The sequence below is a fragment of the Loxodonta africana genome, chromosome 1 (assembly GCF_030014295.1).
Source record: "Loxodonta africana isolate mLoxAfr1 chromosome 1, mLoxAfr1.hap2, whole genome shotgun sequence".
Classification (NCBI taxonomy): Eukaryota; Metazoa; Chordata; class Mammalia; order Proboscidea; family Elephantidae; genus Loxodonta; species Loxodonta africana.
Genome location: NC_087342.1, coordinates 221,697,899 through 222,851,331, shown reverse-complemented (window position 1 = coordinate 222,851,331; position 1,153,433 = coordinate 221,697,899). Strand labels below are relative to the sequence as shown.

At 39.2% G+C, this 1,153,433-nt stretch overlaps 6 protein-coding genes across 30 annotated transcripts; 4 read left to right on the top strand and 2 right to left on the bottom strand.

The window, feature by feature from the left end:
• The first annotated feature begins 67,212 nt into the window (after window positions 1-67,212).
• On the top strand, window positions 67,213-196,071 carry RGS17 (regulator of G protein signaling 17). 3 transcript variants are annotated; one of them, XM_064292406.1, is made up of 6 exons: window positions 67,213-67,327; window positions 73,059-73,162; window positions 156,228-156,371; window positions 174,462-174,551; window positions 177,193-177,427; window positions 190,403-196,071. In XM_064292406.1, the coding sequence occupies exons 2-6, from the start codon at window positions 73,155-73,157 to the stop codon at window positions 190,592-190,594; spliced, it is 669 nt and encodes a 222-aa protein (XP_064148476.1). In that variant the 5' UTR covers window positions 67,213-67,327; window positions 73,059-73,154; the 3' UTR covers window positions 190,595-196,071. The 3 variants fall into 3 exon arrangements, with proteins under 3 accessions (XP_064148476.1, XP_064148477.1, XP_064148469.1); XM_064292407.1 differs by lacking the exon at window positions 73,059-73,162; XM_064292399.1 differs by lacking the exons at window positions 67,213-67,327; window positions 73,059-73,162 and adding an exon at window positions 149,993-150,761.
• Window positions 196,072-198,493: 2,422 nt separating this feature from the next.
• Window positions 198,494-214,236, top strand: MTRF1L (mitochondrial translation release factor 1 like). Of its 8 annotated transcripts, none has more exons than XM_003404050.4 (7): window positions 199,669-200,162; window positions 203,716-203,795; window positions 206,262-206,445; window positions 207,460-207,623; window positions 209,581-209,698; window positions 211,152-211,288; window positions 212,153-214,227. In XM_003404050.4, exons 1-7 carry the CDS (start codon window positions 199,904-199,906, stop codon window positions 212,351-212,353), a joined length of 1,143 nt encoding a protein of 380 aa, XP_003404098.1. In that variant the 5' UTR covers window positions 199,669-199,903; the 3' UTR covers window positions 212,354-214,227. The 8 variants fall into 8 exon arrangements, with proteins under 8 accessions (XP_064148464.1, XP_064148446.1, XP_023402450.1 ...); XM_064292390.1 differs by lacking the exon at window positions 199,669-200,162 and adding an exon at window positions 200,167-200,270 and having other exon boundaries at window positions 206,287-206,445; window positions 212,153-214,233; XM_010591913.3 differs by lacking the exon at window positions 199,669-200,162 and adding an exon at window positions 200,167-200,270 and having other exon boundaries at window positions 212,153-214,231.
• A 2,815-nt stretch (window positions 214,237-217,051) lies between these two features.
• FBXO5 (F-box protein 5) lies at window positions 217,052-231,371 on the top strand. 2 transcript variants are annotated; one of them, XM_003404076.4, is made up of 5 exons: window positions 217,052-217,738; window positions 223,550-224,264; window positions 225,164-225,254; window positions 226,217-226,399; window positions 227,473-230,948. In XM_003404076.4, exons 1-5 carry the CDS (start codon window positions 217,570-217,572, stop codon window positions 227,722-227,724), a joined length of 1,410 nt encoding a protein of 469 aa, XP_003404124.2. In that variant the 5' UTR covers window positions 217,052-217,569; the 3' UTR covers window positions 227,725-230,948. The 2 variants fall into 2 exon arrangements, with proteins under 2 accessions (XP_003404124.2, XP_010591710.2); XM_010593408.3 differs by lacking the exon at window positions 226,217-226,399 and having other exon boundaries at window positions 227,473-231,371.
• Window positions 231,372-468,091: 236,720 nt separating this feature from the next.
• Window positions 468,092-473,134, bottom strand: VIP (vasoactive intestinal peptide). Its single transcript, XM_003404091.4, has 4 exons — window positions 472,818-473,134; window positions 470,725-470,847; window positions 469,689-469,793; window positions 468,092-468,908 (listed from the first exon to the last, which is right to left on the bottom strand). Exons 1-4 carry the CDS (start codon window positions 472,922-472,924, stop codon window positions 468,773-468,775), a joined length of 471 nt encoding a protein of 156 aa, XP_003404139.2. The 5' UTR covers window positions 472,925-473,134; the 3' UTR covers window positions 468,092-468,772.
• Window positions 473,135-509,885: 36,751 nt separating this feature from the next.
• On the bottom strand, window positions 509,886-532,413 carry MYCT1 (MYC target 1). Its single transcript, XM_003404119.3, is given in 4 exon segments — window positions 509,886-513,200; window positions 532,050-532,115; window positions 532,118-532,161; window positions 532,163-532,413. Coding segments are annotated over 4 exon segments (699 nt in total). The 5' UTR covers window positions 532,240-532,413; the 3' UTR covers window positions 509,886-512,688.
• A 44,134-nt stretch (window positions 532,414-576,547) lies between these two features.
• Window positions 576,548-1,133,439, top strand: SYNE1 (spectrin repeat containing nuclear envelope protein 1). Of its 15 annotated transcripts, none has more exons than XM_064292282.1 (145): window positions 576,549-576,712; window positions 585,830-586,112; window positions 670,037-670,098; window positions 700,422-700,517; window positions 707,562-707,645; window positions 716,459-716,551; window positions 718,611-718,789; window positions 725,696-725,892; window positions 727,735-727,844; window positions 734,666-734,773; window positions 738,027-738,164; window positions 739,227-739,391; window positions 766,111-766,223; window positions 766,758-766,926; window positions 773,567-773,663; window positions 774,633-774,835; window positions 777,444-777,608; window positions 778,090-778,242; window positions 779,592-779,735; window positions 782,920-783,093; window positions 786,437-786,595; window positions 787,083-787,247; window positions 789,604-789,738; window positions 791,360-791,518; window positions 791,733-791,941; window positions 792,775-792,883; window positions 794,732-794,896; window positions 798,080-798,247; window positions 800,452-800,622; window positions 801,427-801,567; window positions 805,380-805,540; window positions 807,523-807,673; window positions 810,871-811,098; window positions 811,489-811,593; window positions 813,449-813,636; window positions 814,278-814,401; window positions 816,907-817,073; window positions 818,268-818,421; window positions 820,015-820,643; window positions 823,105-823,284; window positions 831,894-832,044; window positions 832,400-832,558; window positions 834,070-834,252; window positions 837,138-837,239; window positions 840,612-840,815; window positions 841,780-841,987; window positions 842,850-842,962; window positions 844,320-844,525; window positions 845,556-845,711; window positions 848,883-849,174; window positions 849,650-849,822; window positions 852,696-853,005; window positions 854,641-854,805; window positions 859,624-859,980; window positions 864,197-864,333; window positions 864,781-864,958; window positions 868,473-868,655; window positions 871,813-871,956; window positions 872,289-872,444; window positions 874,176-874,340; window positions 876,267-876,439; window positions 878,432-878,585; window positions 881,160-881,303; window positions 882,113-882,277; window positions 885,816-886,133; window positions 887,024-887,179; window positions 887,327-887,497; window positions 891,543-891,869; window positions 893,700-893,852; window positions 894,142-894,309; window positions 897,824-898,000; window positions 900,947-901,093; window positions 901,937-902,062; window positions 903,276-903,452; window positions 904,549-904,814; window positions 907,958-910,118; window positions 912,879-913,216; window positions 913,869-914,013; window positions 915,009-915,227; window positions 915,958-916,220; window positions 922,224-922,389; window positions 922,703-922,858; window positions 924,921-925,073; window positions 925,876-926,058; window positions 926,934-927,071; window positions 935,766-935,951; window positions 936,473-936,595; window positions 937,134-937,316; window positions 938,651-938,794; window positions 944,415-944,609; window positions 945,672-945,812; window positions 953,688-953,855; window positions 954,066-954,227; window positions 963,398-963,604; window positions 965,205-965,378; window positions 968,076-968,267; window positions 983,103-983,234; window positions 984,319-984,425; window positions 988,766-988,922; window positions 992,931-993,062; window positions 993,246-993,401; window positions 993,995-994,204; window positions 1,000,241-1,000,342; window positions 1,006,902-1,007,021; window positions 1,009,134-1,009,334; window positions 1,012,343-1,012,516; window positions 1,015,938-1,016,069; window positions 1,016,592-1,016,788; window positions 1,017,642-1,017,774; window positions 1,018,189-1,018,371; window positions 1,019,690-1,019,839; window positions 1,021,085-1,021,261; window positions 1,022,200-1,022,355; window positions 1,027,246-1,027,401; window positions 1,031,345-1,031,515; window positions 1,033,545-1,033,678; window positions 1,034,404-1,034,608; window positions 1,037,133-1,037,315; window positions 1,037,915-1,038,061; window positions 1,040,604-1,040,758; window positions 1,041,595-1,041,742; window positions 1,044,053-1,044,147; window positions 1,047,974-1,048,208; window positions 1,050,088-1,050,282; window positions 1,054,625-1,054,750; window positions 1,059,135-1,059,290; window positions 1,066,820-1,066,978; window positions 1,072,687-1,072,853; window positions 1,087,878-1,088,040; window positions 1,096,660-1,096,847; window positions 1,097,700-1,097,850; window positions 1,100,812-1,100,994; window positions 1,101,227-1,101,364; window positions 1,103,387-1,103,578; window positions 1,104,921-1,105,254; window positions 1,106,531-1,106,599; window positions 1,108,721-1,108,863; window positions 1,110,867-1,110,993; window positions 1,112,441-1,112,652; window positions 1,116,416-1,116,616; window positions 1,118,438-1,118,566; window positions 1,120,102-1,120,314; window positions 1,121,745-1,121,837; window positions 1,123,263-1,123,321; window positions 1,132,520-1,133,439. In XM_064292282.1, exons 2-145 carry the CDS (start codon window positions 586,046-586,048, stop codon window positions 1,132,758-1,132,760), a joined length of 26,433 nt encoding a protein of 8,810 aa, XP_064148352.1. In that variant the 5' UTR covers window positions 576,549-576,712; window positions 585,830-586,045; the 3' UTR covers window positions 1,132,761-1,133,439. The 15 variants fall into 15 exon arrangements, 14 of the variants coding, with proteins under 14 accessions (XP_064148394.1, XP_064148352.1, XP_064148347.1 ...); XM_064292277.1 differs by having other exon boundaries at window positions 983,100-983,234; XM_064292289.1 differs by having other exon boundaries at window positions 576,550-576,712; window positions 963,410-963,604.
• The last annotated feature ends 19,994 nt before the right edge of the window (window positions 1,133,440-1,153,433 follow it).

The window sequence follows — 1,153,433 nt, the reverse complement described above, 5'->3', positions numbered from 1 at the left end:
TAAACTGGCTGTACTTTAGTTCTTCTTGCAGCCCATGGTATGTTCAATATTATTCACCAGCACCATAATTCAAATGCAACAATTCTTCTTCAAACTTCCTTATTGTCCAGCTTTTGCAGACATATGAGGTGATCGAATATACCATGGTTTGAGTCAGGCACACCTTAGTCCTCAAAGTGACATCTTTGTTTTTTAACAATTTAAAGAGGTCTTTTGCAGCAGATTTGCCCAATCGAACATGTCCTTTGAATTCTTGACTGCTGCTTCCATGGGTGTTAATTGAGGATCCAAGTAAAACGAAATCCTTGACAACTTCAGTCTTTTCTCTGTTTATCACGATGTTGCTCATTGGTCCATTTATGAGGGTTTTTTGTTGTTATTGTTTTCTTTATGTTGAAGTGTAATCCATACTGAAAGCTGTAGGCTTTGATCTTCATCAGTAAGTGCTTCAAATCCACTTCACTTTCAGCAAGCAAGGTTGTGTCATCTGCATATTGCAGGTTGTTAATGAGCCTTCCTCTAATCCTGATGCTATTGTCTTCTTCACGTAGTCCAGCTTCTCGGGTTATTTGCTCACTATACAGATTGAATAAGTTTGGTGAAAGGATACAACACTGACACACACTTTTCTGATTTTAAACCATGCGTTACCCCCTTGTTCTTTTATAATGACTGCCTCTTGGTCTTGGACTGCCAAAAGGCAGCAATGTTTCTGTAGATATCTGTCATCACATACACGTGCATGTACATTGTATTCTACTCCTCTCACCGGTTCCCTCTCTGGAAAGGCCACCCATGCCCATGGCTTCAATTATCATCTGTAAAAGGTGACTCCCAAGTATATATCTTCTCTCAATCACACGCTCCTAAGAGTATATCTCCAGCCCAGTCATCTCCTCTAAGCTCTAGTCTTGAGTATCTATTTGATATCTTCTCAAGCTCAAAATGTCTAAGCTGAACACATGTTGTGTTGTCATCCTGCTTCCCCTTCCCCGGTGGCAGGGTAGAATTAAGGGGATCCTTGGTCCCCTCCAAGTGTTATCTATCATATAACTATCCACTGAGTAGTATATAAAACAGAAACCTAAGAGTCACCCTTTTTCCTTCTTTATCCTTCACTGTTACAGTACTATCACCAAACACTCTATATTTTATCATACATTTTTCTAGTCAAACACATTCTGTCCATCTTATTTGACACCATTAGGTTCCAAGCCATATAGGAGGCTGAATAATATGTTTCCCATTGCAGCTTACTTAAGCAGTAACTAAAGGTGGGAATATAAAATAAAAATTACTTCACATTCTGAAGAGACCAGAAAATATTTCAGAGCCAGATACCTTCTGAGAGTTTATTAAAAAGTGTCAAAACTAGCTTGATCCTCCAGCCTTCATCCCACTCTCTCCCTCGAGGAGGGAGAGCATTCAGGAGAAAAGTAAAAGGTATGATTACAGGAGAGTTCTGTGGTTTTGTGATCCACCTATTACCCCATGAACACCATCACCACCCCACAAAGTCAAGTGAAGAGAATTTCAAGAAAATCTTTTGTAGGGACTGGAGGGTGGTTTCTCATTGGCTTCTCTTTTTATGGCAATCTTGTTTATCTGCTACTTGTGATTATTTGAGTGAAGGGATAAAAGAACTGGAAAGAGACATCGATTCATAGTTGCAGCTAAGAAACAGCCTGAATTGCCACATTTCCTTGGATAGGGATTAGTAAGTGTCTCGTGGGTCCACTAAAGACCATGAAAGTTATCTGTGTGTTAGTCATCTAGCCAGTACCCCAGGCAGATGGGCTGGCTGCTGGGCAAGGAGAAGCCAGGAGCAAGAAGCAATGGATGCAACATAAGAGATGAGAGTAAGAGCATTGGAGCAACTGGGCAGTAAGGAGGCCACCATAATGCTCTGTAAAGGGCCCACATATGTGTTCCACAAAAGACAGTGACATTTAGAAGTCTGCTTCAAAGAGGATATCTTCAAGCACTTGGAATTCACCAGAGAAAAAATAATGGCCAAGGAAGAATGGCATCATTGTTGGCTAAAAAAAGAAGGGGCAAGAAGGTGTGAAAGCAGACTGTGTCCCCACTGAAAGTACATCAGGCCAAAGCCCAGATGGCGTTGAGAGGGAAGGGAAAAGGACACTTCAATAGGCAATGTAAGATGGAAGGTTTATATGGGCTGGACATGAACTGGACCAAACTACTGAAAGCACCCAAGAGATACGGCTCTGTTCCAGGTATCGCTAAGGATGGAAAAGAAAGATCCAACAGGATTTATTTGAAGAAAGTAAGAGATGAAAATATGCTAAATGGAGCATGTTGTTGGTGTTGTTAGGTGCCTTTAAGTTGATTTCTACTCATGGCAATCCCACATACAACAGAACAAAACACCACCCTCATGATCCTTGTTCTGCTTGAGCCCATCATTGCAGCCACCCTGTCAATCCATCTCGTTGAGGGTCTTCCTCTTTTTCTCTGGCCCTCCACTTTAGCAAGTATGATGTCCTTCTCCAGTGACTGGTCCTTCTTGATAACATGTAAGTATGTGAGATGAAGTCTCACTATCCTCGCTTCTAAGGAGCATTCTGGCTGTACCTCTTCCAAGACAGATTTGTTCACCCTTCTGGCAGTCCATGTTCTTCTCCAACACCATAATTCAAAAGCATCAAATATGGAGCATAGACTTTTTAATAAAATAGATATTCAAAGTTACTGTCATCTTTCACCTACAGTACTACAATAAATTACTGAGAGGTCTACTAGCATGCACTCTGGTCTCCCTCAAATGTGATTCTTCTAAAAAGTATATAAATTCATGCCACCCTCCTACCCCTGATCAAAATCCTTCAATTTTAAGGCCTGTTCATCTTTAGACCAAGATAAAATGCCTTGACCTGACTTATGAAGACCTACAATGTCTAGTGCCACCTAACATTCCAGCATCATCTTGTTCCATGCTCTCTTTCTATTTTTCTAGTCTTTTTTTCAACTCCTCCTACTTGCCGTAGTCTCTCCTGCTGCAGGACTTTAGCACATGCTTTTCTCCCTTGATTTGCTCCCATTTTTGCCTAGTTAGGAGCCCTGGTGGCACAGTGCTTAAGAGTTTGGCTGCTAACCAAAAGGTCAGCAGTTCAAATCCACCAGCCACTCCTTGGAAACCCTATGGGGCAGTTCTGCCCTGTCCTTTAGGGTCATTATGAGTCAGAATCAACTTGTGAGCAATGGGTTTGAGTTTGGTTTTGGTTTGTCTAGTTAACTCCTAATCATCCCTCACATCTTAGATCAAGCATCGTTTCCTCAGAGCGTCCTTTCCTCTCTCTGCTAACTAGGTTACATCCCATGATTGAAACTCTCATCAGACTGTGGATCACTCCTTCTAAATTTGTCACAGGTACAACTTTATATTAACTTGTGTGGTTATTTGAATTTTGTCTCTGTCTGTACTCCTCAACCTCTCCCACCCCAACACTGAGCTCTGAGACGGTAGGGACCACATTTGTTACCACTCATTTTTGTATTCCCTGTTTAACACTATTTAACACATTTTCTAGCACATGGTGCATAATAAGTCAATGTTTGTTAAATGAATGAATTATAAAAATCAGCTAGCATGATCATAAAAATAATAAATGTAAATATTAGAACTCCTGGAGTTTATCCGTAGCTTTTCTCTTAGTTAATCAGGATTCATATTATTCAATATGCTAGTGATCTTAACTATCTCAGCTTAGAAAGTTGTCTCTGAACCCCAAGATGCAAAAAAAGAGCTCAAGTGTTAAGGCTATGATCCGAGAGCCCAGGCCACAGGGATTCTGCCCCCTTATCAGAATCTGGATACATCCACTAGGGGAAAAAGGTAGAGAGCAGAAGACAAAATTCCACAGACCCACTAACAGGACCTACTTCCCAGTACAAAAGAGAAGGTAAATTGTACAGGTAAAAACACTACAACAGTGGATACGTAGCAACTGCCCAGTAAATGTTGGAGAGCTAATAGAATTACTGTACATGGATAACATTTTTGTTTGTGCAAAATTCATGATCATGTGCAAAATTCAATTGTAATTTCTTTCCTATTTAATTTTTTTAAATATATTAATATTTTAAAAACTCTGGTCAAGCTAATCTTTTTATACTTTTAATAGTGGACTTGTAAAATTGTTGCACTTAAAAATGTAAGAAAAACATTCTAGGAAGTCCAGCTTTCTTATATGTTTAAGAACTTAATGCTTCACTGTTTCATTAGAATTCAGAGACAGTATTAAATTGGTTTAACTCTTTTTGTATGTCAACCTGAACAGAGTTGAATCTTATGGACATATAGCCACCAACCATCTCAGCATCAGGCAACACATGGAAAACTACTCAGGTTTCTCCAAAACTGGTGGTTAATAGAACTCTCCGTACTTTTATGCATTTCTGATGCTGAAGCAATGTCAATCCTAGATGAGGTTAGTCTTGATCCAAAATTGGCTGCTCTCCTCTGGGAATACCATTGGAAAAATAACTTTGTTTTTAAGGTTATTCTTAGTGTGATTAAATAATTTTCAAACGGTTGGTTTAGGCCAGAGAATTTTCTTTTCTTTCCCGAAAGAACTTTACCACTTTTTCAACCCCGGAATGTCATCCTTGATCTACAAAATAGATCATAAACTAAAACATTAAAGTGAAAGCCGTACCTTATATGTACATCAAAGGTTCAGTCTGTGTCAAATAGTGACAAGCTCTAAAAAAGAAACGGAAGAAAAAAGCCAGAACTCTTTAGAATACGAGTGCTCTAACCCTTTACTTAAAACTCTTTGATTTAACCATGTGGTTTGAACACTGTAGGCACAGGATTACCATATAATTAAAAACATATTTAAGGCAAGAGTTTCTAAAAGCATATTTATGAAATCCTGTACCTGACTCAATCCACTAAAAAGTGTGTATGATTTTATTTTATATATTAGTTTCCTTCATGACCACTGTGGCATAACCATGGCAGTGATAAAGGTTTTCATTGATTATTGTCGACAATAACAATGTTAGTAATTAGAATTTAGTTTAAATGAAATTGGTTGATCGCTTCTCGGTTTTGTTCACGAATTTCTTGGAGAAGCAATAATCCCAAATGACTATTCTGTGCTCTTATTCAGGATTCTAATATTTCATGACTTTATGGGTATCATTGGTCAAAGGGGAATTACGGTTCTGTGGTTACAACTATTTAAGGTCATTAAACATTAACGCAAGCACAAAGTTATGCTTAAAATGCCATTTTGTCTCCCTATGGCCAATATTTTACCATCCAAGCTTGCAGATTTATCCTAAGGGTTTGGGGAGGGCTGAGAGGCAGAGGGTGGGTGAGGTGGATAAAGAAGTGATTGTGACCACTGCCCATTGCATAAGAATATGATGTTCATGACTCACTGTCAGGAAGCCATGCTCTTTAAGTTTCAATAACAGTGATGAGTTTGTCCTGAGTCATACACAGCCTTACCCAGATGTTTCTGTGACTAAGCACTTAATTCCCAACAAATGCATTCCAACCAAACAAACTTATAGTACAAGATATTCATATTAATTTATGAATGTTTATAAAATCAACAAAGTATCAAATTGCTATAATTTCTAAGCCTTCTCCTCTAATTATGTATAAATTTACTCCACAAAATGATTGAAATTCTTCATGTTTTTCAGCATTGTTGACTATAGCTATCTCGCTCTGACTTCCAACAGCTCAGCAGGCACTCTAAGTCACCAGTAGCTTAAAAAGACAGTTTTATTTTACCGGTGGCTGCATTAATTTTCCCCGAATCCAAACCCACTTAGAGCCACAGATTTTTTTCCCTTCATTCTACAAGATGGGAAGCAGAGAGGATTTATTTTTTCAGCTTGGCTGCACACATGAAGAGAACATTAATATATGATAAAACTTTCTATTCACATTAAGCTGCATGGATACCTGCTCAAGGCAACCCGTGCAAGAATGCAGGCCACAGTCATGAGTGGTTTTCAACAAGTGCTGTGAAAATAGCCTCATTAGCATTATGTTCCAACCAAGGGAAATAAGTAAGAGTGGATTAACTTGAAGAAGAATCCAAGAATTATATTTCATATCTACATAAATTATATATCCTCTTATAAATGCAAACTTTATCATTAAAATGCTGAAAGAACCCCCAAAACTATTGCCCTGAGATCGTCTTTAAACTTTAAACCAAAACTATCCCCTGAAGTTGTTTTTGAACCCCCCCAAAAAAAAGTTTATCTTAATTAGTAAAGTATGTCTGCTTTAGCATTGTGCTCTTTTAAAGAGTTATCTATGTTAGAGCAAATTGACAACAGCAACTTGAAAGGTTAGGTGAGAAGTTTGGGGGCAGTGAGTTTATGTTAATGGCGGTAGAACAATTTGGAGAAGGATGGCAAGAATGTTTGTACAACTTGAAGAATGTAAGCAATGTCACTGAGTTGTACATGTAGGAATTGCTGAAATGGTGTATGAATGTGATATTTTTACGTTAGGGTGGTGTGCAAGGGAAAATAAATGAAGCAACAGAGACCATCTGGGAACTGAGGCTTAAGACCAGAGTATATAGCCTGAGCTGTTCATTTATGGAGATCTGAAATATTAGGTAAGTCTAGGCCACATAATTTTTTCAAGACTATTACAACCAAAGTGGGCTGCCTCGGCATCTAAAAGAGTAAGACACCCAAGAATATACTTAACTGGAGAGACGGGAGACTTGTTCACTGAAAATTATAAAACACTAACAAAAGCAATTAAAGAAGACCTAAATAAATGGACCACCACTCATCTGTAAGTTTCTCGTACTGGTGGTCTGCATATTGCTGTTATGCTGGAAGCTATGTCATTGGTATTTCAAATACCAGCAGGATCACCCACAGTGAACAGGTTCCAGTGGAGCTTCCAGGCTAAGACAGACTAGGAAGAAAGGCCTGGCTCTCTACTTCTGAAAATTAGCCAGTGAAAACCCTATGAACCACAAGAGAACATCGTTTGACTCCTTTGCTTTAAATACATCGTCAGGAGGGATCAAGTGCTAGAGGAAGGCATCATGTTTGGTGAAATACAGGGTCAGTGAGAGTGAGGGAGGCCCTTGGTAAGACAGATTGACACAAAAGCCACAGTGATGGGCTCAAACATGCTGGAAATCACGAAGATAACACACAACCAGGAAACATTTTGTTTAGTTGTGTGAAAACTATCTATGAGTCAGACGCAATTCAGTGGCAGCTATCTATGTATATAGCTATCTAAATAAATGGGAGGACATTACATGTTCAAGGATTGGAAGACTTAATATTATTAAAATGTTAATATTACCCAAAGCAATCTATAGATTCAATGCACTCATCAAAATTTCAACAGCTTTCTTTCCATAAAGGGAAAAGCCAATTCTCAAAATCTATGTGGAATTTCAAGGGGCCCAGAATAACCAAAGAAATGATGGGGGGTGGGGGGGAGAACAAAATAGAAGAACTCACACCTCTTGATTTCAAAACATATTTTAGAGCCACAGTAATAAAAACAGTATAGAACTGGTGTAATGATAGACACAAAGACTGATGGAATAGAACTGAGAGTCCAGAAATAAACCCATACATCTATGGTCAACTGATTTTCAACAAGGGTACTGAATCTATTCAATGGGGAAAGAACAGTCTCTTTACTAAATGGTGCTGGGACACCTGGATTTCTGCATGCAAAAGAATGAACTTGGACCCATACCTTACACCATATACAAAAATTAGCTCAAAATGGATCAAGGACCTAAATGTAGAAACTAAAACCATAAAACTCTTAGAACAAAACATTAGGGGTAATATTTCAGGATCTAGGTTTTGACAATGGATTCTTAGATAATACCCCAAATACACCACTACTAGGATGACTGTAGCCAGAAAAATGGAAAGCAACAAGCATTGGTGAGGATATAGAGAAATTGGAACCCTCACCCAGAGCTGTTGGAATTGTAAGAGTGCAGCATCTCAGAAAAAACTATTTAGTGGTTCCTCAAGAAGTTAAACATAGAATTACCATATGACCCAGCAATTCTACTCCTAGGTATATACCCAAAAGAACTGAAAGCAGGAATGAAAACAGATACTTGTACACCAATGTTCATTGCAGCACTATTCATAAAAGCCAAAAGGTGGAAACAACCTAAATGCTCATCAACAGATTAATGGATAAACAAAATGGGGTACATACATATAGTGGAATACTACTCAGCCATAAAGAGAAATGAAGTTCTGATACATGCTACATAGGTGAATTTTGAAAAGATTATACTAAGTGAAATAAGTCAGTCACAAACAGACAAATATTACATGATCACATTTATATGAAATATCCTAAAATTGGTAAATGCACAGATTTTATTGGTGGGTACTAGGGTGTGGAGGCGGGAGGAAGGGAGAGCCATTGCTTAGAAGGCATTGAGTTTCTGTTGATGGCGGTGGAAAAACTGAGAAATAGGTAATGCTGATGGTTGCACATCATATGAAAGTAATTAATGTCACTGAACTGTACGTGTAAAACGTGTTGAAAGAGCAAGTGTTTTGTTATATATTTTTTACCACAAAAAAAAAAACATCTGTTTAATAAGTGGTCCTGAGACAATAAAAAGGGGATCTACCTCCTTTCCAAAAAAATCACACTGGGGAATCCCTAAACCAAAAAAAAAAAAAACAGAACAAACCCGTTACCGCTGAGTTGATTCCAACTCATAGCATCCCTATCTTCTGCGAACTTCTCTACAGATCTCAGGATGAAAGAGACCCGCTGAAATTCTGGAAAATAAAAAAAGAAAAACCAGGTAGATCATTTCAGAAATTGTTATGTTGCAAGAAAGTGAGTATAAATTTCAGTAATCTTATTGAAGACTCTCCTCTAGAAGGTTGAGTGGAATGTGCAAGTTCATTTCATTTTTGTTAAAATTGAGCCCTGGGAGTTATAACAGGGAGCCTTCCTAAAATGCAAGAGCTTCCTCTCTCTTGTCCTGCTCTGTTTACACTGATTGTCCAATAAATGGAGATCATAGAAAGTAGAAATTCTGAAACTTAGCATAGTTAGTGTAATGATTTATAGTAAACTGTACTTCTACTCGATTATTCAATATAAGACCTCAGAACTGGGAAATTTAACTTCAGAAAGAAAGTGACTCTGTTTAAAATAGTAGACATATCATGGAAATATCTATCTTTCTTTTTTTTTTTTCTTATTTTACTAAATATAGTGCATAGAAAATACACTACTATACAGTTTAAAAATCCAGGTTTAAATAGGGGGTATTGTTGCATATGCATTTTGAGAAATCCTTTTTGGGAGCAATATAGAGGGTGGCTTCAAGCTTGGCGAGCACAAGATCAATTAAAAAGCTATTGCAACAGATTCAGAATCCTTGGGTGGTGCCAACAGTAAACACTCTCAGCTGCTAACTGGAAGGCTGACAGTTTGAATCCACCCAGAGGCATCTCAAAAGAAAGGCCTGGCAATCTGCTTCTGAAAAATAGCCATTGAGAGCCTTATGGAGCACAGTTCTACTCTGACACACATGGGGTTGCCATGAGTTGAAATTGACTCTGTGGCAACTGATAAATGGTCAATGGACTCAGGCAACTGAGAGCCTTAGGGTGGAGGTCTTAGCTGTCTCCTCTGTGCCCTAGTTCACCACCACCCCTTCCCATTCCACCACTCTTGTTAAAATTTGAATAACATAGTCTATAAAGAAAATGTTCTACATTCAACTGTGGCAAGTAGCAACTGAGGTCTTAAAAGCTTGTGAGTGGCCATCTAAGATACATCTACTGGTCCCATCCCGGCTGGAACAAAAGAGAATGAAGAAGATCAAAGACACAAGGGAAAGATTAGTCCAAAAGACTAATGGACCACAACTACCACAACCTCCACAAAACTGAGCCGAGAACAACTAGATGGTACCCAGTTACCAATATGAACTGCTCTGGCAGAGATCACAATAGATGGCCCTGGACAGAGCGGGAGAAAAATGTAGAACAAAATTTAAATTCACACACACACACACAAAAACAAGTTTTCTAGTCTGACAGAGACTGGAGAAACACCAAGACGAGAAGGCAGGAAGAAATAGGAAAACTGGACAAATGGAAACAGGGAACCTGGGGTGAAGAAGGGGAGAGTGTTGACACAGTGCAGAGTTGGCAACCAATGTCACAAAACAATTTGTGTATTAACTATTTAATGAGAAACTAATTTACTCCTTAGGAGTAAGGTTGGAGAGACTACTTCTCACATACTTTGGACATGCTATCAGGAAGAATCAGTCCCTGGAGAAAGACATCGCACTTGGTAGAGGGTCAAAGGAAGACTTTCAATGAAATGGACTGACACAGTGGCTACAACAATGGGTTCAAGCATAACAATTGTGAGAATGCTGCAGGACCAGGCAGTGTTTTGTTCTTCTATACCTATGGTTGCTATGAGTGGAAACTGACTCGACAACATCTAACAACAACACAACAATTTGCTCTGTAAACTTTCACCTAAATCACAATAAATAAAATAATATGTTACAAAAAAAATTGAAAGCCAGGCAAATAATTGATGCAGCTGAGATAATCACTCCAAGTGGTTTGTTAGAGTCAAATATCATGAACAAGATAAGATGATGGAAGAGGGAAGACCAGCCCAGAATAAGATTTTGGGAAAGAAAGGTAGGAGTTGGAGTACCTTGGCAGTAAGCACGTTTGGTGAGAGCAGTGAGGATATCCTGAACTAAGCTGTTGATGGAGAGGAAGTTCTCAAAGAAAGAACAAGCCAACTTTGAAATAGTACAGGTAAAGAGTAATGTGGGCTGAAAAATGGAATGGAGAAGCAATGTCAATCTCAGTAATGGGCATAACCCTTCACTACAAAGCAAGGTGCTGAGGTGATTCTGCCTGCAGGTGCAGAATGGGAAAGCGGGTACCTTTCCCCTTCTACTATTTGGTTCCATTTTCTTATTTGAAAGCTTAAATATTCCCAGGCCACCAGACTCACCCATATTCAAATGGAAATTACAAAACACAATCTAAAACCAAAGATAATTGATTTCTGTGTTACCGACCATTTAGAATTATCTGTTCCATTGCCTACTCCAATAATGCAGATAATTTGGAATGGTCTAAACTTGTCCTTCAACACTTTCCTGCTTTCATATTTCATTAACTTTCAACCACTCACAATAATTTGAACATTTAGGACCTCATTACCACATATGGGTATGCTAATCTTTATTTTTTATGTTAATAAAACTAGGCTTGATTGATGTACCTTCTCGCTATGATTTCTTCGTTATGTTGTAAGAATAACTTGAAAGCGGCAGAGATTAGGAATGCCTTGACCACAGCTTCAGAGACACACACTTTAGTTATGTGTGTAGAGCTATGTAATGATAGAATCTAGTTAAATTCTCAAAGGAACTAGTGTGCTACATGCAAGAATAGCAATAGAAAAGCATCATCCTAGAGAAAGCAGAATAAGATTGTCTTAGTCAGCTAGTGCTGCTATAACAGAAATACCACAAGTGGATGGCTTTAACAAAGAGTTTATTTTCTCACATTAAAGAAGGCTGAAAATCCAAATTCAGGGTGTCAGCTCAAGGGGAAGGCTTTCTTTTTTTGTCGGCCTTCTCATCAAATTTTCCCTAGACTAGGAGCTTCTCTGTGCAGGGACCCTGAGTCCAAAGATCGTGTTCTGCTCCCCGCTCTGTTTTCTTGGTGATATGAGGTCTCCCTGTCTCTCTGCTTGCCTCTTTCTTTTATATCTCAAGAGATTGCCTCAAAACACAATCTAATCCTGCAGATTGAGTCCTGCCTCACTAACTCAACTGCTGTCCATCCTCCCTCATTAACATCATAGAAGCAGGATTTACAACATATAGGAAAATCACACAATACCAGGAATCATGGCCCAGCCCAATTGACATACACATTTTGGGGGGGACATAATTCAATCCATGACAAGTATCTTTACAGGAAATTAAATCTCACCAGGGGTCAGTCCCTTATTTTTCTATTCTACATTCTCACGTTGTTTCTTTTCCTAAAAATTAACATGTACAAAAAATGAGAATATGAAAACTTGTTTTCATGCAGAATGGTTCAGTATACTAATGTAAACATAAAAGGTGCCAACCAATTTTTTAAAGCCATATTTATTAAAATAATTAATGTATTTGTAGTTCTAAATGTTCATTTCTGGTCTTTTATTTTCTAAGGTGATTTTTAATACTCTATTCTTAGAGATGATTCAATATTTTAAAATGTGTTTTACAAGAGAAAATAAATTTATAGGCATTTGTTCTATTTGCTTATGTATTCTAGAGCCCAAATTCAACATTTTTTTAAATCAAAAATATGGTTTTTATAAGAAAAAGCGGCACAAACATGCATGGAGCATTTCACATAAAACCAGTAAGAACAGAGAACGTACTCAGGTCCTGATACTGTCGACTCTTTAATACAAGCTTCAGATTCACCTGATTTGACTAATTTGTAACAATGTTCTAGTTCAATGCAGACTTTTTTCTGGTATTACCTTCTTAATTAAAAGTATATGACTGCTTATAAAAAAATTTTTTTTTAATTTAAAACACCCTAAGGTCATTTGATCCAGATGACTTTGTAAGACATGCATAAAACTATTTACTCTTCTTTGAATTTAGTCCTCTTTCCAATTCATGCCTGTTTTCATATTCCTATTTTTCTCAAAGGGCAAAAATTGAAATTTATTGTTTGGAGGCTAGTGTACATGAAACCACAGGAATTAATGTTATGCTTTAAATATAACCAAAGTGATTCTAAAAATATGATACATAGATAACTTGGTAATTAACCCATAATTTGGGCACTCAGTGGTTTAAAAGCATTAAATTCTGTACTCTATGTAGAGATATATACTGATAGAGATAAACGATAACAACCTTCAGTATGAATTACACATCAACATAAAGAAAACAAAAATCCTCATAACTGGACCGATAACCAACATCACGATAAATGAAGATAAGATTGAAGTTGTCGAGGATTTCACTTTACTTGGATCCACAATCAATGCCCATGGAAGCAGCTGTCAAGAAATCAAATGACATTACATTGGGCAAGACTGCTGCAAAGATCTCTTTAAAGTGTTAAGAAGCAAAGATGTCATTTAAGACCTAAGGTGCACCTGACACAAGCCATGGTACTTTCAATTGCCTCATATGCATGCAAAAGCTGGACAATGAATAAGGAAGATCAGAAAAGAACTGATGCCTTGGAATCATGGTGGTGGCAAAGAATACTGAATATGCCGTAACCACCAGAAGAATGAACAATTCTATCTTTGAGGAAGTACAGCCAGAATACTCCTTAGAAGTGGGAATGGCGTGACTTCATCTCACGTGCTTTGGACATGTTATTAGGAGGGACCAGTCCCTGGAGAAGGACATCATGCTTGGTAAAGTAGAGGTCAACAAATAAGAGAAAACTCTCAGTGAAATTGATTGACATAGTGGCTGCAACAATGGGCTCAAACTTAGTAACGATTGTGAGGATGGCGCAGTACCTACTGGCATTTCGTTCTGTTGTACATACGGTGGCCATGAGGCAGAACCTGCTCGACGACAGCTAACGACAGCAGCAACATGTAGAAACATGCACTTTGCCTGTTCCTAACCCTTACTTATCCTAATCTCTCCAACAGATTTTTTTCATAGTTTATTATCCATGAATGTATATATTAATTTGGTCTTTACTTACCCAATTTGAAGTAGTGTAGAAAGAGAAATAAGTATTAGAAAAATACAGTAAATATACTACAACTAAATTATATTTAAAAGTCCCATGACTTTTAAGCAAACATTGATTGTCATTTCTTAAAGTTATTCCACTAAAAGTTCTCAAATAAGGAGAAATGGAAGCATTTCTGCCTTCTCTTTTTAAAGTGGAAGTCATTTTTTTTAAAGGATTGCTGATTTAAGTCTTTTTTTTTTCTTCTGTTATCTGTTTCCCACAGCCAGGCTCCCCAACAAACCTCTCCCACTCAGAAGTATTGAAATAGACATGCTGAAAATGAGAAAGGGTATATGTCTGTGATATGAAAACAGGAGTGGGTTGCTTCAGGTTCATCTCCTTCTGGAGGATTAAACTGATACTAATCCTGAAAAACACAGAGAGATCGCCTTTCCCCAAACACACACTCACACACAAATCATTTTAATGTGGCGAGGGGGAAGGGGGCTATTTAATAGCCCAAACTTGGAGAAGAAGGGCACTCACTTTTACTTCTAAGACGACAGTTTAAACATAAACCATTACTGGTAGGTTGTGTACGTGCAAGGTTCTGAGGACCCTCTAATGTCCTTTACTAACAATTCTTCAAGTAATAATGGAAAGTAATTTACAGAACATTCATCAGAAGGACAGAAAATAGGCAGGAATAGCTGACTTAAAATAAAAAAACTGGTAAACATTTTACTCTGGTCTGAACTAGACTTATTTGTTAGCAACGAGGAGAAAATATGTCTTGACAGTATGTAAACTTGAGCCCCTAGGTAGGAAGCGTAGTCTTACTAATAATGAAAATGACCAAACAACAACAAAAAACAAACTTAGAATAATGCTTGTCTCTGCTTCTAAGAGAAATGAGTAAGTCTTATCTGAATTTGAGGAACTAACCCATAAATTAGGTGCCTGGGTGGTGCGAATGGTTTGCTCTCAGCTATTAACCGAAAGATTAGCAGTTTGAATCCACCCAGCAGTGCTGCAAAAGAAAGTTCTGGCAACCTACTTCTGCTAGATAACAGCCAAGAAAACCCTGTGGAGTACAGTTCTGCTCTGAAGCACAAGGGGTCACCATGAGTGGGAATCAGCTTGATGGCAGTGGGTTTGGTTTGGGTTTATACCTATAAAATAGTCCCTGGGTGGTACGAAGGGTTCAACTGCTAACCAAAAGTTGGGAGGTTCAAGTCTACCCAAAGAAGCTTCAGAAAAAAGTCCTGACGATCTACTTCCAACACAAACACAGTCAGTGAAAACCCGATGGAACATAGTTCCACTCTGACACACAGGCGGTGGTCACAAGTGAGATCAACTTGACAGCAACTTGTTTACTGTTAGCAGTGTGAGGGAACATAACACCTTACAATGAGTCCTCAAGGATTCATTCTAAGGTTTGAGTGCCCAAAGTCCTGGGTAAGGCACACTCAACTGTTCCCAAGAGAAAGGCAACATCTAACTGACCCTAGTGCTTAGGAAAAGGCGTAGAGCTCAGGAAGGGCCATCCTATTTTTTTTTTTTTTAAGGCGACCATCATCTCCCGTGTAAGCCCTGGTTACTAACCATAAGTAGGAAACTCAGGTCTTGAAGCAAAAGCTCTTCACTAATTCCTGTCCCTTCATTGCAAAGAAGAGGGCATTTCAGTTATAAAAGGAGCTCTGCTGTTAACTGGGTGTGGTGGGTGCCTGAGAAATTCTAAGAAATCCATGAGTGAGCACGCGCACACAGGTGCACACGCACATACGTACCTCTCAAAAGCATATCTGAGAGAAAGTGGCTGAGATAGCCATTTAGCTCCCTGACTAAACATCTAAACCATGCTCTAGCAAAGAGGAGTGCTTGAATTTTTTGATCAATCATCGTCTGGAGTTCTCATTTGCCATAAATTCAAAAAAATTTTTTTAAATTATACAGATAACATTTCTAAGCATCCGTCATACACAAAAATTTCTATCGTCTCTTGATAAATTGACATAGTTATCTCAACCAGGAATGTACCTACGGATATTTGTATTCTTTAGGTATAAGAACGTGTATGGAAATGTGTGTGCTAAACTATATATTTTATTACGTCCTATGTAATTTCATATTTTCTGTAAGTGTCCCTGGACCTAATATTTGTTGTTTTCATTCATCTTCTCCAGCATACAGGAGACAGTAACCTCCCCTTTAATATACAAATAAAAATTGTCTAGACTCTCTTTTTTCTGTTTTCAATTTAGAACTGATGCTTTTCCTAGGAACCCACAGCCGTGCTTGGACTTCCCGGCACTGTCTCACGTTCGTCGTTATGGTCAGTTTTCACCTGAGATGGCTACTTAATCACAGCCCCAGGTTTCTCAGGCTTTCACCAGATGTCTCAAAATAACTTTTTCCAGACCCATGCATCTCAAGCGTCCAGAAAACGAACTCTTAATTCCTAAATGAAGAGTTTAAAATAGGGCTATGGTGTTTAACAAAACTTTACTAATTTGATTCTCTAACAAAGTCAGTAACCTCAAAACTCAGAGAAAAATTGTCCAGGGGAAATCACACCAATACCATCCAAAATCAAATTAGACATCTTGTTGCCTTAGCCTTTGCCTGGTCTAGGTCAGAAAAGGTGATTGTCCTAGACCTCTGTTCTTATCAAAGGGTGAATAAACAGAAAGAGACAATAGCAACAGCATTGTGCCTGTGAAAATTACCATGGTTCACTACATTCATGACATCTTGCTAATTGGATTTGTTGTTTCTGTTGTTGTTGTTAGGTGCTGTCAAGTGTTGTTTCTGTTGTTGTTGTTAGGTGCTGTCAAGTCAGTTCTGAGTTAATAGTGACCCTATGCACAACAGAACAAAACAATGCCTGGGACTGAGCCATCCTCACAGTTCTTGCTATGCTTGAGCCCATCGTTGCAGTCACTATGTCGATCCATCTCATTGAGGGTTTTCCTCTTTTTTGCTTACCCTCTATTTAACCAAGCAGGGTGTCCTTCTCCAGTGACCAGTTTCTCCTGATAACATGTCTAAAATATGTGAGACATAGTCTCACCATCCTTGCTTTCAAGGAGCACCCTGGATGTTCTTCTTCCAAGACAGACTTGTTCCTTCTTCTGACAGTCCATGGTATATTCAATACTCTTTGCCAACACCATAATTCAAAAGCATCAATTCTTCTTAGGTCTTCCTTATTCAATGTCCAGTTTTCTATACATATGAGGTCATTGAAAATATCATGACTTAGGTCAGGTGAACTTTAGTCCTCAAAGTAACATCTTTGCTTTTTAATACTTTAAAGAAGTCTTTTGCAACAGATTTGTCCAATGCAATACATCATTTTAATTCCTGGCTGCAGCTTCTATGGGCTGATTGTGGATCCAAGTAAAATGAAATCCATGACAAAATCAATCTTTTCTCCATTTATCATGACATTGTTTATTGGTCCAGTTGTGAATATTTTTGTTTTCTTTATGTTGAAGTATAGTCTATATTTAAGACTATAGTCTTTGCTCTTCATCAGTAAATGCTTCAAGTCCTCTTTGCTTTCAGCAAGCAAGGTTGTGTCATCCGCATAACACAGGTTGTTAATGAATCTTCCAGCAATCCTGATGCCACATTCTTCTTCATATAGTCCAGCTTCTCAGATTAGGACCTAGTGAGCAGGAAATAGCATAAACCCTCAATACCTCGGTAAGAAGTATGCATGCCAGAATGTGGATGATGGAGTCCAGAAAAAATTCAGGCAGCTGCCACCACAACAAGTTTCTAGGTATCCAGTGTTTGCAATATTCCCTCCAGGTCCCAAATTAAATACATGTTGTTTTATCTTGCACCCGCTACCACTCAGACAGGGTTACATTTTAGTGACTTCTGGCCTTTGGAGACAACATATACTGCATCTGGATGTGCTGCTGTAATACATTTACCAAGTGACTCATAGGCTGACATATTTAAGTAGGGTCAATGCAAGTGAAGGCTCTAGAGCTAGATTAGCTAGGCAGGCTTTAGTGTAGGAGCTATGCTAACTGGTCTTTACGAGCCAATGCCCAGTAATCTATTAGGTCACAACAAACCACCTCAAATCATAATTACTTAAAACCACAACAAAAATTCATTTACCTTACAAATCTAAAATTTATGCAGAAATCAGCAGAAGTGAATCATCTCTCTTCTACAACATCTGAGCCTTAACTGAGATAACTCAAATAGCTGGGGTATGGGACAACTGAGGGATGGCCAAGTATGTCTCCATGTGGTCTCTTTATATGGTCTCTCCATGTACTTTGAGCTTCCCCACAGCAATGGCAGCTTTAGGATCGTTAGATTGTTTACATGGCTGCTCAAGGCTCCAATAGGAAAAGAAAGAATTTGCCAAACCTCTTACAGGGCTAGGCTCAGAGCTGGTTGTACATCACTTCTGCTATACTTTATTGGCCAAGCAAATTCTAAGCCATCCCAGATTGAAGGGGAGAGAAGGTAGAACATCATTGAATGAGAGTAGTGAAGAAGTCCCTGGGTGGTTCAAATGATTAACATGATCAGCTGCTAACCAAAAGGCTGGAGGTCTGAGTCCACCCAGATGTGCCTCAAAAGGAAGGCCTGGCAATCAAATTCCAAAAACTCAGTCACTGAAAACCCTATGGAACACAGTTCTACTCTGACACATATGCGATCACTGAGCAGAAGCTGTGGACAAAGTCAAGCCTTCCTTAACAAGTAACTCTCTTTTTGAGAAACAGTTTTTTGACTTGCTGTTAAGTTTTCATAGAAACTAGACACATGATTGTGGGTGTCAAGTGATCAAGTGACCTGAATGACACATCATCAAGTGGGTGTTATCTGATCCACCAACTAAAAGCAGGCTTTTCTAACCATCTCCATTTCCAAGTGGAAGAGCTGTGTAATAATTAGGCTTAGGCAGGTCCTGAATTCACAGTTAGTAACATGGGTGAAGTTTCACACACTCCCAGGATGCCCATTCCTGCCGCACATCACTTGTCCTTCAGCAAACACCTGGGCATCATTCAGAATTCCCTCTGGCTAGTTGACTGAGGCCCCCACATGTCTGTTATTTTGTCATACTGTGGGAGCTTGTGTGTTGCTGTGATGTTGGAAGCTATGCCACCAGTATTCAGATACCAGCAGGGTCACCCATGGAGGACAGGTTTCAGCTGAGCTTCCAGACTAACACAGACTAGGAAGAAGGACCTGGCAGTCTGCTTCTGAAAAGATTTAGCCAGTGAAAACCTTATGAATAGCAGCGAACACTGTCTGATATAGTACCAGAAGATAAGTAAAAAAAAAAAAAAAAGTATCCCATATCAATTGAAATGTTTCAACAAACAGATGCAGCGTTGGAAATGCTCACTCATCTATGCCAAGAAACTTGGAAGACAGCTACCTGGTCAACTGACTGGAAGAGATCCATATTTATCCCTATTCCCAAAAAACAGTGATCCAACTGAATGTGGAAATTATTGAACAATATCATTAACATCACACACAAGCAAAATTTTGCTGAAGATCATTCAAGAGCAACTATAGCAATATATCGACAGGGAACTGACAGAAATTCAAGCCGGATTCAGAAGTGGGCATGGAATCAGTGATATCATTGCTGATTTCAGATGGATCCTGGCTGAAAGCAGAGAATACCAGAAGGATGTTTACCCGTGTTTTATTGACTATGCAAAGGCATTCCACTGTGTGAATCATAACAAATTATGGATAACATTAGGAAGAATGGGAATTCCAAAACACTTAATTGTGCTCATGAGGAACCTGTATATAGATGAAGAGGCAGTTGTTTGGGCAGAATAAGGGGATACTGCATGGTTTGAAGTCAGGAAGGCTGTGTGTCAGCTTTGTATCCTTTCACCATACCTATTTAATCTGCATGCTGTCAAATAATCTGAGAAGCTATATGAAGAAGGATGGGACATCAGGATTGGAGGAAAACTCATTAACAACCTGTGTTACGCAGATGACACAACCTTGCTTGCTGAAAGTGAAGAGGACTTGGAGCACCTAATGATGAAGATCAAAGACCACAGCCTTCACTATGGATTACACCTTGACATAAAGAAAACAAAAATCTTCACAACTGGACCAATAAGCAACATCATGATAAATGGAGAAAAGATTGAAGTTGTCAAGGATTTCATTTTGCTTGGATTCACAGTCAATGCCATGGAAGCAGAAGTCAAGAAATCAAAAGACACATTGCATTGGGCAAATCCGCTTCAAAGGACCTCTTTGAAGTGTTGAAAAGCAAAGATGTCACCTTGAAGGCTAAGGTACACCTGATCCAAGCCATGGTATTTTCAATCGCATCATATGCATACGAAAGCTGAACAATGAATTGGGACAACCAAAGAAGAAGTGATGCCTTTGAATTGTGGTATTAGCAAAGAATGTTGAATATACCGTGGACTGCCAAAAGAATGAACAAATCTGTCTTAGAAGAAGGACAACCAGAATGCTTATTAGAAGCAAGGATGGCGAGATAGCATCTTAAAGTTGTCAGGAGGGATAAGTCCCTGGGGAAGGACATCATGCTTGGTAAAGTACCAGGTAAGTGGAAAAGAAGAAGACCCTCAATGAGATGGATTGATACAGTGGCTACAACAACGGGCTGAAGCATAACAATGATTGTGAGCATGGTGCAGGACTGGGCAGTGTTTTGTTCTGTGGTATATAGGGTCACTATGCGTCGGAACCAACTTGAAGGCACCTAACAAGTTGACTGAGGAGGAAAAACCTCAAATCTAGATTACAGATGGTTCTTCATGATATCTGGTACCACCCTGTCTTAGATACCCAGTGCTGCCATAACAAAAAATACCACACATGGATGACTTTAAAGAACAGAAGTTTATTTTCTCACAGTTAAAGAGACTAGAAGTCTGAATGTAGGGTGTGTCTCTAGGGGGAAGTCCTTCTTTGTCTATTTTCATTTCCAGTAGCTGGCAGCAATCCTTGGCGTTCCTGGCTTGTAGAGGCATCTCTCTGTGTTGTCTATTTTCATATGACATCTTATCCCCGTATGCATGTCTATGTCTATTCAGCTTTTTTTATAATTAAAAAATGATTAGGTTTAGGACCTACCCTAACCAGTTATAACCACGTTAATATAACAAAAGAGAAACCCTATTTCCAAACAGGATCATATCCACAAATACAGGGCCCAGAACTTCAATACATATATTTAGGGTACACAACTTATTCCACAACACACCCAAACTCATATTGTTATGGTTCTACATTTTCCATCTACATGATCCTGAAGGGCAATGAGAATGGGAACTCCCGCTGGTGGGAGGAACTTCAAGTGTCATATTCTTTAGTGTTTTATCTAGGATAAGTTATTCTTATCTACCAGAGGAGGCAGGATTGCAGTCATATAATTAGAGACAAGGAGAAACATCTATTACTCAGGGAATCATGCCCCCTATTACACCCACATGCAGTTGTACAAGTGAAAGAAATGAATCAATACCTAGTACAGGCATGACCACCAAGAGTTCAAATTTCTCAGGTTTAAATTTTAAATAATTTGTCAGGTTAAAAAATAAAAACAAAACAGAAACTTCCAATGAAGGCATTGGCTGAAAACAAAGGAAATGTGAAATGAGTAGTTGAGAAAGTAATTACTGATTATCAAGTATGTCCACATGAAGAGCTGTATAAATGAGAACTGTAGTGATGACTCATATTTTTTCATCGCTCTATTGTCTTCTTATTTAAATATAATTCCCTTCATTTTCCGCTCTCTCTTTTACCCACAAGGTTTGTAGGAATTGATATTTTAGTGTGTGGATTACAGGTTCTCAAGATGCTGCTGGGTTACGAACTGAAGGAAGAATAAACATAAAGCAGACATTTATGCAGAAACTGATGAGACTTTGTAACACGCCTTTCAGAGAGAAGGTTTGTTTTGTTTTTATGGGGAGCGGTTGCATTATGTTAGGCAGTAACACTTTGAAGTTACTAATGATGTTATTTGGAAATATATGTATTAGAAGACGGATAGAGAGGAATACTGAAAAGCCAGAGGTGTGTACTGGGACATTACTGTACACTGACTCACTTGGCATTAATTTCAGCCACATTCAAGCTTATCTTCCTGTGTTGCAGTGACTGGAAATAGAATTTGCATATTAGCATACCAAAGGAGAAAAACAGCATTATTCAATAAAGGCAAAGAAATCATTCTGTAAAAGCTAATTTGTACTTAGGATTGTTTAAATCTCTTGGGAATAGGAAATAGAAAGTGAACTTCCTTCGCCTGATAAAAAGTATGTAAAAGCATCACAAGAAAAATCCTACCTTATGGTGAAACTATGGAGTTATTCCTATGATCATTTATGATATTCTAAACTAATACAATACACAAGAAATAGAAAGGAGATATAACTGTAACATAAAACAGAACTGTCTTTAATAGCATGTGATTGTATACTGAGAAAATAATAATAATGATAATACCATTTAACACTTATTAAGCACTTACTATGTCAGACACTTTTCTAGCCTGTTTATCTACATTTAATAACTTTATCAAAAATAGATTATTAACAAAAAATAGATTCTTTGGATAAAATATGGTAATTTTTAAGAGTCCAGAAAGTAGTTGGATACATGCATCATGTACACAATGAAATAATGTTCCTATAAATATTGAAAACTAAAAATAAACATAAAAGAAAAAAATCTCAGTCACAATAGAAATAAATGTATAAATATAACCTAGGAATAGCCTAATAAATGACAGGTAACATCTACACGAAGAAAATTTTAAAATGATATTGAAAAATATTTTAACATGAATAAATAAATATATATATATAAATGCTCTAGAAGAGAAGATTCAATGTAATATATATTTCATTTCTGCCCAAATTAATTTATAAATCAATGCAAGTGCAATCAATATGCCAATAGGATTTTACAAAAAATTGACAAGTTGATTCCAAAATGCATGTGAAAAGTAAATGTATGAAAATAACCAAGAAATAAAAAAAAAGTAAGGAATCAAGGTTTATTTTGAAACTATAGTAACTAAAACATTTCATTATTCAACAGGGATAGAGAAATATAAAAATGGAAATAATTTAGAGCACAAAAAAATCCTGCACATAAATGAAAACATAGTATATGACAGAGGTGGCATCACAAATTAGGGGAGATGGAAAAATACAATAAAATATAATCCCAAATACATTAAATAAGTAAATGCAGACAACAAACCAAATAGTTTAAAATTCTTAGAAGATATAGCAGAATGTCTTTATGGTATTAAGGTAGAAAGAAATTTCTTAAGCAAGATGTAGGAGGATATTATTATATACCTACCAAAACACACAACAGTTAAAATCTCCCAGTTTGCCCCAGAGACAACCACTGCTCTAAGTTTTATCATGATAGATTGCTGTGTTGTTAGTTGTTCTCGAGTTGGTTCCCATTTATAGTGACCCTATGTACAACAGAACAAAACACTGCCTGGTCCTGCGCCATTCTCAAAATCGTTGTCGTGTTTGAGTCCATTGTTGCAGCTACTTAGTCAATCTATCTCATTGAGGGACTTCCTCTTTTCCACTGACCCTCTACTTTACCAAGCATGTCTTTCTCCAGGGATTGGTCCCTCCTGACAATGCGTCCAAAGTATGTTGAGACAAAGTCAAGCCATCCCCGCTTATAAGTAGCATTCTGGCTGTACTTCTTCCAAGAAAGATTTGTTCGTTCTTCTGGCAGTCATGGTATATTCAATATTCTTTGCCAGCACCATAATTCGAGGGTGTCAGTTCTTTTCTGGTCTTCCTTATTCATTGCCCAGATCTCAAACGCATATGAGACGACTGAAAATACCATGGCTTGGGTCAGGCGCACCTGAGTCCTTAAAGTGACATCTTTGCTTTTCAACACTTTAAAGAGGTCTTTCGCAGAAGATTTGCCCCATGCAATGTGTTGTTTGAATTTCCTGATTGCTGCTTCCATGGGCATTGATTGTTGCTCCAAGTAAAATGAAATCCTCGACAACTTCAATCTTTTTTTCTTCATTTATCAAGATGTCACTTATTGGTCCAGCAGTGAGGATTTCTGTTTTCTTTATGTTGAGGTGTAATCCATACTGAAGGCTTTGGTCCTTGATCTTCATCAGTAAGTGCTTCTAGTCCTCTTTACTTTCAGCAAGCAAGGTTGTGTCATCTGCATATTACAGGTTGTTAGTGAGTCTTCTGTCAATCCTGATGTCCTGTTCTTCATATAGTCTGGCTTCTCAGATTATTTATTTGCTCAGCATACAAACTGAATAATTACAGTGAAACAATACGACCCTACTTGATTCCAAACCATACAATATCTTCTTGTTCTTTTTGAATGACTACTTCTTGATCTAAATACAGGTGCCTCGTAAGCTCCATTAAGTGTCCTATATTGCCCATTCTTAGCAAAGTTGTCCATAATTTGTTATGATCCACACAGTCGAATGACTTTGTGTAGTCAATAAAACACAGGTAAACATCCTTCTGGTGTTCTCTGCTTTCAGCCAGGATCCATCTGACATCAGCCATGATATCCCTTGTTCCACATCCCCCTCTGAATCTGGCTTGAATTTCTGGCAGTACCCTGTTGATGTACTGCTGCAACTGCTTTTGAATGATCTTCAGCAAAATTTTACTTGTGCGTGATATTAATGACAAAAAATACTGTTTGATAATTTCTGTATTCTGTTGGATCATGTTTCTTTGGGATGGGTATAAATATGAATTTCTTCTTGCATAGTAGACCACAAGATTGTCTGATTCAGAATGGCCAATACCAGTCCATTTCAGCTCACTAATGCCTGGGATATCAATGTTTATGTGTTCCATTTCATTTTTGATGACTTACAGTTTTCCTAGATTTGTACTTTGTACATTCCAGGTTCTGGCTATTAATGGATGTTTGCAACTGTTTCTTCTCATTTTCAGTCAAGCCACATCAACAAATGAAGGTCCCAAAAGCTTTACTTCATGCAAGTCATTAAGGTCAACTCTCCTTTGAGGAGGCATCTCTTCCCCAGTCATATTTAGAGTGCCTTCCAACTTGAGGGGCTCATCTTTCGGCGCTATATAGACAATGTTCCACTGCTATTCATAAGGTTTTCACTGGTGAATTTTTTCAGAAGGAGACTACCAGGTCATTCTTCTTAGTCTGTCTTAGTCTGGAAGCTCCACTGAAACCTGTCCGCCAAGTGTGAACCTGCTGGTGTTTGAAATACTGGTATCACAACAACACGTAAACCACCACAGTACAACAAACTGACAGATTAGATTAGATTTGCCTTATTCTTGAAGCTCTTAAAAATAGAATAATTTGGGTTAGTCTTCTTTAACTCAATTAGCTTGAAGATTTATTCATGTTGTGTGTACCAATAGCTTATACATATTTTACTACTTAGTAATATTCAAGTCTATTAATACACCATAATTTGTTTATCCAGTCCTCTGTTGAGGAAATGATTTTCCAGTTTGGAATTATTATGAATAATGCTGATATAAGCTTTTATAAACCTCCATGGGGACATATGTTCCCTTTTCTCTTGAGTAAATATCTAGTATTGTTGAGTCATAGGGAATGAGTATAAAAGCTTTATAAAGAACTGTCAGTTTTACAATTTGGTTGCATCATTTTATGCACCAGCAATGTGTAGTTTTTAGAATTTGGTGAAAACAAAAGGTAAAAAGACATTCCGAAATAGCGAGAGAACAAGACACACTACATTCAAAATAACAGCAATGAAAATGGCGTGCCTGACTTCTCATTAAAACCAAACCAAAGCAAGCAAGAAGACAATGAAATAAATGATATTTTTAAAGGCTGGAAGAAAAAAAAACTATCAATTTTTATGCAGAAATATAACTTCCAAAAAGAGGGTAAAATTGAAACATAAATGAAAGCTGGTAGAATCTGCTACTAGAATACCTATACTACAGGAAATTCTTTCTACTTTTAAGTCCCAGCTCTCCTACCCTTGCTCAGAAAAGACAGGAATTGAAGGACTGAATATTACAAAAATAGAAAACATGCCAATAATATTAAAGCCCTTTTTTTTTTAATTTTTCTCAATTTCTTTGAAGGACATTTGACTGTTTAAATCTAGAAGAAAAAACATTGTATCATGACATTTAAATCATTTGTAGTAGCAAAATATATAAATATAGCAGAAAGTATGGTGGAGGTAAAAGGAATTACATTATTTTAAACTTCTTACATATACATAAAATAGTATATAATATTAATTTGTGGTAGACTGCAATAAATGAAGAATCTGTTCCTATGTCAAGCACTGAAAAAATAAAGAGAAGTGTACAGTTAAAAGCCAACAAAAGAAAATGATAGAATAAGGAACACTGAAAGTTTGACTCTCCAAAAAAATCGCCAGAATCAAAAATTGCAGAACTCTGGAAATTGACCAAATGTTTTCAGCAACCCAGGTAGCATTTATTTTTTTAAAAAGGCTGAATCTCAGAAAGAACAGTGAACTTTCTGGCATTTTAACTTACCCCAGGAGCTGAGTTGGAATTGACTCGACGGCACTGGGTTTGGTTTTTGGTTTAGGAGCATCACCTGCTAACCAGCTCAGGGGTAGCCTTCAGCAATAACAGCTTGTATCTCTAGTACTAGAGGGAGCAAATGGAACTGTGGATCTTTCAAGGTCTCATTTCCAAAGAATAATCTGGCCTGCTTATTGGTCCTCTGACATAATAAATTCAAAAGATTTGGGTTTTATTTGTTTGTCTTCTTTTTGTCTTGCCAAACAGAGAATATCAATAGAGATATGAAAAGTACAATAACAATAGAAAAGCTTCACAGCAAATTTGAACATGCAAAAGAAAGAATTAACAAATTTGAAGACAGGACAATTGAGATTATCCAGTTTAAGGAAGAAAATGAATAAAGAAAAAAATGACAGAACATCAGAGACCTATGGTCACCATCAAACTTATCAATGTACAAAGAATGGAATTCCCAAAGGGAGAGAAAAAAGGGAAGGAGCAGGAAAAGAAAAAAGATTTGAAGAAAATTATGACTGAATCTTTTCAGATTTGAAGAAAAACAGTAATCTACATATCCAAGAAACTCAACAATCTCCAAGTAGGATAAAATCAAAGAGAGTCGGACATAAACACACAATAATCAAACTGTCAAAAGACCAAGACAGAGAGAAACCCTTGAAAGCAGCAAGATAGAAGCAATTTGTCATGTACAAAGGATACTCAATAAGATTAACATCTGATTTATAATCAGAAATTAGGGTGACCAGAGGCAGTGGGATAGCATAGTCAAAATTCTGAGAGAAAGAAAAAACAAAAACAAAAAAAAAAAACTGTCAACCAAGAATTCTATACCTGACAAAACAATTCTTATAAAAAGGAAGGAGAAATTAAGACTTTCATAGAAAAATAAAAACTGAGTTTGTTACCAGTTAACTTGCCCTGCAAGAAAAAATAAAGTCCTGCACACTGAAATGAAGGAAACCCTGGTGGCAGAGTGACTAAGTGCTGTGGTTGCTAACCAAAAGGTCAACAGTTTGAATCCACCAGGCACTCTTTGGAAACTCTATGGGACAATCCTACTTTGTCCTATAGGGTCGCTATGAGGCAGAATCGATTCAACGGCAGTGGGTTTGGGTTTGGTTTTTTCATACTGAAATGAAAGGTCACTAGACAGTAACTCAAACCCACAGGAAAAAGTAAAGAGCACCAGTAAAGGTAACTTCATAGATAAATATAAAAGACAGTATAAATTTGTTTTGTTTTGCTTTTTGTAGTTCTTCTGCTCTTGAAATACACTATTAAGAAAATGAATAGGCTAGTCACCAACTGAGACAAAATATTCATAATACACATATCTGGTAAAGGATTTGTATATAGAATATATAAAAAAAGACACACAGTGAAATAATCAAAAAAAAACAAACTGAATAAAATATGGGCAAAAATACTGAATTAATATTTCAATATAAAAGATATAAGACAGTACAATAAGCACATGAAAATATGTTCGATATCAAATTCAAATTCAAACCACAATGAAATATCACTACACAGACACATGCGCACACGCGCACACACACACACACACAAACACACCCTAAAATGAAAAAGACTGACAGTATCAAGTATTAGCAAGGATTTGCGGCAACTGGAAGTCTCATACATCGTTGGTGACTGTGCAAAATGTTACAGTTACTTTGGAAAATAGCTTGGCAATTTCTTAATAAGTGAAAACCAAAAAACAAACAAACCCATTGCCATCAGGTTGATTCCAACTCATAGCGATCCCACAGGACAGAGTAGAACTGCCCCATAGGGTTTGCAAGAAGCGGCTTGTGGACTTGAACTGCCATCCTTTTTGGTTAGCAGCTGTAGCTCTTAACCACTGTAGTACCAGGGCTCCTGTAAGTGAAACATACATAATATGTGTCCCAGCAAATATATGACTAGGTATTTACCAAAAAGAAATGAAAATATATGTCCAAATAAAAATGTATACATGAATTTCCATTACGCATTTATTCATAATAGCCAAAAATGATAAATAAAACAAATGTCCATTAACAAGTGAATGGACAGAAACTGTGACACACAATGGAATACTGATCAACAGCTAAAAAGAACGCACTGCTGGCACATGCAACAAAAATAATCTCATAAACATGCTGAGTGGAAAAAAGCCAGACACAAAAAGATACATACTGTCTGATGCCACTAATATAAAATTCTATAAATTATAAACCAATATATAGCAGCAAAAAGGAGATCTGTTGTTTCTCAGGGCCCGGGTTAAAGGGAAGGATGAAGTGTAAAATGGCTCGAGGGAATTACTGGGGATGATGAAGATGTTCTGTGTCTTGACCATATAGCTGGTTACAGTTGTCGAATTTGAATTGTACATACTTAAACTGCATACCTTAATCTCAGCTCCAGGAATCCAACAAATTCCCAGCATGGAAATCAAAAGAAATCCACACCAAGGTTGTAGTGAGACCACAAAAGAATAAAGATAGAAGATCATAAAAAAAATCCAGACAGAAAAGGTAGGTAATATAAAAACAAATGGTAGATACACTGACAGCTGATTTCTCAAGAGTGACAATGGAAACTGAAACACATGACATAATATCTTTAATTCCACATGTACATATAACCCTAAGGAAAGGTTTACTCACATGCATCAGGAGACATTTGTAGAAATATTCATATCAACAGTGTTTTTTAATAGCCTAAAACTTGAGACTGCTGAAATGTCTATTAAGTGGAATAGATAAATGGTCACATATTCATAAAATGGAATACTGTAAACAAAATAAACTGCAGTTTGTGAAATCAACATGAATAAATCCCAAAACTAATATTGAGTAAAAAAAGTAAATCACAAAGGAATACAAACTGTATCAATCCGTTCATACAAAGGGTGAAAATAGGCAAAACTATACAAAATACTTTTCCCTGGAACCTGGAAATGCTACCTTACATGGCAAAAGAGACTTTGAAGATGTGGTTAAATTAAAGTTCTTGAGAGGGGAGAGTATCCTGAATAATCCAGGTGGGCGCAATCTAATCTCATGGCTCCTTAAAGGCAGGAAAACTTTATCAGCTATGCTCAGAGGGAGATGTGACTAAGGAATAAAGACACAATGCTACTGGTTTTGAAGATGGAGGGGGACCATAATCTAAGGAATGTGGGTGGCTTCTGGAAATTGGAAAAGGCAAGGAAATGGATGATCCCCTAAAGTCTTGGGAAAGGAATGCAGCCCTACTTAATTTTAGTCCATGAAATTTCTGTAAACTGTAACCTACGGAACTGCGAGATAACAAGTTTGCATTTTTTAAGCCACCAACTTTGTAATAATTTGTTACAACAGCATTGTTGTTGTTGTTTGATGCCATTGAGTTGGTTCCAACTCATAGGGACCCTATGTACAACGGAACGAAACACTACCTGGTCCTGTGCCATTCTCACAGTCATTGCTGTTTGAGCCCATTGCTGCAGCCACTGTGTCAGTCCATTTCGTTGAGGGTCTTCCTTGTTTTTACTGATGCTGTACTTTTCCAAGCATGATGTCCTTCTCCAGGGACTGGTTCCTTCTGATAACATGTCCAAAACGCACAACAGAATGTCTCACCATCCTCACATCTAAGGAGCATTCTGGCTGCACCTCTTCCAAGACAGATTTGTTCATCCTTCTCACACTCCGTGGTATATTCAGAATAATACTCTTCACCAACACCATAATTCAAAGACATCATTCTTTGCTCTTCTTATTCATTGTCTAGCTTTCACATGCATATGAGACAATTAAAAATACCATGGCTTGGGTCAGGCACACCTTAGTCTTTAAAGTAACATCTTTGCTTTTTAACACTTTAAAGAGGTCTTTTGCAGCAGATTTGCCCACGGGAATATGTCTGTTGATTTCTTGATTGCTGCTTCCATGGTGTTTATTATGGATCAGAGTCAAATGAAATTCTTGACAACTTCCATCTTTTTGGTCCAATCGTGAGGACTTTTGTTTTCTCTATGTTGAGGCATAATCCCTCCAGAAGGTTGAGTCTTTGATCTTCATCAGTAAATGCTTCAAGTCCTCTTTTCTATCAGCAAGCAAGATTGTGTCATCTGCATATCACAGGTTGTTAATTAGTCTTCCTACAATCCTGATGCCACGTTCTTCTTTATACAGTGCATCCTATCAAGTTATTTGCTCAGTATACAGATTCAATAAGTATGGTGAAAGAATACAATCCTGATGCACACATTTCCTGATTTTAAGCCACGCACTATCCCCCTGTTTTGTTCTAATGACTGCCTCCTGGTCCATGTACAGGTTCCTCATGAGCCCAATTAAGTGTTCTGGAATACCCATTCTTTGCAATGTTATCCATAATTTGTTATGATCCACACAGTCAAATGCCTTTGCATAGTCAATTAAACACTGGTAAACATCTTTCTGGTATTCTCTGCTTCCAGCCAAGATCCATCTGTTAATCAGCAATGGTATCTCTCATTCCACAAACTGTTGTGAATCCGGCTTAAATTTCTGGCAGTTTCTTGTTAATGTGCCCTTTTTGAATTATCTTCAGCAAAATTTTCCTTCTGTGTGATATAAATGACATTTTGGGATAATTTCTACCTAATGTTGGATCACAACAGCATTAGAAAACTAATACGATATACATGCACTAAAAGTTTTCTTTTTTTTTAATATGAATGAACACAAAATCCAGGATCCGAGAGTGTACTCAGGACTTCAGAGGTACCAGGAAATGTTTTCTTTATCAAAAGGGTAAGGGCATGGGTATTAGTTTGTATTAGTTTTCTTTAACCTGTACATATATATATGGCATATGCTCTGTCTTAGTCATCTAGTGCTGCTATAACAGAAATACCACATGTGGATGGTTTTAACGAAGAGAAATTTATTTCCTCACAGTCTAGTAGGTTACAAGTCCAAATTTAGGGCATCAGCTCTAGGGAAGACTTTCTCTTTGGCTCTATGGGAAGGTCCTTGTCATCAGTCTTAGTCTAGGAGCTTCTCCATGCAGGAACCCCAGGTCTAAAGGTCATGCTCTGCTCTGGGTGCTGCTTTTTTGGCGGTATGAGGTCCCTCCTCTCTGCTAGCTTCCCTTTCCTTTTTATCTCTTGAGAGATAAAAGGTACTGCAGGCCACACCCCGGGGAAACTCCCTTTACATTGGATCAGGAATGTGGCCTGGGTAAGGGTGTTACAATCCCCCCCTAACACTTTTTAACATAAAATTATAATCACAAAATGGTGGACAACCACACAATATTGGAAATCATGGCCTAACCAAGTTTACACATATTTTGGGGGGACACAATTCAATCCATGACATATTCTTTATTATGAATAATAAATATTATATTTAAAAATATTTTTTAAAGACAAATCAATAGACTAAAGGTGCCTGCTAAAAGTGGAGCATCACCTTCAGTACCTTGAATGGACATCTACTTGGGTTGTGATTTGCTAATTGGGCCCATGATTAGGTGGACGGAAGGGCAGAGTGTGGTGGTCACAGGGTAGCTACCTGTTATCTCTACCCTTTGACATAGCAAGGGTGTGTGAATTTCTCATGATTGTGTGGCCACCAACAAATTCACCTGGGCATAAGCCAACTTGCCACCACTGAGTGAGGAGACCCCAGAAACAAGGGTCTCTGGGGAGACTACCAGTGGCAGGAACTGTGTGAGAGTGGCTTGTAGAAGTGCTGGAGCAGCAGCTAGATCTCAAACACGAGGGTCTGTGTAGTGGGAGGTCCCTGGGTGTTGCAAATGATTTGCACTCAGCCAGCAACTGAAGGGTTGGTGGTTCAAACCCACTCAATGGCACCATGGAAGAATGGCCTGGCGATCTGGTTCTGTAAAGACTATAGCCAAGAAAACTCCATGGCACGGTTCTACTCTGTAACACATGGGGTTGCCATGAGTCAGAATCAACTCGAGGGTACCAGGTTTGGGTTTGGTTTGGTACAGTGGGAAACTCTGCATGGCCCTCTGAAGAACCCATGCATGGGCCACAGACAGCCAGCAACTGGCCACAGCCCCACAAGTGAAAGTGGCAGCCCATTAGTGTCTGTACAATGCACAAACAGCCAACACGGAGGGAAAGCTGGCCAAGACCAGCTAAGAGACGTTTGCCCTTTTCTCCACATCCATCTTCCCTGGCTCCCTCCCACCTGGTGGAGCTGGATCCCAGCTAAGGAGGTGAGAGGGAGACTGTGCCTGCTCTTCATTATAAGCCCCTCGTGCCAAAAGACTGTCCTGCAATGGGAAGAAAAATACTTTTGGAAAAGATAGATTGCAGTTTTAAACTGGGCTGCACTGAGTTTAATAATAGAAAGTGACCAGATAATTATGGAATCTACCCAAGATATCATCAAGGAATGGGAAAAAGGGATTTAATACAGCCATGTTTAAGGATGTAACTCGAAAAAACACAATTGTGTCAACCAAATCAAGACTACTTAAAAAAAAAAAGTAACAAATTTTTATGGGTTCACAGGGCAGGGTGACATGGCCCCATCTAAGCAGCAGAGCATAATGTTCAAGTTCAAAATTGCTGGGGATTGTAGCCCCTTCATCCAGTGCCATAGTCCATTACACATTGCCATAGAGTCGATTCCAGCTCAGAGTGACCCTATCAGACAGACTAGAACTGCCCCATAGGGTTTCCAAGGAGTGACTGGTGGATTCAAACCGCAGACCTTTTGGTTAGCAGCCGAGCTCTTAACCACTGTGCCTCCAGGGCTATAGCCCAGCCACTGTTTAACCCTGGACAGTTTATCTAAGCTTCAGTTTGCTTATCTGAAAAGTGTAGAATAAATCTAAAAAAGAAAGTGTATTAGCTTGCCCAATTTTAAAAAGGGTAATAATAGTGCCTGTTTTATAGGTTGTTCTGAAAAATAAAATAATAGGCACAAAATGCTTTTGGGGAGGCTTGACATATAGTGAGTGGGCACTTGTCAGCTGTAATGACTGGCCGAGGGTTAGGGAACTCAGGAAGATTTCTTGGGGCTGGTGACTCTTAGGCTAAAGGGTAATTAAAATTAGCTAAGAAAGGAAACCCTGGTGGCGTAGTGGTTAAGTGCTACGGCTGCTAACCAAGAGGTTGGCAGTTCAAATCCACCAGGTGCTCCTCGGAAACTCTATAGGGCAGTTCTACTCTGTCCTATAGGGTCGCTATGAGTCGGAATCGACTCGAGGGCAGTGGGTTAAGAAAGGAATGAGAATGATGGGGGGTGGTGGTGAGAGAGAAGGAGGACATTGTAGAAAGTGGAAACAGCATAAGCAAAAAAAAAAGGCAAGACACAAAAGCAGTGAGGTGTTTGAGGGGAGAGGACGGGAGGTAGTGTATAACATTTTGGTGTTGCTGGAGCACGCATTATTAGCCAGGCATGGGAGGAAAGAACTAGATCACGGAAAACCTCGAGAACTCTGCTTCATATCCTTCCATACCCTGCGTCTCAATAAATGGCCCAGGCTCTTTAGTCGGCATACATGCAAGGTCCTTTTGATCTGGTGACTGCCTGCCTTTCAAAATTGAACATCTCTGCAACCTTCTGGAGTAGAACACTCCTTGAGATGCCTTGAATGCGTTAAAAGATCTCATGTCGTGGTGTCCTGCTCATCCTGCACTTAATGCTTGTCTTACTCCTCACTCACCTGACTGGCTATTTCTTTAAAATTTAATCCATTGGGACCTCTGCTAGGAAGCCTTGTCATCTTTTTATTTTTATTATTATTCAACAAATACTGAGTACTTCCTTATATCTAGCACTGTGGAACATGCTGGGGCTATAAAGGTGAACAAGCAAAGTCACTGTCAATCTCAGTTATCTAGCGCTGCTATAACAGAAATACCACAAGTGGGAGGCTTTAACAAACAGAAATTTATTTTCTCATAGTTCAGGAGGCTAGAAGTCCGAATTCAGGGTGCCGGTTCAAGGGAAGGATTTCTCTCTGCCAGCTCTGGGGGAAGAGGGGAAGATCCCTGTCTTAGCTTCCGTAGCCCTGGCATCCCTGGGTTAGTTGGTGATCCTCACATGTGCTTCTTTCTTCCCTGATCTGTGCTTGCTTTTCTCTGTGTCTATGTTGTTAGTTGCTGTTGAGTTGATTCTGACTCATGGTGACCACATGTATGCAGAATAGAACTGCTTCATAAGGTTTTCAAGGCTGTGACCCTTCAGAAGTCAATCACCAGGCCTGCTTCTGAGGCATCTCTGGGAGGATTCAAACCACCAACCTTCTGACTAGTAGTCAAGAGCTTAACCATTTGCAACACCCAGGGGCTCCCTGTGTCTATGCTACTTCTTAAGACACACCTGACCTGATATAACCTCATTAAAACAACCAAGAAAACGCTATTCCCAAATGGGATTACATCGGCAAGTAGAGGGGTTAGGGTTCTAACACATATTTTGTGAGGACACCATTCAATCCATAATACTGCTCACAAGAGGCAAAATTCTTATGAGGGAGATGGTCAGATAAATAAATAAAGCAATTATTAAACAATATTCTGCCTGAGATCAGGTACAGGGCATGATAACAATTTTTTCTCTGGGATCAAAGAAGCTTTCTCTAATACGGAAGCATTTTTCCTGGGTTCCTATTGCATCCATTTAGAATACTAAGAGAATAAAGAGGAGGAAGAAGGAGAAAAGGCGGGAAAAGAGAAAATGAGTAAGAACCAAAACTTATTGGGTGCTTAATATGTGTCTGAAGCTATGATAAAGCTTTCATGTGAATATCTTATTTAATCTCCACAACAATCCTATATGACAGCTAAAGTTATTAATCTCAATTCAAAGATGAAGAAACTAAAAGAGGGTAAATAACTTACCAATGTCACTTAGCTAGTAAATGGGAGAATCAAAACTCTAGTTTGGGTCAGATTAACTCCAATCCCATGCTGTGAAACACTGTACCATACTCTTTGTAGAGTCTCCATTTGAAAAGATGACTATAGATCAAGGGCAATTATCACGATTCACTGCAAATGTAGTTTACATGTTTGTCTCACTCACACGCCCATGGTGTCCTAGATTCTAGGAGATTCTCTAGGATCTAGAGGATACAGCCTATGTATTATTTGCCTTTAATCTCAATCCCCAACTGATAGATGACTGTTTTAGCTACCCAGTGCACCAACCACTAAAGCCAAAGATGAAGAAATTGAAGATTTTTGCCACCTTCTGCAGTCTGAAATTGATCAAACATGCAACCAGGATGCATTGATTATTACTGGTAATTGGAATGTGAAAGTTGGAAGCAAACAGGAAGGATTAACAGTTGGAAAATATGGCCTTGGTGATAGAACTGATGCTGGAGATCACATGATAGAATTTTGCGAGGCCAATGACTTCTTCATTGCAAATATCTTTTTTCACCAACATAAACAATGACTATACACGTGGACCTTGCAAGGTGGATTACACAGGAATCAAATTGACTACATCTGTGGAAAGAGACAATGGAAAAGCTCAAAAGCGTCAGTCAGAACAAAGCCAAGGGTCAGCTGTGGAACAGACCATCAATTTCTTATATGCAAGTTCAAGTTGAAGCTGGAGAAAATTGGAACGAGTCCATGACAGCCAAAGTATGACCTTGATATATTCCATCTGAATTTAGAGACCATCTCAAGAATAGATTTGATGGGTCAAACACTAATGACCAAAGACCAGAGGAGCTATGGAATGACATTTCAAGGACATCTTACATAAAGAAAGCAAGAGGTCATTAAAAAGACAGAAAAGAAAGAAAAGACCTAAATGGAGGTCAGAAGAGACTTTGAAACTTGCTCCTGAATGTCGAGTAGCTAAAGTGAAAGGAAGAAATGATGAAGTAAAAGAGCTGAACAGAAGATTTCAAAGAGTGGCTCAAGAAGACAAAGTAAAGTATTAGGGTAACATACGCAAAGACATGGAGATAGAAAACCAAAAAGGAAGAGCACACTTGGCATTTCTCAAGCTGAAAGAAACAGAGGAAAAAAAAAAATCAAGCTTTGAGTTGTAACATTGAGGGATGTTACGGAGAAAATATTAAATGACTCAGGAAGTATCAAAAACAGATGGAAAGAATACACACTCTATCAAAAATACTTGATTAACATTCAAGGATTTCAAGAGGCAGCATATGACCAAGAACAGATGGCACTAAAGGAAGAAGTCCAAGCTGCACTGAAGTCATTGGCAAAATACAAGGCTCCTGGAATTGACTGAACACCAGTTGAGATGTTTCAACAAATGAATGCAGTGCTGGATGTTCTCACTCATCTATGCCAAGAAATTCGGAAGACAGCTACCTGGCCAACCAACTGGAAGAGATCCATGTTTATGCCAAAAAAAGGTGATCCAATCAAAAGCAGAAATTATCAAACAATATCATTAATATCGCATGCAAGAAAAATTTTGCTGAAGATCATTCAAAAGGAGCTGCAGCAGTCCATCGATAGAAGAGGACATAGAACCAGGGATATCATTGCTGATATCCCATGGATCCTGGCTGAAAGCAGGGAATACCAGAAAGAGATTTACCTGTGTTTTGTTGACTACACAAAGGCATTTGACTATGTGGCTCATAACAAATTATGGATAACATTGTAAAGAATGGGAATTTCAGAATACTAAATTTTGCTCATGAGAAACCTGTACATAGATTAAGAGGCAGTTGTTCGAACAGAACAAGGTGATGCCACATGGTTTAAAGTCAGGAAAGGTGTGTGTCAGGGTTGTATTCTTTCACCATACCTATTTAAACTATATGCTGAGCCAATAATCTGAGAAGCTGGAGAATATGAAGAAGACCATGGCATCACGATTGGAGGAAGACTCATTAACAACCTGTGATATGCAGATCACACAACCTTGCTTGCCGAAAGCAAAAAGCACTTGAAGCACTTACTGATGAAGATCAAAGACCACAGTCTTCAGTATAGATTACACCTCAACATCAAGAAAACAAAAATCCTCATGACTGGACCAATAGGCAACATCATGATAAACAGAGAAAAGACTGAAGTTGTCAAGGATTTCATTTTACTTGGATCCACAATCAAAGCCCATGGAAGCAGCAATCAAGACATCAAAAGATGTTTTGCATTGGGCAAATCTGCTGCAAAGGACCTCTTTAAAGTGTTAAAAACCAAAGATGTCACTTTGAAGACTAAGGTGTGCCTGACTCAAGCCATGTTGTTTTCAAGCACCTCATATGCATATGAAGCTGGATGATGAATAAAGAAGACCTAAGAAGAACTGATGCCTTTCAATTGTGGTGTTGATGAAGAATGTTGAATATACCATGGATTGCAAAAAGAATGAACAAATCTATCTTGGAAGAAGTACAACCAGAATGATCCTTAGAAGCAAGGATGGACAGACTACCTCTCACATCTTTTGGAAATGTTGTCAGAAGGGATCTTTCCCTGGAGAAGGACATCATGCTTGGTAGAAGGTTAGTGAATAAAGAGGAGATGGATTGACACAGTGGCTGCAACCGACTCAACGGCACCTAACAACAGTGCTGCTAATAACAGAAATACCACAAGTGGGTGGCTTTAAAGAATAGAAATTTAATTTCTCACAATTTAGAAGGTTAGAAGTCAGAATTCAGCATGTAGCTCTAGGGAGAGGTCTTTTCTTTACCTGTTTCAACCTCTAGTAGCTGCCAGTCATTGGAGTTCCTGGATTTATAGATTCACTTGCCTCTGTCTTCATCAAAGTCAGTCTTTCCCCGTAAGCGCTTCTCCTGTGCCTAATCTGCTTTTTTCCCCCACAGCTCAGAAGTGATTGGGTTTAGGACACAATCTGCACTGATGGAGCCTCATTAACATAACAAAGAAAACCTTATTCCCAAATGGGATTATTGCCACAGGTATGAACACTCATCACCTTTGTGTCCATTCTGACCATAGCGACCCTGTAGGACAGAGTAGAACTGCCCTATAGGGTTTCCAAGGAGCAGCTGCTGGATTCAGACTGGCAACATTTTGGTTAGCTGCAGAGCCCTTAACCACTACGCCACCAGGGCTCCTCAGGGCTCCTCCATAGATACAGGAGTTAAGATTCCAACCCATTCTTTTTTGGGGGGGAGGGGCGGGAAGTGGGGGCATAATTCAATCCATAACACTGAATCAGAGTAAGCATTCAGTAAAAGTTCATTTGAATGCATTAATGCATACATGTAAGTAAATCCCTGAACAGTAATGAATGAATTTAAGAACTGAACACATGGGAAGAGCCACAGAGCTTTAACAGTTTGTAACAGCAGCAACAGGCAAAGGTCCAGGCCAAGATGGCAAGTTGTCAGCATCAGAGAGGCCCAGTGCAGATGCCCTGGCAGAGTTCTGTATCAACAAATTTGGCAGCAGGAAATAGATGGAACACCAGACAGGCAGGTGCTTGGCATCAAGGATTTTGGAAGCAGATAGTAGACCACTAAAATAGGACCTCAGTCCATTTGAGGACTTGGGTAACAGAGATGGAAGGGAACAATGTGGCATTCCTATTGCAGACAACAAAAGTGGGTGTCCAGACAGAGAGAACAAGAGCACAGGACAAGGTCTGGAGCCAGGATACAAAGCAAGAGCTACGTGGATGCAGATATCCCTATACTTCCTCTGTCTGGAATCTGTCTTGTTCTTTGGACCAAGGGAACCTGCAGGACAGTTAAGCCTGTTTATAGTAATTTATTGATCTCTGTTGTGGGGATAGGAGCACTCAGGAGCAGGAAGTCATGCACCTGATTATTAAAGGAAAGTGTCTACGATCAAGAGAGAGACACTGGAGTCATCTTATGTCCCCAGATTCTTTATACCACACATCCAAAGAGTGAGAAAATCCTGTGTACTATACCTTCAGAATGAATCCAGCACCTGACCACTCCTGCTACCACTCTGGTCCACGCCACCACCAGCCCCGACCTAGTCTATTGAAATAACCTCCCAATGCCCTCCTGGCTTCCACTCTCCCCCCACCCCCACCCCCAGCCTGTCCTCAGAACAGTAGCCAGAATGGTCCTACTCTCATTTTGCCCCCATTTTCTATGTGGCTATTGTCTCTTCTGAATCGTTTTTTTTTTTTTTTTTTTTTGGCAGTTCTTTATAAAAGTGTGTTACATGTGCATTGCAAATATCTTCTCCCAGCCCACGGCTTGTCTTTCATGGCACTTCTCTGTTCAGAAGCTTCCAATGGCTCTCCAACTCTTTCAGAGTAGAAGCCAACATCCTAAGCTACAAGGTGGTGCCTGATTACCTTTCTGTTCCTTCTCTAACCTCATCCCTTACAACCCTTTCCTCATCCCCCACCATTTGTTCACTGTTGTTCTGTGACTATGACCAGCATACTTTCACCTCAGGGCCTTTGCATTTGCTCTTTCTCCAGATATCCACTAACTCAATTCCTTGAATTCTCCAGATCTTGACTCAGATATCATCTTCTCAGTGAGGCCTTCCTTGCTGCCCTGTGCCATTTCACAAGCTCTTCCAATGCTCACACACACATACACACACACACACACACACACTTCCTGTCTCCCTCCCCTGATTTACCTTTTCCCCTTAGCACTTAAAATTATCTAACTTACTGTATATTTTACTTATTTACCCTGACTTTTGTCTTTCTCCCTCACTGGGTTATTAACACCATAAAGCAAGGATTTTTGTTTCTTTTGTTCCCTGCTATATCTCCAACACGCAGCACAGTGCCTGCCACATAGTAAAAAATGAGATGGATTGACACAGTGGCTAAACAATGGGCTCAAGTATAACAACAATCGTGGATGGCGCAGGACAGGGCAGTGTTTCGTTCTGTGGTACACAGAGTTGCTATCAGTCAGAACTGACTTGATGGCACCTAACAACAGCAACGACAACAACAATCACTAAAGTTAATTTTATTTTAATTTTAGTTTCCAAAATCAATAAAATTGAGGACATTCTTGATACCAATTTTATTATACTGCATAAGTTATTATACCAAATTTGACATGACCTCCTTAACAATAAAGAAAATAAGCCATTTTTTGTTATGTAGACATACACACATATGTACATATATATGATGTATGCATATTTGTGTGTATGTTAGAGAGAAAGACCAAGAGTGAGAAAAAAAGTGTATGATTGCCTTCTTATATATATTTTTAGCCATTTTGACTTTTTGTAATTGTGAAAATTTTCAAAGCCTATAATGTGTCAACATATTTATCAAATCCCAAGAAAAAAATTAGAGTTCAATTTCTATTACCCAAGCTTATTTACCAAGTGAATTCATGTTCTCAGAGTACCAATTACGGAGATAAAACAACAGTTTGGGAGTTCTTCAAGAACTATCCTCCCAATACATATACTAGAGAACTCCCCTTTTTCAAAATGTTATTGGCTCCCAATTGACTAGAACAGAGATTTCAAACACCAGACAAATGTACCAACAGCACAGCAAATATTGCTAATTCTAATCACAATACTATTTCTTGATTAATCCCTGATAAGGCCTCAGAATCCTATTCAGCAGTGTTTACTAATAATTGATTAGAGCTGGTATAGAGATGAAATAAATTTTTCATACCTGAGATTTGAAAGCCCCAACCATAATTACATTGTACGCTCAATCTGCATTTAAAATTGAACTTCATATAATCCAAATCTCCAACTACACCATAAAATCAAGTTTTCCTATACATATCCTACAGTGCCTCTTAACAAATACACTCATGACACCATATAGTGACTTCCAACTCAAAAGCCCTTCCACATATCTTAGCATTTACAAATGGTACCCATTCCTGGTGGATCACTCAAAGGGTCACAGTCATTAAACCACTGCAGTGACAGTGATCTCTCTAGACTCTGCTATTTACCACCTTAGTCCTTATGTTCTGTTTCATCTATGCAACCTTCAACAGAGCCCTGCACCATTCCACGCATATTAAAAGTGCTTAATAAATATTTTCTAAGCGACTGTCAACCAAAAGCGTGACAAGTAGCTTCGTATTTGTCACGGATTGAATTGTGTCCCCCCAAAAATCTGTGTTTCAGTTGGGCTGGGCCATGATTCCCAGTATTGTATGATTTTCCTATATGTTGTAAATCCTGCCTCTATGATGTTAATGAGGGAGGATGGGCAGCAGTTGTGTTAATGAGGCAGGACTCAACCTACAGGATTAGATTGTGTCTTGAGGCAATCTCTTGAGTTATATAAGATAGAAGCAAGCAGAGAGGCAGAGGGACTTCATACCACCAAGAAAGCAGTGCTGGCAGCAAAGGGCATCCTTTGGAGCTGGGGTCCCTGCACCTGAGAAGCTCCTTAACCAGGGGAAGATCGATGAGAAGGCTGGCAGAAAGAGAAAGCCTTCCTCTGGAACTAACACCCTGAATTTGGACTTTTAGCCTACCTTGCCGTGAGGAAATAAACTTTTCTTTGTTAAAGCCATCCACTTGTGGTATTTTTGTTATAGCAGCCTAGTTGACTGAGACACTACTTAAATATATTACATTCTAAATCTCTCCCTGTCAGAATTTCTATTGTACCTGCGAATCTCCAAAGCCATTCAAAACTAGTTCAAAGCAATGCAAAGGGAGTTCTCAGTGTGTGAGTTTAATAGGCCAATTCTATCATTTGTAGTTTCTGTGTTGTGCAGTTGAGAGTACTGATTATAAAATACAGTTCTTTTTTCATCATTCTCTGGCCTACCTCCTGGAAAGAAAATATAATACCACATTATCTCAAGAGTTCTCATTCATTTCTTGTGGTTATTTCATGTACATAGAGCTGATTTTACCTCGATTATAAATCCTCAAGGATAGGGACATTATTTACCATTGTATTTCTATTCCCCACAGTGTTAGTACAGATGCTAAGAGCTCTTTAAGTGGGTTAGTAAGTGAATGAATAAACGAATGGATGAAATGTCAATAGACAATCATGTGATTAGGTAAATTCTGCTAATAATCCAATGTGAAAAATTAGGTGAGACAAGGTAAAGGATTTTCATATACTGGGTTTCGGTACCTTAATATATTTCACATTGTGAAACTTCCCGTTGCCATCAAGTTGATTCTGACTCATAGTGACCCTATAGGACAGAGAAGAACTACTGCCCCATAGAGTTTCCAAGGAATGCCTGGTGGATTTGAACTGCAGGCCTTTTGGTTAGCAGCCATGGCACTTAACCACCATTCCACCAGGGTTCCATTGTGAAACTAGCTCAAAGAAAATTTAAAAAAAAACAACAAAAAAAGGGAACTTTTAACAAAATGTTTACAGTGTGAGTATACACCTTCTAATTTGTTACTTACACATATTTCAAGATGAATCTCAAAAAACAGTCATGTCGGCCCTTCTGGATACTAGATATCTTTAGCAAACTGACCCTTTTCACACACATATACACAAAGATCTGTGGTAACATTATGTAACTCTAAATTTACTCTGCCGTGGACCAAAACATTAAGACAATAGAAACTCCTATAAATAAAATTGCTGGCTCTGTCCATGCTTCCTTCCATCAGGCCCTGGAAATAGTTCTGACAGAATAGGAGCTTGTTTCCCAACTCAGCAACTATCATCTAGGGACCTTCACAAATCTCAGGACAATACAATATTCACCATTAAATTCTGGCTTGTATCTCTATCTATAAAGAATCTGACTGTAATCATTGAAGCTCTTCATGTTCTCCAGGTGAGATAAACACTGTGGTCTTTTACCATGAAAGGGCAGAGAATTTATATCTAGCGTTATGTGAAAGATCTGTTGAGTCAAATAGAATGTGAATATGCAAGCTTACCCACAATCAACGCCCATGGCTGCAGCAGTCAAGAAATCAAACGACACATTGCATTGGGCAAATCTGCTTCAAAAGACCACTTTAGAAGTGTTAAAAAGCAAAGATGTCACTTTGAAGACTAAGGTGCACCTAGCCCAAACCATGGTGTTTTCAATCACCTCATATACATGAAAGCTGGACAATGAATAAGGAAGACCGAAGGATTGACGCCTTTGAATTTTGGTGTTAACAAAGAATATTGAATATACCATGGACTGCCAAAGGAACAAACAAATTTGTTCTTGTCTTGGAAGAAGTATGGCCAGAATCTAGGGACCAGTCCCTGGAGAATAACATCATGCTTGGTAAAGTAGAGGGTCAGCAAAAAAGAGTAAGGCTCTCAACGAGACGGATTGACACAGTAGCTGCAACAATGGGCTTAAACATAACAAGCATTGTGAGGATGGTGCAGGACCAGGCAGTGTTTTGTTCTGTTATACATAGGGTCACTATGAGTTGGAACTGACTCAACGGCACCTAACAACAACAACATCTAATAAGTACTTTTATAAATTTCTTAGGATGACTCAAAAACAACTCTATATTGTCAAGTCACTGTGGGAATTTGATATGTAAACCTGGCCATGATTGACATAAGTTGCATAAAGGTTTTTATAACTACTACCATGGACTCACTCAATTACCTCAAGATACAAATTCACTAGTGTCATTTTAGGTTATTGAGTGGTGCCAACAGTTTGCGCTCACCTACTAACCTAAAGGTTAGTGATTTAAACTGACGCAGTGGTGCCGCAGAGGAAAAAGGCCTAACGATCTGCTTCCATAAAGATTACAGTCAAGAAAACTCTATGGAGCAGTTCTACTCTGTAATATATGTGGTCATCATGAGTTGGAATGAACTTCAGAGCAATGGCTTTGTTTTATCTGTTTATTTATTTATTGGTTAGTGTTATTCTAAGAGAATATCCTTGAGCCTTTTAAGTTCAATACTGAAAAGGTAAATAAATAAGGGAGCATGAATAACTAATAATTTATACAACATGAAACTCTAATTGTATATCATTTTATAGATCTGAGAAGCAGACTGTTTTTTCTTTCCTTACTCTTACCTCCTTCAAATATTGATGAAGATAGACAAGTATTCTCTATGCAAATAAGCTCCCTGAAAAGGGGATGTCTTTATGGTTTAAAACAAGTGGGAAAAACAGGAAAAGCCCTGCTTGGCCAAAGTAAAGAAAAAGTGCTCTTAAGCCCTCATATTTTAACTTTCCCTCCATGTTATACTCTGGAGGAGTTTGTCTGACTGTAGCAATCAGAGCCTCCCAGATTCACCCAAACAATTTATTCCTCTTCCTTCTGCTTTTCAAAGGTAAAGCAGTTGCTTTTAAGTAAGTAAGCGTATGGGAAAAGGCAGAATGCAATTTAAAGATGCAATATCCATTATTCCTGGAATAACCTTTGAAGGACACCAAACTCACTGAGGTATATTCTAAGTTTCCCAATGATAACAACAAAAAAAAAATACCCCTAATTACAAGTAAATGTACTGTTAATATTTTGATGTTCAGTCCTTTTCCAATATCTTCTGTCTGCAAATATGTTGCCTGAAAATCTCCTGTCTGCCTTACTATGAAGGCATTATGTCAAGAACTGCTGCTGAATCCAGATTCTCTCTACTTGAAAAACATATTCATAATGGCATGGAAACAATCATGATCAAGTGCTGCTTTTCATAGTTACTGCACAGCTGCTTAATGACTATAAAGCCCAATAAACTCTGAAGTTCAGTATAAAGGGAAGAGAAGGCATTCCATGGCCAAAATGAACTGAAATGTATTCCTGAATCATATATAATAATTTTATATAACATTTACATTTTTTGCAAAAAAACTTGAAGTCATAATCCAGGCATATACTAGGCATTACCAAACCAAAACTTGTTGCTATCGAGTTGTTTCTGACTCATAGTGGCCCTATAAGACAGAGTAGAACTGCCCCATAGGGTTTTCAAGGAGCAGCTGGTGGATTCTAACTGCCAACCTTTTGGTTAGAAAGTAAACTGTTAACCACTGCACCACCAGGGCTCCACAGTAAAGTTTATAAGGAACCTGGGGCACTAGTGGCACCAATGGTAAGCATTTGGGTGCAAACCAAGAGATCGGCAATTTGAATTCATCAGCCGCTCCTTGGAAACCCCATGGGGCAGTTCTACGCTGTCCTATAGTGCCATTATAACTCAAAATTGACTCAAAAGCCATGTGATAATTACTCTTCAATTGGAAATATGAAGTTAGTTGACATACAAGAGCTTTGGAAGAATTCAGACCTGAAGATATAAATCTGGGAGTTCAGTGCTGCTCAAACTATTTCTGGTGAAGGACTATTATTTTTTATTTTCAATTCATCGTGAGCCAATACTTTTTTTGTAAAATCCAACAAAAATGAATTACATGAAGAAGAAGGAGGAGAGTCAGAAATAAGAGGAGGAAATGGAATGTGTGGCTAACTGCCTCCATAAACAACTGCCTCTTTTTCCCTGAGGCCAGAAGAAGTGGATGGTGCCCAGGTACCATTATGGAGCATTTTGATCAAAGATATTATAGAAGAATCCTGATCAAAAATGGGAAATGCAGAACAGAATTTTAAATTCTCATGGAATTCAGCCTTTCTGGAGTCACGAAGGCTGGAGGAACCCCTGAAACTATTGCCCTGAGATAATCTTTAACCTAAAATTGGAAATATTCCCTGAAGTCTACTCAAAACCAAAGAGTAGTTTAGCTTAACCAGTAAAGAATGTCTGCCTTGAGCACTGTGCTCTTGTAAGAACTACCTATAGTTCAGATTGACAACAGCAACTTCAAAGGTTAGATAGGAAACTTAAGGGGTGGTGAGTTTATCTTAAGGGAGGAGGAACAACTTGGAAAACCAGGACGAGAATTGTTGCACAACTCGAAGAATGTAAACAATGTCATTGAATTGTACATGTGAAAATTATCGAATTGCTGCTGTGTATATTCTTAACAACAAAAATAAAACAAATTACCTATACATATTAAAAAAAACCAAGTGCAAAAAAAAAAAATCACATATGCATATATATAAAGACATACCAAATACAACTCACCAGTGAGCTTCTATGCCATGAAAACTTCAAATACTACAAAGTTTTCCAAATCTTTCTGTACTTAGATCTCATTAAATACTAGTAATGAACATCGTCAGTCAGGAAAGGTATGCGTCAGGGTTGTATTCTTTCACTATACCTATTCAATCTGTATATGCTGAGCAAATAACCCGAGAAGGTGAACTATATGAAGAACAACAGGGCATCAGGATTGGGGGAAGACTCATTAACAACCCACGTTATGCATATGACACAACCTTGCTTGCTGAAAGTGAAGAGGCCTTGGAGCACTTACCGATGAAGATCAAAGACCACACTCTTCAGTATGGATTATGCGTCAACATAAAGAAAACAAAAATCCTCACAACTGGACCAATAAGCAACACCATAATAAATGGAGAGGAGATTGATGTCAAGGATTTCATTTTACTTGGATCCACAATCAACACCCATTGGTGCAGCAGTCAAGAAATCAAAAGATGTGTTGCATTGGGCAAATCAGCTGCAAATGATCTCTTTATAGTGTTGAAAAGCAAGGATGTTACCTTGAGGACTAAGGTGCTCCTGACTCAAGCCACTGTGTTTTCAATTGCCTCATATGCATGCGAAAGCTGGACAATGAATAAGGAAGACCGAAGAAGAATTGACCCCTTTGAATTGTGGTGCTGGAGAAGAATATTGAATATACCATGGACTGTCAAAAGAATGAACAAATCCATCTTGGAAGAAGTACAACCAGAATGCTCCTTACAAACAAGGATGGTGAGACTATGTCTTACATACTTTGGACATGTTATCAGGAGGAATCAGTCCCTTGGTAAAGTAGAGAGTCAATGAAAAAGAGAAGACCCTCAATGAGAAAGATTGACATGGTGGCTACAACAATGGATTCAAACATGGCAATAATTGAGAGAATGGTGCGGGACCAGGTGGCATTTCATTCTGTTGTGCGTAGCGTTGCTATGAGTTAGAACCGACTCAATGGCACCTAACTACAACAACAGTGAACTTCGTCATAAAGAACATTTCAATGTGGTGCTATAGATGGAAGCACCATGCTGTCACTCTATAGTAAAGACCTGAAAAACTAAGTAAAAGAGATATAAATGTCATTCCTGGAACCCTAAGCATCAAATGAAGGAATAAAGAACTTGATTTAGCACCCAATGGAGTAAGAAACTGACAGAGAACAAAGAATGAGGAGAGCTACAAGTGAAGGTCCCCTACTAGCTTATGTGGCACAGATTTGCCATCTTGGACCTCAGCCACCAGGAAAGATGGACAGGGAGTATGGGAAGGGAAATTCATGGAACTCACATCAGCAAACAGAGCACCCGGTAACTAGGGATACATGCTTTTCCACTCCCTACGCTTTTTCCCTCTATGTGGCCTCTACTGCTTTCCAACGGGCCATAGTCGATTGGCCAGGGCCATGTTATTTACTTTTTTTTTTTTGCTTCTGTTTCTCTCTCTTCTTTCTGTTCTTCCTCTCACCACTTAACTCCACATATCACATGCTCTCCCTTCCTTCCTGCCTATCTGCACGGTGTGCTGAGTGCCACGCCCTAGAGCACCACCAGCACAGACCACCGAACCCCACCCTGCACTGCCCCCAAATCCACCCCGCTGGCCCTGGTATGTACCACAAATGACCTATCCCTGTCCCTCGTCTTCCCGCTGGACATGCCCTGCTGCACTGTAGCTGAACAACCAGCCCTGCCCTCCTGGACAAGGTGGTAAGAAGTCTTGTGCCAATAGATGAGCAAGCAATAAAGCAAGCCTAGCCCAGATGCCCAGACATAACCAAAAAAAAAAAAAAAGCAAAGCAAAGCAAAGCAAACAAATCTATTATCAATAAATGAAGAAAATCCTACCAGGATGCAGACAATATCAAAACATATTAAAAAACAAAAAAAAACGGGGCAGGATGGCTCCAGAAAGTGACCAAAATAAAACACCAGATGACCTTCCAGTAGAAGAAAAGGCACTAGAACTACCTGGTAGGGAATTCAGAACTCTAGAATTCAAGGCTCTCTAAGAGATGAAGGAAAACACAGACGAAAAGAAGGAAAAAATAGACAAAATCATGGAAATACAGAAAACATCAGGGAAAACACAGACAAAGCAAATTCAGGAAAATAATACAGAACCAAAATGTCAAAATAATAAAAAACTAGAAATCATACAAAAACAGCAATTAGAAATCTAAAAGACAAAAAACAAGATTTCAGAAATGGACAGTGCAATAGAAGGTTTTAGGAGCAAATTTGAAACAGTGGAAGATAGAATCGGTGGAATTGAAGACAAATGCTTCGACAACACTTTGAGGAAAAATCACAGAAAAGAATGAAGAAAAATGAAGAAACCCTGAGAACAATGTGGGATACAATCAAAAACAAAAATCTGGAAGTGATTGGAGTTCCAGAACAGGGGAAAAAAACAGAAAACCCAGAGAGGATCATTGAAGAATTGCTGACAGAAAACTTCCCTAATAACAAGAAAGATGGAAAGCTGACCATCTAAGAAGCTCAATGGACCGCATATAGGATAGTCCCCAAAAGAAAATCACCAAGGCATATAATCACGCTAGCTAAAATTAAAGACAAAGAAAGAATCCTGAGAGCAGCATGAGAAAAAACAAAAAGTCAAATTCAAGAGGAAAACAGTAAGACTAAGCTCTGATTACTTGGCAGAAGCCATGCATGCAAAAAGGAAATGGGATGACATACACAAAACCTTGAAAAATAAAATTTCCAACCAAGAATAATACATCCTGCAAAATTCTCACTCAAATGTGATGATGACATTAGGACATTTCCAGATAAACAGAAATTAAGGGAATATGTAAAAACTAAACCAAAAGTACAAGAATTATTAAAGGGAATCTTTCAGATAGACAACTTAGACAATAAACTGAACCTAGGACACGAGAAAGCATCAGTCAGATAACAACCTAGACTATGAACTCTCAAGGATAAAACTAAAAGATTTACAACAGGTAACCAGAGAGGTTAATCTGTAAATCACAACAACATCAGGACAATAAAAGAGGGAATAAATGGTGTAGGCATAGAACTTTCAAATGGAGATGAAGTCAAGGCAATATCATATATTAAGAGACTATTTTAAACTTAGGAAGATATGGGTAAATTTCAAGGTAAACGCAAAGAAAGTTAACAAACCTACTCATCAAAATAAAGAAGAAAAACAAAGTCTCGGTAAACACAAAATCTACAAAAATGAAAGGAAAAAAAATCCACAAACAAAAGGAATTCAACACAAGAGAGTAAGAGGAACAAAGAAAATGTCAACACCACAAAAAAAGCACTACAAAATGACAGCAATACATTCACACCTATCAATAATCACACTGGATGTAAATGGCTTAAATGCACCCATAAAGAGACAGAGAGTGACAGGATGGATTTCAAGAAAACAGGACCCATTAATAGGCTGTCTACAAGAGAAACACCTTAGAAATAAAGATATAAATACATTGAAAATCAAAGGATAAATATATATATATATATCTAGCAAATAGCACCAAAGAAAGCAGGAGTTACCTGATCTTCAGCAAAGGCTCAAAGTCCATTAAATGGTGAAAAGACAGTATTCTTAACAAATGTCCATCTGTAAAAAAATGAAACAGGACCCATACCTCACACCATATATAAAACTAATTCAAAAAGGATCAAAGACCTAAATATAAAACCCAAACCTATAAAGATAATAGAAGAAAATATAGGGCCAACATTAGAGGCCCTAATATGTGGCATAAATAGGATACAAACCATAAATAACCATACACAAACACCAGAAGGTAAACTAGATAACTGGTATCTTCTAAAAATTAAACACTTATACTCATCAAACAACTTCGCCAAAGAGTAAAAAGAGAGCCTACAGGCTGAGAAAAAAAACTTTGGCTATGACAAATCCAACAAAGGGCTAATCTCTAAGATCTATAGGAAAATTCAACACCCCTACAATAAAAAGACAAATAATCCAATTTTTAAAAGCGCAAAAGACATGAACAGACAATTCACCAAAGAAGACATTCATGCAGCCAACAGACACATGCGGAAATGCACGCTCTCACTAGCCATTAGAGAAATGCAAATCAAAACCACAATGAGACACCATCTCACCCCGACACTGCTGGCATGAATCAAAAAAACAAAATAACAAATGTTAGAGAGGCTGCGGAGAGATTGGAACTCTTATGCACTGCTAGCGGGACTGTAAAACGGTACAACTATTTTGTACGTTGACACAGTGCTTCTTTAAAAAGCTAGAAATAGAAATACCATACGATCCAGCAATCCCACTTCTAGGAATACATCCTAGAGAAATAAGAGCCATCACATGAATAGACATATATACACCAATGTTCGTTATTCACAATAGAAAAAAGATGGAAACAACCTAAGTGCCCATCAACAGATGAATGGATAAACGAACGATGGTACATACACTCAATGGAATACCATGCAACAATAAATAACAATGATGAATCTGTGAAGCATCTCACAACATGGATGAATCTGGAGGGCATTATGCTGAGTGAAATAATTCAATCACAAAAGGACAAATACTGTATGAGACCGCTATTATAAAAACTCATGAAAAGGTTTACACACAGAAAGAAACAATCTTTGATGGGTACAAGGAAAGGGAGAGGTGGGGATGGAAAAACGCTGAATAGACAATAGATAAGTGGTAGCTTTGGTGAAGGTTAAGACAGTACACAATACTTGGGAAGTCAACACAACTTGACCAAGGCAAGGTCATGGAAGCTCCATGTTGTTGTTAGGTACTGTTGAGTCAGTTCCAACTCATAGACACCCTATGCACAACAGAACGAAATACTGCCTGGTCCTGCACCATCCTTACAATCGTTGTTATGCTTGAGCTCATTGTTGCAGCCACTGTGTCAATCCACCTCGTTGAGGGTCTTCCTCTTTTCTGCTGATCCTGTACTTTGCCAAGCATGATGTCCTTCTCCAGGGACTGATCCCACATGACAACATGTCCAAAGTATGTAAGACGCAGTCTCAACATCTTTGCATCTAAGGAGCATTCTGGTTCTACTTCTTCCAAGACAAATTTGTTCATCCTTTTGGCAGTCCATGGTATATTCAATATTCTTCACCAACACACAATTCAAAGGCATCAATTCTTCTTCAGTCTTCCTTATTCATTGTCCAGCTTTCACATGCCTATGATGCGACTGAAAATACCATGGCTTGGGTCAAGCGCACCTCAGTCTTCAAGGTGATATCTTTGCTTTTTAATACTTTAAAGAGGTCCTTTGCAGCAGATTTACCCAAAGCAATGTGTTTGATTTCTTAACTATTGCTTCCATGGCTGTTGATTGTGGATCCAGGTAAAATGAAATCCTTGACAACTTCAATCTTTTCTCTGTTTATCATGATGCTGCTCATTGGTCCAGTTGTGAGGATTTTTGTTTTCTTTATGTTCAGGTGCGAGCCACACTGAAGGCTGTGGTCTTTGATCTTCATTACTAAGTGCTTCAAGTTCTTTTCATTTTCAGCAAGCAAGGTTGTGTCATCTGCATAACGCAGGTTGTTAATGAGTCTTCCTCCAATCTTGATGCCCCATTCTTCTTTATATAGTCCAGCTTCTCAGATTATTTGTTCAGCATACAGATTGCATAGGTATGGTGAAAGGATACAAACCTGATGCACACATTTCCTGACTTTCAACCACTTAGTATCCCCTTGTTCTGTCCAAACAACTGCCTCGATCTATGTAAAGGTTCCTCCTGAGCACAATTAATTGTTCTGGAATTCCCATTCTTCACAATGTTATCCATAATTTGTTATGGTCCACACGGTCTAATGCCTTTGCATAGTCAATAAAACACAGGTAAACATCCTTCTGGTATTCTCTGCTTTCAGCCAGGATCTATCTGACATCAGCAGTGATATCCCTGGTTCCACGTCATCTTCTGAATCTGGCCTGAATTTCTGGTAGTTCCCTGCCAATATACTGCTGCAAGAAAGTTGATCCAGCCGAATGCGGAAGCTCCACATACATATTCAAACTCCCTGAGGAACTGAATTACCGGGCTGAGGCTGGGGACTATGGTCTCTGGGAACATCTAGCTTAATTGGCATAACATAGTTTATAAAGAAAATGTTATACATCCTACTTTGGTGAGTAGTGCCTAGGGTCTTAAAAGCTTTTGAGTGGCCATTTAATGTACTCCACTGGTCTCACCCTGTCTGGAGCAATGGAGAATGCAGAAAACAAAAGACACAAGGGAAAGATTAATCCAAATAACTAATGTACCACAACTAGCAGCCTTCAGCAGACTGAATTCGGCACTAGATGGTGCCAGGCTACCACTGACTGCCCTGGCAGGGATCACAATAGAGGGTCCCAGACAAGATGGAGAAAAATGTAGAATGAAATTCTAACTCACAAAAAAAGACCAGGCTTACCGGTCTGAAAGAGACTGGAGAAACCAAAGAGCATGGCCCCCAGACACCCTTTTAACTCAGTACTGAAGTCACTCTTGAGGTTCACCTTTCATCCAAAGATTAGACAGGCCCCTAAGACAAAACAGGACTAAATGGGCACACCAGCCCAGGTGCAAGGACAAGAAAGCAGGAGGGGACAGGAAAGCTGGTAATGGGGAACCCAAAGTCGAGAAGAAGAGAGTGTTGACATGTTGTGGTGTTGGCAACCAGTGTCACAAAACAATGCGTGTCTTGTTTAATGAGAAACTATTTTCTCTGTAAACCTTCATGTAAAGCAAAATAAAAAGAGCATTTCGAGACTTATCATGAGGTACAATGCTGCAAGTTGTAGGATAATATCCATATGCCTACAAGGAAGACAGTTAATACAACTATTACTCAAATTTAAACAGAAACCACTAATGCCAAAGATGAAGAAATTGAAGATTTTTACCAGCGTCCAGTTTGAAATTGATCAAACACGCAATCAAGATGCCTTGGTAGTTACTGGAAATTGGAATACAAAAGTTGGAAACAAAGGAGGGTCAGTAGTTGGAAAATACGGCCTTGCTGATAGAAACCACGCCAGAGATCACATAATAGAATTTCACAAGACCAAGGACCTATTCACTGCAAATACCTTTTTTGACAACATAAACAGTGACTATACACATGGACCTTACCTGAGGAAATACACAAGAATCAATCAACTACATCTGCGGAAAGAGATGATGGAGAAGCTCAATAACATCAGTCAGAACAAGGCCAGGGGCTGACTGTGGAACAGACCACCAATTACTTATATGCAAATTCAAGTTACAATTGTGAGGATGGCACAGAACCAGGCGCTGTTTCCTTCTGTTGTACATAGGGTCGCTATGAGTCGAAATCTACTCGATGGCACCTAACATCAACGAGTTCAAGTTGAAGATGAAAAAAATTAAAACAAGTCCACAAGAGCCAAAGTATTACCTTGAGTACACACCACCTGAGTTTAGAGACCATCTCAAGAATAGATTTGATGCATTATACACTAATGGCCTAGGACCAGAGAAGTAATGTGATGACATCAAGGATATCATACATAAAAAAAGCAAAAGGTCACTAAAAAGACAAGAAAAAAGAAAATACCAAAATGGATGCCAGAAGAGACTCTGAAATTTTCTTGTGATCAGAAAGTAGTTAAAGTGAACAGAAGAAATGATGAAGTAAAAGAGCTAAACAGAAAATTTCAAGGGGCACCTCGAGAAGACAAAGTAAAGTATTTTAATGACATGTGCAAAGACCTGAAGTTAGAAAACCAAAAGAGAAAAACAGGCTCAGCATTTCTCTCTCAAGCTGAAAGAACTTAAGAAAAAATTCAAGCCTCGAGGGAGGCAGAACCCACATGGCACTATAGACAAAAGAACCATGTTGTCCCTCCACAGCAAAGACCTGAAAAACTAAGCAAAATAGAGACAAACATCAATCCTGGAACCCTAAGCGTCAAATGAGATAACTCAACCAAGCACGAAATGGAATAAGAAACAGAGAACAGAGAGCAAAGAGAGATACGGAGGGGAGGTCCCTACCAGCTTACGTGGCGTGGATTCACCATCTTGGATTACTCAGCCACCAAGATCAACAGACAGCGAGTAGAGGAAGGAAGCCTCACGGAGCCCCCAGCAGGAGACACAGCACCTAGTAACAAGCGATACGTGCTTTCCCACCCCCACCCTTCTTCCCCCTGAGCGACCACCACTGTTTCCCAGCAGGCTGAGGTTGCTCAGCCAGGGAGGTGCCGGCTCCATGCCTCTTTGATTCACCCTACCTACACCGGCCGGCTCCTTCAGTGCCATTTTTTTTGTTGTTGTTGTCGACGTTGTTGCTTTTTTCGGCTTCTCTTGGTCTTTTCTCTCTCGCGCCTCCTTCCCTTTCTTTCTCTTGAACACCTGGCTCCGTGTGCCATCTCCGCTTCTTCTTGACAGGCTGTGAAGTGCCACTTGGCTGGGGAACTGCTTCCCCAGTCTGCACCACCACATCTGTTGGGGACCCTGCAGGCATAGTTTTTTCTTTTCCTTTTTTTTTTTCTCCATTTCTCGGTTTCTAGTCTCCCTCTACCTTCCTGTCTCCTGAATATCTGGTGCTGTGTGCCATCTCTGCAATTTCTAGATGGGCTGTGCAGTTCCTAGCAGCTTGGAAGCCACTTAACCTTGTCTGTGCTGCCAAGCCAGTGGGGCCCCTTGGAATTTTATTTTGCTTTACTCAGTTTCTTATCTCTCGCTACCATCCTTCCCTCCTTTTCTCCTGAACGCCCAGTGCCGTGTGCTGTCTCTGCTCCTTCTAGACAGGCTGGGAAGTGCCACGCTGCTGGGGAACCACTTCCTCAGTCCAAGCCACCACACAAGTGCACTCCCTCAGGGTATCTTTTTTTTTTTTTTCTTTCTCTCGTCTTTTCTTATTTCTTGTCTTCCTCTACCATCTTCCTTACCCTTCTCCTGAACACCTGGCACCGTGTGCCATCTCCGCTACTTCTTAACAGGCTGTGCAGTGCCACTCAGCTGGGAACCCACTTCTGGTGGGCTCCCTTGGGTCATTTTTTTCTCTCTTACTTTTTTTTCCCAGTTTCTTGTCTCTCTCTACTTTCCTTCCTTATGCTTTTCCTAAACACCTGGTGCTGAGTGCCATCTCTGCACCTTCTTGATAGACTATGCAGTGCCACTCAGCTGGGGACTCACTTCCGGTGGGCTCTCTTGGCCATCTTTTCTGTATTTCTTCTTTTTTTTTTTCTTGGTTTCTTGTCTCTTTCTCTACTTCCCTTCCTTACCCTTCTCCTGAACACCTGGTGCCGTGTGTCATCTCCACTGCTTCTGCATGGGCTGTGTAGGGCCACTCAGCTGGTGATCCATTTATGGTGGGCTTCCATGGGGCATTTTTTTTCTTTCTTCGTTTTTTTCCTTGGTTTCTTGTCCCCACCTCCCTTCCTTTCCTTCCTCCCAACAACCTGGCATCTTTTCTTGCCCCCCTCTCAGTTTCTTGTCTCTCTCTTCATTCCTTCCATTCCTTTCTCCTGACCACCTAGCCACATGTTCCTTTCTTGCTGTTTTTTTAAATCCAGTTTCTTTTATCTCTCGCCCTTCCTTCCTTTCCTTTTTCCCACCCATCTAGCTGCGTGTGCCATATCTGTCCATTATGATGGGCTGTACCTCAACACCTGGCTAGAAAGCCACCAGCACATTGCTTCCCCATGTGCCACCCCAATAGCAGGCTCCCTCAGCACTTCCTTTTTTTTTTTTTTTCCTGTGGCTCCTGTTTCTCTCTTCTCTTTCTCTTCTTTCCCACACCCACTTAGCTCCACACATCACAATCTCTTCCCTTCCTCCTACCTATCTGCGCCATGCAGTGAGCATTGCACCCCCGAGCAGCACAGGCACAGTCTACCAGAACCTGCCCTGCCCCCTGTCCCAGTACACGCAAACAACCCAACACAGCCCCTCCTCTTGCGCTGGACTGTTGCACCATAGCTGAGCGACTGACCCTGCATATTGGTCAAGGAAGTGAGAAGTATGGTGCCCACAGATGAGCAAACAAAAAAAATGCCCAGTTTGTCTGCTCAGACATAAGCAAATAAAACAAAACAGCAGGACGAAACAAACAAATCTACAATCAATACACAAAGAAAATAACTACTGAATACCCAGATGTCAGCAGACAATATCGAAACATTAAAAAAAGGACAGGATGGTTCAAGTAGGCATCCAAAATAAAACACCAGATAACCTATCAGTAGAAGAAAAGGCACTGGAACTACCTGATAGGTAATTCAAATCTCTAATATTCAGAGCTATACAAGAGTTGAAGGAAAAAAGCAGAAAAAAATGAGGAAAAAATAGACAAAATCATGGAAAAGACAGACAGAACAATGGAATAATTCAGAAAAATGATACAGGAACAAAATGTTCAAATAAATTCACAACTAGAAATCACACAAAAACAATAATTAGAAAACCAAAAGATAAACAACAGGATTTCAGAAATGGACAGTGTCATAGAAGGTCTGAGAAGCAGGTTTGGAAGACAGAATCAGTGAAAACGAAGACAAATACTTAGATACCACTTTGAGGAAAAATCAGAGAAAAGAACGAAGAAAAACGAAGAAAACCTGAGAATGATGTGGATACAATCAAAAGCAAAAATCTGAGTGATCAGAGTTCCAGAACGAGGGAGAAAATGGAAAACACAGAGAGGACCATTGAAAAATTGCTGACAGCAAAAAATACCATGAAAGATGAAAATCTGACCATTCAAGAAGCTCAATGGAACCTATATAGGATAGACCCCAAAAGAAAATCATCAAGGCATATCATAATCACACTCGCTAAAATCAAAGGAAAAGAAAGGATCCTGAGAGCTGCTCAAGGAAAACGAAAACTCACATACAGAGAGGAAACAATAAGACTAAGCTCTAATTACTTGAAAGAAACTATGCAGGAAAGAAGGCAATCGGATTACATACATAAAACCTTGAAAGAAAAAAATTACCAACCAAGAATAATATATCCTGCAAAACTCTTGCTCATATATGATGGTGAAATTAGGACATTTCCAGATAAACAAAAATTAAGAGAATATGTAAAAACCAAAGCAAACTTACAAGAATTATTATAAGGACTCCTGTGGTTAAAGAACAAACAACACGAGCCTGAATCTAGCACACAAAACTGCATCAGCCAGATACCAACCTAGGTAATGAACTCTCAAGGATTAACCAAAACTAAAAGATTTACAACAGGGAACCAAAGCCATTAACCTGTAAATGACAACAACGTCAGAACAATAAAAGAGGGAACAAATGGTATAGGTATAGGTCTTTCAAATGGAGAGGAAAGCAATACCAAGTAATGAAATACTGGCTTAAACTTAGGAAGGTAAGAGTAAATTTCAAGTTGACCACAATGAAAGTTAACAAACATACTCATCAAAACAAGGAAGAAAAACATAAAGTCTCAGTAAACACAAAATCTACAAAAAATGAAAGAAATGAAAAAAAAATCCACAAACAAAAGGAATTCAGCACAGGAAGGTGAGAGGAACAAAGAAACAGCAGCACCACAAAGTAAATAACCACTACAAAATGACAACAATAAACTGAGACTTACCAATAATTACACTGAACGCAATGGCCTAAATGCACCCATAAAGAGACAGAGAGTGACAGAATGGATTAAAAAAAAAAAAAAAGGATCCATCAATATGCTGTCTACAACAGACACACCTTAAAAATGAAGACATAAATTTATTAAAATGAAAGCGTGAAAAAATATATCAAGCAAACAGCTTCCAAACAAGAGACGGAGTAGCAATACTAATCTCAGATAAAATAGATTGTAAAACAAAATCCAACATAAAAGACAAAGAAGGGCATTATGTAATGATTAAAGTGACAATACATCATGAAGAAATAACCATAATAAATATCTACACACCCAATGACGGGGCTCCAAAATACATAAAACAAATTCTAACACCACTGAAAAGAGAAACTGACAGTTCCACAATAATAGTAGGAGACTTCAGTACACCACTTGCATTAAAGGACAGAATATCTAGAAAGGAACTCGACAAAGATATAGATCTAAAGGCCATGATCAGCCAACTTGACATCATAGGCATATATAGAACACTCCACCCAACAGCTGCAAAGTACACATTCTTTTCCAAAGCACATGGACTGTTCTCCAGAATAAACCACATCTTAGGCTACAAAGCAACCCTCAACAGAATCCAAAACACTGAGATAATACAAACTACCTCCTCTAATCACTAAGCCATCAAAGTAGAAATTAGCAACAGGAAGAGCAAGGAAAAAAAAAAAAATCAAATACATGGAAACTGAATAACACCCTGCTTAAAAACCACTGAGTAATAGAAGAAATCAAAGATGGAATAAAAAAATTCCTAGAATCAAATAAGAATGAAAACACATCCTACCAAAATCTTTGGGACACAACAAAGGCAGTGCTCAGAGGTCAATATACAGCAAAAGAAGCAAACATCAAAAAAGAAGAAAGGGACAGAATCAAAACATTAGCTACACAACTCAAACAAACAGAAAGAGAACTGCAAAAGGAGCCCACAGCCACCAGAAGAAAGGAAATAATAAAGATCAGAGCAGAAATAAATGAAATAGAGAAAAGAAAAACAAAAGAAAGAATCAGCAAGACCAAAAGTTGATTCTTTGAAAGGGTCAACAAAATTGACAAACCACTGGCCAATTTGACAAAATAAAAAAAAGAAAAGGATGCAAATAACCCAAATAAGAAATGAAATGGGGGACATTACAACTGACCTAACTGAAATAAAAAGGATCATAACAGAGTACTATGAAAAATTATACTCCAACAAATTTGAAAACCCAGAAAAAATGGACAAATTTCTAGAAACACACTACTTACTCAAATTAACACAAAATGATGTTGAAAATTTGAACAGACCCATAACAAGAGAAGAGATTGAAAAGGTAATTAAAAAAAAAATCCCAACAAAAACGGCCCTGGCCCAGATGGCTTCACTAGAGAATTGTACCAAAAATTCAGAGAAGAGCTTATACCAGTACTACTCAAAATATTCCAGAACATAGAAAAGGAAGGGATACTTTTGAATTCATTCTATGAAGCCAGCATAACCCTGATACCAAAACCAGGCAAAGACACCACAAAAAAAGGAAAATTATAGACCAATATCTCTCATGAATATATATGTAAAAATTCTCAACAAAATTCTAACCAATAGAATTCAGCATCATATAAAAAAAAAGATACACCAAGACCAAGTGGGATTCATTGGAAAATCAATCAACATAATCTACCACATTAATAAAAGAATCACGTGATCATCTCAATCGACACAGAAAAGGCACTGACAAAGTCCAACACCCATTCGTGATAAAAACCCTCATAAAATAGGTATAGGAGGGAAATTTCTTACATAACAAAGGGCAATGTGCAAAGAGCTGGAGATGGAAAACCCAAAGGGAAGAACACACTTGGCATTTCTGAAGCTGAAAGAAATGAAGAAAAAATTCAAGCCTCGAGTTGCAGTAGTGATGAATTCTACAGGGAAAATATTAAATGACACAGGAAGCAACAAAAGAAGATGGAAGGAATACAGTCATTATACCAAAAAGAATTGATCCACGTTCAACCATTCCAAGAGGTAGCACATGATCAGAAACTGATGGAACTGAAGGAAAAAGTCCAAGCTACACTGAAGGCATTGGCAAAGAACAAGTCTCCAGGAGTGGACAGGATACCGATTGAGATGCTTCAACAATCGAAAGCAGTGCTGGAAGTGCTCTCTCATCTATGCCAAGAAATTTGGAAGACAGCTATTTGGCCAACCAACTGGAAGAGGTCCATATTTATGCCTCTTCCTGAGGAAGGTGATCCAACTGAATGGGGAAATTATCTAATAATATCACTAATATCACATGCAGGCAAAATTTTGCTGAAGATCACTCAAAAGCAGCTGCAGCAGTGTATCGACAAGGAGCTGTCAGAAACTGACTGGATTCAGGAGAGGATGTGGAACCAGGGATATCACTGCTGATGTCAGACGGATCCTGGCTGAAAGCAGAGAACACCAGAAGGATGTTTACCCGTGTTTTATTGACTATGCAAAGGTATTCAACTATGCAGATCATAACAAATTGTGGATAACATTGCGAAGAATGGGGATTCCAGAACACTTAATTGTGCTCATGAGAAACCTGTACATAGATCAAGAGGCAGTCGTTCAAGCAGAACAAGGGGATACTGTGTGGTTTAAAGTCAGGAAAGGTTTGTGTCAGGTTTGTATCCTTTCACTGTACCTATTCAATGCATATGCTGAGCAAATAATCTGAGAAGCTGGACAATATGAAGAAGAGCAGGGCATCAGGATTAGAGGAGGACTAATTAACAACCTCCATTATACAGATGACACAGCCTTCCTTGCTGAAAGTGAAGAGGACCTGAAGCACTTAGTGATGAAGATCAAAGACCACAGCCTTCAGTATGAAGTACACCTCAAAATAAAGAAAACAAAAATCCTCACAACTGGACCAATAAGCAACATTATGATAAACGGAGAAAAGACTGAAGTTGTCAAGGATTTCATCTTACTTGGATCCACAGTCAACAGCCATGGAAGCAGCAGTCGAGATATCAAAAGATGCATTGCATCAGGCAAATCTGCTGCAAAGGATCTCTTTAAAGTGTTGAAAAGTGAAGATATCACCTTGAAGACTAAGGTGTACCTGACCCAAGCCATGGTATTTTCAACTGCATCATACGCATGCAAAAGCTGGACAATGATTAGGGAAGACTGAAAAATTGACACCTTTGAATTGTTGCATTGGGGAAGAATATTGAATACACCATGCCAAGAAAAGGAACAAATCTGTCTAGGAAGAAGTGCAACCAGAATACTCCTTAGAAGCAAGGATGGCAAGACTGTGTCTTACATAATTTGGACATATTGTCAGGAGGAATCAGTCCCTGGAGAAGGACATCCTACTTGGTAAAGTACAGGGTCAGCGGAAAAGAGGAAGATCCTGGATGAGATGGATTGACACAGTGGCTGCAACAATGGCCTCAAGCATTACAATGATTGTGAGCATGGCGCAGGACCGGGCAGTGTTTCGTTCTGTGGTACATAGGGCTGCTATGAGTTGGAACTGACACAACGTCACCTAACAAGGACAACAATAAAGGGCATGTACACAAAACCAACAAGCAACATCACTCTTAATGGAGAGAGGCTGAAAACATTCCCCCTGAGAACAAGAATAAGACAAGGATGCCCTTTATCACCATTTCTATTTAACATTGTGCTGGAAGTCCTAGTTAGAGCAATAAGGGAAGAAAAAGAAATAAGAACACCCAAATTAGTAATGAAGAAGTAAAACTGTCCCTATTTGCAAAAGACTCCATGGGAAAACTACTGAAACTAATAGAAAGATTCAGCAGAGAAGCAGGATATAAGAAAAACTTACAAAAATCAGTTGGATTCCTATACACCAATAAAGAGAAAGATGAAAAGGAAATTAGGAAAACAATACCATTTATAATAACCACTAAAAAACCACTGCCATCGAGTCGATTCCGACTCCTAGCGACCCCATAGGACAGAGTAGAACTGCCCTATAGAGTTTCCAAGGATACCATTTATAATAGCCCCCCAGAAAATAAAATACTTAGGAATAAATCTAACCAGGGATGTAAAATACCTATACAAAGAAAACTACAATACACTACTGTAAGAAACCAAAAGAGATCTACATAAATAGAAAAACATACCTTGCTCCTGGATAGGTAGACTCAACATTATGACAATGTCAAATCTACCCAAAGCAATTTACCAACACAATGCAATCCTAATCCAAATACCGACAGCATTGTTTAAAGAGATGGAAAAACTAATCGTTAACTTTATATGGAAAGGGAAAAGGCCCTGAATAAGTAAAGCACTATTGAAGAAGAAGAATAAAGAGGACTCGAACTACCTGACCTCAGAACCTACCACACAGCAACAGTAATCAAAGAGACAGGAACTGGTACAATGATAGACACATTAACCAATGGAACATAATTGAGAGCAGAGATGTAAATCCAACCACCTACGGTCACCTGATCATCGACAAGGGCCCAAAGTCCATCGAACAGGGAAAACACAGTCTTTTTAACAAATGCTGCTGGCAAAGCTGGATGTTCATCTGCAAAAAAATAAACAGGACCCACACCTCACACCATACACAAAAACTAATTCAAAATGAACCAAAGACTTAAATATAAAATCAAAAACTATAAAGATTATAGAAGAAAAAAATAGGATCAAAACTAAAGGCTCTAATACATGGCATTAAGAGGATATAAACCATAAGTAATGACACACAAACTCCAGAAGATAAGCTAGATAACTGGTATCCCCTAAAAATTAAACACTGATGCTCATCAAAAGACTTCACCAAAAGAGTAAATAAAGAACCTACAGACTAGGAAAGAATTTTCGGCTGCGACAAATCTGACAAAGGTCTAATCTCTCAAATCTACAGGGAAATTCAACACCTCTACAACAAAAAGACAAATAATCCATTTGAAAAATGGGCAAAGGAAATGAACAGACACTTCACCAAAGAAGACATGCAGGTGGCCAAAAGACACATGAGGAAATGCTCTCAATCACTAGCCATTGGAGAAATGCAAGTCAAAACCAGAGTGAGATACCATCTCACACTGTCATTACCAGTACGAATCAAAAAGACAGAAAATAATAAATGTTGGAAAGGCTGCAGGGAGATTGGAACTCTTATGCACTGCTGGTGGGAATGCAAAATGGTACAACCATTTTGGAAGACAATATGGTGCTTCCTTAGAAAGCTAGAAATAGAAATACCATAGGATCCAGCAATCCCACACTTAAGAATATATCGTAGAGAGATAAGAGCCCTCACACGAATACACATATGTGCACCCATGTCTGACATGTTCACTGCAGCATTGTGCACAATAGCAAACAGATGGAAACAACCTAGATGCCCATCAACAGACGGATGGATAAACAAACTATGGTTTGATAAACACAATGAAGTAATACGCAACAATAAAGAACAATGATGAATCTGGAAAGCATCTCTCAGCATGGCTGAATCTGGAGGGCATTATCCTGACTGAAATACTTCAATTACAAAAGGACAAATATTGTATGAGACCACTACTATAAAAACTCATGAAAAGTTTACACACAAAAAGAAACAATCTTTAATGGTTATGAGGGAGAAGAGCGGTGGGGACGGAAAACCACTAGACAATAGATTAGTGGTTACTTTGGTGAAGAGTAAGGCAGTACACATGGAAACACTGGTGGTGTAGTGGTTAAGAGCTATGGCTGCTAATCAAAAGTTGGCAGTTCCAATCCACCAGGTGCCCCTTGGAAACCGTATGGGGCAATTCTACTCTGTCCTATAGAGTCTCTATGGGTTGGAATCAACTCAACGGCAATGTTTTTTTTTTTTTTTTTGCCTTTTTTTTTTTAAGGCAGTACTTTTTTTTTTTTTTTTACACAATACTGGGGAAGCCAGCACAACTTGTACAAGGCAAAGTCATGGAACCTCCATAGGCACATAGCATCTGGGGTCTTAAAAGCTTCTAGGCGGCCATCTAAAATACTCCACTGGTCTCATCCTGTTGAAAACAATGGAGAATGAATAAAATGAAAGACACATGGGAAAGATTAGTCCAAAAGACTAAAGGATCACAACTACCACAGCCTCCAGCAGAGTGAGTTCAGCACTAGATAGCGCCCAGCTACCACCACTGACTGCTCTGACAGGAATCACAATATAGGGTCCCAGAGAGAGCTGCAGAAAAATGTAGAACAATATTCTAACTCACAAAAAAACAACCAGACTTACTGGCCTGACAGAGACTGGAGAAACCCTGAGAGTATGGTCCCCGGACAACCTTTTAGCTAGTGATGAAGTCGCTCCTCAGATTCACCCTTCAGTCAAAGATTAGACAGGCCCAGAAAACAAAACGAGACTAAAGGGGCAAACCAGCCCAGGGGCAAGGATTAGAAGGCAGGAGGGGACAGAAAATCTGGTAACAGGGAACACAGGTCGAGAAAGAATGTTGTGGGGCTGGTAACGAATGTCACAAAACACTATGTGTACTAATTGTTTAATGAGAAGCTAGTTCTGTAAACCTTCATCTAAAATACAACATTAATAATAAAAAAAAACTATTCAAGCCTTGAGTTGCAATTTTGAAGGATTCAATGGGGAAAATATTAAATGATGCAGAAAGCATCAAAAGAAGATGGAAGAATACAGAGAGTCACTGTACCAAAAAGAATTGGTTGACATTCAACCATTTCAGGAGGTAGGATATGATCAAGAACCGATAGTATTGCAGGAAGAAGTCCAAGCTGCACTGAAGACACTGGCAAAAAGCAAGACTCCAGGAACTGACAGAATACTACTTGAGATGTTTCAATAAAGGGACACAGTGCTGGAGGTTCTTGTTCCCCTGTGCCAAGAAATTTGGAAGACAGCTACCTGGCCAACCTACTGGAAGAAATCCATATTCATGCCTATTCCAAAGAAAGGTGATCCAACAGAATGTGGAAATGACAGAATAATATAATTACTATCACATGTAATGAAAATTTTGCTGAAGATAATTCAAAAACGGTTTCAGCAGTACATTGACAGGAACTGCCAGAAATTCAAGCCGGATTCAGAAGGGGATGTGGAACAAGGGATATTGTTGCTGATGTCAGATGGATCTTGGCTGAAAGCAGAGAAAACCAGAAAGATGTTTACCTGTGTTTTATTGACTATGCAAAAGGCATCATAACAAATATGGATAACATGCATAGACCAAGAGCCACTTGTTGGAATAGAACAAGGCGATACCGTGTGGTTTAAAATCAATAAAGGTGTACGTCAGGTTTGTATCCTTTCACCATACTTATTCAATCTATATGCTGAGCAAATAATCAGAGAAAGTGGACTATATGAAGAAGAACGGGGCATCAAGATTGAAGGAAGACTCGTTAACAACCTGTGATATGCAGATGATGCAACCTTGCTTGCTGAAAGCGAAGAGGATTTGAAACACTGATGAAGATCAAAGATCACGGCCTTCAGTATGGATTACAACTCAGTGTAATGAAAACAAAAATCCTTACAACTGTACCAGTAAACAACATCACTATAAACAGAGAGATGATTGAAATTTTCAAGGATTTCATTTTACTTGGATTCACAATCAATGACCATGAAAGCAGCAGCCAAAAAATCAAATGACGTGTTGCATTAGGAATATCTGCTGCAAAAGATCTCTTTAATGTGTTAAAAAGCAAAGATATCACATCAATGACTAAAGTGCACCTGTCCCAAGCCATGGTATTTTCAATTTTCTCATATGTATTTGAAAGCCGGACACGGGTAAGGAAGACTAAAAAAGAATGGATATTCTTGAATTATGGTGCTGGCGAAGAATATTGAATATATCATGGACTGCCAGAAGAATGAACAAATCTGTCTTCAAAGAACTACAGCCAGAATGCTCCTTAGAAGTGAGGATGGCTAGACCTTGTCTCAGGTACTCTGGACATGTTATTAGGAGAGATCAGTCCCTGGAGAAAGACATCATGCTTGGTAAAGTAGATGGTCAGCAAAAAAGAGGAAGACCCTCGATGAGATGGATTGACACAGTAGCTGCAACGATGGGCTCAACATGGCAACCTCTTGTGAGGATGGAGCAGGTCCGGGCAGTGTTTCCTTCTTTTGTTGATAGGGTTGCTATGAGTCAGAACTGACTTGATGTTGATGGCGCCTCACAATAACAACGGTGAACATTTGCAGACCAGCACCAGTCAGGGGAATATACTGTAAAAAGCACTAGTATTCAAAAGTCAAGGATGTTGCTAGAGAAGAAATGAGTCAAGTAGAAGGTGAGAGAGGGAAGGTTGGTTAGCAAAGGAGCCTGACATAATGATTAAAATGTCTGACTATATGAGCATGCAAGCAACGGAAATCATGTATACTTACAAGTAATCTGCTTTAAAAAGGGGTGAGAAAAAAGCCTAATCATTCCTGCCAGGAACTCACTCCTCTTCCCACAGAGATCATATCGGATGAGAAAGACACCCGTTTCCTAATTCTTCCTTCCGAACACTTCAATCTAATCATCTAATCTAGCGCTCATGATGCATTAAAGTGTCTGAACGCTCCTTTGCTACCATGCTGGGCCCCGCTTGTGACTAGAACAATTATCAGATCTGATAGCTACCAAGCTGTTCCCAAAGGATGCCCAAGGCCCCAAGTATCCGCACTTCTGTTAATCATTTACCCACGGTTTCGCCCACTCAAATCTCTCGCTGCCGTGGTGCAGACGCCTGAGCCAGCAAATATGCCCCAGACCAGAGTCACCCGAGCGCTCTGAAATAATTCTTGGGGACAAGGGTCCTATTTCTGGATGACGAAGCCAATAAAGTAAAGGACCCTCGATAAAGCAAAACTTGCTTCACTTTGCACGTTCTAGAACTCCACACGGGGAAAGCTTCCACGCGGAGCCCGGTGCTGCGCCCGGTTCGCTCCTTTTCAGCGTTCTCCTACAGCCCAGCATAAAAGAACGTGGGCTGCGGGTGAACGCGAAGGTGCAGGAGCCCCCGCACCAGGTCCCGGTGCCCCCGCGCCGCGCAGACCGCGCGCCCTGCCCGGAGCCCCGCCGAGCCCTCCGCACAGTGGGCGCGGCCATGCGGGCGCGGGGCTGGGCCGCGGGCGGGAGGGAGGGGCCGTGACTCAGGCAGCGCCGGGGCGGCAGCGGCCCCTCCAGCGGCGCCGGGCGGGAGGCTGCGCCCGCGGCGGGACGCATGCGCGCTGCCGAGCGGCGCCCGCTCCCTCCCGCCCGCCCACCCTCCTCCTCTCCCCGCCCCCGCCTCCATCCTCGCCTGGCTGCCTCTCGTCGCCGGCTGGGTGCTGAAGTTGGGCGGATGGCAGCGCACCAGCGCCGCTAGAGGACCGAGCCGCCCGCCCGCGCCCCCGGACCGCTCGGTGCGCTGCCCACCCTCCAGGCACTGGGTAAGAGGTGGCCGTGCAGGCTGAGCCGTGCTAACTGTGTGACAGCAAAATGTCTGCTTAGGCTGAGGGGTGCGTGTGTGCCCGCGGGGAGGAGGATGGAGGACAGAGGACAGAGGGGGCGGAGAGCGCTGCCCTGCCCGCGGGGCGCCTGCGGGCCGGAGTCCCCGCGGGGAGCTGCTCGGGGAAGTTGGAGCCGCGGGGCTGCCCAGCCGCTCCGCTCGCCGCCCTGCAGCTGCGGCCGGGGGTGACCGATGTCCGGCGGCGGAGGGAGGGCGCCCTGGGGGGTCCCCGGCGCCCGCGAAGAGCGGCGCCCCGGGCCAAGGCGGGGAGCGCTGGGCGGGGGCGGGCCTGGGGGCGCCGGGTCCTGCGGGGGAGGGGGCGTTTGTGATCGTTTGGTTCGGAAGCCGACTGTGGAATTCAGGTTTTTAGCGACCCATCTCCTTGGGGTAATACCTTCTCTCCCTTACCTTTCTTTGCCTTTGGGAAAATGCACTATTCAGGTGAGGAAGGTGTAAGCCGGGGAAGGGTTTGCAAAAATGAGTACCTTTAGCAGCGATCAAGTGTGTGTGTGTGTGTATCGGGGCTCGGGGTCTCTTTTGTTCCTTCCCCTCCTCGTAGTCACAGGAAAGGGAGTTCTGGTGTGGGTTCATGGGGTCGATTGCACAGCCAGCGAGGGGGCGAGGAGGAGGAGGAACGCCCACCAGCCCTCGAACCGCTGCCGGGGTGGGTGTATCGGAAGCACCCTCACTGTGGGTGATGGGGATTCTTCTTCTTATTGATGGAATCGGTTTAATAGCTGCCTCCTCGCCAGCCTTCTCCTCCTTTGCCTTTTCCTGGGCTGCGGCAGAGGCGGGGTGCAGATATTGCTCCTCTTCTCTCTACCTCCCGATCTCCCTGAAAAATGTCGGAGGACTTGAGGATGGCGGAGGGAACGAGCTGGCCACGCAAGCCACGGATCGGGAGATGCTCCCAGCGAGCGGGAGGTGACAGGCAGCGCGCCCGGGTAGCCCGCTCCCGCCTTGGGAGTCCCTGGGCTCCCGGAGATGGGGCAGGGGTCGCCTGGCCAGAAAGATGCCCGCAGCTCGGGGACCCGCCCTTCGCCGCCATCCGGAGCCCGGGACACCGGCTCACCTGGTTTTGTCTAGTCGCTCCGGGAAGACGGACTCTGGCTCCAGGCATAGTTTCCCTAACCTCCCTGACCCTTCGCTAAATGCTTCCTTCTGTAAAAGCGTCGCTGGAAGGTTTGTCTAGAGAACTTTGCAAGCTTCCCATAGTTTTTTTTTTTTTTCATTAAGATTCTTTCCATCCTGGAATAGCAATTAAAAAAATTTTTTTTAGATTACAAATAATAAAGAAAAAGCGTATAGTTCGGTTTCCATCTAGAATAAGCGTTTCTGAGTCGATGACATCTCCATTTCCGGCGTTATACGCACTGGTTTTCGGCGTGATACGCCGCTCTGAAAATCATTTAATTTAAGATAAATCATTTTTACTCTTGGAATTGAAAATAATTTTCTCCTGGATTCATAGCTGCTAGATACTTAGGTGGAAACCCTGGTGGCGTAGTGATTAAATCGTGCAGCTGCTAACCAAAAGGTTGGCAGTTTGAGTCCACCAGGCGCTCATTGCAGACTCTATGGTGCAGTTCTACTCTGTCCTACAGGGTCGATATGGGTCGGAATTGCCTCGATGGCAATGGGTTTTTTGTTAGATACTTAGGTGTATCAAGTAATTTTGAAAACTGGGAAACACTTGAAGTAATTTGTATTTGTTTCTAAAGTCTTCTATAGGAATAGTAGTAGATGCCCATTATGGCACTAATACCTAATGAAAAAGTGATTTGTAGTCATTAATTCCAATGATTGAGAAGTTCAACCTTCTCCAGTTAAGTTACTGTTATTGAGTTATTTTTTCCGTTAGCATGAACTAAAGAAAAAATAATAATTAGCACACTCAAGGAAGAGTAGATTTATTCACTCTTTTTGTCATCTTGAAAAGTATATATAAGGCAGCTATGAAAAAGCAGTTAATTCCCAGTTTTCGGAAATGAGGAAACAAGTGTTTATCATTACAAAAAGACTGGGTGATATAATTTCTTAAATAAGATAAATCTCCATAGCAATGACACATGGTCCCAGAACCCTGGGCACTCATCCTTCCCCTGAAACTGTAGTCGGAAAGATTAAGAAAACCACCCAGTTTACAGAACAACAAAGTGTCGTTGTGCCAATTTCAACCATTTTTGTTCGGTTCCTCAACTACTGTTTGGTGTTCAGTCCCCAGGTAAGGGAATTAACAGAGTTAATTTGCAGGTCCTGCTTAGTTCTAAGTCACCTAGCTTTTCCTTCTCAAATAGGTATCTCATTAGGTTTAAGAATATTCTTGCTGGATATTCATTTGCTTGAACTCATAATGTTGAAGGTCTAAGTCCATTATTACTCCTGTGGACTTCTTATACTTTTGCATTATCATCATAATAATGAAATAATAGTCTTCCTTGATATTTCCTACCACTACGACTAGGGGCTTTGAAGAAAGGGATAAATAAATATTCTTAGCCATTTGGCCTCATGATAACAATCTAATAAAAAAAGATCTAAAGCTAAATTGATAAAATTCTGGCTGACTCATAGGCTAAAGAGTAAGAAAGCATCTACCTGTCAATCCACAACTGTAGAGATAATGGCTTTCAGACTGGAAGTCCATTAACTGAAGCACATAGGCTTTTCTGGAAAAATGGAAGGTGGGCATAGGTGATGAGGCATGGAGCTTAAGAGGAATGGGAATACATTCAACTAAATTTTTACTGAGAATCCTTTTTCTGATATCCAACTCTGCTTACTTAACAAGAAAGATATTGTGCTACCCAGAATGGTAAACATGGGGACCACCGTGTACCCAGTGGATGAGATGAGACTAATGCTATGACATTAAAATATTTCATTTCTTCTGACTACTAAATTATATCACACATCTGGGGATGGAAGGGGGATCATTCTGGATCCTCAGAAATATATATTTTTATGGAAAACTAAAAACAATGAAACAACTCTTCGATGTGGGTAGTCAGAACTTTCAGTAGTAAGTTGGAAGTTCCACCTTCCTTATCTCTCCCATCTCCACTGATCCCCCAAAAGACACTTTCCAAACATCCAAAGAAAGTCATTTTGACTGGCTTTCATACTGTTGTGTCAACACCCAGCCCAGTGTCTGGTAAAAACCAAACCTGTTGCTGTTGAGTTGATTCAGACTCATAGCAACTCTACAGGGCAGAGTAGAGCTGTCCCATACAGTTTCCAGGGAGCACCTAGTGGATTCGAACTGCTGACCTTTTGGTTAGAAACCATAGCACTTAACCACTACTCCACTAGGGTTTCCATCTGGTAAGAGACAGGTGTTAAATAAACATTCCTTAAATGAATAAATTTTGTGTAATTGACTTGGGTCTAAAAAGTCTTCCAAGAGCCAGGATCACATTTTTAAAAAGAGCTCTCAAGCTCTTTGCCAAGCTTGATATCCTAAAGATCACATCCATGGTCCTGCATCTTTTGAGGAAGCCATTTACAGAGTTGCTATCACTTTGTACAGTAGGTAGGTCTTTAACTAGTACTTATATTACTGATTTATTTCCCCTTTTTTTTTTTTTCGTCTTTGAATGTCATGTTCAGGTCTTTTGTCTATTTTTCTATTGGTATTCTGGTACCTTTTTCTTATTTATTTGAGTACTAATGTTAAAAAAAAAAAAAGGTAAAAGCAAACTAGGAAAGGAAATGCTTAGTGGCAAAGACTACATAGAGAAATTCTTGTGGCTAAACAAGGCTGTAGCTCAGCTGGTGTGGAGCAAAAGCACTGAAGCTGGATTAGCCACAAGGTTAGGGCTGCCATGACATCCGTAGCATAATGCCATCATGCCTGGGCATCCCAACTTGCACAGTATCCTTTAGAAGCCAAGAATCACTAGTAGTTGGGGATCTTTCATTTTCTGTTTAAGCACTATGCTCCCACACACTTTACCTATGTGAAGCTTGTACATGAAAAATTCCCAGATTGTCCATGGATTGTTTCTGCTGGTTGCCAATGGTATAGGAGGATTTGGGATTTTTCCTGAGAAAAATGGTGTTAAAAGGAAAGATAGATGTGGATCAGGGTTGCGGGGGGAGCTATGGAATGCTAATTAAAATTTTTCATTAGAATAAAAGTAATTAAATTTAATTATAAAACCTGATCAGATTTGAATTATATTTTTATCTCGGATTTCAAGCCATAGCTGAGAGTTAGATATTTGAAAGATGAGAACCTAAGCTATTACCTTAAGGAGTTCTGTATTTGTAATGTTTCATATGGTTCAGTGCTTTCAGAAGCTCTTGGCTTTGACTTTTTAAATTCTATGACTTGAGAAATTTGGCTTCAAAGGATTAAATATTTAGTTTGGAAAATCTATAATGTCCCTTAAATATTATACTACCTAAAGAATGTAAACTTCTGTAGTTATTGGTGGCTCAAATTTATCGAATATGGTAAAACCTCAGTCGTTCAGAATCAAGCAACCTAGGATCTATAATGAGTGGAAAGGCCCCTGTAAGAGAGGAAGCTGTGGTGGAAAATACAGCCTTCTTTCAAACAGAACTAGATTTAAATTCTTGCCCTACTATTAACTAGACGTGTGAGCCTTTTCATTAAATTAAAGAAGTACTACATATGTTTGTTCCCTGAAGACAGAAATATGGATATTCGTCAGACATACAAACATCTTCCAACATTGGTTTTCTGGGTTTGAAAGCTTAGGACCATACTCTTATGGGAAAGTTCAATCAACTGGCATAACATAGTTCACGAAAAATCATGATCCACATCCTACTGAAGTGAGTAGTGTCTGGGGTCTTAAAAGCCTGTGAGCAGCCAACTGAGACACAAATGTGGGTCTCTACTCACCAGGAACAAACCAGTAAGAAGGTGACCAAAAGCACAGAGAAGAAACAAGCCTACAAGAGCTGCAACGCCATTTACCCTGAGACCAGAAGAACCAGATGATGCCCAGCTACCAGCACTGATCCTTCTGACTGTGGTCACAGTAGTTGGTCCCAGATAGAATGGGAGAAAAATATGGAGCAGAACTTAAATTATTAAAAACAGCAACAACAACAAAACACAGATAAAATGGAACAATGGAGAAGAGAAGGCTGAACTCCCTGAGCCTATCGCCATGAGACACTCTTTAAGCTGAGAACCATCTGAGATCATCTTTTAGGGAAATAGCAGAGTGGCGCATGAAATAAAGGATATTGCCTATAAGATCAGTGCCCTACTTAAAAACCATCGGTATGAGACCAAAAGATCAACAATTACTCCAAAGCAGAGATAAGATAAGGGCGCAGGGAAAATAGAGTACTGGAAAGGGAACAAACTGAACACAATTAAAGAGAATGTTGGCATGTTGTGATAACTAATGTTGCTGAACAATTTATGTGGAAATTGTCAAATGGGAACCTAATTTGCTGTGTAAACTTCCATCCAAAACTCAATAAAATATTATTAAAAAAAAAAAAAAAGAAGTACTATGTATGTGGAATTCTGGCATGAATGATAAAAATCTAAACCTCTCTGAATTTCCTAAAATTTCTATTTGAAATTTTTTTTTTTTTTAAATCCCGATACCAATAAAGATAATTTTATTACAGACAATAAATGCGGTTCACATAGCAAATATTTACTTCCTTATATTGGGCCACAGGCTTTTCACAGTACTGCTGATTGGCTCTTGAAATGCACTGGCCATGACGTTACAATAAAACAGAAACAACCAAAGGAAAGTTCTGACATAAACGAAATGAGCAGGTAAGTGTTTATTTCATTTCTACGATTATCTTGGGTCTTTCCTTTCATGGTGAGTCAAACCCGGTGAAAACTCTTTTGTTAGACTTGACAATAATTTCTACATTAATGTCATTTATGTCTGCTCTCAATGAAAGGCAGGGGCTTGCTTTATACTGTATTATGAAAGCTTATCTAATCCAGAGATTTTATGAGTCAATTTTGACTCCAGGAAGACCACCCCATGCACTGCACTTCCTGTTTCCCCCAACTGTTCTATTTTTTTCAGGCTTCATTTAATCAAAATCGGCAAGTACTTAAAAGTCTCCCCTATGAAAAGCAGTACTCTCTGTCAGTTAGTTTGTTGTTGTTCGTTGCCATTGAGTTGGCTCTACACATGGTGACCCCATGTACAACAGAATGAAACATTCGTTGCCTGGTCATGCACAGCCTTCATGATTGTTGGCATGTTCTGGTCCATTGTGGCCACTGGGTATTTTGAGAGCCTTCCAACCTAGGGTGCTCATCTTCCAGCACATATTGGACAGTATTCTGCCGTGACCGTAGAATTACCATTAGCTGATTTTCTGAAGACCATTTGGCCTTTCTTCCTAGTCTGCCTTAGTCTGGAAGTTCTGCTAAAAGCTGTTCACCAGTGGTGAGTTAGTTTAGAAGATATGAAAAACATAAAACATTGCCCTTGAAAGAAAGAGACTGTAAAAGCAGAGAATGTAATTTGATAGAATGACCCCAACTTTTGTATTCAAATAATCAGAGATTGAGGCCTAACCTCATTAAGGCTTAGTATCATTATCTGTAAAATTGGTGATGATGATTGTACATAACTATGCAAGTGTTTGATACTATACTAGAGTTAAATTATTTAAATAAACACAAAAAATATTGTATAGATAATAAATGCTTGAAGGGATTTTAATTTATTCCCAGTATTTGTCTTAACTAACAAGCCAAACAACCCGTTGTCATCGAGTTGATTCTGACTCATAGTGGCCCTATGGGACAGGGTAGAGCTGCTCCAGAGAGTTTCCAAGGAACAGCTGGTGGATTCAAACTGCCGACCTTTTGGTTAGTAGCCGAGCTCTTAACCGCTGTGCCACCAGGCCTCCTCTTAATAGGTCTGTATTAATGTTGAAGTTACTGTCCGTGTGTTTGCTGTGAATGTTTTCCTTTCCTAACCAGCTTGCCTAACCAACCAGTTAGATGGACATCCACTCATTAGCAAACATTTTTGAGCCTCTACTAGGTGCCAGTGGAGTCCCTAGGTGGTGCAAACTGTTAAGCGTTCGACTACTAAGCATAAGGTTGGCGGTTCGAACCTACCCAGAGATGCCTCAGAAGACAGGCCTGGCAATCTGCTTTCTCACACCCTTGAAAACCCTATGGAGTATTAGTCCTCTGCACACAGTCCAGTACAAACTGTTAAGCTTTCGACTACTAAGCATAAGGTTGGCGGTTCGAACCTACCCAGAGATGCCTCAGAAGACAGGCCTGGCAATCTGCTTTCTCACACCCTTGAAAACCCTATGGAGTAGTAGTCCTGTGCACACATGGGGTCACCATGAGTTAGAATCGATGGCAACTAACAACAACACTATGTCCCAGGTTCCGTGATAGGATTTTTGGATAGAAAGGTTAATTAAACATGGCTCCTTTCCACAAGAAGTTCACATATATAAGCTTGTTCAGTTTGCTTTTATCAGATAAGCCCACCTAACCTTTCAAGTCATAACTTAATACAGCATGGGAGTAATGAGGAAGGATCTCGTTAGGATTTAGCAATTTAGGCTAATTGACATCACAATTCAGAGGTCTCTACCAAGTACAAGCAAGCTGCTTAGCAGAGACTAAGAGATAAGGGGAAGGGAAAGCAGGAAGTGGGCCTGCTGGTGGATGATTAAACAACTATCACCACCGCAATGTCAAAACAACAAGACTGGAGGCTTAACCGTCTTTAGGAACTCATCCCAATTCCAGTTCTCCATCATTAAAGACCATATCTACATACATCTCTACTGCCTGTTCTCCCCCCACTTAAAGGCTACCCTGGGTGATCATCATAATATAAGATACATTAAAACGTTGGGGTGGGGGATGAGCAAAGGGAGAGAAAGTGTGAAATCCCGACCCATCCATGGAATGGGTATATCATGCAATAGCGATATTGTAAATTTTTCTCCTGATACTATTGCAGTTCTGTCTTTGAGCGTAATCATTTTATAGTATAGTGCATTAATAAAAAATGCAGAATGTTCTTTTCAAATAAAAATATATATTTGATTTTGGACAGAAAGGTAAAGGCATCTTTAACATCAACTTGTTGAAACCACTAGGGTAAATTCTAAATCTAGCAGCTGGATTTATATAGGAAGATTTGATATCACGTATACAATCAGGAAAGGAGCTATGGTGGTGCAGTGGCTAAGCACTCAGCTGCTAACTGAAAGGTCTGTGGTTAGAACCCACCAGCCTCTCTGTGGCAGAAAGATGTGGCAGTCTGCTTCTGTAAAGATTACAGCTTTGGAAACCCCCTGGGGCAGTTCTGCTCTGTCCTATAGGGTCGCTAGGAGTCAGAATTGACCCAATGGCAGTGGGTTTTGTCTTTTTTGTTGTTGTTTAATTCATAGACAAGCTATAAAGCAAGAAAGTGACTATTTTATAAACTTATGATTTCTGAATGCTGTACTGTGAATTGAAGTTTACTGTAAATATTCCAGTGTGAATTGGAGTATTAAAATTTTCCCCTATTACTGTTTGGGCGAAACTGGACATTTAATATTTTGTCTCTGTCTTTAATATTATTAGTACCATTTTTTTATTTTGAAATAAGTTGAGAAGCATCTTTTTTTTTATACATTGAACACATTTACAGAAAATAGGTATTGACTTGTTATTACGTATTATTTCTAGGATATTCACATAATTTTTTTTGCCTGAAATTTAAAACACATCAAGGACTCAAATGTTAAGTCTGTCAGTAAACAAAGAAACAAACAAAAGAAAACCCTGCTGTTTTATTCCCTTCTTGTAGTGGGGGGTAAACTGGCCTGATTGTCAGATCTATGCCAGTTTATGAGTAAATAATGTTGGCAATTTTGACTCAAGCTATTAAAGGTCATATTTTCATCTGTTCGTGTTCAGTAATCTAAATTTTAGCTGTTGAAGAAGTAGTTTAGACTAAATTACGCTTAGTAAATCCAACGTTTGATGACCCACCTGTATTTATGAAAATGAAGGGTCTAGTGGAAGGATGTGTTTCTGTGTCATTTTCACTACATAAAACCAAGAGATTGAGAAGTTGTTACACACTGGAATTGTCTCCAGAGTTCCGTATTTTAATAAGATGATTTTATATGTCAGTGTATGTGTTTTTTTTTTTTTTTGTATGTTTCCCCTTTTTATTTGCAGGTTGGTAGTGGGAAACCACGGATGTAGTGTCCATAATCATAGCCAAGTGTTCAGGAGAAAATGATCTCTAAGTTAGGATACCAGCGGAATTACCAATGACATGAGAAGAAAAGTAAAATAAAAAGCGAAAAGGCTGATATCAGAAAACAAGACTAGTAGCTAAAAACTCATTGTATCTTCAAGTATAAGATCACTCAGTGCGTTATTATATAACTCAACTATGTTATATAACCACTTCCAGTTTCGTGAATTCACGTGACCTAATCTTAAGAAGGTAATTTTTTTTTCATTAATTCAATAATTTCATTGACTGAACTTCTGAGTAATGCAAGTGGTGTTTCATGAGGTAGAATTTCATTAAATAAATGTTTATTCTAAGGAAGAAAAATGGGAAATACATAGGCTATGGTAAATAGTTTAAAAAATTCCTGTAGGTGGTACCAAAATTCATTCACAATGATTAAAAAAAGAAAGAAAGAAATCTGCTAAGGGTTTTTCTTTTTAAATACTACTACTCCTAAGTTTATCTTACATAAGCTCTATTTTATTTTTGTTATGTAGAGTCCTTTACACATTGCTTTAAAATACCAGCAGTGAATAAATGCACATGCTACACTTTGTTTAATTAAGCCACAGGGTAGTGCAGTGACTTAATGTCTAAAATATTTATTAAGACTTTGGGGGAGTGACAAGTGTGCGTGGAAAAGCTTGTCTGCTCATCGTCACTGAGATTTTTAAGGGAATGTGGATTTATGGCTTAGTAGAGTCACTGCAAGTAGTTACCCAGCGAAGCTGCTAATTACAACCGTAGTCAACATTGGCACCTATGCGTGCTGTCGTCTAACTACCAGGCCTGAGAGAGTTCTAGTCTGGTTAGATCTCAGGGGAGAAGAAGGAAGTCATGTGCTTGAGAGTGGAGATCAGGGACAAAATCTAAGAAGTTACGTTAGGGGCAGACAGAAATAATGGTGATGCCTTTTGGTGCATTGGTAAGTATGGTCTGTGTGGGTCTGAGATTCCAAGGATTTGCTTTAGATTTCCAAGTTTTCTTCAGGTTCAGCTCATCATCTGTTTTACTTACCTGCTCCCTGCCTCCTTATTCCTAATTAATGCACTATGTAGTTGGATCCCTACTCTGTAACTGGGAATAATAAAATTAAATCAGGCATGGCTAAGGCTCAAGGAGCTTACAGACTAGATGAAGAGAGAAGACATGTATGTAAATTTCTGTTATTATTATCATTATTATTATGTTCTAGAAGAGAAATAAAATACTAAGGAATTTGAGATTACTTTTAGATAGCCAGGCCAGGATCTGGCAAAGGTTTCACAGAGGTCATAACAGTTTGTCTCATTATTGAAAGACAGAATTTTGATAGGCAAAGAAAGGCCTTCCAAGCTCAAAAAAAAAGGAACAAAACCTATTGCCATCAAGCCAGTTCCGACTCATAGTGACTGTATAGGACAGAGGAGAACTGCCCCATAGGGTTTCCAAGGAGCAGCTGGTGGATTTGAACTACTAACCTTTTGGTTAGTGGCCTTAGCACTTAACCACGGCACCACCAGGACTCCTTCAGGCTCAAGGATGATGTAAATATAGTAAGGAACAGAAGTGGGAAAATTCAAGATACTCTGTGGCAAAATTAGCCAGAAGCATGCAGTACGTGTAGGAAATCACAGGATGATAAGGCTAGAAAGGAGACAGATACTGGCAGGGATAATGTTATTGGTAGTTACCACTGAGTCAGCTCCAACTCATGGGACTCTTACATTATAACAGAATGTAACATTGCTTGGGCCACGCCATCTTCATGACTGTTGATATGTTTGAGTCCATTGTTGCACCTATTGTGGCAATCCATCTCATTTAGGGTTTCCCTCATTTACAGTGACCCTCTACCAATCATGATGTCTTTTTCTAGCAATTGGTCATTCCTGATGACCTACCCAAAGTAAGGGTAAAAAAGTCTCTCCATCTTCAGTTTTAAGGAGCATTCTGGTTGTAATACCAGATAATACCAAAGTAAAATTTTTTCTTGATAGGCAAAGAGGCACCATCAAAGCTACGTAAGGTAGAGAGGTTCCAGAGTGAGAGCTCGGTCTGGGAGTGGGCACTTCACAAGGTCTGTACAGTGGAGAGGAGCAGGAAAGTAGGAACATGATTTTTGCTGTCCAGGTGAGAAAAGATGAGGCCAGAACTGGGAGGCAGCAAAGAACCCAATCTAAGACAAGGGAAAGATGAGATTGTGAGAATTTGTAAGACTCAGAGCCTTCAGGGTTTGGTCATCAATGGGATTGAGAAGGTGTAAAAAGAGCCTCAGGCTGATATGGAGAATTTAAGCCTGGTGACATTAAGACACAGAGAAACCAAACTGAGGAAGAGGTTAGGGAGGAAATTAGTTGAGTTCTGTTTGGGAAATAATTTGATATATCCACGGGAGTTCTCTCAGATGTTTAGCAGGTTATTGGTTTAAAAGCCTCAGGGATATTAGTTGATTCAGTAGGAAGCAGCAAGCATGATCTTAGGCTAGCTATGACTACAGAGGCACATAGTATCTAAAATGAGATTGGTGGCAGTCCTGTTCTATTCTGCTTATTCACACCACAACTGGAATATTACTTTGAGTTTGGTTCTGGACACCGTGATTTGTTGTTGTTAGTTGCCATCAACTGGGCTTCAACTCATAGAGACCTTTGTATAAAAGAAGTAAATGTTGCCCAGTCCTGGGCCATCTTCATGATGGTTGGTATGTTTGAGTCCGTTGTTGGGTCCGTTGTGTCAATCCAGTTCATTTAGTGTTTCCCTCATTTTTGCTCACCCTCTACTTTACCATCCATGATGAACTTCTCTAGCGATTGGTCTTTCCTGATGATGTGTCTAAAGTAAGCCAGTCAGTGTCTTGCTATCTTTGTTTCTGAGGACCATTCTGGTTATATTTCCTCTAAAACTGATTTAGTTCATTTTTCTAGCAGTTTACACTATATTCAGTATTCTTAGCCAATACCACAGTTCAAATACATCCATTTTTCTTCCACCTTCCATTTTCATCAGCCAGCTTTCATTTGCATATGAGGTGATTGAAAAGACCATGGCTTAGGTCAGATACCTTAGTCATCAAAATGACATTTCTGCTTTTTAAAACATTAAAGAGGTCTTTTGCAGCAGATTTGCCCCCATGTAATACTACATCGTGTGATTTCTTGTCTACTTGGGCACCATAATTAGAGGTTAGCAATATATATGATGAAATTAACATACAAAAAATAGTAACTCATGAGAAGTGATTTGAGAAATTTGCACTTTCTTAACCTGATATACAGTGGTTTCCCTGGAATGTATGCGTGTTTCACCATTTGGAGGAGAGCCATGTGAAATGAATTATGAATTCATAAATTGCCCCAGTGATAGAATGAGAATAATGAAACTGCATGGCAATGCTGCCGGCACACGTTTGGCATTGGGGCATTTTAGCTCTTACTGTTACTCTTGGCAACAACATTGGAACCAGTGGGCACACATCACAGAAATTGTACCATTCTATTGGAAATGACTTTTTTGGCAGTCAAAGTCAGCAACTAGTTAGATGAGCTACCTTGAAAGTTGGTGGGTAACTTTCCTTCCCTAGGAGAGCACATGGCGGGCAAATGCTTGGCAGAGATGTTTGGGAGGAGATTTAAGGAATGGGAGGGTAAATGAGCTGCAAGGTCTTATTCTGTCTATAAGATTCCCATGGTTCCAGGTAATTTGAAATGCAAACTCAGGAGAAAGGCTGGGGCTAGAAATAAAATTTGGAAATCTTTCATATGAAGGTGACAGTTGTAAAGGATTGCCAAAGGAAAAAGTGCAGAGAGCTTGGCATGGTATCCTGGACTATATCTGTATAAGGAGCCCTGGTACCTTAAACGGTTAAGTACTCAGCTGATAACCAAAAAGTTGTCGGTTTGAACCCACCCAGCAGCTCCTTGGAAAGAGACCTGGTGATCTGCTCCAGTAAAGATTACAGCCTAGAAAACCCTACGGGGCAGCTCTGCTCTGCTCTGTGGGGTCGCTATGCATCGGAATCAACTCAGCGGCACCTAACATCAGCAACATATCTGCGTTTAATGGATATGTGGGAAAAGAAGGAAACTTAGGAAAAAAAGAAAACAGTGGTTCAGAATGAAAAAAAAAGTGTTAAGGGAATGAACGGAGATACTGTATATACCATGAAACCAAGAAGTAGAGATGTTTTTAACAAATTTTATTCATATTTTATCAATTTTCCAAAAGGGATTGGAAGAGAGAGGCAGGTTTAAGAAAGAGGAGCCACTGAATTGTGTTGTCGGCAAGAGGGTGAATAAGCTGAGGGTCAAAACACTGCTTTAGATTTTGCCACGAGGAGGCTACCTGTGATTGTTTAGAAAGCGCTAGTGATTAACAGTTTATATGGATTGAGTTATAAGGATGTAACAGTTACAAGGATTGAGGCAGCTTAAGTGAAGGTATCTTCAAACAGAACAATGAAAATGAAATGAAATGAAGATAAACCAAAAAACCAAACCCGTTGCCATCAAGTTGATTCCAACTCATAGCAACCCTACAGGACAGAGTAGAACTGCCGCAATAGGGTTTCTTAGTTACCTATTGCTGCTATAGCAGAAATACCACAAGTCGATGGCTCTAATAAAGAGAAATTTATTTCTTCATGGTAAAGGAGGCTAAAAGTCCAAATTCAGGGTGTCAGCTCCAGAGGAAGTCTTTCTCTGTCTACCTCCTCATCAATCTTCCCCTGGACTAGGAGCTTCTTCGCGAACCCTTGGGTCCCAAGAACGCACTCTGCTCCTGGCACTGATTTCTTGGTAGTATAAGGTCCCCCAACCCTCTGCTTGCTTCCCTGGTACAGGCCACATCCCAGGGAAACTCCCTTTACATTGGATAAGGGATGTGACCTTAGTAAGGTTGTTACAATCCCACCCTAATCCTCTATAACAAATGTACGATCACAAGATGAAGGACAACCACACAGTACTTGGAATCATGGCCCAACCAAATTGATACACGCATTTTGGGGGAGATATAATTCAATCCGTAACAGTTTCCAAGGAATGGCTGGTGGATTCCAACGGCCGACCTTTTGGTTAGCAGCCTGGCACTTAACCCCTGTGCCACCAGGGTTAAGTAACCACAGAGGGAAAGAAATGCATGTGGGGGTGGGGGGTGTACTCAAAAATAAGGATAGAACTGTCGTACTAGGAGCACTGCATTTTAGCTGAGGTTGCTGGCAGCCAAAATAAGAGGGTAACAGAACAGATTAACTCATTGCTTAATGGAAAATAACCATTTGTCAGAAGGATTTTTATTTCTTGGCACTAAATTCTATGAAGGGCACATCCCATTGATTCTTACATAAGGACCAGTAAGTAACACATTAGACAATGTGGTCAGCAGTGGTTCTGCTGGAGATACAGGCTTGCTTTGAATTGTACTTTCTTTTTTAAGCCCTTGAAGTTTACAATATAGCACTAAGATGAGGTTTGAAATAGTAAGGCAGTGATAATTCTTATGGACAGAGACTAGCTGAGCATGAGTACTCCTGCATTTGAAAAAATCAACATATGAGACAACATTAGGAAGGAAGACATCCTAGAGAGAAGATACCAGGGCAGTTCTGGGAACATGAGAGAGAAAGAGGAACCTCAGGCCTGCAACTTCAGGCCCTTTGCACTTGCTGCTCCTTCTGCCTAGAAAGTTCTCCCTCATCTTTAGCGTAGTTGAAGTTTCACATCAAATGCCATCTCTTTAAAGAAACCTTTGCTGGCTGCCCTGTCCCTTTTTCACCTTCCTCCTATCTGCCACTCTATCACAATAATCTGGTTTATTTAATTCATAGCATTTAGTGCTCTGTTAAAATACTTTTTTTTATTATAAGTCTTCCTCCCCCATCTCAAAAGCTAGAATGTAAGATAGTACATAGAACAATGCCAGAAAAAGAAGGTGCTCAATATCTTGAAGATACGAATGCTTTGTGTAGAAGGAAGTCAGCTCAGTTTTGATGTGATGACTAGGTGGGTTCTTGGTGCTGGAAATGGAGTAAAAAAAAAAAAAAGGTGGGTTCTTGGTGCTGGAAATGGAGTAAGTTCTCCCTAAATTGTCAGCTGAGAAGAGGATGATGATTATGATATTCATACAATTTTGTCCTGGGATTTTTAAAAACATTGGGACTTGGAGGAAGAGCCGAGATTCTCTGTATACTTTCCTGTCCACTCACAAGGAACATGGGTACTAATATGAATGGAAATTTCATGAATATCTTTTGAGTCATGTTTCTACGGGGTAGAGCCTAAGGAAGAGGCACAAAGGGCCCTTTCCAGTGGCAAGCTCCTTTTGCTTTCCTTTTGGATAAGGTTGTTTAATCTCACCCACTTCAATATTGGAGAACATCTTTCAAGAATATCTTATGCTACTTTAGTGTAGATGATGTTTCAGGGCTTTTTCTAAGAGTAATTAGCCAATAGGTACATCTCTTTTTAAGACCCCTCCTGGTATCTAACATAAAACTCTTATTGTGTTAAAATGTTTGTGTACTGGGAGTCGGGAATGCCTCAAAATTATCTAAAAGATAAATCAAATCACTCACAAAGAAAACCAGTCACCAGTAGAAAGAATCAGGTGGTAAGAGACTGAGCCAGAGAATACATTGATAGGCTAGTCTTGGACAAAGACTCTTCTTGTGTTGTAAGTTGTCATGTTGGCTTCAACTCATGGCGACCTTATGTATAACAGAACGAAATGTTGCCTGGTCTTGCTCCATCTTTGTGATCATTGGTATGTTTGAGCCCATTGTTTCCGCTATTGTGTCAATCCATCTCATTTGAGGGTTTCCCTCATTTTTGTTGACCCTCTGCTTTACCAAACATGGTATCCTCTTCTAAGATTGGTCTTTCCTGATGATGTTTGAAAAGACTATCTGTGAGTAAATAAAGGAGAAATACCAACAGCCTCAAGGGGCTAACAGAATCAAGGAAAGCTTTATTTTATTTAGGATGTAGGGAGAACTGAGCTTAGGCTATAAGAATCAAAATTATCAATGGAGAAGGTTCAGGAAAATTGCCATGGAATTTCCTGGAGCATCGATTTTACTCATTCATAAGAGATTTAATGTGTTTCTATATCAAAATAAAAACCAATGTTAGAGAACAGTATATAATATTTAATTTATTTTTGAAGATTAGACCTGGTACTTGGAGGAAACTTTGATTATATAGCCACAGTTCTGGGTTTTGCCTCCAGGCTCCAAGATGCAAATTTGCAGTTCAGAGAGAGTGGAATTTCCCCAAGGTTGTGGATAAGCAAAGGATTTTAGAATCATGGAGTACAGTAACCTAAAAAGGGACCTTGAAACTACACAAGTCCACAAAAATAAGGGTTTTTCTTTTTTTCTTCCTCTCCTCGTCTCTAATATTTCAGCACATACCCAGAAGAAAGGCACTGTGAGACAAATATTACAAGTTGGTTTTCTCAAATGACTTCAGTTGAACCATCTGAAATGGCCAAAAAGTGTTTTCAGTTTACAAGAAGACAGAATAAAAAATACTCAATTTAGCATTTTTTTTTAATATGGTCAATGGAGTCCTGGTGGTGCAGTGGTTAAGAGCTTGGCTACTAACTAAAAGGTTGACAGTTTCAATCTACCAGCTGCTTGGGCAGTTCTACCGCATCCTGTACGATCACTATGAGTCAGAATAGATTTGATGGCAACTGTTTTTTTTGGTATGGTGAATGAGGAGTTTTGATTCCCATTCACAGTGAAACCAAAGGCTACCCCGTCCTGCGCCATCCCCATGATTAGTCCCCCTACTACAAATGTGTTAAATACAGTACAGAAAATAATGGAATGAGAAGTCAGAGGAAGGAGGGTCCACCCTCTTACCTTCTCTCATTCAAGGAAATATATGACGGAGAGCATCCAAAGTTCTGGGCACAAGGGGGAGAAGTGAGCTCATTTTTCTAAGGCTCGAAATCTGACTTTCCTCCAGGAATTTCCCAGGAATGAGCTGCCTGTTTTATCTTCATCCTGTAGCTGTTTCTTGGCTTTGCCTGCCAAACCTGCTTCCTAGTGTTCTAGGCTCTGCGATAAACTTCAGGGAATTCAGAGCATAATTAACTGAAGTAGAAAAATTCTGAGGTACTTCAAAAAATTTAGATCACATTTAAGAGCAGTAGAAAACCATACAGACTTAGGCAGTAATATAAATGCAGTTTTGGGAAAATGTTATATGGAAGCTGTCTAATGCGCAGAGCCAGGATGGAAGTGAAATGAATAAAGCTGTAAAAAGAAGAAACAGAGGCAGCTTAAAATTATGAGGAAGGACAGAGTACTTGTTTTTCGACAGGTGTTTAGCGGATTACCCTATAAGTAACATGCACTCAAATTTTCCGAATATATTAAAGCTAATGTTTCCTGAAAGAACTCATATGGAGCGTTCTGAACTCCCCGTTTACTTATGATTTGTCTTGGTTCGTAATAACATATATGGAATAACAGGATGGCTTTCTTTTCAAGGAAGTCACTGCAGCAGGAAATGATGAATTATTAAGAGCTGTTCGGAATTTGATGGCCACCAAGGGGAAATGAAAGAAAAGAATCTGAATGTATTCCAGGAAAATCAGTAACTATACCTAACGCCCTGGTCGGTATTGTATTTGTTTTGAAATGAGGGCTTGGCAATGTTGCAAGTACTTCATCACCACTGGAAATACTTTACAGCTAAACAGAGCAAGTGATGTTTTTTATAGCCAAGACTTTTACATATTTATTAAAACTAGTATGTTATTTGAATGGAATTAAAATTTGATTATCATAGGGCTTGATATGGTAAAAAATACAGTATAACCTTAAGAAGCTTATTTTGTACCTGGAATTGGTTTTTACAGACAGTATGAAACATTAATGACAATTTATTTAGTTTAACTTTTGTTTTTGGTGTTATTAGGAACCCTCTAGTCAATTCCAACTTGTGCAGCAGAACAAAACGCTGCCCAGTCTTGCGCCATCCTCACAATTGTTGCTATGCATGAGCCCATTGTTGCAGCCACTGTGTCAGTACGTCTCATTGAGGATCTTCCTCTTTTATGCTGACCCTCTATTTTACCAAGCGTGATGTCCTTCTCCAGGGACTGATTCTTTCTGAAAACATGTCCAAAGGACATGAGACACAGTCTTGCCATCCTTCCTTCCAAGGAGCATTCCTGTTGTACTTTTCCAAGACAGATTTGTTTGTTCTTTTGGAAGTTCATGGTATACTCAATATTCTTCACCAACACCACAATTCAAAGGCATCAGTTCCTTTTCTGTCTTCCTTATTCATTGTCCAGCTTTCACGTGTATATGACCTGATTGAAAATACCATGGCTTGGGTCAGGCGCACCTTAGTCTTCAAGGTAGCATCTTTGCTTTTTAACACTTTCAAGAGATCTCTTGCAGCAGATTTGCCCAGTGTAATGTGTCTTTTGATTTCTTGACTGTTGCTTCCATGGGAGTTGATTGTGGCTCCAAGTAAAATGAAATCCTTGACAACCTCAGTGTTTTCTCTCTTTATCATGATGTTCCTCATTGGCCCAGTTGTGAGGAATTTTGTTTCCTTATGTTGAGGTGTAATCCATACTGAAGGCTGTGGTCTTTGATCATCAGTAAATGCTTCAAGTCCTCTTCACTTTCAGCAAGCAAGGTTGTGTCATCTGCATAATGCAGGTTGTTGATGAGTCTTCTTCCAATCCTGATGCCCTGTTCTCCTTCATATAGTCCAGCCTCTCGGATTATTTGCTCAGCGTACAGATTGAATAGGTATAGTGAAAGGATACAGCCCTGACGTACACCTTTCCTGACTTTAAACCATGCAGTATCCCCTTGTTCTGTTCGAGTGCATCTTGATCCATGTACAGATTCCTCAAGAGCACAGTTAAGTGTTCTGGAATTCCCATTCTCCACAATGTTATCCGTAATTTGTTGTGATCCACACAGTTGAATGCCTTTGCATAGACAATAAAACACAGGTAAACATCTTTTTTGGTATTCTGTGCTTTCAGCCAGGATCCATCTGACATCAGTAATGATATCCCTGGTTCCATGTCATCTTCTGTTGATGTACTGCTGCAGCCACTTTTGAATGATCTTCAGGAAAATTTTGCTTGCATGTGATAGTAATGATATTGTTTGGTAATTTCTGCATTTAGTTGGATCACCTTTCTTGGGAATAGGCATAAATATGGATCTCTTCCAGTCACTTGGCCAGGTAGCTGTCTTCCAAATTTATTGGCGTAGATGAGTGGGCACTTTCAGTGCTGCATCTGTTTGTTGAAACATCTCAGTTGGTATTCTGTCAATTCCTGGATCCTTGTTTTTTGCCAATGTCTTCAGTGCAGCTTGGACTTCTTCCTTCAGTATCATTGATTCCTGATTATATGTTACCTCCTGAAATGGTTAAATGTCAACCAGTTCTTTTTGGTATAGTGACTGTGTGTATTCCTTCCATCTTCTTTTGATGCTTCCTGTGTCGTTTAATATTTTCCCCGTAGAATTCTTCACTATTGCAACTCGAGGTTTGAATTTTTTCTTCAGTTCTTTCAGCTTGAGAAATGCTGAGTGTGTTCTTCGATTTTGGTTTTCTATTTCCAGGTCTTTTGCACATGTCATCATAATACTTTGTCTTCTTGAGCTGCCCTTCGAAATCCTCTGTTCAGCTTTTTTACTTCATCCTTTTTTCCTTTTGCTTTAGCTACTGGACATTTAAGATCAAGTTGCGGAGTCTCTCCTGACATCCGTTTAGGCCTTTTCCTTCTCTCCTGTCTTTTTAATGACCTCTTGCGTCTGTCAGTCTGTTGTACTGTGGGGGCTTATATGTTTCTGTGATGCTGGAAGCTATGCCACTGGTATTCAAATACCAGCAAGGTCACCCATGGCAGACAGGTTTCAGCTAATCTGACAGACTAAGACAGACTAGGAAGAAGGATCCGGTGGCCTAATTCTGAAAAGAATTTAAAAAAAAATGAAAAGCATTAGCTAGTGAAAATCTTATGTTGTGAACTGAGGTGTTACATTCTAGAGACGTGATTTGGTCTAAGAAAGAGTAGAATAATCTGCTATATTGGCACTGTTTATCATATATATATCTTCAGCCTTTACATGTCAAAGAAAAATGTTTTCAAGTTCCAGACTGAAGTCACATCCTCATCACCTATTTCTGTTTCTATTTTGCATGGAACCATACCCAAACAGAAGCTAATCTTCTCATTTTGTGATGTTCAGATCAAAGGGAAAAAAGAATCAAAGAATCAGTTGGCATAGGCCCATGGCTTAGAAGTGTTTTCTGTATGTCAGTCTGATTAATCAATTCTTCAGAGAAGAAAAAATGAGCACTTGCAACTAGATGAACCAAATTACGTGTTCCTTAGTCTAAAAAAATGCAGATAGGATGCAATAGATGTCTACTTGAATCTTAGGCTCTGTCTATAGCTCATTCAGCATAGGATGAAAATAGGTAGGACAGAAAACTATCTGAGTTTTCCTAAAATTATCCAGAGATAGTTCATGGGCCTTCTTTAACTCCTTTCACTCCAGTGGTCTGTAACGCCAACAACGGCACAGATAGAGATGGCCCCTTCTAGGTCCTCTAGGTCCCTCTAGGCATGTGGAGGAATGTAATCACAGTTGGCAGCTGAGGGTTGGCCTGGGTGGTTGGATCCTAATATTTTGTTTTCTCTGAATATTATTTTCTTTCAAATGCTGATAAGGGCTGAGCCCAAAGCATTTTGATGCCCTCTTCAAATAAAGGCGAAGTACAATAGAAACATTAGGCATTCCATTTTCAGTGTGTATGTGTCTTGTTTTATGCATTGTATCTTAAAATATTTATTTTTAGCCCGAAACTGGGTGACTGACACTTGGTAGGCTCTCCACAATAATTGCTGAATGAATAAATTGAATTACACGATGAGCTTTTGCTATTGAAAATCATTATTAAAGTATTCTACAGCCATCTCAGCATCTTTATAGTCCAGCAAACAAAGAATATGGCTCATGGGTATAGAATTTCTTACAATAACCCATCCAGCACTCTTTATTTATTCTTTTCCAATTTTGTTAACTAAAAACTTGGAGCACCACACCAAACCACAAGATATAGAGGAGGAAAGATACAACATTTGAGGAACGACCTACAGCCAGATGATAAGTAATACTGCCTTAGTAGTTTCCGTTTAGCTGAAGAGTGGGGAATAGCTGAAAAGTTATATATCTTTATTGGATATTTTTGGCTGGAACTTGTTATTCCCTTTGCATTTTTACTTTATTTAAAATAGGCCATAAAATATTAGCGCCAGCTGACAGGGAGCATGATAGGATGTCTTTTGCTTCATAGCCATGCCCTTCAGCAGAAGGAGGGGTAGAGAGTGCTGTCTTGAGCTATTGGGTTCTGCCACAGCCCACTGGCTTCTCCAGGAGAGAAAGCCACGTGCCCTTTCAAGTGAGGATACGCCCCTTTTCTCCTAGCAACTGTAGTATGTTAAAGTGCAGTTTCTGCGGTTGCCAGGATATTCTTCTATTCTTGTCCTTCATGACGGAACCAAAGGGAAGAGAAAGTGTAAACCCAACTCGAGGCAGAGATAGAGTTAGACAGACCCAGATAAACAAAGTGCCCTACTCTGATTACAAGAAAATTGAGCAAATGAATTCGTAGTTAATGCTTTAGGCAATTTTATAATTTCTTTTATCTAGGTAAAATCTGGAAAATAAATTTTATAGATAACCAGCCAAACAAATGGCTAGGGAACATTTTAAAACAAAATTCACTACCTTATTCACTAAAAGCCAGTTTTTCCCAATAGAGGGAAAGAGGCAAGTATCTTAAAATTTTCAGAGTAACCTGAACGAGACTGTACTATAGTTACCATATGTTTCAAATATAAAAGTTTGAAATATATATACATTTTATTGAACCAAAGGCACCATTGATTGTAAAGTACGTACTGATTTTTGAATTGTTAAAATGTGAAAAAAAAATTGCATCTTAGAATTGTTGAAACACAGCATATTACCTTGTTTGATATTTAAGTCAATTCTGAGATTAAATATCTTCCTTACTTATGAAAAAGAAGCAAACTAAGTTTCTGTGAGCTAACACAGGATAGGGCTAGAACTCAAGACCATGTCTGTTTGACTCTTAGGTTCAAGTTCATTGTGCTGTGTTGCCTCTTCAGTTCCTTGTACTGGTAATAAATAGAGTTACCAATGCACAGGCAGAACTTTATAGTTGTTGAAGTGTTTGTTTATACTTGTAATTCGCTAGGTTATCATTAGCCATGTTTTACAAATGAGAAGAACTGGGCCCAGAAGGATTGGATGTCTAGCTCAAGGTCACACAATTAGAAAGTGGCAGAACTAGGAGTGAAACCCAAGATAAATGACTCTTAATCTAGAACATGTTTGACTAAAGTCAGACATTAACCAAGTACCAGATCTAAAATTAGATCATGAACATAAAGATTATCCAAAGAGAAATACATCTCTCAGATATGTAAGAAGAGCTGTTAAGAATGTCAGATGGATTCATTGATTTATTCAACAAATATTTGTTGAATGGCCACTATGAGGTAGTCTCTATTTTAGTACCTGGGATACAATAGTGAACAAAAGAGACAAAAATCATATGGAGCTTCTAAGTACTATGGAGAGAAACAAAGTGAGAAGGATGGAAGTAGGGGCTTGCAATCTTAAATAGTGGTCAAGGAAAGCCTCCCTGAAATGGTGACATTTGAGAAAAGTTTATAAAAAAGATAAGGAAATGAGCCACGTAAATATCTGTGTGAACATTCCAAGCAGACTGAACAAAGGGCCTGAGCTAGGAATGTCCTGGCATGCTGCAGGAATAGCCAAAAGGCTGTGTGGCTGGGGCAGAGGAATCAAAGGGGAAGAGGGAAGGTACTGGGTGCAGAGAGGTATTGGGGGCTGGGGGAGAGAATCATACAGGGTCTTGTAGACTAATGTAAGGACTTTGGGATTTACTCAATAAAATGATAAACTTAGGCAGACCAGCTTCATAGAATCTGGTCAGCTTTAATAAATCATGTCCTAGGCATCCCAAGTATATTTATTTCATAAATCTAATTTAATCTTGACTACCTGGCAAACACATGTTAAATAAATACTTTTGGGGACCTACCAAAAGGTTCAAAGTTTGAGTCTACCCGGAGGCACCTCCAAAGAAAGACTGGCCAGTCTGCTTCCCCAAAATCAGTCATTTAAAACCCTGTGGAACACAGTTATACTCTGATACATATGGGGTCACCATTAGAGTCAACTCAGCAGCAACTGACTGGGGGCAGTGGTGGAGTGGGTCAGTGGTAGAACTCTTGCTTCCATGGGTGTTGATTATGGATCCAAGTAAAATGAAATCCTTAACCTCAATCTTTTCTCCATTTATCCTGATGTTGTTTATTGGTCCAGATGTGAGGATTTTTGTTTTCTTTATGTTGAGGTGTAATCCATACTGAAGGCTGTGGTCTTTGAGTGCTTCAAGTCTTCTTCACTTTCAGCAAGCAAGGTTGTGTCATCTGCATAACGCAGGTTGTTAACGAGTCTTCCTCCAATCTGTTGCCCTGTTCTTCTTCATATAGTCCAGCTTCTCAGGTTATTTGCTCAGCATACAGATAGAATAGGTTTGGTGAAAGCGTACAACCCTGATGCACAGCTTTCCTGACTTTAAACCATGCAGTATGCCCTTGAGCTTCTTGATCCGTGCACAGATTCCTCAAGAGCACAGTTAAGTGTTCTGGAATTCCCATTCTTCACAATGTTACCCCTAATTTGTTATGCTCCACATAGTCAAATGCCTTAGCATAGTCAATAAAACACAGGTAAACATCTTTCTGGTATTCTCTGCCTTCAGCCAGGATCTATCTGACATCAGGAATGATATTCCTGGCTCCACGTCCTCTTCTGAATCCAGCTGGAATTTCTGGCAGTTTCTGTCGATATACTGCTGCAGCTGCTTTTGAATGATCTTCAGCAAAATCTTGCTTGCATGATATTGTTTGATAATTTCTTCATTCTGTTTGATCACCTTTCTTGGGAATAGGCATAAATATGGATCTCTTCCAGTCAGTTGACCAGGAAGCTGTCTTCCATATTTCTTGGCATAGATGAGCAAGCACTTCCAGTGCTCCATCTGTGTGTTGAAACATCTCAGTTGGTATTCCGTCAGTTCCTGGAGGCTTGTTTTTTGCCAGTGCCTTCAGTGCAGCTTGGAATTCTTCTTTCAGATCATCACTTCCTGATCATATGTTGCCTCCTGAAATGGTTGAATGTCGACCAAGTCTTTTTGGTATAGTGACTGTGTGTATTTCTTCCATCTTCTTTTGATGCTTCCTGCATTGTTTAATATTTTCCCTGTAGAATCCTTCAGTATTGCAACTCGCAGCTTGAATTTTCTGTTCAGTTCTTTCAGCTTGAGAAATGCTGAGCATATTCTTCCCTTTTGGTTTTCTATCTCCAGGTCTTTGCATATGCCATCATAATACTTTACTTTGTCTTCTCAAGCCACTCTTTGAAATCTTCTGTTCAGCTCTTTTACTTCATCATTTTTTTCATTTTGCTTTAGCTACTGGACGTTCAAGAGCAAGTTTCAGAGTCTCTTCTGACATCCGTTTAGGTCTTTTCTTTTTTTCCTGTCTTTTTAATGACCTCTTGCTTTCTTCATGTATGATGTCCTTGATGTCATTTTACAACTCGTCTGGTGTTCAGTAGTGTTCAACTCATCAAATCTATTCTTGACATAGTCTATAAATTCAGGTGGGATATACTTATTCCACGTCGTGTTTAGAACCAATAAATATATTGAATGTGCATTTGGTTTTTGGAATGGAATGTGTTAAACTCTGGAATAAATTTTTTAAAGAAAATTAAAACTCTAAAAGCTGCTGTTCCTACCATGTCATCACTGAAACCTTAAAATGACCATCATAGAACTTTTTACTCCCCGCCCCCCGCACCTTTGCATGAGTCAACACAAGAAGCCCTACCCTCTACAGTCACTCCCTCATCCAAAGTCTCATCCCTAAAATATTCTGTATTTCCTTATTTTTTTCCTGTTGCTCACTCCTCCCTCATGCCTGATCTCGTTGTTGAGTGCCTTCCAGTCAATTCCTACTCACAGAGAACCCATGTGACATAGTAGAGCTGCCCTGTAGTGTTTTCTTGGCTATAATCTTTACAGAAGCAGATCACCAGGTTATTTTCTCCTGTTGAGCTGCTGAGTGGGTTTGAACTGCCAGTCTTTCAGTTAGCAGCTGAGTGCTTAACCATTGAGCTGCCAGGGTTCCTAGTTGCGATCATCAGAAAAATTCACTATATATTCAGCCTCTTCTGGGAGCACTTTTTCCACTTTCATGATCCCGGAAAGCTGACTTTTCCATGAGGTCATTACTTCCATGCAGCCCTTCCCAATAGTGGCTTTTCCTCTTTCCTACCTCGGGCCAAGAGATGGAATAGGGTCCTACCTTGCTCACCATTGTCCCTTCCAGACCAATTCTTCCCTAAAAAGCTCCAAATGTGAACCTCATGTATTTAGAGTATATGACCCCATATCCTTCATCTTTGCTATCACACCCTGGTGTCACTGTCCTCATTTCTCACCAAGTTTAGCTCCTGGCATACTCTCACTCTCACACTTTCCTCTTATTCTTAATATTTTCAGAAATCTCTCCTAGAGTTCCCTGACCTCCTCTCTCCCAGCGATCTTGCCCTGTACCCCACCTTAGACACTCAATCCCGTGTCATATCTCCTTGGACTGAGACATGACAGATAAGTGCAACCCCTCTTTAGTCTCAATATTAGGTACCCCATTCTCTGACACCACCACCAGTATTTTGAGTTCATCTATCTCCTAGACTCCAACCATCCTTTGACTACATCGAGACTTAAAATCCATTAATTCACTGTCCTTCTTCCTCCTGACGTCCTTGTCACTCCTCTTGACCCAGTTTATATTCTATAATCAGTTATCATATTCACTCCTTTGCATGTACTCTCAACAGCTTTGGGGTTATTTGGGGTGGGGGGGGCAATGTTTATGTGTGTGTGTATATAGCCAAGTTCAATTGAGCTTGTTGTTAATCTCCACTCCTCCATTGGTTTTCACAAGAATTGCCTTTCAATAGATAATTATATATCTAGATTTATATAATTTCATTTTTAAAGAGCTTTATGGTGTTTTTTTTATGGTGTTAAAATATATATAACAAAAATTTTGCCATTTAAGCCATTTTAAGTCTTCAATTCAGTGACATTAATTACATTTACCATGTTGTGCAATCATCACCAGTATCTAGTTTCAAAAGGTTTTCATCACCCCAGACAGAAACTCAGTACCCCTTCAGTAATGACTCCCCATTCCTCCTTTCCTCCAACCCCTGGTAACCACTAATCCACTTTTGTCTCTATACATTTGTCTATTCTAGATAGTTCATATAAGCAGGATCCTACAATATTTGTCCTTTTGTATCTGACTTGTTTCACTTAGCATAACGTTTTCAAGGTTCATCCATCCTGTAGCATGCAACAGAATTTCATTTCTTTTTATGATTGAGTAATATTCCATTTTATGTCTGTACCACATTTTGTTTATCTACTTGTCTGTTGATGGACACTTGCGTTTTTCCACCTTTTGTCTACTGTGAATAGTGATATCATGAGCTGTGGTGTACAAGGATTTGTTTGAGTCATTTTTTCAGTTCTTTTGGGTGTATACTTAGGAGTGGGTTTATTGGGTCATATGGTAGTTCTCAAAGGCACTGGGTATGATAGTTCTATTTTTAACTTTTTGAGGAACTATCCAACTGTTTTTTCACAGTGGCTATACCATTTTACATTCCCATCAGCACTGTATGAGGGTTCCAATTTTAATGTGATTTAATATTTTGTACCTTTGTAATTATCTCTCTTAAATTTTACACTATTAAGTTCTAACTCATCATTTCTAGTCTTTTGAGATGTTTTTGAACTTCGATTCAATCATGCAATTTACTTTCTGATCCTCCCATATTTAGTAAAAAGAATATATGGAAAAATGAAAGGCAGTCTAGTGCAGTGGTTAAGAATGTGGGTTTAATGGACAGACAGCCTTAACACAAATCTTGCTTCTACCACATTCTAGCTACTTGACCAAGAGCACATTACTTAACATTTCTAAACTGGTTTCCCTATATGCAAAAATCCATCGCATGGGACTTTGGTAAGAAATGTCATGTTAAATATAAGGAGCATGAAAAATACTAAGAACGTTTTTGGATATTATGATGTTAAAGCAGTTATTATATTACAGTATTAAAGTGGTTGGAATTCTTTTAAAATATTTTTATTATTTGCAGTGCTGGCCATTTATTGAAGTAACATGTTGTAGTATTGTTACAGATTATGCCAGTTACATTTTCAGATTTTCTAAGATCTGTAGATTGTGTTAATATAAGCATATTAGAATACCACAAGAAGTGGGAAAGTAATTTAATTTGTAAAAATAATTTATAAATCAGGTTTAATTTAGTTTAATATAAAAATCTAAATTTCATAAAATGAATAAAAATATTTTTTCTGGAAATTAGGCAATTCTTAAGTCAGGAATTTGGCTGATTTCTAGATAAGATATGACCTTGGCCATGGCCCACTGGGTATCTCATAGGAAATTCATAAACACCAGCTGTTTCACACCTTCTGATGCTTGCCCTTGATACTTCCCCTGCCTGGGATGCAGTAACAGCCTTGTTCATCTTGTGACCTCATACTTGCCATTTACGGCTGTGTTTAATCTGTCTCTGCCTCTCTGTCTCTGTCTCTGTCTCTGCCTCTGTCTGTCTCTGTCTCTGTCTTTTTTAATCATCATCAATCATATGAAGAATTCCCTACTCTCCCTCTGTCTTCTCCCCCTTCCCCCCATCTCAGGCTAGAAGGACTCATCTCTCTGCATTTACACACAGTTCGCATAGCTCTAAATTTTTTGCTTCTCCTTGGTTTCATGAGTGCTGAAGTTTTCAAAAAATTCATCTCTGGATTGCTGTTGTCTAAACCCTACCCAGCACATAATAGTTGTTCAATAAATGTTAAATTAAAGCAGGAGAAATATATGGAATGAACATTGAAACCCACAGGTCATTTTATTTGCTTTTGGTATTAAGAAAGATTTGACCATTCTTTCATGCAGTTATGCTGCATATTTTGTAAAAAGCCATAGATAACAGTTGACGAGCTCACTGCTTTTTTTCCACGATTAGTCAAGGAACAAATAAGTGAAAGGGTCTGTTAAGCTATTATATTTCATTTTAAGTTGCAATTCAACAAGATACTGAGTTGAAACAGTCACAAACCCAGCGGTTCTGGATGCCTCCCCTGTTGTTACACAGTCATGCGTGTCTTAGCATCCATGACATGTTCTGTGAAATAGGATGTTATGTGATTTGGACATTGTGCAAACACCATATTATATACTTAGCAAATAGACATGCCTGAATTGCGAGCAGTAGTAGTCACTGATTTTCCACCTTCGTGTTGTTTAATAACCTTTCGATCCGCTTCCAAATTGATACTTCTCCTTGCCTCTTGCTGCTGCTGTCACTAGCACTGGTTTTGCTGTGTCTGGGAGCCATGATGTACTACTTCATGGTAATATTTTTGAAAGAAAATTAAACAGATAATGCTACAACACTTAAGAGATGTGCGATACATGAGATTGGATGCTGCTGCCTACGAGTCGAAGCGTACACCGTTATACAGCAAAACATACACTGTTATATGGCAAACTTTTTATCTGTGAGTAGGGGAAGTTCACATTAAAATAACGATAAAAAGTAGAGTACAGTACATACATAAAGCCAGTAACAGGCGTTTATTATGACTATCAAGACATATGTGTTATAGGTCATTTGTGTTCATTATACACCTGGCAGCACAATTGCTTTGTAAACAAGAAACATGCGATACACATGTTGTATGTGTATCTATGTTCGCTATGTCCGGTTATGTTCACTACATCTCGATTCTCTGATCAGGATTTCTGAACTCTGTTGTAACTTTATGGGACCACGGACGTGTGTGCGGTTGGATGTTGCCTGAATGGACATTGTGTGTTGCATGACTGTACTTAGAGGAAAGGCCCTGTTATGAGGAAGGGGCTGGCTCTACCTTTGGCCATTTTTTTCAGGTCCTTTCTATCATCTTTCTGAAATCCTTCCAAAAAAATTAATTTATCTGAAATAAACATGTAAGCTAGGGGTTTTCCATTTTAAATAAATATTCAGTCTTAAGACATGAAGGCTAGTTTCATGGCCCTTTTATTCATCAAACTTGATATGTTAAATTTTTATCATGGAAAATTTTCCTTCTGGAGACAAAATTCCCAAATTTTTGAGGTTTTTGTTAACTATCATTTATGTGACAATGGTCATTTAGCTATAATTGTGTGAGAGCTAGAAGGGACTTGAGATCATCATTTACTTTGATTCCCCTTCCGTTTCAGACAAGGAGGAGGAAACACAATGAGATTAAATGGCTGACAATGTGATAAGGAAATGAAGCCAAGTTCGCACCAGGATCTCCAAGTCATAGCAGCTAATGCTTATTGGGAAACCTGGTGGTGCAGTGGTTAAGAGCTAGGCTGCTAACCAAAGCGTCAGCAGTTTGAATCCACCGGCCGCTCTTTGGAAACCCTATGGGGCAGGTCTACTCTGTCCTGTAGGGTCACTATGAGTCAGAATTGACTCAACGGCAATCGGTGTGGTTTTTTTTAATGCTTATTCAGGACCCCTGGTGGCACAGTGTTTAAGCACTCAGCTGCCAACTAAAAGGTCGGTGGTTCAAACCCACCAGCCTCTCCACGGGAGAAAGATGTGGCACTCTGCATCCGTAAAGATTTACAGCCTTGAAAATCCCGTGGGTCAGCTCTACTCTGTTTTACAGGGTCGCTGTGAGTCAGAATCGACTTAATAGCAATGGGTTTGGCTTAGTCTGAAATGCTTATTGAGCATGGGAAGCAGACACTTTGCCAAACAGTTTACATGCATCGCAGAATCCTCACAAAAAAGTGGTGAGATAGGTCTTATCATTCACATTTCTCCAAATGAGGAAATAGCCCCATAGAGGCTAAATAGCATTTCTGTATTATATAGGAACCCCTGGTGGCACAACAGTTAAAGCACTTGGCTACTAACAGAAAGATTGGCAGTTTGAACCTAACCCTCAGCTCTGCAGGAGAAGGACCTGACAATCTGCTGCCATAAAGATTACAGCCTAGGAAACCCTACGAGGCAGTTTACTCTGTCACGTGGGATCGTTATAAGTCAAAATCTACTCAAGGCCCCTTAACAACAACATATCACATAGCAAGTAGCAGACTCCGACTTCAACCTCACCCAAGTCACTTTCTCCCAACACTTTATACCCTTTCCTACCCACCTTTGCACATAATGTTTCCTCAACGTGGCATGCCTGCTAACCCCATTGTACTCATCCTTAACACTTAGCTGAACTGTCACTACTTTTGGAATCAACTCCTGCCCTCTTCTGGGTTCCAGCAGTACTTTGTTCATACCTCATTAAAGCCCTTAACTTGGAGCATTATAAATTACCTATTTATGTTTTTTTTCCCTGCAAAACTGCTGGCTCCTTAAAAACTCGGTTTTACCTTTTTCGTTATATCTGTTGGAAATTATTTTGAGATTTCTGCCATTCTTTCTCCCATTAATTGCTTATGTAATTTTCAGGTTATCAATATATTGAGAATCTATGAATGTGCTACAAGACAATATATGACATAATATCTTGAAAGTATTCAACTGAAGCTAATCTTTTTCCTAAAAACACAAAGCCTTTCTAAATGTGTTCAATGCCCTGAATTTTCTAGATTTGATTTTCAAAGAGTAAGTATCATGATGAAAACATAGAGATTAGGTAGAGAAGAGCAGAGGTTGAAGGACTAACGGTTTTTAACACAAGGGCCCCTACCCCCTCCATCGTCAAATTTAAATGCATATCACATAAATAGGTCAATATACCTACCTTACATCATAGATGTATGTAATATATTTTAGAAGAGTACGTACAGAAAACCTCGTTTCTTGGTGATACCAGATATAATATTTATACAATGCACTTTCATATACATTGTGACATTTGAAACTGAGAAGAACCCTGCCAGTTACTAGAGGATTTTATCCCTATTTCACAGATGAGGAAACCAAGGCTCCGTAAATTCAAGTGATTTTCCAGAGATTACCCAGTGATTTAATACGGGTAGAATTGAAGTCCAAGTCTTCTGGTTCCAAGTCAATGATCTTTTCACTAGACCACTTTGAATCTCCAGAAAGTTAAAAATGGAAATTCATTGTATATTTATCTCCTTATCTGCCAAGTCAAGACTGTGTTGAGTGGGTCCCTCTGAATGCCTCTCTGTTCTCTGTGTCTGTGGACTCTGCAAAATGTATATATCATTTATGTTACCCATTAGTTACTGTCCCCAAATGTGTCCCAGTATTCCTACTACTTGTTCCCTGTTTATTCTCATTCTTGGAGAAAGACAAGGAAAGATCATTGTCAGAAGTTGGGTCCCTTGCCTAGCAGTTAAGGAGCTTGTAGATGATAAAGTGACCTTTCTTCCATCAGAAAAAAGAAATATGAACCAAATCAATACTGGAGTCACAAATGTGGCATTGACTTAGAAAGAGGATCGCCATACTGGGAATCAGTGAGAAGTCATCCTTAGAGAAACTTGGGTTTCAAAGGTACAGAAAAAATCAGGTCAGATTACCTTGATAATCTAAAATGCTGTTCATCTGTAGGAAGATAACATGAACATACCACAAAAATTTTCATTGTTAGGCAGAGGGGGACAGGGGCTGGTTAAATGGACACAGGGAATACAGGGTAGAGAGAAGGAGTGTGCTGTCTGTCACGTTAGGGGGAGAGCAGCTAGGGTTACAAAGCAAGGTGTGTACGTTTTTGTACGAGAGACTGACTTATTTTGAAACTTTCACTTAAAGCACAGTTAAAAAAATGTTCCTGTTGAACAACACCAACTCAAAATCAGGGTTCAAGTAAGACATTAGATGGGTGATAACTTTAAAAAATATATTCGGGTACATAGTACTTAGTTATAAGAATAATTACTTCTGATAATATTTCCTAAGTAATATCTTCGTGTTTCTTGGCTCCTTTAAGTTATTTGTAGCCATTGGTAGGACTCTCTCCTGATAGGAATTTAGTACTGTAAAGCTTAAGGCTCTGATAATGTCAGGAGTTAATCAGTCCACTTTTTCCCTCCTTTTACTGGTTTTAAAATGAAAGCAAATCATAGAGGAAAAATGAAACCATAACCATTTCTGTAACACTTTGTTCTTCAGGGGACACTTGCACTAAAGAGAATACACTATAGAAAAACACATTTAAAGTACAAGCTATATGAGTCATCAGACACTGTTTGTATAATTCCAAAACATTCATAAGCTAAATTGTACTGGGATAATTTGTGATCAATTTTCTGACTTCTAGCAGTTCCACCTCTCATTGTACTCAGCAGCTTAGAGTTTTTAAATTGCACTATGCTACTTTAATTTTGGGATATCCCAAGCCCATTCTACACCAAGCTGTGTATAATCATCCATTCTTTATCCAAAAGGCAGAATGAATGAAGATGGGGTTGGAGGTGGCTGAAGACAAAAGGTACTCTGCCACAAAGCAACCAGTTTAGTAGGGAGTTGCTTTAGAATATTGATACCAAAATATTGTAGTTTCCTAGAGATATCTTAATAAAACCGGTATTGATAAAATCTCCGGTGTCAAAAGAGAAACAGCAAGAAATCTTTTGACCATCCTAAAGAAATGTTACCTCAGTTTTCAACTGCTGCCATGGATATCATGAAGTTAAAATTGCACCTTAGTATTTAGGTGTAGTAGCAAGACTGAAAGCATTGTCTTCAGGGAGGGAAAAGTTACTCAAGTTGAACAATCACATACCTTGTAAAATTTTTACTTAGTACTGATCTGTGGAGGTGAGAAAGAGAAGAATTATGCCATTTTCAAGAGAAAAAATAGAAAAAGTGACTCTAGTAATGTTATGGATTGAATTGTGTCCCCAAAAAATATGTACAGTAAATCCTAACTCCTATACTTTTGGACCCCATTCATCTGTCAGTTTGTCGTACTGTGATGGCTTGCATGTTGCTGTGATACTGGAAGCTATGCCACCAGTATTTCAGATACCAGGAGGGTCATCCATGGCGCACAGATTTCAGCAGAGCTTCCAGACAAAGACAGACTAGGAAGAAGGACTGATGGTCTACTTTTGAAAAAATTAGCCAGTGGAAACCTTATGAATAGCAGAACATTGTGCTGGAAGATGAGCCCCTCAGGTTGGAAGGTGCTCAGAACAAGACTAAGGAAGAGCTGCCTCCTCAAAGTACGGTAGACCTTAATGGAGTCAAGCTTTTGGGACCTTTATTTGATGATGTGACATGACTCAAAATGAGAAGAAACAGCTGCAAATATCCATTAATAATAGGAACATGGAATGTATAAAGTATGAATCTAGGAAAATTGGAAATCGTCAAAAATGAAATAGAACACATAAAGCAATATCCTAGGCATTAATGAGCTGAAATGGACTGGTATTGGCCAGCTTGAATTGGACAATCGTATGGTATACTATACTGGGAAAAACAGCTTGGAGAGGAATGGCATTGCATTCATTGTCAAAAAGAACATTTCAAGATCTATCCTGAGGTACAAACTATCAGGGATAGCAAAATATCTATACACCTACAAGGAAGACCAGTTAATATGACTATTATTCAAATTTACACACCAACCACTAAAGCCAAAGGTGAGGAAATTGAAGATTTTTACCACCTTCTGCAGTCTCAAATTGATAAACATGTAATAAAGATGCATTGATGATTGGAATACAAAAGATGGAAGCAAAGGGGAAGGATCAGTAGTTGGAAAATATGGCCTCCATGAGAGAAATGATGCTGGATTGCATGATAAAATTTTGCAAGACCAATGACTTCTTCATTGCAAATACCTTTTTTCACCAACATGAATGGTGATTATACATGTGGACCTCACCAGATGGAATACACAGGAATCAAATTGACTACATCTGGGGAAAGAGATGATGGAAAAGTTCAATATCATCAATCAGAACAAGGCCAGGGGCCAACTGTGGAACAGACCATCAGTTGCTCATATGCAAGTTCAATTTGAAGCTAAATAAAATTAGAACAAGTCCACAAGACCCAAAGTATGACCTTGAGTATATTCCACCTTAATTTTTAGACCATTTCAGAATGGATTTGACTCAATGAACACTAATGACCGATGACCAGATGAGTTGTGGAATGATGTCAATGACATCCTACATAAAGAAATCAAGAGATCAACAATAAGACAAATAAGAAAGAAATACCAAAATGGATGTCAGAAGAGACTCTGAAACTTGCTCTTGAATGTAGAGTAGCTAAAGTGAAAGGAAGAAATGGTGAAGTTAAAGAGCTGAACAGAAGATTCCAAAAGGTGGCTTGAGAAGACAAAGTAAGTGTTATAATGAAATGGGCAAAGACCTAGAGTTAGAAAATCAAAAAGGAAGAGCATGCTCAGCATTTATCAAGCGCTGAGAACTGAGGAAAAACATTCAAGCCTCGAGTTGCAATACTGAAGGATTCTATGGGGAAAATATTAAATGATGCAAGAAGCATCAAAAGAAAATGGAAGGAATATACAGAGTCGCTATACCAAAAGGAATTGGCTGACATTCAGCTGCTTCAGGAGGTAACATATGATCAAGAACCGATGGTTCCAAATGCAGAAGTCCATGCTGCACCGACAGCATTAGTGAAAAACAAGTCTCCAGGAATTGACAGAACATCAACTGAGATGTTTCAACACACGGATGAAGAGCTGGAAGTGCACACTCGTCTATGCCAAGAAATTTGGAAGACAACTACCTAGCCAACCTACTGGAAGAGTTCCATATTTCTGCCCATTCCAAACAAAAGAGATCCAACAAAATTCAGAAATTATCAGACAATACCATTAATATCGGAGCCCTGGTGGCACAATGGTTAAGAGCTGTGCTGCTAACCAAAAGGTCAGCAGTTCAAATCCACCAGTGCCTCCTTGGAAACCCTTTGGGGCAGCTCTACTCTGTCCTATAGGGTCATTATAAGTCAGAACCTACTCAGTGACACATACAAACAACATCAGTAATATCACACATGAGTAAAATATTGCTGAAGTTCATTCAAAAGCAGCTGCATCAGTATATCCCCAGGGCACTGCCTGAAATTCAGGCCGGATTCAGAGAGGAGGATGTGGAACGAGGGATGTCATTACTGATGTCAGATGGATCATGGCTGAAAGCGGACAATCACAGAAAGATGTTTTACCTGTGTTTTATTGACTATACAAAGGCATTAGACTGTGTGGATCATAACAAATTACTGATAACATTGCAAAGAATGGGAATTCCAGAACACTTAATTGTGCTGATAAGGAACCTGTACATAGACCAAGAGGCAGATGTTCAAACAGAACAAGAAGATACTGTGTGGTTTACAATCAAGAAAGGTGTGCGTCAGGGTAGTATCCTTTAACCATACTTATTCAATCATATGCTGAGCAAATAACCCAAAAAGATGGACTATATGATGAAGAATACAGCATCAAGATCAGAAGAAGACCCATTAACGATCTGCAATATGCAGATGACACAAACTTACTTGCTGAAATTGAAGAGAACTTGAAGCACTTATTGATGAAGATAAAAGACTACAGCCTTCAGTATGGATTACACCTCAACATGAAGAAAACAGAAATCCTCACAACTGGACCAATTAACATCATCATAATAAAGGAGAAAATTTTGAAGTTGTCAAGGATTTCATTGTACTTGGATCTGCAATCAACACCTATGGAAGCAGCAGTCAAGAAATCTAAAGATGCACTGCATAGGGCAAATCTGCTGCAAAGGACCTCTTTAAAATGCTGAAAAGCAAAGATATCACCTTGAAGACGAAGGAATGCCTGACCCGAGCCATGGTGTTTTCAATTGTATCAAATGCATGTGAGAGCTGAACGATAAGGAAGACCAAAGAAGAACTGACATCTTTGAATTGTGGTGTTGGCAAGGAATATTGAATATACCGTGGACTTCCAAAGAACAAACAGATCTGTCTTGGAAAAAGTACAACCAGAATGGTTGTTAGATGCAAGGATGGTGAGACTGTGTCTCACATGCTTTGGACATGTTATCAGGAGGGACCAGTCCCTGGAGGACAGCCAAAAGAGGAAGACCCTCAACAAAATGGACCAACACAGTAAGTACAACAGTGGGCTCAAGCATAACGACAATTTTGAGGATGGTGCAGGACTGGGCAGTGTTTCATTCTGTTGTACATACTGTCGCTATGAGTCAGAACCGATTTGCCCGCACCTAACAAAAAAACTGGGCTTAGTGGGTTAACAAAAAAACATTTGTATTAGAATGTTTAAGTTACAGATTTTAAGTTAAGATTTAAAATATTTTATCTTTGTATAATATGTAATTATGGAGAAATTAGCTCAACAAGCATTAGTGAAAATATTTTGTAAAAAATATTGATAGATTTGCACTTGGCAAAAGCGAGAGTTCTCCAAATTAGCCTTTTTTTTTTTTTTTTTTAACGTTCATAGATGGAATATAGTATGTTAGTACACCAGCGGAACACCTTTCAGAATCAGCTATGCTTTTAGATTGTATTCCTAGGCAAGAGCAATGTGGAAATATCATTCTACCTGAAGATTAATTCATAGGCTCTATTCCAGATTCATGCTGTTTCTAAATCAAACTGTGTTTTCATCATCTTTCTGGCCTGTAGAAATAGGCGATTACAATTACTAAAATTTTCATTAAAACATATACACCTTCTCATTTATCAACTCTCTCATTATATGACATTTTATATTTACAGTAGTAAAAAACCTACTATCTGACTATTTTGTACATTAATGACATACATCTAGCAGTAATGAATGCCTAGGTGTGAGGCGAGAATGATGGCTTTGATGGTTATGTGTCAACTTGGCTGGGCCATGATTCTCAGTGGTTTGGCAGTTGTGTAATGATGTAACTTGGCAGCTATCCTCATAACTGGACCAATAAGTGACATCACGATAAATGAAGAAAAGACTGAAGTTGTAGAAGATTTAATTATACTTGGATCCACAATCAACGCCCATGGAAGCAGTAGTCAAGAAATCAGAAGACATATCGCATTGGGAAAATCTGCCGCAAAAGACCTCTTTAAAGTGTTAAAAAGCAAAGATGTCACTTTAAGGAGTAAAGTGCACCTGACCCTGAGGTGTTTTCAATCACCTCATATGCACAGAAAGCTGGACAATGAATAAGGAAGACTGTAGAAGAATTGACGCCTTTGAATTACAGTGTTGGCAAAGAATATTGAATATACTGTGGACTGCCAAAAGAATAAACAAATCTGTCTTGAAAGAAGTACAGCCAGAATGCTCCTTAGTAGTGAGGATGGCAAGACTATGTCTCACGTACTTTGGACATGTTACCAGGAGGGATCAGTCCCTGGAGAGGACATCATGCTTGATAAAGAGGAAAGTCAGCCAAAAAGAGGAAGACCCTTAGTGAAATGAATCAACACAGTGGCTGCAACAATGGGCTCAAGCATAGGAACAATTTTAAGGATGGCACAGGACCAAGCAAGTGTTTCTTTCTATTGTGCATAGGGTCGCTATGAGTTGGAACCAACTTGACGGCACCTAACAACAAAATGATGTAATTTGGCAGTTATGTAGTGTAGTCATCCTCCGTTTTGTGATCTGATGTGGTCTTTCTCCATTTTTGCATAACACAGATTTGGTTAATGACCTGGTCTTTGGAACCTAACCATGTCAATAAGTCAGGATAGGATGTATAAACATTTAAATTATTTAGAATTTATAAATGCTTTCATCCTTGCCTAAATCATTGGTTTATTATTTAATTGTTTAACCCCATCGTTATCAATTCCAACTCATGGTGACCCTGCGTGTTGAACAGAATAGCACTGCTGCATGGGGTTTCCTTAGCTGTAATCTTTGCGAAAGCAGGTTGATGAGCCTTCTTCCATGGTGCTGCCAGGGGGGAGTTGAACTACCAACGTTTATGTTGATGGTTGTTATTTGTCATGGAGTCTATTCTTACTCATGGTGACCCCGTGTGTGCAGAGTAGAACTGCTCCTTAGGGTTTCCTAGGCCATAATCTTTACAGAAGCAGATTGCCAGTCTTTCTCCCAAGGACCCCCTGGTGGATTTTAACTGCTAACCTTTCAATTAGCAGCCAAGGGACCTTCTTTAATTGTTGAAATAGTTTTATTGTAGGCTTTAACCCCCAGAGTGCGGAATGTCTTACCGCTACCAATTGTAAGCAGCTCTCTAAGGCGGCTAACAACTTTGTAAGCCACATTGGGACTGTCCACCAGGCAGTTCAACACCTATTTTTGCTGGCTTCACTTTTATTTTTACATTTTAACAGATATGAACATGCTCAATAATGAAGAAAATAATTTATAATAATTTTCCTTTTACCTAAATTGATTTGTTTCTCTGACATCAGAGCACAGATAACATGTCTGGAGAGGAAAAGTGAAAGTGGGGATACTGGATGACTGTTCTCAGACTTCACACGCTGTTCAGTCCTCACCTTACTCAGGGGAAGGAAAGGAGGTCAAGTGAAAGATGATGCTGCCAAGAGAAACATCAGCTGAAGATTCTGTGGACTATACCTTGATGCCTGGACAAGATTTATTAACACTTTATCTTTTACCTGGAAAAAGGTTTTAATAAGATATTTTGAAAGATTTAGCCTAAACATATTAAGCAGCATGATATAAAAATTATAAAATAAATTTTAATACTATACATATTTATATTACATGAAATGTGTATTTTTGAAAAAACAAAACCTGAAAGCATCACCTTTTTCTTCCGTCTGCCCATCAGCTAATATGCTAGAATTATTTGTTAAGCAGGCTGTACAATTAGGGGATAATGGGCGAGAAATCAAAAGAGATCGCTAATATGATTAATTACCCTCCGAGAGTAAGATTGTGATAAGCTGTAGCAATTTCAGAATCACGCTTTTTGTACCCATGTACCCAGATTTTCTAGATACTGCCTTCTTAGATGTAAAGAACCATACCTCCTTAATGTGCTGTTGACAAAGGCAACATTCACAAATGAATGGCCTGCTTCCTCACTACTCATATATCAGCTGCTGATCATCAAGGTAACTTACCAGGGCTACAGTGGGTTTAGGTCCATAGTTTTCAGCTTCAGGAAAAATGGACTTCTTTCTGTTTTAGAGAAAGCCTTACTAAGAATTCTAGAATTTCAATTATAAAAATGTATTTTACTAAGTAGATACAGTTGGCACAATGAGCACATATGTCTACTTTCCCTAACCCAAAACCCTTAATAAATGCCTGTGTGTGTGTATACACACACGTATACATTATTATATATATTATGTATATTACTGTTAGCATTCTTTCCCTGTAGGAATTATCAGTGTCCTCACACTATAACCTGATAAACCTTTCCACTATAGGTAACGGTGATACTCAACCAGCTTTTGCTTGAGCTGAAGTTTTCTTGCCTTTCAAGTCTACTTTTTCTCTGTAAAGAGATCATCTCCCTTCTGTTTTCAATTTTTCTTACAGGATACTTTTCAGTAGCTTAGACGTCTACCTTTTTTAATTCAGTTGCGTTTGTACTGTGTTATCTAAGCCACGTTTATCCCCATATTTACAAAAAAAAAAATTGGGGGTCATTTTTGTAGAGGATGGATATCTTTACTTTTTAATTCTTGCTAATTTCACTTTCAAAGTTCTAAGTTTTTTTATTGTTAGCTCATGGGCTGACTGAAAATAACTTCCTAAATTACCTTAGGAGAGATTTAGTACATTAAACATTGGTGGACTTTTATTCCTTCATAAACCTTACCACTGATATCATCTTTATTTGCATAAAGAAAAGATGAATAAAAGCAAAATTGATGGTAGATTATTGAACATTTTAATGTTTAACTTAGACCAGTGTTGTCCAATGTGATGATGGAAATGTTGCTTTTCTGCACTGTCCAATATGGTAGCCATTACCCACTTGAAATGTAGCTAGCGTGACTCAATTTTTAATGGGACTGGATTTTAATTACTTTACATTTAAATAGTCACATATGGCTTGTTGCTGCCATACTGGACAGTTCAGAAGACTATTAAGATTGGAAGAGCCATAGAATGTGTTCAATCAAACTTCCAGGTCATGTCAGGAATTAACTTACCTAAAGCATTGAGAAACATTTAGTTACTGGTTAAGAGAACAGGTTTCCAGGCCAGAATCCTGAGTTCACACTGAGCATCTAGTATGTTTAGTCTAGAGTAAGTCACGCTATTAATCTCTCTGTGTTTCAGGTTTCTTCTTTATAGGATGTGGTTAAATAATAGTGCATACCTTTTGAGGGGGGTGGTCACTGGGTGGTAGAAATAGTTACCACACTCGGCTGTTAAGTAAAAGCTTGAAGATTTGAGTCCACCCAAAGGTATCTTGGATAAAAGGCCTAACAATCTGTTTCTGAAGAATGAGCCACTGAAAACTCTATGGAGCACAGTTCTACTCTGACACGCATAGGGCTGACATGCATCAGAATCAACTCAATGGCAGCTGGTAACCTCTAATGGTATTTGTGACAATTAAATGATTTAATATATTCAGGATGCTTAGAATATTGCCTGCTACCATTAAGATAAGTAATAATAGTGCCTAAGCATTCTAAATGGAAAGATGATAACCTATTCTGGAAGGGACATCGCAGGAGTAGGGTTTTCTTTAAGGGGTTATAAATAAGTTATTCATCATAGCAATTGTGACATTGTTTTTTTCATCTAGAGATCTGTAAAAATAATTCTGTTCAGCATAACTAGTGTGCAGCTCAATTTATAAAGTGAGAAGTAGAAATCAGTGACCACTGGTGTTTCAGCCTGATGATTCAGTAGTCATTTTTCTCATGCTTAGAATTAACTTTCAGGTAGTCTACAGAATATGTTTTTAAAGCACTGTATCTAAATTTGTCATTACTTCTGGAAATCAATTCACATTCAATATGATGAATCATGGCATCCTGTCTTCCTGTATTATTTTTAGTATTGTAATTTTCTCCTGTTTAAAAAAAAAAAAACAGAATAGGGTTATCAAGGTTCATTTAGTAGTTAAATCCATAAAAGAATTCTTGAAACAATTATTTTAGCAGTAGTCCAAGGAACAGCTGAACGCAGGAATTGGTAGGGAATTATCCTTCAAGGGTCTGTTTCTCTCAGACATATTCAGATGAAAATGGATTCCAAGAACTCTGATACATTATCAGACAATAAAACTGACCAGGTTAAAAGGACAACCCATCTCCTTCCCACTCCATATGAAAATGTGTGAACCCCTCTAAATAAAGTCATGTGAACCTGCCCGGTAACAGCCTCATGCTTATACTTACAGACCGGGTATGCGTACTTTATTTTCAAAAGGTCAGTCTCTTGGGCACTGATTTGATATTGTTAAGGGAAAAAATATATAAGAGTAATGAAATAAGTATGGTTCATGAAACTTAACATACTATTTATTAATGCCATTCATAGGTGCAGAGGGAACCAGGCATTTTGAGTGAGTTTTCTTTCATTTGGAGCTGTGCTACTCAAAGTGTGGTCCACCCACCAGTGCTGGTATGTAAGCTGATAGTTACCGATCAGCAGCAGACCATAGTTCAGTGCACTGCTGCTCTTTTCTTTTGCAAGCCTCGTCTCAGTGTGGACCGATAATGAACACCTGGTAGACTGGGCTTTGTGAAGCAGTGAACTAGAGTATTGCGACCTGCTGTCTTTCCACGTATGGCATAGGTGTCTGACCTTGATTCTGCTGCTCATCTGCTGTATTACCTTGAAAGAGTTCTCTTAACCATTTTCTATCTTGATCTCCTCGTCTGTACAAAGAGGATGTGGCACCTGAGAATTCCTGAGGTCTTTTTCAGATTTATGATTCAAATTTACACTCTGATTGAGTTGAGGTATGACCACGGCTGGCAATAGAGGAACTGCTAAATAAATTACTGCAATTAAATACTGTACTATTAAAATGATGGTTATGAATATCATATAACATGATTATGATAAGTGAAACAAACAGTATGCCAGATTGCATGTACATACACCCCATTACAACTATGTGAAAATATGTATACAAAAAAAAAACTGAACATATGAAAACACAATTTTAAAGAAGTGTTTCTTTGTATTGCGAAACTTCGATGCCGGCGCATTGTTCTTTTCATTTCTTTATTATTTAAATTTTGGTATCATGGTTATATTGTTTACAAATATAAGTGAATAAGTAGCATACCAAAAAAACAAAACAAAAACAACATGCCGTTGATTCCAACTCATAGTGACCCTGTAGGACAGGGTAGAACTGACCCATAAAGTTTCCAAAGTTGTAATCTTTATGGATGCAGACTACCACCTGTTTCTCCTATAGAGTGGCTGGTGGGTATTAACCACTGACCTTTTGGTTAGTAGCCAAGTGCTTAACCACTGTGTCACCAGGGCTCCTTTTAAATAGCATGATGACCCATTCGAGTATTTTTTCTATGTTCCTCAATGGATGGAACTGCCCTATTTTCACCTTGGAATTTCCTATGGCATCGATCTGTTCCTTGTTCCTGCGGCAGCTGAGGCTTTTATAGAGCAAATATTTACAGACTGTCAGCCATTCTGGAGTCAAAGAAGCCTTGCAATGAACAGTACCTCTGTGACCTTCTCATACATTAAAGGAGGCATAAACCCTTATAGCTAAGGCAGTCTCTACATGTCCTTTAGATTAACTTCCCATCACCTCAGGCACCTCAAACTATAAACCATCCTATTCTCTGCTGAACATTAAATTCTCTTTTATGCGACTAGATCCCTACCCATTAACATTTGTTCAAATCACTTCCATTTTTAAAGGTAAAAATTCCATCCTCTGACCCTGTGGAGCCCTGGTAGTGCAGTGTTTAAGAGCTTGGGTAATAACCAAAAGGCCAGCAGTTCAAATCCACCAGCTCCTCCTTGGAAACCCTTTGGGGCAGTTCTACTCTGCCCTGTAGGGTAGCTATGAGTTGGAATTGACTCAATGGCAATGGGCTGCCAGCTTGACCCTATATCCTTTTCCAGCTATTCCTTATCATTCCTTTCCCCTTCATATCCAAACTTTTTGAGAGAGTTGCTTAAGCTGGCTGACTCCCTTTCCTCACCTCCCATTTGAGCCTCAACCTCTTCAGTCAGTCTCCCACCCTGAATACGTTAGAACAGCCAGTCCTGTGGGCATCACTGACCCCTGCGTAGTTAAATCCAATAAATATTCTTGATTTCTGTATCAGTCAGATATAGATTGAACTCTGAAATAAAACAGAAAGAAGATTGTTAAAAACATTTTAGGTAGCTCAGAGATGTGTAAGAGAGCCAGGGAGTCAGGTTCAATAGCTGTATATCCAGAAGCAATGCCCAAGTGAGGCTGCTCTAGAGAAAATATCACTTCCTCTAGTGTTCTGATAAAGCCCCAGCTGGCTGAAAGAAGCTCTGCTACTCCCATCCCTGAGTAACCAAACCGCCCCCCCACCACCTTGAATGCTAGAAGACCAGTTTTCTCCAACGTGGCCGTCTTCTAAGTAAGCAAAGAGCCATTCGTCCAAATTCCAGCTAGATATATGTCACTATATTCTGGCAACTCCAAGTCATGCCTGAACATTGATGCTATCACCGTTTCTATTGCATATAATGAGGCTTACAGTGATGTTTTCAATATGTGTGTGTATGTGTATTCTTCACAGATATACATACCCTTTATTTGTAAAGCTACATTACAATTTTTAATATAAAACTAACATTCTCTTCTCAAGATAAGCATACCATTTTACACTTTGCAGCAATAAATTCAAGCAAGTTTAACTGCTACTTACTGATTGTGTTTCTTATTTGTTTCTCCTTCTCTCTTCTCCTGTCAGTATTTTCAAAAACTTAATGAATCATGTCCATCAAAGATTAGTACTAACGACCTTATTTCCATAAAAGTAGGCTCACCACTGTTCCAGTTTCTTCTTCTGGAAGCTTGCCTGTAGGAAATGATTCATTAGTTAAAATTTAAAAAGAAATTAGTAAATGTTTGACTCTCATAATCTGTTTGTGGAATAGACCTTAGTCTGTGTCATCATTTTCCTAAAAGATCTCAAAGGAGATTTTTTTTAAAAAAAATCCATAATGACAGCTGTAAATATTTTTTAAAATCTATTCCTTAAAAATTAATGAAGAAAACTAACTTTCTTAGTCTCATGAGGTACGCTTTGTAAACAAGATACAAATGTTCTCTAATCATCAGAATTTAGATTAACATTTAATTGGAGATATTATCTTTATCTTGGAGAAGATGGCAATCAGAGTTCAAGATGGCTAAGACACTGGAATTTCTATGGGGGAGTTTAGAGAGGAGGTAACTTTTAAAATAAAGAACTCCAGAAATCCTCTTAGGATTTTCTTGAGTCTTTGCTCAATACTAGGCCATGAATACATACAGTAAAATTCCAAGAAATTGAATTTCCAGGCAAAGAAGAACAAAAGGTTCCCAGAGCTTATACTCGACAGGAAACCACTCAAGCTCCAAATAGCCAGAGTGGATGGAGAGTCCTCAGTAGTGGCCTGGACCATTTGGTGGGGACCGCGTTGGGGTCAGGCCTTAGTAGTAGGACAAAATTGTCCCTGAAGTGAAAGCTACTCTAGACTCACTCTAGCAAAGCTTAAAGATGAGTCTTGAATGGATCATGGTGATCTGCAAGTAACACAGCAGCCTGCTAGAACAAAGCCCAACTCTCTTAAAAAAAAGAAAACAGAAGTTAGGCATCCAACAATGTAAAATTGCCGTGTCTGCTGTTGTAAGGGCCATTGAGTTGATTCTGACTCATACTGACCCTATAAGACAGAGTAGAATTGCCCCATAGGGTTTCCAAGGAGCAGCTGGTGGATTTGAACTGCTGACCTTTTGGTTAGCAGCTGAGTTTTTAACCACTGTGCCACCAGGGCTCCACCATGTCTAATACCCAGTAGAAAACATTACTTGACATGCAAAGACACAGAAATATGAATCAGAAAAGAAAAAACAGTTATTATAACAATGTTCAGGAATTTAAAGGAAAACGGTGAACATTGTGAGAAGAGATATGGAAGATACAAAAAATAACAAAATAGAACTTTCAAAAATGCAAATGCAGTGTCTGCAATAAAAAAAAGACACTGGATGGGCTTAACAAGAGATTAGATAGTACCAAAAACAATCAGTGAAATTGAAAATATAATGATAGAATCTATCCAGCTTCAAACACAGAAAGCAAAAAAAATGCTAACATAAAAATGAACAGAACTTCAGTATCAAACTGTATAATATATATTTAACTGGAGTTCTAAAAGTTTGGAGGGGCAGTGCAAAAAAATTTGAAGAAATAATGGCTAAGAGTTTTTCAGATTTGATGATTTCTATAAACTCAGAGTTTCAAGAAACTCAGTGAATCCCAAGCAAGATGAACCATACCAATAAGCGTTATAGTAAAATAAAAACCAGTGATGGAGAAACTTAGAAGCAACTATAAAACATAGAAACACACACGTTATGTACACAGAAGCAAGTATGACTACCAACTTCTCTTTACAAACCAGAAGATAATAGAATGACGTTTTAAAAACAAACTGTTGACCTAGAATCTTTATACCTTTCAAAAAAATCTATCTTTCAAGATTGAAACCTGAATAGAAACTTTATCAAACATCAGATAATTAGATGATTTGTGCCAAACAGATCTTTACTACGAGAAATATTAGAGGAAGTTATTCAGTCAGCAAGAAAATGATACCATGTGGAAACAATTCCGCACAAAAAAAATGAAGTCTACCAGGCATAGTAAGCATGTGGGTAAATATAAGATCCTTTTTTCTTGTTTTTTTAATTTCTTTAAAAAAGTATTGAATTTTAAGGCAAAAATAATAATGTATTGTGAGGTTTATAACACATATAGAAATAAAATGCCTAATGATAGATCAAGAACCAGAGTTGCGTGAAATGGAGGTATGCTACTGTATGCGTCTCATGTTATATATAAATTAGTATAATATTTAAATGTAGATTGTGATACAATAAATCTGTATATTGCAATCCCTAGAGCAATAACTAAAAAAGAAAACAAAGTGGTATCACTAACGAACCATTAAAAAAAGCCAAAACAAAACCCATTACCGTCAAATTGATTCTGAGTCATAGCAACCCTATAGGACAGAGTAGACCTGCCCCATAGGGTTTCCAAGGAGCACCTGGTGGATTCAAACTATTGACCTTTTGGTTAGTAGTGACCTCTTAACTACTGCACCACCACCAGGGCTCCAATGAACCAGTGTTGTTGTTGTTGTTAGGTGCCGTCAAGTCGATTCCAACTCATACGAACCCTGTGTACAACAGAATGAAACACTGCCTGGTCCTGCGCCATCTCCACAACCGTTGCTGTGTTTGAGGCCATTGTTGTAGACACTGTGTCAATCCATCTCACTGAGAGTCTTCCTCTTTTTCGCTGACACTCTACATTACCAAGCATGATGTGCTTCTCCAGGAACTGACCCCTCCTGGTAACATGTCCAAAGTACAAGAGGCGGGGCTGAGATGGCAGAGTAGTTAGATGCTTCCTGTGGTCCCTCTTACAACAAAGACTGAAAAAATAAGTGAATTGATTATATACGACAATCTAGGAGTCCTGAACATCAAAGGCAAAGCTGAGGAATTGAACCGAGCTGCAGGGAGTGGGAGAGACAGTTCAGAGGCAGTGAGGAGTTGCCAGACCCGACCCAGCAGGAACCAGTTCCCTGCAGGCTGGATCAACTGGTGCGTATGCAGTGAGGCAAGCAGTGGTGCACGGGAAGCATTTTCCACATCAGCAGAGGCTGAGTGACAGAGAGTCTACTCAAGCCTCCAGAACCAGTGAAAAGTGGCTCTCAATCGGCAAAAGGTTACATGCGTCTAACCTACCGCACAGATCAGAAAAAACTGCTTTTGAGAAGAACCTCTCTCCCATATACCTGACAGCTCCCAACTCTGCACTGGGTCCCAGGCCGGCTTCAGTGATCCCCTGGGCCAGAAATAGGACCCGTCGCTCAGCCTAAGCCATTCTCCTGGTTTTGCAGAGGGAACAAATTAACGAACAGGAAAAAATAATCTGCCATGGACTTTGAATGCCTTTCACCCCTGCATGAACTTGTGTGGGTCCATTGCAGCAGCGTAGGCCCTCATTAACACAGTACAACAGGGCATATACCTGAAGTCTGTTAGCAACTGTATCAGCTAAAATGTGGAGTGTCAGATTTGTAACATTTGACACTGCTCCGCCCATTAATCGGGGTCCTCACCTACCCACATCAGGGGCTTGAGGATTGGTAGCTCCACCCACTCCACCTAGCCACCTGTGACTGGGGTCCAAGAATAAATGGTCCCTCCCAGTCCTTACCACCAACAGCATTGGGTGCCTGTAGTCCAGCTACAAAACCCGCCCACCCACACGTTATAAGTTACAGGGAAATGCTTTCCTCCCAGACACTCAGGGACAGCTGTGAGCCCCCTGCCTTGCTCAGTGTATGACCCCCTACGGTAGCCAGATACCTGAGCCTACTCCAATCACTGCTGCCCATCTAGGACTGCAGGTAAGAGTGTGTACCACCCACTTGGCAACCAACTTCCTGGACACCTGAGCTGAACCCATACAAGAATAGTAAATGGACTCCTGGGCTCACATACCTAGTAACAGCTCTAACCACCTGGTGACAGGATGTGAGAGCTTCAAAGGCACCAATAAGCAAACTAGATTATACAACCAGCCTATTTGGGCATATCAAAACAAAACAAGAAGCTAGAACACAGTAAGCAAACATAAATAAATATAATAAATTATTAATGGCTTGGAGACAACAGTCAATATCAAATCACAAAAAGACGCAGACCATGACAGCTTCAGCAAATACCCAAAGCAAAGAATCAAGAAACGTTCTGGAGGATGGTGACATCTTGGAATTACCAGAGGTAGAATTCAAAAGATTCATATACAGAGGTCTTCAAGAGATCAGGAAGGAGATCAGGCAAAAAGCAAAAAAAGACAAGGAACATACAGACAAAGCAATATAAAAATGTAAGAAGTTATACAAGAGCATAATGACAAATTTAACAGGCTGCAAGAATTCACAGCAAACTGAAATTCAAAAGATTAACAATAAAATTTCAGAACTAGACAACTCAATAGAAAGTCCTAGGAGCAGAATTGCGGCAATCGAAGTCAGAATCAGTGAGACTGAAGATGAAACACTTGACACCAACTTATTCAAGAAAAAATCAGAAGCATTTTTTAAAAAATGAAGAAACCCTAAGAATTATGTGGAACTCTATCAAGAGACAAAGTCTCACCATCCTCACTTCTAAGGAGCACTCTGGCTGTACTTCCTCTAAGCCAGATTTATTCGTTCTTCTGGCAGTCCATGTTATAGTCAATATTCTTTGCCAATACCATAATTCAAATTCATCAATTCTTCTACAGTCTTCCTTATTCATTGTCCAGCTTTTGCATGCATATGATTTACAGAAAACTGTAAATCCAAAAGAAGGAAGAAAAAATGAAAAAGGAAATAGAAAAGATGGGACAAATAGAAAACAAAAACCAGAATGATAGACTTAAAAACACCCGTATCAGTAATCGCTTTAAATATAAATGATTTAAACATCCGAATTAGAAGACAAATGCTGTCAGATTGCAGAGAAAAGCAAGATCCAATTATATATTATCTAAAAAAAAAAAAAAAAAACTCACTTTAAATATAAAAATAAAAGCTGGTAAAGAATAAAAGGACAAATAAGGATATGCCATCAAATCATAAGTAAGCTAGGAGAGCTATATTAATATCAAGGACATAGATCTCAGAATAAAGAATATAATCAGGAATAAAGAGGAACATTTCATCAAGAAGACATAACAATGATAAGTATGTACACAATAAAAGGACTTCAAAGTACCCAAAACAGAAACTAACAGAACTTACATGAAAAAAAAAAAAAAAGTTGACAGTAATAATTGGAAATTATAACACTTCTCTCTGGGTAATTGGTAGTACAAGTAGACAAAAGGTCAGAAAGGATATGGAAGGCTTGAGTAACACTATTAACCAACTGACATTTATAAAACATTGTACCTAAATTTAGCAGAATAATAATCTTTTCAATTACGCATGGAACATTTACCAAGATAGACCACATGGTATGCCATAAATAAATTATTAAATTTAAAAAGATTCAATTTAAATTATTTAAAAATATACATCCTCAGATCAAAATTGAATTAGGAAGTAGCAAGAGAAAGATACCTGAAAATTATTAAACACACTTCTAAAACTATGGATTAAAGGAAAAAGAGAAAAAAGAAAAATTAGAAAGTTTTGAATTAAATTGAAATGAACACAAAACATATAATTTTTACAATGCAGCTAAAATGGTGCTTAGGGAAATTTCTTTATGGATTTTATTTTTGGTGAAAATACACATAACAAAATATATACCCATTCACCATTTTCTACACGTACAGTTCAATGACATTGGTTACATTCTTCACATTGTGTCACCATTCTCGCTATTTCAACCCATTTTGTTTCACCACCATTAACTTAGACTCTCTGTCCCGGAAACTCCTGCTCTGTGTTTTAGAGTTAATGATGTCAATTTGATCTCCTGTGGATAACTCTCTAAGAGCGCACTGCTCAACGCAAACATTCCTTACTAGCTGAGCTAAAGTGTTGTTTAGTTTAAAGATGATTCATGGGATAATTTTGGTTAAAGGGTTAAAGATTATCTCAGGGCAATAGATTCTGGGGTTCCTTCAGTCACAGTGGATCTGGTAAGTCTATAAGAATTTGAATTTCTGTTCCACATTTTTCCTCTTGTTGATCAGAATCCATCTATTGAATTCTTGATCAAAATGTTTGGTAATGGTAGCTGGGCACCATCCCTTTCTTCTGGTTTCATGGCAGTGGAAGTAGCAGTTCATGGAGGCAATTAGACCTGCAGTCTATTTGTTTCTCCATTTTCTGGGTCTCCTTCTTCCTCTTCTGTTCAGGCAAAAAGAGACCAATTTTTTTGTATTGGCCACTCACAAGATTTTAAGACCCCAGGTACTAATCTCCAAACCAGAATGTGGAACGTTGTTGTTGTTATTGTTAAGTGCCTTTGAGCTGGTTCTGACCCATAGCGACCCTGTGTACAACAGAATGAAACACTGCTTGGTCCTGCACCATCCTCATGATTGTTGTTATGCTTGAGCGCATTGTTGAAGCCATTATGCCAATCCAGCTCGTGGAGGGTCTTCCTCTTTTTCCCTGACCATCTACTTTACCAAGCATGATAATCCTTCTTCAGGGACTGATCCCTTCTGATAACATATCCAAAGTATGTGAGACAAAGTCTCCCCATCCTTGCTTCTAAGGAGCATTCTGGCTGTACTTCTTCCAAGACAGATTTGTTTGTTCTTTGGCAGTCCATGATGTAGTCAGTATCCTTTACCAGCACCATAATTCAAAGGCATCAATTCTTCCTCAGTCTTCCTTATTTAATGTCCAGCTTTCACATGCATATGAAGCAATTAAAAATATTGTGGCTTGAGTAAGGTGCACATTAGTCCTCAAAGTGACCTCTTTGCTTTTTAACATTTTAGAGGTTTTTTTTTTTTTTTTTTTTTTGTAGTAGATTTGCCCCATGCAGTGCGAGTTTTGATTTCTTGACTGCTGCTTCCATGGGTGTTGGTTGTGGATCCAAGTAAAATGAAATTCTTGACAACCTCAATCTTTTCTCCATTTATCATGATGTTGCTTATTGGGATTTTTGTTTTCTTTGTGTTGAGGTGTAACCCATACTGGAGACTGTGGTCTTTGATCTTCACTAGTAAGCGCTTCAAGTCCTTTTCACTTTCATCAAGCAAGGTTTTGTCATCTGCATAATGCAGGTTGTTAATGAGGCTTCATCCAATCGTGATGCCCCATTCTTCTTCATATAGTCCAGCTTCTCGAGTTATTTGCTCAGCATACAAACTGAATAGGTATGGTGAAAGGATACAACCCTGACACACACCTTTCCTGACTTTAAACCACTCAGTATCCCCTTGTTCTGTCCGAACAACGGCCTCTTGATCTATGTAAAGGTTCCTCATGAGCACAATTAAGTGCTCTGGAATTCCCATGCTCAATGTATCTATAATTTGTAATGATCCGCACAGTCAAATGCCTTTGCATAGCCAATAAAACACAGGTAAACATCTTTCTGGTATTCTCTGCTTTCAGCCAGGATCCATCTGACATCACCAATGATATCCCTGGATCCATGTCATCTTCTGAATCTGGCTTTAATTTCTGGCAGTTCCCTGTTGATGTACTGCTGCAACCACTTTTGAATGATTTTCAGCAAAATTTTACTTGCATGTGATATTAATGATATTGTTTGACAATTTCCGCATTCAGTTGGATCACATTTCTTTGAAATAGGCATAAATATGGATCTCTTCCAGTCGGTTGGCCAGGTAGCTGTCTTCCAAATTTCTTGGCATAAATGAGTGAGCGCTTCCAGTGCTGTATCTGTTTGCTAAAACATCTCAATTGGTATTCTGTCAATTCCTGGGGTCTCGTTTTTCACCAGTATCTTCAGTGCAGTTTGGACTTCTTCCTTTAGTACCATCAGTTGTTGATCATCTGCTACCTCCTGAAATGACTGAACATCGGCCAGTTCTTTTTGGTATAGTGATTGTGTATATTTCTTCCATCTTCTTTTGATGCTTCCTGCATCTTTTAGTATTTTGCCCACAGAAATCTTCAGTATTGCAACTTGAGGCTTGAATTTTTTCCTCAGTTCTTTCAGCTTGAGAAATGCTGAGTGTGTTCTGCACTTCTGGTTTTCTAACTCCAGGTCTTTGCACATGTCATCGTAATACTTTACTTTGTCTGCTCCAGCCGCTCTTTGAACAGAGACTTTAAAAGACTGTAGTAGGCCAATTGACTAGACAGGCCTGTTTGGAGAAATTGTACAGCATTCAGTGTTTATTTTAGTAAGGAAAAAAGTGTCAACTAAATTACCTAAACACCCAAAACAATAAGGTAGCAAAATTAAGGAGAAGGAAATTTCAATCCAAAGTTAACAGAAGGAAGGAAATAATAACTATAAGTGCAGAAATCATGAAAATAGGAAACAGGCAAATGTAAGATGGAATTGATGAAACCTACAGCTAATTAATGGCAGTAACAATAAAATTGGGAAACCTCTATCTAGGCCAGGCATGAAAAAAAGAGAGAACTAGAGCAAAGACACAAATTGCCAATATCAGGGATGGAATAAAACAGGAAGGGGCATCACTACTGATCCTATAGATATGAAAAGAATGAGGGATGTTATCAACAAGTTTGTGCCAATGAATGAGAACTTAGATAAGATGGACAAATTCTGTGAAAGACATTAGAACAAGAAACAGAAAATCAAAATGACCCTATAATTATTAAAGCATTGAATTTAAAACTTTAAAATTTTCCACATAAAAAGGCACAAGTAGCTGTTAATACTATTATTTAAGGAAAAAATAATACTAATCTTCACAAACTCTTTCAGAAAATAAAGGAAGGAACACTTCCCAACTCATTTTATGAGGTCATCCCACTACCATCGAGTCAATTCTGACTCACAGCAACCATGTAGGACAGAGTAGAACTGCCCTAGAAAATTTCCAAAGCTGCAAATCTTTATGGAAAGAGACTGCCACATCTTTCTCCTGTGGAGCAGCTGAAGAATTTGAACTGCTGACCTTTTGGTGAGCAGTCAAGCACTTTAACCACTGTGCCACCAGGGCTCCTATGAGGACATTATGATGGCCTCATATATCCTTACATGAAGACTAAATAAATACAAGAAAACTGAAAAAAAATACTTTTCAAATAAAAAGATGCAAAAAAAATCATTCTTAAATACTGGCAAATCAAATCCAGGAATATATAAAAAGGTTAATACATTATGACTAAGTGGAATTTGCTTTAGAAAGATAAGATTTATTTGACATTTGAAAGTCTATTAATGGGATTCATCATATTAGAATATAAATAAAAGCCATATAATCACCTCAATACTTGCAAAAATTTTTTGATAAAATATAACACCAATGTATTATAAAAATTTAACAGTAAGAATAAAATTTCTTCATCCTGGTAAACAGCGTCTATGACAAATCAACAGCTAACACCATAATTAATGATACTACCTGAATGTTTTACTTTTAAGATCAGAAACAAAGCAAGATGTCATTCTTAGCACTTCTTATCAGCATTGTATTAGAGGTCCTAAACAGAGCAATAAGGCAAGAAGAGCAATAAGGAAAAAAAAATACAGATTGGAAAGTAAGAAGAAAAGATATCTTTATTGTAGAAGACATATTTTTGTAGAACATTCTAAGAAATTTGCAAAAAAACTACTGTACCAGACACAAATGTAGCAAATTATACAATACAGAGTTAATATTACAAAAACCTATCATTTTATTATATACTAGCAATTGTTGTTGTTAGGTGCCCTCAAATTGGTTCCAGCTCATAGCAACAGAACGAAACACCGCCCAGTCCTGTGCCATCTTCACAATCATTGCTATTTTTGAGCCCATTTTTGGAGCCACTGTGTCAGTTTATTCCATTGAGGGCCTTCCTCTTTTTCCCTGACCCTCTATTTTACCAAGCATGATGTCCTTCTCCAGGGACTGGTTCCTCCTGATAACATGTCCAAAGTACAAGAGACTAAGTTTCACCATCCTTGCTTCTAATGAGCATTCTGGCTGTATGTCTTCCAAAACAGATTTGCTCATTCTGGCATTCTGTGGTATATTCAGTATTCTTTGCCAATACCTTAATTCAAATGCATCAATTCTTCTTCGGATTTTCCTTATTCACTGTCCAGCTTTACATGCATCTGAGGCAATTGCAAATACCCTGGCTTGGGTCATGCACACCTTAGTCCTCAAGGTGACATCTTTGCTTTTTAACACTTTAAAGAGATCTTTTATAGCAGGTTTGCCTAATGCAATATGCCATTTGATTTCTTGACTGCTAATTCCATGGGTGTTGATTATGGATCCGAGTACAATGAAATCCTTGAACAACTTAAAGGATTCATTTTTAAGTCCATCTCTTTTCTCGTGACAACTTCCCTTATAGCCAGCACCCTGGATTTGGACTTCTAGTCTTGTAAACTGTGAGAAAATAAATTTATTTGTTAAATCCACACATGTCTGATATTCTGTTATTATAGCACTAGATAACTAAGATAGAATTTGGTAGCAGAAGAGTGGGGTGCTGCTCTAACAGATACCTAAAATGCGGAAGTGATTTTTGGGAATGGGTTATGAGTAGAAGCTGGAAGAGTTTTAAGGTGCTGATACAAGTTCAAGTTCAAAGTGAAGAAAATTAGAGCAAGTCCTCTACTCTAGAGCCAAAATAAGACCTTGAGTATATTATACCTGAATTTAGAGACCATCTCAAAAATAGATTTGAGGCATTGAACACTAATGACTGAAGACCAGATAAGTTGTGGAATGACATCGAGGACATCATACATGAAGAAAGCAAAAGGTCATTTAAAAAGAGAGGAAAGAAAGAAAAGACCAAAATCGATGTCAAAAGAGACTCTGAAACTTGCTCTTGAACGTCGAATAGCTAAAGCGAATGGAAGAAATGATGAAGTAAAAGAACTGAACAGAAGATTTCAAGAGGCAACTCAAGAAGACAAAGTATCATAATGAAATTTGCAAAAACCTGGAGTTAGAAAACCCAAAGACAAGAACATGCTCAGCATTTCTCAAGCTGAAAGAACTGAAGAAAAAATTTAAGCCTCAAGTTGCAATACTGAAGGATTCTGTTGTGAAAATACTGGACAAAGCAGGAAACATCAAAAGAAGAAGGAAAGCGTACACAGAGTCACTCTACCAAAAAGAATTGGTTGGCATTCAGCCATTTAAGGGATGCATATGGTGAAGAACTGATGGTCCTGAAGGAAGAATTCCAAGCTGCACTTAAGGCATTGGTGAAAATCAAGGCCCCAAGAATCGACAGAATGCCAATTGAGATGTTTCAACAAACAGATGCAGCACTGGTGGTGACTTATCTATGTCAAGGAATTTGGGAGACAGCTTCCTGGCCAACAGACTGGAAGAGATCCATATTGTGCCCATTTTGAAGAAAGGTGATCCAACAGAATCCAAAAATGATCAAACAACATCATTACTATCACACAACAGTAAAATTTCCCTGCAGGTCATTCAAAAGTGGTTGCAGCATTGCATTGACATGGAAATGCCAGAAGTTCAAGCTGGACTCAGAAAAAGTCGTGGAATGAGGGATGTCATTGCTGATTCAGATGGATCTTGATTGAAAGCAGAGAATACCAGAAAGATGTTTACCTGTATTTTATTGACTATGCAAAGGCATTTGACTGTGTGGGTCATAACAATTGTGGATAACATTGAGAAGAATGAGAATTCAGAACACTTAATTGTGTTCATGAAGAACCTGTACATAGATCAAGAGGCAGTTGTTTGAACAGAACAAGGGAATACCGCATGGTTTAAAGTCAGGAAAGGTGTGTGTCAGGGTTGTATCCTTTCACCATACCTATTCAATCTGTATGCTGAGCAAATAATTCAAGAAGCTGGACTGTTCAAAGAAGAATATGGCATCAGGATTGGAGAAAGATGCATTAACAACCCATGATATGCAAATGACACACCCTTGCTTGCTGAAAGTGAAGAGGACTTGAAACACTTACTGATGAAGATCAAAGCCTTCAGTAGGCATTGCACCTCAACATAACAAAAACAAAAATCCTTACTACTGGACCAATAAGCAACATGATGATAAACGGAGAAAAGATTGAAGTTGTCAAGGATTTCATTTTACTTGCATCCACAATCTACGCTCATGGAAGCAGCAGTCAAGAAATCAGACAACATATTGAACTGGGCAGATCTGCTGCAAAAGACCTCTTTAAAGTGTAGAAAAGCAAAGATGTGACTTTTAGGACTAAGGTGCACCTGACCCAAGCCATGGTGTTTTCAGTTGCCTCTTATGCATGTGAAAGCTGGACGATGAATAAGGGAGAGCGAAAAAAGAATTGACGCCTTTGAATTATGGTGTTGGCGAAGAATAGTGAATATACAATGGACTGCCAGAAGAAGATGAAGTACAGCCAGAATGCTCTGAAAGCTGGACGATGAATAAGGGAGAGCGAAAAAAGAATTGACGCCTTTGAATTATGGTGTTGGCGAAGAATAGTGAATATACAATGGACTGCCAGAAGAAGATGAAGTACAGCCAGAATGCTCCTTAGAGGCAAGGATGGCAAGATTTCTTCTCACATACTTTGGACATGTTATCAGGAGGAACCAATCCTTGGAGAAGGACATCATGGAAAGTAGGTCAGGGAAAAAGACAAGACCTTCGATGAAATGAACTGACACAATGGGTGCACCAGTGAGCTCAAGCATAACAAAGATAGTGAGGATGGCACAGGACTGGACAGGTTTTCTGTTGTACATAGGTTCACTATGGGTCGGAATCGACTTGATGACACATACAACAACAAATGATGGTACCAGCCTAGATTGCCTAAAGAGACTGTTGGTAGAATTATGGACATCAAAGGCGATTCTAATGAGGGCTCAAAAGGAAATGAGGGGAGCTACAGAGAAAATCTCTGTTGTCTTAGATAATACATATAGTATGAGCGACAGAATGTTGCTAGAAATGTGAACGATAAATGTGCTTTTTGTGAGACTTTAAAAGAAAATGATGAACATGTGTTTATATAATGGAGGAAGTAAAATAATATCATATATAATGTTTTTTAAATCTGAAATATTTGGAGATAAATCCTTTAAAATATGCAAGACTAGAACCCCAAAAAACTACAAAACAGCACTGAGAGAAATTGAAGACAAATATATAGAGATAAACCCTGTTCATGGATTATTACATTCAATATTTTTATGGTTAATTTTCTTCAAATTAATACAATTCAATCTCAATCAAAATCCAGAAGGCTTTTTTTTTTTTTTTTTGGTATAAATTGGCAAGGAAATTCTAAGGAAAGTATATAGAAATGCAAAGAATCTAGTGTAGAAAAACAATTTTGAAATAGAAACACAAAGTAGAACTTAAACTAGCTGATTATGGACTTACTACAAAGCTACTGTAAACCAGTTGAACACATTAGAGATTCCAGAAATAGACCTGCACATATACGGTCAGTTTATTTTTTTCAAAGGTGAAATAGCTAAAAGATAGAATTTTCAACAAATGTTGCTTCAACTATTGATTATTTGTATTGGGAAAAGAAAAAAAAAGAATCAGCTCATTTCATTAACTCAAAACAGATCATAAAGTTAAATGTAAAGTTTTAAGTTATAAAACTCACAGAAAACAAATACTGGAGAAAATTTTCATGACCTTGTGGTAACCAAAGTCGATTCCGACTCAGCGATATCTCAGGACACAAAAATGCATGAACCGTGAGAGAAAAGAAAGTCAAAAATCTCACTTCATCACAATTGCAAACTTCTGCTGTGAAAGAAACCATCAACAAAATTAAGAGTCAAGCCACAGATTGGAAGAAAATATTTACAACGCACCTATCTGACAAAGAATTTGTGTCTAGAACATATACTGTTCCAACTTAATAAGAAAACAACCTAATTTAAGAAATGGGCCAAAGCTTTGAACAGAGACTTCACAGAATAAAGATAGTAACGGCAAATAAACACATGAAATATAGTCAACATCGTTAGTCATCAGGGAGATCCAGATACATGAATTCTCATTTAATCCTAATATTTACTAAGTGAAATAAATACAGAAGTTACTTACTCAGATTCATAGTACTGACTCCAAAGTTGGTACTCGTAGCCACTGTGCACTGTCCTGCACTATGATGCCACTCCTACCCATGCCAGGATGACCCCTCTTCAAACATGAAGATGTACATCGTACAAAAGAAAATTGCCTGGGAGGTGTGCATAGATCCACAGCCAAATTCAAATCCAACCAGCTGTTGTTGAGTTGATTCCAACTCATGATAACCCCATATGTGCCAGAGTAGAACTGTGATCCATAGGGGGCTGATTTTTCAAAAATAGATGCCTTGCTTTCAAGTTGCCTTTGAGTGGACTAGAACAGACAACTTAGAGTTAGCAACTGAGTATGTTAACCATTTGCACCACCCAAGGACTCCAGCTCTACAGCAGAAGATCTGAAAAAAAAACTAATAGCACCTAAAGGATAGAAAGCAAGGATGGTGAGGAAAAAAACAAAATATGGAAATTCATGCACCCTCTTCATGTTACAAAGTCAAGAATGGCTTGTTCTCAATAATCAATGATGTATAATATATATATAGAAAAAAATCTAACACAAGGTCTATAAAAAGAATATTCTCATTCTCTCTCTCACACACACACACAGTTGAACACAGCACTGAAATGTCTAAAGATAAACATCCTTGTAAAGACTTATTACTAGGAACCTAAGAATTTTTGGCAAGCATGTAGTTCTGTTTTCAAAATTCAAGGAAATGTGAATTTTTGAAACAGGAAATGAAGGATGAGATGGGAACAAAATAGCCTGATACAACAATGAAACTCACTGAGAGGAAGGAAAAAATAAAAATGGAGCTAGATAAAGTGAAAAAATCTTTGAGAAATATGCAAATATGATAAGATTGTAAGTAAGTATTAGAAATAATAAAGTGCAGGAATAATGCTGTGGGTGATTAAATCAGAGATGTGAAAGATAAACTTAATTCATGTCTCTAAACAAGAAAAAAGACAAAGATGAAAACAATAAAAGACTATGGTGAATATAAAGGAACCAGAGAATAGGGATCACGATATATACAATTGTTCTCCTGAGGAAAAGACAAGAACAAATGGTACGAAAGCAGCGCTGTAAGACTTAATTAAAAAAAAAAACTACTCTGAAGAAAAGCCTGAGCATGTAAAATATAAGGGTTTGTAATGAACCGAGCAAAATTAATGAAAAGAGGCAAATACACAGAAATCTTTATGAAATTTTTAATTTCAAGGAAACAAGAATCTTTCAAGTATCCTGCAAGAAGCAGAGGTAGCAGTGTACTTAGCAAAGAACAAAGCAGCGGGCTCAGACTTCTGATTTAAAGTCTACTGTAGAGCACAAAATGCCAGCAAACAGTACAGCAATGTCAGCAGAGGCTTAAGATACAGGGTTGTGAGCTAAGCTCTTGCTCATGGGTAGCAACAATAAAAAGCCTCTGCAGGTATAGATCGTGGCTCTGAGAATACTCGGTTCTGAAAGTGAGTTGAGGACATACTCCAATCAACTGAGAGATAAATGAAAAATGGACAAATCATTACACATAGGAATTGTTAGTTGCTGTTGAGTCGGCTGCGACTCATGGTGACCTTCTATATAACAGAACGCAATGTTGCTTGGTCCTCTGCCATCTTTACAATCTTTGGTACGTTTGAGCCCATTGTTACAGCTATTGTGTCAATCCATCCATCTCATTGAGGGTTTCCCTCATTTTCACTTTGTAAAAGTTTATTATTATAAATTTAAGAGTTTATGGCAAGCATTTGGTTCTGTTTTCAAAATCCAAGAAAATGTGAATCTTTGAAACAGGATTGAAGGATGAGATGAAAACAATCTAGTTTGATACATTTTGTGTCTACCAAACCTGATGTCCTTTTCTAGCAATTGATCTTTTCCTGATGATGTGTCCAAAGTAAATGAATGGAAGTCTCACCATCCTACTAAGGAGCGTTCTGGTTATGTTTCTTCTCAGGTGGACTTGTTGGTTCCTCTGGTAGTCCACAGTATATTCAATGTTAAGGTTCAGGTAATTTTAGTGAGTTTGCTCACAAGTCACAGTGCAAGAACATACATAACTGCCTAATAAGAACTGTATGATAATATTTTTTAGTATTATATCAACGAAAGGAAAAAATGATTAAGTCAAAGAGCTGAACAGAAGATTTTAAGGGGTGGTTTGAGAAAAAACAAAGTATTATAATGACATGTGCAAAGAACTGGAGATAGAAAACCAAAAGGGAAGAACACTCTGGACATTTCTCAAGCTGAAAGAACTGAAGAAAAAATTCAAGCCTCGAGTTGCAATAGTGAAGGGTTCGACAGGGAAACTATTAAGTGACTCAGGAAGCATCAAAAGAAGAGGGAGGGAATACACAGAATCACTGTACCAAAAGGAACTGGTCAACGTTCAACCATTTCAGGAGGTAGCATATGATCAGGAACTGATGGCATGAAAGGGAGACGTCCAAGCTGCACTGAAGGCATTGGCAAAAAACAAGGCTCCAGGAATTGATGGGATACCAATTGAGATGTTTCAACAAACAGACGCAGTGCTGGAAATGCTCACTCATCTATGCCAAGAAATTTGGAAGACAACTACCTGGCCAACCTACTGGAAGAGATCCATATTTATGCTTATTCCCAAGAAAGGTGATCCAACTGAATGCGGAAATTATCGAACAATATCATTAATATCACGCACAAATAAAATTTTGCTGAAGATCATTCAAAAGCAGCTGCAGTAGCACATTGACAAGGAACTGCCAGAAATTCAAGCCAGATTCAGAAGAGGATTTGGAACCAGGGATATCATTGCTGATGTCAGATGGATGCTGGCTGAAACAAGAGAATATGAGAAAGATGTTTACCTGTGTTGTATTGACTATGCAAAGTCATTGAACTGTGTGGATTATAAAAAATTATGGGTAACATTGTGGAGAATGGGAATTCCAGAACACTTTAATTGTGCTCATGAGGAACCTGTACATAGATCAAGAGGCAGTTGTTCAGACAGAACAAGGGGATACTGATTGGTTTAAAGTCAGGAAAGATGTACATCAGGGCTGTATCCTTTCACTGTACCTGTTCAATCTGTATGCTGAGCAAATAATCCAAGAAGCTGGACTATATGAAGAAGAATGGGGCATCAGAATTGGAGGAAGACTCATTAACAACCTGCGTTATGCAGATGACACAACCTTGCTTGCTGAAAGTGAAGAGGACTTGAAGCACTCACTGATGAAGATCAAAGACCACAGCCTTCAGTATGGATTACACCTCAACATCAAGAAAAAATATCCTCACAACTGAAGCAATAAGCAACATCATGATAAATGGAGAAAAGATTAAAGTTGTCAACGATTTCATTTTACTTGGATCCACAATCAACAGCCATGGAAGCAGCAGTCAGGAAATCAAAAGATGCATTGCATTGGGCAAATCTGCTGCAAAAGACCTCTTTAAAGTGTTGAAAAGCAAAGATGTCACTTCGAAGACTAAGGTGTGCCTAACCGAAGCCATGGTGTTTTCAATTGCCTCATATGCTTGTGAAAGCTGGATGATGAATAAGGAAGATTGAAGAAGAATTGATGCTTTTCAATTGTGGCGAGGAGAAGAATATTGAATATACCATGGACTGCCAGAAGAACGAACAAATCTCTCTTGGAAGAAGTGCAACCAGGATGCTCCTTGTTGTCAGGAGGAATCAATCCCTGAAGAATGACATCATGCTTGGTAGAGAGTGAAAAAGAGGAAGACCCTCAACAAGATGGATTGACACAGTGGCTGCAATAATGGGTTTAAGCATAACGATTGTGAGGATAGTGCAGGACCTGGCAGTGTTTCTGTTGTGCATAGGGTTGCTATGAGTTAGAATCGACTTGACAGCACCTAACAACAATATTATGCATCTAAAATAGTAGCATATACTACCAAAAATGAGGAAATTTAAGGGAGGAGTAATGAAAATAAATTGGTGATAATTTCCTTCTTTCTTTATATGTAGAAAAATTACTAGTACATTTTTTTTACATGGGCTATTTGTTTCGGGTTTTTTAATTTGTTTCTAAGTACTTAAAATCACTTGAAAATTCCTTATAAACTACGGTAGAGAAAAATTTGTTTTTCTCTTTCCAAATAAAAAATGTGTATATATTAAATCATAAAACAATATAATTACCTTTTATAAATGCTGCTGTATCTGGTATGCCCTGGAGAGAAAGGAAGGAGGCAGTATAGATGGTATATATAAACTGATTGCCGTGGAATCAATTCTGACTCATAGCGACCACAGAGGACAGAATAGAACTGCCCTATAGGGCTTCCAAGGAGCTGCTGGTGGATTCAAACTGCCACCCTTTTGGTTAACAGCCATAGCTCTTAACCACAGTGCCACCAGTGCTCCAATGGTATATATAATATATATATATAGCAGATATTAAAAAAATAATAACTTGCCAATCTTATAAACAGGTAGTAGGGATTATATTTTATGCATGCTTTTCTTTGAACAGTACTTATAATACTAAGCAATACAGATATAGACTATATTTCTACAAATGCCAGTTGAAAGTGATCCCAAAGCATCGTTGAACATTTTTCACATCATCCCCACCTCCTACATACCAAACTAATTTGTATAGGTGGAAAATGGCAGTTAAAAGGATTTTAAAATTCTTGACACTGAATACATTAGTTAGTATCCTTATGAGGTCAATTAATTGTTATTCTAGCTAAGAAAAAATGTATAGGTCACCCAAGTCAACCTGCATCAAACTATTTTCTTCTCTCTTCGCAATGGTCCTTTGGCCCTGATTTGGCAGAAACGCTTCCCACTCATCGTTTCTCTTATGCATCTGAGAAATCATCTAATTTGTAATTAACTGCAGTTTAGTTTTGGGCGTTCATGATAATTTTCTTCTCTTTATTTTCCTCTCAACTTTTTATTGTGAATTTTTTTTTAATATACAGAAAGATGTGTCATTTGAAAGGCTACTGATGGCAAGAACTTTACCTGTAAGATATTTTAGCATAGATTGCATTGTCACACCTAATCAAACTGTTGATAATTCCATGATATCATCTGATATCCAGGGCATATTGAAATTTCTCTAGTTGTCTCAAGTATGACTTACAGCTGTTCCCCGCCCCCCCAGCAGAATCTAATCCAGATTCATGCATCACATTTGGTAATGTAGCTCTAGTCCCTTTTAATCTAGAATAATCCCCCACCATGACCACCATATTTTCCCCCAATGGCATTGATTTTGTCAAGAGTTGTATTTTAGAATTTCTCACGTTTGTGATTTGTCTGATTATTTCTTCATTGTTGTTGTTAGGTGTCATCAAGTCAGTTCTGACTCATAGAGACCCTATGTACAACAGAACGAAACACTGCCTTTATTTCTGTACCCTGCAAGTCAGGTCTAGATACCTGATGATATTCAAATTAAGTATTTTGGGGCAAGCACAGTAGATAGTTGAAATCTTCATGTTGTACTTCATATTACATTAGTTACATGATACACCTTGTCAGGTGCCTACCCCTTGTTAGTGATGCTTGCTAGAAGTGGTGACTGGAACATCTCTCCACGATGAAAGTCCTTTTTTGTTTGTTTTTCGTTTGCAACTAGTAAATCACCCACGATATTTTGGCCCCATAGGAGAATCTTGCTTCCAAACAGCCTTTCGTGTTATGGATTTAGCATCCATTGGTAACCACTGACTGAATCAAGTACTTTACTAGGGAAAAATGATTTTCTAATTCTATCCCCACCCCTTTTTTTGTATTACTATGGACATTAATTTTAATGTAAAAATCAATTACATATATATGTGTATATATATATTTAGATGCTTATTATAATTTTGGCCAATTGGAGCCTCTTCAAACTGACTCCTATTGCTTTTGATGTGAACCATTGGTCTTTAAGCTTTTCCTTACTCTCTGGCACACGATGCTACTTATCACCTTATATTTTCCCTAAATCAGACCTGGAGTCCTCATTTCTCTAAGAAAATCTGGTTCCTTTGTGTGGGGGGAATGATATTTAAGACCAAGGACACTAAGCATGCTCATTGTTGCTGAGGTGCCATATTGATTCTGAGGCTTTTCAGTGGACGGAGCAAGAAAATATATTTTAAAATCATAAGTTCTTGTGAATAACTCCAATTCAGTTGGAATATTACAATTTTTCTTAACTTTTATATTCTGCTTTATATTGAAAGTATTGGTTTTTAATAGTAGTACATTTACTTATTGTTTTACCTGTTCTGTCATCTCCTGTGGGTGTGTCATAGTTTTATAATGATTCCACCAATACAACTGCTAGCAGAAAACATAGTGAGTGAAGCTTAAGGTGTCTTTGCTTATACACTACCAAGGATGTACACTCAGAGTGGTTGTCACTGTTGGTTGCCATTCAGTCTATTCTGACTTATGGTGACCACATAGCTTACAGAGTAGAACTGCTCCACAGGATTTTCTTGACTGTAAACAGAAGAAGATCACCAGGTCTTTCTCCTGTGGGACCACCAACCTTTAGGTTAGCAGTCAAGTGTAAACCGTTTGCACCACCTACAGACCTTGCAGTGTTTAAAAATCACTTGAATGAATTCTTTGCACAGTTATATTAATATAGCCATTAGGTGCATTTGTTTGTGTTCAGTTTTAGAGTTTTTTAATGTTATTTTTTGAATATGAAAAAGATGGTTGAAAAGTCAAAACTATGTAAAAAGTTATGCTCTGTGAAGTCTGACTTCCATTTGTCCTTATTCCTTCCACTTCATTCCTTTTCACCCACTACAGGTAACTGTTGTCATTGTCTGGTTTATCCTTTATGTGTGTGTGTGTGTGTTCAAGTAAGCATATATGTAGATGTTTGCACGTGTGTGTGTATACATATATATGTATATGTATACGCGTGTGTGTGTGTGTGTAAAGAGAGAGAGAGAAAGAGGGAGAGGAAATTCTTGGGTTGTACAGTTAATGCACTTGGCTGCAGGTTGGAGGTTCAAATCCTCCCAGAGTCATCTCAGAAGAAAGGCCTGGTAGTCAATGTCTGAAAAATCAGTCATTGAAAAATGTGGGTCTCCGTGAGTTGGAATATACTCAATGGCAACTGGTTAGTTTTTTGGTATATATGTTTACAAACATACACACATGCATATATATTATTATATTTCCCCTTTTATTTTATACACACACACAAAGAACACATTGTTCTGCTCTTTTCTTTCCTCATTTAGCACATATATTGGAAATTACTCCCTATCAGTTCATCTTTCCTTTGTATCAGGGATCTTTCTCATTTTTCGCAGCTGCATGGTTTTCCATTTTATGGATGCGCGGTAGAACCTCCAGGTTCTACTTAGCATTCAGACTCACCTGACTATCAGCTGGCTAGGAGGATATTCAACCAGTACCCATACTGATGGACATTTGGGCTGTTCCCACTCTTTCATCACTACAAATAATATTCTAATGTATAACCACGTGCTGGTGGTATTTCAGATTTTTAGAGATGAATCTTCTTAGTAGCTTCTGGAGGAGGGGTTGGCTGGGTCATAGGGTAAATGCATGTGGAATTTGTTAGGTATTGCCAAATCCTCCTGCATAAGGGTTGAACAATTTTGTTTTCCCCCTTGTAGAGTACAAGTGAGACACTTTCTCCACAGCCTTGCCAACAGGCTGTGCATTCAGGCTCTCGATTCATAAACCTGATACTTGAAAATGGAATCGCCATACGTTATAATTTGTATTTCTTTTATTATGTATGAGGTTGAACTTCATTTGCATATGCTAAAGTACAATTATGTATTTCTTTTTTCTGAATTATTTGTGTATAGGTTTTGTTCATTTTTTTCTAGGTGTTTGGTCTTTTTCCTTTTTAAGAGCTCCATTTACCTGGAAATTAGCCCTTTCTGCTATAAATTGCAAATATTTTCTCCCAGCTTGTCATTTTTCTATTGATTATGCGGTGTGTTTTGCCGTGCAAAGTCTTCTGTTTTTTTCTAGGACTTAAACATTATTTGCAAGGCTTTTCCCCCTCTCCCAAATTAAAAATGTATTCACCAAAGCTTTCTTGCAATACTTGTATATCTTTAACTTTTACATTTTTATCTGGAATATATTTAGAGTATATTCTGGTGTATAGATTGAGGTTTTGATCCAATTTAAACTCTTTTCAAAAGGCTATTAATTTCTTCCAAGACCATTAAACAATCCTTTTCATTTTTATTTTGTACTGAATTTTCTCTGTAAATATTATTGATATTGAACTAGGTTTACCTGTGAATGACAAATAGGAGTGGAATTTTGTATAATAATGAATCCAATTATTTTTGGTTTATTTAAAGGTAGGTTACCTAATTTTGATCCATGTAAATAATTTTTAAGTACAGTACAGATTAAAATGTGTGCACTCATTTATTTATATTGCTACTGTTATGGATTGAACTGTATCCCCCCAAAACATGGGCTATAAATCCTAACCTCTGTGTCTGTGGTTATAATCCCGTTTGGGAATGGGTTTTCTTTGTTATGTTAATGAAGCAGGGTTAGTGTAGGGTACATCTTGAGTCAATCTCTTTTGAGATGTAAAAGAGATTAAGTGCAAGCTAGCAAGCAGAGATGGGGGAAGAGAGAGGCCAAGCCATATGAAGATCATCCAAGAGCAGAAGCTAAAAGAGACAAGGACCTTCCTCCAGAGCTGACAACAGAGAAAGTCTTCCCCTTGAGCTGGCACCCTGAATTTGGACTTCTAGCTTCCTAAACTATGAGAAAATAAATTTCTGTTTGTTAAGGCCATCCACTTGTGGTATTTCTGTTATAGCAGCACTAGACGACTAAGACAAGTTACTTATGCATCATTTTGTAAATTCATCCAGTTGAAATAATCAGCCCAATCTGGCCTTCCATTTGGATCAGCATCCAAGGAAAGGCAGCTTGTGGTTTCATGCTGAATTGCACTGATGACAGCAGATGATGGTTTCCCCTCGCCAAGCTTCTTCTCTCCCAATAGTGTATTTCAGCAGGAAGGCTCAAAGAATGGATTTTTAGTTCCTTTCCCAACTTGAGGTTTCCATACAGAAAGCAAACAATAGACAGGTAAGTAGGTACGTACATACGTAGGTAGGTGGATGATCTAACTTTGATATTAACCATGGACTTCTGTTTGCAGAAATCCTTTAAAAATATTATTATCAGTCCAATTAATGATGAAACTAAAGATTGCTGACAATATCCAATTTAATAAGACTTAGGAGGAATTTCTAATAAAATGTATCCTGTTGATAGCATCCATAAAACCGACAACTCAGAAGGAAGCCTTTCTCCTGCCGATTACAGAATTAAGGAAACATCTTTTTTTTTTTCATTCTACTCCACAGTCTTTTCAATATGATAACTAGAGAGTTCCAATGCTTCTGACACCCATTTTGCTTTAACAGGGAGATTTATAGTGAGGAAGCTGTTGAAAATGAATAGTGTTCATAATAACATATTTTATGTGACTAGTTAAAAACAAGGAATGCAGAGCCAAAGAAAATGAGGGGGATGTATTATTGAGAGAAATTTTATTCATGTTGAATTGTTTTTGCCCGCCTGTAAAACTTGGAAGCACTGAGTTGGGATCCAGAGACAACTACTGACTTTTGGCTGTGCAAATTGTGTGTAAAAGAACAGCCAGAAGTAAATCAAGTGTTACACGACAAGCCACAGAAAACACTGTCAGCTTTGGAAATGGAAGTTTGCCTCACAAGTAGGGACAGCTCTTTTCTTGGAGATGGTGGGATTCATTCCTTCCTCAAGAATTTTCTAAATGCTGATAAAATTCCTTAATTTTATTTTCCACACGTGACATGAAACACTCATTTTTATAGTCCTCAAATACATCTGAATTCTAACACCTATCTTGAGGCAGATCTGAGTTTGATTTCCCTCTTATTTTAGGTCTGGCTGTCACACCAGCATACAGTAAGAATAACTGACACCCTTTCAGTATATTTTGTCATCAATCAATCAATGCACAAAACATACATGAAAAGGGACCAAGAAAGTAGCCCTCAGGGCTGGATACCTACCATTTGCCTTTCCAGATTCGCTGCTTTCCTCTATACCCTCCTCTGCCCCAGGGACACTGATCTACTTGGGCTACACCCGTGAATTTGGCCAATAGCCAGAGCTGACAGAAAACCAAAGGGAGGCAGAGGGCGTGGCTGGGGTATTTATTTCCTGGAGGCAGAGGGCGTGGCTGGGTGTATTTATTTCCTGTACAGTCATCTTCACCTGCCTGAGGTCACAGCTTTGGTTAGACACTCCCTTCTGCACACAGCCCTCTTAGTCTCTGTTGTTCTTAGTTGCCCTCAAGTCCATCCCAACTTTAGATCCTAGCTACTGCTTTCTCTCCTTGTGCTGACATGATCCTAGCTACTGCTTTCTCTCCTTGTGCTGACATGACTGGGAGTGGTAACATCACCTCTCTGTTATTACTAGCCTTAGAGTATTGCATTTTCCTTTGAGGTTTCCCTGCATCAGCTCACACCTTTTTAAAAACCCTCATTATTAAAAACTCTTCAAATTTGACAATGCCATCAGTTTCCTGCTAGGACTCTGACTGCTAAACCTCCTATGAAAATTTCACAGAATATCCTGAAGCTGTCAAAGGTGTGGAGTCACTGGGCGGTGCAAATGGTTAACACACTGGGCTGCTAACCAAAAGGTCGAAGAGTCCATCCATAAACGCCTTGGAATAAAGGCCTGAAGATCTGAAAAATTAGCCAGTGAACACCCTATGGAGCACAGTTCTAGTCTGACACACGTGGGGTCACCATGAGCCGGAATGGACTCAATGGCAACTAACAACAACCGTATTCTTTTATTGCCTTGTTATTTTTTGTCTTGTCTATAGCTGTGAGCTCTTCCTTTTAATTCATAACATTAATTGTCCTTTTTCTCTTTTCTCAGTTTGTTTTTGATTTTTTTTTGTTTTGTTTGACCAGCCTTTGGGCTTGTTGACCTTCTCTGTTGAATCTTTGTTTTCTGTTTTCAGTGATTTTTCACTCCTATCTTGATTGTCTATATCTGTTTACTTTCTTTGAATTATTGTGTTGTACTTTTCTAGCATCTTAAGTTATACACTTAACTCATTAATTTTTGCTTTTCTTCTTTTCTAATATAATTTTTAAAGTTCTACTTTTTCATTAAAGCATTGTTTTACTACATCCTTCAAGACTGATAGTGTTTCATTATTATTTAATTCTAGGTATTTTTTAAAATATGCATTATTTCTCTTTTAACTGAAATAACTTTTAGCAGGATTTTTTCATTTCCAAATATACACAGATCTTTTCGTTAGTAACTTCTGCCTTAGTTATGTTGTGGTCACAATTTCTATTCTGTTCTATTTTTTGAAATTTGTTCAGGAATGTGTTATGGCCCAATACATGATCAATTTTTTCAGCATTCCATGTGTGCTTAAGATAATGCTATATGCTTCAATTGTTGGACACATGAATTCTATAAATGTCTACTAACTCAACCTTGATAACTATGTTGTTCAAATTTTCTGTATTCTTGGTGATTTTTTTTCCCCTTTGTATTACTTCTAGAAAGTTGAGAGAGATATATTGAAAACTAACATTGTGATCAGCAATTTAACAATTTCTCCCAATAGTTCTATTTTTGCTATATATATTAGGTATATACCTGTTTAGAGTTGCTATATTTTCTTGAAGGATTAAATCTTTAATCATCATATAATGAGCCTATTATGTTGTCAGGTTGATTCCGACTCATGGCGACCCCATGTGTGACAGAGTGGAACTGTTTTCCATAGGGTTTTTTGGCTGTAATCTTCACAGAAGCTGATTACCAGGCCTTTTTTGTTGTGGTGCCGCTGGGTAGATTCGAACACCCAAACTTTCAGTTACCAGCTGCATACAGTTTGCACCACCCAGGGACCTATTATGAATCTAATAATGCTTTAATTTCCCCTGAAATTCTGGGAAGTTTTTTTAAAATCAATGTGACCATGCCAACTTTCTTTTGATTTCTGTTGGCATAAGTCATTGCCCCTTCTTTTACTTCCACCTTTGTGGGTGTTTACGCTTTACTATATCCGTTGTAAATGGCATATCTAGATTTTTTTAAACATCTAAACTGATGATCTGTCTTTTAACCAATAATTAAAATTAAATGACATTATATATAATACTCCATATTTGCACCTGTTGCTTTAGCCTTTTTTTTTTTTTTTTACAGTTAATATAAATGTGTTCACCTTATTAAGGCAAGGAATTTAATACCTTCACATGCTCTTACTTCCTCCTAACTCTCATTATGTTGAAATTATCTGGAACAGGGCTTCTTAAAGTGTAGTCTGGGGATCCTAGGGTCTTTGAAACTCATTGAGAAGGTTCTGAGGTCACAAGTGTTTTCATATAACATGTTGTTTGCATCTTCTACTGTCATCCTCACGTGGGTGTAGAGTTTTCCACAGGCCACATGACATCTGCCATGGCAGAAGGATGAGTAAAGAAGCAGATTTGATAATCCATCAGCTTTCTGTTAAACCAGACTTTAAAGAGATTTGCAAAAATGTAAAATCATGCCACTCTTCCTACTATTTCTTAATATATTTTATAAAGTGTTATTTATATTAACATGTGTTTATTATTATTTTTAGCTTACTTGAAATATTTAACATTTTCCAGTTTTAATTTCTAATATAGCAAATAATGATTTTTTTTTAAAAAACACGTTCAGCAGGTACCTGGAAGTCTTGTGACACACTGCAAGCATTTTGGAGTTATTAATAAATTTTGAGAGCATAAAGGGATTCTGAGACCAAAAAGTTCGAGAACCTGTAGACCATCTGTTATAGGCATATTTGTGCTTTTCCTTTTTTTGGCCTTAAACCAAAAAACCAAACCTACTGTCATCAAGTTGATTCCAACTCATAACAACCCTATAGGACAGGGTAGAGCTGCCCGATAGAGTTTCCAAGGAGCACCTAGCAGATTCGAATTGCCAACCTCTTGGTTATTTTTTTTTTTTTGGTTATCAGCCATAGCACTTAACCACTACGCCACCAGGGTTTCTACTTTGGCCTTAGCTGTTGTTTAATACTAAATTTCACCAAGGCATTTGAACAACTTTATTTATGTCTTTATTTTATACAGAATCTCCTATATTTGTTTTTCTTACTTCTTCCAACACTACTTTCATTTAGCTTCTGGTGTCTGCCAGCATCCTTGGGGTTCCTTTGCTCGTAATCGATCCTTGTAAGGCTTCTGCCTTCCCCCTGTGTGTGTCTCTGTCTTTTCTGCTCCTTTTATGAGACACCACTCAGAAGGGATTAGATTTAGGACTCACCCTGCTCTGGCCTGCCCTCGGTAACGTAACAAAAGAAAATGGCTATTTCTAAACTGGATCATATTTACAGGTGAAGGGATTTGGACTTTCTCACATTTCCTTTTTGGAGGACACAGTTCAATCCATTACACTAGCTATTGTGTTTTTTATTTCAGTTATTTTATTTTTCATACCTAATTTTTCTATTTTGATGGTTTCTTCTTATTAATATCTTCTTTTCTCTCTCTCTTTTTTTTTAATATCTATTTTACTATCTTTGTCCATTATTCTAACACCTATGCTTTAAATGAATCTTTAACTTCGCTTTTAATTTTCTTCTGAAATAATTATACTCCTTGTTTTGGGCGTCAGGTCATATTTGCCACCTCTGTCTTCTGGCGACTAGGGGGAAGGTCTGAAGGGCAGACCCCTATCTCTGTCAGCCCCAGTTGGTTCAAGGGGGTGAGGGAAGAATGAGCCCCAGAGTGAGGAGTGTCATGTGCTAGAAAATTACAGCAAATCACTTTTTCTTTACTTAAAATATTTTTTATTGTTGTTGAGAATATAAACAGCAGAACATACACCAGTTCAACAATTTCTACATGTATAATTCAGTGACATTGATTGTATTCTTCAAGTTGTACAACCATTCTTATCCTTCGTTTCTGAATTGTTCCTCCTCCATTAACATAAACTCACTGTCACCTAAGGTTCCTATCTAATCTTTCTAGTCACCATTGTCAATTTGATCCTATATAAAAACCTGTACTGTCGAGTCGATTCCAACTTATAGTGACCCTATAGGACAGAGTAGAACTGCCCCATAGAGTTTCCAGGGTGTGCCTGGTGGATTCGAACTGCCAGGCTTTTTGATTAGCCCTTAACCACTCTGCCACGAGGGTTTCTTGATCCTATATAGATAGATCTTAAAAGAGCATAACAGGTAAACATTCTTTACTAGTTAAGCTGAACTATTGTTTGCTTTTAAGAAGATTGAGGGGATATTTTTGGTTTAAAGCTTAAAGATTATCTCAGGGCAATAGTCGTAAAGGTTCATCCAGAGAAAATCATTTTTCATCCACAAAACATCTCCGCAGATCAAGGTTCCACCTCAGCTCCCCAGGTGAAGTTCATAAAAAGGAGGCACTTCCTTCATTGTAATCCACCAGATCTGGGCTTTGAAGGGGAAAGAGGTGGGATGTGACTACCAAGGCTTGGATTTCCTTAGCTTCTTACTTGCACAAGACCTTCAGGCTTTCTGATCTTACTTCTGAATATACCTGCAGCAGGGGTGTAAGTCAGCAGCATGTAGGGGGCAGGAGTCACTGTGCAAGGCAAGGAGGAGTGTCGGGGAAGCTGAAGCAGAACTCCAAAGGCTACTTTCCTATTTTATCCTCCCATAGCCACTTAGAATCTGCTTCCCCAGGGCACAGCCACTCTCTCCCTTCTTATAGACGTTTCTCAGTGTTTTCTCTCTGTCCTGACATTTTCCCTCTCTAGTTCCTTCCAGAGTTGACCTTGGAGGAAAGAGTCAGAAGTCCATGTTAGTTCAACATTTTGGTACAAACCAGTAGCATATCAGATGATGACAGTGGAGGTGGTGATAGTTAATATTTACTGTATGTTTTTTAGGCTAGATATTGTCCTAGGAGTTTTACATGTATTGACACATTTAATCATTTCAACAACTCCACAAAATGGAACTATAATGATTACTTTTGGCAAATGACCCATCGTTAATGGGATAATACAAGTGGAGAGAAGCTAAATAGATTGCCAAGCTGGAAAATCTGTGATTTCAGTCTAGGCAGTGTGGCTCCAGAGCCTGTATCTTTTATCTTGTAATGTGGTTTACTTAATCATATGTATCTTTTGGCTTTTTTTTTCCACTTAATACAGTATCTTGGAGAACATTCCAAGTTAGTGCCTCTATATATCTAAACCATTAGCTTCATGTATTTCACAGAATGGATATACCATCAATTTTAAGTTTTTTTGCTTATTGATTATTATGTTATTTCTCATACTTTACTATTTAAATGGTTTTTCAGGGATCATCCTTATAGCTATGTGAGAATTTCTGGAAAATAGATTCTTGGATGTAAAATTGTCAAAAAAAATAGGATATAAAAAGTTTGATAGCTACTGCCAAGTTTTCTCAAAAAGGGTTTTACCAATTTACATTTTAGCCAACAGTATGCTCATTTCTCCAGACTTTGCCAGCACTGGATGTTGTCAGTCTTCTTAATTTTGAAAAGAAATGGACCAATATGCCATTTTCTTTTAATTTGCATTTCTCTGATGATAGTAAGGTTGAGGATTTTTTCATAGGTTTATTGCCTATTTTTCTTTCTCTCTCTCTCTTTTTTTTTTTTTTTTTAATATCCAGTTGCTTATATGCACCAGGATTTATTTGTCCATTCTCCTATCCATGAGCATTTGGGCTGTTTCCAAGTGTTGTGCTATTACAAAAAGTGCTTTTATGACTGTGCTTGTATACGTCTCCTGGTACACATGTACAAACATTTCTTTTGCTGGGCTGTAGCTATTTTTAGTTCTTATATCCTCTGAATTTCCCAATCACTTCCTTTTCCTGCATTTTTATTACACTTTTTTTTTTTTTTACTTTGTGGGAACTATTCATGGATGTTTTGCTACAAACATTTTCTCCTAGACTGTTGGTTGTGCTTAACTTTGTGTCTTTCATTTTTGTGTTTGTCACTTTATTAGAAATTTTAATTTGTATACAGTCCTCTCTGTCAATATCTTGGAGGTAGGGAGGCATTTGTATCTCACTTCAGAAGGCCTTCTCTATCCCTGAGATAATTCTAAAATTTTGATTTCTTTTCTTCTGATACGTTAATGTTTTGATATTCTTTACAGACTTTAATATGTGATTTATTTAATAAGTTATTTTTCTATTCTGAAGTGTCCAGCCTTTTTTTCACATAGATTACCAATTGCTTCAACACCATACATCAAATAGGCCATGTTTTCACCATTTTCTCAGGGTTCGAGGTAATTGTTATGAACTCAGAAATTTTCCATATTTTTTTACTCCATCTAAATTTTTAATGCATGTTGATGCCTTTACGCACATAATACATAGTGCCTTTTCTTCTCCATTTGAGTCCAGAAGCAGTGAGAAATAAACAGCAGAATAGATGAAGAAGGAAAATACCACTTTTATTACTGATATATTTGATATTTAACAATATGGCTTATTATTACGGGTTTTTTTTATATTGAATGGGTTTTTTTATATTGAATCACATCATTAGAAGAATATCCCACCTTATCACAGCCAATACAGAAACAGAGCAGGAACCCCCACATGGAGTTCCAAAAACCAAACCTATTGCCATCCAGTTGATTCTGACTCATTGCGACCCTAGAGGATAGAGGAGAGTTTCCCCATAGAGATTCCAAGGTGCACCTGGTGGATTCAGACTGCTGACCTTTTGATTAGTAGCCATAGCACTTAACCACTATGCCAGCAGGGCTTCCCATATGGAGTTAAAAAAGAAAAAAAAAACCCATTGCCGTCGAGTCGATTCTGACTCAGTTGGAATCTGACTCAGCCACCCTATAGGACAGAGTAGAACTGTCCCATGGAGTTTCCAAGGAGCACCTGGTGGATTCAAACTGCTAACCCTTTGGTTGGCAGCCATAGCTCTTAACTACTGCACCACCAGGGTTTCCATATGGAGTTAGGTCCCTGGAATTTTCTACACAGAGGAACGCAGCAGAGTCTAAGAAGCTTGAAGTTAAATGTTTCCAGACAGCTCACTTCCAGAGGAAAAGATATTAATTTGATCACATCTAGATTTATGAATCATATAAGCCCTGGGGAGGAGCGGGTAGAAGGCCTAACCATCCCAGTTTTACTGGGATTGATAGCATTCCTGGAACAGGGGACTTTAAGTTTTAAACTAGGACAATCCTGAGTATACCTGAACAAGCTGGTCACCCAAGGTGCAGGTGAGGGAATAGAGACAGTCCAGGATTCTCAGGAAGAAAAGGTCAAGAAAAGTGAAGAAATATTACCTGCCTACCGCTACCATCACTACAGCCTATCTTCAACAGTGAGAACTGGCTCTTCTTTGAAAGATTAACCAGTTAAATCTTTTGACCCTAGAGACTACTTTGGAGTTAAAAGTCTGGTGATGTTCACCTCTTTCATGGTTATTGGTCTATTCATGCTCTCAATTTATGCTTGGGAGGATTCTTAAAATTTATATTGTCCCAGAAAGTTGTCTATTTCATTGTCATTTTCAAACATATTCACATTTGTAGATAGAAAAGTTGGCAAACTGATGGTACAAGAATCTGGCCAGCTGTGTGGGGGGTTGTGGCATGGCTTACAAACCTATCACAATAAAGAGAGAAAACAGGAGAGAGCAAATGATAGGGCTAGTTACCTTTTCAATGCAGGGAACTCGAGCCTTTTAAATGCGGCTCAATGGATGTCACTTTCTTCAAAATCATCACCTGGATAAGTTCTATGGGCAGGAACGAGAACGAGTGAATGGACAGCCTAGAAATGTTTCTTCCAACTCTGCTACCTTTGAGATATATGAGGTTGGTGAATAATCATGCTACTTTCTCCCTCATGCCCCCAAAATCTATCACTTCACTTCTCATCATTTCTTTATATTTCAGAGGGCATGTTAGTGGGAGGCTGGCTTTATTCCTTCATCATCATACATAACCTTTCCAATAACTACTGCCCACTTTTTCTGGAAGGAGTAAAAATTTTACCATGTGAATGAAGAGTGCAGACTCAATTTATTTCATCAGTTGTGTATTTCCTGGAAGCTGGTATGTTTATTTGAATAAACTTAAAAAAAAAAAAAAAAGATTGAGCTGATATGAATTGTATAACCCGGACCCATGTGCTGAAAATACCAATGTGTTAAAAGCAGTGTAATAAGCAGTTATTATTTTGATTAGGCAGGCATAATAAATAATGTGCTACAGGCAAAGCATAGTGGTTAAGAGCTATGGCTGTTAACTAAAAGATCGGCAGTTTGAATCTACCAGGTGTTCCTTGGAAACCCTATAAAGCAGTTCTACTCTGTCCTATACTGTTGCTATGAGTCGGAATCAACTCAATGGCAACGGGTTTGGTTTTTTGGTTTTATAGGGAAAGATAATTATAAACCCTCCTCAAATAATATTTAACCTTGCCAAATGGGCAGAACACAGGCTAGTGAAAAAAAGTTTACGGGATACTTGATTGTGCTTTTTTAAGGTGCCTATTAATGGCCTTGTTGATAGACATGATACTGGAGATAGCATGATAGAAATGTGCAAGACCTATTCGATGGAAATATTTTTTCCAACAACATAAATGATGACTATATATGTGGACCTTACTATGGATGGAATATACAGGAATCAAATCAACTACATCTGTGGAAAGAGATGACGGAAAAGCTCAGTATCATCAGTCAGAGCAAGGTCAGGGGCTGACTATGGGACAGACCATCAATTGCTCAAATGCAGGTTCAAGTTGAAGGTGAAGAAAATTAAAACAAGTCCATGAGAGCCAAAACACAACCTTGAGTATATCTCACCTGAATTTGGAGACCATCTGAAGAGCAGATTTGATTTACTGAATACTAATGACCAACCAGATGAGTTGTGGGAACACATCAAGGACATAATATATGCAGAAAGCAAAAGGATATTAAAAAGACAGGAAAGAAAGAAAAGGCCAAAATGGATGTCAGAAGAGATGCTGAAACTTGCTCTTGAATGTTGAATAGTTAAAAGAAATGGAATGATGAAGCAAAAGAGCTGAACAAAGGATTTCAAACAGCAGCTCTAGAAGGCAAAGTAAAATATTATAATGAAATATGCAAAGACCTGTAGTTAGAAAACCAAAAGGGAAGAACATGCTCAGCATTTCTCAAGCTGAAAGAACTGAAAAAATTCAAGCCTTGAGTTGCAATTTTGAAGGATTCTGTGGGCAAAATATTGAATGATGCAGGAAGCATTAAAAGCAGATGGAGGGGACCTCATACGACCAAGAAAGAAGCACTGGGAGCAGAGCACGTCCTTTAGACCTGGGGTTCCTACGCAGAAAACCTCCTAGTCCAGAGGAAGATTGATGAGAAAGACCTTCCTCCAGAGCCGACAGAGAGAGAAAGCCTTCCTCTGGAGCTGATGCCCTAAATTTGGACTTCTGGCCTACTAGACTATGAGAAAATAAATTTCTCTTTGTTAAAGACAAAAAAAGAAAAGAAAGAAAGCAGATGGAAGGAATACTCAGAGTCAAATACCAAAAAGAATTTGTTGAGGTTCAACAATTTCAGGAGGTAAATAAGATAAAGAACCGAAGGGAATTGGAGGAAGAAGTGCAAGCTACACGAAAGGCTTTGGCAAAAAACAAGGCTCCGGGAATTGCAGAATACCAACTGAGGTGTTTCAGCAAACAGATTTAGCACTGGAAGCACTCACTCGTCTATGCCAAGAAATTTGAGAGACAGTTACCTGGCCAACTGACTGGAAGAGATCCATATTTGTGCCCATTCCAAAGAAAGGTAATACAACAGGATGTGGAAATTATTGAACAATATCATTAATATGACACGCAAATACAATTTTGCTGAAGATCATTCAAAAGCAGTTGCAGCAGCACATCAATAGGATAATGCCAGATATTCAAGCCTGATTCAGAAGAGGATGTGGAACGACAAATATCACTGCTGATGTCAGATGGATCCTGGCTGAAAGCAGAGAATACCAGAAGGATGTTTACCTGTGTTTTATTGACTAAGGAAAGGTATTCAACTGTGTGGATCATAACCAATTATGGATAATATTGTGAAGAATGGGAAATCCAGAATACTTAATTGTGTTCATGTGGAACCTACCTGTACATAGACCAAGAGGTAGTCTTTCAAACAACAAGGGTATACTGTACAGTTTAAAATCAGGAAAGGTGTGCATTAGGGTTGTATTCTTTCACCCTCTTTATTGAGTCTGTATGCTGAGCAAATAATCTGAGAAGCTGGACTATATGAAGAAGAATGTGAAATCAGGTTTGGAGGGAGACTTATTAACACCCTGTGTTATACAGATGACACAACTTTGCTTGCTGGAAGTGAAGAGGACTTGAAGCATTTACTGATAAAGATAAAAGGCTACAGCCTTCCATATAGGCTACACCTCAACATAAAGAAATAAAAAATTCTCACACCTGTACCAATAAGCAACATTATGACAAAGGGAGAAAATATTGAAGTTGTCAAGGATTTCATATTACTTGAACCCACAATCAACACCCATGGAAACAGCAGTCAGGAAGTCAAACGACGTATTGCATTGGTCAAATCTGCTGTAAAAGACTTCTTTAAAGTGTTAAAGAACAAAGATGTCACTTTGAGGACTAAAGTGCACTTGACCCAAGGCATGGTATTTTCAGTTGTCTCATATGCATGCGAAAGCTGGACAGTGAATAAGAAGACTGAAGAAGAACTGATGCCTTTGAATTACGGTGTTGGTGAAGAATATTGAATATACCATGGACTGCCAGAAACCCTGGTGGCATAGTGGTTAAGTGCCATGGCTGCTAACCAAAGGGTTGGTTGTTCAAATTCGCCAGGTGCTCCTTGGGAACTCTTTGGGGCAGTTCTACTCTGTCTGACGGGGTCACTACAAGTCAGAATCGACTCGATGGCACTGGGTTTGGTTTTGTTTTTTTTTGGTTTGCCAGAAGAACAAATAGGTCTGTCCTGGAAGAAGTACAGCCAGAATGCTCCTTAGATGCGAGGACTGTGAGACTTTGTTTCCTGTACTTTCGACATGTTATCAGGAAGGGCCAGTCCCTAGAGAAGGACATCATGCTTGGTAAAGTAGAGGGTCGGTGAAAAAGAGGACGATCCTCAACGAGATGGATTGACACAGCAGCTGCAACAATGGGGTCGAGCATAGCAACGATTATGAGGATGACTCAGGGCCCAGCAGTATTTCCTTCTGTTGTACATAAGGTCTCTAGGAGTTGGAATCAACTCGACAGCACCTAACAACAACAATTATTGTAAATCAAAATATATAGAATGTAGCATTGGAAAGAATAGATAGTATATTCCCTCATATCTGAATATATCTGAGGAGGTGGCAAGGTAAGGCTAATTCTTCAATACAGAAGGTGTTATAAAGTGCAAGAGAGAATCAGAAGTAACCTACTTTCACTTGGTTGTTAAGACAGATTTGAATGGTATATAGTGATGTTACGTTAAACAAAAAATAAATGGGATATATTCTATGTTTTAGCTTCTTCCGGGGATTATTTCACATAGTACTAATCTCTTTATTCTCATTCAACATGTTTATATAAACATTGCTCTGTATTGAATTTCTGTAGCAATTATCCCTGTTTTTGTAACTATCTTATATGAATAACTACTATTAGAGTAAACAGTCTTTCGCACACCCTTTTTTACATGTTCTAGTTTTGTGTGTTTGATTTTTCTTTTTTTTCATGTTTTAAGTGTCTTTTCCTGCCTGTCGTTCTTTTAAATTTGCTTATGGATTGAAATAATGAGCATGTGTACTCTCTGAAGAGCAGTTTGACAATTCCCAAAATGAACATGTCACATAGATACAATGCTGTCATACTACAACTCTACATTAATCAGTGATCTTTTTTAAAATGGCACAATAAAAGAAACAGGGCCATGCTAAAGATTCTCGTCACCATGCAGTGCTTATGAAAAAGGTTGCTCCGACTGTCATGAATCTTTGGCCACATTTCTAAAATATTCACTCTAACCTGGTACTGCCCATCCTAAACTAAAGCAGACCCTGAATAAGTCAGGTGAAAATCAGATTCTTAAAAGCTTACTTTATCTGCACCAGTATTTTACACTTTCCAAAATTGCTAAGTAATTGAATGACCTTCCCTTTCATTTTAATTATGCAAACCTGGGCTCTCTTAGAGAACGTAACCATCTGCTCACCCATGAGCAAAAAAAAAAAAAGCAACCTTCTCTTTCCCTTGTGTCACTCATTACGCACACATTGACTGAGCTCCCTCGTTCTCAAGCATATTCACATGGAGAAAAGCCTGGAATTTAGGGTGCTTTTTGCCACATATCATTAATTAGTCATTAATATTAGCATAAAAATAAAATAGTTTTTAAATTTATGTAGGATTATTAAATACTGGCTTATACACAAACGGTAGGTACCAACATGTTAAAAAAGGAAAATGGGAGAAAATTTATGAGACACATTTCACCTCACTAAATTATTTTTTTTTTCTCAGAGCCAGAGTGATGGTTCTATGTAGACTGAATAACTTATTCCAGCTCACAAAATATCAGAGTTTTTTTTTTTTTTTTGGAGTTCAGTTGAGACTCATGATTATTTTTGCACGTGTACCAAGAGAACTAAGATGAATGTTCCAGTCTCTGCCTTCGAAGAGCCCATAGTCATTTAAGAAAAACTGACAAATGGCAAAGCTGTAGAATAATACAGAATTTCAGGCCAAAGCAGGAACAGTAGAGCACCTGCTGGAAGGGTCAGCAGAGATGTCCTCAAGGAGAGCATCCATGAAGTGAGACTCTAGAATGTGAGGGTCTAGTCACGGAAGCAGATTGTACGCCAATGACAGTTCAGTGTGTTAAGTGCACAATACTGTGCAAACAGAGGGAAGCCCCTCTCTCTACCCAAATGCGAAGAAATAAGACGGGGAGGAGGGTAAAGGGGTGACAGTGAGATGAATATTGAAAGATCAATAGTTCCACAGCCCTTTATAATCTTTCCTCCTACTTGATGCTTCACTAAAACTGTCATCAATATTCCACCTCCACACAACCAATCACTGTGTATAGTATATCAGACCCAAAGCTCACAATTTAGTGTGTCTGAAACCAGCAGGCTTCCAAATGATAATGTGTGTACACATCACCTGGGAATCTTGTTAAAATGCTGATTCAGATGCAGTAAGTCTGGCGTGGGGCTTGACATTCTCGTTTCTGACTGGCTCCCAGGTGAAGTGATGCTGCTGGTCCAAGGACTACACCTTGAATAGCAAAGAGCTAATTTTTTAATTCCTTATGTGAAAACCTTGGCAATTACCCAATAAATCTATCATTCTTGCAATGAAATTTAAAAACCAATCATGCGGTTTTAAAGGAAAACCATCAGGTATTTTTTGTAAATATGAAAACAGACTACTTGTCTAGGAATCATAATAATAATAGGAGCAGATAATAATGATTGTGATTACAACTTACTGCTTTTCACTTGGCACTCACTCTGCTACGGTTAATAATAATAGCAATGTGTGTGTTTTCTTCCGTTCCTTCCAACTACTGAGAAAAATAAATATCATTTCCACACTTTGCAAATAAAGTCAGAGGTTGATTAACTCGTGATGGTGGTTGTTAGGTGCTGCCAAGTCAGTTTCGACTCGTAGCAATCCTGTCTACAACAGAATGAAACACTGCCCGGTCCTGCACCATCCTCACAATCATTGCTGTTTGAGCCCATTGTTGCAGCCACTGTATCAGTCCATCTCGTCGAGAGTCATCATCTTTTTCGCTGACTCTTTATCAACCATGATGTCCTTCTCCAGGGACTGGTCCCTCCTGATAACATGTCCAAAGTACATGAGATGAAGTCTTGCTGTCCTCACTTCCAACGAGTGCTCTGTCTGTACTTCTTCCAAGACAGATTGTTCCTTCTTCTGGAAGTCCATGGTATATTTGAATATTCTTTTCCAACACCGTAACTCAAAGGCATCAATTCTTCTTCAGTCATCCTTATTCACTGTCTAGCTTTTGCATACATAGGAGATGACTGAAAATGTCATGGCTTGGGTCAGGCACACCTTAGTCCTCCAAGTGACAGCTTTGCTTTTTAACCCTTATAGAGGTCTTTTGCAGAATATTTGCCAATGTGATATGTCGTTTCATGTCCTGACTGCTGCTTCCATGGCTGTTGACTGTGGATCCAAGTAAAATAAAATCCTTGATAACATCAGTCTTTTCTGCATTTATCACAATGTTGCTTATTGGTCCAGTTGTGAGGATTTTTATTTTATGTTGAGGTACAATACATGCTGAAGGCTGTGGTCTTTGATCTTCATCAGTAAGTGCTTCAAGTCCTCGCTTTCAGCAAGCAAGGTTGTATCATCCCCATATCACAGGTTTTTAATGAGTCTTCCACCAATCCTGATGCCCCATTCTTCTTCATGTAATCCAGCTTCTCAGATTATTTGCTCAACATACAGATTGATTAAGTATGGTGAAAGGATGCAACCCTGATGTACATCTTTCTTGATTTTAAACCATGCAGTATCCTCTTGCTCTGTTTGAAAACTGCCTCTTGATCTATGTACTGATTCCTCATGAGCACAATTAAGTGTTCTGGAATTCTCATTCTTTACAATGTTATCCATAATTTTTTATGATCCACACAATCGGATGCCTTTGCATAGTCAATACAACACAGGTAAACATCTTTCTCATATTCTCTTGTTTCAGCCAAGATCCATCTGACATCAGCAATGATATCCCTCCTTTCACATCCTCTTCTGAATCCGGCTTGAATTTCTGGCAGTTCCCTGTCGATGTGCTGCTGCAACTGCTTTCGAATGATCTTTAGCAAAATTGTACTTGCGTGTGACATTAATGATACTGTTCAATAATTTCCACATTCTGCTGGATCACCTTTCTTTGGAATGGGCACAAATATGGATTTCTTCAGTGGGTTGACCAGGTAGCTATCTTCCAAATTTCTTGGATAGACAAGTGAGCACTTTGAACTTCTGTCTTCCATACCACCTGTTCTTGATCATATGCTACCTCCTGAAATGGTTGAATGTTAACCAGTTCATTTTGATACAGTGACACTGTATTTCTTCTATCTACTTTTGATGCTTCCTGCATCATTCAGTATTTTGTCCATAAAAACCAAAACCAAACCCAGTGCTGTCGAGTCGATTCTGACTCATGGCGACCCTATAGGACAGAGTAGACCTGCCCCATAGAGTTTCCAAGGAGCGCCTGGTGGATTTGAACTGCCAACCCTTTGGTTAGCAGCCGTAGCACTTAACCAGTATGCCACCGGGGCTCTGGTTAAGAGTTTGGCTGCTAACCAAAAGGTCAGCAGTTTGAATCTACCAGGTGCTCCTCAGAAACTCTATGGGGCAGTCTACTCTGTCCTATAGGGTTACTATGAGTCAGAATCTACTTGACAGCAACATTTTGCCCGTAGAATCCTTCAAAATTACAAGTGAGGCTTGAATTTTTTCTTCAGTTCTTTCAGCTTGAGAGATGTTGAGCGTGTTCTTCAACATAATATGATGTTGTAATGAACATTGTGTATCAAGTAGGAAAAGGAAACACGTGGACATATTCACTGATGGAGCCAGATTCTGACCAGCCAGTGGGAACTGGAACCATACTCTTAGTGACTATTCTCTCTGAAAGCACTATTTGCTCTTGAATTCCTCAGTATTTTAATGTAATCATAAGAATGGTGATTTTGAAAAGGCACACTAAAAAATATACACCAAAAAATAGAAACTTTTGAGAATATTCCTCTTCTTAGATAAATATGTCATGAAATAGGAAGTGGCATTGAAAGCTTGCTCCATTAACGTAGATATATAGGGTTGTTATGAGTCGGAATCAACTCCACAGCAATGAGTTTTGGTTTGGTATGCTGGCTTAACTGAAGAATGGGAGTTATCAGAAATTTTAAATTGTGGAGTGAGTTGTTTTTCTTCACAAGGGAAATACATCACCGCTAAGAATAAATGTCTGTCCATGGTGAATTGCTTCCTTATTCATCTCAGTGCTAAAGAGGGTGTCACAAATTTGGCTTATTTAACAAATACCTTTTTGGACCTAAACACTGACTCTGAATGCTTTCACTAAACAAGACAAGATGGCAGCAGTTAAAATGAAGTTGATTGTTGGATAATGTGTTGATTGTGGGTACCCTGAGTCACGTGAGACTCAGTTCATTTACATGTGATAAAAATTATAGTTTTAGTGATAAAATACAAAACCAAACCATTCATCTTTTTTATTTTCACTGAGTAAGCCTTGGTGTAGATCCCTGAGATAAGATTCTAACCAATGGATGCAAACACCTTACCCACCATGCAAGAAGTGAAATGAACTCTCAGCAAAATAACACAGATGGAAATCTTCAGCATCTGTAGCCCGATAATACTGCAGCACACCTCCGTTTTGGCAACGTGAAAAACAATCTTCAGTATTACCTTGATAGAGCGGTCACTTATTGAGGACTTACTGTATGTACAAAGATTTGTTCCAAGGATCTTACATGTTTAATTCATTTAATCATTACAATAGTACTGATATGTTCTATTATTATCAATTATTATTCACAGATGAGGAAACTGGGGCACAGAGAGTTTAAGTACTTTCCAAAGGTCATCCAATTACGGCAGAAGATTTGAACACAGCCTGACTCCAGAGCTTGTGCCCTTAATCACCACATTGTGGTGCAGCTTTGGAGTGTGTCATGGGTGGGTGGGGGTGTTCTGCCTGTCTTAGTTTCTGTGATGGATTAAACTGTGTCCTCCAAAATATGAGTTGTAAATCCTAACTCCCATTCCTCTGATTATAATCTCATTTGGTAATGGGTTTTCTTTGTTATGTTAATGAGGCAGTATTAGTGTAGGGTGTGTTTTAAGTGAATCTTTTTTGAGATATAAAAGAGCAGATTAAGCAAGGAAGCAGAAATGGAGGGGAAGATACATGCCACATGATCACCAAGGAACCTAAGAATAGAAGCTGACAAGAGCAGACACAGAGAGAAAAACTTCCCCTAGAACTGGCACTCTAAATTCAGACTTCTACCTCCTAAATTGTAAAAAAAAATAAATTTCTTTTTGTTAAAGTCACCCCCTTGTGGTATTTCTGTTACAGCAGCACTAGATAACTAAGGCAATTTTTTTAAGGCTGCCATAATGAAATACCATAAGGTGGGTGACTTTGAAGAACATAAATTTATTTTCTTAGAGTTTTGGAGACTTAGAAGTCTGAATTCAGGGTGTCAGCAGAACTAAGCTTTGTCTTTGTTCGCTTTAGGGGAATATCTTCTTTGTCTCTTTCAGCTTCTGGTAGCCCTAGACATTTCTTGGTGTTTCTTGGCTCGTGGATGGATCTTCACATGGTATCTGCCCCCTGTGTGTGACTCTAGGTCCTCCGCTTTTATAAAATATCACTCAGAAGGATTAGGACTAGGACCCACCTTACTTTGCCATGTCTTAACTGATAGTATCTTCCAAGAAAGGCCGTATTTCCCCAAACAAGGTCACATATTGAGTACAGAGGTTGAGACTTAACTTCATGGGGGACACAATTCAGTCCATAACATTGCCACTTGTATATTTGTAATTTTGAGTTCTAGAAATATTATGGCACTGAAAGTGATATAAGAAATCACTAATTTTGATGTGTAGAGTTAGTTCTTTTCCAATTCAGCCCATTTTCCAAAATAGATTATCTCAGCACTACAACAACATCTTGGCCATTAAAGATGTAGGAACATTCTTTTCCTTCCAGTTAGGGGATATAAAGCTATTATTCTTATTTACACATGAATATATCAAAATATCAAGCAAATTTTATATGGATTTTTAGGATAAAATATGAGTCCTTACATTGCAGTGGGCCATTCAGGCTTCACTTCTCCAGGCTTCCTTGATAAGAGTTTACTTTCATCTTTCTTTAGGGAAATTTTGAAGAATGAGGAGCACTGTTCAAACTTGACAGTGTGCCTTAGGACTGAATCCTATGCAATACTTCCAAACCACTGTCTTTGGAAAACAGATATTTTTATTTTTATTAAGAGGAATCTTTCATATTCACCCCCATCAATAAGCAGTATGTACTGTGAATCTACTATAGACATAGAAGACAATGAAGGGTCCTACAAATCTAACATGGTAGGTAGTGTAGTGGTTAACAGCTACGGCTGCTATCCAAAAAGTCAGCATTTCAAATCCACCAGGTACTCTTTGGCAACTCTATGGGGCAGTTCTGCTTTGTCCTGTAGGTCACTATGAGTTGGAATCAACTCAGTGGCAACAGGTTTTGTTTTGTTTTGTTTTGGGGGGGGTGGTTTACAGTGATTTCAAATGTAACATTTCCAGAGATTACCTGTATCAGTGGACACCCTCTGAATTTTTCAGAATGAATGTTTAACAGTAGGAAAATTAAGGTGTCCAATTCTCAAGAAAACTACTGAATCTTTCTGCAGATTTCTGGGACACAGATAGGACCTGTCTGGTACAAATTATTATTGCACTTGTGTGTTTGTATACATGTGCACATATGTGTGTGTATATATCTGAAGAAAAAATTTAAATACAGATAGGTACAAAAGATAATTAAACAAATACTCTTATACACAATTTTTCAATTAAACAATGTTAATATTTTGTTGTTTTTGCTCCACATCTTTCTTAAGGAAAAGACCAGATTTAATTAAAAAGCTTTCTTCTCCTATACCAAACCAAACCAAACCCAGTGCAGTCGAGTCGATTCCAACTCACAGAGACCCTATAGGACAGAGTAGAGCTGACCCATAGAGTTTGCAAGGAGCACCTGGTGGATTCAAACTGCCAATCCTTTGGTTAGCAGCCATAGCACTTAACCACTACGCCACCAGGGTTTCCTTCTCCAATGACATTCCCAAAATCATGGGTCCACTTCATGCTTTTATAACTTTGCTACATATATTGTCTAGAAAAAATATATAATATCATTTTGTGTATTTTTGAGAATTGTGTTGATGATACAATTCCGTATTTAATAATTTGCATCTATATTTTCAGTTCAATATTGTTTTATATTTTCAGTTCAATATTGTTTTGCAATCTGCCCAAGTTGATTCAAATAGATCTAAGTTATTCGTTTTAACTGCTGTTTGATGTGTCATCATATAGCTAATAAAATTATGTTTTCCAATCTAGGATATTAGAAACACTGTAATTAATGTTTTTATATGCATATGGGAAAATGTATTCAATGTATAAACAGGAAAGGAATTACTCATTGGTTGTATATATGGCTAACTATTGTTGTTAGGTGCCATCGAGTCAATTTCAACTCATAGTGACCCCATGTGACAAAGAACTGCCCCATAGGGTTTTCTAGGCTGTAATCTTTACAGGAACAAATCACCAAGTCTTCCTCCCACAACACATAGTGATGACAATATTATGTGTATGATTTTGCATGCATTGCATATTTATGAAAATGTCATTTAGTAGAATGATTTCCTTTTTTCTAAGAGGTCATTCTAAATTTTATACTATTCTACAAGAACAAAACTTTTGATTTTTTTGATCCTCATTAAAACTCTAAATAGGATTGTTCCTATAAGTTGGTGGCCATTTGTTTGGCCTGCTTGGCCAAGCTGCAGATGGGACATCCTCTATCCCAATATTTTTCTTATCTGCCACGATAAATTCCACCAAAGTAATTTCTCCTGAAATTCGATGACATTTTCTCTTTTCACAATATTCTATTAAAATGCAAATAAGCCTTCCAGGGTGGGAGAAGGGAAGCAGATACCCTTGCAACAGTGACACCTAGCAGAGAATAAAGGTCCTTTGGCAACATTATCAAGATTAGGCCCCAAAGGGTGAGTCAGAAGTGCAAAAAGGAGATTGAGTGTTTTAAAAGGAGGTGAGAAAGCACCAAAAACAAACTTGATCTTCCTCACAATTTTATATAGCTAGAAGCCTTGTAAAAATTGTAAAGCTCATTACCCTTACTGTAAACATTAGTGGAGAAATGAGTTATACACATTCCCTATAAACATTTTTTTTTTTTTTATAAACATTTAAAGATCTTCATGCAGGAAAGCAGATTTAGTCATTCTTCAGCGCAGAAGGGAGGTTAAAAATATATTCTCAAAACTTATATTTACCTTATCAGCTGATTTTGATTACCTGGCAACATGATCATTACTATAATTTTATGCAGCAGATAATGATAGAAGTTTGTCCCTAAAGTTTCTAGAATACTCTCCTAATTTTTTTTTCCCTGAGAATATTTAGTTTGACTGCTAAAGTTTGTTTTTACCTTTTTAAAAATTATTTCCCCCTTTTAACTAAAGGAGGCTTCATTCAGCATAGGCAATTTATCTTTATGCTAATTTTTTTTTCATACTTTCATGCTTTTTCTTTTCCTTCAGCCAGCTGGGTACTGAAGTAGCTGAAATGCGAAAAAGGCAGCAGACACAAAATGAAGGAACACCTGCTATGTCTCAAGCACCTGGAAACCAGAGGCCCAACAACACATGTTGCTTTTGCTGGTGCTGTTGTTGCAGCTGCTCCTGGTATGTCTTGTTACCTGTATGATACCACACCTGAGCTAGGTAATAACTAGAATGAATGTGCATGTTAGTTCCTGGGACCACAGAAACTTCTCAACAGGTCTGTTTTTCTTTCTTTTCCTTTTCCTTTTCAAGTAGGAATTGTTGAAGACTATCACCGGTTTAATGTAAAAATTTTCACAAGCAAAATATAGTATTTCCTCAGAATCTACATTTAAATTGACAGTAAGGTAAAGAATGAAATAATTATTTTATATCATGTCCTTCTCCATCCATGCTTCTTAACGATGTGAATAAAAATAAAGATTATGGTTATATAGGTATCTATTTAACAGTTATGACTATAAGGTGGCTATGAGTTGGCATCGAAGAGATGGCAACGGGTATTTAACAGTTAACAATAATTTCCAGTGTTACAGAATGTGCAAGAACATTAAGAAGATGTATGGAATATAATTTTGTAGTTATGGGCTAGATATCAGTTGCATAACCAGATAGCGCTGGGTCAGAGTGTCAACCTCAGCCCACATCTCCTGCCAATAAGGACAGAGAGAGAAGTGCTACCAACTTGCACCCACAAATCTAGGAGGTCAGGGGCTCTGCCTGGTGTGAAGGCTAAGTCAGTTAATGAAAAATGCTGAAATAAGAGCCAAAAAGCCTACTTTCCATTGCGACTTGAGCACTCACAGGCCATGACATTGTGGAAAGTCTTAATCTCTTTGTTCTTTGATTTTCTCTTTGGCAAAATAATGAAGAATGGACAGCTGTGTCCATTCCAGTACTAAATGTGCATGATTCGGGCACCTCAGAGAACCTTCTCCAGTTCCAAATTCCCAAAATGCCTGTAAGTAAGGAAGCATGTAGGTCCCAGAGTTCCAAGATTTATGCAGATGACATCTCCCAGGAGGATGCTAGACTTAATGGAACTTTCCTTAAAACCACAAGTTTGGGGTCCTTTAAGATTAAATTTTCAGAACAGATCTTCTGGACTAGCAGTGGTCTTCTGAATCTTCCTGACCTATTTCAAAATCTTAAAGAAAGGCTCAGAGGCTTGAGTCCTCTTCTCGGGTATGACCTCTACAGTTTCCTAACACCAACTGAGGTTATTTTTATGATATGGTGGTATAATATTATATCATGGTGGCCACAGTAGAACATGAAAAGTACTATACAATAATAGAATCCCTGATGATGAACAATCCATGGTCCATTCTAGGAAATCCCAAATCCAGAATCTGGAAGTAATTTGGATGGTTTAAGGTAATTCTGACCTACCTTTAAGATTCTTCTGAAGTCAGACATTTCTTCACCTGTCACTACTTATGCGACCTTGACAAGTTAGTCTCTCTGGTCCTCAGATTCCACCTCTGCCAGATGATGATAATAAGAATTCCTACCTCATAAGGCTGTTGTAAAAATTAAATGAGATAATACACAGAAAGACTTTAGAACAGTATAACAGTACCTGATATATAGTTGGCATTTAATAAGGGTTAGCTCATTGGGCTATGCAGCACCTCATATTGGAATAAAAGCTCTTTAAAAATGAGTTGCCTTGAAATAATAATAATAAAGAAAAGTTGGCTTAAAAAAAATAAGATCAGCTTATGAATATAATACAAAAATTACCTCAGAAAGGAAAGCTATTTTGTTTTAAATTCTGTATAAAATGTTACAAATACATTGTCACACAGTGACAGAATTATGTTTATATTTCTTCTTTGCACTTTGCCATGTTCCAGTCATCAATATATGATCTTATTTGCCTACCAAAACTTATTTCTAAATTGTTTCAAGATTAAAACACCAAAATAGAGTACCCCCATTTTGTTGTGCTGTATTTGCAGTCAAACAAATATTTAGTGAGATACATGGCTTTTCTCTGCCATGTAGATATCTAGAGAGACTTGCTTTTATCAATTTTTGAAGTTTGTATTTATTAACAAGACATTCAACATTAGTTTATGAGCATCAGATTGTCACAGAACATAGACTATGGGCTGAGAACAAAACAAGTTTAGAAGCTGCATTAACTTTCCACACTGCTAGGGGGGCACGTATTTGGCTCTGCAAACATGGTGCATTGGAGGAGTGTTCTAGAGTATCAGAAGTCTTTGGAAACAGCATTTGTTAGTTATAAGCAATGAATGTCTGAGCCTGGGCGATACAGTGTACAGCATATAAATTATAGTCCCTTCTATATTTGACAAATTATGGGAAATTTCTAATATAAACAACTGATATAAAAAAGATAAAAGTAAAATTATCTTGAACTATGGATTGTAATTGTGACTGTTTGCCTTATTTCAAATGAAAACGTCCTTTACACATGCATTTTTAAAATTATTATTTTTGTGCTTAGAGATTAGGGGAAAAAAATTTAAAGGCTTATTTGAGTGAAAAAGAAAGAAAAAAATGTTTTTCAAATTTTCCAGGCTAGGTCAAAGGAGCAGAACAAAAAAGAAACACTTCTTCAAAAATGCAATTTATGGACCCCCCAAAAAAAAGTTAGAAATCAAAATATGAAGTGACTGTCATTCCTGAATAGGAGCAGTTGTCATGTGGCTGATTTTACTTCCTGTTAAGGAAATAGAGTGCTAGGAAAATAAATTTTTGTATCTAGTAATAAATGTAAATGACTTATCAAACTTCATGTTATTGGTTTTTTAACAATATATTTCCTGCAAATTTACTTTTCCCATTCATATTTCACTGTCAGCTCTCTCCTATTTTTTTAAATTTATTTTTGTCCTTATAAAATTGCCACTACTCATTATTTTAAGGGATGATAACAGAGAGTAAGTATATAACTACTGAATGTTTTCACAGTTTTCTTCAAAATTCTAAAAAGTTTGGGTATATTTCACAGTGACTTATTAAACTGGTGAGTTCTCTCTCTGACAAGAAAGCAACTTCTCCAAATTAGTCTCTCCCTATCTCCCCCTTTTTTCCTCACAGCCCTCCACTTCAAGAAGAGAAAACACAGGAATGAACTCTAAACCATCTTAACCTGTCTTACATAAGTGGGTAATGGATGCCTCAGTGTAGTCCATAAAATACACAGTGTATAAATTTATAAGCCCTTCTATACATGGAACTAAGCTGTTCCTGACCAGGCAAAGAGAGAGTTTTGTCAAGACCACTTGTCTAGAGGATCAAGGTTGAGAATGGCAAAACTTAACGCTTCTATCCTGTCAGGATTCAAATCGAATGATTTGCCTCTTCGAGTCGTAACCTCCTTATCCTCTCTTCATAAAGAAACCTCTAGAAGATGTGGGCTCCTCACAAAGTTGCTGCTGGCCAGCACAGCATGAATCAGTGAGGTTGTTCAGGTACACACCAGAGGGCGTGTGTGAAAGTCCATCGTAAATAGAAGCTGCTGTGTGCACACAAACACGAGGTGTATCAAGAGGAAAGAAGAGGGTAGGGATTTCAAAGTTTATTTTGAGCTTAAAGCTAATTTCCAAATTGTCCTACTAACCCTCTCCTAACATCAGAAGTTACATGAAAATAACCCAGAATTTTTTTTCAAATATCATCTTTCAGTGCTAATCCCTATCTTTTAATACTAGTTGCTTCTGGCAGTGTCCCATCAAGCAAGGTTTCCATATGTCATCATAAAAATTAGAACTTTTAAGAGATCTCAGCTATCATCTCTCAAAAATTTTCACACTGCCCTTGGCTTGATACTGCATGGTGGTGAGGGAATGGTTTTGGGGTAGTGGAGGACAGAAGCATTACTGGCTACAGCCCTGGACTCCCCACTTGCAATTTCTAAAGAATGACCTGTCTTGAGCAATTTCACATAGTGGGCCTAGGTATAAGGTTTTGTTTTGAAGAAAAAAAAAATTGTCCTTGCTAAAAAAAGTTAGGAAAATGTGGTTCCTAATTTTACGGATGAGGAAACTGAAGCCTTGCTATTGTCACTGGGCTCATTAGTGACAGGACAGTTCTCTTCATTTCCAGTCCATTGTTCTTTCTACTTTGATATATGTATCAGCCAAGGTTCTCCAGAGAAACAGCACAAATAGAAGAGATACTTTACATAGATAGGTGGAAGGAAGGAAGGAAGGAAGGATTGGATGGATGGATGGATTGGAAGGATTGGATGGATGGATGTATCAAGTGATTGTGGGAGCTGGCAAGTCCAAAATTCATAGATCAGTCAGGAGACTAGAAACTTTTGCAGTCTTGAGTTGAAAATCCATAGGCAAGCAGGCTAGAAGTGCCAGGAGGGTATCAGTATTACTGTTTTGAGGGACAAAGTTTTCTCCCAGAGAAACCTCAGCTTTTGCTCTTAAGGATGAGGCTCACCCACACTATGGAGGATAATTCCCTTTACTTAAAGTAGACTGATTGTAGATGTTAATCACATTTAAATACCTTCATAGCAACATCTAGACTAGTGGTTGATCAAACAACTGGACATCATTGTCTAGTCAAGCTGACACATAAATAAATTTAACCATCATAATATGACACCTCCAAACTTTTCATTTCCAGGTTTGATATGAGCCTTTTCTAAAGGTTCTTATTTTGCAGACTCTTCTACAAGTATATCAAATTTAACTTTTCATCAAATTCACAATCTCACGCATTTAATGAGCATCGCCTACAAGATTTGGCCCACTGCACTGGATTCTTCATTCTTCTCAGGAAAGATCGGTCATAGACCGAATTTAGTAAATTAACGAGCCCTGTGAAAGCTAAACTTGTCTCCCTTTGGGGCTCATTAGTTAACAGAGTTCCCAGGCCATGGGATCAATCTAAGTAAATGGTAAGCATTTCAGAAACATGCTTTGGTGCCTGCTTCCTCCATTTTTTTAATAAGCACCACAACGTCTATAGTTCAGATAACAAAAATAACACCCTATAGTTCAAATAACAAAAATAACATCCTATTTTATCCTCTGGCACTGTCACACTTTAGCTCCCTACCAATGGAAATACTCAGAAGCACGCTTTAAAAGTCAAAGGATATTTTTTGAAAGGAAAAACAATAATCCGCGTCTGCTCTACAGTGAAGAAACCCCTCTTTGGTAATCAAACTGCTCCCACATGGCAGGTGAATCATTTCCTCTGAAGCACTAGCGGATAAACTCTCCTGTACCTGTTGCCCTCGCCCTCAGAGAGCTGATTCATCCCATATGGTAAAAAAAAATAGCATAAGTTTTTTCTGTGAAACAGTTTTTTCTGCACAGGATTTCCAAAGTACTTGTAACCAGATCCTCATAAATATCACTTACAAAGAATTCATCAGTTTTGAAATTCCCTCTAGCCATGGCATAAGTAAATTTTTTTAAATATTTTCTATACATTCCAGAAACCAAACCCATTGCCACTGAGTTGATTCTGACTCACAGTGACCCTATAGGACAGAGTAGAGCTGCCCCATAGGGTCTCCAAGAAGTGCCTCGTGGAGTTGAACTGCCAACCTTCTGATTAGCAGCCATAGCTCTTAGCCAGTATGCCACCAGCATTTCCTTCTACACATTATATGAACTTTAAAGCTCACTTAATCAAAAGACATCTACTGAGGTCTCTGGTTGTACTCAGCTGGTAACCAAAAGGCTTGTGGTTCAGAGCCATCCAGTGGCACCGTGGAAGAAAGAGGCCTGACGATCTACTTCCGTAAAGATTGAAGCCAAGAAAATGCTATGGAACAGTTCTACTCTGTAACGCATGGGGTATCCTAAGTCACATATTAACAACAGAAGCAAAATCAACAACAAAAGACATCTACCAAAACGAACTCAGGTTCCCCAAGCCATATACACAAAAGCAAAATGTGGACTTTAGGATTAGGGACATTCTATGTCATTCAGAGTCCTGGTGGTACTGTGGTTAAGAGCTTGGCTGCTAACCTAAAAGGTCAGCAGTTTGAATCTACCAGCTGCTCCTTGGAAACCCTATAGGGCAATTCTCTTCTGTCCTATAGGGCGCTATGAGCCAGAATTGACTCAAAGGGTACAGATGTATGTCATTATTCATTCACTAATTCACTACTGATTGAATGCCTACTATGTGCCTCGCCCCGTTGTGCTTCATCAGGTTTTCCCCACCTCTACAATGATGGGGAACAAATTCTCAATAATCAATTGAATCTACATATGAGTATTTGGCATTATTCCCTTGATAATCCCTCTAGAAGAGTTAATATTAAAGCTGCCTCTGCCAAGTCTTTGCTACATATGATCAGAGTGCTATCTATTTTAAAGCTGCCAACATTAGAACTGACCCTTTTCCATCAGAGGCACCCCATATTCTCTCTTTGAGTCTGCGTTTAATGTAAGTACATATTTTTCTAAATGTTACTTTGCAGTATCCAGATCAGAAATTGAAAGATGGATGGGAGAGAAATGAGAGATGAAATATGCCCAGTCTTATTTAGGATAGAGAAAGAAGAACAATGAACCCGAAAAGAACGGGAGGAAGAAGATTAATTTAGGTCAGAAGGCAAGAGCCAGCTCAGAAGGGAAGGTAGCCCACAGCCAGTGCGAGCTTCTTCAGCGGGGAGCCAAGAAAGTGTTGTGCCGGGCGTCCTGGGACACCTATGGCATGATCCCCCTGAGATGGAGAGTGAGAAGGAGAGGGGAGAGTCCACAGTAAGGACACACAGGTGGAAGTAGATAAGGAGAGGCAAAGAAGGGAAATGTCAGAGGATGTGGAAAAGGAACAACTGCCAGCCCCACCTGGGCCTGCGGCGAGTAAGGGAGGAAGCCCACAGAGATCAGGGTGACAGGGCTAGAGGGAGAATATGGGCCACAAAGGGTTTGAGAATGGAGGAGAATGCATGATGCATGAAGGCAGTCCAAAGGAAATAAGAGTGTCCTCAGAGGGAGTGTCAATGCAGACGAAGCCCAAGAGTCCTGAGGGAACAGGAAGGAGACTTAGGTGACTGCGGTTGGGCAGTGCCTTCAGAGGAAGAGATCTGCATGGAAGATGGGGGTGACAGATAATAGAGAGGAGGGAAGGATAATTCATGTCACTGGCATGAGTGTCTGGATTTATGATGGTTCCATCAAACGAGAGAACACTGGAATAGGAAGCTGTTTAGGCCAAGGGTAAGATGATGATGAGTTCATTTTTGACTTGATGTGTTTGATGTGCCTGAGTTACTTGGGTAAATGAGTCTGAAGCTCATGGGCAAGTCTAGATTAAACGTGACATCTGGGAGTCATTTGCACACAAGGGGCAGCTGAAAGATGAGGTATGTCTTAGCTTCTAGTGCTGCTGTAACAGAAATTCCACAATGGGTGGCTTTAGAGAATAAGAATTTATTTTCTCAGGAGTTCAGGGGCTCTAAGTCCAAATCAGGACTCCAGCTCTAGGCGAAGGCTCTCTCTCTGTTGGCTCTAGGGGAAGATCCTGTCCCTTTCAGCTTCTGTAGCCCTCCCTGGCTTTCCTCAGTTCCTTGGTGATCTTCAGGTGGCATCTATCTTCCCCCATTTGTGCTTCTTGTCTCCGTTGCTCCTTATAACTCAGAAGTGATTAGGTTTAGGATACACTCTACACTGATATGGCCTTATTAACATACCAAAAAAAAAAATCCCTATTCCCAAATGGGATTATATCCACAGGTATATGGGTTAGGATTCCAACAAATATTTTTGGGGGACACAACTCATCCATAGTAAGGTGAGCATGAGAGCACTGGAGAACCCTCCAGTGTGAGGTGCAGAGAGCTGAGGACTGAAACCTCAGGGAAAACCAGCATATAAAAGAGAAAGCAGTGGAAGAGCTGCAGACAAGGAACCTGGAGAAGAGAGAGTCTGAGAGGTAGCACGCCACACACACAATGAGGTGTCCCAGAAGTCAAGAAAGTAGAAGTTCACAGAGAAGGACACAGGACATGAGCAATGGAGCCGGGTTGCAAGTACACTAGGGTTCCCAATGCTATCAGAATCAAAACGCATACTGTGGTCTGGTCCACCGGAGGTTATTGATCAACTTTTTAAGAATCAGGCTTCTCTTCAAGGTGCAGAAGGAGGAGGAAATTGGAGAGAGAAGAGGTACTGACAGAGAAAATGAGGGAGGCCTTTCACAAAGATCTGAGACAATGTGATCCTTCAGGCTGACTGTTCAATTTATGTCAAGTTGGACTTCCCATCTTCACTTACCAAAAAACCAAACCCAACTATAGAGTCAGTTCAGCTTCTAAGACAATACGAAATTCAACCCTTTTGAATCCAGGCTAAATTTTTTAGCTATTTGGACTGTTTCAGAACTTCTCTCAAATCCTCCTAGTCAAAAATAATACAAAAATGAGGTTATGACAGTTCTGCTACGTATGATGGAAATAAGTACTTTTTAAAAAAATATTTTATTGTTTTTGGAGAAAATTTACAAAGCAAATTAGGTCCTCTTTAATAATATCTATACGTATTCAGTGACACTGGTTACACTTTTCACAATGTGTTAACATTCTCTTTATTTACACTCTGGTTGTTCTGTTTCCCTTAATCTAGCTTCCTTGTCCCCCCTTACCTTCTCTAGGGTGAATGTTGACTGTTAGGTCTCATTTAGATGATTGTTTACCGGAGCACAGTACTCATGGGTGATATTTATTTTATGAGCCTCTCTGTCTTTTAGCTGTTAGGTGACCACTAGTGGTGGTTTGAGTTCCAAGTTTAAAGGGTAGCCCAGGGCAGTAGTCTTGGGGGTTCTTCTAGTCTCTACCAGTCCAGTAAGTCTGGCCTATTTAAGGGATTTTAATTTCGTTCTACACTTTTGCCCATTCTTTCCGGGAGCATCTATTGTGTTCCTGGTTGGAATGGTCAGTAGTGGTAGCTAGGCAGCATCCAGTTCTTCTGGTCTCAGCGTAGGTGAGGCTATGGCTCATGTACTATATTTTTACACAAATAGTGTGCACCATCTGTTTGTTTGCCAATCATGCCCTCCCCCTGCGAGGTATTTTCATAAACATATTATGCAAATTTTTAAACAACATATAGAAAAAAATTGGCATAGTGGCGCTTGTCAAAATACCTCATGGAGGGAGGGTGCCATTGGCAAACCAAACATAGAAGGTACACATTATTTGTGTAAAAATGTGGTGGACTATTAGTCCTATAGACTAGTTTCTTCTTTGAGTCTTTGGTTTCCTTCTTTCTAGGTAGAAAGTAAAGTTTTAGCTTTGCTTTTTTTGTGTAAAGCAGCATTGTTATTCGTTAGTTGCCAACGAGTCAATCTCGACTCATGGTGACCCCATGTGTGCAGAATAGAACAGCTCCATAGAGTTTTCAAGACTGTGACTTTTTGGAAGCAGACTGCCAGGCCTATCTTCCGAGGTGCCTTTGGGTGTGTTCCAACTGCCAACCTCTCAGCCAGTAGTTGAACACTTAACCATTTGTACCACCAAACACAAATTATTTAAAAATACAGAACCATTTTAACTGACTGTGTAACTAAGAGCGGAATAACATATTTATTTGCTTTATTCTAAACAGATCTAGTCTTACCATATTTAAGATTGCACACAAATCCTAATAATATATCTCCCTCATATAGAGCCGAATTTCAAGAGGCAACACGGGACAGGGAAAGAACAGTGGCACTGGAATTAGACAGACCCGGGTGTGTTCCAATTTTATAACACATAACTGTGAAACCTTTGGTAGGTAACAATCTCTCTGAGCCTTGGTTTCTTTATCACTAAAATATGGTTAATAAAATATATAAATCACTTAACTTAGTGTTCAGTACCTGCCAGGGCCCCCTGAATAACCTGTTACTGATAGGTGTCGTATCTGACCACCTGGAAAGTCTCATAGTGGATGGAATTTGTCAGACTTTGTAGGATTGCAGATTTGACCACTGTGTTGTTGCGTGCTATTGAGTAGATTCCAACCCACAGCGACCCTACAGGACATAGTAGAACTCCCCCACAGTGTTTCCTAGGCTGTAATTTTTACAGGAGCAGGTCGCCAGGTCTTTTTCCTGCAGAATACCTGATAGGTTCAAACTGCGGGCCTTTTGGTTAGCAGCCAAGCACTTAACCATTGCACCACCAGGGCTCCTTATGGCCACTGTATGCTTGGTGACATTCTATTTCTGTGTTGTCAGTTAACTTTCAAAACCTGTTTCTGCATTCTGTATCATTGTGCCCTTTCTCCCCAACTCTTACATCAGCCAGCCCAGGCATAAACCAGAGCACTCTTGGAGCATGTACCATACAATCTAGGATTCCCAGAGAGTTGTAGGATCAGTATATACGGGGCTTAACTTTCCCAGTAGATCAGGATTATCGACTTCAATCACATTCATACACAAAGTGTCTGAAAAATACTGGGGATGGATGGATGGATGGATGGATGGATGGATGGATGGATGGATGGATGGATGGATGGATGGATGGATGGGTGGGTGGGTGGGTGGGTGGGTGGGTGGGTGGTTGGAGGGATAGATCGATGGATGGACGGATTGATGTATGGATAAATGAACCTGCCAGCTCTAGATATATTTCTGACTACCAACTGCTGGAGTTCTAACCTTCTCATTCTGCTTTTTTTATAATAGGGACACAAGTTAACCAAAACCAGAAACTTGAGCTCCAACTTAACTGATGCATTTAAAGATGCTTATGGTTTGGTTTACACGGCATTTTAATAATAGTGCCTACTAACTAAATTCAAGTCTAGTTGGCCTTTTTACAGCCAAGATATTTCTTTTCCACAAAAGCATCCACTAGCTTAATTATGACTTACAGAGAAAATGACAGTGGATTGAAAGAAGAGCTTAAAATAGGATTTCAATAAACCTGAGAACTGAAGTAGAGAATTCTGATGATTAGCATGTATTATGTAGATAAAGTACACCTAAATATTCACTACTGTAATTCTCTTTTTAAGGGGGGAAAACAGGCTGTTTATGCCAAATAAGAAGCCTTGGTTGTCTAATGAAATGTAAGCTTACAGACTGGATCCAGATTTTAACCATGTAGTTACTTATTAAATGAGTTTGACATTCTAAATCAAATTAATGTGTTGATGAACCTAAAATTCATACCTTAGAGTTTGAAAAACAAGTTGAGTACAAATAAAAAGAGGAAATTTTTTAAATCCATTTTTTAAACAGAAGCAGGTACAGAGAGAAATCGATAGCCAAGAGAAAGTATCCGGAAGGGAGGAGCTTTATCTTCAGTCATCGTATGTCGGAAGAAGAAATGACTTTGGGCGGGGGAATAGTCAGAACATTTTCTAAATATCAGAAAGGATAGATGGATACAATTAAGTACACCTCCCAAGATTAAATTTATCCCATTCAAGTTTGATTATTCCACTCACTGGAAAACTGAATGACTCTTTTCACATTCCTTAGAAAGATATAATGATCAAAACTCCATGTAGGAATTTTTTTTTTTTCCTCTAAGCAAGAGTAATTACTCCCCAAAACTTTTTCAGTTTTCTTTTATTCTGATTTGATTAAAAGGTATTTTTAAAAAGGTAACACAGCCATCTAGTGGGGAGATATTTAATAGCGGATCATTTTACTTGCCAAAATAAAAGCTTAAGCCAAATGAAATACTTGTTTTACGACATATGATTAAAAATTAAAGCTGCTGTTGAGGCAATTCTGACTCACAGCACCCCCGTGTGTCAGAGTGGAACTATGCTCCATAGAGTTTTCAATGACTCTGATCTTTTGGAACTAGGTCACCAGGCCTTTCTTCTAAGAGCCTCTAAATGAATTCAAACCCCCAACCTTTGGATGAACAGCCAGGCACTTATCTGTGTGCTCTACCCAGGGACCCCATAACATACGATCCACGATTATAAAATGTAGGGGGAGTCTTTAGAAGGGGGCAATGTTTGTTGATGTTGTTTTCTAGACAAGTGTTGTATAGCATTTCTGGACACAAATTTCTAGTCACCATTCCCATCTCCACCCAAAACCAGGTTGTATTACAAAAACATAGACATGAAAGGGATGAGGTTCAAGCCACAGGTTTGACGTACCTGAGCCATACGTGTCTTTAATTTTGGCTGTTCCATAGTTCCTGCCCCACCTTCTGGTGCCTCTTTGTCCTCATTTCTAAGCAATGCATCTGTTGTACTCTCTCCTCCTTTCCTCATCTCTTCTCCCCAAGTTCTCTTTGCTGATAGAAGAAGTTGTACTTCCCAGGTAGGCCCTTCTAGTCGCCACACCTTGCTCAGGGTCATGAGCAGTATGGGCTCTTCTCCTGCTCTTTCAGGCTTTGCTTCCAAAACCTCTGTAACAGCTCCTTCCTGATAATCTCAACTTCCAGGGAATTGAGAAGTTACTCCTCACCAACATCTATTGTCTGCTCGGTCATCTGGGCAACAACTACTATCGATAGCAGTGGGATAAATGCCTACAGGGAGGGCATTCCCACTCAGTGCATTTCTTTGTGATAGGAGGTCTACATATTCCAAACACTGAAGAGCAGTCAAGCTTTGTAATTAATTAAAAGGTAAAATACCACAGTTAACACTTGTCCATAGAGAAGTGGCATTGCATGGACAAAATGAGCATGAGACAAGAAAGCTGAAGACATGAGTTCCAGTCCTAGCCCTGATATGTCTTAGTTGCAGGTGTGGTATAAGTCCAGCGTTGGTGATTGTTTCCTTATAAATAAAATGGGAATGATGAATAACAAATCCCTGCTTACCTTACAGGACAGTTGTGAGGAAGAAGTAGATAACATATGAGGAAGTGTTTTATAATAATGGCAACATGGAGGACTGTTTCCTCGAGATGCAATACAAAGCTGTTGGTAACCTTAGAATTGTCATTTAATATGCAACCGATTTGCTCTTAAGTAAGCATTTGTAAGAACATGCCTTTTTGTCACAAGTTTTTATTCTCTGCTTTATTCTTGTGAAATAGGTCACTACCATTATATCCCCATTCTGCATGGCAAACTAGTGCACAAGAAGGCCAAATCCATTGCCAAAATCATATTCAAGGAGGTGTATTTTAGACTGGGAGTCCACCTCATGGTTTTCTTGGCCCATTACATTACACTGCACTGCCTGTTTGAATCTCTTGCTCCCACCTGAAACATCGGATTTGTCCAGTGTGTGCCACGTTTATATCACGCCTTTTTACAACTTCCAGCTTCAACACAATTTTTCCCCCCCTGCTTAGAATTCCCTTTGTCTAGATCTCCATCTGGCACACAGCTGCTCATTTTTCAGCCTTGTTTAATCATTACCTCCTCTACAAAGCCTTTCTCGATTCTCTCGTGCAAAAGTATAGACACTGTACCTGCATCTAAAAAACACCATATGCATACAGCTATTTTAATTCTTATCACAGTGCCACGTGATGTTGATTTACCTGTTTGAGCCCCTCAACAGCACAGCCTTTGTCTTAGTCATCTTGCCCTGCCAACCCAGGGAACGTTGCATAAACCAGGTGTTCAATACATATTTGTAAATTGTTGCTGACTCCTGAATAAAGCTGTAGTATTTTACTAAGATATTTGAATGATGATAACCAAGAATTTGAAGGATAACCTACCAATTTTTTTCAGAACCTAAAGGATGGGAACCTGAAGGGAAATTTGAGGTAGAAGCTGTTGAATAAAAAGAAAAGGTTGATATCATAAAAAAAAAAAAAAGTATGAGAATATTAAAATATTGAATGGTATCTGTTTTTACCAATGACAGTGGTTCTGTCTTGGAGTCTGGATGTCATACTGTATTAAATGGAAGCATCACATTGATTTTTTGGCTGAGTTTTATGTAAATATTTGTGGTTTTGTGACCAGCCTCTATCCAAGTTATGATGACTACTGCAGAGTTTTCATCTTATTTACAATGGTTTCAAGGGTTCTCCCTAAGAACCAGTTTTTTTTCTTACAAAAGCAAGCTATTTTCCAAAATAGGCCTTGCACATACCTGTGACAAGTCATTAGGTAAACTATAAAACCAAATAAACCCATTGCCATCGAGTCAATTCGACTCATATCGACTCTATAGAATAGAGCTGAACTGCCCCAGAGAGTCTCCAAGGCTGTAAATTTTTATGGAAGCAAACTGCCACATCTTTCTCCCATGGAGCACCTGGTAGATTCAAACTGCTAACCTTTCAGTTAGCAGCCAAGCGCTTACCCACTGCACCACCAGGCTCCCTGGTAAACTCTATAGTTGGCAGCAAACAATGTTTTCCCCTTCCCATTACCCAACCCCTCCATAAACAAACAAATAAAAAATCCACCCGCACAAAGAGGGCATATTTCCTTATTCTCTAAAATGTACCGAATGTACTTTTCTTCGCAACATCACCATTCTAGAAAATCTCTAATGGGATTTTTAAATGTTTATTATATTCAGCCTACATTATTGGCATTTTCTTCCACGAAATATTTAAGCTTTGATCAAAACTTCTGCAGTGTGGATTCTGTTCTCTTTCTGGATTTAGTTGTTGAAAAAGTAGGAATATTAGCTGAAAATGTTATAGAGTAAAAGTTAAAAGCCTGTGTCTCCATGCAATCTCTCATGACTGGTAGGTTTGTTTTTTTCCTTTTAGAGCTTTTCTCAACCACATATAACAAGTGTATGTATATCTGAGAAAATATTTTCAATAATATATTACCTTAAAAAAAAAAAAAACCAATGTTGCTTAGAGCAAGGCCAGGTGTAATTGGCAACAGACATCAGTCATTCCCAGGAGAAGATGCCAATCTAACGTCAGCCCTCCTGGTCTTTTTCCTTCATTTCTCTTCATCTTGCGATGACACTATCAGTGACTATTGGTAACTGAAACCATAATGGAAATCTTGTAACCAATTTTTTAAGAACAGAACTAAAGGGCGATTGATTCAAAGGACATTTGCCAATTGCTAAAGCTCACTGTCTTCCTGCAGGACCAGGCTGTGTCTAATTGTAGATCAAGAAATGGAACCAACAGTGAATAGTTAAGCATTTGTTGAATGTCTGGTATTAAGCAGTTGTAGTACAAATGGGTGTCCATATTTTACCATCTGTAGAAACGAAAGATATAAACACAACCCAGTATTTCCTAAGGATCACTGTAATATGGTGGCATTTGGGATGTTTGTAAATATCACAGAAACTGATAAAAGAGCCAGGATCCATGTGCAGAAACTTGTGAATCAGGCATGTGGATTCCAGACTTGTTGCTTCTAGAGTGAAGGCACAATGGAGGATAAATTTTTCAAAAAAGATACTGCATAAAAGAGGTATACCGGTATTTTGTGTGATGTACTCTGTGGGACACTGTGTGGAAATATAACAGAAGACTTCTCAAGGAGTTTATTATATAATCAGAGAAAGAATTTTTTTTTCAAGCCTTCTTCTAGTGTCTTGATGTGAGTGTGTTCATGTGTGTGTCACATACAAGCCTGGTAAAGGGTATGTGTGTCACATACAAGCTTGGTAGAGCTTGGCAGAGTATTAACTTCCTATTTAAATAAGATCTTTCAAGAATTTCAAAACAATGCATGTTTTATACATTTTGACATTAGTAATTTTTCCCAGGGAATTTTACAGAATATTGTCAATAGTGGCTTCCCTATTTTTCCATAATTACTGAAAATGCATCAAATTTCAGAGAAGCAGTCTTATTCAGATACTTTGAGAAATTAACGGAATCACCTCTAAAACACATGTATGATCTTAGTGTATTAGAGGACTGAGATTTCCTGTTGTTGTGTGCTGTTGAGTCATTCTAATTCATAACAACCCTTTAGGACAGAGTAGAACTGCCCCACAGGGTTTCTGGGCTGTAATCTTTACCGGAGCTGAATGCCAGGTCTTTTCTCCTATGGAGCTGCTGGTGGGTTCAAACCACCCACCTTTTGGTTAGCAGCCAAGCACTTAATCATTGCGCCACCAGGTTTCTTAGGCCACCTCAAGCTGCAAACCAGGGCTTCGAACTGGTTCTTTCTGGTCCAACCCCCTGCTAAGAATTTGTGTTTCCACCCCAGATGTACTGTGTCAGAATCGACATATTAACAGGATCCCGGGGTGATTCTTATGTATACATCTACATTTTAACAAGATTCCCCAGGTGATTCCTATGTATACATTCTTATGCTATATTAATTCAGTGTATCTGGGGTAGAAATGCAAATTCTAAGCAGGGGATTGAACCAGTTCATTCTCTGCTGCACACACATTCACAGAACCCACATGCAGAGACACACAAAGTTTTGCTACACTGTGTGAATCCTCCTCGCTCTCTCTCTACCATCGCTCCTACACTTGGCAGCACTCACTGTGAAATGGCAGCCTCCCTCCCCTGCAGGGCAGGAGTCAAGCACTAGCTAGTTTGTTGGGTGTTTGGGTGACAATTAGCTATAGTTTCTACTTCCCAGAATTCGTTGGGTTATACCTCTTTTGTAAGCAGTTTGTCCTTTTCTCTCTGTGGATCTACACCAAGAAACCCGTCATTATCCCTAGAAATGCTTAGAATGGAATTCAGTTTATTTCACTATGGTTTTCTTCGCTGTGTTCTTTTTCTGATTAAAGGATCCTTTCCATTTCCTGTTGGGTTGGCTTTTTCCCAGGTCCTCCACTTTCTCAAGTAAGTTTTTCTGCCTAAGTTGTACGTTGGCGTATTCGTCAAGCCCCCCTTCCTTAAACTCTTTTCTGCATTCTCTTCATCCTTACCCTTGCACCTCAGAATGTAAGAAAGAATTAACGTCACATTGTCTAGTCTTCTCTTACCAAACCTTCCAGCTTAAGAATAACTATTTATTGGGAGCCTTCTCCCCCTAAACTCCTTCTCTCTCACACAACCATGTCAGTGACCCTCTTCTGTGTTCACATAACAAATTTATTGCTTCAGTGTCTATGAGAGTGCTTGGTTCAGAGTAGGGACTCAATAAAAATAATAGGTTTGTCTGACTATTGAATTCAAACTTCAGCCATACCACATATTTGGTGTTAGACTTTGGGCCAACCTACTAGGCAGCCCTGTGCCTCACTTTCCTTAGCTATAAAATGAGGGTAATAAAATTGAAGGTAAAGAAAAGTGTCCGGCACTTAACAGTGCCTGCTACATAACAGGCACTAGAAAATGATAGTTTCCATTGCCTCTTATTGAATGGATAAGCGAATGGACAAAGAACAAATGAAAAGAGGTACTATCTGAATTTCTTTTTGCTCTCTAACAGACTCTCCTGAAGCTCCTGGGCTTCTAGACAAAGGTATCAGTTTGTTAACTTAGAAGTTAAGTTGTGCAAGTCCTTTAGCCATCTTCACCACCCTGCTTCTTAGTATCTCCTCATAACCTCTCCCATTCTTTCCAGCCGACACCTAGAACCTTGGTCATTCCACGGTAGGGCCCTAGTCAGCTACAGTTTACCTGAATCAGGCAATTTTTATTCTTGTTCTGGGCCACTAAAGCCCATGGGTTTACCCTAGCTCTGCTAATCTGTAGAATTTCCAAACCTCTGTTCCACAGAGTTCTCCCCAGGCTCCTCCCATCCAATGCTCTCGTCTCCGAATCCTCAGAGTTCCTGGCCTGTTCTTCTCAAGAACTTGTCAAATAAGAATATAGAAAACTTGGAGAGTGACTGAATGGGGTGAAAGGGTAAAAACAATGTCAAATATAAATCCAGTAGTTCAAACCTGAGTGGATGGAGGAATGACGGGCAGGGTGAGAGAAAACCTGGTTTGCAGGGAAGGAGGATGTAAATTTAGCAAATCTGCATTTGATTCTGATACATTCTATCTTCTTAGCTATCAATGGAGAAAAATAAATGGAAAATAAACTATGAATAGAACTAATAAAGAGCCAAAATGACTTTCCATTTAAAGAGTAACATAATGATATATATCAAATATTAAAGTATATAATCATGCAAGTGTCTCAGGAGTTTTTACTAATTAAAATTATATAAGGATGGAGTCAGAATGGACAAAGGTATCTTCAGTTTTTGAGATTCTGAATTATTAAATAATTATTCTCTTTCCTCTAGATGACATGAGCTTACCCAACATTTAAAAATGGTATTGCTCTTTTTGTACTTTAAATGTTTTCACCGATTTGGAAATAAAATTCTTCTGTGAGATATTTCTCCTGCAAGATGTATTATTTTCTTTGAAAAAAAAAGATTAACTTGCTGTAGATACAATAAAGTGTTATACTACGTTGCAGCCTCACCGTTAGGAATGAAGAACGAGGAGACAGTGCAGGAAGACCGGCGCATACCACCAAAATGGAGAGCATCCAGGTCATAGAGGAATGGTGAGTGTGAGCCACATGATGCTGTTTGTATGCTGTGTGTTTATGGTACTTGTGTGCTGTTTGGGAAACCTGGTGGCTTAGTGGTTAAGTGCTACGGCTGCTAACCAAAGGGTCAGCAGTTCAACTCTGCCAGGCGCTCCTTGGAAACTCTATGGGGCAGTTCTACTCTGTCCTGTAGGGTCACTATGAGTCGGAATTTACTCAACGGCACTGGGTTTGGTTTTTGGTTTATATGCTATTTGCATGCTGTTTACATCAATGGAGTGCTTAAGTATTATGTGTCGCTTCCTAATACCCCTCAAAATGGAATGAATCTTGTGAAAGGAAGGTGAACTCAATCTGGCAGATCTTATTTTGTGATTGTAGTGTATCATATCAGGAGGTACATCCTGGTAACTGATTCCTTGTTTTGTCCACTGTAAAACTTCTAATTTCCGAGTGTCTTGTACAGAGGGGCTGAGACTATGCCAATGTCCCGCTTGCATCATACTTTCACCCTCTAGTTTTAGCATCCATTTATCAATCTTGCCTGACTGAAACAGTCATAACAACAGCGCGTGCTAATAGTGATTTTCCTAATTCCACCACCCTTTCTACATCTGTTAACATTCTAGTCTAACAAAGAGCTTTCCTTTATCCTCCACTTAGTTATTTTTAAAATGTCTTAACAGTATGGACTCGTGGATTCTTTTTCGTCTGTGGGTTATAATCCGTTACTATTACTTTTTCATTCTCAAATCATCCCCAATTTGGCCAGTGGGAGCCATTTTCACATGTCCCGTCATTCCTTGAGTAGGTCCTTGCTTTCTGGGACAAGAAGATATTCTAGAATCATCCTGTACTTTCCAAGGCCCAGCCCTGTAATCATTCATTTCTTCAAGGATAGTTGGTTCCTTTTAGTGGAGAATAGTATTTAGAAACCAAGATCTGAGGGCTAGTATACTCATTGCTGTGGTGGGCTCATTGCTTCTAGGCCCTCTCAATGTACAGAGATAGGAAATACAAACACAGACATCTATCTATTTCTGTAGCTATCAATCTATCATTATTAAAAACCCGAGTTCATACTGATACCTCCAATTCCAATCGAAACCACGGGGTTCATTGTTGTCTCCGCCTTTCCATATTGGCAGCTCTCATCTACAACAAAGAAAAATCTGTTTCTCATAATCCACAATACATTTACTAATTGCTCAAGCCTAGAATACGCATTAAGTGGTTTCAAAATTGTTATCCCGTGTCATTATTCTAGACAAACCTAATAACTAGAGTTAAATACCTACTTATACTTCTTTTCCTTTTTTTCCTTAGCTTGAGGAAGAATAGGTCAGAAGTTAATTGGGTAACATCCCCTTTCAATGTGTTCATGTTACTTATTTCAGATACAGTAGGTTTATTTATTTGGATGTATTCAATTTTTTTTCCCCTCCATCCTTTTTGACTTTTATTTATTACAATTTTAGTTGTGAAATACACAGTGAAGACTGTGAGAGCTGGAACGCCCTTGTTTTTCCAGGTCTTACAAGTTTCCTGCCTTTAAAAGGGCAGAAAACTTTTCTATCACTCGTTTTTTTGGAAAATATTTGAGTTTTCTTTCTCTGACAGGTTTCTGCCTTACGGCTTTTGCAGGTTTTACTGTGCTATGGTTCCAAAAGCCAAAACAGCATAAAAAGGTATACTCAGAGAAATGATCCTTGACTTGCATTTTAAGAATTTATGATTTACTTTCATTGATTCGTATTGAAAAGTCATCCGCAAGACTATCAGTAAATATTCTGTGTCCTGTGGATTAGATGTTGTTTGGGACCTGTGTTGGCAGTGTCCTGATTTTAGCAGCCCTACCAATGCAAAAAAAAAAAAAAAAAAAAATTTTTTTTTCCCAATGCAAAATCAGAGTTTTTAATAGCTGGAAAAGAATCTTATTGACTAAAAATTATTTAGGAAACAGTCTTAGAAGGGTTATGTAACTTGCCAAAAGCCACACCTTGTTTTCAGTTGAACACTGCCAGGTAGACCTTGTTTGGAGCCCTGGTGACATGGTGGTTAAGAGCTCCGCTGCTAACCAAAAGGTTGGCGGCTCGAATTCACCAGCTGCTCCTTGAAAATCCTATGGGGCAATTCTACTGTAGGGTCACTATAAGTCAGAATCAACTCAATAGCAACAGATTTGGATTTTTTGGTTTAGGTGGACCTTGTTTCGTTTACACTACCACCCAGAAACTTTACTCCAGTGGGGCACCTGGTTATTACTTGAAAAGAAATTAATTACCACTTGATGCAAATGATGGCTAAAAGGTTAGTATATTACAGATCCCACAGGTATTTGTAATTCTCACAGGGACAATCCCATAACTTAAAAGTTGACAATTATAATGGTGGCAGTGGCAGGTGAGAGCGAGGAGGATCCAAGTAGGGGCTTCCGATGAGAAGGAGGGCGGGGGGCTTTCTGGAATCACTTAAATCATTTCAAATGGAAGCTCTAATTAAGGCCAGATTTTTTTTTATCAGTCGGAATTGACTGGACAGCAACAGGTCTGTGTGTTAAAATACTAACCACTAGATGGCAGCATTGCATAGCATTGTAGCACCTGGTCTCACTTTCGACATTGTCTTTGGTAACGACCTCCTTCTGTCTCTGCAGTCAAAACCCCACTGCAGATGAAGTCTTGTCCTGGTCTCAAAATTTTGACAAGATGATGAAGGCTCCAGCAGGAAGAAACCTTTTCAGAGAGTTCCTCCGAACAGAATACAGTGAAGAGAACCTACTTTTCTGGCTTGCCTGCGAAGACTTAAAGAAAGAGCAGAACAAAAAAGTAATTGAAGAAAAGGCCAGAATGATATATGAAGATTACATTTCTATCCTATCACCAAAAGAGGTAAAAATCTGCAAAACATTCAGACCTAGGATGACCAAAAAGGGACTGGTGTCCAAATTGAGTAGTGTGTGGGGGTGGACAGGTTCTAAGGCTTCACTGGGTAGATATTTCAGTGTCCATTTTGAGAATCCCCCCAAATATTGGGGCAACAAATGTTTGAAAGCTGTTTCCCCACTATATGCTTGATCATTTATCTCTGGCTGAACTGTGTGGTAGCCTGCTTGCTTTTCAGAACTGACACTCAGCCACTTATTTAAGCACAGTTTGCTATGGCTTGAACTAAAGTGGAGAGGAATAATACACTTAGGGCAGTATTTCTCAAAGTAGGTCACCTGTATGAGAATCACCTGGTGCACATGTTTAAAAAGCAAATTCTTCAGACCTTCCTAGGATTTCTGAATTTTTGGAAACAGAGCCCAGGAATCTACCTTTTGAACAAGCTTTCTGTATGCATAAACCAAACCAAACTCATTGCCATCGAGTCAATTCTGACTTATAGTAACCCTATAGGACAGAGTGGAAACCCTGGTGGCATAGTGGTTAAGTGTACGGCTGCTAACCAAAGGGTCGGCAGTTCGAATCTGCCAGGTGCTCCTTAGAAACTCTATGGGGCACTTCTACTTTGTCCTGTAGGGTCGCTATGAGTTGGAATCCACTCGAGGGCACTGGGTTGGGTTATAGGACAGGGTAGAATTGCCCCATGGGGTTTCCAAGGCTGTGAATCTTTATGGAAGTAGACTCCCACATCTTTCTCCCACAGAGCAGCTGGCCGGTTCAAATTGCAGACCTTTTGGTTCACAGCCGGGCTCTTTAATCACTGCATCACAGGGCACCTTCCACATGTATATTAGTTTGAAAACCTCTCCTATAAGTGCTCAAAAAAAAAAAAAACAAAAAAAACCCTGCATGTTTGTTGCTGGTTGTGACTGAATTTTCACAGAACTGCAGAATGGGCCCTTATGATCTATTAATACCCCTAAGGAAGTGGTGGGGAGTGGCAATTATTTTACTTACACTAGTTTTCCTCTTACTGAAAGGGCAAGCTTTACCAGACCATACCTTCGCAATAACGAACATTTCCAGCCACCAAATAGCACTTTTCTACTAGCTTTTTTAAAATTAATTTGCTCCTGAGAAACATCACAGGTACCAGAGTTGAAATCATTTGGTGAGTGGTTAACAGTGTGACCAGGTCCCTGGAGCACTGAGTGACAGAGCAACTGGTGTGTGCTTTAGAGCACTTGGAGAACTTAGAAGTTCCTAGAATGCATTCCCTTTTCCATGGTGCTCTCTTCTGGTCGTTCCCATCTGACCTGAACCACTGTGATTATTATCCGTACATTTAGATGTCCTGACCTGGTCCTCCCTGCTCCCAGAGGTCAGCCTTCACAGCCTGCTGTCACAGACATGATGAAATTCCCTCATTTTTTAAGCCGTGGTAACTGGTGCCTTGTCCAGCACTTGATGTGGTCCCATCCTTCCCTAGACTCCTTACCTTGAAATGTGTAAAATGAGTGTCTACTTTATCCATGTGCAAGTTAGAAATGCTGTATTAACTCTTTCACTTCTAATAAGTGTAGATAACTAGGAGGTGACGTGCAATCAGGAGGTCATATAACCTCCATTCCTTGATACAGAGGACATTTCAGCATAGTAATCAAATATGATATTGTTTAGCAGAAAAAAACAAATAACTAAAAGTAGGCGTTTGCAATTATATAAGATAATGTTTAAAAAGCTATATTGAAGGCAAGGTATAGATATATTTGGAGCCCTGGTGGGACAGTGGTAAGAGCTCGGCTGCTAACCAAAAGGTCAGCAGTTCAAATCCAGCAGTCACTCTTGATAACCCTCTGGGGCAGTTCTACTCTGTCCTGAGGGGTCACTGTGAGTCAGAATTGACTCGAAGCCACTGGTTTGTGTTTTGGGTATAGATATATTTACTCTAGAACTATGCTAATGGAGTTGACTCACTGATACACTCACAACATGGCACGTGCTTTCTAGCTACCCAAGAGTTCTTTCCATATATTGTATCTCACTAACTTTTCTGTCAATTTCTAATCCGCTAGAATACATAATAGCTGTCTGATGACGCTGAGTTATTGCCTTTCAAATTTTGTTTTCCAACACTGGAGAGAAAATATGTCACATCAAAACAGCCCTGACTATACAGTAGTAAGAGCTGTTAGTTGCTGTTGAATCAATTCTGACTCATGGCGGCACCATGTGTGCAGAGTAAAACTGCCCCATCACGTTTTCAAGGCTGTGATCTTTCGGAAGCAGCTCACTAGGCCCATCTTCCAAAGGGCCTCTGGGTGGATTTGAGCCATCAACCTTTTGGCTAGTAGTCCAGCACTGAACAGTTTGCACCACCCAGGGACTTCTTAATAATAAGAGCACTGGACTAATATTCAAACACCCAGGATTCTAGTCCTGGCTCTGTCATGATCTAATTGTGTGGCCTCGGATAAATTACTTCATCTCTCTGGGCCTTGGTTATTTAGTTGATTTGTTTACAAAAATAAAAATAGGCATAAAACAAAAAACAAAAAAAACAAACCCATTGCTGTCGAGTTGATTCTGACTCATAGCAACCCCTATAGCACAGGGTAGAACTGCCTCATAGAGTTTCCAAGGAAACTGGTAGATTTGAACTGCTGACCTTTTGGTTAGCAGCCAAACTCTTAACCGCTATACCACTAGGATTTCTGTAAAAATGGGCATAGAGAAGATTAAACCAGATCCAGAAGAAGAGCTGTGAGGCTAGCGTGCTCCCACTTTGTCCCCACAAATGATAATGGCTAATGGATCACACCCCTCCTCACTGCCGTACCCCGATACCACCTGTTCAGAATCCCTTTGAACACCTATCAGACTTGATGTCTATTTTCCATTTGGGGCCTAGATAATCCGGCCTTTCTACCTCTGAAATTCTAAAACTGTTTCTACTCACTCAAAATATTTTAAAACACACGCACATTTGAATCATTTATAAAAGGGTCATGACTAAAAATTGTCAGGATTTTATTCTTGAACAGAACATCATTTTTTTTTTTTTTTTTTTACTAGACTTTCATTTTGGCTGAATTTGATTGACCTACCATGTTCCTCTTTATTAAATGCAGGGAAAGGCTACATTTTTAAAAATTATTTGTATATGCATAATTTTTTTGTTAATGAAACCATCAAAGCCAATGTGCCGAAAATCATGATTTATTATTTAAGAGTATGTTTTATGCATTTTTAATAATTTTGCCATTGTGTAATAAATAAGACATGTTTGCACTCAGGTGATATAATGTCCATTTCTTGGTACTGAGTACATATCAAGAAGGGAAAGAGACAAATTTTAAGTAAAAAACATCAGGAGATAGCGTTTCTTTCAAGAATAAATTTCCTTTTTATATGATGTCCTCAAGGGGAAAACAAACAGAGGTAATAAAGACAGATTTCAGATTAACAGATTCTGGTATCAGTTTATATTATTAAGTATTAAAAAGACAAACCCAGCAGGATAAGGAAATTCATTAAAAAATTCTATTTAGAAGCTATTATCCATTACAAACAGCTTTGAGCTATTGAAAGAAGAACCCAGTGCCGTCGAGTCGATTCTGACTCATAGTGACCCGATAGGACAGAGTAGAACTGCCCCACAGAGTTTCCAAGGAACGCCTGGCAGATTTGAACTGCCAGCCCTTTGGTTAGCAGCCATAGCACTTAACCACTACACCACCAGGGTTTCCAATTGAAATTGAAAGAAGAAATGACTGTAAATCTGAATTGAAGAAAACTATGTGTGTTCAGCTATCTACAAATCCCCTAAGTGATGGCCTTGTTACCAGAAGACTGTAACCTGGCTCTGCTGTTACTCTGTGCATGACAGGTACCAGCTCGCTTCTGTGCTCTGGAGTCTCAGCTTCCTCATTTCATAGAATGATGGCGTGGGAAAAACTCTTAAAGTCCACTAAATCTATGATTTTTCAGGATCTGCCACCTGTGACTTCATTAGTAGTAGAAAGTGCTTCTGGATTTCACCCTAAATTTCCAGTTGCTTTCGGGGGAGGGGGAGAAGTAATCAACATATTTAAGGACACCAGACTTACCTAAAAATAATGCTGATGCGATAGATACATGGATTCTGTGTGTGTGTGCCTATATAATATACATGTGTCTTTAAGCAAAATTATGTAGCTTTAACATTTCCACTGGTTTAGATCACTTTTTCTAAACATAACTCATTGACTATCCATTCTTGGATTCATTTCTTCATGCATGCATCCATGTTATCATCCAAAAAATATTTATTGAGTGTTTCCGATAAGGCAGGCATTGGGCTAGATGCTGGGGATATGATGGTGAGCAAGACAGACACTCGCCTGTCCCTTATGGAGCTTAAAGTTTAAGAAGACAGGCAAGTCATGTCGAAAACAAGTAGCTACAAACTGTGATAAACAGGATGGGGCTGGAGGTGGAATGGTGTGGTTTAGAATAAGAATGGTCAGGTAAGACCGCTCTAAGAAGGTGAAATTCAAGTTGATACAAAAGCCCAAGACTTTGAGTTCAGTCAAAAACACGTGATTGTAACTATGATCAGTAATTACTATTATTACTTTATGTTGGGCTTAAACTTTATTGTTTACAAAACACTCTTCCACATAGTATTAAAATATACGTCTCACAACAATTCTTTAGCAACTAGGACAAAAAGCACCATTTTACAGCAGAGGAAACTGAGTCTCAGAGAGGTAAAAAGTCTTGTTCAAGGACAACAGAATTATATCTGATAGTGCTAGAACATAAACCTGAGGTCTTCTGATTCAAAGTGTGGTGCTTTTCCAGCTACAACATGTCGAGTTGTTATTCCATCATTAAGTATTTTCATAATGACACTATGTAGATTTTTGTAACCCAACCTTAGGAATTCATCTGAAGTAAGAAATAGCAGCCTCACCACATGCCTGAACCCTCGCCTACACAGGAAGACATTCTTTCCTGTCATTTGGAACCTAGCAAGAATGTGGTCACTGCACTTTATCCTACCAGTAACCTTTGCTCCAAAAAATAAATTTAAATTATTAGTCTTATTTGCAAGTTATAATTATTTCCAGTAGAAATAATCAACACAAAATAATACAATGAAAGTGTACATGTTGAAAATGTATTAAAATCAATAGGAGAATCAGATATTCTTTAAAAAAACAAAAAACCAAACCCATTGCTGTCGAGTCGATACAGACTTATAGTGACCCTGGATATTCTTTAGATATATAAAATTTAACTTGGGAAAACCAACTTTAGTTAAAATTCAAACCACTGGAGAAAATCTTCAGTGGCAGAAGCTAACACTGATAGAATAGGATATGGATCTATGCAGGAAAAAAAAGCAGTAAGAATTTTACTTGGAAAAGAATCCTAAATAAAGAAAATCTAGTAAAATTAAAAATAAAAAGAGAAAATGAGGAAAAATTAATCGTGATATGTAAAAAATTGTCCAAGGAGTTAAGTTAATTAACTTAAAGAAGGGTCCACTATGGGGGGTGGAGGGAACTTTCAATGAAAATTCATCATTATCAATAGAATTCTGTCAAAAATATCTACTTGGTCAACATTTCCATTGCATTTTGATGACTAGGAAATAAAGCCAGGATCAAAACTTGGTTGCCTCCCTTTCAACAATATTGTTATCTTAGTATTCTCCATTTGGTAAGATACCTAGTAAAAATTGTTGTTGTTATTGTTAGCTGAGGTGGAGTCAGCTCTGACTCACGTGCTCAAGTAAATTGTTGTGGCCACTGTGTATTTTGAGTGACTTCCAACCTAAGGGGCACTTCTTCCAGCACTATATCAGACAATATTCTGTTGCAATCCATAGGATTTTCACTGGCTGATTTTTAGAAGTAGATCACCAGGGTTTTCTTCCTAGTCTGTCTTAGTTTGGAAGCTACACTAAAACCTGTTTCCACTGTGGGTGAACCTGCTCGTAGTTTAAATGCAGGTGGCATAGTTCCCAGCATCATAGCAACACACAAGCCACTATAATATGGCAAACTGACAGAGAGTTGGTAGCTAGTAAAATTAATACAGTATATAGTTAAGTTTAACCCAGATTTCCAAGCCACGCTAGCAATATTTCTGTCTTCATTCTTTCCACTTTACCTCCATACTTTTGCTGAACCTTTACTCTGCGTTATATTTTCCTCCCCAACTAGTTTGTGGAGTTGCCAGGAAATATTTATGTTATGCTTGCAAACCACTTGCTTTTCTTTTTCCCTGGCTCCTACTCCTTGTGGGAATGAATGTTTCAGGTCCATTGAGGTCTGTCACAAATTCTCTTATGTTTTTGTAAAGCTTCAGCTGCCACCTGTCAACACTGCCAGAGTTTCCAGCACTGCTAAAATTGCCAGTTAAATGCTGCCAAGTCTGAGGATTCTGTCTTGTGTTCTAACTGTCCCACAGTAATAGTTTCCTTGTTAACTCTGTTATTGCTGTGCCACACCCCCTTACCCCCATGTATAAGTCTGTGGGACTGAGTGAGAGGAGAATTTCCATTGCCTAAAGACAACTCTTACTTTGTGCTACTCAATGTTCTCTTCCCTTAGGATGAATTCTTTCCTGGAAAATTCTTAGTCCCTCATGTAATGGACCCCAGATAGATGACCTTATAAGCCACCCAGACATTCCTGAGTCCCAGGGTGACTGGGGCTCAGGCCCAAGCTGGGAAACACCCCCACTGACTTTGTCTTAGGTATCAATTATGGGTGCAACTTTAGGTGTATTCCATCCTGGGGCAAAATCCCTCTTCATCTGTAAAATCTAGACTACGAGTTATCTGTTTCCAAAGTTCAATGGTGAAACAGGCACAAGGTAGACATTTTCATTGTAAATGGGAGTAATTGGAGGGAAAGAAGGGATATTAGGCACCAAGCAAGTCCAAAACCCAGCAAAACAAATCACATTAGCTCGCAAGGCTTGAAAATAATCCTCTCTTCTTTGAGACCATCTAGGCAGTGGCCCCACCCTCCAGACTTTGAGTATTGGCCACGCCATCTAGGTTCTGTGTAGAGGCCCCTCAGCCCTGGGTTTCAGCTCTGCCTTCCAGGCCTTCTGGAATGGCAACTGCTCACTTGGCTTTAGGCATCTCTGTTCTCCTAGTCCATCTGAGTTGCCCTGTCTTTCTGCCCCTTAGGCATGGCGGCCCCACCCTCTGAGGTTTGGGTGGCAGCCCCATCCCACTGACACACCATAACGGCAGCCCCACACTCCAGAACCCAGTTGGTGAAAATCAAACTCTTTGAAACCTAAGAGGCTGTGGCCTCACCCTTTGAGATCCAGGAGACTGTGGCTGACCATGGCTCTACCCTTTGCAACCGAGAAGGCCCTACTTCCCACACTCCTTTCAACAGTTCTCCTGATCTCTGAGCTGATTCAGGGATAATCCTTTTCTTTTCTTGGAGGACAGTAGATGTAGCTCCTTTGGCCTGTTTCCTGCCTGTAGAATTCCAAGAAGCAGGCAGCTTTCTTTCCTTCTTTCTCTCTCCCCTTCAGTCTAAGCTGTTGGGTTTTCTGCTGTGGTAGTTGGTTAGATCCATCAGTCACAGGCTTAATCTGTTTAACAAAAGATTGTGTAGCCATGTCCTTGGTGAACATTCTAGGACATGTGTCCTTAGTTTGTACAACAGAATTTTGCAAATATTTAAGTTCTGTTTTCATTTTGTACAGTCCATTTTTTTATTGTGCTTTAAGTGAAATTCAGTCTCATACAAAAATTTGTATATACCTTGCTATGTACTCCTAGTTGTTATCCCCCTAATAAGACAGCACACTCCTCTCTCCACCCTGTATTCCCTGTGTCCATTCAGCCAGCTTCTGTCCCCTTCTACCTTCTCATCTTGCCTCCGGACAGGAGCTGCCCACATGATCTCATGTGTCCACTTGAGCCAAGAAGCTCACTCCTCACCAGTATCATTTTCTGTCCCATAGTCTAGTCCAATCCCTGTCTGAAGAGTTGGCATTGGGAATGGTTCCAGTCTTGGGCCAACAGAAGGTCTGGAGACCATGACCTCCAGGTTCCCTCTAGTCTTGGTCAGACCGTTAAGTCTGGTCTTTTTACAAGAATTTGAGGTCTGCATCCCACTGCTCTCCTGCTCCAACAGGGATTCTCTGTTGGATTCCTTGTCAGGGCAGTCATAGGTTGTAGCCAGGCACCATCTACTTCTTCTGGTCTCAGGCTGATGCAGTCTCTGATTTATATGGCCCTTTCTGTCTCTTGGGTTCATAATTACCTTGTGTCTTTGGTGTTCTTCGTTCTCCTTTGCTCCAGGTGTGTTGATACGAATTGATGCATCTTAGATGGCCGCTTGCTAGCGTTTAAGACCAGACGCCACTTACCACAGTGGGATGTAGAATGTTTAATGACCTATATGTCCTCTGAAACCATGGTCTCTAGACCCCTGCCCCTGCTACCTTGGCCTTCAAAGCGTTCAGTTTATTCAGAAAACTTCTTTGTTTTCGGTTTAGTCCAGTTGTGCTGACCTCTCCTGTATTGTGTGTTGACTTTCCCTTCATCTAAAGTAGTTCTTGTCTACTATCTAATTAGTGAATACCCCCTCCTCCCTCCCCACCCTCATAACCATCAAAGAATATTTTCTTCTGTGTTTAAACTATTTCTTGAGTTCTTATAATAGTGGTCTCATACAGTATTTGTCCTTTTGCAACTGACTAATTTCACTCAGCATAATTCTTTCCAGATTCCTCTATGTTATGAAACGATTCACGGATTCATCATTGTTTTTTATTGATGTGTAATATTCCATTGTGTGAATATACCATAATTTATTTATCCATTCATCCATTGGTGGGCACCTTGGTTGCTTCCATTTTTTGCTATTGTAAACAATGCTGCAATGAACATGGGTGTACATATATCTGTTTGTGTAAAGGCTCTTATTTCTCCAGGATATATTCCAAGGAGTGGGATTGTTGGATCCTATGATAGCTCTATTTCTGGCTTTTTAAGGAAGCACCAAATCAATTTCCAAAGTGGTTGTACTATTTTACATTCTCACCGACAGTGTATAAGTGTTCCAGTCTCTCCACAACCTCTCCAACATTTATTACTTTGTGGTTTTTGGATTAATGCCAGCCTTGTTAGAGTGAGATGGTATCTCATTGTAGTTTTAATTTGCATTTCTCTAATGGCTAATGACCGTGAGCATGCTGAGCATGTTCTTCTCTTTGGGTTTTCTAATTCCAAGTCTGTGCGCATTTCATTATAATACTTCACTTTGTCTTCTCGAGCCGTCCTCGTCCTCAAGCCGTCCTTTGAAATCTTCTGTTCAGCTCTTTTACTTCATCATTTGCTTTAGCTACTCTGCATTCAAGAGCAAGTTTCGGAGTCTCTTCTGACATCCATTTTGGTCTTTTCTTTCTTTCCTGTCTTTTTAATGACCTTTTGCTTTCTTCATATATGATGACCTTTGTCATCTCACAACTTGTCTGGTCTTTGGTCATTAGTGTTCAATTGCATCAAATCTGTTCTTGAAATTGTCTCCAAATTCAGATGGGATATACTCAAGGTCATACTTGAGTCCTCATGGACTTGTTTTAATTTTCTTCAGCTTAAACTTTATATGAGCAGTTGATGGTTTGTTCTGTAGTTGACCCCTGGCTTTGTTCTGAGTGATGATATTGAGCTTTTCCATCCTCTCTTTCCACAGATGTACTCAGTTTGATTCCTGTGTTTTCCATCTGGCCAGGTCCACGTGTATAGTCACCATTTATGTTGTTGAAAGAAGTTATTTGCTATGAAGATGTTGTTGGTCTTGCAAAATTCTATCGTGTGATCTCCAGCGTTATTTCTATCACAAGGCCATATTTTACAGCAACAGATCCTTCTTTGTTTCCAACTTCTGCATTCCAACACCAGTAGTGATCAATGCATATTGATTGCTTTTGCTATAAAACACATTAAAACTCTTCTAGCCTCTACCCGTTACCCAATTCTAAAACTCCTTCCACGTTTTAGGTATCTGTTAGAGCAACACCCCACTCCTATTTCTAATTCTGTCTTAATTTTCTAGTGCTTACCACAAATGGATGACTTTAAGAAACAGAAATTTATTTTTTCACAGTTTAAGAGGCTAGAAGTCTGGATTCAGAGTGCCAACTCTAGGGGAAGGTATTTTCTCTCAGTTGTCTCTGGAGGAAGGCCCTTGTCTCTTCAGCTTCTGTTTCCCAGTTCCTTGGAGAGCTCCATGTATCTTGACATCTGTCTTACTCATCTCTTCTCTGCTTGTTTGTTCAGTCCCTTTTATATCTCAAAAGAGATTGACTCAAGACACACCCTACACTAATCCTTCCTCATTAACATAACAAAGACAACCCATTTCCAAACGGGATTATGACCACAGGCATAGAGGTTAGGATTTACAACACATATTTTGGGGGGACATAATTCAATCCATAACGAACTCGTGTTATAGAAGTTTCACATTCTGAAGCACATAAATGCCACAAGATGAAGCTCTAGATTATTGTACCCATGGGGTTAACCCTGATGGCACAGTCATTAAGAGCCACTGCTGCTAACTACAGGTCAGCAGTTCGAATCCACCAGGTGCTCCTTAGAAACCGTATGGAGCAGTTCTACTCTGTCCTATAAGGCCACTACGAGTCAGAATCGACTCCACAGCAATGGGTTTGGTTTGGGTTTTTATACTTCTTTTGACTAGTCGACAACTTTTCAAACAAAGAACCAGATTTTAAGGTAAATTTTTTTTAATGGAAATAACAAATACATTTTTATCACAGATTACTAAATGTTAAGAGTCACTATTTTCTCTACCTTATTTCACTACTGTTTTTAATCTGAAATAAAAAAGAATTAAACAATGAGGATTCAAGACATTTAATAATTTGAGTTTTTTTATTTCTCTGTCTTAAGATAACTAATAAGATTCAAGTACTTTATTTAACTATGCTATTATTTAAAAATAAATGGCCCTCTTTCTTTACAACTAATCTAACATTACCTTCTCCATTGAAACAAAAAGGTCACTCAAGTTGGAAAGTAAGAGCTCCGTTTATAAGAACCCTGGAGTGTACTGGATAAGACATCACGTTACCACAACACATTTCAGAATAAGATGAATCAGTTTAAACTCCAATGTCAACATTTTCCTGTTGAGTAGAAACACAAAGGTATTTTTATATAAAATAGAAAGCTTAGCAAAAAAAAAAAAACTACTTTTTTTTTATTTCATGCTTGATGGTGACCTCATATGGCTATCAGAGAAAATAAAACATGATCCATTTTTAGAACATTCATTCTTTAAGAATTTCTGGCAAATACAAATACACAGTTCAGGCAAGAGGATTTAATCTTATATAAGTTGGTCTAGCTAAAGCATGGAAATTTAGTCTAGATCACCACCCCCGGACAAATCCTCCCATAATAACCAGTCCTGTGGTATATTAACACAATTCCATGTAGTCTGTAGAGCTAAGGAATCTGTGGACACCAGATGGAATAGGGCTGACTTCAGTCACTTGGGATTGTCTCAGACACCAGACTTAGTCCAGTGGTGCGAAAAAAAGCCAGAGCCAAAAAGCCTCCTGCAAAAATGCTTGTGATAAAACATTTAGATAGAAACATGAAAAGCTTACATAGATTGGAATACATTGGGAGACAAATAACTAAGGATCACAACTTCCTAGGCCTTGCTCAATAATGAAGATTTAGGAATCCAATTAGGATTCTGAGCGATTGTTTTCCACCTGTAAGATTTTTCTAACGTCACTTCTAGGTGGAGCTTTAGTTCTTTTCCCTGTGCATGCGCTTATTGCTATCTGTTTTTCCCCACTGTCCTTTCCAGCAAGTCCTTCCAGTTCCAACAGGACTGGAGCATTTCATGGGGAAAAAAAATAACTGAATTACCACAGAATTTATTTTTTCTGTGCCCTTTTCAAATGACACTCTGTTGATCACTGGGTATCCTGAATTCTTACGTTTCTCCTTTCAAAGAGTCCACTTCAAATACTTGTTCTACCTTAGTACAGAGATCTTTGGATATTTTCCTGTACATTTCCTGTGCTTTCCCAGGTGGAGGTAAGACATGAAGAACATCGGCCACATTGCTTTCTACCAACTCTTTCCACATTCCCACTGCCTACTTTTGACACGGTAGAGCTTGCTGGAATATGCAACGATTGGGAATCAGCATTTGATATACGATTCATTTTGCTAGAGTATCTTCTCTGCCAGTCGATGTTTACTCTGTTCTGCAGGAGAGTCATTTCCGGCAGACACGTAATAGGAGGAGGTGAATTTATACACCCGCTCCTCACTTATCGACATGATTACGATCCCAAGACCAGGACATTATGAAAAATGGGCATTATGTGAAAATTGAGGATCACCACATCAGAGGATGACTACATCATTATATAACTACCAAATCACTGAGATTCATGGTCCAAGTTGACACATCACCTTTACCATCATAGCCACTTTTACTCTTACCTCGCACCTCAGCATTTGTTACTGCTAGACATACGTCATTAATGCACAAAATAATCAGATAGTAGATTTTTACTATTCTTATATATGTGAAATGCAGATAACGAGGTAGTTGATAAGTGAGGAGTAGGTGTGCTGTTAGGGAATTCACAAAACCTGAACAACAAATAAAAATATTCAAAAACTCCTGAGCGAATGAGTAGAAAAGATGAGTCCAAGTAAGCCAAAGTATCTGCACACAGAATTTTTAGTAGGGAAGTCTAGCTTTTTGTTTAATTCAGCCTTTGGAGGAGAAAAGGATACGAGGTTATGTTGCCTTTGAAAACATGACCTCAAATTTTTAGGTAGTTGGACTTACTCCTTGGAAGTTTCACTAAAGTGTCACAAACCTATAGTTACTTAAATGAGGTCTTTTTGAAAAAAACATTAATGTATCTGCTCTTATTTCTTTTTAGGTCAGTCTCGATTCTCGAGTTAGAGAGGTGATCAATAGAAACCTCTTGGATCCTAACCCTCACATGTATGAAGATGCCCAACTTCAGATATATACGCTAATGCACAGAGATTCTTTTCCAAGGTTTTTGAACTCTCAGATTTATAAGTCACTTGTTGAAAGTACTGCTGCTGGCTCTGCTTCCGAATCTTAATTTCCATTTAAAAAAAGAAAAATGATTTTGAAGGGCCAGAATGGGAAGTGAAAGTAGTTCAATAACATCCGAAACTGAGTTCCTGGAGAACTACAGGTTAGCATTTCTCAGGCTACTGTGAAAACAATACAACCATTATGGTTTCTGTCTCCATTTTTATCGAGGTTATCTCTGGTTAAGTTTGGAGAAAATAACACTTAATACAGATGAATTGCCAAATTATTTGTTTTATTCAACAATTCATTCTCCTTGCAAGCAAGCTGTATTTGTAGTCCTCTGAACAGTCTCTTAGTGTACCGCCAGACGCTGCATGTGCCAAGTAAAACCGCTTCATTTGCCACATAGTTGTTGTAATATTTAATCCAATGGCATAACTTATATCTGTATTTAAGGACTTTTGTGCAATATGGTCTTAGAGAAATAGTTGCCAAAAACTGGCTGTGGTTTGCATTTTTTAACTTCATCTAAGACACAGGAAGCCAATTTTTAAAAACGTAACAATGGTATTCAACATGCTGTATACTGTGTTCAGTACACTAATTTTGAAGCCAATATTTCTGTACATGAAAAAAGAGCTATTTATAACTGTTTGTTGGGAAATCCCAATGGAAGGGGGAGGATTTCTCTGGTTGGCCACTGCCAAAACTGTGGCATCTGCATTACAGAAGAGTTTGCTATGTAAAAAAAGAAGAAAAAAAAAAAAGCACAAAACAATTTGAAGATAGCCTATCTCAACGACAAATCAATGAGTGATATTGTTTTTAATTGTAATAGAAAAAAAATACATGTATATAACAGATGTCCAATACTGTAATTCATTTATTAAAGACTGGCTGTCCAGTTCCAAAATGGTTGTGTAAAGTTATGTATTTCAGCAAGAGAAACAAATAATAATAAGCTCGATAACTTAATTTTGAAATATAAAGGATTTAATAAAGGAATGCCTACATGTAGCATACAAACTTTTCATGAACAGCACCTGTCCAATGGCATATTTTCCTTGAAAATGAAATCCAGTGACAAGCTAAGTTTTTAACCAAGAAAGGTTTTATAAGGGTTATGAAGAAGATGATTTTCTACTTCAGACCTTAACTGTTTTCACATAGTATCATAAGAATAACTTATTTTATAAATGTTCAAACCAAACTATTAAATCTCATCCATAATTACGAGGCACTGTAGTACTCAAGTTTTCTAGCTGCCATATTATTTTTTATAAGTACAACTAAAACTTTAAGACAGAATACTTGTCTGATACTGGCATGTACTTTTGACACTCGAGAAAACAGTATCCTGTCATGTAGAAAAAAATAATAACCAATGTCATGTTTATATCAAATGTTACATTTGAACATTGGTACCCCTTGAAGGCTATTTTTTAAACCTTAAAGTGAATGAACATAATACTGAGTAACCTAAACTGAAAGTTTTAAAAATATTTATACCCACTGAGAACACTGGCCTTATATTAAGGATGATATTAAAATTACAGGTTTTCTTTGTCATTTTTTTAACTACCTCTCATTTTTTTTAATTTATTAAACATATTTTTAAAGAAAAAAGTTTGGGGTTTTCTTTTTAAATTTATTTTACTTGAAGGCTGACATTGTAAGTTTCTTTTTTCCATAAGCTTAAAACATTTGAGGAATTGTTTTTTAAAGTGAATTTGATTTTCTAGTTTCTATAGAATTCAGGAGATATGATTCAAAGGGCTATTATCTATTCCCTATGCAAATATTTTAACTGTTGCGGCGTTTGACAAAATGGGATTCAAAAAAGTTTGCAGAGTAGAAAACAATATGTTCTGTTTACACTGGCGTTGCTGACTATCCTACCATATTCAGCACTTTTAAATACATTATTTATGACAATGTAGTTAAAATGTAAGATAGAAAATATTTATAATAATCACTTCTTTTAATAAATGCCTGTTTTGTCTGAAAGTGTTACTGTGTTAAGACATATTTTATCCATGTCAATTAGGTATTTACTATTTGAATAATAGTTTTCAGTAAAATGTTGCTGTGAAAAAGATAGCTATGAAGATGTTTACAAAAAGCCCTATTTTTTTTTCCTAACCAGTGAAGAAAAACCTAAAAGAATCATCACTTCCATTGTGAAGTTTTGTTGTTCCTGAAATTATTTTTCTTTTGATTAGAATTGAGTTGATTATGCTACTATGATGTATGTGCATATACAGTGTACTATCATACTTGTTTCTGTGTTCGAGGCACAATAAATTGGTGCACATGACTAGAAAATATGTAATATACACTGGCACAATGCATGCTTGTCTTTTTAAATGTAGACTTTATATTCTTGTTGTTACTATATATGATGGTGACCTGCTAGCCGTAAGTTATCTTTATAAGATACTTTGGTCTACTGGATGAATTGTCTGTTTGACAATACCTTTAATATTTTACCAAATGTAAAGGATAAGGGCCCTTATAAAGAGCCCTAATCTCTCACCTGGGCATTCGTAGAATACAGGTTTTGCAATTGGTATACATCCTTTTGAATTATGATCAGGAAGTTGTGTTGAGGATGGTTCTAGAGGAAATGTATACATCAGATGCTGGTAGGCATGCTGTATGAGCATTTCTGTGCTAAACTATTTTTGGGAGTCGGTTCTCATTTAATTTTAAAACACTTAAAATTTCTGAGAGTGTATCAGTATGTGTATTTGCCACTACCAGTATATCTTTTAAGTATGGCGTAATTCCTTCTGTTTAAGTTACCAAGCTATAATAAACAAGCCCTCAACTGGTCTGTCTACGCTACCATTCCAAGAGCACAATATTTGTTTTAGTAGAATTTGAGTTTTCCTAGTGGGTAAATTACTCCCTGGGGGAAAATTAGCACTTTAGAAGGAATACTTCCTCCTTAAGATTGCCAAAATAGCTTTGTGTGCTGTTAGAGTCTGCCAATGCACCAGGAGGAAGTGAGTGCACTTTCTGAAGTGCCTCATTCAGATGTGTCTATAATGGGAGGAAAGTATACGTGTATACTCTGAGAGCCAGACTTCTGCAGAGACTGATCTCGTATGGAGATCACACTTGGTAACGGACGGTACTTCACTCTGGCTGCTGTTACGTTACCCTAATGTAGTATAGATGCTCTGACAGTATTTTAGAGGCAGCTTGAGGCACAGTAGGTGTACTGGCATATGAACAATAAGAGCAAAACACAATTTTTATATCAAAGTTATGAAGTACAAATGTCAAGACCATAATGTGGTCTTTTTTTTTTTTTTCTTAATCTAAAAAATATGTACATAGGATGACCAGTTATAATATCTGGTCATGGTGCATGAGACATTTATTAGGATCCTTTAATGCTGCCTAGGCTCTTACTTACAGAATGAAATGTATATTGGATATTTACCTGATAGTTCCATTTTGGGAAAGGACTATATAAATAGGTAAATAATGTTTATTTATTAGGAGCAAAAATACTTTTTCACCTCATTGAGCTGATTTAAAATAACACCTGCTTAATTTGGGGTTTATCCATTTTTTTCTTTAACTTATGCTGAGAAAAGTAAATCATTGTAATTGTGACAAATGACATTTGCAAAAAATATATCAGATGCTTTGGGGAAAAATGTAAAGGGGACGAGTTTTTAAAAACTCAGGAAAATAAGAACCCCTCTGAAAACCACCTAAAATTTCATAGATCTAAAATGCCTGTAGATAGAATCCTATCAGAAATAAACACTTTGAGCTTGATACATTGGCAAATTATTTTGAAAGGTGGTGAAGATATTTCTAAAACATTTTCTTGGCCACGTATTTATAATTGACAGTTTATGATCCTAATTTTCAAAGTGTATTTTGCAAAAATTTTATTTGAGTGCCTTTTTCAGTTCTTTAAAAGTTTTTGATCACTATAAAACGTTTGTTCTGAGACAACAGTATTCACTACATAAAAATTTTAGTAATCCCTCACTTGCTACCTTCGCAAATATTTATCAGCAAAACCGATACCAAAAAACTTGTTTCAAAAGATTTTTTCTGCAACATTCTTACTACATGCCTGCAACACACAGCAGTAGGGAGTGTGTACTATTGTTTACAAACACCCATCATTAATTTCTTTGAGTATTTTAGAAATCGTTACTGTCACAGGTACAGTTCCCCTCCAGCCCAAAGCGACATCTTTTCAGATTAATTCAAGGGGAAACTAAAAACTTGTATTCTAATGAAAACACAATGAAAGGAAAGGTGTCACCCTAACTGTTAGCAGGAGCAGTTCTGAGGATTAACTTTCTTCCTAGGACAAAAGCTCTAAGACGAGTGGGCAAAGGAAAGCCGTGAAGACAATAACCAAAGGTAACATTTCCTAACACGTCATACATGGTCAACATCTGAAGTTCATTCAATCTTCATTATTTCTTATATTAAGTCTCCTTTCTGTTTCAGATATTTCAGCATTTTAAAACTGACTTAAACTGAACTGCTGTTATAGGGTTCCAGCTTTTAAATAGTTAGAAATACATATTTTAGAATAAAAGTTACAGAAATTGAAAACTAGTCTTGGATACGTGTCCTTTCTAAACATCTAGCTCTTATTGCTGTATTAAAATGCTGTCACATATAATGCTTACTCATGAAAAGGTATGCCCACAAATTCATATACGGAGAGTCATCTAAAAAAAATTGGTAACTTAGAATTATGAATTTTATTTCGAGTTACATTTTTCTCTCTCATTCGACGTTGGGCAAATCATTTTACCTCTGTTTCCTCATCTGCAAAAGAGGAACATATTTAGTTTACAGTATTACTATAAAAATTAAATGAAATAAACATGGAAAGAATACAGTGCTATATATAACACTATTATTTTTATCAAAGTTCTCCAGATCAATAATCCTCATTTTCAAGACTATCTGTATTAAATGTTATTTTAATGCCTTTCCCCTATTTTTCCAAACAATTTAAAAATCTGATTTAATTTCCTATTAAGGAAAAAAAAAGCTTATTTTAAGATGGAGGAAGTATCAGTATGGTATTGTTCAGTAATATGATTCACAATCATTGTTTTCAGCTCACCGATATCACTGAATCGGTAATCTAGAAATATATTTCTGTCGATGCCATACATAAGTATATGGTTATTGTAAAGTGAGAGCTGTTTAAAAATTTAAGTTAAAAATAAAGTTTAAATAAGATAAATCATTGAAAGTTGTATTTCCCAAAAGAAATTTAAAAATATTCCCAAGGATCAGAATATAAATGTCATCATTTTCCAAATAAATAAATAAATGAAGGGATTTGACAGCAACTACCAACAACAGAGCTAAAAGTAACTTAAAAGGGACTGACCATTAGAAAACATTGCCACTGACATCCAGAAAAAAAAAACCAAACCCAGGCCGTCGAGTCAATTCTGACTCATAGCGACCCTGTAGAACAGAGTAGAACATAGAAGGGAAAAAAAAAAAAAAAATTTTTTTTTTAATATTAAACCAAAAGACTAATAATTCAACTCATAGTAACTTTATAGGACAGAGTAGAACTGCCCCCTAGGGTTTCCAGGGAGTTGCTGGTGGATTCAAACTGCCGACCTTTTGGTCAGCAACCATAGCTCTTCACCCCTGCACCACCAGGACTCTTTTTTAATATTAGAGTAGTATGATTTCCTTTAATTTTTACCATGAAAATATGAAAAGAAAATATAAATAAAAGGTGGTTATGTGTTCATAAATTTTTTATTAATTATTTTAGAAGACTTTTTAGATTTACTGAAGAAATGCAAAGATAGTACAAGCACCCACCCCCCCACCCACTGAGCTGGTTAACATCTTACATTAATATGAGACATCTGTCACCAATATTGATGCATTATCAAGTCCATGTTTGACTTAGATTTCATTTGTTTCTTAGCTAATGTCTTTCTTCTGTTCCAGAATCCCATCTAGAATGTATTACATTTAGTCATCGCATCTGCTTAGGCTCCCCTTAGCTCTGACAGTTTCCCAGACTTTCCTTGTTTTTGATGACCTTGACAATTTTGAGGTTTACTGGTCAAGTATTTCGTATAATGTCCTTCAGTTGGGATGTCTGATGTTTTTCTCAGGATTAACCGAAACCAAACCCATACCATCTGGTCAATTCCGACTCATAGCGACCCTATAGGACAGAGTAGAACTGCCCCATAGGGTTTCCAAGGAGTGTCTCGTGGTTTTGAACTGCCGACCTTTTGGTTAGCAGCCATGACTCTTAACCACTACACCACCAGGGTTTCCTTTCTCATGATTAGACAGGGGTTATTGGTTTTTGGAAGAAAGAGCATACAAGTAAAGTGACATTCTCATCACATGATAGGAAGGGTACATAATATCATCATGACAAGTTTTTCTGTGCTTTTCTTTCCCTTTCTTTGAATCTATTTTACCTATGTATAATAATTTAGACTTCCTGAAAATGCTAAAATTTTCAACATGTAATTGTGGATGTTGACCTTCCTCACCTGGCTGAGGTAGTGTTCATTAGGTTTCTCCATTGTAAAGTTACTCTTAGTTATATATTTTTTAAGAGGTTATATTGGAGGTAAATTTCCTGGAAATTTACTGAGGTAAAAAAAGAAAACAAATGAGCAGATTACTCAGCACTACATTCCATTAAATGATTACTAATGAATACAATGAACTGGAAAGTGAATGGTAAAATAAAACTCCAAAACGATGTTAGTTGAATAGTCACTTAATGGAGGTGAAAACATTTCTTTTTTTTCCCCACTACCTGTATAAAAAAAAAAATAATTATTACCTTAAATCCTCTACATTCCTTGGTAGTAAAGATCTTAGTCCTACTTATTGTCATAAGAGATCATTTAAATGGATAATCACTTTGCTGACTGCTTTTGTATATTGCCCTCCACTGAATAATGAACACTGAATATTGAAATCATGTAAAAGACTTGATACTTTTTTTTTCCTGGTTTTAATCTATTTGTCACAAATACGTTTCTTGTGTATGATTTTAGGATGTTTGTTAAATATTAAAAATAATTTCAACGTGTTTGATTCTGTAAATTTTATTATATTAAATGTGTGTAATTTTTTAACTACCATGTTCATTGTACTTCGTAATTTATATCCGTATTTTGGACTCTACCTATATTAGTGGACCACAAAGAACTTTTAAATGCATTAATACAATTTAAGAGGCACCATGCTTGGTTATTTTGCAATGCCAGAATAACTGTAGGTACTCATAAATTGACTAGATAATCCAGATTATTTCTCCTCTGATTTAAGTTTTTCTGGGCTTTTCTTTCCTTTCCTTAAATCTATTTTATCTTTTTACCTACATACAAAAATAGACTTCCTGAAAATGCTAGATTTTCTACATGTAATAGAATTTGAGCATGACGATAATGTAAGAAAATTCAGAAGTCTTACCCTAAGTATGTTTTGTTTTCAAAGTAAAACTACAATTGTTTTATTTGACTATATTGTGGAAACTTATGGATATTATTGTAAAATGCATATGCATTATACCGATTTTCTTAAACTGTTTTGAATTAATAAAGAATTCACCAATGTATCCATAGACAAGTTACTGTTTCCTCATTGGTGTAACAGTATAGAAAAGGTACACTAACTTATTTGTTTTACTTACAAGTGTTTCTGCATCTGAGGGAAAAGAATAAATTTTGGTTGGATTCTTTACATTGTTCTATAAGGTTATTGTTTATTACAATTATGCACCTTTTATAAATATTTTTGAAATTACTTATGTTTTGAGAATTCTGATGAGATTCATCATTTTGAGTTTAAATGACTGCCAGGATTTTCTATGGTTAAAAAAAAAAATCGACGTTGAGTTTAGGATTCGAAAATAAACATGAATAGAAATGTGAACAACCTGACCAAGCCTGTTCTATATTAAGAACAGAATTAAAAAAAAAAAAATGTGTGATACCTAGCACTATCCTAAAGAGAAACAATTTTTATAAAGCAGCGTGGTGTGAATATGAATTCAAAGTTAAAGAATTGAGGTACTTAGCTGGAGCTTTGAAGTAAGCAAACCTATTTTTGCTCTATATTATTTGGCGAGTTCTTTGATTCTTCAATTTCACTTTGCATTTGTATGTAGTGTGAAGGGAAGAATAGAGGCAAAGCAAACTCATTTTTAAAGAATTTTATACTTAACCTGGATAGTTTTGATTAATGACTTAAGGATGTTTTAATCATGTCAAGGGCTCTCGCTTTTTTTTGTTTTGTTTCGTTTTGTTTTTAAGAATAAGTTACAGGCTCTTTCAGCTGTCAACAGCGTAAACGCTCAGCACTTAGTGTCTGACAGGTTAGGTAGTGGGCGTCCCCAGGTGTTCTAGCATCCCTCAGGTATGTCTTGGTTGTACTCACTCTCTCACACCCACTCCTCTGGTGGGCTGTGAAAACGTCTTTTGAGAACTGCAAAGCAGTATTCCAATGAACTTCAGAATTCCTTGCGCCTTTCTGCCACCTGCAGTTTTGAGGGGGAGAGGGGGGCTAGGGCACCGGAGGAGGTGCTCGGAAGCCTTTGTTGGAACACAAACAACCTCTTAAAAAAGAAGCTGACAATAACTATAAATATGTGAGATGGGCCGGTGGTTCGCTGAGAAAGGAAGCTAAAAGCAAGTAAGTTACTTGGCAGATAAAGGGCAGGAAAGCAGACTTTGCAATACCACTCCGTGGTTGCCTTACGACACACTTCTCACACCCTCGTTAACGCGAGCCTGATCCACCGCCGGAAAGACACACAGACACACAGACGCACAGACACACACACACACACAGATGAACACTCTGCATTTCCCCCTTAGAGATGACAGGCCAGGCTGGCACTGAAGAAGTCTTCCGTGGCTGAGACCGCAGTCCTTGTAGTCGACACTACACTGCCCTCCACTGCGCCACCTGAAGCCCTCGCTCAGCGCTTGGGAAATAAATCCTCACTGCCAGCTCTCCCCTTGCACCGCCCAGGTCCCCCGGGGAAGCGGTTCTGACTAAGCGTCCAAAGAAGCCGCCCTGAGTCATCGGACCGCACCGCACGGCCCCGCCTCCGCGGGGCGGGCCGCCGCCAGGCCGACAGCCCCGCCCCTTCTACTTCCTGACCTGCCCCCCAACTTCCGGCGACTAATCTGACCCTTTAACGCCCGGCCGGAAGTTTCAGGCAGCTTCCGGGAGGCTCTTTAAATCTAGCGCGTACGCCGGCGGGGGTGCGGCAAGCTCTCGCGTGTTTCCGAGGCCCCACCGTATCGCGAGACTTGTTCTGTTCGGACCTTCCGGCCTGGAAGGGCTTAATGGGCTCGACCTCGCTATGCGGGTTCGGCTCTTGTGGGAGGCGACGCGGTGCCTCTGGTCCCGTGGAGCTCCGGTCCAGGCCCGCCGGTCCCTGAGCTGCGGAAGCCGACCGCTGGAGGAGCTGTTCGCCTGCGGCGGACCCCTGCGGACCTTCCTCGAGCGCCACGCAAAGTCTGAAGTCCATTTGCAGGCCAGGGGGCCCGAGCTGGCAGTGGTGGCCAAACGGCTGAGAGAGAAGGAGCAGGAGCTGCGGGAGACCGAGCACTTGCTGCACGGTACGGGCCGGACCCAGGCAGCGGATGCAGAGGAAATTTGTTTGCTTTTTCCGTTAAGCCGCTGTCCAGGTGTCCACAGTCTACCAGAATTTGAGGCTCTGGGCTCAGGTGCAGCCTTTTTTTGGTTTGGGTCAGCGTGGTGCATTCTGCTTTCTTCTCCCTTGTTTGCGTCCATGGTACAGCGCTCCGTCCCCTTCTATAGAAGTTAAGTTGACGTTTATTGTCTGGATACTCTGCCGAGAGTTTATTAGCCCACCAAGGACAAGTATGGCGCTGTCTCTGTCCTGTGCTCCTGGCGCTGTCTCTGTCCTGTGCTCCAGATAGTGTTTCTCATAGTGAGGTGACCACCTGCAATAATATCAGGAGAGGTGCTTGTTAAATCCACACTTATGACTCAGACACTTGAGACCTAGGACTGTGCATTTGAACAAGTTTCCCAGGTGATACACGTGCATACAAGTCTGGGATGGGCCCAGAGTTTCTGCAAGTTCCACGGGATGTGGAGCTGCTGGTCCATGAACGACACCTGAGTAGCAAGGCTCTAGTGAGGGTCTACTGGGGGAGACAAATAATTATGCAGCTGATAAGGAGAACTTGTTGGGAAGGCTTTACAAAGGGATAAAAGCCCACTCTTAAAGGATATAATACATGTGGTCCCTGGATTACAAAACAGTTCTGATCCTAAGTCTGTCTTTAAGCCAAATTTGTATGTAAGTTGGAACAGGTATGGGAACATCAGTTAGACAAGTGTTTTTGTCTTAGTATGTAGGGTATAGTGTACCTTTCTAAGCATTAAAAAAAACTAAGTATTTCTAGGTACACAAAACATCTTTAACATAATACAATAATGTTTTGATGCACATCGAAAAATAATGCCCCTTTGTTATAATAAACCATTGTATGTACCTCAAATTTAATATAATAGGCTTTACTGAGGTTGGTTCATAACTACAGGTTGTATGTAGTGATTCAGGCATTCATAACCCAGGGACTGCCTAACCTTTATTGAGCTCTTGACTATGCTCCAGGCTTTGGTCAGCACTCTTAGTATTAACTTAATTCACATAAACTATGAGGTAGGCTTTTTTAGCCCATTCGACAGAAGAGGAACCTGAGACAGAAAGAGGTAAAATAACTCAGCTCATGGTTGCAAAAAATAGAGGTTGGATTTGACTGACTCCAAATCTCATATTCTTAACCACTGTATTCTGTTAAGGAAGAGGAGAGGTTCAAGGAATAGCAGATTTGCAACATTTTGTTGTTAGGTGCCATCAAGTCAGTTCCGACTCATAGTCACCCTGTGTACAACAGATCGAAACACTACCTGGTCCTGCGCCATCCTCACTACTGTTGCTATGTATGAGCCCACCGTTGCAGCCGCTATGGCAGTCCATCTTGTCAAGGGTTTTCCTTTTTCACTGACTCTGCTTTACCAAGCATGATGTCCTTCTCCAAGGACTGGTCCCTCCTGATAACATGTCCAACATACCTGAGATGAAGTCTTGCCATCTTCACTTCCAAGGAGCACTCTGGCTCTGCTTCTTTCAGGACAGACTTAAATTCACTGTTCTGGCAGTCCGTGGTATATTCAGTATTCTTCACCAAACCATAATTCAAAGGTGTTAATTCTTCTGTTTTCTAACTCAGTGTCCATCTTTCCCATGCCTGTAAGGCAACTGAAAATACCATGGCTTGGGTCAGGTGCACCGTAGCCCTCAAAGTGACACCTTTTTTTTTAACACTTTAAAGAGGTCTTCCGCAGTAGGGAAATCCCGGTGGCATAGGGGTTAAGTGCTGTGGCTGCTAACCACAGGGTCAGCAGTTCGAATCCACCAGGCGGTCCTTGAAAACTCTATGGGCCAGTTCTACTCTGTCCTGCAGGGTCGCTATGAATCGGAATCAACTCGACGGCATGGGGCTTGGGCTTGGGCTTTTGCAGTAGATTTTCCCAATAAGTCGTTTGATTTCTTGACTGCTGCTTCCATGGCTGTTGATTGTGGCTGCAATTAAAATGAAATCCTTGACAACTTCAGTCTTTTCTCAGTTCATCATGATGTTGCTTATTCGTCTAGTTGTGAAGATTTTTGTTTTTATGTTGAAGTGTAGTCTATAATGAAGGCTGTAGTCTTTGATCTTCATCAGTAAGTGCTTCAAGTCCAACATTTTGTGTTGTTGTGAGGTGCTGTCAGGTTGGTTCTGATTCAGCGACCCTATGTACAAACAACGAAACACTGCCAGGTCCTGTGTCATCCTCACAGTCTTTGTTTGAGCCTGTTTTTGCAGCCACCATGTCAGTGCATCTCATTGACGATCTTCCTCTTTTTCGCTGACCCTCTACTTTACCAAGCATGATATCCTTCTCTAGGGACTGGTCCTCCTGGTAACATGTCTGAAGTACGTGAGACAAATTCTCACCATCTTTACTTCTAAGGAGCATTCTGACTGTACTTCTTCCAAGACAGATTTGTTCATTTTTCTGCAAGTCCGTGGTATATTCTTCTTTATTCATTGTCCAGCTTTCCCATGCATATGAGCTTATTGAAAACACCATGGCTTTGGTCAGGTGCACCTTGGTCCTTAAAGTGAAGTCTTTGCTTCTTAACACTTTAAGTCTTTATGGAGGAGCCCTGGTTGTTCAATGGTTAAGTGCTGTGCTTCTTACTGAAAGGTCAGCGGTTCAAATCCACCATATGCTCCCTGGGAGAAAGATGCAGCAGTTTGCTTCCATAAAGATTACAGCCTTGGAACCCTGTGATTCAGTTCTACTTTGTCTTCTGGGGTCACTATAAGTTAGAATCAACACAACAGCAATGGGTTTGGCGTTTTTGGAATCTTTACAGAAGGTTTTTTTTGAATCATTACAGAAGGAGCTTTCTGCCACAGAACATCTGGTGGTTTTGAACCACTGACCTTTCGGTTAGCAGCTGAGTGGTTAACCACTGTGCCACCAGGGCTCCTTCATGTTGTCTGTAGGGTAGAGCAAATAAGAGACAATATATTTTGTAAGGTAAAAACAACAGCTCAAGGATTAAAAGGATTAGGGTGAAACACGAGAGAGACAACTAAAACATGTCAATGTTCTGTAAACATTAGACAGTGTCAAAATCTTTGGGTGTACACTTATGCTAATGAAGCATTTACTGATAAGACAATAACTTTCTACCTTTATAATTCTGATTTAAATGGTAGATTCTTCTGTTGCCCTTCTGGTCTTTCCAACTAGCTCGGGGCATTCATTTGTTATTAGTACAGTCTAAGTTGGAACACTAAGCATATTTTTTCATATATTTCTTGGCGATGAGACTATAACTTTTTAATTAGCTTCATGTTTTGATATTTTAGTTTTATTTATACTTTCTTGTCATCAGAAAAAAAAATTTAAGCTATATGCTTATGAAGACTACTGTATAAAATGCTTCTTTTAATTAATGGCAGTTATTAAAAGGGCAAGATGGACATTTTCTCTTCAGCTGCAATAACAATTCTTACCTTGAAATCTGTTGGCAATTTGACACTAATTACGGAAAACTTAACCTGCTGCCTTTTTTATTAGATGAGAATGAAGACTTAAGGAAACTTGCAGAGAATGAAATAACTTTGTGTCAAAAAGAAATAACTCAACTGAAACATCAGGTATGGTCTTCGCAGAAATAAAGCATTTAAGCTGTTCTGTTGTTAGCTAGCCATCGAGTCGGTTCTTCCTCATAGCAACTCCGTGTACAACAGAAGGAAACACTGCCAGGTCCGGCATCGTCCTCAGAATCGTTATGCTTGAGCCCATGGTTGCAGCTACTGTGTCAGTCCATTTCGTTGAGGGTCTTCCTCTTTTTCACTGGCCCTCTACTTTACTGAGCGTGATGTCCTTTTCCAGGGACTGCTCCCTCCTGACAACATGTCCAAAGTACGTATGATGAAGTCTCGTCATCCTTCTGAGGAGCATTCTGGCTGTAAGACCTAGAGTGGGCCCTCATATTTTTAAGAACTGAATTGTATTGCTTTGGTTTTATATCCCTGAGGATTGCAAGAGAACTTATAGGAGTTAAATGAAGGGTAAGCATTATATGAAATTAGAACCAAGCTTTGCTCTTTGTTAATTCTATAAAACCAAAAAACCCGTTGCTGTCGAGTCGATTCTGACTCATAGCAGCCCTATAGGGTAGAACTGCCCCATGGAGTTTCCAAGGACCGCCTGGTAGATTCAAAGTGCCAACCCTTTGGTTGCAGCTGCAGCAGTTAACCATGACACTACCAGAATTTCCTAATTCTACAAAGCAGAGCTTAAAGATTTACAGCAGTTGTCTCTGGATGTAAGTGAAAGAACGTATTAAGGTGAGGAAGGGGGCTTATTTTAGAGATTCTACCCTTTCTCTAGTCAAATGTGGCACTTACTGATAATCAATGTCCCTTCCACCTACTCTGCAGGGAAAGTTCCAGTATAGGGTGAAAGTTCTAGGGTAGCTTGCCTTCTGTTTTCTTAATTTTTTTGTGTGAAATAGAAGAACATTTATATTAAAGGTTTCTGTTCTTTGGCTAGTAACAAAGAAGTAAAGTCTACCACTTATTAGTTCAACTTTTGAGTGATCCCGTTCTATCACCATAGGCTAGGGAGATGGAAAGTGGTAACAGGTATAGGCCCGAATCAACATATAGTGTGACAGTTCAGAAATCAAGTAGATTTGGGTTCTAGCTCTTCCACTATTTAGTAGAATGATACTGGGCAACTAGATTACTCAGCCCCTCTGTCTTAGTCACCTAGTGTAGCTTTAGCAAACAAATTAATGAAGGCCCTTCTCTCTTCAGCTTTTCTGTTCCTTGACTCCTCAGTGATCTTCACGTAGCGTGACATCCGGCTTCCCTCATCTCTGTTTGCTTGCTTGGTTGCTTGCTCAGTGTGCTCTTTTTATATCTCAAAAGAGATTGACTTAGTGGTTAAGTGCTATGGCTGCTAACCAAAGCGTTGGTAGTTCAAATCCACCAGGCACTCCTTTGAAACTCTATGGGGCAGTTTTACCCTGTCCTATAGGGTCGCTATGAGTCGGAATCGACTTGAAGGCAGTGGGTCCTACACTAATACTACCTCATTAACATAACAAAGAAAACCCATTCCCAAATGAGCTTATAACCACAGGTATAAAAACCAAACCTGTTGCTCTTGAGTGGATTCCAACCTACAGAGGTCAGAGTAGAACTGCCCCATAGGGTTCCCAAGGAGCAGCTAGTGAATTCGAACTGCCGACCTTTTTTTTCCAGTTTGCAGCTCTAGCGCTTAATCGCTGCACCGCCAGGGCTCCCCACCACAGGTATAGGGGTTAGGAATGACATCACGTATTTTTGAGGGACACAATTCAACCCATAATACCCTCTAAACTTAGTTTTCACATTGTAAGGTAGAAACATTAAAAGCTACCCAAGATTATTTTAGGAATTAAAGTATGTAAAATGCTTTTGAGTTCCTGGCACAGGTTAAGGAACCAGTAAATGTTGGTAGCTTTTTTTCCTAATTCACCTATTCTACGAAGGCTTTTTCTGTATCCATTTATCTAGTACGTAAGTGCAAACCATACTGTTGTAATGGAAGGAGGAATGACCTAGGACCTCTGAGACTTGAGTTCTTGTGCCTGCTCTGCCAGTAGGAAGCCCTGTGCCATTTAACAAGTCGTTTAAGCTCTGTGAACCTCAGCTTCTTTTACGTGTAAAATGAGGGAATTAGTTCAGATTATCTCTAAGGCCCTTTTCAGTTCCAAAATTGCAAGTTTCTTTTCCATATTAAGTAGGCTTAAAAAAAAAAAATGCAGTTCCAGGGCATTTGTTTTTCTACCCAGTGGTGCCTTATATTTCAGGAGGATGGAGCTAGAATCACCTATTTCTTTTGCTTACATACAGTACAGTGTCCTACTCACAGCAAGCATTTAATTATAAGAATTACGAATAAGTTCATGTATATATACATGAACTCCAAAAAGAAAGACAAGCCTATAAGCTTTAGCTGAACCTTATAGCATTAAGATATAGTTGTAACATTAATATTTTCTGGAAGTTACATATTAACTTTTTATGAAGTTCATAATTACAGGACGGATGGTATTTTTGTATTTACAGATTATCTTACTCTTGGTTCCCTCAGAAGAAACAGATGAAAATGACTTGATCCTGGAAGTGACCGCAGGAGTTGGGGGTCAGGAGGCGATGCTGTTTACTTTGGAAATGTTTGAGATGTATCAGCAATATGCTGCATTTAAAAGGTGGCATTTTGAACCTCTGGAATATTTGCCAAGTGAAATAGGTTAGTAAACTGATTTGAGTACAAGTGTGGATTTAATTTCTCTGCATGTGTCCTAGGAAGAGGCCTGGAAAGACCATTGCTGGGCCTGAGAGTGTGTTTGCAAGAATGCTTAAGTAGTAGTATGCTCATCATTTACGTAGTAATTTTGAATGCAGATATACCAATTTGAAAATGGCCTCTGAAATGGTAGTCATTCAGTAATACTAACCACTGAATGACTAACGGTCTTTTAAAAGTGGTCTTTTAGATCTGTTAATCAGTTCGTTAGCACTATACATGTTGTAGGTTTAATAACGTAAGCAATAAAGATATTAAGCATTAAAACATTGAGTATTATCGTCATGGATTGAAGTGTGTCCCCACAGATATGTGCTGACTTGGTTAGGCCATGATTCCCATAATTGTTTGGTTCCCCTCCAATTTGTGGTTGTATTTTTATGTTAAAGAGGATTAGGGTGGAATTGTACCACCACCCTTAGCCAGGTCACATCCCTGATCCAGTGTAAAGGGAGTTTCCCTGGGGTGTGGCCTGCACCACCTTTTATCTCTCAAGAGAGAAAAAGGAAAAGGAAGTGAGCAGAGAAGGAAACCTCCTATCGCCAGGAAAGCAGCACTGGGAACAGAGCTCTTCCTTTGGACCTGGGGTCCCTGCGCCTGAGGAGCTCCTTGACCAGGGAAGACTGATGAGAAGGATCTTCCTCCAGAGCCGACAGAGAGGGCCGTCCCCTGGAGCTGACACCCTGAATTTGGACTTGTAACCTACTAGACTGTGAAAGAATAAATTTCTGTTTGTTAAAGCCATCCAATTGTGGTATTTCTGTTACAGCAGTACTAGATGACGAAGACAATTATAGACTTGTTCAAATTTTTTAATTAATATGGTTTACAATCTGTATGCTTACATGTATTCTTTTGAGGCTCTTTTAAATGTATTTCTAGATAGTAGAAGTGATGGCCAATTATTTATAAATGGCAGGAGTAATAAAAGAATTCCCCTTTCCCTATGTTTTTCAGGTGGCCTGAGACGTGCATCTGCCAGCATTGGGGGTACAGAAGCCTATAAGCACATGAAATTTGAAGGAGGCGTGCACAGAGTACAGAGAGTGCCAAAGACAGAGAGGCAGGGCCGCATCCACACGAGCACCATGACTGTGGCGATTCTACCCCAGCCTACCGAGGTGAGGCATCATCTCCTCTCTCCTTGGAATCCTGGGGGTAGTTGCTCTTCTTGCCTCCCGAGTAACACATTATGTGTATTGAACTGAGTATCTCTATCATTTGGGCTTCAGGGCTTCATCATATATTTTTGAGTTGGCTTTTGAGAATTTAGGATCTCAGTCCAAAAAGTATTAACTGTAACAATAAAAACCCATTGCCATCGAGTTGATTCTGACTCATAATGACCCTATAAAATAGTTGGTAAGAATTAAGGAATTTATAAATGATCTTAGCTTGTGTTACCAATTTATTAATTTTTCTCTACCACTAATATTAGATATTGTGAGACCATTTTCATAGGTGAAACGATATTTTTCTTTGCTAAAAGGTCTAGGTTTTATTCTATTTGAAATAGAACCTAAAACTGATTGTCTTTATGATGATTTTTGCTTCAGTGTGACAGGTTCCCAGGGTATTAATAGTAAGAATCCTGTCTTAACAAGGGTAATGACTTAACAGAATTGCTACTTCAGAACTCAAACACGTTAAAATGGAAGTGTCTTGTTAGTGTTGATAATGACTGTACTTTACTTTCACAAAGCAAATTCTCAGTTTATATTTGTAAAATAACTTAGTTGGGAAGTTCTGCTTTGCTTACAGCGCTTCTGCTGGAAAGCTACTTTTATAGGAAATATTTGTCTTGTCTTTCAGAATGAAGTATTAGTATTTAGGGGTGAAGGGAGTTTAATTGAGAGTTTCTGTTTATTAATTTTGGAAGAGTGCTGTTTGACTCTCTGTAATGGTTAAAGGAGTTCCTTTCTTTAGATCTAATTTTTATGTGCTGTCTACATGAGGAAAAGAAGAGTTTGTGGAGAGCAAAGTAGTGAAAGGGTAGGGGCCACATCTAGATACTAGTCACTTCAGGAAAAGCTGGAGACAGAGGTCGCTATATCATCTCATTTAATTCTTCTGGCAACTGAAAGAGGGAGCCAGTTAGGGGGACATGGCAGGCCTATGAAATGGTAGGATTCCTACTCCTGGGGTTATAGACATGTCACCGTATTGTTCAGGAAACAGCTTTTTAAATCTGGTAGTTCTGATGGTGAGTCCCAGGACAGAGCATTATCCTGACATCAGATCCCAGTATATTCATGAACTGAGCCTTTACCCTTGACTTCTAGGCCTTTGTCATTTCCATTTGCTTCATTTCTGCCTCCAGATATGTTTAAAAAAAAAAAAAAATAGCTCCCCTTTATTTAAAACTAAACCAAAAAAATAAACCCTTCCAAGTGGTTAAGAGCTCAGCTACTAACTAAAAGGTCAGCAGTTCGAATCTACCAGCCACTCCTTCGAAACCCAACAGGGCAGTTCTTTTCTGCTCTGTAGGGTTGCTATGAGTCGGAATTGACTGGACAGCAATGGGTTTGGATTTTTTGGTTTATAGTCCTCGAGTGAACATTGCTTTATCTTCTAAATTTTTTTTTAACTCAGAAGTACACTATAAAATCTCATTTTAACCATATTCACATTTCTAACAGTAGCTAAGTTCTGCTTTTGTGGTAAGAGGAAGGTGATTTAATAGAGAAGCCTGGTTTTTGAGGATTACTTTGACCCCCTACTCTTCGAAAAAAAAGTTTAAAAAATGGTATCCTTCTAACTACTTTATATTCTTAAAATTAAATCTGAATCTTTTGCGCTTTGTATGTAGCATATATTTTTACAGTGAAACTTGCGAAAGCCAGAACCTGTGTAAGGCAGAAAAGGAAAACAAGTATTTTCCACTAAAAGGAGCAATAGCAAAGTGGTAACCTGCACCCAGTCAAAGGCAAAAACTTTTGAGACCCAGAAAACAAGACAGTCCCATCAGGTTCTGGCTCTCACAGGTTTTACTGTGCTTATAAATGGATAGTTCCTGTCTTTGGACATTTGGTATGCATAATTTTTTTTTTTAAATCCCACCTTTTCTCTCATGTATAGATTAGCCTGGTGATTAATCCTAAAGATCTGAGAATTGATACTAAGCGAGCCACTGGAGCTGGGGGCCAACATGTAAACACCACAGACAGCGCAGTCCGGATCGTTCACCTTCCGACAGGTATTCACTGGTTCCTTCAGAATGAGACACTGAAGAAAGAATCAGTTTCTGAGGGACCTAACTAATTCTCCACTGAAATAGATCCTCAGTTACAGAGGAGTATATACAGCTAACCCTTCTGTTATTAATTACCTGATTCATTTAGACTTACCCTTAGCTGAAACTGCTGTGCAGGACGGTTGCAAAGCCAGAAAGAGAGCACTGATTTTCATATTAGTGACTAGGAAGAAAAGGTGTGGCTAGTCTTTCCAGATAATCTGCTGAGATTCTAAGTAGCTTTCACTATTTAGAAAATGCCTCACAGTGAAGTAATTATTATGGGTTTTTCTGCATCAGAAGGTGGTCTAAATCACTGGAGGGAGAGGACATGGACTCATTTGAGAAAATGAAGGTTTTGGACCTGCTCCCCAGAAACAGACATAGGCAAAATTTTGCATGTCATTTCAGGGCTTCTTTCCATGAAGTCCACCCACAGACCTCTAGGAGTTCTGGCTCCAGGTAGTAAAGCAGTGGGACTGTATGTAAATCTTAGCCTTCAGTATACTCCTAGGCAGAGCTATGTGTGGACTGCAAGTGTCACTGCAGCCATTTATATGTGATGAAGAGTATGTGGGCAGGAAGCCTCAGTTATCTTTAAAGAATACAAGAATCTCTTGACAGATTTCAAATGGGCATAACTGTCATTAATTGGTAGTGATTGATGGGAGCGCTGGATTGATATGTTTTTGTTTTTCTGAATATGGGGAAAATCTCATGTTAAACTTTAAAATGATGTCTTATGTAACATATAGTACGTAAACATGAATAGAAAAAAAAATTAGAAGGAAATATTCCAAAATATTAATAGTGATCATCCCTGGTAAAGGAGCCCTGATGGTGCAGTGATTAAGCCTTCACCTGCTAATGGGAAGTTCAGCAGTTCGAACCCACCAGCTGCTCAACAGGAGAAAAATGTGGCAGTCTGCTTCCGTAAAGATTACAGCCTTGGAAACCCTATATGGGCAGCTCTACTCTGTCCTGTAGGATCGCTTTGAGTTGGAATCGCCTTGACAGCAATGTTTTGTTTTTTTTTTTTTTAATCCCTAGGATTTTTACCTTCTTTATATCTCAGCTTCTATAATCAGTAGTTATTATTCTAAAAAAAATATGGTGGCCGGAGCTGAGGGTGTGGGAAAGCAATCTATATTAAATGATATATACTTACTATTTAGTATGTATGCCTTCAGTATGCAAATACTTTGCACTATTGCTCAAACTTAAATGTTCAGTTTTTTTTTTTTTTTATAAACTCTATGAAAGTTACTTGTTCATAGTCTTCCTTTTATGTTAGAGTCCTATTTTTCCCTGTCATCAAGGAAGAAGAAAAAGGATGAGAAGGAAAAGGAGTGTTCCTTGATAATAAATGAAGAAGATTTTTCTGTTAAAACTCTTTAATTCTCATAACACTATTCAGGTGTTGTTTCTGAATGCCAACAAGAAAGATCTCAACTGAAAAATAGAGAGATGGCTATGAAAAAGTTACGTGCAAAACTGTACAGCATGCATCTAGAAGCAGCAGCAAGTAAAAGATACAATGCTAGGAAGATTCAGGTAAAGTGAAATTCTATAATAACCCCTAAAAAATGATTATATTTTTAGATAACCTAGTTTTTACATATGCCAGAATTATCTTAATATGATTGTCAAAATAAGAAAACAATTCAAGTAGCTTAACCAAAGGCTATACTTGGATTATAGTGATTTTACACCTTTGCCCTGTGTTCTTCAATCAAGGGCATTTTTCTCAGACTTTTAAGCAAAATTAATTAAAAAATGACATATTGATTCATTTTGAATCACTTGAGAATTATGGGTACAAAAACATTGAAAAGCAAAGTGAACTTACTTTCTTCCTTTTTGGTGTTTAATTCTATTAACAACAAAGCCCTTTTAAGAATTCCTCGGTATAGATAATTTATCACCTTGTCCTTGGAAACCCTATGGGGCAGTTCTACCCTGTCCTTTAGGGTCACTATGAATCTGAATCGACTTGATGGCAGTGGGTTTTGTCACCACTGAAGATGTCTAGGTAATTCACAGAGATTGAATATATTCAGCTACCATTTGAATATCCACTATGTGCCAGGCCCTTTATATACATTATTAGTGTATAGTAGGTGTTGTTATTTGTACTTTACAGATCATGAAGCTGATGTTTAGAGTTGAAATCAATTTCTTGAAGTCCTAGAGCTCTGAAGTGGCAGAGATGGAATTCAAAGACTAATTTGTCTGACTTTAAAGCCCATATTCTTTTCTCTATGTTGTGTTCCCATTTCATTTGGGGATTGTGTAAAACTTGGTTTTTACATTGTGTTTCATAATCTAAATCAAGAACTTAACCTCCAGATAGAACTGTAGGTGTGAAGTTGCCTTGTATCTAACTACGTCTTATATCTTTTTTTTTTTTTTAAATAGATTGGAACTAAAGGAAGGTCAGAGAAAATCAGGACATACAATTTTCCACAGAACCGGGTTACAGATCACAGAATAAACAAGTCCCTGCATGATCTTGAAGCTTTTATGCAAGGAGAGTATCTACTGGATGAACTGGTACAGTCACTGAAGGAATATGCTGATTATGAATCCTTAGTAGAAGTTATTTCCAGAAAGGTTTAAATCGATTTGTTAAAGCTTTTTAGAGCTTATGAAAAGGCTACTACAGCAAGTCACACTGTGTGTAAGTACTCACCAGTATTCTCTTGAAAAACATGGGTTAACACAGTTGAGAGTAATACGCATATTCTTACGACTGATAACTTATGTAAATCTCTTAATGCATTAGTAAAAAACATACAATATAATCATGACTGTGGTTGTAAATTCATGTAATCTCAGAAGTAGACAAAAGAAAACAGTCCTTTGTTTTATGAAAAATATTTAATGGATGATTAAATATTTGGTTTATTGTAACTTTCTATCATAGAAAACTTCAAACATAAGAGAATATAGGCATATGACAATAAATATTGTTTTAGTCAGGGTCCAGTGAGGAAACAGGCCACACCGGTAGTTTGAACAAGGAGTCCCTAGGTGGTGCAAACAGCGCATTCAGCTCCTAAATGAAAGATTGGATGTTTGAGTTCCCCCAGAGGTGCCTCTGAAGAAAGGCCTGACAATCTAATTCCAAGAAAAACAAACAAAAAAATGGGCACTGAAAACCTTGTGGAGCACAGTTCTACCCTCACACACATAGGGATGTCATGAGTCAGAGTTGACTAAATGGCAATTGGTTTACTAGTTACTCTGAACACAGAGAGAGTAATGGACAAATTCTGGTCTGTGAACTGACACTGGCACCTACTTTACTCACCAATCTAGTTATTCTTAGGTGACCAAGTGTAATTTTTGACACCTAGAAAAAGGTAAGGGTACAATACCATAATTTCTGGCATGGAGCCTACTGGAACCTGAAGTCTTAACATTTTAAGGGCCTTGGAATTTTGTAGATGTTTATACAAGCAAGCCATCTCCATAGCTCTCATTTACAAACCAGGCATTGTCACTCCTACCTACCTTTTGCTGTCCCCTCTACCTAGAAAACGCAGTTTTTATACCTATCCAGATAGATTGCGAGGTCCAACCTAAAGGGGACCTGGGCAGAATTCACTGCTCCTTCATTTGTATTCCCATAGTACTTTATCACACCTTATGACCACATTTATCCCTAGATCGTAAACTTATTGGTTTACTCCTGTCTAAAGATTGTGTACTCAATAAGTGAATGGGGAAGAGAGTGGGCCAGGGACTAAAATGAACAAATACTGATACACTTCTCACATTGTTTCATTAGTGGAAGAGACTGTTCGTAATTCTTGTCTCTTAAGGACTTAACATGCTATACAGTAGGCACTGAATAGATGTCTAAAGGGCTATTATAAAGTATTTGTCTACAAATCTGGTGCATTGTTCAGAAAGAGCAATATTGAACTGAATTTCAAAAGGGTATACAGCACCAAAGTTAATCAAAATTTACTCAGCCAGAATGGTGATTTTGAAGATGTATAAATAATCACTATTTAAAGTGAGACGTGTCATACTCCTCTACAACCTGTTTCTCATCATGTGATTTCAGTTTTTTAACGGCACTACCATTCTCTCCAATTTAACATGTAGTCATCTGTCATTTCTGATTTCCTCATCCTCACATTCAGTTCACTGGAATTCCTACTTTCCTACTGCAGGCACTAACCCTCTCCAATTCCACTGCTGCTACTCATGTCGAGAATTACTGCTGCCCTGTACTGCTTGTGTAGTCCCGACTTCCCCTGCGTTCTCTCACTCTCTGCTCTCTACTTCAGGCTACATATAAATAACTGCCACATTAAATCTTCCTAAAAAACAAGGCTCTGATCTTATCCCTCCTTCACTCAACAACTTATTAGGTCGCCTCCCAAATAAAGCCCCGGCTCCTAATTGTGCATTCAACACACCCATGATCTGTATCCAGCGTAATTTCTTATTAGCCCATTTCACACGCCACCCCCTTTATACCATACCATATTAATTTTTCCTAATAAATGGCACCATGCATTTAAGCTTTCTCTCATTCCTTATGCCATGGAAGGCCTCCCCCCTCCCTGTTCCATCAAAACATCCTCTACAGCAGTGTATATTACGACCCCAAAGGAGACACCTGGCAATGTCTGAAGACTTCTGTCACACTGAGAGAAGCAGTTGAGAAGCCAGGGGAGCTGCTAGACACCCAAGAATGTACAGGACCAAAAAACCAAACCTGCTGCCATCAAGGAGATTCCGACTCATAGTGACCCTATAGGACAGGGTAGAACTGCCCCTAGGCCTTCCAAGGAGCACCTGGTGGATTTGAACTGTTGACCTTTCTTGTTAGCAGCCGAACGCTTAACCGCTACACCACCAGGGCTCTGCTGACAACAGATAGCTGGCCCAAAATGTCAATACTGTTGAGGTTGAGAAACCACCATTTATCTTGGCACACAGAAGTGACGTCTCTGTTCTATAAAAATCTCCACTGTAACTTTAGATGAATTTGACTCCTTCGATGATCCATTATAGCCATGTTACCCACCGCATTCCCTTCCCTCCCCACCCCCACCCCCAGTGATTTCCTTTACGTGGCAGGCAGCATACTAGTCATTTCCATAAACCCCAGGATGTCTTCCAGTTTGTAGGTCGGCATAAGAATTTGCTGAAAGAGTAAGGGGAATTCTCTTTGCAATTCATTTTGTGCCTAACAACCCAACAATTCTGACTGATGCTAATTTGAAGAACAGAGAAGAACCATGTTTCCGTCTTAATAAATTAAAAATGGCCTGTTGTAGAAAGTCTCACTAAAGATGAAATTAATAGACACTCATGAATCTGCTGAACAAGTTAATCCTCAAGGATATTTCATCATGATCAAATAAAGCTAAAATTATCTCTTAATGATTAACTTAATAAACCAAAAAAAATTGATAGACTATCACAGTAAACAATAAAACATGCTTGGCTTTTTAATATTACCTAAAATGACTTAAACTGTAGTTATGATCCAAAGGTTATACTCCAGACATTCAGAACTAATTTAATGAGGACCCTCCTAAAATTTCATATTTCCATCCACACCTGAAAATAAAAGTAAAATGAAGGGGATCTCTGAGGTCAAACAAGGGAAGTGATGTGTGAAAATGTACGATAAGCCAGGAGCCCAGCAAATATTCCCCAGCGTTTTGTTTTTATAACACAGGAAAAGTATCTGGACTTTTTGAATCCTGAACACTAGGGCTGGAATCTTCACTTAGTAGCTGTGTGGCTCTGTGGGAATGACTTCTCAGCAGCAGCATCATAAAATGAAAATGCTAAGGTTATTGTGAGAATTGAAGGCTGACATTTACGAAGTGCCTAGCACAAAACAAAAAGCTAACATGGTTTTAATAATCAACAAACAACTCCCTTGGTAAAATCCCTGCAACAGCTATCCTTTGCAATCAGAAAACTCCAAAATATTATAAACCTACAAGGTCTCACAATCTGGCATCTGCCTACCTCTCTGACCCCATCTGCTTTTTCCCTTGCTCAATGAACTCTGGTCAGCCTCTGGTCTTCCTTCTAGCCTTATAACAAGCCAAGCTTGTTCAGTCTCCTGGCTATTAAGCAGATCTTTGCATTGCCATTCAACCTAGGTCCACCGCCTGAGAAACCTTCCAGACCTCCCAAAGTCGTTAATCTTTGCCCTCACTCCACATCCCATTACTTATTTTCCTCTTTCATTTTCTGAAATTGTTGTCAAAAATTTTCCCCGTTAGTATGTAAACTTCCTAAAGGACGGAACACTTTTATCTCCAGGGCGAGCCTAAGGAGAGGGGAGTAAGACACTCTCCTCAGCTGCAGAATTTAAGGGGACACCGAAAATGTCAGTAATAAATACTAGTTTAATATAATATTTCTAAAACTGAAAAATTAATGCAAAAAAAATCCATGATGAAGTCATTATCAAAGTTTTACATAAAGCGGGATCCACTCAGCACCTTCGGTCCCCGCCTCAAATAGGACTGGCCGCCAATTGAACTGAGGGTGTGCTGTAACCCAAATACCCTCGAAAAGGGTGCAGAAAAGTGAAAGGGTAAACAGCAAATTCAGGACACTGAACTTCTGGGAGAATTTCTATTCTGTGGCTTTACTCTGCTGTGGCCAAAATCCGAGTCCAGGAAATACACTGTCACTGCTTAAGTGCACACACCTAGTGAAAAGATCAGCATGACCGATAATACTGTACAATGTGTCATCAAAGACTTGATACTGACACCCACTCCTGCCATCACTAGAAAAGCATCCACTCAGCCAGGAGCTTCAAGCACAGAGGAGTGGGGATTGAACTCCCACGGCAACGGGATTCTTGGTGCAGCCTCTTTTTTTGGAACAGGACTAAGGCTTTCTGCGAGTGGCCCTTAAAGGAAAGAAACAAAAACCCAGGAAAGCGTAAGATACAAACTCAACTTGACGTCCGTACACAACAATGGTGCCTGAAGAACTGTGTTTGCAAATAAAAATAAATGCGCCTACAGGGAAGAAATGACTCTGTCCCCACCCCCACCGGAAGGTTCCAGCGAGATGTTCAGCTGCAGGTCTCCCGCCACAGTAGTGGCCGCCCCGGCCTTGCCGCGCCCTCCCGCGCAGGTGGCCCCCGGACCCGCCCACCGTTGCCAGCTCTTCTTTGGTCCCCGAGGAGAAACGAGGGGCGCCCCAGCACGCACGCGCCAACCCGCCAACTCCGCGGCCACGCCCACCAAAGGTGACTGCGCAGAAGCAAGAGCAGGGGCGGGGCAAAATTACGAGGGAGCGAGAAGCGCGCGGGCAAATTCTAGAGAGGCGGGGTAGGTAGGGGAGGGGGAGGGCTCACCTTCCGGAAAGTTTGGCTTCCCGGACGACCAGAGTCGCCGCTAACCCAGCTACCACTTGTGAGATGACCGAAGAAAGTCGGCTACCCTTTTTACTCACCGGAGATCCTCAGACGGAAACCGGAGCTGTCTTCAGGTTGAATTCAGGATTCGCAGGAGGCCTATGGATGGCAGGGTGGCTGGCGGGCGCATGCGTGGCAGGACCTCTCCACGTGCAGCGGGACCCCGCCCCTAGCCCCGCCCCTGTCGTAGCATCTCTCAGGACGCGCGGAACCGGAGAGATGCGAGGAGGCTGGACTTGGAGGCCGACCCCGCCTCTGGAGCCTCGGATTGGCCTAGGGTGGCGGCGCCTCCGCCCACCTCCCCGCTATTGGTGCGCATGTGAGAGCGACGTGTCCTATTGGGCCGCATGGATTTGGGCACCAAATTCAAAGATTTTAAAAGTACCAGCTGGCGCCTTTTAGATGACACAGCTTTATGAAGAGAGCGGCGGGTGCTGTTGCTGCTCGAGCTGCTCCCTCACCTGAGGCCGAGGCCACCTCCGCTGGCATGAACCGGAGTCCCTGCAGCTGCTGCTCAAGTCCACTCTCGTGCTCCTGCCGCTGCAGTCCCCTGACAGCTACCAGGCACCCGCGCCCCTCGGATAGTGAGTGAGGGGAGAGGGCCAAGGCAGGGGTCGCACTCCGGGGGTGGGTGGTGACCCTGGGACCCCCTCGCCGGGATCCCCCGAACCCGGCCGCTCCGCCACACGCTGGGCGGAGGCGGCGGCGTTCCTGAGACCGGACGAGAAGCCCGAGGGGATCAGGAGAGGTGGCCCGGGGGGCTCAGGAGAGGTGGTCCGTGTGCCGAGGCGGGATTGCAGGCCCCGGTCCCGCTGCCACGGCAGACCCGAGCGCCACCCTCGGAGGGCCGGAGGTCGTGGCTGCTAGGGTGCGCTTTCGCCTTCCTGGGAGATCCACCTATCCCCGCCCGCTGACTAGGCGCCAAATGCCCCCTCCCCTCCCCCACCCGGGGCCTCTGGCTCTGACAGGGCGCGCGAACCAGCAGCCCCCGAGTCGGGCCAGGTGCCGAACTCCGTCTCCCTGCTCCCCCTTTGGATTATTTCTACCCCGCATCCTCAGAACCGAAGTACACGTTCCCGATTTTTCGCCGCCTCAGTCCTGTGGCGGGCGCGGGAGATCTGCTGGTGTTATCTCCCGCCTCCTCCGCACGTCCCGCGCCCTGAGGGGCCATCCCTCCGGCCCCTCAGCATTTCAGGGTCTCCCTGCCCACTCCCGCCAAAAGGAGGGGTCCCCCTCGGGCCAAACTCAACTGGAATGTTCACACAAAAACGTTCATTTTCCCCTTTTTTCCCCTTGCCCAGTATCTCAGCCTCAAGGTCTGGAGTCGAAAGCAGAGGGAAAAGAGAGAGCATTCTTTTATATAAAACAGTGAATTTGCCCATATTTAGCTGACTTTGTGAAAATCGGATACTATTTTTCCCCTGAAGAATTGGATATTCCTTTATTCCAAAGCTTGAGTAGAATAGAATGGTAGACACTGGAAAACGCTTATTACTATCCTTTCTTGCTCTCTAAGAGAGATTCAAAAGCATTTATTTTACCTCAGAAATTATGAAAAATTAAAAAACTTGTAATTCAGTTTTGAAGTGCTTGATAATCACTGAAACATGCCCTTTTCATTAGAAGAAGAACCTAGAATGCTCAAAATGGAAAAAAAAAAAAAAAGTGCATTAACAGGCCAAAATATTTATCTTCATAAGTCTCCCTACAAAATTCTGAAGGTTGATAGCTTTATGAAGGTTTTTGTTTGGTTGTTTCACTCCAGGTTTCTTTACTACCTTGCCCCTCAGAGAACATTTACTGTACTGGGGATTTTTTTTCCCTCCTGTCTACAGGTTTGAGGAAATAAATTCTTGCATCTGGGTATTTTTGAAGATAGACTTTTCTAAAATATTCTAGTTTGTGACTGGCTTGCAGTTTATGGCTACAGGACTCCCCTTTCAGATTCTTAAGCAACTGAATAGCCATGCTTAACGTTGGACGCCATGGTGGTTTTATCTACAAGTTTTGGGGAAATGCAGACCTTCATTAACTAATATATTGGAAGGAATGAGGAAAATTTTTAAACAGTATCTTAATTTAACTATGGTAGTGCAATATGAAGTATCAGATCTATATCTAAAAGTTAAATAGAAAGTAAAACTCTGTACACTTAATTATGATACCACTTTTTCATGGTTGGAATGTGAGTGACTGAAAAGTGTAAAACATGCAGTATGTTGAGTCTTTACAACAATTCCTTGATGTAGATATTAGTACCTTCGTTTTGGAGAAAATGAAAGGGAGACTAACAGAACGTTACATATGAATGGTCACAGAGATAGTCAGAAGGCTGAACAAGGATTTTCATTTGAACTGGGTATGTCTTGAAATGTATACTTCTGTGTGGAATATATTTTACTAATTTTAGATGTTCATGATTTGCAAAGAAAAAAATGAAGGTTTGATTTATGATGAATAATGTGGTAAAAGTAGATCTTTTGATTAGATCCTGTGTAACAGGCACACTGCCATGCTTTAATACAATTTTATTATCTGAGTCTCATTTTACGGATGAGGAAACTGAGGCTTTAAAGAGTTAACTTTACAAAAGGGGTGCTTAACTTTTCTCCTCAGTTTTTCCCAACTGAAGAAATGGCACTTTAGTATAGATGCTCAAACCTTAAACCCCACAGTAGTTTTTATTTCCTTTCCGCTCACTGTATATATCCAGAACATCAGCAAGCTCTATTGGCTTTGCTCCCCTGAGTATATCTTGAGTCCATTCAATCAGCGTCATTTCCACTGTAATCTTCCTAGTCCTGGCTACCCAAATCTCAGCAACTCCTGTGGTATACACTCCTAACTGGCCTTCTGCTTCCACTTTTGTCTTCCTATAATCCGTTATCCACAACTGTCAATGATCTTTTTAGAGTGTAAACCAAATTTTTCTCCTCTACCTAGAACCTCCCAAAGTTTCATTTATTTTTGAAGTGAAACCTTGTTTTTCATTCTTCCTTTAGCTCACTAAGTTGCAGCCATGCAGTCCCTTCTCTTCCTTGAACATTCTAAATTTGTTCTTGCTTTCCATGTTTCTCTCAGTCTGGAACACTCTTCACCAGCATGTCACAAGGCTTTCAGATCTCAAAATGTCACCCTCTCTAGACATCTTCCCCTCCCCCCACCCTGTCACTGAGTAGGCATTGGTTAAATGAATGAAGTGGCAGAACTAGACTCTTAACTCTCATTTCTCTGATTAAAGAGGTCTTAGAACTGTGTAGTATTTTCTCCCGTTGTGGTTAATATCAGATCAGCTATATGAACTTAGATTTCCTGGATTGTTTAGGAACACTTGCCTTGGTAATTGGAAAACATTGAGCTAGTCAAAAAAAAAAAAAAAAAATGGGCTCTAGCCTGTCCTCGTCAGTTTTGTTTTGTATAAAAGGTGGTACTTACTCAACTTATTTTTGAAGTGTTGTTAAGATTTATGTTATTTACTCACCCCCAGAGAGGTGAAACAAAGTTTTAGGTATAGGCTGTGCATAGTGACTTCCTTCCGAAGAGAGTGGTATGAAAAGGTAAAAATAGTAACTTCACAGTAGACAAACACTCCCTCAGCCAGGTGATTGACATCATCAGTAATCAATCATGCTGATAGTATACACTCTTAATATGATGTGATGGTGACTGCACTTTACTGTTGTCCTCCTCCAAAAAACCTAACCCTAGCCTTACTACGAGAAACATACAGAACAAACCCAAATTGAGGGACATTCTACAAAATACCTGACCAGTCCCTGGGTTTCACAGTTTGCCCTCAGCTACTAACTGAGAGGTTGACAGTTCAAATCCAGCCTGTGGTGTCACAGAAGAAAGGCCTTGGTAATCTGCTTCTGAAAGGTCACAGCCACATGGGGTCAACATGGGTTGGAATTGACCTAAAAGCAGTGGTTTGGTTTTGGATTTTATAGGATGGTCTCCCAGTAACTCAGTTCTAAAGACAGGGCGGGTGGAGAATGCCTTTGAGAGGAATTAAAAGAAAAAGAGTTCCTGAAGTACACTTTCAGGCTTCTTTGCTTTAGGCAGTCAAACAGTATAGGGCATGCCTCTGTACCAGCCTTCTGCTTCCATTTTACCCTCAGATAGATTGTGGTCACATGTAAATCAGACTTAATTCTTTAGTTGGGTTAGAAATAGAAACAATTTCAGAATTTTATAATTTGTTCTAGAGTTAGGGAATTTGCATTTTTTATTTACTTTTTTATGCCCTTGTACTTTTCGTTTAAACCTAAATTTTAGGTTTTGTCCAAGGTTTAGTGGGGTCCTGGAGCACCTACTTTGTGTCTGTCACTGTGAGAATTTAAAGGCAGTCTTTACCTACAGGGCTACTTTTATCACAGTATTCTTTGGTGCTGTGACTTGAAAGGCTTTGCTCTAAAGTAAAAAAAAAAAATTAAATTGGTATGGACAGTACCAGTATTTAGTATAAACTAAACATACATACTGGTATGTACACCTAAAAACTTATACCCAAAAACCCAGTGCCATCGAGTCAATTCTGACTTATAGTGACCCTATAGGACAGAGTAGAACTGCCCCATAAAGTTTCCAAGGAGCGCCTGGTGGATTCGAACTGCTGACGTTTTGGTTCGTAGACATAGCACTTAACCACTACACCACCAGGGTTTTCCATTTACTTATAGAATAAAATATTACCTACATATGATTAGCTTGAGGTGGGGGGGTGGTGGATGGGATACATTTGAAACTTTAACACTTAATCTGACATTCAAGACTTTCTGGGGTTTTCCTTACCTTACATCCCCAGTGTTCGTTACTCGTATACTCTGCCTCCAACAATGCTATATATAGTTCTGCTGAACCCATTTACTATATTCTTCCCCCACTGTTGTGCCTTTGCTCAGGTTATATTTACTTAATGCCCTTCCCTGCCTCTACTGCCCTCTTAAAATGCTGCCTCCTGCTCCATTATATCTTAACTGATTTCACAGACCCTGTGCACATGGGAGAGGGGGAGTTGCTACAACCCTGAGTAAGTGTTTGACTTTCTTGAGGATGAAGTTAATGAATCATTATGAATTCTAATGAACAATATCTTAACACAATTGAACAGTAATTTGTACCCACCTTCCTACCACCCTCACATTTTTATATCTGGTTTTGAACTGTATGGAGTGCCATTCTTTGTGAGGTGAAGAGTCACCTGGAAAAGAGTAATTCGGCCTTTGCTCTTGGTTCCTGAGAGCTGGACCACACCTGAGGCTAATGGTAGGGGCCTGACCAGACCAAGCGGGAGAGACCATCTGGGGGCCCCATGTTGACTAAGCCTAAGAGGCATGATGTAATTTACCATGGCTAGAGAGGAGGCCTGTAAGAGCCCTAAACTCTGAGATGAGCTTCCTGGTGATTTCTTGATTAATTGTTCTAAGGCTTAAAATAGTTGCTAATGTTTAATATACACATCTTTTGTTACTCTTATGAGACTGTTTTGACCCTTACACATGCCCTTTCCCTACTGGTCTCAACTAACCAGTTTTAGTCAGTGACATGGATTGTGTATAAGTCAAAGCTAACTAACTATAATGCTACTCTAAGTCCAGGGTATAAACAGTGATTCTAGAAGTATTTGATTACTATGAAGGTAGCTTAGACCTCAGACCCCACACTTCTGATGCATCAGATTTCATCATTTATTAAGTAATCTCTTTGCCATCATCTTTAATTAAATTAGATATGTATGTTATACAGACCCAAAGGCACTCTGTTCTGAAATACCCTTTGTAAGACTAAAGGAAGACTTCAACATGTTTTTGTCACATCTCCATAGTTAAACTTAGAGAATTTCACAACTCTATAGGCAAGTACACATAACCAGTTGGAGTCCCTGGGTAGCTCAAATGGTTAAGCACTCGACTGCCAGCCCAAAGGTTGGTGGTTCAGATTCACCCAGAGGCGCATCAGAAGACAGGCCTGACAGTCTGCTTCTGAAAGTTCATAGCCTTGAAAACACTATGGGGCAGTTTTACTCTGCACATGTGGGGTCACCATAAAATGAAATCGAGTAAGTGGCAACTAACAACAACATAAGCAAATCTGTAAGTGCTGAGAGAATACAAAATAATTAAATCTGTATATATCCCAGTTTAGGAAACCCTGGTGGAGTAGTGGTTAAGAGCTGTGTCTGCTAACCAAAAGATCAGCAGTTCAAATCTACCAGGCACTCCTTGGAAACCCTATGCAGCAGTTCTGCTCTAACCTGTAGGGTCACTATGAGTTGGAATCGACTCGATGGTGGTGGGTTTGGTTTTAATAGATGTATCCCACTTTAAGAAGTAGGGATGTGTGGAAATTTTGCCATTAAGAAGTAACTATGTTGTGCGTTTTTTTTTTTGTAGGTTATAAAGAAGAAAATACCACTCTTTCTGTCAAAATGAAGTGTGATTTTAATTGTGATCATGTTCATTCTGGACTTAAACTGGTAAAACCTGATGATGGTGGAAGGCTGGGCTCCTGCACTCCTGCATATTTGGAAGGTTCTTGTAAAGACTGCACTAAAGACTATGAAAGGTTATCATATATTGGATCACCCATTGTGAACCCCACAACTGTAGAACTTGAAACTGAAAGCATGCCTTTGCATAACAAGGAAAATCAACATGTACAGCATATACTTGATAGGTCAAATGAAATAGAAGAACTGGACACCAGTAGATTTTATGAAGACAGTGGCTATTCCTCATTTTCTCAGCAAAGTGGCCTCAACGAACATGAAGAGGGTAGTCTTCTGGGGGAAAATACCAGTGACAGTCTACAGTCCTGCCTGCTACAGACACAAAGCCCAGACCAGTATCCCAACAAAAGTTTACTGCCAGTTCTTCATTTTGAAAGAGTCGTTTGTTCAACACTGAAAAAGAATGTCAAACGAAATCCTAAAGTAGATCGAGAGATACTAAAGAAAATTTTATCCAGTGGGAATTTTGGACTACAAAATATAATTGGCAGGAAAATGGGCCTAGAGTGTGTAGATATTCTCAGCGAACTCTTTCGAAGAGGACTGAAACTTCTCCTAGCAGATATTTTAGCACAGCTTAGTGATATGGACTTAATCAGGTGAGTATTGTTGCTGAACAGTTTTGTTAACTTGGTTCAACACCCCCACCTCATCAAAGAATGGTGTCGGGTAGTCTTTTTCAGTGTTGTTCAAGAAGGTGATGAATTTTGCCTGAGAGATGATATTTTACTACCTGCGTGCTATTGATAAGTGAAAGAAATGCACTTAATGAAGTCATTTCAAGTTTTATATTTGTACTGTTAGACAGTTATTTCTATTAGATGAGGATCTTTATTCCTTTCAGTTCTAAAATCTTTAACACGTAAGCTGCGTCTTTCAAGCTTACCTATGAAAAAACAGCCTGGTTCCAGCCTGCAGGTCCAATAGGCATGATTTTTGTTATACCTGAAAGTATGAAATAGCTTCTATTTTTTTACCATTTCCATGTAGGACTCTCCTAAGTTTGACAGCAGTGAAAATACAGAGACCCACAAACAGGGATCTGGTTATGACCGTTTCTTGGGAACCTTATATTGATTTCTGCTAAAAGTAGTTTGTTCTAGAGTATTTGGAAATTTGTCTACAACCTTTACCAAATACAGTACTAACACGGTGCTGTATACACTATGGCGACAACTTTAACTTAAAGATACTGTGAAAAAACTAAGTAAAAGCAGTGGTTTTTAAGCCTGAGTGCATTTTGAATTACTTGGTGTGGAGTTCTTAAAAAATGCAGAAGCTGAGGCCCGTTTTTAGACCAGTGAAACAAAAATGCTTAGACATGGGGCATCCTTAAATCTTAAGTGCCCTAGACAACTGTAAAGTTCAGCCAGGTTTTGAAAACCACTGCTAGTATGATTTTTTTTCTTCCCCTTTTTTATGGCAGTGTTAAATGCTTTTGCATTATATTTATCTTATCTGTTTGTGATGTTTCAATTGTAACCACTTACTTTTTCAGTGTGGCTAAAGTGAGTACAACTTGGAAGAAGATTCTCGAAGATGATAAGGACGCTTTCCAATTGTACAATAAAGCCATGCAGAGGGTCTCTGTAAGTCTTTATAGTTAATGTTTTCCTTTTAAAATACATTGTTAGTACTCTGTTATCTTTAGAAACAAGAAAGATAACAGATAATCTGGAAATCTTTTTTATTCAAAAATAAGGAGAGGGGAATCCACCACAGTCATTTCTTGGATTCTCCATAGAAATATAATGTCCAAAAGTAAGAAAGGGTAAATTACTTAGTTCTCATATTGTCAGAGTCTACCATATAGTCAGTCGTGGTTGCCATTTGTATGTATGTGTCTTTTTAAATAAGTTTTGGAAAACCCGTTTCATTTGCATTTCTTGGGTATTAAAAAATAAGGGATGTAAATTTTTTTTTCCCAGTTACTAGAAAAACAGTAAATTATCAACATATTGAATATCCTTCTCGTAGGAGGGCATGCGTTTATTTTCCAAAATAGTAACTTTGGAGATGTTTCTGAGAATCAAGATCTACATGTGATTTTTTTTTTTTTTGAGTTAGACGTATTAGGTCCAAACGTCAGTGCTGGAGCTCACTAGCTGTATAGTTTTAGGAAATTACTGCTTAATGCTCCAAGGTCAGTTTCTTTATTGATAAACTGGTCTTAATAATGGAGAATTTTCGGATCTGAAAGGTTTTAAATCTGTTCTTAATGCTGAGGTGACACTTCAAAGTGACTATCACCATCTACTGGTTGTGGGAAGAATGACCTTTTGTTTGGACAGTAGTGCTTTGACATAGGTTAGTTATAAACCAGGTAGTAAGTGCTGTGTAGACTAAGCATGTGAAGTGCTTTCTCACAGTTTTCTGGTTCAAAATGTCTGCAATTAGTGTTAGATATTAGGCCTCAAATACTTGGTTGTATGTCTGTTTAAGTGCGTGCCTAGTTTCCCCTAGTATATACACACACAGTAAAAATGTATGATTGCTGAGAAAAGAGGAAATAAGTTTTTAAGTCCTAATAAATTTTTTTTTTTTAAACTAGGAAAACATTACTAAGTTTTCACCACATGCTTCAACCAGGGAACATATTATGTTCAGAACAGCATTAGCTTCTGTTCAAAAGTCAGCAACCCAGAGTCTCCCAAAAAGAGATACTCGAGCCAAGTTATCCAATCAAGGTGATCAGGAAGGTTCTACTTACAGTCGATATAATGAGTTCTCTGAGGTAATTTTTTGTTTATCAATAAATTAGAAACATGGGTCATTGACTGTTAAAAGGATTTAGGAATAGAAAAGAATTTTAAGGTCAAAATGTCATCTGGCCTTAGATAAAAGCTAACTAATTTGTTCCCTACCACGTTTGGACATCTGATCAGAATAACCTGTTGCTGTCAAGTCGCTTCTGACTCATATCTACCGTACAGGACAGAGTAGAGCTGCCCCATAGGGCTTCCAAGGAGCGGCTAATGGATTCAAACTGCCCACCTTTTGGTTAGCAGGCCAGAGATCTTATCCACTGCACCACCAGGGCTCTTCTGATGAGAATAGTAATTTAAATTTAATTATATAATTAGCACCATTAGGAAATTATTAGTGAGAGGGGGTGCTCTTATCTCTAGCCCCTTTATTCTAAACTATAATAGTTGTCATGAGTCAAGATCAAATTGATGGCAACTGGTAGTGGTGATAGTTTCTGTCTTAAATGTTTGTGATGTAATGACTGTGATCCAATATGCAGATATATTCAAAAGGCATTTCTTGAGCATCTCCGTGTATCAGATACTGCATAGATAAAATGATGGCCTTGCTAGCCTTATAATCTAGAATTGGAGATAGCTACATAGAAATAAATGCCATGTAATGTGATAAACCAAAACCAAACCAGTTGCCTTTGAGCCAGTTCTACTTATGGTGATGCCATGTACTCCAGAGTAGAACTGCTGCATTTAAGTTAGGCATTGATACATGAGTAGACAACATTCATGAAGTAAAAAATATATATATATATTTGAAGTATCAGTAGGAAATAGCCACCAGAACTATTGACAAGTAATGTCCTCTCACCCATTGAACAATGATCTTAAGGGTAGGACTTGTCTTATGCGTAAAATTGGTGCTTTGTACATGTATTTGGGAAGGGGGCAGACGTGGAAAAGTTTTAATTGAGAGTTTAGCTTTCTTATCCACTGCTTTCATATTTCTTACCTCATGATGCTTGTGTGCCCTTCTTGATTTTATTAATTAAATTACATTCAGTCCTTACTCAAATTTGTTAGTAATAGATTTTTTTCTTTCTAGGTTGCTAAGACTTTGAAAAATAGTGAAAGCCTCAAAGCCTGTGTTCGCTGTAATTCACCGGCAAAATATGATGGCTATTTACAGCGGGCCACCTGCAAACGAGAAAGCTGTGGATTTGATTATTGTACAAGGTGTCTTTGTGACTATCACACCACCAAAAACTGTTCAAGTAGCAATCCTCTAAGAGCCAGTTTTAAAACGGGACCTCTGCCTGGTACTAAAAAAAGCAAAAAGAATTTACGAAGATTATGATCTCTTATTATAACTGACCCATGGAGGTTAGTTAGAAGATGTTAGCTTTTAATTTATGAAAATAAATGTATTGTGATTTTCAGTTTTATATTGAAATTGATGTAGGATGTGGAGCTTTTTCCCCAGTGAATAAAGAGGACACACAACCTCTTGAAACATTTTATAATTTAATGTGAAGAAATTTAAAATTTTCACAACAGGTCAGAAAATTTAATATTTTAAGAAAGGAAAACTAGTTAGGCAGTTATCTGATATTTATGATTCTGAGAGTAAAATAAAATTGATTCCATATTATGGTAAAGGAAGGCCATATAATTTTATCTGAACAGTCTTAAATGTTGACTACATTGAGACATTTTATTTGCCTTACCACATTAATACCAATTGAAATATCAACTTCTGGAGTCTGTTAATTTAAATGTTTTGTCACCTCTCTTAAATCTCTTTTTCAGTGTGTGTGTTTCCCAAAAAAAGCCTTTGTAATATCTTCCTTGTTTTCCTTATTTCTGAAGTCTGTTTTAATCTCTTTGTACATATGTAAGTATTTCTATATTTTTATATGTGAAAGTATGAATAAAATCTGTCTTATATATACATGTAAATATAAACTTTGCTGCTGTTATTAATAAAATTATTACAAGCTTAATAAATAATGTGTACCTTTTATTTTGATAAACATCTTAATCCTGGAAAGAGCTGAATTAAAAAGGTTTGAGTGCTCAGCTGCTAACCAAAACGTTGGCCATTCAAACCTACACAACAGCTCCACAGGAGAAAGATCTGGTGATCTCTGTCTGTAAAGATTAATCAAAAAGAAAACCCCATTGCCATCCAGTCAATTCTGACTCCGTGACCCTATAGGACAGTGTAGAACAGACCCACAGGGTTTCCAAAGCTGACATCGTTACAGAAGCAGACTGCCACATCTTCCTGAGAGAGGCTGGTGGGTTGAACTGCTGACCTTTCAGTTAGCAGAGAGCTTTGCCACTGTACTACCAGGGCTCCTGTGAAGGTTACAGCCTAGGAAACCATATGGGGTTGTTCTGCTCTTGTCACGTGTGGTTGCTATGAGTCAAAAATTGACTCGATAGCTCCTAAAAAAAATAGACTGCATTTGTATCTGGGAGGACATTGAGTGGATCTATTCGGCTACTTGTGAGATTCCCAGGATCCTCTGAGTATGTTTTGTCTATTCTGAATACCTTAATTCAGTAATTGTAGAATTGGGTCTTGAAATAAACACTACAAGGTAATTCAATACAGTAGAATCACAAAACAATTTGAGAATTACTGATACATATTAATCCATCACTAAGTGAGTTAGACTGTATGACTTTGTTGTTAGGTGCCATTGAGTCAATTCCTACTCAGTGACCCTACATACAACAGAATAAGACACTGTCAGGTCCTGTGCCATCACAATCGTTGCTATGTTTGAGCCCATGGTTGCAGCCACTGTGTCAGTCCATTTCCTTGAGGATCTTTTTCTTTTTCACTAATCCTCTACTTTTGCCAGGCATGATGTCCGCCAGGGATTGGTCTCCTGATGACATCCAAAGTACATCAGACAAAGTCATCCTCGCTTCTAAGGATCATTCTGGCTATACTTCTTCCAAGACAGACTTGTTCATTCTTCAGGCAGTCCATGGCACATTCAGTATTCTTCACCAACACCATAATTCAAAGGAGTCAATTCTTCACCCTTCCTTACTCTTTGCATGGATTTCTGATGCATATGAGGCAATTGAAAATACCACGGCTTCGGTAAGGCCCACTTAAGTCCTCGGAGTGACACCTTTGCTTTTAGGTCTCTTGCAGCAGATTTGCCCAATGCAGTACATCCTTTCATTTCTTGACTGCAGCCTCCATGGGTGTTGATTGTGAATCCAAGTAGAATGATAACCCTTGACAACTTCAATCTTTTCTCCTTTTATCGTGATGTTGCTTATTGGTCCAGTTGTGAGGATTTTTGTTTTCTTTATGTTGAGGTGTAGTCTATACTGAAGGTTATGGTTTTTGGTCTTCATCAGTAAGTATTTCAAGTCCTCGTCACTTCCAGCAATCAAGTTTATGACATCTGGGTGTTAGGTGCCGTCGAGTTGGTGCCGACTCATTAGCGATGCTATGTACAACAGAAAGAAATTCTGTACTGGCCGGTCCTGCACCATCCTCACAGTCATTATGCTTGAGCCCACTGTTGCAGCCACTGTGTCAGTCCATCTCGTTGAGGGTCGTCCTCTTTTTCACTGACCCTCTGCCAAGCATAATGTCCTTTTCCAAGGACTGATCCCTCCTAACAACAAGTCCAAAGTATGTAAGACATAGTCTTGCCATGCTTGCTTACAAGGAACATTCTGGCTATATTCCTTCCAGGACAGATTTGTTCATTCTTTTGGCAGTTCATGGCATACTCAATGTTCTTCCCCAACATCATAATTCAAAGACGTCATTCTTCTTTGGGCTAGCTTTCACATGCATATGAGGTGACTGAAAACACCATAGGTCAGGCACAACTTAGTGCAGAAGGTAACATCTTTGCTTTTTAACATTTTAAAGAGGTATTCTGATGCAGATTTGCCCAATGCAATGCATCCTTTGATTTCTTGACTGTGCTTCCATGGATGTTAATTGTGAATCCAAGTAAAATGAAATCCTTGACAACTACAATCATTTCTCCATTTATCATGATGTTGCTTATTGTTCCAGTTGCAAGAATTTTTGTTTTCTTTATGTTGAGGTGTAATCCATACTGAAGACTGGTCTTTGATCTTCAGTGTTTCAACTCCTCTTCACTTTAAGCAAGCAAAGTTACGTTGACTGCATAACAGGTTGTTAATGAGTCTTCCTCCAACCCTGATGCCTCGTTCTTCATATAGTCCAGCTTCTCAGATTATTTGCTCAGCATACAGATTGAATAAGTATAGTGAAAGGATACAACCCTCACACACACCTTTACTGACTTTAAACCATGCAGCATCCCCTTGGTTCTAGTCGAACTGACTGCCTCTTGATCTATGTACAGTTTCCTCATGAGCACAATTAAGTGTTCTGGAATACCCATTCTTTGAAATACTATCCATAATTTGCTATGATCCACAAAGCTGAATGCCTTTGCATAGTTGATAAAACACAGGTAAACGTCTTCCTGGTATTCTCTGCTTTTCAGCCAGGATCCATCTGACATGTGCACCATCCCTGGCTCCACATAATAATCTGAATCCACCTTGAATTTCTAGCAGTTCCCTGTCGGTATCCTGCTGCAGCGGCTTTTGAATGATCTTCAGCAAAATTTTACTTTCCTGTGATATTGATGATATTGTTCTATAATTTCCACATTCGGTGGGATCACCTTTCTTTGGAATAGGAATAAATATGGATCTCTTCCATTCAGCTGGCCAGTTAGCTGTCTTCCAAATTTCTTCGTATAGATGAGTGATCACTTCCAGCGTTGCATCTGTTTGTTGAAACATCTCAACTGATATTCAGACAATTCCTGGAGACTTGTTGTTCACCAATTCCTGCAGTGCAGCTTGGACTTCCTCCTTCAGTACTATTGGTTCCTGATCATATACTACCTCCTGAAATGGTTGAAGGTTGACCAAGTCTTTTTGGTGTTGTCACTGTATTTCTTCTGCCTTCTTTTTTTTTTTTTTATTAACTTTTATTGAGCTTCAAGTGAACGTTTACAAATCAAGTCAGACTGTCACATATAAGTTTATATACATCTTACTCCGTACTCCCACTTGCTCTCCCCCCAAAGAGTTAGCCCTTCCAGTCTCTCCTTTCGTGATAATTTTGCCAGCTTCCAACTCTCTATATCCTCCCATCCCCCCTCCAGACAGGAGATGCCAACACAGTCTCAAGTGTCCACCTGATATAATTAGCTCACTCTTCATCAGCATCTCTCTCCTACCCACTGTCCAGTCCCTTTCATGTCTGATGAGTTGTCTTCAGGGATGGTTCCTGTCCTGTGCCAACAGAAGGTTTGGGGACCATGACTGCGGGGATTCCTCTAGTCTCAGTCAGACCACCAAGTATGGTCTTTTCATGAGAATTTGGGGTCTGCATCCCACTGATCTCCCGCTCCCCCAGGGGCTCTCTGTTGTGCTCCCCGTCAGGGCAGTCATCGATTGTGGCCTGGCACCAACTAGTTCTGGTCTCAGGATGATGTAGGTCTCTGGTTCATGTGGCCCTTTCTGTCTCTTGGGCTCTTAGTTGTCATGTGACCTTGGTGTTCTTCATTCTCCTTTGCTCCAGGTGGGTTAAGACCAACCAATGCATCCTAGATGGCCGCTTGTTAGCATCCAAGACCCCAGACGCCACATTTCAAAGTGGGATGCAGAATGTTTTCATAATAGAATTATTTTGCCAATTGACTTAGAAGTCCCCTTAAACCATGGTCCCCAAACCCCCGCCCTTGCTCCACTGACCTTTGAAGCATTCATTTTATCCCAGAAACTTCTTTGCTTTCGGTCCAGTCCAATTGAGCTGACCTTCCATGTATTGAGTGTTGTCCTTCCCTTCACCTGAAGCAGTTCTTATCTACTAATTAATCAGTAAAAAACCCTCTCCCTCCCTCCCTCCCTCCCTCCCCCCCCCCCCGTAACCACAAAAGTATGTGTTCTTCTCAGTTTATACTATTTCTCAAGATCTTATAATAGTGGTCTTATACAATATTTGTCCTTCTGCCTCTGACTAATTTCGCTCAGCATAATGCCTTCCAGGTTCCTCCATGTTATGAAATGTTTCAGAGATTCGTCACTGTTCTTTATCGATGCGTAGTATTCCATTGTGTGAATATACCACAATTTATTTACCCATTCATTCGTTGATGGACACCTTGGTTGCTTCCAGCTTTTTGCTATTGTAAACAGAGCTGCAATAAACATGGGTGTGCATATATCTGTTTGTGTGAAGGCTCTTGTTTCTCTAGGGTATATTCTGAGGAGTGGGATTTCTGGGTTGTATGGTAGTTCTATTTCTAACTGTTTAAGATAACGCCAGATAGATTTCCAAAGTGGTTGTACCATTTTACATTCCCACCAGCAGTGTATAAGAGTTCCAATCTCTCTGCAGCCTCTCCAACATTTATTATTTTGTTTTTTTTGGGTTAATGCCAGCCTTGTTGGAGTGAGATGGAATCTCATCGTAGTTTTAATTTGCATTTCTCTAATGGCTAATGATTGAGAGCATTTTCTCATGTATCTGTTAGCTGCCTGAATATCTTCTTTAGTGAAGTGTGTGTTCATATCCTTTGCCCACTTCTTGATTGGGTTGTTTGTCTTTTTGTGGTTGAGTTTTGACAGAATCATATAGATTTTAGAGATCAGGCGCTTGTCGGAGATGTCATAGCTGAAAATTCTTTCCCAGTCTGTAGGTGGTCTTTTTACTCTTTTGGTGAAGTCTTTAGATGAGCATAGGTGTTTGATTTTTAGGAGCTCCCAGTTATCTGGTTTCTCTTCGCATTTTGCGTAATGTTTTGTATTCTGTTTATGCCTTGTATTAGGGCTCCTAAGATTGTCCCTATTTTTTCTTCCATGATCTTTATCGTTTTAGTCTTTATGTTTAGGTCTTTGATCCACTTGGCGTTAGTTTTTCTGCTTGGTGTGAGGTATGGGTCCTGTTTCATTTTTTTGCAAGTGGATATCCAGTTATGCCAGCACCATTTGTTAAAAAGACTATCTTTTCCCCAATTAACTGACACTGGGCCTTTGTCAAATATCAGCTGCTCATATGTGGATGGATTTATATCTGGGTTCTCAATTCTGTTCCACTGGTCTATGTGCCTGTTGTTGTACCAATACCAGGTTGTTTTGACTACTGTGGCTGTATAATAGGTTCTGAAATCAGGTAGAGTGAGTCCTCCCACTTTCTTCTTCTTTTTCAGCAATGCTTTGCTTATCCGAGGCTTCTTTCCCTTCCGTATGAAGTTGGTGATTTGTTTCTCTATCACCTTAAAAAATGTCATGGGAATTTGGATCGGAAGTGCATTGTATGTATAGATGGCTTTTGGTAGAATAGACATTTTTACTATGTTAAGTCTTCCTATCCATGAGCAGGGTATGTTTTTCCACTTAAGTATGTCCTTTTGAATTTCTTGTAGTAGAGCTTTGTAGTTTTCTTTGTATAGGTCTTTTACATCCTTGGTAAGATTTATTCCTAAGTATTTTATCTTCTTGGGGGCTACTGTGAATGGTATTGATTTGGTGATTTCCTGTTTGATGTTCTTTTTGTTGATGTAGAGGAATCCAAGTGATATTTGTATGTTTATCTTATAACCTGAGACTCTGCCAAACTCTTCTATTAGTTTCAGTAATTTTCTGGAGTATTCCTTAGGGTTTTCTGTGTATAAGATCATGTCATCTGCAAATAGAGATAATTTTACTTCCTCCTTGCCAATCTGGATGCCCTTTATTTCTTTGTCTAGCCTAATTGCTCTGGCTAGGACTTCTGGCACAATGTTGAATAAGAGTGGTGATAAAGGGCATCCTTGTCTGGTTCCCATTCTCAAGGGAAATGCTTTCAGGTTCTCTCCATTTAGAGTGATGTTGGCTGTTGGCTTTGCATAGATGCCCTTTATTATGTTGAGGAATTTTCCTTCAATTCCTATTTTGGTGAGAGTTTTTATCATAAATGGGTGTTGGACTTTGTCAAATGCCTTTTCTGCATCAATTGATAAGATCATGTGGTTTTTGTCTTTTGTTTTATTTATGTGGTGGATTACATTAATGGTTTTTCTAATATTAAACCAGCCTTGCATGAAAAAAAACCTGGTATAAATCCCACTTGGTTGTGGTGAATTATTTTTTTGATATGTTGTTGAATTCTGTTGGCTAGAATTTTGTTGAGGATTTTTGCATCTATGTTCATGAGGGATATAGGTCTGTAATTTTCTTTTTTTGTAATGTCTTTACCTGGTTTTGGTATCAGGGAGATGGTGGCTTCATAGAATGAGTTGGGTAGTATTCCGTCATTTTCTATGCTTTGAAATACCTTTAGTAGTAGTGGTGTTAACTCTTCTCTGAAAGTTTGGTAGAACTCTGCAGTGAAGCCGTCCAGGCCAGGGCTTTTTTTTGTTGGGAGTTTTTTGATTACCGTTTCAATCTCTTTTTTTGTTATGGGTCTATTTAGTTGTTCTACTTCTGAATATGTTAGTTTAGGTAGGTAGTGTTTTTCCAGGAATTCATCCATTTCTTCTAGGTTTGCAAATTTGTTAGAGTACAATTTTTCGTAATAATCTGTTATGATTCTTTTAATTTCAGTTGGGTCTGTTGTGATGTGGCCCATCTCATTTCTTATTCGGGTTATTTGTTTCCTTTCCTGTATTTCTTTAGTCAGTCTAGCCAATGGTTTATCAATTTTGTTAATTTTTTCAAAGAACCAGCTTTTGGCTTTGTTAATTCTTTCGATTGTTTTTCTGTTCTCTAATTCATTTAGTTCGGCTCTAATTTTTATTATTTGTTTTCTTCTGGTGCCTGATGGATTCTTTTGTTGCTCACTTTCTATTTGTTCAAGTTGTAAGGACAGTTCTCTGATTTTGGCTCTTTCTTCTTTTTGTATGTGTGCATTTATCAATGTAAATTGGCCTCTGAGCACTGCTTTTGCTGTGTCCCAGAGGTTTTGATAGGAAGTATTTTCATTCTCGTTGCATTCTATGAATTTCCTTATTCCCTCCTTGATGTCTTCTATAACCCAGTCTTTTTTCAGGAGGGTATTGTTAGGTTTCCAAGTATTTGATTTCTTTTTCCTAATTTTTCTGTTCCTGATTTCCACTTTTATGGCCTTGTGGTCTGAGAAAATGCTTTGTAATATTTCGATGTTTTGGATTCTGCAAAGATTTTATGACCTAATATGTGGTCTATTCTAGAGAATGTTCCATGTGCGCTAGAAAAAAAAGTATACTTTGCAGCAGTTGGGTGGAGAGTTCTGTATAAGTCAATGAGGTCAAGTTGGTTGACTGTAGCAATTAGGTCTTCCGTGTCTCTATTGAGCTTCTTACTGGATGTCCTGTCCTTCTCCGAAAGTGGTGTGTTGAAGTCTCCTACTATAATTGTGGAGGTATCTATCTCACTTTTCAATTCTGTTAAAATTTGATTTATGTATCTTGCAGCCCTGTCATTGGGTGCATAAATATTTAATATGGTTATGTCTTCCTGATCAATTGTCCCTTTTATCATTATGTAGTGTCCTTCTTTATCCTTTGTGGTGGATTTAAGTCTAAAGTCTATTTTGTCAGAAATTAATATTGCTGCTCCTCTTCTTTTTTGCTTATTGTTTGCTTGATATATTTTTTTCCATCCTTTGAGTTTTAGTTTGTTTGTGTCTCTAAGTCTAAGGTGTGTCTCTTGTAGGCAGCAGATAGACGGATCGTGTTTCTTTATCCAGTCCGAGACTCTCTGTCTCTTTATTGGTGCATTTAGTCCATTTACATTCAGCGTAATTATAGATAAATAAGTGTTTAGTGTTGTCATTTTGATGCCTTTTTTATGTGTGTGGTTGACATTTTCATTTTTCCACTTACTTTTTTGTGCTGAGACTTTTTTCTTAGTAAATTGTGAGATCCTCATTTTCGTAGTGTTTGACTTTATGTTTGTTGAGTCGTTACGTTTTTCTTGGCTTTTATCTTGAGTTATGGAGTTATTATACCTCTTTGTGGTTACCTTAATATTTATCCCTATTTTTCTAAGTAAAAACCTAACTTCTATTGTTCTATATTGCCTTGTATCACTCTCCATATGGCAGTTCTATGCCACCTGTATTTAGTCCCTCTTTTTGATTATTGTGATCTTTTACATATTGACTTCAATGATTCCCTGTTATGAGCATTTTTTTTTTTAATTAATCTTAATTTGTTTTTGTGATTTCCCTGTTTAAGTTGATATCAGGATGTTCTGTTTTGTGACCTTGTGTTGTGCTGGTATCTGATATTATTGGTTTTCTGACCAAACAATATCCTTTAGTATTTCTTGTAGCTTTGGTTTGGTTTTTGCAAATTCTCTAAACTTGTGTTTATCTGTAAATATCTTAATTTCGCCTTCATATTTCAGAGAGAGTTTTGCTGGATATATGATCCTTGGTTGGCAGTTTTTCTCCTTCAGTGCTCTGTATATGTCATCCCATTGCCTTCTCGCCTGCATGGTTTCTGCTGAGTAGTCTGAACTTATTCTTATTGATTCTGCCTTGAAGGAGACCTTTCTTTTATCTCTGGCTGCTTTTAAAATTTTCTCTTTATCTTTGGTTTTGGCAAGTTTGATGATAATATGTCTTGGTGATTTTCTTTTTGTATCAGTCTTAAATGGGGTTCGATGAGCATCTTGGATAGATATCCTTTCATCTTTCATGATGTCAGGGAAGTTTTCTGTCAGCAGATCTTCAACTATTCTCTCTGTGTTTTCTGTCCTCCCTCCCTGTTCTGGAACTCCAATCACACGCAAGTTATCCTTCTTGATAGAGTCCCACATGATTCTTAGGGTTTCTTCATTTTTTTAAATTCTTTTATCTGATATTTTTTCAGCTATGTTGGTGTTAATTCCCTGGTCCTCCAGATTTCCCAGTCTGCATTCTAATTGCTCGAGTCTGCTCTCTGACTTCCTATTGTGTTGTCTAATTCTGTAATTTTATTGTTAATCTTTTGGATTTCTACATGCTGTCTCTCTGTGGATTCTTGCAACTTATTAATTTTTCCACTATGTTCTTGAATAATCTTTTTGAGTTCTTCAACTGTTTTATCAGTGTGTTCCTTGGCTTTTTCTGCAGTTTGCCTTATTTCGTTTCTGATGTCTTGAAGCATTCTGTAAATTAGTTTTTTATATTCTGTATCTGATAATTCCAGGATTGTATCTTCATTTGGGAAAGATTTTGATTCTTTTGTTTGGGGGGTTGTAGAAGCTGTCATGGTCTGCTTCTTTATGTGGTTTGATATCGACTGCTGTCTCCGAGCCATCACTAAGATATAGTAATGATTTATTCTGTAATTGCTCACTGAGTCTTATCTTGTTTTATTTTCTTTCAATATACATGGATGGGCTACTAGATTGTGCTGTCTTTATTGTTGTAGCCCTTGACTTACTTATGACCTATTACCAGCTGGTTTGGGCTGTTACCAGATATATATGCCTGAGTCTATTCACTATTCTTGAGTAGAATCTGATTTTCGGTCATCAAGTGTGTGCTGTACCCTAACACCTATCCACCTAGAGAAGTAGTGGTGATAGTTGTGTGCACCAGATTCTATTAGTAGCTGGGGTTCACCCTCCGGGGGGGCAGAATGCTGACAGGGTTCCCCCAAGTGCCAGTGGGGTAGGTGTGTCTCTATTCCTATAGCACCTTGCTGGGAGGGCACTGCAGCTGTACCTTAGGCCCCCAATGCAAGTACCTCTACTGATTGGTAGATGTCACCCTCCTTAGACCCCTAAGGCAAGAGGCTACGTGGTCTGGGGGGAGCTTCAGCCCTCAGTTCCCTGTTGTGGGTCAGTTAGGGCTCTGTTGAATAAGCAGAGATATCAGACCTGGGAAACTTGTTTTTCCAGAAAATCTGCTAAAAAAAAAAAATGCAGTCAGATCCCTATCAGAACTGCCTTTGGATTATAACTGCTACCTTGTTCCCTGTTAGGATGAAAGTCCGAGATCTGGATCATATATGCTTGGCTGTAGCTGGTTCTGTGTTTTTAGTCCAATTAAGGATGGATATTTGGTCCCTGGGTTTTTTGTGGTTCCTTCTCTCAGGCTGGAAGAATGGGTTAGGAAAAGACCAAAAAAAAGAAAAAAGGGGGAAAAGCAAAGCCACCGCAGAGCCGGAGCCGTTCTCCCTCTGGCTCAGGAAATTCCAATGTTAATGAAGCCGCCTGAGAAGGGTGGGAGAGGGTTCAGAGAAATAGGAGAGTAGCACCTCGGAATATAGCCAAAGTTGCTTATCTTGCTTGGAATGACTATTTTATCTGCGATTCCCGAAGGGCGTGTCACCTATGTGTGCTGGCTATGTGTAGATTGCCCCCGAGGGTCTGGCCCGCTGAAGCCGCGGTCAGATCCTCCGCAGCCAGTCCAAAGCCCAGCGTCAAGGTTCCCCTGCTGGAACGCTGCACTCCCGGCTCCAAAATCAGTCGCTGCCTCCCAGGGAATTCTCTTCCTGCCAGCCGTGTCGCAGTGCCGCCCCCGCGGACTGGCTGGGCCCCCTCTCGCGGTTAGTTCAAGGGAGTAGGGCTGGGCCCTGTGCTGGTGCCATGACAGCGCGCAGTCTAATGTCCAGCGTCAAGGTTCCCCGGCTGGGACGCTGCACTCCCAGCTCCAAAATCAGTCGCTGCCTCCCAGGGACTTCTCGTCCCACCAGCCGCGTCGCTGCGCCGTCCCCGTGGACCGGCTGGGCCCCCTCCCGGGGTTAGTTCAGGGGAGTAGGGCTGCGCCCCGTGCTTGCACCGTGACAGCGCCCAGTCAAAAGCTCGGTGCCAAGGTTCCCCAGCTGGGACGCTGCACTCCCGGCTCCAAAAGCGGTCACTGCCTCCCGGGGACTTCTCCCACCAGCCGCGTTGCCACGCCGCCTGCGCAGACCGGCTCGGCCCCCTCCCGGGGTGAGTTCAGGGGGGTAGGGCTGCACCCCTTGTTTGCGCCGTCACAAGAATTTGAGTTCAGCTCCCCTGGGCCCAGACCTAAGCCCGGCACCAAGGTTACCTGACTGGGACGCTGGCTCCAGGCTCCGAAAGCAGTCGCTGCTTCCCCGTATTTGTTCATTCTCCGTCTCTAAATCTGCGTTTGTTGTTCAGGGTTCGTAGATTGTTATGTATGTGATCGATTCACTTGTTTTTCCGAGTCTTTGTTGCAAGAGGGATCCGAGGTAGCGTCTACCTAGTCCGCCATCTTGGCCCCACCTCTTCTGCCTTCTTTTGATGCTTCCTGTGTTCTTTAATATTTTCTCCATAGAATCCATCATTATTGTAATTCGAAGCTTGAATTTTTTCTTCAGTTCTTTCAGCTTGAGAAATGCTTAGTGTGTTTTTCCCTTTTGGTTTTTCTAACTCCAGGTCTTAGCACATGTCATTATTATACTTTACTTTTTCTTCTTGAGCCACCTTTGAAATCTTCTGCACAGCTTTTACTTCACCATTTCTTCTGTTTGCTTTAGCTACTCGATGTTCAAGAGCAAGTTTCAGAGTCTTCTTTTCTTTCTTTCCTGTCTTTTTAATGACCTCTGGCTTCCTTCTTGTATGATGTCCTTGATGTCATTCCACAACTCGTCTGGCCTTTGGTCATTAGTGTTCAACATGTCAAATCTATTTTTGAGATGGTCTTTAAATTCAGGTGAGATAGTTTGGCTCTCATGGACTTGTTCTAATTTTTTTCTGCTTTAACTAGAACTTGCATACGAGCCATTGATGGTCTGTTCTGCAACTGGCCCGTGGCCTTGTTCTGACTGATAATACTGGGTTTTTCCATCGTCTCTTTCCACAGACATAGAGGATTTGTTTCCTGTGTATTCCATCTGAGAAGGTCCACGAGCATAATCACCGTTTATATTATTGAAGAAAGGTATTTGCAACGAAGAAGTCATTGGTCTTGCAAAATTTTATCATGCGATCTTTGGCATCATTTCTCTCACCAAGGCCATATTTTCCAACTACCAATCCTTCTCTTTTGTTTCCAACTTTTGCATTTTAATCACCATTAATTATCAATGCATCCTGATTACACGTTCAGTCAATTTCAGACTACAGAAGTTGGTAAAAATCTTCAATTTCTTCATCTTTGGCCTTAGTGGGTTTGGTTTTTTGTTTTTGTTTTTGACCTTAGTGGTTGGTGCATAAATTTGAGTAATAGTCATATTAACTGGTCTTTCTTGTAGGTGTATAGATATCATCTTACCACTGATAGCATACTTCAGGATAGATCTTGAAATGTTCTTTTTGACAGTGAACGCAACGCCATTCCTTTTCAGTTTCCCATTCCTTGCATAGTAGACCATATGATCGTCTGATTCAAAATGGCCAATACCATTCCGTTTTAGTTCACTAATGCCCAGGATATTGATCATTATGCATTCCATTTCATTTTTAATAATTTCTAATTTTCCTACATTCGTACTTCGTACATTCCAAGTTCTGATTATTAAGGGATGTTTACAGTTGTTTCTTTTCACTTTGAGTCATACCACATCAGCAAATGAAGATCCTGAAAGCTTGACTCCATCCACGTCATTAAGGTCAACTCTACTTTGAGGCGGCAGCCCTTTCCCAGTCTTATTTTGAGTGCCTTCCAACCTGAGGCACTCATCTTCTGGGACCACATCAGACAATGTTCTGCTGCTATTCATAACGTTTTCACTAGCCTATTTTTTCAGAAGTAGGCTGCCAGGTCCTTCTTCTGAGTCTGTCTTAGTGTGGAAGATCCACTGAAACCTGCCCACCATGGATGACCCTGCTGGTATTTGAAATACTGGTGATAAAGCTTCCCAGCATCAAGCAACACACAAATCACCCCAGTATGATAAACTGACAGACGAGTGGTTGCAATATTGAAGGATTCTATGGATGATGCAGGAAGCTTCAAAAGAAGATGGAAGGAATACACGGAGTCACTACCAAAAAGAATGGGTCTACATTCAGCCATTTCAGGAGATAGCATATGATCAACAATCCGTAGTTCTGAAGGAAGAAGTCCAAGCTACACTGAAGGCGTTGGCGAAAAACAAGGCTCCAGGAACTGACTGAATGTCAACTGAGATATTTCAACAAACAGATGCAGTACTGGAGGTGCTTATTCATCCATACCAAGAAATTTGGAAGACAGCTACCTGGCCAACTGACTGGAAGAGATCCATATTTGTGCCCATTCCAAAGAAAGGTGATCCAACAGAATGTGGAAATTATCAAACAATATCATTAATACCACACACAAGTAAAATTTTGCAGAAGATCATTCAAGAGTTGTTGCAGCAGGGAACTGCCAGCAATTCAAGCCAGATTCATACGAGAACATGGAAAAAGACATAGCATTCCAGATATCAAATAGATGTTGGCTAAAAGCAGAGAAAACAGAAAGATATTTACCTGTGTTTTATTGACTATGCGAAGGCTTTCGACTCCATGGATCATAATAAATTATGGATAACATTGCAAAGTACAGGAATTCCAGAACACTTAATTGTGCTCATGAAGAACTTGTACATAGATCGAGAGGCAGTCGTTCGAACAGAACAAGGGAATACCGCATGGTTTAAAGTCAGGACAGGTGTGTGTCAAGGTTGTGTCTTTTCACCATACTTATTGAATCTGTATGCTGAACAAATAACCCAAGCAGCTGCACTGCATGAAGAACTGGACATCAGGTGTCACTTTGAGGACTAAAGTGCCTATGACCCAAGCCATGGTATTTTCAATTGCTTCATAGGCATTCAAAAGCTGGATAGTGAATAAGGAAGACCAAAGAATTGATGGCTTTTAATTATGGTGTTGGTGAAGAGTATTGAATATACCATAAACTGTTAGAAGAATGAACAAATCTGAATTGGAGGAACTGCAGATAGAATGCCCCTTACAAGCCAGGATGAAGTGAATTTGCCTCGCTTACTTTCTATATGCTATCAGGATAGACTAATCCATGGAGGACATCACGCTTAGTAGAGTGTCTGTGAAGGAGAGGAAGACTCTCAAAGAGATGTATTGACACAATGGCTGCAGTGATGGGCTCAAGCATGGCAACAATTTTGAGGATAGTGCAGGACCGGGCAGTGTTTCACTGTTGTACACAGGGTCACAATGAGTAGGAACCAACTCGACGGCATCTAACAACATTAACAATACATGGGCTAGCCTATAAAAACCCTAAAACGTGACTGGTTGCAATATTGAAGGATTCTATGGCCAAATGAATACCCTGGTGGTATAGTGTACATTCTTTTAACTCAGTGCCCTGCAATGAGAACCTCATAGGAGAGCTGTAATACGAGCCACTGGCTGTAACACTGGTCTGGTAACACTAAAGACCAAGAGAAAAGGCAGGAAGCACAGCAGCATCTAGCCCACCAAGTGATGTCATTGTGTTTCCTGTCCAAAAGTATCCCGATGGGTAAGGACGAACATTGGTTTTTGGGAAGGGTGAAAGCATCCCCTTTGATATGTAAGCAGGTATCATTTTAGACATTAAGGCCTCATGCTAAGACCCCTCGCAAACCTTACCCTTCACATATCTTTTTTTTCTGTTTATATTCTTCTGTGTTATTAAAGATTGTTATTGCAGTTTCCATGAGTTCTTGGTGACTGTTCTAATGATCAAACCCAGTAGAGAAACAGTGTCACAGGGGAAGTGGCTGGTGTCAGAAATGGCGGAGAAGTTGGAGAATGGGAGTATATTTGACCTCTGCTTCATAGGAACCAGCCTCGTGTTGATTCTTATGGTCAGGGTTATCATTTTAGTTGGTGTCCCAGAGAGTTCTCCTATTACACCTTTTAATATACCAAATTCAGTTTCAACTATGTACACAACAAAATGCCATAAGATGATGCTCTTAAACACCATATTTTTGAGTTTGCCCATTCATATGAAGTTTAATATAAGAGTGAATGAACCTATTACTCATTTCCTATTCAATCTGTCAGATTATAAAATTAATTCTATAGCATAGTGTTAAGCTAGGATAAAAACCAAAGAACCAAATTCATTGCCGTGGAGTGACCCTATAGGACAAAGTAAAACTCCCCCATAGGGCTTCTAGGGTTGTAATCTTTATGTAAACAGACTGCCACATCTTTCTTCTGCCAGGTGGCTGGTGCGTTCAAAATGCCAACCTTTCCTTTAGCAGTGAAGCACTTCACCACCATGCCACCAGGGCTCCTTTAAGCTAGAATCCCCACCCAGCCCCAGTGCCCGCGAGTCAATTCCGACTCATAGCGACCCTATAGGACGGCGGAGAACTGCCCTATAGAGTTTCCAAGGAGCTCCTGGTAGATTCGAACTGCCGACACTTTGGTAGATGTAAAACTATTTACTTTTTGGTTATGAGCATCAAGAACACCAGTCTTGCTTCTTTTCAGCATCTTATCCATTGTTTGCCTTCAAAAGTCTAGATCTGCGCTGTCCAATGCAGTAGCAACATGAAGCTACACAGTGCTTGATACGCGGCTCAACCAAACTGAAACGTGCCCTGAGTGTGAAGTACACACTAGGTATCTAAGACTTAATATGAAGAAAGGTAAAATTTCATTCATAATATTTATACCAACCACATGTTGAAATAATGATATGTTTTGGATATATTGGGTTAAATAAAATAATATAAAAATTAATCTCATCTGTTTATTTTTTAATGTGGCAACTAGAAAATTTAAAATCACGTAGTGTAGCTTGCATTGTATTTCTATTGGACAGTGCTGGTCTAACAGCGCACAACAAATAAGTGCCAGAGGAGTTTTTTTTCTGACACCACAGCTTAAACATGTCTCACTATAGCACATTAAAGAACATAGGTGGCGCAATGGTTAAAGCACTCAGCTGCTAACCGAAAGGTGGGAGAAAGACGTAGCAGTCTGCTTCTGTGAAGATTTACGGCCCTGGAAATCCTAAGGGGAGAGTTCTGCTCAGTTGGAATCAACTCGACGACGGCAATGAGTTATAATAGTATGCTAACACCCATGTCATTCATACTTTCTAAAAACAAGTCAAGTTCTAAATATGGAGATAAGGGGGCATTTGCTGGAAAAATGAAGGAGTAGAGCTCATCTAAATAGGCTTGGAGACTTTCCTTCAGGACCCCCATCGCTAATTTTGTTTTGCCTTACTCCTTACTCCACCTTCCTCGTCACCTGAACTGTGTGCATCTTTTACTCCCAAACCGACAAGTAGCTGCTGTTGTCAACGCCAGCTCTATGAGGCTGTTGTTCTAGGAACTTGTGAATCATGGACATTCTCCTAGCCACAATGAAGGGAATGTCACCTTTCCTGTTAGCAATTCATTCCTGAGAAAACATTGTATAATAGATTTGTGATCATGCTTTTTGGCATACTGACACTTTTTAATTAATATTATTTTAGCAAAAATTGTAATTCTGGTATTTGCCCCTTGAGATGTTAATTTCCTTGACATGGTGATACTCTGAAGGCTTGCTGTGTGTAACCAGGATGCAAGGGATCTATGTTGTGTTGGCTGTTTATAGAGTCCTACACAGTATTCTTATGTCTTGGTCCTAGAGGATTTTCCTGCCATTTTCATTAGCTTGCAAACTTTTCAAGAGCCTCTTTCTCTTCCAGTTGCACTTAACTTTCCTTTTCTTTCCATTCTCTGGTTTTCCACCAGGGGGCATAATAAACCCACCTAATACATTGTTTGGCGCTGACATTTTTCTTCAATACCTGAAGTGAAATTTCAGACTTGTTTTTGAAATAGTTGTAGTGTCATTACTCCAAGTTTTATGGTTAAGAGTGGGGTCTCTGAATCCAAACTACTTAACTTCAGATCCCAGCTCTCCTATTTACCAGCGGTGGCGTAGTGGTTAAGTGCTACAGCTGTTAAACACAAGGGTCAGCAGTTAGAATCTGCCAGGCGCTCCTTGGAAACTCTATGGGGTGGTTCTACTCTGTCCTATAGGGTCGCTGTGAGTCGGAATTGACTCGATGGCATTGGGTTTGGTTTTTTTGGTTTGGTGGTCTTGGGAAATTGTTTAATCCAAGTTTTAGTGTTCTCATCCTTGTAAAATGAGATTAACAACCTGCTTCCTCATAGGGTTATTGTGAGAATTAAATGATTTGTTGTTGTTGTTAGGTGCCATCCAGTTGGTTCTGACTCATAGCGACTCTATGTACAACAGGACTAAACACTGCCGGGTCCTTCGCCATTCGCACAATTGTTGCTATGTTTGAGCCTATTTTTGCAGCCACTGTGTTGAGGGTCTTCCTCTTTTTCAACGACCTTCTACTTTACCAAGCATGATGTCCTTCTCCAGGGACTGGTCCCTCCTGCTAAAGTGTCCAAAGTATGCGAGATGAAATCTCACCATCCTTGCTTCTAAGGAGCATTCTAGCTGTACTTCTTGCAAGACAGACCTGTTTGTTTTTCTGTCAGAATTTTCAATATTCTTTAACAACACCCTAATTCAAAGGCATCAATTCTTCTTCTGTCTTACTCATTGTCTAGCTTTCTTGTGCATATGAGGTGACTGAGAACACCATGGCTTGAGTCAGGCACAACTTAGTTCTCAAGGTAATATCTTTGCCTTTTAACACTTTAAAGCGGGCTTTTGCAGCAGATTTGCCCAATTTAGTATGCCATTTGATTTTCTGTCCGCTGCTTCCGTGGGTGTTGATTGTGGGTCTAAGTGAAATGAAATCCTTGACAACTTCAGTCTTTTCTTCCTTTATCATGATGTTGCTTATTGGTCCAGTTGTGAGGATTTTTGTTTTCTTTATGTTGAAGTGTAATTTATAATGAAGCCTGTAGTCTTTGAACTTTATCAGTGAGTGCTTCAGGTACTCTTCACTTTCAGCAAGCAAGTCATCTGCATAACACAGGTTGTTAATGAGTCTTCCTCCAATACTGATGCCACATTTGTCTTCATATAGTTCAGCTTTCTGAAATATTTGCTCAGCATACAGATTGAATATGTATGGTGAAAGGATACAACACGGATGCACACCTTTCCTGATTTTAAACTATGCAGTATTCCCTGATTTTGTCCTAACGACTGCATCTAGGTCTATATACAGGTTCTGCATGAACACAATTAAGTATTCTGAAAAAAAAAAAAAATTTTTTTTTTTTAATTCCCACTCTTCACAATGTTATCCATAATTTCTTACGATGCACACACTCCATTGCCTTTGCATAGTCAATACAACACAGGTAAACATCTTTCTGTTATCCTCTGCTTTCAGCCAAGACCCATCTGACATCAACAATGATATCCGTTGTTTCACATCCTCTTCTAAATCTTTTTTTTTTTCCCTAAATCTAGCTTGAACTTCTGGCAGCTCCCTGTCCATGTACTGCTGCAACCACTTTTGAATCTTCTTCAGCAAAATTTTACTTGCCTGTGATATTAATGATATTGTTTGATAATTTCCACATTCTGTTGGACTATCTTTGGAATGGGCATAAACGTGGATCTCTTCCAGGCAGTAGGCCACGTAGCTATCTTCCAAATTTCTTAGCATAAATGAGTGAGCGTTTCCAATGTTGCATCCATTTGTTGAAACATCTCAGTTGGTATTCCTTCAATTCCTAGAGCCTGGTTTTTCACCAATGCCTTCAATATAAAGCATTTGGAACTGTTCTTGGGCTATAGTAAGGACTATAGGGTCACTAGGACTTGGAATCAACTCGATGGCAACTTTTTTTTTTTTTTAGTGTAAGTGAAAAAGGATTTCTGGTGGTGCAACGGTTAAGTGCTTGGCTGCTAACCAAAAGGTCAGAGCTTTGAATCCACCAGAAGCTCCACGGGAGAAAAGACCTGGCAACCTGCCCCTGTAAAGATTAAACCAAAAAACCCACTGCTGTCGAGTAGATTCCAACTCATACTGGCCCTGTAGGACACAGTAGAACTACCCCATAGGTTTTCTTATAAATCTTTATGGAAGCAGGCTGCCACATGTTTCTCTCGTAGAGTGGCTGGTGGATTGGAACTGCTGACTTTTCCATTAACAGCCTAGAGCTTTAACTACTGTGCCACCAGGGCTCCTTTCTTGCAAAGATTACAGCTTAGAGAACCCTATGGGTGCAGTTCTACTCTGTCCTGTAGGGTCGCTATGAGTCCGAATCAACTTGACAGCACATAATAACATGTAAGTGAGAGGAGTCCTTGGGTAGTGCAAATGGTTAATGTGGTTGGCACTAACAGGGAGGTTGGAGGTTTGAATCCACCCAGATGCAGCCCGGAAAAAGACCTGGTGATCTACTTCTGAAAACATCAGCCATTGAAAAGTCAGTGGAACACAGTCCTACTCTGCCACAAATGGGGTGGCAATGAGTTGGCCTCAACTTGACGGCTGCTGGTATGTAAGTGAGAGCTCTATGGAAGTTTAGTGAAAATGGCAGTTCTACTTATCTGGAGTTACCTGAAAAGTATCAGAGTGTTGACAGCCACTAAATAAAGGTAAATTCTATCATTTTTGAGCGTCAGCTGTGTGCCAGGCCCTACTTTAGTAAATTATTTTCACAGAACAAACATGTGAGGGAGAAATCTATGTCCATTTATTTATTCGTGGATCATTGCAAGTACTAGAAGAGTTCCCGGCACATTGTAGGTGCTCAGTAAATATGTTTTAAATGAGTGATGATAATTTCTATTAACCCACGTTTCTGATAAGAAAACCGAGGCTCTGGGAATTGATGTAACTTGCCTACAACCACTCAGTATATGGAGTTTGTTGAACCTAAATCCAGATCCATCTGATTCCAATATTCCAACGTCTATTTCCTTTCCATAGTGTTTTCTTACCTTGAAGAAAAGTTGAAGGGTTAGAGAAAATGTTCTTTTGATTGACTGTCATAACTGAGTTTTTAGACTGTTAACTGGGAAGAATGTAAGACAACCTTATGACGATTGTATCCCCAGGATTTAGATGGTATTTAGGGTCACTATGAGTCAGAATCAACTTGAAGGCAATGGGTGTAGGTCTCTATGAATCTGGATTGACTCGATGGCAACAGGTTAGCAAAAACCCTAACACAGTGAATAAGTTATTCAATTACTCTCAGGCAAGTCTAGCAAATATTCCTAACACACATTTTCCCTAAGGCATTTTACAGCCTATTTTCCATAGCTGAAATAGAATAAGCAAAACATAAAGATAAAACAACTTTTAAAACTTGCTTACTTTTAAATTCACACTTATGGGGGGAATAACGGCCAGTTCATAGTAAGTGCTTGTTATGGATTGAATTGTGTCCTCCAAAATTATGTGCTGTAAATCCTTAATTCGTGGTTATAATTCCATTTGGGAATGGGTGGTCTTTGTTATGTTAATGACTCAGGATTAGTGTAGTTTTGAGTCATTGCCTTTCGAGATATAAAAGAGATTAAATGCAAACTAGCAAGCAGAGATGGGTGAAGAGAGATGCCAAGCACTTGAAGATTGCCCAGGAGCAGAAGCTCAGAAAAGACCAAGATATTTCCCCAGAGCTGACAGAGATAGAAAGCTTTCCCCTAGAGCCAGGACCCTGAATTTGGACTTCTAGCCTTCTAAACTGTAAGAAAATAAATTTCTGTTTGTTAGCCACCCACTCATGGTATTTCTGTTATAGCAGCCCTGGATAACTAAGACGGTGCTCCGTATGGCTTTGTCGAATGCCTGTGTGTGAGAGGGAAATGGAAAAAAATAACCGTGGGTGAAGTACTCTAGTTCCTTAGTACACTAATTGTGGTGCACTGACCATCGCATCAGCATCACCTGTTTGAAATACAGTCTCAACCTAGGCATACTGAATCAGAATCAATAGTTTAATAAGGTCCCCAGGTGATTTATATGCACATTAAAGTTGGAGAAGCACTACCCTAGTCAATATGGTTAACTGTGGAAAACAAATGATTAATTTCTATTAACCAAATAATTAATCACATCTTATCAAGCATGTTTCAAAAAGCAAGGAACTGGAAGAAAATTTGTGTGAGGTATCATAAAACTCCAAAATATTTAAGATTGGGGCAGGGAGGACAGGACAACTCTGTGTGACTATGTTAAAAAATGGAAACTACAAACTTCTTAATTTATTTTGTCTTTTTAGGGCCTTGCACCCTTTATGCTGATTTAGGACAGATTTCTCCAATTTTACAAGATGATTTCTTGTGTGGCTTACTTGCATGAAAAGTTTGATTTTCTTTTATTTATGGGCTTATGTAGCCTGAAGTCAATGCTACCCTTACACTATACTTATGAATCATCAAAATGTGTTTCTTAAATCCAAGGTGGAGGTGGACAGCCAAGCTAAAATTTATGGAACTGTCATTCTGTGTGACAGATGTCTCATGTTAGGTTATAAAACTTTTTCTGCTTATAAAAAAGGCAAAGATATCAGCAGTGGTGTATATAGGCTTCAGTTACATGGAAATATACTGTGAAAATTCTCTTTCTAGTATCTGTAGACGTATACAATGTACATGTATACATCTATAGATACCATTTTAGTGGTACTTTATACATAAGCATTTTATATGTTACACCGACTCATAGCAACCCTACAGGACAGAATAGAACTGCCCCATAGAGTTTCCAAGGAGCACCTGGTGGATTCGAATTGCTGACCCTTGTGGTTAGCAGCTGTAACACTTAACCACTATGCCACCAGGGTTTGACTCGACGGCACTGGGTTTGGTTTTTTTGCTATATGTTACACCATTAAATATGAATTGTTTTTATAAAACATATAATGTCTTCTTTCCAAAAGTTTGTACTCATAATAATTTCTTATAGTAAACATGGATATTTGCCTTTTGTAAATAGCTTTTAAAAAATTATAGCACAATAATAGCACTAGGATATCTTGGCAGATTTTTCATTCTTTCTAGTGTTCAACCATATCTGTATAACCCAGTACTATTAAAAATTATTAGTAGAAATAATAATAGAAGTTATTATTATTCATACTAGAAATAATGATAGTAATGACAATTTACAAATTTCCTTGCGTTCAATTATCTACATATTTTTTCCAACTGCAAAATTGAAATCTTTCTTTTTTATTAAAAAACCTGATTATTGCCCTTGAGTAAGTCACCTGTGCCTCTCTGACTTGAAATTAACTCATCTGTAACATGAAATATTTTTATTAGATTGTTTCTGAAATTCCCTCAAACTAAAAGCCAAAATAATCCTGTTTTTTTTTCTTTTCAATTTTCACGAATTTGCACAGAATCATAGATTTTATGCCTCTAGGTTTTTTTAGTGTTTTGTCCCTACTTCAAAATCTAGTTGAATAAAACAGCAGCATTAGTTGGCTCATTGCGCATTTTTAGACTCTTCCTTTGACCAAAAGAAAAGGGAAGGAAACAAAATGGTGTCATCGGGTGTTACAGTGTATTCTTCTGAAAAAATATTGTGCCTTAGCCTTCTATCTCATGTTTGTTTCAATAAAGCAGGGGCTTTATTCTGCTGAAAGTAGTGTTGCACTAGTTTGTGAAGGCAGCAGTGCTCACTTGCTCTTTCTCTTCCCCTCTTGTGTATGTTATTATAGGTGATGAGTCCATAGAAATGAAGAGGCAACATTGGAGATATTTTGTAAATTATTGAAGCTATTGAGAATATGATCAAATTGAAGAATTCCCTCAATAGCAATAGTTTAAACTATCACCAATGAAAAAATATTTATGGAGCATAATTTTTGTTATATTTTAATATATTACTGTTTTGTTTGAAAGTAGCTTCAGTGCATTACGGAATTCATAGTCAAGATTCTTATGATTCAACATCAGTAGGATAAAGGAGAAGCAAACATAAGGAAAGGCATACTGTGATTTTTTGCCTTTTAAGTACATCCTATGGAAATTTGATCTGTAAGGATGGATAAGCAAAACACTTTCAAAGGGATATTTAGTTAGAGGTTTTTCAGGGTACTCAAATTGATAGAGGAGTAAAATGAATATTTTCATTAACAACAATACTACTTCCATAGCTTCTTAACTGGGCTCCCTGCCCCCATTCCCATCTAATCTCCTCCCAGAGTGATATTAAAGAAAAAAAAAAATCAGATTATGTGCTAGATGCTTCTGAGGAACAAAAAAATCTTAGAAAAAAGTTCACATCATCAGAAATAGGTATGTAGTACATAGACAGATAGATGATACACAGATAGACAGATGATAGATAGATGATAGACGATAGATAGATAGATAGATAGATAGATAGATAGATAGATAGATAGATAGATAGATAGATAGATAGATAGATAGATAGATAGATAGGTAGGTAGGTAGGTAGGTAGGTAGGTAGGTAGGTAGGTAGGTAGGTAGGTAGGTAGGTAGATAGATAGATAGATAGATAGATAGATAGATAGATAGATAGATAGATAGATAGATAGATAGATAGATAGATAGATAGACAGATAGATAGATATCTGCCATTGAGTCAATACTGACTTAATGTACAACAGAACAAATATTGCCTAGTCCTGCATCATCCTCACAATCACCAGCATATTGAGTCCTTCCCTGTGACCACTGTGCCAATCTATGGGTCTCCTTTGCTGGCCCTCTACTTCACCAGATAAGATGTCCTCCTCCAGCAATTGATTCATTCTACTTATGTGTCCAAAGCAAGGGAGTAGGATAACATTCTGTTGTGAGCCATATCTTCATTGGCTAATTTTCCAAAATAGATCATCAGAGCTTTTTTCCTAGTCTGTCTTAGTCTGGAAGCTCTACTGAAACCTGTTCTCTGTGGGCGACCCTGCACATATATGAGATACCAACAGCATAGCTTCCAGTATCTCAGCAACTTGCAAGCCACCACAGTACAACAAACTGACAGATGGGTAGTGGTTCCATCATCAAGGAGATTTTAACTCATTGATAGCCTTGGGAGTAACTCAGGGCTGGCTTCATGGGTGTACCACCTGTGCAGTTGCATAGGGCAGGGTGCTCCAAAGGGCCTGATGCTCGGCTTAGTGCTCCGCTGGCACTGTCTTGAAATTCTTAGTAATTTTATCTTTAACTCAAGTTCTGTACGTGAACTCAGATGAGACAACTCTGCCTTGTATTTCTTTAAACAGATTTAAAATAATATTTTCTGCACTTTTTCTAGTTTTCAGTGGGGAGGTAGATTTGAATGACTAATTTCTAGTTACTGATAGTCGAAGCCCTAGTAGGTAAATGTTTAAGTTTGGATTTAGTTACACTAGGTTTATGTATTTGTTCCAGTTCAATATGTTGAGCGAATTTGAGTAATTTTTGTTTTCATTTGTTTTAAAATTTATTGACACAAAGGGATTCATAGCGTGCTTTCTTAATTCTTTTAAACCTATCTACAGTTATTTTTCCTTTTTTGGTCCCAATATAGTTTATGTGACAATTCCTCCATTTTCTTGTCTTTATCAATTCTATTGGAAAAAAAATTAATCAGTTTTCTCAAAAAATCATTATTTGGTTTTTTTTTTTTTTGTACTTCTCCTATTTCTCTGTTTTTTCATTTCTCTCTGCTCCTTCTAATTTCCTTTATTTTATGTTTTTGCATTCTTATCATTGTTCAATTTCTATTTTTTTAAATAAATAATTTTTAGTCTTTTTTTTTTTTATTTAACATTTTCAATTAGGGCCATACAATTCCTTTTCAATACCACATCAGCTGTAGATCAAGCTTTAGTAGACAGTATTTTTTACCGTCATTACATTCTAATTATGTTATTATTCCTATTACTATTAATTTTTAGACCCATAAATTAATTACAAATAAATGCCTTTAAATTTTTAAGCAAATAGAGTTTTGGACCTATCTTTTTGCTTTGGATTTTTAACTTTATTTTACACTGGTTAGAAAAGGTGGTATATATAATATTGATTTCCTCCAACTGGGAGGCTAACATGGCAGACTGGTCAGAAAAACCACACTATCCCTCTTTACCAAAGACCCAAAAAGCCAAGTAAAACAGATACAGATGTCAATCCTGGAGCCCTGAGCAACAAATTAAGGGATAAATGATTAGATCAAATACAGAATGGAAGAAGAAACTGAAAACAACTAACAAAAAAAGGCTGAGTAGAGGTAGCTAGCCAACTGGCCAGGTATAATTGGTCCAACTTAAGACAAACACAGTTGTGATCCTGGGTGAGGAACACAGGAGATAAGTTCATGGAATTCCTGTCAGGACACCAACTGAGAACATATACCCGAATTGAAATAAGATTGTCAGTGGCACAAGCACCCCCATCCCTGCAGCCCAGTCTGCTGGGGCCATGGTACGAGCCTCTCTCTTTTTCTTTTTTTTCTCTCTCCGCCCACTTGGCTGCCCACCCTGTCTTGCCAGCCTACAGGAAATTCCAGTGCGGCTTCAGCTCCGTCCTGCTCCCAACCCGAGAGACCCAAGTGCAGGCACAGTGTTCCAGTTCAGCTTCAGCCTTGTCCCGCCCTGTGCCCAAGCAACCCGAGTGCTGGCTCAGCCCTGCCCCCTGCCCAAGCAACCAAAGATCCCGCAGGTAGCTCCAGCATGACTTAGGCCTCACCTCGCCCCCAACCTGAGGAACCCAAGTGCCAGCAGGGAGCCCCAGATCATCTTACCCAGTGAGCACAAGTGTCCATGCTCTCCTACTCCTAGTCACCAGTGCCAGGGCCATGGTCCAGCAGCTCCTTCTACTTCCTCCAACCACCTGCTCCAGGGGGCCCAAGAAATTGTGGCATACTCTCCCTCGCAGCATGCCATAGCAGACAAGGGCACACCTTCCAACTGGGCACCCATGGGCTGGCAACATCTCCCCTACTTTGCCCTCCACATTGCCTCTCCTATAACCAGAGGCTTGCACCCATTCCAACCGCTCCTGCCCAGCCTGGTCTGCCAGGGACTATCAGTGAAACGTTCCATGCTACTCCACTCACCCAGTGACTGACAACCCAGACACCCTCAACAAGAACACCCAGCAAATGATAGTGTGCACCCATGACACCCAAACCAGTGACCAGTGAGAATGCTTTCTGCACCCATGTCCAGCTGACTGGCTGGACAGACACATCATCTACTCACCCAGTGACTGACAACCCAGACACCCTCAACCAGAACACCCAGCAAATGATAGTGTGCACACCTGACACCCAACCCAATGACCAGTGAGAATGCTCCCTGCACCCACATCCAGCTGACCAGCTGGACAGACACATCATCTCACTAGAAATTCCAGCTATATCCTCAGCTGTCCCACAAAACCAGCATACAGAGAACTGAGCTCTCATACCCAGTTGCTGCTCTTCCTACTTGGAGTCAGATGGTGAGAGTTCTCGTGTAGCCAGACTAGTGACCAGAGTAGCACACATACCCTGCCTACTTGGATATATCAAGACAAAACAAAACAAAAAATCAGGTCACAACAAACAAACATACATTAAGTCAATAATATGATAACACCTTGATGTCTCAGAGAAAACAGACAGTATGAAATCATATAAAGAAACAGGACAAGATGGCTCCGGCAAGTAACCAAAACTAAGAACCAGATAACCTTCCAGATTAAGAAATGGTAATGGAACTACCTGAAAAGGAATTCAAAAGACTAATATACAGGGTTCACCAAGAAATCAAGAAAGACATCAACAAAAACACAGATAAAACCAATGACAATATAAACAAGACAGTAGAAGAATTCAGGAAAACAATACAAGGACAAAACGACAAAATTAAATAGACAATTAGAAACCATGCAAAAACAGCAACTAGAAATCCAAAAGTTTAAGAATAAATTCTCATAAATGGACAATTTAATAGAAGGATATTGGAGCAGAATGAATTACTGAAAGACAGACTTAGGAAATTGAGGACAAATCCCTTGACACCAACTTGTTTGAGGAAATTAAAAAAAAAAAAAAAGAATGAAGAAAGCCTAAGAATTATGTGGGACACCATCAAGAAAAAAATTGCACATGACTGGAGTTCCAGAACAGGGGGAGGCAATGGAAAACACAGAGAGAATTGTCAAAGTTTTGCTGAAAGAAAATTTCAATTTTGTCATGAAAGACGAGAAGAAAATCATCCAAGAAGCTCAGTGAACCCCTTACAGGATAGGCCACAAAAGAAAATCACCAAGACATATCATAATCAAATTTGCCAAAAACCAAGGCATAGAAAGAATCCTGAAAGCAGTTCAGGAAAAATGAAAAGCTACCTACAAAGGGGAAACAATAAGGCTAAGCTCTGATTACTCACCAGAAACCATGTAGGCAAGAAGGCAATGAGATGACATATAGAAAGTCTTGAAGGAAAAAAATAATTGCTTTAAACTTAGGAAGATAAAGGTAAATTTCAAGGTAACCACTAACACAGTTAACAAACCTAATCATCACAATGAAAAAGAAGAAAAAGTTTCAGTATTCACAAAATCAATAACAATGAAAGAAATGAAAAGAACGTTCACAAATGAAAAAGAAATCATTGCAGAAAATTAAGCAGAACAAAGAAATCTTCAACACCATACACACACACACACACAAAATGCACAACAAAATGACAGCAAGCAGTAAACACATACCTATTGATAATCACACTGAATGTAAATAGCTTAAATGCACCAGTAAAGAGACAGAGAATAGCGGAATAGGTAAAAAAAAAAAAAAAAAGACCCATCAGTATGCTGTCTACAAGAGATACACCTTAGACACAAAGGCATAAATACATTAAAAACCAAAGGATGGAAAAAAAAAATCAATTAAACAATAACCAAAAAAAAAAGAGCAGGAGTGGCAATATTAATCTCTGATAAAAGAGATTTTAAGGCAAAATCCACCATAAAAGATAAGGAAGAACATTATATAATGATTTAAAGGTCAATCCACCAAGAGGACATAACCATAATAAACATATATGCACCCGATGAAAGGGCATCAAAATACATAAACTCTAAAAGCATTGAAAAGAGAAATAGTTCCACAATAATAGCAGGAGACATCAACACACCACTTTCAGTGAAGGGCAGAACAACTAGGAAGAAATTCAACAAAGTTACTGAAGACCTAATTGCCACAATCAACCAATTGGACCTCATAGACATATACAGAACACTCCTTCCAAAAGCAGCAAAGTATGCATTTTTTCAAAGCAAGCCAAAATTCTAGCCAATAGAATTCAACAGCATATCAAAAAATAGTACATCATGGCCAAATGGGATTCATACCAGGTATCAAGGATGGTTCAACATTAGAAAATCAATCAGTGTAATCCACCACATAACCAAAAAACCAAACCCACTGCCATCGAGTCAATTCTGACTCATAGCGATCCACCACATAAATAGAACAAAAGAAAAGAATCACAAGATCATCTAAACCAATGCAGAAAAGGCATTTGATCCAACACAAATTCCTATTAAAAACCCTCAGCAAAATAGTAACAGAAGGGAAATTTCTCAACATAATAAATGGCATTTATACAAAACCAACAGTCAACATTATTCTCAATGGAGAGAGACTGAAAGAATTCCACTTGAAAACAGGGACCAGACAAGGATGCCCTTTATCATTACTCTTATTCAACATTTTACTGAAAATCCTAGATAGAGCAATAAGGCAAGAAAAGAAAATAAAGGGCATACAAATGGGTAAGGAAGATGTAAAACTATCCCTACTCACAGATGATATAATACTGTACATAGAAAATTCCAAGGATTCCACAAGAAAGCTACTGGAATAGAAGGATTCAGCAAAGTAACAGGATACCAGACCAACATAGAATAATCAGGTTGATTTTTCATACAAAAACAAAGAGAACTTTGAAAAGGAAATCAGGAAAACAATACCATTTACAATAGCCCCCCCTCACTGCCCATAAGATAAAATACTTAGGAATAAGTTCTACCAGGGCCACAAAGGACCTATACAAAGAAAACTACAAACCAGTACTGCAAAAAACCAAAAGAGACCTGTATAAATGGAAAAAACATACCATACTCATGGGTAGGAAGACTCAACATTGTGAAAATGCCAATAATATCCAAAGCGATCTAAAGATATAATGCAATCCTCATTCAAATTCCAGCAGCATTCTTTACTGAGATGGAAAAACTATTCACCAAATTTATATGAAGAGGAAAGAGGCCCTGGATAAGTAAAGCAATATTAAAGAAGAAGAACAAAGTAGGGGCCTCACATGACCTGATCTCAGAACATACTATATAGCCACAGTAGTCAAAAAACTTGGTACTGGTACAATGAAAGACACATAGACCAATGGAACAGACTTGGGACCCCAGACATAAATCCATCCACCTATTGTCAGCTGACCTTCGACAAAGGACCAAAGAGAAATAGAAAAGAGACAGTCTCTTCAATAAATGGTTCTGGAAAAACTGAATGTCCATCTGTAAACAGATGAAACACCACCCATCCCTCACACCATACGCAAAAACTAACTCAAATTGGATCAAAGACCTAAATATAAAAGGTAAAACTATAAAGATCCTGGAGGAAAAAATAGGGACAATGCTAGGCGCCCTAAAACATGACATAAATAGAGTACCAAACATAACTAAAAATGCACACACAGCACAAGATGAACTAGATAAATGGGACCTCCTAAAAATTAAACACCATGTTCAACAAAAGACGTCTCCAAAACAGTCAAAAGAGAACCTACAGACAGGCAAAAAATGTTTGGCTATGACATATCTGACAAGACTAATCTCTAAAATTTATAGAAAACTTCAGCATCTCAACAATAAAAAGACAAACTAAGTAAAAAGTTGGCAAAGGATCTGAACAGACATTTCACCAAAGAAGACACTCAGGCTGCTAACAGACACATGAGGAAATGCTTACGATCATTAGCTATTAACCCCAAAAGCAAACCTAATGCCATCAAGTCAATTATAACTCATAGCAACACTTATACGACAGAGTAGAACTGCCCCATAGGGCTTCCAAGGAGCACTTGGTGGATTCAAACTGCTGACCTTTTGGTTAGCAGCTGTAGCTCTTAACCACTGTGCCGCCAGGGTTCCTAGCTATTAGAGAAATGAAAATGAAAAGGAGAATGGGATACCATCTCACCCCAACATTACTGGCACTAATCAAATAAAACAGAAAATAACAATGTTGGCAAGGTTACAGGGAGATTGGAACTCTTATACACTGTTGATGGGAATGTAAAATGGTACAACCACTTTGGAACGTGGTATGATGCTTATTCAAAAAGCTAGAAATGCAAATACCATATGATCCAGCAATCCCACTCCTAGGTATGTACCCTAAAGAAATAAGAGCCATGACACAAACAGACATATGCACACCCGTGTTCATTGCAGCACTAGTCAAAATAGCAAAGAGTTGGAAACAACCTAACTGTCCATCAACAAATGAATGGATTAATAAACTCTGGTACATACACACAAAGGAGTACTACACAATGATAAAGAGTAATGATGAATCTGCAAAACATCTCACAATATGGATGAATTTCGAGGACATTATGCTGTGTGAAATAAGCCAATCACAAAAGGACAAATATTGTGTAAGACCACAGCTATAAAGCACCAATAAAAGGTTTACACACGGGAAAAAAACATTCTTTGATATTTACCAGGGACGGTGTGGGGAGGAGGATTACCAGTTAGATAGAAGATATGAACTAATATTGATGAAGGGAATGGCAATGCATTATATGGGGGAAGTCAGTACAACATGACCAAGGCAAGACAGAATTCTGAGAGGAACATAAGAATAAAGGGCAACTACAATAGCTACTATGGTGTTTTTGCTAGGTGCCGTCGAGTCAGTTCCAACTCATGGCGACCCTATGCACAACAGAGTGAAACACTGCCCGGTCCTGAGCCATCCTTACAATCGTTGTTATGCTTGAGCTTATTGTTGCAGCCACTGTGTCAATCCACCTCGTTGAGGGTCTTCCTCTTTTCCACTGTCCCTGTACTCTGCCAAGCATGATGTCCTTTTCCAGGGACTGATCCCTCCTGACAACATGTCCAAACTATGTAAAATGCAGTCTCACCATCCTTGCTTTTAAGGAGCATTCTGGCTGACCGTCTTCTAAGACAGATTTGTTCATTCTTTTGGCAGTCCATGGTATATTCAATATTCTTTGCCAACCACAATTCAAAGGCATCAATGGGTCTTCCTTATTCATTGTCCAGCTTTCACATGCATATGATGTGATTGAAAATACCATGGCTTAGGAAAGGTGCACCTTAGTCTTCAAGGTGACATCTTTGCTCTTCGACACTATAAAGAGGTCCTTTGCAGCAGCTTTACCCAATGCAATGCATCTTTTGATTTCTTGACTGCTGCTTCCATGGATGTTGATTGTGGATCCAAGTAAAATGAAATCCTTGACAACTTCAATCTTTTCTCCGTTTATCATGATGTTGCTCATTGGTCCATTTGTGAGGATTTTTGTTTTCTTTATATTGAGGTGCAATCCATACTGAAGGCTGTGGTCTTTGATCTTCATTAGTAAGCTCTTCAAGTCCTTTTCACTTTCAGCAAGCAAGGTTGTGTCATCTGCATAACGCAGGTCCTTAACGAGTCTTCTTCCAATCCCGATGCCCCATTCTTCTTCATATAGTCCAGCTTCTCAAATTATTTGCTCAGCATACAGATTGAATAGATATGGTGAAAGAATACAACCCTGATGCACACCTTTCCTGACTTTAAACCAAACAGCATCCCCTTTTCTGTCCGAACAACTGTCTCTTGGTCTATGTAAAGATTCCTCACGAGCACAATTAAGTGTTCTGGAATTCCCATTCTTTGCAATGTTATCTGTAATTTGTTATGATCCACATAGTTGAATGCCTTTGCATAGTCAATAAAACACAGGTAAACATCCTTCTGGTATTCTCTGCTTTCAGCCAGGATCCATCTGACATCAGCAATGATATCTCTGGTTCCACGTCCTCTTCTGAAACTGGCCTGAATTTCTGGCAGTTCCCTGTCAGTACACTGCTGCAGCCATTTTTGAATGATCTTCAGCAAAATTTTGCTTGCCTGTGATATTAATGATATTATTCTATAATTTCCACATTTGGTTGGATCACCTTTCTTGGGAATAGACATAAATATGGATCTCTTCCAGTCAGTTGGCCAAGAAGCTGTCTTCCATATTTCTTGGCATAGATGAGTGAGCACCTCCAGCGCTGCATCTATTCGTTGAAACATCTCAATTGATATTCCATCAATTCCTGGAGCCTTGTTTTTCGTCAATGCCTTCAGAGCAGCTTGGACTTCTTCCTTCAGTACCGTTGGTTCCTGAACATATACCACCTCTTGAAACGGTTGAATATCGACTAATTCTTTTTGGTGTAATTACTCAGCGTATTCCTTTCATCTTCTTTTGATGCTTCCTGTGTCATTTAATATTTTCCCCATAGAATGCTTCACTATTGCAACTCGAAGCTTGAATTTTTTCTTCAGTTCTTTCAGTTTGAGAAATGCTCTTTGCACATGTCATTATAATACTTTGTCTTCTCGAGACACCCTTTGAAATCTTCAGTTCTTTTACTTCATCAATTCTTCCTGTTCCTTTAGCTGCTCGACATTCAAGAGCAAGTTTCAGAGTCTCCTCTGACATCCATCTTGGTCTTTTCCTTCATCCTGTCTTTTCAATTACCTCTTGCTTTCCCCTTGCTTTCTTCATGGATGAAGTCCTTGATGTCATTCCACGACTCATCTGGCCTTCGGTCACTAGTGTTCAATGCATCAAATCTATTCTTCAGATGGTCTCTAAATTCAGGTGGCATGTACTCAAGGTCATATTTTGGCTCTCGTGAACTTGCTCTGATTTTATTCAGTTTCAACTTGAACTTGCATATGAATAGTTGATGGTCTGTTCCACAGTTGGCCCCTGGCCTTGTTCTGACTGATGATATTGAGCGTTTCCATTGTCTCTTTCCTATAGCTACTACAGCTTAGACAATCCTGTAGTAATAGTATTAAGAAACGGTAACTTGTGAATGGACAAATAGGTAGATAGATAAGCCAACAGTTTTGAGAGGATGTAAGAGAATGCATCCACCAGCAAATATAGGTTTGGTGTTTGATATTTCTACATACATGATTGTAGGTGCAGCTCATATACAGCACACATGGAGTAAAGTCAGGGAAACCTCTCGGACATAGCCAAACACCTTGCAGGATGAAGTTCCTAGGCTAGAAGGCAAAGAACCATAGACTCGGGGGACATCTATTTCAATTGGGACAACATAGTTCTTAAAGTCAATATTTTAGATCCTACTTTGGTGGGTATCGTCTAGGGTCTTTAACGTTTGTGAGCAGCCATCTAAGGTACAACTATCGGTCTCTTCCCATCCTGAGAGTGAAGGAGACCAAAGACTTACTGGAGCAATTAGTCCAAAGGACTAATGGGCTACATGAACTATCACCTACGTGACCCTGAGACCAGAAGAACGAGGTGTTTCCCAGCTACCGCTATTAACTGCTCAGATTAGGATCACAACAGAGGATCCTGGACAGAGCTGAGAAAATTGTAGAAGAAAAAAATCAAATTCACACAAAAGACTGGGCTTGCTGGTCTGACAGAGACTGGAGGAAAACCCAAGACTATATAGCCCTAAGACACCCTTCTGATCTGGAAATGAAGCCATTCCCAGAGACCACCTCCCAGCCAAACAATAGACAAGCATATAAGATAAACAATAATAGCTGAAAGGAACGTTCTCCTTAGAACAATTAATTATAAGATGAGAAGACAGGAAGGGATAGATAATCAGGATGAAAGAAAATGGGCAAACCAGGGCGGATGGGGAGAGTTTTGACAAATTGTAGGGAATGAAACCAAGGTCATGAAATACTTCATGTACAAAGTATTGAATGGGAAACTAATTTGCTCTGAAAAATTTCACCTAAAGCACAACAACACCAAAAAGATATTGTTAAAGACATGTATAGTCACTGTTTATGCTGTTGAAAAAATGTATTTGAAATGAAGAAGTTGAACTTGCAAAATTCTATCATGAGATATCCTGTATTATTTCTATCATCAAGGCCACTTTTTCCAACTACTGATCCTTCTTTGGTTCCAACTATTGCATTCCAATCACTAATAATTATCGATGAATCTTCATTGCATGTTTGATCAATTTCAGAACGCAGAAGTTGGTAAAATTCTTTAATTTCTTCATTTTTGGCATCAGTGGTTGGTGCATAAATTTGAATAATATATTAAACAGCCTTCCTTGTAGGTGTATTAATATTATCATATCACTGACAACATTGTACTTCAGGATAGATCTTGAAATGTTCTTTTTAACAATGAATGTGAAGCCATTCCTCTTCAATTTGTCATTCCTGGCATAGCAGACTATATGATTGTCTGATTTACAATGGCCAATACCAGTCCATTTCAGCCCACTAATGCCTAGGATATTGATGTTTATGAATTCCCTTTCATTTTTGACTACTTCCAATCTTCCTAGATTCATACTTCATACATTCCACGTTCCTGTTATTAATGGATGCTTACAGTTGTTTATTCTTAATTTGAGTTATGCCACATTAGCAAATGAAGGTCCCAAAAGCTTTACTCCATCCAGGTTATTAAGGTTGACTTTATTTTGAAGAGGCAGCTCTTCGCCTGTCATATGTTGAGTGTCTTTCAACCTGAGGGGCTCATCTTCCGGCCCTATATCAGACAATGTTCTGCTGCTACCCATGAGGTTATCACTGGCCAATTTTTTCAGACGTAGACCACCAGTTCCTTCTTGCCAGTTTGTCTCTGTCTGGAAACTCCGTTGAAACTGTCCACCATGGGTGACCCTGCTGGTATTTGAAATACCAGGGACATAGCGTCCAGCATCACAGCAACACACAAACCACCATAGTACTACAACATGTCAGATGAGTGGTGGTAAAATTTGTTCTTGAACACAGAATAGCTAAAACTAATGGAAGAAATGATGAAGAAAAGTGTTGAGCAGAAAATTTCAAAGGGTGGCTTGAGAAGACAGAGTAAACCATTATAATGAAATGTGCAAAGGTTTGGAGTTAGAAAACCAAAATGGAAGAATACGCTTTGTATTTCTGAAGCTCAAAGAATTGACGAAAAAAATCAAGTCTCCGGTGAAGTATTCTATGGGCAAAACACTGAATGATGCAGGAACCATCAAAAGAAGATGGAGGGAATACAGAATCACTGTTCCAAAAAGACTTGGTTGACATACAACCATTTCAGGAGGTAGCATATAGTCAAGAACTGTTGGCACTGAAGGAAGAAGTCCAAGCTGCACTGAAGGCACTGGCGAAAAACAAGTCTCCAGAATTGACAGACCACCAACTGACACATTTCAACAAATGGATGCAACACTGGAAGCGCTCACTCTCCTATGCCAAGAAATTTGGAAGACAGCTACATGGCCAATTGACTGAAAGAGATCAGTATTTGTACCCATTTCAAAGAAAGGTGACCCAACAGAATGCAGAAATCATGGAATAATATCACATACAAGTAAAATTTGTTGAAGATAATTCAGAAAAAATTGCAGAAGTGCATAGTCAGAGAATTGTCATAAATTCAATCTGGACTCAGAAGAGGATGTGGGGCAAGTGACGTCATTACTGATGTGAAATGGATCTTGGCTGAAAGCAAAGAATACCATAAAAATATTTACCTGTGTTTTATTGACTCTACAATGGCTTTTGACTGTGTGGATCATAACCAAATTATGGATAACATTGCAAAGAATGAGAATTCTAGAACGCTAAATTGCACTCATGCTGAACCTGTACATGTCCCCAGAGGCAGTTTTTTGAACAGAACAAGTGGGTACTGAGTGGTTTAAAATCAGGAAAGTGTTTGTTAGAGTAGTGGTCTTTTACGTTACTTATTCAATCTGAATGCTGAGTAATTAATCCAGAAAGCTGAATTATATGAAGAAGAATATGGCATCAAGCCTGGAGGAAGACTCAGCCTGTGATATGCAGATGACACAACTTTGCTTGCTGAAAGTGGAGAGTGCTCGGAGCACTTACTAATGAAGATCAAAGGCTACATACAGCCTTCTGTGTGGATTATACCTCAACATCAAGAAAACAAAAATCCTCACAGCTAGACCAATAAGCAGTATCATGATAAATGGAGAAAATACTGAAACTGTCAAGGATTTCCTCTTACTTGGATCCACAATCAACACCCATGGAAGCAGCAGTCGAGAAATCAAACGATGCATTACATCAGGCGAACTGCAGCAAAAGACCTCTTTAAAGCATTAAAAAGCAAAGATGTCACCAAAAGAAATCTGGTATGACTAAACTATTACCAGATAAAATATTATTTAAGATAAAAATACATTAACAGGAATCTGGGGGGCCAAGATGGCTGACTAGGTAGACGCTACCTCGGATTCCTCTTGCAACAAAGACTCGGAAAAACAAGCGAATCAATCATATACATGTCAATCTACGAACCCTGAACAACAAGCACAGATTTAAAGAGTTGATCTGAGTGACAGAGACGGAGAACGAACAACTACAGGGAAGCAGAGACTATTTTTGGAGCCTGGAGCCAGCGTCCCAGTCAGGTAACCTTGGCGCCGGGATTAGGACTGGGCGCAGGGGAGCTGAACACAACATCCTGTGACGGCGCTAACACGGGCACAGCCCTACTCCCCTGAACTGACCTCGGGAGGGGGCCCAGCCAGTCCGCGCAGGTGGCGTGGCGACGTGGCTGGCAGGAGGAGAAGGCGCCAGGAGGCAGCGACTGGTTTTGCAGCCGGGAGTGCAGCGTCCCAGCCGGGGAACCTTGGCGCTGGGCTTTGGACTGGGTGCAGGGGAGCTGAGCAGGACATCCTGTGAAGGTGCAAACATGGGGCGCGGCCCTACCCCCCTGAACTGATCCTGGGAGGGGGCCCAGCCTGTCTGTGGAGGTGGTGCACTGACACGGCTGGTGGGAGGAGAATTCCCCAGGAGGCAGCGACTGGTTTTGGAGCCGGGAGTGCAGTGTCCCAGCCGGGGAGCCTTGATGCTGGGCTTTGGACTGGCAGCGGAGGAACTGACTGCACCTTCTGCGGGCCTGACCCTCAGGAACAATCTCTGCCCAGCCAGCACACATGGGCGACACACCCCTCGGGAATCTCAGATAAAATAGTCATCCCAAGCAAGATAAGTAACTTTGTCTATATTTTGGGGTGCTACTCTCTCCTGTTTTTCTGAACCCTCCCCTCCCCTTCCCAGGCGGCTTCATTAACATTGGAATTTCCTGAGCCAGAGGGAGAACTGCTCCTCAGCTTTTCTTTTCCTTTTTTTTTTTTTTTTTTCGGTCTTTTCGTAACCCATTCTTCCGGCCTGAGAGAAGCAACCGCAAAAAAACCCAGTGACCAAAAATCCTTCCCTAATTGGACTAAAAACACAGAACCAGCTCCAGCCAAGCATAAATGATCCATATCTCGGGCTTTCATCCCTACAGAGAACAAGGTGGCTATTATAATGCAAAGGCATTTCTGATAGGGATCTGACTGCATTTTTTTTTAGCGGATTTACTGGAAAGACAAGTTTCCCAGGTCTGATATCTCTGCGTATTCAACAGAGCCCTAACTGACCCACAAAAGGGAACTGAGGGCTGAAGCTCCCCCCAGACCACCTAGCCTCCTGCCTTAGGGGTCTAAGGAGGGTGACACCTACCAATCTGTAGAGGTACTTGCATTGGGGGCATAAGGTACAGCTGCAGAGCCCTCCCACCAAGGTGCTTTAGGAACAGAGACACACCTACCTCACTGACACTTGGGGGAAGCCTGTCAGCATCCTGTCCCCCCTGGAGTGTGAACTCCAGCTGCTAATAGAATCTGGTGCACACAACTATCACCACTACTTCTTGAGGTGGATAGATGTTAGGGTACAGCACACACTTGATGACCCAAAATCAGATTCTACTCAAGAATAGTGAATGGACTCAGGCATATATATCTGGTAACAGCCCAAACCAGCTGGTAATAGGTCATAAGTAAGTCAAGGGCTACAACAATCAAGACAGCACAATCTAGTAGCCCATCCATGTATATTGAAAGAAAACAAAACAAGATAAGACTCAGTGAGCAAATATAGAATAAATCACTACAACATCTTAGTGATGGCTCAGAGACAGCAGTCGATATCAAACCACATAAAGAAGCAGACCATGACAGCTTCTACAACCCCCCAAACAAAAGAATCAAAATCTTTCCCAAATGAAGATACAATCCTGGAATTATCACATACAGAATATAAAAAACTAATTTACAGAATGCTTCAAGACATCAGGGATGACCTCAGAAATGAAATAAGGGAAGCTGCAGAAAAAGCCAAGGAACACACTGATAAGACAGTTGATGAACTCAAAAAGATTATTCAAGAACATAGTGGAAAAATTAATAAGTTGCAAGAATCCATAGAGAGACAGCATACAGAAATCCAAAAGATTAACAATAAAATTACAGAATTAGACAACACAATAGGAAGTCAGAGGAGCAGACTCGAGCATTAGAATGCAGACTGGGAAATCTGGAGGACCAGGGAATTAACACCAACATAGCTGAAAAAAAAATCAGATAAAAGAATTTAAAAAAATGAAGAAACCCTAAGAATCATGTGGGACTCTATCAAGAAGGATAACTTGCATGTGATTGGAGTCCTAGAACAGGGTGGGAGGGCAGAAAACACAGAGAAAATAGTTGAAGATCTGCTGACAGAAAACTTCCCTGACATCATGAAAGACGAAAGGATATCTATCCAAGATGCTCATCGAACCCCATTTAAGATTGATCCAAAAAGAAAAACACCAAGACATATTATCATCAAACTTGCCAAAACCAAAGATAAAGAGAAAATTTTAAAAGCAGCCAGGGAGAAAAGAAAGGTTTCCTTCAAGGGAGAATCAATAAGAATAAGTTCAGACTACTCAGCAGAAATCATGCAGGCAAGAAGGCAATGGGATGACATATACAGAGCACTGAAGGAGAAAAACTGCCAGCCAAGGATCATATATCCAGCAAAACTCTCTCTGAAATATGAAGGTGAAATTAAGATATTTACAGATAAACACAAGTTTAGAGAATTTGCAAAAACCAAACCAAAGCTACAAGAAATACTAAAGGAAATTGTTTGGTCAGAAAACCAATAATATCAGATACCCGCACAACATAAGGTCACAGAACAGAACATCCTGATACCAACTTAAATAGGGAAATCACAAAAACAAATTAAGATTAATTAAAAAAAAAAAAAACTCAAAAGAGGGAATCATTGAAGTCAACATGTAAAAGATCACAATAATCAAAAAGAGGGACTAAATACAGGTGGCATAGAACTGCCATATGGAGAAGGATACAAGGCGATATAGGACAATAGAAGTTAGGTTTTTACTTAGAAAAATAGGGGTAAATATTAAGGTAACCACAAAGAGGTATAACAACTCCATAACTCTAGATAAAAGCCAAGAAAAACGTAACGACTCAACAAACATTAAGTCAAACACTAAGAAAATGAGGATCTCACAATTTACTAAGAAAAAAGTCTCAGCACAAAAAAGTAAGTGGAAAAATGAAAATGTCAACAACACACATAAAAAGGCATCAAAATGACAACACTAAACACTTATTTATCTATAATTACGCTGAATGTAAATGGACTAAATGCACCAATAAAGAGACAGAGCGTCATGGACTGCATAAAGGAACACGATCCGTCTATATGCTGCCTACAAGAGACACATCTTAGACTTAGAGACACAAACTAAAACTCAAAGGATGGAAAAAATATATCAAGCAAACAATAAGCAAAAAAGAAGAGGAGTAGCAATATTAATTTCTGACAAAATAGACTTTAGACATAAATCCACCACAAAGGATACAGAAGGACACTACATAATGATAAAAGGGACAATTGATCAGGAAGACATAACCATATTAAATATATATGCACCCAATGACAGGGCTGCAAGATACATAAATCAAATTTTAACAGAACTCAAAAGCGAGATAGACACCTCCACAATTATAGTAGGAGACTTCAACACACCACTTGCTGAGAAGGACAGGACATCCAGTAAGAAGCTCAATAGAGACACGGAAGACCTACTTACAACAATCAACCAACTTGACCTCAATGACTTATACAGAACTCTCCACCCAACTGCTGCAAAGTATACTTTTTTTTCTAGCGCACATGGAACATTCTCTAGAATAGACCACATATTAGGTCATAAAACAAACCTTTGCAAAATCCAAAACATCAAAATATTACAAATCATATTCTCAGACCACAAGGCCATAAAAGTGGAAATCAGTAACAGAAAAATTAGGAAAAAGAAATCAAATACTTGGAAACCTAACAATACCCTCCTGAAAAAAGACTGGGTTATAGAAGACATCAATGAGGGAATAAGGAAGTTCATAGAATGCAACGAGAATGAAAATACTTCCTATCAAAACCTCTGGGACACAGCAAAAGCAGTGCTCAGAGGCCAATTTGTATCGATAAATGCACACATACAAAAAGAAGAAAGAGCCAAAATCAGAGAACTGTCCCTACAACTTGAACAAATAGAAAGTGAGCAACAAAAGAATCCATCAGGCACCAGAAAAAAACAAATAATAAAAATTAGAGCTGAACTAAATGAATTAGAGAAAAGAAAAACAATTGAAAGAATTAACAAAGCCAAAAGCTGGTTCTTTGAAAAAATTAACAAAATTGATAAACCATTGGCTAGACTGACTAAAGAAATACAGGAAAGGAAACAAATAACCCGAATAAGAAATGAGATGGGCCACATCACAACAGACCCAACTGAAATTAAAAGAATCATAACAGATTATTACGAAAAATTGTACTCTAACAAATTTGCAAACCTAGAAGAAATGGATGAATTCCTGGAAAAACACTACCTACCTAAACTAACACATTCAGAAGTAGAACAACTAAATAGACCCATAACAAAAAAAGAGATTGAAATGGTAATCAAAAAACTCCCAACAAAAAAAAGCCCTGGCCTGGACGGCTTCACTGCAGAGTTCCACCAAACTTTCAGAGAAGAGTTAACACCACTACTACTAAAGGTATTTCAAAGCATAGAAAATGACGGAGTACTAGCCAACTCATTGTATGAAGCCACCATCTCCCTGATACCAAAACCAGGTAAAGACATTACAAAAAAAGAAAATTACAGACCTATATCCCTCATGAACATAGATGCAAAAATCCTCAACAAAATTCTAGCCAACAGAATTCAACAACATATCAAAAAAATAATTCACCACAACCAAGTGGGATTTATACCGGGTTTTTTTTCATGCAAGGCTGGTTTAATATTAGAAAAACCATTAATGTAATCCACCACATAAATAAAACAAAAGACAAAAACCACATGATCTTATCAATTGATGCAGAAAAGGCATTTGACAAAGTCCAACACCCATTTATGATAAAAACTCTCACCAAAATAGGAATTGAAGGAAAATTCCTCAACATAATGAAGGGCATCTATGCAAAGCCAACAGCCAACATCACTCTAAATGGAGAGAACCTGAAAGCATTTCCCTTGAGAACGGGAACCAGACAAGGATGGATGCCCTTTATCACCGCTCTTATTCAACATTGTGCTAGAGGTCCTAGCCAGAGCAATTAGGCTAGACAAAGAAATAACGGGCATCCGGATGGAAGTAAAATTATCTCTATTTGCAGATGACATGATCTTATACACAGAAAACCCCAAGGAATCCTCCAGAAAACTACTGAAACTAATAGAAAAGTTTGGCAGAGTCTCAGGTTATAAGATAAACATACAAAAATCACTTGGATTCCTCTACATCAACAAAAAGAACATCAAACAGGAAATCACCAAATCAATACCATTCACAGTAGCCCCCAAGAAGATAAAATACTTAGGAATAAATCTTACCAAAGATGTGAAAGACCTATACAAAGAAAACTACACAGTACTACTACAAGAAATTAAAAAGGACATACTTAAGTGGAAAAACATACCTTGCTCATGGATAGGAAGATTTAACATAGCAAAAATGTCTATTCTACCAAAAGCCATCTATACATACAATGCACTTCCGATCCAAATTCCAATGTCGTTTTTTAATGTGATGAAGAAACAAATCACCAACTTCATATGGAAAAGAAAGAAGCCTCGGATAAGCAAAGCATTGCTGAAAAAGAAGAAGAAAGTGGGAGGCCTCACTCTACCTGATTTCAGAACCTATTATACAGCCACAGTAGTCAAAACAACCTGGTATTGGTACAACAACAGGCACATAGACCAATGGAACAGAATTGAGAACCCAGACATAAATCCATCCACATATGAGCAGCTGATATTTGACAAAGGCCCAGTGTCAGTTAATTGGGGAAAAGATAGTCTTTTTAACAAATGGTGCTGGCATAACTGGCTATCCATTTGCAAAAAAATGAAACACGACCCATACCTCACACCATGCACAAAAACTAACTCCAAGTGGATCAAAGACCTAAACATAAAGACTAAAACGATAAAGATCATGGAAGAAAAAATAGGGACAACCTTAGGAGCCTTAATACAAGGCATAAACAGAATACAAAACATTACCAAAAATGATGAAGAGAAAGCAGATAACTGGGAGCTCCTAAAAATCAAACACCTATGCTCATCTAAAGACTTCACCAAAAGAGTAAAAAGACCACCTACAGACTGGGAAAGAATTTTCAGCTATGACATCTCCGACCAGCGCCTGATCTCTAAAATCTATATGATTCTGTCAAAACTCAACCACAAAAAGACAAACAACCCAATCAAGAAGTGGGCAAAGGATAGGAACACGCACTTCACTAAAGAAGATATTCAGGTAGCTAACAGATACATGAGAAAATGCTCTCGATCATTAGCCATTAGAGAAATTCAAATTAAAACTACGATGAGATTCCATCTCACTCCAACAAGGCTGGCATTAATCCAAAAACACAAAATAATAAATGTTGGAGAGGCTGCGGAGAGATTGGAACTCTTATACACTGCTGGTGGGAGTGTAAAATAGTACAACCACTTTGGAAATCTATCTGGCGTTATCTTAAACAGTTAGAAATAGAACTACCATACAACCCAGAAATCCCACTCCTCGGAATATACCCTAGAGAAATAAGAGCCTTCACACAAACAGATATATGCACACCCATGTTTATTGCAGCTCTGTTTACAATAGCAAAAAGCTGGAAGCAACCAAGGTGTCCATCAACGAATGAATGGGTAAATAAATTGTGGTATATTCACACAATGGAATACTACGCATCGATAAAGAACAGTGATGAATCTGTGAAACATTTCATAACATGGAGGAACCTGGAAGGCATTATGCTGAGCGAAATTAGTGTCAGAGGCAAAAGGACAAATATTGTATAAGACCACTATTATAAGATCTTGAGAAATAGTATAAACTGAGAAGAATACATACTTTTGTGGTTACGAGGAAGGGAGGGAGGGAGGGTGGGAGAGGGTTTTTTACTGATTAGTTAGTAGATAAGAACTGCTTTAGGTGAAGGGAAGGACAATACTCAATACGTGGAAGGTCAGCTCAACTGGACTGGACCAAAAGCAAAGAAGTTTCCAGGATAAAATGAATGCTTCAAAGGTCAGAGGAGCAAGGGCCGGGATTTGGGGACCATGGTTTAAGGGGACTTCTAAGTCAATTGGCAAAATAATTCTATTTTGAAAACATTCTGCATCCCACTTTGAAATGTGGCGTCTGGGGTCTTGAATGCTAACAAGCGGCCAACTCAGATGCATCAATTGGTCTCAACGCACCTGGATCAAAGGCGAATGAAGAACCCCAAGGACACAAGGTAATTACAACTACAAGAGACAGAAAGGGCCACATGAACCAGAGGCTACGTCATCCTGAGACCTGAAGAACTAGATGGTGCCCGGCCACAACCAATGACTGTCCTGACAGGGAGCACAACAGAGAACCCCTGAGGGAGCAGGAGATCAGTGGGATGCAGACCCCAAATTCTCACAAAAAGACCGTACTTAACGTTCTGACTGATACTAGAGGAATCCCGGCGGTCATGGTCCCCAAACCTTCTGTTGGCCCAGGACAGGAACCATTCCCGAAGACAACTCATCAGACATGAAAGGGACTGGACAGTGGGTAGGAGAGAGATGCTGATGAAGAGTGAGCTATTTGTATCAGGTGGACACTTGAGACTGTGTTGGCATCTCCTGTCTGGAGGGGAGATGGGAGGATAGAGAGAGTTGGAAGCTGGCAAAATTGTCACAAAAGGAGAGACTGGAAGGGCTGACTCTTTGGGGGGAGAGCAAGTGGGGAGTACGGAGTAAGGTGTATATAAACTTACATGTGACAGTCTGACTTGATTTGTAAACGTTCACTTGAAGCTCAATAAAAGTTAATATAAAAAAAAAAAAAACCTATGGAATATGGTTCTACTCTGACTCTCATGGGGTCTCCATGAATCAGAGCTCACTGAACAGCAACTGGTTTGGTTTTTTTACTTTCAAGGAGCTTCCACTCAAAGACTCCACAGAGGGCAAAAGGAAAGAACGCTAAAAGGGCTTCTTTTAGATTCCCTAAATCCTGTGTCAGCCAAAGGATCTCCGTTTTCATCTGTTTTAAATATTAGAGTTTTATGAATCAGTCCTTTAAAAGTATTCTGCAACTAGGGTCACATAACAATGTGTGTATAAATTTTTGTATGTATGAGAAGCTAACTTGAGCTGTAAACTTTCACTTAAAACACAATAATAAAAAAAGTTTTTTTTAAAAAAATACATTAACAGGTGTGAATGCACTGTTGTTGTTAGGTGCCATCTTAGCTAGCAAGTGCTGCCGTAACAGAAATATCACGAGTGATTGGTTTTAAGAAACAGATATTTATTTTCTCACAGTTTAGGAGGCTAGAAGTCTGAATTCAGGGCACTGGCTCTAGGGGAAGGCTTTCTATCTTTGTCAGCTTTCGGGAAGGTAATAAAGGAGAAAAATAATGATTTATATACATATATATGTATGTGTGTGTATATATATAGAATATATATAGAAAAAACACTTGATTAAATTCAACATCCAGAAATCTGCTTTCAGAAAGATGGTGTGTCTTCCTTTTTCATCCTTAAGGTCTACTTTGATATTAATATAACAATACTAACACTAATATAATCACACACACACAAAAAAATCAAAACTCTTTACTGTCAAGTTGATTCCGACTCATGGCGACCTCATGTGTTACAGAGTAGAGCTGCTCCGTTGGGTTTTCACGGCTATAATCTTCGTGGAAGCAGATCACCAGGCCTGCCTTCTAGTTTATCTGATTTATCTGTCGTGAGAATTTTTCTGTTCTACTTTCAGAAATGAGAGTAATTATGACAACTAACATTACTGACTGTCTTCTATATGTTAGGCACTAAGCTAGGCACTTTTCATGGTACAATCTTGTTTAGCCCATTTAAACCATTCATTCGCCAAAAGGCCTCTTTGATATAAAGTTAGTTGCTTTTTTGACTCTCATTTTTCAAGTGATTATTCTGGTCCTCACAGAGGTTAAGTAACCTAAGCCCAGGTCTATCCGACTCCTAAGACTGTACCCTTGGGCTTGTATATGCACCACTCCCTCAACAAATTTAGCCACATTGGGTTCCCAGGAGCTTTGTACCCTCCTCCTTCTCTTCTTGCCTTTCTGTCTACCAACTCTTTTATCCAGAATAGCATTGCTGGTAAACATTACTGTAAATGTAATTTCAAGTATCATGTCACTGGAGAATTCATATTTTTGGTCTTACCCTTAAAAAAAAAAAAAATTTTTTTTATCCTTAGCTGAAATAAAATAATACATCTTGTGGAATAAATTTTGGAATTGGTGAGAAGATATTTTGGGAGCAGGAAACTTGTCTGATGCCTCTGAAATCATACCCTACAGACGTTCATCTCTTTTATCTATGACTAAGCTTGACCTTTATAAGGACTATTGGCTTCCTTAGTCTCCATTCCGGGAGCTATGATTGCCATCTCAGATGAAAAACAAACAAAAAAAAAACCTCAGGCTACAAATAACATAGAAGTGAGTCATATGAAGACAATGACAATGTACCTACTCCCAGATGACAATTATATTTAGGATAATCTATCTTTCATCAAATACAGGGTGTGAGCAGAGTTATTATTGATTTTTTCACATTCTTCAACATAGTTCAGAAGCTTTTTTTTAATATGAGGGAGATTTATAACAAGAGAAAAGGATGGATCAGTCAGACAGATAAAATATTTCTGACGTTATTCAGCATTGTGCTACTGGCTTCGTACTGGTAATTCTGTTTTGCATATTTGCACATAAGCATTAGGGATCAACTTAAGTGAAGCAATATTATTTCTCGTTTTTTCTGTGGTTTGCATTTTGTACCAAGTTTATCTCATATTTATAATTGCTTTATCAATTGTTCTCTAAATTAATTCAAAATGGATTTATTCTAGTCTTTTGCTGTGTGGTTATTGATTTAATAGCTTTTATAGGGCACACTACTAGCTGGAAATAATTGATGATGTTGAAATAGTGAGCACATTATTAAAAGTGACAGGTTTATTCAGGCAGATAGAATAATGCGAGCGTGAATGAAATGTGTGTATATTATTATAAGATAATATCGCTTTTAATAACTCAGTACTTAGTTATCATCAGAGTTAAAAGAGAAAATTATTTATAAATCTTGTTGTTAGATGCCATCAAGTCAGTTCCAACTCACACTGACCCTATACATAACAGAACGAAACACTACCAGGTCCTGTGCCATCCTCAGAATCATTGCTATACTTGAGACCACTCTTGGAGAATCTTCCTCTTTTTCACTGACCCTCTATTTACCAAGCATGATGTCCTTCTCTAGGGACTGATCCCTCCTGACAACGTGTCAACGTACGTGAGATGTAGTCTCACCATCCTTGCTTCTAAAGGCATTCTGGTTGTACTTCTTCCAAGACAGCTTTGTTTGTTCTTTTGGTGGACTGTGGTATATGCAATGTTCTTCACCAATACCACAATTCAAAGGCGTCAGTTCTTCCTGGGTCTTCCTTATTCATGGTCCAGCATATGAGGCAATTGAAATAACCTGTTTTTCTCTTTTGATTATAATACCAAAATGTATTAATTCAAGAATTTCATTTATTATTTTAATGTACTCATTAAGATTTTATAATTAATAACAAAAGTCAGAATTAAAAAATAATAAATAGGTATATAGACTGAATGTTATTAATAGGCATTATGCAAAGCAGATTAAAACATCTAATAATCTGCCCAAATATGTTCTGTCTCTATTCTTGAATTTTGAGTATATATTTAACTTTAAAGTATGTATTTCTAATTATTAGAAGCTGCTATATATGTTTAAAAATTGTTCTAAAAATACTAAAATTGAGTTTAGAAGTTTCAGACCATAAAAGGCATTCATTTATTTATTATCATTAGAATGTGCTGGAATGAGGTTAGCAGAAGGATTTTTTACTTGATGCAAATTAACCTTTACAAAGTAGTTGGCTTCAAAATACAGAGAACTGTGAAAAAGTAGAGAAAATGGAGGTTGGAAAATCCAGTCTTCGTGATCTCACACGTTAATCATTCATTCATTCAAATGTTTATTTTATACAAGGTGCCAGACTCTGTTAAGCATAGAGAATTCATCTGTGAAGAAGGCAGACGAGGGCCTATAGCACAGAGGCTGGTGGGGAAAACAGGGAGTTAAACAGTGATAATAACGTGTGATGGATTTTATAGATTCTTATTTCCCCACCATAACCCGATCAGGAGTAGATGTATCAGGGAGACCTAACCTACTGCTGGGAGGTTTAGTGGAGATTGAAAGGGTATATTGGACCTAGCTAAATGAAAGAAAGGAAAAGTGATCTAGGCACGGGCAGTATGTTCAAAGGCCCAAAGGCAAAAGACAGCATGTTGGTAAGAGGAACTAAAAGATAGTGGGAGCATTTAACAGAAGTTTTTAAATAGGAAAGGAAATGGTCAGATTTGCTTTTTTTGGTAAGCTGCCATGATTGCTCTGTCTTGAGTAAAGAGTGGATTGGATTAATTTTTTCTGCTGTGAAAATGAAGATAAAAAGAACAGAGAAAGAGTCTATGAAGATCTTTTCTTCCAAGTAGAAAAGATGCCAAGATTTTATGTCTCTAGGATGGTTAGAAATTAGATTAATATAATTTTCCTAGGTGTTGTAAATCCTTTGCCCATGGTTAATGAGGCAAGATTAGATTATGTTAAAGAGGATTAGGGTGGGATGTAACACCCTTGCTCAGGTCACATCCCTGATCCAACGTAAACGGAGTTTCCTTCGGTTGTGGCCTGCACCACCTTTTATCTTATAAGAGATAAAAGGAAAGGAAAGGTAGCAGAGAGTGGGGGACCTCATACCACCAAGAAAGTAGTGCTGGGAGCAGAGCGTGTCCTATGGACCTGAGTTTCCTATGCAGAGGAGCTCCTAGACCAAGGGAAGATTGATGACAAGGTCATTTCTCCAGAGCTGACAGAGAAAGCCTTCTCCTGGAGCTAACACCCTGAATTTGGATTTGTAGCCTACTGTGAGAGAATAGGAAACCCTGGTGGCGTAGTGGTTAAGTGCTATGGCTGCTAACCAAAAGGTCAGCAGTTCAGATCCACCAGCACTCCTTGGAAACCCTACGGGGCAGTTCTACTCTGTCCTATAGGGTCACTATGAGTGAGAATCGACTCAATGGCAGTGGGTTTTTTGGTGAGAGAATAAATTTCTCTTTTGTTAAAGCCATCCACTTGTGGTATTTCTGTTACAGCAGCACTAGATAACCAAGACAACGACCTTAGGGTGTAGCGCACTAGAGGAGAATAAAAAAAAAAAAAGAGGAGAATATGCATTGGAAATTTAATGGGAAATTAATTTGGATAGTGCAAGACTAAGTTATGAAAGAATTCGAAAGCCAAGCAAATGATTTAGGTAGCCACAGAGAGTGTGGAAGAAAGAAACGGCTAGATTGGAGCTGTTGACAGTGTACAAGGACAGCCAATCGTGTGGTGGTTTCAAATAAATAGAGCCGGGGGAGACTGGGTTGGTAGGCCATTCTCCTCATTTACACAGGAATCCTTTGTGTACCCAAGCCTCCATGCAAACAAAAGAAGAAAGGTAAAGAAACCACCAAGACAACACTAAATAATATTCAGATAATAAGATACCTCAGTGATTCATTTTTTTGCACGCTGAAAAGATTTTCCTTTTCCCTTTTGTCAAAGGAACTAGCTGCCGTGTACATTTTATATCCATAAATCTTCAGATTCTAGTCACTAAAAAATTGTCATGCACTGAAGACTTTGATAAAAGGGTAAAACCCAGGACAGATTTTCATTTTTCGCAAAACAGCGGAATGAATGAGCTACGAGTCTCAGAAAACTCTTCTCTCCTTTTCATATAATTTATTTAATACCAGAAGGTATATAGCTAATATCAGAAGCCTTATTAGTACATAATGGTAGTCTTTCTACAAGGAACTTTGGTGGCACAATGTTAAGCACTCAGTTGCTAACCTGAAGGTTAGCGGTTCCAACTCACCAGTCGCTCCGAAGGAGAGAGCGTGGCAATATGCTTCCGTAAAGATTACAGCCTTGGAAAGCCTATGCGGGCAGCTCTACTTTGCTCTATAGTGTTACTATGAGTCTTTCTACATGCAGAGCAAATCACTTTCTAAAGATATTCATGAAATGGGCCCCAATCTCTTTTAGATTCTCTGGAAGACCGTGCTTCAAAAGTAATGTGGAAGCCTGCATGCCATGAGCAGTTCTATAACGCCAGCTGCCACTGATTGAATTTTTGCAGCCCAGGTGTCAGAGGCCACCCAACAAATTGAACATCATACTGTTGAAACTGATGAAAGAGAAGGAAGGACAAAAAGGGATTGTCAATTAGGAGTTGAAGAAAACATTTGTTTGTGATTACTCACATATTTAAAGGTTATTTCACTACATTTAAAAAGTCTGGGGGAATCGAATCGACGGCACTGGGTCTGGGGTAAAAAGTCTGGAAACATTAAACCACCTTTATTTCCATTCAAAAATGATGCAAATAGAAAATTATGACTACAAGGAGTGTAACTTTAATATTTCTACATGCATGTGTATACTAGTAATAAAATTTTAATTTTCGTTAGAAAAAAGATAAAAGAAACAAATTGCTCTAAGCCATCAACCTACCCACTTATTTGTTAAATGAAAATTCATAGCATTCAACAGTGGCCAGAGCATTATTCACATAGCTTTAGACTTTTAGAAACTTTTCCAAGTTTCTAAAATTTAGAGCAAAGTGGAAAACTTGAAAAGGTTTCATCAGAGAACCAGACATTTACATTGTTAGAATATTAATGCACAAAACTCAAGAAAGAAGACTAAGGGAACTGAAATTACTTGGACTGAAAAAAAAATTCAAATATGTGAAAGCTATTCTGAGAAAAATAGAACAAGGGGAAAAAAAGAACCAACACTAGCTAAAAGATAAGGATTTTTCAGTAGCTTTCAGGGTAAAAAAAACACAAAATAACTTCCTTAGTGTTCATTAGAAAGTTAAAATGTTATCCTTTGAAGATATTTTAAAGTAGGAAGGGATCAGATTCATTCATTCATTCAATAAATATTTATTTAGCAGAAACTATGTGCATTGGTGGTAAAATTCTCACCTCCTGTACAGGAGACCTGGGCTTAATTCTCAGCCATTGTACCTTAAACACAGCCACTACTTGTCAATGGAGACTTCCATGTTGCTATGATGCTAAATAGGTTTCAATGGCGCTTCTAGACTAAAATGGACTACAAAAAAAGACCTGGTGATCTACTTCCAAAAATCAACCAGTGAAAACCCTATGGATCATAACAGTCCGATCCTGTTATGTATGGAGTTGACATGAGTCAGGGGCTGACTTGACAGCAGCCAATAACAACATGTACAAGATAGACAAGACCCCTGGTTTCTCAAATCTTAGATTATAATAAGATCCATTGCCTGTCAAGTTGATTCTGACTCATAGCACCCTATAAGACAGAGTAGAACTGCCCCATAGGGTTTCCAAGGAGCAGCTGGTGGATTCGAACTGCCAAATTTTTGGTTAGCAGCCACCAGGTCTCCTACATTATAGCAGAGGCATAAATAACAACTAAAAAAAACTAATTAATAAGATAATTTCAGTTATTAATAAGTGCTGTGAACAGAACAAAAGCAATAGGAAAGAGAACGCTCAAGTGGGGGCACATACTTGTTTATGTGTCCAAAATAAGCAAGACAAAGTTTTGCCATCCTTGATTCTAGGGAAGTGTAGATATGAAATAATCATTTACTATCCAGTAAGGTAAAGCCTTGGTAGCACAGTGGTTAAGAACTTGGCTGCTAACCGAAAGGTCAGCAGTTTGAATACACCAGCTGCTCCTTAGAAACCCTATGGGGTAGTTCTACTCTGTCCTATAGGGTCGCTATGAGTCAGAATCAACTTGAAGGCAACAGGTTTGGTTTTTTTTTTTTTGGGTAAAGAAAGAGGCTAGCAAATACTAGTACTTACTACATTATCTGCATTCTACCTAGAGTTTCACGTAAAGTATCAAGGAAAAATGGCACTTGTGAGGTCTCAGAGGAGAGACATGGACTAGCACCCTGGAATCATGAATTTCCTATCATCTTTTACCTATTTTCTGGAGCAAGTTCAGCCTGGTGCTTGAATAAAGACTTCCTGGAGAAGGACATCATGCTTGTGGTGAAGGACATCATGCTTGGTAAAGTACAGAGTCAGTGGAAAAGGGGAAGACCCTCAATGAGATGGGTTGACACAGTGGCTGCAACAATGGGCTCAAGCGTAACAATGATTGTGAAGATGGTGCAGGACCGGGCAGTGTTTTGTTCTGTTGTACACAGGGTGGCAATGAGTTGAAATTGACTCGGTGGCACCTAATAACAGCAACACACCCTAGCTCTTTAGACTCCATGTCAACTTTGGCTTTGGTTGCATGCATCTCTTACTGTCAAGATGAGTTTCTCTTAAGGAACGCTATAGGAAATAAACCTGCACCACTATCCCACCTCCACCTAAATGATCTGCCTAAGTGAAGCTGATTTCAAGTGGTTAAATCCTTGCTTTTAGCATTTAAAGAGATTTTTTTTTAAAGGACACACTATACGACATGCCCATATTCACTACCATTCCCCTGAGTTATCATACTCCTAAGAAATGCAGAGAAGTTGGGACCAATTATCACTATTCTTTAAATTTCTGCCATAGTCATCCTTTCTTCCCAGTGCTTATGATAGTGCTTTACACTGAGTAGATGTTCTGCACATTTTGTTGAGAGACTAAATCTGTCTCGATGATGTTTAGTATTCTTTATGAAATTCCTCTTTATAAAAATAGCATAGAACGTTAACTTCTGCTAAAACAAAGACAGTAAAATGAGACTTTCTAGTCCAATGTCAAGGACTATTGACACTCTTCCAGATACCTGACTTAAAATTACTATTTATGGTTTTTTTTTTTTTTTAATCTTGGCAACTAGCAAAGACAACAACTATCAAAGATGAAGCAAATCAAAAAAATGTATTGGCCGTTTTTTATGTGGCTGGCACTGCACTATGTGATAGACATGCCAAAATGGATATGGTGTGTTCTCAGCACCCAAGAAACTCACTGTCTGTGGAGGCTAGCAATTAACTATAATACACGAAGTCAGAATTACAGTGGTGATATGAGCGAAGTACTCTAATGTAATAAGAAAAGACAAATTCAATAAGACCACAAAACTGTTGCAATTCCGATAAAAGAACAAGAGCCCTGCAGTGACTGAAGGCTGACATAAAAAGAAAACCTGGACTAAGAGGCAAAAAACAAAACCAAAAAGCAGCTACAATAATTGAGCTTTTATTTAATAAATGGAATCATGAAACTTTCTCAGATTATTTTTTTAGCCCTAAATTTATCATGTTTTTCTTTGTATGACTGCAATGAACAACAAAATTGGTAACGTCTTCTGTAGTACTTATGCAAATACATGAAAAAAAATGACTAGTCTCTTTCTTACATCAATACTTGACAATAGCTGATAATACAATCTTATACCATACTATGCTTCTATGAAGACATTCCTGCAGGAAATAAAAGGTGTTGTCAGGTTGAGAGTTTGTAGGTTATCTGACTTGATATGAGATTCTAATCTAGAAGTTCTTGACAAGTGAAAAGCATATTCCACCACCATGAGATGCCACTTCACATTATGGCTTTGTAAAAACAAAACAAAACAAAAACGTGAGAAATAACAAGTGTTGGTGAGCGTGTGAAGAAATTGGAGCCTCACGCATTACTGGTGAGAATAGTGCAGCCACTGTGGAAAGCAGTTAAACAGAACTTCTACATTCCCTTTGATTTTCAGTCTACTTGTCTTTTTTTTTTTTTAATAAATTTCTGAAAGTGGAATCTTGAAATCTTCACTAAACTGTAGACTTCATTCTGTGAGCTTTTGCTTCATATTAGAATCTATGCTGTTGGGAACATACACATTTAAGTTTTTTTTTTTGTCTTCTTGATGAATTGATCCCTTCATATTTGAAGTGTCTCCCTTAATCTCTCTTAATATCCCTTCATCTGAGTCATGGAGCCCTGGGCGTGCAGCAGTTGAGTGCTAGCTGCTAACTGAAAGATCATCAGATCAGTGGTTCTAACCAACCGATGACTTCTCAGGAAAAAGATGTGGCAGTCTGCTTCTGTAAAGATTTACAGACTTGGAAACCCTATGGGGCAGTTCTATTTTGTCCTATAGGGTCGCTATAAGTCGGAATTGACTCAATGACAGAGGGTTTGGTTTTTTAATCTTTTTTTTTTTTTTTTGAATTGTGCGTTAAGTGAAAGTTTACAATTCACGTCAGTTTCTCGTACAAAAACTTATACACACATTGTTATGTGATCCTGGTTTCTCTTCCTATAATGTGACAGCATGTTCCTTCTCTCCACCCTGTATTTCTTGTGTCCATTCAATCAGCTCCTGTCCCCTTCTGCCTTCTCAACTCACCTGCAGACAAGAGCTCCCCACTTGGTCTCGTGTTTATTCAAGCTGAGATGCACACTCCTCAACAGTGTCCTTTTATGTCTTATAGTCCAGTCTAATCTTTGTCTGAAGAGTTGGCTTCGGGAATAGTTTTAGTTTTGGGCTAACAGAGATTCTGGGGGCCATGTCCTCTGGGGTCCCTCCAGTCTCAGTCAGACCATTAAGTCTGGTCTTTTTACTACAATTTGAGTTCTGCACCCCACTTTTCTCCTTATCCATCAGGGATTCTCTGTTGTGTTCCCTGTCAGGGCAGTCATTGGTGGTAGCCGGGAACCATCTAGTTCTTCCAGTGTCAGGCTTATGGAGTCTCTGGTTTATGTGGCCCTTTCTATCTCTTGGGCTCATATTTTCTTTGTGTCTTTGGTGTTTTTCATTCCCCTTTGCTCTAGGTGGGTTGGGACAAACTGATGCCTCTTAGATGGCCACTTGCTAGCTTTTAAGACCCTAGATGCTACTCACCAGAATGGGATGCAGAATGCTTACTTAATAAACTTTTTTATGCCAATTGACCTAGACGTCCCTGAAACCATCGTCCCCAGACCCTAGTCCATGCTACTCTGTCCCTCAAAGTGTTTGGTTTTATTCAGGAAACTTCTCAGCTTTTGGTTTAGTCTGGTTGTGCTGATGTCCCCTGTATTGTGTGTTGTCCTTCCCTTCACCTAAAATAATTCTTATCTACTCACTAGTTAGTGAATACCCCTCTCCCTCCCTCCCCACCCTCTTAACCATCAAAAATGTTTTCTTCTGTGTTTAAACCTTTTCTGAGTTCTTATAATAGTGGTCTCATACAATATTTGTCCTTTTGTGACTAATTTCACTCAGCATAAAGTCTTCCAGATTCCTCTGTGTTGTGAGATGTTTCATGGATTCATCCTTGTACTTTATGGTTTTGCAGTATTCCACTGTGTGAATATACCACAATTTCTTTATCCACTCATCCCTTCATGAGCACCTAGGTTGTTTCCTTCTTTTTGCTATTGTAATCATTGCTGCAATGAACTTGGGTGTGCATATATCTATTCCTGTAAGGGCTTTTATTTCTCTAGGATATATTCCAAGGAGTGGGGTGGCTGGATCCTTCGGTATTTCTATTTCTAGCTTTTTAAGAAAGCAGCAAATAGATTTCCAAAGTGGTTGTACCATTTTACATTTCCACCAGCAATGTATAAGTGTTCCAGTCTCTCCACAACCTCTCCAATATTTATTATTTTGTGTTTTTTTGATGAACACTATCCTTGTTGGGGTGAGATGGTATCTTATCATAGTTTTGATTTGCATTTCTCTAACGGCTTATGATCGTGAGCATTTCCTCATGTATCTGTTAGCTGTCTGAATGTCTTCTTTGGTGATGTGCTCATTCATATTCTTTGGCCATTTTTTAATTGAGTTATTTGTCTTTTTGTTGTTGAGGTTTTGCAGTATCTTTTAGATTTTAGAGATTAGACACTGGTCGGATATGTCATAGCCAAAAATTATTTCCCAATCTGTAGCTTGTCTTTTTACTGTTTTGTTGAAGTCTTTGGATGAGCGTAACTGTTCGATTTTTAGGAGCTCCCAGTTATCTAGTTTCTCTTCTGGTGTTTATACATTGTTAGTAGTGTTTTGTACACTGTTTATGCCATGTATTAGGGCTCCTAGTGTAGTCCCTATTTTTTCTTCCATGATGTTTATTGTTTTAGGTTTTATATTTATGTCTTTGATTCATTTTGAGTTAGTTTTTGTGCATAATGTGAGGTATGGGTCTTGTTTCATTTATTTGCAAATGGATATCCAGTTATGTAGTGGGTGGGTTTTATCTAGTTATGCCAGCACTGTTTGTTAAAAGAGACAGTCTTTTTCCCAATTAATGGACTTTGGGCCTTTGTCAAGTATGAGCTGCTGATAAGTGGATGAATTTATGTCTGGATTCTCAATTCTGTTCCATTGGTCTATGTGTCTGCTGTTGTATCAGTACCAGGCTGTTTTGACTACTGTGGCGTATAATAGGTTCTAAAATCAGGTAGTGGGAGGCCTCCCACTTTGTTCTTCTTTTTCAGTGATGCTTTTCTTATCTGCGGCCTTTTTCCTTTCCATATGAAGTTGGTGATTTGTTTCTCCATCTCATTAAAAAATGCTTTTGGAATTTGGATTAGAATTGCATTAAATCTATAGATCGTTTTGAGTAGACTAGACATTTTCATAATGTTGAGTCTTCCTATACATGAGCAAGGTTTGTTTTTTAACTTATGTAGGTCTGTTTTGGCTTTTTGCAGTAGTGTTTTGTAGTTTTCTTTGTATAGGTCTTTTACATCTCTGGTTAGATTTATTCCTAAGTATCTTATGTTCTTGGGGGCTATTGTAAATGGTATTGATTTGGTGATTTCGTCTTTGATGTTCTCTTTGTTGGTGTAGAGGAATCCAACTGATTTTTGTACGTTTATCTTGTATCCTGATACTCTGCTGGGCTCTTAGTTCCAGTAGTTTTCTTGTGGGTTCCTTAGGACTTTCTGCGTATAAGATCATATCATCTGCAAATAGAGATACTTCTTCTTTACCCATTTGGACACCTTTTATTTCTTTTTCTAGCCTAATTCGTCTGGCAGAATGTTGAATAAGAGTGGGGATAAAGGGCACTCTCGTCTGGTTCCTGTTCTCAAGGGGAATGCTTTCAGACTCTCTCCATTTAGGATGTTGTTGGCTGTTGGCTTTGCATAAATGCCTTTTATTATGTTGAGGAATTTCCCTTCTATTCCTATTTTGCTGAGAGATTTTTTCATGAATGGATGTTGGACTTTGTCAAATGCCTTTTCTGCATCAATTGATAAGATCACATGGTTCTTGTCTTTTGTTTTATTTATATGACGTTAATTATTTTTCTAATGTTGAACCATCCCTGCATACCTGGTATGAATCCCACTTGGTCATGGTGAATTATTTTTTTGATATGTGGTTGAATTCTATTGGCTAGAATTTTGCTGAGGATTTTTGCATCAAAGTTCATGAGGGATATTGATCTGTAATTTTCTTTTTTTGTGGTGTCTTTACCTAGTTTTGGTATTAGAGTTATGCTGGCTTCATAGAATGAGTTTGGGAGTATTTCATCCTTTTCTATGCTCTGAAATACCTTTAGTAGTAGTGGTGTTAACTCTTCTCTGAAAGTTTGCTAGAACTCTCCAGTGAAGCCATTAGGGCCAGGACTTTCTTTTGGGGGGGGGGGGAGTTTTTTAATTACCTTTTCAATCTCTTCTCTAGTTATGGGTTTATTTAGTTGTTCTACCTCTGTTTGTGTTAGTTTAAGTAGGTAGTGTGTTTCTAGAAATTCATCCATTGCTTCTAAGTTTTCAAATTTGTTAGCGTATAATGTTTCATAGTAATTTGATATGATTCTTTTAATTTCAGTTGGGCCTGTTGTGATATCGCCCATCTCATTTCTTATTCGGGTGATTTGTTGCCTCTCTTGTTTTTCTTTTGTCACTTTGGCCAGTGGTTTACCAATTTTGTTAATTTCTTCAAAGAACCAGCTTTTGATCTTGTTAAGCCTTTCAATTGTTTTTCTGTTCTTTATTTCATTTAATCCTGCTGTAATTTTTACTATTTGCTTTCTTCCAGTGCCTGAGGATTTTGTTGTTATTGTTGTTGCTCTCTCTATATTTGTTCAAGGTGTAGGAATAATTATGTGAATTTGGCCCTCTCTTCTTTTGATGTGTGCATTTATTGCTATAAATTGACATCTCAGCACTGCTTTAGCTGTGTCCCAAAAGTTCTGATAGGAAGTGTTTTCATTCTCATTGGATTCTGTGAATTTCTTTATTCCATCCTTAGTGTCTTCTAAACCTAGTCGTTTTTGAGCAGGGTGTTGTTCAGCTTCCAAGTGTTTAATTTCTTTTCCCTGCTTTTTCTGTTATTGATTTCTACTTTTATGGCCTTATGGTCAGAGAAGATGCTTTGTAGTATTTCAATATTTTGGATTCTGCTAAGGCTTGCTTTATGACCTAATATGTGGTCTATTCTACAGAATGTTCCATGTGCATTGGAAAAGAAAGTATAGTTGGCTGCTCTTGGGTGGAGTGTTCTGTGTATGTCTATGAGGTCAAGTTGGTCGATTGTGGCATTTAGATCTTCCATGTCTTTATTGGGCTTCTTTCTGGATGTTTCTGTCCTTAACTGAAAGTGGAGTGTTGAAGTCTCCTGCTATTATTGTGGAGTTGTCTATCTCACTTTTCAATGCCGTTAGAGTTTGTTTTATGTGTCTTGAAGCTCTGTCATTCAGTGTGTCAATATTTAATATGCTTATATCCTCCTGGTATGCTGTGCCTTTAATCATTATATAATGGCCTTTCTTATCCTTTGTGGTGGATTTAACTTTAAATTCTATTTTGTCAGAACTTACAATTGCCACTCCTGCTCTTTTTTTATTTGTTGTTTGCTTGATTATATTTTTTTCCATCCTTTGAGCTTTAGTTTTACTGTGTCTTTAAGTCTAAGGTGTGTCTCTTGTAGGTAGCATATAGATGGATTGTGTTTTTTTAATCCATTCTGCCACTCTCTGTCTCTTTATTGGTGCATTTAGTCCATTTACAGTCAGCATAATTATGGACAGGTGTTTAGAGCTGTCATTTTGATGTCCGTTTTGCGTGTTGCTGACAGTTTTTTTTTCCACTTAATTTTTTGTGCTGAATAGTTTATCTTTACATATTGTCTTTTCCTCTTGTTTGTTCTTGTTGATTTTGTTTTTGCTGAGTCTTTATGTTTTTCTTGTATTTTATTTTGATATGTAGGATTGTTAGTCTCCTTTGCGGTTACCTTAATATTTACCCCTTTTTTCTAAGTTTAAACTTAACTTTTATTTCCTTATATCGCCTTGACTTCCTCTCCATCTGAAAGATCTCTAAGTACATTTTTTAGTCCCTCTTTATTGTTTTAATGTTGTCATCTTTTACATAATGACATCGCTGTTTTCCTGTTTTGAGTGTTTTTTTTTTTTTTATCGTGATTAATTTTTGTGATTTCCCTATCTGGGTCGATATCTGGTTGCTGTGTCCTGTGTTCTAGTCTTGGGTTGATATCTTATATCATTGATTTTCTAACCAGAGAATTCCCTTTAGTATTTCTTCCAGTTTTGGTTTTGGTTTTAAAAATTCTCTAAACTTCTGTTTATCTGGGAATGTCCTGATTTTGCCTTCATAGGGTTTCTTCATTTTTAAAAATTCTTCATTTGATTTTTCTTCAAATATGTTGGTGTCAAGTGATTTATCTTCAGTCTCACTAATTCTTACTTCCATTTCCTCAATTCTGCTCCTATGACTTTCTATTGAGTTGTCAAATTCTGAAATTTTATTGTTAGTATTATGGATTTCTGTTTCCTGTCTCTTTATGAATTCTCGCAGCCTATTCAGTTTGTGACTAGGCTCTTCTCTAATGTTCTTAAGTTCCTCTAATGCCATGTCTGTGCTTTCCTTATCTCATTCTGCATTTTGCCTGATCTCCTTCCTGATCCCTTGAGTTCTGTATATTAATATTTTGTATTCTACCTCAGGTAATTCCGGGACTTTCTCTTTATCTGGAAGATTTCTTGATTCTTTGTTTTGGGAGCTTGCTGAGGCCATCGTGGTCTGTCTCTTTATGTGATTTGATATTGACTGTTTTCTCCGAGCAATCAATAAGTTATTAATTAATTTATTTTATGTTTGCTAATTGTGACCTAGCTACTTGTTTTTTGTTTTTTGGTTTTTTTTTTTGATAATGCCCACATAGGCTGCTCAAACTAGCTAGTTTGATTGGGTGGTTTGAAGCTCTAACGTGCTGTCATCAGGTGGTTAAAGCTGTTTCTAGGTATGTGAGTCCAGGAGTCCAGTCACTTTTCTTATGTGAATTTGGCTCAGGTGTCCAGGAAGTCATTCACCAAGTGCGTGGTGCAGGCTGTCACCTACTGCTATAGATGAGCAGGGATGATTGGTGTAGGCACAGGTATCTGGCTGCAGTAGGTGGTCACCTGCTGAGCAAGCAGGGGACTGACAACTGCCCTGAGTGTCTGTGAAGAAAGTGTGTCCCTGTTCCCTAGAGCACATAGGTGAGTCGGTTTTGCAGTTGGACTTTGGGCACCCAAAGCTGTTGGCTATAAGGATGGGGAGGTACCACTTATTCTTAGACCACTGTTGAGGGTGGCTACATGGCCTGTGTGGAGCCACCAGTCCTCAAGGCCCTGATGTGGGTAGATGAGGACCCTGCTTAATAGGCACAGTGGTGTCAAATGCCACGAACTTACCACAGCCATTGAAATGGGCCCACACAGGTCTTTGCAGGGGTGAAAGGCATTCAAAGTCCATGCACCCTTATACCTGTGCCTAAGGAAAGGATCTGTGCCTGCCTAGAATTCCCAGTTTAAAGGAGCCAGCAGATTATTTTTTCCTATTTGATCATTTGTTCTCTCTCCAAGTCCAGGAGAATGGCTCAGGACATGTGGTGGATCCTACTTCCGGGTCAGGGGATGAGACAGTCTCTAAAGCCAGCTCAGACCCAGTGCAGAGTGGAAAGGGGGCAGGTAAATGGAAGAGATGTTTTTCTCAACAGGGTGTTTTTTGATCTGCAATGGTAGGTTGGATGCATGTACTTATCTTTTGCAAATTGATGGCCTCTTCTTGCTGGCTCTGGAGGGTTGGGCAGACTCTCTGCTGCTCAGTCTCTCCTGATGTGGAAATTGCATCCCAAAAGCCACTGTTTGCCTCACCGCGCTCATGCCAGAGGATCTGGCCTGCAGGGTGCCGGTTCCTTCCAGGTCAGCTCTGGAAACTCATTGCTGCTTCAGAACCTTATCTCCGTTCCCCTGCCACTCAATCCGATTCCTCAACTTTACCTTTGATGTTCAGGGCTCCTAGATTGTCATATATAATCGATTCACTTGTTTTTTTCAGGTCTGTGTTGTAAGAGGGACCACAGGAAGCACCTGACTACTCTGCCATCTTGGCCCCGCCTCTAGGTTTTTTGGTCTTCTGAAGTCTATTTTGTTTGATGTTAGTATAGACAATCCAGTTTTCTTTTGATTGACAGTTGCCTGATACATCTTTTTCCATCCTTTTACCTTTAACCTATCTGTGATTTTAAATTTAAAGTGAATTTCTTGTAGAGGTTGTACAGAAGGGTGTTGCTTTTATGTACAGTCTGATAGCCTCTGCTTTTCAGTTTAGGCTTTGTGTTTTTTACCTTTGATGTAATTATCTGCATATTTGGTTTTAAGCTTACTATCTTGCTCTTTGTTTTCTCTTTGCCCATCTGCTTTTTAGTTTACTTCCTTTTATCCTTGCTTTAATTCCAACTGAATATTTTTAAAATTTCATTTTCGTTTCACTATTGGCTTATTAGGAATCTCTCTCTTTTTAATGGTTGCTCTAGGTTTTAAAATATGCATCTTTATCTCATCACATATAACTTCATATGATGGTGTACTGCTTTATGTACAACAGTATACTTCTGTTTCGTCCCTTCCTTTGTGCATTTCTGTTATATATGTACTTTTACGTACATTAATTTCACCAACCTAATTTTTCTTGCTTTAAACATTCATCTTTCAAAGAAATTAAAAAGGCAAATAAGTGTTCTTTATATTTACCCATATTATTAACCATCTCTGATGCTCTTCAATCATTTGCATCTGCTATCATATTAAGTGCATTTGAAAAAAATTTTTAAGCCGTTCTTATAGCTTGAGTCTGATGATGGTGACAGTTTCTCTTAATTTCTTTTTTCTGTCTGGAAAGTCTTTATATTGCCTTCATTTTAAAAAGATATTTTAATAAGTATAGAATTTTAAGATAATAATTATTACTAGCACTTTAAGAAGCAATTATTTTACCTTCTTTCTTGAATAATTTCTAAGAACTATTCTGTGATAATTCTCACTTTATTCCTCTCTATGTAATGTGTCATTTTCTGATACTTTCCGTATTTTCTCTTTACCTCTGATTTTCAGAAATTTGATTTTTATGTATCTTGTTGTGGTTTTCTTTTTATTTTCTTCTTTGAAGTTAATTGAGCCATTTGGCCTTGTAAGTTTATTTAAATTTAGTCAAATATGAAAGTATCTTTGGTTGTTATTTTTTCAAGTATTTTTTGTGCTGTCCTCTTTTCTATTTCTAGGATTTTTTTTTTTTTTTAGGATTCCAATTACATGTGTGTTAGAGTTCTGGATATTATTCCACAAGTCACCAAAACTCTACTAAATTTTATGGCCTTTTTTCACTCTGTGCTTCATTTTGAATTATTCCTATAGCTACATCTTCAAGTTCACTAATCTTTTCTGCTTTAGTGACTAATACATTATTGGTCTCATCCAGATGGATTTTTCTTCTTCAGATATTGTATTTTTATCTGTAAATTTTTCATTTTTTATATATTTAATTTCTTTCCTTACTATGTTCACATTCTCCCTTGAATATCTGAATGTAGTTATAAGGTCCCCATCTGTTAATTTACCACCTTTATTCTTTCTGGATCTATTTGAGGGATTTTTCTTTTGGTCGTGGCACTTTTTAAATTTATTTTTTTTACTTCTTGCCATGTCCAGTAGTTTTTTTATGAGATGCTGGACATTTTGATTTTATATTGTTTAGCATCTTGATTTGTTGTCTTTAAAAAAAGTATGTAGGCAGTTATGTTACTAGTACTTCAATATGATACTTTTGAAGCTTATTTCTAAGCTTTACTAATGCAGAAAATAGAGTAATTTTTACTCCAGGAATTGTTTAGCTCCACCACTAAATTATGGACTTTCTAGAGTCTCTACTGAATGCTTCAAATGTTCAAGAAAGACTGTCTACTCTGGCTGCTGGAAACTCAAGGGATTCCTATCCCTATATTCTCTCTGGGAATAGCAAAACTCACAGCCATTAGTCATTCATTCCCTGATCTCTTGGAGTTTCATCTTATTACTGCACATCTTAATATTCAAAGACTTATTAAGTCCTCTATACATATTTTTTAGCTCCATTTTTGTGCATCTCCTTCCCTTCTAGAATTCTGCCCCTCAAATTCCTGCTGCTTAGGACTACCTGAACCCATTTTTTTCTCCTCAACTCAGTGAGATCACTGTAATCTGTGGTCAATAATAAACATTTAGGCGAAAATCCTGGGTGGCCGCAAGACTAATCTCAATTGTTTCTTCCCTCTCAGGAACCAGAGTCCTGTGTTGCCTTGTCCAGTGTTTGAAAACAGTGGTGTCATATATTTTGTCCATACTTCTTTTGTTTGAAGTTTCAGGATGAATCCATTTCTTGTTATTGTATCGTGGTTAGAAGTGGAACTAATCTACTATTTAAGTTTTTTTTCTTTTTAATTAATGGCTAACTCTTGAGTTCTTAGTCTAACAGAATTAGAAGTTACTTTTTCTGAAATTACGAATATTTACTGTTTTTGAATTGCTTTTAATATTATTAAAATAGTTGGTCATATGCTAGCTGATAGTTCCATATTAAAATATATATATATATAGAACTATGCTTTCTCTGTAAAACCTATTTTGGAAATTCCATTCACATACTTGGACACTCAACACCTGCCTACTACAGAAACTAGAAATCTGTTGTAAACTAATTCTTGTTGAAAAGAATAATGCCAGAAGGTGGGTAGGCAAGTAGAATCCATGTCTCTTTTCTTTTTTAAAAAATTCGTAATTCTTTTTGTGTCCAAAGCCATTGTATGTTTTTAAACCATATGTTACATTACTTTAGCACAGAATATAATCATAGTGTGTGGATGTAAAAACTTCCCTTTTCACAGAAGCTTTCAGTGGTTCAAAGATTTTCATTATTTAAAAAAAAAAAAATTTACTGCAATAATTTTTTTGGAATTTTATAGGAGCAGTCTGTGAAGATTAATTCCTTTTATCTTTCAAATAAGTTCCAAAATGAGCCTATTTACTGTCTATTGATGGCTATATAAGGTGATAAAAATACTCTCTACATTTTCTGAAGTTCTTCAGGAACATTAACTTTTATTCGAGATGCATGAAATTCTGGAGAAATATTGCATAATTCATTGATCTGGCCAGGCAAGTGCAAGTCAAGAACTGAAATTTTTGCAGCTGCTTCTTGGTAACCCTGGGTCAATCAATTACAGTTTGGAGTGTGGATTCTTTAGCAATGTAACTTCTTCTTTGAATGAAGATATTAAAATGAAGGACAAAGAATTTGCCGTAAAAGGTGAGTAGGAGCAATCTCTTTTCAGAAGAACAAGGGTGAGAATCTAGGCAGAAAATAATAGATGTTGACTATAAAAAGAAAATTAAAGACAAAAAATAAAATTAGAACCAAAAGACAAACAAACCAGAGAACACAGAATGCAAAAATAGAATTTACAAGTAGAGGTATAAGTTAGAGTAAAACACTCTTTTAGGCAAAATGCCCCATGGAGATCACCAAGGAACCAAGAACACTGAGAAGAAGGCTGGAAATGCTGAGACAAGGATTTTCCCCAGAGCAGGCAGAAAGAGAGCTTTCCCCTAGAGAAGGGGCCCTGAAATGGAACTTCTAGCCTAACTGTTAAACTGTGAGAAAACACATTTCTGTTCATTAAAAACACCCACTTGTGGTATTTGTGTTACAGAGCACCAGCAAACTAAAATAGAGTCTGAGTAAGAAGATGGGCCACCAACTCAGGTAGTGATGAGAAGAACCAACACAAGTAAAATGTAAATAAATATAATGGTGCTCAATACATATATGCTGAATTTGTAGAATGAAAAATATATTTTAAAATTTTATTAGAGACCCCTTTGTGTAATTATAAAACCAGTTTGAAGAAAACCTCAGAACTTTTCTGAGCGTCATTAAAGAACCTGTAAATATTTGGAGAAACATAGAAGATTTAAAACGTTGAATTTTCCCAACTGATTTATAGATATAATTACCCTCTTGCTGTCAAGTCGATTCCAACTCATAGCTCAAATTTCAGTGGTGTTTTTTAAATAGATTTGTTAATATGAATACGTAGTGTGTGATAAAGGATGTACCAAAATCAGTGTTGAAACAGAAGGATAAATGGCGTATTATTTTCTTTTTAATCTAGGATTCTAGATTCTAGAGAGAATAATTTCTACTTTTCAGTAGAAATTCGTCTAGTAAGACTACATGAGATTTTATGTTTTACAATGCCATTGATATATCCATTTATGTGTTTAGAATTTTATTACTGTAGCTTTAAAACATCCTTTTAGAGCCCTTGTCCTTCAATCCAACACTTTCAAACTATTTCTTTGTGCTTCTTATTCCCGATAAATTTCATAATCATTTTGTCAAATTTCATGCTAATTCACTGAAATATTTAAAAAAAAAACTAAGATTCCACTAATTATGTAAAATAGAGGACACAAATGACAATATTTTCTAAATCTTCTCATTCATACTCATAGGAGACCTCTTTCCACTTCCTGAAATTGTTAAAGGAAATATCTCTTTATACAATGCTGTTATTCTGTCCGTTTAGGAGCCCTACATATGTTGTTAGAGTATATTTGTGTGCTGTATGTATTTTTATTGTTATAGTAAGTGGAACATTTTATATTATAATTTCAAACTGCTTTTTGATTGTATCTAGAAGAAGTCTGGAGTTTTGTAATAATAATAATAGCTGCTATTTTTTGAGTGCTTAAGATACAATCAAAGAGGTTTATAAGTACTAACCCTATTGGGTAATAATTTCTATTTCCTATTTTACATGTGATAAAAGTAAAAACAAACAAGCAAAAAAGACAGTAAACTTTCTAAATGATACAGTGCTAAAAACTGGCTGGGTGGGTTTTGAATTCAGAAAGTCTGTCTTTGAATCCACACAGGAGGTTATGTGTATGTAAATAAATCCCTCAATTCATTGAGAGGTCTGGTTGTTCAATATTTCTTATATTTTCCCAACTAGTTCACTCGCTTATGTTATTTGAAACCCAAATAATTTAAATACAAGGATACCTCTGAGAAAAGCTTTCTCATACTCAAGAAGTTTCATTTTGTAGACTCAAGTTTTTATTTTTTTTAAACAGATTTTAAGGTTGCTCTGTTGGCACAGTGGTTAAACTGCTTGACAGCAAACTGAAAGGTGGGTGGTTCAAAACCACCAGCCACTCTGTGGGAGAAAGATGTGGCAGTCTGCTTCCATCTCTACAGGGTCACTATGTGTTGAAACGGACTCAACGGCAGCTTTTTAAATTTTTTTTATGTCTGTGATTATTGCTACTTCTAGTATTCTTGTCTTTTCCTCAAATATTTCTATTCTCAGGTGTTCATCGTTTTCTTTCTCATCAGTTTTGCCCCTTTTCCTTTGTATTCTTGGACAGCAAAAAAATAAAATTTTTATTTTTATTTTTTTAGATAAATTTATTTTCCCTATCTCTGATTTCATTTTGTAGGGCCAATTATAAGCACTATAGTTTTAATTCTTCTTTTACATTTTGTATTTTACAAAATTCTTCTCCTATTTTACTCAGCACACTCTTCATTTTCTCCTTATGCTTTTCCGCTTCTATCTCATTGCATCTTTTTGGGGCTTACCAAGGAAATCTTTTCTAAAATGCTCTCCTGGTTCCTACTGAAAGCTATATTTAGAAATATTTCTCTTCTCTGTGTTTTCAGGACACTTGATGAGGCAAGAGCTTTCTATCTACAAACGCTAATGTCTGTCCAGTGCTTTACCCTGCTTTTAAACAACCAGTAAGGAATGTCCTTGGATCTTCTCATAACTACCTTAGTTGGTGGCCCATCTTCTTACTCAGATCTTTGTTACTGCTGCTGTAACAAAATACCAAGTGGGTGGCTTTAATGAACAGAAATTTACTTTCTCACAGTTTAAGATTTAGGCTAGAAGTCTAAATTTAGGGCACCAGCTTTACAGAGGGTTCTGGGGAAAAATCCTTGTCTCAGCTTTGGTAGCATTTTTCTCAGCATTTCTTGGTTCCTTAGGGATCTCCATGTGGCATATATCTTTCCCCCTTCGTGCCTGCTTGTCCCTGTGCCTAATCTGCTCTTTTTCTATCTCAAAAGTGATTAAATTTAAGACATATCCTGATTGATATGGCCTCATTAACATAACAGAGAAATACCTGTTCCCAAATGGGGTTATATCTACAGGTATAATCCATGTCAAGTCAATTTCTGCTCATAATGACCCCATAGGACGAGTAGAACTGCCCATACTGCTTCCAAGGCTGTAATCTTCACCAAAGCACACTGCCACATTTTTCTTCTGTGGAGCAGCTGGTAGGTTTGAAATTCCAGTCTTTTCGATTAGTAGCTCAGTGCTTAACCACTATGCAACCAGGTTCCTTTCCACAGATATAAGGGACAGGATATCAACACATATTTTGGGGGAACACAATTTAATCCTTAACAGATCTAGACCAAGGATAAAGGCTGGTTTCACAAATCAAAAAAGACAATCCATTTTATAGTAGATTGCTGGTGTCAGATAGATCTTGGCTGGAAGCAAAGAACAGCAGAAAAGGTGTTTACCTACGTTTTATTGACTATGCAAAGGCATTTAACTATGTGGAAAATAACAAATAATGTATAACATTGTGTTGTTGTTGTTAGGTGCCATTAAGTCGATACCAACTCAGAGCGACCCTACGCACAACAGAACGAAACACTGTCTGGTTCTGCGCCATCCTCACAATTGTTGCTATGCTTGAGCCCATCATTGCAGCCACTGTGTCAATACATCTCATTAAGGGCGTTCCTATTTTGCACTGGCCCTCTACTTTGCCAAGCATGATGTCCTTCTTCAGAGACTGATCCCTCCTGACAACATGTCCAAAGCATGTGAGACGTAGTCTCTCCATCCTTGCTTCTAAGGAGCATTCTGGTTGTACTTCTTCCAAGACAGTTCTTTTGGCAGTCCGTGGTATATTCAATATTCTTTGCCAATACCACAATTCAAAGGCATCAATTCTTCTTCATCTTCCTTATTCATTGTCCAGCTTTCACATGCATATGTTGCAATCAAAAATACCATGGCTTGGGTCAGGTGTACCTTAGTCCTCAAGGTGACATCCTTGCTTTTCAACACTTTAAAGAGATCTTTTGTAGCAGATTTACCCAATGCAATGCATCTTTTGATTTCTTGACTCCTGCTTCCATGGGTGTTGATTGTGGATCCAAGTAAAATGAAATCCTTGACAACCTCAATCTTTTCTCTATTTATCATGATGTTGCTTATTGGTCCAGTGGTGAGTGTTTTTGCTTTCTTTATGTTGAGGTATAATTCATACTGAAGGCTGTGGCCTTTGATCTTCATGAGTAAGAGCTTCAAGTCCTCTTCACTTTCAGCAAGCAAGGTTGTGTCATCTGCATAACACAGGTTATTAATGAGTCTTCCTCCAATCTTGATACCCTGTTCTTCTTCATATAGTCCAGCTGCCCAAATTATTTGCTCAGCATACAGACTGAATAAGTATGGTGAAAGGAAACCTTGAATCACACCTTTTTTGATGTTAAACCATGCAGTATCCCCTTGTTCTGTTTGAATGACTGCCTCTTGATCTGTGTACAGGTTCCTCATGAGCACAATTAAGTGTTCTGGAATTCCCATTCTTTGCAATGTTATCCATAATTTGTTATGATCCACACAGTCCAATGACTTTTCATAGTCAATAAAACCGGTAAACATCCTTCTGGTATTCTCTGCTTTCAGCCAGGATCCATCTAACAGTAGCATGATATTCCAGGTTCCATGTTCCTCTTCTGAATCCGGCTTGAATTTCTGGCAGTTCCCTGTAGATATACTGTTGCAGTTGCTTTTGAATGATCTTCAGCAGAATTATGCTTGCACGTGTTATTAATGATATTGTTCTATAATTTCCACATTCAGTTGGGCCGCTTTTCTTGGGAATAGGTATAAATATGGATTTCTTCCAGGTGGTTGGCCAGGTATCTGTCTTCCAAATTTCTTGCCAGAGACGAGCACTTCCAGCACTGCTTTCATTTGTAGAAACATCTCACTTGGTATTCTGTCAGTTTCTGGAGCCTTGTTTTTTGCCAATGCCTTCAGTGCAGCTTGGACTTCTTCCTTCAGTACCGTTAGTTCCTGATCACATGCTACCTCCTGAATGGTTGAAAGTCGAAAGTTCTTTTTGGTATACTGATTCTGCGTATTCCTTCCATCTTCTTTTGATGATTCCTGTGTCATTTAATATTTTCCCCATAGAATCCTTCGGTACTGTAAATAGAGGCTTGAATTTTTTCTTCGGTTCTGTTCCGACTCATAGCAACCCTGTGCCTCACAGAACGAAACATTGCCTGGTCCTGCACCATCCTTACAATTGTTTTTACGCTTGAGCCCTTTGTTGCAGCCACTGTGCCAGTCCACCTTCCTTTTTTCTGTTGGCACTGTACTTTACCAAGCATGCTGTCCTCCAGGGACTGATCCCTCCTGACAACATGCCCAAAGTATGTAAGATGCAGTCTTGCCATCCCTGCTTCTAAGGAGCATTCTGGTTGTACTTCCTCCAAGACAGATTTGTTCATTCTTTTGGCAGTCCATGGTATATTCAATATTCTTTGCCAACACCACAATTCAAAGGCGTCAGTTCTTCTTCAGTCTTCCTTATTCATTGTCCAGCTTTCACATTCATATGATGCAATTGAAAATACTATGGCTTGGATCAGGTGCACCTTAGTCTTCAAGGTGACATCTTTGCTTTTCTACACTTTAAAGAGGTCTTTGCAGCAGATTTGGGTGTTGATTGTGGATCCAAGTAAAATGAAATCCTTGACAACCTCAATCTTTTCTCCGTTTATCATGATGTTGCTCATTGTTCCAGTTGTGAGGATTTTTGTTTTCTTTATGTTGGGGTGTAATCCCTACTGAAGACTGTGGTCTTTGATCATCATTAACTGCTTCAAGTCCTCTTCACTTTCAGCAAGCAAGGTTGTTTCATCTGCATAATGCAGGTTGTTAATGAGTCTTCCCCCAATTCAGATGTCTCGTTCTTCTTCATATAGTCCAGCTTCTCAGATTATTTGCTCAGCATACAGATTGAACAGGTATGATGAAAGGATACAACCCTAACACACAACTTTCCTGACTTTAACCACTCAGCATCCCCTTGTTCTGTCTAAACAATTGCCTCTTGATCTATGTACAGATTCCTCATGTACACGATTAAGAGCTCTGGAATTCCCATTCTTTGAAATGTTATCCATATTTGTTATGATTGACACAGTCGAATGCCTTTGCATAGTCAATGAAACTCAGGTAAACATGCTTCTGGTATTTTCTGCTTTCAGCCAGGATCCATCTGACATCAGCAATGATATCTCTGGTTCCACGTCCTCTTCTGAATCCAGCCTGAATTCCTGGCAGCTCCCTGTCAGTATACTGCTGCAGCCGCTTTTGAATGATCTTCAGCAAAATTTTGCTTGTGTGTGATATTAACAATTTTGTTCGATAATTTCTGAATTCAGTTGGATCATCTTTCTTGGGAATAGGCATAAATATGGATCCCTTCCAGTCAGTTGGCCAGGAAGCTGTCTTCCATATTTTTTGGCACAGACCAGTAAGTACTTCCAGCACTGGATCCATTTGTCGAAACATCTCAATTGATATTCTGTCAAATTCTGGAGCTTTTTTTTTTTTTTTTTTCCGCCAATACCTTCAGTGCAGCTTGGACTTCTTCCTTTAGTACCATAGGGTCCTGACCATATGCTACCTCTTGAAATGGTTGAACATTGTGTATTTCTTCCATCTTCTTTGGATGCTTCCTGTGTCGTTTAGTATTTTCCACATAGAATCCTTCACTATTGCAACTTGAGGCTTGAATTTTTCCTTCAGTTCTTTCAGCCTGAGAAACGCTGAGTGTGTTCTTCCCTTTTGGTTTTCCATCTCCAGCTCTTTGCACATGTCTTTATGATACTTTGTCTTCTTGAGCTGCCTTGAAATCTTCAGTTCTCTTACTTCATCATTTCTTCCTTTTGCTTTAGCTGCTTGATGTTCGAGAGCAAGTTTCAGAGTGTCTTCTGATGTCCATCTTGATCTTTTCTGTCTTTCCTGAATTTTCAATGACCTCTTGCTTTCTTCTTGTTCGAAGTCCTCGATGTCATTCCACAACTTCTCTGGTCTTCGTTCATTAGTGTTGACAGCGTCAAATCTGCTCTTGGGATGATCTCTAAATTCAGGTGGAATATACTCAAGTTCGTACTTTGGCTCTTGTGGACTTGCTCTACTTTTCTTCAGTTTCAACTTGAACTTGCATAAGAGCAATTGATGGTCCGTTCCACAGTTGGCCCTTGGCATTGTTCTGACTGATGATATTGAGCTTTTTCATCAACTCCTTCCACAGATGTAGTCGATTTGATTCCTGTGTGTTCTATCTGGCAAGATTCATGTGTATATTCGCCATTTATGTTGGTGAAAAATGTATTTGCAATGAAGTCATTGGTTTTGCAAAATTCTATCATTTGCATCTCTGGCATTGTTTCTATCATCAAGGCCATGTTTTCCAACTACCAATCCTTCTTCTTTGTTTCCAAATTTTGCATTCCAATCACCAGTAATTATCAATGCATCCTGATTGCATATTCTATCAATTTCAGACTGCAGAAGCTGATAAAAATCTTCAATTTCTTCATGTTTGGCCTCAGTGGTTGGTGGTAAATTTGAATAATAGTCGTATTTACTGGTCTTCCTTGCACGTGTATGGATATTATCCTACCACTGAGAATGCCATACTTCAGGATAGGTCTCGAAATGTTCTTTTTGACGACGAATACAACACGATTCCTCTCCAAGCTGTCATTCCTGGCATAGTAGACTGTATGATTTTCCAATTCAAAATGGCCAGTACCAGTCCATTTCAGCTCACTAATGCCTAGGATATCGATGTTTATGCATTTCATTTAATTTTTGACAATCTCTAATTTTGCTAGATTCATACTTCATACATTCCAGGTTCCGAGTATTAATGGATGTTTGCAGTTGTTTCTTCTCATTTTGAGTTGTGCCACATCAGCAAACGAAGGTCCCAAAAGCTTAACTCCATCCACATCATTAATATCGAGTCTACTTTGAGGAGGCAGCTCTTCTCCAGTCGCCTTTTGAACGCCTTCCAACCTGGGGGGCTCATCTTCTGGCACTATATCAGTCAATGTTCTGCTGCTATTCATAAGGTTTTCACTGGCTAATTCTTTTCAGAGGTAGACCACCGGGTCCTTCTTCCTCATGTGTCAGTCTGGAAGCTGAGCTGAAACCTGTCTGCCATGGGTGACCTTGTTGGTATTTGAATACCCATGGTACAGCTTCCAGTATCACAGCGACACACAAGACCCCACGGTATGAAAAAGTGACAGACATATGAAGGGGAAACATTGAGAAGAATAGGAATTCCGGAGCACTTAATTGTGCTCATACGGAACCTGTACATATACCAAGGGGCAGCCATTCAAATAAAAAAAGGGAATATTTGGTGGTTTAAAATAAGGAAAGTTGTGCATCAGGATTGCATCCTTTCATCACACTTGTTTAATCTGTATGCTGAGCAAATAATCTGAGAAGCTGGACTATATGAAGAAGAACGAGACACCTGAATTGGAGCAAGACTCACTAATAACCTGTGATATGCAGATGACACAACTTTGCTTGCTGAAAACAAAGAGGTCTTGAGTTGCTTACTGATGAAGTCAAAAACATTACAGGTTCTGCATAAGCACAATTAAGTGTTCTGGAATTTTCATTCTTCTCAATGTTATCCATAGTCTGTTATGATCCACATAGTTGAATGCCTTTGCATAGTCAATAAAATACAGGTAAACATCTTTCTGGTGTTCTCTGCTTTCAACCAAGATATACCTGACATTGGCAATGATATCTCTCATTCCAAGTCCTCTTCTGAATCCAGCTTGAATTTCTGGCAGTTCTCTGTTAATGAACTGCTACAAGTGTTTTTGAATGATCTTCAGCAAGATTTTACTTGTGTGGTATTAATGATATTGCTTTATAATTTCCACATTTTCTTGGGTCACTTTTTTTTTGGAATGGCCAATTCCAGTTGGTTGGCCAGGTAGCTGTCTTCCAAATTTCTTGGCATAGCTGAGTGAGCACTTCCAGTGCTGCATCTGTTTGTGGAAACATCTCAGTTGGTATTCCATCAATTTCTGGAGCCTTATTTTTCACCAGTGCCTTCAGTGCAGGTTGAGCTTCTTCCTTCAGTACCATCAATTCTTTTTTTTTTTTTTATTGTGCTTTAAGTGAAAGTTTTCAAATCAAGTGAGTCTGTCATACAAAAATTTATATACACCCTACTAAATACTCCTAGTTGCTCTAAATACTCCTAGTTGCTCTAAATACTCCTAGTTGCTCTCCCCCAGTGAGACAGCCCACTCTTTCTCTCCACCCCATATTCCCCATGTCCATTCAGGCAGCTTCTGTCCCCATTTGCCTTCTCATCTCCCCTACAGACAGCAACTGCCTGTATACTCTCATGTGTCTACTTGAGCCAAGAAGCTCACTCCTCACCAGTATCATTTTCTATCCTATAGTCTAGTCCAAAACCTGTCTGAAGAGTTGGCTTTGGGAATGGTTCCAGTCTTGGGCTGACAGAAGGCCTGGGGACCATGACCTCTGGGGTCTTTCTAGTCTCAGTCAGACCATTAAGTCTGGTCTTTTTACGAGAATTTGAAGTCTACATCCCACTGCTCACCTGCTCCATCAGGGATTCTCTGTTGTGTTCCCTGTCAGAGCAGTCATTGGTAGCAGCCAGGCACCGTCTAGTTCTTCTGGTCTCAGGCTAATGTAGTCTCTGATTTATTTGGCCCCTTCTGTCTCTTGGGCTCATAATTACCTTGTGTCTTTGGTGTTCTTCGTTCTCCTTTGCTCCATGTAGGTTGAGGCCAAGTGATGCATCTTAGATGGCCACTTGCTAGCATTTAAGACCACAGATGGAATGCAGAATATTTTCTTAACGTATTTTATTATGAAAATTGACCAAGATGTCCCCTGAAACCATGGTCCCCAGACCCCTGCCTCTGCCACTCTGGCCTTCAAAGAGTTTGTTTTGTTCAGGAAACTTCTTTGCTTTTGGTTTAGTTTAGTTGTGCTAACCTCTCCTGCATTGTGTGTTGTCTTTCCCGTCACTTAAAATAGTTGTTGTCTACTATCTAATTATGAATTCCCCTCACCCTCCCTCCCCACCCTCGTAACAATCAAATAATATTTTCTTTCATGTTTAAACTATTTCTTGAGTTCTTATAATAGTGGCCTCATACAATATTTGTCCTTTTGCAACTGACTAATTTCTTTCAGCATAATGCCTTCCAGATTCCTCCATGTTATGAGCTGTTTCACAGATTCATCATTGTTCTTTATCGATGTTTAGCATTCCATTGTATGAATATACCATAATTTATTTATTCATTCTTGGGCACCTTGGTTGCTTCCATCTTCTTGCTATTGTAAAACAGCGCTGCAGTGAACATGGGTGTGCATATATCTGTTTGTGTAAAGGCTCTTATTTCTCTAGGATGTAGTCCAAGGAGTGGGATTGCTGGATCATATGGTAGTTCTGTTTCTAGCTTTTTAAGGAAACACCAAATCAATTTCCAAAGTGGTTGTACCATTTTACATTCCCACCAGCAGTGTATAAGTGTTCCAATCTTTCCACAACCTCTCCAACTTTTATTATTTTGTGTTTTTTGGATTAATGCCAGCCTTGTTGGAGTGAGATGGGATCTCATTGTAGATTTGATTTGCATTTACCTAATGGCTAATAATCATGAGCATTTCTTCACGTATCTGTTAGCCACCTGACTGTCTTATTTGGTGGAGTGTCTGTTCATTTTCTTTGCCCATTTTTTAATTGGGTTATTTGTCTTTTTGTTGTTGAGTTTTTGCAGCATCATGTAGATTTTAGCTATCAGACGCTGATCAGAAATATCATAGCTAAAAACCTTTCCCAGTCTGTAGGTAATCTTTTTACTGTTTTGGTGAAGTGCATGGATGAGCATAGGTGTTTGATTTTTAGGAGTTCCCAGTTATCTTATTTCTCTTCTGGTGTTTGTGCATTGTTAGTAATGCTCTGTATACTGTTTATGCCATGTATTAGGGCTCCTAGTGTTGTCCCTATTTTTCCTTCCATGATCTTTATCATTTTAGAGTTATATTTAGGTCTTTGAACCATTTTGAGTTAGTTTCTGTGCATGGTGTGAGGTACGAGTCTTGCTTCATATTTTTAGTTTGTTTGTTTTGCAGATGGATATCCAGTTATACCAGCACCATTTGTTAAAGGCACTGTCTTTTCCCCATTTAACTGACTTTGTTAAATATCAGCTGCTCATATGTGGATGGATTTATGCCTGGATTCTCAATTCTGTTCCATTGGTCTATGTATCTGTTGTTGTACCAGTACCAGGCTGTTTTTTGAGTCGTGTTTTGAGTGTCTTCCAACCTGAGGGGCTTATCTTTCAGTACTATGTCAGACAATGTTCCACTGGTATCTGTAAGGTTTTCACTGGGCAATTTGTTTCAGAAGTAGACTACCAGGTCCTTCTTCCTAGTCTATCTTAGACTGGAAGCTCTGCTAAAGTCTGTTCACCATGGGTGACTCTGCTGGTATTTTGAAATACTGGTGGCATAGCTTCCAGCATCACAGCAACATGCAAGCCACACAGTATGACAAACTGACAGATGAACAGCATCTTATTTGTGAAATATTATAGAATAAAGGCAACAACAAAAGGAAGAATAGAAAAAGTTGTGGTATTTGCCATAATCCTAGCTTAGAATGTATATTATTATCCACTTCTTTACTGCAAAAAAAAAAAAAAAAGGAGAGGGAAAATGAATAAAGTATATAAATAATGATGTTGATAAGGTAACATTGAACTGCAATAGTCTCATATAAACCCATTGCCATCAAGTCGATTCCAACTCATAGCAACCCTACACAACGGAGTAGAACTGCCCCATAGGTTTCCAGGGAGTGGCTGGTAAATTCAAACTGCCGACATTTTGGTTAGCAGCCAAGCCCTTAACCACTGCACTACCAGGGCTCCATAGTCTCGTATATGCACTGTAATTTTTCCAGCTTCTATTCTTTATTCCCCAAAGGCCAACAGCTTTAGCCAGAGTAAAAATGCTGCTCAATATCTCGATATACTTTTTTTTCCCCTTGGAAACAGTTTACTTGTGCAAACATCATGAAAGTATTTTAAAAATTATTTGCACTATGTATAGAATAAGAGTAGCAAGAAATACAGAAACTGGGATTGCCTTTTGTTGGTGGGATTATGAAAAAAATTTTTTGAATATTTTTTGTTTTCTAAACCTTCACAATGACTCATATAGTAATTATAATAAAAAAATTATATTAACACTTTATGAAAATTGCTAATTCCGTGATTTTCTAGGTCATTTTCCCTAAGTCTGTGTGCTAGTATAAAACTAAGTATACATAGAATTGTTTTCCTCATTCCACTGCCTGCTCTCTTGTCAATAGGAAACATCCACTTCTAAACAGCAGCTGCTGAAGACAGCAAAACAGTCATTAATGGGGTTGGACTTACTCTTCATGATTTCCGCCATGATCCTGAGGACATGCGTATGTATTTCAAGATAGCATTTGGACTCATGCATCTGGATTTTGTCATTTCCAATGTAGCTTCATTGTAGTATCACACCACTGAGTTCTAGTTATCTATTTTAATATGATATAAATAAAGAAGTGGTATCTTTGAATTTCTTTCTCTTTTATTTACAAGTTTTAGCATTATGTAACTTCAAGAGATGGAACTCTGGTAGGATGTAAGATTTATAGCATTTTGAAAAACGGTATACTAAAAAAGAAGAGTGATGGATGGCCTAAACGTCATCTACATCAGTGTTTCTATTGTTATTCAAGTCTCTGGATGATGTAAACAGTTAAGGTCCTCAGCTGCTAATTGAAAGATTGTAGGCTTAAGTCCATCCAGAGATGCCTTGGAATAAAGGCCTGCTCATCTACTTTTGAAAAATCAGCCATTGAAAGCCCTACACAGCATAGTTCTACTTTGACGTACTTGGGTTGCCATGAGTTGGTGTTGACTAGATGGTGACCCGTAACTGGTGGTTAATAACCATTTCTGAAAACGGGTGCAAACTTTTTTTCTGAGGCTTTGGTGAATGAGGGCCTGGGCAGGAGGATTTGTCAAACTACTTTTGGATCAAGTCTTCACCCAGATTCCTTACAAACGCATTCCATAGATAACCCTTTCTACCCATGTATATAATGTCATGCGTCCACCATTACAGTGTCATACAGAATAATTTCAATTCCCTAAAGTTCCCTTGCTCCATTTATTTAACCGTTTCTCCCTTCCCCTGCACCCATAGCAACTATGAATATTTTTGCTGTCTCCACAGATTTGCCTTTTTCATAGTGTCATGTAGTTGGAACCATACAGTTTATAGCTTTTTCAGATTGACTTCTTTCACTTAGCAGTATAAATTTAAGGTTCCTACATATCTTTTCATAACTTGACAGCTCATTTCTTTTTATTGCTGAATGATCCTCTCTGTATGGATTTATCAGTTTGTTTATCCATTTACCTACTGAAGGACATCATAATTGCTTCCAAGGTTTGGCAATTTTAGATAAATCTGTTATAGACATTCACGTACAGGTTTTCGTGTGGACATATGTTCTCAACTGTTTTGGGCAAATAGCAAGGAGCATGATTTCTGGATCACATGACAAATCTATGTTTAGCTTTGTAAGAAGCTTCCAAACTGTCTTCTAAAGTGTCTGTACTATTTTGCATTACATTAGCAATGAATGAGTGTTTCTATTGTTCCAATTCTTGTCAAAATTTAGTGTTGTCAGTGTTTTGGATTTAGTCATTCTAAGAAGCATGTGGCTGTGTGTATTCCTTCCATCTTCTTTTGAAGCTTCCTGAGTGTTGTTTAATATTTTCCCCATAGAATCTTTCAGTATTGCAACTTGAGGCTTCAATTTCTTCTTCAGTTCTTTCAGCTTGAGTAATGCTGTGTTCTTCCCTTTTGGTTTTCTATCTCCAGGTCTTCGCACATGTCATCATAATACTTTACTTTGTCTACTCGAGCCGCCCTTTGAAATCTTCTGTTCAGCTCTTTTACTTCATCATATTTTTCTTTTGCTTTAGCTACTCGACATTCAAAACCAAATTTCAGAGTCTCTTCTGACATCCATTTAGGCCTTTTCTTTCTCTCCTGTCTCTTTAATGACTTCTTGCTTTCTTCAAGTGTGATGTCCTTGATGTCATTCTACAACTTATCTGGTCTTCAATCATTAGTGTTCAATGCATCAAATCTATTTTTGGGATGGTCTCTAAATTCAGGTGGGATAAACTTAAGTTTGTACTTTGGCTCTTGTGGACTTGTTCTAATTTTTGTCAATTTCAACTTGAACTTGCTTATGAGTATTTGGTGATCTGATCCACAGTCAGTCCTGGCCTTGTTCTGACTGATGATACTGAGCTTTTCAATCATCTCTTTCCGCAGATGTAGTCAATTTGATTCCTGTGTATTCCATCTGGCAAGGTCCATGTGTATAGTCCCTGTTTATATTGTTGAAAACAGGTATTTGCAATGAAGAAGTTGTTGGTCTTGCAAAATTCAATCATGTGATCTCCGACATCATTTTTATCACCAAGGCCATATTTTCCAACTACCGAGCCTTCTTCTTTGTTTCCAACTTTCATATTCCAATCACCAGTAATTATCAGTGCATTCTGATGCATGTTTGATCAATTTCAGAATGCAAAGTTGGTAAAATTTCTTCACCTTTGGACTTAGTGAGTGGTTGGTGCATAAATTTAATAATGGCCTTATTAACTGGTCTTCCTTGTAGATGTATGAATATTATCCTATCACTGACAGCATTGTACTTCAGGATAGATCTCGGAATGTTCGTTTTGACGATGAATGCAATGCCATTCCTCTTCAAGTTGTCACTCCTGCCATAGCTGGCCATAGGATTGTTCAATTCTAAATGACAAATACCAGTCCATTTCAGCTCACTAATGCCTAAGGTATCTATGTTTATGCATTCCATTTCATTTTTGATGATTTCCAACTTTCCTAGATTCATGCTTCGTACATTTTAGGTTCCAGTTACTAATAGATGTTTACGGCTGTTTAAGGGTTGCAGGAAGAATCAAAAGAAGATGGAAGGAATACACAGAATCACTATACCAAAAATAACTGGTCGATGTTCAACCATTTCAGGAGGCAACATATGATCAAGAATCAATGGTACTGAAGGAAGAAGTCCAAGCTGTACTGAAGGCATTGGCAAAAACAAGGCTACAGGGATAGACAGAATAACAACTGAGATGTTTTAACAAAAGGATACAGCACTGAAACTACTCACTGGCCTAGGCCAAGAAATTTGGAAGACAGCTACCTGGCCAACCATCTGGAAGAAATCCATATTTATGCCTATTCCCAAGAAAGGTGATCCAACTGAATGCAGGAATTTTTGAACAATATGATTAACATCACATGCAAGCATAATTTTGCTGAGGATCATTCAAAAGTGGCTGCAGTGGTATAACCACAGGCAACTGCCAGAAATTCAAGCCAGATTTAGAAGAGGACGTGGAACCAGGAATGTCATTGCTGATGTCAGGTGGATCCTGGCCGAAAGCAGAGAATACCAGAAAGATGTTTACTTGTGTTTTACTGACTATGCTAAGGCATTGGACTATGGATCATAACAAATTACTGATAACATTGCGAAGAATGGGAATTCCAGAACACTTAATTGTGCTCATGAGGAACCTGTACATAGATCAAGAGGCAGTCATTCAAACAGAACAAGGGGATATTGGATACTGCACGGTTTAAAGTCAGGAAAGGTGTGTGTCAGAGTTGTATCCTTTCACCATACCTAGTCAATCAGTATGCTAAGCAAATAATCTGAGAAGCTGGACTATATGAAGCAGAACACGGGGCATCAGGATTACAGGAAGACTCATTAACAACCTGAGATATGCAGATGACACAACCTTGCCTGCTGAAAGTGAAAAAGACTTGAAGCACTTACTGATGAAGATAAAAGACTTCAGCTTTCAGTATGGATTACATCTCAACATAAAGAAAACAAAAATCCTCACAAATGGAACAATAAGCTACATCATGATAAACAGAGAAAAGTTTGAGGTTGTCCAGGATTTCATTTTACTTGGATCCACAATCAACAGCCTTGGAAGCAGCAGTCAAGAAATCAAAAGACATATTGCTTTGGGTAAACCAGCTGCAAAAGGCCTTTTTAAAGTGTTAAAAAGCAAACTTGCCACCTTGAAGACCAAGGTGTGCCTGACCCAAGCCATGGTGTTTTTAATTACGTCATATGCATGCGAAAGCTGGGCAGTGAATAAGGAAGACCAAAGAAAAATTGACACCTTTGAATTGTGGTGGTGGCGAAGAATATTGAATATACCATGAACTGCCAAAAGAATGAATAAATCTGTCTTGGAATAGTATGACCAGAATGCTCCTCAGAAGCATGTTATCAGGAGGAATCAGTCCCTGGAGAAGGACATCATGCTGGTAGAGTAGTGGGTCAGCAAAAAAGAGGAGGTAAGATGGTTCAACACAGTGGCTGCAACAATGGGCTCAAACATAGCAAGGATTGTGAGGATGGCGCAGAACTAGGCAATGTTTCGTTCTGTTGTGTACAGGGTCACTATGAGTTGGAACTGACTTGATGGCACCTAACAACAGCAACAAAAACGTTAAGGGTTTAGTGATATCTCCTTGTTTTAATCAGCAATTCTCTAATGATAGATGAAGTTGAACCTTTTTCCGTATGCTTACTTGCTATCCACATGTCTTTTTTCCTGAGGTTTCTATTCAACTCTTTTGCCTACTTTTTAGTTGGATTGTTGGTTTTCTTACTGTTGAGTTTTAAGAGTTCTTTGTTTTTGCCAGTGTTTCTCACTGACTTTATTGAGGAGAGGATTTTCGGAGATTCTCACTCTGCTATTCATCCTTCATTTAATATTAAGAAAAAATAATAAACTCTTATCCATGTCTAAAAATCAAGAAGCAGAAAAAATATGTAAATGTGAGAATGGTCCAAGAAAAGCTGTAGAACATCAATTAGGTCTATGAGCAGCGAATCTAGATAGCATTATAGAATTTTGCTTTTGTGCATGGGTCGCTCTACGTATGTTGCCTAAGAGTTAATTAAGTAAATGTCAAATGATTTTACTTACATAAATGCATGTGTGTGTGTGTGTATTTTTCACTATACAGTTTTTGGTCAGTTATAGACCATTTTCTAGGTATGTACAATTAATTTACTCTAGGTTACCATAAACGCTACTTCTAGATGAAATAAATTTTTAACTGTCCCTTATTCCTACTATCAACATTACATCTTTTTTTTTTTTCTTAACTTAAAGAGGGAAAGACCATCTATTTTTAATCCATGAACTATTATTAACAGAGATGCTTTCTTCTAAACAACTTGTCAATAGTTTGCCACTAAATTCATTCAGGGCATTAGCCGCAAAAAACTTACATTCCAGCTGCTTTAAATTGAGCTAGCCCATTTTCCATTTTAGGCCAGGAGCAATACAGCATCAGGCAAACAAGTTAGACATAGGTGATGAGTCTGTATTTCAGATAGTTGACGTGAGCTACAGACAGGGTTAAGGTGATTATTAATTTGTCTCACATCAGAAGTATGGCAGGGAAAATGACTGGCATTTGCTTTTTGGTGAAGGATTTACAGTGCAATGACAACTGCCTTAATTTTCATTATCCTGAACCTCAAAATGATAGTAAGAAAGTGAATACGTAGCATAGGTTTACCAGATTTCTCACAGTTTTTCTGCCATGGTTGTCACACCTCTTTGCTTTTATTCATACAGCTTTCTTAGAGAAAAACGCATGTCCCACCTTGGCAACATTTTATGTAATCTTGCAGAGCCTAGCTGTAGTTGTTAGGTGCTGCTTAGTTGATTCCAACTCATAGCGACCCTATGTACAACAGATCAAAACACTGCCCAGTCCTGCACCATCCTCACAATTGTTGTTATGCTTGAGCCCATTGTCACAGCCACTGTATCAATCCATCTTGTTAAGGGTCTTTCACTTTTTCACTGACCTATTTTACCAAGCATGGTGTCCTTCTCCACGAATTGGTCCCTCCTGTTAACATGTCCAAAGTATGTGAGACAGCCTTGCCATTCTCGCTTCTAGGGAACATTCTCGCCATAATTCTTCCAAGACAGATTTGTTCATTTTTCTGGCAGTCTGTGGTATATTCAATATTCTTTACCAACACCATAATTCAAAGACATCAATTCTTTGGTCTTCCTTACTCATTGTCCATCTTTGGCATGCATATCAGTCAACTGAAAATACCATGGCTTGGGTCAAATGCATCTTATTCCTCAAAGTGACATCTTTGCTTTTTAACACTTTAAAGAGGCCTCTTGTAGCAGATTTGCCCAATGCAATGCATTGTTTGATTTACTGACTGCTGCTTCCATGGGCATTGATTGTGGATCCAAGTAAAATGATATCCTTGACAACTTCAGTCTTCTCTCCACTTATCATGATGTTGCTTATTAGTCTAGTTGTGAGGGTTTTTGTTTACTTGATATTGAGGTGTAATCCATAATGAAGGCTGTAGTCTTTGATCTTCATCAGTCCTCTTCATTTGTACCAAGCAAAGTTGTATCATGTGCATATCACTGGTTGTTAATGAGTCTTCCTGCAATCCTGATGCTGAGCTCTTCTTCAGATGCCCAGTATACAAACTGAATAAGTACGGTGAAAGGGTGCAATCCTGACACACCTTTCCTGATTTTAAACCCTACAATACTCGCTTGTTCTGTTTGAATGTTTGCCTCTTGGTTCCTCAGGCGCACAATGAAATGTCTGGAATTCCCATTCTTCTCAATATTATCCATAATTTATTTTGATCCACACAGTTGAATGCCTTTGAATAGTCAGTAAAACACAGGTAAATATCTTTCTGGTATTCTCTCCTTTCAGCCAGGATTCATCTGACAATAGCAGTGATACCCCTCATTCCATGTCTTCTTCTGAATTTGTCTTTAATTTCTGGCAGTCCTTTGTCGATGTACTTCTGCAACCGGTTTTGAATCTTCAGCAAAATTTTCCTTGTGTGTGATATTAATGATATTGTTCGATAATTTCAGCATTCTGTTGGATCACCTTTCTTTGTAATGAATACAAATATGGATCTCTTGCAGTCAGTTGGCCAGGTAGCTGTTTTCAAAATTTCTTGTTGTAGATGAATAAGCACTTCCAGCCTTGCATGTGTTTGTTGAAACGTCTCGATTGGTATTCCTTCAAGTCCTGGAGCCTGTTTTTTGCCAATGCCTTCAGCGCAGGTTGGACTTCTTCTTTCAATGCCATCAGTTCTTGATCATATGCTACCTCCTGATGTGGCTGAACATTGACCACTTCTTTTTGGTACAGTGATTCTGTGCATTCCTTCCATCTTCTTTTGATGCTTCCTGTGTTGTTCAATATTTTGCCCATGTTGTTGTTGTTTTTGTTAGGTGCTGTCTAGTCAGTTATGACACATAGTGACCCCATCTACCTCAGAAGGAAACACTACCCAGTCCTGCTCCATCCTTACAATCATTGTCATGTTTGAGCCCGTTGTTGCAGCTACTGTGTCAATCCATCTCGTTGAGGGCTTTCTTCTTTTTCTCTGGCCTTCTATTTTACCAAACATGATGCTCTTCTCCAGGGATTGGTCCCTCCTGATAATATGTAAAAGTATGTGAGATGAAGCCTTTCTAGTCTTGCCTCTAAGGAACATTCTGGCTGTACTTATTCAAAGATAGATTTGTTCATTCTTCTGGCAGTCCATGGTGTATTCAATACTCTTTGTCAATACCATAATGCAAAGGCATCATTCTTCTTCAGTCTTCCTCTTTCATTGTCCTTAGAATCCTTCAATATTGCAAATTGTGGCTTGAATTTTTTCTTCACTTTTTTTCCAGGTTGAGAAATGTGAGTATGTGCTCATGTTTCAGTGTCTAATTATCAAATTTATGAATATGGCACAATTATTCTCTTTTGGTTTTCTAACTCCAGGTCTTTGCACATTTCATTATAATACTATATCTTTTCAACCTGCCCTTTGAAATTTTCCATTCAGCTCTTTTACTTCATCATCTCTTCCATACTCTTTAGCTTCTCTATGTTAAAGAGCAAGTTCCAGAGTGTCTTCTGATGTCCATTTTACTCTTTTCTTTCTTTTAAATGATCTTTTGCTTTCTTCATGTATGAGGTCCTTGATGTCATTCCACAAGTCATCTGGTCTTCTGTCCTTAGTGTTCATTGCATCAAATCTATTCTTGATATCATCTCTAAATTCAGGTGGGATATGCTCAAGGTCATACTTTGGCTTTTGTGGTTTCTTTTAATTTTCTTCAACTTCAGCTTGAACTTGCGTATGAGCAATTGATTTTCTGTCCGGCAGTTGGACCGTGACCTTTTTCTGACTGACATTTAGAATCTATAATTAGTAGGTTTGATTGAGAACAGAGAGAGTGTGTAAGAAAGTATTAATGACAAATCCCAGGTTAGTAAATGGAGCTGACATTCACAGAAAAGGGGAACCCTAATGAAGAGTACGTTTTTGTTTGTATGTGCTGTTGAAATGTTCTTTACAGTGAAAATCTGAAATTTTCAGGAGGTACAATATTATTTATTTGAAAGAGTTAAAGGATGGAACACATAAATTGTCTTTCCCTGCCTTTGCCTCAGATTCTAAACTAAAATATGATTTAAAAGTACCACCTCTTGGGGTCCATTTTAACATCTGAAAAATATGGATTATAATCATCAGTAAGCATTATAGGATTAGATAACACATACACTGTATATAGTTACTTGGCATCCGTTTCCCATATCTTTATTGTACTCCCCTGCATCACAAGGGCCAGAAGTCTAAAAACCACATTTCCCAGGCTTTTCTGCAATGAGCATTCTTGTTATAGATGTATTATCACCAATGACATGCTCATAAATTTGCAAAATTTGAACTGAGACAAAAGTTACCTTCCTATGCCTTTCTATGGCCTGTGAAACCTGGTAGGCAAGTCTCAACAAAGAGGAGTGTTTTCTGTGACTGGTGCTCATGTTCCAGTGAGTCTAATTATCAAATTTTTGGATGTTGCACAATTTTGGTGGTGTTGCTGGTGATGGCAATGTGGTAGCAGTAGCAACAAAAATGTGTGGAATTTGAATTACAGTCAGAGTGGCTTGACCTTGAAACAAATAGCCTTAAAGACCCTTGACTTCTTCTGTTTCAGCCATACAAGTGATTTTGTAAGTACCTATTTCCTGAATTAATTTCTTTCTGTTTGAAGTATTTAGGGTGGTTTCTGTTTACTGTACTAATTCCTGACTAATAAAATCAATCATTCTACTGGGAATAAGGGGAATGCAAAGACATATAAGATACTCTTCCTGTCATTAAAAAGACTTTTAAACTGCCCAGTCTACAATCAAAGCTATTGTAAAAATTATAGAAAAAAAGGGCACGTGAAACACACTGAGAACATTAAAAGCATTCTATAATGCACAATACTATTTTGGCAAGAACTCACCATAGTCTGAGCAAAATTGTATAAAAGGAAAGTATCTTCTTCCTTTTCCTCCTTCCACAAGTATTCATTAAATGATGAATCTGTTTTGTTCCTTTCTAAAATCCCATTAGAACAACAGTAAAGAGAATTTTAAAAATGTATAAACCCGCAGGGCAAAAGAACATCATTAGGAGGTGATAGCATCAAATGGAAAACAGTAGTGTTAATTGACTTGGCCAACCCAAGCATAGTTAGAGAATAAGGAAGAGCTCACAGGAAGGAAAAACATGATGGCAGAGATGAAAAACTCAGTAAAATAATTGAAAAATATGGTAATATCCCACAAGGTAGATAAAAAGAGCAATATAGAAACTAGAAATAAAAACATAAAAGCAAAACAAACAAGAAAACCCTATATGATTAGTCCAAAAGAACCATCATCCGTGTAATAGGAAACTAGAAAGAATAAAGAAAACAAAAAGGCAAAATTTGTCAAAAGTAATTCAAGAATTTCCCATATTGGAGTTGCCCGTAGAAGTACCTTGTACAATAAATGAAAACAGAACCTACACCAGTATTTATCACTACAGAATATCAGAACATTTGGAACAAGAGAATTCTAACAATTTTCAGAAAGAAAAAAAAAAATAGCTTAAAAGGATCAAGAAGCCCTTGAAGCAAAGTGACAATGGAGCAAGGTCTTCAAATTTCTGAGACAAAATTATTTTCAACATAGAATTAGATACCTAGCCAAACGATAAATTAGTTATGAGGGTAGAAAGAGATTTTCAGGTATTTGAGTTCTCAAAATTGTACGTATCATGCCCTCCTTACCAGGAAGCTGCTGGAAGACTTAGAGGTCTGCTAAAATAAGAGAACAACTCAAGGGGGAGGTGGGGGGGGGAGGAGGGAATAAGACATGAAATACAAATAACCGGATGCCCAACCAAGAGACATGCGAGGGGTCCCCAGGATTATGGTCAGGTGCTGTCAGGACGATGACCTGTGCAGCAATCCCAGAGGGCAAACCTTTCCTATTGCACTAGGTAGAGAAGCTTCAGGAAAGCTTTCTCTAAAAACATGAAGGTAATAGCATATACTGTGTTTCATCTTAATGAAACAAATGTTACACAAATTGGGGAAACATGGGGGATGAACTCATAATAAGTAGAGAGTAAACTAAGCAAAAAATAAAACCAGACTCTAGGGAGAGAAAAAAAAAATCTTACAAGTCATCATAATATACTACGGGGCTTGCTACTGAATATTTAACCAACCACAGTGATGATACGACAACATTGAGAGAAAGGGAAAATAAGAAGCGTGCCGTAGGGGATAGGTGGGAGGTAGGGAGCGATGGGAAGAGATAAGTAAATGTTGGGCTTTGGTAGTGCCAAGTCTTCACAGATTATACCTAAAACTGAAAATTCAGGGAGTGTCAGCCTGAGTAGGTTATATACAGAACTCAAAGAGTTAACGCCGTTGCCTGGGTAGCGTTGTGGACAGAGTAGAACTGCCCCGTAGAACTGCCCCATGGAGTTTCCAAGGAACGCCTGACGGATTCGAACTGCCGACCTTTTGGTTAGCAGCTGTAGCTCTTAATCACTATGCCACCAGGGTTTCCAGGCTAGGTGGTCAAAGACTTCTAGATGTCACGGTTTGCTGCAATCTGGCAGGTGCTTCCTCGCACATTTTGAATCCAAGACAACCATTCTTGTGATCCTCCAGGTCAACGTTAGATATTCCTAATCCCCTTATCCATGTGTGTTGATTTCACCATATTTGGATACGTTATTCTTCCCTCCCAATCAGACTGTGGTGTTTGTGACCAGCCTTTTTTACCCTTACTTTTCTTGTCCCTATAAATGTTGGCCAGTTTTAAAGCCTAACATCAAAACATAATGAGTGTAATCAAGTGGAGGAAAGAAAAGCCATTTGAAAATTGTTATTTTCCCTCGACCAAATGTATGGCTTCTTTTGAAAATCTTCCTTCTGTTATTTTTAAGACTGGCTAAGACTGAAAGAGTTTCCTCATTGAACAAGCTATGGAGAATGAATACAACCAGGTCGGGGTTGACGTGGTCCTCAAAAACCTCCCAGTTTACTTGATTAACTGCAGCCGAAGATAAACTATATAGCTATGTGACATCTGAAAGTCACTTTGATAAAACTGGGTACGCAGTGACCTAGAAACCTTTAGATGCTGTTAGATAGGAGTAAGTGTGACAATGTAAATCCCTTTTCTCCTTGTGGTCAATACTCGCTGGCTCAAAATAACCATTATGTTACTCTCTGTACTTCTGTCTGCCCTGGCTTCTTTCAGTTAATCAGATGTCCCTTTGGCAATTCCATTTTTTCCCCTTTCAGTTTTGTTTCCTAACGAGAAATTCTTTATGACCTAGATTGTCTTGGCAGCTATTTTTTCCTTCCATTTGGTAACAGGAGAAACAATGAGAGCTGTAGTGGAGACCTGATAACTCATGATCCCTACCCCGATAACCTGTAATTATGATTTTTATTAACACGATTGAATTAGAATTGAAAGTCATCTTTTGTGAGATGTTTTAATGCAATAGAGGGATAAGTCTAAAATTAAACAAGTGTATCCTTTCTAGACATTAGTTTCTTACCAACTAAGATATTTCACAGTTTTAACCCTACAGGATGACTATGCAAATTCAAGAGTGAAGGAATCCTTTTTCCACTTAGCCCTTTATTTTATTCACCATTATTTCTCATCATAATTTCCTGCTGGTAGAAAGAAAATAAAGAGTGGAATGTAGTTTTTTCTCTCACAACTCTGGCATTCATGCCTCCGTTACCAAGTATGAAATCATTACAAAAGTATATTGTCTCCAGATACCCTGGTTATAACAAGTTCCGTTGTATTACCTAACATCCAAAGACTCTACTCATTGAGGTAAAAGCCCAAGCTTCTTTCTAAATGGAATATAGTCTAGATCGATACTTCCCCAACATAGGAATTTATGTAATAAACAAGTATCTGAGAGTAAAAAAATACTTATGGTATTATGATATATATGGTCTTGGCTATGACTTGTCTCACTAATTTTGTCTTTGTTTCCATTAGCTCTAGGTTTGACAGTGGTTTAGGAGACATTGTTGGCAAAATTAGCCCTGTGGGACTTCTTGAAGTAGGATAAGAAAACTATTTTTCTGTTTTCCTAAGCCTGATCAGAATGAAAAAATAAGAATGAAAGAATAAGTTGGAAATATTCAATTTTTATACTATTCAATATTAAATATTTGTAGACTATTTGGAATAATGAAAGACTTATTCCATATACATATAAACCATTTGGACTATGAAACACAGTGTTTGCTTGTTTTATTGCCTATGAATTAGCTTTTTAACAGAAAGACAATGAATTGTTGTTGTACTTAGTGCAAACACCTCATGCAAGAGTCACAAGCTGACGGTGCCGTGAATACCAACATTGCTAATACATAACTTATGTCATAAGCAAGGGCCAGTTTAGAGAAAGGGACAAATAATACAATTTGCATTTTATTGAGTCATGTAATTCTTTGAACTTTATTTCATAATCTCCAATGTTTTAAGAAGTTATTAAAAATTCTTTTTTACATAACTGAAATTTAGGGCAGTTTAGAATACACTTGTCAAATCAATCCTAGCACAACATTCTATTAACTCTAATAATAGTAGTGGAACATACATTTTATTGTCACAAGGATTCTGGAGAGTTTATGGGCAAGGAGTCTCAGGAATCCAAAGCTTCCAAAAAGCTTCTCAATGGCATTTCCTCAGGCACATGACCTTTTCCCTACTTGAACCCTGATAAAAAAGTTAACGATAGAAAAAGTCTCACAAAAGTCTCCATATTTTATTGTTCCATGATACTCTGGTCTATTAATTTTCTAAAATTGTTGTTGTTGCTGTTGTTGGGTGCTGTGCAGTTGATTTTCAACTCACAGTGACCCCATGTGACAGAGTAGAGCTGCCCCCTAGGGTTTTTAGGCTGTAATCTTTACGGGAGCAGATTGCCAGTCCTTCTCCTGCTGCTGGGGGCGGGGGGACGGTTCAAACCACCGATCTTTCGGTTAGCAGCTGGGCGCTTAAACTGTTGCACCACCAGGGCTTCATTTCTTAATTTAAGAGTTCTAAATTTCAATCTCATCTTTAGTGGATATTACTTTAAAAAATCAAGAAATTACATCTAATGCTAAACAAATTTAATATATTTTGGTTTATTTTTAGAAAATGTTGAGTACCTACTATGTCTAGGCACAGTGCTAGTACCTGCAAAGAGAGGGGTAGGGCAAAATTTGTATTCTCATAGACTTAGAATTTCAGAGTTTGCTACTGACATGCATCTTAAAATTTGCCATTCTACAAACTCAATGCTAAAAGATTAGTTTAGATGCATCTATTGAGGCTCAGGAAGGCAGCCCTCTGATTGGTCTGAGGGTGTTTTGAAATTTGGAAAGCCTTCACAGAGGTGATATTTGAGATGGATCTTGAAGGATGTACTTTACAGGCAGATAGAATTGTATAAAATTTCTGACCTGCCCCTTCAAGGTCTTTATCTTATACCCTACCTCCATCGATGTGTCCATAATTTGGAAATACTTCTGGTTTACTCCTCTAATGATTCCTTACAAACACTCTTATCTTGCTAATTAATACGGAAAAAAATTTTTTTTTATTTGAAGATCCTTTCCTTGGATTTTCTTCATATAATTTCCATCTGCCTACAACAGTTCAATGAATTTTGATATGTTCCTAATTAAATGAGTTGTTTCTCATGCAGGGTCATGTGTGTGTGCGCTGATGGACAGAGGGCATATAAGAAAGGGCGTCTATAATTAATGATGGAGGCTACAGTTGTAATTATGGGAAAGCAATTTTAAAGTAGTCTTCTGTGTTCAAATGCCATATATCATATGAATCTTCATTATAAGTGGCAAAAGTACAATTGATTTTGGAAACTTTAATTTTCTTTTCCAGGACCTTTTGAATTAATCATCCTCTTGATCTTCATTATAAGGTACACAGAGTTTCAAATAAAATCATGTGCTTATTAGAACAATTAATCACAGGGAAATTTTACTTGGTAAGTTATCTGGGTCTATACGTATTTTTATTGCTTATGTATGAGTCAAGATGCAGTTAATCCTCTGAAAAGTGACTGCACAGCCGCAGTGGTTCAATTTTCCTACAATGATGATTCATGCAGCTTCACAACTCCAAAGGTCACTCAAGTTTTGTGTTTGTGCAAATTTAGGAAGGCCGGAGGCTCAGAAGCTAACTTTAGTGAAAGCCCTGTCATCATCCTGTGCTATCAAAGGGCCTTCAAAGCTTTAAACATGAAAATGCCCGGCTCCATGTCCCTTAAAACACTTCTTGAAGAAGCAAAAAGGAAACACTAGTTTGGAAAGATAAAACCCAAAACAATTTAGTAATTAAAAAAATATATGCAGCTGGCACAGCCTCTGTGAAAAACAGTTTGGCAGTTCTCTCAAAAAGTTAAACACGACCCAGCAATTCCAATCCCAGATATACACCCAGAAAAAATGAAGACAAAAATACAAAGAGACACCTGTATACCAATGTTCACTGCAGCACTCTTCACAATAGCCAAAAGGTGGAAACAACCAAAATGTCCATCAAAAGACGAATGGATAAATGAATGTATTATATGCATACAATGGAATACTAATCAGCAGGAAAGAAACTGAAGTCCTGTTGCATGCCACAACATGGATGAGCCTTGAAAACATCATGCTAGGTGAAATAAGTCAATCACAAAAGGACACATACTGTATGATCTCACTTACATGAAATAAGCAAATATATAGAAAGCATAGATTATTAGTAGTTACCATGGGTGGGAGGGAGGGAGAAAGGGGCAGTTTTTGCTTAGAGGCATTGAGTTTATGTTAATGGTGGTGGGATGGTTTGGAAAAGGATAGCCAGAATGATTGTATAACATGAAGAATGTAATCAATGTCATTGAATTACACATGATGAAATTGTTGAGCTGGTGTATGTTTCGTTATGTATATTTTCACCACAATAATAATAATAATAATAAACTCTATACCTCTACATCTATATGCAAGTGATTTCAGGAAACAGATACCAAAGGTGAGCAAGCTGTTCATTAAAGCTTTTTTTTTTTTTTTTTGGACCCACAATCAACACCCATGGAAGCAGCAGTCAAGAAATCAAAAGACGCATTGCATTGGGCAAATCCACAAAGGACCTCTTTCAAGTGTTGAAAAGCAAAGATTTCACCTTGAAGACTAAGGTGTGCCTGACCCAAGCCATGGTATTTTCAATTGCACCATATGCATGCAAAAACTGGACAATGAATAGGGAAGACCAAAGAAGAATTGAAGCCTTTGAATTGTGATATTGGCAAAGAATATTGAATATCCCATGGACTGCCAAAAGAATGAACAAATCTGTCTTGGAAAAAGTAAAACCAGAATGCTCCTTAGAGGCAAGGATGGCAAGACTGCATCTTACATACTTTGGACATGTTGTCAGGAGAGATCAGTCCCTGGAGAAGGACATCATGCTTGGTAAAGTACAGGGCCAGCGGAAGGGAGGAAGACCCTCAACGAGATGGTTTGACACGGTGGCTGCAACAATGGGCTCAAGTATAACAATGACTGTAAGGATGGCGCAGGACCGAGCAATGTTTCATTCTGTTGTGCACAGGGTCACTGTGTGTCAGAACCGACTCGACGGCACCTAGCAACGACAGTATAGCGTATTAATGCTCAAAATGTTTTCTCTTTGAAGAAACAGGATCTAGTAAAAGAAACAATGATCACTATGGCGCTGATTCTCAATCAAGGGAACTTGTCACTCCAGTAAGCACATCAGATTGGTGTGTGTTTGCATGTGTGTATGTGTTGTGTGGTTGAGTGTCTCATTTTTGTTTTAAAGATGAGAATTTCCTCTGCTATTTATTCCGTCTTCCCTTTAACATTTGAGGACATTATTCTCCTCTTTGCAATTTCTTCACAGTGCCTGTTTTTTGGTAGGGTATCCTTTCTTTTTAAGGGGAATTAGAAGCATCAAAGTCAGCTATTGTTCTAGGCTTTGACTTTAATTAACAATAAAACAAAGCAAAACCCTCACATTATACTGACTACGCTAGCATAGACCAGGGTTTTAAATTTTCTCTTGTTATTCTGTAGGACCATAGAAGATGTTTCTACCAGTGGAACCAGAGTGCTAGTTGATGTGTTGTGGCGATAGTACATAGCTACTAAACAGAAATTTGGGCCCAGGAACAGCTTGCTCACCATTTTCTACGTTTTAAAATAATCCTTTCACTCCTTTATTTTCCACTTCTTTTGTTCTCATTCTTCCTTTTTTTGTTTTTTGGGTTTCCTTGCTCATCAAAATGTACTTCAAGAATTATTAGTCTAATTTATTATTTTATATATTCATTTAGTATGCTTAGAAATCCTTTCTGATTCTTCCCACATCACTAAGATACGATTTCTTTTTTTTTAACATTTTTATTTTCTTCATTAAACTGTAAGCATGTCAAGCCCTGAACTGGATTTTCAACATCATTTTACCTCTAACACTTAGCACTGTCTGGTACATGAATAAATGGCTGAATAAATTCTCTTACAATTTTTCTTTAGATTATTTGTTCACTTGACTTGTATTCCAACTTTTGTATTGGATTTATAAAAACATATGTTAATAACTCTTTCTCCTGCTTCTGTTCTTGCAGATTTATGTATGTTATATGAGTATAACATATATATGTGTGTGTGTATGTGTGTGTGTATACCATAGGCCATTATGATTATATTCAGCCTGCATTTCAAAGTATCTTTGTCATCTTCACTAGTCATGTCTCTTTTATTTGATGTCATTCTTAGGAGTGGAGCCACAGTGGACAGATACTGTAAGGGACAAGTGGCCAGCTCTGCCTTATATTTCTTTTCTCACTGGTACAGTAAGTACAGGGATGCTACTCCCACTTGTCACATCAAAGCCTTTAGATGGCTCTCAATGTCTCTGATATACACTAACTTTGCATGGTCTTGAGTAAAAAATGATGGCTTCAGGAGAAAAATTTTTTTTGGATCTAAATATAATATTCTTTCCTTTAGTATGTTACACATTTTCTCTGAAGTTTATCAGGCATATTTTTTCCACCTGGTTCAACTCTATCTTGTGTGTCATATCCTCTGTTTAGCCTATGTCCTAAAAATAAAATTTAAAAACCTCATTGCTACTTCATTCTCATTGTATTAGTCATTTCACCTTTCTCTCAAAAGCCATAGAAAACTTCTGCCAAGGGTTTACTCGAGAAAAAAAATCTCAATCAAAGCTGAAGTTCCAAAGTGCAACAACAACAAAGTGTTAAACACTGGGTGGAGGTTGTTGAATGCAGTGTGTGAATTCAGTAGGCCTGTGTCTGTATCTTGGATCTGCCACTCACGATCTGTGTTGACCTAGGCAAGTTCCTTAACTGATGAGCCTAAATTTCCTCATATTCCTTTCTTAAGAAGAATGAAAACTAGTTTTTCCACTATGAGATAATCTTGTAAAGCTTCTTGTGCTGTGCTTGGGACTTGTTGTCGTTGCTAGGTGCTGTTGAGTCAGTTTCGACTCGTAGCGACCCCACAGGAGAGAGAAGAACTGCCCCATAGGGTTTCCAAGGAGTGGCTGGCGGATTTAAACTGCTGACCTTTTGGTTAGCAGCCGAATTCTTAACCACTACGTCACCAATGCTTGGCACTTAGGAGGTGCTTTATGCAATTCAGTACACAACTTTTTGTCGGGCACTTTGCCTGACCATGGAAAAATGAAGATCCAAAGATGTTTCCCTGTACTCAGGGAGTTCACAATCTTGTTTGGTTTTCACCATACCTCTGCCACACTTTCCCTTCAGGTCATCGTATGCTCCCAGTGGATCATAAGAAATAGTGATGACTGATGTTCTCCAAATCTCATGCTGGAGGTCTTGATGTGAGGTTACTGGAGGTAGGTCTAGGATTTGGAGAACATTCTATCAATAGAACTACAAGCACAGATGGTCCAGAGTTCTTTTCAGGGACAGTTTTCTGAACCACATCCATGGCAGCTGATTCATATGGGATGGCTTTACCAATGGGAGAAGGAATCAGGTGCCTTGGCTTAATTTCAACTGGGTGGCACCCCATGGAATTGGACACTATTTAGCATAAATTTCCTGGCTTTCAATACAGATTGTCTTGTGATTCTACTGAGCTTTCCTTACAAAAAGAGCTTTTATCTGCAATGAAGCTTAGCTAGGTAACTGTCTTTCTGCCTCATACTTTCCCTCTGTGTGACTTCATCAATGCCATTTGTGTTTCAGATAGAGATAAAATTAAAACTAAAGATTAAAGGCAAAGTTCGTTTATTTGTAAGATAAATAAATTTGTAAAAATAGCATAATGTGATGTGAATCTATGGAACAAACAAATATTCCATATGCTGCCAATTCTGTTTGGTTTAAACTAACATCATGTTCAGCATTGCTTTTTATCAATGGTCATTCCATGAAAAAAAAATCTCAGAAAGGGAGAAAGCACAGCGATATCTTAAAATGATGATTCGTTTGTTGAGGTGGGGTTTTTACTGCTGTAAGTATCAATATGCTAACCAGTTAACCAGTTGCCGTGGAGTTGATTCCGACTCACGATGACCTCCTGTGTGTCAGAGTATAACCATGCTTCATCAAGTTTTCAATGGCTGAGTTTTTGGAATTACATCGCGGGTCTTTTTTCCCAGGCACTTCCTGGTGAACTCAAGCCACCACCTTTTCGGTTAGTAATCTTATGTTACATATTTCTTTTCCTTTGTATCAGGGAGATGGACTAAAGAAATAGTTCGTCTTATTCCTTCAGTTGTTTCTCTTTTACCAATTGGCCATACGAGCAAGAAAGCTTTGTAATGTCACGCACATCATGAGGTAATAAAAACGGAAGTTGAAAGCACCTAGTATTTCCAAGAAAACTATCCAGTATCAATATATTTATGTATTGGACGACTGGGATGTGGGAATTGATGCAACTTGGTAGCAAGTCCCCAGTGGAAAAGACTAAAAAAAAAAAATCCTTCGTGTACAAATCTGGATGAAAAATGCTCAGCCGTTCTTTCAAAATGGTGAACTCGGTCAATGCAGTTATTATAATCTGCTCGACATTATTACAATCCTCTTTCCTGTATAAGTCAAGGTATATTTAGTCAAGAAAGAGAAACCACATCCGTTAATTTATGGGATTAATTTAACGTAAAGAATTGTCAACCAGGTATTAGGGAACTGAAAATTCCCAGAGGTAATACTACTGGAAATAGATTCCACTCCTAGGGCTGGGAATAAAATGGGAGAGACTGGGGTTATTAAATTTTGGAGCTTGTAGGAGAGATCTGCAGAACTGGGACCAAGACTTCCTGGCTACAACTGGTGCCCCAGAAGCTTGGAAGAGGATCCCCATGGAGCTGGAATCCTAGCTCTCTGAGAAGGGGTATTACTCAGCTGATACTCAGAGTTCAGAGGAATGACCCCTTAGAAACTGGAATTCAGAGTGTGTGGGCAAAATACTGAAACCTGAAAGCAATTGCTCTCCTCTTCAGAACCTGTCTTCTCTGAGATGGTTTAGTTATTTGCTGCTTGGGGCCAGTAACAATAAAACAAAGGTCCTCTAACTCTCTCTGGGTGCAATGGAATTTCAGATCTCCAGCCAGTGAGGAAGGGTAAAATGTCCACAGTTCCTTCAGGATGAACTCAGAGCTAAGAAAACAAAACAAAATAACTCCACAAGTAGATTAAAGGAGGACTTTGTGTTGGTACATTCTAGTTTGACCCCCTGCTGAAAATTTGCGTTATACATAAGAATCATCTGGGGATCTTGTTAAAATGTAGATTCTGATTCCTTATATCTGCAGTGGAATGCAAATTCCAAGCAGAGGGTCAAACCTGAATGAACCAGTTAAAAGGCCTGGCTTAAAGCCTACCCTTTTAATTAGCTTCTTAATTGAAGGCAACACACGATTTAAGATCAGATGATCCAGTCTAGATAAGTTTTCATTCCACTCCTTAGTAGCTGGCTGACTTTGGGAAAGTGACTTAATCTTTCTCAAACTCAATTTATTCTTTCTGTAAAATAAAGAAAATTATACATATTTTTCATCTATTCATTGCATTATTATGAGGGTAAAGGAAATTATTTGTTTGTTTTTTTCATGCAGCTCACTTTTTCTAAATGAACTTGCTAGGCCTGAAAACTACAGCATGATTGAATCAAAATATCTGCTCTAGAGTTACTCGCAGTGTAGAGGGAAAAGTAATAATATATCTGAAGGTAATTTGCAAGGTGATAAGTACTGTACGAAAGTAAATTTATAAATTCACTTATAATAAATTCCAGATTTCTATCTCTTTTGACCATTTAAATGAGATTCTGGAGCAATCAAATGTCATATTTGTCTCATTGTTAATCTGTGTGTTAGACTATGGGTCCTGATTTTTGGTTTGGAACATACAATGCTGTTGTTGTTAGGTGCCATCAAGCCTTTTCAACTCATCGTGACCCCATGTGACAGAGTAGAACTGCCCCATACATAAGGTTTTCTAGGCTGTAATTTTTATGGGAGCATATCACCACATCTTCCTTCCTTGGACTCTCTGGTGGCTTTGTACTTCTAATCTTTTGGCTAGCAGCCAAGCACTTAATGGTTTGCGACACCAGGGCTTCTCGGACTATGCAATAATCGGTTATAAACCTACAGGTCACAATCAGCTTCCGAATCTATTTAACTAGCACTTGGACTTGCTAAAAATAACATAAAGATTTACAGTTCCCAATTTATTGGTACTCAGGATCTGTTGAATAGCTTTCCTGAATTGAGTTTAGATCACAGGGAGAGTTCTGGAGACTCATTAGCTTCTTGTCGGGGTTGAGCAAGGTGGAACCAGGAGAGGTGGGAAGTGTTGCTGTTGTCATTCCTCCTGAGTAATGCTTAGGCATCTAAAGTAGAGATTGAGTCATTGGATACAGGGAATATAATGTAAACTTAAGGGGTCTACTCCAGTGATTCTACCTTTTTGTCTCATGGACAGAAATTGTTTATCCCAAACTTCAAGAGTCAGGAAACAGCTCATCAACAGTTTGCAATTTGTGCATCCTTCCAGGTAGAAAAGAATTTCGATCCATCTTTCTCAGCTCTGCTTGTACACACAGGTGGCAAAATCAGCATTTGTACTTTGGCTGATGACGAAAGAACATGAACTTTAATTGTGAAATAATGGGCACGGAGACCACTTCCTCTTGATTTAGGATAACAATATTTTGCTGCCCTACTTCATCACAGAAATCGTCTGATTCACATGAATGCCACATAAAAAAATATTCTGCATTTTATCAAAGAAGAAATGTTCTACAAATATCTGCAGCCAGGATCTCTTCCTGTAATTAGCTTCTCATTATGTAGCTCACCCCTCAATCCACTCAAATAGTCCTTTATGCTAATTGCATAATATTTCATTCTGTGAGCAGCATGTGCAATATCGCTCTCCTCGCTTAGCACAAGCTGGATCCTTAATCTAGACTTTTTGTAAAATGAAGCACATTGTCTGGCACATAAAAAACCAAAAACCAAACCTGTTGCTATGGCGTCGATTTCGACTCAGAGCGACCCTATATGACAGAGAACTTCCCCATAGGGTTTCCAAGGAGCGGCTGGTGGATTGGAACTGCTGACCTTTTGGCTAGCAGCGAAACTCTTAACTACTGTGCCACCAAGGCCCCTTGTCTGGAGCATAGAATTTAATAAAGTTTTGGTTGATTGAATATTATTGTAATTAAAACATGGATAGGTATATTTTAAGTGACACTTTATATCAGTGTGATATATTACTCAACAATTAATCCCCCGAATAATCCAGAATATCTCTGGATTTCTTGTGCTTACATCTGAAACTATAAATAAAAGGCATTAAAATTACTTGTGGAATTTAATGAGGTGACTCATTAGAAGTTCTGAATCATAAGGACAGTCTGTATATAAAATATTTAGAGTGTTTTTGCCATTATTCTCAACTTCCCAAGAGCAATTCTTCTTATTAATAATAGTAATACTTATAGTAAAACTTTTTTGAGTTTTTCCTGTGTGCCAGATAATGTGCTAAGATATTTACATAAATATTTCATTTAAAACCACATGATCATAAGTAATGCCCTATTGTTATTCTATTTCATGTATTAGGAGAACTAAGGCTTACAGAAACTGAGTAAATTGCCAGAAGATACCCAGTTAATAAATGGTAGAGCCAGGATTTGAAGCCCCATCTTCCTGACTGGGTGGCTTAAGCTCTTGAATACTAGCCAAAAGACTGACAGTTCAAACCCACTCAGAGGTGCCTAGGAAGACAGGCCTAGTGACCTGTTTCTGAAAGGTCACAGCCTTGAAAATCCTATAAAATACATAGTTCTATTCTGCATACATTGGGTCGCATGAGTTGGAATCGTCTGGATGGCGGCTAACAAAGTCAACCACCACAGTGTCATATGTGGTAGAATGTAGTGGTAGAAAAATGGGTACTTTCCAGTTGTAAAAGGGGGCCAAATGTTTTCAGGAGAAGTAAACATTTCATATGGAAGTGAAAATATGTGAAATAAGACATACATTAAAACAAAACGAAAGCAGAGTCTGAAATACAGAAAAGAAGGAATGACTCAAATAGTCCATTGAGTCAGAACTAGAAACAAAAATTAAAAAAAATAAAACCTTTCTATTCTATGCAATGTGAATAGTGCTTGAAAATGTGATAGCAGAAGCCGTGTTATTGTAAGGTACAATGTTGTTGACAGCTAGCATCCCTTCTATTGGGGGAACACCTCTTTCTAATTCTATCTAGTTCTGGCGGGGCTGTCTATCAGTGCACTGCCACCTTCCCTTGCCCCATCACAGAGATGGATATAATGTAGCCAACGCTGGCCAAAGAACATCCTCCTTCCACCAACACACACACTCACTCAAAGCAATGGTGATCCATTGGAGGAGTGGGTGCCTGAATGAAACCAGGTAGCAAGAACTGTGTTCTGGAATTGATATTTACAGGCTGGGAAATTTCTGTGGTTATTGCTAAACTGGGGCATCGTGAATCTTAAACTGCTGACGGCTATCTTACTTGGTCCCATGGAATGAGACCATCAACTCAGGGGGAAGCAGAGATAAGAGATATAAAGCTGATGGTGTCAGTTAAGCTTCAGGATTCAAACCAGAGCTACTCTAGACTTTTTAGCCATGTGAGCAAACAATTACTTTGAAACCTCTTTGAGTTTGTCCTTTGCCCACTTTTCTTCTATCATTTTGGATTTTTTCCTCAAACTTTAAGAGTTCTTTAAATATTAGGAGTACAAGACCTTTATACTGTATATTGCAAAGAAATGTTCCCAGTTTACCATCTGTCTTTTGACTTTGCTTGTGGTGCTTTGAGCCCTGTACTTTTTAAGTTTCAATTTTGGATCTCAAATTCTTCCAAGAAACCATTCCCAAAGCCAATTCTTCAGACAGGGATTGGTCTGGAATATGGGATGGAAAATGATACTGGTGAAGAACAAGTTTCTTGGATCAAATAGATACATGAGACTATGTTGGCATCTCCTGTCTGGAGGGGAGATGAGAGGGCAGAGGGGGCCAGAAGCTACCCAAATGGACACGAGGAGAGAGAGTGGAGGGAAGAACTGTGTTGTCTCATTAGAAAGAGAGCAATTAGGAGTGTATAGCAAGGGGTATGTAAATTTTTGTGTGACAGACTGACCTGATCTGTAAATTTTCACTTAAAGCACAATGAAAATTAATTAAAAAAAAATTCTTCCAAGAATTTCTTCCCAAAGAAAATACTACACGAGACATACAATCGAGACATTTCACGTATTTAAGTTTCGTTTTTGTCATTTTCTCTGGAGTCTTCATCTATAAGTTTACATTGGTACAACAGAATATTTATCAGCACATCTGCAGTGCGGTCGGCATCTCAGAGGAGCTTTTTACCAGTCAGTGCGGAGAACATAGCACTTGGTAAACCACTGGAGAGAACTAAGCAATTTCTACTGAGTATTGAGCTAATTCATTAGACTAGATAAATATTTTATGAAGATTATTAAATTGTTGTATTGAATTTTGTACCAAACCCAGATGTGTCCTACTATTACATAATTTACCTCTTATTTAAGGACTTACTTTAAGAATTTGATTAGGTCCTTGAAAACTATGCATTTCCTTATCTGCATCACAAAAAATTCAGGCATAAAGACAACATTCTTAGCCATCAGAACAATTTGTCTTTCCCTAAATGTTTTAAGCATTTGTTTAATGAAACTAGTTTCCTGTCCTTTGTCATTCTTTGGACAATTTTTATATACCCTATGCTTTTATCTCCCCCATATATCTGTCAGTTTGTCCTACTGTGGGGGCTTGCGTGTTGCTGTGATGTTAGAAGCTATGCCACCGGTGTTCAGGTACCAGCAGGGTCACCCATGGTGGACAGGTTTCAGCTGAGCTTTCAGACAAAGACAGACTAGGAAGAAGGGCCCAGGAGTCTACTTCTGAAAAGCATTAGCCAGTGAAAATCTTATAAGTAGCAGCAGAACATTGTCTGATATAGTGTCAAAAAGATGAGCCCCTCAGATTGGAAGGCACTTAAAAGACAACTGGGGAAGAGCTGCCTCCTCAAAGTAAAGTTGACCTTAATGATGTGGTTGGAGTCAAGCTTTCAAGACCTTCATTTGCTGATGTGGAATGACTCAAAATGAGAAGAAACAGGTGCAAACATCCATTCATAATCAGAGCATGGAATGTACAAAGTATGAATCTAGGAAAACTGGAAATGGTCAAAAATGAAATGGAACATATAAACATCGCTATCTTAGGCATTAGTGAGCTGAAATGGACTGGTATTGGCCATTTTAAACTGGAGAGTCGTATGGTCTACTACGCTGGGAATGACAACTTGAAGAGGACTGACGTTGCATTCAACATCAAAAAGAGCATTTCAAGATCTATCCTGAAGTACAAGGCTGTCAGTGATAGGCTAATATCCATTTGCCTACAAGGAAGACCAGTTAATATGACTGTTATGTGAATTTTAGCACCAACCACTAAGACTAAGATGAAGAAATTAAAGATTTTTACTAGCTTCTGCAGTCTGAAATTGATCAAACATGTGATCAGGATGCATTGATAATTACTGGTGATTGGAATGTGAAAGTTGGAAACAAAGAAGAAGGATTGGTAGTTGGAAAATAAGGTGTTGGTGATAGAAATGATGCCGGAAACTGCATGATTGAATTTTGCAAGTCCGACAACTTCTTCACTGCAAATACCTTTTTTCATCAACATAAACAGCAACTATACAAATGGGCCTTGCTAAATGGAATATATAGGAATCAAATTGACTATATCTACAGAAAAAGATGATGAAAAAGCTCAATATCATCAGTCAGAACAAGGCCAGGGGCCAACTGTGGAAAAGGCCATCAGTTGCTCATATGCAATTTCAAGGTGAAACTGAAGAAAATTAGAACAAGTCCATAAAAGCCAAAGTACCACCTTGAGTATATCCTACCTGAACTTAGAGACCATTTCAAGAATAGATTTGACACGTTGAACACTAAAGATTAAAGACCAGACAAATTGTTCAATGATATCAAGGACATCATACATGAAGAAAGCAAGAGGTCATTAAAAAGACAAGAAAGAAAGAAAAACCAAAATGGATGTCAGAAAAGACTCTGAAACTTGCTCTTGGGCATTGAGCAGCAAAAGCAAAAGGATGAAATAATGAAGTAAAAGAATTGAATGGAAGATTTCAACGGGCGGCTCAAGAAGACGAAGCAAAGTATTATAATGACATGTGCAAAGAGCTGGAGATAGAAAGCCAAAATGGAAGAACATGCTCAACATTTCTTAAGCTGAAAGAACTGAAGAAAAAATCCAATGCTTGAGCTGCAATACTGCAGGATTCTACAGGGGAAATATTAAACGACACAAGAAGCATAAAAAGATGAGCAGAATACACAATGTCATCATACCAAAAAGAATTGATCGACATTCAGTCATTTCAAGAGGTAGCATATGATCAGGAACTGATGGTACTGAAGGAGGAAGTCCAGGCTGCACTGAAGGCATCGGTGAAAAACAAGGCTTCAGCAACTGACAGAATATCAACAGAGATGTTTCAACAAACAAATGCAGCACTGGAAGTACTCATTTGTCTATGCCAAGAAATTTGGAAGACAGCTGCCTGGCCAACCGACTGGAAGATATCCATATTTATACCTATTCTCAAGAAAGACGATCCAACCTAATGCTGAAATTATCAAACAATATCATTAACTTCCTACACAAGCAAAATTTTTCTGAATATCATTCAAAAGTGGCTGCAGCAGTATACTGACAGGGAGCTGCCAGAAATTCAGGTCAGATTCAGAAAAGGACGTGGAATCAGGGATATCATTGCTGATATCAGATGGATCCTGGCTGAAAACAGAGAATACCAGAAAAATGTTTACCTGTCTTTTATTGACTACTCAAAGGCATTCAATTGTGTGGATCATAACAAATTATGGATAACATTGGAAGAATGGGAATTTCAGAACACTTGATTGTGCTTATGAGGAAACTGTACATAGATCAAGAGGCAGTTGTTTGACAGAACAAGGGGATACTGCATGGTTTAAAGTCAGGAAAGGTGTGTGTCAGGGTTGTATCCTTTCATCATACTTATTCAATCTGTATACAGAGCATATAATCCAAGAAGCTGGACTATCTGAAGAAGAACAGGTATCAGAATTGGAGGAGGACTCATTAACAACCTGCGTTATGCAGATGGCACAATCTTGCTTGCTGAAGATGAAGAGGACTTGAAACACTTACTGATGAAGGTCAAAAACCGCAACCTTCAGTAAGAATTACACCACAACATAAAGAAAACAAAAATCCTCACAACTGGACCAATAAGCAACATCATGATAAATGGCAAAAAGATTGAAGTTGTCAAGAATTTTATTTTACTTGGATCCACAATCAACACTCATGCAAGCAGCAGTCAAGAAATCAAAAGACACATTGAATTGGGCAAATCTGCTGCAAAAGACCTCTTTAAAGTGTTGAAAAGCAAAGATGTCACCTTGAAGACGAAGGTGTGCCTGACTCACGCCATGGTATTTTCAATAGCATCGTATGCATGTGAAAGCTGGACAATGAATAAGGAAGACTGAAGAAGAATTGTGGTGTTGGCGAAGAATATTGAATATATCATGGACTGCCAAAAAATGAACAAATCTGTCTTGGAAGAAGTACAACCAGAATGCTCCTTAGAAGCAAGGATGGCAAGACTGTGTTTTACATACTTTGGACATGTCAGGAGGGATCAGTCCCTGGAGAAAGACATCATGCTTGGTAAAGTATGGCGTCAGTGGAACAGAGGAAGACTCTCAGCGAGATGGATTGACATAGTGGCTGAAACAATGGGCTCAAGCATAACAATAATTGTGAGCATGGCACAGGACCAGGCAGTGTTGCGTTGTGTGATACACAGGGTGTCTATGAGTCAGAACAGACTCAACAGCGCCTACCTAACAACAACAACGTGCTTTCATCTAAGTAATTCAATTCTTTTCTGTGCTATTCTTATTTACCAAATAATTACCTAATCACAAATACATGCCATTAAAAAAAAAAATCCCTCAGTTAATCATATTAGAAGTTTATTCTTGATGTTTTCAATTCCATGTCAGATCCTTAGATCTGTGGGAGCATCAGCATGACCAGGCAAATTGAGTTAAGCTGATCCCAGAAGATTGAGAAGCAATATAAACTTGAAAACTCATTTAAAACTTTCCTCTTAAATGCATATATTTGTATTCTCATTATAGATGTCTTAGGAAAGGAGAAAAAGATGAAAAAAATCCTCCTATTTCCTACATACTTAAGCATAAACACTTTGGTCATTGTGCTATGGCTTCCTGTCTATTATTGTTTTTGTTAGTTTTCCTCCAGTTGTCTCTGAGTCATTCTCAAACACAGAATGAAATGTTGCCCAGTCCTGCACCATCCTGTCTATTAAAAACCAAACCAGCTGTCATTGAGTAAATTCTGACTCATAGTGACACCATATGTTTTCAGAGTAGAACTGCACACCATGCAGTTTTCAATGGCTATGATCTTTCAAAAATAGATCACGAGGCCTTTCTTCTGAGGCAGCACCAGGTGGATTTGAACCACCAATCTTTCAGTTAGTAGCTGGACCCTTAATTGTTTGCGACACCCAGGGACTCCACCCTGTCTATCAGTTCATACATATCTGGAGACATGTAATACATATATTATTATTTTACACATGTGTATCCTGCCTTATTTCCCATTTCTAATACTACATAATATTTCATTTTGACAGACATAAATTAATTTACATAAAATTTCTGTATTTTAATGTTTTAAATTTAATTCATTTTTTAAATCAAATGCAATCTTTTCACTTGAATTTTTAAATAGTTGCAGAAACAGTTGTAGAAGAGAGAATAAAGTAAATTTAAGTTGTAAATAACAAGTAAATTGATTTTAAACAGAAAAATCAATTGCCATATTTACTTTCATAGTCTCATGTGGTATTATTAAGAATAAGAAATATTGTAGGCCTGAATGGTTGCCAGAATTACATGTTCTTCTTTGGAAGTTACTGTCAATTTTAGTTTTTCCAGGATGCATGTGTTTGGATGTTGACCCTCATATATAAAGCATTTTTGTTTGGTACATGTAGTTACTAATTCCTTTCTAATTACATGGTGTATGCAAAGATGCATACTCTTGAGATATTTTTGTCTTAGTAGATGGTGAAAATTTGGAAATTTTTTAAAATGAAGCATAATGTGTATGTATTTTTTATTTAAATTACAAGTTTAAGACTGGTGGTGTAGAAGTCAATTTTTTTTTTCATTAACAAAGAATACATTGTATTTTGATAAACTAATACTCAGGATTGCTTTAGAAAAATTGGTCACAGGAGAAAAATAGTAATAGTTACTAACAGAGGGCAAATTAAAATTTTAGTCAAAGAAAATGAAGTTGTAACCCCAATTGCTTTTTCTAAAACCCTTTTTAAACAGCTCCCCATTTGTTCCTTTTGAAACAGCACAGCGTTTCCCTGATCCTCTTACTTTTCTTATTTTCCTTTCTCTTTTAGTTCTAGCTGCGTGCATTTACAAGACTAATTCTTGAATAATTTTTCTTTATTCTCTTTTTTATTTCTCAGAGAACTCATGGACTCTTAAAACTTCAACACTCCAACCCCGTACACTACTGTACAGATATCTTCCCCAAATATGTTTATAGCCTTAATTTTTCTTCAGATTTGGAATTACCAGGTTGGTAAGAAGGGTAAGAAAGATACAGAAGTAATTATATTTCTTTAACAGGGATACAAAACTATAGAAAATCCATCTCTTTACAGCATGTTAAAAACTTAGAATACATTATACTTACCCCTTGTCTTTGTAGTCAACCAAGATCCAATGAGAATTTCTTTATAATGCTTACTCACATTTATCTAATTTACAACAGTTCCAGCCACCCAACTTATTTTAATTACAGTTGTAGTCTTCTAATTTCTTCTTTACTGATCTGTTGTCCACCCTGTTGTCAGGTTTAAAAAAAAAAAAAAAAAACAGTTGTTGTTGAGTGGACTCCAATTCACGATGACTCACGTGTGTCAGAGCAGAACTGTGCTCCATAGGGTTTTCAATGGCTGATCTTCCCAGGCTCCTTTGGGTGAACTCAAACCTCCAACCTTCAGTTAGCAGCTGAACACATTAGCTGTTTGCCCCATCTGGGAACTTCATGTTACCAAGGTAGACTTCCTAAAATACTTCTTTCATAATATCACTTTTCTGTTTATAATCCTCAGTGGTTTCACATTACCTATTGGGTACTGCCCATTCCTTCACTCTGGCCCTGTAGGCTTTCTGCTCCTGGGCTCAATCTAACTTTCCAGATTTTTCTTGCACTCATTCTTTTGCCATACATTTTCCCATCTGCGCTTTGTTTTGGTTTGTTATTTAGATGCTGATAACGCCCTTTGCCTGTTCCTTTCTGCCTTTAAATATTCAACTCCAGTTGAAGTCTCATTTCTTTTGTCAACTTGTAGCGTTGGTAAACATGCATTTATTTTCTTGTTAATCATACATAGCATTAGAATATCAAATTCAATCTATAATTATGTGTTGGTTACTATGTGCAACAAGAATACTAAATGCTATCCATAATCTTGGGAAATGTACAGTCTCAACCTGCACTGTTCAATACGGTATCCACTAGCCACCCGAGGCTATAGAGTACTTGAAATATGACTAGTGTGAATGAGGAACTAAATTTTACGTTTTATTTTAACCATAATAAATTTGCATTTAAGTTTAAATTGGAAGCAGTGTAAAGGATTTTTCTGTTAACACAACTTTATTGTTTCAATAGAGCTATGTAAGTCACCATTGTTGTGTTGTAGTGTGCAGCGGCATGGGCGTTAGCTCCAGTATTACAAATAAACCCATCATTCATCTAGGGAGTATCAGTGGGTGCTGCTTTCTACTCACTGACGTAACGTTGCAATGTGTTTATTTGAAGTTTTAATGCAGATGGCACAAGTTACAGTGATACCTATGGATTTATTAATATTTTAGTATAGTATAATTAAATTATTTTTCTAGTTAAAAATTAAGTATGGACATAATTTTAAGTTCAAAATGAAGACATGCTACTGATGGGGAATCCTGTGGTGAAGAAGGTAGCAATATACTTGGAATAACTAAAGAGAGGGAGCAAAAAAGAGGGAGAGACTACAAGAAGGTAGTTGCAGACTTCATGATGAATGGCGATTTCAGTTTGCTGCAAGAGAACAAAATGAAAAACTCTTTTCTGTGTAAAAAAAAAAAATTGTGGGTAATATAAGAGCCATTTTCAACAAATATGTAGTAAATTTGACAACAATTTTCCACACAACGGTGAAAAAAATCAACAAAGTTAGTCAACTGAAACCAGAATTAATAGTCCAACAACAAAAATATTAAAATTATAAGCTGATCTGAGCTTGTAACTGTGGCCATCTATTAAATGGCTTGTATTTTTTACACAAAGAAGAAAGCTATTATTAAATGGAGAAATGGTAAAAGAAGTCTTTATTTCAGATATGAAAGTTTTGTTACAAAATCTTGAGAAATAGCCTAAAATAGACATTTTACAAAAAGCAAAATGTCTACAATTAAGCTGTAAATTAAGATTTGCTCCATAAAATAAGACACTTCAAAGAGTATCAACAATCAATCACATATAAATCGGAAAAACTGAAAGTTCTTTTTGTTCACTTTAGTTAAATCTTGAAATAGAAGAGACACTGTCCAATTAGCACTGTGGGTACCTTTTGACTCTAAAAACTTTCAAATCTATAAAGAAATGTTGTCAACTCACAACGGCATGGTGTAGATATTTTTGAATCTTTTGTATCTCTAACAAAGAATTCAAGCTATGTATGAAAAAATTAGCTTCTCTCACAATGACAATGCTCTAGTGTATTGGAATTTTAAAACAGGAGATTTTGTTTCCCTTATTGCTTCACTACATTCTATTATACACATTTTTTGTGTTCTGTTTTCTGAAGCTGGTTCCACAAAAACTGTTCGAAGTACACTTACTAAAATCATTCAGTGTATATGAGTATATAGTATGAATCATTACCAGGGAAACTGTTGAAAGAATGAGAGAAGAGAAATTTAATGATCTTAATTTTTTTTGCCAGTCTTCATTTGTTATGACAAAAAAGTTTTAAGAAAATTTATATGTTAGTATATTCCCATTTAAAAGTCTCTTGATGAAATGTTTATGGGCAAATATTTAGTAATTACAGAAAAAAAAGTGTGCTTTAATTCTCTCACTGATACCACACTACATATGAATGATCTAAATTTGAAGCTCCAAGGAAAGAAAAAGTTTATTTGTGACTAGGTAGATGGGAGCCCTTGTGGCTAAGTGGTTAAGAGCTCAGCTGCTAACCAAAAGGTCAGCATTTCGAATCTACCATCTGCTCCTTGGAAACCCTGTGGGACAGCTCTACTCTGTCCTACAGGGTCACTATGAGTCGACAGCAACAGGTAGGTAGACTCTGAAATGGAGACTTTTCACAATACAAAGCAATAATGAAGATTTTACACATTTTTATGAATCAATACACAGAATATTTTAATTGTAATTGATTATATTATGTAAAAGGAGTCTTGGTGTCTCACTAGTTAAGTTCTTGGCTGCTAACCAAAAAGTTGGCTGTTTGAACCCATCAACTACTTCTTGGGAGAAAGAAGTTACAGTTTGCTTCCATAAAGATTACACTCTTGGAAGCCCTATTGGGCAATTCTGCTCTGTCCTATAGGGTCACTATGACTTGGAATCGATTCAACATGCAATGGATTTGGTTTTCCATATTATGTAAATGCTGCAAAAGCTGCAAGAAAATTTTGAAGAACACTGTTGATATTAATTTAGAGTGGCTTATAGGGCCGCTATGAGTCGGAATCGACTCGACAGCACTGGGTTTGTTTTTTTTGGTTTTTATTTATTAATGGAACCCTGGTGGTGAAGTGGTTAAGCATTTGGCTGCTAACCAAAAGGTCAGCAGTTTGAATCCAACAGCTACTTCTTGGAAACCCTGTGGGGCAGTTCTACTCTGTCTTGAGGCTTGTTATGAGTCGGAATCGATTCAATGGCAATGTTTGTTTGTTTTCCTTATTAATACTCTTACAATTCTATTACTGAATTGACATAAGAGTTAATGAATTACTTAACCGGGTGATGTGTGCTTTTGATATTCATTCAGTCATTAGAAAACTAAGTGTGTTTGGAATTTGAGTATGTGTATCTACTTTTTCACCTGTAAATTAAATCTAAATATGAATCAAGTATTTTTGATGAAAATTTAGTGTCTGAATTGAGATGTACTATAAGCTGCCCTGCATGTGAAAGCTGGACAATGAATAAGGAAGACCGAAGAAGAATTGATGCCTTTGAATTGTGGTGTTGGCGAAGAATATTGAATATACCATGGACTGCCAAAAGAATGAACAAATCTGTCTTAGAAGAAGTACAGCCAGAATGCTCCTTAGAGGCAAGAATGGCGAAACTGCATCTTACATACTTAATGGACATGTTATCAGGAGGGATCAGTCCCTGGAGAAGGACATCACGCTTGGCAGAGTACAGGGTCAGCGGAAAAGAGCTGGATTGACACAGTGACTGCAACAATGAGCTCAAGCATAATAGTGATTGTAAGGATGGCGCAGGACCGGGCAGTGTTTCATTCTGTTGTGCATAGGGTCACAGGGTCGCTATGAGTCGGAACCGACTCCATGGCACCTAACAACAGCAACATAAGCTGCCCAGAGCCCTGGTGGTGTAGTGGTTAAGAGCTATGGCTGCTAACCAAGAGGTCAGCAGTTCAAATCCACAAGACACTCCTTGGAAATCCTATGGAGCAGTTTTACTCTGTCCTATAGGGTCACTATGAGTTGGAATCTACATGATGGCAATTTTTTTTTTTTAATAAGCTGGCCTAAAGTGAGGAAGACTTGAAGAACTTACTGGATTATGCCTCAACACTGAGAAAAAAAATTCTCATGACTGAAGCAATAAGCAACATCATGATAAATGGAGAAAAGATTGACGTTGTCAAGGATTTCATTTTACTTGGAATAACAATCAATGCCCAAGGAAGTAGCAGTCAAAAAATCAAATGACTTTTTGCATTGGGCAAATCTGCTGTAAACCAAACCAAAACCAACCCCAATGCCGTCGAGTCGATTCTGACTCATAACGACCCTATGGGACAGAGTAGAATTGCCCCACAGAGTTTCCAAGGAGGGCCTGACAGATTCAAACTGCCGTCCCTTAGCAACTATAGCAATTAACCACTCTGCCACCAGGGTTTCCTCTGCTGTAAAAGACCTTCTTAAAGTGTAAAAAAGCAAAGATGTCACTTTGTGGACTAAGGTGTGCCTGACCAAAGCCATGTTCTTTTCCATTGGCTCATATACATATGAAAAAGGAAGACCAAAGAAGAACTGACACTTTTGAATTACGATGCTAGAGAAAAGTATTGTATACACCATGGACTTCCAGAAGAACAATAAATCTGTCTTGGAAGAAGTACAGCCAGAATGTTCCTTAGAAACAAGGATGGTGAGACTTAGTCTTGTTTGATTTTGATGTGCTCTCAGGAGGGACAAGTCCCTGGGGAAAGACATCATGCTTGGTAAAGTAGAGGGTCAACAAAAAAGAAGACCCTCAACAAGATAGATTGACATAGTGGCTCCAACATGGGCTCAAACATACATACGAGTGTGAGGATGGCACAGAAAAACAGTGTTTCAGAAGAAACACAGTGTTTCGTTCTGTTGTACATAGTGTTGCCATGAGTTGGAACGGACTTGATGGCACCTAACAACAACAAAATAAGTGTATAATAAACACAAAATTTTGAAGACAAAAAATAATGTAAAATATCTCATAATAAATGTATTGATTACATTTTGAAATGATAATATTTTGGGAATATTGGATTAAATAAATAGATTATTAAAATAATTTCATCTGTTTCCTTTCGTTAACTTGGCTGCTAGAAATTTTAAAATTACGTGTGGTTCTCATTATATTTCTATTGGACAGTACTGCTATGAACAACTATATTGTGACATTGTATGACTATTAACTCTTGTAATATTTGACTTAAGGTGCCTGCCTCATCTTCCTTATTAGACTACTTTCTACTTGAGATCAGGGATCAAGTTCTTCCTGTTTATTCAACCCTTATTGAAAGCTTGCACAGAGGGCAGAAGGGTTCATTTAAGACCCAGTTTCTGCACTCAAGGAACTCATAATTTAATGGGAAAACTGTGTAATTAAGTAATTAAAATTTGAATATATAAGTACCAAATGATGTAGGCTCAAAGTTCCATGATTCTGCAGAGGAAGGAATGACTAAAGTACCCATTATAATACTCTAACACTCAGAAAAAGTATATATCTTTAGGTAAATAGCTTTGAGACTAATCTAATACATGTAATTACTAATTATTAGGGGTTGAATTGTGTCCCCAAAAAACATATGCCTGTGATTATAATCTCATTTAGGAATAGGTTGTCTTTGTTATGTTAATGAGACAGGATTATTGTAGGATGTGTCTTAAATGAATCTCTTTTGAGATATAAAAGAGATTAAACAAGCAAACCAAAGAAGCAGAGAGAGGGAAGAGAGATGCCAAGCCACATGAAGATTGCCTTGGAGCAGAAGCTCAAAGAGACAAGGACCTTCCTCAACAGCCCACAGAGAGAGGGTCTTTCCCCAGAGCCCACACCCTGAATTCAGACTTGTAGTCTCATAAACTGTGAGAAAATAAAACTCTGTTTGTTAAAGCCACTCGCTTATGGTATTTCTGTTGTAGCAGTAGTAGATAACTAAGACACTAATGTAATAAATTTGAACATAGAGTGGAGTCAGAGTAGTAAAAAAATGCTAGTAGAAAAGAAGTAATAATAGAATTGAAGATGAAGTAAGAACTTCTAGAGAAAAAGAATGATGTCCAACAGGTTTGGACGGAAGTCTTGGTTTCAAGTGAAGTTCCTGTTGGGAATAAAGGAATAGATTTCTATGCAATGGTGGAAACTTTTAGGTTTGTTGTAGTTTGAGAGTAGCCAAATATAGTCATGTGAAAGCATGCATCTTATCACGTCTGCCAGTTTTAGAGGTATTCCTTGCTTTGCATTGATGCTTAAAGCAAGGACCACTTATTAAAAACAGAGAGTAAGCAGTCCTCAGAAGTGCTAAAGCAGCTTAGAACTTGCTCATTGCTTCTGTTTTGGTGCCCTCAGGTGGTCATTTGAAACTAGTCATTTTAAGGTATTATCAATGGAAACTCTGGTAGCATGCTGGTAGCATACTGGTTAAAAGATACAGCCGCTAACCAAAAAGGTCGGCAGTTCAAATTCACCAGGGGCTCCTTGGAAACTCTGTGCTGCAGTTCTACTCTGTCCTACAGAGTTGCTATGAGTTGGAATAGACTCGATGGGTTTGGGGTTTTTTTTTTGGTATTGTATATGTGACCTCTTTAAGACCTTAAAAAGCAAAGATGTCACATTGATGCTTAAGGTGCACCACACCGAAGCCACAGTCGTTTTGATTGCTTCATATGCATGAGAAAGCCAGACAATGAAAAACCAAGAACAAAGAAGAAAGGACAGATTTCAATTATGGTGTTGTCGTGGAATATTGAAAATACCATGGGCTTCCTGAAGAATAAAAAAATCTTTCTTGGAAGAAGCACAGCCACAATCCTCCTTAGAAGTGAGGATGGAGAGACTTTGTCTCACTTACTTTGGACAGGTTATCAGGAGGGACCAGTCCCTGGAGAAGGACATCATGTTTGGTAAAGTAGAGGGTCGGCAAAAAAAAAAAAGAAGGCCCTCAAAGAGATGGATTGATACAGTGGCTGTAACAATGGGCTCAAACATACCTACTATTGTGAGGACGGCACAAGACCAAGCGACGGTTCATTGTACTATACGTAAAGTCGCTATGAATCGGAATCAACTCAATGGCTCCTAACAACAACAAAAATATTATCTCTGTAATGTTTGCTTATTTGTAATTACGTACTATCCTTGCATTAATTAATTTTTGCCAAATACACCAATAACAGATTGCCTCTTTGAAGATGTAGCTTTTGGTAAGTTATTCTGGAGGATTTTTCATTCTAAGTAAATGGAATAGGCTACCATTTTACATGTGGATGCTTGTTCATTTTAGGCATTATAAGGCCTTAAAACAGTAATAAAGTATTTGCTTCTGGATACGTGTTTCTAGGGAAAGAAGGGAATCAATAATCTCTTTAAAATTCTATACAAATGTTTCTGTTCTGAAAGAGAAGACTTAGAACTGCCCAATATTTAAGGAGTGTCCCTTAAATAGCTAATTGACTGAAGGGAGTTGTTGATGTTAGGTGGCATCAAGTCGGTTCCGACTCATAGTGACCATCTGTACAACAGGACAAAACACTGCCTGGACCTTCGCCATCCTCACAATCATTGTTATGCTTAAGCCCACTGTTGCAGCCACTGAGTCAATCCATCTCGTTGAGGGTCTTCCTCTTTTTCCCTGACCCTGTATTTTACCAAGCACTATGTTCTTCTCTAGGGGCTGATCCCTCCTGACAACTTGTTCAAAGTATGTGAGAAGTAGTCTCACCATCCTTGCTTCTAAGGAGCATTGTGGCTATACTTCTTCCCAAACAGATTTGTTTGTTCTTTTGGCAGTCCACGGTATATTCGATATTCTTTGCCAACACCACCATTCAAAGGCATCAGTTCTTCTTTTGTCTTCCTTATTCATCACTCATCTTTCACATGCATAGGAGCTGACTGAAAACACCATGGCTTGGGTCAGGCGCACCTTAGTCTTCAAGGTGACATCTTTGCTTTTCAACACTTTAAAGAGGTCTTTTGCAGCAGATTTGCTCAATGCAATATCTTTTGATTTCTTGACTGCTGCTTCCATGGGTGTTGATTGTGGATACAAGTAAAAAGAAATCCTTGACAACTTCAATCTTTTCCCTGTTTATCATGATGTTGTTTATTAGTCCAGTTGTGAGGATTTTTGTTTTCTTTTTGTTGAGATGTAATCCATACTGAAGGCTGTGGTCTTTGATCTTCACCAGTAAGCACTTCAAGTCCTCTTCACTCTCAGCAAGCAACGTTGTGTCATCTGCATAACATAGGGTGTTAATGGGTCTTCCACTAATCCTGATGCCCCATACTTCTTCATATAGTCCAGTTTCTCAGATTATTTGCTCAGCATAAAGACTGAATAGGTCTGGTGAAAGGATACAACTCTGACACATACCTTTCTTGACTTTAAGCCACGCAGTAGCCCCTTGTTCTGTCCTAACAACTGCCTCTTGATCTATGTACAGGCTCCTCATGAGCACAATTAAGTGTTCTGGAATTCCCATTCTTCACAATGTTATCCAGAATTTGTTATGATCCATACAATTAAATGCCTTTGCATAGTCAATAAGACACAGGTGAGCATATTCCTGGTTTTAAAATAAAATAAAACTGCCTAATTTTTATTTTCTCCTTGTATTTTTTCATTTTTTTCTTATTTTTGCTTCTTGCTCCATGCCCACATTATATGTCTTTCTTTTTACTCTTTCCTTTTACTGGAAGCCTACAAATACAGGCTACGAGTACTAGGTCTGAGGCAAGGAAAATGTTCCTGAGTTCACCAAAAATTAACTCACCCTAGGTGTATGTATTTTTTTTTAGGTGTATGTATTTAGTAAAGTATAATGAAAACTAAATTGGGATGAGTGTCTACTCATATAGGCTTCATTCATTCATTCATTCAATAATATTTATTGAGAATAGCCTTGACCAAAAAAAAGAAAGATACCTTCTCTTTCTGAGAGGGTTATGCTCTTTCACTAAGCCTGAAAATATGGAACCATATGGAGACGTTATGGAAAATGGACCACCCACCTAGTCAGTCAACTCAACCAAATCAACCCTGGAAGTAAATGGTCTTTCACAAACCAAGATGGTTGGAAATAATGTAGTATTAATCTCAGTATCTTTAGTGCCTAGTTCAGCATCTGCCATTCCCCCCAAATTATACTATAATACTATACTAAGTGAATAAATGTATGCATATGGTATAATGGCTGTTCAGGGGAGATCAGTTTGTTAGAGACACAACAGATAAATTAGAGAATGAATCTAGTAGAAAGAGTGAGAGTTTATTTAGGTTTTGTAGTAAGTAGACTTTTTTTTCAAATAGAAAATAGACAAATTTAAGTGACATTCTGGTGGTGAAAATGGTAGAAATTGGACTCTTACCAGTACCAGATTTCTAAGCCTGGATGACAGGCAGGATTTTGTTGCCATAAATAGACATAAGAAAATTAGTTAAGAGGAGCAGGTTTGGTGGAAAATGTAGTTTTAACCTCTGTCAGGATACCAAAAGGCAAAGTTACAATAAAATTCTAGAAATGTAGAGCTGAAGTTTGGAAAGACAGCATATTTATTGCTAAATCAAAAAGGCTGACCTCCTAAGAGAGTAGGAGTCAGTAAGGATCTAGAACGCTGAACTTGACTTTTAGGTGAAAAAAAAAAAAAAAACTAGAATGACTTTTGAATTATCTACTTTCTAGAATACTTTCATTACTGTTAATAACTGAGAATAGAAGAAACCACATACCTTAAGGAAAAAAAATTATGGTTCATAATTTCAGCCTATTCCTATAAGTTTATTAAGAACACAATATATCACCTCCATATGTACGAAGACTGAAATTCATTTGACAAATACTTATTGATTGGTTACTGGGTGTCTTTTGCTGTTCTAAGCTCTGGAACTCCAAGATGTGTCATGGTGGTTTGAGTACAGGTTTACAGTGTGGGCTTCGGCTTTGGAATTATGCTGCCTTGTTCTGAGAATCTGGTTTGCCATTTACTAGCTGTTGGGGAGGTGGCTGAACCTCTCTGAGTCTCAGTTTCCTCATTTGTAAAGGGGGAATTTTAATATCACAAAGAGTCATGAATTAATAAGGACCAGATTTTGGAAGGTGGAGTGAGTTTAGATTTTGGAAACAGTTTAACACAGTAAAACAGTTTTAACACAGTAAGAATTAAATAAATGGTTCCATTTGAGGAACAATAATTTAGGCCATCTGCCCATTTGGAAAGGTTTCAAAATATCATTACAGCTTTCCAAAAGATAGTGACCTAAAGTTTCCTTTTCTACTTGCAATGTATATTGGCTCATATGCATTTCAGGGGCTGCTTTTCTTCACTCTATTCTGAGACATTCACATTTACAGTATGACATTTTTCTTCTGAATAAATAGTATCTTATACTTAAGCCAAATTTTCAAACTGTCTCAAGTCTATTTTATTTAGGCCATCAGGCCTTAATGCCTTAACAAAAAAGCTCTGACATTTGGCCACACTTTTTAAAAAGCAGTTTTACTGAAGTATATTTTACATACAGTAAATCCACCCATCGTGTTTAGCTCAACGATTTTAGTAAAATTAGAGCTGTATAACCATTACCATAATGAAGTTTTAAAACATTTCCATCACCCCAAAAATTCAATTTTGAAGTTAATTTCAGCTCTTATCCCCAGCCTTAGGCTACCACCAATCTGCTGGATATTGGATAGGCACCCACAGTTTAACATCACTGGGCTTATGCAAACGTTTTTAGAGATTGTTCATCACAGATTTGTTTGTAATATATAAATTTGATAAAAATTCATTAGGAAATGAATTAGCTAATTACAGGGCACTTAAAAAAATTTTTTTTTATTACGTGGAATTTATGATGCTATTAGAACTACATTTAAAAGATTAATGATGTGGGAAAATATTCTTGTTATATTAAGTAAAAAGCAATATACCAAAGAACGTATAAAATGACTGTATTTCTGTTTTTAAAAAAATCCTACTTTTTTAAGGTTTAGGAACAAATGTATCAAAATGTTACTAGTAGTTATGAATGTGTAGTGAAATTAAGTAGAATGGTAGTTTTTCCCTTATACGTCTTTTTTTCTAACTTTCAATTTTTCTCCAATGAACTCGAAATACTTACTTTTATCAGAAGAAAAACTTGAGTATTTAAATAGATTTAAAGTAGCGATAGACCTAAATATAGAAAGAACAGAGGGAACCCTACGGTGCCATCACAAGGTATTAAAAGGAGCGAGGTGGGAAGAAGTTTGAAATTTATGTCTTGCCCAGGATGTTGGTGTACTTGAGTGGATGTGCTGTGGTTAGTGCTAAAGCACATGAAGACGTTGGAAATCTAGGTAAGGGGAAGGAAAAACAGGGGCCAAGAAGTGGGGTTGGATGCAGAAGGAGACAACATGAAGAACAAAGCCATGTTTGGCCATCTTCATAGTTTCACTGGGCTGTTCTTGCCCATCAGACAACCTCCAAGCATGAAGTTATTGTCCTGTTATTCCTCTCTTGGGTTTTCATTGCTTTCAAAAGGTCACATATTCCCAGGAAATTTTGTTCGGTTTGGTTCCAATGCTTATTGATAGCTGTCATAAAAGGGGGTTTAAGAAACAGAAAGGGTGTGTTTTGGAGGAGGAGGTGTGGGAGATATGGGAAAGGTAACACCTAGGCAAGACACCATGGGTCTGGTGGCAGGAGAGTGCCCAAAAAACATAAGGCCATCAAAGATGTTTGAATTATTTATTTACATGTCCATTGCCATTACTAGACACTTATTCATCTTCCTATGATAGAAAAGAGCCTATCATCTGGCACATACTAAGCCCTCCAAATGTTTACTGAATGATTCAATAGGTTAATTAAAGTGCGAAGTTCCTTCTAGGAGACTTAGAAAGACATATGCTTAGTTCCAAACTGGGGGAGGAGTTATGAGACATGAAGTCAGATCAGGACTAGCAATTACTGTGCCCTGTTGGTTGGTTGTCCATCACAGGGACACAATTCCTCAAATATCCCTCAACCCCTCTGCTCCCCATCCCAAGCTAGGATCCATCTTAGTTCTAAGAACGGGAGTGGGGTTAAGCTCTCATGTGCACCGGGTATTGGATAGTTAGGGTTAAAAAGGCCAGGACTGGGCAGATTCTGATCTTTGTTTTCACACTTGCTGTAAAGTAAATAAATATTAACATAAATTTAATAATATTTCAACTCTCAAAGCAATTTTTTTTAATGGTCTTTAAGTTATATTAATTTCTGTGTAGGCTTTGTTTTATGCTCCTACTGGGATGAATTATACCCTTGAGTATCTCAAGGCATAGATGGCTCTTTTTCAGGTGTCTTATAGGAAACCAGGAGGGTAAAGGATTGCCAGATGTTTGTGAATTTGTTTATCAAAAAAGATTTGTTAAAAGACCGAAGAAAACAGAAACCTGAAGCCCTTGAGAGTAATGATGGTTGATCTTCCCTGCAGTCCAGACTCTCAACTTGAGACAGCCTTTTTGTCTTTTTTACTAAAACAATCTTGAAAGACATAAGTGTGGTCTCTTTCCATCTGGAGCAAAAGAGAGAGAAGAAAACCAAACACTCAAGGAAGCAGATAATAAAAAGGACTAATGGTCCACAGTAACCACAGCCTCTACCAGCCTGAGACCAGAAGAACTAGATGGTGCCCAGCTACCAGTACCGGCTGCTCTGACCAGGATTGCAATAGAAAGTCTTAGTTAGAGTGACCAGGATCACAATAGAAGGTCCCAGTTTGAGTGGGGAAAAAAATAATGTAGAACAAAATTCTAATTCATAAAAAAGATGAGATTTACTAGTCTGAGAGAGCCTGGAGGAACCCCCAAGACTATGGCCCTTACATATCCTTCTAACTTGGAACTGAAGGCAATCCCAGAGATCACCTTTCAGCCAAATAATAGGCAGGACTATAAATAAGCAATAACATATATGAAGAAAGTACTCCTTAGAGCAATCGTCTACACTAGGCCAGAAGGACAACATATGCCCCAAAGCAAAGACGAGAGGGCAGCAAGGGGCAGGAAAACAGGACAAATGAAAGTAAGAAACTCAGGGTGGTAATGGGGAGAGAGCTGACACATTGCAGGGATTGCAACCAATATCATGGGACAATCTGTGTATAAAGTATTGAATGGGAAACTAATTTGCTCTGTAAACCTTCACCTAAAGCACAATAAAAGAAAAAAAAAGACATAAGTACTCACCATTTTACTTACAAATCAGAAATACCTGGGCCAAAGCATTTTATATACTTTAGTTTATAACCGTAAGATTTAATTTGTAGGCAGATGTAGGTATAAATATATTATGATGACATGGCAGTGAAGGTCATAAACAGCATGGTGTTTTAATGTTTAGGGACTTTCACAGGGTTTGCCTTATATGGAGAAGTGGTCTTTTTTTTTTTTTTTAATTTATATTCCTGTACTTCACAAACTGCAGAAAGATAATAAAACACAAATAATCTAACTGAGGAAGTAGAAATAGAAGACTCAGTTATTCTCATGACAGATGTGGCAAATGGGTCCCTTTTTAACATGAAAGATAATTTTGATATGAGTGGTGTTAACCTTTGCTCCAAATGCTGTCGTTGTCGTTAGGTGCTGGCGAGTCGGTTCCAACTCATAGTGACCCTGTGTACAATAGAACAAAACACTGCCCAGTTCTGCACCATCCTCACAACTGTTGCAATGTTTGAGCCTACTCTTGCAGCCACTGTGTCAATCCACCCCATTGAGGGTCTTCCTCTTTTTCCCTGGCCCTTTACCTTACCAAGCGTGATGCCCTCCAGAGACCAGCCCCTTCTGATAATGTGTGCAAAGTACGTGAGACAAAGTCTTGCCATCCCTGCTTCTAAGGAGCATTCTGGCTGTACTTCTTCCAAGACAGATTTTTGTCAAAAAGTAGCTATGTAATATGAGAAGAACAAATTCTGCCTCAGGGGTTGATGAAGCAGATTTTTCTATGATGTGTTTGCCACATACTCTACCCACCTATATTAGTTTTCTAGGCTGCCGTAACCAAGCACTACAAACCAGGTGACTTAAAACAACAGAAATTTATTCTGTCACAGTTCTGGGGCTAGAAGTCTGAAATCAAGGTGTTGGCAGGGCCATGCGCTCTCTGAAAGATGTAGGGGAAGATCCTTTCTTGACTGTTACAGCTTCTGGTGCTCCCGTGTGTTCCTTGCTTTGTTTCAACATCGCTCCAATCTCTGCCTCCATTTCCATATGGCTGTCTTCCCTCTGCATCTATTTGGATCTCTTCTCTTTTTATAATGACACCAGTCATATTGGGTTAGGGCCCATCCTAGTAACCTCATCTTAACTTGGTTACAACTGCAAAGACCCTATTTTTAAATAAAGAAAGATAATAAAACACAACCTAACTGAGGAAGGAGAAAGAGAAGACTCAATTATTCTCCCAACACATGTGGCAAATGGGTCCCTTTCCGGCGTGAATTTTTGGTGTAAGAGTGATGTTAATCTCTTATACATTCACAGATACCAGAGATTAAGACTTCAACATATCTTCTTGGGGGACAGAAGTCAACCCGTAACATCACCCAGTAATACAGATTCAACTAGATGTTAAGCAAAGACCTATTTTACCTGCTAAAGCAACCGTAAGAGATCTATTTTATCTCATAAATTTTGCTTGACTCCAAACTCATTATTTTATTTTAAAGAAATTTCCTCTCTCACTTTTTCTTTAGGCTGATTTTCACAAATACGTAAATTAATAGAACTATTAATTATTTCATTTGTATATTACACAAAAGAGATGTATCTTGGAGTCTATTTACAAAAGGATTTTTTTTGGGGGGGCAACTGACTTATTAGCAGTTTATTCTTGTTAATGCCCTCTTTCCTCCACACGTTTTCTATCTTATGTTAAATAATCACATTAATTCTCAGAAATATTTTTTTATCAACATCCGCCAGCCTTAAAATGCATGCTGTCTTTCTCTATGTATATATATGTGTGTGTGTGTGTGTGTATGTGCGTGTGTGTTCATTATTTGGAGCATTTACTTTATAATTAAGAGACATTAAAAATTATTTAATTAGAGATATGCACTAGTTAACTCATACATAGACCTACTTTTCATTCAAAGTTTTGGTGGTAGGAAAAAGGTAACAGTAAGCAGAGCACTGAACCAAGATGGGAAGACTAGAATTCAGGGTCTAGTACTTCCATGATACTTTACTTGGTTGCCACAAAAAAACTAAGAACAAACAGGATGAAATAAAAGTTAAAATGGGAGCTAGTAGGGAAGGCATAAAGACAGAGAGGGAGTGATCAGAGAGCTAAGGAGAAGGACCAAGAGAGCAAAGTGTCACATTATTTCAAAAAGTGTTGAGGAAAAGGAAGGCTGATAAAAGGTTACTGGGTAGGTTTAGGCCTTTTGGATCTACTATTAACTTTCAGGTTGCCTTTGAGTGAACACTTTAAATCGAATAGAGACAATAAAAATTTCATTACAAAATGTCATAGATTGGTTGGGCTAATCAGGAAATGAAATCCATTAAATGTAAGTAGTGAGAAAAAGAGCAATGCTTTGAGAGAACAGCAAAGTCAAAGAAAGTTTTGGGTTGGTTTCTTACGATGCGAAGACCTAAGATCTTTAGGCAAAGGGTCAGATTTCACTGGAGTAGAAAGAAGAAGAGAATTAAGGCTAATGAATGGAGACATTTGTAGACGACGAAATCAAGAGTACAAGTTTATAATTGAAAAGAGAGAGGGAAACATCCTCCTCAGAAAGAGTCAGGAAGAAGCAAAGTATGGTAGCAAATGCACACGGGTTCACAGTGGGAGGAAAGAGGAGAGTGTACAATACGCGAGCTGTGGAAAGTTTTTATGGAGAGACATCAGCCGTTAACACAGTATTCTCACAGAAAGCCTAATGGTATTGGAAAACACTTCCATAGAAAAAGGAGGGTACAAAATGTATGTACGATGTGATCTTAACTTGATAGAAAAGGAGAAGGTAAGACAGAAGGAAGGAAGAGAGGGAGGAAAGAAAGAAAGGAAGGAGAGAAAGAAGAAAACTTTCTGCATAAACAAAAGGCTAGAAGGAGTATGAAGAATAATGGAGACAGTACGGGACAGCAAGAACAACACAGGGACAAGCACAGGTGACCTGTCTTGTGGGGATGTGGACTAAGTCAAAGAATCTCAGTTCCGAGGGCCACTTTTGAACACACTTGACTTAGAAATGACAATAGCTAAGGGGACCGCTCAATTCTATCAGAGACATTTGGGGGGATGTGAATTCTTGAGTATGTGCTTAGCTTAGGGGAAGCTAGGATAGTCTCCCTTTAGAAGAACTGAACTGAGTCCCAGGGGAAAGTTGGTATTATGTACAACAAGGATTAGATGGATTAATAGTTTGTCTTAACTCATGACTAAGGAAACAAATGTTAGTAAACAAATGTATCATAAGGAAGTTGGGAAAGACATATCATTACCCTGTAAGAGGATGCTGTTTAAACTATAGCCATTTCAATATCAAGTAGCAAAACTAAGCACCAGATAATAATAAATATCAACAAGGAAGATTCACCAAGGCAAAATTCAGAGATAAAGAAGTTTTCAAAGGGGTTGAAAAAAATCTTATCATGAAAACAGAGGCGACTTTTAACCCTCACATCCCACAAGAATCTAAAGTTCTTAAAAAAAAAAAAAAAGGATGCTTTTAATTCCACACGGATACAGTGGATTTTGATGAGCTCCAGGAATATCCTTAGCCCTCCAATTTCCCTCTTTATTATTGTCAAGATGCTCAAAATGTTGGCATTAAAAATGGATTCCTTTGTTCAAGTAGTTTCTGTTATAAGTTAGCAGAGCTTCCAGTTAACATGGTGGATTGAATGGACACACATTTATAATGGCTTATTACCACAAGAACAAAAAAAATGTGAGAGGTGATGACGACAACATCATTCTGGAAACTGGCAGTTCATTGGATACGTGGAAATCTTCTTTGTAGACTGGAGAGAGCTCAAAGCTAAGCTGGCAGTCGATGTAACCCAGAAGCAAGTTGATTTGGACCATAAAACTTTAGAAAGCTCAGGAACTGGATACTCTTACTCTGGAAGTAAGAGTCACGTGAGGTTAGAAACATAGATTGGTTGTCTACATAGGAGATATTTAGATTTCTGTTTCTGAGAGAAGACTGAGTTTCCGTGCAATGTATATAGGAGTGAGGAATCAAAGTAAGTCCTCTAAGAAAGTTTTTGTCTGCTGGATTCTCAAATAAGTTTTGACTTTTGACTAGCCTCAGAAAAACTGTTCCTTCAGATTTTTAGAAGCTCACGTGTATCTCCACTACACATTCTGGACCAGCATTTTTCCCACCCCAATTGAAGGTTTATATATCAGGGAACTTTCTTTGTAAAATAGGAGCTAGAGTTTTTAGCTTGAGTCATCTTCCTTAACAGGCAGCTGGCCTCTCTTACCAGCTGATATTTCATATTAAATTGTCCCCCAGATATTTCATCAAAATGGCTTGTGGTGTATACCCTGCATTTACCTCATGTCCTTTTTTGTGGTTCATTGTGAATTTGCACAATGGGGGAGTTTGGGCGGCAGCTGCAAATTTTCTGGTTTTCAATACACACAGCATATTTGTCAGCAATTACGCCTCGGCTTCTCTTTTTGCACTTGTATTGTCAGTACAGAGCAGTGATAACAAATTAATTATTGCAATGATCTGGACTGGGCACTCCCTTCTCTATAATGCAAACTGAAGTCCTTCCAATTTCTGGATGGTTCTGATCACCAAGAAGCAGAGATAAAGGAAAGATAGCCTTCATGTATTTTAAAATTTCTCGTATCTCCTAAAATTATCTCCCAAATGATGACATTATTTTATCTTTCATTCCTAGATAAATTTGCCACCCATCTTGTCTTGGAACAGGACACTACCATACCTTTAATGGTGGGAGAAACCGAATAGCCATCTTTGAAAGGCTAGGCACACAGCCTCAGATCATGGACAGAGTGAAAAATTTTAAATTCCCAAGTTTTAATTTAAAAACTACACTTGTTTTATGTTCCAGAAAAAAAAAATTTTTTGTTTTTTGTATATCTTAATAGTTAAATAAAGAAGCCTTGGTGGAGCAATGGTTAAGCACTAGGCTGCTAACCAAAAGTTTGGCAGTTCAAATCCATGCAGCAGCTCCATGGGCAGAAGACTTAGTGATCTACTTCCTTAAAGATTATAGCCAAGAAAATCTTATGGGGCAGTTCTAGTTTGTCACATGGGGTTGCTATGAGACGAAAATCGACTCAATGTCACCTAACAACAACAATATTTAAATTACTACCTAGGGAAAAAAAAATAATGCCCGAAGAGCTTGTGCCAAGTTTATATTATGAACTTGAGTATACCTTGCACACTCTTGCATGTCCAGGCTTGGAAAAGCAAGGGAAAAGATACCTCACAAGGAATCACAACTTAAGTTGCTTCTAATTCCATTAAAACTTCTTTAGTTTTTCTTTTATCCTCTTGAAATGTTAGTCTTTTCTGACTTTAGCAGGTATCGAAAGCTGTTAAGTTGGTGCTGGTGGCCATCCATAGTTTTACCCTCCAATGACCTTTTAAAATTTCCAAATTCCAAGTTAATTACCTTAGGTATATAAATACATGTTTAGCCTAGTTCCTAGGCATTCAAGCTCTGTAGTCAGACAATCTGGGTTTGAAACCCAGCTCCTCCATTTCCTTGATGTATTAATTTGAGCTATTTAACTACACTATGCTCAGTTTTTTTCACCTATAAAATGGGGGTAAAAATTGTTAATTTACTGAGTCAGCTCCAACTCACAATGACCCCATATACTACAGACCAAAGCATTGACCGGTCCTGTGCCGTCTTCACTATTACTGGTGCACTTGAGTTCACTGATGTGGCCACTGTGTATTTTGAGTGTCTTCCAACCTAGGGGAATCATCTTCAGCACTATATCAGACAATACTTTATTGTGATCCATACAGTTTTTCACTGGCTAGATTTTGGAAGCAGGTATTCAGGACTTTTTTCGTAGTCTGTCTTAGTCTACAAGGCCCTTCTTCCCACTTCAATCTAGTCACTAAACCTGGTCGTTATTAGTATCTCAATATAAGTTCCATCTTCCAACATGCCATGAGTTTTCCACAGAAAAATCTAACATCTGCATGTAAAACAAGTTAGAAGTCATTTTCAAAACAGATTCAGCTAATAATTTACTGTCATATATTGAGTAAAATCTCAGAGATCACATCACATTTTAAGAAAGGTGGCGCACATAGAAAATAAGGATGAGTTTATAAAGAAGTTGTCATCTTAGTATATTTACTGCGTGACTTCCTTGGGATTTGTATGTGCTAGAAATTGGAAGGAACAATCTCTGTTCTCTAAGAATTTGCCTTCTAAAGGAAATATTATCAGCTCCTCAACAGGCCAATAAAGGATCACCAGCACCATACAGGAAATGAGATTGTATTGAAGAGTTATGTTATAATCTTCCAATACTTTAGACAGGAAAAGAACTGGTAGGTATTCTATTCTTCCAATACTTTGGGCTGGAAAAAAACTGGTGGAGAGATGCTGAAGTTACCTGCTTGTAAATATTTATGTACTGAAATCTCTAGGGGATTCTAAAAATGACTCATTGAGATGTATTTGTTTTACTTATATTGTGATGATTAGATTTCTGAGTCTGAACAACAGCTACAGATCCATATTTCTTTCTTTCTATTTCATCACTCCCTGATAATTGTATTTTATGCCACTTTGGAATTCATCTCATAAAATGCTATATGTTTTCACATTGCGTTGTGCTCCTGTTGCCTGATTCTCAATGACATAGCACACACTTAAGGAAAAAAAAAGCTCGTTCTCCCTTTAGGAACATTTCAAAGTCAAATGACATTTGAGAATGAGGCAGAGGGAAAAAATAATCATGTTTTAATAAAGCTATATCTAGAAGAAGTTGCTCTTAAATTATGAAGTCCTTTATAATAAAATATATGGAGCCCTGATAGCACAGTGGTTAAGAGCTTGGCTGCTAATAAAAGGCAAGCAGTTTGAATCCACCAGCTTATCCTTGGAAACTCTGTGGGGAAGTTCTACTCTCTCCTGTAGGGTCACTATGAGTCGGAATTGACTCAGTGACAATGGGTTTTTATAATAAAAAGGTATAGAAAATAACTTTTGTCTACCTAAGTGTTTACAATGAAGTAATTTGAAATCCAAGCAAACGCAAGCTTTAACTAAAGGATGTTTTCCATACCGAAAGAGAGAAAGTCACCGAAGCTGGCTTGGCTCTATGTCTGGGTGGCATGGATCACTCTAGCTGCCATTATTAACCTTTCTCATCAATGGTCAAATCACTGGAAGAAATAGCTTACATTCACAGTGCTCACTTTAATATCTCCCACATATTCCTTAATCCATTGCAATTTGGCTTCCCTCCAAAAACATTTATATCGACTCTTCTCTAAGGTTAAACAGATTCTCGTGTTGCTCAATCCAATGAACATTGTTTTGTCATAATTTTACTTGACGCTCAGCATCATTGACACTATTCTCCACTTCTGTATTTTGATACCTTTTTTTTCAGCTTTCAAGATTCCACTTTTCTGGTTTTCCTCATTCTTTTCTTGCTGCTCCTTCTTAATCACCTCACCAGCTCCTTTTCTTTTGCTTGGTTCTCAGAGTATCCAAATATATTTAGGTATGATTTGGGACCCCAGCTGTGAATAAAAGAATGAATAAATGTCTAAATCATCCACTAAATTTTTATTTTAGGGCAACAAAGAAGAGCTTCTACGTCTACAAAATGACTCCTTTCCCTACCCCTTAGTAGCAAACAAAGATTTGCAGGCAGATTTCACACTTACAGAGAGCTTGGAGTCAGAACACTTGAGTAATGCTCTAACCTGTAACAGTGAGTTAAAAAAAAAAGTGAGTGGCCCTGGCCAATTGTTTTTTCATCTTTAATAATAATAATAATAAACTTTCAAGATTATTGTGAGGATCAATTGTGATGTAACAATGTATGAAAACACTTTGTAAATTATAAAGTATAATACATGTTTAAGAATATAATTATTCCTGGAAGTGGTAATACATTGACCACGATAAATTATAAAGTACAAATGAAGTAAGTTCCTTTGGCTGCCATGCTGCTGGGCCTTAAATGAGGACCATCACCTTATTTGTCAATCGCCATCACATAAAGGCAAACTTTAGATACTTCAGAACTTTTCTAGCTCATTATTCTGGTCTTCCTAGTCTACTCCTGATCATTTAATTTCACTCTTTTCCCAACAAAGAGTAGGCCTTAAGCCTGTGGGGCAGGCCTCAGTCTCTGCCTACTTGTCAACAGCCTCCCTAGGTCCTGGGTCTTGGCTGTATCTTACCCTCCTACCACTCCCAGGACTCTTATTCACTTAGTGGGAACTCTCCGCCTCTGTCTTAGTTCCTCAGACCAGAAATCATTTTGAGCATTCTTTTCATGTACGCTGGCATCAGCCTGATAGGAGCTGAACTGAAGAGTAGGGTGATGAACTGAAACCACTGAAATTAATAGGGAGGCCCAAATGATACAATACATGTTAGAATAACAGAATTAACTAAGTTTATGGAGAGAAGAATGATGTCATGGAAATACGGAAAAGGACAGGGCTTAGTTAGGTGAATTTTCACATTTTAATTCTTTTCTGTTTTCCTACCAAGAAGTCCTACTCTCCTCTCCTGAATTTGAAGATTAGAAGGCATCCTTATGAATCTTGACTTTTGAAGTCAACAGAGAATTTGAAAGAAAATTTTTCCAGGTGGGAAGAAACTATGCAGAGCAGAAGGAAATGGAGCACTGAAAATAAACTTTGCTTGTCTCAGAATTTAGCTAATGGTCAGCTGTACTCCAAAGGCTTTCTTTAGTCTCTCTCACTAATATGGCTGTCCCTGAATTAAATTCTTCTAGGGAAGTTGAAGCAAATCTTGGCTTTTTTAGGTGGTTTTTATCAAATGGTCACAATGATAAAGCACATTCTCCTAATTTGTGAGACTAAATTTCCCATGAAACTTTAAAATAATTTTTTGGCTAGTTACATAACTATGATTCTATCCTTATCACAAATGGAAATCTTCTCAGAGTACCAACTCAATAATTAAGGTATGTATTTCTTCTTTATTAATAAATAGGAGCCCTGATGGCTCAATAAGTAGCTAATATGATAGTACAATTCTTTTTTTTTTTTTTTAGGGGTGATCCCTTTTTTTTTTTAAATAATTTTTATTGTGCTTTAAGTGAAACTTTACAAATCATTTCAGCCTCTCACATATAAACTTATATACACCTTACTACATACTCCCATTTACTCTCCCCCTAATGAATCAGCCCGCTCCCTCCTTCCGCTCTCTCCTTTCATGACCGTTTTGCCAGTTTCTAACCCTCTCTACCCTCCCATCACCCCTCCAGACAGGAGATGCCAACACAGTCTCAAGTGTCCACCTGATACAAGTAGCTCACTCCTCATCAGCATCTCTCTCCAACCCATTATCCAGTCCATTCCATGTCTGATGAGTTGTCTTCGGGAATGGTTCCTGTCCTGGGCCAACAGAAGGTTTGGGGACCATGAGCGCTGGGATTCTTCTAGTCTCAGTCAGACCATTAAGTCTGGTCTTTTTATGAGAATTTGGGGTCTACATCCCACTGTTCTCCTGCTCCCTCAGGGATTCTCTGTTGTGCTCCCTGTCAGGGCAGTCATCGGTTGTGGCCGGGCACCATCTAGTTCTTCTGGTCTCAGGATGATGTAAGTCTCTAGTTCATGTGCCCCTTTCTGGCTCTTGGGCTCATAATTATCTTGTGACCTTGATGTTCTTCATTCTCCTTTGATCCAGGTGGGTTGAAACCAATTGATGCATCTTAGATGGCCGCTTGTTAGCATTTAAGACCCCAGACGCCACACTTCAAAGTGGGATGCAGAATGTTTTCTTAATAGGTTTTATTATGCCAATTGACTTAGATGTCCCCTGAAGCCATAGTCCCCAAACCCCCGCCCTTGCTCTGCTGACCTTCGAAGCATTCAGTTTATTTAGGAAACTTCTTTGCTTTTGGTCCAGTCCAGTTGAGTTGACCTTCCCTGTATTGAGTATTGTCCTTCCCTTCACCTAAAGTAGTTCTTATCTACTATCTAATCAGTGAATAACTCTCTCCCATCCTCCCTCCCTCCCCCCCTCTCATAACCAAAAAGAATGTGTTCTTCTCAGTTTAAACTATTTCTCAAGATCTTATAATAGTGGTCTTATACAATATTTGTCCTTTTGCCTCTGACTAATTTCACTCAGCATAATGCCTTCCAGGTTCCTCCGTGTTATGAAATGTTTCACAGATTCATCACTGTTCTTTATCAATGTGTAGTATTCCATTGTGTGAATATACCATAATTTATTTATCCATTCATCCATCAATGGACACCTTGGTTGCTTCCAGCTTTTTCCTGTTGTAAACAGTGCTGCAATAAACATGGGTGTGCATGTATCTGTTCATGTAAAGGCTCTTATTTCTCTAGGATACATTCCGAGGAGTGGGATTTCTGGGTTGAACGGTAGTTCTATTTCTAACTTTTTAAGGAAACGCCAGATAGATTTCCAAAGTGGTTGTACCATTTGACATTCCCACCAGCAGTGTATGAGAGTTCCAATCTCTCCGCAGCCTCTCCAACATTTATTATTTTGTGTTTTTTGGATTAATGCCAGCCTTGTTGGAGTGAGATGGAATCTCAAAGTAGTTTTAATTTTCATTTCTTTAATGGCTAATGATCGAGAGCATTTTCTCATGTATCTGTTAGCTGCCTGAATATCTTCTTTAGTGAAGTGTGTGTTCATATCCTTTGCCCACTTTTTGATTGGGTTGTTTGTCTTTTTGTGGTTGAGTTTTAACAGAATCATATAGATTTCAGAGATCAGGTGCTGGTCGGAGATGTCATAGCTGAAGATTTTTTCCCAATCTGTAGGTGGTCTTTTTACTCTTTTGGTGAAGTCTTTAGATGAGCATAGGTGTTTGATTTTTAGGAGCTCCCAGTTATCTGGTTTCTCTTTGTCATTTTTAGTAATGTTTTGTATTCTGTTTATGCCTTGTATTAGGGCTTCTAACATTGTCCCTATTTTTTCTTCCAGGATCCTTATCGTTTTAGTCTTTATGTTTAGGTCTTTGATCCACTTGGAGTTAGTTTGTGTGCATGGTGTGAGGTATGGGTCCTGTTTCATTTTTTTGCAAATGGATATCCAGTTATGTCAACACCATTTATTAAAAAGACTATCTTTTCCCCAATTAACTGACACTGGGCCTTTGTCAAACATCAGCTGCTCATATGTGGGTGGATTTATATCTGGGTTCTCAATTCTGTTCCACTGGTCTATGTGCCTGTTGTTGTACCAGTATCAGGCTGTTTCGACTACTGTGCCTGTATAATAGGTTCTAAAATCAGGTAGAGTGAGGCCTCCCACTTTCTTCTTCTTTTTCAGTAGTGTTTTACTTATCCGGGGCTTCTTTCCCTTCCATATGAAGTTCGTGATTTGTTTCTCCATCACATTAAGAAATGTCATTGGAATTTGGATTGGAAGTGCATTGTATATATATACATGGCTTTTGGTAGAATAGACATTTTTACTATGTTAAGTCTTCCTATCCATGAGCAAGGTATGTTTTTCCACTTATGTAAGCCCCTTTTAGATTCTTGCATTAGTACTTTGTAGTTTTCTTTGTATAGGTCTTTTACATCTTTGGTAAGAGGTATTCCTAAGTATTTTATCTTCTTGGGGGCTACTGTGAAAGGTATTGATTTGATGATTTCCTCCTCGATGTTCTTTTTGTTGATGTAGAGGAATCCAACTGATTTTTGTATGTTTATCTTGTAACCTGAAACTCTGCGGAACTCTTCTATTAGTTTCAGTAGTTTTCTGGAGGATTCCTTAGGGTTTTCTGTGTATAAGATCATGTCATCTGCAAATAGAGATATTTTGACTTCTTCCTTGCCAATCCGGATGCCCTTTATTTCTTTGTCTAGCCTAATTGCTCTGTCTAGGACCTCCAGCACAATGTTGAATAAGAGCGGTGATAAAGGGCATCCTTGTCTGGTTCCCGTTCTCAAGGGAAATGCTTTCAGGCTCTCTCCATTCAGAATGATGTTGGCTGTTGGCTTTGTGTAGATGCCCTTTATTATGTTGAGGAATTTTCCTTCAATTCCTATTTTGCTGAGAGTTTTTATCATGAATGGGTGTTGGACTTTGTCAAATGCCTTTTCTGCATCGATTGATAAGATCATGTGGTTTTTGTCTTTTTTTTTATTTATATGGTGGATTACATTAATGGTTTTTCTAAAATTGAACCAACCTTGCACTTGGTCATGGTGGATTATTTTTTTGATATGTTGTTGAATTCTGTTGGCTAGAATTTTGTTGAGGATTTTTGCATCTATGTTCCTGAGGGATATAGGTCTGTAATTTTCTTTTTTTGTGGTGTCTTTACCTGGTTTTGGTACCAGGGATATGCTGGCTTCATAGAATGAGTTATGTAGTATTCCATCATTTTCTATGCTTTGAAATACCTTTAGTAGTAGTGGTGTTAACTCTTCTCTGAATGTTTGGTAGAACTCTGCAATGAAGCCATCCGGGCCAGGGCTTTTTTTTGTTGGGAGTTTTTTGATTACCTTTTCAATCTCTTTTTTTGTTATGGGTCTATTTAGTTGTTCTACTTCTGATTGTGTTAGTTTAGGTAGGCAGTGTTTTTCAAAGAATTTGTCCATTTCTTCTAGGTTTGCAAATTTGTTAGAGTATAGTATAATTTTTAATAAAAGATTAAACCACAAAGATACTTCATAATTAGAGGGAATATTTACCTAAAACTGATGCTTAGCTGCATGGAAGGGATATAGCCTGAATACCCTGAAGGAGTTAAAAAAAAGTGAGTACGTGATTCATTTTTCCTTAGTTAAGAAAATTCAAGTTTTTAACAAGTGCTATTCAATATCTTGTTATAGTTAGTTGCTGTCTAGTTAATTCTGACTCATGGCAACCCCACGTGTGTCAGAGTAGAACTGCTCTATAGGGTTTTTTCGTTTGGGAAGCAGGTCACCAAGCCTGTCTTCCAAGTCAGCTCTGGGTGGGTTTGAACAGCTAATCTTTTGGCTAGTAGTTGAGCGCTTAACTAATTGTGCCATGCATGGACTTCACTCAACATAGGGTATGGAAAAAGGTATATATATAACAAAATAGACCCATAATTCCCTCAATAAATTTAAGAAATAAAAACTTTTATTAATACTATTGAAGCAGGTATGTGTCTGTTCCTAGTCATGGCTCATTCTGTCATCAAACATAACCACTATCGTGAATTTTTGTTTTTCATTCTTACACATTTAATCTTCCTAGTGTGTCTTAGTCTGCAAGCTCTGCTGAAACCTGTCCAGCATGGGTGGTGCTGCTGGTATTTGAACATCGGTGACAGAGCAACATGCAAGCCACCAAAGTATGACATTATTGAAGTTAACAAGGATTTTATTTTACTTGGATCCACAATCAACACTCACGGAAGCAGCAGTCAAGAAATTAAATGATGTATTGCACTGGGAAAATCTCCTGCCAAAAACCTCTTTAAAATGTTAAAAAGCAAAGATCACTTTAATCCTGACTGATGATTATAATTTATACTAGATAAATTGTCATCTTACTGTCTTAGCTGGGTTTTTAGAACTTACCAGCACGGACACATTTAGTTCTACCTGACCTAAGCCCCAATTTGAATGATTATGTTGTAAGTGTCCTCCTGCTCCACAAAATGTGAAGTTGTCAAAAATGACAGAAACGTAAATGGAAGTTCTACCTTCCCTGAGAGAGAGAGAATTAAAAATTTTTTTTTTCAGGTCAACTTGAACTCAGTACTAAAATGCCTATTTGTGAATTATGGTTGATCACACTGCCTAAGTTCACTGGCATTTGTCTATCATGTTTAGCAATCCACAAGTCTCTGATGCTGGTCTTTCTCCTGGGATGTGCAAAGTACTTCTAATTTCAAAAGCACACCTCTAACTCTGACAAAGCATAAAATGAAAAATTTCTGAAATTGAACAAGTAACACATTAAAGAAATTCTCCTTGTCAGAATATATGAAGGAAAAACTTTAAGTATAACATGTTTGGAATATAAAGCAGCTTGGCAAATAAAAAAAACAAAAAAGGTAATGTAAACTTGTAAGCCAAATAGGATGCCACTGAGTTGACTAATGTTTATCAGCTGTAAAAATATTCCTAAATACGGAGAAGGAATGGGTAGGTGGAAACCAAGGAGAATCAAAGGGAGAATAAAATCAGATAAAGACAGAACACATGCTTCTATTTTTTTTGTATTTACACAGAATAATCTGAAGGTAGAGAAGTGTTGAGAACAAAAATATGACAGTGAATTAGAGAGGGAAACTTGAAGATTGATATAAAAAGACCCGCTACACCTGAGGCCTTAGGCAGGTTTCTTAGGCAAGGAATGGAAGAGTCGTTTACCAAAGCTGTTAGAACTGAGGAATAAAGATTTGTGCAGGAAGGGCTAAAGGTAGGCTACCCAGTCTCTTGATGTAGTCTTCCCTCTGGTTAAAAAAAAAAAAAAACTAGAAGAGAAAAATATTTTCTGTATCTTAAAAGAAAGGCATTCTTAAAATAGTCTTATTTTTCTACCCTTGGAAGTTTTTTGTTTGCTAAACACTGTATTTTCCCCTGTTGTGTTCATAAACTCACATTGGGACTACATGACAAAAATGCTGCTTTAGGCAATTCTTTGAAGTAAAATCAAAACCAAACTAAGCTAAAATAATTGTTGCATATTTTCCTGGTTATGTGTTTACTTCCTTTGTACTTTCAGGTCCTATATTGTCTATACCAATTTCATTTTAAGAGCAAATATCGCATCTACTCAGGACATACATATAATCTCATTAACGATAAAAAGTTGCTTTTACCATTCTGAAGAATAGAGAAAACAAGATCTGTTCTTACTTGTAGTGCTTTTAGAAGTTATTAGAATAGTGCAAAAAACAATCAGCTGTAAATTTTCAACTTTACTTTTCTTCCATAACTCTTATAAATAAACTTGTTGTTATGCTGTCAGGTGCTATCGAGTTGGCTCTAACTCATAATGACCGTGTGCACAATAGAACAAAACACTGCCTGGTCCTGTGCCATCCTCACAATCATTGCTATGTTTAAGACCATTGTTGCAGCTACTGTGTTAATTCATCTCTTTGAGGGTCTTTCTCTTTTTCACTGACCCTCTACTTTACCAAGCATGATGTCCTTCTTCAGAGACTGATCCCTCCTGATAACATGTCCAAAATATGTGAGATGAAGTCTCAAAATCCTCACTTCTAAGAACATTTTGTTTGTACTTCTTCCCAGACAGATTTGTTTGTTCTTCTGGTAAAAAAAAAAAAAAAAAAATTTTTTTTTTTTTTTTTCTGGTAGTGCATGGTATATTCAGTGGTCTTTGCCAACACCACAGTTCAAAGGCATCGATTCATCTTCAGTCTTCCTTATACATTGTCCAGCTTTCACGGGCATATGACGTGATTAAAAATATCATGGCTTGGGTCAGGAGCACCTTAGTCCTCAAAGTGACATCTTTGCTTTTTAACACTTTCAAGAGGTCTTTTGCAGCAGATCTGCCCAATGCAATGCTCTTTTGACTTCCTGACTGCTGCTACCATGGGTGTTGATTGTGGATCGAAGTAAAATGAAATCCTCAGCAGCTTCAGTATTTTCTCTGTTTATCATGATGTGGCTTATTGGTTCATTTCTGAGGATTTTTGTTTTCTTTTATGTTGAGGTGTCATTCATTCTGAAGATCATTCTTTGATCTTCATCGTAAGTGCTTCAAGGCCTCTTCTCTTTCAGGAAGCAATGTTGTATTATCTGCATGTTGCAGGTTGTTAATGAGTTTTCCTCCAATCCCGATGCCATGTTCTTCTTCACATAGTCCAGCTTCTCAGATTATTTGCTCAGCATACACATCGAATAAGTATGGTGAAAAGATACAATCCTGACTCACACCTTTCCTGATTTTAAACCATGTAGTATCCCCTTCCAACAACTACGTCTTGGTCTATGTCCAGGTTCTGCATGAGTACAATTAAGTGTTTTGAAATTCCCAGTAGTGAATTATTTTTTAAATGCATAAATTTATGTACATGTCTACTAATGCTTTTGTAACCCAGAAGTCATCTGGGCCCTTCTTGTCTTTTGATATCTTCAGATTCCCTTTAGGAGTTCAAAGCCTTTCCCTCATTTTCTGCTAATATTCAGGATTTTGCTGTCTTGTGGTTCCTTCTGTACCAGCTTCTCAATTCATCTATAGTGGCCTATTTTGTTCAGAATAGCCCAGACACAAACTTAGTCTCTTTACCTTTTCCCATTAAAAAAAATAAGCATACATTAGGTCTTCCATAAGACTAATAGTCCTTGCTGAAGACTTAGGGGTCAGTCACATTTGAGCATGTGAATTTTTCCTATCTCCCTGGTCTCTTCCTGTTTGGCTTTGTCATTTCTGCTCCTATCCCTCTCAGATTTGCCAGTTCTTCTTTGGTAGCCACAATTTTTTTCCTCTAGTTAGCTTTCTCCAGTTTCTATACCTCATATTAGCATAATCAAATCCATCAATGATTTACATATAGCAGAACCCACTCCATTAAATGGCATTTGTGTTATTATATAGCAAAAGCTTTTCAGTAAGACCCCCTTAAAACCAAAAACCAAATCCGTTGGTGTCAAATTGATTCCGACTCATAGTGACCCCATAGGACAGAGTGTAACTGTCCCATAGAGTTGTCAAGGAGTGCCTAGTGGATTTGAACTGCCTACTCTTTGGATAGCAGCTGTAGCACTTAACCATTCCATCACCTGGGTTTCCAAGACCCCCTTAGACACACGCAAAACATTAATTGAAATTCTGAAAATACAAGAATAGGTAAATTTGGAAAGCAGTCTCAGTCGGTATTATCTGCCTCAGAATTTCAGCAGTTCTTTGATTAGGTCATATAAAGAATAATGACAACATGAAGGGCTATTCACAAGATTTTTCATGTTTTTGAAGCTACTATCCTCCTATGTGTTTTAGTATAATTAGTCTATCCTTTTCTGAGAATTCTATACTCTCCTCCCACAAGATGAAGATATAAAAGGTACAAGATGAAGATGGAAAAGGTAGTGAACATGAACCTTGAGTCACAGTTAGGGTTATATCTCTTAGTATTTATCTCCTAACACCAGGAGTAATTCTAACCAAATGTCTACTGTTTTATATGGGAACTGGAAATTGTTTTAGTTTTTAATGGAAAGACGGTAAGCTTGTCCTTTCAGAAACATTTCCTTCAAAGTTTAAGGCTAGAGTCCTCTTAATTCTTGCTTGAATTAGGACTTCCAGTTCTTTCTGCTGTTCATATTCTTTGTGTTTATAGATACTTATTGCAAGAAAAATAGCTCATATTCACATTTGAGACATTTCTGTTGCAATAAGTGTATCTATATGGAAATGAATAGAAGAGACCTGTCTCATCTCAGAGAAAAATCTTTGCTTTATAATTGAGTAATCCAAGTCATGTTTGTATCTGGTCATTTAAAATTGGAAAAATCCTATCTGATTAACTCAGTTTCCATGGTCCAGAACTCACCTGAGGTTTATCATGCCTAATTCACAAATACTAACACAAACTTTTGCAGAACTTCTGATAATCCTGTTTTCAGATCCAGGAGTTATAGACTATTTTCCTCTGATACAGCCCCTTAACATAGGATTTGAAGACTTTATATCTATTACAGTATTTACTCTTATTTGCAGATCTAATCATTTTTTAACAGAGTATTTTTTCCTTTTGAATTACTTTTTAATATGTCTTCCTAGGTGCCTCATGATTAAACTCTCAACCTCCCCTAGTAGGATAGGTTTTAGACACTGAAGCATATAACTCAATTGTGCAATTCAGGATTGACCTCTGGGTTTTGCATGTCTCCAGTACAATTGTTTAAACTACTTGACATTAAAATATTAAGCCATTCTGTCATTTTTTAGCAATTTCCTGAATAATTTCCAATTTCCAAGCCATTTTTACACAGGAAACTGCTGTTTAACAAAGGTTGCACCCAACGAAGTCAGGAGCCTTTCATCTAATTATAAGCATCCCTTATTATCTTCAATTAAGTCTGCTGTGACCCTGAGACAACTTTTCATATCTGAAACCAAACAGTAGGAAGACCCTATCGAGTATCAAAAGCACCACTTAACTGACCAAGGAACAGATTATCAGGGTCCCTATCAAAATCTCTGCTGCAGAGATCTCTGTAGAGACATTTGGCAATGGTGTCTATTTACTAAGGACTCACATCTGATTTTTTTCACATCTGATCAGGCTTCCAGAAATAGCCTCAGCTCAACTTCAGTAGATAACACTGCTCCTTAAATAGACTGAAGTCCATCAATGTTAGAAGAAAAAACTGAGTCCCATGGGAAGAGACATTTATTGCAGATACAAGTCTTTAAGTTTAGAAAAGACCCCCCTAGGGAGGACTGAAAAGAAAAGCCTTGTCAAGCCATGTCTCTGGATCATTACTGGGAGAGGCAATCCACTTCGGGTCCTGAGCATGCCAGCATATTCTTGCTGGGTATGCCAAGTATGCAAGGCCCTGACCATTCTTTACCCAGACCATTTCTCATGGTTGGATTTTCAAGCAACCTTGAGAGATAAAGTTATGATTCCCTCTAAGACAAAGAGTAGGTCTGCTTATTTCTTCCCATAAAACAGTGAGTTTTCCAAACTCAGTGTTCCTCCACTGTAATGCAATCCCACTGTGGACCCCGTATTCACCTGGGCCCTTCCCAATATGCCTGTGGGACTTGAGTTAAAGGGGGAATCAACATAAACCGTACTGCTTGCTCTGTTGTGAGTGAAAACATCCTTTGTTTCTGACCCACGAGTCTCATGTCTTCTGCCAGCAGCCCTGAAACAGTATCAGGCAATTTATTAGATTATGAGTAAGATAAAATCAAACTTCAAGTTCAAAAGACTCCTAGAATGACATATGGCATTGAATTGGTATTGGAGGTATGAGTATGAAGTCATAGGTTGAAAAAAAAGACAGGAAGGAAGGAAAAAACAAAAGAAAAAAGGAAGGAAGGAAGGTAGACATATATGGAAATAGATATTGATGTGTGTCTATATGTATGTAATATTACATAATGAATAAATACGTATTTACCCAAATTATTTTCTAGCTCAGAATGCTGAAAGAAGCTAGAAACAACACCGTAGTAGATGGCTACTGGGCACATCTAGCCCCCAGGTCTTTATTTCTAAATACCATCCCATCTAAAAGGAACCTGGGCTCCCTGGAGAACAAATTCTAGGCCTGGGCGTGGGAAAGTACAAAGGAACCTGGAGCATCTTTCTATACCAGGAAGTAAGAAGGTGTTCATACAATGATGGGACATGTATGAAAATGTCAAGTCTTTCATAATCTGTTAAATTTTATATCTATTTCTTGGATTTAGCCAACAGATTTTAGCAAAAAATTATAGAATGGGAATTGACAGCACCACGGTTCTAGTCCTAGACAAGAATGAACTGGTGGCTTAATCTCTCTGAGCTTCAGAGATATGTAATTGCAACAGTAATATACGTGTACCCACCTGCCTCATTATATTTAATGCTTTTATATAGCAAGCGTAGTTTGATGATGGAATATAAAATGGAAAGTGATTATAATCTCAAGTAGCAATTTTTAGACTTAGGTTTCTGACACAGTAATGTGTTGTTGCTGGAGCCCTGGTGGTGCAGTGGTTAACCAAAAAGTTGGCATTTCAAGTCCACCAGTCATTCCTTGGAAATCCTGTGGGGCAGTTCTACTCTATCCTGTAGGGTCACTATGGGTCAGAATTGACTCAACAGCAGCAGGTTTGTTTTTTTGGAGTTTAATGTGTTGTTGTTGGGTGCCTTCAAGCGGATTCCAACTCACAGTGACCCCGCGTGACAGAGTAGAACTTTCCCACGGGGTTTTCTATGCTGCAATCTTTACAAATGCAGATTGCCAGATCTTCCCCCCATGGAGCTGCTGGATGGGTTTAAACCACCAACCTTTCAGTTAGCAACTGAACTCTTATCCATTGTGCCACCAGGGCTCCCTAACATGTTGAACCACAAGTAACTTATTTCTATAAATATTTAATGTAAAAATTAAATTGATTATTTTGTTTTGCAAATTGGAGTATAATTATCACTATAGTGATAGCAAAGTGATACTGTATGGCTTAAAGTCAGGAAAGGTGTGTGCCAGGGCTGTGTCCTTTCACCATACTTATGCAGTCTGTATGCTGAGCTAGTAAGCCAAGAAGCTGGACAATATGAAGAATGGGGCATCAGGATTGGAGGAAGACTAACAGGATCAGGCCTGGAGAGGGACATCATGCTTTGTAAAGTAGAGGGTCATTGAAAAAGAGGAAGGCCCTCAAAGAGATGGTGACACAGTGGCTGCAACAATGGACTCAAGCATAACAATTAAGAAGATGATGCAGGACGAGGCAGTGTTTCATTCTGTTCTACATAGGGTCGCTATGAGTCAGAGTCAACTTGACAGCACCTAACAACAACAACATCACTATAGTAATATCACTGACATTTGTAAGTTTTCCAGAGTAGGAGAGAGCGTTGCATTTATAGTCAATGCAATGGGAATTGCAAACAACAGGTAGTTTATGTTCCAATCTGTGACTGACCTGTAATCAATTATAATCAATAAAATAATAATGTAATAATCAATAATATCAGCCTGCGTGAACTATTGCACTGCTTTATATCTCTGTAAATATTGGGTTTCATCAAAATCTCATTGTATATATGGGAGTGTGCTTCATATTTGAATATCATCTGATGAAAGAACATCTGAAAATTGATGGAAAAATCTGATGAAAGAACATTATAATGAAAGAACATTTGAAAATTGATGTCCCAAATATGCAAATGATTTGAAAAAAACTGTAATTTTTAGTTTACAAATATGTTCTTCATACTTGAACAGGGTTTATATGGGCTATTTCAGTGTTAACTTACATAAGTAAAAATATTTCTATTTTATCATTTACGGTTATTTGAATAATTTCAGAATTAAAATATTTGAAGATAAATATAACTACATTTCCTAGAAGAAGTTCAGAGTTATTGCAGTTAATATCCCTATAGTAAATGTAAACTGCAATATTTGATTTGATGAGTACACTATTGCTGCAAAGCTAGCATTTGTTGTTTTGTTAGGTGCTGTAGAGTCAGTTCTCATAGCAAGCCTATGTACGATAGGATAAAACATTCCCCAGACCTATGCCATCCTTACAATTGTTGCTATGCTTTAGCCCATTGTTGCAGCCACTGTGTCAATCCATCTCCGCGTCTTCCTCTTTTTCACTGACCCTCCACTTTACCAAGCATGATGTCCTTCTCCAGGGACTGGTTCCTCCTGATAACATGCCCAAAGTACATGAGACAAAGTCTCACCATCCATGCTTCCAAGGAGCACCCTGGTTGTACTTTTTCCAAGACAGATTTGTTAATGCTTCTGATAGTCTGTGGCATATTCAATGTTCTTTGCCAACACCATACTTCAAATGCATCAATTCTTCTTTGATCTTCCTTATTCATTTCCCAGTTTTCACATGCATATGAGGCAATTGAAAATACCATGGCTTGGGTCAGGTACACCTTTAAAACTTTTAAAGAGATCTTTTGCAGCATATTTGCTCAATGCAATATGTCCTTTGCTTTCTTCAGTGCTGCTTCTGTGGGTGTTGATCGAAAATCCAAGTAAAATGAAATCCTTGACAACTTCAATCTTTTCTCCATTTATCGTGACATTGCTTATTGGTTAAGTTGCAAGGATTTTTGTTTCCTTTATGCTGAAATTTGGGTTAATCCATACTGAAGGCTGAGGTCTTCGATCTTGATCAGTAAGTGCTTCGAGTCTCTTTGCTTTCAGCAAGCAAGGTTGTGTCATCTGCATAACGCAGGTTGTTCATGAGTCTTCCTCCAATCCTGATGTCCCATTCTTCTTCATATAGTCCAGTTTCTCAGATTATTGCTCAGCATACAGACTGAATAGGTATGGTGACAGGATATAACCCTGATGTACACCTTTCCTGAATTTAAACCACACAGTATCCCCTAGTTCTGCTCAAATGACTGCCTCTTGGCCTATGTACAGGTTCCTCATGAGCACAATTAACTGTTCTGGAACTCCCATTCTTCACAATGTTATCCATAATTTGTTATGATACACACAATCTAATGCCTTTGAATGCTCGGTAAAAAACAGGTAAACCTCTTTCTGGTATTCTCTGTTTTCAGCCAGGATCCATCTGACATCAACAATGATATCCCTGGTTCCATGTCCTCCTCTGAATCTGGCTTGAATTTCTGGGAGTTCCCTGTCAATATACTGCTACATTTTGGTCTTTTCTTTAAACTTATATTTAGCACCTTTAAATTAATTGCATTTGTATGAATGCAATTTGCTTGGTCAAAGAATACTTTTTAATGAACTGGATTTTGCATTCAAGAGTTAGGATAATCTCTTGATGCAAGAACTGCTGGGATGAGAAAGGGGTTGACTTGTGGAATTGGGGCCTAATTTATTTTTGTATTCTTTATTGATGAGGAGCTGCTGGATATATTTGACTCATATTAAAAGTCCCCTCCATCAAAATTAACTTTTATTATTACCAGCTCCTTCAGGATATGCTTTTTGATTGCCTTCAAATATAAATTTTCCTAGATATAAATAGGCTTGTCTAACAATGATTCAATTCAACATGGGTTCATTGAGTGTTTTGAAATCAACACTTACTTAGAGTCTCTGGAGAATACAGAAAACGTATTATGAGTCTTGGCCATAAGGAATTAAACTAGGTAGTGAAACAAACTATATTTACATGAAAGAATTAAAACATATTATAGATAAACACTAAAAACGGTTTAGGAGACCCTAATAGATACCCACTGGGAAGTTACAAAGAAGAGAAATAATCCTGTTGATTTGTTCATAAATAATGTGTATAGAGGTTTGCTACGAGTCATGATGGACTCAATGGCATGGAGTTTGGTTTTTGGTCTTATTAGTATTTAAGTTACATTAAATACGTTAAAATGTGTTTTAAGTAAATAAAGAACAAATGTATAACTTAATGTGTTATTACAAAGTGATCACCATGTAACCACTACCCAGGTTAATAGGACTTTTTTACTACATCAGAGTCTACTTCATATGTCCTGCTCAGTCTCAACGCAACCTGTCCCTCTAAATGTTACCAGCCTCCTGATTTTCCAGCAACCACTTTCTTGCATTTCCAAATAGTGTCAATCAATAAAATATAATTTTTAGACAATTGTTCTTACCCATTAAAAGAATAATGATATGGCTGGGAGAGGTGGAGCAAAGATGGCGGAATAGACAAACGCTTCTGGCGAGCCCTCCTTACAACAAAGACCTCAAAAAACAAGTGATACAACCTACTCGCACCTCCAGAACTAGAGAAGAACGGCACTCTGGGCAAAAGCTAAGTACTTGTGAATATTTTACCGCACCCCTCCATTCCCAAGCCAACCTCAGCGGCTGAATTCCCTGGGCCTGAGACAGGCACTGCTGAGAGCCTAGAGCCATCCTCCCAGCCTTGGAGAAGGAAAAAATTTGCAATTGGGGGAAAAAGATAATTTACCAGCTCTACTAATCGGGGTAGCTCAGGACAGAAGCGGCTCCTGTCCAGGCATAAATGGTCTGTGGACTTTGAGCACCTTTCCCCCTCCATGGACTTGTGTGGGCTTATTCAGGAGAGTAGGCTCTTGTTGTCAGACATCATTTCAGCTGTGCGGTGGAGAGGTGGGTGTTTAATGTTTGACATTGGTTTACCTATTAAACAGGGTCCTCACCTATCCATGTCAGGGGCCTAAGGACTGGTAGCTCCACTTAGGTCACCCAGCCACCCACGACAGGGGTCCAAGGATAACTAGTAACTCCCAGTCCTTACAACCAAAGACATTGGGTGCCCACGGTCCATCTGCAGAACCAACCCACCTGCACGGTCTAAGGGACAGGGACACACTTTCCTCAGAGACACTTGGGGGTTGGTTCTCAGCCCCCTGCCTTGTTCAGAGTATGACCCCCTGCTGCAATCAGATACTGGTACATATACCAATCACCCCTGCCCCTCTAAGACTATAGGACAGAACCCATACCACACACTCAATGACCAACTATCTGGACACCTAAGCTGAATTCATATAAGAAAAGTGAATTGACTCCTAAACTGATGTACCTGATAACAGCTCTAGCCATCTGGAGACAGGACAACAGAGCTCTAAAGGTGAAAATAATCAAGCTAGCTCACTCAAGCAACCCATTTGGGCACATCAAAACAAAACAAAGCAAGAACCTATGACACAGTAAGCAAACATAAACTAGTAAAATAACTTATAGATGGCTCGGAGACAACAGTCAATATCAAGTCACATAAAAAAACAGACCATGATCACCTCAACAGCCTCTCAAAACAAAGAATCCAGGGATCTTCTAGATGAAAGTGCCTTCCTGAAATTACCAGAGGCAGAATACAAAAGATTAATTTACAGAACCCTTCAAGACATCAGGAAGGAAATGAAGCAATACACAGAACAAGTCAAAGAACACACAGATAAAACAATTGAACAAATTAAAAAGATTATTCAGGGACACAATGAAAAATTTAATAAGCTGGAAAAATCCATAGACAGCGATCAGAAATTCAGAAGGTTAACAATAAAATTACAGAATTAGATAACTCAATAGAAAGTCAGAGGAGCAGAATTGAGCAAGTAGAACCTAGAATTTCTGAACCTGAAGATAAATCACTTGGCACTAAAATGTTTGAAGAAAAATCAGATAAAAGAATTAAAAAAAATGAAGAAACCTTAAGGATCATGTGGGACTCTATCAAGAGAAATAACCTACGAGTGATTGGAGTACCAGAACAGGGAGGGATAACAGAAAATACAGAGAAAATTGTTGAAGATTTGTTGGCAGAAAACTTCTCTGATGTGGTGAAAGATGAGAAGATATCTATCCATGATGCTCATCGAACTCCACATAAGGTAGATGTTAAAAGAAAGTCACCAAGACATGTTATAATCAAACTTGCCAAAAACAAAGATAAAGAGAGAATTATAAGAGCAGGGAGGGATAAACAAAAAGTCACCTACAAAGGAGAGCCAATAAGAATAAGTTTGGACTACTCAGCAGAAACCATTCAGGCAAGAAGGCAATGGGATGACATATTTAAAAAACTGAAGGAAAAAAATAGCCTGCCAAGAATCATATATCCAGCAAAACTTTCTCTTAAATATGAAGGCGAAATTAAGACATTTCCAGATAAGCACAAGTTGAGGGAATTTGTAAAAACCAAAGCTACAAGAAATACTAAAGAGAGTTCTTTGGTTAGAAAATCAATAATATCAGGCATCAACCCAAGACTAGCACACTGGGCAGAGCAACCAGAAGTCAACCCAGACAGGGAAATCCAAAAAAAAAAAAAAAAAAACAAAGCAAGATTATTAAAAAAAAAAAAGCCCAAAACATGGTAAGAGTGATGTTATTATATAAAAGAAGACAACATTAACATAATAAAGAGGGACAAAGAAATGTAATCATACACCTGCCATGTAGAGAGGAAGATACGGCAATACAAAGAAATAAAAGTTAGTTTTAAATTTAGAAAAATAGGGGTAAATAATAAGGTAACCACAAAGGAGACAAACTATCCTACTCATCAAAATAACATACAAAAAAAAAAAAATAGACACTCAGCAGAAACAAAATCAAAAACAACAAATAGGAGGAAAGGACAATATATAAAGATAATCTACTCAGCACATAAAATTAAGTGGGAAAAAGAAACTGTCAACAACACACAAAAAAGACATCAAAATGATAGCACTAAATTCATACCTATCCATAATTACCCTGAATATAAATGGACTAAATGCACCAATAAATAGACAGAGAGTGGCAGAGTGGATTAAAAAACAAGATCCGTCTATATGCTGCCTACAAGAGACACACCTTAGACTTAGAGACACAAACTAAAATTCAAAGGATGGAAGAAAATATATCAAGCAAACAACAATCAAAAAAGAGCAGGAGTGGCAATATTAATTTCTGACAAAATAGACTTTAAAGTTAAATCCATCAGAAAGGATAAGGAAGGACACTATATAATGATTAAAGGGAAAATACACCAAGAAGATATAACCATAATAAATATGTATGCACCCAATGACAGTGCTGCAAGATACATAAAACAAACTCTATCAGCATTGAAAAGTGAGATAGCTCCACATAACAGTAGGAGACTTCAACACAACACGTTCGGTGAAGGACAGGACACCCAGAAAGAAGCTCAATAAAGACACAGAAGATCTAAATGCCACAATCAACTTGACCTCGTAGACATATACAGAACACTCCACCCAACAGCAACCAACTATACTTTCTTTTCCAGTGCACATGGAACATTCTCTAGAATAGACCACATATTAGGTCATAAAGCAAGCCTTAGCAGAATCCAAAACATTGAAATATTACAAAGCATCTTCTCTGACCATAAGGCCATAAAAGTGGAAATCAATAACAGGAAAAAGAGGGAAAAGAAATCAAACACTTGGAAACTGAACAATACCCTGCTCAAAAAAGACTGGATTATAGAAGACATTAAGGATGGAATAAAGAAATTCAGAGAATGCAATGGGATTGAAAACACTTCCTATCAGAACTTTTGGGACACAGCAAAAGCGATGCTCAGAGGGCAATTTATATCAATAAATGCACACATCCAAAAAGAAGAAAGGGCCAAAATCAAAGAACTATCCCTACAACTTGAACAAATAGAAAGAGAGCAACAAAAGAAACTCACAGGCACCAGAAGAAAACAAATAATAAAAATTGGAGCAGAACTAAATGAAATGGAAAACAGAAAAAAATTGAAAAAATTAACAAGACCCAAAGCTGGCTTTTTGAAAAAATCAACCACTGGCCAAACTGGCAAAAGAAAAACAGGAGAGGAAGCAAATAACCCGAATAAGAAATGAGGTGGGCAATATTACAAAAGACCCAAGTGAAATTAAAAGAATCATATCAGACTACTATGCAAAACTATACTCAAACAAATCTGAAAACCTAGAAGAAATAAATGAATTCCTAGAAACACACTACCTACCTAAACTAACACAAACAGAGGTAGAACAACTAAATAGACCCATAACAAAAGAAGAGATTGAAAAGGTAATCAAAAAACTCCCAACAAAAAAAAGCCCTGGTCTGGATGGCTTCACTGCAGAGTTCTACCAAACTTTCAGAGAAAAGTTAACACCACTACTACTAAAGGTATTTCAAAGCATAGAAAAGGATGGAATACTACCAAATTCATCCTATGAAGCCACCATATCCCTGATACCAAAACCAGGTAAAGACACCACAAGAAAAGAAAATTATGGACCTATATCCCTCATGAATGTAGATGCAAAAATCCTCAACAAAATTCTAGCCAATAGAATTCAACAACATATCAAAAAAATAATTCACCCTGACTGAGTGGGATTCATACCAGGTATGCAGGGATGGTTCAACACTAGAAAAACGATTAATGTAAACCACCACATAAATAAAACAAAAGACAAGAATCACATGATTTTGTCAATTGATGCAGAAAAGGCATTTGACAAAGTCCAACACTCATTCATGATAAAAACTCTCAGCAAAATAGGAATAGAAGGAAAATTCCTCAACATAATAAAGGGCATTTATACAAAGCCAATAGCCAACATCACCCTAAATGGAGAGAGCCTGAAAACATTCGCATTGAGATCAGGAACCAGACAAGGATGCCCTTTATCACCACTCTTATTCAACATTGCGCTGGAAGTCCTAGCCAGAGCAATTAGGCTAGATAAAGAAATGAAGGGTACCCAGATTGGCAAGGAAGAAGTCGAAGCATCTCTATTTGCAGATGACATGATCTTATACACAGAAAACCCTAAGAAATCCTCCAGAAAAGTACTGAAACTAATAGAAGAGTTCAGCAGAGTATCAGAATACAAGATAAACATACAAAAATCAGTTGGATTCCTCTACACCAACAAAAAGAACATCCAAGAGGAAATCACCTAATCAATGCCATTCACAGCAGCCCCCAAGAAGATAAAATACTTAGGAATAAATCTTACCAGAGATGTAAAAGACTTTTACAAAGAAAACTACAGTACACTTCTGCAAGAAACCAAACCAGACTTAAGTAAGTGGAAGAACATACCTTGCTCATGGATAGGAAGACTTAACGTTATAAAAATGTCTATTCTACCAAAAGTGATCTATACATTTAATGCTATTCTAATCCAAATCCCAACAACATTCTTTAATGAGATGGGGAAACAAATCACCAACTTCATATGGAAGGGAAAGAGGCCCCAGATAAATAAGGCATTACTGAAAAAGAAGAACAAAGTCGGAGGCCTTACTTTAGCTGATTTTAGAACCTGTTATACCGCCACAGTAGTCAAAAGAGCCTGGTACTGGTAGAACAACAGATACATAGACCAATGGAACAGAATTGAGAATCCAGACATAAATCCACCCACATATGAGCAGCTGATATTTGACGAAGGCCCCAAAACAGTTAAATGGGGAAAAGACAGTCTTTTTAACAAATGGTGCTGGCATAACTGGATATTCATCTGCAAAAAAAATGAAACAAGACCCATACCTCACTCCACGCACAAAAACTAACTCAAAATGGATCAAAACCTAAATATAAAATCTAAAGCGATAAAGATCATGGAAGAAAAAATAGGGGCAACGTTGGGAGCCCTAATACATGTCATAAACAGTATACAAAACATTACAGAGAATGCAGAAGAAAAACTAGATAACTGGGAGCTCCTAAAAATCAAACACCTATGCTCATCCAAAGACTTCACCAAAAGAGTAAAAAGATCACCTACAGACGGGGAAAAAGGTTTTAGCTATGGCATTTCTGATCAGCGAGTGATCTCTAAAATCTACATGATACTGCAAAAACTCAACTGGAAAAAGACAAAAGACCCAATTAAAAAATGGGCAAAAGATATGAATAGACACTTCACTAAAGAAGACATTCAGGTAGCTAACAGATATATGAGGAAATGTTCACGATCATTAGCCATTAGAGAAATGCAGATCAAAACTACAATGAGATTTCATTTCACTCCAACAAAGCTGGCATTAATCCAAAAAACACAAAATAATAAATGTTGGAGAGGCTGTGGAGAGATTGGAACACTTCTACACTGCTGGTGGGAATGTCAAATGGTATAAACACTTTGGAACTTCCTTAAAAAGCTAGTAGTAGAATTACGATACGATACAGCAACCACACTCCTTGGAATATAGCCTAGAGAAATAAGAGCCTTTACACAAACATATATGCACACCCATGTTTATTGCAGCACTGTTTACAATAGCAAAAAGATGGAAGCAACCAAAGTGCCCATCAATGGATGAATAGATGAAGAAATTATGGTATATTCACACCATGGGATACTACACATCAATAAAGAACAGAGATCAATCTGTGAAACATTTCATAACATGGAGGAACCTGGAAGGCATTATGCTGAGTGAAATTAATCAGTTGTAAAAGGACAAATATTGTATAAGACCACTATTATAATAACTTGAGAAATAGTTTAAACTGAGAAGAAAACATTCTTTTGTGGTTACGAGAAGGGGGGGGTGGGAGAGGGGCATTCACTAATTAGATGGTAGATAAGAACTACTTTAGGTGAAGGGAAAGACAGCACACAATACAGGAGAGGTCAGCACAATTGTACTAAACCAAAAGCAAAGAAGTTTCCTGAATAAACTGAATGCTTCGAAGGCCAGTGTAGCAGGGGCAGGGGTCTGGGGACCATGGTTTCAGGGGACATCTAAGTCAATTGACATAATAAAATCTATTAAGAAGACATTCTGCATACCACTTTGAAGAGTGGCGTCTGGGGTCTTAAACGCTTGCAAGCAGCCATCTAAGATGCATCAATTGGTCTCAACCCACCTGGATCAAAGGAGAATGAAGAACACCAAGGAAACAAGGTAATTACGAGCCCAAGAGACAGAAAGGGCCACATGAACCACAGACGACATCATCCTGAGACCAGAAGAACTAGGTGGTGCCTGGCTACAACCGATGACTGCCCTGACAGGGAACACAACAGAGAACCGCTGAGGGAGCAGGAGAGCAGTGGGATGCAGAGCCCAAATTCTCATAAAAAGATCAGACTTAATGGTCTGACTGAGACTAGAAGGACCCCGGTGGTCATGGCCCCCAGACCTTCTGTTGGCCCAGGACAGGAACCATTCCTGAAGCCAACTCTTCAGACATGGATTGGACTGGACAATGGGTTGGAGAGGGATGCTGATGAGGAGTGAGCTTCTTGGATCAGGTGGACACTTGAGACTTTGTGGGCATCTCCTGCCTGGAGGGGAGATGAGAGGGTAGAGGGGGTTAGAAGCGGACAAAATGGACAGGAAAAGAGAGAGTGGAGGGAGGGAGCGGACTGTCTCATTAAGGGGAGAGCAACTGGGAGTATGTAACAAGGTGTATACAAGTTTTTTTTTGTGAGAGACTAACCTGATTTATTTACTTTCACTTAAAGCACAATAAAAATTAAAAAAAATAAAAAGAATAATGATATGTTTTTATCTCTTTTAGCCTAAATGTTTTCTCTCCTCCTTTTCTTAATTATTTATCTCTGAAGAAAACTTGGGACATTTACTTCTTTTATTGAAAGAATTTTTCATCTGGATTTTCCCTTTTTGAAAACTCATTCAGTTCAACCTGTACCTCTGTCTTCTGTATTTCCTGAAAATTGGTGGCTAGATCCACCGGAGTGTTTTGAGTTCTTTTATCAGGAGGCTTATAATGTCTGATTGTCCCTCTGTGAGCTTGCACATTGTTGCCGTTCGATGCCTAGATAGAGTAATTCACTGGGGGTTTCAAAATGGTGTTGGGATAATTCCAGCTTTTCTTTTTCATTTATAAAGTGAACTCTTTCGTAAAGAGTCATGTCCCCTTTTTCATTTACTTATTTATGGTTACACAGAGGTACAGTTCAAATAGAATAGTCAGGATAAATGTTACTTTCCTTTTACATGCCTGTTTCAGGTTTAATAAATTGATTTCCTGAGGGGACCAATTATTTTTAATATCGTTATATATTCATGGCTTTGCATATATTTTGGGTGTCAATCAAATTCAATTATTATTCTTTTTAAAGTTAAAACTGTGTATCATTAGTCGATAATAGCTTCTTCAAGTTGGCTCCTGAGTCTGTTTGACTGGATCCAAGTAGTCTTTAATAGCTTTCTCACTCTTTGGTAGGACAAGATGTTCTAGACTTATCTTGTATATTTCCTACCCTTGACATGGAGTCAGCTGTTTCTCTGTCTCTCCCTCTCTCTCCATCACTCCTGTTTCTTATAGTTGTACTACATCTCCATTTTGTTGCTATCCATAAAATGATTAACATAGCAATGATCATGAAGATGGCATAGGACCAGGCAACGTTTTTTTTCTGTTATACATTAGGTTGCTATGAGTCGGAGATGACTCAACAACAACATATCAACATTGTCTAAGTATGTATCTATTGGACAACATATTCTCTCCATATTAATGCACTTTGGTCTTGGTCCTACAGGCACTCATATCTTTAATGCTCAACAATAGCACTTATGTCAGTGCCACTCTATTCATTATGGTTGTCTGAAGTTTACTATCTGGCAAATTCTTCAGAAATTCCTTATTAGAAAAATGTTTTCTAACTCCTTACAGGATGCCAATATTTTGTACCCTTTTTGCTTGGAAGTCTCCTTTGCTGGATATAAATACTGGGCTCACATTTTTACTCATGTATCTTAAATGTGCCACTCCATTGTCATCTGGCATAAAGCATTACTGTTAAAAAAAAAAAATAACATTCTAGAATTTTTCCCTTATAAGTCTCTTTCTCCCTTTGCCTGGTATCTTAGTTATCTAGTGCTTCCATAACAGAAATACCACAAGTGGATGGTTTTATGAAAGAGAAATTTATTTTCTCACAGTCTAGTAGGTTACAAGTTCAAATTCAGGGTATTGGCTCCAGGGATAGTCTTTTTCTCTCTGTCCGCTTTGGAGAAAGGTCTTTGTCCTCAATCTTACCCAGGTCGAGGAGCTTCTCAGGTGTAGGGACCCTGTGTCCAAAGGATGCGCTCTGCTCCTGGTGGTGCTTTCATCGTGGTATGAGGTCCCCAACTCTCTGCTTGCTTCCCTTTCCTTTTATCTCCCGAGAGATAAAAGGTGGTGCATGCCGTACCCCAGGGGAACATCCTTTACCTTGGATCAGGGAGGTGAACTGAGTAAGGGTGGTGTTGCAATCTCACCCTAATTCTCTCAATATAAAATTACAATCACAAAATGGAGGACAACCATACAATACTGGGAATCATGGCCTAACCAACTTGACACATATTTTTGGGGGGACACAATTTACTCCATGACACCTAGATACCCATAGGATTTTGTCTTTTTCTTTAGCGTTCAGTAGTTTTACTAAAACATATTTTGATTTTGGTTATTCTGGGTCAATATTCTCAGAAATGTGGCATATTTTTTCAAAGAGTAGTTTAAATTTTTTCTTTTTTTAATCAGGTTTTTTTTTTTTTTTTCCTTCAATTATAGCCTTTATTATTTATGCTATGCCTTTGCTTTCATTTTTTTCTTCAGGAACTCCTATTATCTTTACATTGAATTTTCTTTGCATATCTTCAATATTTGTCACTTATCTTTAAATTCTTTTTTATTTTGATTTTCAAAGTGTTCTTTTTAGCTTTCATTCCTTCTAAGGTCTTTTCCATTGTGTGTATTTATTTTAGTATTTTTTATAGGTTAGTCTTCATTTCCGAAATAATTTTTCCTTTAATTCTAACTTTTATTAAGTTTGTATATCAGTCGAACTATTTGAAAAAAATTTCACAAACTAGCTTCTCTCCCATGTATTTAAACTTTGTTTCTCCTCCACAACTGACAGACTCCAAGGCAAGAGAAATGTTCTATAGTCCTGTGCCTTCTTAGCGTGATGCCAGTGGGGTCAGTGTCAAGGACAGTAGGAGTGTCCTGAAAACCATCCCTACACCAAGAATGCTAACAATAATTTAACTATACAACATAACTATAGACTGTTGTTAGGTGTCATAGAGTTGATTCTGACTCATAGCGACACTCTGTGACAGAGTAGAACTGACCATATGGTTTTCTAGGCTGTAATCTTTATAAAAGTAGATCATCAGTACTTTCTTCCATGGAGCTACTAGGTGGGTTGAAGCCACCAACCTTTTGGTTAGCGGCTGAGCACTTAATCATTTGTACCACCAGGGCTCCTTATAACTATACACTCTGAACCACATAAATACATCCCAAAATGAACAAGTGTTGCTCAGTAGGCATGTGTAAATGGGAGTATTCTGAGTTAACTTCCATGTAGGATACTATGTTTATTAAAGGATAAGATTGAAATATGCTAATTTGAAGCTTTGTATGTATTAAACCCAACAGTAACCATGGCAATTACTTAGAATTTAGACTAAGGAAAGATTTTTGTGAGGAGGAAAATTTTGTCACTGACATGATTTGGAATTGTCCATGCTCAGTGGCAACAAAAATCAGACCAAGTTATACTGGTTTTGTTGTTTCTAGGTTCTCTACAGAGAGTGCAGAAGGTGCAGCTCCTTATTTATTATGGGAAGGTCAATATATCTTTTGCTATTCTTTTACTTTCAATCTTCTATGTCTTTATATTTAAGGTCTCGGCTGCTAACCATAAAAATTGACAGTTGAAATCCACCAGCAACTCCTTGGTAACCCTATGGAGAAGTTCTATTCTGTCCTGTAGGGTCACTTTGAGTAGGAATTGACTTGACGGCAATGAGTTTCTTGTATGCAATATATTGTTGAATTTTGTTTCTTATCCAATCTAACAATTGTAGCTTTTAGTTGGTGATTTAGTCACTTGCGTTTATTATAATAACTGACATCATTGTTATCTTAGTTATCTAGTGCTGCTATAACAAAAATGTCACAAGTGAGTGGCTTTAAAAAGCCGAAATTTATCTTCTCACAGTTTAAAAAAAAAAATTTAGGAGGCTAGAAATCCAAATTTAGGACAATGGCTCTTGGGAAAGTTTTTCTCTGTCTGTTGGCTCAGGAGACAGGTTCCTGTCTCTTTTTACTTAGTGATCTTCACGTGGCATGGCATCTATCTTTCCCCATCTCTGCTTGCTTCTCTGTGCTGAATCTGCTTATTTTGAACCTCAAAGATGATTGTCTTAAAACACACCCTAAGCTGATATGGCTTCTTTAATGTAAAAAATCCTATTTCCAAATGGGATTACATCCACAAGTGTAAGGTTAGAATTTACAACACATTTTTGGGGGGACAGTAAACGCTGGTGGCATAGTCGTTTCGAGGTACAACTGCTAACCAAAGTTTGGCAGTTCAAATTCCACTAGGCATTCCTTGGAAACCATATATGGCAGTTCTACTCTGTCCTATAGGATCACTATGAGTCGGAGTCAACTTGACAGCAGTGGGCTTGGTTTTTTGGTATTCAATCTGTAATAGTTGTGTTTATATCTAACATCTCACTATTTTCTATTGATCCACCTATTTTATGTTCTTTTTCTTCTACATTTTTTTCTTCTTTGATTTATCAAAATTTTAATTATTCTATTAACTTCCTGGAAACCCTGGTGGCGTAGTGGTTAAGTGCTAAAGCTGCTAACCAAAGGGTCGGCAGTTCGAATCCACCAGGCCCTCCTTGGAAACTCTATGGGGCAGTTCTACTCTGTCTTATAGGGTCGCTATGAGTCAGAATCAACTTGATGGCACTGGGTTTGGTTTTTGGTTTTATTAACTTCCTATTAATTTCCTAATCATATATTCTCTTAGTGCTCAACTTAAAGGCTACACTTGCATTCTTGACTTACTACTCTTTAATATAATTTATTAATTTTATTACTTCGCTGGTGTGTTAGAATCTCAGAATACTTCTGTTTATCCCCTTTTGCTTTTTGCTTTGTTGTAGTCATAAATTTTATACATTTTAAATCTTATAAAATATTACATTATTGTATTGTGTAGTGAATGTTCATTTATATTTGGGTTCGACAATATAATAAATTAAGAATAATCACTTGAGAACACTTTTTAAGTTTTGATTATTTTATTCCTAAATTTTTCTTACATTCTCCCTGCTTTTCTTTTTTCCAGCTAAACACCAAGTCCAAGCCAAGACCCAATATTAGAAATGTTGGCGATGTCAGGAAATAGTGCAAGATTTCTTCTCTGTTTATGGAGAACATTTTTAGAAAAATGAAATTACGGAAATATAAAAGTAAATATTTTCATAAAATAATTTTTATTTTTACCTTTTGATTTCAAAAAGTGGACGTTAATGTGCAGAATTTTTCACCTTAAAGTATTATTTGTTTATTCAAAGCAAGGCATCTAATAGCATAATTAGCAGAATAAACTTTCACTGAGGCTAATCAGTAAATTAACTGAAATTAGTAAATAGTAAATAAATACCAAATCTTTTTAAAAAGAGTTTATAAACACTTTAGAAGCAAAGTGAATGAAAACGGAAAATTCTAAGTACTGAGGATAGCAAGTTAGTAGACACATTTTCTTTTGTAATTGAGGACTCTCAAACCTCGGTAATATTGATTCTGGATGAAGCATAATTGATTACTAATCATTTTAATAAAATGGTTCCAGTTCCATTTTTGCTGTTTCAAATTTCTAATCTGTATTTATTGTATAAACAAAAAGATCATTGTTTGAGTTGTATAGAATTTCTTCATTTAATTCATTTGTCTTTTCTTCCTTTTTAAGCCCGTCTGTGTTAAACTGTCATGTTCTGGGCATGGTTATTAAAATGTTATTTGCTAGGGAATGACTTTTACTCAACAGTTTTTTCTGCATGACTTCTTTCAGGGCCAGTTCTGTTCCTCTCAAATCTTTGCTCTTGCTCTTCCGTTAGTGTTTATTGGTAATAAAAGCATCTTATAAAATGGACAATCGAGTGACATTCATTTTAAATAGGTCACAGCTATGAGTTGGATTTGATTTGACCACAGCGGGCTTGGTTTGGTTTTTTGGAAACTACTCCCCTCCCTTGTATTCACCCTGTCAATGCAATTCTCAAAATGCAGTTTAGAGGATGTCTCCCGCACTCAGTGCTCCTTGTTTTTATTAACATCTTCAAGTATTTGACCTGCTGGCTTCCTCTTGAAATTTGTATTATCAAACATATGCCTTTAGGCCATAAGGGTGTTAGGCCATATTGGGGCCTGAAGGACAAAGAAAAATGTATAATCCTATGGTGGTGTAAATGGTCAACATGTTTGGCTGTGAGACAAGAGGTTGGAAGTTTGAGTCCACCCAGAGGTGTCTCTATATTTGAAAAATTAGCCACTGAAAACCCCACGAATCACAGTTCTACTCTGACACACATGGGATCACCGCGAGTCGACTCAGTGACAGCTGGTTAACTGGTGGTTTCTAAATACCATTTTTAAATTGTCTTCCATATTAATTTCCCAATGAGTTTGTGCCAGAATTGCCTGCAACTCTGTAAAGACAAATATTTAGTACTTACATAACATACTAAACATGTGGACTCCAAACCTTATTTATTTTAAATATATTCACTCCCTTACCATCTTTTTCATATGTATATATGTTGCTTAACACTTTTAATTTTATATAATTTAAAAGCATTTCATTTTATAATATAATTGCTACATGGGATTATTATCGCTAATATTTATTTAAGTACAGTGTGCAGTTTTTAAATGTTACCAGCTCAGGATCACAGGTACAATATTTTCCACTAATATAAGCTGCTCCATGTGTCTGTCATTTTGTCGTACTCTAGGAGCTGAAAAAACTGAAGAAAAAATTCAAGCCTTGAGTTCCAATTTGGAGGATTCTATGGGAATGGGTTAACAAATTATGGATAACTTTGAGAGGAATGGGAATTCCAGAACACTTAATTGTGCTTATGAGAAACCTGTACATAGATTAAGAAGCAGTCATTAGAACGTAATAAATGAATATTGTGTGGTTTAAAGTCAGGAAAGGTCTGCGATAGGGTTGTATCCTTTCACTGTACGTATTCAATCTGTAGGCCGAGCAAATAATCCGAGAAGCTGGTCTATATGAAGAAGAATGGGGCATCAGGATTGGAGGAAGACTCATTAACAACCTGCATTATGCAGATGACACAACCTCGGTTGGTGAAGGTGAAAAGGACTTGAAGCCCTTACTGGTGAAGATTAAAGACCACAGCCTTCAGTATGGATTACGCCCCAACACAAGGAAACAAAATCCTCACAACTGGAAAATAAGCAACATCATGATAAACAGAGAAAAGATTGAAGTTGTCAAGGGTTTCATTTTACTTGTCAAGGGGTTCCTTTTACAATCAACACCCGTGGAAGCAACAGCCAGAAATCAAAAGATGCATTGCATTGGGCAAATCAGCTGTAAAAGACCTCTTTAAAGTGTCAAAAAGCAAAGGTGTTACCTTGAAGACTAAGGTGCGCCTGACCCAAGCCATGGTGTTGTCAATTGCCTCTTATGCATGTGAAAACTGGATGATGAATAAGGAAGCCTGAAGAAGAATTGATGCCTTTGAATTGTGGCACTGGAGAAGAATATTGAATATACCACGGACTTCCAAAAGAACAAGCAAATATGTCTTGGAAGAAGTACAGCCAGAGTGCTCCTTCGAAGCATGGTTGGTGAGATTACGTCTCACATACTTTGGACGTGTTGTCAGGAGGGATCAGTCCCTGAAGAAGGACATCATGCTTGGTAAAGTTGAAAAAAAAAGGCTCAGCAAAAAAGAGGAAGATCCTCAATGAGATGGATTGACACAGTGGTTGCAACAATAGGCTTAAGCATAGCAATAATTGTGAGGATGGTGCAGGACCAGGCAAGGTTTCTTTATGTTGTACATAGGGTCACTATGAGTCAGAGCTAATTCAATGGCACCTAACAACAACAACAATATAAGTTCTTCCACTGTATTGTCTGTACAGATCTGGGTATGAAGACCAAAACGTCTATTTCTTGGTCTCCCCACTGCTATTATGTATGCAACTCACAAGGCTTCTCTGGGGACCAGATGAGTCAGTGTGTGCAGAGTGCCCAGAACATTGCCTGTGACATGAGTGCCCAGTCCAAGTGGTAACCACAGTTATTAACATTATTAATATGCATGTGGTTCTTTAGTGCGAAAGTCCGTTTGTCTTCTTTTGCCTAAATTGTTTCTCATTTTGAATAAATAGGATCATTTTGAATTCAAACCTAACTCAATTGTTGTATTAATCTTTTTTCTTTGTGAAATGCATCTAAAGGAGTATCACAACTTACTTAAAAAAAAAAGATAGCTATTCCCTTTTTTCTTTATGTTTTATTGAAGGCCAGGAGCTTTCTGACCCAGGGTCCCAAATATGACAAAGAATTTGCCTTATTATGAAGTAAGAATAAGATATATAGAGTTTAGAGTGTTCTTTTTGTTATGTAATACTAAAAATATCCAGTCAGAATGAACAGGGACCCCAAATCCTAGGGTTCTGGGTACAGTCTTTTCTTTCTTGGAAGAAAACATTTTATAATTCTTTAAGTTTGGACGTTGGACAAGATGATCTCTGCTTTAGGAAATGCCTGGAAAAAAATGAAATTTAAAAACTGGGAAGAATTGCACGTCACAGAATGCCACTCACTTAATCGCAGAAATTTAGAACCTGAAGGGATCTTAGAAATTGCATTCTTGTATCGCTACATCACACCTTGAGAAGTGATGTGATCACACAGGCCACACAGTGATTAGTGGAGCAATTGGCCTAAAAACCATGAGCCCCACCACATCTAAGAATTGTCTTCCATACTAATTCCCAAATTTGGGTCTAAATTTTTTCATTCTCATCAACTATTGAATGTTTTTTCATATCTTCCCCCTCCCCAAAAGACTTCTTCTATCATATGTGGCATAAGACTGTATAGAACACACCATTTCTGGGAAAGTGTTGACATTCTGTATATTTACCTTAGCTTGATTTCTCCTTGGATGAAACTTTGAGTTAAGAGAATCAAGTTCTTAAGTTCAAAGCAGAAGGATAACTTTCATCCTCTCTCAAAAGGAATTCCTGTGTTTAAATAAATTATTAGAAGGATTTTTCTCTATCTTTGTTTTTTTCTGCTTTTCCTCAAATCAAAGGTAGAGGATAATTTTGTCAATATGATAACAAGGATAACTACTAACTATTTAGTGCTTCCTGCATTGTCTCACTGTCTGTTTCAATTTCTATAACAATTCTATGAGCTAGGTATTGTTATAACAATATCAGTTGATATTGTTATATCAATTTTACAGATGAAGAAACTGAAGTTCAGGGAGGTCATGTTATGTTCTCAAGGACGTAGTTAATACCTATGATCTTTCTGACTCAAATTCCCATGCTTTTAACTACTATGCTAAAGTACAGAATTTTTCCTTTTCCCAGTCTTTTAAAAAAAGTATCTACTTATACATACAACTGTTTAAACTATTCCCACAACTATTTCTATGTATAATGATTGTTAATTACCTTAATACTACAACAATGGACTCAAACATATCAAAGATCATGGAGCTGGCATAAGATGGTACTGTTGTGCATAACCAGTTTAGTTCTGGCATAAATAAGATCCTCATGAGTGGGAATGGACTGACAACAACTAACAACAACAACGACCTTTAGTAAGAAGATTAGGGAGCTTCATGCAGGAATCCACTTTGACATCTAAAACCAAGCATTCTTTGTTATAATCCATTTTTCTTGTTATATTGTATAAGTAGATTATCTTTTGCCTTTTTATTATAACTCAATTATTTTTTCAATATAGATTAAGAGTAAAAATATATGGAAATAGGTAGAAGTTCTCTTTATCTAGAAGAATAATATCTGGGAGTATCATCAGGATGATTAGTTTCTTTTGCACCATTCATGATTATTTACAGGGGGCTTGCTAGCATGGGAGACTTGGGAAAAAGACTTGCTGGGCAGTAGTACTGCAGGCTTCCAGGATGCTGACACTGGAATGGATTGAAACTCCACCTTCCCAAATGCTCGCCCCAAGAGAGGGGGAAAGAGCTTAACATCTCTTCAATGGAACTTGAGGACCTATATAAAGGAGAGAGTGGAGTCTGCTTTTTGCCTAAGGATTTTTGAGAGTGGGGCTTGCTTGAAGGGTTCACAAGAGCATAGCAGGAAGGGCTTTGCTCTATTGTACCAGAGAAGGAGATGGGAGAAATCCCATTACTTCATTCAAGTTCTCCAAGGCTCTCAGACATGTGGCAGAGGATTTTGAGATTCCTGTGTTCTATGTGAAGCAACATGAAGTCAGGGGGGAAGGCAGGAGACATGATCCTCATCCAGGAGATAAATGGACAAAGCAAGATAGAGGCCCAACATGAATGGCCCTGATCCATGGGAGGGGCTAAAGGAAGTCATTGTATCTTGCTGAGAAGGTTCTAAAGACCACCCAGAGAAAGCCATTCTCATTATCTGAGGGGAAACCCCCATGTTGTAGACACTACAAGACACAGAAGAGAACAGCTTGAGCCAGAGGGAGATCCGAATCCCTAGATGAAGCTAGAATGAGACTGGGATCACTAGGCTAAGCCAGAGTGAGACCAAGGTTGCCTTATGACCACCAATGTGTGACCAGGCCAGTTAAACCGGAAGATTCTTATTTTCCCCATTCTCCTCCTGGTCACATTCCTCCAAAAGATAAATCAGAAGAGAAAGGAAAAGAAAATGTATAACTGTCTTAGTTATCTAGTGATGCTATATTAGAAATATCACAAGTAGATGGCTTTGACAAACAGAAATATTATTCTCTCACAGTTTAGAAGGCTAAAAGCCAGAATTCAGTGTGCCAACTCCAGGAGAAGGCTTTCTGTTTGTTCTTGGGGAAGGTCCTTGTCATCAGTCTTCCACGGATCTAGGAGCTTCTCAGCACAGGGACCCCTGGTCCAAATGATGTGCTCTGCTCCTAGCATTCTTTCTTGGTTTTATGAGGTCCCTCTCCTTTCTGCTGGCTTCTCTCTTTTAGATCTCCAAGGAGATCCATTCAAGATACAACCTAATCCTGTAGACTGAGTCTTGCCTCCTTAATATAACTGCCCCTAATCCTGCCTCATTAAGGTCATAGAAGTTAGGATTTACAACACATAGGAAAATCACGTCAGATCACAAAATGGAGGACAACCACGCAATACTGGGGATTATGGCCTAGCCAAGTTGATGCACATTTTTGGGGGACACAATTCAAGCCCTAACCGTAACTAAAAGTCCATATACCTGTCCCCTCCCCATCCTGTGCACTTCAAGATCCTGGTGTAAGAGGAGAGGATCATCAGACCTTATCTCTTCCTCATTTTAGTTTCCTCTGATAGGAGATGATAACTCAAAATAAAGTTCAGAGTTGAAGCCTTAAAGAAGCCATAAAAAAAAAAAAAGCTGCTGTCCAGTTGATTCCAGCTCAAGGTGAGAAAAGAACTGTCCTCCATAGGATTTTCAACGGCTGTGATTTTTCAGGAGTAGTTTGCCAGGCCTTTCTCTTGAGGCACTTCTGGGTGGATTTGAACCACCAACTAAAGATGTCATTATGTGATGAGAAAGGGATGTTAGACAGAGTTTGGTTAAAGATGGTGATTAGAGAAAAATAAAAATATTCATATTTTTACCCCACTGAGTTATCCTATCAGTAAACCAAGTGCTTGCATATAAGATGTCTTAGTTATCTAGTGCTGCTATAACAGAAATACCACAAGTGGATGGCTTTAACAAAGAGAAATTTATTTCTTCACAGTAAAGTAGGCTAGAACTCCAAATTCAGGGCATCAGCTCCAGGGGAAGGGTTTCTCTTATCTGTCAGCGTCATCAATCCTCCCCTGATTAGGAGCTTCTCTGTGCAGGAACCCCGGGTCCAAAGGACACACTCTGCTCCCAGCACTGCTTTTTTGGTGGTGTGAGGTCCTCCATTCTCTGCTTATTTCTCTCTCCTTTTATCTCTTGAAAGATAAAAGGTGGAGCAGACCACACCCCGGGGATACTCCTTTTACATTGAATCAGGGATGTAAGGGTGTTACAATCCCACCCTAATTCTGTTTAATATAAAATTACAATCACAAAATGGAGGACAACCACATAATACTGGGAATCATGGCCCAGCCAAATTGATACACATTTTTTTGGATGATGTAATTCAATCCATGATATAAGACAAGAGTTAGCAGGATGTGAATTTTGCTTCTTTTCTTCCTTTCATGCTTTCGTACTGCGCTTAGCACGTTATTAGTGATTTTAGTTTATGGTGTACACAATAAATATTAAATTTAGCAAATATTTATTGAGAAGATGCTGTATGACTCGTACATTGCTAGGCAACATAGAAGACACAAGTGCATGTAAGATAAGGCATATACCTTCCTCTCCAAGAGTTTACAATTTACTTGAGCACTTTACACATTATACAAAAAGATAAGAGTCAATCAACAATATAACTTCTGCCAATATTGATACGAGGTATATTTAAAGGAATTTTTTAATGTTAGAGAAAATTAAATACCACAACACCTGTTAAATGGTATTCTGGTATTTTCTTCACCTACCTCCTGTACAGCAACGCCCATGGAAGCGGCAGTCAAGAAGCCAAATGACGAATTATATTGGGCAAATCTGCTGCGAATTACCTCTTTAATGTATTAAAACTCAAAGATGTCACTTTAAAGACTAAGGTGCACCTGACCCAAGCCATGATGATTTCAATCGCCTCATGTGCATGTGAAAACTGGGCAATGAATAAGGAAGACTGAAGAAGAATTGATGCCTTTGAATTACGGTGATCGTGAAGATTATTAAATATACTACGGACTACCAGAAAAAATGAACAATCTATCTTGGAAGAAGTATAGCCAGAATGCTCCTTAGAAGTGAGGATAGCAAGACTGTCTCACATACTTTGGACATGTTATCAGGAGAGATCAGTCTCTGGAGAAAGACCTTATGCTTGGTAAGGTGGAGGGTTAGTGAAAAAGAGGAAGACCTTCAATGAGATGGATTGACACAGCAGCTGCAGCAATGGGCTCAAACACAGCAACAATTGTGAGGATGGCACAGGACTGGGCAGTGTTTTCTTCTGTTATACATAGGGTCACTATGAGTTGGAATTGTCTCAATGGCACCTAACAACAACAACAGTACCTCCTGTGTGTTCTTTTTGAATCCATATTTTTTGTATTAGTTCTGGCGATACAATTCTAGTTATTATTATTAACAAAGGTGAGAGGGCCCAAAACACCAATGAAAAGAATCAGCATTTGAGAGCTTCTGCAAACAGAAAATGTCTCCAAGGAGAGCCAAACAGAAAGGGCCAGTGACCTGCTTGTTTACTGCTTCTAGCATTTGAAGCACAGACACAAGCTACCCTGACAATCCATGCTGATGTGACTTCTGCCTTCCTCCCTTATTGCTCCAAGAGATCCCCTGTTAGCCCTTACCTAGACTTCCTGGGCTCCGACACCTAGCCTGGATAACCTCTGACTGTTTTTCATCTAGCTTTCCATGGGTTATGTTCTCTTCCTAACATCCTAGATGTCCTTCCATTATCTGAAGCTGGAGCTGCCTCTAAGCATCTACTCCACCTCCCTTGATAGTTTTAATTTCTGGGCCTTGCTTCCTCCTAGTAGGGACCACTCATTCTGACACATCATACACACACTCATACACACAGAGACAAAGAACCTAGCAAATACTCTAAAATGTCAGTGCCCAATATGCCCCCTTAAATTTACCTGATTTGAACAGCACCGTAGCTTAGGAAATCATATCTAAAATGACACCAAGGTATTCTTCCATACAAAAATAAATATTTAACTCACTTGAGAGTATTTTAAACTGATGTCAAACATTTTAAGGTAATTTTGTCGATGGGAGAGCATAAGATGACAAACACAACACTTGAGAATGTTTAGGTATCCTCTCAAATATACTAACATAATAAGATAAAATTGAGTTCTCAAACTGGAGCAGAGCTGTTAAGGTAGCATACTCTGGCCGTAATCAAACTAAGGCTTGCTAATTAAATTGTGCTCCAGCAGATAACAATGCAGTTGATGATGCCCAGTGTACCCCATGATTGTCACAAATTGCTGTTACTTATGAAACAGAGCAGTAGCTTTCCACTTGAATATTTTCCAGCCCAGAGAGAACTGTTTGGATATGCACATTTGCTTACAGGTGCTTGGGAGCTGTTTCTAAATATTTTTGAATGAACATTTTAATGCGTATAGTAGGCTTTGGAGTTTCATTTTTTTCTTCTGTGGATTGGCACTCTCAAGAAGCCCACCACTGTCAAGATTAAGGTCAAAACCCAAAATAGCCTGTCTCCACCAAGGGCATATATATATACATGTGCGTGAGTGTATATCTTTTGTATCACTTTTCATTTGTGGTTGTTCTGTATCTCAGTGGACTAGATTATGCTGCTAATACTGACCTCTACCTCTGGGGAAAGGAGCTCTGGTGGTGCAAGGGTTGAGTGCTTGGCTGACAACCAAAAGGTCAGTGGTTCAAACCCACCAGCCACTCCTTAGGGGAAAAGACCTGGCAATCTGCTCCTGTAAAGATTACTGCCTAGAAAACCCCACAGGGCAGTTCTTCCCTGTCCTATAGGGTCCCTATGAGTTGAAATCCACCCAAGGACAGACAACAACCCTTGAGAGGTAGCCATATCTTAAGCATTATCAAACAAGCATCTTTGTCACTCTCAAAGAATTCACTAAACATGGAATATGCTGCATTTAGAAGACTCCGCTTCTCTATACTAGAGATATCCAGTACTCACTAGAGTCTAAGCAGCCGCTATAGAGTCAACCTCAACTCACTGAAAACTGCTATAGAGTTTTCAATGGCTGATTTTTCTGAGTAGATCACCAAAGCCTTTCTTCTGAAGTGCCTCTGAGTTCATTCAAACTCCAGCCTTTCAGTTAGCAACTGAGCACTTTAACCATTTCTATCATCCAGGAACTCTATAGATAGATAGTAGCCGTGATGTTGTGCTGGAATTTCAAGCACTATGTGATGGTTGAACAAACTTTGGCTGAATCTTAACTCCCACTGATAAGAACTTAGTCACAGAATACAGAATCGATGCTTCTGTTTGGTTGACCTGTGTCATGATGGAAAAATTCAGTGTAAATAACAACTGCTACGTGTTTTCCTCAGAACTGGATTCTAAGAGAGCAGGAAAGCAGCCATAAGAAATCATGGTTGAAGTGACAAAATGGTCCTCAAATTTATATATCACTACAATATTCAATGATAGATAACATGAACAGTAGTCAGTCAAGTGATTTGGAAGAATTTATCTCACTCACCCTATGCGGTGGATAATAACAAAACAAAACAAAAAACAAATCCGTTTCCATCGAGTCGATTCCAACTCAAAGCGACCCTATAGGACAGAGTAGAACTGCTCCATTGGGTTTCCAAGGAGCTCCTGGTGGATTTAACTGCCAATCTTTTGATTAGCAGCCAATCTCTTGCCAATCTTAACCTCTACACAAGCAGGGTTTCTCCATGGACAATATAAGAGATTATTCTGTGAATTAGATCTGAGTTCTAATTCAAACTTTGTTCGCACTGATGTTAGACCATAGGGAAAGATCGTTTCTTCTGTTATATCCTTTTATACCATCATAGCCCTCTCCTTTATACTTTTGCTACAGTTCTCAATTTCACATTTTAAGTGATCATTTAACTGATACCTGAATCATCCACCCTCCTGAACTCCATAAGAACAGGAACCCTGTTAGCTTTTACTCTGCACTGTATCCCCAGCATTTAGCACAGTCCAGGCACAGTGTGAACACTCAAGCATTTATTGAATACATGAATGAATGAATGTGACTTTTCTGCACCTCAATTTCTCTATATGTAAAATAAAGAGATACTTATATCCTGTCCGAATATCACTCAGGTTTTTTACATCTTTCATGATAGTGGACTCTACCTTCATGTTCCCTATTCTTCGGAAGCTTGGCAACTATTAGGAAGTAGAAGACATGAGAATGAAACTACTGGAGAAAAAAAAAGAAAAAGTAGTGAACCATCACGCACTCCCTTGTGGGTTACTAAGTTTAGAAAATGAATAATTATAGCAATAAGTAGGATTTTGCAAGATGGATACATTTGGGTAATAGAAAGGATACAGGAAGACATTTTCAGGTTAGGGATAGAGAGCCACCCAAAGTAAAAACAGAAGCAAGAACGGAGATGGGACGTGCAGGGGAATGTGAAAAAATTTTTTTTTTTCCATAGTTGCATGTCTGTATGAATAAATCCCCACCTTATTTTATTAATGCTTGTTTTTCTATATAATTAAATGATGAAGTAAATGTCATAGCCCAGATCTTTGTGACTGGTCTCAACAGAATGATTTAATTGTATTTGCTGGATCCTGGAAGTTCAGATTACAAATATCACATCCCAGATCTTGGGCACATCAAACGACAATGCAATACTCCCAGGAAGAAAAATGGTCACCCCCACCATGCTGTGTGGAGGCAGAGTTTGATAATAGAGATGTTTGTCTCCTTTCAAAGATAAAGGAAAAAAAAGACTTCCAGTTAAGCCTGAAAAGAAGGTAAATAGAAACAGTTTATAATAGGCTCTGAGATGACCAGAAAGAGAATTCCAATTGCCTTAATAATTAGAAGTGAGACTTGAAGTCAGGAAATTCAAAGCCTCTTTACAGAACCATGCCCTTCACATTTATTTAAGGATGTATGTGATCACAGGCACACAATTGTGTAAGTCCAGCATCCTTTCTGCTCAGCCAGGAGAATATACAGCCACCTGGCACAATGATTTTGATTAATACCACTGAAATCAGAAAGGAGAACTCCAAGTGAGCATAAAAGCCAACTGAACACGCACAAGATAACAAATAGTTCCATTTTTTCGACACAAAGAGTGAAGACTGAGAATTACTCCTTATTCTTAGGTAATTCCTTCAAAAGAAAGTCAACAAAGTACTTTTCAACAAGTGAAAGCCTGAAGTATATTGCAGAGTTTTGAGATATATTTAAGTATAAATTTTTAACTAAAAATGATTAGCAGGGAAAGAACTTCTAAAAGAAGTGAAACGAAGTCAATCTAGTACTTTTCAATTTAAGTAACTAGTCTTTCGTATTGGACCTTATATTAAGGTGTAAACACTTCCAAACCTCCATTTACAGGCTTACTATATTAAAATTTGCCAAAAACCTCCCCCTTAGGGTTGTTTCGCATATATGGCTTGAACAGTGCATTAAATGTTCTCCTAAATCATCCAATATTAGTACAATACTAACTTCTAACACAGTTATTGGTGCTTTGGGGACACAAAGAATGGGAAGATCTGATTCCCAACCTTGGGGGACTTAGAGAAAAGCTGTAAGGACATCAAAAGGTAACTAATAGCACAGAACAGTGTATGTATTAAATGAGAAAAAAAAATGAGAGGTTCATTAAATAAGGACGATAGCAGGTGAGAAAAGAATGAACACTGGTTTAATTTGGGCTTGGTAGAATCACTGCATTTTAGATGGTTAGAGAATCAGTAAAGGGAATTCAGGATGGAAGGTACAATGTGAACAGAGGTGTGGATGCTGGATTGGATGGGATGTTTGGGTCACGGAGGGTAGGGCGATCTGGTTGTAATGGAGGGTTCCTGCAAAAGGTGGAGGGAGAGGCAAGATTGATTTTTAAAACTTAAGATCGTGAATAAAACGAAAGTGTCAATATCATTTAAGCCTTTCTTCAGTATCTATAAACATGCTCGTATTTTCTAAATGTTAAATCTCTCTACGATTTCAGATATCGTGGACCAATTGATTTACAATCTTAGACTATTTTCCAGTTCGGTAAAATATCTGATTTTGGAGAATGCTAACTAATCAATGAGCTCAAGCATAACAACGATTGTAAGGACGGCTCAGGACCAGGCAGTGTTTCGTTCTGTTGTGCGTAGGGTCTCTATGAGTCGGAACCAACTCTACAGTACCTAACAACAACAACAACAACTAATCATAGAGACTTGCCTAGAGCATACAGAAAGAAATTCTGAAAACAATGTTCTTATCTTGGTGGCAAGCACACATTCTCCAGTGGGAGAATCTTGTTTGTATTTAAGTATCATTTTTAGTATCTGCAAATATCACACACAGACCTTTTGTTCTTACTTCAATAACCTGCACACAGTACATATTTAGTTAGAAGTCCTTCTAACTTTAAGAGATCTATTTACCCCATTGCAAAAATATCCTTACTTGACATACAGGTTGTATAGACTCAGCAAACATCTAATCTTCGAATGTAAAGATGTAAGACAGTGGGTTCATAATTCTTGGCATGCTTTTAATAATGATCAAGAAGTCCATGTTTATGTCCCTAGTTAAATTATTCTGCTAGCAATGATAATATACTCTGCATCTTAAAAGAGACTTGAGAATATTTTAAATTTTTAAATCATATTTTACTATAACTTAACAATGATAGTAGATTTTTTTTAAAGTAAAGCAATTACCTGTAATTGCACACTATTATGTTTCTATTTTTAGTTTTGTGTTGCTGTTGTTGTTGTTAGGTGCCGTCGAGTCAGTTCTGACTCATAACGACCCTATGTACAATAGAATGAAACACTGCCTGGTCCTACACTACCCTCACAATCAATTTTTATTTTAGGATTTCCAAATTCAGGGGATGGATATCATTTTAGATTAGAGAGTTGTTTGTGTTTGATTTTACATTTTATTTCACACATATACATACATTGTTTTTGTTAGGTGCAGTCCAGTCTATTCAGACTCATAGCGACCCTATATACAACAGACCTAAACACTGTATGGTCCTGCACCATCCTCAAAATTGTTGCTATTTTTGAGCCCATTGTTGCAGCCACTGTATCAGTCCATCTTGACAAGGGTCTTCCTTTTTTTGCTGACCACTGTACCTTACTAAGCATGATGCCCTTCTCCAGGGACTGGTCCCTTCTTATAACATGTGCAAAGTACGTGAGATGAAGTCATGGCGTCCTTGCTTGTAAGGAGCACTCTGGCTATACTTCTTCCAAGACAGACTTGTTCATTCTGGCAGTCCATGGTATTTTCAGTGTTCTTCGCCAACACCATAATTCAAATGCATCAGTTCTTCTTGGTATACTTTATGCATTGTCCAGTTTTCCCATGCATATGAGGCAATTGAAAATACCATAGCTCAGTCAGGCTTATCTTAGTCCTCAACGTGATATCTTTGCTTTTCAACACTTTAAAAAGGTCTTTTGCAACAGATTGGCTCAATGCAAATGATTTCTTGACTGCTGCTTCCAAGGGCGCTGATTGTGGACCCAAGTGAAATTAAATCTTTGACGGCTTTAGTATTTTCTTAATTTACCATGATGTTGCTTATTGGTCCAGTTTTGAGGATTTTGTTTTCTTTATGCTGAGTTCTAATCTACACTGAAGGGTGTGGTCTTTGATCTTCATCAGTAAGTGCTTCAAGTCCTCTTCACTTTCAGCAAGCCAGATTGTGTCATCTGCATATTGCTGGTTGTTAATGAGTCTTCCTCCAACCCTGATGCCACTTTCTTCTTCATATCATCCAGCTCCTCAACTGAATGAGTGTGGTGAAAAGATACAACCCTGATGCACCCCTTTCCTGATTTTAAACCACAAGGTATCCCCTTGCTCTGTTCGAATGACTGTCTCTTGTTCTACGTGCAAGTTCAGTATGCGCACAGTTAAGGCCCCTGGGTTGCACAAATGGTTTTTGCTGCACTGCTAACCTAGAGATTGGTCGCTCAAAAACCTATCATGAGTCAGAAGACTCTGTGGCAACTAACAACAACACCAGCATGATTTATCTGATGACTTTTTCATGGTATCTTTTGAGAGCTGGGTCTTAGTTAATAATAGAGAACTCATTTGACCTGATCATTAAAAAAAAAAAAGATTATGTACATGGTCCCCTTTTTATCCCCACCTTCTTGACCTGGAGTCCTACTTTACTCATTACCCTTCTTGGCAATATCCTTGTTCCTCGCTCCCGAGGGGTATTATTATATTGTATTCTGCCCTCATTTATCTATCAGGCCTGTCATCCCCATGCTACCCACAAACCGAGGGCATTTAACAAATGGGCAGACCATATAGAATGTAAAAGGGTCAAATGGCTTGCCTCAAGTATGATCTGTTGCACAGCCCCTAATTTTGGACCTAAAATATTGGACTTCCCCTGGGTTGGAAATCTGCCCTTATCAGGCATGCAGTCTTGGATTATCAAATTGCTCTTGCTGGGAGCAATCTCATTAGTCATGTGAATATGTCCATTGCTGATCTCTCCAGACTAAGATTGGATTTGTAGCTGATATTATTATATAAATAATTAATTGAATGCATTGAGATGGACTAAATTCTACTACTAATTTTATGGACACTTGAAATTCATTAAACAAAATTTTAAAGCAAAGATAGGTATTAATATTTTTTAACTTGTTTTTGTTACTATGGAAAATGAAGTATTTTCTCCCATTATATCTTCTAACTCATTGTAGTATATATTTGAAGGCTATTAATTTCCATATATAAATATCTCTTCTACAACCATATTCAATTCTCCTATCACTTTTAATCAGTATTTTAGTAGAAAATCATGAATCTGAAAAATGGTAATATTTTCTAATTCTAATATCATCAATTAATTTCTATTCTAGATGATTATTACCTCAATTATTATACTCAAAGAAAACATTTTTATCTTGCTCTTGACTTGAGTGGGGTGGTATCTAGTGTTTTCTCATTAAAAATTATTCTGGTTTTTAGACTTAAAAAATAAAATGGACATGTTTTATATTATTAAGGGAGAATCCTTCATGAGTTCTTTTAAATTAAGGAGGAATGTTGAATTTTGTCAAATGCCATTATTTTTACTACCTATGGAAATCATCCCCTAATTTTTCTCTGTGGGGTTACTTATATCATGAATTACGTTAAGAAATTTCCAAATAGTGAATAAGCCTTGCATTTTCTGTAACAAACCCCACTTGATCAAGTTATATTATTCTTTAAATGCGTATCTGGATTTGGTTTGCGAGTTCATAGTCTTCTCTTTTGTACAATCTATGTCAGGTTTTGGTGTCAGAATATATTTGCATAATGAAGAAGCATTTGCAAGTGTTCCTTCTATTTCCCTGCTTCTTTAACAGTTTAAATAGCATTGGAATTCTCTTTTTTAAAAAAGATCTGCTGAATTCCCTTGGGAAATTTTCTCATTCTGGTGCTGTTTGGAGGATAGTTTAGGGAAGGTTTTGCTTTCTGACAATTTTATTAACATTATGGAATTAGTTTGCTTGATTTTCCTTTCTCTTCTAGGCTCCAATTAGGAAAATTATATTTCCCATTTTATCCGGGTTTTAAAATTTATTTCCATAGAATTATTCAAAATATTTTTCTGATTCTTTTTATTAATCTTGTCTTTGTAACTATTTTGTGTTCATCTTTTTTTATTTTGTGTTCTTGAGATTTCTCCCAATTTTTTGTTGGTTTGATTAGCAGCATGATGACTTGTGCTCTAAATCTCTGAAAGCTGCCGGCCTGTTTTCATGAGTTTTGCTTAAATCCCATTTGTTTATCTTAATGTCAAGATACTGACTACTGCTTTTCTGAGTATATCTTTGATGGCAGGATCAAGTCATTCTACAATGATATTTTATATGAAAGAGAAATGTAGGTTTAAATGCCCTTGGAAGGGGACATTGAGCATGACAAGCATTCTGAAGTTTGGACTTTTCTGTACAAAATGTATTTACGGAGAGTTAATAAAACTCTTAATTTTGCCACTATAGCTCCAAGGCTGATTTTCCATGAGGCATATGAAATACAAGTTCAAATTATTAGCTAGACAGTAGTCTCTGAGATGACATAATGTGAGAACCTTGCTCAACAAGAATGATAATGGCTAACTCATCCAGTTAAATATTGGGAGTTTTTAGTTCAAGACAAATGGGCAAGAGTTTTAATAAAACGTTTAGTTAAGTGGGTAATACTCTGCAGATTGTGTTTTATTATGCTTGTGAATTAAAATTTGTGCGAATTGATTTCCCTTTTCTGTGTGTGTTTGTTTTTACATTACTGCTTTAATCCTGGCCTTTTTTTTTTTTTTTTCCTGTATGGCGTGAGGTTGGGGAAACCCTGGGGGTATAGTGGGTAAGTGCTACAGCTGCTAACCAAAGGGTCGGCAGTTCATATCCACCAGGCGCTCCTTGGAAACTCTATGGGGCAGTTCTACTCTGTCCTATAGGGTTGCTATGGGTCAGAATTGACTCGACAGCAGTGGGTTTATGGCATGAGGTAAGGATCTAAAAATAATTGTTTTCATAATATTTATTCATCTACTGAATTGAAATACCATTTCCATTATATGTTTGGTTTCTATATGTTTGGTTTCCTTTCTGAATTTTATTCAATCTTTCCATTCTGGTGTCTGTATTTCACTCTTTTAAGTACAGCTACTTTATGATACATTCTCATTATTTTCTTGAAAAATCCTGGATTATGTAAGAATTTTTACAAAAATAATATTTTTTCAACATCAGTTTTATTGTGTTGGAGAGGACATTTATTTTATTTGAAAATACCTTTGTAAAATTATTGTGCAATTCAAGTTGTAAACAAGAGTCTAGTACTCTTGTTTTTTAAAGTGACTCTAATATAAAAGCCATGTTTCATTTCAGAAGGCCTTTATGGAATTCAGTGGAACTTATCAGGTAACTGCAATTAACAGGTTGCTACAATTAAACAGCAACAAGGAAAGATAATGAACTCAGACATGATTTGAATGAACTATTGACAGTAATGTCATGAAGTGGCTGGTCATCATTCATCCCTTTACTGATGGGTCTGCTCAGTGTCTATGCCTGGACAGCATCCAGCTCTTGCCAATTAAGGGAAATGTTTCTGATCTGAGCTCATTCGAAAATGCTTTAAGAGTTCAGACAATACGAAATAGATTGCCCTAGATGCTATCTCTGTAATATACAGGCGTGAGTCACATTAGGTAATTTCCCCTTAAAAAGTCAAGGATATCAAAGCATGACTCTACCTAGGACCCCAAATATTCAGCATTTTGATTCATTTATAGCAATGCAACTTCTCTTCATCTTTTTTTCTTGGGTACTTAATAAAAACCAAAAATCAACTGTTGGTTTTGAAGCAATTATAGGACACCCAGGTGAAATGCCCAGAAGGGCCTTAAATATATGGATCTGAAGCTGTGGAGAAATCTAGACCAGAGAATTAAGTTTATGAGTCATTGGTTAGATAAATGCTAGTTTACAATATAGAAGTTGATGATATCAACCAGGGAGAGTATATAGAATAAAATAGGAAGACACAAGATAGATCCATAAAGGATACAAAATTTAAGGGGTGAATGTAAAATGAGAAGACAACAGAGAAAACTAAGGAAAAGCTTCTGAAGAGAGAAAGATCACAAAAATGAAAACCAAAGGAAAAGAATTACAGTTTCAAAATAGAAAGAGGATTGATTATAAGGCAACCATTGGATTTGAATATCAGTTGGTCATTTGTGAACTTATAATAGAGAGTCAGCAAAAAAGAGGAAGACCCTCAATGGGATGGATTGACACAGTGGCTGCAACAATGAGCTCAAACATAGCAATGACTGTGAGGATGGTGCAGGACTGGACAGTGTTTTGTTCTGTTCTACATAAGTTCCTATGAGTCAGAACCAACTCAGTAGAAATTTCAGCGTGAAGCTATGAAGAGAGCCAACTTGACGGGAGTAGAAGAGTGATTGGAAAAGTCAGGAAATGAAGATACTGCTTTGCTTTGTAGGGTTTCCTAGGCTGTAATTTTTACAGAAGAAGATCACCGGGTCTTTTCTCACATGGTGCTACTTGTAGGTTTGAACGACTAACATTTTGGTTACTGAGATTGCTGATCACTTAACCATTGAGCCACCAGGGCTCCATAGCACACACATAAAGAGATTTAAATTTGAAAAGGAAGAGGAGCATCTCTTCTTAGAATGATTATTGTGGCTTTAGATGTGTTCAGTGGGAAGATCTGGAAGTTAACATTTCCTTGTGAAATACAAGACAATGTCGCCTGCCAAGAAAAACAAAGGTAGAGATGGGCCACTTGACTTGAGAATGATCACGAAGGTATTAATAGCTGCTGAGGAGTAAAGCCAAGGAGTTGAGAAATGGTTGAATCGATTGAAAAGCATGATTTGCACAAATCTCTCAGAATGTCTAGTTCAGAAAATACACCAAAAATGCCTGTATAGCTTAAATTCAAAACATGTAAAACCAGAGTGACCAATACAAAACATGATAGTATTAAACCATAAAGAGATTTAATTTGCTACAAGTGTGCAGAAAAAAGACAAGGGGTGAAGGGTGCTGCAGTTACACGACTAAGAGTGAACACATCAACCTCTAGGGAGAGGACTTCATTGAAGAAACAAAAAGGCAGAGAAATAGAAGACAGAGGCAGAAAACAGATGATTGCAGATTTTGAGATTTCTGAGACTGCATATTACAGAAACCTCAGAAATCCTCTAGGGCCTTTAAGTGGCAAGAAAGACATTCTGCATAGGAATGCATATGATATAATGCATAACATCAAATAAAATAAATTGTCAGCTTTCTAAGATGGTTGTGTGGCAATCTGGTCCTTGCCTGGCACAAACTCTCCAAGTGGGAAGGAACACAGGCTGAAAACATGGGGGAGAAGGAGGTTGATAATTTGGCTTTCTCTGAGGGCTAGAGATGTGGATTCCACATGAAGTAAACCAAAGAAAATCCTCTTCATGGGCAAGGGCCAGTGGCATCATTTGGGCACAGGGTAAGTGGTACAGGCTACTGACATGCCAGCTCTCCCATTAAATGTAAACCTCACAGGTGACTCCTTCTGGGAAAAATGCTCTTCTTTGCTGAATGTTACAAGAAGTAACAAGATCAAATGCATGGCTCCTCAATCTGGGGAGCAGTTTCCTGGCTGAATGGACAAAAATCCTTTATAAAGATTATCGTGTTTTTCTAATTAATTTATCTCTTAGTGCCTACCTGTAGATTCTTAAGAAAAAAAAAAAAAACTATGTATTATTTAATTTTAAATTTTTCTTTATACCACATTTTTTAAAATGTAAATTTGCCAAGTCACAGTAGCCAACAAGTGACGCACGCCGCAGTTTGCTTGTATCCTGTTCCAGTTTTTGACACTAAGATTTCCAGATCAAAGCATCCGGCCTTGGGTGGTGGTATAGGTGGAGGAGGGGCAGGCTAACTTTGTGTCAGCCTTGAGAATGCCACATAGAAAAGAAAGCTTCCTAAGACCCTGTAAGCCCAGAGTGAATGGCAAATATAAATGTCTATCCTTTTTAAAACCTCCAGAACCGAAGGCACACAAACATAAGATTTGCTGTCATTTCTAAATCATCTAAGTCTGAAAACAAAATGTCCCTTAGCTTGAGAATTCTTTTGAATATGGACCTATTGGGCATGTCTAAAGCCAGGGCCTCTGAATCATGTATCATATTTCTTAAATAAGGGAACGATTTTAAATTTGTTGAAATTATATATATATAAAACCAAAACACCAAACCTATTGCCCTCGAGTCCATTCTGACTCATAGCGACCCTACAGGACAGAGTAGAACTGCCCCGTAGGGTTTCCAAGGAGCCCTGGTGAATTCCAACTGCTGACCTTTTGGTTAGATTTTATATATACACACATACATATACATATACACACTATGCATACACATGTATACGTATGTGTGTGTATATATATATATGGATCTCCGGCAGCACAGTGGTTAAGAGCTTGGCTGCTAACCAAAAGGTCAGCAGTTCAAATCCATCAGCTGCTCCTGGGAAATCCTATGGGGCAGTCTACTCTGTTCTATAGGGTCACTAGTAGTTGGAATTGACTCAATGGAAATGGGTTTGGTTTTATATATATATAATGTTTTTGCTAGTTAAAATAAGCTCTTGTTAGAGCAGACTGAAAGTACATTTTAGAAATCACATCAGAACCCTTTCTGATCAGAAAGATACTACCCAAAAAGAACCAAGCTTCAAAACTGAGTAAAGCTCAAAGGTGAGATGCTCTGTACCAGGGGAGGGAAATTGAGTATGAGTTCAGTGTAATACACAGGACAAGCTGTCTCCCACGGTGAGGCCTGAAAACCCTAACAAGGGATAACAAGACCACTGATGCCACCAAAATGTGAGTGGCAATCTCAGAAAGTTCTCTGGAAATGGGGTGAGACTCCAAGAATGTCTAATTCTGAACGGAAACTGCTTCTAAGGCGGGGTTGAGTGTCTGCACCAAGTACTTTCTTTGTCTTCTCTAGGCCAATGGCCATTTTAAAGCAATAATAATAAACAAAAACAAAAGCTAAAAAATTATCTCCAAAAAAAGCCACATCCACCTCCAGCCACAATTCTTCCTCTTTGATTCTGTCAATTCACACCAGGCATCTTGAAAGTCCCATTGGCCCTGAAGAAGCAAACTGAGGAGAGTGCTTCCCATGTGTGCAAATTGTGACAAGAATAAACTTCGATCATTTTTTAAAAATTTAATTCAATCTTCTATTAATTTTGACAGAAACTTGGTAACCGAAATGGGATTTGAAGGCGTTTTTCCTCTAACCCCAGATAGTCCGGCAGAAACAGGCAAATGATACTCACAGACAATTTTTCTGCTCAAGCGATTCTTTCTAGACTCTTAAATTCTGAGCTCTATGCCATTGTGTTGATGCTCTTCACAATTAATTGAAATTATAAGGTAGACTGGGCCTCTGGGAAGCTGGCAAGGTACAAAGTGAAACTAGGTTTCACTTGGTTGATTTGGAGGACTCTCAGAGTTTTTCTGCCGTAGGCATTTTAGCTCAAAGAGCTAGAATATTCAACTAAAGGAGAAAAGGAGAAATGGGATCCTTAAAATCTGAAAATGTTGGGGTTGGAGTCCCCCGCTTCCTGGACACTAGCTGGGTACATGAACAAGAACTACAGGCCACAAAGTTGCTCGTTTTTAGAAAAATGGACTGATTATACTAAGGATAATTTGAATTTAAGTGTCCTTAATGTGGAATTTTCTTTTTGGAAAAAAAAATAGTTTAAGAAGAAAAGTGGAAGCTTTACCTAAAATTAACCAAAACTAATGGTGTGCATACTTTGCTTGGTATGCTGAAACTGAAAGAAGGAAAAATAATTGCATCTCTCAAAGACCCTGCAGAAAGCTAATGAGAAACTTAAAATGCTGGAAAAGGGGAACAGTCCTGGGGAAAGACATCGTGCTTGCTAAAGGATCAGCGAAAAAGACGAAGATCCTCAATAAAATGAATTGACATGGCGGCTGCAACCATGGGCTCAGGGATAACAATGATCATGAGGACGGCGCAGGATCAGGCCTGTTGTACACAGGGTCATTCTGTTTTTTCGTTCTGTTGCACAGAGGGTTGCTATGAGTTGAAATCGACTTTACTGCACCTAACAACGATAAATATCCCTGGAATGACAAGGGCATTAACTGCCCTATTTATGAATGGACTAAGATCTGAATTAGCTACCTTAGTGAAAAAAACATAAATTAGAATGGAAAGCCACCCTTTAGGTGAAATTCTTAAATTGACTGAGCATTTTGAAGAAACACTTGAAGCTGATAAAGGGAAGACAAATAAATTAATGACATTTCTATGCAACAACTACAAGGACCTAAAGGTATTCTCGAGATAGGCCCTGCCCTTCTAAGTCTCTGTCATAAAAATATCCAGTAAAGAAAAACCAATATCTGCGATGCAAGCAATACAGACATCAGAAAAGGAATTGTCTTAAGTTCCAACAAAAACTAAATCAAACTAAAAAAAAATCCAACTGAACCCACCATGAAAGGTATTTTTTCTGGATCTTGTGACTGAGGTTGCTTCAAGGAAATAAACAGCACCATTTTACCCTTAATTCCTTAAAACTGCAAAGCAGGAACGCAAATAAATATTAATGAGGAAACCTGTGAAGCTTTGATAGACATTGGCATAACAATTTCAACATTATTGTTAGGTGCCGTCAAGTTGGTTTCAACTCCTACCAACTCTATGTGCAGCGGAATGAAACACTGCCCAGTCCTGCACCACCTTCGTAATCCTCGTTACGCTTGAGCCACTGTGTCAAACCATCTCATTGTGGGTCCTTCTCTTTTTCACTGACTCTGTACTTTTCCAAGCATGATGTCCTTCTGCAGGGACTGGTCCCTTCTGACAACATGTCCAATCTAAGTGAGATGAAACCTTGCCATCCTCGCTTCCAAGGAGCACTCTGACTGTATTTCTTCAAAGAGAGATTTGTTCACTCTTTTGGCAGTTTATGGTATATTCAATATTCTTAGCCAACACCATAATTCAAAAAGGTATCAATTCTTCCTTGGTCTTCTCTATTCGTTGTCCAACGTTTGCATGCACTTGATTCGATTGAAAACACCATGGCTTGAGTCAGACCCATCTTTAGTCATTAAAGTGATGTCTTTGCTTTTTAACACTTGTAAAGAGGTCCTTTGCAGCAGATTTGCCCAAAGCAATGTGTTATTTGATCTCTTGATCTCTGATTCCATAGGCATTGGTTGTGGATCCGAGTAAAATGAAATCCTTGACAACTTCAACCTTTTCTCTGTTTATCACTATGCTGCTAATTGGCCCAGTTGTAAAGATTTTGTTTTCTTTATGTTTAGGTGTAATCCATACTGATGCTATAGCCTTTGATCTTCATCAGTAAGTGCTTCAAGTCCTCTCCTCTTCACTTTCAGCAAGCAAGGCTGTGTCTTCTGCATATTGCAGGCTGTTAATGAATCTTCCTCCATTCCTGATGTCCGGTTCTTCTTATAGAGTTCTGCTTCTTGGAGTATTTGCTCAGCATACAGATTGAATAAGTATGATGGAAGGATACAACCCTGACTCACACCTTTCCTGATTTTACAACACACAGTATCCCCTTGCTTGTTCTGTTTGAAAGACCACCTCCTGGTTTATGCACAGGTTCCTCATGAGCACGATTAAGTGTTCTGAAATTCCCATTCTTTGCAATGGTATCCATAATTTGTTTTGATCTACACAGGCAAATGCCTTTGCATAGTCAATAAAGCCCAGGTAAACACCTTTCTGATGTTCTCTGCTTTAGACAGGATCCGTATGATCAGCAGTGATATACCGGGTTCCACGTCCTCTTCTGAGTCCAGCTTAAATTTCTGGCAGTTCCCTATATTGCAGCAACCGCTTTTGAGCAATCTTCAGTAAAATTTTACTTGCATGTGATATTAATATTGTTCAATAATTTCCACATTTTGTTGAATGACCTTTATTGGGAATAGCCATAAATATGGATCTTTTCCAGTCGGTTGGCCAGGTAGCTGTCTTCCAAATTTCTTGGCATAGATGAGCGAGCACTTCCTGCATTGCATCCATTTGTTGAAACATTTCAATTGGTATTCCATCAATTTCTGGAGCCTTGTTTTTCACCAATGTCTTCAGTGTAGCTTGGACTTTCTCCTTCGGTACCATCGGTTGTTTATCATATGCTACCACCTGAAATGATTGAAGGTTGACCAATTCTTTTTGGTACAGGTTCTCTGTATTCCTTCCATCTTCTTTTGATGCTTCCTGTGTCTTTCAGTATTTTGCCCATAGAATTCTTCAATATTGCAATTTTTTCTTCAGTTCTTCCAGCTTGAGAAATGCCGAGCATGTTCTTTTGGTTTTCTAACTTCAGGTGTTTGCACCTGTTGTTATAATAATTTTCTTTGTCTTCTTGAGCCACCCTTTGAAATCTTCTGTTCAGCTCTTTTACGTCATCCTTTCTTCCTTTTACTTTAGTCTTTCTACATTCAAGACCAAGTTTCAGAGCCTCTTCTGACATCGATTTTGGTCTTTCTTTCTTATCTTTTTAAATGGCCTCTTACTTTCTTCATATATGATGTCCTTGATGTCATCCCACAAGTCATCTGGTCTCTGGCCATTAGTGTTCATTCTTGAGATGGTCTGTAAATTCAGGTGGGATATAGTCAAAGTTGTACTTTGGCTCTCATGGACTTGTTCTGATTTTCTTCAGGTTCAACTTGACTTGCATAGGAGAAATTGATGGTCTGTTCTGTAGCCTGCCCCTGGCCTTGTTCTGACTGATGCCACTGAGCTTCTCCACATTCTCTTTCCAGAGATGTTGTTAAGTTGATTCTTCTGCATTCCGTCTTGTGAGATCCACATGTATAGTTGCTGTTTATGTTGTTAAAAAAAAAAGGTATTTCTAATGAATAAGTTGTTGGTCTTGCTAAATTGTATCATGCAATCTCCAGCATTGTTTCTATCAATAAGGCTAAATTTTCCAACCACCGATCCTTCTTTTTTTTTCCCCCTACTTTCACATTCCAATCACCAGTAATTATCTTGACTGCATGTTTGATCAAATTCAGACTGTAGAAGCTGATAAAAATCTTCAATTCTTAGTCTTTTGCCTTAGTGGTTGGTGTGTAAATTTGAATAATAGTCGTATTAACTGTTCTTCCTGGGTTTTTTTCCTGGTAGGTTTACTGATACTATCCTATCACTGACAGCGTTGTGCTTCAGGAGAGATCTTAAAACGTTCTTTTTATGCAAAGCCAGTCATCTTAAATTAGTCATTCCTGGCATAGTAGACCATGTGACTGTCCAATTCAAAATGGTCTACACCAGTCCATTGCAGCTCACTAATGACAAGGATATCAATCTTTATGCATCCCATTTAATTTTTGACTACTTCCAATTTTCCTAAATTCATAATTTGTATTTTCCATGTTCCTATTAATGGATGTTTGTAGCTGTTTCTTCTCATTTAGAGTCGCGCCACATTAGCAAATGGTGGTCTTGAAATCTTGACTCCATCCACGTCATTCAGGTTGACTCTACTTTGAGGAGGCAGCTTCTCCGCAGTCATCTTATGAGTGCCTACAGACCTGAGGAGCTCACCTTCTGACACTATATCAGACAGTGTTCTGTTGCTATTCATAAGGTTTTCACTGGCTAATACTTTTTCAGAAGTAGACTCCAAGGTCCTTCATCATTAATTTGATTTCAACATAAAATCCCACCTTTGTACATCAATCTCTTCCTTGGAGTAATAAAACAGTTTCAGTGGTGGAAATTGCAAATAAAGTTCAGAAAAAATCTTACTCTGAACTGGTGACAATGAGATTGGTAACTTTTCCTGACCAATATACTTTTTTGTTTTGTGAAACTACCATAATAAATTAATTGAGAGATACATTTTATCAAAGTTAAAAAGTGAAATCACACTTCATTCCTGAAGGTGAGATGGTGTTCAAAATTCCTGATTCCTTAGAGCCTGAATTATTTGCTTAATGCAGAGTAGAATAGAATCTCACTCTCTGATCAAAAATTATAAGATTAAATAATATTTATCAAAATTGACAGGTAAGGGCGGAGCCAAGATGGCAGACTAGGCAGACGCTACCTCGGATCCCTCTTACAACAAAGACACGGAAAAACAAGTGAATCGATCACAAACATAACAATTTACGAACCCTGAACAACAAACACAGATTTAGAGACGGAGAACGAACTAATACGGGGAAGCAGCGATTGTTTCCAGAGCCTGGAGCCAGCGTACCAGTCAGGTACGGCACGAGCACAGAGAGCTGCTCCACCCCCCTGAACTAACCCCGGGAGGGGGACCAGCCGGTTCCACGGGCGGCGTGGGACGCAGCCGGTAGGAGAAGTCCCCGGGAGGCAGTGACTGGTCTTGGAGCAGAAAGAGCAGCGTCCGAGCCGGGGAACCGTCCCGCAGGGATTTGGACTGGACACAGGCAGCTTCATTAACATCTGAATAGCCTGAACCAAACGGAGAACTCTGATAGGGATCTGACTGCATTTTTTTTTTTTTAGCGGATTTTCTGGAAAAACTAGTTTCCCAGTGATGGCTCGGAGACAACAATCCATATCAAACCACTTAAAGAAGCAGACCATGACAGCTTCTCCAACCCCCCAAACAAAAGAATCAAAATCTTCCCCAAATGAAGATACAATCTTGGAATTATCAGATACAGAATATAAAAAACTAATTTACAGAATGCTTAATGATATCACAAATGAAATTAGGATAACTTCAGAAAAAGCCAAGGAACACACTGATAAAACTGTTGAAGAACTCAAAAAGATTATTCAAGAACATACTGGAAAAATTAATAAGTTGCAAGAATCCATAGAGAGACAGCATGTAGAAATCCAAAAGATTAACAGTAAAATAACAGAATTAGACAACGCACTAGGAAGTCAGAGGAGCAGACTCGAGCAATTAGAATGCAGACTGGGACATCTGGAGGACCAGGGAATCAACACCAACATAGCTGAAAAAAAATCAGATAAAAGAATTTAAAAAAATGAAGAAACCCTAAGAATCATGTGGGACTCTATCAAGAAGGATAACCTGCGAGTGATTGGAGTCCCAGAACAGGTAGGGGGGACAGAAAACACAGAGAAAATAGTTGAAGAACTCCTGACACAAAACTTCCCTGACATCATGAAAGACGAAAGGATATCTATCCAAGATGCTCATCGAACCCCATTTAAGATTGATCCAAAAAGAAAAACACCAAGACATATTATCATCAAACTCACCAAAACCAAAGATAAACAGAAAATTTTAAAAGCAGCCAGGGAGAAAAGAAAGGTTTCCTTCAAGGGAGAATCAATAAGAATATGTTCTGACTACTCAGCAGAAACCATGCAGGCAAGAAGGGAATGGGACGACATATACAGAACACTGAAGGAGAAAAACTGCCAGCCAAGGATCATATATCCAGCAAAACTCTCTCTGAAATATGAAGGCAAAATTAAGATATTTACAGACAAACACAAGTTTAGAGAATTTGCAAAAACCAAACCAAAACTACAAGAAATACTAAAGGATATTGTTTGGTCAGAGAACCAATAATATCAGATATCAGCACAACACAAGGTCACAAAACAGAACGTCCTGATATCAACTCAAATGGGGAAATCACAAAAACAAACAAATTAAGATTAATTAAAAAAAAAAATACACATAACAGGGAATCATGGAAGTCAATAGGTAAAAGATCACAATAATCAAAAAGAGGGACTAAATACAGGAGGCATTGAACTGCCATATGGAGAGTGATACAAGGCGATATAGAACAATACAAGTTAGGTTTTTACTTAGAAAAATAGGGGTAAATAATAAGGTAACCACAAAAAGGTATAACAACTCTATAACTCAAGATAAAAACCAAGAAAAACGTAACAGCTCAACTAACATAAAGTCAAGCACTATGAAAATGAGGATCTCACAATTTACTAAGAAAAACACCTCAGCACAAAAAAGTATGCGGAAAAATGAAATTGTCAACAATACACATAAAAAGGCATCAAAATGACAGCACTAAAAACTTATTTATCTATAATTACCCTGAATGTAAATGGACTAAATGCACCAATAAAGAGACAGAGAGTCACAGACTGGATAAAGAAACACGATCCATCTATATGCTGCCTACAAGAGACACACCTTAGACTTAGAGACACAAACAAACTAAAACTCAAAGGATGGAAAAAAGTATATCAAGCAAACAATAAGCAAAAAAGAAGAGGAGTAGCAATATTAATTTCTGACAAAATAGACTTTAGACTTAAATCCACCACAAAGGATAAAGAAGGACACTATATAATGATAAAAGGGACAATTGATCAGGAAGACATAACCGTATTAAATATTTATGCACCCAATGACAGGGCTGCAAGATACATAAATCAAATTTTAACAGGATTGAGAAGCGAGATAGATACCTCCACAATTATAGTAGGAGACTTCAACACACCACTTTCGGAGAAGGACAGAACATCCAGTAAGAAGCTCAACAGAGACACGGAAGATCTAATTACAACAATCAACCAACTTGACCTCATTGACTTATACAGAACTCTCCACCCAACTGCTGCAAAATATACTTTTTTTTCTAGCGCACATGGAACATTCTCTAGAATGTTTTATGACATATTAGGTCATAAAACAAACCTTTGCAGAGTCCAAAACATCGAAATATTACAAAGCATCTTCTCAGACCACAAGGCAATAAAACTAGAGATCAATAACAGAAAAACTAGGGAAAAGAAATCAAATACTTGGAAAATGAAAAAAGACTGGGTAATAGAAGACATCAAGGAGGGAATAAGGAAATTCATAGAAAGCAACGAGAATGAAAATACTTCCTATCAAAACCTCTGGGACACAGCAAAAGCAGTGCTCAGAGGCCAATTTATATCAATAAATGCACACATACAAAAAGAAGAAAGAGCCAAAATCAGAGAACTGTCCCGACAACTTGAACAAATAGAAAGTGAGCAACAAAAGAATCCATCAGGCACCAGAAGAAAACAAATAATAAAAATTAGAGCTGAACTAAATGAATTAGAGAACAGAAAAACAATTGAAAGAATTAACAAAGCCAAAAGCTGGTTCTTTGAAAAAATTAACAAAATTGATAAACCATTGGCTAGACTGACTAAAGAAATACAGGAAAGGAAACAAATAACCCGAATAAGAAATGAGAAGGACCACATCACAACAGACCCAAATGAAATCAAAAGAATCATTTCAGATTATTATGAAAAATTGTACTCTAACAAATTTGCAAACCTAGAAGAAATGGATGAATTTCTGGAAAAACACTACCTACCTAAACTAACACATTCAGAAGTAGAACAACTAAACAGACCCATAACAAAAAAAGAGATTGAAACGGTAATCAAAAAACTCCCAACAAAAAAAAGCCCTGGCGCGGACGGCTTCACTGCAGAGTTCTACCAAATTTTCAGAGAAGAGTTAACACCACTACTACTAAAGGTATTCCAAAGCATAGAAAATGACGGAATACTACCCAACTCATTCTATGAAGCCACCATCTCCCTGATACCAAAACCAGGTAAAGACATTACAAAAAAAGAAAATTATAGACCTATATCCCTCATGAACATTGATGCAAAAATCCTCAACAAAATTCTAGCCAATAGAATCCAACAACACATCAAAAAAATAATTCACCCTGATCAAGTGGGATTTATACCAGGTATGCAAGGCTGGTTTAATATCAGAAAAACCATTAATGTAATCCACCACATAAATAAAACAAAAGACAAAAACCACATGATCTTATCAATTGATGCAGAAAAGGCATTTGACAAAGTCCAACACCCATTCATGATAAAAACTCTTACCAAAATTAGGAATTGAAGGAAAATTCCTCAACATAATAAAGGGCATCTATGCAAAGCCAACAGCCAATATCACTCTAAATGGAGAGAACCTGAAAGCATTTCCCTTGAGAACGGGAACCAGACAAGGATGCCCTTTATCACCGCTCTTATTCAACATCGTGTTGGAAGTCTTAGCCAGGGCAATTAGGCTAGACAAAGAAATAAAAGGTATCCGGATTGGCAAGGAAGAAGTAAAGTTATCACTATTTGCAGATGACATGATTATATACACAGAAAACCCTAAGGAATCCTCCAGAAAACTACTGAAACTAATAGAAGAGTTTGGCAGAGTCTCAGGTTATAAAATAAACATACAAAAATCACTTGGATTCCTCTACATCAACAAAAAGAACACCGAAGAGGAAATAACCAAATCAATACCATTCACAGTAGCCCCCAAGAAGATAAGATACTTAGGAATAAATCTTACCAAGGATGTAAAAGACCTATACAAAGAAAACTACAAAGCTCTACTACAAGAAATTCAAAAGGACATACTTAAGTGGAAAAACACCCTGCTCATGGATAGGAAGACTTAACATAGTAAAAATGTCTATTCTACCAAAAGCCATCTATACATTTAACGCACTTCCGATCCAAATTCCAATGTCATATTTTAAGGGGATAGAGAAACAAATCACCAATTTCATATGGAAGGGAAAGAAGCCCCGGATAAGCAAAGCACTACTGAAAAAGAAGAAGAAAGTGGGAGGCCTCACCTTACCTGACTTCAGAACCTATTATACAGCCACAGTAGTCAAAACAGCCTGGTATTGGTACAACAACAGACACATAGACCAATGGAACAGAATTGAGAACCCAGACACAGATCCATCCACGTATGAGCAGCTGATATTTGACAAAGGACCAGTGTCAATTAACTGGGGAAAAGATAGCCTTTTTAACAAATGGTGCTGGCATAACTGGATATCCATTTGCAAAAAAATGAAACAGGACCCATACCTCACACCATGCACAAAAACTAACTCCAAGTGGATCAAAGACCTAAACATAAAGACTAAAACGATAAAGATCATGGAAGAAAAAATTGAGACAACCCTAGGAGCCCTAATACAAGGTATAAACAGAATACAAAACATTACCAAAAATGATGAAGAGAAACCCGATAACTGGGAGCTCCTAAAAATCAAACACCTATGCTCATCTAGAGACTTCTCCAGAAGAGTAAAAAGACCACCTACAGACTGGGAAAGAATTTTCAGCTATGACATCTCCGACCAGCGCCTGATCTCTAAAATCTACATGATTCTGTCAAAACTCAACCACAAAAAGACAAACAACCCAATCAAGAAGTGGGCAAAGGATAGGAACACACATTTCACTAAAGAAGATATTCAGGCAGCCAACAGATACATGAGAAAATGCTCTCGATCATTAGCCATTAGAGAAATGCAAATTAAAACTACAATGAGATTCCATCTCACACCAGCAAGGCTGGCATTAATCCAAAAAACACAATAAATGTTGGAGAGGCTGCGGAGAGATTGGAACTCTCATACACTGCTGGTGGGAATGTCAAATGGTACAACCACTTTGGAAATCTATCTGGCGTTATCTTAAACAGTTAGAAATAGAACTACCATACAACCCAGAAATCCCACTCCTCGGAATATACCCTAGAGATACAAGAGCCTTCATACAAACAGATATATGCACACCCATGTTTATTGCAGCACTGTTTACAATAGCAAAAAGCTGGAAGCAACCAAGGTGTCCATCAACAGATGAATGGGTAAATAAATTGTGGTATATTCACACAATGGAATACTACGCATCGATAAAGAACAGTGACGAATCTCTGAAACATTTCATAACATGGAGGAACCTGGAAGGCATTATGCTGAGCGAAATCAGTCAGAAGCAAAAGGACAAATATTGTATAAGACCACTATTATAAGATCTTGAGAAATAGTAAACCCGAGAAGAACACATACTTTTGTGGTTACGAGGAGGGGAGGAAGGGAGGGTGGGAGAGGGTTTTTTATTGATTACTCAGTAGATAAGAACTGCTTTAGGTGAAAGGAAAGACAACACTCAATACATGGAAGGTCAGCTCAATTGGACTGGACCAAAAGCAAAGAAGTTTCCGGGATAAAATGAATGCTTCAAAGGTCAGGGGAGCAAGGGCGGGGGTCTGGGGAACATGGTTTGCGGGGACTTCTAAGTCAATTGGCAAAATAATTCTATTATGAAATCATTCTGCACCCCACTTTGAAATGTGGCATCTGGGGTCTTAAATGCTAACAAGCGGCCATCTAAGATGCAGCAATTGGTCTCAACCCACCTGGAGCAAAGGAAAAGGAAGAACACCAAGGCCACACGACAACTAAGAGCCCAAGAGACAGAAAGGGCCACATGAACCGGAGACCTACATCATCCTGAGACCAGAAGAACTAGTTGGTGCCCAGCCACAATCGATGACTGCCCTGACAGGGAGCACAGCAGAGGACCCCTGAGGGAGCAGGAGATCAGTGGGATACAGACCCCAAATTCTCATAAAAAGACCAAACTTAATGGTCTGACTGAGACTGGAGGAATCCCGGCGGCCATGCTCCCCAGACCTTCAGTTGACACAGGACAGGAACCATCCCCGAAGACAACTCATCAGAAATGAAAGGGACTGGTCAGTGGGTGGGAGAGAGACACTGATGAAGAGTGAGCTAATTATATCAGGTGGACACTTGAGATTGTGTTGGCAACTCTTGTCTGGAGGGGGGATGGGAGGATAGAGAGAGAGGGAAGCCGGCAAAATTGTCAAGAAAGGAGAGACTGAAAGGGCTGACTCAAGAGGGGGAGAGCAAGTGGGAGTAGGGAGTGAGATGTATGTAAACTTATATGTGACAGACTGATTGGATTTGTAAACGTTCACTTGAAGCTTAATAAAAGTTATTAAAAAAAATTGACAGGTAAATTATGGGCAAATAATTCTACAGATATAGGGCATGTTTGAAGTGCGGAACAAATTAAAGCTGAAATTGATCCTACTAAACCCTTGCCTACGATTCCTCAATATCCACTCAAACTAGAGGCTGTTGAAGTTCTGAGACAAATAGTGGAAAGTTTTATTATTAAAGGATTATTTATACCTGGTACTAGCCCTTTTTTACTAGCCCTTGCAACACTCGTGTGCTGCCAGTAAGAAAACCAAATGGTAGAAGATGGAGACTTGTACAAGATCTCAGAGCCACCCACAAATCTGTTATTCCTAGATTTCTGATAGTTCCAAATACCCATATTTTACTTTCCAAAATTCCTCCAGATTCTAATTTGTTTACGGTAGTAGATTATTTATTTTAGTATACCTTTAGATGAAGCTTGCCAATGTCTTTTTGCATTTACTTGGGAAAATTTACAACATATTTGGACTGTCAAGCCTCAGGGTTTTGCTGAAGCACCCACTTATTTCTCCAATCTTTACATCAAGATCTTAGTGACCTAGATCTTTCTAAAGGCTCAACTTTAATTCAGTACGTGGATAATTTACTTTTATGTTTGAACACTGAATTAAGCACCTTAAAGGATTTATTTGTTGAAACTGTTGGCAATAAAAAGGCACAAGTTTTCAAAGGAGAAATTTGAATTTGTACAGGAATGTGTTGCCTAATTAGGACACAATTTATCTAAAAATGGAATAAGACTTTCTTCAGAGTGATTGATCACTATTAGAAATTTTCCTAAACCCACTACTAAGAAACAATTGCATGAATTTTTAGGATTAGCAGGGTATTGTCAAAATTGAACACCAAATTTTTATTTGATAACTTCTACACCTTATGATATAACTAAAAATTTTGTTCCTGATCCATTGCCTTGGGATGAAACATCTGAAGAATCCTTTATAGATCTAAAGAATTCTTTGAGTAATACATCTGCCCTGAGTCTTCCAAATGACGATAAATCTTTCTACCTTCCTGTACATGAAAAAGGCAGATAAATACTAGCAGTTTTAGCTCAGGAACATGGAGGGAATCAGCGGCCTAAAAAAATAGCTATAATCAAAATTGAATCACATACAAAAAAAATTGAACCAGAATATCAAGGAAATGCTTTAGTCAATTATTATGCAAAATTAGCTGCAACCTCACTGATTGCTAGAAATTTCCCTATGATACTTAAAGAAAATTCTAAATCTGAAGACCTCTTAGGAAATGTAAAACAAAAGCAACAAGATGAGTCTGAAGAGGAGAAACTAACTTGGATAAGTGCTTTTTGTAAGCTTAATGTAAACACTGGATTGATACAAGGACCAAATAAAAAATTTGTGCTACCTGAATCTTAAAAAAAAAAAAAAAGCATCCTTTAATTAGAACTTCACATTCTCTAATTCATCATGGAATTAAGAAAATAATGCAAATTATGAGAAATTACTGGTGGGGTGATTTTTCCCAGGAATCTAAGAAAATCTATAATCAATGTATTTGTTTAAGCCATAATCCAGGAAAATCTATCATAACAGATCCTGGGCAGCATCCTTCACCAAAAAGACCTTTTGAACATTAGCAAGTGGATTTTATACAATTACTTCCCCCAATGGCATACCATTATGTCCTGGTTATGATTTGTATATTCTTAAAAAAAAAAAAAAAAAAAAAGGCATTTCCCTGTAAAAATGCTGGTACAATTAATTAACAGTGGTGAAAAATGTCTTAGTAAATATTTTTCCTCTTTGGGGAATGCCTAAAGAAATATCAAGTGATAGAGAAACTCATTTTACTGAGAATATTATTCAACAATTAATTGAAATATAAAAAACCAATTGGCATTATCATTGTACCTATCATTCCTAATCTTCAAGGAAAGTTGAAAGGGCTAATGAAATATTAAAATTAAAAATAGCTAAATTGACTGGCTCTTATGGCTATGAGATCAACCCCTACAGGAAAACATAAATTAACCTCCTATGAAATCGTAACTGGAAGTCCTGTGTCTTTAGCTACTTCTCCATTAAATTCTTTTCCTCTTGGAGATTTTGATATGTTATAATACTGTAAATCTCTAATGGATTATGCAAGAAAATATTCTCAACAGGTTAAGGATGCCTTCAGTGAAATGATCACTACCGAAACAATGAATATATATCTAGAACCAGGAGATTGGGTATGTTGGAAGTAGTTGCAACGAAAAACTGCATTGGAGCCTCACTGGAAAGGGCCTTACCAAGTACTGTTATCAAGGCAAACTGCTGCAAAATTACAAGGGACTGACCCTTGAATTCTTAAGGGGGCTCCAGCTGAACTTTGGAACTCTAAAATAACAGGGGACTTAACTGTTAAACTTACAAAACAATAATGATTTTTAATTTTTTATCTTTAACTTTTTCCATTTGTAAATCCTTAGTGATCAAAATTCCGTTATAATATTAGCAAGAAAAATGGCTGAAGATGTAAATGAAATTAATTGTTGTGCATGTGCTCATATTTCAGTAAGTCCTCAAGTGGGAATACCTTTAATGGTTCTTCCTTTAACTATCCAAGAGTTATCTTTTAGTGCTCATCTGAGGCATAAGCACCAAATTCTCTTTTGGACTGATTCCTCTATAGTGACTAAAATTTCTGATTGGAAATATGAAATAGTTGTGGAGACAAAAGAAATCTGGGGTCTTTCCTGAAATCAAACAGATGGATACTTCGTGGGGAAAAGCATTTGTTCAATTTATGGGCAAATTCTTATTACTATCTTAATATGGCATAGAATGTAAAGGAAAAATGCCATTCAAAAATACTATATCTGATTTTAATGCAACCCAAATACATAGGCGTGGGGAAAGATGCTGGCTAAATGGCACAAGAGTGATAGGAACAAAGAGTCAATTTGATGGATTCATCCCTCCTTTTTTTTTGGGGGGGGGGGTTTATACACTGGTTATGTTATCTGATGTAGCTCCTCCTGGTGTTTATTCTTTTTTTTTTTTTTAGTGCTTAAAGGGCATTATTTTGCCTGTGGTCAAAAAGTTTATAAAGCCCTACCCTCCAGTTGGGTGGGTACCTGTTATGTTGCATATGCAGTATCTCATGTTTCCTTTCATGCTAAATTACCACAAGAGAAAATTTATATTATGAGAGCAACAACAGAATTGGAAACCAGAGATAAAATATTGGAGAAAGTACACAGTTATCTAAAGAGGGTCCTCTTACCAAAGAAACTTCAATTGGATATTCTACAGCTGCCATAGTTCCTAGAATAACAGGGATTGGACTACTTCGTGTTGGAAGAAAAACTGTTAGATTACAAATGGTATTGAACAAGGTAGCTCTAGACTTCGAAAAATTTATTAAAGCTCTAGATTAGCTCTAAGATCAGTACATGCAGAACTGTCTGAAACTAGAGCCACGATTTTACAAAATAGGCTTGCCTTAGATTACTTGTTAGCTTCTCAAGGTGGCGTCTGTGTCTCAATTAAAGAACATTGCTGTTTATATCAACAGTAGTCAAGATGAGGTTTTCCAAGATGTTTTGGCAGCTGAAGCTCACAGAAGAGCGACGGTTGATGCTGCATTTGTGAAACTTGAAACTTCATAGGATTTATTTTCTTGATTTGGAAAGATAGGGTCCTGGTATTGTAGAGCTTTTCAGATAATTGGCTTGACACTTTTATTAGTATTTTTGCTCTACCTCCTTGTTCATTCTGTAGTCCTTGGGGTTTAAAAAGCTTGCAAGCAGCCATCTGAGATGAAACAATTGGTCTCTATTCATCTGGAAAAACAGAAGAATAGAGAAGACCTTGATTCAAAAGAAGAATTAGATAACATGTCTAAACAGTCATATGAAACACCATGAGACCAGAAAAACTAGATGGTGCACAATTCCACATACCGAACTTTTTGATCAAAGATTCTATAACAGGATCCTGATCAAAAAGGAATTTCGTACCAAAATTAAATTTCTCACAGATTTCAGACTTGCTGAAACCTCTGAGAGCAATAGTCCACAAGTCATCACACTGACTTGACTTAACCTTAGGTCTCAAAACCACAAAAATGTTCCATGACCAAATCACATAGAACCTTGTCTTGGATGGTTGATTAGTAAAATATTTCAAATAGAAGCAGTTCTTCTTCACAGAGATAATCATTTAATGGCATAAAAGGGTTCACCTTGATCAAATATGAATTGCTCTCTCAAAAGAGATATGTAACTTCTTGTTCTGTACCTAGTTATTTACAACCTACATCTGTGCTGACTTGGATTATAAAAACCTACGCAAAACCCAGCAAAAAAGAGGAAGACCCTCAATGAGATGGCCTGACACAGTGGCTGCCGCAATGGGCTCAGACATAACAATGACTGTGAGGACGGTGCAGGACTGGGCAGTGTTTCATTGTATTGTGCACAGGGGTTGCCATGAATTGGAACTAACTCAGTGGCACCAAACAACAACAACATGCAAAATCCTCCCTGTGGAGCAGCCTCAACTGTGAGTGGAGAGTGTTTCCCTGGTTTGCAAATCATAAGAATAAACATTAATAATTTTCTTAAAATTTAACTCACACTTGAATTAATTTTAACAGCCTTCAAAGTCTTCAGCATATAGACCCATTAGCAACTGAGTATGGACCAGCTTTTTACTCTTGACGCTTTAGCAAATGAGTATGAAAGACCAGCTTATTACTCTCGACACCTAGCTTTACTCTAGGTCTTTAAGTGTATAATCACAGCCAACTACGAATTCTTAAAAATATCTATTCCTTAGAAAAAAATGCTCTATGCCAAATTTTATTAAGAAGTAATGATTATGATAGAGTAATTTTCCAAGACCAAGAGATGACTTGGTAGGAATTAAAGTACATAAATGATAAATTATAGTACACTAAATTTTCTTCTATTAATAATTTCCTGACTTTATCTTCCTCTATGACCAGGAGAGGAAGAACCACACAAAGGATTATGTGTGTGCCTGTATTTCTGATTCAGCTGGAGCCAGGAAATAGCATTCATCTGTAAGAGAAGTCAATTACTGCCAAATTAGTTCACTGACATTTGTGACAGGGATGGACAATTTTGAATGGTTAAACTAACACATTATAACCAGAATCCTTGGAATGAGCCTTAAATAACAGACATTTCATTCTGTTGGGTCCAAAATGTAAAGTTTTGAGGTGATAGAATTTTACAGTAACAGAAAACGGAACCGTTCTTCCATGAACTTTTCTAACGTAGTTGTGTTTAAAACTCACCTTTGACCCAGAGCATTTCCCGTGTTTTTATAATTTTTTTTTTTTTTTACATTTTTCATTTTCCATCCTGACTTTAATACACAGTGTGGAAATTCAAGCATGGCTGGAATGCAGTATCGCTGCCTGATAGAAAGGCTGTGGGTCAGTTGCCTTTTATCAACTATTTGTCTCTCTGGAGACCGTCTATCCTGTACTCCACCTTCTTGCTCAAATGGTGGGAAATGGGCCAATCATTTATATAAAAAAAAAAAAAAATTTTTTTCGAACGAGGTGGGAAATGGGCCTTTTTTTAAAAAAATAATTTTTGTTGTGCTTTCAGTGAAAGTTCACAAATCAAGTCAGTCTCTCACACAAAAACCCGTATACACCTTGCTACACACTCCCAATTACTCTCCCCCTAATGAGACAGCCCGCTCTCTCCCTCCACTCCCCCTTTTCGTGTCCTTTTCGCCAGTTTCTAACCCCCTCCACCCTCTCATCTCCCCTCCGGGCAGGAGATGCCAACATAGTCTCAAGTGTCCACCTGATCCAAGAAGCTCACTCCTCACCAGCATCCCTCCCCAACCCATTGTCCAGTCCAATCCATGTCTGAAGAGTTGGCTTTGGGAATGGTTCCTGTCCTGGGAAAACAGAAGGTCTGGGGGCCATGACCACCGGGGTCCTGACAGTCTCAGTCAGACCATTAAGTCTGGCCTTATGGGAGTTTGGGGTCTGCATCCCACTATTTTTTTTTTTTTTTATCCCACTGCTCCCCTGCTCCCTCAGGGGTTCTCTGTTGTGTTCCCTGTCAGGGCAGTCATCGGTTGTAGCCAGGCTCCATCTAGTTCTTCTGGTCTCAGGATGATGTAGTCGCTGGTTCATGTGGCCCTTTCTGTCTCTTGGGCTCTTAATCACCTTGTGTCCTTGGTGTTCTTCATTCTCCTTTGATTCAGGTGGGTTGAGACCAATTGATGCATCTTAGATGGCTGCTTGCAAGCGTTTAAGACCCCAGACGCCACTCTTCAAAGTGGTATGCAGAATGTCTTCTTAATAGATTTTATTATGCCAATTGACTTAGATGTCCCCCGAAACCATGGTCCCCAGACCCCTGCCCCTGCTATGCTGGCCTTCGAAGCATTCAGTTTATTCAGGAAACTTCTTTGCTTTTGGTTTAGTACAATTGTGCTGACCTCCCCTGTACTATGTGCTGTCTTTCCCTTTACCTAAAGTAGTTCTTACCTACTACCTAATTAGTGAATGCTCCTCTCCCACCCTCCCTCCCTCCCCCCTCTCATAACCACAAAAGAATGTTTTCTTCTCAGTTTAAACTATTTCTCAAGTTCTTATAATAGTGGTCTTATACAATATTTGTCCTTTTGCAACTGACTAATTTCACTCAGCGTAATGCCTTCCAGGTTCCTCCATGTTATGAAATGTTTCACAGATTCCTCACTGTTCTTTATAGATGTGTAGTATCCCATTGTGTGAATATACCATAATTTCTTTATCCATTCATCCATTGATGGGCATCTTGGTTGCTTCCATCTTTTTGCTATTGTAAACAGTGCTGCAATAAACATGGGTGTTTATCTGTTCGTATAAAGGCTCTTATTTCTCTAGGATATATTCCAAGGAGTGGGATTGCTGGATCGTATGGTAGTTCTATTTCTAGCTTTCTAAGGAAGCGCCAAGTCGATTTCCAAAGTGGTTGTACCATTTCACATTCCCACCAGCAGTGTAGAAGTGTTCCAATCTCTCCACAGCCTCTCCAACGTTTATTATTTTGTGTTTTTTGGATTAATGCCAGACTTTTTGGAGTGAGATGAAATCTCATTGTAGTTTTGATCTGCATTTCTCTAATGGCTAATGATCGTGAACATTTCCTCATTCTTCTGTTAGCTACCTGAATGTCTTCTCTAGTGAAATGTCTATTCATATCTTTTGCCCATTTTTTAATTGGGTCTTTTGTCTTTTTGCAGTTGACTTTTTGCAGTATTATGTAGATTTTAGAGATCAGGTGCTGATCAGAAATGTCATAGCGAAAAGCTTTTTCCCAGTCTGTAGGTAGTCTTTTTACTCCTTTGGTGAAGTCTTTGGATGAGCATATGTGTTTGATTTTTAGGAGCTCCCAGTTATCTAGTTTTTCTTCTACGTTCTTTATAATGTTTTGTATACTGTTTATGCCATGTATTAGGGCTCCTAACGTCGTTCCTATTTTTTCTTCCACGACCCTTATCGTTTTAGATTTTATATTTAGGCCTTGATCCATTTTGAGTTAGTTTTTGTGTATGGAGTGAGGTATGGGTCTTGTTTCATTTTTTTGCAGATGGATATCCGGTTATGCCAGCGCCATTTGTTTAAAAGACTGTCTTTTCCCCCATTTAACTGTTTTGGGGCCTTTGTCAAATATCAGCTGCTCATATGTGGATGGATTTATGTCTCTATTCTCAATTCTGTTCCATTGGTCCACGTACCTCTTGTTGTACCAGTACCAGGCTCTTTTGACTACTGTGGTGGTATAATAAGTTCTAAAATCAAGTAAAGTAAGGCCTCCCACTTTGTTCTTCTTTTTCAGTAATGCCTTATTTATCCGGGGCCTCTTTCCCTTCCTTATGAAGTTGGTGATTTGTTTCTCCATCTCATTAAAGAGTGTTGTTGGGATTTGGGTTAGAATAGCATTAAATGTATAGATCACTTTTGGTAGAATAGACATTTTTATAATGTGAAGTCTTCCTATCCATGAGCAAGGTATGTTTTGCAACTTAGGTAAGTCTCTTTTGGTTTCTTGCAGAAGTGTACTGTAGTTTTCTATGTATAAGTCTTTTACATCTCTGGTAAGATTTATTCCGAAGTATTTTATCTTCTTGGGGGCTACTGTAAATGGCATTGATTTGGTGATTTCCTCTTCAATGTTCTTTTTGTTGGTGTAGAGGAATCCAACCGATTTTTGTATGTTTATCTTGTATCCCGATACTCTGCTGAACTCTTCTATTAGTTTCAGTAGCTTTCTGGAGGATTCCTTAGGGTTTTCTGTGTAGAAGATCATGTCATCTGCAAATAGAGATACTTCGACTTCTTCCTTGCCAATCTGGGTACCCTTTATTTCTTTATCTAGCCTGATTGCTCTGGCTAGGACTTCCAGCACAATGTTGAGTAAGAGTGGTGATAAAGGGCATCATTGTCTTGTTCCCGATGTCAAGGGGAATGTTTTCAGGCTCTCTCCATTTAGGGTGATGTTGGCTATTGGCTTTGTATAAATGCCCTTCATTATGTTGAGAAATTTTCCTTTTATTGCTATTTTGCTGAGAGTTTTTATCATGAATGAGTGTTGGACTTTGTCAAATGCCTTTTCTGCATCAGTTGATAAAATCATGTGATTCTTGTCTTTTGTTTTATTTATGTGGTGGATTACATTAATTGTTTTCTAATGTTGAACCATCCCTGCATACCTGGTATGAATCCCACTTGGTCATGGTGAATTATTTTTTTGGTATGTTGTTGAATTCTATTGGCTAGAATTTTGTTGACGATTTTTGCATCTACATTCATGAAGGATATAGGTCTATAATTTTCTTTTATTGTGGTGTCTTGACCTGGTTTTGGTATCAGGGATATGGTGGCTTCATAGAATGAATTTGGCAGTATTCCATCCTTTTCTATGCTCTGAAATATCTTTACTAGTAGTGGTGTTAACTCTTCTCTGAAAGTTTGGTAGAACTCTGCAGTGAAGCCATCCAGACCAGGGCTTTTTTTTTGTTGGGAGTTTTTTGTTACCTTTTCAATCTCTTCTTTTGTCATGGGTCTATTTAGTTGTTCTGCCTCTGTGCTAGTTTAGGTAGGTAGTGTGTTTCTAGGAATTCATCCGTTTCTTCTAGGTTTTCAAATTTGTTTGACTATAGTTTTTCATAGTAATCTGATATGATTCTTTTAATTTCAGTTGGGTCTGTTGTAATATTGCCCATGTCATTTCCTATTCGGGTTATTTGCTTCCTCTCCTGTTTTTCTTTGGCCAGTTTGGCCAGTGGTTTACCAATTTTGTTGAGTTTTTCAAAAAAACACCTTTTGGTCTTGTTAATTCTTTCAATTGATATTTCTGTTTTCTATTTCATTTAGTTGAGCTCTAATTTTTATTATTTGTTTTCTTCTGGTGCCTGTGGGTTTCTTTTGTTGCTCTCTTTCTATTTGTTCAATTTGTAGGGATAGTTCTTTGATTTTGGCCCTTTCTTCTTTTTGGGTGTGTGCATTTATTGATATAAATTGGCCTCTGAGCACCGCTTTTGCTGTGTCCCAGAGGTTCTGATAGGAAGTGTTTTCATTCTCATTGCATTCTCTGAATTTCTTTATTCCATCCTTAATGTCTTCTATAATCCAGTCTTTTTTGAGCAGGGTGTTGTTCAGTTTCCAAGTGTTTGATTTCTTTTCCCTGCTTTTCCTGTTTTTGATTTCTACTTTTATGGCCTTATGGCCAGAGAAGATGCTTTGTAATATTTCAATATTTTGGATTCTGCTAAGGCTTGTTTTATGACCTATTATGTGGTCTGTTCTAGAGAATGTTCCATGTGCACTGGAAAAGAAAGTATACTTGGTTGCTGTTGGGTGGAGTGTTCTGTATATGTCTACGAGGTCAAGTTGGTTGACCATGGCATTTAGATCTTCTATGTTTTTATTGAGCTTCTTTCTGGATGTCCTGTCCTTCACTGAATGTGGTGTGTTAAAGTCTCCTACTGTTATTATGGAGCTGTCTATCTCATTTTTCAATGCTGATAGAGTTTGTTTTATGGATCTTACAGCCCTGTCATTGGGTGCATAAATAGTTAATGTGGTTATATCTTCTTGGTGTATTGTCCCTTTAATCATTATATTGTGTCCTTCCTTATCCTTTCTGATGGATTGAACTTTAAAGTCTTCTTGTCGGAAATTAATATTGCCACTCCTGCTCTTTTTTGATTGTTGTTTGCTTGATATATTTTTTTCCATCCTTTGAGTTTTAGTTTGTTTTTGTCTCTAAGTCTAAGGTGTGTCTCTTGTAGGCAGCATATAGACAGATCTTGTTTTTTAATTCATTCTGCCACTCTCTGTCTCTTTACTGGTGCATTTAGTCTATTTACATTCAGGGTAATTATGGATAGGTATGCGTTTAGTGCTATCATTTTTATATCTTTTTTTGTGTGTTCACAGTTTCTTTTTCTCACTTGATTTTATGTGCTGAGTAGATTTTCTTTATATATTGTCCTTTCCTCATATTTGTTGTTGTTGATTTTGTTTCTGCTGAGTCTGTATTTTTCCCTTGTATTTTATTTTGATGAGTAGGTTAGTTTGTCTCCTTTGTGGTTACCTTATTATTTACCCTTATTTTTCTAAATTTATAACTAACTTTTATTTCTTTGTATCGCCGTATCTTCCTGTCCATATGGAAGGTGTATGATTACATTTTTTAGTCCCTCTTTATTATTTTAATGTTGTCTTCTTTTATATAATAACATCGCAATTACTCTGCATTGGGCTTTTTTTTTTTTTTTTAATCTTGCTTTTTTTTTTTTGGATTTCCGTGTCTGGGTTGACTTCTGGCTGCTCTGCCCAGTGTTCTAGTCTTGGGTCAATACCTGATATTATCGATTTTCTAACCAAAGAATTCCCTTTAGTATTTCTTGTAGTTTTGGTTTGGTTTTTACAAATTCCCTCAACTTGTGCTTATCTGGAAATGTCTTAATTTCACCTTCATATTTAAGAGAGAGTTTTGATGGATATATGATTCTTGGCAGGCAATTTTTTTCCTTCAATTTTTTAAATATGTCATCCCATTGCCTTCTTGCCTGCATGGTTTCTGCTGAGTAGTCCGAGCTTATTCTTATCAGCTCTCCCTTGTAGGTGACTTTTCTTTTATCCCTCGCTGCTCTTATAATTGTCTCCTTATCTTTGGTTTTGGTAAGCTTGATTATAATATGTCTTGGTGACTTTCTTTTAAGATCTACCTCATGTGGAGTTCGATGAACATCTTGGATAGACATCTTCTCATCTTTCACAGTATCAGGGAAGTTTTCTGCCAAAAAATCTTCAAAAATTTTCTCTGTATTTTCTGTTATCCCTCCCTGTTCTGGTACTCCAATCACTCATAGGTTATTTCTCTTGATAGAGTCCTACATGATCCTTAAGGTTTCTTCATTTTTTAAAATTCTTTTATCTGATTTTTCTTCAAATATATTAGTGCCAAATGATTTATCTTCGAGTTCAGAAATTCTAGCTTCTACTTGCTCAATTCTGCTCCTCTGACTTTCTATTGAGTTATCTAATACTGTAATTTTATTGTTAATCTTCTGAATTTCTGATTGCTGCCTGTCTATGGATTTTTCCAGCTTATTAAACTTTTCATTATGTTCCTGAATAATCTTTCTGAGTTCTTCAGTTGCTTTATCTGTGTGTTCCTTGGCTTGTTCTGCGTATTGCCTCATTTCCTTCCTGATGTCTTGAAGGGCTCTTTATATTAAACTTTTGTATTCTGCCTCTGGTAATTCCAGGAAGGCACTTTCATCTAAAAGATCCCTGGATTCTTTGTTTTGAGAACCTGTTGAGGTGATCATGGTCTGTTGCTTTATGTGACTTGATATTGACTGTTGTCTCTGAGCCATCTATAAGTTATTGTATTAGTTTATGCTTGCTTACTGTGTCGTAGCTGCTTGCTTTGTTTTGTTTTGATATGTCCAAATGGGTTGCTTGAGTGAGCTAGCTTGATGATTTTCACCTTTGGAGCTCTGGTGCCCTGTCCCCAGCTGGCTAGAGCAGTTATCAGGTATATTAGTCTAGGAGTCCATTTAGTTTTTTTGTATGAATTCAGCTCAGGTTTCCAGGTAGCTGATATCAAGTGTGTGGTACAGGTTCTGTCCTACAGTCTTAGAGGGGCAGGAGTGATTGGCGTATATACCCGTATCTGATTGCAGCAGGGGGTCAGGCTCTGAACAAGGCAGGGGGCTGAGAACCAACCCCCAAGTGTCTCTGAAGAAAACACGTCTCTGTTCCCTACAGCATGCTGGTGGGTGGACTCTGCTAGAGGGACCATGGGCACCCAAAGATTTTGTTGTAAGGACTGGGAGATACCAGTTATCCCTGGGTCCCTGTGGCAGGTGGCTGGGTGGCCCAAGTGGAGCCACCAGTCCTTAGGTCCCTGTTGTGGGTAGGTGAGGACCTTGTTTAATAGGCAAAGCAATGTCAAACGTCAAACTCCCACCTCTCCACCACACTGCTGAAATGGTTGGAGTTTGCCAACAAGGGCCTATTCTCCTGAAATAGGCCCACATGGGTCCATGCAGAACGGAAAGGTGCTCAAGGTCCACAGACGGTTTATGCATGGACAGGAGCTTCTTCTGTTCTGAGCTCCCCCAGTTAATGGAGCTAGCAAATTATCTCTTCCCCCCAGTTGCAAATATTTTCCTTCCCAAAGCTGGGAGGATAGCTCTAGGTGCTCACCAGGGTCTATCTCAGGCCCAGGGATTCATCCGCTGAAGTCGGCCTGGGGGTGGGGGGGCATGGTAAAATATACGCAAGTACTTAGCTTTTGCCAAAAGCACCCTTCTCTTCAGGTTCCGGAGGTGTGAGTGGGCTGTGTGGCTGGCTGCTTCTCCCTGAGGAAACTGCAGCCAAATGCTAGGACCAGCCCACCGCCGTTGCCGCAGCCACTCCGGGAATGGTGCCTGAGGGCTCCCCGTGATTCAGGTCTGGTAACTCCTCCCCGCTTCTGAACGGTCTCTTTCTTCCCCTGCCCCTCAGTTCATTGTCTAAGCTTGCCTTTGATGCTCAGGGTGCCCAGCTTGTCACAAATACACTCGTTTCACTTGTTTTTTTGGGCCTTTGTTGTAAAGAGGGCTGGGGGAAGCGTCTGTCTATTCTGCCATCTTGGCTCCTCCTGTGTTTTTATAATTTAATAATCACTACTTGCCCTTTTCACCTACTATTTCTTCCCAACTTGTTCATTCTAGAACATTTTCGCTGGAAAAGTAAATCATCAGTGATTTTTTTAATGAAATGTAAACATCTATAAAGAAGTACATTTATTTAACACAAACTGTCTTACTCAATTAAAAATTTTATAGAATATATTAACATACACACTCTTATACTGGATATTATGCATTGATGAGTTCATATTTAGGAGATATATATACATACATATTAATATATTTATCCCCCATGCTCATATGCTGCAGGTCTAGTATAACCCACTGTCATCAGGTTGATTCTGACTCACAGTAGCCCTGCAGGACACAGTAGAACTGCCCCGTAGGGTTTCCGAGGCTGAGCATCTTCATGGAAGCAGATTTCCACATCTTTCTCCTGCTCCTGTGGAGCAGCTGGTGGGTTCAAACTGCCAACATTTCAGTTAGCAGCTGAACGCTTAACCACTGCACCACCAGTGCTCCATAAAACAAAAAAAACCCATTGCCCTCGAGTCGATTCCGACTTATAGTGACCCTGTAGGACAGAGTAGAACTGCACCACAGAGTTTCCAAGAAGCACCTGGTGGATTTGAACTGCCGACCTTTTGGTTAGCAGCCGTAGCACTTAACCACTACACCACCAGGGCTTCCAGGGCTCCATATATACCTATGTATATGTATATATGCATACATGTATATATTTACATATATGTATATATTTATACATGCATATATTTACATATATACTATGTAAACATATTATGTATGTGTGTATGTATATATGTGTGTTATATAATATTATATGTGTGCGTGTAATATACAAGGTATAATGTACTTTACGAGCAGATCTTTTGGAGTAATTTTGACTTAACTAGATTTCGGCCGTATTTGCTAATTTTAGAACATAATCCTCAAGTAAGATATAACTACTGGAAATGTATCCTTCCAATCAATTTTATATAGTTTCTACCTCAGTGCTATATTCGTGTTGTTGATTTTGTGTCCGGTCGAGTCAATTCTGACTCATAGGGACCCTACATGACAGAATAGAACTGACCCATATGGTATCCTAGGCTAAAAACTTTATGGGAAGATTGCCAGGTCTTTTCTTCTGCAGGGCTGATGGGTAGGTTCAAACTCCCAACCCTTCGGTTGGCAGCAGAGTGCTTAACCATTGCACCAGCAGGGCTCCCTTTACTATATTCATAGCAGTGTTTAATGAAACAAAATAACCTATCTACAGAGTCCAGTAAAAAGCCTATTACTTACAAATGCTCAGAAATATCAGTCCCTGCCTTGTCTTAAGAAACAATAAGTGCAGGGAAAATTATTCATTAGGTAGTCAGAAAGAAGAATTTCAAAAGAACTGGAGAAAATCGTAAAAGCGATATATAGATTATAGTCAAATGCAGAGACTACAGCAATGAATATTAAGACGTTTCATAAGATGTGAAAAGAAATTTTTTAAATTTAAAGGAAAGTATTGAATTAATCATGTTTTGGCTGATAATCATTTATTTCAAAATTGTCTCCCTTTAAGAAATCACCTTGACTTGTAAGGAAATGTCTTTGATTTTACAGCAGAAGAATGCTACAGTCTTGAGGGTATTGAGGGAGAAATAAGAACGTGGCATCTGTTAAAAAGGATCTAATAGTAGAATAGTAACATTCACTTTCTTAATTGTCCGCTTATTTTATCATTAGTTAAGCGACTAAATCATTTGCATTTATTGTTCTTGTCCAACCAGGCACTGTTTTTCCCCATTTATCTATCTTGAATATCTACTGAAAGAGAAGTTAGTTGATAACTTCCTAGCCTTTGAACTTTAGATAAATTGCCTTGAATTCTTTTCCACTCCCAACGCATGCCTTTAAAATCCAAAGTGTCCCTAAATTCTCTCTGAGTTCCACTAGAGTGTGAGTTGGTAAACCCAGTGCCGTCAAGTCGATTCCGACTTAGCAGCTGTGAGTTGGTAGCAGGCAAAATTTATGTGTCCCTCAGTCTTCAAATTCCTGCACTGGCCAAATTAATTCAAGTTACAAATTGTGTCACCATCCCGGAAGTCCTATTTCTGTTTGGGCTACTCACTGAGTCAAACATACAATTTATCTCAATAATTAAAAAGAAAATACACAAAATGAACAAACAAAAGCCCCCACAGTTCCCTTCAAGTTGACTTCAATTCATGACAACCACATGTGTGTCAGAGTAGAACCATGCTCCACAGGGTTTTCAATGGCTGATTTTTCAGAAGTAGGTTACAAGGTCTTTCTTTCAAGGCAACTCTGGTTGGACTCAGCCTCTAACCTTTAAGTCAGCAGCTGAGCGCGTTAACTGTTTGTACCACCCAGGGACTCCTTATCTCAATAATGCTATCTGTTCGCCCCTCTGGGGGTCTCACCTTTTACTAAAGCTGTTTAAGACATTTACCTCTACAAAGAGAGGTAGTTCCCTCAAAAGAATTCTGTGTCAAATATTAAAATTATAAAAATTTCACCAGCAACCTCTCCTTGTCTCATCTTTCCCTTCTCCTCTTCATTATATAAATATCAGCCCTCTAGATAATATTAGAGTTTCCCAAAATAAGGTGCTGGGCCTACAATTTTCCCACATCTTCATGAGTGAATGGATTTTTAGTAAGAACCAGTTCAAACATTACCTTTTGAGTTGCAGGGCTGGACTCTTTATTTGAATTGAACTATATGTAGAGAATAATAATGATATATTAAGAATTCATTATTATTCTCTACATATAGTTCACTCACTGTCCCTCACAAACTGTAAAAGCACAGAACTTATTCTTTACTTAATGTAGAGAGCTGGCATTTACTGAGTCTATTTCCATTGTGATTACCTCAAGGGCAGAAACAATTCTTTATTCTCATTATTTTCCCACAGTACATGACTATTATTTAAGCTGTGCTTAGCACATGGCTGAATTACAGTTCAAACTAGATCATTGATGCAGACGCAGCTACAAGAAGTTTTTTCACCTAGTAACACAGAAAATGATATTTTAATGTGCCCGTTTTATCGTCATCGGGAAGCACCTACTTGTGTTTTCCTGGCCAGGCATGATAGTGAATCTTTGCATATAGTTAAGAGACTATTAAAGAGAAACCAAAATCAGTGAGAGGAGAACAATTATAATGGATCCAGGCTATCAAGAAGAACAACAAAAGAGGTTACGGCTGTAAAAGATTAAAAAATGAAAGAAGTTGCTGAAAATAGAGGGACAATATATAAGAATATATAAAATTAAGAACATGAAAATAGGCCAACGTGTTTTGCTGCATGGCTACTGTTCGAAAGCACAATTATTTGAGGCAGCTGTTTGGGTTTGCCTTCTGGCCCCAGCAGCTACAAACAGGGTTATTGAGCAGCTTAACTCGCCTTTCAATGCCTCCGTTTCTTCAGCTATAAAATGGGATAACGTTAAGACTTCCCTTATATTTAAAATAATTTATGCATGCAAAATATTCAGCAATAATTTGGAGTACAAGAAGAATTCAATAAATAGCTATTATCATTCTGGCATGTAACAGTTATTGAAATTATCTGAAATGTGAAAATCATTGAACAGTATCATCAATATCATGCTAATGAAATTCTGCTGAAGATATTTCAAAAACAGCTGCAGCAGTACATCAACAGGGAACGGCCAGAAATTCAAGCTGGATTTAGAAGAGGGCATAGAATGAAGGATATCATTGCTGATGTCAGGTGGACCTTGGCTGGAAGCAGAGGATGCCAGAAAGATGTTTACCTGTGTTTTACTGTCTTCCTGAGTCAGTCAGTCACTAACCTTTGCTGATCTCTGAGGATACAGTGTAATGACCTGTTGGAAGAAGCAGGGCCCATTCAGCTGAGGGCAATTCTCAGCCAGCCTCAGAGGAACTGGGTGAGCATACTGGACTGGGGTATAGATTCCAAAATGCCAGCTCCAAACTACTCCAAACTTCGTTGATTTTCCTCAGCTTATAACTGTTCTACCATTTATAGTCGATTCCACGCAGAGTGTTTTATTTGACGTACTTTACTATGTATATCAGTAATTTTATAGATGATAATATTGCCCATTCAACTCTTTTAGTTGGCAAATGAAGGTTAAGAATTGGGTAAAACATTTGCTTTTTCTCACTCTTTAAGCCACAGTGTTGAGCCATTGATTGAAACATAATAAATACTTAGTGATTAGTAGAGTTAACAAAGTATCTATGGTACATCACTAACTATGGGTACAATATATCTTATAAGCTTATAACAGATACTTGGATAGAGGCCAGCAGAAACTGGAAAAAATTGAAAGAAATTGAAAATGAAAAGTAAATAGGAATAAATATGAAAATTCTATGTTGATAAGGATCATTAAAACATTTGAACAAGCAATATAGGAAGCTATCGAATATATTCCATTAGGTAAAGGAGATATTACATTGAAAAATCCAGAAATACTGTATGTTTTATGATTGTTTACATTTGCAGTATTTGCTTAAACAACAGCCATAGAATGAATTTTTTATTACGGGGAATGAAAGATCCAAAAGTAATCAGAAGTGATGTATTTTTAAAGAAAGCTAATAGAAATGGATGATGAAGAATATATGAGGCAATTTAGGTAGAGAATGCTAGTGTTCTGAAGGACTCAGAAACTGCCACACCTGTAAATTAGGAGGAACAGGTATTGTTCAATGCTGTAGAAGGGGAAAATTACAAATACAGTCATGTAATCTGTCAGTTCTTCCCACTTGACCTTTTAAACAGTTAAATATTTTAAACAGTGAGGCAAACCTTTAATGAGACTCAAATCCATTATTTAGGGGAACAGGTGTTTGTTTTCACAAAGTTCTTTCAGAACCTCTCAGTGTGGAATCAAAAGAAGCAATTTCAATCACCATTACCATAGTGTAATCACACAAGTGAAGTTTTGTTTAATTACTGCCTTTCCAAGGCCCAGGTCCCATGGATTCCTGTCTCAGTCCTCTAAGAAAGAATTTTAAGTAAAAATAGAAAGTGCTATTCTATAATCATCTCTAAGATGCTGGAAAATGAGGCAATACAACTCTTAAACCCACATGGCAGGACATCACTCTAGGGAAAGAGAGTTGTGCCATGTTGGCAAAGAATACAGCCTAGTATGAAGGCCCCAGGAGATCAGCGCCCAGCTTTGACACATGGAGAGTTTTATCTTGGCAGCACAGGTCACCTTCAGCAGGCAAAGGCTACACTTTTGGTGGGCCCTGATGGCTCCATGGTTAAGCACCCGGCTGCTAACCAAAGGTTGGTGGTTCTGATCTACCAGCCGCTTTAAGGGAGAAAGACGTGACAGTCTGCTTTTGTAAAGAGTACAGCCTTGGAAACCTTATGCGGCAGTTTTACTCTGTCCTGTGGGGACACTATGAGCCGTAATGAACTTGATGACAATGGTTTTTTGTTTTGTTTTATTTTTATCTTGCCCAGAAGAACTGCTATAGCGTTGAGAAGACTGAACGATGAGCATGCATGAGATATTTCTTTTTTTTTTTTTTTTTGGAGGCAGGCAAGAGCCTTCGGATCATCCCTAGAGATCCAAAGATTTCACAAGTAGGGGCTATATCAGTTAGGGTTTTCTGGTTGGAAACTACACAAGCCAATCCAGGTGACCAGATAGGAAAGAAATTCATGAGAATGCTGGGGGGTAGCTCACAGATGCAAGAAAAATCGGAAAGGAAGGAACCAGTATAGCTCAGGGAACAGATGGTCTCAACCTGGATCAGTTACCCGCATGAAAATGAGTTCTATTTTCAGAATTTTTTTTTTTCACTCTTTTAGAGATTTAAATTCCAGAGGGAGCAACTGACTAGCCCAGCTTCAGTCAATGCTCACCCCTTGGCCCAGAGAGAAAGTACTTTGATCGGCACCTTCATCAGACTGTACTTAATGGTACAAAGATAATTCCCTCAAAATAAATCAGGGTGTTGTTCCAATATTAGGCATATTTTGGTGGGGAAGAAAAAATGTTAGAACCACTAAAGTTTAATTGATTGTAGCAAACTTAGAGTAAGTTGGCAGAAGATGAAAAGACAATCACCTTGAGGGAAAGACGGGGGCATGCAGGGCAAAACAGAATGTGAGTGGAAAGAGAAAGATTAGATCTAAAGGCTAGTTCTTTAAGCTCTTAAATACAAATGTGATGTTTTTGAGAATGGGAACCATGTTTAATTGGTATCTGTTTTCACAGTACTTAGCCTATCTCTATTATATAGTAGACGTTTAACAGTGGCTTGCTGAAGCAATTGGGAATAAATGGATAAATGCATAAATAAATTAGCAAATGGATGGATGGATGGATACCGTGAAGAATGGATAGATAAATAATGTTAATTTGGTGAAATATGACAGTTTTCCAATAGAAATGGAAGAAGGATACTAGGCTAGCTTACCCCATTGGAGCAGAGATCCAATAATTGAAGTGACGTTGTTAGATTAGCTACAAGGCATCTGATGACTTGCACCTAAATTCCTAAGGTGTCTTCTAGAAATGACAAGGGTGCAATTTTCTCCTATTCTGTGCATTCAACAGAGCTGCTCAACCTCAAACAACTTGTCTGACTGAGAAGTCATGATTTCAATGACATGACTTTTGGAAATGACCCAAAACACACTGAATCCTTTCATCTTCTAAAATTATCTGCAATTTGTCCCTAGCCATTCTGTTTGTTATTCTTCCCCAGAGGGTTTTCTAGAATAATAACTAGAATAACCCTATAAAAGCATTCAAAGTACACGAATCTGTTTCAGAAGAAACACAGTCAGAATGCTCCTTAGAAGCAAGGATGGTGAGGCTTTGTCTCACGTACTTTGGACATTCTTCTGGCAGTTTATGTTATACTCAATATTCTTTGCTAATACCATAATACAAAGTTGCCAATTCTTCTTTAGTCTTCCTTTTTCATTGTCCAGTTTGTGCACGCATATGAGGCTGTTAACCAAAGGGTCAGCAGTTCGAATCCACCAGGTGCTCCTTGGAAACTATAGGGCAGTTCTACTCTGTCCTATAGGATTGCTATGAATCAGAATCGACTCGACGGCACTGGGTCTGGGCTGGGATGAGGCAATTGAAAATATCATGGCTTGGCTCAGGTGCACCTTAGTCCTCAAAGTGACATCTTTGCTTTTTAACACTTTAAAGAGATCTTTCGCTGCAGATATGCCGAGTGCAATGAATCCTTTACTTTCCTGACTACTGCTTCCATTGATTGTGGATCCAAGTAAGATGAAATCCTTCACAGCATCAATCTTTTCTCCATTTATCATGATGTCACTTATTGGTCCAGTTGTGAAGATTTTTGTTTTCTTTATGTTGGAGTGTAATTCATACTGAAGGCAGTGGTCTTCGATCTTCATCAGTAACTGCTTCAAGCCCTCTTCACTTTCAGCAAGCAAGGTTGTGTCAACTACAAATCAAAGGTTGTTACTGTGTCTTCCTCCAATCCTGATGCCCTGTTTTTCTTTAAATAGTGCAGCTTCTCAGATTATTTGCTCAGCATACAGATTGAATAAGTATGGTGAAAGGATATAACCCTGACGCACACCTTGCCTGACTTTAAGCCACCCAGTATCCCTTGTTCTGTTTGAATGACCTCCTCTTGGTCTGAGTACAGGTTCCTCATGAGCACAATTAAGTGTTCTGGAATTCTCATTCTTCTCGAGGTTACCAAGGTGATTAAAAATACCATGGTTGGGTCAGATGTACCTTAATCCTCAAGGTGATATCTTTGGTTTTTAACACTTTAATGAGGTCTCTTGCAGCAGATTTGCCCAAGGCAACACAACATTTGATTTCTTGACTGTTGCTTCCATGGATGTTGATTGTGAATTCAAGTAAATGTAATCCTTGACAGTGTCAATCTTTTCTATGTTTATCATGGTGTTGCTTAATGGTCCAGTTGTGAGGAATTTTTTTCTTTATGTTGAGGTGTAATCTATACTAAAGGCTGTAGTCTTTGATCTTCACCAGTAAGTTCTTCAAATCTTTGTCATTTTAGCAAGCAAGGTTGTGTCTTCTGCATATGGCAGGTTGTTAGTGAGTCTTCCTCTGATCTTAATGCCATGTTCTTCATATATTCCAGCTTCTCAGATTATTTGCTCACCATACAGATTGAGTAACTATGGTGAAAGATACAACCCTGATGAACACCCTTCCTGATTTTAAACCATGCAGTATGTCCTTGTTCTCATGAGCACAATTAAGTGTTCTGGAATTCCCATTCTTCTCAATGTTATCCATAATTTATGACTATTTACACAATTGAATGTCTTTGCATTGTCAATAAAACACAGGTAAACATCTTTCTGGTATTCTCTGTTTTCGACTAAATACAGCTGACATATGCCATAGTATTTTCAGTTGCCTCATACGCATGCAAAAGGCTGACAATGAAAAAGGAAGACCGAAGAAGAATTGACACATTTGAATTATGGTATTGGCTAAGAATATTGAATATACCATGGACTGCCAGGAGAATGTCAGGATTGAATTGTATCCCCCAAAAATATATGTCAACTTTGCTAGTCCATGATTCCCAGTGTTGTGTGATTGTCCACCATTTTGTCATCTGATGTGATTTTCCTATGTGTTGTAAATCCTACCTCTATGATGTTAACGAAGTGGATTATCTGTAGTTATGTTAATGAGACAGAAGTCAATTTACAAAATCAGGTTCTTAATTCATTCTATATTGAGATATAAAAAAGACAGCTGAGCAGAGAGATATGGGGGCTTTATACCACCAAGAAAGAAGCACTGGGGAGCAGATCAGGGGAAGATTGATGACAGGCTTCAGAGCCAACAGAGATAGAAAGCCTTACCCTGGAGGTGGCACCCTGAATTTGGACTTCTAGCCTACTGGAATGTGAGAGGATAAATTTCTCTTTGTTAAAGCTACCCACTTGTGGTATTTCTGTTATAGCAGCACTAGATAACTAAGACAAATGAACAAAGCATTCTTAAAGGAAGTACAGTCATAATGCTCCTTAGAAGCAAGGGTGGTGAGAATATGTCTCATTTACTTTGGACCCGTTATCAGGGGGGACCAATCCCTGGAGAAGGACATCATATTTGGTAAAGTACAGGGTTATAACAAAAGAGAGAGACCCTCAGTGAGGGCCACAGTGGCTGCAACAATGGGCTCAAACACAGCAATGATTGTGAGGACGGTGCAGGATCAGACATTTCCTTCTTTTACACATAAGATCACTGTGAGTCAGAGCTAACTGGGGCAGCTAACAACAACAGGCAGCCTGTACTTTCTGGGCTCTAGAGCTGTGGGTTGAAAAGGAGAGTGAGGTGATGAACCTAACAGCAAATTCTTTCACAATTTTACTTGTGCTCGGCTTATCTTATGCTATGCCCTGAAAGTAAAGTAAACCATTCCATGAGCATTCATTCTCTTTTCTTATCTTCTTAAACTCTGTCCCGTATCTTCATTGCATAGAAATGACACTAGTCTTGCCTACATACAAGTCAACTAAAAATCACCCAATTTAATGATGACATTAAATTGTTATGTTGGCAACATGATTATTGTTCAGTAGCATGGAGGACACAGTGGAAATTCAATGAGTGAATTGCTAGTCATGAGTATAAATAACCAATTCTGTGAGCATTTGAGAGTGTCATTACTTATGATCTGCAATATTTATGTTCCCTTTAGGCACCAATAGGTTTTCCTACGTGAGCAGTTTTGTAACCCAACATCTGTAAAGGACTAAATATATTCAAATATATTTCATTTCATTCAAAATATCTTGTTACATTCACTCTCAGATCACAAAGATGCAAGTGAGGATAGTGTGAAACAAATTACCAGAATTAAAAAGTATTAAATATAGTTCTTTAATAAAGAGATTGGCTTCAAAAGTTACATGAAAATTTTACAGTCATGCACTACTAAATATATATATACATGATTTTACATGTAACATAAATGTATTAATTGTTCTATGTATAATTATGACTGCTGTTCATTAATTTGATAATTATTTTTTAAATGCCTACTCTAAACAAAATATTGTTTTAGGTACTAAGAAGTGTGCAGTTACAAAAGACTCAGCCTCTTCCCCTAAACAAGGAAAAGATCCCATAGTCCATAAGTAACTGAAAGTGTACTTTAAAATTAAAGACGTGCACTAAGGTAGATACAGACGATTGATGTTCAGATGGAGAGAGGACTTTCTCCAGGAGGAGTAAGAGAAAGCAAGATGTCTGATCAATTCCAGATCCAATCGATTTTAAATGTAATAGTTAAGTAATCATGAGTAAGTAAAAAGATTTACCTTGAATTCTTCCAGTTTTAGAGTCAGGTCTGGAAATCGGCCTTGATAATAAAATGAGTGGATTGTTTTCTCATTGAGTCAATGGATGAAGCAAGAAATTAAAATGGCTCACAGGTCTCTGTGAAACAAGCATAGTAACAATTACTCAAATAAAGTCAAGCAAGAGATTGAGCTCATTTCAAAGCTATGGTCCTCTTCTATATATGAGATGACTTACAAGATCCCTTAGGCAATGGTAATGTTACATTTATAAAAATTCAGTTTCCATTTGGAAATTGCAAGTAATAATCTATTTTTTTTTTAACATTACAGAGATGTGATGGTAATAAATAAAATCTTATAGAATGCATGGTATAGAAAGGCAATGCATACAATTTAGAACTATAATTACAGCACTCTGTTTTATTAATTTACTAAGAATATTTATAAACCTTAGTTTTCAATGGATGTTTTACTTCAAAGTTTCAGAGAATAAAAGCAGAATATTGAGGTATGCATGAGAGGATGTATCTACAAATTGAACCCACTTTTACTTATGTGTAACATACGTGGTAAAAGTAGAAAAATCATCTTCAACAATGGTTTTTAATAGGATTTTAGAAAACTTAAAACTATTTAGAGTTAGGTCAAGTTCAAGCAGGCATTCACCCTAATTTTTAAAATTGAATGTTTTCTATTTTTTGAAATAACCTTAGTGTGCGTGAGGGTATTTAATTCTCATAAGAATCCTGTGAAGAGCAGGTCTGATAGCGTTGTCCTCATTTTAGAGACAGTGAAACAAATTCTTTCTCTAAGATTACCTGAGTAGCAAGGGACAGAACCAGATCCAGACCTACCCTTCCAAGATGCCTTCCTTGGGCACTCTCCCTCAGTATTAGGCGATTTTTAAGAGTTCTCTTTTGTCCTTTCTTAGTAGCTAATCGCCTATGAATAGTTAATAATTCTTCAGGTTAAATGTTCCCTGTTCAAAGTACTGATGGCTTCTGTCTTCTGATTGAACTCTGACTGATGTAACACCTCTCAAAAATGCGTGTAAGACATATACAAGAATGTTTATAACATCACTATTTAATAAACAGAAATTGAAAATTACTGAAATATTTATAAATAATAAAATGGGTAAATACAATTTAGTATATCTACACAGTTTATGTTAGTTTTCTATTGCTGTGTAACAATTACCACAAATTTTGCCTCTTCAACAACACATTTTATTATCTCAAAGTTTCCATGCATCAGAAGCCTGGGCACAGCCTAGCTGGGTCCTCTGCTCCAGGTCTTACACGGTTGCAGTCAAGTTGTTGGCCAAGCTCATGCTAATCTGCAGGATCAACTAGGAAAATATCTGCTTGTAAGCACATTCAGGTTGTTGGCAGAATTCAATTCCTTGTGGCCTTATGACTTAGGGCCCTACCTACTTCCTGGCCATTGACTAGACTAGTGGCTGCCCTCAGCAACTAGAAGCAGCCTGCAGTTCCTTGCTATGTGGCCTTTTCCATTGGCAGTCTGTTTGCTTCTGCGAGGCCAGCAGGGGGAGAATCTCTCATTCCTGTCCACCAAGATGGAGTCTTATAGAAAGTAACACGATCATGGAAGTGACATCCATCACCTTCATTGTGTTCTATTGGTTAGAAGCAATTCACAGTTTCTACCCACACTCAAGGGAAGGGGATCATACCAGGGTATGAGTCATTGGAGGTCCCCTTGGGGTATGTCTGCCACATGGTGGAATTCTTTACTGCAATGGGAATTTACAAACTACGGTTACTGAATTAATATAGATGACTTTTACAAAAGTAATTCTGAGCTGACAAAACCAGACGAGAAAGCATTCCATTCTTTTGTGGAATTCCATTTATATCAAGTTCAAAAACAGGCAAAAATAATCTTCATTGTTAGAAATTAGTATAGTGGTTACCTTCGGGTATGGGTATTACCTGTAATATAGCTCATGGGGTGCCAGTAATTATCCTGTTTCTTGGTCTGGAAGCTGTCACTTTGGTGTATTTACTGTGTGAAAATTCATGGAGTGTTACGTCTATAATTTGTATACTTCTCTATTTACATTACAATTAAATTTGAAAGAAAAAAAAGTAGTTCATTTCCTTCCTCTATCCCATAAATGTTGGTGTTCCACGGACACCTATTCTCACCATTCTCTTCTTCTCACTGTCTGGATCATCCAGTAATGTCTCATCCCTGTTCATGGCATTAACTCTTTACTGTAAACTTGTATCTCAGATATTTACATCTCAGTTATCTCTCCTGAGCTACTGAATATCTCTATATTCACCTCAAATTCAGCCTTTTTATCCCATCCCTTGAACCCGTTATCTTTCTCCTCAAACCTCCCTCCTTATCCTTCATTTGATGCTGGCTCCACAGTCCTTACTCACCAAGTTCAGAAATCTACAGTTAATAGAGCCTAGCAGACAAAGACAAGGGCTTTGGAGTAAGCTTGTCTGGTTATAAATTCTCTTCCAAGAGATGTGTTCTTATGCTAGTTATTTAACCTTTATGACCTCTTTTTTTTTTTTTTTTTTTTTCCTGTTAAATGTGATTGATAATACTACCTACTTCTAAGGATTTAGTGACTACTGATTACACTAGAAAGTATTTGTAGAGCACTTAGTATATCTGGCACATAGCAACCATTCAGATCATGACTGTCATTATTAGGAAACGGGTCCTTAGCTCTGTCCTATAGGGTCACTATGAGTAGGAATTGACTCAATGGCAGTGGGATTTTTTGGGGGAGGGGGTTGGTCCTTAGCTACTTTCCTCCTGCCTCATCCCACATTTTCTTAATCATCGAGTTGTATGAATTCCACACTTCTAATATCTCTTTAAATCTTTTTTTTTCTCTATTTCCCCCTTCAGTGCCTCCATTTAGATTTTCATCTTTTCTTATCTTTATTATTACAATAGTTTCTCAACTGGCCCAATCCATAACACCACACCCCACAAACACATTTTCAAAACCTGTTATCTACACTTCTGTCAGAGTCATCTATTTAAAGTATCAGAGACTACAACCTTACTACCTCTGAAAACCACAAGAAACCTATGAATCATCTCCTCTAAGGTAGCAACTGCAGGACTAGGTTGTTGCTTGTGGGGTTGTATATTTCAACTGTGCAAAAGTTATTTACCAATTGCTTCCTCTTCTAAAAGGCTACATCCAGTTCAATACCAAATATTATACATTCTGCAACCAATTCAAGCATATCTTCAGGATAGTTAGGGACTTCTTCCAGAGGAAAAGCTGAGTACTCATCTCTGACAAATACAATGATTCATAAGTCAAGTAGCATTGGCCAAGTGGTCCCTTTTACTGGAGCTCTTTATTCCTACACAGAAGTCAAGTAATGATCACTAGTCGTCCCTGTAGTAATCTTTTTAGTGATCAGTTTTTACAAAGGGTAGTGTCTCCCGCAGAATGTGTTTGAACTGGTGTCAACTTATCCCGGAGAAATGAACATGCACTTTATTCATTGTAGTTTTTGGCCTCTTATTTCTCTTTTGTTCAAGAAGTCTCTGGAGTGTCAGAGACTGATTTTTTTTAAGGTAGCTAAAACACCAGTCACTTTAGCTGCTGGTGGGTGCTAAGCCCCGTTATTAGGATGGCACACGTCTCCTCTTATCTCATACCTTGTGATGTCTTCTATTTGATCTCACCATTCTATTTGGACATTTCTTTCTTAGTTCCCCTCCTGACACACTTTTTGGGACTGCTGCCTTTTAATCAAGTCCTAGCTCCACCATCAACACCTGGGATGATAGTAGTAAACTGATGATGGGATAAAATGGAAAATAGTGCTTTCTTTTGAATAAATTGACAAACTCATCTGAAAATAGATATGGAAATGCAAAAAAAAAAAAACTTGAGTAAACAAAACATTATTGAAAAAGAAGACAATGAAAGAAGGTTTATGTGACATTATTTGAAGACTTATGATAAAGCTACAGTAATCAAAGTATTGTAGCACCTGGACTAGAACAGATAAGTAGATCAATGAATAAAACAGAAAGTCCATGAATAGAACCACACGTATACCACCCATTATTTTTTATTAAGAAGTCACGTCAGTTAAATAGGAGAAAGAAAAATCTTTTGAACAGTGTTAAGACAGCAGGATGTTCACATGGTAAAAAAGACCTAACTACTACCTAATTCTGTGTACGAACATTAGAGGTCATAGACTTAAACATAATATAGAACTATAACATTTCTAGAAGAGAACATACCCCCAAAATCATGGGATAGATGAAAATTTCTTAGACAAGACACATAAAGAACTAGCCATAAAAGAAAAAAATATATAAATTGGACTTCATCAAAATTAAAAGCATCTGCTCACCGAAAGTCATAATTGTGGAAATAGGTAGGCAAGTCATGAACTCAGGAAAATTATATGCAAAACATATACCTGCAGAAGGGCTCATATTCATAATATACACATGCACACACGCACACAGGCACATTTATAAAATGCCTACAAAAAGACGCACAAAAAAAATATAGACAAAAGTTGAAGAGACGCCTCGCAAAAGAATGTGGTCAAAAATCACATGAAAGGGTGCTCATCATTAACAGAAAAAAAAAATCACACAAAAAGGTGCTCATCATTAGTCAACAGGAAAAGGGAAAATAAATCTGCAATGTCACCCAAGCTTGAATGGAAAATCAAGAGAGAAAATTCCAAATATTAGTAAGGGTGTAGAATGACTAGAACCATCAGGTATTGCTGGTGAGAGCTTAAAATGGTACAATAACTTTGGAGAACAGCATTCCAGTTCCTCAAGTATAATATGAATATATTCCACCACCCAGATGCACTCAGCTACTAACTGAAAGATTGATGGTTCTAGTTTACCCAGCAGTGCCGCAGAAGAAAGTCCTGGCCTTACTTCTGTAAGATCACAACCATTAAAAATCCTGTGGAGTGTAGTTCTACTCTGACACATGCCATGAGTCAAAATCAGCTTAAACAGCAACAGGTTTGGTTCTATAACCCAGGAATTCTGTTCCTAGATATTTTCCCAAGAAAAATTAAAATATATGTTCACAAAAAGACTTACATAAATTTCATGGCATATTTATTCATTATAGCCCCAAATGAGAAACAACCCAAATACTCATCAACAAGGGAATGGAAATCAATTTGTAGTATATTCATACATTATAATACTGTCAGCAATACAAAGGACTAAACTACTTATATATTAACAACTTGGAGGAATCTCAAAAGTATTACTTCGATTGAAAGAACCTAGAAGTAATAACAACTGTATTACTCTATTTATGTGAAGTCCAAGAACAGGTGAAGTGAATTCATAATGATAGCAATCAAAACACTGATGACCTCTAGGGAGAGAAAGGTTGACTGGAAAGGGGAACAAGGGAATGTCCAATGGTGATTGACAGGGTTTGTGTTACATGGGTAATATGCATTTGTCATCAAATTGTGCACTTCATGCCCTTCTGTGCATTTCACTGTATCTAAATTTTACAAAAAAATAGAGCACTAATAAATATTAAACTTTACTTAGTAGATTTATTTTTGCAATGATACAAGTTAACAGTTCTGGGACTGCTTCCACTATAACAGGAGGCTTGGGAAAATGAGTAAGTATATTTAGAATAATGGGAACCAGGTTTCTCATTATTGGAGAATGAGGTTATAAATATGGAAAAGAGGAAGACTAGAATGAACTATGTTGGATGGAAGTGGAGGCATCAGTACTAACAATGTTAATTGCATGAGTGTGTGTCAATATTAGTTATTTTTTAATTACAGAAAGATAGATATACAATAGACAGAAATACATAGATATGTGTGTGCTTGTGTGTATAGATATTTTCTGTCTTCCTGTCTCTATCTCTCTCTGTCTCTATCATCAATCTATCATCTACCTATCTATCTATCTACCTATCTATCTATCTACCTACCTATCTATCTATCTATCTATCTATCTATCTATCTATCTATCTATCTATCTATCTATCTATCTATCTATCTATCTAGGTATTTTTGTGTATGTCTCTGTTTGCTGAGGGGGCCTAGAAGTAATGACCTGCCAACAATAACACATACGCCTAGTGACAAGATCTTTTCAAAATACTATTTTCCTCTAAAGGGAACCTGGGCTTCTCAGAGAGAAAGCTAATTCTGTGGCTGGGACACAGAAAGTGCAAGATGAGCCTAAACACTTTGTTGAGCTAGAAAGAAATGAATAGAATAGCTTAGAAAATGTAGAGAGCCAGCCTGAAGGAGTTCCCTTGGGCCAAATGTGGGAAAATTTGAACACCAAATAATTAATGCAATTAATGGACTATAAGCCATTGATTAAAACAGAAATCCAAGTGTTGGCAGTGATTTAAATAATTATCGTGAATAAATAAATAAATGGGGTAAAGGCAATTTCTTCCTTGTGGTACCATGCCAACTACAGAAGAAATGATAGACTTGGAATATCAATAGATGCTAAAACAAATTTGTTCAAGTTAATAAGGAACAAGATGTTGGTTGTTGTTGTTGTTGTTAGGTGCCATCCAGTCAGTTGTGACTCATGGTAATCCATGTGTAATAGAACAAAACTCTGCCCTGTCCTGTGCCATCCTCACATTCTTTGTTACATTTGAGCCTGTTGTTGCAGCCACTGTGTCGATATATCTTGTCAAGGGTCTTCTTTTTCACGGACCCTCTACCTTACCAAGCATGTCCTTCTCCAGGGACTGGTCCTACCTGATAATGGGTCCAGGGTAAATGAGACACAGCCTCACCATCCTTGCTACTAAGAAGCATTCTGACTGTCCTTCTCCCAAGATGGATTTGTTGGTTCTTTTGGCAGTCCATGCTATATTCAATATTCTTCACTAACACATGGTTCAAAGGCATCAATTTTTTTCTGGTCGTTCTTATTCACTGTCCGGGTTTCTCATGGATATGAAGTGATTGGAAATACCATGAATCGGTCAGGCACACCTTAGCTGTCAAAGTGATACTTTGGCTTTTTAACACTTTACAGAAGTCCTTTGCAGCAGATTTGCCCCATGCCACACCTCAATTTAGCTACTTGACATTGAAGAGCAAGTTTCAGAGTCTCTTCTGATATCCATTTTGGTCTTTTCTTTCTTTCCTGCCTTTTTAATGACCTCTTGCTTTCTTCATGTATGATGTCCTTGATGTCATTCCATAATTCATCTGGTTTTCAGTCATTAGTGTTCAATGCATCAAATCTATTCTTGAGATGGTCTCTAAATTCAGGGGGGATATATTCAAGGTCCTACTTTGGCTCTCATGTTGTTGTTAGGTGCCGTCGAGTCAGCTCCGACTCATAGCGACACTATGCACAACAGAATGAAACACTGCCCGGTCCTGCGCCATCCTCACAATTGTTGTTATGCTTGAGCCGATTGTTGCAGCCGCAGTGTCAATCCACCTTGTTGAGGGTCTTCCTCTTTTCCACTGACCGTGTACTTTGCCAAGCATGATGTCCTTCTCCAGAGACTGATCATTCCTGACAACATGTCCAAAGTATGTAAGATCCAGTCTCACCATCCTTGCTTCTGAGGAGCATTCTGGTTGTACTTCCTCCAAGACAGATTTATTCGTTCTTCTGGCAGTCCATGGTATATTCAATATGCTTCGCCAACATCACAACTCAAAGGCATCAATTCTTCTTCGGTCTTCCTTATTCATTGTCCAGCTTTCACATACATGTGCTGCAATTGAAAATACCATGGCTTGGGTCAGGCGCACCTTAGTCTTCAGGGTGACATCTTTGCTCGTCAACACTTTGAAGAGGTCCTTGGCAGCAGATTTGCCCCAGGCAATGCGTCTTTTGATTTCTTGACTTCTGCTTCCACGGCTGTTGATTGTAGATCCAAGTAAAATGAAATCCTTGACAACTTCAATTTTTTCTCTGTTTATCATGATGTTCATTGGTCCAGTTGTGAGGAGTTTTGTTTTATGTTGAGGTGTGATCCATACTGAAGGCTGTGGTCTTTGATCTTCATCAGTAAGTGCTTCAAGTCCTCTTCACTTTCAGCAAGCAAGGTTGTGTCATCTGCATAACGCAGGTTGTTAATGAGTCTTCCTCCAATCCTGATGCCCTGTTCTTCTTCAGATAGTCCAGCTTCTCAGATTACTTTCTCAGCATACAGACTGAGTAGGTATGGTGAAAGAATACAATCCTGACGCACACCTTTCCTGACTTTAAACTAATCAGTATCCCCTTGTTCTGTCTGAACAACTGCCTCTTGATCTATGTAAAGGTTCCTCGTGAGCACAATTTTGTGTTCTGGAATTCCCATTTTTCACAATGTTATCAATAATTTGTTATGATGCACACAGTCAAATGCCTTTGCATAATCAATAAAACACAGGTAAACATCCTTCTGGTATTCTCTGCTTTCAGCCAGGATCCATCTGACATCACCAATGATATCTCTGGTTCCACGTCCTCTTCTGAAACCAGCCTGAATTTCTGGGAGTTCCCTGTCAATGTACTGCTGCAGCTGTTTTTGAATGATCTTCAGCAAAATTTTGCTTGCATGTGATATTAACAATATTGTTCTATAATTTCCACATTCGGTTGGATCACTTTTCTTGGGAATAGGCATAAATATGGATCTCTTCCTGTCAGTTGGCCAGGAAGCTGTCTTCCATATTTCTTGGCATAGACGAGCGAGCGCCTTCAGCGCTGCATCTGTTTGTTGAAACATCTCAATTGATATTCCATCAATTCCTGGAGCCTTGTTTTTCACCAATGCCTTCAGAGCAGCTTGGACCTCTTCCTTCAGTACCATCAGTTCCTGATCACATGCTGCTTCTTGAAATGATTGAACATCGACTAGTTCATGAGCTTGTTTTAATTTTCTTCAGTTTCAACCTGAACTTGCATATGAGCAATTGATAGTCTGTTCCACAGTTGGTCCCTGGCCTTGTTCTGACTGATGGTGTTGAGCTTTTCTATCATCTCTTTCCACAGATGCAGTTGATTTGATTCCCCTGTATTCCATCTGATAAGGTCTAAGTGTATGGTCTCCATTTATGGTGGTGAAAAATAAACCCTGTTAACTCTAGTTGATTTATTAATCAAACTTTACTTTCAACAAAGGTGAATGTAAATAATCGGTGAATCTGGGTAAAGAGTATATGAGAGTTCCTTATACTATTCTTGCAACTTTTCTGTGTGTTTGAAACTTATATCAGCTCTTGACTTAACATTGTTTCCTACATGTTATCTCTTTTTCTATACTGAAATGTTTATTTTGACTTAATTTTCACTTGGAAACAAACATTCCTTGAACATAGTTTTTAATGGTTCCAAATGTATCATTGTTTACATTTATAGATGAATAATTAGCTGGGTGAATATATAATTCTAATTTTCTTTTTCACTCCTAATTTTCATAGCATTGCTTCACATGAATTGTTCAAGCATCTAGTGTTGTAGAGAAGTCTGTGGGTAATGTGAGTTTTACTGCTTGGTAAATTACCTGTCTGAAAGCTTATAAAATTTCCTTTTCTTTGATAGCTGAAGTTAATTAGCATGTCCTCTTTTGTTCCTTTTTAGTATGTAGAGAGCTTCTCTTAGCTAAAGAATCAAGAATTTCTTGAAAATTTTCCTGTAGTATTTCTTTGATTATTTCTTTCCCTGCATCCACTCTTTTCTCCTTTGTTTTTTATGTTTCAGATGTACATCCCTTGAGTCTAAGCTTCAAGTCTCTTATTTCTATTTTTTGTCTTTTATAATTTTTATGTCTTTGCATTCTGAGAAAATTTGATTTCTTGGTTTGTTAATTGGTTTTTGGCAGTTTTTTTTTTTTTTTTTTACTATTTATTGCCTCCACTAACGTTTTCTAACTTCTAAGAGTTATGTCTTGAATTCATATTGTGGGCTTTCCATTTGTAGCTAATTTACATTTTATTAATATAAAGTGTTATATTATTTATTTATATGTTCATATGCCCATTAAAATCCCTTATCCCACCATTGTCTCCCCTGTTTCTTTCATTAACTTTGATTCCTCAACTAGATCTCCTTCCTTCAAACTTCTAATTAACCTAAAATTTTAATTGTATTTTGTTGACTGGAGGGCAAGTGTAGCAGCTGCACTTGAATTGCTGGATCTCCAGAGCAGAGCAGAGCAAAGCACAGCAGAGCAGAGCAGAGCAGACTGGGCAGGGGTCAGCTAACCGGGAGGAGTTGTTGAGACAGCAGCTCACTTAGCTCTTTTTTTTTTTTTTGTATACTTATTCTGAGTTATATCAGTATAGAATTCAGAGGTTCCAAACTGATCGATATGACTTAATTTGGTCCAAAGTCTTGGTTTGCTTTACAAATAACATGCTTTCAAAAAAAATTGTATGAATTCCTTTCCAATAGACCAAAAATTCCCACCAGTTTCTATGGCATAACCAAAACCCAAAACCCACTACCGAATTCTCATACCTTTACTTAACCTATTTGAACTTTGAAGTCACTTGAATTTGAGACTCAACGTTTTAGGTCTGAATTCTCTCAGCATTTCTATAGGTCTGGCTTGGTTTCTTTTAGGCAATGGTGGATGAATAAGGTGTGAAGTGGGAAGAATGCTCTATCTCTGGATACCTATATAAAAGGGCCTTCAAGCTGAGACACCTCCAGAGGAGAGGGGGCAGGGAAGGCTCTAGAGGCTCATAAACTTCTCTCAGGGCATGAGAATCTGAATCAGTCAACCCTCTTGTATGTGAGAAGATAGCCATTCCACTCAAATTGCTGAGAGCACCCAGAAGGTAGTTATTGTGTTAATCTGCTGTTGAGTCTACCCCTGATCCACGGCAACTCCCAACTCCTGGTAATCCCATGCACAATGGAACAAAATGCTGCCCAGTCCTGTGCCATTCCCACGATTGGTCACAAATTGGAATATTGTGATCCATAGTGCTTTCACTGGCTGTTTTTTGGAAGTAGATCACAAGGCCTTTCTTTCTAACCTGTCTTGGTCTGGAAGCTCTGCTGATACCTGTTCAACATCATAGCAACAGGCAAGCCTCCACTGATAGACAGGTGGTGCCTGCACATGAGTTACACTGGCCAAAATGGAACAGATTTATCACTGAACCACCTTTGAACCCCCACTATCCCTAGAAAGTAGTAGGACTGACTTGTGTGACTCAAAGTACAGTGAGGGAGCTAAGTGAGCTGCTGTTTCAACAACTCCTCCTGGTAGGCTGACCCATGCCCACTCTGCTCTGCTCTGCTCTGCTCTGCTCTGCTCTGCTCTGCTCTGCTCTGCTCTGCTCTGCTCTGCTCTGCAGATCCAGCAATTCAAGTGTAGCTGCTACACTTGCCCTCCAGTCAACAGATAGGAGAAATATTTTACGTAATTCTGTATTACTTGAATTGCCTTAGAGAGTAGTAGGGACAGGCAAGCAGACTTGCAGTGGCTATGAGAATTCAGCTATTGCCACAACTTCCCCAAATCTTTTTAAATTTCTAATCTCTATGTTTTTTTTTTTATGTTACTAGATCACACTGTTTTTTGTTTGTTTTTGGTTTGGTTTGTTTTGTTTTTGAGGACTATCGCTAACAGTTGGAGAAGATCAAAACAGAAACAGTTTGAACAGTAGCAATATCAATAGAAGCACACTTCTAAACTTGTAAGATAACAAAGTTAACTAATTCCTATTCCATTTTATTGGAACATTCAACTTCCAGTGAGGCTTTGGGGCACTGTACTACTGATGAGAATACTAGGGTTTGATTATAATAAAGCATATGTTTAAATAGTTTTAATATCCTATTTCCCACATATTTTTTGTAAAATTTTGACAGTAGTTATAATTTATGAATTAAAATGAATTAATTAAAGCTAGGCAGAGCAGGATGAACTCATGTTGAATAATCCAAACTCTAAGACAATTTTCTGTGCTCTAAATTGTGGTTAGAGTTTGAGACTGGATTCCTTTTATCTGAGCTGAATTATATATTTAACACATGAACACCTTTCAGTGATAATTTTCTTTTCTCAAAATTGTATTCTGGGATTCCTTTGTGAACACTTGTGGTATAATAAATGAGAACTAGCTAAAGAAATATAGGCGCAATCAGCATGGGATAGAGATCCATTTTTGTGAACTCTGGTAGCTGTGTTTCTGGAAAGATAAATGTTGAGGGTCAATATTCCCTGTATTTTAGTTAAGCTGGAGGCCAGAAAGAGCTATTTCTGTCCCTGAGTTGATCTGTGGGTCAGATTGGTAAGCCACAGATATTTGTGGTTTGGATCTTGAGCAGAAATGAACTGTTGACTAAGGCCAAAACCGGCTCTTGAGACCTGCCAAACCCCTTCAGCACAGAGATGCTGGCCCCATGCTGGCGGATGGTTCAGAGAAAGGTCAGCCTGCAGGGAGAGACCAAATACAAAGCCTGACGCAGGCTGCTCCTGAACTGCAGAACAACCCTGGGGAAGGGGTCCTGATGTAAACAGTCTCCTGCTTTAATACCCCTTAATGTTTGATTCTCAGAAAAGCTAATCTTTCTTCTTGGCCTGCTGAGGGCTATAGCTGTACAGCAGAGTTTCTCAGCACGCGTTTCAATCTCCTGAAGGTAAAGTCATTTCAGGACATTTTCAGCACAAACTCCTCAATTCAGTGGGGAAAGCTGGCTTCAGTCTTGTCTTGTAGTAACTCACAGGTTATAATGGGCAATAATAAAGCAGGCACTAAAATTTTATCTGCCCATGACTTGTATGCTGAAATTATGCGTGTCCACTTAGGTTGCTCTGGTGGGAAGTTCACTCTGGCTCTGGAATAGGCTCCGTCCGTTCTACTCTGTGGCTTCGTTTCCATAGTCACAGACTGATGCTTCATTCTCAAAACCAGGAATGGGTTCCTGGCTTCCAATGAGAAGACACGGTGACCTCAGAAGTTACGAAGAGAGGGCTCTGAAGTATTCGTCTCTATGCTGCAAAACCATTCCATTGCACAGCATGTGGCATTTTCCAACACTGGGAAAGGCAAAGAGAACTGCCTGTTGAATTTGCTTGTCAAAGATACCTTTACAGTCATATTTTCCTTCCAATAATATGGACTGTAAAGATAGTCATTGACTGGCATTTTTGTTTATAACAAACATGGTGACTAATGACACCGATTTTCTAGTTTATTCAAGCTAACTCGTGAAAGGTGTTGGTCACTTACCTGGACATGAGCCATTGAAAAGCAGCCTCTCCTAATTAGCACTTTTATTAGTATCCTGGAAACCTTGGTGGCATAGTAGTTAAGTGCTACTGCTGCTAACCAAAAGGTCAACAGTTTGAATCTACCAGGCACTCCTTGGAAACTCAATGGGGCAGTTCAACTCTGTGCTATAGAGTCGTTATGAGTTGGAATCGACTCAACGGCACTGAGTTTGTGTTTTGTTTACTAGTATCCCAGGGAAACCCTGGTGGCATAGTGGTTAAGTGCTACAACTGCTAACCTAGAGGTCGGCAGTTCAAATCTGCCAGGCACTCCTTGGAAACTCAATGGGGCAGTTCTACTCTGTCCTATAGGGTCACTGAGTCTTAATCAACTCAAGAACAGTGGGTTTGGCTTATTAGTATCCTAGAACCCTGGTGTCACAATGGTTAAGAGCTACAGCTGCTAATAAAAAGATTGGCAGTTTGAATCCACCAGCTGCTCTTTGGAAAGCCTATGGGGCAGTTTTACTCTGGCCTGTAGTGTTGCTATGAGTTGGAATTGACTTGACAGCAACAGGTCAACAGGTTATTAGTGCTCCAGGAGCTCTGGTGGCTCAGTGGTTAAGCACTTGGCTGCTAACAAAAAGGTCGGCAGTTTGAACTCACCAGCCACTCCGTGGGAAAAAGATGTGGCAGTCTGCTTCCATAAAGATTTATAGCCTTGGAAACACTATGGGCAGTTCTACTCTGTCCTACAGGGTTGCTATGAGTTGGAATCAGTTTGATGGCAACAGGTTTTTGTTTTTTATTAGTACCTCAGGGTCCCTAGGTTGTACAAACAGTTATTGGCTTGATAACTACTGGTTATCTGGTTAGTTAGTACCCCACAGAGACACGGGGCACAGAATGGATCTGATATTTCTGCCTTATTGTTTGTGCCAATGCATCTTTGACCATCAGTACCTATGCATTGCTTTCAAAAGGGAGTGTGCACCTTGACAAAAGCTGGGGTATAACTTGTCACCTGCACTATCACAGGATCAGTATATTCCACATAATTTTATTTTAATGCAGAAGAGTCACATTATTATTTAGTTTCCAAATGTTTTTCCATAGAAACACCTTGGCAGTTGTGTTCCAAATGTTAGGGAATAACCTTCAGTTTGAAAATAAACTACTCACTTGTAAAATTACTTTTTAAAGTTATTATGTAGTTTACTTGTACTGTTTTAAAATACTATTACTGTAATGGTGCCTTCATGGCACTGGACTTTTACTATCTCCTTTTACTTAAAATTTGGCCTTTACTTTCCATGCTTATTCTCAGGCTAACACCTTTCAAAGTAGCAACTCAGCAAGAGCTGAGACCTCAGAATGGGAATTGTCTCAATTCTGTTCTACTAGAATCTATCTTCACTACCTGCACACAATTGTAGAATTACCCTTTTATGGTAAATTCTCTTTTTGCCATATGTCTGCTGCTCCAAACCTCGATCTCTTTCATCTCTACCCAAGTCTACAAAGATATGGCTAGCGTTTCTTTGTATAAGTATCAAAGTAAGGAGAAAATGTCTTTGGAGTGAAAATTAGAATAATGACGTAGTTATTTATCAGTAAATTATACGCTTACATGCAATGGCAAATTCTAACACAACAATTTTATGTTTTTCAAGGAGAGAGATAAATAAAACGTGAATTAAGAAACATTTTAACATATGACACACAAGTGTCCAATGCCTTATGGAAAGAAAGCCTGAGAGATCAACACGTGTCTTCTGTCACTGAAACAAATGAGGTTAACATGGAGGTAGGAAAGGAAGCAGAGAAAGATACCCAACAGAATGGAACCATAACAGAGCAGCAAATGAGAAAGGTGCAAAATTATGAAACCAGGGCAAGTTTCCAAGAAAGAAAATGAGAAAGAACAATTGTGTGGAGGAAAAAATGGGAAAAGTTAAAGTATGAAAGGAGATGCATCTTGCAAAAGACTTGCAATTACATAAGGCAAGGAGAAGGACCAAGGACATTTTTTCTAATAGTCAGGAATAGAGAGCTGTTAACAGAGGACTGTGAAAAGACAAATGTTTTCAATGTGTCCTTCCCCAATATGTCCTTTCAAAAAATTGCAGCTGCTATCAGTTAACCAGAGAGAGAACCATGTGAGTTTGGAACACCAAACAAGAATAGGAAAATAAAAATTTTTTCTAAAATCTCGATCTACTAAAATATTTTTCTAAAATCTAGATCTACTAAAATTTGAAGCTCCAAAGGTTCTCAGGAATTGACAGATTTTATTACAGAATTCTTAGTCAATATCTTTGAGATAGGAAAGCCTGGTGGTGTAGTGGTTAAGTGTTACGTCTACTAACCATAAGGTCAGCAGTTTAAATCCACCAGGCGCTCCTTGGAAACTCTATGGGGCGGTTCTACCTTGTCCTATAGGGCCGCTATGAGTCGGAATTGACTTGATGGCAATGGGTTTGTTTTTTTTGGTTTTTATCTTTGAGATATTCTGTAGGATAGAGTTTCTATTTCTGAAACCCAGAAATAGACTTTATACAAATATATGCATACATACATTATGTACATAACCTGAGAAGCTGGACTATATGAAGAAAAACAGGGCATCAGATTTGGAGGAAGACTCATTAACAACCTGCATTCTGCAGATGACACAAACTTGCTTGCTGAAAACGAAGGGGACTTGAAGTACTTACTGATGGGCAAGTATCAGTACATCAGTACGCTGGGCAAGCCTGCTGCAAAAGACCTCTTTAAAGTGTTGAAAATCAAAGATGTCACCTTGAGGACTAATGTGCACCTGACGCAAGCCATGGTGTTTTCAATCCCCTCATACGCATGTGAAAGCTGGACAATGAATAAGGAAGACTGAAGAAGAATTGATGTCTTTGAATTGTGGTGTTGATGAGGAATATTGAATATACCATGGACTTCCAAAAGAACAAACAAATCTGTCTTGGAAGAAGTACAACCAGAATGTTCCTTAGAAGCAAGGATGGCAAAACTATGTCTCACATCCTTTGGTCATGTTATCAGGAGGGATCAGTCCCTGGAGAAGGTCTTCATGCTTGGTAAAGTAGAGGGTCAGCAATAAAGAGGAAGACTCAATGAGATGGACTGACACAGTGGCTGCAATAACGGGCTCAAGCATAGCCACAATTGTGAGGATGGCTCAGGACCGGGCAGTGTTTCGTTCTGTTGTGCATAGTGTCGCTATGAGTTGGAACTGACTCGATGGCACCTAACAACAACAACACCATGTATACACATATGTTGTTGTTAGGTGCTGTCAAGTTGATTTGGACTCATAGCTACCCTATGCACAACAGAACAAAACACTGCCCAATCCTGCTCCATCCTCACAATTGTGGCTATGCTTGAGCCCATTATTGCAGCCATTGTGTCAATCCACCTCATTGAGTGTCTCCCTCTTTTCCGCTGACCCTGTACTTTGCCAAGCATGATGTCCTTCTCCAGAGACTGATCCCTCCTGACAACATGTCCAAAGTACATAAGATGCAGTCTCACCATCCTTGCCTTTAAGGAGCATTCTGGCTGTACTTCTTCCAAGACAGATTTGTTCATTCTTCTGGCAGTCCATGGTATATTCAATATTCTTCACCAACACCACAATTCAAAGGCATCGATTCTTATTCGGTCTTCCTTATTCTTTGTCCAGCTTTCACATGCATATGACGTGATTGAAAATACCATGGCTTGGGTCAGGCGCACCTTAGTCTTCAGGGTGACATCTTTGCTCTTCAATGCTTTGAAGAGGTCCTTTGCAGCAGATTTACCCAATGCAATGTGTCTTTAATTCCTTGACTGCTGCTTCCATGGCTGTTGACTATGGATCCAAGTAAGACAGAATCCTTGACAATGTCAATCTTTTCTCCGTTTATCATGATTTTGCTCATTGGTCCAGTTGTGAGGATTTTTGTTTTCTTTATGTTGAGGTGCAATCCATACTGAAGGCTGTGGTCTTTGATCTTCATTAGTAAGTGCTTGAAGTCCACTTCACTTTCAGCAAGTAAGGTTGTGTCATCTGCATAACACAGGTTATTTATGTCATCTGCATAATGCAGGTTATTTTATATAAATATATGTACATATATTTATATAAAATCTATTTCTGGGTTTTATAGTATATAACCAAACCAAACCCACTGCCGTCGAGTCGATTCCAACTCATAGCAACCCTACAGAACAGAGTAGAACTGCCCCATAGAGTTTCCAAGGAGCACCTGGCAGGTTCAAACTGCTGACCTCTTGGTTAGCAGCTGTAGCACTTAACCACTACGCCACCAGGGTTTCCCTTTATAGTATATACATATTAAAATAAATAAATAAACAAACCCACTGCTGTCAAGTTGATTCTGACTCAAAGCAGCCCTATGGGACAGAGAAGAACTGCCCCATAGGGTTTCCAAGGAGTGGCTGGTGGATTTGAACTGCCAACATTTTGTTTAGCAGCTGAGCTCTTAATCGCTACTCCACCAGGGCTCCTCTAGCAATATTTTGTATATAATATAAGTAAAATTAAAAAATATATATATAAGTAGAATTAAATATACATATATTACGTATAAATATATTAATATAATAGTTTAGTAGTATTGCCACCACTGGTCTGTCAGTTCTTCATATTATGGTGGTTTGCATGTTGCTATGATGCTAGAAGCTATGCCACCAGTGTTTCAAATACCTACAGGGTCACCCATGTTGGACAGGTTTCAGCAGAGTGCCTAGACTAAGACAGAGTAGGAAGAAAAACCTGGCAATCTACCTCTGAAAACTAGCCAGTGAAAAGCTTATGGATCACTGTTCGACTCGCGTGCTTTGAATACATCATTAGGAAGGATCAATCACTGGAGGAAGACACCATGTTTGTTGAAGCAGAGGATCAGCGAAGGTGAGGGAGACCCTTGGTGAGATGGATTGACATAGTAGCCACAACAGTGAACTCTAACATGCCAGTGATCACGAGGATAATGCAGAGCCAGGCAGCATGAGTCAGAGTTGACTCAACGGCTATTATAACCTACCTATGTCTATCTGTCTGTCTGACAGTCTATCTATGTATCTCTATGATAGTACTAATTTTAACGTGGCATATATCGTAGTATTCATAGCAATTACAATTTTTTTACATAAAAATTACAGAAAAGTGTGTGTTTGTTTACTAGGCTGGACAGAGTCATTTCAATTTCTAGGGAAATACTAAAAAGCTAAACTTTTGAAACATGTTACCCCAGAGTCATAACATGCTACATGTAGACGCGGTCAAGATGTCTAGAAACAATTTAAGGTTAATTTGCAGCATTCATAACTGTTTATTGAGGAAAATCTGGTGCCCTTCACAAAAAAATGTAGTTTCAAACTGACAAATGCAGCAAGCTGATACATATTCTGGGCCGGTAAACACTCTAAGGGTACACAATGTGTGTTCATTCATGAATAAAATAGACATGACCCCAGACCTCACATGAAGAACAATCTGTTATTGCTGTTGTTAGGTGCCTTCGAGTTGGTTCCAACTCATAGTGACCCTATGTACAGCAGAATCAAATGCTGCCTGTCCCTGTGCCATCCTCATAATCTTTGTTATATTTGAGCCCGTTGTTGTAGCCACTGCAACCATCCATCTCACTGAGTGTCTGCCTCTTTTTCCTTGACCCTCTATTTTACCAAGTATGGTGTCCTTCTCCAGGGACTGGTCCTTCCTGATAACATGTCCAAAGTACATGAGACTAAGTCTCACCATCCTTGCTTCCAAGGAACGCTCTGACTGTACTTATTCCAAGACAGACATCTGTTCTTCTGGCAGTCCATGGTATATTCAATATTCTTCGCCAACACCATAACTCAAAGGCATCAATTCTTCTTTGGCCTTCCTTATTCATTGTCCAGCTTTTGCATTAACATGAGGTAAACTTAGTCCTCAAAGTGACATCTTTTCTTTTTTAACACTTTGAAGAGGTCTTTTGCAGCAGATTTGCCCAATGTAACGGGTCCTTTGATTTCTTGACTGCTGTTTCCACGGACATTGAATGTGGATCCAAGTAAAATGAAATCCTTAACTACGTCAGTCTTTTCTCCATTTATCGTGATGTTGCTTATAGGTCCAGCTGTGAGGATTTTTGTTTTCTTTATGTTGAGCTGTAATCCATACTGAAGGTTGTAGTCTTTGATGTTCATCACTAAGTGCTTCAAGTCCTCTTCACTTTCAGCAAGCAAGGTTGTGTCCTCTGCCTATTGCAGGTTGTTAATGAATCGTCCACCAATCCTGATGCCACATTCTGCGTCCTGTAGTCCAGCTTCTAGAACAATCTAGTGAGGTAAAAATTATTTTTCTGATATTTTGTTTCCTATCCTGTCTTTCCACCATTCTTTTTTCTGAAACTTTTTATCTGATGCAAGAGTTCTTGTATTGATTTTCTATGACTCATTTTTTAATTTCTAATTTGTCTCTAATATTTTAGGCAATTTGCTTGATTTTGGCAAAACTCTTGTTGATTTTATTTTAGATAGTTTTTAAAGTTCAGAGTTTTTCTTCTCCATTCCTTTTTTATCATATTAGTTTCTTGTTTTATATATGCAGTATTCTCTTAATTATCTCTGAAACTTTGTCTCTGATATCTCCTGTTTCATCAAAAGATGCTATTATTTCTTTTTCATCAAGAGTCTCTGATTCCTCTTTATCATCAAGATTCGATTTTTTAAAAACTTTGGTCTTTCTTTCTTGAAGTTTTTGTCGGATGCCTGGAGATCTTTGATTGCTCATGTATACTCAGCATTTATTACAGCACCTGACATAGTAGCACTTGCAGAGGTGCTGGCTAAATTATAAAAGAAAGAAAGGCAGAGAAAAGGAAGGAAGGAGTGACTAGAAGGTTGACTAGGATCTCTGTACATGAAGGAAACTACTGGAAGGCAGAGTAGAGCTGCCCACTAGAGTTTCCAAGGAACACCTGGTGGATTCGAACTGCCAAACTTTTGGTTAGCAGCCGTAGCTCTTAACCACCACACCACCTGTGTTTCCAATAAACTAACAACTAACAAAAACAATATTGTGACAAAATCATATCTTTCAATAACACATAAAAATGATTTCTTCGGATACAGACATTTGGTAACAGAAAACCTTAAAAAGAGGGAACTCTGTGTCAGTGTTCCCTGATTTTCCTTTGACTTGATGTCAGTGTACTCCTTCAAACAAGTAACATTTCTATGCTGATCGTTGAACTTTAGTTCTTGCATTCCCAATGTCTCCACTGGATTTTCTTGGGATTCAGGACTTGTTAAAGCATATACATCTCTCAAGAAATGCCAGAAAGGAACTTCCACATGGAACCAATCATTGTGCTTATCAAATCCAAGTCCAAAGCCTCTGTATAGGACACCATCTGCTGCAGATCTTCCACACTGGTTCTGCACTGAGGCTTCCATAGCTCTGTGTTATGCATACTTTCTTCAATCCACTGCTCATTTCCCCCCCAAAATGTACTGCAAACTCTTGATCACTTATGATTCCCTTTTTCTCTTCTTTGTTACATGGAATATTTTTAATGGAATTTTGGAAGGAAGGGACGACATGTTCATAGGGTCAGTGTACCATCCTAAACTTGAAAACTATTTTGAAATATTGTGTCTTCTTCAGGTAGTTTTTGTGTGTATATATCAAAGGCAAAGGGTAAGCTAAAATATCCTTTTCAGGTTTATAGAGTGATTTACAACATACTTACAGTGGACATTAATCTTAATCTCATTTCAAACTCAGGTGTGCAAGGATGTGAATTTATTTTTTATAACTGAAATCAATTTGTATCTCAAGCACCATTATGTTGTTGCTGTCAGTTTTCACCAAGTTGTCTCTGACTCATGACAAACTTTACGTATAACAGAATGAAACCTTATCTGGTCCTGTACCATCTTCATGATTGTTGGTACGCCCATTGTTGTGACTATTGTGGCAATCGATCTCATTGAGGTTTTCCTTCATTTTCATTGACTCTCTACTTTACCAACCATGATGTCCTTTTCTAGTGATTGGTCTTTCCTAGCGAGGTGTCCAAAGTAAGTCAATGAAGTATTGCTATCCTCACTTCGAAGGAGCATTCTGATTGAACTTCCTCTAAGACAGGTTTGTTTATTCCTCCTTCAATCCATGGTGTATTCAATATTCTTTGCCTATACCACAATTCAAAAGAATCAGTTCTTCTGTCTTTCTTTCTCATTGTCCAACTTTTATGTGCGTATAAGGCAATTGAAAAGATTATGACTAGCATCAGGCTTAACTTAGTCATCAAGGTGACATCTTTGCTTTTTAAACTTTAAAGAAGTCTTCTTCAGCAGGATTGCCCAACACAACACAGCATTTGATTTCTTGACTGCTGCTTCCAGGGACATTGATTCTTGATCTAAGTGTAATGAAATTGTTGACAACTTCAATTTTTTCTCCATTTATCATGATGTTCGTTGGTCCAGGTGTGAGGATTTTTAGTTAAGTTCAACCATGTCATGTATTGAATCGTGTCCCCCCAACAATATCTGTCAACTTGGCTAGGTCATGATTCCCAGTATTATAAGATTGCCTATCATTTTGTCATCTGATTTGATTTTCTTATGTGTTGTAAATCCTATCACTATGAAGTAATGAGATGGATTAGTGGCAGTTAAGTTGATGAGATCTAAAAGATTAGAAAGTGTCTTAAGTCAATCTCTTTTGAGATATAAAAGACAGAAGCAAGCAGAAAGACTTGGGGACCTCGTACCAGCAAGAAAGCAGCACCAGGAGCAGAGTGTGTCCTTTGGACCTGGGGTCCCTGTGTTGAGAAGCTCCTCAACCAGGGGAAGATTTATGACAAGAACTTTCCTCCAGAGCCACTAGAAAGAGAAAGCCTTCCCCTGGAGCTGACGCCCTGAATTTGGACTTGTAGCCTACTTGATTGACTGTGAGAGAATAAATTTCTCTTTGTTAAAGCCATCCACTTGTGGTATTTCTGTTACAGCAACACTAGATGACTAAGACAAAGTGTTATCCATACTGAAGGCTGTAGCCTTTGACCTTCATTAATAAGTCCTCTTCACTTTCATCAAGCAAGGTTATGTCATCTGCGTATCACAGACTGTTAATGAGTTTTCATCAAATCTTGATTGATGCTGCATTCTTCTTCATGTAGTCCAGCTTCTCAGATTATTTGTTCAGCATACAGATTGAATAAGTAAGGTGAAAGGATACAATCCTGCTGCACACCCTTGCCAATTTTAAACCATGCACTAACCCCTTTTCTTATTCAAACTACTGCCTCTTGATCTGTGTACAGGCTCTTAATGAACACAATTAAGGGTTCTGAAATTGTTAGATGGTTAAAAAAATAACCCCAGTTAATTCATAGTTATATTAGTCAATTCAGGAGTTCCTCAGTAACTCGACACCTCCTTTCTCCCTGGGATTCCAATAAGTCCCAAGGAACTTTTTGTGTATCAGAGGTTTGCTGTATCAACCTTCCCTAAAACAATGGATGCCAAGACTCAAGTACTATTGTAATTGGAGGCTGATTGAATTAGTTTCCTATTACTCCTGTAACAAGTTACCACAAACCTATTTGCTTAAAAGGAGTCCCTGGGTGGTATAAATTGTTAAGCGCTCAACTACTACCTAAAAGGTTGGAAATTCAAACCCACCTAGTGGTGCCTTGGAAGACAGGCCTTATGATACACTTCTGAAATGTCATAGTCTTGAAAATCCTATGGAGCAGTTTAACTCTACACATATGGGGCCGCCGTGAGCCGGAATCAACTCAGTGGCAACTAACAAAGGCAACAATGACTTAAACCAATCATAAATTTATAATCTTACAGTTCTGGAGGCCAGAAGACTGAAAATGGGTCTTATAGGGCTAATGTCAAGGAGTCAGCAGGGCTACATCCTTCTGGAGACCTGCATTCTTAGATTCCTTCCCTTCAAACAGTGACATTACTCCAAATTCTGCTTCCTTGTCACATCTCCTTCTCTGACTCTGCTGTCTCCCTCTTCCATTTTTTTAAGTGCCCTTTTGATTACATTCGGCCCACCTGCATAACCCAGGATAATCTCCCATTTTTAAGCTCCTTAAAGTAATTACAAAGTCCCTTTTGCCATATAAGGCAACATAGTCATAGGTTGTGAGGATTAGGAAATTGACATCTTTGGGGCCATTATTCTGCTTACTACAACAATGGAGGTAAACTTACCTTAAAAAAAAAAATTACCATTGAGTCAATTCCAACTCCTGGCAACCCCCTGTGTGTCAGAGTAGTAATATGCTGAACAGGGTTTTCAATGGCTGATCTTTTGGAAGTAGATTGTCAGATCTTTCTTCCAAGGTGCCTCTGGGTAGACTGGAATTGCCAACCTTTCAGTTAGCAGCCAAGGGCTTAACCATTTGCACCACCCAAGGACTCTAAACTTAACCTATGGAATGTGAAATACTAAAGCATCAGTTAATATTTTAAAAATGTTATTCTACCACATAGTAATTTGCTATGCTATTTTCTAATAGCTTTTGTACTTCAAGAGCCTTAAAATGTAATTCAGTTGTGAGGAGTTATTATATTGCTAACCATGCATTAGATGTTATTGCTAAGTGCAAGTATCAATAAAAATGAATGTTCTTTTCCCTGGGTCAGTTCATAAGCATGAGGGCCACAGAAAGATCTCTATCTTTTCTTTGTTTTTACTTCTTTATTTTTGTTCCATTGTGGTGAAATCTTTTCTTGTTTTATATTAATAGAACCCCAGTTTTTAGCCAGGCACATAGCCAATCACAAAAAGACTACATTTCTTAGCCTCTCTTGCAAATGACTATCGTCACAGGACTATGTCCTAGTCAAAGGGAGGTTAATATAAAATATATAGTTAAAAGATGCACATTTTGCTCCTTTTTCCTTGCTACCCGTTCATCCATCCTGCACTCTAGAAGGGCAGATCTGATGGCTGGAACTGTAGCTTCAGTCTTGGATCATGAGAAGAATGACCACACTCCCAGAGATGAGGAATAATGGGGAAAGGGTTTAGATTACCAAGGGTGTCATGGAGCAGAATCATCATACTAGTCTTTAACATTTTACTTCTGGTCTTGCATAAGAAAGATTTTTTTTTTTAATGTAAGTCACTGTTCTTTTAGGGTTTTTACATGCAATCGAAGAAGCAAAGACGTTATGATGAAGACTAAGGTGTGCCTGACCCGAGTCATGATATTTTCAATCACTTCACATGCATGCGAAAGCTGGACAATGAATAAGGAAGACCAAAGAAGAATTGATATCTTTGAATTGTGGTGTTGGCAAAGAATATTGAATATACCATCAACTGCTGGAAGAATGAACAAACCCATCTTGGAAGAAGTACAGCCAGAATGCTCCTTACAAGTGAGGATGATGAGATTTCATCTCACGTACTTTGGACATGTTATCAGGAGGGACCAGTCCCTGGAGAAGGACATCATGCTTGATAAAGTGGGGGGTCAGTGAAAAAGAGGAAGATTCTTAATGAGATGGATTGGCACAGTAGCTCTAATAACGGGCTCAAACACAGTAATGATTGTGAGGGTGGCGCAGGACCGAGCAGCGTTTCGTTCTGTTGTACATAGTGTCCATATGAATTGGAATCAACTCAACAGCACCTAACAACATACAATGAAATGTAATTGTACGTCAAATACCACAAAAATTACCTTGTGCCTGGAACTTTAGAGCTAAAAAGAGTTACTACTGAATCCTTTTAAATAATCAAAACAAAACAAAGTCTCTGCAATGATAAATATCTTTATTTTCCATAATTAATTTCTTACAATCATTTTGAAAAAATAGTTCCATCTCCAAATGTACTTTCACTGTAAGGAAGCTGATAGGACCACAGGTATATTCTGAGTGACTATGGAAAAAAAAAAAAAAAAAAACTACTACTGAAAAATGACAGTTCCATTCAGTTTTCATTTAACACAAACAGAATGGGGCCATTCTCCTTAACTAAAACACTAGAGCAGAAGACAGGCTTTGGCAATTCGAGATCCAAATTTGAGAAATTTATCATCCCATTCCAAATAAAGCTTGCCTAGAAATGTGGAAAAGCACAACATCTTGTGAAGATATTTTTTTGAAGAATGTCTTTTTATCATTGTTGTTAGTATTATCTTAGACATTTTGAGGTTTATTTAGCAGAGTATTCTATCTGCTTAACATTCAAATTTAGCCACACTGATTATCTGCTACACTCTTCTGAATGGATAAGTACACTCTATAAATAAGCATACCAATTTTGCTCTATTACTACTCTTCCAAAGAAGCTCACATAATTGGAATTAACCTAGTATCTACTTATCATTAAATATATTTTTGTTAGAACAAATACACAGCATGTGAAATTACAGGATTTTCATGAGTCAAAGACAATTTTAGAACTCTAAAATAATATTTACAGTGTAAACATCACAGTTATTACAGTAGAATAAAATAAATCACAACTTTCACAACACAATATATTTTATTTGGTTTTAATATTGAAGTTGTTTTCTTGAATACTTATGTAGAACTCAAAATATAATTACTTTGTTTTATCATTTTCCTTCAAGAATTCTGAAAAAGAAAGAATTGGTACATTAAGCATCAAAATATTTTTTATTTGCAGCATCTTAGTATCATTCACTTGACTCATTTGATAAAGATCTATTTCTCTTTGCCCCTTGTCATCAGTCCATGACAAAGAACCACCATCTGTGTTATCAAGAGGATACCTTCCAAAGGACTAATTGCCAGAAAAGCAAATAGAATGTAAAACAGCTCACTAATTGGCCACTAGTAATTATCCATTCTGAATTTTTACAAATGGATGACCCATAGGATTTCCTGTTAAAAAAAAATTTGTCCAAAGCCATCCCTTCAAAAAAGAAGAGGAAAAAAAACCAGAGGATGCAAACTCATAAATGAACTTACAACATAGAAAAGAGTGATCAATGCTTTTGTATTTTAGTACCTATTATATTTCTTAATTTGGAGAAAGCATTTTCTGATAATTTTTTTTTCAAGAAAGTAATTGTAATAAACTTTCTTCTTTGAGCAAAGGGATTTGTTTCTCTGAAATGTCTGTCCAGGATAAGGAAGCAGTGTGCGCAGCCAATGACCCTGTGTCTTGCCTAGAGGATAAGGAGTTGCCAGTGGACGAAGGCAATTGGCCAGATGTCTCCCCAGTCAACCTGTCCACTCTTGATGACTGTCCTGGAAACCTTGATATCCAGGAACTGAGGTAAAACCATGAATTGCCTATCAGTCTGAGCATGGGGCTCATTTAATCTCCAAGACCTAGTCAGGGATGAGAATCTGGCCTGCCACCAGATTTTGCAAATTAAGTTTTATTGGAACACGGCCACACCCATTCTTTTCTATATATTAGCTGTGGCTGCTTTCACCCTACAATGGCAGACTTGATTCCCTGTAACACAGACCATATGTTTCACAAAGCTTAAAATATTAATCTCTAGCCCTTTAGAGAGTTTGCCAACCTCTGATATAGTTATGGCATGACATTTCTTTTAAGCACTTGCCAGCTACTATAAACAGATTTTATGAGCTAATATGAACATTGGAGCTCTGGTAGTGCAATGGTTAAGAGCTCGGCTGCTAACCAAAAGAATTGCAGTTAGAATCCATCAGCTACTCTTTGGAAACCCTATGGGGCAGTTCTTCTCTGTCCTATAGGGTCACTATGAGTTGGAATTGACTCAACAGCAAAGGGTTTGGTTTTTTAATGTGAATATTAATATAAAATAACTTGGGAAATGAATATGTCTTGTACCCACGTTTACATAAAAGCAATTTTGGTAACAAGTGCATCACGTCACAAAGGAAAAAATCTTACTATTGTTTTCATTACTCAAAAAATATTTTACAGTGAATACTGTTGGGGCCATAGTGCTTACATTCACTATGGGCCGAATAAGCCAAATTTGACATTTGCTGCCTGAAGTTTGTTACATTTCAAGGAATACAATTAGACGCCGAGTGCCTTGCTATTTTCATAATAGTGAGTCATGCCTTATTGACATTGCATTTCCCTGTACTTCAATTAAATGAGGTGATAACAGTCAATTGTAGGACTAAACCCTAAGTTAATAAAAACAGCATGGCTTGATTCTCAAAAAGAAAACCAGTTTTTCTCATTAGTGTAAATCAGGGTTCTCTGTTTTATATCTCGACACAAGAACAGGAATATGTCTGAGATAACTAGGAGCACCATTCAGTTTGCTCATTGGGAGCTTTCTTTCTTATAGGATCAGAATGTTACATGACTAATTTAAATCTCTTAACTGGATTGGGGTTCACTTCAGAGAGAAGTGTCTTTTTTTAGATGATGTCTCATTGTGAGAAATTATTTAAGCCTAAAATGTTACCTGCCAAGTGATGCTTACCCACTTAAATAATTTAGGTGGTTGCTAGAAGAACACAATAAGAATGCACAGATATACCCACCACTGGGAAGTTTTCAGCAGCTTTGCTCCGAAGAGTGTTTTCATCATTTTTCTAACTCTTCAGGGAAGTCGAGAGATTCTCCCTCGCTGCTGCAGACCATAAAAAAGAATATTGTCAATGTTATACCTCCTAAGTGAGAAAGCTTCTCAAGAAAAAATTATGGCTACTCGAAAGATTAGATAAGAACCTTAGGGGGCAGTGAGTTTATGTTAATCGAGGAGGAACAACTCAGAATATGAGGGTGAGAATGGTTGCACAACTGGAAGAATGTAAGCAATGTCACTGAATTATAAATGTAGAAGCTGCTGAATTGGCGTTACATTTTGCTGTGTATATTGTCAACAACCACAACAAAATAAATAAATTTTTTTTTTAAAGAAATGAGGGTAGTTGAGGTCTCTAGAGCTACCTCTTATGCCTCTATTCCACATGCTTTTTGTGTACAAAAAAAAAGAAACAAGTATGTGTGACTGCGTTTTTCTCCGTGCTCTGCGAGGTGCACTTGGGACAAAACAAAGATCTCTGAGGCTAGTGAATATTATATATGAACATATATAATCTTAGTGTTTACAATAACTCCTACAGAATTGTAATCTGGTGGGCAAAGACAGTCATCTTGTCTGATCTTCTCACCCACGCAGAGTTATCCTTAAAGTTCATTGTAAAAACAAAATCGATCAGAAAATAAGAGATAGAGCCCCACTTCCTAGGTGCTCTGCTCCAATATATACCCAGCAGAGAAAGATGTAAGTTTTATAGCATCTAAAAATACAGATGGTTTCATTTGGTAAAATAAGGGTATTGTACGTGCACATGGAGGGAAAAGCAGATTTCAAAGTTTCCATGTGTTACTAAATTGTGGGTTGGCTGCATCTTTCTTTCTTCCTTCCTATCTTTCTTTCTCTTTAAATCAGCCATTTTGATAAAATCTGTCCCAAGATCCTATCTGGATGTCTCCACAGCCATTATTGTCATCCTGGGCCCGTTAAACATCCATTGCCGTTGAGGCAACTCTGACTCATAGTGACCCCATAGGACTAAGTAGATCCACCCCTAGGCTTTCCAAGGAGCAGCTGGTGGATTTGAACTGCCGACCTTTTAGATAGCAGCCGAGCTCTTAACCACTGTGTCACCAGGGTTCCATCAGCCCAGGTGTTACAGTAGAATCAACTATAAAACAATGGCAATGTTGAAGGCCCAACCCAGAGATACTGATTTCCCTAAGACTGGATTTGGGTAAAGCCTGTACGTCAGTATTTTTAAAATTCTCCAGGGTAGCCTAATGTAAGCCAAGGTTGAGAACTACTGCTTCACATAACATATAGGCATGTGCAAACCACAGAGTAGGACGGTAAGTCTCTACGCAGAGTTTGTGTTTTGAAAGCCATGCACAATTTGTCATTTTAGCAAGTTCTCTTTTTCTTTACCTCCTCTTCCCATTCAGAATTGAATTCAGGTATTTCTTTACAGCCATTTGTTTTCTAAGGCGGGTATAGTTGTCAGTGAAGACTGCATCAGAGTGACGTTTGATTGGTGAATTGTCTTCTGAGAGGTTATTGCTAAGGAATGTGATGAAAGGAAATCAAAGAATTTTAACAAGGAATGGTAAATGCTCCAATGTTCCAATGTTTTTAGGAGTTATATAAAAAGGAATTCCAACCCAATTCATTTTTGATCATAAAAAAGCTAAAAGAAAAATACACTGAGCCTAAGGCTAGGGGAACTAGGAATAATCAGACATGGTTCTGCATCTACTGGAACTGCCTTAAGTCATATCCTGTACTGACTGAGCAAATAATATATCCAAAAAAAAAAAAATGGTGGGGGGGGGTGGAGATGGGATACTTGAAGTGGTGGTCTACCATAAGGAGTAAAATTCTTTTAAAAATAAAGACTTCTTTAGAAGCTATGCCTCTCTGAGCAATGCCACCTAATTATTCAGCTATCGACCATTTAAAGAAAGAACCAGCCCCATGCTTGCTTCGATCAGGAAGTAAAAAACAAGTCCTATAGCTGACCTTAAAATTTTGCTCCAGTTTTTACTGTGTCTTATTTATTTTTTAATGTGTCTAGTTCAATTTGATGTCAGATTTGGAAATGATTGTTATTTAAGAAAAATAAGTGTGCCTGGAGGCAGTGTGATATTGCTAGAAAGCTTTGTTTTTTTAATCCATGGGCCTGGTATATTTTATTCAGGAATATAAATTATTTTTATTTAACTAAATCAAACATTATCAAAAGGCTATCAATTTTGAACAATAAATTGCTTACAGTGAAAATAACAATTTGCTTATTAAGTAATAATAATGCTTTTGATAAAAATGATAAATTCTCTTTACCTAACTCGTTTTCCAATAAGGGATTCAAGGTATTTTTTGGCAGAAAGCTGACCCAAGAATCTACTATAGTCACTGGTGAAAACTCCATCAGCGTGTCTGGCATTTCTAAAATAAGGAAGAAAGAATAGCTATTATTTTGTAAATGATTTTCTAAAATATAATTTTGGCTCATTAAATAACAAAGAAAGTTATTATGAAAGCTTCCTCTAAAGTGCAAAAGGAGACTTCCTAACAACCTAACAAAAATATTTTCTAGTCATTCGTCTCAAGATATATTCTATATTTCCAACCTAAGAATTCGAACAATTAAAAAAAAAAAAAAAGAGCTTTTTAGGAAGTATATCTAAATATTGAATATACTCCTTAGTAGAATCCTTAAAACTAATTCCTCTTTAAGAAATGTTGGTGTGAAAAATACATTTAAACTAGTTTCTGATTATTTATTTATGGTGCTTCATTTCTACTATCTTGAATAAAAATACATGCAAGAGGAAAATATCCTGACTTTTTGTTATTTCTTCTGCCAAAATATTTGGAAGCAAAACTCTCTTAAGATAGAGAGGATCTTAGGGACCATTGTCCAACCTTTTATCCAAACAAGGAGCCTTTTATACAGCTACACTGTTTTTGAATGCTGCCCTGACAAATTGTTCCAGGAATGAAAAGCTCTATTAGACACCATTTCTCTACACTGAGACGAAACTCTTGCGTTAGAACCTACTCCATCATAGAATCCTAACTACTGTGATGTAACCAGGGTTAGAACAATCTCTGTTGTTGAAATTCTGTGCAACAGAATGTAAGTGAATGGTTTGTTCAGCCTGGTTTGTTACAACCTTTCTACATAAAAATCATGCATTACTAAATTGTGGGTTGACTGCATCTTTCTTTCTTCCTTCCTATCTTTCTCTTCAATAAATCAGGCTGAATGAAGCCAAGACTCATGGAAGCCTATAGCATTATGCTAAAGAAATAGCTTCAGATTGAGACAAAACTAAAACATTTATATTTCTAAAATAAAACTCAATGAACTCACCTGGATACATCATAGTAGGGTGTTTCATTTTCGGCCAATGCATTTTGCAAGATGTCAGTGTCCACCTTTAATGAAACTTGATCAGGTTCATTTGCCCCTTCAAATGGTATTCTGTCACCCAACCTATTAGGGAAAAATAGGGTGGAAGTATAATACATCCCTTTCTTATAAGTGCTACTGGTTTTATAACAATTTGAAATAAAAAACTAAAACTCTTGGGAAGTATCTCATTCACAATATTTGGATAGCATAATTGAACTTAATGGCCTCTGTAGTTTATGAGGAAACCCTGGTGGTGCAGTGGTTAAGTGTGATGGCTGCTAACCAAAAGGTTGGCAGTTTGAATCTACCAGGTCCTCCTTGGAAACTCTATGGGGCAGTTCTACTCTGTCCTATAGGGTCACTATGAGTGGTTTATTAGAATATAAATAGTGAAATTTTTGATTATCCCATAACATAGATGTCTGACAACCTGCACTAGCTTGATGTACCAAATGTAAGAGCTACTTTGTTCAATCCTATCTAAGTGCTAACTAAAGTATACTTCCTTGAGAACATCTTCACTTTGGAAAGTCAAAAGATTTTACAAGTAGAAAATTTTTATACAGAATAGGAACTTGGAATTCTGTTTCATATTCAGTATTAAAAATTGGAGCAGTTTGCACATATGTTGATGTTTAGTGTCATTTGTTTCAAACATCAAGAGCTCAGTATGAACTGCTTTCTTTCTCTAGGTTCCTCAACTTTGCTTTAGAGCTTTGTCTTGGCCAGCTACATTTTTCTTTATTGATTGAATCAAAAGAATTCATCCATCTCTGTATAGTTACTCAAACCCAGTACATTTTGTGACCTTTTGGTTTCTAGTCTTACGTATTAACAAAATCTTAATAAAGGATGTATGACGCTATACTAAAAAATGAAGAATAGTCACATCTATATATGGAACATAAGTATATTTGTGGATGCCTGCACATTTGAACACCAGCACACTATTAGAATTGTGTGTATGTATTTGCATCATTAGGATAAACTTCCAAAGAGTGTGTCTCCTGCTCACTTGTGTGTCTTTTGGTGATGTACTAGTTGGTGGTCAGTAACAAGGAGTCCTAGCAGTCAATGCAAATTTCAGCATTATTGTGATTGTTCATCTCTTGTGATACAGCCATTCAGATAAACCATTCTATTTACTTATCAGAGTAATACAGCAAGTAGTTTTAAGCCAGTTTCACAGAGAACACTAACAGCCAAGAAATTACTCAGTCAAATGAGCATAAATCTACCTTGAGCAGAGAATCAGGAATGGGCAAATTAGAAAAGATTATTTTTATCTTTGATACAGTGGTACCTGTAAGCTGGAAGGAAAAATCAAGCTAATGTAGTTTTCAGTTACTGCTTACTTCTTTAGCTTAGAAGTATTTTATTTCAGATAAAGTTTTAAATATGAGTTATGTTATGCTTTACGAATTTGAAATATGCAATACTTATACAATCCCTAGTCAGTGAAACTAGGGATTTATGGTTAAAGCCAAATAATCATAATTTACTTACTGGGGAAGGTTATCTCAGTAAATCAATCATCCCACAATTTCTAATATTGGCAAATTGATTCTGCCTGTAGATTTCTGTCAAACATGATTTTATACAAGTTTCACTAATTGCATATTAATGTCATGATTATTTAAAATAAAATATTTCTGTTCTACTGAGTAATCTTGAAATGAAACTATAATGAGATTATCAAGTAAACATCTCACTTCAAAAACTGAACTGAACTGATACAGCAATGCATAAAAGCTTATTACTTATCTAAAACTGGTTTTGGACAAAAAGAAAGTCAAATTCACCTTCTACCTTATTTGGAAATGTGACCTGCCTTACCCATAGACTAAGCCCAGGCCCTGTCTCCAATGCCCTGGGCGTGAGTTCCAGGACTTGGAGTCACCCCATTGACCTGATGTTGAAAAGCACTTGCTCAAGAGATGTAAATAGACGACACCTGATTTAAAAACTTGAGTCGTCAAAAATGACATACAGGAGATTCCCATTTAGATGAAGAAGGAATGTCCAACTGTCTGAATTGAAGCAGAACTCACCTCAGAGAAGGGGGTGCTTTGAAAAGAGGCCATGCCAGTGCGTGCGAGAAGAAGACACTGCAAAGTGTCAGAAGCAGGAGGAGCTGGGACTTACTTCTGATTTCCATCTCTGGGCCTTTAAAAGGAGAAAGTCACATCAGCTTTCCAGTCACAGTGCCCCTGCTGCCATTTGGCAAGGTAATTCGGAATGTCTGAATTCTCAAGTCCTTCGGTGAGTTTGAAGAAAGTAATTTTCATCTCATAGAAAGAGCTAAACTGCAATATGGTTACTATTTAAACCAAGATTTCTTTCCGTGACGGATGCTTCAATAAAAATTAGGGTAATTTTTATTATGAGTTGGAACTGACTTGACAGCAATGGGTTTTTGTTTTTTATCTCTCACCTGGCACATGGTTGGCCCAAGCATATATTGAATGCCATATTATATATTTTCACATTGGTAGAAATTACCCTGAGGACAATTATAACAGAGTTGGAACATCCAGGTTTAGTATTTTTCTGACTAGGAAAACAGCTGCAAGAAACTGTTTCTCCTATTTTTATGCTTTTTGTATATGATTAATATGAATCTGTGATATCAACTATTTGATTATTCTACTCTGGTAAATTCTAAATATGAATATATATATACAAAAATACTTTGTATATACATTCTTTTTTCTTCTAATTACAGATATTACTAGAAATTTATTTCCTGCCTGAGTTTGAATAGTGAAAATTAATGCAAAAAATTATCATTGAGCCACATAATTATAATTGAAATAAGTTTTGCCATAAAATTTTTAAAAATCTTAAAAATGAAGCTTGTATTTTTTACATCTAACCCATTTTATTTCTAAATAGTTTCTAAAAAGAAACTCAGGAGTTCAAGGGCTTTTTCTTTGGCTGTCTGTAAAGACCACAACATTTAAACTTTAAAAAGAGGCAAAGAAATGCTTCAGAGGTTCACTTAATCAGCCAAGACGGGAAATAAAAAGCACAGCACTTAAAAAAAATAGGTGGAAAACGTCAAAAACACATGTACCCAAAGAATCCTTCAGTCAAAAATTTATATGCAACCAAATAAAAGCTGGTTGAATGTATTAAAAAAAAAAAACAATATTTAGTGAAAGAACAGGCAGGATAAACCATCTTCTAACCAAAAGAATTCTGAAGATCTAGTCAGATGAGAGAAGTTGAGACATTTTTATTCTTACCAGCTGACTTGAGAAACTTACCTTTCTGCTGTTGCTAAGGAGGAACATTATAGAATTCTTTTCGAGAGAAAAACTCAATATAGTCTGAGAAAAGTTTCAGAGGCAGGAAAAGAAAGGAAGGAAGGGACGGAGTGAGGAGGAAGGAAGGAACAAAGTAACAAAGGAAGAAAAGAAAGAAGGAAGGCCAGGAGGAAGAAAGGGAGTTTTCATTTACCTTGCCAAGTAAAGTTCCTCGGGAGCTTTCAGTTCTCAAGGACAGTATCGGAGCTGTCTTAGGTGCTGAAGTCCTGTGAAGCCGGAAAAGGCTCTAGCAATTCTCTTCCCTTAGTGCTAAACCAGAACTTGCACTGACTAAGGGATGGCATATAAATTGCCAGCTCTGCTCTTCACTCTACCCTGACCAGCATTTCAAAGCCCATCATTTTATAGGGCTCATGCTTAGGGCTGAGCAATCACAAAGCTCTCTGAAAGACGTCATAGTAGCGCTCCCATGGGATGAGTAAGACTTGAAGTTATTTAATTGTCATTACATCTGATCTATATAAATTTATAGTGAGTAACTTCAAGATGGGAGATACAAAGAGGAAATTTACTTTTCTTTAAACAAAATTTATTTTGCTTTAAACAGCTTAATGTGGAATGCTTTGATCTTTAATTTAGTACTAAAGAAATAAAAGAGTGATTATAGTGTTGTAGCCAGGGCCACTGGGGTTCCTTCAGAAAATAAGGATTTCATGCGTAAGAACAAATGCAGAAAGCAACAAACATTTATGTTCATATGTTTACAAATGTATAATTCTCCTTTATTACGTAGCATTAATTCTCCAACTGCTTTCACATTTTTATAGTATTCATGTAGATTCTGATATAAGCTTTCTTGAGATCTATCCTAATTTTAAAAGCACCTAGAAATAATTTTCAATCTTTCTATTAATATTTTTCCTTTATGGTGAAACTAACCCTTGGGTGAAACTTTCAGAAGGGCTCTAAGATAGTATACTATGCATGCTGGTGTTTAAAGCATTAGCAGCACTGCTATTTCACATTTGTGTAAAATGTTATAACGCCCAGTGGACTTTCACATACACTGTCTCAACGTGATCCAAAGAATAAGTTGTTATCAGACTGTATTCCTTGAGATTCATTTTTTTCTTCCCTTTTGAAAGTTATCCTAGTCATTTTTATAAGTCCGTGCATTATGTAGGATAATTTTGTCTTTCTCTCTCCTTCCCACACCAATTCCAGTTGTTTTTTTGTGTGTTTGTTTGTTTTGTTTCTTAACATTTCCAACTCAATCACTTTTCAAATAATAAGTTGGAAAGCATTTTTAAAGAATTTTGAAAAACACTTAATTTCTATGTGTGGGGTTGTCAACTCAAAGTAGCCTAGCATAGATTCAATCAGAGTATAAGGTCAAAATGTAGCTATACAAACAGTTTCATTAACAAAATGAAATACCTTCTTCCCTTCCATTTTTTAAAAAGTTTTTTAACTTAAAAAAAATTTCCAGTGTATTTATTCTTTTACATTCTTGTTGGAAAGTTCCTCAAGAGAGGAATGAGCTAAAGCCTTCTTTCTTCTACTTTAAGCTTTTAGTTTCTATTTGCTTTGTTCAAAGTCAGGCTGATCCAGTAAAAGAATATCTTGCTATTCTTAATCATATTTTCTAATCCAGTTACAAGAAAAAATTAAATGAATTAAATTTCAAAATGTCTGGAAATTTTTTTTTTCCAGTTGACAGCTCTGATTTAAACCAGAGTTCCTGTGGCTTAATTCCAGGATATCTTTTTTTGCCTGATTATTACAAACTGGACGTTGCAATGTTTGTCATGTGGAATTTTTTTTTTTGTCTCCTTAGTTCTTCGTCACCCAATTCTCAGTGAAGCAATTTTATTTAAGAACAGCAAAAGCAAAGTAAGATGATAGAGAATCACAAAACAATGCTGAATAACAGAAAAAAAGACACTAAAGTTGATTATTATAGAGCCTAAGGAACTACTTAGCTGTCACAAAGAGTAAAATACAGTAGATGTTTTCCAATGGTAAAGGAATTTTCTCCCATTATAATAATAAAATACAAAGCAAAAAGAAATAGTTCAATTTTATTACCTCTGAATAAAAAAAAGTACTAAGTTAAAGAACTGCATTTTTTTTCCTATGAAAGTAAACTAGAAAGCAAAATGAATTTCAAAATGGGATCATAGCACCACCTGCAGGTTCAAAGCCTTAATTCACAGATTTAAAAAATTATTTTTTTCTTTTTTTTTCAACCAATAACCCTGTACTAGCTAGCATACAGATATTTCAGAAAAATAAACATAAGAAAAAAATATATCATGGTTGAATTTATCCCGAATATTTTGTTGCTATGAAACTCTGTAAACACAAAAGTACAAGCATTACTTTACTGCTGAAATCTGTTTTTTCCTTATTTTGACAAGTCTTTCCATAAATACACAGCACAGATGAAAATGGATATACAAAAATCATAACCTCCCCACATCTTTAGCAAAACTTATTTCTTACATTAAGGATTGTAAGTAAAGCGATGTTTGTAATAAGGGAAATTATCACTAGCTTATACAGCTAGTACCATCTTTCAGTTCTGAGCAGCTGAGATCCTTCTTTAACAAAAAGGAAACTGATGACCAGAGAGGTTAAATAGATTTTGTGAGGTGAACCAGGTGGTTAATGAAAAAAATGGAATTAGAAGCCGGTTTTATGAGCCTGATTTAGCATTCTTTCCATTAAGGCCTGGTAATTTTCTGTCAGTGCTATTGCTATCGCAACTATTGATGCTAACAGGCCTGATAAGAAAAATGAAAGCTGATAAAAAATATTGGCATCCTCGACTCTCTTTTTTCACTAAGAGAACCAATGGCAGAGAAAGAAAACTGGTATCCTAACCTACTACATTCTGAAAAAAAAAAAAATTTTTTTTTTTTTTTTATTGTAGACGCAGATAAATCAGAGGGAAGGGGTTTTTCAAATTCAGGAGATAGGCAAAAACTCCGGTTCACTCCTTTTTCCTTAATGCAAAGAGCTAATGTTGCTGTTAGTTGCCATGAAGCTGGCTCCTTCTCATGGCGGCCTTATGTGTAACAGAACAAAACATTGCCCCGTCCTGAGTCATCTTCGTGATCGTTAGTATGTTTGAGACCATTGTTTCAGCTATTTTGCCAGTCATCTTATTAATGGTTTCCCTGGTGTTCTGTTAACCCTCTACTTTAACAAACATTATTTCCTGATGACATATCCAAAGTAAGCAAGACAAAATCTCACCATCCTCGCTTGTAAGGACCATTCTGATGGCATTTCTTCTAGGACTGATTTGCTCCTTCTTCTAGATACCTATAGTATATTCAAGTTTCTTTCCCAACACAATTCAAATGCATCAATTCTTCTTCTCTCTTCCTTTTTCGTTATCCAGCTTTCATACGTGCAAGAGGACACTGAATAGACCACGGCTTGGGTCAGGCGCACTTTTGTCATCAAAGTGACATTTTTGCTTTTTTAACACTTTATACAGGTCTTTTGCAGCAGATTTGTCCAATGCTATATGTTTGATTTCTTGACTGCTGCTTTCATGGGCATTGATTGTTTATCCAAATAGAATGAAATCCTGACAATTTCAATTTCTTCACCATTTTCATGATGTAGTTTATTGGTCCAGTTGTTAGAATTTTTCTTTTCTTTAAATCAGGTGTAATCCATACTAAAGGTTGTAGTCTTTGACTTCAACGATAAGTGCTTCAAGTCATCTTCATTTTCAGCAAGCAAGGTTTTGTCATCTGCATACCATAGTCTTCCTCCAATCCTAGTGGTGATTTCTTCTTCCTATATCCAGCTTCTCAAATTATTTGCTCAGCATACAGTAAAATGAAAGGATACAATCATGCTGCACGTTTTTTTGAGTTTTAAACTACACAGTACCCCCTCGTTCTATTCAAACAACTACCTCTTGATCTATGTACAGTTTCCTCATGGGCACAATTAAATATTCTGGAATTCCCATTCTTTGTAACATTCAAAATTTGTCACGATCCACGCAGTCTAATGCCCTTGCGTATTTGATAAAACATAGATAAATATCTTTCTGGTATTTATTATCTGCTTTTAGCCAAGATGCATCTGACACCAGCAATGACATCCCTCATTCCATGTCCTCTTCTGAATTAGGCATCAACTTCTGGCAGTACCCTGCCAATGTGCAGCTGCCCCTGTTTTTGAATTATCGTCAGCAAAATTTTGCTAGCATTGGGACATTAATTATATTGTTTGATAATTTTCACATTCCATTTGATCACCTTTGTTTGAAATGGGAACAAATATGGATCTCCTCCAGTTGGTTGGCCAGGTAGCTGTCTTCCAAATTTCTTCATATAGACAAGTAAGTGCTTCCAAGGTTTCACCCATTTGTTGAAGCATCTCAGTTGGTATTTAGTCAGTTCCTAGAGCTTTGATTTTTACCAATTCCTTCAGTACAGCTTGGACTCCTCCTTTCAGCATTTGCAGTTCTTGATCATATGCTACCTCCTGAAGTGGTTGAGGTTGACCAATTCTTTTTGGTACAGTGTCTGTGTATGGGCCTTTCATTTTCTTTTGATTTGTACTACTTCATTCCATTTTTTGTACATAGAACCCTTTAATATTGCAACTCGAGGCCTGAATTTTCTCTTCAGTTGTTAGAGGCTGAGAAATGCCCAGCATGTTCTTCCCGTTTGGATTCCTAACTCCAGATCTTTACACATGCGATTATAATATTTTACTTTGTCTTTTTAAGTTGCCTTTTGAAATTTTCTGTTCATCTCTTTTAATTCAACTTTTTCCCACTTCCTTTAGCTACTCTGTGCTTAAGAACAAGCTTCAGAGTCTCTTCTGGCACCCATTTTGGTCTTTTTCTTTTGTCCTGTCTGTTTAATGACCTTTCGCTCTCTTCACATATGATGTCCTTAATGTCATTCCACAACTCTTCTGATCTTCAGTCATTAGTGTTCAGTGCATCAAATCTATTCTTGAGATGGTCTCTAAATTCAGGCAGGATGCATTCAAGGTTGTACTTCGGCTCTCGTGGACTTTTTATTTTCTTCTGAAATTGCTTACAAGCAATTGATACTCTGTTCCACAGTCAGTGCCTGGCTTTGTCTTGATTGATAATATTGAGCATCTCCATGGTCTCTTTCCACAGCTGTAATGGTATTTGAAATACAGTGGCATAGATTCCGGCATCATAGCAGCACACACGCCACCACATTACAACAAACTGACAGATGGTGGTATGTCTTATTTGGGTTGTATTTATCATATAATTGTCTGAAAGTAGATTTTGGTGGGAAGGCTATTGAGAAATCACAAAAGCACAGAATTCTGGGTCTGGAAATTAAATATTTAAAAACAATTTTATCTACTTCATAACGTCACCTTGCAATGTGATATATGTGCCCTCCCCTACTATATATACATTCCACGTAACCAACCTTCAACTCTTTGGTCCCCTACACTGAGGGTGCAGGAGACACGTGGTCAACAAAGAGGGGTAGAGTTTGCCAGTGGAGAAAATATAAAACAAGGATGTCTAATTCCTAGCTTTCAATTTTAAGAAATCTGCAGTCTAGGTGTTAGATTGAAAGATTTGATAAGAATATAGTTGACTGAGTTCCCATGGACCCTGTATCACTGCGTTTGTCTTCTCCAGACCACAGAAGAGTCTTTGAGATGGGGAAGAAAAGAATCTATTAGAACTAGAGAACGCATCCAACCCTCTGCTCATAGTTGGTGGGGGTTTATGGTAGGGCTAAAGGGATCAATGATGCGACTCTGCCCTATTAACCTTGGAGGACGACATGAGAGGCTAATTTGGCTACATTTCATAACTGTTTTCCCTGAGACACAGCAGACTGTGGGGGAACACTTTCAGCAACAGTACAGGAGGAAGCAGGAAAAGCTGTATGACAGATTAGGTAGATCAGAAAAAGTGCCACACGCCCTGCATGGAAGACTCCAAGAGCCTTTCAGTGAAACAAGGGTTGGTGAGGGCCTATGACTGGCCAGTGTGCAATGATCATATATGGGGACCATTTAACTGCACATTTTGGTCAATTGCAAGATGGCACAGAAGCATCTGCCAAGGACCCAGATACTACATCCCTGAATCCCTCTCAACAACTTGGAGCTATTCTGAACAAAAGAAGGAGAGAACAAATCCTGAATCAATGGGATATTAAATATAAAAATTTTTGAGTTTACCCAGAAATGACTGAGATTACATTGTCTGTGGACTAGAGGATCAAAATAGAAGTTGAGTTAGAGAAAATATTTTTAAATAATTTTTTATGTTTGTTTCTTACTATGAGGCCTATAAAAATTTGTATTTGTTATTCATTTATGAATGATCTTGAGTTTTGTATGATCATGCTTTGCCTAGAAGGAGCTTGCTCTAGATCCTGTATCCTACTTAGTAGCAAACCTGGTTTAAAAGAGACCCTGAATCAGAAGGCCAGTACCTTTGAGATCTGTCCTAGAATCATGAGGCTGGCTTCGGTACTGGCTGCAACATGTCTTTATCCATCCCATTTTGTCCTTCCCTCATCCTAGCAGGAAGCATCGAAAGAAGTTGGAAGGAGTACACAGAGTCACTGTACCAAAAAGAATTGGTTGACATTCAGTCATTTCAGGAGGTAGCACTTGATCAGGAACCAATGGTACTAGGAAGAAGTCCAAGCTGCACTGAAGCCATCGGCAAAAAACAAGGCTCCAGGAATTGATGGAATATCAACTGAGATCTTTCAACAAATGGATGCAGCCCTGGAAGTACTCACTTGCCTATGTCAAGAAATTTGGAAGACAGCCACCTGGTCAACCAACTGGAAGAAATCCATATTTATGCCTATTCCAAAGAAAGATGATCCAACTGAACACAGAAACTGTAGAACAAAGTCATTAATATCACATGCAAATAAAATTTTGCTGAAGATCATTCAAAAGATTTTGCAGCAGTACATTGATGGAACTGCAAGAAATTCAACCCACATTCAGAAGAGAACGTGAACAAGAGATATCATTGCTGCTGCCAGATGGATCTTGGCTGAAAGCAGAGAATACCAGAAAGATGTTTACCTACATCTTATTGATTATGCAAGGTAGTCAACTTTGTGGATCATAACAAATTATGGATAACATTGTAAAGAATGGGAATTCCAGGACACTTAACTGTGCTCATGAGGAACCTGGACATAGATCAAGAGGCAGTCGTTTGAACAGAACAAAGGGGTACTGTATGGTTTAATGTCAGGAAAGGTGTGTGTCAGGGCTGTATCATTTCACCATATTTATTCAATCTGTATGCTGAGCAAATAATCTAAGAAGCTGGACTATATGAAGAGGAAAAGGCATTAGAATCGGAGGAGGACTCACTAGCAACCTGCATTATGAAGATGATACAACCTTGCTTGGTGAAAGTGAAGAGGACTTGAAGCACTTACTGATGAACATCAAAGACTACAGCCTTCAGTGTGGATTACACCTCAACATAAAGAAAACAAAAATCCTCCCAGCTGGACCAATAAGCAACATCATGACAATCGGAGGAAAGATTGAGGTTGACAAGGATTTCATTTTACTTGAATCCACAATCAATACCCATGGAAGCAGCAGTCAAGAAATCAAACAACATATTGCATTGCGAATATCTACTGCAAAAAAATCTCTTTAAAGTGTTAAAAAGCACCGATGTCACTTTAAACACTAAGATACACCTGACCCAAGCCATGGTGCTTTCAATCACCTCATATGCATGCATGCGAAAGCTGAGCAATGAATAAGGAAGACCGAAGAATAGACGCCTTTGAATTATGGTGCTGGGAAGAATATTGAATACACAATAGACTGACAAAAGAATGAACAATTTTGCCTTGGAAGAAGTATAGTCAGAATGCTCCTTAGAAGCAAGGATGGTGAGACTTCAGCTCATATATTTTGGACATGTTACTAGGAAGGAGCAGCCCCTGAAGAAAGACATCATGCTTGGTAAAGTAGACGGTCAGTGAAAAAGAGGAAGGTTCTCAATGACATGGATTGACACAGTAGCTGCAACAACGGTCTCAAGCGTAACAATAATCATGAGGATGGTGCAGGACTGGGCAGTGTTCCATTCTGTTGCATGTGGCACCATGTGACTCAGAACCAACTTGATGTCACCTAACGACAACAACAATGTCCTAGTTGGTCTCCAGCTTCGATGCCCAGTTCCTCTCCTTAGATTTCTTTAAGCCATTCCTAGGCCCTCAGTTTCTCAGCTTGTTTCTTTTGTTTTGCCTAAGTTCAGTATGACTTCCCAGTGCACCTGACTTGTGCCTTGATCTCAGGGCAGATCTGATGTTACAAGCTGCACAGCCCTGCCCCTTGCTCCCAGCTGCCCAGCTCTGCTAGATACTCTCAGTTAGTTGACCCTCTGGACCGCACTCCACTCTTCTCCACCTAGCTTTCTTTCCTGGAGCTGACCTCTGTGGACTGCTTCATCTATACTCTGTGGTTCTCTGGCTTCTGGTTGGATGTAGCCAAAGCGGGGACACTGGTAGGAAATCAAAGGGACTGAAGTAGAGAGGAAAGAAAGTTCTGTTTATTCATCCCTCCTAGGCTGCCTGCCTTCCCCTAAGACTGAGCTTCTGTAGGTTGTTCCCACTCTTGCAACTGCAATTCCCATGTCTCCTGGGGTTCCAGCAGCAGCTCGTTCATCCCATTTCCCCCTTCACTCCTAGTGGTGCCAACAATTTCCTGCAGAGGCTAATTTATGGGTCATTGACCATTCCACTGGTTTCCCTTGCCTACATCTTTATTAAAGTGTCCTCAACTAACCTTGGGGGAGAGTTATGTGTGTCTCACCAGGACCCCACCTGTTACACTCCCCGTGCCACGCATAACCTCTCACTTCTAAGAAGAGCCAGAGACATTTAATTGTAGGTTTGAACAGTCTGCTCATCTTTAGGCTTGGAAGGTCTGCTCATCTTTAAAGTTTTAGTATTTTTAATGAGAGTTGGGAGAATAGTCCATGTGGAAACCTGGAGGAATGTCACACTGGCCCTGAGCAGGTCTGTTGAATTGGTGAACAATCAATTTTTGAAGTTTGCAGCTGAAACACAAATAAATTAAAGTTTGTTCAGTCCCTTGAAGCTACTTAAGTCCCTCCAGGAAAAGAGGCTGAATCTCTTGCTGACTCACATCCAGAGGAAAGGTCAACGTGCTGCCAGAAGCCAAACAGCAAACCTTGATTGAGGTCTTTGCTGGGCATAGCAGAACAGTCCTCGGGAAGGAACCCAAGGCAAACAGACTCTACCTTTTCAGAGTTCCTGGCACCTGGTCCTCAGGAAAGAGAATCTCACTGTCTATGAAGCAGGAGTTGTGGCTATTTGATAAACACTTTTTGTTTATTTTGTTAATCATCATTCTGATATCCTGTATCTGTAGTCATTTCATTATACTTTCCAGTCCGTGAGACTCATGTTTAATTTCTTACTCATAAAAAGGTAATTCTCAGCTAGAAAGGATTTCAGATAATTTAGCTCAGCCACTTTGTTCTGAGATATTACAGCAAAGCCAATATTCAAATCTATATCCAAAAGAGGCAAGTGACTTCCAATTGAGTAGCAGAGCTAGGATTAGGAGCTTTCTTTTCTCCCTCCAAGTTCGTTGACTTTTTTGGTGACTGTGTGGAGCCAGCCAAATTAGCAACCCCAAGAACAAAGAATATATTGGGAAAACCAAGGTGAAAGGAAAGAGTGAGGCAGAGGGTGTGATTACTTTTCCACAGTACTGCCGGAGTATTTTCAAAAGACTCTCTCTGATCTTATCACCCACCCCCTTGCTTAAAGTCATTGTATGGTTTCCCATGGCTCTCAAGCTACAGCCAGACTCAAGGAAAGGCTTCCATGTCTGCCTCATGCCACTTTCATCACTGGCTTCTCACTGGCCTCTACTCCATCCCTCTGTAATGCATTCTCAAACCACGCTGAACAACTTTTAGTTCCTTGAAAGTTCTGCATTCTCTTTGGCCTCTGGTTTTTCACACATACTGTTTTCTTACTCAGGAACACTCATCCCAATCTCTCTGTCTTTTGGGTCTTAGCTTACGGGACACTTTTCCAGAAAGATCTCAACCCATTATCCTGTTAAATCTGGGCTAGGTTCCATGCTTGGGCTCCTATTCAATTCTGTATTTCCCCTAATATAACATTGAGCTTGCTGTATTATCACCCAACCAAAAACCAAACCCCTGCGGTTGAGTAGATTCCAACTCTTGGTGATCTCATAGGGTTTCCTAGGCTGCAAATTTCTACGGAAGCAGACTGCCACATCTTTCTCCCTCAGAGCCACTGATGGTTTTGAACCGCCAACCTTTTTGTCAGCAGTTGATCACTTTAACCACTGCACCACGAGGGCTCCTTGTATTATCACAGCGCAAATTTTTTTTTTTTATTACATTTCCTAACACCGCAGGCAACTTCAACCTGTGAAACAAGTATAGTGCCTGACACACAATTGTGCTCGGTAACTATTTTAGATAAAAGAGTAATTAAGATTGATATTTTGTTTATTTCATCTTTATTAGGTTTGTACTCAAGCACTTTTTTGTTGTTGTTACCTTGGTCCAAAGTTCAATACTTCTTTCCTACTCTCATCTCCAACTTAGTAGTAGTATCCAATGCTTTTTGCACAAATCCTCCCAGTTTTCTCTTTTAAAAAATTGTTCAGCCATGTCCTTTGTTTCTCTAGAGTGAGGTCTTACTATATGAGAAAAAGGTTGCTTTTTAGTCCCTAAAAGGAATATGAGGCATATACTAGGAGCTGAACTACTTCATATTTCCTGTGAACTAGAGGTACCTTTGAAGAACTGAAGGTTCTTCAGCTCCCATACTAGATAGAAGCCCTTCAATTAACGCTTGATTAGTTATTGGTGAGAACTTTAAGCTAGACTTACGCTGGTCTAGACCAGTAGAGTCCTTGGCAAAGGAAAAGAAGGTGAATAACCCATTACCCCTTTAAAATACTTTTTATCACCATTCTGTATTTGACTCCATAATACTATATCTATATAGGGTTTTTGTTTTTGTTTTTGGTCTTAGTATTTTCACGATGTATTGAGACAAAGAGTTGATTTAACTACCTCCCTCACTGGAACTGAGTCCTATGCATCATTACGCTCCCAATACCTGGTACACTGCAAGTCCCACCCAAATGCTTGCTAATAACAATGAAATCAATATTTTAAATGGGAAAAAAGAGAAAGGTCATTTTTAAAAACATTTCCAGTGAGTGTTATTTAATCTTAATGTTGAATCTCTTCTACTTTTGAGGCTGAAGCAAAGAGAAAAAAAATCCAGAAATTCTCTTACGCAAAAAAAAATGTTCCAGATATTGTTTTAATTTGTAAAACCGCTCAAGTTGTATTCATTGAGTTCACACGGCAAGTTGTTTCCAGACTTTGTGTCCCAAAGAATCAGCTCTCTGACTATGTGGTTATATTTTAACTCTACATCGATGGTTGGCACACTACAGCTGCCCACAGACCAAATCCAGCCTACTGCCTGTTTTTGTATGTCCCACAAACTAAAAAGGATTTTTACATTTTAAAGTGGTTGGAAATTTTTTTTTACATTATATTTTTTAACATAAAAATTATATTAAATTCAAGTTTTCAGGGTCTCTAAATAAAACTTTATTGAAATGCAGCCACACCCATTTGTTTACATATTGTCTATGGCTGTTTTTGTACTGTAATAGTGGAATTGAATCCTTGTGACAGAGACCACATGTCTTGCAAAGCCCAAAATATTTCCTATCTAGCCCTTTACTGAAAAAGTATGTCAGCTCCCACTATTCATCAACTGAATAGTATTTAATATATATTAGTTTTTCTTTTTAGTGAAAATCTTGGTGTTAATAAATTAATATACTACATTTACTGAAATTGTCTCATGAACAACAACTCTGAAATATTTTTCTTTTTTCTAGTTGAGGCAAAGAGAGGCCAGCTTGATCAGAATATATTTGAATATTCAGTATCATCTGTCTTTCACTAGCAGTTTACACTTTAAAATGTCAGTTTCTAAAATGTGAATGGATAAATGAAATATTAAACATATTTATTTGCTGGCCAAGTTTGATAAAATAGGTATAATCTGTTACTCCTGACCCTGGGGGAAAAGAAGTTATTTTATTTCATTTTCCATTTTAATAGGGACACAGTCAAACACTGTCTCAGCTCTTAAGGAGAATAAAAACCAGTGGAAAATACAAACATTCAATAAGTAATTATAAGGTTTGTTGACCTATGGAGAAGTGCCATGTATTGAGAGAACCAGAGCAAGTGTTTCTACAGAATTTATATCAATGCTGAGATTTGCTGAGCAGGTGTGCCTTGGCAAAAAAAAAAAATGGAAGAGGGAGGAGCATTCCAAACAAAATGAGAAACATTTGAGAAGGCCTTGAAATTTGGTATAAATGAGATATTGATATATGTTAACTGATGAATCAATTGACTGATCTGTAAAGATCTAAAGAAAGAGGTTAATAAGAGGAAGATGCAGTCACGGGCCAGGAAATTTCTAACCTTTATGAAAGATTTAGGACTTTATTTTAAGGGAATGAAAAGCCAATATGTAGGGGTGCAATGTGAGCAGGTATCTGTTTTTAAAAGCTCATCTTGAAGCTCTGTAGAGTACAGGTTAAGTACTGGGTGCAGAAAGACTGGTCTATCAGACTGATGAAAAATCAGTTTTCGAGCTTCAGAGGATAGTAAAGTAGTATTCTCTCTTAGGATGAATGGGCCTTTATAGGCACACAGAACATGAATGAAACATACGCAGGCTTCATGCTGCCTCCAATCTCACTATACACAGTGGAGACAAAGAGGAGAAGCTTTATTCAAAAAGGCGAGTTGAGGTCTAGGCTGAGTTTATTGTGGAGACAAGGGGCATAAGTGGGCACAATCTTAGTACCCACAGATCTTCAGAAAGCTGAGTCCTTCGGTACAGAAATTTCTTCTTAAAATTTTTTTGTATATAATTTTATTTATTTTGTTGTTGTTGTTGAGAATATACATAGCAAAACATACACTAATTCAACAGCTTCTATAGGCACCACTTAGTGATGTTGAATACATTCTTTGAGTTGTGCAACCATTCTCACCCTCTTTTTCTGAGATGTTGCTCCCCTATTAATATAATTTCACTGGCTCCTAAGGTTCCTAATTTTTCCAGTTGCTGTTATCAATTTGATCCCATATAGATAGTTCTTAAAAGAGCATAATGCTCAAGGCAGTCATTTTTAACTAGTTAACCTGAACTATTGTTTGGTTTTAAGAAGACTTCAGGGGATATTTTTGGTTTATGGTTTAAAGATTATCTGAGGACAACAGTTTCAGGGGTTCATCCAACCTTCATGGCTCTAGAAAGTCTAGAGTCCATGAAAATTTGAAATTCTCTTCTGCATTTTTCCCCTTTTAATAAGGATTCTTTTATGGAATCTTTGATCAAAATGTTCAATAATGATAGCTGAGCACCATCTAGTTCTTCTGGTCTCATGGCAAAGGAGGCAGTTGTTCATGGAGGCAATTAGCCACACATGCCACATCCTCCTCCTATTCTTGACTCTCCTTCCTCTGTTGTTTCAAGCAAGTAAAGACCAATTGTTGTGCTTTTGATGGCTGCTTGCAAGATTTTAAGACCCCAAGCACTATGCATTGAACTAGGAGATAGAACAGAGACAATAAACATGTTATTAGGACAATAAACTGTAATGTCCCATGAAACACTGACACTAAACCTATAAACCAAGAAACCAAATCCCATGAGGTGTTTATTGTACATAAGCAGACTCAGCAGCTACTCTTTTTTTTTTTTTTGTCATTGTTGTATATATACCTATCACTCAACTTTGCCAACTCAACTTTTTACAGGTGTACAACTTACTGACAGCAATTACAATAATGGGCTGTGCAATCCTACCCTTAATCAATGTAATACTTCCATCACTGTTAACCCCCCCTTCCCCCTCGTTCCTGCCCCTGGTAACCACTAATGAACCTTGTAGTCTATACACTAGCCTTTTCTTGTCTTTTTATATAAGTGAGGTCATACAATATTTTCCTATTGTGATTGACTTATTTCACTCAGAATAATGTCTTCCAGTTCCATCCATATTGTGGCACAGAACTTCCTTTAGGAGGATACATCCCGGTACAACAGAATGTTGTGTAACTGGACATTTAGTGGTTGGACTGGCCAGACATTCAATGTCTGAAGTACCTGAGCATGAACAACTCACTAATCTTCTGAAGTGTATAGCTAAAATGTCAGTCACACACTTAAATTTCAAAACCAGAGCATTGATACGTAAATTCCAACTGCTCTATTTCAAGCAGATTATATTAGCAGCTTTTATGCTAATGACTATGGGACTTAAATACTCTCTCCAATAGTGTTATATGCCCCAAGAGGAGAAAAAGTTGCTGCAACAGTGTTAGGTGATAGTGGGTGTGTGTGAATGGGGGTGGCTTGAAAGACTTTAGAATGGGTTTTCCCTGTTAAAGCAACCAGTTAGGAGGCTATTGCAGCGGTGAAAATATGATAGTGGCTTGGTTTAGGGTGATAGCAGTGGATGGGTTTGAAAATTAAATTGACTGGACTTAGCGATTGTTTGGATGTGGAGGATAAGGGAGAAGAAGGATACAAGGAGATTTTCCAGATTTCTAGCTTAAACTTGGTGAGTGGAGGTAGACTCTACTAGAATGGGGAATAGAGGAAGGGAAACAAGCTGATTCTTGGTTAAGCCTTGGACATGTTGAGTTTCAGGAGCTCATGAGTCACGTGTATGTAAATGGTGAGTCAATGGAGGGATATATGGATCAGAAGTTCAAAAGAAAAATATGGGTAGGAAAGATAACAGAATCATTACCTTGAGGAAGGTAAAGAAAGCCATAAGTTTGGATGAAACTGCCTAGGGAGAAAGCATACAGAGAGAAAAGAGGAACTAGAACAGAGACTCAAAGCATTTCAAGATTTATCCCTGGATATAGAAAGAAAAGGGAAAAGAAGACCATTGGTAAGATAAGATAAAAACCAGCAAATATAAGTTTTCTGGAAGAAAATGGAGGGTACATTTTTCAAGGTGGTCATTGTTGTTGTTGGGTGCTGTCGAGTTGATTCCAACTCAGAGACCCCATGTGACAGAGTATAACTGCTCCATAGAATTTCCTAAGCTGTAATCTTTACAGAAGGGGCCCTGGTGACACAATGGTTAAACACTTGGCTGCTAACCAAAAGGTTGACGGTTTGTACCCACTCAATGGTGCAGCAGGAGAAAAGACTTGATGATCTGCTCCCATAAAGATTACAGCTAGGAATTGCTATGTGGAAGTTCTACTCTGTCACATGGTGTCACTGTGAGTAAGAATCAAGTCAATGGCACACAACAATAACAACAATCTTTATTGGAGGAGCTCTCCAGGTCTCGCTCTTACAGAGCCACTGGGTGGGTTCAAACTGCCAACCTTTTGGTTAGCACAATGCTCAAGGCAGACATTCTCAACAGACTTTTTTCCTTTTAGACATTTGTGTTTTGGTGATGTAGTTTTCATTAACAAGAATGGTTACTGAAAATATCAGATGACAGAAACATATTTTGAGTTGGTTGATGCCATATACCAAAATGAGAAATCCAGGAAGGGAAGAATATTTTAAAGGTATAGTGATTAATTCTGTTTTCAAGAGTTGAATTTGAGGTATGTGTGAGACATTCTAATGTACATATTTAGAAAGCAGATAGTTACGTAGGTCTAAATCCTGGATAATAATCTGGGCCAGAGACTGATTTGAGATTCACTAGTTTTTTTTTGTTTTTTTTTTTTAGTATAGAGATAGTAGTAGAAGTCATAAGATCAGAAGAGTTTACTTACCCAGGGAGAGAGAATATATAATGAGGAAAGGAGAAGCATAGGGCAGACTTTTGAGGGGAATACCAATATTTAAGGAATGAAGAGAGGAAAAAATAATGAAAAAGGGGATTGAGAAAGAATAGCCTAGAATAAAGCAGAACTGCCAAAAATGGTCATAGAAAGCAGAGCAGAGAAATCAAGGGAGGTGAGAATTTCCAGTCATGTTCCTGAGGTACCAGGATGGTCAGGATGAGAAAGTACCCCTGGATTTGACAAGTGTGAAATACCTGAAACTTCGACAGGAGTGTTTCAGTGAAGTGGTGAAAGCAGAAGTCAGACTGCAGTGGCTTGTATGAGGTAAGGAGGTGGAGAAATTGAAGAGTTTCAAGAAGCTTGGTTCTACCATTGATGAGAGACATAAGAAAATAGCTCAAAAGAAATGAGAATAAAGATTTCATTTTTAACATGGGAAAACCTGAGTATTTTTAACAGCTATTTTACATTTATAATCCCAGTCTCAGGTGTAAAGGAATATCATTTTATTTCTCTAAAATTTCAGTTCACTCATTTCTGCTGAGAGCAAATAGTCCAAACTTGCCAATTCAAGTTAATAAATACTTCTGGGCTACAACAAAGACATTTTGGGCCAATATTTAATCACCTTCAGGCAATCCGAACAGCCCTTCTGTGGTCTGGTTCTTCCTTTTCTTTGGAGGTGTTCTAGGTTTTGGAGAGCCACAGGGGAGTGGAGACTTGTATGTGAGCTGCCATCTATCCTCACTGGCTCCACTGAAGCACATCTCAGATTGCTTGTTAAGCTTGGAGTCTTCTTGGACTACTTGTCTACCATGGTTTAAATACAAAGTTTCAGGTCTCTATGCAGAATGTTTATCAACTATGACTTCCAGCATGGTTACTGAGTGACAGAACTCTATGTACCTTCAGGATCAGAGCTTCTAGGCATTCAGTAGAAGTCAAATTGAAGAGAACCTAGGAAAAATTCATCATAAAGAATTATGGTTAATTAATGAAAATAATACAATTATAATTGTTCTATATGAAAGTAACTGGGCCAAAATACATGAAATAAACTGTATTTTATATTATTTATGTCTAGTTTTTTTTATGTCAACTCAACACCAAACCCAGTACCCAGTGCCATTGAGTCGACATTCTTACATCTTTTTAACTACATTTTGGATGAGACACGAGCAACTTTTTACCTTAAAAAATTGGATGCTCTAAACCAGAGAAGCACTATTTAAAAAATCTGATTATCCTGTTATCTTCCCATTAATTAAAGACAGAGAGAGAACTTAACTCAATTGCCAAAGATTGGGGAATTGGGGAAGAATAGGAGAAAGCTGTAACAAAACTAGAAAACTGAATAAAAATAAAATAAGACTATGAAGTGGCAGCTATTTATCTTCACTGGAATTGGTACCTACCCAAACACGGCTTTCCTTTACTGCAGACGAGGTTTCAGCCAGCCCTCCTACCCAAGGGCTTACAGAATGCTCAGTCTACCAAACTGGAACCCACAAGGATCGAGGGCCCCTTACAGCAGTGCAGTGCAGGTGCAACAGTAACACATAACTGTGGCGTCCGCGAGAGTAATTACATATTATACCTATATATATTATACCCCCCAGAAGCTACTGACCAATACGTAGAATACTTGAATTCCGAAATTAAGGAATGAAAGTAAGAATGATCTTACTTACCATCATTCCCAGGGACCAACTTGAAGAATTTGTGGTCCCCATTCCAGCAAATCTGGGCTTTGTAGGTTGACAGGTCTTGATACTTAGAGGGAAAAACTCCCAGCTGTGGGAGCGGCAAAGTTCCACTCAACTTTAAGGCATAGTATCTAGTGGTGCTCTGTTTTCCACTTTTTACGGTAAAAGTTGTACCCTGAGAAGGGATGGTGGTCAGGGACTCATGCACTTCATGGAGGAAGGTCTGTGTCACTCTACCAGGTACACTATAGCATCCATCAGGTTTGCTAGCTTAGAGTGAGGGGGATCTAGAATGGGTAGTAGCAGAGAATATGAATATCAGTATCAGTTGCATGACTATCCTTTTATAATTTTCTTCAGGGAAAAAAAGACCAACCAGAATCCTAGAAGAGCTGTTTCCAGAATGTATTAAAAATCATAGGGGTGGACTGTAGCGAATGCCGTGGTATGCCACGCAGATTCCTCCACTGCTTCATGATTCAACTGCCCAGGTATGAAGTGTGTTGATGACAGACACCAGCCCTTGGCTGACAGGTCTTGGAATTGCCCTTGGCTGAAGAGAGTCACCTTGTCCAAGTTCATGCCCAATTCCTGGGGGAGGTCTACTTCCAAAAACCGGCCAATGCAGGGTACAACTAGCAGTGAGCTTGCCTTAGCTTGGGACAGCTCTGAAAGGTCATCATTCCAGAATACCCCTCAACATCAGCTGAGGCCTTTATTAAAATTACATTGCAGTTCGACTTCTTCTCTCTCTGCCCCACCTTGCTTCTTCTACTTCCCCAGAAGTTTTGTTTCTTAGTACACTTCCCAATAAACTTCCTGCATTCAAGTCTTCATCTCAGAGTCCATTTGCCAGGATTCTAACATTCAACACAGAGGCTATCCTCATTTTCAAAGGGTCGACAGAAATAACTGTCAGCTCCTTAATCAGAAAACCCATCTTCACCAATTTGGAAGGGAAATCTTATGCCTTAAAGCAATACAGACACTGCTCAACTAGGAAGCCGCCTTGGTTTTATTACATTAATGGGGAAGGAGTGAAGGGGGGAAATTGTGAGCACTGAGTTGCACTTATGTATTAGCAGGGCAGCTCTGCACTCTTCAGTCCACTCAAGGCTGAATGATTACATGTGTCAAAACTGGTCAAACTGGTGTAGGAGAGACTTTGCCAACTATGCTGATTTGAAGTGGAGGTAGCAGACAGTCCTCGTTATCCAAAGTGAGGTAGTCAGATTTCTACCTTACCAGGATCATTGGGTAATTCCTCCATATCCTGTAGGGTTAAAACTCCCTCCCTTTTATGGCACAATGGCACACTAAAACAGGGAAAATTCACTAAAACATGTGAAGTATTGTCATTATAAAGAGCTATTACTTGTTTCTTTTAAAAAATGATCACTCCAACTAAAAAATGAGCAAGAAGAAATGCACAAGGCCAATGAATGCATGAAAAATATTCAACTTTAGTAGATATCAAAGGAATTCAGATTAAAACACTGAGATAAAATGTAGTCTATCGATCTGTCACAATTTAAAAATATTACAGTGCTTTTGACAAAGAAGGCTTAAGAAATGCAAGTATAAATTATTTAGACATTCTGGTGGTCACTTTGGAAAAAAATACATACAGTATATTACAAATGTTAAAAATGTTTAAACATGTGCTGTACGATTGAACCAGAGTGCACTTTCAGAAATTTAGCCTGGGAAAATAATTAGTTAGGAGCCCAGCTATTTTCCAGCAGAAAGTGTTGACTAGCGCAAAGTACGGAAATAGCTTAAAGGTCTTTCTGCCTCAGTAGCATGTAAGATTCCAAAACACAAAGACCATAGCTGCTGTGTTCTACAATGTCTCTCCAGCATCTACAACAGTGTCAAACATGCATGATGTACTCAAGAATTATTTATTAAATTTACATTTTATAAAACAAATTATGGTAAAAGCATTAATGGTGTATCAGATACCCCAAACATGATTTTAATTATGTTTATTGAAATGGAGATGTGCTAAGTTAGCAATTACTAAAATTTTTAAAAACCTGAGAAAATGCTCTTTGGAGTATGACCCCAGTGCTTTGTATATATTGTGTGCATATACATAAACACTCCGTAGGGCTATATATCAAAATCATAATAGTAATTATCTGTGCATGGAAGGGTGTTATTGATTTCATAAAGAGAAATATGAAAATATAAAGAGGCATCCAAGAAAAACTGAATGATACAAAATACATTTCAAAGATAGCTCGTTTGAGTGATGTTTTCATTCTTGTCTAAGACCAAAATAGGGGAAAAAGAAATCATTGGGATCTAGGGAGGAGATATACCATTTAAGTCATTTTGAAAGATAGAAAAGTTAGAAAAATCAATGCACTCATCAATTGTAGCTTTTTCTAAGAAATAGCAGGTTTCTAATGCAAAAAAAAAACAACCAAACCCAGTGCCGTCGAGTCAATTCCGACTCATAGCGACCCTATAGGACAGAGTAAAACTACCCCATAGAGTTTCCAAGGAGAGCCTTCCAGATTTGAACTGCCAAACCTTTGGTTAGCAGTTGTAGCACTTAACCACTAAGCCACCAGGGTTTCCATAGCATTAGAATTATTGAATCTTTATAAAAATCCCCAAGAAGGCAATCCATTCATGATTCGTGATTTAAAGTGTAAAGGATCAAAATTTAATAGTTCTAGGGTCTAAAATCTTCACTTCACTCAAAAACAAAGTGGGGTCTATATAAGCTATGAGTATTCTTTAGGTTAAATGGGCATATGAGTTGTCAAAACTTCTTAGTTGCTTTGCCTGGATTAGAAACATTGTCAATGCTGGGGTTTTCTTTCTTTGTCCTCAACAGGACCCTCAAGTCAATGTATCTAAGAAAGAACTATTTGGCAATTTACACTGGGCTTCAGACATGGTTTCATCGTATACCACAGTGCTCCATGGCCATCCTCCGTATAACTTTATCACAGCAATAAAGACATGGCCAGTGTCTTCTTAAAATTTCCCCCCCCAGCTTTATTAACCCAAGTGCCATCATCTTCTTAAGTTACCAAACTCTTACAGAACATGGAGAAGCCATATGCTTTATGTAACCGAATTGAGAAAAGTATATCTTCTATGTCCTTAATAGTTTTAATTTCAAATATTCTGTCTCATTCTTAGAAATGGTGGAGAAAACCTAGAAAATAGCAATGGTTTGATAAATAGTAAACAAATGAATACCATGATCAATAAATACTATAACAATATAAACTAAACAGAGATAGTCACTAAATACAGGGAATCATAAAGTGAAGAAATACCAAATATATTCCCCACGACTACCTCAGTGGAAGCTAAGTAAATCTAAAGCTAGTGCCTGAGAGTTGTAGGATAATTGCCTGATTGTTTGAAAGGCGATTGTTTCTAATAACATATGCTAGGGCCTGGGGGGAATGGGGTGAAGTTGAAGGAGAGCAGTTGGATAATCTGATTGGAAAAATCTAGAAAAGTGAAAATATTTTTTGATGTTTATGGTGTTAACCTATGAACACCTTTCAAAATTAGCTTCGTATCTCAAAAATAATCCTTCTTGAAAATGTGCTAGTGGTATGACAGAAAAATATATCTATAAATCAGATACAACTAAATATGCTTTAAACTTGTAGGCAAAGATATTAGTTTTCCAAACATACAGAAAATTTGTTCTTTTGTTCTTACTGTCTCATAAGGCATCTCCATCTAAAAATGATTTCCCTTGAGAGAAGCCTATTTGTTTAAAATGATTAAACCGCAGCCTCTTCTGGGGCAGAATAATTAGCTAAAGAGAAATCAACTGATTATGTAGTTTTTTAAGTATTGTACTTATAAAATTTACATCATTTCATAAAAGTTAGAATAATTTTATTCCTTTTGTTTGGTATTTCAATTTTAGGTTTCTGTTTGCCTATTACATCTACTTTTGATTATTTAAGGCTCTTAGGATTGCCTCGAGGGCAAATAACAGCAACAAATCAGTGTTACAGAATTTTTATAATTACATTTGTATAGTATTACATTGTGCTGATATAGCTGTCTTTATTAAAACACCCACCCCCATTATCAATTATGTTTTCTCCACAATGTTCTTATGTTCTATGACGTCTAATGATGCCCTTTCTGGTTCCCCTAAATTATTCCATTGGGATAAATTCCCAGGAGTGTAAGATAATCACTGTGTCAACTATTATAAACAGTCATAAGGCTGGTTGGAGAAATATTGGGAGAGTGAAGAAGAATAAACCATGGCAATTGAAGTGGATTCACTTAATCATATATAAATGAAACAATTCCTACACTTAAATAGTAGCTTACTAAAAGCAGAGGACTGGCTACTATATTAGCTGCTATAGACTTCTCTCAATTGTGATCATTTAAACAAAATGTGCAGTACTTACTAATGGTCTTGACAGAACAATCTGTTACTTACATTAGAAAATAGTAGGGATAGATATTCTTTCATGCTAACTTGCTCTTTAATGATTGGATAGCATCTGAATGGAACAGACACATGGTCCCCCCACCATAACTCTTCCCACAGACAATGGAAAGGCAACATTCGTGTATAAACAAATGGTGTGATTGTATTATTGCACCAGAAGCAGCCTAGCTTAGTAGCTGAAGGTGTACGCTCTTGTGCTGTACTGTCTCCAATACTCATGTCCTAGTCAAGACCTTAAGAAACTTCTGGCTCTACTTTTCGGTCAGAAAGAAAACTTTTAATTTATTTATAGCTGACAATCCCATTACGCAAGGTATCTCATTCAGTTAGAGGAATGCATTTTGTAAGCTATTTATCTCAGTGTGATGTTCCAGAAAATTGCATTGCTCAAAGCCAGATTGTCTATGGGTGAATTTACTCAATTTTTCTTTTGTAATGTTCAAAATGTGGTTACACCAGCTTTAAAAATAGTCATGTTAAACTTATTAACACACTACAGGATGTAAACAATTGAAGCTTTATTCTTTCATGAGAAATATACCCCAAATACATTTTTATAAAAGTCTTTATCTTTCCCTGAGAAGACACCCTGGTTTTACTTACCTCCAAGCATGTATGAAGCAGGTTTCTCTACTATAAGTCCTAAGTCAGCATCTCAACGTTCATAATCAGAGGTCAAGCCTACACTGTTGGACTCCTTCTTAGAGCATATGTTTTCATTCTTTAATGTGGCACCCACAATTTTTTTCATTCTGAAAACCACACCGAAGGCAAAATCAAAAAAACTCACCATACACATTTATGAAATGCTCTTTTAAAAAGATACTCACAATTGATGTGCAACCTCTTTTCTTTTCTAAATCAGTGGTTCTCAACCTTTCTGAAGCAAATGTCTTTTTGGTAAAAGTTACAAACACTGTCCTCAGAAAAATGCATCCATGCCCATTAAAAAAAAAAAAAAGTAATTGTCATCAAGTTGATTTCAGCTCATGGTAACCCCATGTGTTTCAGAGTAGAACTATGCTCTGTAGGGTTGTCAGTGTGATCTTTCCAAAGTAGCTCTCCAGTCCGCTCTTCCAAGATGCCTCTGGGTTGATTCTAAGCACCAATCTTTTGGGTAGTAACTAAGCTCTTAGCCATTTGTGCCACCCAGGGACTCCCTTGATGCATACACGTGCCCGCTAATGTACACAATTTATGTGATTCCCAGATCTCTTACATTTATCTATTGATTCCCTTTGGGTTCTTCGATCTAGTTAAGGTCAGTTTAAGATACTCTACAAATCTCCCAGGACCACTGAAGTATTGCTTACCTTGATGATACTGTGGTATTAGCCTCATAAGATTATTTTTACTGATTATTTTTTGTCATGGGACAACTGTCTAAAACACATACTCATGAAACTCCTTGCTGTAGTCATCCTAGGGATATTACGTAGGACTTTGATTATTACATCACACAGGATTATCTTTAGGATACACTTCAAATGAGTGACTGTTAAGGCATAAATCAGAAATTATTGTGCTTCTCCTGAAGAAATAACTTGCCTTTATTTTATCAGCACTGTGAACGATATATTTGATTGTATTTCTTTCTTTAAGTCATTGCTAGATAGCTCAGAGCCAAATCCTCAGCCCTTAGTTGGTAAGTGTACAAGAAACAAGGTTCTGCCTTCTGAGCACTCACCGCATTACTGGCTCCATTTTACTTTCTTTTGGCCCTATCTATTTCTTACTGATTCAAAAGCCCTTTTAGAAATATCGTATAGCCATGCGAAGAGGAAAGAAAGAAATAAGTGAAGAAAAGGGAAGGAAAGCATGCAATTGATTAGATGTTTAATTATGATTTATATTTTGAAAATTTTTAAGACTTTAGAAAGTTTAGAATAAAATAGAAAAAAAGTAACAAAAACTATCTTGTAAATCCATGTGTTTCCATCGGTGGTAGAAAAATCACAATTGCCAGAATTCCTTCACCTCTGTTTAGCCATATGTACTTACCTGTGAATACCGACATGGATGTGTATAACCAAAGGGTTAATATAAAGGGAGTCATGGGGCTGATCATAATTAAGTCCCATTCAGTAGCAATAGCTAACTCTAGACTATTTCAGTCATGAAGAAAAATTACCCTTCAGGAAATTTTTGACTTTCAATATAACTACAAAATAAGGTGCAACCTAAAAAGAAACACCTAAAGGCTCCATTAATACAAACCAATGTGCATCAATTCTTAATATACACTCACTATACCCAAAAGTTTTTGTGTTTACAGTATTGACAACTTTAAAATAAAGACAAGTTACCTTTCAGTCCTTTCAGCAATGCTAAACATTTTCAACCTTTTAACATTTGAGTACCCTCTCTACCTGCCATTAAAATAAAAGTGGATTCGATTCTAATAATTTACTCCCTTTCTTGTCTATTTTTTGCTTCTAATGGACACAGCCTCATTCTTTCATGTGCTTTAGAAATATTAGAGATAAACTTCTTTCTTTTAAACTGTTTGTTCAGCAGCATTACCTCATAAGCATTGCCTAATTGTGTAAGGCATCGGTAGATCAGGGATCTGGCATGTGTTGTTTTACTTTTAAAACAAATTTCCAGTAAATGCAGTTTTCAGTTTACACTTATGAAGTCAAAATGTCAAGATGACTCAAAAACAGTCCACTAAATTGCAAGTGAACTTTACAGATTTGATTTGGTGAAAATAGCGCAAGATTCAACGAGACCGCGTGTCTACAAATGCCTGAGTGAGCAATCAGAGATCATCCAGGAGGATAACGTCAAAGGCCAGACCAACACTACTCATGCAAATACCTGGGGGTGAAATTAACCTAATAGAATAGAACATTCTCCTCCAAAAAAAAAAAGAGAAAAAAGGCCAAAACATATAGGAAATATTATTGAAGCGTCTCCTCTAATGAGAATTTCTTGAGGAATCATCTACTGAAAAGCATGCACTTTGTGATAAAGCAGAGGACAAAAAATGTCACTACACACAGGTCCCATGTCCTAGTTCTACCCAGAGAAAACAGTGATTGTGTTTCCTTCCAGACATGTGAGTGGAAGTGACTACAGATAAAGATTGAAATTGTACCAAGCAATGTATTTGTCCTTGATGTTTGTCATAATTGAGTGTTTTCTCCCTTCAAGACCACTTTGGAAGGGATCTAAACAACAAATTCTATGATTGTCCAGGAAAAAATATGTTTAATGAAGTTGGAGATTTATTCTTAAGAATTAGAGGACTGAAAGCCTTGGAATATATGGTACAGAATTTGTAATCCTGAAGGCAAACTCTAAGAAAATAACAAAAACACATAGTAAAAGAAACAACAAAAAACCCTGTTCCCATCAAGTCAATCCTGGCTCATGACGACCCCATGTGTGTCCAAGTAGGACTGTTCCTCAGGGTTTTCTTGGCCATAATCTTTACAGAAGTAGATCACCAGGTCTTTCTTCCGCAGTACCGCTGAGTAGATACAAAACAAACCTCTAGGTTAGCAAACATTTGTGCCACTCAGGGACCTTAAAGAAACAATAAGGGGATTAAAACGGTATACTAGAAAATGTATATTTAACACAAAAGGATTCAGTGATGAAGGAATAAAAGAGCAAAAATGCACATATTAAAAACAACTAGCAAAATTGAAGACATAAATTCTACCTAATTAGTAATTACATTTAAAGTAAGTGGATTAAACACTCTAATCAAGAGGCAGAGAAATTTAGGTAGGATTAAAAAATATATATGATACAACTACATGCTGTCTACAAGAGACACACTTCAGATTCAAAAACCCACAGGTTGAAAGTCAAAGGGTGGAAAAGGATACGTCCTTCAAACAATGACCAAAAGTGACAATTCTTACAACTCAACAATAAAAAGATAAATATCACAATTCTAAAATGGGCAAAGAACTTGAATAGGCATCTCCCCAAAGAAAATATTCAAAAGGCCAGTAAACACAGGAAAAGATGCTAAACTTTATTTACCGGTTGCCACCAAGTCAATCTAAACTCATAGTGAACCCATGTGTGTCAGAGTAGAACTGTGCTACATAGGGTTTTTGATAGATGCTTTTTTGGCAGTGGGCTTTTTGGAAGTAGATTGCTAGGGCTTTCTTCCAAGGCACCCTTGGGTGGTTCAGTTAGTAGCCAAAGACTTAACCCAGGGATTCCTCAACCTCATTAGTCGTCGTTGTTGTAGTACAACAAAAGGAAACACTGTACCATTCTCACAATCATTGCTATGTTTGAGGCCATTGATGCAGCCGCTGTGTCAATCCATCTCAACAACTGCGTTCTTCATTTTCATTGACCCTCTACCTTACCAAGTCCGATGTCCTTCTCCAGAGACTGGTCCTTCCTGATAACATGTCCAAAGCATGTGAGGCAAAGTCTCACCATCCTTGCTCTTAAGGAATATTCTGGCTGTACTTCTTCCAAGACAGACTTGTTGGTTCTTCTGGCAGTCCCTGGTATATTCAATATTCTTTGCCAACACCATAATTCAAAGGAATCAATTCTTCTTCAGTCTTCCTTATTCAGTGTCCAGCTTTCCCGTTCATACAAGGCGATTGAAAATATCATGGCTTGAGTAAGGCACACCTTAGTCCTCAAAGTAACATCTTTGCTTTTTAACACTTTAGAGAGGTCTTTTACAACAGATTTGCCCAGTGCAATGTGTCCTTTGATTTCCAGATTGCTGCTTTCCGTGAGTGTTGATTGTGGATACAAGGAAAATGAAATCCTTGACAGCTTCAATATTTTCTCCATTTATCATGCTTTTATTAGTCCAGTTATGAGGATTTTTTGTTTTCTTTGTTTTGAAGTATAATACATATTGAAGACTGTAGTCTTTGATCTTCATCAATAAGTGTTTCAAGTCCCTTTCACTTTCAGCAAGCAAGGTTGTGTTATCTGCATATCACAAGTTGTTAATGGGTCTTCCTGCAATCTTGATGCCACATTTTTCTTCATATAGTCTAACTTCTCGAAATACTTGCTCAGCATAAGGGTTGAATAGATATGGTGAAAGGATACAAACGTCAGCACACTTTTCCTGATTTTAAACCATGCAGTATCCCCTTGTTCTGTTCAAACAACTGTCTCTTAGTCTATGTTCAAATTCCACATGAGCATAGTTGTTCTGGAATTCCCATTCTTTGCAATGTTATCCATAATTTGTTATAATCCACACAGTTGAATGCCTTTGCATACTCAATAAAACACAGGTAAACATCTTTCTGGTATTCTCTGCTTTCAGCCAAGATCCATCTGACATCAGCAACGATATTCCTGGTTCCACATCCTCTATTCTGAATCTGGCTTGAATTTTTGGCAGTTCTCTGTTGATGTACTGCTGCAACCACTTTTGAATGATTTTCTGCAAAATTTTACTTGTGTGCAATATTAACGATATTGTTTTATAATTTCCACATTCTGTTGGGCCACCTTTCTTTGGAATAGGCACAAATATGGATCTCTTCCAGTTGGTTGGCCAGGTAGCTGTCTTCCAATTTTCTTGGCATAGACAAGTGAGTACCTCTAGCACTGCATCTGTTTGCTGAAACATCTCAATTGTTATTCTGTCAATTCCTGGAGCATATGTTTTTGCCAATGCATTCAGTACAGTTTGGACCTCTTCCTTCAGTGCCATCAATTCTTGATCATATGCTGCCTCCTGAAATGATTGAACATTGACCAATTCTTTTTGGTACAGTGGCTCTGTGTATTCCTTCCATCTTCTTTTGATGCTTCTGTGTCATTCTATTATCTTGCCCATAGAATCCTTCAAAATTCCAACTCGAAACTTGAATTTTTTCTTCAGTTCTTTCAGCTTGAGAAATACTGAGCAAGTTGTTTCCTTTTGGTTTTCTAACTCCAAGTCTTCCACATTTCAATATAATACTTTGTCTTCTCAAGCTGCCCTTTGAAATATTCTGTTCAGCTTTTTTACTTCATCATTTCTTTCTTTCGTTTTAGCTACTCTACGTTCAAGAGCAAGTTTCAGAGTCTCTTCTGACATACATTTTGGTCTTTTCTTTCTTCCTTGTCTTTTTTAACGACCTTTTGCTTTCTTCGTGTGGGATGTCCTTGATATCATCCCGCAACTCATGTGACCTTTGATCATTAGTTTTCAATGTGTCAAATCCAGTCTTCAGATGGGCTTCAAATTCAGGTGGGATACACTCAAGGTAATATTTTGGTTCTTGTGGACTTGTTTTAATTTTCTTCAGCTTCAACTTGAAATTGCATTGAGCAATTGATGGTCTGTTCTACTCTCAGACCCAGGCCTTGTTCTGACTGATGATACTGAGGTTTTCAATCATCTCCTTCACAGATGCAGTTGATTTGATTCCTGTGTATTCATCCGGTGAGGTCCACATATACAGTCTCCGTTTATGTTGTTGAAAAAAGATATTTGCAATGCAGAAGTCATTGGTCTCGTAAAATTCCATCTGGCTTTGTTTCTATCAACAAGGCCATATTTTCCAACTACCGATCCTTCTTCTTTGTTTCCAACTTTCACATTTCAATCACCAGTAATTATCAATGCATTCTGATTGCATGTTCAGTCAATTTCAGACTGTAGAAGTTGGTAAAAATCTTCAGTTTTTTCATTTTTGGTCTTAGTGGTTGGTGAGTAAATTTGAATGATAGTCCTATTAACTGGCTGTCCTTATAGGCATATGGATATTATCCTATCACTGACTTCAGGATAGATCTTTTTTGATGATGTATGCAACACCATTCCTCCTCAATTTCTCATTGCCTGCATAATAGACCATATGATTGTTCAATTCAGAATGGCCAATACCAGTCCATTTCAACTCAGTAATGCCTAGGATATTGATCTTTATTCATTCCATTTCATTTTTGAGGACTTCCAATTTCCCTTCTTCCTATTCTGCTTTAGTAGGAAGAAAAGTAGTATAAATTTTGGTATTAAGACCAGCTACAGTAAAGGCCATTATAGTTTTCAATACTAATCTTCCTCTTCTAATTTTTCTTAGGAAAAGGGTACAACCAGAATCTAGAAAAGCTAGTCACAGAGGGAGTGAACTCACTAGAGGAATTAAGTCAATTTAAGCAGCACGAAGATGAACTGTAGTAGATGCTTTGTAATAGATCTGCTACCCAGATCCTGCTTTTAGGACCAAGGCATTCATTCCCTCAGCTGCTAGAGAATGATAGTTGCTGACAGCTCTCAGCTGAGTCCTTCTCCGGGAATTGCCCTTAGCCCAGGAGCGGAGCCTCTCTCAAGATTATAGCTTAATGGGGACTACCTAATCCAATAATTGGTCAATTCTTGGATTCAAATGTCTGATCTCTTGCCTCAATTTTGCATTTAAAAACAAACAAACTCATTGCCTTTGAGTTGGTTCCAACTCGTAGTTGACCCTGTAGGCCAGAGTAGAACTGCCCCACAGGGTTTCCAAAGAGCACCTGGTGGATTTGAACTGCTGATCTTTTGGTTAGCAGCAGTAGCTTTTAACTACTATGCCACCAGGGTTTCCCAATTATGCATAATGCTGAAGAATCTTTCTAGCTATCTCCATGTGATTGGCCCTAAGCCCTCTGTTGAATGTACAGGTCATTTTAACCTCTCCCTATGCCCAATTATTCTTCCATTTTTCTCACATTTTTTAAAGATATTGTTTCTCAGAGCACTCCCAAAAAACTTCTTGTAGGTAAGTCACTATTTCAAAGTTTGTTTACTGGGATCCTAATCTAAAACAAAAGTATTGTTAATACCTGAGGAAAAGAAAGGGGTATTTGAAGTAGTAAAATTCTTAAGAGGGAATGGAATTCAAAGCGCAAGTGGAGTATTAATAGAAAGAGGGAAATTTTCTCCATTTTGATAAGCAGGATGGAGATGGTACGTACAGGTAGGGAACTCTGACAGTCACAACAAGGCTATGAAAACAGAACAGTAGTTTTCTTATGGACATTGGGGTGTTAGGTGAAGAAATATATGCTGACCAAGAAAACAAAATACTTGTCCACTACAGATGAAGTTTTTTTTTAATTTTTTTCTTTTTTTTAATTGTACTTTAGATGAAGGTTTACAGAACAAACTAGTTTCTCATCAAACAGTACACGCACTGTTCTATGACATTGGTTAACAACCCCACGTCACGTCTCCCTTCTCAACCTTGGGTTCCCTCTTACCAGCTTTTCTGTTCTCTCCTGCCTTCCAGCCCCTGTCCCAGGGCTGGTGCGCCCCTTTAGTCTTGTTTTGTTCCATGGGCCTGTTCAATCTTTGGCTGAAGGGTGAACCTCAGGAGTGACCTCATTACTGAGCTGAAAGTGTGTCTGGGGGCCATATTCTCAGGGTTTCTCCAGTCTCTGTCAGGCCAGCAAGTCTGGTCTTTCTTTCTGAGCTAGAATTTTGTTCTACATTTTTCTCCAGTTCTGTCCGGGACTCTCTATCGAGATCCCTGTTGGAGAAGTCAGTGGTGGTGGCAGGGCACCACCTCATGGTTCTGAACTCAGTCTGGTGGAGGCTGTGGTAGATGTGGTCCATTAGTCCCTTGGACTAATCTTTCCCTTGTATACAGATGAAATTTAGGAGCAGCACAAAAGTAAATCTCAGAAAGGGCTGACAACCAGAGAGTGAGATAGCTCTGGAAATCACAGGGAAGATTCTCCTTTCCTCTGTCTTTCCACTCCGGTAATCTGTTTTTTCCTATGGTAATATGTTCCCCTTTATCTTCCCTATGTTGTTTATTCACCTGGGCCACATTTACAGCAGCCACCTCATCTTTTCTTTCTTCATGATTTTCTGGTTCCAGCTCCTACAGTTTCCATGTAATTCCAGTTTAATGTATGTTTTGTTGTAGGTAACCAGATTTTTCTATACACACATTTGCAGAAACTTAATCTATGCGTAACATGACCAGTGCCTCATTTCAGGGCTTCTGGTTTATTTTGCATCACATATACTGAGCACTTTAAATTTGCACTCTAAGCCCTTGTCTAACTGTAAATTCAAATCCTTGTTTATCTTATGGGCCAAGTGATTCCTGGGCAACCTCAAGGTCAAGAGTACATTCTTAGTCCAATGGAACTGTAACTGGATTTGAGCTTGGGCTTCAGGCTAGGGGATGGTTTTTTGTTTTTGTTTTTTATGCTGCTTATTCAGTGGAAGTTGTGGTTTAATATTCATTAGACACCTGAAGAGGTAAGTTACAACATAAAAATTTTACAACTAGAATTATTTTCCCAGAGTAAATATTTATAACACTCAGAGAATATTCAAATTTTAAATGTGTATAGCCAAAGTACACTTCATAAGAGTGTATTTTCATGAACACATTGGTCATCTTTATTGTGCAAATTACTTGATGTCCTTCATGCATTTTCTGTTGAGATATTTGCATTTTTATATTCAACAGTAGAGCATTTAATTTATATTTAGGCTGGTAACTTATTGACATGTATATACATATATATGGCAAATATTACTCATAGTTCATAATTTGTCTTTTAATATTGTTTATAGCATTGTCTCAGAGGTAATATTTTTTATTTTTTAAAAAGCTGTATAGAACCTTCCACTTCCAGTCACAATGGAGAGAAAGGGAGAAGATTTACCCTCTGGCGATAATCAAACTATAAAACTGGACAAAATATATAAAACAACTTTTTTCACATATTGCAACACAGGAGTATGACCCCCGAAGGAAGGGAAACAAATGAGGTAAGTCCTACAATCACCTTAAATTTTCTTTCAGGGGAGGGAGCACATTCCAGACTGCAGAGAAGAGGGAGGGATCATAAACAGAGCACATAGATCTTATTGATTTGAAAGGTTTTAATATGAGCAAGTATACTCCTGATTGCTTCAAAATATGCATGTACCAGGAAAAATCCCAAAGGAACCAGAGGATTTTTGACTTCTGCATTATACTGATATCATTTGTCTATCTACCAATTGTGTATGAGATACTTGGCATCAAAGAAATCAGTGTTGTAGCAGAACAGACTATATATATTTTTTTCTGGAGGTACAGTGAAAACTTGTTTCAAACATCAGCAGTCCCTGGTAGAAAACCTGTCAGAGGAAAATATGGCACTGCTGAGTGGAGTAACTTCTCCTTGACCTCTGTCAAATCCGTTGATTGGCAGACAACACGTGTGTGGTTAGGGGCTGGGCCCGGTCCTTCTCACACCCATCTGTATCTCCAGCCATTGTCTGTGCAGGCTGGGTATTTACATTACCTCTCAGAGTTCTCTTCACTTAACTGCTGGGTCTCCACCTTATCATGGTGTGTCCTTGAACTGGAATGTGCAAGTTGTTCTTGGTGTCCCTTGTCAATTTCATAAAAATTCTACTTCATCTTCTTGCTATTCTTTCTGGATTCTTTATAGAAATTTGAAGTTTTCCTTACTTTCAATGCAGATGGAATTTTCTATTTAAGATTCTTTATGTACATTTTCATTATGAATTCCCTGATTTCTCTCTTGAAACGATTTTTTTTCCTCACCGATCTTATGAGATCATTATGTAAAGAGCATTAACACTTTACCACACACTTGTCAGTATTTGTTCTCAGTTTGCTCTTCGTCTCCGAACAACCATCTTAGGCTACTTCTATCACACCCTGCATACCTTCATTGTCAGACTCCCATGATGATTTGACTACTTGGTGTCTGTTGCTTAAGAGTGGCCAGCCCTGGTTCTTCCTACCCCTGTTACAGTCGATAATCTAATTTTAATTTTAGCTTAAACATACCAACTCAGGAGCCCTGGTGGCACAGTGGTTAAGTGATATGCCTATTAACCAAAAGGTCGGTAGTTCAAATCCACCAGCTGCTCCTTGGAAACCTTATGGGGCAGTTCTACTCTGTCCTCTAGGGTCACTATGGGTCAGAATCAACTCGACAGCAACCGGTTTCTACCAACTCAACCATACTCAAACATACCAACAATCGTGAAGATGCTGCAAGACCAGGCAACATTTTCTTCTGTTATACAAAAGGTTGTTAAGAGTTGGAGCTAAAGCAACAGCAACTAACAACAACTTTATAAGGGGCTTACCTTATAAAGTCTAATTTTGTCGATAAAGACCCTCTTTAATCATGGAGTCCCTAGTAGTCTGGTAATCCCACAATTCATAAAAGTGTCCATTTCTTTAGCTGGCTTTCCGTAGTCTCAGAGTGCAGGCTACAAGCAGAAAAGATTTCTAGCTGCAGTGACACATCCTAGCCCTACAGTCCTATCTCCTCCTGGTCAGACACCTTGGGACTAAACCCACTGCCATCGAGCCGATTCTGACTCATAGCAACCCTGTCAGACAATGTAGAACTGCCCCATAGGGTTTCCAAGGAGTGCCTGGTGGATTCAAACAGCTGACCTTTTGGTTAGCAGCTGTAGCTCTTCACCACTAATGCCACCAGGGTTTCTACCTTGGGACTAGGGTATATAATTTCTCCAGAATGTCTTCTAAGAGCCACCATATACACTAATATATTTACGTAACTCTCTTACTTAACCAAGGCCGTAAAAGTGGTCCAATTCCCTTGGAACCACTCTAAATCTATAACTATCAATACTCAAACTCTTCAGCCTAACACAGTGTCTGTACATCGGGGATTGGAGGCGACAAGTGTTTTACCACCACAGAGCATGAAATGCTTATTTTCCAAATCAGATTAGGCAAACTTCTCATGTCTTTCCGCATTGTTCTAGCACAGGGACACCCCTAGGGTGTGTGAGGCCCTGAGAAAATATTTTTGCACGGTCCTTTCCCATAGATTTTTTAATTAAAAATGTTTTACAAAAGTAAGTGGCACATGTGAGGTATAGTGATCTTTCTATGAGGGTTTAAAATAGGCCAAGAAGAAGTACTTATGGATTTGCTTATTGTCCACTTATGGCATGTAAAGATTCTTCATCCTGAATAACAGTCACCCAAAATCAGTGTGTCAGCCCCATTCTGGTGGCCCAGCCTTGTGTGATTCCATGAAAGAAATATGCCCCAGCCAGCCAAAGTGATCTCATTGCCAGGCTGCCCTCCTGGAACTGGGAACCAATCATTAAGACCCAGCACACCCCATACATAAAAGTTATGGAGTTTCTTGGGCATCTGGATGACCCCACACATGGGCTAGAGGGTCAAAGAAATCTCAAAGGGAAGAACTTCACACAGGGCAAGGGTCCGCACAGGTCCTAGTCTAGGCTCACGGTACCCTGCCCAGATAGCATTGCCAGTCCTGGGTAGTCCTATGTACTGAATTGTGACTTAGAATTTCAAGGAAGGTACTCCAAAGCAGGGGTCCTGCTTGCCTGAGCCAGGGAAGAACTGTCTCAGTGAATACCTCTAAGGGTCGATTTTTCATTATCTCCTCCTTGAACTGGTTTGGTGGTTAATTCCTTTCAGGAGGTGGAGTCATAAAAATATACAAATAATCTTCAGTAATGAGAGTTTCCCAAGAGGCTGCTACAGCTTTTCGGCTCCAGCTCTCTGATGTTCTAGTATATCCTTTTCACTCTGTGTCTCTAATGGCATTGCTGCTGGCAATTCTCCGTTCTATCCTTTCATCCCAGTCCTCTCACGGCACAGCGGAAAAGATCTAATTTGCTCAGCTACTCATTGTTTGATATGGAATGTCCTGTTTTGGTCACATATGGCCAGTATAGTAGGATTGGTCTCCCTAAAAGCCCATCGCCACTTTGCTGAAAGGAAATGTGTCCCTGGCAGGCACTATAAGATTTCATGATCTGTTCAATGCAGAACTCTGATATGTCTTATCAGATTGTCCTCCAAAAGGGCGGTCCCTATCTACCTTGCCACCTGGAACGTGTGAGAATATTCTCTCTTAATATATTTGCCAACAGTGAAGAAATTCGTTCTTAGAAGCGATCAGCTAATATGATAGATAAAAATGCTAGAGTATTATTTAAATGTACTTGTGCAAGTTATTAATAGTAATATTTTCCATTTTATCCTACATTTGTTAATCAGTTAAGTTTTGTCTTGAGTGAGTTGTATGTTTTGGTCCTTTATTCATTTATGTATTTGAAACTTAGTGTTTTTAAAATCTATTTGTGTGAACTTATCATAATATATAGATGTTGGCCATGTGTTTGCCATATTTACTCTAGGTGTCAATTTTTTTTTTCTTGCTTTCAAACTGGATAAATTTACTGAAGAACAGAACTTTAGAATTTTTTGAATAATCAAAGTTAACTTTCAAACTGGGTAAATTTCTGATGAACAGAACTTTAGAATTTATTTTAAAATAGTCAAAGTTACTAATATATTTCTTGAAAACTTATACCATTCCTTTGGCTCTTAGAACGTGTTCCTCTTCCCATTCATAGCTGTGCTAAGCATTCATTTCAAATTTTCTCTAATGTTAATACGGCCTGTGTTTAAAATGTTTGTTTTATAAATAAGTTAATTAAATAATTCTGGAATTATTTTAGGGTAGACAATGAAGTAAGAATCTAAATTAATTACTATTATTATTATTTAGTTTTATTTTTGTTGAAAATACTCACAGCATAACCTGCTCCCATTCCAGTTTCTAGCTAGAATGATCAGTGATATCAGTTACATTCTTCACACTGTGTCAACATTCACGTGATTTCTGTTCTAGTTATTTCATAACTTAATTTTTATAACTTACTAATTCTTTGATCTGCATGAATTTATTGAAAAATCCCATTTATTTGTGATGTCACCCTTTTTCTATTGTACATTTTTATACAAAATAGAGTTTTTGTCTCAATCTTTTAGTTTACAAAGAATGGTCTAGATTGGGCTATGATTCCACAGTAAAAAGGAGACTTTTCTTACTCAATTAATTTTAATAAGTTTGAGACCCTGAATAACATAATTTTTCTCTATCTAAAGTATTTTCCTAATTTATATCTACATTTTACAATTTCTTACCTTCTTGCTTTTTAGGAGGGAATATTTTTGTTATTCACTACATAAACTGTATACCAGCATTGACATCAGTTTAATTTTATTTCATAATCAACAAAACATTTTTTTAAAAAATTACAACCCCCCCCAAAAAAACTCCAGTTTTTGCTTTAATTTCACATTTCATGCACTAGACAATATTTACAAGATAATCATGTTGATTATTTCATAACTCAGGGCAGAGGAGGGTAATGATTTGGCCAGATGGTTAAATACACCAGAAGATTTCTGCTCTCATTTCCCTAATTTAAGAGATACAAAGCAGCTTTTACTTCCAATGTAAATTCTAGATAAAAACCATACACTTGGCTTAATCCTCACATTACACACTAAGGATGATATACAAATAAAGAAAAAAGGATTACTAAGTTAACACTCTCTTAAAATCTTACTTGGCTATATGAAAACTGCTAAATTTCCTTGTTAAAAACCAACTTACAATAACTTGGTTATTTGGTGAGCTTTTTTTTTCTCCCTCCCTCACCTTCTTTCCTCCTTCCTGTCACATTGCATTAGAGGACGTCTACTTACAGACATCATTGAGAATAACTGTCTTGGAGGAACAATGGATAATACTAGCTAAATAAAAGTAATAAAGAAAATGCTACCAGAATCTTTTATTACATAAGAATTATTATATTCTTGAGCCAGACACTATTAACTCAGACACCGCATTACCAAAAACTCTTTGCCGTTGAGTCAATTCCCATTCCTAGCGACCCTATAGAACAAAGTAGAGCTGTTCCATAGGGCTTCCAAGGAGCAGCTAGTGGATTCAAACTGCCAACCCTTTGGTTAGTAGTAGTCGAGCTCTTGACCACTGTGCCACCAGGGCTCCCACCACTGCATTGCAGAAACTAAAATGCTCGTAAATTTTCTTCACTAAAAATCCCAGTTTTCAGAGAAATAAACAAAATGTTCACTACATCAGAAATGAACCACAGACCTTGTTAGTAATACTCTAGTGAACTCATGTCCTAAAATGAAAAAGACGCATCTGGCCACTGAAACTCTGGCACCCACATTTGGGGATGTGCCCTCCTTTAAGACGGTGGCCACTTGTAGAAGTAGGCCTCTGAAACAAATGTCTGAACCAATGTCCCTGTGCCATATGGCACGGTTTGATCATTGGACAAAGACTCTTCAGAGATTTGGGGTTCAGAATTCACAGAGAAGCAGATAAGGGCTGATGCCTGGTGGTTAAGAGTCAACCCAGGAAGGAGTATTCTTGGTGAATGTAACATCTTTTTCAATGGCAGACTGTCTCCTTTACTTTTGTCATCTATGAAGTTACTGAAGAAGATTCCTGGATCAACTGCTTCCCTAGTTTCTAGATGTATTAAAAAAAAAAATTATCCCTTAAGAAAAACGTAAGTCCAAAGTTTGTTTTTAGGTCAAGTGATTTGGATTTGTTGTTGTTTTCATAACAACATAGCACAACCACAAGAGTGAAGAAGTTACATCATCACGTTAGTAAGTAAAAGGATTTTTTGTCTCAGTGAAATAGATCACAGTTCTTGGGACAAGTATACAAAGACTGTGTCTGGGAAAAAACATAAGTTCCAAATTTGCAGTATCCTATGACACCCTTTTTTTTTTTTTTTTATGACACCAGCAGGAGCCCTAGTAGCAAAAAATGGTAAAGTGCTTGGCTGTTAACCATAAGGTTGGCGGTTCGAACCTAGCCAGCAGCTACATGAGGAAAAAAACCTCACAATCTGCTCTCATAAAGATTACAGCCCAGGAAACCCTATGGGGAAGCTCTACGCTGTCACATGGGGTTGATATGAGTCAGAAATGACTCGACGGTACACAACGACAACATGACACTACCAGAGCTCAGCTTCCTTTGCTCTATTCCCTCCCTTGTCATAAATCAATGAAATCAAGAAACTAGGATTTCTTACACTCTGTCAGTTTCTGCCCACATAATCCATTAAAAACCCAAGTTTATAAGATGTCAGATGGTTCACTTGTCATTCTAAGAAAGTAAAATTGTAATTCTGTACGGTAGGTTGTTTTGTTTTTTTTTTTACAAAAAGTGAAAACAGTATTTTTTTCCCTTTATAGTCACAGTGAGAAATAAATGACTGTAAACCGCACATATCTAGCATTTTAATTTTAGTATAAATATATATACTATATCACAGCTGCTTGTTAGATTAGAATCACTATCTTCAATAAGCCTTACGTTGAATACAAAACATAAAAACCCATTGCCGCTGAGTCCATTGCAACTCATAGCAACCCTATAGCACAGAGTAGAACTGCCCCGTAGGGTTTCCAAGAAGCGGCTGTCGTATTCAAACTGCCGACCTTTGGTTAGCAGTTGAACGCCTATCCACTGCGCCACCAGGGGCTCCGAATACAAAACATATAAATATGTACTTATTTGGAAAAAACTATTTTTTAGTAAGACATGCACAAAAATGTGTTCAAAGAAATTGTATTATACATGGTAATATCCAACTTGTGTGAGCATATTTAGCTCAAAACTCCTTCGTAGTTTCAGCCATGACCTCAAAATTCTACTTAACCCATTTTTAATTTCCTTTCAATAAAAGACAAGAAACAAAGGAGAAAAAAAAAAAAACCCTATTCAGGAATCTGGAAATGCCTTTATGATAGACTCGTAGGCAGGTGGGGGCGGCGTGGAAAAGCCAACGCGCAGGTTGCTACTGGACCAGTGGACATCGGGACCACTCAGGCTGTGGGATGCGCTGACGCCGGGAGAGGCGCTGGAAGGAGGGAGAGTCATCACATGACTTTCAGTTTCTCCGGGAAGTGGTGGGCATTGCAGTAAGGGATGGAAAGTAGAAGCCCTGAAACTTGATTTTCTTGGAAAGGAATTTGCTTGTTCCATGGAAGCTTGTCGCTGGAACGTGAGACTGGCCAGGCTGAGGTTGCTTCGGCGTTCACAGCCACTGTGACGATAAAATCCAGTTCTGTTGAGTCCGTGGTTGCACGAAGACCTAGATCGCCGGCTGGCACTCCACTGAGAGATGGGGGCACTGGCTCTTCTTCGAGACAAGCAAACAAACAGAGCCCAGAAAAATCCTCCAATTATAAGTCCGATTGCCGTGGACACTGTGAAGGACATGATAAGATCCTCTGAAACAAAACAAAACAAAAAAACAAATAGCTAAATCAACTTTTAGATAGGTATTTAACTAAAGCAACACGTCAGAGTGCAAAGAGCAAGTTACTGCATACATGATTCACTTAAACCTGCTTTGAGTTAGGGAAACAGAAGACGGGAGGTGCTAGGTGTGTCTGAGCAAATGGAAGCTGATGTACTTCCGCTTATGAAAGAAAAAGGATATCAAAGGAAGTTTTTAGCGGTAGCATTCCAGGTTGCTCATGCTATTTTATCATGTTTAAGAATTAAGAAGAATCTCATAGTTCAGCTCTTTTTTTTTTTTTTTTAGAGTTACAAAAGCACTCCAAAGATGATTTCCTTTTGAGTTACAGTACTAGCGGACGTGCCAAACTGACCGATGATTTCATAGTCTCCTTTTTCTTTTTTCTTTTTTGACCTAGCTTTCTTCACTGTTGGCTTTCATGAGTCCCAGTGATGTCTTTCACCTGCAGACTTCCTGATGTGTCAGTTTCTGTACTCGTTCTCAGATAGAAAGTGCTAGGGCAGTGCCATCTGCTGGGCTGAGTGATTTATGTCCTGTTTCCTGAACTGAGCTGTGACCTATGCAGACAATTGGGCTCTTTCTTGGTCTCCAAGTTCCAGCTCATGCTGCTATCATGCCCTTGTGGTGATAATGAAATTCCTGTCCCTGAATCACCACAGAATCTCTGCTATACACCAGTATCCTCAAATTCAAAGACACTGTAATTCGTTCAGATTTCCTGTGCTGGAAAAAAAATATATATGGAAATTCTGCCTCACTGCCTGGCCTTGTGAACTGAAACCATACTCTTCATTGAAACTGGGTAGCTGAGCCCCTGCTTTACATGCAAAAACTCTCTAGATATTAGAAGACCCCTCTAGCCTCACTTCCTATCACTTTTCCTACCCTCTACTCATATTGATTTTCTCATTATTCCATAGCCTTCCAATTCCTTTTCAAAATTCTATGCTTTTCCATATATTTTTCCTTGTACCTGGTTACTCTTTTTTAATTTTATGTCTGGAAAACTCATTCTTCAAAATTCACTTCAAAGGTCACATCTTTAATAAAGCCTCCTAAATTTCCTAGACAAAAATTTGTTACTGTTAAGTAGAGAGGCAAAGCTAAATTATCTAACTGCCCATCCAGAGGTACTGTACTGAGAAAGCCATGGACTGCAATTAACTAATTGGGGTTGTGAGATTGGGAGGAAAAAAAATCACAAATTCTTTGCAGTTCTTCCCATCAAGAGGTAGAGTCAATTTGTCCACCTCTTAAATCTGGGGTGACTTCATGGCTTGCTTTGACTAATAGCATGCTCAAGTGTAAGCTTCAAGACTCCTTTCAGCTTCCACCCTTGCTGTTCTTCAGCCCTTGCAATTGCCAGCATATGAGCAAGACCAGGCTAGCCTGCCAGGTGATAAAGGACCATGGCCCAGTCCCCTCTATTGCCCTGGCCAAGAGCCTACTAACCTCCAAACATATGAATGGGAACACTCTAGGTAATTCAAATACTAGTCAGTCTACTAACTGGTTGCAGACACACGAGAAAGCCCAGTAGCAACGAGCCAAAACCAGCAGAAAATCCTTCCAGCTGAACCCAGCCCAAATTACCAACCCACAGAATCTTGAGCTAAGCAAATGATCACTGTTCTAAGTCTCTATGTTTTGGGGTGATTTGCTACACAGGAAAAGCTGACTAACAGAGGGGCTCCAAGCTCAACTCTTTTCCTGTTTTGTGATCTTCAGGAATTCTTTTAAACTTACTGATACCATTATTTTTAAAAAATGAGAGGTAGATTTTATGACTGCCAAGGTACGTTCCAGCTTATGGTTGTAATATATGACAATATATAGAAAATCTAGTTTGCAGAAAAACAGAACAAACCAATGTTAATAATTATATAAGAATAAGCATAACTCCATAGTTTTAGGACATATTTAATTCCTACTTTATAGTTATATTGATCACCTACGTTCAACTGTGTTCACTGTGTCCTATTTCCACAATTATCTTCACAAATATTCATATAAAAATCCTCTAAAACAATTTTCTATATCAAATATAAACAACAAATTCCTTATAATACAAAGGCTTCTAAATAATAAGATGATTTAGGACATCTCTGCTAAGCCCAGTATCATTCTTTTAAAATGTGTCTCAGAAAAAATATTGAGTCATAGCCTTAAAATGCAATCCCTTAAGACAGGGATTTCATAGAGTAAGGCTCTGACTAGAAAAGAAGCAAGTAAATACAGCCAGAACCTGCAATAAGCTTTCTTGGTGCTAGAGTACAATTCCAGATTAATTTAGCTCCCCAAATATTTAGAATCCAAAATTCTGCTTAAAAAGAAGTTACCGGAATTCTGGGTTGCCAAGGAAATGACAGTCATATAAATCAGAATTTCCCAACATTTCTTTTGAAAAACAATAGAGAACAACAAGAACAGATAAAAGTACACAAAATCTATACCTTTGGCCTAACTAGAAGACAAAGAACATCCCAATCTCAGATTACCTGGAAAATGAACAACAAAATAAACAGACACCAAAAAATTGTCCGCTATGCTTCCTCTCCACAAACCTTCACAGAAAGTAAGGACAAATGTGGGAAATGAAAACAAGTGTATTCTGGCACAAGAGCACACTACCTCTAGGGAAGGAACGTATGAGAGCGTGTAGGAATGTGAGGAGACCGTCTAGGAAAGTAATCCGTACCCTACTTTAATGAAGAAGAGAGTAACAGGCCATTCACAAAAGACCACATAGAGTATGACTGCACTTATAGGAAATGTCCTGAACCAGGTAAAACTATAGAAAAAGACAATAGGTTAGTGATTGCCCACAGCTGGAAGGTGAGGTGGGAGAGAATGGAAGAGACTGCTAGCTGTGTGTGTGTGTGTGTGTGTGTGTGTGTGTGTGTGAGAGAGAGAGAGAGAGAGAAAATGTTCTTAAATTTTATCGTGATGATTGCACGACCCTGTGACTGTAATAAATCAAACCAGTTGCTGTCAAGTCAGTTTCGACTCATGGCTACCCCACGTAAGTCACAGCAGAGCTGTGCTCCATAAAGTGTTCAATGGCTGTTTTTTGGGAAGTAAATTGCCAGGCCTTTCTTCCAAGGCACCTCTGGGTAGACTCTAACCCCCAGCCTTTAAGTTAGCAGCCAAGAGCTTAAGTATTTGTGCTACCCTGGATCTTCTGTGACCATAATAAAAAACATTTAATTGTACATTTTAAGTGTGTAAGTTACAATGTATGTGAATTATTTCTCAATAAAGCTGTTTTAAAAAAAAAAAACAAGAGGAGAGGTGCTTTTTGGGAACCACCCAATGAAGGGGGTAAAGAAGAAAGAGTGAAGGAAAAACTTAGGATGCTTCAAGACAAAATTGAATCAAAAGCAGTCAAAGGAAACACATTCCTCCCCCACCTACATCCTCCAAAATTAAAACTCAACTACTAAAAACACCATACTTTTCCACACTGAGATAAGAGGGCGTGTTTCAACTAAGAATCTCAAAAACCACTCCCAACCACCAGCCCTGTCCACAGAAATTAAGAGGCACAGTTTTCATTTATTAAAAAAAAAAAAAGGCTACAAAAAAATAAAAGACAAAATGAAAGTCCAACAATTCTGCTGATAAAAACCCTTCCCCTAAAAAACAGCACAGCAAAAAAATAAATAAATAAAAATTGTAATATAGTAATCTCAAACAGATGAAATATTCTCAACTAAGCATTTGATAGGAGAAAACACTATGAATCAGAACTTAAAATTTCAGAACACAAATGAAAAAAGAGGATGAAGAAGAAACAGGAAAAAAATAGCAGACAACCCCCAAAATCATATCAGATAAAACAAAGTTACAAAGTATGCAGGGAATAATAGATTGACATGCACTGGTAAAACTCTCAGGTTGTAAAGATACAGAAAACTTCCTCAGGATCACAATAACTTATGAGAGAAAGAGAATTAGGCTTGCATCATGCTTCTGAAAAACAACATATCTATCAAGGCAACAATGAGCAACATTTACAAGAAACCTGAGGAAAAAAAAGTGTGAAACAAAAATTTTATATCCAGCCAAGCTCTCCTAATGATCAAGATTATATAGAAAAGCAGTTTTAAACTTCCAAGAGTTCAGGAAATTCTGTGTCCACGTGCTCTTCTTTAGGAATCTACTAGAAAATGAATTTTAACCAACCAAGATATGAGTCCTGGTGGTGTAGTGGTTAAGAGCTCAGCTGCTAACCATTCAGGAGTTTGAATCCACCAGCTGCTCCTTGGAAACCCTATGGAGCAGTTCTACTCTGTCCTATAGGGTCCCTACGAGTTGAAACCAACTGAATGGCAACGGGTTCGATTTTTTGTTTTTATTAAGACATGAGCTACTTGGTTGGTTCAAGTTAAATTTTCAGCAAAATGATTGATAGCAAGCATTTAACAGATTTTATTGCAGATTTAAGGCTTAAACAAAAGTGGGAACAAAGTTGGAAAGTAATGTGCTATAGGATATATCCCAACCACCCAGTGCCATCAAGTTGATTCTCACTCATAGAGGCTGTATGGGACAGAGTAAAACTGCCCCATAGTGTTTCCGAGGCTGTAAACCTTAAGGAGGCAGACTTCCCGATCTTTGTGCCTTGGAGCTGCTGGTGGTTTCCAACCACTGACTGTTTGGCTAGCAGCCAAGTGCTTTAACCACTGCACTACAAGGGCTCTTTGATATATACTGTATGTTATTTGTTATTCTTCAGCAAGGTAGAAATAATGCAACTGCTTTTGAATTATCTTCAGCAAAATTTTACTTGCAGGTGATTTAACGACATTGATAATTTCTCAGTTCCATTTGGATCATCTTTCATTGGAATGTACACAAATAGGGATCTCTTCCAGTTAGTTGGCCAGGTGGCTGTCTCCCAAATTTCTTGGCATAGACAAGTGAGTACTTCCAGCGTTGCATCTGTTGGTTGAAACATTTGAATTGGTGTTTCATCAATTCCTGGAACCTTGTTTTTCACCAATGCCTTCAGTGCAGCTTGGACCTCTTCATTCAGTACCATCAGTTCCTGGTCATATGCTACTTTCTGAAATGGTTGAACGTCAACCAAATTCTTTTTGTACAGTGACTCTGTGTATTCCTTCCATCTTCTTTTGATGCTTCCTGTGTCATTCAAATTTTTGCACATATTTATATCACAACTCTAGGCTTAAATTTTTTTGTCAGTTCTTTCAGCTTGAGAAATGCTGAATGTGTTCTTCCCTTTTGGTTTTCTATCTCCAGGACCTTGCACATTTCATTATAATACTTTGCTTTGTCTTCTTGAGCTGCCCTTTGAAATCTTTTGTTCAGCTCTTTTACTTCATCATTTCTTCTGTTCTCTTTAGCTACCCTATGTTCAAGAGCAAGTTTCAGAGTCTCTTCTGGCATCCATTTTGGTCTTTTCTTTCTTTCCTGTCTTTTTAATTATCTCTTGCTTTCTTCATTTTTTTTTTTCTTCATGGATGATGTCCTTGATGTCATCCCATGACTCATCTGGTCTTCAGTCATCAGTGTTCGATGCATCACACCTATTCTTGAGACGGCCTCCAAATTCAGGTGGGATATACTCAACGTCGAGCCTTGGCTGTCGTGGTCTTGTTTTAGTTTTCTTCAGCTTCAGCTTGAACTTGCACATGAGCAATCGATTCTGCAGTCAGCCCGTGGCCGTGTTCTGACTGATGATTTTGAACTTTTCTATCAACTTTTCCCACAGATGTGGTCAATTTGATTCCTGTGTATTCCATCAGATAAGGTCCAAATGTATAGTCACCATTTATGTTTGCAACAAAGAAGTTGTTGGAATTTCAAAATTCTTTCATGAGATCTCCTGCATCATTTCTATCACCAAGGCCGTTTTCCAACTACTGATCTTTCTCCGTTGTTTCCAGTTTTCGAATTCCAATCACCAGTAATTATCAATGTAACTTAATTGAAAGTTTGATCAATTTCAGACTGTAGAAGTTGGTAAAATCTGCAATTTCTTCATCTTTGGTATGTTCTGATTATTAATGGATGTTTGCAGCTGTTTTTTCTCATTTTGAGTTGTGCCACATCAGCAAATGGAGGACCCAAAAGTTTTACTGCATCAAAATCATTACGTTCAACTTACTTTGAGGAGGCACCTCTTCCTCAGTCGTATTCTGAGTGCCTTCCAACCTGAGGGGCTCATCTTCTGGCACTATATCCGACAGTGTTCCACTGCTACCCATAAGGTTTTCACTGGCCAGTGTTTTCTGAAGTAGACTGCCAGATCCTTCTCCCTAGTCTGCTTTAATATGGAAGCTCCACTGAAACCTATTCACCGTGGCAGATCTTGCTGGTATTTCAATAACAGTGGCATAGCTACCAGCGTCACAGCAACAGGCAAGCCACCACAGCATGACAAACTGACAGACGAGTGGTGGACATGAATAATAAGCAGTGTAAAATTTTGAGTGATATAAAGTAAGATAAGATAGAGCTACAAAAGTTACATTTAAAAAATAAACATATTGCCTTCGATATGAATTTTCTTAATTTTTATTATTCAATTGAGTTCACTTACATGAAAATGACTCCTAAACCCATAACGTCTGCCAAAATATATGTTTTAGAAATTATTGTACTAATTCTTACGACCTTGTTATAAAGGCTTTTTTTTTTTCTTTAATAGTTATAAATGATAATGCCAACATAAGATTTTCTAAGTCTTCTGTAATGTGTGGTAAAAACTTGTCCATCTTGGAAACTTCCTTGAATACAAACATACGAACTTCAAAAATAAATGTAGAAATGCAAAACAATAAATAAATAAAAAGACATGACAAAGAAATATCAAGAATCATGATTATTCCAGGGTGGTTATAAATACGCTTAAAAAATAACTATGGTTAATCATTTTTCTGACCAAAATTGAAATCTAGAAAATATATAACAAAAACAGCAAATATTGGCCCTACAACTTTAAATTTTCATATACAGTGTTCCATTCTGACAGGCTTTTGACAATTAATTTTGGTAACCTTCTTTTTTTCTAACCTAGTATAAAAGACTAGAAAATGTATCTGAAAGAATAAAGAAATCTGCACAAATATTCCTTCTTTGAGACTTACTTGCCTTCATATTTTCAACAATCTTAAGGGAGGAAAACATGTGCCATAATTTTACTTGATACATTATAGTGTAATGTAACTAATTACAGCAAATGATTACTTTTTAAAGTGCAGATCTCCTTTTGAAGATAAAAAGAACAAATTCTAATATTGGTAAGGCATCCCATGTCATATAAAATAGGTATTGTTATACTAATTGGCTTCTACACAACTAGAAAGAGGCCTGCACATAGAAAACCCTCAATGAATGAAAGCTGTTATTACTAAGAGTTGGGTGACTTATCCAAGTCATTTGACCCTTCTTGGTCTAATAATAACGGCCACTTTAATGCCTTCTAATTCTAAGAATCTAATATTGAATCTGGTTTTCAGTAAATCTATCAATATCTCAAATGTTGTTCTTTAGCATTAAAATTTAGTAGAGTTCACCATCTAGTGGCCTTGAGTTGAATTGTACCAACATTCGGAAATTGATTTTATTATTGGCAACAAAATGGAACATTAATTTTAAAAAATTCAGAAAACCCTTTACAGTTATAAGAATCATAAGCTCTGCTACTACTAAAGCAAGTCAGTACTGTTCTTGGGACCTAGAGTATGTAAGATGACCACTGGGCCAATAGGAAGACTTCTGGGGAAAAAATGGTTTTAAAAGAGAATGATATCTAGGGTACGAAAACTTGATTAATTATAATAAACAGTCAAAAGTGTAAATGTGTTCTATGTATAGCTCATGTTTCATGAAATCCTGATGGTTTTATTTTCACAACATACCCAGAAATCATCTCTTCTCACTGTCTCCTCTACTACCACAGGGGTCCTAGGGACCACCATCTCTGAACTGGAGTATTCCAATAGCCTTCTAATCGGTGTTTCTGCTTCTATTTTTGCCCCTGTACGCTCTCTTCTCAATACAGCAGGCAGAATGTAAGCCAAATCACATCACTCCTCTCTTTGAAACCCCCCAGTGATTCTCCATTTCTCTCAGAGGAAAAGCCAAACCCCTGTAAATGGCCACAAGGCCTTACTTCATCAGTCACCAATTATATAATCTTATCTCCTACTACCCTTCACCTGGTTCATTCCGTTCCAGCCACAGGGTCATCCTTGTCATTCTTTAAATACACAAGACATGCCTGTGACTTAAGGCCTTGCACTAGTTGTTAACTCTGCCTGAAATGTTTCTTCCTTCAGATGCCTGTATGGCTTATTTCAGGTCCTTCCTCAGATATCACCTTCTCATTGAGGCCTATACTGAACCCCTATTTAAAATCGCATCCTTTTCTGCCTCCTGTGCCTAACTAGCACTCTTGATTTTTCTTTGTCTTTCCAGGTTAATGGAAACTAGACTCATTAATTTATATTCTTTAAAAAATATATAAATTAGAACTGTTACATGGGTATTATGTGCTGTCAGTATCGATAGTAGGAATACTTATACCTGGAATGGGTGAAAAAAGCTTTATGAAAGAGCTAAGATTTAAGATGTCTTTTTGGGTATGCCTGGATGCCTGATGGACAAATGAGAAAAAGGCTAGATGACAAACCCCAGATTTGGAAGTAGGTATGACCAAAAGCACAGGATATAAGTTATGTTTGAAGAAGATGAGTCAGCCAGTATTGCTAAAGTAAAGGGTATACTCAAAAGGAACAAAAGGAGCATATCTCTTTCTGGCTTTGATGGACTAAATTATGTTTAATCATATTTTATATGGATTAAAAATATTTTTCAAAATCTATTTGAAAGCATCAGAGATCTACCAAGACAGTGCAAATTCCAGGAGAAAAAAAAATCTTTTGTTACCACTATCTGTACAGAGAGGCAAAGACTCTGACTAGTACTCTATGAAAACACAGCAGGCTTGGAAAGCAAAAACTGAAGATCGGGGATTGCCAAGGGAGGGGAACCCTGGTAAGCATTCTAGACTCTAGGCCGGGCCTCTGAATAAGTACTCCTTAGGCATTCAGGAAAAAGAGCAGACCTCACGAAGGTTGAAACACAGGTACAGATCAGGTCAATCTCACACTGGATTAAGGTGGCCTGCCCCCAGCCTTCCTCTCTAGAGGAAAATAACCTCACTCAAAGTCTAAAATTATTTCTACAGTGTTTAACGTAATGTTAGACTGACTAATACCTTACAAGGCATTCCAGGAGACCAGACCAAATGAACAGAAACCAAGAGAACGAACAATAGAAAAAATCCATAAATTATTAAGATAGTAGAGTTATCAGACACAAATATTAAAATAACTGTGAATCAATATGTTAAAGAAAATAAATAACAAGTTTGAAAATTTCATCAGAGAAAGGGAACCTATAAGCATATTTAAAAAAATCAAATGCAAATTAGAAAATATTTTAATTGAATTATATTTACAATGTGAAATATCAAAATATGTAAGATACACCTAAAGTCATGTTTAGAGAAAAAATTATAGTTATAGAGGCATATATTTAAAATAATGGCTTAAAATCAATGATATAAGCATCCATCTCAAAAAAACTAGCGAAAGACCACTAAATAAAACCTAAAGAAATGTATAAATCAGTCAACGAGTAAGAGAAAGAACGTAATGAAACGGGGCCGGGGGGGGGGCGAAGAAGGGGAGAGAGAGGGAATTAACAAAGCTAAAAGTCGTTTCTTTGAAAAAAAAAACGCTAACCAAAACCGATAAACTACTGGTAGGAATGATGAAGGGAGGAGAGAGAATTACTAATATCAGGAACGAAAAAGAGGGCATCAGTACAGATAGTCAGATATCACAGGCACTAGGAACATATGAATATAGGATTCCACTTCCAGTAATAATTGCCAAGTAACTTCCTAATGTACTGACATTTCCTGGTATAAAAAAAATAGATGACTATAAAAACTGGGCACAATACAAAAAAAAAAAAAAAACCTACCTAAACTGTGGGGAGATATTGGAGAAGAGGATAGTTTACACTTGGAATTGAAGAACAGCACTGGCTGAGCTTCTTTTTTCTTTTCAAACCTGAGGGCAGGCTTCACTTTAAACTGTATGGAAGGAATAGGTAAAACCTGAATAGAAAAAGACCAGTATTTCTGGTCTGGAGAAACGGGCAGAGTTTGGTGAAACCAGAGCTAATAAAATATGAGGGTGAAATCCTGAAAAAGAATCGGAGAGAAGGAGCCCCAAACTCTGTTCACAAACTTTTCCAAAATATATCTAAATCCAAACGCCCTGAGGGAACAAGCTACTGGGCTGAGGGTTGGAGACCCATGGTCTTGGGGTACATACAGCTCAACTGGGATAACATAGTCTGTAAGGAAAATATTCTGCATCCAACTGTGATGAGTAGCATCTAGGGTCTTAAAAGCCTGCAAGCAGCCATCTAAGATACATCTACTGGTCCCATTCCAGCTGGACCAAAGGAAAATGAAGAAAACCAAAGGCACAAGTGAAAGATTAGTCCAAAGGATTAATGGACCACAACTAGCACAACCTTCACCAGACTGAGCCCAGAACAACTAGATGGTGCCCAATTACCACCACCGACTTCTTTAGCTGGGATCACAATAAAGGGTCCCTGACAGAGTGGGAGAAAAATGCAAAACAAAGTTCAAATTCACCAAAAAAAAAAAAAGAGAGAGAAAACAGCCTTGTTGGTCTGACAGAGACTGGAGAAACCTCAAGAGTATAGCCCTTGGACGCCCTTTTAACTCAGTACTGAGTCACTCCTGAGGTTCACCCTTCAGCCAAAGATTAAAACAGGGCTATTTTTTTTTTTTTTATAGGGCCAACAGAGCCCTGGTGGCAGAGTGGTTAAGAGCTTAGCTGCTAACCAAAAGTTCAGCAATTTGAATCCACCAGCTGCTCCTTAGAAACTCTATGGGGGAATTCTACTCCGAACCTCTATAAAAAAAACTAAACTCAAGATGGACCATGGTCCTAATTATGAAAGAACTTGAAGATAAAATAGAAGACTATCTTAATGACTTTAGATTAAGCAAAGTTTTCTCAGACAAGTTCCAGAAGCAACACTCACAAAAGAAAAAAAAAAAAGTATAGACATTAGAAAATTTAAAAAATCTGTGCATCCAAAGACCCAAAAACCAAAAACCAAACCCAGTGCCGTCGAGTCGATTCCGACACATAGCGACCCTATAGGACAGAGTAGAACCGCCCCATAGAGTTTCCAAGGAGCACCTGGCGGATTTGAACTGCCAACCCTTGGGTTAGCAGCTACAGCACTTAACCACTATGCCACCAGGGTTTCCGCATCCAAAGACACTGGTGAGAAAATAAACAAGTAACAGACAGTAGAAAATATTTACAAACACTGATCTCTTTGTGGACTGATAACCAGGACATATATAGGACTTTGCACTCAATAAAAAAAGGACCAAAACTAAAACAATTAAAATGGGCAAAAGAGATGAATAAACATTTTCAAAAATATATATATTCAAAGGCCAATAAACACAAGAAAAAATTTTGAACACCAGGAGGTCAGCAAACTTTTTCTGTAAAGGACCAGGTAGCAAATATTTTGGGCTTTGCAGGTCATATAATCTGTGTCACCACTGGACTGGGCCACTGTAGCACAAAAACAGCCATAGACATGCAAACAAATGGGTGTCAGTGTGTTCCAGACATTATTTATAAAGACAGGTGGTGGGTCAGATTTGGCGGCAGACCAGAGTTTGCTAACCCCTGTTCAACATCATTAGCCATCAAGGAAATGTAAAGTAAAACCATAATGAGCTACAACTACATGCTGACCAGAATGGCTAAAATTAGAAAGGCTTACAATACAAAATTTTTGGCAAGGATATGAAGCAACTAGAACCCTCATACAGTGTTGGAGGGAGTTTTAAACTGTACATTCATTTTGTGAAAAGGTCTGGCAATTTCTGGTATACATAAGCCAACACCTGGACTCACTTCTAGGAAGTTACTCAAGAAAAATGAGAGCGCAGCCACACAAAAAAAAAGACTTTTACGGGAATGTCCTTTGCAGCTTTATTCTTAATAGCCAAAACTGGTAACAATCAAGGTGTCCGTCAATGGGAAAATGGATAATCAACTTGTGATATGTAATAAATACTGCTGAGAAAGATAAAAGAACAAACTACTGATACCAAACAACACAGATGTATAGCAAAAATGTTATATGAGAGAAGGAAGCCTTATGTTAAAAAGGGAACACTATGATTCCACTGCTATGAAGTTCAAGAAATGGGAAAATGAATCTGTTCGAGAAAAAAATTAGAATAGTGGTTTCCTGTCAGATTGGTATGGGAATGGGGAATGGCTGAGAAGGGACATGGGGGAATTTTTGGAGTTGACCATAATGTTCTATATCTTGACTGATGCTTGGGTTACGCAGGTACGTACGTATTTCAGTCAAAACACAGCAAATGTTCCATTATGATCTGTGTGTTTCATGTTAATTTTGTATATGCTGTTGTATACAAATTGGACCATAAAAGGAAAAAAATAAACTGTAAAAAAATATATCGAATTCCAATTAATGATACGCATGCTACAGTAATTAGGGGGAAGTGTATTGATGTCTTCAATTTACTTGGAAATAAATCAATAATATCTTAAGGGGTAGATAGATGTGTAATAAAATGAGGACAGTAAAATATTAGTAAGAGAATCTAGGTAGTAGATATATGTGTGGTCTCTGTAAAATTCTTTAAACTTTTCACTAGGTTTCAACATTTTCATTAAAAAAAAGTTGCAAAAATATATGAGAGAATATCATGAACAACTTTAAGGCAATATATGAAATATTTAAGTCAAGTGGGAAAATTCCTAGGAAACCCAAATTGCCATAACTGACAAAAGAATCAATAGAAAATCTGAGTTGTTCACTTTTACGAAAGAAAGTGAATCTGTCGTTTAAATCCTTCCTGTTAAGAATACTATAGATAATTACACTGGTGAACTTTCCCAAACATTTAAATCATAAACAATGCCAATAGCACCCAAATTCTTTCAGATAACAGAGAAATAGGGACCACTTTGCAAACTGTTCCATGAGGCCTGCTTAACATTGATACCAAAACCCAATAAGAATATCACAAGAAAAGATAATGACAGACAGGTTTCTCTCATTAACTTAGAGGCAAAAGTCCTAAGTACAGTGTTCCAGGTTCCACCTCACATCTGTTGTTGTCGTTGTTGTGTGCTGTCAAGTCAATTCCAATTCACAGCCACCCCATGTGACAGAGCAGAGCTGCCCCACACAGTTCACTTGGCTGTAATCTTTACAGAAGCTGATCAATAGGTCTTTACTCCCGTGGAACCACTACCCAGTAACCCAGTGCCATTGAGTCGATTCCGATTCACAGCGACCCTATAGGACAGAATAGAACTGCCCCATAGAGTTTCCAAGGAGCACCTGGCGGATTCGAACTGCTGACCTGGGTTCGGAATGCCAACCTTCCTGTTAGCATCCCAGAGCTTAATCACTGCGCCACCAGGGCCCCTTATCTCACACCTACTGAATCATAATCTCTGAGTTCGGAGTCCAGAGAGAGAGACGAATTCTCATAATTCTAAGTCATTCAGATGCAGCAGTGTGAAGGACCATTTTTGTAAACACTAGTTTTCTAAACTTTCTAGGTAACTGTGATGAGGGAAATTATTAAACCACAGATGCCCAAGACTTTAAAATACAAGTCGTAGAAGTGCACTTGAAATATAGCCAGTAGTTGCTTACTGTTTTTTTTTTTTTGGCGGCGGGGGGTCGGGGGAGGATATAGAGGAAATCCTTGAGGTATATGCCCAGCCCATAAGTCCCCCACCCTCAACTTCTCCGGGAACATCCCTACTCCCATCTACTGGGTAGAACCCTAAGAGCCGTATGTTTCTGTAGGCAGAGAAATACAAGTCTGAGCTAATTATCAAAGTTTTCTCTCCTTGTCAGCATCTGACTCCACAATAAATCAATTCACAACCCTTCATCTCTTCAGTCATAGTGATCAGTTACCTTAAAGGGGGTTCAGGCTGTAGCCAAGGACTCACAAAGGAAAAGTCATGCTTCGTTTTTAAATGACCCCATGAACTATTGGAACCCTGGTGGTGCAGTGGTTAAAGAGCTCGGTGGCTAACCAAAAGGTTGGCAGTTCAAATCCACCAGCTGCTCCTTGGAAACCCTATGGGGCAGTTCTACTCTGTCCTATAGGGCCACTATAAGTCAATGGGTTTTGGTTTACATGAACTATTAAGTATACAGAATAAATGAAAGTCTTGAAAATCAATCTTTTTTGTTATTTTTTTTCACTGCAATAGGTAGATGTTATGAGGGGAAAAAAAGAGTATTTTGGACTTTGTTAGTTTCAGTCTCAAAATGCTAAAAGCTTAAGGAACTCAAGAACATAACCTTGTATCTTGAAGAGCAGTACTGGGAAGACTAAACTGTGGCTTATGAGCCAATCACATGCAGCGTAGTGAGGAGGAGTCTTGGCGAGACAAGGAGAAGAGCCGTGGAATACATGACTGGTGAGGGTTTGGGAGAAGGGGACCACCTCTCCATCTTTTCCTGTGATGAGCTGCAGGTTGATTTAGGGGAATCCCAATGAAACTCGTGTTCATTCCCAGATTCCTGGGGTCCAGATGGTGAAGATGGCAAGCCCCACTGTGAAACCCTGAGTGCCCAAAGGGCAGAGTAGGAATGCGGGTGGGGTAGTACCTCTGGTGTGGCACCCCTGATAAGGCCCAGCCTCCTGAGGTTCCCTTAGAGCCTTCTAGGAGAGCATCCAAAATTGTTCTTTGCCACTGAGGCAGAGGGAAATGTGCCTGAGTGAGAGCCAGGAGAATGGAGGGGGCTTTATGAGAAAGAAAACTATGCTGTTGGCAAATGTTGAATACTATCAGCCAGATTTTATACAAGAGACTTCAGCAGTGGAGAAAGAGAGAAGTCAGTGCCCCAAAAGCAGATGACCAATACTCGCCAGTAGATGTCGGCAGAGGCCAGAGCTTGATAGAGAGCCAGTGGCTCTCCTTCCAATGCCCAAAAAAAAAATAGTATATATCCCTCATACCCACCTCACCTCCTTTCTAACCTTAGAGAAAAGTCCTAGGGAGGACGAAGGAGGGGGGAAATCACTTGATTGAAAGTGATTACATTCAATTAGGTTGAACTTTTGTACTGATACTCAAAATCTTACCAAATCTCCCTCCAATCTACTTTTCCAAATATATCCCTGTAACTTGCATACGCAAACCCATTCATTTCTCCACAACGTCTTGGGTGTTTTTCCTTCTGCATGGCTGCTAACATTTCTCCTTAGCTCTCTGAGTTTCTCACACTATGCCTTATTTATATCACTAACACTGAACGCATTTCCTAATATATAACAGATGGTCAGCCAATACTTCCGAATGAAGAAATGAACTGAGTGAAAGAATGAATGAGCTAATGAGTAAAAAAAATGAATGACTAAAATATCCACTCCAGACTCGTCTCCCTCTTTGAATCTTACCGGACTGTCTAGGAACAGCTGAAATCCCATATATTTCTAAGGAATTAAGCATCATTTCAGTCCATATTTTTTTAAACTCCTGTAACATACTGCCAATTATTGCTATTTGAACTCATATTATCTTGTAGTATTTTAAAATTATATGTGCATATATTTTCATGCACACATCATCATCTCCAAAACTATAATCTTCTTGAGGACAGGCATTGTACCTTTGGTGAGGATTAAACAAGGTGAATAAATGTAAGCTCCTAGACCACTCTTTTCCCATCTATTTTTCGCAATGCCATTAAAATAGGAAAAACGCATGGTAAGGCAGCAGGTATAACCAAAACTACAACTTCTTTAGGACTCTCAGGTACTAAGAGGATAAGTGAGTTCAAGGATACTCGTCAACTCTTGCATTAGAGCAGAGTACAGGAAGTTTTCACAGACGATTTCCTGTTGTTGTCATGAGGAATGTTTACAGGGAAGGAACACGCATTTAAGAAAGCAAAGGTGAGAAGGGCAAGGCGGTGGGCTTCAGCTCTCTTGTCACTCTCAAACCAATTCGATGGCGATGAGTACTTTAACACTTGCACAATATTTAGTAAGTTTTAGTGGGCGATTATTATTAAAATGCAAGCTAGCATTACTGGTAATACTTTAGCATGACCTGATTTTTAGCACTCACGCAAGTTAACCGGGAAAACTATATTTGGAAAGAACTTAAACATGTCAGGGTATTAAATCTGGAAAAGTTCTGAGTCAATGTACTCATTTCGCTTTTCTAAGCTACTCTTTCATCTCTGAATTTAAAATGCCAAGTGGGTAGTTGATCTGGCAGCAATAGGGAATGCATTGCCCTGCACTTTTTAAAATTTTCAAAGTAGTATTTTTGTACAGTCAGTGATCAAAGTAACTATCAAGTTAATACAGAAACAAATGAAAATAAAAAATATTGGCATTTATATTTCAGAAGACTTTTACACTTTTTATCTTTACATTTACCTTTTTACATCTCACACTTCCCATTTTTTTATCCTAAAAGCAATATTGCAGTCTTTCATATATTTGCCACGAATCCTCAAACAGGGCGTATGTCTGCTCAACACGTTTGCACTGGTTTTGTTAATGCTTATCAATGTAGCCCTCCCTTCCTGGTTTTCACTATTTCCATCTCTTTTCTGTTATATTCACATGCTAAAACAAAGGAACACTATAACAAAGGACTGTCTTTGGGTCAACAAATAGGAATTCCCTCTCAAGCACTGATTTCCATAGGAAAAAGCTAAATTTTTGAGGATCAATAAATGGACTTTAGTTAAATATTCTCTTACCAATATCAGATTCATTTTTAAGTGGATAATAATTTCTTTTTCTTAAGTAAAACTAAAATTTAACTTTCAATGGTTTGGGAAAAAATCTGGTTTTTGCAGATTAACTTTGAAATAGAAGTTACTTCATTCTGGAATAACTTTAAAAAATTACTTATTTTTATACTGATGAATTTAGTATAAACACGCCCTAGCTACTTTTCAGCACGTGTTCAGCACACTCACTTTCCACAGAGAGGACAGCGAATGATATTGTAACAAACACATATAATTAGACCCTCCCACAATTCAAACCCTTATTTTCTATTGGTATCTCCCTAGAATAACTCAGTACCAAAGCCATTCTTTAAAATATGCAAGCATGATTTATTTTCTTCTTCCTAATTTTGTTATATAGTTATACGATGCTCACAAATGCCTCTCCTGTCCAAATTTAAAGCAAACATAAATCGTTGATGAAACAAAGAATTCCCTTCATGCAATTGTCAGTGATGGCTGACAACTAGGTGAGGTTGTTAGGGGCAGTCAGCTACTTTGTTTCCTTTTCACTTGACCATCAATTCCCAAAACACCCCCTGGGATCACAACCAAAAAAAAAAAAAAAAACACATTGCCCTCAGTCAGTTCTGACTCATAAAAAAAAATAGTCATGGTCAATTCTGACTCATAGTGACCCTACAGCACAGAGTAGAACTGCCCCACAGCGTTTCCAAGGAGCACCTGGCAGATTCGAACTGCTGACCTTTTGGTTAGCAGCCATAGCACTTAACCACTACACCACCAGGGTTTCAGGGATCACAACAAAAAGGCAGAAATAGTTGTCTGAGGGAATTAAAACTGGTTCTGGACTTTGAAACAGGACCCTAGATCTCTTTATAAGCTCCACACACACACACAAAAAAAAACCCTCAAGTCACGCTCTTTACTTTTAAAAGGTTCCTAAGCCCAAGAGTGTTGTTGTTGGGTGCTGTCAAATCGATTCCAACTCATAGCGACCCCGTGTGACAGAGTAGAACTGTGCACCATAGGGCTTTCTAGGCTGTGAACTTTACAGAAGCAGATAGCCAAGTCTTTCTTCTCCGGGTGGCTGGGTGAGTTGAAACCGCCAATCCTTCAGTTAGCAGCCCAGTGCTTAATCTCTGCCCCACAAGAACTCCTTGAGCCAAAGAGTACATGTCGATTTTACACCTTAGCCCTTCTTTCTTGTCCTGCTAGTCTTGAGCAGCTGGTAACTTTGCCCTCAACACCACCTTACTGCTGTGAACATCACCGAGCACTTGGCTATAAGCTTCTACTATGTCTGAAATCAGCCAAAAAACACTTTTCTAGCATTTGTTTTTTCCCTCGTTGTAGGCTTCCTTTGTAATGTTATACAAGATGTTATTTCTACATAATTGTTTCTATTATTTTCTCTCATTTCATAACACCTTTCCATTTTTTATCTATATGACCACATTCTAAATTCATTTGAGTACCAGTTTGTTATTTAGATTCACTTTGAAAATGAAAGAGTATAACACTGACAACGTAAGTTAAAATAAGCTCCGTAGAAATTCTTGGTTTCGTTAAACAAAATACATAATCTATAACCTTAAGAGAAATAAAAGTTCTTTTTTTCCACAAAATCTACATGGTCATATCCCAAACAGCAAAGACTTCTGCCTTTTTATTCTCTTCTCATTATGTTTTATAACCCCTGCCAAAACCTATACTTACAGCCTATATTCTTCTTGAATGTCTTCATAGCACACTTTAGAAACATTTCTATACAAATGTACTTTTTGGAATAAATCAGTAAAAACTTTAAATAACCAGTTCACAGTAAAAATGTCGCAGAGATTTTCAATATTTGGATAAATTATGGAGTACTTCTCTTGCATCCCAATATTAACTGTAAAATAAGTCAAAGAAAATATCTTACCCCAAAAGTTTGCTGGCCATGGACTCCCTAAACTCGTGTTATTAGCCATGATATCCACAAGAAAGAAAGAAAAGTCAATATGTCCAAAAGAAGCACCTTGATTCTATGTCTTTATGGTTGAGCAAGAAAAGTAATTTTCACACAACCCCTCATACACTTGTGTTTGCATAAAAGGAAATAAGTGTATCATGTTTCCTGCTTTTATACTCAAATTAGCAACTGTTTTTTTCTTATCTTGAAATTCCACATGGTTCCTGAGACACAAAACAATTTCCTTCTCGTCATTTCCTCAGCTAAATTACTAAGTACCCTCTTCACAGCCACCTCCAAAACTGCTTTTGGGATAAGAGGCTCTTTTTCTTGATCTTTGTCCATCCCCTACTGACATAAAAAGAAAGATTCCAAACACTCAGAATCAGGACTTTGGGTTAAATTAGTATAGAATAGAGAAAGAGACTCTTTAGAAAATTATATTTACGTGGTAAATTATGGGGAGAAAACTATTCAGAATTCCATATTCTCTCCAAGTATAATGAATTAGTTGAACTTAATGTCCTCTTTGAAAAATAAAATTTAATTAGTAAAATTCTTAACATGTCTCTCTGTGTTGGTATATTAATTTTGAAAAGGTAGTTCTTCGATGCATTTCATAAATATTTCTATAAAAGTAACATACTTTCTATGGCTCTTCCATTGGTATTCAAATATGAAAACTAGTTTCTACACTGAAGGAGCCTATTTAAAATCAACTAGGGAACAATGCAAACATTCAACAACAGCATAAGTGAAGTGCCAAAAAATAAAGTACAGTGACCACAGGCATTTGTTCTTCCTGGAGAGGTCTGAGAGGAGAGATGGCTTTCATACACTGTATGGGAGACGGAAAATAATTTTTCTAGGTGGAGAGCAAGTGAGAAGGTATGGCATACAAAAAGAAGAACATAAAGAGGTACCATTAAAATTCACGCTGGATAGATTCTGAGTGTGGTTATAAGACTTTAGGGAAGAGTTACGTGAAACCCTTCAGGGAAGCTTTAGGGAACAGTTACATGAAATCCTTCAGGAGAATGCAAATTAGTTAAAATTTCAAGAGGCTTTGTCTGAAAAATTCATTAGTTTAGACTGGATTCTATAAGCGTTGGGAAGCGACGAGAAGTAGAAGTAATGACCCTGCCCTTAAGAAATGAACTAAACTTTATTCGATGATTCAGGTTTCTCAATCTTTGAGTAACTCTGGGTCATTGCATTAACCCTGATGGTCATTAGAATATAATTTGGTGTGAAGTTGTAATCATCTTCGTGCAATATGTAATATATTTCTAAATAGTTCTAAGAAAATTTGGAAAAAAAAAATCATGAAGCTTATCCCATATTAACTTTTGCAGTCTGGTTTTCTCAATTTTTATAAATAGCAGTTAACTATAAATTTATTGAAAATAAAAATATAGACAACCTAAAGAATAAGAGTTACAGAAAATTTAGAGATTTCATGGAGCAAAAATGAAGAGACTACTCAATAATATTCTCGCAAAACTTTATTCCCCACATAATCTGGTAGATAAGATATTCATATTATCACTAAAAAAAGTCAAAAAAAAAAAAAAGAAAAAAGGGCTGAAATATTCAACCACTGTCTTTACTTTTAGGAAACTCTGGTGGCGTAGTGGTTAAGAGCTAGAGCTGCTAACCAAAAGGTCTGCAGTTTGAAACCACCAGGCGCTCCTTGGAAACTCTTCGGGTAGTTCTACTCTGTCCTACAGGGTCACTATGAGTCGGAATCTACTCGACGGCAATGAGGTGTATATCTTTACTTTTTAATATTCTTTACAAAGTTAATAAAAAATCAAAAGAATATCTTATTTCCCAAAAAATGTATAATCCGGATGAAAGTATATTGAAATACTATTCACTTCACTCTTCTAAAAACATAGAGTAAGCTTTTTCAATTACTAAATATATTTTCAAATACACATTTTATATTAGGCTACCTGATTCAATAAATACTACCTAATTTCAAAAATGTGTATTATTTCATAAAGAGTTACATAGACTTCATTTTCCCTGAAAATAGCAATCCTAAATGAGTGCAAAGAACGAGCTTGTCTATCTAAACTGCCTTCTGAGCAGAAACAGAGTTCATTCCATATTAGGGCTGGGATTTAGGCTGAGATTTCCTTTCATTGTTTCATGTTTTAACCATCTAGCTTTTCTCCCAAAATATTTTTACTTTTGCAGATGGTGGAAACTCTGTCAAAACCTTGAAGAATACTTATTTTGTGTCAGTTTATGTTCTAGGACTATTTCTCTCTTCTAACACTTGTTTAGACCATCAGTTTTTATCCATGTATATAATTTGCTGGGTAAGGACTTGTACTTTTCCTTGGCAGAGATCCAGATAAGTGAGTGTTTATATCTATGTGATGTTTGAGTCCCATGACTTGGAATGCCATAACAGGAAGTTGATTTTTATCTTCACAAAAATGTTAAGTCTGCTTCTCTACTCTTTATTATTTCACAGGTTGGTCTTTAAATCTGGGTTCCCCAAGAGTCATACAATTCATTTACAGGTTGGTTCTTCCCTCAGATATTCATAGGACTTATTCTTCCTCTCCATCCATGTCTCTGCCCAGATGTCACATCTTCAAGAGGCATTCATTAATCATCTCGTCTAAAGGGTCCCCATTTGAACCGCTCCTTCTCTCCTCAGAACACTCACCAATCCTTGGCATTACGTCATAGACGCATTCATTTATTTGTGTATGTTTGTGTTTTGTTTTTGTCTCCTCTGCCATAAGTAAGTTTGGTGAGGACAGGAACTTTAATGATCTTACTCATCTTCGTATCTCTCCTGTGGCTAAAACTGTGCCTAGGCCACAATGGGCTCTTAATAAATATTTATTTATTATTTTAAATAATAAAATAAAATAATTGGAAGAAATTGTAAGATGAAAAGAGTTTACATATTCCAGGCCAGGTTAATAATAATAAAAATCACTTAATATTTTAAATGAAAGTTACAAATCTCTATTAATAATCATTTTAATTAAAAAAAAAGTTTGAGTTGTATTAATAGTCACTTCAATATTTTTAAAATCTGAGTTATAATTGGAAAGTCAAATACTACAATAGAACATTGTCACATTTAAGAAGCACATATATGTCTTTGTTACCCAGTTCTGCTGTAACAAAATATACCACGAGTGGGTGTGTTTCAAGAACAGAAATTTATTTTCTTACAATCCAGGAGGCTAGAAGTACAAATTCAGTGCATGGCTTTGGGGAGAGGGGGGTTGTTCTTTGTCTAATGTAGCTTCTGGCAGCTGCCAGGAATCCTTAGAGCTCCTGGGCTTGGAGATGGAGGGGAAGAAAATAAAGCTGCTCTGAGAATTCTTAATCAAGCCCTCTGCTGACATGTGTATTCATGGGTCTGAATTCAGAGTACCGAGAAACTTGTAGCTTAAAATTTAATTTCTAGTAGTTAGCTGTGTTAGCAGTGGTGACCATGCCTAGGGAAGCAAATTTCTAAAGGAACACACTTTAAACTTAGGTCTCCAAGAACTCCTAGATATAAAATTCTGAGAAATATCAGCTTAGAATTAAAAAAAAAAATAAGTAAACACTCAACAGGCAGCATGGCCCTCCAAAGATATCTATACCCTAATCCCTGGAACATATGAATATGCTGTATTACATCGCCAGAGGGATTTGGTAAGTGTAATTAAGAAAAAATAGCTAATGTGCTAAGCTGCTAACTGATCAGTTGAAGGTTTGAGTCCACCCAAAGGCACCTCGGAAGAAAGGTTTAATAATCTACTTCTGAAAAATTAGCTGTAGAAAACCCTGTGGACCACAGTTCTACTCTGACACAGATGGGGTTGCCATGACTTGGAATCAACTTGATCTGTATTAGTAACAATAAAAGTCCAAAGATAATGGAATAATATCTTCAAAGTACTGAGAGAAAAACTACGACAACAGTAACATCGACAAACCTATCTAGGCAACTGAGAGTTCAGTGCAACTGTCCTTCCGGAATAGCCTTTTGATTAGTAGCCGAGCACTTTACCATTTGCACCACCCAGGAGCTAGTTAAATAATTCATGGTGTATCCATACTATGGAATACTATGTGTTTACTTAGTTGTTGTTGTTGTTAGGTGCCACCAAGTTGAGTCCAACTCATTGTGACCCTATGTACAAAAGAAAGAAACACTGCCAGTCCTGCCCCATCCTCACAACCGTCGTTGCGCTTGAGCCCGTTGTTGCAGCCACGGTATCAATTCATCTCATTGAGGGTCTTCCTCTTTTTCACTGACTCTCTACTTTCCCAAGCATGACCTTCTCCTGATAACATGTCCAAAATATGTGAGACAAAGTGTCGCCATCCTTGCTTCTAAATGAGCATTCTGGCTGTACTTATTCCAAGACAGATTTGTTTGTTCTTCTGGCAGTCGATGATATATTCACTATTCTTTGCCAACACCATAATTCAAAGGCATCAAATCTTCTTCGATCATCCTTACCCATTGTTCAGCTTTCAGGCACATATGAGGCAATTGAAAATACCACGGCTTGGGTCAGGCACACCTTGGTCTGAAAGTGACATCTTTGATTTTTAACACTCCAAAGAGGTCTTTTGCAGCAGATTTGCCCAATGCAATACGTTGTTTAATTTTTTGACTGCTGCTTCCATGGACATTGATTGTGAATTCAAGTAAAACGAAATCCTTAACAACTTCAATCTTTTCTCTGTTTATCATGATGTTGCTTTTTGGTCCAGTTGTGAGGATTTTTATTTTCTTTATGTTGGAGTGTAATCCGTACTGAAGGCTGTAGTCTTTGATCTTTATTGGTAAGTGCTTCAAGTCCTCTTCACTTTCAGCAAGTAAAGTTGTGTCATCTGCATAACAAGTTGTCAGTTAGTCTTCCTCCCATCCGGATGCCCCGTTCTTCTTCACATAGTCCAGTTTCTCAGGTTATTTGCTCAGCATACAGATTGAATGGGAATTCCAGAATACTTAATTGTGCTCATGAGGAACCTATACATAGATCAAGAGGCAATTGTTCGAATAGAACAGGAGGATACTGCCTGGTTTAAAGTCAGGAAATGTGTACATCAGGGTTTTATCCTTTCACCATACCTATTCAATCTGTTTGCTGAGCAAATAATTCTATTTACGTAGTAGATTTAGATAAATCTACATGAAATGAAAGGTCCCTGAGTGGCACAAAGTGTTTGCACTCAACTTCTAATCTAAATATTGGTGGTTTGAACCCACTCAGCAGTACTGTGGGAGAAAAGCCTGGCAATCTGCTTCAGTAAAAGATTACAGCTAAGAAAGCCTTATGAAACAGTTCTACTCTGTAACACACAGGGTCACCATGAGTTACAATCAACTGGACAACGATGGTTTTTTTTTTTTTTTTTTAAAACAAAATACAACAATCTCTAAGGTGCATACTTAGGTGAAGAAGAAATCAAGCTGCAAAACAGGAATAGTGGTATTTCAGTTTGTTTAACAAATGAGGGCTAAATATACATATAGACATAAGTATATACAGGTAATTACATGAAAATACATAGAAGAAAGGCCCTTCCCTATTAATCACACCTGAGGTCCCTTCCGGCTCTCCCTATCTTCTCTCTGGCCATTGGTGTCCCCTCTCTTGAGCCCTTCTATCTTCTCACTTCCCACAGCTGTGCCTTCTTCTGATCTTCTGATAGGTGTTATCCTGTCCCCTCCCACCTCCTCTCTTCCCCACTTGGGTATCTTCTTGAGCTCTCCCAAATCCTCCACAGCCTAGCTTTCCCTCTGGATGAGACCCCTCCCTGTTGCTTACCTTCTATACCTGGGCTTACTCTTGACCCCCACCATCTCTACACTACACATACTGGGCTTCCTCCTGGACCCTTCCACTTTTTCTACTGCTGCCTCCCGCCCCTTCAATATCCACACCTGCCTTGGATCCTCATCCCTTTCACCTCCTCATTATCAATCCATAGGCTCTATCATGGCTCCTCTATAATACCCATTCCTGGGAAGGCTTCTGGTCCTCCATCACCTCCTAGCTGACCACAACTTTGACTTCTCCTGATGTCTCTCAACTTTTCACTTCCCATAATTGGGCTGCCTCCTAACCCTCATCTCCAATTATCCACACCAGGGCAGGTCTTGATCTCACTCACCAACTCACTCCCCATACTTGGGCATCATCCTGACCCCTCCTCACATGTCCTCACTCCTCACAACTGTGCATTCTCCTGACCATGTCTACCTCTTTACACCTCACAGCTGGACCTTCTCTTGGTCCATCCCACCTTTTCATTACCCATACGTGAGCATTCTACTAGACCATCCCACCTTCTCATTCCCATCACTGGGATGCTACCTGAGTCCTCTTGCTCCCTCATTTTTCAACCTGGGCTCCACCTGAACTTTCTCACCACATCACTCCCCACATCTGGTCATTTACTGACCATACAACATCCTCTCTTTCCGTATGTTTCCTTCTAGCCTCCCCTGCTCTCTAGAAGTAGGAATCTCCCTACTCCCCATACCTGGGTTATCTCCTGTCCCTCCTACATCCTCATTTCCTATACCCAGACTGACTTCAGCACTTCCCTCATTACCCAAATGTGGGTTATCTCCTGGTTTCTCCCACCTCCTCACTTCCCATACCTGGTGTCCTGGTTATCTAGTGCTGCTGTAAAAGAAATACTGCAAGTGGATGGCTTTAACAAAGACAAATTTATTCTCTCACAGCCTAGAAGGCTAGGAGTCTGAATCCAAGGTGCCAGCTCCAGGGGAAGGCTTTCTCTCTGTGTTGGCTCTGAAGGAAAGTCCTTTTCATCAATCTTCTCCTGATCTGGGAGCTTCTCAGCACAGGGGCCCCAGGCTCAAAGGACACACTCCTCTCCTGGTTCTTCATTCTTGGTAATAGGAGGTCCCCTGTCTCTCTGCTCCATTCTCTCTTTTACATCTCAAAAGAGATTCACTCAAAATACAACCTAATCATGTAGATTGAGTCCTGCCTCATTAACATCGTAGAGGTAGAATTTATAACACATAGGAAAATCACATCAGATGACAAAATGGTGGATAATCACACAATACTGGGAATCATGGCCTACCTAAATTGATACACATTTTGGGGGAGGGACACAATTCAATCCATAACACCTGGGCTGCCTCCTGACTTCTCCCACCTTCCCAATACTTAGACCTAAGCATTCCTTTTGCCCCTTCTATCTCCCTACTTTCCACATCTGTGTTTTCTCTTGCCGTACACACCTCCTTACTTCTTATACCTGGGTTGCCTCGTGACCCCACCTGAGTCCTCATTATACACACCTGTGCTGTCTTCCTGCACCCTAACCCCCACCTCCTCATTTGGGCCCTCTCCTGGCCCTTTCCACCTCTTCTTAACTTCCCAGACCTGGGCTGCCTCCTGTCTGATCCCACATCCTCACTTACTATACTTGATGTGCTTCCTGGGCCCTCCCGCCTCTTAATTACCCACATGTGGGCTGACTCTTCAGCCCCTCCAATGCCTCATTACCCACCTCTGGGCTTTATTGTGGCCCCTCTATATTACCCACACAGGGGTTATCATCCTGCTTCTCACCTCCTCCCTGTCCAAACATCTGCATCCCCTCACCCCATCCCACCTCCTCACAAGTCTCCTGGCCCCTCCCAGCTTCTTGCTTCCCAAACTTGGGCTGCATTTTTGGTCCTTCCACCTCCAGACTAAATGCTCCCAATCCATTATCTTTTACCCCTATGACTTCTCCTGGCCCCTGCCCCCAACCTTCTCACTTTCCATACCTGGGCTGTATCTTGACCCCTCCCATTCAAGGTTTCTACTAAAGGGTAAGTCTCTGAAATGGCACTGGGCTCCGGACCCTCCACCTCCTCCAGAGAGAGAACCAGCCCTGCTTATTGGAAGTTAGAGGGAAACTACAGGCAGAGGTCTCCTGAGCAGTATCTCCCACCCACCCACACATCCCAAACAGCCCGCACTGACAAGCCCTTCGATATATGGTGGGAAAATCTTTTCTGAAGCAGAAAAACTGAAAAAGATGCTCACATTCCTTACCCTGCCTCACATGCTTCTCCTATCCCTAGAAAGTCACCCCTCAGGGGACACAGGCTTCAGAGGCTGGGTGAGTCAGGAGGGCCCTGGCATCTCCTCAGAGGCCTGAACTTGCTAGCTCTTTTGGAAGGGCATGTGCCTTCTCCCATGCTCCACTTCCACCCCACCCCTGTTCCATTGGGAGGTTAAGTTTCCCCTCAAGCCCCACCAGCTTCTTGCAATGGGTCTCCAGAAGCCTGGTCTTTGAAAGTGGAATTGCTCAAACATCCAAGGTTCAGGGGGTTGAGCAGGGATGTGGACAAGGACCCTGCCTCTGTTAAGTCCCCAGGGCAACCAACCTGATGTATGAGGCCCTGTCACCTCCCCTCCCCCTATGTTGGGTTTGACCCAGCTTATGAACACAGTGATGATGAGGGATAGTGTGGACAGAGCTTGGGCAATTTATCAATAAGTGCTGGCCCTCAAGAAGCTCCATCAGCACCATTACCACCATCCTCATGATCACATCTCTCCACCCAAAGCTTCCCAGGTCATGTGACCCCTCCTTCAGGAATCCTCTCTGACCCCCAAATAAACCATGCCTTAATTCCACAACTTTCTGCCTTATCAGTTCTGTCCTCATTTCCTCCCTGTCCCCTTACTGTGACTGCATGGAGACAAAGGCTGCTATGACCTGGGGGAGGAAGTATAGAGTTGCTCAGGTGGGATCACAGTGGCGGCCTGGTGTGGATTGGTCTGGCCTGGCCTGGGCCACCTTGTATTACCTTTGGGTTCCTCCTGACAAATGGTGAGAGCCTTTTGGGGTGAGTGCTGAGCCAGTGTCTAAGGTGTGGGTAATGATTCCTACTCCAGGGTTTCCCAAGGTCAGAGCTCTGGGCTGTGGAGAAACAACAAGAATGCATCTTGCTGTCTTGAGCATCCCTGCTGAAGTGAGCTGGCTAGATGCCTATCTCTAGAATATGGGTGCCTGGTTCCTAGGGTTCCAAGTTCTGTTGGGCTCTATCGTCAAGGTAGTGAGGTCAGTTCCTAGGTTTCCCTTGCCTAGGCCCCCTCCTTGAATAAGACCTCTCCAAAAACCCTCTGGGCTCCTGACTCCTCACACTCCTTCCCCGCACCAGCTCCATAGTGCAGTTATGCCAACACAGCCATCCTACAACCCCTAGGGAAGCCCTGAGTGCAGCCAGGGCCCCAGCTTTGTGGTGATAGTGCTGGACTCAGACTTCTACCTCTTACCAGTTCTGTGACCCTGGACAAGTCATTGTGCCTCTCAGGGCCTCCCTAATCTCCCCACCTGCACAATGGAAATCATTCTAGCATCTACTTCCTAGGGGCATCATCAGGTGTTTGTGAGATAATACCTATAAAATCCATGGGCATGGGCCAGTGTCCCATGTAGCAAAGGTACAAACTTAGAAGGATTCTATGAAGGGGAGAAGCAGCCCAAAATACAGCTCAAAATAGGGCTGGGTCCTGGTGGTGTGATCTTGAAAAAGTCACTTTTCATCTAGGCTTCATTTCCTAGTCTGCACCGTGAAGGGGGTGAAATGAAATGAAATCAGCTACCGTCAACCTGTGGTATAAACCCTCCAAAGGCTTCCCATTATATTTAGAATCAGACCCAAGTGCCGCATCTTGGACTATGTGGTGGGCAGCCTTCTCAGTGGTTCCCATGACATCTTTTTTCTGGTCTCCTGTTGTACACACCCTTGCGTAACTTCCTCCCCGAGTATGAACTGGACTTGTTGTTGTTAGCTGCTGTCCGGTTGGTTCTGACTCATGGCAACCTCACGCACAAGGGAATTGGACTATTGTGGTCCATAGGGTTTTCACTGGCTGCTTTTTGGAAGTAGATCATCAGGCCTTTTTTCTTAGTCTGTCTTGGTCCGGAAGCGCCACTAAAACCTGTTCAGCATCATAGTAATACATAAGCTTTCACTAACAGGTGAGTGGTGGCTGTGCTCGAGGTGCATCCGCCAGGAATCGAGCTTGAGTCTCCTGTATGGAAGACAAGAATTCTGCGAGTGAACTACCACTGACTTCCAACCAGACTTAATGACTGACTTGCTTTAAAGAAAAGGACAAAATGTCTGTGACTTCTGTTTTGCTTTCTCCCTCCGCCTTCCATCTCTGTAGTTCCACCTCTATTTCCTTCCCTTCCCCCTCTCCCACTTCCTGGATCCCTTACTATGGGGTAGCACGCTGCAAGGTATGAGCTTCTATGAAGAGACCAACGTGGCAGAAAACCGAGGGAGGGTCCCAGCCAGTCTGAGAGGTACTGAGGCCCTCAGTTCAACAGCTCATGAGAAACTTGGAGTGTGTATTTTGATCTCTGTTATTTATCAATTACCTTAGTTTATTTACTTACTTCTTTTCATCCTCTTTCATCATTCCTACTTTCCTCCCTCTAGCACCAACCATTCTAATATGGTCCCTAAAAAAACAAAAAAACCAAACGTGTTGCCATCGAGTCAATTCCAACTTATCTATCATTTATTTGGATGGATCCTGGTAACACATGCAGAATTGAGTGCACACATTTTTAACAAGCAGTATTGTGTTCTAGACCTCATTCTGTGTCTTGCCTTTCTCTCATAGTGCTATGTTGTTAAGTCCTATCCATCTTGCTGTGAGAACATCTGGTCTCTTGCATAATAGTCTATGCATCATAGTATTCTGTGGGGGCACCATCACTTTTCACTTATTAATCAGTGACCTATTTTAACGGTCTCTCTCACAGACACTAGGTCATGTTTCTAGTCATTCTTTCCTTGCTCAATTTTAATTGTCTTTTATTTCCTTAGGCATTTTATACATAATTACTTTATATCCTGACCCAAGCCGTGGCATTTTCAATAGCCTCGGATGCATGCAAAAGGGGGACAATGAATAAGGAAGATCGAAGAAGAGCTGATACATTTGAATGACAGTGTTGGAGAAGAATCTTGAATATACCATGAAGTGGCAGAAGAACAGAAACCCTGGTGGCGTAGTGGTTAAGTGCTACTGCTGCTAACCAAAAGGTCGGCAATTTGAATCCACCAGGTGCTCCTTGGAAACCCTATGGGGCAGTTCTACCCTGTCCTATAGGGTTGCTCCGAGTCAGAATTGACTCGAAGGCAATGGGTTTGGTTTTTTTGGTTTGGCCAGAAGAACCAACAAATCTGTCTTGGAAGAAATACAGCCAGAATGCTCCTTAGAAATGTCTTTTGTCTTGCTACTTTGGACATGTTATCAGGAGAGACCATCCTTGGAGAAGGACATCATGCTTGGTAAAGTAGAGGGTCAGTGAAAAAGAGGAAGAACCCTCCACAAGATGGATTGATGCAGTGGCTGCAACAATGGGCTCACACAGAGCAACTATTGGTGAGGATGGCTCAGGACCCGGCAGTGTTTCATTTTGTTGTACATAGGGCCGCTATGAGTCAGAACCAACTCGACGGCACCTAACAGCAATAACCTTATATTCTTAATCTGATAATTCCAAGTTCTTAGAATCTAAATATGTTTTTGGTATATTGTTTGAATTGAGTTTCACTGATAGTTGTTAATTTCCTTATGTATTTGGTAATATTTTATTGTGGGTTTATATTTGGTTGAAGATAATCTATGGAAATCTTGAGAGGCTGGGTTGAAGCTGCTATCTTCTAGAATGAATTTTTTTTTTTTCTTTTTTCTGCTGAGCAGTTGGGGTACTTGCAACCTTGGATCACTTTAATTATTATCATGGGGTGGGGTTTCCCTACAGGTGCTGGAAATTACTATTCCATGCTTTCATGAGGGCGGGTCAATGACTGCAAATTCTCAGGGGAGACTGTTATCTGCCCTGAGCTTTGGAGCCAGGGCAAAGACAAATTATCTTTGCCTGGGGCAGATTTTTTTTTTTTTTTTAAAAGCTAACCTTTTCTCTAAAGTGTAATCTTTTTAACACATGCGGTTTTATGCAAGGGTCTCAGATTTAGCTCTTCCTGCTATAAATAGGCCCAAGGCCAGGATTATTTTTCTTTTGTAAGGCCCTCATCCCCAAAATTGTGAATCCTGGTTTCAGCATTTGTTCCCAGGGCAACCCTAATTTAGACTTTGCTTCCCTCTCTTTTTTTCCCTCTCCAGTTTCAATTTCACATTGATTTTCAGGTCTGTGGTTGTTGCTTGTTTTTTGTGTTTGCCTTTGAACATGTCTTTTACTTTTCAGAGAGTTCAGCAATTTATATGCAAATTGATCAATAAAATTTTAACTATTTTATTTTTAGCCTAAGAAAAATGTTCGCTGATTAGGAGAAGTAGATGGGGGAAGAGTTGTGTAAGGGAAGGTGAAAATAATTTCATTTCAAAAAGATTTCCGAGACTGAGGGAAGCAGATAAATTAATTAAAAGGCTATTGCAGTAATCCTAAAGCAATCGACTGCTAACCTTAAGGTCAGTGGTTCAAAGCCACCAGCGGCTATGTGGGAGAAAGGTGTAGCAGTGTGCTTCCATAGGGATTGACAGCCTTGGAAACTTTATGGGGTCCCTATGAGTCAGAATTGACTTGATGGAAGTGGGTTTGGTTTTCAGGTTTGCAGTAATCCAGGAAAAATAGTATATGTATTAACTCATTCTAAAATGGTGGCAGTAGAGTTGTAGAAAACTCTCATATTCAAAGGTAATTTAGGAAAAAAAATCAGCAGGCCTTGTTGACAGTGGGGTGAGGATCTATAGAACAGGATTCCTGGTACATGTAAATAATGGTTAGGAAAATCTGGATGAGGAGAGATTAGTGGGAAGTCAATGGTTTAGTTTGCAGCAAGTTGAGTTTGAAGTCACAAAGCTTGCCCTTAGTCAAGGGCAGCTTGACGCCAATGCTTATGCTTTCATTCTTCTAATTCCACAATTCCCTGGAACAGCTGAGATTCCCTATCCTTACCTGTTGCCATTTGAGAGAGAAAAAACCCTTTCAAATGTCTGATTCTGTTATTTACTGGCTGTGTGACTCTCAGCAAGTTATTTAACCTCTCTGAGCCTCTCTATTTCCTCAACTATAAAAGAGATAATAAAACTGTTGTAAGAATTAAAGGGAATAATGTAGAAGAATGTAGCAGAATACATTCTCAGTAGGTGCTTAAGGATGGTGAGACTTCATCTGGCTTACTTTGGACACGTTATTAGGAAAGAGCAATCCCCAGAAAATGACATCACGTTTGGTAAAGTAGAGAGTCAGCAAAAATGAGGAAACCCTCAATGAGATGCATTGACACAATAACCACAACAATGAGCTTAAACATATCAAAGGTCATGGAGATGGCACAGGATCTGGCTATATATCATTATATATAAAAAATATATATAAGGACACCATAAATTGGAGCTGACTCAACAGCAACTAACAACAAAAAAAAAAAACAAGAAGCACAAAAAAACGTAAAAAGTAAAACAACGGTAGAAAGTACCCTTCAGTCAAAGGTAAATCTTGAACATAAATTATTCTTATTTCTTTCATTGGAATAATGACGTGATTTTCTAATTTTGAATAATTTGAAACAAACTTTGCCTTGAAGAAATGTACCTAAATGATAAAGGAAAAGGATAGTTTGTATTTTCCCACAGGTGGAAAAAAATATCTTTATCTTATCTATTCGCCTCAAGGGAAGTCCTGACACAGCTGGAAACTTATGACTAAACAGCTCAAATCACAAAATACTCCCAGTGGTGTTCTCTGCCTAATGTACTTTTTCATTATAAATGAAAATGTTGCTAAAGTTTTGGAATAGTGTTATTACATTAACAGAAATACAATACTCTGAATAACCAATATTTTTTTTTTCTGACTTTTTCTCCATGAGCCTCTCTCCCTATTTCTACAGATCATTAAAATTTTGAAGGCAAAAAGCGAGCTAGCTGTGCTGAAGTAATTGTTCTTAAGTTTTATTATAGACTCGCTTCCTCTTACTTGGTTCACACCCTAACAGAAGAATTCCAGGCGAGAAGACAATAAGAAAAGTCCTTAAATTCATGTATACGCAGTGGAATTGTTTTCCACTGGAAGTGATTATTTCCTTTATCACATACAGTTTACACTGGTGGATAACAAATGTCCAAAAATCCAATATTCTCAATGCCCCAAAACTTTTCATCTTGTAACTGAGATTGTGTTATAAACTCTCAAGTACAAACTTTTGCGTAGCAACTCTGATTTATTACTATAACCTGAATTGGCCCTTATCAAAATAATTTTAGGTGTATCACACACAGGCAATAGATATACTTCCAAAAATGTAATTATAGCTTATAAAAATAAGCTATAAAATGTGGGGTAAAAAGAACTTTTAGAGGATTATTTTTGTAAAACAGTGATTCACTTTGTAATGTTAAAATCAAACAATAAGTGATATTTAAAAAAAAAAGGTAGAGTTGTAAAATATGAGTACATATTATATTATTTTATTACAAAACTAAGTTTTTATTTATCTCTGACAAGTTTTATTGTATTTTAGCTTGATAAAAAGTATATATTTGTAAAGAACATTTTCTAAAAATGTATATAAATAACAGTTTACCCCCATCCATTCCGAGTTTTCTTTACATTATGGTGCATACATTACATGCAAAGAGTGATTTTTGACATAGTGGTGATACCCCAAAGAGTAGAAGGTAGAACCACACCCTCTTTGCACCTTAAATCTTTAATGTGTGAGCAAGATGCATACAAAGAGTAAGAAATCATACTATACAGCCAAGAAACTGTGAATTAGCAGGTGTTAAAGGAAACCTTTACATCACACTTTGAAGTTAATTGAATCTCAGTTGCAGACAAAGGTGTTAAGTTTTTGACATTAGTTGAAAAGAAGCTTAAAGAGAGCTAAGACAGATTGTGATCCCCTAATACTGTTCTTAGAAATTCACATTTAAAAGGAATTCCATTAGTATGTAGGCAACAAGTTTGAGATAATCCAAGGATCTCTGATTCAGAAACCATAATCTTTAATTTCCATTTCTTCCTGGGAAATAAAGACAAGACTAAAAGGTGATAGTGATAAAACCTATTATTATTGCACCTATGTATACCAAATATTCATTACGTGCCATAAATAACTCTTAGGGACTGGGGTACAATGATGAGTTCCAGTCTTTTGGGACTTAACAATCATCTACGTCTAAAAATAAGTAATTTTTATTTGTCATTATTTACATTGCTAATTTAATAAACACATAGATTCTTATTGATAAAGGTCAGTCACTTTAAAAATCTGTTGCAAAGCTGATCCACAAGTCCTTCTTCCCAGCCTGTCTTAGTCTGGAAACTGCTGAAATCTGTCTACCATGAGTGACCCTGCTGGTATCTGAAGTACTGGCGGCATAGCTTCCAGTATCACAGCAACACACAAGACATCATGGCACCGTAAACTGACGGACGAACAGTGTAAAGAAGGAGTAGGAAGAAGGATTGTGAAGAAGGACCTGCGAATCTACTGAAAAAAGTGGCCAGTGAAAACCTTATGGATAGCTATGGAACATTGTCTGATATAGTGCTGGAAGGCGAGCCCCTCCGGTTGGAAGGCACTCGATACGACTGGGGAAAAGCTGCCTCCTCAAAGTAGAGTCGAACTTAATGATTTGGGTGGGGTAAAAGCTTCAGGACCTTCATCTGCTGAATGTCAACTCAAAATGAGAAGAAACAGCTGCAAACATCCATTAATAATCAGAATGTGGAATGTGCAAAGGACGAATCACTGTCACTAATCCATCTCATTACAGCACAGTGATAGGATTTACAACACACAGAGAAATCACCAGATGACAAAATGCTAGGCAATCATACAATACTGGGAATCATGACCTAGTCAAGTTAACACATATTCTGGGGGGACACAGTTCAATACATGACAATATCCCAGGAAGTAAAATTATGCTGAAGATAATTCAAAAACAGTTTCAGCAGTACCTCAACAGGAAACTGCCAAAAACTCAGGCTGGTTTCAGAAGAGGACGTGGAAGGAGGGATATCATTGCTGACTTCAGATGGATCTTTGCTGAAAGTGAAGAATACCGGAAATATGTTAATCTGTGTTTTATTGACTATGCAAAGACTGTGTGGATCTTAACAAATTATGGATAACATTGTGAAGAATGGGAATTCCAGACACTTAACTGTGCTCGTGAGGGAACTGTGCATAGACCAAGAGTCAGTCACTTAACAGAACAAGGGGATAATGCGTGGATTAAAATGAAGAGAAGTGTGTGTCAGAGTTGTATCCTTTCACCACACTTATTCAATCTGTATGCTGAGCAGATAATCCCAGAAGCTGGACTATATGAAGAAGAACAGGGCATCAGGTTTGGGGTTGGAAGAAGACTCATTACAACCTGTGTTAGGCAGATGACACAACCTTGCTTGCTGAAAGTGAAGAAGACGTGAAACACTTACTGATGATGAAAAACAAAGACTACAGCCTTCTATATGGATTGCACCTCAGCATAAAGAAAACAAAAATCCTCACAGCTGGACCAATAAGCAACATCATGATAAACGGAGAAAAGATTGAAGTTGCCAAGTATTTCTTTTTACTTGGATTCACAATCAATGCCCATGGAAGCTGCAGCCAAGAAATCAAAGGATGTATTCCATTGAGCAAATCTGCTGAGGAAAAAAAAAATCTTCAGAGTGTTAAAAAGCAAAGATCTCATTTTGAGGACTAAGGTGGGCCTTACTCAAACCGTGTGTTTTCAATCACCTCACATACACGCAAAAGCTGGACAATGAATAAGGCAGACCGAAGAAGGGTTGATGCATTTGAATTATGGTGTTGGCAAAGAATAGTGAATATACCATGGACTGCCAGAAGACCGAACAAGTCTGTCTTGGAAGAAGTACAGCCAGAATCCTCCTTAGAAGCAAGGATGGCAAGACTTCCTCTCATGTATTTTTGACAGGTTATCAGGGAGGATCAGTCCCTGGAGAAGCACATCATGTTTGGTAGAGGGTCAACGAAAAAGAGGAAGACCCTTAACAAGATGGGTTGACACAGTGGCTACAACAGTGGACTCAAACATAGCAACAATTATGAGTACGGTGCAGGACCAGGCACGTTTCGTTCTGTTGTACATAGGGTCGCTATGAGTTGGAACCGACTTGATGGCATCTACGGATGACATTGTACAACCTTATTCATGATCTAAGTACTGCAAGGAATTAATGAAACTCACCAGAAGATGGCACTGCAGGACTCTGTATCTCTGTGCCATTAAAATTGCTAAAACTGAAAGTTAAGTGACTGCTTATATTCAGCCTATTTAACACCTCCATTACAATTGCAAAAAATACTTTTCACGTCACTGATTTGCAATAGACATGCTATGTATATTTTTATCTCTAGGTCAGTCAGATTTATGGGATTTTATTGATGGCCAGGTAGCTAAAAAGTGTGATCATATAAAAATTTCAACTTTTGAAAGGCCCATCAGAAGATATCCTTTTGATCTCCTTGTCAATGAAAGGCTTGATTTCAATTTTTTCATAAAAGCCAAATCGAACTTATGTCCATTTCTCCTACTGTTGCTTATAAACCAGTATATGTATATATTTTTTTTTCAGTTGTCTTTATCCTTTTTCTATTTTCAACAGTGTATGTGAAAGATTCCTAAATATAAAGTGGAATTATCCTATTAATAGTAGTTGTTTTTTATATTTGAAACTTTAGCCTTAAAATGTATTACTGTATTTATTGTATTATCAAAAAAAAAAAAGTATGGTTTATTTTTCTTGCAAGGAAATTCAAGTTTTTATGTTCATTAATTATGCAAAATAAGTTTTACTCTCCAGTTTAAACCCAAGATTAAAAAAATTCTAAGTTTCTTGCTTTTTTTTTTTTAATGGAATCAGCTGAACATTCAACTGCTCACTTTTAAGTAATTGTAAGTAATTGGATAATACGTAAGGTGAAAGTAGCACTAATAATTTAAAGTCATGATTGGGTCGGTGACTTTCATAAAAAAGTGATATCTATTACTTATTACCCAAAGAGTCTAAAAGTGGTTGAATAATAAATCTTTATGGTTAATCCAACTTGATACTGATTTTTTTTAGAGTTAAACCTCTGTTTAAAAGAAAGACATAATAAAAATGGTAAAGGTTTGCTCTTTGTGGAAATGAAAATTACAGCCCCCAATAGTAATAAAGCAAATGGGCCACCTGTCAAAAACAAATGCTCCGGTGTTCAGGTTTAGGAACTAGAAAAGGACCAAATAGTTAAGCAGCACCTGTTGTGTTTTTTTCCAAACTTACCACTAAAACATGTAAGATCAAAAAATTTCAAATTTTTAGGACTGAGACTCAACCGATTTCCAAAACCTAGGAGGAATTTTAATGAAGCTGGATAAAAAATAAAATTAATGACTTAGCTTTGTCCTGCCCACTGAAAATCGAGGGAAGATTTATTCTCCCTGGTCTGCTAACTGACGCTGTCCTTTCGTGGAGAATCCAGAAAACCAGGTATGCGTTAAGTAACAGGAGTAATAACAGTCAGGAGAAGAAGGCTTTAAAGACCAAGCTAGGCCCATCAGAAATGTATATTTTTACAGGCAAATCAGCTGTAGACCAGATGTCCCGACTGTTCAAGAATGTGGAGTGTGTCTTCAGTGCAATAACGTAATATTTCACATCTAGAAGGTTTGCCACCACATCTTTAACAGGCAAAAACCCCTGATTTTTTCATGATTTCCTTCTCTACCAAATCTGATGAACGGTGTCTGTCAGAGGCTTAAGTAAAAGCTAACAAATCAAGTGATATACATTTAAGTATATTAAATATATAAACATACCCGTTGCCCTTGAGTCAATTCCGACTCATAGCAACCCTCTAGGACAGAGTAGAATTGCCCCATAGAGTTTCCAAGGCTGCATAGGGTCACTATGAGTCGAAATTGACTCAATGGCAACGAGTTTTTTTTTTGGTTTTAGTTTTTGATAATCTTTACGGAAGCAGGTTGCCACATCTTTCTCCCAAGAGGCAGCTGGCAGGTTGGACAGCCAACCTTTTGGTTAGTAGCCAAGGGTTTAAACCACTGTGCCACCAGGGATCCTTATAGAAGCATAAACACTAAGAAAAATGTTACAATTAAATATTGTTGATTTGAGTAGGACATGTAGGGAGAGGGTAGAAGGAAATGCAACCTTTCAGTTAGCAGCTGAGCGCTAAACCACTGCACCACTAGGATGAATTGACTGGAATATGAGCAATGCAGATTGAGTGCATTTCCTCTTGCACTAAACGAGCTTGAACCACCACCGACCTTTCGGTTAGCAGTCAATTGCTTTAACCACTGTGCCTCCAGGGCTCCTATGTTAAGACACAGAGATTTGCAAGTTATTCTAACAGAGAGAATTTAATATAAAGAATTCTTAACTAGGGTTTTGTTGCGGACATCCCTCAAAAACAGGATAGACCCCCACCACCCAAAGTTCGGTTTGGGTGTTGAGATGAATGACGCCACGCACATACAAAGAGGGTATGTGAGGATTTATCACTTACATGGTGAAGCTTTCTTGGAGGAGCAGGGCAGTTTTCCCAGGCAGGTCTGAACATGGCTTGAGAAAACAGTGAAAGGAATTGGTTTGGGGTTTTTATTGTGGCTAGGGGGTGGGCCAGGGGCTTGCTGGTTTGAATTTCCCACCAGTGCCAATGGAGAAACACCCAGGCTTTGTGATCAACTTGCCCAGATACAAGGGAGAAGGGGAAGAGAAGAGGGATGATGTTTAAAAGCTGTTAGCTGTCAAATATCCAAATAACTCAGTCATGTTCTTTATCACAGTATTGAAGAACTACAAGGCCAAAGAGAACATCAAGAAATAACAAAGACAGCATCTTCAGCAAGCAGCCACCGCCCAGAAAGCTGAGGAAACAAAGGGAAGAGGTGGGAATTATTAAATGTAAAAGCTTCAGTGAGGGGTTCCACAGAGCTAAAACTCAGACTCTGAGAAGAGGGCCCTGTTTGGCTAGTGCTGGTATCACTAAGCTGCAGGAAGATTCTATGGGAATAGGACCAAGATCTCTGAAAAGTAAAGAGGGACGTGCTAGGTCTCAGCACCTCCTAAATTTCTCAAGTCTGGTGGCACAATCCAAAGGGATATAGGACTTACTATTCCCATGAGGAAGTTCCAGTGGCTTCCATTTGGTCCTTCCTACCATAATGGCCCTTCCTCCATGGTCAGAGAGCCAAAGTGGGGTTCTGTCAGTTGCTGCATATGTCTATTCCAACTATGCATTCTGGAACAGCAAACTAACCACAGAATGGATTTGCCTCACTGCATTTCAAACTGGAAAACCCCGATGGCAAAGTGGTTAAGAACTATGGCTCTTAACCAAAAAGGTCAGCAGTTCAAATCCACCAAGTGCTCCTTGGAAACACTATGGGGCAGTTCTACTCTGTCCTATAGGGTCGCAGTGAGTCAGAATTGACTTGACAGCAGTGGGTTTGGTTTTTGGTTTTATTTCAAACTGGGGACAAAACTCCATTATCACCTGGCCACTGTAAGTCCCCATTTTAACTAATGGAACAAAATAGCATTTTGAACCTTTAGGAATTAACATCAATTTAGAGCTACTCTCCAGTAATCCCTGAAAAGCCTAAGAATTTCCTGTTTCCAAGCTCACATCACTTTGGCAAATGGCTTGCGGGGAAGATGTATAGGATACTGTCGTGTCAGTGATGTACCATCCTCCCTCCAAAGGACTGACTGTTTCTCTCCCAAGAGATTCTGGGTGTGATAATTAGTTTCTATCTAGAAACCAGGCTTGGAGATATTTTTCTGCTATTTGGATCAAGAACCTCTTAGTAGGCTGTCAATCTACTTCATTCCTAGGGACACTGTGATCAAATAGCCCCCATCAAAGATCCCTTTGGGACAAAACATGGTGGTATAACGAACCTGTGTCCATTAAGGTGAGTGTGCTCACCTTGTCTTTGATGTTTAGGAGGTGCCACAGCCTCTGCTACTCTGGGGTTCCATCATCTCCAGTGAAATCAGTGAGCCCACCTCTCACCATCATATCCATCAGAAAAGAACAGCCATCACAGGACTTTTCAATGATGCTGGTTCTCCTCTCCCCAGTGTATTTTTTAACGCCTTAGTGAAGAGCTCTCTTGGGAGATATGAGTGTGGGAAGGCGTGTTTATAGGTTGCACATGATAAGTGCACTGCAAATTCCTGTCTTCATGAGCCTGTAGATTTCCATCTTTACTTTATGACAGGGGCATCCCAGCATCTCTTCCACATTAAATGTAGACTGTCACTGAATCAAAATTTTAGTAATCCAAACAACTAAATTATCAGAGAAATATAAGCTGTAGAACTAATATTTGTATTATTTCAAGTAATGTTTGAGAAGTTTAAAAAAAAAGCAATGAAATGTCCCCTTCAGTAATCCAAACAACTAAATTATTAGAGAAATATAAGTTGCAGAATTAATATTTGTATTAATTATTTCAGGTAATGTTTAAGAAGCTTATAAATAAATAAATGTGCTCTTCAAAGCACCACTAGAAAGTCAACTAGATCCATAGCAGCCTCAAAAATATTTTTTAAGTTTATTATTCCTTCTTATGCTTTTAATATACTGAATTGAAAAAGTAAATATTGTCCTTTCCCTCTCATAATTACTGCTGTATAAATAAATAACAAAAAAATAAGATTATTATGTTGTATTATGTTATATCATACATGTTATAACAAGAATACTACATATTTTATGTAATGTAAGAGGCCTCTGGTCATAAATCTGAGTATGCAAGAATGGGTTTGAAGCTGAGAGAAGATAACTTATTAATTTAGCAAACCCATCTGACTATAATAATTAGCACTAAGCTGGTTCCTTAGAGGCACGAATCAAACATACCCCACTTCTCCAACTTCTCTAACATTTCTGACACCAGCCCTTCTCTCCAGGGCACTCTTTCTGTATTGGGCTCCATAATTCCCTGGAACAGTCATAGAGAACTCACGAAAACAACTTAACTGCAATGACAATTTAATAACAGAAAAGAATGTAAACAGAAATAAAGATATGCAAAGGGCCAAGTTCAGGTGGGGTTCCAGCATGGGGCCTCAATGTCTCAAAGGGGAGCTGCTTACATCTCAAAGAGGACCTCCGTAACCTTCCCCCAAAACAAAGTTCATTCTCACCCATTAAGGAACTTTCAAACAGGAAACTCAATGATGTCACTTGACGGGATTCGCTATTGCCCCCTCCTCTCAGGTCTCGACCAGGGTTCAGTCTTCACACTCCGCTGCCACTGTCTGGAGCTGCTTGTTGTCTCTGCTTCTTCTGGTACCACAGTAGCCACTGCCTCCGTTGCATACTGCAGATTTACTCAGTCTGGGACGGTCCTGGCACAAGGCCCAGGTATCCCAAGGATTCGCTCCTCTCCTGGCTCTCCTCAAACAGGAAGCCCCATCTAAGTCTCGGTGCTCTAGGGTTTTTATTAGCCAGCCCATACACTCCTTGTTAATTACAAGGTGAGCTTCCTAACCAATCCATGTACAAGTCAGCTATAGGGTGTGGTCGTAAACTGACCAATCACTTGCAAGACTGCAGCCCATCCAATTACCTTAGCAGCATTACAAACTGAGGCCCAGAAAGGCCTTACTAACAAACCCACAGCACCACATCATCTCAGTCCATGACAGATCCTTCCTGGAAAAAAAAAAAGTGAGGTGGTGTCAAGCATGCCACAGCATCAATGAAGAAATCTGAGTGACAAAGTGTGTCTGAATCTAATCAAAACTTTAGAGCTGATTTCCATTTACATCAACTATGACACCACAAAGAAGCAAAAAGACAAATCCACAATGCCAGGCTTTGTCCGAGACCACTGACCCAGTTTCAGTAAGAAATCAATGGCAGGAGAAATGAAGGGAGAAGGGGAGACCAACTACTCTAGATATAAACACACTTAAGAGATTTAACAACCAAATGCAATGTATGGTCCATGTTTGATTCCTGAATTAAAAAAAAGGAAAAGAAAAAAATCCCTGTTAAAAAGCATTTTGGGGACAATTGTGAACACTTCATTATAGATAAAATATTGAATGATATCAAAGAATTTTGTTAATTTTGTCAATGGTAATGCTACTACAGTTATGTAAGGAAAAGTCATTTGATTTTTTTTTTTTTTTTTAGAGATGCATACTCAAGTATGTAGGGGTGAAATAACATGATGTCTAAGGTTTTCCTTAAAATACTTTATCCAATGGAAAAAAAAATTTAAAGGTTGGATAAAGCAAAAACAGGAAAATCTTGAAGATTGCTGAGATTGGGTGATGGATAGATGGGTGTTCTCTCTATTTTTGTATTTGTTTAAAATTTTTTCATAATAAAACTTATGAAGCCACAAATACCATCTTGGTAATAAAAAAAAAAAAAAAGAAGAAGCATCTGGTTCCAGACAGCAGAGAGCAAATTCGTTCACCTCCCATCCATTCTGACACCCCAATGAAATAAAGGAATAGAAGAAGCATGAAAAGAAATAACCACAAAATCAGGCAGATAGAAGAAGACAGTACTTTCACAAAGGAGAGGCTTCAACAGACTGAAGGAGATGGGTATGTGCTTGTAGATAGAACCAGCAAAGAAAGCCACAACCAAGAATACCCTGTGTGGTTTCTAAAGCACAGGTGGGAACCCCCAGGGACTCCTGTCTCAAAGACAGAAAGGTAAACAGAGTGGGAAAGAGAAATGTGCTGAAAAGGGGAGATTGGTTAAAAATCTGTATATAGAACAAAGACAGTAGATGGCAACCCTACACCTCTTTCCCACCCCTCTGTGCTATTTATAGGTGGTCTGGCCAGGGTGACCAACTGTCCTAGTTTGTCCAGACTGAGGGGGAGAAGCAAATAATTTTAATAAACTTTCTGGAGGAAGGTAAGGCACTGGTCAGTCTGGTAATTGAGTAACCTGCTATTGGACAGCCACTTAACCAGGGTGAAGGAGGCTGGACCACACATTTACCAGCCCGCTCACGTAGAACTCCCAATCATTCCTAATCAGGAATCAGAGTAGTAAGAAAAAAGACATTTTTATACAACAGAAAGAAAACCCATACCTCTCACACTCTCTTTCTTAAAGGTAAACAGATACCCAAGGATTGTAGACTCTACGAGAAGAATTGGCATCATAAAGAAGGATCAATATAAGTAAAGAAACAAGTAAAAATGTTCTCAGAGATAATTCAGAGCCAAATGAGCATTCTGAAAGAGATTGAAGAAGTTATTACATCCAAAAATAAAAACACAATGCTACAAAAAATACAAAAAAAGAACGTTTAAAGATTAAAATTACGATTATTGAAATAAAAATTAAAGAAAGCCCAAAAATAGTGTCAAGATAATCTTCCAGTATACATAACATAAAGAGAGATTAAAAAAAAAAATGAGAGTGGAGGTAAGAGACACAAAGGACCAATCAGAAAGTCCAGCATTTGACAAATAACAGTTCCAAAAAGAGAATAAAGATAACGTAGAAGAAAAACTTTTAAGTAAAAAGCAGAAGGGAATGTCTCAAAGCTAAGAAAGACAGAATTATTTAAAAAAGAAAAAAAAATAGCCATAACTAGGCACATCATACTGAAATTTTAAGATATAGAGGAAAAATAAAAGATTTTAAACATTATTTGGAAGAGAAAATATCACCTACAAAGAAGAGACTCAAACCAAGACTCAAGCTTCATCAGGTTTCTCTTTCATGATGTAGAGACGACTGAACAATTTTTAAAATGCTGTGGGGAAATGACATATCAAGGAGGGAAATTCTAGGTGTATTTTGCAGAAATGTAATTCAAATAGCCAAAGTGGGGATTTGCTGCCTGTTACTTACTCCTCAAATCTAAACCACTTTGTAGACCCTGAGTCTTTCAAATGAGGGTAATATTGAGTCTCTTTGAGAAAAGGCCCTGATTTAATGGCAGAAGGGAAATACCCAGTCCTTCCAGAAGTTACTTGATTTTGTTCTGATTTGGGGGAGATCCCAAAACACCTGGTCCATAGTCAGAGCAGGGGCTTACAGAGGTCAGTGACAGAGAGTCTTGGCCTAAATCTGTCTTCCAGGGGATGATGGGTATACAGTAGTTCACTCTACTTCTGTATATGTTTAAAAGATTTTCTATTAACATTTTTTAACACACAAATATTTCCCTAGGGTTATGTTCCCAGTTCCAAAATGCCTAGTAGAAATAGATACAATTAGTACCTGATTGTTGTTGTTGTTAGGTTCCAACGAGTCAGTTCCAATTCAGAGACCCTATGCACAACAGATTGAAACACTGCCCGGTCCTGCGCCATCCTCACAATTGTTGCTATGCTTGAGCCCATTGTTGCAGCCAATGTGTCAGTCCATCTCCATGAGGGTCTTCCTCTTTTTCACTGACCTTTTACTATACCAAGAATGATGTCCTTCTCCAGGGACTGATCCCTACTGTCCAAAGTATGTGAGAGGCAGTCTCGCCATCCTTGTCCCTAAGGAGCATTCTGGCTGTACTTCTTCCAAGACAGATTTGTTCATCCTTTTGGCAGTCCGTGGTATATTCAATATTCTTTGCCAACACCACAATTCAAAGGTGTCAGTTTTTCTTCAGCCTTCCTTATTCATTGTCCAGCTTTCACATTCATATGATGTGACTGAAAATACCATGGCTTGGGTCAGGAGCATCTTAGTCCTCAAGGTGACATCTTTGCTTTTCAACACTTTAAAGAGGTCTTTTGCAGTCAATTTGCCCAACACAATGCATCTTCTGATTTCTTGACTGCTGCTTCCGTGGGTGTTAATTGTGGATCCAAGTAAAATGAAATCTTTGACAACATCAATCTTTTCTCCATTTATCATGATGTTGCTTATCGGTCCAGTTGTGAGGATTTTTGTTTTCTTTATGTTGAGATGTAATCTATGCTGAAAGCTGTGGTCTTTAATCTTCATCAGTAAGTGCTTCAAGTCCCCTTCACTTTCAGCAAGCAAGGTTGTGTCATCTGCATAACACAGGTTGTTAATGAGTCTTTCTCCAGTCCTGATGCCCGGTTCTTCTTCATATAGTCCAGCTTTTCGAATCATTTGCTCAGCATACAGATTGAATAGGTATGGTGAAAGAATACAGCCTTGACGAACAACTTTCTGGACTTTAAACTACTGGTAGAATCTCTAACTTTGTTCTCTGATTCACGAAGCAAAGGCCATTATGGTAGAAAGGGCAGACTGGAACTCTTGAAAATGAAATTGCCTCCACTTTCACCCTTGACCATCACTATTTTCTAGCAATGTCCATGGATTTACCTAAGTCTGCTTTTTCATAACATTCTATGTTGATTCCCTCATTTTAGTCAAGTACCACTTTGGGAAACTAAGTTCTAAGAACATTTTCCATGATTTATAAAGTGGTACTTCTTTATTTGTATTATGTTTCCCTCGTTCAAACTATTTTGTTTTAAAAATGATCTCTTTACACGTAAGTCATTGTTATAGATTGAATTGTGTCCCCCAAAAGTGTGCGTCAACTTGGCTAGGCCACGATTCCCAGTATTGTGTAAGTGTCTACCATTTTGTCATCTGATGTGATTTTCCTGTGTATTGTAAATCCTATCTCTATGACGTTATGAGGCAGGATTAGAGCAGTTATGTTAATGAGGAAAGACTCAGTCTACAAGATTAGATTGTGTTTTAAGTCAACCTGTTTTGAGATATAGAAGAGAGAAGCGAGATGAGAGACAGGTGGATCTCATATCACCAAGAAAGCAATGCTGGGAGCAGGTGTCCTTCGGACCCAGGGTCCCTGTGCTGCGAAGTACCTGGACCAGTGAAAGATTGATGACGAGGGCCTTCCTCCAAAGCCAACAGATAAAACCTTCCCCTGGAGCTGGGGCCCTGAATTCGGACTTCTAGCTTCCTAGACTGTGAGAGATTAAACTTCTGGTTGATAAATCCACCTACTTGTGTTATTTCTGTTATAGCAGCACTAGGTAACCAAGACAGTCATCAAGCGATTAACTTGTGCATAATGGTTCCTAAGGGCAGAAATGGGCAGAGAGAAGTTTAACCAAAAAAAAAAAAAAAAATCAGATAGACTAGTAAACAGATAAAGTAATGGAATGAAATATTTGCAAGGCCTGAAGACATAGGAAGAAGGACAGAAATGGGAAGAATAGAGATGACTTGAAGGGTTTGTTTTTTGGAATTATCTTTTAAGGACGATTAGCCTAGTAGAGCATTTTAGAATTTCTACTGCAGTAGCAAATTGGAGGAGGATGGTAAGGAGAGAAAGAAATAAGGGTGGGTTGGTGTCTAGAGAAAATAAAGGAGAAAATGAAAGCGGCAACTGCACATATGAAAAGGCCCTATATTTAAGGACAAGAACTTCTCCTTGTCTCCCTGGTTCAATAATTTATATTAACCATTGATTCTTCTCTCCTGGCTGCTATATCCCATCAATCACTAAGTCATTGAAACTTTAACCTATGAAATGTCTTTCATATCCTTCTTTTCCTTTCCATTATGATCTGAATTTCCTTCGCTTAGAAACTTGGAATGGTTTTCTGGCCTTTGATTTCATACCCCTCACACTGCAGATGGACAAATATTCTCAAAATGTCACACCCATACTGTTGCTCCCCTTCTTAAAATCATTAATGATTTCCTTATAGAGGATTCTCATCCCGGTCTTTAAAGGCATTCTTTCTAGATGTATCTTTTGCATCCCCATGGTTCTACAAAATATGATGCCCCACCATTTCTACAAATGCCAAATAGTTTCTTACTTCCATGCTTTTCACAGTCTATGTATCTCTATTTGGAAATATACTTCTTTTATACAATACGTCTCATTGATCAGCCAATATTATTTCTAGAGCAGGCAATACAGCTGATGAGGATAAATATGGTTAATTAAGATATACAGCTTGTTCATGATACTGGTCATTGGGGTTGGAGGATACTCACATAAATGTAGTGTGATATTTAAGCATTTTTAAGAGGCTGTCCTGCTTTTTTTAATACAAGGTGTTAAAGTATCTTAAGTGTGTCCGGTAAGATTAGTGAGTGAAATACTTCTGGTCTGTTGGAAGCATTTGTTGGCTGTCTCCCCAGTTTATTATCCCCTTCCCACTTCTCCCAATACCCAAATTTTGATTGCAATATGGTGCAGGATATTTTCCATTTGTCCCTCCAGATCTATTCTCTATTCTTTCCATCCCACTCTCTGGCCTGTAAGGGCAGTATGGGCTACATCAACAGGGCTCCTGCGTCTTCAGGCTTCTAGCTGGGTTTGGACAATGGGAAGCCCAAGCAGAAACAGGAGAAAGAAAAATATCAGAGAATTAATTCCCCTAGCTCTTTCCTTTTGGAGTTATCTCAGCTGGCTGTGCTCCTCAGGTGAGAGTCACTGCTCCTTTCAACATGTATTCTCTACAGGACTCTTCTTCCAGGTTCCAATAACCTCTTCTTCCCCTTTTCCTTTGGGCCTAGGATTGGTAATGACTCTGTTGTTGCTCACTACAAGTTCCCGTGTTATCCCTTATGATTCCACTACAGCCTGTCTACACCTTTATAATATGTACATTAGTATATATATATATTTACCTCAAATTATCCTGATCGAGTATGATTTCTGTTTTCTGTTGGGACTCTGACAAATACAAGAATCTACACCTTGCTCATGTAGCCCATTTGCTTTGAGAAAATATTATGCCAAGTCCAATACACAGGTGGGTCCAGATTGGCTACAATGATTGGTTGGAGGAACCAACTGACCACAATGATTGGTTGGGAGGAGGATGTTGGGCATATGACCTAAGGTAGTCTCATTTGTGGTAAATTTCAAGACCTTTGCCTTGAATGTTAGACACATGCCTCTCTCTCAGAGGGTCAACCAACAAATAGGTAGCTCAATTATTGCTAGTAGCCATCCTACAAATTTGCTGGGTGGTACAAACTGTGCTCAACTTACTAACCTAAAGGTTGGCAGTTTGAACCCACCCAGTGGTGTCACAGAAGAAAGGCCTGAGGAACTGCTTCTGTAAAGACTCAGGGAAAAAAAAAAAAACGAAACACCAAACCCATTGCCATCTAGTTGATTCCTACTCATAGTGACCCTATAAGACAGAGTAGAACTGCCCGACATGGTTTCCAAGGAGCAGCTGGTGGATTCAAACTGCTGATCTTTTGATAAGTAGCCAAGTTCTTAACCACTGTGCCACCAGGGCTCCCCATAAAGATTATGGCCAAGAAAACACTATGGAGCAGTTCTACACTGTCCTATAGGAGTCGCCATGAGTTGGAATCACTCCGTAGTAATAGATTTGGTTTGAGTTTTTAGCCATTCTACAAAGATGAGGGAAACCCTGGCAGCATAGTGGTTAAGTGTTACAGTTGCTACCCAAAAGGTCGGCAGTTCAAATCCACCAGGTGCTCCTTGGAAACTCTATGGGGCAGTTCAACTCCGTCCTATAGGGTCGCTATGAGTCAGAATACTCGATAGCAATGGGTTTGGTTTTGGGTTTTGTACAAAGATGAGGGGAGTTAACCTTAGAATAAAGATGACACGTGAGTGGCAGAACAGAGAAGAACACTAAGAAAATCAATCCTTGTTGGAAACTTTGAGTGACTTCTGAAACCTATCCTACTTCTGGACTTCCATGAGTTAATAAATCTATTGTTTATGCCAATTTGTGCTACTTTTCTGTGATTTGCTTCATAAAGGGTCTGAACTGATAAAATGTTCATACAGAAATTTGATTCTGATGATTTCTCACAAAATCCCTGCTGAAAATTGATATGAAATAAAATAGGAAGAAGAAATTCACAAATAAGGATCGTCTTTCACTTATCGGGGCTCCTTGAAGTATTCCCAAGTGGCAAAAAAAAACTGTGTGTATCCATGATCTCATTTAGCCACTTTGGAACTCTTTGTAGGAATTCAATTAAGCATGTCTTCAATCTTTTCCCATTGTAAACTCATCTAGGTCCTGATGTCATTACTGGCACATTTCTCCTGTAAACAAAAGCTCAGTTCCAAATAGCATTTAGAAAAGTCATTACATACAAGCTAAGTAGAATGATCTATGCCTATGAAATAACTTTTAAAAGTCTCCAGAAAAACTTTAAGACTCCTGGCAAAAAAGAAATAAAGAGAACTAGTATATGATACTAAAGGATGATGAAGAACAAACAAGACTCCAATATGTCTAGGCTGTAACATAAATACAAGGGAGGCATCAGAAGTATTCAAGTTCTCAGAAGTAAATTCATCAGGGGATTTCAGAGATGTCTGTTTATCAGAAGTCACTTCAGGCATAAAACCATATATATAAACAGAGCCACTTGCTGATGAAGATCAAAGTCTACAGCCTTCAGTATGGATTAGACCTCAACATAAAGAAACAAATAATCCTCACAACTGAACCAATAAGCAACATCATGATAAACAGAGAAAATATTGAAGTTGTCAAGGATTTCATTTTATTTGGATCCACAATCAATGCCCATGGAGGCAGCAGTTGACAAATCAAACAACACATTGCATTGGGCATATCTGCTGCAAAAGACTGCTTTAAAGTGTTAAAAAGCAAAAATGTCACTTTGAGGAACAAGGTGCACCTACGGAAGCCATGGTATTTTCAATTGCCTCATATGCATGTGAAAGCTGGACGATGAAAAAGGAAGACTGAAGGAGAATTGATGCATTTGAATTGTGGTGAAGACTATTGAATATATAAAGGACTGCCAGAAGAACCAACAAATCTGTCTTGAGTGAAGTACAACCAGAATGTTCCTTAGAAGTGAGGATGGCATGACTTCTGTCTCGCTGACTTTGGACATGTTATCAGGAGGGATCAACCCCTGGAGAAGGACTTCATGCTTGGTAAAGTAAAAGGGTCAGTGGAAAAGAGGAAGACCCACAATGAACGGATTGGCACAGTGACTGCAACAATGGGCTCAAACATGCCTACTATTGTGAGGATGGCAAGTCCGGGCAACGTTTCGCTCTGTCTTACTATACATGGGGATGCTATGAGTCGGAGCTGACTCTACGGTACCTAACAACAAAGAGAAAAGTGACAAACATTTTAGCACAGTTTCAAAATGTGAGGTAACATAAAAGAGAGTTAAGCACTAAAAAAAGAAAGAGAGAAAAGAACAAAGGAAGAGAGAATAAAAGAGAAAAAAGAATATCTTTTACTATTACTTAGCATTATGAAACATAGGAATGTCCTGTGTTGATGGCCTACTGTGGATCAGGCTCTCCAGGAGATTTGGGTAGAACTCCACAAGGGATAATAAGATCAGTGTATTTTCGTCAAATGTATTTATTAATTTATTCAACAAGTATTTATCGAGTACCTTTTAAATGTCTGTTTTAAGTACCAGAAATAAAAGAGCAGAAGACAAAAATCTCTGCCCTTGTGGAACTTACACTCCAGTGAGGTAGACATAAAATAAACTAGATAAATAAAATATATAGAATGTTAGCGCTTAGTGCTGGGGAGAAAATAGTAAAGCAGGAAAGAAGGATACAAAGTTCAGGGCAGAGTGAGGGGTGTTTTAACTTCTTAGTAAGGCATCCAGCAAAGACTTCTCTAAGAAGGTTAAGTTTGAGAAAAGATCTGAAAAAGTTAGCTTTAGAGAGTGAGTAATTTTAAGAATTGAATTCTGAGGCCAAGGGAAGTAGGCTTCAAGAACATCAGAGACCTGCGTCGTCGCTGCATTACAGTGAGCGAAGGAGTGTTTGCCACTGAGCTGAGTTGGGGCAAATCACACAGGGCCTTGTAGATCAAAGACGGACTCCAGCTCACTCTTAAGTAAGATGGAATGCTATTGGAGGGTTTTGAGCAAAGGTGTGACATCATTAAATTTATGTTTTGGCAGGATTTCTTTAGCCCTGATAGGCTGGTCCAGGGTGGTAGCAGTGGAGCTGATGCATGGTAGATCCTAGATACAACTTTTTGTAATCATGTATCCTGCTATAATTTTACAGTTAGAGAAAAGTTTCAAGAGTATTACACAGAAATCCCATAAACGCTTCAATTAGATTCTTTTTTTTTTTTTTTAACATTTTGCCCTCTTCTCTCCATCTATCCGTCTTTCTTCCCTATATTTGTTCTGAGCCATTTAAGTCCTACTGATGCTCAATATTTAAGAGCTTATTTCCTAGGAATAAGGGCATTCTCTGGATTTTTTTTTATAATAGGCTTTATTTTTTTTTAGAGAAGTTTTAGGTGTACAGAAAAATTGTACAGAGAATCTCCATCGGCCCTCTCCCAGCCCCCTCAGTTTCTCCTATTATTAACATCTTCCATTCACGTGGTACATTTGTTACAACTGATGAATAAACATTGGTACATTACTATTAACTAAAAGGAACCCTGGTGGTGCAATGGTTAAGTGCTTGGCTGCTAACTCAAAGGCTGGTAGTTTGAACCCACTTAGCAAATCAAGGGAGAAAGGCCTGCGATCTCTTTCTGTAAAAACTACAGCCTCTGAAACCGGTGGGGGCAGTTCTACTTTGTCATATGGGGTCACTATGAGTTGAAAATTGACTCCACAGCACCTAACACTGAATTATTAATTTAAATCCATGGTTTACGTTAGGGTTCTGTGTTGTATAGCCCTATAGATTTTGACAAATTCATGTCATATATCCACTATTATGTATCAGAAGAGGTGGAACACAGGATATGTTTTAGGGCAGTGAAACTATTCTGTATGATGCTGTAGCTGATGTAGCTTTAAGAGTCAACATGCTTTGCTGATTGCTTGAAGTTGAGATATAAGAAAACTAAAATTGTCAAGTATGACACTGAGGCTTTAGGTTTGAGCAACTGAGAAGGCTAGTGTTACCATTAACTGATGTGGGGAAGATAGCATGAGGGGCAGACTTGGGAGAGATCACAAACTTAGTTTTGGACATATTTTATTTGAGATACCATTTAAGCTTTCCTCAGAAATCCTGATATACAAGTATGGAGTTCAGGAGAGAGGTCTGGGCTACGATTTAAATTTGGGAATTCACAGCGTACTCATGATATTTAACACCATGAAATTGAATAAGATACTCTAGTGCAGCTGGGAAATAGGAAAGCTCAAATGATTAAGCTCTTGGTACTTCAAAGTTTAGGAGTTGGGAAGATGAGAACGAACAAGCAAAGGAGAACATAAAGGAACAGCTAGAACAAGGAAGATAGCTAGGAAAGTGTATGGTGTGTTCAGGGGCCAAGTGAAGAAAGCATTTCAAGGAGGAAAGAGGGAATAAATGTTGTCAAATATTGCTAATGGGCCCAGATTGGGACAGAGAAAAAGCCTTTTAATTAGTAAAAGAGAAATCATCAGTAACCTAGATAAGAGTAGTTTGGTGGAGTGGTGGGGTGAAAGCTTGACTGGAATGAGCTTGACAGTGATTTACCTGTTGCCAGTGAGTCAAATCCAACTCATAGTGACCCTATGGGGTAGAGCCGCCCCACAGGGTTTCCAAGGCTGTAATCTTTACAGAAGCAGACGGACACGTATTTTTCCCTTGGAGCAGCTGGTGGATTCAAATCACTGACCTTTCGGTTAGCAGCTGAGTGCCTAACCAGTGCACCACCAGGGCTCCTTGGAGAGTGACTAAAAGGTGAGAAATTGCCAACTGTGAGCATAGTCAACTCTTTCAATGAGTTTAGATGAGGCTCAAGAGAACCTTGTTTTTTGTTTTTTTTTAACATGGAAGAAATAGATGCATGTTAACATGCTGATGGGAATAAACTAGGAAAGAGGAAAAAATTGATGATCCTGGGAAGAGAGTGAAAAATTATTGGCAGGAAGGGATGTTGTTGTTGTTAGGTGCTGTTGAGTTGGTTCAGACTCGTAGCCACCCTATGTACCACAGAACAAAACACTGCCCGGTCCTGTGCCATCTTTGCAATCGTTGTTATGCTTGAGTCCATTGTTGCAGCCACTGTGTCAATTCATCTCATTGAGGGTCTTCCTCTTTTCTGCTGACCCTGTAGTTTATCAAGCATGATATCCTTCTCCAGGGACTGATCCCTCCTGACATCATGTCCAAAGTATGTAAGATGCAGTCTCACCATCCTTGCTTCTGAGGAGCATTCTGGTTGTACTTCTTCCAAGACAGATTTATTCATTATTTTGGCAGTCCATGGTTCTTTTGGCAGTCCCCCATGTGTCTGTCAGTTTGTCATACTGTGGGGGCTTGCGTGTTGCTGTGATGCTGGAAGCTATGCCACCGGTATTCAGATACCAGCAGGGTCACCCATGGAGGACAAGTTTCAGCTGAGCTTCCAGACTAAGACAGACTAGGAAGAAGGACCTGGCAGCCTACTTCTGAAAAGAATTAGCCAGTGAAAACCTTATGGAATAACAGCATAACATTGTCTGATATAGTGCTGGAAGATGAGCCCCCCAGGTTGGAAGGCACTCAAAAGACGACTGGGGAAGAGCTGCCTCCTCAAAGTAGAACTCACCCAGTGCCGCCGAGTCGATTCCGACTCATAGCGACCCTATAAGTAGAGTCGACTTTAATTATGTGGATGGAATAAAGCTTTTGGGACCTTCATTTGCTGATGTGGCGTGACTCAAAATGAGAGGAAACAGCTGCAAATATCCATTAATAATTGGAATCGCATCATATGCATGTGAAAGCTGGACAATGAATAAGGAAGACCGAAGAAGAATTGACACCTTTGAATTGTGGTGTTGGCAAAGAATAGTGACTATACCATAGACTGCAAGATGAAGGAACAAATCTGCCTTGGAAGAAGGAAGAGATGGATCAAGTATTTAAGTAGAAGAGTTAGCCTTAGCTAGGAGGTTGATGAGTACATTCAGAGAAATAAAAGACAAGTTTGACTATCATATATGGACACTGATACAGTCAGGTATATAGATGTGGTGGAGGGACTTGTGGAAATTCTCTTGATTGCTCAAAATGCTCAAAGGAAATGGGAAGCAAGGTTAACAGTTGAGAATTTGCATGTAAGTGAAGATATTGGAATTATCAGGAGAGAGTATGAAATTTCTCTAGGAAAGTGGGAGAGTGAATTGATTAGAAAAATACACTTTTGTTGCCAGGCAACATTCAGGGGCATTTAATTTAGTGATCATGAACGCAAAGACCAGTTAGCATGATTGAGTTTTTCCTCAGCCATGTTCAGTGGTTTGGGGGCAGGCACAAAGCAGGCCGATTTCAGTTTAACAAGGTATGTGGCTTAGCCATATGGGTATGAGAAAGTGAGAGGGAAGGGGGTTGTCTTAGTTATCCAGTACTGCTATAACAGAAATATCACAAATGGACGGCTTTAACAAAATGAAATTTATTCTCTCATAGCCTAGGAGGCTAGAAGTCCGAATTCAGTGTGCCAGCTTCGGGGGAAGTTTTTCTCTCTCTGTCAGCTCTGGAGGAAGGCCCTTGTCATCAATCTTTCCCTGGTCTAGGAGTTTCTCAGTGCAGGAACCTTGGGTCCAAAGGACACACTATGCTCCTGGCATTGCTCCCTTGGTTGTATGAAGTCCCCTGTCTCTGTCCTTGCTTCTCTCTGTTATATCTCAAAAGAGACAGGCTTAAATCATAGATTAATCTTATAGATTGAATCTGCATAATTGCCACTAATCCTATCTCATTAATATCATACAGATAAGGTTTACAATACACAGGAAAATCACGTCAGAAGACAAAATGGAGGACAATCACACAATACTGGGAATTATGACTAGCCAAGTTGATAGATATTTTTGGAAAACACAATTCAATCCATGACTGGGTTGAGGATAAACACAAGGCAGTGAGTATAATGACCGAGTGTGAATTTAAACCAGTTTAGGCGGAGGGGACGTGAAGAGGGTAATAGTGAAAAAAATGGTAGGATCAATAATCACCGCTTGCCATATATGGTTATTGTAGTTTATGCACTACGCACACCTAAGGGTACCCCTACTATGTGGTTACCACTCACATTTGAAATTTATGATTTGACTATTGATTATAATAATTTTCTGGTAGATGACACTCAAATGTCTTGTTTTATAAAAAAATAGTCTATTATAACGGTTACCAACTGTCTTAGTTATGTAGTCCTGCTATAACTGAAATACTGCAAGTGGAAGGCTTTAACAAAGAGAAGTTTATTCCCTCACAGTCCAGTAAGCTAGAAGTCCAAATTCAGGGCACCAGCTCCATGGGAAGGCTTTCTCTCTCTGTCACCTCTGGAGGAAGGCCCTCGTGATGCATCAGTCTTCCTTGGTCTGGGAGTATCTCAGTGCAGGAACCTCAGATCCAAAGGACCCGCTCTGCTCCCGGCACTGCTTTCTTGATGATATGAGGTCCCCCCACTCTCTGCTTGCTTTCCTTTCCTTTTATCTCTTGTAAGATAAAAGGTGGTGCAGTCCACACCCCAGGGAATCTCCCTTTACTTTGAATCAGGGATGTGACCTGGTAAGGGTGTTATAATCCCACCCTAATCCTCTTTAACATAAAATTACATCAGGAAATGGAGGACAACCACAGAATACTGGGAATCATGGCCTAACCAAGTCGATACACACATTTTTTGGGGGGGGACATAATTCAATCCATGAAACCAGCAGATAGAATTAAAGTGTCTTAAAGAAGAGCTCCTTCTCCAATTCAAACAAAGGCAACTTACAGGCCAGTAGTGGCCTTGGAAATTAGCATAAAATCATATTCAGTGGAGAGGTTATTGGAGCTAGAGTTCTAAAAGAAGTGGTCATCAGACAGTGGGTGTTTACAGTTGAGATTATCATTACCAGACGCTTGACAATGACAAGGTCAGGCACGCATGCATGGTAGTTAAGGTAAGGGGGAAGACAGGAACTGTCTAAGAAAAGTAGCTCCTGAAGGAACCCAGGGTGTGGGGGCGGGGGGGGGGGACAAGAAAACTATGCCTGGGAATTAATGAGATCATCTTAAAATTCAGCAGTGATGCTAAAATGTTTTGTGTTCTTCCTAAAAAATAGCCTTAAAATTCCAACTTAAAAAGTTCTTAAATGACGTTAATCTGATTGCAATTGCAAATTAAAACATTCACTTTTTTCAACTGGAAGTTTCTGTGGGTTTTAATTTAAATAGACATTTTCCTTCTGCTGTTCACCCTAAGTCTAGGTTTACACTCGATGTTGTTTATTGGCACAACAATCTTCATTCACAACCATTTCTATGCTGTCCCCTGCACCTCGGGGGCCTCAAATCTGGGGATTACGTTTCCCAGGCTCCCTTTCTCCCAGGTTAGCATGCAATTTGCATTTTGCTGATGCTCTCACAGGAGATTTGGAAGGCAAAGGGAACAACGTGAAATTCTACCTCCAGCAGGGGCTGGCTGAACACCATGCCCCATCACCTGGACTGACCTCAGAGCTGGGGCAGTGAGATGCTGCCGGTGGTTTGCTGCATCATCGTGACCTCTGGGTGGCAGCAGCAACTTGCTGAGTTCTGGGTGGCATCTGCAGTGGTGTTACCTGGACCTTAACCCTTTGGTGGCTCATTATTTTCTGTTTTGGATTTTTTGTTGATACCATGTGTTTTCATTAATGGCAGCATGCTCAAGCAATGAGTGTATTTTTTTTCTAGTCTGGATATTTTCTTGCCTCTCCCCTCGCCACAAGTCTACCTTAAGTGCTTAGTGGTACATATGAAGTCCCACTAATTATACCCCAGAGGCCCCACCAGGGTCTATTGGCACATATGTGTAACAAATAAAAATTTTCAAAATTTCTATTTTTCCTACCAAAAATTCAGACACCTCATACAATACCCTATAAAAACAGTAATTTGTGGCACACGCCAATTTCTTTGGTTTCAAATAGCCATAAAGGCCTTTGCCTTGTGGCACCACACCCTGTCAATGGTACAGCAGCTTCTCAATAGACCCCATAAGCTGAAAAAGTTCATGGCCACTCTATGTACCACCGGGCAGTAAGGGTTTTAAAGGCAGGCAGCCACACAGATTATCATTTCCTTAGCCTTTCCAACAAAATTTTTAACCACACAATTCCCTGTCTTATATCTTATATTTGTTTTGATTTTTCTTCTCTGAATCTTGACTGAAAAAGTATTTTATGCCACGACCAGCTTTAGACCTTCAAAGATGGGGGTCTTGCCCTGGTCATTTGCTCTGCGTGGATTTGCATACAGCGATGATCTCATTGACGGTGTAAAAGAGAATTCTAAGGATGTATGGCACATAGTTGCAAAACAGTTACTTAAATTGACACCTATGATTCCCTGAAATTAAAAGCCTATTGAAGACAAGAATTTGGGAGACCACATTGGCCACTGCTGTGGAATCTTTTGGTAGAAAAGAGGACTAGAAGCATTAGAGGGTATGTTGGCTTCTTCTGACTACACTGGAAACCAGAAAGGGAAAAAATATATATATATGGCAAGCTCAGGAATTTTGCACTCTTGGATCAGAGAGCCAGAGAGTTTCTAGAACTCTTATCCTTGCAGACACCTGGTTGATGTAGTCAAAAATCAGACCTAAGGTCTATTCCTGCAGGTGGCAAAATTATCCTGCAAGTTGAATAGCCTTGGCAGGTCTCTTAGTGCAAGTTAAGGATCCTGATTGCAAAGAGTGTGGCCAAAGGGGTATTTTTGGAGGTTTGGATGAATCTGAGTACTTGAAGCCCCAAAGCCTCTCGAGCCTTCCTTGCCTGTATGTTTCTCCTCCCTTGCTAGCTGACTGCGAGGGGCTGACTCTCCTAAAACTCAACCAGACCATACTAAATGCATCAAAACCCTGACTGACACGATGTCCCTTCATCTTTACAAAGTGAAAGAGCTGTTTTGTTCAGAGTTTCACTGCTCTCTGCATGGACGTTTGTTTTGAGGAGACTATTAAAGGAGGAAGGTGGTGCAAGGGATCCCCTTCTCGAGCTGCACCTGTGCTCATGCGAGCAAAGATGTGCTGCTGGTAAGACCCTGGCAGGGCTGCTTTTGATAAATCCACAACATACCTTCATTATGGCAAATTTCTACCATGGTACTAACACAATATCATAGAAATGATCATTTGATGATTCCGTATGGGCGCTATGACTCTTATCTTACAAATGTATAACACACAACGGTGCAGGCATTGGGATAAAGCTGAGCTAAAACTCATCTCAGTTTTTGCTGTTCCTTTCCATCTCCTGTTAATGCAGAGAGAGGAGGCTGGGGGCCCAGCTTGAATGATGTGTAAGAATCAGACTATGTAAGATGACAGAGTATGAAGAGGAGACAGAGAAGGAGGACAGGCCTTGGGTTTGGTGGAAGAAGAAATTCCTCACAGCTGTCTCTCAGTCTGTGGTGGCCCTGTGATTATATTTTGCTCCTCTCAGGAACTGCTGTCTTAGCCAGAATAAGGCTGCTGCAAAGGGAACTTTTCCCTTTATCTACCAACTTCTTAAACATCTAGCATAATAGTAATTCTGACAATAATACTGCCTATATCTTATATTTATTGACTATAGGCTCATTTAAACTTCAAACAGCCCTATGAATGAGATACTATTATAATCTCTAATTATAGAGGACGCTGTCGGGGGGGACCAGCCCCAGGAAAAGGATGTCATGCTTCATAAAGCAGAGGGTCAGCGAGAAAGAGGAAGACACTCAACAAGATGGATTGACACAGTGGCTGTAACAATGGGCTCAAACATAGCAACGATTGTGAGGATGGCGCAGGACTGGGCAGCATTTTATTCTGTTATATACAGGGCCACTATGAGTTGGAAGCTACCTGGTAGCACCTAACAACAAAAACAACAATTATAGAGGTGTACTATCTGAACTTGAGAGAGGTCAAATTACTAGCCAAAAAAAATCACACAAGTAGTTACTGATGGAACTAGGACTCAAACCTAGGCTGTTCTTGCTCCCAAAACCTGAGACTTTAACCACTATACTAGTTTGACTTTCTTTGGGCACACATAGCCTTATGTCCTGTTCATTTCATATATGTCAAGAGAGATTATATCTCTCAAATTCACTCACTTTTCCCCACCACCATCACACTAATAACAAATGTTATATCTTTCTAAAGGATGACTTTATAACTGGTCTACCTTCATCTATTTTGGCCCCACTTGTAATCCGTTTTCCACATTATAGCAAAGGGGAAAATTTCAAAACATGAATCTAGTCATGTTACCTCATCTACTGGATGCACTTTAATGGCTTGATAAAAAGATCCATCTCTTTGGCTTGATTTTTGACTCTCACAGCCTGCCCTTAGCTCCTTTTTGAGCCTCATTGAGCTTCAATCCCCTAACCGCTTGCCTCTCCCTGCCTTCTTTTCTGAACCTTAGTTCCTCAAATGTACCGTGCTCTTTTCCTCCATAGAGCTTTTGCTCATGCTATTCCCTATGGCTGCAGTGCTCTTCCAGACACCTACCCCACCCTTCTCTCACTTAATTCTACCCTTTCTGCAGAAAACAGTTCAAATGTCACCTCTTCAGACAAGTCTTTCTGATCGCTAAACTAAGCTAATTCCCCTTACTGAAAGCTCTGACAACATCTGCCTTTTCTTCGAGGTTGGAGTTTTATAACTATTTGTGTGATTCTGTGATGAATGTCCCTCTGCCTGATCATACTGAAAGTGCTGGCGTCACTAGGAGAGTTTGGGGGTGGGATGAGTACCACACGGGATGACACTATCAGAGGGGGTGACATTTAAATGACTGTCTATAAATTTTTGTGCAGTGTTTCAGCAGAAATTTATTATTATTTTTTAATAAAAATATCCCTGTAGTTATAACAAAACAAAAAACATTTTTCATAAACCTAGCTCACATATATCAATATACCCACAAAGGTAAAGCTCTATGCTAATTTATTTTTTGAACCTTCTAATGCCCTCCGGTCATAACTGTCCTTATGACCCAATTACAATGACGCTTCAAATCATGTGGTTTCACCTGCATTCGTTACAAACACATGCTGTCATTTTCGTTGCTCCTGGTGTTTTTATAGTCACTGATTTCATCAAATTTTCTGGTGTTTTAGCTACAATATTGTGGTAATTAGTATCTGTGAACCTATATCAATAACTTTTCTGAGAAGGAAGTAGTTGCCTTAGTCATCTAGTGCTGCTATAACAGAAATACCTCGAGTGGATGGCTTTACCAAAGGGAAATTTACTCTCTCACAGTCTAGTAGGCTACAAGTCCAAATTCAGGGCGTCAGCTCCAGGGGAAGACTTTCTCTTTCTGTGGGCTCTGGAGGAAGTTCCTTGTCATCTATCTTCCCTTGGTCTGAGAGCATCTCAATGCAGGAACCTGAGGTCCAAAGGACGAGCTCTGGTTCCCAGCGCTGCTTTCTTGCTGGTATGAGATTCCCATGTCTCTCTGCTGGCTTCTGTCTTTTATATCCCAAAAGACATTGGCTTAAGACACTACCTAATCTTGTAGATCTCATCAATATAACTGCGGCTAATCCATCTCATTACATCATAGTGAGAGGATTTATAACACATGGGGAAATCACATCAGATGACAAAATGGTAGACAATCATACAATATTGGGAATCATGACCTAGCCAAGTTCACAGATATTTTGGGGGATGCAATTCAATTCATGACATTAGTAATCAAGGAAAAAGAAGGGGTGATATATGGGAATTACTATTTACAAGTAACATTGGTACAAAAAATATTACTAAGGATTCTGTATGGTCTGGAATGGGAGTGGGTCCATGAGGGGGTGACACCATAGTTACCACATGAAGTGACATTGACCCTAGTGATGTCATTGGCTGTAAGCTCTGTGAAGTCAGGCTTTTCTCAACACTCTAATCCTAGTGCTTAGGACAAAGTTTGAGATGTGTAAAACCAAAAAGACCAAACCCGTTGTCATAGAGTTGAGCGGATTCTGACTTTATAAATGACCATGTGTGTTACAGAGTAGCACTGAGATCCTCAAAGTTTTCTGGGCTATAATTTTCATGGAAACAGATAGCCAGGCCTTTCTTCAATGGTGCTACTGGATGGGTTCAAACCGCCCACCTTTAAGTTAGTAGGCACATATAAACCGTTTGCACCACCCAGGTACCTATGAGGCTGTTATTGTTGTTGTTAGGTGCCATTGAGTCAGTTCTGACTCATAGTGACCCCATGTACAACAGAATGAAACACTGCCTGGTCCTGAGCCATCCTCATAATCGTTGTTATGCTTGAGCCCATCCTTGCAGCCACTGTGTCAATTTTTCTTATTGAGGGTCTTCTCTCTTTCACTGACCCTCTGCTTTACCAAGCATGATGTCCTTCTCAAGGGACTGGTCCCTCCTAATAACATGTCCAAAGTAAATGAGACAAAGTCTTGCCATCCTAACATCCAAGGGGCACTCTGGCCATACTTCTTCCAAGACAAACCTCTCCATTCTTTTGGCAGTCCATGGTATATTCAATATTGTTTGCCAACACCATAATTCAAAGGCATCAATTCTTCTTTGGTTTTCCTTACTCATTGTCCAGCTTTCCCATATGTATGAGGTGATTGAAAATATCATAGCTTGGGTGAGGCGCACCTTAGTTCCCTAAGTGATGACTTTGCTTTTCAACACTTTAAAGAGGTCCTTCGCAGATTTGCCCAATGCAATATGTTGTTTGATTTCTTGACTGCTGCTTCCATGGGCGTTGATTGCAGATCCAAGTAAAATGAAATCCTTGGCAACTTCAATATTTTTTCTGTTTATCATGATGTTGCTTATTGATCCATTTGTGAGGATTTTTGTTTTCTTTATATTGAGGTATAATCCATACCAGACCAATGTGGTAGGTGTTCAGAAACTAGTGGGTGAATAAATGGAGCTACCTACCCTTCCCTAGGATGTGTGAAAAGAAAAGCCCTCCCCCAAGGCCTCCAATGTGCATTGTCCTTCTGTGGAGGATGGAGGTGAGCTGAACATGGAGTTCAGCTGATGGGGCAAACCATTCCAGCCCGACAGCCCTAAGTGCCTGCCTGTCTGAGCCTAGGGAACAGAGGCTAGGTTTAGTAAAAGTGTTTCCGTTGTGGGAGCAATGTATCAGGCTTGGCTTTTAAATGGCTGATTTCTTAGAATAGAAACTAAAGAGAGCAGCTACTTAACACACAGAGCATCAAGTTTACAGATCTCCTTATTCCATTCTCCAGCACCAAAACCAAAGCCAAACAAAACCCATTGCTGTTCAGTTGATTCTTACTTACAGCAACCCTATAAGAAGGACAGAGTACAAACTGCCCTATAGGGTTTCCAAGGCTGTAATGTTTATGGAAGCAGACTACCACATTTTCACGCCTTCCTTCTAAAAGGTTCATACAGCCAAGCTTTTGATTAGCACCTGAGCGTTTAACCACTGTGCCACTGGGGCTCTGTTCCTGCATATATAAAGGCGGAAACTGAGAGGGAGAACTGAAGTAGTCAGATCCTGGCCTTCTCAGTGGTAGGCCTGGGAATGTGGATCCCTGTCTGGTGGCTACCCAGTCAGAGGGTGCTGAGTTGCGACAACAAGGTTCTTGTGCGTTATCTGAGCAAGGAGCTCTGGGCTTCCATGAGAAGCACGGAACTTCCCCAGAGGCAGGGATCCCCAGCAAATCCTCCTCCAGGCCCAATTACCTGATGTATCAACTTCTGCAGTTAGAGATTCATTCTTTCCCCTGGAAGGTTGCAAAGACATCACGGAAAGGTAACACAGCAGATTGGTTCACTTTGTTCATTTCAGATATTATTTTGATGGAAATGAGAAGGAAGGGAATTTGATGAAAACGGAGAGCTTAATAGTGGGAGTGCTGGAGGCAGGTGAAGGAAGGTCAAGGGCAAGGAGAAACTTCATCCACATTATAATTTTGCCCAAGGCTGGTCCTTCCACTCAGCCAATTTAGAGAATAGAAAATTGTTTTGCTCAGATTGAAAATTCGAGGGTGTGATTATTTTTAAGATACTTGCCACATAGTTGCAATGGTTGGAGCTGCAATAATCTTCGCTGGACTTCAGCTTCATTGTTAGAGAAGAGCGACTATGTTTGACTTTGCCTGGAAACCTGAAAACCACAACAAAATAAAGTCTTCAATGCTACTAGGCAACACCATCATCAGAAGGAATTTTGATAAAAGACTCCAGTGGCTCTCAAAGTGCTGCACGTACAGTACAGCGCCTCTGAAGAATCTAGAAGTGGTTCCACTGCATTGTCTTAAATCAATACTCAGGAACAAATAACATAAAGTTGTCAAGTGCCTTCTTCAGAAATGCAAGCTGGATAAACAACAATCGGGGAAAAACTCCAATGCCATACCGATCTCCCTAAAATTAAATTATTTGCTGCTGATCTCCACAGCCACAGCTGTTAGGATCTTCTCGAAACTTGATTGAAAAGAAGCTGGCGGAATGTCCTCACAGAGCAGCAGCATCACTTCCTTCCTTGGACCTTCAGGGAACCTCCCCAGCCTTTCAAGATAGGCTCTGCTCAGGCTCCGGCCAGTGGAAACCGGAGGCAAAAGTTCGCGGCTGGTGCAGCTCACCTCATCCAGGAGCCGGAGGCAGCAGGTCCCAGGGCTCCAGCACCTTTTTTCCCGCCCCGACCCCCGGAAAGGCTCGCCCAGAGGGTGAGTCACAGAACGACTTTGCGGCTGCTGAGACGCACCGCAGGGGGAGCAGAGAGGCAGTGCACGGCGAAGAGATTGGGGACCCTGCGAGGGCGCTTACTGGTCCCCGCCCCCCCAGCTTCCAGGGACTAGTGCATCCCGGCGGAGGGGGTGTGGCGAGGTCAGCAGGCGGACTGCGACCCTGACCAGGGGTGACTGTCCGCTGGGATCTTCCCAGTCCAGGGGAAGGTTAGCTGCGGGGGGCGGGGAGGCAGGGGAGGCCTTCACCCCACATTTGCGGCCGGGAGGAGGACCCGATGGCTGGAGGGAGGGAGGGCTGCGGGGCACAGCGGGGCGCGGGTGCCCGCGCCAGGGCGAGCGCGCCGGTGCCGGTGCGGGCCCGGCTTGTTGTGCTCTGTCACTAGGGCGGCCGGCCTCCTGCAGCCAGCCCTGCACACGGCGCCTGAGCGCCCACAGCGAGCGCGGGGACAGAGCCGAGACCTCAGCATCCCCGGGAGCCGGGGCAGGGCCAGCCGGCCGGGTTTGTCCCTAGCGTCTCTGCTTGGAATCTGGGCAAGCCTGAGAAAGAAGGTAAAGAAGGGGAGAGAAAAAGACAGAAAGAGAGAAAGAAAGCGGACAGAGTGGGTAGGTGGGTCGGGGGAGGACGCACACATTGCAGAGAAATTGTCGGCAAGTTTGCACTTGCAAGCTGAGGTTCTGCGCCCTTGGTGGGAGGGAGAGCGCCCTGTGGTGATGGTGGTGGTGTGTGTACGTGTGAGGTTCCTGGATAAGGAGCTTAGGAGGCTGGGGAACGTTCTCGTTGCATCGTGCACGTAAATGCCCCTATTAATATCTCCCTCTCGTGAGTTGTCATTTTCGCTGGTGGCACGTCCCCTGAGCTCCAATGATGCAGAGCAAAGGCGGCCACCCTCGTTCTTATTGTGATGGTCGCTACTGTTGCTACTATCAGATGGAAGATGTAAAAAAAGAAAAAAAAAATTTTTTTTTTTTCCTTTGGGCACTGAAAATCGAAGGAGCCTGCGTTCCTCCACTCCCACCCCCGACTATTTTCGGAATGGCTGGAGGAGGGGAGATGGGTGGCAAAGCCCAGGGCTGGAAGCCTCTGCAGAGGCTGGGCCGTCAGACTCCACTGCGCTGTCATGGTGTAACTGCTTCCCGTCAGGGTCTACACTAGAGGGCAAGATAACTTTCATCTCCTCTCCAAAGACACATCTCTCAGACGGAGATTTTGCCTGGCTGGCGGAGGAGTTCGGTGAAATGGTGGCTCACCGCAGGCAGGTGCATCGCAAAGGCGAGAAGAGTGCAGTTTGAGGCAGCTATCGGCCACGAAGGAAGGGGAGCCCCTTGGGAAGCGGTGTTCAGCGTGCTGGCTGGAATAACAGCGTTCAGATGCTGGAAGTTCCGGCTCCCTTCCATAAATAGAATCAGGTTCAGTCCAGAGAGAAATCTCAGATGTGAAACTGGCCTTAGCATCCTGGAATGTTCATTTCTGAGCTTTTCAGTTTGGAATGGAAGATGTGTATGTATCTGAAATTTTTCTGTGAACCTTAGGAAAGTTGAAAATAAGTTATTTTTCTCTTCTTAATGCGTACCAATTTTTGTCTTCTTCTTGGAGCCACTAGCTGACAGAAAACGTTTGTACACAGAAAGCAGATATGTGCGAGAGAAAGTCTGAATGATTTTCTATTAAGCAATGGTTATTAAGATGACTTACCTCTGCATAAAGTGCTGATTCAGACATGACTCATGAGGCTTGTTCTTTGAAAGGTTTTCTGTTCCTTATGATGCAAAAGATTGACAGTATGGATAAAAAGTTCTAGGAGCACCAGGACAGTATAGGAAGTACATAGTCATTTTTTCTTGTGTTCTTTAATCCGTTCATTATTTTGTGGCCAACTGAGAACAAAATGTGCTGAATCGATGCTAACTGAATATGTTTCATGCTGGAGATAAAAATAAATAAATCTTCAGACTGACCCAGATAATAATATTGCCAATCTTTGAAAATATTTTCCCAGCTATTACATGCCATCCTCGTTTTTATCTGTCTTAACCAATGCTTTTTCACAAACTGGTTTACTTCTGTTTTCGCTGTCCCCATATTTCTTTTCACGTAATTCCTTCCTGCAAGGGCTGGGGGTTAGGAAAAGGTAGTAACTGTACCATTTGCAATTTTTCAAGAGCTGCTTGTGTTAAATGTGCAGAGTGGTACACCGGGGCCTACACCCTGAGAACAAGGCAGCAGACACAGCTTCTTGGAACCGAAATGAGGTTCAACTGAAAGAGGATGTAAGAAACCCATGGCTGCGCAAGGTCGGTGGCGTTTTCTGGGCTCTGGCTAGAGCTATTATAAGCCACACCCTGTAGACCGAAACTGACAGGTCATAGACTCCCCCATGGGAACTCTGCATTACTCCTCCTCTTAAAGGTCCTCCTGGTACTTCCTCGTGTCTGTTCCAACTAATGTTTGTCAACAGGTGCAATACACACTTTAACAAAATATGGAAAGAAGGTAGCAGATATCTTTAGGTACAATTTATGCTCTAGGCCTATCGCCCCCCCCCAATTGAATTGTGACTCTTAATACGGTTCACGCTGATCAGCTGTGTATTTTGTCTTTTGATTACTTGTTCATATTCTTGTTCTCCCATAGAAATGACACAGTCTTCTTTGTTACCCTGTATAGTTTATAATAGTGAGGAATTCACAGTGCCATTCACCGAGATCCTCTGCACACATTCATAGCGTGTTTGTATTCATTCAAAGATGTCCTTCTTCCTGACCTTTTAGTCATCTTAGTATTTATTAATTATTACCATTACTAAGGAGTGAAATGATAATTACGTTTTAAATCAGACACTTAGCTGACTTGGATAGAATGGAGTTGAAAGTTGATCGTCAGCTTTTCAAATTTTTGTTTCATAGTAGGTTTCACTATTTGTGCTATTGTACATTTTTAGACATTTAATTGAGTAATACTGTACTTCATACTTCTATGAATTTGTTAACATGTTTATGGTCTCACTTCATCTTTTTCAATCAGAAACGAGCCACGATGTCTCTGATCGTTGCAGCGTTTGGAATTTTCTGTGGTAGTTTCGTAACACCTAAACATTTAGTCGCAGTGTTTTAAGATACGTTTTAGTGGCCTAGTAAAATCGATGCCTTTGAACTATGGTGTTGGTGAAGCATATTGAATATACCATGGACGGCCAAAAGAACAAACAAATTTGCCTCGGAAGAAGTACAGCCAGAAAGCTCATTAGAAGTGAGGATGGTAAGACTTCATTTCACATACTTTGGACATGTTATCAGGAGGAACCAGTCCCTGGAGAAGGGCATCATGCTTGGTAAAGTAGAAGGTCAGCAAAAAAGAGGAAGACCCTCAGCGAGATGGATTGATACAGTGGCTGCAACAATGGGCTCGAGCATAACAACCATTGTGTGGATGGTGCAGAACAGGGCGGTGTTTCGTGCTGTAGTCGCTGAGTCGAAATCGATTCGACAGCACCTAATAACAACAGCAGAAGTACCTGTTCAATTGCCTTCCTTTTAGTGGCACAAACCAGAAACTGCGGTTGTCCGTGCTGCTTAGGGACTGGGGAAGATGAGTTGTGATGATTCACTGCTGGGCTTTTCACAGGTGTTGGTGCTGAGAAGAGTACCATCACTTAACCAAGAGAATCCCAAATTGCAGAGTTTAAATTCCCTTTGCAGCCTACAATAAATGCAGCTGACGGTTATGGATTGGGTACTCTATTTGCTCCGACAGACCCTGAACTTCCCCATCAAATAGTCACTGTACTTTACTGTAACATCGTCCAGTATTCATCCCCTCCTTTGGTATATAAACTCTATGACAACTTGTGTGTCTTGTTCCCTGCTATTTACTCAGTAACATTGTCCCTTACCATAGTTGCTCAATATATATTTGCTACATGAAATAATAAATACATGAATCTTACCTCTCTCCTAGGCATGGTGGTGGTGGTGGTTGTTAGTTGCCATCCAGTCAGCTTAGAATCATAGTGACCTAAGTAGAACAGAATGAAACATTACCCAGTCCTGTGCCATCTTCGTGATTGTTGGTATGTTTGAGTCCATGGTGGCTATTATGTCGGTCTATCTCACTGAGGCTTTTCTGACCTGTACTTTATCAAGCATGATGTCCTTTTCTAGCAGTTGGTTTTTCCTGATGATGGGTCCAAAAAGTGAGTGAGTCGGATTCACATCATCCTCACATCTATAGAACATTCTTGTTGTATCTCTTGTAAGACAGATTTGTTCATCCTTCTGGCAGTCCACAGTATATTTAATATTCTTTGCCAATTCTCGTAGAGTTGCTCTGAGTTGGAATCGACTCAACAGCACCAGATTTTTTTGGTATTTAAAAACCAGTTGCTGTCAAGTCAGCTCCAACTCATGGTGACCCCACACGTGTCAGAGTAGAACTGTGCTCTATAGGGTTTTCAGTAGTTGGTTTTCTCAATAGTAGATTGCTAGGCCTTTCTTTTGAGGCACATCTGGGAGGACTTGAACCTCCAAACTTTTGATTCACAGCCAAGCACGTTAAACATTTGCAACACCTAGCGACTGGTAGGCGTATTTATCTGCATTGTCATGTTAGTTCCTTACCTTGGAGAGATTAGAGTTGGCATAAAAAGAGTTGGCATAGGGACTATTAACTGGTATACAATCCGTCAATGTCTACCTAATCTCCCTTTCTATCCTAATATCTAACTGTGCCCCTCATTCCCCCCTTCCCCTATCACATCTTGCAACTAGAGAAAACTCCTTTAATTACTCTGGGCATAGAGAGATCACTGATGGTGCCGGACTATCCTCTGGTGGTCTGGTTCTACAGGTCATGTTCTCAAGCAGGACATTGCTATGGCCGCTGCTGTGTGATTAGTCAGTTCAAGGACTAAATTTAGGACCTTGTATCAGCATTCATTTTAGCCATCACTTGTGCTGCTGTAAGTTTTGGAATTGGAGAGTATACTTGATAGCATCCCTCGATTCTAGGCTCATCCCTTGTATTATGGATAGAGGAACTGAGGCCAAGGAAAGGAAGATGGAAACCAGTTACTTGTTGAATCCCTACTCTATGCAAAACAGTCTGCTAGGAACATCACATATTTCTCTTTTTACATTTAATTTAAGCAGGATAAAATTAAAGTAATGTAGCCTAAAATCACCTCATTTTAAAGATGAAAGAACAAGGTCCTGGAAAAGTTCGTTTTTTTTATGTTCACATGGAGAGTAAGAGACTGAACTAAGGTTTAGCTCTAGGTCTTTCATTAGCTCAAAGGTTGTACATTCCCCCTCTATCACGCTGCCTCCCAAAGAGGGTGGTTGAGGATCTCTGCACCAAAAACCCACTCAACTACTTGAGACAGAGCTGAGTCTAGAACTCTTTTGATTCTCTAGCTTCTCTTATTATTATTTATTATGAAATTCCCATCAATTCGTATGACTAATTCAAATTAAAACATCACTAAAAAGCAAGAAAAATGCAATTTACAAAATAGGAAATACATGTATATGTGATTGGTGGACGCAAAATGTTTTAGGCCTAAAAAAGGAAGGATATTGCATCAACTTCTGCAGTGTAGAAGAAGAGGTTTCCTGGGGGATTGTCTCAGAGAGGTAAAATATGATGAACCTGGTTGAATAAAACAAAATATATGTCGAGAGTCTAGCATGTACTTGGTGTCAGTGAGTGGGATGTCAAGGCAGTAAGAGTTATAGTCTCTAGACCTGAGAAATGTTCCCAGTCTAGTTAGAGTGAAATGTGACCCATGATGGTAAAGAACACAAGACAAAGTGTAAGTAACATAGTATGAATTGTTAGTGCTGGAGGATTGGAGGGACCATAATGCTACATACGTGCTGGCATGTTTGGGGAAGGTTTCAAGTGGGACGTGGTCACTAGGTATTGAGTGGTACATTGAGTTGTTCACCTTCTTGAAAGTGTTCCACAGAGGGGTGAGAAACTGCTGGAAGAATGGTGGAGATGAGTATGGACTGTGGTTGGGGCATTGAAGAAATTGTTCAGCTAGGATATGAGGGTATGAAGGGAGGAGTATTAAAAAGTAAAACTGGCACAGCCCCTGTACTGCTGAACTCAGTTAATGGCACCATGACCCATGCAATCTCAAATCAGAATCCAAGGGTCATCTGAGACTCCCACCACTTATTCCACCACCCCTGACTAATCACCAGATCTTACAAATTTTGTCTCCTAAAGGTTTCTCAGATTTTGCTCTCTAATCTGCTATCCCTGTCCTATTTCATTCTCTCACTGAGGTAACTTCTTCTGCTCTGAGAACAGTAGACACTTTCCTGTTCTTCCTGATTCTTCCAGTTTTTTTCCTCCTTAAATAGACCTTAAAAACTGGAGCTTCAATAGAAACAATAATTTAAGTTATACCTTGTCACTCCAAGCTTAAAATTCTTCCGTGTTTCTTCTTGCCCACAAAAGAATCAGGACCAAGCTACTGAGCACAGTTTGCAGGCCTTCAACCATCCAGCCACCACCTACTTCTACAGCCTCACTTCCAGATAGTAACATGGTAGAGCTCTTCAACATCTAACTGTTGGTAGTTCCACATACAAACCGTGGTGTTTCTCATGTCCTTGACTTTGATCATGCAGTTCATTCAGCCTAGAATGCTTCCACCACATATTTCTACCTGGCTAACACTAAGCTGTTTACCAGGACTGTGCTCAGGTGTAAGCTGCCTCTGATGGATGTCCTTTCCCAGAACTCCCGGTTTGGTTAGCACCCATCCTCTGTATCCCCCATCTCTAGATTCGTATCTACCCATGCTATTTTTATATTGTCTCTTTGATATCTATATCTTCCACTATGCTCTCCGCTCCTCAAAAGTAGGGCCAGTGTCACATTCCTCTTGGTACCCCAGCATCAATCTCAGACACTCAGAAAGTGTTAGTTACGTTGTGGACAGAGGAGTGGCTACATAGGCTGAAGTTGTAAACAAGCAGAGAAATTCCAAGTTTAATGTGGCACCAAAAAACAGATATTTCAGGATTAATTTGTTGGGCAACATGAATGTGAACTGAAAGAAAGTAGAGACACAATGATCTGTGACGCGGTGACTTACTGAAGTCCCTTTTACTTCCAAACTTCTTGAATGAAGGTAGGGGGTGTGTCTTAATCACCTGTGAACCAGTGTGGAGCAGGGTCTGGCATGGGGTAGCTGAATTAAAGTGAATTTCTTCCCTCCTCTCTACTTAGTGTATATGCAGATAGATAGATAGATAATGTAGGTGGATAGATAGACAGGTAGGTAGGTAGGTGGATAGATTGATAAATAGATTTTGGAAAACTATATTCTTACATTTGCAGAACCTAAGTTTCTAATGACTTAGATAAGCCATCGGTAAGGTCCCTCAGGCACTTCTCACTGTCTATTAGTCTCTGAAATTGAGGTAGCTTTTGTATGCCGGCAGGAGAAATGGTTTTTCCCCAGGAAATATAAGCTGCTAATGGGTACACAGTGCCAACAGGACTATAGGTTTTTAAGCTTGACAGCCTAGCCAGAAGTGATTATTTCTTCTTTGAGAACTCCATGGAGAGCCACTCACTGAGAGGTGCCTCTCCAGACTAGAAGATGCCAAGTATTTGCTTAAACTGCTAGTAAATATTGTATTCCTTTACCACCTAATGCTGTTCACTGCCCCATTGCCCCCTACTTTGCTGTGTGACCACAAAACAGCGCTTTCTTGTACACGCTTTTGAGGATTTTATACACAGGGCTGCTAGCAGTGCGCAGTGTTGCTCCTTCTTTTTCGGGGGGTAGTCTAAACAAGGTATTATCAGTTGTGTATTCTTCATTCTGATCAGATACCAGTATAGACTAGTATTAATAATGCCTTTCTGAAATCGATTTTAATTTGTGACTACATCCTACTACTTAACCAACAATTTATAAATAATACTGTTTTATGGATCATACATTCGGGTGATAATATAATTGTTTCATAGCCCTCGTAGAATCCTCTTGTTTTCTTTTCGTTTGGAGAACGTGAGCTCTCCATCAGATGGACCATCCCATGTGTATGTGCTGTGCTTTCTTTACGGTTTTGCTGCTCCCACCCTACCTCTCCCCCACCCCCCCATCCCATCCCTTTTTCTGGCCCTAGTCATCATAACCCAGAGATGCAGTGTGAATTGTAGTGAATCCTCATTCTCACACGGGTCTCCTCACTTGGCCCCTTGGCTAAGTTTCTTTCTCTGAGTGCATTTCCCACCCTTCCCACTCTTCTTTCTGTCACTAGTTATCCTGTTCCTTGGCAAGACCTTCTTTTCAGCTTACCCTAGAGCTTAGCTCAACAGAGTTAGGAAATCCTGTTCAAAATCCATTTCTCAACATCAAGATTTCATCAACTATTCTCCTACCTCTTTTCACGTCCCCAGTCCAGAATGATCAATTAAACGTGACAGAATGAGATAATTCAGGAAGGGATTAGAATGAAAATTTCCTCTCCGCTTCGTCTACCACTACCCCACCCTATAACTTACTTTAGAGGCTTTGTGTATGGGGAGGAAAGAAGCTCATTCAAGTGCATTTTGACTTGTAAAATTAGAATATTTGAAACTCAGATTTTTGGAAGGAAATAGCTTTACATTTATGTGGCCTCTTTTCCTCAGATTGTGATTAGGTGCTAAGATTTGATCTCATTCCTGGAAAGTGTACAGCAAAACAGAGCAAAATATGCATGCAAAGCAAGCTCAAATAGATCAAAATAACCTGCAAATGTTGAGAAATAGAACTCGGTCTTGTAACCAGGAGTACTTTCACTTTCATATATCCCTTGAGAAAGTTTATAGTTTAAACTGAAAACATGAAATAACAGTGATCATTTGGCAACCAACTTTATTACATATGCCACATTTATATATTTATTATCTCAACTATTATAAGAATTCCTAATATTTGCATAGCCCTTTGTGGTTTTTGTAGTTCGTAATGTTTTCGCATCATTTCACTTGATAATAGATCATCTATTCAAATAGAATAGAAGTGGTTCTCCTTTTAGCATGATGGTGACCTATGCAGATTTAAAACAAAATGTCTTTTTCTTTTTCAGGTCTTTTGGTTCACTAAGAGCACCACCTTAAAAGAAAAAGAAGAACTGCTTCAGCCTTCTGTAGTGCTGTGTCCTCACCGGCTGCTGCAATTGCCTGGGCTCATTTGTCATCTGATAGATCTAGAAAATTTCAAGTATGTTTTCTAGAGTAGGATAGTCCTGCTCTGCCCCAGGTGAAGATTCTTCTGGTGTTGGTTTCCTGTCACCAGAGGGACCATGGCAACCTCCAGAACAGTCTCACGGTCCCCTCGGGACATTGCCAATGTGATGCAAAGACTGCAAGGTAAGGGATGGAAATGTCAAGTACCAGGTGATCTCAGAAATCTTTAAATCTGCTTGCATTTTCCTTCAATTTTATGAAACCACAGCAAGGACTGGCAAAATGTCTGTCATCCCAGGGTTTTCAAACCAGTACGTGCTGTCTTAAGATGATGTCCTCTTTACGTAGAAAGAACACAAGGCTAAAGCCTTTTTTTTGTTTGTTTTTTTTTGGTGATGTGTCTGCATTAGAGACTATATTTCCTTAAAAGAATTGACAGGGTGACTGTAATGGCAGCTCACAGGTGAATTCCTAATTCTCCATTTTCCTTAAGCTTGTATATTTCTTGAACCCTAAAAATAATTATCACCTGTAATTTTTTTTTTTTTTTTGTAGACATGCGGAAATACTGCTTCGTCATAATTCCAGTGCTAACTCTCCTAGACTTTAAAATATATGTTGTTGTTTTTTTAATTGTGCTTTAGGTGAAAGTTCACAGAGCGGAATTACTTTCACATTAATTAATACACAAATTGTTCTGTGACATCGGCTGCCAAACCCGCAATTTGTCAACGCTCTCCCCTTCTCCACCCTGGGTTTCTTGTTTCTGTTTATTCAGTTTTCCTGTCCCTTCCTGCCTTCTTGTCTTTGCTTTTGGGCTGGTGTGCCCATTTAATCTCATATACATGATTGAACTATAAAGCATGTTCCTCACCTGTGTTACTGTTGGCCCCACAGACTTGTCAACTCTTTGTCTGAAGGATGAATTATGGAAGTGGCTTCAACACTAATTTAAAAGGGTGTCTGGGGGTAAAATATATGCTTTTAGGATATAAAAATATTCAAATTTAGGAGGGTTGTGCTCTAGCCCTGGTCAAACCAAAAAAACAAACCCTTTGCAGTCTAGTTGATGCTAACTCATAGTGACCATACTGGACAGAGTAGAACTGCCCCATAGGGTTTCCAAGGAGTGGCCAGTAGATTCAAACTGCTGCCCTTTTGGTTAGCAGCCAAGCTCTTAACCACTGCATCACCAGGGCTCCAGCCTTGGTCCAGAGAGTTTAAAAATAATGTTATAACTTGAAATTTAAGTTTCTTCAATAAGTGATCTTTTGGGTTTTGCACCACAGCTATCAAATTAATCATAACCTCCCTTTCTTTGCTTACGATAGGTTTGGTGTTCATAGGAGTGATTTCCCATTAAACACTCTTGACTTCCCAAATATAGACTAAGCTGTTAAATCTGGATGTTGATGGTCCAGAACATACTAAACACTGCAGAAAATCCAGAGATTACTGGAACTGGAGTTTCTCCCTTCTGACCAGATGCCATCACTGACCGAGAGCTCCTGTAGTCCAGTCACCCCCACTCATTGCTTGTCCGCCTGGGGCTGATTGTGATGCTTTGGGGGGACTGGTGTTTATTTCATACTTATTGTTGAACTATCCCACTCATCATGCCGGAGAGAGCCTTGTTAGCTCAAATTGCAAATCTTTACTGACTATGTGGGCGTAAATCTCCTCCACAGGCAGAAAAATTCTCTGATTGGTGATCCCAGTGCCAAGGATCTCAGATTTAAGTTACATATCTTTATTGGGGAAGTGGAACACAGAAGATTTCAAAGGGCAGCTCAAGAAGATAAAGTAAAATATTATAATGACATGTGCAAAGACCTGGAGTTAAAAAACCAAAAGGGAAAAACACACTTGGCATTTCTCAAGCCGAAAGAACTGAGGAAAAAAATTCAAGCCTTCAGTTGCGATATTGAAGGATTCTACAGGGAAAAGGAAGATGGAAGGAATACAGAGAGTCACTGTACCAGAAAGAATTGGTTGACATTTAACCATTTCAGGAAGTAATATAAGATCAAGAACTGATGCTACTGAAGGAAGAAATCCAAGCTGTATTGAAGGGAGTGGCAAAAACTAAGGCTCCAGGAATTTACAGAATACCAATTGAGATGTTTCAACAAACAGATGCAGCACTGGAGGTGCCCACTTGTCTATTTCAAGAAATTTGGAAAACAGCTTCCTGGCCAACCAACTGGAAGAGATCCATATTTCTGCCCAATTCCAAAGAAAGGTGATCCAACAGAATGCAGAAATTATTGAACAACATCAATAATATCACACACAAGTAAAATTTTGCTGAAGATCATTCAAAAGAGGTCGCAGCAGTACATCGATAGGGAACTGTCAGATGTTCAAGCCAGATTCAAAGAGGATTTGGAATCAGGGATATCACTGCTGATGTCAGATGGATTTTGGCTGAAACCAGAGAGTACCAGAAAAACGTTTACCTGTTTCCCTTTTGGTTTTTTTAACTCCAGGTCTTCACACATATCGTTATATTTTACTTTATCTTCTCGAGCTGCCCTTTGATATCTTCTGTTTAGCCCTTTTACTTCATTGTTTCTTTGAGTCACTTTAGCTGTTCTACTCTTCTAATATCCATTTTGTTTTTTTCTTTCGTTCCTGTCTTTTTAACAACCTTTTGCTTTCTTCGTGTATGATGTCCTTGATGTCATTCCATAACTTGTCTGGTCTTTGGTCATTAGTGTTCAATGCATCAAATCTATTCTTGAGATGGTCTCTAAATTCAGTTGAAATATACTCAAGGTCAGAGCCCTGGTGGTTTAATAGTTAGTGTTAGGCTGCTAACCAAAAGTTCGACAGTTCAAATCCACCTTCCGCTCCTTGGAAACCCTATGAGCTGTTCTATTCTGTTCTGCAGAGTTGCTATGAGTCAGAACTGACTCGACAGCACCTACCAACAACAATACTCAAGATCATATTTTGGCTTTTGTGGACTTGCTCTAATTTTCTGCAGCTTCAACTTGAACTTGCATATGAGCAGTTGATGGTCTGTTCCACAGTGGGCCCCTGGCCTTGTTCTGACTGATGATATTAAGTTTCCCATTGTCTCTTTCTACAGATGTAGTTGATTTGATTCTTGTGCATTCCATCTGGTGAGGTCTACGTATATAGTCACCATTTATGTTGTTGAAAAAAGGTATTGCAATGAAGAAGTCATTGGTCTTGCAAAATTCTGTCATGTTGTCTCCAGTGTCATGTCTGTCACCAAGGCCATATTTTCCAAATACCAATCCTTCTTCTTTGTTTCCAACTTTTACATCCTAATCACCAGTAATTATTAGTACATCTTGATTTCATGTTTGATACATTTTACACTGCAGAAGTTGGTAAAATCTTCAATTTCTTCATCTTTGGTCTTAGTGGTTGGTGTGTAAAGTTGAATAGTAGTCGTATTAACTGGTCTTCCTTGTAGGTGTTTGAATATTATCCTATCACCAATACGGTTGTATTCCAGGATAGCTCTTTTTGATGATGAATGTGATGTCATTCCTCTTCAATTTGTTATTCTCAACATAGTAAGCTATAAAACCAAAAAAACCAAACCCGTTGCCATCGAGTTTATTCCGACTCATAGTGACCCTATAGGACAGAGTAGAACTACCCCATAGAATTTCCAAGGAGTGCCTGGCGAATTTGAACTGCCAACCTTTAGGTTAGCAGCAGTAGCACTTAACCACTACCTCACCAGGGTTTCCACAGTAAACTATATGATTGTAAAATTCAAAATGGCCAATCTCAGTCTATTCAGCTCAATAATAATACCTAGAGTATCTATTTTATGTGTTCCATATCATTTTTGATGACTTTCAGCTTTCCTAGATTCATATTTCATCCATTTATGTTCTGATTATTAATGGATGTTTGCAGCTGTTTCCTCTCATTTTGAGTGGTGCCAGAAGGCTTTACTCCATCCATGTTATTAAGGTTGACTCTCTTTTGAGGAGGCAGCTCTTCCCCAACTGTATTTTGAGTGTCCTTCAACCTGAGGGGCTAATCTATGCCAGACAATGTTCTGCTGCTATTCATAAGGTTTTCACTGGCCATTTTTTCAGAGGTAGACTGCCAGGTTATTCTTCCTATTCTTAGTCTGGAAGCTGCCTGGAAACTTTTCCCCCGTGGGTGACACTGCTGGTATTTGAAATACCGGTGGCATAGCTTCCAGCATCATAGCAACATGTAAGCCACCACAATAAGAAAAACTGACAGAAGCGTAGGAATATATATATTTATATAATAACTATATATATATATAACTATATATATAACTATATATATAACTATATATATAACTATATATAACTATATATAGTTATATATATATATATATATATAAACCCATTGCCGTTGAGTCAATTCAGATTCATAGCGACCCTATGGGACAGAGTAGAACTGCCCCATAGGGTTTCCAAGGAGTGGCTGGTAGATTCATACTGCCAACTTTTTGGTTAGCAGGTGAGCTCTTAACCACTATGCCACCAGGGCTCCATACATACTTATTTTTGTATGTATGCACATATATTTATATGTATGTGTGTGTGTGTGTGTGTGTGAAAAAAAACAAAAACCAAACACATTGCCGTTGAGTCAATTCCAACTCATAGCAACCCTATAGGACAGAGTAGAGCTGCCCCAGAGAGTTTTCAAGGAGCACCTGGTGGATTTGAACTGCTAACCTTTTGGTTAGCAGACATAGCTCTTAACCACTATGCCATCAGGGTTTCCAAATCTAACAAATTCCTAATATATACACATAAATATATATACCAAACCCTTTGGCGTCCAGTCAGTTCTGACTCCTAGTGACCCCATGTATTGCAGAGTAGACCTGCTCCGTGGAGTTTTCTTGGCTGTAATTTTTATAGAAGCAGATCATCAGGTCTTTCTTCTGCTAAATATATATATACACACACATTTTACTGATGGCTACAAAATATAAGATCTACTCTACAGCAAATGTACCACATTTATCCTGCATCAATGAAGCAAAGTGAAGAGGCATAAAGTAAAGGCGATCTGGCTGGCATATCTACTGACACATTGATCTGCTAGGTTAATTCTGCCAACTGAGCTGATGAAGTGAGTGCCTCCTCCTACTCTTGGCTCTCAACATGCATCCTTATTGAACTTGTGAGCCCACGTGGGCCAATTTCCCTGGAGAGAGGAGACCTGGTCTTCTGGCAAGGATGTTTAGTAGACATGTGTGTCTGCCTGCTGGAATTTCCAAATGTGTGACCAAGGCCCCAATAAAATGGAGGACTTGCATTACTGTCCATATAATTAAAACAAATGAAGCTATTTATCCTTCTAAAATAAAACCAGAGTGGCTACTTTTAAAGTTCAAATACTTCAGAACATTCTTCTAGAATCTTCTTTTCTTTGCTTGGATAGATAATCCAAGTATCTATAATTTTTTCCCCTTCTTGGGTTTTATTTTCATATCAGATCTATGTATTGCTAAAAAAGAGGACATAGTTTTGAATAATGGGAAGTTGGCTTTATTATTCTGGGCTATTTAGCTTACAACAATAATTGTTGACTATTTTCCTGCTTTTAATTTTTATTTCTAGTGCTAGGAAATGAAAGCACACACACAGATTGCTACATAATTTAGCTGTTACTGTAGCTGTCCAATATTCACCTTTGCCAATATTTGTGCTTGCTTGAGCATAATGTTTTAGGCTGGAATTCTGAATTATGGATGAGCAGTCAGGCTGCAATGCAGACTTTCATTTGTTCTTAGGAATAACGAATGTTTCTGTAACTTTAGTCAACTTAAATATAACCTTAAAAGTAAATACAGGATAATACTATAATACCCGTTGCCATCAAGTTGATTCAGATTGAAAGTGACTCATAGGACAGAGTACAACTGCCCCATAGCATTTCGAAGGAGCAGCTGGTGAATTTGAACTGCCGACCCTTTGATTAGCAGCCATAGCTCTTAACCACTGCACCAACAGGGCTTCCATAGTATAGTATAAAAAAATATATTAGGGGTATTAAAATTCTAAATACCTATCATTAATATATATATTTTCTGTTTTTAAGAGATAACAAAGGCGATCCATTTTAACAGGGAGCTTATGGAATCTCTGAGTTTACAGAGAAACAAAAGTTTAAACTCTTTGGATTATAAATTTCTTTAGTATAATGGCAATATTTTAGAAGTCTTTGTCATTTTTCACAGTGTTTCCGCATAGCTTTGGCTTAAAAAGTATTTGCTGCAACTGTTTTTTATCCAATATATTTCTTCATTTGAAGATAATCTGTTAAATTTTGTGGATATTAATGTACCAGTGTTGGTTCATGTGAGACAGGATGACATCATGCAATCTTGTGGAGCAAGTGGTAAAATGCCAGAAACGATTCCAGTGGGCACGCTGGGGTGTCATATAGAGAGCAGTTGAATCAAAAAGTAGGGTTATTGACTGAAAGGCCAAAATTTGGCTTTTCCCTTGTGAATCAATTCAAAAAGAAACAAAGGAGAAAAGGGAAAAGCAAACAATGATCATTTATATTTTGGAACATTGTTGTTGTTGTTAGATGCTGTCGAGTTGGTTCCGACTCATAGCGACCCTATGCACAACAGAACAAAACACTGCCCAGTCCTGCGCCATCCTTAAAATCGTTGCTATGCTTGAGCTCATTGTTGCAGCCACTGTGTCAGTCCACCTTGTTGAGAGTCTTCCTCTTTTCCACTGACCCTGTACTCTGCCAAGCGTGATGTCCTTCTCCAGGGACTGATCCTTCCTGACAACATGTTCAAAGTATGTAAGACACACTCTCGCCATCCTTGATTCTAAGGAGCATTCTGGCTGTACTTCTTCTAAGACAGATTTGTTTGTTCTTTTGGCAGTCCACAGTATATTCAATATTCTTCGCCAGCACCAGAATTCAAAGACGTCAATTCTTCTTTGGTTTTCCTTATTCATCGTCCAGCTTTCACATGCATATGATGTGATTTAAAATACCATGGCTTGGGTCAGGCGCACCTTAGTCTTCAAGGTGACATCTTTGCTGTTCAACACTTTAAAGAGGTCCTTTGCAGCAGATTTACGCGGTGCAACGCGTCTTTTGATTTCTTGACTGTTGCTTCCATGGCTGTTGATTGTGGATCCAAGTAAAATGAAATCCTTGACAACTTCAGTCTCTTCTCCATTTATCATGATGTTGCTCATTGGTCCAGTTGTGAGGATTTTTGTTTTCTTTATGTTGAGGTGCAATCCATACTGAAGGCTGTGGTCTTTGATCTTCATTAGTAAGTGCTTCAAGTCCTCTTTACTTTCAGCAAGCAAGGTTGTGTCATCTGCATAATGCAGGTTGTTAATGAGTCTTTCTCCAATCCTGATGCCCCATTCTTCTTCATGTAGTCCAGCTTCTCATATTATTTGTTCAGCATACAGATTGAATAACTATGGTCAAAGTATACAGTCCTGATACACACACACCTTTTCTGATTTGAAACCGCGCAGTATCTCCTCGTTCTGTTTGAACAACTGCCTCTTGGTCTATGTAAAGGTTCCTCACGAGCACAATTAAGTGTTCTGGAATTCCCATTCTTCACAATGTTAGCCATAATTTGTTATGATCCACACAGTCGAATGCCATTGCATAGTCAGTAAAACACAGGTAAACATCCTCCTGGTAGTCTCTGCTTTCAGCCAGGATCCATCTGACATCAGCAATGATATCCCTGGTTCCACGTTCTCTTCTGAAACCGGCCTGAATTTCTGGCAGTTCCCCGTCGATATACTGCTGCAGCCATTTTTGAATGATCTTCAGCAGAATTTTGCTTGTGTGTGATATTAATGATATTGTTCTATAATTTCCACATTTGGTTGGATCACCTTTCTTGGGAATAGGCATAAATCTGGATCTCTTCCAGTCAGTTGGCCAGGAAGCTGTCTTCCATATTTCTTGGCATAGACGAGCAAGCACCTCCAGCGCTGCATCTGTTTGTTGAAACATCTCAATTGATATTCCGTCAATTCCCGGAGCCTTGTTTTTTGGCCAATGCCTTCAGAGCAGCTTGGACTTCTTCCTTCAGTACCATCGGTTCCTGCTCATATGCCACCTCTTGAAATGGTTGAACACTGCCTAATTCTTCTTGGTATAATGACTCTGTGGAACATTATGGTTAAGTAAATATTTGATAAACAAATGAATAAATCATTATCCTTAAATTAATGGATTGAAGATGGCATTCAGGACAGATGTAAAAGGAGAGGAAGGAAGCCAGTTAAACTAGGTCTTACTGTACCTTCTCTCTTTTTTAAAAAAACCTTTACGTGCATTTTTTTTTAATCAAAAAAAGTTTTTTGACCATAGAAGCAATTTAAGGACAAGCGTCCTTCTGGTTGATCTTCTCAGATGTGTATAGTTTTTGTTGCCATAGTGTTTTAAATGTGTTTTTTTTTTTTTATTGGTATAGTTCAGGTTCTCATGTTACTTTTAAGTGTATTAAATTGTTGACATTTGGGTAGTACCCTGTCCTCCATGCTTTGCTACTCTTTTCTTCATTGAACATTATGGAAAAAGTGCCTGAGGCCTTCTAGATCTTCAAGGGCCTACAAAAATATTGGCTTTTAAATAAAAAAAACAAAAACAAAAAAGAGCTAAATCAAAAATAACAAAGGTTTACAAATGCTAGCATTATGTCAGCTAGTCAAGTGTAAATCTAGTGAATTCAAAAATTGTATGTGTGTAAATATATTTAATATGGGGTGTAGGTACACTTTATTGTGCTTGATACAGTATGTGGCAGGTGCTCTAGAAATAAGTGTCTAAGGCATACAGATAAGGAAAATCATTCCTGCATATTGCCTAGACAAATTCTTCTTAACACACCACCTTATTTTTATTACTCCATGCTGAAAATCTTCCTTGATCTCCCTCTTAAAGTCCCAGCTTCTTGGCTTCGCTTCCATATTCTAACTCCATCTTGACCGTCAAGCATTTTTTTCCTCTAGCTCACCTTCATGTCCCTAGACTTCAGCCAGAGGACATACGTTCCATGGTCTGAAGAACCCCTGACCCGTCTATCTCCTTCTGGGGCACCTTCAGGAATGTGCTCTATTCATGACTCCTAAAACTTGACTTAACTTCAAAGTCCAATTTCATTGCAGCCTCCTCAGTGAAGCAGTTATTGCTTGATACAGTCAAATGTTCTCTCTCCTCCCATTAAACTTCTTTAGCGCACTGTGACATGATTAGGGCAGTTATCTGGTACTGCTTTGAACTGTGTTACCTGTGTGTGTCTAATCCACCCACACAGAGTATAAAAACCTTGAGGGCAGGAATTCATGTCAAATTCACGTCAGGGCCCTACACCAGTCTGTTGTTGTTAGATGCCTTGGAGTCAATTCTGACTCACAGCAACCCTATGTACAACAGAACGAAACACTACCCAGTCCTGCACCATCCTCACAATCGCTGCTATGCTTGAGTTCATCATTGCAGCCAGTGTGTTACCCCATCTCTTTGAGCGTCTTCCTATCTTTCACTGACGCTCTGTTTTACCAAGCATGATGTCCTTCTCCATGGACTGGTCCCTTATGAAAACATGTCCAAAGTACATGAGACTAAGTCTCGCCATCTTTGCTTCTAAGAAGAATTTTGGCTGTACTTCTTCCAAAACAGGTTTGTTCATTCTTTTGGCAGTCCGTGGTATATTCAATATTCTTCGCTAACACCATAATTCAAAGGCATCAGTTCTTCTTGAGTGTTCTTTATTCATTGTCCAGCTTTCATATGCGTATGAGATGATTGAAAATACCATTTGTTGGGTTAGACATACCTTAGTCCTCAAAGTGACATCTTTGCTTTTTAGCACTTTAAAGAGATCTCTTGCAGTATATCTGCCCAGTACAATACGTCATTTATTTCTTTACTGCTGGTTCCATGGGCATTGATTATGGATCCAGGTAAAATGAAATCCCTGACAACTTCAATCTTTTCTCCATTTATCGTGATGTTGCTTATTGGTCCCATTGTGAGGATTTTTGTTTTCTTTATGTTGAGGTGTAATCCATACTGAAGGCTGTGGCCTTTGATCTTCATCAGTTAGTGCTTCAAGTCCTCTTCACTTTCAGCAAGCAAGGTTGTGTCATCTGCATAACGCAGGTTGTTAATGAGTCTTCCTCCAATCTTGATGCCATTTTCTTCTTCATATAGTCCAGCTTCTCAGATTATTTGCTCAGCATGCAGATTGAATAACTATGGCAAAATTGTACAGCCCTGACACACACCTTTTCTGATTTGAAACCATGCAGTATCTCCTTGTTCTGTTTGAACAACTGCCTCTTGGTTTATGTACAGGTTCCACATAAGCACACTTAAGCGTTCTGGAATTCCCAGTCTTTGCAATTTCATCCATAATTTGTTATGATCCACACAGCTGAATGCCTTTGCATAGTCAATAAAACACAGACTTTTTTATGTAGTTCTCACTCCTAAATACTAGTTCCTGATATTTTATGATAGTTTGTAGTATAATTAAATAATCATTACTCATAGTTACTCAGATAATCATGTACTCATTTACTTAGAATAGTTAAGAAATTACCATGTAAGAGTTTATTCAGCTTTGACATATGCTGAAAATTAGGTAGATGTAATTTTCTGTTTCTTTATACCCAAATAAATGAATGAAAACATTTGAGAGGAGAAATTGGTGACTGCCCCAAATAGATTCAGGGTCAAATGACCCACACAAGATTTTGAATTCCTTGCATGTAGTGAAGTTTGCTTAAGTAGTTTAAAAGTGATTTCAACAGTAATTTATGTTCTTTCTTATTTTTCTCTTCACAATGACCTCTTAGACTAAAAACCAACAATTCCTTCCTCTACTGATAATAATCTTTCATGTTTGGTAAACACTGACCTCCACCCACCTTGCAAAGTTATTTCCACAGAATGGTACAATTGTGCTCTATTTTTTGGCTTCCTTTCTCTTCACATGTGTTACCCACGTTGTCCAGATAGCACTTTAAATCCCTTTTATCTGTTAGTTTTTTATAATACTATTGACTCATTGACTTGGGAAAATTTTTCAGATCCCCAGGACTTATCTTTTTTTTTTTGTTGAATTTTATGAGCAAGAGTGTTCATTTTACCAAGAAGTACACTCATTACATATTCATGACCTGCTTTGTTCAGTTCCTTTTCTGGGTGTTCTCACGAATTACTTTATCCAATCTTGGTTAATATGAGCATTCATTGCTTCCACACTGACTGGAAAAATGTGACATTCTTACCATACATCCAGAATCCTGGGAGTTAAACTAGACTGCACATTTTCTATTGAAACTAGATCCTTCTGAAATACAACTCTGACTGTGTCTCTTCCCCTATTTCAAAACCTGCAATGACTCACCATCATCTTCAAGATAAATTCTCTGTGGGAAATGTGGAACTTCATTATATGGCTTTTATTAATCTTTGTATCTTGTTTCCTGATCATTCTCCATAAATTATGGTGTTCAACCACTCTGAACCATTTCTAGGTCCCCTCAGTCTAATGGAGATATCATTTCCATGTCTTCACCTTTATCTCTCTCTCTTTCTCCTTTATTTGCCTGGGCTTCTACTCAGATTTCAAGACTCAACTCAAACATCACTTCCTCTGTGAAGCCTTTTCTAATACCACTACCCAGAATGAGAGGATTGCACCTTTATACTCTACTTTTTACTTGTTTCTAGGAAGTGTTGATTACATTGGTCAGTAATAGTTTGTTTCTTTCTATTAGTGTCCCATTAGAGTATTAGATTCTTGAGGCCAAGGGCCTTGCCTTATTCAACTTTGCATATCCGTTACTGAGAACAAAATCTGACATTTAAAAAGTTCTCAATTCATTTAGTCATATATTCATGCGCCTAATATTCTGGGCATCTAAGGGGTCCAAGTCCTCTGAATATAAATGTGAACATGGTATATACAGTTCCTATCCTCATGAAGCTTAGAGTCTTCTGGGATGGTCGTGATAAGTAGCAAAGAATCTATAAACTGGGTGGTAAATGTGTGGATGAATATCTAGTTGATATACCAATGAATGAATGATTGCATTTTCCATAAAAACAGGCAGATAAAATTGGGTAAATTGAACAGGGCTGTAGACAATTGGGTGGCCTAAGTTGTTTTTATGCAATCTCTTACTCTGCTTGAGTTGGAAAAGTATCTTACTTAAAGTCACAAGTCCCTAGTTTTATAGGTTGCTGTGGTTGCTGTTGGGTGTCCTGGGTGGCACAAACAGTTAAACACTTCGCTACTAACTGACAGTTTGGCAGTTCGGTTGGCATTTCAAATCCACCCAAAGGCACTTTGAAAGAAAGGCCTGGTGATCTATTTCTAGAAGATCACAGCCATTGAAAACCTTATGGAGCACAGTTTTACTCTGAAACACACATGAGGGTCACCATGAGTCAGAATCGACTCAAGGGCAACTGGTTGGTGGTTGTTGTTTAGATTGGAAGGGAATTTACAGTTCATAGTTTGATGTTCTTATTTGCAAATGAAATAACATTTCTATAGCAATAAAGTGACACAACCAAGGTCATAAGGAAGCATTTCAGGGACTCCGATCTCTGAGTGAATTGAGGGATTACTGGATTACTGCACATTCACACATTCATGCCTATTCCTTTAAGGTTCTCTCATAGCTGCTGCTTATCCCTGGATCATCATGGAGAGGAGGCATGACCAGCTACATAATTTGCAGGGCTCAGTGCTAAACAAAAATGTGGGGCCCTTCATTCACAATAAAGAATAATTAATATGCAACAGAACATTAAAACATGCATGAGGCCTGCCCAAGTACACAGACCCTATACCCATGAAGCCGGCCCTAGAGGAGACAGATCTTGGAGGACTTGGGACCCTGAGAAGTTAGAGCCATCAGGATAAGGAGATTAAAGATGAAGAGGAGAAGAAGCAAAACATCAAAGAGAACCCTTAGCTACTTTAAACTTGATCTGGCATCAATCTTGTGTACAGGGAAGCGAGAGGAGTACTCTCACCCTCATATTAACACTCCTTTGACCAGAACTCAAAACCGGTCCTTGAGCACTGTTATTCAACCCTCTGTATACATTAAGCAAACTGGGACCAGGGAACTTCTCATTGCTTACAATCATTTCCTTCTGGGTTCCAAACAACACCATCAAAATGAATACATGACCTGTTAGTGAATTGAAGCTTGCCTATATATTTCTCAACAAGAAAGATTATTTTGAAAATTAGTTATTTTAATATTCAGTTTTCCACTGCAGTGTTTAGGTCATACTGAATAATCATGATGAGAAAGTAGTAATTCTTATCTCTGAGTATGTTGTGTCACGCTAATTATATCCCTTTACTTTCTCTGACCCTACAATTAGTAGCACTGTAGCCAAATTTATAAGAAATGCAATATATGGCATATAAAGAGATTTGGTAAAATTTTCTGTCTCTTGACTTCATCTTATTCAGAGAAGTTGTGGAAAATCTCTAAAGGGTGCATTGCTCTTGTGCTTACAAGTCAAAAGGCGTGAAAACATTTAGTTGAGAAAACATTGCCGAGTTCATGGGTCCTTATGGTGAGAGTCAGGTATCCTGAAACTGTTTTGCATTCTAATATCATGAAGCTTCTTTATTTACATAATGATTGTAGATGGACACCTGTGCATAATTAATAAACTTAATAATGAATTTATATCAAGCAAGTTCAAATGAAACTGGAAATATGAGTATACAAATAGCATGTTTTAGCACCTTCTGTTTGTTTTTAGAAGTGTGTTTTCTGTGAGAAACATGGGTCTCACCTTTTTTATGAAATGGCTCCTTTTCAAAATAATAACTCCTACCGCCGCAATAATAATCAAGCAAACAAAGAAGGAATGATATTTCTTATCTATTTTGCAGCTTTATATTTTTCTTCTTTTGTTACTTTATACATTAAAAATAAATTGTTTCCTGACAACGTTGAGTCTTAAAGATATCTTTATGATTTAATATGATAGCAATGGTCACATAAAAACACTATGAAGTCATTGTCAATATTTGGAAAATGGCTAGTTATATTAAAAATCCAACTTTGGCAGTTTCACGTTACTCATAAAAAGACCTACACATTTATGGTTTCCTAGGTGACACTTAATGGTTGAAATCTAAATGACCTAAAAGAATTATAAACCAAAAGAAAAGAAAACCAAACCCGTTGCTGTCAAGTCAATTCTGACTCACAGCGACTCTATAGGACAGAGCAGAACTGCCCATAGGGTTTCCAAAGCTGTAAATCTTCACAGAAGCCAACTGCCACATCTTTCACCCGGCTAGTATGTTTGAACTGCTGACCTTTCAGTTACCAGTCAAGCACTTAACCACTGGACCAATGGGACTCCTTAAAAGAGTTATAGAATCCAGTAATTTCAGAGGAAAAATCTTCAAAGATCAGTTTGTCTAACCCCGATTTTTAAAGATGTATAAATTGAGAGTCTTAAAGATTAAGTTGTTTGTACAAGTCACGTATTTATTTAAGACAAACTGTAGGACAAGTCATGTATTTATTTAAGACAAACTAGGACTAAAACCTAGATTTTCTGGCCCTCTCCAGAATTATAAAATTGTAAGGACTTATTCCCTTGTGATAAAATTATATGGTTTAGTAATAATAAGCATTGTCTTTTCATTCTGTTTTGAGTTGAAAATCAAGATTGACATTTATGGTTTAGTTTGCATAAAACTATACATTTTATATTTATATTTTCATTGGCTAATTTTTGGGAGTAGATTGCCAGCCCTTTCTTCCTAGTCTGTCTTAATCTGGACTCTCTGCTGAAACCTGTCCATCATGGGTAACCCTGCTGGTATTTGGAATACCAATGGCATAACTTCCAGCATCATGGCAACACACAAGCCACCCCAGTATGATGACCTGACAGATGGGTGGTGGCGTAAAATGCAGTCATGAGTGGCAGATATTCCGTTGCTACAACAAATTCAGAGTGCACCCCTCCTATGTCCCAGATGCTGTTAAACATGGGGGTTCTAATTGAAACAGACACTGTGTCCTGGCCCTGCAGGGACTCCTAAGCGAGCTAACAGGTTAACTGTGATCTTGCCCAGCGCTCCTTGAAGAATTTTACTGCGAGTCACCTGTCCATACAGGGAGCAGAGGACTCTTTGAAAGGTGGTGTAGATTCCTCCTGGGCCGATGCCTGGCAGCACCGGAGCCTCCCTGGCTACCGCTGAGCTTGTGCTCGGGCTTGGGCCCTGGCCCTTCCTCACTTTAATTCTCCTGCCAGGTTTTAGGAACTAGGCCACATTCTGACAGAACTGCCAATGAGTCCCCCTTCTTGCCACGCTCCAGATGGTCCATTCGGTTGTAGCCTACAAATTGTGGCTTAGTCTCTGCAAGCACTGCCAAGCCACAGAATGCGAGCTTGGAGGGGTGAGGGATGCTTGCGCCCTTCCCCGTGGTGTTTTCATGGTGTGTTTATACCACGGACTTGTAAGGGTCACCTACTCTTCGTTCCATAGGGGAAAGTTGGCTTTTGCTCCATATCCAAAACATATAGTAATAATAATTGATAATTATTACTTTCCTGAACTTCACATTTTAACATGGCTTTGGGAAGGTATAGAGTAATTGAAGAGCATACTCTGCTCGTTGTGTTGAAAACCAAGCATTATTCTAATGAATACATATAGCTCCAAGAATAAGGAAAAAAAAAAAAAACTTTAAGTAAAAGCCTGAAAACTTAATCAGAGCTATAAAAATATCTTTGAATATCTGCATGCACGAAAGGAAAATTGTTTCTGGGCTCCAAACTAGGAAGAGAGCCTTTCTGCCCAGAAAGCTATAGGCAGTTTCGACCTGAAATTGGTTTTAACTGGCTCAGTTATTGATGCCTCAAAAATGGAGCTGCATAATGGAGATGTTGAATCAGCCTTAAGTGTGTACCACCGGCCTGCCGGGCTGAAGCACTTTCTCCTTGCCAGAGTTGCTTCACAACCGGCTACCCATTAATGCACGCTTTTATGTGTCTGATAAAGAGAACTGTTTCCTGTTATCCGAAATAGCTTCCTCTAATGTGGGTCAGATTATCGATGTGGAACATTAGACATTCCCCTACATCTCAAGGACAATCAGTGCTCTAAGGACCAAGTGGCTTTTGTTGCTGGTTTGAGTGCATAAGACAGGAAACATGAGTCCCTTTTTTTATTTCTCTATTTCTAGCTCACTATTTCCTAATTTAATGTGATGCCTAGAGAGCACAGAGATTTCATTATTACTTCTTCAGAAGAGGAATATGTCTAAATGGAAAACTAGTAAGATTCCTATGTTTTAAGAAAATTAGTCTTCAGAAACTAAGTGATTATTTTTTAGCATTCTGTTAGTGAGATTAAACAAAAAATATGTTAGATGGGGTTCTAAAAATTTGAAGTTTTTTCCCAACATTTAGATAGCATAATTTCCCCAGATTACGGAAGTAATACAAACTTTAAAAAATTGCACAAACATAGGAAAGTATAATGAAGAAAGTGGTATTCCTTCCCTAATACCACTATCCCATTGCCCTCAAGTTGATTCCAACTCATATCGACCCTATAGGTAGATTAGAACCACCCCATAGGGCTCCGGTGCCCTGGTGGCACAGTGGTTAAGAGCTCGGCTGCTAACCAAAAGGTTGACAGTTCAAATCCACCAGCTGCTCCTCGGAAACTCTATGGGGCAGTTCTACTCTGTCCTATAGGGTCGCTGACTTGATGGCACCTAAGAACAACTATACTACTGCATAGTTAGATAGATAGGCAGATAGATATGTAGATAGATGGATACAAACATACATACATAGATTTATTTATTTAGGATATCCTCCTAGGTATAATGGAGAAAAAAATGAGTTTATACTATGAACGCTATTTTATAATTTATGTTTTTTTAGTGGAGCAAGATATTGTGCCCATCTTCACACATCAATAAATATAACTCTGCATTACTGTTGAACGATTGAATAGATTCCATTTTATACATGTGTTGTTGTTGATAGGTGCTGTCATGTCAATTCTGACTCATAGCAACCCAGTGTGACAGAATAGAACTGCTCCATACGGTTTCCTAGGCTGTAATCTTTATGGGAGCAGGTCGCCAGGTCTTTTTTCCCGTGGACCCGATGGATGGGTTCCAACCTCCAACCTTTCAGTTAGCAGCTGAGTGTTTAACCACTGCGCCACCAGGGCTCATTTTTTAAAATACATGATTCATTGTGGATTTAACTAATCCTCTACTGTGTCCAGTTTTTCACTACTACGAACAATATTGATAATCTTTTAATACAGGATGCTTTTTTTTCTGGATTGAATTTTTCTTTAAGAAACATAAACTAAGTATAATATAGTTTATGCCTTTAAAGAACTGGCTTTATTATCATTTTAATGGACAAGTTTCCAAGAGGGAAAGGGAGTGAATAATTATCATTATTAGTGACTTACAAGTTGGAAAGAGTTGGTATAAATTTTCCATTACTATGGAATCTTTTCAAATGAAAGCCCCAAACCTTTTCTTCAGATATAGTCAAAACCACCTCACCCAGAGATGGTAATCCTCCTCCCATGCAACTGATGGGTAAGTTCTGAAAGGCAATGTATGCAGGGGAGGATGCTTTCTTCCCTTCGATCGTCCAGATTCCCACGTGGTGAAGGGCAGAGCTGTTAGTACTATTTCATTTGAAGTGACACAAACACATTGCTGCAAAATAACACCACATGTGATTTGATAAAGCCGAATTTGGTCATTACATGCCAGAATATAGCATTGAAATCATGGATGCAGGGCAAAAAAAAATCTCCCTCAGCTCCCCTGTCATAGATAAGCAGTTAAAGTATTAGAGGTTTATTTGCCTTTTCCCTGAATCACCCAGACAACTGCCTCAGTGCTCAGCCTCATTTGTTTGTGCTGTGAGTGGGAGTGAGAAGTTGTGAGAAGTCTTGAAAATAAGTGAGACCAAAACGCTCAAGTCTGGCCTCATACTGCTGGCAGGGATTATTACACCTGCGGCATACTTATTTCAGCCTGAAATACACAGATCCCTTTCCTGGTTGGCCCCTGGTGTTACCTCTCCATTCTGACAGAGTTATATTTACTCCTTTTCTATATTTTTCATCTTCTCAAGGGTCATGGCCTGCTTGGCGTTTCCTTCGAGCTTCCACAAAGGGGTGTTGCTCTTTCTAAGCAACCTCTTATAGTAGGATTCGTTCCTCTACTTTCCTGGCGTCTCAGAAGGGAGCACATAACCCCTTTTTCTTTTCCAAAGTTCTCTATCTGTCCGTCTGTCTGTATTTCTATCTCCTTCCCTCTCATGTTCCTTTTTTTTTTTCTTTCATTCTGTGAATAGCAACTACCTAAAACTCGACAGGTTTTAACAAAAAGATGAAACAGCTGTGGGCCTCCTTTCACATCACGAGAAATCTTTATTTGCATTCTACTTGTTCCAGAAAGAATTGAAAATAACAAAAATACACACAACCAGATGCATTTTGGTTTTAAATGAGGAAGTGAGTAACTTAGGCCCATGGCAAGTACTATACCCACGTCTTACTTATTGATATGGTTGGGTCCCAAAGATCAAGTCATTATGCAAAATTCAGCATTATGCAAAAATGGAAGATGACCACTTCAGATCACAAAATGGAGGATGACTACATCACTACATCACTGCCAAATTACATCATTACATAACTGCCAAATCACTGAGAATCACAACCCAGCCAAGTTGACACATAACCTTAACCATCACAGCCAGTGTTACTCTTTCCTCACACCTCAGTGCTTGTTACTGCCAGACTTACATTGTTAATGTGCAAAATAGTCTGATAGTAGACTTTTTACTATTGTCCGAAATGTGAAATGTCAGATAACGAGATAGTCGATAGGTGAGGAGTAGGTGTAATTAATCAGTCTTCACTTAAGTAGTGTGGACATACCCAAGTCTTTCTGAAGCTGAGAGTTGATGGAGTTGGGATGGTGGGGGAGTGGGTAGTGGAGAAAATCTACTGAGCAATTTACCTCCACATTGTTCAGTGCCAGACCTTAACATCAATCAAAGAGCACAAGCACCCGACCAAACGAGTGGGAATCAGGGAGCCAGAAAATCTGGGACAAGGAGTATCTGGGAAACTAGCTGAAAGTGGCCAGGTGGACGCTGGAAATGGGTTTCCAAAGCACATGTAGCTTTTTACACACAACCTGTGATGGGTCGTAAAGGGGCCAGTATAAAATCAGTAAGGAACTGACATTCAATCATTTCTCTTTTAGATATTCTCATATTGCCTAATGTTTGGTTCTCATTTTATGAACCAGCCCTCTCAATGCTGTTTAAATTCCATTCAAAGTGTAACTCAAGTTAAATTCCTACTGGAACTATTGGTGACTCTCAAAGCATTTCAGGTTGTGGTGTGCCTTCTGCCCATGGTCTGAACTTCGTTTTTACTCTGTAGCTATTTCAGCTGGATTGTATCCTGCTTTCCAGCTTCTTGGGTGATTTGTTCGGCAATAATCCGAGAAGCTGGACTATATAAAGAAGAATGTGGCATTGGGATTGGAGGAAGACTCATTAACAACTTGCGATATGCAGATAATACAACCTTGCTTTCTGAAAATGAAGACGACTTGAAGCACTTACTGATGAAGATAAAAGATCACAGCCTTCAATGTAGATTACACCTGAATGTAAAGAAAACCAAGTCCTCACAACGGGGCCAATAAGCAACATCATGATAAATGAAGAAATCGAACGTGTCAATCATTTCATTCTACTTGGATCAACAGTCAATGTCCATGGACGCAGCAGTCAAGACATCAAATACATTGCATTGGGAAAATCTGCAAAAGACTTTCTTTAAAGTTTTAAAAAGCAGGGATGTCACTTTGATGGCTAAGGTGTGCCTGACCCAAGCCACAGCCGTTTCAGTCACCTCATGTGCATGCAAAAAGTTGGATAATGAAAAAGGATGACAAAAGAAAAATTCATATGTTCAAATTGGGGTGTTGGTGGAGAATATTGATTATATTGTGGACTTGCAGAAGAATGAACAAATCAATCTTAGAAGAAGTATGAGAATTGCTAGAAAAAGACATCATGTTTGGTAGAGTAGAGGGACAGCAAAAATGAAAGAGATGGATTGACACAATAGCCACAAAAATGAACTCAAACGTACCAAGGCAACTTTGGGGGCCGTTACAAGTCAAGTTGCTGTGAGTTGGAGCCCAGGTGAGGGCAACTAACAAAAATGTAACCTACCTGGGTGCTTTGTCATTTGGGAAAGTATGGCGTTTATGTCCTTGTCCTGCTGCAAAGTTTTCTCATCTGGTTTAGGCTGCCCCATATGATCTTTTAATTGCTTCCTTAGCCCCTAACAGAGCACTCAATGGCACCAGTCCCTGTAAGTCAACCCCAGTCTATTGCTCTCCGTTCTTTGGGAGGGAATACCCAGTTAGGTGAACCTCCGTTTCTTCAGTTACACTAACCCTGTGCCCATATCGGTCTGTTGTTGTTCACGGCCTTGACTACTGGCATCATCATCCATAAATCCGCCTTCTGATAATCAGCAGATGTTTGTCGTCTTCTGCTTTCTAAGCGTCTGGCTCCCTGTTGAACTTTTCATGTTCCTGGTATGAATGGCTACTCTCTAATCCCCGCAAAAACCAAACCCATCCCTGTCGAGTCTATTCCCACTCATAGCAACCCTATAGAACAGACTAGAACTATTTCATAGGGTTTCCAAGGAGCAGCTGGTAGATTTGAACTGCTGACCTTTTTTGGTTAGCAGCCGAGCTCTTAACCACTGTGCCACCATGCTCTCTAGCTGGGTGTAAATCATTAGACATACCTGTACTCAAATGAGCAAGACCTCCTCACCTCAGACCAACAAAGTCACTCTCATTCCTAGGTTTTCTTTGATTTGTCCATCACTTTAGGTTTTTGCTGTCTTCTTATATTTGGATGGTGCTTGTCCCAAATTATCTGATTTTAGGCTTTCAGTTTTAAAAACACTATGAATACATTGGAAGAATTATAGCGTGGTATAATGGATTGAATTGTGTCCCCCCCAAGTATCTGTCAACTTGGCTAGGTCACGATTCCCTTTTATGATAGTGTGATTGTCTGCCATTTTATCACCTGACGTGATATCCCTATGTGTTGTAAATGCTATCACTATGATGTAATAAGAGGGATGAGTGGCAGTTATGTTGATGGTATCTTCAAGATTAGACAGTGTTGTAAACCAATCTCTTTTGAGATAGAAAAGACAGAAGTGAGCGGAGAGACATGGGGGCCTCATACCACCAAGAAAGCAGCCCTGGGAGCAGAGCATGTCCTTCGGACCTGAGGTTCCTGCTCTGAGATGCTCTCAGACCAAGGGAAGACCGATGCATCACAAGGACCTTCCTCCAGAGCCCACAGAGTGGGAAAGCCTTCTCCTGGAGCCGGCACCCTGAATTCAGACTTCTAGCCTACTTGACTGTGAGAGAATAAACTTCCCTTTGTTAAAGCCATTCACTTGTGGTATTTCTGTTATAGCAGCACTAGATGACTGTGACACATGGTTTTGCAAAAGAAAAGGGGAAAACTCTATTCATACCCTTACTGGGTCTTTAGTTCTTCATTGAAATATCATTTTACCATGACTATTTCAGTTTTTTTTTTTATTTCAGTAAGAGCTTTTGATTTCACATTGCATAAATTTCATATTTTGAATGACTGAGAACTTTTTAGGTTACATCTTTTTTTTTTTCTTTCTGAACTAAGGAGCCATCTAGAGAAAAACATTCCTCATGACCCCAGTTCCTTCTCATCTCCCAGTTTCTCTGAAAGTCAAGGGGAATTTAGACTGCTTGAGGCAAAGCCAAAAAGAAAGATGAACCTGAACAGATGTTGGAGATAAAAAATTGTCATTAGTTAGAAGAAAAATACCTGGGGCAGATTTTCAGCAGATCCATTTGTGTCTTCTTTGGATTATTTGTCAGCAAACAAACACTTTTACCACAAAGGAGAAAAGTGATCATCGCTTTTACCAGGTCGTGCCTAGCCCTAAAATTCCGCTTTAAATTATCCATATGAGATAAAGGAGAAAACACTGAGGAGAGGTATTTTGTTTGTTTGTGTTTATTTTCTTTAACAGGAAAAAAATGTTTTTGCACAATTATCACCATTTACTAGCCATTTAAGATAAAAATTTTTATTGTGATTGTACATTTTATGCCCTTGTGTCAAAAATAAAGCTATGCAAAATAAGATTTGTCTGAACCGTCAGTCCCTTCTCATGTAGGTTGTTGGAGCAGTTGACTGTAGCCTCCTACCTCTGCTCTCCTGTTCACCATCTCTTCTAAGGTTTTCACCACATCAGGCTGTGCTCTGTTGTCAACCTGGTCATCTCTGTTAGGGCTTGCCAGCTGCTACTACATTTGGCGTAGTAGTCAGTCTTTACTAACATTACTGTTACTAAAAGAGAAAATTTTCAAATAAGTTACTGAATCTTTTCAAAGTCCCACATTATTTTCAGATTCTACCCAAGTGGTTCTGTGTCTCCAGTGACCGTATCTTCCACATTTCACCAATCACTCCATGTATTTCGTACTAACCTGTTGACTTGTACCATTTTCAGAGTGCTTGGATCTGACCATCTACACTGTAGGACAAGTACGCACTTTAATATGTCCCATTATTTTCTTAGGATAAGCAGACAATGGAAGACGTACTGGTGTAAATAAAAAAATATCCTTGAATATACTTGTCTCAAGTGAGCCTGGCCAACCTGGCCAATGGTTTTTATATCTGACTGTAGACTGGGTTTACTGGTAGACAGACAGACAGGCAGTCAGACAAAATTTAGTTATATAAAGTATCAATTTTATAATCAGAAGTTTTGGAGATCTTACCAAAGGTGTAGACCAAGTTTCATACAGCTTTTTAGTTTATTCATCTTTATCTGCAAATAAAGAGAAACACTGACTTACCTGATCCTGACAGATAACGTCCCCAGCCCTAATTCCAAGAGTTATCACTGTTCTATTTGTCATTATTCCTTGGGGGCCAAAGACATTTTTAGTTTTTTGATCTGATAGTGTATCCTATGTAAGATTACTTAGTTATTGCCAGGGAGGGAAGTGGGAGGGCTTCTGGAAAGCCATGTGGCTGTGTGATAGCATGATGCTATCAGATGAGTAGTTCCAAGTAAGATTGCACAAGAAACGTTCCTCCCCTGTGTTCCAGGCACTTACTACAGCAGCCTCAGTGATGTTTTCCTCGGCAGGCTTGTGCAGCCATTAGTAGCTAGTGGCCTCTCCCGCCTAAAAGTTAGGACAATTTGAGAGTCCCACAAGAGCCTGGAGTTAGTGCTTTAAATAAATTTGGAATAGTAATTTTTTTTCTCTTGTGAATTTTTATTACTGAAATCATTAAAGAAACAGTCAATTTTCTTAGACCGTGTTGTTTATCTCATAGGAAGGATGAAAATTAAGTGTCTGTTCTCATTTTATTTTCTGATTATTGTAGAAGACTCAGAAGAGAACTCTAATCTCTTATGACAGAGCAACATCACGTGCAATTGCTAATTAATCTGTTTCTCTGTAACGCAGATGAACAGCAGCCAAACATCTGTATTAACAGGAAAGAACAATTAAATGGAAAACCACTCTATCAGTTGTGTCATAAAATTCTCTTGTTGGTCTTCTTTGTATTATCTGTCAGATATAGATCAAATATGGAATGTATATGGAGCCATGGTGGTGCAGGTGTTAAGAGCTTGACTGTTAACCAAAAGGTCAGCAGTTCAAATCCACCTTGAATTCTCTTTGGAAACTCTATGGGGCAGTTCTGCTCTGTCCTATAGCGTCCCTATAAGTCAGAATTAACTCAGTGGCAATGGGTTTGGTTTTCTTCATATGTATAGAAGTTCAGCCTACCTGCTTTTGCGTAAGAACTGACTGACTTAGAGGCTATTATTAGCTATCAACAGTGATGAGTGATTACCACATGGTTTCTTCTTTTTGTCGTCTGCAAAGGGTGAGTTTTCTCTTTCTTTTCTTTCTTTTAACTTTGCAGATGTAGAGTATAACTTATGGGCACAATGTTATTTTGAAGATCCTAGAGCTGAAGCCATATTGATAATGGGTGATATTGATAAGAGACCGAGTTTATGACAAATGTGAGCTAATTACTTTAATTAACAAAAGAAGAGTGATTTTAATATGTATATTCATCTCCTCAATCTGACCTTCCAAGTCTGAGCTTTTTCCTCTTTTAGCCCCAGGAAATATGTGCTTTCTCTTACCTTGTTTGTTAAGTGAAATAAAAGGGCAGGACATTTGTTACCACTTTATCAACTCAGTGATTCTGCTACTAAATTAGAGGAAGCTCATAAATCAATTCCTTTGTTGTTGTTGTTAGGTGCCAGTCGAGTTGGTTCCAACTCATAGCGACTGTATGTACCACAGAACGAAATACTGCCCTGTCCTGTGCCATCCTTAAAATACTTGTTATGCTTGAGCCCATTGTTGCAGCCACTGTGTCAGTCCATCTCGTTGAGGGTCTCCCTCTTTTCCACTGACCCTGTACTTTACCAAGCATGATGTCCTTCTCCAGGCACTGATCCCTCCTGATAATATGTCCAAAGTATGTAAGGCATAGTTTCATCATTCTTGCTTCTAAAGAGCGTTCTGGTTGTACTTCTTCCAAGACAGATTTGTTCCTTCTTTTTGCAGTCCACGGTATATTCAATATTCTTCACAAACACCACTCTTCGAAGGCATTTCGGTCTTCCTTATTCATTGTAGAGGTGTCACATGTATATGATGTGATTGAAAATACCATGGCTTGGGTCAGGCGCACCTTAGTCTTCAAGGTAACATCTTTGCTTTTCAACAGTTTAAAGAGGTCCTGTGCAACAGATTTGCCCGATGCAATGTGTCTTTTGATTTCTTGACTGCTGCTCCCATGGGTGTTGATTGTGGATCCAAGTAAAATGAAATCCTTGACAACTTCAGTCTTTTTTCTGTTTATCATGTTGCTTATTGATCCATTTGTGAGGATTTTTGTTTTCTTTATGTTAGTTGGGTTTTTTTTTTTTTTATGTTGAGGTGCAATCCATACTGAAGGCTGTGGTCTTTAATCTTCGTTAGTAAGTGCTTCAAGTCCTCTTCACTTTCCACAAGCAAGGCTGTGTCGTCTGCATAACGCAGGTTGCTAATGAGTCATCCTCCCATCCTGATGCCCCGTTCTTCTTCATTTAGTCCAGCTTCTCAGACTATTTGCTCAGCAAACAGATTGAATAGGTATGGTGAAAGGATACAACCCTGACGCACACCTTTCGTGATTTTAGACTGCTCGGTATCCCCTTGTTCTGTTCAAACAACTGCCTCTTAGTTTATGTACAGTTTCCTCATGAGCACAATGAAGTGTTCTGGAACTCTCATTCTTCACAATGTTATCCATAATTTGTTATGATCCACAGTCGAATGCCTTAGCATAGTCAATAAAACACAGGTAAACATCTTTCTGGTATTCTCTGCTTTCAGCCAGGATTCATCTGACATCAGCAATGATATCCCTGGTTCCATGTCCTCTTCTGAATCTGGCTTGCGTTTCTGGCAGTTCCCTGTCAATATATTGCTATAGCCGCTTTTGAGTGATCTTCAGCAAAATTTTGCTTGTGTGTGATTTTAATGATATTGTTTGATAATTGCTGTATTTGGTTGGATCACCTTTCTTGGGAATAGTCATGAATATGGATCTCTTCCAGACAGTTGAGCAGGTAGCTGTCTTCCAAATTTCTTGGCATAGATGAGTGAGTACTTCCAGTGCTGCATCCATTTGTTGAAATATCTCAATTGATATTCCAACAATTCCTGGAGCCTTGTTTTTTGCCAATGCCTTCAGAACAGCTTGGACATCTTCCTTCAATACCATTGGTTCCTGTTCATATACTGCCTCTTGAAATGGTTGAACATTGACTAATTTTCTTTGGCATAATGACTCTGTGTATTCCTTCCATCTTGTTTTGATGCTTCCTGTGTTGTTTAATATTTTCCCCCCATAGTATCTTCACTGTTGCAACTCAAAGCTTGAATTTTTTCTTCAGTTCTTACAGCTTGAGAAATGCCAAATGTGTTCTTCCCTTTTGGTTTTCTATCTCCAGGTCTTTGCACATGTCGTTATAATACTTTACTTTGTCTTCTCGAGGTGTGCTTTGAAATCTATTCAGCTCATCATCAGTTTACTTCATCATTCTTCTTTTTGCTTTAGCTGCTCGGCGTTCGAGAGCAAGCTTCAGAGTCTCCCCTGACATCCATCTTGGTCTTTCTTTCTTTCCTGTCTTTTCAATGATCTCTTGCTTTCTTCATGTGTGATGTCCTTGATGTCATTCCACAACTCGTCTGGTCTTCGGTCATTAGTGTTCATCACGTCAAATCTATTCTTGAAATGGTCTCTAAATTTGGGTGGGATATACTCAAGGTCCTATTTTGGCTCTCGTGGACTTGCTCTGATTTTCTTCAGTTTCAACTTGAGCTTGCATGTGAGCAATTGATGGTCTGTTCCGCAATCAGCCTCTGGCCTTGTTCTGACTGTTGATATTGAGCTTTTCCATCGTCTCTTTCCACAAATGTAGTCGATTTGATTCCTGTGTATTCTATCTGGTGAGGTCGATGTGTATGGTTGCTGTTTATGTTGGTGAAAACAGGTATTTGAAATGAAGAAGTTGTTGGTCTTGCAAAATTCTATCACGCGATCTCCAGCATTGTTTCTGTCACCAAGGCCATATTTTCCAACTACTGATCCTTCATCTTTGCTTCCAGCTTTCACATACCAATCACCAGTAATTATCAATGCATGGTGATTGCATGTTCAATCAGTTTCAGACTGTGGAAGCTGATAAATATCTTCAATTTCTTCCTAGTCTCGGAAAATGAAGAAATTATATATATATGTATATACACACACACTAAGGTTTTGAATATAATTTATTTTTAAAAATGATGGTGATTCATATATATATGCATGTGTATATATACATATGAGTCACCATCATTTTAAAAATAAATTATACTCAAAACCATAGTGACCATAGGGAAAGAAAAAGGGAGTGTTTTTAAGAAGAGGAAAACTTTCCATTAGGCTACATACTACACATTTTAGCATTTATTGTGAGATTTTTTTCCTTAAGAATAGATTCAGAATAGTTACAACAGAGGAAAAAATTCCTTATGTATAGCTGTTTTCTCATTAGACATCCACTCTACAATACGATGATAGTCAGTATGGCCCCTGGAGCTTGTCCTCACTCATTCTGAGTACAACAGGATTCTGAGCCACTGAATTAAATTCAACTCTACAGTTATTTATCTTGTTCTTGCTAAGCCATGTCACTTTCATTAGGCAGAAAATTTGAGGCAACGAGGAAAAAGTGCTTCAGGAAGTTTCAGTTACTGTAAGATGCATACCTAATTATTTAACATTTAAAAATGAATTTGCATGCATACACTTATTGGAAAAATATTGTATTGTTGAAAACGCAAAATGTCTGTTGGTTTGCTAAAATATCTAGAGCCTCCTAGGGTAGTGCATGTAAATGAAATTCACCATTTCACGTTTGACAAAGATCTTTTGTGTCTTTAAAAAAATGCATGTGATTTAAGCAGAGGGTCTTAAGAGTGATTTTATTGCATTTCATTCTATCTACCAATCTGATGCGCACATTTTCGCCAGGCACATGGAAACACTTACATTTCTGGCACAGAGGATGAGCAGTTTTTGCTTGGGGTGGTTTGTGCCTTTATAGACAACTAGTGCTTTATGGAAAAAAACCCAAATGCTCGAGTAAGTTAGAAAGTCTACATGCCATATTTACTTAAGGCTATCATATTCAACAGGAAGAGAAGATAACAGAAAGGAAGATCTCTTTTCAATTGATTTTTAAAAATTAATTTTATATCATTTAACATGATATAAAATTAATTTTATATCTTTTAACATGATATGCATGATACAGTTTTTGTTACTAGGTGCCACCAAGTCGGTTCCGACTCATACCAAACTTACAGGACAGAGTAGAGCCGCCTCATAGGGTTTCCAAGGAGCTGCTGGTGGATTCCAGCCACCGACCTTTTGGTTAGCAGCCGAGTTCTTAACCACTGGGCCACCAGGGCTCCCTGATAGTATTAGGTATCATAAAACTTATCTTCCATTGTCTTACACACTTAAAAGGCAAAAGAAGACCTCAGGTTAAAATCTTGATGTACATTGAGTCTGCTCATTTCGGCCAGGGCTCTGAAACAGTTTTATGAAAATCATATTTCCTGTAGCATTCCTTTTACTGTTTATACAGAGCACTTATCTTGAGCATAACCCGTTAACACTTCCAGTCTCCACATGTAGTAGAAGGCTTAAAGAAACGAGAACACTAGAAAGGGATCAAGTTAAAACTATAGCCATAAAATAGTTTAAATGAGAAAATAATTGAAAAATACACCATCATGCAAAATTGGTCTTTAGGTATATGTTGTTGTTGTTAATTGCCATTGAGTTAGTGCTCACTCATGGCCACACTGTGTATATCAACAAAAAGTTGCCCACTCCTGCACCATCTTTATGATTGTTGGTATGACTGAGTCCACTATTGTGGCATCTGTGTGTTTTGAGTGCCTTTCAACCTAGAGAGCTCATCTTCCAGCACTATACCAGACAGTATTCTGTTGTGATCCATAGGCTTTTCACTGGCTAGTTTTCAGAAGTAGATCACAGGCCTTTCTTCCTAGCCTGCATTAGTCCGGAAAGTCCGTTGAAACCTGTCTACCATGGGTCACCCTGCTGGCATTTGAAATATCGGTGGCACAGCTTTCAGCAACATGACAACACACAAGCACACAGTACGGCAGACTGATAGACAAGTGGTGTGTATAGCCACAATGAATTGTTCTCTAAGGAATTTTCAGCCAGGGAGTACAAATCAGAAGGGGCTATCCTCTTTTTATAAAACATCATCCTTTGGACCAGGTGCTCATCTTTGGGAGAGAAGCTCAGGATTAGTGAAGAAGCCTGTCCCATCAGCGTCCCACCGCTCCCCACCCCCATGGCCCTGATCAAGGCAGTCAGCTCAGCCTCACATATCATTCTACGCACAGGTGTGTGGAAGGCCAAAGTCCCCAGCTAGTCCCCAGTACATGGGATCCCTGAAGCATAAAAGCATAGAATTTCAGAGTTGGACAGGACTGGAGGGAGCATGGAACCAACAACTGCATCTTACAGGTGAGGCAACTATGGCCTTGAAGTTGGTGTTTGTCTGAGGTCAGAGCCTGGACTCTAGGTCAGCTGATGTGATTGCACCCCCTTTATAAAGGTCCCAGTGTTCCCATAGGGACAAATACAGAGCCAACTACATTTTCTCACAACAGCTCTGTTAACAGATTTCTGTTTCAAAGCAGTTTAGAATAGCTGGTGACAATATTTTTTAAATATTATGGTAAAGAAGAAATCGATGGTTGCTCATTTATTCAATCACCAACTATTTAACGAACTCCTCTAATGGTACTTTAGACAGGGTTGTCAGCCAAGGCATGAATACGAGTTGACATTCTATCAGAGAAGGAGAAGGAGGGAGCCTGGTAGGGCGGGAGGCATTCCAGGCAGAGTAAGCAGCAAATGTAAACCAGTGTCTCTGGAGCTTGGAGGGTGAGGAGTGGAAACAAGTACGATGCTTTAGAAATGTTCACTTTGAGATGTTATTAGACATTCAAGTAGAGATGCCGAGAAAGTAGTTATATGGAACAGACTGTAACTCAAAGAAGAATTCCAAGATGGGGATATATTTATATTTGTGATTCAGGAGCATATAGATTACATTTACCTGGATGGGATCCCTTAAATGAAGAATGTCAAAGAGAAGGAAGTGATCATTGATCCCTTGGTCCTCTCCAATATTTATAGTTCAGCAAAAGGAGAAGGAGACAGCAATGTAGACTGAAAAGGAAGGGCAGGTAGGGTAAGAAAAAAAAAAGCAACAACAAAACAGGAGTGGGGGATGACCTGGAATCCAAGTGAATAGAGTTTAAGAATGAGGGAATAAATAACTATGCTGTTGTGCCGAGAGGTCGTGTAATATGAGAACCGAAAATAAAGCTTAGGATTTGGTAAGGTGGAGCTGTGGCATTGACAAGAGTATTTTCACTGAACAGTTTAGGTTGAAAGTTTGGTTGGAGTAAGTACAAGAGAGATTGGGATGTAAGAAGTAGAGATTAGAGTATTAGAGATTCATTGGGAGTCTTTTTCCCTGTGTAACAGGGTAGGGAAGTTGATGGTAGCTGGAGGAGACAGGACATCAAGGGAGGTATTCATTTTAATCAACTGTTTTAAAATGTTCTACAGTAAATGTACTACAACATCCCATAATTTAAAATAATTAGCCTTGTCTGCTGTAAATTGAATCTTATACAAAGGCAAACACAAAGAAGTTTCCTGAAGATTTCATAAATTTATTGGCTATCAAGTTTAGACTAACTTGCAAGAATAGTATAGTCTGACCTCTTCTCAGACCTATATCCTTGCCAGTGAGGCAGCCCATCCCATCACTGGATAGACCAAACAGTCAAAAACATACACCTGTCTCCTTGTAACTTCATGTAGGTCCTCCTTTTATCCCATCAGGCCCTCTACACCTTGTCTGGCTCCTCCTCCACGTGGCAGGCTACTCTGGCCTCCTCAGTACTTCTTTTTTACAGGCCAAGCACACCAATTTTCCTCCGTCTGCTTTCTGGATGATCATGGTTTCAACTCCTTCCCATTGGTCCACATTGAACTTAAAATGACATAACCAGCAGATTTCCTTTTGAACATGAGCTCTTGTGTCCTAGCCAATGACTCTCCCTATCTAGCTGCATAAACTTCTGTAGAATCCACTTAAATAGGAATTGAGCAAAATGCAGAAAAAAAATATGTATGAGTATTTTCCTGATCTAGGTAGGTAGGATTTTCTCAGTGGAGAGTTTGGCTTAGTGAGCAGTGCTGTTGTTTTCTCTTGGCCTTTATGATTATAGAGCTCTTATTTGTTTAGCCTCCCATTACATGTGTGCCTGGAATATATCTAGATGCTCTACTTAGTGATCTCATATAATTTTCACAACCTGTAGGTAAGCCTTTCTATCTTTGTTTGACAAAAGAGAAAATGAAGGCACAGAAAATCTCAGTAAGTTGTCCAAGTTCACATGGTTTGCAGGTGGCAGTGCTGACATTAAAACGAAGGTCAGCCTGACCTCAAAGCCTCTTAGACTCGACGTCAGTACCTCTTAATGATACTCAGATCACAGCTCTGGAGCTCTAGAATACTTTCCTCTCCCTTTGACACTTTAAGATGTGTTCTTTTGAAAACATATTTCATTATGTTATACTAAACATTATAGCATGCTCTTCATTATATTATACTCTTCAGATGTTTTATTTCTTAAAATATGTCATTATATTATACTCTTCATTATGTTATGCATTTTTGTTGCCCATCTTCTTTTTGCCTGATACTATTCAAGGCTCTTTAAGAGATACTATGTTGGGAAAAACTCATTTCCTGCCCCTAAGAGATTGTGAGTTCTGTAGAAAAGATAACACAAACACTCAAATCATTGTATCAGGCAATAATAGGATGAGTAATCCTGAAGGAAGGCATTAATGAGTCCTCTGGCCTCTAGATGTGTGTGTGGAAGTGAGGAAGACATTACCAAGTGGTGAGACTTGACCTGTTGACTTAACTCTTCATGAACAAGTCAGGATGTGGGCACATTGCGAAGGATGAGTGAATGAAATAGCTCATAGGAAGGCGTATTCCACATCTAGAGAACAGTATGAGCATGGGGTGAAGGCAGGAAGCCTTAAGATAAGTCAGGGGACATGTAGTTTAGCTGGGACAAAGGATTCATATTGGAGAACAGCGACCAAGAAGTAAGGAAAGACAGGACTATATTGACAAAGGTTCTATTATTTTATATCTGACAGTAGAGCATCATAAAGGATTTTTTTTAAGGAAATTAATAATTTCAAAGCATATACGAAGCTCATGGTTCTTTTGTTTGGGAGAAATTACCCCGGTGATTATTATAAGAATAATTAATTGCTTTTTCCTTTTGGACACTGTACAAAAACCGTTTAACATATAAAAACTTGAAATTGATACAGTATTACCTATTTGGAATATTATTAGAAAAAAACATAGATTTTACCACATACATTTCTTGTTTTAAAAGTTTTGCTGTAATTTGAAATGCCATTTTGTCTCTTTGGATAAAATATATCGATTCTACTCAGATAAGCAGAGTTTTCAGAATTATTGGAAACAACAAACAAAGACATTTTTAAGGACAAATTGGTTGTGACACCTCTGACAAGTGAAGTATGCTTTCATGTTTTGAGACTCCAGATTCAAGCTAGCAAAAGATAAATACATAAAACCTGTTGCTGTCGAGTTGATTCCAGCTCATCGGAGCCTGGATGGCATAAGCAGCTTCCAGTCAACCACTAACCTAAAGGCTGGTGGTTTGAAGCCACCCAGCAACTCTATGGAGGAAAAGCCTGGTGAACTGCTTCCTAAAGATTGTCCTAAGCTGTTAGTTGCTGTCAAGCCAATTTCAACTCTTGGCAACCTGAAGTGTGCAGAGTAGAACTGTTCCACAGGGTTTTCAAGGCAGAAGCAAATCACCAGGTCTGTGTCCTCTGGGTGGGTTCGAACCTCCAGCCTTTCAGCTAGTAGGTGAGTGCTTAACCATCTGTGCCACCCAGGGATCCTCATAAGCATTATAGCTGAGAAAACCCTGTGGAGCAGTTCTACTCTGTAACACATTCGGTCACCATGTAAACAATAAATAGATAAGAAAAATGTGAACTGATGCAACAGGAAAGAATGTATGTAAGAAAAAAATAATTGATTCAACTAAGATTTGCTAAATGCTTTATTTTACTTTGAGTGAATATTTCAACTGGAAAACGAATTAGCGTTTAATGAAGAGAGCCACCCGCAACTGGCAGGCGGGCCTCTGCAGGCTCCCCATGACCTCAGGATGGGAGCTGTGTGCATGTACTCCTCACCCGGCTCAAAGCTTTCAAGTATTAATGGCGATATGAATTGATGGATGAAACGTTGACTGCAGACTTCTCAGACAAAAAGTCCCTATTTGGTTCTATTTTTACTCCTTTCAAATTATAATTTATGCCCTGCTCGTCGTCTGTCTATTTAGATCCATTTATTACTAAAACTCATTTTTGTGATTGATTCGCTGGTAAGAGGATAAAGAATGTTCACATTAATGGCTTTTCTTTAAAAAAAAAAAAAAATTTTTTTTTTTCTTTAAAGCCACTCTAAAATGCAAGACTTTACAATACACTAGACTTGTATTAAAGTTTCTGGCAGGAAATGGTTTTCTGGGATTAATATTAGCCATTCCCAGATGATTAAAAGTATTAACAGAGTATTTCTTTATTAGATATTTCTTCAATAATCTCATGAGTTGGCTGATAAATCCCCATGGTCCCTATGAAAGGAAGTATTGGAATACAAGCATTAAAACTCTATACGCTCCAGGTTTTGTGTTGCAGGGCTATTAATTAACTTTCATTTCTGTGTGGCTGTAGAGAGATGAGTCTGGCTGCCTCCCAAATGATGTTAGCTCTGTGTATCCTTCCAGGTTCAGTCTGCTGGATGGATGCTTTCAGGGCAGTGATCCCAGCCAGACTTATGTGGACACAGAGGTGGGAGGGAAGGAAGTTGATCACCTAGGGAGCTTCTTTAAAACATGGACTTCTCCCTTGCCTCCTCTCATGTTTACCAGAACTTGGAGGGAAGGAAGACTAGGCATTTGTATTTTGAAAGAACTCCATTGGTAAGTCTGATATAACCCACTTCTTCCGCCTCCCCACCCATTACCATCAGTAATATGGACAGCTTGGCCTTCTGCGAGGATTCTTTTTCCTTGTCTGAGTCTAATCTTGACCTTGCTTATCCTAGAAGCCAATCAACCACTGCTCAGGCTTCCCATAAACCATCCAATTAGTATCCACCCAGGGAGTGAAGTAACAAAAAAATCTAGACCAAAGAACCTGTAGAGTAATTCCTGCCTTCCTGTGTGATATTATACCTCTGATTATTAAAAAAAAAAAGAAAAAAATTGGCATCTGTTTCAATATAGGTGTCCAGGGTAGCATCATTGGTTACGCACTCATCCGCTAACTGAAAGGTTGGCGGTTTGAACCCACACAGAGAAGCCTCAGAACAAAGGCCTGGTGATCTGCATCCAAAAGGTCACAGCCTTGAAAACCCTATGAAGTGCAGCTCTACTCCTAGACACATGGGGTCACCGTGAGTTGCAGACAACTTGACAGCGATTGGTTTGGTTTTATATCCAAGATAGGTTACCAGTAAGATGTTGCTATTGTTATTCTTAAAACATTTACAATTCCAAATTAGAAATTTGCCTGGTCTCTTTGGAAAGAAAGAAAAGACCAAAATGGATGTCAGAAGAGACTGTGAAACTTGCTCTTGAATGTAGAGTAGCTAAAGCAAATGGAAGAAATGATGAAGTAAAAGAGTTGAACAGGAGAAGACAAAATATAGTATTATAATGACATGTGCAAAGACCTGGAGATAGAAAACCAAAAGGGAGGAACATTTCTCAAGCTGTAAGTACTAAAGAAAAAATTCAAGCCTCAAGTTGCAATACTGCAGGATTCTATAGGGAAAATGTTGAACAATGCAGGAACCAGCCAAAGATTAGACAGGCCCATAAAAGAAAACAAGATTAAATAGGCACACTAGCCTAGGGGCAAGGACAGAAGGCAGGAAGGAGGGAACAAGAAAGCTGGTAACGGGGAAACCAAGGTTGAGAAGGGGAGAGTGTTGACATGTAGTGGGCCTGGTAACCAATGTCACAAAACAGTATGTGTACTAATTGTTTAATAAGAAACTAACCTGATCTGTAAACACTAATCTAAAATACAATTAAAAAAAAAAAAAAAAAGAAATCAAAGAAGATGGAAGGGATACACAGAGGCACTGTACCAAAATAATTGGTCGACAGTCAACCATTTCAGGAGGTAGCATATGATCAAGAACTGACAGTACTAAAGGAAGAAGTCCAGGCTGCACTGAAACCATTGGGAAAAAACAAGGCTCTAGGAATTGATGGAATACCAGCTGAGATGTTTCAGCAAATGGATGCAAGGCTGGAAGGGGTCGCTCATCTTTACCCAAAATTTGGAAGACAGCTACCTGACCAACCAACTGGAAGAGACTCATATTTGTGCCCATTCCAAAGAAAGGATATCAAATGGAATACAGAAGTTATTGAACAATATCATTAATATTACATGAGAGTAAAATTTTGCTGAAAATAATTCAAAAATAGTTGCAGCAGTACATCAACAGGGAACTGCCAGAAATTCAAGCTGGATTGAGAAGACATAGAATGAGGATATCATTGCTGATGTCAGATGGATCCTGGCTAAAGGCAGAGAATACCAGAAATATGTTTACCCGTGTTTTATTGACTAAGGCATTCAACTGTGTGGATCATAACAAATTATGGATAACATTAAGAAGGAATTCCAGAAGACTTCATTGTGCTAATGGGGAATCTGTATATAGACCAAGAGTCAGTCACTTAAACAGAACAAGGGGATACTGTATGGTTCAAAATCAGGAAAAGTGTGTGTCAGGGTTGTATCCTTTTACCATATTTATTCAATTTTTATGCTGAGCAAATAATCCTTGAGGACTAAGGTGGGCTTGACCCAAGCCATAGTATTTTCAGTCCCCTCCTGGTGGCATAGTGGTTAAGTGCTACAGCTGCTAACCGAAAGATCAGCAGTTCCAATCCACCAGGCGCTCCTTGGAAACTCTACAGGGCAGTTCTACTCTGTCCTATAGTGTCACTATGAGTCAGAATCAACTCCACAGTGATGGTTTTGTTTTTTGGTTTGAAGCTGGACAATGAATAAGGAAGACCAAAGTAGTATTGATGCCTTTAAATTATGGTATTGGCAGAGAATATTGAATATACCATGGACTGCCAAAAGAACGAACAAATCTGTCTTGGAAGAAGTACAGCCAGAATGCTTCTTAGAAGAGAGGACAGAGAGACTTCGTCTCACATATTTTGGGCATGTGATTAGGAGGGACCAGTCCCTGGAGAAGGACATCATGCTTGGTAAAGCAGAGGGTCAGAGAAAAAGAAGACCTTCAATGAGGTGGACTGATACAGTGGCTACGACAGTGTGCTGAAACATACCAACGATTGTAAGGATGGCATAGGATTGGGCAGTGTTTTGTTCTGTTGTTCATAGGATCACTATGAGTCAGTATCGACTCGATAGCACCTAAAAACAACTTTTATTTGGCTCATATTTGGCTGGATTCTGGCTGTTTCCAAATTTACTAAAGTCTAATTTAGGGTGACCATCCAAGCAATGTGTTATCTCCATAATTATAATTGATATAAGTTGAGTTGCACGTGGCATAAAAGGCCCAGAGGTTAGAACAGGAATTTCCTCCTGAGGATGAATTTGACCCAGACTTCACCTCCCCCCCGACACAACAAATTCTCTGTTTACTAATGGCAGCCCTGAATTTTCAAGTAAGAGCTAAAGAAAAACTAAACAGAAGACTGCCTGTTATCAAGTCCTGGTTTAGCACTTTACACATCAAATGAAAGAGCTGTTCTAATCTCTCTCACGGCAATGTTGCCACAGTAGATCCTGTCTGAGGGAGGATGTGGGGAAGGAAAAAGAGAAGAGGGTATTAAATAAGAGCAACTTGCTAAAGAGGTGAAGTTCCCTTTACGCTCATTTCCATCTGAGTGGCTCACCCCGTGAAAGTAGCACTAATTGTTTTTTTTTTATTATTGTGTTACAGACACCTTCTGCTTTCTGCTAGTTATTATTTTATGTGATCGAATTGGATTTTTTTTTTTCCAATCCTGGTCCTTCTAAACTTCTTTTTGGTGCTGTTTATAACAGTGTTTGGAAAATTTGGAACAACCTAATATCTAAAAATAGGAAATGAAGTAAATTAAGCATAGCCATTCAATGGCACAAAGGACTACCTTTAGAATAACGGTGAAGATTATGGTAAAAGATGGTGAGGAATTTTTTTTAATTTTATTTTATACTTTCCATGAGACTTAACAAAAACAAACAAACAAGAATGGGAAGAAAGGGAAAAAATTCAGTTTCAGTAAACTTGTGAAATAGCCATAATCCGACCCCAAAGAATATGGGCCAAATAGAGTGATATTTGGATCAGATCAAGTGAAGGACACCAAGAAGCAATGTGTCTTTCTCTGTAGCTCAGGTAGGGCATGAACATCTATCTCTAAATGTAAGCATCATGGTCCTGAAGTAATCCTTTACAGGTACCCTTTACAGGCCATTGTAGATATGGAGAACATTCTTACCCAGACCCATTTCTTCACTGAAGAACATCAGAGAATTAGGATTGAAGAAGGAAACAGATTTTTTATTATTAATTATTTCTGACCTAATATATTAACCTACATAAAAAACCAAAGAAACCAAACCCAGTGCCGTTGAGTCGATTCCGACTCAACGACCCTATAGGAGAGAGTAGAACTGCCCCATAGAGTTTCCAAGGAGCGCCTGGTGGATTCGAACTCCCAGCCCTTTGGTTAGCAGCCATAGCACTTAACCACTACACCACCAGGGTTTCCATTAACCTACATAGACTTACTAAATATTCAAGAGAAGCATAATTTGTGTAAAGAAAGAGAGCAGAGGGAGGGAATATCAGAAAAATAATATTCAAAGCCATAACAGAAAAAAAAATCAAAAAACAACAAAAATTCTTACTAAAGTAAAGTTAGATACGAATCTATGGATTCAGAAGGCTTATCTCTGTGCTTTTTTCAATGCAGTCAATTCTCCAGTCAGTTTAGCAGATATTCCTCAACCTGTGTGCTACACAGATGAGACTCATTCCAGGCTCACGCATATACTCACGTTCTCCTTAATTTTACATTTTCTTGATTATATGTACGAAAATACAAGGGAGAGAATTAACACTACATACAGAAACTTTGAGATATAGTTAAAGCTAAACTCAGTGAAAAGTCCAAATCTTTGAGCACTTACATAACTGAAAAAAAAAGGACGAATATAAATGAAGCATTTAGCTAAAAAATTTTTAAAAGGATGAACAAAATAAACATAAGAAAGGCAGATAAAATCAATTAATAAGTGAGAAAACATAAGAACAATGAAACACATAAATAACAGATGGTTTTTGGAACAAAGTTCAAAATGGAAAAATAAAACAAAAATAATCACTAAGTAATTTAGGTTTAAATACACCTTGTACTGGTTTGTTATTGCTGCTCTAACACTATCACAAACATAGTGGCTTAGAACAACATAAATTTATTATCTTACAGCTTTATTGATTAGAAGTCTGACACAGGTCTTGTTGGTTGTTACTAGGTTCAGACTCATAGCAACCCTGTGTACAACAGAATGAAACACTGCCTGGTCCTGCACCATGCTCACAATCATTGTTATGCTTGAGCCCATTGTTGCAGCCACTGTGTCAGTCCATCTCGTTGAGGGTCTTCCTCTTTTCCGCTGACCCTGTACTTTACCAAGCATGAAGTCCTTCTCCAGGGACTGACCCCTTCTGACAACATGTCTAAAGTATGTAAGACACAGTGTCGCCATCCTTGCTTCTAATGAACATTCTTGTACTTCTTTCAAGACAGATTTGTTTGTTCTTTTGGCAGTCCATGGTATAGTCAATATTCTTCGCCAACACCGCAATTCAAAGACCTCAGTTCTTCTTCAGTGTTCCTTGTTCATTCTCCAGCTTTCACATGCATATGATGTGATTGAAAGTACCATGGCTTGGGTCAGGGACACGTTAATCTTCAAGGTGACATCTTCACTTTTCAACACTTTAGGGAGATCTTTTGCAGCAGATTTGCCCAATGCAATGTATGTTTTGATTTGGCTGCCGCTTCCATGGGTGTTGATTGTGGATCCAAGTAAAATGATATCCTTGACAGCTTCAATCTTTTCTCCATTTATCATGCTGTTGCTAATTGGTCCAGTTGTGAGAATTTTTGTTTTCTTTGTGTTGAGGTGTACTCCATACTGAAGGCTATGGTCTTTGACCTTAATCAGTAAGTGCTTCAAGTCCTTTTCACTTTCAGCAAGCAAGGTTTTGTCATCTGCATAATGCAGGTTATTAATGAGTCTTCCCCCAATCCTGATGCCCCGTGCTTCTTCATATAGTCCAACTTCTCAGATTATTTGCTCAGCATACAGATTAAATAAGTATGGTGAAATGATACAACCCTGACGCACACTTTTCCTGACTTTAAACCATGCAGTGCCCCCTTGTTCTGTCCAAACAACTGCCTCTTGATCTATGTACAGGTTTCTCATGAGCACAATTAAGTATTCTGGAATTCCTGTCCTTTGAAATGTTATCTATAATTTGTTATGATCCACACAGTTGAATGCCTTTGCATACTGAACAAAACACAGGTAAACATCCTTCTGGTATTCTCTGCTTTCAGCCAGGATCCACCTGACATCAGCAATGATATCCCTGGTTTCACAACCTCTTCCTAGTCTGTCTTAGTCTGGAAGCTCAGCTGAAACCTTTCTACCATGCGTGACCTTGCTGGTATCTGGATACCTAGGTGGATTGGAACTGCCAAGTAGCTGAGCACTTAACCCTTTGTGTCACCCATGGATTTCATAGCAACCCTATAGGACAGAATATAACTGCCTTGTAGGGTTTCCAAGGAGCAGCCGGTGGATTGGAACTGCCGACATTTTGGTTCACAGCCTGAGCTCTTAACCACTTCACCACCAGGGTTCCTAACTAAATAGAGAATAAACAGTTCACTTAGGTGGGCACGTTGTACTCATCTTTGTATTGATCTTTGAGAGTGGAGTACATGTCTAGGAGGGAACCTGAACAGGAAGATGAAGTAGGTAGCATGCGTCTTTGTAACATACAATTATTATTTTGTCTCTAACATTCTGTATTTCCTTAGAATGTACAAGCCATACTTCAATTCTTTTCCTCTTGCCCTCTCTCTCTCATATGAGCGATACAGTACAGGCTCCTGGTGAAGAATGTAGTCTGCTGAATACCACTCTGCTATTTATTAGCTGCACAGCCTTGGATAAGTTGCTTGACCTCTCTATACTTTTGTTTGGTTATATGTAATGTGGGTGTCATGAAAAGGACGTACTTTGTTGATTTGCTCTGAGGATTAGATGCGTTTACCCACTAAAGTGCTTAGAACACATAATCAGCGTGTTCAGTTATATTCAAGGATACATAGACACCTGATTAATTCTACTGTATTCACTGAAAGAAGCCCTGTTGGTGCAGTAGTTAAGCACTCGGCTGCTAACCAAAAAGCTGTCAGTTCGAACAGACGCAGCGGCTCTGCAGGAGAAAAACCTGGCAAGCTGCTCCCATAATCCCATAAAGAGTACATCCTAGGAAACCCTATGGGGCAGCTCCATTCTGTCATATAAGGTCACGATGAGTCAGAATGGACTCAGTGGCACACAACAACAACAACATATTCACTGAACAAGAAAGGGCTGGAAGAAAGAGAATGGAAATTTTTCTAGATTGTGTGGGAGATTCCACTAATCTTTCCCCTGGCTATAGAGAGAGTGTGAGAAAAGGAAGATGGGAGTCCAGAACCTTCTCTTCCCTCAGCCAGCCTCAGCATCCACTTACCCCTCTCAGTGCAAGCCTCTCTCCTCCCTTAGTGGGATTCTAGGGCTGAAAAAAAAAAAAAAATTTTTTTTTTGGATATGCAATTTGCATACAAGGAGCCTGATAAAAGTTAACTATAAGGCAAACCTATGAAATTGCCTTCACTTGCCTGTTTTGACCTAGCAAATTGGCAATTTCATGTGATTCACCCTAATGTCTTATCTCACGCTTAGCCAGAAAAATACTTGCTTATTTTCTTCTTTCGAATCGAATCACCGAGAGAGATGAAACCAAAAAACCAAACTCGTTGCAGTTAAGTGGGTTCCGACTCATAGGGACCCTATGGGACAGAGTGGAAAAGCCGCATAGGGCTTCCAAGGCTGTAATGTTTATGGGAGCAACTGCCATATCTTCTCCTGCTGAGCGACTGGTGGGTTCAAACTGCTGACTTTTCCCTTAGTAGCTGAGCGTTTAACCACTATGCTATCAGGGTTCCTTTTGAGAGAGATGAGACTAGTACATTTTTGCATACTGCTTTTTTGGTGGGGATTATCTTTGCTGTTTTTCTCCTTCATTGTGTGGTATGTCTATTTCTGCAGCAATTTTAGGGAGTGGAAATGTGTTTTTGACAGTTCCCCACCTCCAGCCCTTACCTGCTTCTCTACTCTTTGGCACAGAGATCAATTCAATTATGCAGGGGAACAAACAATCCATAAGGCTTGGTGCTTTCCTTCCATGACATGTGCATTTCAGTAGCAAACAAACCTTGGCTTTTAAAAAGAGGACACTTCAAAAATTATAGGTTAAAGACACCAGACACCACTGGGCCTCTGGACACTTCCAAGAGGTTGGAGGCTGACAGAGAGGATTTGAAGTAGGAGAATTCTTGGCACCTGTGAAAACAGATATGGCCTCTTTCCCAGCCTCTGGAGGTGGGGAGTTCCCTGTTCCTCCAAGTTTTCTAATAAAGACTTTAAGACCACATGTTGGAATTGTTGTCATAAAATAAGTAACATTTGTGGATTTATTATTGTGCTGGATAATCCTCACAGTAGTAACCTTAGAAAGCTGGTGGACACTATTATTATCCACATTTTATAAATGAGGAAATGGAGGTTTAGAGCAGTAAGGTAACTTATTCAAGGCCACTCAGCTGGTAATGGTAGAGGTATCCCGACGAAGTTCCCTTCTCTTAGGGAAACAACTGTGGGGATATGTGAGGGAGAGTGCGTTGATTGTGAGGGTCCTAAAGGTCCTACATTCATTTCCTAAACCAAAAACCAAACCCGTTGCCATCGAGTCAATTCCTTCTCATAGCGACCCTATAGGACAGAGTAGAACTGTCCCATGGAGTTTCCAAGGAGTGCCTAGTGGATCTGAACCACCGACCTCTTGGTTAGCAGCCGTAGCACTTAACCACTATGCCACCAAGTTTTCCATTTGTTTCCTAGAGATGCCGTAACAAAATACCACAAACTGAGTGGCTTATGAGAACCGAAATTTATTGCCTCACAGTGCCGAGAGCTGAGAGTCTGAGATCATGGTGTTGGCCGCGTTGATTCCTTCTGAGGCTCTGAGGGAAAATCTGTCACGTTCCTCTCTCCCAGCTCTCGTGGCTCCAGACTTCCTGGGCTTGCAGCTGCAGTGTCACATGGCGTCCTTCCTCTGCCTCTCTGTGTCTGTGTATCTTCTTCTCTTTTATAAGGACATAAGTCATGTAGGATTAAGACCCACCCTATTCCAGTATGACCTCATGTTAACCTAACTGATAACATCTTCAAGGATCCTATTTCCAAAAAGGGACACATTCACAGGTACAGAGCTAGGATTCCAGCATATCTTTTCAAGGGACACAATTCAATCCATAACAGGTTCCACCTGCCCTTAACTTCTTTGATTTTAGGATGTGACCCCTGAGTCCAGGATATACTCTAAATCCTGGCACACATGGGTGCTCAGTGAGGGTCACTGATTTAGTTTATTGATAATATACTTGAATGTATTCTATTCAGGTGCAAAATAACTTTAAGCTTAGTAAATATATAGCTAAGTAGCAGCTGATACATTGTGCTTTATGAATAGAGTAATTATAAAATATTTGATAGGATTTGTAACACTTTGAAAGCACTCTACTTTAATAAAAGTATTAATTTAATTCTAACAGAGTACCATGATTTTGTCCAATTCATGGCCACGTAAATACTTAATAGAACATTCTGATAAAACACCAATCTAAAATATTTAATGATTTCAGCCTCCCACACAGTACTTAAAAATTAAAACATTCACTGTTTAGTGGCCTTCTTATAATTGGCTAATAATGAGACATAACTATTCTGTTGACTTAATTTTTTAAGGACACAAGAAAATTAGTTTTCATTGCCGAATTATGAATAGTAGCAAATGTAGGAAAGACCACAATGTAAGTGGTTAGTATAGCGTTTGAAATGTGGGTAACCGATGTAACACTATCATGTTAACAAGAAAATATAACCTTTATATTTTGGGCTGTTAATAGTTATACAAATAGGGAGTCCTTTATTTTGCCCCACCAAAAAAGAGATAGAATTTTCTAGAAATGAATTAAAAAAAATTTTTTTTTTTTACTGGAGAGATTTCAACTTTAAATTATATTTTGTGCTATTTGCGAATCAAAACATCCATTTACATTTCAAAAGCCCTTTAAAACTAGAGATTCAGAGGAACAAATTAACAGAAGGTGATATACCATGATTTTCTTCTGAATTTCCTGTTGAGATAACAGCTTTTGCAGCTTATTCAGAACTTTACTAAATTATAAATTTGCTCTTTCTTTTTTAATTTAACTCAATATGTGTGTGTGTGTACATTTGAGCACACTCACTTTCTATGGGTGAGTAGGGATAGCTATGTGGATGAAATAAGTATTGATGATACCAGTATGGGAAAGGATGTGAGATATACAAGTATATTTAAGACAAGGTGGTATAGATTTTGAGAGGTGATAAACAACTTCCAGATATGGTGATATCACATTTTTAACAAGACAATCAGGAGGAGAATTTTATCAGGTGCAGCTGAGGGGCTGAAGGTACCCAAGGTGGCAGGGCCAACTTGCAGAAAGATGGCTTAGGCAGGCAGCTGAAGAGACAAGCCCAGGCTGTGTTTGGGAAATGTGGTGGAGTACAGTTTGGCAGAAGCCAGCTGTAGTGTAGGACAGTTGGTTGTATGTGGGTTATTGGTGATATGACTGGAAAGAGGGTTGAGGCTCGACTGTAAAAAGATTTGAGGGCTGAGGTACGGAATAAAAGCCATGCTAGGCAACAGTAACCCATTTTAAGATGGCAGGGGAGGGATATTGTCAGCATTATGCTCTGGAGAATGAATCTAGTGTTAGTGAGTAGTGTGACTCAGAGAGCAGAGAGATGGGAGTCAGGGGACACCAGAATAGATGCATGAGGACCATGTGGGAGCATTTGCAAAATAACCTCAGGTTCCCACCAGTGATTCTGGTTCGGTGAGTCTGGAGTGGCCCAGGTGTCTGCAATATTAACTAACAAATGATTCTTAGGTTGTTGGACCACTGTTGTGTGCCGTTGAGTCGATTTCGACTCATAGTGACCTTAGAGGACAGACCAGAACTGTCCCCTAGGGTTTCCTAGGCTGTAATCTTTTTTTTAATCTTTATGGAAGCACATTGCCACATCTCTTTTCCACAAAGAGGCTGGTGGGTCTGGCCTTTCAGTTAGCAGTCCAGCGCTTAACCATTGTGCCACCAGGGCTCCTTGTTGAACCAATAAGCAACCGTTAAAAAACAACTTTGCTTTCAGAAAGCAAAGAGGACTTACTGACGAAGATCAAAGACTACAGCCTTCAGTATGGATAACATCTCAACATTAAGAAAACAAAAATCCTCACAACTGGACCAATAAGCATCATCATGATAAACAGGGAAAATATTGAAGTTGTCAAGGATTTCATTTTACTTGGATCCACAATCAATGCCCATGGAAGCAGCAGTCAAGAAATCAAATGTCATATTGCATTGGGCAAATCTGCTGCAAAAGACCTCTTCAAAGTGTTAAAAAGCAAAGATGTTACTCTGAGGACTAGGTGCACCTGACCCAAGCCATGGTATTTTTCAATTGCCTCACATGTGTGTGAAAGCTGGACAATGAATAAGGAAAACCAAAGAAGAATTGATGCCTTTGAATTGTGGTATTGGAGAATAATATTGAAAATATACCATGGACTGCCAGAAGAATGAATAAATATATCTTGGGAGAAGTATAGCCAGAATGCTCCTTAGAAGTGAGGATGGTGAGACTTTGTCTTGCTGCTTTGGACATGTTATGAGGAGGGACCAGTCCCTGGAGAAGAACATCATGTTTGATAAGGTAAAAGGTCAGCAAAAGAAAGGAAGACCCTCCATGAGATGGATTGACTCAGTGGCAGCAACGATGGCCTCAAGCATAGAAACATTTGTGAAGATGGTACAGGACTGAGCAGTGTTTCCTTCTGTTGTACATGGGTTCCTCTGAGTCAGAACTGACTTGATGGCACCTAACAATAACACCCTTGCAGAGTTAGTCAGAATGAAAGTATTGAACACTTTTTTTTTCCAAGGGGGCCTCAAGAACCACTGATATATGAGTCTCTGCAAAGAACTGCTTACTAAGGATTTCCTCCCACATAGCATTGACAATGAATTGAATTCCTTGCCAAGTGGACCAGGAGAAACCATATTGGTGGAGAGGTGAAGTAATTAGCTGGTAGGCTGGGAACTGGGAACAGTGGGAGGTAGGTCCTCCACCAGCCATAACCTGTAGCCTCTGTCTCAAATAGAGTGACCTTAGTCCTCCGAGAGAGAAGCTAGAAGTGCATAGTAGACTCTGAGGCTGCAATAAATAGTATCATTCCACAAATATTACCGAGTGCCCGCTATATCCTAAGAGAATCTCTTAGGGACTTCAGAGTAGTCTGTGTTTCCAAAGACTTAATAGATTTTTAGGTAGATAAGCTGGAAATAAAATGGAGCTCTCACTGTTAAAAAATTATTGATGAAATAAACAGAAGAGTGATAGTCATATAAAATATTATTTATATGACTTCATAGGAGAGATCCATTCAGAGTAATCAGAGGTCAGACTTTTAAATTACGAACGTTAACCAGAAAACAGGGCCACAGACTAGATAGGATTAGCCAAACTTTACGCTTTGAGGGTAGGAAACCATGAAATCAAAATCAGAACAATGGAATTAAAGGACATGACATTTTACATCTCATGAATTTAATAAAAGGAAAACATTTTGCTGTCATTTCACACTGCCCAGGATAGGGAGAACTGTTTCTACTATCTAGCTTTGCATATTTAATGGAAAGGATGGCACTTGACAAACAGAGACAAACACACACATACACACCACACTCAGATAAACACATCACATCACAATGTATACCCCAAATATACCCCCAAACCATTGCAGTCAAGTCGATTCTGACTCATAGTGACCCTATAGGACAGAGTAGAACTGCCTCCATGGGGTTTCCAAGGGGTGCCTGGTGGATTTGAACTGCCAACCTTTTGTTTAGCAGCCAAACTCTTAACCACTGAGCTACCAGGGCTCCACAGTGTATACAGGGGAAGGGAATTGCAGGAAGCAGAGAAGTAGTAGAGCTTGCTGTAACGAGAACTCTCCATTTCTGGTATTTACTTCCTAAGTAAAGCCTGTCGGATGTTATAATCCTTTTTCTAAGTAAAACCCATTGTCAATCAAGTCGATTCCGATTTATAGCCACCCTATAGATTTGTTCGTTCTTTTGGCAGTCCATGGTATATTCAATACTCTTCACCAACACAACAGTTCAAAGGCGTCAACTCTTCTTCGGTCTTCCTTATTCATTGTCCAGCTTTCACATGCATATGATGAGATTGAAAATACCATGGCTTGGGTCAGGCACATCTTAGTCTTCAGGGTGACATCTTTGCTCTTCAACACTTTGAAGAGGTCTTTTGCAGCTGATTTCCCGAATGCAACGCACCTTTGATTTCTTGAATGCTGCTTCCGAAGCTGTTGATTGTGGATCCAAGTAAAATGAAATCCTTGACAACTTCCATCTTTTCTCTGTTTATTATGATGTAGCTCATTGGTCCAGTTGTGAGGACTTTTGTTTTCTTTATGTTGAGGGGCAGTCCATACTGAAAACTGTGGTCTCTGATCTTCATTAGTAAGTGCTTCAAGTCCTCTTCACTTTCAGCAAGCAAGGTTGTGTCATCTGCATAACTCAGGTTTTTAATGAGTCTTTCTCCAGTCCTGATGCCCTGTTATTCTTTGTGTAGTCCAGTTTCTCTTATTATTTGTTCAGCATAGAGACTAAATAGGTATGGTGAAAGAATACAACCCTGACGCACACCTTTCCTGACTTTAAACCAATTAGTATCCCCTTGTTCTGTTCAAACAACTGCCTCTTGATCTATGTAAAGGTTCCTCATGAGCACAATTAAGTGTTCTGGAATTCCCATTCTTTGCAATGTTATCCATAGTTTGTTATGATCCACACAGTTGAAGGCCTTTGCATAGTCAATTAAACACAGGTAAACATCCTTCTGGTATTCTCTGCTTTTAGCCAGGATTCATCTGACATGAGCAATGATATCCCTGGTTCCACGTCCTCTTCTGAAATTGGTCTGAATTTCTGGCAGTTCCCTGTTGATATACTGTTGCAGCAGATTTTGAATGATCTTCACAAAATTTTGCTTGCATGTGATATTAATGATATTGTTCTGTAATTTCCACATTCAGTTGGATCCCTTTTCTTGGAAATAGGTATAAGTATGGATCTCTTCCAGTCAGTTGGCCAGGAAGCTGTCTTCCATATTTCTCGGCATAGATGAGTGAGCACCTTCAGTGCTGTGTCTGTTTCTTGAAACATCTCCGTTGATATTCCATCAATTCCTGGAGCCTTGTTTTTCACCAATGCCTTCACAGCAAGGCTCCATCGGGTTTCCAAAGCTTTAAATCTTTACGGAAGCAGACTGCCACATTTTCCTCTCACAGAACAGCCGGCGGGTTCGAACCACCAGCTTCTTGGTTAGCAGCTGAGTGCTTTAACCACTGTGCCACCAGGGCTCCTATAATATAATAAGTAAGTAAATTGTTTTATTGGCATATTGCTTACAAGACTAAAAACAATACTCAGGTCTATGACAGTGGGGAGACATGACAACATCTGAAGCTAAGTAGAGCTTCACTTGAAATCTGGTATGAAATATTACAGAAATGGGTAGTAACATTTTTAGTGTTAGAAAATGACGTTTTTATAATTTCAAATACCATAACGATGTCATTTTTAGAATCAGTTGTTTTCATGAAACTTGGTGAATTATCTTTACCAGCACCAGTGTGCACAACCTCTTACGAAGTATGTTGCAGTTATATCCATATTTCTGCCTGAAAATGTGGTGCCTAGATTGGCTATAAGGAGCCCTGGTGGTGCGGTGGTTAAGCACTCAGCTGGTAATTGACAGGTTGGTGGTTCGAACCCACCCAGCAGCCCCGCAGAAGAAAGGCCTGGCCATCTGCTTCCATAAAGATTACAACCAAGAAAACCATGAGGGGCAGTTCTACTCTGTCACTTAAGGTCACTTTGAGTTGAAATTGACACACAGCAGATTGGCTATGTGTCTTTCTCTAAGGTCCTGCATTAATTTTAACTCCTAATAAAATTCTTTCTGTTGTTGAACCATTTGCAAAAGTTATTCCACCAAAAGATAAGAAATACTTTATTGGCCAGTGTCTTTCCAGCCAAAGCTTGATTTACTTTAAAGAAAAGACAAAAAGCAAAAATAACTTTTTAATGTATGAACAATTTTGACTGCTTAACGGTTGAAAGCTGACACTTCATGTTTCCTAAACTTATTTTTTTTAAGTCCTTCTTACATACAAATGACTAGTGCAAAACTTTGTACAAATTTGCTTTAGCTTACAAATATTTTCCATAGATCTTTTATTAATGCTAAATCATTATGTCAAATTGTATCTCATTTCACTCTGCTTGCTTCAAGGGTTATCTACTTGGACTAAATGCAGTTAGACTCAGGAAGTGCAGAGACAAAGCTGGACTTTTCCACTGATTCTTGAGAGCCACATTTAGGAGAGTGTAAGACAATTTCTGCACTTCCTCCGGATTATTTTAATAGAAAGGTCAAGAGTCTGGCTATCTATCCTTGTGCCTGCTGTGACCCAAAATAATCTTGCCAAGCTTTTGAAAGCCCTTGGTCTGTGTGTCATTGTCTCACTTGGAAATACCAGGGTCCTTTGGGGTGAGGCACAATTTTTTAGCCATGATTCTTTAGCTACTTAAATCTGACAGATTTGAGAAGGTTTATCTCAAAAGTTAATTTGATGGGAAGATGACTCAGTATAGAGAAGTAAGCACCCTAAATTCCATAGGATTAGTTATCAAGGACCTTGAAGACAATGTACTATTGGAAACAGATAGGTTGAAACAACAACAAAAAGAATAGTACTATAGAATTATGTGAGGGTGCGGTGGTGGTGGTGTTCTTAGGTGCCATTGAGTAGGTTCTGACTCATAGCGACCCTATGCACAACAGAATGAAATGCTGCCCCGTCCTGTACCATCTTTACAATCGTTGATATGCTTGAGCTCATTGTTGCAGCCACTGTGTCCATCCACCTCGTTGAGGGTCTTCTTCTTTTCTGCTGACCCTGTACTCTGCCAAGCATGATGTCCTTCTCCAGGGACTGATCCCTCCCGACAACATGTCCAAAGTATGTAAGATGCAGTCTCGCCATCCTTGCTTCTAAGGAGCATTCTGGTTGTACTTCTTCCAAGACAGATTTGTTTGTTCTTTTGGCAGTCCATGGTATATTCAATATTCTTCGCCAACACCACTATTCAAAGGTGTCAATTCTTCTTTGATCTTCCTTATTCATTGTCTAGCTTTCACATGTGTATGATGCGATTGAAAATACCATGGTTTAGGTCAAGCACACCTTAGTCTTCAAGGTGAAGGGTGTGGTAGAGTGGGCATAAACCCAACCCAACCCAACCCAACCCATTGCTATCAAGTCGATTCCTATAGGACAGAGTAGAACTGCCCCATAGAGTTTCCACGGAGCACCTGGTGGATTTGAACTGCTAACCTTTTGGTTAGCAGCCATAGCTCTTAACCACTACACCACCAGAAAGGGCATAGCATGACTCAGAAGTCTATAGTATGTGCTACTATTCCTGCCATGGCTGCCCCCCAGCCAGTTATTCCCAGTTTGTATTTGTGAGCTGTCACTTAACATTTCTTACATGGCACTCAGCCTTATTCCTAAGCACCGTCACACTCTGCCTTCCCAGGGCCGCTTGAGAAACTGCTTGTGCAAAACTAAAATTTTATTCAGTTTGAGTATATCCTATAGAAAAAGAAAGTGAACATATGCAAATAACCACACAAAGCAAATAGCTAAGGAGGATTAGATGTAGCGTTAGTAAAGAAAGCGGGGTTAGAGGCTATTCAGAACACCCCAGCGGGAACGATTTAATAGCAGAGACATGCTTGGGCATGTTTGTTGATCAGTCAAGGTCCACTTTGTTCTTAATTGGCAAATTGTGCAATAGTCTTCTCCCAGAACACTGCTGATAATGCTTTGAGAATTATAAGAGAAACTTGGTTTAAACTGAATATCTTAAGAGCAATTATATTCACATGAAGTTGCTAAGACAGAAGGTAATAATAAGGACAAAATTTCCCAAGAATTAAGCGCCTATTATGTTCCAGGCACCATGCTGCATGTTATACACACAGACTGCTCACTGAACTCCCAGCAACCCTGTGAGGCAGCTAGTGTTAGATTTCCCATTTTAGAGATACGGTCAATAATGCTCAGATAGGTTAAGAAACTTGCTGTAAGTAGTGAAGAACCAAGGTCATTCCAAAAAAAAAAAAAAAAAACCAAAGATACTGTTTTTTCCCGTGACACCACACACTATAAATGGAAAGACATGTTATTTGATGACTGAGCTATAGCGAAACCCAATAGACTGCTCTCTTGTGTAGTCTTTCCCTACCTTGATGCTCAAATCGTAATTACTAACTGGCATCAGTGTCCGCGTCCCCAGGTTGGAATCGGGAGATTCTTGCGTGTTTGGGTCTCCTTGCAAGGTGTTTTTAAGAAGCTGTAGGCCCCTGGGAAACCCTGGTGGCAGAGTGGTTAAGAGCTAGGGCTGCTAACCAAAAGGCCGGCAATTCGAGTCCACCAGGTGCTCCTTGAAAACCCTATGGGGCAGTTCTACTCTGTCCTATAGGGTCGCTGTAGTTAAAATCGACTTGATGGCAATGGGTTTGGTAGGTCCCTGGGCAGCACAATTGGTTTGCACTTGTCTTTAGGTTTAAAGGTTGTCAGTTCAAACCCACCGAGCATTGCTGTGGAAGAAAGCCCTGGCAATCGGCTTTCATAAAGATCACAGCCAAGAAAACTCTGTGGAGCAGTCCTACTCTGTAAGGCGTGGGGTTGCAGCTAGTTGGAATCGACTCAGTGACAACGGGTTAACTGGTAAAGAGATGACTCAGAGTGTTTTGAACATTTCTAATATTTTTGCTTTTATTAGCTGGTAAAGCTAAATTGTGTTCTTTGGTTCCAATAGATGAAACAAAGCTTCAGTGATACCCTAATGTATATGGAAATGAGCCTGCCTTGTTTCTTAGGTGTGTAAGTTTCCTGTCTGAGGTAAATGTTATTTTAGAATGGGTAGGTGCTTGGATCCCTGTTAGTTTGATCATCTCAACTAGATAATGTTTTTGAAATGATTGACCTGATTCTTCAACATATGGATTAGAGTGCTGGGTAACACAAACTTATAGGGAAATCCTCAGCACATTCATTGAGGAAGGGAAGCTGTAACTTAATGACAGTCTCAAGGATACACTTAGCATTTCTTGAGGATGGGTACAAAAGGTTTCTTGAACATGTATCTCCATATTCAAAATGGAGAGTGCTGAGTTGGGGACATCTGAGGAAGTCTTTGGCTGGTGCAAATGGTTAATATGCTAGGGTGTTGACAGAAGCTTAGAGGTTCAAGTCCACCCAGAGGCACCTTGGAAAAAGGCCTGAGACCTACACCCAAAATCAAAAAAAAATCATCCATTGAAAACCCTGTGGAGCACAGATCTACTCTGACACACATGGGGTCGCCATGAGTTGGAATCAACTCGATGGCAACTGGTTGGTTAAAGTGAGGAGCAATGAAACCCAACCTACTTTTTCATCCTTTCTGTCCAGCTTCTCTCACTTGGAAATGTCAGTCTCCTACAAACCAAACACCAAATCAGGCGCTTTCAGTCTGCTTCAGAAAGGTCGCAGATCACCAGACCTTTCTTCAAAGGTGCCTCTGGGTGGACTTGAACCGCCAACCTTTCGCTTAGTAGTCGACCAAGCTCTTAACTTTGACCTACCCAACCTCCCGGACAGGAACCCAAAAAGGATAATGCACAGAGGGCGGTCCCCTCCTCCAAGTTCTCACCCCTACAGCAGTGTGTACTGTTTTCCCTTTCTCCACTGCCTATATTTAATTGCCTGTGGCTATTTCAGCAAGGTGTTGGCTAATTAGCACAACTGACAGTCAAGTGTGAATGACAAATAGGCCTACCCTTCCAGGAGGTGTTTACATTCCTGAAAGGCTTATTAGACTGAAGGCGACTCCCTGCTCTGGAATGTGTGGCTGAGCTAGGTTTTATGGTAAAGTGCTTTCCCTGCTTACCCCACTGAGGCAACTGAGGAGCAAAACACACCAAAACGTATCACCCATTTAACACCAAACACCAGGGTGCAAAAATTGGTGACTTGGTTGTATTTTGTAGCTTTTGGCATTACTTCATTCTCTTTATGTCTGTTTTCTCCCATTTTAAGTGACTCTTTATCTCCTAGCAGAAAGCAAGTTGCTCTTGGGCAAAGCCTCTTTTTTTGTGGCTAATCTTGCCAACTCTAGAAGAAAGGGCTTTTGAGTATTTTGATGAGCATTATTTCTGACTTTGTGTTGCTAACTGGTTTTGTGACATTGAACTGGTCACAGATGCTGGAGTTGCTTCCTATTCCATAAAAAAAAAGTTCAAATTCTAGAATTCTATTATTCTGTGAGTCCCCTCATTCTGTGTAGCTGCTTTGAACCCCTTCCAATCTGATTGGTTTCTCCCTTAAGGCATGTGAAAAGAGCAGTTCTACAAAAAGCAAGACATCTAAGACTGAACTGAATTGTTCTAACAGCTAAATAGATTCTTGGGCAGTTCAGCTAAACTAAAACCAAAGGCAAACCCATTGCTGTTCAGTCAATTCCAACTCATATAGCGACGCTATAGGAGAGAGTAGAAGTGCCCCGTTGGGTTACCTAGGAAGCAGACTACCACATTTCGCCCCTGTGGAGCGGATGGTGTCTTTGAACCACTGACCTTTCAGTTAGCAACCAAGTGCTTAACCACTGTACCACCAGGGCTCCTTGCATTTTGGCCAAGTATGATTAATAGACCCCCTCCTTCAACAAGGATAGTGAGAAGAATTGTCAATTTAAAAATGGACAAAAATATAACATACAACATTTTCATTTGGAAATTTCAATTTACATAAGATTGTAGTAAAAATTACCTTGGTTGTCATACTCCCCACAGTAAAAGGCTCTGTTTTGTGTAACGACAGTAGAAACACCACCCAGGCACGTTCAGGAGTGACAATAAAGATGCAAACATTATATAAAAATATATCGATTTCTACAACTGTTTAAGGTGAAAGGCCAAGACAAGATTGTGGTTATGAAGCTGTTTTGGCTTTCTTTTTTCCTTATTCAGGAAGTGACTGGAAGAGTTTTGTCACCACACGGTTGTAGGGGGAAAAAAATCACAAAATTTAGTAAACCAAAAAGAAATTTTATCCGGCAAAAGTTGAGAAGCGGACAAGCATGCTGCCAGAGCCATGTCTGCGCGAGTCCAAGGAAATATTACAGAATAAGCAAGAATGGGAAAACCGACAAGCACGTTGCCACAGCCATGTCTGCCCCAGTCCAAAGAATATTACAGTCATCCGTATATATTAACATTATAAAATTGGCAAAACCATTGAAAGCTTCACCTTTTCACAGATTGGCTAGAAACTGTGATCCTACCTTTTGAATTGTCTTTCTTAACAGCCATTGGTACAGGTTTCAGTAACGACAGTCAGGAGGGTCTTCATTGGCCCAGCAAATTTCCTATTCACTAAATGCTAATAGAAAAAGATAAGAGTGGAAAGTATTTTGTGTTCTGTTAGATTGGCTTCTGTGAAAGGTTCCCTAAAAGATATTTTCCAGGATTATCCTATTTATTGGCTTTATACCTCGGGGCTCAGTTGACGTGTCCTTGTGAGTCCTTGTGAGCCCAGCTCCAGCTGGGTCACGTTCTGTACCCTCAAGGACGGGGAGTGATGATTCCAATATTATTTCCTAAATCAACTCCTATGAATATGATCATCCCTTTGCCAGGACATTTCGAAAATTTGTGATGTTGTATAAAGTCACATTAAAAGTAAAACAATCCATTTAAAAATCACAGGTTAGTTGCATATAGCAAGTGGCACAATGGTTAAGTGCTCGGCTACTAACTGAAAAGTTGGATGGTTGGAACCCGCCAGCAGCTCATGGGAGAAAAGACCTGATGATCTACTCTTGTAAATATTACAGCCTAGGAAATGCTATGTAAATTAAAATTTCTACTCTGTCCTCTAGGGTCGTTCTCTAGGACACAACAATAACATGAAACAAAAAGTTAGCAAGTTTAGTTGCATGTTATTTTTTTCCTTTTTAAATTAAGAAAACCAAAAATACAGCACCTATCCAGTTGACTGCAACTCATGGTGACCCCATGTGTGCCAGAGTAGTACTGTACTCCATGGAGTTTTCAATGGCTGATTTTTTGGAAGTAGATTGCCAGGCCTTCCTTTTGAGGTGCCTCTGGGCAGACTCCAACTTCCACCCTTTTGATTAGCAGCAGAAAGCATTAACTGTTCACAACAAAATGTTAATATTTTCTTGGGAGGAGAAAATACCTCCTTCTTCTATCATAGTAATTGACCCAAGACAAATCCACAGCCATAATAAGACCGTTTTGCTTCTAAGACCAGTTTTCTTTCTTCCCTCTTTTTGGGCACTTTCAAGTCACAGATTTTACGAAAAAGTTAGATCATACTCCTTCCTGACAAGGAGACAGTATGCATGCTCTCTTGCTTTTATTGCTAGGGTAAAAAACAAACCCATTGCCATTGAATCGATTCCAACTCATAGTGACTCTATAGGCAAGAGTTGAACTGCCCCATAAGGTTTCCTAGGGAGCCCTGGTGGCACAGTGGGTAAGCACTCGCCTGTTAACCGAAAGATCAGCGGTTTGAATCCACCAGCTACTCTTCAGGAGAAAGACATGGCAGTCTGCTTCTGTGAAGATTTATAGCCTTGGAAACCTTATGGGGTAGTTCTACTCTGTCCTATAGGGCTGCTGTGGGTAGGAATCGACTCAACGCTGACAAAATCGCTTTGATTCTCCTGGATTCCAGATTTCTGAATTCATGGAGTAGGGGTGACCCACCCAGGCCGTCTACTCTTAGGTATCCTTTTGAACTTTAAAGGAACTGGTGTCCCGGCGTCACCTTCAGGCAAACAGTACCTTAGTAAGCAGCTTAATGGAGACATTTGGTTTTAGGCATTGGGTTCTTTTGGAAAATTATGTGTGTATAGCCGGCTTTGAGAAGCAGGAGCTCCAGAGACTGACTAGAGGTTGTGTTTCAGGATATATGGCATTGTTGCCTTGGTGATTTTGTTTATGTAACCAAAGGACCCTGAAACCCTCCTCTTGCTTTGATGTTACCTCCTGAGAAATTAGCATGAACAATGACATAACCTGCTTTCACCCTCTTTGGAGCACCTTCCTGATATCCACTCACAATAAATATATTCTGTTACATTAATTTTTGGTGTTTTCCCACGCATTCAGGTTTTTGACAACTGCAATGGTTTAATCTATACGGACACAGATTGCCAGGTCTTTTCTCCCACAGAACTGCTGGGCGGGTTCAAACCGCCAACCTTTTGGTTAGCCGCCAAGTGTTTAACCACTGCACCACCAGGGCTCTTCAGTAAAAACCCTATACATATAAATTAAATATATATTCTTCCCATCATCCTGCAGCTGTGATGAAATGCCTGTCAATGACTTTGGGTACACAGCTTTAACTCCCGTGGGGGTACAGGGATCTTATTTACGTATGTGTTCTCCTTTTCTTAAGGAATCTCTTGGATCTTTTTTTTTGTTCCTACACATTGTAATTTTCTTTCTTCTCTTGATTTTCTATTTCTGAAGACCGAGATTGAAGAGAAATGCCGTTTCTCAGCTAGAGGTCATAGCCAAGGCTGTTATTTAAAAACTAGGGCTTGTAATAGGTACTTTGTTTGCCTGTTCTTAAAAGCAATCTCTGAGACAAGAAAACAGCAGGGAGTATTTCCATTACTTTAAGATAAGAACATCCTCAGAACTGAACACCTTGTAAGGCCCTGTTTACTGGTTGAATATATGGAAACAAGGTCACTGAGCTAGAAAGTCGTCAGTTGAGAAAAAAATCTCTGCGTTCCTGCTTGGGTCCTGAAAGACCAGATTTAACAGCAGATGAAAAGAAGCAATGTAGCTTCTGAGTTGCCTTCCCATTGCCTTGATTTCCAAACAAGGGGGTGATCTCCCAGAGTTCTTCCTGCTCCTTGCAAAAATGCCTGGCCTCCAGCCTCTCCACAGCTGGGCCCGTTGGAGGGAGCATCCTCAGAGGACTGACTGATGGCTGTATTGGCAATCTCTGTACTGCTGAGGGTAAGTGTGTGTGTGTGTGTGTGTGTGTGTGTGTGTGTATTTTCTCTTCAGCGAGGGAGGTGACGAAAGATCTCTTGCTATGATGCTAAGGACTGAACCTTCCTAGATCGCTTCCTTTATGGATTTGTGGGGGGCAAAGGATCCCATTGTTTCAACTGCCTCTATTGAAGGGAACAGTTATTAGACAACCTGTGAGTCTAGCATCCTGGTGGGAGTAGGTGGAGCACACCACACACCCCAAACTTAATTCAAGGTAAAGACCAAGATGAACTCAGTAAGTCCTGTGCCTAGTCATGGCAGAGCTGGGCCTCCCCAAAAGGTTCAAGTTGACCACTTGGTTCTTCAACAACATCTCCGTTTTTCATGGGCTCCCTTTCACCTGCCTGTAGTGCAAACCATTAAGGCACTCAGCTGCCAACCGAAAGGTTAGAGGTTTGAGTCCACTCAGAGGCACCACATAAGAAAGGTCTGGCAATTTTTCTGAAAAGTCGGCCCTTGAAAACCCTATTGACTACGGTTCTCCTCTGACACACATGGGGTTACCATGAGTCTGGGTCAACTGGAAGGCACATGGTTTGTTTTGTTTTGTTTTTTTGGTTTTCCTTTTTCCTTCAAGGACATCCTCCATCCACCTGATCCACAGGCACCGATAACTCCCTGGTTATCCTGTTCATACAAAATAGCCTGAAAGTTATAGATAAGAGGTGAGAAAGCAAGCATTGTGACTGTGTGATAGAGTAGATATTCTATAAGTAGATACTTAAAAGGGCATCAGGATACTTTAATGTGTTTTGGACAATGAGGTATCTACACGATACAGGGAAAGCATGAATCCTTTAGCTTCCACTTAATGTTGCTTGAGCAAGTTTAGAGGAGTAAAGATTGAGAGGAAAATAAAAAAGACTGCATTTTTCATCTATTTTGCTGTGACTTCATGATAACTTACTTGGTATTAACAACTGAAGAATTGAAGAATTCGGTGGAGTTGTCAGACAGGGTCTAGACAACACAGAAATAACCACTAGACTTGCATTCTTTGTTTTTAAAACATTTTGGTAACTAAATTACAAGTCTGAAGAGTAGGTAGATTAAGAACAGGTCTTGACGACAGGCTTGGATCATATTAGACCATCTGCAGTTAATAAAGAATTACTTATTTTTTCCATCAAGAATGTGTGGCCTCCAGCCCTGTGTACACAGCTAATTTATTAGCCTAGACAATCAATCAAACCCACACATCTTTACTGTGAGAGAGAAGTGTTTATATTGCCACATCATTGTAGACTGAGCAGAAGGATTCACACTTCAGAGTGATCTCCAGCAAGGTCCCAGAGTTAATTACGGGTGTGGCCTTCAATTGTCACTATATTTGAGAATATTTTGGATGCACCCTGTGTTTATTCTCTTTTCTTCCTCTCTTCTGTTCTACTCATCAGTCCTCAAGCTAGTTATTACCTACCTTTCTATTCCTATTGCTGTTAGTTACCATGGAGTCTATTCCTATTATTGTTGAGTTGCTGTCAAGTGGGTTGATTCCAACTCATAACAGTCCCACGTGACAGAGTAGAACTACCTCCTAGGGTCTTCTTGGCTGTAATCTTTACAGGAGCAGATTGCCAGGTCTTTCTCCTGTGGCCCCATTAGGTGGGTTTGAACCACCAACTTTCGGATAACAGCTGAGCACCGTTTGTGGTACCAGGGCTTCTTCCCTATTCCTGTTGCAGATATGCAAATCCACTTGTAGTTTCTGATACTGTAATTGTGGAATACCTTTATTTGTTAAAACTTTTAATGTGATCTTTTCTCTTTTTAATGAAAAAGTTATTTTTTATTTTTATTTAACAACAGGGCTAAACTGTATGAAGCACTGCTTTATGTGCTTTTGAAATCCAAACACACGTTATTATCCTCCTAACTTCAAGCATAGTCACCACTTGTTTGTCAGGGAAGCCTCTAGTGTTGCTGTGATGCTGAACAGATTTCAGCGGAGCTTCCAGACTAAGACAGACTAGGAAGAAATGCCTGGTAATCGACTTCTGAAAATCAGCCAGTGAAAACCCTATGGAACACAACGATCTGATCCCATTGTACATGGACAGAGTCACCATGAGTCAGGGGCTGACTCCATGGCAGCTAACGACAACATGTTCCTAAGCACCGTATTATAAGGCAAGTGCCACCATTATCCCCATTTTGCAGATCTTGTTGTTGTTAAAAAACCCATTGCTGTTGAGTCAATTCTGACTCATAGAGACTCTATGGGACAGAGTAGAACTGCCCCATAGAGTTCCCAAAGAGTACCTGGTGGATTCGAACTGCTGACCTTCTGGTTAGCAGCCGTAGCTCTTAACCACCATGCCACCAAGGTTGTTGTTGTTAGTTGCCATCTAATCAACTCGTGGTGACCCCATATGTGTAGAGTAGAATTGTGCTTCATAGGGTTTTCAAGGCTGTAACCTTTAGGAAGCAGATCACCAGGCCTTACTTCCAAGAAGATTCTGGGTGGGTTTAAACTGCCAACCTTCAGTTTGAGTTCAATATTTAACCATTTGCACCACGCAGGGACTCCATTATACAAATCAGGGAACCGAGATGGAGAATCTGAGTGACTTGCCCAAGATAAGTTTAAACCCTGGTGATCTGGATGCATGGCATTAACCACTACGCTATAGAGCTTTATGCAGCCTATAAGCCATATAATGATCCAAACTTGATAGTGCATAAGAATCACCTGGAGGCTTGTTAAGCCACACTTTCCTGATCTGATTTAGTAGGTCTGGGATGGGGCCGAGGATTTTTGTTTCTAACAAGTTCCCAGGTGGTGCTGATGGAGCTGGTCCAGGCACTTTTAGAACTGATCTAAGATAACATTGAGACCAGGGGAAGTGACAATTAATTTGTTAATGTAGTTTAATTTTGATTAAAGGAGCCCTGGTGGTGCAACAGTTAAGCTGCCAACCTGAAGGTTGGAGGTTCAAACCCATCCAGGGGCTCCACAGGAGAAATACCTGGCAATCTGTTCCCATAAAGATTACAGCCTAGAAAACCCTATGGGGCAGTTCTGCTCTGTCACCTGGGGTTCCTCTGAGCTGTAATCAATTCGACAGCACCTAACAACAAAACAATCTCGATTATGATAATGGAAAATAGTAGCTTTAAAAGATAGGAGCTTTTGAATTTTGCAGCTCAATATTTCTTTTTGCTTAAAAATTGCTCCAAGGTTTTATGCTTATCTCAATGTTTTAATCTTGACTTTTTAATTTCGAATAATGTATAAATTTATTTCATACATTTTAAAAGCCATTTTGTGAGTTGCTGGTTCATTTCTTTGCCTATTCATGTTATCGATCTTAAAGTTTTTCTTACTAATTTTGTTTAAAATTTTAGCTCTTTATAATATTTTTAGCAAATACTTTCCCAGTATATTTTTTACCTTTAAGTATATTTATAATATTTTGGGTCTACATTCTTAATTTTGATGCCATGAGATCTATTCCTCTTCTGTTCCTTTTAGGCCTAGAATGTCTTTCTTCATTTAGTGAAAATAGATACTTGCCTGATTTTTTTTGGTAGTTGTTTTAATTACTTTATTTGCTTTAATTTCCTAAACCATTTGAAATTTATTTTGGTGCAAAATGAGGCTCTAAATTGATTTTTCTATTTTAATTTGCCTTTTAGTTTTCCTTAAGCGATTCATTAAATAATCTGTCTCATTTTGGTTAGACAGACTAAGGACTCTTTCTGCTATGCATTGCATTCCACTCTAGGATTCCTTCCTTCTGTTGTCTCACTGGTTTAATTAATTGAGCTTTGTATTTTTATATTTGATAGGCAAGCCCCTGCTCTCTTCCGCATTAGGTTTCTTGTTCATATCTGAGATTAGCTTCATGAAAGAGTCATCCTGATTCCTAGATTAAATTTTCTTTCAGAAAGTACCTAAGAACCTGTATTTGACAACTTAATGAAGATAATTATCTTCTTGGATTTTGCACAAAAATCTATAAATGCAAAATTGCTGTTATAGTAACTGGCTGTGGGACAGCAGTTTCAGGTGAAAGCCATCCTGACAGATGAGAAAATATTCTTTCATTCTTTTATTCTTCTCTCTTGCCTTTGCTACAGTGTATGGTAGAGGGAGTCAACAGTGAGAATACAGACAAAGAATTTATTAGAAACATCCTCATAACGTATTATGTGTAATTTACTATGGGGCCGTTGATTATGGGTCCGAGTAAAAAACAATATAGGCTTGTGGCGCTTACAGGGACATCTTTGCTTTTTAACACTTTAAAGACTTCTTTTGCAGCAGATTTGCCCAATGCAATGCGTTGTTTGATTTCTCAGTTGCTGCTTCCATGGGCTGTGATAGTGGATCCAAGTGAAAAACAACATAGGCTAATAAAGGAGCCGTGGTGGTAATAATGATTAAGCTCTTGGCTGCTAACCAAAAGGTTGACAGTTTGAATCTACCCAGTGGCTCTTCTGGAGAAAGACCTGGTGATCTGCTTCCGTAAAGATTACAGCCAAGAAAACCTTATGGGGCAGTTCTACTTTGTCACATGGGGTCACTGTACACTGGAATCAACTCAACAGCACCGCACAACAACTACAGCAACATAGGCTTGTAGAATAATCCACAGATAAAGGCCTTTGCTATTTAAGGAAAATAGAACTATGTAGGTCAGGAAAACGAAAGAATGCACATTGTTATATTAATATGAGAGAAGAAAATATGTTTCATTGCTGAAGAGTTAGCATGGTTTGGTGAATGTTTAAAGTAAGGTTTCAACCCCTTTGTTCTGGTTCAAACCCCTGCCGAGAATTTGCATTTCCACCCCAGATATACTGAATCAGAATCTACATTTTAACAAGATCCCCAGGTGCTTTTTATGTATAATAAATCTTGAGAACCACTGCTCTGCTAGTGGTTCTTAGAATGTTCCCTAACCGGCAGCATTAGGGTCACCCAGGAACTTGTTAGAAATGCGTATTTTCAGCAAGGCTCCGAACTGGACTGAACCAGTTTGAAGCCCTGGTTTAAAATACTAAGTAGAAACTAAGAATCATTTGGCAGTGCCATAAAAACTAAGGGTTTGTGGTTTATTTTCCTACCACTGAGGTTACACACTTTCATGGTGAGCATTGCTCATGTAACTGCAGTGTTTGTGAAATGAGTATTTTGAGGGAGGCCAAGCGCTGCGTGGACTCATCCTATAAAGACACCTTGCTGCAAGTGAGCCTGCGGTTTCCCTTCCTGCCTCATGTCCATTTGGCACCCACACTGGTTTGATAATTCCACTAACCCTCATCCTAGAGAACTGTGAATTTGAGATTTAGTGCCCAAAATGCTATTTTAACCAGGCTCGTAACGGAATTTGAAAGGTGCTGTTATTAGGTCTTGAATGTATATATATATATATATATATATATATATATATATATTTCACCGCTCTTGCACCTTCTTGTGTGCCTCTTTCATTTCTTCCTATCACAGTTCTTTGTTGTTGCTATTTTTTTTTTTTTAATGTGGATATTATTTCTCGATGTTGGTGTTCTTCTTCCGGAAAAGAAACAATACGGCCCTTGACAGCGTAAACTGAAAATCAAAGGGAAGGTCGTAAAGGTCGCTGGCTCCAGCTTGAGAGGAGAGAACGTGTTGTTCTTCAGGAGCCAGCATCTTACCCCGTGTCTCTTCTTCTTGCCCTTTACTCTTATCTCAAGGCTCTGAGATGCTTAACTTTTGGTTCCCATGTACACCGCTCGCTCAGCGTTCCGGGGAGGAATATGGTAATAAGACAGAAAATGCATTTGCCTGATGCTTCTTACCCTAGGTTCCTGGGGGGTGCAAACAGTTAACGTGCTCAGCTGCTAACTGGAGGTTAGAGGTTCAAGTCCATCCAGAGATGGCTTGGAAGACAGCCCCGGCAGTTTACTTCCAAAGTCACCCATTGAGATTCCTATGGAGCACAGAGTTCTACTCCGACACACATGAGGTCACCATGAGTCAGAATCAACTCAACGGCAACTGTTTTTCTTTTCTTCTTCCCCTAAAGCACATTTTTAAGTTTATTTTTAGGCAAAGCATTTATGTAAGTTAATTATATCTGTACTGTGGTTCTGTGAGGTTTGATTTATTATTTGTGTTTTCATTTTACAAGTGGGTAAACTGAGGCACAAGGTGGCTTAGGTATCTGTTTAAAATCTTACAGTAAGTGATGTTGCTGAGATTCCAGGTCAGATCTGTGCACTCCCAGAGACCAAAAGCTATTTCTGGGGAATTTCATCACCCCATTTTTGCCTCTACTGGACAGTAGTTTTTTTTCTTTGTTTCATCAGTCATAAGAGTAGTTAAAATTCTTTAGAAACAAATTTATGAGAGTTAATAAATTTTATATTATAATAAACATTCTTTATTCTAAATTCTAAAGGGAGCCCTGGTGGTGCAGTGGTTGAGAGCTATGGCTGCTAACCAAAAGGTCGGCAGTTCAAATCCACCAGCCACCCCTTGGAAACCCTATGGGGCAGTTTTATGTGTCCTATAGGATCGTTGGAATCAACTCGACAGCAACATTTTTTTTTTTTTTTTAATTCTAAATAGAGGAGTCCCTGGTTGACCCAAATGGTTAAGCACTCAACTACTAGCTGAAAAGTCAGCTCTCAGAACCCACCCAGAGGCGCCTCAGAAGACAGGCCTGGCAAGCTGCTTCTGAAGGCTCACAGTCTTACAAGCCCTCTGGAGTACAGTTCTCCTCTGCACACACAGGGTCGCCAGGAGTTGGAATCAACTCGATGGCAATTAACAACATTCTAAATGAGAAAGAAAGAAGAAAACACTTCTATTGCAAATTTTTACGTGCCGGTCATTTTAACAGGCATGAGTATGGCTACAACTCATTTGTATTTTGCCTTGGCATCCCAGGTCAAGGTATTACTATTTTATTCTAGGACTGGTAAACTAAAATCCTGTTGCCGTTGAGTCAATTCTGATCCACAAATCTGTAAACGTTTATTGCTTGCTGATCTAGTCTTAAATTGTCTTTGCAGCATATCACGGAACTTTTAAAATACTCTTTGTGTGTTCTTGTGCCTGTATTTTTCTGTCTATTGCACAGCTTCTTCTTTAACTGATGCTTAAATAACGTAGTCACTCCAATACTGTTTGCATATTAAAAAACAAAAAACCTGTGATGTCCTTGACGACATTCTGTGCTATGTATTTCTAATACAGTAATTATCATTTTTTCTTTTATATTGTACTTTAGATGAAGGTTTACAGAACAAACTAGCCTCTAATTAGACAGTTAGTACACATATTGTTTTATGACATTGGTTAACAACCCCACGACACGTCAACACTTTCCCTTCTCCACCTTGGGTTCCCTATTACCAGCTTTCCTGTCTCCTTCTGCCTTCTAGACCTTGCCCCTGGGCTGGTGTGCCCCTTTTGTTTTGTTTTATGGGCCTGTCTAATCTTCCGCTAAAGTGTGAACCTCAGGAGTGACTTCATTACTGGGCTAAAAGGGTGTCCAGGGGCCATACTCTGGGGGTTTCTCCAGTCTCTGTCAGGCCAGGGTAATTATAATTTTTCAAGTGTGTCAAAAGATTTACTATTTTCAAAACTTTTGTCTAGAAAAAAATCCAGAAAGTTCAAAGAAAAAATTACAAATAAGCAAGATGACATCTTGGGTAAATACAAATACGAGGAATTAAAAGCCATCGTAATATTGGTCTACGAAGGGTTCATTTAGTTCCTTTCTCCCAAATTCTAAAATGAAAACTTTATACATATTTCTCAGGTAACAGTAGTGATACATTTTCACAAGTTGGATGGTTGTTATCAACATACCAGCCCTTGAGTTATTCTTAAGATTTTAGCATCATGAAAATGCCTAAATTCTTAAATATTGACAGGAAAATGTGCCCTTGGTTTTTTGTTTTGTTTTCCGCCACTGAAAATGCGTCTGAAGCACTTTTTAGAAATCAGTTGAAAACTGTCTTGGTAGAAATGCTGGCGTGCAAGCCGAGTGCATTTGGTCAGTAAGCAGGGGGTGAGGCTAGAGAAGGAGAGAAAGAAGAGTGTGCTTTACAGAGGTGTTGCTATAGCGATGCCTTAAGGAGAAAGCGGCTAGGAGGGTTGGAATTTTCCCTTGGTGAAAGCTGTGTTTGATTTAGATACTGATTGAATTAGGACAACTTCCAAAAGTCACTTTAATACGTGGAATATGATAAAAGCAAACTTCAAGACTCCTGGTGCGATAAAAGGTACTTTGCTACTGTTGTCTGTGTGTGTGTGTGTGTGTGTGTCTGTGTGTACCTTTTTCTTCTAGTATAATTCTAGTCAGGATATCTAGTATTTTAAAAAAAAATGATGTAGAGTGGAATTAAAAAAAAAAATTAATTATTTTTCTTTTAACCACATCTGAACCTAAAACTAATAATAGAAGTGAAATGAATATTATTGACATATATTCATGATTTTGGAAAACCTAAAATCAGTGAAAAGAGAGAAAGCCCAAGTAGTGAAAATTTACTAAGGATGCTGAGATAGATGCAAAGCCTTGACACAGGAATTTAGACGATTGATAATTAGGTATTTCTAGGAAATGGTATCTAAAATTTCCAACATCAGTGTGTAATTGTCTATCACATGTGATAGAACTGAACATCTTCCTTAAATCAATAAGCAAAAATATAGGCTTGACTCTCAGGTCAAAAATTTGTCACAGTTTGTTAATGAATTAATTTTCTCTTTACTTCTAGCATTATTGTTTTTGAAATTCTATTTTTAAATACATTGACTTATTTCGTAACTTTATATGAATTTAATGGAATTACTTCATTTTGCCATTAATTTTATAGTTTTTGGGCTTCTTATAGAATGTGAAGAAGACTCAATGTCTCATTCCCTTACCACTGTGTTTAGATAGAGAGTGGTAGTCAGATGCAGTCTAGGTTGATTCTGGCATCTCAACAGCTTTTACTTGGTGGTGCGGGTACGTGTGCATCTTCACACAGGCAATTAAGTAGCTGAGGCACTGTCCTTACTAGGGAAGAAATATAGATCGGCAAGTCTTATGCTGGCCTTTGGCTATGTGTCATAACCTGCTGTTGGTATGAACTCTCATGATTTCTAAAGCTTTATATCAAATATGTCATGCATTCTTATAGCTGATTGAAAGTTGGAGTCTGGTGTTTGCTTGTACATAAAAATACCAGACGCATATGTTCTTATATGCAGTTCTCAAATTTTATGCATTTTTGTTATTTATATCTTTAAATCATTATAAATATCTTTTCTTTCATTCTGGTTGTTCTGTGTGTCCATGAAATAATTCAGTTGAAATATACTTCCACAAATATACACTCATTTAAAATGCGAAGGTGAGGGAGGAGTGGGGAATGTGGCAGGAAAATCTCTTCCCCTTTCCCCAAAGGTAAAATTAAAACAACCATATCCAAAGTTGCAGTAACGTTTCTTTTTGAATTGGGGGAGTCTTGATTCTTCCTCTTCTTCCTAAGATGGCTTCTTCTTAAGATTCGTCATTGTGTTGCCTCCTTCTCTCGCTTCTAATCTGGGCATAAGCAGAAGTCAAATCAGCTTGTTTCTAGATGACTCAAACTCAGTTACCTTCAGGTGATTTGAGCAGCAGCTGGTGTAAGGCAAGAGTGATGGGTCTGTGGAAAACAGGCATGTGTTACACCCCAAAACATTCAAATTAAAAGGTGAAAGAAAACACATTTCGGGCTCAGTTGCTAATTTGGGTAGGTTCCTGGCTGAGGAGGTTGAAGAGCAGCAGTGTCTCCAGGGGAGTGTAAAGAAGGGGTAGAAGGATATGTGGGAGCAGGGCCGAGAGTACTTGCCAGAGTTCTCTGCTTGGGGTGACAGAAAGGTACCCAAGATAGGTGGGCCCGTAAGACAGCCTCAGGTGGCCAAGGGACTGAACCAAGCTGGGTTGGTTAGATTGAGGAAGTGTATAAACAAGAAACCATGCTACTTGGTAGAAAAACTAAGACGGCTGAGAATTTGGGGAACTCTGTGTAATTGGCTGTCTCCTGAAAGGCGTGACCCCTTCTCTTTCTGGGTGCTATCCTGTTTCCTGCCACATTTCTGATCCAGGCCTCAGAAAAGTACAAAGTGGCCTTGAAAAACATCATTCATTTCAAAATAAATGGAGCAGGCAGCATATCTTGGTGGTTATGGGTTTGGCTCCGATGTCAAACAGAAATGGGATCAAATCTTGATTCCTTGTTTACTAGCTTTGTGGCTTTAGACAAGTTACCGATAACCCTCGGCCTCCATTTCCTCACTTTCAAAAAGGAATCATTAATACGTAGCACGTAACTGGAAGGTCTTTGGGAGGACCAGAGGGGACAGTGCATGCAGTGTGTTCAGCATAACACACAATAATCAGGACCTGCTATCCTTGCTATTTGGAAGGAGGCCAATGCTCAGAACTCAGAAGCCAGCATTCAAGCTGATGAAGTGGACGCTGTGGGGTGCAGCTCAGGTCCCGCCCTTCAGTTCTGAGACCCTCACTCCCCAGCTCCCCGAGGTGTGCCTAGTGAGGGCTCACCCATAACAAGGCAGATGCAAATATCCAGATGTGGAAAGGAAATTGTTCCGTGGATTCATGTGTGAGCCAACTTTATGAACATCTGTTTAGATTCTGTTCCCCGCTTTTGTGTGAGTGCTGAACGGGGTGGTGGGAGTGGGGGGAGGGGGCTGAGAATGAAAATAGGAAAAACTGGAGAGCTGAGGATGGGAGAGCAAGGTGTCACTGGGAAGGAGAAGTCCTTAGAGCTTGTAGCTCAGGAAGGTGGTGGAGCATACCTGGCTTAGCTTTGGCTATTCTAGCCACATGGTTTCTAACATGGAGCAAGGGTTAAGGAGTCAAAAGGTCTCAGTTCTGACTTTGGCATTTACTGAGACACTTTATTTCTGATACTCATTTGCCTCCTCTGTGAATTGGGGATAGTACGGCACAATGGTTAAGTGTTTGACTGCTAACTGAAAGCTTAGTGGTTCAAACCCATCAGGCGCTCTGTGGGAGAAAAGACCTGGTGATCTGCTCCCAGAAAGATTAAAAAAAAATCCCTGTTGCCATCGAGTCAATTCCGACTCACAGCGACCCTATAGGACAGAATAGAACTGCCCTATGGGATTTCCAAGGAGCTGCTGGTGGATTTGAACTGCTGACCTTTTGGTTAGCAGCTGCGCTCTTAACCACTTCGCTAGGAAACCCTATAGGGTCTCTATGGGTCAGAATCAACTCAACGGGACACAACAGCAACATCTGTGTTGTCTACCTCTAGAGTTTGGTAAACTTCAGATGATATGTGTGAGAGTATTCTGGAAACCCTAGTGGACTGTCTGGATGTGAGAGTGGGGCACAGTGATTGAAGCTTAGGCTTTGGAGGTGAATAAATGCCTGGTCTCCACGTGGTAACTGTGTGTCACCTTAGGCAAGTTGCTTAACCTCACTAGTCTCAGTTTCCTTACATGAAAAATCGGGGAAAGAGTATTTCCTCATTGGGTTGTTGCAAGATTTAAATTAGATAACGTGTATAATGAAAGTACTTAACATTATGGAATATACTAAGCTCTAAGACCACTAGCTGCCTTTGAGTCAACTCCGACTCATAGTTACCCCACTTGTATCAGGGCAGAACTGTGCTCCATAGGGTTTTCAGTGGATGATTTTTTGGAAGTAGACCAGCAGACCTTTCTTCCACGGTGCCTGTGAGTGGAACTCAAACTTCTGTCGAACCTTTTGGTTAGCAGCTGAGCGTATTAACCATTTGTACCATCCAGGGACTCCAAGCTCTAAACGGATGACAATAATAATTATTATAATAGACTTTTAAATAATACATTACTATACAAATGAGCTTGAACATAGAGGTTGGGCCGATACCCTGAAAATCCATTCGTGACACTCACCAGTTACTTTCTCTTATGGAAGCTTCTGCAACTGGCCCTGCGGTCACAGGCCACCACCAGTGGTTCTTTGACGAAGGTCACTGATGTCACACCACTCCTGAAGCAGCTGTCGGCTACAGCACCATCTGGTGCTCGGTACACGATTAAACACTGAACGCTGGCCTTGGGAGCACTCGTTGAATATTATATGCTGGGGCCTGAATTTGTTTGAGGTGGAAGTTTCCAGCATCTGGTGTTTAAACTCTACTATATGACCTTATTTTTCAGTTTTACTTTTTTAAACTCTTGTTTTTATCCTTTCCTCTCCATTTGAAATTTATGAATTTCAATGTTAAAATTGTAGCTCTCTTGACAGCTTCTTAGGAGGACAGGCTATATAAAATCTGAGGGAAATCGTCCCAAATTATTGTATTTGTGCTTGGCTATTGACAAAAATAATATGTGGAGAGGGAAAAGGAAAATTTGGATCAAAATTTGGAGGATACGAAATAATATTAGCAGTAATTTTGAAATATAAAATCCTGAAATGTGGAAATGTAATCCTGAACCTGGTTAAGACAAAGGAAAGTAACCTAATGGGGAAAAAAAATTGAACACACTGTCTGGGGAAAATTAGGAGCCCTGATGTCAGCACTAGTTAAGCGCTTGGCTGCTAACCAAAAGGTTGACCGTTTGAAGCCACCAGCTGCTCTGTGGGAAAAAGATGTGGCGGTCTGTGTCCGTAAAGACTACAGCCTTGGAAACCCTATAGGGCAGTTCTACTCTGTCCTATAGGACCGCCATGAGTCAGAATTGACTCAACAGCAGTGGGTTTGGTTTTTTGGTTTATCTTGAGAAAACGCATATTCATTTGGGAGCATTATATAGTTACAAAAAAAAAAGAAAAAAACTAGACTAAGTACTGGATATAAAATACGAGCACTGATCCTCCACCCTCCCCTCCCTCTCCATTCCCAAAATAAAACACTGTATTTTGATTCGTTTAAACACAAGTGTTGTAACACAGTTTAACAGTAAAATTAAGGGGTTTATAAAGATGACATTTCATGACATATTTCAACACTCTCTTTTTTTCTGCTGGGCTGGTGTTGCTCAGAGCCCACAACAGGAAAAGATTACAAAGTCGTGGTAGCTTTCTTGCAAAATCAGAAGATGTGCTAATTTTTACAATAGGGTGCTCCATGCTGCAAGTTCATCCACGCAGCTTGTCTAAATGCTGCTGTCTTCTCTCACTGGAAATATGCCTCATCAAGGACATCGGTTGTCTTCACTTTCTCTTTGAACATGTACCTTTCCATCTAATTTACTAGGAGGAAATATTAGATTTAGAAGCAGCATTTTCTCCTTAGCTTCTATCCTAGCAAACGGTGGGGGCTGGCTTTCACTTTTTCCACATTCAGGTTGCCTTTAATCACAGAACTGTGGCCTTTTGTTTAATTCGCTCACCTATTTCACGTCACTCTTTGTTCTGAACTGTTCTTTGCCTGCACAGCACTTGGGCTGTGGCGTACTTCCTCATGATGACTGCCCCCCGCCCCCGGGACTGGAAGGGGCCCACCCATCCTCTGAGTTGCATCTCCAGCTGGGTCCTTGGCACACAAGAAGCACACAATGAAATTCAGTAAATAATTGAATCCAATAATCAGCAAGTGAAATGAGTAGAAATTAGATTAGAGTTGGAATCAGACTACTGAAATTCTGGTCATGGTTCTATAACTTTCCTGCCTTCATTCCAGCTTCTGATTTCTGGCATATTTTATTTTTATTTTATTCTTTTATTTTGGTGAAAGTATACGCAGCCAAAGATTTACCATTTCAACTCTCTCTGCATGTACATTTCAATCACACTGATTACATTCTCCTTCAAGTTGTGTTACCCCTTTCCAAATTATTCCACCACCATTATCTTAAACTCACTGTTCCCTAAACCTCCCATCCAACCTTTGGAGTTGTCTGGCATATTCTTGTTTACACTTGGGTAAGTGATACCTCTTCTGTCTACTCAGCCAGGTTACTTGTGTGAATCAAGTGACAAACATACATAATAGCATAAGTAAGTTCAAGTTATATACAAATACAAGGTATATTATTCATTACTTCACTACATATGATCATTTTCTTTTGGTAATGTTTATGGGAGGTGCGAGTAGTTTGAAATTGGCTGCTACCCAAGAAGTTGGCAGTTCAAACCCAGCCAGTGGCACCATGGGAGAAAGCACCGGTGATCTGTTTCCCTAAAGATTACAGCCACGAAAACTCTATGGAGTACAGCCCTGCTCTAACACATGGGGTTGCCATTAGTCAGAATCCGCGGATTTGATTTATAGCCACAAACAGAGGAAAAAATCAAGTAACAAGGGAAAAAAAAAGTTCTCCCAAGACTATTCAAATGTATTGTCTTTATTTAGAACTTGAAGATATTGAAGGAGGCCATGGGTGTGAATTGCCATAATAGACATTGTTGTTTTCCTTCTCTCCTCATACTTGTTACATCTTTTCTCTTCGTGCTAGTTGTTACTTGTCTGCAGTCTCTGTCATTGGACTACTATATTGTACACACGATTGCTTATGTAAAAGTCCAGGAGTGCCAGCTTTCTTTTCAAATTCAGACTTGTTTGGATTCTAGAAATGCAATATGCCACATATACCCATTACCTTAAAGTCGATTCCGACTCATAGCACCCCAATTACAGCGTAGAACTGCCCTATAGGTTTCCAAGGCTATAATCTTTATGTAAGAAGGCTACCACATCTTTCTCCCTTGGAGCAGCTGGTGGATTTGAACCGCCAACCTTTCAGTTAGCAGTCAAGCACTTAACTACTGCGCTACCAGGGCTCCTTCTGGTGCATATACCACAGAGTATATATCACCCTCAATCCGGGCCTGTGGCAGTGTCTTCTAATCAAAGTCATTAATATTTCTCTAGAGAAAAATATGAATTTTTACACGTAAAGAAAGGTTATACACAGCTTCTCCTAAATTCAGGTGAGATTTTCCCACCAAGTGATTTCGTTAGAATTTATGAGATAGCGGCTTGCTTAAGAGTTCAAGGCTGACGTATCTGTTACCTGCCCCCGCCATGCCTTCATCTGTACCAGACTACATTTTCCCCATCCTTGCATCTCCAGAGACTAATCCAGTGCCTGGAACATTGTAGGTGTGTCATAAATATTTATAGGAATGCATGGAAAAAGAAAAGAAAGAAAGAAAGAAAAAAAAACTCTACTTAATGGCCGGCTACATTTTGATGGTGAAATTTAAATCCATGAACTTAAAATTAATCCAAAAATGTTGTATTTGTTTTATTTCTTGGGCAAAAACTTGTTGACTTTGAATTTACTATAGCGAAATATCCATGGGCTATACTGAAGGGGCGAAGATGCCACAGTTTTCGGTTATTATTATTTCTTCTCTTCAAATTCCAGAAGTGGAGTTAAACCATTTCTTTTCTTTGCATTTTTGGTAAACTTGTTCTCTTAAAGCCACCTATATTTAACTTCCTTCCTCAGCAAATACATTAGAATTCTGTAAACGCTTTATATTTTTCGGGTTTGGGTGACTGACATTAGGCTAGATAAGTTTCCTGGTATGACGGTTATAAAATTAAAATGTTATAACGAATGGTTCAGACTATGTTTTTAACTAGCAACAACCAACTGAAACTGATTGACTGTTATTTTTTTTCACAGTTCTGAAATTAAAAAAAAAAATTTAGAATAGTAAAATAAACCAAGCACAATATCAGGATATACACACCCTCTCCCCACCTACCCACTCCCCATTGCCTAAGACCAAACTTTCCAGGTTTGAGTCACAGACTATCTCAGATATCCTAGCATATTTCATTCATATTGGAAAAAGCATGTAATTTTCATACAACCTTTCAGCAAAAGTCTTAGACTTACTGCTATTTGACACTTTGCAAATGGCCGTATCTCAGAATAGAAAGATTTCTACCTAAATAAAGATATACACTGTGGGAGTAACCCAATATGAGAGTGACTTTTGAAGTAGTTAATTGGTGGTAATCTGAAAGACCTCCATGGGAGAAGGATATGACAGTCTGCTCCCATAAATATTTACAGCCTTGGAAACACTATGGGGCAGTTCTACTCTGTCCTATCAGGTCCCTGTGAGTTGGAACTGCATAGATGACAATGGGTTGGTTTTAGGTTTAGGTTTTAATCTGAAAGAGTGGGGACAATAATAATTCTATAGTAACATTTAATAGTGCTTTCATATATATGTTTTTATGGTTTATATTGGCTTATACCCATTGTCATGTATAGGTTCAAAGGAAATAATTTAAGTTGATGGTTCTCCACTGGGTTGATTTCACACTTGTGGACGTTTGGCAATGTCTGGAGACATTTTGATTGTCATGAGTGGAGCTGAGGGTGGTGTTACGGACAGGGATGCTGTCAAACATCCTACAATGCACAGGACAGCCTCCACAACAGAGAATTATCCTGCCCGAAATGTCAGTAGTACCAAGGATGAGAAACTGATTTAGGAAATGAGATAATTATATTATTCCCACCCTTAGTGCCTTATATTTAAATTAAAATGGTAAAAATTTTACAATTCAACTTTAATGAAACTGGCCTTGGATCTAGTCACTGCTTTTACCTCCAAAGGATATGCAACTCCAATTTCAAAGGTCTTGAAAGGCAGTATCGGACTTTACTGACACTCTATCCAAAATAAAAATTGAACTAGTGATTATAGCACTCAGCATAGGCAAAACTACCTAAAAACTCTCCTCATCTTTCTTCTCAAGCCCAGCTCTCTGGATAGCTGTTCTTCTTCTCTGTGTTCTCTCCCGTAAATCTATGATGGAACCTATGCAGAGTAACTTTAGATGTCCTTCTTCCTTGCCATTTTTATCTCTATCACTCATACTGATCAGAACATCAGAGGCCCAGGAAGTGGAACTGACCAGTCAAACCTAGAAGACAGAGTGAAGGAGAAAGATGAGAATTTTACACACGCATGCATGGGCATATACATGCGCACACATGCATGAAGGTATTTGTCACACAACTAAATGCCTTCGTTTCATTTAGCCTTTGCTGTGTAGCAAATCGCAAACTTGGTGGCTTAAAACAATCACAGTTCATCATTTGCCATGATTTCTAAATTGACTGGTTAGTTCTTCTGCTGGCTTCGTCTGAGCTCATATGTGGCCATGTTTATCTGGAGGTTTGGCTGAGCTACAAAATCCAAGATGGACTCACTCATGTGTCTGGCAGTAGGTTCTGGCTATTGGCTGGGATGTCTCAATGCTTCTCCAAATGGTCTCTCATTCTCCAACAGGCCAGAGTGGCTTCCTTACATATTTTGACTTAGGATAGCACTCCAAGATGGCAAATGCAGAAGTGACGAGACCTCTTAAGACCAATAATCATAAATCACATAAAATCATTTCGGCTGAATTATTGATAAAAGCAAGTACAATTCTAGTCAAATTCAAGGGGAGGGAAAATCAATTCCACCCCTTGTAGAGAGGAAGGGCAAAGTCACATTGCTTTTTGGTAGTCATATATTAAATATGGCATTGACTAAGAATAGATATACCTAAGAATTAAGTTTTTTATCTTTATGACTTTTCGTGATTCTGATCAAATATATATTATGCATCATTAGGTATATCTCATGGATGAAGTACTTCATCTCACAGAAATGGATTTTTATAGAAGAATTTTTTAGAGTATTGGAATATATTAATTACACTTACTGTTAACATTTTGAAAAGTATCACCTGTTAAAAGATATCGGCACGTATCTTGATTTTTTTTAACTTAGTAATCGTATTTCGAAGCTAATGATTATAGGATTCTGTGCCACAGTTTTGTATAACATAATTATACATAATAATACTAAAAAATGAAAATATAATTAACATATTCCTAAACAGCTGATTTTTCATGATTGATTGCAAAAGCTCCAAAATAGCCCAGTCCATGTTTTATTGTGACCATGTGCTTCCAGGTACACATGTATGTCACCCAGGGTAAACCATGATTGTGTGGTATCCTCAAGTCACTGTTATTATGACTCACCAGGAAGAAAACTGTTGACTAGAATTGGGTGTGACAGTTGCTTAGTGGTCAAATTTAATCACTCTGCTAAGCTGGGCCTCCGCCATGCATCTGTCAGTTTGTCGTATTGTAGTGGCTTGCGTGTTGCATGCAGTGAGACTGGAAGCTTTACCACCAGTATTTTGAGTACCAGCAGGGTCACCCTTGGTGGACAGGTTTCATCTGAGCTTCCAGACTAAGACAGACAAGGAGGAAGGACCTGGTCTACTTCTGAAAAAATTGACCAGTGGAAACCTTATAAATAGCAGCAAACCATTGTTGGATATAGTGCCGGAAGATGAGCCCCTCGGGGTGGAAGCACTCAAAATACGACTGGAGAAGAGCTGCCTCCTCAAAGTAAAGTCACTCTACCAAAAAGAGCTGATGGACATTCAACTGTTCTAGGAGGTACACATGATCGCGAACTGATGATACCAAAAGAAGAGGTCCAAGCTACACTGAGGGCACTGGTGAAAAACAAGGCTCCAGGAATTGATGGAATACCAAGTGAGATGTTTCAACAAACAGGTATAGCACTGGAAGTGCTCACTCATCTATGCCAAGAAATTTGGAAGACAGCTACCTGGTCACCAAACTGGAAGAGATCCATATTTATATCTATTCCAAAGAAAGATGATCCATTAATATCACACGCAAGTAAAATTTTGCTGAAGATCATTCAAAAGCAGTTGCAGCAGTACATGGACGGGGACTGCCAGAAATTCAAGCTGGATTCAGAAGAGGATGTGGAACAAGAGATATCATTGCTGATGTTAGATGGAGCCTCACTGAAAGCAGAGAATACCAGAAGAATGTTTACCTGTGTTTTACTGACTACTTGAAGGCATTTGACTGCATGGATCATAACAAATTATGGGTAACATTGCAAAGAATGAAAATTCCAAAACACTTCATTGTTCTCATGAGGAACCTGTACTTAGACCAAGAGGTGGTCATGCGAACGGACAAGGGAACTGCGTGGTTTAAAGTCAAGAAAGGTGTTTGTCAGGGTTGTAGCCTTTCACCATTTTTATTCAGCCTATATGCTGAGCAAATAATCCAAAAAACTGGACTATGTGAAGAAGAACAGGGCACAAGATTGGAGGAAGATTCATTAACAACCTGTGATATGCAGATGACACAACCTTGCTTGCTGAAAGTGAACAGGAGATGAAGTACTTACTGATGAAAATCAAAGACTACAGCCTTCCGTATTGATTACAGATAAAAGAAAACAATCCTCAAACTGGACCAATAAGCACCATTATGGTAAATGGAGAAAATACTGAAGTTGTCAAGGGTTCCATCTTACTTGGATCTACCATCAACAGTCAAGAAATCAAACAACCTATTGCACTGAGCAAGACGTTTTAAAAAGGTTAAAAAGCAGAGATGTCACTTTGAGGACTAAGGTGCCTGACCTAAGCCATGGTATTTTCAATCACCTCATATGCATTCAGAAGTTGGATAATAAATAAGACTGATAAAGAATTGATGCCTTTGAATCATGATGTTGGACAAGAATATTGAATATACCATGGACTGCCAGAAGGATGAACAAATCTGTCTTGGAAGAAGTACAGCCAGCATGTTCCTTAGTAGTGAGGATGGCGAGACTTTGTCTTAATGTACTTTGGATATGTTATCAAGAGGGACCAATCTCTGGAGAAGGACACCAGGGTTTGTAAAGTGTCAGTGAAAAAGAGGAAGACTCTCAGCTAGATGGATTGATACAGTGTCTGCAACAATGGTCTCAAACAGCAATGATTTTGAGGCTGGCTTGAGACTGGGCAGCATTTTATTCTAGTGTATGTAGGATCGCTATGACTCAGAACTGACTTGACAGCACGTAACATCATTTCTACAGGAGGACATTGCCTTGGAATTTTGGAATTATTTCCCTTGGCAGCATCACCCAGGTCTATGTGTTTGTATAGCCTTCCTGTATAGAACTCTCTTAAGGTCAGTAAGACCAACTGCTTTTGAGATAGAACCAGCAATGGAACCCTCAATGGTGAAGGACTTAGAGAGTTTCCCTAACTACTTTTTTTCATACGTAGTAGCCTTTATAAAGAAATTAAGATTCAAATTACAGGATAGGAAAGGTCAACCTCTGACCAGTAACACTTACCTGAACAACAAGCTTGTCTTAAATCTGAGGCTATTTATTATAGATCCATATCTGTGGAGCACCCAGATCATAATATGGCTTCTCAAAAGCCCCACCTCTCCTCCACCCTGACATGTCATCCAGGCATTTTATGGTACACTGAAAATGAATTGGCATCTCAGCCTTTCCTCACAAACCTCCTACTTCCTCTGTCTTACTTTTCTCGGTTGTCATAGTAGTTAGCTGCCATCGAGTCAACCCTTGATTCAACATGGCCCCACGCACAATGAAACACAGTGCAGTCCAGTCTTGCGCCATCTCCATGATAGGTTGTGGATCAGACCCTTGTGATTCATATGGTTTTTATTGGTTGATTTTTGAAAGAAGATCATCAGGCCTTTCTTCCTAGTCTGTCTTTGTCTGGAAGCTCCACTGAAACTTGTTCAGCATCATAGCAACATGCAGGCTTCCAATGACAGATGGCTGGTCTGCACAGTTACTCAAGATGGAAATCTAGAAAGCACCATTACCTCTGCCTCCCAATTTCCACTGATGTTCAGCTTAATGACACTTCCTCTCTTTTGCTTCCCTAGACCTTCTCATCTGTTCCCTTACCGTACAAATGAATTACGTGCTTTTGTGTTTATGTTTCCCTAGTGTTTTATGTTTACACACCAACCACTAAGGCCACAGATGAAGAAATTGAAGATTTTTACCAGCTTCTGCAGTCTAAAACTGATTGAACACGCAGTCAGGATGCATTCATAATTACTGGTGATTGGAACGCGAAAGTTGGAAACAAAGATGAAGGATCAGTAGTTACAAAATATGGCTTTGGTGATAGAAACAATGCCGGAGATCACATGATAAAATTTTGCAAGATCAATGACTTCTTCATTGCAAATACCTTTTTTTACCAATATAAATGGTGACAATACACATGGACCTCAGCAGATGGAATACACAGGAGCCAGTTCAACCACGTCTGTGCAAAGAGATGATGGAAAAGCTCAATATCATTAGTCAGAATAAGGCCAGGTGCTGACTGCAGAACAGAACATCAATTGCTTATATAAAAGTTTAAGTTGAAGCCAGAGAAAATTAGAACAAGTCCATAAGAGCCAAAATACAACCTTGAGTATATCCCACCTGAATTTAGAGACCATTTCAAGAACAGATTTGACAATTGAACACTGATAATGGAAGACCAGACTAATTGTGGAATGACATCAAGGACATCATAACCTGAAGAAAGCAAGAGGTCATTAAAAAGATAAGAAAGAAAGGAAAGACCAATGTCGACGTGAGAAGAGACTCTGAAACTTGCTCTTGAATGTTGAGTAAAAAGTAGCTAAAGTAAAAGAAAGAATTGATGAAGTAAAAGAACTGAAGAGAAGATTTCAAAGGGCAGCTCGAGACGACAAAGTATTGTGATGACATGTGCAAAGAGCTGGAGATAGAAAACCAAATGGGAAGAACACTCTCGGCATTTCTCAAGTTGAAAGAACTGAAGAAAGAATTCAAGCCTCAGGTTGCAAAAGTGAAGGATTCCACCAGGAAAATAATAAACGATGCAGGAAGCATCAAAAGAAGATGGAAGGAATACACAGAGTCATTATACCAAAAAGAATTGGTTGACGTCCAACCATTTCAAGAGGTAGCATATGATCAGAAATTGATGGTACTGAAGGAAGAAGTCCAAGCTGCAATGAAGGCATTGGCAAAAAACAAGGCTCCAGGAATTAACAAAATATCAATTGAGATGTTTCAACAAATGGATGCAGCACTGGAAGTGCTCACTTGTCTATGCCAAGAAATTTGGAAGACAGCTAATTGGCGAACTGACTGGAAGAGATCCGTATTTATGCCTATTCCCAAGAAAGGTGATCCAACAGAATGTGGGAATTATAGAACAATATCATTAACATCATACACAAGGGAAATTTTGCTGAAGATCATTCAAAAGCAGCTGCAGCAGTATATCAACAGGGAACTGCCAGAAATTCAGGCTGGCTTCAGAAGAGGACATGGAACCAGGGATATCATTGCTGATGTCAGGTAGATCCTGGCTAAAAGCAGAGAATACCAGAAAGATGTTTACCTGTGTTTTATTGACTATTCGAAGGCATTTGACTGTGTGGGTCATAACAAGTTATGGGTAACATTGCAAAGAATGGGAATTCCAGAACACTTCATTGTGCTCATGTGGAACCTGTGCATACATCAAGAGGCAGTTGTTCGAACAGAACAAGAGATTACTGCATGGTTTACATTCAGGAAACTGTGCGTCAGGGTTGTATCCTTTCACTATACCTATTCAATTTGTATGCTGAGCAAATAATCTGAGAAGCTGGACTGTATGAAGAAAAATGGGGCATCAGGATTGGAGGAAAACTCATTAACAACCTGTGTTATGCAGATGACACGATCTTGCTTGCTGAAAGTGAAGAGGACTTGAAGCACTTACTGATGAAGATCAGAGACCACAGCCTTCAGTATGGATTGCACCTCAACATAAAGAAAACAAAAATCCTTACAACTGGACCAATGAGCAACATCATGATAAACCGAGAAAAGGTTGAAGTTGTCAAGGATTTCATTTTACTTGGATCTACCATCAACACCCATGGAAGCACCAATCAAGAAATCAAATGACACATTGCATTGGGCAAATCTGCTGCAAAAGACCTCTTCAAAGCATTGAAAAGCAAAGAAGTCACTTTGAAGACTAAGTGCACCTGACCCAAGCCATGGTGTTTTCAGTTGCCTCATATGAATTTGAAAGCTGGACAATGAATAAGGAAGACCAAAGAAGAATTGACACCTTTGAATTGTGGTGTTGGTGAGGAATACTGAATATACCATGGACTGCCAAAAGAACAAATCTGTCTTTGAATCAGTACAACCAGAATGCTCCTTAGAATCCAGGATGATGAGACTATGTCTTACATACTTTGGACAGATTTTCAGGAGTGTTCAGTCCCTGGAGGAGGACATCATGATTGGTAAAGTACAGGGTCATCGAAAAAGAGGAAGGTCCTCCATAAGATGAATTGACACAGTGGCTGCAACAATGGGCTGAAGCATAACAATGATAGCGAGCATGACACAGGACCAGGCAGTGTTTCGTTCTGTAGTACATGGGGTCGCTGTGAGTCGGAACCGACTTGACGGCACCTAACAGCAACAACACTTTATGTGTTCCACCATTATACTGATTTCCGCGTTGCTTTGAGTTATTGTTTATATACCTGTCTCTTCCATTGAACTGCCAGTTCTCCAGTACAGGGGCTGTGTCTTTGTCCCAGCACTTCCTTGGCAAATCCATCCATTCATTCATGTATTAAGCATCTGCTATGTGGTGATTGCTGAAGCTGAAAGAACTGAAGAAAAAATTCAAGCCTCAAATTACAATATCAAAGAATTCTATGGGCAAAATACTGAAGGACACAGGAAACCTGAAAAGCAGGTGGAAGGAATACAAACAATTGGTGCCTTTGAATTGTGGTGCTGGCGAAGAATATTGAATATATACCATGGACTGCCAAAAGAATGAACAAATCTGTCTTGAAAGAAGTGCAGCCAGCATGCTCCTTAAAAGCAAGGATCCTAAGACAACATCTCACATATTTGAGACATGTTATCAGGAGTGGTCAGTCCTGGGAGAAGGACATCATGCTTGGTAAAGTAGAGGGTCATCAAAAAAGAGGAAGACCCTCAATGAGATGAATTGACACAGTGGTTGCAACCATGGGTGCCACTATAACAATGATTATTAAGATGGTGAAGGACTGGACAATGTTTTGTTCTGTTGTACATGGGGTGCTATGAGTCAGAACCAACTCGACAGTCCCTGACGACAACAATGTCTAATGATATTGTTAGAGCCTAGTAAAATCTGTTTTTGTAGACATAAAAGAAAAGGAAACACGTAGAGAATTTGGCATTTAGATATACACGATGCTACAAAAAAACTTAATTGGAGCTTTCTAAAAAACAGCTTTTTAGCTAAGTTTTAGTTTTTAAATATAAACTCAGAGATTTACCATCAGATGAAACTGTTATAACAGCAGTACTGTCTCATTAAACAGTAAAAATATACAATTTAAAATCAGGAAGTAATACATTATCAGTAGGTTATATACTTAAATTTACACACAACACATTATGCTAACATATTTAAAAATTTTAAAACACTGAATCTTGTATTCTTTGTAAAATAATATGTAGTCTCAAATTGAGTTTAAAAATTTGCATGCCCACACTGTATCTATAGTCTAGTTTAGATTTAGAATGGACCTTATAGAGAAAGTACCAAACTCTGTCAAACCTATCTTAATTATTTAAAATCATTCAGGTGCTACATGCCTTTGTTTATAGAACTTAAAGATTCTAAGGTCAAACTCAGATTGATTTAAGGATGAATTTGTATTTTTATGTGATTAATTTTTATATGATGAATGTAGTAATGTTTATGTTATCCCTAGAGCAGCAGCATGTGCCACCAGGACTCCTATAGTGGCATAAAAAAAAAAAAAAATTTTTTTTTTTTAATACCAGATTTCAGGAGTCTGAAACTTGGCTTTGCTGCTGTATGGCTTTGGTTAAAAATACTTAATTTCTGTGTGCCTTGGTTTTCTTATAAAATGGGTGTAACGATATTTCCTGCTTGTAGGTTTGTTGTTGTTATGTTGTTGTTAGGTGCTGTCGAGTTGTTTCTGACTCATAGCGAACCCAGTGTACAACAGAATGAAACACTGCCTGGTCCTGTCCCATCCTCACAATCATTGTTATGTGTGAGCCCGTTGTAGCCACTGTGTCAACCCATCTCGTTGAGGGTCTTCCTCTTTTTTGCTGACCCTTTACTCTGCCAAGAGTTATGTTCTTCTCCAGGGACTGGTCCCTCCTGATAGCATGTCCAAAGTATGTGAGATGAAGGCTCGCCATCCTTGGTTCTAAGGAGCATGCTGGTTGTACTTTTTCGAAGACAGATTTGTTCCTTCTTCTGGCAGTCCATGGTATATTCAAAATTCTTCACCAACACCACAATTCAAAGGCATCAATTTTTCTTCGGTCTTCCTTATTCATAGTACAACTTTCGCATGTATGCAGGTTTTGTTACAAGAATTAAATGAGTTAATACATATATATAATACATAATGTATATGTAGTGTAATATATTAATATATAATGTTATGTTAGATCACACATGCACACGCTCCTGGTACATAAGAGGTGTTACCTACTATATTGGTTTGTTTTTGGCATGTTCTTCCCCCCCCCTTTTTTTTTTATTGTGTTTTAAGTAAAAGTTTACAATTCAAGTCAGTTTCTTGTACAAAACTTACACACACATTGTTATGTGATTCTAGTTGCTCTCCCCACAATGTGACAACACACTCCTCCTCTCTAACCTGTATTTCTCATGTCCATTCAACCAGCTTCTGTCCCCCTCTGCCTCCCATCTCACCTCCAGACAGGAGCTGCCCTCATAGTCTCATGTGTCTACCTGAGCTAAGAAGCACACTCCTCACCAGTATCATTTTATGTCTTATAATCCAGTCTAATCTTTATCTGAAGAGTTGGCCTCAGGAATGATCCTAGCTCTGGGCCAACAGACAGTCTGGGAGCCATGTTCTCTGGGCTCCCTCCAGTCTCAGTCAGACCACCTAGCCTGGCCTTTTTAGTAGAATTTGAGTTTTGCATCCCACTCTTCTCTCACTCCATCAGGAACCCTCTGTTGTGCTCCCTGTTAGGGCAGTCATTGGTGGTAGCTGGGTACCATCCAGTCCCCCCGGTTCCAGGCTGATGGCATCTCTGATTTATGAAGCCCTTTCTGTCTCTTGGGATCTTATTTTCCTTGTGTCCTTGGTGTTCTTCATTCTCCTTTGCTCCAGGTGGGTTGAGACCAACTGATGCATCTTAGATGACCACTTGCTAGCTTCTAAGACCCCAGATGCCACTCATGTTTTTGGTATGTTCTTGAAACTGAACACAAAAGAGCATTCTTAAAGTACACTAGAAATAATAGCATTCTGACTCACAGCGACCTCTAGGACAGAGTGGAACTCCATAGAGTTTCCAAGGTTGTAAATCTTCATAGAAGCAGACTGCTACCTCTTTCTCCTGTGGTTGGTGGGTTCGAACTGCTGACTTTAGTAGCCGAGTGCTTAACCACTGCACCACCAGGGCTCCTTCATCTCTTTATACCTCTACTTAAAGCCATCCTGTATTCCACCTCTTTTTCTCCCTATATTAGTTTTCTCATGTTGCATAACAAATTACCACAAACTTAGTTTAAAACAGCACACAATTATTATCACACAGGTTCCATGGGTCAGAAGCCTGGGCACAACTTAGCTAAGCCCTCTGCTCAAGGTCTCACAAGGTTACAATCAGGGTGCTGGCCAAGCTGACTTTCATCTGGAGGATCGACTAAGGAAGATACACTTCCAAACTCATTCACGTTGTTGGCAGAATTCATTCCTTGTGGCTGTATGGCTTGAGGGCCCTGATTTCTTCCTGGGTGTTGACTAGAGGCTGCCCTCAGCTCCTAGAGGCAATCTGCAGGTCCTTGCCACGTGGCCCCATCTATCTCCAGTCCACAGCAAAACGGTTTGCTTCTACAAGGCTAGCAGGAAAATCTCTCACTCCACTCAGCCAAGATGGAATCTTACAGAAAGTCACATAATCATAGGAGGGATATCCAACACTTTTACCATGTTCCGTGAGTTAGAAGCAAGTCTTAGGTTCCACTCACGCTCATGGGGCTGGGATTGTACAAAGGTGTGGGATTATTGAAGTTTTCCCTAGGGCCTGCTCACCACATTCTCCATCTGGGTTCAGTTCTTATAGTACCTCATGTACACAGCCATCTTTCTGCATTGCCTAGTAATATGTCCTTGCTTGTCTCTTCCCACCTCTAGATCTTTATGGTAGAGACCTTGCCCTGTTCACGTTTCTGTGTCCCTTTGCACCTAGTACAAGACTTGGCATTTAGTTGGTGCAGTGAACTTTTCAAAAACAGCTTTATTGAAGTATAATTGATCAGTGAACTTTTTATAAATGAATGAAGATACACATCAGACTCACATGTTGCAAATTTCAAAGTATTTGCTAATTATTTTTTAAAGGAATGGTCTAATTGGTTACTATATTTGGGGTTGTACTGACTCTTCTTTCAAGACGACACAGCAAAATTGAGATAATTGTGTGATTGATTCTAGAGTTATGGAACTATGGATGTTTTTCATGATGCAACTTCATAGCATTTTGTCTTGTCTAACCAGATTATTTATTTATTTTTTTTTCTAGATGAGCAAGAGATAGTACAAAAACGCACTTTCACAAAATGGATCAACTCTCATCTCGCCAAGGTAAAAGAAGCTACCCAGGGTCTTATGTTTACTTAGCTTGAGACAGTGAGTCATTAAGTGCACAGTACAAAGAAACACTGCTATTGCTACTGTCATTTTTACTACTCAATGACGCCGGCAAGCCTATCAATTTAAATTTCCATGACCCATGGTGCTTGCTAACATACCCCAGAGAAGAAATGGATGGATATCTAGAATAAAGAGTAGGTACTTCATGTCAATTCTAGCCATTTTGATGAGCTATTTCATCCAATTATTTCTTCCATACTAATGTGTTTGCCGTGTCAAAAGGAGACCTTGTGCTGGATTTGTTTGCTCGCTTGTTTGTTTCTGTTTGGAACAGAAAGTAGCAATTAGTGATGTGACCTGAGCAAAGAATTTATCCTGGGGAGATTGTGACAGCATCTGTGCTCACCCCTGAGGCACTTCGATAAAAAAGTAACCTCGAGGGAGCGATGCTCAAAAGGCTGTTAACGTCCTTTATGCACGTTACCTTTAGATTGTATCAGCTGTCTATGTGTTTGTATGTTGTAATGGCTTTGAAAAAAAAAAATACTAATATGAAATAAATTCTAATCTAGCCCACCTTTGTAAAAGTAAGTACAGTTGATAGGACAGTTGTCTGAATTCAGTTAGAGGGTCCCTTGACTAAGAGCGGTACCTGTAGTGTGTAAGACGTAACCCTACGAGCAGATTTTGATCAGGGACTTCCCCAAAGCCTCTTTCATAGTCCAGAAGGAAACAGGATGGCTGTTTACTTCTGTCCCATTATACACACACACACACATACACACACAGACTCCATACTATGTATCTATACTGCTAGGCTTTGGAGGCAGGGAAAAAGTGACACTTTCCCAGGCCTTGAGAAGCTCTCATACAGCATAAAAAGAAGAGAAGAGCAGTTATGTCACCATACAGGATGGACTGGGATCATCTTTCCTATAACCTCTTTCCAAAGCCATTTGAGGAGAGTGGCGTTCTCTGGCCCAGCGGTGCATCCGGGACCCGCCCTGTGAAAGGCAGTGAATGCAGTAGGCTCGATGACTTTGGGGGCTCAATTTCTCAAGCCGTAGTTGGTGCCAGCCGACCGCTACTTATATTACAGAATTGTCAACAATTGGGAAAGATTTTTTTCCAAGATGAAAGTGGCTTTTTTATTTTTTCGTATTGTAAAAAGGCTATATGCTAATTGTAAATAATATTTAAAAATAAACCTCCTGCAAAGTGTAAAAGAAAGTGAAAATCACCTTAAATCACATAATCCAGAAATAACCATTACTAACATATTGCTCAACATTGTTACGCACACATACACACGCACACACACATGCAAACACACAGAATTTCACATAAATGACTTTATATAGTAGCTACCGTTCTCTATTTCACTTAGCATATCTTTTTATGTCACTAAATACAGAGCTACATAACCATTTTATTGGCTGCCTAGTATTCCATGAAGGAGCCCTGGCAGTACAGTGGTTAAGCACTCGGCTGCTAACTGGAAGTTCAGTGGTTTGAACCCACCAGCTGCTCTGTGGGAGAAAGATGCGGCAGTCTGCTTCCATAAAGATTACAGCCTTGGAAACCCTATGGGGCAGTTCTGCTTTGTCCTATAGGGTCGCTATGAGTCAGAATCTACTTGATGGCAGTGAGTTTGGTTTTGGGTTTTGGTTTTAGTATTCCTTTATATATATGTACCACACATTAACTATTTACTTATTGGTGGTCATTTAGGTGGTTTCCAGTTTTTAAATATTTTATGAAATATTACAGTGGAGGTCCTGTGCAAACATATTTATATACTCCTGTGCTTTTTCCTCTTAGGATAAATTTCTGTGAGTGAGTAGTCAGTAGGCAAGCGCATTAAATATATATATGTATATATATATGTGTGTGTGTGTATGTATGTGTGGAAACCCTGGTGGCGTAGTGGTTAAGTGCTACGGATGCTAACCAAAGGGTCAGTAGTTCGAATCCGCCAGGCGCTCCTTGGAAACTCTGTGGGGCAGTTCTACTCTGTCCTATAGGGTCGCTATGAGTCGGAATCGACTCGACGGCACTGGGTTTGGTTTTTGGTACGATATGTGTGTGTATGTGTATATTATGTATATATGTGTGTATATATATTCTGGGTATATGTATAGAACCCTGGTGGCACAATGGTTAAGTGCTGGTCAGCTAACCCAAAAGTTGGCTGTGGAGGTTCAAACCCACCAGCCGCTCCTCAGGGGAAAAGACCTGGAAATCTGCTCCCATAATGATTACAGTTTAGGAAACTCTGTGGGGTAGTTCTACTTTGTAACACATGGAGTCCCTGTGAGGTAGAATTGACTTGATGGCACGCAACAACAAATATATATATATGTGTGTGTGTGTGTGTGTGTGTGTACATAATATTAATATATGCTAAGAACTCTTGAGAATTCCTATTTCCTTACAACATTAAAGCACTCTTTAAATTTTTAAAAAGTATTTTTCAATTTGGTTGGTGAAAATAGTTTATCATTCATCTTTTTGATATTTCCTTTTTTTAAAAAAAAATAGGCTGAATATCTTTTGAGATCTTCAGTAGAATTCTTAGGATAGAGTTATCTAAGATATTTATGTTACTTATGTACTGAATATTTAAAGAGAAGGTCTTTCTGGAGGGGATATATGGCAAGAGTTTGTTTTCAATCCTTTTTTTTTTCTTTCAATTTGCTTTACATATTCATGTTTCAGCCGGTTATGGTGGTGATTGGAAGTAGATTTTATAATATGTATCCTTTTCTTTTTATCTTTTCTGGTCTTTTTTCCAAGTTTGCAATCACAACAGTCCTGCTATTTCATGTCAAAATATCCAAGTCCTAGTTTTAAGGTGTAGTGCACGCCCTCTCATTCATGAAGTCTTCTCTACTCACAGGTACCCCTTCCTTACCCGTACCCCTTCCTTCTCTGGCTTTCCTGCCTATAGTGCTATAGAATCCGAATCCAGGCACTTTGTCAGAACCTGTAGCAGAGACGGGGAAGTTCAGCAAGTCTGAAATTATTTTGTACTGTTTCATATCTTACCTTCCCAAGGACATTGTTTTAACTTTTTAAGGCATATGCTAATTCTTAGAATTTCTCTGTGAATTCTAATAGCTCCAAGTACAGTGCTGAATATCATACAGTGGTACATAATAAAACAGTAACTGCAGAGTCTATCTTTTGTTATTTTTGTTTGAATAGTAAAGACATCACATTGGTGGAAAAAAATTAATGATTAATTTCAGACTCTGTGCTAAGTGCTTAACACAGAAATCTTCACACACCTGGTAATTGGTACTGCTGAGGTTTGAATCTAGACTTGAATCTGAAGACCACATGTTTTACCCTATTTTGCACATTTTTGCGTGGTTTGCATGGTAACATTTTGAAAGGCCCAGAAAAGCATTGCCTCTGCAGCCGCCCAGCTCTAACACCCTTTTAAGGAGAAATCGGTCTTTTTGCTCTTTTTTTTTTTTTTTTATCCACTCTACTTGTGATTTTTCCCCTCCTTCGGTTGACTTGAAAACCAAAGACTGAAACAAAAAAATAATACCTGTAGTTGTTGTCTTGAACTTATTTATGACTGTATTCATTCTAGTACCTTGTCAAACTTATCCAGACCCACAAATGCGTTGTAGTACATTTTCGTTTTCGGACTCACTTATATTTAGAAAGCATTCTGAAAATTAAATCTAACCCCACTACCCCACTTCGGCAATTGGCAGAGTTTTAAGATAGCTGTAGAGTCGATGTTTATGTCTACCTTTGTCTCAGAGCTGATCACATAATTGCTTACTCATCTCTCTCTTCCCATCCTTTGGGCATCTCTATCTCTATTTAAGTTTCCATTTCTAGCCCCATCTCTTTATCATTCTCCCTCCCATCCCAGTACCATCCCTATCTCTGTGTCTCTCCATCCCAGCTCCTCCTCCTCTGTACCATTGCCTCCACCCAGCCCCCTCTTGCCCTGTCTCAATTTCCTCAACCCTGTCTTTATCCTCATTTCCATCTCTATTTCTGTCAGTGTCCTATCCCTATAAAAACACATGCATTTTGCAAGTCCTAGGCTTCCCTCTCTCCCCAGTCTCATTGAGGTCATACCTACATTCAAATAGAAGCACAACAAACTTCTCTCCCTGTTAGAGTGTGCTTGCTCACTTCTGAGAATTCTCACAATGATAAGATCTCACTTACTCCAGAAACAAGACCAATTTCATGTCTTTGCTCCAGCTTCTGGGCCAAGACATGGTGTCACTTTTCCTTATGCTTCCGTAAGGTTTGATCTCAAAGCTGCTGCATTCTGGGGTGCTAGAGTGATGCTTCCAGACTAAGAAAGAGATGCTTCCAGACTAAGAAAGACTGGGAAAAAAGACCTGGCAATCTACATCTGAAAATTAATGAATGAAAGCCTAGGGATCACAACAGAACATCATCTGACTCACTTGCTTTAGACACATCATCAGGAGGGATCAATCGCTAGAGGAGGACATCGTATTTGGTGAAGTAGAGGGCCAAAGAGGGTGAGGGAGACCCTTGGTAAGATGGATTAGCACAATAGCCACCATGACGGACTTGAACATGCCAGTGGTCCTGCGGATGATGCAGGACCAAGCAACATTTTGTCCTATTATATTTAAGGTTGCCATGGGTAGGTGGCAGCTATCATCTATGTAGAGTCATGCTTGGCCCCACCGCTGTAGCGCTCCATGGGTATGGCCAACTGGAGTGCACACAGACACACACACACACACACACACATACATGCACACATCTTCCTAGTCAGCTGGTATTCACAGAAGCACGTGTCACACCCCAGATCTCAAAACGCACAGATATCCACCCCCAGACAACAGTGGGCTTTCAGTCATGGAGCGGGCCCAAAGCTGCACTTGGAATAAAAACATATCTCCCTAGAAAATAATGCCACAAAGAAGCAGCTTGACTCGTCTTACAGACTTCCATTATTCTCTAGAGCTTCTTGAAGGCCACTTCTCTTCTTTCTTATTAAATAACCAAGGCAGGTGGTTCGTCCTACAGTAAAGAAACACCCTGCCCCAAAGAGAGATCCATAATTCCTGTCAGCTTTGAAAGGACCCAGTGCTTTGTAATGTGTTCGGTTACGTTTAGTTTGTTACTTATGTGTTTGTTTGCTCTGCTTTGTCTAGTAAATACTCAATGAATTTGGGCACCAAGATCAGCATGAGGCCTCACTTGAAAGAGCAGAGAATTTCTTCGAAGCCCATAACATAGGGATGAGAACTCAGCCCTGGGGACGATGGTGGTAGTGACTCGGTAACCACCATCATATTCCCGTATTATAAGTAGCTCGGCGCTTTGGAATAATTTCAGATAATCTGACAGTCATATCATTTAAAAGAGCTAAAATGCATTTTATTCCTTGATTGGGCTTTTTTTTTTTTTCCCCTACAATTCTCTGTTGGCACCTACCAATAAAGGTAAGAAAATGACCTGTGTCAGAAATACTTTTTCAGTTGGTAATCAAGATAATGGACTCAAATCACCTTATTTTTTGTGTTGTGTAATGCACTAAGCTATTTTAGTCCTGAAAATGGGAAAGGAGGAGAGTGCTAAATTGGATAGGAACCAAAAAGGAGCTTCAACTTGCTCTGGAATGCAGTTTGTAAATATGTTACTGGATCTCCATTGTCTGAGGGCTTTCACCCAACAGGCATGGGGATTTTGGGGGATTTAAACTAGGCTGATGAAACTACTTCCTTCTAAAAGCTGTGATTGTATCTTGTAACTGCAACTGCTTTAACATTTTTCATCAGTCAGAAAAACAAAACCTTTATTTTAAAGGATCATTTATAAGACTCCTTATTTGGAAAGAAAATTTATATCTATTCTTCAAAAACTTTTTTTGGAAATTGCCCATTTCTAAAACTAGTTTTAATAATGGGGTTTTGGTAGGTTTAAAAGCTGGGATGTTGAGTGAAGAAGTGAAAAAAGTCAGTCCTTCTGTCCATTGGTCATTCTTGGGTGCACCTTGGAAGCTGTAAAAGATGTTATGAGGATGAATTTGAGGCTTTAATTGTTCTTTTTTTTTTTTTTTATAATAACTTTTATTAAGCTTCAAGTGAACGTTTACAAATCCAATCAGTCTGTCACATATAAGTTTACATACATCACACTCCCTACTCCCACTTACTCTCCCCGTCTTGAGTCAGCCCTTTCAGTCTCTCCTTTCTTGACAATTTTGCCGGCTTCCCTCTCTCTCTATCCTCCCATCCCCCCTCCAGACAAGAGTTGCCAACACAATCTCAAGTGTCCACCTGATATAATTAGCTCACTCTTCATCAGCATCTCTCTCCCACCCGCTGACCAGTCCCTTTCATTTCTGATGAGTTGTCTTCGGGGATGGTTCCTGTCCTGTGTCAACTGAAGGTCTGGGGACCATGGCCGCTGGGATTCCTCCAGTCTCAGTCAGACCATTAAGTCTGGTCTTCTTATGAGAATTTGGGGTCTGCATCCCACTGATCTCCTGCTCCCTCAGGGGTCCTCTGCTGAGCTCCCTGTCAGGGCAGTCATCGATTGTGGCCGGGCACCAACTAGTTCTTCTGGTCTCAGGATGATGTAGGTCTCTGGTTCATGCGGCCCTTTCTGTCTCTTGGGCTCTTAGTTGTCATGTGACCTTGGTGTTCTTCATTTTCCTTTGCTCCAGGTGGGTTGAGACCAATTGCTGCATCTTAGATGGCTGCTTGTTAGCATTTAAGACCCCAGACGCCACATTTCAAAGTGGGATGCAGAATGATTTCATAATAGAATTATTTTGCCAATTGACTTAGAAGTCCCCGCAAACCATGTTCCCCAGACCCCCGCGCTTGCTCCGCTGAGCTTTGAAGCATTCATTTTATCCCGGAAACTTCTTTGCTTTTGGTCCAGTCCAATTGAGCTGACCTTCCATGTATTGAGTGTTGTCTTTCCCTTCACCTAAAGCTGTTCTTATCTACTGATTAATCAATAAAAAACCCTCTCCCACCCTCCCTCCCTCCCCCCCTCGTAACCACAAAAGTATGTGTTCTTCTCAGTTTTTACTATTTCTCAAGATCTTATAATAGTGGTCTTATACAATATTTGTCCTTTTGCCTCTGACTAATTTCGCTCAGCATAATGCCTTCCAGGTTCCTCCATGTTATGAAATGTTTCAGAGATTCGTCACTGTTCTTTATCGATGCGTAGTATTCCATTGTGTGAATATACCACAATTTATTTACCCATTCATCTGTTGATGGACACCTTGGTTGCTTCCAACTTTTTGCTATTGTAAACAGAGCTGCAATAAACATGGGTGTGCATATATCTGTTTGTATGAAGGCTCTTGTATCTCTAGGGTATATTCCTAGGAGTGGGATTTCTGGGTTGTATGGTAGTTCTATTTCTAACTGTTTAAGATAACGCCAGATAGATTTCCAAAGTGGTTGTACCATTTTACATTCCCACCAGCAGTGTATGAGAGTTCCAATCTCTCCGCAGCCTCTCCAACATTTATTATTTTGTGTTTTTTGGATTAATGCCAGCCTTGCTGGTGTGAGATGGAATCTCATCGTAGTTTTAATTTGCATTTCTCTAATGGCTAATGATCGAGAGCATTTTCTCATGTATCTGTTGGCTGCCTGAATATCTTCTTTAGAGAAATGTGTGTTCATATCCTTTGCCCACTTCTTGATTGGGTTGTTTGTCTTTTTGTGGTTGAGTTTTGACAGAATCATGTAGATTTTAGAGATCAGGCGCTGGTCGGAGATGTCATTTTGTTATGGGTCTATTTAGTTGTTCTACTTCTGAATGTGTTAGTTTAGGTAGGTAGTGTTTTTCCAGGAATTCATCCATTTCTTCTAGGTTTTCAAATTTGTTAGAGTACAATTTTTCATAATAATCTGAAATGATTCTTTTAATTTCATTTGGTTCTGATGTGATGTGGTCCTTCTCATTTCTTATTCGGGTTATTTGTTTCCTTTCCTGTATTTCTTTAGTCAGTCTAGCCAATGGTTTATCAATTTTGTTAATTTTTTCAAAGAACCAGCTTTTGGCTTTGTTAATTCTTTCGATTGTTTTTCTGTTCTCTAATTCATTTAGTTCAGCTCTAATTTTTATTATTTGTTTTCTTCTGGTGCCTGATGGATTCTTTTGTTGCTCACTTTCTATTTGTTCAAGTTGTAGGGACAGTTCTCTGATTTTGGCTCTTTCTTCTTTTTGTATGTGTGCATTTATTGATATAAATTGGCCTCTGAGCACTGCTTTTGCTGTGTCCCATAGGTTTTGATAGGAAGTATTTTCATTCTCGTTGCTTTCTATGAATTTCCTTATTCCCTCCTTGATGTCTTCTATAACCCAGTCTTTTTTCAGGAGGGTATTGTTCATTTTCCAAGTATTTGATTTCTTTTCCCTCGTTTTTCTGTTATTGATCTCTAGTTTTATTGCCTTGTGGTCTGAGAAGATGCTTTGTAATATTTCGATGTTTTGGACTCTGCAAAGGTTTGTTTTATGACCTAATATGTGGTCTATTCTAGAGAATGTTCCATGTGCGCTAGAAAAAAAAGTATAGTTTGTAGCAGTTGGGTGGAGAGTTCTGTATAAGTCAATGAGGTCAAGTTGGTTGATTGTTGTAATTAGATCTTCCGTGTCTCTGTTGAGCTTCTTACTGGATGTCCTGTCCTTCTCCGAAAGTGGTGTGTTGAAGTCTCCTACTATAATTGTGGAGGTATCTATCTCGCTTTTCAGTTCTGTTAAAATTTGATTTATGTATCTTGCAGCCCTGTCATTGGGTGCGTATATATTTAATATGGTTATGTCTTCCTGATCAATTGTCCCTTTTATCATTATATAATGTCCTTCTTTATCCTTTGTGGTGGATTTAAGTCTAAAGTCTATTTTGTCAGAAATTAATATTGCTACTCCTCTTCTTTTTTGCTTATTGTTTGCTTGATATACTTTTTTCCATCCTTTGAGTTTTAGTTTGTTTGTGTCTCTAAGTCTAAGGTGTGTCTCTTGTAGGCAGCATATAGATGGATCTTTATCCAGTCTGTGACTCTCTGTCTCTTTATTGGTGCATTTAGTCCATTTACATTCAGCGTAATTATAGATAAATAAGTTTTTAGTGCTGTCATTTTGATGCCTTTTTATGTGTGTTGTTGACAGTTTCATTTTTCCACATACTTTTTTGTGCTGAGGCGTTTTTCTTAGTAAATTGTGAGATCCTCATTTTCATAGCGTTTGACTTTATGTTAGTTGAGTCGTTACGTTTTTCTTGGTTTTTGTCTTGAGTTATAGAGTTGTTATGCCTTTTTGTGGTTACCTCATTATATACCCCTATTTTTCTAAGTAAAAACCTAACTTGTATTGTTCTATATTGCCTTGTATCACTCTCCATATGGCAGTTCAATGCCTCCTGTATTTAGTCCCTCTTTTTGATTATTGTGATCTTTTACCTATTGACTTCCATGATTCCCTGTTATATGTATTTTTTTTTTAATTAATCTTAATTTGTTTGTTTTTGTGATTTCCCTATTTGAGTTGATATCAGGACGTTCTGTTTTGTGACCTTGTGTTGTGCTGATATCTGATATTATTGGTTCTGTGACCAAACAATATCCTTTAGTATTTCTTGTAGCTTTGGTTTGGTTTTTGCAAATTCTCTAAACTTGTGTTTGTCTGTAAATATCTTAATTTCGCCTTCATATTTCAGAGAGAGTTTTGCTGGATATATGATCCTTGGTTGGCAGTTTTTCTCCTTCAGTGTTCTGTATATGTCGTCCCATTCCCTTCTTGCCTGCATGGTTTCTGCTGAGTAGTCAGAACATATTCTTATTGATTCTCCCTTGGAGGAAACCTTTCTTTTCTCCCTGGCTGCTTTTAAAATTTTCTGTTTATCTTTGGTTTTGGTGAGTTTGATGATAATATGTCTTGGTGTTTTTCTTTTTGTATCAATCTTAAATGGGGTTCGATGAGCATCTTGGATAGATATCCTTTCGTCTTTCATGATGTCAGGGAAGTTTTCTGTCAGAAGTTCTTCAACTATTTTCTCTGTGTTTTCTGTCCCCCCTCCCTGTTCTGGGACTCCAATCACCCGCAGGTTATCCTTCTTGATAGAGTCCCACATAATTCTTAGGGTTTCTTCATTTTTTTTAATTCTTTTATCTGATTTTTTTTCAGCTATGTTGGTGTTGATTCCCTGGTCCTCCAGATGTCCCAGTCTGCATTCTAATTGCTCGAGTCTGCTCCTCTGACTTCCTAGTGTGTTGTCTAATTCTGTTATTTTATTGTTAATCTTTTGGATTTCTACATGTTGTCTCTCTATGGATTCTTGCAACTTATTAATTTTTCCAGTATGTTCTTGAATAATCTTTTTGAGTTCTTCAACAGTTTTATCAGTGTGTTCCTTGGCTTTTTCTGCAGATATCCTAATTTCATTTGTGATATCATTAAGCATTCTGTAAATTAGTTTTTTATATTCTGTATCTGATAATTCCAAAATTGTATCTTCATTTGGGAAAGATTTTGATTCTTTTGTTTGGGGGGTTGGAGAAGCTGTCACGGTCTGCTTCTTTAAGTGGTTTGATATGGATTGTTGTCTCCGAGCCATCACTGGGAAACTAGTTTTTCCAGTAAATCCGCTAAAAAAAAACTGCAGTCAGATCCCTATCAGAGTTCTCCCTCTGGCTCAGGCTATTCAGATGTTAATGAAGCCGCCTGGGGAGGGTGGGGGAGGGAACAGAGAGATAGGAGAGTAGCACCTCAGAATATAGCCAGAGTTGCTTGTCTTGCTTGGAATGACTGTTATATCTGAGATTCCCGCGGGCGCGTCGCCTATGTGTGCTGGCTGTGTGGAGGTTGCCCCCGGGGGGTCTGGCCCGCTGGAGTCACGGTCAGATCCTCCGCTTCCAGCCCCACGCCCAGCGTCAAGGCTCCCCTACTGGGACGGTGCACTCTCAACTCCAAAATCAGTCGCTGCCTCCCGGGGACTTCTCGTCCCTCCAGCCGCGTGGCCGTGCCGCCCCCGTGAACCAGGTGGGCCCCCTCCCGGGGTTAGTTCAGATGGGTGGAGTAGCTCCCCGTGCTTGTGCCGCGACCAAGTGTCCCGGCTGGAACGCTGTTCTCCCCACTCCAATACCAGTCGCTGCCTCCCGGGGACTTCTCCTACCGGCTGCGTCCCACGCCGCCCGCGCGACCTGGCTGGTCCCCTTCCCGGGGTTAGTTCAGGGGGTGGAGCCACTCTCCGTGTTTATGGCGTACCTGCGAGCAGTCCAAATCCCTGCAGGACGGTTCCCCGGCTCGGATGCTGCTCTTTCTGCTCCAAGATCAGTCACTGCCTCCCGGGGACTTCTCCTACCGGCTGCGTCCCACGCCGCCCGTGGAACCGGCTGGTCCCCCTCCCAGGGTTAGTTCAGGGGGGTGGAGCAGGTCTCTGTGCTTGTGCCGTACCTGACTGGTACGCTGGCTCCAGACTCTGGAAACTATCGCTGCTTCCCCGTATTAGTTCGTTCTCCGTCTCTAAATCCGTGTTTGTTGTTCAGGGTTCGTAGATTGTTATGTATGTGATCGATTCACTTGTTTTTCCGTGTCTTTGTTGTAAGAGGGATCCGAGGTAACGTCTGCCTAGTCCGCCATCTTGGCTCCGCCGCCTAATTGTTCGTTTTTAATAGAAATTTCCACTTATGCTTTTGGCTGCTTGGCTCAGTTGCAAATTAACAAACGGCTTATTTCTAATTAACTAAAATAATAAGCCATTTTATTGATGATATTCTATTGTAACAATTCTATAAATATGACAGTGGTATCAAGAGATAGGATGAAATAAGACAGTAATCTGTTTAAAAAACTGCTTTTCTTAAAACAAAAATCTTATTAAAATAGGAAATAAAGTTAGGATTTTATGTGTGTGTTTATCTCTTTTTAGTACACAGGTGTAGATTTTTAAACCTTGGAGGTATAATTATCTGTTAAGTTTTTCCATCCTTGTTTTCAAATTGAGGTATTTACGCTTCTGCAGTTATGCAAACCATTGCAAATCACTAATTGCTGAAGCACTGTAATATGACTTTAACAAAAATTAGTAGGTGGTGTTTTTTTCATGTACCTGATCATTTCTTTTAGGGAGGTGGCTTCATTTTTAGATATGAAACCTATAATTTTCTTCCCTTTCAAGAAGAAACCTGTATCTTTCCATTTTCCTAGCTGTTATTGAAAGAAGGTGGAACACTTTTTTTTTTTAATTAGCTCAAAATTCATTTTGAGTAATGGTTTTTTAGCATTAGGTCCCTGATTCAGTCTAGCTTGTCAATGCTCGTTGATAAAATATATTTCTAAATTGCAGGGATGCCATTTGCTGAGCTCGTTTATTGAGCACTTTACCATGTGCCAATAACTGTGCTTTAGCAAGTTTATCTCTTATTTAATTCTCATAACAACAATAAGTATTATTTTCATCGTTTTGCAGATTTTGAACCTGAAGCACAGAGTTAATGAATACACTCAAAATATCATACTAGCAGTAAATTTCAAAGCTAGATTTCAATCCCAGAACTCCTAAACTTGAGCACCTATCACTGTGTTGTTATACTCTTGTGCTTCATTTGTTCATTTAGTCATTCATTCAGCAAATATTTATTAAGCACCTATTATGTGCTAGGGGCTGGGTATACAGTAGTGATCAAAGACAGGCATAGTCCCTACTATCTGGGGCTCATAGTCTAGCACAGGAGACAATTACTGTGAAGCCTGTGTGGTCATTTCCACAAGAGGAGCAGCACATGGCCCCAGAAAACACTGGGTAAGCTGAATCAGCCACACAGCTAACCCCATCTTGGGCGTCAGAATAGACTTTCAGAGCGAGAAAGATGTAAGCTGGGACTTGAAAAATGTCTTGAAATTAGGGAGGTGGAGGGAAGAATGTGTCACAAAAGCTGGGAGGTGAGAGGGAGCATGGAGCAGTAAAGGAAATAGAGGAAATAAAGAAAACAGAATACCTGACTATGTGGGTTTCAAGGTGGGTGGGCAACAGAGAAAACTGACGATTAGTCAAAGGACAGTCATTAAGAGAGTTTGGACTTTGTTTTAAAGGAAGTGGGAGACATTGAAGTATCCTAGGCAGGAGAGTGAAATGACCACTCTGGCCCTAAAATGTCCTCTCTCCCTGTTTTCTGTCTCTCTGGAGAATGAACTAAAGGTCTAAGATTGGAGGTGGAGAGACCTTTCAATAAATCAGACGAGAGGTGCTGGTGGCTTGGTGTTGGAATGGAGAAAATTGGATAGATTTAAGAGATGTTTGGGGATGGACTTGATAAAACTAAATAATCAGTTGGAGTCTTGGAAGAGAAGGAGTCAAGAATGACATCCAGGTTTCTGGTTTGAGCAAATAATGAAGGTCATTCACTGACACAGGGAAAACCAGAAGTCTGGGGAAAAGCTAAGTTCAGTTTCAGACAGAGAAATTACTTGCTAGAGATGAATCCATTTGATTTATTAGGAAGTCTTTGGCCACCACTGGGAGTGGCCATGTCATAGCAGCAGAGTCCAACAAGCAGATGAGTAAATGAAAGGCAAGGATGTTAGGACATTAAGTATATATTACTTGTTCATAAGATGAAGTATTAGCTAGAGCAGAAGATAGACTTGGATGAGAGCTGTTTTAATAAAGGGTGATCTTGTGTGCATATCTGTATTGTGTGTGTGGAATAATCAAAAACTAGTAGACAGAGAGGCTGAAGAAGAAGGAAAGGAAGGTGATTTTGAGGGCACCAGGCTCCTGAGGAGGTGAGGTGGAAGGGGAGGTCAAGAACACTGGTGGTGGGCATAGGTTTGCACCAGAAGATAGGTCTCCCTCTTTGAAACCAGAGGTGGAATAGTAAAAGTGGATGTGGGTGTACCTAAATTTGGGATACGGGGAGAGAGGAAGATGAGAGTCGGGTGAACTTGAATTTTAGGCAGTTTCCACCTAATGACTACAGGTTTCTTTAGCTTAAGACAATAGTCCTTGCATTGTTGAGCAAAAAGAATTTATGTTAGTGTAAGCATACTAAAAATCGGTAGTTAAGAAGTTCATTCACATTTTAAAATTTATCTACCTGGTCAAATTCCTAAATTTTATGCCAGATCCGTAGGCCATTGGAATTGTATAGACTTTGGCCCTCAAAGGCAACAATTTAAAGATACCTTTTCCAAAAACACTTTTATAAACAGTTATAAGATTATTTAAAATAGTGTAAGTTATCTTAATATTGATTACACTCTGTTTTCAAATTCTTGCATTTTCACATTTTTTCTCATTTTGGCAAATGGAATAGACTACTCTTGGTCCTATACTTATGATGTTTGGCTGTGAAATAGTGTGGCACTAAACGCTTGTTTTTTTAAACTCTTGTGAAAAAAAAATTCGTTTCTAAATAGACAATTTTTAGTGTTTCTATAAGTGGAGCTTCTCTTCTAAAGCCCAATGAGCAGTCCTTTCTCCATCTGCCAGCCTTAAATATATGGGGCCATTTTTATAGCTAACCAGGTTTGTTGGTTTTCCAGGGCTGCCATAACAAAATACCACAAATTGGGTGGCTTATAAGAACTGAAATTGATTGTTTCACAGTTCTGGAGGCTGGGCGTCCAAGATCAGAATGTCGGCCATGTTGCTTCCTTCAGAGCCTTTGAGGGAGAATCTGTTCCTTGCCTCTCTCCCAGCTTCTGGTAGCTCGAGGAGTTCCTTGGCGTACAGCTGCAGAGTCACACGATGTCTTCCCTCTGTCTTGTCTCTGTCTCTTCTCCTCTTTCCTGAAGACCCAGCTCATATAGAATTAGGACCCACTCTACTCCAGTAGGAACCCTGGTGGAGCAATGGTTAAGAGCTTGGCTACTAACCGAAAGGTCAGCAGTTCAAATCTACCAGCTGCTCCTTGGAAACCCTATTGGGCAGTTGTACTCTGTGCTGTAGGGTCAATGTGAGTTGAAATCGACTTGATGGCAACAGATTTGGTTTATTTTTGGGCTACTCCAGTATGAACTCATGTTAATCTAACTAATAACATCTTAAAGACCCTATTTCCAAAAAGGGTCCCATTCACAGGTACAGGGGCTAGATCTTAAGCATATATTATGGGGGGACACAATCCAATCCATAACACCAGGGTACACACTAAATATTTTAAATAGTGTCTTTGAGATGGCTTCAGGCATGATGTAAACATCTCATCACTTTTTAGAAGAACTGAAGGAAAAGCAAGCATCATAAAAATTTTATTTAGGTTCCATTAAAAACATATTTTAATACTGTTAGATTCATATACTCCTTTAAAAGGACCGCTTAACTTTATTTTTTTAAAAATCCATGATAATGATGACTTTGGTTGACATCTTCATAGTCGTAAAATAGATCTTTAGTGGTTGCTTTCATTTTCCTCAGTTGTCTTTCCACTGACAGTGCTAAAAAAATAACATGGGAACACTTTCTGGATTGAATTTCACTCCTATCTATTTCCTTGTACACATTTTGGTGGGATTATTGGTGTACTAAATGAAGGCCCTGGGTGGGGCAAATGGTGAAGGGCTCAACTGCTAGCCACTGGTTGGCAGTTGGAGCCCACTCAAAGGCACCTCGGAAGACAGGCCTGGCAATCTGCTCCAGAGAGGTCACAGCCTTGAAATCGTATGGAGCAGTTCTACTGTGCACACACGGGGTTGCCATGAGTTGGAATCGACTTGATGGCAACTAACAACAACGTTAATGAACTAAGATAAGAAGATAAAGGAGACAAGAGGGGAAAGGTAAATGTACTAATTCACAACAGAAATTATTCTTTAGTTGCTTTTCTGAAGCTACTTTAATTGTTAATGCTAAGCGTACTGATAAGCTATTTATTTCCAAATATATAGTAAAAGACTAGAAGGGAAAGACACCATTTCAAAACGAATAGCATTTACTGATTTATTAATAGTCAGTAACCAGTTGCTGTAGACTCCAACTCATGTGCTGCAGATGATTCGTGCACTCACCTGCAAATCAAAAGACTGGAGGTTTGAGTCCACCAGAGGTGCCTCGGAAGAAAGGCCTGGCAATTTCTTCTAAAAAATCAGCCACTGAAAAGCCTATGGAGTACAGCCGTACTCTGACACACATTGGGCCACCAATTTAATAGAATGTATTAATTTATTGATAACATGGATATAACATACAAAGTTAATGATGCAGAGTAAACATTTGTAAAAGTTCTGTCTATTATAAATACATTTTATTTATTCATGCATTCATTCATCAAATATATTTTAGTGCTTTTTACATGCCAGGCAATATTCTGGGTGTTGAGAATGTAACAGTGAACGAAACAGAAAAAATTATCCCTGTATTATGGAGTTTGTATTCCAATGGTGCAGACAGTCAGTAAGGAAGATGAGTCAGTTGTGTGTAACACTGTGGGGGCAAGGGCAGAGGAGAGATTATTGCCATCATCCAGGCAGGAGAACGGTGAGTTGGACCAGGGTGGTAGCAGTGGAGGTGGTGAGAAGTGGTTAGATTCTGGATGAATTCTGAAAATAAAGACAGCAAGACTTGTTGATGGATCAGATACGAGGTGTGTGCAAAAGAGAGGAGTCAAGGATAACCCCAACTTTGTACTGGGTAAATAACTTGGACACTTTAGTCAGCTTTTACATTATATAGTGAAAATAATTGTATAACATGTGAAAGTTGCTAAAAGCAGTATTTTCCTAGCAGATTTAAAGTTGGGCTGGATGGCAGTTATTACCAAGGTTACCTTTGGGATGTTTATTCTCAATTGGATTAATTAAGGAAGTGGAAATAATTATGCTTCCTGTCACAGGAAACAACAGGGAACAGGAACTGTCTTCCCACCTGCCAAACAGTGGTGGGAAATAATCACAGTAGTGCTTTTATAAAGGAGGTGAAAGAGAAGCAGGTTACCCGTACGATTTGAAAATAACGCCATCTTGTTTCTGGAGATATGTAGGATATCTAATTTTCTTAATAAAATGACAAAACATTTTAGACATGAATTAATTTTGTTGGCTACTAACAGTGGTTATAATCATGATTTTATTCATCTGGTCCCAGATGACTTTGGCATTTTTAAGCATTTTGTGTGGTGGCCTCTTGACCAACCTTTGGTGGTGTTCCACATCTGCTGGTTAACCTCTCTTCCCTTCCCACTCCGCTTTATTCCTGTTGTTTAGCTTGTGGCTCTCACCCATCAGATAACCATCAGAGCATGCAGAAACTCTGGATTGTTCTGGGGTGGGATTTTTCTCCATTTACTATCTCACAGCCAGTGGAATATTACCCACTTGAAATTTGTATAAACCAGAAGCGGTGATTTTTCTGGTTCTAGAAGGGATGAGCCGTTCTGTTTCAGAGGTTTTGAGGATGATAGTTTCTAACATATTTCCTCGAGGACCAGCTCTTGCTTTAGAACCTCCCTACACACTGCCCAGAAAGCAAGGTTGTGAATGTCTCAGGTCATGATTGTGCCTCGTGTCCAGCAAACCTGACTGTACTCAGCGGTGTGTGTGTCTAGGCTGGAGTGAATAGTTATCTATGGCATGTACTTTTCCTTTATGCCTTTAGTTCAACTATGACCATCACTAGGTATCCAGCCATCATATGTTTAAAACTCTAAGGTATGTGTTTAGTACCATATTTCACATAAACGATGAACGTTATAAGTTTTTTGCCATCTTTTCATGAATAAAAATATGAAAACAGGTGGTGGGTAAGGGTTAAATATGTACTGGTGCTTATAGACCAGGAAAAAATGACACAAATTATTCACACACATAAAATCTTAGAGAATAGGTTATTTCCCCAAAATATAGGAAATGGTCAATAAAAATCATATGAGAGAGAGCTGTGCTTTCCCAGATATCATAAAGTTCAAAAAGAAACGTTTGATATCCTGTAAGGATTAAGAGAAAGGAAATGAATCCCCTTACACCTGTATTCAAGGGGCTGCTGTGGCAAAAATACTGGCGGAGCGGGGGAGATGGAATAGAGAATAGCATTGTGTGGGGTCTGTTCCATGCATGTGTTAGCTCCCAAAAAGGATGTAGCGAGGCAATGCCAAGCCCTCAACACCTGAACCCCTGGCTGTCAAGTCAATTCTGACTCATAGTAACCCTATAGGACAGAGTAGAACTGCCCCATAGGGTTTTCAAGGCTGTAATCTTTAAAGAAGCAGACTGCCACATCTTTTTCCCATGGAGCGGCTGATGGGCTCGAACCACTGACCTTTCCGTTAGCAGCTGTGCTGCTTAACCACTGCACCACCAGGGCTCTTTCCTCAGCATCTGGTGTATATGCATTTTCTCTGTGCTTCTAGAGTCATAGAGACAAGGGGGACTGTCTTAGAGTCAGACTTTTGGGTTTAAACCTATTTGGAGGGGAGATTTTAGAGGAGGGTAGAGTACCTCTTTCTGTTCTCATTCGTTCCCATCTCTCTCTCCCCTCACCCAGACAGGAGGTTCCATTCTTTGAACCACTTCAGAAAAGCATGAATGTGTTTTTATTCTACTCTTTACCCCTTGTTTTGAATTGATTCTGACCCATGGTGAAATCATGTGCTGCAGAATAGGACTGCTTCACAGGGTTTTCTTGTCTGTGATCTTTATGGAAGCAGTTTGCCAGGCTTTTCTTCCACGGAGCCACTGGGTGAGTTTGAATTGCCAACCTTTAGGTGGCAGCCAATCGCAATGACTTGTGCTACCCAGGCTCCTTGACATTAGTAGTCAAGAACAAACTGTTTGCATCACCTAGGGACTTTATTCCACTGTAGAATGCACTAACTGCAGCTGGTAGGGCTAAGGAAGAATATAATTTTCCAAGATACTTGTATAAAAAAAATTTATTATAATCTTCCATTAATTAAAAAAAAGAGAATTGTAGTGTGGAAAAGTGCTTGATAGATTTCTGTCTAGTGCTTGAAGCCGCACATTGGAGTGCAATAGGAACAATTACATTATCTTTATTTTCCATCAAGTTGGTCTCTCATAGATCCCCCTCCTTTCTACCTCTTCCTTTTGGCTGCCAGCACCATGAACTGAACCCTATCAAAGTAATCAGATGGGCCCCATTTTAAGTATTTATATATGAAACAGGAGAAGCATTATAGCTGAAAGGTTTTCTATTAAAACTTTGTTGTTCCTAGAAATCAATGTCCAGGGTGAGGCAGTCACAGTAGTGAAGGTTTCTACTGGTTTATGGTTTGTTATAGATAAACTAATACCTTATGCAGAACAGAACAGCAGAAGTCCTCTAGCATTTGCTAAGAATGTTGGTGTGGTTTTTTGATAAATAGAGGTGTTTTATTGGTTTCGCACAATGTCTACATTATATGCAATTGGATAGAGCGTATAGAATTATAAAGATCAGTTCCTAATACTTATTTTTGCCAGCTCTTTGTGGTAAGAGATTTATTGTTTCCCTCTTTTACTGGCTGAGATATTAAATAATTGATTATATATTGCTCGGTTCTATAATTCAGTGTGTTAAAAATATTATGGCTGCATTTTATAAGCTGAGTTGACATGAATATTTTTATTTTGAAATGTAATGTTTTTCTCCAAATTCTACTTAGACACTAATAGCCATCAGACTATAGTTTTTGACTTTGTGTAGAAACTGGTAGTAATAGTGTGTTTCCCTCTGTAAGAAATATTATTAGAAACATTTTTTTTCCTTTTTTTTATTGTGCTTTAAGTGAAAGTTTACAATTCAAGTCAGTTTCTCACACAAAAACTTATGCACGCATTGTTATGTGACCCTAGTTGGTCTTCCTATGACAGCACACTCCTGCTCTCCACCCTGTATTTCGTATGTCCACTCAACCAGCTCCTGTCCTCGTCTACCTTCTCATCTTCCCTCCAGACAGGAACTGCCCACATAGTCTCATGTGTCTACTTGAGCTAAGAAGTACACTCCTCACCAGTATCATTTTGTGTCTTATAGTCCAACAGTCTAATCTTTGTCTGAAGAGTTGGCCTCGGGAATGGTTTTAGTTCAGGACTAACAGAGAGTCCAGGAGTCCTGTCCTCTGGGGTTGCTCCAGTCTCAGTCAGACCGTTAAGCCTGGTCTTTTTACTAGAAGTTGAGGTCTGCATCCCACTTTTCTCCTGCTCCATCAGGGATTCTCTGTTTTGTTCCCTGTCAGGGCATAGATTGGTGGTGGCTGGACACCATCTAGTTCTTCCAGTCTCAAGCTGATGGAGTCTCTGGTTTATGTGGCCCTTTTTGTTTCATGGGCTCATATTTTCCTAGTGTCTTTGATGTTCTTCATTCTTTTTTACTCCAGGTGGGTTGAGACCAATTGCTGCCTCTTAAATAGCTGCTTGCTAACTTTTAAGACTCCAGGTGTCACTCACCAAAGTGGGATGCAGAACATTTTTTTAATACTTTGTTATGCCAGTTGACCTAGATGTTCCCTGAAATCATGGTCCCCAGACGCCGCCCCTGCTACTCTGTCCCTCGAAGTGTATTAGAAACAATTTTTGCATCATGATGTTATTTGTGCATTTCTAAGATTCCAAAAGATATTTTTAAATAAGCTTCACATGTCCCTGTTGAATGTGCTTCATTTGGTATCTACACATTTACAGCCAAGCAGTGCTAAGCACTGGGTCATATATTAGGTATGTAAAGATAATCCAACTTCGTCCTTGTCCTCAAGAAACCCTATGATCTGAGTGCCTGGAAACACGGATTTGTAAATAACTATCTATATTGCAAGATGATCATACAATCTGGATGATTAACATAGAAGGGCAGAAGAAGAGATTAATTTGAGTTAGAGAATTGAAAAAGATTGCATATGAACTGAAACTGGGCATTTGCCAAGTGGAGAAAAAAAGAGAGTGAGGGTATTTGTCATGGATTGGATTATGTTCCCCCCAAAATGTGTGTATTAACTTGGTTAGGCCATGATTCCCAGTATTCCGTGGTTGTCCTCCATTTTGTGATTATAATTTTACGTTAAAGAGAATTAGGGTGGGATCGTAACACCCTTACTATGGTCACATTCCTGATCCAGTGTAAAGGGAGTTTCCCCGGGGTGTGGCCTGCACCACCTTTTACCTTACCAAAAACCAAACCAAACCCAGTGCCGTCTAGTTGATTCTGACTCATAGTGACCCTACAGGACAGAGTAGAACTGCTCCATAGAGTTTCCAAGGAGTGCCTGGCAGATTCAAACTGCCAGCCCTTTGGTTAGCAGCTGTAGCAGTTAACCACTAAGCCACCAGGGTTTCCTACCTTTTACCTTACAAGAGATGAAAGTTAAGCTAGCAGAGAGCTGGGGACCTCATACCACTAAGAAAGCAGTGCCGGGAGCAGAGCACGTTCCTTGGACCTGAGGTTCCTGTGCTGAGATGCTCCCAGAGCACAGAAAGATTGATGCATCACAAAGACTATCCTCCAGAGTCAACAGAGAAAGAAAGCCTTCCCCTGGAGCCGGCGCCCTGAATTTGGACTACTGTACCGTGAGAGAATAAACGTCTCTTTGTTAAAGCCATCCACTTGTGGTATTTCTGTTGTAGCAGCACTAGATTACTGAAACAGAATTTGGTACCGAGAGAGTGGGGTGCTGCTCTAACAGATACCTAGAATGTAGAAGTGGTTTTGAAACTGTGAATGGATAATTGAGCAGAAGTGACAGAGGTTCAGCGGCAGCAGAGAACTGGCAGTAGCAGAAAACCTGTAGTGGCAGAGAAGCAGCAGCGACAGAGAACCAGCAGCGGCAGAACCATGAAACTAGCGCGAGATGGTGCCGGAGCTGACCCATGGAGCGAGACAGCTGAGTGCCTGTGCACAGGAGTCATCCTGGCAGAGAGGGGGTACCTCCAGGCACTTATTGGTGGAGCCACAGAGCTCTGGAACACTTGCCCCAGCAGGGCAGATGCAGTCATGAGGCCCAAGGAGCTGAGAGGCCAAGAAACCAGGAAACAGAAGCTGAAGAGACAACACAAGAAGCTGAGCTGCCTCAGTCTCAGAAGTTATGGCCATGACCTCAGGTGTTTCAAAGGGTGGAGCCGTGGCAGCTGGTGTTTGTAAAGGTAGAGTTGCCACTCAGGTAGACTAGGAAAATGGTGCATCTAAAGCCAAGGGAGCAGAGTTGCTGTCCCAGTGGGCCTGGAAGGTGGAGAGCTGAAGCCCAGGGCCAAGAGGCCTCCACTCAATCTGGAGAGTGTGGCCAATACTTAGAGTCTGGAGGGGATGGCCATTGTGTAAATTGTCTCAGAGAACAAAGGATTATTTTCAAAGCCTTGAGGGCTAATGTAATGTGTTCTGCTAACTTGCTTGGTGCCTGTTATCCCTTCTTTGCCTCCAGTTTCTCCCATTTGTAATGGAAATGTCTAGCTTGTGCCTGTTCTGCCATTGTACCTTTGGAAGTGGATAACTTGTATTCTAGATTTCACAGATGAAGAGGAACTTTTGGATTTTGGGCTTAGAGTTAAGACTTTTGCTATGAGATGATGGGGTGAATATGTTTTGCATGTTGCAAGAATGTGATTTTTGGGGGACCAAACGGTGGAATGTCATGGATTAGACTATATCCCCCGCAAAATGTGTGTATTAACTTGATTAGGCCATCATTCCTGTCATTCTGTGGTTGTCCTCCATTTTGTGATTGTAATTTTATGTTAAAGAGGATTAGGGCGGGATTGTGACACCCTTACCAGGTCACAGCCCTGATCCAATGTAAAGGGAGTTTCTCTGGGGTGTGGCCTGCACAACCTTTTATCTCTTAAGAGTTAAAAGGAAAGGGAAGCTAGCAGAGTGTGGGAACCTCATACCACCAAGAAAGCAGCACTGGGAGCAGAGTGCATCCTTTGGACCCGAGGTTCCTGTGCTGAGATGCTCCCAGACCAGGGGAAGACTGATGGATCACAAAGACCTACCTCCAGAGTTGACAGAGAGAGAAAGCCTTCCCCTGGAGCCAGCGCCCTGAATTTGGGCTTCTAACCTACGGCACTGTGAGAGAATAAACTTCGCTTTGTAAAAAGCCATCCACTTGTGGTATTTCTGTTACAGCAGCACTAGATGACTAAAACAGTATTCTAGGTATATGTGTTCTGAAAATAAAAACCACCTAATGTTCTTTTCCATGTACAGACTATAAAGTTCATCCATTTATTCAAAAAGTATTTAATGAACAAGACAAGCATGTACTTACTATGTCTGTATTATAGTCTATGGACTGCCTAGAACCTAGAGAACATTTTTCATCACCCCTCACGTACATACCACAGTTCAAGAGCCATCAGTATGGGCGTAGGGCCTACAAAAAAAATTTTTTTTTAACAACTGCATACATTCATTCAGTCAATCAACGATATTTATTGAGTGCCTGCTATGACTACTCACCCATGTTTAGGAGAGGATACTACCTGGAAGGAAAAATTCAAGATTTATATTGCCTCTGCAGTCAAAATTTTATAAAGCACAAAGGGCTCAGGAATGAGATTGTCAATAGGCAAGAGTTAGGAAGAAAGGAGGGAAATAAAGAGAAGAGACCTGTGAACCAACCAGGCTGGTCAAAAAGGTTTGGGGAGGAAAAAATCAAGGAGAGGATGGTGTTAACAATGCCCAAAGTGGAGAAGCCAATGGACTTCTGAATAGGTCTGAGTCACTGTTGAGCTGAAGGCTGGTTCCATGAGCATCAGGGAGGGAGCAGCTCGAGGGCAACAGGAAACGTGTGACACTCGAAATACAGGAGGAGAAAAATGAGAGGCAGAAATGGGGTCAAGAGAAAATATTCTTCAAACCAGCACAGACCTGTGTATGTTTAAAGGCAGAATGCATGTATGCATGTGTTTTATAATTTTATGGTGTCATATTTCTTGGAATTTTTATTATTTCATGAGAAATTTACTGCTTTATTTTCCTTTAGATATCTAGTTTAAACAATATATGGAAACGTACATTTGTTTTTGTTAACTGAATATATCAAATCCGTTTGAGATTTTTCCTCATTATGTCACATTATTTGTTATTAGGATTATAAATAAGCATTTTGCATGATAAATCGACCGTAGCTTGAATGATTCTGTATAGTTAATACAAGAAACTTGATTCTTAACACACCAAAGAGTTTAACACTCCCTTTATTCTGAATAATTTCACTTACATTCATGGAATATAAACTCATTATTACATTTTTGCAATTTCAGTAATACAAACCGAAAACCAAACACACCGTCAAGTCGATTCTGACTCATAGCGACCCTACAGGACAAAGTAAAACTGCCCCATAGAGTTTCCAAGGAGTGTCTGGTGGATTCGAACTGCTGACCTTTTGGTTAGCAGCCATAGCACTTAAGCACTACACCACCAGGGTTTCCAATTTCAGTAATATACATTAAAAATCAGCCACTCATCTGTCAGTTTGTTTTATTGGGGTGACTTGAGTGTTACTGTGGTGTTGGAAGCTATGACACTGGTATTTCAGATACCAGCAGGGTCATGCTTAGTGTACACGTTTCAGCGGGGCTTCCAGGCAAAGGACCTGGCAATCTACTTATAAAATAATTGGCTGGTGAAAACCTTATAAATAGCAGTGGAACATTGGCTGATACAGTGCCAGAAGAAGAGCCCTTCAGGTTGGAAGGCACTCAAAATACTCCTCAAAGTAGAGTTCACCTTAATGATGTGGATGCAATCAAGCTTTCAGAAACTGCACTTGCTAATGTAGCACAACTCAAAATGAGAAGAAACAGCTGCAACCATCCATTAATAATCAGAATGTGAGGTGCACAAAGTATGAATCTAGGAAAATTGGAAGTTGTCAAAATGAAAAAGAACACAAAAAGATCAATATCCTAGGCATTAGTGAGCTGAAAGTGTTGAAAAACAAGGATGTAACTTTGAGTACTAAGTTGCACTTGACCCAAGCCATGGTATTTTCAATCACCTCAGATGCATTCAAAAGCTGGAAATGAATTAAGAAGAACTAAGAAGAAGAATAGATGCCTTTGAAATATGGTATTGACGAAGAAAATTGAATATACCATAGTCTGCCAGAAGAACAAATACATCTTGGAAATAGTACAGCCAGAATGCTCCTTAGAAGTAAGGATGGCGAGACATGGTCTCATGTACTTTGGAAATGTTATCAGGAGAGACCAGTCCCTGGAGAAGGACATCATACTTGGTAAAGTGGAGGGGCAACAAAAAGAGGAAGACCTCAATAAGATAGGTTGATACAGTGGCCGCAACAATGGGCTCAACCATAGCAAAGATTGTGAGGGTGGCTTGGGACAAGACAGTGTTTCATGCAGTTGTACATAGGGTTGCTGTGATTTGGAACTGACCCAACAGCACCTAACAACAACAGTGAACTGAAATGGACTGGTATTGGCTATTTTGAATGGGATATTGATATAGACCTGCTATGCCAGGAATGATGAACTGAAGAGGAATGCCATCACATTCATCATCAAAAAGAACATTTCAAGATCCACCCTGAAGTACAATGCTGTCAGTAATAGGGTAATATCCATAAACCTACAAGGAAGACAAGTTAATATGACTATTATTCAAATTTATACACCAACCACTAAGAACAAAGATGAAGAAATTGAATGTTTTTACCAACTTCTGCAGTCTGAAATTGATCGGATGTACAATCAGGATGCATTGATAATTACTGGTGATTGGAATTCAAAAGTTGGAAACAAAGAAGAAGGATTGGTAGTTGAAAAATAGGACCTTAGGGATAGAAATGATACTGGAGATCACATGATAGAATTTTGCAAAACCAACGATTTCTTCATTTGCAAATACCTTTTTTTCACCAACATAAAAGGTGACTATTCACGTGGACTTTGCCAGATGAAACGCACAGGAATCAAATCGACTACATCTGTGGAAAGAGATGATGGAAAAGCTCAGTATCATCAGTCAGAACAAGGCCAGAGGCCGACTATGGAACAGACCATCAATTGCTCATTTGCAAGTTCACATTGAAGCTGAAGAAAACTCAAACAAGTTCACAAGAGCCAAAGTACAAACTTGAGTATATCCTACCTGAATTTAGAGACCATCTCAAGAATAGATTTGTTGCAATTAATACTAATGACCAAAGACCAGACAAGTTGTGGAATGACATCAAGGGCATCATACATGAAGAGAGCAAAAGGTCATTAAACACATGAAAAAATGAAAAGACATAAATGAATGTCGAAAGAGACTCTGAAACTTGCTCTTGAATGTAGAGCAGCTAAAGCAAAAGGAGAAATGATGAAGTAGAAGAGCCAAAGAGAGTATTTCAAAGGGCAGCCTGAGAAGACAAAGTATTAAAATGAAATGCTGAAAGACCTGGAGTTAGAAAACAAAAACAGAAGAACATGCTGGGCATTTCTCAAGCTGAAAAAACTGAAGAAAATATTCAAGCCTTGAGTTGAAGGATTCTATGGGCAAAATATTGAATGACGTAGGAAGCACCAAAAGAAGATGAAAGGAATACACAGTCACTGTACCAAAAAGAATTGTTCGACGTTCAGTCATTTCAGGAGGTAGCATATGATCAAGAACTAATGATATTGAAGGAAGAAGTCAGGGATGCACTGAAGGCATTGGCGAAAAACAAAGCTCCAGAAATTAATGCAATGCCAAGTGAGGTGTTTCAACAAACTGATGCGACCCTGGAAACACTCAATCATCTATGCAAAGAAATTTGAAAGACAGCTCCTTGGCCAGCGAACTCGAAGAGTATTTATGCCCATTCCAAAGAAAAGTGATTCAACTGAATACAGAAATTATTGAATGATATCATTAATATCATACGTAAGTAAAATTTTGCTGAATATAATTCAAAAAAGGTTGCAGCAGTACATCAACAGGGAACTGCCATAAATTCAAGCCAGATTCAGAAGGGGACATGGGATGAGGGATATCATTACTAATGTCAGATGGATCTTGGCTGTAAGCAGAAAATACCAGAAAGATGCTTACCTGTGTTTTATTGACTGTGCAAAGTCACCTGACTGTGTGAATCATAACAAATTATGATTGTTACGTGAAGAATGGGAATTCCAGAACTCTTAATTGTGCTCATGCTGTACCTGTACATAGATGAAGAGGCAGTTGTTCAAACAGAACGAGGGAATACTGTGTGCTTTAAAACCAGGAAAAGTGTGCATCAGGGTTGTATCCTTTCACCATAGTTAACCTTTCAAGACCCATTTATCTTCTGTTTCGAAGTTTCTTGTTGATACCTTGTGAGTTCATTAATGGAAGCATGCTGAGTCATTGAGGATATTTAAATTTGGGGTTGGTATGGAGGCCTGGCGGAGCAGTGGTCAAGAGCTTGGCTGCTAACCAAAAGTCAGCAGTTTGAATCCACCAGCCACTCCTTGGAAACACGGTAAGGCTATTCTACTCTGTCCTATAGGTTCGCTGTGACTCAGAATCAACTCAACGGCAACAGATTCTTTTTTGGGTGGGGGGAATATGGATTTTGAGAAATATTATGTGAGAATACATGTTACTTTCAAACTCAGGCAGGACATTGGCACCATGATTTGTGTACTCTGACTGGTCCCCCGGTAGTGGGTGGCAGGATTTACTATGGAGCACCTTCCATTTGGGTACCTTGGGCACCTATGATTTTCCAAATATCACGCATACACATGCATACACACACACACAAGCAAATAACAACAATAACAACAACAACAACAAAAAACCAGGGCTCCCTATCACTTCAAAAAAAATAATAATCCTTTGCCATCGAGTCTGTTCTGACTCATAGAGACCCTATAGCAACCCCATAGGACAGAGTAGAACTGCCCCATAGGGTTTCCAAGGAGCTGCTGGTGGATTGGAACTGCCGGCCTTTTGGTTAGCAGTCTAACTATTAAGAACTGCACTACCAGGGCTCCAACTATCACATAAAAAATAAATGTGGTTACAAGGCTTGTCTAGCTGTACAAAAGTCAAAAGAGACAAAGTTTTACCCAATTATACTTCCTGGATGCCCTATCTCACATTTAAGCCTGATACCCCAGCTATTTCGTGCCAACAAACATTTCTTACATTTTTTACCTTCATGCAATCCCCACTGTAGGGCAGCAAATACTTTTCTTGGAAAAAGTAGTAGTCCAAGAAACCTGAGAGGTGGAAAAAAAGTGGATGGACAACCATATATCCCACAAATCTTGAAAGGGTTATTTAATCTGTATGCTGAGTAAATAATCTGAGAAGCTGGACTATATAAAGAAGAAAGTGACATTACAATTGGAGGAAGACATTAACAACCTGCAATATGCACATGACACAACCTTGCTTGCTGAAAGTGAAGAGGACTTGAAACACTTACTGACGAAGGTCAAAGACTACAGCCTTCAGTGTGGATTACACATAAAGAAAACAAAAATGCTCACAACTGGACCAATAAGCAACATCACGATAAACGGAGAAAAGATTTAAGTTGTCAAGAATTTAATTTTACTTGGATCCACAATCAACACCCATAGAAGCAGCAGTGAAGAAATCAAATGATATATTGCATTGGGCAAATGTGCTGCAAAAGACCTCTTTAAAGTGTTAAAAAGAAAAGATGTCGCTTTGAGGACTAAGGTGCGCCTGACCCAAGCCATGATGTTTTCAATTGCATCATGTGCACATGAAAGCTGGACAATGAATAAGGAAGGTCAAAGAAGAATTGACGCCTTTGAATTGTGGTATTGACAAAGAATATTGAATATACCATGCACTGCCAGAAGAACAAACAAATCTGTCTTGGAAGAAGTACAACCAGAATTCTCCTTAGAAGCAATGTTGGCAAGACTTCTCACGTGCTTTGGACATGTTGTCAAGAAGGATCAGTCACTGCAGAAGGACATCATGCTTGGTAACATAGGGAGCCAGTGGAAAAGAGGAAGACCCTCAACGAAATGGACTGACACAGTGGCTGCAACAACGGGCTCAACCATAACAACGATTGTGAGCAGGACCAGGCAGTGTTTTGTTCTGTGGTTCAAAGGATTGCTATGAGTTGGAACTGGCTTGACGGTACCTAAAATAAAGGAAAAAGAAAAATTGAAAATGGAAACTGTCATTTTTGAACATGCATTTCACTCCAAGAGAACAAAATGTCTTCAGCTGTTCACTTTATAAAGAGAGAAAAATGCATTTAAATCTAGAACTGTACCTTTGAGGGGCTGTAATCCCTGCAGTCATAAGAGAAATATAAATTCTCCCTATCAAGGGTTAGAGAAAAAAAGTCATATTTCAATAAAAATCTGGTGATTAAACATCTCTAAATAGAACATATAAGTTTTAGGAGAGAGAGACAGGTTAAAGTTAGGAAGCCAGCATTAGGTCTTTAACATGATTCAGTGAGATTCAGAAACTATAGAGCTTAAACCCAGGTGATAAATGGAAAAAATTCTGATTCTGCAAAAATCTCTGGACACCTGCCCTTCATTAATCATCAAGATTAGTATAATCACTTTTTTACTTCATTCAGAGCAAAGATAGACCCTAATCCAATGTTTGATGAACCCAGTATAGTAGGTATTTCAGTGGCCATCATTTAAAAATAAATAAATAGGAGCCTCCATGAATTAAACTTTTGCTGTGGCTTGTTTTTCCAGTAGTTGGAATGGATTTGTACTAATCAGTCTGTACTCTTACGCTTTCGATCCTTTGGGTTCAATACCACACTTTCTCGCCAGGCTGTGAAACAGAACGTAGCCAGTGAACTCATCCAAAAACCAAAAAACCAAATCCAGTGCCATCGAGTTGATTCCAACTCATAGCGACCCTATAGGAAGATTAAACTAGCAGGCTTGGCCGTGGTTACACAGTGCCCCCACAGCAGGTCACTGAGCTAGCTAGGTTACCTTGGGGAGAGCATCCTATAGAAGTGCCATACCTTGTTAAACCCCAGCAATATGACATGCTCACAATGAAGTTGTCAGGCTGGTCCAGGTTTCTGAGGCACCTCCCACTCTCTCTTTGGGTGCCATCTTAATCCCTTTCTTATCCTTTAGGTTGATGGTGCCCTCTTTTCCTTCCCTCAGCGCATACCATGCCACCCTTTACAAAATCTGCTGTGTAGAAGGAAACTGGTATGCATGTTAATGAAAGCATTAAATCTGAGGTTTTTGGATATCAAGTTTTTATCTATTCATGGATTGTTTTTCTTCTTACAGTCGTCAAAGGGTCATGCCAATCACATTCAAAATACAGAATTAAGGTTTTAGAAAATTTTTCATACAAAATTCACCCCAGTGAGCAGCTAAGGCATGAGAGAGTGATGATAAAAGTATTTTCTGCATTTCTTCCTTTTTGATTTTTACAGCGGAAACCCCCGATGCTGGTAGATGATCTTTTTGAAGACATGAAAGATGGTGTGAAGCTGCTTGCTCTCCTGGAGGTCCTTTCTGGGGAGAAACTGGTAAGTTGTTGTTTTTTGTTTTTGTTTTTAGTGACCATCCTTATCAAATTATTCCTATTTGGAATTTGGGTGTTGTGGGGTTGAAAATATAAGGGATGCTGCCCAAGCCTAGTATCAGTCACTTCTGGGAGAAAAGAATAATTTTACTTTCTTGTCCCTGCACACCCCTAGTGGATTTAAAACATTATGTCTGATAACAGCAACCTTAGGAACAAGAATTAGAAACACAAAACCAAACAAGAAAAACTCCCCTGGTAACGTAACATGGCTAACCATTGCATTTGTGTATTACCCGGGAAAATTAGTTGCAAAACAGTCTATCTCATTGCAGTGTTTGCTTTCCATTTGGAAAGGATTATTGGTCCATATCTGTGTATTTATAGTTCTTTATTGAAAACTGAGCTTGAAGTCAGCCTGGTGGCCTTTTTCATGCTCTTATTGACATTCTCCGTCATCCATCCCTTGTAACAGCAACAGCCCATTCGGAGTCATCTGTTTTTATGTGCAGAGAGCCAGCAGAGTGAAAACAGCTGTGACAGTGAACTATAAAATACATTTTTCTTCATTACTTGAGGAATAAAATATTTATTTTTTTGCTTACTTACGCTCTCAACCAATGGAGTGGGGAGTTCATGAACAAATGCCCCAGCTTCTTGTTTTTAGGAGTGACAGTTCCAAGGCATATTTTGCACAGCCTTCATGGTGTTTCTCACGGACCTTCCAGCAAGAGTAGAGCCCCAGTTGCCCACAGTGGTAAACAGCTCAGTAGCATATCTTTTGGATTTTCTTCCTTTTCTGTCTCATTCCATGTTCATCCTCACTCCTGCTACCCGGGATTACTTACCCAACAAGCTACATGCGCTCAAGTGCTTGTGTCAGGCTCTGCTTTGGGGAAGCTCAGAGACTTACATGAACAGCCAACTTGGAAAATACAGGCATACACATGAGCTACATAAACTGGCTCAGCGTTAGGGTGTGGGAGTCATTGGGCTGAAATGTATACACCCTTGATTGCCTGATACAACTGCTTATGTTTATATATCCTACCGAACTAAGCTATTTACTTGAAGATTAAAGGTGCCTTCAGTACAACTTAAATGTGCATTTAAGAAGTGTATCATCTAAGTGACAGTATAACTTCTAAGTGACAGTATAACTAGGCCATTGTACTTGGCCTTAATAATATATAGAAATCTTCATGGGCATTTAATTGGCAAGCTAAATAAGTCTAGATAAAAAGTGTCTATTTGACGTAAGAGTCCTGCTTCTGTTTAAGTGTCCCACTAATTCAGGAAAAGTCAGAAGCATAGACCTACAAAGGCAGGAAGGATTTCAGAAACAACCCAGCATTCTCATTTAACACATGCGGAAATTGAGACACCGAAAGGCAATTTCCAGTTTAACAGTTGTTATTTATTTTCAAGATTCTATATTACATCAAATGAAATGATTCTGAAATTATAAATAAACCTCAGCAAAGGTTATTTAGATTTTTCACACATGTATGTTATGGTTCGTTGTTGTTAGGTGCCGTCAAGTCGATTCTGACTCGTAGTGACTCTGTGCACACCAGAACGAAACACTGCCCAGTCCTGTGCCCTCTTCACAATCCTTGTTATGCTTGAGCCCACTGTTGCAGCCAGTGTGTCAAGCCATCTCCTTGAGGGTCTTCCTCTTTTTCGCTGACCCTCTACTTTACCAAGCGTGATGTTCTTCTCCAGGGACTGATCCCTCCTGATAGCATGTCCAAAGTATGTGAGATGTAGTCTCACCATCCTTGCTTCTAAGGAGCATTCTGGTTGTACTTCTTCCAAGACAGATTTGTTTATTCTTTTGGCAGTCCATGGCATATTCAATATTCAATATCCTTCACCAACACTTCAATTCAAAGGCACTGATTCTTCATCCATCTTTCTTATTCTGTGTCCAGCTTTCAAATGTGTAAGAGGTGATCGAAAATACCATGGCTTGGGTCAGGCGCATCTTAGTCTTCAAGGTGACATTTTTGCTTTTCAACACTTCAAAGAGGTCTTCTGCAGTCAGTTTGCCCAGTGCAATGCCTGTTTTGATTTCTTGACTGCTGCATCCATGGGTGTTGAGAGTGGATCCAAGTAAAATGAAATCCTTGACAACTTCACTGTTTTCTCCATTTATCGTGCTTTTGCTTATTGGTGCAGTTGTTAGGATTTTTGTTTTCTTGATGTTAAGGTGTAATCCATACTGAAGGCTGTGGTCTTTGATCTTCATCAGTAAGAGCTTCACTTTCAGCGAGGAAGGTTGTGTCATCTGCATAATGCAGGTTGTTAATGAGTCTTCCTTGAATCCCGATGCCCCATTCTTCATATAGTCCCGCTTCTTGGATTATTTGCTCAGCATACAGATTGAATAGGTATGGTGAAAGGATACAACCCTGACGCACACCTTTCCTGACTTTAAACCACAAAATATCCCCTTGTTCTGTTGAATGACTGCCTTCTGATCTGCACACAGTTTCCTCATGAGCACAATTAAGTGTTCTGGAATTCCCATTTTTCAAAATGTTATCCATAATTTGTTATGATCCACACAGTCAAATGTCTTTGCATAGTCAATAAAACACAGGTAAACATCTTTCTGGTATTCTCTGTTTTCAGCCAAGATCCAATCTGACATCAGTAATGATATCCCTGGTTCCACATCCTCTTTTGAATCCAGCTTGAATTTCTGGCAGCTCCATGTGGATATACTGCTGCAGCCGCTTTGAATGATCTGCAGCAAAATTTTACTTGCATGTGATTTTAATGATATTGTTTGATAATCTCCACATTTGATTGGATCACCTTTCTTGGGAATAGGCATAAATATGGATCGCTTCCAGTCGGTTGGCCAGGTAGCTGGCATAGACGAGCAGGCACTTCCAGTGCTGCATCCCTTTGTTGAAACATTTCAGTTGGTATTCTGTCAATTCTTGGAGCCTTGTTTTTTGCCAGTGCCTTCAAATGCACCTTGGACTTCTTGCTTCAGTTCCTGGTTATATGTTACCTCCTGAAATGGTTGAAGATCAGCCAATTCTTTTTGGTATAGTGACTCTGTATTCCTTCCATCTTCTTTTGATGCTCCCTGCATCATTTAATATATTCCCCATAGAATTCTTCAATATCACCACTTGAGGCTTGGATTTTCTCTTCAGTTTTTTCAGCTTGAGAAATGCTGGGCATGTTCTTCCCTTTTGGTTTTCTGTCACCAAGTGTTTGCACATGTCATTATGATACTTTGTCTTCTCGAGCTGCCCTTTGAAATCTCCTGTTCAGCTCTTTTACTTCATCGTTTTTTCCTTTTGCTTTAGCTACTTGATGTTCAAGAGCACATTTTGGAGTCTCTTCTGACATCCACTTTAGTCTTTTCTTTCTTTCCTGTCTTTTTGATGACCTCTTGCTTTCTTCATATACGGTGTCCTTGATATCATTCCACAGCTTGTCTGGCCTTTGGTCATTAGTATTCAACACATCAAATGTATTCGTCAGATAGTCTCTAAATTCAGGTGGGATATACTCAAGAATGCTCCTTAGAAGCAAGGATGGTGAGACTACGTCTCACATACTCTGGACATTGTCAGGAGAGATCAGTCCCTGGAGAAGGACATCATTCTTGGTAAAGTAAAGGGTCAGTGAAAAAGAGGAAGACCCTCAACGAGATGGATTGATACAGTGGCTGCAACAATGGGCTCAAGCATAACAACGATTGTGGGCATGGCACAGGACCAGGTAATGTTTTGTTCTGTTGTACATGGGGTCGCTATGAGTCAGAACTGACTCGGCAGCATCTAACAATAACATACTCAAGGTCGTACTTTGACTCTTGTAGACTTGTTCTAATTTTCTTCACTTTCAACTTCTTGAACTTGCACACGAGCAATTGATGGTCTGTTCCGCAGTCATTATGGTTCAGGACCACAATAATAAAGCATTGTTTAAAGGGATGAATATCCTAGGCATGTCGTAGAGCTTTTCAAAGGGAGAATGTGAGCAAAAGTGTTTCCCTCCTATTGTTAGCACTTTCAGTTCTTCTATAATCATCTCACAGGGAGAACTCTATTAAAAACATTATACTTACCACCATGATTCACATAACCCAGAACCCTGGCTCTGACCAGGATCATCTAGGAAATATGGCCAGATGGCTTAGTTATCCCCTTTACTGCCAGAATCTCAGAGAAGGGTTTGATCTCAATATCCTAGTCCCCTTTAGTAGTCCATTGTGACTCTCGTCTATGATTTTATTTAAGGGTTTAGAGAATTTTTACTTTTAAAATTACTATTCTTGGATTTCTCTCCATCCACTGATTATTATTTTTGGAACATTTGCTCTTCAAATCCATCAGTGATTGCATACCTTTAAAACAAAAAACCACTGCTGTCATGTCCAACTCATAGCAACCCTAAAGGACTGGGTAGAACTGCACTACAGGGTTTCAAAGGCTGTGATGTTTATGGAAGCACAGAAGCATATGGCCACATCTTTCACCCACAGAGTGGCTGGTAGATTTGAACCTCTGACCTTTGAATTAACAACTAAGCGCTTAACCATTCTGCCACCAGGAATCCTTGACAAAAACAAAGATAAATGAGATATGGTCTGTGACCTCAAAGACCTTGCATTCTAATAGCGAAGATAATTCTATTAGTTAGGGCAGGTCAATGTGTGGAAAAATAGAGGCAAATATGCTATGGAACAAAATAGTAGAGATTTATATTTTGCTCACTTACCAGCACAAGTCTGAAGAAGATAAGTAGAGAGAAGATATTTGTACTACTAACCTCAGGTCTTAAAATGAAACTGTAATTTAAGATAGCATTGTACAAAGATAGTCAGACTGACAAATGCAACAGAGTCCATAAATAGACCAAGGTATATATGTAAAGGTGGATGTGAAATTGGGAGTGAGTGGTGGAGATGAGTGGGATGGTACAGAAAAATAGCGTATCCTAATAGAGAAAGATGAAAGTCAATTCTTACCACATGACATATAGAAAAATAAGATACATATGACCAAAAACCTAATGCCAAAAACAAACTTTTAGTAGAAAATATTAGTGAATATCTTTTAGAACTTGGGTAAAGGAAAATTATTCAGTAAGACACAAAAAATATAGACTATGAAATAAAAGATTGATACATTTAACTATATTAAAATTACAAATATTTAAAGACAGTAACAAAAGAAGCCACAAACTGGTTGAAAATATTAAAAATTCATGTTGTGAAAGGATTATATCAAGAATACATAAAGCACAGCCACAAAACATTAAGGATACAACTGACCCAATAGAAAAAGTAGGCAAGGGACTTGAACAGGTATTTCACAGAAGAAACATACATTCCCAATGAACAGATGAAGAGAGAAGTTCAGATAATTGTTGCTCAGAGCAATGCAGTGAAGACCACAATAAAAGACCATTTTATATACATTCAATTAATTTAAAAAAATCTGTCAGTATCAAGTGTTGAACAGGATATAAAGCTACAGGATTGTCTTTCCATTGCTGATAAGACTGAAAAGTTTGGCATTACTTCATAAATTCAAATGTCACTTTCTTTCTGACCCAGCAGTTCCATTCTTAGGTATAAAGAGAAACTCTTTATACTTGTACAGAATGTGAGATGTACACGAATGATCATATAAGCATAGGTCACAATAGCAAAAATCTGGAAATAACCCATATTCACATCAGAATGAGGGTAGATAAATGGCAAATTAATTAGCTATCAAAATTAATGAAATACAGTGACAGGCAGCAGTATGGATGAATCTTAGCAATATAATATATGAAAAAAGTGAGTCTCAAAGGATTAATACATAATGATACCTTATATAGAAAGTCAAAAACTAGAATACATACTTATTTTTAAAATGCATATAGATGAAGTGAAACTATGTAAAAGGAAAACCTGAGACTGGATTTTGGATGAAGGTTATGGGTATAGGAAGCAGGATGATGGCATGGTGAACCATGCAAGTCTACCATGTAACAATTGCCTGGTAGACTAGTAATTGAAAATTAATACTTGGTTTTGAGCCTCAGTTATTCTCTTAGTTCCTGTAAATGTAAAAGGGGCTAGTGATATCTACCCACCCACTTCGCTGAAATTATTTTGAGCTTTAATATTTACAATGTGACACATAGAAAGCATACAATAAATAATTATTAATAGCAGCCAAGAATAAAGTAACTTATGTACTGTGTTCATGTACCAGGACATACTATTTTGTGAATAACATTTTCATTCTTACAATACTACTTTTTAACCTTGGCTCATACATTCCATGTGTTTTGGTCATTCAAATCTAGAAATGTTATTAATTCTGTCTCTATCCTTGCATGTTTGTGTGACTGAAAAATATAAAATTATGAGTGACCAAGAGTGCTTTTCATGTGAGCATTTTCTAGCTTAGAGGAGTGACAGGCTTTTTTTTATATATATATACTTTAGATGAAGGTTTACAGAGCAAACAAGTTTCTCATTAAAAAATTAATACACATACTGTTTTGTGACATTGGTTGCCAACCCCACAACATGTCAACACTCTCCCCTTCTCAACCTTGGGTTCCCCATTACCAGCTTTCCTGTCCCCTCCTGCCTTCTGGACCTTGCCCCTGGAATGGTGTGCCCCTTTAGTCTTGTTTTGTTTTATGGTTCTGTCTAATCTTTGCCTGAAGTGTGAACCTCAGGAGTGACTTCATTACTGAGCTATAAGGGTGTCCGGGGCCGTCCTCTAGGGGTGAGGAATGACAGTCTTGATATACAACACAGGATTTTGGTGAATTTCTGCTTTTAGGCATAAAGAAGCCTAAAAGACAAATATGTTGACTGATAAGCTAACCAAAAGTCTTTCCTGAGTAAATTAGTACATTTACAGAATGTTGTGGGGATAACACTCTTTCTTCTCTGTTTTTGCTAACCTTTATAGAAATTGAGTAATGCTGGTTATTCTTCTGCAGTATTCTCAAGTGTACCTTTAATTCATGTGCATTTTGATTTGTACCTCTTCTGACCCTTCTGCAGCCTTGTGAACAAGGACGCCGTATGAAGCGAATCCACGCTGTGGCAAACATTGGCACAGCTCTCAAGTTCCTTGAAGGAAGGAAGGTAAGGGAGAAAAAGAAAAGAAATAAAAAATGTAAAGAGGACATGGAAACACATGAGCTTTAAATATTGCCTCTAGGGGAAAAAAGCACTGCATATAATCTGTAGAATGTACACATACTATTGTGAGATAATTTTAGATTTAGAGAAAAGTTGCAAAAAAAAAAAGTATAGAGATTTCATGTATACACTTTACCCATTTTCCCCTCAAGTGAAGAACTTATACAAACATAGTACAATTATCGAAATCAGAAAATTAAAATAGGTGTGGTACTATTAACTAAAGTGTAGACATTAGTCGAATTTCATCAGTTTTTCCCCTAATGTCCTATTTCTGTTCCAGGATCCAATCCAGGATTACTCCTTGAATTTTTTTTCAATTGTGGATTAGATGAAGGTTTACAGAGCAAATTAGTTTCTCATTAAAAAATTGGTACACATTGTTTCATGACATTAGTTGCCAACCATGCGACATGTCAACACTCCCCTCTTCTTAACTGTGGGTTCCCCATTTCCATTCCTCCAGCGTTCCTGTCCCCTCCTGCCTTCTTGTCTTTGCCCCTGGGCTGATGTGCCCATTTAGTCTAGTATACATAGCTGAACTACATGTATCATTTCTTGTTTTATAGACGTGTCTAATCTTAAGCTGAAGGGACTCCTTGTATTTAGTTGTTGTATCTTCTTAGTGTCTTCCACTCTGATAGTTTTTCATTCTTTCTTAATGACCTTGACATGTTCAATAAGTGCTGATCAGTTATTTTGCAGAACGTCTCTCAATTTGGATTTGTACGATGGTTTCTCATGATTACAATGAGATTATACATTTATGGCAAGAAATCCAAGGCAGTGATTGATATGTTCTTCCCAGTGCATCACATTAGTGGAGATAAAATGTTGATATGTCTCATGATTCATTTTAACCTTGACTACTTGGTTAACGTGGAGTCTGCCTTGTTCCTCTATGGTAAAGTTACAATTTTTCCCTTTATACTTGATAAACATCTTAGGGAAGACACTTGAGACTATGCTAGTATTCTGTTTCCCCTCTAATGGATTTTGGCATCGATCAGTGGATATTGTCTTCTGTGATTATTACTGCACTGTTTGCCTAATAGTAATTTTGTATTTCCCTCATTCCTTCTATATTTATTAGCTGGAATTCTGCTATAAAGAAGAGATGTACCTTCTTCCCCATTTATTTATTTATTCAACTACTTGTTTCAGTATGGAGACATAGATATGTATTTTATACTATAGTTATAATCCCATGCTACTATTACTATTACTTCATTGTTGCTCAGTTTGTTCCAGCTTTGGCCATTAAGAGCTCCTCCAGGTTGGCTCCTACACCATTTTTCAAGCACTTCCTTGGTTTCTCGATCTACAGGCATTCCAGACTTACCTTACATTTTCCATGTCCCAGTCATGCAATCAACTACTTCTCCAAGGAGCTTTGGTTCCTTTTATTGGAGAATGGTATTTAGAAATCCAGATCCGGGTATCAGGTGTGCTCATTGCTACTGGACACTTAGCTGTCATTGCTCCTAGGCCCTCTCAGTCGACAGTGCTAGGGAATATCTGTGTTTACCTACCCATGTATATATACAGATAGCTAGGTTTATCAAGTATCCCTGGGTGGCCCAAATGATTTACGCTCACCTGGTAACTGAAAGGCTGGCAGTTCCAGCCCAGTCAGCAGCACTGCAGAAGAAAAGTTCTAGCAATCTGCTTCTGTAAAGATTACAGCCAAGAAAACCCTAGGGAGCAGCTGTACTCTGTAACACACAGAGTATCAACTTGGCGGCACAAGACAACAACAAACATGTTTATCTATCTGTCTGTGTATCTCTCTCTGTCTCTCTCTATGCCATTAGTTCAAATTGATACCTCTGATTCCAGTCCAACCCCTAAGGTTTCTTCTAGCCTTCTCTCTTTTCTTATTTGTTACTTTTTTCTCTGAGAGAGGTAAAAAAGAAAAGAAAAAAAAAAAAAACCTAGCTCTTATTGTCGACAATATATTCACTTATTTGTTCAACCCTAGTATTTACTGGGTATTTTTTTTTTTTTTTTTTTAATAAACATAAAGCGAGCCCTGGTGGTATAATGGTTAAGCACTCCACTTCTAACCAAAAGGTCTGCATTTTGAATCCACCTGGCAACTCTATAGGAGAAAAGACCAGGCAATTTGCTCCAGGAAACCCTATGGGGCAGTTCTAGTCTGTCATATAGGGTCACTGTGAGTGGGAATCGACTCAACAGCACACAACAACAAAGTATACACATAAAGTAGTTTCAGAATTGTTAACCTATACTCCTGTGGGAAACAGATTTACTAGCTAGAGTACAGTATTTATGTGCAGTTCTTTTTGTCTTTAGCACTGACTTTTCCAAATTTACTTGTTAGCTCTTTTCTTGCCCACCCCCTTGTTATTCATTTGTAATCGAGTTAGGTTCATTCGTTACTGTTTAGAGTCCATGTTGGGTTACCCCCACATCCTGGTTGGTTTTATGACTTATTTATTTTGGGAAGTATGTGAAACATGACTGTGGCTCTAAGAGGAAAAACTGAGCTAAGAGAAGGGCCACTCTCTCCTTACCCCTATGACTGTTCTTATTGCCCCCCACCCCCATAGCTCCCTTTCCCCCTTCTAGGTAACCAGTCTCTCTTCTTTCTTATGTATCCTTTCTGCATTGCTTTTGCACAAATGATCAGGTGCATGTGTATTTTCATACATCCCCTTCTTTCTTACATAAAGGATAGCTATTTTAGATACTCTTTTGTACTGTGCTTTCTTTCATTTAACAGTAGACCCTGAAAAATCACCCCAAAGAAGTTCATAGAAGCAGTCCTCATTCATTTTTTATAGCTGCATGTTATCCCATTGCCTGGATGTACCATGGTTGACTCAACCATTCTTTTACTAATGAGTGTCTTAGGCTGGATTCTCTACAGAAGCAAAGTCTGTGAAGTGCATATATATGTATATTATACACACACACACACACACACACACACACACAGATATGGAGCCCTGGCGGGGCAGTGGTTAAGGTGCTCGACTGCTAACCAAGAGGCCAGAGGTTGAAACCACTAGCGGCTCCAAAGGAGAAAGATGTGTCAGCCTGCTCCAGTAGAGATTTACAGCCATGGAAACCCTATGGGATCACTAAGAGTTGGAATTGACTTAATGGCAGTGGGTTTGATTTTGCTTGGGATCTATATATATATATGTGTGTGTGTGTGTGTGTGTGTGTGTATGTATGTATAGATAGCCCTCATAGTGCAGTGGTTAAGTATTCAGCTGCTAACAAAAAGGTTGGCAGTTTGAATCCACCAGCTGCTCGTTGAAAACCCTATGGGGCAGTTCTTCTTTGCCCTATAAGGTCACTATGGGTCCAAATCCACTTGACGCCAGTGGCTTATATATATGTGTGTGTGTGTGTGTGTGTATATGTGCCTGCACATGTGTATATATATATGTGCATACATACGTATATATATAACCCATTGCCATTGAGTTGATTCCAACTCATAGTGACCCTATAGGACAGAGTAGAACTGCACCACAGAGTTTCCAAGGAGTGCCTGGCAGATTCAAGCTGCTGACCTCTTGGTTACCAGCCATAGCACTTAACCACTACACCACTAGGGCTTCCATATATACATACAGAGAGAGAAATTTATCTCAGGGAAATGGCTCACGCCGTTTTAGAGGCTGGCAAGTTCCGAAGTCCATGGGTCAGGTGTTGATTGGAAGCTTCTACTGACTCACTTGGCTGCAGGGGTTGAGGAACCCAGAATTGGCAGGTCAGATGACGGGGTGCTGGCTCACAAGTCTGTGGAGCTGGAAATCCCATAGTTGGCAGCTCAGGCTGCTGGCTCAAGTCCCAAGAACGGGAGATCAGATGATGATGAGCCAGAAACAGGATTCAGAGCAAGCGAGATTTGCCACAACATCTGTATATATATATTGAGTAGAGGCCACACCCCCGGGAAGCTCCCCTTACAACTGATTGGCTGATCCCATCATATCGCATCATGAGGTAATTACATTATATCACAAAATGGTGGATATCTACATCAGATCACAAAATGGAGGATAATTACATGATACTGAGAATCATGGCCCAGCCAAGCTGACACATAAATGAAGTTGTTTACAATATTTTGTAAACACAAACAATGCTGCAATTAACCTTGTGCATAAGTGTTTTCATATTATTGGAGGTGTATCTTCTGATTGGTAAGAAAGTTTGATGGTCAAATCCAACCAGAGGCACTTTGGGAAAAAAGGCCTGGTGATCTTTTCTGAAAGATCACAGCCATTGAAAACTCTGTGGCGCACAGTTCAACTCTGACACGCATGGGGTCATCAGGAATTGGAACTGACTCCATAGCAACCTTTTTTTTTTTTTTTTGAATCTTCTGGGTAGATTCCTAGAAGATTATTACTGGGACAAAAGGTAAGTGCACATATAGTTTTATTAGGTTCTCTTGGTGCAATGCCTTAGCCTCTCCTTACTTGTGGAAATTCAGGAAGTCTGTATTTGACAATACCAAAATCCGCTTTATAAATGGAACCCAGATACTTCCGGAGAACAGAAGAATTCCATTATTTCCTTCTGAATCTAAATGCACTGGGTTAACTCATTTACCCCACAAAGGTTTACTGGGTGCCGTCTACAAGAAAGGAACTCTGGAAAATACAAAAATGAAGAAATTTAGATTTTGCCCTTGAAGAATTTACGTTTTAATAACTTTGTAGTGTAGTAAATCAATATAAAGTTTAATCAATCATATAAACTTCCTGTCCAAGAGACATTCCAAGTATTAAAACGATATAGGAAAGCAATCTTTTTGTGCAACCTTGCAGTTTCCTGATCCCTCTAAATTCATTCTTGTTTGAGCATTCCTCTTCTTCCTGACCTCCTCCCATGAGTGTTTCAGAGAGAGCTGAATGAAGCCTTGCTGAGTGGGATATATAGAATTCTTCAGGTTGCTCATTCTCCCATCTCAGCTGTACTTCCTTAGTGTCTTTCATTCTGAGGTAAATTTATTTGCTAGAATGTGAAGACAAAATTCATCATGATTAATGGAAGTCTTGTAGAAAAATTTAATGACACTCGATGAAAGTCATTGCTTATAAAGTGGACCTGCTTTTTCACAGAAAACATATTTTCACAAAGTCCATTTCCACAGAATAAACCTAAGTACCGAAAAAAAAAAAATTTAAATAATCAGGTTTTAAATACGACACCGGTAAGGGCAGAAAGTGATGCATTGAATCCCAAACAAAATCCAAGGTCTTTCCCTTGTGTCTCCATAAATTCTTTAACCTCTTTTAATTTCAAAAAAAAAAAAAAAATTTCTGTCTGAAACATTTTTCAGCCACTCTTGCTTGCAGTTCTTAATCCTATAGGTTCACAGAGTATTTGGCTGTGGGGAGGAAGGAAGTTTTGAAGGCTCTTTGGTGCCCTCTGTCTTACTATTCAGTTTACTGATTTACAAGTTAAGAATTTATGTCTCAATTAAACTTTCAAGAATTTCTCTTTGATGTTTATACTTATTCTTCCATTTCAATGTATTTCTTTGGGGGGGTATTAGAAAATTACATAGTCCTTGAATTCTTAATTAGCTTGGTTTAAAGAATAATGAAAGCGCTCCTGAAGTTTGTGGTGCAAATGGTTAAGCACTCAGCTGCTAACTGAAAGGCTGGCAGTTCGAGTCTACCCAGAGGTGCCTTGGAAGAAAGGCCTGGCCATCTACTGAAAAATCATCCATTGAAAGCTCTGTGGAGCACAGTTCTACTCTGGCACACATGGGTTTGCCATAAGTTGCAACTGACTCGAAAATAATTTTTTTTTTTTTGGTTCCTGAAATTTTACTGAGAAAAAGCCCTAACATTGTGTTTAATTTTTTCACCTGTTTGTAGGGCTATTGAAATACATTGTTGACACGTTAGTATCTAATGAATAGATCCATCATGGCTGTACACAGTACACAAGTTGCTTTCTCCATTGAGATGTCAGGTGAACCTCTCTAAACAATAATACAGACCATCTGACCACCTAGCTCTTGCCATAGCGTAGACCAGCGGCATAAACTCAGTTTCCTATGAGGTCCCAAATGGAGCCAGCGAAAGGTTACCCATGGTGGACAGGAGGACTGAGCAGCCCCAGGCCCTCACTTGAAGAGGGTGGCAAATGTTCAATTGAAACTCTAGTTACCTCAGTGAAACAAAGGCACACTGAGCCCAGGTTTTCCAATTTATCAAGAAAAGCCAGTAATCTGGATTATTTATCGATTTATTTTTGAAATTTACTCCCAAATAATTGAAGTATTTTTAAACATTCCTGAGCCTATAGTTTGCAAAGTAAAACATCTCCAGATCACATGGGCCAAGCACAATTGTCTAGTCCAGTAGTTCTCCAACATTAACGTGCATCAGAATCACCTGGACGGTTTGTCCAAACAGGCTACTGGGCTCTGCCTCCTTAGTTTCTGGTTTAGCGAAGAATGAAATGAAGCCCCAGATTCGGCATTTCTGATAAGTTCCCAGGAGCTGCTGCTGCTGCTGCTCCTCTAGGAACCACACTTTGAGAACCACTACTCTTCTGAAAGCCTGCCCTGGTGGCTCAGCGACTAAGTGCTCGGCTGCTAACCAAAAGGTCCGCGGTTCGAACCTACCAGCTGCTTCATGGGAGAAAGATGTGACAGTCTGCTCCCCTAAAGATTTAGGCCTTGGAAACCCTACAGGGCAGTTCTGCTCTGTCCTGGAGGGTTGCTATGAGTTGGGATCAACTTGATGGCGATGGGTTTTTGGAATCACCTGAAACATCTTTCTGCTCTGGTTTTATCCATCAGCATGGTTCCATCCTCTTTCTGGCTTCTTGAAGTTTTTCAGTCTTTTTGGATATCTTTCTATTGCCCACCCCAGCCTCCTCAGGTATTCAGAATTTATTGTGAATTCAGTGGGATTTTGCAAAGGAGGAAAGGTGAAAACCTGGGCTTAGCAAACTCATCACAAAGTCGTTTTTAGGATAAAAAATGATTATGAAAAACACTTTTCTTCAAAAATTGAGCGAAAGGTTCTTTAGGCTCTATAATAAATTGAACAAATTAATAATGGAGAACAGTTAGAGATAGGTTGGGGTAAGAAATTCAAGTTATATTCAGTTGTATTTTTAAAAAGAATGATGTACAAGGAAAGGAAAATAGTCTATCCTCTAGGGAACTCATGAATCACATGATAAGAGCATTTGTTATCAATTTGTGGTTGATAGATACTAATAAGGGTGTAGAGAAAATTCTGGAGAAGATGTAAACTAAACTGAAACCAAAACCAAGCCCAAACCCTTTGCCTTTGGGTCAATTTCGACTCTAGTGACCCTATAGGACAGAGTAGAACTGCCCGTAGCGTTTCCAAGGAGTGCCTGGTGGATTCGAACTGGCGACCTTTTGGTTAGCAGCCATAGCTCTTAACCACTATGCCACCAGGGTTTCCAGATGTAAACTAGAGCCATCGAAATTGTTATAGAAACTGTAGTTGGCTCTATCATGAAAGATTAATGCACTTTGGTGTTCTTGATTTTCTGTAAGCATGTATTATACTGTACCAGGTTTAAAATCAATAGATATATAAGCTTATGATTGATGGCAATTCTCTTTTTTTTTTGTCCCTGAACTTGATGAATGAATTTGATCAGTGAAACAACTACCACATGGGTATATTTTCACTCTACCTCTCTGATGTAATACTAGTAAATTTAATTATTCAAGTGTAAAGTATTTTGGGAATGATTTTGGATTGGATAAATGTTTTCAGAGTAAACCGTTTACAATCTTCTGAGCTTTATTATTAACAACACATCTAATGAAACCTTGGTTGAAAATCATTGAGCTCCAATTCTACCGAGTACTTCATTGTCTTGGTCTAGTTTGCTGAGGGTTTGTGAAAAGGAGAAGGAGCAGTCATTGACTGCGTCCTATAGAGATGATATTTTGCTTGGACCTAGGAAATAACTTCTTTTTTTTTAATAATTGAGAAAACAGTGAAATGAATAATTGGGAAAGTGTGTAGACGGATTGATATCTACCCATAATGCTTTATAATTATCCTGATCCAGTTGTGGGCAACTGAACCCTATTACTCTCTTCCTGTTTTACGAAGTCCTGATTTTCCTTTATTCGTCTTCAGAAGGTATCCTGAAAATCATGCTCGAGATTTACTACCCACGATTTTTTCCCTTTGCACAGAGAATGCTGATTTTGAAAGTTTATCTATGTATATGTATCATCTTCTCCTTTGTTTTTCATGTCAGTCCATGTACAGAGGATCACCGGTTAGTACAAATTTTAGAATATTTAACTCCAGATTTTTATAGGTAAAAGAGAACCTAAGTTTCATGCTATTTGGTAACAAACTTCAAAGTAAGTGCATCTTCCTAAACTGCTCCTCACGGTTTCTTTTAAGTTCCAGTCAACTTCTGAATGTACAGAATAACCTTTTCTTTATTTTTCCGCCTGGCATTTTGTTGGTAATTCTTTGCATGATATCATAGTTTTTAAACTTGAAACAAAGGAAGTGCTCGAAATTCATTTTATATTTTTGTTGTTGTGTACCTAATGGATGCCCCTGAAATTTTCACTGCAACTGTGTGCTTGTTGGTTTTTATGCTCACCATGCTTACTCTTGTGTACCACTGCACAGGCATGACCAAATCTTACTCATGTCTAATAAAGTCCTAATTAGTGCATAAATAAATGAGTCGTAATCTTCTGACACATTACTAGTCCAGTTTTTCTTTTTAAACAGATTAAATTAGTCAACATTAACTCCACTGATATAGCTGATGGCCGACCCTCCATAATTCTTGGATTGATATGGACCATTATTCTCTATTTCCAGGTATGGTATTAGAGTTCCTTTTCTTGTTGATAGCATGTCATGCAGGAGGGAGGGATAGACATTTTAAGAATGCCCTTATTTGCCAAACCTTCAGTGCTGAGACTCAGTTTAGCAGAAATATGGCCTTCATACATACCTTGCTTTTTTGGTAGAGGAAGAATTTTCTCTTCTCCCCATGTGAAAGTGTTGTACAGAGAAGCCCCCTTCACCAGAGAAAATCCAGCAGAGGTACACAAACTGCTAAGTAGGCAAGATGCAATGGAGCTGAAATACAGGTGTAGAAAAGCTAAGGAGAATTCTTTCTTCTCTGCAAAGGGAGGCATTCTGTGTTCCAGTAAAACCAGAAGGAGAGACGTTAACTTGCCATTTCATCCAGAATCATTACCTAGAGAGAGCGTGTTTTAACTACTAGGTTTTATTTTATTAATTCATTCATGTATTTAACAAATATTTATCCCTGTATAAAAGTTGCAGTTCTAGATGCAAAGAAAACGCACACAGGAATAAGACATCACATGTGCCCTTGAAGAGCTTACGTTGTGGCAGGGTGTTAAGATACGTATAGATATAATCAAGTCATAAGCAGGCACTTAAAAATACCAATAGAAAGAGCTTATGTATATAATATGTATTTATACACACATACATACTGTAATTTTCACAAATAATGTGCCCATATAAATAACGGGCTCACACATATAATGCACATTGCATGCCTAGAAAAATAATGCATGAGGGAATTGCTTGGTTGGCAAAAAAAACATAACCTGTGCATTATTTGCATAAAAATATGGTATATAGAGAGAAAGATCACCTAAAACAGTGCCGATTAGGAAACACTTCATGGAGGAGGGAACTGTCACGCATGGTTACGGTTTTTACAAGAAAGAGAAAGTGGCAGCAGTAGTTGTGCAGGTGAGGGTATCCCTGAACACAGGTAAGTGGGGAGGAAGACTGCAGTGTCTGCATGGAAATGAAAGCAGTTTGTGTGGCTGAGATAGAGGATGAACGATAAAGGTGGGGAAGATGGCTTCCTGTTGATTGTGGGGGGTCTTTAATGTAAAATACGAAGTTTAACTATGAATTGCCTCTCATGTTTTATCTTATATCCCTGTATATTTTGGGCAAGAATCTCCAAAGAAGGAGTATAATATGATGACCTGCTACATATATTTGTAGACACATATTCCCCAGTGTAACCAGACAGCATTCTGTACATCACGTAATAGTATTAAAACCAAAAAAAGTAAACCCGTTGCGGCCGAGTAGATTCCAACTCATATTGACTCATATTGACCCTATAGAACAGAGTAAAACTGCCCCATAGGGTTTCCAAGGAGCGACTGGTGGGTTCAAACTGCTGATCTTTTGGTTAGCAGCCAAGCTCTTAATCACTACACTACCAGGGCTCTGTAATAGTATTGCAAATGTTTAATTACTGATAGTGCAACGGTTAAGTGCTTGGCTGCTAACCAAATGGTTGGTGGTTTGAACCCACGGAGCTGCTCCATGGGAGAAAGACCTGCCAATTTGCTCTTGTAAAGATTACAGCCAGAAAACCCTATAGAGCAGTTGTAACCTGTCACATGAGGTCACTATGAGTCTGAATGGACTCAATGGCACGTAACAAACAACAACCAAAAAAAGTACAATATTTTCAATGGGTTGCACAGTGTGTCAGATGGAGACTCAGTAACAACAGCGTTGAATTGATCTTCAGGTACCCTGGGTTCTTGCATTAGCCGTGTTTTCAGATAAGGAACTTTTCTGAGCTTTAATTTATTCACTTGTACAAGGTTCATGCATTTGAGGGTAGTTAAATTATGTGATGGCTGAGGACTGGCCCCTTCAACTCAGGAAATTTTGATTACGTGATAATTCAATAGTTCAAATTACTAACTGCACAATTAAGTGGACATTATCAGGATTTTCTGTGTGGTTGTAGAGTTAAAGTAAATCATTTTTTGTTGGAAAATTTTAAGCCTGGAAAAGAAAAATGTCTGAGGAAAGAAGAACAAAGATAATTCTTCTTTCTTTCCTGATGGTTAACTGCACACAGATTGAAGAGCTGACCAGCAACCTCCCGCAGCTGGAGTCTTTGTCCAGTAGCACGTCCTCTGTGGATAGCACCCTCAGCGCAGAGACCGCCAGCCCTCCCAGTAAACGGAAGGTGGCCACCAAGGTCCAGGGAAACGCTAAGAAGGCTTTACTAAACTGGGTTCAGTACACAGTAACCAAGTAAGTCCTGAGTTTAAGTTCAAAATTCTTAAGTAATTTTGGTTACCAGCTTAATTCGTGATTGTGCCTCGGAGTGACTGAAACTTGAAGAGACAATGGAATGAATGATCTTGCTTTAGCTCTTGTTTCACTCTTTCTTTAAACTAAAATATAAACACAAATCACCACTAATACATTAGGAAAATGCTGTAATAAAATTAACTAACTCCCTTCTTCATTCCTCATTCATGTTGTGATTGGGCCTGATGCATTAAATTGATCAATCCCTACACTTTGATTAGTTGCTTGAGGGCTAGTTCTATTTAGGTCCTGGGTTAGAGTTTTTGCTCCTATTAAATAGTCTTTTCAGAAATAAATTAGAGGTTCAAACGTGCATATTTCTTCAAAAGACCTTGGGTTCTATTTAGTAATAATGTGAGCTAAAACTCACATTCTAAAATAATTATTTTGGTCTTATTTTCTGAAGCTTTTCTAGTAATTTTCTTTTTTAATTTTCTGTCTTTGGTTACACCTTTTATCTGGCATGAGTCAGAATTGACTCGATGGCAATGGATTTGGTTTTTGGTTTGTCTGGCATATAGATTCCTTTGTCAGCTCCAGCTTTATGGGCCGAGAATTTGCTTCTAGTTTTCAGTTTCCTACCAAGCTCAATGCAATTACATGTTTATACATTTGTGGTATAATGCTGGAGAAAAAATTGCTACTCGAAACAAATATCTTCTCCTAGCAATTTTAATGGACTTGTCAATTGAGCATACTGATATTTTTTGCTCAGTGGTAAGGCCACTTCACATAGAAAAAAAAAGCTGTGTTTATTATTTGTTTTTCCTGAATGACATGAAAAATTGACTCACTTCCTGCCTTGTTTTGCCTGCCTAGAACTGAATCTGATTCTCTACTTTTGGAAAACAGTTGTAAACATGTACTTATCATTATAAAATATTGAGGTACCAAAAATAGGGTGTTCTATTTTTAAAGCAGTTGAAGAGCAAAAATAAGGCGAGAAAAAGATAAACATAGAGAAGAAGCAATTAGTGTTACTAATATATATGCAAGTTTTATTTAGCTGGTAAGTGTGTAGGTGGTTTTCTAATTTGGGGTGTATTTTTATGATTCGAGGTGCCAGGAATATTTTTAAAAGCAAAGCTTTGTAGCTTTTTAGAATCTATAGTAGGCATCAAGTAAAAAGCCCTGCCCACATTGCTGGTACATTGTTTGCATTCCATTTACAGAAGGCATTACTAATCCCTACTGGAGCTGAAATGGGCAAGGAGAGGAAAAGGGTTTGGTAGGAGGGACTGGTGACCACATGGTATGACCTGTGTCATGATGCTGTTGCAATCAAACTTTGTGGAAATGTTGATGTGATGGATATTCTTTTGTCCACTGCTTCACACAGCATTACATTCACCAATACTGAAATGATTTCTATTTAGTATTCTGCAGTGGTGGTTCAGTGGTAGATGTCTCGCCTTCCCTGCAGGAGACCCAGGTTCGATTCCTAGCTGATGTACTTCAAGTGTAGACACCACCTGTCTGTCAGTAGAGACTTACATGTTGCTGTGATGCTGAACAGATTTCAGCAGGGCTTCCAGACTAAGATGGACTAGGAAGGCCTAGCGATCTACTTTTGAAAAGTAGTCAGTGATAACCATGTTGTTTCAACAGTCTGATCTGCATCTGATCATGGGGAAGGTGCAGTACTGGGCAGCTTTTATTTTCGTTGTGCATGGGGTCACTGAGTTAAGGGCCAACCTGATGGCAGCTAACAACAACAAGACAGTACCTCGAGATAAATTCTGATTTAATGCTCTTGTTCTCTTGTATTTAGTTTCTCTACCTGTGGTGTACTGGGTTTCAGAGATGGGCAGGGACCTTACTGTGACAGCTCCAAGTCATTCATTCTTACAACCTCCATGCTTGTAGCATCATTTTGGGTTGTATTTTCCTTATCTATGTAAATGTCCAGATTTATGGATCCACAGGTTTCTCTATTCATGAACACATCAATGAGATCCATTTATTTTAGAGTTATAAAAGTTGTAGAGGTTTGAGGAAATGACTTTTCTGCTCTGGAAATTCTGTAATGAACACATGATTCCATTTTGGTGCCAAATTGTTGGTAATTCTTCTCAAAGATGCTAAATATACTATCTAAGTATGTACTTTGCAAACAACTTCTTATTTGACATGGATAAGTCCTCGGAAGCTTCAGAAGCTGAAATTTGCTGAGGTAAAATTTAAAGACATTTGTCAATTTATTATATTATTCAGTACAGGTAGTCCCCGACTTACAACAGGGTTCTGTTCTGATGACTGTGTTGTAAGATGGTTCTGGCATAAGTCAAATACCTCATTTTTTAAAATTATTTTTAATTATTATTGCCTTTTATTATTGATATCTTCATAAATCCAATATTTGTCTTTGGGGGTTGGAAACATTACATACAGACTTACAGATATATTTTAATACATCAATACATACATAAAAAATACACAAATCATAAAAATTTACTCCAATGATAAAGAAGAGTTGGACGATGTTGGTGCTTTATAAGTTGCGGTAGTAACTCCACTTGTGGAAGGTACCAGATCACGTGAGTTATCCCTGGAGATAAGATAATTCGATTATCCACCATCAGAAAATCAGAGTTTTCTGTATAGTTCTTTTCCTTTTTTCTTCATATATTTCACAGTAACATGTCACTGCTTCCCAATTCTGCCTTATAGACTTTAGCAAAGCAATCAGTGTTTGTGTCCATGTTTTCAAGTAACTGAAGCCCCCGATTTAGTTTAGAAAACACTCCTTTCACCCACCACTGGTCTGTCAGTTTGTCATATTGTGGTGGCTTGCTTTTTGCTCTGATGCTGGAAGCTATGCCACTGGTATTTCAAATACCAGCAGGGGTACCTGTAGTGGACAGGTTTCGGTGGAGCTCCCAGATTAAGACAGACTAGGAAGAAGGATCTGGTGATCTACTTCTAAAAAAATTGTCCAGTAAAAACCTTATGAATAACATAGGAACATTGTCTGATATAGTGCCAGAAGATGAGCCCCTCAGGTCGGAAGGCACACAAGATAGGACTGGGGAAGATCTTTCTCCTCAAAGTAGAGTCAACCTTGACATAGATGGAGTGAATTTTTTGGGACCTTCATTTGCTGATGCGACATGACTCAAAATGAGAAGAAACACCTGCAAACACCCGTTAGTAGTCAGAACGTGGAATGTACGAAGTTTGAACCTAGGAAAATTGGAAGTTGTCAGAAATGAAATAGACTGCATAAAGATTGAAATGGGCAGTTATTGACCATTTTGAATCAGACAGGTAAATGGTCTACTATGCCAGGAATAACAAATTGAAGAGGAACGGCATCACGTTTATTGTAAAAAAGAACATTTCAAGATCTACCCTAAAGTACAGCACTGTCAGGGATAGGATAATATCCATAGCCTACAAAGAAGACTAAGGTGTGCCTGACCCAAGCCATGGTATTTTCAATCGCATCATATGCATGTGAAAGCTGAACAATGAATGAGGAAGACCGAAGAGGAGTTGATGCCTTTGAATCGTGGTGTTGGCAAAGAATATTGAATATACCATGGACTGCCAAAAGAACGAACAAAGCTGTCTTAGAAGAAGTACAACCAGAATGCTCCTTAGAAGCAAGGATGGCGAGACTGCGTCTTACATACTTTGGACATGTTGTCAGGAGGGATGAGTCCCTGGAGAAGGACATCATGCTTGGCAGAGTACAGGGTCAGCAGAAAAGAGGAATACCCTCAAGGAGGTAGATTGACACAGTGTCTGCAACAATGAGCTCAAGCATATCAACGATTGTAAGGATGGCTCAGGACCAGGCAGTGTTTCGTTCTGTTGTGCATAGGGTCGCTATGAGTCCGAACCAACTTGACGGCACCTAACAACAACAACAAAGAAGACTGGTTAATATGACTATTATTCAAATTTACTCAACAATCACTAATGTCAAAGATGAAGAAATTGAAGGTCTTTACCAACCTCTGCAGTCTGAAATTGGTCAAACATGCAATCAAGATGCATTGATAATTACTGGTCATTGGAATGTGAAAGCTGGAAACAGAGATCAGTAGTTGAAAAACATGACCTTGATAATAGAAACCCATGCTGGAGATCATATGATAGAATTTTGCAAGACCAACGACCTATTCATTGGAAATACAGTTTTTCAACAACATAAACAGCAACTATACACGTGGGCCTCACCAGATGGAATATGCAGGAATGAAAGCAATTACATCTGTGGAAAGAGACAGTAGAGAAACTCAGTATCATCAGTCAGAACAAGGCCAGGGGCCTACTCTGGAACAGACTATCAATTGCTCATATACAAGATCAAGTTGAAGCTGAAGGAAATTAAAACAAGTCCGTGAGAGCCAAAGTACAACCTTGAATATAACCCACCTGAATTTAGGGACCATCTCAAAAATAGATTTGATATATTGAACATTGAAAACTGAGAACATTGAAAACAGAGAAGTTGTGGGATGACATCAAGGACATCATACATTAAGAAAGCAAAAGGTCATGAAAAAGACAGGAAAGAAAGAAAAGACCAAAATGGATGTCAGAAGAGACTCTGAAACTTGCTCTTGAATGTAAAGTAGCTAAAGCAAATGGAAGAAAGGATGAAGGAAAAGAGCTGAACAGAAAAGTCTAAGGGGCAGCTCGAGAAGACAAAGTATCATAATGAAATGTGCAAATACCTGGAGTTAGAAAACCAAAAGGGAAGAACATGCTCAGTATTTCTCAAGCTGAAAGAACCGAAGAAAAAATTCAAACCTTGAGCTGCAATACTGAAGGATTCTATGGGAAAAAATACTGAGTGATACAGGAAACAACAGAAGAAGATGGAGGGAATACACAGAGTCACTCTACCACAAAGAATTAGTAGATGTTCCACCATTTCAGGAGATAACATATGATCAAGAACTGCTGGGATTGAAGGAAGAAGTTCAAGCTGCACTGAAGGCATTGGCAAAAAACAAGCATGCAGGAATTGATAGAATACCAACTGAGATGTTTCAACAAACTGATGCAGCAGTGGTAGCCAAGAAATTTGGAAGACAGCTACCTGGCCAACTGACTGGAAGAGATCTATATTTGTGCCCATTCCATAGAAAGATGATCCAAGAGAATGTAGAAATTATCAAACAATATCATTAGTATCATACACAAGTAAAATTTTGCTGAAGATAATCGAAAAACGGTTGCAGCAGTACATCAAAAGGGAACTGCCAGAAGTTCAAGTGGGATTCAGAAGAGAAAGTAGAATGAGGGATATCACTGCTGATGTCAGATGGACCCTGGCTTAAAGCAGAGAATACCAGAAAGATGTTTACCTGAGTTTCATTGACTAAGGAAAGGCATTTTACTGTGTGGATCATAACAAATTACGGATAACATTGTGAAGAATGGGAATTCCAGAACGCTTAATTGTGCTCATAGACCAAGAGGCATTCATTTGAACAGAACAAAGGGTTACTGTATGCTAAGCAAATAATTCTAGAATCTGAACTATATGAAGAACACAGCATCAGGATTGATGGAAGGCTCATTAAGAACCTGCGATATGCAGATGGCACAACCTTGCTTGCTGCAAGTTAAGAGGACTTGAAGCACTTACTGATGAAGATCAAAGACTATGTAATCTTCAGCACGGATTACACCTCAACATAAAGAAAACAAAAATCTTTACAACTGAACTGGTAAGCAACATCATTATAAATGGAGAAAATATTGAAGTTGTCAAGGATTTCATTTTACTTGTATCTATAATCGATGCCCACAGAAGCAGCAGTCAAGAAGTCAAAGGATGAATTGCATCGGACAAGCCTTCTGCAAAAGACCTTTTTAAAGAGTTAAAAAGCAAAGATGTCACTTGGAGGACTAAGGTGTGTATATGCTGTTTATCATGAGAAACTTGTTAGATACGTCTTTCAAACAAACTATACAATGGTGAATTATTACCACTGTTGGTGTTTTTTAATTTTTCCTTTTTTATTTTACCAGACATTTTTTAAAACTGGTTTTTCTTTTAAAGAAATGTAAAAATGTGTTTTAAATTGAGTATCTAAATTACTGAAGAACCTAATATAGAAAGCTCTAATTGTGAAACCAGAATTTCCACATTGTATCTTCTTACCCAACAAACATTTGTTTTGCTTAGTATTTCTCAAAAATGGATTGAATGATGTCGCCTCAAAATGTGTGTCAACTTGACTAGGCCATGATTCCCAGTATCATGTGGTTATCCTTCATTTTGTGATCTGATGCAATTTTTCTAGGTATTAGAAATCCTCATCTCTGCCTGTAGTTAATGAGGCAAGATTAGGTTATGTTAAAGAGAATTAGGGTAGGATGCTACACCCTTACTCAGGTCACAGCCTGGATCAGACATAAGGAGATTTTCCCTGGGGTGTTGCCTGTATCACCTTTTATCTTACAAGAGATAAAAGGAGAGAGAAGTGAGCTGAGAGAGAGGGACCTCATGCCACCAAGAAAGAACTGCTAGGAGACAAGCATGTCCTTTGTGCCTGGGGTCCCTACACTGAGACGCTCCTAGACCGGGGGAAGATTGATGACAAAGGCCTTCCCCAGAACCGACAGAGAGAGAAAGCATTCTCCTGAAGCTGGCACCCTGAATTTGGACTTCTAGCCTCCTCGACTGTGAGAGAATAAATTTCCATTTGTTAAATCCATCCACTTGTGGTATTTCTGTTATAGCAGCACTAGATAACTAACACAAATAGTTGATGATGTGGGTAACTGCACATGATTTATTACTGAAGAGGAATGGATTTTGCATGGGGCCTTAGGAAAACACTATCTGTAGTGTAACATTATCTTATTCTTTGTCATATTAAGGCAGGCTGGAATAGAAGTAAAAGACTTTGGACGGAGTTGGAGAAGTGGAGTTGCCTTTCATTCAGTTATCCATGCTATTCGACCAGAACTAGTGGACTTGGAGAAAGTGAAAGGAAGACCTAATAGGGAAAACCTGGAAGAGGCTTTCACTATTGCCGAAACGGAACTGGGGATCCCAAGACTACTAGATCCCGAAGGTATGTAGGGTGGTTGGGACACCTCAGCATGGTAGGTTTGTGTGTCTTAAACATGGAAGTTACACTCCAACAAGGCTGGCATTAATCCAAAAAGCACAAAATAATGAATGTTGGAGAGGTTGTGGAGAAACTGGAACACTTGTATACTTCTGGTGGGAATGTAAAATGGTACAACCACTTCGGAAATCGATTTGGCACTTCCTTAAAAAAAAAAAAAACTAGAAATAGAACTACCATGCAATCCAGCAATCCCACTCCTTGGAATATATCCTAGAGAAATAAGAGCCTTTATCCGAACAGATATATGCACACCCATGTTCATTGCAGCACTGTTTACATAGCAAAAAGATAGAAGCAACCAAGGTGCCCATCAACAATGAATGGATAAATAAATTATGGTATATTCACGCAATGGAATACTACGCATTGATAAAGAGCAACGATGAACCTGGGAAACATTTCAGAACATGGAGGACTCTGGAAGGCATTATGCTGAGTGAAATTAGTCAGTTGCAAAAGGACAAATACTGTATGAGACCGCTATTATAAGAACCCGAGGAATAGTTTAAAAAGAGAAGAAAATATTCTTTGATGGTTACGAGAGCAGTATATACTACGTTAAATCATGTATTAAATGTAGCATTTTCGCCATGTTTGCATTTTAGGAAACTTTTTCTCGTTCTTCACATGCTTCTTTATCAACGATCTTGTCATCTCTAAAGTCACCTTCCAGTCATCTGACAAATTCCAGAAGATATTATCTTTGTTTCCTTTCAAGTCATTTGAGTGCTGCACTTTTTAAATCCTACATGGATTAAAAAAAAAAAAAAAAACTTTTTTTTTTTTTTTAGTCCCTAGAAAGTATTTCTCAAATCACAATTAAACTTTATAAAAAGCATTAGGGCAATGCTATATTTTGATTTTGGTGTGTTTTCTTTTTTCTTTTTTTTTCGGTTGCTCTGTTGGTGCATATTTTCTATTTGTAATCTCTGAAATGAAATCTCTTTTCATATTACTTTAAAAAGAAAAACAAAAAGCAGTTGCTGTCGAGTTGATTCTGAGTCATGGCAGCCCTATGCGTTTTCAAAAGCCGTCTTTAAAAGATGTGTTTATAGTATTCAGCGTTTTAATTTACGCAGCCTTACCTGCAGGAACAATTACTAAATCTATGGAACTGTATTTACCTGATTTTTACTGGGTTTATTAGGTAACATGTATAAGCTTCAAAACCACAATGATTGAGATCTTTTTAGGCTAATACATCCCTCTCAAACAGTACTCGATTTTTCAAAGTACAACAATTTAGAGAAAATGCCCCACAGTGGAGACACTATTTAAAGAATTTAATATAAGACTTCTCTCTATTTTCTAAGGCAAAATTTGGCAGGTGGGGGGAGGCTCTACTAAACTTGGCCATCTACACTATATGAGCTAGATGGTCTCTTCTCCTCAAGCCCCAGACCTGTAAGCCTTTTTATACCACCCACTTACCCCAAATCTGAAATTTGCATATTATTTATATTTTATTAACTAGATGGAATGTCTGAATAACCATATAGTATCTTAGATTTCTGCTGAATGAATCTTGAGATTATTTAAATGAAGCATGTCCTACCTTCCTGAAAACTCGTTAAAATGTGTCCTCTGAGTTATAAAATTTCTACCACCTATCATTTACCCTAAATTGGCCTCCCCTCTGCCCAAAAAATATCTAAATAGCAATTCTATTTTTCTTCTGCATTTAGGATAGTATTTACTGATGTAATAGATTTCAAAGCTTGTATTATTCAAATCCAATCGATGATAATTAATTTATTGACATTTTGTTCTGTTTTTTCTCAGATGTCGATGTGGATAAACCAGATGAGAAGTCCATAATGACCTACGTAGCCCAGTTTCTGAAACATTACCCTGATGTCCACGATACTGGTATTGAGGGGCAAGAGAATGATGTAGGTATTTCTTTTTCTTCAAGTACTGAGAGTATACTCAGTGATAATGACTCAGGTTTTTAGGCATGCTGTTTTCCAAAAGATTAAATTGGAATGCCTTTTAATACGAGAGCTATTGAGTAAAGAATGGATATCACCGAATGAGGAGCAAATTAGAGGAAAAAGTTTCTCTGCGTTGTATGTTGGATATGTCAGAGAATAATAAATGCTAGATACATAATGCTGATGTTAAAATTGGGGGAAGATAGCAGTGTTGGGAAACTCCATTTTAGTAATTTGTGGGTGGAAGTAATTTTATATCCATCATATCACTTGCACATCTAGATATTGAGTCCTCTTGTTCTAATGAAATCTGATTTTGACTTTTAGATTTTATTATGTAAACTGCTACGCACAGCAAACATGTGGAAGTAAGGCACAATTTGTACAAGTTCTAATTATTCATTGAGATAATATGTTGTCAGCCTTTCAAAAGTTTAAATAAGTTTCACAGTTTTTTCATATGGTTCATTGTCAAAAATAAATTTAAAAAAAGGAAAAGAAATTGCCTGTACTTGACCTTCTAGAGATAGCCAATCCTAGAAAAAAAAAAAAAAACACTATTGATATGTTGATGTTAATTCCCAAGACTTTCCTATGCATCGGTAGTCACGTATAATATCTTAACAGAAATAGAATTATCTCATATATTCCATTTTTTAATTTTCTTTTACTATTAACATCATAAAGAACTTTTTCTGTGTCATTCTTGCCAGGTCATCATATAGATGTACTATAATTTTTTTTTTTTTAATCTAATATGCATTGTTCAAAAGTCCTGATTTTTTGCTATTAAAAATAATGCTTTTATGAACAATCTTAAAGTAAAGTGCTATTTTAAGATTATCTCCTAGACATACAAGTCCTAGGCAAAGGGGCTTAAAGTTTTACAAGGCTTTCTAAAATGATTTTTCAAATTCCTCTGTAGAAATTTGTCCCATTTTACACTCTAGCCAATACACCAGGAAGCCCAGTTTCCCGGTCCTTAAAAACAGTGGAGATTACCATTCTTCTGATCTTTCTAAAGTAATGTTATGTATTTTATATTATTATAGAAAGGCAGATTCAACATCGAATTTTAAATTAATTATAAGACAAAATGACATCAGAGAAAATAATAAATGAAATTTTTAAGATGTCTTTCCTAGTTGCCCAGGTCTCCACTTGGGTTTTCAGAGTAGTTTTAGATTACAATGAAGAGCAGAAAGAAAATTTAAAAAGAAAAAAAAGTTAAAATGTGATTTTCCAAATAGACTTGGCCATATGTCTAAGGAAGGGAAAGGTCATGGAGCATAATCAGAAGTTTTCGAATAGGAAAAGGCACTGCAATAAAGGTTAGAAATGAGTGAATTGATAAAAGAATTAAGGAAAACAAAGGTAACTGGTATTTCCTAGGTCTCTTCAATGAAGTTAATCTGGACTTCGATCGAACTATTAGTTTTCTTAAAAATTATAACTTCAGGAAACCATTTTTTTTCTTGCTAGTATTGGTCCACACCGTTGGCCTCCAGAGTAGCTTATCAATAGTAAGCAAAGTAAATATTTCTAAGTTGCACCAAAAAATGTAAAGCAAAGGCTGTATGTGCAAGTCCTAGTACACATTGGGGCATGCTCTTTGGAGTCATCTGGGGCTTCCTATGTAATTGGACATGGATGTTGGTGTGTGAATAAGAAACTCCGTGAGAAAGAATAATTGGCTTGCCTCACTTGGCATAGAGAAAAACAGAGTTTCATCTGGTTTTCATATCTAAAGTCCAATTAGATTTATTTCTGATCTGGTTTCTGAGTTTTTCATGTTCTGATTTCTCTGACATTAATCAATGCTCCAGGTGAATAAACTTTGTGACTGGAAACGTGAAGAAATTAAAGGAGATACTTTAGTTAATGCTCATGAGCAGAAATGGAGTACACAAAAGCCCTATCAAAAAACAAAAACAAACTACTTGCCATCGAGTCAACTCCAACTCGTGGTGACTGCATGTGTATTAATGAATAATTTAATCATCTAGAAAATAAATGATGATTATTTATCTTAAATTCCCTTTATCCATTCCCCCAAAAGAGGTTGTATGTGGTTTCTTTAGGGTCATTTCAAAGTTTAATTTTGAGGAAAGTGTATTGTAAACCTTTGCCTTTTAAAAAATGTGGCATTTGTAATATAGGACATACATTTCTAGAATTGAATATCTTGAGTATGGAAATATGGAACTGAGAATTTTATATATTTTTTATGATGTAGGGCTTACATTCATTTAATGCCGCTAAAGGAACAGCTAATTCTGTGATGAGGCCTTAAGATTTTATAAACTACATATATATTAGGGAAGCTGATGCCATCACCTCCAAATACTCAATTCCTATGTACTCGGGTCTTAAATAGCTTTCTTAATTCATTTTTTAAAATATGGCCTTACCATATCTACCAGGTTTCCAGTTTTTTTTTTAAATATTTGATTTCTGTGTCCCCTCCATGAATTTGTTTACATTAAATATCTTTATGGATTCCATTTAAAATCTACTTTTCCTATTGGAAATAGGCATTGCCATGCCTTTCTTCAGTCAACCACTAAAACTGATAAAAAACACTTTTTCTGTAAAATTATTCCTTGGATAATTAGCTTTAATTATTAAAAAAAAATAGATCTCTTGGCTTAACTGTCTCAACTGTTAAATTTTATTTATCTTCTCATCCATTCTTCCATTTTAACAAATATTACTGCCTGTCTTCAGAAACAGCACAGTTCCAATTGTTACAGGAACACTGAGATGTGTATGTCGAGTATATTTATAGGGAAACCATGAGCCCATCTACTTCTTTCTTCACACAGTTCTTCTAAAATGTTTTATGTTATTTCAAGATATGGCTATCAAAAATGTTTGTTGCTACACATGACTATTACAAATTAAAATAAAAGCTTGCCATTTGCCAGGTAAATACATTGCCAGATGGGAGCTCATCATTTTATATTTTCCAAAGTCATGAAAACATCTTCAATGAATTACACCCTTAAAAGGATTATTGCCTATTTCTTTATAAACAGATGCCCCTCCATTGGTTTTCTTCTTGTCTCCAATATGATTTTTGTTCTTGATTCATATTATTTTTTCTATATATTGTCTTTTCATATTGTTAGGAAATACTTCCAGGTTTTCCATCTTTTGCAAATTATATCCAAAATTTTAAGGTAAGATTTAAGTAATCTTGAAGTAATGAGCGACCTCTTTCAAACATCCTGCATTCCATAGCTTATTAGCTGCTCTTTTGCATGTATTTGTCCTTATATATACATTTCTTTTTAATACCTAAGTTTTGTTACTTGCTTATCCTTTCTAATACAATAAATAACTCATGTGTGTGTTTTCAAAGGGTAGCTGCAGTCTAAGCCACTTCCATAGACTTTCCCACTAATCTTTGATTGTAAGATGGTATCAATTAATTTCTCTTTAATAACCCTAATAGCACTAATGAACGAAAGAATGCACAATATCTGTGTTTTATGTCTTTAAATGTAATGCAGAAAATCAGAATAAAGTTATAAAGTTCATTTTTATATATTCAAATACTAAGCAAAAAATAATTAGAAAAGGTAAGTGTTCCATTGGCTTATAAGCCTGTACAGTTCTACTCGACTTGGTTATAAGCCTGTAAGGCACATCACATCTTTTCTGATCAATATTGGGTTACATAGTCTCACCCAGTTCGTGACACATGGTAGATCCTCAAAAAAAAAAAAAAATTGTGGAATGAATGATTATGAATTCTTCCTCTATCCAGGTTACGGAGTATGAATCCTACACTTCAGCTTTTCCATCCTTCTTTATTTTCCATTTAGGCCTGAGCATAAGGATCTAGCAACACAATAGATTTTATGTCAACATTGGAATGGAGAATTAGAAATAACTGATTTCATATCAAATGTTACATTAATTTTATATTGTGCTCCGAGAAGCATGAGTTTATGTATATAAATATGCCTGTGTGTATGCATGAATGGAAGAGCGAGAGAGAGGGAGAGAGAAAGAGAGAGAGAGAGTGAATGCTGACAGGCTAGCCACTTGGATTTTAGGTGATTGTAATTTTCTTTAGGCATATACACCAAAGAAACCAAACCCGGTGCTGTGGAGTCGATTCCGACCGATAGTGACCCTGTACCCCCATATACTTTGAATCCGTGTGGAAGTTACCAATTGGGAAAAAGGCCACTAGACTAATGGGTTTGGGGAGTCTAAATACTGTTTTGTGCTTCATTTGCCTCTTAAAAAGGACGATTTTGAGTGTATAAATAACTACCTCTTCACTTTTTAGTAATTTGCTTGACACTTTGAGATCACTAAAAAAAGTCATTTTCTAAGTGGATTCTAATGATAAAAGTTTTAAAAACTCGATCCTTTTCTCTCACATGACTTTGTGAAATTGTTTCACTTGGTGATTAAACAGCTCTTCTTAGGGACAGTCCCCTATGCTTTCAAAATGCAGGAAGGGTTGGGGATGCCAGAAGATGCTGACAAGCTTGTCCTTGGAGGACCACAGTGGGGTTCATGCTCACTGTGGATGTCCCCACTTAGTGGTGAGATTGACTTCAGTACCTTGGGGATGAATGACTGAGACCAAGAACATTCTGTTTCTTGTTTAACAGAGCGCAGTAGAATGGGTTACTAGTGATATTCTGGGCATAAAAATCAACCAACGATAACACGTGTGCCTTGATGACGTTTACATGCTCATTCAGAAGTGACATTGTGCAAAGAGCTGAAGCTCCAGTTCCATTTCTTTCTCTTATTAATTGTGTTACCAATTAGTCATTTATTCCATAATTATATATTGAATGATACTGGGCACCAGATGTTGTGTTAGGCAATGGGGATAAAAAGATAAGTAAAGCATTTGTAATTGGGAGGATGTGTAAGTGGACGAATACAGTATAGTGTGTATGAGTGAATGTTAACACTCAAGTTGTTACAGGATCATAGAGCCAAAAAACAAACAAAAAAGCCCACTGCCATCTAGTCAATTTCGACTCATAACGACCCTGCAGGACAGAGTAGAACTGCCCCATAAGGTTTCTAAAGCTGTAAATCTCTATGGAAGCAGACTGCCACATCCCAGGGAGCAGCTGGCGGGTTCGAACTGCCAACCTTTCGATTAGCAGCCAAGTGCTATAACCACTGTGATCATACAGCCCATCCCATTGCCATAGAGTTGATTCCGACTCACAGCGACCCTATAGGACAGAGTAGAACTGCCCCCACAGAGTTTCCAAGGAGCATCTGGTAGATTCAAACTGCCAGCCTTTGGGTTAGCAGCCGTGCACTTAACCACAACGCCACCAGGGTTTCCGATCATACAGCAGCGCTCTCAAAATGTGGTCCCAAGACCAGCTGCAATGGGTCACCTGGAAACTTAATAAAAATGCAAATTCTTGGGCTCCCTTCTAATCTGAACTTGAAAGTCCAGTCAGGGGCCATGCCCAAAAATCTGTTTTTACATGCCGTCCAGGTGATTCTAACGCACACTAAAGTTTGAAAGCCCCTGGCACAGAGGAGAGGTCCCTAAGCCAGACCTTTGGGTCAGAAGAATCTTCCTAGAGAAGGTCATGCCTGAGCTAAGCTCTGAAGAAGGCATTATCCTGGGGACAAGGGTAAGGTAGCTGTTCCAGGCAGAAGAGGGCCATTTTTGCAAGACCAGAAGGTGAGAAGGGGCTTGGATCATGACTGCTTTACATGAGTTTCTGCGCTAGGCTTGCTACATAGATCATCTCTAGTTCTCACCAAAACCATGGAAAACCTGTATTATTATTCCTTGGTGATGGTATAACGACAGTTTTAAAACAATGTGCCCAAGAATAATACCTGGCTGAGTCATAAATTGGAACCAGTTTTGTCAGACTTGATAGACTGCTCTTTCGGCTCTGACACTTCACCTGTAAAGCAACAATCGTTTCACCTGTGTCATGGGCTGTGAGCATCAAATGAGATGCTGCAGTTGAATGCTATTTGTAAATGCCATAAAATCATGGGGAATTGTATGTTTGTGATGACTTTGGCATTCTTAGGAGATAAGGAATCTTGGGAAAAACTCAGGATATTTTCACTAAATCAGTGATAGAATGGCTCTTGGCATTATTTGTGAAAATGAATATGTAAATCCCAGTTTGTTTTTCATTTTTGAACTGTGAGTTGAGGCCTGAATGCATTCGTTCAGCAGATAATTTGGTAAATCTCTTCTGTGTGCCATGTAGCCAGAATCTAAGGGTATATATTGAACATGCTAAATATGTTTTCTTCCACATGGAGCTTGTGTTATAATTATGAATATTGTTTTTAAATAATAATATGCACAAGTAGTACAATGTTATTGTGACTTTAACTCCCAAATTCAATAAAAATTAATCCCATCCAGAATAGTCCTCTGGGCTACCAATGGCCTTGGGTTAGGATCCATCCCTCAGGCCTGTCTTTCTGCCTCCATCCCGGCTAGTGCCCTTTCTGAGTATTTTTGTACTGAGAGCATTACTCTTGAGCACATTTTCTTTATTAAATTAGTGTTTCTTGAGAAAAAAAAAAAAATGAGGTAAAGAATCCCGGTGTCCAGCAAGGTAATTAAGAGATTTTATTAGAATTAATTTTGCTTCTTATTCTCCAGGAGAGGAGAAGGGAGAGAACATTTTTCAGAGAGGAATGGGACTTACTAATCATGTCTATTCTAGGATCAGTTGGGTATTAAACAGCAATTAAATGAATGCATGGTTACTAATAAAAGTGTAATGTCTGTCGGCTTCCAGAGAGAAGACAGGCTAATTTTAAAGGAGATGAAAGTTTGGATAGAACAATTTGAAAGAGATTTGACAAGGGCACAGATGACAGAATCAAGTTTGCAGGATAAATATCAGGTAATGTATGCAAAAGAGAATTCGGTGTTTCCAAAGCTTACATGAGTAAGTTCCCTATATGCCCTTTAATATACATTTAATCTTTCAAATGGTATTAGTAAGTAAAGCCTTTAAAGAAATGATAAGCTTGCATGTAATTTAATAATTGTATGTCTGTCCAAGTGGGTAGTTTTAAATTGTACTGTGTCCTCAGTGTACACGGAGCTTTGAGATATCACCACTTTTCCAGAACTCCGTTTTGTAGGTGACCCAGAACACAGACAGCTAGTCACTGTTTTTGTAGGCCTCGTGATTTTTGGAGATGTCACAAAACACAAAATTCTACAACAACAACAAAAATACTTAAAAGTCAAAATGAATAGTACTATAGAATAAACTGAATTTAGTAACAGATTACAACATGAATATTTATGTTATGATTCTATTCATGGGATCAATATTTAAAGCAACCTGCCAACATCGATACTCTTTTATCAAGTTGAGGTCAGGCTTATTGTTTTTCCTTCCCAGTTTCATGACGAATGTCCTTAATTGGATCTCCACTTCCAAGACACAAAAGTCCTCTAACAGGGTTTTCCCATTAAAAACTTGTGGTTTATTCTAGACAGCCCTGACCTTTTCCTCCTATTTTAAATATCACTGCATTTCAGTGGGAAATGTATGGTGTATTCTACTCTACATTATATTTCTATCCTTTTTGCTACCAAAAAAGGGCACAGTGATGTGAGAGATTCAACATGGCAGACAATAAAGGATTTAGCTGTGGCATTAAGTATGATTTTACATAAGTATTGCTATACAGTGTGCCTGAATATTTTGTTTATATATTATTATATCATATCATGTTTATTGAACTTGGCAAAGTGGTATTTGCTTGTATGTACATACCTTTTTGCTTTGAAAGTCAATGTAACTTTTTCCCCCATAATACAATTTTCTGGGATGAGCTCCACTAAAAATAATTAGATCAGTAAATTGAGAACAGAAATACCAGAACAGAGTAAATATACTACTTTTTTAGTCCACTGATAAATTTTAGTTTTTGCATGAATTATCAAAAAATAATTTCCAAGCTATAAAGTTATCCTTTGTATAGAAATTATTTTAAAAGAGGCAAACAATGGACTAGAAAAGTGCAAAGCAGAAACACTATAAAAAACACTCTTTAAAGCCAAAGATGATTACAAGTCTCTTAAAATAGGGTTAAACCAAACCAAATCAAACGCATTGCTCTTGCCTCATTCCGACTCAGAGCGACCCTAAAGGGCGGAGCAGGCCTACTCCACAGGGTTTCCAAGGAGCGGCTGGTAGATTAGAACTGGCCACCTTTTGGTTAGCAGCCAAGCTCTTAGCCACTGTGCCACCAGGGCTCCAAAACAATATTAGTTGCCTTTGAGTTGATTCCTGCTCATGAGACAATCTAAAACTTAAAAACAAAATGTTTTCTTTTATCTCAGTATCTGTTATGTAATCGGCATTTTCTATATGTTTATACAATCAATAGTGTGTTTTCCAGTTTTTCCATGCATGGGACTCTGGAATAAATTTAAAGATTGATTTTACGTTTTGGCTTTTTTTTTTTTTAATTACATTATCTTGGAACGGAAGGTAAAACTTGTGGTAAAATTTTTATTCACTTTCTCCCCCTAGTGTTCCTGATGTGAATTTACAGGCGTGTTTATTTCTATGGAAACCCCAAGGCTTCGTGGTTAAGAGCTGCAGCTGCTAACCGAAAGGTCCGCAGTTCAGATCCAGCAGGCGCTCCTTGGAAACTCTATGGGGCAGTTCTACTCTGTCCTATAGGGTCACTATGAGTCAGAATTGACTCGACAGCAACGGGTTTGGTTTTTGTTTTTTGGTTTGGTTTATTTCTATGAGGTTGCAATTCTTTTCGACGTGTCATCTACTAGATCCTTTAAGGCCATCCTCCTGCTCTTTAATGCAATTTCACATTTTAATGGTATTTTCCGTTCATATTTGGTTCTGGAGTCATATTTTAGGGTGTATTAATCTAGTCTATGGAACCTTGGTGGTTCAGTGATTAAGAGCTATGGCTGCTAACCAAAAGATCAGCAGTTCAAATCCGCCAGGCGCTCCTTGGAAACCCAATGGGGCAGTTCTACTCTGTCCTATAAGGTTCCTATGAGTCAGAGTGGACTCGCCGGCAACTGGTTTGGTTTGGTTTAATTTAGTGTATAATGTAGAACTTTAATTAAAATAACTACTTTTTTAGGTTAGTATTAGTGTGTGTATTCTCAGCTTATTTTAATCATACCCTGACAAATGATATAGTATTAATATTTTAATGCCATGTATTTAAAGCATAACAATTTACATAATGATTGTTATGTAAATCCAGCTTCCTGAACAAAGCTCTTTATACACGTTTGTACACAGATTTAGGTCTTTAATTCAGTACTATTTTGATGTATTCAATTTTCATTTATATATTATTTAGTATTTTGAAGTAAAGCAAATACCTGGATTATTAAGAGAGACTTATACTCCTGTTTAATGTCATTTCCTGGAAAACATGAGCTGGTGTATAGATTATTTAACTGAAAGTGAGAAAACCTACGATTTAGTCCTGCATCTAGTAGTTGCCCTTTTCAAGTCACCTCTGGGGGATTCAGTATTCTCACCTGGGATATAGTAGTAATAATAATAACTCATGTCTATGCTGTTGGGTTATAGAAAGAGCCAGAGGGGATACCGTGTGGAAAGTACCTAGCACAGGGCTAGGCTTAGGTGCATAGGCATGGCTCTGTGAATGACAGCAGCTATTCGTGACTGTCTTATTATTTTTATCAATAACGTATGCTGAACAAAACCTGTTGCCGTTGAGTCTATTCCAGCTTGTAGCGACCCTACAACACAGAATAGATCAGCCCCATAGAGTTTCTAAGGAGCACCTGGTGGATTCTAGCTGCCCATCTTTTGGTTAGCAGCCATAGCTCTTAGCCACTATGCCACCAGGGTTTCCAGTGTATATTGAGTGCTATCCAAATAGAAGAGGAGACCTGGTGGCACAGTGGAAAAGGGCTCAGCAGTTCGAATTCAACAGCTGCTCCTTGGAAACACCATGGGGCAGTTCTGTTCTGTCCTATAGGGTTGCTATGAGTCGGAATCTTCTCAAAGGCCACGGGCAGGCTTGGCATCCACATAGAAAGGGTTATCATTTAGGAAGTGTGGTTTCCTTTGCTTTTGCTTTTTTTGACTCATTGCCATATGGTTGGTGTTTTTCCTATTGTAGTCATTTAAGCACTTCAGAGTTCAGTATGAAATAAAGAGGAAACAGATTGAACATTTAATACAGCCATTACATAGAGACGGCAAATTGTCACTTGACCAAGCATTGGTAAAACAAGCCTGGGATAGAGTGTCCTCCAGGGTAAGTACTGCCACTATTAATTTCATTAAGGCATAAGTAATTCAGTCAAAAATCTGTTCCATCGTCATAATGTACACAGTGATAGTGCAACACGTCCTACGGCCTCCACCTGAATTGAGAAGACTCAACTATGGGAGAACCCATACCTCCTTGTCAGGTTTTTCCTTAAATTAGTGGAAGTTCCTGGTTTAACCACACTTTTCTTGCTTGGCCTGCCCTATGGGTAATGTCACCATTGACTAGACGATAGGTTGAAATCCTATCTAGTTGCCTTCTCACTTTACACAACTTAATTCCAGGTTGGTAGAAGAGGTGGCTCCTTTGTAAACGGTCTCCAAAAACCAAGGCTTAACAAGTACTCCATGTTCTGTAACTATGTCTCATGCGCCTAATAGATAATAACCTTCTGATATTTACAAACAATTTTATATTCTTTGATTTATCTGATCTTTCTCTAATGTTCAGAACCCACGTCAGCTGGTATACAGCTGCTGCATCCTTGAGTATGTTGGCAAACCGAACCCCTTTGTTTCGGCAGAAGCAAAACTGAAAACGCATGGGCACTTTGTGTCCCTCCCGTAGAAGAAATTGCTTGAACTCCTAATACTGTCCTTCTAGGGTTCTGGGTGTAGCTCAGATGGAATCCCCGGGGGTTGCAAAAGTTAACGCACTTTGCTGCTAATCAAAATGCTAGAGGTTAGAGCCTCTCCGGAAATGTCTTGGAAGAAAGGCCTGGTGATCTACTGAAAAATCAGCCATGGAAAGTCCTACGGAGCACAGCTCTGTTCTGACGCACCCAGCGTCACCGTGAGTCATAAGCTACTCCATGGCAACTAGTGGTAGAGCTGAGTTAGATTTTGAGTTTCCTTAAAATATGTTTGTAATTTTCTCAGCATCCCAAAGGCATCGAATTTAGAACATAGATGTTTCTTTTCCGGGCTTTTATTAAATTGGTCTAAAATCATTAACTTAAAGCCTCATTTAGGCTTTAATATAATTTGGAGGAATTTTAGGAATTGTTATGTATTTGAGATAATATATTTTTCTACTTTTTTGTTTCAGCTCTTTGATTGGCACATACAGCTTGATAAGTCTCTGCCTGCGCCTCTGGGCACCATAGGTGCCTGGCTGTACAGGGCCGAGGTGGCGCTGAGAGAGGAAATAACCATTCAGCAGGTCCACGAGGAAACGGCAAACACCATACAGCGGAAACTTGAGCAACACAAGGTAAAAATTCTGGTTGGAAGACTTCCCCGCCTAGCAGTCATTCTGTGGTCTGGAGCTGTGGTCTGCACCGGCTTCCCACAGACCCTGGCCTCCCAAAGGTCAATCTCCATGTGACTCGGAGACATCATACCTTCTGAAAAGTTCTTTAATTTGCATTTCCCTTTCATATGTATTTTTTAAATAGTAGTTCCAGTAGGTATATTTCCTGGGCTATTTTTCAATAGCTCTGACGTACTTTTTCATCTGAAGGTATCTTTGTTATTTCTGTTGTTATATGTTATTTTTTGAAATACGTTGTGTTGTTAGGTGCTGTCGAGTTGGTTCTGACTCATAGCGACCATGTGTAGGACAGAAGGAAGCACTGCCCAGCCCTACGTCATCCTCAGAATTGTTATAATGCTTGAGCCCCTTACTGCAGCCACCATATCATTCCATCTCGTTGAGGATCTTCCTCTTTTTTGCTGACCCTTTACCAAGCATGATGTCTTTCTCCAGGGACCGGTCCCTCCTGATTTCATGTCCAAAGTATATACATGAAACGAAGTCTCACCATCCTTGCTTGTAAGGAGCATTCTGGCTGTACCTCTTCCAAGACAGATTTGTTCATTCTTTTGGCAGTCCATAGTATATTCAATATTCTTCACCAACACCATGATTCAAAGGCATCAATTCTTCTTCTGTCTTCCTTATTCATTGTCTACCCTTTGCATGCATATGAGGCGATTGAAAACACCATGGCTTGGGCCAGGCGCACCTTAGTCTTCAAGGTGACATCTTTGCTTTTTAACACTTCGAGGTCTTTTGCAGCAGATTTACCCACTGTGATAGGTCAGTTTTTTTTGGGGGGGGGGGTTTGTTTTTGGTTTATTTGTTTGTTTTTTGTCTTTTTTTAAAAATTGTTCTTTAGATGAAGGTTTACAGAGCAAATTAGTTTCTCATTGAACAGTGCACGTATTGTTTTGTGACATTGGTTGCCAACCCCACGATGTGTCAACACTCTCTCCATCTCGACTTTTGGTTCCCTGTTTCCATTTGTCCAGCTTTCCTGTCCTCTCCTGCCTTCTTGCCTTTGCCCTTGTGCTAGTGTCCTTATTTAGTCTTGTATACATGGTTGAGCTACGCATATCATTGTTTTATGAGCCTATCTAACCTTTGGCTGAAAGGCGAACCTGGGGAGTGACTTCAGTACTGAGTTCAGAGGTTGTCTGGGGGCCATACTCTCGGGGTTTCTCCAGCCTCTGTCAGACCAGTAAGTCTGGCCTTCTTTTTGTGAGTTACAATTTTGTTCTCATTTTTTCCAGCTCTGTCCATGACCCTCTATTGTGATACCTGTCAGAAGCAATGGTAGTCAGGCACCATCTATTTGTGCTGGACTCTAGCCTGTGGTAGTTGTGTTTGGATCGTTTGATTTCTTGACTACCATGGGCATTGATTGTGGATCCAAATAAAATGAAATCCTTGACAGCTTGATTATTTTCTGTTTATTATGATGTTGCTTGTTGGTCCAGTTGTGAGGATTTTTGTTTTCTTTATGTTGAGGTGTAATCCAAAGGCTATATAGTCTTTGATCTTCATCAGTAAATGCTTCAAGTCTTACTCACTTTCAAAAAGCAAGGTTATGTCCTCCAATCCTGACGCCACATTCTTCTTCATATAGTCCAGCCTCTCGGATTATTTGCTCAACACACAGATTGAATAAGTACGGTGAAAGGACATAACCCTGATGCACGTCTTTCCTGACTTTAAACCATGCAGTATCCCCTTGTTCTGTTCAAACGACTGCCTCTTGGTCCATATACAGGTTCCGCATGAGCACAGTTAAGTATTTTGGAATTCCCATTCTTCACAATGTTATTCATAATTTGTTATGATCCACACAGTCAAATGCCTTTGCTTGGTCAATAAAACACAAGTAAATATCTTTCTAGTGTTCTCTGCTTTCAGCCAAGGTCCATCTCACACCAGCAATGCTATCTCTCATTCCACGTCCACTTCTGCATCCAGCTAGAATTTCTGGCTGTTCCCTGTCAATATACTGCTGCAACCACTTTTGAATGATTTTCAGCAAAATTTTACTTGTGTAGGATATTAATGATATTTTTTGATAATTTTTGCATTCTTCTGGATTGCCATTTTTTGGAATGAGCAGAATTATGGACTTTTTCTCTCAGCTGGCCAGGAAGCCGTCTTCCATATTTCTTGACACACACAAGTGAGCACCTTGAGTGCTGCATCCATTTGTTGCAACACTCAATTGGTGTTCTGTCAATTCCTGGAGCCTTGTTTTTGTCATTCTCGTCAATGCAACTTGGACTTCTTCCTTCAATACTATCAGTTCTTGATTGTATGCTGTCTCCCAAAATGATTGAATATTGACCAATTCTTTTTTGGTACAGTGACTTTGTGTATTCCTTCCATCTTCTTTTTTTTTTTTTTTAAATTTTTATTAAGCTTCAAGTGAACATTTACCATTCCAATCAGTCTGTCACATGTAGGTTTACATACATCTTACTCCCTTCTCCCACTTGCTCTCCCCCTATTGAGTCAGCCCTTACAGTCTCTCGTTTCGTGCCAATTTTACCTTCTTCCCTCTCTATCTTCCCATCCCCCCTCCAGTCAAGAGTTGCCAACACACTCTCCTGTGTCCACCTGATTTAATTAGCTCACTCTTCATCAGTATCTCTCTCCCCACCACTGACCAGTCCTTTTCATGCCTGATGATTTGTCTTCGGGGATGGTTCCTGTCCTGTGCCATCAGAAGTTCTGGGGAGCATTGTCTCTGGGATTCCTCTAGTTGCAATCATACCATTAGGTGTGGTCTTTTCATGAGAATTTGGGGTCTGCATCCCATTGGTCTCCTGCTCCCTCAGGAGTTGTCTCTTGTGCTCCCTGACAGGGCAGACATCGATTGTGGCCGGGCACCAACTAGTTCTTCTGGTCTCAGGATATTGTTGGTCTCTGGTTCAAGTGGCCCTTTCTATCTCTTGGGTTCTTAGTTGTCGTGTGACCTTGGTGTTCTTCCTTTGCCTTTGCTCCCGGTGGGTTGAGACCAATTAATGTATTTTAGATGGCTGCTTGTTGGCATTTAGGACCCCAGGTGCCACAATTCAAAGTGGGATGCAGAGTGTTTTCATAATAGAATTGTTTTGCCCATTGATTTAGAAGTCCTCTCAAACCAAGTTCCCCAGACCCCAGCCCCTGCTTCGCTATCCTTTGAAGCTTTCATTTTATCTCGAAAACCTCTTTACTTTTAATCCTGTCCAATTAGGCTGACCTTCCATGTTTTGAGTGTTGTCTTTCCCTTCACCCAAAGCAGTTCCCATCTACAGATTGATCAATAAAAAGCCCTCTCCCTCCCTCCCTCCCTCCCTCCCCCCTTTGTAACCACAAAAGTATGTGTTCTTTTCCGTTTTTTCTATTTCTCAAGATCTTATAATAGTGGTCTTATACAATATTTGTCCTTTTGCAACTGACTCATTTCGCTCAGCATAATGTCTTCCAGATTCCTCCATGTTATGAAGTGTTTCAGAGATTCGTCACTGTTCTTTATCGATGCGTAGTATTCCATTGTGTGAATATACCACAATTTATTTACCCATTCGTCTGTTGATGGACATCTTGTTTGCTTCCAGCTTTTTGCTATTGTAAACAGAGCTGCAATAAACATGGGTGTGCATATATCTGTTTGTGTGAAGGGTCTTGTATTTTTAGGGTATATTCCGAGGAGTGGGATTTCTGGGTTGTATGGTAGTTCTATTTCTAACTGTTTAAGATAACGCCAGATGGATTTCCAAAGTGGTTGTACCATTTTACAACCCCACCAGCAGTGTATGAGAGTTCCAGTCTCTCCGCAGCCTCTCCAACATTTATTATTTTGTGTTTTTTGAATTAATGCCAGTCTAGTTGGTGTCAGATGGAATCTCATCGTAGTTTTAATTTGCATTTCTCTAATGACTAATGATCGAGAGCATTTTCTCATGTATCTGTTGGCTGCCTGAATATCTTCCTTAGTGAAATGTGTGTTCATATCCTTTGCCCACTTCTTGATTGGGTTGTTTGTCTTTTTGTGGTTGAGTTTTGACAGAATCATGTAGATTTTAGAGATCAGGCGCTGGTCTGAGATGTCATAGCTGAATATTCTTTCCCAGTCTGTAGGTGGTCTTTTTACTCTTTTGGTGAAGTCTTTAGATGAGCATAGGTGTTTGATTTTTAGGAGCTCCCAGTTATCTGGTTTCTCTTCATCATTTTTGGCAATGTTTTGTATTCTGTTTATGCCCTGTATTAGGGCTCCTAGGGTAGATCCTATTTTTTCTTCCATGATTTTTATCGTTTTAGTCTTTATGTTTAGGTCTTTGATCCACTTGGAGTTAGTTTTTGTGCATGGTGTGAGGTATGGGTCCTGTTTCATTCTTTTGCAAATGGATATCCAGTTATGCCAGCACCATTTATTAAAAAGACTATTATTTCCCCAATTTACTGACACTGGTCCTTTGTCAAATATCAGCTGCTCATAAATGGATGGATTTATATCTGGATTCTCAATTCTGTTCCATTGGTCTATGTGCCTGTTGTTGTACCAGTACCAGGCTGTTTTGACTACTGTAGCTATATAATAGGTTCTGAAATCAGGTAGGGTGAGGCCTCCCACTTTCTTCTTCTTTTTCAGTAATGTTTTGCTTATCCGGGGGTTCTTTCCTTTCCATATGAAATTAGTGATTTGTTTCTCTATTCCCTTAAAGTATGACATTGGTATTTGGATTGGAAGTGCGTTGTATGTATAAATGGCTTTTGGTAGAATAGACATTTTTACTATGTTAAGTCTTCCTATCCATGAGCAGGGTATGTTTTTCCATTTAAGTGTGTCCTTTTGAATTTCTTGTAGCAGAGTTTTATAGTTTTCTTTGTATAGGTCTTTTACATCCTTGGTAAGATTTATTCCTAAGTATTTTATCTTCTTGGGGGCTACTGTGAATGGTATTGATTTGGTTATTTCCTCTTCGGTGTTCTTTTTGTTGATGTAGAGGAATCCAAGTGATTTTTGTATGTTTATTTTATATCCTGAGACTCTTCCAAACTCTTCTATTAGTTTCAGTAGTTTTCTGGAGGATTTCTTAGGGTTTTCCATGTATACGATCATGTCATCTGCAAATAGTGATAGCTTTACTTCCTCCTTACCAATCTGGATACCCTTTATTTCTTTGTCTAGCCTAATTGCTCTGGCTAGGACTTCAAGTACGATGTTGAATAAAAGCGGTGATAAAGGGCATCCTTGTCTGGTTCCCGTTCTCAAGGGAAATGCTTTCAGGTTCTCTCCATTTAGAGTGATATTGGCCGTCGGCTTTGCATATATGCCCTTTATTATGTTGAGGAATTTTCCTTCAATTCCTATTTTGGTGAGAGTTTTTATCATAAATGGGTGTTGGACTTTGTCAAATGCCTTTTCTGCATCAATTGATAAGATCATGTGGTTTTTGTCTTTTGTTTTATTTATGTGATGGATTACATTAATGGTTTTTCTGATATTAAACCAGCCTTGCATACCTGGTATAAATCCCACTTGATCAGGGTGAATTATTTCCTTCCATCTTCTTTTGATGCTTCCCGCACCAGTTGATATTTTCCCCACAGAATCCTTCAATATTGCAACCTGAGGCTTGGAATTTTTTTCTTCAATTCTTTCAGTTTGAGAATTGCCGGTCGTGTTCTTCCCTTTTGGTTTTCTAACTCCAGGCCTTTGCACATTTCGTTATAATAATTTACTTTTTGTTTTTGAGCAGCCCTTTGAAATTTTCTGCTCAGTTCTCTTACTTCATTTCTTCCACTTGCTTTAGCTACCCTATATTCGAGAGCAAGTTTCAGAGTCTCTTCTGACATCCATTTTGGTCTTCTTTCTTTCATGTCTTTTTAATGATCTTTTGCTTTCTTCATGTATGATGTCCTTGATGTCATTCCACAGTTCCTTTGGTCTTCAGTCACTGGTGTTCAGTGTGTCAAATAGATTCTTGAGATGGTCTCTAAATTCAGGTGGTATATACTCAAGATCATATTTTAGCCCTCATGGACTTGCTCTAATTTTCTTCAGCTTCAACTTGAACTTGCATCTGAGCAATTCAGGGTTTGTTCTGCAGTTGGCCCCTGGCTTTGTTCTGACAGGTGATGTTGAACTTTCCCATCGTCTCTTTCCACAAATGTGGTCGATTTGATTACTGTATATTCTATCTGGTGAGGTCTATGTGTATAGTCTCCATTTATGTTGTTGAAAAAAGATACTCGCATGAAGAAGTCATTGGTTTTCCAAAATTTTTTCATGTGAACTCTGACATTGTTTCTGTCATCACAGCCACATCTTCCAACTATAGATCCTTCTTCTTTGTTTCCAACTTATGCATTCTAATCACCAGTAATTATCAATGCATCTTGATTGCATGTTTGATCAATTGCAGACTGCAGAAGTTGGTAAAAATCTTCAGTTTCCTCATTTTTGGCCTTGGTGGTTGGTGTGTAAATTTGAATGCTAGTCATATTGACTGGTCTTTCTTGTATGCTTATGGATTATCCTATCATTGACAGCGTTGTACTTCAGGATAGACCTTAAAATATTCTTTTGATGTTGAATGTAATGCCATTCCTCTTCGATTTGTCATTCCCTGCATAGTAGAGCATATGATTGTCTTGTTCAAAATTGCCAACACTAGTCCATTTCAGCTCACTAATGCCTAGAATATCGATGTTTATGTGTTTAATTTAATTTTTGATGACTTCCAGTTTTTGTAGATTCATACTTCGTGCATTCCATGTTCCAATTATTAGTGGATGTTTGCAGCTTTCTTCTCATTTTGAGTCGTGCCACTTCGGCAAATGAAGATCCTGAAAGCTTGACTCCATCCATGTCATTAAGGTCAACTCTACTTTGAGGAGGCAGCTCTCCCCCAGTCATATTTTGAGTGCCTTCCAAGCTGAGGGGCTTATCTTCCAGCCCTACATCAGACAGTGTTCCGCAGCTTTTCCTAAGGTTTTCGCTGGCCAGTTTTTTCAGAAGTAGACCACCACATCCTTCTTCCTAGTCTTAGTCTGAAAGTTCTGCTGAAACCTTCCACCGTGGGCGACCCTGCTGGTGGCATAGCTTCCAGCATCACAGCAACAAGAAAGCCAGTACAGTAAGACAAACTGACAGACAAGTGGGGACACCTGACTACATATGGCCAATTTATAGCTCATGTATATTTTCTGCCAAATCAATATATATTTTTTAAAATTACCCTAGTCTTTAACCTAGACTGGAAGGGCAGTTCAGTGGTAGAATTCTTGCCTTCCATGCAGGAGACCCAGGTTTGATTCTTGGCCAGTGCATCTCAAGCATAGCTACCACTCGTCTGTCAGTGGAGGCTGCATGTTGCTATGATACTGAACAGGTTTCAGCGGAGGTTTCCCTTCCAGTCTTAAAAGTAATTATGTTTTTCACAAAAACAAACACGATATCAAAATTTGCAGTGCTCGGTGTTCTATCTTCTTCACGTCTTTTTTTTTTTTTTTAAATATACTACAGAGTAGACAGTCTTTCATCACTTAGTACACAGATGCTGTTTGAAAATTGGATTCAGATCATTTTAATAAAATATTTTTTAGAATTTATTTTATGAATGATTCTGCCAATTTTTTAAAAAATATTTAAAAAATTAACTTACGTGTGTGACAGGGATATTTTATTCTACAAAGTAAGTTACATCTGTATTAGCCTTGGTATTTTCCAGATATCATAATTCTGTTACCTAGAAAGATAGACAGTAACAACCATGATCGCAGCTAACTATTATTGAGTATTTAACCATATTTCAGTCTTAAGTACTTGAGTATGCTAAATGTTTGACACGTAAGACATGAGACAGGTATTATTATCCTCATTTTGCAGATGAGTAAACTTTAGACAGAGAGAGATTAAAACGTGACTTGATCAAGGTTACACAGTTGAAATTCAGGTTTCCTAGATCTTAAGCACTAAACATAAAATGTATTCACAAAGCTATTGCTTTTAATATATGTTGAATGATTGTATTTATGTTTATTTTTAGTAGTCTTGCTTTGACAAGATAAGGCATTCACTCTTAGTGAATCAAGAAAATAGGCCTCTCGCTCTTCCATCCACTACCCATCCTTACCCGGGTACTTTTCATCCTTTCTTGAGGATTTAGTTTCCTGGATGACAATGTGTACCACAGTTCTTAATAGCTTCCGTAACTCATAGGTGATCCTTCCAATATCCCTGCCTCTCAGTTCCTTGACCGCCTCTTCCCCAATGATCCCTCCTATGCCCTAACCTGGCTACTCTCATCACCAGTAGCTGAAAACCCTCCACAATCTCTGTGTCAAGCATCTTCCTCTCTGTGTCAAGCCCATTTTCTCCAGGTCCCTCAACTTCAAGAAATCGCCTTCTCCTCTGTGACCGATCATTCATTGATCCCACTACCTGTTTAGTGTACCTTAGCCTCTTCCTTCCCTCACTTCTGTTTACATTCAACGCACAATCATTAAACAAATGTAGTCTGTTTACATTCAACGCACAATCATTAAACGTCATCTCTCGCATACACCCTCAACTGTCTTATCCATATGTCACTTTGTCCTACCATCCTGGTAAAAACACAACCCTGACTTAGTCCAACTCTGCCTAGCTCATGTCCACACACAGGCAGCTGACTGTGGCTGGAGAAAAACACACCTCCAGGCACAATGACTAACCCAAGGGGCCCTCACTGCTGCCTGGCAATCATACAGCATTTCTCAACTCCATTCCCTCTCCACTTCCAGGACAGCTATTTCATAGCTTGTCTCCTCAAACCTTCCACACCTCCACCCCCTTTCTCACTCTTAACTGATGACATTGCTTCCTATTTCTCTGAGAAAACAGAAGCAATCAGAAAAGAATTTCCGCCAGCTCTCACAACCACATCAAGCCACCTACGTGCATCTGTGCTCGTGTGCTGGGTCTTCGCTCCTGTTACTATGGATGAACCATCTGTGCTTCTAGCTAGGGCCAACCCCTCCACATGTGCACTAGATCCCATCCCCTACCCCCTTCTGCAAGAGACTATTCCTGTAGTTCCTCCCGTCTTTATTTTTTCTCTCTTCACTGGGTTTTTGCTATCCACATTCCAGTATGCTGTTATTTCTCTGATCTCAAAAAGTCTCTCCTTAACTCTACTTCCCCTTCCAACTACTGTCCATTTGCCCTCTTCCCTTACTGCTAAGTTTCTTGAAAGAGTTGCCTATTGTTTCATTTCTTTTTTAAAAAATTTTATTGAACTTTAGATGAAGGTTTACAAAACAAACTAGCTTCTTATTAAACAGTCAGTACACATACTGTTTTATGACATCGGTTAACAATCCCATAGCATGTCAACACTCTCCCTTCTTGACCTTGGGTTCCCTATTACCAGCTTTCCTGTCCCCCCGCGTCTTCTAGTTCTTTCTCCTCGGCTGGTGTGCCCCTTTAGTCTAGTTTTGTTTTATGGGCTTGTTGTGCCCGGCTACCACCACTGACTGCTCTGACAGAGATCGCAATAGAGGGTCCCGGACAGAGCTGAAGAAAAATGTAGAACAAACTTCTAACTCACAAAAAAAGACCAGGCTTAGTGGCCTGACAGAGACTGGAGAAACCCCTAGAGTATGACCCCTGGACACCCTTTCAGCTTAGTGATGAGGTCACTCTTGAGGTTCACTGTTCTCTCATTTCTGTTTCAAAATTCTTTTTCTAGAGCTCAGTCTAATCAAGCTTTGCCCCGTCACACTGTCCATGTCAACTTCACCAGGGCTCTTCTTGTTCCTAACCTAATGATCAATTCTCAGCCCTCATCATATCAGAAGTATTTGACGTAGTTATTCCTTCATCCTTGAAACACTTTCTTTACTTCGTTTCCTAGTCTTCTGCCTACTCCTCTGGCTGTGTCTTTTTAATTATTTCTGGTCTTTCAACCCATCACCTATCTTCAGTTTTTTGTGCTGTGATGACATGCTGTGAGGATAGAAGGTATGCCACTGGTATTTCAAATACCAGCAGGGTCACCCATGGTGGATAGGTTTCATTAGAGCTTCCAGACTAAGACAGACTAGGAAGAAAGACCTGGAGATCTACTTCCGAAATGTAAACCCAATGGATCACAACAGAATATTGTCTGATATAGTGCTGAAAGCTGAGCCCTCCAGGTTGGAAGGCACTAAAATATACAGTGGCCACAACAATGGACTTGAGTATACCAACAATCGTGAAGATGCCACAGGACCAAGCAATATTTAGTTTTGTGGTACATGAGGTTGCCATGAGTCAGAGCTGACTCAATGGCAACTAACAATAACAGTTGTTGAACAAATATTTATGAGCTCTTTCTATGTGCAAATGAGTGTTCTAGGTTGTTGCAATACACCTGTAAGCAAATCAAACAAAATCCCCTGCCCTGAAGTAACTTGCCGCCTAGTGGGAGGAGACAGTTAAAAAATAACAAATATAATAAATAAATAAAATACATAATGTGTTAGAAGGTAGAAGAGATATAAAAAGTATTAGGTGGTATTACAATTTTAAATAGGGTGGTCAGCGAAGCTCATTGAAAAATGACATCAGTCAGGTGAGCACATTCCCACCTCAAGGCCATTGTCCTTGCCATCTCTCTGGAATGTCTTCTTTCTTAAGCCTGAAACACTCCCCCAGTGTTTTTTCCACCCTGGTGGTATAGTGGTTAAGAGCTACAGCTGCTAATCAAAAGGTCGGCAGTTCAAATCCACCAGGCACTTCTTGGAAATCCTATGGGGCAGTTCTACTCTGTCCTACAGGGTCACTATGAGTCAGAATCGACGGCAATGGGTTTGGTTTGGTAGAGTGAAAAGGATCAAGAACTGAGTTCTGGGAGAAATCCAATACTAAGAGATCAGAGTAGAAGATGGAATAGCAAAAAAATCTGAGCAAAAGCAGCCTGTGAGCCAAAAAAAACCAAAGACATTGCCATCGAGTTGATTTTGACTTACAGTGACCCCATAGGACAGAGTAGAACTGCCCCATAGGGTTTCCAAGGAGTGCCTGGTAGATTCAAACTGCCGATCTTTTGTTAGCAGCCATGGCTCTTAACCACTATACCACCAGGGTTTCTAGCGGCCAGTGAGGTAGGAGGAAATCCAGCTAGTATCTTGTTCTAGAAGCCAAGTGAAACATGTATATCAAGGTTAGGGGCATATTCAGTAGAACAGCCAGAGTGATCTAAAAATACTACTCAGATTAACTCACCCCTCTGCTCAAAACACTCCACTGGCTTCCACCTCACCCAAAATAAATACCAAAAGTTCTTGCTGAGGCAAAGAGGCCCACAGGTTTTCAATCCTTTCCCTCCCGTACCCTCTCTAATTTCGCAACCCACCGTCCCCTTTGTTCACCTTGTTCTGTTTCCATCACTGAGAGAAGTGTGCTGATAATCTGACAATAATGTAAATTTGTCATTTTCTCCCTATAGTTCTATTAGATTTGCTTTATATATCTTGAGGCTTACTAGATATATTCAGGTTCCAAATTAATACTTTTTTTTTTTAAGTTTTCATTATTATTTCTTTTTATTATTATTTTCATTGTGCAGTAGGTAAAAGTTTACAGAGCAACTTAGATTCCCGTTTGATAGTGTTTCATGGCCTTGATTTCATTCCCCACAACATGTCAGCATGCTCCCCATTTCCACCCCCGTTTCCCTGTTTCCTTTTGTCCTGATGTTCTACCTCTTCCTGCCTTCTCATTTTTGCTTTTGGGAAAATGTTGCCATTTTGATCTCATATAATTGACTGTTCTAAGGAGCACATTTCTCCCTGGTGTTATTGTTTATTTTATATGCTTGTCTATTGTTTGGCTGAAAGGTGGTCTCTGAGACTGACTTCAGTTCCAGCTCAGAGGATGCCTTAGTAGCTACCATACCCCACCTAGTGACGCTGAGTTGATTCCGGCTCATAGTGACCTTATAGGACAGAGTATAACTGCTCCAGAGGGTTTCCAAGGAACAGCTGGTAGAGTCAACTACGAACGTTTTGATTAGCAGTCAAGTTCTTAACCAGTGCTCCAGTAGTTACCATATAAAAACCCAGTGCCATCGAGTCGATTCCGACTCATAGAGACCCTATAGGACAGAGTAGTACTGCCCCATAGAGTTTCCAAGGAGCACCTGGTGGATTTGAACTGCCGACCCTTTGATTAGCAGCCGTAGCACTTAACCACTACACCACCGGGGTTTCCAGTAGTTACCATAAACCAAAACCAAATCAAACCCAGTGCCATCGAGTCGATTCCGACTCATAGCGACCCTAGTTGCCCTTTATTCTTGCGTTCCTCTTCGTGTCCTCTCTTGCTTTGGTCTTGTTGTGCTGACGTCTCCCATATTGTATATTGCCTTTCCCTTTATCAGTATTCATAAGTATCTTCTATCTATCTGGTTATTCTCTCTCCCTCTCCCTCCCATCCCTGGTAACCAGCGAAGAATTTTTTTTTTTTTCTGTGTGTAAGCTTTTTCTCCTTACTTTATAATAGTGGTCTCATACAATATTTGTCCTTTTGTGATTAACTTATTTCACTCAGCATAATGTCCCCCAAATTCATCTATGTTGTGAGATGTTTCTCAGATTCATTGTTATTCTTTATCATTGCATAATATTCTATCATGTATATGTACCACAGTTTGTTAATCCATTCATCTGTTGATGGGCACTTAAGCTGTTTCCATCTTTCTGCTATTGTGACTAATGCTCCAATGAATATAGGTGTGCATGTGTCTGTTTGTGTCACAGCTCTTATTTCTTGAGGTTATATACCTAGGAGTGGGATTGCTGGATCATATGATATTTCCATTTCTAGCTTTTTGAGTAAGCACCGTATCGTTTTCCATAGTGGTTACACCATTTCGCATTCCCACCAGTATTGTATGAGTTCCAATCGCCCCACAACCTCACCAACATTTCTTATTTTCTGTTTTTTTTTTTTGGTTAGTGCCAGCATTTTCAGGGTGATATGGTATCTCATTGTGGTATCTCATTGTAGTTTTGATTTGCATTTCTCCAATTGCTAATGATCATGAGCATTTCTTCATGTGGTGGCTGCCTGAATGTCTTCTTTGGGAAGTGTTTGTTCATGTCCTTTGCCCGTTTTTTAATTGCATTGTTTGTCTTTTTACTGTTCAGGTGTTGAAGTTTTCTATAGATTTTAGAGATTAGACCCTTATCGGCTATGTCATAGCCAAAAATTTTTTCCCAATTTGTAGGTTCTCTTTTGGAGAGGTTGTTTTTTTTTAGATTATTATTATTTTTTTTATTGTGCTTTAGATGAAGGTTTACAGAGCAAATTAATTTCTCGTTAAACAATTAATGCAGATACTGTTTTGTGACATTGGTTGCCCACCCTGTGACATGTCAACACTCTCCCCTTCGTGACCTTGGGTTCCCTTTTACCAGCTTTCCTGTCCCCTCCTGCCGTCTTGTCCTTGCCACTGGGTTGGTGTGCCCATTTAGCCTCATTTTGTTTGATGGCCTATCTAATCTTCGAAACCTGGAATGTACGAACTATGAATCTAGGAAAACTGGAAATCGTCAAAAATGAAATGGAACACATAAACATCGGTATCCTAGGCATTAGTGAGCTGAAATGGACTGGTATTGGCCATTTTGAATCAGACAATCATATAGTCTACTATGCTGGGAATGACAACTCGAAGAGGAATGGTGTTGCATTCATCGTCAAAAAAAAAGTTTCAAGATCTATCCTGAAGTACAACGCTGTCCGTGATAGGATAATATCCATACGCCTATAAGAAAGACCAGTTAATATGACTACTATTCAAATTTACGCACCAACCACTAGGGCCAAAGATGAAGAAATAGAAGATTTTTATCAGCTGCTGCAGTCTGAATTGATCAAATATGCAACCAAGATGCATTGATAATTACTGGTGATTGGAATACGAAAGTTGGAAACAAAGAAGAAGGATCAGTAGTTTGAAAATATGCCCTTGGTGATAGAAACAATGCCAGAGATCGAATGATAGTATTTTGCAAGACCAACGACTTCTTTGTTGCAAATACCTTCCTTCACCAACATAAATAGCGACTATACAATGGACCTCACCAGATGGAACACACAGAAATCAAATTGACTACATCTGTGGAAAGAGACGATAGAAAAGCTCAATATCATCAGTCAGAACAAGGCCAGGGACTGACTGTGGAACAGACAATCAATTGCTCATGTGCAAGTTCAAGCTGAAACAGAAGAAAATCAGAGCAAGTCTACGAGAGCCAAAATATGACATTGAGTATATCCCACCTGCATTTAGAGACCATCTGAAGAACATATTTGACGCATTGAACACTAGTGACCGAAGAACAGACAAGTTGTGGAATGACATCAAGGACATCATCCATGAAGAAAGCACGAGGTCAATGAAAAGACAGGAAAGAAAAAAAGACCAAGATGGATGTCAGAGGAGACTCTGAAACTTGCCCTTGAGTGTCCAGCAGCTAAAGCAAAAGGAAGAATTGATGAAGTAAAAGAACTGAACGGAAGATTTCAAAGGGCCTCTCGAGAAGACAAAGTAAAGTATTATAATGACATATGCAAAGAGCTGGAGATGGAAAACCAAAAGGGAAGAACACGCTCGGCATTTCTCAAGCTGAAAGAACAGAAGAAGTTCAAGCCTTGAGTTGCAATAGTGAAGGATTCCATGGGGAAAATACTAAAAGATGCAGGAAGCATCAAAAGAAGATGGAAGGAGTACACAGAGTCATTATACCAAAAAGAATTCAAGAGGTGGCATATGATCAGGAGCCGATGGTACTGAAGGAAGAAGTCCAAGCTACTCGGAAGGTATTGGCGAAAAACAAGGCTCCAGGAATTGATGGAATATCAATTGAGATGTTTCAACAAACAGATGCAGCACTGGAGGTGCTCACTTGTCTATGCCAAGAAATATAGAAGACAGCTTCCTGGCCAACTGACTGGAAGAGGTCCATATTTATGCCTATTCCCAAGAAAGGTGATCCAACCGAATGTGGAAATTATAGAACAATATCATTAATATCACACGCAAACAAAATTTTGCTGAAGATCATTCAAAAACGGCTGCAGCAGTATGTCGACAGGGAACTGCCAGACATTCAGGCCGGTTTCAGAAGAGGACGTGGAACCAGGAATATCATTGCTGATGTCAGATGGATCCTGGTTGAAAGGAGAGAATACCAGAAGGATGTTTACCTATGTTTTATTAACTATGCAAAGGCATTCGACTGTGTGGATCATAACAAACTATGGATAACACTGCGAAGGATGGGAATTCCAGAACACTTAATTGTGCTCATGAGGAACCTTTACACAGATCAAGAGGCAGTTGTTCAGACAGAACAAGGGGATACTGATTGGTTTAAAGTCACGAAAGGTGTGCATCAGGGCTGTATTCTTTCACCATACCTATTTAATCTGTATGCTGAACAAATAATCCGAGAAGCTGGACTATATGAAGAAGAATGGGGCATCAGGATTGAAGGAGGACTCATTAACAACCTGCATTATGCAGATGACACAACCTTGCTTGCTGAAAGTGAAGAGGACTTGAAGCACTTACTAATGAAGATCAAAGACTGCAGCCTTCAGTATGGATTACACCTCAACATAAAGAAAACAAAAATCCTCACAACTGGACCAATGAGCAACATCATGATAAATGGAGAAAAGATTGAAGTTATCAGGGATTTCATTTTCCTTGGATCCACAGTCAACAGCCATGGAAGCAGCAGTCAAGAAATCAAAAGACGCATTGCATTGGGCAAATCTGCTGCAAAGGACCTCTTCAACGTTTTGAAAAGCAAAGATGTCACCCTGAAGACTAAGGTGCACCTGACCCAAGCCATGGTATTTTCAATCACATTATATGCGTGTGAAAGCTGGACAATGAATAAGGAAGACCGAAGAAGAGTTGATGCCTTTGAATTGTGGTGTTGGTGAAGAATATTGAATATACCATGGACTGCCAAAAGAAAGAACAAATCTGTCTTGGAAGAAGTGTGGCCAGAATGCTCCTTAGAGGCCAGGATGGCGAGACTGCGTCTTATATACTTTGGACATGTTGTCAGGAGGGATCAGTCCCTGGAGAAGGACATCATGCTTGGCAGAGTACAGGGTCAGCGGAAAAGAGGAAGACCCTCAACGAGGTGGATTGACACAGTGGCTGCAACAAGCATAACAACGATTGTAAGGATGGTGCAGTACCGGGCAGTGTTTCGTTCTGATGTGGATAGGGTCGCTATGAGTCGGAACCCACTCGACAGCACCTAACAACAATAACTAACAACCTTTGGCTGAAGAGTGAACCTCAGGAGTGACTTCAGTACTGAGTTAAAAGGGTGTCCGGGGGCCATACTCTCGGAGTTTGTCCAGTCACACGTAGGCCAATATGTCTGGTCTTTTTTGTGAGTTAGAATTTTATTCTACATTTTTCTCCAGCTCTGTCTGGGCCCTTATATTATGATCCCTGTTGGAGCAGTTGGTGGTGGTAGCTGGGCACCACCTAGTTGTGCTGGACTCAGTCTGGTGGAGGCTGTGGTAGTTGTGGTTCATTAGTCCTCTGGACTAATCTTTCCCTGTGTCTTTGGTTTTCTTCATTCTCCCTTGCTTGCAGAAGCCTTTTGTTGAGCATAAGTGTTTAATTTTTAGGAGGTCCCGTTTATCTAGTTCATATTTTGCTCTGTGTGCATTTTTAGTTCTGTTTGGTATTCTATTTATGCCATATATTAGAGCCCCTAATTTTGTCACTATTTTTTTCCTCCATGATCTTTATAGTTTTAGGTTTTCTATTTAGGTCTTTTATCCATTTTGAGTTGGTTTTTGTGTATGGTACGAATCCTGTTTCATTTTTCTCTAGATAGATACCCAGTTTTGCCCACACCATTTGTTAATGGACTTTGGCCCTTTGTCAAAGATTAGCTGTCCATAGTTGGATGGACTTATGTCTGGGTTCTCAATTTTTTTTCATTGGTCTATGTGTCTGTCATTGTACCAGTACCAGGCTGTTTTGACTGCTGTGGCTGTGTTCTGAGATCAGGTGGTGTGAGGCTTCTTACTTTGTTCTTTTTTCTTCAATAATGCTTTACTTATCCAGCACCTCTTTACTTTCCATATAAAGTTGGTGATTCGTTTTTCCACCTCATTAAAGGATGCTTTGGAATTTGGATCGGGATTGCATTATATCTGTAGATCAATCACCTTAGGTGGTATTGACATTTTCACAATGTTGTCTTCCTGTTCATGGGCATGGTATGTTTTTCTACTTATGTAGTTCTCTTTTGTTTTTTTGCTGTAGAGTTTTATATTTTTCTTTGTATACGTCTTTTATGTCCTTGGTTAGATTTATTCCTAAATAGTCTATATTTTTGAGATCTGCTGTAAATGGTATTGTTTTCCTGATTTCCTTTTCAAAGTTCTCTTTGTTGGTGTAGAGGAATCCAACTGATTTTTGTATCTTGATCTTGTATCCTGCTAGTTCGCCGAATCCTTCTATTAGTTCCAGTAGCTTTCTTGTGAAACATTTGGAATTTTCCTTGTATAGGATCATATCATCTACAAATAGGGATAGTTTCATTTCTTCCTTACCAATTTGTATGCCCTTTATTTCCTTTTCTTGCCTTATTTCTCTAGCTAGAATTTCCAGTACAGTGTTGAATAAGAGTTGTGATAAAGGGCATCCTTGTCTGCTTCCTGTTGTCAGGGGGAATGCTTTCAGTCTCTCTCCATTGAGAATGATGTTGGCTATTTGTTTTGTATAAAAGCCTTTTATTCTTTTGAGGAATTTCCCTTCTATGCCTATTTCGCTGACAGTGCTTATTAGGAATGGGTGTTGAACTTTATCAAATGCCTTTTCTGTGTGAATTGAGATGATCATGTGGTTCTTTTCTTTTGTTTTATTTATATGGTGGATTACTTTGATTGGTTTTTTAATGTTGAATTCTCCTTGCATGCCTGGTATGAATCCCATTTGGTCATGATGTATTATTTTTTTTTTATATGCTGTTGAATTCTATTGGCTAGAATTTTTTTGAGGATTTTTGCATCTATATTCATGAAGAATATTGGTCTGTAATTTTCTTTTTTCATGGTGTGTTTGCCTGGCCTTGGTATCAGGGTTATGCTGGCTTCATAGAATGAATTCGGGAGCATTCCTTCCTTTTTTATGCATGATATAGTTTGAGTAGTATTGGTGTGACCTCTTCTCATGTTTGGTAGAATTCTACAGGGAAGCCATCCAGACCAAAGTCTTTTCTTTGGTGGTGTTGAGGTTTTTTTTTTTTTTTTTTTAAATTACCTCTTCAATCTCTTCTTTTGTTATGTGTCTGTTCAGTTTTTCTACCCAGTTTGCGTTTTTTTTTTTTTTTTACGTAGATAGTGTGTTTCTAGAAATTTTTCCATTTCCTCTAGGTTTTCAAATGTGTTGGAGTGCAATTTTTCATATTATTGTGATATGAACCCTTTTGTTTGTAATGTCACCCATGTCATTTCTTATATGGGTTATTTGCTTCCTCTTTTGCTTTTTCTTTTGTCAGTTTGGCCGATAGCTTGTCAATTTTATTGATCCTTTCAAAGAATCAAATTATGGTCTTGATTCTTTCTATTGTTTTTCTGTCGTCCATTTCATTTATTTCTGCTGTAGTCTTTATTGTTTTCTTTCTTTTGGTAAGAGTGGGATTCTTTTGCTTCTTCTTTTTTTTAATTTTAGGGTTAATATTTTAATTTTGGCCCTTTCTTCTTTTTTGATGTGTGCATTTATTGCTATAAATTGACCTCTGATCACTGCTTTTTTTGTGTCCCAAGGGTTTGGGTAAGGTGTGTTTTCATTCTCATTTGATTCCAGGGATTTTTTTTTTATTCCATCTTTGATTTCTTCCATTGCCCCGTGGCTTTTAAGTAAGGTTTTACTCAGTTTCCATGTGTTCAATTTTTTTTCTTGTCTTCCTGATACCGATTTCAACTTTCATAGCATTGTGTTCAGGGAAGATCCTTTGTATTATTTTGATGTTTTGGATTTTATTGAGGCTTACTTTGTAGCCTAAAGTGCGGTCTATACTAGAGAATGGTCCATGTACACTGGGAAAGAATGTATACTTTGCTGCTCTTGGGTAGAGTGTTCTCTGTGTCTATGATGTCAAGTTGGTTGATTGTGGCAAATCTTCTTTGTCTTTGATGAGTTTCTTTCTAGTCATTCTGTCCTTTACCAAAAGTGGTGTGGCAAAGTCTCCTATCATTACTTTGGAACTGTCTGTTTCTCTTTTCAATGTTGTTAGAGTTTATTTTATGTTCCTTGACACCGTGTCATTAGGTGTATACATATTTATTATGGTTATACTTCTTAGTGGATTGACCCTTTAATTATTATATAGTGTCCTTATCTTTTATGGTAGATTTTGCCTTAAAGTTTATTCTATCTGAAATCAATATTGCCACTCCTGTGCTTTTTTGGTTATTGTTTGCTTGTTATATTTCTTTCCAACCTTTTGCGATTTAGTTTATGTCTTTGTGTCTAAGGTGTGTCTCTTGTAGATAGCATATTGATCGATCATGTTTTTTATCCATTCTGCCACTCTGTCTCATTACTGGTGTATTTCAGCCAGTTAGATTCAGTGTGATTATCGGTAGGTATATGTATATGTTTACTGCTGTCGTTTTATTGTACATGTGTCCCCCCCACCCACTTGATGTTGACAATTTCTTTGTTCTGTCTCATTTTCTGTGCTAATTTCTTTTTGTTTGTGGACGTCCTTTTCATTTCTTTCATTATTGCTGATTTCGTGATTATTGAGACTTGTTTTGTTTTGATGAGTAGGTTTGTTAACTTTCTTTGTGGTTACCTTGAAATTTACCTTTATCTTCCTAATTTAAAACAGTCTTTTATTTCTTGATATTGCCTTGGCTTCCTCTCCATATGAGAGTTCTGTAACTACAGTATTCATTCCTCCCTTCTTTTTTTTTTTTTGACATTGCCGTCATTTATGGATTGATTTCTCAGGCTCTCAGTTTTCAGTTTTTTAGCTTTGTTTTAGTTTTGGGAATTCTTTATCTGGGTTTGTATCTGGCTGATGCTGTGCTGATCCTCATCTCAGGTTGTTGTCTGATGTTGATGGTTCTCTGTCCAAAGGACTCCCTTTAATATTTCATGTAAGGTTGGTCTTATTTATACAAATTCCCTTTAATTTCTGTTTATCTGGACATATACTAATTTCTCCATCATATTTGAGAGATAATTTTGTTGGATATATAGTTCTTGATTGACAATTTTTTTTTTCTTTCAAGGTTTTATATATGTCATCCCATTGCCTTCTTGCCTGCATGGTTTCTATTGGGTAATCAGAGCTTAGTCTTATTGGTTCCCCTTCGTAGATGACTTTTTGTTTTTCCCAAGCTGCTCTCAGGATTCTTTCTTTTGTCTTTGGTTTTGGTAAGTTTGGTATGTCTTGGTAACTTTCTTTTGGGGTCTATCCTGTAAGGGGTTTCCTGAACTTCTTGGATGGATATCTTCTCATTTTTCATGATATAAGGGAAGTTTTCTGTCAGCAAATCTTCAATAATTCCTTCTTCATTTTCCATTGCCTCCCCTTGTTCTGGAACCCTGACCACCCACAAGTTTCCCTCTTGATAGTATCCCACATAATTCTTAAGCTTTCTTCATTCTTTTTTCTAATTTTTCCTCAAATTGATATCAAGGGATTTGTCCTCAATTTCACTAAGGCTGTCTTCCAATATTTCAATTCTGCTCCTATGTCCTTCTATTAAGTTGTCTATTTCTCAAGTTTTATTGTTAAACTTTTGGATTTCTATTTGCTGTTTTTGTATGGTTTCTAATTGTCCATATATTTTGTCATTTTGTTTTTGTATTGTTTTCCTGAATTCTTCAATTGTTTTGTCTGTTTTCCTTGGCTTTCTCTGTGTTTTCATTGATCTCTTTCTTTCTCTCTCAGACAAAAACCAACCAAACCTGTTGCCATCAAGTTGATTCTGACTCATCACAACTCTATAAGACAGAGTAGAACTGCCCCATAGGGTTTCCAAGGAGCACCTAGTGGATTCTAACTGCCAACCTTTTGGTTGGCAGCCATAGCTCTTAACCACTGACCCACCAGGGCTCTGATCTCTCGGAGAACCCTGTATATTAGTCTTTTGAATTCCTTATCAGGTAGTCCCATCACCATATCTTCCTTTGGAAGATATTCTGGTTCTTTATTTTGGTCACTTGCTGGAACCATCTTGACCTGCTGCTTTATGTGATTTGATATTGTCTGTTGTCTCTGAGGCATTAAGATGTTATATTTATTGATTTATTGTATGTTTCTTTGCTGAGTCCTGATTTTTTCTTTTGTTTTGATATATCAGAGTTGCCAGGGTGTGTGTGCTACTCTGGTCTCTAGTTGGGCACACTGAAGCTCTTATCTCCTGTCTCTGGGTGGGTGAGGCAGAGATTGGGTATGTGAACATGGTTCTCTATTTGCCGGTCTTGCAGGGTGGCTGAGGATGTAGCTGGTGTTTCTGGGGAGATGATGTGTGTGTCCAGTTAGTCAGCTGGACATGGGTGTGGGGAGCGTTCTCACTGGTCACCAGGTTGGATGTTGTGTGTGCATGCTATCAGTTCCTGGGTGTTCTGGGTGAGGGTGTGTGGGTCATCAGTCACTAGGTAAGTGGCACAAAAATGTTCACCAATGACCCCAGCCAGGCCAGGCTTGGGGAGGGGGATGGTTGGAGCAGGCCCAAGCCTCCAGTAATAGGGGAGGGATGAGGGAGGGGGCAAAGGAGGAGGGATGCTGCCAGTCCATGGGTGCCTGGTGGGAGGGCATACCCTCGTCTGTTTGAGCGCTCTGCAGGGGAGGGTATGCTGTCACCCCTCGGGTCCCCGGTGCAGGTGACTGGGGGAAGTAGGAGGTACTGCTGGACCACAGACTCCAGCCAGGGTGGCTGGGCATAGCATCAGGTGGACGCCTCCACTCGCTGGAATCAGGGAAGGAAGGGACGTGGGTGACAGTCATGCAAGTGTGCATGCAGTGGTTGCTGATGCTAGCCTGGTGGAGGAGTGAGTGATGGGCGGGCTAGCTTACAAGCATGCATGTCCATGATCAGACGGGCAGGAAAGATGGGACAGGTGGCCGAAGCCAAACTGGTGCATGCTGTCAGCACTTGACACAGTTCGTCAGTTGGTCAGGTTGCAAGACACTCAAAATATGACTGGGGAATTGCTGACTCCTCAACATAGACTCAACCTTAGTGATGGAGATGGAATAAAGGTTTCAAGACCTTTATTTGTTGATGTGGTAAAACTCAAAATGAGAAGAACAAATGGCAAACACCCATTAATAATTGGAACATGGAAGGTATGAAGTATGAATCTAGAAAAATTGGAAGTTGTCAGAATGAAATGAAACACATAAACATTGATATTCTAGGTGTTAGTGAGCTGAAATGGATTGGTGTTGACAATTTTGAATGAGACAGTCATATGGTCTACTGTAATGTAAACGACAAATTGAAGAGCAACAGTGTCACATTGTCAAAAAGAACATCTCAAGATGTATCTTGAAGTACAATGCTATCAATGATAGGCTAATATCCATACACCTACAAGGAAGGCCAGTGAATACAACTATTATTCAAATTTACTCACCAACCACTAATGCCAAAGATGAAGAAACTGAAGATGTTTATCCATTTTTGCAGTCTGAACTTGATCAAACATGCAGTCAAGATGCATTGCTAATTACTGGTTGTTAGAATGCAAAAGTTGGAAACAAAGCTGAAGGATCTGTAGTTGGAAAATATGGCCTTGGTGAAAGAAACAATGCCAGAGATCACATGATAAAATTTTGCAAGACCAACAACCTATTCATTGAAATACCTGTTTCAACAATGTATTGGCAACTATACATATGGACCTCACTAGATGGAATACACAAGAATCACATCAACTAAATCTGTGCAGAGAGATGACGGAGAAATTCAGTATCATCAGTCAGAACAAGGCCAGGGGCTGACTGTGGAACAGACCGTCAATTGCTCATATGCAAGTTCAAGTTGAAGCTGAAGAAAATTAAAATAAGTCCACAAGAGCTGAAGTATGACCTTGAGTATATCCCACCTGAATTTTAGAGACTATCTCAAGAATAGATTTGACACATTGAACACTAATGACCAAAGACCAGACCAGTTGTGGGATGACATCAAGAACATCATACATGAAGAAAGCAAAAGGTCATTAAAAACACATGAAAGAAAGAAAAGATCAAAATATATGTCAGAAGAGACTCTGGAGCTTGCCCTTGAATGTAGAGTAGCTAAAGCAAATGGAAGAAATGATGACGTAAAAGAACTGAATAGAATTCAACAGGTGGTTTGAGAAGACAAAGTATTATAAAGAAATGTGCAAAGACATGGAGGTAGAAAACTAAAAGGGAAGAACGTGCTCAGAGTTTCTTAAGCTGAAAAAACTGAAGAAAAAAAATTCAAGCTTTGACTTGTAATATTGAAGGATTCTATAGGCAAAATATTTAGTGATGCAGAAAGTATCAAAAGAAGATGGAAGGAAAGCACAGAGTCACTGTAACAATAAAGATTGGTTGATGTTAAACTATTTCAGGAGGTAGCATATGGTCAAGAGCCGATGATGCTAAAGAAGTCCAAGCTGCACTGAAAACATTGGCAAAAAAACAAGGCTCCAGGAAATGATGGCATACCGATTGAGATGTTTCACTGGAGGTGCTAACTCTTCTATGCCAAGAAATTTGAAAATCAGCTACGTGGCCAACTGATTGGAAGAGATCTATATTTGTGATCATTCCAAATAAAGGTGATCCAACAGAATGAGGAAATTATTAAATAATAATTGGAAAACAGTTGCAGCAGTACATTGACAGGGAACTGACAAGGATTCCAGCAGCATTCAGAAGAGGACTTGGAACAAGGAATGTCATTGCCAGTGTCACATGGATGTTGGCTGAAAGCAGAGAATACCAGAAAGATGTTTACCTATGTGTTATTAACTATACAAAGGCATTCAATGGCGTGGATCATAATGAATTGTGGATAACATTGAGAAGAATGGGGATTCCAGAACACTTAATTGTGCTCATGCAGAACCTATGCACACACCAAGAAGCAGGTGTTCAAACAGAACAAGGGGATACTGCGTGATTTAAAATCAGGAAAGGTGTGCATTAGGGTTATATCCTTTCACTATACTTATTCGATGTGTTGTTATTGAGTGCCATCTAGTCGGTTTCAACTCATACCAACCCTGTGTACAACAGCACAAAACACTGCCCAGCCCTGGGCCATCTTCACAATCGTTGCTGTGTTTGAGCCCGTTGTTGTGACTATTGTGTCAATCCAGCTCGAAGTTCCTCTTTTCGATGACCCTATACTTTATATATCCTTCTCCAAGGACTGGTCCCTCCTGATGGTGAAATAAGGACCATTCTCGCTGTGCTTCTTCCAAGACAGATTTGTTCATTCTTCTGGTCGTCCGTGATATATTCAATATTCTTCGCCAACACCATCATTCAAAAACATCAATTCTTCTTTGGTCTTCCTTATTCATTGTCCAGCTATCGCATTTATGAGGTGATTGAAAATACAGTGGCTTGGCTCAGGCTCATCTTAGTCCTCAAAGTGACATATTTATTTATTTTTTAAGCACTTTAAAGAGGCCTTTTCCAGCAGATTTGCCTAATGTAACACATGAATTATTTGCTGAGCAAATAATCCGAGAAACTGACCATATGAAGAAGAATGCAGCATCAGGATTGGAGGAGGACTCATTAACAGCCTGTGATATGCAGATGACATAACCTTGCTTGCTGAAAGTGAAAAAGACTTGAAGAACTTTCTGATGAAAATTATAGACTACAGCCTTCAGTACGGATTTCATCTCAGCATAAAGAAAACAAAAATTCTCACAACCAGACTAATAAGCAACATCGTGGGAAAATATTGAAGTCGTCAAGGATTTCATTTTACTTGGATCCACAATGAGCACCCATGGAAGCAGCAGTCAAGAAATCAAACGATGAATTGCATTGGGAAAATCTGCTGCAAAAGACCTCTTTATAGTTTTAAAAAGTAAAGATGTCCCTTTGAGGACTAAGGTGTTCCTGACATAAGCCATGGTACTTTCAACCACCTCATATGCATGCAAACACCGGGCAATGAGTAAGGAATACCCAAGAAGAACTGATACCTTTCAATTATGGTTTTGGCGAAGAATACTGAATGTACAATGGACTTCCAGGAAAAAAAAACAAAAAACAAATCTTCCTTGGAAGAAGTATGTCCAGAATGGTCATTAGAGGTGAAGATTTTGAGACTTCTCACTTACTTTGGGCATTTTGTAAGGAGGGGCCAGTCTCTGGAGAAGGACATCAAGCTTGGTAAAGTAGAGGGTCCAGGAAAAAGGGGAAGACTTTCAACGACGGTTTGACATGGTGGTTGTAATCACGTTTTGTAGGTTGTATTTCTCATTCTCTTTCTTCCAGTTAATCCATTAAGTACTGGTTTGAGGGTAACAATATTGATTTTATCATTCTGGTCAGCTAAGCTGTTTTATTTTTATGTGAGTGACAAACTGTTGGGTAGTTATTCTGCTTATGAGACAAACTAAGCTCTAGAAAATTTGGCCTGAATTTCCTTTCACCTCTTTTTTTTCCTCTTCTTCCTTGCTTCTGTTAGAAATTGGCTAGGAATTGTCAAGTACATGTAAATTTTTTAATTAATAAATCCATTGACAGTGAAAAACTGAGCAAACAAATCAAAAGAGATTCAGGTTAACCTTAATAAATGATTCAGATTTGTGGAGCTCTGTACAGTCTGTAAGAGTTCCTGGGCGGGGGGGGTAAACCATTAACATATTCACCTCTAGGTTGGAGGTTCCAGTTCACCCAGAGGCACCTGGGAAGAAAGGCCTGGAAACCTATTTCCAAAAAATCAGCCACTGAAAACGTTGAGGAGCACGGTTCTACTCTGACACGTGTGAAGTTGCCATGATTAAGAGTCAACTAGATGGCAACTGGTTTTTATACAGTCTACAAATAATATTTATAAATATTATATTTGATTTTCCCACTATATATCTAGGGGACGTCTCCTGTGCTTGTTTAAAATTTTCTAACCATAAGGCTTTTTTCATAATATATTGCAATATAGTCGACTTACTTTACATGGCAAACAAATACCACTTTTACTCATTTGAAATAGAATAACAACTGAGAGTCTAATGTCTTTTACCATTAAAAGGTTACATTAGTTATGCTTACTTTTAAACTTTTCAAAACTAACATATCCAAAAGAAGGATGGAGAGAAAAATTAACAAATCATTCTTTGTAGCAGCAGTTACTTTTTTTTCTGCACCATGTGCCTTTAAAATGTCTAAATGGATTGCTGTACAAGTGTCATGTGTGTTTCAAAGATGCCATAATTACTAGGTCCAGCTGGAGCACAGTGTCTTCTACATAAGCCCGGGGCTCCTGTAAAAGGTAAAAGCCCACGATAGGCACCAAGCTGCTTATGAATGTGGCAGCAGGATTACATTGTTGAACACATTGACTCATTGGTGCAGCCTGAAAATTATGCTTCTTTGCTTCCTGTGAACATGTTTCTTCATTTTTCATTTTTTAAAAAAAATTGTATCTTAGGAGCTGCTTCAAAACACAGATGCCCACAAAAGAGCGTTCCATGAAATCTACCGGACCAGGTCTGTTAACGGGATCCCTGTACCCCCTGATCAATTAGAAGACATGGCTGAGAGGTAAGAGAATGCCTAGTTCGAAATGAAGTCTGTTTTTAAAATGCCCGGTGGATGCTTTTTACATTTCTTTTCTTTTCAGTGAAACCTTTTTTTCTACAGAGCTGCTTACCTTTGGTAAATAAACATAGGGGTCCCATAAGACCTACGAAGAATGCCAACAATCTAATATATTATTAGTAGAAAAGAGTAAACCTGAATTTACCCTCAGCCTGGAATTTACAGAGAAGCCTTCTTCGTGGGGCTGTATTGTTATTCAGTTCTGTAAGGAACATTATGTAATATTGCAAAGGCAGCTTCAAAAAGAAACAGAGGAGAGATGTGTTGGCAGGGAAAGAACGAAATCAGACTTCAATCATTCATGTTTTGCCTTTAGACCCGGAGCTAGAAAAGGGATCAGATCTCCAGATAGTGACCCACCAGAGTTAAAGGGTCCTGTGGCTGCCTTCTTTTGAAAGCTTACATGTGACTGTTCAGAGAAGCATCGTTCTGTTACTATTAGTTACATTCTGTGACTTCTCTGTGTTTTATTTCTAGGTTTCATTTTGTTTCCTCCACATCAGAGCTGCACTTGATGAAAATGGAATTTCTAGAATTAAAGTACCGTCTGCTCTCACTGCTAGTTCTTGCAGAGTCAAAGCTGAAGTCTTGGATCATCAAGTATGGGAGAAGGGAATCCGTGGAGCAGCTGCTACAGAATTACATTGTGAGTCTCCCTTGTGCTTTGACTGAGAAATAGAGGAAGCATGGATGCGGCATCCAACACCTACCCATTTATTTGAGGCTATGCTATTTTAATCTCAACTTGAAACATAAAGGTGCGCATGTGTTAGGTAGGTTAGATAGAAGTTTATGAGCATTTTACAGTAATCTGAAATTAAAATCTATATTTTTAGAAATTTGAGCCTTTAAAGCTCCCTTGTTTAGTAAGCTTTTGCTGCATTAATTATGTTAAACAGTTGTGACTGTCTTTTATTGCTTAAAAAAAAAAAGTTTTTGCGTTACATACCCACAACCCTGATTGTGAGCTCACCATTGCAACAGAATTAAAATACTTGAAGTTTATTTACCTGTTTTTGTGTGTTTAGAACAACTCTAATTGGCCCACATAGGAACATTTTTTTTTTTTCCTAATTAGGTCTATCTATCTTTTCATAGACATTCTCTGAGCTTCATTGATTTTTGTGTGTGCTCAGGAAAAGTAAAATTTTGTCTGTGAAGCCCTGCACCAACTTACTTTGTAAATATCATCTTACATTTTGGGCTATCTGTATGGATAACCATATATCTACATAGAATAACAACTCTTCATTAACAAAAGAATTAGATTATTCTGTAATTAGCTGCTTCCATTTATCTGTAGTGTATTATGTTTATTAAAGGTGGTGGCTTATTTCTCTTAGTAAATTAATCCTGCCGCTTTCTACAGACTTATTGGTATTGGTTCACAAATTATTCACTAATAGGGCACCTCAGTCCAGTACTATTCCATTTATGTTTAATCACAAATCTGAAATGACAGTTTAATGAACTTTCACAATATTAGTCCATCTCTAACCGGAGTAGTCGCGGCGACTTTGTAACACGTGGGGCTTGTAGACTTACTGAAGCAATGTCTTCACAGCAGCATCCAGGATTATATTTTGTTGCATTTTAATTCCATTTTCCAAGGGATGAGTGAACAACATGCATTTAAAATAAAAATAAGATTTAACAGGTTTCCAGTAAAATCTTTCTCAATATTTATTAAATGGTCTAGGAAACATTTGTCCAAAATAGGAACCTCTGTTGAGCTATACCCCTTTATTCATTTTTTTGGAAAGTGAAACATCCAATGTTTTAGGCTTAAGCAATTATGTTATCCCTTTAAATATTCAATACAGATACGCATTTATATTTTCAGGTTTAGTCATGTCAAATGATACACTCTGTGCCCAGTAGATAATTATGCAGATTTCGTCTTTGTTCTAGCTATTTAAGGACAGCCAATCAGATTCAAACGCTAAATGGCAACATTCTACCAGGTTGATATTCGAACACATTGATGTTAGTAATACTCTTTGAACTTCTCAAAATAAAGAATAAAGGTTATATAAATAAAGAATTGTTATTAATGATAAAAATATCAGTACTTTCTGCCCACTCCATGAAGTTAAAGATCACTAAGCTGCTCATTTTAAACTGCTTTGTAACTCTCAAAATTATTTGAAAATTGTTAGTACTCTACAAACATGTTTTTAATGAACATTTATTAGTGTTTTTGTCTCCTGCAGAATGTCTATTAATATTAATTGTTAATATTAATTATTATTCATTATTGCTTTCTTTTTCCCTTAAGAAAGAGTTTTAAATTACTTATTGTTTCATAGCTGTAGGGACTGTGAAGCATTGAGTGTTTAGTGTGTGAAATGCTTCTATCTTCCACCCCAATTTCAACCCTAAGGCTGGGTGTTTTCGCATTGTTGTGAACACTGAGCAAATCTTTGAAGCTCCCAAGCATCAGGTCGCCTGCTTCAGAGGGCACAATTGGCTAGGGGTGGAACCTGAATTTGAGTGTGAATCAATCCAAAACAAAAACCTTTACTTACGTACTAGACTTTACTACCTAACAAAATTGGCTGAAAAAAAAAAAAGATTTTTTAAACTTAAAAGGCTAGATCGTTGACATATCTTATAGCTTAGTCAACTAAAGAATGTAGCTCACGAAAATACTAGTGTCACTTAATACTTGCCTGCACCTGACACAGGAACCCTGGTGGCATAGTGATTAAGTGCTACGGCTGCTAACCAAAGGGTTGGCTGTTCAAATCTGCCAGGTGCTCCTTGGAAACTCTGTGGGGCAGTTCTACTTTGTCCTATAGGGTTGCTATGAGTCGGAATTGACTTGATGGCACTGGGTTTGGTTTTTGTTTGGTTGTACTTGACGACATTTTACACTTAGATAATGTAGCTACTGTAGTCTGAGAGTTGCTATTACTTATGTGACAGACAGCATAGCATTGGTGGGTGGTGGCAGGGCAGGAGGGGGAGATGTTGGAGCCCCCCCTACCACAGTCCCATAGTAATGTGTTTGATTCATGGCTCAGCATCTTACTACCCATGTGACTTTGTGAATGACTTATTTTCTAGAAGATTTAATCTTTCTCCACATTTTTAATAATAATAATAATAGAATAATCTGGATTCCTCTATGGAACAAAGACTGACATAATATTTTCCTTCTACTCCACAAAGAGCCTCCCTCAGCCTTTTGGGGTTCGTGGAAAACTCATTCAATTTAGAACAGAATGTTTCAGTGAGTGTGAAGACTTTCAAATAATATCATAAAATCAGTTTCTTTTCATGTAACCCTTTCCTTGGTTTCTTAAAAAAAAAAAAAAAAATTATTGTAATGAGCCGTATCCTCCTGCCCAAGGAATAACCAAAGTAATATCCTGATGTAAAGTTTTCATAATTATCTTTTCCTTAGCGTGAAGGCGCCCAGGTGTGCAGACAAGAAGTGCTCAAGCAATGCTTGAAAAGTACTTCACAAGTATTTGTTGCAATTAGTTTAGGCCACGTGCTATGGATAGGAGATTACATATTATAACGTAAGCCATTGCTGTTAGAATTCTTGACCTGGCCATATTACGTAACACTTATTGCAACAGGTTTGATTTCGTTTTTGGTTTTGCTTCAGTTTTACTCTGGAAACGATAGGCTAACATTTCATTCATTCTTTCACAAAAAAAAAAGAGAAGAGCTCTTGAAATTGTCGATTGTGTAAACATTTATTTTATTATTTGTGATAATTTTATCTTATTAATGTAAATAGCCAATCATGATGATATTACTACTCTAGATTTATTTTTAAAATCTGAAGTTACTGGGTTTAGCTCTCTTCAAGTGAAATTGATAAGCTTTTTAATTTTCATTTCTATTGTCATCTTGGAAACCCTGGTGGCGTAGTGGTTAAGTGCTATGGCTGCTAACCAAAGGGTCGGCAGTTCAAGTCCGCCAGGCACTCCTTGGAAACTCTGTGGGGCAGTTCTGCTCTGTCCTATACGTCACTATGAGTTGGAATCGACTCAACGGCACTGGGTTTTTTTTTTATTGTCATCTTGTGAAAGTCGAAATTTAGTTACTTCCACCACTACTTTGGAGTTAGTGGAGTAAAAAGGTATCTTATTTTTCTGAAAGTATCGTCAGCTTTAGAAGTCCTCTGTCATGGTGTGTTTATTGAACTTGACATCCAATTTAAGCCTTATTTTGAGAGAAATAAACTTATACTATCACTGCAGAATTAAGTATATTTTTGTCTTGTATATTTTTCTGAGAGGCTCTTTCCAGATAGCTCACAGTGAAACAGAGATTTGGCAGTTCTCCTACTAAAGTGATTCTAACAGACAAAATAATATTTCCAAATGAATTTACTGTGTCCTTAGACAAAAACTAAGGGCCATCTTAAATGAAATGATAAAAAATTAAAATAACAAGATATTGCCCTTCAAAAATTGTTTTAGTCTTTCTAGTAGAGAGTCCTCCCTGGGTGGCGAAAATGGTTAACTGCTAGACTGACTACTAGCCAAAAGGTTGGCAGTTCTAACCCACCCAGAGGTGCCTCAGAAGACAGGCCTGGTGATCTGCTTCCAAAAGGTCGCAGCTTTGAAAACCCTGTGGAGCAGTTCTGTTCTGCACACAAGGGTTGCCAAGAGTCAGAATTGGCTCAAGGGCAACAAAAAACAACAACTTAATAGGAAAGCTAAAAAATAATGCATCCTTATACCATTTATAATATTCTTAAAACTTCCTTTCTTTTCTCGCTTGGATAGAAGATGAAGCTATAAATAAGATTTTCTTTCCCATTCATTTTAAATTATTTGTGTAATTATTCACCAAAGAATATTTAATTATTAGCAAAAGGATAATTAAGTCTTTTTGTCCAATATGAGCACCATTAGCCTCTTGAAATTTATGCCAGACCTAAACAGTGACTATTTTTAAAAACTTGTGAAATATATTTATCTCTTTCAGTTCTTACATTGGTGTCTTGGACCTTAGGTTTTATTTTCCATTTTTGATCAAACCATGACTTGTTTGTTCGTTTCAATTATTCAAAATTTAAATTACCATAAATTACTCTTTCCCCACTTGAGGAGTAGGAAATAAAGCTAAATAATGAAGTAACCACATTACTATTGTCTTACTTTATTCTCAAACAAAATTAAGAAGTCCTATTAAAATTATTGAGTATTCATCTGGAAACCTCCCATACCAGGTAACTTATAACCTTCTCTGTTCCATTTATCCCTGTAGAATAATTATTATATAGTGCATGCTTTATAACTTAAAATGATATGAAAGGTACTATATATGTAATGTTTTAAATGTTATCTTGAAACATGATAAACACTTGTCAGTGAGAAGCAAGGATGTCTCTGAAATTTCACCTTCACACAAGTATTTTCCATCTTCGTGGCCGACATCATCAGCATACTATACAGGACTTCGGTTTCTTTTGAGAGGTTAATTTTGCATTTTATAAGAGTGACACTTATCAAATATTTTTAAAGGTTCAAATTGTAGGAACTCATTACACTATTAAAAGAAACCAAAGAGTCTCTGGTGGCATGTTGTGAACTATAACTGCATTTTTTTCTACTTCAGAGAATGAGGAATAATCTTTAATATAGGAATTTTTTCATATTTCCTGGAGTTAACAACAACAAAACTTACCTAAGAATTTTTTTTTTTTTTTTGCATGTGTTCTCTATTTTATAGTACACATTTGCTGGTTGTTGTTGTTGTTAGGTGCCGTTGAGTCGGCTCCGACTCATAGTGACCCTGTGCACAACAGAACGAAACACTGCCCGGTCCTGTGCCATCCTTACAATCGTTGTTATGCTTGAGCTCATTGTTGAAGCCACTGTGTCAATCCACCTCATTGAGGGTCTTCCTCTTTTCCGCTGACCCTGTACTCTGCCAAGCATAATGTCCTTCTCCAGGGACTGATCCCTCCTGACAACATGTCCAAAGTACGTAAGACGTAGTCTCGCCATCCTTGCCTCTAAGGAGCATTCTGGCCGCACTTCTTCCAAGACAGATTTGTTCGTTCTTTTGGCAGTCCATGGTATATTCAATATTCTTCGCCAACACCACAATTCAAAGGCGTCACCTCTTCTTCGGTCTTCCTTATTCATTGTCCAGCTTTTACATGCATATGATGCGATTGAAAATACCATGGCTTGGGTCAGGCGCACCTTAGTCTTCAGGGTGACATCTTTGCTCTCCAACACTTTGAAGAGGTCCTTTGCAGCAGATTTACCCAATGCAGTGCGTCTTTTGATTTCTTGACTGCTGCTTCCATGGCTGTTGATTGTGGATCCAAGTAAAATGAAATCCTTGACAACTTCGATCTTTTCTCCGTTTATCATGATGTTGCTCATTGGTCCAGTTTGCTGGTAGCGACTCTATATTACATGTGTAAATTACGTATAGAGATATACCAAAAAGAAAAACCGGTTGCCTTCTTGTGGATTCCAACTCACAGTAACCCTATAGGACAGAGTAGAACTGTCCCATAAGGTTTCCAAGGAGCAACTGGTGGATTTGAACTGCCAACCTTTTGGTTAGCAGCAGAGCTCTTAACCACTGAGCCACCAGGGCTCCAGATATCTTATCTGTAATTTTTTAAAACTATTAGAAATATGAAACCACTTTTAACGTGGGTGGAATATGAGATTATTTTAGATTTTTCTACTTGCAAACATGTTGTACTTACCTTTTATTTTAAGGGAAGTGCTTATAAATGGCACAATTTACTTATGCTCTGAAGTTTCTCAGAACACTCATTCATGAGGATTAATGTTCAAAGAGCAAAAGAATCCCACAGCTATAACACAATGAGGCCCTTTAAAGTGTTCTTCCATTTTTAGTGCTTTCTAAATGCTAGGCCTGTGTTCCCTATAGAAACACCTGCCTCTTCTAATAGCAAACTCTTGGGTAGCAAAGAAATAGAATATTTTCTCAATCTAGTGCTGAGTTAGAATTAAAAGTGTGGAATCAATTTATACACTCAGAATAAATTTAGATTATTTGTAGCAATGGAATTAATTTGATATTTGTAAGAAGAATAAGCTTAGGAAATTTGTTTTTTTTTTTTACCCATAAAGCTAAATAATGAAGTAACCAAACTATTATTGTCTTATGTAGCCCTGGTTGTGCAGTAGCTTAGAGCTTCAGCTGCTAACCAAAAGGTCAGCTTTCTTGATTCTCAGACAAAAACAAGAAATACTGAAGAAACTCGATGTTCACATTTCTGCATAAGCTTAGTGTTTGCTACCTTCTAACCATCCTTCCTTTTCTAGTCTTTTATAGAAAATAGCAAATTCTTTGAACAGTATGAAGTGACATACCAGATCTTGAAGCAGACAGCTGAGATGTACGTCAAAGCAGACGGTTCAGGTAAAACACACGACGGAATTTGTTGCAGTGTTGAATTCAGGCGGGTTTAGAAACTACGGGTTTCTACGTGATCAGCTAATGTTTATTCTCTGTGAGAGCGCTGTTGACTTGGAGAGCACATATCGGACTCAGGGCCCTTAATTGTTCTTTCGACCGCTGGACTTAGTCCAGTGCTTTACCTTCATAATGATATTCCTCTGTGTGTGTATGTGTGTGTGTGTTGTGTGTGTGTGTTATCTCCTAAGAGAGAGCAAAATAAGCATCTGTTTTCTAAATTGCAGTTTTCCAATCTATGTTTAATTCTGAGGATTAAAGGCAAAACAAACAAAAAAATTAAATAGCTTCAACATCATAATCAAGTAAATGAGAGATTTAAAAATAAGTTGCCCTCCCGTCAGTCCTGACTCATAGTGACCCCATGGGTGTCCAAGTAGAACTGCGCTCCTGTAGGGCTTTCGGGGGCTGATTTTTCAGAAGCAGATCACTAGGCCTTTTTTCTGAGTTGTCTCTGGGTGGATTTGAACCTCCAGCTTTTCAGTTAGCGGCCTAGCGTGTTAACCTTTTGTACCACCCATTAAGCTAGTGTAAACCCAAAAGTGTAAAATGTTTTTGTTTTCAATGTTAAATGCTTATCATATTTGTTGAAAAATGAACTGTAGTATTAGTTATTTAGACCGTGTGTTTCCACCTATTTGGGTACATATAAAAGGCAAACAAATGTACCTGTGCCATTGTTTGCATTCTATTTATCAGAAATTTTCAATGTGTTCTCATCTTTAGTCTTTATAAATGCCTGTGAATAATGTATTATTTTTAATGTCAGCTGAGTGAGATTCTCACATCACATCTATTAAGTTTATAGTCTAAAGAAGGAGTATAAATCTACACTGGTCTATAAGACCATAGGAAGAAAAGGTTGGTGGGTGTAAAGTGTAAAATAAGCAGCACAGTGCGTTTTCACTCTTCCAGTGGAGGAAGCAGAGAATGTCATGAAATTCATGAATGAAACCACAGCTCAGTGGAGGAACCTGTCTGTAGAAGTGAGAAGCGTGAGGAGTATGCTGGAGGAAGTCATTTCTAACTGGGATCGGTATGGTAACACTGTGGCTAGTCTTCAAGCTTGGCTAGAGGATGCCGAAAAAATGCTAAACCAAACAGAGCATGCCAAAAAGGTAAGATGGTTCTACACAAAGGAAAAAGACTTTATGTGAGTTTAGAATTGAGAGATTTCTCAGCATCTTTTACTCGGCGTATTATATATTGGCAAGTATGACTCAAGAGTGCTGACTTTGCCTGACAAGTTGTATTTTCAGTTTAGTAAATTATTTTAGACCAATACATTGCTTAATAAAAGCTCTGTTAAGAGAATTCCCTATTTGATCAGTTCAGCGTTTGGCTTTCGCATTCAGAAGAGCGGCAACCGGTGAAGGGTCAGTTGAACCATTGGCCAGCAGAGGGCGCCTTACTCACAATGTGGTCTGTATGCGAAGAGGCCTGTGTAGTGGCATAGGCCAGTTGAACAACTAGACTATGGCACTTTTGTCTCTTTGGATATTCTTTTATAAATTTTATCAATCCTCAGTCAAGGGTCTTTTTCTGGATAGGAGTGATTCTTTTTATTTTTGGACAGTTACATGTGTATGCATTCAGGCGGGGGTGTATGTGGAGAGCTACTGTATTACTCTAATGTTATTGCCATGTAAATATCAATGAAATGAAGTAATTTCTGCATATTGATTTCATTTATATTTGTTTATGCCATTATTTTATAAGTACTTCACTTGAAGTAGGCAGTAGAAAACTCAAAGCAATCACTGAAAAAAATAAGCAATAATGTATTTTGTAAAAAACACTAAAAAATACTCCCACTTTCATTGTAGACTATGGGGAGGGCAATAAATAGTTCTGGGCTATATTGAACAAGAAAAAAAATTAAATCTTAGTGGTCTGAGTAGATTTGAAATGTTGATTGTGGTGGATAGGCTACTAAGTGCATGGGATTCAGAAGTTCTGATTCTTGGTTTAACTGGATTAATTCCATATTGCTGAGTGTGCACGTTTTCTAAACAACCAGAACAAGCATTTCAGCAGAGCCACCGATGAAGTGTTAACAGTCCCTACCATGTCTTTCAGATGGAAAATCAATTTATATGTAAGAGCTATTAAAATGCCAGCCTCCCCTTAAGAAGTATAGCATGTATGTTAAAATTCCTGCTTCTCATCCAAGATCGGTTCCCCTGTCATTGTGTTAGACCAGTAGATTTATAGTTTTTTAATGTTTACCATTCTGTATTTCGTATAGATTAAATACCTGTGGGTAGATGAGAATGGCAGTAATTTTCTAAGCATTCAGAGTCTGCTTTTCGGAGTAGGCCAGCAGTGCCTTGGTAGACGTCATGTGCCTTAATTTGATTCAAGGGACAGTAAGCACCAGAAACAATAGTGTCCTCATCAGTCTGTGTAGGGACTCCTCCCAGTTGTGAAATGGCTTACAAAATGCATTTTGAATGATCTTTGGTGTTTACTGTGGTGTACGCATGTGTGCATATGTGCTCCCACGCATTTAACTTGGAATGACCCAGAAACTGCTTCATTGCCAAGTGTACTACCTTAAACAAATAAGGAAGGATGTTATTGTTTTAAGTGTTGTTGACCTAGATATTTAATTTTTGAAAAATTTTTCTTTGATCATTTACCTTCACAATTGATAATTACCTTATGCAGTATATTCAGACTTTAAAATCAAAAGTAACAGATGAAAGTCTGCTTAAATTTTTTTTTTTTAAAGAAAGCTATTTATTTTCCCAAAATCCTATGCCTTTTATATGACCTTAACACTGGTATTCATTAGCTTGAAAATGGTGTACAGATCTCTCGGACTTAACCAAAATTCAGCTTTTTTATCTGTAGAATAGAAATAACAGAAAACGGTCACGATTTTTGGTCTCGTCTTCAGTAAAGAGTATGACATGTCCTTCTGGAGCAGCAGAGGAAGAAGGACAGTCAGGAACAGGAGGAGGGTGTGGACTGTGGGGCTAACTGCCTCCATGAGCAGCTACCTCCTTTGCCATGAGACTGCTGAATGGCGCTCGGCTGCCATTACTGAACATTTTGACCAAAGATTCTATAGAAGAATCCTGATCAAGAGGCGTAAAATGCAGAACAGAATTTCAAATTCTCACGGACTCCAGACTTTCTGCAGCCAAGGGGGCTGCATGAACTCCTGAAACTGTTGCCCTGAGATAATCTTTAAACCAAAAATATCCCCTGAAGTATTCTTCAAACCAAACAATAGTTTAGCTTAACTAGTAAAAAATGTCTGCCTTGAGCATAATACTTTTTTAAGAACTTTCTATAGAGGATCAGAGTGATAATAGCAACTCAAAAGATTAGATAGGAACCTTAGTGAGCAGCGAGTTTATGTCAGTGGGGGAGGAACAGCTCAGAAAAGGAAGGTGAGAGTGTTTGCACAACTCGAAGAATGTAACCAACATCACTGAATTGTACATGTAGAAACGCTTGAATTGGTGCGTGTTTGGTTGTGTATATTCTCAACAACAACAAAATTAAAAAAAAAAGAATATGGCATATGTTCTTATCAAAACACTGATTATTTCAAGTTCGTTTTTTAAAAAGCTATATTTTGAAAGAGCTTTAAGATTTACCTTAAAATTTGTACAGGTTTTAGAACGAAGATATTTCTCCTAGTCTGATCACTTTCATCTCAGCTATTAATTTTTGGTTTATGGTTTCTAATATTGTGCATTCTTTATTGTTTAGGATTTTTTTCGAAATTTGCCTCATTGGATTCAGCAGCACACTGCCATGAATGATGCTGGCAATTTTCTAATTGAAACATGTGATGAGATGGTTTCCCTGGATCTTAAGCAGCAATTACTGTTGCTAAATGGGCGATGGAGGGAGTTATTTATGGAAGTCAAACAAGTAAGTCTTTCAGATCTGTATATATTCTCATAATGTCTGTGTGTTGTAACTGTTGTGATAAGCACTCTCTGTAGACACTGCTTTATTCTTATAGAATGAACTTCTTAATGCAGAATATGGATATGTCTAGAACTGATATGTTTTGTATTTGGTAATTCATTGTTCTCCATGTTTAATGGAGGAAAAGTACATAAATTATAATTTGACGAAGGATTATGTTGACATGTGATCTACTTATATGGACTGACTCATGCTTCAAATCAGAGCTAAGTTCTTAGTTTTTATGCTAGTTCTTTTCTTCTTTTACGGTAAATGAACTTAATTCAAATGTATTTAAAATAAGAATCAGGAGTTAGAGTCTTTTTTTTTTTTTTTTAACCGTGTAACAATTCCAGAAGGTACGTAGAAGCGAAGGTTAAGGAAGTCTGGAGTCTGTGCTTAAGGATTTTTCACAACGTTGCCCTCGCCCTTTTCTTAACAGTACGCCCGCGCTGATGAGACGGACAGAATGAAGAAAGAATATGCGGATTGTGTGAAGACGCTGTCTGCTTTTGCAACTGAAGCCCAGAGGAAATTTTCTGAACCCTTGCAAGTCTCCTTTATTAATGTCAAGTTATTAATTCAAGATTTGGAGGTGAGAGGGGATCCTGCACCATAAAAGATAATATTCTATCATGAAGAAAAATAAATAAGAGGGGTTACTGAGATGATGGCAAAAGCTATTTCTCTGTCTCCTTTGACAGGTCCTGCATGTCCTGACTTGCGCCTCTCATAAAAAAATGCGTATTTGAATTTTGTGAAGTTATGTTTTGGCCAGATACAGTGACTTCAAAATAGTTTTTTTTTTTTTTTTTCCAATTTGGAGACTTTCTAAAACCAAATTATAAAGCGCTGAGAGAAAACAGGAGACTTCTATAGATAATGTATCCAGCAATAAGGGATTTGGTCAATGTTTTCAGCAGTACAGGTTTTATTAAGTGAGTCGTGGTAGCTCCAGATTTTGAGCACTCTGCAGCTCTCAAAAATAAAGCAGTAGAAGAATATGTAATGACGTGGAAAGATTTTATCATGTATGGTTAAGTGAGAAAAGCAATCAACATTAAAATATTTAAAATGGATATAAAGACAGGGAAAATAGGTTAATGATGCAGTGATGAGATGTTGGTTCTGATTATCACTGTGTGAGAAGGCTATAAAACCAAAAAAACCCCAGGGCTGTCAAGCCGATTCCGACTCATAGCGACCCTATAGGACAGAGTAGAACTGTCCCATAGAGTTTCCAAGGAGCGTCTGGCAGATTCGAACTGCTGACCTTTTGGTTAGCAGCCGTAGCACTTAACCACTACACCTACAGGGTTTCCGAGAAGACTATAGGAAAATTTAATTGTCTTTATGTGAACATCTTTACTCTCAAATTTTCTGCAGCGTTATGCATTGCTTTATTACGGGAAAAAAAAAAGTTGTTTTAATATTTGAAGTCACAGGAATAGCCCCAGATTGTGAACATACGTTTACGTGATGTAGTATTTACACTGTACATTAGCATGGGGTTTGTGAAAGTTTGAAGATTACTTGAGTTAATCTTTATATTAAGGATTTATGGTCACTTTTAAAGGGAAGCTTTTTATTTATTTATATATTAATAACGAAGGAAAAGGAGTCTCTATGGGGCTACTAACCATAAGATTGGCAGTTTGCATCTACCCAGAAAGACCTGGCGATCTGCTTCCAAAAGGTCACAGCCTTGAAAACCCTGTAGAGTAATTCTGCTCTTTACACATGGGGCCACTATGAGTCAGAATCAACTCCATGGCAGCTGGTGCAGGATGATGAAGGAAGGCACTACCTGGCATCTCCAAACGCCTATTATAGGCGTAGAATCTTATATGACGCGTATTGGTTTTTGTTCTGCCTTCTTTGGAATCCGGAAGTTCAAAGGTAATACTGCACGTGTTAATGCATGTGTGTCAATGATTCCTGCAGGACATCCAGCAAAGGGTGCCAGTGATGGACGCTCAGTACAAGGTGATTACAAAGACCGCTCACCTCATCGCAAAAGAAAGTCCTCAAGAAGAAGCTAACGAGATGTTCGCGACCATGTCTGGGCTCAGGGAGCAGCTAGCCAAGGTTGGAAAATATCGGAATACAGTGCACGCTGAGATACCAACACTGCCTTCCCTGGCTTGTCCCCTCTTCTTCCATTCACGGGCAGAGACGGCTGGTTTGCTTGCCAACAAACCATGCTTTTGCTTCCTATTATGTTTCTGGAATTAGTAACTTTGACATCAGTTTTACAAAGAAAACTATGAAACCGATATCAAGTATTATCCCTGTTAATTTAGAAATACTCATAGCTGTATTTTAATAAACAGGTAGACCTTCTCTGGGGAAAAAACAAAACAAAACAAGGAGTTAGTGTTTAAAAACACACTCACACACACACACATACTCAGAATGAGAGAGAGAGGGAGAGAAGAAAGATGTTTATTTGAATGAGAATGAATTCCCAAGTATGGAGAACTAGATGAATAGCGAGTATTAGCCACAGGCTTTTCTCATCTGCCGAGGGGTTTTCCTTAAGAGTTTTGGAAGTTCTTTTGGGATTTTTTTATCTAAAGTTGAATTTAGGAAGATGGTGTAGTTTGCAGTACCTACTTTGATTGGGTAATTTATTTCTGGGAAAAGAAAGGAACGATTATATAAATCAGTGGAAAACTTTTGTAATCTAGAATTGGAAAAGAAAAGAAAGTAGAAAAGCTTGTTAATTAAAAAAAAACCAAACCCAGTACCGTCCAGTCGATTCCGACTCATAGCGACCCTATAGGACAGAGTAGAACTGCCCGTTAGAGTTTCTAAGGAGCACCTGGCAGATTTGAACTACCGACCCTTTGGTTAACAGCCATAGCACTTAACCACTATGCCACCAGGGTTTCCACCTGTTAATTAGGAGAGAAAAATAAAAAGAGTATAACCTATATGAAATCAGTAATGGATAATTCATGGAAAAGAGGCATAATTGAGAAAAGTGAACACTGAAAGAGGCATAGTCCTGAAAAAGAAAGGAAAACTTTGTCAATATGCTGTAGATTTGAGTGTTAATTTTTAACCGATTTTAATTTAACATTCAAATTAGAATTACTTATAATTAAAAAAAAAAAAAGTAATGGGAAATAATGATAATATCTGCTGGCAGCAGAACTTCCTGAACAATAGGTCCAATTCTAAGTCAACATTTTCAATTTGATAAATTTCAAGCAGCTTTCAGGGGTTACATCTGGACTCACACATCTTAGCCTGGGACAAGTTTAGAGATTTAGGACAATCCCGAAGAAAGCAATGTCTTTAGATACAATCTAAACCATTAAACGTTTTTACTGCTCTTGCAGATGGAACATCTTGATACGTTTTCTGCTGCATGCAGGGAAGTTTCATGAAGCACCCCAATTTCTCTAGCTGTTATTAGATTCTCTTGGTTTTGCTCAGGGTAATTTTAGCAGAATCTTATTACAGTAGAAGGACTATTATCTTTATTTTGATAAATTTCTCTTTCAGGCAGTATGTCCTAGAGCATGCAAATATTTCTGCATATGTCAGTCTATATTTAACAGGGTAACAAAATGTTTCCCCCCACTGTCTTCAAGGATTACTTTTGGAATATTAATGATAAAGTTAGCACGGGATTGTCTTTATAATTTAAGAAAACAAAATGATGAACTAACAAGTACTACTGCTTCATTCCCTTTCCTTGCTTTTGCAAAAGTATTAGTAATACTCTGGAAGCCACCTTAAATAAAATGAGGGGGAATGGGAAGTTCTTAGAGAACTGCCTGGTCCTGGATTCTAATATAAATGTGATGAGGCAGACACTTTGTGGGGCTCTTGATCTCCAAGAGTTTGTAGTTTATTATCATAAGATAATGCAGATGCATAAAACTAAACCAAATAAGTTACCATTGAGTCGTTTCTGACTCATGGCAACCCCATGTGTACCAGAGTAGAACTATTCCAAGGGGTTTGCAGTGGCAGATTTTTTGGAAGTAGATTGCCAGGCCTTTCTTTGGAGGTGTCACTGGGTGAACCTCCAACCTTTTGGTTAGCAGCCAAGTGAGTTGGCTCCACCCAGGAACTCCAGGTGTATACACTAACATCATTTTTAAAAAGAGAAGTGAGAGGTGAGGGCTAGGCCAATTCAGACAGGGAGACATCGCCTAGGGTGGAAACCTGTGACATGAGCACTTGGGATGGGCGGGAGTTTGATAGGCAAAGAGTAGTGCAATGTGGAGTTAGTGGGAAGCAGGAAAGCACAGAACCTGCCTGGGAAGAGTAGGCCAACAAGTCTATAAGTGTATCTGGAGTCAGTGTTTTAAGTAGAAGAGTTCTTGAATATGAAGTTGGAAGGTACTGGGCTGGTCTAGATAATGAATAATAATTAATGACTATCTCAGTTCCGATTTCAAGGCCACAGTAAAGATGAGTTGGGGTTTATGGGTGGAATATAATTCCATCTGGCTCAAGAACCACACTCACTTAGATAGGAAGCTGCCACCCAGATAGACTGTCTTAGTCATCTAGTGCTGCTATAACAGAAATACTGCAAGTGGATGGCTTTAACAAGAGTTTGTTTCCTCACAGTAAAGTAGGCTAAAAGTCCAAATTCAAGGTGTCAGCTCCAGGGGAAGGCTTTCTCTCTCTATTGGCTCTGGAGGAAGGTCCTTGTCATCAATCTTCCTCTGGTTGAGGAGCTTCTCAGTGCAGGAATCCTGGGTCCAAAGGACATGCTGTGTACCTGGTGCTGCTTTCTTGGTGGTATGAGGTCCCCAACTCTCTGCTTGCTTCCCTTTCCTTTCATCTCTTAAGAGATAAAAGGTAGTGCAGGCCACACCCCAGGGAAATTCCCTTTACCTTGGACCAGGAGGGTGACCTGAGTAAGGGTGGTGTTACAATCCCACCCTAATCCTCTCAAAATAAAATTACAATCACAAAATGGAGGAAATACTGGGCATCATGGCCTAACTAAGTTGATACACACATTTTTGGGGAGACATAATTCAATCCATGACATGGACAATATATGTGAATTTTCATGAGAAAACTTCATAGCTATTTATTTGTCTCGGTGGTACAGTCGTATTTTTTAAACAGGAAAATTTAACAATACATAGAAAATGCTGTTAAAGAAATGTCTTAGGGATTTGAGAGCACCAAATGACCACATAACTAAAGAAAATGTTCCCAAGAGCTATGAACAAGTGCCCAGAGCTTGTGGTACTTCATGATGTTTAATGGAATTTTCGTCTTTATATTTTTTAAGGTCAAAGAATGTTCCTCCTCACTTCTTTATGAGTCCCAGCAGCTGTTGATTCCGTTAGAAGACTTAGAAACGCAGATGACGAGCTTTTATGACTCACTTGGAAAAATCAATGAAACTATGACAGTTCTTGAGCGTGAGGCACAATCTAGTGCTCTTTTTAAGCAAAAACATCAGGTAAGGAAAAGCCCCTTTCAGGAGGCCTAGTTATGTTAAAACACGTGAAGTAAGACTGAGGTGGTGTGTTGTGAGAGAAATTCAGACAGGACGAGAAACTGTTTTCTAGCATCCCACTGATAATCCAAACAAAAATAGGTGTCTTGTCCAAAGATGAAAATCCAGCTCCATTGTCAACTGAGCCTGAGCTTGAGGTGTGTCCAGGGAGCCGTGGGGCTGGACTGTGTGGTACTGTGCTGGGACCCCTGAAGCCACACTCTCATCATCTGAGTTCATGAGACCAGTGAGTGGAGCAAAATTGGAAAGGCAGACTTGTTTTAAAAGCACCTGACTCTCCCGCCTGTGATCTGAGCAGTGCCGTGAGCCAGGTGATGCTCAGCAAGCATGTGGGAATGTCTTCTCTGTGCCTGCGATGCTGTCCATTGTGAACTCCAATTCTGGAAGTCAGGAAGTTCACCTGTCCCTGTGAAGTAAGGAATAGGCATTAGGGAGATAGTCAAGCCCATTACTCTATTTTGAAGCAACAAATGCACCCTCATTAGAAGGACTTTCTGTTATCGTCTCTGCTTTGTATTCTTTTAATTTTCTTGTAGAGTCTTTCCACCAATGAATCTAGGGAACGTGTTTCACTAACAAGGTCCGTACAAATAAAATCTTAATGTCAATAAATTTTTTTTGTATTAAAAAATAGTACAGAATATATGTGTATATATATATGCATATACATTTGTATTTATATGGGATTTCTTATATTACATGACATCTGATTAACCTTATATAAAAAAAATATGTATGTGTATATATGTACATATGTGTAAATTATTTTGTCTTTATATTAACCTTCTTTTAGGAAACTAGTGCTGTTTTGCACACATATCTTTGGGCATCATCTGCTGTCTAAACAATTAATGAAATGGTGCATTTCACTTTAGCGAACATATATTCCTTCCTTCCTTAATTCTTTGTTAATGTGTGGAAAAAATATATATATATGTTACATATTTGTATTTGTTATGTACTATATTTTAATATATTTGTAATATGTAACAAACACATATTTATGTTGTATAATAGTATAACAAACACGTATTTGTGTTATATATATTTGCATTCTTTTTCCATCTGGTGTCTATAATCTGTGTCTTATGAGATCTTTTCTTTGCCTCTAGGCGTGTCTGTTTAGCAGCCATAAAGTTCTAGAAATAGGTTTAGTGTGATAACCATTTTTCTTTGCTTCATTTTTAGTAAGCATGTCTATATGCATAGCAGCCTCTTGTGAGCACTGTTAGTGGACTTATTTGTTGGTATATTATGAATGAACCTACCTGTCAGAGGATGTTGAGGGTATGATGGGCTCGCTAGTACAAGGAAGTCAGGATCATTTAGTAGAAAGAACAAAGAGTATCAGAGGAGAGTCAGACTTGTGTTCAACTCTTAGGTCTGACATGGCAAAGCCCTGGTGGTGCGATGGTTTAGAGGTCAGCTGCTAACCAAAAGGTCAGCTGTTTGAATCCACCAGCTGTTCCTTGGAAACCCTGTGGGGCAGTTCTACTCTGTCCTATAAGGTCGCTATGAGTCGGAATCGACTTGACAGCAATGGGTGTTTTTTTTTTTTTTTGGTTTTGGATCACCGTTCACGTCCTTCCTTTAAAATGGAGATGATAACACCTGAGTTGACAGCTTGCAGTGGAGATTATATGAGATATTATCTAATGAGACTAGCACATAATAGCATATAAAATGCACTCCATAACTGGTGGCAATTATTATCATCATGAATAGTGCAGCCGCCATGATTAGGTATGCCACCAAGTCCTATTCTAACGGCTTCTCATCGCATTCACTTTGAGACATTGTACCATGCCTTATATTCCCCAGTTTCTATAAATTACAATCAAATAATCTTTCCACAATTAAAATAATGTTTAATAATATCTTCTTAACTGATGTTACCCTTTTTCCTCCTAAATATTCAAAAGTATGCCCTTATTCTGTTTGGCCAAAACAAAGGTCCTGCTCTTTGTATTTGCATCTGGATTACCAAGAATGGTATCCAAGTAAGCAGCTCGAAATATTTTTCTAAAGCAATTAAGGAAGTTGACATTCAAGTGGTGTGGATTCAAGTCCAAAAGATGACCGTCTACATGGGCTGGGCTGGGTAATTTTTATGTTCTCCGTGGCAGAAACCACTGGTACCAGCCTACAGGTCAGAGGCGGTTGGGACTGAGTCACCATTGCAGCTCCTGCTGCACACGTGTGACAATTGCAAGTCCTTCCCAGACCATTGGTCTGCTGCCTTCTCTGATTAGTGTCTGGGATGCACCACTTCATTACTGAGATTGACAGCTTGTAGACCTTAGGAATTCAAATGTTCCACATTTTAGGATAGGCAAATAAAATATAATCAGCTGCATCTGACTCTTTCAGTAAAGTATAGTATACATTGGTGTGAAGTTTGTTTACTCAAATTAAAACCTCATATGTGGGTTGATTTCATTATCGTTTTTTCAAACGTTGAGTTGATTCCAACTCATAGCAACCCTATAGGACAGAGTAGAACTGTACCATAGTGTTCCCAAGGGTGTAATCTTTATGGAATCAGACTGCTATGTCTTTCCCTGTGGACCACACTGGTGGGTTCGAGCCGCCACCTTTTCAGTTAGCAGATTAGCACTTAACCACTGCCCCATCAGAGCTTCTCAATAACCATACGCGTTAACCAAACCTGTTGCTGTCGAGTCGATTCTGACTCGTAGTGACCCTATAGGACAGAGTAGAACTGCCACATAGGGTTTTCAAGGAGCAGCTGGTGGATTTGAACTGCTGACCTTTGGTTAGCAGCCAAGCTCTTAACTGCTGTTCCACCAGGGCTCCTTCAATAACTGTAGGCCCAATTAATTGGTTGGAAACCCTGGTGGCGTAGTAGTTAAGAGTTATGGCTGCTAACCAAAAGGTCAGCAGTTCAAATCCATCAGGTGCTCCTTGGAAACCATATGGGCCAGTTCTACTCTGTCCTATAGGGTCGCTAAGAGTCAGAATCGACTTGATGGCAACAGGTTTGGTTTTGGTTTTAGTTAACTGGTTGGAGGAATGCAGACACTAGACAAATAACAATTTTGATACTCTGTCATTTTCTTTATGTTAATAAGATGTGCATGTAATATAAGAAATCTCCAAAAACCTCTTGTGACAAAAAACGCTAACTTTAGTGGTTGCTTAAAATTGAGCCCTTTTGAAAAGAAATGCTTCTCCGTACTTTTGGTTTTACTTCTTGCTGGTGAAAAGCTGTCCAACATTGTTCTTATTGCTCTTTCAGATGATATTGTTGTTTCTTTCTGGGTAGGAACTGTTAGCTTGCCAAGAAAGCTGCAAGAAAACCTTGACACTAATTGAGAAAGGTAGTCAAGGTGTTCAGAAGTTTGTGACCTCGAGCAACGTGTTGAGGCATTTTGATCAGACGATGCTACAAAGACAGATTGCCGATGTTCACGTGGCTTTTCAGGTACTTTGTTCTCCCTGCTTTAGACTAATGAGCTAAGGAAAATAGAAAGAGGAGGACAAATCAACCTCCTTCATCATGCTTTCAGTCTTGCGAAGGCTGTTCACCTACTGGTGTTTGCAAACCAATAATTTTACTTCTGCTTTTTCTAATACTAACCACGGAAAAAAAAATTGCCGTTGAGTCAATAGCGACCCTTTAGGACAGAGTAGAACTGCCCCATAGGGTTTCCAAGACCATAAATGTTTGTGGAAGCAGACTACCACATCACCTGTAGAGTGGCTGGTGGATTTGAACTGCTGACCTTTCAGTTAGCAGCCAAAGCTCAACCACTGCACCAACAGGGCTCCTATTAATCTCCAAAAGGGTTAATGAGTCCATCGTAATGACATGTCTTCCTTTAAGTGATTTTTAAAGATACAATACTCTAACAAAATGATGCTTCCAATAATGAGGAAACAGCATCATATTATGATTTTTTTAAATCAAGAATATGGTAAAGAAAACGGGAGATTGGAAGAAACACGTGGAAACCAATAGTCGCTTGATGAAGAAATTTGAGGAGTCTCGAGCAGAGTTGGAGAAGGTGCTGCGGATTGCTCAGGAGGGCCTGGAGGAAAAGGGGGATCCGGAAGACCTCCTAAGGAGACACACTGTGAGTTCATCCTCTATGGGGCATTGACCTGAGGACATGGACAGGTGATCCGGATTTAAAAAAAAAAAATTAAAGAGTACTTTGACTTAATACCAACAGAGAGAAAGAGAGAGGGGGGCAGAGAGACAGAGGTGAGTGAGGAGGGCAGAAACCTTTGGGGTATGAGACTCAAAGAAATGGTGAGGAAAAAGAGCTTCAGAAGCAGTTGGTTAGTTGGCTATTCTTAAGCCTTTAGGGTAGTAGAGTCCAAAGGTTTTACTGTTCAGATTCCTCAACTTAGTAGTTCTTGAGCTAAGAAATTCTTAAATAATCAAAGATAATTTTAGGTGAATGGCTAAGCCAGTTCCCTTTATGCTCGTTTTATAAACCACCATGTTGTGGTATAGATACTGTATCTCTTAAAACTTGGTAGCTGATATATAACTTGTTGGGGAGCCATCTTTGTGTCTACCATACTCATTTAAATTATGTGAGTGTTGTGAACTCCAGTAATATTTGAAGCGGTGCGTGGAGGAACTCTAGTAATATTTGAAGCGGTACGTGGAGGTGGTGAGTACTCTGAGAACATGTGTTTTGAGTAATTTTTCCTGAAACTTCAGTGCATAGTTTCATAAACCACACTCTCAAATGATGATTGCAATGTATTTGTGAAGCAGCTAACTGGACTTAAGGTTAATTACCTATGTATTAGTCTCCTAAAGCTACTATGTAACAAAGTACCACAAACAAGATGGCTTATAAGAACAAAAATTTATTGTCTTACAGATCTGGAGGCTAGTAGTCTGAAGTCAGGGTGTCGCAGGGTCATGTTCACTCCAAAGGCCCTAGGAGATCTTTCCTTGTTTCTTTTAGCTTCTGGTAGCCCCATGTATTTCTTGGCATGTACCTGCAGAATAACACTCATCTTACAGCCATCTTCCCTCTGTCTCTGTCTCTTCTCCTTCATAAGGAATCACTATGATTTGATTATGACCCACCCTACTCCAGCATGATCTCATGTTTACTTAACTGAGAGCATTTCAAAGACCCTATTTCCAAACAAGGTCATGTTCATAGGTAGCAGAGTTAGGACTTCAACATATCTCTCTGGGGGACACAATTCAATCTATAACAGTCAGTGACCACAGAACAATTCCTTCAGTCTGTGCACGTCCACAGTATGTCACTTTCTGTTTTTAATCACCGGTCTTTCAAAATTATTCTGAATACATACTCCCGAGACAGTGTGAGACCTGGTCATGTGTGCATGCGTGTGCTCATGTGTGTAAGTGTGTGGACGTGGAGGGGGCTCCTAACGAACCATCAGGACCTTGGACACATTACAATCAGGGAATGAGGAATGGTGAGGCTTCATCCTGGCTTCTGCCCTGCTCCTCGGCCTTTGCCAAAGAGGAACCTAAAACTCTTTCACTATGGAGCCAGACCTGCCAGAATATTCTACCAGATTTGAAAACTGCAGAGATTTTTTTTTTTTCCTAAAAAATAAAAAGTACTAGTTGAATTTCAAATGCAATGGATTCTGACTCATGACTGCAGATGATTATAACTCATTTCTGAAAAATAAATAGTCGTTGCCCAGGAGGTCTGAAGAGCAGAGCAGCTGGCGGAGAGCCTTGTTTAGAAAGATGATGAAGTCCCTGTATGGTGTGTGGTGCTGACTTTATTCTGCCCAACAAGGGACATTTTTTCCCGGAGATTTTATTTTTTAATATGACAAAACGTTTGCCATTTCAACCATTTTACATGTAGAATTCAGTGACATTCATTACGTTCATCATGTTGTGTAACCATCTCCACTATCCATTTCCAAGTTTTTTCATCACCCTTAACAGATACTCAGTGTCCCTACCCTTAACAGATAGTCAGTGTCCCTTAAGTGGTACTTCCCTATTTTTCCTTTCACTCTCCTTTGGTAACCACTAATAAACCTGGTCTGTATGCATTTGCCTGTTCTAGATATTTCATACAACTGGGATCGTACAGTATTTGTCCTTTTGTGTCTGACTTATTTCACTCAGCATGATGTCTTCTAGCTTCATCCATGCTGTATCATGTATCAGAACTTCATTTCTCTTCATGGCTGAGTAATATTCCATTGTATGTGCGAACCACATTTTGTTTATCCATTCATCTGCGGATGGACACTTGGGTTGTTTCTACCTTCTGGCAGTTATGAATAGGGCTGCTGGGCATATCAGCGAACAAGTATCTGTTTGCCTCCCTGCTTTCAAGCCTTTTGAGTACATGCCTAGAAGTGGAATTTCTGGGTTACATGAGAAGTCTCTGTTTAACTGTTGGAGGAACTGCCAAACCTAACAAGGACACTCTTAACCACCTTCCTCCCTTTCCACCTCAGGAGTTTTTCAGTCAGCTGGATCAGAGGGTGCTCAATGCTTTCCTAAAAGCTTGTGATGAGCTCACAGACATCCTCCCCGAGCAGGAGCAGCAGGGCCTGCAGGAAGCTGTTAGAAAGCTCCATAAACAATGGAAGGTGAGTCCGGATGTCATCAAAACGTCATCAGAACGTTAGGTGTCATGAATGAAGGGCGGGAGAAAACAGGAGGGTGGTGAGGTTGAATCGTAAAAGAGAAAGTTATCTGCTATTTCTCCCATTTGGAAAAAAAAAAACTTGAATAAAATATGATAGAATTTTGTTATTCCTATTTTTTGATGGAATCGATTTTATCATATTGCTTAAGATTACTTTTTTATTCCTGATTTTTTGTAAAGGGTGGCACAGGCAGCATTTAGTGAACGCTCCTCATATGAGTAAATTATGTTGCGCATACTACTGAAATTACAACAGTAACATCAACAAATAGTTACTGTCCTCAAGAAGTTTACTCTCAAGTTTAGATAATTATGATCTAAAAATACAAATAAAAACATTTATTGTTTAAGGATTCGATGATGAGCATAAAATAGTCCTTTTCCTTTAAGAGCTTAGAGTCCATTAGGGGAGACGATTAGTTATGAATAATAAAAGTATAGTTTATAATGGTAAGCCCAAAATAAAATAATATATTTATGAAAGCTTTGGAAGAGGGAGGTGGAGCCATTTGGATATCAGAGAAGAGTGAATAAAATAAGTAGTCTTGAGCTAGGACTTTCAAGAAGTAGCAAACATCAGGGGTGGGTGGGAGGATGAAGCAACAGCAGCCAGAAAAGAGAAACATGGGAGCGTGAAAGTCAGGGATGCAGGCGTCCGCTCCTGCTCAGCCCCACGCGAGGGCCATGTGCTCTGGGAGAACCATGGGAGACAAGGCTAGGCCTGTCAGATGGAGGCCAGCTTCAGAATCCATGTGTCAGGGAAGCTGTTGCTCTGTAGTGGAGACCCTGTGGAGGGCGTTCTTCCCTGAGCCAGACTATAGGAAGATTACTGGAAACAAACAAACAAACAAAAACCCAAACCAGTTGCCTTCAAGTCAACCCATGTGTGTCAGAGTAGATCTGTGCTCCATAGCATTTTCAGTGCCTGATTTTTTGCAAGTAGATTGTCAGACTTTTCTTCCAAGGCACCGCTGGGTGGACTCAAACCTCCAACCTTGCCATTAGCAGCCAAGTATGTTTATCATTTGCACTACCTGGGGACTCTGAAGATTAGCAGTAGGTTAATGAGTATGGTAATAAGGGGTGACATATTTCATATGTATTATCTGAAGGAATTGTTGGGGTTAGGAAGGCTGGCTACTAAAACTCTCTCCATCAGGTTGTGTTACTTTCGGGATTTCTTGATCTCAATAATACTAGCTGAGAAAATCGGCCCTGTCCAGAGGGAAAGCACAGTTAAAGAAATACGTTTTTACTTGCCGAATATGAAAATTTAAATGTCTCCTGTTAAAAAAAAAAAAAAAAGATTTTTAACAAAAAAAACTAAGTTTCTAAAGATGTTGTTGAAGCTTAGTTTATCACTGGGGTGACTGTGGAAATTAAATAGAATGGTCATTGTGAAAACAGCTGACCACAGCAGGTGGAAAGGCTGGGTGCAGACAAAAATGATCGAATCTCATTGGCTCTAGAGGGATTTCTTTTTTCTTTTTTTTTTTTTGGCCACTTCAATTGAAAATGTACATAACCAGGAACATTTTTCTGTCCCTTCCTGTGGGATGTAGGATCTTCAAGCAGAAGCCCCATATCATTTGCTTCATCTGAAGATTGATGTGGAGAAAAAGAGATTCTTGGCTTCTGTGGAAGAATGCAGAACTGAGCTGGATCGAGAGACCAAGCTGGTGCCCCAGGAAGGCAGTGAGAAGATGATTAAAGAGCATAGGGTACGTCACCTCCCCCAAGCAGAGAGCCACATAAAGTCGTGCTGTTATTTCAAAGCAAGAGCTGTTAATTTGGTTTGGGTGTGAAACCATGAAGTAGATTAATTTCTTTCCATTTATAGTCTAAATGGGACTCTTCCTTGGGTTTTTCTGTGAAAATGTGAGCACACTGTACAGCTTCTCACAGGGATTATAAAAAATGTTTATTGCACATCAGATTTTCTTCAGTGACAAAGGCCCTCATCATCTCGGTGAGAAAAGGTTACAGCTCATTGAAGAACTGTGTCTGAAGCTGCCCGCACGGGACCCAGGGAGGAACACGCCCGAGACGTGCCACACAGCACTCAGAGAGCTGAGAGCGGCCATCAACAGCACCTACGAGAAGCTCATGGAGAACCCAGACAAATGGAAGGATTACACCAGCAGGTAGCCTCAGCATTGCTTCTGGAGTGGCAGAAGAATTTATCTGAATTCTGTCCATTCAGATATCATTGTTGTTGTGTGCTGTTGAGTCGGTTCCAACTTATAGTGACCCTCTAGGATGAGGTAGAACTACCCCATACGGTTTCCAAGGCCATAATCTTTACAGAAGCAGTTTACCTCTTTACAGAAGCAGTCTTGTCTCCCATAGAGCTGCTGTGGGTTCAAACTGCCAACCTTTAGGTTAGCAGCGGAGCACTTAACCACCATGCCACCAGGGATACTCGTTTCATCGTACACAATAAAGAAAACCTGACTGTACAGTCTTGCCCATGGTCTTATACAAAAATACTTCATTCAGTAAAGGAGATCGGTTTTCAGTCGGAAACAGGGTGAAGCACTTTATTTCCAGAGGACCCAGATATTCTCTCTTTGAGGCAGAATTGGGGCTAATCCTTTCTCCTTGATTTCTCAGATCCCTGGAGAGGGGGCTTCTGCATTTTTGGGCTAGTGCTTCACCTTGGTGGGGACATGTGAGGCTGAACTCAAGCGATACCTTCCTTATGCCCAGAGGCTCGGGCAGGTCAAGCCCTAGGACACATCTCTTCCTCCACTGAGCACTCTCTGCCCACACTTCTTTCTCTTCCCTCCAAGCAACTGAGCAAAGCAGTGGCCACCCCTGCCCTGAGCTCCATGGTTAAGGGCCAGTTTCTGGAAAATTTGTTAATCAACTTGATAATCATTTCATTGTTAAATTTCCTGAGTGAATTCAGAATACAATATGTATTTTAACCATCCCGATATGCTCTCCCTTTAAGAAGAAACCTGTGTTATTTCAGATTTTCTGCGTTTTCCTCTTGGATAGCTGCAAAGGAGACCCAGTTGAAGGAGATTAAGGATGGGCCCATCGATACTGCCAACCATGGAGAGGTCAAACGCGTTGTAGAGGTGGGTTCTGGGACCATTTTTGTGTTACTAGAAATTTTTCAGTAATTAAAAGGTAATGAAATACAGTCTAACTCTTGTCTGTTTGTCTTTCTTGAAAAAAAATAAGGTCCTGAAAACAGTCTTAAAAATAAGTCTCCTCATACTGTGGAGAACTGTGTTTTTTTTTTCCCCCCTATTGAATTGTTAGTAGCTTTGAGATTGAGCCATGTTCATGGTGCCTCTGAGACACCTTGAGCTAATGGGGAATCCTGAGAGGAAAATTGCATGCGTGGGCGTATAACACAGCAGAGGTTTAAGAATTGCCAGAGAAAACAAGAAGACTAGGTTTTTATACAATAAATGTTCAGTCCTTCAAAAGTCAGGTCACAGAAGAGTCAGGGAGTTGGGCAAGGTCTCCAAGCCTCTTTTCTATGTCAAGTTCAGCCGGGGTGCAGCCTGATAAATGCAGCCAGGCTAACAGAGCCTGGGCCCGAACCAGTTTGCATTCTGTGAGTGGTATATAAAAACCCTCTCCCTTTTTATTGACTCTGAGTTTTCTAGACTAGTGTACTGGCACACTATTATGAAAATGTTCTCTCTTTCAGCATGTTTTCTCTCCCGCAAGTCACGTAGTTGCAGTTAATGAGAATATATTTCTTTTCTGCTATCTTCTGAGGTCCAGGTTTTTTTCTATTAAATTATATAACACCCCCCCCGCCCCCAGTTCTAGAGGTATTCCTTGGGTGGTGCAAACTGTTAGCACACCTGGCTGCTGTTTGAAAGGTTGGAAATTTGAATCCACCCAGAGGCACCTTGGAAGAAAGACCTGGCAATCTACTTCTGAAAAAAATCAGCCATTGGAAACCCCATGGAGCTTATCTACTCTGAAACACATGGGGTGGCTATGAGTCTGGACTGACACAATGACAACTGGTTTGGTTCCATAATATAGTGGTATACTATAGGAGAATATTTATATTTGCTGTCAGTTGTTATAGTACAAAAAATACTCAGATCTTAGAATGAAAATAGTAACTGCTTCCGGAAACCACTGTTTTCCACTGCCTTTGTCTTGTAACAGCCTCCGTACCAACACTTGTGGTTTGAGACCATTGCCAGTCTGCTACCTCTGAGCTGCTGTAGGAGGGTGAGAACTGCCCCAGTGGCGGGTGATTCCCTCCATTCCAGGCCTGCGAGGCCTGAGACCTGGAGCCTTTCTGGCTTTGTGTTGGTGGGTAAACCCTCCCTTCCTGGGTAAGAGCTGCTGTCCTGTTTGTGCATCTTAATATCTGCGGTGCCAATCTCTAAAAGCTATCCTAAGTATGACAGACATTGTAAGCTAACGAAATTAAAATACCTTTGTGAAGCATCCATAACAATATTTAATGAGAAAACTCTTCTGTAAAAGAAATTACCTAACTAACAAAAAAGATTCTTTTATTCTTTTTTAAGATATACCATGTTACTTCCAGCTCACAGAAAGTGAGATTTATTATTACAGTTTATAATTCCTAATTTTCATATCTCATATTCTTCTACAGTACTTTTGGAAGCAACCTTTTAAAAGAGAAGGGGAGTATCTGTAAATATCTAACCATACAATTGTGAAGGTAGTTTTTTTTTATATAGACGGTGTTGATTTTCTACATCAGCTGTTGGAGTGGGGGAGACATCTCTTTCTAGCGCCTGTAGACTTCTGGTAAAGATGTGTACAAAAGTGAAGTAAGCGAGCACTCAGCGGGTGACGAATGTCTGCTTCTCTTACCTCCACCTTGCAAACCTTCTTACGTTAAGTCCTTTCATGCTGGAAAGCTACCATTCACAACTGTAGTTTTTTTTTCGTTGAAAATGTTCTTTCATGTTTTCCAGGAGATCAGAAGTGGTGTTACGGAAAAAGGAGAGACTCTTAGCTGGCTGAAATCCAGGCTTAAAATTTTAATTGAAGTTTCTTCTGAGAAGGAAGCCCAAAAGCAAGGAGATGAGCTGGCTAAATTATCTAATGGCTTCAAGGCTCTGGTAGCTTTGTTGTCAGAGGTACGTCATTCACTTATACTCTAAACAGATAGTTCTGGGTGAGGAATCTAGGTTATTTTGGTTATGGTTTAACAAGTACTTTTACAAAGAAACTAATTGAGAGGGACTAGTTATGATATTTATATGAAGATTGATGGAGAAGATGAAAGGAAGATTAAATTATGGTCTCTGCCACATTGGATATGCTAATTCAGGTTAATAATACATATCTTTTTTTTTTTTAAAGTAAAACGCTTAGCAAAACGGTAATTTTACTCTCACTAAAAGTATTTTTATTTCACAGTAAGTTTAAGGTATATCATAGAGGCTAAGAACACAGGCTAGAGTGTAAGACAAACCAGGGTTGGATGTAACTCTGATAACCCATTTCCTGTGTGACCTTAAGCTTGTCACTTTACATCTCCGGGCCTTGGTTTCCTCACTTGTAAAATAGGATTAAAAATACTCCAAAGACTGTGTCAAGGATGCAATAATGTATTTAAAACACAATACAGTGCCTGAGTAAATGCTCAAAACTGGTAGCCAGTAATAATAAAGTATCCAGGTTTAGTCAGCTGGTCAGTAAAAGTCTCTTTTAGATAAGATCCATTCAGTTTAAACTTCTTGATACACATTTCAACATGTATCTATGTATTTTCTTATAGATTAAAATACACAATCCCATCTACTTTATTCACCATCCTTCTGCCCTCAGTGAGAATATTTTTACTGGCCAGGTTGTTGCACAAGTCTAATACATTAGTGTGTGGAAGATAATTTAAGAATAGAAACTGGAATAGATACTAGTATTTCTTGAAATCATTTAAGTATAAACTTGCATGGAATAAAGGATCTATTGGATGACTGACTACACAATGTCCACAAAGCTCTCTGATTCTGAAGAGTTTGAATTCTCTACAGATCTCCCTGACTTAACAACTTGATTGTCATTTAACCCTTTATGCTTTTATAATCCGTGGGGATCTGGTTGAGAATCTGGTGGTGAATTTACATATGCCAAAATAACTCTGACCTACTTGTGATTTTATTTTGATATGTTAATTTCAATATGTAAATTACAATTTTCTTAAGACTTTCTGACAAATTGAAAATAGTAGTATGATTAATCAAATTTTGAAACATAGGCGACTTCAGGCCTTTGGTCATCCTTCTTCCATAACAATGGTGAAAGTTAGTTAGCTGCCACCAGCATACTTTAAATGGAACTCTGGGATTTCTCCCCTCAATTCTTTGCTACTTTTTACAAAATATTGAAGTTGTCAAGGATTTCATTTTACTTGGATCCACAATCAATGCCCATGGAAGCAACAGACAAAAAATCAAACTGTGTATTGCATTGGGCAAATCTGCTACAGAAGACCTCTTTAAAGTGTTAAAAAGCAGAGATGTCACCTTGAAGACTAAGGTGCGCCTGACCCAAGCCATGGTATTTTCAGTCACCTCATATACATGTGAAAGCTGGACAATGAATAAGGAAGACCAAAGAAGATTTGATGCCTTTGAATTATAGTGTTGGCGAAGAATATTGAAAATACCATGGACTGCCAGAACGAACAAATATGTCTTGGAAGAGGTATAACCAGAACGTTCCTTAGAAGCAAGGACGTGAGACTTCATCTCAGGTACTTTGGACGTGTTATCAGGAGGGACCAGTTCCTGGAGAAGGACATCATACTTCGTAAAGTAGATGGTCAGCAAAAAAGAGGAAGACGCTCAATGAGATGCACTGACACGGTGGCTGCAACAATTGTGAGGGTGGCACATGACTGGGCAATGTTTCGTTCTGTTGTACATAGAGTCTCAGTGAGTCAGAACTTACTCGATGGCATCTAACAACAACAATAACAACTTTTCACTTGGTCAAGTCAAGTAATGATTTAAAAGTTAACACATATTCAGGTGATCTTCGGTGCAAGACCTAAGAAATAGTTTGAGTTACGCTGGTGGATAAATTTATAAAATATTTTGTCCCACATAAATTATTTTGGATGCCTTTAAAATTGTAAGTCATTAGTGTCTCTACATTTAACCAAAGCCATTTGCTTGGTCTTCCAAGTACTCATGGCGCCGTCCATAGGGCTTGTAGCAAGAGTCTCCTTACAACAAATGTTTATACAGATGTCACTTCTTTGCACACGCATCTATCTTAAACTTTACATAATTTATCTTAATATCCTTCTTGTTACTTATTCACTTAGTGAAAGCAGAGAGAAAAACGGAGGGGGGAAAATGATGAGTTTAACACTTTCTCCCCCTTCTTTTGATTAACATCCATTTAGTAGTAAATTAACGTTGAGCACAAACTGTTTGAAATTTTCACTGTAAGAAAAAAAGTCTGGATAAATTCACAATATGTACTAAATAGTCATTTCTTTCAACAGAACAGATGATTTACTGAGATCTGGAGTGTGGTTTTCACAGGGACTTACCGCTGTTTGTTGAACAATAGGCTCTGAGTTACTTTGGATAAATTCAGATCAGAAGAGGGTCAAAGGAAAAAAAAAGTAGGATAAGAGAAGGAAAAACTGGAAGGCTTATGTTGAAGACAAATGATAAAATGTAGGTGAAGTTAATGAAGACGGAGGGAGTGGACGTTGAAAAAATGATATTGATGAATCAAAAATAGAGGAATCAGAAAAAGGACAGAAAAGAAAGCTGCAAATTCAGGAAGACAACAAGTAAAAGAATCCACTAAATAAACCACAAAATTAGAAATTACTGATATTATTCCTTTATGTAGAAATATGGGAAATGCAATTTTAACAAATACTGTTTTATTCTTTCCTTTTTGCTCTCATATTTTTTCCTGGTTGTGTTGAGTAGGATGAACTCAACTTTCTTATAAGGCATTTTTATAATTATGCTTTAGTTATGAGACTGAAATTATAGGGACCCAAGAAAGAATATATATGTTTTCATTATCCTGGCTTTATTGCTAGGTCAAATTTTTTGTTGTTGGTTTTTTTAAAATATATGGCACAGACAACCATATCAAATGAGGCTTGCAATAAGTGACTAATGGTTAAATAGCCTCAAAAAATTGTGAAATAATAAAAGTTAGAGGATTGTGTATATATTTCAAGTTGTTGAGACAGACTTTAACTGCATATATTCTTTAAATATTTAAGATTACATGAACTTCGTTAAATAGCATATGATTTATATTTTTTCATGCAAATATAGGTTGAAAAGATGTTAAACAACTTTGGAGACTGTGTCCAGTACAAAGAAATAGTAAAAAGTTCCCTTGAAGATTTAATTTCTGGCTCTAAAGAAGTCCAGGAAGAAGCTGAGAAGATCTTGAACACTGAAAGTCTGTTTGAAGCCCAGCAGTTACTCCTTCATCACCAGGTAGAGTGGCTCTTTACCCCACTGCACTTATGTAAATTTACTAGTTACTGGCAGATCCAGAGAGATGAAGAGTATATTGCCTGGGTGGGTGGGGAGACCCAATTAAATGGCTGAAAAAAAAACTTGGCATTTCTGTTCTCTCTGTTAAATATTAAATATTTTAGAAGATCTTGCAAAATAAATTCTCAGACTGAGTGACCCAGTGATATCAAAAAGCTCAAAGAAAATTGTGTAGGGAAAATTGATTGAACTGTGAAAATCTGCGTGAAACTTGCCAAGTTGTCCTTTTAAATACAGAGAAGAAAAGCCTAAGATGGGCATTTTTTCATATTTGAGGTCACTATTCTTTTGTCATTATGTTAAAGTCTGTCTCTTGAATTTACAACTTTGAATACATCTTAGTTTGAGAAATTATAACTCTTACTTGAAATACCAGACCTTTCAGGAGAATACTATCTGATGCTATATTAGAACTGGGAGTGAAGAAAATGTCGTACACATATTGATAATAAATAATTTTGATCATCTTAAATCCTGACAGCCTGGTAGGCATAAATGGGATACGTTACTTATAAAACTCCGTATATATAGAAGTATTATTCAAATCAAATATTTTAATTAAAAAATTCTAGTCAATTTAATGTGTGGCAAAATGCTGGCAAATTTTACATCTAATAATGTGTAAAAATAGAAGTTGCATTATAGTTCTGTATAAGCGAGCACCTATAGGCTTTATAGATTTACAGAATAATTATAATGCTGGGAATATAAAATATTAGTGCTTAGTGTTACAGTGTCCTCAGTCAGTACAAAATTATTGTTTGGGTTTTAATTTACTTTAAGTCAGAAAATGTAAGATTGTCACTATTTATATTAATATTTTAAAACTTTTTACACATTTCTTGGACCAGGTGCCTGGTGACATGGGCGCGTTTACTTTGTGAAAATTCGTAAACTGTACCCTTCAGATTTGTGTGCCATTCCATATTTATATTATACTTTGACAAAAAGTTTACTTTAAAACACAACTCTTCCCAGAACATCTCAGCAGATTACTCATTCTGAACACACTCAGGATTAAATCTCTTAATGTCAGCTGATAAAAATCGCAGTTGGGACTGTGTTACTTGGCAGAAAATGATTCTTTAAGGAGAAGAGTGTCAAATGGATCGTTTTGCCAGATTCCTCTGGAGTCTGGCAAAGCATGCTAAATGTTCTCTAAAATTGTACACAACTAAAACACTAAAGCCAAATTAATTACCTTGTTTTCCATTAAAAACATAAAATATTTATAAACAATGTCCATTTTGACTAATATACCAGTTAAAAAACCCATTGCGGTCGAGTGAATTCTAACTCATAGTGACCATATAAAATGGGGTAGAACTGTCCCATAGGGTTTCCAAGGCTGTAATCTCTGTGGAGGAGGCTTGGTGGCACTGCCGTTAAGAGCTCAGCTGCTAACCAAAAGGTCAGCAGTTCGAATCCACCAGTCACTCCTTGGAAACCCTATGGGACAGTTCTGCTTTGTCCTGTAGGGTCGCTACAAGTCGCAATTGACTCAGTGGCAACAGGTTTGGTATTTTAATCTCTAGAGAAGCAGGCTACTGCATCTTTCTCCTGAGGAGCAGCTAGTGGGTTCAAACTGCCTGCCTTTGGTTAGTAGCTGAGTTCTTAACCACAGTACCACCAGGGCTTTTTAGACTAATATAAAACCAAAAAACCAACCTTGTTGCTGTTGAGTTAATTCCTACTCATAGCAACCCTACAGTACAGAGTAGATCTGCCCTGTAGGGTTTCCAGGAAGCGGCTGGTGGATTTGAACTGCCAACCTTTTGGTTAGCTCTTAACCACTGTGTCATTAGCCCCTTATTGTTTTAACAAGGTCCCTGAGTGGCACAAACAGCTTGTTATCTACTACTAACATAAAGATTGGCAGTTCAAACCTACCCAGTGGTACTGCAGAAGAAAGGCCTGGCAATCTGCTTCCATAAAGATTACAGCCAAGAAAACCCTATGAAGCAGTTCTACCCTATGACACGTGGGGTTACCATGAGTCAGAATCTTCACTTTAAGATACAGTTCAAGCCCACGCAGCATGAGGTCCAACTTCCTGTCCCTCCATTCCAGTGTGACTTTTTATGTCCCTGCTTAGCTGCTTAGGGGATAACATTTTTACCCAACTGTTGATTAAATGCTTCCAGCAAAAGACAAAGCGGATCTCTGCAAAGAAGAGAGAGGTGCAGCAGCAGCTTGGGCAGGCACGGCAAGGAGAAGGGGGGCTGCGGGGCCGAGTGCAGGAGGAGCTGCAGCAGCTGCAGGGCACCCTGGACAGCGTGGAGCACAGCCGGGAGAAGCAGGAGCGCCGCATCCAGGTAGGAGCCGTATCCAGGTAGGAGCCAGGACCTCGGCGAGGTGAAGGAGGCCTCGCTAGCTTCTGGCTTACTTCTTAAGCTAGCAGGAGCAAATCTTTGTCTCTGCCTCTGATGCTCCGGCATTCCTTAAGTACTGACCTGAGTTGCCCCTTTTAATCATCACAACAGGCTTATCGAGTGGGTATGGGTAGTGTAGTTGGCATATTTTGCAAATGTGGACACTTAAAAAGAAATAATGTAAGGCCCTTGCGCAAAGTCACACTGCAGAGATCAATAAGAGAGCCAGCGTTTGAATCCACACTTGCCTGAATCCAGAAGTTTACATCATACCATTCCACTTTTCCAGGAAGTCTAGCAGCCATTTCTATGTATTATTGTGATCTTAACACATTACCTTAAAAAAAAAAAAAAACTTTTTAGTTGTTGCCACCTGCTCTCTTCCTTTTCTTTCTTCCTCTCTCCCTCACTGCCTGCCTTCCTTTCTTTTTTGAGAGAGATCAGAAGGCTTCCTTTCCACTCTTTGCCACTTATCCACATTTTTAGTAATATTGGTAGAGTCTGAAGACATTACAGTCGATGGCGAACTCAGAGATCATGATCCATACGCTTTCTGTTTTTAAATGAAGACACAGAGGCTCAGAAAGGAAATTCTTCTAGAAGACATTTGAAAAAGTGTGATTGCATGAAATAAGAGCTAATTATTAACTGGAGGTTCATAGCTTTCGAAATGAATGAAAATGTGACACTATTTCGTGACACCCTTTGATAATTTGTAACCGGATATGTTATTTTTTTCAAATGTAGGTTACATTAAGAAAATGGGAGCGATTTGAAACAAACAAAGAGACGGTAGTCAGATACCTTTTCCAAACAGGTTCCAGTCACGAACGCTTCTTGAGCTTTAGCAGTTTGGAAAGCTTGTCTTCAGAATTGGAACAGACAAAGGTATATCAACAAGGTCATCTGGCCTCTTGGTGCTCATTATTCAGAAGAAAAACTATATTCTACTCCATTACCACTATTCATCATGATTGTTATTCATTTAATCAATACTTACTATTGATGGCTCGCTCTTTTCAAAGCCCTGTGCTAGTTGCCCAGGGGATGGAAACTTATATAATTAAAAATCAAGAACTAAGAGAAAGTTTTCATGAAATTGGGAAATGATTAGTACCCTAATACACGGACAGATTTTTTTAAAAAATCTTTCTGGAGGTGATATTTTGAACTGAAACTTAAAGGGCAGAGAAGACTAAGCAAAGTAGAGTTTGGGAGAGAGAAAGGGCATTCTTGGGAAGGGGAAATGGCCTGAGCAAAAAAAGACACGAGGTATGAAAGTTCTAAACGTGGGGATTCTGTGTTGTAAAGCAGAATCAAAGGCAATGACGTTCTGGAGTAAAGCTGGGCCACTTCGCAGAGAGTCTTGAAAGCCGAAAGCATGACTCTCTAGGCAACAGGGAGCCACTGAAGGTTCTTAAGAAAGAATCGCGTGCTTACAGATGCATATGATCTAGAATAAGCATTCTCCTGGACACCTTTGCTCACTTTTCATAAAGTCTTCATTCCAGTTGGTAGCACTTGCCCGGTTGCCCTAAGGAATGGGAAACTAGCCCTTGAGTGCCCTCTGTGTGCCAGTGTGTGCAGGGTGTTCACTGCAGTATTATATTTAATCTTTGCAACAAGGCATGGCTTTAATGATGAGGAAATCAAAGTTGAGAGAGTTAATGTGGTTCAAGGTCTCACAACTAGTGAAGGGCAGAGCGCCTCTGTCTGCTGCCAGAGTCAATTCTTTCCTAATGCAGCCGGCTGCTACCCACAGGTCTAGGGCTTAGGCATATAGCTTACAAGGCTATTCTAGTTTGTTTAATTTTGTTTTTATCGATATTATTCTGTTCTCTAGGAGCCCTGATGGTGCAATGGTTACGCACTTGGCTGCTAAACGAAACGTTGCTAGTTCAAACCCACCCAGCAGCTCTGCCAGAGAAAGACCCAGCGATCTGCTCCTGTAAAGATTAGAGCCAAGAAAACCCAGTGGGGGCAGTTCTACTCTGTTATGTGGGTAGCTGTGAGACAAAATCAACTTGACAGCACCCAACAGAAGTAACAACATTCTGTTCTTTGAGATCCTCTGCATTGTGCTTTCTCCACACGTAGCTCACACAAAAGGCTCTGAGATTAAATGTATACGATAGCCTTTTCAAACATAATCCTACTTTCTCCGTGTTTTTTCTGGGTACTAGGAAACACCAGGACTCCTTGGGTGGTGCCATTGGTTAAGGCCTGGGCTACTAACCAAAAGGTTGGTGGTTCGAACCCACCTGGAAGTGCATTGGAAGAAAAACCTGGTGATCTGTTTCTGAAAAATCAGCCATTTTTTAGAGCACAGTTCTACTCTGACACACATGGGGTTGCCATGAGTCGGAATTGCCTTGATCTCATTGGATGTGGGTTTTTTTTAGGGAAATACTAGGAGGGAAAACACTTTTTTTTATACTTCTGAATCTATTCATGGGATTTTGGCAGATTACGCCATGATTCAGTCTTCACAATTGAAACTATAATGACTCCTAAGTTCATGTATGGTAATAGCAGGTGCTTCTAACCACAAAATTTAATGTGGTGACATTAGCAAATGTCATATTTTGGGATACTATAAATCTCTATATCATAAGAAAGCTGTGCTTACTCATTCTTATTTTCCCAAATTGCAGGGTACTTTTCTGAAGTAACATTGATGTTTCTATGAGGGCATTCTTCCAAGATATGAAAATTCAATAGTATTACGCTGTAACTCTATCTCATGTGGCATTATGTAAAAACTCTGGGAGAACCTGTAAAGGTGGCTGTTAGCCATCTGAGCTTTTAAAAATTTCTTACATCAGATTTTTATGTCACCCATTTAGGAGAGGGAAATTGATGACCAAATTTTAAATCTCTTTTGAGATCCTCTTATAGGATAAGAAATGAGACACTATGTTAATTTTCTTAACTCAAAATTATTTCAGGGTTTCCCTGTTCTAATGCAATATTCAATATATTTACCTTACAGCAGTAAGGTAACAGCTAAAGTTTACCAGTATCGCATACATATTAAATTTATTTTTTAATTAAAATTGTTATTGAATATATACGTTGTTCGGTGCCATTGATTTTAGACTCATAGTGACCCCATTTGACAGAGTAGAACTACCTAAGAGGATTTTCTAGGCTATAAACTTTACCATATCAGATTGCAAGGTCTTTCTCCTGCAGAGCCTCTGGGTGGGTTCAAACCACCAGCCTGTCGGTTAGCAGCTGAGCGCTTAACCTTTGCACCATCAGGGCTTCTATATATTACATAAAAACCCACTGCCGTCGAGTCAATTCTGACTCCTAGCAACCCTACAGGACAGAGTAGAACTGCCCCACAGGGTTCCCAAGGAGCGCCTGGTGGATTCCAACTGCCGATCTTTTGGTTAGCAGCTGTAACACTTAACCACTACCCCACCAGGGTTTCCAAATAGTTATTGAAAATCCAGTATATGAACTTCACAAATCATTTTATCCTGCATATTATATGAGGGACATAAAAAATGGTAATAGGTACCTGCCAGATTCTTAAACACTTAAAAATGAAATTGCTAATAAAGGGCAAATTGTAATCTTATGAGAGAAGTGTTACCATCTGGATTTTACATAAAAGACACGGAAAAGTTGTCAGTCGCCCAAAAACAGACAACCAGTAATTGGCAGATTCTGGATTCTAGTCCAGGTTTGACTGGTTCAAAAGGTATCTCCTTTCCATCTACTAGTATGTGCATATAGAGTAAAAAAAGGTCGAACAGCTTTAGGATCAGATTATTATATCCTTTTTTGAGAACTAGTTAACAAAATGTTTCCTTACAGTAAAGGTCACAATTACTCTCTGAATTTAAGATATTCTTCAGTTAAATTAACAGATCTTTATATTCACTGGCCTAGAAATCTATTATCTCTGTGATTGAAAAATCAGTCACTGGTGATCATTTCATGAATTGACCTATAGTAAAATCACGTAATTGTGAGTGAGTGAATAATTGTAATTCAGCTCAGAGCCCTAAACAATAAACTACAATCAAGAAACAATGGAGAGAACATTTTTGTGAGAATTGTTGAATAACTATGCAAGTAACATATTTTTATGCAAATGGCAAGGGCCTTCAGGAAACCCTGGTGGCATAAGGGTTAAGAGCTATGGCTACTAACCAAAAGTCCGCAGTTCAAATCCACCAGGCACTCCTTGGAAACCCTGTGGGGCAGCTTTACTCTGTCCTGCAGTGTTGCTCTGAGCCCGAATTGACTCGAAGGCAACGGGTTTGGTTTTAGTTTTTGGTAGTGTGCGCCTTCTACGCTTACTTGCCAACTGCACCCTCCCCTTGTTTTATTGATGCCGATTTTATTTTTACCTAGTACTGTAAAAATTATCATAGCACACTTTTGAAAATACCTCTTGGGGAGAGGGCACGATTGTCAAACAAACATAAAGGGGCATGTTATTTGCATAAAAATACAGTAAATAGCTGGTGAAATGAAAATAATTTAACCAAATATCCACTTTGGCCAGGATGAAAATAAGTCAGTTTTATTGGTCAAGAGTAGTTTAAAACCCGTACATAACAGAATCCATCCATCCATCCATCTATCTGTCCGTCCTGGAGGAGTCTGTAAAATATCTGCCATTCCTTTGAGGACAGATTAATATAAAATGCCCTTGTGACAATTTTGATGTCTTTTTCTAGGAGTTTTCTAAGCGGACAGAAGGCATTGCAGTTCAGGCCGAGAACCTTGTGAAGGAAGCCTCAGAAATACCGCTTGGACCCAAGAATGAGCAGTTACTTCAAAAGCAGGCCAAGTCAATCAAAGACCAAGTCAAAAAATTAGAAGACACACTTGAAGAAGAGTATGTGCTTGACCAGTCCTAAACTTTCTTCTCTGAGATAAAGTTAAATACAATCTTTCTTGGATATTGTATTCAAAACTTTCTTTCAAATTCTCAAAGTGTCTGTGTATTTCAGCATGTTTTGAGGAAGCAACTCATAATTCCAAAGAAAGTATCACCGATATGGAAAACAACAAAATGCAAGGGATGTGGTTTTTGCATCTTAAATTGATTCTGTTCATGAGAAAGCCATATCTATTACAGTCTGTGGCCTTTGTATGTTGTAGAGAGAATCTCAAAGAACCAATATTTAAAATAACTTTTAACTGCTTTATTTGGTTGTCACCAGGTACAGGGAAGCGGAGATAGTTCATTGGTGTAGATTCTAGGCCTAAATACATATCACGTAGACCAAATGTCCCCAACCCAAAGAAACTCATGGAACTTGTCTGTAGTGCCTCAAAATCCAAATTGCCACAGATGGTTATGCTTTTTTCCAGAAATTATCTTCAAATTTCTATTTTTAAACTTTTAATGTTTGTTTATCTAAAAAGAAAGGATGAATGGTTTGGCCTACGGCTATCCTGTTATATATACAGTATACACGAAAAGAATTTGGAGGGAATAAACGTTTGAGGATGTGGCAAATGTTCTTTGAACTAAGATGGCTAAACATTTCTATCTTAAAAGGTTATTTTGTTTAAATAATGGCAAGTCACCAACCCACAACAGCATATGATTCTTAAGCCGTAGGACATCATTTCTAAGATGGATTTTAAAACGTAAAATTCGTTTTTAATGCTGTCAACAATTTAAATCAGCGGTTTACGTGTCCCTAAAATTTGATACTTTATTTATAATGAGGTATGACTTGAAACTTGGAGGGTTTTATATTAAATGTTCTTCATCAAGTTACACAAATAATAACACTTTGAGTTTATTAGAAAGGAAGCCACTTTTATTAGCAATATCCATTTGAATCCTTATTTCATTTAAAAACTTGTAATGTTACATAGTTCACGTTACTTGCACTGCGAGAGCATTAGGCACGTCCAGGGTATAAATTTGAGACTGTAATACTATTTAATTTGACAATCAATGATGTTGCTGCACTCTTTGTGATGTCTTCAAGTGCCTTTTGGTAAACAGTGGCCTTCTTATCCCCCATCCTCCATTTCTTTTTTAAACCCAAGGACTTCTCAGTTAAATGACATACTGTTAGTTTCTCAGTCACTTCCTAAAGTATAAGCCATATTCACCTGATTATATATGCGTAGTTACTACAAACTAGAAATCTATATTTCAAGTTGGTTCATTAAGTTTATTACCAATAAAGCCCTAAATAAAGCCCAAGTTGTCTAAAAGCAGTCAGGTTGCTCTTGTACAGGAAGTTATAAAAGCCTTTTAGAGTCAGGACAGCACAGACATCCAAGAATAGCTGAAATCACTACCAGTTAGAAGTTACAGGCTTAACTCTAAGGATGGAAGAGTTCCCGCATGGCAGTCTGATATCCCAGCCAAAAGGTCTGTCTTTTATAAAGATCTTTGGCATCAAGCATCGCTGCCATGTCTCTCCTTTAAGAGCAAGAAGATACGTGTCTGTGAAAATAGGACCCCTAAAAACCGTGTGCACTGGAGTCTATTGTGGTACAGTTTATTCTAGTCAGTCCTGGCACTGTAGGTCATGTGCAGAGTTTAACTAGATCATACCTGGACTTCACCCCTCTGGACCCAGCAATATTTTGTTCTAAACAAGTTCCGTTCCTAGCATATCATAGACGCTACCCCATTAAATGTTCATTCTCAGGGGAGCTAGGAAGACTTGAGGCCTGAAAGACTACTAAGATCAAATGTGCATTTTCTATTTTCTGTTCCAGTAGGTTCCACCTTGAGGTGGTCACAAATGTCTTCGCAAGCTATTTCACTCAGTGATTGAAAGAATACTCTATTGTTACTCTCTATTAAATTACTGCATTTTGTTTACTTAATTTGGTTAATTTTAGTATTAAAACCATGGAAATGGTGAAAAGCAAGTGGGATCATTTTGGCAGTAATTTTGAGACCCTGTCCATCTGGATAACTGAGAAAGAGAAAGAACTCAGTGCCTTGGAAAGTCTCTCATCGGCCTTGGATGTGCAAATCGGCCAGATTAAGGTGATCTGCTCACGTGTTACATTTATGGTGATGAATAGCTTTTAAGGACTCCATTCTTACCTTTCATCAAATGCTCTTTGGGCCCAGGACAAATCTTTGGGTGATATGTGACACTACTAAAATTAAATTCACACAAAATACTGAGCTAAGAGGTCTCGATGGATACCGGGCAATACTTTACAGATGGAATTATGTATCAATATTGTCTGACTTATGCATTCAAAGTCAGTATTGTGTGCAATATCATTAAAATATTTTTATGGTTACATTATTCTTTTCCTTGACTTTCAACTCACCCCACTGGAGTGCTCTGTTGATTCATTGATACGACATGAAATGTATTCATCATTTATATAGCTATACGCTTTTAAGAACCATTCCAAATGTCTAGCTCAAGCGTTGGTAGTATTTACCCTAATCAACCACAAGGAGGAGTTCAAGAAATTATTTTCCTTAGATCAAGCAATCAGACATTCGCTCTAATGTTTTCATTTATGATGCCCTTGGACATGGACTACTGAGATGCTCTGATATTTTAGGTCTTTCATCTCTAAAATAGCCACATGAGTAGACTCTGAACCACCCACTTCATTCAAACAGTGTACAAATATGTGGCTGAAAGATATGGGCTCTGTGTTCATCTTTCTTTATCTCTTATACATTTCTAACATGGCACATTTTCAAATTTCAACCACTTCTTTTTCTAACACGGTTCATTTTCTTTGGGATGGGAAAACCCTCTGCCATTTCATTCGATTAAATATAGTAAGATAAATACCAAGGTGAGGGAACATTTCACATTATGACTCAGAACAAGCTATCACCATGTGCCTGGTGGGAGGATGAAATGCTTTATAGACAAGATTAGACGCTGTTCAGATTCTCCTGGCTCATCCCACATCTTGCGCAATCAAGAATCCAGGCAGTCTGGAATATGGAGTCTGCTTGTGTTTTCCATTATATACTAGGAAGAATAGATGCAGACCCATTAAAGAATAATAATGAGATGTTTGTAATCTTTAAATATTTTTAAAAGTTGCCATTTAATTATTTTTACTAAACTCTAAGAAGACAAATAAATAGCAGATTAAAATTTGTTTTCCTCAAAATTTCCCTTTTTTGAAATTTAACAAGCACTTTTTAGCCTTTTTGTAATTTATTTACTGTTATTTTAAACTACATTCCAGCACTTCCAAACGTTGCCAATGACCAAATGCCACCTCATTGTTACTCTCAAGGGAAAAAAATTATACATTTACCTTTAAATATGCAAACATTGAACTATGCATTTCCATGCCAGAAGATGAGAAATACATCTTAATATGTCTGATATGCCATTTTGAAAACTATCTAAAGTGTGTAAAATGAATATGAATACTAGGAAAAAAGTGTTGCCTAGAAATAGGCAAAGAGAGTAGACTACATTGTAGTGTGGAATTTGGTCTTTTAAGTTCATATTCTGTTTTCAAACAGAAGAGTCTGTTGTAGGAAATATTAAAAATATGTTAACACTTGTTATGATAGTGTTTTCACTTGAAAACACCCTTTAGGATTAAAATTAATGAAGCATTTAGCTTTTGTGAAGATAAGAACTCGAAGCCCGATTCTTGTTCTTCATCCTTGTTGGCTGCAGTTACATCAGCCCCAGTTCTTTCTTATATGTTATTCCCAGTTGGCTGGTTTCTTATGCCTCATTGGTAATTTCTAGAACATATACAGGGTTCATAGTCCACATTTTTTTTTTTTTGCCACAACCCAACAATATAATTTTATATTTTGCTTTTATGAGTTTGTTGGTGACATGCATTACTCTGAGAACTAAGAACTTTGTTCTTAGCCAAGATTGTATCACTGATGTATTAAAAAAAAAAAAAAAGAAAGAAACACCTAAAACAATTCTTGACACATAGTAGACACTCAATATGTATTTGTCAAATTTATGAATAATTTTTTTTGAAAAACAAAGACCTTGAAACATAGCAATACAATGAAAGATGGAGTAAATCCTCAAACAACAAACATTTACCAGATAGACTACTGTGGTCATGCCTACGAAAAATAAAAATACGTAAGTGACACATATGTGGCACTTAGCTGATATAAGTCATTTCTGATCGACTCATCTAGACAGGTTATTTCCGACTACCCTGGCTCATCCAGGCAATGGTCACATTCTTTTTTTTTTTTCTGTTTGAGATAAGGGTATTTTCCATTTAAATTATTTCAGACTGATATTTGTCTGAATTTTTAGTTCCAATTTGATTGAATGGTTTTGGACCCTTTTTCCAGAAGAATAATTTTCATTCTCTTATGCATAAATGAGGTTCTTTATTTATGACAGACCCCTCCTGTGCACTCATGCACACACACCCTTCATGGCGATCGGTGGTTTCCATGTATCAGTTAATATGTAGTATGGCCTCTGTGCCCCAGATGGAAAGTATAGTGTATAGCCTTTTTACTATAGAGTACATAAGCTAATGAACGATAACAGCAATTCATAAAGTGGGATCCCTGGACCACCAGCATCAGTGTCACCTGGGGATTCATTAGCAATGAAAATTCTTAGACCCCTCCCAGACTTAACTGAACCTGAGTCCCTGGGGATGGGGGCCAGGGGATTCTGATATGTTTTAAATTTGGAAACCACTGGCATAAAGAATAGATGATAGATTTGAAAAGATCAGTTTTAGCTAGGCGTGGAATCAAAAAACATGTTTTAGTTTCATAAAAGGTGAAATATTCAACTACATTCTGGAAAAATTAAGTAAATGTGAGCATTAGCATTCCTGTTAGTTATTGGAGCACACTGCTTCTGCAGATGAGTCGATAAAATGCTCGACGGGTAGGGTAAACAGGTAATTCTCTGTATCATTGGACCTACAATGAAAGTTCTAGGCACTTTGTCCCTGCTTACTTCACTGCAAGCAGGAGCCATTATTTCTCTTCCTTTTCTAGCCGACTAGCATGACCACCATCCACCTGTATTTTGCAGACATTGTCTGCATGTCTGTTCTTTATAAATGAGGCCAAAAAAACATGGTGTTTTTTTATAGCCACTTTCTAATGGTCCAAATAGATTGAAATATCAGTTACAGAAAGATTTTCTGATGTTCCTTCTGTACAGATACATATACCATGTCAGAAAGGCGGGCTTGCTAAGCCGGCATTGTTATTTTTCTTGTCTTAAATATTAGGTCACAATTCAGGAAATAGAAAGTAAGATCAGCAACATTACAGGATTAGAAGAAGAAGCGCAGTCTTTTGCTCAGTTTGTTACCACCGGAGAATCTGCCCGAATCAAAGCCAAGTTGACACAAGTAAGAAGATACTGGGAAGAACTCCGAGAACACGCACGGTGCCTGGAGGCAACAATCCTGGGACGTTTGTCTCAAGAGCAAAAGTTCGAAGAGAACCTTAGAAAGGTAGGAATTAGTTCCTGCATGCCGAATTATCTATTTCACATTGTATTTATAGTAAAATGCAATCAATAGTCCAGGAGAACTTGAATAAGGAAAAGACACAATTTATTACTAATCAGCCAAATTGTCAGTGATAACTAAGTTTATAATTATTTATATGGAATCTTACTTGAAGGAATACAAGAGTATTGTGTTCGGAGGGCCATTCAGACTTCATCACATTCCTTTCAGATAATGGGAGACACTGATTTTAGATTAAAAAAAAAATCTTATCACACATTGACAGTGAGCCAAAAAAAAAAAAAAAAAAAAAGTGTCAGACGGCTTCCCCAATATTTTTTGACTTGATTTATTTTTTCCCACGATGATTTTTATATTTTCCCGTTGTTTTAGATGCAGCAGTCTGTGTCTGAATTTGCGGATAAACTTGCTGACCCTGATCTAGTTAAACCATGTTCTTCCGCTGCAGAAACGTACAAAGTTCTCCAGGAGCATATGGTGAGAGCATACGTCAACATTTCTATTGACTAATCAACTCGGGTATTGGCTAATGACTGCTTGAAAAGAGAGCATAGTAAATCATTTTGTGAGAACTAAGATAAGAAAGATTTTTGTGTTAGCTGAAGAATTCTATATTTCAAATGTGTTCACCTCATATAACACAAGAAAATATAAGTATGCCGGTGAGTTTGCATCCACATTTTAAGTTAAATGAACACTTAAATCTAAAATGTTTCTTTTAATTTGAGCATGTGACATTTTCAGAGTACGGTTTTAATAAACCTATTCTGTTTTCTCTGGAATGAACTTTAAAAAATTAAATATGCGCGAAAAGAAAGACAGGTGTGTAGCAGATTTCAGATTTTAACCCATGACACTCAGATGTGCAAAAACGATGTCATCACTGGCCTGATATAGTGGCTGGCTCTTTTGGTCTGATCCCTGAGCTGGTGACCACTGAGAGACCATCTGCAAAGCAGCAAACGGGTGCTTCCAGCAGAATTCAGGGAGGGAGCAAAGTGGGGAGAATCACGCACAAAGGTATACTAAGTAGAGACAGGCCTTGACTATTAATTTATAAGTATATTAATCTATTTCATGTGCACACATGTGCATAAATAGATGTAAATACTGAAAAAGGACTGCAGCTTAGACACCAAATGGTTGACAGAGGCACTTCTGGGAAGGGTAGTGGGATTTAAATTCTTTGAATCTTTTATTCTGAGGATGCATTCTTGCATTACTTATATAATTTTTTAAGAAATACAAAAAAATGAGGAAAAGTAGAAAATTGAATTTGATGAAATTATCTTAAAATAGACAGCTAAGTTACTACGTCAGTACCATAACCCATTGCTGTTGAGTTGGTTCTGACTCACGGCGACCCAATGTGCAGAATAGAACCGATCTCCACAGGGTTTCCAAGACTGTGACCTTTTGGAAGCAGATCACCAGGCCTTTCTTCCAAAGTGCCTCCGGGTGGGTTTGAGCCACTAACCTTTTGGCTAGTAGTCAAGGGCTTAACTGTACCAACCAAGGACCCCAATTCAGCACCAGAAAGCATAATATTCTCTCTCTTTTTTTTAATATTTAGACTTCCTAAAGCAAGTTATGTTTTTCTGCCTTGATTTTCTAATCTGTAAAATAACCTGTTGCTGTCGAGTTGATTCTGACTCATAGTGACCCTATAGGACAGAGTAGAACCACCCCATAGAGTTTCCAAGGAGCATCTGGTGGATTTGAACTGCCGACCTTTTGTTTAGCAGCTATAGCACTTAACCACTACGCCACCAGGGTTTCCATCTGTAAAATGGGCACAATGAAAAGAAATGCCTCTTAGTTTCCTTATGATGATTAACTGAGTAAATACGTGTTTTTTTTTTTTAATACAGTACCTGCCCCATACTACAGCTCACTTATTATTATCTCTGATTCCTGATAGCAGCTATAATCCTTTACATATATTTCTATAGAGATCATAGCCTGTTACATGTACCTTTTATAAATTAGGAATTAGGGTTTTTTTTAGGTGCAAATATATTTAGCATAAATTTAATAATTTTCATAAAATATCGGAATGGTTAAGAGAAAGTGGAAATTATTCAGATATATAGCAACAAATTCTTATTTTGGGAATATTCTCTCCATTCTCATTTTTTATTTCTGTTGTCACAAAGTAACCTTCTTACTTTCACTGTGTCTTACTGAAAATCATCAGCAGAGGCGTGCTTTAGTGCCATTGGCTGTTTGTCACTGAGGGAAAATTTTTGTGATGATGCCTCTCAAAGAAAAAAAAAATAGGTCTCATTTTTGACCCTGGTCTTTTGTCATATTCCTTCTGCACTTTCATTAGGATCTATGTCAGGCTCTGGAGTCACTGAACAGCACAGTTGCTGCTTTCTCAGCCAGTGCCCGCAAGGTCACGACCAGAGAGTCCGCTGTCCAGGAGGCTTTGGCTCTACGGCAGCAATATGAGGGGGTGCTGAGCAGGGCTAAGGAGAGACAGACTATGCTGGAGAGCCGCCTGGCCCACTGGCAGAGGTGAGTGGGCAGCCTTCTGGTAGTATGGGTTTCAGTGTTGCTGTTAGCTACTGGGGAGTCAGCCCCCAACTCATGGCGACCCCCTGCACAACAGAAGGAAATACTGCCTGGTCCTGTGTCATCCCCATGATCAGTTGTGGACCTGACTGTTGTGATCCATAGGGTTTTCCAGCGCCATCCTCACAATTGTTGTAATTCTTGAGCCCATTGTTGCAGCCACTGTGTCAGTATGCATGGAAGGCAAGAGTTCTACCATTGAACCACCACAGGGCTGCTCGGACTTCAGCAGGCAGCAGTCAGTGGAACAGCTGGACTAACTGTACTTTAGCGATGGAAGTGAATCATCCCAGATGTAGACCATGGGAACTCCTGTGTCTAATACGAGAATATCTTGTTGACATTCATTGTAAGATGTAGACCCCCTAAAGTGGAGAGGACATGTGTGTATCCTTACATGCTAAAAAAATATGTGTGAAAGCACATATGTGAGAATGAAGGGACTGGGTTTTGTAGCTGCCCTTCTAGGAAGAGGCTAACCAGTGCTGTATCACGTATGGTGGTTGGTGTTGGACTCTCTGACTTTCGTTTTCTAGTATGATCACTCTGGATGAATTTGTTTTTTTAATCTCTGTTTTCCTTAGGCTAGAGAAAGAGCTGTCGACCTTTCTGACTTGGTTAGAGCGGTGCGAAGCCATGGCAAGTTCCCCAGAAGTGGGCGTTTCTGCAGACAGAGTCAAAGTGGAGGGTGAACTTCAGCTAATACAGGCAAGTTCACAGAAGGGCAAGGAAGGACAATTAAATGCTTTTTGCTATGGTTGCATTATAAACAAACAAACCCGTATCCAACTTACTTCTTGTCCTGGTTTTGTAATCCTTGTAGTATCATTTAATGTCAAACCAAACCCATTGCCTTCGAGTCGATTCTGACTCACAGCAACCTTACAGGACAGAGTAGAACTGCCCCATAAGATTTCCAAGGAGCAGCTGGTGGATTCAAACTGCCAACCTTTTGGTTAGCAGCTGAGCTATTAACCATTGTGCCATCAAGTCTCCTATTTAATGTCAAGGTATCCTGAAAAGAAGAGCACCACCGTGGCCTGAAAGATAAAGTAATGATGACCTTTGTGACGATCTGTTTCTGTGCTGGATTAGAGAACCCTGTTTGATGGCAGGCATTTGAATAAAAACCACCCGGCAGGGGAGTTGGGTGAGGAATGGGCAGAAATATCGATGGAACAATGTTGACTGTGAGTTAAAAGTTTTTGAAGCTGGATGATAGGTGTGTCCTCTCTACTTTGATATTTATATGATATTTTTTATACTGAAAAGGCTCTTAAAAGAGTACTCGTTTATTATATCTGTGAAGAAGCCAACTTTTTAAACAACAGGTGATACTATTGAATTCTAGGGATTAAATTGCTTGAAGTGATAATGTCAGGCAGAAAATTCAGAAGGCAAAACTGCTGATCAGAAGAGTTAATTTTGTTATAGATTTATACCTCAACTTTCTTCTATCTTTTATAAAAAGTTTAAGAGGAAGCTAGGTTCTTTTACTTCTCATAATTGCTTCTCTAAAAACTCCCTGAGAGGTTGTCTGTAGCATCTGTGCCTACTGCTCTATCGTCAAATACCTTCCTTCATCGGTGTTGGGAGTACCCCATAATCCTGGCTTTCCCGCCTTTCTGCCTTAAACACTAATTTTCAGCATTAATCTTTATAAAAGTCCCTTTGATTGTTATGTTAGTCACTTGCTGAGAAGCCCACAGTGACTGTGTATGAGGATAAAGGTCCAACTTCTCAGTCAACGTCTGGTTCTTCTTATAAATACAGTGTGTGGGGCTCTAAGAGGGGAAGACTCAACTCCTTTCCTTAAAAATGACAAGGCATAGACACAAAGATGTCTGGCGGTATAAAACTGTATCCCTGTGTAGCTCTGTGTGGAAAGTAGGCACTCTGTGCGATAGAGGACCAAGAGAGTGGTGAAGCTCACTCTCCGGCAGACACACATGGCATCCCACTGTTGTCTGGACATGACTCGTACGTCCCACCTCCTGGTCTTGCTCCATGTGCTTGCTCTTTCTTTTTTTCTGCTCAGCATAAGTCCCGATTCTGCTTTATGGTCTTCCCTTTCATCTGCAGGCTGTGGGACTGACTTCCTGCTTCCTGATACTTTTAGCAAGTTTGCTTGCATCACGCATGACCTCATTAAGGAAGAGAAAAACATTTTTCTGATAAGCGTCTTCTATATGCCGAGCTTACACCTATCATTCCATTTAATGCCATTTCATATTGTTAGCTATCTGTGTGAGTGTCTGTATCTTCTGTCTAATCGGGTAGGAGCCGAAACTCTTTTGTACCACCCCTTACAGCACTTAAGTGATTCATTTCCTGATTAGATAAAAGAATAAGAGGTTCTATTGCATGGAAGTGAAATTACCAGCACCTAAGCTCCCTGTTTTGGCCTTAATATAGTTTCCGAACAGACAAGGAGGTCATGTTCTTGGTCTAGAATTGCATCTTTGATATTGTTAGATAATGTTGTTTCTCTTTAGCAATAGCAAAGGCTTCATCCAGAAAGAAATTTCACAGCTTCTAAAGCCGCCTAATTTAATTTAAATCAGATTCTGGAGAAGTAATTCAGGTTGCAGAACATCTTTGAGATTGTATTAGAGGTGTATCAGCGTATCAGTTAAGGTTCCACCAGAGAAACAGAGCCAGTAGGAGATATACATTAAGAGATACATTGCAAGGACTTGGCGTGCCTTATTGTGGGGACTGGCTAGGCAAGTCTGAAATCAGTAGGAGAGGCCTTCGGGAAGGGTAGGCTGGAGCCCTCGGGAAAGGCCAAAGCTTCTGTCTACAGATGGAATTTCTTCTTTATCAGGGAAGACTCAGGTCTGCTCTTAAGACCTTTCAACTGATTGACTCAGGCCACCCTCATGATTTAATATAATCTTCCTTTTTACTTAGTCAACTGATTATGGGCTTTAATTACATCTACAAAATACCTTCACAGCAACACCTAAATTAGTGTTTGATTGAATACCTACGGAGCCTAGCCAAGTTGACACATAAAACTGCCCATCACAGAGGGTAAGTGGAATCTTTTTAAAATCAAGTTCAAACAAACAAACAAAACCTTTCTTTTAGCCTGGACTCAATGACATCCAGTTTTGCAAGAATGTAGAGCTTTGAACGACCACCTGGCCACAGGGCCCTTCCTGTTCACAGCATGGGGACGAGGTCTGTGATGTATTCTTTTGTTCTCAGGCCCTGCAAAGTGAAGTTGTGTCCCAGGCCTCACTCTACAGCAACCTTTTGCAAATGAAGGAATCGCTGTTCTCAGTGGCCTCTGGGGAGGATGTGAAGATGATGAAGCTGCGTCTGGAGCAGCTGGATGAGAGATGGAGAGTTTTGCCACAGATCATTAGCAAGAGGTTGGGTTTTTGGTTTTCTTTCAACTTCTAATAATGTTTTGTTTTTTAATGATGAGCATATAAATTAAGAAAACAATTTACTTATCTGACTCGGCTATTGAGGGAATAGTTATAGAAGGGGGGAAGTATCTGTCATTTTGAAAATCAAGGTGCTTAAAAACATAGCATTTCTGATGAACCTCAATTCAAAATTTCAATCTTAACAGTTAGTGCAAATGATCAAACCAGTTGAAATATATTGAAGAGAGTAGGATTGGTCATGTTCATATTATTTATTGCCAGAGCACACACACACATACATATATGGCACCTACTTCATTTCATTCCTATAGGAAAATTGTTAATATCTTAATAATTTATCAATATATTATAATTAAAATTGCATATAATTATATATGATATAATTTATTAAAAACAGATTACATCTTAATTAACTAGATGATTTAGCAATGGGCATCTGGAGGGAGATCATACAGGCAGAGGGACAAAAAGCGCCCGACACTGAGGCAGTCATGAGCTAGGGTGTTGGGGAAACAGGGAGAAGGTCAGTGTGAGTGGGAGGCAGAGCTGTGTCACAAGGTCAGGGTCCTCAAAAACCAGTGGCCGTTGATTCAACCCCAATAAGTGGCCACCAAAGGAGGTGTTACGTGAGGTCCTTGGGAGACTGCAGTAAGGAGTTTGGGGGCTTTGCTTTTCTAAGTTCAGCAGGAAACTGCTGGGGTGTTCAAGAATGGCAGGTGAAGGATCTGATTACATTAAAAATCATTTGGATTGTTGTCTAGAGGGTGGATTGTAAGGAGGCAAAGGTAGAACGAAGGAGGCACATTTAGAAGGCTACTGGAGGCCAGGCGAGAGATGATGGGGCTTAGACCAAGGCAGAGGTATTGCAGAGCAGAGAATCAATATATATTGTGGTAACGGAGGCAGCTGATGGGACACCCGCTATGTCAGATATGGTGGTAGAATGGTGATGCATAACGTGAAGTTCCTAAGACCATCTGATTGGTGGTAACATTTACTGAGCCTGAAAAATTATGTGAGAAACAATTTTTGGGAAGTAGAAAACGTCAAAGTCGTGGCTTGCCCATGTTTGACATCACTTTTGCCCTTCGGTAAGCTTATTCTAAAAATACATCATTAATTCTTTCTGTCCATGTACAGAACTTTTTAACTTTAACGCCTCTCTCTACATAGGATTAATTTTCTTCAGTCTGTGGTTGCGGAGCACCAGCAATTTGATGAGCTGCTGCTTTCCTTTTCTGTCTGGATTAAGCTGTTTCTCAGTGAATTACAAACGACCTCTGAGATAAGTGTAATAGACCATCAAGCAGCTCTTATTCGGCATAAGGTAAAGATAATCTTTTACACTTGAAGGATTTAGTCATGAAAGAGAGCTTTCAATTCAATGTTAAAAACAAAACAAAAACACTCAGCAACAATTTAATTTTTTATTCACATGCATATGTTTTAGTAATGGAGCGTATGGGTCCAGGCATTGTGTTATACAGATAAATTAAGCAGATAAAACCACATCACACCTTAAGACAGTGTTTCTTCATAGTGGAGCAAAGGTTTTCTGGATGAAGTGATAAAGAATGTTCGTTTTTAATCTACCTGGTTTATTTTGTTCCAGTACTGAAAACCAATACTGAATTCCAGTGCTTTCACTCTGTATTTTTTCTGAATTCCTATTTAGCTTAAAAGTAATTTAAAATTTGTAATTTTCCTTATTTTTTAATTATGCATAATATCTAACGTGGCATCCAAAAAGCACTTAAAGGAATCAGATACTGACCATCAGATAGAAAGGTAGTTGGAAATAAGCTAAATAATAAGCCTGTAAATGGTATTAGTTAATGATACCTTTAATATTTATTGAATGCTCACCAAGTGCTGGCTTTTGTATTAAGTAAACCAAAAGCCAAACCAAACCGATTGCCACTGAGTCGATTCTGACTCTAGCAACTCTACAGGACAGAGTAGAACTGCCCCAAAGTGTTTCCAAGGAGTGAATAGTGAATTCGAACTGTCAAACTTTTGGTTAACAGCTATATAGCTCTTAGCCACTGTACCACCAGGGCTCCTTATATTAAGTGCTAGACATATTATCTTCTCCAGTTGTCCCAATATTCCTGCAAGGGAGGGGTTCCTATTATTCCTGTTGACAAATGAGGAAAGTAAAGCCCCAGGTCGCACAGCTTGTAAATGGTAGTACATACATAAGGACTTTAATAGAAGTAGTAATGATAGCCACTTTCCGCTAAACAGTTCATGTGGCAAAAATGTATCTTTATGGAATGTTGTTATGCAAATCTCTATTAGCATGGAAAGAAAATTATTATCAGTAGTAGTAGTAGCTTATCATGCCCTATCTTGTTCCAAAGAAGATTTAAAGAAAAACATTAAAGCAAGTAATTTTTATATGAGAACCTGCTGAGATTATTAGCAATTTTCTGCTAGTTTCTCAACATGACTTACTGTGAGCTAGCGAAATTTACTATACAAGTCTCTGGTTTATTCTGTATTTCTTTAAAGACAAGGCAACTAAGTTGTGTGCAGATTTTAATCTACCTCTGAAGATGCTAACGTCCATCTATCCCCACATCTTTTCACTGCAAGCTCCGTTGGTGTATATATAAGCATTTTTTTTTTTTTATATCTCAAGTTTTCAGTTTCTTTCAATTAACAATTTCTATCCACAAGGAAATTCTTTTCCATGGGATGAATTAGTCCCAACTCAGAGTTGTATTTTATGTGAAATATATAGATGTGCAAAATGGGAGATTTTACAAAAGTTTCTAAAGCATTCATTGCAGATGACTTTAAATAATATGCTACAGGCTCCATTTAAAATCTAACTAGACATCACAAAATCCTGCAATGTATCTGTGTTGTAAACCAGAGCATAATTGACGAATTACATACTCTCTTTCCCCTCCAGGACCATGCAGCAGAAATAGAGAGCAAAAAGGGAGAAATGAAGAGTCTGCAGGGGCACCTGGCAAAGCTGGCTTCTCTCGGCCGTGCCGAGGACTTCCACCTCCTCCAGGGCAAGGCAGAGGACTGCTTCCAGCTGTTTGAGGAGGCCAGCCAGGTTGTGGAGAGGCGACAGCTTGCCCTGTGCCAGTTAGCAGAATTCCTACAGAGTCATGCCTCTCTGTCAGGGGTTCTCCACCAGGTGAGGCAAACGGTGGAAGCCACTGACGGTATGAATAAGAAACAGTCTGACTTATTAGAAAAGGACTTAAATGATGCCATTCAAGATGCTAAGACATTAGAGTCTACTGCCATTGGTCTTGACGGCATTCTTACCAAAGCCCAATACCATCTGAGAAGTGGAAGCTCTGAGCAAAGGACTTCCTGCAGATCCATGGCTGATCAGCTCAGTTTGGAGTTAGAGAGGATCCAGAACCTCCTGGGAACCAAGCAGAGTGAGGCAGATGCCCTGGCAGCATTGAAAAAGGCATTCTTGGACCAGAAAGAGGAGCTACTGAAAAGCATTGAGGACATCGAAGAAAGGACAGACAAAGAGCAATTAAAAGAACCGACCCGGCAAGCTCTTCAACAGAGGTAACAGGAAATTGTGTGGAAGCAAGTTGTCTTTTATTTGTCCTGGAATTAACAGTTGTGTAAAACTGATAATAGTACCGTATTTAGCAATTTCTTTTTCTAATATTTTGAAGATAAAATTATGGCTAATTTGACACTTAAACCCACTGCCGTTGAGTCAATTCCGACTTGTAGTGACCCTATAGGACAGAGTAGAACTGCCCCATAGTTTCCAAGGAGCACCTGGCAGATTCAAACTGCCGACCTCTTGGTTAGCAGCCATAATACTTAACCATTAGGCAGCCAGCGTTTCGGAAGTGCTAAAATATCTTTGGTTTTCAAGAGGATTTTCCTAAGGGCTATATATGAGCAGAAGGAATACTGGTGGTGCAGTGTTTAAGTGCTTGGCTGCCAACACAAAGATATAAAAGACGTGGTGATCTGCTCCCATAAAGAATACAGCCTACCCTGAATCTGTGGCCCCTGAACACACTCTTAACCCAGAACTGAAACCATTCCCGAAGCCCACTCTTCAGACAAAGTTTAGACAGGACAGTAAAACAAAAAAATAATACAGGTGAATAGTGTGCTTCTTAGTTTAATCAGATACATGAGACCAAATGGGCAGCTCCTGTGTGGAGGCAGGACAAGAAGGCAGGGAGAGACAGGAACTGGTTGAATGGACACAGAACCTGGAGTGGAAAGGGGGAGTGTGCTGTCACATTGTGGGGATTACAGCTAATGTCAGAAAACAATATGTGTATAAATTTTTGTATGAGAAATTAACTTGATCTGTAAACTTGCACCTAAAACACAAATAAAAAAAAAAAAAAGGAATACAGCCTAGAAAACCCTATGGGGCAGTTCTACTCTGTCACATAAAGTAGACGGCACACAACAACAACATAGATAGCCACTCTGAAATCTTCTTTACAAGAGAGTGTACAGATTATATTATCTATTTTTAAACAATTTTTAACCGATAGAAGAGACTCATCTGTAATAAGAATGAAGGCAGAGAAGAGAAAGGTAGCGAACCATGTAGGTTTGTAGTTATGGTGGTAAAAATGAGGGAATTTGTCCCTGGTGGTTCCTTCCCTCAGTAAAAACTGGGGCAGGAGTTCCTGGGTGACGCCAACGGTTAATGTGTGATGAATGTGCTCGGCTGCTAACTGAAAGGTTGGTGGTTCATGCCCACCCAGATGCACCTTGAAAGAAAGGCCTGGTGATCTACTTGCAAAAAATCAGCCATTAAAAACCATATGGAGCACAATTCTACTCTGACATGCATGGGGGTCTTTGTGAGTCGGAATTAACTCAGGAGCAACCGGTTTTTAAAAGACTGGGGCAAGCTGATTAGCTGAGGGCTACAGGGCTGAAATATCCTGAAATTGTTGGAGAAGAATACCCAGGTGGGGCTCAAGAACCACAACCGTATCCCCAACACTGAATTCACCGAAGTCACACAGCAAGGAAAGAAAATGTGGCAGTGGCATGACGGAGTTGTCAAGTCCCAGCCATACTGCCGCATCACTGTGCAATCTGGGGCAAATCACCTCTCTGATTAGAAGGTGGGGATATTGATGACAACTGTCCCCAGCCAAATTGTTTTATGAACTAACTGGGATAGTGCATATATACTCACTTTATACACTCTACAGTTCTACGGTCCTGTACTAAAATGCAAGGAATGAGAGTCAAGAGTTCCCTCTGCTTGACCCCTTTCACAAATGCTCAACTGTTCATGTGTTATGTACCAAAAATGATAATTTTTATAGTAATCGTCGTTTCAATAAAGTAGCTCATTTAAGTTTTAAAGATTTTTTTTCCCCCCAGAGGACTCAATCAATAATAATAATAAAAAAAAGCTCTTTTTATTTTGAATGAAACAACTGCTTCTTAAATATTATTATTACAAAAATTAGACCATATGGGACAGAAAGATCGCTTACCAATGACCTCTGCAGTTAGTACCCATGTACTTGGCCTACAAGGTCAGTACTAGTCCTAAAAGTCTTATACAATCAAAGCAAAGTAGAAAGAGAATACAAACTTTATAGGAGGTTGAGGGTGAGTAGTAGCAGTTACTTTAATCGTTTTCTGAGCTACAGTCTGAGGTGTTCTGCGAAGTTAACTTTAAAAATTTCTATCAGTCAATATGGAAACCCTGGTGGCGTAGTGGTTAAGCACTGTGGCTGCTAACCAAAGGGTCAGCAGTTAGAATCCGCCAGGCGCTCCTTGGAAACTCTATGGGGCTGTTCTACTCTGTCCTATAGGGTCGCTATGAGTTGGAATCGACTGGACGGCACTGGGTTTTTTGACTTTGGTATCAGTCAATATATATTAATTTAATTGCTGGGCTAAAAGCTTTTCTAGCTTTTTTTTTTTTTATGTTTGTGTTCTGTGGACTCATCATGTGCTTATGGAGAGGAAATATTAGTTAACTACCTTTAGTAAAATAACAGAACATTTTAATTCACAGGTTGAGAGTCTTTAATCAGTTGGAGGATGAACTGAATTCTCATGAGCATGAACTATGTTGGTTGAAAGACAAAGCAAAACAGATTGCCCAGAAAGATATAGCTTTTGCACCTGAAATCGACAGAGAGATAAACCGTTTAGAAGTCACCTGGGATGATACCAAAAAATTGATTCATGAAAAGTAAGTTAAAACTTCCCAGCACTATTTTGTGACACTGGGCCATTGCCTGCTGATTTGTGTTGGTGGAGTCAAGAGCTGAATACCTTTTTTCATCTTAGGTCTTCTGTGTCTCTTCAGTAAAGTCCCACAGAACTTTACTGAGGATGTGTTCTTGAGATAACAATTACACGTGAAATTTGATGTTTAAAAGTAGGAGGTGTCAGCAATTCCAAAGTGCTTGTTTTTAATTAATGTATAATTTATATACATAAAATCACCCTTTTTAATAAGTACAGTTCTATAAGTTTTGACAAACTCATATAGTTCCATTACCTCAAAAAATTTCCTTATATCTCATTGCAGTCAATCCCTTTCCTCACCCAGAGTCCCTGGCAACCCTTGATCAGTTTCCCATCCCTATAGTTTTTTTTTTTTTTTTCCAAAATGACATATAAATGGAATTGTACAGAATCTAGCCTTTTGGATCTGGCTTCTTTTATTTAACACAATGTACGTTCTTGCATATATCAAGAACCCATTCCTCACTCATCAACATGGTTAGGTTTCAAAAACCAGGCCATTATGTGAAAATCACCATAATGTGAAAATGGAAGATGACCACATCATTTCACAAAGTGGTGGAAAATGTAGGTGGGCATTAGATGTCCAACTGGTTATCTGATAGAAATTTTTTACTACTGTCATAAATGTGAAATACCAGATAACAAGATAGTCAATAAGTGAGGAGTAGGTATAGTTAATTCATTTTTATAGCTGAATAATATTCCATTGTGTGGATGTACCACAGTTTATGCCTTCACCAGTTGATAGACATTTGGGTTCTTTCCAGTTTATCAGTTATGAAAAAAGCATCTGTAAATGTGTGCATAAAAGTTTTAGTGTGAACAAGTTTTCATTTCACTTGGGTAAATAAATAGAAGTGGGACTACTGGGTTTTATGATGTTTGCTTAGCTTTATAAGAATCTGCAAAACCATTTTCCAAAGTGATTGTACCATTTTGCATTCACACCATCCATGTATGAGAGTTCCTGTTGCTCCACATGATTTACAGCACTTGGTATTGTCAAGTTTTCTTTAGTTTGTTTGCTAGATATTCTAATAGACATGTAGTGATATCTCATTGTAGTTTTAACTTGTATTTCCCTCATGATTAATGATTTTGAGCATATTTTTATGTGTCCTTTGCCATCATGTTATTTTTTTAGTAAAGTGCTCAAATTGACCATTTCTTTGGATTTTTTAAATTTTATTTTTTTTAATTGAGGTCTCTTAATATATTCCCAATCAAATTCCCAGCAGGATGTTTTTTTTTTTTTTTTTTTTTTGTAGAAATTGACTAACTGATTCTAAAATCTACATGTACAGGTTTAGAGTATCCAATAAAATTTTGAAAAAGAATTGGAGGACTCATATTACCTGGTTTCAGTGTGGTATTGTCTAAAGGATAGACATATAAGTTAATGAAACAAATGAAGAACCCAGAAATAGACTGATAATTGATACAACAGAGGTGCAAAGGCAATTCAATGGAGAAAGAGTCTTTTCAACAAATGGTGCTGGAACAACTGGACCTCCATGTGCATTAAAAAATATGAACCTCAATACTTACTTTGGGCCCACTTACAGTGATACTATAGGACAGAGTAGAACTGCCCCATAGTGTTTCCAAAGCTGTAATCTTTACATGCCCCCACAAGCCTGTCAGTTTATTGTAGTGTGGGGGCTTGTGAGTTGCTGTGATGATTGAAGCTATGCCGTGGTATTCAGATAGCATGAAGGTCACCACGGACAGCTGAGCTTCCAGAGTAAGACAGACTAGGAAGAAGGACCTGGCAGTCTACTTCTGAAAAGAATTAGCCAGTGAAAACCTTATGAATTGCAGCAGAACATTGTCTGATGTAGTGCCAGAAGATGAGCCCCTCAGGTTGGAAGGCACTCGAAATATCTGGTAAAGAGCTGCCTCCTCAGAGTAGAGTCAGCCTCAATGATTGATTGGAGGCAAGCTTTCAGGGCCTTCATTTGCTGATGTGGCATGACTCAAAATGAGAAGAAACAGCTGCAAACATCCATTAATAATTGAAACCTGGAATTGTGCAAAGTATGAATCTAGGAAAATAGAAAATCATCAAAAATGAAATGGAACACATAAAGATCAATATCCTAGGCATTAGTGAGCTGAAATGGACTGGTTTTGGTCATTTTGAATCAAACAATCATATGGTCTACTAGGCCAGGAGCGACAACTTGGAGAGGAACAGCGTTGGATTCATTGTCAAAAACAACATTTCAAGATCTATCCTGAAGTACAATGCTGTCAGTGATAGGATAATATCCATATGCCTACAAGGAAGACCAGTTAATACAACTATTATTCAAATTTACACACCAACCCTAAGGCCAAAGGTGACGAAATTGAAGATTTTTACCAACTTCTGCAATCTGAAATTGATCGACATGCAATCAGAATGCACTGATAATCACTGGTGTTAGTAATGGGAGTTGGAAACAAAGAACAATAGGTAGTTGGAAACAAAGAACAATAGGTAGTTGGAAAATATGGCTTTGGTGATAGAAACGATGCAGGAGATGGTATGATTGAATTTTGCAAGACCAACAACTTCTTCATGGCAAATACCTTTTTCTAACCAGCATAAACAGCAACTATACACATGGACCTTGCCAGGTGGAATACACAGGAATCAAATCAGCTACACCTGTAGAAAGAGAAGATGGAAAAGCTCAATATCATCAGTCAGAACAAGGCTAGAGGCCAACTGTGGATAAGACCATCAATTACTCATATGCAAGTTCAAGTTGAAACTGAAGAAAATTAGAACAACTCCACAAGAGCCAAAGTACGACCTTGAGTATATCCCACCTGAATTTTTTTTTTATTGTGCTTTAAGTGAAAGCTTACAAATCAAGGCAGTCTCTCACACAAAAACTTATATACCCCTTGCTACAAACTTCCAATTGCTCTCCCCCTAATGAGACAGCCCACCCCCCCATTCTCCCTTTTCGTGTCCATTCTGCCAGCTTCTAACCCCTTCTACCCTCTAATCTCCCCTCCAGATAGGAGATGCCAACATAGTCTCAAGTGTCCATCTGATTCAAGAAGCTCACTCCTCACCAGCATCCCTCTCCATCCCATTGTTCAGTCCAATCCCTGTCTGAAGAGTTGGCTTTGTATCCCACCTGAACTTAGAGACCATCTCAAGAATAGATTTTTTAACACTAATGACTGAAGACCAGATGACTTGCAGAGTGATACCAAGGACATCATACAAGAAGAAAGCAAGAGGTCATTAAAAAGGCAGGAGAGAAAGAAAAGACCTAAGTGGATGTCAGAAGAGACTCTGAAACTTGCTTTTGAACATCGAGTAGCTAAAGCAAAAGGAAAAAAATGATGAAGTAAAAGAGCTGAACAGAAGATTTCAAAGGATGGCTCAAAAAAACAAAGTAAAGTATTATGATGACATGTGCAAAGACCTAGATAGAAAGCCAAAAGGGAAAAACACACTCAGCATTTCTTAAACTGAAAGAGCTGAAGAAAAAATTCAAGACTCGAGTTGCAATACTGAAGGATTCTATGGGGAAAGTGCTAAACGATGAAAGAACCGTCAAAAGAAGATGGGAGGAAAACACAGAGCCACTATACTAAAAAGAATTGGTCAACATTCAGCCATTTCAGGAGGTAACATATGATCAGGAACTGATGGTACTGAAGGAAGAAGTCCAAGCTGCACTGAAGGCATTGGCAAAAAACAAGGCTCCGGGAATCAACAGAATACCAATTGAAATGTTTGAACAAGTGGATTCAGCACTAGAAGTGCTCACTTGTCTATGTCAAGAAATTTGGAAGAGAGCTACCTGGCCAACTGGCTGGATGAGATCCATATTTATGCCTATTCACAAGAAAGGTGATCCAACCAAATGCAGAAAATATCAAACAGTATCATTAATATCACATGCAAGCAAAATTTTGCTGAAGATCATTCAGAAGTGGCTGCAACAGTATATTGACAGGGGTCTTCCAGAAATTCAAGCTGGTTTAGAAGAGGACATGGAAACAGGAATATCATTGCTGACGTCAGGTGGATCCCAGCTGAATGCAGAGAATAGTGGAAAGGTGTTTACCTACATTTTATTGTCTATGCTAAGGCATTCAGCTGTATGGATCATAAATTATGGATAACATTGTGAAGAAGGGGTATTCCAGAACACTTAATTAGGCTCATGAGGAATCTGTACATGGATTAAGAGGTAGTCATTCGAACAGAATAAGAGGATACTACATGGTTTAAAGTCAGGAAAGGTGTGCATCAGGGTTGTATTATTTCTCCATATTTATCCAAAATTATGCTGAGCAAATAATCCAAGAAGCTGGACTATATGAAGAAGAAATGGGCATCAGGATTGGAGGAAGCCTTATTAACAACCTGCATTATGCAGATGACACAAACTTGCTTGCTGAAAGTGAAGAGGACTTGAAGCACTTACTGATGAAGATCAAGGACCACAACCTTCGGTATGGAATACACTGCAACATAAAGAAAACAAAAATCCTCACGACTGGACCAATAAGCAACATCATGATAAATGGAAAAAAGACTGAGATTGTCAAGGATTTCATTTTACTTGGATCCACAATCAGTACCCATGGAAGCAGCAGTCAAGAAATCAAAAGACGCATTGCATTAGTTGTATCAGCTGCAACAGACCTCTTTAAAGTGTTGAAAAGTGAGGATGTCATCTTGAGGACTAAGGTATGCCTGACCCAAGCTGTGGTGTTTTCAGTCACCTGATCTGCATTCAAAATCTGGACAACGAATAAGGAAGACTGAAGAACTGATGCCTTTGAATTGTGGTGTTGGTGAAGAATATTGAATATATCATGGACTGCCAAAAGAACAAAAAAGTGTGTCTTGGAAGAAGTACAACAAGAATGCTCCTTAGAAGCAAGGATGGCAAGACTGTGTCTCACATACTTTGGACATGGTATCAGTAGGGATCAGTCCCTGGAGAAGGACATCATGCTTGGTAAAATAGAGGGTCAGCGAAAAAGAGGAAGACCCTCAAGAAGATGGATTGACACAGTAGCTACAGCAGTGGGCTTAAGCATAGCGACAATTGTGAGGAAGGTGCAGGACTGGGCAGTGTTTTGTTCTGTGGTGCGTGAGTCACTATGAGTCGGATTTGACTTGATGGCACCTAACAACAACGACAACAATTTTTACAGGAAAGGCCTGTCACACACCTCTTTTCACAGAGCCACTGATGAGTTCAAACAGCCAGACTTTTGGTTAACAGCCAAATGATTAACCACTGCACCACCAGGGCTCATAAATAGGTACCATACACATAAATAGACCTAAACACAAAATTAAAACTATAAAACTTCTAGAAGAAAATTTTTGTGACCTTGGGTCTGATTTTCTTTTTAACGACATTTGTTTTTTTAGTATAAAATTTGTTATGAAACTTTAAAACTATAAAACAAATTAAAATCATGCATAATTCTTCTACAACAAGCAATTAGTATTTACATTTTGCTGTATGAGCTACTTATTTCATCTATGTGTAAGCGTTTTTAAAAAAAGGAGAACACAGTTTATAATAACCTGTTGCCGTCCAGTCGATTCTGACTCATAGCAACCCTATAGAACAGAGTAGAACTGCCCCATAGAGCTTCCAGGGAGCGCCTGGTGGATTTAAACTGCAGACCTTTTGGTTAGCATCTGTTGCTCTTAACCATTATGCCAATAGGGTATTAATTTAGGCTTTAAGAAAAAAATTTTTTTTAATTGTGCTTTAAGTGAAAGTTTACAAATCAAGTCAGTCTCTCATACAAAAATTTATATACCCCTTCCTATGTCCTCCTAGTTGCTGTCCCCCTAATGAGACAACAAACTCCTCCTCTCCACCCTGTATTCCCTGTGTCCATTCAACCAGGTCCTGTCTCCCTCTGCCTTCTCATCTCTCCTCGAGACAGGAGCTACCCACATAGTCTCATGTGTCTACTTGAGCCAAGAAGCTCACTCCTCACCAGTATCATTTTCTGTCTTATAGTCCAGTTCAATCCCTGTCTGGAGAGTTGGTTTTGGGAATGGTTCCAGCCTTGGGCTAACAGAAAGTCCAGGGACTATGACCTCCGGGGTACTTTGAGTCTTGGTCAGACCATTAAATCTGGTCTTTTTATGAGAATTTGGGGTCTGCATCCCACTGTTCTCCTGCTTCCTCAGGGCTTCTCTGTTGTGTTCCCTGTCAGGGCAGTCATTGGTTGTAGCCAGGCACCATCTAGTTCTTCTGGTCTCAGGCTGATATAGTGTCTGATTCATGTGGCCCTTTCTGTCTCTTGGGCTTATAATTACCTTGTGTCTTTGGTGTTCTTCATTCTCCTTTGCTTCAGGTGAGTTGAGACCAATTGATGTATCTTAGATGGCTGCTTGCTAGCTTTTAAGATCCCAGATTCCACTCACCAAAGTGGGATGCAAATGTTTTCTTAATACATTTTTTTATGCCAGTTGACCTAGATGTCCCCTGAGACCATGGTCCCCAGACCCCTGCCCCTGCTACTCTGGCCTTCAAAGGGTTTGGTTGTATTCAGGAAACTTCTTTGCTTTTGGTTTAGTCCAATTGTGCTGACCTCTCCTGTATTATGTGTTGTCGTTCCCTTCACCTAAAACAGTTCTTATCTACTATCTAATTAGTGAATACCCATCTCCCTCCTTCCCTCCCCACCCTTGTAACCATCGAAGAATATTTTCTTCTGTGTATAAACTATTTCTTGAGTTCTTATAATAGTGGTCCTTTTGCAACTAATTTCACTCAGCATAATCGCCTTCCAGATTCCTCCATGTTATGAGATGTTTCATGGATTCATCATTGTTCTTTATTGTTGCGTAGTATTCCATTGTGTGAATACACCATAATTAATTTATCCATTCATCTGTTGATGGACACCTTGGTTGCTTCCATCTTTTTGCTATTGTAAACAGTGCTGCAGTGAACATGAGTGTGCGTATATCTGTGTGAAGGGTCTTTTTTCTCTAGGATATATTCCAAGGAGTGGTATTACTGGATCATATGGTAGTTTTATTTCTAGCTTTTTAAGGAAGCGCCAAATAGATTTCCAAAATGGTTGTACCATTTTACATTCCCTCCAGTAGTATTTAAGTGTTCCAGTCTCTCCACAACCTCTCCAACATTTATTATTATGTGTTTTTTGGATTAATGCCAGCCTTTTTGAAGTGAGATGGTATCTGATTGTAGTTTTGATTTGCAGGTCTTTAATGGCTAAAGATAGTGAACATTTCCTTACGTATCTGTTAGCTGCCTGAATGAATGTCTTCTTTGGTGAAGTGACTGTTGATATCCTTTGCCCATTTTTAATTGGGTTATTTGTCTTTTCGTTGTTGAGTTTTTGCAGTATCATGTAGATTTTAGCGATTAGACATTGATCGGAATTGTCAGAGCCAAAAACTTTTTCCCAGTCTGTAGGTAATCTTTTTACTCTTTTGGTGGTGTGTTGAAGCCCCCTACTATTATTGTGGAGCTGTCCATCTCATTTTTCAATGCTTTTAGAGTTTGTTTTATGTATCTTGATGCCCTGTTATTGGGTGCATAAATATTTAATATGGTATATTAGGCTTTTAAAAAATTTAACCATGTGCCCCAATCTTTTTCCATTAAATGGGTGTATCAAAATTTATTGAATGATTGGCCTACTTTTACCATTTAGGTTGTTCTTTTTTTTTTTCTTTTACTATAAATAATTCTGTGATTACTATGATTTTACCCAAATCTTGGTACAAATTTTTTGTTTAAAACTTTCCTAGGTGTAGAATTGTTGGGTCATAGTTGTATTGCACTTATAAAAAAACTCTATCTTCTTATTTTGATTTAATATTCAATGAAAATTTATGTTACTTTGAGATGGAAGAGAAAAACTTCATACGTATTTGAATTATTGAGCAGTTTTTTTTCCTTTGTGCACAATGTACACCATTATGAAGTAATTAAAACAATATGTTAAAAGGCATCTTAAAGCATACAAATTTGGCTGATTCACCTAAATAAGTTTGTATTGTCAAGAGTGTAAGTATCTTCTTTCTCACTGGGTTCATAGATTCTGTTTTAATGGATGTGTGCACTCTTCATCTGTGAAGGACGTTTTAACATTAGAGTTAAATTGGATTGACTAGCACTATTTTGGTCCCAGGAGGTAGAAATATGGTTTTCTCTTGGTTCCAGATAATAATAATAATAAATGTTGGAGAGGTTGTGGAGAGACTGGAACACTTAAATACTACTGGAGGGAATGTAAAATGGTACAACCATTTTGGAAATCTATTTGGCACTTCCTTAAAAAGCTAGAAATAAAACTACCATATGATCCAGTAATACCACTCCTTGGAATATATCCTAGAGAAAAAAGACCCTTCACACAGATATACGCACACTCATGTTCACTGCAGCACTGTTTACAATAGCAAAAAGATGGAAGCAACCAAGGTGTCCATCAACAGATGAATGGATAAATTAATTATGGTGTATTCACTTCTCTTTCCTGAGCCATGACAATAAATGATGTGTTTAATCATTATAGCCAGGGTCAATGCTGTGGACTCATTGACTTAATGAGGGACTACCAGAACTTGAAGTCAGCTGTATTGAAAGTTCTAGAAAATGCCAGCAGTGTGATTGGAATCAGAACTACTATAAAAGATCAAGAGGACCTAAAATGGGCATTATCCAAGGTAATAATTTAAAACGTATTCATTTTGGTAGACTAGGTACCTGTTTTTCACTCATAGTGAAATTCTCTGCACAGCTCTTCTTGTCATTACATTTAGGAATGGATAATTTTTTTTAGAAAGATTGATATCTATGATTCCAGCAATTAAAGAAAATTTTATTTTATATATAGTATATATTTTAATATTTTATATAATTACATATATATAGTTTTTTTTAGTAGATACGCTTGCATTGTTTATTAATATTGCTACCTTCTACATGAGTTCAACCGTGAAGTAAATTCTTAACAGCAAATGGTTTTAAATTCTTCACTTATCACTGACTAATTAATTAAGGAAACATTTATTGCCATAGCATGAAGCTGCCAAGAATGACATGAATAAGAAGCAGAAAGAGTTGGATAACTTTACCAGTAAAGGAAAACACTTGTTGTCTGAGCTGAAAAAAATTCACAGCAGTGATTTCACCTTGGTGAAAACAGACATGGAGAGCACGGTGGACAAATGGCTGGATGTGAGGATAAGTGCCAGTTTAAATATTCACATCTCTCAGTCACAGTTTTCAGCAAAGATTTGAAAATGTGGATTTTATCTTTAGCTTTTAGTGCTACATGTAAAATGATATTCTGAAGAAAAATAGTGTCCATGTAAAAATAGTGAAAAAAATTATTTTCAATATTTTGTTAAAATTTACTGGCAGATTTTCTGGAATTTCACTTGCTTGCTCCAATCCTAATTATAACTTTAAATGTTTTTATTCTGATAACTTTTGAATTATGAATAAAATGGAAGACTCATTTGAAAACAGCCTACAGAATATTAAACCATAATATATAGTAATTTAAAGTAATAAGTCTGTAATTTTGTACTGGAAAACATTGGACATGTAGTTTACAATCTTGGGTTTTAGTTCCTGTTCTGTCACTTACTAGCTATGTGACTACAGAACAAGTTTTTTGATCTCTTCAGAACTTTGCATCTCTATCCATAAATGCTTACATTATTATTCTTATTATTCAAGAGTCACCACCTCCTGTCTAGGTTCAGAAGCTTAACCTACAGTGAAATTTAATTCCTTTATAGAAGCCAAATTAGTGAAGTTAGATATTAATATTTGGGTACTATAATCAATGAATTTTTGAGCCACACCTTCTATGCCTCCATTTTGAAAAGGATATTTGTATTATAGGAAGAAGAGTAGGCAAATTATACTGTACTTTAGGCAAGCAAAATTCCATGCTTCCCTATGTATTTACTTATTCTCTGAATCTAATTATGGCCCCTTCCTATATCTCAGTATTACAAATAAAAGTGATTATTATAGTATTTTCAAAAATAAATATAATAGTATTTATTTCTATTTCATAATATTCAACCTTACAGTGAATTATACACTCTCATCACTAATTGATATGGCTAAGTTCCAAAGACCAGGTCATTATGTCAAATCAGCATTATGTGAAAATTGAGGTTGACCACATCAGATTACAAAATAGAGGATGACTACATCATTACATAACTGCCAAATTACATCATTACGTAACTGCCAAGCCACTGAGAATCGTGGCCCAGCCAAGTTGACACATAACCTTAACCATCACAATCAGCGTTACTCTTGCCTTGCACCTCGGCTTTTGTTACTGCCAGGCGTAAGTTGTTAACGTGCAAAATAGTCAGATAATAGATTTTTATTGTTGCATAAATATGAAATGTTGGATAACTAGATAGTAAGTGAGGAGAAGGCGTATATTATAGAAGATTCCAATAGACCTGTGAACATTGGCATCCCAATTTACAAATTGAAATCTAATGTCTCAGAAGCACTTCCAATGACGGAAGTGTTCATAATGATAACATTTCCTTGATCTGAGTGTGCAATTAGCTTACAACCTTTTTTATAAGAATCTGTTTTTCAGTTAAAATATAATGTCATGATTAGGAAGCATTGATTTTTAGGACTTTGGTGGAGGAATGAGCTTTTTCAAGTCTCAGACTTAATGACATGGCTGCTTCTTTCTATCCTAGGTATCAGAGAGAATTGAAGAAAACATGGATAGGCTGAGGGTAAGCCTGTCCATTTGGGATGATGTCCTTGCAGGTAAAGATGAAATCGAGGGGTGGGCAAACAACTCTGTCCCACAACTGGCTGAAAGCATCAGCAACCTGAATAACAGCCTTAAAATGGAAGAATTTCTTAAAGAATTTGAGGTAAATGGACAAAGCCTGTGTATATGAGCATGCGATGTGTTGTTAACCAGAAAAAAAAAATTTTTTCTCCTTTTTTAAGCCATTACTCCTTTGAGAGAAATATATGAGTGTAAAAAACTCTTGACTATCTTGTTACTTAAAATTTAAAGAGGCTGTGGATAAGAGTTTATGCATTTTTATTGCTTCTTAGTTGGGATTTCTTAATTAAAGAAGCATTTGTAGAAATATAAAAGTGTAAAATCTATAATTTTTCCCAATGATTTGAGAATATGACACTTTCCTACTTGAAAAGCAAAATTGAAAGTGTCTAGTAGTTTAGCATCTGTTTTTTCTTCACTTAAAAAAAATATGTTTGCTGAATACTTCCCACGTGCTAACCACTATGCTGGGTGCTGGGTGGTCCTTCCCACTTTCTTTTTAGTGATAGGAAAGACGTGAAGATGGGAGTGTCACGGGCTATCAAAGAAAGGTTCTGGCCTTTTAAAATTCTAGTCACCAACTTTTTTTAAACTCATTTGATGCCCATCTCTCGCATTCAGTTATTCATTCTTTCCACAAATTCTAATAAGCACCTAATATATGCCAGGTACTGTTTTAGATGCTGAAAATGGTAAAACAGTCAAAGTCCTTGGCCTCATGGAATTTACATTATAATGTATATTATATGCAAAATATCAGTTAGTAATAGGGCTGTGGTGAAAAATGAGACGGGTAGGGGAAAACAGAGTGGCGAGAGATAAATGCTTCACAAAGCAAGTGATTGACTACAGTCTGGGAGAGGGCAAAGGCTGTTTCTTCACCACTGAGTCTTCTGTAGCCCAGCCCTGTGCTTGGCACATACATGGAACTTGACAGATACCTGAAGGAATGACTGTAGTCTGAAAAATACAGCTAAATGAACTTTATTACTAAGTGGTCCAGCTATCTTTGACCCAGAGAACATTCTAGAAGTTCAATGATCTAATTCCAATTTGAAAGGACAATCAGAAGTAAAGAAAATATTCCAGTCAAGAATGAGGGTGCTTCAATCTCTTTACGATGATATCATTGAGTTTTGATTAACACTACAGTTTAAACAGTGTCGGATGCTAGATCAGCTTGAAACAGCTCCCAAGAACTGATTTTAAATTTTTAGGAATTTGCAAGCCAGTGTTGACCATAATTATTAAAAATTATGTAATTTTTTATTACATAATAAATTCTAAAAACTTATCACTTCCTAATACCATTCTGAATCCCTGGGTTCACAACACATTCAGCAACACATCCGGCTGCCAACCAAAAGGTTGGCTGTTTGAATCTACCTAGTGGCGTCTTGGAAGAAAGGCCTGGTGACCTACTTCTGAAAAAATCAGCCATTGAAAACCTTGTGGAACACAGTTCTACTCTTGACATACATGGAGTGGCCATGAGTCAACATCGACTCAATGGCAGCTGGTTTGGCCATTTGGTTGTTAATTGTTACTCTACATATTACTGTTATCTGTGCTCTCGAGGTATTTATAGCCATTTATGTCTGTATGGGGGAAATCCTATAGAATGGTGTGACACTGCCCATCTCTGCCAACTCCACATTCAGTGACACCATGTTTTAGCTCAAAATAAGCCATGATGGGAATATTTATGGGAACCCTGGTGGTGTAGCCGTTAAGAGCTAGGACTGCTAACCAAAAGCTTGGCAGTTCGAATCCACCAGGCGCTCCTTGGAAACACTATGGGGCAGTTCTACTCTGTCCTGTAAGGTCACTATGAGTCAGAATTGACTCGACAGCAACGAATTTTTGGTTTAGGAATATTTATACCATGTACAAATCAGGGCCTTTTTGGCGGGGAGAATGAGCCAGTTGTTAAACATTTACCAGCACACGGCTGACCTCAAACACCGGGGGTCCAATGTGAACCACAGTCAGCAGGCCAGGCCTGATTCACTCACAGAGGTGGGTTTCTTCTATGACTGACTGTGTGACCCTAGCTGATGAAATCAGCAACTGGATTCAGCCCTGTCCTGACAGTGATGTCACTGCCCTAATGCAGTAATGAAGAGTAGTATGTGGGTGTGACTCCTTAATTGCCCAGCCTGCTCTGGAGAGGTCAGCGGGCTGATACCTGGTTCATCACATCGTACTGGCTGAGTGAATTACTTTGTGGATTGAAGACATCAGAAGGTTCATTAGTGTCCACAGAGCACCAAAATGCCATTTTTAAATTGAGTGGAGCAATTGGTTAAACGGTTCCCTTTGTGGCCCCAAATGACTAATGAAGTTTACTGGTGTCCACTTTGTTCAGTAATGGCTCTTTGATTGTTCCTTCTTCTTTTTGTGTTAGCATTGGTTATGCTGGAAAAAAGGGTAAAATGTTAGGTGTTGATTTTCTGATTAACGGGGTTCTTGTTTTAACATTCTTTAAAGGCTTCTTTTAAATGTTTGATGTGTTACATATATTCTATAGTAATTAGGTGCCCCGATACGTATTTGTTTTGAAATAGTTCTTCAAGAGTTTAATGCTGCCACAGTAACCAGTGGTCTGATGTTAATGAATAAATGGCGGTTAGCCTAGTAAAAATCCCCACTGACGCAAGACTTTTTGGTCAGTGTTTAAGTTTTTCCAGGAGTTTTTTTTTCCCCTCCCTTAGTAGAAGGGAGGGAGGGTGGGAAGAAAGGAAATTCCACGTATTCCCTCACAGTCCAGCAAGTGAAAGTTAATAGTGACATTTTTCCATATCCGTAAGTAATGGCAGCTCTCAGAAGGGAACCAGATGTGGGTTTTTGTTTTGTTTTTAGCACAGGCTTAAAATTAACTTAACTCTTGAAATTACTAAATATCACGTAGAGCCTGTTGGTGTATTGAATAGTTATAGTTTTTCCTTTTGTCTTTTATTTTGGCAGTCTGAAGTTAAAAACAAAGCACTGAGATTGGAAGAACTTCATTCCAAAGTTAATGACCTCAAAGAGTTAACTAAAAATCCAGAAACACCACCGGACCTTCAGGTTAGTACTCAATCAACTTTTTAATAACTATCACATACAAGGTACTTTGCTAGACTCTAGATAAATAGATAAATGGATGGATGGACAGACGGACAGATGGAGAGATAAACAAAAAAAAAAACCACTGCCTTCGAGTTGATTCCGACTCATAGCAACCCTGTAGGAAAGAGAACTGGCCCATATTGTTTCCAAGGAGCGCCTGGTGGATTTAAACTGCTGACCTTTTGATTAGCAGCCATAGCACTTAACCACTATGCCACCAGGGTTTCCAATGGAGAGATAGATATAGATAACATAGACGGGGTTGCCATGAGTCAGAATCAACTCAACAGCAACTGTTTTTCTATGTCTGTCTGTATATAAATACAAATATATCCTCACAGTTGTCATCATCATCATTACAATTCCAAGCAAACATGTAGACCTTAGACCTTATCATATATGGGGCTTAAAATATAAACATCTTTAGAGTTCCTTGTGCAAGTATAAGTGGTGTATTTCAAATTCGAAGATTATAATAACAGTTCCTGTTGTCCTTACTAAATTTCAGAAACATTATTAACCAGCTTGTCTCATGGACTATTATATTTCTAGACAGGAACAGAAATCACTTTTATGATGACTGGTGTTCTTATCAGAGAACTCTCGTGGTGTAGTGGTTAAGCACTTGGCTGCTACCCAAAAGGTCAGCAGTTCAAACCCACCAACCTATCATCCACTTCACAGAAGAAAGATGTGGCAGTCTCATTCAGTAGAGACTACAGCCATGGAACCCTATGGGTCAGTACTACTCTGTCCTACAGGGTTGCTATGAGTTGGAATCAACTTGACAGCAATGGATTTTCATTTGGTTTTACTGCTGTCCCCATGGATTTTCTCTACATTTTCTCTCTTCCTCTTGTGCCTTTGTCTTTGGCTTGCTACTTCTCACTAACCAGTCAATCTCGTTTGATTAACTGTACCTTCTATCTGACCGAAGACTTTGCATCCTTCAGTTCTTACCTTTGGTGGATGATACACATGTACCAACATGTTAGAAGAAGTTTTACCTAAAGCTACAAAGGGCAAAGGGGGCGATAATCATTTTCAGATTTAAGAGGAGTCCTTATATGTGTCATCTATGTTGAAGGTATAAATGAGCAACAGTTGGAATTCTGCAGCGTGAAGATTAAGGCAGGATATGGGGAGAGAGCTACCACTGTACTGATTCCTCACATGCACACACACACACATGCCTACACATACTCAGGGAAGAGGTTCAGGGTGTCTTTGCTTCACCTCAAGTCTAGTGGGAAGGATTCAGTGGTACCACCTGGAGAGTGTGGTGCGTGGCCCTCGCAGTTGGGAGTCTAGTATCTAATTCCATTCTACAGACCTAAAAGGTGAGAGATAGACTGGCTAACTGCTGATGGATTTGCCACAGAGAAATGAGTGTTTTGAGTGGTGGCATGTTATTCAAGGGAGTGAATCTAGAATGTGATCTCTGGCCCATGCATGTGTTATGAGAGAAAAGAAAGAGAGCACTGGAATGGGGATGGCATAGGTTGGCTTAGAAAGCTTTCTGGAGGATGTACAGACCTTAGCAGGGATGAGTTAAAGAGATGCCTAGAGGCTGATGAAGCAAAAAGCAAAGAACCAGAGAAGAGTGAGTTACCTGATTCTAGGGAACTCCAACCACTGAGCCGCTAACTGAAAGGCTGGTGGTTTGAGTCCACCAGCTGCTCTGCAGGAGAAAGACCTGGTACTCTGCTGCCATAAGGATTATAGCCTATAGCTCAATTGGCATAATATAGTATATAAAGAAAATGCTCTACATTCTACTCTAGTAAGTAGCATCTAAGGTTTTAAAAGCCTGTGGGCAGCCATCTAAGATACCCTACTGGTCTTACCCCTTCAGGAAAAAGGGAGAATGAAAAAAACTAAAGATACAAAGGAAAGATTTGTCCAAAAGACTAATGGACCACATCTACCACAGCCTCCACCAGACTGAGTCCAGTATAACTAGATGGTGCCCAGCTACCACCACTGACTGCTGTAAAGGGATCACAATACAGGGCTCCGGACAGAGCTGGAGAAAAATGTAGAACAAAATCCTAACTCGCAACAAACATCAAACTTATTGGCCTGACAGAGACTGGAGAAACCCCGAGAGTATGGCCCCTGGACACCCTTTTAGTTCAGTAATGAAGTCACTTCCGAGCTTCACCCTTCAGCCAAAGATTAGACAGGCCCATAAAACAAATTGAGACTAAAGGGGCACAGCTGCCCATGGTTCAAGGACTAGAAGGCGGGAGGGGACAGGAAAGCTGGTAGTAGGGAACCCAGAGTTGAGAAGGGACAGTGTTGACATGTGGTAGGGCTGTTGACCAGTGTCATAGAGCAATATGTGTACTGACTGTTTAATGAGAAACTAGTTTGCTCTATAAACCTTCATCTAAAAAGTACAATTAAAAAAAAAAATAGAAAGAAGTAAAAAAAAAAAAAAAAAGATTTCAGCCTAGAAAAGCCTATGGGGCAGTTCTACTCTGTCCTATAGGGTCATTATGAGTCTAAATTGACTCAATGGCAATAGGTTTATTTGATTTTTTATAGGGTTACTGGAGTTCTGGTGGTACAGTGGATAAGAGCTTGACTGCTAACCAAAAGGTCGGCAGTTCAAATCCACCAGGCACTCCTTGGAAACCCAATGGGGCAGTTCTACTCTATCCTATAGGGTCGCTATGAGTCGGAATCGACTTGACAGCGTTGGGTTTGGCTTTTTTTTTTTTTTTGGACAATTTAATTCTGGAGTTGGGACTGTTTTGCAATTTATAGTGACGCTAACTCCGTTTATTATCTTAGCAGCCAGAGAGGCCAAGGGCCCTGCCCTAAATATGTCTTCAGGGGAGGAAAGAAGAACTAGCCCCACTGGATAGTTTAACGGGACAGAGGGAGACAAAGATAAAGTTGCTTTACTATCAAATCCCGTATGGTGCTTGTCCAGAGTAGTGGTTGCATCAGAGCAAAACCTGTGTGAAGGTTTTCCAGGAAGCATTAACAGCAGAATTTGGGCCACCTCCTTGGTAATTCTGAGTAGGTCTAGCAGCTCTTTCCGAATGTAGTCTTGGTGGTTGCCTGAAACCTCGGCTGAAACTACCACTGTAACTTCCTATGTTAATCGCAGTGCTTGCACTCTCCATTTTCCCGTCACTTACAAAGTCTGGCAGCTTGGATCCATTGATACTCCTGTTTTGGAATGTAGTACTCGCAAATAAACCACTTGAGCTGGCTTCCGTGGTTAGCCTTCCCCATTTTTGACAAACTGCGCATGAGCAGTTTAACTGTCAAAAGATGGTTGTCGCACATTTTAATGAAATCTTTTTTTATGTTTAGTTTATAGAAACAGACTTAAGGCAGAAATTGGAGCACGCCAAAGAAATAACTGAAGTGGCTAAAGGAACCCTGAAAGATTTCACTGCTCAGACCTCCCAAGTAGAGAGATTCATTAATGACATAACAGCCTGGCTGACGAAGCTGGAAGAATCCTTGCTGAACTGTGCTCAGACTGAGACTTGTGAGGGTTTGAAAAAAGTAAAGGTAGGAAGTGAACTCTTAGTAAATGTTTCCACTTAAATGGTGTTAATTCTCCTGCTTTGCAGTGAATGCAGTCACCCATAATTGCCCATGTTAAAAGCAGACCACAGAATTCATGATATAGAACATAGCAATGTAAGAAACTGGAGAATTGAATGCGTGTGGTAAGAAATCAAAGATGAATCTTTTTGCTGACAGAAAGCATGTGTTCCTGCAGGGTCTGCTTATAGGCCACACTTGTTCATATTCTTTTGCTGAAAGTGTGGGGCCTATGGAAGAACTGCTTGACCTTCCATGGAATTTGGAGCTTGAATTCCAAGTAGTCTTCCATTATTTGCTTATCTTTATTGGTCGGTGTGACTGTTTCATCTATAGAACAGAATATTTAAGCAGAAGCAGCTGAGAAAATGCCCCAGTCTCAATTGTCATATTCATAGATGATGTTTCTGGCCAACTGCCTCTAAAGGATTTTTCAACATATTTAGTCTACTCTTTTTGAGTATATTTTCTTACTATACTTGAGACCAAGAACATAGATCTTTAAATTAACTACTGGCCCTACTGGTATGGCTGGTGGCCCTGAAACAAAGCCCAAGGGGCCCATTGAAGAATGGAAACTGAGGAAGTTACTCCATTAATAGTTTCTAATCAACTGATCAAACATAAGGTGGTAGGCTGGAGTCCATAGAACCTATTCAATTTGCTTGAAGTCTTAGACTGTAACCCAAGCCCTAGCCACCTCTCAATAACTGTTTGAAGTTGCTCCCAAAGAGAACCGGGCAATATTATGAAAGAATCAACACAGATCTACCACAAACAGATCTCAAAAAAATCCCACCAAAATCCATGCACTACTGAGTGGGATTCAACGGCATCAATTTCAGACTAAAACAAACCATCGTGAAGTAGATGGAATATTTCTCGTGAATGTGATGAATATCTTTCATAGTGTACTTTTCTTCCATAGGATATACAAAAAGAACTTCAAAGTCAGCAAAGCAACATCAGCTCAACCCAAGAAAATCTCAATAGCTTATGCCGCAAGTACCACTCAGTGGAGTTGGAGAGCTTAGGCAGTGCAATGACTGGGCTGATAAAGAAACATGAAGCTGTAAGCCAGTTGTGTTCCAAAACACAGACCAGTCTTCAGGATTCTCTGGAAAAACACTTCAATGGTGAGCTCTGACAAGCCTTAGCGTGAATAGTTTGTTTATGAGAGAGAGAATCCAAACCAAATGATACCTGGAAACTGCCAGCAAAAGTTTGGGAAAACTTCAGATCTCATTTTAAATTCATTTTTGCTTTGAAATGTGGCGATAAAAGTAGTGTTGCTGGGGCACTCACCGCAAGCAGACGCCTTCCTCTTTCTCCCCCAGGAGGCAGAGGGGTCCGCCATTTTGATGATTCTGAATTTCATTTGGGTTTTCTACAAATAGCTCATTTGTGTGGAGAATTAGTTCCACTGTTGAAGTGATCGGCAGCCATTGTCCAAATGACTATTGAAGCTTTTTATGCCATGATGACGTAACACAGTAAATTTGGATGTTAGTAGAGGCCATAAAACTATGCAACCACATACTCAGAACATTTTCAGTCATCTGTTCCTGATTCTGTTTCCCACACAGCTGTGTCTGTGCTCCATCTTGAAGCATAATGGCCATTGGGTGAGAAGTAGAGCTGTGCCCTCCCATTGCCATAAAAATGGCTCTAATACTACCCTCAGGCATTTTTCCCCTTGTGCTCTCATACCGTACAGGAATTAATTTTCTTTACAAAAGAAAGAAACAGAATGGGAAAGCAGACATTCCAGAAATAAAAATTTCTTTTCAGTCCTTTGTCTGTGATAAGCTCTCAGTCCTTCACAAACAACCATGGTTGTAGGCCATGCTGTATTATTTTCTATACTACTGTTTTCTTTCTGGAATATATTTCTAAAGCAAAATGAGCTGGTCCAAATGCCAGATTAACTCATTATGGTAATGCTGGAAGGTTATTCAGTATTTTGGGTTTATTCTTGATTTTTGTCACTTTCAAAAGAGTCCATGCAGGAATTCCAAGAGTGGTTTTCTGGAGTAAAGGCAGCAGCCAAAGAATCATCAGATAGAAGTGGTGACAGCAGAGTTCTGGAGGCCAAGCTCCATGACCTTCAGGTATGAAAGTTGGCAGTCGTTTTTTCTTCTTCCCCAAACTGCACTCAAGTGCCATCAGGTCAGGCTGAAATCAACTCTTTTTCAAATCTTGATTTACTCAATCTCTTCTATTTCCTAGCAGAAGGTAGCTTCCTGAGTCAGAAGGAGATAGGCAATATAAAAAGTAAGCTGAGAAAATAAGTGGGAGCTACAGGGTTTCTAGATCCTTCCTCTCCTTTTAGCCTATTGATCATCCTTTGGAATTCATTCAAGAAATAAAATGAATTTTAATTTTTACAGCAATAAAAGCATAAGAAATTCTACCTACTTTATAACACTATTGTGGAGAAGCTTCAAAAAGAAGGGAAACACACGTTTTGTTTGTTTTTTTAAAATAGTTCACCATCTAAATTTGGAAATATGTATTCCAATTAAAATAGATATTATGAGCTTTGTAGGTTTGATGACTATGAAAAATGTTTAAATTCATGACAGGGAAGGCAATCATGAAGCACAATTAAGAAATGATTCACAAAAGAGTGAGTTCAAATTAAGTTTTGGCCAAGTCTTTCAAGTGGCTAAGCTGAATCTGAGGGAAAAAGTATTATAAAAATAATTTTAAAAAATTAATAAGGACAATGAGGATTTTGTGACCTACTGGGTACAGACAACTCCATAGACAACTCATGAAATTAGAGGTCAGGAGGAAGGTTGTTGTGGAAAAGGAAGTTGCTTTTTTTTTTTTTTTTTCAGAAGGTGCAATGAATGCAGATATGGAATTTTCCCTTTTAAGCTTGAGATGCCAGTGGAACTTTATACAAGAAACATAATTGTAAATAATTGTAAATGACGCCCTGGAGCTCAGGGGAGAGGCAGGACTACCACTGGAGTTTTGGGATTCTTTTGCTTTGTTGAAACTAAGGCAGTAGCAATATGATCTTCCAGGAAAGAGGCACATAACAAGAAAAGGAGGAACCAGAGGAGGAAGGGCTAGAGTCAGCTCACCCAATATGGGGTTATCAAACTAACTGTGTGAAAAAGTGGAGCTTGGGCTAGTTGGGGACAGCGAGACTGGTAAGAGATTTGGAAGGAAGACCTTGATGGGCGTGGCCTCTTCTCTACCTTGATATTGTTCAGTTGTCTTCAGTGGTTCCAATGACTGGCTGGCACCATCCCCAGTTAGGGGCTTTGATTATTTCAAACTGTATACATCATTCCCCCTCCAGCCTTGTTAAAGGCTTTTCCACCTTTGGGCTTTGTTTTTCTTCTTTTGTTCTATTTGTTATCATCTTAACTCAGAATTTTAATTGATACTCCTATGCACCAGAGTCTCTAAAAAACACCAAATATATTGTATTGCCTTTGTTTCCTTAAACAGAACATTCTGGACTCTGTCAGCGACGGACAGAGCAAGCTTGATGCTCTGACTCAAGAAGGACAAACTTTGTATGCATATTTGTCTAAACAAATTGTCAGTACCATTCAGGAATGCATTACAAAGGCTAATGAAGAGTTTCAGACATTTCTGAAGCAATGCCTCAAAGACAAACAGGCTCTTCAAGACTGTGCTTTAGAACTTGGGAGGTAGGTAGTTTTGATAAATGTTTATTTATCATGCACAGAGTGTCTTTTCAACAACTGAGAAAAGAGCTGTTATAAATAAGTAAATAATATTTGTAATTAAAGATTTAAATTATAATTAGCTTTGATCTTAAGTACAAGTTCGTACTGGGATAATAATCAGTTTCTTAGACTCTGAAGTTATCATTTGGCCTTATTTTCAATATAGAAGGAGAAATTACATTCACTATTAATTGTAAACAGTATACATAAATGCATGTAGTTTTTGTCTCTTTGGCTAACTCAATATGTTAGAACTTTGACACCCCAGTTTTTAGATTACCCAAGCCTTTTCCTTAACATCCACTTCTGCTGGGATGGAGTCGTGGTGGAAACACCTATTGAATTTCCGTGGATCAAGATTTCATCAGTAGGATATGGCAATGAGGGTGAATATAACATCGAAAGAAAAAATTAAACTCATTTCTAGGGATGGGGAGGTAGGGTGTCAGTATAATCAAAGTGCCCTTTCAATGGCAGAATCATTTGCTTGAGTCTTGTCTATGTTTCCTGGAGAACTTGCTGTGTTTTCAAACCTATAGCTCTTGAGCTATACTTAAATTCCGTCAAACTACAAAGACACAGAGACGACTTTCTCTTCCTTTCCCTATGTTTCCATTGCCCCACTTATCCACTGGCTCCAATCCAAAGGTCTTTGTAGCGCACCAAGTTTAGTGCACCTTGACGTGGGAATGTGTGTCATCTTAGTGGCAATTGATAGCTGTGATTACCACTAAATCAATTCAGCAAGATGAGTTTTTTTTTTTTCCTGTTTGAAGCTCAAAAGAAATACAGTGAATTGTCATTTTGTTATCTTGTTATTGAAATAAGAGATCATTTGGTTGGGCTTATTATTGAGTTTTTTTCCTTCTGTAACTTGAAAATTCATGAGATCTTAATTGCCATATAGAAGTCACTGTGACTTCACCTATGAGCATTCATTTATTATAACAAGTATCTAAGAAATTTGCTAAAGTGTTTTTCTTTTCTTCAGCTTTGAGGATCAGCACCGAAAGCTGAGCTTATGGATCCATGAAATGGAAGAGAGGTTAAGTACAGAAAACTTGGGTGAGAGTAAACAGCACATTCCTGAGAAGAAAAATGAAGTCCATAAAGTTGAAATGTTCTTGGGAGAGCTACTGGCTGCAAGGTATGGTGTGGAAGTGGAATAGGTCATTTCCCTACTACTGTGTGACTGGTTTTTGGTTACTGGATTTGATTGTTGGTTGGTAGGTTGATTGGTTGTTGGTAGTGGTAAGTTCCTGTGGCTGAATGTCTAGAATATTGTGACCATGTTGTGTTCTCTATAGCAGTGTGGTATCTGGAGACAGCACAAGAATGAAAGTAAGGAGCTGATTTGTTTCCCAGTTCTACCTCCCTTTCCTCAACAATTTGGGCAAGTCACTCATCTCTATTTCATGGTTTTAGTCTTTAAACATTGTGGTAGTAATACTTCCTCTCGGATTATTGTGAGGCTCTGTTAAGATAACATGAAACTCATATGAAGAATTTGTTGTCGTTAGCGGCTGATGAGTTGGTCCCTGAGTCATGGAGACCACAGGTACAAAGGGATTAGACCATTGTAACCCATACCATTTTCATTGGCTGATTTTTGGCAAGTAGGTCATCAGGCCTTTCTTCCTAGTCTGCCTCCATCTACAAGCTCTGTTAAACCTCTTCAGCATCATGGCAACATGCAAGCTTCCACTGACAGACAAGTGGTGGCTGTGCTTGAGGTACACTGGCCGAGAATTGAATCTGGGTCTCCTGCATTGAAGATGAGAATTTTACTACTGAACCACCATTGCCTCTGATATGAAGAATGTTGTTGTTAGGTGCTGTTGAGTCAGTTCTGACTCATAGCGACTCTGTGTACCACAGAACAAAACACTGCCTGGTCCTGCACTATCCTTACAATCCTTGTTATGCTTGAGCCCATTGTTGCAGCCACTGTGTCAATCCATCTTGTTGAAGGTCTTCCTCTTTTCTGCTGACCTGATGCTTTAGAAAGCATGATGTCCTTCTCCAGGGACTGATCCTTCCTGACAACATGTCCAAAGTATGTAAGACACAGTCTCACCATCCTTGTTTCTAAGGAGCATTCTGGTTGTACTTCTTTCCAAGACAGATTTTTTCGTTCCTTTGGCAGTCCATGGTATATTCAGTATTCTTTGCCAACACCACAATTCTAAGGCATTGATTCTTCTTTGGTCTTCCTTATTCACTGTCCAGCTTTCACATGCATATGATGTGATTGAAAATATCATGGCTTAGATCAGGCGCACCCTAGTCTTCAAGGTGACATCTTTGCTTTTCAATACTTCAGAGGTCCTTTGCAGGAGATTTGCCCAGTGCAATGCATCATTTGATTTCTTGGCTGCTGCTTCCATGAGTGTTGATTATAGATCCAAGTAAAATGAAATCCTTGAAAACTTCAATCTATTCGCAGTTTACCATGATGGTCCAGTCGTAAAGAATAGAAGATCACAAATTCACAGTGACTGTAAAGATGCTCTTCATTTACAAAAATAATATTGTAGAACCCAATTTCTATATATTCGTCACATATTTCAGCCAGAAAAGAAATTAAAAAAAAAAAATTTTTTTTTTTTTTTTTATTTCAGCCTCCAGGTCTATTTCCAACCCAACCCAACCCGACCTGATAATTTTCCTAGTAAAACAAAAGATGTGGTCTTTAAGTATGGTTGTCCTTGTAATCTCTCATCTCCAGTGAGGTATCTGTTTCCTCATTGCTTCCATACTGAGAAAACGTTTTCTGGCTCCTTTCCCAGGTCAGGTTTCCTGGTCTGTGTGTTTGGCTCCATCACCTTCAGGGCTTTGCTCACAAATTTTGGGCCCTGTACCCCTGCTACTTTCAGTGGCTTCCTGTCCACTGGCAGATAGAAAACTTTCTATCAGAGAAGTGCCCCTTGGCTAAAACCTGGGCTCCTGAACACTTCTCTTAAGGAGCGGAGGCGTGAATCTGTGACACCAAAGAGGATAGCACCAACCTGCTCCATCAGATAACTCAGCAACCATGATTGAGTAAAATATGCCCAATTCAGATCACACTTGTTCCACTTTTCCACTGAGTCCTCTTTTTTGGCCAAACATGCCCCGTGCTCTTTGTCTTAAAAAACAAACATGCAAAGGAATAAACAAACAAAACACATACTGGCAACTACTTATTGGTGTGTTAGTTTAAAAACTCTTTCTGTAAGATTTCCTTGGAAGGCTTCAGTCTCATCTCTGCGAGCCCTTACCACGGTATAAACTCTTTATTTACTCCCACCCCACAACTGTGAGTTCCTTATAGACAGGCATCTTCAGGTCTTTATCATCTTTATAGTCTCATTGCCTGGCATCATGCCAGAAAAACAGAAAATATTTGTTGAATTAACAGAATAATATCACCATTCTAATGATATGACTTTCTGAAAATCACACTGAACTTTATTTATTTTGCTTTTTAAATCTTGACCCTTGATCAGACACAAAATAACGTGACCAGACCCTACTTCTCTTTTCTTTCGGACTTGTAAGAGGACTTTTTGTGTTCTTGGCTTTCATTTCTTCTTCATGTGGTGCTTTTCACCTCCCTTTGTTCCTGCTTCTGCCATCATTACGCTAACACTGCATTCAAGAAAGTGGCCTAAGTTCCGTTTGTCACCAAATTCAGTGTCTTTCTTTAGTTCTCATTGTTTTTCTAATAACCACACCTTTTTGACATTGATAATCTTGCAGTCCATCTTGAAATTTTACTCTCTGATCGTCTATGACCAGATGCTAAGAGACCTTAGGTGTGTTTTGCCTCCAGATTCTTTCCTTCCAAACTAGCTACTTTTCCTTACAATTCTAATGCACTGTGCTGGTCTCCCAGGTCCTCCAGCTGAGTCACCTGGCTTCTCCCACTCAGTAGCTGCTCACTCCTCCCAGTCCTCTGAAAAAAATGCACTCAAAATGCCAACCTTCTTTTATTAAGATTGGACATTAGGAAAAAATGATTGCCAGTTATCCACTTGATAACTACAAGCCTTCATTACATAAATTGACAAATCCGTCTAAAATCAAATAATTCATTATGTGTAATCTTATGACTACTTCTTACCCCCAATGGAAACCCTGTACCCATTAAGCAATGACTCCCCTTCCTTCCAGCCCCTGGTGAGCACTAATCTACTGTTGTCTCTACCAGCATCCTTATTTTAAAGAGGTGCCAGCCTTGAGCTCTTGTCTGGAGACTGCTCCAATAGCAACCATCATTGGTCACTTCTCCGCACACCAGAATACTGGAATTAAAAAAACTGTCTGTTTTCTTTAGAGAGTCTCTCGATAAGCTGTCCCAGAGAGGGCAGCTTCTCAGTGAAGAAGGCCATGGTGCTGGGAAGGAAGGTCGTCTGTGCTCCCAGCTCCTCACTAGCTACCAGAATTTGCTCAGAATGACCAAGGAGCATCTCCGGAGCTGCCAGGTGGCCCTTCAGGAGCATGAAGCCCTGGAAGAAGCACTTCAGAGCATGTGGTCCTGGGGGAAGGACATCCAAGACAGACTGGCCTGTGCAGAGAGTACTGTTGGAAGCAAGGATACGTTGGAAAAGCAGTTGTTACAAATACAAGTATGTGTGGCACCAGCCAGATATTCCATTTCCAGAATTTATCTTACTTATGTGTGAAAGAGAGAGCCCTGGTGGCGCAGTGGTTAAGAGCTCAGCTGCTAACCGAAAGCTTGGCATTTGGAGCTCATCAGCCGCTCTGTGGGAGAAGGAAATGGCAGTCTGCTTCCATAAAGATTTATCGGCTTGGAAACCCTACGGGGCAGTTCTACTCTGTCCTATGGGGTGGCTTTGAGTCAGAATTGACTAGACAGCAATGAGTTTTATGTGTGAAAAAATACTACCAAAGTATTAAGAATGTTTCTGCTAGGTATCAAGATAATGGATTACTTTTCATTTTCTTCCATGCGCTTCTCTTATTTTTCCAAATCTTCTACATTGACTGTGTATAATTTTGTAGCCAGGAAAAGACACTAGAAAAATATTATTTTTAAACATTTGTTTCCTGTTTATTTGAATATTCATTCTTCCTTCCTAGGAAATTCTCCTGTTGAAGGGGGAAGGCGAAGTTAAGTTGAACATGGCCATTGGCAAAGGGGAGCAGGCCTTGAGAAGCAGCAACAAAGAGGGTCAGAAGGTGATTCAAACTCAGCTGCAGGCGCTTAAAGACATGTGGGCTAGCATCGTGAGCTCCTCCATCCGTGCTCAGAGGTACACAGCCTATTCTTAGTGTTTATTTACCTAAATAAAACCCCAAGGCTTAGGAAAATGATGGAGCTGTGCTGAGGGTATCCTGGAGTAGTCACCAAGCATATTATTCCAGCTAGTTGCAGACATTCCTGTCTTTACCTACATTGTGTTTTCCATAAGGGCAAAGACTAGTTATTTTTGTTTGCTTGCTTGCTTTGCTTGTTTGTTGATTTTTTTCAAAAAAATATTTACACCCCCCATAATATCTCTCACAAAAACTTGCACATAATATATACAAAAAAAAAAACCTAACCTGTTACCGTCGAGTCTGAATCATAGTGACTCTATAGGACAGAGTAGAACTGCCCCATAGAGTTTCTAAGGAGTGCCTAGTGGATTTGAACTGCTGACCTTTTTGTTAGCAGATGTAGTTCTTAAGTACTATGCCACCAGGGTTTTCACACATAATATATGCTCAGTGAAATACCCCTTTTCAAATCATCAAAACAAAAATTTGGTCTTTAATAACTTTGATACCTTTTCAAATTTTTGAAGGAATGTGTGGGAAATTAAGTTGTTGACAACTATTGAGATTAAGCATAAATTTGTTCCTCAACCAAAAGTAGTGCCACCCACATTGGGTTTGTTGGGAATGTGTGGGATGTTTTTGATTGTCACAGTGATGAGGTGTCCCTGGCATTTATTTACTGGCCAGGGAAAATAGTATTCTGCAATGCATGGAACATTCTCACATGGTGGTCTGCTGGCCCAGAATGCCTGGAGAGCCCCTGGTGAGAAGTCCCATACCTGACACCAGACACTAATGAGAAAATAGAGAAGAAATTGGTTATTATACCAGAAGGTATTTTTGTTGTTGTTGTTATTGTATTTATGAGTGGAAGATTTTGTATTTCCTCCCTTGTTGGGAGGACAAGGCTTGTTGGACCAATGACCTTCAGTCAGCATCGTATGAACACACATTCCAGGAACTATGTTCTGAAGGTTACACTGTTAGACCACTGAGGAAGTGGGTGCCTAATATGACCATTAATGTGATCATGATAAATACATTAATACAATATGAGAGTCCATCAGAAAACAAATCCAAACAAAAAACACTCCAATCACCGTCTGCAATGTGAACGGGTAAAACCATGGTTACAATGAAAATTTCAGAGGTTTTGTTTTCCTTTAACTGGGAGCATAGGTGGCGACTCCCAAATCAGCAGGACTTCAAATCTTAGTAATAACTCACAATAATCATGGACAGAAAAATAAATCAGATCCTACAGCCCTTTTATGGTGGCACAGTGGTTAAAGCTGTTGACTGCCAACCAAAAGGTCAGCAGCTTAAAACCACCAGTGGCTCTGTGGGAGAAAGATGTGGCAGTCAGCTTCCGTAGAGATTTATAGCCTGGGAAGCCCTTCAGGGTCTATATGAGTTGATGGCAGTGGGTTTAGTTCTGGTTATGGTTCTTATATTCTATACAGTAGACTGCAGAACATAAACTGAACTTCCCAATGCTGGGCAGTAGGCCAGCTGGAGAAAAATTAATGGGAATCATATGGCTGAATGGTTTTTAGATGTTGAGATAGAACGTTAAATACAAGAAGCGATGCAGATCCTGACTTCCCTCTTTCAGCCAGAAAATAAATGTGGCCACTGTATGTTGAGCAGTATCAATGTTCAAAGTGTTGTGCTAAAATAATGAAACAAAACAAAATCATTTTTGGCCCCTAAGAGCTCATAGGCCAGACTAGGATATTTTCTTGAAAAGCTCTTACTCAGGTTGTATTAAGAGTTTTAAAAACACACACAGGACTCTAGAAGAGCCAGTAACTGAGTGGCTTGGAAGAAGTGAGACTGGTTGGGACTTTTAGGAGATTCTTTGAGGAAAGGTTAGGACTTTAAGGTGTGTATGCTGAAGTTCCTACTGGTGCCAAAGAAGAGTGAGCAAAAGCTTCCTGTGCTTTTACCGCAGGTGTAGGTCCAGGGTCATAGGTTTGTATCCAGAGAGGCTGGGAGGAGACACAGAAGATGAGTTTAGGAGAATTTGTAAAGCTGAAGAGTGGAGGTTTTTCCAAATGCCACCCTGCAAAGCCATTTACTTGACTATCTAGAGAGCTCTTCACTTGGCTATTATATTAGTGACTGTATTCCGTGTCTTATAAAAACCTTGAGCTTTCATTCATTGCCACATCCAACACAGGAGCACTGGACATTGTGCACATCTCTCCCTAAAGGAGAGCCCTGGTAGCGCAGTGGTTAAGAGCTTAGATACTAACCAAAGGTCAGCAGTTTGAATCCACCAGCTGCTCCTTGGAGACCCTATGGGGCACCTCTACTCTGTCCTATAGGGCCACTACGAGTCGGAATTGTTTCATTGGCAACAGGTTTGGTTTTGGTTTTATCTCTCAATTAAAATCAATCTAAAAAAAAATTTTTAATGATAGTATTTACCCAGAAGGAATGTCTTGACTTTTGAATTCCAGTCAACAAGTAATTACCATCTGATTTTAATAAATTAACCTGAGCCCAAGAAAATTAAGAACTGAAATATATTGAATACAATTTAGTGAGTGTTCCAGCGGTGACTTTTAACAGCATAACATATAAATTTGTCTGTTCATTTAGGGCAGTTAGCATTAGGAGACACACCTCCAGATGTATGTATGACTACAAAGTCTTACTTCACATTCCGACCTAGGTTTACTTGTTTTTGAAGAAACCGTGTTATGGGAAGTAGTGTTTCTCCCTGCACTTAAAAGCCACATTTTCATCACTTAAAATAGACTTCAGAAAAACAGCTTACATGGATGCAGTGCCTTGGTAATTAGATTGTAGCTGAGATATCAAGAGAACTCACTTATATAATATGTGACATTAATTCTAGCACTTTAGAGTCTGTGATTAGCCAATGGAATGAGTATCTAGAGAGGAAAAACCAGTTGGAGCAGTGGATGGAATCAGTGGATCAAAAAGTCGAGCATCCATTACAGCTGCAACCAGGTCTGAAAGAGAAGTTTGCCCTGCTGGACCACTTCCAGTCCATCGTGTCCGAGGCAGAAGACCATGCCGGAGCCCTTCACCACCTAATTGCAAATGCCAGGGAGCTCTACGAGAAGACCAAGGATGCGTCTTTCAAGGAAACAGCTCAAGAGGAACTGAAAACACAGTTTAATGATATAATAACTGTTGCTAAGGTTAGTGCTTTATATTGAAGAAAAAACTTCAAGGCTCAGGTAATGGATAAACTCTGGGTTGGAGTATTGGGGAATTGGCCACTCTGAAGTTATTTGTACATTTTGTGAACAGATATTACATAGAGATCACTTCTCACCTATGACTGTCCAAGCGTTTTTTACTTTCTACTCCCTTGGGATTATTCTTCATGTTTTATTTTTTGTTTCTGTTTTTTTCCCCTTCCAAAGTTAACCAATCCATTTACTTTATGGGTAAGATTGGACATCTAATGTCCGTGTTGAAGTTCTTTTTCTTTTGCTGCCACTTGTATTTGTTGTATTAAGTGCAAGCCTATTTACTAGTCAGATTTTAATCATGTACAAAGTATTGTGCTAATTTCTCAGTAGTAAAAACTGCACTTGCCTAGTCTGCAAATTGTAGGCTGTTGTTGATGGCAGCTGTCAAGCCTACCCCCAATTCATGGTGACCCCTGCGCATCTAAACAATATGCAGCCTGAGTGGTACCCTGCTCATGATCAGTTGCCGGTCAGGCCAAAATATAGACGACTTCATAGAATATCAAGATTTTTCTCACTTCTCCATCTGAATCTCTGCTTTCCTCTGTGCTTTTTTTTTTTTTTTTGTACATTATTGTCAATGTTATTAAAGAAAATAAGTAATTTTTTGTTTGTTTTTTTTTGTTGGTCTTTTACACTTTGTCTTGTTGATACTACAATTATTAACATACGCATTTGTTTATCTTCATTTTTATCTTGGGACTCATTAAGAACTATGACTCAGGAATCAAAAAGACCTCAATTTGAATTCTGGCTTTGCCACTTTTTTGATGTGTGGCTTTGGGCACATTACTTAACTTCTGTAAGTCTGAGTGTCTTTTCAGGCATAGTATCTACAATGACAGGACTACTGTGAGGATTAAATGAGTAAAATGCATTTAAAGTGTTGAGCAGAATGTCATACACAAAGCCAGCACAAATAATTGCTATGATAATAATAATAGTTATTATAATAATTAGTATTAAATGGATTGTTAGTATGAGATGCTAATCCACATTCATTAAGCATAAATTTTATGCTAAACTAGGCAGTGGAAACTTACAGGAAGTGGTTGTTTCCTCAGAGTCCTTCAGTCTAATACTTGGTATTTTCATCTTAAAATATTAAATGTAAAGGACAAGAATCAAAATGAAATCTTCTGAGATACACTGGAACACCTATATCAGGTCCACTGTCTCATCTGATTTCGTATTCTCAATAACTGACTACTCTTTTTTTTTATTATTTTACTTTGAGTGAAAGTTTACAATTGAAGTCAGTTTCTCATACAAAAACTTATATACACATGGTTATGTGACCCCAGTTGCTCTCCCTGTGATGTGACAGCATACTCCTCCTCTCCACCCTGTATTTCCCTTGTCCATTGAACCAGCTCCTGTCCTCCTCTGTCTTCTCATCTCCCCTCCGGATGAGAGCTGCTCACTTAGTCTCTGTGTCTACTTGAGCTAAGAAGCTCACTCCTCACCAGTGTCATTTTCTGTCTTATAGTCCAGTCTAATCTTTGTCTGAAGAGTTGGCTTTGAGAATGGTTTTAGGATAGCTGACTACTCTTAAAGTAGCGTTTCTTTGTTTACTAGGAAAAAATGAGAAAAGTCGAAGAGACTGTGAAAGACCATCTGATGTACTTGGATGCTGTCCATGAATGTACCGATTGGCTCCATTCAGCTAAGGAAGAACTTCACCGGTGGTCAGATATGTCTGAAGATTCATCAGCCACCCAGAAGAAGTTGTCCAAGATTAAGGTCAGAAAATAGGCAGATATTATAACTACACTGTTTCATTGTTTCTTGAGTATTGAATACCTGGAGGAAAGATTCTCTGCATGAAATTCTGTTATATAAACTGTTCCCTTTCTATTTTCTATTAGCTGATGTTTTTTACCTTGCACCTAACTAATTCCACACATAAGCAAGATAAAAAAGGGAATTCAAAACATACTGCACTTGTGAGCAAAATGTAAAATTTCCTCTGTATGCTTCTGTATGTTGTTGTGTGCTATCGAGTCGATTTTCAGCTCACAGTGACTCTATGTGACAGAGTAGAACTGTCCCACAGGATTTTCTTGGCTGTAATCTTTAAGGAAGCAGATCCTCAAGTCTTTCTCCCATGGAGCCCCAGGATGGGTTCGAATTCCCCACCTTTCAGCTGGTGCTGAACCGCTGCGCCACCAGGGCTCCTCATGTATGCAGGTGTTGTTGTTGCTGTAGCATGAAAAGCTAAGAAATATAAACCAGCTTGGTGGACTGAAAAAACCAGATGGTACTTCTAGTCCAGTGGAAGGAAGTTTGTAAAGTAACTTAGTTAAGTGCATTAGAACAGTAACTTGGAAATGTCATCCTAGATGTTTTATTCTGCTTTCCTAGACAACAGTACAACCTCATGGAAGACAGTTCTTCAAAGAACATTAAAGCTATCACCTAATATTACTCTGTTAATGCGGGAAATTTCAAAAATAGAAGCCCATGCATTCTGAAGGGGTTGGAGGCCTTCATTATCTTTTAGTGTATTAATAGTTGCTTGGGTATTAACTTGTAATCATGTTCTCCTGTCGAAGATAATGGATTTTAATATTATGCAATGATGAAATCCTCAGTGATCTAGTTTTAGAAGAGAAAATGTTGGGAATAAAATAATCTAGGTGTATTCAAGAATTTAAGACCCAGATTGTGTTCTGATCCATGGAATCAGTATTAAAAAATTATAAAAATAAAATAATAGCAATAATAATTACATTTATTGAGGATTTATTTCTAACTGCTTTAAAACTATTGTTTCATTTCACCTCATAATCGCCCTGTAGGGTTCAAGTGAGATAGTTCACATGAGCCCAATTTTTAAGTCCTTATTAGTTCTGTAATTCTTTAAAATTTCCCTTTGATAAATTTCTCAGTAATATGCTAATATTATTTGTCCGTCCATCTATCTATTTATTCAATCAGGGTTGTACATTCCTAAATGAACTAGCAAATCCTGGTGGCGTAGTGGTTAAGTGCTTGGCTCCTAACTGAAGAGTTGGCGGTTCGAACGCACCAGCTGCTCTGCAGGAGAAAGATGTGGCAGTCTGCTTCTGTAAAGATTACAGCCATTCTGTAAACCCTATATGAGGCAGTTCTGCTCTGTCCTTATAGGGTCACTATGAGTTGGTATTAACTTGATGGCAGAGGGTGAAGGAACTAGCAGTCTGGTAGGAAGCAGTGATGCACAAGCTGATATTTGTAAAATAATGATAGATTTTTGTAATGACAGCTCATTGTACTTTTGGGACTCAGCCTCTGGAATCAGAAAGACCTAGAGCTGCATTTATCCTGTCTCTACTCATCTTCTAATGTTGTCTTTAGGAAAGTCACTTGATGTCTTCAAGACTAAATCGTTTAATTTGTAAATGCAAGTAATAACAATATTACCTACCTCAAAGGGTTGCTCTGGAGACTAAATTAGGTAATGAATACAAGGCATTTAACCTAATGCCTGATACTTAGAACACAGTCCCTAAGATAACCCAACCCCCAAAACAAACAAACAAAAACCAGACCAATTGCCTTGAGTCAATTAGGACTCATAGCAATCTGATAGGACAGAGTAGAATTGCCCCATAGCGTTTCCAAGGAGTGGCTGGTAGGTTCAAACTGCCGACCTTTTGGCTAGCAGCTGAGCTCCTAACCACTGTGCCACCAGTGCTCCCAAGATAACCCAACAGGAGTTGGTAAATGAGTTATTTAATTGGCTATGGAGTGACAATGTAGGACAAGTCGAGGGTGCCAGTCAAGTCTTTACTAGAGTCAATAGAGCTCTTACCGCCTGAGGAAGATAAGAACCTGCAGAGAGGCCATGTACAGAGGTGAGAAGATGAGGAATTCAGTTGTGAACAGGTAGAATTCGAACTGCCAGATGGTAATGGCTACCAGGCAGTTGAACATGCAAGCCTGAATTTCATGTCCCGAAACCTGATTGAAGACATAGAGATGGGAATGACCAGCATATAGTTTTTAGTTGGAGCCACCAGAATGGATGAAACCAAGACCTATGTATGAAGCAAATAGAACAATGAGTACAGGACTGAAAGCTAGATGCTACCTGTATTTAAGGGGTCACAGATGAAGAGAATATTGAAAGGGACAGAGAGAAAGCAAAGTAAATATGAAGAAGACAAGAACCAGGAGAGCGTGGGAGAGAGAGAAAGCACAGGAGAAACAGGAAGAAGAGGAGGCCCAGGAGGGTGTGGTGCCACCCAGACCCAAGGTGGAGAAGGTGGTCACCATTCCAGAGCAGCAGGAGACTGCCATAGAGGAAGACTGAAGAATGCTCGCTGGATTTGTCAGCTAAGCTGTTGGCCACCACCCTGAGAGCCATTTCCACAGCATGATAAGGTGAAAAGCCAGGTGACGCGTATTTGGGAGTGAATGGAGGTGAGGAAGAGGAGACAGACAAGGTGGACTATTGTTTGAACAGTTGATATGAAAGAAGGAAGATAATTATTTTACAAAGACTGCCTCCTGCGTTGCCACATGCTCTTTGTTGAAATATTTTTGTAAAATGCTTCAACCAAGATAGGAAACGTAGGAGAATGAACTGGCAGGAAGGAATTGGAATTTGGGAAGAAGAAGGTGAAGCCTGGTGAAGGCTGCCTTTTGGAACTTCAGCTCAGGACTAAATTAAGCCAGTTTGTGGGTGAGGGAAAATGTGGAGGAAGAAAATAAGAACCTCTTCTGTGCTTTGATGCCATTGCCCATCCCCTGTCCCCAGAAGTAACCACTGGGAATAGGCAAATTCAAAGCAAACGTACATGTGCGTGAAGTTGTATATATACATATCTGTACATGTGTGGATTTTTTTAAAGGATTTAAATACAAGACAATAAAATATATGCAGAAGTCATTTCAAAACACCTTAAAATGATGATGGCCTTCGAAATCTGGATGAGCAGAATTACTGATTGCAAATGTTGAAACGTCCCCTTTTCATGCCAGAGAAAACTGGGATAATGCATTAAAGAGTATTTTGGGAAACTGATTTTGAGAGTTGATATCCTCTGAATTCTAAGTTTGAAATCACTCGTAAAGGCAAATTATAAATATAAATATATAGTTGCCGAGAAATTAAAAAAAAAAAAAAAGCTGTCGCTGTCATGGCAACCTTATGGGATGCAGTAGAACGGCCTCCTAGAGTTCCCAAGAAGCGGCCGGTTGATTCAAACTGCCCACCTTTTGGTTAGCAGCTGAGCTCTTAACCACTGTACCACCAGGGCGCCTAATGAGACACAGCTTCTCTTAAAAGATTATAGTTTTTCTTCATCAAGTTACTACTTCTTTACACTGATAAGCAAGAAGGTTTCCTTTCCTGCTGCTGTATGTTAAATACTAACTGTGTAAGGATTTCATGTAATTGTGCGTTGGACTACTGTGTGTCTTAATACGCATCTTAATATGAGTGGTACTAAAATGTGGCTCTGTTAATATAATTGCAAAAGATATATTTCTTTCAAGCTAATGAAATGCAAACTGTATTATGTAGACTACTTAAGACAATTTAAGTTTAGTTTAATTTATTAAAGATGTTTCATGTTTCCTGCTTAATATCTCAATTTTTTCTTTACTTATTAATTTGTAATTGACTTCCTCCTTGAAACTGTATCTCCTTAATCATTATTTTTTCTTTCTATTTAATCTAGGAGTGAAGTCCTAATTTTGGGTTAATGCTAACGTAATCCTAGTTTTAGCACTAGGTCTATAAATACAGAAATACAAAGTGATATAGTCAATGCAAGAAAATTCAATAAAAGAATCTCAGAAAGGAACGCCACACTTACACCTATTTAACAATATCTTAATTTTATCTTGTTTTCCTTTAGAGGGTTTGTATGCTTTAAGACTAAAAGTTATAGCTATTTGATGGAATTACTGGCAATGAGATTTTTTTCTTAAAAATAAAAATAATGCTAATAGTGAATCCAACCTAAAGGTTAATTTGAAGTTTTGATGGCCTCTCTGAAATTTTCGTGTTCGTAGCTATAATAATGATTACTGAAGGTACTGAAGAATTTGAAAGTATTTGGGTAGGGCTGTCTTAGCCCGTTACTTGTAATGATGGGGGAACTTGATTGCCGGTATAATGGAAGTGTGATTTAAGCCACCATCTTGGGGAAGAAAGTGAAAATGGGGTAGAGACCATGAACAGAGTATCTTTGGCTCCTGTCCTTTTTCCATGTCCTTCAACTCAGAGGGAAGATGTAGATTTGCTTATTGACAGGGCCAAAACACTCAGGCGAGTCTTTAAAGCAGCATCGAAACATTTGCCCATATTCAAGCAATGCCTGATTTCAGGGTCCGTTTAGTCTGTTTCAGGATGTTGCAAATCCTTGGCCACAGGCCCTCTGTCTCTGGATGATGAGACCCTGCTATTAGAACTTGGTGGTGGGCGGAAGAGTGCACTCTGGTTCCTGCTGCCCAGCCAGCTTGCTAAAACTTCCTAGCAGGACAGGGTCCCCTTCTGAACACATTTGGAAGCTTGCAGCCCAAGTGACTCACAGGCCTCATGGTTACCATGGTGATATTCCATTGCAGGAGTTGATAGATTCCAGAGAGATTGGTGCAAGCCGCCTGAGCAGAGTGGAGTCGCTGGCTCCAGTCGTGAAACAGGACACAAGTGCCAGGGGGTGTGAGCTCATGGACGCGGAGATGCAGGCCCTGCGAGCGGACTGGAAGCAGTGGGAAGACAGTGTATCCCAGACAAGGAGCAGCTTGGAGACCCTGGCCAGCCAGATGGCCCTCTCGGAGCAGGAGTTCTCAGCCCAAGTGGCTCAGCTCGAGGAGGCCCTGGGACAGTTCGGTGCCCTCCTGAAAACCTGGTCTCAGCAGTTAACCCTCCTGGAAGGCAAGAACACGGATAAGGAGCTGGTAGCATGCTGGCACGAAGGAAAAGTAAGTTGCTTTCCTGTTTTCTATATAAGGTTATGCTAAAAAAAATTATTTGATCTCATTGTTGCTCAAAAAGAAAAAAAAAAAATTCCTTGGTAACTAAAAGCAAGCAGCATTCAGACTTGGAGGAAATAAGTATTTGTCTAATTAAATTTGCAAAGTCTGATCCGTTTCCTCATAAATCAAACTTTGGAAAAGATAAAGATGTGGGGGAGAAGGAGTTATTATTTTCCTGAGGCAACAGTTACCGGTGGAGACATTTTCCTTTCGTCCTTCTGGTATGAGAGTCTTTACACGGCCCTCAGCCGCGCAGCCTGAGACACGGCCCCTGGGCGGGGGCACACAGAGCTGAGGGGTCAGCTGCCTTCCTGCCAGTTAACTATTTCCAGCTATTAAATGATTGGATTTGTGGCTTTGAAAGACACGTTTGGCTAATCTCCTGAAGCACAGCTAATACTTTGCACCCTGCTTACCTTTCCTATGTGTGGATTTGACAGCCGAACTTGAATTATCCCCTTAACAGGAGTCCTACGTCACACTCGCTGGTTGCCTTCCCGGGTTGGTTTTGTTTTGTTTTGTTTTTCCTTCCCCCAGCTTAAGGGCAGTTCTCTCAGAATGCTGGAAAGAGAAGCGTAAAAGACCAGAAGCCTGAACTTCTCTTTCGTCCCCTCACGGTTCAGTAGCATCTTTGAAAGCCATTTTTAATATTTACAGTTTTATAGTGCTCTGAATCGTGAATGTCCTTAAAAGGAAGTTTAGTAAACTTCTCTGTTTCTATTTATGTTACATTCGTTTCAAAACAGCTACAGCTCCAGCCAGTCAGAAAGTCATGTATTATCTCCAGCATTGTCTCGTTTCAAACTCAGTATTGAATACAAAACAAATACAGCCCTCCACAAAAAGGTTATAGTCATTTTTTCTGCTATCTTATTTATAGCCTTTCCAGTTTGTTTGTTTGTTTGTTTGTTTGTTTCTGATGCTTTTCCTATCGTTTAGGTTTAAAGTTCCAGAAGGAAGAGTAAAAATCAGTTCTGTAAAACAGGGACAAGGAAGTCAGTAATCATTTCATGTGGTCAGTGTTACTCACTCTGAGATTCAAAAAAAAAAAAAATATCAGTTGTGCTATTTTAGTTCCTTTTGGTTTCCCTTCCTTTATTGGGAAAAATAATTTAAAAAAAATTATTTGGTTCTATCTGTATTACACTACTATTCAGAACTGTGTTTTTTGCATTGTTACTGTTAGTAAAAGTAATAGGTGATGCTTACAAAAACCACACATGACAATCCAGCAATAAATACGGACCTTCAGTTGTACCAACAGCTCTAAGGTGACAGCCCCCTGCTTATGGCCTGTTCCAGATCTGACCCCAGAGCCCATCTTTTGAAGACAATACCATGTTATCTCTCATATTCAGATTTTCTCTTATTTCTAATGATGGCATTTTTTCCAAAAAACAGGGATAATACTTCAATTACAATGAATGCATAGGAAAATATTTACAAAATAATAAATTTGCTAAGGTTCTCAGACCATTGTTTTACTGTTAGGAAGGCTTTGTCATTGTTAACCATCATAATAGTAACAGACCTTTACAAATATTTGTTTTTTCTTTTCTGCAGTTAAATAACAGTACTCAAGAATCCCTTAAAACATGAATGATCACCTATAAACTATGTAAAATCATGTTGCAAAAAATTGTGTTCATTGTGTTGGCAATATCCATTTATCTTAATATCGATTGGGGTATTAGTGTTGGAAATATAGCAGTTTGCTTCAGCCTTATAACCTCTTAGAAAAACAAAACGCGTTCTAGGATTTAGCTGAAGCAGAAATAGTGGCCTGATGATTATGTAATGAAAGACCCCACTGAAATGCTTTAATTTATGATGAAGTCATAGGATTTTTGAAATGTAAAGTTTTGATCAAAAGGTTGTCATTTTTAATACCAACCCATTTATAAGTGGCTGATTTGAATCTCTGTATTTTTATTTATTTATTTTATGTGATAATTTCCTTAGTTCTTACAATGTTCTCCCTTAAGTAAAGGATTCAATATGGTACAAAATAAACAACCCAACCTGTTGTGGTCAAGTCAATTCCAACTCATAGTGACCCTATAGGACAGAGTAGGACAACCCCATAGGGTTTCCAAGGAGCAGCTGGGGGATTCCAGCTGCTGACTTTTTGGTTAGCAGCCAAGCTCTTAACCACTGTGCCACCAGGCCTCCATGCTATAAATATTGGTTGCTAATGTAGTGTTTGGCGTTTCACAGGGAAGCGTCCTCATTATTTATTACTTTTGTAAATAAAATGTTTTAGACTCTTTTAGCCTAGACACTAAGCTAAAGCAAAGAATTAAACACCCAAGAGAACCCTGTGCCTTCTCTCAAGATCACAGTCTATATGGAAAAGCAAACCAGTACAAAACCAATGAGATAGCTCTTTTTTGATGAATACTGTAATCAAGACCCAGACAAGTGGCCCTCAGATGAGAAGTTCCTAAGAGGTGGGAAAGAGAGCAGCGAATCCTTACAAAAGTTGTTTGTTACCTGAGCTGAGTCTTGAGGTATGATTACAAATGAACCTGATACCTGAGGTGGTTAAAGAACATGGAGTTGCAGGATTGCTGAGGAATGGGGAAACAGGGGAGGTGAAACCAGAGAATGGGAGTCACTTTAGGAGGAGATGGCACCATCCCAGAAAGAAATCATGAAGGTGTCAGTGGAAGTGATAAGCATTAGGACCCTGAGAGGAGGGAAATGAAGCAACGAGCCATCCAAGCAACAGAATAGACTGGCCCGGTTATCTCTTGCATGGAGCGAGGAGGGAAATGGGAGAGGCCCAGATGATGCTTAGTTTTCTGATTTAAATCAGGGGGAGGACAGTGGTGCCACTTACTCAGATGAGGAATGCAACGCAGACTTGGTTTGTTGAGAGATGTGGTTTTTCCACAAATCTGGGCCATGCCTGGATACGTATCTCCAAGAGTAATGATAGAAAGAGCAACATCTGTTTGAGTACTTACTCGTCTTTTGCCCCTCCCCTTTAATTATTATTATTTTACCTTGGGAATATCATTGTCCACACAGTCCCATTTAAATATTTGAGATTCGTTTCTCTGCTGATTTTTCTAATTAGGCACTTGCATTGTACTAGGTAATTGTGCTAAGTATTTGACATTCATGACTGTATTTGCTCCTTGAGACAAGCCTATGAAGAGAAGCTTGGATTGCAAAGCCCCCCCCGGTATGTAACTCAGTGGCCTTCATTCCAGGGCAGTACTTGTCAAGTTCCAAGACTTTGTTTTGGATTAAGTATACTCTGCGCTATGAATATTCGCGTTTCTCTCATTTTTTTTTTTTCTCATCTGTTAAATTGTAAGCTCTTCAAGTACAAGAGTCATACCTTTACTCATGTTGGGGTTCCAGAATCTAGCAAACTGCTTGGCACATTGCTATTGTTAGTTGCCATCGAGTTGATTCCGACTCATGGCAACCCCTTGTGTGCAAAGTAGAACTGCCCCACAGGGCTTTCAAAGCTGAGACCTGTGGGAAGCAGATCGCCAGGGAGTTCTTCCAAGGTACTCTAGGATAGATCTGAACCACCAACCTTTCGGCCACTAGTCAAGTGCTTAGCAATTTGCAATACCCAGGGACTCCTGCTTGGCACATAACAGACATTTAACAAAAGTTTGATGACCGTATGAAGGAAACAATGAAATGAATGAATTACTAATTAAGTTAGACCCATAGATTACAAGAAATTCTTAATGGGAAAGTTAACTCTATGTACTGCATGAAATCAATAGCCTTTTTTTTTTAAAAAAATCTGAAATAAGTATTGCTTTTCTTTGAAATTATTTCCCTTCAGCTTTAAACCAGATACATGTCTCTCCATGGCCTACTTAGCCTCTTTTTAAACAATTTATGCTATTTTCTCCTGGCCCACTTCAAGTCATTTGAGCATTTGATCATTTGATTACTTGACGTCATTTGATGCTGGGTTGCCTACCCATTGCTAGAAAATGATGCAAGTCAGCCCAGTCATATTACTTGCCATGAGGAATCCTGGAAGTAGGCCATGTTTCTTTAATGATTCTACTGTGCTGGTTGCTCCCTCACTAATAACTTATAATATAATTTATGCATCAATAGTATGAAGATATGTAAACTCCACATTTTAAAGGCTTGCTCCTCTGTCTTGTTAACTCCTTACTAGGAGATCCTGGATGCTCTAGAAAAAGCAGAGCCAAAGACTGAAGACCTCAAGTCTCAGCTGAATGAACTTTGTCGATTTTCCAGAGACCTAAGTACATACAGTGAAAAAGTTTCTGCCTTGATTAAAGAATATAACTGGTAAGCACAACCCGTACATGTTCAAATTATTTTATAAAATAGTCAACTACCAAAACCAAACCCATTGCCATCATGTCAATTCCAATTCATGGTGACCCCATGTGTTACAGAATAGAACAGCTCTATGGGGTTTTTGTGGCTGTAATCTTTACAGAAGCAGTTTGTCAGGCCTTTCTTCCGTGGTGCTGCTGGGCACATTCCATCTACCAACCTTTAGGTTAATAGTCAAGTGCAAACCATTTGAGCCACCCAGGGACCTTAAATGAACAGCTAGAGATTTATTTATCTGATGGTGTGATTTTAACACTAGTGTAAATGTATTAATTATTAAATATATTACTAAATAAGATGAGTATGTGTTCTGAGAACAGCTGATCCTAGCAAACATTATTTTAATCTACTTTATCATTTTCTTCTTCCATTAAATTCTTCAAATCATGGATTTAGTCTTTGTTTGCAAGCATCCAAGGGCTGCCAGAATAAAGAACAGATTTTACAGCAAAGATTTCGAAAAGCCTTCAGGGACTTCCAGCAGTGGCTGGTGAATGCGAAAATCACGACAGCCAAATGTTTTGATATACCTCAAAATATTAATGAAGTTTCAACAAGCCTTCAAAAAATACAGGTAAGAATGTTATTAATTAATTATAATAACTATACTGAATTGAATTAGAAAGGTACCTCTAGATCTTTTTATAGGTCCATTGCATACTCAAGTTTTGCTTCTTTTTGTTGTTAGGTGCAGTTGAGTCAATTTTCAACTCATTGTGACTCCGTGTGACAGAGTAGAACTGCCCTGTAAGCTTTCTAGGCTGTGATCTTTACAGGATCAAATCGCCAGGTCTTTCTCTCTCAGAGCCCCTGGGTGGGTTTGAACTGCCAACCTTTCAATTAGCACCCAGGTACTTAACCATTGCACCATCAGGGCTCCTTAAGTTTTGCTTTGTTGTTGTTGTGTGCCGTCACGTTGATTCCAACTCATAGTGACCCCATATGACAGTAGAATTGCCACATAGGATTTCCTAGGCGGTAATCTTTACAGGAGCAGATCACTAGGACTTTTCTCCCAAGGAGCTGCTGGTGGGTTCCAACTGCTGACCTTTTGGTTAGCAGCCGATCGCTTAACCGTTACACCACGAGGGCTCCAAGTTTTGCCTAAGCAACTCAAATTTCAAATACAGATCTGCTTGAAATAATTAATTGTGTACACAAGGAGAAGCTAGTATATTCACATAAATGCACGATGATTTTATGAACGGTTCCCAGCTGCCGTAGAGTCAGTTCTGACACGTGGCGGCCCCATCTGTATCCGAGTAGAACTGTGCTTCATAGGGTTTTCAGTGGCTGATTTTTTGTAAGTAGATCAAATGGCTTTTCTTCTGAGTCGCCTCTGGATGAACTGGAATTTGCAACCTTTTGGTTAGCAGCCAAGCACGTTAACATTTTACGCTCCCCAGGAACCTGTTTGTATAATGTTGTTGTTGTTGTTAAGTGCCATCGAGTCAATTTTCAAATCATAGTGACCCCATGTGGTAGAGTAGAAATACCCTATATGGTTTTCTTGGCTATAATCTTTATGGGAGCAGATATCCAAGTGTTTCTCCTATGGATCCGCTGTGTGGGTTTGAACTGCCAGCCTTTCTGTTAGCAACCTAGTGCTTAACCATTGGACCACCAGGGCTTCTTTATGTGTGATCCAAAAACCCATTGCTATCGTGTCGATTCTGACTCATAGCAACTCTATAGGACAGAGTAGAGCCACCCCATAGGGTTTGTAAGGAGAGCCAGTGGATTTGAACTGCTGACCTCTTGGTTAGCAGCTAAGCTCTTAACCACTGCACCACCAGAGTTCTGTATGTACGATGTTGTTGTTAGGTGCCATTGTGTCGGTTCCAACTGATAGTGACCCTATGTACAACAGAACAAAACACTGCCCGATCCTGCACCATCCACGCAATCGTTGCTACGCATGAGCCCATTTTTGCAGCCACTGTGTCAATCCCCCTCATTGAGGGTCTCCCTCTTTTTCACTCAACCTCTACTTTACCAAGCATGATGTCCTTCTCCAGAGACTGATCCCTCCTGATAATACCTCCAAGGTACGTGAGACATAGTCTCGCCATCCTTGCTTCCAAAGAGCGTTCTGGCTGTACTTCTTCCGAGACAGATTTGTTCGTTCTTTTAGCAGTCCATGGTATGTTCAGTATTCTTCCCCAACACCACAATTCGAAGGCATCAGTTCTTACTCGGTCTTCCTTATTCATTGTCCAGCTTTTGCATGCATGTGAGATGATTGAAAACATCATGGCTTGAGTCAGGTGCACTTTAGTCTTCAAGGTGACATCTTAGCTTTTTAACACTTTAAAGAGGTCTTTTGCAGCAGATTTGCCCAATGCAATGCTTCATTTGATTTCTTGACTGCTGCTTTCATGAGTGTTGATTGTGAATCCAAGTAAAATGAAATCCTTGACAACTTCAATCTTTTCTCTGTTTATTATGATATTGCTTATTGGTCCAGCTGTGAGGGTTTTTGTTTTCTAGAGGTCATATGGAAACCCTGGTGGCGTAGTGGTTAAGTGCTATGGCTGCTAACCAAAGGGTCAGCAGTTCAGATCCACCAGGTGCTCCTTGGAAACTCTATGGGGCAGTTCTACTCTGTCCTATAGAGTTGCTATGAATTGGAATCGACTCGATGGCACTGGGTTTTGGGTAGAGGTCGTATGTATGATAGGGATATGGAAATAATAAAAGCCCTTTCTAGGTGACAAGCATTGTGCCTGAGCACTATCAGTGAATTTCCTCCCTTAATTTTCGCGATAGCTGTAGTAGGTACATAAAATTATTTTTCCTATCCTACAGTTAAAGTAAAGGAGTCTTAGTAAGGTCACAGAGCTGCTATGAAAAGTAGCAGGCAGATTTTATGGGTTTTTTTTTTTCCCTAATTTTTTCTTCATCTTTGTGGTAACATTTCACATACCACCCTCAACACCCACATTTTTTAGTTCATAGCTTTGAATAACTTAGTTCCAGGTTAAAAAAAAGATAACTCTTGTTTTGAAAATGTGTTCCATTTAAAATTCTTCCAGTTTTGCTCCAGAGTAGGGGGTAGAACATTGGAGCCTCAATCACCTCTGTCTGTGTGGAAGGAATCCAAAATTGCTTTTGAGGACAGCAGCCTTGGGACCTTACTCTGACCCTCCCCTCTCCCCACATGCCTCCATGAACAGGGTTGGCAGTCTGTTAAGACAAATGTGTTGGTGAAGTACCTTTGATCTAAATAGACAACATAGAATATCTAGTCTTCTGTATCTTGCCAGAATAAATAAAATTTAGTTTGTGCTTTTCATTTCTTCTCAAGAACTTGAAAATATTTAATGGAATTTACTGTAAGATAAAGAACCCAGCATTTTTCTGGAAGGAGATCGTATCCTTGGATCTAAGCAAATGCTGAGAAAGTACACGCTGTGGCTATGCTTTACTGAATTACACTTTGGCATTATGTCATTGCCTTGCCCTTCACAAAGACAACCTCTGTTGTTGTTTATTTATTTATTTATTTAAATGAACTATTCCCTTTTGGAAGACTCTTCAGGAAAATTCACCCCTTGTCTCTTTCTAGGGATTGTTGTGCTTCTGCTGAGCAGATAGTTTGGTTTTTATTCTATGGGCCCTGTGAGCCATGTACTTCGCTGTGTTTACCCTTTTGCTTAGGCAGCTAGAATGCTCGTAGCCAATGTCACAACCCAGATCCAGCAATTGTACAGAATCGTAAGGCATTTATTTTTTAAATTAATCTTAGCCAGTGTGTATTTTGTTTTACAACTCTCATTCTCCCTTGGCCCTCATTTCCTCTCCTGTTTATTTTTATCTCATTGTTAAGATTTTATGCGATAGCTCATAACTTTTTTGGGGACAAGTCAGCGTTAAAATGAATAAATGAAATAACTTGCAACTTGGCTGTTAGAGGAAGATCTGAGTCATTTAATATATACAATAAAAATAGGGTATCTCCTTTCTTTGATTTTACTGAAAATTAAATAGGAAAAAAGAATAGATGTATTTTAGAGTATAGAACGCTTTACTTTTTTATTTTTGAGCATAGAGCATTTTATTATGTCAATTGTATTTTTTCTTTATAGGAGTTTTTGTCAGAAAGTGAGAATGGGCAGCACAAACTAAACATGGTGTTATCTAAAGGAGAACTCTTGAGTACTCTGTTGACCAAAGAGAAAGCTAAAGGTATCCAGGCCAAACTTGAGACGGCAAAAGAAGACTGGAAGAATTTTCATTCAAATCTCCACCAAAAGGAATCTGTCCTAGAGGTATCTATAGCCAGCCACATGGACATGCCCTGTGTTGTTGTTCCCATTGTTTCTGTTTTTAGTTAAACCAGAGTTTCAGTTTTTCTAAGTGCCCTTGTCAATGACTCTGGCCATCCCTCTGCGTTTATAGTGGATAACTGGCTGGCTGCAGGATAAATAGCTCAAGGTTGGAAGCCTGAGCCCCACGTGGGGAATGAAATTGCTTCTGCCTGGCAGGGGCTCTTGTCACAGAATTGCCCACACCCCACTGCAATAGGACCAGTCTGTTTTACATTGAAACCTATCACCTAACCCTTCATTTAAAATGCCTCCATTTTGGAAATTGTTCTAGGAGAATGAACAGACATAGCTATATATGGCTGCAAAGTGCTATGGAGGAGAGGTACCTTATACCTAATGCAAATATCAAGTAATAGGTTTTTCAGAGTGAATTATGTACAGAGCCGGTGCTTATACACATTTCATTTTATCTAGAAGCAACTGAATTTCTCATCATTGTTATATAATTACTGGCACAATGCAATTATTTTTTTCTTCTGAGATCATCAATTTTGTGTTCCAACTCTTTATGTAAAGAAAATGTTAGAGACATCGGGAGGATTTTTCCTTTTTAAAAAACACTTCCTTCCATAATAGATCTTTAATTTGATTATGACCCCTGTAAGTGCAGGATGGAAGAAATAATAATAGAGAATTAATACTACGCACACAAAAAAGAAAATATATAATTCCTTAATTCTTTCCTAACTTAGGACCATTATAGTTGTCCTTTGCAATGGTGGCTATTCTTTCATGGTGGGCGTCCTCCACTTCATAGAGATGGGTACCCATTGTGCCATGCCTAGAAATTTGCCCTCAGCCACACAGGGGTCATTGGTGCCACATGGCCTGAGCTCTGGGGCATCAGTTGTTGAGAATAGCACATCTACCATCGATTGCAAGACTCTCTAGTTCAAGACAAGTCCAGGTAGGTGAGTAGGTCAGGAATTTCTTGTTTTCTTAATTTGCCTTTCTCCTCAAGACAGGGTTAGCTCTTTTCCTTGATGTATATCTTCCTTCCTTCTACCCTTCCTCCTCTCCTTTCCTCCTTCCTTCCCTCCCTCCCTTCCTTCCGCATTTCTTGAATGACTATTAGGTGCCAGGCACTGTGATGGGAATACAGAGGATTAAATCTTTTTCCTCTTGTCATGGAGTTCACATTCTAGAGGGGGAGACAGTCATAAAAAGAGATGGTTGCAATGTAATATAGGTAAGTCAAGGAAGATTTCTAGAGAGGTGTAATTTACCTAAATTTGGAGACAAAACCCTCTTCGAGTTTGTCAAGTCTGGGCTGCATTCTAGGTAGAAGGAATTGAATGTTTAGGGCCAGAGATTTATGAGTGCTGACTAGGGGGACTTTGGCAACTTGGACACCAGCGTGAGATTTTGCAGGAACAGTAACAAAGACTGGAGATGTGGATTAGGGCCAGATATGAAATGTCTTGTGTGCTAAGGCGCTATCTTGACCCTTCCAGGGTTCCTCATCTGGCTTAGAGTGTTGTATAAATGCTGTTTCTATAAATGTGGGGCTTTGAGGGTTTGTAGATAATTGTTGAAGCCGTGGGAGAAATAATTAGGAAAGCATGGGGAATGATCATTCAATGGGAGGCCTGTACACCCTTGTAGACAGGAAGTAAATGAGTAGCTTTAGGAGCTGGTTGACTTCACTCTGTTTTAATTCCTGGTACCCAGGCCCTTGCTCAGACCCTGTGACTGCAGTCCTTACACAAGGAACCCAACTTTTTGGATTTGACCTCTGATGGAGCCCCTCATGCTCTGTTCCTCGGTCCCATACCTTGTAGAACCTAAACTCTTGATCATGGTTCCCCAGTTTTCCCTTTGTAGTGACTACATGAGACTCCAGGAACAAGAAATTGAAAGCACCTTGAATTTATGAATTTATTTACTTATTCAACAAATATTTGTTGAGCACCTTCCATTTGCCAGAACTGTTCTAGGCTCTGGGGCTATAGCAGAGAATAAAATAGAACAAAATTCTTGTCCGCATGAAGCTTAAATGTTAGTAAAATTCACCATGGTATCTTACATTTGTGAAGCACTTTTATCTCTCCAAATCATTCACATAGCTAACCCACACCCTAAGAGGTGAGTATGGCACATGTGATTATCCTCCACTTTGTAGGTATCCTGGATGGGCTACAGGTGGAGCCTGGAGCCATTCTTCCATGGGCTCCCCAAGTCCTTGCTACTTTGAGTTTTCAGCTAACCTTTATGGACTCGCTTTTTGACAATACTACCTCCCCGCCCCCCCCCAAAAACTTATTGCCATCAAGTCGACTCCAACTCATAGCGACCCTATACTACCTACAGGGTTGATTAATAAATAACAAATTCAAATTTACCTCAATCTAGCTTTTTTAAAGTAATATATGGTGGATGTAGACACCAATGCTAAAGTGAAATGGTGCCGTATAAAACTTTATCAAATACATTTCACAGCTAGTAATACCTGAGAAGCATCTGTGAAACTATTAACAGCATTCTTATACAATAAGCGCATAACACTATTTGGTATTTCTTTTCTTATTATAAATCAGAATAAACAAATTGTTTATTAAAAAGGCAGTAAACATAAACCGTCTGCTGCTTCTTGCCTCCTCACTAATCAAAATCAGCAAAATATTGACTAACATTTAACAATATTCCTACCAGGTACCACGTGCATCCCAGGAGTGTAAGACACAGTCCTGCCATCATGGGCCTTGTAATGCAGTTGTGGAGATAAGGGATCATGCATCAGATGGAAATTCACAATCCAACCCAATCTATGAAAAAGTATATAACAACTAGAATAAACAGCAAGCGTGATACAAATTGAGAAGGGGCTATGATCTCTGAGGTGGACTGCATGGTTAGAGAAAGGTTAATTAACTAACAACAATAAAAAGATCCACAAAAAGTTCTTAAAGGATATTAAAAAATTATACAGGTGCCAAGGTGAAGGGTAGAATGTTCTAGACATTGGAAACAGTGAAGCAAGGGAAGGGAGCATGGGGGTCAGATTGTAGAAGGCTTTGAATGCCAAGGGAAGGACATTGGACATGCCTTTAGAACGTATTTGGTCCCAAGATCCCTAACAGTATCTAAAACCTTGTAGAACCTCAAGATCCAAATGAAGGACTTTGAAGTCAGTGCTGAGCCTGTGCAGGACTGGCTGAGTAAAACAGAGAAGATGGTGCTGGAAAGCAGCAGTCGGCTCTATGATCTGCCAGCAAAGAGGAGAGAACAGCAGAAGCTCCAGGTGATAAGACCCTTGGCCCCATCTGACCACACCTTTATCTCTAGCCTCTGTATACCCTGTTTTTAGAGTCTTGCTGAGCTCCTTGAGTTAGACATGCCATCTTGAGGTAGGGTGTATCCTCTCCCTATTCCGACAGATTTCTGTTTTATGTCTTTCCTTGTTATGATTTGCTTCCTTCCTGTAGTGCTATACTGTGTGTAGCTTGGAAATAGGAAAGCCTCAGGGTATACCCATTGCTTGCCAGTGTTTATTTTCATATTCTTTGGGCCACAGCTTTGTCCGCCATGTGCTTTTCTCCAGCACCTTAATAGTAACTTGCTTGTGCTTTTCAGTCTGTCCTTGAGGAAATAAACTGCTACGAGTCTCAGCTCCACAGGCTAAAAGAGAAAGCTCAGCAGCTGTGGGAAGGACAAGCTGCCAGCAAGAGCTTTCTGCACAGAGTGTCGCAGCTGTCTTCTCAGTATCTAGCTCTAAGCAATGTAACAAAGGTAACGCCTGCCACGTGCTGTGTACGAATGTGGTACCGATGTCACCAATCTGGAATCGCGCTGTTGGGTTGCATGGGGTGTCTGGTGTGGTGTCTTCAGGCCAAGTATAAGGCGTATGTATGCATGCTGTTCCCCAGCCTTGTGATCCGAGTTAGCCACTTGTGTTGCATCATCTTAACTGAGAGGTCTGAAGAGAGTGAGGAAGGTTTCAAAGACTGTAGAGACTTCAGATCTCTATTATCGCACAGAGTAATTATTTTAATACCCAGATGATATGTGCCACAGAGCTTTTATCCTAAAGATGCAAAGCAGAAACATAAGACAAAATTCAGAGCTGTTATTCTACAGAATCTCAGAAATAAATTACTATAGAAAAACATGAATTCAAAGCTGTTTAAATTTTAGTGGACTGAATATAATAACTTGGGATGATACAGTTTTTAGTTTGCTTACAGTCCTTATAATCATGATGTAGTAGTCATGGTTTAGGGTTTCAGAGCAGATCCTAGAGCAGTGCTCAAAGTTGGCAGTCATTCATACAACTGAATCTCTTTGCAAATCGCTTTGAAAAAAAAGTAAATGGGATCCCACTCTGACTTCATTTGTAATGAAGACCCATCTTGAATTTTTAAGTATAGACCTATTTTGAGTTTTATGTAGCTTGTAATATCTGTTCCCTACAATTCACTTTGGCATTTCAAATTTTAGAATGTAAGGAACCTACTTCAATTCATCCTTTTCTTTAATTTGGCCTCACTATTTTAGTGTGGACTCATTTCTGGTCTGCTAATTCAGGTCTTAAAAAAATACCATTGAAAGAGTCACAGTATAGGCCTTGCAGTAAATAGTCTATATGTTCATCCACGTTTATTCTTTGAATAAAACCCCACTGCTGCTGAGTCAATAGAACTGCCCCATTGGGTTTCCAAGGCTGTAATCTTTATGCAAGCAGACTGCCACATCTTTCTTGTGCAGAGCAGCTGGTGGGTCTGAATTGCTGACCTTTCAATTAGCAGCTACGTGCTTAATCACTGCACCACCAGGGCTCCTATTCTGTGAATAAATTACCTTTTTTTATCTTTAGAAAATCTAGCACATACCTAAAATTAGAATGAATTAGGGACAACTTTCTATGCCAGAGTACTTAGATACCACAAATTAATAGATATTTCACTGCTTTAAGAGCTAATAAGCTGTTCTTACAAAGTCTTCCACTGTGTTGTACAAGACCAATAATTAATAAATAAAATAACATTTATGTCCCCAACTTTTTAAATGTAAGGACATTAACAACAACAACAAAAAAAAAAACCTCAGGTAATTATCTTTTAGACTTTTGGTCACTATGTAGGCAATGTGGGCACGTGCTTTAGCTGAGCTGAATGTGCTATGCAAATGTCAGAAACTACTTTTGTTAGTCTCCCAGTCAAGGCTTTCAGAAGAAATCTTACTGATTCTTAGAAATTTCACAATTATCACCAAAGAATAGTGACTAACTTAAGTTGTAATTATTCTTCTTTTTGCCCCAGTTATCCTGATAGGTTTACTATTTAAAAAGACATTTAGCATACCTCATAGAATTAATACAGATGTACATCACAATGTCTGTGCAGCAGTGGACCTATGGCTGGTGGTACTTTTTCAAACAAACGTTAGCATTGCCCTTAGAGTAGCTTTAGGCTGCAGAAGCTCTGGAATGGACGGCTGAAAAACTATCACTGTCATTTCCAGGAGAAAGTATCCAGATTGGATAGAATTGTTGCCGAACACAATCAGTTCTCTCTCGGAATTAAAGAGCTCCAAGACTGGGTGACAGACGCGATTCACATGCTGGATTCTTACTGCCACCCCACCTCTGACAAAAGTGTGCTGGACAAAAGGATGCTGAAGCTTGAGGTGAGCACGTGTAGAGAGCAACCTCTAGTCTCTGGGGTTGGTTTTTCTCAACAATTCTCACCTCTCCATCTGCCTGATGTAATTTTGTCACGCTGTCTCCACAAGAAATCTCAGAATGCCTTTGTGGGTGTGGCCCTGATTCCATGGGGTGTGGTTGTTCAGCTAACGTTGAGTCAACCCCCAGGTCATGACTCATGGTGGCCTGTGCACAACAAAACGGATGGTGCCAAATCCTGTACCATCCCCATGATCGGTTGTAGATCGGACCATTGTTATCCATATGGCTTTCACTGGCCTTTCTTACTAGCCCTTCTCCGTCTGGAAGTCCCACTGAAACCTGTGCAGCATTAGAGCAACACATAAGATCCCACTGATGGGTGGGTGGCTGCACGTAAGGTTTGTTGGCTGGTCACCCAGATGGAAGGTGAGAATCGTACCACTGAACCACCAATGCCCTATCCATAGGGTGGGCACCTTAAACATCCTGAATCATTGACCTCAGGACATGTTCACCCACAACTGCTATAAAAAAAATATGCGAAAAATGAAATAAAAACCCAAATGTAGTTACTTGTTTGATAGCCTGATAAGAGGCCAGTTTCAAATGATGTGTTCACAGACACGTTCATTTTGAGAAAGTAATTTGATGAAATATTTTATAGGTCAAACATTTCTCATCTTATTCAACTCACCTGCCTGTGTCATTTAGTTAATTCTTCTCGCATCCCAAGATATCAGCTCTGTTTTACGCTTGTGATAATCGTTCTCCATTCATTGACCTCTCATTCATGCACTCACCTTCGAAATGACCAGCACCCTGTCCTGACGCCAAATAATCAGCGATAAATAAAATTTGGTCTTTGCTGTCAAGGATTTCCTTGTCTGAGGTTGGAGGCTGAAATACAGAAGACAGTATAGTAACAGATACAGATATGCTTACGGTGCTATAGAAGCAAAGAGGAGGGACCGTGCAGGAGGGTGGGGTTAGGAGTCAAGGCAGGTTTCTCAGGAAGTCTGATAACTAAACTGAGATCTTAAGACTGATGGAGGGGTTTATTCAGGCAAAGGTGACTGGGTAGAGATTTCAAAATAATACCAAGATTGGGGGAAAACATGAGGAAAAGCCCGAGAAAGTAGCAGCATAGTGTGGGAAAATGGCTAGCAGTTCCTGCTGGTGGGGGCAAAAGCTGATAGCGATGAGTGGCTGAAGCTGAGGCTGTAGAGAGGCTGGCAAAGGGCAGATTAGGAAGAGAGATGAGGCTTTGACTTTTGGGTGATAATTTTATAGCTTTGAGTTAAAACTTTCTTCTCATATATACAAAGAATAATATTTATAAAGAAAGTGAAATTCAGCCTGGAACACGATAGATTAATCTACTTCTGTAGGTCTATGTGCTAGAGACCTTAATATTTATAAACCCTAGAACCTGTGACCTTTGAAAATTTATGAAATGTACATTTTTCCCTCATTAAAAACAGTGAAATAAAGCTTCAGTGGAATTAAGAAATTATTCAGAGTAGAACTGAGACCTGCAGAGCCCAAGCCATGTGGAGGCCAGCAGATACCTGGTGAACGGTAGCTGGCACTCACCAGCAGGTGACTCTGCTGCCCTACGCCCAGCAGCCTGAGAGCCTGGGCTCCACCCAACTGGTGCCTCCAAAACCAAAAACCAGTTGCCATGATGTGGATTCTGACCCGCGGCAACCCTGTGTGTCTCAGAGTAGAACTATCCCATAGGGTTTTCATGGCTGAGACCCTTTGGAAACAGATCTCCAGGCCTTTCTTCTGATGTGCCAAGGTGTGGGTTCGAACCTCCGACTTCACCAACCGTTTGTACCCCTCCACGGACTAGGAACTCTAAAATAGCTAAAGCTAGCAATGTCAGCCATGTAAATGACAAAGTACTTCTGTATTTGGTTTTGCAGGCCCTATTATCAGTGAAACAGGAAAAAGAGATCCAGATGAAGATGATAGTGACCAGAGGTGAGTCTGTCCTTCAGAACACCTCTCCAGAAGGCATCCCGGCCATTCAGCAGCAGCTGCAGACCGTGAAGGAGATGTGGGCTTCCCTTTTGTCTTCCGGGATTCGCTGTAAAAGGTAAATGCAACTGAAGCCAAGTGCCGGGAAGACCTTACTACAATATCAATATACATCTCAGTAATGAATGTTCTCGGTTCTTTCTTTCTTTTTTAATTAGAGCAAATGAGACTGAGAGGTGTAATTTTCATGTAAGTTGAGCTGCAGTACTAAGCCTAGGTTTTAGTATAGTTAAAACTGTGTATTTCTTTTTTGTTGTTTGCCACTTAAAAGTTAAAAGATAACTGTTTCGTAATGTAAATGTATTTCAATTAAAAACAAACAGTTTACCAGTGGTGTTACTGCTTTCGATACGGGAGACCTGGGTTCGATTTCTGGCAAAAGTTATCTCATACAGATATCACCCGTCAGTGGAGGTTTGCAGGCTAAGATAGACTAGGAAGAAAGGCTTGGTGATCTACTTCTGAAAATCAGCCAGTGAAAACCCTGTACAGATCACAGCAGTCCAGTCCTGTTGGTCTGACCCCGTTGTACAACAGAGTCGCTGTGAGTCAGGGGCTGACTTGATGGCATCCAAGAAAAACAGTAAGTTTATTTGAGAGGTAAAGCTAGGAAACACCAGTAAGGGAGTAGGAGAGACAAGGAAGGGAGGAGGACAGCGAATAAAGCAATTTAAGGAGCCCTGGTGGTGCAATGGTTAAGCCTGAAAGGTCAGCAGTTCAAACTCACCAGTAGGTCTGAAGGAGAAAAGACCTGGCAATCTGCTCTCATAAAGATTATAGCCTAGGAAACCCTAGGAGGCAGTTCTACTATGTCCTGTTGGGCTGCTATGAGCCGGAATTGGCTCAACAGCACACAACAACAACATCAAGTTACCCCTATGAGCTACTGGAACTTAATACAACTGGGAACGCTGAGATACTGTGTAGAACACGCGCCTCCAAATTGTTCACGCAAGGGGAAGGAAGCTAGTATATTTATAAACAAACTCCCATGACTCAGTAGAGCAGTTGAGGACTGCTCCCAGGGGCAGTAATTCCCTGGCACTTCATGCCTGCTTTGCCCTCAGGAACCAGAGAAAGCCCTCAGGCTAAGAGATCTGGGAGCTGGCAGTTGGAATCCAGTTGGCAGTAGACTGAAATGGGTAGGGCACTTATAGGGCCTTCTGCAAAATAACCCAAAGCATGGTAGTAAAATTCGGCACAATGATTAATGGAATTAAACATGTGTCATGCATGTTGAGAGAGCCAAAAACCAGTTATTGTCGAGCTGATTCTGACTCATGATGACCCCATGTGTGTCAGAGTAGAAGTGTGCTCAATGGTGTTTTCAATGGCTGACTTTTTTGAAGTAGAATGCCAGGCCTTTCTTCCGAGGTGCCTCTGGGTAGTTTCAAACCCCCAACCTTTTGGTTAGCAGCTGAGCTCATTAACCATTTGTATGACCTAGGGACACCATATCATGAGAAAAAGGAAGTGCTTAATTTATCTGTAAGAGAAATTATCAAGTTTTCATATTTAGGCCAACTCAGAAAATGTTACCCTATATTTCCATGGTGATTTTCTAATTTTTAACTCACATGCAAGACAGCTATTTTGTTTGCTATTCTTCCTTGGTTCTTCTTCCCTTGTTCCAGAAATTCCTTTCTTTCTCTCCTGCTCTGTATGTCCTGCCCAACTTGGTGTTTTTCACCGTTGGTTCTCTGCCTGTCCAGGGCCTGGGCTCCAGAAAAGGCTCCTTCAAGGAATGTCTCGTGGTTTCACCTTCACAGTGTCTTCAGTGATCTGGTTACTGACTCTTAGTTTTCTATCTGGTCCCATTTTTCTGCCTGTCAGCTTGGACTTAACTGTCTCTTGCTTTCTGAGGCTGTCCTTGCCAGAGACCCAGGACTCTGATTTGATAAGCTCTGGCCAGCCCGTCCATGCCCACGAGTGCCCTGGTCCTGATCTCTGGGTCTCCTTCTGGCTGGAGGGGACAGAGCAGACAGAATGATAGCTACTGGGCTTCTAAGGAGGCTCAGTACTGATTTTTGTCCTTTAAAATACCTTTCAGTCAACTCGAAGGAGCCCTTTCTAAATGGACAAGTTATCAGGAGGATGTCCGACAGTTTTCCAGTTGGATGGACGGTACTGAAGCCAGCATAAATGAGTCTGAGCGGCAGTGTGCAGAGCTGCGGGAGAAAACAGCTGCTCTCGGAAAAGCCAAGGTTAGAGCCAGATTTTGCTTCCGTTTGTTCTCTTACAAGTTTCTTTGGAATTCTGTACCAGTTGCCATGGAGTCAGTTCCGACTCCTGGTGATTCCATGTGTGTCAGAGTAGAACTGTACTCCATAGGGTTTTCAGTGGCTAACTTTTTGGAAGTAGATTGCCAGGCCTTTCTTCTGAGGTGCCTCTGGGTGGATTTAAACCTCCAACCTTCCTGTTAGTGACCGAGCACATTAACCTTCTGGACCACACAGGGACTTCCTTGTTGTTGTTGCCATCGAGTCAGTTCTGACTCATAGTGACCATATATACAACAGAACGAAACACTGCCTGGTCCTGCGCCATCCTTACAATCGTTGTTATGCTTGAGCTCATTGTTGCAGCCACTGTGTCAATCCACCTCATTGAGGGCCTTCCTCTTTTCCATTGACCCTGTACTTTGCCAAGCATGATGTCCTTCTCCAGAGACTGATCCCTCATGACAACATGTCCAAAGTATGTAAGATGCAGTCTCGCCATCCTTGCATCTAAGGAGCATACTGGTTGCGCTTCTTCCAAGACAGATTTGTTTGTTATTTTGGCAGTCCATGGTGTATTCAATATTCTTCACCAGCACCACAATTCAAAGGCGTCAATTCTTCTTTGGTCTTCCTTATTCATTGTCTAGTTTTCACATGCATACGATGCAATTGAAAATACCATGGCTTGGGTGAGGTGCACCTTAGTCTTCAAGGTGACATCTTTGCTGTTCAACACCTTAAAGAGGTCCTTTGCAGCAGATTTACCCAATGCAGTGCATCATTTGATTTCTCGACTTCTGCTTCCATGGCTGTTGATTGTGGATCCAAATAAAATGAAATCCTTGACAACTTCAATCTTTTCTCCGTTTATCATGACGTTGCTTATTGGTCCAGTTGTGAGGATTTTTGTTTTCTTTATGTTGAGGCGCAATCCACACTGAAGGCTGTGGTCTCCGATCTTCATTAGTAAGTGCTTCCTAAACCTATTGCTGTCTCATAGCGACCCTATAGGACAGAGTAGAACTGCCCCATAGAGTTTCCAAGGAGCGCCTGGTGGATTTGAACTGCCGACCTTTTGATTAGCAGCCAAGAGGCTCTTTATCACTGCACCACCAGGGCTCCCATAGTCATTCAAAATGCAATTACTTGTATGCTAGGGCTGTACACAGAAATACATTTTATTTTGCAGTATAATTTCTAATAGTTTCTTAAACCAGACTTTGGCTTATGGTTATTTTATTCAGTGAGTGAAAATTTTCTCTTCCAATAAAAATCAAGTAGATCCATGTTTTATGATACAGAGCATATAGAATTTGACAACTTGTGATATGTTTTAATATCTTCAACCTCAAACCTTTCAGCCTCATCAAATTAATTAACCCGCTGCCATCGAGTTGATTCTGACTCATAGCGTCCCTGTAGGACAGAGTAGATCCACCCTTTAGGGTTTCCAAGGCTGTCAATCTTTACCGAAGCTGACTGCCACATCTTTCTCCTGAGGAGCAGCTGGTGGGTTCCAACCACTGACCTTTCCGTTAGCAGCCAAGCGCTTAACCACTGAGCCTCCGGGGCTCCTTTATCAAATCAATTAGAAAGCAAAAATGTTTTGTTTTCATCACATCCTTTTACATTTCTATTTTTGTGTATTTTTCCTAATTCTCATAATATATTAGTAAAACAGCACGTGCTTTTTAGAAATAATCATAGTATAATAATGATAAATCATAATAATTTTCAAGATATGTTCTTAAACCTCTTTTTTACTGATAGTAGTATTACCGTGTAAAGTTTTGCAGACCTTGGCTTTATAGCTGCACAGCTAGTTTTTCAACTGCATTCAGGACACAGTTATTGGACGGCCTTTTCCACCTCAACCTTATTGTGTTCTAAGCAATACTTATTACCTTCTACCCTAAGCCTGTCAACCTCATATATCCTCAACCTCAGTTAATTTGGGTCCTCCCACACTGAATATCCTACTTTGGGAACGTCATTATCCCTAGCTCCTCCTTTCCCAGCCCCACGTCGCATCATGCTTGAGGCCCTGCTGATTTTCGTATTCCAGTGATTTCATGTTGTGCAACAGCCGCCTAACTGCTTACTGTGTCTCTTGTCTCCACCTGCTGTGATCTTCATGTAGAGACATTTCCCACCTCCCTGCTGAGGAGCTCCTTTTGGCTTCCCACAGCCTGCAGTACAACACCAGCCTCCCTTGCCTGGTCTGTGAGAGCTTCAAGCGTCCTCATCTATCCTCATCGACTTTACTTGCCCACCCCTGGCCACCTTTACTGCACCTCTGCTGGCCATGTTTTTATCATTCTGTGCCTTTGCGGAATGTCTTCCCTTTTCACAGAATGCCCTCTCTCTGCCTCTGCACCTGGCCTGTCAAGTACACACACATACACTGACGTACTCACATGTGTCTATATCATACATATGTATGATCACCTGATAGCACTTGTAAACTGTATAGTTAGACTGTCTTAAATTCAGTATTATCATTGGTATGATGGTGCACATGTTAACTCCTCTCTTTTTTTCAAAAACGTTCTCTAGTTGTTAAATGAAGAAGTGCTGAGTCACAGCAGCTTGCTGGAGACCATTGAAGTCAAAAGGGCCGGCATGACGGAACACTATGCCACCCAGTTAGAGCTCCAGGATCTGCAGGAACGATACCAAGCAATCAAAGAGAGGGCCAAGGTATGCTTCCTGTGTTCCACATAGCTTCACCAAAGTAGGAGTGTTTGGAGCTGTCCTTATTTAAAGACATGTTGATCTTTAGGAAGGACAGGAACATAAAAACAGATGAAAGAAATGAAGCAAAATAAATTAATTTTAATACTTTAAGAGAATGACTGGCAAAACCAAACAAAAACCTACAGATGTTATTAGTATATGAAAGTAAAATAATTCTCTATTAATATAAAAAATAGTTCCTAGAAATTCACCAATTTAAGAAAACATTTGGACAGTTTCATAATGGAGACTCATGGTTGACTTATTATGTCTGGCAATGAGAGTTTCCTAAAGCAGGAAATAATAACTAATATAATATTTATCATTCTTTAAACCTCAAAAAGAAATAATTAAAAAAAATAATTTTTCAGAGCAAAGCCTAATTTATTAAGTGAGGTACATAGAAAATTAAATCTGCAGTGAGCCCAAAACTTCTTGGGCACAATAACAACTTCAGTTTTCTTCCTTAGCAAAAGGATGTTTTTATGAAAAGTGAAATTTAATTCAAGTTTTGGTATGTCTGTGTTACATTTCATAAGACATTCAGAGATCAGGTAGTTAATTCAGTAAAAACGAACTTTTAATTCTGAAATATCGTGTTTTTATAGTTTTATGCGTGAATTTTGAAGGTTTATCCTTCCAGGAAAAGTTTCATATTCCCATGGTATAACAAGTATGGTGTTCTAAAATTTTCTAAAGAAAACTCTTACAGCACATTGACACTGTAGGTGTCAGGGTATTCCAATCTTACTCATCTTACTTGCTATTAATAGGAAGCAGTAACCAAGTCTGAAAAACTAGTTCGCCTGCACCAGGAGTATCAGCGAGAACTAAAGGCATTTGAAATTTGGCTGGGACAAGAACAAGAAAAACTTGGCCGATACTCAGTTCTTGAAGGCGATGCCCAGTCTCATGAGACAATATTACACGATCTTCAGGTAAAGTCTACTTCATCTGAAACAAAGGAATTTTCATTCTGAGCGTGGAATTATTTTAGGTGAGGGGAAGATGAATACATGTTAATTGCAGCCCTGGTAGATTTGATCGTAAGCGCACTGGGACCTCAGTGGTATATGCTATTTGGGATAATTTCGTAGATCATTTAGACTGGGCAGGACTGGAATTTGGAGAACTCGTTCAGCTAGATGGGCGGGGCCTAAAGGAATGACTAGAAGTCTGCTTTATGGTGTTGACTGGACCCTTGCCTATTGCTCCCTAAAGGATTGAATCAGGTGTGGAACATAGTAGCAGGAACCAATAAATTGAGACAGTTCTCAAAGTCACGCAAACGGCAGCATCTTGGACCATGTGATTTCAAGCAAAACTTCCATCATTGCTGAGGATACAGGTCTAGGGTCAGAAGTCTAGAAGGAGTAATTAGAATTGCTAGAAGAAATGCCAGTGCTTAGGCAAGCAGGATATGGATCGGAGAGCACCGTCAGACCTAATGGGGAAACTGGTCGTAACCCATTTACTTATTTACTCATTCAGCATTTATTGAACCCCTATTATGATGCAACCCCTTTGCTAGCTACCTCAAGTAAAATGATTATCATGTTATTCCTGGCCTCCAGGAACTCAGTCTAGTGAGGAAGGCAGAGTCATAAGGAGAGCATTAGAAACAATGTGGTAAGGACAGTGATAGACTTACTGCAGGGGACCTTATGGGAGCATCAGAGAGAGGCCCTTCATCTTACCTGGGAAGACAGGTGGGTGTTGGGAACAGCATACACATTAGAGAAAGGGGAAAGGCCAATGAGAGAACCCCATGCCCTGCTATATATGAAGTGGAACTTACATGCTATCAGCCCTGAGAGAATTGGTTCAGGATTGGGCACGATATACCCACAGAGTGGAGAAGATGGAGAAGGCAGAACCCGACATTATTATCATAGATACACAAAATTTCTGCTTATCTGAGTTGGACTCACAGAGCGTTGTGTAATGGCGGGAGCATGACGTTGGGGTCAGGAAGTCTGGGCTCTAGTCCTCCCTGGGACCTGATGCTCTGCACCTTCAGGAAAGAGACAACCTCTCTGACTCAGTTTCCTCCACAGAGTTGTTGAGAGGATTAAATGAAATGGGAGAACATCTTGTTTAAATATACAGTCTTTTCACGAAGTAAACATATAGTAGAAGTTAGAAGGGTCACAGTTTCCTTAGCTTATTTAGGATCTCAACCATTCTGTCTTAAAATAATAGGTCCCCCTTGTCTAACAGTTTTAGCTGTTGTATTTTATTTTAGTAGAGCTGACTTTGCTTGCTCTAAATAACCCTTCTCAGCACTTCCCTCCAGGCACTCTTGGCAGCAAACATCAAACGCCCCAGGCTTCTGTGTAAGAACTGGGCCAGTGAGTTACTTGTCATCAGCAGGTGTTTTCTCTTGTTCCAGTCAGAAAAAAATATTTCACTTGAGTCAGTATCAGTGTGTCCTAAACCTAGGCACACCCTGGTTTCCCCAGGCGTCAAGTCTTGCATTTTCTTATTTCAAGGCACCACAAATGTTAAAAAGAGCAGAAGATGCTAATGGCAGAAAAAAGGTGGTGGGGAATCGTGATGCTGCAAGTACACCCCAGAACTTCCTCAGAGCCCTGATGTCCCACAGCTTGTGTGGTACTGTGGGGACCCACAGAAGTGAGGACTCTCCTCACAAAGTATTCCACATGAACCAAAGGCTTAATTTGGGCCATAGAACATATTTTTGTAAATGTTGGAACCATCTTCTCTCTTCACAATAAATAATTGAAATATAGGGTATACAAGAATTTAACACAGTCATGATCTGTATAACCCATAAAAGTGTTTTTATAAAATATGAGAAGGATGATATATTGGGAAGGTTAATAAGTTAGGACAGGGGTCAGTCAACTACAGCCTGTGGGCCAAATACAACCCCAATACTTGTTTTTTTAAATAAAGTTTTATTAGAACACAGCCATTCCACACCCATTCGTTTCTGTATGGTCTATGGCTGCTTTGGTGCTACAACAACAGAGCTGAGTAGTTGCAGCAGAGATCAAGTGACCCACTTGATCTCTGGCTTACTACCTGAGCCTTTACAGAAAAAAAAAAAAAAAAAAAAGTTGCCAACCCTTGAATTAGGGGAAAAGATTATCTGTATAAAATTACATTGAAAGAACTAAGAATTTTGGAATAAAGCTTACGTGTTTGTGACCATTTTGATTAATTTTTGCCATATATATTGTTCTTCTGTTCCCATTTCTGTACACATTCACAGTATACCACCCTTGGAGTGACATAATATTTGCAGAAAAATATATACCTATTAGTATAAAACATACGAGATTGCTTCAAAAATGGTTAGATATCAGCAATTTCAATGGTTTGACTTGATATTAAGAATTTTTTGGGGGGGTAATACTTTATTTTCACTCAATATGTTGGTACTTTTAACGTTCTTGGTAAGGTTTGACTTGTTTGCCTTTGACTTCAGATGATCAGAGCTCCCCCCTCCCCTTAGAAACTGAGGTACGTAATATGGTTTTGCCAACATCTTTAAAGATAAAAGAATTTTTTTTCTACAAAAAATAGATTGTGTTTCTTGAGACTTGGTTCATCCTGAATCTATGGAGTAAATTCTTGGGGTTTATGCCTTGATGGAAGGAATGTATTCACCCCGGGAGGTTCTGGTGGCAAGTGTGATGACTGTTAATTGCTGCCCTAACCCCATCACCTGCCAGCTTTGTGCCCTGTGAGTGACCTCTAGGGCCAATGTTTCGTGGTCACCACACTCCTTCGAGAGCACCTTTGGCAAAGAACCCCTCTTAGGGACGGATTATCCAGTCAGCACGTTGTGCACTGGCTGGCATTGAGCAAAGGCTGGCATTGAGCAAGGTACACGTGGGTTTAGTTGTATTTACTTGTGAATCTGCGATGAGTAGCTTTAACAGGTTTTTCCACATCTTCGACGTGCTGGGGGACAGGTGAAATTCTATACTGCAGATTGGCAGGAAGGCACAATTGGGCCCGTGTGTGTACCTTGTTTGCTGGGTGACCTGGCCCTGCTCCTTAGCATAAAAAGGGTTCATTGTTCCTTTCTCAGCCACAAGTGTAGCCCTGAGGCCGTTCAATGTCAAAGGAAGAGAAGCCTTACCCTCTTTACACAGATTATGAGACCTATGGAGCCTCTGCTGTTCTTTTACACAATAGCCCTGTGGTCATAGGCTTTCTGCCTGTAAGCTGAAAAGTCAGATTTCAGAAATCATTTCTAAGATGATTGAGAAAATTATTGGGGTGTGTGTGTGTTGTTAATTTCAATTGGAAATATTTCAGAATCTTTTTCCTGACTTGGGGAACGATATCCAGGGTTAGATCCACATTTAGTGTATAAGAGTGAATAAAAGCCTCCCTATCTGATGGAAAGTTAGAGCTGGAACTACTGGCTTGGGTGAGAAGTGATAACCAGTGCGGGTGTAAAATATGAATGAGGAGGGACAAGCCAGCTCTTTCCCGCAGGAGCTACAGGTACACTGCGCAGAGGGCCAGGCCTTGTTGAATGCAGTGCTGCACACCAGGGAGGAAGTGATCCCGTCCGGCATCCCGCAGACCGAGGACCGGGCCCTGGAGTCCCTGCGGCAGGACTGGCAGGCTTACCAGCAGAGGCTCTCCGAGACCCGGACTCAGTTCAATAACGTGGTGAACAAACTGAGGCTCATGGAACAGAAGTTTCAGCAAGTCGATGAATGGCTGAAAGCAATGGAGGAGAAAGTGAGCCTGAGGACTGGGTGTCAGTCTAGCCGAGCAACCAAGGAGATACAGTTACATCAGATGAAGGTACAGCTAATGCAAACCCCTTATCTTTGTCAAGGCAGTAGTTAACTTGCATTGTTTGTTTCACTAAAATATTTAGGAACTTTTTGTTCAAGGCTTAGATTTTGCAAAATCTCCTCCTGCGTACCTAGAAATTTAAAATAAATAACAACAGAGCATTCCTATTACAGCAGTTATTTCAGGGAATCCTAAGTTAGTCTTTGATAGAATGTAGATTAATAGAAATATTTTATATTTTCTTTCCATGCCCTGTTGCCTTGCTTTTTATAGATACATAACTACTATTATTCCAGTCATTTAAGTTTATGGTTCTGATATGAAATTAATATAGTGCATTGAAATGATACTTGATAACGAGTCTGATTATCATTTTCATGCAACTTCAGTGCACACACCCAAAATAATGCTTAGGCCTTTGAGGTTCCTTTTGTTATTCACCTATTTTAAAATTGACTTAAGTATAACAGAAGATATAAAAATATATGCCACTTTCTTTTCTTTAATTTTTGAACTGAAGTGTAATATATACAAAAAAGTGCCCAAATCAGAAGAGCACAGTTTTTATTATATTGTTGTGGTACATCTTTTTACGAAGGTTGTATATGATACCTTTTGAATCTGTGTCTCAGAATAAATATTTGCTAAACATACACTCCCAGCTGCTAAGTGAAAGGTTGGGGGTTTACATTCACTCGAAGGTGCCTCAGAAGAAAGGCCTGGTGATCTTCTTCTGAAAAACCAGCCATTAGAGCCTCTGTGGAGCACAGTTCTGTTCTGACCCACATAGGGTTTCCATGATTCAGAGTGGACTAGATGGCAGTTGATGGGCTGGTGTTGGCTATTCAAGAATGCCCCAGACTGACTCAATGCAAACAGTACTTACTTTATTTCAGAAGTGGCATGAAGAAGTTGCAGCACACAGAGATGAAGTGGAGGAGGTGGGGGCTCGAGCACAGGAGATCCTGGACGAGAGCCACGTGAGCAGCAGTCTGGGCTGCCAGGCCACCCAGCTGACTTCCAGATACCAGGCCCTTCTGCTCCAGGTGCTGGTGAGTGGCCAACAGCTGTTCATCACAGGCCAGCAGACATCACAAGCCAAGGGTTCTTCTTCTCGTTAACTTCGGGCAAAGATACGTATGTATCAGCAAAGGCACAGGTTTTTAATTCATGGTTTACTTTTCTTTTTTCCTTCGAAGGAACAAATAAAATTCCTGGAGGAAGAGATCCAGAGTTTGGAGGAATCCGAATTATCTCTTAGTTCCTATGCTGATTGGTACAACTCTACTCATAAAAACTTTAAGAATGTGGCTACCAAAATTGATAAAGTAGACAAAGCCATGATGGGGAAGAAAATGAAGGCGCTGGAGGTAGGCCTGCATACTTCAGATATGTCCCCCATCCTTTCTTCTTTCTTTGAGCTGCCCCATTCTCCTGCACACGTGTTCAGCCCCCATGTGTTCACCCCTACCTGATATGATAGGTCATCCTTGTTTCATCATTTCACACCAAATGTTAATTTATAAGCTCTTGAAGGCTATCTTAGTTATTTAGTGCTGCTATAACAGAAGTAACACAAGGGGGTGGCTTTAACAAACATGAATTTATTCTCTCATGGTTTAGGAAGCTAGAAGTCCAAATTCAGGGCTCCAGCTCTAGGGGAAGGCTTTCTCTCTTTGTCTACTCTGGGGGAAGGTCCTTATCTCCTTTCAACATCTATGGGCCAGGCATTCCTTGGAGATCTCCACGTGTCTTGGCATCAATCTTCCCGAGTCTAGGAAATTTTCAGCAAAGGGACCCCAGATCCAAAGGATGCACTCTGCTCCCAGCTCTTTTTCCTGGCAGTAGTTAGGTCCCTCTACTCTCTGCTCACGTCTCTTTCCTTTTATCCCTTGTAAGATAAAAGGTGTGACTCAAGCAAGGGTGTGACTTGAGTAAGGGCATGACTTATAAGGTGGTGACTCAAGATACATCCCACCCTGATTCTACCTCATTAACAAAGAGAAAGTGAGGATTTACAACATATCACAAAATGGAGGATGATTATATCAGATCACAAAATGAAGGACAACCACACAATACTGGAAATCACGGTCTAGCCAAGTTGACAAAAATTTTCAGGGAACATAATTCAAGCCATGACAAAGGCCAGAGATGGCTTCATTTATTTGTGATGTCATGTCATCTGAAATAACTTACATATGGTTGCTCGTGAAATTGTTAACAAAATTCCACTTTGATACTTAAATATTAAGAGAAAAAAAACTGATCTTAAATTCATGGCACTGTGCCTTAACTGAGAGTTGTAACTTAGATCTTTAGGAGTACTGATAAGGATAGAGAAATATCAGGTTATCTTTTAAGCCTCTGATTTGGAAATGACATATTGTTCAAGACTTTTAAAACCTATATTCAAAGACCAAGTCATTGCTGTAGAGTTGATTCTAACTCATGGCAGCCCATGTGTTTCAGAGTTTTCTTGGCTGTAACCTTTACAGAAGCAGGCAGAAGTAAAGGAAAGAGAATTCCTGATTTTTGGCAAGATAAATCTGGTTATAAACTTCAAAAACTTATTTTAAGGTGAAATACAGGCATAACTCATTTTATTGCACTTCACTTTATTGCACTTTGCAGATACTGGATCCTGTGTCCTGCAAGTCTATTGGAACCATTTTTTCCAACAGCCTGTGCTCACTTTGTGTCTCTGTATCACATTTTGGTAATTTTTGCAGTATTTCAAACTTATTCATTATTATTATATCTACTATGGTAATCTGTGATCAGTGATCTTTGATGTTACTGTAGTAATTATTTTGGGGTACCACGAACCATGCCTATAAAATATGGTGAACTTAATCGATAAACGTTGTGTGTCTTCTGACTGCTGCACTGACCGCCCATTCCCCTGTCTCTCTCCCTCTCCTCAGGCCTCCCTATTCCCTAAAACGATATTGAAATTAGGCCAGTTAATAACCCTACAATGGCCTCTAAGTGTTCAAGTGAAAGGAAGAGTCGTATGTCTCTCACTTTAAATCAAAAGCTAGAAATGATTAAGCTTAGTGAGGAATGCATGTGAAAGCTGAGATGGGCCAAAATCTAGGCCTCTTGCACCAAACAGTTGGCCAAGCTGTGAATGCAGAGGAAAAGTTCTTGAAGGAAATTAAAAGTGCTACTCCAGTGAACCCTGGGAATGGTAAGGAAGTGAAACAACCTTGTTGCTGATATGGTGAAGGTTTTAATGGTCTGGATAGAAGGTCAAGCCAGCCACAACATCCCCTTAAGCCAAAGTCAGGGTAAGGCCCTAACTCTCTTCAATTCTATGAAGGTGAGAGAGGTGAGGAAGCTGCAAAAGAAAAGTTTGAAGCAAGCAGAGGTGGGTTCATGAGTTTTAAGGAAAGAAGTCGTGTCTAACATAAAAGTGCAAGGTGAAGCAACAATTGCTGATGGAGAAGCCTGCAGTAAGTTATCCAGAAGATTTAGCTAAGATAACTGATGAAGGCGGCTACACTAAACAACAGATTTTCCATGTAGACAAAACAGCCTTCTTTGGCAAGAAGATGCCATCTAGGATTTTCACAGCTAGAGAGAAGAAGACAATGTCTGGCTTCAAAGCTTCAAAGGACAGGCTGACTCTCTTGTTAGGTGCTAATGCAGCTGGTGACTTTAAGTAGAAGCCAGTGCTCATTTACCGTTCTGAAAATCCTAGGTCCCTTAGGAGTTATGCTAAATCTACTCTGCCTGTGCTCTATAAGTGGAACAGGAGAGCCTGGATGAGAGTACATCTGTTTACAACATGGTTTACTGAATATTTTAAACCCACTGTTGAGACCTACTGCTCAGGAAAAAAGATTCAAAATATTACTGTTCATTGACAAGGCACCTGGTCACCCAAGAACTCCTATGGAGATGTACCAGGAGATTAATGTTGTTTTCATGCCTGCTAACAACATCCATTCTGCAGCCCATGGATCAAGGAGTAATTTCGATTTTCAAGTCCTATTATTTAAGAAATACATTTTATAAGGCTATAACCGCCATAGATAGTGATCCTTCTGCTGGATCTGGGCAAATAAATTGAAAACCTGGAAAGGATTCACCATTCTAGATGCCGTTAAGAACATTTGTGATTCATGGCAGGAGGGCAAAACAGGAGTTTGGAAGAAGTTGATTCCAACCCTCATGGATGACTTTGAGGGGTTCAAGACTTCAGTGGAGGAAGTAACTGCAGATGTCATGGAAATAGCAAGAGAACTAGAATTAGAAGTGGAGCCTGAAGATGTGACTGAATTGCTGCAATCTCATGATGAAACTTTCATGGATGAGGAGTTGCCTCTCATGGATGAGCAAAGAAAGTGTTTCTTGAGATGGAACCTACTCCTGGTGAAGAAGCTGTGAACATTGTTGAAATGACAACAAAGGATTAAGAATATTACACAAACGTAGTTGATAAAGCAGTGAGTGTTTGGGAGGATTGACTCCAATTTCGAAAGAAGTTCTACTGTGGGTGATATGCTATTAAACAGCATCACATCCTACAGTGAAATCTTTCATGAAAGGAAGGGTCAATCGATGCGACTCCCTTCACTCTTGTCTTATTTTAAGAAATTGGCACGGACACCCCAGCCTTCAGCAATCACCACCCTGATCAGTCAGCAACCATCAACACTGAGGCAAAAACCTCCGCCAGCAAAAAAGTTACAACTCGCTGAAGGCTCAGATGATGGTTAGTGTTTTTTTTTTTAATTGTGCTTTAAGTGAAAGTTTACAAATCAAGTCAGTCTCTCATGTAAAAATTTATACACACCTTGCCATGTACTCCTAGCTGCTCTTCCCCTAATGAGACAGCACACTCCTCCTCTCCACCCTGTATTCCCTGTGTCCATTCAACCAGCTCCTGTCCTGCTCTGCCTTCTCATCCCACCTCCAGACAGGAGCTGCCTGCATAGTCTTATGTGTCTACTTGAGCCAAGAAGCACACTCCTCACCAGTATCATATTCTTATAGTCCAGTTCAATCCCTGTCTGAAGAGTTGGCTTCAGGAATGGTTCCAGTCTTGGGCTAACAGAGGGTCCAGGGACCATGACCTCCGGGGTCCCTCTAGTCTCAGACAGACTGTTAAGTCTGGTCTTTTTTATGAGAATTTGAGCTCTGCATCCCATTGTTCTCCTGCTGTTTCATACTTAATAGACTACAGAATAGTGTAAAGATAACATTTATATGCACTGGGAAACCAAAATAGTGGTGTGACTCCTTTTATTGTGATATTCACTTTATTGCAATGGTCTGGAACCTAACCCATGATATCTGTGAGGTATGCCTGTAGGTGGGCCTAAGGACGGGACTTGAAAAAACCTTTTCTTTAAAAAGAAAGAACTAAGGCTAACCCTGTTTTAATTTTCTTCCTCTCTCTCTCAGGTTTTGCTAAAGGATATGGAGAAAGGGCACAGTTTGCTGAAATCAGCCCGGGAGAAAGCAGAGAGGGCTCTTAAATTCTTAGAGGATGGTGAGGCGGCGTCATTGAGGAAAGAGATCCACGACCACGTGGAGCAGTTGAAGGAGCTGACCAGCAATGTTCGGAAAGAGCACATGGCCCTGGAAAAAGGCCTTCATTTAGCAAAGGAATTCTCAGATAAATATAAAGCACAAACTCAGTGGATAGCAGAATACCAGCAAATCCTACACATTCCTGAAGAACCCAAGATGGAATTATATGAGAAAAAAGCTCAGTTGTCTAAATACAAGGTAGAGTGTTGTTACTTGTTGATGGATGGGTATGGAAGTCATGTAAGGGTTAAATGGGAGTGGAGCCGATTCTGGGTGTGTGTCACCATAACCACGGCTGGTAAAACATCTTGGCATGTGTGTTCTACTGGTGGTGCATGATGTTGTCACATGGGTAGATTGATTTGGCCAGATACACTGCCTCAAAGTTATTTTTCCATTCTAAGATTATTTTTTTCTGATATTCAAAGATTGTATCAATAAATGGAGATCTTTTCTGACAGTATGATCCAGGTATCTATAGCCTCACAACAAATCTTCTTGGCATTAGGATCCCATATGGTTAAATTTTACCTGTCCCACATAGAGGCTTCCCTTCATCTTTTGGTACCCAAGACCTATAAGATTTCCTATGATGAACTGAAAAAGAAATGTCATATTTGTGAGGAAAGAAGCTCTAATTAACAAACTGTGGCTAAACTCCTTAGAAATCAGTTTTGAAACAACTAAACAGAGTGGTGGTTGATATACATGATATAAAAAAGCAGTTGCTGTTGAATCCATTCCAACTTGTGGCTCTTCCATGTCAGAGGAGAGCTGTGCCCCATAGCTCTCTCAGTGGTTGATTTTTAAGAAGTAGATCACCAGGCCTTTATTCCAAGACACCTGTGGGTAAACTGGGACCTCCAACGTTTAGGTTAGCAGCTGAGTGTGTTAACCGTTTACCACAGGGATTCTGTACATGATATAAAGATATTTTCCATGCTCAGATTTTTCAAACAATCACCTAAGCTTATCTGTGGAATAATTTGTGTTTTAGATTATATCAGAATAATTTAGCGAGAGTCTTTAAGAATTAGTGTGGCTTATTTTATCCCAGAGCTTTTTCAGTTGGAAGCTTTTACAAGCACCTCCTCCACCCAGTGTGTCTATTCCTGTCCTTGGCTTCAACTGCCAAGCCTGACAGCTCGTAGTTGAAGGGGCCAGATACAAGCCACAACCTTTTCTTTTTTTCCAACTGAGTTCTTGATATTTAAATAGGGCTTTTAGCCTGTCACAGCAAGGTTGCAGCTAGAATTTTGCTCCTGATTTCATCTCCAGCTCAAGCTGTAATTAACTGCATGAACTCAAAATCAAAAGATAGGGGCCTCTCTCCCATCAATGTATGTTGAAATTCTTTCCCTCTGCTGATAGAAATGAGGTGGTAGCCAGAAATATGAGAACGTTAAGTTTGTTATTGTTGATAGTGGATGCAGAGTCCGCTTTGACTTATGGCGATCTATATATAACAGGTTAAAATGTTGCCCAGTTCTGCACCATCTTCATGATCTTTGGTATGTTTGGGCTTATCTTCCAACACTGTATTTTACAATAATCTGTTGTAATCCATAAGGTTGTCATTGACAAATTTTCAAAGTAAATTGCCAGGCCTTTCTTCCTAGTCTGTCTTAGTCTGGAAACTCTGCTGAAACCTGTTCACCATGGACAGGTAGTATTTGAAATGCCAGTGGCCGAGCTTCCAGCATCATAAAAAAAAAAAAAAAAAATTTGTAAGTCACTACAGCATGACAAACTGACAGATTGGTGGTGGATGTTAAATTAGCCAAATGTGATTATCTTCTATACTTCTCTCTCCACATGTGAAGGGGCCAATTGGCATGTTACAGTGTTTTAAAACTTTGTAAATTCCAACCAATCATTCTTTAATATTTTTAGTTTATTGATTTATAAGATATCTATCAGACCTTTATGTGCGGTAGATCATCTCTTAGACACACTACATACGTGTGTATGTATTCATCTTGGGCACACAGATGAACAGGCTTTTTTTATTTTTCTTTGGAATTCAAGTCACTTCAACAAATGGTGCTGTCCCATGAGCCATCAATAAAATCGGTGAGAGAGAAAGGAGAAGCTCTTCTGGAACTGGTGCAGGATGCTACTTTAAAAGACAAAATAGAGAAACTTCAAGCTGATTACCAGGACCTCTGCAGTGCAGGAAAGGTAAGGGGAGGTCAGAAATTTGGGGCAAAGGTGTTATTACCAAAAAGGGGCCCTGACTCCTTTCTCTGTCGTATCATTTCAAGGGCTTCTATGGGTTGTATTTCTCCCTTTTATTCAGATTGCCATTTTCAATGGCAGAAAATGACTCTATGATTTTTTCTCTTCCTTGTAATTTTCTGATGTAAGTAACTCCACCTCCCCTGTGAGTTACACTGGGTTTTTTGAAATATAAAAGTTTTGAGTCGGTTTTTGTCTTGAAAGTCACCTCTAACAGGCACTGGTATTACAGGAGCATGTCTTCAGCCTGGAGGTGAAAGTCAAAGACCACGAAGATTACAACAGTGAGCTCCAGGAAGTGGAAAAGTGGCTCTTACAGATGTCAGGCCGACTGGTGGCACCTGACCTCATGGAGACCAGCAGCCTGGAGACAATCACCCAGCAGCTGGCCCATCACAAGGTACCACTCATCTCTAAACAGCTGACTTTGTTGCTGTTAGTTACCGTCAAGTTGGCTCTGGCTCATGGTGACCCCGTGTACAACAGAGCGAAATGTTATCTGGTCCTTCATCATCTTCACAGTCATTGGTGTGCTCGAGTCCGTTGTTGTGGCCACTGTGTATTTTGAATGACTTCTACCTTGGGGGGGTTCATCTTCCAGCACTATATCAGACAGCGTTCTGTTGTGATTCGTAGGGTTTTCATTGGCTCGTTTCCACAAGTAGACCACCGGCCCTTCTTACTAGTCTGTTTTAGTCTGGAAACTCTACTGAAACCTGTCCACCATGGGTCACCCTGCTGGTATTTGAAATAGTGGTGGCATAACTTCCAGGATCATAGCAACACACAAGCCACCCCAAATGACAAACTGACAGACGGGCAGTGGCTGAACAGGACAGCTTTAACAGTCGTGCTTTTGTGTGTGTTCGTGTGTGTACATACACACACGTGTGGGTTACAGTGATTGTACTTACAGAATCAGTTCCGAATCTCATGAATATTGGCAAATTGTCATGGTAGCTCCACAGACACATCCAAACTCCCTGAGGGACCAAATTGCTGGGCTGAGGGCTGCGGGGACCATGGTCTCAGGGAACGTCTAGCTCAGTTGGCATAACAGAGTTTATAAAGAATGTGTTCTACATTCTACTTTCTAGATGGTGCCCGGCTACCACCGACTGCTCTGACAGGGATCACGATAGAGGGTTCTAGAAGAGCTGGAGAAAAAATGTAGAACAAAATTCTAACTCAGAAAGACCAGACTTGCTGGCCTGAAAGAGACTGGAGAAACCCTGAGAGTATGGCCCCTGGATACCCTTTCAGCTCAGTAATGAGGCCACTCCTGAGGTTTACCTTTCAGCCAAAGATTGAACAGTCTCACAGAACCAAACAAGACTAGAGGGGCACCCCAGCCCTGGGGCAGGGACTGGAAGGTAGAAGGAAACAGGACAGCTGGTAACAGGGAACCCAGGGTTGAGAAGTGAGAGTGTTGACGTGTCATGGGGTTGTTAACCAACATCACACAACAATGTGTGTACTCTTTAATGAGAAACTAGGTTGTTCTGTAAACCACCTAAAGTTAAAAAAAAAGAATATTGGCCAGCCGAGAACCAGAGTAGTTGAATCCTGGCATTCAACTTCTCAACACATTATAACATTTTTCCCAGCTAATACTTTTATCTCAGCATTTAGTCTTTATGGAGCAATTTATGAAAGAAAGAGATATTTCTCTTTTAGAAAAGTGCAGCCAAAGATAGGATACAGACTAGTAATCAGAAAGTCTGGAATGGAGGCTAGACTCTTCCCCTTCCCATCTGAGGGAACTCAGTCTCTCTGAGTCTCCTTTCAAACTCCTCTTAAAGGGTGATAATAATACCAGCCCCATCACAAAACTGTTGGATAATGTCTGTGAAGAGTTTTGCAAACCACAAAGTATGAAACTGATTCAAGGTTTTCTTATCTTTATTAACATGTATTTTTAGAAGTTACATATACCAGGTGACTGATATCATATGGTTACAATTTTATGGAGCAATTATTGGTGATCACCGTGGGAAACTGCATTTTAGCCATGACTTGGTGAATATCTGGTAGTGTGCCTTAGGAAAGCCACTGAACCTCTCTGGGCTTCAGTATTCCTATCTGTAGGAAATTTTATTCAGAAAATGTGAATAGAAAATCAACCACGTGATACGTTCTAGTAGACATTGAGGTAACGCCAACCCAGTAGATAGTCTATTCCATTAATAAATTCATGATATAGTGGTTCTATTCCAACTCAAAGACGAAATGGTGCCTGTAATATGGTGTCTGTAACAACCGCTAACCTGACACTATTGTAAAAAGTGGTGAGGCTCTAGCTGCTGAGGGGCCACCTGTGTTTCCCTTAGATGTATTGAGGTAGCCATCCAGGAAGCCCTGTGTTGGAAAGTGTCACTTGCCATTAGCATCATATAGTAATAAAGAAATTAAAACCTAATTTGAAAAGTTCGTATCTCCTTTCTGAGAGATCTATATGAATGCTCATTAAAGAATGTATGTGGTATAGTGGTATGAGCTGAATTCAGGCAGAGCTGAGTCTAAGCCCTGGTGGCTCTGCCATTTACTAGTTGTGTGATCTCGAGTGTGTTAAATTACCTCTCTGTGCTTCAGTCTCCTCATCTGTCAAACAATGGCGATATGGACATTAATCAGGGCTTTTAAATAGTTCTTGAAATATAGCAGATGCTTAATAAGTGGTAAATTATATTTTTATCAATATGAGTATTAGTAGAGGTGAATTAGATATTGATAACTGTGTTGTTGTTGTTACCTGTCTTTCAGTTGACTCTGGCTCATGACAGCCTATGTACAACAGAACAAAATGTCCCCTGACCCTGTGCCATCCTCACAATTGCCAGAATGTTGAAGACCATCATTTCAGCTACTATTGTGCCATTCCATCTCACCCACGGTGTCCCATGCTCTTGCTGGCCCTGTACTTCACTCACCATGATGCCTTCCCCTAGCGACTGATCCCTCCTGATAACGTGTCCAAAGCAAGCTAATTGGACAGTGTTCTGTTGTAATGCACAGGGTTTCCATTGACTAATTTTTGGAAGTAAATCACCAGGCCTTTCTTCTTAGACTGTCTTAGTCTGGAAGCCCCACTAAAACTGTTCACCGTGGGTGACTCTGCTGGTATTTGAAATACTAGTGTTATGGCTACCAGCACCATAGCAACATGCAAGCTACCACAGTATGATAAACTGACAGGTGGTGGAGATACACACTATTGTTGTAGTTAGTTGCTGTCCAGTCGTTTTGACTCATGGCAACTCCATGCGTGCAGAGTAGAGCTGCTTCATAGGGTTTTCAAGGCTGTGACCTTTCCGAAGCAAATTGCCAAGCCTGTCTTCTGAGGTGCCTCTAGGTGAGTTCAAACTGCCAACCTTTCAGCTGGTAGTTGAGAGCCTAACCATTTGCACCACTCAGGGACTCCAGAGTGTACATTAGATATTGATAATTAAATATTATATAAATTAATAATTATATGTTAAATTATTAAATGTTAGGTAAATTAAATTATAATTGTTGTTTTGAGCATAAATTATATGAGAATTATGATTTAAAGACCTGAAAAATATACAGCCATGCGTTTCCTGGTAATAATATCATGGAGAAGATATCTCTGTAGCCAAAACAGGCCTGAATGCAGCCTAGTCTTAAAGGTGACTTCATCCTTCCCTGAGTCACTTAATCCCTTAAACTCGTTAACTCTATTAAATTACCGAACATGCCCTGAAAACATATCTGTGCTTCTTTGTTTTTTTTCATTACCTAATATGTAACCAAGACAAATTGCAAAACTCGTAGAAAAACTGTGAATTATTAAACAGTGAAATTATTAACCTTAAACTTTCTGTTTGAGGAATAGGCTATTTTAAAATAAAAAGTGGACTCCTTAGAACTCTGTCTGTGTTTCATTTTCTTAGGCAATGATGGAAGAAATTGCTGGCTTCGAAGACCGTTTGAACAACCTTAAAATTAAAGGCGACAATCTGATCAGCCAGTGTGCAGACCACCTTCAAGCTAAACTTAAACAAAACGTGCTCGCTCATCTGCAGGGGACAAAGGATAGTTACTCAGCAATCTGCAGTACAGCTCAGAGGGTGAGTGTATCTCGTAACTTCGTATGAGGATGATTAATTATGGAGAAGGGCTGTGGAATCTGGTTTTTAAAAAGAGTATCAATGCTTCATTCTTTGGAAAGTGTTGGCGTGCGTCCTGACAGAAAATAGGAGGATAGCTTTTATAGTGTCGACATGAGCACAGAACTAATGGATCCTATATTTCATGGATGTGTTTGAGCAGTGAATTTCCAACGTTCAATTTTACTCAACCCCTTTATCCCATGAATTGATGGTGAAAATTAATTACGCTGATAGGTTGTTCTGTTTTTATTTGCACACCAGCAGTACTTCTTTCTAATTTGTCATTTATTTCATAACACCAAAATAATTGTTTATTCTGTAATGTTCACAAAATTGTTCTTTTTAACTCTGTGCAGCCTAGGCTTTATTTACTGTAATTCAGTATTTTTATGTATTCATAAAATTGAGAAAAAGAGTGTCTTAGTTATCTAGTGCCGCCATGACAGAAATACCACAAACAGAAATGTATTTTCTCACAGAAGTCTGAATTCAGGGTGCTAGCTCTAGGGGAGGAAACCCTAGTGGTGTAGTGGTTAAGTGCTATGGTTGCTAACCAAAGGGTCAGCAGTTCAAATCTGCCAGGCGCTCCTTGGAAACTCTATGGGGCAGTTCTACTCTGTCCTGTAGGGTCGCTATGAGCCGGAATCGACTCGACGGCACTGGGCTAGCCCTAGGGGAAGTCTTTCTCCCTCTGTTGGCTCTGTGAGGAGGTCTTTGTCTCTTCAGCTTCTGTTCGTTGGCTCCTTGGTGATCTTCATGTGGCATGGCATCTATCTTTCTCCATGTCTGCTTCCTTAACCTGCTCTTTTAGGTTTCAAAAGAGACCGACTCAAGACATACCCTGCACTAATACTTCTCATTAACATAGCAATGAAAACCCATTCCCAAATGGAACTATGACAACAGGTATACAAAAAAAAAAACCCAAACTCATTGCCATCAAGTCAATTCCGACTCATAGAGACCCTATAAGACAGAGTAGAACTGCCCCATAGGGTTTCCAAGGAGAGCCTGGTGAATTTGAACTGCTGACTTTTTGGTTAGCAGCTGTAGCTCTTAATAATGCCACCAGGGTTTCTGACCACAGGTATAGGAGTTAGAATTTACAACACATATTTCTGGGGGACACAATTCAATCTGTAAGAAGGAATAAGTACCAATTTTGAGATCTACTTTAATAGGTATACTTCCACTAAAATGGAGTCATTGATGTTACAGAAATAAGACCAAGATGAATAAGAGTTGCCTTTTTAACAAAAAAAAACTTAGTGAAATAAGTGAATTGCTATTTTATTATTCTAGAATTTTTAAATGACACTGCAGAAAGTATTTAAAAGCCTTCAGAAGGAGATCCTCTGTGTATTTCTGTTACTGTGCTGGGCTAGCCAGTGAGAACTGATGCTGATATACAAGAAACATGGGGAGAATGATCTGTGTTCATCATGATAATTAAATTAAAAAAACTAAGTGACATTAGTTGAATTTCGAGACTTAGAACATTTACATTCAAAAAGTTAAGACAAAGGAGGGCTAAAAAAAACCCTAGCAAATAATTGCAAATGATGACAAGGAGGAGAGGAGAGAGAAGAGACAACCACATGGCTGGACATGGAGCTTCCTGGTGAGCTCACTTCACACGCTTAGGTTGATTGATGACTCACCCTGGAGTAGGCGTTTTCTGTGCATTAGGGATACTGCTTACATTTTTAAAAACATGAGTAGATGTTGGAGAAACAAGCACATAATTTAAAAATAAAATTTTTAAAAAGTAGATAAAATTCTATGAACATAATCAGAACTCCACAATTAAAACTTGCAAAAATGATAAGCGAGAACAAGCCTCCTCCCCCTTTTTTAGTTCTTCTTGGAATAAGACTAAATAAGGGATAGGCCCAATGTCAGATGAAAATGATGAATTTAACACACAAAAGGGAAAAGCAGAATTCCATTATTGTTTCTATTGTCTCAATAATGGAAGAAATTCCAAACAAAGCTTATTTTCTTTTTCTTTCCTTCTACCCTTCCTTCCTTCTTTCCTTCCATCCTTTTCCCCCATCCCTCCCTCCCTTCTTCCCCCTCTCTCTCCCTACCTTCCTTCCTTCCTTCTTTCTCTTTTTTGGTGGAGTAGTTCGTTCAGGAAACATCATAGGTGTATCTCATCTTGAATCCAAGGAAATGCTTAATATTTTCTCATGATGTCTTTGTGTATAAAATGGAAGTTTGTAAGCTGGTTGAGGAGTAATTAATAGAATAGTCACTTCAGACATTTCTGGATTATTTTAGATGATTGTTCTGCAATATTGCTTCTAAAATGAAATGAGGACATCAAACACTCTCTTGCCTATGTTATAATTTAGTTCCAATTTGGCCCCATCTCTGAAGCAGAAGCATTACAGTTAGAGAAATATGGGTTAACTTTTCCTGAGATGGTGTTTTATTTTTACTTCCTAACTTAAACAAAAAGTTCAACAAAAGCACCATAGGGACAAAACTGACTTATGTTTAATGATTTACTTTGATGATTATATGTTTCTAAATTTCTAACAGATTTTTGCAATTATATTAACTCCACCCACATTCTCTTCCCATCATCAGGCTATTAAATTTTGATGTGTGGATTATAAACTGTGAAGTGTGGGTTATAAACCATGAGGCGTGGGTTGAGAAGTTTGAAGGCTTCCAAGGCTGTGACTTTTCATAAGCAGATTGCCAGGCACTTCTGGCCATTGCATGTTGCAACATTTTGGAACCTGTGTAAATGTCTTGTATAGTGTTGGAGTGTTGGGGTGGTGGGGCGGCGGGAGGCAATTTAAATAAACATATTGAAGTATTCATTTAATTCCAAGGCTCTGTATAGAGATCTTAAACAGCTCTGGCAACCTCAACATGATTGCTTTGTCTTAGGTGTACCAGAGTCTGGAACATGAGCTTAAGAAGCACGTCAGCCGACAAGATACGCTGCAACAGTGCCAGGCCTGGCTTTCTACAGTCCAACCTGATTTAAAGCCAAGCCCTCATCCACCTCTTAGCCGGGCAGAAGCTGTTAAGCAGGTAAGAGACTCCTGAAAGTTTATGTTGCACTTGGGCTTCACGCAGACAGTGAACATGCAATAATGGAGATGCATTATTCCTGAAGTACCAGCTTCGTCATCGCAGCCTATCCCCTTATCTACCTTTACTTTTACTTTCCTGGCATTTATTACTACCAGACATCCTATGACATATTTGTTTGTGTATTTATATACTATCTGCCTCTCTCATAAGACCTTAAGCTGCATGGGAGCAAAGGTCTTGTTTTGTGTATTGTTTTATATCTGGTACCTAAAGCAGAGCCCGCATAGACTGAACATTTTCACAGAAACACATTTCCCTGACCTATACATTAATAACCCACCAGGGGAAGCCTTTGTTGAGCATATGGAAGGAGACGAGTGATACGTGGACTTTCTGTAGAGAAAAGGCAGCTCAGGCATCTGTGTTTTTACCTCACTGCTATGAAGCCTGCAGATTGACTCTGACTTTTTCCTTTATTTGTCTTCAAGATACACAAAATACGTTATGAGAAGCAGGCCAGAGAAGGCAAGCAATTCCTTCTGCGCAATGCAAAATAAGCTAGAATTTGAGCAGATAGTCTGAAAAAATGGTAGAAGTTTCCTGGGTTTTCCCCTTTTCCAGGCTATGCAGGCTACTTTAGTTACTGTGAGAAGCAGAGGGTGGACAAATGGATCCCTGTCCATGGGCTCTGAATTTTTTCCTGAGAAAAATTTCCTGGTTAATGTACTGAGCATAGCAAGATTATTTTTGAAGTGTCAACAAAGTATTACAAGTATTGTAAATATTTGCTACCCAAATACAGCCTGCATGTCTTTCATCCCAGCGATTGCCTATTTTCAGGTCAAACACTTCAGAGCTTTGCAAGAGCAGGCACGCACCTACTTAGATCTTCTTTGCTCCATGTGTGACTTGTCCAACCCCTCGGTAAAGACCACAGCAAAGGACATTCAACAAACAGAGCAAATGGTAAAAAGGCACTGTTAAATCACACTGAATATTTCTGTTTGGTTACATTGTTTTGAATGAAAGTTATGTGTGAGGTTGAAAGGAAATATCTCCTTGGATTACTCTTGCCATAATGCTCCTACAGCGATGGTAATGAAAAGGTATTTGAACTTCAACTAAATCAGGAAAAGTAAGCATACTTTGATACTGATTCCATGAATTATAATTAAAAAAAAATTTAGTAGCATTCAACTGCTATCCCTTATATACACCTTTATATCAGGGATGGCAAAGAGCATGCCATCCATCAGACCCTTCTAATTCATTGGTAGTGACTATAGAGTGCAGGTTGTTAAGAAGGATTCTGAAGCTGTATCCGGAGTTGGAAGACAAAGGGTTGTGATGAGTTTGCAGCACCCTGTCCAGAGCAGCCAGACTGGCAGTACGGGGTCTGTGCGTTCCCCACTGCAGCTGTAAACTCTTCAGTGTAACACATTTGAGTTTAAAAGAGAAACATGACTTGTTTTTGGTATTTCATTTATTACATAATCACAGAATAATTGAATGATCTAAAGAAGAAAAAAAGTCTTAGAATCACATAGGTTTTTTTTCTTATGTAATTATTATCAAAACACAACCTGTATTTAAATCCTTGTGAAAGATATCTTTCATATTGTTTTACAGAAATGATATATTGAAATAAAGCATACGGTTACAAAACCCAGTGAAAGATTCTAAATATATACCCCAAACGTTAATAACTCAGTGTTTGATGAAAACGATCAACAAATGTCCAGTAGAGGACAACATAAGTCTTTTTCTAGTTAACCCCAACACCAAGTTCATGTGTCAGTGCAACAGATGTGTCTATTATAGCGCTCAGTGTGAACAGTTATTAGGGTTTTGATCTAATAAGTTGTTAACATTTCTGAGAGCTTCACAGTACTAATTAAAACCATATGCCATAAGTCTTAGACATTTTAAGGCTTTAGATTGACTAAATCTAAAAGGAAATCTGTTGTTCCTGAAGTAAGTAAGTTCTTTGTGGAGTTACTGCTCTGTGTGTGTGTGTGCGCGCACGCGCGCATGTGCGTGAGGCATATGTGTAGGAATAGCAGTGACATATGTATGTATGTCTGGGTACATGGACAGGTTAAAGATTTGCATCACTACTTCATTGAACATAAATGCTTCCACCTATCATTTCTAACTTTTCCCCCTGTTTTCTCTAAAGATTGAACAGAGGCTAGCCCAGGCCCAGACCCTAACTCAGGGCTGGGAGGAGATCAAGCACATGGAAGCTGAGTTTTGGATTTATCTTCAGGATACCGATCAGCAGCTGCAGAATATGAAGAGGAGGCATTCAGAACTGGAGCTAAATATTGCACAGAACATGGTTTCCCAAGTAAAGGTAGGCGTTAACTTGTCCCAGGAGAGATAACAGAGGCAAAGATGGTAGAAAAGATGATGTATTTTCATATATTCACTTCCAATATGCCTGGTGTCAGCCAATCCTGAGGCATCAGTATAGCTATTTAAGGAATAAGATGGAATCAGAACAACCTTCATTTGGCACCAGGGAAGGATACGTCTGAGAATAAACACTCCAATGTTTTCTTGGAACTCCAGTTGGCAACTCGCATTCCAAGGACATTCATTCTGTAGTGTGTCTTCCTGGACAAAGCAGCTGTGGCTTAGCCAACAAAGGCAGAAGTTTCTGCCACTGCACAAGCATGAAGCCTCATTATGTCTTATATATCCATCACAACATTGCTAAAGCTGTAGGATTGTAAGCGTATGATGAAAATATAATGGCCAATTATCATAAGTATATTAACTCGATTCAAAGTCAGACTAGACTTTTAACAAGCGTTGGGATTTATTGGCTCTCTATGATAATGAGTCATATATATTTTCTACTGGAATATTGCTTAAAGATGCAGAAAAAAGAATAGAGATGACAGATTATTTTTTCTCAAAGTCATGAGACTAAAAATTTTCAGAAAATGAAGGCTATACTTCAAGGTAAGATACTAACTTTTTTCTTTAGAAACTATGATATTGTCTTACATTTATCAGTTTTTCTTCATACTTTCCAAAGTAACTCAGTAAAAGAAAATACCGTAGATCACCTTTGATCCTTTTATAAGAATTGGAAATTTGTTTTCATAAAGAGGTATGGTGACTTTTAGATTTTCTCTTTGTCCCTCAAAACTGTTATACATTCTTCAGTTTTATTATATCCAAGTACTTAAAATGTTTAGAGTTACGGTAGGTATGTCTCGCTTATTTGGGGGTTCCTTACACCGTATTTGGAAACCCTAGTGGCATAGAAGTTAAGAGCTACAGCTGCTAACCAAAAGATTAGCAGTTTCTTGGAAACCGCATGGGGCAGTTTTACGCTGTCCTAGAGGGTCGCTATGAGTCAGAATTGACTTAACGGCAGTGGGTCTGGTGTTTTTTTTTACACCTTACTTATTTTTGTTGTTGTTGTTGTTATCTTTTAGGATTTTGTTAAGAAAGTACAGTCCAAACAGGCATCAGTGGCTGCTATCACAGAAAAGGTGAATAAGTTAACAAAGAAGCAGGAGTCTCCTGAACACAAGGAAATAAGTCATTTAAATGACCAGTGGTCAGATCTGTGCCTTCAGTCTAACAATCTGTGCTCACAAAGAGAAGAGGATCTTCAGAGAACAAGAGATTACCATGACTCTATGAAGGTCATTGAAGTATTCTTAGAGAAATTTACTACAGACTGGGATAACTTGGCCAGGTAACAGAAATTTTCCGGTGGGTCACAAAAATACTAAGCCAGAAATTTCCTATTTCTGTAAAATTTTTAAATGTCTAACTTATGTTTTTAACATGTATCATCTGCCGTTATTGATACTGATAGAACCTTGCCAACCAGTCACCATTGAGTCGACTCCGCCTCATGGCAACTCTGTGTATGTCAGAGTAGAACTGTGCTCTGCTGGGTTTTCAGTGGTTTTTTGTTTTTCGGAAGTAGATTGTCAGGTCTTTCTTCCTAGGCACCTCTGGGTGGACTCAAACCTCCAATCTTTTGGTTTTCAGCCAAGCACATTAACCATTTCTACCACCCAGATACTCCAGAACATTGTTAAGAGAACCTAATATTGTCATGGAAACCCTGGTGGCATAGTGGTTAAGAGCTACAGCTGCTAACAAAAAGGTCAGTAGTTCGAATCCACCAGGTGCTCTTTGGAAACCGTATGGGGCAGATCTACCTCATCCTATAGGGTTGCTATGAGTCAGAATCGACTGGATGGCAATGGAATATTGTCATATGGATACAGATTCTTGGTTTTCCTAGTCCAATATTAATTTTACCAGTAGATAAAAAGGAAATATTTTAAAACAATAGTCTTTCTCTGTGACCTTGAAGAATATTCCCAAGACCATTACTGTGACCTGAAAGAGTATACCAAGAATATGTCTAACCACAAAACCAAACCTGTTGCCATCGAGTAGATTCCGACTCGTAGTGACCCTATAGGACAGAGGAGAATTGCCCCATAGGATTTCGAAGATGCAGATGGTGGACTGAAACTGCCAACCTTTAGGTTAGCAGCTGAGCTCTTAACCACTGTGCCACGAGGACTCCATCTCTTCTAGTTTCCTTTAATTACCAATTATAGGACGATTATCTATGGATTCATGAAAGGAATCCTTCCTGAGCCCATATATTCCACAGGTTTCTTATCAACTCTATAAAGTAATACATTCTATGTAATTCAGTCAGGTTATGTCTCGTCTTGTGCTATTCTAGAAATTAGTGTAAAACAACAAATTTGTTGATCTGTGTCCTTTGTGATTTTGTAGTATTTGAACCCCTCATAGCTCTTTTATTTGAAAAATCAGGATTTTCCCCTATAGATCATTATGTGGTAACTTTTTCATCATTATAATTGTCAAAATCTGCACTGCTTCTGCCCAAATTTATTAGCTTGCAGCAATTAAACTACAGATATTATTCTAGATGTAGTTTAATCATGTTTGTTGTTGTTGTTGTCAGGCTCCATTGAGTCGATTTCAACTCATAACAACCCCACGTGACAAAGTAGGACTGCCCCATAGTGTTTTCTAGGCTGTGATCTTTATGGAAGCAGACTGTGAGGTCTTTCTCCTGTGGAACTGCTGGGTGGGTTTGAACCACCAACCTTTTGGTTAGCAGATGAGCACTTAATTGTTGCACCACCAGAGCTCCTTGTATATATAGATGTAGGTATTTGTATGGGTCCCTGGGTGGTACAAACCGTTAGTCGTTCAACTACCAGTCGAACAGTTGAGTATTAGAAGAACCCACCCAGAGGTGCTTCAGAAGACAGGACTAGCCGTCTGCTTTCAAAAGGTCACAGTTTTGAAAACACTATGGAGCAGTTCTACTCTGCACCCATGTGGTTGCCATGAGTTGGAATCAACTGGATGGTGACGAACAATAGCATAGTATTTTCTGATTTGCTTTCAACGTTTTTTCTTGGTGCTCAACATTTTACTTGCCTTTTAGTCTTTGTTGGATTGGAGGGCTGAATCCAGTTAATATTAAAAAAAAAAAAAAACCCAAAATATGTTTTGGCTGACAATTAGGCAGCTGCGTCTGGTTGACCCACACGCACCTCGGACTTAATGTGTCCAAAACAGAACTCATTATCTTGATTCCCAAACCTACTCCTTAGAACTGATGATTTGATAAATGAAAGAGAATATGCTTCCACTTTCTCATGTGTTCTGTAGCCAAAGTGGTAATAATTTTTTGCATTTGACACACATTTTTAAAGATGTCTAATGATAAACAGGAGCCCTGGTTGCCCAGTGGTTAAGTGCTATGGCTGCTAACCACAAGACTGGCAGTTCAAATTCACCAGCAGTGTCTTGGAAGCCCTATGGGGCAGTTCTCCTCTGTCCTATATATGGTCACTATGGGTTGGAATCGACTTGATGGTAACGGGTTTTTTGGTTTAATGATAAACAAGGACTATTTGCTAAATTTTTTTTTTTTATTTGCTAAGTACACAAATTAGTAGCTGCTAGAGTTAAATGTTTAGCCTTAGAGACTACTGCCTAGTGCTCTGTTGTTTCTTGGAGCCTCTTAATGTAAGGAAGCACATAAATCAGGAATCCCTTATTAGTTTATTTAAGTGCCATTTTCAAGAGTGCAGTGAATCAGTGCTTTCCGATATTTAATGTTTATACAAGCGATCCAGAGATCGTGTGAACTGCAGATTCTGCTTAGTTGGTGAGAGCCAGAGGAAGCTATAGCACGTATTGTCAGTTGTGATTGTAGGGCACTATGAACTGGAAGAGAGAAGAGTAGGGAGAGGCATTGAGACAGCTTGATTTGGTTAAGCTTCCGGCATATATTGATTTGCATTTATCCATTTGTCTTCACACTCTTCAAGGTAATGCAATAAAAGAAAATAAAACAGGTCCCCTTTGAATCTTATGCACTTGGAAACGTGTATTTGTAAAGCGGCATGATGCGTTTCATCTGTATAGGAACGTATTCCATAAAAGTATGGCATCTGCCAATAAAACATGAATTGAGCTACTCACAATTGTCCTGCCTAAACTAAAAGACTATCTACTTTAAAGAAAATGGAGAAGAATAATTTAATGTGGTATAACATAGATATCAACTAAGCCTAACTTGCTCCTGGAGTCCCTAGGCAGTGCAAATAATTAAGCACTTGACTACTAATGAAAAGGTTGGTGGTTCGAATCCACCCAGAGGTGCTGCGGGCGAGAGGCCTGGCAATCCATTGAAAACCCTGTGGAGCACAGTTCTACTCTGATACACGTGGGTGGGGTCACCATGAGTTCTGTAAGTTGGAATCAACTCAACAGCAACTGTTTTTTTTTTTTAATTTGCTCTTATGCTTTTCAATATATTTATAGATCCGACGCAGAGAGTACTGCTGTCCACCTGGAGGCTTTGAAGCAGTTAGCACTGGCGTTGCAGGAAAAAAAGTATGCTATTGAAGAGCTGAAAGACCAAAAGCAGAAAATGATGGAGCACCTAAATCTAGATGACAGAGAATTAGTCAAAGAGCAGACGGGTCACTTTGAACAACGTTGGTTTCAGCTTGAGGACCTCGTTAAAAGGAAAATCCAAGTGTCAGTCACCAATCTGGAGGAGTTGAACGTGGTGCAGTCCAGATTTAAGGAGCTGATGGAGTGGGCAGAAGAGCAGCGGCCCAATTTTGCTGAGGCCCTGAAGCAGAGCCCCCCTCCTGATGTGGCGCGCAAGCTCCTTATGGACCATCTCGCCATTTGCAGTGAGCTGGAGGCCAAGCGGGTGCTCCTGAAGTCCCTCATGAAGGACGCTGACAGGGTGATGGTAGATCTCGGCCTTAATGAGCGGCAGCAGATCCAGAAGGCACTCTCGGATGCACAGAGGCACGTGAGTTGTCTCAGTGACCTTGTGGGCCAGAGACGAAAGTACTTAAACAAGGCCTTGTCTGAGAAAACTCAGTTTCTCATGGCGGTGTTCCAGGCGACCAGCCAGATTCAACAACATGAGCGGAAAATTATGTTCCGTGAACACATCTGCCTCTTACCAGATGATGTGAGCAAACAAGTTAAAACATGTAAGAGTGCACAAGCCAGCCTCAAGACTTACCAAAATGAAGTCACTGGGCTTTGGGCCCAGGGCCGTGACTTAATGAAAGGAGCCACAGAACAGGAAAAGAATGAAGTACTAGGGAAACTCCAGGACTTGCAGAGCGTCTATGACACAGTTTTACAAAAGTGTAGCCATCGACTACAAGAGCTGGAGAAAAATTTAGTTTCTAGGAAGCATTTCAAGGAAGATTTCGATAAAGCTTGTCACTGGCTAAAACAAGCAGATATTGTTACATTTCCCGAAATCAACCTCATGAATGAGAGTGCTGAGCTTCATGCACAACTGGCCAAATACCAACACATTCTCGAACAATCTCCAGAATATGAAAATCTTCTACTTAATCTGCAGAGAGCTGGGCAGGCCATGTTACCGTCGCTGAACGAAGTCGATCATTCCTACCTCAGTGAAAAGCTAAATTCTCTGCCCCAGCAATTTAATGTTATTGTGGCCTTGGCGAAAGACAAGTTCTATAAAGTCCAAGAAGCAATTCTCGCTCGGAATGAATACGCTTCTTTGATTGAGTTGACTGCCCAGTCTCTGAGTGACCTTGAAGACCAGTTCTTAAAGATGAGCAAAGTTCCCACTGACCTGGTCATTGAAGAAGCCGTGTCTCTTCAGGATGGCTGCAGAGCTCTTCTGGGACAGGTGGTGAGCCTGGGGGAAGCGGTAGATGAACTGAACCAGAAGAAAGAGAGTTTCCAGAGCACAGGCCAGCCTTGGCAGCCAAACGAGATGCTAAACCTTGTCACCTTGTATCACAGGCTGAAACGGCAAGCAGAACAACGGGTCAGCCTATTAGAAGACACTACTACGGCTTACCAAGAGCATGAGAAGATGTGCCAACAGTTAGAGAAACAACTAGAGGCTGTGAAACAGGAGCAGTCCAAAGTGAATGAGGAGACACTTCCTGCAGAGGAGAAGCTCAAAATGTATCATTCCCTGGCAGGAAGTCTTCAGGATTCAGGAATTCTCCTAAAACGAGTCACCGTGCACCTTGAAGATCTTTCTCCACAACTTGATCCCCTGGCTTATGAGAATGCCAAACATAAGCTCCAGTCCTGGCAAGACGAGCTGAGAGGGTTGACTTCTGCCATTGGTGAGACAGTTACAGAGTGCGAGAGCCGAATGATCCAGAGTATAGACTTCCAGACGGAGATGAGCCGCTCCCTGGACTGGCTGAGAAGGGTGAAAGCAGAGCTAAGTAGGCCAGTGTGCCTGGACCTGAACCTACAGGACATCCAGGAGGAGATCAGAAAGATCCAGATCCAACAGGAAGAGGTACAGTCCAGCTTGAGGATAATGAATGCCCTGAGTCACAAGGAGAAGGAGAAATTCACGAAAGCAAAGGAGCTGATTTCTGGTGATTTGGAACACACGCTCGCTGAACTCTCAGAGCTCGATGGGGAAGTTCAGGAAGCTTTACGCACCAGACAGGTTGGTGAAATGGGGCTTTGCTTTTCTCTTTCCCACTCTGCTTATTTATAAGCAGCTACAAGACATTCGTGTTTTTTGGTTAGAATTGCTTCCTTAATTTTTTCTTTTTTGATACTACATAGAATCATCTTCCCCAGTGATTTCAGAGGATGTTTTTAGTGATTAAGCCCATGGTATTGATTTCCTGTGATTTCCACGTTGACTTCACTTTATTTAAACCTGCTGCCATTGAGTGGGTTCCGATTCATAGCAACCCTGTAGGACAGAGTAGAGCTGCCCCGTAGGGTTTCCAAGGCTGTAAATCTTTACAGAAGCAGACTGCCACATTTTTCTCCCATGGAGTGGCTGGTGGTTTTGAACTGCTGACCTTTTGGTTACCAGCCAAGCACTTAACCACTGCACTACCAGGGCTCCTGTCACCTATAATACGGTAACTGAAAAAACAGTTGCCGTCAAGTCGACCCTGGCTCCTGGCAACCACGTGTGTCAGAGTAGAACTGCGTTCCACAGGTTTCAAATGGCTGGTGTTTTAGAAGTAGATTGCCAGGTCTTCTGAGGCACATCTGGGTAGACTTGAACCTCCAACCTTCAATTAACAGCCAAGTGCATAACAGTTTATGCCACTCAAGAACTCCTATAACACAGTAACACCTCAGTTATCCTTCACCTTTAAGGAATATAACATATCCTTATAAGAAACTATGCCTTCTAAAAACAATGTGAATCCTGGAATTTCTAGAATTAGCACTAGATGAAGAGTCTGCAAATGGAGAGGTAGATGGATGACGCAACTCTGACCATGTCCCTGAGCCACTTTTTCTGTGAGGTTTCCCTCTGGTTGTTCCGTCTTTCCACCCCTTTCTTAGGGAGGAGACAGGAGCACTGGTCCCCTTCCCTTGCTTCCCTGTAGCATAGCAGAAGCAAGACTAGAATATTCAAAGTGGCTTTCCTTGGTGATAAGAAGAAGAGACGAGAGCGTGTACAGGAGTTCCCAATTTGACCTCCCAACTGGGGCTTACTCTGGTGTGTCTTGCAAGTTCTGCCCATTCAAAGGGAGAAGACAGTGCTTATGGGCCTGGAGTTCTCATTGCTGTGAGGAAAAAGTTTTCCAAATAGATGGTGGTGATGGTTGAACAACGTTGTGAATGTAATTAAGCCTCTGAATTGTACACTTAAAAATTATTAAAATGACAGATTTTGTTATCCATATTTCACCACAATAAAATTAAATAAGGGATTTAAAAAAAGAAGAAGAAGAAGAGGAAAAGTTTTAAAAAAAGGAGGAAGAAATAGAGTAGCGCACAGAGGATTGTACCCTTTCAATCCCTAGGCCCTTTTTCTTTCCATGTCTGTTCTCAGTCCCTGTGATGCTAGGGAATTTCAACCAGCCATAGAGGGAAAAGATGCCTTTCCTCAGGCTAATGTAGTAGCTTGAGCCTTGGAATAAGGCAGACGAGTTTCCATCTTAGCTACATGATCTCAGGCAAGTTACTTACCTCCTTTAAGTCTCATTTTTCTCTTTGCAGAAGCTCAATAAGAATGTTTATCCTCTCAGCATAGGGTCTAGAGAGAGGTAGCCCTGGGTGAGTCTCTGCTATCATAGCACTTTGTTTTCTAAATAAATTCAGGTTAACAATTTCAGTAGCAAACCTTTTATTTTAATATTTTGGGTAAAGTCTTAAATAAACTTCATTATGTAAAATTCTGACTCCAACAAGAGTCTGTTTAGTATCATTCTATCTTTTCACGTTGGTTCAAGACCATTATTAAAAAGCAAGCAAACAAGCAAAACACCAACTATCTCACTGTAGCTATAGATATAAACAGAGATAGGGTATATAACCTAGAATCAAAAGTCAGAACAGAAGTTATCTGGAATTTTCATTCTTGAAAACCAGATGTCATGTAACCTTGCTTTTTGTTGACTTGGTGGTTTTTGAACCAGAATTTCAAAGCTAATAAGATGTCCCTCATCCTGCCATTTTGTACTTGGTAGTTGTATGGGTTGTCTTGGCCCAAATAGCTGAAGGTTGTGGTACCTGGAGAATTTCTTATCTCCACCATGGATTCTTTGTGTTGCCCTCCTCATTCTTTCTTTATTAAAGTGCTTATCATCTGTGAGTTTTTGCTCCCACTTCTCTGGGTCCCTCTTGCACTCAGTGGCTTGTATCGTACACTCATTCCTGGCCAGTTAGTGTATCCTTTCCTTTTGGATTTGAAAACACTTCATCACATGGAGGTCTGCCTCCCAGTCTCACACTTTTCTCTCTATTTTAGTCTTTATTTTAGTTTCACATGCTACTATTTAATTTTCAGAAATTGCTATTTGTTCTGGTGAGTGCCAGTTTGGAAGCTTGGTGTTATTAAATTTTTAACCCACTGATGCATAACTGCACTTTGGTTAATATTCAGTCTGCTACATATTAAAAAAAGTCAGATTTTCTCATCTTGTTTTAGAGAGAGGGAAGATTTAATGATAGTAAAGAGGCCACCAGAAATTTCTATTCCATTTCTGTCCTTATTTACTACTTCTTTATTTTACATGCAATAGTAAATTACAAAAGAATAGCAGAAAGAGAAATAAAGGATAATAACAGAATCCATACAAAAAGATTTCACGTATTTATCATTTATTTATACACGTTCACATGACTGAGGACTGGAAGAGAAATGAAAAACTTAAGCTGATTACTACAAACATATTGTAATTGAGGGTTGATTTTGTTTGTAAAATTGCTGTTAACACGACTATTTTTTCAGGCTGCCTTGACCGAAATATATAGCCAGTGTCAACAATATTATCAAGTATTTCAAGCAGCTAATGTCTGGCTTCAAGATGCCCAGGAAATATTACAGCTGGCAGGCAATGGCCTGGATGTGGAGAGCTCAGAGGGAAATCTGAAGAGCCACGTGGAGTTTTTCAGTACAGAGGACCAGTTCCGCAGCAACCTGGAGGCACTTCAGGGCCTGGTATCCAACCTCAACCCACTCATCAAGCCCACCGGGAAGGAGGAGCTCGCACAGAAAATGGCTTCCTTAGAGGAGAGGAGTCGGGGGATAATACAGGACTCTCACGTGCAACTGGATCTTTTACAAAGGTATTTACAGTTATTTTATGCTTTAGACTTCAGTGACGTGAATGTTCACCACCCAAATTAGCAATAAATTCAGGGTATACATTAGCGTACTCGTTCCCTAGGGCTACTGTAACAAATCCACAAACCGGTGGCTTAAAACAACAAATTTATTTCCTTGCAATTTTGGAAGCTAGAATTCTGAAATCAAGGTGTGGGCAAGGCCTTGCTCCTTCTGGAGGCTCTAGGGAAGAATGTGTTCCATACCTTTCTCTTAGTTTCTGGGTGTGGCTGACAATGTTTGGCGTCTCTTGCCTTGTAGCTGAACTCTCTAATCTCTGCCTTGGTCATCATGTGGTGTTCTCCTCATGTCTGTATCTGTCTCCACTTGTCATGGAAACACCAGTTATATTCGATTAGGGCCCACCCTAACGACCTCATCTTAAATTGATTTAATCCGCAAAGATCTTATTTCCAAGTAAGGTCACATTCAAAGGCACTGAGGGCTAGGACTTCCTTTAAGCCAACAAAATTCAACTCAAAAGATTTAGCACGTGAATTCACTCTTCTCTCGTCAGTGTTAGTAGACATAATTGACATCAGAGCTCTGCGTAGAAATACGTGATTCCATGTGGCTTGTCCTCATTGGGCCTCATTTCTTTTGGACTTTTCCAAGATGTGCAGCTGAATGGCAGGATTATCAGAAAGCACGGGAAGAGGTTATTGAATTAATGAATGATGCAGAAAAGAAATTGTCTGAGTTTTCTTTATTGAAGACTTCTTCCAGTCATGAAGCAGAAGAAAAACTATCAGAACACAAGGTTAGTTGTGGTTTTGTGTGTGTGTGTGTGTGTATCTGTGTGTGTGTGTTTAATACCCTTAAATGAACACTAAAGAATATTTTAAGATAATTTTAATGAGTTTTTGCAGTATAATGGTTTCAGGAAGAGATCATTAAATCTTCCTTCCTACTTGGTTTTCTTAAATATGAGAAGGACACATTTTACCACATGTCATAGTAGTTTTAAGTTAATTAAATCATGACACCTCTTAAGGACCCCCACTGGAAATGTATAGCTAAGGTTTAAATGTTTAAAAGAGACCACAGTTTGCTTCTGGTAAGATACGGTACTTAGTGAATTTCAGCAAGTACTTTCTGTGGATAACTTAAACTCATTCAAATAAAATTCAGTAATTAATAACTGGGCCTCCTTTATTTATCACAGCAATATTAAGAAGAATATAATATAATTAAATATTGGATTAATTTTATTTATGCTGCTTTTAAAAAATGGAAAAATGTTATCTAAGTAACAATTAGACTTTTGTTATTAGTAAATAAATAATAATCACCCTACATTTAAAAAAAAATCAAAGATCCTTAGTGAGATGGATTGACACAGTAGCTGCAATAGTGGGCTGAAGCATAACAATGATTATGAGGATGGTACAGGACCGGGCAGTGTTTCATTCTGTTGTACATGGGGTCGCAATGAGTTAGAACCAACTTGACAGCACCTAACAACAACAACAATATACGAAAGACTCAAATGTAAGGGTTTTTAGCCTCAAAGACGGGAAGCAGAATGAGTGGTACCAGAAATGCGTCATTGGGAAGGAGAAGTAGTTTTAGGAAAAAAAGATGCTTAATGAAAAAATAAATGTAAAAGAGTTAACTAGAGGAAAATAAACTTATGTAGGAACATTTCTCTTTGGAGGTAATTTTGGAGATAATTTTGGGCTTTAGCAAACTCTATAATACTTTTAAAAAACTTTCTGTCTGTCTCTCCCCATTCCCTTTGTTTCCCACCCCCAGAGTTTGGTGTCCATAGTTAACTCTTTCCACGAGAAGATTGTGGCCCTGGAGGAAAAAGCTTCACAGTTGGAAAAAACTGGAAACGATGCAAGCAAAGCCACCATTAGCAGGTCGACAACTACTGTCTGGCAGCGCTGGACGCGGCTCCATGCGGTCGCCCAGGACCAGCAGAAGATTTTGGAAGATGCAGTAGATGAATGGAAGAACTTTAACAATAAGGTAGTTTCTGTTATTGATGATGGGGGAAAATTATTTTTCTCCTGATTATACTATAAACTATATTTTATAAAAAAAAATTTTTTTGCTCCATTTTTGAATTGGCCTTATGAACACCAGTTTAGGAAACAAAATACAATATGCAATTTAGTTCCAAGTCAGGGTCAAATTATTTCAATAAGAAAACTGAGCAGTTAAATTTTGAAAGGACAACAAACCCATTTTGCCCTATTGGTAGGCTCCTGGTAAAATCTATTTACCTGACTGTAAAAAAGTACAAAATATTTCTTTTTTGGCATGAAAGTGGGCAAGAACTTAACTCATTTCTGCAATCATGTATTTAGTTTCTTCCATCTTTTCAGTAAAGTTCAATGTTTTAAGCCATATCTTCCTTTACGACTCAAAGCCACTGCATCCATGTTAACTTAAATATTGAGAGTTTTTTGCTCATTTGTTTAGGTCTGTTTTTAATTTTTTTTTTTGTATATTGTGCATAGTCTCTGACTGCCCTGAGATTACTCTGTGATTGAAGCTTAAAATCCAGAATTGAAGAGGTAGTCTTTTCTTTGATCTTAATGAAGCTTCTTGGGTTCTAGCCTCTGGAAATTTAGACGTTAGACTGTCATCTTTAAAGTGCCTCTCTGCATTACTGCCCAATGTGGCATTGATGGGAATCACCTTATTTTTCAGCCTGTTTAATTCTGAGCTTCATAGTATGTGTATTTGCCATCAGGTTAAAAAGGCCACTGAAATGATTGATCATCTGCAAGACAAGGTACCGGAAAGCTCAGCAGAGAAGGCCTCCAAAGCAGAACTCGTAATCCTCCTTGAAAACCACGACACCCTGGTTGTGGAGCTGGAGCAGCAGCAGGAGGCCCTCGGCGTGCTGCGGCAACAAGCCCTGAGCGTGCTCCAGGACGGGGCTGGCCCAGCCGCTCCTGGAGAAGAGCCACCCGTCATGCAGGAAATCACAGCAATGCAAGACCGCTGCCTAAAGTAATCACACACCTGCTCTCTGTTATTAAATGTGGCTATGACCCAAAGGGACAGGTGTGGTACCAGGGCATGGGGTGCTCCATCATGCCACCTTGCACATGTGGGGACCTGTGGCCATCATCCCTTCTTATCATTTTCTTAGCCCTTCAATTATTGCTTCCATGAATTCATTACCTAGTAGTGCTTAGGCATACACTGGTGAGCCAAACCAAAAATCTTCCCTTCATGCGGTTTACAGTCCAACAGCAGAGACAGATGGTTAAGCCATTTGGGTAAAGCAAGCAAAGGAAGATATGGGAATACACAGCAGAGGCAGCTAACCCAGGAGAGGAGTCAAGGAAGGGGCCCCTTCAGAAGACAGGTTGAAGCTAAAGACTGAAGGCGCTTTAGCTAGGCAGTGAGGTGGGTGGACAGTTTTCCAAACAAGGAAATAGCACGTAAGGAGGCTGAGAAGTAAGCATGTCACTTTCAAAGACATGCTGTTGGGTGGGGGAGTAGGAGGAGATGATTCCTAAGAAATGAAGCTAGAAAGGTAAACTATTGGGAACTGTTTAGAATTCAGTTTTGATAAAACTTGAAAACTCACTGGCTACATGAAGTGGCAGGGAGACAGGAGCAAGGATGCTGCCAAAATCCAGGGAAAGAAGAGTTGTTTTTTGGTAGGGTGTAGTCCCTGAATGTTGCAAGTGGTTAAACCCTCACTCAGCAACTAACCAAAAGACAGGAGGTTCGAGTACACCCAGAGGTGCCTCAGAAGAAAGGTCTGATGACCTACTTTTGAATAATCAGCCACTGAAAACCCTGTGGATCACAGTTCTATTCTGACACCCATGGGGTCGCCATGACTCAGAATAGACTTGACAGCAACTGGTAATTGGTAAGGAGCTTATTTGAAAGAGAATGTTAGTCCTAATGATATATAATCAGCCTGATTCAATTCATGGGCTACAGAAGAAAGGTTATTAGATAATTTAATGCCTGTTTTTTTTATTGGCTCAGTGCTTAAGCACTTGGCTGCTAACCATAAAGTCAGCGGTTCAAACCCACCAACTGCTCCATCAGAGAAAGATGTGGTAGTTTGCTTCTGTAAAGATCTACAGCCTTGGAAACCCTATGTGGCAGTTCTGCTCTGTCCTGTAGGGTCACTATGAGTTGGAATCAACCGAACTACAATGGGTTTGGTTTTGTTAATGGGTTATTCAATAGTATTACCAAATAAGTATCCCCACCACTCATCTGTCAGTTTATCATGCTGTGGTGGTTTGTGTGTTGCTGGGATACTGGAAGCTATGCCACTGTTATTTCAAATACCAGCAGGGTCACCCCTGGTGGACAGGTTTCAGCAGAGCTTGCACATTAAGACAGACTAGGAAGAAGGACCTGGCAATCTACTTCTAAAGAAATTGGCCAGTGACAACTTTATGGATAGCAGTGAAACATTGTCTGATATAGTGCCAGAAGATGAGCCCACTCATGTTCAAAGGCAGTCAAAATATCACTGGGAAAGAGCTGCCTCCTCAGAGTAGGGTTGACCTTAATGATGTGGATGGAGCCAAGCTTTCAGGACCTTCATTTGGTGGTGTAGCTCAACTCAAAATGAGAAGAAACAGCTGCAAACATCCTTTAATAATCAGAATCTGGAATGTATGAAGTTTAAATCTAGGAAAGTTGGAAATCATCAAAAATGAGGTGGAATGCTTTAAGATTGATATCCTAAGCGTTTTTTAGCTGAAATGGACTGGCATTGGCCATTTTGAATCAGACAATCATATGGCCTACTATGCCAGGAATGACAAATTGAAGAGGAATAGCGTTGTGTCCATCATTAAAAAGAACATTTCAAGATCTATCCTGAAATGCAACACCGTCAGTGACAGGCTAACGTCCATATACCTACAAGGAAGACCAGTTAATACAACTAATATTCAAATTGCACACCAACCACTAATGCCAAAGGTGAAGAAATTGAAGATTTTTACCAACTTTTACAGTCTGAAATTGATCAAACATGCAATCAAGATGTATTGATAATTGTAATGCAAAAGTACAAAACAAAGAAGGTTTGGTAGTTGGAAAGTACTGCCTTGGTGAGAGGAACACCAGCAGAGATCTCATGATAGAATTCGGCAAGACCAATGACTTCCTCATTGCAAATACTTTTTTCAACAACATAGACAGTAATGACACACATGTACCTTGCCAGATGGAATACACAGTAATCAAGCCAACTACATCGGTAGAAAGAGATGATGGAGAAGCTCAGTATAATCAGTCAGAACAAGGCCAGGTACTGACTGCAGAACACACCATCAATTGTTCACATGCAAGTTCAAGTCGAAGTTGAAGAAAATTAAAACAAGCCCACAAGAGGAAAATATGACCTTGAGTATATGGCACCTGAATTTAGAGAACATCTCAAGAACAGATATGACACATTGTACACTAATGACCAAAGACCAAATGAGTTGTGGAATGACATCAAGGACATCATACATGAAGAAAGCAAAGTGATTAAAAATATAGAAAAAAGACCAAATGGATGTCAGAAGAGACTCTGAAATTTGCTGATGAATGTAGAGTAGCAATGTAGAGCTAGACAGAAGATTTCAAAGGGTGGCTTGAGAATACAGAGTAAAGTACTGTAACAAAGTGTGCAAAGACCTGGAGATAGAAAACGAAAAGAACGTGCTCAACATTTCTCAAACTGAAAGAACAGAAGAAAAACTTCAAGCCTTGAGTTGCAATATTGAAGGATTCTGTGAGCAAAATATTGGACAACACAGGAAGCATCAAAAGAAGATGGAAGGAATATACAGAGCCACTATACCAAAAAGAACTGGTTGACATTAAACTATTTCAGGAGGTAGCATGTGACAAAACCTATGGTATTGAAGGAAGAAGCCCAAGCTGAACGGAAGGCTTTGGGAAAAAATAAGCCGTCAGGAATAGGCGGAATACTAATTGAGATGTTTCAAGAAATGGATGCAACCTTTCATCTATACCAAGAAATTTGAAGACAGCTACTTGGCCAGCCAGTTGGAAGAGATCGATATACGTGCCTATTCCAAAGTAAGATGATCCAAGGGAATGTGGAAATTATCAAACAGTATCATTAATATCACAAGCAAGTAAAATTATGGTGAAGATAATTCAAAAAAGGTTGCAGCAGTACATTGACAGGGAAATGCCAGGGATTCAAGTAGGATTCAGAAGAGAAGGTGGAACAAATGATATCATTACTGATGTCAGATGGATCCTGGCTGAAAGCAGAGAATACCAGAAAAATGTTTACCTGTGTTTTATTGACTATGCAAAGGCATTCGACTGTGTGGATCATAACAAATTATGGATAACGTTGCAAAGAATGGGAATTTCGGAACACTTAATTATGCTCATGAGGAACCTGTACATAGATCAAGAAGCAGCCCTTTGAACGGAACAAGGAGATAGTGCGTGGTTTAAAATCAGGAAAGGTGAGTGACAGGGTTGTATTATCCTTGCACCATACTTATTCAATCTGTATGCTGAGGAAATAATCTGAGAAGCTGGGCTATGTGAAGCAGAATGTAGCATCAGCCTTGGAGGAAAACTCATTAACAACCTGCAATATGCAGATGACACAACCTTGCTTGCTGTAAGTGAAGAGGACTTGAAGCACTTACTGATGAAGATCAAAGACTATAGCCTTCACTATGGATTATACCTCAACATGAAGAAAACAAAAATCCTCACAACTGGACCCATTAGCAACATTATGATAAACACAGAAAATATTGAAATTGTCAAGGATTTCATTTTACCTGGGTCCATAATCAATGCCCATGGAAGCAGCAGTTAAGAAATCAAAGGATGTATTGCATTGGTCAAATCTGCTACAGAAGACCTCTTTTCTGTGTTAAAAAGCAATGATGTCACTTTGAGTACTAAGGTATGCCTGACCCAAGCCATGGGTTGTTTATCACTTCGTATGCGTGCAAAAGCTGGACAATGAATACAGAAGACCAAAGAAGAATTGATGCCTTTAATTATGGTGTTGGCAAAGAATATTGAAAATACCATGGACTGTGAGAAGAATGAATAAATCTGTAACCAAAGAAGTACAGCCAGAACACTACTTGGAAGCAAGAATGGTGAGACTTCATCTCACATACTTTGAACATGTTATCAGGAGGGGCCAGTTCCTGGAAAAGGACATCATGCTTGGTAAAGTAGAGGGTCAGCAAAAAAGAAAACCCTCAATGAGATGGACTGACACAATTGCTGCAACAATGGGCTTGAACATAGCAAGGATTGTGAAGATGGTGCAGGACTGGGCAGTGTTTCCTTCTGTTATATGTGGTGTCATAGATTGAATTATGTCCCCCCAAAAATGTGTGTATCAACTTAGTTAGGCTATGATTCCCAGAATTCTGTGGTTGTCCTCCATTTTGTGATTGTAATCTTATATTAAAGAGGATTAGGATGGGATTGTAACACCCTTATCGGGTCACATCCCTGATCCAGTGTAGTTTTCCTGGCCTGTGGCCTGCACCACCTTTTATCTTACAAGAGATAAAAGGAAAGGGAAGCAAGCAGAGAGTGGGGGGACCTCATATCATCAAGAAAGCAGTGCTGGGAGCAGAGGCCTGCGTTGAGATACTCCTAGACCAAGGGAAGACTGATGCATCACGAGGGTCTTCCTCCAGAGCTGCCAGAGAGAGAAAGCCTTTCCCTGGAGTTGGCGGCTTAAATTCAGACTTCTAGTCTGCTGGACTGTGAGAGAATAAATTTCTCTTTGTTAAAGGCATCCACGTGCGGTGTTTCTGTTATAGCTGCACTAGATGACTAAGACACATGGAGTTGCAATGAGTTGGAACCAACTCGATGGCATCTAACAAGAACAAATAGGTATTCTACAATACAGCTCTTTAGAACATAAAATAACTCTGTGTAATCTGACTTCACTGATTTAAACCTGAGCCCTGGTGACATAGTCATTTCTACAGCTGCTAATCAAAAGGTCAGCAATTTGAACCCATCAGCTGATCCTTGGAAACTCTATGGGACAGCTCTACTCTGTCCTATAGGGTCACTGTGAGTCAAACTCAACGGCAGCAGGTTACACTGAATTCACATTATTTCAAATGAAGACTTGAAATTTTGATGTAACGTTTTTAATTGTAAAATTTCAAAGCCTGATTCTTTCTTTAAAGACTGTGTTCCAATACCCACAAATATTCCAGTTACATATTAGTTTTAAATACTGGTTATATTGCACCAAAATAAAGGGTCAGCAAAAAAGAGGAAGACCCTCAACAACACAATAGCTGCAACAATGGGTTGAAGCATAACAATGATTGTGAGGATGGCCCAGGACCAGTCGGTGTTTCATTCTGTTGTACATAGCGTCACTATGAGTCAGAACTGACTCGATGGCACCTAACAACAACAACATGTTGCACCGTTTGACTAGATTTCCAACCAAAAAGTAGATAGCCTATGAATCTTCAAGTTGCTTTAGATCTAAAAGCTAATTGCAATTTAGTGGCATGGAAGAAGTCTCCCTCAGTTTTCCAGAGAGAAATTATTCACTCGCAGATGATGTATATTTTTTTTGTTATACTTGGATTTGACTTAAGTGTTACTGAAAATTATCCAGCCATTTTGGGGAGGTGTATTTACTTGTAAGGTCTGGGTGGCATAAATGGTTTGCCACAGAAGAAAAGCCTGGTGATCTGCTTTTGTAAAGATTACAGCCAAGAAAACCCTATGGAGCAGTTGTACTCTGTAATACATGAGGTCCTCATGGGTCACAGTCAACTTTACCGCAGCAGGTTTTTTGATTTTATTTACTTGCAAAAAGATTTTGTTGCTGTTAGGTGCCATCGAGTTGGTTGCAACTCATAGAGACCCTAGGGGTTTGACATTTTTTAATGTCTATTGTTAGTAATATGATGTCATGTACTAAGTAAGCTCCTTTGATTTCAATTTCACTTCTGCTTTCTCGCCTCATTGTTCCTGAAGCATGCAGGAGAAAGTGAAGAGTAATGGAAAACTGGTAAAACAGGAGCTGAAAGAACGAGAAGTGGTGGAGACTCAGATCAGCTCTGTGAAATCATGGGTTCAGGAAACGAAGGAATATTTGGGAAATCCAACAATAGAGATAGATGCTCAACTTGAAGAACTTCAGGTACAAATTCTCTTAGTTCCTTATACCTTTTATAAAAAATTACCTTGATTTTAATTAGGCACTGTTTTATATGGCCATGACAATATTGAATAAAACCTTTTCAGAAATGGATTATATACAATGAATTTTCTTTTATTATGCATAAAGCGTTCATGCTTCTTATTTGGAGACTAAAGAAAAGTTGATTTGTTTGAAAGCTTTTCTCTAATTCCACACTTTTATTGATGAACAATACACAGCATTATGTCTGTACGATAAAAATCAATTTCCTTATCAAGCTCCCAGAAGTTTCTTATTTTGATCTTTTCTTCAGATTCTTTTAACAGAAGTCACAAATCACCGGCAGAACATTGAGACAATGGCTGAAGAACAGAAGAAGAAGTACCTGGGCTTTTGTACGATATTACCTTCTGAGCTCTCCCTTCGGTTAGCTGAAGTAGCGTTAGACCTGGGAACTATTCATGATCAGGTAAACCAGCGAGCCAGAAAGTGTTTTTTCATTCTTTAATCTGGCCAGCGCTGTTGTATGAGAGTTCTTGATGATCACAATCATGTCTTCATGGAAAGTGAGTGAAAAAATAGACCAGTATGAAATAATAGTATTAAATTGAGACTCTTGTTCTTAGCAAAGAAATACATCAGATGGTCATATATATGAACAATAATATATCACACAATTAAGGATAATTGTTCTTCTTTACCTCACCTTTAAAAAAAATGACTTAAGGCCACAAATAAATTAACGTACATTTTTTTATCCAATGAGTGTTTATTGAGTGTCCAGTATGCTAGGCTTACTTTTAGATGGTATTCCAGTTCAGCAACATATAAATTAAGGACATGAAGGTATTTAAGAAAAGGGAAAATCTGAGCAAGAAAAATAAGGGAAAAGCCAGGGATGAAGTTATTACTGCAAATGCGTGCTGTTGGGTCCCGTAATATCACTAGAGGAAGGGCCATCTGTCTAACTCTAGCCTTCTACCGACCAAAGAAAGGAGTGAAATCTAATTCACGTCTATAAATTTAAACACAACTTATTTTTCTGAGAAAAAACACAGAGTTATTTGTAGTACTGAGATTGTGGATTTCTATTTCAGGTCTCATAAAGAGAACACACTTTGGTGTAGTGAAAACATCCCCAGTAGCATCTGCATGGAAGCACTTTGAGTCTCCAGGCCCCCTGGGTTGCATAATGCTAAAGCACAGTTTAGTTAAAACCATTCTGTAGGGAAAAGAAGATTTACTGATTCTAAGCTGCCACAATAAATGGAAAGTAGTACCGTATTGTGCAAACTGTAAAATTCACACGTGTGCTTTATATTATTGAATCTCCAACATATGATGAAGAGTTTTAAAAATCTCATCCAAAAAAAAAAAACCTCATCAAAATCCAATTTTACTGAATCATGATTTTCTTTTTGCCTAAATCTAATATTCTGTTTTCTATTGTAAATATGTAATCACTGATTTGACTTATTTTCTTGAACATTGGAAAGCTTATTGGTAAGGTTAATGGGAAGGATAAATTTAAATCATTTTTTAAAAGTGTTCAAATTTAAGGTTTTTTTCCCCCTTTGGATCAATTTCTCTGTATGATGTTATTCATAGGCATTCCGTTCACTTTGACACTCAACTCAAAATAATGACATCCAAAAAAAGTACTCTTAATGGTATGGATTTCCTCCCTACTAAGGAGATTTTTAAAGGCCTTTCACTTCCGTAAAGGAAATGTTTCTCCTCTTTACCAGCTTCTCATCAACATTTTATTTTACACAAAACTTTTGAGTGCCTGGTATGAAGTTAAACCAATGCCATCAGAAACTCTTAAATATTCATTGTTCGTTTTGAACCTTCCTTTCCATCGTCTGTGCTTAAAACATTGCTCTCATGATATGACAATGTTATTGGAAAGTTAGAGAAAGAGTTAACAGATCATTAGCACCCACTTATAAAAAGGAGTTTGGAAACAAACTGATGTCCCTCCAACTATCTGCCAGGGTTTCCCACTTTCTGGGAGGGAGAAAAACAAAAAAGGCTTGGAAGACTATGTGCTGTCAAGGTCAAAAGCAAGTAAGTGGGAAGATGGGATTCCAACTTGAGCTGTTTATACAGCCATCTATAATAAATGTTCTGTAACCAGTTGATGAATATAAGAATCACTGTTCTTCCAGTGTTTGTTCCTTGCTGAAACTGCAGTAGAAAGAGTGCAATGAATACATAAAGATGGTGCCAGTAAGGCAGCGTGGACAACTGCAGGTGGCTGGTTGGACAGAGCGTATTGAAGCTGCTTGACTGGGAAGATGGTGGTATTGACAGGGACACCTGTTGGCATTGAGTCAATTTTGACTCATAGCGACCCTAGAAGACAGAGTAGAACTGCCCCACAGGGTTTCCAAGGTTATAATCTTTGTAGAAGCAACTGCCACATCTTTTTCCTACTTAAAATGTCTTTTGTCACTATCATTTGAGGTTTAAGTTTCTATTATCCAATTTTAACCATGGCCGGTTTTGCTGTTCACATGATTATTTAGATCCAGGACAAAGTAAAAGCAGTTGAGCAGAGCAAGGCCATGAGCCAGGAGCTCAGCCGGGAAATGCAGAAGACAGCCAAAGATCTCACAACTATTCTAACGAAGCTGAAAGCCAAGACAGATAATATAGTTCAAGCTAAAACTGAACAAAAGGTAAGAAAGGAGAAGGGGAAATATAAAGGTGCTTCTGAATGAATTAAATATTTTTTTGGAGTCAGTTTTATTTTTGAAGATATAGAAAAGAGCTTTCCTTGTTAGCAAGCGTCATTAAAATCAGATTATAAAAGCAGACAGAAAAAAAAATTTAAATGTGATATCATATGTCTACTTACATAGTGTAATTTATCCTTACAACTGAACTGTATTAAGAAATTTACATTCACGCATGGTTAAAAGGGGAGAACGTCAAACGACTCAGTTATAAGTTGATACCTACTCATAGACTCAGAGTCATAAGTTGATACCTACTATAGTGACCCTATGAGACAGAGTAGAACTGCCGCATAGGGTTTCCAAGGCTGTAAACCTTTACAGAAGCAGACTGCCACATCTTTCTCCTGAGGAGTCACTGGTGGTTTTGAACCACCAATCGTTTGGTTAGAAGGCAAGAGCTTAACCACTACACCACCAGGACTCCTAATTTAGGAACATAAGAATGTAAATTCCCAAGAGAACTTTGTTCTCAGCAGTCAAGTCTGTGCTCTCACTCTGTTGATGAGATAAGTGCCCCTAATTCTTTTTGGGTGGGGCAGAAGGAAAACATTAATCTCTTAGCATTACAGGAAATAAACACCAGGATTACAACACAGCCTATACTGCCTCCCTAACTCAAGAAACAGAAATGACCAAATCCTAGTAGAATTATTCTTTCTACTAGCAATCCTTCTAATCTTGGAAAACCCAGAGAAACTGATTTTGTCTAATACAGTGTCCTTCCACACTGATGTCCATCTAGGTGCTGGGAGAAGAGTTAGATGGCTACAATGTAAAGTTAATGGAACTAGATGCAGCAGTTCAAAAATTCTCTGAAGAAAATGGCCAACTGGGTAAGCCACTGGTCAAGAAGATAGGAAAACTGGCTGAACTCCACCAGCAGACCATTAGGCAGGCTGAAAACCGGCTCTCCAAGCTCAGCCAGGTATGTTTCCTGGTCCAGTCATTGAAATCCTCTAACTAAAACCCACTGCCTTCGAGTTGTTTCCAACTCATAGCAACCCTACAGAAATCCTGTAAGGCAGAAGCTTGACTGTTCTGTTGTTCTTTTTTGAAAGTAAAAAGATAATATTGACAGTGATGAGAGTAATTTAGGTGTAGCTTATTTCGTAACATGCCTATGTTCCTAAGGTTTATAATTAAGCCTGAATTTGTTTTATACCAAACACTGTTAGAAATTTACCGACAAAGATGGTCACAAAAATGGACTTTGGGGTGAATGCTTTATAACCTGGAGAAGTATTTTATAAAACGAATAATCACCCATTAACATGTTTTGTATGTTTTATTATAACCGGTTTGGGGTGAATTCAGGTATCTTAAAAGAAGATATATATATATATAATATTAGCTGGAATTTATTTAGTAGATTCAGGTTGACTACTCATCATAATTGTTGAGTAAAGAATGGACTTTTGCAAAGTTAAATAAGAAGCTGGCAACCAATGATAATATTGACATGCCGTAAGCATTTCCTGCTACCTCCTTACCCACTGACCAACCTATGAGTGTTGGGATGGGAGGAAGGGTAGAGGTGAGGAGCTGGATAAGAGTAGAGATGGAGAAGTAAGGCAAAGATCACTCAAGAATATTAAGAACTTGGTCTTGGTCTTAAAGTCACTGGAAAGTCTTTGACAGATTTTCAACAGGGAAATTATTTTTCGTGATAACTTTAAATATCACAGATACTATAACTGATCATAACTAGAATTGTTATATCAAAAGAGGCAAAGAGAAGACCAATTTATTGCTCAGGAAGCAGAGTTTACATTTTTTATCCAAATGTTGATGCCTTTTCAGGCAGCATCCCATTTGGAAGAATACAATGAAATGCTTGAACTCATTTTGAAGTGGACTGAGAAAGCTAAAGTCTTGGTACATGGAAATATTGCGTGGAATTCTGCAAGCCAGCTTCGGGAACAATACATTTCACATCAGGTAACTTTGAGAATTAGTTTTTAAACGGTAACTAAGAAAGCAGTTTGATAACTGGCTAGACTGACAAAAAATTTAGAGGGCCATTTGGTATAAAATTACTGTAGGTGCCAGATAAAAAGAACGCTAAGGTAACCCTAAGACATTCTTGCAGTGGTTTGATGGAAGTAGCTACCCATGAGATTTCCTAAGACTGTGTAGATCATAAAAATATTCTATTTCCTCTGGGCTTTCCTTTCCTCAAGACCAAAAATAATCAGCCCCGTAGGACTGTTTTTAGCAGCTACTTTGAAATAATTGTTTGCAGGGATGTGAAGGGACAAATCTTTTCTGCCAGGTTGCAGTCACATGGTCTTCCACAGGAGGTGGGGGTCAGGGGTCAGCTGGGAACAAGCAGTGAGTCTCACATCACACGGTGGCTGCATTACTTCATTTCCTCTGAAACTACTTGACAAAAATGTTCCTTTTAGCTCTGTTATATCATCCAGGAAATTATTTCATCATTTTATAATTATACTTGATTTAGATACAGATATCTAATAGCCCAGTTATTATCTTTCAATAAAATGTAGAATTACTGTTGTTTAAGTTACAGGGATATCTTCAAGCAGCGTAGATTTTCTCTTTCTTACATATACTTGTATCTTTCATGTTCATCCCGTTTTCCATTCCAGTTGGCAGGGTTCTACATCAAAGCCTCATTTCCTCCTTCCTAGAATGTTTTAACAGCCTCCTAGTTGGTTTCCCTTAGCCACCATCTTCCTTCTCTAATTGATCTTGCACACATCTCTACCACATCTGTCAGTTTGTCACACTGTGGTAGCTTTCGTGTTGCTGGGATGCTGGAAGCTATGCCATCAGTATTTCAAATACCAGCAGGTCACCCATAGTAGACAGGTCTCTGTGGAGCTTCCAGACTAAGAAATACAGGAAGAAGGACCTGGAAGTCTGTTTCTAAAAAAAATTGGCCAATGAAAACCTTTTGAATAGCAGTGGGACATAGTCTGATACAATGCTGGAAGATGAGCCCCTCAAATTGAAAGGTACTCAAAAATACAACTGGGAAAGGGCTGCCTCCTCAGAGTAGAATCTACATTAATGACACAGATAGAGTAAAGCTTTCAGGACCTTTATTTTCTGACATGGCACAACTCAAAATGACAAGAAAAGGCTACAATCATTCATTAATAATCATAGTGTGAAATGTATGAAGTATGAATCTGAGAAAATTGTAAGTCATCAAAAATGAAATGGAACCAAAAGCAAAGAAGTTTCCTGAAAAAACTGAACGCTTCGAAGGCCGGGGTTTGGGGACCGTGGTTTCAGGGGACATCTAAGCCAATTGGCATAATAAAATCTATTAAGAAAACATTCTGCATCCCACTTTGGAGAGTGGCATCTGGGGTTTTAAATGCTAGCAAGCAGCCATCTAAGATGCATCAATTAGTCTCAATCCATCTGGTCCAAAGGAGAATGAAGAACACCAAGGACACAAGGAAATTATGATCCCAAGAGACAGAAAGGGCTACATAAACCAGAGACTATAGCAGCCTGAGACCAGAAGAACTAGATGGTGCCCAGCTACAACTGATAACTTCCCTGATTTAGGGAACACAACAGAGAACCCCTGAGGGAGCAGGAGAGCAGTGGGATGCAGACCCCAAATTCTCATAAAAAGACCAGACTTAATGGTCTGACTGAGACTGGAAGGACGCCAGTGGTCATGGCCCCCAGACCTTCTGTTGGCCCAGGACAGGAACCATTCCCAAAACCAACTCTTCAGACAGGGATTGGACTGGACAATGGAATGGAGAGGGATGCTTGTGAGGAATGAGCTTCTTGGATCAGGGAGACACTTGAGATTATGTTGGCATCTCCTGTCTGGAGGGGAGATGAGAGGGTAGAATGGGTTAGAAGCTAGCAGAATGGACTGAAAAGAGAGAGTGGAGGGAGGGAGCAGGCTGTCTCAATTAGGGGGAGAGTAACTGGGAGTATGTAGTAAGGTGTATATAAGTTTGTGTGAGAGACTGACTTGATTTGTAAACTTTTACTTAAAGCACAATAAAAATTTTTAAAAATGAAAAGAACGCATAAAGATCGATATTCTGGGCATTAGAAACCTGAAATAGGCTGATATTGGCCATTTTCAATCCAATAATCATATGGTTTACTATGCCGGGAATGACAAATTGAAGAGGAATGGCGTCACATTCATCGTCAAAAAGAATATTTCAAGATCTTTTCTGAAGTACAACACTGTCAGTGATAGAATAGTATACATATGTCTACAAAGAAGACCAGTTAATACAACTATTATTAAAATTTATGCACCAACCACTCATGCCAGAGATGAAGAAATTGAAGATTTTTACCTACTTCTGAAATTGATCAAACTTGTAATCAAGACGAATTGGTAATTACTGGCAATTGTAATTTGAAAGTTGGAAATAACGAAGGATCCATAGTTGGAAAATATGGGCTTGGTGATAGAAACACCACCAGAGATTGAATAATAGAATTTTGTAAGCCAATGACTTATTCATTGCAAATACCTTTATGTTGTTGAAAAATTCATTTCACCAACATAAACTGCGACTATACATGTGGACCTCACCAGGTAGAATATGTGGGAAACAAATAGACAACATCTGTGGAAAGAGATGAAGGAAAAGCTCAATGCCATCAGACAGAACAAGGCCAGGGGCTGACTGCGAAACAGACCATCAATTGCTCATATGCAAATTCAAGTTGAAGATGAAGAAAATAAAAACAAGGCCACGAGAGCTACCTCTTGAGTATAATCCACCTGAACTTAGAGACCATCTGATTACTAGATTTGACACATTAAATATTAATGATGGAAGACCAAACAAGCTATAGAATGACATCAAGGATATCATACATGAAGAAAGCAAAAGGCCATTAAAAACACAGGAAAGAGACAAAAGACCAAAATGGATGTCAGAAGAGACTCTGAATCTTGGTTTTGAACTTGGAGCAGCTAGGAACCCTGGTGGTGCAGTGGTTTGAGTATGTGGCTGCTAACAAAAAGGTCATTAGTTCTAATCCACTGGCTGGTCCTTGAAAACTCGATGGGACAGTTCTAGTCTGTCCTAAAGGGTTGCTATGAGTCAAAATCAACTCAACAGCAACAGATGTTTTAAAGTGAATGGAAGAAATGAAGTAAAAGAGCTGAACAGGTTTCAAAGGAAGGGTCAAGAAGATGAAGTAATGTATTATAATGAAATGAGCAAAAACCTGGACTTAGAAAACCAAAAGGGAAGAACATGCTTGGTATTTCTCAAGCTGAAAGAGCTGAAGAAAAAATTCAAGCATTGAGTTGCAATATTGAAGGATTCTATAGGCAAATATTAAACAATGGAGGAGCAGGAAGCAAAAAAGAAAGATGGATGGAATACCCAGTCACCATATCAAAAAGAATTGGTCAACTTTCAGCCATTTGGGGAGGTAGCATATGATCAAGAACCGATGATATTGAAGGAAGAAGTTCAAGCTGCACTGAAGGCATAGGCGAACAACAACGTTCCGGAAATTGACAGAATATCAGATGAGATATTTCAACAAACAGATGCAACCCTGCAAGCACTCACTCATCTATGCCAAGAAATTTGGAAGACAGCCACTCATCCAGCTGACTGGAAGAGATCCATATACTTGCCTATTCCCCAAAAAAGTGATTAAACAGAGAAAATTATCAAACAGTATCATTAATATCACTTGCAAGTGAATTTTTGCTGAAGATAATTAAAAAATGGTTGCAGTAGTACGTCAACAGGGAACTGGCAGAAATTCAATCCAGATTGAGAAGCGGACATGGAATGAGGGATATTGTAGCTGATGTCAGATGGACCTTGGCTGAAAGCAGAATTCCGGAAAAATATTAACCTGTGTTTTATTGACTATGCAAAGGCATTCAACTGTGTAGATCATAACAAATTATGGATAACGTTGCAAAGAATGGGAATTCTAGAACACTTAATTGTGTTCATGAGGAACCTGTACATAGACCAACAGGCAGTTGTTTAAACAGAACAAGTGGATACTGTGCTGTTTAAAATCAGCAGACGTGTGCATCGGGGTTGTATCCTTTCACCATACTTATTCGATCTGTATACTGAGCAAATAATCTGAGAAGCTGGACAATATGAAGAAGAATGAAGCATCAGGATTGGAGGAAGACTCATTAACAACCTGCAATATGCAAATGAACGTGAAGAGGACTTAAAGCACTTACTGATGAAAGTGAAGAGGACTTAAAGCACTTACTGATGAAGATCAAAGACTACAGCCTTCAATATGGATTACAGCTCAACACAAAAAAATCTTCACAACTGGATCAATAAGCAACATCATGATAAATGGAGAAAAGGTTGAAGTTGTCAAGGATTTCATTTTACTTGGATTCACAGTCAACACCCATGGAAGAAGCAGTGAAGAAATCAAATGACCTATTGCATTGGGCAATTCTGCTGCAGACGCCTCTTTAAAGTGTTAAAAAACAAAGATGTCAGCTGCGAGGACTAAAAAGCAAACATGTCACTGTAAGGACTAAGGTGCACCTGACCCAAGCCATAATGTTTTCAAAAAAAAAAAAAAAAAACCAAACCCAGTGCCGTCAAGTCGATTCCGACTCATAGCGACCCTATAGGACAGAGTAGAACTGCTCCACAGAGTTTCCAAGGAGTGCCTGGTGGATTTGAACTGCCGGCCCTTTGGTTAGCAGCTGTAGCACTTAACCGCTACACCACCAGGGTTTCCATAATGTTTTCAGTCACCTCATATGCATGTGAAAGCTGGACAATAAATAAGGGAGACCAAAGAAGAACTGATGTCTTTGAACTATGGTGCTGGGAAAGAATACTGAATATACCAGGAACTGCCAGAAGAACACAAACAAGTTTATCTTGGAAGAAGTACAGCCAGAGTGCTCCTTGAAAGCTTGGATGGTGAGACTTCATCTCATGTACTTTGAACATGTTATCAGAAGGGACCAGACCATTGAGAAGGACATCATGCTTGGTAAAGTAGAGGGTCAGTGAAAAAGAGGAAGACCCTTGACAGGATGGATTGGCACAATAGCTGCAATGATGGGCTCACAGAGAGCAATGATTGTGAGAATGGCACAAGACTGGGCAATGTTTTGTTCTGTAGTAAGTAGGGTCGCTGAGTCAGAAGTGACTCCAAGGCACCTGACAGCAACAACAGTCCCCCATCTTCCTCCACTAAGTACTCTTGCAGTGCCTCCCAAGGCTGTCTCCCTGAAACGACCCAAGTCTTCTGCTCGAGGGTATGCTTAGTTATTAACAGGCAAGATTTCAGAATTTGTTCTCAGAACCTAAGTCTTGGCTTTCACTCTGTTGACGAGTGAAGTGACTTCAATCCTATTTGGGTGGAGCAGAAGGAAAATATTAACCTCTTAGTCAGCAAGCCGTTGTCAGCTTACAAACGATGGAAAAAAAGAAAATTTGGCTTCGTTAGAAATCTATAAATGCAAATTAAAGCAGCGAGAAAGGAAGTTAGAGAGAGCAAGCATTTTAACTATCAACACTACTTTTAAAAAGTTCATATTTGATGAAGCGAGAGCCCTTAAACCCTGCTGGTAATGTGGTAAAATCGTTTTGAAAATCAATTGGCAAAATGTATCATGATCATTAGAAATGGTATTATACTCTTACCTGATGCTTATATTTTTCAGACACTATGCTGAGGCCATATGATCCAAAATGTACAAAATATTTGATGCAGTATTAACTTTAGTGACATTTTAAAGAAGATATAAATGTCAAATCGTTTTTCTGAGTCAATTTTTTAATATGATGGAATGTAATGTAATCCTTAAAATTATCATGAAAATATTTTTAATAGGCAGCGATTAAGAGCTTGGCTGCTAACCAAAAGGTTGGCAGTTCAAACCCACCAGTCACTCCTTGGAAACCCTATGGGGCAGTTCTACTCTGTCCCATAGGGTCGCTAGGAGTCAGAATCCACTTGATGACAATGGGTAGAGCACACATTCATTCATTCATCTGTTTATTCAGCAAACATTTGTACTTTCCAAAGTTAGGAATTTTACTAGGCTTTTGGAATACAAAGAGTTCTCCCCATTCCTGCTCTCAGGGAGTTGGTAATCTAGGCGAGGAGACAGATAAAAAAAACAAAGACAATTGCAGTACCTGTGAGCAAGGTGGAGTCCCTGGGTGGTGCAAACTGTCCATGTGCTCAGCTGCTAACGAAAGGCTGAAGGTTGGAGTCCCCCCAAACCAAAACCAAACCCACTGCCCTTGAGTCGATTCTGACTCATAGCGACCCTATAGGACAGAGTAGAACTACCCCATAGAGTTTCCAAAGAGCGCCTGGCGGATTTGAACTGCCGACCTCTTGGTTAGCAGTTGTAGCACATAACCACTATGCCACCAGGGTTCCCGGAGTCCACCCAGAGGCTCCTTATATGAAAGGTCTGGGGATCTACTTCCAAAACACCAGCCATTGAGGATCCTGTGAAGCGCAGTTCTACTCTGACATACATGGTTGCATGAGTTGGCGTCTACTTGATGGCAACTGTTTGTTGTTGTTTCGTTTTGTTTTGGTCATAAGGGCAGTGGAGGCCCCATTGTGCTGAAGGAGCCTACAGGGAAATGCACAACCAGACTGCAGGGCTTTTGAACCAAGAAAACCGAAAACCAAACCCATTGCTGTGGAGTTGCTTCTGAGTCATAGTGATCCTATAGGACAGAGTAGAACTGTCCCATAGAGTTTCCAAGGAGCCGCTGGTAGATTCAAACTTCCAACCTTTTGATCAACAGCCAAGCTCTTACACACTGTGCTACCAGGGCTTTTTGGGAAGAGATGACACTGGGCTGAGTCTTGAAAAACACACTGCCTGTTCCTTGTGGAATGTGTTTAGACAGAAACAGCACGTTGGAATTACTAAGAGGTGCTCTGTTTGGGGCACTGGAGGGTTGACTACAGAGAAGAAAGCTGGAGGGGAACTGAAAAGAGAGATAAGAATATAAAGATAAGAAGATCGTAAAAATGTGTTAACCTGGACTTTATCCTAAAGTCACTTTGATGCCTTTGACAAATACACATTCTGCAGGCAAGTGACAAGTTCAGACTTGTATTTTAAGCAGGATGACTTAGCAGCCTGTGGAAGACAGATTGTTGAAGGTAAGACAATATCAGGGAGACCAGTAGACAATGCCCAGGCCTCTCTTTGAAGACCGAGAAAGGAAGACAAAAATCAAGAGATATGAAGGAGCTAGAACATCTCAACTTGTTGACTAATTGGAGGTGGTTAAAAGAAAAGGAGGGGTCAAGGGAGCCCCATGTTTATGACTTGGGCATTTGGGTGGGTTGAATGTCTCGTGGGACATGGGGGAAGAGATATCAAGTGTTGGTGATTTTTTGACACAGGGGCTCAGGAGAGAACTCAGCCTTCCGACGTTGTTTCAGGGAGTTCACACGTGCCTGCCTTAGGAATTAAAGCGAGTTGTTTATCCAAAGAGAGCGTACAGTGAGAAAATGCTCTAATGTTAGATGAAAAAGAAGAGAGAGAATTGTAGTTATGGTATGATCTCAATTACCTAAAAATGTATCCAAACATAATAGCAGTTGTCTCTTACTTAAGGTTATCTCTGGGCTATAGGATTATGGAATATTTTATTTTCTTCTTTATATTTTTCTATATTTCCCCAGCTTTCTATAATATTACATTCATTGTGAGAAAAAAAATATGTATTTTTATTTTATTTATTTATATACTTTAGTCTATTGGCAAAGACTAAAGTACTGTCTCCATGTCTCCTCTTTGATTGTCACCTCTAACTGCCCATTCTGTGCTCCCCTACCTCTGTACCTTTGCTTGTGCTGTTCCCTCAGCATGAAATGCCTTTCCTCTTCTCTCCATCTGCTAAAATTCAAATACCCTTTAGACTGAGCTCAAATGTGACTTTTCCAGGAAGCTTTATCCCAACCTTCCAGCAAACCGTGGCATATCTCACTTCTGTAACCCCTTCTACTCAGCTTCTCTTTCACTCTACTTTTTATATAATGCTTATCATATGGCTGTTTATCCATTTGTATTATCATTACTCCCTCTGCATTATAGATACCACCTTGAATGACGAGGGCCGTGTTTTATTCCCCTTGGTATCCCACATAGTTTCTACCCTTTCATCTTATTTAAAACAAGTGATCAAGGGTTATCTGTTTGTAATGCTTTTGCCTTGCTTTTATTTCTTAAACAATATGTATTTAGATTATAGATACAAAATATGAGAGCTGAAAAGCGTGTTTTTAGTTTAAATATGAAAAAAAAAAAAAAAAAGGCCTGACACAATTAAGATACCCCTTGGGGTGGGAGACAGAGCACAAGCCTTTGGTCCAGCACTTAAAAACATGTGGCAAATTGTTAACAGCTCCTGGGCCTGGGTTTCTTCCTCTGTGAAATGGGATCACTGTAGGTGATCACCTGAAGGCGGGGGCAGGGGTGTGAGGGTTCAGCACAGTAGCCTGCAAACAGAACCTGCACAGCGTATGTGGAGGGTGTGAATTACAGCTGCCCCACCCAGTGGGTGCTTTACACCAGGCCCTGTTGATTATGTATACCTGTCTGCCTATCCGACCTCTCTATTGTTCTGATCTCTCAGTGTCATTAATATTGAGAATTCACTCTAGACTCTGCTAGAAGAATCTGAAGAAATTCACAGCGACCTGGAAGCAATGTCTGAGAAACTACAGCACCTTACTAGTGTGTACTATACAGAGAAAATGGCTCAGCAAGTGGCAGAATTGGGACGGGAGACTGAGGAGTTACAACAGATGATCAAAATTCGTTTGCAGAATCTCCAAGATGCTGCCAAGGTAAAAAAAAAAAAAAGTATGTCTAGGCAGTGGTGTTTCAATGGTAGAATTCTCAGCTTCCATCCTAGAGACTCAGGTTTGATTCCCAGTCAACACGCCTCAAGTGCGGCCACCACTTCTGCGTCGGCGGAGGCTTGCATGTTGTTGTGATGCTGACCAACTTTCAGAGGAGCCTCTAGACTAAGACAAACTAGGAAGAAAGGTCTGGCAATCTACCTCCGAAAATCAGCCAGTGGAAATCCTGTGGGTAACAATGGTCCAAACCGATTGCTTGGTGTCACTGTGAGTCAGGGGCCGACTTGACAGCAGCTAATGACAATATAAACGATATATATATATATATAAATATGTGTGTATGTATATATACACACAGACACTTATATATCATTTACAAAAATGGCAATGCCACTAGGGAGATACAGTGCTCACCTCTGATGTGGTTTCTTGGCAGTGAAGTTACTCTACGACTTCAGACTCCAAGCATTTATAGGTTGATACTCAACGTTGCCTTTACTCACCAGGATATGAAGAAATTTGAAGCAGAGCTAAAAAACTTGCAAGCTGCTTTGGAGCAAGCCCAGACGACTTTAACTTCCCCAGAAATCAGCCGTCTCAGCCTCAAGGAGCAACTATCTCATCGACAGGTAAGCAAAAAGAATTAGGGTAAATGGGTGGAGGTTTATATTTTTAAAAACAGGATAGCTCTGAAAAACAGTTCCTAAATTCACTTACTGTATTTCAAAAAAAAAAAATTTATTGCATATGTTTCTGACTTAGGTACATGGAGTCCCTGGGTGGTACAAACGGTTAAGCTTTTAACTACTAACAAAAAGGTTCCTGATTAGAGCCCACCCAGAAAAAAAAAGCGCCTCCAAAAAAGGCCTGGCGATCTGCTTCTGAAAGGCCATAGCCATTGGAAACCCTGTGGAACGCGGTTCTACTCTGCACGCATGGGGTCGCCATGATTCAGAATTGAGTCAATGGCACTGGTTTTATAACATAGCTGTAATTTAGTAAATGTCTCTTATGAAGTAGTAAATATTTTAAATTACACATGAGTATAGTTTTATGTACAGTAAATTGCATAATTTACATAATATAATATAAATATTTGGATGTTAAAATGCAATTTTAACTTATATTGGGATATTGAATTTTTGAAATTTGACATCGTACTTTCAGCATTTGTTGTCAGAGATGGAGTCGCTAAAGCCAAAGGTCCAAGCTGTGCAGATGTGCCAAAGCGCGCTCCGGGTCCCCGAGGATGTGGTGACCAGCCTGGCGCTCTGCCACGCGGCTCTGCTCCTGCAGGACGAGGCCAGCCGGTTGCAGCATGCAGCCATCCAGCAATGCAACATCATGCAGGCAGGTGCAGCTGTGCCCCGAGGGCCTGCAACAGTCCCCCTGCCGGCAGAGCAAGACCGAATGAGTCACGAGCTTCTTTTAGCAGCATCGTGTGGGCTCACCCATCCAAACACATCTGCAGTGTTAAATTTGACAGATTGTTGTGGTTATAGAAGAGAAGGAGATTAACATGCTGTCATCTGGATCACCCACCAACGCCTGGGGAAAGCTCTATTAAAAATATCCTTTGGTGAAAGCTATCTTGTAGTGATATCTTTTGCAAAGAATAACTTATAAAGGTTAATTTTATATACACCATATATTTTTATCTCTTCTTAGTATCCTGAGAATCATTTTGTTGTTGTTAGGTGCCTTTGAGTCGGTTCTGACTCAGAGCGACACTATGTACAACAGAACAAAACACTGCCTGGCCCTGCACCATCCTCACAATCATTGTTATGCTTGAGCCCACTGTTGCAGCCACTGTGTCAGTCCGTCTCATTGAGGGTCTTTCTTTTTTTTTGCTGACCCTCTGTTTTACCAAGCATGATGTCCTTCTCCAGGGACTGGTCCCTCCTGATAACTTGTCCAAAATACATGAGATGAAGTTTCGCCTAGAATCTCGCAGTATGAGTTTAACATTACTATATATTACAGAATGTTTGTCATTTTTCAGCTTTTGAAGCACTAAATGCAATTTCTTGCCTAAGAAGTGCACATAAGTGTTTCACTCTTTGTATGTTGACCTAATAAGGGAATATTCATTTGTAAAAAAAAAAAAAAATACATTATCTACCTCATATCTCCTTTAAACTAATATTTATCTGCTTTATCCAAAAAAAAATCCATAAATAGCCTTCATTAAATTGCCAGTGGCCCATTTAGTCAACTACCCTCGCTCCTTGCGTTATCTTGTAGTTTTAGATAGTAAACGCATAAGGAGAAGTTATGCATAATTCAGTTTTTATCCCCAACTGTGATACTTAGTCCAGAGCCTGATATATATATTCAGGATTTCTGAGATGGAAAAATAAATTCATGCTGTTTTTCATACTGCTTCCTACCTTCTGACCATTATATTGCCATCTCCAGGCTGATACGAGCAAGGAGAAGACAGTGGATTCTAACCACTTACCTATTTTGATTTCATTGGTAATTTTGGTAAAATGTTTTAGGTAAAAGGTTCTCAGATATCTAAGATAAGGATTAGAACCATCTAGAGATTTTACCCATTTGTTTATTCCCTGGGCACACAGGTAAATGGGAGTTAACTAGACTTTTGCAGACAGCGGCACAGGGTCATGTAGAGTTATTAAGGTAAAAAGGCGGCCATGTGTGTGTTTTTTTTTTAAAAGGAGGCTGTAGTGCAGTATGAACAGTACGAGCAAGAAATGAAGCACCTCCAACAGCTAATTGAAGGAGCTCACAGAGAGATTGAGGACAAGCCGGTGGCCACCAGTAACATCCAGGAGCTGCAAGCCCAGATTTCTCGGCACGAGGTAAGACACGAATGCAGGCAGCGTGCAAGGGGCAGGAAGTTGGCTGGACTAGAATATGGGATTAGTTTCTGGTGGATGACAAAGAAAGGCTTTCCTTATCCTTCCAGCATGTCATGTGTTCAGCTTTTTGGCAGTCTTTGCATTTTCAGGGCTATTTTTGCTGGTCCTTTTGAAGACGCGGAAACCCTGGTGGCATAGTTGTTAATATCCATGGCTGCTAACCAAAAGTCAGCAGTTCAAATCCACCAGGTGCTCCTTGGAAACTCTATGGGGCAGTTCTACTCTATCCTGTAGGTTCGCTATGAGTTGGAATCGGCTCAATGACAACGGGTGTTTTTTGGTTTGTCCAAGACATATTAATGTGAGTCTTCTCTTTGACCCTGCAACCTCTTTACAAGTGATGTCTCTCAACCAGGACCCACTCACTATCTCCTGCACCTGGAATTGTCACAGTTCATGTGTTAAAACTCACTTTAATCCCTGTGTTTAAAGCCCACAAGAAGCAGCAATGATCAAAGTCTCGCTACATTGATTGCCTTCTTAAAAAACAAGGAATATCCTTTGCTCTTTCAAATATCAATCATTATTTCAGCTCCTTCCACCAAAATCAGAGAATCATCCATGTTGTTTATTTGGCAAATTTCCATATTGGGCGCAGTAGTAAATCCCCCATTTTCAAACACTCCTCTTCCTTGTTCCTTTGGCATCCTTATGACCTTAGGGTTTGACAGCTCTTCTACAGGCGCAGCCTCAGACAGGCCTGGAGTGTTTGAGCCCATCCATGCTTTGCAGTTAGTTTCCTATCCTGACCTGTCAGTTTCTATAGAGGTCACTCTTTCTCTTGGGGGACAGGTTCATAGCATCATGAATTTTGGTAAGTGACTGAGTAGCTGGTGTTGTTGTTAGATGCTGTTGAGCCCATTCTGACTCCCAAGAACCCATGTGACAGAGTAGAACTGCCCCATAGGGTTTTCTAGGCTGTAATTTTCTACAGGAGCAGGTCATCAGACCCTTCTCCCGCAGAGCGTCTAGGTGAGTTTGAACTGCCAACCTTTTGGTTAACCTGCATCCTTTGTGCAGAGCAGTAAGGCCTCCCTAGACCTAGTGGCACAATGGTTAAGCACTCAACTATTAACCATTGCACCACCAGGTCTAGTTTATCCTTTCATCTACTCCATCTTAACCCTATCATAAGACCAACAAACTATTCCTTCCAAACCAAATATTATAGTGGCGCTTTCAGAAGATCAAAGTTTTGCATTTTAAGGATGGACAATCTCACCACCACCACCCCCTCCAAATACAGCTCGTAACTTTCTTGACACATCCAACACATTAATTGCTTACATTTATAGGTGACTTGGAGCCCTGGTGGCGCAGTGGTTAAGAGCTCAGGCTGCTAAGCAAAGGTTAGACGTTTGAATCCACCAGCTGCTCCTTGGAAACCCTATAGGGCAGTTCCATTTTGCCCTGGAGAGTTGCTATGAGTCAGAATCAACTTGATGGCAATGGGTTATAGATGATTTACAAAATAATGTAAACAAATATCATACCCGCATTTACTCCTACAACTGCAGATATCGTGTATAGCAACTATTAAGTTTGGAACCGTTAATGTAAACTCTTACATTGGACTATATATTACATATTTATTTTGAAAGTATTTTTAATCCTACTTCCTAAGATCCAAAATTTACTACAGAGTTCATCGATACGGAAAACATTTTTTCATCGTGTATAGAAAAAAGAACAGTTACCATTACTGAAGTATTTTTTTGAACATAATTTATAGTTCTACATCATCCTTCATAACTGTGAAAAGGTAGGGATCTGTTAGGTTTGTTTGCTTGTTAGTATTATTTTACTATCACCATTTTGCTGATTAGAAAACTGAGAAGCTGATTTTTCATAGTGACTTCCTGAGCACCCAAATCTAGTAATGAATAGAAACCAGACTGAAACCCAGTATCATTGACTCCAGCTTCCATGATTTTTCTGCTGTAGCAGAAACCACTTGGGTTACCTCATTGCATAGACAAAAAGAACAAAGTTCCAAGAATGTAAAGGGCTTGTCCAAGGTCATAGAGAGTTCTGTATCAGCCTCAGAAATAAAATATATCTTCCTGGGTACTAGTTCAGTGGCCTGATCATTTTGTCACATTTTCTCCTCATAATTATAAATATTAAACATTTGTTTTGCAGTGTGATTTAGGACACATTTTTATATAAATGGAAACCTTGGTGGCGTAGTGGCTAAGTGCTACAGCTGCTAACCAAGAGGTTGGCAGTTCGAATCCTCCAGGTGCTCCTTGGAAACTCTATGGGGCAATGCTACTCTGTCCTATAGGGTCGCTATGAATCGGAATTGACTTGACAGCAATGGGTTTGGTTTATATAAGTAATGGTGCAGTCCTGTGTGAGATTTCGTTGCATACCTAAAACAAACAGGAAGGAAAGCAGAACATGGAAAAAGCCAATACAGTCCCTGGTAACACAGTGGTTAAGAGCTACAGCTGCTAACCAAAAGTTCAGTAGTTTGAGTCCACCAGCCGCTCCTTGGAAACCCTATGGGGCAGTTCTGTTCTCTCCTACAGAGTTGCTATGAGTTGGAATCGACCCAATGGCAATGGGTTTGGTTTTGGTTTTGGTTTATGGTAACAAGAATTATACCACCCAGAGACTCCTTATTTTTCTTGAGAATAGATAACACATTAACCCATCAGTTCTCCATTTTATATTCCTGGATTTGTCCACAAAGTTAACAACCAGCCCGCAAGAGTAAAAGCACTTATTTTTTATTTTACCTGTTGTCATCGAGTCAGTTCTGGCTTGTATCTACCGTGTAGAATAGGTTGATTTTATACTGAAGAAAATCTCAGGACACTGTTTCTTAAAGGGAGTCACATGGGCTGACTACTCACCACAGCTTCTCTTAAAGCTAGTAAGCCAAAATCTCTGGACGTGGTGACCAAGAATTGCTTTTTTAGTAAATAACGCAGGTGAGTTTCACGCACAAGTTAAAGAGTCAAGTTTAAGCAACAAGGTGCTTGCTGTCAGCATGCGGACACCTGTGCAGTGTACCAGTGTTGGGCACAGATCGTCCTGTTGGGCACCGAGAGTCCAAAGCTAAGACAAATTCTGTCCACTTCACAAAGATCCCTCAAATCTACCCGATGGGAGGGAAAAACACTGTAGAAAGCTCCGTGGCTTGTCCCATGAAAACATGGAACTCTGTTAAGGAATTATAATGAATATCATTTATTGAGTAACTCTGGGCTCCTGGGTGACACAAACAATTAAGCACTTGGCTGCTAAGCAAAAAGTTAGGAGGTCAGATCCACCTGGAGGCACCTCGGAAGAATGATCTGGCAATCTATTTCAAAAAATCAGCCATTGAAAACTATGGACCACAATTCTACTCTCATAAACATGGGGTCTCCATGAGTCAAAGTTAACTCAAAGACAGCTGATTTTGGTACTTGATGGCATCTGTTTTTTGGGGGGTCTAGGCTAAAAAAAAAAAAATTTTTTTTTTTTTTTTAGGCTAGATGTAGTAACCCCCATACCCCATTGCTGTCGAGTGGATTGTGACGCATAGAGACCCTTTAGGGCACAGTAGAGCTGCCCATAGAGTTTCCAAGGAGCACCTGGTGGGTTCAAACCGCCAACGTTTTGGTTAGCGGCCATAGCATTTAACCACTACGCTACCAGGCTTTCCAGGGTAGATGTAGTAAGTAGCTATTCAATCACTATGACAAAAACCCTGTTAAGTTTAATTGTCTGTAGCCCCAGAAGGTAAAGGAACAATGATTTTCTAACCCAATGGTTATAGTTTTAAAGTCTGTTTTACAAAAATTCTTATACTACATTAGAAATCAGAAGACAGGCTGCTGGCTGACTTCTGCTGGACTGCTTTCTCTCCACCTATCCATTTTGGTTGGGAAGGAAGAACAAACAAAACGAGAGCAACAACTAAATATCATATGTGTGCGTATGTGTCTATATACATATATGTTTGTGTATGTCTTTGTGTATACGTACACGCACACATTATTTTAAGGGCATTGACATGTCATGATTTTGTAACTAAATGTGTTCTTTATAAACACTACATAACAGCTTTTCAAGCATAGGAGCCAAGTATAAGCAATAAAATTTTTTTTTTTTTATAGAAAACAGTAATTATAAACTACTTCTAGGATTGATATTTTGGGATATGCATTTTTATTTCTTTAAGGTATATATATTTTAAGCAAGAAAAATGTAACTTCGGTATTTTAGAATTACTGTATTCCTAAGTGTATCCATGGTTATCTTCTTCAGAGCTATGTGCTGTCCAGAATATATTTTAAATAAGGTCTTGGTAAAAATTTTAAAACCTCTGTCTCTGAAAACATTTTTTTTTTTAATAGCAAATGAACTTAAAGGCCATTAAATTTGAACTTAACTTCAGATTGAAGGCTCTGGTTTGAGGCATCAGAAACAATTGAGACAATGGAGTATATAAGCAAAATTTTTATGAACGTGAAGAATTTTATCTGGGGGAAATTGCAGTAAAAAAATGTAAGTTTCCCTGTGTACTGTAGGATCGCTATGAGTTGGAATTGACTCCACAGCAACGAGTTTTTTATGTACTATTTGGAATCCTGGTGGTGCAGTGGTTAAAGCAATGGACTCCTAAGCGAAAGGTCAGCAGTTCAAAACCACCAGTGGCTTCTCAGGAGAAACATGTGGTAGTCAGCTTCTGTAAAGATTTCTAGCCTTGGAAACCCTATGGGGTTGATATCAGCCAGAATCAACTTGACAGCTGTGGGTTTAAGGAGCCTGGTAGGACAGTGGTTAAGCAGTTCAGCAGTTCAAACCCACCAGCCACTCTGCAGGGGAAAGATGTGGCAGTCTGTTTCTGTAAAGATTGATAGCCTTGGAAACTCTGTGGGGCAGTTCTGCTCTGTCCTATAGGGTTGCTATGAGTTGGAATGAATTCGACAAGAGTGGATTTGATTTTTGGTTTCATGTACTATTTAGCTTATCTAAAACAAACAGCAACAACAACAAAAACCAACAAAAAATCAACTCTCTGTGGTCACAGGATATGATAGGCAGTTTACCCTATGACCTGGTCTATAATAAACGTCTGTTTTCTCTATTTCAGTCTGATAAGAGCTGAGCGTTGCGTTTTTGTAGTTTAACTCATCACATGACCTCATTTCCCTGGCATGAACCATCTGGCAAATTTCAGATTCTTTAGGCATTTTAAAGAAAGGAGCCAGTTCTTAGTGTTAAGTTCAAGAATCCATCTGGAGGCTCGCTAACAATTAGAAAAGTTTATCAGCATCACATTCTCTCTGCCTTTGTTCCCAAACGTAGCGCACAGAGCACTTTCCTGTGGCCTTGCCCAGCCCTGGGCGCTGTGGTTTGGCTCGCTGCGAGATGCAGGCAGACGCGCTCACGTCCACAGTCCACATCCTGCCTCTAGGCGGCTGCTGCTGCTGTGCCTGGCACGGCCCTGTGATTTCATTGGCTGGCCCCGGGAGCTTGTCGGCCCAGGAAGATGAATGCTACTAGTTCTGTTTCCTTTTGATGCTGCTCTGACACCCCGGGGAAAAACATGTTTCCGCAGGAGCTGGCTCAGAAAATCAAGGACTACCAAGAGCAGATCGCCTCTCTGAATTCCAAGTGCAAGATGCTGACCATGAAAGCCAAGCACGCCACTATGCTGCTGACGGTGACCGAGGTAGAAGGGCTGGCGGAAGGGACCGAGGACCTAGACGGGGAGCTCCTCCCCGCGCCTTCGGCCCACCCCTCTGTGGTCATGGTAAGAATCTGTCAGGACCGTCCCCCTGGGGCGCGCTCTCCCGCTGCACCAGGCATCTGTTTCCTGGTCCCCTCTCCTTGGCTTATTTTAGGGATCAGCCTGGGATGTTGCAGATTCCCACTGAGGAATAGTTTCCCATAAACTCTGTTTGACGACATTTGGGCCAAGGTCAATCTTCCACACTATAAACAGTGGCGATTGAAATGAGCTATTTGCTTGAGATTGCTGAATTCGTTAGCATGTCAAAGGGCTGTCCAGTGTTTATTTCTAATTTAGTAACAACACAGAGAGGCTCTAAACTTTACAGGAAATCTCTTCACACATTTTTCTAGTTTCCCGGGGGATTGGGAGAATCCTGGTACATAGATTTATTTGTGTTTTCTAAGCTGAAATACCAGGGAACTGGATATGTGCATGTGTTCTGTTGTGTAAGTGTTTAAGAAAACGTAGAAGAAAAGCTGTTACTAGAAAAATAATGTTCTGCTTTGGATTAAAATGAGTAAGTTCCACCAATTTCTCTCCTGCACCATTATTTTCCCATGCATGTTGCATGGGAAATGCATTGATTATTTTGGTAACTACAGTGTTTACCGGCGCCATATATTTTGCACATATATGCTGTGCCTCAGGTAATATATAACCATACCTGGAAATATGTTACTTTGAGTGCCTTTATTTCCCTAGGATTTTTGGAAACTGAGATGTCCACAAAAGACCGAGCTTTATTTCACAGACCCCTTCCTTATTTCTAGAATCTGTGCTTTCAAGTTATTTATAGACATGAACAAAATGCATTAAAAAAATGTTTAATAAATAGCAAAACTCTGTAAAATAATAGGTACCTCCCACCCCTATTTGTTGTGCAAATGATCGCTAGTGTTGTATTCATTTGAGGACAAAAACTTTTAAATACTAACGCAGAATTAATCTGAAAAATTGGGGTCTCAGTAATTCTAAACTTTGTTATATAATGAGTTGTGTTTTAACCTGTGCCTGACCAGGTCTTTTGTTGACATAGCTAACTGGTTTTCCTGTCCTTTGGGCTTACATTGTATGTGGCAGATGACTGCAGGTCGCTGTCATACTTTGCTGTCACCTGTCACTGAGGAGTCTGGGGAGGAGGGAACCAACAGTGAGATTTCCTCTCCACCTGCCTGTCGCTCCCCTTCACCTGTGGCTAATGCAGATGCTTCTGTCAACCAGGTACCTCTCCCTTGGCACACCCCAGCTATGCTGTCTGGAAGGATGCAGGACTCCATTTTCTGCCCTTGTTAGCCTGTGGCTGTGAATCTTAGGCTTGGTTGCATTTGGTTCCAGGGACATACCATTAGGTGGTGTAGCTGTGTAACTGCACAAACTACAACTGTCGTGTAAGACCATTGACTGGCTCTCCTTGGTTCCTCAAAAAGAGATGAGCAAAAATTAAACCCATTGCCGTTGAGTTGATTCTGACTCATAGCAACCCTATAGGACAGAGTAAAACTGCTCCATAGGGTTTCCAAGGCCGTAATCTTTACGGAAGCAGACTGCCACATCCTTCTCCTGCCACATCCTTCTCCTCCAGCACAGCTGGTGGATTTGAACTGCTGACCTTTCAGTTATCAGCCGAGCACTTAACCACTGAGCCATCAGGACTCCTTGAGCAAAAATTAGGTCATGGAAAGTATAGCCGTAGCAGGGCCTGTTTTTAGGTGTTACGACTTTAGTTCCTAACAGCCATCTGCAATGGAGTACTGCATCCTAACAGAAAATGAAATGTTTGCATCCCCATTGTAAAACACCATGATTCATTGTTATTTTAACATATTTGAGCATAGTTTTTTGACAATCAACAGCTCATATTTTGAAGATGGAAAAGTTCTGATCACCATATCATGTTTTGTCTTTCTTTACTAATTGGGAGCCAATTTAAGGGATGTCTGCCCATATATATACCAGAATGCCTAAGCAGATTTGAGATTCCTCACCTATCTTTCAACAATTTTAAATATCATTTCCTATAAAATGGGGATAATGCCCTATGCTATGAGGTGCCTTTTAGCTTATATTAAATATTGATTATACTAATTAGTTTAATCAAAGTTTTTGTGAAACATATTGGATAGAAATAAAAAAAGATGCTTCGACAATAACCTTTTTTATTCCCAAAAATGCATATTAAATAGTACTTTTTAAAAAGCCGAAACAACTAAAAATACATGTAAAAATTAAGTTACTATCAAAGTATGCAAGAACCCAAAGAAACTGAGATGCATTAATGTGGAAGAAGCACCCTACATCAGCAAGTGTTCTATGAGCCGTAATATGAATCAATTGTATTGTTTTTATTTTAAAAGCAGATGCATTCAAAACAATTGCTGTGATAAAGAGAAAACAAAAATAAACAACAACAAAAAAAGGAAAATAAAATTCATGTAATTATTAGGTAAAGCAGTTCTCTTTTGGTGAAAACGTGCAGTGTTAGGGAAGTTATCAATTCTTCCATTCATCCAATACACACTGAACACTTGCTTGACACAAAGCATTGTGTTGAGAACTGGGTGCAGCAGAGAATAACACAACAGAGAGCAGAGCAGGACAAGTGTGGCCCCTGTAAGAAAAGACTTTAGAGTCTAGAGGGAAAAGTGGACATGAAACAAGTAATAACAAAGCAATGAGAGGAAATTAAAATTGAAAAAAAAAAGGAGAAGTTCAGGGAACTCTGGGGCATTTGGGAAGCTCTTCTCCAAATTCTGATTTTAAAAATACATATTACTCATGCTTTGACACTATGTTCTTCCCTGTGCTCAGAGATGTTATTAGAGAAACTTGGCTATAGGCATACAGGCAGCTGTTTAAAAACTTATCCTATATATGATGTTTAGTAGTCTTAAACATTTCAAGTTGAATAATAAATATGGATCTTGAGACCCATACTATGGAATGGATTTATCTTTTCTAAAACCATGAGTTTCAGTTTTTTATTATAAAATGTATTTCAATGTACACGTGAAAGTTCTCTGTAAGTGATAAAATGTGCAAACATTTTTATTATTATTACTTTAAAGCACAATCAAATCCTAAAATTATGAGTGAGATTGTGCTTTGTTTTAATCCCATTTTGACAGCCACCCCCCCCCGCCCGCCCAGTCACAGGAAAACATTAATTAAATCACGTTGTTACCCTAACATACTTATATTTAATCCAGCGTATCAGGAAAAAAAAAAAAAAAAAAGCCTTCAGATTAAATCAGACAGCTTTATTTAGAGGAAGCTGTTAAAAAGGAAACGTATAATGCTTAGTGTTGTTCAAATAAACCGGCCCCATCATTACAGCCGCATTTTATTCTATCAGTAATATAAGTGAGGGGAAAATTAAAAAAAAAAAAATAGTACGGTATGACCAGTAATGCATTGCATTTACCGAATTTCTGTTGAAATTGAGGAGGATGTTAAGAATCCCCTTAAATTCCCGTTTTCAAACTCAAAACACTGTGTAGCATGAACACAGCTCAGCTGCTGTGTGTCAAGGAACAGCTGAATAGAACTGCCTTATAAAACCACAGCTGCCCACAAGGGTTTCATGGTTGCTCCTTCTGTAAGTAGATGCGTATTATATAATCCACAGAGCCCACTCACTGTTGGTGCCCTGTCTCTATTAGCCAAGATGTAACAACAGTTTCGCTTCCATGGGGGTGGACAGAAGGAGGCATCCCCAGAATTTGGTGCTGCCTTCTTGACCCACTTAGAGACACGTTGAGACTTAGACTCCATGGAAGAGTTGAGAGGAGGAGAGGTTTGAGAAGGGCTGTATGTCATGGGTAAGTTCAAAGCTCAGACTGTGGGGCCCACTCTTCTCCTTCGCAGCTGAGTGCACCTGGAAAGTCCCTCAGTCACTCATTTGTAAATAGGAAACAAATGCTTCCTAATTCACACAATTGTGAAAATGAAATGTGAAGTCAATCCTGATAGTCCGTTTTAGACTGGAAAATGTTAAGCACATTGTAGCTACTGGTTTCCCAATATATTTCCCTGGGAATCTAGTGGGTAACACCTCTCATAATTTAGGCACGTAACCAGTGAGAGACGTATTTCTAATGATGATTCACCGTGCCAAATGTTGCCTTTATTTAGTAGCTACTTACTGTATTGAATATGTGAAATAGAGTCCTCAAGTACCCAAAACAAAACCAAACCCAGTGCCGTCAAGGTGATTCCGACTCATAGCGACCCTATAGGACAATGTAGAACTGCCCCATAGAGTTTCCAAGGAGTGCCTGGCGGATTCGAACTGCTGACCCTTTGGTTAGCAGCCATAGCACTTAACCACTATGCCACCAGGGTTTCTGGTCCTCAAGTAGATCCAAATAATTTGTCTACAAAAATTGATACATTTTCAAATCTTTTTGAGAAACTAGGAGTTGTCATTCCTGTGTCATAGGCATGAAGCACACACGCATACACGCACACACACACGCACATGAAATAAAAGAACCAGTTTTTTTAAATTTAATTAAAAGATATTTTTAAACAAATTTGCATTATTCTTGCTCCTTTGGGGAACTTCTTGATTCCAGCATCGCAACACACAAGCCCCCACAGTACGACAAACTGACAGACACGTGGGGGTGATGTATAATAGTGTATTTACTTTATAATTTTTACAATATGCAAAGCAACTTTCTGTTTTCTCTTGTGGACTGCCATAGTATTACCTTCACTGAATATAAAATATTAGAGTTTACAGAAGTGTTTTACAGGTATTGTTCATTGTGAACAGGTGTGTGCCTACTTGTTATTTGCCAAACACTGGAATGTGCTCAGGATCAACGATTAAAGGCACTGTGTCAGTCGTAAACGAGCTCACAGTCTGGCGTGAGAACAGGAAAATGGTACTGTGGGAGGACGTAGAATAAGCACCTTGACCAGGCTGGGGCTCAGTCTGGGCCAACAATGGCAACCTTTAGTTTTAAGGGAGGTGTACAGGTTAGCCCATTGGAGTGCAATGGGGTGGTATGGGATGAAGATCTCCAAGCAAAAGGAACCGCATGCAGGAAGGCGTGGAGGCAGGAAGAAAGATGGCCCATCCAAGCTACTGCAAATAGTATCAGTATAACTGGAATAGAAGGAAAGGAGGCAATGAGGCTGAGAGGCATGCAGGAGCCACATTATGAGTGCCACGCAAGAGAAATGGCATTTTATCCAGAAGCTAATAGTTACCTATTGAGGAAATTTAACTAGCAGCCATATTCAGAACTGAGATTTAGGACAGATCGTTCTGGATCAATGTGGGCAGGGGATTGGAAGAGGAAAATTCAGAGCAGGGAAGCTAGTTAGGTACTGAAGTTGCAAACTCTCATCCTGGTCCATGCAGGTGATGTAAATGAGTGAAACGGGTCACATGGGGACAGAAGGCACCTGCTCCTCAGAAATGTGGCAGCCTCTCCTCTGTCAGAGTCATTATTGGCATGTAGACCTGTTGGCCAGTACCATGACCAGACTTTCTCATTTTCAAGAGACATGATAAATCTGAATTTGTATGAAATCTCCCTATCTTAATAATGAGAATTTTTAAAAATTTAAAGCACTGTTTAAGCCAAGCAAATGTGTGCAGGTTAGAGGTAGCCCACAGGCTGCTGATCTGCAAGCTTTGGGTTTGAAGTTGTAGCTGTAATGAGAACCTGAACCAAGGCTGCTTAAAGGGAATGGAGAGGAAAGAAATCACAGAGGTATTAAGGGGATCACATCAATAGAGTGTTGAGTGCATCAGTTATCCTTATTAAAGCAGTGGGTGGTAACAGAGAGAAGAAATAGAGGCTAAATAAGTTTATAGCTTAGGTGGGTAGTTCCATTTTATCATTGATACTCCTAAATCAATTTCTCATCCAATGGTGGCGCAGTGGTTAAGAGCTATGGCTGATAGCCAAAAGGTTGGCAGTTCAAATCCACTAGCCACTCCTCGGAAACCTTATGGGGCAGTTCTACTCTGTCCTATAGGGTCACTATGACTTGACAGCAATGGGTTTGGTTTTTTGGTTTATATTCCCTTTGGAAATGTTGAGTTTGAAAGGGCCTGTGGGATAGATGTGTGTGACCAGCGAGGTGAGTCTGGAGCTTATATATATACCAGTGTTTAAAGAAGGAATGAATGGAAAAGCAAACTACAAGAGAGAGAGCTTGAATGACTAGAGAGATGGGAGGAGAACAGCGAGATTAAAGGGCAAGTGTTTCAAGAGAGGGATGGTCAGTGGTATCGAATGCTGCTGAGTGGTCAAGTAAGGTGAGGGCTGAAAAGTTATCATTCCATTTCGTGCAAAAGAAGACACTGATGACTATGGTAAGAGAAATTTCAGTGGCGTCAGAGGCGAGAAGTCCAAGTGTGGATTTAGAAGTGGAATGGAAGTGAGAAAGTGGAAAAACATTCACTGTCAGCTACTCTTTGCAGAAGTCTGATTACAATGTAAAAGGGAGAAAAGAAAGAAATGATTAAGGGGGGTGTGCAGGTGTATTCATTCACTTCGTGAGGACCCGTTGCATTGTACACGTGTGATTTGTGGGATTTTCTAACATGTGATATCTTTCAAAAAAAATTAAGAAAAGAAAGAGTGTGTGTAGGTGTTTTCAGATGGAAAATACTTTATGTGATGAGGAGAAAATCAATAGAGAGGGGAAGGGAGAAAATATTAATGGACCAAGGTCTTTGTAAAAGCAAAATGGATGGGACTCTGGGAGTAGGTAGCAGGGTTATCCTGAAGCAAGGAAGCTGGCAGGTATGATGAGATATGGGTGAGTCTGGATATAGACAGACTTTTGGAAATTTGAGAAGTTGCAGGAATAGCTCCTTGATGGCTTTGATGGTGGGTGTGTGTCCGTGTATGTGGATGTGTGCCTACAGGTCGCTCTGGAAAGTTAGGGTGGAGTGAATCATGGTTGAGGTTTTCCAGGTGTGTGAAGCAAAGGTTAAAAGGGGCAAGGAAAAGAAAGATGTTGGTGAGAGGGGGTTTAAGTAAGTTTAGACATAACTAGATATCCACGTGGGGTGGATCAATTCAGTGACAACAGGCTGTGGAAGGCTAAAGTGGAATAGATGTGAGGTCAATAGATATGAGATGATCAAGGCTTTGAGAATACCAAGGAAATCCACTCAAGAGGGTGACAGGGTTGGGAGTGAAGACGAACACAGTTTTCCATGTTCCAGTGTCATCAATAAATGTTGAGGACTTATCTGGAAACCTCAGTAATGACGACGGCAAAAAATGAATAGATAGTGTCTTAGCCACTCACATTATTATTTTATTAAATCCTCAAAACACCCCAGTATTGTACAGATGAGGAAACTGATACACAGGCTGTATGTGACTTGCTAGAATTATATAGCTACTTGGGAGGAGAATTTCAAGGAGAATCTTAGGTGTTCGGATTCCCAGTGGGAGCTCATTCCACTCTAGCACCCTGCTTCTGCCCCCTCACAAACCCCAAAACACCAGGCCCCTTACTGCCATTACATGAGTTTCTCAGACAATTCTTCACACTAAGGGCCTTCCCTTTCCTCTTTAATATTTTGTGGTTGGGGCTTTTTTTTCATACTTCTTACCAAAACACTATTTTCAATAAACCTCAAGTATTTCAAATTAGTATAATTACCTTCAAGAGCACAACTGCAAAATGAGTGATCTTTATGGTAGCAATTTCTGGATTATAAATATTACTTCCAATTCAATTACTGTTAAGATACAGAGAGGTAACCATATAAACAACTGAAAACAAATGAATTATATGACAATACAGTAGATTTTATCAGTACTATAAAAAATGTAACATTCCATATAACACAAGAGATAAGAATAACTGAAAAGCACGATTTTTCATCATACACTTTGATGATTTCTTTTACTCCCAGGAATTGAATAGAAGGAAACCTTTTTTTTGTTTCTGTCTTTCTTAGAGTAGTTTTAACTTCCCCCAATACGTTTTCCCTTACCTAGTATTAAAATAAGTAAATTAATTTCTGTGAATAATGATGAAGTGTAAAGACTGACTAACTGAAAAATGATTTTCTATAGATTTAATTTTGTTTAAATCAAGAACTTTTTAAAAGTACTTTTAAAAATTATTCAAACGTTTGATCAATACCTTAAACAATATCTTAGGAAATACATAATTAGGATCTTCTTTTTTGCTATTGGAGTCCCTGGGTGGTGCAAATGGTTAACGCCCTTGACTGCTAGCCAAAAGGTTAGCAGTTCAAGTCCACCCAGAGTCTCCTCAGAAGAAAGGCCTGGAGATCTGCTTTCAAAAAATTAGCCACTTAAAACCCTATGGATAAATAGAAAATATCCCCTGAAATCTTCTAACACCACCAGTAATTTAGCTTACCTAGTAAAAAATGTCTGCCTTGAGCATTAGCCTCTTTTAAGAACTATCTATATGTGATCAAATTGGCAATAGAACTTGAAAGACTAGATAGGAACCTTAGGGGGCAGTGAGTTTATGTTAATGTGGGAGGAACACCTCAGCAAAGGAGGGTGAGAATGGCCGCACAACTCAAAGAGTGTGATCAATGTCACTGAACTGTACAGGTAGGAACGGTTGAATCGGTGTATGCTTTGATGTGTATATTCTCAACAACAACAACAAAATTAAATTAAAAAAAAATTGCAAATAATAAATAAAACCCTGTGGAGTACAGTTCTACTCTGAAACACATGGGATTGCCGTAAGTCGGAATCGACTCAGTGGTGACTGGTTTCAGTTGTACGCTATGCCACCTAATCAGTCCTTAAATATAAGGGTACCGTTTAAATCCCCTGTATTTCTGTTTCTCAAAATAGAAAATAATGAATGTTGGCAACACAAAATATTGGAAAAACTGTTGGTTGTTATTCTATACTAAATTCTAAAGCAATCATAATATGTTTTTTGATATGGTGATTAATCTTTCATTCTTCTTCTCACAAGAATTTACCAATTGTCCAAGTTTGCAGCCCCCAGTGAAAGATGCTGATTTTAATCTTTTCTCTACCTGACAAATACTAGCCAGGCACGTTAGTGTAGACTCCACCTTCCTTTTGAATGTAGCACTGTGCTTTGCACTCACAGGACATTGCTTATTACCAAGCCTTATCTGCTGAGAGGTTGCAGACCGAGGCAGCGAGGATTCACCCCAGCGCACAGTCAGCCCGGGAGCTCTGTGAGCCAGGACTGGAGCCCCACACTACGGCTAACCTGGATGATTTGCAGCGGTCTTGGGAAACCTTAAAGAATGTGGTAAGTCCTTACAACGTGGACTTTTTGAGCCCACCCCCATCAGTTACCTTAGTTGTTCTCTTAGGAAATCCATGCATAGAGTTTACACATTCAGCCCTCGGCTGAATATCCTCTGTTGGGCCACAGATGTAAAGCAGTGAGGAAACACATGTTGTAATCTGGAAGATAAGGGGCTGGGAAACATTTGCCAATATCCCTTTTCTTGTCTAGATCAGTGAAAAGCAGCGTACACTCTATGAAGCTTTGGAACGCCAACAAAAATACCAGGATTCCCTTCAGTCCATCTCCACAAAAATGGAGGCCATTGAGATGAAGCTAAATGAGTGTCTAGAACCTGGCAAGAGTCCCGAAAGCCAGATGGCTGAACATCAGGTAAAAATAGCTATGAGTTCAGTTTCCTGCATGATTAAATAGGTGTATTCTTGTGACGGGTTGCCCTGCCAGGCATGTGTTTCAGAGATCAAGCTGACTTTTTTTTTTTTTAATATATCAGCTCTTACAGAATAAGCAAGATTCCAAATGGTGGTTGTTTCAGCCTCTGCTCTGGGAGAGAGCTAAGAGAAAAAGACAGAAATTCAGTCTTGACTCTAATTAAAGATAGCTTTTTACATGCATTGATGTTGCTGTTTAACTTTTATTACACAAAGCATATTTCCTGATCGTTGCCAAATTATTTTGATTTTGTTATAAGACTAAAATGTAGCTCAAAGCTACCTTCTCTGGGTATCGTTTTAAGAAACTTAGCCAGTGTGCGCTGGTACCTCACCAGTATTACGTAAGAGATGAAGTCTCAGACTTCAGTGGGCAAAGAAGCAGTTAAAGAATAGGAGGCTGTATATGTGGGGTCGCCGTGAGTCGGAACTGACTCAACCACAACTAACAACATCTTATAATCTTGCAGTTTGTCCTGACTTGAATTATTTTAAAAGGGTTATGGAAACGGTGCAAAGCTTCAACTTTTTACTCTCATGAGAAACAAACCTAACTCAGAAGGATAATGTAAAAAATGCATGAGTTTAAAATGAATACTAAGACATGTGCATGTGTTAAAATCTGGCTAATGCTTTAACAGTGTTCTCAGTGTGCTATTATCTCACAGTCATATTTAAATGGTGTAATTAGGTCTAAGGGTACTGACGCATGAGTTCACCCAAATATTCAGTTACCATGATGTGGGGACTATACTGCTTGCCCCCGACCCCAACCCAGAAACATAAAGCAAGCCTGCACAAGGCACTGGAAAAGAAAGATATATATTTTATATTTTTTAAATAAATTTTGATAAAGAAGTTTTAAGATTGCAGAAAATTGTACAGAAAATACAGAGTTCCCATATACTCCTCCCCACCCTTGCACACATTTCTCCTGTAATTAACATCTTGCATTTGGTGATACATTTGTTACAATTAATAAGAAGTATTGGTACATTATTATATAACCAAAACCCATAATTTACAGTAGAGCTCACTCTTAGTGTGGAACAGCCCTATGGGTTTTGACAAATGCATAACGACATGTATCCACCCTTACGGTATCGTGTAGAATAGTTTCACTGCCTTTAAAGCAGAGATGATTTTAGATGCAAATTATGAGATAGGAAAGCATGATGTGATAAGTGTCTACAAAGTACAAGGAAAATATCAGCTTTAAGAATGATACTCTATAGTTTGTCTTTCCTCTAATTTGCATCTTTGTAATTTTGAAACCCAGGATAACATCCCCATTTCATATGCTGTAGTCTGGAAACGCTGGTGGTATGGTGGTAAAGAGCTACAGCTGCTAACCAGAAAGGTGGCAGTTTGAATCCACCAGGTGCTCCTTGGAAACCCTCCGGGCGGTCCTACTCTGACCTGTAGGATTCCTGTGAGTTGGAGTTGACTTGACAGCAATGGGTAGTCTGGGATGAAATTGCATTCTTTTGCAATATCAGGCCCCTTAGTATAGCAAAGGAGCCCTGGTGGCGTAGTGGTTAAGAGTTCAGCTACTAACCAAAAAGTCAGCAGTTCAAATCCACCAGCCACTCCTTGGGAACCCTAGAGGGCAGTTCTACTCTGTTCTGTAGGGTCACTGTGAGTCGAAATCAACTCTACAGCAACGAGCTTAGTTTTTTGGGTTAGTATAGGAACATTTTATCTAGAGGCAGCAGATTGAGAAATAGTGGTTTCAAGTCTGTGACACTCTTGTAACTTCTTAAGATAGAGATCAAGTGTACATCATCTATTTTTAAGTCTTGCTTTAGTACAGCTCCCTCCTTTAGTTCTTTGTGCTGTCCCAAAGTCACCCATCATCAGCCTGGCTTGGGAAGGGGGCTGCTGTGACACTCTGAAATTAGATTAAGCTTTGCTTACCTGGAGTCTGTGGTGGTGAGAACGGTTAATGCGCTCAGCTGCTAAAGAAAATGTTAGAGGTTTGAGTCTACCCAGAGGCTTTCTACCTCAACAGAAAGGCTTGGCTATCTAGCCACTGAAAACCCGGTGGAGCACAGTCCTACTCTGACACATACAGGGTTGCCAGGAGTCAGAATCTGCTCGACGACAACTGGTTTGGCTCTTTTTAGTTTTGTTTACCTGAACCAAACTGGTCATGGGCAAAGTCAGAGACTTGGGTGACTATGACAATGCTGACTTCCTCTGAGCTCCACCCATTTTTTTCCTAGACCACAGTGCGCCCAGACCTCTTCCTCCCTAGAGAGCCTCAGGAACTCACAGTCCTCTTCAAAGACTGCAGTTTTCTAATTGTTCAGGATTGTTCTCATCCCATCTGGCTAGTTGTCCCTATTGCCCCAGCATGCATCTGGGGCTACCCTGCAGTCTGTCTGTCTGGCTTCCCCCTTGCACCTGTGATTCACTTCTGGAGCAGCGGGAGAACTTCCCACAGTTGATATAGCTCCTCAGGCCAGCTTTGGTGGGGCTGTCCCTAAAGGGGCCATGTCCTACAAGCATCCAAAAGAAACACAGTATAAATTACCTCCAGGCTGGACTGGAGTGACTCTGAGTCACACACTCAGGTTATCAGGAGCCAGTGTTCCAGGAGAGGGCCTGTGTCGTTTGCCTCTCTGCCTTCAGCCACCTCCTCCTCTGTTCAAGGGTCATCATCCTTGTGGCTTAGGTGGCTGTCCACAGCTCCCAATGACCCTTCACTGGGCCCCACAGGATTTAGGAACTTCAGGAAAAAAGTTCCGGTGGCTGGCCCTGACACACACAGTTCCTAACTCAAAAAGGCAAACCAGCTCCCAACCATGACCCTGTCTCTTAATCATTAGGATGAAAATCAATACACTGAATGTAGGACAAAATTATGATTTTGTTCAAGGGGTGTAATGGTGAAAATTCAAAGTTGCCAGTTAATCCTAAGTAGTACAAATTAGAAATGAATCTATGACTTTTCTTGTAATTGAGGCCAAACATGGGACCCCTTTTTCTCCCTGTCTGAGTGGGGCGTGGAAATGCTGAGCCCCCCTTACACAGAGGAGGTATATCTCATTCAGCGATGCGGACCCATCATCAGGGCTTCACAATTATGTCAACACTATAATGAGAGGGAGAAAAGTGATGGATAATTCAATAATAAATCATGTATATAATTCAAGAGCATTTGCCTTATCTTCAAAAAGCTACCATTTTCCTGTGACCCACTTTTGCTAATTTCTGCTGAAAATGCCGAAGTCCCAAAAAGATCTGGGGCAGAGCTGTTCACGTGAAAAGCTGAATGGTATTGCAGATACCTAAATTTGTTCTTAGCTTTGGGAATGGTACTGTAAAAAAATCCCAAGCACTATTATAGGGTTACTATTTCTAAATCTTAACTGAGTGAGGGCGAGGAAGTCCAGTATGCTTTTTATATTTCCTAAAAATCAGTAGAGACACTTGGATTGTCATGTATTTTCCCAATACTCTTTTAAAAGTATTAATGTTTTTTTTAAAGAGCTAACCAAATTCATACATTTGTTTTTCCCTGCAAACACTTGTCTAAATCTACTGAACTTGGGTGAGATGCTGGGCCTTTTCTGGTGCCCTTTCTAATTTGTATTCTAGATCTAATTTTTAAGACTTTCATGGAGCCCATAAGCTAACTTGTCAGTGTGGTTCTGAGTGTTAAGTACTCTGGGATCGAGACCTTCATTATTTTGAACGACTAATGGAGGAAACCGTGGTGGTGTAGTGGTGAAGTGCTATAGCTGCTAACCAAAAGGTTGGCAGTTCATATCCAGCAAGCACTCCTTGGAAACCATATGGGGGAGTTCTACCCTGTCCTGTAGGGTTGCTATGAGTCGAAATTGACTCAACAGCAATGGGTTTTAATGCTTTAGAAGGCGCTCTGGTGGTGCAGTGGCTAAAGCGCTTGGCTGCTAACTGGAAGGTCGGCACTTTGAACCCACCAGCCATTCAGCGGGAGAAAGATGTGGCAGTCTGCTTGCATAAAGATTTGGGAACCCTACAGGGCAGTTCTACTCTGTCCTGTAGGGGCTCTATGAGTCAGAATCGACTCGATGGCAACACTTGGTTCTTTGGGGGTATTTGTTGACTTTGCCACACTAAGCTCAGTAGTAGATAGTAGGTGGAGCTCTGAGGTTTTGTTTTTTATTTTTTATATATATAACAAGTCAAATTAAATAGAGTTTGGAAAGAAGTGTGTTGATTTAGATATTCTGAGCATCACAGTAACATTATTTACCTTTGGTGTTGAACCAAACATGAGCTGTACGTTTTGCCCTTGTTTTTAAACAGTGAGTTATTTTAGAGACACTCAGGGTATGTCATTAAACCACATACATGTTGTACATGCGCCCTTTTCAAAAGCACAACTCAGAAACCCAAAGACGTGGCATTTCCTCTCCTCTCATTACTTTTGATTCAGATATTGTGGGGAGGTCTGGGTCACCAGCTCTTGTACTCAGGCTCTTGTACTGGGGACGTAAAGACATGTTTAACTGTTGCATCTTTTTGTTTGTTTGTTTTATTTACGTGAAATTCACAGAACATAAAATCAACCATTTTAAAATAAACAATTCATTGGCATTTAGTACATTCCACAGTGTTGTGTGGGAACCCCGGTGGCGTAGTGGGTAAGAGTAGGGCTGTAGCCACCACCTCTATCTTGCTCCAAAGCGTTCTCATCACCCCAGAAGAAAACCTCATACCCATTAAACTTGACTGCTGAATCGTAAAGTTAAATAAAATAGCATCGCTCCAAAAACATGCACCCTTCCTTCAGAGTAAACAGAAGCACCAGGAGAGAGGTCTGCCTCTAACAGGATCAAAACTAACAGTTCTAGAATTCCTAATTCCTTCCTTACTTAATGCTGAACATTCAGAGAGCTATTTTAGAACATTCTGAGTTTGAAATAGATGTTGGTAACCTCACTAGACACCTGGTTAAATGAAGAGGCTTTTTTTTTTTTTCCAGTTGTTCCATAATAATTCAGATGTAAGTTTTGTCTATCCTAAATTTGAATTAATTCCATTTGTCTAGATGCCTTGAACACCTACTATGTGCACTGCTCTGTGCTGTGAGAAATATTTAGTGAGAGAGAGACTTAGAATTTATTTTGGTTGAGATAGACAAGCCTTTAAGTTAATACCCACCCAGAACCCAGTGCCATCGAGTCGATTCCAACTCATAGCGACCCTATAGGATGGAGTAGAACTGCCCCATAGAGTTTCCAAGGAGCGCCTGGCAGATTCGAACTGCTGACCCTTTGATTAGCAGCTGTAGCACTTAAGCACTACGCCACCAGGATTTCCTTTCAGTTAATATATGAGATAAAAGCCTGCTTTAGCGGTGGCGTGATTACTAATATATTGTCCAGAAAACAGAAATGTGATTGCGGATGGAAGTGGTAGAAAGCGGATAAAAGGAGGTTTAGCAAGGTCCTTAGGAAGACAAATGGTTTGAAGATTTGGATTGACAACAGGAGTATGTAGGAGGCTTTATAAATGGAAAAGCCTGAGGAAGAGTACGGAGGAGAGACTGAGAGTGAGCATGGTATGAAACCAGGAGGGGGCGCTGCTTGCTCTTGCAGAAGGATCAGTGCAAAACAGACAGCGAGGTCAGGCTCGCTTGTCCTGGAGAAGCCTTTAAAACAAACCAATTGTAGGGATTTCATACTATGGCAATCAAGTACCATAAGTGTGATTGTTAATAGCAGAAAACAAGTTAGTGGACAAAAAGCATTTTGGATATATAATCTACGAATAAATAGCATCAATCTATAAATTCAATGCAATCTCATTTAAAAATCCCAGCAAGTTTTGTGGTAGAGATGGACAAGCTAACTCTAAAATATATTGCAAATGTAAGAAAGATATATACTGAAAATGCAAAAGTCAAGAATAGCCAAGACAACCTTTAAGAAGATGAATAAAGTTGAAGAATGTACCCTCTCAGATAGCAAGTCGACTTCAGTTACTTTAAGTTAGTGTGCTATTGGCACAGTCATGTCGGTCAATGGAACAAAATTAGAGGTCAAAATCACTCCCATATACACTGACCTATGTCAAAGATTATACCACAAAACGATGGGTGAAAAACGGTCCTTTCAATAAATGGTCCTGGGTCAACTGGATATCCATACAAAAAAAAAAAAATTGTTTTTGACCCTTACCTTACACTAGACACAAAAATTAAGTTTAGTTGAATTGTAGATCTAAATGTGAAGATAAAAGACAAAAACTTTTGAAACAGTGCTTTTCAAACCAATTATTTAAAAACTTTCTAATCCATCACAGACTTATACTTTAGTGGAATAGAATAAAATGCTGCCTGGATATTAGGACAATGTAAGATTCCTGTAAAAGTTTCTTAACACTTACTGTTAATATCTTTATCTCATCACAAACTGGTAAGACACATTTAACTGACTGGCACCAGCCCATGGACCACACTTTGAATGGCATCTTTCCAGAAGATATTCATGACTTTGAGGTAGACAAAGGTTTCTTAAATAGGACACAAAAAGCCCTGTCTATAAAGAAAAATACAGTGGATGACAATAAAGTTAACAACTTCTGTTTATCAAAAGCCACTATTAAAAGGGAATCATTGTTTTACTAACAGAAAAGCCACGCCACAAAGTAGGAGAAGGTAACTGCAATACACACAACCGACAGAGGACTCCAATCCAGAATATATAAAGAACTCCCACACATCAGTAGGAAGAGGAGGGACACCAATAGAAAATGGGGAAGGCATTTTAGCAGACAGTCACAAAAGAGGATATCCAGATGGCCGTCAAGCATATGATAAAGTGTTCCATCTCATTAGACATCAGGGAAATGCAAGTTGAATCTACCCTGAGATGCCGTATGAACCCACTACCTACCTACCTGTTGCCGTCAAATTGATTGCAACTAATAGCTCCACTTATAACCTCTGCACATTTTAGATTATATATAGTATTATCAATGCAATCATTTTTTAAAAAATAAATTGGACACGACACTTGATGTTAGAGAAATAGAAGCTTTTGTTTTAAATATTTATCAAGAGCATACTCTGAGGAAGCACTAAGTTTACAGGGAAGCCTACAATCCTAAAGAAGAAACAGGAATTATGGAATAAAGGCACATTTGAAACTATGAAATATTGGCAAATGTAAAGCCTCTGTTACTTTACTTGAATTTGTGGCTGCTTCTCCCGTGGTAGTGCCTGTTTTTCTAACATGCCATTAAATTCCTAAATAGAATTTTTTTTCCTAAGAAGATCCTAGCTCAAGGAAAGGTCATAAAATACAAAAAATTACAAATAAAAACTCGTACAACTGTGATAGATGTTTAACAGGAAACCAGAGTACAACTAAGAGATGAGTAGGAATTTAGATTGGGTTCTCAGTCAAGGCCTACCTGATAAGTGACAATTAACCTAAGATTCGAAAGATGAAGAGAATGATTAAATGAGTGGGAACAAGAGTAGTCCAACTTGAGGGAACAGCATGTACAAAGGCCCTGAGGCCAGAAAGAGCTAAGGCCCTGGAGTAACTGAAGAATCCAGGATTGTAGCGTCAAGAAGGGGTGAGACCGTATACATATATGGTAAGGAGTTTGGATTTTATTTTATAGATAGTAAGATGCTATTGACTATTTTAATGCAGGGGAGTGACATGATCGGATTTACATTTTTAAAGGGTCACTCTAGTTGCTTTATGAAAAGAAGATTGAGGCGACAACAATGAAAGCAGGTAGATCTCTCAGTAGGCCATTATAGCAATCCAGATAAGAGATGATTGACTTTGACTTAGGGTAGAGTGGAAACCCTGGTGGCATAGTGGTTAAATGCTATGGCTGCTAACCAAGAGGTCGGCAGTTTGAATCCGCCAGGCACTCCTTGGAAACTCTATGGGGGCAGTTCTACTCTGTCCTATAGCGTCGCTATGAGTCGGAATCGACTAGATGGCAGTGGGTTTTTTTTGGTTTAGGGTAGGGTAGTGGCAGTGAATATATGCAGATACATAAGGTATATTTTGGAGGTAAAAACAGGAATAGGTGATGGATTGGATGTGGAGAGTGAAGGACAGGGAGGGGTCAAGAATGACTCCTAGGTCTTCAGCTGGAGCAATTAGGAAAAGATGGTGCCTTATACTGAGATGGGAAAGACATGGGAGGAAGGCTTTATACTTAGTAAGTTGGAGATGCCCATGAAATATGTAAGGTGAATATATATATATATGCCTGAAATTTAGAATATGTCTGGGTTAAGGATATACCTTTGCAAGTTTTCAGCATTAGGAAGCAGTTAAAGCTTGGGAATGAAGTATATTTGTGGTTAAAGACCTAGGAATCCACTTCTGTTAAGATTACAGCCCAGAAAACCCTATGGGGCAGTTCTACTTTGTTACATGGTGTCTCCATGAGTTAAAAATTGACATGATGGCACCTAACAACAACAATAAAGACACTAAGGCAGACTAGGAAGAAATGACCTGTGGTCTACCTCTGAAAATCAGCCAATAAAAACCATACAGATCACGATGGTCTGATCCACAAACAGCCACAGGAATGGTGCAAAACCGGTCGGTGTTTCATTCTGTTGTGCATGGGGTCACCATGAGCCAGGGGCCGACTGGACAGCAACTAACAACAACAGAGGAAGAGGATCCAGCAAAGGAGATAAATAAGAAGTGTCAAAGATTTCTCTTGTATACTGTGGGTCGTATACTAAAATGCAGTACTTCTTTCAGACTTGGAGAAATTTGGAGTGGGAAAAGTCATGTCGAGGAAGAAAGTCATGAATTTTATTTTCAACATAGATTTATAGACTCTTAGACATAATTAAGCATACCCTCTCGTATCACAGATAAACCTATTGGAACCCAGAACCATTAACTTATTCAAGCTCAGCGAAGTGAGTGACAGAAATTGTTTTAAAATCAGAAATGTTCTGCCATGCAGACTGGGACTTTCATTTTGAAACAGGCTAGTAGGTCCCCTATTTGCTGATTCAGTGGCTTCCAGCTGAAATGTCTTCCACTGATCTTAATCAGTGAGACTCAGCTAAGTGATACAATATCTAGTCAAAAAAATAAATACACGAGTGTGATTCCACAGTTTTTCCTACAGGCATTGATGGATGAGATTCTCATGCTTCAAGATGAAATCAACGTGCTCCAGTCATCTCTCGCAGAGGAGCTGGTGTCCGAGTCACCCGAGTCCGACCCCGCGGAGCAGCTGGCCCTGCAGTCCACGCTCACTGTCTTGGCCGAGCGAATGTCTACCATCAAGATGAAAGCTTCAGGGAAACGACAGCTTCTGGAGGTAACAGTAACTCTGAGGGTGCCCCTCATTTCTGAATTAACTATCAAAGTTGTGTTAGCAAGCATGTGGGTTTCTTATGTGATCTACGTTTTTATTGTATCCCACTCTTAAGATGCTGGTGCTGTGTTCCAAGAATGGTCTTATATAGAGAGCATTGAGTTGGTGTGTAACCATGAATATGTCCTTTTACTCCTTTCATTTCAGGCATGATGTATTGAGAATGTGGAAAGCAAATACTTGGTAGATATGAGCCTTGTGGGATAATTGTGGAAGGTTTGCACAATGGTTTGCTATATGTAAATAAGAGTATTCTAAGAATAATTCCTGCTATTACTAAATCTATGAAAAATAAACCTTACTTAGTCACTAATAGTCAATTCAGACATATTGACTTGTACAAATACTGTTATAATTCTGATTCTTATGCTACTTAATTGAAATATTATTTGATATAGACACAAGTTTTGGAAACGATAACATATGTGTTAAAAATTATCTGTTTTCTTTTTTGATTATTGTTCTCCTACAATTCTTGGCCATAAGCATATATAATGTCATATTCTAACTCATATAGACTGGAAGCTCCATGAAGGCCCTTATAGTGTCTGTCTCATTTTATCTCCAGGTCCTAGCACATAATCGGTTATCAATACAGTGTTTATTATATGGACCAAATAATATTTTATTTAGCCTCCAATTACACCATATTTCAATTAGCCATGGCCCTAGTGTTAGGTATATGGGCTATTTCTAGTTTTACTTATTCTAAGATTAGTAAAGTTATATATTTCTTGTTTTAGATAAATTTAAAATCAATGTGTCTGCCTTATTAATATCCTATATAAATGACTTAGTAAAATATTTCATTTAAATAATAAGTATCATTATTATTATTAATAATTTTTTTTTTTTTTTAATATTTAGAGTTTGTTATCCTGAGACCTGACTTTTTCATTCATTGATATTGACCCCATTCACTCTGTGGAAAACCTGTGAGGTTTCAACATGAAGTGTTTGACCTTGATTTTTTTTTTTAATATGAATTTTTGACATGATTGAAAAAAACTAGCGCTCTTACCTGAAAATTTGGATTTCTGCCTTCACTCAAAATGCAGTAACACTGCGCTACCTCTTCCCACTAGGCATCAGTTGCCTTAAACTGCATGGTGGCTGCCCTTTTAGGTAGATCCTGTAGTCCCCACCACTCGCTTTCATTCCCAGACTTTGAGATCAAGTGTCTATTGCCATTTGCCAACTGCCTTACGCCATTGTTTTGTTCTCATCCTTGTCCGTTATCATCATTTATGTTATCTGCTTGGTACTGTAGGCAAATTATTTTGGGATCTTTGCTCAGCTTTAGGTGTATGTTAGGATCATCAGGAAAGCTTTTCAAAAACACTAATCTCAAACCCCCTCCCCACCCCCCAAAAATTCTGATATATTACCCTGGAATGTGACCTCGGCATAGGTATTTTTTTAGTTTCACAGGGGATTCTGATGTGTAGCCAAGATAGAGAACCACTGCTCGGTGGTGGTGACAGTTGAGTTCTAATGGTTTTGCCTTGGGTTGATCAGTGTTACATTTTACTTAATCCATTAGGAAAAGCTAAATGACCAACTGGAGGAACAGAGGCAGGAACAAGCCCTGCAGAGGTACCGCTGCGAAGCCGACGAGCTGAACCACTGGCTCCTGAACACTAAGGCCACACTGGACATTGCGCTGGGCACGCCCAAGGAGCCCATGGACATGGAAGCTCAGCTGGTAGACTGCCAGGTACAAAAAAAGGTCTTGAAGGCAAATCCCAACGTCACAAAGTGCACTTTTAACTGCAGAAAACCTGGTAAAAAGGCTTGGTATGGATATATGATTTTCTATAACCCATGTACTTTTTACATTTAGAGAGTAAAAACGTAATGCATTATAAAAGCTTAAATGAAATTCAGACTTGGACTTAGTCTTCTGAAGAATTTTACCGATACTATCCATTCTTTAGAAAATCTTTAGCTTCCTAAAAGATATTTTAAAAGTCTATAGGTACCAAAACCCTTAAGGTATTTTATTTAGTGGCTAAATAAAGAATGCAAACTGAATGAGAAGAGTTAGTGGTAGCAAGTCAGACAGTAGATAAATACAACTGGAATTTTCCATAGGTGCTCTGTTGCAGTTTTGGTTCTAATCCTGATAAACTATTCAGAAAACTTCGAAACACTGTCAGTTATAGGCAGACAGGTAGACTGTACATGGGAAGATTGTCCATTGGAGCAGAACTTATGTGAGGGTTAACGTTGCATTAAGGCCTTTATTCTAATATTATTTTCTTACCTTTTTATTATGTAAATTTTCAAACACACATAGAAGCATAGAGAATAGATCATGAAGCCTCATGTATCAATTATCAAACTTCAGCAATTATCAACAAATTAATTTACACACATCGGTGAGATACCCCTTATCAGTTCTTTTGTTTAATTTAGCTAACAAGTCTCTAGAAAACTCTACCTAATCTGCAGGGTTAGTATCATTACTCATGACTTCATATTTCTCTCATTTACAATCAGAGGAAATAAGCAAAAAGAATTAGCGAACGCTACCTTTTCTTCTTACGTTATTATGTAATATGTCATTTTGGTCATTGCTTATTTATGATTTGAGATTCATTACATTGATCATTATAATTTAGAGTTTTAAATGCTCCAGGAGCTGTGTCTATGTGGGTTTAAACCGTGATTATTAACGGCCTTGATGGTACAGAATAATTTGAGCACCACGTGCAAGAGTTCTCTATTCTTTATGTTGTCTTTTCCAATGTTGCTTTTCTAAAAAGAGACATCTATTTTTAGTATTCCCTTCTAACACTTGAAATTACCAAAAGCACTAGCATTTCAAAATTACTCTTTATTATGACTCCCACCTCTCCCTTTTATAATAATATAATAAACTATTATAATAATAATGCATAAAGTCCCCAATTCAGAAAATATCTTTCAGAACTTTAAAAAAGTATTAAAATGGCAATTTGACCATAGTTTAAGAAACTAGAAGTATATGAAATTACACAAATGAACAACAGTTCCTAAGTCAATTAAAACCAAGTATTTAAACAAACTGTATGATAATTATGAAGTTCCAGGGTGGTACAAACAACACTCTCAGTTGCTCATTAAAAGGTCAAGTCTACCTAGAGGCACCTTGAAAGAAAGACCTGGAGATATACTTCTGAAAAACCAGCCATTGAAAACCCTATGGAGCACAGTTTTACTCTGATAGACATGGGCCCTCCATGAGTTGGAGTCAACTGGATGGCAACTGGTTTATGATAATGATAATTGTGGGCATTACAGAGAAGCAGAATCACATTATGACTTATTGAGCCCTGGTCATTTTGCCTTCATGGGCCCCTACCTCCTTAAAAAAATATTAAAAATTATATTTTAAAACTGCTTTGGTATAAAGACAAATATAATCCAGGGTGGATTCATTCTTACATTTTTTTCTTCTGATTTTAAAAGAAATTATAATTAAAACATCTGTATGGGTCCCTAAAAATATCCTGGGTTCTAGGTACTGTGCCTGCAATGCCTAATGGAGAAGTCAGCCCTGCACAGGATTATATGAATTTCTCCAAAATAATTCTCAGGAAATCATCCTTTAAGCCTCATTTCATTAAAAAATTTTACTCTTCCAATTTGTTCTAGTTTTTTGGTGCAAAGCTGTGTAATTCCAAATTTGTACAGAAAAACAAGATATCTTAAACAAATATCTTGATTGAATATGATTTAGAAAGTACATTTCAAAGAGTTCAGAGTTAAGGACTAAAAAAATTGAACGATTTCTGTAGAAAAATATACTCTTAGTCTGTTTTGTTTTTAATCTTACTTTGGAGGAAGGGAAGCTATTTTGCATCTTCTCTGGATTATATCTTCTATTTTAGAGGAAAACTCTGTAGCACTAGAAAGCTGTCACAGAAAATGAAAGCAAATTTTCTAGGAAAAGTAGAACATATTAAAAAAAAAAAAAAAGGAATTAAGAACGGCAACCTGGAAAAAAAAAAAAATTAACCCAAAGAAGCAGTATCTTGAAAGGGAAGACCTTCTTAAATTTAACAAGGAAAGGATTGATCATGTGTGATCTCTTTATTATTATTAGACACGTAAGTGTCATAATCCAACACGAAAATAATGAGATAGCTCTAAACCCAGGGTCTTTTCTCCTGATCTGTTGTCTGTATACATGCTTTCCATGTGTTTTTCCAATGTGTTTTTCATTAAGTGATATCTAATCCTAAAAGAGAGAAAAATTAGGAAGCTCAAAGAATTTTTTTTTAATCTGTGTGCTTCAAGATTGTAGAAAAACTAGGAAAAAGTTTGTTCATCTGCAAAAGACGAGGAAAGTGTTATACTTCCCTGTGGGAACCGTCCTTGCAGAAGCTGGCAGGGTGTATGAATTTCATCATTGCTTTTGTTGCTCCAGAACATGCTGGTGGAAATAGAGCAGAAGGTGGTGGCCTTATCAGAACTGTCGGTCCACAATGAAAACCTACTCCTGGAGGGCAAGGCACACACAAAGGACGAGGCTGAGCAGCTGGCAGTTAAGCTGAGAACATTGAAGGGGAGCCTGCTGGAGCTACAGAGAGCCCTGTATGACAAGCGGCTCAACATCCAGGTAAGGGCCCTGGGCCCCTGACAGCAACACTATTTACTGACACACTGTTTGCGTGCTTTTGAATGTGTGAGACATAGAGGAAAAGGTTGGACAGTGATACATACTTAGATACGTACCCCACTTATACAAAAGTTTGAGCATGCGATTTCAATTTACACTCTGACTTTGGCAAGAATTTTCAAATAGGTTTTAGAAGGACCCTTGAGTCTTAGACCTGAAGACTGCAGTGTGGTAAAAGAAAAGAAAAAGAAAACAATTACCCAAATCTAGCAAATAGACTAATTTCTTTAAAAAATTAAACACAGGTAATGGATTGAGAAAAGTAACCTATGACACTTTCACATTTTGCTTTTATTTCTCTTACATTCTACTTTTAGAGATAATCTCAGGCTGTTTTATTAAGTGCACATAATTTTATAATCGTCACGTATCTCAGGGAAATCAAACCTTGCCACTATCATGCAGTGACTTTAGCATTCCCTAACAATGACTTCATCTTATATCACTACAGGTTTTTGGGGATAGTATTTGCCTGGTATACAAAAAATAAATAAATTTTTTTTTTTTTTTTTGGTATACCTTGTAACTTTTCCTTGATTTCAGGCTTTCTGTGTCCTCACTCTAGATTTGTCTTCTATAAAGAACATTTAGCTATATCTTGTCAGTTTTTAAATTTTATCTAATCAGAAAATCTCTCATTTTTAAGTGTCAAATTTAGTCCGTTTAAATTTATTGTGATTTTCCTATTTTGACTTCTGTTAATTTTTGCTTTTCTATTTTTCTCTCTCCATTTTAACCTTTGTTTTTAAGCCCTGGTGGTACAGTGAGTAAGGGCTTGGTAGCTGATGAAAAGGTCAGCAGTTCAAATCTACCAGCCGCTTCTTAGAAATCATATGGGACAGTTCTGCTCTGTTCTGTAGGGTTACTGAGTGTTGGAATTGACTTGATGACAGTGAATTTGGTTTTTTGGTGTTTTTTTTTTTCTGTTTTTTATTGTTGTTGTTTATTTGTTCAGTTTTCCCTCTACTTTTTGCCACGCAGATCAGATTTCTTCCCACAGGGCTTATATACTATTATTGCCCAATATTTTAATTTTGTCCTTTTAAAATCCCCACATATTAGATAGCACTATACTGTACAAAAAAATCAACCAAGTATTTACTGAGAAGCTGCTATGTGCCAGTGATTGTTCTATGTAAAACAGTGAAGGGGCTTGAACAACAACATATAGATATTTAAAACAATTCTTGTGTTCAAAGGATTATAGCTGGGGAAGACAGATAATAAATAAAAGTTAAAAGCAAATTATATACTAAGTTAAAGGTGGTAGAAGCCATGGAGGAAAACAACAGAGGACAGGTGAACAGGGAAAGGCAGGGGTGGAAGAATTTGTCATTTTTAAAAGGCTGCCCAGGAAGGCCTCTTCTGTGTTACATTTGAAGTCTTGAACCATGCAGGCATGAGGGGAGAGTGTTCCAGGCAAAGACGAAAACAAGTACAAAGGCACCCAGGTGGGATCATGTCTGGCTGTTCAAGGAGACCAGTGTGGCTGCACTGGAGTAAGCAAGAGTCAAGTGGTGGCAAATGAGGGTAGAAAGGTAAACAGGGCCCAGGAAGTAAAGGACCTTGATGGCATCTTGTAGACTTCGGCCTTTTTTCTGTGGGAGATGAGAAGCTATTGGAGTTTTGGGGAACAGGAATGACGTGATCGGATTTTAACCACCAGGGTGGAAGCTGCGAAACCAGTAAAGGGGCAGTATAGACATAGAGATAATTGAGAAGATGAAGACTCTTTAAGGAACAGATATTAGGGGAGAAGGAGGTATCTAGTTTAGTTTCATTTGGACCATAGTTTACTTTTAGACAGGTTGTGTTTGAGATGCCTATGCAATGCCAAGGAGTGGTTGGAATTTTGGGGAGAGACCTGGGCTGGAGTCATCAACCTCTGATGATCCTTAAAGGCAGAGCCTTGATGAGATCACCACGGGAGTAAGGGCAGATCCAGAAGACAATGATGCGAGAACTAAGCCCTTAAGCACTTCAACATGGAGAGTTTGGAAGATGTGGAGGAGCCCACAAAGGGCAGTAAAAAGGAAAAGCCAGTGAGGCAGGAGGAAAACAGGGTTTGGTTCCTGAAATCCACTTGAAGATGCAGTTTCAAAGAGGAGGGAGAATCAGTGGGATCCAATGCTGCTGAGAGGAGAGGTAAGAGGAGAACTGAGAATTAACCACTGGGTTTAGCTATGAACATGGCAGCCATCCGTGACCTCACAGCTGTCTCAGTGGAGTGGAGGAGACAGAAAGGACTCTGAAGTGAAAGTGAGAATGAGAGCTGGGGAAGTGGAGAGGGTGAGCACAGCGAACTCTTTCCAGGAGTTTCTCCATAAAGGGGAGGGGAAAATGTGATGATGAGCAGTAAGGAGATGCGGGTCAAGATAAAATTGTTTTGTTTCCTTTGAAGATCAGAACAATAATGACATGCTTACAAGTAGATGGAAATGACTCAGTGGAGGAAAGACAGGGTAGGATCAAAGTTGAAGTTTGGTCTTAGAACTACAAGAACAGGAGGGAAACTAGCGTGTTTGAAGACAGGTGTTGGCAGGGATGTAAAGTGGTAGAAGTTCTATGGAAGTTCACCATGATTGCTTCTGTTTTCTCCACGTAATAATGATCGTTCTCATTCCCCTATATGTTTCTCAGTTTTTTGCAACTCCTATATGATCTGGAAAACTGAATTAATATTTTAAAGATGTCAATTCTTCTAATATTAATACATAAATTATTCTCAGCTAAACTACTAACTGGATATATTTGAAGTGTAACAAAATGACACTGAGTTTTACCTGAAAAAAGAAACATGTGAAAATAACTAAAAAAATTCTAAAAATGAAGAGTTGTGATAGAGTGTTAATCTATCGTATATTAAAATATAATACTGCAATAATTAAAATAATATAGTAATGGCACAATAAATAGACAAACAAAAAATTAAACAGAATAGTCCAGAAAGAGACTCCTGGTATGTAAGGGAATTTCATAAGCATTTAAGGTGATATTTCAAGTGAGTGGGTATAACTTTTTCTGTAAATAATAATAAAGTAATAGGCTAATCACCTGAAATATGATAAACTAGAATACTTATCCCATTCCTTACAGAATGCATCTTGGATGGATCAAAGATTTAACTATAAAAATTAAACTCAAAATGTTCAAGATATATGGGTATTTTTAAAAATTTTTTAAAAGAGGAGGATCTTTGCCGGTATTCCCCAAGCCCAGAATTTGATAGTTTCTTTAAAATTACTGCACAAAAATGAAAAAGTTCTGAATGACAAAATAAATAAAGTTAAAAGACATAGATAAACAGGGAAGGAAACATGCCGTTTACATGACAAAAAATGAATTCTCTTAATTTCCACAAACCTTTTGTAAATCAATAAAGAAAAGATTACCTCATAGAAATACAGGCAAAAGGTATGAAAAGACAATCAAAGGAAAAGAAATGCAAATAGTCAATAATCATATGAAATATATTTGGACTCTCTATTGGAGCCCTGGTGGCGAAGTGATTAAGAGTTCAGGCTGCTAACCTGGCAGTCCGAATCCACCAGGCACTCCTTGGAAACCCTATGAGGCAGTTCGACTCTGTCCTATAGGGTCAATATGAGTTGGAATCGACTCCAAGGCAATGTTTTTTTTTTTGATAAATAAATGCAAATAAAGATGCAACTTTTGTCTTTAAATTAACAAACTTTAAAGTGCACACATAATCTGACCTCATGAATCAAAGCGAAAAGAAAAATGTTAAAAATAATAAAATTGAACAAAACTAGAATGATTTTCTAATTGGAAAAATATGCAATATTCCAGTTAGTTTTATAAAAAGGTACTATCAGGCTAGTGGTTGATATCTAAAAGCATAATGCTGTTTTTTTCCTCTTTTAAATCACAGAGTGTGAATTAATACAACCATTAAGGAAGCCAAAACAAAGGGAGAGGCTTCCAAGTTTCCTGTCTCAGATAGCTATTACTATTCCAAGAGGCAGGTAGGAATGGAAGGGGCAGCCTGATATCACATGCACACACCTAGGAAGCTTTTGAGACCCTGGGTGGCACAAACAGTTAAGCCTTTGACTACCAGCTGACTACCCACAGACACCTCGGAAGATAGGCCTGGCAATCTGCTTCCAAATGGTCACAACCTTAAAAACCCTATGGAGCTAAGTTCTACTCTGCACACATGGGGTCGTATGACTCCGAATCAGCTCTATGGCAGCTAACAACAAGAAGCTTCAGACTGATACTCAAATGCACACATAGTGATTCAACAACAGGCCACAAACTCCAAGGCCTTCAGGCCTGGGAAGGGACTAAAGTACATGAAGCAGGCTAGACAGGCCTTGGCAAGCTGGGCTCAAGGCAAAGCAGTAGCTGTCACTCAGCTCCAGCTATTGTCACCTTTGCCAGATCCTCCCGTTTCTCCAAAGAAATGAAATTCGGATTTTTATGTAAAATCTTCCAATTAATAAATGCTTTCATTTAATTCTAAAATTTTTCATTAGTTTGTATGGTAAACCAAACAGGTCTTCAAGCCACATTTGGCTCTCAGTCCATTGCTTTGCAAACACTGCTTCCCACTGGAGCACACGATCCTTGAACCTCCCTCTGCCTTTCTTGCAGAGGAGTTTCTTCATCTGTAAAATTGAGGTAAAAATGGTATTTAACTTTAAAACAAAACAATTGTCTCAAGGATTTTAATGCAAGTAATGCTTACAGTAAGTGTGCAAATTACATTGATTATAATAATTTCTAGTAACAACCTGTTTCTAGATCGCATTCTTTGGGAGGAAAAGAACATCTGAACTGCTCAAAGACTACGTACGTATTGAGCATGAGGACAGCCACCTGGGATACCCACACAGAGCAGATACTGCCAATGGCCACACAATTTCTTTAAAATGTGTGAAGTACTGACTCCGCCAAGAAGCGAAAGGCTACCTTAGGATACTGTCGTGCAAAGCGTTGTTGTTGTTATCTTGTTAGGTGCCATCGAGTCAGTTCCGACTCATAGTGACCCCATGGACAACAGAACGAAACACTGCCCGGTCCTGTGCCATCCTTACAATCGTTGTTATGCTTGAGCTCATTGTTGCAGCCACTGTGTCAATCCACTTTGTTGAGGGTCTTCCTCTTTTCCACTGACCCTGTACTCTGCCAAGCATGATGTCCTTCTCCAGGGACTGATCCCTCCTGACAACATGTCCAAAGTATGTAAGACGCAGTCTCACCATCCATGCTTTTAAGGAGCATTCTGGTTGCACTTCTAAGACAGATTTGTTCATTCTTTTGGCAGTCCATGGTATATTCAGTATTCTTTGCCAGCACCACAATTCAAAGGTGTCAGCTCTTCTTCGGTCTTCCTTATTCATTGTCCAGCTTTCACATGTATATGATGCGATTGAAAATACCATGGCTTAGATCAGGCTCACCTTAGTCTTCAAAGTGACATCTTTGCTCTTCAACACTTTAAAGAGGTCCTTTGCAGCAGATTTGCCCAATGCAATGCGTCTTTTGATTCCTTGACTGCTGCTTCCATGACTGTTAATTGTGGATCCAAGTAAAATGAAATCCTTGACAACTTCAGTCTTTTCTCTGTTTATCATGATGTTGCTCACTGGTCCAGTTGTGAGGATTTTTGTTTTCTTTACGTTGAGGTATAATCCATACTGAAGGCTGTGGTCTTTGATCTTCATTAGTAAGTGCTTCAAGTCCTCTTCACTTTCAGCAAGCAATGTTGTGTATCTGCATAACGCAGGCTGTTAATGAGTCTTCCTCCAATCCTGATGCTCAGTTCTTCTTCATACAGTCCAGCTTCTCGGGTTATTTGTTCAGCATACAGATGAAATAGGTATGGTGAAAGAATACAACCCTGATGCACACCTTTCCTGACTAATCCAATCAGTATCCCCTTGTTCTGTCCGAACAACTGCCTCTTGATCCATGTAAAGGTTCCTCATGAGCACAATGAAGTGTTCTGGAATTCCCATTCTTCGCAGTGTTATCCATAGTTTGTTATGATCCACACAGTCAAGTGCCCTTGCGTAATCAATAAAACACAGGTAAACATCCTTCTGGTATTCTCTGCTTTCAGCCAGGATCCAACTGACATCAGCAGTGATATCCCTGGTTCCACGTCCTCTTCTGAAACCGGCCTGAATTTCTGGCAGTTCCCTGTTGATATACTGCTACAGCTGTTTTTGAATGGATCTTCAGCAGAGTTTTGCTTGCATGTGATATTAATGACATTGTTCTATAATTTCCACATTCGGTTGGATCACCTTTCTTGGGAATAGGCATAAATCTGCATCTCTTCCAGTCAGTTGGCCAGGAAGCTGTCTTCCATATTTCTTGGCATAGACGAGTGAGCACCTCCAGCGCCGCATCTGTTTGTTGAAACATCTCCATTGGTATTCCATCAATTCCTGGAGCCTTGTTTTTCGCCAGTGCTTTCAGAGCAGCTTGGACTTCTTCCTTTAGTGCCATCGGTTCCTGATCATATGGCACCTCTTGAAATGGTTGAATATCGACTAATTCTTTTTGGTATAATGACTGTGTGTCTTCCTTCCATCTTCTTTTGATGCTTCCTGCATCATTTAATATTTTCCCCATGGAATCCTTCACTATTGCAACTTGAGGCTTGAATTTTTTCTTCAGTTCTTTCAGCTTGAGAAACTCCGAGTGTGTTCTTCCCTTTTGGTTTTCCATCTCCAGCTCTTTGCATATGTCATTATAATACTTTATTTTGTCTTCTCGAGAGGCCCTTTGAAATCTTCAGTTCTCTTACTTCATCAATTCTTCCTTTTGCTTTAGCAGCTCGACACTCAAGAGCAAGTTTCAGAGTCTCCTCTGACATCCACCTTGGTCTTTTCTTTCTTTGCTGTCTTTTCAGTGACCTCTTGCTTTCTTCATGGATGATGTCCTTGATGTCATTCCACAACTTGTCTGGTCTGTGGTCACTAGTGTTCAATGCATCAAATCTATCCTTCAGGTTGTCTCTAAATTCAGATGGGATATACTCAAGGTCATATTTTGGCTCTCATGGACTTGCTCTGATTTTCTTCAGTTTCAGCTTGAACTTGCATATGAGCAGTTGATGGTCTGTTCCACAGTCAGCCCCTGGCCTTGTTCTGACTGATGATATTGAGCTTTTCCATAGTCTCTTTCCACAGATATAGTCAATTTGATTTCTGTGTGTTCCATCTGGCGAGGTCCATGTGTATAGTCACCGTTTATGTTGGTGAAAGAAAGTATTTGCAATGAAGAAGTCGTTGGTCTTGCAAAATTCTATCATTCGATCTCTGGCATTGTTTCTGTCACCAAGGCCATATTTTCCAACTACTGATCCTTCTTCTTTGTTTCCAACTTTCGCATTCCAATCACCAGTAATTATCAATGCATCTTGAGTACACGTTTGATCAATTTCAGACTGCAGCAGCTGATAAAAATCTTCTATTTCTTCGTCTTTGGCCCTAGTGGTTGGTGCGTAAACTTGAATAATAGTCGTATTAACTGGTCTTCCTTGTAGGCATATGGATATTATCCTATCACTGACAGCGTTGTACTTCAGGATAGATCTTGAAACGTTCTTTTTGACGATGAATGCAACACCGTTCCTCCTCAAGTTGTCATTCCCAGCATAGTAGGCTATATGATTGTCTGGTTAAAAATGGGCAATACCAGTCCATTTCAGCTCGCTAATGCCTAGGATATCGATGTTTATGTGTTCCATTTCATTTTTGATGATTTCCAATTTTCCTAGATTCATACTTCGTACATTCCAGGTTCCGATTATTAATGGATGTTTGCAGCTGTTTCTTCTCATTATGAGTCATGCCACATCAGCAAAGGCTTTACTCTATCCACGTCATTAAGGTCGACTCTACTTTGAGGAGGCAGCTCTTCCCCAGCCATCTTTTGAGTGCCTCCCAACCTGGGGGGCTCATCTTCCAGCACTATATCAGACAGTGTTCCACTGCTATTCATAAGGTTTTCACTGGTTAATACTTTTCAGAAGTAGACTACCGGGTCCTTCTTCCTGGTCTGTCTTAGTCTGGAAGCTCAGCTGAAACCTGTCCTCCATGGGTGACCCTGCTGGTGTCTGAATACCGGTGGCATACCTTCCAGCATCACAGCAACACACAAGCCCCCACAGTATGACGTGGGGGGTGCAAAGCATAAATACAGAAAAATATGGTAGGCTTTTACTAAACTGAAATTGATCACTTATTTTTTCAGTGTTTATAAATTCCATCATCTTTTGTCTAATGAAGTTACTAGTTGTTACTGTTAGCTGCCATCAGGTCAACCCTTGACTCATGACAACCCCACACACAATCGAATGAAATGCTTCTGGGCCATGTGCCGTCCCCATGGTCAGTTGTGGGATTGGACCGATGTGACCCCACAGGGTTTTCATTGAAGTTTCTAGCACCCAACATATATTGATGGGATTTTTAAAAAAAATTTTATTGTGCTTTAAGTGAAAGATTACAAATCAAGTCAGTCTCTCATACAAAAACCCATATACACCTTGCTACACACTCCCAATTACTCTCCCCCAGTGAGACAGCCCACTCTCTCCCTCCACTCTCTCTTTTCGTGTCCATTTCCCAGCTTCTAACCCCCTCCACCCACTCATCTCCCCTCCATGGAGGAGATGCCAACATAGTTTCAAGTGTCACCTGATCCAAGAAGCTCACTCCTGACCAGCATCCCTCTCCAACCCATTGTCCAGTCCAATCCATGTCTGAAGGGTTGGCTTTGGGAATGGTTCCTGTCCTGAGGCAACAGAAGGTCTGGGGGCCATGACCTCCTGGGTCCTTCCAGTCTCAGTCAGACCATTAAGTCTGGTCTTATGAGAATTTGGGGTCTGCATCCCACTGCTCTCCTGCTCCCTCAGGGGTTGTCTGTTGTGTTCACTGTCAGGGCAGTCATCGGTTGTAGCCGGGCACAATCTACTTCTTTTGGTCTCAGGATGATGTAGTCTCTGGTTCATGTGATTGATGGGATTTTTTTTATAATCGGAGACTTTTGAGATTATTTTTCCATCTGTAAGAATAAAAGGAGCCCTGTGTATGTATTATTGTCATTTCTTTTCATGTAGAAAATGTTAAATAATTTGGAGTTGATCTGAAATTTAAAAAGTTAATTGGAAAAAGACTGTTCCATTGAATGAAGATGTCAGTAAGGTTGTACCTTTTAATTAGGGCTTGGCTGACTCAGGAATCTTCAGTGGCCAGGACACAATTTCTCAGGGCTGCAATGTCTGTAAAATGGTACCATCTTTGTAACTAATTGGATTGCATGTCTGCCAATGATTAACCAATCCCAGGAGACCTCCTTCTCCATATGAAGGAACATGGACTTTAAGGACATGTAATAATATCTCTTGAATTATAGGCATCTTTCCATAGTGGTTAAGAGCTCAGCTGCTAACCAAAAGTTTGGCAGTTCGGATCCAGCTGCCACTCCTTGGAAACCCCACAAGGCAGTTCTACTCTGTCCTGTAGGGTTGCTATTTGTCAAAATGTCCTTGACAGCAACTGGTTTGGTTTTTTGGTTCTTTATAAGAAGCTCAGTTTGTTTTCACACTTTATCATCCATCCAAGGAACAGAGAGTTTGTCCTGTACAAATAATAAAATACCTTATAAAAACTTCATTTAATATTTAGTATTTCCTAATCCTAAAAAAAAAATTTTTTTTTTTTTTTTTAATCCTCATGAATCTTCCAAGGAATGTTCCTGGCAAAAGTGATTACTGTTCTGGTCTTTCAAAACTAAAAAGTTGATAGAGTCGCACCCAGTGGGGACTCTGGTGACAGAAGCCTTACTGCCTATGCCCGGGATATAAGAGAAAACTCTTATCAGATCTCAAAGGAAGTAATTACCATTAAATTATTCCTTCTGTCGGTGCCTTCTCACCCCAGGGGGAAAGGGAGGAAAATTTGAACTGGATTCTTAATCACTTTGGCTTCCTGCAAACCAAATATTATGTTAGAAAATGACTAAATCAGTATAGAAAAATTCACTGACTGAAAAATAGTATCTAATCACATAAAACTGTGTGTGGCAGCATCCGTTTTCAATGCCGCTTCATTATCTTTTCTCTAAAGCTGTGGGGTCAATTAGTCAGCTCTGACTCCCCTTCTTAAAAGTGGTTAAGCTGTTCCTACAACCTAAAATTTCAATGGTCATTTTCCCAAGCATCAATTTTGTGTAAGGAATTTGAAGGAAAGGCTCTCGGTCAGACAACGATAACGTGCTAGAACGGTGGGCTGGCAGAGAGAGCTGTGAGACATTACCGAGGGACCATCCCCCTGGGCTCTGAAACACAAGCCACTAAGAGCAACACAGAGTGGAAGTGGCTGGACACCATAACACAGTCAGCAGGCCATGGCCAAGGCCAGTTTAGCCTCCTACATTGACCTGTTTGGAGTTGTTCTCTGCAGGGCCCTTTTGACCTGCTATTTCATCCTTGCCTGGAAGAGCCAGGGTCGCGCAGAGCCTATTCTGGGTAGACAGAGCATTCTTACTTAGGGGAGAGACTGTTTCCTGCAGGAATTGATAGGTTTCAGTCCTGGAAGAGTTTCCATGCCTCCAAGTACCACATCTTTGGAAAATTGCTGCTTGTTGTTGAGAGGCATTCCTAGGCTGGGGTGGGGGGAGCAAAGCAGTGGTGATGAGTGAACTGGGTGTCACTAGTCACTCATTCTGAAGGTCCTTCAAAGTGCAAATAGCATATTTGAGACCAAAGGTACCCCATTGTTCTGCCTAAAGGACATTCTCTTGCTGGGAAGCTGGATCATCCTAAAGGAAAGGAAGTATCTGTGAGCTAAGGTGGGCTCAGAATCGGGGAGAGGGTGATATAGAATGTTACCTGTGGGCTTCACTGTTTCCTTCGGCTCATTTAGCTGCAAGCACTCATGCCAGTGTTGCCCAGGAAAAGGTACAGTCTATTATCTCATTTGACAATTGAATCATGAGATTCTAATGAGAAAGACAGAAGGTAAACGGTTCCCCCATAATAAACCAAAACCAACCCCATTGCCTTTGAGTCAGGTCTGACTCAGGGCGACCCCATGTATTACAGAGTAGAACTGCTCCATTGGGTTTCCTTGACTGTGGTATTCCAGAGCACATCACTGGGTCTTTCTTACACAGCACTGCTAGGTGGGTTCGAACTGCCAACCTTTAGGTTAGTGGTTGAGTGCAAACTATTTGTATCACCCAGAGACCTTGGTTAGTATAAAATACTGAAAATAACAGAGGTAAGGGGTCTTTGTGGGCAGTGAGACCAAATGAGAGGGAATGGCTGGATTCCACTCTGTGGTCAGGTTGGATGAAGAAGAACTGGGATACGGGTAACAGCAGCTACAGAAATAGATGGCAGGACAACTCTTCCATAGAAGCAACTTATAAAACACCACTCTTCCCTGCCACGCTGTGCTGCATCCACACTGGCCTCCTTATTGCTCTTGTTATGCCTGAAATGCTGAGTGTCTTTCACCTTAGGGCCATTGCCTCAGCTGTTCCCTCTGCCTGGAGTGTCCTCCCCTGGATTTCTGCCTGGCCGGCAGTTTCTCATTATTCAGAGCTCAGTGCTGTGGTTTCCTCCTCTGAAGATGCCTCTGTGACCACCCTAAGAAACCCGTCCCCTTCCCTCTCAATCCCACCACCCAGTTCATTGTCTTTGTAGCCTTTATCACCATCTCAACTTACCCCGTTTCTTGTTTTTTGTCTGTCTCCCCACCAGGGCACTTGTCTGGGTTCTTTTCTGCAGAATACCCCCGGTGCCTGGAACAGTGTGTGGCACATAGTGGGTGCTTAATAGATATTTAGAGGATGGTTATATTAAGAGAATGTAATTTCTCTGAGGACATATAAATATATGTGAGTAGAAAGGCTCTCAGACAGAACTAATCCCGTTTTGATGGACAGCATTTTAGGGCCTTTCAAATCCTGTTAGAGTAATTAGGCAGGAAAGATAATCTGCCTGGGTAATGAGTAGGAGCCCTGGTGGTACAGTGGTTTAAGCGCTTGGCTGCTAATGGAAAGGTCAGCAGTTTGACTCCACCAGCTGCTCTGCAGGAGAAAGATGTGGCAACCTGCTTCCATAAAGATTTACAGCTTAGGAAACCCTATGGGGAGGTTCTACTCTTTTTTTTTTTAATAATTTTTTTTTGTGCTTTAAGTGAAAGTTTACAAATCAAACCAGTTTCTCACATGTAAACTTATATACCCCTTACTCCATACTCCCACTTCCTCTCCCCCTAATGAGTCAGCCCGCTCCCTCCTTCTAGTCTCTCCTTTCGTGACCATTTTGCCAGTTTCTAACCCTCTCTACCCTCCCATCTGCCCTCCAGACAGGAGATGCCAACACAGTCTCAAGTGTCCACTTGATACAAGTAGCTCACTCCTCATCATCATCTCTCTCCAACCTATTGTCCAGTCCCTTCCATGTCTGATGAGTTGTCTTCGGGGATGGTTCCTGTCCTGGGCCAAGAGAAGGTTTGGGGGCCATGACGGCTGGGATTCTTCTACTCTTAGTCAGACCATTAAGCTTGGTCTTTTTATGAGAATTTGGGGTCTACATCTCACTGTTCTCCTGCTCCCTCAGGGGTTCTCTGTTGTGCCCCCTGTCAGGGCAGTCATCGGTTGTGGCCGGGCACCATCTAGTTCTTCTGGTCTCAGGATGATGTAGTCTCGAGTTCATGTAGCCCTTTCTGTCTCTTGGGCTCATAATTACCTTGTGACCTTGGTGTTCTTCATTCTCCTTTGATCGGGGTGGGTTGAAACTCATTGATGCATCTTAGATGGCCACTTGCTAACGTTTAAGACCCCAGATGCCACACTTCAAAGTGGGATGCAGAATGTTTTCTTAATAGGATTTATTTTGCCAATTGACTTAGATGTCCCGTGAAGCCATAGTCCCCAAACCCCTGAAGCCATAGTCCCCAAACCCCAGGGCAGTTCTACTCTTATAGGGTTGCTATGAGCTGGAATCGACTCAAGGGCAATAGGTCTGGTTAAGATAATGAGTGATAGCTTTGTCAAAGTTAGGAGTGGCAGCAGGGATGGCAGTGGGAGGCCCTGGAGGTAGTAGTAGAGGGGGTTGTTGTTGTGTACTGTCGAGTATAGCAACCCTATAGCACAGAGCAGAACTGCCCCATAGGATTTCCAGGGAGTGGCTGTTGGAATTGAACTGCCAAGCTTTTGGTTAGCAGCCTGAGCTGTTAACCACTGTGCTACCAGGGCTCCAGAGCGGGTGGAGGTTGTGGTAATAGACTACTTCCTAACAGAATCTTTTCAGAGCTCTCCCACCTTTAATTATCACACTACTTAAACTTCAAGGCTTACTTAACATTTTACATTTGCAAAATGGTAACCAGATGTGCCCACAATTACGTGATTTTTTTTCCCCAAAATGTTCTAACTTGACTGTTGTTGTTCGGTGCCATAGAGTCAGCTCCCACTCATAGCAACCCTGTGTACAACAGAATGAAACACTGCCCGGTCCTGCTGCATCCCCACGGTAGTTGTTATGCTTGAGCCCATTGTTGCAGCCACTTGAATGGTTTTGAAAAAAAGACTCTTTTTTTTTTTTAAGTATTTGAACAAAGTCTATTTACTCTGTGTAGAGCCATCTATAACCATACTCATGTTAACCACAGACTCACTCAAAAATAGAGAATTCTAGAAATAAGTGAAATCCAAGACTCCAGTAGGATAGGCATTGAAGGTTTATGAAGAGCAATATCTGGCACGGGAGTCCCTGGGCAGTGTAAATGGTTAACACCCTGGGCTGCTAACTGAAAGGTTGGAGATACGAGTCTACCCAGGTGCAACTAGGAAGAAAAACCTGGCGATCTACTTCTGAAACATTAATCATTGAAAGGCCTATGGAGTACAGCTCTATTCTGACATACATAGGGTCACCATAACTCAGAGCCAACTGCACGGCAAATGGTTGGTTTATCTGGCATGAGGCATCCTGCTATTTAAATGCCCTGCGAGTTGGGTTGCCTGTGGTTGGCCAAGCCCTATACCCTGTGAAACAGTTCTAGAGCCTGGACTGTGGAAAATGGGCAGAGGACGCTCAGCTGCTCTCGGAAGCCCATGCTGGGACCTCTTGTCTTTATGGTGCAGTTAAATTTTCTTCCTTATGGAGCCAGAAATACAGTTTCCACTCTAAATGAATCCTGGAAAGGATGATGCTTTATAGAGCTGGGTGTTTATTGCTCCTCAAAGCCACTGAAATCTCTTTAGTCAGTAGCCTTTTAGAAAAATCTTTACAAATCAAGGGCTTTGCCATATACATTTGTTGTATAGAACAGGACAGAGAAGCTGAATTGTGGCTGGATAATGCTTTCACAGGAGAAACATAGTGAATCGTGAGGGGTGATGATCAGTCGAGAAAAATTTACCTCTGTGTTACTTAAGCTCATAAAAGAATCTAGAATTATATTCTTGTGGAAAAAAAAAAATTCAGACTAGTATCTGGTAACCACATTGGTCAGCTAAAAGGCCTAGCCTCTAAGTAGAAAAATTTCCCCCTGAAATGCTTCTGTACGTAGTCATCTGTTTATTGTTCTCCCTACTGCGGATGCCATGAATTCGGTGGGTTTCGTGTTACCATTTCTTTAAAATGTGGTTTCATGTCTGAAGGAGCCACTCTGGTATCATAACACAGACCACACCACAGCAGTCTTGGTGCCATTTGGGCTGAGGCTTTCCTGTGTGTAGCATGACCCTTGATTTCTGCCTCGTTAAAAGCAGGGGACAACCCAAGAGAAGGAGGAGAGTGATGCCGACCTGACCGCCACCCAGAGCCCCGGGGTCCAGGAGTGGCTGACCCACGCACGCACCACGCGGACTCACCAGCGGCAGAGCAGTCTCCAGCAACGAAAAGTAAAGAACTTCCTGTGTCTCGCTAGTCTGCAGATTTGCCAAGGGGAGAAACTGGGGAGAAATATTTTAGAAGGACAAGCTGCTTCTGTACTAAAGACGGATTGAGCGCCCCTTTACTTTCTAACCCTTTGGGTGGAAGCAAGACCTGGCTGATTGTTTCTTTATACGTTCTCATGACCGTTGGGATGACTGGTCATTTTAAAGTGCCTGTCTTTAAGAAACGCTTGTCTTAGGTTACACATAGTGTGACTCCATTACAATCTGTTATCAAGGATGCCTACTCTACTTTCACCCTCACCCCCATTTGTTTCTAGTTTATTGTAGTAAAACTTCCCTGATTAGACTAATTTAGTAGGAAAGCCTCTGAGAACAGGTAAAAGCCTGAGTTAGTTTTTTTTTTTTTTTTAATAAATACATTTGTTTTGTGATAATAAAATCTCCCTCTCCTTGACTAGAATAATCTAGAAACAAGGCCTCTGAGAACTGATAAAAGTCTGAATCGTATGTTTTTTTAAAGAAATACAGGTTTCCTTCACATTAAAGTATATATCATCACAAAACAGAGCTGCGAGTTGTGGCCAAGTTTAAAAAGAAAGGATTTGATGAGTAAGAATGAATTCTCACTGATAACTTGGCTTTTATTGTAAAGGGCATACGAAAATGTTTTATTTCTCAAGGAGTAAAAATATTTATCAGAAATAATGACGAAGTAAAAGCTAGTCCATTTATTGTCCAATTTATTACCTTAGCTCTCAAGAATCTATCCCTCCTAGAAAAAGACAATGTGGATGCAGAAAAGTGAAAGTGTGTTTTGTACCACTTGAGGGCGCCATTGCCCAGCAAAATTTTCTCTCTTCTTTGGCCAAGGGATTTTTCAGAAATGTCCTTTATGAAAGCTAAAGTGAGTTATAGAGTACATTGGGGCATGTTTGAGTATTTATCTAAACCACACCTTTTATGCCCTGTGCCAGTTTAAAAACCAACTGCCAGAGGTCTCTGAGAATATTCTAGACATAGAATCATGGTTGTGGGTAGTAATCCTAAAGTAACAAAGACGTCTACATTTGTTCTTTCACGGAAACAGAAGTTAGAACAGGAACTAGCGGAACAGAAGAGCCTCCTCCGGTCTGTCGCCAGTCGTGGAGAAGAAATTCTCAGCCAACACTCAGCTGCAGAGGCCTCTGGCGCTGGGTATGTTTGCAAACACTTTTGCTTTTCTTCTCTTCCTTGTGCTTTCCTGACACTTGAAGAAATGTAAGCATCTCAGTCAATTTTTTCGTTTTAAACATCTCCTGGAAAACATAATAATTTTGTTTTCACTTTGAGATATTAAATATACTTGTATTGCTAATTATGAACAAATTAACAGCCGTAATGGCCAACTTGTTGCCCCTCCTTCCAGTGTGCACAGATGGTCATGAGTTCATTTCCTTAATCAAGTAAGAAATATGTTATAAAATTAGATCCAGAATACTTTAAACTAATTGATTTTTTCTAATGATACATTTATTGGCTGTCTTCTTCTAACATGATTCTAAAAAATAAATGTACACATCCCCCAAATAGCCTGAGTTTTCTTAATGATCTACTTCTGTGATTTCTACATGTAAAGTTGTTGAGCTTTGAGTCCTGGTTTGAAGTGAAAATTTTGGAAGTCTTCTACACATAAAAGTAAAATGTCAAAAGATAAATTAAGAGGATTTTCAAGTTGCAGGTTTTGAATCAATAAGTAAAAAGGCAAAGGGCAGATGCAGAGTGTAGATATCTCTATATTTGGAGTCAGGTCTGTTTTTTTTTTCTTTCCAGTTCCAGAGCTATGACCTTGGAAAAGTCACCCAACTCTGAGCCACAGTTTGCTCCTCTGTAGAATTAGAATAATAATCGACTTACCTTCATTATGGAAGGCTTGAGAAAGTTAACGCAGTGGATACCCAGGGAAATGTTCTTTAAAATCCAAAATATTTTTAAAACGTTTCAGTGAAACCTGTGTGTTCGTGTGTGGCTCAAGGTTGGAATTTGGTCGTATCCTTTGGCAACCACAATATGACCAATATTGTTGACTCGGTTTCCCATATCTAAATGTTTAAAAATCTAAATGTTTAGTCAGAGGGAATAATCCTAAACAAGGAAATCTATATCATGAAGATCCTTTTTGGAATGTTATTTATAATACCAACCAATGAAAAAAGCAGAAATACCCACTACGTATGAAAGAGCCTAAGAAATATTTTATGCATGTAAGTGATAACAAAAGATATCATATAGCAATGTCAGAAAATGTGACATGATATTGAAAGCATACTGTGTTTGTCATTAAATACCCATAATGGCATGTGTGTGGATAGGAATCAGACAAGAGTACTACAGATAAGTGAAAGTTAACTTTTGGAAAGGGCAGACTTGGGAATAATTTTTATGAATTTTATTTACAATTTAATCAGTTTTTTTTTAACACATTAGCACAATTAAAGTAATTGTATATGTATTTAAGTACAGTAAGAATTTCAAAAAGCAAAATGAAAAGGGGACTTACAAGCTAAAATTCAATGGACATGTAAGAATAGATATAGGAAGGCATTCCAGAAAGGGAAAAAACAGTAAAATATTGACACAATTAATACATACCAGTTTAGAAGAAGAAGGACCAATACGGTTATGACATTTATAGTCAGGAATTCCCTTAAAATAACCTTAAAACTGTAAAATATGTGTCAAATATATAAAAGTATTTTAAAAAGTTTCTGTTATTCATCCCTAACAATACTGCTAAGGCCATAAGTAGGTGTGCCTGTAGCAAACCCATAATGAGACCTGCTATGTTTTTCCCTGCCGATTCGAAGCAAAGACTTGCCTTCAGTTTGTATTTTCCCTGTTGCCAGTTCCTCTAAGGTGTTTACTCATCCCTCATAGTATTCTGAGTATTTTTGACAGAAGCTCCATTTTTCCAAAGGACCCATCCGCACATTGGCTCCTCACCATACATGATGTCACAGAAAATAGAAGTAGGAATTTTCTGCAACTTTCTTCCCAAGATTTTTTTTTTTTCTCTCCCTCTCACTCCTTGGTCTTTGACTTTGGAAAGGACCTAAATGAAAGGCAAACAGCTATAAATTGCTCTTTCAAATATAAAAATACCTTTTAAAAGAAATTTATGGTCAAATATGGGCTTTCTGTAAAAGATTCACTTTAAAGACTGGTTGTAATTTAAAATATATATTTTACTATATATTTTTTTAATTGTATTGTGCTTTAGGTGAAAGTTGACAGTGAGTATTAGTTTCTCATTAAAAAATTTATATACAAATTGTTTTGTGACCTAGGTTGCAATCCCTGCATTGTGTCAGCACTCTCCCCCTTTCTACCCCAGGTTCCCTGTCCGTTAGTCCAGTCCCTTCCTGCCTTCTCATCTTTGCTTTTGAGCAGGTGTTGATACTTGATTGAACTAAGAAGCACGTTCCTCACATGTGTTATTGTTTGTTTTCTAAGCCTGTCTAATTTTTGGTTGACAGGTGGACTCTGGGAGTCGCTTCAGTTTTGAGTTAGCAGGGTACTTGGAGGGCAGTTTCTCAGGGGTTCCTCCAGTCTCTGTCAGACCAATAAGTCTGGTCTCTTTTTGTGAATTTGAATTTTGTTCTACATTTTTCTCCTGCTTTGTCTAGGAACCTGTTTTGTGGTCCCTGTCACAGTGGGTCTGTGGTAGTAGCCAGGCACCATCAGTTCTTCTGGGATCAGGCTGGTGGTGTGGATGGTTTTTAAAAAAACTTCCCCAGGTATTTCTAGTGGGCAGCTGGGGTTGAGAAGCACTGCAGACTGCATTTCTGCAGGATTTGTCTTCCCTGGGTAAATATTTATGTGGGCAAACAACCAGTTGTTGGCTTGTGTACTGCCCTATTTTACTGTATTTTGGTCAAAGTATACACAGCAAAGCAGGTTTTCGTTCAACAATGTATACACATATTGTTTGGTGATATTGGTTACATTCTTCACATTGTGTCAACATTCTCATTATTCCCATTCTAGTTGTTCCATTCCCGTTAACTTCATCTCACTGCCCCCCTCTGCTGCTCCAAACCTTCTCATCTCTGCTTTAGAGTAAATGCTGACCATTTGGTCTCATATGACTCATTTTTTAAAAAAGTACAGTATTCAAGGATGACACTCTACTTTTTCAGTTAACCTGCTCTTTAGTTAAAAGGTGACTTAAGGGGATTGTTTCTGTTTGAGGTTCAAAGACGTCTCAGGGCAGTAGTCTCAGGGATTCCTCCCATCTCAATGGGTCCAGTAAGTCTGTGTTTTTTGAGAATTTGAAGTTCTATTCCACATTTTTCTCCCCTTCTGTCAGAATCCACTTGCGGTGGCCCTTATCAGGATGTTCGGTAGTGGTAGCTGGGCACCATCTAGTTCTCCTGGTCTTGGGGTAGAGGAGGTGGTGGTCCATGAGACAGTCCTGTAGAGCAGTTTCTTCTCTGATTCTTGGGTTTTCTTCTTTAAATTCTGTTTTTTTATACAAATTCTTTAGCAAAATTACCTTTATATGCAGTTAGTTGCAGTTCAGCCACTCTTTTCAAGCCTTATCTGAGCAAACAAATAAGTGACCACGAATTAAGTGATATCCAGAACCTGGGGGCAGGGGTGAGGGGTGGAGAAGATAGACAGATAGATAAAATAGTAGAATAACATTGCTGGGGAAACAAGCAAACAAATAATAACAACAAAAAACTTGTATTCAGCCTTTAATTTGCTAGCTGCTTTTCTAAGACTATCAAATGTAAATTGTTTTAAGAAAACCCATGTGGGAAGGACATGACCTGCTTCTTCTTTGGTACGAATTTAATGCATAAAGAATAATTACCGGGACTCAAATATGTACATGTCTACCAGTGTCCTTGCAGCATTATCCACAATAGCCAAAAGGTGGAAACAACCGAGATGTGCATTAACAGATGAATGGATGAACAAAATGTGGTCTGCACATACCATGGAATCTGGCTCACCCTGAAAGCCAGATTCTTTCCTTTATGTCAGGCTGCTTGCCTGTCTTTAAGGGTGATATTGCAGCGTCTCCCATCCGTGTTCCCTTTTATTCCATCACCTAGAACCTAGTGTGTTGTAATGTCTCTCAATTCTTAGTAAAGAACTGTCAATAGACCTAGTGGAGTTTTGGTGTTTTTTGGGGGGTGGGGTGTTGGTTTGAACTAATTTCTGGGCTCTGTGTCAAACCGTACTAGTCTATAATCATGCACCGTTTTCTGACTCTAAAAGTTACAATTAGTTTTCACTTTTATTTAATTCTAAGCTTTTGTCAATTTTTTTTTTTAATTATCAATGTGCTGCTTATGGTTCAACTATAATGTGAAAAAGAATATACTCATTTTATGCTTAGCATCAAAATTTCAGTTTTAAAGTGTAAGTTAATGACTGAAATAGTCTTGTTCCAATTTTACAGGCCAGGTGTAGGACACACAATAAAGTACCTACCTGGTTGCCTTTTTGCTCACATTGTAAACTTAGATTATTTATTCTTCTAATAGTGAAAAACCTGATGTGTTATGCCAGGAGTTGGGGATGGAGGGGGAGAAGTCATCCACTGAAGACCAGATGAGAATGAAATGGGAAAGCCTTCATCAAGAATTTAGTACCAAGCAGAAACTACTACAGAATGTCCTGGAACAGGAGCAAGAGCAAGTGGTACCCAACTTTTTGCTTTTATATATTGACTAATATAAAAGGTGTACAACACATACAATGGGAATCTAATTGTGTCATAATCTTTATTTTCATTATCAACTCCAAAATAAGAAATGAAACACCAATTGGTCAACATTTTTCTTAATGACCTGTTTCACATATCACAGAAAATGTCGTTGTCGTCGTTGTTGTTGTGAGGTGCCACTGGGCTGGTTTTGACTCACAGCAACCCCAGGCACAACAGCACAAAACACTGCCAGGTCCTGTGCCAGGCTCACCATCGTTGTTGTGCCTGGGCCCATTGTTGCAGCCACGGTGCCAATCCCTAAAATACATATATGTGAAAATTTATTTAATTTCTAGATACTAGTTTTTTCCTCAGAGATGATTAGTATCTGATTCCTCCTTAGCATAACCCATTACGTTTTAAGTGCCTCCTCTTTTTTTTTTTTTTTTGTTGGAAACCTTGAAAATTATGGATGCCCTAGACATATCTAGGACAAAAGGAATCCCACAGATCTGGAATTAAATTGTCAGGCCATCTCATTTTCCATTGCTATTTCCAGGATTTAATAATTTTAAAAGATCTTAATAAGAAACATATTGGGGCCTTAGTGGATCTATGGTGAAGAGGAAGTTAGAATGGTTACTGATCCGTCTGTAGGGCTTGTTGTCAGGAGGGCTACTGTATGTTGCCGGGATTGGTTCCAGCAAGCATGTCACGTCCAATGGGATTGAATATGGCACTAGAAAGTTACAGGTAGGTGATCAGTATTCGTTTATTCCAAGGAGAAGAAGGGCAGTGGTGCTTTAGTGGTAGAATTCTCACCTTCCGAGTAGGAGACCTGGGTTCGATTCCCAGCCAAAGCACCTTATGCAGACAACCACCTGTTTGTCAGTGGTGGTTTGCATGTTGCTATGATGCTGAACAGGTTTCAGCAGAGCTTCTGGACTAACAGGGATAGGAGGAAAAGCCTGATGAAAATCAGCCAATGAAAACCTGTGGTTTGCAATGGCTGAATCCGCAGACAATCACTGGTGTGGTGTGGGAAGGGCAGTGTTTCATTTTGTTTTGCAAGTGATCCCCGTGAGCTGACTCTGTGGCAGCTGACAACAAAAACAGAAGCCAGGGAACAACTGGGAGCCAGGGGACTAGACCCCTTGGAGAGCTAGTGAGCGAGCCAGGAATCCCAGCACATCTGGGGTCCAGCAGGATCCTGAAACTAGAAGCCCCACCTCATGTCCTGGGCCAGCATTGCACTTCTAGGACAGAGGTATTGTCAGGGTTAAATTCTGGGATGTTTACTGTTAGTCTGGAAAGCTGCAGGTTTCACTGCTCTGTCCAGGACTAGCTTAGGGGCTGGGAGGAGCTGAGCTTGGAAGTTAAGGAGGAAAAGGCAAGAGCTGGCAGACAGGCCGTGTAAAAGCAAACACTTCACCAGGGTACAAAGTTAGATTTTCCAGGATTACCTGAAAGAAGATGGTTTGAATATCATAATGTGACCCCTCATCTGTGAGGACCTGTGCCCAAATCACTCCAGAGCCAAGCATTTCTATGCTGTTTTACAAAGTCACAGGGCAGGTTACACTTTCTGTCCTCTTGCTGCCCTTCTCTGGCCTGAAGCCTTGCTGCAGTCTGCAGGAGTAGTCACCAGTTCTGGCCCTCCAGTCCTGGAGGCAGCTGTCCAGAAGCACACTGCACCCTGGCAGTGGGGCCCTATACCTTTTGCCTGGACATCCTACCTGTGTTTGAATTACTCCTTGCTCATGCCCCTGATCAAACATCTCTGAGACGCCTAGCTTGGATTCTTGATTTTTGATGTAGATTTCCTAGCCTTGACTACTAGCTCATCTTCATGTTATAGTATTTCTCCATTATGTTGAACGTATGGAGAGTTTACAGTGCTAAATCAAGGGCTGCTGTAACCCACTACCATCGGTTACCATCAAGTCGATGCCAACTCATGGTAACCCCATGTCTGTCAGAGTAGAACTGTGCTCCCGAGGGTTTCCAGTGGATGACTTTTCAGAAGTAGATGACCAGGCTTTTCTTTTGAGGCACCGACTTTTCAGAAGTAGATGACCAGGCTTTTCTTCTGAGGCACCTCTGGGTAGCAGTCAAGCACATCCAAGCACTGCCTATATACATTATTATGAAATGTTGTTTATTTGGCAATATTTCAAGGGAAAAACTTCAGTCTTTTGTGACCATCATAAATCAGATAAATCCAGAGCAATCCTAAATGCCCGTTGCCTGGACTTCACCTGTTGCCCATTCATTTAAAGCACCTGAATGATTCCTCCAGCGTCGGCAGATCTGGGTGTCATGCCAGCTCTTGCCTTGCAGAGCTTCCTCTTCTTTCCATCAGGGCTGGGCCCCTCCATCATTCATGCTGGGGATGCTGGACCACATTGTCCTACTGCCAGCTGCAATCCCCAATGACCACTGGACTCTTAAAATTCAGATTCTGGTTCACATCTCACTACCCTTTGGAATTAGAAGTGGAAGCATCGAATGTTCTTTTCTATGACAGTTTTGCTTCTGAGTGAGTGCTGTCTTTCAGCAATCATTGGTCATTTGTACAAAGTGCCTCCCGTGTTGTTTTCCTCTCTTTGGTGTAAGGAGGTGAGGGAAGAGGTAGGGAAGAAGCTAATTGGCTGTCGGAGTTACCAAGAGGAAAGGGAGTGACCACTTAATGAATACTCTGTGTTCTGGGAGTTTACATATCTAACAACACTGGGGTCGACATTATTCCAATTTGCAGACAGGTAAAGTAAGGCTGGGAGAGGTTAGATAACTTCTCAGGGTCTCATGACTAAGAGGAGGGGGTGCTGGGAGTTTATTGTAGCTCTTGCTGGTTGCAAAGCCCCCCCTTTCCATACTATCTCACTGCAATTTTGTATTGTGTTGTCACCAACTGGGTCTAGTTACCACCCTCAAGTGTGAAAGCAGGCACAATTATTTGGTCTAAAGCTTATTAGATAAAAGGGCATTTCTCTCTCAAGCGCTTTTTCATCACGTAGTCTCTTCCAGTGTAGTTAGTGCCTCTATGTGGAACACTCTACTCGCCCTCAGGATAAGACATGATGCCTGCTTCTAAGAACCTATAATCCATCCAAGGAATAATTCATCCGTTTATGAAAAATTAAGCAACCATGGTACGTTCTGTAAACAGGAATTAAAAGGACAAAAAAGTGAAAAGCCAGTAGAGTAGATAGGAGTTTGTGGGAGTGCATTTTAGAGAGATGCTGAGTGGTGGACATGCCCGGCTACAGGAGGGAAGGCACCTGGCATGTTTAGAGGACAACGGATAATCAGCTTGAAAGGTGGGGATGGTGTGTTTTGAAAAAGTATAGGAGACTGACCTTGAAACTAGAAATGTTATCAAAAAGTTTGAATGCTAAATGCTGTCATGGTTCTTGTTGGGGAGACATTATGTAAGCCTAGAAGACTTTAGGGGAGATGAGTAGAATACTAGGAGTCCTGGTGGCACAGTAGTTACAGTGATCGACTGCTAACCAAGTTTAGCAGTTCAGAACCACCAGCGAATCCTTGAGAGAAAGGTGTGGCAGTCTGCTTCCATAGAGATTTACAGCCTTGGAAACGCTATGGGGTCACTATGAGTGAAATTGACTCAGTGGCAGTGTGTTTGCTTCTTTTGTTTGTTTGTTTTTTAAGTTGAATAATGAAAGCAAAGAGATCAGTCCAGGTCTAGTACTTAAGATGGATTATTCACCAAGATGACAAATTGAGAGAAAGTCTATGAGACTATTTTAGGTCTCTTCCCACCACTCTTCACTTTTGTTTTTAGTCCATCAGTGGAAGTATCACCGCGGAATCTGGTCAGCACATTCAGCGGGGATGGTGTGATGTAGAAGGAAAGTTTCTCTAGAAGAGGCTTTCTTAAGGATAATTTTTTCGTTATCTACTCCGATGTGCTCTTTCAAATCAGAAACTTAAGATATGATACACATGCTCCTCAATAAGCTGCCCCTATCTGCCTACAGCTTTACAGCAGGCCAAACCGGCTCCTGTCTGGCGCACCACTATACAAAGGGGATGGGCAGGCCCAAGACAAGTCTGCCGTCACATCTTTGCTGGATGGACTGAACCAGGCCTTCGAGGAGGTTTCATCCCAGGTAGGGCTGTGCTAATGGTTTGCTTTCGGATCTTACTTTCGGTGACATTGTCCCATTTCTGTGCATGACCCAACACTAGTGATTACCCCAAAAGAAGAAGAGCCACTGGACCCTAGCTCATCCCAGTGTTCTTCTTTGAGTCCTCAACACACGATGACCGACTCTTTGTCCCTTTGTTTCCAGGGTGGAGGGACAAAAAGGCAGAGCATTCACTTGGAACAGAAGTTATATGATGGGGTCTCAGCTACTTCCACTTGGTTGGATGACGTAGAAGAGCGTTTATTTGTTGCCACAGCTCTGTTACCAGAAGAAACAGAAACTTGCCTCTTCAATCAAGAGGTAAGTTTGCCAGCTGGTGGCTGTGAATGTATAGCATTGATACTAGATAATTAATTTTATGTATAAAGAAGAAGATAAAGCTTGAAACAAAGCAATAAAGTACAAATTAGAGGTATTTCCAAGCAGCCTAATGCAGAATAGAATTGCCTAAATATAAATAGTTCTCAAAGAGTTTATATTTTGCATTTTATTCTTTCTCTTGTGTCTGTAGGAGGAAGAAGCAAAAGTGGAGGACTTTTTATAGAAACACTGTTGTATATCACAAATCCTCCACATAGGAGACACAAGCTAAAGTAGTAATAATGTACTGAATTCCTAAATTATACTTGATAAAGCTCCTTTTTGATGAAATGTATATTATTTTTAGTTAATGAGGTAAAGTTCCCGAGAAAATCTCTTCAACAGCAACTTCCCTTAAATGCATAGAAGTATAGGAAAGAGATTCAACTTGCTTTAGGAGTAATTACTGCTGAGCACTAAGTGTGATATCCATGGACTTCCATGAGGAAGTGACCTGGATTTGCATATAAATGTATGGATCTATTTAAAAAAAAAAATACACTGAAATAAGCTTTCTCTTATATCAACCCTAGACTCTTGCCAAAGATATTAAGGAAATGTCTGAAGAAATGGATAGGAACAAGAACTTGTTTTCCCAAGCATTTCCAGAGAATGGTGATAACCGGGACGTTATTGAAGACACATTAGGCTGCCTTTTGGGCAGATTATCGTTGCTGGACTCAGTAGTAAATCAGCGATGTCATCAAATGAAAGAAAGACTTCAGCAAATACTAAATTTCCAGGTAGGTAAGACATTATCAAGGGACTTTTAAACAATCTCCAAATATATTCCATAATAATCAACAGGTTGTCTTATAGACGTACATTGCAGACCAATTTTTTTTTTCCCAAATGTACAATGGAAAGCAAGAATGTACAAAAAAAAAAAAAGGGTATTGTACTAAAGAGGTAGAAAACTGATGAATTTCATGCTCCTAGAAATGGAAGGGAAACCCTGGTGGCGTAGTGGTTAAGTGCTACGGCTGCTAACCAAGAGGTCAACAGTTCAAATCCATCAGGCGCTCTTTGGAAACTCTGTGGGGCAGTTCTACTCTGTCCTATAGGGTCACTATGAGTTGGAATCGATTCAACAGCAGTGGGTTTGCTTTTTTTTGTAGAAATGGAGGATTGAGATAATCACTCGATCAAATTAAGGACTAAGTAAAACAGTAAATCCTACCAAGCCAAGTGAAATTCATGGCACATTACAATTATAAGGAAACCCTGGTGGCACAGCTGTTAAGAGCTACGGCTGCTGACCAAAACGTTGGCAGTTTAAATCCACCAGGTGCTCCTTGGAAACTCTATGGGGCAGTTGTGTTCTGTCCTCTAGGGTTGCTATGAGTCAGAATCGACTGGATGGCAATGGGTGTGTGGTTTTTTTTTTTTTTGGTTTTACGATTGTAATTCCAGTTAATAGTAGTGGAGCTTAAAATGTGTTACCAAGGAAGCTTTCGGGAAGTGCTGTAATACAGAAGGAACCCTAGACCCTCAAACTCAAGAGCCTTTAAAATTAACTGTGGCCCAATTACTCTTACCTGTGTTAGAAAGTGTGGCATTACTTCCTGATCATAACTCCTCAGACGCATTGCCTTTTAGCCCCAGATTAAAGTTCTGTTGCCAACTAAACAATTGTATGCTTATGAAACTTCTCCTGTGACTGTATACCGAAGCAAACGCAGAAGCCACTGATAAAGTTTTAGTGTCGATTCTCATTCTTAATAAAAAGCATCCTTTAGAAATACCTAAGTTTAGATGAATACTTCTTTTTTTTTTAACCCATATACCAGATTTATAAAAAAGATACATGTAATTAGGGCCAAGAGTTTAATGCAAAAATTTTAAATATTAGAAAAGTACTATAAAAAGTCACATAAATGTAGCATTAACCCTGAATTATGGGGTTTTCAAGATATTCATCTAGAGGAACAAATTACCACTGCTTCCTACTCATTTTCATTCTCAAAACTACAAAATAAAATATTTTTATATATTTTTTATTCACAAAGAATTTCCATGTGTGTTATTGTATTTAATCCTCACAACATCCCTAATAGCTAAGCACTCTTCTAAAACTCATTTTGCAAAGTAAGGGGAGCCATAATTAAGAACATGGGCTTTGAAGTCAACCCTCCTGGGTTCGAATTCTGACTTTGTCACTGCTGTATAACCTTAACTGCTTAATATCTGGAGGCTTGGCTTCCTTGACTATTAAATGGTGCCTAAAAAAAATTTTTTTTTTATGGTAATTACCTCATAGAGTGCTCATGGAGACTTGTAGGAATGAAATGAATTAAAATGTGTGAAGTACTTTGGTGTGCACTCAGCAAGTTCTGTATTTATTGTTATTGCCATTAGTGATAACATTAGAACAGATACAGGATCTGAAACCAACAGAAAGGTCAGATCACTTCTCCAGAATGATTCAGCCAGCAAGAACTAGAGCCAGGATTTGATTTAAAGAAGATTTTTGTATTTTGTATTATGAAGGTGTTGGAAGGGGAGATAGAGAATAGTTGATCTGCTCAAGGTATATTTTGAAGTAAGAATCAATAGGAGAACATTTGTCAATGGTTTGGATGTGGGAATGAAGGAGAGAGGACTGCCGAGAACTCCAGGGATTCTGACTTGAGCATCTGAGGAGCACTGCCTGATGGAGGAGGCTGGTGGGTAACCGTGCCAGGGACCAACGGCTGAGACTGGGTTGATCACCATACCACTGACTGATGCAGAAGACTGGGTAATAATAAGCAGTAGAATTAAGATGGTAAGGTAGAGTCTCAGTAAACACTGGCATATGCAAATCTGTGGCTTAGAGGCATGACCTGAACTGGATGTTTGCATACATACCTGTTGTCTTAGTCATCTACTGCTGCTATAACAGAAATACCACACGTGGATGGATGGCTTTAAAAAAGAGAAATTTATTTTCTCACAGTTTAGTAGGCTGAAAGTCCAAATTCAGGGTGTCAGCTCCAGGGGACGGCTTTCTTTCTCTGTCAGCCTTCCCATCAATCTTCCCCCAGACTAGGAGCTTCTCTGCATAGGGACCCCAGGTCTAAAGGATGCTCTCTGCTCCCTGCTCTGTTCTCTTGGTGGTATGAGGGCCCCCTGTCTCTCTACTTTCTCCTCTCTTTTATATCTCAAGAGATTGCCTCAAGACACAACCCAATCCTATAGGTTGAGTCCTGCCTCACTAACACTACTGCCACCCATCCTCCCTCATTAACATCATAAAAAAAAAAAAAGAGGCAGGATTTACAACATGTAGGAAAATCACACAATACCGGGAATCACAGCCCAGCCAAATTGATACACACACTTGTGTGGGACAGAAGTCAATCCATGACACCTGTCAAGTTGTTTAGTACATGGAGAAGAAAAAGCATCCCACTTGGAGTCAGATAAGCCTGCCATGATTATTTGACAATTTTGTTTTGATGCAAGGTCCAAATGCATGTGCACGTACACTCAGTAAGTCTAACGTCAGCGAGACTGTCGTAGGACTTATGGAAACTTGTCTCATTACTTTAAAATTCCTCTTGCATAAAATAACGTGTGGAGTTAAAACATCATTCCACTCCATCAGCCATGAATGAGGTGGGTTAAATACATTATATTACAAATATAAATGTGTGTATCACTCAGTGGCATATTTCCCTTGTTTGAATTGCATTGGCTGTGTTAAGTGTCTTTCAAACATCACTGGTAATTATAACCAGTCGCAGTAAAATAGAAACCGAGCAGGAATACTCTGGCACTCTATTGTAGGGAAAGTAAAGAAGAGCATGTCATCAGGAAATTCTTTTTAAATTATGTTCTGTTGTTTTCTTCTGCCAACAACTTTCTACTTGGTGGCCAGCTCACGAAAAGAATTAACATTTCAAAATGGTTGTGTTCCAATTTAATTGCGAGAAAGAGTTCCAATGTTAGTGTAATTAAAGGTCAGGCCACAAACGATTCTCTTTTACTTTGTACCAAACGCCTGGTGTGCTCTTGGTGCTTTTGGAATTGAATGACTTCATTTTCCATGTACCCAGTGAGCCGTAGCTTTTGCCAGACTCCTGACGTTGGTCTATACTCCAAAGACTACCCAGAAGAATGCAAAGATGCTATGTAGATGGATATTATCTGTATAGAGTCACAAGCAAGTCAGTTATTAGCTAGTCTGTATTTCCCCACGCGTCTGTCAGTTTGTCGTACTGTGGGGGCTTGATTGTTGCTGTGATGCTGGAAGCTATGCCACCAGTGTTCAGATACCGGCAGGGTCACCCATGGTGGACAGGTTTCAGCTGAGCTTCCGGACTGAGACAGACTAGGAAGGAGGACCTGGTGGCCAACCTCTGAAAAGAATTAGCCGTGGGATAAATAGCATGAGGCCGCTATGGATCAGAATCAACTCCAGGGCGCCTAACAACAACAACAGTTCTATATTTAAAATTTTTCCATCCATAGACTTAATCCCAAACAAATTTCCTGGACATGTAATTGAGTATTCTAAGTGATTTTAAAAAATGGAAAATGAAATCATTCTTTAATAAACAAATAAGGCAGTAAAACTGACTTTAAAACAGGGAACTCTACAGATCTCTTCCTCAAACAGCTAGAATCCTGTCCTTGTATGCACTACCCCGTAATTCTAGTGACCACGATGGAAAAATTCGCCATGTCTCTGGTTTGTGTGCAATATATGTTGTTGTTGTTGTGTGCTATTGAGTCAATTCCGAGTCATAGGGACCCTATGTGACAGACTAAGATTGCCCCATAGGGTTCCTCGGCTGTGAGCTTTCTATGGGAGCAGATCGACAGGTTTTTTTCTCCATGGATCTTCTGGTGGATTTGAACTACCAGCATTTCTGTTAGCAGCCAAGCGCTTACCGACTGTGCCACCAGGCTTCACTGTGTAATATGTAGATACCCACAGTAGCCTGCTGTATCACGGGTATAGTAATTAAAATGCGGAAGCCTCGGTGTTTTTATGTTTAAGAAAATATCAACATCTGTGGGATTATTTTAAAAAATTTAGCACCTTTTAAATTTTTCTATTTAGTACTTTTTAAATCAATCATAATTCTCTGCTCTAATGTCTTCTTGACCAGCCTCTCCCAATAATGAGTGTGAATCCCCAGGATGTCAGTGGGCTTGGTTGTTTGGTTTTAAGAAATGCGAAGTCAATGTTCTGTTATCTTGAGTAGAATATAATTAAGAGAGAAAGTATGCTATTAAAATATAAAGATAATACACAGGAAATACACACACACGTTTTTCATTTCTAAGCCATGCTGTGTTACTTGTAATTATCTACTCCCTTGGCTTAGGTGAACTAATGAATGGGAACCATCTGTGAATGTACATAAAAACAGGTGAAAGTACCACATCTATTCTAATGGCCTTCATGACATCACCTGAACACAGGCCAATAATATTAACATTATCATAATTCCTATATCAAACTGTTATTTCTGGCATTGTTTTTCCAGTGCTGTCATTACAATTTCTTATTTAGTCTGCCACTAGGCTTACAGATTAGTTTGGGTTGGGGTGAGTGACAAATATCGCCTCTTAGGACCATAGGCTACTCCCAATTCTCATGTTCAGGGCTATATTTTCATTATTTTGGGCTGCATAATTCCCTCTGTTGTGCTTTGTAGTCTTGCATTTTATGTTACAGTGCTTCCAGTCATCCTTAAAGTCTTCTTGGTGTGGTTGTCCTGTTCTTTCTTCATGAGACAAAACTTTAGCACTTCGGTACGTGCATGTATTGAAGAAATAGAGCTCATTTCCTGATATTTCATAAGAAAAATACAAGCTTTAAAATTCAAATTTTCTTCCAGTTCATTTAAAAAAAAAATTTTTTTTTCGGTTTGTTATTCCCTTTTAAATTGAATTTCAAAATTCTGATAGTTATTTACTTTTTGTACAAATCTAACTCAACTAAGTATATTTGGCCATTCGTATTTATGAATAATAGGCTTAGCTAAGACCTTTTGGTGGCGTCCCTTCATATATGTAATATTTATTTTATAAATGCATGGATGGCGTTTTATAACCGTGTTCAGATTCCTTGAAAATAGAAGAATGAAGGGAGAGAGGGGAGCACAGAGGGGAGGCATAAAAAAAGAATCGCATTACTCTTAAAAATTATATTTTTTCCCAAATCAGGATAATTCCTATAGGTTGTTGTTGTTGTGTGTGTGTGTATTTTACTAGAAAAGAGTCATCAGCATAATATTTCTGCTGAAATGTTTGAATATGCACATTTAATTCAGACATAGCAAGAAGATTAGAGTGACAGTATTGCTTTTTATTTCTATTCTACCACTCCTTTCCTATTCTCCCATTTTCTCACTCCCATTGCAGTTGAGTTAATTCTGACTCATGGTGACCCCATACGACAGAGGAGAACTGCCTTATAGAGTTCCAAGGAGCACCTGGTAGTTTCGAACTGCCGACTTTTGGTTAGCAGCCGTAGCACTTAACCACTAGGCCACCAGGGTTTCCATAGGACTACCCTATAAGATTTCCAAGGTGGCAGTCTCCATGGAAGCAGGCAGCCAGATCCTGCTCCCATTCCCATTTAGGTGGAAAAAACTTTATTTAACAACTTGTTTAGAAGTAAATTTCAGTGCTTAAGTAAATTGTTACTTCCCATACAACAGTATTGTTTCTTCTGGAAATTAAACACCTACACTGTCATTTCTAAGAACCTGCGTGGTATTTACAACCACTTTGAATTTCCTGTTACACATGTTAAGCCTGTCTCTTGCTTCCGTCCCCAGAATGATCTGAAGGTGCTGTTTACATCACTGGCTGACAACAAATACATCGTTCTACAGAAACTGGCAAATGTGTTTGAACAGCCTGTAGCAGAACAAATAGAGGTATTTACAGCTGCTTTTTCTTGGAAATGCAAAGAGCAAATGCCTACAATAGAACAGATTTGCTATGAAGTTTCAAATATTTATTGCATACTAGACAGGTTTTTGTTTGTGTGTGGTATGTTCTGGTTTTACGTGCCGGGTTTGGGTAACTGGCGGGTTATGTTGACTCTATCACCGCCTTTCAAGGCACTGAGTTACGTGAGACAGGAGAGGGTGTCAGTTACTGTTGCTGGCCTAAAGGCGTTTGCCACTGGACAATGAGATTAGCCACGAACTTCAGTGGCATATGACAGAAAGTCAGACTGCCTGGGGGAATGAGAGTCAAGCACTACGGACATTCAGAAGAGGGTAAATGGCCTGGGGGTGGGGGGCAGGATTAGGGGAGACTTTGCAGAGAGAAATTTGAACTGGATGGGGACATTTGGACACAAAGAGATTGGGAGGAAGAGTAGCCAAGAAAAGACGAAGACGATAGCAAGAACAAAGGTATAAATGTGAGAAAATCCAGGGCACTTAATGCAGAAAAGAAAGAAAGAAAAAAAAAAAACGGTAATCCTACTTAACTGAATTTACAGTGAATGAAGGTTATGGAAGAGCAGTACATTGAGTAAAGGTGTGACAGGTGGCAGAGCTGCGGAGTTTGGACTTCCTTTGGTGTATAACCTACCTGACTCCCAAAAGCATTAGAACAGCAATAGTGATGTCTTGCCTTGGATTTCTAATGTGCACTACAGGATATAAAAAAAAAAAAAAAGGATATAGTAACCACAAATAGCAATTTTACTTATTATTGGCCTTTATAACTAAATACCACACATAAAGAAATAAACGTTTAGATTATTTCTTCCGTCGAGTCTGTTCCGACTCTTAGTGACCCTGCAGGACAGAGTAGAACTGCCTCATAGAGTTTCCAAAGAACGCCTGGTGGATTTGAACTGCTGAACATTTGGTTAGCAACGCCTAGCTCTTAACCACTATGCCACCAGAGTTTCCAAGTAACGAATGTGCTAATTCCACCCTCTCCCCCATCAGACCTTGACATCCTTTTTATTCTGCAGAGCAGCGATTCCTGCAACTCCTACCTGTCTAATCACACTGATACCCAGATCTCTTCCCTTCCAGTGCCCTTACTCAGACTGTGCACCTTCACCTACCCTCCCTCCCTTCCTTCCTCTCATCCCTCCCTCCCTCCCTCCTTCCTTGCTTCCTTCCTTTCCTTCCTTCCTTCTTTCCTTTCTTCCTTCCCTCATTCCGTCCTTCCTTCTTTCCTTTCTTCCTTCCTTCCCTCCTTCCTTCTTTCCTTTCTTCCTTCCTTCCCTCCTTCCTTCTTTCCTTTCTTCCTTCCTTCCCTCCTTCCTTTCTTCCTTCCTCCCTCCCTCCCTCCCTGCCTACCTGCCTCCTTTCTCCCTCCCTCCCTGCCTTCCTTCCTTCCTTTCTTTCTCGCTCCCTCCCTGCCTTCCTTTCTTCCTCCCTCCCTCCTTTTCTTCCTTCCTTCCTCCCTCCCTCCCTGCCTCCCTCCCTGCCTCCCTCCCTCCCTCCCTCCCTCCTTTCCTTCCCTCCTTCCCACCTTCCTGCCTTCCCTCCTTCCTTCCTTCCTTCCTCTCTCCTCCTCCCCTGTCTCTTTTACTTGTTTTAATGGACTCCAAACTTAACTGCCAGTTGACATTGCCTTGATAATTCTCTGCTCAGTGTTCCTTTTCTTTTTTCAACTAAATTTTAAGTGAATGTGTATTTCTTGACCATAAATGCATTTGTTTTTTAAAGGGATCCCTCATTTCGCCAAAGTTTTAAAAAATAATAATTCCTTGAAGTTTAAAAAGTCAAATAGTACTAAAAGATCTGTAATTAAGTTGCTTCCTGCCCTCTTCCTTCCCACTCATGCCAGCCCCCTTCCCTTTTGAATTTCAGCTATTTTCCCCAACACCATTGATGGTCTCTAGATTTCTAAATAATACGTATAGAATATACCTTCAATTCCATCCATTCTAGACCTGCCTTATTGATTTTCCATTATGGTAAAGGGGCTTAATTTTCTTACACTGCCATCCTCTGTTTTGCCTCTCCCATCCTCCCAAGCTGGATCCTGGCTGAAAGCAGAGAATACCAGAAGGACATTTACCTGTGTTTTATTGACTATGCAGAGGCATTTGGCTGTGTGGATCATAACAAATTATGGATAACATTGTGAAGAATGGAAATTCCAGAACACTTAATTATGCTCATGTGGAACCTGTACATAGATCAAGTGGCAGTTGTTCAGATAGAACAAGGGGATACTGCATGGTTTAAAGTCAGGAAAGGTGTGCGTCAGGGTTGTATCCTCTCGCCATACCTATTCAATCTCTATGCTAAGCAAATAATCTGAGAAGCTGGACTATATGAAGAAGAACAGAGCATCAGGATTGGAGGAAGACTCATTAACAACCTGCGTTATGCAGATGACACAACCTTAGTTGCTGAAAGTGAAGGAGACTTACTGATGAAGATCAAAGACCACAGCCTTCACTATGGATTACACCTCGACATAAAGAAAACAAAAATCCTCACAACTGAACCAATAAGCAACATCAAGATAAACAGAAAAGATTGAAGTTGTCAAGGATTTCATTGTACTTGGACCCACAATTACATCCATGGAAGAAGCAGTCAAGAAATCAAAAGACGCATTGCTTTGGGCATATCTGCTGCTAAGGACCTCTTTAAAATGTTGGAAGGTAAAGATGTCACCTTGAAGACTAAGGTGTGCCTGACCCCTGCCATGGTGTTTTCAGTCACATCATATGCATGTGAAAGCTGGACAATGAATAAGGAAGACCGAAGAAGAATTGATGCCTTTGAATTGTGGTGTTGGCGAAGAATATTGCATATCCCATGGACTGCCAAAAGAAGGAACAAATCTGTCTTGGAAGAAGTACAACAAGAATGCTCCTTAGAAGCAAGAATGGTGAGACTGTGTCTTACATACTTTGGGCAGGAGAAATCAGTCCCTGGAGAAGGACATCATGCTTGGTAAGGTACAGGGTCAGTGGAAAAGACGAAGACCCTCAACAAGATGGATTGACACAGTGACTCCAACAATGGACTCAAGCGTAACAACGATTGTGAGCACGACGCAGGACTGGGCAGTGTTTCATTCTGTGGTAAATAGGTTCGCTATGAGTTAGAACCTACTTGATGGCACCTAACCACAACAACATCCTCCCAATATAATTGTGTAGTATTTTTGGTTAAATTAATATTTGATGCTTACATTCTCATGCCTATGTAATGCTGTGCACTGTAGGGTACTATGATCTTTTCTTTCCTTACTTTTTATTTTTCTTAAAGTGTGTGTGTGTGTGCGTGTGTTGCTTAATTTTTTTGTACCTATTTCGAATTCTTCTTGCACCATCCAAAAGTTCCCTCATATGCTTTTCCATGGTGTCACATCACATCAGGTAATCTCCCAGCTTCAGTTATTGTCTTATAAATCTTCTCTTTCTAAGTCCAGCAGTTGCTAACTGTTATCATCTTGAAACTTTCTTGTACCACCACTCTAGGGATAACTTTTGCTTTTCTCCTGAGTAGAATTCCTTGTTTCCTGGGTCTCTTGTTTTCTTCCTTCTTGCATTACCCCCTTGTTATAGTGATGAATAATCACAATCCAGTACTTTTCTTGGGTTAAAAATGCAACAATAGCAGAAGGCATGGATTCCTGGGTGGTGCAAATGGTTAAGTGCTTGACTACTAGATGAAAAGTTGACAGTTCAAACTTATCCAGAAGCACCTCAGAAGACAAGCCTGGCAATTTGCTTCTGAAGGTCACAGCCTTGAAAAAGCCCTATGGAACAGTTCTACTCAGTACACATGAGCCACCATAAGTCAGAATCGACTCGATGGCGACTAATAACAACAATAGAAGGCATGATGATGGCTCTCCTCAGTATACTCATCTTTTGAGTTTTGCCATTCCAGTCTAGACTGGACTCTTGCCCCTTATACCTGGTGTATGGTTATCTTCCTGGAATCTCTCATCACCACCATCCTGAGGATTTCATTTGCTTCTCCCTGTGTTGGATCTTCTCTTTCCTGGGTCCCATGACTTTATTGGATTGCATCCTTATTTTGCTAGAGCATATTCTTACTAAAAAAAGATGTATGATAGGTAATTTTTTTTTTTGGAGATCTAGCATGTCTAAAACTTTCCTTGTACTGTTCTACACCCCGGTGGCGTAGCGGTTAACAGCTATCTATGGCTGCTAACCAAAAGGTCAGTAGTTCAAATCCACCAGGTGCTCCTTGGAAACTCTGTGGGGCAGTTCTACTCTGTCCTATAGGGTCGTTATGAGTTGGAATCGAATCGACGGCCAAGGGTTTGGTTTGGTTTTTTTGGATTATGCTACACTTTATTGCTAGCTTGGCTCTGAATAGAATTCTTAGTTGGAAATCAGTTTCTTTCAGACTTTTGAGACCTCTGCTCCATTGTTTTCTAGCTTCCAGTGCTGGCTTGAGGAATCTGTAATCATTTGAATTCCCAATGGCCCCTAGCATTCTGAAATTTCATAATGATAGGCTTTGGGGAGTGTCCATTTTTATCTATTGGACTGGGAGCTCACTGGGCCCTTTCAATTTGGTGATTCACATCTTTCCTTTCTGGGAAACTTTTTCATGATTTATTTAGTACTTTTTATCCCTCCATTTTATGTCTCCTTTCCTGGAGCTCCTTTTAGTCAGATGTTGGGTATTCTGGTCCTGTCCTCTAATTTTCTTATCAAGAAACATTTCCTTTTTTGTCTTTTTGCTCACCTTTCTGGAAGATTTCCTCAATTTCAGCTTCAAATCCTTCTGCTGAGTTTTTCATTTCTGCTGTAATGTGTTTAATTTCCCAAATCTCTTATCAATTCTTTTAATTGATCATTTATTATAGTGTCCTGTTTTTTTTTTGTTCCTTTTTTTTTAAATGAGTGCATTATGTTTTGTAATCTGAGTATATTCATAATAATTTTTGTTTGTTTTATTTTTCCTGTAGAATGTTTCCCTCCAAGTTGCTTTTATTTCTTTCCTTATTTTGGTCTGTATCTTTCCATTACAAGCTTTTCTCAGATATATGAAAATACTTTGTTATCTACTCGTGTTTAAGGCTGAAGGACTAAAAACTGAGTAGAAATTTTGCGTATGAATGAGGCTTGACAACTTTGATTTTCACTCAAGTGTGCTCTGCCTGGGCCCTTTATTAGAGAATCCATGTTTGAAATCTTAGGTGTTTTCTGTTGGTCTTGTATGGAGAGCAGAGGCATGGCATTCAATGGCGTTCAGTCATTTCATCCCCCACTTTTTAGTCAAATCTCAAGGCCACCACTGTGTCTGGAAGCTGCTCAGTCCAGAGACTGTTTTACCTTTTCCAGAAAATAAACTGTCCAAGAGGAAGTGTGGGATGAGGAAGGGGGTCTAGAGACTTAATTGCTCTTTAAACAGCTTTTCACCAACCTTTCTGACTTAGCCCTGTCCCAGTGCTCCGAAGGTTCTTGTTGTTATAAATTTTGGAGGTATAGATGCCCTGCAAGCTTAGGATTCAGCTTTCTCAACTTTCTTAAGTCAATTCTCATGTATCCTGATTTCCAGCTTCTAAAATTTTGTTGCTATAATCTTCTTTTCATTTCCTTAGCCTTGTAGATTTATTGGGGGCTGGGGGTTGGGAGAGAACACAGACAGAAACAAAAAATCTTGGCTGTGGTCATAGTGGGGTTTCAGAAGAAAGGAAATTAGATGCATGTGTTTCATCTTCCATCTGGTATCCGTGTTCTTTCATCCCTCAAGGGCAGCTGAGGTCGCACCTCTTCCAAAAGCCTATTTAGACAGCATCACTGGTATCTCCCTTCTCCAAACTCCTCGAGAAGAGATGGTTTCTGTCATCAAGTTTAGTACTTAATTCTACTCATCCCTGTTTTGTTTTCCTCTGTTGACCCTGGCTTCCTAACCTCTCTAAGCCCCCTGAAGGCCAGGATGAGATCTTGTTCTGCTTCTACAGGCCTCACACTGGGAAGAGCAAGGCTTAGCTGCAGCAGGCATTTTAATACTTGTTGGTTGATTGATTTTTCACTGTACAACCAATGAGTAAGCATTTCCTAACCACACTGCAGCATATTTTCCTGTTTCCTTGCTGGAAATCTCTCCAAAGACACTCACAACTGCATTTCAGGAAACTAGAACATGATCCCTTAGAAAATCTTGGGCAAATACCTTTTCCTAGCTATGTCCTATAGCATACCTCATTTTTAGATGTTGCAATTCATCAACTCCCTCATTTGTCTAAGAAAGTCATTGTTCTCCTAACCCCCTAATTCTCTCCTGCATAGCTCCTTAACTTTACCATAGTTTATCTGTAATGTAATAAAGGGCTTTCATCTCTTTTCTATTTTTAACAGATGACCATGGCTTACATGTTTTATTAAAATGATTCTGTTCATATGTGTTGAAAATGTTTTACAAGGAGGGAAAAGGAACAAATGAGAAAACAAACAAATTTTGCATGGAAGCTTGTTCCTGAGAGTTTTAATGTGATGTCGTAAATTTTCCATAGGCAATACAACAGGCCGAAGATGGGCTAAAGGAATTGGATGCAGGAATCACTGAATTAAAAAGGCGTGGTGACAAGTTGCAGATTGAGCAGCCTTCCCTGCAAGAGCTCTCCAGACTCCAGGTATGATTTTCAGTCATCAGTATTCAGCTTAAATGGTAGATACTTGCTTTCTCTATTTTCTTGTTTTTTTTCTGTAGAATTCATGCCATTTACTTCCTAATCTGTCTTCCAGTGTCCCTTAGAAAAGTTTCTGAAACTTTTACCATATTCAGTGCAATAAAATGAATTGTATTTTTGTGCTTCAGAGGTGCATCTTTATGACATTCTGATGGCTAAACATGGTGGTACAGTTTAGTTGCACTGTATTGTTTTCTATTCTAGAAAATGTAATAATTATGGATCCTCCCTAGAAAAGCTAAAAGAGAAATATCTACCATTTATTGTACTATCCCTCCAAAAAAGAAATGCTTTCAGAAATACTCAAGCTGATAGTTTTTAGACACTGGTTTTTGTAGATGTTCAAAAATTATAGTTTACCTTTCATAAATGTTTGAATGGAATAGCAGTATCATATGAATTCCAGAAAAATGACAAAAAAATAAAACTAGAAGTAGCTGAAATCTAAACAGACATCCTCACATCTTTCATGAGTAGACATTAACACTTGGGGTTAATGTGGTTTTCTAGACCTGACCCTTAGGCAGGAATCCAATAATGGGTTGGGAGGAAGATGCTGGGATATTGCCCAAGCTAAGCCTGCTGCCGTCCAGAGAATCCCAACTCACAGCAACCCTATAGGACAGATTAGAACTGCCCCAGAGGGTTTCCAAGGCTGTAACCTTTATGGAAGCAGGCTGCCACATCTTTCTTCCTCAGAGCTGCTGGTGGGTTTGAACCACCAAACTTCTGGTTAGCAGCTGAGCACTTAACCGCTGCACCACCAGGGTACCTACTGGGATATTAGACTAGCAAAATTTAGTATCTGATAGGCAGTACAGATATATATATATTTTTAATGTGTAGTGACACATATACACAAACTAAATTTTCGCTGCGCACCCTATTGCAGAACCACTGAAGGGGTAGTATAAATCCAGGAGCCTGGGTGGCATAAGTAGTCTGCAGTTGGCTACTAACCTAAAGGTTGGTGGTTGGAACTCACCCACTGGCTCTGCGGAAGAAAGGCCTGGCTAATTCCATAAAGGTTACAGCCAAGAAAACCCTGTGGATCAGTTCTACTGTGTAACACATGGCAGCACCATGAGTCAGGGACTATCTCAATGGGCAGCCAACAACAGCAACAACAGTATGAGGCCAGTACAGAGTCACAAGTTCTTTATTTTGAGAAAATAAAATAGTTCTTGTAAACAACACAACATTTTCATTTTAACCTTATCATTCCTCTATCTAACATTTCCTAATGCTTTAAGCCCACTGCCCCCACTGTGTACTTTTTAAAACTGTTTTCCGACAGTACTTAAGCTTAAGGTGTTGGAGTCAAACATCATAGTTGTAAACAGGCATTAAAGTTGACCTTTTCCAGATTGAGCCATCTTGGCCTGCTAAAACCTTACTGTGATACATTAACCAGGTCCATGAGCTTCAAATAAATTTTGCGTTTCATGTATCAGTATCTCCTAAAATGTCTTTCCAGTTTAATTAGTTATTTACTCCACCACGTTTGGCAAAACATTGCCTTTTTAAGCCTTAAAGTCTCTTTCTGCTCACATTAAACTCCTCTGTTTCTCTAGCTCTTTCTTTGAATAATAGTCCAAAATCTGATTATTATTTAGCAGACAAAACTTTAGGGATGCTCTATTCGATTACAGTGAAGTGATGTAAGCTTTAATAGCATTGTAAAAATTAGAGTTACATTTTCTCTGACATCTCCCTCAGCCACATGAACAATTTTTCACTTTAACCCTGCAATCTCACCGTAAATTATCGACATCCTGAGTCAGGCAGTTGTTAAACCTATCTCCTGTGCTATGTCTACGGGGTGCTTTTGCATATTCTTTGCAGTGTTAGAAAATGAAGCTTATTTTTTAGAAAGAAGTTTCCAAAGTTGAGACTCATGTGAAAGACCAGCAGATGGCCTATATTCAGAAAGCCCACAGAGGTCATGACCTGAAAGAGCTTCTTTGGTTTAGCCATGGACTTGGCCAGTAACCTGCATTTAGAGAGGTGGCAAAACATGCGCTGAGAATGAGTGTTGCTGTCGTTATTTCCCAGGATATGTACGATGAACTGATGGTGACCATTGGCTCCCGAAGGAGTGGGCTGAACCAGAATCTTGCACTTAAGAGTCAATATGAAAGGGCCCTGCAAGACCTGGCTGACCTTCTAGAAACCGGACAAGAGAAGATGGCAGGAGACCAGAAAATCATTGTGTCTTCCAAGGAGGAAGTCCACCAACTGCTTGACAAACATAAGGTAAAAAAAAAAAAAGAACAAAAGAAAAAATTAAAGAAAAGAAAGTCCATTTATGAAAGGCATGTTCTCACTCACTGATATATATTTTTAATAAAGCCCAATATTCTCCATCTTTTATAAACTCATATTTATACATGTTACTCTCTAAAATGGCTGCCAAATGTATCTTTAAACCCACTGGCATTCAATGGCACAGAGAAATTGTAAGGGGTATTTTCTATAATTTTGTAAATTAAAAAACAAAGTCAACCTTACCAGTAATTTCAATGATCTGTTTCTCACTGCTGTTAGCCAGGCTTTCTCCCTTCATAAACTACAATCAAGGGAAACTCAGTGATTCCTGTCGAAGGAGCCCACCCGCATTCTTAAATCTGCATTTTTTTTAATGCATCCTTTACCCCCATCAGCTCATCCAGTTCCAGGTGTTCTCCGCGCCTTCGCTTGTCCCAGCCAGGGACTCCTACTCTGCTCTGGGAAAACAGAGCTGCCCACTCCGCTCTCAGTTGGGTTTGTGTCTGTTGCTTGCGCTTTCAGCTCTTTTGACACTTAAGCACATGCTCCTGTAGTTGCTGTGGGCATCCAAGTTTCCTCCTGGGCACAGAGTCTACTACTGCATAATCACACTTGGAAAGCTCCCTGCCCGTCACTCTGTGTATGCCATAACCAGGCTCAGGTTGGACACTATTCCTTAGTAAGGAAATGCCAGTTTAACAATAGTTCTTACGTTAATGGCTAAGGCAATTGTGGTTTTGCCTTAGGAAAATCCAACCTCCCAGACCATGGGAATTTCCTGTAGGAAAACATAAAAAAAACCCATTGGGTTATAGATAGTTAACATTCTGCCATTATGTCGATCTCTGGTGGCTTATAAAGGTGGATTTTTTTTTTTAAATTGTACTTTATGCTGTTTTTCCCAGAGCTTTTTGTCCAAAACTTTATGATTTATTAAAGCCTTATCATTTGGCTTTGAAAACATTGCTTTCAAGTTCACAGCTGGTTTTTCTCAAACCTTTGAGCATAGCAATAAAAGATCGTTCTGAGTCATTCCAGAGGGGAAACTAGGATCAATGAGCATAAATAACAAGGAAATAAAGCTCAGTGTAAGAAGAAGTCTGTCTAAAAGTTGTAAGCTGCCATCGAAGAGACTGCGTGCGGTATTGTCAGCGGGAGAAGTCTGTCAGTGGGAGAAGGGCCGTAAAAGGAATCTCAGCTTTGGGTGAATGTTGGGCTAGATGACTGCCATGGGCTCACTTTAAGATTCTATGATATAATAATTGTCAGTAACAACAATGATTCTAGCTTCTGACCAGACCATTTTCTGAGAGATTTCTCCCATGTAGTTGGGATCACAGACGCAGCCACACTAAAACCAACCCAGCTGTTAAGTCAACTCTGACTCATGATGACCCCGTATGTGTCAGAGTACAACTGTGCTCTTAGGGTTTTCAATGGCTGATCTTGCAGAAATAGCTCACAAAGCCTTTCTTTTGAGGCACCTCTGGGTGGACTCCAACCTCCAACCTTCTAATTAGCAGCCAAGTAAGTTAAATATTTGTACTACCTGGGGACTCCACAGCTAGACTAAAGCAAAAAAAAAAAGAAAAAAAACCCATCGCCATCAAGTTGAATTAATTCCAACTCATAATGACCCCATAGGACAGAGTAGAACTGCCCCATAGAGTTTCCAAGGATCTTTATGGAAGGAGCCCTGGTGGCACAGAAGTTAAAGCCCTCAGCTGCTAACTGAAACGTCATTGGTTGGAATGCACCAGTCCCTCTAGGGAAAAAGATGTGATAGTCTGCTTCTGTAAAGATTTACAGCTTGGAAACCCTATGGAGTTGTTCTACTCTGTCCTGTAGGGTCACTAGGAATTGGAACTGACTCAAGGGCCGTAGGATAGTTTTTTGTTTGTTTTAATCTTTATAGAACCAGACTGCCACATCTTTCTCCCACAGAGCAGCTGGTAGGTTCAAACCATGAACCTTTCAGTAAGCAGCCAAGCACTTAACCACTGCACCACTAGGTCTCCTTGTACAGCCACACTATCTGGGTTCAAATCCCAGTTGTGCTGCTACTACTGTTTGGCCATGGGCATGTTACATAAGCCGGTGGCTCCATTTCCTCATCCGTAAACTAGGAAATAGAAGTACCCACCTTTTAGACTTGCTACAGGGACTAATGAGTTGGAGGGGGTAGTATTTAGCGAGGGCCCAGCCAATAGTAACCACACAGTTAACACTAGTTATTCTTACAAATTTCCAGCCTATCCTTCAATTCCATCAATGGTGCTGGGAAAAGAAAATACCATAGGTGCCATCCTCATGCTCTAGAGCCTTCTACATGTAAAAAGTAACATTTCACAAACATTTGTAGCATTACACAAGGAACACAATTTTGCTCTGGGTAGGTCTGATAGGAGGGAAATTAAAAACAATGTAATACCTGTAGGTCCCTGCCCTGCTGTGCTTGGCTGTGAGTAATCACAACAACCAGTGTCCTGGGAGGTCAGAAGCAGGGTTCAGGTTCAGCCGGGGAGGAAGGAAAGCCATTGAATGTGTCGGATGAGGACATCTCCAGAAGAAGAGAGTATGAGCAAAGGACGTAGATGGGGAAGGCAGCTGATGTGCCCAGGAACGAGGGCCAGCTTGTGGGGTGGAGTTAGTGAGAGACTGCATTGGAAAAGCAAAGCAAGCAGGTGTTAAGAAGGCAGCAGAGTTTTCTGGGCAGCTGGTAGCTTATGAAGAGCTTTGTTTTGGGGGACAGGATGTCTGTGGCACCGCACAGGGTAGGACACACTTGAGTGGGGAGACGAGAGGCCAATCAGGAGAATAGAGGCCTCCTCCTCTGCAGGAAGCGGTGAGCCCCCGGGCTGTGGTGGAGACAAGCAGGAATGGAATGCTGTCCCTCCTGGCTTAACAGAGTTCTGTCAATGTTTGCTGGAAGCACTTTGGACTGGGAAGTGGTAGATAACTGAGATGCTGACCGCTTTCTCCCTGAAAAATTGCAGGAATACTTTCAGGGCCTGGAATCTCATATGATCTTGACCGAAACCCTCTTCAGGAAGATAATCAGCTTTGCAGTGCTAAAGGAAACTCAATTCCACGAAGAACTGATGACTCAGGCTTCTGCTGTCCTGAAGCGGGCTCACAAGAGGGGCGTGGAACTGGAGTACATTCTAGAGGTGAGACTTCTGATGCAGCATCTTACCTGGCGCAGACTCCCTCCTGCAAAAATGGGCTATTAAGGCAAGATACATTTACTCCTGTCGTTTGCCTTGCATCGCCGTGGAACTAGCTGTGCTCCGTGGCTCAGCACAGCACTGAGCTTTTCATGTGGTTCTGTCTTGCCTGACACCCTTCGTAGCTCGTGTTTGTATCTGATTATATGCTGCGCCGTATTGTCGCTCTGTGCATACTAACTGCAGACTGTGCAGCAGGAGATTCTGAGCTTTGAGATTCAGACTGATAGCCTAATTAAGGGCATGAACAGTGTAGAAAGACATCCCCCGATGTGTCCAGGAAGCAGTTCCTCTTCAAATAAGGCTTATCACTAGGGCCTGGAAACCAGATGCCAGCCCCCCAGGCCTGGTCTTGGGCACTGTAAGCTGAAAATGAAGGGTACCTTTCATATAAGAAAAAGAACTCTGGACTTGAGGTTTAAAAATCTGGGTTCAGATTCAGGAGTCGTCTGCAGCTGTTTCACCTTGGTTACTGCGGTTAACTTACGGTCTAACCTATCACAACAGGATACTGTGAAAATCCATTCGCTCCTTAGTCGTCACTCTCATTCTATCCAGCATTATTCACTCAGCATTTTGCAAGCTGCCACTAGTTTGTCAGGCACTCTACAAGGCACTGGAAAGCCAAGATCAATATGCCCAGGACTCTGTCCTCGTAAACCACGTGGTCTTATGGGGCAAAAGGCAAGTCACGGATACTCAGAATGCAATACAGAACATTTGTGCAGAGAAGGAAGCAGCATTTGGTATGCTAGATCTTACACATAATGTCTTGTTGATCGTGAGAACAAGGGATGTCATCTGCCACCAAGGCCCATAGTCTACAGCAGAGTTGGCCCGCGGGCCAAATGCAGCCCACTACCTGTTTTTGTAAATAAAGTATTATTGAAACAAAAGTGTATCAGTTTAGGCATTGTCTATGGCTGCTTTTACACTACAATAGCAGAGTGGAGTAGGTACAGCAGAGACTGTATGGTCCACAAAGCCGAAAATATTTACTATCTGACCCTTTACAGGAAACGTTTGTGGGCCCCTACCCTAGTGTCAGACAGACTTGGCTGGAGTCCCAGCTTCACCACAAGTATGTGACCTTGGACACATAGTAGGGGCTCAGTAGAGGTTTACTGATTAGTTCTGGAAGCCTGTGTAAATGTAAGGCGTCACTAATAGAACAGTTTGCCTCCTCTCCTCAGTAACTAGTTCAGTTGCCCTAAACTGTTCCTGTTTTCTCATTCTTGTTTTCCATGAAAGTTTAGGGATTTCAACCCCTCTCCCCTTTTCTCTCTTTCCCCACCACCATCACCAGATGTACTGAAATTACCTAGAGGTCATATTTACATTTTTCTAAATCCTTTCTTCCTTGGGCCAATATTATCATAGCTAGCTAACCCCCCCAAATTCCTCAGATGTGGAATTCCACAATGTACTATAATTTTGGAGCAAATATGAACACTTGAAACCTTTGTAAGAACAGTTACTATTCATTGATACATCAGCGCCCTGGCTAGGCTTTTGGTATTAATCACGCATCTCACCTTCACCTTAGCCCTCTAAGAGGATACCATAAATCTCTGTTATAGAGATGAGGTTCAAAGCCATTCCTTGCCAGGCACATGATTAAATGGTGACAGAGTGTGGAATCAAACCCACGTCTGTCAGATTCCATGGCCGGAAGTGTTTGTTTCTCACCACAGCCCACCAATCCACAGCTTCAAACCAGTGAGCTTCAGTTCCACCCTCCACTGAGAATTTGCCTTTCACATATGAATCACCTGGGGACCTTGTTAAAATGTAGATTCTGATTCAGTACATCTGGGGTGGAAAGGCACATTCTCAGCAAAGAGTCAAACCAGAAATAACCGGTTCAAAGCCATGCAGCACACACACCTGGGCACATTTGCCGCCCCTTCTTGGCTCTTCTTTCCCAGAGCACCAAGACTTTCCAATATACTGCACAACCTACTGGTCTTTTTATGTTTGCTGTTTGTTGCCGTCTCCTCTCACTAGGACATAAGCTCCATGAAGGTGGGGATATTTTCTTTTCTTGTACACTGGATTTTTTAGAATAGTTATAGGTGTATAGAAAAATCACACAGAAAGTACAGAGAGTTCTCATATGCCTCCTCTTCCTTGGCAGTTTCTCTTAGTATCTTGTATTCCTGTGCTGTGTTTGTTATAATTGATGAACCAATATTGACAGGTTATTGTTAACGGAAGTCCAGAGTTGACATTAGGGTTCACCCTTGTGTTGTATGGGTTTTGTGGGTTTTGACAAGTGTTTGTGGTCACATATCAGCCGTTGCAGTATCATGTGGAATAGTTTCACAAGGCAGCGATTGTCGTCTGTTTTACTTGCTCCTAAATCTCTGGGCCTAGACTAGTTCCTAGCAATAGGTTTTGAATAAATATGCTGGTGAAAACATGGGCTTCTACTATTATGCCCCGTTGCCACCCCAGCTGCACATTCAGGCGAACATATACACGCACTGAAATCCTGCTAGCCCTTGAGATAAACTATCGTGAAAAAGATTTTCTAGTTTAAAATGAGAAAAAAAGAATTAGGATTTAGGAATAAGTGATTTCGGGTTTCTCCTTAATAGAATGTCTGTATTATATGTTCACAATAGGATGTATTTTCTTCACTTGCTGCATGAAGCGAGCAAACACGCACGTCCCTTTTACATAAATCATACACGCACCACTCCTGAGTTAGAGCATGAAACCAGTGTAGATCAGATACCCACTGTGTTCCAGGTATGCGGCATACACGATTCCATTTAAACCTCACATGGAGAGGGTAATTATCCTTATCTTCATTTTTTAGAACAATTTATTTTATTGTTATTGAAAATATACACAGAACATACACTAATTCAAGAGTTTCTACATGTACAATTCATTGACATTGATTATATCCTTCAAGTTGTGCAACCATTCTCACCCCCTTTTACTGAGTTGTTCCTCCCCCATTGCTCCTGCCTCCTAAGCTTCCTATCTCACCTTTTGAATTGCTCTTGTCAGTTTGATCCCATACAGATCGTTCTTTCAAAGAGCACAATGCTTAAGGAAAGCATTATCCCTATTTTTTAAATGTTGAAAATGAGATTCAGAGAAATTTAGCAACTTGCCCATGCTCATACAGCTAGTTAGTTGGAGATGCCCAAGTTCACTCACAGTGTTTTTCTGGGTCACCGTCTCATCACTTCCTTCAAAGCCATTTTTTGCTTCCCAGAGGAAGTCCCCAGACACAAACAGCCCCCACGTAACTTTAAAGAGAACCTGTGAAGGCATATTTTGCACACTAAGAGGGATATCGTCCCCTAAAGAGAATATTTGAGCTCACATTCTAACGTTGGATTTCTAGACATGGTCCCGGCTGGATGAGGACCACCAGGAGCTCAGCAGACAGCTGGAAGTGGTGGAGAGCAGCATCCCTAGCGTGGGTTTGGTGGAGGAGAGTGAGGACAGGCTCATTGACCGGATAACACTCTACCAGGTCAGTGTGCTAATGGCATCTTGGTGTTAAAATTGTCACATTTCCTACTAGGACTTTCCAGTAGAGATTAAGTATTTTATTAAGTACTTCTGTATTTTTTGAGTTGTTGTTACTGTTGGAATTTACAAATGAAGATAGGTTTGGAGTACTTGTTTTATAACACAGCATTTAAGAAGTTTTTTTTTTTCTTCTTTAATGAGAAGCATCTTTTTGAAAATACAGCTTCCACCTATCATTTTCTGTAGCTTAGGCTGATTGCTGCTTTAATCTTGAAATAATTATAATTTGACAGTTTTAAATGCACCGTAAGTTACTACTAGTCCATGGAGGGGGGGAGGGGAGAGAAATCTGTACTTTAATGAAACATCTCAAATTTTTCAGTGTTGCTTGGGAGCACATAAGCACATAGTTCAAGCTTGAATAAAGGGTAATGGGGAACACAGTAAGCAATTGAGAAATTGTAATCTTAAGGAGAAAATGGCACTGTACAAACTTCTGACCAAATATTTTCAATCATTTTAGCATTTAAAATCCAGCCTTAATGAATACCAGCCCAAATTATATCAGGTATTAGACGATGGGAAGCGACTTCTGATATCCGTTAGCTGCTCAGATCTGGAGAGCCAGCTCAATCACCTTGGAGAGCACTGGCTGACCAACACCAGCAAAGTGGCTAAGGAACTTCACAGACTGGAAACAATACTGAAACACTGGACCAGGTAATACAGTGACCATTTTGTCTATTTTTAGCTTAGTGTTGGAGAGTATTTATGAGGTCAATAGGTACAGGATTTGAAAAGAGATGTTCCTGCAAAGAACTTACCACATGCTGTGGAAATAAGATACATACAAAGCCTAACTGGATTCTCGTACAATTGTGTAAACATAAAATTAAAAGTGGGCAGGGAAGCAGCTGCATGAGGTAGCTATCTTTCTCTTTTGCCTATTGTTATTGTTGTCGAGTTATTGGGTGCCATCTAGTCAATTTTGACATGTAGTGATACCATGTGACATAATAGAACTGGCCCATAGGGTTCTCTTGGCTGTAACCATTATGGGAGTAAATCATCAGGTCTTTTCTCCCGTGGAGCCGCTGGATGGTCTCGAACCACCAACTTTCAGTTAGTGGCCAAGCACTTAACTGTTGTGCCATCAGGGCTTCGTGCCTGTTAGCTGTATATGAAAGTGTATGTTGAGAAGGAGAAGATTCCCAAGGGCAACAGAAAGTATCCAAGGGAGGTGGAGGGTTGATTTTTACATAATAAAATGCCCTGTTTCCATGCCATCTTGAGCTTTTATAACTATCATCCAGTTTTTTCAAAATCACCTCAATGTGAAGGAACAGAAGGAAGATATTTTTTATTTTAAATTTAGAAATAGGAAAGCTAAAACCCAGGGAGACTGATTTAGTTTAGATATAAATAAGAGAATTTCAGAGTGTCAACCCAGCACGTTTTTCTCCTAAATCTATTTTGTCTTTTTTTTTTTTAATGGTTGGCATTGGTAAATAGCTGGGGTTAGCAGAGGCAGAGATTGGATATTTACTTAATAGACTCATTAATATACTTACAGATATCAGAGTGAATCGGCAGCTCTAATCCAGTGGTTACAATCTGCAAAAGACAAGCTAGAATTTTGGTCCCAGCAATCTGTGACAGTCCCACAAGAACTGGAAATGGTCCGTGACCATCTGAATGCTTTCCTGGTAAGCCTAAGAATCTAAGGTACTTGATTCTATTTTGCTGTTTGTAGCCCTTTAAAAATAAGTCCTGACATAAAGGATAGTAAAAGAAAACCAGCCATCAATGGATATACTTAATAAAGTAAGCTGTAAAGAATTTGTCAGTGGTAAACTTCGTATGTGTGGTCAATAATTATTCAAAAATAACAGGGCTCAACTCTTCAATGTTTCCTCTTTAGAGTAATTCCTGAATAACGGCTTCATAGTTGGCTTTCATTCCAGGCCACATCTGAGTATGTTCTTTTGTTTCTGTCCACGGTGCTCAATGTAACTCCCCTGAGACATAGAAGAAATCACTTTATGCAATAAATTGGTCTCTTTCCTTAAATGACAGGTCTGCTTACTTAATCCTGATTTGTGCATTGCTACTTCTTTTAGGAATTTTCTAAAGAAGTGGATGCCCAATCTTCCCTGAAATCCTCTGTTCTGAGCACCGGAAACCAGCTCCTCCGATTTAAAAAGGTAGACACAGCCACCCTGCGGGCGGAGCTGTCCCACATTGACAGCCAGTGGACTGAACTGCTGACCAATATTCCTGTCGTACAGGAAAAGCTCCACCAGGTAGAGAAGTAACTGTCAGTGTAATTACTAATAATTGGTGTAAACTCTATTAACTGGAAAGTGCATTCATCTGCTTTGGCTCACAAATTTAAATCAGCTTTGTCTTGGACATCTTGCTTTTTCTCTTCCTCTGTATTGCATGTTAAGTGGGGCTCTTCTACAAAGCCCTGCTCAGGTGGCATTTCTTCCAGTCCATGGGCATCTTTATCATGTGGGATGTGTGTGCAGGTGTGTGTGCGTGTATGTGCATCGTGCGTGTGCACCCGTGTATATACATGTGTGCATATTGGGATCCTTGTCTGGTCTTGTTTGAACACCTGCTTTCTCATGGGTTAAGTGTGGTAATTACACATTCCTCATAAAGTGAGTACTTATGAAGACTTAATAGCATAACCTGTTTAAAAGACCTATCATCTTACCTACCATAGATCAACAGGTATTCAGTAACTGTCAGCATTCCTGTTGTCTGGAGATATGCCTCCCTTCCCTGAATGCCCAGATATTTTATCTCTCTTTGACATTCTTCACTGTATACCAGGGACAATAGCTGTGGTGTCAAATGTGTATGACTTATGCCTCCTGATCAGAAGCTATACATTCCCAGAAGGCAGGGACCATGTCACCTTCATTTCTGTGTCCTTGAGCACCAAGTACAAGTTGATCTATAAATATTTTAAATGACTGCTTTTTGTTCCTGCAAGTGCTTATCCATAATCAGTATCTGCATAAATGTTTAATAAGATTCTGAATTGTGTTTTAGTTAAAGACTGAGGAAATTCACTTTGCCTTTTAGGAGTAAATGTTAGAGTGCCAAAAGTCTAGAAAAGGATAGCCCATAGAGTGGTATTTTTCTTTCTTCTTTTAACATTCCTGAGTCATAATACACAGGGATTTTACAAGATAATTAATAAAATACATCTGCTGAATGTTTTGTAGTTAAGTTTTTTAAACTCATAAAACTAATTTTAAAATAAGGATAATATTTTCTTCTGACTAGTGTTTTGATTAGTTAATGTTTATAAAATGTTTATAGTATTGGATGTCAAGGGAACATAAGATGGCTATTATTGTACAGTGTTTGCCTGAAGTTTAATTTCACGCGTGTAAGGACGGCCCTGGGTTTTTTTTAGGGTCACTATGAGTTGGCGTCAACTCGACAGCAATGGGTTTGATTTCAGTAGTGTTAAGATCCAAAAACTTTATTAGGAAGTGTCATCTCTGTTGGTACATTAACAGGAATTAGTGTAGGGTTTTTATCCTAGCAGACGTTGGGTTTGCCTTTTAACCTTCTGCCTTGTTCTGTCTCATACTTGGACAGCTCCAGATGGACAAGCTGCCTTCCCGCCATGCCATTACTGAAGTCATGAGTTGGATTTCTCTGATGGAAAGTGTCATTCAAAAGGATGAAGAGAATATCAAAAATGCCATAGGTTACAAAGAAGTTCATGAATACCTTCAGAAATACAAAGTAAGTAAACATTTCAGTTTTAAGCTATTCATATTTTTGAATCATTTTATTTGAAGGAATCTAAAAACTCAGATTATGGGCATCAGATCTTGGCGTTTATATTCTATACGTAGTGACCAGACGGGAGTTCAGAGATAAAAAATGTGCATCTCTACTTATAGGCATGGCAAGTTTGTCCAGTATTCGCAATGATATTGAAAACCGTTTTGTGTCATTTAAAAAAAAAATAAAAATATTATAAATATTTTCATAATGAGGTTATGCAGTTTGTCCAATTCTACATCCTCCACTTAGGATATAAACATACCCACATATGTATGTATGTGTGTTGTTGTTAGTTGTTGTCGAGTTGATTCCGATTCGTGGTGACCTCATGTATACAGAGTAGAACTGCTCCCCAGGGTTTTTAAGGCTGTGACTTTTTGGAAATGGATTGCCGGGCCTGTCTTCCAAGGTGCCTCTGGGTGTGTTTGAACAACCAACCTTTTGGTTAGTAGTCAAATACTTAACCTCTTACAACATATGTGTGTGTGTGTGTGTATAAATATGTGTATGTATACATATATATGTATATACTAACTAAAAGGTCAGCAATTTGAATCCACCAGGTGCTCCTTGGAAACTCTATGGAGCAGTTCAGTTCTACTCTGTCCTATAGGGTCACTATGAGTCGGAATCAACTCGATGGCAATGGGTGTGGTGTAGTGTATGTGTGTATATGTATTTTTTATGTATACATATATACACACATGGTGTATGCATGTGTGTATGTATATATGTATGTATATATACATACACACACACACACATATACGAAAAAAAAAAAAACCACTGCTGTTGAGTCAGTTTTGACCCTATAGAGTCAGTGACCCTATAGTGCAGAGCAGAACTCCCCATAGGGTTTCCAAGGCTGTGAATCTTTATGGAAGCAGACTGCCACATCTTTCTCCTGTGGAGCGCCTGCTGGGTTCAAACTGGTGACTATTCAGTTAACAGTGGAGCGCTTAACCACTGTGCCACCAGGATTTCTTGTATACATATATATACATTTATATTATAGTGAGAGAGAGAGTCAACTTCTAAAAACAATCTCTGTAAATACACATAGATTGTGCCATTTGGACTCAATCATGGACATGATAATATTAATACTTAAGGTTCCTTAAGGCTTTCCAGCTCCTGATAAAATAATAAGTCATGTATATGTATGACCTTGGTTTCTCCCCCTGCCCCCCCTTTTTTTAGGGTTTTAAGATAGACATTAACTGCAAACAGTTGACAGTCGATTTTGTGAACCAGTCTGTGCTACAGATCAGCAGTCAGGATGTGGAAAGTAAACGCAGCGATAAGACTGACTTTGCTGAGCAACTTGGTGCAATGAATAAAAGTTGGCAAATCCTGCAGGGTCTAGTAACGGAAAAGGTAAGCCAAGTGGCCTGCTGCTGTCTCTGTTCACATAGAAATACCAAGAACAGGCACACTCTGTAACATGTAAAACTGAAGAGAAAAACTCATTTCACAAGGAGTGTGGCTACTCTGGGCAACGGGTGCTTCCGGAAACGCGGAAATCCCATCGCTCTGAACTGCCTTTGTTCCTGTTAATTGTTTTTCTTACGCACTCTCTGCTCTTTGTGTATCTCATGTTGCTTAACATTTTAAAAAGGACCTCTTAATTTATTTTGCTTTTGCTTCATGTTTACTTACGTTCTGCGTTTGCCTACCAAAAATAGTAATTGATTCACACTTCATAAAATTCAGTTTTGTTTTTATCACATGTATAAAGGATTGTATTTTAAGAATACTTCATTTCGGAAAAAAAGCCCAAGTGTCCATCAGTAGATGAATAGATTAAAAATGAATGGATTAAAAAATGTGTTATATCCATATTGGGGAATATTATTCAGCCATAAAGAGAAATAAACTTCTCACTCATGTCGCGACATGGGTGAACCTTGAAAATACATTGAGTGAAATAAGGCAGACACAAAAGGACAAATACTCTATGACACCATTTGTGTGAAATACTTAGAATAGATGAATGCAGAAAGAAGCTTATTAGTGGTGACCAGGAGCTGGGGGAGGAGGGAGATGGGGATTTATTAGGGGTGCTGAGTTTCTGTTTGGGGGCGATGAAAAGTATGTGGAAATGAGTAATGATGATGGCCGTGCAGCAAGGGCAGTGTAATTATTGTGACTGAATTGTACGCTTAAAAACGGTTAAAATGGCGAACATGTATTTTACCACGATAAAAAAAAAAAAGATGACCCAACTTAGAGAAAATAGTGGTGAAAGTAATTAGCCTGTGAATGATTTGATTTTCAAATAAAATTGCAAATTTCATTTCATTTCGTTTGTCCAGATCCAGCTGTTGGAAGGCTTATTGGAATCGTGGTCAGAATACGAAAATAACGTACAAGGTCTGAGAATGTGGTTTGAAACCCAGGAGAAGAGACTGAAACAACAACATGAAATTGGAGATCAGGCAGCAGTTGAGAATGCAATGAAAGACTGTCAGGTAAACTGGCCAAGTGGCTGATGGGCTCGATTTCACAATTTCACGGGGTACGGTACACAAATTTGCAGGCCCTGAATGGAGAGTTAAATCTTAAAAAAAAATGTGTTTAAGAACAAATTTCTCTGATTATGTGAGTTTATAGAGGTTTTTAAAAATTTATTTGATTTTTTGCCTGTTTTTAAAATTTTGAATTTATGAAAATTTTCGGACACACTCCTAAGTAGAGAGATCCCCTGTGTGCTGATTACGAGATGTAATAGTTACCAAGATTTTGACAGGATTTTGATTTTGCCGGAATTCTTTAATTTTTTTTCCTAAAGATTTGATAGCACACCCCAGACATTATATTATTTAATATCTACACACTATAATCCACTTTTCTAAAAATCAACATTTTCTTCTATACCCCTGATACCATTATCACTAAAATTTGAGTGATAATTCCTTAGTATTATTTAATGCTCAGTCAGTAATTACATGTCCTCAGTTATCTTTAAAATGTCTTTTTTCAGTTGAGTTATTCAAATAAGGTAACAAACAGTATCCACATCCTACATTTGTTTGTCGGGTGTCTGAAGTCTCCTTATAATTATTATTTTTGAATACTATTAATTTGTTGTGGAACGGTAGACTGGACCAGGGTCAGGATTTGCTTGAGTATTTCCTTAAGATGTTGTTTAATTTACTTTTCTCTCCTCTGTGCTTCCTGTAAGTTGGAGAAAGCACTAGAGGCTGGCTGGATTCTGGTTCAAATCATGCAGGCGAGGGCTTCTCAGGTGACAGTGTTACTTCCTTTGTGTCACATCAGGACTGCTGGTTTCAGCATTGGCGATGAAGACCGGGGTTCGTGGGGAGCTGCCACGTTCTGAAGGCTTTCCAATACTTAGGAACACGGAATCTTCCCCTAGGCATTCTGGTTCATACAAAAAAAAAAAAAAGAGCATTTAGAGATAATGCTGTGATAAAAATGCTTAAATCAGTAATGCGTAACATGTTGCAGTGGGTAGTAGGTTACAGATTCACTGTGGCCATTCCCTTGCAGCATTCCCTAAAAACAAAGACCTGACTGTGAGGCAATTCTACAGAAGAGTTTCTTTCCCCAAATCTTGTTTTTATGTTCTAAATTTCAAAAATAAAAACCTTTGGCAATAGTCTCTGCCCAACACTCATTTTTTCCTTGAGGCAAATGTGAAGAGAGATACACTTAAATGCTTAGCCATAGCTTTTAGGAAGCTTTTAGGGCAGATGTTCCTCATGCTGGCATCCTTAGCTAATGGACTGCAATTTTGAGGGAGCATAAAAATGACAAAGAAAAACATCATATGGAGAAGTACCTTGAAATAAAGAATGCCTCACATCAGAAGATGAGTGTGGAAAAAATTAAAGACCATAAACACGTATCAACTAGACTCATAGTGTTTCCAATTTTCCAGATGCCGGCCCTATTTCTAGTTTAGGCCAATAAATTCTAAAATCTCCAAATAAGTCCGAGTTTCAGATTTTTACTTGGAAGGATGAGTGCCTAAATTAAAATGTTTCCATTGAAGTGAAAAGATACTTCTAAGTGTTGGCATTTGCAAGATTAGCACTTCCTTGTTACCATGTTGTGATGAACTTTACTATTGAAAGATGGAAATAATACATTAATATCATTTTCCTTTTGTTTTTTTCTTTTCTCCCCTATTTTTCCTCTTTCTATTGGTTTTCTTCTCTTTAATGTCCATTTTCTGCCATTTTCCATTTTGTTTCTTTTCATGTGTATATCTTCTATTTAACAAAGGCACACATTCCTATCTGGAAAATATAGCAGAAGCTTGGCCAAGTTTTTCTACATTTAGGACTCAAGTTTTAGTCCACCAGAGAAACAGGTCAGGCAGTGTCAGGAGCTGGAAGTGTGGTTTGTTGCTCTTGTTGGGTGTCGTCGAGTCAATTCCGGCTCATAGCAACCCCATGTGACAGAGTAGAACTGCCGCATAGGGTTTTCTAGGCGCGAATCTTTATGGGAGCAGATCGCCAGGCCTTTCTCCCGTGGAACTACTGGGTGCGTTCAAACCGCCAACCTTTTGGTTAGCAGTCGAGGGCTTACCCATTTGCACCACCAGGGCTCCTTAAGTCTGGTTTAAAGAATTCTATACCAATGCCACGTTTCCCTGGGTGGGCAAATGGTTTGTGCTTGACTACTAACTTAAATGTTGGCAGTTTGAACCCACCTTGCAGTGCTGCGGAAGATAGACCCGGTGATCTGCTTCCATAAAAATGACAGCCAAGAAAACTCCATGAAGCAGTTCTACTCAGTAACACATGGGGTCACCATGAGTTGGAATTGACTCCATGGCCACTTCTTTTTTTTTTTTTTTTTTGGATAGCAATGCCATTTTGTGATTTCAAATGAAAATTCATTACTTTAAAACAAAGAAAGTAGTCTACACAGTTATTTTAGGGCATCGCATATAAATCACAATAGCACAACTGCCTGAATCTATTTGGCAAGTACCACAAACCTTGATAAAATTTATTGTCATTTTTAAGAAATCATTCCCTTGGACCAAAGTGTGAAATTCGAGCCAGCTTGCTTGAATCAGTGACTGGGTACAAGCTTTATTTTGTTTAAAAAAGTATGAATATTTTCCCAGTCCTTTCAAGATGATTTATTAATTTAAACCAACATAAAAACTGATATGTATGAATTAACCCAAGTTGGTAGTGATTTATTATAACAAAAATGTTAGGTTTGGCTTTTCTTTTCATTGATCAGAAATGGAATCATCTTTTAATTATTATTGAAAGGAAAGGAAAACACACCTTTATTTTGCACAAAATGTGTATTCAACCCTGTTTCCCACCTAGGTTTTGCACTTACGCCAATGTAAATGTGTGAGGCATTTTAGAAATGCGTTTTTTAAAAAATGGATTATTCATTTAATATTTCTCCCTAAATAAAGTTAATATCTATGGATCAGTGAGGATAATTTTAATTTTCAGTGGCTGAATTTTTGACTCCTATTAAAGACATTATAAAGGTTAGTCATGGTTATTTAATTCTTTAGAGAAGTAAATTGAGAAATCCTTAAATAATGAAGTTAATTATGTTTTCTATATTGAAATAAAGGGCCTGTAACCCCAGTAGTCACCATAGCCCTTCTCTGGTAATTATCAAAGGTGTCAAAATACGGACAGAATTAGAAAGTGGAAATGAGAGAACAACATTAAAAACAAAAAATGATCTCCTTAAGCTAATAAATGCATGCATTTTTAACTAATACATCAAGACAGAAATAACTTCATGATAATTAAGGAGAAAAAATAAATATACCCTGAAGCATAGTAGATTAGCAAATGAATGAATATAATAATACTACTTGACATTTGTCTAGTATTTGACAGGTTAAAAGATATTTCATAGATATTTATCTAATTATTTTATCCCTTTGAGGTAAGCAGAAAATACTACTATCCCTATCTGATAAACGGAGGAGCCTAGTGGCGCAGTAGTTGAGTGCTTGGCTGCTAACCAAAAGGTCAGCAGCTCACACCCACCGGCTGCTCCATGGGAGAAAGACGTGGCAGTCTGCTTCTGTGAAGATTACAACCTTGGAAACCCTATGGGGCAGTTCTGCTCTGTCCTGTAGTGTTGCTATTAGTCAGAGTTGGCTTGATGGCAATGGGTTTTTGGTAAATTTTGATAAATGAGATAGAGAGAAATTAAAAATTTGAACCACAACCAAAAAAGAGGGGGCAGACAAACAGCAGATCCTAAACTCCTGGCCAGCACCCCACTACTAGCAATGCCTGTTGACATGTTATTACCCATATGTAGATTACAAGAAAGGAATGAAAATCTGTTTTACACAATTGAGACATTATCCAAACCTAGAATATTTTGTAATTTTCTCTTTTCTAAACTCCAAGCCTGCAAATCTATTTTAATTCTGGACATTTACTTCTGAATATGGGGATGTAGCCATGCCTTGAAGCAACGCTTGTCACATCATGGGATTTCCATTCTCTCCACACTTTGAGGTTAAGCTAGCACCTTCCCCTGCACTGGCCTGGAAGTCAATAATCTCAGAGGCTTGAGTTCGAATCCCACCTCAGACACTCACCAGCTCTGTGACCCTAGACAGGTCCTGTAATTTGACCATCTACTTATTCATCAGTACATTGTTGATGACAATCTCGGCCTGCCTTGAAATTTTCAAAATCTCAAATGGCATTGAAATATAAATTAGAATTACGATGTGTGGTTAAGTATGAGCTTCAAATCTCTGCCTGGTATTATTTCTCCTTCTTGAGCAATTCACATGGGCAGTGATAAATGAGCATCCTAAAGAAAATAAGGATTCAATTCATGAGAAAAGCCTATAATCTTTCAGAATCAGAGTATTGTAGGGAACGAAGGCGAATATAAGAGCTTATTGATTCAGTCTTCTCATTTTCCTTCTGAAGAAACTGAGACATATAGAAGTTTCTTACCCAAAAGGACCCAGTCTGACAGCAGCAGATTTCAGACACTGGAGCCCAGGATCCCATCATATCCCATTTCTTCCTATGAGCTAGAACTATGTAATTTTTTGAATACCAACATATATGAATTTAGGAATATAAAGCTCCTTGAAAAATATTACATGTTGCCATTTCTTTATCTAGCAAATAATCAAATTTTCCTTTTTTAATTTATGCTAATTTCCCATGGGATAAAAAGACTAATTTTTGCATTTAAGTGTAGGAAGAAGTAACACTCTAAAGACCCGCTTCTGAGAATCATAAACTTTTCGGACTAATAAAAGGTTTTTAGGATATAAGACTATAATGGATCAAATTTAACATAGCCCAGAGTTCCATAAAAGAACAATTTAAAATGACATTTTTTGTTTGTTTTTAATCTTTCAGGATCTAGAAGATTTGATTAAAGCAAAGGAAAAAGAAGTAGAGACAATCGAACAGAATGGATTTGCTTTGATTCAGAACAAGAAAGAAGAAGTCTCTGGTGTTGTCAAGTGCACGCTGCAGAAACTCACCGAAACCTGGGCAAATCTAGACCACATGGTAGTATTGCTTGTGCAGAGTGAATGCCAAGGCCACGCTGGCCAGCTTGTCTCCAAATTTTAGGTTTTGGTTTTACTAAAGTAACTAAGTATGTAATGATGAAGTCTGTACATCATCTCTTTAAACTGTTAAGTCTACTTTATTAACCTCTTTTTAAAAAAACTCGAGCTTCTGATGTCTCTTAGAAAGTAAGCTTTATTTTAAACATTACTCTTTTAATAAGCTCATCCATTTCCATGGCTATAAATACCAGCTAACCCCCAAAAAACAAACTCATTGCCGTCAAGTTGGTTTTGACTCCTAGCGAACCTATAGGACAGAGTAGAACTTCCCTAGGGTTTCCAAGGAGCGGCTGGTAGAGTCGATCTTTTGGTTAGCAGCTGAGCTCTTAACCACTGTGCTACCAGGTTCCATAAATACCGTAAGTGTTCGGCTGCTATCTAAAAGGTTGGCAGTTCAAATCCAACGTCTGCTCCTTAGAAGCTCTACTCTGTCCTTTAGGGTCCCTGTGAGTTGGAATCCACTGGACAGCAGGGTTTTTTTTTTTTTTTTTTCCCCTTAGGCGCAAACAATTCTCATTTGTGTGTCTCCAGCCTGGACTTCTTTCTTAAACTCTAGACAGAAACAGAGACACGGGCAGGGACAGAAAGAGAGATCCAACCACTTTTGCTGTTGTTATGTGTCCTTTAGTCAGTTCCTGCTCAGCCACCCTGTGTACAACAGAACAAAATGCTGCCCAGTCTTGAACCATCCTCACAATCGTTGCTATGCTTGAGCCCATTGTTGCAGCTACTGTGTCAGTCCATCTTGTTGAGGGTCCTCTTCTTGTTCACTGACCCTCTACTTCACCAAGCATGATGTCCTTCTCCAAGGACTGGTCCCTCCTGATAATGTGCTCAAAGTATGTGAGATGAAGTCTCGCCATCCAACTCATTAGACCTCTCCATTTGTGTGTCAAAATTCCAAGCCCAAATCCAATGCCCAGTCTTCCCTCACAAACCTTCTGCCTTCTCAGTTAATGACATCTCCTTCCTTCTAGTTGCTTGGGCAGAAAGCCTTGGAGTCATTCTTAACTCTCTTCTTTCTCTCATACTGCACATCCAATCTATCAGCAAAGCTTGTCAGCTCTACTTTCAAATAGATCTAGAATCCAATACCCGTCCCTGCCTCTGCAGCTGCCACTCAGGTCTAAGCCACCATCGTCTCTCGCCTTGATTACTTCACTGGCTGCCTATGCAGGCTCCACACCAGAGGTCCTATTAAAATGAAAGTCAGATCATGTCACTCCTCTGCTAACCCTCCCACCCCCACATAGACTCTTCCTTCATTCATAATGAGGCCAAAGCTCGTGATGGCCTGTGAAATCCACATTGTGTGGCCTTCTCCAGCCTCTCTGACCTTGCCTGCACTCTCCTGCAGACTCACTTGCCCAGCCACCCTGCTCTCCCCTTGCTCTTGAACGCAGCAGGTGTGTCCTGTGTCCCTACTCAGGGACTTTGTACTTGCTGTTCCCTCTGCCTGGAACCCCTCTCCCAAACAGCTGCGTAATTTACTCCCTTTCCACAAAGTCTCTGCTTAAATTCACCATCTCACTGAGGACTTTCCTGACCATCTTGTTTTAAATCGCAGCCTCCTCACCCTCACCCTGCTCCCCCAACTCTTCTCTGCTTTGTGTTTATCCATCTTATTTATCAACTTCTAATTTTTTTTTTTTTTTAATGTACTATATAACAGTTAAGCACTCAGCTGGTAACTGAAAGGTTGGCAGCTCAGACCCACCCAGTGGCTCTGTGGGAGAAAGACCTGGCAATCTGCTTCCGTAAAGATGACAGCCTAGAAAACCCAATGGGGCAATTGTGCTCTATCATATGGGGTCATTAGGGGTCAGAATTGACTCAATGGCACCCAACAACCACAACCTACTATTTACTGTTTGTTTAAATTTCCTTTACTAAAATGTAAGCTTTATGAAGATATTTGATAAATACTGGTTGAATGAAATACTGAATCCTCCAATAATAAAGATAAATATAACAACAAACAGTGCTCTTTGTAATGTGAGATCAACATTCATTTTCAGCACACAACAGCACCTATAAAAAAACAAAATTGCCATCGAGTTGATTTCATCTCATGAAGACCCTACAGGACAGAGAAGAACTGCCCCATAGGGTTTCGTAGGCTGTGATCTCTACGGAAGCAGACTGCCATATTTTTTCTCCCATGGGTTCAAACTACCAACCTTTTGGTTCACACCTGAGCGCTTTAACCACAGCACCACCAGGGCCTCTGCACAACTGCACAGACAGTTATTATCCATATCTCACAGAGACAGAGCTGAGACACAAAGAGTTTAAGTGACTGGGACCAGTGACACACAGCAGATAGCTGCTTACTGTTCACATTCTCTGCTCTAGACTCAGCTTTCCTGTCTATCTTTATTTTACCTTTAACCTGATTTAAAATCTATTTTATTTTGTTTTGTACATTTTTATAAGTCACCACAAAGTTTTGGGAACATAATCTACCCTATAATTAAAAAAGGAAGTAGTTCTTTTACAGAAATATCTTGTCATGAAAAACAAACAAAGGAAAAATAGACGATTTAACAGTCCTCCTCTCTCCTTTATTTTCCCGTCTGTTTGCACAGGCTGGGCCCTGCACCTGTGTGCACCTGTAGTCATTGCCTCATTTCTCAGGCAGCACTTTCTTCATCCGTTGGCCCAGCATATAGTCTCTTGGTGGGTTTCAACATTTTTTTCTTTAAGCTGAGAAGAAAAGCAGAGAATGCAGATGCAAATTAACTTCTGTGATCCATTTTCTTCATTATGTCCATACTTATTCCATATTTAATAAATTGCATTTAGATTAGTTGTGACATTCAGCAGTGCCAAAGTAGATGTCTTTCTAAATGATACAGACCAAACTAAAAACTTTTCTCGTACAGAGAAGCATAGGGAAAAAATATTCTTCAATGTTTTATGTAAAGATATTCATTGAGCGTCTGTGTATATGTGTGTGTGTGAATGCATGTGTATGTTTGAGGTATGTATATGGCGCCCTGGTGGTACAGTGGTTAAGAACTGAGCTGCTAACCAAAATGTGGGTATTTTGAATCCACCAGCTGCTTCTTGGAAACCTTATGGGGCAGTTCTACTCTGTCCTATAGGGTCTCTATGTGTTGGAATGGACTTGATGACAATGGTTTTATATGTGTATATGTATATGTGTATGTATATATGAATATATATACATACACACACTACATATATACCTATGTGTGTGTGTATATATGTATTTGTATATATCTCACTTGATTTCCCGACACTAGACTACCTAGCTTTGAATCTACATCTCCTACATTCTAACGGTGTGATCTTGGTTAATTTTCATAACCTCTATGTGTCTCAGTTTCTTCATCTGTAAAATAGGGAGCATAATTACACCTACCTCATAAGGTTGTAGAAACCCTGATGGGGTACTGGTTAAGTGCTACAGCTGTTAACCAAAAGGTTGGCAGTTGGAATCCATCAGGCGCTCCTTGGAAACTCTATGGGGCAGTTCTACTCTGTCCTGTAGGGTCATTATGAGTTGGAATCAACTCGAGGGCAACGGGCTTGGGCTTGGCACCAGGTTGTTGTGAGGACTATGTGAGTATATACATTTAAAGCACTCATTCAGTGTATTTCCTAAACTGTGGTGTTCAACATATTGATCTCTTCACCTAGATGTCCATGAACATACATCACTTCTTTAAGTATTTGCATTTAGACTAAATGTTTAAATGTGTGAAAGGCGTAAATTTCCAAGTTGCCACGTTTAACTTAGTTTATTCATAATGCCTCGCACCCTGATGAAGTTCTTAAATGTCAATGTGTCCATCACTTGGATAAGTATTCATTTGGACTTTTTTGTGACAGCAAGCTTTTGTCTTTCTCTAAAGGCAGGGCAGTTGAAGATACTGCTGAAGTCAGTGCTGGACCAATGGAGCAATTACAAAGTGGCCTTTGATGAGATCAACAGTTCCCTTATGGAGGCTAGATACTCCCTTGCCCGTTTCCGTCTGCTGACAGGCTCTTTAGAAGCCGTGCAAGTTCAAGTAGACAACCTTCAGGTAAGAAATGAATTTAATACATCCTTCACGTGCTTTTTAATTTGAGAAAAACAAAAAATTAGTAAATGCGAACCCCAGTATATCTGCCAAAATATGACCATATATTGTTTAGATTTAGTTATTTTTTCAGTCTTTAAAATTTAGCTCACTTGCTTTGCTACTTAATCCAACTTGGCTTGTGGACACAAAATTTTGGATTAGCTGGTGTGTAACTAAATGACTTTTTAAATTCTATTAAATAAATATATGCATAAATGTATTTTATAAAATGATTTTGTACACGACTCAGCCTCCTTGGTCCGTTGCCACTGCCTTTTATATCTTCCATTTCTCTTTTTATCCTGCTTCTCCAAACATGTTCTAAAGGATTAAAAAGAAAGCAAAGAGAAAAATAGCAAAAGTGGTAAACTTTTAAACTATGAAGTCCTTTTCTTTTCATTCAGCATAATGTCAATGGCCTATCCAATGTGCACACAAAATCCTCTTTTTCTAAGACTTAGTCCTTGGTTTCCTCTGTGTCCCTTTTCATTGTACTCATTGAAAATGACATTGCTACTGTTTGTTTTAACCAGAGCACTCTCTCCTACCTTGGGTCACTGCTCTCAAAGTAGCTGCTGCCTACAAGCTGTCACCCTCACCCCCTGGCTCCTGGTACAGGGCCACTCTCACTGTCGCTGTTCTGTCTTCTTGTCAGTCTATGGGATGGGCAGGACAGGTCTTCAAGGGATGGGATGCCAGCAGAAGCCCAGCATGTACCCTTTTCACACCTGGTAGACTTCCCTGGCTTGGCAGACAAAGTTTATATGTTGTTGGCCTCATTTCCAGACTTCATTAAGAAAGTGTTTTGTTTTGTTTTGTTTTGTTTTTTTTGGGTGGGGGGAGAAGGGACGGTGTGAATGAAATGTGTACATAATTTTTCTAAACCTGAAATAGTTGTTATAGAACTAAGTAAAACTTATTTTGAGAATCGCAAGTTTAAAAATAACATCATCATTTTGAAGACTTTGAAAGTACTTTTTAAGTTAATATATTCTGCATTTAACACCTGCAAGAGCTGTCTCGAGATATGAAAGGATGAAGGTTCTTTTTCTTGAATATTTTGATTTGAAGACATTCAGCTGTGGGTGTTAAATTGTACAGGAGTTTGGTAGCCAACTTCATCTATCAAGTTTTTCTAAGAACTGAGTCTATCAAACCAGCAATATTTCTAGCAAAACATCTTTCTTCCAATTCCCTCATGGTTGTTGGTAGAAGACCCTGCCCAAGCCTACAGCCTGTCTAATAAACATTCTGAGCAAGGAGGGACACCCAGAGGTGGTACTTAGGGATGCTACTCAGAATGTGTCCCCAAGCCATGGCTTCTTAAGGAGCTTGTGGTAGAAAAACTCTATAGGTATATAGTACAATGTTGTTGTTGTTGGGTGCCATCAAGTTGATTTCAACTCATAGCAAACCCAAGTGACAGAGTCGAACTTCCCCATAGGATATCCTACACTGTAATCTTTACGTTTGGAGATCACCCAGGTCTTTCCCTGTGGAGCTGCCGGGCGTGTTCAAACTGCCAACCTTTCAGCTAACAGACGAGCGTTTAAACTTGCGCTTAGCTATTTCGCCACAGCAGAGTAAACCACAGTATGACAGACTGCACACATGCCACGGCCATGCATTTCTACTGGATAATGGGCAAGGACACCCTATGTGAGCTTTTCCAGAAGAATCCCTGATGCCACTATGTTGTTGTTAGTTGCCCTTGAGTCAGCTCCAACTCCTGACAACCTTATATGTAATAGAATGAAACACTGCCCGGTCCTGCACCAGCTAAGAATCTCTTCTTCTACCCGTGAGAACAAAATCATAAAAAGAGAAGACACATTTATATAAAGAAAGCTTATAAAGCACTGGGGCAAAGTCATGTCTGCTTAGCGTATTGTGTGTACATATTTATGAAAACATCTCTAAATTACCTTTAAACTTGGTTATTAAAATGTAAATTCTATCATATCATCTGTGGTCCTTTTTCCTTGGGCAGAGTCTTCAAGATGATCTAGAAAAACAGGAACAGAGCTTACAGAAATTTGGCTCCATCACCAACCTACTATTAAAGGAGTGTCACCCACCTGTGACAGAGACTCTTACCAATACGCTGAAAGAAGTCAATATGAGGTATGGAGTATGCCAATTTTTACATTGTCGTACATTATTTATGGAGCCCTGGTGGCATAGACATTAAGAGTTTGGCTGCCGACCAAAAGGCCGGCAGTTTAAATCCACCACCAGCCACTCCTTGGAAAACCTATGGGACAGTTCCTCTACATCTGTAGGGTTGCTATGAGTCAGAATTGTCTGGTTTTGGGGTTTTTATGCATTATTTGTACTAAGGCCTTAGTATAAATGATATAATAGAACTTTCAGACGTTACGAATTTGAACTTAATTAGCTCCTATTCTCTTAACGTCTCAATTTTCACAAAGTGAGATTAAACCCATTGCCATCGAGTCGATTCTGACTCATAGCAACCCTATAGGACAGAGTAGAACTGCCCCATGGGGTTTTCAAGGAGCAGCTGGTGGATTTGAACTGCCGCCCTCTTGGTCAGCAGCTGTAGCTCTTAACCACTACACCAAAGTGAGTTTAAGGATAAGTAAATGTAGTGAAGCCATTGAGAAAAAGCTTAGACTTGTTATGTACCCAAATATTTCCCTCATCCCAGTTATCTACCCTTAAAACAAGACTGTGGCATGTTACTTTTTATTCTATTCTGTAGAAACGAGACATCTCTGCAGTAGTTCCGTGTTCACATAATCCAGAATCATGAAAAATAAAATAGTAAATAACAGCATTTGAGGAGATGTGGTAATCTGTTCATGAGTGTTGGCTGTTGCTTCCAGATGGAATAACTTGCTGGAAGAGATCGCTGAGCAGCTGCACGCCAGCAAGGCACTACTTCAGCTTTGGCAAAGATACAAGGACTACACCAAACAGTGTGCATCTACAGTTCAGCAGCAGGAGGATCAAACCAATGAGCTATTGAAGGCTGCCACCAACAAGGACATCGCTGACGATGAAGTCGCTGCGTGGATTCAAGACTGCAACGTATGTTCAGGAACGACTGTATTTTTCCAACATGCCATTCTTAGACTTCACACATTTATCAGGCTAGCGGTGATGTGTGTCAGGTTTAGTGTATCTCAGTATGTAAGGCTGTTATCCAATTATCCAGTATGTAAGAAAATTACCCCTCCTCCGCGAAAAAAAGTCTTAAATATCAAAAAGCCTACTAGGTTTCCAGAATACGTTTGTACTTGTATCATATTTAAGAGGTCCCTCCCTATTGCTTCACTTTTAAAGATGATTTGTTTTCCTGTTTTTCCTAATGGAATGCAATCCATGTGAAAGATTGAGGCTATCAGTTTTTACTGAGATGGTCAATATAAGAAATGACCATGGCGGGAATAATTTTATATCTTTTGAGAATCCACTGTTGAAGGCATTGCCCATTTTGGTTCAATGTCTCTTTTTCTACATAATAATTTATTCTAAGAATTTAGTGGTAGAAAGCAACCTTTCTCTCTTGATTTATTGGTATACTTTGTTTTAATAGCTTTTTAATATTTTTCTTTTTCGCTTTGGTGGCCAATAACCTACTTAAGCTTTTCAGAAACAAGTTTTCTCTTGTTTTATCCATCAAGTGGCTCTTATTATTGTCCTTATGTGCCTTTTTACAAGAATATTTTTATAAGCTTTCCCAAACTGGTTCATTAGAATCAGGCAAGTTATACAAATATATTAAATAAAAGTTTAACCTATTTTAATACCTTCACACAAGTAAACAGTTTAAAGCTAGCGTTTAATATTTAAAGTAAATATAATACCTTACTTTTTTTTCCTTCCTCATATTTTATCCTTATAAGATTTGTCATCTGCAATTCTCCTGAGTTGAGATATGCCTCTTTTATAATGCAGAACTCCAAATTATTACTGTAAATGTTTTAGATATCTGTGTCAAGGTCACAAGAGCCCTTTGTCTTTTTCCTTCCACAACAGTCTCTGTTTAGGCATAGCAGGCTCTGTCTTCTCCATCATGTGTGGTTGGGGCACTGGGAACAGGTCACTGTCCAGGTAAAAGAACCTGTCATTTGTTCTTTCTTAGTAGTAGATGGGGAGTCCCTGGGTGATGCAAATGTTAATGTACTCAGCTGCTAACTGAAAGGTTGGAGGTTCGAATCCACCCAGAGGCACCTCAGAAGAAAGACCTGGCAATCTAATTCCCAAAAAATCAGCCATTGAAAACCATATGGAGCACAGTTCTACTCTGATACACAAGGAGGTACCATGGGTCAGAATTGGTAGTAGTAAGTAGAGGCCAGACACAGGAAATTTCCACTGGATTCTATTTTTGAGCATATGAGGTGTCCCAACAAAGTGAAGGCCATGAAAAAGGTGAGGTACAGCCTACTCTTACCCTCAGCTCACCAAAGCCATCACTGGGTTTCTCCACCCCCACTGAGATTGACAGGTCTGTTGTGACCACTATAATGTGACCACATATACAAAGATATTGATAATAAACTAATTCCTCACACATATGATAATATTTAATAGAAAAAAAAGTTGAATATAGCACTGTGTTTTCAATTGAATATCAGTTACCTAAAGAGGTAGGGGAAGTGGTACCGAAATATTTCTAGTTACTACTCTACTGGGAATAATGTTCTTTTTTTCCTGTTTATGTATGTTTTTCTGGATTTTCCCAGTGTTTTACAATGAGCTATGTGGCTTTTATTATCAAAATAGTATTAAAATATATGTATGTATATACACTTTAAAAATATATATATATATTCAAAATAAATTTTATTCTTCTTTTTAGGCTCCCACTGATATACCCATAGCATACCATTCTTTCTCTTCAATGCTTTATCATGGTGTTTAATTCTATTTGTGTGATTAGGTGATTACCACTGATCTGTCTGCTGTTTGGTTAGTATCTTACCCTCTGAAAGCACCACAAGAGACAAGGACGGTGCCATTCAATTATGTTCACCACTGATGTCAACTCATGGAAGTTCTGCCATCTAACGATTACACCTTTGGCTTCAATAATTGGGGCAATTTATTCTATATTGAAAGATAACGTAATTTTTGCAGAGCATGCCAAGAGAAAACACATACTGACAAAGGTTTCCTGACATTTTTGCCTTCCCGTGACCGGTTTCTTAGGTGGAAATAAGAAGGTCCATGGGTAAACCAGTGCAGGTTGCTTGGTCTGGTGTTAGAAGGGAGGAAAGAATTCTGAAAGTATAGACTGCTTTCTGTTGAGTTTCACCGAATTTGAGTTTGGAGTCAAGAACCTAAGTTTGAAGCTCTGCAGGCAATCTGTGGTCATTTCAAAGGTCAAGTGGGATTATAGTCAATTCTTGATCATATTTTCTTCAAATGAAGTTTATCTAGTATAGTAATTTGACAAATAAGATTTGAGTCCCTCTAGATGCGTTTTAGATGCGTATTTTTTTCTTTTTTTTAGATGCGTGGACCTTTGCTATTTACTGTTTATAATAAAGAGTGCACGTAACATGTTGATTTGTGACAGGTGTTTCCATATTTTCGTCTTCTTCAGGACCTCCTGAAAGGACTAGGGACTGTTAAGGATTCCCTTTTTGTTCTCCATGAGCTGGGAGAGCAGCTGAAGCAACAAGTGGACCCTTCTGCTGCATCAGCCATTCAGTCCGATCAAGTCTCTTTGAGTCAACACTTATCTGCCCTCGAACAAGCTCTTTGCAAACAGCAGACTGTGTTACAGGTACAGAGCTCATACTCACTCAGCGTTAGAAACCAGTGTGCTATAGTCTGGGCATAAACATAGGAAAAGAGTCAGTTTTCATCATGGAGATAATGCTTCCCTCAACATCAAAGAATTAAAAAATAAACAAACTTGGAGATCAGGTTCTTAAAATAACAACTGAAAGTTACAGTGGGGACAAGGGACATGGGAGTCCTGGATTGTTCTCTCCAATGTAATTTAGTCCCTAAACCAACATCTGCTTCCATGGTACTGAGTAAATATGTTCAGTTAGTAAACACTGAGTGGCTTTAATATTAGTATTCATGTTTATATGATTTAAGTTCTTGTTAGAATCAGAATATGTTTCAGACATAATTTGACAGCATATTTAACAAACGACATTAATTGGTTAATTGATTAATGATACACAGAAATAATTCTAAATTTTAGAAAAATTAAAGAGAAGAAAATTTAAATTACTATAGCTTTTTTTTTTTAGGGATGATATCTTGAGAAAGACAATTTGATACAGGAATGTAAAAAATAATTTTAATAGTTACTTGCTCTTTCCCTAGATTTCTAAATACCAATTTTCTTTTTTGAAAAAAAAAAAAAAGGCTGGAGTTCTTGACTATGAAACCTTTGCCAAGAGTTTAGAAGGTTTGGAGGCCTGGGTAGTGGAGGCTGAAGAAATCCTACAAGGGCAGGACCCTAGCCATTCATCTGATCTCTCTACTATCCAGGAAAGGATGGAAGAACTTAAGGTAAATATATTAAAATCTTAATCCCATATTTTCTGTCTTCTATCCTCAAATCTTAAGGAAAGCTCAGAACCCCTGACATAGACCTACTCCTTCTTCTTAGCTCCCAATGACACCTAGAGGAGTGAACTGTATGTTGGCTGTGAGCACAGATGGTTTTCCAGCTCATAAAGAGAGCCTAACCAGGACCAGTCCTAGAAAAGCCCTACACACCTCCTCTAACCCCACCGCTAGTCCCTTCCCGTGCCCCCCATGCCCAGTCAGTCCCCTCCTGAATAGCTCTCGAGCCTGCCATCTGTACCATCATCCTCCCTGATCTATGTTTTGGGGCTCTGCAGCAGCCTTCCAGGGATTTCTTTGCATCCACCCCTTGCCTTCCAATCCATTCTCCCATTAGGTGCCAGAACGATTTTTTTTTTTTAACTTACTTATTTTGTTTTTTTTATGAACTATCTCAAACTTTCAGTAAAGAAAATAAAATAACACAGTAGGCATACAAGTGGTAGCGTATTCTTCCCCGCTGAAAACTTTCAGGGGATTCCAGTGCTCTCAGGATAAAAACCAGCATGGCTTATCATGTCTGTCATAATCTGGCTTTCCCCTATCTCCCTAAGGGGCTCATCTTTTCTTTTTCTATTTTATTAAAAAAATACACAACAAGCATTCATCAAATCAGTAATTTCTTCAGGTACAATACAGTGACTTTGATGACATTCTTCACATTGTGTAGCCGTTCTCACCCTTCTTTTCCAATTTGTTCCTCCCCTATTGACATAAACTGATTTCCCCCTAAGCTTCCAATCTAACCTTTCAAGTTGCTGTTGTCCATTTTATCCCATATGGAAAATTCTTTAAAAGAGCACAGTGCTAATGGCAGACATTCTTTACTAGTTAAGCTAGACTGTTGTTCGGTTTAAAGAAGGCTTCAGTGGATATTTTTGGTTTAAGATTTTAAGTTTAAAGATTATCTCAGGACAATAGTTTTAGGACTTTATACAGATTCAGTGGCTCCAGAAAGTCTGGATCCCATGAGAATTGAAATTTCTCTTTCACATTTTTCCCTCGGGCTCATCTTGCTTCACTGTCTCTCCAGTCACTTAGAAGCCATGGTGCTTCCCTGGGGTCGTGCACAAGATGCTCCCCGCTTCCTGGAATTGTTTTCTTCTCTCCCCCCAAAAATACACCTCTGGTGTTTTGTTCTGTGTCACTTTCTCAGAAAAGCCTTCCCTGGCTGCCGGGTTCAGACTCCCCAGTACACTCACATAGCACTCTTCTTGCTCTGCAATCCTTCATCATGGCGTTCAGTTATATTCATGTGATTAAGTGCTTATTATTGTTCTCTATGCTGCTTGCACACACTCACACTCTGAAATCACCATGATAGAGGGACCGTGTAAGGCAATTTTGTTCACTGCTGATGTCTGCCTGTGGAAGTGCTGCCATCTAACAGTTACCCTTTCTGCTTTAATAATTAGAAGATTGATTCTGTCTTCAAAGATAATGGGCTATTCGCAGAGCTTGCAAAGAGAAAACACATACTGACAAAGATTGCCTGATATTTTCTCCTTCCTACAGCCAGCTTCCTAGATGAAGATAAGAGTGTCCATGGAAAAACCCAGGACAGGTAGCTTTGTCCTGTGTATGAAGGGAGGAGAGAGATCTGAGAGCATAGACTGGTCCTCTCACCAACTTTGAGATTGGGGTCACAGACCTAAATTTGAAGCCCTTAAGGCAATATGTAGTCATTTCAAAGATAAGTAGGATTGTATTCCATCTAGCAAGAACCCAACAATTCTTATTTACCTAATTTCACCACTTTCTACCCAGATGGCCTTGGGCAATTCAGTTAATTTTTTGTGTCTCTGTAGTGGTTAAATGCTGCGGCTGCTAGCCAAAAGGTTGGCAGTTCAAATCCATGAAGCGCTCCTTGGAAACTCTACGGGGCAATTCTACTCCGTCCTATCGGGTTGCTATGAGTCAGAATTGACTCAATGGCAACGGGTTTGGTTTTTGGTGTCCTTGTTTGTAAAGTGGGAATAGTAGTACTGACTTCATGGAATTGCTTGAGGACAAAATGAGATATTACTTACAACAGGGCTTGGTTTATAGTAAGTGCTCAATAAATGTCAGCTATCATTGTTGCGATCATTACTAATGTTGAACAATAAACAAGCCCATGCAAAAGATAAGAAATAAGCTTTTTTTAGTCATCAGTAAATGTTCTTCCTTTATCAGCTCTAGCAAGAATTACTTATGAGTAAATAAGTCAAATAAATAAGAAAATGCACATAAACCGTGAAGCATTCAATGAAGGATAATGATAGCTGTAATAGGAATAGCAGCAGCAGCAGCGAAAGTTAGCTGATGAGGAGACTCAGCTTTGCTTTCCTTCTGTGTGTCCCTGGAGATTGCAAGTAAGTGGCCAAGAAATGTGTAGGAGACCAAAGACCAGTTTCTTCCTGAAATCAAAAGTGAACTGTGCATTTGACAAAGCTCTGCCTTCTCTGACCAGGATTCTAAAACTGTCTTTAAATCTTGGTTTCAGGGACAGATGTTGAGATTCAGCAGCATGTCTCCAGATTTAGACCACCTGAATGAGCTTGGGTATCGGTTACCCCTGAGTGATAAGGAAATCAAAAGGATGCAGAACCTGAATCGCCACTGGTCTCTCATCTCCTCTCAGACTACAGAAAGATTCAGGTAGAGTAACCAAGAGATAAGGAGCCCTGGTGGTGTAGTGGTTAAGCGCTTGGCTGGGAAACCCACCAGCTGCTCCGTGGGAGAAAGATGTGGCAGTCTGCGTCTATAATGATTACAGCCTTGGAAACCCTATGAGGCAGTTCTACCCTGCCCTATAGAGAGTCACTATGAGTCAAAATCGACTCTGAAGGCAATGGATTTGGTTTGGGTTAACCAAGAGATGTTTTGGCAACTCCAGTACACCAGTATGTTTTAAATTCATGATTTTTGTGTATTTATCAATTCTACGGAAATCCTGGTGGCATAATGGTTAAGTGCTACGACTGCTAACCAAAGAGTCGGCAGTTTGAATCCACCAGATGCTCCTTGGAAACTCTATGGGGGCAGTTCTACTCTGACCTATAGGGTTGCTATGAGTCGGAATCGACTCAATGGCACTGGGTTTGGTTTTTTTTTTTTGGTTTTGTGAATTCTACCTGTTTCCAATAATACTGACAAAATTTGAACTAAAAGTAGGAAGCTCAGATTGTGTAAGTGGGTTCCCCTGTTTAATGTCCTAAATATTATTTTACTCGGGGGGAAAAGCCCTTTTTAAGTAAGAATCTATTAAAGGTACATGTATAATTTTATATCATTTTTAAAAATTTTACATTTATATTTATATTGTTTTATAAAAAGTCTTTATATTGTTTTACAATTTTTTTGAGTGTTACCACCTAACGTAAAAGTTTCCTGGTAGTTAAATTAGAATCAGAGAGAGAATATTTAATCTAGTTTTATGTGTTGGAGACACAAGAACGAGCAGCAAAATAACATTATTCTTTATCCTTTGTCAGTAAACTGCAGTCATTTTTGTTACAACATCAGACTTTCTCAGAAAAATGTGAGACGTGGATGGAGTTCCTGGTTGAGACAGAGCAGAAGTTAGCCGTGGAGATTTCAGGCAAATATGAGCATCTTTTGGAACAGCGGAGAGCGCACGAGGTGAGTTAGGCCGAGGACTTTTTAGAGAATAAAGAAGTTTGAGGCCTGTGGAAAAGGCTTGAAAACATCATGTTGTAACTTGTGCTGAGTCTTCTCAAATTCTGTCTTCATTTTTGCCTTCTTTCTTAAGCTTTGGATATCTTAATTATGAAAATGTCGTCCAGTTCTCTGCTTCATAGTCAGTTACAGTAAAACCTGTGAAAGCCACAACCTGTGCAAGGTGGAAATCTGTCAGAAAAGGAAAACTCAAATATTGTCCATGAAAACGAGTGATAGAAAAGTGGTAAGACTGCACCCTGTCAAAGGCGGAAAACCTGTGAGACCTGGAAAAACAAGGCCGTCCCGTTGAGTTCTGGCTCCCACAGGTTTCACTGTATAAGCATGTGGCTGGCCTCCACACCCTGCAATATGTCGTGCCAGAATTGTGGTTAAATGCTACTTACTGGGCAAGAGAGGAAGCGGAGGAAAGGAGGGCCGAAAGTTAGTTTTCAAGTTGGGTTGCAGGCTACATTAACGTTGCCAAGGCTAATTGCTTAAGAAACTCTGTTTTGATCAGAAATCTTTGAGAAATGAAGATTGTGTTCTTCAAAAGGCATAAATAAATATTCCTCCAGGAAATCAAGCTACCACATATCTCCAAGTATACCTCTTGATCAAACTGCTTTATTATTTCTCAAGAAACTATCCAAAAATCAGATCAATTTGCCGTTAGTCCCAATTTTGCTGTTTACTGGTGTCACTAAGTTGCTCCATGTTACCCATCAGCAGAGAAGAGCTCAATTCAGACCTTAAAAGAGAATGAAACCAACTTTAAAGCATTTTGCTAGAATTTTAAAAATGGAGAATTTAAAGATGTGTGAGTTATTTTTAAATCCAGCTTTCTTGCGTTGGCAGATGATTGATCAAAACTGCAATGGAGTGGAGTATTATATCAGATTCATTAGGATAGCTAGAATGAAAAAGATAACAAGCTTTGGTGAGGATGTGGGAAAATTGGAACTGTCGTACATAACTGGTGGGAGTGTAAAATGGTACTGCTGCTTTGGGGAGCAGTTTGGCAGATCCTCAAAATGTTAAACATAGAGTTACCATATAGCCCAGCAATTCGACTCCTAGTTATGGCACCCATGAGAATTGAAAATAAGCGTCTACACAAATGATTCACAGCAGTATTACTCATAATAGCCAAAAAGTAGAAACAACCCAATTGCCCATCAACTGCTGAAGAAATGGTGTGTGTTGTATCCATAGCAGTGGAATATTATTTAGCAGTAAAAGGGAATGAAGTGCATGCTGCAACAAGGATGAACCCCTCAAGTACATTAACCTAAGTGAAAGAAGCCAGATGCCAAAGGTCATATATGGTATGATGCCATTTGTATGAAATTTTCAGAATAGGCAAATCTGTAGAGACAGAAAATAGATTAGCAGTTACCTAGGCTGGAGTTGGAAGCCCTGGTGGGGCAGTGGTAAAGAGCTTGGCTGCTAACTGAAAGATCAGCAGTTCAAATCCACCAGCCACTCTTTGGAAACCCTATGGGGCAGTTCTACTCAGTGCTATAGGGTCGCTATGAGTCAGAATCAACTTAAAGGCAATGAGTAAGGTAAGGCTGGAGCTGAGGAGAAACATGGAATGGGTACAGAGTTGCTTCTTGGGGTGATAAAAATGTTCTAAAATTGACTATGGCCATGGTTACACAACTCCGGGAATAGACTAAAAGCCATTGTATTGTATACTTTAAGTGGCTGAGTTATATGGCATGTGAATTATGCCGCAACAAAAGTGTAAAAAATTACAGTGGAAATAATTGAAAAGACTGTCCATTGAGTTTGTTAAATAGTGAAATAATTTTATTAACGTAATTATATTGAAAAATACTTAGTCCAAAAGGAAAAAAAAATCAGAAAAAGTATGGGAGTTATTTTTTTTCCTTCCTTTCTTCAACTTTTTAAAGGTCTTAAGCTGTTCTCTATGCTTAAAAATGGACCCTATTCTGCATGTAGAATATACCAGAACATATAAAATGGCCATTAACTAGCTTTACTATTAGTTGCCTTTGAAAGAAAGAGTGAAACATTACTCTACTTTTAGGCACTTAGTTTTAATAAACTAAAAACTAACCCTTATTTCAAGCATATCTTAATTGAATTTTTAAGAATAAATGATTCCTACCCCACAGGATTTCACACGTAGCCAATTCAGCTGGAGATATTTTTCATAGCCTTGCTAAGATCAGAATATTGGGAAAGTTATTAGCGAACTGGCCACTAATATTCGGAACTCTAAAGTGTGTTCTTTTTAAATACTAGTTGTTTCAAGCGGAGATGTTCAGTCGTCAGCAGATTTTACACTCGATCATCGTTGATGGTCAGCGTCTTCTAGAACAAGGTCAAGTTGATGACAGGTAGGATTTTTGGTATATTATTATGAAGAAAGTTTCCAGTAAATTAGTCATTTTCTTTTTAATGAGCAGATTAGAAGGCATATATCCAATCTTCCTAAGGAAATTGTCAGATAGCAGAGTCTTAGTAATTGGAGGAAAAGCTTGCCTGAATCTCTGAAATGACTGACTATTGAATCTTTCTAAAGAACTGCTATTACAGTGTATGAAGGACATAGTGTAATTGGAAATCACCTAGCCAACCTTCGCTAGTTATCTCTAGGGGCCTGGCATTAATGAATAGATCAGAGTGAATGGGATCTATGAGGTATCATTAGTTTGTAAACAGATGCTTCTAATATTCTCATAGAATTGCAGAAATTTTGTTCCCAAGGGTTGCTTGGAGATCACTAGTCCATCTCTCTTACTTAGAGACGAAAAACCTGAGGCCCCAAATTGTGAGCTGCTTTCACAAAGATCATATAACTAAGTAGTGGCAGAATCTGCTTGGGAGCCATCGGCTCTGGTTTGCAATCAGATCTGCCTTACACCAGCCAGCCTTCCCAGACTGTCTGCATCCTTCATGTTTGAAAATAGTGTGCTACCTGAAGTCGTGTTACATTCAAACTGAAATCATGCTTCCTCTTAATCACCTAGCAATTTATCTCTTTATTAAAAACGCAGAGGTAAAACCTAGCTCTTTGTCAGCCTTGTGGCAAGTGGACTAACAATTTCCTACCGTATTTACAGTTCCTTGGAATGATACTCACTGTGTCTAATCTACTTCCTGTGCTTTGTATTTGGAATATACATCCAGTTGCCATGGAACTTTCAATGGCTGATTTTTTGGAAGTACATTACCAGGTCTTTCTTCTGAGGTGCATCTGGGTGGACTCAAACCTCCAACCTTTTGGTTAGTAGCTGAGCTCTTAACCATTTGTACCACCCTGGAGCTCTATTTAGAGTATAAACAAACAAAAACCAAACCCACTGCCGTGGACCCTATAGGACAGAGCAGAACTGCCCCATAGGGTTTGCAAGGAGTGGCTGGTGGATTCGAACTGCCGACCCTTTGGTTAGCAGCCACTGTGCCGTCGAGGCTCCATTTAGAGTATAAGCCTGGTTTATTTTTATTATGTGTGTATCTTTCCCATATTTAGGACCAGTAGTTGTGATTAAAATTAGTATTTTTTCACAAAATTAGAAAACAAATCATTATTTTTATTGAAAAATTTTTTTCAATGTTTTGGAAACATTTTCAGTTTTAACAGGATATTTCTCTGGAAGCACATGAGAGACTTCTGCAGTTAAGGTTGGAACAACAAAATGTGATACCATGTTTATTCTATTCTAAGTCAGCCAGATTCCAGTGTGAGCCTTACTGAGGAGTTAAGGCCTTCAAAATAAAATAAACTCAAACGCAATTAACTTTTATTCTTTGCTTTATTTGCCCTTTGCCAAATCCATAACAATATTATAAATGTTTGGGTCATTAAGCAAAATAAAATTTAAAATACATGTGCAAGCCAGCATCTATTAAATTTTAAGTGGTAATTTTAGGAAAAAGCACCAACTAGATGAAAAGGGGAGGGTTGGACCTGAGGATAAAGATTTTGAAAATTACAAGTAAAAAAAAAAAAATTCAGATTAGAACATGTTGACAACAGGAAGGCCCCAAGTTATAAATGTATTGTGCTCTAAAAGTTAAGTTATAAGTTTCGGTTTTAGAGCTTCAAGTTTAGAACTGCTGACGATGTTATATTATAGGGAGTCCTTTGCCGGCAGGTAGCTCAGGACAGCTTGGTTGTACAAAGGGAGAAAAAGGGTTCAACAGAGTTCTTGGATAGTTGCTGGGTGGGGAAACATTAACCGAAAGGTTGGCCAATTGAGTCCACCCAGAGGTACCTCAGAAGAAAGGCCTGGCAATCTACTTCCCAAAAAATGAGCCATTGAAAATCCTATGGAGCGCAGTTCTGCTCTGACACGTGTGGGGTCACCATGAGTCAGACTGACTCAACAGCAGCTGGTTGTTGGTTGGTTGCTTCACGGTACAGACCATTCTCAAGGCCAGCAGTTGTACATTTCTAGAGTCAACAGATGCTTGAAACTTTCTGGGAAACCCCAGGAACCGAACTCATCACATTTGGATTCTGCTGTAAGTGATTATAGATATCCGAATATCTGTTCAAAAATAGAAGTCACCATCAAATCTAATCTATCCTACAGATCTGCATTAAAAATGAAAGCATGTAATAAATAGTTTACAGGGGCTTTATTCAGTACTTTTTGTGTTTAATACAGGCATTTTTGACATTGACTATGTATTCATCTTTTTGTTTAGGTTGAATCATTAAATAAGTTTTTAGGAATAATAATTTGATTTCCAAAATCAAAAGACATAGTGGTCCTAGGTAATGGGGGAAGATATCAAGAATATAGGGTTAAGAACATAGGAATAAGCCCAATTTTGATTTGATGCCACACTCCAGAGGAAGGAATGGTATATCTGAGGAAGACAGGGGAAACTAACATAACAGAGAAAACACAAATGTTACACTTTAGTACTCAGATGTATAAATAACACTATCATCTACAAAGTAGCTCCTTCTGTCTGATGCTGGACAAACCTTTACTAGCCAATTCTAAGACTACAAGTTAAATGTTGTAGAAAACCCAAAAAAAAAAAAAAACTACCAATATTTTTTAAAGTTGGAAAGCACAGAGATAGGAAGAACAAATTAAAAGATCTGAGACTCTTTAGCCAGAAAAAGAGAAACCCTAAGTAAAATTTAATCTCTCTAAATACAGGAACAACCTTTATACAGACAGTCATGACTAGATATTTTTCATTTTTCTAAGAACAAAGGGAAGTGGACTTAAAACGTACATGGAAAATTTAGATAAATATATGGAATAATTTGCTAAAGTGTGGGCTGCGTACTGTGAGGGATACTCAGAGATTCAATCTTATGGAGTAGAATTTTTTGAAATATTTTTTAATAACATCATTTTTTTAGTGGCTTATGATTCTAGCTAAAATAACCCAGTTTTATCCATCCAAAGTGGCTTTTGATTCTAGCTAGAGACAGAGGTTATACGTAACCCTTTCACCACATGTTTTTCTTGCTGTAACACATACAAGCCACAGTTGCCCACAGCACACATTCCACGGGTCTGCTAAGTGGCTAAGACCACATACATGGCGTTTGCCGCACTCCCCTCTCCCTGTCTCCAGCACTCCTGACATTTTTATAGATAAACGTTCAGTCAGGAGCCCTGGTGGCGCAAAGGTTAAGTGCGCGACTGCTGACCAAATGGTTGGCAGTTCGAACCCACCCAGCAGCTCAGCGGGAGAAAGACCTGGCCTTCTGGTCCAGTAAAGGTTATTTTTGTTGGTGGGTGCCATCAAGGTCGATTTCAACTCATAGCAACACCACTTGACAGAGTAGATCACCAGGTCTCTATCCCATGAAACTACTGGGTGGGTTTGAACCACCAACCTTTCGGTTAGCAGCCAAGCACTTTACTGTTGTGCCATGCAGCCTAGAAACCCCATGGGGCAGCTCTGCTCTATCACATGAGGTCGAAAAGCCACTCAACAGCACCTAACGACAACGCATTTGATCTGTGCCGATACTTGAAAACACTGATCATTTGCAAACACAGTCATTTCTTTGTTACTAATTTTCAAAATGACTTGCAATGGACCTGCCAACAGATCACAGCAGGATATTTGAAACCCACTGCCCTGGATCCCCTCTCAGGGACACTGAACATGTACATGTTGGCTGATTATTGTCAGTGCATCCAAAAAGCAGTGCTTTTCAGCATGTAACTACTTCTTCGGCAGGGATGAGTTCAACCTGAAGTTGACGCTTCTCAGTAACCAGTGGCAGGGCGTGATTCGCAGGGCCCAGCAGAGACGTGGCATCATCGATAGTCAGATCCGCCAGTGGCAGCGCTATCGGGAGATGGCAGAAAAGCTTCGCAAATGGTTGGTTGAAGTGTCCTATCTACCCACGAGTGGTCTGGGAAGTGTCCCTATACCACTGCAACAAGCGAGGACCCTCTTCGATGAAGTGCAGGTAAGGTGCAAAACGCGCTGTTTTTAAACCTCTTCTGTGTTTCTGCTGCACACTCCACCCTAGCCTCGGTTCTTCAGACAGCTTCTGGAGTGGCATTGGAATCAGGACAAACAGAATTCTCAAATGTCAACAGAAATACACAAAATGATTGCGGCACAAAGCCTGCATTTGATTCTGAAATTAGATTAAGTCCCAGTCTCTCACCAAGATTCCCTCCACTTTACACACCAAGGCCACCCAGCAGCTCATCAAATCCCTGCTCAGATGGACAGGCAAAGGCAAAGAAAGGAGAACTTAACATTGTTTATGTATTTTTTATTCATGAACAATTGTAACATGTAACTTACATACATATTCCAGAAAAGACTAAGTCCTGTTTGAGCACTATGTCCATTCCAAGCTAATCTCTTACTTTCACCAGCCTGGGAATTTGGACTCCAGCATCTTAGACAGACACCTCTTAGCACTGTAATCAAGCCTTCCCAGTATACTTCGTGGACCCCTCTTTCTTTAAAGGTCGCTGTTCTTCTACCCCTCCTCAGTTCTTTGGGAGACCTCACCGACAGACATGGCTCCCCCTACCCTTACCAGCAGAGAAGGATCAAATTGGTGTCTTCTGGTCACCTCCACCTCTTAAGCTTTTGACCCATATATCCAACTTCTTTTTCGATTTATTTCCACTTATACTGCAGACACAGTATACTCAGTGGGTCCAAACTGAGCCTGTTATTTTTATACCAACAGTTCCCATTGAGGTTCTGTTCCCTATATCCTGTTGCAAGGAAATATCATCAGCAACTATCTGGTCTATCAATCCAGGAGCCCCAGAGTCATTGTAAAGCTATACTCTTCCTTCCCTCTCACTCCCCACATCTAATCTGCCTCAAGTCTTTATGCCCATGGTCACTGCCCTGGGTTCGGTGCTCAGGTTTTCTTGCCTAAATAGAAGGTAAGTTCCTGACCTGTCTTAACTGTATCCGGTGTATACTCTTCCTCCATTCCATTTGCTGCTCTACTGCTGAGTTCTTTTATTAAAACTTAAGCCCAAACATGTCACTTTCCTGCTTTATATACTTTTATGAATCTCGATCACTTTTACTATGAAAACCAAGTTCTCGTGTGAAGTGTCAGCTGGCCTCATGTTCTACCACACTCTTATGTACATCCTACACTCCAGCCATTGAAAACCACATCTAGTTCCTTGAAAAAAAAGGCATCATTATTTCTCTCCCAGAGTGAATGTGACCACGCCCATCTCTCTGTACAGAAGGTGTCCCCTCTCTTACTCCTGGCCCTCATCACACTAGGCCCTTCTTAATCTGGTTGTGTTCTTATGTCTTTCAAGCCTCACCCAGTCCTTTTCACTTTGAGGAAGTCTTCTCTGCCTCTCTGTCCACCCAGTGCTAGGCTAGGCATCCCTTTGTTTTCCTGTGCACGTATCTAATAGAGCAGTTATTATATTGCGTTGTGATGACATTTCACTTGTGGGAAGAAACTAAGCCTCTCCCAGTTGTGTTCTCATTCATTTATACATTGCTTCATTCATACACAAAGTACATGCTAAGTAAATGCTTGTTGGATGAAAGAGGGCATACCCAGTATGTTGTTGTTGTTGGGGATCACTGAGTCTATTCCAACTCATAGTGATCCCATGTGACTGCTGTATAGGGTTTTTAGGCTGTGATCTTTACAGGGGCAGATCACCAGGTCTTCTCCTGCAGAGCCAGTCGGTTCAAACTGCCAACTTTTTGGCTAGCAGCTGAGCGCCTAACCGTTGTGTCACCAGGGCTCCTTACGCCCAATTTAGGATGGTTTAAAAATACGACAGGGAAATGGTGAAGAAGAGAATGAGAAAGTAAAAAGTTCTGGTTCCTTTCAGTTCAAAGAAAAAGTGTTCCTGCGGCAACAAGGAAGCTACATTCTGACAGTGGAGGCTGGCAAGCAGCTCCTGCTCTCAGCCGACAGTGGGGCTGAGGCCGCCTTGCAAGCTGAACTCACGGAAGTCCAGGAGAGATGGAAGTCAGCCAGCATGTGCCTGGACGAGCAGAAGAAACAGCTGGCCTTCTTGTTGAAAGTAAGTTCAGCTCTTTCCTGCTGCAGACATAAGGCAGGACCTTGTCCTTAGTCCTGGACAGCAGTTTTAAAGTCTCTTTTATTAGTCACACTGCCCTCTCCTACTATGATTCAAATAATGCAAACAAAGATCATTAAGTAAGTATTTTGATCCTCTGTGTCTTAAGGCTGTTCTGTCTTGCATGAACTGGAAGCGTTTCCCAAATCTCAGCATTTTTTTCTTCCTGAAATGGCTCCCTACAAAGTAGTATTAAGTCTAATAAGACCGCCCCGTCTATGAGTTTTGATTAATGGCCAGTGCTAAGCCTGGAGCCATGTGATGACTTTATACATCCAGACAGGAATTCAAAGAGTCCACTCCCTAGTCTAAGTCTCTGAAGTGGTTTTCAAGATTGAGGTCTCTCATTTCACAGCAGGGGAAAACCTATCCAGAAAGACACTCCCAATTTGATCTTAGATATCCCAGCAAGTTGTTATGAGATAAAATCTCCAGTAGGTGTGTTAAGCCTTTAGTTGGATCCAGATTACATAGTGATCACTTAACAAATTTAGGGAAATATGGGTTTATCCAGACCTCCCACGATTGGCTTTTCTTTCTCGCTCTCCAATTTCACACATAATGAAGTTCATAAATAAATAGCTAATACAGAGTAAAACCAATAAACTTATTGCCACTGAGATGATTCCGACCCTATAGGATAGAGCAGAACTCCCCATTGGGCTTCCAAGGAGTGGCTGGTTGATTCGAACTGCTGGGCTTTTGATTAGCAGCTGAGCTCTTAACCACTGCACCACTAGGGCTCCTAACAAAGAGTAAACCAAAAACTAGAAAAATAAAAAAAAAAAAAAGACATGCTACTGTTGAGTTGATTCAGACTCACAGTGACCCCATAGGACAGAGTAGAACTGACCCAAAGGGTTTCCAAGGACTGGCTGGTGGATTCGAACTGCCAACCTTTTGGCTAGCAGCCGAGTAACAACTAAGTTACAAACCCAGTAAACCAAGTACTCAATCTTTCTAAGCCTCAGTTTCCTCATCTGTAGAATGGGTATAATTATACCTCCTGCATAAGACCATGAGAGAATTTAATGAAATAATGAAAGTGAATTGTGTGGCATAGTACCTGGCATATATTGAGCACTCAGCAAATGGCAGTAATTATCTTTGTTGATGTGATTATCATTTTTTAAAACCAACAAAGCTATATACTAAAGTTTTATATGTAGATAGATATAGATAATTAACAACACATTAATAAGCTTATCTAAATTAAAAAAAATTTTTTTTAAGAAAAATGTCACATTTTGGATCAAAAGTTATACATAAACTTAAAATGGGATAGATTTTGCTTTTCTGAAAGTTTGAAGTAGGCATACCCATGAAGTTTACTCTGTTGAATTTTATTTGATAATATATGACATTCTGTGTAGGAAACAATCAATCAAAAATACCACTTAACATCTGTAGAGAACTTTTATCTGCATGCAGCACAATTTATCAGTAATACAATACCAGTGATTTTTTTCCTTCTTTTTTTTGCTTTCAGGAAAGGATTAAACTCATTCTGTAGAAAACATGTTAATCATATTTTTTTCTCTTCATCTGTGATGTGATTCTTGGACATATTCCCAAAATTTAATTGGGCATAATGGTTGAGTCATTGTGTTTGCTTTTCATGCTAGTCTGTTTGTTGGTGTGTAAAATATCTATGATGGATGTTTGCCATCCACAACATGAAATTATTTCCTTATAATTCACGCAGTAAAAAGACTTGGTGATAGCTTCAGAATCGAAGTAATCTTTGAAAGGGAAAATCCCCGTTCTTCTCTTGTTAAAGTTTATTTTATTTTGAACCATACACTAGATCCTGTTTGCCTAAGAAGGAATTTATAAAGCTGAAGTTTAACGTATATACAGCATCATGTTAGTGTATCTTTCCACCACAGCTATTTTTAACTCATACCTATTTTTAACTCTTAATGTCTAAGTAATGTGCCAAAAATACCAAAAAACAAAAAAACAGTCACCATCGAGTCAATTCCAACTCATAGCGACCCTGTAGGACAGAGAAGAACTGCCCCATAGGGTTTCCAAAGACAGGCTGGTGGATTCGAACTGCTGACCTTTGGTTAGCAGCGGAGCTCTTCACCACTGAGCCACCAGGGCTCCTCACTATGCCTAGCATTGTTGAACTCTAAATGTACCCTGGGAAACAGAAATGTTTTAACAGGGGGACTTGGAACAAATCTACCCAAAACAGACCAAGGATTTTTTCCTGGCAAGTGGGAAGAAGGAACATAGTTTTGCACTCGAGGAAGTTTCCTGAAGGAATTTTAAAGAGAAATGAGAATCTTGCGTCAAACTCTCTAGTTAGAAAACAAGGCATTCTGAGTAGGGTAGCATTAGTCAACACTTTTTACAGAAGACGATTGTAATCACATCTATGGCTTGGGGTGCTAAAAATAGAGTAAGAAGAGTAGATAGAAAAACGCCAGAGAAGAAAAGACTGGTGGTGATAAAAGATGTTGTCAAGGAAAATGCAACATTATTTGACTCTATGATAACTTTTAAAAGCGATTCTAGTTGTCTTTGGAGCTGAGTAATTCAGGGTTTGGGGAGTGGCCACTGGGAAGGAGGGTCATTGGTGAGGTGGAGGACAGGAATGGAGGTTATTGGACAAAATGAAGGAGTCTCGTTTTGTTGAATCCAGTTTCAGTTGGCACTGAGACAGCAGACATGAATTAATTTGTAGATAGGGTGTCATGACAAATCAGGTCTTCATTAGGGTTCCTTTATCTTTTTTTCTTCTTTTAATTACAAAAGGAATGCATGTGGCAGATTAAAAAGAAAAAAAAAAATTGAGGTAATAATTGAAATATCTAGTGTAAAAACTGAAATTCCAACTATACCACCCTAATGCTATTCTCTTCCCCAGAGGTGGAACCATTGCTACCTGTTTGGTCTGTAGCCAGTTTGGTGTATAATCTTCCAGAACATAACCAGACAATATATTCTAGCCATTTTATTTTGTCGGTGCATAGAACTCTACCACATTCTGCATGATATTCCACAGCACTGCCACTCTCAACCACTTACCTGCTATATTCTTCTTCAGAGTACTTACCGCTACTTGCCATCATAGATATACATCCCTTAAATTGTGCGTTATCTCTCTCCTTCCACTTATTAATTTTTACTGGTTTTTTATGGATTATACATTTAGCCTTTTGTTGCACATGTTTCACCACTACCAAGATACTAGTTGCCGTTGAGTCAGCTCCGAATCATGGTGACCTTATGCGTGCTGGAAAAGAACATTGCCCAGTCATGTGCCGTCCGCATGATTGTTGGTGTTTGTGAGTCCATTGTTGCGGCTGTTGTGCCAGTGCATCTCATTGACGGTTTCCCTCATGTTAGTTAACCCTCTGCTTTACCAAACATTATGTCCTTTCCTAGGGATTGGTCTTTCCTGATGACAAGTCTAGAGTAAGCCAGCCACCAGTCAAATGCCAGGCCTTCTGTAATCGTGTGTTTCTACTTCTGTGACAAGTCAAATATACCTAGCTCATACTATTTATATATGGATGAGAGTCAGGGTTGTATTATTTTTATAGTCTATCTCACTTCTCTTACCCATACTTATTTTCATCCTGAAGGAGTTCCCATATCCCCTTTTTTATCCTTGACTATGCATTTGGGAAGCCCTGGTGGCACAGTAGTTGAGAGCTCAGCTATTAACCAAAAGGTTGGCAGTTCAAATCCACCAGCTGCTCCTTGGAAACCCTGTGGAGACAGTTCTACTCTGTCCTATAGGGTCACTATTTGATTGTCAGCAACAGATTTAGTTTTGGTTTTATGCATTTGAGAAAGTATTAATATTGGTGCAGTTATACAAGGGGTTAGGAAAGAGGCAAAGTACCATGATTGTACTCCCAACTCTGCAGACAGATTCAGGTAACTTTTTTTTTTTTATTAGTATATATGTTATCTACAATATTCTGGGCATTGTGTTCCATGCCTTGATATCATTATCTCCTTTAATTCTCCAACAATTGTAGAGTTTGTGTTCTCTCCATTTTCATAGGGGAAACTGAAATTTAGAGCATAATCTGCTGAACACTTCACAGCTAGTAAGTAACAGAGTCCATTTTCAACTCAGCTCCTCTGGCCACCACGTCATGCTCCCTGACATGACGATGGATGTGGATACATCCTGACACTGTTCATTAGAGTAACTTTAATTCTTTCTCTGGGGATTAGGACAGTGATTGTCTGTATGTTTATTTGTTCTTCAAATTCATACCAAAAAAAATCATAAAATTTCTTTCTCTTCCCGTTGTAGGACTGGGAAAAATGTGAAAAAGGAATAGCTGATTCTCTGGAGAAACTAAGAAGTTTCAAAAAGAAACTTTCCCAGCCTTTACCAGATCACCACGAAGAACTACATGCAGAACAGATGCGTTGCAAGGTAAGGGATTGCATTGAGCTTTTGACCGTCACACACGTTTGTGCCTCTACTGTAACAATGCCTTTGAAAGTATTGATGTTGTTGTTAGGTGTCCTCAAATTGGTTCTGATTCATAGTGACCCCATATACAACAGAACAAAACATTGCCCAGTCCTGTGCCATCCTCAAAATAGTTGCTATACTTGAGCCCATTGTTGCAGCCACTGTGTCATCCATCTCATTGAGGTTCTTCCTCTTTTTTGATGACTTTCTACTTTACCAAGCATGATGTCCTTGTCCAGGGACTGATCCCTCCTGCTAACATGTCCAAAGTATGTGAGACATAGTCTTGCCATCCTTGCTTCTAAGGAGCATTCTTCTTCCAATGTGAATTTGTTCGTTCTTCTGGCATTCCATGGTATATTCAGTATTCTTCACCAACATCACCATTTAAATGTATCAATTCTTCTTCTGTCTCATCTTCGTTATTAATTGTCCAGCTTTCACATGCATATGAGGCAATTGAAAATACCATGGCTTGGGGCAGGTACACCTTAGTCCTCAAGGTGACATCTTTGTTTTTTAACACTTTAAAGAGGTTCTTCGGAGCAGGTTTGCCCAATGCAATGTGTCATTTGATTTTTTGACTGCTGCTTCCATGGACATTGATTATGGATCCAAGTAAAATGAAATCCTTGACAACTTCATTGTTTTCTCCGTTATCATGTTGGTCCAGTTGTGAGAATTTTCGTTTTCTTTACATTGAGGTGTAATCCATAGTGAAGGCTATAGTCTTTCATTTTCATCAGTAGGTGCTTCAAGTCATTTTCACTTTCAGTAAGCAAGTTTGTATCATCTGCATATGGCAGGTTGTTGATGAGTCTTCCTCCAATCCTAATGCTGCATTCTTCTTCATATAACCCAGCTTCCGAGATTATTTGCTCAGCATACAGATTGAATAAGTATGGTGAAAGGATATAACCCTGATGCACACCTTTCTTAATTTTAAACTACGCAGTATCCCCTTGTTCTGTTCAAACAACTGCCTCTTGCTGTATTTACAGGTTCCACATGAGCACAATTACGTGTTCTGGAATTCCCATTTTTCGCAATGTTACCCATAATTTGTTATGATCTACATAGTTGGTTGCCTTTGCATAGTCAATAAAACACAGGCAAACATCCTTCTGGTATTCTCTGCTTTCAACCAAGTCAAATTCTTGTGGCTGTCTACATGTAGAAACAAGTTCCTGGCATATTACGTCAGGTCAGACAACTCTTCGGTGAAACTATTTAATGTTGATTTATTGGAGCTGTTGAAAATGTAGACTAGTTTATGGATTACACAGTGGAAGCAAATGAAAATTTAAAGCACACATTAAAATAATTAAAAGCTGGGTCAAGAGCAATAAAAGCAAAGTCTTTCAGGCATTCACACTGGAGAGCCTTTCCAGCACTAGAGTCTAGTTTACAGAGGGACAAGTGAGGATCGATCAGCAGCTTGGATAGCCTGCAGATGGTGGTTCGTGGAGAAACACGTGCTGTCTTCCAGACCGTGTAAGGAAAGCAGGACTATACATGACTGATCTCAGTGAAAGCAGGAGAGGCACAGTCCCTAAGTTACCCAGAGCCCTAAACACTTAAGATTATGATTGATGCCTGAATTTGCACTTGGACACAAATCATAGCTAATAGAGACTACTCCCTGCATTATTTGCTCACTGAGACTGCTATGATTTAGTGGGTGGAGGAGTCATCCTGTTTCGTACCTGTTAGCCAGGTGGTGTGCCCAAGCAGCTGTTCTCTGCTGAGCCATGCACAAGATCGTATCAAACCTACCTCTACAAAATGCCTTTTCTCAGATTTTGCATGCCCTTGTAGCCCCAGCCACTTGCAAATTGCCACTCTAGAGTAATTCTGTTTAAAACTCCAATAAACATGGCTTGCATTTTAACCAGAAGTTCTCTTCTTCACTCTGGCTAAGAAGTCATAAGCATTTTATAAAAGATTATTTTTTAAAGAAGTCTAGAAATTATGTAAAGTGTGGATATGTTTCCCTCAATATTAAAATTCAAGGATACTCTTCGAAAATGTAAAGAGGAAATTTTCAAAAAAAATGATAGATAGTGCACTTCACATCAAGGGGCCCTGGTGGTGTCATGGTTAAGTGTTTGGCTGCTAACTAAAAGGTCAGTGATTCAAAGCCACCACCCGCTCTGCGGGAGAAAGATGTGCCAGTCTGTTTCCCTAAAGATTACAGCCTTGGAAACCCTATGGCACAGTTCTACTCTGTCCTATGGGGTCTCTATGAGTCGGAATCAACTCCACAGCAGTGCGTTTTTTTAATACTTTATATCATGGATGGTAAGTTTGTGAAATAATATCTTGAGGTGGTACATTCAAAAATATGCAGAGGTGAAATTAAAAAGAGTTCATTTTAAACCTATGATTGTACATTTATAACAAATTATTAAAGAGAACTTCTGATAGAAAGGAATGGGGATTTATTAGACTCCTTCTGTGTGCCTGTCAGGAGACCCTGGGTGTGCAAATGGTTAATATGCTTAATTGCAAACCAAAAGGTTGGAGGTTTAAGTCCACCCAGGGACACCCCAGAAGAAAGGCCTGGTGACCTACTTCCAAAAAATCGGCCACTGAAAACCACATAGAGCACAGTTCTGTTCTGACACCTGGGGTGGCCGTGAGTCACAGTCAACTCGACAGCAACCGGTTTGGTTTTTTTGAGTGTGTGCCAGACACTGTACCTGTATTATCTCTTGAGGAGATTCTGTATTAGTCCTTTTACTGAAGAGGAAACTGAGGCCTCTAGAAGTTTAATAGATTTTCAAAGTTAGTAAATATCAGAGATGCTGAATCCCGCAGCTGTACCTTGAGTCTGGAACAGTTGGTTTCTGCGAGTCTGAACCGGTTGGTTTCTGGTGGTGTTATTTGTTTCTTTCTTAATCTATGTACCAAATCTGATGTTGCATTGGGAGCTAGGCATTGGTACAAAAGGAGGAAGATCTTTGCATTGGTATGACCACTTGATATGTCCGAGAGTATAAACAGAACTTCTGCATATTTAATTCACCTGGGTAGTTTGGTCTTCCAGCCAAACACTCTACCGTGCAACCTCATTTCCCAAAATACATGACAGTTACAAGCTATTGAGTTTGTAGATTAAAAGGATGCCTTTCTGTCCAGCTCTCTGCTGCTCTACCCCAAACCACCCTTAGCAGCAAAACAAAGTAATTACCTGGAAAATTCAGGCTAAAACCTCGTTTGCTTAAATTGCCTAGGAAGTTAGCCTCAGCACTGTTAATTACCTTGGCATTCAGAAACTTGTTCTCTGTGTGAGGAGGCAAAAAGAGGGAGAAAAAAACCATGTGACATACTCTAGTCATATACGAAATTAGCTGGAATCAAAAAACATCAACAGCTGACACAGAACAAGAGTTATAGACATTATAAAACTGGTCATGTGTCAAAGCACTGCAAAAAAGAGTGTCAATGCATTCAAATACGGTTATATTGATTTTTTCCCTCAAATTATTCCCAAAAAGTATAGGGAATATGTTATATACATTCTCTCTCTCTCTATTTATATATATTATGTATAAAAACTGGTTGCCGACAAGTCAATTCCTACTCATAGCAACCCTATAGGACAGAGTACAACTGCTCCGTAGAGTTTCCAAGAAGTGGCTGGTGGATTCAAACTGCCAACCTTTTGGTTTAAGCTAAGCTCTTTACCAGTGTGCCACCAGGGATTGCATACCGGTATATATACGCATATGTATATATAACATGTATATATGTACACACGTATATATAAATATATGTGTGTGTATATATATCCTTTTCCATTATCTTGAATAAATCTCTGCTCCTGCAGAAAATATATCTAATCTATTATTTTAAATTGAGTAATAACAGCAACAGGTCTTCTGAGCTATTAAATTATAACTTCATCTCACATAATGCAGCAATTCATGGTGTCTGAAGATGAATGTCAAATCTAGGAGTCTGTTTTTTAAAATATTTCTTTAGCATGGTCAGTAACTCATGACAAAAAGAAAGGATGGTTTTAAACTTATGGAGTCAGTTTAACTTCAAGAAGAGAAATGCAGGAATGAAATTTTAATTTAAGAAAAGATATGAAAAAAGATACAAGAAATGGTAACTACACAGTAGAAAGAGTCTGCAAGTCACCTGGTAGTTTATCAGAGGAACTGGGCAAATTATCCAGTTATGTCAGAAGGAAAATAAAGTAGATCCCAAGCTTGTTGTCAAATCGAATGGAATGGAAAGGAAATTGTGTCAAGAGGGAATTCCAGGCACACTTCAGAAATTGTTAAAGATAGATGTCCACGGGTGTTCAAGACTTGTTTTGTTTTTAATTTAGGAACTAGAGAATGTGGTTGGCAGCTGGACAGAAGACCTGAAGCAGCTGACACTGTTGAAGGACACCCTATCTGCCTACATCAGCGCCGAGGACATCTCCATCCTTAACGAGCGCTTGGAGCTTCTGCAGCGGCAGTGGGAAGAACTCTGCCATCAGGTAAGACAAGTTCTAGACTCAGCGTTTGTTCGTAAAGATGGAAAACTGGGAGGTGATTCAGAATCTCAAATAGCTTGACCTACGTTTGGACCCATCCTGGAGCTCATAGTTAGTACCAAGGAAGAATCCTGTGGTAATTATGAGAATCTTTCAGATTAAGACAAATATATACATATATATATAAATGTTTCAAATTAAAACATATATAATTATCTATATTACTTTTTTAATTAAACAATTGTTAATTGTTAGGTGAATTCACATAACATAAAATTAACCATCTTAATGTGTAAGGTTCAGTAACACTTTGTACGTACACACTGTGGCACAGCCACTGCCTCTGCCTAGTTCTGAAAACACCTTCATCACCCCAGAAGAAAACCCTGTGCCCCTAAGCTGTCACTCCTTATTCCCTCCTCCCCCCAGTCTCTGGAAACCACCCATCTGCTTTCTGTCTCCATGGATTTACCTATTCTGGATATTTCATATAAATGGATTCATATAATATGTGACCTTTTGTTCTGACTTCTTTCACTCAACATGGTGTTTTCAAGGTTTACCCAGGCAGTAGCATATTGAGGTGCTTCATTTCTTTTTATGGGTAAGTAATACCCGTTGTGTGAATATACCACATTGGATCATTCATCAGTTATGGGTGTTTGGGTTGTTCCCACTTTTTGGCTATTGTGAAATGTGCTGCTTAGACAACTATATTTTAACATTATATTTTAGATGTATCTCAGCTGGATTCTCTGGCTCTCCCTTTCTTTCACTAACTGGTATAGGGTTTTTAAGAAAAAAATACAGTACTGCGGGTCATAGGTATGGTTTTTCCTAGGTAGATGTTGGTGGTCTCTACCATATTTTACATGTGTGAAAAACCATTGTTCTATTTTCAACTTTAGCTAATATTTTGGAGTTGCATTTGCACATAAAACATTTACTGTTGCTATTGATTTACCCTTGGTGTTTCTTAGTAATTCACGGATGTATGTCATTTTTGTCATACTCTATTCATTTATTAAGTACCTACTTTGTGCACAATACCTTAAAAGAGGTCCCAGATTGGGTTTTGAGTTGGAAGTTGTTTAAAAGTAATAAATTCTTACTCTGTTAAAGTAAGGCAAGATTTATTGTAGGTTGGATAACAGTCCGGGCTGGGGAAAACGTCTAATTTTACAGACAGAACAAACACTTCCAAAATGGCAAAGCTGCAGAGACCTTTTAAAGGGTGAGAACAAAGGACTTGAGCTGTCCTATTTTGACTGGATATTACAAACTTAGATTAATGCAAGGCCAGTTATTGGAAGTGGGGCTAGGAGGCGGAAGGTTACAGGATAGTTCTCTCTTAGAAACAGCTTGCTCAGGTGAAATATTTCTCATCAGCTGTTGCCTACCAGACCTAGATAAGAGTCAGCATTAAGGTCACCTTCCCGAGACGTTGTTTCAGGAAGGGTCTTGATAGCTCCTGTGAAACACTTTATACATATTAAAAGAAAATCATGGTGGAGTAGGGCCCCAAACTCTACAGCAGCCATATTACTTTAGTCAAGTGCCTCAGTTTTCCTTGCTTTTACTCAAATTGAAAGGCAGATATTGGTGGAAAGGCAGTGAGAAGACATCCTAGGCTAAGAGCATAACATAGGTGAAGGCCTTCAGAGAGACATTGTTGTTGTTAGGTGTTATCAAGCCTGTTCAGATTCATGGCAACCCTGCACCATCTTCATAATCCTTGTTATCTTCAGAGAGATAACACTTTAGATATTGGCTCCTGTTTCCTTCCCAAACCTGCTATCAACTGACCTACCTCAAAAGCTTGGTCGAGCCACTCTTCCAGCCTGGACTGACTACCTTTTTCCTTTAGATTTTCTGAACTATTTTCTTCTTTCCTATCATGCAACCCCTGCCATGCCACTTTCGAGGTGCCTTCAAGATTGTCCCAGTCCTCCAAACTCACATTTCCTTTTTGGTCAATGTCATCATGTGGCATTGTGTTGTTCCTTTTTTTTCCCCACATGTTTGTGACCTGATGCCAAGACAAGAAGTTCCTTGAGGGCAAAGATCATGTCTTTGTATCTCTGGTGCCTGGAACAGTGAAGCGTTTGTTAGGTACTGTTAGTAATTAAGACAAGACTTGAGGGTACTTGTTTTATGTCATTACACTTATGTCCCTCTAAATGTAAAATAATGACAAGATTTCTGAACAGCTTGGAGTTAATAAGATTCTGATGATGCAATACTTTTTGTTTTGAGGGAATTGGTTGTGGAGCTATTATTGTTAATGGTTAAATTAAAAGTTCAAATATCGTAAAAGTGCTCAGAAGACTTGGATAGAGCTAGGCAACAGTCTGTTTGAAAATACATTTTAAAAGCTGCTGTCGATCATATGATATGCTGTGAAGAGATATCTGATACCTGTGAGTAGAGTGAGAATTAAGTAAAAAAGAGGAAGCAGGTGAACATTTAGTGTTTCTAGAAACTTCATATATTCAAGTATCTAACAGCATAAAGATAAAGCATACTTGTCTCACATTGCTTCGATCTAAATAAAATTATTATTTAAACCAGTGAGCATTTAGTCATGGGTACTCGTAGTTAAGGTGACAGGATATAGCTCTAAGAAAGAATACAGCTAGCTGAGTTACAAGTTCCTGAGTTAGTTGTTTCCGGCAAACTTCTATCAAGTTTGAAACCACAAAAGGAAATGGGCTTGTACCTATGTCTCATTTGAACAGTCAAAAACTTGAGTTAAAAATGGCATATGCCTCTGTTAAAGAGCATGTCGTCCTTTCATATTCCAACTGAAGCAGCGAAGTCAGGAGTCGTTGGTACTGGAGGTGAGAATGAGGAAGACGTGCTGTAAGTAAACGTTGCCGAGTACGGTTAGTGTATAAAAAATACCCTGTTTTCAAATTGTCTCCCAGAATGCTGTGTTGTTCCTGTGTATGGTCACGGCTTACACCTGCTTGTATTCCTGTTTTGATCTGTAGCTGTGTGTCTAGGTCTGGCTGAAATATAAATACGTCAGCATTGTAATTGCTCGGTGTTTTCTCAAACTGGTGCAGTAAAAATATTTGAAGTAGAAAAGGGTGTATTTCCTGTTCAGCTGCTTTGTGCTCTGTGGTTTAAGCTGATACTGGTCAGCTGTTGGCGAGGCAGTGTGCTCAAACACTTGATAGAATGTAAATGTGTGGTAACCTGGTTAAAAAAAAAAATGGGAGTTTCAATGGAACACAAAGAAAGAGTTGGTGAAAATGCCAATCCCATGATGAACTGACATCTTTTTGAAAGGTTTTGCTTAAAAAGCTCCCTGTTTATACCCAGTCTTATAGCCTACCTGTTTCTGCTTTTGGCTACAGCTCCCTAGTAAGCAGATAAAAGCAATGCTTTCATACAGTGTGATATATACAAGGAATATATATTCAAGCTGGTTAATAGAGATACTGAATACATGAGTGCCAAGGAGAAAAAAAATAGAGAAACCAATGATGCTCCATAGTGATGTAGAAGTAGTAGTGATAGTGGTAGTAGTAGTAGGGGAGTCCCTGAGTGAGGCAAACAGTGTGTTTGGCTGCCAACCAATAGGCTAGAAGTTCAAGTCCACCCAGAAGCACCTTGGAAGAAAGGCCTGGTGATCTACTTCAGAAAAATCAGCAACTGAAAACCCTGTGGAGTACACGGTTCTACTCTGACACGCATGGGGTCACAAGGCATCAGAAGCCACTTGACACTACCTGGTTTTTTTAGTAGTAGTATAATAATGGCCAGCTTTTAAGTCTTTAGTATGTACCTGTCACTTTCTTAAATTATTATATTATTATTTGGTTTGTATTCTGTTATCATTCTACTGTATTTCAGCACGTGGTGCAAGGGTTAAGAGTTTGGCTGCTAACCAAAAGGTCGGCAGCTCAAATCCACCAGCTGTACCTTGAAAACCCTATGGGACAGTTCTGCTCCGTCCTATAGAGTCGCTATGAGTCAGAATCGACTCAATGGCAGCAGGTTTGGTTTTTGGTTTTAGTATATTTCAGCACATGCCCTAGTGCTTGGCAGATAGTAGACACTTGTTTACTGCCAACAATAAACATTTGTTAATGACTTTTGGAACAAACATTCTTAGGAATGAATGACGTGAGACTTGGAGGACTAACTCATTCTGGTCACACCATTAGTAAATGATGGAGCCTGTTTTTGAATCTCAGCTGCCTGAGGATGTTTGAACATAATGTTATATTGCAACCGTGTATCAAAGACTTGAGCTTTGCTGGTCCTATCTCATACTGACTATAAACAAATGCCTCAAATTTGTCTAACCTTCGCTTTTCCTACCTGAGGAATGGGAATAACAATAATACCTATCTCTCAAAGTAATAGATAATATTTTTCTGTAATGTGATCATCTGCCCTGTAGTTATTGCTGAGAAAAGCCCTACAATCCACGCATGGCCCATAGCCACTGGCAAACACTGATTTAGGGAAGACTAGGGGAAGAGCTACTCACAGCAAGACCTGTTAATCTTAAATCTGAAGAGCAGGGGTTTCTAACCTTTTCTTGGAAAGCAGCAACTTTGGGTGGTCCCCATTATGGAAATGCCATTTCAGCTTGGATGTCGTCTGAGTCAGGATTTTACCACTAGCCAGACTCCTAACTCTGAAAGCCTATGAATAAAAGGGGAAGAGTTATATCTACCAGTCAATTTAAGATCTTAGGGTTCCTGAAGAAGATCAAAGTGTACTCTCAGCATTAGACAGGAAAGAGGTGCTAGAATGGCTACAGTCATATTCAGCACTGTCCTCGGTAGAGCTCACAGTGGGTTGGATTTGTCTCCTCAACTCTTTCACCTGTGTTTTCTTAGCCTTTTCCATTCCATCAGTACCGTTGCCAGTGACTTCACTGTCCTTTCACAGTTCTGTACTATTCTACCTTAAAGAAAACTAAATGATAAAGTGAAATCATACTAATGGGGAAATACAAAATAGAGTCATCAAGAGTCACCCAGCCCAGAAAAATTTGTATTTTAAAAGATCATAATTAACTCAAAAGAGTGAATATCTAATAATTGCATTTCAAAAGCTATGGTGGGTAATGGTAGGTACCCTGGGCTCATTGACTAATTCCCAACTTCTTGTTGTTTGTTTTTAGATGTAGAATCACAGACATGTGAGGTTGTGTGGAGCCTTGAGTGTTGTCTACCTAGTCATTAATAGAGCCAAGTGCAGGAAGAATTGCTAACTAGGAAGTGTTTAGCACATAAAAAATGTTTTCAGTTTTATTTAAAAAAGGAAATTTGTTTGAAGTGCATCAAAAGTACGATCGATTAATGGATAAAGGAATATTTTTATGTATTAAAGTAAAATGTAGCAAAATATTAACAGTTGTAGAGTCTGGGGTGTATATATGAGGTTTACTGTACTATTTTTTCCAACGAAATGTTAAGAAGGAAAGAGACTTGAAAGAAGGAGGTGTTTGATGCAATGGAATGAAGGATAGAATTCTAACATTATCTATAGATGCAGGGCAGAACATCTGTGAAAAGAGACACTCTTTTTGACACTCAAATCACATTATTATTTTGCTAAGAACATATTGTTCAACTCAGCTAGAAATATTCCTCAGTATCTCAACCAGCATTGCAATAACAAGAGTATTATCAAGTCAGAGAAATTTAGAATTCTGGAAATCATGCTAGAGCTAGACATAAGAAAACAGCCCCATTATGTCTATAATGTATAAAGAACTCTTATAACTCAATAATAAAAAGACAAATAACCCAATTTTTAAAATGGGCATAGAATTTGAATAGACATTACTCTGAAGAAGATATGAAAATGGACAATAATCATATGAAAAGATGCTCAACATTATTAGTCATTATGGAAATGCACATCAAAACCACAATCAGATACCATTTCGCACCCACTAAGATGACTATAATCAAAAAGACAATAAAAGCATTGGCTAAGATGTGGAGAGATTGGAACCCTCACACACTGCTGGTAGGAATGTACAATGGTGCAGCTGCTATGGAAAAGTTTGGCATTTGCTCATAAGGTTAAACAGAGTTACCGCAGGACCCAGCAATTCCATTCCTACTTACATACCAAAGAGAAATGATGACATGTCCACCTGAAAACATGTACATGAACTGTTCATAGCAGCATTACTTATAATAGCCAAAAAGTGGAAACAACCTATTTATCCACAGGCGAGTCAATAAACAAAATTTAGGTACAACCATATGAAGGAATATTATTCAATAATAAAAATGAAGTACTGACACGTTATGACATGAATGAACCTTGAGAACATTATGCTAAGTGAACGAAGCCAGACACAGAAGGCCACGTATTGTAAGATTCCATTTCTGTGATATGTCTGTCCAGAATAGGCAAATCTACAGAGCTAGAAAATAGATCAGTGGGTCTCTAGGGCTGGGGGCTGGGGGCAGGGTGGAGGGAAAAGGAATGACTGCTGATAGGTACGGGGTTTTGTTTTTGCTTTTGAGTGAGGAAAATTTCCAGAATTGATTGTAGTGATGGTTGCACAGCTCTGTGAATATCCTAAAAATTACTGAATTGTATAATTTAAAGAAGTAAATTTTATGGTATGTGAATTATGTCTCAACAAAGCTGTTATGTAAAAAGAAAAAAAAAATTTTAGAGGAAGAAAACAGGAAGAGAAATAATGAACTTAAAATAAAATTGTTAGCATTAGACCTGGGCCACAGGAGTTACGTCTTCCACTTCAGGCCTCAGTCCACTGTGTCCTTCTGCTCCACTCTCTCATACCTGAAGCTCAATTCATACTCCCTTTTTCCTTCCCTTTCCCCTTCCTTTCTTCGTTCTTTCCTTTCTCCTTCCTTTCCTTCCTCCTTCCCTTCCTTCCTTCCTTACCTCTTTTCTTACTTTCTTCCTTCGTCCCTTCCTTCCTTCTTTCCTTCTTCCTTACCCATTTCCTTTCTTCTTTTCTTTCTTCCTTCTTTTTCCTTCTCTCCTTCTTTTCTTCCTTCCCTATTCCATCCTTCCTTCCATTTAAGTAAAAGTATATTCGCTGATCATGTATCATACCTAAGCTGAACCCACTGTTGTATAAAGCAAATTTTAATAATTTAATGTGTTTTGTGAATCAACAGCATCAATGTCTGGTTATATTTAATAGTGAAGCTTTTTGTGAAATATTTCCAGAGACACTGTTCTTAGGACTGTTCTGCAGGAACCGATGATCTAAAGAGATGCACAACTGCTGTTCATTTCAGCACACCCAGCATGGTATATACGGAGCCCTGGTGGCACGGTGGTTAAGAGCTGGGCTGCTAACCAAAAAGGTCGGCAGCTCGGATCCAGGAGCTGCTCCTTGCAAACGCTATGGGGCGGTTCTACTCTGTCCTGTAGGGTCGCTATAAGTTGGATTGACTTGACGGCAATGGATTTGTTTGGTTTTTTGGGTAGCATAGTTTATTTGATATTTTCTCAGGCTGTGACTTCCTATCTGACTATCCTTTTGCATTTTCTCCCATTTAAACTTTCAGCTCTCTTTAAGGCGTCAGCAAGTAAGTGAGAGATTGAATGAATGGGCAGTCTTCAGTGAGAAGAACAAGGAGCTTTGTGAATGGCTGACTCAAATGGAAAGCAAAGTTTCTCAAAATGGAGACATTCTCATTGAAGAAATGATAGAGAAGCTCAAGAAGGTATGGGATTCCTGACTATATGTGTTTTCAGTTGCTTACACATATTTCTAACAGATAAAGAATATAGCCTTACAATTATTTAAAAATGTTTTGTATTTTAATATAAAATAAACTTACATGGAAAGGCCTGCTTTGCATATAAAGTATACAGAATATTTTCAGTTTGTGGTGAAATAAATTGTCTGTTGATACAAAAAAGTGCTTTGGAGTGTTAGCTACCTGCTCGGTAAGAATGGTTTATGTGTACTAGGGTTTTTTGTTTTATTTTGTTTTTATTTAAAGAGGGAAAACCACTATGTTGTTGAGTGCCATCGAGTCAATTTCAACTCGTAGTGACCCCATGTGACAGAGTAGAACTGCCCTATAGGGTTTTCTAGACTGTAATCTTTATGGGAAGGAGCCCTGGTAGAGTACCAGTTAAGCGCTTGGCTGCTAACCGAACCCATCCATTGGTTCCGCAGGAAAAAACCTGAAAATCTGCTCCTGTAAAGATTACAGCCTAAAAAACCCTATGAGACAGCTCTATTCTCTCACAGGTGGTTGCTACAAGTCAAAATCTAGTCAGTGGCACCTAATAACAACAACAACAATTTTTATGGGAGCAAATTGCCAGATCTTTCTCCCATGGAGCCACTGGGCGGGTTCAAACCTACAACTTTTCAGGTTAGCAGCAGAGCACTTAACTGTCGTGCCACCAGGGCTCCTTAAAACCACTCTAGGGGAAGTAAAAGAAATAATTTTTCTGGTAATTTAAATTGACATTCTCCCTCTGAAACATATTTTATACACAATGATAGGAATGGGGACTCTTCTGAGAATTTTAGCTTCTTATTACTTTTAAGTTATGTATGTATTGTTTAACTATTTTATGTATTCATATGAATTCACAACACTTTTCATGTCTGTATGTAGGGCTGGCCAACTATAATAGCATTTAAAAATGGTTTTAATTATTTCAGTGTTGTTTGTACATTGTTGTTGAGCAATTAATCGTTTTTATTTTAGTTTGTATTGCACTGTAGCACATATACTCATCTGTTGTACAATATGTTTTTCTTATTTATTGTTTTTTGTCTGTCTCCACTGGATGGTAAGCTTGCAGTGTCTGATTTATTCATTGCTGTATCTCCAGTGCCCAGAGCACTGCCTAACTTCTCATAAGTACTCACTGACAGTTTATCAAATGAATGAATTATAGTTTCATTCATCCTGAAAAGAAATATAAGTGACTATTAGAAAAAGTCGTCCATGCACACGTATAAAGGGAACAATAAAATCTCCAAAGCCAACTTATGATATTAATAACATTATAGGTTTTGTCTAAAAGTTGAAGCTCCTGTGGATAAGGATTTGTATATTTAATATACAAATATATAGACTGACAACTGTATGGTGAATATATATGTATGTATGTATACCCATCTTATAAGCCTCTTGGCAACCACTTGTATGAGGATTGATTCTAAATATAACATCATGTCGGCGATTAGAGCAATAAGATAAAATTTCCTCGGACAAAACATCAAGAAAGAACGTCGATAAAGATACAGAAGAGCTGAATGACTCGATAAGCCAGATAGACCTGACAGACATATACAGAACACTCCACCCAACAGCAGCACAATATACGCTTCTCCAATGCACATGGATCATTCTTCGAGTATACCGCATGTGAGGTCACAAAGCAAACCTCAAATTTTTAAAAATTGTGTTTTAAGTGAAAGTTTACAAATCAAGTCAGTCTCTCATATAAAAATTTTTATACACCTTGCTATATGTACTCCTACTTGCTCTCTAATGAGACAGCACGCTCCTTCTCTCCACCCTGTGTTCCCTGTGTCCATTCAGCCAGCTTCTGTCCCCCTCTGCCTTCTTATCTCCCCTCCAGACAAGAGCTACCCACATAGTCTCATGTGTCTACTTGAGCCAAGAAGCTTACTCCTCACCAGTATCATTGTCTATCTTCTAGTCCAGTCCAATTCCCTGTCTGAAGAGCTGGCTTTGGGAACAGTTCCAGTCTTGGGCTAACAGAAGGTCTCGGAACCATGACCTCCGGGGTCCTTCTAGTCTCAGTCAGACCAGTAAGTCTGGTCTTAGCAAACCTCAATAAATTTTTAAAAATTGAAATCATACAAAGTATTTTTACTGACCACAGTGCTATGAAATTAGAAATTAACAAAGAAAAAAGGACAATTTCCGGCATTAAAATCTTTCAGTTTTATCTTTTGTAATATGCATATACTTATATTGTTTTTTTATGCACATTTTAAGTAAATAGAAAGCAACCCCCAAACTCTTTAAAAACATCCATGTAAATATTCCCCCCCCTCATCTGTCAGTTTTTCATATCGTGGTGGCTTGTGTGTTGCTGTGATGCTGGAAGCTATGCCGCCGGTATCTCAAATACCAGCATGGTTACCAATGGTGGACAGGTTTCAGAGGAGCTTTCAGACTAAAACTGGAATGAAGGACCTGGTGATCTACTTCTGAAAAAATTGGCCAGTAAATACTTTACAGATAGCAGTGGAACACTGTCTGATACAGTGCAGGAAGTTGAGCTCCTCAGGTTGAAGACATTCAAAATCCAACTAAGAAAGAGATACCTCCTCAAAGTAGAGTTGACCTTAATGAGGTGGATAGAGTAAAACTTTTGGGACCTTTGTTTGCTGATATAGCATGAATGAAAATGAGAGGAAACAACTGCAAACATCCATTAGTAATTGGAACATGAAATGGACAAAGTATGAATCTAGGAAAATTAGAAGTTGCCAGAAATGAAATGGAATGCTTGAAGATCAATATCCTAGGCATTAGTGAACTAAAATGGACTGGTTTGGGCCATTTTGAATCACACATCATATGGTCTACTATGCCAGGAATGACAGCTTGAAGAGGAGTGGTGTCATATTAATTGTCAAAAAAAATTTTTCAAGATCTATTATGAAGAATAACATTGTTGGTGAAAGGATAATATCCATATGCCTACAATGAAGATCAGTTAAAATGACCAGTATTCAAATTTAGGCACCAACAACTAATGCCACAGATGAAGAAATTGAAGATTTTTACCACCTTCTGAAGTCTGAAATTGATCGAACATGCAATCAAGACGCATTGATAATTACTGGCATTTGGAATGCAAAAGTCGGAAATCAAGGAGAATCAGTAGTTGGAAAATACGGCCTTGGTGACAGAAATGATGCTGGAGATCTCATGATGGAATTTTGCAAGACGAATGACTTCTCCACTGCTAATACCTTTTTTAAACAATATAAATGGCGACTAAACACGGACTTCACCCTATGGAATACACAGGAATCAAATCAGCTACGTCTGTGGGAAAAGACTATGGAGAAGCTCAATATCATCAGTCAGAGCAAGGCCAGGGGCAGACTGCGGAACAGACCATCAGTTGCTCCTATGCAAGTTCAAATTGAAGTTGAAGAAAATTAAAACAAGTCCACGAGAGCCAAACTACAACCTTGAGTATACCTTATGATCTCAAGAGAGATTATCTCAAGAATAGATTTGGTCTTTGACCAAAGACTAAAAGAGTTGTAGGATGACATCAAGGACATTATACATGAAGAAAGCAAGACGTCATTAAAAAGACAGAAAAGGAAAAAAAAAGACCAAAATGGATGTCAGAAGAGACTCTGAAACTTGGTCTTGAATGTAGAGTAGCTAAAGCAAATGGAAGAAATGATGAAGTAAAAGAGCTAAACAGAAGAGTTCAAAGGGCAGCTCAAGAAGACAAAGTAAAGCATTATAATGAAGTATGCAAAGACCTGGTGTTAGAAAACCAGAAAGGAAGAACATGCTTGGCATTTCTCAAGCTGTAAGAACTGAAGAAAAAATTCAAGCCTTGAGTTGCAACATTGAAGGATTGTATTGGGAAAATATTGAACAACACAGGAAGCATCAAAAGAAGATGGAAAGATTACACAGTGTCACTGTACCAAGAAGAATTGGTCGACTTTCAACAATTTCAGGAGGCAGCATCTGATCTAGAACAGATGATGCTGAAGGAAGTTCAAACTGCACTGAAGACAATTGCAAAAAGCAAGACTCCAGGAATTGACAGGATACCAACTGAGATATTTCAACAAACAGATGCAATACTGGAAGCTCTCACTCCTCCGTGCCAAGAAATTTAGAAGACAGCTACCTTGCCAACCGACTGGAAGAGATTCATATTTATGCCTATTACAAAGAAAGGTGATTCAATGGAATGCAGAAATTATCAAACAATATCATTAATATCACATGCAAGTAAAATTGTGCTAAAGAGAATTCAAAAATGGTTGTGGCAGTACATCAACAGGGAACTGCCAAAAATTCATGCCAGATTCAGAAGAGGATGTGAAACCAAGGATATCATTGCTAATGTCAGATGGATCCTAGCTGAAAGCAGAGAATACCAGAAAGATGAGTACCTGTGTTTTATTGACTATGCAAAGGCATTCAACTGTGTGAATCATAAGGTATTATGGATAACATTGCAAAGAGTGGGAATTCCAGAATACTTAATTATGCTCATGAGGAACCTGTACATAGAACAAGAGGCAGTTGTTCAAACAGAACAAAGGAATACTGCATCATTTAAAATCAGGAAAGGTGTGTGTCAGGGTTGTATTCTTTCACCATACTTATTCAGCCTGTGTGCTGAGCAAATATTCTAAGAATCTGGACTATATTAAGAAAAGCACATCAGGATTGGAGGAAGACTCATTAACAACCTGTGATATGCAGATGACAACGTTGCTTGCTGAAAGTGAAGATGACTTGCACTTACTGATGAAGATCAAAGATCCCAGCCTCGAGTATGGATTACATTTTAACGTAAAGTGAAAATTTTCACAACAGGACCAATAAGCAACATCATGATAAACAGAGAAAATATTGTCAAAGATTTCATTTTACTTGGATCCACAGTCAGCTCCCTTGGAAGCAGCAGTCAAGAAATCAAGCCACCTATTGCTTTGGGCAAATCTGTTGTTGCAAAAGACCTCTTTAAAGTTTTAAAAAACAAAGATGTCACCTTAAGGACTAAGGTGTGCCTTTCCCAAGTCATGGTATTTTCAATTGCCTTATATGTATGCAAAAGCTGGGCAGTGAATACAGACGATCAAGGAAGAATTGATTCATTTGAATTATGGTGCTGGCAAAGAATATTGAATATTCCATGGACTGCCAGAGGAACAAAAAACTCTGTCTTAGAAGAAGTACAGCCAGAATGCTCCTTAGAAGCCAGGATAGTGAGACTTCGTCTCACGTAGTTTGGACCAGTTCCTGGAGAAGGACATCAATGCTTGGTAAAGTAGAGGAACAGTGAAAAAGAGGAAGACCCTCAACAAGATGGACTGACACAGTGGCTACAACAGTGAGCTCAAACAGCCATGATTGTGAGGATGGCACAGGACTGGGCAGTGTTTTGTTCTGTTGTATATAGGTTGCTATGAGTTGGAACCTACTTGATGGCACCTAACAGCAACAGCAACATATATTCAATCCTGACTCTACATGCATACTGAAAATAATAGGTATTACCAATTCTTTTGCACATGAACTAATACTCACATGGTGTTCCTCATCCCCAAACTATTTCCAAACAGTAGAAAAATATAATTATCGTGTTTCTAATAGAGCTGAGCTGAATGCATTAAGAATATGCTTTCTGACCTCTGTGATTGCTACTTATTACATAGGATTACCAAGAGGAAATTGCTGTTGCCCAAGAGAACAAAATACAACTCCAGCAAATGGGCGAACGACTTGCTAAAGCGAGCAATGAAAGCAAAGCGTCTGAGATTGAGTACAAGCTTGGGAAGGTCAACGACCGGTGGCAGCATCTGCTGGATCTCATTGCAGCCAGGTAAAAGGATCTCGTCCAATAAGACACATGGGTGAGAAATGTTAAAGCATTCCATCCACCTTTCACTTCAGCCACAGATAATACATTTCTCTTTCCTCCTGTGTTACGCCACCATTTTAGCTCATGTTTTTTTTCATAAATGACAGTTTCATTAGCTTCAAAATTCTCCCTCTTCTTTCCTAAATTGAGTGGTGTTTGTATTTAGTTGAGAGAGAGAGTCATATCCAAACAGAACCCATTCCTGAGAGAAAATTCTTTCTTGACATTTTTTTCCCTTTGTTTCTGAGCTTCATGGGTATTGAATGTTCCGTCAGCAAAGAAGTGAAACTGCTGAGCAGTACTCAGGAGGGTGTTTTGTCCACAGTAGCGAGAGGGATGTTATCATGTATCAATTCTATTTCTGGCTAACAATATGTGGGACTAAAAATGATTGTTGCTGTACTGCTTAGCTGGAAAAAATGAGCTGCCATGCTGTTGTAATAGTGGGCTAAGCTTTCACGATAACTCTAAGTGTTTGCCTGCTACCTCAAAGGAATATTATTTTCAATTTCTGTTGCATGTGGGTAAGATGAGTAAAAGGGATGAAAGTCAAGAAGAAAAATTTATGAGTCTTTATTACCAGTATGTAAGTGTGATATGATTGCATGATGCAGGAAGTTTTTTGATATGAAACAGGGAGTGACTAAGTAGATGCTTTATCGTCAGTGGACTTTGCTTCATGTTAGAATGTATGTTCCCTGAAGGCAGGGATCTTCGTAATATTCACTGTATATCACCAGAACCAAGAACAGTGCCTGGATGTAAGATAGCCTTAATAAATATTTGAATGAATAAGTGAATAGTGAACTATTTTGGGAGTTCTTTACGGCAGTTAGGAGATTTGGAATGTTCCAGAGCTCCGATTCACAGCCATGACGGAGCTATCCCATGTCGGAGCTATCCTACAGGCTCCTTTTTACCTGGTTTCCTTACTTTAGTTGTTCCGCGTAACGGTGGACATGGCATCGTGCCCTTTCAATACTGTGTGCTCACTCACACTGTGAATGGACACGGCGACTCTGATGTTGATTTTAAAAACGTGCAGCTTTTTTTTTTTTCTCTCTGTAAGGGAGTTATCAAAGATCTAGTTTAGAAAGAAGGTGAAATTATTGTTTTACTGATAATAAAACAAAAAATAAATATTCGTTGTCAACTTTTTAAATGTTTAGCAATAGCACTGGAATAGCTATGATTTATTATAAGCACTAAATTTGTGCCGAGGACAACCGAACAGGCTTGATATGCATCTTCTCATGTGTTGCTCACAACACCCTTTGAAGTGGGCATTATTATTATACCCCTTTTCCAGATGAGAATGTTGAGACCCAGACTTGCCCATGGTCTGCATAGACCGAGTGGCAGAGCCCACACTACCTGACTCCAAAGCCCTTGCTCCCAGCCCCTGTACTCTCCTGCTTGCCAGACTTATCCCTTTCCTTTCCTTACTATAGGGAATGTAGTTAAATAGATGTTAAAAAAAAAAAAAAAATTAGGTTCTCTTAATTCCCAATCCTTTGTCTGTGAAGTACTTAGAATATGACAGCAACCGTGAGAGACTTTGGGGATACCATTACGGGGGCGTCTGCCCTCAAGGACTTCACAATGGGAATACAGACATGTAAGAAACCAAGAAAAAAAAATGAGATAAATACTCTGATAAAGGTACTACCGAGAAATGGAGATGAGTGTTTCAGCTTAAATTACTCTAAATCTTTAGACGTATATAGCTTTTAGAATCCCAATGTTATATTTAGCCTCACTTCTCAGCCCCTAAAATGATAATGAAATCTTATTTCAGGAAAAAAGATTGAAGCCCTTTGAGCTATAAATACCCTTCTCAGGGAAGCCACCCACTTGGCAAACACTCCTGAATTTTTTTGGTCAGATTATGACTCATGGATTAGATTTCATTTCCACATAACCCAGTCCAACCAGTTAATGTTCTTTCCTAATTTTTAGCTGCTCAGTGATCGGGAGAAAGAAATGTAGTATGTCAAAGATGGTTTAAATTAAATTTGGTGTAATTTATTCATAAGCAGCTCTTAGCCGGCGTTACACTGAATGAGTTTGGTGTTTCTCCTCAAAGTCATGTTTACGGTAACAAGTTTGTCTGGCTGTTCAGGTGAAAATACATTATTAACAGGGGCTGATTAACCAGGAAATGAGGTGGGCATGTGTATACCGTAAGCAAGGTATGCACGGGCTTAATTAATAATCCGTAGAGCGCAATTTCACGTGGGTTTCATCACATCTTTGATTAGTAGGTAAGCACAAGTAAGGCCATATAATCCATTTTTTATTACTAAACTTGCATCAGTTAATATGTGTAAGGCACATATTTACACTCCAGTCATATATGCGTCTACTTTTACAGGATTGCACCGTGTTGTTGAGTGCCATTGAGTCTATTCTGATTCATAGCGATACCCCGTGTGACAGAGTAGAACTGCCCCATAGGGTTGTCTTGACTGTAATCTTTACGGGAGCAGATCACCCAGTCTTTCTCCCACAGAGCCACTGGGTGGGTTCCAGCTGAATTCTTAGCTGCTGCACCACCAGGGCTCCTAGAATTGTACCATACACAGATGTTATTCTCATAGAAGATTTTTGTTATCTGTGTTGCCCATTCCTAATTGCCTCTTTCCAAGTTAGACCAGATGCCTTACTGATCACTGATTTCTCCTGGAGTTTAATGCCACGTTGGATTCATGGTCTCCCTGCAGCCTCTCCCAACAGACCCATTGGCTATCACATTTGCTTTCCATTTCCTATTTGATCTGCACTTCACTGGTGCGCGTACGGGGCGGCCAGCCCCCACAGCCACCTTCGACCATGAACTGCCAGCGGAAGTACTCAGTTTCTGGGATTCCGTTTCTTTTGTGACTGTTCTCCCTTCCAACGTTTTTTTTTTTCCAACACGAATTCAGTAAAGCAGAATTTAAACTAGCATTCGCCTTTGCTTATGTCTGTGTTGTGTGGACACTCTTGCAGAAATGGAGAGGATATTTTTGAGATGATCATATTGTTTTCAGGTGAACACCTTCCCTGCTAACAAAAACATTGGCTATTCTAAATTTCAGCTCCAGAAACAAACAAAAAGCAGAATCACTGATAATAAACCTGTGACATACAAATAGAATCAATATTGTGAATCATCTTTTTATCCCAATTGGAATAGCTGAGGCCATTATACTCTGTCCTGTAGGGTTGCTATGAGTCAGAATCAACTCAACAGCAATGGGTTTTGGTTTGGAGCTACCTGTGGCTGTTAAATTAACTGAAAATAAAGTTACATGGCAGTTTCATTTTAATTATAGTCAGTTTTAGCCACCTTTCAAGTGTTAGTGACCACATGGTTACTGAATTGGAGAGCACAGCTACAGAGCATTGCCTTCTCCTCGGAAAGCTCTATTCATCAGCGCTGCTCTAGACAATTAAAAGCATTTCTGAGTCAAGAGAAGAGACTGCCACAGGTGAAGCGTCACTCTAGGTTCTATAAAACTGCCTTGGAGAATGCTGGGTCTCCTTTCTCCAGGGCACCCATGCAAAAAACCATGTAGCAATTTCTCTAGGGCGCAGGGCTAACAGGAAATCTACCATTTAGCATCAGTTGTTCAGTATGCTTTGTAATAGGCAACGAATTATTTAACATTCCCTACCTTGCTATGTAGAAGATCAGGTTCCGGTTATTTGGCCTATTGTAATAAGTTCTTTTTTGTTTTTTATCAACAGGAGCCATTAACATAAATATATTTCTGTTCCCTCTGCTACACTTAACTGCCTAAGCCCCAAAACAGGAGCACATTTTAGGTATTTGGCTCTTCTGTTTGCTCATTTTTTTTTTTTAAGCAGCTTATTGAGATAATTCACATGCTATACAATTTACCTTTTTAAGTGTATAATTCATTTTTTTTTTTTATGCAACCACCACCACGATCGATTTTAGAATATTTGCATCACCCCCAAATAAAGACTTTGTTACCCATTAGCAGTCATTCCTCTTTTCCTCTTTCCTTCCCAGGCTTAAACCCACTGCTGTTGAGTCGATTCTGACTCATAGCCACCCTACAGGACAGAGAAGAACAGGGTTTCTAAGGAGCAGCTGGTGAATTCGAACTGCTGACCTTTTGGTTAGCAGCCGTAGCTCTTAACCACTATGCCACCACTAATCTACTTTCTGTGTGTATGAATTTACCTATTCTGGATATATGTTCCTAATATAGTTCCTACACATGAAATCGTACAATATTTGTCTTTTGTGACTGGGTGGTTGTTTTTAATCTGTGTTTATTATAACCCCCTTGAACATTTCATAGAAGTAAAGACAGTAAAAACAAATTTAATTTAAAATAATTATTGAATGCCTATGGAGCACAAAGCACTGTGCCTGCTACTCTAGAGCAGGAGTTGGCCTACTTTTCCTGTAAAGGACCAGATAATAAATATTTTAGGCTCCGTGGGCCAAGCGGTCTCTTTGCAACATCTCTGCTGACACCTACTATGGGGATATAAAGATGCAAAAGAAAATGGTCCCTAACCAAGTAAGGACAATAAACCAAGGACACAAATGACTCCTTACCTCAGGGCCTTTTCTTTCCTACCATCTCTTCTGGCTCATTTTCTGGCCCCCACCTAGCCTGGCTGGCTCCTAATTGTCCCTCATGTCTCCAGATTAGATCAGGTTCTTCTTCCTTGCTCAGTAGGCTTTCTGTACTTCTCCTTCATGGCGTTTCCCTCAACAGTAATAAACATCTTGTGCCATGAGCTTTTAAAGCCACTTTTCTCTCCTAACACATAAACGTGTCTCCATTACCAGAGTCACTGGGTGGTGCAAACAGTTAAGCACTTGACTACTAACCGAAGGTTGGAGGTTCAAATCTACCAGAGGTGCCTCAGAAGAAAGGCCTGGCAATCTGCTTACAAAAGGTCACAGTCTAGAAAATCCTATGGAGTGCAGTTCTCCTCTGCACACTTGGGACTGCTATGAGTCAGGATCGACTTGACGGCAACTAGTTTTGGTGTCTCGATCACCAGTGTAATCCCAGAACCTAATACAGTTCTTTGCACATAGTCACCTCAGTGTTCGCTGAGTTTCTCAAATCTAAGACATAGAGTGAAAAGTGCCACACACACAGAGGACAGCATGGGCTTAGGGCTTCAGTTGTCTGACCTGTACCATATTTCTGCTTAACTAGTGCTACACTGTTGGGCAAGCTACTTCCTTCTCCATACTTCAGTTACAACATGTGCAAAGTGGGGATAAGACTACTAGGGGGCTCACAAGGTTATTATGAGGATTAAATGAGGTATAGTACCTGAAAGCAACTTAGCACAGTGAAGTGTTCGATGTAGGTCGGCTCTCATTTGCAGGGAAGTTTAAGTCCCATAGTGATGCAAACAGTTAAGGTGTTTAGCTGCTAACTGAAAGGGTGGAGGTTCAGGTCTATCCGGAGGCACCTCGGAAGAAAAATCTAGCAGTCTACTTCTGAAAAGTCAGCCATTGAAAACCCTGTGGAGCACAGTTCCGCTCTGACACACATGCGGTTACCATGAGTAAGAACCGAATCGATGGCAGCTGGTTGGTTTGAACTGCAGGTGCAAACAAGGAGTGCTTTGTGAAGTGACAGCAGCTGCCACTCCTCTCAGAAGGTGCTTCAGTCCACTGGGAATTCTGCCCATATTGGAAGTCAAAGGAAACTTGATTCTGGTTTGTCAGAATTTATGGTTTGTATTACCTCATGGTTATCAATTGAGAAAGTGTCTGGCCAGGATCAGGAATATGGTGACCCAGTTTGCATGGATCGCCACGCATGTAGGCCTGAGTTTGGTCCCATTCTGCTGTGTGATGTAGGGCTTACTGCATAACCTCTCTGAGCCCCAGCTTCCTCATTTTCAAAATGCTTATTGAAATAACTGCCATGTCTCCAATAAAACAATGGAGAAGAAAGGACCATATATGTTTTAAAATCTGCATACACCAATCTTGTTCTTTCAGATGACTGCAGAGTATTTCATAATATAAATAGGCCATGATTTATCCAGTAATTTTCCTCTCAACGGGCAGTGATATTGTTGCCAGTTTTTACTGTGACACTAAGTGTGTTTTTAAGGCCTTGCCTTATATTTAGTTCATGGGAATAAATATATTGCGTAATGATAACGAACATGGATGAAACATAAAAACTTTTTAACCCCATGAGGGAAGCCAAATAAAATAAAAAGGAATTGAACTGATGAAATTGACATTTTTTTAATGATCTCAAGTTTTTAAAAATGTTAGTCATGTCAAAAAAAAAAAAAAAACAAATTTCTTCCTGCTGTGCAATCCATGAGGAATACATTCCTTTAATCAAAGTGCCTGTATGAACATTCCTGATTGTTAAAAATAATTTATTAGATGAGTGATTGTTTCATAAAAGACTTCACAGTGGGATGTTTTTAAAGAGCAGGATTTGAAATATAAGTTTATTTATAACTAAAATTTCTAGAGTGTATTTCTTATTTAAAATATAAGTTTATCTCTTTTTATAAAGAAAATGTTTCCCTCTGATGTTCTGTTTTCAAAGTAATCAACTCACATGACCAGAATTGAATACTTTTTTTTTAATTCCAATTGCAACTCACCCTATAAATAAATAAAAAGTTGCAGTCGAGTTTATTCAGCTCATCACACAGGCTTTTTTTTTTTTTTTAAAGAACTTTGCCTGCTGTTCATGTTTATTAATTTATTTATAATTTATTAATATAATCCAAAAAAAGAATTTAAAGAAGCCAGCATTAGTCACATTTTATTTAAAAAAATATTAATTTACCAGTAATTAGCCACTTGGGGGCTTATTTTATTTAAAATTTTAAATTATGAATTTAATATATGCTAAAAAAAAAATTTTTTTTTAGTGCCAAAAATTTGTTAACTCTTAAAATTCACAAAAAGCTACCTGAAATGTCACCAATCAAATTAATCCATACTTTTTTTTATTATCTTAAACACACCCAAAGATACTTAACTATCTTAAAATGAAGGTATTATTTTTGTCACCTCACACCATTAGTTTTAAAAAGGCAAAGACTTTAAACATATCAAGGGTAGATATTTCTTTATTACTTTTTCTGCTCAAGTGATATATTCAAAAAGAAAAGAGCAAGGACTTTCCCCAGAATGTCTTTTCCTCCCCCACTTTCCCAAGCAACCCCTAAAGCTCCTACTTACACCATTAAGCTGGCATATCGCCGAGAGAAAAAAGAAGTTCCTCCTTTTAGATACTACAATTTGCTGTGCTCTTGGCGATTATGTTCATGTGTTTGCCCTTTGGTGATCTGTCTTTTTCAAGTATCCTTCCCCAACTCAACAGACAACCTGCAAGCAAAGGTATCTGTCCTTACAGAAGGACAGCGTGTCTGAGGCTGGCTTTATTTTTGAGCTCCTTCTTTCTTTAGACCCAGAGCCTCTTCCTGGCAGATTATCCTGAGCCTTCTTCCCCTTCTTACACTCGTGGCCTGCATTCCAGGAGACCAAGCCTGGCACATGTTAATGAATGTAGGTTTTATTTAGAAACATGACCACTTGTCACTGCTCAGTGTCATATTATCAAGGCAGAGTCTACCAACATTTGTCTAGAGTGGACATTTTCATACTTCTATACGCCGGCAAGGGGAACTCTCATCCCCACGCAAGCATTAGCCTTTTGCTCTGCAGAGCCTGACTTGGGCGAGTGGAAGCTTCATGGTGGTGGCAAAGGAGCTGTGTGCTGTGATGATGGCAGAGGACGGCGGTGTGGACGCAGATCTCCCAGACTGTAACTGCGATGTCACAAGGCAGGCGTCTTCTTGAGTTTCCTCCGTTGTACATAGTTTTCGTGTGACGTGGGATTTTTAGGATAGAGGCTGGAAGCTTTAATCTGTAATTGCTTCGTGCCCCTGTTAAGTGGAGACGGTCAGTATTTGCAGACGGTTGGCTGTGGACTCCTAGGAGTTATTTGCTGGTTTGTTTCTCTTGTCCCCCTACTGGGCATACAAAGCTGTATGAAAAGGTTAATGGACTTTATTATCGCTTGGTATTCCAGTTGTCTCTGGACTGTATGCGTCATGCAAGGGGTATGGCTACAGTAGAAAGGCTGAGACACAGGAATGAGACTCAGAAGAATATCCAGTCAGCCCATCATCGCTTACGGAAAGGTCAGGCTTCTGATGGAACAGAAAGGCGGCCTCAGTCAGCTCACAGCTTTGTAGCTGAAGGTTTTCTCCGATTAAGTAAAAACCTACTCAGATTTTCAGGGGCTTGGAAGATTTCTTTCTGATTCATGTATGAGGAAGTTACTTTTGTTTGTGTTTATCAGGACATTTTGGTCACTGACTAGTATTACACTTTGAAAATATGAGTGCAAAGTGTACAAATTTATGTTTAAAATAATGTGAGTGCACTGTGCAAATAGTTCATGATTTTTTCCAGTTACAGTAATAAGACGACAGTGGTTTTCATTTTTAGTTTTTAATAATGCTTTTTTCCCATTTGTATCATCCCTCAAATAAATTCCTGTAGGTGAATAGGTTTACTAATGCTACTTTTGGTTCTATTGTATTTAAAATTGGAGTTTTGTTTTGGTTTATGGAGCTACTAAATTAGTCTGAAGAAAAGTAGTGAATATTATTTATATAGATAGATAGAGATATATAAATATGTATGTGTATTTATTTGTTTGACGATGTTAAAAAACTGGACAACTGGATTTAAGTAGAATCCCTTACAAGAAAGGTCAAGTGCCTGTGATACACATTGACCATGACAGGAGAAATAAGCTACAGGAACTTACAGATTGATCCAGCTTTCTAATTTTATCAGGCATCCTGGATTATAATTCAAAATAGCTACTTACGTGTGACCGCTGTAAGCATCTATTTTGAATTATAATCCTGGATGCTACCAAAAGGAAGGTTGCTCTGACTTCTTACAATGATAGTAAATGAAAACATTGTGATGCTTTACCCAAGGATTTCTTTTAAAGAAATAATGCAAAAAGCATGGGGCATTTTGATTTCTTTTAAAAAGAGTGACCCCTGACCTGCCAACCTGAAGCTGAATTAGCTCCAGGAAAATGTATGGGGGCTTTACTACCCATTTCCTCCCAGCTCACATATCCCCCCCTCAGCACATGCACAACACATTTTGCTATTTGTAGTAAAATACACTTTAAGAAAAATGAGTATGGAGAACCACTTAAAAGTTCACGCCCACTGACTCTACTAGATTTTCACATTAGTTTGAAAGAGGAACTCGTCCCTAATAGATTATATGAACAAGCATTTCCATGTCACGATGCCCTTGACATATTGCACAGTAGCTGCTCCGGCAGTTGGAACTCCTTCAATATTGTACAAGATGACTAGAGTCTTGCAATGTGTTTGGCTGGTGTAGACAGCATCCAGTGGAACATTGGTTCCTCACATTCCTTTGTGCTTTGAATCTTTCCATCATATTTGTAAGTGAACTTTGAACCAAGAGAAATAAATGCATTTTAGTACTTGACAAGTAGACCATTTGCAAATGTTAGACCTAGAGGAGAAACTTCAGTGCACATTAAATATCAAGTCAAATAAAAATAGAGTTGACTAAAATATTTTTATTAAATAAAAATATATTTTACTTGGAATACTAATTATTGTTTAGCAGCCATTTGGAGTCCCTGGGACACGCAGATTGTTGGACTACTAACCAAAACATCGGCAGTGTGAATACCCAGAGGCGCCTCAGGAGAAAACCCTGGCAATCTACGTCCGAAAGATTACAGCCATTGAAAACCCTGTGGAGCACAGTTCTGCTCTGAAACACATGGGGTTATAATGAGTCAGAACTGACTCAGTGACAACTGGATTTTGTTCTGGTTCCCCTTTGCAGCCACTTAAATAGTGCCCCACTTTATGCAAAACGCTGAGATTTGGATATCCAAATGAAAACGTGGAAATTCACAGTCCCAGCCCTCTAAGGAACTTGCCCTAGAGGAGACCAGCTTTTGCAAAAATAATACCAGGGAATTAAGGTAAGGGTAGAGAGGAAGCAAGCACCGAGTGAGGGACTCTTCCAGCCTCTAGTTCCACACAAACCCTATAAGGTCGCTATATAATTACAAGAAGCTCTGGTGGTGCTACGTTTAAGCACTTGGCTGCTAACAGGAAGGTTGACAGTTCAGACCCATCCAGTGGCTTCTCGGGAGAAAGACCAGGCAGTCTGCTTCCATAAAGATCGCAGCCAAGAAAATCCTATGAAGCAGTTCTACGGTGTTGCACGGGGTTTCTGTGACTCAGAATCAACTCCATGGCACCCAAGACCAACAAGAACAAATAAAATCTCATCCCAGGAGCAAGGTCAACATTCAGATCCTACCATATCTGAAGAAAGGAAGCTGGCCAAGGGGAAGAGTTGCACAGAGGGCATCCTTACAGGGGCAAGACCAAGACTGACATCTCAGTGTTGCAGTGGGTTTATTTGCTGTAGGCTGTCCTTCTAGTCTGGAGCACTAGAGCAGTATGTTAAATTCCATACCCCCACTGGGGTCATTGCCAGCATATCCTTCCTGGCTCTGCACCCTGTAGCTGTTCTAAAACCATCATTCACTGACTGACACCTAAGTAAATGTTGTCTTTAAATGAGAAAAATGTGAGTGGGTTGTAAGTAAAATTTCTTGAAAATATTTTTCAAGGCCAAACTCTTGAAATGCCCTGGGAACAGGGTACAATTTGTACGTATAAAGCTAATTAGGGAAGTCTTATCTTGATTGGAATTATGAGTCAGCACAAACCTATTGCAACATCATGTTTTCTGTTCCTTAAAAAAAAAAAAAATATGTTGTATATTAACATAGTTTTTTAAAGTACATATTTTTTCCAAGAAATATATGGTAATACACTTGAGTGCTTTCTAAACTGAAGTGTTATTCGACTATAAATCAAAACCAAATACCAAACCTGTTGCCATCAAGTCAATTCCAACTCATAGCGACCCTAGAGGACAGAGTAGAACTGCCCTGTAGGGTTTCCAAGGAGCGCCTGGTGGATTCGAACTACCAACTTTTTGGTTAGCAGCCATAGCTCTTAGCCACTATGCCACCACGGTTTCCATTCAACTATAGGAATTATTAATTATAATTAATCAAATATGGTATTGTTATTGACAATAACTGACCACAGAGAAAATCCTTTTATACAGCTTTTGCATGACAAAGAAGAAAAGTTATTATGTCATCATATGACTAGACTTTCATATGAGAGAGGAACATTAATTTATCGAAACTAAAATAGAAGTGCTGATAGCTTTTAGTTTTAAGCAAATAAAACTATATGGAAATGTTCAAAATACTTTGATGATGAAACATTTCCTTCAGACCAGTAGCTCTTGACCGGAGAAACACAGCAGAACCATCTGGGGGCATGGATGAGAAAAGAGCTAGCTAGTAGTTGGCGATCTGCTTCCATAAAGATTACAGCCAAGAAAACCCTGTGGGGCAATTCTATTCTGTAACACATGGGGTCGCTATGAGTCGAGATTGACTCAGTGGCACCCAACAACAACAGTAGTTGGCAGGTGTGCTTTGAAAGTGCCCCCAGATGAATCTGAAACAAGCTTGAGGATGACTTCTTTAATAACTGAAAGTAATAGAGTTGAGAAATACTTGATGATACTTAGTGTAAAGTTGTCAGCCTTTGACAATTTTCTATTGTAGATTCCTGCCTTTGAATACATCATATTTCTAGAGTCTTAAAAGTCATATTGCTCTTGACATTTTTCAAGCAGCTCCCTCTTCATTCGGGCCAAGTTGACACCTAGGAAATTGGAGCATTTTGCTTATCTGCTGTTCACCTATATTCTGAGCAGTGTTGAAGAGGTGACCATATTTCCTGAACCAAAAAGCACGACTGGGGATCTGAGAGCAGAACTGAATGTTAAATAAGGGCTGTGGCAGAAATCGCTGATCATAGGCTTATCAATGATGTGACTTTTGTTTTTAGAGCAATCAATGTACACCCAGCCATGTCAACAGGGTCTCCACAGTAGATTGTTGCTGATATTAATGATAATGATAGAGTTGAGAAATACTACCGCTTCCCTCCCAAACTCCTACTCACACCCAGTTCATACTGGGAAAAATTCTGTCCAAAACTTGTTTATCTATCCTGCTCTTTTCCACTTGGCCCTTGCCTCCTCTGTGTCCTTTTTATATCATCTACATTGATCCACAATTTCCTCTTTTTTCTTTCTGTCTTTGGCTTCTTCCTCATAGATTCCTTACTCTGTGTCTAAAAATATTCTAAGGCTAGCCCAAATATTAAACTGCATAAAGCAAAACAAACACAAAATCAATTTTTCTTTGAAGCCAGATTATTCCAGAACCTCCATACCATATTTACTCACCTTTGTTGCCAACTTTCTTACAATAACTACACTTCCTTGCCATCAGTGTAGCACAACTCAATGCCTTCTGCTTTTCTTTTCCCACTGCCCTGGATGAACTGCCCACTCAGGGTCAGCAGTGCCCATCTCATTGCCAGATCTTAAGCCCTCTTTTCAGACCTCATCACACTACACTGTTCTGCAGTTGACAGTGTAGACCAGTGGTTCCCAAACTTTAACATGTGTAAGAGTCACCAGGAGTGCTTGTTAAAAACACGCATTCTCTAGCCACACCCCCAGAGATTCTGATTCGGTAGGACCTGACTGAGATCCAGGAATCTGCATGTATAGAAGGCAAATCGGGTGAATCTGATGCGTGTGATCTTCAGATCACACTTTTGACCAACATGAGATCCTTCTAGAAACTCTCTTAACTTCCTTTAGTTCTATCTATACTTTCCTGGTTCTCCTCTTTTCTTTCTGATTATATTTTCTTAGTCTATGGTTTTTCCTTCTTTATCACTTTTTTTTTCCTAATTTTTTATTTATTTTACTTTAGATGAAGGTTTACAGGACAAACTAGTTTCTCATTAAAAAGTCAGTACGCACATTGTTCTATGACATTGGTTAACAACCCCACGACATGTCAAACTCTCCCTTCTCAACCTTGGGTTCCCTATTACCAGCTTTCTTGTTCCCTCCTGCCTCCTAGTCCCTGCCTCTGGGCTTCTTTAGCAGCTCTTTAAAAGTCGTTCTTCTTAGTCCACACCTTCTCAGGATGAACTCATCCACTCATGGGGCTTCTATGCAGATAATACCCAGAACAGTATTTCCAACTAACTACTGTACATTTCTTCCTGGTTCCTCAGATGCATCCTATCCCAAATTTGATGCACCATTAATCCCCAAAACTTGTTCTCCATTCACTATACTCTGAGTCAGCATCATCCATCTAGCCACTCAACTAGAAACCATATTATTTTTAAATTCTTCTGCCTCCGCATCGTGCCAGTTCATGCATTTAGCAATCCAGACTTTACCTCTGTTTCCACTGTTTCAAAAATATAGGATTTTGATGTAAACTTCTTGGACTATTCTGTTTACTTCCTGAATGGTCTCACAGCATCTTCACTTGAAACTTGCATATTCGAAATCAGAACTGACCTTGTCGTTCCTCTACTGATAAATCTTGGTCAAAAGTCTTACTTATCTTTAAAACAGAATGCAAACATATTATCATGTCGTTGGAGCATTTTTATAATCTTACTCCAGTCTACCCCTCAGTCTTATCTCATCACTTCTTCATCTCTCTTCTGCTTCTCTTTCCCAGCTTCACTACCCCTACCCTTGCCAGCTGTACTGCGTTGTTTGCCGTCAAGATCTCTGCTTTTCTTCTGTCTGTTTCCCAGGCCAGAAATGTTCTCCTTGGCTTGTAGCCATGTCTCAAGATGCAGCTCAAATGTCATCTCCTTGTTTCACCTCTTTCGTTAAAGTCCAAACTGCTCAAGGAGCCGGGATGGTGCTTTCCTCATCATTGTGTTTCCATCATTGCACCATGTCTACCTAGCATGATAAATGTTTGTAGAATGAATAAAGAAATGAACAAATGGTGAACGAATGAGGTATTACCTAGATGTGGCCAGATAAAATTGATCGCCTCTTACATATTAGCTAGAGACTTGCTTCATGTCTTTAGTTCTTACCACAATTGTGTTAAATTTATGGCCTGCATGTCCAGATTTCCAATCAGATTGTACATTTCTTGAAAAATAGGATCAAGTCTTATTTATCTTTTTCTTCCCAGCATCTTACACTTAAGATGTTGTTCATATAGATAAAGGACAGTCTTAAAGAAACTGATTTTTCCTGCTTCCTAGAAAAAATGGAAATTTTGAAAAAAAAAAAAGCATGCCATGTAGTGAATACTGGACTGAACTAGGCTCTGGAGGTGGAAGGTTGTATAGTGCACACCTTGTATCTGCCCTCTGCCCCTTACCACCTAACAGGTGCTCGCTTACCTTTGATGTGATCAGTGCGTGTGATAGCTCACTGATCATTTATCTTGAACGTGCTTTCTTCTTTTAACTCAGTTTCTGCCACAAAGGTGCTGAAATACGTCACACTGAGCTGAAATTGTTTGGTCTACATCAGAACTGTGGATATGTAATAGGTTTGGGTGAGAGTCAGTTGAAAAAGTTAAAAAATTGTATCTCCCAGGTATCCTGCATAAGAAATAGAAATTATGTTATTGGTAGACATAACAATTGTGACAACCAGCAGATTTGTCATTGTGATATTGTTACAGCTTTGTTGATGATAATAATAGCTAATATTTTCATTGAATGTTTCCCATGTACTGGGCACCGACGTGATTCAACTCATTGACATTTCGCAAGTACTCTACCTTTATCCCCATTTTGTAGATGAGGAAACAGAGGTATAGGGAGGTGGTGTAACCTACCCAAAGTCACACAGCCATTAAGTGGCTGAGCCAAGATGGACCAGGGCAATTGGATTTTAGAACTAGTACTCAACTTCCAGATATAAGAGAAACCTGAGTGGGCCTCTCACTGAAGCTGGGTGTGTTACCTTCTCTCCCACAGGGTGAAGAAGCTGAAGGAGACCCTCGTGGCTGTGCAGCAGCTGGATAAGAACATGAGCAGTCTGAGGACTTGGCTTGCCCACATTGAGGCAGAGCTGGCCAAGCCGATTGTCTATGATTCCTGTGACTCAGAGGAGATACAGAGAAAGCTTAGTGAGCAGCAGGTAAAACTTCAAAATGACTGACAAGAAGTTAACAGGCCCTGGAATGCCTGTTCTCCTGGCCAGGATGGTGGGGTGGGTGTGGGATGGTGAATAGCTGTGGGAGATCAGAAGGAAGCTAGGCTGGAGTGGTGAGAAGGGGGGGCCTTGACTGGGCAGGTGTTTGGGGCAAATAGATTCCATGTCACTGCACAGAAGCTGACTCTTAAGAAGACACTTGTGCCGTCATAGGGTTAGTGTCCTTGGCCCACCAGGAAGCTGTTCTCAGATAGTAGGTAAGGTCCAGCTGCAACCATGTATCCAAAAGAGTGCTGATATTTTTGTTTCTTTGTGACTCGTTGGCCCAGTGCCAGAGACTTAGAAAGAAGTCTTTTTCCTGCTTATAGTGTGGGGAGAAAGATTATAGTGCACGTTAGACTTTTCAGGGTTTGAAATTTTTTGGCTTTGCAAGGAGGATTGTGTCAATTGCAGACAACACATTTTAATTAGACTTTCATTTGTGTAGCAAAGACAGTGTATCTTACTGACATGCCACACTCAACCCACAAGGCAATAGAGGGAGACCCTGAAAATTGCATGTAGAAGGAATCTTCACCTCCCCCCCCCATTTATTCTTACCAAGTATGTCAGATTCCAGTTGTCAGTAGTGAGCACCATCCGTTCCCGATAAGAATTCTTGCTATTCCTTGAATCTACATCATCCTTGAAAATTCCATCTAGATTATGGTTGCTTCCATTACAGTGGAGCCATGAGAGCCAAGGTGCTTAACTTAGAAATTTTAAAATCCCGTGAAAGAATTATTAGGTCAAAAAAAAAAAAAAAAGTTTATGGACTGACATTATTTTTTAAATTATTTAAACCAATTGGAATAGATATTAAAATATAGTCTTTTTGTTGTTGTCGTCCTTGGTATTTAAATTAACATTTCCTAAAATAAAATAGAAGGACATTTTTCAATTTGTGTAAGGTTTATTTTACTAGACAGTTTGCCAGTGCAGTCTGGTACTTGAAATTCTGATTGAACTATGGGGGTTATTTTTGGCCTCCAGCTCCCCCAAAATATTCTGGAAAACATGATAATGGTGCCTACCAGTGATAAGAGTTAAAATGCCAATAGCCAGTATTGTTTAGCAAATGTAAGACAATATCATTATAGCAAATATATGGTTAAATATGGCAAGCTGATCATATGTATTTATAGCTCCACTTACTACTAAAGGAAACCCTGGTGGTGTAGTGGTTAAGAGCTATGGCTACTAACCAAAAGGTCAGCGGTTCAAATCCACCAGATACTCCTTGGAAACTCTATGGGGGAGTTCTACTCTGTCCTAGAGGATCGCTATGAGTCGGAATTGACTCAACGGCAATGGGTTTGGGTTTTTTTGGTTTTGTTTTGGTTTTACCACTAAAATGATAGTAACCCCCTGCCAAAAAAAAAAAAGCCTCATTACTGACGAGTCAATTCCAACTCATAGCAACCTTAAAGGGCAGAACAGAACTGCCCCATAGGGTTTCCAAGGAATGACTGGTAGATTCGAACTGCCGATATTTGGTTAGCAGCCATAGCTGTTAACCACTGTGCCACCAGGGCTACAAAATGATAGTAAAAGGAGGAAAAAAGGTAAAAACCCACAATGGCAAGAGAACAGCAGAGAAAAGGATAGAGATGTCAGATGTCTAACAGAAGTTTGGAAGATAGAAGGTGGATAGTGGAACGGTGATACCTTTAGCAGAAAGGAGGGTGGAAGAAGCTTATTCTTGCCACAGAACTGCAAGAAGCTCAAGAATTAAAAATCAGGCAAAGCTGAAAGTTGGATTTTCTGTAGTTCTGTAAAACAGAAGCTTGTTTAAAAGTCCCAAAAAGGAGAGATTAGACCTGTAGAAAGGATCCCTGGGGGCTCAATGGTTAAGTATTCTGCTGCTAACCTAAAGGTCAAAGACTCAAACCCACCAACTGCTCCTAGGGAGAAAAGACCTGGTGATCTGCTCCCAGAAAGATAACAGCCTAGGAAACCCTGTGGGGCAGTTCTACTCGTCCTGTAGGGTCACTACAAGTCAGAATTGACTCAATGGCACACCATAACAACAACAACATCAATAGACTTGCAGAAAGGATTGCTGGTGGTGCAATGGTTAAGTGTTCGGTGATTAACCAAAAGTTTGGTGGTTCAAATCCACTCAGCCACTCTGCGGGAGAAAGACCTGGTGATCTGCTCCCATAAATATTACAGTTTAGAAAACCCTAGGAGGCAGTTCTACTCTGTCAATGGGGTCACTATGAGTCGAAAAACTTAGCGGCACCCAACCTCAAGACCCTCAGATCCCCTCCAAAGCCCAGGGAACCAGGCAACTCTGCCCCATTCACTCCAGGAGGAGACCAGGGAACTGCTCTCTGGAGAAGGCAAACTAGAGGAACTTTGGGTTTGGGAATACAGGATGCAGCTGAGGCCGGAGCAGCTAAATTGAGAATAGGGAGGTTAAGTGAAAGACTCTGTACCAAAAGGCATGACTCCCACCCCAGATCCCCAGCTTGGCTCTCAAAAAGTCACTAGCCAGGCTTATACCCCCAGGCAGGCGATTAGAAGGGTTCCCTGGAGAAACAGACCAAGAGAAAAGAACTTCAGGTAGTGATATTAAGGAGGTCAAAGGTGGTACAAAAGGTTAGCATGGTGGGCTGCTAACCAAAAGATTGGAGGTTTTAGTCCACCCAGAGTGCCTGGGAAGAAAGGCCTGGCAATCTACTTCTGAAAGGTCACAACCATTGAAAACTCTGTGGAGCACAGCTCTACTCTCACACTCATGGACTCACCATTAGTTGGAATTGAGTTGACAGCGACTTTTGTTTCTTTGGGTTTTTGTTTGTTTGTTTAATCATGAAAGCAATGAATACTGCTCTAGCTGTTTTGTAAACTGTGCTGTAGCACTAATTGGAGCCCAGTGAGCCTGGAGAAGGAAGAAATCCTTCTCTACAACAGTAACGTTCAGTAATGTCTAAAACGGAAAAATCAAGAATAGCAGTATAAACACGTGACTTAGAAATGTAGAGGTAAGTATATATGAAGAGCTCCAAGAGGGGGAAGTGGTTGTTTCAGGGGAGGAGGAGAGGGCACCACTTTTATGTGAAGCCCCAGAGAAGGACATCATGCTTGGTAAAGTAGAGGGTCAACGTAAAAGAGGAGGACCCTCAGCGAGATGGATTAACACGGTGGCTGCGACAGTGGGCTCAAGCATAAGAACACTTGTTGAGGATGGTGCAGGACCGGGCAGTGTTTTGTTCTGTTGCACATAGGGTCACTGTGAGTTGGCACCTAGCAACAACAACAGTAGTTTTTGGCTTTTCAATAGATGCACACAAAGCCTTTTAATTAAATTTAAAGATTTTTTAAAATGGTTAGAGCCCTGGGGGCATAGTGGTTCAGAGCTCAGCTACTAACCAAAAAGTCGACAGTTCGAGTCTACCAGCTGCTGCTTGGAAACCCTATGGGGCATTTCTGCGCTGTCCTGTAGGGTTGCTGTGAGTTGGAATCGGCTTGATGGCAACGGGTTTTATTTTTATGGTTGAAAGTAAAGACAGCGTGGGTTCAAATACTGACCTCACCACTTAGTATCTGTGTGGCCTTAGCCAAAGTACTTAGCTGTTTTAAACCTCAGATTCCTTCTTTATAAAAAAAAAAAAAAAAAAAAAGATGGGGATAATCATAGTGTCACATGCCTCGCAGCGTTATTATAAAACTTAGATGAGAAAAGCACTTAGCACAGTACCTGTGGCACAAAGTAAGTGCTCAGTAAATGGTACTTTAATCGTATCGTGTTTACTACAGTTTCTTTTGTAGAAAACATTTAAGATGGATTCTGTAGAAACTGTAGCATTTGAGTTCCACGTTGTAAAAGACAAATAATAGTAACCTGTGTCCTAAGGGGAAAAACTCTGAAAAATATTTAAATACGTTAAATTGGTTAAAAATACCTTCTCTTCTGTTTCTCTGCATAGAATTTTTTATGTTTGTCAATGTAGTTAATTCGTGTAAACTTAATGGATCAGGAGTACATATAGACTGCAGAGGACTTCAGAAAACTTTTTTTATTTTTCAAATTTCTGTGACAGATAAATGAGAATAAATTCAGAGACCATTCAAGCCCACATTACCAGTTGAGGTTAAAGTTGAGGCTAAAGTCTTTATTTGTACTGTTGTTGCTGTTGTTGTTAACTGCCGTCTAGTCATCCCCCAACTCCTGGTGACCCCATGCACGACGGAGTGAAACGCTACCTGGTTCTGTGCCATCCCCGTGATGTGTTGCAGACGAGACTGTTGATCCATGTTGCTGACGTTGTTGTTGTCGGGTGCTGTCGACATTGGCTGGTTTTCAAAAGTAGATCCCCAGGTTTTCTTCCTAGTTTGTTTTAGATGTTTGTAACATTTCCTTCTAGTTTGTTTTAGATGCTGAAACCTGTTCAGAATCATAGCAACACACAAGCCTCTACTAACAGATGGGTGGTGGCTGCACACAAGTTGAATTGGTGGAGAATCAAACCAGGTCTCCCTCATGGAAGGCAAGAATTCCACCGCTGAACCACCACTGCCCTCCCATTTGTACTGGGGAATTGGAAACCCTGGTGGCGTAGTGGTTAAGTGCTACGGCTGCTAACTAAAAGGTCGGCATTTCGAATCTACCAGGCACTCCATGAAAACTCTATGGGGCAGTTCTACTCTGTCCTACAGGGTGGCTATGATTCGGAATGGACTCGACAGCAGTGGGTTTGGTGATTTTGGTATAAAAACCCTCAGTCTTAGGGTAGCTATTTTGTATATTGATTTTAGCAAAAAATTATTGAGTACTTGGGCCCTGGTGGCCCAGTGGTTAAGAACCATGGCGAGCTAACCAAAAGGTCAGCCAGCAGTTGGAACCCACCAGCTGTACCTTGGAAACCCTGTGGGGCAGTTCTACTCTGTCCTATAGGGTTGCTATGAGTCAGAATTGACTGGACCGCAATGGGTTTTGGGAAATTAAATCAAAATGCTATATGGATGAGATGTGAGATGCCTAACATTTCTTCCAAAAAAAAAAAAAAAACCCCACTGCCATCGAGTTGATTCCAAGGCAGAGACCCTAAAGGACAGAGTAGAGTACAACTGCCCCATAGGATTTCCAAGACTATAAATCTTTATGGAAATCGACTGCACATCTTTTTCCCACAGAGCAGCTAGTGGGTTTAAACTGCCTACATTTTGGTTAGCAGCTGAGCACTTTAACCACTGATGGTGGAATTCCCTTTTCTGGGCTGTTTAAGAACTCACATTTACTTGGTGATCTTGTTCTAGAAGTCTCTGTCTTGTCTTTACCTTTGAGCAGATATTGAGTTCGAGTTTTATAATGTTTCATTTTATATTTTTTAGACCAGAAATTCCTGCAGTGTACTCCTCCCCATAAGTGAACATTTTTATGTGAGAGATTTGGAAGAACTAATTTATTGAAATAGAAATATTTTTGATAGAATGTGTCTTCTAGTGACTAGCCTATAAAATCTCCAAAAAATAATCAGAGGCACTGTGATTACAACAATAGCTAGTGTTAAGGAGAAAATAAGAGGTGACACAAGGAAAAAAAAAAAAGAATATATATCCCAACTATCTGAGCAAGTTAAGAATTATTATTAGAATAAGAGGGAAAAACTAGACAAATTCAAGAACTACCACCAAAGAAAAGGAAAGCATTGGGCCAGTGATCAATAGAGCAAGTAAAAATGAAGGTAGCTGTAAATCTCACTTTTAGTAAAGGAATACTTGCTCTGAGTGTATTGATTGAGTTTAAAATTCAGTGGAGAAACCACATACACTTTGGATTTACATTCTACGGTGTCAATATGAAGACTTCACATTTTAGAATTCTCGGGAAATTCAGTGCCTTGTTTATCAACATAAGCTTTCTATTTCTCTTCTGCATTTAAAATGGCTCATTAAGGAAGCTGCTGAAAATGACTTTATACATGATCTAGAACCTAGGTACCTTAAGTCTTCATACTTGAAGTCCAGTCAATTCTAACACACACATACATATACATATCATATACATGTACATATCATGATACATATGTGTATATGTGTGTGTATTTATATGTATGTATGTGTATGTATATATACGTATATATGGATGTGTGTGTATATATATATATATATATCAAGGTAGTGAAGCCCTGCACCTATGAAGTGTATTTTCCCTTGCCAGAAGTCCTAGCAATAACTGTTTCTCTTTTCACAAGACAAATATGCAGGACAGGACCTCTCCTGCTAGACCAAAGTGACATACCTCCAGTATACATCTTCTGATTCCCTAAAACCAAAGAAACCAAACCCATTGCTGTCGAGTCAATTCTGACCCTAAAGAACAGAGTAGAACTGCTCCATAGGATTACCAAGGAGTGCCTGGTAGATTCGAACTGCCAACTTTTGGTTAGCAGCTGTAGCTCTTAACCACTATGCCACCAGGATTTCCCTGGTTCCCTAAGGGCCCCATTAATCAATAGGGCACTCTTTTCTACAGAGCCCTGATGCAGTCACAGCATCCTTCAAAACACAGTGTGCCGGTGGCCATTATCAGTCACCAGAATTATCACAGTAATTAAAATCTGTTTGCTGCCCCTAGTTTAAAGGAGCCTAACATGTTCAGATAGGAGCCTTGGTGGCACAGTGGTTGGCAGCACAAATGGTTGGCAGTTTGAGCCCATCAGCTGCTCCGTGGGAGAAAGATGTGGCAGTCTGCTTTCATAAAGATTTATAACCTTGGAAACCCTATGGGGACAGTTCTACTCTGTCCTATAGGATTACAGTGAGTCAGAATTGACTCGCTGGCAGTGGGTTTAGTTTAATATGTTCAGATACCTGACTTCTAAGCCTATACCCAGTGAGAAACAACAGTTTAGAATTTGCTTTGTAGATGTTCTGAGGAGAATAAGGAGCAGCAAGTAAGGAGCCCCCACAAGCTATAAAATGCAGCAGTGACAACAGTACCTACTACAGTTCTTTTTTATTTGAATGGTTGATCCCTTCAGTAAAATAACCCCATTCAACATAAGGAGAAGTTTTGTGCTGATTGACGTTGTGCAGGTCTAGTAGGACGTAGGCCGCAAGTTGACCATCCGCTATGTGGTCATTGGTCAGGTGGTAACATCAGTGTTGATATGCGTCCATTCTCACTAAGAATCTCCCTCTTCCCTGCTAGGCTCTTTCCTTCTAAAACAAACAGACTAGATGATTCCTAGAGATGACCACTGATACTGATTATATATCAGTCCAAATTATACATACTTTGAAAGTATTCTGTATCACCTCTTAATTCCTGAATAAATTAAGATTTTTAACTGACCTTTATAATAAAAGCAAAAACTTGATTTTCTTAGACAATGTATGTTGCCATATATAAAAATTTAACTTTTCTAAAAGGAACTATGATTTGTACACAGGCAAAAGAAAGAAGTACGGTAAGATGTATTTCCACCTCAAATTCAGATAGAGAAATTGTATCAGTTGTTTTTTAACTCTTTATTATGGAAATTTTAAAACATTCGTAAGTAAACAGAATTATACAATTAACCCCCAAATATTACTCATGCGACTTCAAAGATAAACAGCATTCATAGCTGATTTTATTCTATCTATTCACACTTGCTGCCCTACTCTCACTGTTTTGAAGCAAATCTCAGACGTCATTCATAAGTATTTCAATTTGTGTCTCTAAAAGATAAGACTTCTTAAAAAAAATAAATAACCACAATACTACTATCACACCTAAGAAGAGCAACAATTATTGGATCCATTTTTTTAATCACAAAAGATTTCTTCTGATTCAAACCCAAATTGCTTCTACAGTTAGAATTAAAGAAGTCAATTAATGATACTGACTGTCCTCTCTCTGTATTATAGCTGGTAAATTAATCATAGCGCCTCTCCTTTCTATACATTCTGGCCTTGCAAACCTAACATTTGGGCAGTTTCTTATGTGGGATGTCAATGTCAGGCTTCATACTATGAACGTTCTAAGAAAATTATGCCCTGGGGGGGAATGCAGTTTGAAATATTTTACTTTTTATGCAAATTAATATTTCAACTAAAATATCACATTAGAAGCTTTTTAAACTAGAAACCTCCTCTAGCACAACAGGTGTAGTAGTATATACTCAACTTCATTGAACTAAGAAGTATGTGTTTCTCCTGAACAGTAACTTCTGGTGTTGTTATTGTTAGCAGCTGAGCAATTATATTTCATTCCTGTTGTTAAGAGCTCTGCTGCTAAATGCAAGGTTGGTGGTTTGAGCCCACCAGCCACTCCATGGGAGAAAGATGTGGCAGTCTGCTTCTGTAAAGATTATAACCTTGGAAACCCCATGGGAGAGTCCTACTCCATCCTATAGGGTCACTATGAGCTGGAATCGACTCAACGGCGATAGGCTTGAATTTGGGATCTGCCAATTTCATAAAAGAGGTTCAAGAAATCTCACACATTCAAGGAACGGAAATATTTTTCAAGGTTTATCCTAGCCTCGTATCAGTCAGTGAATACTGTTGCGGTTTCTCTTATCTGTATACGTGTGACTTTTGAATAAAGCACGCTGCGTTCCCTCGCAGGAGCTTCAGAGAGACATAGAGAAGCACAGCACGGGTGTCGCCTCGGTCCTCAACCTGTGTGAGGTCCTGCTGCACGACTGTGATGCTTGTGCCACCGACACCGAGTGTGACTCCATCCAGCAGGCAACGCGAAACCTGGACCGACGATGGAGAAACATCTGTGCCGTGTCCATGGAAAGGAGGCTCAAGTAAGCTCGGGCTTTCAAAGACTTAGGGAAAAGACCAGAAAAATCTGCCTGGGGTATTCATTGTCGACTCTTTCCTTTCGGTTACAATGCCCAAGGAGGATCTTGGTTTCCCAAACATGTAGTCTTCGTTTGGTTGGAAAAATAAGTTGGTAAAGGTAATATATACATATACCAAGCCAAGTTATGCCTGACTTAACAGTTTAAATATAATTCAGAAAAATAAAAATGTGTCCTTGCCAAGCAAGTATAATGTTACAGAATTTGGGGCTGTGAAAATGAATTAAGAAACATCGTTTAAGTTCCTTGAAATTTAAGGTGGTAAAAAGTAGTAATGCATTAGAAAATTATGGTAGCAGCTCAAGACTCGATCATTGTACGCTCTGGTAAACTCTTGAAAGTTTAGTATTTGCCTGGCTGTAATAGGTTTTCGTTGTTGTTGTTGTTGTTAGGGTGAGTTCGATGTTGGGCTGAAATGGATTTTTTAAACCTCAGTTTTATTTCATTGGAACTTTGACTTGAATGTTAACTGTAAACACACTGGCGTTTCTCAACTTTCTCGCCCATACCCAGGACGGCTCGTATTTTGTCCTTATCATACTCTATTTGACTATTTCCAGGTCCAGAGCAGCAGGACATGTTTTTAGGAAAAAAAAAAAAGAAACAGCTGTTTCATTTTAGCTTAAACAGTTGTCTCTTTTTCACTCTTGTCAGATGTGGCTCAGGGCACCGTTATTGTTTGGCACAACAGTTGCTTGTTTGGGCACCCTTAACCCTGTGGCAGGCATCAGGCAGCATTCTGGAGCGTAAACAGCCTCAAACAATCACATTTGGCCCTCTTGTTTTGTGCCTCAGAATTGAAGAGACGTGGCGACTATGGCAGAAGTTCCTGGATGACTATTCTCGTTTTGAAGATTGGCTGAAGATTTCAGAAAGGACAGCTGCCTTCCCCAGCTCTTCTGGGGTGCTCTATACAGTTGCCAAGGAAGAACTAAAGAAATTTGAGGTGATTTATAATTCCAAATATTTAATCCTTAGTAGCTATTAAAGTACCAGCTGGTAGTCGGTGTTCTAAGACATAAACTAACCGTTCATCTCCACATTGTTTGTTCAAACAGCCGGGTGATGGTTTTGTATACATCTTTAGTATTGCTTCATAAATGGACAAAGAAGGTGGGAAAGGAAGTTTTCATTTTCATTTAGGATGCTAAAGAATTGCAAATAAAATAGTAATGAAGAGAAATTCTACTAGAAAACAAGAAACGCGATTCTCTCCAGAAAGATTTTGGCATTACTTTCCAAAATTTTTCAAAATCAAACATTTTTCCTAAGATTAAAATGTTATGGTTTTCCGTATGCTACCAATCTATCTTCCAAATCTCTTCTCTTGATTTTTTTTTTAATCTACCTGGAGCATAGACTTACATATTTAAAAAAAAAAAAAAAAAACCCATTGCCGTCAAGTCGATCCTGACTCATAGCGACCCCATAGAGTTTTCAAGGAGCACCTGGTGGATTTGAACTGCTGATCTTTTGGTTAGCAGCCATAGCACTTAACCACTACGCCACCAGGGTTTCCATATATTTTTAAACTCATTGATAAAACAGAGATGACTCTAGAATTGAGTAAAACCTTTAATTAAAACCCATTTCTAGTTACAAAACAACATTGCCATTTTTAAATCACCAGGACTTTTCAATTACTTGGAGACAAAAACAGTAGTGGCATAAGCATATTCAGAACGAAAGGACATTCAATAATGGATTCCATTGACTTGTTTGCTCACTCTTGACTCTGCCGTCACTGGGACACGCTGAAGCCCCCAACTTAGCTGTCTCTCATTTTCACAGGGGACATGATATAGCCTGAAGTTGACAGTTTTCTAGTTTGAGGTTTCTTGTCTCTTCAGTTCCCCTGATGGGCAGATGTGTGCTCATATCTACTGACCGACAGCAAACCGTTCCGAGGCATCCTTCTTACAAAACTCAGTCTCATTTGCTAACTCTGCCCCAGGCGCCACAAGATGTTTAAAATAAAACCAAAAATCCAACCCAAACCAGCTGGGTTCATTTTTTTCTTGCAACATCAGTTAACTAGGCACTTATGGAGGCCTGTTCTGGGAAATAAGAAGTTTGGGTTGTTTTGTTTTTTTTTCTTTCTCTTGCGGGGTTTAAAACCTAAGAGTCATAGGTGAACAGCTATGTGAAGCCATAAAAAGCTGTCATATGACATAAATAATAATTATTCTGATAGCCAAATAGGTGAATTTATATATAGCTGTATCAGTAAATTCCAGGAAAAAAAAAAAAATCCTGTGCAAAGGTTTTTCCCCAGAAACCTTTAGTGGAAAGCCACAGTAGGCTCTTGAGTAGACCTTGGGTCATTCCAATGTGAACCAGTGTTAATGTGAGTGCTACTGTTTCAGCATCTTATTACACTCAGTGTCATGAAGGTTAAACCTTTTATAATTGGCTTATACTGCAAAGCTGATTATGTCAGATTTTTGTCAATGCTATTTTAAACTCTAAGATATTCTGGCAAAAATAAGCCGCATAGTTAGCTTCTGTAATGAATGATTTATCATGGCTGTGTCTTGCAGAGGAGCCCTGGTGGCATAGTGGTTAAGAACTTGGCTGCTAACCAAAAGGTGGGCAGTTCAAATCCACTAGCCTGTCCTTGGAAACCCAAAAGGGCAGTTCTACTCTGTTCTATAGGGTTGCTGTGAGTAGAAATCAACTCGACAGCAACAGACTTACTTGTGTCTTGTAGTTAATATCCTTAAGAGATAGAAATAAATGACAGAGACAGAATTTTCTTGGAGGACAACCTTTAGCTCATTCAATTGCATGGCTGATTGAGATAGATTTGGGAGTGTAGTGGGGGCCACTAGTGGGGACAAACCCTTTCCATACCACTTCCTTTGCTGGGGAAATACCTTGAAGTTTTACATAATAGAAGATTAAATTGACTATGACGAAGGCTCTTAAAGCCATCATAACTTTCCAAAGGGAAACCATTTAAGAGGCAGAAATGAGGTAGCATGTGAACAGAGGGATAAGCCAAGTAAAGCAAAAACATGGAATGTAGCTGAGTGCAGTCCAATTAATTAACTATAAAATTATCTAATGCCAGGATAAAAATCAGTCACAAAGCAAACACATGAGTTTGGGGGAAAAAAAATCTTTTTGGATAGGTCTATGCTTTATCGCAGAGAGAAAGAAGATGGAGAATTTTACCTCAAAAGTAGATGTTGTCATCAGCTCCAACACATTTTATACAAACTGTGAATAATTTATGGGAACAACAAAATGGACATAGAGCATGTTCCAAACTTTTTTTTTTTTTTTTAATGAAAGGTTATTTGTATTTTACTAAACTGCTTCTTTAAAGTGAAATAACGGCTTGTGTTTAGAGGGTTTTCCAGAAAAGGTAGTTTTGATTTTTTTTTTCCTTAATGGAAACAGAACTGAAGCCATTTCTCAATTTTTAGGAAATTACATGTTTTGCAAATATGTTGAAACACTTTTATTGTGGGTATTTTTCAGCGAGGACATTAGAAATATTGAACATTTCAAACTACTCAGATTTCAGCACCTATATGGGAACAAATTATATATATATGTCATTGTTAGTTGCCATTGAGTCGATTCCAACTCATGACGACTGTATTTTTTACAGAATGAAACATTGCCTAGTCCGGCGCCATCCTCATAATCGTTTACACACACACATAAAAAATTATTTACCATTTTCTTACATATTTTTTGACCCACTCCCGTTCCTTAGGTCACATTGACTAAATTACTTTGCTTTAACAAGGGGAAGTACACTCTCATTAGAATTGCTCTTTTCTCTCTGTGGTGGTGTAACCTCCCATTCCCCCAACCCTGGGGCATGAAAACTAGGAGCTGTTCCTGAGAGCCCTTCACTGATCTTGCTCACTGATGTGATTCTTTGTGGTCATAGGCCTTCCAACGACAGGTCCATGAGAGCCTGACCCAGCTGGAACTGATCAACAAGCAGTACCGCCGCCTGGCCCGGGAGAATCGCACAGACTCAGCTTGCAGCCTCAAACAGATGGTTCACGACGGCAACCAGAGATGGGACAACCTGCAAAAGCGCGTCACCTCCATCTTGCGCAGACTCAAGGTCTTTATTACGCCTCGTCGGCGACTTAGAGGTCCAGAGGGTGGGAGTGGGCTATTTGAACACAGTGTTAAAACAATTGCAATAATTTTGTAAGATTGGGATCCAGGAGAAGTGATATTACAGGACCCTCGTTGCTTGTTGAGAAAATGACTTTCCAGAAGAATATTGGAATTGCCTGTGCCATCACAGTATGTTTATGTGGACTAGTTTATTATTTTCTTTTCACATCCAGCATTTTATTGGCCAGCGGGAGGAGTTTGAGACTGCTCGGGACAGCATTCTGGTCTGGCTTACCGAGATGGATCTGCAACTCACTAATATTGAGCATTTTTCCGAATGTGATGTTCAAGTTAAAATAAAACAACTCAAGGTAACAGATACATTATTTTTTCAGATTACCAATGCTAAGAAAGCCTGAAAAAGAAAGAATTTGTTGATGCTTTCACGAATAACATGGTAGAATTCTTTTTTTAAAAAAAGGTGTTCTTCTGGATTGCCCAAAAAATTCAGAAAATACAAGCGGTACTCCAAATAAAACAAAAAGCACTACCCAGAGATAACCATTGCTGACACACATACCTTCAGTTATTAACCTGGTTGAAAGAGAGTTAGGGATCTTCTTTTTTGTGGTTGTTTTCTCTTTTTTTCTGTTTTGTTTATAGCACCTTTAAATAGTTCTTTTAATCTCCATGGTCCAGAGAAATACTACTTTCTTATGTTGGGGTTTCACTCCACAAAGACTTTTGTAGATGTCAAATTAAATAAGTTAAATTTCGAGTACATTTTATATTTTTCACCGTATAATTCAAACGTAGCAGCTAGCTAGAAATTTCAATAGGAGGAATATGCATTAGGTATAATTATTCCTTAAAGGAAATGTGTTTAACAACTTGAATTGTTTAGCAGACAGTTTGTAAAGTCTTCTTTCCAAGATAGATAGATGATGGATGGATGGATGAATGGATGGATAGATAGATGGATAGACAGACAGATAAATGGGTGATTTTTTTTAGAAGAACCGTCTTAATGGTTATCTCTTTAGTTTAATATAACAAAGCAAGAGAGGGACCCTTAATCATAGATTCTCAGGATAAAAAAAAAAATCGTATAATAGTAAACCCTGCTTTTCTGCCCAACCCCTCCCCACCTCACACCCCCACCCCTTCCGCCACTGCCTCCCCATTCCTCCCCACATCTTCGCACAGGCACATTAATATTTAAATTCTCCAACCAGAAATTTCTACCAGACATTAGTTAAATCTTTTCGTTTTGGACTCTGAAAGTGCCGTGGACCATACTAGCACCCACCTTCTCCCCGGCAGTCTTCTTCATCATGTGAAACTTTCCACCATTCCAGAGATTTTCCTCGTATTGAGCCAAAATTTACCATCTGAAATGTGTACGTAGTGGTCGCATAATTTAGCTCTTTTGAGCCATATAGAATGAATCTAAATAAGCCTCTGAGAATTCTGTGTTTTTAAAATCACTGTAACTTTATCTGCTTTCGTCCTGAAACAACATAAGAATCTCCTGAGAAGAATCTGTGACGTTGTCATTTGGGTGCGTGCTCTTAGTCATGTTTGGCATATGATACGGAACTCTAAAATGAAAATGTTCAGCGTATTTCTTTAAAATGCGGAATTTATTTTCAATGGCATCATATTGATTGCTATTGCTTTCTATCGGGAGATAATCAGTGCTATAAATCAGTGCTTTGTGGAAGCCCTGGTGGCATAGTGGTTAAGTGCTACCACAGCTGCTAACCAAAAGGTTGGCAGTTCAAATCCACCAGGTGCTCCTTGGAAACTTGATGGGACAGTTCTACTGTGTCCTGTAGGGTTGCTATGAATCAGAATCTACTCTACAGCAACAGGTTTTTTTTATTGTTGTTTTTGCTTTTTTAATAAGCTTTGTGATGTATTTGAATATTTTTTTTTCCTGTGATTCTCTACCCACGCTGTCTATGGTGGTAAATTTTATTAGCCAAATGTAACTTTCTGGTCATAAAACTCTGGCATTTCCATTTCTGAGTCCTGATCGTAATATTTTTAGTAAGTTTCTAAGAGTCTCTTGACTTATCATTGTACAGTCAAACCTGTGAGAGCTGGAACTCCGCAGGACTGCCTTTTTTCCCAGCTCTTACAAGTTGTTCACGTTTGACAGGGTACAGTCTTATCATTTTTCTATTGCTCTCTATTAGTGGAGAATATTTGTGTTTTCCTTCTCTGACAGGTTTCTGCCTTGCACAGGTTCCAGCTTTTGTAGGTTTTCAGTATATGGTAAATAAAATATCACCTGTAGAGTTTTTCTAACATAATGAGAAATACATATCTTATAATTACTCCCTGTCTGTGTGAGCAATAAGAAATTACATGAGGTTTGTGCTGCCCAGGCCTTCCAGCGGGAAATTTCACTGAACCACAACAAGATTGAGCAGATAATTGCCCAAGGAGAACAGCTGATAGAAAAGAGTGAGCCCTTGGACGCAGCTGTCATCGAAGAGGAGCTGGATGAGCTCCGGCGCTACTGTCAGGAGGTCTTTGGTCGAGTGGAAAGATACCATAAGAAACTGATTCGCCTGCCTGTATGTAACATTTGCTTTTTCTTTTTTTCCAAAGTGAACTAATTATGTGCAGATGAGTAGTACTGTGTAGTAGGTAAGAGTCCGGATTCTGGAGGCAGATTGCCTGAGTTCAAGTCCTGGCTCTGACACTTAGTGATTATGGGACCTTGGGCAAGTTATTTCACCTCTCTTGACCCAGTTCCTTAAACTGTAGAATAGGATTAATAATAAAACCAGTTGCTACCCAGCTGGTTCCAACTGATGGCGACCCCTGGTGTGTCAGAGTAGAACTATGCTCCATAGGGTTTTACTGGCTGATTTGGGGGGAACAGATTGCTAGGTTTTTCTTCCTATATGCCTCTAGGTGGACTCAAACTGCCAACCTTTTGTTTAGCAGCCAAGCATGTTAACCACTTGTACCGCCCAGGACTTCAGTTTAGTAATAGCACCTACCTTATAGAAAAGTTGGTTTTGAGCAGTAAATGAGTTAATATACGTAAAGAGCTTACAAGAGTACTTGGCAGATGTCTTTTATGAAAGATAAGGAAGCCTCAAGCCTCTGGAAGAAACAATGAGTAATGCTCAATCAATGAGATTATATTTAGGTGTTTTTTTTTTTTTCTCTTCGTTTTCTCTAATTGCTACCATAATTACATCTCATCTGTAGAGATGTTATTAGAAGATTTGGAATTTTCTGTGATAAAATATATTTTGTATCTGTGATATAAGGTAAAAAAGACAACTAAGGTTTTATTGGGTGGTACAACTGGTTAGCACTCTTGGCTACCAAACAAAAGGTTTGAGGTTTGGGCCTATCCAGGAGTGCCTTGGAAGAAAGGCCTGGCAATCTACTTCCAAAAAAACAGCCACTGAAAACCCTATGAAGCACAGTTCTACTCTGACGTACGTGGGCTCTCCATGAGTCAGAGTCAACCGGCCAGCCGCTGGTTTAAGGTTTTACTGGTAATTTCCTTTTATTCCTGCTGCCAAGTCGACTGGATGTCAGCGTAGAACTCCCCTCCATAGGGTTTAAGGTTGTGTACTTGTTGTGTTACAGGCCTGGTCCTGTGTTACCTTTATTTACATTATCTTATTTAATCTTACATCAATTCAATATCAGTATGAAGGTTTTAATATTATTTCTATTTTATCAGTGGTACGTCTGAGGTTTCTATAGATTGACTAATATAGTACATGTTAAAAAGTGATCAGAAGGTTCTTATTTATTTTGTGTATGAAGTTAAATATTCTATGCCGACTGAGGTAGAGATGTTGCCCAGATAAGGCTGAACACTGAGATCTGGGGGGAGGTGGCCCAGGCAGTGACCGCTGAAGTAACAGGGCTGGCTTGAATGCTTCCTAGCTACCAGACGAGGAGCATGACCTTTCTGACCGAGAGCTGGAGCTCGATGACTCGGCGGCTCTCTCTGACCTCCACTGGCACGACCCGTCCGCAGACAGTGTGCTTTCCCCCCAACCCTCCTCCAACCCCTCCCTCTCCCTGGCCCAGCCCCTCCGGAGTGAGCGGTCAGGACGAGACACCCCGGCCAGCGTGGACTCCATCCCCCTGGAGTGGGATCATGACTATGACCTTAGTCGTGACCTGGAGTCCGCAGTGTCCAGAACCCTGCATTCAGAGGATGAAGAGAGCCAAGAAGATAAAGATTTCTACCTCAGGGGAGCCGTTGGCCTATCAGGTAGGAAAGAACTCTTCCTGTGTGGCAGCTAAAGGAAAGTAAAAGGAAATTCATGTTATACCAGAAACATGTAGGCTGTCTACAATCTTTTTTTTTTTTTTCCTTCTTCCATCAGGGGAAATTGTACATCAGGTAATAATTGAATGTTAATGTGAGAATCAAATACAAAAATTGGCACAGCCATTGATTCATCCCACGTATATTTATGTTCTTACTGTGCGACACTTTGCTAAGTACTGGTGATACAGGGTTCCTTCTCATTTCAAAGAGCTTGCACTCTAGTGTTGAAGACAGACAAATAAGCAAGGAATGGCTGTCTGAATCATTTGGTGTGAGGACAGGAATGCACACGTGGTGGGTAGATGTGTTAGCAAGGGGCAGCTCACCCAGAGCTTTGAGGAAAGGCTTCAGGCAGGAGATTCTTGAGCGGAGACCTGGAGGATGAATAGACATCGGTCATGTGGACGTAGCAGAGTCCAGAGAAAAAGGAGAGGGACATCCATCCCAGCTTTGTGATTGAGTGTGCCAAAGGAAACGACAAGGACCGAAACCCAAGAGACACACAGAGTTAGGATGGGCAGAAAAATAGGAACATGAGAAGGAAGATGAGTAAAAATAGACAGAACAAAGAACTAGAGGCCGATTTGTAGCGCCTGTAAGTTCATCTCATACGTTCTCTAGAAGGACATCTATGAGTATGACCACATGTTGAAATATTAATAATTTAGATATATCATTTTAGTAAAATGTAGTAGTAAAAATAACTTCATCTCTTTCTTATGCGACTATCTATTAGAACTTTTAGGATTCCATACCAAACCAAAAAACCTGTTGCCATTGAGTCAGTTTCTACATAGATGACTCATATTTCTATTGGACGGGACTGCTCTAGACTATGGCTGTCTGGGTTGAAATCTCAGGTGTGCCACTTACCAGCTCTTTAAACTTTGGATGAGTAACTCGATCCCTCTGGGCCTTGTTTTCCTCATCTGTAAAATGGGAATAACAATCCAAAGAACCTCATAGCGTTTCTCTGGGGATAAATGCAATAGCACACATGTGAAGTGCCCCACACTCTCAGTAAATGTGAACTCTCGTTGTGATTCATTGCAGGAAACGTTGTGTGAACACACTTGCACTCCTCTGCAGAGGAGCTGACTGTGCAGTCCAGAGGGACTCACTTGCCCCTTTTTCCCTAGGAAAGTCATGCTCCTGCCACCGGGAAGTCAAGGTTTCCAGAACTTAGCTGTCAACTTAGACTATGCTCTTTTTCCAGATGTAGTGATCCCCGAGACCCCTGAGGCCTTTGTAAAACTCACAGAAAATGCCATCAGAAATACCTCTGGTAGGCAGCAAGGGATGGGGCGAGCCCGCCTCCCTCACCTGTGACCAGCCTTCTCTCTTAGCACAGCTGCAGTTCTCTCACGCTTTGCGGCACAAGCATGTGGAGGCAGAACCTTCCTCTCTGACTGCTTGACCAGGAAAACAGAAGCCTAGCTGATCGACACCGAGAATAAGATTTGAATACAGTGACATGAAATAGCCTCTCAGCTTGTTAAATGGGGATTAGTCTCATGAGGTATATACCTGTGAATGCCCAGTGACAGCAGAAAATAGGAAAAAAAACACGGTCTTCAGCTTACACGTGCTGGTTGTGACAGTGCTGACTTGGTGGGGTGGTGGTGCAGCGACCTTGGGTGGGGAGCTGGGGCACAGCCCCCGGCCCACGTCCACCTGCCCACACGCCTGACCTGGACATGCCGCTTCATCCTCCTGACCTCAGGGTCCGCGTATAAGTCAAGGGTGAGACCAGATGTGGAGTTCTAAAAAGATTTTGATGTTATGACTTTGATTTTAATTGGATAAGTTAGGATTTTGTGATTTTAATTTAATAAATCTTATCCCATAAAATAATTTGAAATGAAAAACATAGTCCATAGTATCTTGAGCCTCAGATTTCTAGAAAGAACTATTTCTTACAACAAGAGCAATTAAAGAAGGGAAAAACACACCAGTGTTGCTTAATGCTGCACTAGACAGAGCGGAGCTCAGGGGCAGCGATTTGGGGGAGGGCGAGGAATAGGGTTGTGCCGTGATATTGTATCACATTTGCTCACATTTTTGAAAAAAGGTAGAAGGATAGGAAGCATAGTAGCATGACTGAGATAATGACTGCTTGAGTGAACCAGAGTAGAAGACCTCTCCTGGGGGTATTTAAAGGGCCTCTTTTCTAGAAAGAAATTTAATAAAGCTTACTAACATTTGTTCCGCTTTCACCCTGTGCTGGCTTCATTCTAACGATCACTGCTCTTGTTCAGCTCAAAGACTGACATAAATATATATATATATAGAAAGAGAGAGACAGAGAGGGAGTGAACGAGTCCCTGGGTGGTGCACTTGGCTGCTAACCAAAAGGCTGGAGGTTTGAGCCCACACAGAGGCACTTTGGAAGAAAGGCCTGGTAATCTACTTCTGCAAAATCAGCCACTGAAAATCCTACTCTGACACACAGGAGGTCGCCATGAGTGGGAATTGACTTGATGGCACCTGGAGATACAGCTCAAAGAGGTATTATAACTGAAAGGAGAAACAGCCAGGAGTTCTCAGCTGTGAGTAAGAACATGCCTAAAGAAATGATAAAACTGTAAAATCTTAGCTTGCCCTTGATTTTATTTCAGATTTTAAATGTTCTTGTTCTTGGGTGCCACTGAGTTCATTCCAACTTACAGCGACCCCATGTGTGACAGAATAGAACTGCCCCCATAGGATTTTCTTGGCTGTAATCTTTACAGAGGCAGATTGCGAGGTCTTTCTCCCATGGAGCCACTGAATGGGTTCAACTCACCAACCTTTCAGTTGACAGTGGAGCGCCTAACTGTTGTGCCACTAGGGTTCCTTAGGTTTTAAATAAAAGCAAATAATGGCTAGCTTGAGACCTTCATACATATCTGTCCTGAACCAACCTTTTCTTGGTTAACTTGAAGTCACACCTTATATGAATGATGCAGCCACGAGGGCCATTAGTGGCAAGCTCTTCTCCTCAGGGGCAGAAAGAACAAGTAGAGGACTAATCCGCTCTGCTCAAGATGTGGCTACAGAAAGAGTGAGAAGTAACTGCCTCCTAGTTATCGGGGAGCAGTAGGCACAACTTCAGGTTTTTAGAAAAGCCTTTAGTAACATGCAGCATTTAGATTATCAGGGCGTCAAAAGAGAAGAGGGAGCAGCCCCCCACCCCGAGCCTGTTCAGGAGAGAGCACAGAGCCCTTTGGCAATGTCAGTCAGTGAGCACGTTCGCTGTCTAGGCCGTGGAACCTTCTAACCCACCAGCATGTTAGTACTAAACTTGCTTTATGATTCCCCCACCCGGGCCATTGCTGTGCTGCCTCCACCGAGACAACGTCTGCAGCTTTCCCTTAAATGGGCAGCTTGAAATGGCTGGTAAAGATCTGTCTGGTTGCCCCTGCAGGGGGTCACAGTGCCTTGGAGTCACGCATCCGACAACTGGACAAAGCCCTGGATGACAGTCACTTCCGGATGCAGCAAACCGAAAATATCATCCGCAGCAAAACTCCCACGGGACCGGAGCTGGACGCCAGCTACAAAGGCTACGTGAGTGTCCCGCCCATCCTGGTTATAAAGTGCCCGAAAATCACAGTTCTGTGACAAAGCACCGTCTGTCTGTGGCACTGGGGCTTTGTGAATTCTCCGAACACCACGGCCCTCTGAACTCATGGACACTGAGGGGCGAAACAAAGCCCTGTTATTAAGTTACCTTTTGACAGAAGGAGTCTGTTTCCAGGCACACTACCTATTGTCACGGCCAGCCTGTTCCTTTGCACAGAGCACTTGGGAAGATTGGCTTAATTGAAAGCAACAAAATGCTTTGGATCCCAAAAGTCATTAGGCATTTTTCCAAATCTAATAATTTTGAACTAGATTATCCTTGGAGAAGCCAATTTTAGCTAACGGATTACTGGCATGGAATTGTTTAAGTTTTTGTTTGTTTGTTTTTTCTGGGTTTAGTGGTTTGCCCAGTAACCTTGGGAATGTTTTTATCCTCTGTTCTTCATATGCTCATTTTTATTCTAGAAAAAAAACAATTCTGACTAACAAGAGGGATTTGGGAAAAGATAGCAAGGAACTGTATATTATTAATGGCACAATTTATGCAGCTATAATTAAATATATGATAATTCTATTAACTCTGCTCAAGTTGCTGAACGAATCACGTTTCCCCGAGAGCTGCCTGTCTTGAGCACATACTCTAAGCAAGAGAATTTTAAAGTAAACCTCTTTCCTGCCTCACATCCAAAAAAGTGCTTAGTAAAAGGGAAGAAAAATTGTTGCTGTTAGTTGCCATCGAATTGGCCCCAACTCACGGCAACCTTTTGTATAACAGAACAAAACCTTGTGCTAGCCTCACAGCCGTTGTTATATTTAAGCCCATTGCTGTAGCTATAACCGTACGGTTTTCACTGACTTATTTTCAGAACTAGGTCACCAGGCCTTTCTTCCTAGTCTGTCTTAGTCTAGAAGCTCCTCTGAAATCTGTCCACCATGAGTGACCCTGCTGGTATTTGAAATACTGGTGACATAGCTTCCAGCATCGTAGCAACATGCAGGCCACACAGTAGGACAAACTGACTGAGGGGTGGTGGTGGTCCTTTGAAAATTAATTTTCCCTAATTCTAATCACAGCTCCCGTGTACTATGTTTTGAAACTAGGGGTTAGAACCATTCTAGCTATATGTGTCTGTTAATATCCTCACAGTTACAGAAGAGTAATCAATCACGGCTTTATTTTTTGCCCAGTTTAGCCTATTATACCAACTTTGAGTAAGTGAAGCTTGTTTTCTTTAAAGGATAATATGGTCTTACGATGATCATGCTGGTATTACTGAAGCTGCTCTTAACCTTGATGGAAAGTAATCCAAGTAACTTAATAGCATTTGTATTAAAGAGTCGGAAAGAAAACTTTATGTTCAGTGTCACAGGAGTGCTTGAGATGATTTGTTCTTTTAATCTGTGAATACTGTGCGTGACATTAAAAATGATATTGGAAGCTTTTCCTTTGATGTTAGAATTTAGTCCCTTAATACCTGTTAAACTACTTAAATTTTCTCATGAAATGTCTGGCTTTAATACTGCTTTATGCTTATAAGTATCTTAATTTATTTCATGCAAAAAATTTCCCTGTGAGATTTGTGGTAATATTACCATTGTTCCCACATTTTAGTTTAAGGTCAAGAAGGAAGGACCAACTTGCCAAAAATTATATATTGTTTTGCCAGTTGAGGGCTCTAAGTGTTAAATCCAGATTGGCTTAGTCTGTTTTGATTTGTGAATTTAAAAGAAATTTTGAGGACATTTCTCACACAAAATCATGTCACCAAAGTAGATCTTAAAGGATTACTTTCCGTATATAGAAATCTGTTATCTGTTTAAAAACATGTTTTTTACCATTAGCTCATTTTTAACGTAGTAGCATAGTCTCCAGAGAGAAGTAAAACACAGGCACTGTGCTTGTTGGGAAACTCCCAGTTATTTTTCCCGGAATCTTTGGTGCTGGTGAGAATTGTGGTAATGGAGTCCTGTGTTTTCTGTCTGAGCAGATGAAACTGCTGGGTGAGTGCAGTGGCAGCATAGACTCGGTGAAGAGGCTGGAGCACAAACTCAAGGAGGAAGAAGAGAATTTCCCTGGGTTTGTTAACCTGGATAGCACCGAAACTCAAACAGCCGGTGAGTGAGCAGTGTCAATTCAATAAAGAGTGAGAGAGAAGGTCCTGAAGCACTTTGTTACACTTCGTGTCTTAGTTACCTAGTGCTGCTGTAACAGAAATACCACAAGTGGGTGACTTTCAAGTACAAATATATTTTCTCAGTTCTGGAGGCTGAAAGTCCAAATCAGAGCCTGGGCCATGTCAGTCCTTCCTTGTAGGTACTCAGGGGTGGATTATTCAATAGGCAAGGTAAGCACAGTGCTTACCTTGCTTACCAGATCATCTATAGTGAGCAATTTCATATGGGTTTCACCACATCAAAGTAAGTAAGCACAAGCAAGCCCATGCTTACCTTGTTTACTGTACCATTTGCCCCTGACAGGGATTATACATCTGAAAAGAGGCTTTGATTCTGTAGGAAGGTACTGTAGGTTGGGAGGGAGACAGATGCCAGCCATACTTAGAAGCAGAATCTTCGATGTGGTGTAAAAATGTGAAACTGTTCACTACAGATGATCTGGTAAGCAAGGTAAGCACTGTGCTTATCTTGTATATTGGTATGACTTCCAATAATTAATTGATTGTAAGGATGCATTATGGAAGGTGATTATATTACATTATGGACGATAATCTGCTTTACCCAATGCCAATTGATTTAACCGTGTGTAAGTAGTTAAAAAAAAAAAAAAAAAATTTTTTTTTTTTTTTTAACTACTCCGTGACAGCAGCCAGATTAGTGCTTGGCTAAGCCCCTGGGAACCAGAGCCTAGCCATGTTGACACATAAAATTAACCATCACATGCTGCTTACGCTCATTCCATGCTATTCTGTCCTGAGAACCTTTCCCCAGGTTACAGTGATCTCCTATAACATAGAGGAAGGTGAAGATCATTGTATTTTTTCTTCCATGTACTGTTTGTTTTAATGCACTTTCCAGTGTATGGAGTCAGGCGTTGTAAATACGTGCTGTCAGGGTCCTGTTGTAGATAAAGCAAAAAAAAAACCAAACCTGTTGCCTTCAAGTCAATTGCAACTCATAGCAACCCTAGGGGGCAGGGTAGAACCGCCCCATAGGGTTTCCAAGGAGCAGCTGGTGGATTCAAACTGTTGACCTCTTGGTTAATGGCCAAGCTCTTAACCACTGCGCCACCAGGGCTCCCTTATTGTGGATAGGAATCAAGAATTGAATGATGTCTTCATGTATATTACTGTTTATTTACACAGCTCTTTAGCATGTTAAAGCCTATGTAACTATCTTTTTTTTTTTTTTTAACTCCATTACATTAAAAACGCAGCTAGAAAAGTAGAGCCATTGCACTGTTATCTACAATAACGACAGAAATGCCCAACAGAATTCCTCTTTTTTCCTGGGGCTCTTTGAAGTTCACCACCAGTTTGCGTTGAACGCTTTCCCTGAACGTTGTGTGTGGAGAAAACATCTCACTGTTCTGTATGTGTCTTGCCAGGTGTGATTGATCGATGGGAGCTCATACAGGCACAGGCACTAAGCAAGGAGCTGAGAATGAAACAGAACCTCCAGAAGTGGCAGCAGTTCAACTCTGACTTGAACAACACCTGGGCCTGGCTGGGCGAGACAGAGGAGGAACTGGAACGGCTACAGCGCCTGGAGCTCAGCACCGACATTCAGACCATCGAGCTCCAGATAAAGAGGCTCAAGGTATCCTTTCTTCGCCTTTCCCACAGCACCAAACAAGAAGCCACCGCATGGAATCCTGCTCAGACAAAATCACTCTTCTCACCGTTTTACTATTACACCCCAGACCAAAACCAAACCTGGTGCTGTCAAGTCAGTTCCAACCCATGATGACCCTGTGTGTTACAGAGTAAAAATGCTCTGTAGGGTTTTCCTGGCTGGACTCTTTATGGAAGCAGATGGCCAGGCCTTGGTACCACAGCACCACTGGGTGGGTTCAAACCACCAACCTGTAGGTTAATAGTTGGGTGCAAACCGTTTATGCCACCCAGGGACCTTCCAGTATTACACAATGACAGCTAAATTGCCTATCAGAAATGAAAAAGAATACCATTCTGTCTACTAGATATCCTGAATCAGAGTTTTTGATGAAGAAGGTTTTGAAGGCCAGAAGGACCACATTCTAGAACATTCCACTACCATAAGCAATCACATAATTTAATGAGTTGCTGTTTAAGAAATAATCAATTGAAGTTTCATGAAACACCCAAGCACCTCTGGGTCCGATTGAACTTATCTGTAAGGGAAATACAGATGATAAAAGGGGGCCTGCAAGTTTGTCATCTTCAGCTGGAGAGGAGTACTTTCCAAAATTGTATCTGTGTGAGTTTGTGGATGTCTGAATGAAATCATATGACCTCATCAGAGCCTCCGAAATCGATTATGAAACTGGCAGAAGCAATTCCTACTGTACTGAATAATAGAAAACAAAACAGAACTGTGGCATAATTATGGCAAGTGGTGGCATTGATGGTTCAGTGGTAGAATTCTCACCTTCCATACACGAGATCCAGGTTTGATTCCAGCCAAGACACCTCACGCACAGCTAGCACCCACCCGTTAGTGTAGGCTCACGTGTTGCTATGATACTGAACAGTTTTCAGCAGAACTTCCAGACTAATAGAGTGTAGGAAGAAAGGCCTGGTGCTCTGCTTCTAAAAATTAACCAGTAAGAACTCTATGGATCACAACGGTCCTATCCACAAACATCATGGGAATGGCTCAGGATCAGGCAGCATTTTGTTCTGTTGTGCATGTGGTCACCGTGTGTCAGGAGCTGATTCAACAGCAGCTCACAACAACAAACAACTATGGTAAAACACCTGACATTTGTACTTGATCTCGGTCTCGGTAGGTGTAGTACACAAGATAACCTCCTTTAACTCTATTGCAAGATCTTAACAATCCTCCTTAGCTCAGCTAGTAAAGTGCATTCCTAGGTGGGGGCTTTACTGTGGACGGAGCGTGCCGTGGACCGAGAGCTCAATTTCGCTTTAATAGCTCTTTTGGTCTGTTTTTTGTCTGGAGAACATCAAGATGTGCTGCTTCTCAGCCTGTAGCTACCCAGGCTCTCTAGCCTCAAGGGTTAAGTGCAGTTTTTCTGTTTCTCTGGTTTTACTGGAGGATATTTATTTGGGGTTGAAGTTTTTTGTGGCTTGCCCTTGGTTGTTGCGTTGTTTTGTTTTGAAAATTCCAAACAGAGAAACAAGTTTTTTCCCAGATTCTCAAACAGTTACGTGCCTATTGCATAGCCTCAGCACCGGGTCTCCCAATTTCACGACAAGGCCCTGGATAGGAATGCATTTTAAAATGTCTGGGTTATAAAATGCAATTTTCTGTAGAGTGCCTAAATTGCTCCAGGTCCTCTCTGGGAAAAGTAAGGTAACGTTGCCATTAGAGCCATATTCCTTAAAAAGCTGATAAATGCAAGATCATTGTTAGCTGTCGTTGCTTTGGCTCCAACTCATGGCAACCCCATACACAACAGAATGAAATGTTGCCCAGTCCTGCACCGTCTTCACGGTCGGTATGCTCGAGCCCATTGTTATGGCCACTATGTGTTTTGACTGCCTTCCAACCTAGGGGGCTTATCTACCACTACTATATCGGACAATATTCTGCTGTGATCACAGGGTTTTCATTAGCTAATTTTTGGATTAAATTGCCAGATCTTTCTTCCTAATCTGTCTTAGCCTGGAAGCATGGCTGAAAAGTGTCCACCACTGGTGTGACCTTGCAGGTACAGGAAATACTAGTGGCATAGCTTCCGGCATCACAGCAACACACAAACCGCCCCAGTACAACAGATGGATGGTAGTCAGCAAGATTTGGGCAGGGTAACGAGACCTGGAAAGTCAGGCCATCTGATCAGCAATTATACTTCTCTGCACACCCTCCTGATCCTTTCTACCTATGTTTTCCTTAAATATACCAATAGGATAACCAAGTGTCTTCCCACGATATTTCTTGATCTTATACTGTTTGTATTGGCTGCTAACCAAAAGGTCAGCAGTTTGAATCCGCCAGGCGCTCCTTGAAAACTCTGTGGGGCAGTTCTACTCTGTCCTCTTGGGCCACTATGAGTCAGAATCCACTCAACAGCAGTTTTCTTTTTTTTAATGCTGTTTCTGTGGTTGAATTTATACTTCATCATGTTAAGAATCTATTTAAAAGTGAAAAATGAAGACAAGTTAGACACATTACAGGACTGTGAGAAATCATAAGAAAATGTGGCCTGGGTAGATGTGATTTCCAGGACCACTCACTGTAACCCAATCTGGGGATGTTTAAACAGTACCCAGGCAAGCCAACCACGTGCTCAAGTCCTTGGAATTGAGCTCTGAATTTTTTGAAAATACACAAAGCTGAAAATCAGCCCCTTGAACTAAGGTGGTTAGCTGATGAAGTACCCAGTTCATTCTCTTTACCATCACATGACTGTGGCCTGCGACCCGTGACCCAGGCAGGGTTTTCAGGGTTAGGTCCACGATCCAACTGTGCTGAAAGACTCTAGCCATCTAGAGGTCATGGCCCTGAAATGTTCTTTCGTAACAAACTCTTTACTTCATTCTTAAACACAAACTTTGAGTCTCACTCATCTAGGACAGTGGGATCACACTGCAAAAAATGCAGGTATCGTGCTTCTGAAGGTTCCCAGAGCTGGGTTTTTTTGATTTGGTTGTGGTTGAGCTTCCATGCAGGGGATTAAGTTAATCACACTCCCTAGTTCATTGCACAGGGTCATTGTGGGTCCCTGCTCGGTCTCCCCTTCACTTTGTCTTTTTTCTCTACCATATCTTAATTCCCGTTCCTTAGACCCACGTCAACCATTCTGAAACATTTAATGAGTATTCTTTGTTCGTATGTGTTCTTGAAAAATATGGATTTGTGTGTGTGTGTCTGCGTGCATTTTAAATTACAAATGCTACTGTGTTACACTTTTTATTCTGTTTCTGGTTGCTTCACTCTACATCATATTTTCTTAAGATCCATCTGTGTTGTCAAGTATTCATCTCCCCCCATTTGTTCTTATAGTTGCATACTTCTCAGTGATGTTCACCCACCAGATTTCATCTGTTGCCGTTGGTTGCCACTGAGTCAATTCCATCTCATGGTGACCCCATGTGTGCAGAGTAGAACTGTTCTGTAGGGTTTTCAAGGCTATGACCTTTCAGAAGCAGATCACCAGACATTTTTCCTGAGGTGCCTCTGGGTGGGATTAAACTACCAACCTTTCGGTTGATAGCCCACCAGTTAACCATTTTCACCACCCAGGGATCCTGTTAAGACCAATTTTAATTAATGACACTTTTAGCTTTGGCAGAGGCATGGTTTCTTATCAGACAGGCTGACCTTTCTAGGTCTCATTTCAGAAGCTTTAAATTGCTTCTTAAAAATGTTTTCATTATGATTGCTCCCGTTTGATTGTTTTCCTTTCTCTTTGCAGGAGCTGCGGAAAGCTGTGGACCACCGCAAGGCCATCATCCTCTCCATCAACCTGTGCAGCTCCGAGTTCACGCAGGCTGACAGCAAGGAGAGCCGGGATCTGCAGGACCGCCTGTCCCAGATGAATGGGCGCTGGGACCGTGTGTGCTCTTTGCTGGAGGAGTGGCAGGGCCTACTCCAGGATGCGCTGATGCAGTGCCAGGTCTCTGGGGCTTCGGGCAGGCAGTGCTCTGCAGTCCAGCCTTTCCAGTTTAGCTCCCTCTTTGACTTGATTGAACATGCTTCATAAACCAGTTGCTGTCAAGTCAGTTCCAACGCGCGGCAACCCCGTGTGTGTTAGAGCAGAACTGTGCTCCATTGGGTTTTCTGTGGCTGATGATCCACTTCTGAAAAAATCTGCCACGAGGCACCTCTGGGTAGTTTCAAACTGCCAAACTTTCAGTTGACAGCTGGGCTCGTTAACCATTTGCACTGCTCAGGGACTCCCCAAAGTTCAGTGTCTGAGTGCGATAACTTTGTGCCCAAACCCTTCTTTTACTGGAGCACTTGTACATGTGATCAGCCATCTACAGCTTCTAGACTCTGTCTTCTTTTCAGCTAAGACGAGACTACCTGAGAAGCTTATCTGAGCCCCAACATTCCTTCTTTCACTTATTCGTTTATTTCACTCCTTTGTCCAATAAATATCTATTGAGCGCTTTACAGACGTTCCTTGAGCATTGAAGTGAGCGTTGTTGTTAGGTGCCATCTAGTAGGTTCTGACTCATAGCAACCTAGCGTACATTAGGATGAAACACTGCCCTGTTCTGCCCCAAAGTGAGCATTGCAAACATGTATTCATCCGTTATTACCACCGTTACTTGCTGACAGTCCACTGTACAGCCAGGTTGTGCTAAGCAGTTGGGACACAGCATGGCCTCTACTTTGGACAGGGAAAACAGACAATAAAAATGCAAGTAAATAATGAACCAAGATACTTAACAGATTTTGAAGATAGGAATAGCTGGGAAAAGCCACTTTGAGAGAGTGGTCAGAGGAGTTGCACAGATCTTTGAGCTCTCACTGGAAGTATGTTGCTATGAAAGAGGCATAGCAAATGGAAAGTTCCAGAAGCAGGGAAGGGATTAGTGTCCTGAAGATGAGAAAAGAGGCTAGTGTGACTAGCGTAGTATTGAGGCAGGGAGGGGTAAGAAAGATTGGAGGATGGTTCAGGAACCAGATCATGGCCTGCAGGTCATGGCCAGGAGTTTGGGTTGTATTCTAACTTAAGTGGGAAGCTCTTGGAGAATTTGAAGTGTGCTCTGGGGTTTGTGTGTATCCCAAGTGTAAAAAACAAAAAACAATCACCTTGGAGTTGATTCTAACTCATGGTGACCCCGTGTGTGTCAAGTAGAACTGTGCTCCATAAGAGTTTTCAATGGCTGGGTTTTTTGGAAATAGATTGCTTGGTGTTTCTTTCAAGGCACCTCTGGGTAGAATCAAACCACCAACCTTTGGGTTAACAGCCAAGAGTGTTAACCATTTGTACCACTCAGGGACTCCAAGAGTAATATAGCTCCTTGAATGCAGGTACTCTGGCTCTTGGTTCATCTCTGTACCCACTTCTAGTACAATGCTTAAGATCTTCAGTGACTATATTTTGAATGAATAAATGAATAGATGGTGAATGAAGGGCATACGGGATTGGACAGAGACCTTAAATGGTGGGAAGATTTAAATACACGGGGAAAAGAGGAGAGCAGAGTGGCTTCCTTCCAAGCTGTCTAATCACACCATCCTTTTTTCAGAAATAAGTGGTTTGATGCCAATTTTTCTTATGTCTAAATTCTCCCCATGTAATAAATTAGATGCTTTTGGTAGGAACACAAAGTCAGATAACTACAGCTACACCAACGCCTTCCTCTTGAAACCATTGTATCTTGGCCTATAGTAGCTATTACAGAGAATCGAAATTAAATCTAAGCTGTTAGGGAAAGAAAAGAATATTATCTAAGGTTGTTTTATACTCCCATATGTTTTGTAGGATTTCCATGAAATGAGCCATGGTTTGCTTCTGATGCTGGAGAACATCGACAGAAGGAAAAACGAAATCATCCCTATTGATTCTAACCTTGACACAGAGATACTCCAGGATCATCACAAACAGCTTACGGTAGGATGGGTGAGCGCTGGTAGCTGCTAGCTATTTGTAGCAGGGTCCCATTTCACTTAAAGAAAATGAGCATAGGTGGTGGTATTTTTTTACCTTTGTGCTATGGTCTCTAACATATGCTTTCTTTACGTGTACATAGAGGCTGATATCTGCTAGCTTTAGAATCACCTTCTAAAGTTATTGTTCAATAGTGAAAAGCTTAGATGTTCTTAATCTCAATTAGTTTGTATTTATTAAGGCTGCTCTTTGGTGAATTACATTTGTTTTTAATTTAAACTTTAGGTGCTAAATCTATGTCCCAAAAGTACATTTGATGGCTTATAATAAAACAACACTGTTTTTGTTGTTCTTAGTTGTTGTTGAGTTGATTTCAACTCAACCGCAACCCCGTGTGTGCCAAGTAGAACTGCTCCATAGGATTTTCAAGATTGTGACTTTATGGAAGCAAATTGCCAGGCCTGTCCTCCGAGGTTTCTCTAGGTGGATTTGAACCACCAATCTTTTGGCTAGTAGCTGAGCACTTAACAATTTACATCACCGAGGGACACCTAAAAGGACAGCAAAATGATTAAAAGAGAAAGAAACAATTAAGACTTCTTAAGAAGAATTAAATATAACCTGATTAAACATTAACCTTAGCACCAAGTTTTCTGAAAGCTAAGGCAAAAAGGGAATTGTGGGTTAAATTATTTTCACTTTCTGACAGAAAGAAAACAAGCCGGTTTTCAAGGAGCAATAAACATTTTTCTAGCACTAAATTCAAAATGAAATTCGGTGTGTAGATTCTTATTCAAGGAACTTTGAACGATATGATGTACAGTGTTTATTTAACAGTGATTTTACAGAAAATACGTACCTTTAGGAGGAAATGCTTTGCCTTTGGTAGCTTTCAGTATTTTTCAAATGTTACATTCTGACATCTAACACTCACTAACCTAACCTCCAGAACTGGTTGGTAGCTTTTAATCCAGTACCATAAGGGTCTTAAAACACAGAGGAAATAGCTCTGCAGCTGTGTTTTTACAAGACTTTTGACCTCAGACGCTAAGGAGTGAATGAAGAATCACCCGTATATCTTTTTAAAAATCTTGAGTAGATATCAGAGTATACCTTAAGCCCCTAAGTTTTGCTGTATTTAGACATCAGTGTTTTACTTTTCCATTTAAAAGAATCTTAGGTCTCAAGTGCATAATACTTCGTATTTGAAGTACTGTCACATACATTAATCAATTTAAACATTCCAGTAGTACCTACTGTGAACCAGGCAGGGATCATGGTCACCATTTCACCAGATGAGAAAACTTTGAGACCAGAGAGGTTCAGGGACCTTATAGAATATTTTTGGTGGAGGCAGGATTAGAACACAGGTCCCTGACTCCCATTCCATGAGCTGCTCTAGCCTTCTATGTGTGAGCCCTGCATTCTGAAGATCAGGTATAACCACCCACTAAATTACAGCTATGTCATTCTGCACTTCTGGAACTTTCTCCAAGTATTGAAAATTCTTAAAAAATAATTTTTTATCATCTACATAGCAAATAAGGCATGACCTGTTGGAGTCCCAACTAAAAGTGGCTTCACTTCAAGACATGTCTTGCCAACTGTTGGTGAATGCTGAAGGGGCAGATTGTTTGGAAGCCAAAGAAAAAGTCCACGTTATTGGAAACCGGCTTAAACTTCTCTTGAAGGAGGTCAGCCGTCATATCAAAGACCTGGAGAAGTTATTAGACATGTCGAGCAGTCAGCAGGTAAGTGTTAAGCAGGCATCATTGTTTAACATTTCTTACGTGACACCAAACCAGCAACATCATCACAGTTTTACAAAGACTTTAAATGTAGGACTTGTCATAATGAAGCGTCTACTCTCAATCATGGCTCTCACAAGTCCTATCTCAAAATAAAAAAAGTGGACTGATAAACCTTCATAATAGATCGCTGCTTTCAAAGCTATTAAATCTGAAGACCTCTTCTAACTATTACTTCTAACACTTTTACCACCACCTGCAGCCATGGAATTTTAGTTTAGTTTATTTAAGAATGCACCTGTTTTCAGTTACACAGCTAGGGTAGGTTACAACCAATCATTGTCTATGAGTTTTGAGTATCCTGCAAGGTGTGGATTCTCCTTACATATATTTCATAGTAATTACTTCATAGAAAATTCCCTCTGTTCATTCACGTTTTGTGTTTATTCCTAAATCTACTACATCATGGTAGTATTATTGATTTTGAGAAATACATTAACAGGTATAAAATACTTTTTAAGATTTTAGATATTCAATTATAAAATCTTATCGTGAACACATATTTTGTCCTATAAGCATATAAGAGAACAACCGCTCCAAATAGCAGTGCAAATATAATACAGTTTCTCTAATGATAAACAGTTGTTGTTGCTGCTGAGTTAGTTTTGGACTCATAGCAACGCCATGTGACACAGTAGAGCTGTCCCATAGGATTTTCTAGGCTGTAGTCTTTGCGGGGCAGATCGCCAGTCTTTTTCCCAGGGAGCTTTCTGGGTGGGTTCGAACCCTGACTTTTTGGTCAGCAGCCAAACACCTAACTGTTGCGCCACCAGGGCTCCTTTCAATAATGGACAGTAAGCTCCTCGATAAGTATCTTTTGTTTCTAACTCAAATGAATTGGTTTCTCTCCTGCCTGAGAGGCTTGCAGCTGTAAGGCAGGCCTCCCCTTCACCTCCCAAACCCATATTAGCTCATTTGTATGCATATCACTAAAAAATAATAAAGCTACAAGTGAAACAGTAACAAAAAAAAAACTTTATCTCCATTTTCCAGGGCATTTACAGCCAGGAGTTTACAATACACTGAAAGAATTGGGTCCTATCTTCTTATAGTTCCTTAATCCCACTTTCCTCAAGGAATGCTTTGACTTCTGGAGGGACGGATGGAGTGGAAAATACATCATGTTTTACAAAGCCTGCCTAGCTCTGGGACAAAACCAAATCCATTGCCATGAAGTTGATTCCAACTCATGGCGACTCTACAGGACACAGTAGAACTGCCCCCATAGTATTTCCAAGGAGTGCCTGGTGAATTTGAACTGCCTTCGTTTTGGTTAGCAGCAATAGCTCTTAATCATTACTCCAGCAGGGTTCCCAAGCTCTGGGACAAGGAGTTATTAAATAATCCTTACTGGTGGTCTATGTCCCACATAGGATTTGTCATCCTGGTCTTCTGCTGATGAACTTGACACCTCAGGATCCATGAGTCCTACATCAGGAAGGAGCACCCCAAACCGACAGAGAACGGTAACTTTCCACTGGTCCTTTTGAATTGGCCCAGGGAAGGGGGCACTGGGACTGGGAAATGACATCATTGGTGCTTACCTCAGGGCCCATAGACTCACCCCCACAAAACAGGAGCTCCCGCACAGAAGAGGGTGTCAGAGAGTGTAGCACTGCTTCCTCAGCCCTTCCTTGTGCCCTCCCTGCATGCACTCAGGAACAGAAAAGAGTGGCTCTGTGTTTATCAAAAAAAAGCCAGGGCTCAAAGTGTGGTTGGTATGCAGGGAGACCAATTATTCTGATTGTTTTAGAATGGTGCTCATTTGTCCCTCTGGTGGCTGCTTCCTTCAAACCACCACCAACCACCATGTTCATCTAGAGTGTAGCATACCACTTCATGGAGTGTTTCTCCTCCCAGAGGTGAACCTATGCATGATTGTCTTCTGAGACCACTCTGGTACATGTAAAACAAGTAGTTCTGTTGACTGTCAAGCAAAGATGCTCCTGAGTGGAGTCCTCAAAGTTTTCAGTGGTACTGCTGCCCCTAGTGGTTCAACAAGTCAAGTCCACTTGAGACCTATGGTGGGAGCTGCCCCACTGGAACACAACGAAGACAAAAGGACAAATTTGGCCCCTGCTACCCTCTATACCTTGATTTCTCTGTGTAGTTAGAAGCTTGTTTTTGTTTTGTTTTATTTATTTTCTTGTCCTGCTTCATGATTATATTCATTTTTATTATCATTCCATTTTCCTTATTTTTTAGGAGTATTGATTTCGTTTGCCCTTTTTTGTCATAAACACTTAAGTTCTATGCTGATAAATGTTATTGTCTTTCTTAGGATTGTTTTTGGTTTTTTTTTTTTTTTAACTACATTCACTAGTTTCCTATAGATCCTAGTTCAAGAATGTGAAGGAATACTGGCTTTTTGAGGGAAATTTTAGCCTGTATATAATTGGGGTATTAACTCATTGGATCTTCATCATGCTGCAGAGAACAACCACAGATGACTGTCATTATTTTTCGTCTACCAAGAATCTTTAAAATGCTTCAGTGCTCTAGAAAAGGGAAAAAAAAAATGTAAAGACTCTTTAAAATATATGGTATGGTATAGTGAATTTTATAATTATTGTAAGTAAATATGCAGAGATCCTTGAGTAAAGTCATTTATGTTTCTTCCAAGAAAAATTGGAAAAAAAAAAATACTTGCTGTGGTGTGGACTCCAACACCATGCTTTATATTTCTTCAATGACTGATAATATCCATCGAAACTTATTTTATTTCTTCAACAAAAGAAAAGCCAGTTTCCTTAAGTCGCAGATACTGATGATCACTCCATTTGATTTATTTTTCTTTTGCTGCACTTTTAGTTTAATTTTCATCAATAGCTTGTCTTTATTTGCCTGGACTGAACATTCTTCTTTCTTTACCCCCTGTTCATTGCAAACAGCCACGAGGCAAATGTAGTCTCTCCCAGCCTGGACCCTCTGTCAACAGTCCACAGAGCAGGTACCTTATTCTCCTGGTTTCCACACTGTTCTAGATTCCAAGAGGATGATGAAAATTGCCCATGATCTAGGTAGGCCTGTCTCTGGTCTGCCTCTGGGTCATTAAGAAATGATTCATTTTAATCCACACCCTTTCCTAATAAGCTGGAAAGGACTTGTCAAATTCTCAGACCAGAAATTATTTGGACCCCACCAAATTTTTGTTTAACTCGACAAAGGCCAACTGGTACGTCTCATCCAATGGTATTCTGGGTGTACATAAGGATTCCATACAACTGCACACACCATCATTTGATTCATGGCAGACTTTTATCATCCTCTTTATTTCTAGATTTTACCATAAGACAGGTCATAGATCTATGAATTATTTTACCATTCACAGAACCCACACATCTGAATAAAATATACCAACATCCCCAGCTTTCATTTATTTATTTATTTTATTTTCCTGTTTTATCCAGATTGTGGGTTTTGGATTCTCAAAATGACAAGTCCGAATTTGGTTGTCTTCATTTAAAACTTATAAGCACCTCTCTCTTCTGCTTACCCTAAAACTTCTCTCAGCCAGCACACCCAGGCGCTCACCTTCCTGACACTCAGCAAGCTCTTGCGCTCTGGGAACAAGCCCAGTGCCCTGCCCAACCCCTCCTGAGGGCCCTGCCTCCAGCCCCCCTCATCTCCACAGCTAGCAGCGCTTTGCCTTGTCTGTGTGATGTCTGCGTTCCTTTTCTCTTCCACTAATCAGCTCCCGTGTCTCCAGACAACTTCCCTCAAGTGAGAATACTCTGTCCTCACAGCTGATTTTTAACTCTCATAATCCCAAGCTGTTCGCCACTGCTGAAGTAGTTTGTCCCTGGGGAAGTTTATCACCACTGAACAGGAAGTAGGATTCCTGGAAGGAGGGTGGGGAGGTGAGGGTGCCTAGGACTGTAAACAACCCCTGAGTCATCTGTTCAGTTCCCCAGCTGTGTGCTAAACTGGACTGGCTATTTTATGTGGTCATTCTCACTCAGCTGAAGTCATGCAGAACATATTTTTCATGTGCTTTCTGGTTTTAAATCTCCTTTTATGAATTTTTTTTTTCCATTTGGTTTGATTTGAAGACAGTGTGTTTTTCTTTTTGTCCATGAAAAAATATCAGTAATAAAATATGAGTGAAGGAAACTTCACAGGGACTTTTGAAGCTAATGATGGACGTTCCTGTGTGCTTTGTATTTTCTTAGCCCCCTATTAAAAAACAACAAAAAAAACAGATACTCACTTACTGTGGACAGGTCCCTGTATTATATATTCCGTTTTCTCCCCACAAATTGCTGTTGTGCCATGAACAGAGACAAGGGTTATCCCCATAACATTCCCTTTACGATATAGAGGTCAGTTCTTTAGTCAAGACAAATGATGCTAATGAGAAAGGGAAAAAGCCCTTGTGTTATTATACAACACCAAGAGCAACCACCCTTTGGTTCCTAGTGTTGGAAGCTGATTTCTGCCACATAAGTATACTCAGAAATATTGGTCTGCTCCCGTGATTCTTTCAGGCAGACGAAATCTGAGATCTCAGAATCTCAAAGGAATCGTTTCTTAGGGCGGCGAGTGTTTCGAATTGTCTCTAACAGGGCTTTGCGGCTGGGGCAGCCACATTCTCGCTGTGACACGCACAGACTCCTTTCAGCTCTGCTCTGTCCAGCACTGTTTATTAACACCTTTCTGATCATACAGCGCACTACCCAGTTTGCTACTCGGGAGAGCATGGAATACAAACACGCTTCACTTAAGTGGCAAACTCATCCAACGCCTTGGCAGATGGGTTGTGGTTGAACATGCATGGACTTCTTAACTCCTCGGCACCTTGGTTTGGGGTGCACCCAACGCAGACAATGAAATGCAAAGTCTCCTGGGAAAGAATTAACTCTACCCACAATACGGGCTGTCAGGGCGTTCCTTTACGTTGAGACTGGAGAGTACCTTCGGTTTGATCTTGCACTGGTCCAGCAAATTTGAAAGATTGTTGTAGAAGCGCAAATAACAAGTTTACAGTGTTAACCCCAGCAGTTTGCAACAGTAAAATTGTAGACATGTATTCTTCCAGAGAGGCAAAGGACGCTGAGTAGAAAGAAAGTGGGTATTAGTTTGAAGGCAGAGGTTGTCTGTGTGTTTTGTTGTTTAAAGCCAGGTGCTGATAATATCAATGGCTTGTCTGCTATATATTTCAGTTGGGTTCTACGGTAACTGTTCTATGTTGCCTTACATAATACCCTAGACATACATATGGATGGATGCCAAAATTTACTGAGCATCCACTATGCTTAGGCCCTGGGTCTACAAAATTACTGCAACGGGGCCCTTGCCATTAAAAGATTGGCAGCGGGTCAGAACCAGAGATTCCTGACTCTCCAAGAAGCTCCCCAGCATTTGAAAAAATCTGTGCATACATTCATTCGCAATAACTGTATTCATATTTTTTTGTTTGAGATTAAACATATTTTAGAAGCATGCTTTTTGAAGCAATGCTGATGAGGGTCCTGCTGGTACTTTTTCCTACTCGTGACTTAAAATTTTCTAACCCGTAACTCTTCAAAACTCTGCTGTAGCTTACTCGCAGTTGACAAATGGCAAGATTTCAGTGGCATCACTAAGGTTGTCACCCAATGTGGTAACTCATGGTGTCACCCTCCACCTTGGACCTCCTCCCATACCAATCTGTACACAACCCTTAGTAATGTTTTTTGTACTAATGTTACTCGTAAATCGTAATTCCCGTTTATCACTCCTTTTCCTGTAATTACAACTTTGTTCTCAAAAAAGTTATTGATACAGGTTAACAGATACTAACTACCAGAATATTGTAGCTAAAACACCAGAGAATTTGACAATACCTGCCCCTATAAAAACACCAGCAACAACAAAAACAACAGTGTGCTTGTAGCATGCGCAGACAAAACCACGTGATTCAAAGCATCATTGTAATGGGGTAATAATGACAGCTCTGACCTGAGCACATTAGAAGGTTCAAAGAGTACATTAGCATAGGGTTTTTAGCCTTGTAGGTATATTGGTACATGTAAACTAGGCATACAAAAAATGTTTTTGTTGTTATAACTAACTACAGGGATATTTTTATAGACAGTCGTTTTGGTGTCACTCCTTCCGACTGTGTCACCCGGTGTGGTCTGCACTGCCCCCCCCCACATCCCCCTAGTGACACCACTGCAAAACTTCACTCCAATTTCTAACAAGGGCAAAGGAATAATTGCTCTGTGGTCTGGATGGAGTGACTGGATGACTTCATCCTGAAGCTTACCTGAAAAAACCCATTGCCATCAAGTCGATCCTGACTCATAGCGACCCCATAGAGTTTCCAAGGAGCACCTGGTGGATTCGAACTGCCAACCTTTGGGTTAGCAGCCGTAGCACTTAACCACTATGCCACCAGGGTGTCCTTCTGAAGCTTAGCATTGTGAAATGCAAAATTGCCTCAGACGCCCTTGGTCTCAGCACCTTCTACAGGAGAACTAAGAAGAAATGGGAGGTGGCAAATGATTGGCTGCAGTACTGAAATGGGGGCGGGGGGGAGAACTCATTTTAAAATTCAGATCAAAATATCCAAATATATTTAAGCAAGTGTAGTGGGTTTCTTTCTTTCTTTTTTTTTTTTTGGCCTATACACGGGGGCCTTGCTGTAAAACACTGTTCAGTATCTTGTGGAATTTGTTGTTGAGTCTTTTCTGACAGACTCCACCCTGAGGATCTATTTATTCCAAGCATTCAAGAGTCTCGGCATAAAGCATTCCGTCCTCTCCAGCAGGCTGCCTGGCGCTCTGAGGGCAGCTTTAGGGTAAAGCTCCCATGGGTTTCTTCTCTGCTGTTTTGAGGTAGGCATTCTTAGCAAACCAGGCAGGCCCTTTGGGAAATCCAAGGGTGTTTCTGTAGAAGAAAGGGCTGAATCCAGCCAAGCCCCTGGGGACTGAGTCAGCACACCCTTGCTCTAGTAATACTGATCATACTAAGTTCCTGACATTCATTTAGCATTTAATGTATCCTGAGCATCATGCTAACTATTTACATGTTATCTCATTTAACCTTCATAACAACCTCATGTCTTGGCTATAATCCCTATTTTGTAGGTAAGGACACTGGGATTAAAGTAACTTTCCCCAAATTTAGAATTTGAAGCCAGGTCTCACCTGAGCGGGTCCGAGCTTGTTAACCACTTCACTCTCCCGGGGAGTATTGGTCCAGTACCAGCTGCCGTCAAGTCAGTTCCAGCTCAGGGCAGCTGCAGGTGTGTCAGAGTAGAGCTGTGCTCCCCGGGGGTGTCAGTGGCAGTTCTTCGGGGTGGATCACTAAGCCTTTCTTCCGAGGTACCCCTGGATGAACGCAAACCTCCAACCTTTCGCTTAGCAGCCAGGCATCACCCAGGGGCTGCTGTTTTGGGTCAGATGTTTCAAACCACAGTTCCAGGGATTGGGCCTCCACAAGCTGTATGAGGTGGTTTAGAACCAGTCAAAATGTTCGGTTTGGAATAAGAGGTAACTGGAGTCTTGGAAACCCTGGTGGTGTAGTGGTTAAGTCCTACTGCTGCTAACCAAAAGGTCGGCAGTTTGAATCCACCAGGTGCTCCTTGGAAACTCTGTTGGGCAGTTCTACTCTGTCCCACAGGGTCACTATGAGTCGGAATCGACTTGATGACAGTGGGTTTGGTTTGGTTTGGAGTCTTAAATTGGGTCTAGAAACTTGTTTTCTGAATCATGTATCCAGGAAACACATTGGGTTTCAGAGGCCATTTGCACAAGAGCAGCACTCAGGCCATGGACAATGGAGATGTTCTCCTGGACCAATAGCTATTTTGTTGTTATAATAAATTCCTGTTACTGTACTGCCAGTGTTATCTAACAGGAACCCAATTAATGGAAAGTTTCTTATCCCGTGGGTTTAAATGATGTATGCACAGAATTAGCTCATTTTATTTTCTCTGATTGTGTAAAATTTTGGGTGAGCCACACTCTCTATATACTGTATTCAGACTCCTCACTTCTCTGCTGTCATTCTTTCTGTGGTATATTGTTGTGTCCTGCTTCTTCCCCTCCCATTCTCCTTCCCTCACAACTCCATGCGTTTGGACGTGAGATGAAACAACCTCAGGGCAATTATTTACACAAAATTTTTCTTTTTTATTGTGCTGTAGGTGAAAGTTTAAAGAGCAAATTAGTTTCTCATTAAACAGTTAATACACAAATTTTTTTGCAACATTGGTTGCCAACCCCACAATGTGTCAACAGTCCCCTTCTCTACCGTGGGTTCCCTGTTTTCATTTATTTATACAGAAATTTGAAGGACAGAGAGGACCAAGAAAAATAATAATATAAATATAAGAGAATATAGAAAATAAATTATATTCTCTGTAGAGGTGGAGAACAAACACATTTTTTTTCTGAACAGAATTATCCAGAATACCACCATTGATTAAAATCCTTGAATAAGTTGACACATTTAATTTTTCCTATATAGACACAATCTAAACTGACATCTATTTATGGAGCAAGGCAAGAGGAGAGGGGTGAGTAACTAGTCAACACAGCACCTTTGTTCTTTCTCTTGCGCAATTTCCCAAAGCTCTTGAAACTTTGGTGATTTTAAAGTCAATAAATAGTAAAAGTCTGCTTTTACTGTGGTATCATTAACCTGTTGGTACTAAAAGTTCTAGAAGAGGTTCATCGTGAGGAAGAGGTAACCTTGGGCACATTGAAGTCTTGGTAGTTGCTCCAGGAGGCGGGCATTTTTTCTCAGTTGATAAACTGGGCATTTTCAAGAGCAGTCAACTGCATGGAAGGTCACTAAGCACTGTGTGTTCTCCCTAGGTTGGCATTCTTCAACATTAGAAATCACACACTAATTAAATTTTAATAAGGAATGCTCTGATGCTGTTAAATGTGCCATGTCCTTCAGTGAACTCTGCATCTTATGAGTCTGTATTCCAAAATGGTGACCTTTCTAGTTCTTCTCACGAGTGGACTAGTCAACATGAAGCCCCTGTTTTGAGCTTGATCTTTTACCTATGAGCTCAGGGAAGCTAATAATTGACAATTGGGCTATTCAACTCTTATCAGTCAAATTGTATTAAATGTCTCCTAAAGAAAATGAGTCAGTTAGAAATCTCCCTCATTTTATTTAAATATTTAATAATGAGGACACTTGGAGCTCTCTTTGGTCCTTCTATTATAACTCATCCAGCTACAGACAGGGAGTGTTGTTTGCCAGGGCATATTTTCAAGTCAATAAAGTAGGATATATTGAAGAAAAATTCAGCCCAGAGTTCATGGGTAGCTACTCCCATTCCTCTCAAGACATTGCAAGGCAAGCCATTGAATCATAAACCATCAGAGTGGAAAAGATTTTAGGATGTCAATGCACCCACCATCTTTGCAAATGAGAAAACCAAAGGCCAGAGAGTCTAATTTCCTTGCCCAAGATTATACAACTGCCTCATGCCTATCCGTTAACTTGATGTAATATTGTGAGACTTTATAATTGGAGACATTTACTTTAGGCATGAGGAAATCATTCAATGCATTCAATTCCAGATATTTTAGGATATGAGTGGTCTCTTCTTTGTTTCTGTTGTGAGATACCTGTGACATAACAGGAACTTTCACTCATGTGGCCAACCAACAAAGGATTGCATAGGAGAGAATGCAGTAGTCAGGGACTTTGGAACCCTGAGTTCCTGCTAGATCTCTTCAGTTAATTTGGGGCAAGTCACTTGCCTTATCTATAGAGCAGATTCTGGGAGTTAAAATCTGAACTCTGCCACTTGCTAGCTGTGTAAATTTGAGCAAATTACTTCTCTGAGCTTCCTTTTCATCATCCGTAAAATTAAGATAATATGTACACACCTCAGAGGGACTGTTGTGGGGATTATATGAGAGAGCCCAAGGTAAACATTTAGTGTGTCGTCTAGCAGTTAGAGGAGTAAATGTTAAGTACCCTGAGCTATAACTCAATTGCCAGTGATTTGATTCTGACTCATGATGACCTTATGTGTGTCAGAGAACAGCTATGCTCCGTGGGGTTTTTAGTGGCTGCTTTTTCAGAATTAGATTGCCGGGCCTTTCTTCCAAGGCGGCTCTGGGTAGGCTCAAACCTCCAACATTTTGGTTAGCAGGAGAGCATATTAATGTACCTACAAAATTAGGAGATGTATTAGATGCTCTACTATATTTCCACAAAACATGTCATTTTTCCTACTCAGCTCGTTAGGAATAACTCATTGGTCTTAGCATTCGGGCAGTTAATCAGTCTGACCACTAGATGGTGATTGAACTCTTGCGGCCTCTCAGTTGGGAGACTACACTGGCCAATTAATAGAAAACATTACTGTTGTTTTTGGGTGCCGTCGAGTGGATCCTGACTCATAGCGACCTTATAAAACAGAGTAGAACTACCCCATAAGGTTTTCTAGGCTATAATCTTTACAGGAGCTGATCTCCAGGTCTTTCTCCCACAGAGCCTGTGGGTGGGTTTGAACCACCAACCTTTCAGTTAATAGCAAATCGCTTAACCACTGCACCACTGGGGCTCCTTAGTAAAAGACATACAGTGTATAAAACATGGACCTCCTGAGTTGGAAGAATATCTAGTGTAATTTGAGAGAAGAGGATAGCACAAAAAGGTGAAGTAAGTTGTTCAAGGTCAGTCAGCTGCTGGTAGTAGACTTCTGACAAGAACCAGGTTCCAATCCAGTCAGTGATTTGTTCTATTGTCACACTACAAGAACCAGGCAAGAAACCCAGTGTGATGCATGGATTCTGGGGCCTCCACAGGGCCAGGCTGTCCCCTATCCTTCTTTACTGATTTAATAAAAGAGCTTTGAGTAGTCCCTTTGTTCTCTTTTATAGGGAACTATATCAGTTTTTTTTTTTTTTTTAACAGTTATTTTCTCTGGTGCCATCCTTATCCCACACTGATACCACTCTAATCTGTCTTCAGAAATTAATAGCTAATAAGAGAGCTAGAAACATACTGTTTCCTTACTAGCAAAACATACAGAGCTACCAATACAGTTTTTATATCTTCGTGTTTCTCCTCGTTCAGTGTTCTTACCCCTACCCGTTAGTGATACTAAAACCACTAGGGAATTCATCCTACGTGTGGAGGCATGTGTCTCCTTCTTTCATCTTTTCTGTTTGCTCCTGCACTGTTGGATGTGTGCATGTGTGTGTACATACAGATTGCCTGTCGTAATGAATGTTTCTTTATTCTTTCCATTGGTAACCAATAAATGTTACTGGGGGTACACCAAGAGAAAATTGAGGCCTGCAACCCAGAACCCACTTCCACGTTCAATTATTTCCTAGGCTGTCTTTCTTATGAATTCTGAAATTCATGCTTAATCACTAATACACTGCTTAAAAGGAAGACAAAAGTGGGTTAGGAAAATTGGAACTTTGAATGTGGAAGCGGTCTTTGAGATGACCATCCATCCTGCTCAGAAAAGTTGTATAGGTTTCTCAGAGTCGCAGAGCTAGTGATAGGATCATCAGAGAAGCTACATCATTTAAGACTTGGGCTCTGTAGACTGACTTGTCCTTCCTTATTCATACTGCTTTGGAACTTAATAATGTCAGGGCTAGCTGCTGAATCAGTGCAAAATGAAACCAGGGTATATACTCTAAGATTAATCGGGCTTTCCTGGGTCTGTGCAAAATGACTAATTGGGCTTTCCTGGGTCTGTGCAAAATGACCAGGGCTGTTTTTATACTTGTTGCGTGGGTTTTGGTATACCCAGGATGGCTCTGTGTATCGTTTATATGATTTTGACAGCAACTAACTGCCTAACAGTGCTCCTGATATTTTTAAACCAAAAATGAAACATTTTAATTATCCTGGATCCACTTAATTTCTTCTGGTAAAATTTGAGTAGAGCAGTTATCCTTGTTGGTGGAAAGTGTTTTACCAAATTAAGGGGTAAAATGAGTGGAATTTGTACCTCAATTAGTACCTTTAGTTGACTGACTAAATGTTTATTTTTTGTCAGTGTAGTTTCCAGACAACCCTTAGGTTGGTGGTGGGGAAATGGCCTAGGCCTACTGCTGATGTTACCTGCCAAGTTGGGCATGGCCCTGTAGCTTCCAGGAAGGTGCAGTAGCAAAAAGCAGCACTCATCCCATGTTTGAGTTGTTTGTGTTGATTCTTCTCTCAGGTCCACAAAAGGTGGCTCCGATTCCTCCCTTTCTGAGCCTCAGCCAGCTCGGTCCGGCCGAGCCTTCCTGCTCCGGGTCCTCCGAGCAGCTCTCCCCCTCCAGCTTCTCCTGCTGCTCCTCATCGGGCTCGCTTGCCTTGTCCCAATGTCAGAGGAAGACTACAGTTGTGCCCTCTCCAACAACTTTGCCCGATCCTTCCACCCCATGCTCAGATACACAAATGGGCCTCCTCCACTCTGAGCCAAGCAGATGCCATCTGCGGAAGTGCTGGTAGCAAAAGGAGGGTATAGCTGAAAGCAATCCCAGGCTCTCAGGGAGAGCACCTTCATCGTGGCGAACGCCCTCCGTGTGGCAGCTTTAGCCCTCCTCCGTGTCCCACGTGTGCAATTCTCGGCTTCAGTGATAAACAATGACAGGAGGAGAGCAGACAGATGACAGAAGCTTTGAAAGAAATTTCGCTTAAATCTCCAAGCCTTGGCACTGAAGAGAGTGACTAAGGACCTCCAACGTTCACCAGGCACGGGAATTCTGAGTCTTTGGTCCATTTCTCTGTATAGCCAAGGAGTTCACCAGGCCAGCTGGGCAGCTTTCTCAGCGTGCTGCTCCATCCACTCAATAAACAGTCCTCTCTGGGCGCCATGTCAGTATCCTACAATCTACCAACCAAGCAGTGCTAAAGAGATTTTAGAAACTTGTAACATACTGTTTTTAAGAGCTTCTTTGGCAGCTTCCTTTTTACCTTGTTTTCCCTTTGGGCATGATGTTCTAACCTTTTTCCTTTTGAAGCACAAGCTGTAAATCTCCAAGGCACTATTTTTAAAGGTATTAAGAAAAACCAGATGTAATAAATAATATCGTGGAAGGCTTTATGTGAGAAAAAATTTAACGTTATAGTAAAAAAAAAAAAAGTATTTATGTATGTACAGTTTGCTAAAGCCAAGTTCTGTTTGTATTGATTCATTTGCATTTATTATAGATATTGTAAAATATTTTGTCTGTTTTTTTTTTCCCCCAAAAGGAATGACTGTAAATTTCACTCTTAAGCAGGCACTTAGCAAAATGCAACCTAAATGATCTTTTTTTGTGGGATGAATGAAGCTGGAACAGAAGTATTTATTAAGGGAAAAGGATGATTAGAAACCAAAAAAAAAAAAACACAACTAAACCTGTTGCCCTCGAGTCAGTTTCTACTCATAGCGACCCTATAGGACAGAGAAGAACTGCCCCATAGGGTTTCCAAGGAGTGGCTGGTGGATCGAGACTGCTGACCTTTTGGTGAGCAGCTGAGGTCTTAACCACTGTGCCCCCAGGGCTCCTAGAATGATTAGAGGAAGTGCATATTAGATGTGAGACCCAAAGAAAATTGATTCCCTCTCTTCCAGTTGGTCAGGGAAAAAGGCACCCTGGAAAAACTCACAGCGTGGGTGATTCCGATCTCCCTCCTTCTATGGCCAGTCACATCTTGTGAATTCTTGCTTCCTAACATCTTTTGTACTTCCATTTCTATTCCATTTGAGTGTACAATTGCAAGAGCCTCGTAGAGTCTGCCTGAGGTTCCTTCTCCACTCCATCCCAGGAGCAGCCATAAATTGTCTTAAAGAAGATCCCTCTGTTGCTCCAAAACCTATTGTTTTCCATTGTCTACCAGATAAAATATAAATTCAATCTACCAGTAATGAGATTTTATTCTTCCCCTCTGATCTTGATCTTGCCAACTAGCGGCCCTCTGGTAGGGAATTGTTTGGCCCTTATGGTGTTTTGACCCATCATTTCATAATGGGGGGTTGAGGATTGTATGAAACCCAGATTTCAGACTTCCTCTTAAAAACTGAAAGCCCTGCATGGCAGTAATTGGCTGGACCTCAGTGGTTACTGTCCCTTTAAGAAGGTTCTTGTTGGTTGCCCTCATGACTCAAGGCCACCCCATGTACTCTAGGACCTGACCATTGTTGTTGTTGATAGGTGCCATTGAGTCGGTTCCGACTCATAGCAACCCTATGCACAACAGAACGAAACACCGCCCGGTCCTGCGCCATCCTTACAATCACTATTATGCTTGAGCTCATTGTTGCAGCCACTGTGGCAATCCACCTCGTTGAGGGTCTTCCTCTTTTCCTCTGACTCTGTACTCTGCCAAGCATGACGTCCTTCTCCAGGGACTGATCCCTCCTGACAACATGTCCAATGTATGTAAGACGCAGTCTTGCCATCCTTGCCTCTAAGGAGCATTCTGGCCGCACTTCTTCCAAGACAGATTTGTTCGTTCTTTTGGCAGTCCATGGTATATTCAATATTCTTCGCCAACACCACAATTCAAAGGCGTCAACTCTTCTTCGGTCTTCCTTATTCACTGTCCAGCTTTCACATGCATATGATGTGATTGAAAATACCATGGCTTGGGTCAGGCACACCTTAGTCTTCAGGGCGACATCTTTGCTCTTCAACACTCTGAAGAGGTCCTTTGCAGCAGATTTACCCAATGCAATGCGTCTTTTGATTTCTTAACTGCTGCTTCCATGGCTGTTGATTGTGGATCCAAGCAAAATGAAACCCTTGACAACTTCAATCTTTTCTCTGTTTATCATGATGTTGCTCATTGGTCCAGTTGTGAGGATTTTTGTTTTCTTTATGTTGAGGTGCAATCCATACTGAAGGCTGTGGTCTTTGATCTTCATTAGTAAGTGCTTCAAGTCCTCTTCACTTTCAGCGAGCAAGGTTGTATCATCTGCGTAATGCAGGTTGTTAATGAGTCTTCCTCCAATCCTGATGCCCCGTTCTTCATATAGTCCAGCTTCTCAGATTATTTGTTCAGCATACAGATTAAATAGGTATGGTGAAAGAATACAACCCTGACGCACACCTTTCCTGACTTTAAACCAATCAGTATCCCCTTGTTCTGTCTGAACAACTGCCTCTTGATCTATGTAAAGGTTCTTCATGAGCACAATTAAGTGTACTGGAATTCCCATTCTTCGCAGTGTTATCCATAGTTTGTTATGATCCACACAGTCGAATGCCTTTGCATAGTCAATAAAACACACGTAAACATCCTTCTGGTATTCTCTGCTTTCAGCCAGGATCCATCTGACACCAGCAATGATATCCCTGGTTCCACGTCCTCTTCTGAATCCAGCCTGAACTTCTGGCAGTTCCCCGTCGATATACTGCTGCAGCCCTTTTTGAATGATCTTCAGCAAAATTTTGCTTGCATGTGATATTAATGATATTGTTCTATAATTTCCACATTCAGTTGGATCACCCTTCTTGAGAATAGGCACAAATATGGATCTCTTCCAGTCAGTTGGCCAGGAAGCTGTCTTCCATATTTCTTGGCATAGACGAGTGAGCACCTCCAGCGCCGCATCTGTTTGTTGAAACATCTCCATTGGTATTCCATCAATTCCTGGAGCCTTGTTTTTCACCAATGCCTTCAGAGCAGCTTGGACTTCTTCCTTTAGTGCCATCGGTTCCTGATCATATGCCACCTCTTGAAATGTTTGAATATTGACTAATTCTTTTTGGTATAATGACTCTGTGTATTCCTTCCATCTTCTTTTGATGCTTCCTGCATCATTTAATATTTTCCCCATGGAATCCTTCACTATTGCAACTCGAGGCTTGAATTTTTTCTTCAGTTCTTTCAGCTTGAGAAACTCCGAGTGTGTTCTTCCCTTCTGGTTTTCCATCTCCAGCTCTTTGCACGTCATTATAATACTTTACTTTGTCTTCTCGAGAGGCCCTTTGAAATCTTCTGTTCAGTTCTTTTACTTCATCAATTCTTCCTTTTGCTTTAGCTGCTCGATGCTCAAGAACAAGTTTCAGAGTCTCCCCTGACATCCATCTTGGTCTTTTCTTTCTTTGCTGTCTTTTCAGTGACCTCTTGCTTTCTTCATGGATGATGTCCTTGATGTCATTCCACAACTCGTCTGGTCTGCTGTCACTAGTGTTCAATGCGTCAAATCTATTCTTCAGTTGGTCTCTAAATTCAGGTGGGATATATTCAAGGTCATATTTTGGCTCTCGTGGACTTGCTCTGATTTTCTTCAGTTTCAGCTTGAACTTGCATATGAGCAATTGATGGTCTGTCCACAGTTGGCCCCTGGCCTTGTTCTGACTGATGATATTGAGCTTTTTCCATCATCTCTTCCCACAGATGTAGTCAATTTGATTTCTGTGTGTTCCATCTGGCGAAGTCCATGTGTATAGTCTCCATTTATGTTGGTGAAAGAAGGTATTTGCAATGAAGAAGTCGTTGGTCTTGCAAAATTCAGTCATTCGATCTCCGGCATTGTTTCTATCACCAAGGCCATATTTTCCAACTACTGATCCTTCTTCTTTGTTTCCAACTTTTGCATTCCAATCACCAGTAATTATCAATGCACCTTGAGTACATGTTCGATCAATTTCAGACTGCAGCAGCTGATAAAAATCTTCTATTCATCTTTGGCCCTAGTGGTTGGTGCGTAAATTTGAATAATAGTCACGTTAACTGGTCTTCCTTGTAGGCATATAGGTATTATCCTATCACTGACAGCGTTGTACTTCAGAATAGATCTTGAAACGTTCTTTTTGATGATGAATGCAACATCATTCCTCTTCGAGTTGTCATTCCCAGCATAGTAGACTATATGATTGTCTGATTCAAAATGGCCAATACCAGTCCATTTCAGCTCACTAATGCCCAGGATATCCATGTTTATGCATTCCATTTCATTTTTGACGATTTCCAATTTTCCTAGATTCATACTTCGTACATTCCAGGTTCCGATTATTAATGGATGTTTGCAGCTGTTTCTTCTCATTTTGAGCCGTGCCACATCAGCAAATGAAGGTCCCGAAAGCTTTACTCCATCCATGTCATTAAGGTCGACTCTACTTTGAGGAGGCAGCTCTTCCCCAGTCATCTTTTGAGTGCCTGCCAACCTGGGGGGCTCATCTTCCAGCACTATATTGGACAATGTTCCGCTGCTATTCATAAGGTTTTCACTGGCTAATGCTTTTCGGAAGTAGACTGCCGGGTCCTTCTTCCTAGTCTGTCTTAGTCTGGAAGCTCTGCTGAAACCTGTCCTCCATGGGTGACCCTGCTGGTATCTGAATACTGGTGGCATAGCTTCCAGCATCACAGCAACACACAAGCCCCCATAGTACAACAAACTGAGAGACAGGTGGGGGTGACCATTGTTATCCATAGGATTTTCATTAGCTAATTTTTTCAAGTAGATTGCCAAGCCTTTATTCCTAATCTGACTTAGCCTGGAAGCTCCTCTGAAACCTGTTCAGCATCTTAGCCACAGATAAGCCTCCACTGACAGATAGGCATGAGTGCACATGAGGTGCATTGGCCAGGATGCCAACCCGGGTCTCCCACATGGAAGGCAAGAATTCTACCACTGAACCACCAATGCCCCTATTCCCCTTAATAGGAATAATGTTTATATTTGCACTTACATCCTATCAACTTTTCTCATTGCCTGTACCATTCTAGCCCCGGTAGGTATTTGAGTTTACAATTTCTGTCTAAATCAAATTATTTTGCTTTTGAAAGTTCACCTTATGCCACTTAACTTTTACGAAAGACCTATATTAGTACCTGTTGGCACTACCTGAAAGAAATCCAAAGAGGATTTTCACTTTCACGAAAAAAAGGTGAAAAACGAAAATGGCATTCAACAGGAGAGCCACACCTGTTCTCACCCCTCCCATGTCCATGTCAGCGCATTCCCCACCTGTTTTACATAATGGCTTGACCAAGCTCTTCCTTTCAAACTTCTCTGCCCTTATTGAAGACCCAGCCACATCCAAGCAAATGCATGGTAACATAAATCACACCGTGCATCTCTATGATCCCATCCTCAACTTGTCATCCCCTGTGCATTTCTCTAACTGTTAGACTCATCCCTCAGCTGGAAACAAAAAACAAACAAACAAACAAACCCGTGGCCATTGAGTTAATTCCAACTCATAAGGACCCTATAGGACAGAGTAGAACTACCCCATAGAGTTTCCAAGGAGCAGCTGATGGATTCGAACTGCCAAATCTTTTGGTTAGCAGCCATAGCTCACCGTAGAATAGCCACTGTGCCACCAGCTAATACAAATCCAGCTCTTCTGCGGAATTCGAATCCTGGCCCTTCAACCCAGCCCCACTGCCATGGCCAGCTACTGTCATCACCACACCAGCTCTCAGCCTTTCCAGCATGCTGTCTTCCTGATTCTGGTAAGTGAAACTTGCTGTACGTGCATTCTTTCTGCTTTATAGAGGCTGTGTATTTGTCATATCATTCCTGCTTTTTCTATATATTAGTGTTATTTTAGACTTTATGTGCTATTTGATTTGGCTTGATAGGTTGTTTTTTGGGTCTGGGAACACTCAAAAAATTTTCCCGTGTAAATTAATGGTAATTGCGTCTTCCCTTTATGCTATTTTGACATACAAAAGGTTTAATAGGAATATTCTACTTTTGGATAGCAGGAGAAACTGTTCTCAAAATTCCCTGAAACAGCCTACCATGGTTTTCATAAATGTCAGTAACCAGAGTACCATTTCAAGTAGCCTCCCTGAGGCTTATTAAGCGTTGGACCTTCTGGGTTTACTTCAGGCCTTCTCGTTCAATCTCTGGGAGTAGGGCCTGGGAGCTTGCATTTTCGACAGCAGCCTGAGGTGATTTTACTCACACTAACTGTTAAAAGCACTGCGTAATCCTTCCTACCTCCATCATTTTGTTTTTCACCAATCCTTCTCCCCTCCTTCTGAAGACTGAGCTCACAAGCCACCTCTTTCTTGAAGACCATCCTGATGAGTTTTAGACTGTATTTAAGACTTCCTTCTACTGAACTTTCCTAATTTATATCGTACACATTCTGCTTTCTACCGCCAATTTATTCCTGTCTCATTTCCCCTGTAATCTTCCTTGGGGAACAGGACAGAGCCGAGTGTTGTTCTTTAATAAAGAAGACAACCTTCTGTTTAATATTTTTCCCAATGTCCTGCTTCTGGAAAGGCTGTGGGCGGTGGTGGAGATTGGAGTTGAAGAGTGCCCTTTGTGCTTATCTGAGAGGGTCACTCTTTAAGCCTTACTTCTCCTTCACTTCCCTCTTGCTCCTGCTCCAAACACCAGAGCACCCCAGCCCTTGAGTAGATCCCTGTTGACACTGTTAAGGAAGAGGACACACAAACATTTTGTTGGTGGTGGTGGAGCTGGCCAAGTCAGCTCCTACTGGTGGTGATCTTTTGAAATAGAATGAACATTGCCTGGTCCTGCACCATCTTCACAATTTTTGGTATGCTCCAGTCTGTTGTTGCAGCCACAGAGAATGTTGAGTGCCTTCCGGTGTAGGGAGCTCATCTTCTAGCACTATATTAAACAACATTCTGCAGTAATCCATAAGTTTTTCATTGGCTAAATTAATTTTGAAGTAGATTGCCAAGCCCTTCTTTCTAGTCCATCTTAGTCTGGAAGCCCTACTGAAATCTGCCGACCTCTACTGGTATCTGAAATACTGGTGGCATAGCTTCCAGTATCACAGCAATACACAAGCCACCATAGTATGACAAACTGAAAGGTGATGGAATGAGACATTTGTCATGGAAAGTCAAGCAAGAAGAGACTTCAGGGGTGTTTCTTCTCCGCATTACAACTAGCTGACTTATTAAGCATCTCCCATCACTGAAGGATCAAATGTTAAAATGTTACTTGGTAAAACTTGGTTTTGATTAAGAAAAAAAAAAATCTTATAATTCCATTTGTACCTTTGTAAAGTCCCTGTGAAACACCCCACAGGGTGCATGACCATGCATTTCCATTAAAGTTTTTGAAGGCTTAAGCAACAGAACGTTGGGACAGGAAGCAAGTAGGAAGCCCAAGTAAGTGTAAGCACTGAAGCTATGAGGTCATTGCTTTCTCCCACATGATAGTTTGACCAATCTAGCAAGTGCCAGACCAGTCATCAGGGAGGATGAGACCTCAGCCTAGAGTCCTCATAATTTCAAATGCCTTCAGAGGGCCGGAGTACATGGTGATATTAGGAGCATCTTCACCTGCGCCTGGCGGTAACCCTGGCATCAGAAAGAGAAGTTACATTCATCAGAAGCCTTCGTGCAAGAGGTGGGGGTTTCTAAACAATAAGAAGGGGAACAAACAACACTGGTGGCTGTTAAAGAAATTCCCAGTTCTGTTAGGAGCATTGCAGGGGTCCAGAGGTAGGAGATGATAGCCAAGTGAGAGGCGGGCGAGGAAGAGCATGGACAAAGAGATGGCCAGTTGACAGGGAAGGGTAAGAGTCATAACATTTCCGTGTGAGATTGGAGCAAGTAAACAGGAAGTGGTAGAAAAACCAAGGAAAGAGAAAATCCATAAAACTAAGATGGAAGAAAAAAGGGTTAGAATGTAAAAATAGTGACTGAATATGAGATCTAAACCAAAATCAACCAAACCCAGTGCCGTCGAGTTGATTCTGACTCATAGCGACCCTGTATGAGATCGAGGGAGGAGTAAAGGTTTTGCAGGGAAATCGTGCTTAGGGAACAGGAATGTCATGTTTCCTGGAAAATGGGGCAACAGCAGCCTTCCTTGTTTTTGTAAAACGCAAGAAGAGAACCCTTCAAAAGGCTTGGATGGGAAATTTAGTAAGCTGACACCTGAGATTTATTGCAAAAGGCAGACTGGGTCCAAATATTAAGAAATTGGAGCTACAAAATTTTATTAACAAGCCACATAAGAGATTGTAAAGCAAAGAATGGTGGAGAAACCTGATTTATAAAAGCTGATCATGCCCAGAAAAGCAGGGCCTCTGAGGGGTTGGTCTGGCTGGACCTGAGGACAGCTCCAACAGTTGGAGTCTTAGCTGCTGTGATCATCACTACCACCGTCACTGTCCCTATGTCCAAACGTGTTTTTGTTAGTTGCCGTTGAGTTGGCTCTGACTCATGGCAACCTTACATATAACAGAATGGAATGCTGTCCAGTCCCGTGCCGTCGTCATGATCCTTGGTATATCAAGCATTTAGCCCATTGTTGCAGCTATTGTGTAAGTTCATCTCATTGAGAATTTCCCTCATTTTCACTGATCCTCTACCAAACATGATGTCCTTTTCTGGCAATTGGTGTTGTCATCCTCACTTCTAAGGAGCATTCCGGTTGTATTTTTCTAAGACTTATAAGACTGGGTTGTACAAACAGTTAAGCTAAAAGGATGGCAGTTTGCACCCACCCCTGGATGCCTTGGAAGAAAGGTCTGGAGATATCCTTCTAGAAGGTCAAAACTATGAAAACCCTATGGAGCACAGTTCTACTCTGACACACATGGGGTTGTCAGGACTTGGAATCACCAAACATACCCATAGGGAATTGTGTGGAAATTTATAGTATTAGAATTTATGCCAACTAGGTCCAGAAACCCCTGGGCAGAGCAGCATCCGCTCACTTAAGAAGTACTTATTGAGCACCTACTATGTGGCAGGAGCTGCTGCAAGCTCCCTTGAAATCAAGGCTCAGCCAGGACCACCTAACTTCTAGCTTAATTATTCATTAAAAGCAGTCATCTTTTAAATAAAGGAATTGCAGTTATTCTCTGAAACTGGGGATCAAGGCAGAAGAGAGCCTCAAATAAAAACTTTATCTAATTTTGGGAGTGGGTATTGAGTCTACTAGACCTGTCCTTATTTCCTGCTGCAAATTCCATCTCCTGGTTTAATGTCAGAGTGAGCTGCGTTTGGAAGAGCTTGAGTACTGGTCTGGGAGAAGAGGAACAGGTGGAGGACTTTACAAGCATAAAAGCAATTTTCAGCTTAGTCATAGGCAGCACCAAGAGGTTAACTCGGGTGATGGGTATTTTGCTGAGAATGGTCATTGCAATTTTAGATTTAAGAATACATTGTGATAACTACTGTGGCTGGTTGTCACACCAAAATAACACAGGTAGAATGAAACTTTTTAAATTTTACTTTAGGTGAAGATTTACAGGACAAATTAGCTTCTCATTAAACAGTATACCTATCGTTTTATGACATTGGTTAATAACCCTACGACATGTCATACTCTCCCTTCTCCACCTTGGGTTCCCTATTACCAGCTTTCCTGTCCCCTCCTGCCTTCTTATCCTTGCCCCTGGGCTGGTGTGCCCCTTTAGTCCCGTTATGTGTTATGGGCCCGTCTAATCTTTGGCTGAAGGGTGAACCTCAGGAGTGACTTCATTACTGAACTAAAAGGGTGTTGGGGGGCCATACTCTCTGGGTTTCTCTAGTCTCTGTCAGGCCAGTAAGTCTGATCTTTTTTCTGTGAGTTAGAATTTTGTTCTACATTTTTTTCCTGCTCTGGCCAGGACCCTCTATTGTGATCCTTGTCAGAGCATTCAATGGTGGTAGCTTGTATCTTTAGTTTTCTTCATCCTTGCTTCTAAAGGGTTGTGACCAGTGGAGTATCCTAGATGGCCGCTCACAGGCTTTTAAGACCCCAGATGCTACTTACCAAAGTAGAATGCAGAACATTTTCTTTATAAACTATGTTATGCCAATTGAGCTAGATGCTCCCTGAGACCATGGTCCCCACAGCCCTCAACCCAGTAATTGGGTGCCTCGGGGAGTTTGAATGTGTCTATGGAGCTTCCATGACCTTGCCTTGGACAAGTTGTGCTGGCTTCCCCAGTATTGTGTACTGTCTTACCCTTCACCAAAGCTACCACTTATCTATTGTCTATTTAGTGTTTTTCCATCCCCACCCCTCCCCTCTCTCATAACCATCGAAGATTGTTTCTTTTTGTGTGTAAAACTTTTCATGAGTTTTCATAGTACGAGCTTCATAAACAATATTTGTCCTTTTGTGATTGACTTATTTCACTCAGCATAATGCCCTCCAGATTCACCCGTGTTGTGAGATGCTTCACAGATTCATTATTGTTCTTTATCATTGCATACTGCTCCATTGTTTGTATGTACGTTAGTTTGTTTATCTACTCATCCATTGATGGGCATCTAGGTTGTTTCCATCTTTTTGCTATTGTGAACAATGCTGAAATGAACTTGGGTGTGCATATGTCTATTCATGTGACAGCTCTTATTTCTCTAGGATATACTCCTAGGAGTGGGGTTATTGGATTATATGGTATTTCTATTTCTAGCTTTCTAAGGAAGCACCATATCGTTTTCCAAAATGGTTATACCATTTTGCTTCCCACCAGCAGTATATAAGAATTCTGATCTCCTGGCAGCCTCTCCAACATTTGTTATTTTCTGTTTTTTTGATTCACACGAGTAATGCCAGGGTGAGATGGTATCTCATTTTGGTTTTGATTTGCATTTCTCTAATGGCTAGTGTTCGAAAGCATTTCCTCATGTGTCTGTTAGCTACTTGTCTTATCTAGTGCTGCTAAGACAGGGAACAGAGGGGCCCCCAAATCTGCAATTCACATGAACAAATTAAAGTAACAAAGTAACAGGAAATGGGCCAGGGCACAGAAACAAAGCCATTCCCCAGAACTATTGGACAGGGTATCAGAAAACAGCCTGGAAACATCCTTAAAGTTGTCTTTCAGAAGCAGCCAGATGAAACCAGCCCCAGAGACATGCACAGAACATCCATCTGTGACTGCTGTGTGACATTCCACCAGCAGTGAGGGGCTGCAGCCATAGCTGGGGAATTGAACTTGGGGAACAGGCGGCTGTGCAGGTGTGACATCCCATAATAAGTCCTGCTACGGATCCCAGAAGCCTCCGGGACAGGAGCCATCTTAAAGCCGTCTTAAAAAGCTGCTGCGTGCACACCTTAGTTAACCTATCCCCTCCCAAAACAGGCCACTTGCCAGAAAACCCTGCCTATGCTTCTGAATAAACATGAATCTTTTTCCTGCTCAAGAATTTTTAAAAACCCATGCAAGTCCTTTGTTCTGGGAGATGGGGGTGTTGCCTAGGCCCTCCTTGTCTCCACTTGCAAGCCTCTTTTAATAAAGCTTTGCTCCTATGGAAAATTCTCCATGCCTTACCTGTTCATTCTTGACCAGTGACAGGCAAGAGCCTTATTTAACTAAAGGCATAGGGGCGCCTGCCACACTGCCATAACAAAAATAGCACAAGTGGATGGCTTTAACAAAGAGAAATTTATTTTCTTACAGTCTAGATTATAAATCCAAATTCAGAGTGTCACCTCCAGGGGAAGGCTTTCTCTCTCTGTCTACTCTGGAGAAACATCCTTGTCCTCAATCTTCCCCTAGTTGAGGATCTTCTCAGGCACAGGGATCTCAGGTCCAAAGGATGTGCTCTGCTCCTCGTGCTGCTTTCTTGGTGATGTGAGGTCCCCCACTCTCTGTTTGCTTCCTTTTCCTTTTATCTCTTGAGAGATAAAAGGTGGTTCAGGCTACACCCCAGAGAAACTCCCTTGACACTGAAACAGGGATGTGACCTGAGTAAGGGTGGTGTTACAATCCCACCCTAATCCTCTCAACATAAAATTACAATCACAAAATGGAGGACAAGCACACAGTACTGGGAATCATGGCCTAACAAAGTTGACCCATATTTTGCGGGGGACGCAATTCAATCCATGACACCACTTGAATGTCTTCTTTGGTGAAGTGTCCGTTCATTTTCTTTGCTTGTTTTTTAATTGGATTATTTGTCTTTTTGCTGTAAAGGCGTTGGATTTTTCTGTAGATTTTAGAAATTAGACCTTTGTTGGATTTGTACTAGCCAAAATTTTTTCCCCAGTTTGTAGGTTCTCTTTTCACTCTTTTGGTGAAGTCTTTTGATGAGCAACAGTGTTAAATTTTTAGAAGATCCCATTTATCTATCTTATCTTCTGGAATTTCTGTGTTGTTAGTTACAGTTTGTGTCCTGTTAATGCTGTGTATTATGGCCTCTAGAGTTGACCCTAGAAAATCAACCTTTTAAGGAATGACTTTTATTCTTCAATTTCTGACTACTCACTATCCTTTCCCTCAGAGTTTTAAAATTTCAACCAGGAATCCATTTGGCATTACCCCAAACCGGTTGCTGTTGTGTGGATTCCAGTTCATGGTGACCTCAAGTGTGTACGAGTAAAACTGTGCTCAATGGGGTTTTCGGTAGCTGATTTTTCAGAATTAGATAGCCAGGCCTTTCTCCTGAGGCACCTCTGGGTAAACCTGAACCACAAACCTTTTGGTTAACAGCCAAGCAAATTAACTGGAGAACCAAATCCAGGTGAATTGCGGGCACCTCCTGTAGCCTTCGAGTAACAGCCTCCTCTGTGGTGCGGCTGACTTGCTCTTTGATGAAAAAGGACTCCTGGCATTGGAGAAGCTTCTAGAACCAAGGGCAACCCTATCTATAACTTGGACAGAGGCAGAAATAGAAGAATTCGTTTGAACTCTCATCAGAAAAGAGCATCTGGGCAGGCTGAGGAGGTTGGAAAGTAGAGAATAACTAGTAAAAAATCAGGGTGATAAACTGTAACACAAGCAGGACAATGAGGACCATTTAGTCTGGGAGCTGAGGAAGCTTGTTGGAACTTGGATTTCATTTTACTAAAAGCTGAAGGTCACAGTAAAATGAATCACCTTTGCTAATTTTTTTTTAACCTGCGACCTAATACAGGGACAGGAATATAAGTGAATTTGAAAAACCATAATCCGTCAGGAGAAGAAAGTCCTTTGTAGGCTGTGCCATGAATTACTGCGCTTGATGTCATTGGTGGTGGAGAAGAAACCCAGACTGGCCTGCTGAGTACTAACACTAGGGCCTGACAGACGTGCGTGCCAGGTCCAGGCGAAATCCTGCCCGACACATCCTTGAGGTAATTGTTGGGCTGAGAAAGAAAGAGCAAAGCTGCCAAGCAGCTGCCAGCATTGACGACAGCTCCAAACAGTTGGTCTTAGTTGCTGTCAAGTTCTTGTGTACACAGTAGAACCGCTGCATGGAGTTTTCAAGGTTGTGACCTTTCAGAGGCAGATCTCCAGGCCTTGCTTCTGTGGCATGTCTGGGTGGGTTTGAATCACTATCCTTTCCGTTAATAGTCCAGCGCTTAATCATTTGTACCACCCAGGGATTCCAGGTAGCTACCCCAACTCAAAATTAGGTACCCTGGTAGGAGGTAGAAACCCTGTGCTGTAGTAGTTAAGAGCTACGGCTGCTAACTAAAAGGTCAGCAGTTTGAATCCACCAGGCTCTCCTTGGAAACCCTATGGGGCAGTTCTGCTCCGTCCTATAGGGTCGCTATGAGTTGGAGTTGACTCAATGGCGATGGGTTTGGTTTTTTTTTTGGTTTGGTAGGAGCTCAGCACAGCCCCACCTCCCACCCTTGCACCACAACCCTCTGTGGGACGCTAGTCAACAAAATCTGTAGAGATGGGTTCTCTAGGCATGTCGTTCTCAAAGTGTGGCCCCTGGACCGGTAGTGTCAGTATCCCCTGGAAACTTGTTAGAAATGCACCACTTCCTATCTAGGGCTGAGCTTCCTGACCACCACCTGTCCCAGGATCACCCTGTCTGGGGGCCCTTTGGCTGTCTTCAGTTGTCCACAACATTCAGTGATATAGGCAAGGTCCCCATGCTCGCCATTGACTTTAATTGCCAGCTTTGTCAGACAGTAGGTTTCCATGTAAATCTGGATTTTTATTTTGGGTTCTATCCTGTTTCTTTCATGTTGTATATAGCAGTATATAGTAAAACTGATTTGAGTTTAAATTATATAGTAAAACTGATTTGAGTTTAAATTATATAGTAAAACTCATTTGCGTTTAAATTATAAAAAAAAATATATAGTATATTTTAATTAGTTGGTTTAGGTTTTAATATATTTTACAAGCTTCATTTTTTTTTCTCTGTATGTGCCTATTTTAAAGGCTAATTGTTAAAAAAAAAAAAAATCAGTTATTTGAATTGCAAAAGGGAACCCAAACTTGTCTGTACAATTCAATCTCTCCAGGCGTGCCACACCGAAACCACTTAAAGCATAGTCTTTGGGATCAGTATTTCTTTTTTTTTTTGAAGTTCCCCCCGGTGATTCCTACATGCAGACAAGTTTGGGAAGAGCTGAACTAGATATTGAAGATCGCTTAGTGGCACAAGCAGTTTGCGTTTGGTTGGTGGTTCAAATCCACCCAGCAACACTGTGGAAGAAAGGCCTGGTGACCTGCTTCTGTGAAGTTCTACTCTGCAGCCATTGGGTCATCATGAGTCAGAACTGGGTTTTGGTTTTGGGAACTAGATGTTCCGATTTCTAAACTGAGGGCAATTTCCTCAATCAAGGGCAACAGTAGCGTCTGGCTTTAAATTTGCCTCTGCAAGACCAGTTTATATGGTAAGCGTGCCATTTGTGTTGCCTCTTCTGTGAATTGCCTGTTTTATCCCAGGCTTTTTCTTTCTATTGTCTTTTTTTTTTTTTACTTCTTCACATTAGTTTCAAGGAACTCTTTGCATATTAGAAAAATTAAAGCCTGTATGTCATTTTTTTTTGCCTTGATCTAGACAATTTCAGTTTAAATACCTTGAATCCTTTAAATCGTGACAAAGAGCATGATTTGTTTTTGAGATCCAAAATGCTATAATAATAAAGATAATCTAAATGGACAACAAAAAAAGTATTCTTGTTCATGCATGAGAAGACAACATTCGATTTGCTTTTCAATTTTTTGGTATGCCCAGAGTAAATGATGACAGGCATTTATTAAAAGTGGCAGAATCCTAACGGGTGATTCCACTCTCGGTGTTCTTCATGAAGCTGCTATTTAGTTGCAGGGCAGAATCACAAAGGTGGTGTAATTAGGAGGGTCCTTGCCAAATCCCAGGGGAAGAGCTGTGAGCTGGGAGACTCATTTGTTCAAGAAAAAAATCCAACCGGGATCCCTGTCTGCTACTAACTTTTGGTACACTTCAAGAACCACCATCTTCCTCCAGAAGTCACCCTGCTTGCAGGTGAAATCAGTCTATCAGAGGCAGCCTGGTCAAGAAGTGATGGGGCATGGCGCAGGGCAGGGATACTGCGGGACTCTGAAGTCTCAGGCAGCAGCTACCAGTGCCTTTGTCCCTGGGTGAGGCGCCAGAGACTCAACCTACTTCACTTTTCCCTTCAAATCTGCCCCTGGTCAACATCCTCTTGCGAGACCATGCCCACTCAACCCCCTTTGGCATGGGGCTCAGTTCCTTCTTCCCACCTCCCACCCGTTACGGAACCTGCTCTTCAGAATGGGAAAACTGAAAGGGGAAGTAAGGATCGGGACGTTTTTAAAAAGTTCTCTTTGTCTGAGCCCTAGAGAGGCTCTGCCTGTCACATAGATTCTGGAACCAATATACCTGTGGTCAAGTCTCAGCTCAGCCACTTCCTAGCTATGTAACCCTTAGTGAGTTACTTTTCTGTTCCTCAGTTTCCTCCTCTGTAAAATGGGATAATAATAGTAGCTATCTCAGAGGGTTTCTCAGCAGTGCTTAAATGGCGCAAGGCAGATACTAACCAAAATCCAAACCAAACCCGTTGCCCTGGGATCCAGCTGACTCTGGCGACCCCATGTGTTACAAAGCACAACTGCTCCATAGGGTTTTCTGTGCTATAATTTTTAAAGGGTCCCTGGGTTTGGCTATGAGTGGGAATTGACTCACCAGCAAAGGGTTTGGGTTTGGTTAAGCTCTTGACTACTCACTGAAAAGGCTGGCAGTTTGAACCCATCCAGAGGCACCTTGGAAGCAAGGCTTGGCACTCTGCTTCTGAAAGGCCACGGCTTTGAAAGCTCTAGGGAATGCAGTTCTACTCTGACACACATGAGGTCATCATGAGTTGGAGTCCACTCGATGGCAACCGTTATGGTTTGGTTTGATAATCTTTATGAAAGCAGATCAAAGATTTTTCTTCCCAAGCACCGCTGGGTGAGTTTGAACTGCCAACCTTTAGATTAGTTGTTGTTAGTTGCCCTTTTGTTGATTCCGACTAATGGAGACCTCATGTGTAACAGAGTATGAACTGCCCAGGGAAAGGAACAATTTATGATAACCATTTATATTATTGTTTTCTTTCATTTCAAATTGACTTTGGAAATGGTTATTGGGAAATGCTTACCAGATCTTCTTTGCACTCTCATTTTTTGTTTTAATTGCGCTTTAGGTGAAAGTTTACAGCTCAAATTAATTTCTCATTCAAAAATTTATACACATATTGTTTTATGACATTAGTTGCAATTCCCACAATGTGACAGCATGCTCCCCTGCTTCGCCCTGGGTTTCCTGTGTCTGTTCATGAAGTTCCTGTCCTTTCTTGCCTTCTCGTTCTGCTTTTGGACACAAGAGCTGCCCGTTTGGTCTATTGTATTTGATTGAACTAAGAAGCACATTCCTCGCATGTTATTTTTTGTTTTATACGAAAAAAAATCAAAATTGTAACTGTCAAGTCGATTCCGACTCATAGCGACCCTATAGGGCAGAGTAGAAGTGCCCCATAGGGTTTCCAAGGAGCTGCTAGTGGATTCAAACTGCTGACCTTTTGGTTAGCAGCTGTAGCTCTTAACCACTGTGCCACCAGGGTTTTCTTGGAAAGCCTATGGGGCAGTTCTACTCTGTCCTGTAGGGTTGCTATGAGTCAGAATTGACTTGTTTTATGGGCCTGTCTAATCTTTGTCTGAAAAGTGAGCTTTGGGAATGGTTTCAGTTCTGGGTTAGCAGAGTGTCCAGAAGCCATAGTTTTGAAGTGGAAAAAATGTAGAACAGAATCCACTCTCGTTTTTTAACCTTTTTGTGGAAAGGAGAAAGTCTCTCAGAATCTTGAAAGCCCTACTGGTAGTTCAGAAATCGGTGGGGGTGGAAATAGAGGTGTCCTCCAGGGTGGGGCATTGCCAGGGCTCTCCCATTGCCCCCTGGGCTGTGACTCCCTCAGAGTATTACCTCCCTGGACTCTCTTTCTTCAGTTTCAACTGGCAGAAGGGGGGCCTAAGGACTCCTGGCAAAGGTTCAGACAGAGAGGTCAACAAGCTACAGAGGTCAGCCCATCTCAGTTTTTGTGGGCTCTTGAGCTAAGAGTCTTCTTTACATTTGTAAAGGGTTGTAAAACCTTGGTGGCTCAGATGGTCAGGCTCTGGGCTGCTAACCAAAAGGTTGTCAGTTTGAACCCATCCAGCGGCTCCGTTGGAAAAAGACTTAATAATCTGCTTCCATCAAGATTACAGCCAAGAAAACCCTTATGTGGCAGTTCTACCCTGTCACATGGGGTCTTCACAAGTCAGAATTGACTTGACAGCAACTAACAATACCAAACCAAACAAACAAAGTGACCAAGGCCAGAAGTGGCCTGTAACGCCTAAATACTTATTCTCTGGCCCTTTACAGAAAAAGTTTGTTGACCCATGAGATACACTGAGTTGTCAGAGAAAAGCACCTTGACTGGCAGGGGTGGGATAGCATGACTCTGAGGCCTTTTGGACTTCATTCTCCTGACAGGAACTTCTCAGAATGGCATCCCCACTGGGTAGGCTCCACCCCTCTCACCAACTCTTCCACACCTCCATCTGACTGCCGTCTGGAAATATTTCTGTCATGTGCCCTCTCCCCCATTTTTTTTGGTTTGGTTTTGTTTGGTGAGGGTAAGGATCTAATGTTTTTCTTTAGTGTGGAAAGAGCACAGTCTCTCATGAGTAACAGGCACAGAGGGTTCAGCAAGTCTTTTGGCCCTCGAAGGTTGTGCTGTTCATTTCCTAGTTGGGAAGCCTGCCAGGTGGGCGATGCTCCCTGTTCCCTCAGCTGCCCCTGCTGACCTCAGGAATGGGAGAGTGCCGGCCACCTCTGCAGAGCCACTTTCTCAGGCCCTGTAAATCCTATTGGCACACGGAGTACCTATATGGCTTCCAGAGCCGAGTGGAGATGGGGAATACGGGACCAGCATGATAACATAGTTTGGCAGGTGATGACTCGTTTGTTCAGTTTTGGATTTTTTTTTTTTTTCATTGTCTTGATGAGGCCCTGGCACTGTTTTCTTGGGGACACCATCAAGCAGTTTCTTCCCTTGGTGGCCTCTGTGGTGGTCTAGAGGCCTCAATTGCTCTGGTAGATGCAGAGATCCCAAGTCTCCCATATCCCAGAGGGGCTGGGTATGGGGGCCAGGAGGAAAACTCACCATTCAGGACACTTGACTGGAAATTTGAAAGGATGACTATATTACTTTTCCGCTCTATGCAATCACAGAAAATAGGTGAAAAAATCATATCGGGTTTCCCTGGGTGGCACAAAGAGTTCAGCCCTTGACTACTTTCTGAAAGGTTGGCAGTTTGAAAACACCCAGAGGCACCTCAGAAGAAAGGCCTAGTGATCTGCTTCCAAAAAGTCGCAGCCTTGAAAACCCTACGTAGCACAGTTCTACTCTGGACACATGGGGTCTCCATGAGTCAGAATCCACTCAATGGCAACTAAGAACAACAAATTGCAGAGATCTTGAGTCTCTGAGTCTCTCCTGTCATAGAGGGGTTGGTGTGGGGAACAGGAGGAAAGCTTACCAGCCAGGATACTTTACTGGAAATTTGAAAGAACATCTACTTTATCTTTCTGCCTCTATGCCATCACAGAAAATAGATGAAAAAAATCTCCATATTGCTTTAAGCTGTCTGATACATCCTTTTCATAGGTTTGCAAACCTAGATCAAAGCTTAGCAGCTTTGATGGCCTTGACCTTAGAAGCCTAGAAATGCCTTGGGTCTGTCCTGTGGTCCAAGTCGTTCTATGTCTTGGATCCAGGTTCTAGTGATATTAGTATAGGACCAGTAGGTACCAATATTGCCAAGTAACTAAGCTTCTCTATTCAAACTCCTTGTCTTTTCATGTTATTGTTAGGTGCTGCTGAGTCGGTTCTGACTCACAGCAGTCCTATAAGACAGAGTAGAGCTGCCCCCAGGGTTTCCTAGGCTGCGATCTTTACAGGAGCAGATTGCCAGATCTTTTCTTTTGTGGAGCAGCTGATGGGTTCGAAGCACTGACGTTTCAGTTAGCAGTCGAGTGCTTAACCGTTGCGCCACCAGGCCTCCTTTGTCTTTTCATAAACCTGCTTACTGCTTTTCCTTATAGGTATTTCTTTAGCATCAGAAAATTGACTGTGGGTGGTAAAGGGGTGTTTTAAATGCTTAACAATGACTCAAAGATAAAGAAAGAGATCATTTATTCTAGTCCGTAATCTGTTCTTAGTGAAGCGCCTAACAGCTCCGTGTTGTGACCCACCTCACAGCCCTTCCCTCCATCTTGAAGGTCACACTGTCCTTGCTGTGGTTGAGTTCCAGATACTGCTCGCACCTAGCATGCTCCACCCCAGGGACAGACGTGCAAAGCAGCCGGCGGCAGCAGCAGGAACAGGGTTTTTCTGCTGCTGACTGCCTCCGCCTCTTGCCCGTCCCTCCTCTCCTCTGGCCTGGGGTCTGGGGTCCTAGGTATTACAAGTTGTTTGTTCTGGTTGTAAATGTGGGAATACTCAGGAATCTTTACAGCTTCAACTCCATGGAGCCTAGGACGGACTCAAACATTCAATCAGCCCTTAAAAATATTAACCAGCTCACAAACCTTTCAGTGGCCTTTCCCACATTATTGATTTCTCAGTGAAAAGGCAGTGTAAGACAGGTCACAGCGCAGCAGAGAGGCTTTGCGGTACGTGGAGCCCAGAAGGTCACTCAGAGCACTGTCTATGCCATGGCCTTCGGGTGGCTGGCTGGCTCTTGGTAAAAGGTCCTGAGTCTGCACCCTGGGGACTCTTCTCCCACTCCTTCCCCCACTCCTAGCCTGGCCTGGCCACTGAGGTTATTCCACTCAGTTTCAGAATCAAAATTTTAAATGTTTGTCCAAATGTTCCCTTGCTCCAGTTTTGTTTCTTTTTCACTTTCATCCAGTCAGGATGAAAACTGCTGTGTTGTCAGTTCTACACAGATGCCAAGTGCCTTGGCTAGGGGCCACGGGCCGGTTCCTGGCCCAGGAGATAGGAGACAGTCTGG

Excerpts from the sequence above, each read along its gene's own strand:
- RGS17 (XM_064292399.1), top strand. The coding sequence starts at position 150,724 with ATGGGCACAAATATGGATTTCTTCAGTGGGTTGACCAG. Across the intron at positions 150,762-156,227 it reads TTCTTCAGTGGGTTGACCAG|CCAGCTGGGTACTGAAGTAG; the intron begins GTAGCTATCTTC and ends CTTTTCCTTCAG. Across the intron at positions 156,372-174,461 it reads TGTTGTTGCAGCTGCTCCTG|CCTCACCGTTAGGAATGAAG; the intron begins GTATGTCTTGTT and ends ACTACGTTGCAG.
- MTRF1L (XM_003404050.4), top strand. The coding sequence starts at position 199,904 with ATGCGGGTTCGGCTCTTGTGGGAGGCGACGCGGTGCCTCTGGTCCCGT. Across the intron at positions 200,163-203,715 it reads GACCGAGCACTTGCTGCACG|ATGAGAATGAAGACTTAAGG; the intron begins GTACGGGCCGGA and ends CTTTTTTATTAG. Across the intron at positions 211,289-212,152 it reads ACAATGCTAGGAAGATTCAG|ATTGGAACTAAAGGAAGGTC; the intron begins GTAAAGTGAAAT and ends TTTTTTAAATAG.
- FBXO5 (XM_003404076.4), top strand. The coding sequence starts at position 217,570 with ATGAAGAGAGCGGCGGGTGCTGTTGCTGCTCGAGCTGCTCCCTCACCT. Across the intron at positions 217,739-223,549 it reads GCACCCGCGCCCCTCGGATA|GTTATAAAGAAGAAAATACC; the intron begins GTGAGTGAGGGG and ends TTTTTTTTGTAG. Across the intron at positions 225,255-226,216 it reads AAGCCATGCAGAGGGTCTCT|GAAAACATTACTAAGTTTTC; the intron begins GTAAGTCTTTAT and ends TTTTTAAACTAG.
- VIP (XM_003404091.4), bottom strand. The coding sequence starts at position 472,924 with ATGGAAATCAGAAGTAAGTCCCAGCTCCTCCTGCTTCTGACACTTTGC. Across the intron at positions 470,848-472,817 it reads AAAGCACCCCCTTCTCTGAG|GTTGGGTGACAGAATACCAT; the intron begins GTGAGTTCTGCT and ends TTTCCCTAATAG. Across the intron at positions 468,909-469,688 it reads CTTATTGGAAAACGAGTTAG|CAATAACCTCTCAGAAGACA; the intron begins GTAAAGAGAATT and ends CACATTCCTTAG.
- SYNE1 (XM_064292277.1), top strand. The coding sequence starts at position 586,046 with ATGGCAACCTCCAGAACAGTCTCACGGTCCCCTCGGGACATTGCCAAT. Across the intron at positions 586,113-670,036 it reads TGTGATGCAAAGACTGCAAG|ATGAGCAAGAGATAGTACAA; the intron begins GTAAGGGATGGA and ends TTTTTTTTCTAG. Across the intron at positions 734,774-738,026 it reads GTTTGCAGGATAAATATCAG|TCATTTAAGCACTTCAGAGT; the intron begins GTAATGTATGCA and ends TTCCTATTGTAG.